Below are 824,229 nucleotides of genomic sequence, written 5' to 3' on the forward strand. Positions count from 1 at the left end.
CACTTTATATTTTATTTGTACAGCATGATAGTGAAGATGGACATTTTGACAAAAACGTTCAAGGATTTTATGAACTTTTCCCAGGGCCTCTCAATCCTTTAATTTTGAACTCATTATTTTTGGAAACATCTCTGCTGTCATTATCCTCCTTGATGTTTCTCTAGTTGTAGATATGTTCACTTCGACACCTAACAGGCATGCCAGTATTAAAAATGTGTCCAAAACAGAACCCTCGATTCTGTTTTCCTTGCATTTTCTTCCCACCTTCACTCTATCTTCTCTTCTCCTCCAGTTGCTCAAGACAAATATCTAGGAATTATTCTTTATTTCTTTTTTTCTCTCATACACTATATCCACCAGCAAGTCCAGTTGGCTCCACAAGCTTGAGCTCACCATTTCTCACCAGCTCCACCGCTACCTCCAAGTAAGTGCCAACCACCTTCAGCCATTGCCTGAACTACTTTAGTGGCTTCCTAAATCGGCTCCAGCTTCTACTCTATTTCCCTACAATCCACTCTCCATAGAGCTGCCAGAGTGATTTTTAAATGGATTTGTTTGTATTAAGTACTACATTGACAAGGTTCAAAATTTAACACACTATAAAAAGAGATGTTCAGAGAAGTCTTGCGTTCACTCCTGCACTTCTCACCCCAACCCTCCGATGATATCCCTTCCACCCATATATTTTTAAAATCCTCCTAGGGTTTTTAAGGCAAATACAAGCATATTCAAATATATTTTCTCCCACCTTACTGCACAAAAGATAGCCTACCATATACACTGTTCTACATCTTGCTTTCTTTCCCTTGCCATATGTCCTAAAGCTCTTTCCATATGTATCACTACATAGAGAGCTTCCTTATTTGTTTTGACAGCTGCATGTCATACCATTGTTTATTTAACCAGGCCCCTTTTGTTGAATATGGGAGTCAGATCCATTTTTTGCTCTTACAAATAATACAACAATAAATAACCTGATACATGTGTTGTTTCTACAAGTGGATATGCCTCTATGACATAGAATCACAGAAATACGATTGCTAGATTATATATTTTAGTGTATTTGCCAATTTCAAAATGAAAATTTTAGAGGTGAATCTGATGACAGTTCTCCTGCTTAAAAGACAATCAGGATGAAAACCATTAATGAAACCCATAAGGCCCTCCCTAATTTGGCCCTTGTCTAACTCTTCAATACTGAAACTATGCCCAAAAGAGTTAAAGAAACCAATGACTAACAAATTCTTGAGTTTGCAGAATGACAGATTAAAAAAAAAAAAACACCTACTGAAAGGCTGAAATGCCCTCTGCTTATCAGATAAAAGAAATGGCTGAAATCCTTTGGAACCAATATGACCAACTGGAGTCGGTGCAGAAGGAGCTTGCTGACAACGCAGCCTGAATTTCCACCCTATGTTTCATACCAACTCCCCCTGAATTTGCACATGTGATACATGAGATAGCATGAAGAGATAACTGAGCATGCCCAAGGACTTTCCAGACTTCTGCTTTCCTTCCACCAATCACCTGCTAATCTCAGAATCCACCCCCTGAAACTTTTCTAATAAAAATACTGTTTTGAAGGCAGCACAGGGAGACAGATTTGAGCTTGACTTCTGTCTCCTTGGGATTGACTTTCAGTACAAAGCTTTTCTTTTCTCAAGAACATGGTGTCATAGTATGGGCTTCTAGTGCATTGGACAGTGAGCCCCTTTTACTCGATAACAATATCAGCTATATTTTTCTCCCTCTTTCACTGTGGACTAAGCATTCAGCTTCCTCTTATTAATCCCATAAAATCCTATACCATTTGCGAGATTTGCTTTATGCATATTAGCAATACAGTACAAATATAGTGTGTTTGATTTGCACTGTAGTTGTATTGTATTGCCACTCTGTATAAAAATCCAATCATCAGCTAGATACCTACCTAACAAAAAAGTTGCTCCTAGAAGGAAGGAAGCAAAGCTAATGTTTAGTGGATATGACTGAGTGGCTTTTATAAGCAGTCATTTGATAAATAAACGTTTCTAGGTTATGATGACTTTTAGTCTCCTATACTGCTTCAGACTTCAGGGACTCAGATAATGAATGCTGAGATAATGTGGATGTTTTATCATTCTGTAGCATGGTGATCAGGGATTCCAGAAACATAAAGGTAAAGTTCTAACCTTATAAAGAAACGACATGGTCAGTGAAAGAGCACTGGGCTGGAAATTACAAGTCCCAGGTCCCAATGCAGAATCTGCCACTAAGTAAGCTGTGAGGGCTTAGGCAAGCCATTTCACTTTTCTCTGGCTCATTTTATTTGCATGAAAAGAAAGAAAAAGGAATTCATTGTGATTCTGAACCTTTTCACTCCCCAAGGATCCCCTTTATTCCTCCCCCCATTTTCATATGTTGAGAAATTGTGTCTACTAAAATATATTCATTAGTAGTTTGTTCATGTTCTCATGTTCATTGTTTATTATTAATATAGTCATGTTCATTGTTAATTTATCAAAAATATATATATATAATTTCCAATTCAGCTTAGCATTACAAAATTGATTGACATTGATTGAGTTGATGTAATACCCTCCAAAGCAAAGAAACCAGATTAATTTGTCTGGGTGGTTAATCTTAATTCCTAAGAGTTAAGAGGCTGCAGGTTGGGACTGTCTGCATCCAGTTGACTATAAGTTTTTTGTTTTGTTTTGTTTTTACAAGTCTGAGAGTCAATGCTATTTATATTTGTATTTCTATTCAGTCCAGTGCTTGGACAAATGGTACCTCAGAGGGTCCTGTGGGTTCAGCAAAGCAGCTCAGGAGCAGAAATGGGGGTGGGAAAAGAGGAGTCTTAGGGCCCCAAAACCTATTTCATCTACAGCAGCCTCACTTTTTTCTGCTTTAAATGCTAGATTCTGCTTAAGATTTTCTTTTTCTTTTCCTTTTTTTTTGAGACAGAGTCTTGCTCAATTGCCTAGGCTGGAGTGCAGTGATGCTATCTTGGCTCACTACAACTTCCCCTTCTTGGGTTCAAGTGATTCTCCTGCCTCAGTCTCCCGATTAGCTGGGATTACAGATGTGTGCCACCACCCCCAGCTGATTTTTGTATTTTTAATAGAGACAGGTTTTCACAATGTTAGCCAGGCTGATCTCGAACTCCTGGCCTCAAGTGATGTGCCTGCCTCAGCCTCCCAGAGTGCTGGGATTACAGGCGTGAGCCACCACACCTGGCCTTAAGATTTGCTTTGAAGAAAGCGTTTAAACCATAAAAATAATTTGAAAAATATGACTTAATCAAACTCAATTATATAGATGAGAATAATGAGGCATAGAAAAATTAAATGAAACTGGCCCAAGGTTATAGAGCTAATTAATGGCAAAATACTCATTCAGTCAATCAACAAATATTTATTGAACACTGTAGAAATAAAAATTGTAAAGCTAAAGCTTTGATTTGTTCTTAGTTTAAAAACAATCTGTGAGTCACTGTATTGGATTAGAAGCATTAGGATGAAAGAATCTTGTTTTCATAAATTGGTGGAGAACTGACATTATCGTGTATGTTACTATTGTTCAATAAGACAAGGAAGAGAGGGCAGGGGCATATTAGCATTCAGGTGACCACAGGAGGTTGGGGACAGGTCAGGTTTGGTAAAGGGCTTGTTTCAATTTAAATCTATGGTGGCTCAGGCTCTGATTGTCATACTAGTGCTCTCATTAATGTGCACAGGGAAGGAGCCAAGAACCCCACTTGACCCAAGATTAACATTAAGGTTTTGTTTCATTTCCCAGATTAAATATGTGATTAGCACCAAACCTGGAAAAACCCGTGGCTATAGGATATGTGTAATTTAATCTATAAAATGTATTTGTAAAAGCCAATTCATTGTACATGTTCAACTTAATAAGTTCACTGGCATTATGATAACTTATCCATGACTGGGTATTGCATATGCTCTCCAGTTAGTCCAAAAGTTATAGCCCTTCTGATTCTAACTTTCTCTTTACAAACTATTTGCAATAAAGCTCATCTTTAGCAGATTCAAATCCAAATATAACACAAAGCTTTGTTCTTGGCCAGCACCAGTCAAGAGCCAGCCCTTCTAGGCATGGAGGATACAGCAATGAACATGTTGGGAGAGTTTGCTGTTTCTATGAACTAGCCTTGGGTCTCTTGCTTTCTGGTCCAATTCTGTTTCCAACACAGCATGCAAGGTTGAAGACGCATTCTACTCTTCTGCAAATACTTGTCGTTACAGCTTATGCTTATATCTTCACATTATTTATTCATTTATTCAACAAATATTTGTTGAATAGCTTCTATTACCAGACTATACTAAGTGCTGGGCATCTTGATATGAATTAGCTCTCAAGGTGCTCACAGACTTATGAGAATATAGACTCGTACACAAATTTTAAACCAGCATAGTGAGTACAACAGTGGGAGGAGAACAAGGTTCAGTCATAATACACAGCAGCAACTGATTAACTCCCTCTGGCATGATATCCACACTTGAATTTGAAGGATTACTAGAGGTTTCCTGGGCAAACCAATGATAGTGGGAGTGGGAATGGCATATGGAAAGCTACACAGGCAAGAGAGAACATGGCTCATTCTGAGAACCACACCCTGGTTTGAAGGAATATACAGTACAAGGTGGCAGGCAATTGATGGGAGGCAGGCAATTGATGGAATTTCAATCTAATGGCCTCTGTTTTCTCTGTGAGATGAGAGTGACAGGATGTTTTGAAATGTAGGCAAAAGCTGGGTAGGAAACTTGGAGGGAGGTTTAAAAGGACTGCTGAATTGTTTGTAAAACAGAAAGGATTGGGAAAAACCTAAAGGCCTATCAAAAGGGAACTGGCTTAACAGATTACAGTCCACCCATGCAATGGAATACCACACAGCCAGGAAAAAAGATATGTATTGATATATATTGATATGGGAAGATCTGTAAGACATAAATTTTTTAGTGAAAAAAGAAAGTGCAGAACTATGTGTTCCTTTATGTTTTATGTAAAAGAAAAAAAATTTCCTAATATGCATAAAATGTCTCTGGAAGAATGCAGCAGTAAGTCACAGTGTTGTTGCCCATGGGTAGAGAATCTGGATGGCCAGGAGAGAATGGTTGAGAGAGTTGACGTTGTACACTTCTGAATTTTTTAATCATAGGACTGTATTATTTATTCAAAATGAATGAAAAAAATATCTAAAATCCATTTGGTAAAATAAAAAAGAATAATTTCTGAGGTCAATGGAAAATAAAATTACTAAATTTTGTCCTAATGGCTATGTTCCTCTAGAACCTTGTGCTTAAGGCTAACTTGGGAAAATATGAAGGAAATATTTCTTTTCATTAGGAGTTTCTGTTTGGGAAAGGTGACTTGGTTGAGTCATGGGGATGAGAGCTGGAGAGAGATTTACAGAGAAACCTAACCAAGGTTGCTGACTTGGCCCCTCATAGCAGCCTCCCCAGCCAGGGTCTCTTCAGCATCCTAGCAAAGCTGCTTTGGTTACATCAAAGCGGCACCTTAAAAAGGATTTAAAATACTTTACTGCACCTATTGGTGCAAAATCCTGTTGGTACTGAGTTAAAACCAAACTCTGCCCTTTAGGAGCTGGGTAGTGGAATGGACACTAATTATTGCTTGACACATTAACAAATAAAAACCAAGACTGACTTTTGTGTGTGAATTGTTGAATCAGATTCATTATCTTATAGTCATACCCTTTTATCTCTAACTAAATACAGAAATAAATATTCTGGGTGTTTGACAAGGAGCCTGTGAAGTATTGTCTCTGTGCCAGGTGATGTTAGGCATTGGCAACACAAGGACGACTAAACCATTGTCCTTAGTGTCTGGGACCGTATAAAGAAAGATACAAAGAGAAAATTAGAATAAAATGTGACCTCTCAGAGAGGCGTGAAGAGAATTCTGTGGGAACCCCGAAGAGGGAGGGAGTAGCTCTACTTGGAAGGAGTGAGGAAGGGCTTCATTGAGGAGAAAATATGTAAACCGAGTCTTAAATGGGGAGTCGAAGTTGAGGGAGGATGATTGGGACATTCCAAGCAAAGAGAATCCAGTGTGCTAAAACAACACAGCTCAAAATAACACAGTGTGTTCACGGGACACCGTGCAGCTGGCTCTGACTCCAGCATCAGGTGCCTTTCAGGGAGTGGTAAGAACTGAGGCTGGACAGGCAGGTTGGGACAGGGTTATGAAGTACCTCAAGGGCCTGGCTAACAAGTTTAGGCTTTGTCATGTCGGCAAATCACTATGTTCTCAATCAATGCGCTGAGAGATGGATTCCTTTGCCATTGCTCTCTAGCCTCTTTTCAAGCAGGCGTCCTTCTGTCAGCTTCCATATTCTTGTTAAAGGCAGAACCATAATACGGAAGGCAGGTTTGCGGACTTGGTGTTACCTTTTCCATTCTTCTTTTGTATTCTTCTTTCACATCTAATTAGTTCTCAGAGTCTGTGACTCTTCTGTCACAAGCTCTTTCTTTTTTCTTAGCTCCACCATTTAGTAACCATGGCAGGTACAGGGCTAAGCGCTTTATATGAGCCATCTTATTCAATCCCCAAAGCAACACAGTGAGGTTGTATTCCAGTCAAGGTTCTTGGTGGCAAGCAGCAGGTAACTCAAGCAGAAAAGGAACTTACTGGAAGTATATCAGGCAACCCACAGCATACATAGGAAGGTGAAGCACTGGGAGCCAAGGGAAGAAGTGGAGCACAGAGTTAAGGTTCTACCTCTGCAACAATTTCCCAGGACATGTTCTGCCATGCGTCTGAACTCTCATGCCAACCACAGCAGCCTTGAAAATCTCAAACTGACCACAGTGCCTTTGCATCACTACCCCTAAGTACAGAGAGATGTGTGTGCACTAACTGGCCCTGCTCAGAGCATGTGTCTATGCCCTAGCTGCCAGAGGGAGGCAGAGAAAGTTTCCCCTTTGTGGCTTCCCACTTACATTGAAATTCACTCAAGTCAGGAAGAATTTTCAGATACCGGACAGCAAAAATGACAAACTTCTACTATCGTACTATTATTTCCTGCATTTTGTGGATGATGGGATAGACTTAGAGCAGGTAGGTTGGTTACCCAATTACCCAAGTAACACAGTTAGTCAGTAGTCGAGCCAGGATTGAAGCCCAAGTCAGTTTATCTGAAAAGCCCACACTGTTATGCAATCAGCTGCATTGCCTGCTCTAAACCATTCCAGCTTTATTTCACAGCCCACACACGAGTCCAGGCTCCCCGCACCTCGTTTGCATTACTGCCTCCTCCCTGGTCTTCCTGCTTTGTGTTCCCTCATCTCAGTTCGTCCTCTACTCAATTGCTAAGATAATATTTTTCGAGTACTAACTACATTGTGTCAGCCTCTTGTTCAAAAAACTTGTGACTCACCCCTTCAAGAGCCTGCCCTGACTAATATCATTCCACACTGATCACTCCCTCCGTAATCAGTCAAATAATGCTGCTGTGCCATCACAAATGTATAATTCATACTATACTATCTTGTACTTATTAATAGTCTCTAGTCATTACATTTATATGTGACTTCGCTGAGGGCATGGAACCTGTCTTCTGCTGCCTTTGTGACTTTAACGACAGATACTAGCATCTAACACAGTGTGTGTCTTCTCATCTTGTAATCCCAGGACCTTCCAGAATATGTGCATTATGCTCATCAGTGTTATTCTTTGCTGAGCACTTCTCATTTGCTAATTCATTATTAGCTTCCCTGAAGTTGCCCAATTGCTTTCTATGTTTCTTTGCCACATGTACTGTGCCCTACCAAGAATAAGCATATTTAAAAATTATTGCTAATGATGATAGTTTTATTTCGTCTTTTGTAAATGTTTAACTGTATGATAGTGTAAGTTGAGGAACGGTTAAAGTGGTATGTTTTTCTCAGAACTGTGAGGGGAAAGGAAATAGTATTTGGGCATCCTTGCTCCCTTCCTTCTGATTAGGAATGATAAAGGGATCCTAAGCATGGAGCGTAACATGCAATTAGGTCATCTGGCTGGCCGGGTTACCAGCTTGAGGTTCCTATTGAGAAGCTTCTTGCCTGGTTCCTACCTTCAAAGGGCAGAGGTCATCTTTAGCAACTAGTAATGCCCTGCACCCTCAAAGACTTTTAGATTCCTCCAAATCCAGACCAAGAGAGCCAAGACCAGAGACAGAGACACAAGCCACTTCACCTTCCATCTGCCTGTGCCCCTGTCTCCAGATACTTCTTCTGAGGACCTGTCTCTTTTTCGGGTTTATGATGTCAGATAAGGTCACACCTACACACAAAGCACACAACTTGGTGATCAATATTTAAATTATGAGTCAGAATTCAGAAAACCCGAATTTATCCAAAGGATATTCACATGTGCTCTGGGCATTTCATAGGTGCCAAAAGTAAAGAGAAATAAGAGTTTCTGCCCTCAAGGAGTTAAGCTTCTATCTGGGAAGACAAATCCATTAAACAAATAATTGATGAACAATGGGAAAAAACAACAAATTAATTCTGTACTGGGTATAAGAATGGCACATGGAAGGGTGTGATCTATTGTATTTGGATGAGATCCCAAAACGCTTTACAGAGGATGAGATGCTTGAGCTGGGGTTGAGGGAAGAATAAGAGTTATCTAGACAGTGGGGAAGAGCATTCCAGGAAGAGGGCAGGGACATGTACTGCAGAATAAAATAATTAGGCTGGGCGCAGTGGCTCACGCCTGTAATCCCAGCACTTTGGGAGGCAGAGGCGGGTGGATCATGAGGTCAGGAGATCAAGACCATTCTGGCCAACATGGTGAAACCCCGTCTCTACTAAGAATACAGAAATTAGCTGGGCATGGTGGCGCACACCTGTAGTCCCAGCTACTCGGGAGGCTGAGGCAGGGAATTGCTTGAACCCAGGAGGCAGAGGTTGCACAAAGCCAAGATCGTGCCACCGTCCTCCAGCCTGGCAACAGACTCTGTCTCAAAATAAATAAATAAATAAATACATAAAATAAAAATAAAAATAAAAATAATTGTAAGTAGTTTGGATTCTGAAGATGTTTATCCAGCATCCATTCTTTCCTTCCCTCAAAATTTCCCAGCCATGGAATTGAGGCTGCAATTATATAATTGATCTCATGCCCAGCTCCAGGGATGGGCCTTGATTGTCCTTAGCCAGTCCACATAATCCACTTCCTTGCCACAGTTGGTTCTCAGACAGACATGTCCTCCAGGCCTAAGCAAATTCACCCTGGTATTGCTCAGGCATATTAGTGTAGGGCTGGATATGTGTAACCAGAAAGAAGCCCAGAACTTTGGTTTGATAGTTGGGGGAAGAGATGCACTCACAGTTATTGGACATAGAAGAGGAAGAGGAAGCACATAAACGTGAGCTGTGAGCTGTGGGTTTCTATTTTCTTACCCTATGAGAAGCCAACCAGAAGACAAGGGAATTGCAGAGAAATGGAGCCAATGACCTAATCAAACTCTGATTAAGTGGTTGCTGGTCTCCCCTTCATTGTTTAAAAGATCAGATGAATGACTTGCAACTAAAATCACTGAATTTAGGGCTTGGTGGAGTAGAAGGTAGGAAATGAGATTGTAGAAGGAGGCATGCTTGGGCCAGATGATAACTGTAGGCTCCATTCTAGAGACATGGTAAGCTCTCAAAGCTTTTAGGCCATGGTAGGGAGTAACATGATTTGATGTCAGTTTTAGGAAGATTATTCCAGCAGCAATAAGAAGGGTGACTTGGAGGGAGCAAGTCTGGGGACAGCAAGACTACTGTGAAAACAAAGCCACATTTCCACTTCCTTCATCATGTCACTCAAGGTGCTAGTTATAGTTCCTTTTTACCAACCTCAAAAGGGAACCATCTTTTAAAAACTACTTAATTCATGGACAAATGTTATAGGATATAAGTTCTTTAGAATCTTATGCCCTGGAAGGAAAGATGCATGTTTTAGAAGCCCATGGAATTTTTCCAGAATTTAATGTAGGAGATCAAAGTTTGGGTTATACTAATTGGGCTATCAATTATATCTTGGTCTCTTTCTGTTTCTGCTTAGGACTTCCAGTTTATTCTATACTGCATCCGAGCTCTTTTTATTTATTTGTGGATGCCGTCTTTTTTTCTCATTGTTTTAGAGTTTTTTGTTTGTTGGTTTTAGCCCTTTTTCCCTAGAGACAGAATGGCAGTTGGAGGGAAAGAATAACATTAGGTCCTTTGGCACAAAAGCCCTTTTCCCTAGGTGTGTGCTGCTCTTGAGGGAAATTAATCTGATCCCAACCAATTTAACTCAAGGGAAGGCATCTTTGATAACAAACATTTGCCCTGATCTCTTTGGCTTCCAGTATTAACTGCCGAGTAAATTCTATTGGATAGGAGAAATATGGGTATGTGACTCTTCTCTGCTCCATTTCACTGGAAACTGCTGTGCAAAGCTAGTAAGAGTCAATCAGTCTTTCTACTGACTTGTCATTACTGAGCTCCCTTTTCGTGCCTTGCACAGTGCTTGATTCTTGGGGCAGTACAACAGGAGAGGAAAGGTGAGTCTTTTCTTAGAAAGGGCTTACAAGATGGAGTGTGAGTTTGGGAAATGCTTTTCCTAAAACCATGTCTGTGAGACCTAAGCATACACAACAACAGCTGGTTCATCTATAGAATGGTTATACTGTGTTAACCCTTGATGCTTATAAAAAGTTTTTTAACGTGTCATCAGATATATCCAAGGAATTTCAGATGTCATTCTGCCAGGACTCCTCCAGTGACCACATTAGAATTTTGGTCATTAACCATTGACCTTTAATCACAGTCCTTGAGGATAAAGATGATCTCATTCTTTGTTAACAGAATCATTTATCTTCCTCATGTGTATAATTTTAGGGGTATATTAAACCAAAAGCAGGCACTAGATGGAAACTATGTTATCCCCAAAAGTTCTAGAAAGATACAAATTGTCCATTCCTTTGTAAAGCAACTTTAGTTATACATGAGAGTTTGGGACAGACTCTTCCAAATGAGTAAATCATTTTGCCTAAATGGCAATATATCTCATATCTCATTGTGCCCCCCATTTTGCTATTTCATATGGCAATCTTCATTCTCCATAGATCTCATTTAATTCCTTTACACATTCTGTTAAACATTATTTGATGCAGAAGACTCATAGCAGATCTGACCACACAGTTATGCTCTAGAACTTTGACACAAACATGGCCTTTAATTTTAAAGCAAATGCTTGTCATGCTAACTCCTCTTTTCTACTTGCTCATTGTGCCCTAGAGCCAGTGGCCCTCTAATGATAAACTCAGCATGTGAGCCACGTTGAGCTCTGCCCTTGACTGTACAAGAGAGTTAATTATATCGAGCACCCAGCTCACTCCCTGGCACGAGGCAGGCTCTGAACAAATATTTTCTGGAAGAATGAATGATTTCAGACCCTCGAATGACAAACTGAGGAAGAGCTGAGGTTTTCATTCGTGGTTTCAGTTAATATTTTTTGAGAGAAACCTTGTTCTAAGAATAGCAGACCCAATTCCTCTTAACCAGATGCACTTGGGATTCCCCTGCTCTCGGTCTCCTAAGGAACAGACCTCACCAGCCACAGTCCTTGTCTCTGACTTTAGCCCAGTTCAGGACTAGTGTATGGGTGGGTCTGTGGTGGCATGGAAGTTATTAGTAAAGAGAAAGCAAAGAAGGAACAGAAACATAAGCTCCCTTCCTTCCGTCTTTTTGTCACTATTTTACTCTATCACCACTTCCCTAGATTGGTTCCCACTCCCACTTCATCCTACCTTACTCTCCTCGTTCCTCTGCAGAAAATTCCAGGAGAGCAGGTTTTCCTCTGAAATTTAGATAAACCTCTCATTCACTGCTGGTGGGAATGCACAATGGTACAGCCACTTTGGACGCAGTTTGGCAGTTCCTTATAAAACTAAACATACTCTTACCTATGGTCCAGCAATCACACTCCTTGGTATTTACCCAAATGAGTAGAAAACATACGTCCACCACACAAAGACCTGTATACAGATGTTTAGAGTGGCTTGATTCATAGATGCCAAAATTTGGAAGCAACCAAGATGTCCTTCAATAGATGAATGGATAAATAAACTATGGTACGTCCAGGCGATGGAATATTATTCAGTGCTAAAAATAAATGAGCCATCAAGCCATGAAAAACATGGAGGAAGCTTAAATCCATATTACTAAGTGAAAGAAGCAAATCTGAAAAGGCTCTATATGGTGTGATTTCAACTGTATGGAATTCTGGAAGAGGCAAAACTATGGAGACAATTAAAAAAAAAATCTGACTGGGCATGGTGGCTCACACCTGTAATCCCAACACTTTGGGAGGCCAAGACAGGAGGATTGCTTGAGCCCAAAAATTCGAAACCAACCTTGGCAATATAGCAAAAACCCCATTTCTATTAAAAAATAAAAATAAAAACAGAAAAAGATAAAAAGAAAAATAATCAGTGATTGCCAGAGGTTGTGGAGAGAAGGGGGTGAATAGATGGAACACAGAGGATTTTTAGGACAGTGAAACTACTCTGTATGATACTACAGTGGTGAATACATGTCATTATACACTTGTCCAAACCCATAGAATGTACAAAACCAAGAGTGGATCTTAATGTAAACTACAAACTTTGGATGATAATGGTTCATTGATTAACAAATGTACCACTGTGGTGGGGGGGGTGTTGACAGTGTGCTTGGGGAGTGTGCAGGAGGTGGCACATGGCAACTCTGCACTTTCTGCTGTGAACCTAAATCTGTTCTTAAAATATAAAGTCCATTAAAAAGGATAGATAAGCCTTAATTTAGCCCTTTATGTATAGGAAAACCTATTGTTAGCACACACTTGCCTAGTTTAAAGAGGAGTGGAGAAGACTGGAAAGGTGGAGAAAGTGTAGAGGGAAGCCTTGCAAAAACCTTAGGCGGCTTCCAACACAGGTGAGTAGGGGGAAAGCTGCAGCCTGTGTTGTGTTACTCCTTGGTCTATGGAAAAGAGAAACTTACTGCCAATAGTGGAAAGGCAAGTAGGCTGGCTGGTCCCTCATACTGGGAAATAAAAGGAAATAAGAGATGTATCCCGTGGTTGGAGGCCTTGCCCTCCATATTGCTGGTCATTCTTCCTGCACACTTCCACTGGATTCCCAGGTCCACAGTTTCCACATTAGACGAAGCATGGAGATGAAGCCATTTGCATTAGAATAATCTGGAAATACTTTATAAAAATTCAGGTTCTCAGGCCAAGCTCCTGCAAAACCAAATTCAGTCATTTGGGAGAGGGTCCAGGAGTCTGTATTTTCAAAAACTTCCCAGGAATTCTGGTGTGCAGCCAGGCATCAGAACCACAAAATCTTATTGCTGAAGGAGTTACATGCCTGCTGCCAGCGAACCAGGAAAGGAAGAGGAAGACAAACTGGAAGATGTTTATCTGATCTTCCTGGTTGTAACTAAAAGACATTCTTCTAGAGAAGCATTATTCATCATGATAGTTAAATGCCAAGTGACCGTAGGTTTTATACCATAAGGATTTTGTGAGCACATCTGAGAACTACCAGTGCATAATTAAGTCAGCAAGAACATTCACTTGAGTTCATTCTAAACACCTGACTTAAAAATGAAGGTGGAAGTTATCCGTAACTCTCTAGTCTCAGAATTTTGATCGTTGGAAGGTTGGGCCTTCCACAGCAAGATGGCCTGGCCTTGACCTGTGACTCAGTTCTGATTATTAGATTTCTTCCTTGTTTTGTGACATTCTCTCTACTCCCTTTCTTCTGTCTGTCCTCCCTATGGTTCCCTTCCAACTCTTTCTCATATTTCTCCTCTTCCCTTGGAGTAGCTATTTGTAGCTATTTGCCAACACTGGATTTATTCCCTCCAATGAATGTTCATATTTATTCTTCACAACTCTGTAAGATTGGTGTTGTGATTATCCACATGCTACAGATGAAGAAAGGGCAGGGTTCCAATTGATTAAGTGATTTGCTACAGGACACCCTATTAAGTGGTTGTACTCCTACTTTGTTCCTAATTCTGACACCTAAGATCATGCCTAGGTCTCCTGCTCAGAACACAAGTTCCTTGAGCCCCAGGGCCCTGCATTGATTTCCTAAGCTACCATCACAGATTTGAATCTTGCCCTTGATCCTAGCCTGGAGGTTGGTGCACAGTCTGCTGACTGACTGCCTAACTGGGTCTCAGAACACTGTCTGCTCCTAGATTCCTCTTGCTTTGTGTGGTTTCATCTGATGAAGCCAGGAGCCCCAGATCCCAGCCCAGCCTTCTGTTGCCAGTTCGGGTTGCTGAGGATGTGCCAGAAAAATGCATGCTCTCTACCAGTAGCAAGGGCCTTTGACTCTGCTATGGGACTTCTTTTCTCCAGCCTCACTCCATTTCTTAATTGGCCTTCCAAGGCTGAGTAGTCAATCCAACAGAAATTACCTTAGTTCAGCTATTGAGAATAATCCCTTTAATCCTCCCCCGACCAAAAAGCTCCAACCACGACCAGAGCTGCGGCCCCACTTTCTGTTTCCTAGACTAGAGTTGTCCAAACTGTGGCCCATGTAATGTGACTCAGGTCTGTGAAAACTTGTCAAGTGGTACACCGAAAAGCTTCATTTTAAGAATATCCGTTTCCAGTGCTCGCTTCGGCGGCACATATTCTAAAATTGGGATGACAGAAAATTAGCATGGCCTCTGGGCAGAAAAATAAATACAAGTAAATATAAATCTGTTTCCAGAGTTTTAATTTTTTTATTTCTATTTTTTTAGATGGAGTTTCTCTCTGTCACCCAGGCTGGAGTGAAGTGGCGTGATCTCAGCTCACTGCAACCTCCACCCCCGGGGTTCAAGTGATTCTCCTGCCTCAGCCTCCCGGTAGCTGGGATTACAGGCACCCACCTCTACGTCTGGCTAATTTTTGTATTTTTACTAAAGAGAGACAGGGTTTCACCATGTTGGCCAGGCTGGTCTCGAACTCCTGACCTCAGGTGATCCACCCAACTCGGCCTCCCAAAGTGCTGGGATTACAGGCCTGAGCCACTGGGCCCTTCCAGATCTTTAATTTTTATAGGTACTTTTTCCTAACACCAGTTTGCCTGAGGATGTGCTAACATTCACATCAGACATTCTCCCAATTTCATAGCCTTTATCTATCCTAGAATGTGCTGTGATGCAGTGCCTTGGGTAATAGAAAAAAAACCTCTTGGGCAACAACAACAAATACCAAAATATTGATTTGCAGGAAACTGTGATGATTAATAAGGCAATTGAACCTATAGATCTTTCTGGTGTTCCTTGCCTTTTAAATATTTCTGTTAAGGGAGAAAAAAACAAGGATATTCTGACTCTTCCTTGGAGGTTCTGAATATAAGTATAAGGTAAGTAGAGTGGTGAAAGTAAGGCAGTTTTTGTTTAATGACTTTCTTTTATATCAGTCTGCTGTTAAAAAAAAAAAAAAAAAAAAAAAAAAAGCATCGTTCTGGAAGGAGAGTGCTGTGAGAGTGAAGCTAAGTGACCTGCAGTAGGAAGACTGAATGACCCAAAGACCTCTTCTCAAGTATTTTAAACTAAGCAGCTCTTTTCAGATATTCTCAATACTACTCATCCCTAGCATGAGGAATAAGAAAAAAAAAACTTCACAAAAGCCAAATTAGACAAAATTAGTGAAGGTGATTCTTTTCTGTGCAATGGGAAGATATTTTAGTACTACCAAGTTTTCAAAACATATTGTAAACAGAACTTACTGTTAAACTTATTTTTTTAGATTCAGTTATTTATTCAATAAGGTACAATGTATTTATAAAACCATATGAAATATTTATGATCGATCACCAACTTATTTTATTCTATAACATGATTAATAGTTTCTACTTCTTATTAACAAAAAATTAAATTATATGCTAGTCCCAGACCAATCACTTTTTTTTTTTTTTGAGACAGAGTTTTGCTCTTGTTGCCCAGGCTGGAGTGCAATGGCACCATCTTGGCTCACCACAATCACTGCCTCCCGGGTTCAAGAGCCAATCACTTTTAGTGTATATATTATTTAGTGTATATATTTATGTGTTTATCTTTCCTTAAATATATAAGAAAAGTGTATATCTTTTCTTAAATATATAATAAATTTTTTATTATGATTTCCAACTAAATTAATGGAATCATTTATGATTTTTATATTTGATACTTATTTAATTATTCATAAAATTACAACAGAAGAGTTCAACACACACACAATTACTAAAAGAATATCATATCAGGGTTCCAAGATGTCCGAATTGGAACAGCTCCAGTCTATAGCTCCCAGAGTGAGCGACGTGGAAGACGAATGATTTCTGCATTTCCAACTGAGGTACTGGGTTCATCTCACTGGGGACTGTTGGACAGTGGGTGCAGGACAGTGGGTGCAGCACACCAAGTGTGAGCCAAAGCAGGGCGAGGCATCGCCTCACCCAGGAAGCACAAGGGGTCAGGGAATTCCCTTTTCTAGCCAAGGAAAGGGGTGACAGATGGCACTTGGAAAATCGGGTCATTCCCACCCTAATACTGTGCTTTTCTGATGGTCTTAGCAAACAGCACACCAGGAGATTATATCCCACGCCTGGCTCGGAGGGTCCCATGCCCACGGAACCTCACTCATGGCTAGCACAGAAGTTTGAGATCAAACTGCAAGGTGGCAGCAAGGCTGGGGGGAGGGGCGCCCACCATTGCTGAGGCTTGAGTAGGTTAACAAAGCGGTCAGGAAGCTCGCACTGGATGGAGCCCACCGCAGCTCAAGGAGGCCTGCCTGCCTCTGTAGACTTCACCTCTGGGGGCAGGGCATAGCCAAGCAAAAGGCAGCAGAAACCTCTGCAGACCTAAATGTCCTTCTCTAACAGATTGGAAGACAGTAGTGCTTCTCCCAGCACGCAGCTTGAGATCTGAGAACGGACAGACTGCCTCCTCAAGTGGGTACCTGACCCCCGAGTAGCCTAACTGGGAGGCACCCCCAAGTAGGGGCAGACTGACACCTCACATGGCTGGGTACTCCTCTGAGACAAAACTTCCAGAGGAACAATCAGGCAGCAATATTTGCTGTTCACCGATATCCGCTGTTCTGTAGCCTCCGCTGCTGATACCCAGGCAAACAGGGTCTGGAGTGGACCTCTGGCAAACTCCAACAGACTCGCAGCTGAGGGTCTTGACTGTTAGAAGGAAAACTAACAAACAGAAAGGACATCCACACCAAAACCCCATCTGTTCGTCACCATCATCAAAGACCAAAGGTAGACAAAACCACAAAGATGGGGAAAAAACAGCAGAAATACTGAAAATTCTAAAAATCAGAGTGCCTCTCCTCCTCCAAAGGAACGCAGCTCCTCACCAGCAATGGAATAAAGCTGGATGGAGAATGACTTTGATGAGTTGAGAGAAGAAGTCTTCAGATGATCAAACTTCTCCGAGCTAAAGGAGGAAGTTCGAACCCATGGCAAAGTAGTTAAAAACCTTGAAAAAAAATTAGATGAATGTCTAACTAGAATAACCAATGCAGAGTGGTCCTTAAAGGACCTGATGGAGCTGAAAACCATGGCACGAGAACTATGTGACAAATGCACAAGCCTCAGTAGCCGATTCGATCAACTGGAAGAAAGGGTATCAGTGATGGAAGATCAAATAAATGAAATGAAGCAAGAAGAGAACTTTAGAGAAAAAAGAATAAAAAGAAACTAACAAAGCCTCCAAGAAATATGGGACTATGTGAAAAGACCACATCTATGTCTGATTGGTGTACCTGAAAGTGACGGGGAGAATGGAACCAAGTTGGAAAACACTCTGCAGGATATTATCCAGGAGAACTTCCCCAATCTAGCAAGGCAGGCCAACATTCAGATTCAGGAAATACAGAGAACACCACAAAGATACTTCTCAAGAAGAGCAACTCCAAGACACATAATTATCAGATTCACCAAAGTTGAAATGAAGGAAAAAATGTTAAGGGCAGCCAGAGAGAAAGGTCGGGTTACCCACACAGGGAAGCCCATCAGACTAACAGCTGATCTCTCGGTAGAAACTCTACAAGCCAGAACAGAGTGGGGGCCAATATTCAACATTCTTAAAGAATTTTCAACCCAGAATTTCATATCCAGCCAAACTAAGCTTCATAAGTGAAGGAGAATTAAAATACTTTACAGACAAGCAAATGCTGAGAGATTTTGTCACCACCAGGCCTGCCCTAAAAGAGCTCCTGAAGGAAGCACTAAGCATGGAAAGGAAAAACCGGTACCAGCCACTGCAAACCCATGCCACATTGTAAAGACCATCGAGGCCAGGAAGAAACTGCATCAAGTAACGAGCAAAATAACCAGCTAACATCATAATGATAGGATCAAATTCACACATAAAAATATTAACCTTAAATGTAAATGGGCTAAAAGTTCCAATTAAAAGACACAGACTGGCAAATTGGATGAAGAGTCAAGACCCATCAGTGTGCTGTATTCAGGAAACCCATCTCACGTGCAGAGACACACATAGGCTCAAAATAAAGGGATGGAGGAAGATCTACCAAGCAAATGGAAAACAAAACAAGGCAGGGGTTGCAATCCTAGTCTCTGATAAAACAGACTTTAAACCAACAAAGATCAAAAGAGACAAAGAAGGCCATTACATAATGGTAAAGGGATCAATTCAACAAGAAGAGCTAACTATCCTAAATATATATGCACCCAATACAGGAGCACCAAGATAAATGAAGCAAGTCCTTAGAGACCTACAGAGAGATTTAGACTCCCACACAATAATAATGGGAGACTTTAACACCCCACTGTCAACATTAGACAGATCAGTGAGACAGAAAGTCAACAAGGATACCCAGGAATTGAACTCAGCTCTGCACCAAGTGGACCTAATAGACATCTACAGAACTCTCCACCCCAAATCAACAGAATATACATTCTTCTCAGCACCACACCACACCTATTCCAAAATTGACCATATAGTTGGAAGTAAAGCTCTCCTCAGCAAATGTAAAAGAACAGAAATTATAACGAACTGTATCTCAGACCACGGTGCAATCAAACTAGAACTCAGCATTAAGAAACTCACTCAAAACAGCTTAACTACATGGAAACTGAACAACCTGCTCCTGAATGACTACTGGGTACATAACAAAATGAAGACAGAAATAAAGATGTTCTTTGAAACCAATGAGAACAAAGACACAACATACCAGAATCTCTGGGACACATTCAAAGCAGTGTGTAGAGGGAAATTTACAGCACTAAATGCCCATAAGAGAAAGCAGGAAAGATCCAAAATTGACACCCTAACATCACAATTAAAACAACTACAGAAGCAAGAGCAAACACTTCAAAAGCTAGCAGAAGGCAAGAAATAACTAAGATCAGAGCAGAACTGAAGGAGATAGAGACACAAAAAACCCTTCAAAAAATCAATGAATCCAGGAGCTGGTTTTTTGAAAAGATCAACAAAATTGATACACTGCTAGCAAGACTAATAAAGAAGAAAAGAGAGAAGAATCAAATAGACGCAATAAAAAATGATAAAGCAGATATCACCACTGATCCCACAGAAATACAAACTACCATCAGAGAATACTATAAACACCTCTATGCAAATAAACTAGAAAATCTAGAAGAAATGGATAAATTCCTTGACACATACACCCTCCCAAGAATAAACCAGGAAGAAGTTGAATCTCTGAATAGACCAATAACAGGCTCTGAAATTGAGGCAATAATTAATAGCTTACCAACCAAAAAAAGTCCAGGACCAGACGGATTCACAGCCGAATTCTACCAGAAGTACAAGGAGGAGCTGATACCATTCCTTCTGAAACTATTCCAATCAATAGAAAAAGAGGGAATCCTCCCTAACTCATTTGATGAGGCCAGCATCATCCTGATACCAAAGCCTGGCAGAGACACAACAAAAAAAGAGAATTTTAGACCAATATCTCTGATGAACATTGATGCAAAAATCCTCAATAAAATACTGGCAAACCGAATCAAGCAACACATCAAAAAGCTTATCCACCATGATCAAGTGGGCTTCATCCCTGGGATGCAAGGCTGGTTCAACATATGCAAATCAATAAACGTAATCCAGCATATAAACAGAACCAAAGACAAAAACCACATGATTATCTCAATAGATGCAGAAAAGGCCTTTGACAAAATTCAACAGCACTTCATGCTAAAAACTCTCAATAAATTAGGTATTGATGGGACGTATCTCAAAATAATAAGAGCTATCTGTGACAAACCCACTGCCAATATCATACTGAATGGGCAAAAACTGGAAGCGTTCCCTTTGAAAACTGGCACAAGACGGGTGCCCTCTCTCACCACTCCTATTCAACATAGTGTTGGAAGTCCTGGCCAGGGCAATCAGGCAGGAGAAGGAAATAAAGGGTATTCAGTTAGGAAAAGAGGAAGTCAAATTGTCTCTGTTTGCAGATGACATGATTGTATATCTAGAAAACCCCATCATCTCAGCCCAAAATCTCCTTAAGCTGATAAGCAACTTCAGCAAAGTCTCAGGATACAAAATCGATGTGCAAAAATCACAAGCATTCTTATACACCAATAACAGACAGAGAGCCAAATCATGAGTGACCTCCCATTCACAATTGCTTCAAAGAGAATAAAATACCTAGGAATCCAACTTACAAGGGATGTGAAGGACCTCTTCAAGGAGAACTACAAACCACTGCTCAATGAAATAAAAGGATACAAACAAATGGAAGAACATTCCATGCTCATGGATAGGAAGAATCAATATCGTGAAAATGGCCATAGAGCCCAAGGTAATTTATAGATTCAATGCCATCCCCATCAAGCTACCAATGACTTTCTTCACAGAACTGGAGAAAACTGGGCCAGGCACAGTGGCTCATGCCTGTAATCCCAACACTTTGGGAGGCCCAGTCCAGTGGATCACAAGGTCAGGAGATCGAGACCATCCTGGCTAACACGGTGAAACCCCGTCTCTACTAAAAAATAAAATAAAAAAAATTAGCCGGACGTGGTGGCATGCGCCTGAAACCCCAGCTACTCATGAGGCTGAGGCAGGAGAATGGTGTGAACCCGGGAGGTGGAGCTTGCAGTGAGCCGAGATCGCAGCACTGCACTCCAACCTGGGCAACAGAGCAAGACTCTGTCTCAAAAAAAAAAAAAAAAAAAAAGAATTGGAAAAAAACTACTTTAAAGTTCATATGGAACCAAAAGAGAGCCCACATTGCCAAGTCAATCCTAAACCAAAAGAACAAAGCTGGAGGCATCACACCACCTGACTTCAAACTATACTACAAGGCTACAGTAAACAAAACAGCATGGTACTGGTACCAAAACAGAGATATAGACCAGTGGAACAGAACAGATCCCTCAGAAATAATGCCACACATCTACAACTATCTGATCTTTGACAAACCTGACAAAAAGAAGCAATGGGGAAAGGATTCCCTATTTAATAAATGGTGCTGGGAAAACTGGCTAGCCATAGGTAGAAAGCTGAAACTGGACCCCTTCCTTACACCTTATACAAAAATTAATTCAAGATGGATTAAAGACTTAAATGTTAGACCTAAAACCATAAAAACCCTAGAAGGAAACCTAGGTATTACCATTGAGGACACAGGCATGGGCAAGGACTTCATGTCTAAAACACCAAAAGCAATGGCAACAAAAGACAAAATTGACAAATGGGATCTAATTAAACTAAAGAGCTTCTGCACAGCAAAAGAAACTACCATCAGAGTGAACAGGCAACCTACAAAATGGGAGAAACTTTTTGCAACCTATTCATCTGACAAAGGGCTAATATCCAGAATCTACAAAGAACTCAAATAAATTTACAAGAAAAGAACAAACAACCCCATCAAAAAGCGGGCAAAGGATATGAACAGACACTTCTCAAAAGAAGACATTTATGCAGCCAAAAGACACATGAAAAAATGCTCATCATCACTGGCCATCAGAGAAATGCAAATGAAAACCACAATGAGATACCATCTCACACCAGTTAGAATGGCGATCATTAAAAAGTCAGGAAACAACAGGTGCTGGAGAGGATGTGGAGAAATAGGAACACTTTTACGCTGTTGGTGGGGACTGTAAACTAGTTCAACCATTGTGGAAGACAGTGTGGCGATTCCTCAGGGATCTAGAACTAGAAATACCATTTGACCCAGCCATCCCATTACTGGGTATATACCCAAAGGATTATAAATCATGCTGCTATAAAGACACATGCAGACGTATGTTTATTGCGGCACTATTCACAATAGCAAAGACTTGGAACCAACCCAAATGTCCAACAATGATAGACTGGATTAAGAAAATGTGGCACATATACACCATGAAATACTATGCAGCCATAAAAAATGATGAGTTCATGTCCTTTGTAGGGACATGGATGAAGCTGGAAACCATCATTCTCAGCAAACTATCACAAGGACAGAAAACCAAACACCACATGTTCTCACTCATAGGTGGAAATTGAACAATGAGAATACTTTGACACAGGAAGGGGAACATCACACACCGGGGCCTGTTGTGGGGTGGGGTGAGTGGGGAGGAATAGCATCAGGAGATATACCTAATGTAAATGATGAGTTAATGGGTGCAGCACACCAACATGGCACATGTATACATATGTAACAAACCTGCACATTGTGCGCATGTACCCTAAAACTTAAAGTATAATAATAAAAAAAAGAATATCATATCAGGTCTTTTATTTTTCTTGTTTCCCAAAAATTTATAACTTAAGCCACACATTAGCTTATATTAAGTAATAAGAAAAGCATATTGGTTTATTATTTTAATAAATTATTAAAAATTGATAATTATTGTTTATATATCATTGAAATCTTGACTACATTTAATAGTCCATCTTAAAAGATGCATTCTATTATATTATTACAGTATTCTTCAAAATGATATTAATTTTTTTGGATGGAAAAAACAAAGTTGGGTTTTTATAACAGAAAATGAGTCTGATTTACCTAATTGGTTTGACAATAGCATTTTGATAAGTAGGCTACACAGTGGACTTTTTCCATAAAAATCTGCAGCTCTAAAATTTGGTGGAAAATATATAAGAATGTGATGCCGCCAGGTGTGGTGGCTCACACCTGCAGTCCCAGCACTTTGAGAGACTAAGGCAGGAGTATCACTTGAGCCCCAGAGCTCAAGACTAGCCTGGTAATGAGAACATGTCTGTACAAAAAATGTTTAAAAGTTAGTGGGGCATGATGGTGTGTGCCAGTAGCCCTAGCTACTTGGGAGGCTGAGGTAGGAAGATTGCTTTAACCAAGGAGTTTGAAGCTACAATAAGCTATGATTGTGCCACTGCACTTCAGTCTGGGTGACAGAGTGAGAATCTATCTCAAAAAAGAAAAAAAATTATTTTTATTGCTGAATACTATCACACTGTATGGATATATCACTTTTTTTTCTTTTTCTTTTTTTTTTTTTTTAGACAGAGTCTTGCTCTTGTCACCCAGGCTGGAGTGCAGTGACACAATCTCAGCTCACTGCAACCTCCACCTCCCAGGGTTCAAGCGATTCTCCTGCCTCAGCCTCCTGAGTAGTTGCGATTACAGGCACCCACCATCACAGCCGGCTACTTTTTGTATTTTTAGTAGAGACGGGGTTTCGCCATGTTAGCCAGGCTGGTCTTGAACTCATGACCTCACGATCCACCCGCCTTAGCCTCTCAAAGTGCTGGGATTACAGGTGTGAGCCACCACACCTGGCCAGATATACCACATTTTATCTATGTATCAGTTGAAGGACATTTGGGTTATTTCCACTTCTTGGCTATTACAAATAATGCTGCTTTGGACATTTACGTTCAGATTTTTATATGAACCTAAGTTTTTACTTCTCTTGGGTAGATAGCTGAAGTGCAATTGCTGGGTCATATGGTAACACTATGTTTAACATTTTGAAGAATTGCCAGACTGTTTTCCAAAGAGGCAGTACCATTTTACATTCCTGCCAGCAGTGAAAGAAATAAATTTCACCATATCCTTGCCAACATTTGTTGTCATGTATCTTTTTTATTATAGCCATTCTAGTAGTTGTAAAGTGCTATCTCATTGGTTTTGACTTGCATTTCCTTGATGGCTAATGATATTGAGCATCTTTTCATGTGTTTATTGGCCATTTGTATATCTCCTCTGGAGACATGTCTATTCAGATCCTTTGCCCATTTAAAAATGGGGTTGTCTTTTTATTATTGAGTTGTAAGTGTTCTTTAGATATTCTAGATATAAGAACCTCATCAGATATATGATTTGCAAAAATTATTTCCCAACTGTGTGATTTTTCACATTTAACTCAAAAAGAGTTCAAAGAACTGAGTGGTGGCTGGGTGCAGTGGCTTACACCTGTAATCCTAGCACTTTGTGAGGCCAAGGTGGGTGGATCACCTGAGGTCTGGAATTCGAGACCAGCCTGGCCAACATGGTGAAATCCCGTCTCCACTAAAAGTGCAAAATTAGCCAGGTGTGGTGGCACATGCCTGTAATCCCATCTATTGGGAGGCTGAGGCAGGAAAATTCCTTGAATCTGGGAGGCAGAGGTTGCAGTGGGCCAAGATCGGGCCATTGCACTCCAGCGTGGGCAACAAGAGTGAAACACCGTATCAAAAAAAAAAAAAGAAAAAGAAAAAGAAAAAAATAACTGAGTGGCATTGTTACACCAAAACTCTCTCCATTCCCTCTATTTACGTAAATGAGGTTGCTCAGTCCTTACATTTACAAAATAAAATATAGAAATAGAATTGATCCTGAATCCTGCTTAATTCTAACAATAAATTATTATTTATTTTTGAATACAGGGAAATATAAAAACCCAGTCTTGTTCATCTCCAATAAAAATTTTTATTAAAAATTTACTTTTGGCCAGGCATGGTGGCTCATGCCTATAATTCCAGCACTTTGGGAGGCTGAGGCAGGTGGATCACCTGAAGTCAGGAGTTCAAGACTAGCCCGGCCAGCATGGTAAAACACTGTCTCTACTAAAAAATACCAAAAAATTAGCCAGGCATGGTGGCCGGTGCCTGTAACTCCAGCTACTCAGGAGGCTGAGGTAGGAGAATCGATTGAACCAGGGAGGCAGAGGTTGCAGTGAGCCGAGATCATACCACTGCACTGCAGCCAGACTCTGTACCTGAAAAAAAAAAAAAAAAGAAAGAAAAGAAAATTTACTTTTTTGTTTAATAGTTTTACATAAAACTGTAATATATTTTGGTTGTTTTAACTATTGTGAACTAACCATTGTAATGATCAGTTAATCTAGAAGAAACTGAAAAATTAGAGCCTATGGCCTTAGTATATTAAACAAATTATAGAATTTTAATTTATGTATACATAGTCACACATAAATATTTTTGTTTCAGATAGTATTACAAGGGGAATCAATAAGAGATTCTCAAATGTAAAAATCTTTATAATAAATGTTAATATTTACAAGGTGCTAGAATTCAGACTCAAACATTTAAAATTATACTTAATTTCTGCAAGGGGTTAGAAGTTTTTCAAAATTATTTAAAGTGGTATATGAACAAAGAAATTTGAAAATCATTTTTCTAGAAGTCTACTCCTTTCTGTCCTTGATCCCCATCAGAATGCCCTTTCTTGTGTGGTAGGGAGTCGGGCTAAGTAGTCTTACATTTTCCCAGAGCAGGCAGGAATTCTCAGGCTGGATTTCTGATGGTTGTGTGCCTTCTGAAATCGCATGTAAAATTTAGTTTGTACATGGGTACATGCCTCCTCCTCTAGCAGATGTATAATGTTGATCTGATTTTTAATAAGGTCTGTGACCTAAAAGGTTAAGAACTACTAGGGTAGTCTTCCTCTATCAGGAAGTCCAGAAGCTGTAATTTTTCAGTTTCTCCTACCTGTCTATTAGGACACCTCATTTATTTCATGCTATGCTTTTCTCTTGGATACAAATTACTAACATGTTGCCTTTACCATACTGATATTTTCCTATGCCTGTTGGACATACCTGCAGTTGTGTATTTTTTCCCAAAGTCAGACCTATCCCACAAATTAGGGCAAATTCCAGATTCCAGTGTTTCCATTATGCTTTAATGGAATAGAGTTAAACAAATCTGGACCTGCCTCTGGCTAGTCATTCATTCAACAAATATTTAAAACATGCCTCCTAACATGCCAGGTGCTACTTTAGGGGCTAGGAATACAATGGTGCACAGACAGTCAAGATCCTTTCTCTCCCGGTGCTTCTCTTCTAGAGAAGGGAGACTAACAAATGCATAAGAAACAAACAAGATGATTTTGGGCAGAGGTAAGTACTGTGAAGAAAATAAAGTGATATGACAGTGAGTGTTATGAAGAGGTGGGGTACTTTAGAGGTGGTAGGTAAGACTCTTTTTTTTTTTTTTTTTTTTCGAGATGGTGTCTCTCTCACTCTGTCACCCAGGCTAGCAGTGGTATAATCTTGGCTCACTGCAACCTCCATCTCCTGGGTTCAAGTGATTCTTGTGCCTCAGCCTCTCAATAGCTGGGACTGCAGGCACATGCCACCACACCCAGTTAATTTTTGCATTTTTAGTAGGGACAGGGTTTCGCCATGTTGGCCAGGCTGGTCTCGATCTCCTGACCTCAAATGATCTGCCCGCCTCGGCCTCCTAAAGTGCTGGCATTACAGGCATGAGCCAATGTGCCCGGCTAGGTAAGACTCTTTTAGGAGCTAACATTGGAGCTTAAGCCTGAACGGTGAGAAGAAAATAACTAGGAGGTGCACATAGCTGGTGCAAAGACCACCAGTAGGAAGGAAGTTTGTGTTTCTGTGGACTTTCTAAGCCATTACTGAGCAGGAGGAGAGGTGAGGTTGGTGAGGCGTTTTATCCCAAGTGTAATGATAAGCACTGATGAATTGAAAGCAGTGGAGGAATATAATATGGAGGAATATAGTATGGTTTATATTTTAAAACGAAAATCACTCTGGCTACTGTGATAAAAATTGATTGCACGGGGTTGATGAGAAGAGTTCAAGAGAAGAAGCAGAGAAACCAGTTAGGCTACTGTGCTAGGGGCCAGAGATTATGGCAACTTGGACCGAGGTAGAGACAGCATAAAGTGGAACAAGTCAAGATATACTTCGGAGGTGGAGCTGACAGGACTTGTTAATGGTTTGGATATGAGTAATGAGAAAAAGAGGAGAATCAAGGATGACTCCTAGGAACTTACTTTTGAACAATTGGGTGACAGATGCAGTAGATTTAAAGATACTGTTTGGGAACATTTAAAACATCTATTAAACAGTAAGTGACAAAGTGGAGAAGTCATTAGATATATTAGTCTGGAATTCAGGAGTGAGGTCAGAGCTGGAGATGAGAATTTGGGAGTAAGGTACTTAAAACCACGGTTGGCTGAATAACAATTCCCCAAATATGTCTACAGCCCAATCCTTGGAACTGACAAATACTGCAAAAGGGACTTTGCAAATGTGATTAAGTTAAGGATCTTGAGATGAGGAGATTATCCTGGATAGCTGGGCAGTCCCATGTAGTCACAACAGTCCTTATAAGAGGGAGGACTGGCCGGGTGAGGTGGCTCATGCCTGTAATCCCAGCACTTTGAGAGGCAGAGGCAGGCGGATCATGAGGTCAGGAGTTAAAGACCAGCCTGGCCAACATGGTGAAACCCCGTCTCTACTAAAAGTACCAAAATTAGCCAGGCATGGTGGCGTGGGCCTGTAGTCTCAGCTACACTGGAGGCTGAGGCAGGAGAATCACTTGAACCCAGGAGGCAGAGGTTGCAGTGAGCCGAGATTGCGCCACTGCACTCCAGCTTGGGCAACAGAGTGAGACTTCATCACAAAAACAAAAACAAACACAAACAAAAAAAGAGGGAGGACAGAGAAGTTAGAATTGGAGAAGGTGATGTGGTAACAAAAGCAGAGACTGGAGTGCCACAATTTAAAGAAGGAGGAAGGGGTTACAAACTAAAGAATACAGATGGCCACTAGAAGCTGAAAAAGGCAAGAAAATGGGTTTTCCCCTCAGTGCCTCATAAGGAATCAACCCTGTTGAAACTCTTGACTTTGGCCCAGAAAGACCCCTTTTGGACTTTTGACCCCCAGAAATACGAGAGAATAAATTTGTGTGGTTTTAAGCCACTAAGTCTGTGGCAATTTGTTACAGCAGCAATAGGAAACAAATAGAGCCATTAAAATTAGATAAGATCACCTAGAAAGACTGTGGATAAAGAAGAGAAGAGGGCTGAAGACTGAATCCTAGAGCACTGCAGAATTGAAGAGTGAAGTCCAGGAGGAGGTAAGTCTGTGAAGAGTACCAATGTCCTAGGAGGAAAACTAAGAAAGTGTGAAGCCATGAAAACCAAAGGAAGAGTATCAAGGCAAGAAGAGTGGTCAATTGTGCTGAATGCTTCTGAGAAGCAAATTAAGATGAGGCGGAAGAAATGGCCATTGCATTTGGCGAGACAGAGGTTGTTTGATCTTGTCAAGAGAAGTTCTAATGGTGTGTAGATTTAGGAAGATTCTTAAGATAGTTGAAGAGAGAATGGGAAATGAGGATGTGGAAATTCTAAGTCCAAACAAACTGAGTAGTTTTCTGAGAAGAAGAATGAAGAAATGGAGGAGAATGTGCAGCTAGAAGAGTTTTGTGGTTTATTTATTTATTTTTTTTTTTAGACCAGGGGGTCTCACTCTGTTGCCCAGGCTGAGTGCAATGGCACGATCTTGGCTCACTGCAACCTCTGACTCCAGGGTTCAAGCAATCTTCCCACCTCAGCCTCCTGAGTAGCTGGGTCCACAGGTGCATGCCACCACAGCCCACTAATTTTTGTATTTTTTGAAAAGACTGAGTTTCTTCATGTTGCCAAGCTGGTCTCGAACACCTGGGCTCAAGTGATCCACCTGCTTCAGCCTCCCAATGTACTGGGATTACAGGCGTGAGTTACTACGCCTGTCTTGTGTTTACTTTATTTAAAAAATGGGAGACAGAGTAGTGCACGTTTATACTCCACTGGGAAAGATCCAATAGAGAAGGAAAAAGTGGCGCAACATAGAGAGTGAATAACTGCAGGAATCTTCAATGAGGAAAGAGAGGTTTACTCATGCTGGCCTTGAATGGGAGCAGTCTTTTTCCATTGTTACAGAAGAAAGGCAGAGAGTATGGAAGAATACGGATACAGATGCAGGCAGGTTGATAGATCTGATGACATGAAGATGAGACAGCTTCTGATTGCGTCTACTTTCTTTTTTTTTTTTTTTTCTGAGACGAGTCTTGCTCTGTCACCCAGGCTGGAGTGCAGTGGTGCGATCTCAGTTCACTGCAACCTCTGCCTCCTGGGTTCAAGCGATTCTCCTGCCTCAGCCTCCCAAGTAGCTGGGATTACAGGCATGCGCAACCAAGCCCAGCAAATTTTTGTATTTTTAGTAGAAATGGGGTTTCACCACGTTGGCCAGGCTGGTCTCGAACTCCTAACCTCAAGTGATACGCCCGCCTCGGCCTTCCAAAGTGCTGGGATTACAGGCCTGAGTCACCGCGCCTGGCCAACTTTCTAATTAAAGAGAATTACCAGAGACCTACAGTTGTGAGTCTAGAGTGAGACCAATCAGAATGTTTGTGCAATTTTCATCTGCCAAGTTCAAAGCAGATATGAAGTAAGTGAAAAGTTGGATTGGTCAGGATTGGAGTTTTGCCTGCCAAGAATGAGAGAGAGGCAAGGATGCCATGGGTGTTTGCAAGAGACTGTTAGGATAATGGACAATGGGAGTTAAGTAGTGAAAGGAGGGAAGTGAGAACATGAAGGGGATAATGGATAATCATAATATAATGGCAAACCCTACATGGTGGTTACTGGGTGGCAGGCACTGGTTTTAGCTCATTACATATAATAACATGTAATCTTATGACTACATTGGACAGTGAAAAGTGTGATGGTCAGTGAATCAGAAGTCTCCTAGGAAGCCAAATAATCAATGGGGTGGGAATATTTGAATAAATGAACCTGGAGGCAAGAGAGACAGACAGACTTGAGTGTATGTAACCGCTGTCATCTGTTATAACTGTGTGACTGCAAGAAAGGCAATTTGCCTCTCTGACTTTCTATGGCATAAGCCAATAATAACCTATGCCTTTCTTTTTTTAGCCAGTTGTGTTTTTGTTACCTGCAACCAAGGGTTCTGACAATTATAATACAATTGTAATTACACAATTACGAGGATAGAGTGCTGGAGTATGTGGCTCACAGTGAATTTCTACATTCACTAGCTGTCTTCCTTTTCCCCTTCCAACGATGACCTCCAAGAGCAGTAGATGTCTCTTGTATCATTCCAGGAGCTTGAACTTGTGCTGGTCACAGCAGAGACGTGCTCTGAGGACACAGCAGTTCTCCATCACATGAAGGTTAAAACTCAAGCTCCTAAACAAGGAGCTTGTCCACACCTGTCCATATTTCCAGCCCAATATCTTGACCTTCCTCCCTCCTCAAACTTTGCCCTCCAGCTACTAGAGGTTCCCAGAAGAGATGAGGCAATTCTCTCAACTTCTCACCTCTTGCACATGCTGTTTCCTCTGTCTGGATTTACTAGTTCCAAACTCCAGATGAGCTCTTTCTGCTCCAGAAAACTTTCCCTGATTTAACAGCCAGACACAGGTCAGGGTTTCCAGTTCTCACTGCACTTCACAGCACTTTCATTGTAGCAGCTGTCACATTGATAGTAATTGATAGTTTGAGTACCCATCCCACCTGAGGATGATGTGGCAGGTGCCCAGGGTGCATCTCTTCCAACCAAGAACAAGGGGCATCAGGCCATGGTCCAAACTCAGCCCCTGTAATGTCCTCACCTTCACCTCTCTCTTCATAAGCCTTTCACTTCCCTAACAAGCATGCAAGGACTGCCCCCACTTTACTCACCCCTCTCCCGAATACTCTTTGAGCTCATGTAACCAGACTGCACCTGCTCACCCTTCAAGACTCTGTCTAGCCTCTACCTCCTCTATGCAGCTTTTCCTGCCCAACCCTCTCCACTGCAGGTCCTGTTAGGCATTTCTCCTGTGTTACCTCAGCTTCCTGAGTCCCCTATTATAACTCTTGCCATCATCACTTCCCTGTCATGACCCGTTCTTTTATCTGTCTCTAGTGATCTGTGAGATTCTTGAGAATTGAGAGGTTTGCATTCAAATCTGTGTTCCCCCTGCCTATCACTAGTAGTTATTAAATATTTCTTGAATGATTGACAAGACAGAGATTCTGGCTCTTTGGAATTGAGGGTCAGACTCAGGGTTATGGTAATGCTATTCAGGTTCTAATTCCCATAAAGCCTGGGGTGGGAGCAGCCAGTGCTACCTCCTTTGTAACTTTAAGGGGATGGGGGAAGTTATCTGGGTCATAACTGTAATTGCCACCAGAACCACCTGATGTAGGTGTTATGCCCTATTTAAATAGATGTGGAACCTGAGACTCAGAGAAGTGAAATGCCTGCAGTAGGTCCTACAGCTGGAAAATACCTCAATCCTATTTCAAGGTGCTTACAGAATTTCTGCAAAATGGGAGGTGGTAAAGAGTTGCCTTGCGTGCTTTGAGACAAGTTCTTTGCACCTGTTCTCTTATGTCTCTAGTGATCTGTGAGATCCTTGGCTACCAAACACCTACCTTAGAAATACATTTCCACAAGGCCTGTCCCTTTCTTTTCCCAGCTTTGGCATTATTTCTCTCACTTTCAGAGCCCTGCAACTCAATCACACCACCTAGACCATTACTACTCTTCGGCTAACTTAATTCTGGGATTGTTCAGTGGAGGTTATCACATAACGACTATTGATGAAAAGAATTAAACTTTGTAAAATATTTTAAGAGATTTATTCTGAGCCAAATATGAGTGACCGTGGCCCGTGACATAGCCCTTAGGAGGTCCTGAGAACATGTGCCCAAGGTGGTCGGGGTACAGCTGAGTTTTATATATCTTAAGAAGGCATGAGACATCAATCAAATACATTTAAGAAATACATTGGTTTGGTTCAGAAAAGTGGGACCACTTAAAGCGGGGGCTTCAAGGCTATAGGTAAATTTAAACGTTTTTTGGTTGACAATTGGTTGAGTTTATCTGAAGACCTGGGATCAACGGAAAGGAATGTTCAGGTTAAGGTAAAGGATTGTGGAGACCAGGTTTTATTGTGCAGAGGAATCTTTTAGATAGCAGCCTTTAGAGACAGCAGGTTGTAAAATGTTCCTTACCAGACCTAAAACGGTGCCTGGCTCTTAGTTGGTTATCTCCTGGGTGTAGGAAGGAAGGAAGGAAAACAAAGGGGAAAGGGGATATAGAATGTGGATTTTTCCCACAAGAGACTTTGCAGGGCAATTTTAAGGCATGGCAAGGAAATATAATTTGGGGTAAAACATTTTGATTTTCTTCCTTGTTACGCCAGAGTCAGACTGGAAAGTAAGTCATGACCTACATGGTCAAAACCCATCTGATGAGAATTTATGGTTTTTGTAGGCCATGACTCCCCAGACCCCTTAGATAGGAATTTGGGCAAGATAAAAAAGCAGAGCTTAGTCTTCACGATCAACCCCACATGCCAGGCCTTCTGGTAGGCACCTAACATTCAGTCAGTAACTACAGTAACTCTGTCCGTTGTGTCTGGAGCAAGCTAAAAAGGCTGGATTGCTGGGGAAATGGAAAGAAGCCAGCACTAGGGGCCTGGGTTCAAGTCTGGAGGGAAGGAGGGGTTGTTTAGCCCTAACTTTGCACTAAAGTAACCTTGGCTGTGTAATTTAGCCATCTAAGAAAACGAGGGGATAGACACCCCATATGTTCTCTGAGCTCCCTTGAAGATGTCTGTATGAAAGATTCTCTCCTTTTCATGTCCCTTCCGTGCCACTATTCCGAGCATCAGTCTGACCCTAGGAGTGGTGACGTCCTACTCAGCTGGGGGCTGCCCCTCAGTTCCCATAGAGGCAAGTCTGGGTCCTGACTTGGCCAATGGCCCTGGAGGCCGCTGAGCTCCTCAGGCCCATAGCGCAGAAAGTGGGCGATAGGTCATTCCAGGACAAGGGGGCGGAGGCTCCAAGAAACTACGACTCCCAGGAGGCCACTGGGTTCCCTCCGGCAGCCTGGGCCTGGTGCATGTTGGGAGCAGTAAGCGGCCTCCCGCCGCGCTTCATTGTTAAGACCGCTAGGCCAGGTAGCCCGCGCGCATGCCAAGTCACGTCCCAACGAGTTGGGCGGCTTTCCTTCCTGCAGGCCTCTTCTCTTTCCGGTCTTGCTGAGGCGCTCCTTTCCCCGCCCCACCTCCGCCCTCTTTTCAGGGAATTTCGAAGGGGCGTGGCGTCTGGCAAGCGCGTCCCCAGGGGTGTGTATACGCGCGTTCACGGGAGGTTAAAGAGGGAGGAGCCTAACCCTTGGGTGTGTAAGGCAGAGAGAAGACCGCGAGGAACGGAAAGCGCATGCGTCCTAGTGGTGCTGCAGCGCCCGGGGAGTCGCGGAGGGGAGGGGTGAAAATGGGCTTGCGGGACTGACGCACGCGCATTGGGATACCAGATCCCCGCCTCCTGCTCCAGGTTTCCCCTCCTCCTTCACCACCCTCCCGGAAGTGGAGCCGCCCTCGCGCCCACCAGCGGCTACCCCCTGCGGCAGGCCCCGCCCACACAGGCTCCGCCCCCCGGCGCTCCGCCCCCTCCTCTTGTAGTGGCGCCGGCTTGCATCCCAGGTCGTGGCGGTTTTGGTGCCTGAAGCAGGGAGCGCGGAGTCGTTCCCGAGAGAGGCGGCCAGGCTATGCTCGCCGGTTTCCGGCGTTCCGCTCCGGCCAGCCAGAGTCTCTGTCTCAACCTGTGTCCGTGCTCCAGCAGTCTCCTCAGCCCGGCCCCGCGGCGCGGTTGGCGGCGGCGCCCCAGGCGCGCCCCCTCCTCCGATGGCGGCGGAGATCCAGCCCAAGCCTCTGACCCGCAAGCCGATCCTGCTGCAGCGGATGGAGGGGTCCCAGGAGGTGGTGAATATGGCCGTGATCGTGCCCAAAGAGGAGGGCGTCATCAGCGTCTCCGAGGACAGGTATGGACTACTGCCATTCGGCCGCGAGGAGGGGCGGGACGGGCCGACGGCCCTCGAGCCCGCGTCAGGGGCTGTGCCTTCACGTCGGCGCGAGTGTAGACTTGCTCCCCCAAGTTTTATTGTAATGCGCATCCTGGTGGTGCCGGTGTTCAGCTGCGCGCCGCCTCCGCTGTGTGGCTCCGGGAAGCGGAGCCGGGACGGCGGCGAGCGCTCCGGCTTCACCCCGGGCTGGGTAGTGCCTGCGGGAGCCGGGTGGCCCTCGGGCTAACGGTGCGCTGGAGGGACTTTGGTCCATCCCTGAGGACAGGAGGGAAAGAGGGGAGGAGCCGCCCGGCTTTGCAGGTGTGTGCTTGGGGAACGATGCCCTGAGCCGCCTCTGCAAGATAACCAAGGGGTTTGGGGTACTCTCGTACAGCTCCCAGGGTTTCAAACGGAGAAAGCAAATGCCACTCCTTCTTCCCAGACATTCCTACTGAATCCAGATAACCCAGACATCTTAGGCTGAATTCAGTGAATATTCTAAGTTGTACCAAGAGTAAGTTTAGGCTTCTGCGTGGTGCCTTCTTTCCTTTCCCCTCCTTATCTCTTGGAGCTCGAGGAGAAGCGCGTAGAACTTGTAACGGATCACTGCTGCAAATAGCTCTTGAGTTCCTTCCCTTTGCCTGTTTCCTTTATTTTTGCTTAATTTTGCTTAATATGCAGAAGTGGAACTAGTTGTTCTGCCTTCAAATACTCTCTCTGTTTTGCGTTTTCGCTTTAACTGAATTTCCTTGAATATGCAGGAATAAAGCTGATGAAGCTAATTTCTAGAGTAATGTTGCTTGAAGATAGTATTATGATAATTTATCTGAAATTGTTTCTTTGGTAAAATCTATATAAGCATTCTTACAAAAGAACACTGTAGAGGTACATAACACGGGGATTTTACAGTAAGTAGGTTTTCTTAATATAAGTTCAAATCATGCAGAGGTAAAGTATCCTTTCTTGGTGACTCAAAATTGAGAGGCTGAGCAACAAAGTGCTCATTGCTGTCTTTATAGTCATTTCCGCACTTAGCATAGTGTGTGGCCTCAACAATTGAGCTCGATAGGTTTGTTCATGTCTTAGGTTCTTCAGTATAACTAGGATGAGTATATTAATGACATGTTCTTGTCTACATCATGCTCAATACAAATGGCGCCTGATTAATTTCCTGTGCAGATCCAATGGAAAACATTGTAAACATACACCAGTGGCAAGCATTCTGCAATGAACAGAAGAAATTCATGGCTGAAATGGAGTACATGGATGTAGGACCCTTTTGAAATTCACAGAGAAGCCTTATGAGAAAGTTTGATTTTTTCCATAAAGGCAAAATTTTATTAAAAAGACTGCTTCTGGACCTAGAAATTCTTTGGCACAGTATTGTTTTTATGGGATATATTCCATAAAATATATTGAAGGAATATATTGGTAGATGTCACTTTCCCAGTCTGTAACTACTGGAGATGGAACTGATCAATTTCTAACTGCTGTGGAAAATTCATAAGCAAATTCATGGAATCAAGAAAAGGAGAAGGGTAGTTAAACCTAAGCTGCTTTAATATTTTATTTATTTTTTTAAGACTAGTTAAGTACGGTAGTGAGAAGGGGAAGAGAGTAGAACAAGGAGTTCAATCTGTAACTGACTGTGAACAATTGAGATAATAAAACTACCTTCAGACCATCCTAAGCTCCTTTAATATTAAGGTGTTATTATAGTATTGAAACTTCTGATTCCCATTTCACCACATTTACCTTGAAGGAAACAGCTTTACTGGGGTATATTTTCAAGTGTTTGGAGACGCTGAAGTAGTGTATATTAATGAAACTGAAGAATAAATTTCATTTGATTATAGGATGAAAGAAATGCAATGTTCAGCTATGTCTTAGCCTAATTTTCACTTTCCTAGTGTACAATGTAAATAATAGAAATTATTTTGTCATGGAGTTACTGTTAAATAAGGTTCACCCATAAGTCTGGAATTATTATTAATATACTTTTTTTCAAGTTGACAAGTCTGTGCTTCTTTGGGTCATATACTCAAACATGAACATAACTTTGTTATTTAGAGCTCAGTTTTGGTTATGGTTTTCATTAAAATAATTGATCTATATTCTTGCTTTCCAAAATTCAATGTTAATGTCACTTGGTACAATGCTAAATATATGAAAATGTAATATTGATTTTCATCACAACCTACAAAGCCATTACCATTCACTGCTTTAGCTAGAAACTAGTAATCTTCATTCCTGAACTCTGAGGTTAAAGCCGCAAGTAATGTTCCATACCTGAATGGCAGTGTTCCATAAATTCTTAATGAAACCCTGGTTTATCTTTTTGACCTTTGACTTCTTCATTGCCTTTATGTGTGCCTTTGAAAACACTTAACATTTTCCATTTTAAACGGTGTTATACAGTATATACTTCATGTCCATTTTATTTTCTCTTCTGTGAGTTCCCTATGGAGCTTTGTGTGTCTTATTCATTGTATCATCATTAGGGCCTAACATGGTACCTGGCATGCAATACGTCCTCAATACACGTTTGTTGTATCAGTGACTGATCTGTTTTTTTGCTGTTCCTGAAAGCACAGCATCTTAACTACTGTAGACTTTTAGTTGATATTTGTTGAGTGAATTATATGATGACCTATGAAAGGCTTATGTGGACAAGTATACACTTGTAGGAAAAGTACTGGACTAGGTGGACTTTAAAGTACTTCAAAACTCTGAAAGTCCATGAATTGCTTCATTTATTCCGTCAACAAACATTTGAGTACTTACTGTGTTCCAGTCACATGCATACATGGTAATGATGAAAATGATAAGGTCCTTTCAAGATGCTCACAATTTAGTGCAGGAATTTTAGAAGAATATTGCTTAATAAAAACAAAACTACTACTTCCAAGATTTAGTATTGGAAAGAGAATTTCAGATGAAGAATGGCAGGATTCCACAATCTGTATTATCCCCTAAATTTTACCTCCCGTTGGAGGATTCTTTGACTCAAACTGCCCTCAATAATGGCCTGATAATACTCAAATCTTCAAGCCCAAGAGTGGATAAAAATTCTTGCCTTCAGGTTCCTTTTAGCAGAGTTCAAACAGCCTTGAACTTTACTCAGTATTAATGGAGGAAATATAAAGGAATAGAAGAAATGTAAAAACAATCTGATTTACAAATAAAGATTTCTGGTGCTACCATAATACAGAGCCTGTTTCAGGAACTCCCCACCCTTGTCTGATTCTGTCTTTGCTTTAGTTGTAGTTAGATTATATACCCAAAGGGCATACCAAACTTTGATATTTTGGATACCTCATTTCCCAGCTTCTTTTTGGACTGTCTTTTCTGAGTGAATGCCATTTTAGCATTCCCTGCCTAGGAGCTTCCTTTCAGACATCTCTGCTCTGTTTTGGTCAAGACTTATGTTTAGTCAGCAGCTTAGCAGGGGCTCCTTTGTTTAGTGGCAGCCTCTTCAAGTGATGAAAGCCAGGAGGGACCTCTCTCCAGGTGGGACCAGTCCCATGCAGACCTTTGTATCTTCATAAGTTCTTTATAAGCATATCAACACAAGTCAGTAATCTTAGCATTCATACAGAGACTTTCAGTAACTTGATAGTTTCGTTTAGGCAATTATAGGAAATCATTCCCTTCCTAGGAGTTAACAACAGGTACAAACATTGTCCTCTGGGGTTGCCAATGAACCTCCTGCTTGTGGTGGTTAGAGAAGACCAACAATCTCTTCTACAGATGGGTCTTGCAGGGTGAGTAGGAGTTCTTGTGAAAAAGCCTTTCCTGTAGAGGAAAGGGCATTTTAGATAGAGGAGGCAAGAAAACTCCCATTCATTAAGAAGCACTAGAATGTCCTGATTAAGGGTGGACAACGGAGCCAATTGGCTTGAGTTCAGAACTCAGCACTCAGTGTCCTCACATTTTGAGGAATCTGGAAATTAGTGTCTGCAGGAGGAGTGACTCTGATAGCAAAAATTACTGAACCCTTTGGTTGAAAGATTTCAGGGTTCTTTTTCTGGATAAAAAGGCCTGTGTTGGTGGTAAGGTGTAGAGAAGGAGGCTGTAGGAGAGATAACTATAGAGAAGAAAGTTACTGGGGAGGGCGATATGGGGAACTGCCTTTCTATATTCTGACTTTATTCAGGACCAATTTATACAACATAGGCCCTGCTGTGTTCTCTCTAAGTCCTGAGGGCAGAGCACAAGCAATTGTTAAGAGAGGGGTGAGATTTTTAATCCCAAAATAAGGAGATCTGATCCCCAATGCCTAGCACAAAGGAGATATGCATTATATGTTCCTTGAATGAATTAAGCAATGACTGGTGATCACCTTTTTGAATTGAAATGGACCTGAGGATTTTGTGAGTTTCTGTCAGCAAAGGTATTTAAGTTGAGCCTGAGAGAAGTTTAGCAGCTTGCTTTAGGCCAGGGTAATCAACAATACAATATGGGATGGGAGTGGGAAGGGGCTGGGATGAGGGGGTTGGATTTTTTTTCTGCTTCGAGGGCCTTTTTTTCCTGACTCTAAATTACTATGATTCGAAGTGGCCATGACTACTTGACTGTTTCCTGAAAAAAATATGTTAAAATTTTATTTCATCTTATGAATCCTCATAGTATTGGTTCATTTACCATTAATTCTTTTTATTATGAAATTACACTATCCCAGTTCTCTGCTTCAACCATTAGTTTGATAATTAGACCTTGGTGCAGTTCAGTTGAGCTCCTGATAGAGTTTTATGTACCATGTATTTTATAACATTTGCACAATTTTCTTAAGAAATGCAAATCAAAGTTTTATAGTGCCAAGCACAGTTCTGAAAGTTGAGGACTTTTCAGAGTGAGGGAGTGAGCGCTCTGAAGTCAGCAAAATTAGAACCCATCTAAACTAATTTTTCAGTGTGTGAAGTCTCTAATAGCATAAAATTAATACACTTTCCACTGCGCACTTGAGACTCATCACTTGGTGGTAATAATTGTGGATTTCAAGGTCCCAAAGAGGGAACTTGTCCTGTATGATTGTGGAAAATTAGACCTTTACTCCGAATTCAAAACATGAAGCACTCTTCATGCTAGCAAATCTTTCTGGGAACAGGCTGCCTCTGTGTTTCCAAAGGTCAGAAATAGACTGACTTTTTAAGGAAAGATCACTATGGGAAAGCTTATTTGAGGAGGCTTACTAGAGGAGGATTAGCTTCAAGTGATCCCAGAGCTCCTGACAGTTCTGAATTTCCTGTTTTTATATTATTAAACCAGAGTCTGTCCAGGACCTCACAGATCTTAATCAGTATATATTCATCCACATATTGCAATGCTATGGGAAAGTTAGGATGGCAATTCTGACACTCTTAAAATGAGTAATTTTTAAATCTTGAAATCCTGACCAGCTGTCTTACACCTCAAGTGCTGCTAAACTTACTTTGAAAAAGGAATATAGGTAAAAATCATAGGATTTAAGTAGCTAGAATAAACTTTAGAGAGATGGCCTTTTCCAAACAAACAAAACCAAAACTTTAGAAAAGGAAATGTGAGTTTTTACTTGCACAGCATCTTTCTCTGGCTGTCTGTTTTCACTTTGCATTTGGCTTTGAGAAAGCATGGAGAATCATCTTGATGTCATTAGAAATAACAGTGTGGGGAAAATTAAAACACTTTGTGGCATTTAGAAATCAATAAGTAGATTGTGATTTAAGACTACTGCAGGTGGTGATTTGTTGATATCTGTAACACTAAACTAAATTGTGTACAGTATATACTTAGAAGAGACTGACCACCATACCAAGCTTTTCTTCTCAACTATTGGCAGAATAGAAAGAATTTAAAAAGAGATCACACTCCTTTATTTTTATATGAGTAGGTCTCCCAAGGAGAGTGTTACAATTAACCTAGAAATTCCCTAACAGAGAAAAAAAAAACAAAAAAAACTCCCCTTGTGCAACTTCAGCAAGCAGTCTTCTCTTTAAAAAAATTTTTTGTATTTCGGGGCAGGGAGCCTCTTCATCCAAATATTTTATTTAGTCCTTAGTAAAAATTAATTCAGAAGTATGAGAAACTAACCAGTAAGACCAAAAAAGAAAAGGTCATCTCCTTGTCTCTTGGCAGGGAGTGCTACTTTATGGTCTCCTGTGCCTTTAATTTAAGGATTCTTGGAAAAGAACTGGGAGTCTGATCTCAGCTCTACTCTGCATTGACCTTGGCATTTCCTGGGGCATTTCATCACTCTAAGCTTCAGTTTGTCCATCTGGCAAAGGAGGGGGTTAGATTTCCTAGCTATGACTCTTGTACTGTGATGTGCTTCTGTAGTGACTAGATAAGTAGTCTCTGCAACCATATCATCCTAAAATCTCAAGTGGAGGAAAGCACGCATTAGGGAAAAAGCAGCATGCTTGTGTGAAACTGTCAGCACCTCATGTTGCAACTGTAAAACGATGCTTTCTAGAGCCTTTGGATGGCAGCGGTTATTTATTCCTGGATGAAATATTAAGAAGTATTTGTTTTGTGTTAGTGCCTAACACCCAGTTGAACTAGATTCACTACATTCCTACTTCTAGATGAGTCCTTTACTTTCAAACTCTGGGTGGTTTGCCAGCAACCAAGTCAGGGCCTGGGTTATCTAGATTAATGCTTTGGAAACTTTTTAGACCATAAATCATAGTAAAAAATATAGTTAGCATTGCTACGCAAGACTGACATACTCTCTCACACATAGACACACATATGACAGAAACAAAGGTTTTATGAAATGGTATCCTCTTAATGTGACATGCACACTATTTTCTGTTCTGTTGCAGCCCTTATAAGATCCTAGTTGTGACCGTTTCAATTAATTTCATGACCCACTAAAGGATTGTGAACAAGAGTTTGAAATATTACAGAGCTTTAGAAGAACTGGTAATGTTTTGTACCTTCTTTTTCTCCCGTTATGTAGTTTCAGTTTTCTAGAAGATGGAAATGTAATTCAACTTGGGGACCTAAACCCTGCCAGCCTACCCCACCCCTGGCCTGGCCTGCTTTTCTGAAATTCCCATTGACATTATAGAATTGACCCAGTCTGACTGGAAGCCTTCAAGTTAGGAGATAACTGTTCTAAAGCCTTTCAGCCCAGAGCCAGAGAGGGTTCAGAAAAAAAGTAGGAATGTTGGGGGGAGGGGGGAGGGATAGCATTAGGAGATATACCTAATGTTAAATGAAGAGTTAATGGGTGTAGCACACCAACATGGCACATGTATACATATGTAACAAACCTGCATGTTGGGCACATGTACCCTAAAACTTAAAGTGTAATAAAAAGAAAAAAAAAAAGAAAAAAATTAGGAATGTACCAAATTGAGCATTTGCTATTGTTTGAGTGGCTGCATTTTAACTTCCTGTCCTATGTTAATTTATTACTGAGTTAGGACTCAGAAATGATGCATCACATCTAAATTATGAATGTTGCCAGGTGGGGTGGCTCACGCCTGTAATCCCAGCACTTTGGGGGGTTGAGGCGGGTGGATCACCTGAGGTCAGGAGTTTGAGACCAGCCTGGCCAACATGTTGAAACCCTGTCTCTACTAAAAATACAAAAATTAGCTGGGTGTGTTGGTGGGCACCTGTAATCCCAGCTACCCGGGAGACTAAGGCAGGAGAATCGCTTGAACCCAGGAGGCGGAAGTTGCAGTGAGCCGAGATTGTACCACTGCACTCCAGCCTGGGCAACAGAGCGAGACTCCATCTCAAAAAAAAAAAAGACAAAAATAAATAAAATAAAATTAAAATAAATAAGTAATGAATGTCAGTTGTTGACCTCTCTGTGTGACTATGCTTTTCTTTTAGCTGGGCAGATTTACTTATAACACAGAGCTATTTAGAGATTTTATGTATTTTCCATTGGTTATTAAATTATTATCTCTTTTCCGATTTCTAAGGATCAACTTAAATTTTAAATAATCATCATAATAATCGCTCTGGAGTATGTTTACATTTTAAATAAAGATAATATAGGCCAGGCGTGGTGATTCACACCTATAATCTCAGCACTTTGGGAGGCTGAGGTGGGAGGACTAGCTTGAGGCCAGGAGTTCAAGACCAGCTGAGCAAGATAGCAAGATCCTGTCTCTACAGCGAATAAATAAATAAAAGATAATAACCACAATAAAGAATTACTGCTCATAGATCCCTTAGCACAGTGACTGTTAGTATTTCATATATTTCCTTCTAGTAGTTTCTCTAATGCAGTTTTCAAAAATATGATTGTAATCATACACTTTTATGTTCTTGCCCTCACTTAAACTTTTGCCAGCACCTACCTAGATTTTAACCATCATTTTAAGTGGCCTTATATTTTTGCTTTCCTTCTGTATTCACTCATATTTATTTAATGATTATACTGTATATACTTGGCCTCTGATCTCCCATCATGAACAAGGCATATCCTACTCTCAGGGTACTGGTGATCTAGTCAGTACATCATAATTTATCTTCTCCCTATTGTTTATTTACATTATTTTCAGTTTTATAAATGTTATGATGAACATTTATAAATTGTTATACATATAGGTGTCCCCTTCTATCCCCCACCCTGAGTTTTTTGATTATTTCTTTAGGAAAGATTGTAAGAAGATTGCCATATTATTTTCCAAAAGGTTTATGCCACTTTAAAATGCTTATAGTTATGTATGCATATGAGAATGTTAGTTTTGCCATACCTGACCAGCCATGGATATTATTATTTTAAAATTCTTTTTCATAATTTGCTTGATAAATGGTGGTACTTTATTGATGTTTAATTTGTATGTTTTTGGCTGACTGGTGAATATTTTTCTGTTCGTTTATTTCTAGTTATTTTTCCTTTTGTGAATTGTCTGTTTCTGTCCTTTGTCCATTTCTCCATTGAAGTCTCTTGGTTCTTCTTAACAATTTCTTTTACATATATTCTATAGATATATTAAGAATATTAACCCCAGGCCTGTTATATATCCAGATATATCTTACATTTTGTTGTTTGCCTTTTCATTTTTTGTATAGAAAACATTTACTTTTAAGTTTAGCTGTCAAAATTTATTTTAAAAATTTTAAAATGAGAGACAGGGTCTCACCACGTTGTTCTGGCTGCAGTGCAGTGGCCATTCAGAGGCACATTCCCACTACTGATCAGCAAGGGAGTTTTGACATGCTCTGTTTCCGACTTGGGCCAGTTTACCCCTTCTTAGGCAACCTGGTGGTCCCCAGCTCACATGAGGTCACTATATTGGTGTCTAACTTAGTGTGGACACCTAATTAGCATAGCACACTATAGCCCAGAACTTCTGGGCTCAAGTGAACCTCCTGCCTCAGGTTACTGAATAACTGGGACTACAGGTGTGTGCCACCACACACCTTTTTTTAATAATTGAAATTTCTTCCATCACTCCTAATTTTTGAAAGTAACGCTTTTCCTAGGGAGCCACTGATACTCATTTTTCTTTCATCTTAGTTATATAATTTGATGAAAAAATAACTTTTTGATTGGTTTGAAGTGTATTTCATTAGGTGGCATAATTTGGGAAGTATAAATGGATTTTCCTAAAACTTGCTGTTAATTATTTCTACATTACTTATTGAGTGGTCCTTATATTTTCTTTTGTATTTATTTGTGAAACGACTTTTATCACAAATTTCAGTTCTCATAATCAGCAGGGCCTGCTGTGGCCTCTGTTGTGTCTTAGGGAATCTCTTTGCCTCTTTTAGCACCAGTTCTACACTTTTAATTATTGTAGCTAATGAGTTTTTCTTGATTGCTTGCCACTATGTGTCTGCAATGATAGCCCTAATCTCTCTGTCCAGGTCATCTGGCTAATGGGAAAGGAATCAGATATTGGCTCTTTCCAAAGCCTTAGGATTTTACAGTCTCAGTTTCCGTGTCTGCAAATTGGGAGTAATGACTCGTCCTAGTGTTGTTGGGAGGTTTACATGAGATGATCTTCCTGCAGCACCTGCAGCACCTGCAGCACTTGGAGCATAGTTGGTGCTCAGTGAAAGTTTGTTTTATTTTTTGTTTATAACACCAGCACACCTCTAAGCAGGTAAGCTTTTTCTGTTGCCATGGTTCCATTAAGACTATTTTAAGACTCACTTTGGATGTACAGAGTTTGGTCTGTTGAACTTTTTTTTGTTTTTGTAGAGTTCTGAGCCCCTTTTTTCTTCTCTATTATAGAAGGGCGAGGTTAACTCTGTCATCTTTATACCACCACTTTCCAAATTTGCCCTGTGACAGCCAGTGGTAAGGAGAGGTGTGTAGTGGGTGGGTGCTGTGTTCTCCTTTGCAGGCTTCTATCTCTCTCTTCATTTGCTATCTTGCCCTGAAATGGTATGTCCCTTGTCCCCACTGGTCTCCTGGACAGCAGGGGCTGTGTCTTCCATGGCTTCCATAAGGAATACACTTAGGGAAGGATAAAAGTTTAACTAAATTGTTCTTAACCGGAAGCTTAGGCATTATAAACTGGCAACTAGCAGACTGAAGTCCACCGTTGGACAGATTTTGAGTGGTCCACACACAGTGTTTTTAGAAGTTTTGAATTTGTCGGCAAGGTTTAAACATATGGACTTCACATAAACACCCAGATTGCCAGCTTCTCTTGACACATGGGAAGACGGAGCTGTGCCAAGCCATGAAATTATCGCCTGCAGACCCCTTGCTCCTGCTCTGCCTGTTGGGGCTAAGGTCCTCTGAGCTGGCCATGAGAGGTGAAGATATGCTGCCATGGCTGCCTGCTGGTGGGAAAGCAGCACACGAGACCCAGAAAGCCTTCCTCTAAAATCTGAAATGCTTCCCCTTTTTTGGACTAAGTAGTTAGAGCTTTGATATTTAGAAGAAGAAAAAGAAAAAAGAAATCAAAAGATAGCCAGAAAGCTCATGTTTCTAAAAACTTAGATGTGGGCCAAGGGAGGAAGCATATAGGTAAAAAATCAAGACACCTTTTATAACAGATGCTGATGTACCCAGTAAATATATAAATAAAGGTGGGTATTGGTAAATTAAGGACGGCATTTACCCTTCCTGATTCCCTCTCTGGAGGCATTTTTTTGGGGGCCAGGGACTGGAGTCAGAGAAGCCTGGATTTGACTCTTTGCTCTGCCACTTCATATTTAAATACATTTAAATTCTAGTTTTAGAAAAGCTTAGATTACATTGTTGCTTTTTATTTTGTGCATCTGGATTAATATTCCTGGAGTCAGTTTACATGCCTTGCTGTTAGAATCTCAGTAACCTGTTTTAGTGTTCGTTGGGGGAGAAGGAGTGTTGGAATGGCTAATTCATTTCATTATATTTCGATTTGGGGGATATTTTTGAATTTATATTTGAATAATTAATTCTCTTTACATGTCAGAGCTTAGATTGTTAAACAGTTTTGAAAGATGAGTAATTTTTATCTAGAAAATAAAATTAAATTAAGGAGGTTAATCTGCATGCATAGTTAGCTGAATTGGCATGCTGTTTGAATGGATTAAATTGGTTTGGAGTTTGGTTGCAGTGTGACTTTTCTGACTTATTTTTCTTATTGAGCTTCCATTTGGGAAATTTCTGTCACATCAGATATGCAAAATATAAATCTTTGAGTTCGATGTGGATAGGATAGGGCAAAGTTTGAGAAAGTAAAGTTCACCGAATCCTAAAAGGTTCTGTCAACCTTAAATAATGAGATTCAGAAAATATGATTTAAATACAGTTTGAGTGCAAAGCTTGAGGATGATCACCTGGAAACACTGACTCCAAGTGAATGGGCTCAGTGTTCCAAAGTGAAGTTAAGGTTTCACTTACATGGGTAGAGACAGAGAAGTTCCAGCAAGATTGCATTGTTCATATAAGACCAGAACATACACCACAACGATTTGATTGGTTACAGATTGCTACATTCCAGGGAAGATTCCTTACTCCATGAGAAGGGACAAGGATCTGAGGGGGTCTTATCTCTGGTGCTGCTTGGCCTTTTAATTATTTACAGGAAAAAAGGCAGAAGTTGCAGCTGTACACCACGTGACTTGGGCTGTGTAGCCATATTCCTCTCAAGGCTCAGAATAAGTTAAAATTCCAATAGCTTTAAGTTGGAATTATTTTAAGTTTGAACAATTTAATTTCACAGTTCAGTGTAGTATACGGAGAAGAAGCGGTCCAGAAAAGTTCTCTTGAGGCTCTGGGGGCATGTGTGGGCTTGTCTACAGGTAGATTATATTTCTCCAGTGTGTGGTCCTCCTCCCACCTCACTTTAATTTTTTGTTTTCTTTTTAAAAATGTTCTACTTTACTCTTTAATAATTTCTCATTATTGAATTAGTGGAAGTATAGATCATTGTCAGAATTGAACCCAGAAGAACTGTATACTATATACCAAGTTGTTGCTTTATTGATAAGTGAACAAACGGTTGAGTTCTTGAGATTACTGTGTTGAGATTTCCAGTGCTCATAGGCACTTTTCTAAGGGTCTTTGGCTATAATTGAAGTTCTTATATTTTGGTCATAAGAACTTCATTGATGTCCTTACCATTATATAATTACTGGGAAACTACATTCTTAAGCCTGAAGGACTGAACTTGAACTTGAAAACTTTTGAAGCAATGAACTGTTTTCACATTGCACAAGTAAGTTTGTCCTTTGAGGGATGCTGCTATAGTCACTATTTTCAGGACCCGACATTGCTTATTTCTGCTTTTTCAAAACTTTTGCTTAAAAAGTTTATCTGTCTGTTGCTTTTGTTGCCTAGTAGTTCATGCTTATGTATGTGGAAAAGTGAGGTTAATGATGGCAAAAAATCCTGGATGGATTTGCAGAGAGAATGGGATCAAAATGGCAGAAACATTTAGTTACTTGAAATGGAGTTTAGCTAGGAGATTGCAACAATTTGAAATAAAATAATCATAGTACAAAAGAAGTAAGGTTTTAAAAATGTTACTTATTTGGTAGTTTGTTTCCCTTGAAGAAATTCTGAATATTTGAATGAAAAACAGCAGGTAGAAATAGATACTAGCATTTACATTTACAAAATAATCAACCTTGGTGGTTTTTAGTTGATGGTACATGTATATGCAAAATTCAGAAGGCTATGATGAGTGAAGTCTCCCTCCCACTCATGGGTTTTAAGATTTTGTGAAAGGAAAACTGATAGGATTTCCACAAGGTCTAATATATATGCCCTGATATGGATCTCAGTGGGCATTTCTGCTTCAGCTGTGTTAAACTTTTCCCTTATAAAACTGCTTTGGCAGGGGCAGGTGTGGTGGCTCACGCCTGTAATCCCAGCACTTTGGGAGGCTGAGGTGGGCAGATCACCTGAGTTCAGGAGTTCGAGACCAGCCCGGCCAACATGGTGAAACCCTGTCTCTACTAAAAATACAAAAATTAGCTGGGTGTAGTGGCGGGCACCTGTAATCCCAGCTACTCGGGGGCTGGGGCAGGAGAGTTGCTTGAACCCAGGAGGTGGAGGTTGCAGTGAGCCGAGATTGCGCCACTGCACTCAAGCCTGGACAACAGAGCGAGACTCTGTCTCAAAAAAAGATAAAAATACAAATAAATAAAACTGCTTTGGGAGGTCAGGGTCACAGGGATGCTAAGATTGCTGCCTTGTTACTTTTCTGCTTACGCCACAGTGGACCCCTCTCTGAAAAACACAGCCCTCCTAGGTGCAGGGGGCATGCAACAAGGATCTTTCACACAGGGCAGCCAAGTCTTACCCCTCTACCTTCTCTTCCTGAATATGGAGAAAAGTTCTTGGCCTGATCCCTAAGGAATTCCTCATTTCTTTATCCTAAAATCACTGTAATAGGACTATGTGTACTCGGAAATGGGTTTATCTTGTATTCTCTATCCAAAGAAATATATATGGTTATGCCGGAGAATTTTGCTACTATATCAATGGTAGGGTTACTTGTCTATGTAAATAAAAATATTCTCCTCTATTGGAGAATTTGCTGATGAACTCAATGAACAAAAAATTGTCCAATTAGAAGAGGTGAAGCAGGCTTTCCCCAGACAAATTCAGCACGAGATTGATTTGGAGAAGTCACAGCAGGCACTGGTCCACAAGTGCCATTTACTTTTTTTTTTTTTTTTTTTTTTGAGACAGAGTCTCGCTCTGTCACCAGGCTAGAGTACAGTGGTATAATCTCGTCTCACTGCAACCTCCGCCTTCCAGGTTCAAGCGATTCTCCTGCCTCAGCCTCCTGAGTAGCTAGCACTGCAGGCATGCGCTACCATGCCCAGCTAATTTTTGTATTTTTAGTAGAGGTGGGGTTTCACCACGTTGGCCAGGATGGTCTTGATCTCTTGACCTCATGATCTGCCCACCTCTGCCTCCCAAAATGCTGGGATTATAGGCATGAGCCACTGCTCCCGGCCTTAGAAGTGCCATTTACTTTTTTGACACCCAGAGGGATAACATTGCTTTGGCCTTGGAGGCTACTTACTGAGAATAGCTGCATAAAGTATAGAAGGCTATAAAGAATTGCCTGGACTATCATATCTCTGTGCAGACTATTATGGGAGAAGCACAAGGTGCAGAGAATCTCTGCACAGCAAGAAAAGGAGACATTTGTGAAGCGCATGGCACAGTAAAGCTGCTCACAAAGAAGGCTCAAGCACAGCCAGCTCTATTAATGTATCTATCCCAGTTGAGACAGCTGGAAACAGTTGACTGACTAAATGGAAACTAATCTATGTAACAACATGTTTTTGTATTGCTGTCTGCTGAAGTTACTGTATATGTTTCCTAAAAATGAAAAGTTTGAGTTTCATGTAGTGAGAGAACTAAGTCCATTGGCCAGTCAGATGTTTCTCACCCTTCTTACTCTGGACTTTGAGTTGTTCCAGGATCACTTTTGAATAAGGAGCTTACTTTTGTTAAAACTTGCTGCCTTACTAAAGATTATAAGTTATAGTTTAAATTTGTAATTAATTCTGCCATCTTGCAATAAAGTGACAATTGAAACAAGGTTTTCCAAGTTGCATAATTTTATGAAGTACTATTCAACTTTTGTCATGTGGGTGAAAGTTAAAGATGCCATTGAACTACAAAACAAACAAACAAACAAAAAAAAAAACAAAACAAAAAAACCAAAAAACCAAAACTGCTCTGGGGCTTGCAGTGCTTGCATGTGGCCACTGTGACACAAAAACCTTCTTCCTTCCTCCTTCTCCCCTACTTCTCCCTCCCTCATCTCCAGATAGCTGCATTCCCTTAGCACACTCTTCATGTATTTATTAAAGCACTGCCTCACATTGAAATTATTTCTCTTCTGCCCTGTGGTCCTTATCATTGTATCTCTCAAGACCTCTAGATCAGGGCTGAGAACACAGTAAGTAAAATTGAAACAATATAGGTTTGTGTTGTGTATTAGGTCACACTGAGGGAGAGAGTTACTTTGAAAATCAGTTGTGTCCTAATGATATATAATGATGGAGTCCCTTAGGTTTCTTTGATACAGAAACCAGCTCTGGCATTTCCTGGTAGGAGACTCAAGTATCTTGCAGAATCCAAGGGATGCATTTGGGTCTTGGGAATAGAACTGAAGACTGGAGCACATGGACAACCAGGAAGTCTCTTCTCCCTACTGCTCATCGGTTTCTGTGTATCTGCCTCATTCTTTCTTGCTCACACTGGCTTCCTCTGTTTCTTTCTTAGTCCACATGGCATAACATGGCTGCCGGCTGCTCCTGAATTTTACATTACAGTCTAGATAAGCAGGGAGAGATTGATCTCAGACTCCCAGAATTGCGGAATTCCTTGGGAAGGAACCTAGTGGTCTGGCTAGGGTCAGCTGTTCACTCTGGAATTATGGCCAGAAGTAGAGTCATGTTGCAGGGATATGGCAATCCCCACTGCAGTCTGTGGATGGGGAGAGGAGGGAAGGGAGGAGGGGCATGTCTCAGAAAGAGAAGAAAGATAAGCAATCCAGTAGGTGCCCACTACTGGACCCTATGGGCATGAGATGAGCCCATGCCCTTTTCGTTGGTCATTGCTTTAGTAGTAGCGGAATAATGAACACTCACAGACTCTTGTGTTTCTCCTGACCTTCATTGCTATTTTCCGTGAAGTCTGCTCATATAGCAGGTGACATGTTCAGATGGCCATTTTCTCATTGCTTTATTTGCTGATTTGACATGTGGACTCTTTTCCTGTAGTGAATATAAGATGAAGAATGGGTAGGTATTTCAATATGAATGTTCTGAGCAAAAGCCATTGTTATGGGACAAATTTTAGCACTGGTGAGTAGACCCCATATGATAACCATATTTTCTAAACTCCAAGTAAAAACACATGGCTCAACAAAATATTTTTTCTTCTGATGGATGAAATTATTAAATTGCATTTTGTGATATATTTAATCAACTGAAATCCAAAAAATAACATGAAACTAGACTGCCAAGCATATATGGGCACAGCATATATCCTATCTCAGGGAGGAAGTGGAAAAGCCTCAAGTATATTAATAGTAATTAATACTAGGTTACTCTTTCTGAATATGTACCATCGGCCAGACACTGGGTTAATCTGTTTATGTGCCTTTTCTTATTTAATTCTAAAAATGATTGTATGAAGTTAGTAGTTTACTTTTTTTTTTTTTTAGACATAGTTTTGCTTTTGTCGCCCAGGCTGGAGTGCAATGGCGCAATCTTGGCTCACTGCAACCTCTGCCTCCGGGGTTCAAGCGATTGTCCTGCCTCAGCCTCCCGAGTTGCTAGGATTACAGGCACCTGCCACCATGCCCGGCTAATTTTTGTATTTTTAGTACAGACGGGGGTTTTACCACGTAGGCCAGGCTGGTCTCCAATACCTGACCTCAGGTGATCCACCCGCCTTGGCCTCCCAACTAGTTTACTGTCATTTTAAAGATGTAGAAACTGATGCAGCTAGGAAGAGGCAGAGTGGGGAAGGGCACCCTGATTCATCGGACTCCACGCCCCTTCTACTCCACCTCACGATACAATGCCACCTCTCCATGAGGCGCTCTGGAAGAAGATGCAGAGGCATGAGTGTGGAGCCTCCATGGAAATCACAACAGGCTGAACTTGTTTTTCAGAGGAAAAGCTAGCAAGTCAGCTAGCCAATCAACAAATGACAATACAAATTAAATAGAAGAGGGCAGATACCCCTAAGACATTCCTTTTAAACCCTTGCAACTCCCTTCTTTACTTGCTGTGAGTATTGGCATTACACAATTGTAGATATGACTTTGAGTTATATTAGGAAAAGCTATGCATTTATTGTTGGAACAGGGTCTTTGAGGAAGTACTTAAGAACTGGGTGGGGCTTTTATCAGTGTGGCCTAACCAACTGTAATTAATGTGTTGCATAGCAACATTTCTATCAACAACAGACTGCATGAATGACAGTGGTCCCATAGATTATAATGGAGCTGAAAAATTCCTATTGCCTAGTGACATTGTAGCCATCTTAACATTGTAGTGCAACTTTTTCCGTGTTTAAATCCATTCAGATACATAAATACTTTCCATTGTGTTACAGTTGCCTATAGCATTCAGTACAGTAACATGTTGTACAGGTTTGTAGCCTAAAAGCAATAGGCCATACTCTATAGCCTAGATATGTAGTAGGCTATGTACCATATGGGTTTGTATAGATACACTCTATGATGTTTGCACATTGATGGAATAGCAACTGTACTAGTTTATTTTTCTCACATAACAAAACATGTGGAAATAGGTGCTCTTAATCTTTTTCTTCTCCATTATCCCTAATATGTGGCTTTCATCCTTGTGGTTGCCCCATGGTTGAAGATGACTCTTTGACCTTCAGCTTCACATCTGCTTATAAATATGTCACAAGACTACCTAGCTGCAAGGAAGGATGAGGGCATTTGTTCATTAGTTGTTTTTGAGCAATTGTAGTTTTTTAGCTGAGCACATTGATAATTGAACACATTTGGATATTGGAGAGATAAATGACTAGTATGACCTCCCATGAGGCCTTTGGTTAGGGGAAATCCTTTGTACTCATCTGACCAGTGTTCATGCTTTAAGCTTAGGAGTAGCTTTTTCTCCAAATGGGTTCCATTTGCATTTTGTATCCTGTAAAAGTGTTTGTAACTCTTCCCCCTACTCCCAGCTCTGCCCCTTCGCTTGTATTGCAGGATTGCCTTTGCTGCTTGGAACATGTTTCCAGATTGGACTGAATGCTGTGATCTAAATCCTTATACCTGGGGACTTGTGGTTTCTTGAGTTCAAGCATATAGGCCTGGGACTTTTATGACTGATACAAAGTGCTTTGACCATGGACCACCATAAAGTTCATCAATTAATACGGCAAATGGAAATGCCAGAAAGATTGCCAATTTTTGACTGCCTTTAAGAACCACCAGGAATCATTCCTTTGCTCTTCTTGTTTAGACACCACATATTGAACTGCTGGAGGAATTCGTAAGAGCCCAACCACTGCATGTTTCCTACTAACGTTTTTCTTCCAGAACATCTGTAGTAGAAGTTCCCTTGTGGGGCATTGGGTTCCCTTGTGGGGCATTGTGAGGTAGTAATGCCTGGTAGGGCCTGGAGCAGCAGGAGCCTCAGGGTTGTGTGCTTCCAGCTGTTAGAAGCCCTGGTTAGTTCCTTGGGGTGCTGTAAAAGGGTGAGAGGCACCTCTTTGGGGATACTCATGACTTCTCATGTTCTGTATACATCAACCTGGCCATACTTTCTCTGTGACATTTTCAGCAAAATATTGAAGGATGTTTTCTTTACATTCTAATGTAAGAAATTTGCCCGCAATTTAAATCATAGACTTTTTCTTGGGCTGTTGTCAAGCATTGTCTTGTAGCAAAAGCAGCATGGAAGAAGGAGTTGTAAGACCTGAGTTAAAACCATGCTTTTCCAGTGTATACTTAATTTTTCTGAGGGCCACTTTCCTAGTTTACAAATGGGAAGAATAATGCTTCCTTCTTCATAGGATTTTGGTAAGAATTAAGCAAAATAATGGATATGAAAAAAATCTTTGTAAAGCTTTATTATTAGGGGTTGCTGACTCATATGGCCTTAGGCACAAGGCAGGTAACATAAATGAGTAAAGTGGCATGCTTTACCTGGGTATCAGAAATATTATACAAGAGGGAGCAGTGGGGATTGTGGCAACTGGAGTGTTTGCCTAGTGAAAGAGGGCAGCAGCTTCTTGGCATTAGCTGATGTTTGCCATGTAGGAATGCGGACCCAGTGTCTCCAGATCACTGGATTTTTCCAGAAGTGCTAGAAATCAATTTTTGTGTGAAATATTTACATGTTTAAAGTTAATGCAAAAACATTTTTTTTAAACTCTACAGGACCAAGCATAGTATTAATGCACGCTGGAGCCAGTCTTTTGTGCTGTAAAGGATAATTTCTTTAGAAAATAATACATGCCAATTTGTAATATTTATCGACAAGGTTTCCAACTAGAAAAGACATTTCTATCTCAGTGACCTCCCTCATCTTGCCGCCTCAGAAATCTCTGCTTCAGATTAGCCTCTGAATGAGTTGAGAGAAACATCTATGATTCTGCTTCTGCCAAACAGAAACTCAGAGAAGAGGCCATTTTCATGGGAATCAGACTATGTCTTGATTTTTTAGTCAAGAAACAGGAATGTCCCCAAAAACCTAAGGAAAGGGCAGTTTATTATGAGCCTACAGAGTAACTCCTGGAAGCCAAGTTCAGAAGGTCACTAGACATTATGAATGTCAAGGTTTGGGACAGAGAGACTTGAGGACTATGTAGGACAATGCTGTCCCGTATGGTAGCCACTTGCTACATGTGGCTATTTGAGTTTAAATTTAAATTAATTAAAATTAAATAAAAAATCCTTCAGTGGCACTAGCCGCATTTTAGGTGCTCAGAAACCACATGTGGCTAATGGCTACCATACTGAACAGTGCAGATTGTAGAACATTTTCATCATCACAGGAAGTTCCATTGGACATTGTGGATAGAGTGTCAGGGGACATAAAGTGGGAGGTCTAGTTAAAGGTTAAACTAAATGATGGTGGTGCCTGAACTGAAGGATTGTCAGGAGGGCACATTGAGAAGGATTTCAGAGTTACTGAGAGGTAGCATAGTTCAGGGATTAAGAGCAAGGATTGGGTCAGATGGTTCCTGCTTTACCTTTACTTAGCTGTATGCTCTCAGACAAGGTACTTAAGGCTCAGTTTCCTAGATGATAAGTGGGGATTATTGAAGCCTTGGGGATGGATGCAATATTGCAGGAAAATAGGTAGAATGAAAAGAGAGGAGGGTGAGACAGCAATCAAAGAGAATGCCGCGGAAGCTGGCACTGAGGAATGGCCATCAGGGAAGGCCTTGGAAAGAGATGGGTGCTCACTGTGTTTCAAAAGATGAGTGGATTCTGGATCTCTAAGTTGATCATTGTCCACATATGGACAGCACATTGGATCAGGAGCGGGCAATGGAGTCAGACCTGGGTTCAGTGTCACCACTTTCTAGCTGTAACTAGATATGCAGCAGTTAGCACGCAACACCCCATTACCTGGACCATTGTTTTCTTAGGTACAAAATGAGGATAGAAATAGAATTTATCTCAAAGTTTGTGAGGATTAAGGGATATAATTCATATGAAGTTGTAGTAAGGGGCCTGATAAGTGGTAAATACTCAATAGATGTTAGTGTTTGTTATTAGAATCCATCCTTGAAAGGTGAAAGTTCAATAGAGTATCATGGTAGACATGGGTTGTATAAATATGAAGAATTTTCACCAAATATATATTATGAAAATACCCTGTCAGAAATTTAGAATGTGAAAGAAATAATTTTGGTAGAAATGGAAAGTTTCACATTACATAATTATTACCCGTGAAACTTATTACCCAGAGCTTTGTAGAGAAATAAGTTTAAGTAAAGTTTAGAATTTTGAATTCATTGATGATATATCCACACTGCGTGATGAAGGAGAATGCAAAGGGTATTTGGTGCATCTGAGAGAGCATATTAAGATTCAAGAGCCATTGTAAATGTTCTCCTTGGGGACGAATGGTCACATGCCTTATAGGAAATGGGAAGAGGACTTTGCCAGCATTTTATTATGATGAGTTGCTTCCAGGACAATTCGTCTTTCATTGTCACTGTATGAGATTTTCCTTCTCTTTCATTCTAACATCAATCGCAGTTAGTCTCTACTCACTTTAAATAAAAAAGCACAATGCAGAGATGGCAAAAGGCAGTGTTGGATGGTGAAGAAAGCCAGTAACATCTACTTGGACTATATCCCAGCTCCTCCACTGACTAGCTGTGGGACTTCTCTCAGAGAAATTAAGTCATTTTAGAAATGTGTCATGGTGTTGTGAGGATTAAAGGACAAGTTATATGTAAAGCTCCTAGCACATGATAGGATTTTTAGATATTACAGAAATGCTTTAATTCAGTTGGTATCTCTAATTCAAAAATTTCGATTTGATTTTTGTTGAGGATTTTGTGTACCTGGTCTCAAGTACAGCATCAGGCATGTTGTAAGCACCTCAGTAACTGTGCATTAGATTAATCCAAGAATTTATCTAACTCTTTGTATATTTGGAGAAGAAATTACCTATGCTGTTATTTCTATTGCTTTTTTTATCTAAAGTGATATATCCAGGTTAGATGCTTTTATAACTAGGTATTTGGGAAACAAATATTGTAAATGGGAGCTATTATAATAATCCAGAACTTGGATTTTAAAAGCAACAGTGTGGAAAATTTACCTTTCACAATGAAACTGGCATTTGACCTTTTATTAACAAATATATTTTGTTCATATCAATGGAATATGAACAGCAATGTCACAACATGCCTATACATGCAATATTGTAATAAGTAAATATTATTGTATTTAGAATTGTATTAGTTAAAAAATTGCAAATGTAATAAGTCCTGGAATGCACAGTATGTCACTGTATTTTCTGCTTTATAATATAAATATTTATTTTATATAGTAAAATGGAAAGACATTTTCCAGTGTTGTCACTCTTAATTTATGATTCATACTGCCTATCTAAATAACAAAATAATAATTTTTCACCATGTAATTCTAGAGGTTGCTAGTTTCTTTCTCATTGAATGGACAAGATAATTTATCTTGCTGTAATATTCTGTGGCAGAAAGCAGTATCCCTTCAGTACCAGCCGTCACTTGTTCAGTGACTTAAGCTATATGAAATGTAACTGAAAACCAGAAAATAAACAAAAATAACCTCTAGCAGCCAAAATGTGGCATAAAAACTCTGTTCCCTAAAATTTGTATGCTTTTCTCCTCTTAGAAACACCCTTTAGATACTTATATACTGATACCATAACATAGCATATTTCATTGATTCAAAAATCTACAGTTTTTCACCTTTAAGTATCTCTGAAATCAGGGTTAGTGACTTAAAACAACAATCATAATTTGTGCAAAGTCCAGTGAGTTGTCTAGGGGAGGCTGGGGTAGCTGGCATGGCCATAGTCTCCTTCCTTTAGTAGACTTGCTTGGATGTGTTCACATGGTAGAAAGGCAGCAGCAAGAGGCCACTTTCAGTGCACCAGCACTTCTCCAGCCTCTTCAGATCGTGTTTGCTAATGTCCTGTTGTAGAAATAGACTGCCTCTTGATAAGAGGAGGACTCCAGTCATGTTGCCAAGGAGTGTATATCTTGGGATGGGAGAGATTTCTGAGAACATTTTTGCAAACAATCCACCATGATATTACAAGAAATATCAAAGTTGAGTGTTTTTTTTTTCTTTCTGAGTCATACATAAAATAATGTATCTTATCATCAATGGCATCTTAGAGTTGATAAAAATATAGTCTGTTGGGTTTCTAATTAAAACAACAAAAATTCAATGTAAAAAATAAAAATAATATAGAAGTATCAGAGTGAAAGTACTCCCCTGCTCCCATATGCCATGTCTCAGAACTTAGCTGCACAACAGTTCAGCAAATACTGTTGTGATAGGCTGAATGATGAGGCCCCCCAACATGTCTATGTCCTAGTCCCCAGATCCTGTGATTATGTTACATGTAAAAGAGATTTTGTAGATATGATTAAGTTAAGGATCTTGAATGGGGAGATCTTCCTGGACTATCAGGATGTGCCCAGTATAACCACAAAGGTCTTTGTAAGAGGGAGGCAGAAGGATTAGAATCAGAGAGGACAAGGCAACGTGTAGATTGGAGTGATGTGGCCACAAGCTAAGGAATGCTGGAAGTCTTTAGAAGCTGGAAAAGGTGAGGAACAGATTCTCCCTAAGTGCCTCCAGAGGAACCAGCCCTGTTGACACCTTGATTTTAGCCCCTTAACACTCACTTTGGACTTCTGACCTTCAGAACTGTAAGATAATATATTTGTGTTGTTTTAAGCCACAAATTTGTAATAGTTTGTTACAGCAGCAAATGGAAATTAATATATTTGTTTATTTAATTTTTATTACTTTAAAAGAAATACATGGTTATTGGCCAGGAATTCAAATAGAATCAAATGGTAGAAAGTAAAATCCCCTATTTTTCCTCATGAACTATTCCTGCATCCTATAGGTTACCACTCTTAACATTTTCATATGCATTCATTTCTTCAGAAATAGTCACGTTTGGCTGGGTGTGGTGGCTCACGCCTGTAATCCCAACACTTTGGGAGGCCAAGGCAGGCAGATCACCTGAGATCAGGAATTTGAGACCAGCCTGACCAATATGGTGAAACCCTGTCTCTACTAAAAATACAAAAATTAGCTGGGTGTGGTGGCGCATGCCTGTAATCCAGCTACTTGGGTGGCTGAGGCAGGACAATCGCTTGCACCTGGGACATGGAGGTTGCAGTGAGACGAGCTCGCACCACTGCATTCCAGCCTGGGTGACAGAGCGAGACTGTCTTAAAAAAAGAAAAAGAAAAAGAAACAATCACATTTTATTTTCTCATTTTTGGACAAGTAAGATTATATCAGATATGCATATTTTGTTCTTCAACTTGCTTATTTAATTAAATATATTTTTGAACATATTTTCAATCAGAATAAATTGATCTACCTCATTCAGTACCACAATGTATTTTACCATTTCTCTATTAGGGGGCATTTAGGTTATTTCCAGGGCATTTTTTCTTTTCGCCTTTTTCTGTTATCAACAATGCTTAAATGAACTCTCTTCTACAAATATCATTGGCTGTCATCTACAGATGTAATTGCAAGCAGTGGAATTGCTACTTGAATGTTGTTGTGTGTGTGTGGGTATGTGTGTGCATGTGCTGAAGTGAGAGTAGGGGGAAGTGTATCTTCCTATTCAACTCTTTGCCTATATGTTATTTTTAACTTAAAAAAATTGTGAAATATACAGAAAAGCACATATGACATAAATGTATGCTTCAATGCACTATTGAAAAGTGAACACTCATATAATCACCATTCACGTCAAGAAATTGAATATTGTTAGCACCTTGTATACCCTCTACTGATCACAACTCCCAGGAGGGAAGCATGGTTCTGCCTTTTATTTCCTGCTGTTATTTTGAATAGAACTCTAACAAACTTGGTCATGTGTCTTTTTAGTCCTCAAAAGATTAGATTTGTGAAAAGGGCTGATTAGGGTATTCATAATAATACAATCAAGCATTGATAGTTGACCTTGGAAAAAGTATAGAAAGTAGATACAAGAACTAAAAATAAAGTGAGAATTTGGGACATTTAGTGTTGGTATAAGCAACCCTCTCTGCAAGACTGTAGCTCCTGGGACAGGATGCCTCCTGTATTTAAGGCATCAAAAAACAAAACAAAACAAACAAAAAAACAATAAAAACCCCAACCCCCGCCCCCCCGCCCTCCCCAAAAAACCAGGTTAACATATGTTTAAGAACACAGGAGAATATTTTAGAAAGGAGACCATAAAAGTGATTAAAAGAAAAAAAATAGTGTTTGAAAAGCTATCTGCTTGTTACCTTGAAAATTCAGTGTGAGAGATTGCCTTAATGTACTGAGATGTCAAATATATGCATCTATTATATGGTGCATTAAGCAACCCCATCTTTATCTTTAAAAGCTAAATTGATTCTAAGGGAAGTTCCTAGGAGATCTGATTTAGAGCAGCCTTGAAGGTCTAGTTCTTAAGTCTATTCTGCTTTGTAAACTCCCTGGAGGAGTTCTTTCTGATCAATGCTGATTGGTCAAAGATGGAACTGAAACCTCAACATGTATGATTCTTGTCTTTCTTTTTCCTGATTTATACCCAAGTCCAGAGGGTAGCGCTGAAAAAGGCAAGAATGAGCTCCTTCTCTATGAAAGACTTGGCTAGGTTCTGGGGTTGGGGTGGTGAATGTGTGGAGAGGGGTGTGCATAGATGGAGAGTCTCATCCCTCATCTGAAGTGGCTTAGAGCTGGGAATGCCTTTTGAGTTGGACTCAGAGTTATCATCTTTGCTGATTTTGCTCCCAAACTTATTTGACTGTTTTTTTTTTTTTTGGGGGGCTAAAAGCCCACCATCTATCCCTTTTCGTTGATGATTTTTATGAATATAAAGTTTCAGGGATTTGGGAAGCATGAAAATAATTAAAATGGAAAGTTTAAAGGAATAGTAATGAGTATTACATATTTATAGTATGAAATTTCCTTTATTGTATGAATTTGTTGTATGAATTTTTTTGTATGAAATTACTGGAGAAAATTCTTTTGACTAGTACCCAGGTGATGAATATTAGATTAAGCACATAAATTTCATTCCCATTTTTAAGTTGTATTACTCTAAGGTATCATTTAACTTCATTTGAAGAGTAAGACAACCAAACCCTCTTTGCATCCAGTAATGTTATCTTGTTTAGTAAGGATTGATATGAATGTAACATTTACTTGTAAGACTCCCAGATAAAAGTATAATGCCAAATCTACTATCTATTAATGGACAACAGTCATGAAAAACATCCACTGTAGTCTGCTCTTATGATTGATTCTCTGGTTGTCTGTATTTTGTGTGTATTTGGTTGTTTTTATACTATAGATATTGCCGCTATTTTAGTTCTGCCCTTTGCAAGTGTCATTTTCAGAAATGATAGCTGAAAGGTGGCCTTCCTCTTTGGCATTCATCTGGAATTGGGGGGAGAAACAGAGGAATTTGAGTAACTCATCCTTTGCTCTGTTGGTGATCACCTGTCAATTTATTTCCCCTAGATTCATGATTTTATTTTTGGGTGGTATGGGGAAGTAAGAGAAGTAAACAAAAACCAAAGTTATTGGAATTAATTAAAAATTACATGTGTTCTGCTAATTGGAGTCCAGCTTATGCTAGTAATTAAGAATGCTTGTCTCCAAAAGTATTTATGCAGTTAAGTGTACAGTGTAAGCACCAACAAGGCAGGGATTTTGCTCTGTTCACTGATGTATCCCCAGTGCTTACATACTGCCTGGTACATAGTAGGTGCTCAGAAAATATTTGTTGAATGTAAAATGGAAGTATGTATTGACTGTAAAACCTATTGCTGTTGCTTCACTTGGTCAATCTGCATATACTTGAAGAATATGTATAGTCACAGTTTTTCAAAACCTCACATTTTACTGTGTTAGAAATGGTGGTCATTATAGTTTGCTATTTTGTGATTTTTTTAAAAAAAGAATATCCTTTGTTTTCAATGAATTTATTTTATCGTTGAGATTTTGCCTCAGCATACAACAAATCTTAAATGAATAATAATATATTGGATCTATAAAGCATTTTATACTTTGCAGTTTTTTCTTGCTTTATCATTTGATTGTCACTATGGTACTGTGAAGTAAGGGGTTCACAACACTGTTGGTTATCTGTTCAGTTGTCTGCTTCATTCTTTCTTGCTGGTCGAACCTCAATTTTGTTTAGGTATTTACCCCTACCTCATACGACTCAGGACTGAATCCTGATGACTCCAAGTCTGTTATGGTAAATTCATTCCCTTTGCCAGGGGTTTGGTTTAGGATTAGGCATGAGACCCAGTTCTGGCCAGTGATAGGAGCAGGGAAGTCTGCTGGTCATAAGGAAGGAGATACCTCTGGGAAAGGAAAGTTCACTCCCTTCTGGGAAGAAATACACAGGAATGATCCCTGTTTTTCTGCTGCCTGTTGTCATGACTGAATGTGACTACTTGGAGCTACAATCATGCGCACATAAGGAAAGGTAGCCTGAAAATAAGTTGACTGGCTGAATATGGCAGAAAAGAAATATGGAAAGAGCCAGCCGTCAAATGAACCAACCCTGGAGCTGCCCTACTGCTTGACTTCTTCTTACCAGACAATACATTTTCCTTATTCTAGTTGAGAGCATCCTAATTCATATTGATATCATTATTACCTTTTACAGGCAAGGAAACTGAGAATTACAGAGCTTTACATGGAATGATCATCATTAGATGGTGAATTCACTTGTGAAGCTAGGAGAATTAAGACACATACTGATTTCTAGTCTATGGCCTGCTCCACTGTGTAGCTTCTCTATAAAGCAGCCCTGCCTCCCTGTTTAGGAGGGAACTGGATTACCAAATTTAGGTATTTATGTATGAAATCCATTTTAGACAGTTCCTAAGTATTTGGTGATTGATTACCTATGACAGATACTGCTTTGGAATTCTTACTGATATCTTGTTACCAACTTTTCTTAACTTGGCTGACATAAATTAGAACTTTGAACACTTTCAAATTGTGTTTCAAATTAACACTTAGAAGTCTTTTTACAATTAAATTTTTTTTACTGTTTTATAGGTACACATTTCAAAAAGTTTGTTAAGCTCTGTCTATGCTTGTAGATACATATGCCAAAAAGTGTATTAAACTCTGAGAAGTGATATAGTCCATTTGTAAAAGGAAGTATTAAAATAATAACTAACCAATGCTTTGGACTAGTTGGGAATAGGGGATTTATGTCTGGCTTTGGCAGTTGTATAGTTCTTTGTTAATGTGGAAAGTTTATGGTTGACCATATACATTATGTTCTGTGCATTGTCCTTCTTTGTTGACTTTCTTCTCTGTTTTCTACTCTATTCTTTCTCCACCTTCCTCCCCCTTACAGGTAGAGGGTGCAGAGATTGTGATCAGTAGCATGTGGTATATTTCTTCTTATTACAGAGGCAAATCAGGACAGTGTTCAATGTGAGTAAGGGAGTTTATTCATAGTTGAAAAATTCAATTTAAAAATATCTGATGCCATGTGAAAGACACTTTGGTGGGGGAGGGTTAGGTGTTTTTGAAAAGAAAATTATTCTTGGTGGAGGCCGTGGTGGCTGATCATGAAGAAGCTGCAGCCATGTGCGGTGGTGCATGCCTGTAGTCCCAGCTACCCGGAAGGCTGAGGTGGGAGGATCACTTAAGCCCAGGAGTTTGAGGCTGTAGTGTGTGATCATCATGCCTGTGCATAGCCACTGCACTCCAGCCTGGGTGACATAATGAGACCCTGTCTCTAAAAAATAAAAAAAAAGAAGCTGCAAAGATGACAAAGCTCCAGTCTCCTGGAGCTTACAGCATATGCCCCCCATCTCCCCTTCTTTCCCAAGCTGAAATGACTGCCATCCTGGAGAGGACCTCTGTCGAGGGCTCAATCTGCTCCTCTTGCGGGGCTTTTGCTCATTCTTCGGTTCTGAGAGGCTGGCTAGCTAAAGTGAGGACTAAAACAGGACTACATTTTGAGATTGTTCTTTCCAGTAGTAGAGTGGTTAAATAGTTCCATCAGCTTGTGCATTTCCTTCCTTATCTAGTGAAATACTTTGAAGAACATGATTTTGGACAGTGGTGGGTCTTTCCCTGGGCACATTCTGTAATATTTTCTTAATTCTTCATTTCAAGCTACAAGTGAGCCCAAATTCTTGGGAATGGATTAATGACAAAAATACATACTCAGTCTTGTATAATTGTTAAGAATTCCTTCTTAGCTGTGATTTTTTTTTTCGTGGAAAAGTCTTAGATGCCTAAATTTTATGTCACAGCTAAAACAAGCCATGTGGTGTGCTGATAAGGGTAATTTAACACCAAGTTAGCACAGGTGACACCATATGTTGCTGATTACTGACTTCTCCTTAAGGGTGTTCTTGAATTTTGTACTTGAAGTGTTTAATGATTTGATTTCTCCTTTTAAAATTAAGTATGTCTGTGAATAAGGCCAGGCGTCCCATGTAATCATGCCTGTAATCCCAGCACTTTGGGAGGCTGAGGCGAGTGGATCATGAGGTCAGGAGTTTGAGACCAGCCTGGCTAACATAGTGAAACCCCGTTTCTACTAAAAATACAAAAAATTAGCTGGGCCTGGTGGTGGGCGCCTGTAATCCCAACTACTTGGGAGGCTGAGGCAGGAGAATCGCTTGAACCTGGGAGGCAGAGGTTGCAGTGAGCCAAGATCGTGCCACTGCACCCCAGCCTGGGCGACAGTGCGAGACTCGGTCTCCAAAAAAAAAAAAAAAAAAAAAAAAGTGTATCTGTGAATAGAGAACTTGCCTTTCAAACCAGCATAGCTGTTCTTCAAGGGATTATCTCAAGCTATGAAAATGAAAGGGTTGTTTTAAAATTTATATGAAGATGTTGAGTGAACCCTGATATATAGTTTAGATTCTAGATTTTGCTGCAACGAACAGAAAACCTGACTCATTCACAATGTCTTAAACAAGTAAACGGTTATTTTCCTTTTATACCAAGAAGTCCAGAGGTGGGCATTCTAGGGTTGGTCAGTGGCTCAGAGATGCTATCAGAGACCCATGGTGCTGCTGCCTTTCCATTCAGCCATCCTTAGTGATCTTGTCCCTTTGAAGCCTCACGATGGCTGCTCTCCAGTCAGCATTGCATCTGCTTTCCAGGCAGGAAGGAGGAGAAGGGCAGATGGCAAAAGGCACGTACCAGCTGTGCCTGTTCTCTTTCAAAGAGCTTCCTGGAAGCTCAGTTCAGTGACTTCCGCTTACATGTCATTAACCAAAACTGTGTCACATTGCCACCCGTAGCTGGAGACAAGGCTGGGAAATGTAGTTTTGGCCGGGCACGTTGTCACCCTGAACACAATTGGAATTCTGTTGGAAAATATTTTAAAAAGAATTATGTGTCTGTTGTCTCTAAACTAATGGGACTCAGGAGGAATGAAATAAATGAACATTTATTGAAAATCTACACTGGGTGTTTTGCTGGGTTCTTTGAGTGCCTTAGCACTCTGAGAGATCATATACACATTGATGTAAAAGAATAAAGTAAGCTCAGAGTGCACATAAAGAGGTAAAAACACGGGGTTAATTGTATCCTTTGTGGGTGTGTTCTCTCAATTGATTTATTAAGCTTGGAATTAGTTTAAAAACTATCTTGAAACCCAGAAATTATAATGGGAAATTGTGACTAATTTAACCATATTCATATGTTGAAAGCCAGCATTCATAAATGAAGAGTTAGAGAGGATATTTGCAACACAAGTTGAAAAGTCTTAGTATTCATAATAGATTAAAAGCCTCAAATAATATAAAAAAGCTAACCCTATTAAAAAATAAAAAATATGGACAGGTAGATATTTCTCCAAAGACAACATACAGATAGTAAAAAATAAAGTTGGAAACAAATAATTAAATCAGTGCAAATTAAAAAAAAAACACTGAAACATCATTTTTTGATTCCCAGATTGGTAAATATTTTTTAAAATAGATAATAAGGATCTAAGGAGAAAAGGCACTTTTCATATATTTTGATAGTACTGTTGATACCATCACTTTGAAGAACAGTTTGGCAGTACCTGTCGATGTGAAATATACACACCCTTTGATTGTTTAACAAAGGCCGTTTAAACAGGCCCACTTATTGGGACAAATTTTACTTCTTGGGATAAATCATGCATTGCAATTAAATAAAAATGTGGAATAAGCTGAAATGTCCATCAGTAGGGACATGGTTAAATAAATTATGTTATGACCATACAATACAATTATTAACTAGAAAGCTGTTAAGTAACGACTTTGCAAAGTAATATGTATACTCTTTTTGTGACACCATGTCTCTTTCTTTTAAAAAAAATCTATGTATGCATATAAAGGAATCAAGGTAAGAGATTTGGTTATTTTTTACTTTTTATACTTAGGGGTTTGAATTTTTTGCTAGGTGAATTATTCTGTGTGTGTGTTTTGCAAGGATGGATTTCTATTTTTTAACCAGTAATGACTTTTTAAAAAGCAGAATATTCGAAAATAAAAGAACAGGCCACATGTGGTGGTTTTTGCCTGTAATCCCAGCTCTTTGGGAGGCCCAGGCAGGAGGATCACTTGAGCCCAGAAGTTCGGGACCAGCCTAATCAACATAGTGAGACCTCATCTTTATAAAGACATTAGTCGAGCTCAGTAGTGCATGTTCCTAGTCCCAGCTACTGGGCGGACTGAGGTGGGGGGATTGCTTGAACCCAGGAGGTCGAGGCTGCAGTGAATTGTGATTGTATCACTGCGCTCCAGCCTGGGCAACAGAATAAGACCCTGTCTCAATGTGAATAAATAAGATACTGTATAAATTCATGATTCTCATAATGCCAAAATTCAGATAGCGATTTTTATGACTTGTTTTCTGGGAGAGGTTGGGGAGCAAATGATATGGCGGGGAGAAAGTCTGGAATAATGAACAATCTGAATTCTAGAATATTGGAAAAGAAATGCTGTCTTCTTTTTTTCAATTACCTAGTACTCACCTGCATCAGTCAGGATAGGCTAGGTTAAATTGCAATAACAGGTAACTCTTAAATCTCAGAGGCTTTTAACCCAAAGATTTATTTCTCACTCATGGTCGTTGATTCTTGAGAGTTCTGTGTGATAGGCTAACTGAGGCTCTACCAACTTGAGCATTTCCACTCACCATGATAGGGGAAAAGATTTGGCAGGTCCTGCACTGGCTTTTAAAGACTTCTGTCACCCAGAAGTGACACACGTTTCTTCCACTTATTCTTCATCAAAGTTAGTCGCATGGTCGTGGCTAAATTTAAGGAGGCTGGAAAGTGCTATCCTATCGTGTGCTTAGAAGGAGGAGAATCAGAATATTTGGTGACACTTCAACAGGGTACTATGAGATGAGTTACCATATGTAAAGCTTTTAGAATAGTGCCTGGCACATAGTTCTAAGTGTTTTTATTTTTAGAGATACAGTCACTTACACCAAGCTAGAAGAATTTCTTAAGAAATACGTAAGAAATGGTTTTCTATTTATTAAATCAAAAGATATTTGTTGAGTTCATGTCATTGTGACAAAGCTGTGAAAGATAAAATGATTCGTATATATTTAGGAGAGATTTTGTGAAAACTTTTCTTAAATTTTTTGAAAATCTCCCCCACCTCTCAAACATGTTTATTCCAATTTTATAAAGGAAATTTCTGTGGAATTTTGGTGTGCTTATACAAAACTCTTAGTGTTAACTCTAACAGAACTCTAACTTAATCTATTTAATAAGAATTCCTATTTCTGTTAGCCATCAGATGTGTTTAACAGCAGTAACTCCTTAGGTCTGCTTCTAGGTTTGGCTGAGTGGGAAGTTTCATTCCATTATGAGAAAGGAAATCTTTTTAGATCCTTTATATATGAAGTCCAAGTACAGAATTCTTTTTCTTTTTTTTTTTGAGATGTAGTCTTGCTTTGTTGCCCAGGCTGGAGTGTAGTGGCGTGATCTCAGCTCACTGCAACCTCTGCCTCCTGGGTTCAAGCGAGAATTCTTTTCTTATTATGATGTTCATCATTCAGTACAAAGTTGTCCTCATCTGGACATCATGAAGTCATTCCTCCCTCTCTTATCTTCTTTTCCCCCATAATCCTCTGTTTTTTCATCCTTAACTGTCCTCAAGGACTCAACTCTTGACTGTAAGTTTCATTGTGTTTTCCCATAAATGAGCAGATTTTTCAGGCCTTCAGATTCCTTAGGGTGGAACATCTGTAAGACAAACAAACCTTTCATCTGCAATCCAGGAGGAGGTGGAAAATTCCTTCTGAGACTTTAGTAAAATGGTGAGTTAAATCTCAAGAAATTTCAAGTCATATGTCCACAGCCTGCTTTATTTGAGATGCGGGCTAACATTCTAGGCCTTGAATTTTCCACACTTGTTTGATTTATTGGTTTTATTTTTCTTTAGCCATTGACTGCAAAAAGCTAAGTCATTTTCATATTTAAAGAAATTCATTTACAAAAGATAAAGCTGCCCATTTGTTTCTATTTACTGTTAATTTCAGCCATCATTATTCAGCAGCCTTGGTCTAACTATAGATACTAACATCTAGTTAAGAGAGCCATCACACCTTTTTTGATGTAGACGTACACATTAATGCCCAAATTTGAGATACCTGTTAAGTACAAGTGACAAGCATTCTATTTATTCAATACAATTTTATGTCATTATCTTCAGGCCCCCTGTTGTTAGCACTACATTTTGGCAGCACTACCTGAAGCATATTAGTATCAACACTTCTTTAAGAGAGTACAGGAGAGAGAATTTGTATTTTTTTGAGCACTGACTATGTGCCAGTGCCGTGTTATGACATACCTTGTTAGAAGTTTGCTTTAGGCTCACAGATGGCCTCATTTCTCCTACTAGTAGCAATGATATTGATAATAAATGGAGAATTGACAGTTTGGTGCTTTGTCTTTCTCTGCTAGCTTCTGAGCCTGTTGAGTGCAGGGATTGTATCTTGTTCTGTGTATCCACAGTGGTGTGGCACAATGTGTTATTAATAAAATTAGTTAATGAATGCCTGTGTATGTGGATGAATAAGTGCACAAATGAGTGGACATAGAATCAGTTATACCACCTGGTCCCTTATCTGGATAACTTTATAATTAATGAATCTTGAAAATGATTAGTGAGTGTTAAAGGGTTTCCTAATTTATAGAGTATAATGCAGCTTGCCTACCTTGTATAAGGTGAGCCTACCTCTTCCTGTCACTCATGACACCACTGCAAACCCTCATTGCTATTATGTTGCATCACGGCCTGTGGCTAATTAACCTATATTCTCACAGATTGTTGCTGGGAATTTCTCTGAACACAGAACATCTCAGTTCTAGAAGATGGGAGGTCTGCCAATGCAAAACAATAAAGGCTTAGAGTCCTTCTCCCTGCCTTTTGCCATTGTGAATAGTGGAGGAGGGTGTGTTGAAGAGAGAATGGGCAGTACCACATACCTTTCATCAAGCAGCAATCACAAGACTGCTGGAGCTCATCCACCTTTGCTAAGGCTAGGGAAGTGAACCAAATCTGTGATCCCCTTTGCTGCTCTGAAAATGCTATTACTCTAATGGTGAGCTGCAGAGCTCCAAGTAGGAAAAGCAGATTGTGTGCCTCACTGTCTTTCTTTGATTTTCTCTCACATCTATGTCTTTTCTATTATTCTTCATAAGACCTACTTCCTCCATCTTCAAAAACAGGCAAATAAAGAACTCGAGGCTGCATGTGGTGGCTCACGCCTGTAATCCCAATACTTTGGGAGGCTGAGGCGGGCAGACTGCTTGAGCCCAGGAGTTTGAGACCAGCTTGGGCAACATGGTAAGACCCTGTCTGTAACAAAAAATACAACAACAACAAAAAATTAGCTGGGCATGGTGGTGCACGCCTGTGGTCCCAGTGAGGCAAGGAGATCAAGGTTGCAGTGAGCTGTGATCACACCACTATACTCCAGCCTGGGCAACAGAGCCAGACACTATCTCCAAAAAAAAAAAAACAAAAAACAAAAAGCCTCCAGAAGGTATCAGAAGATATTTCCATCCCCTATTTAAATTTAGATAATGAAAACTAGGACTTTCAGATACAACTGGGGACTATTTTCCTCATTCTATCTCATATGTGAGCAATTAAAATAAGGGTCAGAACAAACAATGGTTATTTATGGAGCATGCAGGCAAAGAAAATAAGTCCTGTTAAAAGAAAAACTTTAGACAAATTAAACAGAGCTTAGATGAGCAAGGAATGATTCATGAATTGGGTAGTCCCCAGAACCAGAATAGGTTCAGAATGACTCTAGAGCTGCCACATGGTCAGATAACATTTATGGACAGAAAAAGGAAAGTGATGGATAGAAACAGAAGTGAGGTACAGAAACAGCTGGATTGGTTACAGCTGGGCGTTTGCCTTATTTGAACCTGCCTTGCATAGTTGGCTGCCTATAGTTGGCTGAGACTCGCCTACTTGTTCATCAGGTTAGGTTATTGTTCCCTATGTATGGAGAAACCTTTAGGCCTAACTTAAAGTATGTATGGAGGCAGCTTTAGATCAAACTTAATAGTCCTTCTTTTCTAATAATCTGGGCTGATCCTCCTTATAAGCCCCTTGCCAGTACAGAAATACAGGAGGGGAGGCAGCGCCCAAATCTGGTTCCACCCAGTAAAATTAGTCTGATGCAACAATTTAATAACTTTTAGATAAATGTTCCTTTTAAAAAACGTAAAATGCTATGCTTCTCATATTTCCTCACTAAGATGGCATCTGGGTGGGGGTGGGTGGGTTGGGAGACTGTGTGGGTGGATGGAATCCATAGACCCCCATGGAGTGACCTCAGGTCCTTTTTGGCTCTGCCATGGAACAGCTGCTCTGGCCTGTTGCCTGGACTGGAGATGGCTGAGGACGGCATCCCTCCCTGGTGTCCTCTGTTGAAGACTGTGGCGGGTCCTTGCCTGTCTTTGCTTGGCCATGCCTGGTGGTGCTCTGGCGGGCTCCACTTCACTTCATCTCTCATGGCATGATTCCCCTCTGGGTCTCTGTCTTATCCTTCATCCTGCTCTTGCCCTAGTGGTCCCTGAAACCTTTGTAGTGGCATTATCTCTCCCGTACCACTGTGGGCTCTCAACCCATCCCAGCCCGTCTGCACCTGCTCACTCCCATCCACCTCTATCCAGACAGGATTTTTCTGGGTCTGTGTAAACAAAAGTCAGGGCCACAGAGGAAGGATACACTCTAGCCATTGTTCTCTCTGACTTTGCTGTAGCACTGAGTTTTCTTTGATGTAGCTGAGCCGGGGATGGTGTGATGTGGCCTGTGAGGCAGTCTTTCCCCAGAATCCTAAATGGGAAGTGTGGCAGAACCCCTTACATGTCAATATTTCTCTCACCCGGTCAGCACTGCTTCCAAGAGGGAAGTCGGACGCACTCATCTCATCCACTTCCTCTCTTGCCTCTGGCTCTCCTCCTATCTCCCGTTTTCCTCTGTTCCAGGCTTTCCCTCTGTCCTCATCCTGTCAGAATAGTACTGCCTGCCCTTACACACAATATATAAAACTCTGCCATCAAGTCCTGTTGTTTTTAATATGTTTATTGATGTGAAAGGGATTTAGAATAAATTTTCTCTGAATAAAGCCTGAGGTAAACTTTCTGTCCTCTTCTCTCTTCCCCCTTCCTGCATTTCTGCTGTAGTACAAGCCTTTCCTACACAAACGCATACTTTTAATAGATTGGAAGTGGTTATGTGCAGAACAAGTATATTAATAGCTTTTGAAAATATTCTTGGCCGGGCGCGGTGGCTCACGCCTGTAATCCCAGCACTTTGGGAGGCCGAGGAGGGCAGATCACCTGAGATCAAGAGTCCGAGACCAGCCTGGCCAACATGTTGAAACCCCGTCTCTACTGAAAATACAAAAATTAGCTGGGCGTAGTGGTGGGCACCTGTAATTCCAGCTACTTGGGAGGCTGAGGCAGGAGAATCGCTTGAACCCGGGAGGCGGAGTTTGCAGTGAGCCAAGATCGCGCCACTGCACTGCAGCTTGGGCGACAAGAGTGAAACTTCGTCTCAAAAAAAACAAAGAAAATACTCTCTTCATTAAATCTAGAGGAATTAAAGGGGTATCAGTTACCTGGGAAAGCAGACTTTGATGCAGTTGAGACTATTTTGAATTGAAGATTCTTATGGACTTCATGTCCTAAACAGAGTTGCAAATAATAAAGTGGCGACTGCCTCACCTCTCTGAAAGTTTTAAAGAATGCAATGTGATACTGGCCAGATTCGTCCTTTTGGGTTCCCTCAGGCCTAAATGGCAGTCAGCATCAGAAAAAATGCAGTTAAGATTAGACTGGTTCTGGAGCAGCCATGTGGTACTAATGACTCTAAAACTTGGGTGGAGGGTTGAAAAAAAAGAACTGAAGTATTATGAGAAACAGTCCCTGTTTCTCCCATTATTGCAGTGGGACTTTCTGTCTTTAATTCAATTAAAAATCACAGCTCCATCCTTTTTTCTTAAATTTTTTTAAGCTTTTTTTGCTCAATGTAGCTTGATGTAGAAAGATGAGTGTGTGTGTGAGAGAGAGAAGGGAGGCGGGAAAGATGGATTGTTTAGTTTCATCTTCAACATTATATTTTGGGTTTATAAAATTGCACTGAAATTGGAGGTCGTTATTAGTTCTCTTTTCACTAAAGCACAGGATTAATGCGAAGCACATTTGTGCTGTGATTGCTGCAGGAGGCCATGTGCCAACCGTGCTAAGCTTTGCAATATTTGTATTCCTGAAGATGATATTTGAATTTTAAAAGAATGTTTAAGTGGAGCAGTTGACATTCCTCTCTCTCCCCCCCTCCTTTTTTTTGAGTCCCTTCTCCTTTAGTTAATTTCTCTTTGTTTTTATTATTGTTTTTTATTTTAGCCTTGTGAATCTGTCCAAATATTTATAAGCCCACATACATTTCTTTGTAGCCACTGTCTCCTGTGGTGACCCACAGGTGAGTAAATGACTGTTCTTTACTTGGGCAGCAACACACATTCACAGCATTTTCTAGACCATTGGCTCTTTCTCTAATTGCATTAACCATCTCAGATACAGCTGAAGCAGTTTATAAGTTTCAAATTCTGAGCCTGGTGGAGGGCAGATTCCCTCTGTAAAATGAAAATGAACCAGGAGGCAGTTTAGGATAACATTCATGCATTTGTTCATTTATTAAACATTTATTAACAGTATGCCTGGCATTATGCTGGGTTGAAAGCATAAAAACACAGGATACACATAACTGTTCTCAAAAAGTTCACAATTCAGTCAGGGAGGTAGGTAAGTAAATAGTTACAGTAGAGTAGGGGAAAATAAGGATGATCATGTAATTATAGTTTGAACTGGAATACCTTTAAAAGTGAAGGTATGCTTAACTTTACACTTTTTTTTTTTTTTTTTTTTTTGAGATAGAGTCTAGCTCTGCCACCCAGGCTGGAGTGTGGTGGTACGATCTCGGCTCACTGCAGCCTCCACCTCCCGGGTTCAAGCAATTCTCCTGCCTCAGCCTCCCGAGTAGTTGGGATTACAAGCACGCACAACCATGCCTGGCTAATTTTTATATTTTTAGTGGAGACGGGGTTTTGCCATGTTGGCCAGGCTGGTCTTGAACTCCTGACTTCAAGTGATCTACCCTCCTTGGCCTCCCAAAGTGCTGGGATTACAGGCAAGAGCCACCGTGCATGGCCTTAACTGTACACTTTTAAAATGATACAATTTATGTTACTTGTTTTTTTTAAAGCGTAATTTTTCTAAAAAAAAAAATGAAGGTAGGTGCTATTAATATTCAGGCCAGGCCAAAAGACATAAACCCAGACAGTCCTGGGCAAATGAGATGAATGGGCAAGCTAAGTAAGAGCAATATGACTGGAAAGATGAAAAGGAGGCTGGAGGAGGAGTGGGGAGAACGACAGGGATGTGAAAGAACAGTGTGCCTTACTTTCCTCATGTATAAAATGGGCATGAGTTTAGCACCTAATTCATAGCAGTTGTGAGGATTCAGTGAGTTAATTCAGGGTCCTGGATTACTGCCTAAGGTAAGAGTTCCATTAAAAAAAAAATCTCCATTTTTTAAATAACCAGTTGTGACTATACTTGGTTATAGTTGCTGATTTTTTGTGTTGTGTTTTTTACAAGTAGCCTCTCAACAGATGTTTGTGGTTTAATCTTTCAGACCTCATCATTCTATCAGTCAGTACCATCTATCTCTCCAGTGCACCACGTGTCAGAATGCACATCCTGTGAACATTGGGAAGCTACCTCGTTTCCAACTTTTTCTCATTCCCATAAGAAATTTTGGTTATTCTGTGGTTCCTGTCCTTCTAATTTTGTGGTCATTTCTTTTCTTCCACAACAGGCAGTTTTTACAGAGTTTTTTTTTTTTTTAAAGGAATAGGCACTTTTTTTAACCTATAGAAGTTATTTCTTCTGTGTCTCCACACCATCCCTGCCCTGCACACCAAGCTTTTAAAACAAAGAGGCAGAATAAAGAAACATAACTAGCCGTGTTCCCAGTTTTGCTCAGCATTCCTTTAAAGAGCTGTCTTGGAAGTGATTGACCCCTATTTTAAGATAATAAAGGATGACGAATTAGAGAAAGGACCAGGTTGGGAGAAACCTGTATACGGTGAAATTGATTCATTTAATCAGAGGCTACTCAAGGCATACACTTTTTCTTGGGGCAGTTTGGACAGATTACTGCTGGATTCTGATAGAGTCTGAACTTGCTGAAAGCGGGAGTTCAGATTTGATTCAATGTATTCTAACCCTATGTCTCAGGTCTTAACTGATTATTTATAGTTAAATAATCAGTTTATTTAACTGCCCCCAAGAACTGTGGTGCTAGCTATTGCTCCTGCACTTTTTCCACCCCTGATTTGCTTTTTCCTGTTCCATTCATTGCTGGAAGTGGCAAGAGTCTTGTGTGTTGAGTTCTTGATATGACTGTATTATCAGACCACTTTCACTCTGCTAATTTTACTTTAATTCACCATGTGTTCAACAACTGTTAGTTGAGCCCCTGACTCTGCACCAGGCACTATTCTAGGCATGGGCTAATATTAGTAAACAAACAAAGATCCCTGCCACCATGGAGCTTATGTTCTTGGGGGGAAAATACGTAATAAGCAATGATCATGATTGATAAGCCTATGTTAGAAAGTGATAAGCACTGTGGACACAAATACAGATCGGGGTAAAGGACTGAGAATGTAGGTATGAGTTGGGGAGGAGGTGAAGTTTTTCCTTTTAAAAAAGGAATGGCTAGAGCACTTCTCACAGAGGCAACATCTGAGCAAAGATCTGAAGGAGGTTGGGGGGTTTGCTCTGGGGCTATTTGGACATGACTCTTCTTGGCTGAGGGAACAGCCAGTGCAAAGGCAGGAACGTCCCTGGTTTTCAGCAGGCCAGTGTGTCTGGGAGGAAGTGAGAGAAAGGAGAGTATTAGGAGGCAAGATTAGGGGGATGTCACAAGACAAAAAGTGTTGTAGGCCACGGTGAAGATTTAGTCTTTTGCTCTAGTAAAATGGGGAGCCACTGCAGAGTTTTGAGCAGATCAAGATTGGGATTTCACTCATTTTGGTAGTATCAACTGACTGTTGTGTGACAGCTAACTAGGTGCAGGGTGGGGTGGGTGAGGCCAGAGGCTGGAGGACCAGTTAGGAGGACATTGCAGTAGGAGACGTAAAAGTGGCTGTGACCAAGGTGATGTGATGGTGGCCAGGGTGGTAAGAGGTGGTAAGGTCTGGATATACTTTAATAGTTATTTCATAATTCAGACTTGGCTTGGTATTTCTGGTTAAGTACATCTGATTGGACAACACTTAAGCCAGAGACATTTCTAGTATCTGCATGGTTTCCTCCTCACTTAAGAGTGCATGTGCCCAGCATTTGTGTGTGTAAATGTTTGCACTGTAACGCTCCTGTTCATCAGTTTTAGTTTGTTCTGTTTTAAGGTGGGAAGGAATGTAGCTATCCTTTAGCCTTAACTAGTAATAAAAGAGAAAAGGTAAATCTGTTCATCTTAAAAGTAATATATCCTTTAAAAAACAAATTGATATTTTGCTTTGTTTCCTCCCATCCCAAGGCAACCATCACTAAAATTCGGTACCCATTCTTAATAAGAGTCCATTAAAAATCCTCCTCAATTCAGAGGGTTTCAGAAATTCGATACAAAGGTGGCAGTCATGTATAGAATAAGTATCTCTGAACTTGAAAGCTAAGCAAAAATATTACTGAGGCCAACTGAAATCCTATGGAATTCAGCCAAGATTTAACCAGTCCAGAGCACTGCCAACACTGGCTGAGGGCGGAATGCTGACGGGGCAAGGATGAGGCGCAGCCAGGACTTCGAAAAGGAAGCTGATATCAATGGAGGGAATTTTTCATCTGATGCAGCATTTCATATACTTAACACTCCAGTGAGTTCCTCCTGTTAGATTGTTTTAATGTTGTCATGCATTGTTTATATATTTATAAATAAGCCCAGGTAACAATTTTTCATGCACCCTCTGGTCATAGTTGGGTGGCCCGGAGCACCCTGGCAGCCAAGCATGGCCTGCTGGCTGGTACACCAGTGGCCTGACAGCACAGATCTGAAGGAGGACAGATGCAGAAGGGGAAAGAATGTTTCACATTTCACTTGAAATCCTGAACTCTTAAATAAATGAGGAAATGAGGGAATGAGGCCCAAGCTTGTCTTTAGAACATACATTCTTCAACAATAAGACCTGGATCTCTTTCCATTTTCTATAAATACTTGAGGCAGCATTTGTACAATAGAAAGAAGATAGGGTTTGGAGTGAGACTGGGCTGGTTGAAATTCAAGTATCTCTTTCTGCTCTCTGTGAGGCCTGAACAACTTAACCTCCTAAGCCTCCATTCCCTTCTCTGTAAAAGAAGTTTTTAAAATATCTGCTTACCAGAGGTGTTCTAAGGATTATACCAACATACACAAAAATATAGGAACATACACAAAATACAGGAAGCACCTTCCATAGCACAAGGCTCAGTAATAGCTCCTTTCTCTTTCTCCACCAGTGAGGTTCACTCCATAAATTTTGATGGATGATTAACAGGTATTTATAGTTTGTTCAATTTTGTATATCAAATATAATTAACAAGTTGTGTGATTAGTGTGGCAGGGGCTAAAAAAAATGAAACACATCTAATATAAATTTTTATTTTAGCATGCTTTTGTTTACTATTTGGTGTTTATAAATTCCTCTCTTCAGTGTTTCATATCACATTACTAGAGACAACCACAATAATAAAAAGAGGCAGAGATTAATTTCCATTCCTTGTAGAAGTCACGGGATCCTTGGGGTGTTGCTTTGCCAGCCAGGAACCTCTGTGGCCAGTGGTGCCTTCTGCCTGAGTAATGCTCATGCCTGCTGGGCTCATTCCACCCATTCAGCCCAGCAGGCTGTGCTTGGCTTGTGCTGCCAGCCCAGATCCCATACCTACCAAGGGCAAGCCAGGTGCAGAGTGGCAATGGGGGTGTGAGCCAGCCAGCATGGGATCTGGCCACTGCACACAGCCAGGCATGCTGGCTGCTGTGAAGGGCGGGCAGCTTCAGATGTTGGCATGGGTGCCGGCTCCATGCCAGCCTGTGGCTGGACCAGGTATACTGCATGCAGCTTCTGCTGCAGGCACCTGTGTCCAGATGAGGGGAACATGGTGGCACCTGGAAGCTTGGAGACACCAGGAACTGCAGAGCCCCAAAGAGAGTGTCACAGCCCTAGCTTGGGGAGCTCCTTGCTCTGGGATCCCAGAAAGGCTGCAGGTCTTCTCTCCTTGTCACTGTCAGTGTGGTGAGCGGGAAGGGGCAGGGAGGGGGACATGTTTCAGCCCTGTTTGTTTTGCAGCTTTTTCAGGACCTCCATTTGACGGGTCCGTAGTCCTTTTGTTTTCTTTTTTTTAATGGAGTCTTGCTCTTGTCACCCAGGCTGGAGTGCAGTGGCATGATCTTGGCTCACTGCAATCTCCGCCTCCTGGGTTCAAGTGATTCTTCTGCCTTAGCCTCCCAAGTAGCTGGGATTATGGACACCTGCCACCACACCTGGCTAATTTTTTTTTTTGTTGTTATTGTATTTTTAGTAGAGATGTGGTTTCACCATGTTGGCCAGGCTGGTCTTGAACTCCTGACGTCAGGTGGTCCGCCCGCTTTGGCCTCCCAAAGTGCTGGGATTACAGGTGTGAGCCACCATGCCCAGCTGGGTCCGTAGTTCTAATCCCATGTCCAGGAAGAATGAGGCATGCAGGCAAGTGGAGGGTGAGCAAGGCAAAGAGGTGCTTTATGCAACAGAACAGCTCAGAGGAGCCTGCAGTAGGTGGCTCCTCTCCATTGGTGGGTCATCCCATTGTCTGCTTAGCTCTCAGCAGAGAGGAGACCCACAGTGGGTAGCTCCTCTCCACAGGCAGGTGGTCCAGTCATCTGCCGGAGTCTGCCTGAGTCCAGGGGGTTTTTATGGGCTTCAGAGGGGAGGAAGTGCATGCTGATTGGTTCGTGGGCAGCCATGGGCAGGCTCAGAAAAAGCACCATAAGTTCTCGTTTTGGGCCCCAGACTCTAGCTGGAACTGGCAGACCTCAGGCCATCCCTGTCTTGAAGGTGGGGTTTCACTGGGGACCCACCCCTTTCTGCCCAGGAACCTGTCTGCGTCCTGGCATCAACATGCCATCCACGGCACCCAGGCTGTTCGTGCTGAGAGGCACCTGCAGTCCTGCGCTGAGCCGCCCCTCAGGCCCCACTGGGCTCCCTCCCTGAGCTCCTCAGTGCCCAAAGTTTCAGAGGGGGCCGAGGTGGTGTTGGGGGATGCTGGTGTGCAGTGCTGCCCCATGTGCATGCACACCCGACCATGTCACGGCAGTGCCTGGGCTTTGCTTCAACTTTGTTCTGAAATCAGAGCGGACGCCAGGAGGTGGGAGAGGCCAGGGCGTGGGAGCAGGTCTTTTTGAGCCTGTGGGGACAGGAGGGCTTCCCAGGCCCCTGAGAGTCCAGGGATGCTCGTGTCTGGAGCTTCAGCTGGATGGCTGCAGCTACACCCAGGAGCACCGGTTTCCCATCCCACCAACTCGGTAGGGGGCAGGGTTTCCGCCTGTTCCTTGCTCCCACTGGCCTCACAGAGCGAGTATCCCTAGCGGCACCCCCCCTGCTGCAGCCGGCCTCTTCCGAGTGGTCCCTCCAGATGGCCACGGCTGCCATCGGAAGAAGAGAGGCAGGATGAGCTAATAGAGCCCTTGATGCATCACAGATGCCAGTTAGTTGCTTTACTCTGCAAGTCATGTTTAACTGAATGGAATTTTCTAACAGGTGGAATTGCAGTGTCTAAAAAGGGCCTTAGAAACCCATTGACCAGCATTTAAAAAATAGTGTCATAACTTTAAGATTGAGCAGCAGACTAAATTCTTCCAGGGTTTTGACCTCTTCTGAAGACATATTTGTATGCTCTGTGGGACTTTTCTGTTTCTGTGATCCATTTTGATGGTTTTAAACTATACATTGACAGATTCCTTGTGTGTGAAATGAAGAGTTTGAATAGATTATTTCTTAGGTCCCCTTCAACTTTGAAGTTGAAATTCTGAGACCCAGAGTTTTAGTTTTAAGCTATGGAGAAGACAGTCTTGGAAAATGCCTATGAAACTAAGGGATAAGTGATACTCCTCACATGGGAAGTCTCTCAAGCTGTTCTCTCTCTTCCAGTGAGGAAGGCTAACAGAGGAAGACCATGAAGCACACCAAGTGGATAGTGTGGGTTTCTCCCTAGCCTGCTTTGGTCTCTAAACGTTCATGTAGATAGATTACAGTAGATTTAGGAATGCAGATGGTTACTGGTATTAATTAGATACCTAAAAGAATTTTAAGTCTTTGGCAATTGATATAACCATGTGTTTGTTTTAGTATTATGTTTATGAAGCATGGTATATGAAAAGAGGATGTTATTTGGGTTGATTTTAAATTTCTCAATTTAATATGACTTTGGAAGAGGTTCCTCACTACAAAATGGTCTATTTACCTATTTTTTAGTTTTCTCTATTTATTTATAAGGGTTGTATTCAGTAATATAAATGAAATAAAGGTGTGTGAAATACTCTGTGAACTGTTCTGTACAAGCATTGCACTCTACATAGAGGATAATCATTAATAACATCATGAGCTTCCTTTTTATACAAAACTACTGTGTGTGTCATGGAGAATTTAAAAACCTCATAAACAAATCAAGTTGAAATAATTCTAATTGGAAAACAAGGAGAAAGTAGCTATGTCACTGTGGCCAAGGGGTGATTGAGGCTTTTTGTTTTCTTCAGTAACGGTTCTCTTTAGTTCTTTGATTTTTTTTTCTTTTCTTTCTTTCTTTTCTTTTTTTTTTTTTTTGGTTTATAGATGTATTACATCTGAAAAATATTGAAAGTACAAAAACAGTATGTGAAGCAGGAGGTATGAAACCACTCATGATCCCACAATCTTGGAGCAACCACTAATGTTAGCAAACATTAATATGTTTCCTAACTACTTCTTCTTTGATCTTAGTATAGTTAAAATCATTTTATATACACAGTCTTATAAACCTTATGTTCACTTAACATAATATCTCCAGCACATTAACAGTGATAGAGCAGAAATATGGAGCCTTAGCCATTAAAGACATTGAGTTACTGAATCAACCTGGAACTACCTTCTAGTCATTTTGTTTTAAGTCAGACCCTGTTTTCTTTAAATCACTGAGGTTAGGTATTGTTATTTGCAGCCCAAATCATCTTAAACTGAGAAAGCTGTCCTAAATTTCTTATTTATTCCCATGTACGATTTCTTACTTTTATAGCATGTGAATGTAGAGTAGATTTCTGTAAGTGGAATTTCTGAGTCACAGACTATATACTTTGTTTTTGTTTTCTGATGATTTGTTTTATTTTCCTGTCAGCTCATCATAAGACTTTAAAAAATTATTATTTTAGTGAATTTTTTTGGTGTTTTAAACTGGTAGAGTTCCCTTTCTTTCTTTTTTTTTTTTTATGTTTGGGTCACCACAGTGCCCGCAACATTCTTTCTTTCTTTATGCATACTTTTTGAACAACTATACGTGTGGCACTTTTGCACACATTGCCTCATTTAATAACCCAGTCAGATGGGTGGTATTTTGTTCTTTCACCCAGTTGATGAGGGGTTTCTCTTTTATAGGGGTATTTAACCCATTAGCGTTTACTGAATGTTTGGTCTTACCCTTGGCTTTTTGTGTTATGTTTTCAAGTTATTATGCTGATTGTTTAGCTTTCACTGAAATTTTTTTTTTCAAGTTTTTCTTTTTTTTTTTTAGTTTCTCTTTTTTGAGACAGAGTTTTTTGCTCTTGTCACCCAGGCTGGAGTGCAGTGGCGCTATCTCGGGTCACTGCAACCCCTGCCTCCTGGATTTAAGCGATTCTCCTGCCTCAGCCTCCCAAGTAGCTGGGATTACAGGTGTGTGCCACCACGCCCAGCTAATTTTCTGTATTTTTAGTACAGACGGGGTTTCACCATGTTGGCCAGGCTAGTCTCGAACTCCTGACCTCAGGTGATCCACCCATCTCGGCCTCCCAAAGTACTGGGATTACAGGCGTGAGCCACCATGCCCAGCAAGCTTTTCTGTTTTTTAAGGAAAGAAAACAAGCTGGGCATGGTGGCTCACGCCTGTAATCCCAGCACTTTGGGAGGCCGAGGCGGGAGGATCACTTGAGCCCAGGAGTTCAAGACCAGCCTGGGCAAGATGGAGAAATCCGTCTCTACAAAAAATGTAAAAATCAGCTGGGTGTGGTGGCTTGTGCCTGTAGTCTCAGCTACTTGAGAGACTGAGGTGGGAGGATCACTTGAGATCAGGAATTTCAGTCAGCAGTGAGCCATGATGGTGTCATCGCACTGCAGCCTGGGAGATGAAGCAAGATCCTGTCTCTAAAAAAAAAAAAAAAAAATTTAAAAAGAAGGAAAACAATTCTCTGTGACTTGGAAGTTATATGTCCAATTTTTGTTCTTCTTGTGGGTAATTAAAATTTGAACTTACTTGTTTATCATTAGAACAGTATCTATGGAGTTCTCCTAAGCCATGTGATCACTTCAGCACATTTTCTTTTCTTCTCCTTACCGTCTAAATTTTGTTGAAATAATGAGAAACATTTGTTCATTTTTTTTACATTATGCTCCTTCAAGCATGCTTTCAACTTACAATGTTGAAAGCATAATTTGCATTATGATTTCAACATTGACACGCATTATTTAGACGAGGATCTTGCCATGTTGCCCAGGCTGGTTTTGAACTGTGGGGCTCAAGCAGTCCTCCCATCTCAGCCTCCCAAAGTGCTGGGATTACAGGCGTGAGCCACTGTGGCCAGCCTAGACCTCTCTAGCTTTGTTAGCTTTATTGCTCACTGCTGTTTCTCTTATACTTCTATTTATCTTTTACTTTCTTGAGTTTTTTATTCTATTTTTTCAGTTGATTATATATCCTCCCTTCCTTAAGAATATTTCTACAGATAAGGTATGTGGAAAGTATATTTTTGATTCCCCTGTTTATTAATGTATTTCTTCTATGTTATAGTAATGATAATTATAGTATTGATAATTCATCTAAATTTAGAATTTGTGTGTCATAGACTTATCTTTTCAGAGTCCTATAAATCTTACTCCATTGTCTTTTAACACTTAGTATGGTAGATGAGAAACCCAGTGTTCATCTCATTCATGTTCCTTTTTATTTTTTTAATCTTGGTGGAGGAGCGGATGTCTATTGGACTCTTTTTCTCTCTGACATTCCAAAGCTCTCCTAGGATGAGCATGGTTCTTTTGTGATTAATTTTGCCAAGCTCTGAATGAATAATTATATTCTAAAAAACTCATTTTGAGTTCTGTTTTTTTTCCCATTATTTATTACTTTTTCTTTACTTAAATATTATTTCTTCTGTTTTCTCTTTCTGAAATACCTATTAGACACAGATTTGATCTTCTACCATTCAGGTGCTATATTTTTCAGTCATAATTTCCCATTTTTCCTTGTTTTCTTGTGCTTTCTGGGAGATTTCGTGGAGCAGGTCTTTCAGGTTCCCGTTTGGTTTTATGCAGGAGCCAGTCTGCATTTCAGTGCATCTCTTCTTTAGGCTACCCATTTTGCTTTTTACTTTCATTTGCTATGTCCTATTGCTCCTTTTTCATCTCTCTTCATAATAACTTTTGTAATCAATGATACAGATAAAAAAGTTTAAATCTCACTGAGAAAATTTTAAAATGTGCAATCTTAAAAATTTTTAAATGTACAAACTTGTCTTGTTTCTAGCAGTTACCCTAATTATTCAAACATTTTCACTTCACCTAAAATACTGGGTCTTTCCCCTGTCTAGTTTGCTAGCTTCTCTGTTCACTCATCTGCCAAGTAGGTCTAATTTGTTCATTATTGGTAACTGAAATATGCTTTGTCAGAGGTTGTGTAGGTCATTATTCAGTTCTTTTCATTCCAGGCAAAAATAGGGAAAAACGTTAGATTTACTGTGATTTTTTTTATCTGCAGCTTAGAGTTCTAATAGTTTGTGTGGGGCAGGGTTGAAGCTGTAGGCAGTGGGAGACAACTGCAGGGCAGACTTTGTCTTTGTTCAGGAACAGTGTTCCTTTTGTGTCTGCCTTGGCAGCTTCTGGCCCGCTGGGGTAGTTTCCCTTCCCCCTGAATAGCTGCCTGGCCTAGGCATCCAGGCAGAAACTCCAACCAGCATGGCTGCTGCTCCAGCACTGGCCTGGCCTCCAGCCTCTGCTCCAACCCTGGAGCTGTCAGTAGGCTCTGAAGTGGGGATCCTGGTGGACTTGGCCACCCCATGTGTAGTGGAGTGATTAAGAGTTTAAACTTGAGTCTGATCGCCTTTGTGTTCCAATCTTGGTTGTGCTACTTGAGAACTGTATAACATTGGTCATCTTGTTCAACTTCTGAGCCCCAGTTTACTCGTGTGTATAATAATATTGAAATTTGTTAACGGCTTAAGGCACTTAGTAGGGTATCTGGATCTAAATAATTGATGAATGGCAGCAGTTTTGTTGTGGGTGTTCTGGGAACTGGCTGCTAATTGGCCTCTCCGCTCACTCTGCTGTTTGCTAAATTATTCCTGTTAGCTCTTCTCAAGGGGTCACTTTTGTGGATGGGTCACTTATGAAGTAGCCAGTCAGTGGTGGAGACTTTTTTTCTCCTGAATTAGTTGGATCATTTTAGCAAGAAGTGATGAGGGGAGGGAGTCACATGCATCATCTTGATTCTAGACCATCACAGGTAATTCTTTAAACCACCTGAAGTTTTTAGAACCAAATAAATAAATAGGGCAGCACCTTTTATTGTGTAATTCATTTGTCCCCCTATGATTTTTAATAAATTTTTAATATGCTAGTTAGTATATATACTTTGGTCTGTTTCTGAGCTTTCAGTTCTTTCCCATTGGTCATTCTGTTTAATCTGGTGCAGTGCCACACTATTTTAGTCTTTCTTCAGTGACAGGAGAGAATCGTTGTTAAGAGCATGATGTTTGGAGACAGGTTGCCTGGGTTTGAATTCTGGCTCCTTTGATTAATTTCTAAGAGGTTAAATTAATTACTTACCTAAATTACTTAACTTCTTTTTGCCTCAGTTCATCAGCTCCAAAATGGACATGAGGATAATCCCAATTTAGAGGACCATTGTAAAGATTAAATAATTCTCAGGTCATTAAAACTGAGCTTGGCTTTATGAGAGTTATTTGAATTATTACAGGGCTTTAACAACCAAGAACTGATAGTGTAGTCTTGCAAAGCCCTAGAAGTGTTTTTTTTTTTTCAGAAGTAGTGGATGAAAATCTTACTCTGTGAGTTCTGTGAGGGCCAGGAACCCATTTTTACCCTCTTTGTATTCCTAGTACTAGACCTGATTCATGATAAATACTCAATATATATTTACCAAACCTAAGGAAAAGTAGTACTTTAGCCTTTTAATACACAAAGATTTAAAAATATATCATGAATCCAGGTAAGAGTCAATTAAGCTTTTGTAAATTTATAATACTTGTTAGCACTAAGATTGGAAAAGGCAGCCAGGTGCAATGGCTCACGCCTGTAATCCCAGCACCTTGGGAGGCCAGGGTAGGTGGATCACCTGAGGTCAGGAGTTTGAGACCAGCCTGACCAACATGGCAAAACCCCGTCTCTACTAAAAAATGCAAAAATTAGCCAGGTGTGGTGGTGCATGTCTATAAGATTGGAAAAGGCTGTTTTTTTTGTTTTGTTTTTTTTTTCCCCATATATTCAGTACCAGGAAAGAACTATAGTAGAGCAAGGAGGACTTTTTTGTGAAGACATTTGTTTATTGATCAAAACAATAGGGTGCATCATGGTTGGGTTAAGTGGATTTATCCATAGGTCAGAGTTGGAGTAGAGGGAAGGGAAGAATGCAGAGTCCCCCCATAAGGAAGCCCTAAACATTTATTTACTTATTTTTTAATTTTTTAGTTTTATTTTTTTGAGATGGAGTCTCTCTCTGTTGCCCAGGCTGGAGTGCAGTGGCACCACCTTGGCTCACTGCAACCTCTGCCTCCCAGGTTCAAGCAATTCTCCTGCCTCAGCCTCCCGAGTAGCTGGGATTACAGGTGCCTGCCACCACGCCTGGCTAATTTTTTTTTTGTATTTTTAGTAGAGACAGGGTTTCACCATGTTGGCGAGGCTGGTCTTGAGCTCCCGACCTTCAGTGATCTGCCCATCTCGGCCTCCCAAAGTCCTGGGATTACAGCGTGAGCTACTGCACCCCCGGCAGGAAGTCCTAAACCTTTTAAATGGCAAGAGTTGAGAGAGAAATTATGACGTGATCATCATTTTTCATGCCAGGCTGTGAAGAACAGCAGCTTTGCGTAATTGAGAGAATTTCACAGAACAGCATGTATTTTGTCTCTGTACCTTGAGGCATAAATTAGACGTGATCAAATCCAGATCTAGCTAATGCACTGTGCAAGGTGCTCTAAATGCCTATAAGCCATTTTTTTCGGCTTCCTGTCTTCTGTTTTCTAAATAGTGAAAACTTTTCACCAAACTTCCTGCATTTCACCTTTTGTCCTCCATGTCTGATTTCTTCCTCTCTCTGAGCATTCAGACAGCTTCAGAAATAGTCTCATGGTAAGGCTTAGGCTTTCGAGTCAAACTCCCGGGAGGAACTCCTGGTTCTTCTTCCCCATGGCTTGGGAACTACAGACAGGTGAGGGTCTCCACACTACAGTTTCTCACTTCTAAAGGGGAAGTGAAAACAGGATCTCTCTTACTCGTAGTACTTTTGTAAGGATTAAATGATACAAAGCAAATAAAACACAATGTGTCTGAAAATAATGAATGCTCAATATGTTATTAGTCCTTCTGCTACTATTATTTAATTTTTTCAACTAATGGAAGGAAAACTGGCAGCTTTACTGTAACCATACCCTCATTCCCCATTTCTCTTCTGGTGTCCCTATATCTGGGCAGTACCAAAGTGTAATTCCCTTCTCAGATATGGAAGCACCTACATACACTTTAACCTGGCTTGACTCTCTTAATGGAAGGAATGCCCACCGGAAGTTTCATCATCTTTTTTTTCAACATGCTGGGTGCACAATTTTGTCTTCCCTTACATATATCAGGAACCCCAACAATCGTCCATTAGGTAATTGGTGATATTTCTTGAAAGATTTTGGTTTTTGCTGAGTTTTGTTCATTTTCAGGTCAATGAGTCTGTTAGCTTCAGCTACCTCTGTAACACACATTTATACATGCATATTTGCAGTTCACACACTGGCACACACACTCTGATTTGTAAACACGCTTCAGACTAAAAAATTCCTCATTTTACAATGATCTTAGTTACCTTGGTCATGGTTAACTGGTTATTATCAAAACAGGCCTATAGGCTATGATCAGCCCTCAGTTAACCTGGGAAGTGCCAGTTCTAGCAGAGAGGCAAAGAGGGAATTAACCTTGACCCATTGAGGCATGATGGAGAACAGCCAGTCCTTGGGCTTCGTGATAAGAAAGGTCTTTTTAATGACGGAAAGCAAAATACCACAGCAATTACCCGGGGTCAGGTATGGAAAGTACTCATGAGACTCCACAAAGTATATTTACCTAAGGCTTTAATAAAGACAGGATACAGTACAGCAGGGGAAAGAAAACAAGGCAAACGTTCAAGAGGTCTGGGATATTCCAGGTCCTCTGTCATCTGACAGAATGCTCTTTGTCTTTGGATCATGATCCATCTAGATACATGTGAGTGAGATCACTTGGCCTAGACAAATAGGTCAGTGGAACAGGATAGAGTCCAGAAAGGGACCCACGTTTATATGGTCACTTTATTTTTGACCAAAGGGCAACGGCAACTCCGTGGAGAAAGAACAGGCTTTTCAACAAATGGTGCTGGAACAATTGGGTACACACATGTGAAAAAATGATCTTCGATCCATACCTCATACCACATGCAAAAATGAATACAAAGCAGATCATAGACTTAAATGTAAAACCTCAAATTATAAAACTTCTAGAAGAAACACCAGACAAAATATTTGTGACTAGAATCTGCATTTTAACAAGATCCCTAGGTTATTCTTATGCACATTAAAATTTGAAAAGGACTGCCTGGCACTATAAGGTGTGTTAGTTTTGCAGGTGAAAACTGGGGATGGAGGAGGAACAGTTGCCTAAGCAGGAGGCCAGCATGTGCAGGGACATAGAGGTATGATGAGTTAGGGCAGGGATTTCATTGAGCAAGTTCATGCAAAAGGTTTTACCAGTGTGCAGTGAAATTTTTAAAAAAGGGGATGGGGCAATGCAATGAGCATTTTATTTCTAGAATTAAATTTCTTTGTGTTTTAAAATGATAAGATCATGTTTTTCTTAACTTTTTGTAAAATGAAAGTGCTAGCAAATTGTAGATTTTGTTTTTGTTTGAAATAATTTTTTTTTTTTGGCAAATGAAAAGTTGGCAACCCTCTGTTTCACTCACTACCCTTTTAGTTGTTTTTGTTATTGTTTTTTTGACCTATGAAATCCAAATGTTTGTCAGCTACCATGTTAGAGAACTGAGTGTTACAGGAAAGAGGTCCCGATCCAGACCCCAAGAGAGGGTTCTTGGATCTCTTGCAAGAAAGAATTCAGGGTGAGTCCACAGTGCAAAGCAAAAGCAAGTTTATTAAGAAAGTAAAGTGGTGAAAGAATAACCACTCCATAGACAGAGTAGGGCATTCCTGAAAGTAAAAGGAGGAATGCGTCCACCCTAGGTACAGTGCTTGTACATATAGGATAAAAAAGATAATGGGGAGATGTGCTCTGCTACAAGGGTTTGTGATAAAGGATTAATTGTCTTAATTACTGTATTTTGCAAGAATTGATATTATTTAAAGCAAAATTAGGAATGCTTTTGTTCTCAAGATATTGGGATATTAGGACACTCCCAAGTCTGGGTCTGTTTAGTAAACATTACCAGTTCTTTTAACCGTAAACATCTAGAGGCTAGGAATACCTAACTTTCTGCGAATGCAGCCCAGCAAGTCCCAGCCTCATTTTCCTAGCCCTCACTCCAGATGGAGTCACTCTGGTTTGAATGCCTCTGACAAGAGTAGTTTACTAATGGGGCCAGCGTTGGGCAGCTAGGGTGGATAGGGTCAGAGAAACAGACAGAGGTCAGATCCTGGAGGGCCTGGTAAACTATAGAGTTGAGCGTGGTCCTCAAATCTTTGAAGGTTCTGACATAATTAGATTTGGATTTTAGAAAGATGACTGCCAGGGCCTGGGTGAAGAAGGGATCAGAGAAGGATGAAAAGGAGTAAGGAGACCAGCTAGTATGCTCCTGGGGGTGGGGTATTAATGAGAGTGTGAACTAAGGCAGTACGGATAGCAGAGAAGACAGATTTTAGTCACATTAAGGAGGAAGAATTTGACAGGGCTGAGCAACATATTGGATGGAAGAGATAACTTTATTCTCTGCGTTTAAATTTTGGTGAATTTAGTATTCCCAAATAAGTGCAAGTGAGTGGATTTCTTAAAACTCTTAGATGGATTGATTTAAATGACTATAGAATGATTGAGCTTCCGTGCAGTGTAGTCCCTCAAAGACGAAAAGAAACTCATTAAAATGAGATCAGAGGGTTAATCCGTTTGCACACAAAAATACCCATTCATGAAAAGCTATGCTGTGTGAGTCAGAAAATGCTGATTTCATTCATTTTATTACCTACATAACTCCTTGAAAGTATGCTGGCTAGTAAAAATATTGGGCACTGCTAAACTTTTTGGATTTTTATTTTTGCAGGGCTTAACTTGATACTGATGCATAATATGCAGAGCAATGATTTACATGTTATGCTTCATTACGGAATGGCCTTTGGCGAAGGGACTATGTGGCTTATCAGCCTTAGCTCAAGCTCAAGATTCTTTGGAATTTCAGAATCTTTTTGCAGTTTGATAAATTCTTGAAGAAAATTTTAGAAAATAATTTAGTTACAGCTATTGCTTTTACCCCACTTTCCCCACAAAAACAAAAATAAGGGCTAATAAACAGAAGTTTCTGTTTCTATGGCTTCTCTGTGCATTTAATGAGTTTACATGTATGCTTTTTTTATTGTCACAAAATCAAGGGAGGTCAAGAATATAATGAATTGTCTCTGGCAAGAGACTTTTCTCAACCAAAAATATAAAGAAATTTTGCTATCGTGGGTTCATCTGCACTTTTTTACACCATGTACTTTGATATATCAAGGAACATTGATGCACAATTCTATAGAAGCTTATGGGAAAGGCTCAATGTGGAAGAAAAGGTAATGTGATTTTGATTTATGGGATTTATTAACATTCATGAGTATACATTATGCATCACCAAAACCCACAGGAAGAAAGGTTGATTATAGGAGGAGGGGTTATCTGTATACTGTGGTTTTCCAAGATAACATGAGACTTTTTTCAGCCATTTATTCAAAATCATCACTTTATTCCAAGCAAAATTGTAGAGGGCAGTAGTTACTGTCGTTTGTTTATTTGACTTGGCAGAGGAATGATATATCATTGTCTTTTAGATTTTTTTGTTTTATACCTCCTTTGTATCCCTACAAAACATATCAGATTTATTTAAAGTTTGTGAGAAATGGTTAGTCTTATTTTTTAATATAGGCTGGATTATGAGGGCTTTTATGATTCCATCCAGAAACTCAGTACTTGTCTCTTTGTCATAAAGGAAAGTAGATGGATATTCGAAATAATGTAGATTATGTAATGTGGAATCTGAATTATTTTATGCCATTTGGTGTTTTTCAGTAGTGAGGAGAATTTAATCTTCTAATGAAATACATTTAAGCACTGCAGAAGTAGGCATTTTCATCTACTCTGCTAACTTCAAAGACGCCCATATGCTGTTGTCTCCTTTCTCATTGACATATACTACCATCATATATATTGAGAATATTTGACATGAGAGCTTTTAAAAAATTTCTAGCAGGATTATTCTGATACTGTGTATCAATTATTATTATTTTTAACATTTGGGCAAATATGCTAGATAATTAGCCTCAGCTGTTCAAATCTTTAAAAGCACAATTTATTCAAGGTGGTTCATTCATTTTAGAAGCCCAGAATTTGTTTGTTATCTAGAGATAAAGTGTTTTATCTGTGAACTTTTTATTAATATCAATAAAGGATATTAAATCAATTCAGATTGCTAAGTAAATGACAAAAGTGTTTAGTACTGCTTGAATTAATAATCACTACTGTTTTTCTATTTATAATCTGTGCTCCCAGAAGAGGCTGTTGTATATAATTTATACAATTGTTGATATGAGTCAAAAGCTGAAGATTTTTAAAAACAGTTTCTTGTGGGCAATTTCAAATATATACAACACACAGAAATAGCAATATATCCGTCATGCAGCTTTAGTTATCAACCTTTGTCAGTCGTATTTCATGCATCTACTCCTTCCACCCTTTGTTGGGTATGGATGTTGGGATTTGCTGTGAACAAATTTTAGATTACTCTATCATTTTACCTGGTAATGCTACAGTACATATCTATAAAGGATAACTGGTTCCACATACCCTAGTGCCTCTTTATCACACAGAGATAAATGAATAGGCCAGGTGCGGTGGCTCATGCCTATAATCTCAGCACTTTAGGAGGCTGAGGCGGGTAGATTACCTGAGGTCAGGAGTTCGAGACCAGCCTGGCCAATATGGTGAAACCCTGTCTCTACTAAAAATACAAAAAATTAGCTGGGTGTGGTGGTGGGTGCCTGTCATCCCAGCTACTCCTGAGGCTGAGGCAGGAGAATCGCTTGAACCCAGGAGGCAGAGGTTGCAGTGAGCTGAGATCACGCCATTGCACTCCAGCCTGGGCAACAAGATTTATCGAATCATTTAATTCCTCTAGAGTCCTAGCTAGTACCTTCACACACCTGCTGGGGATGATTATATCTTTGCTCACTGGGATGATTCATAAAGGATAAAGAGAAATAGAGACAGCGCAGGCAGAAGAGTTGGACTTTCTGTCTTCTGCTCTGCTGTATTTAATTTTGTTAGTGGAAGTTATTTTCTAAAACCACGTTCTATCCAAGTTGGGTCCATCTTATTCATGGAGCATTTATTTATTTATTTATTTAGAGACGGAGTCTCACTCTGTTGCCCAGGCTGGAGTGCAGTGGTATGATCTCGGCTCACTGCAACCTCCGCCCTCCGAGTTCAAATGATTCTCCTGCCCTAGCCTCCCGAGTAGCTGGGATTATAGGCGCCTGCTGCGCCCGGCTAATTCTTTGTATTTTTAGTAGAGACGGAATTTCCACCATCTTGGCCAGGCTCGTCTTGAACTCCTGACTTCGTGATCACCCACCTTGGCCTCCCAGAATGCTGGGATTACAGGCGTGAGCCACCGCAGCCAGCCTGTTCATGGAGCATTTCTAGTCACCACTGAAATATAAGAGGTGGTATTGAAAAATGTGTTTGGCATGTTTTTTATGAGAGCATAGCAAAGAAAAGTGGTTATAATCTAATGATGCATGATTGAATTCCTCTTTTCTCTGAAGAGGTCTGCATGCATTCCTATAGAATATTTTGTCGGGCCGGGCGCGGTGGCTCACGCCTGTAATCCCAGCACTTTGGGAGGCCGAGGCGGGCGGATCACGAGGTCAGGAGATCGAGACCATCCCGGCTAAAACGGTGAAACCCCGTCTCTACTAAAAATACAAAAAATTAGCCGGGCGTAGTGGCGGGCGCCTGTAGTCCCAGCTACTTGGGAGGCTGAGGCAGGAGAATGACGTGAACCCGGGAGGCGGAGCTTGCAGTGAGCCGAGATCCCGCCACTGCACTCCAGCCTGGGCGACAGAGCGAGACTCCGTCTCAAAAAAAAAAAAAAAAAAAAAAAAAAAAATATTTTGTCTAATGTTCCAGGATATCAGGAAAATGGGAGTGTAGTTGAGTTACAGTTATCGTAATAATCTTATTTAATCTGGAAAAGGAAATACATTTTGATCTGATCTTGAGCTAATTTCCTTGTCATTAGTTGTCTTCATTTTAGGATTGGCATTTTTCAAAATTTATCTAAGAGTCTGAGATATTATCTCTCAATTATTGACCCTTTCCCCCATTTTCTTATTAGTCTTTCCAGTTATCTATATCTTAGACCTTTTCATTCTAATCTTTTTTACCTTGTTTTTCATGTTCAGCCTTTCACATTTTCCATATCTTTGTCTCTGTGAATACCGTATTCTATTAAGAGATTGCTTTTCATTTATCTTACAATTTATATATTCTTTCTTCACTTGTAGCTAATTTGATTTATTTGACCCTTGAGATTTTTATTTTATTTTATTTTGTTTTTTGAGACAGAGTCTTGCTCTGTTGCCCAGGCTGGAGTGCAGTGGCACAATCTCGGCTCACTGCAACCTCCACCTCCCAGGCTCAAGTAATCCTCCCACCCCAGCCTCCACAGTAGCTGGGACTACAGGTGTGCTCCACCACTCCTGGCTAATTTTATTATTTTTTTTGTATTTTTGTAGAGATGGGATTTCACCATGTTGCCCAAGCTGATCTGGAACTCTTGAGCTCAAGTGATCCACCGTGGCCTCCCAATGTGCTGTAATTAGAAACTTGAGCCACCGTGCCCAGCCAGAGGTTTTTATTTTAATGATAACATTCTCAACCAGAATAACTTTTATAAACCTGCTTCGTGACCAGCCTGTGGGCATCTGTCTTTTTTTTTTTTTTTTTTTTTTTGAGACGGAGTCTCACTCTGTCGCCAGGCTGAAGTGCAGTGGTGCAATCTCACCTCACTGCAACCTCCACCTCCCAGGTTCAAGTGATTCTCCTGCCTCAGCCTACCGAGTAGCTGGGACTACAAGTGCACACCACCATACCCAGCTAATTTTTGTATTTTTAGAGATGGGGTTTCACCATGTTGGCCAGGATGGTCTCGATCTCTTGACCTCGTGATCCGCTCACCTTGGCCTCCCAAAGTGCTGGGATTACAGGCGTGAGGCACTGCGCCCAGCCATGTGGCCATGTGTCTTTAATTGCTGCACCTTTGGCAACTCTATGAAGACTACAGTTGTGGAGAGAGAGAATCATTCTGCTATTTTCCTTTTTTTTAAATTGTAAAATATATATAACATAAAGTGTATCATTTTAACTATTTGTAAGTGTTCAATTCATTGTCATTAGGTATAGTCACAGTCTTGTGCAACCATCACCACTGTCCATTTCCAGAATTTTTTCATCATCCCAAGCGGAAATTCTGTATCCATTACACAATCACTCCTTGTTCCCCTTCCCCCAGGATCTGCTGCATTTTTAAGATGACTATCCTGGAAGACAACAGTTAATCCATCTCAGATTCAGAACAGTAGCAGCCAGGGGCATCCTCTGAATCACTGCTCTTTCCATTTACTGTTTCATTGTTTCTACTGAGCATTTTTCACATGCCTGCCACTGTAACTGGCTGGAGGAATATGGTGGTGAGTAGGATGACACAGACCATGCCCTCCCACTGTGTATAGAGCCAAGAACAATATTTAAATCTATATTATTCCTCTAATGATATCATCCCGATTTCTCCTACAGGGTGGTATTGATGAACACTCTCATATTGTTGAATTGCTTAGGCTGCCAGTTCAAGGGTGGTACTCATGTTTCTCTTGCCTGTGAGGGACTCTGGCTGTGTTGCAGATGGCATGGCTGATGCTAATAACTAGGGCCCTGTCCAGCCTCCATGATCTTCTGGTGCATTGCTGTTCCTGCTACTTCCTTGTGGGTTCTTCCTCACCACTGCTTGGACAATATTCGTTTTTCTCTTTAATTTCCCTTTCTTTTTTCTTTTTTTCCCTGTATTTATATGACCTTTTAAAAGCACTTCCTGTATGCTAAATACTGTATGTGATAAAAATGAAAGTATTGTAGGTACTCTAAAAAAACAAAAATGTTTGAATCTTTATTCAAATAAGGAATTATTGATTATTCAGGGAATTTCTTGTGTCATAGGAAGAAGGACTTGCTAACTAACATTGATTAATGTGATGTGTCCTAACATAGGCCTGTGCAAGGTACAGTGGGATTCTGGAGCTTAGTTTTGCCTGAGGAATTGCCAAGGCTTCATAGGGAAAGTGGATATGTGTGTATCTCTGGGGAGAGACAGAGGGAGTCAGGGAAGTATAAAACCCACAACTATGCAAGGACAGGAAGCAGTGCTTAAGCATTAGTCAGTAAGAGTTAAATTACTAAAAAAACAAAAGCCAAGTCTGCAATACAAGGGCACTATCTGCAGACACAAAATAGTGCTATTTGTAAGAAAACTACTCCGAATTAAGACCTTGTGGCTCATCTTTTCCTTCCCCCTCTCGAGGGTCTTACTACTGACTGCTTAAGACAACCATTTCCAGGTATATTGTTTGTAATTCTCACCTGGTATATGGGTCCAATTAACCTCATGTTGAGACTTCATTTTATAGATTTTAAAAACACTGAAAATGTTGTCACTTGACTGTAATTTTAAAAATTCTAAATTGTGAAGGCTTTCACAGCCTTTGGATTAAGAGAAATGACCCAACTGATAAAAACTCCAAGGGGAGATGGCTGGAATAAATAATACACCTTGCTGATGCAAATAACTGCAAATAACTGGAATGGCGGTGAGTGTTTTGAAAGCAAGAGTGCCATTAAAAGCCCAAGGTGTTGAAATATAAAATAGCCATACCTCTTCTCTAGCCACTGATTGCTGAGTTGCTACAGCTGTGAGGAAAAAAAAAGTCCAGGTGTATGATTCAGCAAAGTTATTTGGGTCTGTTGTACCAAGGTCATTAATGTGAGAACTGAGCTCCTTGGCAAGAGGGGACCAGAGGCTGGACAATACTGGACAACACCCAGCTTGAGTCTCTGAGTCTTGAAACCGCTGGCCACCTCAATTCACTTGCAGTTTCCACACAGTAGCATCTGTCTATCATGGAGAAACCCTGGAAACAAAAGATACACAGTGCATTGTAGAAGATTGGGTTTAGGTTATTTACTATATGTGGTTGGAATGCATTTGCTGGGAACCTCTCAGTTTGTTTTTATTACAAGTAATTAAAGAAATCTGATAATCATAGAGAAATCAACTTTTAAAAAATCAGCTATGTTTTCTAAGAATCTCTGCAACATTTTCTGCGTTTGAAGCTTTTTTTTTTCTTTTTTTTCTCTTTAAACAAATGACTATGAAAACTACATCCTGTTGCTCAAAGTTTTTCTATTAGTTTGCAGATCGCTAGGGGCTGCCTTCCTTCTGTTTGTATTGCTGTTGCAGGGTGTGATCTGTAGAAAAGTATTCCCTGGAAATTCAGGGCCTTCAAAACCCAGTGGGCTTCACTTCTCCCAGCCCCTACCCCAAGTTACTTCAGTTGTGGCAAAAATAACAATTGTCCCCTGGGAAATGAAGCTCATTGCTATGGTAACTAATGAAGGTTGCATCATTCTAGGGCACATTTTTAAAAGCCTGATTTCAACATGGGTAGACGCCCCGTCTTATTTTATTCAGTAGCTTAGCAACCTGTGGTATACTGTTTGTTGCCACCCCCAGCCTTCCCTTTTCTCTCAGAAAAATGACCTATATAGATAGTGTTTTATTGTAGGCACGTTTCCACTGTGAATATAGTTCAGCTCTTAGGTGTGCTTATGATGACCTTATTTTCTGGACCAAAATTCAGGACATATTTTGTGTCTGTAAAGTAAAGAAGGATTATTCTTCTGCCTCTCTGCTGGCTTGTGCTAAGGTCTTTGCAGATGTTTTTCTCTTGACCACCCCTTAACTCTTGGTGTTTGTCTTTGTTGTTGGCCTTCTTTTCTTATTCTCTGGTAACTACTCCTTATATGCTGATGTCTCCCAAATCTTAATTTTCAGCCCAGGTCTTACCCCTGAACTTCATGTAGACAGTTTTCTCTGCAACAGCCCTAACTGGATTTTCCCTGCACTCAGGGTGTTCAAGATGAACTCAACATTGCCTTCCACAAAAATCACTTACTGATGAATGACACCACCATTCATATGACACCCTACATCCAGCCAGCCCCCAAGTCCTGATGCTTCTACTTCCTGACTGCTCTAAAATCTGTCCTCTCTCTTCTAGGCCTTCATCCTTTTTTACTTGGTTTGCTGCCTACATCCTCCAAACTGGTTACTTCAGGGTAACCCCGCCTTTTCCAGGCTGCCCCCAAACAAACAAGAACAAGCGTGGTTTTGTGACCAGCTCCTCATCCTCAGCATCGGTGGCCTTCTGCCTGTTCTTTGTCCAGGCTGGATTCTCACGACTCCTGCTCGCCTTGCCTCCCTGGGCGGCAGAGGCAATGCTCCTGCAGAATGTGCTCCTACGCCCTCTCCACTTTCCTCTGCCAAATGCCTTTTCACCCTGCATTTCAGACACCATTATTTCTGAGAAGCTTTGTTTAACCCTGCCTGAGCCCGGGCTCTGTAGTCAGAGTTAGATGCCCCCACGTGCCCCTATCACAGCATGGGCATCTCCATACCTTAGCTCTTACCTTGCTTTGTTGTAATGTTCTATGACCTGTCTCCCCCTGTGAGCTTCCTGACAACAGAGGTGGCACTTGTTTTTCTTTGTGGTTCCAGTGTGTTTCACATACCAGTACCTAGTAGGTGTTTGATAAATGTGTGTCGTGTAAATTAATGAATCAACAAGTCAATGAATGAATGTATATAAGTGCACTTGTGAGGCAGTGGGGGAGAATTCCTAACTTCTAGAGTTTAGTAGTCTTGGAAAATCCAAGTTGTCAGAACCTGTTGTTCACTATCTGCATCACTATAAGCAGACTCCTAAAGATTGCTAGAATATAGCACAAAGGATATGTCTTTGCAGGCTAGGATGGGTAGGGGCATGAACCTGGTGTGGTGCTTTGCCATATCCAGTTGGCCCTTCTTATCTGTGGGTTCTGCATCCATGGATTCAACAAAACTTGGATGGAAAGTATTTGGGGGAAGTGGGGAGGAAGGATGGTTGTATCTGCACTGAATGCGTATAGACTTTTTTTCCTTTATTATTTCCTGAACAATACAGTATAACAGCTGTTTACATACCATTTACATAGTGTTAGGTATTATAAGTAATTTAGAGATTAAAGCCTACGAGAGGATGTATGTAGGTCATATGCAAATACTGTACCATTTTATATTAGAGACTTGAGCATACAAAATCTGGGGGAGATCCTGGAACCAGTCCCCATGGATACAGTCATGTGTCACCTAACAGTGGGGATACATTCTGAGACATATGTCATTAGGCAGTTTAGTCATTGTGTGATTGCCATAGAATGTACTCACACAAAACTATATGGTCTACCCACTACGTCCCTAGGCTGTATGATATATATAGCCTGTCATTCCTAGGCGACAAATTTGTGTATCATGTAACTATACTGAATAATGTAGGCAACTGTAACACAAATGGTGAGTATGTGTGTATCTAAACATAAAAAGCGTAAGGTAAAAATATGGTATTAGAATCTTAGGGGGACTAGGTTCAGTGGCTCATGCCTGTAATCCCAGCTCTTTGGGAGGCCAAGGCAGGAGGATCACTTGAGGCCGGGAGTTCCATACCAGCCTGGGAAACACAGTGAGACCTCCGTCTCTATAAAATTTTTTAAAAAATTAGCCAGGTATGGTGGTGAGCATCTGTAGTTTAGCTACTTGGGATGCTGAGGTGGGAAGATCACTATTTGAGTTCAGTAGTTCAAAGTGACAGTGAGCTATGATTGTGTCACTGCCTTCCTGCCTGGGCAACAAAGCAAGACCATGTCTCTCTCTTAAAAAAAAAAAAAAAAAAAAAACCTTATGGGACCACCATTATATATGTGGTCCAATGTTGACTGAAACATTGTTATGCAGCCCATGACTATGTATGTGTATGCATGTATACACACACACACGAGTCAGTTTAGCAACTGTGTCTGATAAAACTACTGCCAGCTTATGTGTGTCAGCACAGTTTAAAACAAGAAAGTCAAATACAAACTAAAAAATTGGGATCTCAGAAAGGGAGCATATGATTCCCTGCTTAGTTGAACATGTGAGTCCCCCTCTGCCTGATCAGACTGGCTACTGTGCTGAGTGCTGTCCCTGAGGTCGCACTTGTCCTGGTTAAGGTTGTAACTGAGGCAGGCACTGAATTTAGTCCTTTGGAGAGAGTTGGGGTGAGATGGGAGGCACGTGGGAATTCCCTGCCCGTCAGTATTTCTTTAGGAAATAAGGGCTGGAGCTGTGCAATTAAGGATTCATAGTTCCCTCCCATCATCTTATGCAGCACAGTGTATAGACTTCTCAGTATCAACCTAGCTTCCTTGCTGCCTTTTTGCACTAGATGTCTGTCCAGGTGCAGTCAGAGGACTTTCTGACAGTGGACAGGTAGGTTGGGGTGGCCATGGCCATAGGGAGAGATTTTTGATTGATTCTTTTAATCTTTCACAAACAATGAGCACCACTTTTGGGCCTGATGTAGTGCTTGACCTTGGGGCAAATATCAAATATGGTAAAATGTGGTTCCTTCTCTGCTTGCATTTATAGCCCAGTCAAGGAGCAAACCAGCACTGATCCTAGTAGAACTTTGATATAAACACCACAATTTATCAAACATCCGTTTTAACCTTAAGGAAGCAATTTTGGGGCTAGGGGAGGGAACTTGAGGATGGGTCAGTAGGTACAGCAGACTACCATGGCACACTTATACCTATGTAACAAACCTGCACGTTCTGCACATGTATCCCGGAACTTAAAGTAAAATAAAATAAAAATCAATTTTGTTTTAGGTCTACAGAATAGGGCTGATATTTAAAAGTAATTTTAACCTGTTGAAATGTGATCAGCTGTATCCAACACAGAATGAAATTATGCTGTTTTTAAATAGCTCAGGCCAGGCTCAGTGGCTCACGCCTGTAATCTCAGCACTTTGGGAGGCCAAGGCAGGTGGATCGCTTGAGGTCAGAGGTTCAAGACCAGCCAAGCCAATATGGTGAAATCCCGTCTCTACTAAAAATACAAAGATTACCCGAGTGTGGTGGCATGCACGTGTAATCCCAGCTACTCAGGAGGCTGAAGCAGGACAATCATTTAATCCTGGGAGGTGGAGGTTGCAGTGAGCCAAGGTCGTGCCATTGCACTCCAGCCTGGGCAACAGAGTGAGACTCGGTCTCAAAAAATAAAAAATAAAAATAAATAGCCCAGTTGCTGAACTGCTTGAGACCGACTATGGGCTACTTCATCTTGGTATTTTTAGATGAGCATTGTCTTCTCCCAGTGTTGGTTTGTGCCTCGTGCTGGGAGCTTAGGAGAGAGGAAGAGGCAGGGAGAGAAGAAAACAGCACGTGCAAGATGGACTGTGCGGTGCATTTGGCCCTGTCCTGTTACTGCGAACCCAGGGCTTTATGTGGGGGATGAAAGGACACTTTCCCTGCATTTCAGCGGTCAGACTTTTTTTTTTTTTTTAAATACTTTAAGTTTTAGGGTATATGTGCACAACATGCAGGTTTGTTACATATGTATACATGTGCCATGTTGGTGTGCTGCACCCGTTAACTCGTAATTTAACATTAGGTATATCTCCTAATGCTATCCCTCCCCCCACCCCCTACCCCACAATAGGCCCCAGCCCTGGTGTGTGATGTTCCCCTTCCTGTGTCCAAGTGTTCTCGTTGTTCAATTCCCACCTATGAGTGAGAACATGCAGTGTTTGGTTTTTTGTCCTTGCAATAGTTTGCTGAGAATGATGGTTTCCAGCTTCATTCATGTCCCTACAAAGGCTCTGTTCTGTTCTATTGGTCTATATCTCTGTTTTGGTACCAGTAACATGCTGTTTTGGTTACTGTAGCCTTGTAGTATAGTTTGAAGTCAGGTAGCATGATGCCTCCAGCTTTGTTCTTTTGGTTTAGGATTGACTTGGCAATGCGGGCTCTTTTTTGGTTCCATATGAACTTTAAAGTAGTTTTTTCCAATTCTGTGAAGAAAGTCATTGGTAGCTTGATGGGGATGGCATTGAATCTATAAATTACCTTGGGCAGTGTGGCCATTATCACGATATTGATTCTTCCTACCCATGAGCATGGAATGTTCTTCCATTTGTTTGTGTCCTCTTTTATTTCGTTGAGCAGTGGTTTGTAGTTCTCCTTGAAGAGGTCCTTCACATCCCTTGTAAGTTGGATTCCTAGGTATTTTATTCTCTTTGAAGCAATTGTGAATGGGAGTTCACTCATGATTTGGCTGTTTGTCTGTTATTGGTGTATAAGAATGCTTGTGATTTTTGCATATTGATTTTGTATCCTGAGACTTTGCTGAAGTTGCTTATCAGCTTAAGGAGATTTTGGGCTGAGACAATGGGGTTTTCTAGATATACAATCATGTCATCTGCAAACAGGGACAGTTTAACTTCCTCTTTTCCTAATTGAATACCCTTTATTTCCTTCTCCTGCCCGATTGCCCTGGCCAGAACTTCAACACTATGTTGAATAGGAGTGGTGAGAGAGGGCATTCCTGTCTTGTGCAAGTTTTCAAAGGGAATGCTTCCAGTTTTTGCCCATTCAGTATGATATTGGCTGTGGGTTTGTCATAAATAGCTCTTATTATTTTGAGATACGTCCCATCAATACCTAATTTATTGAGAGTTTTTAGCATGAAGTGCTGTTGAATTTTGTCAAAGGCCTTTTCTGCATCTATTGAGATAATCATGTGGTTTTTATCGTTGGTTCTGTTTATATGCTGGATTACGTTAATTGATTTGCGTATGTTGAACCAGCCTTGCATCCCAGGGATGAAGCCCACTTGATCATGGTGGATAAGCTTTTTGATGTGTTGCTGGATTCGGTTTGCCAGTATTTTATTGAGGATTTTTGGATCGACATTCATCAGGGATATTGGTCTAAAATTCTCTTTTTTTGTTGTGTCTCTGCCAGGCTTTGGTATCAGGATGATGCTGGCCTCATAAAATGAGTTAGGGAGGATTCCCTCTTTTTCTACTGATTGGAATAGTTTCAGAAGGAATGGCACCAGCTCCTCCTTGTACCTCTGGTAGAATTCGGCTGTGACTGCATCTGGTCCTGGACTTTTTTTGGTTGGTAAGCTATTAATTATTGCCTCAATTTCAGAGCCTCTTATTGGTCTATTCAGAGATTCAACTTCTTCCTGGTTTATTCTTGGGAGGGTGTATGTGTCAAGGAATTTATCCATTTCTTCTAGATTTTCTAGTATATTTGCATAGAGGTGTTTATAGTATTCTCTGATAGTAGTTTGTATTTCTGTGGGATCGGTGGTGATATCCCCTTTATCATTTTTTATTGCGTCTGTTTGATTCTTCTCTCTTTTCTTCTTTATTAGTCTTGCTAGTGGTCTATCAATTTTGTTGATCTTTTCAAAAAACCAGCTCCTGGATTCATTAATTTTTTGAAGCATTTTTTTGTGTCTCTATCTCCTTCAGTTCTGCTCTGATCTTAGTTATTTCTTGCCTTCTGCTAGCTTTTGAATGTGTTTGCTCTTGCTTCTGTAGTTGTTTTAATTGTGATGTTAGGGTGTCAATTTTAGATCTTTCCTGCTTTCTCTTATGGGTATTTAGTGCTATAAATTTCCCTCTACACACTGCTTTGAATGTGTCCCAGAGATTCTGGTATGTTGTGTCTTTGTTCTTGTTGGTTTCAAAGAACATCTTTATTTCTGCCTTGATTTTGTTATGTACCCAGTAGTCATTCAGGAGCAGGTTGTTCAGTTTCCATGTAGTTGGGCAGTTTTGAGTGAGTTTCTTAATGCTGAGTTCTAGTTTGATTGCACCATGGTCTGAGAGACAGTTCTTTTACATTTGCTGAGGAGTGCTTTACTTCCAACTATGTGGTCAGTTTTGGAATAGGTGTGGTGTGGTGCTGAGAAGAATGTATATTCTGTTGATTTGGGGTAGAGAATTCTGTAGATGTCTATTAGGTCCGCTTGGTGCAGAGCTGAGTTCAATTCCTGGATATCCTTGTTAACTTTCTGTCTCGTTGATCTGTCTAATGTTGACAGTGTGGTTGTTGTTCAAGTCTCCCATTATTATTGTGTGGGAGTCTACATCTCTCTGTAGGTCTCTAAGGACTTGCTTTATGTATCTGGGTGCTCCTGTATTGGGTGCATATATATTTAGGATAGGTAGCTCTTCTTGTTGAATTGATCCCTTTACCATTATGTAATGGCCTTCTTTGTCTCTTTTGATCTTTGTTGGTTTAAAGTCTGTTTTATCAGAGACTAGGATTGCAACCCCTGCCTTGTTTTGTTTTCCATTTGCTTGGTAGATCTTCCTCCATCCCTTTATTTTGAGCCTATGTGTGTCTCTGCATGTGAGATGGGTTTCGTGAATACAGCACACTGATAGGTCTTGACTCTTCATCCAGTTTTCCAGTCTGTGTCTTTTAATTGGAGCATTTAGCCCATTTACGTTTAAGGTTAATATTGTTATGTGTGAATTTGATCCTGTCATTATGATGTTAGCTGGTTATTTTGCTCATTAGTTGATGCAGTTTCTTCCTAGCCTCGATGGTCTTTACAATTTGGCATGTCTTTGCAGTGGCTGGTATTGGTTGTTCCTTTCCATGCTTAGTGCTTCCTTCAGGAGCTCTTTTAGGGCAGGCCTGGTGGTGACAAAATCTCTCAGCATTTGCTTGTCTGTAAAGGATTTTATTTCTCCTTCACTTATGAAGCTTAGTTTGGCTGGATATGAAATTCTGGGTTGAAAATTCTTTTCTTTAAGAGTGTTGAATATTGGCCCCCACTCTCTTCTGGCTTGCAGAGTTTGTGCCGAGAGATCCGCTGTTAGTCTGATGGGCTTCCCTTTGTGAGTAACCCGACCTTTCTCTCTGGCTGCCCTTAACATTTTTTCCTTCATTTCAACTTTGGTGAATCTGATAATTATGTGTCTTGGAGTTGCTCGTCTCGAGGAGTATCTTTGTGGTGTTCTCTGTATTTCCTGAATGTGAATGTTGGCCTGCCTTGCTAGATTGGGGAAGTTCTCCTGGATAATATCCTGCACAGTGTTTTCCAACTTGGTTCCATTCTCCCCGTCACTTTCAGGTACACCAATCAGACGTAGATTTGGTCTTTTCACATAGTCCCATATTTCTTGGAGGCTTTGTTTGTTTCTTTTTATTCTTTTTTCTCTAAACTGCTCTTCTTGCTTCATTTCATTCACTTGATCTTCCATCACTGATACTCTTTCTTCCAGTTGATCGAATCGGCTACTGAGGCTTGTGCATTTGTCACGTAGTTCTCGTGCCGTGGTTTTCAGCTCCATCAGGTCCTTTAAGGACTACTCTGCATTGGTTATTCTAGTTAGCCATTCGTCTAATCTTTTTTCAAGGTTTTTAACTTCTTTGCCATGGGTTCGAACTTCCTCCTTTAGCTCGGAAAAGTTTGATCATCTGAAGCCTTCTCTCAACTCGTCAAAGTCATTCTCCGTCCAGCTTTATTCCATTGCTGGTGAGGAGCTGCGTTCCTTTGGAGGAGAAGAGGCACTCTGATTTTTAGAATTTTCAGTATTTCTGCTCTGTTTTTTCCCCATCTTTGTGGTTTTGTCTACCTTTGTTCTTTGATGATGGTGACGTACAGATGGGGTTTTGGTGTGCATGTCCTTTCTGTTTGTTAGCTTTTCTTCCTTCTAACAGTCAGGACCCTCAGCTGCGGGTCTGTTGGAGTTTGCCAGAGGTCCACTCCAGACCCTGTTTGCCTGGGTATCAGCAGCAGAGGCTGCAGAGCAGTGAATATTGGTGAACAGCAAATGTTGCTGCCTGATCGTTCCTCTGGAAGTTTTGTCTCAGAGGAGTACCTGGCCGTGTGAGGTGTCAGTCTGCCCCTACTGGGGGGTGCCTCCCAGTTAGGCTACTTGGGGGTCAGGGACCCACTTGAGGAGGCAGTCTGTCCGTTCTCAGATCTCAAGCTGTGTGCTGGGAGAACCACTACTCTCTTCAAGGCTGTCAGACAGGGACATGTAAGTCTGCAGAGGTTTCTGCTGCCTTTTGTTTGGCTATGCCCTGCCCCCAGAGGTGGAGTCTACAGAGGCAGACGCCTCCTTGAGCTGTGGTGGGCTTCACCCAGTTTGAGCTTCCTGGCCACTTTGTTTACCTACTCAACCCTAGGCAATGCCAGGCGCCCCTCCCCCAGCCTCGCTGCTGCCTTGCATTTTGATCTCAGACTGCTGTGCTAGCAGTGAGCAAGGCTCCGTGGGCGTAGGACCCTCCGAGCCAGGCGCGGGATACAATCTCCTAGTGTGCCGTTTGCTAAGACTGTCGGAAAAGCACAGTATTAGGGTGGGAGTGACCTGATTTTCCATGTGCCATCTTTCACCCCTTTCCTTGGCTAGTAAAGGGATTCCCTGACCCCTTGTGCTTCCCGGGTGAGGTGATGCCTTGCCCTGCTTCAGCTCACACTCGGTGTGCTGCACCCACTGTCCTGCACTCACTGTCCGACAATCCCCAGTGAGATGAACCTGGTACCTCAGGTGGAAATGCAGAAATCATTCGCCTTCTGCGTCGCTCACGGTAGGAGCTGTAGACTGGAGCTGTTCCTGATCGGCCATCTTGGCTCCACCCAGACTTTTTTTCCCCCAATACCCTAACCTCTGCGGGCTTAATATGACTCGTAACCATAGTTGTCATTTTCTGAAAATTTTCTTCAGGGAAAAATGTTTTTCATGTTGCTTTTAAAATAACAATTTTCAGAAAAATTAAAACTTACTTCTAAGGCTTTGTATAGTAAAATTCACATTCATTTAGGAAATTCCTAACCATCCATATGGCACTTTTGATCTCTAAGATGCAGAACCTTTTTTTTCTTTTTTAAGCTGCTTTTGTACCTCAGGAGATAAGAGAACAGATATTTTTATATACTGTACTTTTATTTTTAGGTGTAAAGATTTATCAATTGCCTTCAATACAAGTTGGTATAAGGAGGGTAGTAAATTTAGTGAAGAGAGCTCTATTTAATAGGGTATTGTAAAGATTAAATATATATGTAAAGTGTTTTGGGGGCTGTAATTTCTTTAGAAATATTTGTTATTAGAAACACAGATGGTTTCTGTTTGCTGATCTTGCACCTTGTAACTTGGCTTAATTAATTTAATTAGCTTCAGTCGTTTTTTCTTGAGTGGATTATTTAGGATTTTCTATAAGTAGAATTATGTCATCTTCCAATAGAAATAGTTTTACATGTCTCTTTCCAGTTTGGATGCCTTTTATTTCTTTTATTTGGCTAATTACTCTGGCTGGGACTTCCAATAATGTTGAATAGCAGTGATGAAATTGAGCATCCTTATTACTGATTTTAGGGAGTATGTTTTCACTTTTTATTGAGTATGATGTTAAGTGTGGATTTTTCATGAATATCCTTTATTAGATTAAGGAAATTTTCTTCTATTCCTAGTATGCTATGTTTTTTTTTCATGAAAGATTGTTGAATTTTGTCAAATGCATTTTCTGTGTCTGTTGAGGGGTGTGTGTGTGTGTTCATTCTATTAATGTGCCGTATCACATTGATTGATTTCTCTTATATTGAACTACCCTTGCATTCCTGGGATAAATCACACTCAGTCATGGTATATAATCGTTTTAATGTGCTGTTGAACTTGGCTTACTAGTATTTTGTTGTGCAGTTTTGAATCTGTCTTCATGAAGATTTAAGTCTGTAGTTTTCTTGTGGTATCTTTGTCCAGCTTTCATAGAATGTGTTATAAAGTATTTTCTCCTCTTCCATTTTTCTGAAGTTTGAATAGGATTGTTGTTCATTCTCCTTTAAGTGTTTGATTGACTTTGCCAGTGAAGCCGTCTGGTTTTGCACTTTTCTTTGTTGAGAAGTTTTTGATTATTGATTCAATCTCTACTTGTAATAGGTTTGTTGAGATTATCCATTTCTTCTTGAGTCAGTATTGGTAGATTGTATGTTTCTAGGAATTTGTTTATTTAATCTAGATTATCTAATTGGCTGGCATATAAATTTTCTCCTATAATCCTTTAAATTTCTGTTTAGCTAAAGGTTTGTTACTTTTGCTGATCTTTTCAAAGAACTGACCTTTTGTTTCATTGATTCTCTATCTTTCCCTTTTTTTTTTTTTTTTTCCTGCTCTAATCTTTGTTATTTCCTTCCTTTGCTGGCTTTGGGTTTAGTTTGCTTTTCCTTAAGGTATAAAATTAGGTTATTGATTTGTGATCTTCTTTTTTAATATAGGCATTTATAGCTATACATTTCTTCCTGAGTACTGCTTTCACAGCCCCCAATACATTTTAATGTGTTGTGCTTTTGTTTTCATTCATCTGGAAGTATTTTCTAATTTTCTTAGTAACTTCTTCCCCAGTTCTTTTTGTTATTGATTTTAGCCTTATTCCTTTATACGTGGAGAAGATACTTTGTATGATTTCAATTTTAAAATTTATTAAGAATTGTTTTACAGCCTAACAGCTGAGCAATCCTAGAGAATGTTCCATGTGTACTTCAGAAAAACATGTATGTTCTGTTGTTGTTAGTTGGAGTGTTGTTTATATATCATTAGATCTAGTTGGTTTGTAGTGTTGTTCAAGTCTTCTGTTTCCTTATATGTATGGATGTTCTATCTTTTATTGTAAGTGAAAGTCTCCAATTATTGTAGAACTCTCTATTTCTCCCTTCAGTTCTGTCAGTGCTTACTTTTCATGTATTAATATTTTAGGGGCTCTGTTCTTTGGAGTATATATATTTGCAATTATTATTTTTTTGATGAATTGACCCTTTTGTCAATACATAGTGTCCTTGTCTCTTGTAATAAGTTTTGACTCAAAACCTATTTTTTCTGTTATCACTATACCCACCTAGCTCTCTTTTGGTTACTATTTGAATGGAATGTCTTTTTTATTGTTTCATTTTCAACCTATTTGTGTCTTTGGGTTTAAAGTAGTCTCATTTAAGTAGCAAAAAGTTGGACCATATTTTTTTAAAATCCATTCTACCAGTGTCTGTTTTTGTGAGTTTAATCCATTTATATTTAAAGTGATTACTGATAAGTAAAGACTTCTGCCATTTCACTATTTATTTTTTATGTCTTAAATCTCTTTGTTTTTTGTTTCTCAATTTCTCCACTATTGCCTTCTTCTACGTTTGATTTTTTCTCATGTACCATTTTGATTCCCTTATTTTTCTCTTCTGTATACCTAAATTTATATAATCTAGTTTGAATTGATATCAATTTATTTTTACTAGTGTACATTAACTCTGCTCCTAGTTAGCTCTGTTCCTACCCCTTTTGTTGCCCATTTACATAGACTTAAAATTCTTGTTTTATGCATATGTCTGTTAATCCATTTAGGAAACAGAAAGAGGAGTTATAAACAAAATATACAGTGATACTTACTTTTATATTTACTCGTGTGGTGACCTTTACCAGTAATCTTTAATTCTTGTATGGCTTCAGGTTACCATCTAGTGTCCTTTTGTTTCAGCCTGAAAAACTCCTTTTAACATTTCTTATAAGGAAGATCTACTAGTAATGAATTTCATTAGCTTTTGTTTATCTGAGAATGTCTTAATTTCCCCTTCATTTGGAAGGATAGTGCAGCTAGATAGAGAATTCATCTGTCTTACTATAGGAATTCCATATTGCATATGTTGGTACACTTGATGATGTCCCATAGGTCTCTTACGCTCTGTTTGTTATTCTTTATTCTTTTTTCTTTCTTCTTCTCAGACTGGGAAATTTCAGTTGTCCCATCTTCAGGTTTGCTGTCTCTTCTGACTCTCAAACCTGCTGTTGAGCCTCATTATGGAATTTTTCATTTCAGCTATTGTACTTTTCAATTCCAGAATTTCTCTTTGATTCCCTTTTGAAATTTCTGTCTCTTTATTGATACTCCCCATTTGTTCATACAACCTTGTCCTGATTTCCTTTGTTCTTTGTCTTTTTAAAACTGTTAAAGTCTTGGTATAGTAAGCCTGTTTTAGCTTCTTCATGGATGGTTTCTGTCAATTTCTTTTTTTCTGTTTTCTGTGAATTTCTGTCAATTTTCTGTGAATTTTTCTGTCAGTTTATTTGTTTTTCTTTTCCTTTTTCTTTGTATACTTTGCAATTTTTGTTAAGAACTGGACGTTTTGAATATTATAATGCAGTAATTCTGGAAGTCATATAATTCTCCCTCTCCAGAGGTTGCTGTTCTTACTTGTTGAGTGCTGTAGTTATCCATTTGTTTAGTGACTTTTCTAAACTATTTTTGCAAATACTATATTCCTTGTTGTATGTGATCACTGAGGTCTCTGTTCTGTTATGTCTAAAGTCAGCCAGTGATTTCCTTAAATGCCTGCGTCCGATAAGGATAAAAAAGTTTCTGTCTCTAATTTCTTTTGAAAGACACTGCTTGGGAAGCCCTTCAGCCCTAAGGGTTTGAAACAATAGCCAGCCTTTGCTTAAATCTCTCAATGAATTTCCAGACAAATCAAACACACCCCCTACAAACTGTGGAGGACAATGTTCGCTTCCTGGTACAAGCAGGCCACTCAAGGAACATGAGCCGCAATCTCCATGGCTGCCTGCCGTAGGGATGGGGCTGACAGTTCTTGCCAGCTTAGTAGTTGATTTAGTGGAGGGACTGATTTTGGAGTGTCTTAGTCCACCATCTTCTGTGATATTACTCTGGTATTGATTCTTATTGAGGTAATAATCTCAATAAAACAATTTTGTATTAACATGTATTGTAAAAAGAACTTGCTTAAGAGAAGAGTGAATGCCGATATGCGTATCGCTATATTAGCAGTATGTGTATGCATAGATTTAATTCTTATAAGTTATTTACCATTGTATCTGTTCACCTCACAAATTAATATAATTGACCAAAAAGACTGAATTTTGCATGTATATGCAAACTTAACATCATAACTTAAATGTTCTTTCTTTATTATATCTGTAGTTGGTCTAGTCTTTTTCCTACTAATTATTTATTTATTTATTTTTAAATTAATTTACTGTTTTTGAGACAGAGTCTTGCTCTGTCGCCCAGGCAGGAGTGTAATGGCGCCATCTTGGCTCAATGCAACCTCTCCCTCCCAGGTTCAAGTGATTCTCCTGCCTTAACCTCCTGAGTAGCTGGGATTATGGGCGTCCACCACTGCACCCTGCTAATTTTTGTATTTTTAGTAGAGACGGGGTTTTGTCATGTTGGCCAGGCTGGTTTCGAACTCCTGACCTCAGGTGATCTGCCCACCTTGGCCTCCCAAGGTGCTGGGATTACAGGTGTGAGCCACCGCGCACAGCCTGCTTATTTATAGAAGACCTCCTGATTAGCTGGAGTGGGGCAGGTGGCAGATATCCAATATAATTTAAAACTTAGTCCATTGTGATGACTTAAATAGTATCTTTAGGAAGTATCCAACTCTCTCTGAGATAAAAGTGCTCAGTTTGTCACTCTGCTTTTAACCCTGGGATGGCTTAAGAGTGTGGGGTGAGGTGTGTGGCCTATGATCCCCTGGCAGTGGGACACTGACTTTTTCCATTTGTTTGATGTTCACTATTTCCTCTGGTCTCCGGGATAATACCTTTCAACCTCCTACTTGTGTTTGCCTTGCTGGCATATGCTGATGATGTTATGGCTAGTATAATTCATGGTCGGGCCTTTTTGTTTGGTCAGAACATCATGATACTTCCCAGCTAGTTGAGTCTTTGGTGTCTGCTCTCTGACTTTTCCTAGGTGTCTGCCTTGTCTCTCTACAGCTGCTGGCCTGGAACTTCATGCACAGCCTTTGCTGCAGCATCACTCTGTTCCATAGCAAGCCTCATGGACGCCACTAGCTCAGAAAATCTGCCTCAGAGCTTATAATTACTTGAGCATGTTTAGAAAAACTCCCTTGAGACAATGGCTTGGCTTACAAGACCATGGACTGTATAATCATTCTGTTCATGTCAGATACTGCATATTTTTTCATTTGATCTCTTTGTAGTCCCTTCACTAATAAAACCAAATAGTTCCCCAGCCAGATGAATGCTTCTAGCCGTCAAGGGCAAAGGTCAGATGCTTGGAAAGGCAAAACAACAAGAACGAAAATAATAATTTTCAAACACTATCATGATTACACATGTGTGGCATGATATTTAAAGAGTTATATATAATTCTGAATATGTAGAAGCCGCAAGTTTAAGGAATATAGAATCTTTAGACAGGTATATATGGTGTTCATATATATGTATTTATGGTTAAGATACATAGGTATGTTAAGATATTCTCTCTCTCTCTTATGTTTTTTTTTAAGACGGAGTTTCTCTCTGTTACCCAGGCTGGAGTGCAGTGGCATGATCTTGACTCACTGCAACCTCTGCCTCTGGTGTTCAAGTGATTCTCCTGCCTCAGCCTCCCGAGTAGATGGGATTACAGGCGCACACCACTACTCTCAGCTAATTTTTTTTTTTTTTTCAGTAGAGACAGGGTTTCACCATGTTGGCCAGGCTGGTCTCGAACTCCTGACCTCAAGTGATACGCCTACCTCGGCCTCTCAAAGTGCTGGGACAGGCTTGAGCCACCGCGCCTGGCCTCTCTATATATAATATTAAGAGATTTGTTTTCTATGTATCAGCATTTTCCCATGGCTAAGAATAATGTGATTTCATGTACATATTTTCTTCTGTTGTAGGACAGTTCGTGTTTGGTTAAAGAGAGACAGTGGACAGTATTGGCCAAGCGTATACCATGCAATGCCTTGTAAGTATCCAAATCGCTGTCTTGAAAAACCAGACATGTCCTTCCCAGATTGCCTTCTCTGTATTTTCTTCTTAAGTAGAGAAGACTGAGGTTGGGATTCTCATTATAATGAAAAGTACCATATTAAATCATTTTAGATTTTCTAAGGCTTTCACTATGTAAAGTAAGAAAATTGTTCTGAAATTGACTCTATATTCATAGCTTCTGAATAAGATTAATGGAAGAAGGACTACAGCACGTAGGCTTTCTGATTACAGCAGTCTCCCTCTCTTTTCCAACTTTTTGTTCAGCTATTTTGTAAAGTATGTCCTTAGGCAATTCAAAATTTTGTCCAGTGATTACATTTGTGAAGTAAATTTGTCCTTGCCTTATTGTTATATCATTTATTCAAATTCAAGACATTCAGCATTGAGCATTCAGTTCTCAGAAGGATTTGCTTAGGATTGAAACATTCTAATTAGATGTTGATTTCATTTCCCCAAGATCTTATCTGAGAATTATGTCCTTGCACTGATAAATAATGGATCTTCCAAGTACACTTTTAAAAGAAATGTGTGATTCTTAGATTATTCCACTGGCAGAAGTTCCCCCACAGCTGAAGAAGACCTGGCCCCCCAAAATAGGAAATTTCTTTTTAGTCTAGTCTTTTATCTTTAAAATTAATGAAGTTTGGGCATCCTATCCCATGTTTATTTTAGCACAAAATAATTATTTAAATTTATTATTACTTGTATTAAACATTTCCCTTACTTCCTGCCCTTCAAACCTTAATTAAAATTGACATTGTAGAAAAATCCCCCAGGTTTGTTGTTTGGAGTCCTATACCTTCTGGCTTGCTGCAGTGTACCTCATCTCTTGATATAAGTATCCCAGTCTCAGAAGCATATGCCAAAATAAATTCATGCTAAATTGTAGATTTGCTTAAAATTCTGCTTCTGGCAAAAGAGTACTGTAATAACTCAAACAACAATTTTGCTTGTTTATAAACAAATGATTATTAATGATATAATAATTTTAAATGATTTTCAAATTATCTTTGAGGCTTTGCATGTCTTTAGAATTTTGTAGTAAATAGACGATAATAACCAAGCTGAACAAAGTATTCAACGCTTTTTTTGGGAAGAAGAAACTTCTTGTAATTCCGAATGCTATATCCTTCCTTTACCTGTTTTGCTTCTAGAAGATACTGTCGTACATTACAGGATCAAGCTGAACTTTCTTTTTAAGCCATGGCGGTGATGAGGGTTTAGATAAATGGAAAAGTAGAGAATTCTCTAGGTTTTTTTTTCCTGTTTTTTTGTTTATTTGTTTGTTTATTTGTTTTTGAGATGGAGTCTCCCTCTGTTGCCTAGGCTGGAGTACAGTATTGCAATCTTGGCTCACTGCAACCTCCACCTCCCGGGTTCAAGCGATTCTCCTCCCTCAGCCTCCCGAGTAGCTGAGACTACAGGCGCATGCCACCACACCCAGCTAATTTTTGTATTTTTAGTAGAGATGGGGTTTCACCATGTTAGCCAGGCTGGTTTCGAACTCCTGACCTCAGGTAACCCACCTGCCTCGGCCTCCCAAAGTGCTTACAGGCATGAGCCACCACGCCTAGCCTTTTTTCCTGTTTTTTAAATGATATAACCAGTATTTTTTCTGGTCTTGCTTCTTCATCAAACCTGCCACAGTATCTAACTGTAAGAGATGAGGGAGGGCTGTAATCCAGCAAGTTGAAGTTGGCCTCAGAGATCAATAGGTCCCATGACGCTGCAAAAGGGAGAGGCTGACCTGGGCAAAATGATGGGGATTTGGGGATGGCAAGCGAGGAATCTTATTGAGATAAGATGAGCGTTAATAGGGACCTCATGAAGGCACAGGATCCTAATTGCTAACTCATTCCCTTTCCCCTATACAAATACACATACATTTTGGTGTCATCCTGTAATGCTGTCTTTATTTGGATATCACTGAGATACAGAGAAGCTTTTAGTTGTGTTTTCATCATTTAGTAAGCTATATGCAAGAATGACTTAAGCTCACTATAGCTCTTACACCTGGCATAGGTGCTCAATAAATACTTATTGAAGGATTTGGTCTGATAATAAAGATGTGTTTCCCTGAGAGGATTACCATCCATTTTCCTTATGACTGAACAAGAACTTTGAGAAAGAGGACCTTGTGATTATTTGTATACTTTGCCTTCGGTGTTCTACTAAATAGAGTTAAAAAGGGATTACTTTGCTATTCAAAATGTGGTCTGTGGGCCAGTAGCATCAGCATCACCTGAGAACTTATTAGAAATGTACTCTTGGGTTCTACCCCAGAGCTGCTCAATCAAAATCTGCATTTAACAAAATCCCTAGATAGGCTGGGCGGGTTAGATCATGTCTGTAATCCCAGTGTTGTAGGAGGCCAAGGCGGGAGGATTTTTTGAGGCCAGGAGTTCAAGACCAGCCTGGACAATATAGCAAGATGCCACCTCTCTCTCTCTGTCTCCAAAGAAAAAAAATGAAACAAACCCAAACCGTAGATAATTTGAAGATACATTGAGGTTTGAAAACATTGTCTTGTGACATTATAGCAAACATGTTGATGATCTATGTACATGTTTATATGAACACATGTAAAGCCACGTGTATATAGTGTTGATTGGTAAATATATGGATGTAAGTATACATGCTAGTCAATCAGATATTTACTGTGCATCTACTGTATACAGGCCACAGATCTAGATGCCAGGGATTTGCAGACAAACAAGATGTATATGGTCAAGATGATTTCTCTTGAAATCATTTTGAAATGATCTTTTGAATCCATTCAAAAGATTACTACTGTGTAGAGGTGAAAAAGAAAGTTATCTTCATCACAATTGGTTAGAAATTGGCTTTTGTGTTCCTAGGAATCTTACGCATTCAGATGATGTAATAATTGACCTGGGCAAGAATTTAAGATTTGTTTAACTTGAGAGAGGCAGAATCTTATTGCATGAGGAAATAAGCTACATTTCAATCAGTTAGAGAACATGAAATAGATTTGAGTTTCCAAGGAATTGTTTTGTAGTCCTTCCTATTGAGAGGGGTTTTGTTAAGAGGTTACTCGGTATTATTCTTAAATAATGGTTATGTGATATTGGTTTCAAAACAAGTAAAAATGCACAATATATTCAGAGGCTATAAAATAAATACCACAAAGCAGATATGACCATATTTTATGTTTATTCTACTACATAATAAGTAGCATTCCAAGTACAGAAGAAAATAAAAAGAAAATATTCTGTGCATTTATTAAAATGACTTATTTGTTAATTTTGTCCATTAAAATACCTTTTAAATATAGTGTTTGTCATATTCCAGGTAAGAGAGTAAATGCATTACAGCTTTGAGAATAATTTGAAGTTTAATGAAAGGAAGAAAGTGGAAGGCATTGAATGAGAAAGAATAAATAGTGAAGGCCAAGTTTGATGACAGGAAACCAGCTTAAAAGGCAGAGTGTGATGAGGTTGAGTGATCTTGGGGGAGTTGCAGACAAGAGAAAGAAGAGCAGACGCATCATGGTCGAAAACACAAGCACTGCTTTGGGGATGTCTTCCTACCCTGTCTTTTCTGAGAAGCTCCTCCTCCGTAGAAGGGAGCCAGGAAAAACCAAGCTGGCCTGGTTAAGGCCGTTTGTCCCTGGGCCAATCTGATTTTCCCAGGAATTTAGAATTTGGAGGCAGAAATGCTAGTCTCAGCCTGGGCAGGGCCATTTTACTGGGAACATATAAACCCAAGAGCTGTGAGGCGTTTGTGTGCATGGAGAAAGAGTAAAAAAGCTGATCTGCAGAAAAGGTAGGGTGAACCAGGGAAGGAAGAACATCTGGCTCCTGATAAAGAGAAAGCCCAAGCAAGTGATGCACAAGATTTTCCTCATCCTCCTAATCCCCTGAGAATCCTGGCTGTGTTCTGCCTTTGAGCTCAAAAGATACCACTCTCTCTTATTGGATATGCCCATTTGTGCCTAAGTTCACCTGAGCAGATTTCTGTTACTTGTAACTGCAAGTATTTGACTAAGCCCAGGCCTCATTGTACACCTCCTAATTCCTACTCTTTCAGTTTTTCCTGGATCTCTGTGATCTTTAATGAGAAAGGACTGAGTCATGGCCCTATTGGTGACACGGTAGAGTTGAGCTTAACATAGCCTGGGAAAGGTGAGGGCATGTAAAGAAGGAAAACAAAAAGTAGTATTTGATCTTGTTTAATTTCTTTGGATAGTTCATTCAACAAATGTTAAGCGTTTCTTCCACATCTAACATTGTACGATGTACTAAGGATGTAGTAGTTAAATATGGCAGATGGTTCCTGTCTTTGCAGTGTTTACAGTCTGGTGGGGAAGGCAGACATTACATGAATACCAACCATCATGTATGGTGAGTGTTTTAATGTGGGAAGCAGGCATAATGGGGACATGGTCACAAAGTCTGCCTAAGGAAAGTTCATTTTAAACCCTACTCTCTATAGAGAATTTGGGGATGACTGCTGGCTTGTTTTGTAGTTTGCTATAAGCTAGCTGATTTTTATGGATGAATGAGAAATCAGAGCCTTTCCTTATCAAATATTCTTTCAAAAAGAATATCCCCTTGGTGTATCTTACGTAGTAGCTGCACATTGCCTGTGACAGTATCAACTTAAAACACACCTATCTGGGACCTTGCATGAGCTTGTAAACCAGGCCCTCAGATTAAGAGTGGAAGTTTCAGTTACAGCCATAAATGTGATTATTTGTTCCAGGCTTCTAATAGATGTAATTTCAACCACCACAGTTGGATCACACTATAGAGAAAAATCATGTAAAAAGCACAAGCATTTCTATTTCTGTGGTTGATTTATTTCATATTTACTTTACAAACTAGGTTTGCCATTCATGGGGTCAGACCTTTGTCCTTTGAGAGGTAGCAGAGGAACCTCTTGCAGGAGTTGGTGGAAAGAGTTGGAGATTTTTCTTACTCTATCAGAGGATTGGATGTCAAGCCTGGCATGTATTGCCAACTTCTCCCTGGGTATGGAGAATAGATCGATCAACTTGGCTGCCAAAGATGTTGTGAATAGGAGGCTTGAGAGGGCTGGAACCTCAGGCCGGGTGTGTTGGAGAATTGAAAACCCACTGTGGGTTCTGTTCCTGCCAGGGCAGGCAAATGGAATTTACTTTGGCTCCTAAGTATTTATAAATTTTTCCACAAAGCCAAACAAGACATTTTTTTCATTTTTTCAAAGGTAGTTACAAATAAAGAGGCACACCTAATGTAGCGATGAAATGACCTGTCTTGTCACCTTCCCAGTTCTCTGCCTTGGCCTGGTGGGATGGCATTTACCCAGTCTGAAGTGTGGTTGGGCCGCTCAGTTTTCACACAAGTATGGATACCTACCATCTGTTCAGTTAACGTTTAAAGTATAGGAACTCAAGTCCTCTCTGAAACGTGATTTTGAACTGCTTACTTCCCAGTTTTTATCAAAAGCCTGTTTGAGAGAAAGGCTATTTGTGGTGAACAGCATGAACGATAGTCTGATTATTCCTTTAAATTTGGAGTTTTCCCACTTGTGTTAGCCCTCTGCAGAAATGCCTTCATTCATTGTGCCCTCAGCTTACACTGATGTGTACATTATATGAAGTGCTTTATGGCTGTTTTTGAAGTAATCATCTACCTTAATGTACAGTGCCCCTTTTATGAAGGAGCAAAAAGGTGGAATATTTTTCAGACACGAGGGCCAGGAACTCTTTGCTCTCTCAAAGGCAGAACTTCCCAGCCTATGTGACACAGCCTACTGGTGTGGTCTAAATGGATTACATTAGAACATGAGAACTGATCCCCTTAGCTGAGCAGGGAGGTGGAGAAGAGGATGGAGGGAGGGCTAGTCTCTTCTGTTTATTCCAGTGGCTGTACAAATATAATTTTCCATGTGTATTATGAGGCAGAAAAGATTGGGAGCAGTAGCCCTAGGACCTGGTACTTTGTCATTATGGATAATGTGAAACATGAAACTTAACTGAATCTCCTAACAGATCTTTATTTTAATTTTCTTTCTGTTTACACACACACACACTCTCTCTCTCTCTTAGTCATAACTTATTTTTGCTTATTTGTATTGTTTGGTTTTATTGGTTTTATTGTATCTGCTTTTAAAGCCATTTCAAATGGTAGGTAATACATTAAATAAATAATCTTAGTTAAGATATCTATGGAAAGGATATTTGAACATAGTCTATTGTTTACATTAAATTCAACTTCCAAAAATGTATTGTTTCCAATTGCAGTATTCAGAATGGCTTGTAGGTTAGACCTTGTGCCTGGGTGGGAAACTGGAATTTGATTTTCATTTTTGCTACAATTTGCTGAATCACTTTGGGCAAGTCCTTCACATTTTCTTTGTTTTGAAGCCTAACAGATAAACTGTTATCTTTGTTCTCAAATTTGCAAAGATATTTTGGTTATTAGATATACCAAATAACTATTTGTAAAATGGCTTCAGGTTCTTGATGTTTAACAATATTACTGTCATTGCTGATACTTAACCCGGAGTTATTAGGAAAAATTGGCTACTTTGTGAGGTTGTGGCTGGGTTGGTTTCTTTTTGTCATTTATTGGGACTATAATCTTAAGGTAACAGACAAGTTAAAATTGGGGATTTGGAAAATTAAGTTGATTAATGTGTATATGCTTTTATCTGGAATGGAAATGAGTTATTTTGTAAGTAAGTTGAAAGTGTTAGTTTTCCCATTGGTAAGGAGGACTTTCGGTAACTTCAGAATGTGGAGGTGGTGTTTGTGCTTATTCCACCTCCTCTGCTGGGTGTTTTGGAGTTGGGGGAAAAGTTCATGTGGGTATATTAGTGGTATTATAGAATGATATTTCCAATTATGAACTTGGCAGTTCTGCTTTTATAAGGTGGTGATTGTTTTCCTGACTTTTAAACATCTTTAACTCAGTTGAGAGAGTTTCTTGGCAGATTGGGAGAATGTGTATATACTTGAGATATGCTCATTCTGTTGTTTTAATTTATACCTTACTTCAAAAAAACCTCTGGGTTCCTGGTTGTGAAATGTATTGATCCATTTATTGCTTTCTTTTTGGTATAGGTTATATTATGGAACCATGTGTGATTTGTTGTTTTTACTATTCATATTCTTATAAACCATAATGTAATGTGATCTTTTAATTCTGTATTTACTAAGAAGAAAAAGGTACCTGAGGAACTTCTTTTTTTTTTTTTTTTTTTTTTTTTTTTTTGGTATGGAGTCTTGCTCTGTCACCCAGGCTGCAGTGCAGTGGCACGATCTCGGCTCACTGCAAGCTCTGCCTCCAGGGTTCACGCCGTTCTCCTGCCTCAGCCTCCCAAGTAGCTGGGACTACAGGCGTCCGCCACTGCGCCCGGCTAATTTTTTGTATTTTTAGTAGAGACGGGGTTTCACTGTGGTCTCGATCTCCTGACTTCGTGATGCACCTGCCTCGGCCTCCCAAAGTGCTGGGATTACAGACGTGAGCCACCGCACCCGGCCCGGAACTTCTCATTTTTATTGGAAATGAAGCTAATGGAAATCCAAACTAAACATGCTAGAAATCATTTAATCTGATTAAGTACAGCATTTATTTAGCATACTCTTCTTTGATTTTCATCTGACGGGGCATTTTAAAATTTAGTGTAGTTAGATCACTTTAGTGTAACTTAAAACTTGTCTGGGAGTGACCACTTCTAATTTGCTTTGCTGTTATTACTCAGCCTAGATGAAAAGAAAACTAAATAGTTAATGTTAGTAGAGTAAATAAAATGTTGGATTTAGATGTAAAATACTTTTTAGTGCTAGAAAATTGAAGTCCTAAATATAGGTATGCTTAATAAAATAAAACGTGTTGAGTACTGCAAATCTAATAAATATTATTCTATTATAAGCAGGGCTGAATGAAATAGTGTCCATGAATTAAATTTTTGCTTTGTCGGGCTGTATTGCTCATTGGAGGCTCTATTGAAGACCCTCTTATTGTGAAATCTTGACATTCAACTTCACCAGGATACCGTTAGCACCTGAAGTTTTTATTTGCAGAAGTCACCGTTGTTATTTAGTTTTAAAGTTTGAACCAGAACATCTCATGAGGAAGATTAGTGTCTCCTGCCAAATAATGCCCTTAGCATTGTGAAGCAGTGTGATTGAAATCCGCAGCTTAACCTTCAATGAAACTTGTGTTTATTTGAGCAAAGTTCAACTGGTCAGCAAAGGACAGAAAATACATTAGTCATAAAATGAAAGAATTATTGGTGTACGTAACAGAAATTAGAAAACTTTCCTCCCAAATCGAAATATTTTGAGATTGCCTCCTCTTAAGTACATGATTTTTAAATAAACAAGGGCAATTTTAAAAATACCAATTTTGAGATAGAAGTATTAGAAATGCAAATAGTCACTTTCCCTCTAATCCATTTAATTATTGACTCTGCTGAGATTTTTATGCTGATCTCTTGGGTCCCCTTTGTCTAGGGCTATGTCTCCTGTGCTTTCCTCTCTTCAAATTATATGGCCATTAATTTAATCGCCCATACTAGAGCTTCTCTTTGTTTTGATTTTCACTGAATTTTAAGCTGAATGTTTGTCTTAAGTTACAAAGACTTCATTTTACCAAACACTCAGTGTTATGAAAGTGTTTACTTTTATTTTCTTTCTTTATTATTTTACCAAATATCCAGAATTCAAGGAAATAAAGGGTCTAATTTTAAAGGTGAGACTCTGACAGGCCAGTCAGATCTAAAGTCTTGATACTAATATAAGATAATAAGAGGTCACATTACTCATAGACCTGCACAGTTTAGTTTTTTTTATCTTATTTGTGCATTTCATTGCTTCCTAAATTTTTTCTAGTATATTTCTTTTGACTGTCATTAGTCCGAGACAGAAAAGGTAGATGAGAAATCTTATTCAGGTAACATGGAAGATGAGTCCTGTACTATTTACCAAAAAACTGTAATCATTTTTTTCCCTAGATTTTAATAAAAATGTTGGGGAAAATATAGGAAGCTAGAATATAACATCAACAAAACCAGTAGCAAGGCCTTGAATTTCAGTTATTGGGTTAGTAAAGAAGTCTCAGGCAACCTACATATACCATGATATATGTGAGAAGTCTTGGCAAATGGCATCACCTTACACATTTCATTCTGTATGGTTATTCTCATGGGGAAACAGTTAAAAGTGGGGGTCATAAATAGATCTTCACAATTTGTATCATGCTATATTTATTTCATCTAGAGTTCAGGAATGCAGTTTTGATAGAGGAAGTCAGTGGAGGGCAGCTGTATTATAATTTTATGGGTCTGGTCAGGCACTTCACTCACCCTTTGGAGAAAGTAATTTTAAGGTGGGGGAATAGACCAGTCCCCAGCCAGTTTGTCTGTAATTTGCATGTTTGTTGCTTCCTCTTATTCTTCCTGCCAAAGGATTCCCTTTGCCATTGGGTCATAGTTACTTTTACTTTAGTGTCTCATTATCCTTCCCCAGAGAGTTTTGCCCCTTTGATATTTGTCTTGCATGGGTGGGAGCCCATTTTGTATGGGCCACAGCACTAGTTTTTTTGCTTTTTTGTTAATTTCTGGTGAGTTGAAGTTAGAAGGATCTGTGTGTCAATCTGTTTACTCCTCTGATCCATAAAAGAAAAGGAAGACTTTACTGTAACAACAAATCGAGGCATCAATATTCTTTTGAATCGGCTCTCTGCTTCTTTGATCTACCAGGGGCCAATCCAAGGCCTGTTCCTGTGGGAGTGTCACAGTTGGAAAATGGTTTGAGGAGCATTGTACGTCTCACCTACTGTGCGCACATGCACACACACACACACACACACACACACACACACACACACACACACACAGATGTTTGCCTGGTGTTTTCCCAAATGCCTGTTTGAAGGGGTGGTTATGCCTTTGGATGTGCCTGGGAGCTAATGCTGTCTAACTCTGACACTCCCCTTTCCAGAACATCCTGGGTTCAGGCATATAGGTTGTAGAACAGTAAGATTTCTGTTCAGATTTCTTTTGTTTATGCTCATTTATAGAAGCAGTCTTTTTTTTAATTTCAGTAGGTTTTTGGGGAACAGGTGGTGCTTGGTTACATGAAAAAGTTCTTTACTGGTGATTTCTGAGATTTTCATGCCCCTATCACCCGACCAGTGTACCCAGTGTGTAGTCTTTTATCCCTCACCCCACTTGCCCACCTTTCCTCGAATCCCCAAACTCCCTTGTATTATTCTTAGGCCTTTGCATCCTCATAGCTTAGCTCCCACTTATGAGTAAGAACATACGATGTTTGCTTTTCCATTCCTGAGTTACTTCACTTAGAATAATGGTCTCCAATTCCATCCAGGTTGCTGTGAATGGCATTATTTTGTTACTTTTTTATGGCTGAGTAATATTCCCTGGTTCACCACAATTTCTTTATCCATTTGTTGATTGGTGGGCATTTGGGCTGGTTCCATGTTTTTGCAATTGTGAGTTGTGCTGCTATAAACATGCGTGTGTGAGTATGTTTTTCGTATAATGACTTCTTTTTGTCTGGGTAGATATCCAGTAGTGAGATTGCTGGATCAAATGGTAGTTCTACTTTTAGTTATTTAAGGAATCTCCACACTGTTTTCCATAGTGGTTGTACTAGTTTGCATTCCCACCAGCAGCGCAGAGGTGTTCCCTTTTCGCCACATCCATGCCAACATCTATTATATTTTGATTTTTTGATTATGGCCATTCTTGCAGGAGTAAGGTGATACCGCATTGCAGTTTTGATTTGCATTTCCCTGATCATTAGTGATGTTGAGCGATTTTTCAAGTTTGTTGGCCATTTGTATATCTTTTGAGAATTGTCTATTCATGTCCTTAGCCCACTTTTTGATGGGGTTCTTTTTGTGTGTGTGTGCTAATTTGTTTGAGTTCCTTGTAGATTCTGCATATTAGTCCTTTGTTGGATGTTTTAATTGTTTGTTGTGTGCGTTAATTGCTAAGATTTTTTTCCCACTCTTTGGGTTGTCTGTTTACTCTGCTGATTGTTTCTTTTGCTAGGCAGAAGATTTTTAGTTTAATTGAGTCTCATCTATTTATCTTTGATTTGTTGCATTTGCTTTTTTTTTTTTTTTTTTTTTTTTTGAGACAAGGTCTTCCTCTGTTGCCCAGGCTGGAGTGCAGTGGCACCATCTCAGCTTACTGCAACCTCTGCCTCCCGGATTCAAGCGATTCTCGTGCCTCAGCCTCCCTAGTAGCTAGGACTACAGGTGTGTACCGTCACACCCGCCTAATTTTTGTATTTTTAATAGAGATGGGGTTTCGCCATGTTGGCCAGGCTGGTCTCAATCTCCTGACCTCAAGTGATCCGTCCATCTCAGCCTCCCAAAGTGCTGGGATTACAGGCGTGAGCCGCTGCAGCTGGCCTGCATTTGCTTTTGGGTTCTTGGTCATGAAGTCTTTGCCTAAGCCAATGCCTAGAAAGGTTTTCCAGTGTTATCTTCTAGAATTTTTATGGTTTCAGGTTTTAAATTTAAGTCTTTGGTTCATCTTGAGTTGATTTTTGTATAAGGTGAGAGATGGGGATCCAGTTTCATTCTTCTACATGTGGCTTGCCAATTATCCCAGCGCTGTTTGTCGAATAGGGTGTCCTTTTTCCACTTTATGTTTTGTTTGCTTTGTCAAAGATCTGTTGACTGTAAGTATTTGGGTTTATCTCTGGGTTCTGTTTCCTGCTCTATTGATCTGTATGCCTGTTTTTATAACAGTACCATGCTGTTTTGGTGACTATGGCCTTATATATAGTTTGAAGTCGGGTAATGTGATTCCTCCAGATTTGTTCTTTTTGCTTAGTCTTGCTTTGGCTATGTGGGCTCTTTTTTGGTTCCATATAGGTTTTAGGGTTGTTTTTTCTAGTTCTATGAAGAATGATGGTGCTATTTTGATGGGAATTGCCTTGAATTTGTTGATTGCTTTTGGCGGTATGTTCATTTTCACAATATTGATTCTACCCATCCATGAGCATGGGATATGTTTCCATTTGTTTGTGTCATCTGTGATTTCTTTCAGCAGTGTTTGTAGTTTTCTTTGTAGAGGTCTTTCACCTCCTGGTTTAGGTATCCCAAGTATGTTATTTTATTTTTCTGCAGCTACTGTAAAAGGAGTTGAGTTCTTGATTTGATTCTCAGCTTGGTCACTGTTGATGTATAGCAGAGCTACTGATTTGTGTGCATTAATTTTGTATTCTGAAAATTTGCTGAATTCATTTATTATAGGAACGGTTCTTTACTTTGAAATATGGTGGTGTTTCTTACTATGCATAAAATGATTTGAACCAATAGGGTGAAATTGTCTTACAGTTCCTATGTACCTTTGGTTTCACAATCTATAAATTCTTTTAATTCCATGATGGCAGCAGTAATACTTTATATATCATTGTAGGACATGCCTTGAACATAGTAAGGATTCTAAATTTTTCTTGAAAGAATAACAAGAAATATAGGAAATTGGGGAAAAAACAAGGAATAAGGGAATGGCAATGAAGATTTAAGAGTAGCCTATGCAGTGTTGTAAAAAAGTATTTTAAATCACATTCAAATTTCAGTGGGTTTTCTAATTATAGCATAACCGGATATGGACTTTGGAGGAAATCACACAGGAAATACTTTTAGATGGTCAAGTGGGCAGCTAAATGATAAGGTTGTTCCTGGCTAGTCACTAGCCCCTTGAGGCTGCAATCGAGTTTTGCTTCATATGCTCATACTTACATCTTCATAAATTGTGACATATTTAAAATTCATTTTAACAGGAATGGCAAAATAAGAGTAAAGACAGTGTTATAGAAATAATCTTGTCATTTGAACACAAGAATAATTTTTCCATGTATCCTGTACTTATGTGTGTATGTACTTTACACAATTGTAATCACAGTGTATTTTTTCTTTAGATTTTTTTTCAGCTAACAATTTTCCATGAGATTATTAGATTCTAATTCTGCACACATGTTATGGGATTATGAGACCCGGCATCTTAATATTGTATAGAAATTGTGCCAACATAGTTTACTGGTCAAGGGCAATAAAACTGACTTTCTTAGGGCAGTGCATTAAATATCATTTGATTGCTGTTTTCAGGAGTGTACTCTTGGGAATCTGGTTTTATTTTGTAGCTAAGTAGAAAGAAGATAGTCTGTTATACAGGTGGAAGTTTTTGGGGGAAATTCTACTAGTTTTTATTTTCTGAATATATCATGATAGAAAATTAGAAAAAAAGTAAATATGCAGTTTAGAAGGTCTTTTTGTTGTTTTATTCAGGGCCCTTTTATAAAGAATGAAAAATATGTTACTAAGTGATATGTTCACTTAGTGGCTGTCAGTAGAACTTGAAATTCTTTTTTAGTTTAAAAATAATCTAAGTTGGTTGTTTGAAAATGGGACTGTGTGTTTGAATGATGTCTTTGAACCTTCTCCAGTGTTTCCTATGTGACCTTGGGTAAAACATCTAATCATACCCGTGAAAAGTAGGAATAAAAAATATTTGATGCTGATTGTGATTATGATAATAGGTAGTTCATGATCTACATGGCTTCTGTGAATATGAAGGGAGACATATAAAAACTGTGCTGGGCTCTTTAGAACAACTATTAAATATTTCAGTATTGGGTAAATTGTCAAAAGACCCCCTATTTAGTGGGAGCAGTTAGGAGCAAGCACAGGTAGAGAAGGCAGGGACCTGGGAGCTGACTGTTTAGTAAGCACTTGTTGACCACACGTGGCTTCCAAGCATACTTAATTTGCTTAGGCTCGGGTGTACTCAGGCCGTCAGTCCTGCGGAACAGGGAGAACCAGTCCAGGCCTGGGTGTACTGACTTACCTGGTTTCTTTCCTACAATGCCAAGCCCTATGATGAGTTGGTTCTTTTTTAGATTGAGACAAATCCTCCTCTGTCATTTTCAATCAGCAGACTCCAGCACACCCCCAAAGGCCAAAAGCAAAAAACTCCTGTTAATTCACACGCCCCGAATCAATTCTGAATCAAAAAATAGACTTCTAGACTCCTGTGTGTATGTGTCTGTATGTGGGTGGGGAGGGTGGAGGGATAATAAGATCTTTCTTTTGTTTGTCTAGTTCAGAAAGGATAGGTTATTTCTATTTAAGATGGAATTGGAGTGGTACAGAGAGAGTGGTAACAGAAACGTTACACAGCACAAAGTATTGTTAATCTAGTTAAGCAAATTTAGAGTCCATACTGACAGAACCAGCCAAGACCAAGCCCCTTGGAACTTGCCCAGTTTGAGAATATCTTATTTGTTATATTCATTAAAAGGATAACTGAACAACTATGGGGTGGCTGTAAAATTACTGTTTTTATTTTTTGGTGAGTGGATGTTAAATGAAATGTTTTCCAGGAGATAGTGGGGAAAGTACAGCCCCACACTTTTAGCTAGTTAGGCACTCCTGAGTCGATGAGAATCATGGTTTTGTTAATTTCATCAACATGTTCATTTCTTTCAGCTCCATGTTCATGCATGTCTTTTAACCCGGAAACAAGAAGACTGTCCATAGGTCTAGACAATGGTACAATCTCAGTAAGTACACATAAATAAGATTTCCAGTTGAAATACTTCCCTTCCTGTGGAGTATGTATATGTATTTATTAGTTTTTTCAAGTTAACAGAAGAATTTTCTTGCTAAGTAGAATGAAAATTGCAGCGTAGCAAATTATGGCGAGGTAAGAGATTCTAATGTAGGGAGAGCTATCATCAGTATCCACTTAAATGCTGACAAGGTTCAGCTTGACCTACCCTATACAGAGTGGCTAGAATGGGGGCAATCGGAGGCCAATGAGTAAACTGCATGAATCTGCATTAGTGAGAGCAAGCTATGATACTAGTGGCTTTAATCAGATGGTTAATCATGGTGCCTTAAGCTTTGCCACATAAGCAACAGAACAGGAGGAAAATGCTTTCCCTTATGTCTGCATGTCTGATCCTGTCTTTGATACTCTGTGTTCTTTCTTTGTTCCTTCTGCTTCTTGTTTTTTCCAGCTCCCTTTAGCATCTGAATAGAATTCTGTAAATTTGTATGAATTTGTGAAAAAAAGCACAGAATCTAGATTTAGTCTGTAGATAGATCCACATAAATATTAGACCCTTTGATTATAGATGTTGGGGGAACTGAAGTGATTAAAGATTGGAATTTTGGCTTTTATTTACCTACTTAATCTTTCTACATACTAAGTTTCAACTAGTATATTAACTAATAACAAGACTGATCTAGTAAATTCTCCATTTGGTAAATTATCCAGCGTTGCCTTTAGTCCTGGGCGAGAGAAGCCCTGCTTCAGAACCTATGAATTAGAAGGCCCTGCTCTGCTCACACTTCCCCACAGGGTGGAGGATCTGAGGGCTCAAGGGGATGTATGTGATCAGCCCAAGTCCTCCCTCTCTCCCACTCCATCCTCCCACTACCAAGACCCTGGAATTTCCTGCCCCAAACTGCTCAGAACCTGCTTCCAGAGTCTTCACTGACCTTTTTCCTAGATGTGTCCTTAGAAAGATAAAACCAGTGAGTATGCTCTTAGGCCTGAGAGGTGGCAAAGAGGTAGCAGTTTGCGGTAGACAGGATGTCCACCCTTGAGTGCAGGGCCCCTCAAGGTCTTGACAAAACTGGGAATAGAAAGAGAAGGGGAGTGGGCTGGCCCCCCGTGTCACCACAATATGGCGTGGAACTTAAAGGAGACTAAGAATTCTAAATTTGAACCTGTACCTCCAGCTGGTGAAGGGTGTATTTGTCAAGATTGGAGGATGAGACCATATTTTATTTAATAGTTCAACTGGACTTGTAACTTTTAAACATGTAAACATGGAATGTGGGCCTCCATTTGTAATCTTGCCCCAGCCCCTACAAATGTTAGTGGGCCTAAAGTTTTGTCTTTGATCTTTAGTCAAAACATTTGCTTGGTGTCCTTTCTGTGACTATTAACAATATTGTTAAATATAAATCAGCCTAGTGACAAGTATTTATGAAATTTCTGTAATATCCAATACATTTGGTAGATCTGTAAACTCTGTTTCTTAGGTAGATAGAAGTTTATGATACAAAGTTGTCTACTTTGAGGAGAGCCATTTTTAAAAGGAGGTGTGCATATGAGATAAATTTATTTTTAAAAGATAAAGGGAGATCATTATTCAGTGGACTTCTGAAGTGTTCATTACAAAGGAAATATGAAAAGGTGAACTGAGATCCTTCCATTTCCCAACAGTTATAGGATAGTTTGCGTAACGCTCACTGTCCATGGAAAAACTTAGGTTTACATAACATAGGAGTGGTTTGTTGCACTTTTGAAGTTAATGTAGGTGGTTAATGGATACTGATAAATTTGGCTTTGAAGGCAAGAAAGATGAGCAAAGTAAGTTATGGAGAATTCTAGCTATTTATTGTATATAAGAGGCGAAACCATCTTAGCCATTATTCTTTTAGTAAATAAAACTGCCAGGGAAGCAAAGCATCAGTCAGGGTCCATCTTTCCAAGTATGTCAGTACAGGGTTGAGACATCAAACCTTAACTTACTCCAGTCTTCTGAAAAAGATTCAGGACCCTGGCTTATATGAAATAATTTCCTTAAAAGTACCTCCTTTGTATTGTTGAGGAAGATGAATTGCATACCCTACCTCTTCTCATCTATGGAATTAGAAAGAGTTCTATGTTAGGGAAAGATACATTGAGAGAACAGCATGTTTAAGGTTCAGGATTCACATTGATCACTGCAATAACAGGCTCTTTACTGAAAATACTTAGTCTCAGCTGTTTTAATAATTTACTTTTTAGACACAAGAAATCCTAGTCAGAGACTATATATTCTGTTTCCTGGTTATAACAAATAAATTTTAAGAAGAAATAGTGGTTAACTTATTTTAAAACTAAGAAAGTGTGAAATCAGAAAGTAACATCATTATTTCACTTTATTTTACTGAATAAAAAGAACACATTGTGTAAGATAGACAGTTAAACTTAGGCAGCTGAGTAGTGAATTAGAGATGAAGTAGAAATAAGACGTAGAGACCATTCTTTCAAAAAATGTGGCCACAAAGAGCAGGAGAGAGAGTGTGAGTACTGGAGCAAGATCTGGTAGGAGACAAGCAGCAAGAGGGTCCTGAACAATTTGGAAAAGTTAGCTGTGGGAAAGAATGGGGACAGTTGAGAGAGCAGGAAAGGAGAGAGAAATGTCATTCAGTTTTGCGATATAGGAGAGGAATGCCTTTTATTTTTTCCTGTGAGGTAGCAGGTGAGGTCATCTACTGAGAGAAGGTAAAGATAATGAGGTGAGAGTAAATTTTCCTACCTATACCTTTTGCTCTTTTCTAATCATATAGCTCAGAATTCTGCTCTGCCATCTTGGTCTACAAAGTTTTAATTATCTTCCCCACCTCATTAAAATGTTATCTTTTTGTTTGTATTTTTATTTTTGGCAGATGATTCCTGAGCCCTACCAATTGAAATTAGTCACACACGGTACTCAGTAGGTTAGCTATGTTGTATTGTGTATTTAACTTTTGCTTTGCACACTGTTGAAAAGTCTGTCTCTTCCATTAAACCGCTGGGTGTTGAAGAGTTGGCCAGTCCTTTATTCATCTCTCCTCTGGTAGATCTTATTGTGGCTCCTTTTACAAATTGGGAACTCAATGAATAATTTGTTAGTTTATTGACTAAAGTATAAACACTATTATTATTTAATATAGCTGATTGTAGTAAGCACTTGCTTAAATTCTGAGATAGTTTATTTGTACAATTCTATTACCATTCAAAATGTTTTTCAAAATAGAATGACCTTCTGTAGGGGAAAAATTTATGCCAATAGTTTAACTTGTCTTGACCTTTTTCAGTAATGTCTTCTGTTTTAATATTGAGAGAAGTTAGTCAGATTGTGCTAACTGCTATTCATGCTGAAGTGGAACTTTAAACTTTGCATTTTTATGTCTCATGTATTCTAGCCAACTAACAAATATTTAAATATCAACTCTGTACAAAAGATTATGCTCAATTCTAACATAGTGTGGCTTCTGGTCTCAAAGACTTTATAATTCAGTTAGGGAGACATTTTTCATTTTTATGAAAAATGAAATTATGAAATAAGTAACACAAAGTAAACAAATAATAGCAGAAGTACCGGTACACCAATGAGTGTGATGTTGGCAAAGCAGTGAGGTCAGAAGACAGTGGGAGATAATGGTCTAGGGCAGCTCCCTGAATACGAACTGGATTTAGAAGACTGGCTAGGATTGGATTAGCTAAAGATAGGAAAGTAACATATTTCAGACAAAATTAATGGAGTGGGGGAAAAAAACCACCCAAACCATGGAGGTACCAAAGGACCAAAGATGTTTGGAGAGATATAAACTAATTTGGTAGAGAATTAATGAAATAATATGAAAGCCTTGATTCAGGATGAGTAGTAAGCATTATGTAACGTAAAGGTACTGGATCGTAACATGGAAGATTCTCCCCATCCCACTCCAAGACTTCATACCATATTTAAAGGGGATAATTGACTGGTGAGGAAATGTCAACACAGAAGTAAAGCATTTCCATTAAACTAATTTTCACCAACCCTGAGTAATTGCTATAGGATAGTATAGGGTGGAGAGAGATATATATATCTTTATAAATACTTATTTTCTTCTCCATCAAAACTTACAGGGAGCCACAGTTTTTATTAATATCTTGCTAAGATAAATGCATGGTCATTGAAGATTTTTTGAAAAAGGCCTTAAAATGGTAAAATCTCTATTCTCTGAAGATTAATCTCGTGTGTGTTATGGGAAGTTTGATTGGGATGAGAGGATTGATCTATAAATGGTTAGCACTCAGAATAGTGATTATTGTCTAAAAATAACTGACATTGACTGTGTATGGATTTATTGTTGTTTTGGTAGTTCTTGTGATTGTGATTATTATACTCTTACAGTATACATTACTGTTAGTTCATGTGGGTTATGTAGTAAGTTAGTTTCCTAGGGCTGCCATAACAGTACCAAACAGCAGTTTTTCTCTCATGGTTCTGGAGCCTGGAAGTCTGAAATCAGGGTGTCAGGAGGGCCATGCTCCTTCTGAAAGCTGTAGAACATTCCTCCTTGCTTTTTCCTAGCTTCTGGTGGTTGCTAGCAATCCTTGGCATTCCGTGGCTTGTGAATGTGTCTCTCCAGTTCTTGCCTGCATCTTCACATTGCCTTCCTTTCTATGTCTCTATGTCTTCACATGGACTCCTTTAAAAAAAAACAAAACAAAACATGGAGTCTCGCTCTGTTGCCCACGCCAAAGAGCAGTGGTGCTATAATAGCTCACTGCAGCCTTGAGCTCCTGGACTCAAGTAATCTTCCCACCTCAGCCTCTGGAGTAGATAGGACTGTAAGTGTGCACCACCATGCTTGGCTCATTTCACGGATGTTTATTTGTTTGTTTTAGAAACAGGGTTTTGCTTTGTTGCCCAGGCTGGAGTGCAGCAGCGTGATCATAGCTCACTACAGCCTCAAAGACCTGGGCTCAAGTGATCCGCCTGCCTCTCACTTCCAAGTAGCTGGGACTACAGATGTGCACCACCATACCTGGCTAATGTTTTGGCTTTTTTCGTAGATGGGGTCTCACTATGTTGCCTGGACTGGTCTTTAATTCCTAGGCTCACGGGATCCTCCCACCTCAGCCTCCCAAGTAGCTGGGATTACAGGTGTGAGCCACTGTGCCCGGCTCCACGTGACCTTCTTATAAAGACACCAGTCATTGGATTTATGTCTCCCCCTAATCCAGTATGATCCTGTCTTAGTTACATCTGCAAAGACCCTATTTCCCAAATAAGGATGTGTTCTGAGGTTCTGGGTGGACATGAATTTTGAGAGAATACTGTTTAACTCAGTACATCTGGTAATATTGTATCTACTGTGTTTCCCTAACAGTGTTAGAGCAGTTGATTTGGAAACAGTTTTCTCAATGTGAGACATGATGTCTTCAGGAAGAAGTATCCAAGGATATTAAAAGAAGATGATTCAAAATCCTCTTGTGGGAGATAAGAAAATATAATTGAAAGGATCTTCTTCTGCAGCTAATGCCACTCTCCTCTAGACTAAGTGATATCTTGAATAGGCCCCATGTCAGGATAATGGTGGCAGAGCTAGGACTTCCCTGAGCCCTAGACAAATTTTCTTTGTATTATACCAGGCCAATTTCTTCATACAAGTAGGACAGCCCAGCTGCAAGGAATTGCCCTAGGGTATTCACTAGTGAATTAGGAAGGAGCTTGTGTTATTCTGTGCATCCAGCCACTGTTAAAAAATATGTGTTGGGTTGGGGGCAGGAATTTCAGCATTTAATCTAACAAGGTGTTTTGGATGAGTTGTTTATTACCGTGGATTATAACGAGCCTATGGGGAACTGAACCCAAATGGTAAGGTCATGTTCTACGGTGACGACAAATGGCCTCTGAATAAAGCACTTCAGCTGTACCCAAGCAAGTTGACTGTACAGTTAGTTCACTCTGCTGGAGAGACAGTCTTGAAAATTTTCACCTTAATCAGCTTCAAAACAGCAGTGTAATAGTAGACTCTCACTCATCAGTCATCATGATGCATTCCAAGTTTTGTACTTACAGGAGAATTGATGTTGCTTCTGAAATTTTCTGTTTTCCAGGACTTCTAGTGTGATACCATTTATGAATAATATCCTTATCATGTGGGCATAGAAGGTGAATTTGAAGAAAATTTCAGGAAGCTCTGTGTTCAGAGAAATGTGTGCGTGGAATCTATGGGGCCTCCTCCTTTTAAACTGTTACATAACCCTGCCATTATTTACACTAGCTTATGATTCTGTCATTATACCATGGTTTCTACCATAGAAGACCAGCATTTCTGAGTCATTTTATCATTCTGAGTCACTGGACTGCCTAATGTGAAGAGTTCATTTTATACAGCGTTAAGTAGACATTTTCTTCTGAGCTTGTGCTAAGTTACAATGAATTTAAACATATATATTACATATGTAATATATGAAAATATATGCATATTTTAATACTATAGGTGTGGAGCTATGCTTAGCAGGAAAATAGTCTTAGAGTGCTGACATTCCAGTTGCTTACTATTTATTCATTTAATATCATTTGCTGAAGGTTCTTTTATCAAAGAAAACTCTTGCTGTATTGTGCCCTTGGTATTTGTGTGAATCAAAGACCTCTCAAAAACTAACCTTCTCCCTCAGTTATGTCATTGCGCGTGTAGCCCTGTCATCTTTTGCTCAGTACCTACATGTTATCTAAAAACTTGGTCAAGCAGTCGTGAATGCAGATACCAAGAGCATTTTTTGACCTGAGATTAATTTGTTGCACTTCCATTGCAGTTGTGAATTTTCAAAGGCCCTCTTGAATCGACTTTTAGACCAGTTCTGTAGTGTGAATACCCGTAGGAGCACCCAGATTGCTCTGTGTTTTGAATTAGGTACTGAAGAGATTCAGTAGAGTGAGTGGTGGATTGAAGTCATTTATGCACTATCTACAGGAGTTACCTTGGCCACATCAACACAGCACATGTACACTTCAGAAAGGCAGTGGCTGGGAACTGATGAGAGTATTATGTTCCAAGTTACTTTCCCTTTGTCCTAGGAACCTTATATCTAAATAATCTATCTCCCCTGGAATAATAACTGATGTAATTATTTTATTAATGGCATATATTCAGCATAAACTCTGCAAAGCAGGGACTGTGTGTACTTGACTCTGTTACAGTCTGGCACCCAGTACAATGTCCATGAATTTTAAGTGCTCTGTAAATATTTATAGACTGAATTAATGAGCGAGTAAATGAATGAATATAGTTTATTGAGTTGATATTACAAAGAGGTTCGGAGCACAAGCCCTGGTATCAGACTGCCTCTACCCCCCTCAAGTTGTGTCACATTGGGCAAGTTGCTTTACTCTCTGTGTCTCAGTTTCCTTATCTGTAAAATGGGAGTAATAGTTGTACCAATTTTATAGGGTTGTTATTAGGACTATCTGATATATACATGGAAAGCTCTTAGAACAGTCCCTGTATGTATCAAATGCTCCATAAATATTAACTCCTGTCAGTGTCATTATCATCATCATCAGTAGCAGCATCCTCCATTTGCAGTAACCAGGAAGCCTTGGTTAAAGTCTATGTCATGAGCATTTAGTGGGCCAGTTCCAAGGGGAGGAAATGTCTTAGTCATGGCATATTCCTTAGGACTATTCAACTTATTTCTGGTCCCATCTTTAGTCTTTGCTGTTGCATCACAGGAATTTACCAGTGATTTGCAAAACATGGGCTGTCTTCTGACATGGACACTCTTTTTTCTGCAAAGGAGTTTCTTATCCAAGTTGTTGCCATTTTAATCTTCATCGTCCTCAAGAAAAGGGGTTGGGCTTGGAGAGGTGTACAGAGTACTGAAGATGCTCTGAATGGATGACTGGAGAAGATGTAGCAAATTTGTCATCACAAGTGACTCCCTTATTTTCGTGGATTGAGAGTATGGAATAAGGAAAAATTGCAAGCCATTAAGGGTTAAATTGCTTTCTATTGTTTTAGGAATTTGGATTTGATAGACCAATGTCCAGAGAGCCATCTGTGGTCCTACAACTTTTAAAATCAACGATAGGAATCAGTCCTGTTGGTATCAAAATTCTTTTCTTAACCATTTCCATCTACACATTTGAAAATATTCTCTGTATACACAAATATTTTGCTGATTTTTACTTTGAGTTCATCTTTTATACAAACTAGAGGTGAACCATGGTTCCCATGTCACTGTCATTTGTATTGCAAGGTTTCAAGCCCAGATGGGCTGGTGTGTGGCATTTTACTGTTACTCACCTTGGAAGGCATTCCTTTCAAGAGTACCTTGACAACAGCAGAGTCATGAAATATATCTTCCAGGGAATCATCTGACATTTATTCTTTTGCTGTAAAGCTTGGGAACTCACAAGAGCCAAAATGCATGAAGGAAGCACTCATTCTTTTATAGCCCCTGTGGTTGCGGAACTGCTGTCACCTGGTGTTGCTCCACCTACTGTGTGATCTGAGGCAGTCTTGGCAAAAGCCTTCCCCCTTGCTGGCTAGATGCTTACATTAGCAGAGAGGGGAGTGGTATTAGGTATGTCCTAGTCTCTGGGGTTTAGTGCTGGGGTTAAATGCTGGGCTTGTATGTCTTTGCTTGGCTGCACTTGGATGCTACAGTGACCCAGGTTGGTGGAAACCTGAGTAGTTTTTCTTTCCAAGATGTGTGCCCTTCCCTGTTTATTTACTGATCCTCCTACACTAAGCCTTGAATGCAGGCTCCACACCTCACTCTCCTGCAGCTTCACCTCATTACAGATGGAGGAATAGCTCTTCTCTCAGTTACCAGTGAATGTTTTACATTTTTATAAATATGTACTCATTTAGTGTAGGAAGACAACCATCAGTATTAGACCTTAAGCTCATTGAAACAAATTTCACGGTTGCAAAAAGACTTCTAACCATATTGGCACAAAGAACAGAAGAGCTTTTCCATCTGCAGCAATCATGCAAGTCCAGCTTGTTTCCTGGATTGGAGAGAAGTCAAAACATTAGGGCAGCTTCTTCAGCCCAGAGCTATTGCTACGGGTAGAAAAAGAAAGGAGCCAAAAAGATGCCTTCTAGTGGATTGAGTCATATCATGGTTGAGTATTTGGTGTTTTTTTTTTTTTTTTAAGTTTAGTAAACCCTGAGTTACCTCCAGATTTTTCTGTTGGTTCTTCTTTCTCTGTTAGAGCCTTAGATGTGAGGCTCCCGAAGGTTCTGCCCTCCTGCTGCTTACTCTTTTTTTGGTGATCTGCATCTGTGGCTTAATTATCCTATACCTACAGTTCTCAAGACTGTGGCCCATTCTGTTCTCATGAGCCTGAGACTGCACTCCAGTTTAGCATATTCTAAATAGAAATAATTCTCTTTCCCTCCAAATATGCTCTTCTCTCTTCCTTCAGTAAATGGCATCAATGAGTAACTCCAACCAGAAATAAGCCCCACATTTTCCCTCTAACCTCACGGTATCAGTGCCCATGGCCTGCTGACTTAGCTCAGACCTGTCTCCAGACTCTGGCCTTCTTTGTCTATTCCCAAGAGTACTTTTGAAATTTCCATCTCTTACAGGTTTACTTGGATTGTTGCAGTAAGCCCTAGATTGGTCAAACTGCCTGTTGTCTCTAGGTTTCTCCAGCTGCTCCGCCGTCAGATATCCAAAGTTCTATACACATTCCCCTGTGTATAGACTCTCAATCACTTTTAGAAAAATGAAGCTCCAAGCCCTTCATTCTCCCCACTTGGTCAGTCTCACCTGTCACAACTTTCCCACCAAACTTCAAACTTTTTGATTCAGATATCCATGGCTGTGTACATGCAGTCCTTTGCCAAAAATAGATGTTCTCCTTCACTGACCTCCTGCCGCCTCTATGGAACTTCTACCTTCAAGAATTAGCTTTAAGCCCCAAACCCATTCTTATGAGAAGCCTGCCTTAATTACAGAGCAGAGTTGAAAGACTCTTTGTAAGAATTCTCACAGCCCTTAGTTCAAATTTCTACTTTAGTATTTGTGTATCATTAGATTACATGTGCATTTCATTTATATAATTTTGTATTAAGTAAGATGTATATACAGTTGACCTTTGAACAATGTGGGGGTTAGGGGCACTGACCCCACCTCCCCTTCCAGTTGAGAATTTGAGTATAACTTTTGATTGCCCAAAAACTTAACTACTAATAGCCTGCTGTTGACTGGAAGCCTTACTGATAGCGTAAACAGTCGAGTAACACATACTTTGTATGTTATATTTATTATATACTATAGTCTTACAATAAAGTAAGCTGAAGAAAAGAAAATGTGACTAAGAAAATCATAAGGAAGGAAAAGTATGTTTTCATTAGATGGAAGTGGATCATCATAAAGGCCTTCATCTTCATCCTATTCACGTTGAGTAGGCTGCTGAGGAAGAAGAGGGGTTGGTTTCAGGGGTGGCAGAGGTGGAAGAAAATCCATGTATAAGTAGATCTGTGCAGTTCAAATCCATGGTTCAAGGGTCAATGTAGTCCCTAAACATGTCTAGTAAATAACATTTAATTTCATTGTTTTCTTTATCTCCATTAGCCGGAGCAACTTGGAGGCAGGAAACGTATGCATTGGCATTTCCAATACCTAGTAGAGAGCCCTGTGCAAATTGGAATGGCAATATTTTTTGAGTGAATAAAAGCCAAACCAGTTTCCTTTGTGTTTCCATCCAGAAGTTCGTTCTCCTTTCACCTTCATTCTCATAATCTAGTCATCCTTATAGAAGCCCTTTCTTCCCAACACTCTGATAGGGAAGCAATTGTTTTATTCTCTTCCCTCCCTTTATCAAGTAGAGCTTTCTCAGAGTTTGTGGGAGAAATGATTAACATACCTTGCCTTCATATAGCAAGGACAGATGTGGTGGGGTTGAGGTATGAACTTTGCTCCCATAAAGGTCTGTATCTGTATCCCAGGTCTTCCATCTTCTAGCTTGATCATCATGAACAAGTTGGTTAACTTCACATACTCCTCAGTTTACTCACTGTTCATTGAGGGTGATCTGTGCCTCATGGGGTTGCTGTGAGGATTACATGAGGTACCTTAAAGGTCTTGGCACTCAGTAAGCCCTCAGAAAGTGGTAATTACTGTTTTCATGGCAGAAATTATATTCATTTCAGCAGTAGGTGAACTTTAATTTACTTTTAGATAAGGTTAATTTTATCTGAAGTTAAAGAGCAGTGTATTTTACACAATTATTTGCCACCTCAGATTTAACAATAATTTAAAAAACTCATTGTTTTTAAACTAGTTTCTTGTGCGTGCCATTTTTGACAAAAAAGATTGGGTTTTACATGTAATATTGGCTTTCTTTTGGTGTTCATTACTTGCCAAATGTATATTTTTGTTTGAATAATGTTCAGGACTGAAAATATATGAATTTAAATATAGAAAAAGAGATAATTATAACATTTTAGTGTGGAGACCATGGTTATAAACAGCTTGAAAAAGCAACACATTACTGTGTTTTCTATTAACCCAAGAAGTAAAGCATTGGTTATTACTGAGATTAGAGTCAAAAGTATGTACTGTTCTATTTTTCAGTATTGATTAGGAAAAGTAATAGCTTAGCAATTAGCCTCTCTTTTTTTTTCTTTTATTATTTGAATGTCTGGTAATTGCACATATTTTCATTCAAAATTACTGTGGGTAACATTGAACCCCCAATTGAGAAATCTAGTTCCTACTTTCAAGCCTACTATTGATGAGCAAATTGTTGAATCTTTCTTTGATGGCCTATCTAAATGAAAACACTAATAATGTCACACTTATTTATATATATATATATAAAACCATCACTGAAAAAATTATACTTAATATTTTTATAGTATATTATGTATTAATATTTTCATATATTTTAAAAGTATATTAATAGAGAGCTATTATGTAAATTAATATAACACTTAACATTTTTATTCAATTTTTAAAATATATATTGAACACCTACTATGTGCCAGGCAGTGTTCTAGGTACTTGAGATACATCAAAATATACCCTCCCCTGCTGAAAAACCCCTCCTCTTGTTTATGTTGCATTTACTAATCTCTTTATAAATAACATTATAATTTATATATGTTAGAAGGTCATAGAAGTGATACATGCTATGGGGAGAAATAGAACAGAGTAAGGGGGATTGGGAATGTGAGTGTGAGGTAGAGGGAATGGATGCCAGTAGGTTAGGCTTCATTAAGAAGATATCATCTGAGCAGAAGCCTTGAAGGTTGGAGGAGTGAGTCCAGCATTTGTCTTGGGAAGAGTGTTTAAGGCAGAGTAACAGTCAGTACACAAGCCCCACAGCAGGAGTGTTTATAATAGTAGTACAACGAAAATCCTGACTTGAGCTAAAAAAAAAAAAGGAGTATTATTTCTTTATTTTTCATATTTATTGATTACCTCTCATATATTGTATATTAGGAACGATGCTGGACATGTTGGGGAGACATGTTAGGAAAACCAGAACTCCATTCCTTAAAATCTGTAAAGAAGGATAAAATGATCTGATCACTGATAGCTTTCATTTAATGCAGACTGTGATCAATAGCCTAAAAGAGCTAGAGTCTCTTGAAATTCAGAACAGAAAGCTCCATCCTGCCTGAGGTGATTATATGAAAGGAGACCATTCAGAAGGATAGGTTTGAAAAATGATGACGGCTGGGGAAATGAGACACTAGATCAAAGGCTAGGAAATGGGGATGCGCAGGTCACTGTCAAAGATAAACGTAGTTTACTTGGAAATGCATTGGAAGGGGCTTGGATTCAAGAAGGATGTAAGGATCTGATGACTAAATGTGTAGGAGAAATTGAGTGGGGAGAAGGGGTAGTTGGCAAAAATAACTCCCAGCCAAGCTTGTGTTCAGTCAGTACACAGTTGCTGCTGTCTGCAGCCAGTGTCTGTTCTGATTAGCCGGTGTCCATGCCAACCATTTGGTCCTGCTTCCAGGTGTCAGACTTGGGTAACAGGGATCATGATGGAGGCATTAGTGGCGTGTGGTGCTTTCTGCTTATTTTTCTTTTGTGTTCATGTAATGCGTTGTCACCTGGATTTTCTGAAGAGTGTAGTGACTTCAGAATTTGCACTGTAGTTTTTTTCTTTGCTCATAGAGATTCAATGAAATACTCTCCTGAGTTTTAATGTCATTTTGAGGGGGCTCTTTGAGGTTTGTGTGAGTCAAAAGATCAGTGGATAAAAAATCAAGAGACAGATCCACATTTTAAGTGTGGGCTATGCAACATACAACCAAGTAAGCCTCTGACCCTGAGACTTTTTCCTTAGTATCTCTAGACTTTCATTTCCCTATCTAAAAAATGAGTCATTGTGCTAGGTAATCTCTAAGACCCCTTACAAACTCTAAAACTCCACAAAATCCAAAACTTAACAACCAAAGATCCAAACTTCTTTCACCAGCAGCTTTCCTGAGTAGAGAAACAGTAATTGTCAGCCTCATAACCATTAGGCTAAATATTATGATGTTAGGTGTAAGCAGTTTTCAATTTCAGCAGGCAACTTTTTTGTTCAGAATAATTTTCTCAAAAGTTTTGAGCTATTTTTTCTTTTTAAAAATAAATATCAGCAACTAAACTGTCTAAACTGATCTCATATCATTTGCTGTTTAATATTACAGCAGAATTTTTATTGTGTATAAATGTTATTTAAAATGTACAACACTCTTTCACTGAAGGGTGGCGGGGACACAAAATACTTTAGCTAGCAGCTTTCTTTGTGTGATACATCAGTGTTCTGGCTTCAGAGTTTGGCCATGAGCAGGATATTCCCCATTCACTGAATAACTTCCAAGAGCATCTGTCCTTAAGATTCTGAAATTTGCCAGAGGCGGTCTTGAAAGTGGTTACATCCAAACCTGTGTGTCTTTTCTCCCTTCCATCCTCTTGGGAGGGATATTATTGAGAAGCCAACTGCATATGGTTACTTGCAGTCAGTGTTGGGGAACCGGGGGTGGGAGGGCACAAAAACCTGTTACCATTGATGAGAAAAGATGATGACAGGTAAACCGTGAAGCATCCAGGCAGACTAGAGGGGCAGCAGCCAAACAGTTCGTGTGTGGAGAAACCTTGAAATTGCTTTGTTTTTTGTGCTATATGTGTAAACCTGAATTTGAGGAGGAATTTATAGGAAGAATTTGTAAACCTGAATTTGTCTCTTTGTAGGTGATATATGGAATCTGGAGAGGCAAGCAGCTGCTGTGGTTGCACAAACCCCAGTTATCTTTAGTTTTCTTGTTTCCGACGCTTCCATGTAGTATGACATATGCCCATCTTAGAAATGTGACATGGGGTTTCCTTATGGAGTTCGGAGCCTAAGTGGGGGATTTGCATTTAAGGCATCCCTTCCCCCAACTTTTTAAAATACATGTGGTCAGAAAAGATTAGGCTCATAGGCATTTGACCGGAGAGGAAAAAGGCACGTACCCTCTGGGTTCCTGGGTGAAACAATGTCCCATTGTTTGGTAGCCAGTGAAACCTCTTTTCATAATTATAAACAAACAAGAATAATCTTTGAACTCTGTAGGCACATTTGCAGAATCTGAAATGAAGATTAAGCAAAGCCTAACATCAAGTCAGTCACTGAAACCAGTAGTTTTCAAACTGTGATCTGTGAGATGAAAGCTATTTTCATAATAATACTAAGATGTTACTTGCCTTTTTCACTCTCATTTTCTAAGAAATGTGCAAATTGTATGCAGAAGCAGGATGGGGATCTGTCTTCTGTTAAGCTGCGCATTAATGAGATTTGCTAAAATGGAAAACAGTGCCACTCTTTTCACTAAATTTTTTGTTTTGGAAAAAATACTTATTTTTTATAGATTGTTATTTATATTAACATGTAATACATTTGCTATTGTTATTTTAATGAATTAATATTTAAAAAATTTTTCCATTTTGATTTAGATCATTATATATATATATTTTTTTTATTATTATACTTTAAGTTTTAGGGTACATGTGCACATTGTGCAGGTTAGTTACATATGTATACATGTGCCATGCTGGTGCGCTGCATCCACTAACTCGTCATCTAGCATTGGGTATATCTCCCAGTGCTATCCCTCCCCCCTCCCCCCACCCCATAACAGTCCCCAGAGTGTGATATTCCCCTTCCTGTGTCCATGTGCTCTCATTGTTCAATTCCCACCTATGAGTGAGAATATGTGGTGTTTGGTTTTTTGTTCTTGTGATAGTTTACTGAGAATAATGATTTCCAATTTCATCCATGTCCCTACAAAGGACGTGAACTCATCATTTTTTATGGCTGCATAGTATTCCATGGTGTATATGTGCCACATTTTCTTAATCCAGTCTATCATTGTTGGACATTTGGGTTGGTTCCAAGTCTTTGCTGTCGTGAATAATGCCGCAATAAACATACGTGTGCATGTGTCTTTATAGCAGCATGATTTATAGTCCTTTGGGTATATACTCAGTAATGGGATGGCTGGGTCAAATGGTATTTCCAGTTCTAGATCCCTGAGGAATCGCCACACTGACTTCCACAACGGTTGAACTAGTTTACAGTCCCACCAACAGTGTAAAAGTGTTCCTATTACTCCACACCCTCTCCAGCACCTGTTGTTTCCTGACTTTTTAATGATTGCCATTCTAACTGGTGTGAGATGGTATCTCATAGTGGTTTTGATTTGCATTTCTCTGATGGCCAGTGATGGTGAGCATTTTTTCATGTGTTTTTTGGCTGCATAAATGTCTTATTTTGAGAAGTGTCTGTTCATGTCCTTCACCCACTTTTTGATGAGGTTGGTTGTTTTTTTGTTGTAAATTTGTTTGAGTTCATTGTAGATTCTGGATATTAGCCCTTTGTCAGATGAGTAGGTTGCGAAAATTTTCTCCCATTTTGTAGGTTGCCTGTTCACTCTGATGGTAGTTTCTTTTGCTGTGCAGAAGCTCTTTAGTTTAATTGGATCCCGTTTGTCAATTTTGTCTTTTGTTGCCATTGCTTTTGGTGTTTTAGACATGAAGTCCTTGCCCATGCCTATGTCCTGAATGGTAATGCCTAGGTTTTCTTCTAGGGTTTTTATGGTTTTAGGTCTAACGTTTAAGTCTTTAATCCATCTTGAATTAATTTTTGTATAAGGTGTAAGGAAGGGATCCAGTTTCAGCTTTCTACATATGGCTAGCCAGTTTTCCCAGCACCATTTATCAAATAGGGAATCCTTTCCCCATTGCTTGTTTTTCTCAGGTTTGTCAAAGATCAGATAGTTGTAGATATGTGGCATTATTTCTGAGGGCTCTGTTCCGTTCCATTGATCTATATCTCTGTTTTGGTACCAGTACCATGCTGTTTTGGTTACTGTAGCCTTGTAGTATAGTTTGGAGTCAGGTAGTGTGATGCCTCCAGCTTTGTTCTTTTGGCTTAGGATTGACTTGGCGATGCGGGCTCTTTTTTGGTTCCATGTGAACTTTAAAGTAGTTTTTTCCAATTCTGTGAAGAAAGTCATTGGTAGCTTGATGGGGATGGCATTGAATCTATAAATTACCTTGGGCAGTGTGGCCATTATCACGATATTGATTCTTCCTACCCATGAGCATGGAATGTTCTTCCATTTGTTTGTGTCCTCTTTTATTTCGTTGAGCAGTGGTTTGTAGTTCTCCTTGAAGAGGTCCTTCACATCCCTTGTAAGTTGGATTCCTAGGTATTTTATTCTCTTTGAAGCAATTGTGAATGGGAGTTCACTCATGATTTGGCTGTTTGTCTGTTATTGGTGTATAAGAATGCTTGTGATTTTTGTACATTGATTTTGTATCCTGAGACTTTGCTGAAGTTGCTTATCAGCTTAAGGAGATTTGGGGCTGAGACAATGGGGTTTTCTAGATATACAATCATGTCATCTGCAAACAGGGACAATTTGACTTCCTCTTTTCCTAATCAAATACCCTTTATTTCCTTCTCTTGCCTAATTGCCCTGGCCAGAACTTCCAACACTATGTTGAATAGGAGTGGTGAGAGAGGGCATCCCTGTCTTGTGCCAGTTTTCAAAGGGAATCCTTCCAGTTTTTGCCCATTCAGTATGATATTGGCTGTAGGTTTGTCATAGATAGCTCTTATTATTTTGAAATACGTCCCATCAATACCTAATTTACTGAGAGTTTTTAGCATGAAGGGCTGTTGAATTTTGTCAAAGGCCTTTTCTGCATCTATTGAGATAATCATGTGGTTTTTCTCTTTGGTTCTGTTTATATGCTGGATTACATTTATTGATTTGCGTATATTGAACCAGCCTTGCATCCCAGGGATGAAGCCCACTTGATCATGGTGGATAAGCTTTTCGATGTGCTGCTGGATTCGGTTTGCCAGTATTTTATTGAGGATTTTTGCATCAATGTTCATCAAGGATATTGGTCTAAAATTCTCTTTTTTGGTTGTATCTCTGCCTGGCTTTGGTATCAGGATGATGCTGGCCTCATAAAATGAGTTAGGGAGGATTCCCTCTTTTTCTATTGATTGGAATAGTTTCAGAAGGAGTGGTACCAGTTCCTCCTTGTACCGCTGGTAGAATTCGGCTGTGAATCCATATGGTCCTGGATTCTTTTTGGTTGGTAAGCTATTGATTATTGCCACAATTTCAGAGCCTGTTATTGGTCTATTCAGAGATTCAACTTCTTCCTGGTTTAGTCTTGTGAGGGTGTATATGTTGAGGAATTTATCCATTTCTTCTAGATTTTCTAGTTTATTTGTGTAGAGGTGTTTGTAGTATTCTCTGATGGTAGTTTGTATTTCTGTGGGATTGGTGGTGATATCCCCTTTATCATTTTTTATTGCGTCTATTTGATTCTTCTCTCTTTTTTTCTTTATTAGTCTTGCTAGTGGTCTGTCAATTTTGTTGATCCTTTCAAAAAACCAGCTCCTGGATTCATTAATTTTTTGAAGGTTTTTTTGTGTCTCTATTTCCTTCATTTTAGTTATTTCTTGCCTTCTGCTAGCTTTTGAATGTGTTTGCTCTTGCTTTTCTAGTTCTTTTCATTGTGATGTTAGGGTGTCAATTTTGGATCTTTCCTGCTTTCTCTTGTGGGCATTTAGTGCTATAAATTTCCCTCTACACACTGCTTTGAATGTGTCCCAGAGATTCTGGTATGTTGTGTCTTTGTTCTCATTGGTTTCAAAGAACATCTTTATTTCTGCCTTCATTTCGTTATGTACCCAGTAGTCATTCAGGAGCAGGTTGTTCAGTTTCCATGTAGTTGAGCCGTTTTGAGTGAGTTTCTTAATCCTGAGTTCTAGTTTGATTGCACTGTGGTCTGAGAGACAGTTTGTTATAATTTCTGTTCTTTTACATTTGCTGAGGAGAGCTTTACTTCCACCTATGTGGTCAATTTTGGAATAGGTGTGGTGTGGTGCTGAAAAAAATGTATATTCTGTTGATTTGGGGTGGAGAGTTCTGTAGATGTCTATTAGGTCTGCTTGGTGCAGAGCTGAGTTCAATTCCTGGGTATCCTTGTTAACTTTCTGTCTCGTTGATCTGTCTAATGTTGACAGTGGGGTGTTCAAGTCTCCCATTATTATTGTGTGGGAGTCTAAGTCTCTTTATAGGTCACTCAGGACTTGCTTTATGAATCTGGGTACTCCTGTATTGGGTGCATATATATTTAGGATAGTTAGCTCTTCTTGTTGAATTGATCCCTTTACCATTATGTAATGGCCTTCTTTGTCTCTTTTGATCTTTGTTGGTTTAAAGTCTGTTTTATCAGAGACTAGGATTGCAACCCCTGCCTTTTTTTGTTTTCCATTTGCTTGATAGATCTTCCTCCATCCTTTTATTTTGAGCCTATGTGTGTCTCTGCACGTGAGATGGGTTTCCTGAATACAGCACACTGATGGGTCTTGACTCTTTATCCAATTTGCCAGTCTGTGTCTCTTAATTGGAGCATTTAGTCCATTTACATTTAAAGTTAATATTTTTATGTGTGAATTTGATCCTGTCATTATGATGTTAGCTGGTTATTTTGCCCGTTACTTGATGCAGTTTCTTCCTAGCCTTGATGGTCTTTACAATTTGGCATGATTTTTCAGTGGCTGGTACTGGTTGTTCCTTTCCATGTTTAGTGCTTCCTTCAGGAGCTCTTTTAGGGCAGGCCTGGTGGTGACAAAATCTCTCAGCATTTGCTTGTCTGTAAAGTATTTTATTTCTCCTTCACTTATGAAGTTTAGTTTGGCTGGATATGAAATTCTGGGTTGAAAATTCTTTTCTTTAAGAATGTTGAATATTGGCCCCCAGCCTCTTCTGGCTTATAGTTTCTGCCCAGAGATCCGCTGTTAGTCTGATGGGCTTCCCTTTGTGGGTAACCCGACCTTTCTCTCTGGCTGCCCTTAACATTTTTTCCTTCATTTCAACTTTGGTGAATGTGACAATTATGTGTCTTGGAGTTGCTCTTCTTGAGGAGTATCTTTGTGGCGTTCTCTGTATTTCCTGAGTCTGAATGTTGGCCTGCCTTGCTAGATTGGGGAAGTTCTCCTGGATAATATCCTGCAGAGTGTTTTCCAACTTGGTTCCATTTTCCCCGTCACTTTCAGGTACACCAATCAGACGTAGATTTGGTCTTTTCACATAGTCCCATATTTCTTGGAGGCTTTGTTCGTTTCTTTTTGTTCTTTTTTCTCTAAACTTCCCTTCTCACTTCATTTCATTCATTTGATCTTCCATCACTGATACCCTTTCTTCCAGTTGATCGCATCGGCTCCTGAGGCTTCTGCATTCTTCACGTAGTTCTCAAGCCTTGGCTTTCAGCTCCATCAGCTCCTTTAAGCACTTCTCTATATTGGTTATTCTAGTTATACATTCGTCTAAATTTTTTTCAAAGTTTTCAACTTCTTTGCCTTTGGCTTGAATTTCCTCCTGTAGCTTGGAGTAGTTTGATCGTCTGAAGCCTTCTTCTCTCAGCTCGTCAAAGGCATTCTCCGTCCAGCTTTGTTCCGTTGCTGGTGAGGAGCTGCGTTCCTTTGGAGGAGGAGAGGCGCTCTGCTTTTTAGAGTTTCCAGTTTTTCTGCTCTGTTTTTTCCCCATCTTTGTGGTTTTATCTACTTTTGGTCTTTGATGATGGTGATGTACAGATGGGTTTTTGGTGTGGATGTCCTTTCTGTTTGTTAGTTTTCCTTGTAACAGACAGGACCCTCAGCTGTATGTCTGTTGGAGTTTGCTAGAGGTCCACTCCAGACCCTGTTTGCCTGGGTACCAGCAGCGATGGCTGGAGAACAGCGGATTTTCATGAACCGGGAATGCTGCTGTCTGATCATTCCTCTGGATGTTTTGTCTCAGAGGAGTACCCAGCTGTGTGAGGTGTCAGTCTGCCCCTACTGGGGGGTGCCTCCCAGTTAGGCTGCTCGGGGGTCAGGGGTCAGGGACCCACCTGAGGAGGCAGTCTGCCTGTTCTCAGATCTCTAGCTGTGTGCTGGGAGAACCACTGCTCTCTTCAAAGCTGTCAGACAGGGACATTTAAGTCTGCAGAGGTTACTGCTGTCTTTTTGTTTGTCTGCCCCCAGAGGTGGAGCCTACAGAGGCAGGCAGGCCTCCTTGAGCTGTGGTGGGCTCCACCCAGTTGGAGCTTCCGGGCTGCTTTGTTTACCTAAGCAAGCCTGGACAATGGTGGGTGCCCCTCCCCCAGCCTTGCTGCCGCCTTGCAGTTTGATCTCAGACTGCTGTGCTAGCAATCAGCAAGACTGTGGGCGTAGGACCCTCCGAGCCAGGTGCGGGATATAATCTCCTGGTGGGCCGTTTTTAAAGCCCATCGGAAAAGTGCAGTATTGGGGTGGGAGTGACCCGATTTTCCAGGTGCTGTCTGTCACCCCTTTCTTTGACTGGGAAAGGGAACTCCCTGACCCCTTGCGCTTCCCGAGTGAGGCAATGCCTCGCCCTGCTTTGGCTAGTGCAGGGTGTGCTGCACCCACTATCCTGCACCCACTGTCTGGCACTCCCTAGTGAGATGAACCCAGTACCTCAGATGGAAATGCAGAAATCACCCATCTTCTGCATCGCTGACGCTGGGAGCTGTAGACCAGAGCTGTTCCTTTTTGGCCATCTTGGCTCCAGCCCCCAATCAAAATTGTAAATGTGATTTTTCTTTTTTGCTATTAAAAAGATTATTTATGTTCATCTAGCTACATTTTTCTTTAAGAAAAGAATTTAGGAGCACATAGCCTTTATATTAACATATAAGTTGTATCTACTATAATTAAATCATTTTGGTTCCGGCAAAGGAATAAAACAGGGTTGGAGAACCCCCAAACAGACTCAGTTCATTGAAAGCAAATAAAATGTGGTAAAGATGACCACAAGTCAGTGTGAATGGGAAAAGTTATTAAACAAATGGTGCTGGAGCAGTTGGTTTGCTTTTAAGAAAAAGATCGATTTTAATTCGCACCTCTTGTCTTATACCAAAATTAATTCCAGGAGCATGAAGCATCATTACATGTAAGTAAAGCCTTAAAAAAGAAAAAGAAAAACTAGAAGTCAGTTTACTGGACATTTATAAACAATCTATCAAGAAGAATGTTGTAAGCTTAAAAGAATGGAAGTCATAAACGAAAATATTATTTTATTTAACTACATAAAATGCAGAACTTCCCAGCATTAAGAGAATCTACTTAAATACAGTTTTTTAAAAGCAACAAATAGTTCCGTGGAATATGACAGAGAAAGGAAAATATCCTCAGTCCATGACAATCGTATGCAAATAGATAAGAAAAACAATAAAATCCTGTGGATAGAAAAGTCATGAAAGAGGAAATACTAAGGGCCAGTAAACATTTTAAGGTGTTAAAATGTTTTAATTCTATTTTTATCTAAGTTGTAGTAATTTTAGAATATACTTATCAGCTAGAATTAAATAAAGTAGGCACTCTAGAATACTAATGGAAAGGACATAAATTGGCACAAACTGTTTAGAAAAAATATTGGTAATATTCAGAGCTTTAGAAATATTTTTCCTTTATGTCAATAGTTTTGTTTCTAGAAAACCATCCAAAGAAAATAATCATAAATATACACAAAGATTATTCATAAGGATATTCCTGTTTTTATAATAATAAAACATTGGTGTCTTAGAAATGTAACAGACTGGATGCAGTGACTCACGCCTATAATCCCAGCACTTTCGGAAGGCTGAGGCAGGCAGATTGCTGGAGCTCAGGAGTTCAAGAGCAGCCTGGGTAACGTGGTAAAACGCCATCTCTACAAAAAATACAAAAATTAGCCATGTGTGGTGGCTTGTGCCTGTAGTCCCAGCTACTCAGGAGGCTGAGGTGGGATGATCATTTGAGCTTAGGAGGTTGAGGCTGCAGTGAGCTGTGTTCATGCCACTACACTCCAGCCTGGGTGACAAAGCAAGATCCTGCCTCAAAAAAAAAAAAAAAATGAAATGTAACAGTTAAAGACTAATTAGGTAAAATTCTTTATTGCCTTCCAATGGGATATTACGTAGCCATTAAAATTCACTGTTTCAAAAAATAGGTAGTGACATGAGAAATGCCCATCTAATAGTGTTAAGTTAAAAAGGAGAGCTACAAAACATCATCAGTAGTACTACTATTCCAATTGTATGTGTTTCTGTGTATACACGGGGAAAAGCTTAAGAAGCTGAATTCTAATTCTTCAATTATAATTGTTCAATATCTTCCAAAAGATTTAAAGAAAAGCTTCTTAATCCATTTTTTTAAATTAGCTCTCATAGAGTACTTATTATGTGACAGGCACTGCTTTAAAATGCTTTATAAATAATAACTCAGTCCTCATACAGTCTTATGAGGCTAGTACACAAAAGGAAAGTGAAGCACAGAGCTCTTGAGCAACTTGTCAAGATCATTTAACAAGTATGTGTTTTAGCTCGGATTTAAACTGGACAATTTGGTTCCAGTGCCCAAGCTCTTAAGCACCGTGCTTTGCTATCTTTAAACCAGAACCCAATGAAGATAGCACCAAAATGGAAAACTATAGACCAATAATAATCTTAAATGTATATGTAAAAATTCTTATTGAATATTAGCATATCAAATCCAGTAGTGTATCAAAGGAAGAATACATCAGGGCAAGTTTGAATTCTTTCAAGAAGTTAAGAATGGGTCAATATCAGAAAACTGTTTAACAATAATCAATTACTTTTATAAATTGAAGGATTTTAACAAATTTTGTTTAATAGATATCAAAAGCAAATTCCATTCAATTTAATTAAATTTGGCAGCTACTCTTAAAAATTCCAGATAAAACTAAAATAGCAGTGATTACCTAATCTTGGTCAGGGTTTAGGTAAGTCAACAACAAATACGGTGTTAAATGCTGCAATAGCATACTAATGCTATTAATACACGTGTATCCCAAAACCAAGAGCTATTTTCATTATGTGCGAGAAGTAATTCATTGAAAATTGAAATGGGGTTGGGAGAAATGCCATTTAAACTATTAAGGAAAAATTGTATATAAGTACTTGAGTATATTACAGTTAAAATATTATTCCTTCCCAAATTAAAACTTAAAAGATATAATGCAATTTTAACTCATAATGCCATGGTTGTTTGTTAAGTAAAAAAAATAAAACATTTCAGTACTACGAAAGATTTGATAAAATTCAAAGGCAGACTATTAGGAGAGAAAATACTGTCAATTCACATATTAAACAAAGGATAACTATCCCTAATAATCAAAGAATTTCTACAATTTAGTAAGACAGTTACAAATGCAATAGACAAAAAGAACCAAAGGATATGCCTGGACCACATCATATATACTGCCTCAGATTTTCTTGATTGTACTTGTTTCCTGGGCTCTCTTGGCACCTTGTTCCACCCTGAGGCCAAAGCCCAGAGGATCTGGTTCCCCTGCTACTTCTGAATTACATGAAGCACAGCTCTGCAAGGCCACAGATCTGACTTCCCCAGTGGCTGCAACAGGGCTAGGTGGTACAACTTTCTACACGGAGGGAGAAATTAGATTCATGTGGAGCTATGATTAAAATGCAAAGGGATATGGGAGACAGCTGGCAGATAAATTCCCTCTCCATCCCTTCCTTCAGTGGATTTTTCCAAAACCTGGTGTTTCACTTCTGTCTGTCCAGAGACTTCCTGAATGCTGGAGAAGCAGCTGGGCATCTTGTGAAACTCAGGCGAGCTTGGTAATGCATCACCGTCTTTCTCCGCTTTGCTTTGCTTTACCCTCACTGCTGCCGATATTGCACCTTCAAATAAAGCATTAGACTTACGCTTTGCTTCACGCTGTTTTTCAGAGAACCAGGCTACAGCAGAATTTGAACAGAAAATTCATAAAACAAGAAATGAATGAAAATAGCCAATAACCAAAAAGTTATCCAGCTCATAGTGTAATGAACATAAACCACAATGAGATACCCTCTTGTTTCACACATCAGTTTGGCAAAAATTGAAAAGATGAATAGTGTCCAATGCTGATAAGATGTGGGAAAATAAGCTGTCAAATGAAGATGGGGGTAGGTGAGAGAGTGCATGGCTGCATGCTTCCTGGAAAGTAATCTAGCGGTGTTTATTAAGACATTAAATGTACATAATATTTGAGCCAGCATATCTTCTACATAGACATTAGTTCATATGGATATACTTGCAAAGACCTTTCTCAAAGTATTGCTATAATTGTAAATTATAGCAGACAAATGGAATGTCCACTTAAAATGTGAAGTACTTGAATAAAGTTTGGCATATCCATTTTATGGAATATTATACAGCCATCAGAAAGAATAAGTTAGAACTACGTGCTTCTGGAAAATAGTGCTCTGCTGTATTTTGGGTGAAAACAGAAAGTTACAGAATAATATCTATAATGTGATCCTGTTTTTATACAACAAAAAAAGTATATATGTTCATATATGTTTGTATAAGGGTTTAAAAAAAAGACATGGAGGGATACGCCAGACCGTTAACATTGGTTGCCTCACAAGGGTGAGATTGAAGGTGAAGACAGTTGTTAGCTTTTTGCTTGTATATCCTATATTGTTTGATGTATTACAGTGAGCATTAAAAACTAAGTGATAGATGGGTGGACAGCTGAATGGAAAGAAGGAAGGATAGAAATAATAAAAAAAGAAGGAATAGAAACTATTTTATCCAAAATATTTCAAATGTGTATATCTTTGATCTAATTTCTTTTGAACTTTGGTTGGTCAATCCTAACAAAGTAATTGCAGCCAAACCTTTACATTTTAATTGTTCGTGAGTATTAACAGATAAAATCTTTTAAAAACTCAATTTGGCCATGTCTATCAAAATTTCAATGGTCATACTCTCTGATCCAACAATTCTTCTCGGACTTTTATTTTATAGAAATACTGCTGGAGACATATAAAGATATAATGCATTTAATGTAATATTTTCAGTAAGGAAAACTAGAAACAAAGATTCATCAATAAAGGAATATTAAAGTAATATTATGGTCAGGCGTGGTGGCTCATGCCTGTAATCCCAGCACTTTGGGAGGCTGAGACAGGCAGATCACCTGAGGTCGGGGGTTCAAGACCAGCCTGACCAACATGGGGAAACCCTGTCTCTACTAAAAATACAATAAATTAGCCAGGCGTGGTGGCGCATGCCTGTAATCCCAACTACTCGGGAGGCTGAGGTAGGAGAATCGCTTGAACCCAGGAGGCGGAGGTTGCGGTGGGCCAAGATCGCACCATTGCACTCCAGCCTGGGCAACAAGAGCGAAGCTCTGTCTCAAAAAAAAGAATGTTATACTACATCCTATACAGTCATCAAAAAGAATGAAGTTGATGAGTATGTACTCATGTGGAATTGCATGCATGAACTGTGAAAAGAAAACAGCATTGCCAAGTAGTTTTAATGTTTTGTTTTATTATACATTATTACAACTGTACGTTCCATAATACTTATCTTTGAGAAATGGTATCACAAGGGATTTTTAGTGTTTATTTTTCTTACATTTCTTAGAGTAGTATATTGTGTTTCTATGATCAAAAAAGTAATAACAAGGCTGGGTGTGGTGGCTCACGCCTGTAATCCCAGCACTTTGGGAACCCGAGGCAGGCGGATCACGAGGTCAGGAGTTCCAGACCAGCCTGACCAACATGGTGAAACCCTGTTTCCACTAAAAATACAAAAATTAGCCAGGCATGGTGGCATGTACCTGTAGTCTCAGCTACTCAGGAGGCTGAGGCAGGAGAATCACTTGAACCCAGGAGGTGGAGGTTGCAGTGAGCCAAGATCACGCCACTGCACTCCAGCCTGGGTGACAGAGCAAGATTCCATCTCAAAAAAAAAAAAAAAAAAAGTAATAACAAAAGCTGACAAAATCTAAATTTTCTCCATAATTATATGTTTTTATTATCATAGGAAAAATAAATGACCAAGAAATTAGGTTTACCAATGCAGTGAACTGGTAATTTTATTTTTAATGTATATATTAAATCCTAAATGCAAACCTCTATTACGTTGTGTTATTTTATACCTTACATTGTTTTGAAAGGAATTGAGGTATCTTTTGACCAGGTCAGAGAACCATTTCAGTATATTCAAAATAATATGAACAATATGAACTCAGAAAACACTTGGCCAGATAACAATTGTCTTCAATAAATTTATTTGTGTATGTGTCACGATATTTGGGACCCTGTAAAGTTGGGGGTCAGGGTCAAGGTCCTGTTGCCTGTGATTAAAAGTTGCTAGTGAATTGTTGCTTAGGCACCTCCCAGGTTTCCTTACCCACACTATAAGCACTTTATAGGCCAGCTACTTTACTTCTTTAAAAATTAGTCTGCTCTGGCCAGGTGCGGTGGTGCACACCTGTAATCCCAGCACTTTGGGAGGCCGAGGTGGGCGGATCACCTGAGGTCAGGAGTTCAAGACCAGCCTGGCCAACATGGTGGAACCCCATGTCTACTAAAAATACCAAAATTAGCTGCACATGGTGGCATGCACCTATAATCCCAGCTACTAGGGAGGCTGAGGCAGGAGAATTACTTGAACCTGGGAGGCAGAGGTTGCAGTGAGCCAGGATCGCGCCACTGCACTCCAACCAGGCAACAGAGCAAGACTCTGTCAAAAAAAAAAAAGAAAAAAAATTAGTCTGCTGTGTCCAATTGTAGGTCTAACTCTTCCAAAACAAGAAGTGGATGTAGTGCCACTCCTTGAAGAAATAATGATATGAATTTTTAAAGTGACAAGTTGAATAATGTTATTACTGAGAAAATCATGGTGAAGAAAATTCATTTGTAGATAAGCTTCTTAAAGGGGGCTGGAATGGAAAAATGAATAAGCAAAGGAACTTTATTGCTTTGTATATTCTCTCACATCATCTCCTACTTTACCTTTGTGATGTTTATCACAATAAAATAATATTTCCTTCTAAAAAATTACACAAACTGCTAAACTCAGGAAGACCCGGATAGCAAGTAAGGCATTTAGGTGTCTGTCTTCCCATCCCCCTTTTTTTAAGTTATCAAAGAAAAATCCTGTATGCTTCCAAATATTTTGAAAAGATTAATTGCGTTGTTTCTAAACTCAGATGAAGGCATCAATTTATTATACTTTGCAGCTTTCCTTATGTTTTATAATATACTCTTAAAGAATACCTGGATATTTTGCTTTTGAATGAAGTCTAAGGACTCAAAACCTGGCTGGATCTCATAAACAATCAGCTTCTACATACAGGTCACTGTATACGCAGATGCATGGGTGAAACAACAGACACTTATGTGTCCCCACCAAGGGTATATATAATGCGCGATACAGAAACTGATTTTTTCAGTAAATTTGACATTCAGACTAATCTCATTACATTGAGAAGTGCTTTTGTGTGACCATTATTAATTACCTACTGTGCCAAGGTACTGTGCCCGGTGTCCTGGGGATACAGGGATGAGTAAGATGCAACCTTCAGATGCTTATAGTAAGTAAGGGGAAATAAATTACTAATCTTAGAAAAATAATCTTTAAAATATCTAATTTATTTCTTTAGCAGAAATGCTATCCATTTCCTTACTGGTTAGAGCCTTGCAAATTTTTAGCTGTGGCACCCTTGAAAGAAAAATATTTTGAATTAGGTTTATCTTCAGAATCGACCGGTATCAAGATGCTGAACTGATCTGGTTTTCTTCTTGTGCATACACAAAAAGTCAACACTTATAAGGTAAAATTATGATAACTGCATTGGATCATAATTTTGATTGTTACTTTTAAAAGGGTACAAAAATTCTGAGTTGATGGGCAAAATACTAATGTTGGATGTAATCGTCATGACAATTCGCTTTATTCAGTCTGGTTTTACCAAATATAGTCATTCACTTAAAGAATTTATTTTTGTTTAATAGTTTTCTTTTCTTTTACAGGAGTTTATATTGTCAGAAGATTATAACAAGATGACTCCTGTGAAAAACTATCAAGGTAGGGAGTGAGAGGAGTACCTTCATTACCCAGATTCTAAAATACTTCTTGGTGGTTTTCACTGCCACAAGAGAATACATACTTTACAATCATCAGGGAAACAAAACAGAGCAACCTTTTGAGTGAGTGTTATCCCTGTGTTTTGAATTAAGAAACTGAGGCCCAATGAGGTTGGGTGGCTTGCCTGGGGTTCTAATTAAGTGCAGAGCCAGATCAGGTCAGCTTGACTCCCAAACCCACAGCCTTTGTCTTCCTACTATACCATGCTGCTTTTCAACGTACAGCAGGTTTAGAAAGTGGGTCCAGTAAAAAGCTGCCTTAATAGGACTCATCTTGTATTTGGTTAAATGTTTTAAAAGTGCTCAGAGTGTGTTGTCCAAGGGGAAGAATTGTGGTTTTATCATGTCTTCAACATTGACAGGCCATCTGACAACAATTTTTGGAAGGGATTTCTTTATTCAGACTAACAATGTTGTGGAACCAGAAAGTTTGAGGTAGACCTTTTAACACTTAGAGGTCATTTCCTCCAATTCTCTTGACTCGCCTTTAATGAGAGGATGATCATCCAGCCTCTACTTTAGTACCTCCAGAGACACAGGAACCATTGTGATTTTGGAAAATTCTAAGCATTAAGTTCTTTATTTTAAAATTTGGAGCTAAAATTTATTTCTCTTTATTCTTTAATTTTCTCACATATCATTCATCAAATATTTATTGAGTGTCTATTGTGTTCTGGTAACAGAATTGTAATAGTGAACCAGACATGTATAGTGTCTGTGCATAAGCAGTTTATAATCATGGAGAGGATACGGATGGTAAGCAGGCCATTAAAACATTGTGTGATAAGTGATAAATGTTCCTCTATTGGTGTTTGCTTAGCCTGTTGGACCTACAGAAACTGAGTACAATCTCTCTTACACATGACAATCTTTCAGTTATTTTAAAACAGCAGTGAAAGTTTCTGCCCCTTCCCTTCTGTCTCCTGTTTCAATCTTGAGTGTTCTGCTCTCACTTCTCTTTTCCAGCCTATATATTTTACATCTGTAATTTTTATTTTAAGTTACCTGAGCCTTTATTCTTTAAAACAGTTTTTACATGTATCCTATAAATATATGCAATTATTATTTATCAAGTTTTAAAAATACATTACTTAAAAAAATTTTTTTAATTGGCTTGGTCACATATTTGGGATATCATATGGTACCTTTAAGACCATTTGAAAATATGATACCCTGTGGTAGGTAACCTTTAAGATGGTTCCTAATGATCATTGCCTCCTGGAATTTACCCTGTACCTCCAGTGTGGGCTAGACCTAGAATATGGCAAGTGATGGATATCACTTCTGAGATTAGGTTACAAAGATACCAAAACTTCCACCTTGTTTGCCCACTCTGTGCTTTTGTGTGCTTGCTCTGATGAAAGCCAGCTGCCATGTTGTGAGCTGCCCTGTGGAGAAGCCCACGTGCTGAGGAACTGAGGGAGGCCTTGTCAACAGCCAGTAAGGGACTGACACCCTAGTTTAATAGCCCACAAGGAACTGAATCCAGCCAGTACTATGTAAGAGAGTTCGGAAGCAGATTCTCCCCATCAAGGTTTCAGATGAGACTACAGTTCCATTCCACACCTTGATTCCATCCTGTGAGAGACTTTTTGACAGAGGCATGCAGCTAAACTGCACCAATACTTCAGACTCTGAGATAATTAACATTTACTGTTTTAAGGCACTAAGTTTTGGGGTAATCTGTTACACAGCAATAGGTAACTAATACATCCATGTAATCTGATAAGTACAAAATTATATTTCCCTTCTCTCTTTTCCTGAGCACTGTTCTTATATAGGGTGAATTTCTGGCAGCCATGTGGAGCAATCAACTCAAGCTCCTCCACAGTTCTCACTTGAATTGTTTGTTTTTTTCTTTGTTTTTTTTTTTAATTTTTAATTTTTATGGGTAGATAGTAGGTATATATATTTGTGGGGTATATGTGACATTTTGATAGAGGCATGAAATACACAATAATCACGTAAGGGTAGATGGGGTATCTGTCGCCTCAAGTATTTATCCTTCATGTCACCAACAATCCAATTATACTCTTTTAGTTATTTTAAAATGTATTGAGTTATTTTAAAGCTATATCTTCAGTACTTTTGAAGCTGTTTCTTGTTTTTATTTTTGTTTTTAGCCTAAATGCTGGACTTTACATCCTGTTATTCACAATCTCATTTTATTTAGCCCATCACCTCAGCTTACCAAGATATTTAGAAATCCCAGTTGTCATTAAATATATTAATTTCTGACTAATTTTGTGTTTTTCTTAAATGTATAAGCATAACATGCCATTTCCTATGTCTTTGTTAAAATAATGTTTGGCCTCACAGGTATAAGTATAATGAGCATATCACTAGAAACTTCTCTTCATATGCCATTATTCTTTGAGTCTCTTAATATTTCATATAAGTTCATTTTATCTACAGAGGATTACAAAAAATTGATAACTAGAGTACTATGGAAACCTATTCTCCACAAATTCCTGGAGATAATGATAAAGTGACACTTCGTGTTGTTTTTGTCATTCTTCTTAATACAATACTAGGCTCATGGGAGATACAAATAAAAAAATTTCTATGAGCCAGAACCAAAGAGAGAACTAAAACTCAGAGTGATACACATATAATCTGTCATTGCAGCTGTCTTGGGGAGATGGAGAACCAGTAAGAGATAGATACTTGTGTATGAACATGCACTTGGGGACAAGAAATAAGGCCTAGGGCCTGAGTGAGATGAAAAATTGGAACTGAGATTTCCATAAAAGGCTGAATCTCATAAAGGACTGTACCCCCATAAAAAGAGGAACAAGACTTTCCACTAATTGGCCCTGAAGACTACAAGGAAATTTATTCCTGACCCCAACTCTGGATAGAGGATGGAATTTTACCTCGATAAATCAAAACCTGAACTGAAAACTTTTGAGTTTGGAATATAAATTTTAACCAGTTATAACATGCTGGAACTCCATGTTAAGAAATTAACATAAAGTTGGTCCTTGGCCCATAAGACCCCACGGTTACTTGCTAGAAATCAATGCAAGCTCTTTTCAGTTAGACGAATTTCACAAAGGCCCTACAACAAAAACAAGCACTGCTTAAGATGAATTCTTCATTTTTTTTAAATTGTAAAACTAACAAGCAATCAATCCACCATGAGTAAATATTAGCAGATATCACAAACGGGATGATTGGAGTACCAAGAATCTTAGATAATGATCAACAAAGCAAAAGAAGCCATAACATAATATGTTAAATGATTGAAGAAAAAAGTTTCAGGAACAACAAGGAAATAAAACGATTATGGAAAAAACAGGAAGATTTTTAAGAGAACCAAATAGAACTTTTAGATAGGAAAATATAGTCATTGAAATAAAAAATCAGTGGGTAGAATATTAGACACAGACAGATTAGTGGAGTGGCAGATGGATTTGATGTCTATGGAACAACATTTTTAAAGTTCTTTTTTTGGGGGGCAGCAGGGAGACAGGGTCTCAATCAGTTGCCCAGGCTAGAGTGCAGTGGTGTGATCTCAACTCACTGCAACCTCTGGCTCCTGGGCTCAAGCAGTCCTCCTGCCTCACCTCCCAAGTAGCTGGGACTACAGGCGTATGCCACCACACCTGGCTAAGTTTTATGTTTTTTGTAGAGATGAGGTTTTGCCATGTTGCCCAGGCTGGTCTCGAACTCCTAAGCTCAAGCAATCCACCAACCTTGGCCTCCCAAAGTACTGTGATTACAGGCAAGAACCACTGTGCCAGCACATTTTTAAAGTTCTAAAAGAAGAAAAAACTTCCAACATAGAATTATATACCCAGAGAAAGTATCTTTCAAAAACTTAAGTAAAATAAGCATTTTTTTGGACACACAAAAACAGAAAGAATTCATCATTCATAGACCTTCACTAAATGAAATGTTAAAGGAAGTCCTTCAGGGAAAAAGAAAGTGATGCCAAAAGAAACTATGTGTCTACTCAAAAGAAAGAACAGTATTAAAAATGGGAACTGAAAGGTTTTTTTCATATGTTGTATGAATCTCTTTAAAAGACAATTGACTTTAAGTAAAGACAAAGTAGCAAGGGGTTAATAATATATGTAAATTAAAATGTGCAACAATAACACAAAGATCAGGAGAAATGGAAGTATACTATTGTAGGTTCTAGAATGCTATACACAAAGAGGTATAATAGCACTTGGGGAAAGACCATGGTAAGTTAAAGATATATACTATTAACCCTAAAACAACTTTTTTTTTTTTTTTTTTTTTTTTTTTTTTTTGGAGACTGAGTCTTGCTCTGTCACCCAGGCTGGAGTGAAGTGGCACAAACAATTGTGGGCACACCCCAGGTTCAAGTAGTTCTCCTGCCTCAGCCTCCCAACTAGCTGGGATTACAGGCACCCGCCACCACACCCAGCTAATATTTGCGATCCACCTGCCTTGGCTTCCCAAAGTGCTGGGATTACAGGCGTGAGCCACCACTCCTGGCCCAAAGCAACTATTAAAATAACAAATTGAGGACCAGGGACAGCAGCTGACAGCTGTGATCCTAGCACTTTGGGAAGCTGAGGTGGAGGATCCTTTCAGCCCAGGAGTTTGAGACCAGCCTGGGCAACACAGCAAGACCCCATCTCTAAAAAAAAAAAAAAAATACCAATTAGCCTGTAGTCTCAGCTACTAGGGAGGCTAAGGTGGGAGGGTTGCTTCAATCCAGGGGTTTGAAGTTACAGTGAGCTGTGCCTGCACCATTGTACTCTACCCTGGGTAACAGAGCAAGACCCTGTCTCTAAATAATAGAATAAAATAAAAATAAACAGCAAATCAAAAAATGACAGCTAATAGGCAAACCAAGGAGATAAAGTAGAATCATATAGTAATTCCCAATTAATTAAAAAAAAAAAGCAGACTAAGAGGAAAAAAGGGGTAAAGAACGGGTGGAAAAATATAAAACAACACAGTAATAGATGTAAACCTCACAATGTCAGTAATCACATTAAAAATAAATGATCTAAAGGCAATTAAAAGGCAGTTAGTATCAGACTGAGTGAAAGGTGAGACCCAAGTATAAACTATAAGAAGTGTGTTTTACATATAAAGACACCAATAGCTTAAAAGTAAAAGGAAGGAAGATGATATACAATGAGAATACTAGTCAAAAGAAAACTGGAGTGACTTTTTAAATATATCAAAGTAGATTTCAGAGCAAAGAACATTACCAGGGATAAAGAAGGTATCATGAGGGCCAGTCTGCCAGAAGACCATAACACTCGTAAATGTTTATGCATCTAATAACATGGTTTTGAAATATGTGACCCCAAAACTGATGAAACTTTAGGGAGAAATAGATACAAGTTATAGATAGAAATTTTAATATTTTCAATAATTTATTGAAGATATTAATTGATAGAATAAGTAGGCAGAGAATCAGTAAAGTACAGCAGACTTGAACAAAACAGTCAACAAACTTGCTCTCATTGACATCTGTAGAACATTCTATCCAACTAAAGTTTGTTTTATTTATACATTATTTTCAAGTACGTGGAGAAATATTTATCAAGACAGACAATATTCTAGGCCATAAAATAAATCTCAGTAAATTTGGAAGGATTTAAGTCATGCAAAGTATGTTCTCTGATCAAAATGGAATTGAAGTAGGAATTAATAACAGAAAAATCTCTGGGACAGGTGCAGTGGTTCACACCTGTTAACCCAATGCTTCCGGAGGTGGGAGGATCACTTGGGATCAGGAGTTGAAGCCTGGGGAACATAGCAAGATGCTGTTTCTATTTAAAAAATTGAAAAATTGATCTTTTTTGAAAAGATCAACAAAATTGATAGACCACTAGCAAAACTAATAAAGAGGAAAAGAGAGAAGAATCAAATAGATGCAATAAAAAATGATAAAGGGGATATCACCACCGATCCCACAGAAATACAAACTACCATCAGAGAATACTATCAACACCTCTATGCAAATAAACTAGAAAATCTAGAAGAAATGGATACATTCCTGGACACATACACCCTCCCAAGACTAAACTAGGAAGAAGTTGAATCCCTGAATAGACCAATAACAGGTTCTGAAACTGAGGCAATAATTAATAGGCTACCAACCAAAAAAAGTCCAGGACCAGACGGATTCACAGCCGAATTCTACCAGAGATACAAAGAGGAGCTGGTACCATTCCTTCTGAAACTATTCCAATCAATAGAAAAAGAGGGAATCCTCCCCAATTCATTTTATGAGGCCAGCATCATCCTGATACCAAAGCCTGGCAGAGACACAACAAAAAAAAAGAGAATTTTAGACCAATATCCCTGATGAACATCAGTGCAAAAATCCTCAATAAAATACTGGCAAACCGAATCCAGCAGCATATCAAAAAGCTTATCCACCACGATCAAGTAGGCTTCATCCCTGGGATGCAAGGCTGGTTCAACATACGCAAATCAATAAACGTAATCCATCATATAAACAGAACCAAAGACAAAACCCACATGATTATCTCAATAGATGCAGAAAAGGCCTTTGACAAAATTCAGTAGCCCTTCATGCTAAAAACTCTCAATAAACTAGGTATTGATGGGACGTATCTCAAAATAATAAGAGCTATTTATGACAAACCCACAGCCAATATCATACTGAATGGGCAAAAACTGGAAGCATTCCCTTTGAAAACTGGCACAAGACAGGGATGCCCTCTCTCACCACTCCTATTCAACATAGTGTTGGAAGTTCTGGCCAGGGCAATGAGGCAGGAGAAGCAAATAAAGAGTATTCAATTAGGAAAAGAGGAAGTCAAATTGTCTGTGTTTGCGGATGACATGATTGTGTATCTAGAAAACCCCATTGTCTCAGCCCAAAATCTCCTTAAGCTGATAAGCAACTTCAGCAAAGTCTCAGGATACAAAATAAATGTGCAAAAATCACAAGCATTCCTATACACCAATAACAGACAAACAGAGAGCCAAATCATAAGTGAACTCCCATTCACAATTCCTTCAAAGAGAATAAAATACCTAGGAATCCAACTTACAAGGGATGTGAAGGACCTCTTCAAGGAGAACTACAAACCACTGCTCAACGAAATAAAAGAGGACACAAACAAATGGAAAAACATTCCATGCTCATGGGTAGGAAGAATCAATATCATGAAAATGGCCATACTGCCCAGGGTAATTTATATATTCAATGCCATCTCCATCAAGCTACCAATGACTTTCTTCACAGAATTGGAAAAAACTACTTTAAAGTTCATATGGAACCAAAAAAGAGCCCGCATTGCCAAGACAATCCTAAGCCAAAAGAACAAAGCTGGAGGCATCACGCTACCTGACTTCAAACTATACTACAAGGCTACAGTAACCAAAACAGCATGGTACTGGTACCAAAACAGAGGTGTAGATCAATGGAATAGAATAGAGCCCTCGGAAATAATACCACACATCCACAACCATCTGATCTTTGACAAACCTGACAAAAACAAGAAATGGGGAAAGGATTCCCTATTTACCAAATGGTGCTGGGAAAACTGGCTAGCCATATGTAGAAAACTGAAACTGGATCCGTTCCTTACACCTTATACAAAAATTAATTCAACATGGATTAAAGACTTAAACGTTAGACCTAAAACCATAAAAACCCTAGAAGAAAACCTAGGCATTACCATTCAGGACATAGGCATGGGCAAGGACTTCATGTCTAAAACACCAAAAGCAATGGCAACAAAAGCCAAAATTGACAAATGGGATCTAATTAAACTAAAGAGCTTCTGCACAGCAAAAGAAACTACCATCAGAGTGAACAGGCAACCTACAGAATGGGAGAAGATTTTTACAATCTACCCATCTGACAAAGGGCTAATACCCAGAATCTACAAAGAACTTAAACAAAATTTACAAGAAAAAATCAAACAACCCCATCAAAAAGTGGGCAAAGGATATAAACAGACATTTCTCAAAAGAAGACATTTATGCAGCCAACAGACACATGAAAAAATGTTCATCATCACTGGTCATCAGAGAAATGCAAAACAAAATCACAATAAGATACATCTCACACCAGTTAGAATGGCGATCATTAAAAAGTCAGGAAACAACAGGTGCTGGAGAGGATGTGGAGAAATAGGAACACTTTTACACTGTTGGTGGGACTGTAAACTAGTTCAACCATTGTGGAAGACAGTGTGGCGATTCCTCAAGGATCTAGAACTAGAAATACCATTTGACCCAGCCATTACATTACTGGTTATATACCCAAAGGTTTATAAATCATCCTGCTATAAAGACACATGTACACGTATGTTTATTGTGGCACTATTCACAATAGCAAATACCAAAGATTTGGAACCAACCCAAATGTCCATCAATGATAGACTGGATTAAGAAAATATGGCACATATACACCATGGAATACTATGCAGCCATAAAACAGGATGAGTTCATGTCCTTTGTAGGGACATGGATGAAGCTGGAAACCATCATTCTGAGCAAACTATTGCAAGGACAGAAAACCAAGCACCGTATCTTCTCACTCATAGGTGGGAATTGAACAATGAGAACACTTGGACACAGGTTGAGGAACATCACACGCTGGGGCCTATCGTGGTGTGGGGGGAGCGGGGAGGGATAACATTAGGAGAAATAATGTAAATGACGAGTTAATGGGTGCAGCACACCAACATGGCACAAGTATACATATGTAACAAATCTGCACATTGTGCACATGTACCCTAGAACTTAAAATATAATAATAAAAAAAATGAAAACACAATATACCAGAATTTATGGTATGATGCCATAGCAGTATTTAAGGAGAAATTTACAGAACTAAACATCTATATTAGAAAACAAGAAGGGACTCATTAACAGTGACTTTGACTTCCACCTTAGAATACCAGAGAAAGAAGAGTCTCCTAAGCAGAAAAAAGGAGAGATCAGTAGAAGTTCATGAAATAGAAAACAGAAAATAGAGAAAAATCAATGAAATCCAAAAGCTAGTGTTTTGATAAGCTCAATAAAATTGATAAATCTTTAGCCAGAGTTAACAGGGAAAAAAAAAAAGAGAAAATGCAAATTATCAATATCAGGAATGAGTGAAGTGACATTACTACAGAGTCTAGGTATATTTAAAGGATAATATGTAATATTATGAACAACTTTATACTAATAAATTTGAAAACTGAAATTTTAAAAATCTTTGAAAAATACAAATTGTGAAAGATTACTAAAAAAGACATAGATAATCCTAATAGTTCTGTATCTACTAATGAAATTGAATTTAATGTATAGTTAAAACCTTCCCACAAAGAAAGCTCCAGGCCCACATGCCTTTACTGGTGAATTTTATGAAAAATTCAAGGAAGAGGCAATGCAAGCTTTACACAGACTCTTTCAGAAGTTGCAGAAGTGAAAGACTTTCCAGCCCATTCTATTAGATCAACATTACCTCTTGTCAAAACTAGACCAAAATGATACAAGTAAAGAAAACTATAGGCCATCATTCTTTATGATAATGGGTACAAAAAACTAAACAAAATTTCAGTGGATAAAATCCAGCAATATGTAAAAAAGATAATACATCATGATCAAGTGAAGTTTATCTCAGTAATACAGTGTCGGATTAACATTCAAAATTAAATTAGCGGTGTATGCCCAGAAGAAATGAAAGCAGAGGCTCAAGCAGATATATGTACACCCATGTTCATAGCAGCATTGTTTACAATAGCCCAAAGGTGGAGGCAACCTAAATGCCCATCAACACATGAATGAATAAATAAGTTTGGTGTATACATACAGTGGAATATTATTCAACCTTAAAAGGGTAGGAAGTTCTGACACATGCAAATGAACCTTGAAGACATATGCTAAGTGAAATAAGCCAATCAAGAAAAGGACAAGGCCAGGCGTAGTGGCTCACGCCTGTAATCCCGGCACTTCAGGAGGCCAAGGCGGGTGGATCACCTGAGGCCAGAAGTTCAAGACCAGCCTCTACTAAAATATAAAAATTAGCCTGCGTGGTGGTGTGCGCCTGTAATCCCAGCTGCTTGGGAGGCTGATGCAAGGGAATTGCTTGAACCCAGGAGGTGGAGGTTGCAGTGAGCTGAGATTGCACCACTGCATTCCAGCCTGGGTGACAGAGCAAGATTCCATCTCAAAAAAAAAAAAAAAAAAAAGGAGAAATACTGAAGGATTCCCCTTATATATGAGATACTTATGGTAATCAAATTCATAGAGACAGAAAGGCAAATGGTGATTACCAAGGCCCAGGAGAGGGGGAAATGGCGAGTTAGTGGGTAAAGAGTTTCAGTTTGGGAAGGTGAGAAAGTTCTAGAGAGTGAAAGGTGGTGATGGTTATACAACAGTGTGAATGTACTTAATGCCACAGAACTGTATACTTCAGTTGTAAATTTTTTGTTATGTATATTTTAATACAGTAAAAAATTAAAAGATAACATATGTGGATTACTTAGTGAAGTATCTGAAACATAGTTTAATGGTCCAATAAATATTAATTCCTTTCAAAAAAAAAAAAGGAAAGCAGTGTTGACAAGGATGTGGAGAAATTGGAACCCTCTTTTTGTTTTTGTTTTTTTGTTTTGTTTTGTTTTGTTTTTTGATAGAGAGTTTCGTTCTTGTCGCCCAGGCTGGAGTGCAGTGGTGTGATCTTGGCTCACCGCAACCTCTGCCTCTTGGGTTCAAGTGATTCTCCTGCCTCAGCCTCCCAAGTAGCTGGAATTACAGGCGCTTGCCACCATGCCCGGCTAATTTTTGTATGTTTTAGTAGAGATGGGGTTTCACCATGTTGGCCAGGCTAGTCTTGAACTCCTGACCTTAGGTGATCCACCTGCCTCGGCCTCCCAAATTGCTGGGATTACAGGTGTGAGCCACTGCACCCAGGCCTGGAACCCTCTTAACAGTGTTGGTGGGAATGTAAAATGTAGCCACTTTGAAAAACAGTTTGGTAGTTCCTCAAAGAGTTAAATATAAAGTTACGTTGTGACACAGCATTTTCACTCCTAGTTATGTACCCAACAGAACTGAAGGCATATATAGTCATGTGTTGCTTAATGACAGTGACACATTCTGAGAAATGCATTGTTAGGCGATTTCAGTGTTGTGTGAATGTGAGAGAATGTACTTACACACCTAGATGGGATTGCTTACTACATGCCTGGGCTAGAGGGTATAGCCTGTTGCTCCCTAGGCTTGCACACCTGTACAGTGTGTTACTGTTATGAATACTGTAGGCAGTTGTAGCACAATGGTATTTGTTACAATAAACATATCTAAAAATAGAAAAGGTACAGTAAAAATTTGCTGCAAAAGATTTAAAAAATGTTATGGTATGCCTGGATAGGGCACTTACCATGAATGGAGCTTGCAGAACTGGAAATTGCTCTGGGTGAGTCAGTGAGTGAGTAGTGAGTGAATGTGAAGGCCTTGGACATTACTGTACACTACTGTAGACTTCATAAACACTGTACACTTAGGCTATTAAAAATATTTTTTCAATAATAAACCTAGTGTACTCTATTTTTACTTTATAAACTTTTTAATTTTTTCAGCTTTTCAACTTTTTTGTAATAACAGCTTAAAACACAAACACAACTGTACAAAATATTTTTTCTTCATACCTTTATTCTCTAGGTTTTTTGGTTTTTTAAATTTTTAATATTTTTGTTTTACTTTTTAAACATTTTTGTTAAAAACTAAGACACAAACACACGCATTAGCCTAGGCCTACTTAGGGTCAGGATCATCAGTATCACTGTCTTCCATCTCCACAGCTCGTCCCACTGGAAGGTCTTCGGGGCCATAACACCCATGGACCTGTCACCTCCTATCATAACAATGCCTTCCTCTGGATACTTCCTGCAGGACCTGCATGAGGCTGTTTTACAGTTTACAGTTAACATTTTAAAATATATATATAAATAGAAGGAGTACACTCTAAAATACTGATTTTAAAAGCATAGTATAGTAAATACATAAACCAGTAACATGGGTCATTTAGTATCATTATCAAGTAACATTATTGTAGGTGCTGTACTTTAAATGACTGGCAGCACAGTGGGTTTGTTTTCACCAGCATCACCACAGACAGGTGAGTAATGCATTGTGCTAGAACAGCCACGCCCTTTCAGCCCCATTATAATCTTATGGTGCCACAGTTTCCATCACTGACTGAAGCATCGTTATGTGGAGCATGACAGTATTCACACAAAAACTCATATGTACCTCTTCATAACAACGTTATTCATAATGGCCAAAAAAATGGAAATAACCTCAATGTCCATCAGTGATGAATGGATAAACAAAATGTGATATATATATATACAGTGAGTTATTTAGCCATTTAGTAATGAAGTACATGCTACAAAATGGTTGAACCTTGGAAACTTATGCTAAGAGAAAAAAGCCGCACACAAAAGGCCATGTATTGTATGATTACATTTATATGAAGTGTCAGGAATAGGAGGGAATTCACAGAGAAAGATAATAGATTAGTGTTTTCCGAGGATGAGGGAAGTGGGAGTTGGGAATATAGAGTTTCATTTTGGGATGATGGAAATGTTCTGGAAATAGATAATAGTGATGATGCACAACATTGTGAGTAACTAATAAACAGTGAATTATACACTATAAAATGTTTAAAGTGGTGAATTTTGTGTTATGTGAATTTTATCTCAATACAAAATTTTAAAAATCAACAAGTGGGCCGGGCGCGGTGGCTCACGCCTGTAATCCCAGCACTTTGGGAGGCCGAGGCGGGCGGATCACGAGGTCAGGAGATCGAGACCATCCCGGCTAAAACGGTGAAACCCCGTCTCTACTAAAAATACAAAAAAATTAGCCGGGCGTAGTGGCGGGCGCCTGTAGTCCCAGCTACTTGGGAGGCTGAGGCAGGAGAATGGCGTGAACCCGGGAGGCGGAGCTTGCAGTGAGCCGAGATCCCGCCACTGCACTCCAGCCTGGGCGACAGAGCGAGACTCCGTCTCAAAAAAAAAAAAAAAAAAAATCAACAAGTGATCCCAAAACCAAAGGCACTACAAGAAAGAAAACTGCAGACCAATATCTCTCATGAAAAAAAAAAAAAAAACTAGCAAATTGACCCCAACCATATATTAAAAAGAATTACACAGCATGACCTAGTGGGATTTATTCCAGATAGGCAAAGCAGGTTCAGCATTCAAAAATCAATGTAATCCATTACGTCAACAGGTTAAAGAAGAAAAATCATGTTATTATATTAATTAATGTGGGAAAGCATTTGGTAAAATCCAGTTCATTACAAAATATTCCCAGCAAACTAGGACTAGAGGGGAGCTTCTTCAATAAAGAAATATCTATGGAAACCCTGCAGCTAACATCATCCTTAATGGTGAGAAAAGAGATGCTTTCCCTCTAAGATCAGGATCAAGGCAAGAAAGATGTCCCCCTCACCACTCCTGTTAAAGAAGTATAGCCAGACATCAAACCCATGTTTTTTCTTATGAATTTCTGAAGCTTAGTGATAAGTTATGTATCTTTGAAATTTTTTTTCAATAAAAGAATCTTTTTCACCTTAAACAGAAGTATGTGATCTGAGTTTTGGGGTTTTTTTTGTTTGTTTTTGTTTTCTGGTAGTCATAGGTAGCCTGACACTGAGAGAGAGAACCAACTTTGACATCAGGGAGAATAGGGTTTTGATTCTTTGTCATTCATTGGTTTTGTAGCTTTGAGCAAGCCACTTAACATTTCTAGCCTCTGCCTCCTCTGGCACAGGAAGGCTGCTCAGAGGACTAAAGCCCCTTATCATCTAGGGCTACTGTCATCCCCTTGGGCTCGAATATGGTAGATAGAAGGCTAAAGGCCCCCTCAGTAAAAAGAGGGGTGAGGTGTTAGGGGCCACTTTCTGCTTGAAATCGACTTGAGTATACTTGAACTCATTAGAGAGTTCACTTTTTATTCCATCACTGATAGAACTTGAATTGAACATTTGACGATAGAGACATAAAAAGATCTTCACGAGTTTCTCCAAGAAGTCACATCTTTTAGTTAAAGCCTGTGTTTTGATCTTGATGGTGACTGGTACTCCGAAAGCAGTTGTGTATTGTAGAGACATCACAGTGTCACTGCTTCCCTATTCCCTTAGATTCTCCAAGCTTCAAATACCAGCTCTTAAAGCATCAGGCATTTGTTGAATGACTGCCCTGTGGCTGTTCATGCTGGTTCTGACTGTATTGTATGGTAGCAATCCCAAAGGGCCATCTTGCTAAGGTTGTATTTGTTGTAAAATGATGAAATCATCCACTTTGCAGGGTCATTACAATGATTAAGCTAGAGAATGTATTTAAGTGCCTGGCACTTGTAAGACATTCAGAAATTGGCAGATGGTATTATTATTGTCAGCAGAGCCGCATTTGTCCATCCATACTGTCTAACTCTGTTTTCATGATCAAAATGTGAAACCAGTGTCTTCTCTGTGACCTCACCACAGTCATGATGAGTGTGTTCATGCCCCATCAGACTGCCAGCCCTTGGGAGCAGGGCCCAGTGAGATCTAGGTTGCAGGATGTCAGTCTTTGTTCATTCCAGTCAGCTGTGTTCAGTGACTGCAGATGCCCTCCACTTTACTGCCTGGAATATAAAATAAGAAGGCAAAAATCCTTCCACCTGATTTCATTTGGTAACTGAGAAGCTGTAAGACCTCAGCCAAACTACTCCACCTCATTGTGCCTCACTTTGTCCATATGTAAAATAGGGAGATGGGTTAACTGATATGAATAGCCTCTTCTAATTCTGGAATTACGTGATGTGATAACTGTGATCATATTGCTCTTGTTTATTAACAACTCTAGGAAATTTGCTCTTATTATCATTCATACACACACACACACACACACACACACACACACACACACACACACTGTAACATAAGGGATACTTCACTTTCTTCTATGTGGTTCTTAGGAATAATTCTGTCCTCCTTTCCATGCATTTAATTTCTGAAAGAAAGTGTTCATCTAGAACTTTTGTATGGCTTTATAAGACAGACTTCATTAAAAGATTAACAGTATGCTCCAGTTTTTTTGTAAGTGCACATAAACTGACGGTAGTGATATTATATGAACATCACTCCTAATGTGTTTTGTGGTCACACTGGATGTGGCTCTCTCCAGTCCAGCAGCCCTAGCGTGTCTGAGGGAGGTGGCCCAGGCCCTTTGGTTACAGGAGCTATGTGTGGCAGTAATCCTTGGGTTGGCACAAGTGGGGCAGGAGGGGGAACATTGGGAAGAGATGGATAGTTTTTTTTTAATCACCCAAAACACTCAGACACGCCTGTTTAAAGGGGAATACCCCCAACCCCCACGAGAACCACTGTTCTACCTTGTCCTTAAAATGGTTCTGCTGTTCAGCTTATTCTGGGGTGGGGAGAAGAGAATGGTGCATCTCTGTGGGCCATGTTCTTCCAACCTCCTTAGGATGCTTTATAGGTTGTTTTCTTTTCTCTTGGTTTTCAGCGCATCAGAGCAGAGTGACGATGATCCTGTTTGTCCTGGAGCTGGAGTGGGTGCTGAGCACAGGACAGGACAAGCAATTTGCCTGGCACTGCTCTGAGAGTGGGCAGCGCCTGGGAGGTTATCGGACCAGTGCTGTGGCCTCAGGCCTGCAGTATCCTTTGCTGGACAAAAATCTCTTAGTGGGAACTTAACTGTTGTTCTCTTTGATTCATGAAATTTTGGGGTATGTGCAGCTTGAAAGTTTTGTTAATGACAGTTGCCCAGTGTGGATTACAATGCTCATAGAATTTCCTGAGGCACAAATCATTGAGTTCCCATGTAAGTAGAGTGAAGTGCGGTCACTTGACCTGAAATAATAGACTGCTGAGCCATTTGTGAGCCTACTGTAACATGAGGTGTGACATCTAGACAGAACACAGTGCAGATTCATGAACCTCAGCTGTCAGAAATAATTATGGTACATGAAGATGAAATCACCAAAATGTAATCTTTGCTCTTTGTACAGAAGTAATTTACACATAGATACCAAAGTTGTGAACATTCCCATTGGTGCCTGGGAGAAGAACCATAGGAATCCTGTTCAGTTTTAAATAGTTATTGAGAGGTTACCATGCCAGGACCAGAGTGGGTGAGCTGGTATCTACATGGTAATGTTAAAAGCTTTGTTCCAGGAATGAGACACTTTCAGATTATATAGAGGGATATTTTTGTCCCCCTGATTGCCAGGGTCCTCATGCTCATGGTGAATCCTTGCTGATGCTGGGTAATGCTCACAGCTGCCCGACTAGGCTCCGGCAAGCACAGTATTGACTAGTGTGTAGCATGTGTGGATGCAGGTACCATTGTAAGGAGTAAACTGGGTTCTTAGTTTAAAAAGCATATGGTCTTTTTATCTTCTGACAAATTGAGAGGTAGGTAGAAACAGGTCACTTGTCAGCAAAAGCAGGAAGAAACAGTAAGTCCTGCTTTCTAATTTCATCTCCATATTTATAAAATGCCTATTCAGTGATTCGCAACATCTGACAAAGTACATTGCAGTTTCTTTGAAACTGTGCGGCATTCAAAGGTATATTTTTATGTATATATATGCTAATATCACTCTTATTTTTCTCACTGGAAGAGCAAGGTGAAGAAACTTAGAATGACCATTGTGGAAAGTTGTAAAAGTAGCAAGTTGCCAAGAAGACCAAAGGCAAGGATGATAAGGAATGGCAGGCAGGATCAGCTCATCTTTGAGAGGGTAGTAGTACTTGTTAATAAAAGAAACTCCAAACTTTACTTTTTAAAAGCCAATTCAGATGAGCATAATACTTAAGTTGAAATACATGAACTCTCTTGCCAATACATAAATGACTTCTTATAGTGTTAGAGCTGGAAGCACTTAGTGTTAGCACTTAGAGATCACCTAGTTCAACCCTCTGTCTTTATCCATTCGGGCTGCTATAATAAATTACTGTAAACTTGGTGTCCTTTAAACAACAGAAATTTATTGCTTACAATTCTGGAGGCTGGGAATTCTAAGATCAAGGCACCAGCAGATTCAGTGTCTGGTGAGGGCACTCGCTTCCTGCTTCGTAGACAACATCTCACTGTGTCCTCACATGGTGAAAGGGCAGAGGAGCTCTCTGTGGCCTTTTTTTTTATAAGGGCACTAATCCCATTCATGAGGATTCATCTACAAACAACATCACACTGGGAATTAGGTTTTGACATATGAATTTTGGGGAGACATAATCATTCTGTCTTCTCTCTCTCTCTCTCTCTCTCTCTCTCTATTTCACACACACACACAAACACACACACTGTCACTATGCGTGGTGATGGATGTGTTAATTAATTTGACCATGATGATTATTACACAGTGTGTATGTATATCACATCATCACATTCAACATTTTGAATATATACAATCTTTGTCAATTAAATACTTTTTTAGAATTCAGTCTACACTACCCTCATTTTACAGATGAGCTGGCTGAAGCCCAGAAAGGGTCCTATGTCTTATCTGAGGCCACCCAGCTAGTAAGTAGGAAAATCCTCACAAGAACCCAGGCCTTCTGCCTTGGACTCCTGTTTTTTTCCCATTATACTGCATTGCTCCTTCAAGAAGGAACTAATGGCATCAATATAATTTGGTCTTATGCTGGTTTCTGTATCACTTAGCCAAGCCCAAGGAGTATGGAAAAAAAATACAGATCTTGCCTCAGGAAGCTAACTTTTTAAACTATTTGAAAATAAAAAACAAATGGACAATGTCCAATTTGCCCTGACTGTTGTCTTTGATGTAGGATTATAACCACCACAGCTCCTCCCTTCGAGCATCTCCAGGAGTCATCCTCATTTTGTGACTATTCCCTTTTGCCACACCATGTGGTTTACCAAGCAGAAAGTCGTATGATTGGGTATCAGAAGCCTGTGTGTGTGAGAGCCTCTGGTTTCAGTTCCATCCAGCCAGCCTCACTGTTCAGGTGGTAGAGAGCTGCAGTACTACAGACAGGCCCTCCCAGAAGATTCCCTGACCTCTGCCAGCTCTGCCTTGCCAACTATGATTTTGGAGCCATAGTTCCAACCTTTCCTCTTGAGTATTTTTCCATTGCTAAACACTGATGGCATGACAGCTCTGTGCTTTTGCCAGAGGGTCTCAGCCAAGAACCACGTGACTTTTCTAAGGCTGGAAGTTTTTTCTGGGAGCTGGCTGATAGATTGTTAATAGGCAAGCCATACAGTATTAGGGTTCACATTTAAATTTAGCTTTTAAAAACATTTCCTTCTGAGAACCTCCCACCCCCCACCCTTCTCTGTTCCTTCTTTTTGTCACCCTCCACACTTACAGGGGTTTTGGTTTCGTCGTTGTTTGTTGTTTGTTTGTTTTAGTGATGAAGGGAGGAGGAAGATTTTATGAATCAACATAAAAGATTATGAATAATATCATTAACCCTATTTATCTTCATAGTAGACAGCTAATGGTAGATAAGAGACCTCCACAGATGAACTCATTCTCTTCTATCTCCACCTCAAACAGTCATTCAGCCAAGGCAACAAGTGACAGACTAAATCAGATTGAATTCAGCCTTTATTCCTCTTCTTTCAGGCGTCTTAGTGGAGAAGTAAATATGCAATGAAAATAACCAAAATTCAAGTAGAAAAGTAAAGGAAGACAAAGAGACTGGTTCATAAATTGAATTATCAATTTATGAATAACTTCAAATTCTTTGATTGTTTTGACCGAAGATCTGAAGCTTCAAATATAAATGACCTGTAATAGGAACAACAAGAATGACAATAATAAGAAGGAGAGAAAAGGAAAAGGGAAAAGAAAAAAATCTCAGATTTGCAGGCCCTGAAAATGTCTTAGATTTTCAGTCTTTTACACATTACTTTGTTCACTGTCAAAACAATAATGTGAAGTAAAAACAAAAGACCTAATTCTCTGTTTTCACAGTGTAGAAACCAAGGCTCAGGGAGTAGGTGACTTGCTCAAGGTCACGTAACTGTTAGCCGGCAGAACCAGCATTAGAATTGGGGGATTGTAATTTTTCAGCCAGCCCTCTGCACAACTGGGTACAGCAGAATGGGGTTATTTCCCAAAGACCCCATGGCAGGTAGATGATAGTAAATAGAAATGTGTTCCTTCCCCACTTCACTTGTTAGTCTTTAAATTTGTGAATACTTTATCCAGCGTCATTTGTCAGTGTCTTGTTATTTGACCATGTTTTGATAATATTTTTCCTGTTTTCACAAAAATAATTCAAATATTCTATTTTAGGATTTTGTTCATGTCAGAGATATTTCCACAATGTCACCCTGTGTAGTGGAATGTTTCCCACCTAATGTAATCTCTTAGATTTATTTCTGTTCAGGTAAAGAGTTCTGAAAAGCTGTTAAGATTATGTCAATTTCTTCCTATCATACTTAATGCCAGTCATTCACATCCACTGTTGATTCTTCTATCCCTTTTTGCTTTCTCTCAATTTTTGCTGGAGTATTTTAAAGCAAATTCTAGACCTTATATCATTTTATCCTTATATACTTCATTGAAAATATATGGGTTACTTTTTCAGTAATCACAATGCTATTGTTACATCTAAAAATTAACAATCACTCTTTGATCTCCTTGATATTGTTGAATTTCAGATTTCACTGCTTATTTTGAAAATGGCTTTTGTGCAGTGGATTTGTTTGAAATTCGATCTAGACAAGATCCACACATTGCATGTGGTTGTCACGTCTTCTAAATCTTTCTTCATCCAGAGCAGTGCCCCCTTCACTTTTTTTTAATGCCACCGCCTTGTTGAAGGTACTGAATCAGTTCTCCTGCACACAGTCCCATATTCTAAATTGATGTCATTTAACTTGCTCCTTTACCTACTCTCCTCACATATTTTCAGTAAACTGAAAAACTGCCCCTATAATCTTGATTTCATTCAGATTCAGCCTTTTAGTGAGAGCATTTGGTTCTCACCAAGTGTGCTTCATAGAGCTTCCCATTATAAGGCACATGGCATTGGATTGTCGCCCTTTCAGTTATGCTGAGATTGATTGGCAGTTCGGGTGGTGACAGCCAGATCCCTGCAGCGCCGTCCTCCATACCAGCCTTTTAATAGTTTCATCCGTTGCTGAGCTTTGCCTGAACACTTTTTCGTTAAGGTTGCTAAATGGTGATTTTCTAATCCTATCATATTTTTCCCATGTATTTGTTGGAATCCTAAAGGATAACTTCCCCTGCCTCATTAGCTAGGGCTATTTGGTTACCCTGAAATACAATTATTATAGGAAAAGCAAGATAAATTCTTATATCTGTCTTTTTAGTTCCTAATTTTCAGAGTACAGATTTGGTGCCCTGCTCACCTTTAATAGGAATCTTTTTTTTTTCTTTTTGAGCACTATTATGAAATCTTAGGTTGGTTGGTTGTTTTTAAATAATAATATGTTCAGTATATATCAATAAACTGCCATCTTTTTATTTTATGTTCAAATTATCCTATTTTTGGCCAGTAATAGCTCCATTAAATGGGCTCCAATGTCTTTTTTAACTTTTTTTTTTTTTTTTTTTTTTTGAGATGGCGTTTCACTCTTGCCATCCAGGCTGGAGTGCAATGGCACTATCTCAGCTCACTGCAACCTCTGCCTCCTGGATTCAAGCGATTCTCCTGCCTCAGCCTCCCGGGTAGCTGAAATTACAGGCACTGACCACCGCGCCCAGCTAATTTTTTGTATTTTTAGTAGAGACAGGGTTTCACTATGTTGGCCAGGCTGGTCTCGAACTCCTGACCTCGTGATCCGACCGCCTCGGCCTCCCAGAGTGCTGGGATTACAGGCGTGAGCCATCGCACCCAGCCCAATTTTTATTTTTTAAAGATTATTTTTTAGAGCAATTTTAGGTGCACAGCAAAATTGAGCAGAAAGTATAGAGATTGCCTGTGCACCTCATGACCTCCACATGCATGGCCTCCCCATTACCAGCATCCCCCGCCAGAGTGGTATGCTTGTTAACAATCAGTGAACCTACATTGGCACGTCACTATCACCTGAAGTCCATAGTTTAGGGTTCACTCTTGGTGTTGTACATTCTATGGATTTGGACAAGTATATAAAGACATGTATCTGCCATTGTAGCATCATATGGAATAGTTTCACTGCTCTAAATAGCCTCTGTGCTCTACCAGTTCATCCCTTATCACTGTGTCTGAAATAAGCCCACTTAGCCTTCAGTAGCTTCCTTGCCTTCTGACTCAACATGTCTCAAGTTCATCTTGTACTTTTCCTGTCCCAATCCTGGAATCAGCCATTTTTTTAGTGAGGAACAATATTCAGAGATAGCTAAGAAGTATATATAAATGTGTGTGTATTTTTTAAAAGAGAATAAATCATAAGTTCATATAATATTTCTTATTCAAATTTAACATTATGGGATTTTTACTTTTTGGTTTTTGCACTTGATTCTTTTATCTTCGGCTGAAAATCTTGGTTGTTAAAACATTGGCATAGTTCCTCATTTGGTTTATCCTACGGTTTATTTAAATGGTTCCAAAATAATGAGCAATACTAAATAACAATAAGACTACTGAATGAGATTTTAGATTTCTTTGCAACTCTCTTTGTCCTTAGAATATATTCTACCAGTGATGGGGGCGAGACTTCCCCCTTGTCATAGTTCCCATTTGGAATCCTGTAATATTTTTACATATTAAAAATACATAAAATTTTTGCTCAGGCATGGTGGCTCACACCTGTAATCCCAGCATTTTGGGAGGCCAAGGTGGAAGGATCACTTGAGCCTAGGAGTTTGAGACCAGCCTGGGCAACAAAGTGAGACATTGAAACATTGAAAATGTTGTGTTTTAAAGGCACTCGAAATTGTTCTAATTATGTGATTATGTCACCAATTTGATAGGTTCATTCATTTTACTTTGTTTTCAATTTGGGGGATTTTTTGAGATATATATGTGTATGTATATACATATGTGTGTGTGTGTGTATATATCTATATATACACAATTTTTTTTTTTTTTTTAAGACAGGGTCTCACTGTGTCACCCAGGCTGGAGTGCAGCGGCTTGAACATGGCTCACTGCAGCTTCAATTTCCTGGACTCAAGCAATCCTCCTGTGTCAGCCTCCCATGTAGCTGGAACCACAGGCATGTGCCACCATGCTCAACTAATTATTTTAGTTTTTGTAGAGATGAGGTCTCACTTTGTTGCCCAGGCTCAAGTGATCCTCCCTCCTTGGCCTCCCAAAGTGCTGGGATTACAGGCATGAGCCACTGTGCCTGGCCACAAATTTTTGTACCTTTTAATATGTAAAGATTTTACAAAATTCTAAAATAGGAACTATGACAAGGGAGAAGTCTCACTGCCATCACTGTCCCCTGACCTTGCCACTTTTGTTAGATCTTAATCCCTCTAGTGCTTCCCTTTCTAAATATGAGTGCATACATGCACATGCACACACATACATACACATTTGTATTTCTCTCTGTTTCTTACACAAAGGTAGTATAGCTTATAAACTCTCATATGCGTTGGCTGCCCCCTCCACACACACTTGATAATATATCCTGGTGTCTGTGTATAAAGATCTCCATTTTTACCCCAGCTGCATAATATTCTATTGTGTGGATGTAGCATAGTTAATTCAGTAAGTCCCTTATTGATAGACGTTTGGGTTATTTTCAAACTTTAGCTATTAAAATAACATGGAGTGACTAGCCTTGGGCATGTGTCATTCTGTATTTTTGCCTGTGTGTCTCTGGGTGGATCTTTAGAAATAGGGTTGCTAGGCTTTGTCAACCAGAGAAGCTTGTTAGAGACTCCATGCCTAGGGCTTTTACTGGTCACGTAGGCAGATCTACCTGGGACATTCCAAAATTCCAGATTCCCAGAAGGAAAGCAGGTATTCAGTGTAAGCCACATTATTTGAACAGTTAAGGCACAGTGAGCCACTCTTATCAGTTAATGGTGGGAACCTTCCCAAAATCCAAATTCCCAGACACTATGCCAACTTCGTAAGCCGACTTTCAGAGGATCACAGTCAGAGCTGCTGTGTTAACTCTTTTTTCACAGCACCATTTTGATTTCTTCTTGAACTATCTATTAATAGTTCCATTCAAATTTTGCCCATTTTTCTATTAGGTTTGGGATCCTTTTCTTCTTGATTGCTCTTTTTATATTAGAGATTTGGGCCCTTTGTGACATAAATTGCAAATATTTTTTTCCAGTTTATCTTTTGGCTTTGCTCATAATATTTGTTGTGTTTTTGAGTCATAGCTTTTCCCACTCCAAGGTTACAAAGAAACTTTCCTATCTAAAGCTTATGTTTTCATTTTCTACATTTAGATCCCTAATTCATTTGGAATCTGTCCCAGTATACATTGTGAAATACAGATTCTATTTTCTTTTTCCAAATGGCTATCCAGTTTGTGCCAACATCATTTTTTTAAATTCATCTTTTCCTTATTCATTTGAAAAGCTACCTTCATCAGACATTTACTAAATTTCATTGTGCTTTTGGGTTTATTTCTCGACTTTGTATTCTGTTCTGTTAGTCTATTTATGCACCAATACTACACTTTTAATTAAAGAAACTTTATAACATTTTTTAATATCTGGTAGGGCTAACCTCCCTATCACATACCATATTGTTCTTATTTTCAGAGTATTCTTGGCTCTTTTTGCTTATTTATTTTTCCATATGAACACTTCTGGCTATAGAAAACAACATGTGTTGATATTTTTTAAATATATAGATTTATTTTATTAATTTAGGAGCAAGAAGTGACATCTTTAAGTTTTAAGTCTTACTGTCCAATAATACAGTATGTCCTTCATTTAGTTAAGTTCACTTTTGTGTCTTTCAGCACTGTCTTCACATTTTCCTCAGATGGGATTTGCGTATTTCTTGTTACATTTATGCCCTGTTTTTTCATTGTAAATTCCCTCATTTAATTTTGAGAAACAATCCTTAATGCTTTCATGACAGATTTGATGTTGAAACCCGGCATGTGTTTATCGGTGACCACTCAGGCCAAGTAACAATCCTCAAACTGGAGCAAGAAAACTGCACCCTGGTCACAACATTCAGAGGACACACAGGTAGGATTAACAGTAAAATCGTCATGTGCTGATAGCACAGTGAGATATCGCCTGCTGCATCTCCTGATGTTCAGATATGTTTTGAAAGTGGCAAAGTACAATCCATGCTTGTGCAAAGATACACATGATATGCTTAACTCATTTCAAAATGGTTCAGTAAGATATAACATCAAACGTTTTTCTGTATAATCCAAACAAAAGAGAAACCAATCTATTTTGAAAATGTTGATAATTTGGTTCTCTGTCATACTGCACCAGAGAAAGCCAGTGTTGGCATACATTAATGAGGCATTGTTTGAGACCATGTGGCCTCGGACGGCTCAAACCCCAGAAGGCCAAAAAGACAGCTGCCTCGGTCTGACCTTGCCCTTCCTGGAGTTAGAAGATGGTGTACAAGAAAGATTCCCACTTCCAAGTCACATGAAAAGACAGATATACTCTTCATGAGTAGCTAGACTTTGTGAAAAAGGTCAAGTTCCTCTCCAACTTTCCTTCCTTCATATCCTTTTCAGGTTAAAACCTAAGGTCCCCTTTATGTTTTTGCTTTGCTCAGGGTCACTTAAGCAAGGTAATATAAAATATTCATGCTTAGCCTTTGAAAGACTTGATAGATGATAATGATTAATTTTTTACTAGTAGTTTTAACGTGTACTATTGACTCTAGAACTTATCGACCCTAGAAAATGAGTCATCGCCAGTTTTCATGGTTCTTAAAGGGCTTTTCCGTTTTCTACCAGCTACAAACCCATGATTTTGTGTAAAACAGGAGAATACTGAGTTTAGATGTCATATAAGAAAAAAAGTAGGGGAAAGAGGATGTAAAATTGGATAGTACCTGGTTCATAAGGGGCTTCCTAAAGGGAAAAAATGGAATGCTAGAATAAGAAACATATAGTAAGGAAAAAATTGAATCCAAGGAAGAAGATTCATAAAAGATCATCTTAATTATTTATGCCTTTGGGAGGAAGAACACATGGAAATATCCCCTATGGATAGGACCCTGGTCTTCCCTGACTGAATTTCTTTTTTAGCCGCTTACACCCTCACCTACACTTTGGCCAAGACTGGGCCTGGGGTTCTGGGGGGGACCCAGAACTGTCCCACCTCAGAAGTCTTAAACTTCTGTGCGTCACTGCAGACTTCAGCCTCCTCATCCTCCAATTCCCTACACCTTTCTTCATTCCACTTACTGTTTCCCCTTGTGGCGCATTCTAGCCCGCGGTCCTTCCATTTTCCCAGCGTCTCTTCCCCTGCATCACCTTTCCTCCCAGTGGTGCATCGCTTCACCCACGGCTTCTCAGCGTTCTCAGTTCTGTGAATGTAAATGTTCTGCCTTCTTGGCAAGCCTGTCTGATTCAGACTAACTCTCCACCTTTTCTTCTTGTGCAGCCAGCTGCTGGGTCTACAGTAGTCACGCTGCCTTGAGGCTTAGACCATCATTACCATTGCACACTCACGATTTCCTGTGCAGACTCATGAAGTTGCCTAATAATCCCTCTCCCTGTCCTCAGTTCACTCCTTCTCCCAGGCCCCTAAACAGAGACCTTCACCATCCTTCCCAAGCCCCCATCGCCATCTCATTCCTTGCCTCTTCCTTCAAAAGCTATCAAATAGAAGCTTTAAAAAAAAAAAAAAAACCACATATTTCTTGCCCACTGTATATCCCCCTCACCCCAACAAACAAACTTTTTCTCTCCCCACTTCTCCTCTTCTCAGTGCAGGAGAGCTGCCTTCCTCCAGCCCATTCTTCTCTTCTCAGTGCAGGAGAGCAGTCTTCCTCCAGCCCATTCTTCTCTTCTCAGTGCAGGAGAGCTGCTTTCCTCTGGCCCCAGTCTATTTGCAGGGTCTCCACGCCAAAATGGATTGCCTTGATCTCTCTTTTGACTAACTCATTCTTCTCAATTTATTAATATGCTTATGTTTTTTGCCTCTGGTAGAAAAACAAAGCAACACCCTCTCAATCCCATGTCTTATAGCAAGTTCCTTCTTATTCTCTTAATAGCAATGCTTCTTTTTAAAAAATTGTGGTAAAATGTATAAAACATAAAGTTTACCATTTTAACCATTTTTAAATGTGCTGTTCAATGACATTAACTACATTCACACTGTTGTGCAGTCATCACCATCCATCACAGAACCTTTTCCATCTTGTGAAACTGAAACTCTGTTCCCTTGGACATTAACTCCCCATCCTCCCCCTCGGCCCCCCAGTCCCTGGAAACTGTTACTCTGCTTTCTGTTTCTATGAATTTGACTAGTCTAGGTGACTCATAGGAGTGGAATCATGCAGTATTTGTCCTTTTGTGACTGGCTTATTTCACTCAGCATAATGCCCTCAAGGTTCATCCAAGTTGTAGCAAACAATCGTGTTTCTTAAAAGAATATAATTTTCCCAGCTGCTTCATATTTTTCACTTCCAATTTGCCTTCCAGCTCCCTGCAATCTGGTTTGTCGTTATTACGCCACTGAAACTGCTGTCCCCGAGGTGACCAGTGGCCTGCTGGGACACGTTGTAAACCTTGTCGTACTTAACTTTTCAGCAGCATTTTACATTGTGGCCATTCCTTCTGGCTGTAACGGCCTTCCTTTGGCTTTTCTTCTATGACGCTGCTGGCTTTCTCAGGCTCCACTGTGGTCTGCGGTTTCCCAGGATCTTCCCTGGATCCCCTTCTCTTTACGCTCTGTGCTGTCCCTTGTCATCTCAGCCATTCCTCCCAGTCCCAGAGTAAAATTGTCATTGTCCTCAAATTCTTCACAACCCAGTGAGAGAGACAAAAGCTAAAGCACAGTTCTAGTGCATCGTGGCAAGGGCTGGTGGGGAGCAAGCACCTTGCGCTTCTGGGAACACAGAAGGGCAGCCCACTCCAAGGAAGTGGAGGCAGTTAGTGACGGCCTCCTCAGGAGTCTGCCTGACCTCAGCTCTTTGGGGATGTGTAAGTATTGAGTTCATGGAAAACAACTGAGAAGAGTATCTCAGGCAGAGAAAACCAGCGTGTTCAAGGCAAGGAGATGTGTGAGAGCATGGCTCTCTAGAGAACTGCCAGTCACTCTTTTTTGGCAGGAACACTGGGTATGAGGGAAGGAGAGGGGAGGTCAAGGTGGAGGGGCAGCCAGAAAGCAAGAGTCACTTCCCATCACTGAGACCATGCTGGGCATATCCAGTGGTCACTGAGAGACCATTAAAGAGTTTGAAGCAAAGAAGGTAACCTGATTGGATTTTAAAAGGTTGTCTGGCAGTAGAGAGTGGAATTGGAAAGCTAGTAGGGAACTGTCCCTTGAGATGGGACTGTGACAGTGGGAAAACAAGGAATGGATGGATTCAAGGTAGGATTCAGAGGTGCATTCCGCAGGCCTGGTGATGGACCTGATGGTTCCCAGGTTTGCTTTAGGCAGAGGTGGCTTTCAGCCTGACTTCTTGACTCTAAAGTAATCAGGCACTCACCCACTCACTGTATGGTGGCTGATAGGAGCTCTGTGAGTTTTGTATTGTTGCCTCCAGGTCAGAAAAGAGACAGTAGCACCTTCTAAGCACTCTTGTCAGCCACATATGGTTCAAAGGTCCCGTGTTTTGCAGGCTTGTTCTGATACGAAATATGACCTTGGCATTGTGTCTTATCTTTCTTAAAGAGTTTAAAGCATTTTCACTTTATTTTTATCAAGAAATATATTTGAGAAAAACAGGAAATGGCCTAGGAAGGTCACTAACTAACAGGAAGGCAAATGTAGCAGGTTAGATGGTTACCTTATTATTGTTCCTAAACAGTAGTATCTGCCCATCACTAATGTGGCTACAACACAACTCATTCCTGTAAAGCTAGAGTGAGGACCTTTAAGAGAGTCCATGGTGATTTAGACATATTGTTGAGCTCTTCCTAAGTAGTAGGCTCGTTCTGGGCCCTGGGAGGTCCCAAACACAGCAAGTCTCAGTTCTGGGAAAGAGATTTTTGTAAGGACAAAATGAACACCCTAAAGTTAACCCAGTTCCATTAAAGGGCAGCTTTGCAGGTCCCATCACTCCAAATCCAAACTCAGAAGCAGACAGGTCTTCAGTATGTGTCCAGAGTCGTAGCCCTTCACCCCATCATTCTCTCTTACAGTACAGAAGGTCATACAAAAATGTGGGTTAATGAGGGAATCGACCTAGTAGTCATGTCCAAAGGCCAAAGCATAACATTTTTCTAATCCCTAGGGATTTAGGAAACTAGTTTTATGTTCTTATGCTCCCTCTACTGGTTTTCTTTCTGGAGCTAAATGCCGGATATCATAGTTCTTTGCTATTTCTGCAGAAAGTAGAATGTATTTCTATGAAAAAGTCGTAAAGTAACTTGAACAGAGGAGAATTTTTTTTTTGTTTTTTTGAGACAGAATCTCGCTCTGTCGTCCAGGCTGGAGTGCAGTGGCATGATCTTGGCTCACTGCAACCTCCATTTCCCAGGTTCAAGCAATTCTCCTGCCTCAGCCTCCCTAGTAGCTGGGACCACAGGTGCCCGCCACCATGGCCGACTAATTTTTGTATTTTTAGTAGAGGCAGGGTTTTACCATGTTGGCCAGGCTCCTGACCTCAAATGAACTACCTGCCTCGGCCTCCCAAAGTGTTGGGATTACAGGCATGAGCCACCGTACGTGGCCAAAAATCATATTTTGACCACTGGAAATTAATAGTGTTAATACAGTCTTTTTTCTTTTATTTCTAAGAAATTATTTTATTAGCATGAACATATTTGAAACAGGAGGGCTTGAATGTAAATCTGCCAAAGCATACTAATTAATGAATAATTAAATACAGACTTGTTCATGAGCTGTTAGGGGACTCATTGAAGGAAACAGTGTAACTATAACAAGAATAACTAAACAAACTAAGAAAGTCACAGTTCAGTGTAAAGATGCAAGTTCATATAGTTTAGAACTTCAATTTTTGTTTACAGTGGAGACTCACACAGATCCAGTTTATATAAAGTGCAGGTCAAGAGATGTGAATTGTCATCCATAGTCAGTCATCCGCTCTCTATGTATATGATGGTGCCAGGAAATGTGGGTGAATAAAACAAGCATAATCTTTGCCCTTATCCATCTTCCAGCCAGCATGGAATGCATGCATTAGACCAGTAGTTACAGAGAATTCATCCAAACATTATGAGTAGCAGGTGCCGTGGAGCCCTGATGTGCACAGAGGCTTCTTTGGAAGCAAATAATAAAAGGTCCACTCCTCTTGCGGATAATTAAAGGGAGGCTTCCCAAATAAGTGTGTTTTTGTTTTTGTTTTGAGACAGAGTCTTGCTCTGTCACCCAGGCTGGAGTGTAGTGGCACGATCTCAGCTCACTGCAACCTCCATCTCTTGGGCTCAAGCAATTCTCCTGCCTCAGCCTCCTGAGTAGCTGGGATTACAGGTGCACGCCACCACACCCATCAAAGTTTTTTTATTTTTAGTAAAGATAGGGTTTCACTATGTTGGTCAGGCTGGTCTTGAACTCCTGACTTCAGGTGATCCGCCCACTTCAGCCTCCCAAAGTGCTGGGATTACAGGCGTGAGCCACTGTGCCCAGCCAGAAGTGGTGTTTAAATAGCACCTTAAGGAGAAAAAGGAGTTATGTAGGTGGTGGGAACATTCCAGACCTGCAGAACAGCAGCCTAGAGTGGGAAAATGTTAGCAACCACACAAAGGCAAGTGACCTTACAAGTAGTGGTAGGAGCTTCAGGCATTATTCTCAGGTTGGCGGGAAACCAGTGATGAAGTTTAAACAGAGTAGTGACATGGTTTGCATTTTAATAAGCCACTGTGGCAGCAGTAGGTGGTAGATTGACTGGGAACAGAATGGATGGAGGGAGACTGTTTAGGAGGCTACTGCTGGAGTCCCTTGGAAAGCTGACTTTGTTTGGACTGGGGGACAGCAGTGTGTGTGGAGACAAGTGGAGGAGATTTAAGATCTGTTTGGAGAACAGGGGTCAGCCGCATTTGGTAACTGCATGGAGTAGCAGTGACTCCCAAGGCTTCTGTCTAGAGCATGTATTGGCTGGTGATGGCATTTCCTGAAACCTGGAGTACTGCTGGGAGAGCAGGTCTAGGAGACAATAGCACTGTGCTTGAACTGAACACTTCCCTGGGGTGGCAGCAAAGAGACAGCTGGGTGAAGAGTTATGGATCTCAGGAAGAAGGTATACTCTAGAGATGGAGGGCCTTTAGCTTGACAAAAACCCTTGTCACTTCACTCTAGAGCAAAATGCAGCAATCAAAAGGTCAGATATTTTATTCAACAGGCTCTTAGTCTCCTTTAGCCTCATGTTGGCCTGCACATATTACCCTTGAGGGTGTGGTGTGACACTCCCTCTGCTAAGTTACCAGATCACACTCTGGGAAAGGCAGACCCAGCAGTTTCCAACCCTGATTTTGTAACACTCCACGTGGTCATTCACTTTTGCAAGGTATGTGGTAAAAGTCTCAAAAAAAAATTAGTTCCCTAAGCATTTTGGTAATATATATTAAATTTCTAAAAATCTTTATACTCTCTGATTCATTTCTACATTTGGGATTCTCTTCTAACTAATTGGAAACCTGAACAAAATTGTATGTGTAAAAATATTCATCTTAGAAAAATTCATACTTAAAAGTTGAGAAAAATCTAAAAATAGTTGAAATAAGATACATACGTGGGAGATATTAGCCAACCACTAACAGTTATATTTATGAGAGTATATAGTAGTATACATTGTATAATTATGAAAACTTTTATTTTAAAAATATTTTGGCGATTTTTTTATTTTGATAAAATACGTGTAACCTGAACTTTACCGTTTCAACCTTCTAAGTGTACAAGTAATGCACAAGTCAATGACATAAAGTACATTCACAGTGTTGTACAGCCATTGCCTCTATCCATTTCCAGAACTTCTTCATCATCCTTAATAGAAGACCTGTGCCCACTAAAGAATAACTAGAAAACTTTATTTGTAAGAATTAAACCATTTTTATTTAAAAATTATTCTGTAGGTCATATTAGGGAGGTCAAAGGAAGGGAGAAGCATAAAATGAAACACTGAAAGGGACCAGAAAGATGGATTAACTTGAAATGAAGTCAAATGAAATGGAAGAAATGCTTTTTGTCATTTAAAATAGAAACACTGGAAAACCACAAGCATTGAAGCCCTGGGCTCTGCCCCCAGTGTGGGTTGGGGTATGAGATATGTGTCTGCACTGCCTGGAATGCAGGGTAGCTGAAGGTGGTTGACTTCCTCTGCTGCCAGAAGTGTTAGGAGAAAGAACTATACAGTTCATCAGGAAGCCCTGTGTGCAGAGAGATGCAGGAAAAATTCCCTCAGAAGGGAGAGGCCGTTTCCATCAGCAGCTCTCCCCACTGCATCTCTGATCCTGATGTCTTGCACAGCCTTCCCACCAGCCGCCATCCCAGGCTGTCCTGGATGCCTCTTGCTTATTGTCCTCCTATTTCTCTCTGCCACTCAATGCAGCAGATCAGTTGAGTAAACATCTACTGAGCACCTCCTGCATACCAGTCACTGTGTGCTGTGCTGGAATACAAAGATACATAACCCAAAGTCTGCGGTGGGGACAGACTTATAATCCAACCAAGTTCAATATAGTGGGGTCTGTGTAGCAATAGAGATATGCACAGAGACTGGAACTTCACCTGGATTGAAGGTGTTGGGAAGGCTTCCTGGAGGGAGAAAAAGTTACTTGGGTGATAAAAGGCAGGACAGGCACTCCAGACAGGGGAAGCAGTCACATATCCCGTAAGAGAATGGCTCGACCAAACATAACGTGCATGCTCTTCTGTTCTCAAAAGTAATCCATCATCTTATCATTGTACATTTTTGGTAGGTAGAATGTAAGTCTTATTTCATTGTATCTGCTGAGCCTAGCACAGTTCCTCCACATAGAAGAGGCTCAATACATGCTTGTTGAACTGATTTGAAATGAATGCTGTGATTTATCATTTATAGGCCAACTTTCAAATGACCTCATTGTTAGGACATTTATATAGAGCAGGCATGGGACCCCAGAGTTATTTACTCCCTACACCATCCTAAACTTTTTCTTGTCTTGCAGCTTTTCCTTCTATCTCTTCCACTTTGGGCCCTGGGAGTGTCTGATGAATATACCCTGACTTGCTTTAACCAGTTTATCTATTTGCCTTCCTAACTCTCTGTGTTGCCAAGAACTCCCCTTCCTAGCCCTGACCCCTTCTGGCCTGATATAATGTGGCAAAGCTAGAGATTGGTCTTGTTTTTAAGACCTTAATTGATCTCATGATGGCTGGGATAGCATAGAATAAGCTGACTGGCCTTAAGGCTGACTCAACAAAGGACACTGTCACAGAGATTGTATAGATGAGGTCTCCTGTACTGTAATCATAGCTGACATTTGTTGAGTGGTGCTTCCCATGTGCTAGGCACTGTTGTGTGTGTTTATATATATTAACCCAATTAATCTCAACAATACTGTGGGTTAGGTACTATTATCATCCCTGTTTTACAGATGAGACTTCTGAGGCACAGAAACGTTAAGTAACTTGTCCAAGGTCCTATACCTAATAAAGATAGGGCTGGGATTTAAGACTAGATTCTGGTTCCAGAGCCTGTACACTTATAATACCATATCCAAACTTTCTCTTCTATCCCCATAAACCATCCTCATCCCATAGTCACCAACAAAGAAGGCAGAGAGCTGGCTCCTCATGGTGCAGTGTTTTTTGTTTTGTTTTGTTTGGAGACGGAGTCTCACTCTGTTGCCCAGGCTGGAGTGCAGTGGCGTGATCTCTGCTCACTGCAACCCCTGCCTCCTGGGTTCAAGCGATTCTTCTGCCTCAGCCTCCCAAGTAGCTGGAACTACAGGTGCGCGCCACCACGCCCAGCTAATTTTTGTATTTTTAGTAGAGATGGGGTTTCATCATATTGGCCAGGCTGGTCTCAAACTCCTGACCTCGTGATCAGCCCGCCTTGGCCTCCCAAAGTGCTGGGATTACAGGCGTGAGCTACCGCACCCGGCCCCATGGTGTAGTGTTCTTAGATGTGTAGGTATATATCGGTCAGGGAAGTCTAAAGGTATCTGTCACCTGGGTCATGGTAAGCCCTATTTCAATATTTCCATGTTGATTCTGACAGAATGAACAACCCTTCCAATTAAGTCTTTTTAACTGAGTCAAGTAAGCCTTTCTAATCATTCTTTTTACCAGTGCCCACCATTATTAAATCTGATAATGATGCCTTAAAGAACCTAAGCTACCCATTTCACGTGTTATATAGGGGAAATCAAACACTTGCCACCTTTCTCTTATCTAGCCCCCCAGTTGGAGTGGCTTAGTCAGTCAAGTGAGACCATCTCAGAGATTGTCCTTGAGATGGGTATGCCATGACCTAAAGATGTGAGTAGTCGAACAGATGCAGGCATCACATTAACAATAGTAGTCAGCCAGGCACATGCTTCCCATGCGCTAGGTACTGTTTTGTGTGCTTATATATATTAACCCATTTAATCTTAACTCATTTAATCTAATTAACCCATTTAATCTAATATTAACCCATTAATAGATGTCATATGCCTGTTTAATCTGCCAAGAACAAAGCCAAGGGCATTTCTTTCATATTCTTACTCCTTCATTCAATCATTTGCCCATTTGTCCAGGCTTATTGAGTGTTTGCTGTGGGTAAGCCAGGCAGAATTCTAGGTTTTGGTGATCCCGTGGTGAACAAGCCACAGTTCCCGCCCTCCTAGAGCTTCTATTCTACTGGGGCAGGAGACAATGAATTTAAAAAAAAAAAAAAAAAAAAAAAAAAAAAAAGAATAATCAGGAGAGTGATGAGTGTAGTCAAGGAAGATGTTTCTGAGGAGGTGACCTTTAAGCAAGAACTTGTGTGAAGTGGAGAAAATTATCTTTATGTTTGCATTCATCTGCTCCTTCATTCAGCAGACAATACATTTTAACAGACAACACAGTGAGCGGCCTGTCTGCATCCATCACTGTGTTTGGTTGCTGTTGTGGGGAATGTTGGTGGTCGGGGGTGAGGGCTGGGCTACATGCAGTGGCTAACCACATATGCACTTGGGGAAGCCATGTTTATTCTTACATGAGCAGGAGTGTATACCAGCAGCATGGGGTGCAGGTTTAGGAAGACGCTAGGAAGCATAATCCAGAATAGTAGAGTTTGGGGTTCCCCCTACTTTTTGATCTTAAAAAATGTCTTACTAAGAAGAGTCATATGACAAATAAGAAAGTATTCTCCTGAAACAAATGTATGAGAGAAACTTCCCTGAAAGCTCTTAAGTGTAGCACTTCATTAGAACAAACTGATAATCTCAATAAGAAAAATGTCAGATTCCAACAAATGAGAAGCTATTTTATGTTCTTTTCAGAATATAATATTTTTAATAATGTAAAAAATGAGTATTTCTGACATTCTTAAGTGTTTGCAGGCTTTGTGCACATCTTAAGTGGAAAAAATTCTTATTGTTCTCAGTATATAAGGGTTTGATTTACAAAGGGACTACCATAGAAAATCTATTATAATATTTTATAGCCATACCACTACAGTAATCCTAATAACCCACATCTATACTGCACAACAAGTTTAGAGTGGTAGAATGGTCCTATGTAATTGATCTAATTCTCACCACAACCGTATGAAGTAGGTAATGGCTGGGTTGATGTTTTCATTCTTAGTAATAGTCATAGTGGTCATGGTGTTACCATCATCTGCATTTTACAGTTGAGGAAACTGACATTTAAGAACATAAGAAGTTTGCCCGGAATCTGTAAATTAAAATTCCCAAAGAGCAAACATAATTTTAAATTCTGATATTGTGGCCTAATTAAATCTGATATTCAAGAATAAAAAATCTAATTGAGCATTTGTAAACCCATTTCCTTCTCATCTGTTATTGTCAGGGGTGGGAGGCAGGCAGCAGTTAAGAAAATGTGGTTAATATTTCCAAACAGTGCAATATTTTCCATTCTTCTTAGAATTATGTCTCCCTTTTGAAGGTCAATTTATTGTCTTTTTTATTTTCTTTTGGTCTTTACAGTAATTGATTTTATGGTACATGAAATGTTGGTGAAAAATGCTTAAAGGGTGGGAATTTCCTTGGAGCCAACTTTTTTCTCTTTGGGGACTTACTTGATTGTTCTTTCAATAAGAATTTATTGTATGCCAGGAACTGCACTAGGTTCTGTCTCCGCTGCATTCACATTTCTTTTGTGGGTAAGAGTCTTACCTTGTGACTGATGTCTGGTTGTGTCTGTCCTCTCAGGTGGGGTGACCGCTCTCTGTTGGGACCCAGTCCAGCGGGTGTTGTTCTCAGGCAGTTCAGATCACTCTGTCATCATGTGGGACATCGGTGGGAGAAAAGGAACAGCCATCGAGCTCCAAGGACACAAGTAAGGTTGCTGGTGCTTTCATAAAGACTCTGAGAAAAGATTCTCAGCTGACAGCTAGAACAAAGGAGTGCAGCCCAGTCTGTGGCAGGATCTTAGCATGGGAAGGAACATGGCGGGAACACAAATACTGGCCACTTTGATTTATAACTGTGTAAAACTGTGTTTATATACTTATACCCCATTTTATTCCACAGAGCATTTGAGAGTGCTTACAAAAACCATAAAATAAAGTAATGGCAGTGAATAAATAAAAGGTAAAAATTAGAACTGGGAAGAATATAACAGTAAAAATTTGAGAGTGAGGAAAAAAAAAAGCTTGAAAATACAAGCTGTGAAGGCTTACAAAATTTATATAATTGAGTTCAAATGTGGCTTCAAGCTCCTTGGCAGCATACGGAAAAGAGGAGAGGTAAGATCCTTCACAGTACATTTTGTACTTGACCAAATATTTATTGAGTACTTGCCTTGATTCATGTCAGGCTCTTTTTCCTTAAAGGATAGATTTTAGGGGGCTGAGAGGAAGTACAGAGAAAGCCTTGCATTTCCTTGGAGCAGTTCTCAAACTTTGCTGGGTACAGAGAATCTCTGAGATGTCCGGTCCCTGTCTGCTAAGATTCTGGTTGCCGTCCAGAGCGGTGTGGATCTGTGCTTTGACAAGCTTCCCAGGCAACTCCCCACTGGTGACCCTCAGCCCACACCCTGAGACGCCTTGCTGTCCCTGGGGCCAAAGCTTAATCTTTTTGCATAAAAGAATGTTAGATCTGCTTTACAACTCTAGTGCTCATCTGAATTGTTTTTTAGTTGTAAAGTTTTCAAAATGATATTGAGCAACCCTTGACAGCCATAAACAAATGTTTGTAATGCTTCTATGAACTAACCGGTTTTAAGCAACACTAGCTTTTCCTGTAAATCTGCTTGGAAACCCTAGTTTCAAAATATTCTCCTAAATAGTTAAATCTAGTTTGGAGTTGTTGGACATAAACTAATTAAATTTTGGATGGCAGGGCCTGTGTACAAATACTTGTTTTAGTTTTAGAATTTAGTGTTAGAGAAGTAGCTACTAAGCCCTTCTTTCTCATGTTGGAGAACAGAACAGCTGTCTGGGGTCACTCCTGGCTTGTGGGGCCACTCAGACCTTGTCATCAGTTCATTAGAGGAATCATTCCCTTACGTTTATCTTTATGACAAGGGAACACACATCCAGGTCCTGTAGAAGGAGTTCACATCATCCACGTAAGAGAAGAAAAAAGGAAGCCAGGGCCGGGTGCATTGGCTCACGCCTGTAATCCCAGCACTTTGGGAGGCCGAGGCGGGCGGATCACAAGGTCAAGAGTTTGAGACCAGCCTGGCCAACATGGTGAAACCCCGTTTCTACTAAGAATACAAAAAGTAGCCGAGCATAGTGGCGCGTGCCTGTAATCCCAGCTACTCGGGAGGCTGAGGCAGGACAATCACTTGAACCCAGGAGGTGGAGGTCGCGGTGAGCCGAGATCACACCATTGCACTCCAGCCTGGGCAACAGAGCAAGACTCCGTCTCAAAAAAAAAAAAAAAAGCCAAAGCACAGTTGTGTTTAATAACACTATTATCATCTAATCTGCCAGGAAATTCCTGCCAACTTGGACTCTCTCAGAGAAGTGAAATGCAGGTCTTGAATGAAGATGACTAATATTCACTGGACTCATTCATTTCACTCCTAACTAGTTTTATTTGTACGCAGTGGTTAATAAAGACTGCAAGCACTTTTGCACGATTTCATGCACCAGATGCTGAACTGCAGCAGTGCTTAACACCAGCATCACTGTGTGCAAAGGGCCCTTGACCTGAATGGAAAATGTGGTTCTGGGAAACTTACGCCTACAGTTTGTTACGAAAGGAAAAGCTATAAAGTTTAGATAAGTCTCTCAGTCCTAGAAAAATAAAACTTTAACAAATAGCTCTTCCAGTTTCTAAGTACAGACTTGTCCTTTTAGAAAATGGAATAGACCCTGCTTGGAGTCCATGCTGATAGAATCATGCCCTTAGAACTTGCACAGGTAAGCAGGCAGGCTGCTGAGATCAGGAGCCACCAGGCAGAAGTGGCTTTACACAGGATGAAGGGCAGAAGGCCTTTGCCTGGTGCTTTATTTAATTCAAGCTTAGTAATACATAAAGTGAGCTCTATGAGGGACTCCTTGTCATCAGGTTTTAACCCCGGGGAGGGGTTGCTCTGGTATCACAGAGCCAGCTCCTCCAAAATTTAATTTAAACTTCCTCAGCATCAGTCAGTGTCAGTCTGTTAGAGTGGGTCTGAATGCCAGGGTGGGGATAGAGAAGTCCCTGGAGCTGCCAGAAGTAGGGAGATGGCATGGAAAGAAGGTTTCGGGATCATCTGGCAGAAAAGGAGACCACTTTCAGGCAGGCAGGGAACAACTTGCGCAGCCGCCATTCCTTTACCCTGAAAGTCAGCTGCTGGCATTCAGTGATTCTCGTATTTGAGTACACCTAATATTTTGTGAAAGAGCTTTCAAAACACACAGACTCCGTTCAATCTTGCAATAACACTATAAAAGAGAGAGCTCAGATATCATTTTTAGAAGAGAATATTGAGGTATTCAATATTAATATTCAGTATTAAGACCCCAGCTGGTAGCTTAGGTCTCTGAACCTTAATTGAGTCCAGCAGGGAGCTGCTTAGCACCTTTCGTATACCCAGCCCTCAGTAAGGCACTGGGGATACTAAAATGAGCATTTATTGACTAACACATGGTCCCCGACATGCCTGGTGATGTGTGCTGATGCTTAGGCCTCAAGGCTGCCCTTTGCTTTCCTACAGTTCCTGGTTAAAGTGACTGATGGTGGCCATAGTTCCAAATTAGGGGCATAATTGGTGAGCCTGGAAACCGGGGAGAGCAGACTGGCCTCCCCAGGATAGGGAGACTGCCTTTCCTTGGTATGGAAATGTCCAGCCATTCTGTTGAGGGACAGCTGCACATGTCTTCTGTTCTGAGTTCCACAGCTTCTTACCATCCTTCAGCAACAGAAAATGTGACATTTTTATAACTAGCTTGATTTGGTGTGTAAAAATCCCATAAAGCAGAGAAAGCTTTAGCACCAAAGAAAGTGATTGATGACAGTGAAACTGTTTCCAAGTCCAAGGGAAAAAAAGCTAAGAAAGTATTCTTTTATACAATATTATCTGCATTGGAAGCATTCTGGTGTATTTATTCCCTGTAGCAAGTGGATCGTGATTGTATGCTGTGCTAGCTCTGTGGGAGGAAGGGCAAAAAAAAAAAGGTTCCAGATTCCGGGACCAGTTATATTTGCAAGCATCAGTTACTAGTTGGATGGTTATTACCGAAACATAAACCTGGACACTTATTGTCCCATGCCTACCTTGTCATAGCTAATAACGGTACTTGGTCTTTTTAGAACCCTTTTAAATTCTTACATAATACTGTCATTTCTTGACCAACTTCACGCCCGTAATTTTTCTTTCTAATAGTGTTTTCCTATCCTTCTAAGACTTGATGGTAATTTAATATAACCTGACTTAAAGCACCAGTAAAGATCTTTGCTATTCCTCATGTTGGAACCCTCCACCAAGAATGGATTCAGCAGCTTATGTGAGGCTAGGTCACAGCCATGACCCTTGGCACTTCCAGTCTGTGTATTTGCTTTCTCCTTCCAAAATCCAAGCTCTTGATTTCTCTCTTACTACTCTTACCACATATGAGAATTTTGTTGTAAGAGTCCTCAAAGCCTTTTGGTAAAGAAATAGGCCACTTGTAAATAAATATACATGGAGAGAATTTGTGCTTTTCCCCTTGTATCAAGTAAATTGCATTGAAAGTTATAAAAGGAGTAGAATTCTTGCATTCAGCTTCTGGGTTAGAGGACAGGTGGACAAGGATCAGTACAAATGACAGCTTTCTGCTCAAATCTGTGAGATTTAAGAGCATTTCCCACTGTGGTGCTAGGGAACTGTTAGGATAGAGGGGACGAGATGTGTCTTTTTTATTTCTAACTATTTAGCTAAACACATAATAGATCAAAATATCAGCTATGAGAGTTTTCATAGAAGGTAGAATCTTCTCAAAGACAGAAGGGCTGGAAAATGTGGTCATTAGTGTGCAGGCCTCTGAGTCAGGTCAAACTATATTTGAGCTGGCCCTTCTGCCAATGGCCTGCAGCCTCAGGCGAGGCACTGCACCTTTCTGATCTTCAGTTTTCTTATCTCTAAAATAAGGACAAAATTGGAAGGAAAAACCCTCACAAGGTTGTCAAAAAAATATAAATGATGTAATGCATATAAAATAATCAGCCCAGGAGTACAGGCCTGTTAAATGGCGGTTGTTAAGATTACTCTTGTTAATAAAAAATTCCAAGTCAAAAATCCTGCCTTGGGATCTGACTACTGTTTCTCTCTGTAGAATTTCCTATGGAAATATTAACATATATTCATAACTCAGTCAACACATGTTTACTGAACTCCAGCTACATACCAGACTTTGTGTTAGGTACTCAGGACACAAAAGTGAGTTAGGAAATAGCCCTGCCTTTGTGGAGACGTGCTAGAAGTATGAAAATAGGCAAAGGTGGCACCGTTCGCCAGTTTTACTGGAAAGTGGGAGGCCTCAGTGCGGGGGTCACTCTTGGTTTGGATGATGTTAGATGAAGAGATTCTCATAGTTCTCAGGATTAGGAGGTTACCCAGAACAGAGAATGGCATGAACTAAAATACAGTGGGTTTAGGAAATACAAGTGGACAGAGGGCGAGAGCCTAATCTGAACCTCCACCCTGCCACCAAACAGCAGAACATCGCTGGTGCTCAAACCAGTGCCCCCAGACGGGGGTCCCTGAGTTCAGGTTTAGCCTGGCAGTGGGCCAAGGATCCCTGAGGAAGCAGATCCCTTTTACGGTGCTTTGGCTTGGGATGACCCTACATATTATTGTCTGGGAGACCTCACTTGTGTGGATTGCTCACAGCCTTCTCTGGTCCTTGGAGCTTGGAAGATTTATGCATATAGGAGAGTGAGATCTCTGGTAGTAGAAGCATAATTAATTAGATGCCCACTAAATAACCTAAACTTTTCATCAAAGAAATGAACAATGCTATACATTTGAGTTCCCCTTACTCTTGAGGGATGAAGAAAGGCTTAAGTTGACCGTTGGGCAGATGTTAGCTTGTGTCTGAGATCTGTTTCTCTAAAAAGGATAAGGTCTTCTCTACCCTCTCCCTTAATCATCAGACACAGGACTGGCTTCATGGGCATGTGACATGTGCAGTCACACAAGGCCCCATTCTTAGAAGGGCCTCACACTTGGTTTAATGAGCTGCTGCCACCATCTTGTAATTCTTAATCAAGTTTTTTAAAGGGACTCTGTATTTTCATTTTGCACTAGTCCCTCCAATTATATGTTTGGACCTGACAGACATATGTTGCTGCTAGGACTGGTGAGAAAGGAAATGAGGCCATCCCACTAACTGTAGTATTTATAGATGGCAGATCCTGGTGGTTGTGAAAAGTGGGGGCTTTGTGCACTTGTAAGAGCATTTGCAGTGCAGTACATGGTAACACTCATCCATGAAATAATGACCAGTTTGAAATGCTTTCTAGTATAAACGCTACAGTGATGTCAGCTGAAACATGAATGTTAGAAGGTATCTGTTCATTCTTCGTAACCCCTAACGTGTAAACCTGGGATGTTCCCTCACCTAGCTTTTAACTGAAAGGTGGTTATATTTTGAATCCCTAAATCAAGAAGTCCCAGAGCAGCTTTATTATCAAACTTGGAATCCAGCATTCATCACTGTGTTTCACTCTTCTATGTTGGAATATTAACAGCACTGGAGTCCCATAAATTATGTATTTGTTGCTGAATGTTGCTGCCAGCTATGAGTGGCAAAGCAGTTCCTTATGTAGCTTATTTTGGTTTTACAAGATCATTGATGTGTATCAAGATGGCTCAACAAATGAAATGTAGTTCAAATCATAGAGTTACGAGTCTGTGCAACTAGATTGATTTTTCTTGCCCTTGAGTGTCACAGTGGTGGCACTCTATACTTTAAAAAGTGTGAAATAACAACCAGGAGAGATAGGGAAAACCCAATTGGCTTTTAAAAAAATGAATACATGTCAAAGATTTTATATTAGGCATTAATTAATAATTAATTAACTGGCAAAGTAAGTGGTTACTGCAGTCCAAAGGAAAATCCAAAGAGTAGACACATACATAGGCAATGGAGAATGTGAAAATGAATTTGTTAGCAGACGCACAGCTGGCTTCTCCCATGGGCAGGGTGGAGTGTGGGATTAGGTGTGTCTTAACTGGACAAGATTTGTTTGCAGTAATATCAGTATTCTTTAAGAGTTGTAAATAGATCAGTAAAAATACTAAAAGGTGTAGTCCCCTGTAGAATCAGATAGCCCAGAAAAGTGTGCTAGACAACACCTGAAGTTCCGCTGAAAAGATACCCAGTGATCACTTTTTGCCCATTTCAAATCTTTCTCAGTTTATCTGACTGTGCTTCCCCCCTCCTCCCCTGTGATCGTAATAATCTCAGTGATTATCCTTCATTTAAAAAAAAAAAAAAAAAAAAAAAAAAACCAGGCTGGTCTTATGAGGTTAGTCCTGATTATTTATATTGGTACAGTAAAGAGTGTTAATTAACCATATAGGCCACTCGGATTTGTTTTGCATATCCAGAGCCACACAGTATTCAACAATTTTGTGTTAAGCCCACAAAATTCACTTCTACCTGGAAGTTTTTATAAAGAATCTTGCACTGGACTTTTCTTTTTCTTTTTCTTTTTCTTTTTTTTTTTTTTTTTTTTTGAGACAGAGTCTCGCTGTGTCCCCCAGGCTGGAGTGCAATGGTGTGATCTTGGCTCACTGCAATCTCCACCTCCAGGTTCAAGCTATTCTCCTGCCTCAGCCTCCCAAGTAGCTGGGATTACATGGGATTACATGTGCCACCATGCCCAGCTAATTTTTGTATTTTTAGTAGAGACAGGGTTTCTCCACATTAGCCAGGCTGGTCTTGAACTCCCAAAGTGCTGAGATTACAGGCGTGAGCCACTGCTGAACTGGACTTTTCAAAGCCTCTAAAATTTGCCATACCAAGGCTAGAAAACCAAGCCCAAGAAACTCTACTATATTTCACCTACAGTATTTGCAACAACAGTTGAATTCCTCAAAGTTTCCACCATTTGCTAGGTTCTTGGCCTGGTACCTTCCTTACCAGCTGTAAGGCCAGGACCCTGTAAATCAGGTACCAGGCCAGTTTTCCTGGGAAGGCTTTGTAAGTTGGCTGTATGAGTTCTTAAAGTGGCTAGTCATATCTGATTCAATGAGCATCATTCTCACACATGACACTCCAGGTTATAAAGTTGATTTGCCCAGTTATATCTTGCGGATAGATTCTCACTGAATCGATGCAAATAACTATGTTTCCATGAAAATTAAGGAATCTCTGTAATAGTTTTCTTAAATTCTGGGCAATGAGTGAGAATTGGGTATCATTTCTTAAATGTTTTGATTTAACTTATAATAACAGAGTTTACGAAATTGTGGGTTAGAGATAGCTTTAAAATAGAGAAAAGGCATCCTCATATATCCAGAAAATAGAACATTAAAACAACATCAACAGTATTCCAGACAAATAACCACAATAAAATTTCCCTCTTCTGTTCATTCAGTTCTATGAATGAACTGTAATTAATTCTTGTTCTGATGGTTCTTGGTTTAGCAGTTCACATTCAAGAAGCCATCTGCATCCAGACTAAAAAGGGTCCAGAAATCCAAGGAAATCCTGACTCAATCCGCTGGCACAGCTTAAAAATTATCTAAGCAATGTCAGCTCAGCGGCCTGTGCCAAAGAGTCTGTTCTTTGAAATATCAATATTTTAAAATACTTAGTACAAATAGTTCTTTTCCATGAAACTCTGAGGCTGTCCTTTATTGAAGTCACAAATGCTATAGCAGAGCCTTCAGGCAAGGATCAGAATAATACAGAAATTATCTACAGATTATAGAGATTTTGTAACGTAAGGGTTAATTTGTAATTGTGACCAATGATATCAGAATGAGGGAAAGTAAAATTCCCCATTGGGATATGCTATATAACTCTTTCCTAAGAATTGTGATCAGTATTTCCCCAAGGGTAAAAACATATTATAGACAATAACGACATCAGGAAATCTCCACAGTCTTCCAATAAAACATGTAATTTCTGAAATACTAATAAAATGTTTTACCTACTGACTTAACATAGAGCAGGCTGAGGATCTCTTCCGATCTGACAGTTATTCCCATTTACTCTTAACATAGTAACACATGAAACAAATGCAATTATTTATAGCATTTCTTTTTAAAAAATTGTTTGCTTTTTCAGACAAGGTCTTGCTCTGTCACCCAGGCTAGAGTGCAGTGGTATGATCACAGCTCACTGCAGCCTCAGCCTTTCAGGCTCAAGTGATCCTCTGATCTCAGCCTCCCTAGTAGCTGGGACTACAGGCATGTACCACCACATCTGACTGAGTTTTTAATTTTTGTAGAGACAGGGTCTCACCATGCTGCCCAGGCTGGTCTCAAACTTCTTGGCTCAAGCAGTCCTTCTGCCTCAGCCTCCCAAAGTGCTGGAATTACAGGCATGAGCCACTGCGCCTCACCACATTTCTCTTTTTGTAAGATGAGGGAACAAGTCTTTATGATTTTCTAGGACCTCTCTGGGAAATCTTAGGCATAAAACACATCCTAAAAATTTTATTTTTTCAAAACAGAGGTTCAGTTTGGAAAGGCAAAACCAGAGTTGTATACAGTAAGACCTTCTTCTTCAAAGGGTTCCCTTGTCCTTTGTTCCCTGCTTTCAAGGCCAGACTCTCTTACTCTCTGTGTTCCCTTGCCCTGGGAAACAACCTTCCTCTCAGTCTTTATCTATAGAGCCCACATTCCACATCTGCTACTCACTCTGTAAATCACCCCTCCCATCACAACGCCCCCTCCCCCGACTGCCAAAACTGTTTTTCCACCGGTGTAACCACATCCCTGCACTTCTCAAGTTAGCCAACCGTGTTCGGCTTAGATTGTGCTGTCCAACTCTAGCCAGTGGGGACTGGACACAGCAGTAGGAGCCAACGCGTTAGTGATAAAGCTGCTGCTTTCCTTTGTTGGATGTGCTCTTGTGATCAGACTAATGAGCAGCACCCTTCTGCAGAAGTAAACTTTGCCTTGCTGAGAAATCAACTATTGGAGTGTTCATTTCATTTGTGACTTCGAGCTTTATTTCTAACAAGAGTTGTCAAGGGAATTTTAAGTAGGGTAAGACAGGAGCACAGGTGTTTAAGAAGCAATGTCTGGTTATATAATCAAAGCGGTAAAACATTTAAAAATAAACATAGATGATAACACAATTTTAAATAATTTAAAATTCTTTTCACACGTGAGTACTCCTTGTTCTCTCTCTCTCTTTTTTTTTTCTTAAGAGCATTAATCAAGTCAACATAAAGCACTGAAAATAATTCTGGTGAGACACAGAATGTCTGCTAGCTAGGCAGATTCCACAGAAGGTAAAGAACATCCTTTCACATTGTAGGCATTAATCAGTAAAGTAAGGAAGCAAGCCATCAAAACTGAGGGAACTTAGCCAAAATTGTAATGCATCTTATACCTTTTTTTCAGACTAAAGTATTATAAGCCAAAGCAAGTAAAACTGACTTTCCAAGTTTTGTCCTTCATTTTTCTCTTTCATATTCCAGAACAAATAGACACTTTAGTATTGCCCTTTTCATCTTCATTCTCTCGAAAGTATACAATGGAGTTTTCCAGAAGCTACATGATAAGTGATATTATGATTATGATAAATGCAGAAAGATGATTATCCATCTCTTCTATTAAGCCAGACATTAGAAAGGCTCGCAAAAATATTAAACAATGTCATTTTTCTCATCAAAATTTTTTGTTTTGGAAAATATCTTTTTTTACAGAATATGTGACTTATGTTAAAATGAAATGGATTCATCATTGCTATTTTCAAATGAATTAATATTTTAAAAATTTCTCAGTTTTAATTCCAAATTAAGTATATATCGATCATTATCACTTACTAAACCAAAGCTCTTTGGTGTCGTCAAATAAGTTGTAAGAGTATAAAGGGATTGTGAGACCAAAAAGTTCAAGAACCACTGCTTTGATACAAAGCTACCCTGTTTTGATTTGAAAAACAAAAACCACTGTATTTCTTTTTCATTAATGCTCCTGGCATAATCTCAACCACCCATTTAAATTATAATAATTAACCAGAGAAACTAATTTATATTTCATAGAGAAAATTAGGAGGAGGGAGGATATGGACAATTGGAAATCGTCCCATATAATCATTTTAGCAGACTAGCAAAACTCATGAACACACATTACTGAAATTTCCATAGTGACATAAGGCACTTTTACATTCCCTTAAAGTGGCAAAAAATGAACTCCTGTATTGACACAACTCAAAGGTATAGCCTCACTATAGCATAGAAAAATAAGAAGCAAACATATATAAACTTAATATTATACTTTATAATCAAAGTCACAGTATTCTAACTTACTTAGAAATTATCTAGGTATCCAATGATTATTGATTAGCTCAGGTTAACATTAGTCCATTTTGTTACCTAAAGACCTTGGAAATTATCTTTAAGTTGATACGCTACAAAACATAATTGCTATTCATATAAAAAGTTTGTCAGAATAGTTATTCAATTCAGCTGAACACAAATTTATATTTTTAATAATCTTAAACATTATGTATGAGTTCACTTGACCAGCTATCCTGAATAAATTTAGGAGAAGTAAAAATAAAATGCACACTTGTATTCTGTTCAACACTAATAAATCAGAGAAAGATGTAACATTTTAAAACCTATGTTACTAGTCTCATTTGCCAAATGAAACTTAATTTTATGAACTTGGATTCTTAAAATATTACTGAATTGGCTAGCAGTTTCTATTAAAAGAATTTTTATGTTTAAGTCTAGCAGGTTCAAAATATTAGAGGTTTGATGTTCTGTGATTTTAGGAGGATTCAACTTATAAAAGCACTTGTTTATCAAACAATCAGAACAAGTTCTTTTAATTTAAAAGGTATCGTAATCCAATTTATTGACACCCTCTGGAAATAGGAAAGCATTCCACACACAGCAAGAGGTGAAGGCTTTTCTGGATTATAAACACATAGACACACACAGCTTAATAGCTTTAGTTTTTCAACTTCAGCCACAGATCAAGAATAAATAGAAACACAAAAAAATCACCAGTCCAGATATCAAAGAGCTGTTCTCCTTCCCAGTAGAAACAAAATTCTTCATTGATTTGAGCTCAAAATAGACGAACATACAAAAAAAAAAAAAAGACCAAGAAACTATGTACCCTATTCTCTCACCCAATAGAGAATAGATCTCTGTAATCCATTGCTAGCAATCACTCAGACCATAAAACTAGATTCTCCATCATTTTTGCCGCCAAGAGGGAATAACTTGTCAGCCATGCACAAACTAGAAAGAAAAATAAAACAGAATCAGGAGAGAGAGAGTAAAAACTAGAGAAATGGAGAGCCTGTGAAATTCAAGTCTGTTACTGCTATGGATTCACTCTGGGAGCCAAGTAAAGGCATGCCTGGTCCCAAGCCACTTGTGAGGTGCACACCTCAGGCAACACAGTTTACCTGGCTGTGTCAGGTAAATCCAGTGGGCATCTCAATGGATGACCTCCAAAACTCTTCAAGGATAATTTTTTAAAAGGAAAAATCATGACTCTTGAACAAATGTGAAATGAACATACGCTACACATTTTGATCACTTAAGGAAGGAGGGAACCAGTAAGAAGTTACAGCCCATTCAACAATCAGCTTTTTTCCTTAAAAAAGGAAAAAAGTTGTAACTGACAGATTACCTCTTCCTGGGGCCTGAACATGCCAGGAGCATTCAGACTTATTTTAAATCCTGGATACTCTTCTGACCTTTAACATGCTGAAAATTCCAACAGGTTTCTAAGATCTACACTGGGGGCTCGGAGTGAGTGAGCACATTGGCTGACTTTGCCAAGGTTTCTGCTGCGAGGCCTTGCATTTGTTCTCCTAAACTGTCAATAACCCTTGGTTTCTTTCACAGCGACAGAGTCCAGGCCCTCTCCTATGCACAGCACACGCGACAATTGATCTCCTGTGGCGGTGATGGTGGGATTGTCGTCTGGAACATGGACGTGGAGAGGCAGGAGGTAGGTGGCACAGCAGGGTGGGGTGGGCCCTGTGGTTCTGGCCCTGCCTCCCTTCCTGCTTATTTCTTATTTCTTTTATGATTAAACCATGAAATAAGGCATGTAACGTTAAAGAATTGTAGCATAAAAGGAGTTGTTTGGGTTGTTTTTTTTTTCCCTCACAAGTTGGCATGTAACATTACTGTGATGGAGAGTTCATAAGAATTTTGACTGAGACTAAGCTGTTTAAATCTGTTACACCATTCACAGCAAAAGTACAGGTGAGGAAAAGAAACCATCTATTTCCTGGTGATTAGTCCTTTGGTATAAAATGCACTACAAAAACGGAGGACTCACGTGATTTATGTCATGGAAGAAAATAGTGGCTAAGATGAAGCAAGAATCCTTAGTTTGGTATTAATAGAAATACTAGAAATAATTATTTTGTACTTTATAAGTCATGTTCTAAATAGTTCCCCAGATATCAATATATCCTTAGTTTTCTAGCACGTATTTACATGTTATCAGAACATTCTTTTTTATGAGCTTTCATTTTAATCTTTGAGCATCTTAACAACAAATATGTTTCCTGCATATCTCTTTTGACAAGTACTTTGAAGTTAACCATTTTCCAATTACGTTAGAATTATTCTGGGTAGACTTTCCCTTTGACAATGCACATTCTTATAATTAATTTCTTGCAGGATACAAAAATTACATAGAAAAGCAACATTTTAAAAAGACAAAAGGGGTCTCCCACGTTCTTTCTGTGCCCTCACCCCAGTCTCATTTCAAGAGAGTAGTCGCTATTACCCACAATGTCATGCCTTTTCAAATGCCAGTAATTATATGCTTAAGAAGATTAAAGCTTTATTTGCTCAGATCTTAAGTCCATGGGACTTCTATTAGTAACTAATCAAAATGATCATTACTGTTAGAAGGTGGGAAATGGTAGAACATTGCTTTTGAAAACTATATTTGGCACCATTAATACAAAGGCTGGGATCGTTGTGATGAGTGCTGGTCATGCTAACCATGTTCCCGCATGGCTGGTGATTATGTCCTGGGTTGGGTTCTGCACGGTAGCCTGCTTTGGGTTAGGGACAGTCACACCTGGTCTGTCCTGACTTCTTTCTGGGCCCTCCTAACCAAACCAGGGGAGGGGAGAAGGACCCAATTCTTTTCCTTTGGTGCACGTAGCCTGGACCCGTTATGGACAGAGGCCAAAGGAAGATAACAGTGTGGTGTCCAGAGATGAAACCAAGTGGTTGATGGGCAGTTCTTTGAGCAACCTTGTTTATGAGCCTATTGATATGCAGATATAGAGGCATCCAATACTATTGACTAATTTAAAATCTTATTCAGTGAGTCAACACTCTAAATAAGCAATGGAGATGGTTCCATTCATTTTTTTGCAAGTATCATTTTTATAAACATAAATTTCCTGAGATTTTTGTTTTCATCTTAGCCTCTGTGGAGCTGCTTCGTGGTTATGATAAGTGCTGTGTGATGCTCACCTTGGGAGGTCTGCGACATATATTGAAGTCATCTCTAACCTGAAGTACTGACAGACTTTCTGGAAGAAAAGGCTTGTAGGAGGAAACTTCAGAATTCTATTAAATGGTGTAAATGATGAAATTATAGTTGATATATGCTAGAGCATCAGTGCTGGGTATTTTAGAAGGGATGGAGTCATCATTGGCTAATGTTCCCAGTGAAGGATTGAGGGAGGAACATTGTGCTGAAGGATCAACAGAGTCTGGATGTGCTCTGAGCAGGAGCACATGGGCTTTGCAGGCCACGAAACAGCAAGAGTAAGGACAAGGTGAACACGATAGGTTGATGCAGTGCATTAATGCTCATGAGCGGTTTAGAGAAGCAGTCAGAGATGAGAGGATGGCAGCTAGCTGAAAGATAAGGACAGACAATGGAAGACCTTGAGTGGCTGGATGTAGATCGAGTGACATTGCATAGGTTGAACAGGTGTTTTATACAGTTAATGAAATCCATTTTTGTTTTGTTAACTTTTAGCATTTTTTAAAAGTATATATTGTATATAACATTCTTGGTAGAAAAGTTACAAAATGCTCATTAGTAAATAGAAAAGATGTCAATTACTCATACTACCACCATCCAGAAATATCACTCTGAACATGTTGGCACACATCCTTCCTAACATTTTTCTCTACACATAACACGTGTGTAAGACTTTTTTTTGAACAAAAAATAGAATCACAAACATGCTGATTTATTTTTTCCCCTTTATTGGTCTTTAGCTCCCAAATGCCTCCTCACAGATACCCACTGTGATGTGTTTGATGTGTGTCCTGAACACGCATGCTTCCTTATAAAAGGTGTGTGTGTGTGTGTATGTGTGTCTGTGTGTGTGTTTTAAAGTTTACATAACTCAGCCGGGCACGGTGGCTCACGCCTGTAATGCCAGCTGTTGGGAGGCCAAGGCAGGTGGATCACTTGAGGTCAAGAGTTTGAGACCAGCCTGGTCAACATGGCGAAACCCTGTCTCTACTAACAATACAAAAAAAAAAAAATTAGCCAGGCATGGTTGCAGACGCCTGTAATCTCAGCTTCTCAGGAGGCTGAGGCAGGAGAATTGCATGAACCTAGGAGGCGGAGGTTGCAGTGAGCCAAGATCGCACCACTGCACTCCAGCCTGGGCAACACAGCAAGGCTGTCTCAAAAAAAAAAAAAAAAAAAAGTTTACTTAATTGATGTACTGTTAGTCTGGTTCTATTTCCAACTTTTGCCATTGAACCCTTTTGAGCTCTCCCATCCTGCTGTTTCTTGTGTTGCTTCTGCATAGGACCCCATCATGTGTACCATTCACATTTTACTTCTCTGTTTCCCAAACAAAGGGCGTGTAGACTGGCACAAACTCCCTGGTACCACACACAGTGCCCAGATGACCTTCTTATATGTGTCCCGTCACAGACCTGCCCTGTATGAGACTCAGGGCCATAAACCCAAGAGTGGGATCAATTGAAGGTATATTCTTGATTTTGCTAAATAACCAAACAGCTGTACTCATTTATACTTCTCATGGAGAACAGGGAGTTTTCTGACATCCCACATCCTCACCAATAGTGATTGTTCCCTCCCTTTCTGGTTTTGCCCTTTTGGAGACAGAGGTAAAATAGTATCTCATTTTTATTTGCATTCTCTGCTTAACAGTAAATTTGAGCCTCTCTTCATATATGTTAGCCATTCAGACTTCCCTGACTGTGAATTGCATGCTCATATCTTTTGTATCATCTGCCATTTTCTCAACTGCTTCTTGTTATTTCCGTATTGATTTTCCAGGGGTTCTTTGTATACAGTAATTTGCAGGAGTTGTTTGTTACAAACTTTATAAATATCTTCTCCTAGTCTCTCTTAACTCTGTGCTATGATACTATTTAATAACCTGGGGGTTTTGTGTTAGTTTATTATATATTGAACATGTTCCATGTCTTTAAATATTTATTTGTTTTTACTACATAATTTTAATGGTAATAAGCTGGTATTTGAGAAATTGTTTCACAAACAAACATTAATACTGCCCCCTCCAGCCTCATCTCTCATTTCCCCATCTGTGCTCCAGCCATCCCCAGGTCTCAGTTGTCTTATTTGTCTGAGAACCTCAGCCTGGGTCAGAGGCTCCTGTGATCTCTCTGCCAAAGCACTCTGTGCTTCTCCCTCTTGGGCCTTCACACACTTATGCTTATGTAAATAATTATTAATCATATTTTCATGATGGTGGAGATTCTTATTCACCACTACATCCCATCCCCAGGGCCTGCCACAGAATAGGCATTCAGTAAATATTTTTTGAATGATTGACTGAGAAATCACACCTCTGTTTCTTTTAAACACATCCTGATAGCTCCATAAGTTTCATCAGGGTCAGTGGTTTCCATTGTCCTGACTGCTGGCCACAGTGACCTGTTCTGTGCTTTATTTGACAAGACCCCTGAATGGTTGGACAGTGATTCCTGCCAAAAGTGTGATCAGCCTTTCTTCTGGAACTTCAAGCAAATGTGGGACAGTAAGAAAATTGGTCTAAGACAGGTGAGTGATATGGATGCTTCATCAAAATGTAATTATATGGAAATAGCTCAACCATGTGATCTTAGAAGAAATAACACCCCTGGGTGGGAGTTGTGGTGAGGGTAAATTATTATCCTGGAGTCACCTCGTGATTGCACAGTAATTTACTCTGTCTACCATAGCCCATTCCTACTGGATTCAGTTTCTGTAGTGGTTGGTTCCCAGTAAGCAGTTAGGGATGTGATTTTAGAATTCTGTTGGCCTCTATTGCAGTGCACCTTACAATTAGAGGTGTCATGCTTAGTTCGTATGGAAACCAGACCATGAAATTATATAAGTGGTGTTTCTCTCTCCTTATTTTACTTTCCCTCCTTCTGATTAATTTTAGTTATTTAGATCTACTTATAATACAGCATTTTCAATCTGATTCCATGGTTCTGTTTGGTCTTCCCCAAGGAAATCAAATGTTAGGTCACCTAGGCTTACCATGGCCAAAGTCAGCAGATTCAATCAGGTTTCCTGCATGTTCTCCTTCATCCAGCAGCATAATCTCCTGAGACGGCAGTTTCTCAGACACCCCGCTTTAAGATCACCTGGCCCCTGGGTGGTTCCTCTGTAGTTCCTAGTATGATCATTGGAAAGGACCAAGAGTAGGGAAAGCAGGAGAGTGGGGTGGTATCCCTGTCAGGTGTGTTACCCAACAGTCCTTGTTGAATAAACAGAGCCCCAGAGAAGAACACATCCAATGTGTTCCCTTTAGTTCTGGGGCTCTCTTGTTCAGCATCCTCACCTGGATGCAGTTGATTACACCTCTCTGCCAGGAGGGGTGAGATGCGGGGGCCTCAGGAGCTGAGGGAGCCGTGATGAGTATCTATTTTATCTCCCTCCTCCAGCACCACTGCCGCAAGTGTGGGAAGGCCGTCTGTGGCAAGTGCAGCTCCAAGCGCTCCTCCATCCCCCTGATGGGCTTCGAGTTTGAAGTGAGGGTCTGTGACAGCTGCCACGAGGCCATCACAGATGAAGAGTAAGTTCCTGCAGCCTGCAGACCGCTTCAGGTTAAGGCGAGAATTTAATCTGAGCCTTGCACTCAGCGCCGCAACCATCACTCAGGTTGCTCTAGTTTCTGCTGGTTTAGAATATAGTCCACGGCAAGCAGTAAAAGCTCTCCTTTGCCACCAAGAGATTTGTGGTATCCTGTGAGATGAGAGAAGAGAAAATACACTCAAAGAATTCATCTCTGTGTTCTTTCTAATTTCTAGGTTATGTGCCTTTAAATTAGCTGCTCCCAGAACAAACCCTTCTGTCTGCTCATTTACTTGAGAATTACCCAGGAGTATAAGGGCTCAGGATTCACTTTCTGTCCCAAGCTGGTATCTTTACAGGAGTTGAGTGAGTCCATGGGTCCAGAAGGTTTCATTTTCCGGGAAGAGCTAAGTCGCTTTACCCAAGAGGCAAATATTCCCAGTTGCCCAGTTACTCAGCTGGCTGCTTGTCAGACCTGCCCAGTAACCCAGGACATAGGTTACTTACCCCTTGGTGTGCTGTGGAGGTGTGGGGGCAAATCTATGTTATCTCTTTAGTGTTGGCTCATTGAAAGCTGCCCCCAGATGTAAACACAGTGCTCTGCAGCATTTCCCTAATTTTAGTGACTTACAGGAGGATCTGCAGGGTAGCTTGTCTTCTCAATCCTTCCAGCACCTTGTATTACAGTAAAATCATAAGTAGTCTTATTTATCCATATCAAATATAAAATAAGATGCCCTTGCATAAGTATGCATTTATGTTCATTGATTATTTTCTACTCATCATACGTGATGAAATTAATGAGAGTTTTCTCATTGAATTAGAGAGTGCAAGAGACCTTAGAGATAGCCTACTTTAATTCTTCATTTTGTAGCTAAAGACATAGACTTTAAGAGTTTAAGGGACTTACAGTTAAGCCTAAATCTTCTAAAAATTTAAAGTAACCATTTTAAGATACTGAAGATCTATCCTGCAGATTTAGCTATAGAAAAAAGGAAAAAAAAAAATTGTCCTGAGAGCCCACTGCAGTGGAGTGGGCCCCTTGAAGCATGATAAGAGCAGTCTCCTAGACTGCACCCTGCACCTTTTCCCGCCTCTGTTTCTTCTGCCTCTTCTCTGTGGAAGCACTTGCATTGCCTCTAGAGCACCTAGGCAGCTGACAAGTCTTCTTACTTAAAAAAAAAAAAAGTATAGGTAAAAAATAATGATGTTTGTTTTTTATTTTGTTTTGCTTGTTACAGCTTTAGAATACTATAGAAAAACCAAGTCTTCAGTCATACCAGTGAAAAAGGAAAAATGAATGGAGGGGGATAGTTTTCCTATTAGAATGACACTTAGTAATATCATGGGACACTTAGTACTATCTTGGTCCTTTTTTTTTTTTTAATTAGACTATTTTACTGGCAAGTCCTTCTGAGCTCAAACTTAGCAAAAGCCCTGTGGTTTTAAAAGCTCGGGTGGAGATTATCACAGACACCATTGGAGCAACATTCTCCAGAAGGACTTTTAGAAATTTTCATCTCTTTCCCATTTTAAAGACTATAAGATTTCTTGTATTTTTTTTTTATCATAACTGGTCACCAGGGAATAAAGGCAGATCTGAGGAGCATTCCTGTCAGTGAAGCAGTTTTAGCCACGAGGCCAAAATTTAGAGCCTAATGTCATCCTAGATCTCTCTCATTCATATGTCACCACCTTTTCCCCTCAGAAGCTTTCTTTGCTCCTTCTAGACGTGCACCCACAGCCACCTTCCATGACAGTAAACATAACATTGTGCATGTGCATTTCGATGCAACCAGAGGATGGTTACTGACTTCTGGAACTGACAAGGTTATTAAGGTAAGATGCCATCTTATTAAGAAGCTTTCCATCTTTGGCCTCATATAAATATACAGGAGCACCAAGAACATGGGAGGCACTGTTCTAAAGGTTATCCTTGGGTAGCCGGCCATGGTGGCATGTGTCTGTAGTCCCAGCTACTCAGGAGATTTAGGAGGGAGGATTGCTTGAGTCCAGGAGTTGAAGGCTACAGTGAGCTTTGATCACATCACTGCACTCTAGCCTGAGCAACAAAGCAAGACCTCATCTCTTAAAAAAAAAAAAAAAAAAAAGTTACCATTGAAGGTGAGTGTTTTTGAGAACCTATTACAAACCTGATACATGCACAGCCTCATCCCAGGCACTGGCTCTACACAAAGAAATAAGACAGAGCTCCAGCCTGCAAGGAATAGATAGTCTACTTGGGACAGACTAAAAAGACTGTAATAGGTCACATATGTAGCAGTCAAAACGGTAATACATATGAGAATTTATAGCACACTGAGCTCTACCTCCCTGACCCATTCTTGGAGGTCACAGCAGGATGAGATAGCTAAAATAACCCACTTTGGAAGCTACCAGATCTCCGTGACTTTGAGAGGAAGTTTAAAATAAACTCTGGGGCTGGGTGTGTTGACTCACGCCTATAATCCCAGCCCTTTGGGAGGTGAGACGGAGGATCACTTGACCCCAGGAGTTCAAGACCAGCCTGGCCACCATAGTGTGACCCTGTCTTAACAAAAAAATCAAAAATTAGCCAGACGTGGTGGTTCCTGCCTGTAGTCCAGCTACTTGGGAGGCTGACGTGCAAGAATTACTTGAGCCCAGTAAGTCGAGGCTGCAGTGAGCCATGATTGTGCCACTGTACTCCAGCCTGGGTGACAGAGCAAGACCCTGTCTCAAAATAATTAATTAATTAAAATAGGATAAACTCTGGCAGCCTCAGGTCCTTTATTTTTGAAAACGAGGTATCTTGTAAAATGGTTTGGAAGTTTAAATGGAAAGGACACAGCACGTGCTTGGCGTCCAGTTAATGGATTGAGTTATTTAATGGATTCAATCTATTTGGAGGGTGGAACAAATCTATATTGTCGCTTTCATGTTGGCTCATCGAATGCTGCCTCAGATGTAAACACAGTGCTCTGCAGCATTTCCCTTTTAGTGACTCACAGGAGGATCTGCAGTGTAGCTTGTCTTCCCAGTCCTCTCAGCCATTAATAGATTGAATCTGCCATGATTCTTCATGAGCTGCATCAAAATTTCAAGCTGTCATTGTCTTGTTTTTGAGCTTTATTTGAACTTTTTTGATGAAAAAAATATTTTACAGATTTGGAAATCATGTTAGTATAGTATGTGGTGGTTTGTTAAATGAAAAAAATTTCCTTGAAGAATTCAGTTCTAAGGACTGTTATCCTCAACACAATTTTAGTTCATTCTGTATCTTCTTTTTCTTTTTGCAGTTGTGGGATATGACCCCAGTCGTGTCTTGATGACTCTCCCAGGAATCAGAAAGATAGTATTTACTAAAGAAACGGTTGTTTTAACCCAAATCATTACCAGAGTGGTAAAGCAGACATGTGAGAAGTAAGAAAGAAACTAAAGACCCTGAATGAATTTGCAGATTACCCATGTGCACAGTGGGGACCTGGCCAGTGAGCACTCGCAAGGGGACTCTTCCAACTTGTTCATACAATATAAAAGAAGCTATTTTTTTAACAAATGGTTTATACAGTCTGGCTGTGCTGCATTGTTTTGAGTGTACCGAAAAATCTGTGTGGGGTGTTTAATTTTTATACTTTTCAACACCCCATTTTACTTGTTGCTTTGTCAGAGAAATAAGGGAGGTATCTACTCAGAGTATTTTGGTCATTATACTTTCTGTGTTTACTTCAACATGTGTCACGTGGCCAGCGGCTTTTTCTTCTCTTCCCTCTGCACCTACCTGCACCTTCTCTGCCTTTCCTGGAGGGGATGTATTTATGTTATTTATTCCCAGTGTTTCTGCTTTCATGTCCTCCTCAGTGGAGAGATTTGGAAACTCATCATGTGGATTCACCAGCCAGCTGCTGGAATTGCCTGAAGAGCGATTTGTTTGTAATGTCTGCCTCATTCACGTTCTTATGAAGTAGAAAAGACTGTGTTTCTGCCTCAGTTGCCTCTGTCTTTCCCACATTAAAAAAAAAAATGCTGTGAGAAAGCTGCTCCCAACCATGGTTATCACAGAAGTAGATTATTTTAACTCAGAGCTTCAACGATCAGTGCCTGGATCATTTAGAATTCAGTTGGAGCCTCCTGAGCCTCTTGTTTTAGCTTTTTTGACGCAGCTCTCCCTCACTCGTAACAATGAAAACAAATGACACACACACAAAATCCTACATCAGCGGCCCTCAACCTTGTTGGCAGCAGGGACCGGTTTCAAAATGAAACTGTTCCACCTCGGATCAGCAGGCATTAGCTTCTCATAAGGAGCACGCAACCTAAATCCCTCGCATGCGCAGTTCACAATAGAGTTTCTGCTCCTGTGAGAATCTGACGCCACCGCTGATCTGATGGGAGGCGGAGCCCAGGCAGTAACACTTGCTTGCCCACTGCTCACGTCTGATGGGTGCCCCCATTCCTCACAGGCTATGGACCAGTACCCATCTGCAGCCCAGGGTTGGGGACCCCCACCATACATGCTCTGAAAATAAGTGTCTTTAAGTTGTGTTTTTCTGTGTGACATCATCTCTGAACTTGAACATGTTCATTACGGCAAGATTGTAATCCTGCTGTATTCCTCGCCCTCTGTATTCTATCCCTTTAAAAACTAGATATTTAAACATTTTATCCTAATGTGTTTCATCAGAACACTTTGCACACTTTCTTACTAAAACGGTATGTGGGTGGTCCGAGACAGAATGGTACCTACAGTGCAGGCTATGTTTCTGTGGGAATGGAAAAGAGGACTTTAGAAAGTGAACCTGAAGAACTCTTATTTCTAAGGGAATCCAGTCAAGCTTGAGAAAATGAAATATTCTTGTGTGTAGTGATTCAGCTCAGGATATTGAAGTCCCTTTTAAAAATCTTATTTTCACCTGTAAAAATAGAATAAAAATTAATGGCAAGCCTGCGCCAGGTGCCTGCCCCTCCTAAGCACTTTACACGCACAGCTCATTCAACCTCACGTGTCGGGAGCATCAGGGAGCTCACCAGTCTCTTGAGGATCACAGGCCAATTGCTTGTCCTTCCCGACCCAAGCCCCACCCCACAGTGTCTTGCTCTCTTCTGATTTTACAGGTTTTTTGGCAGTAATACACATGGGAGTGAAATTGAAATCCTCCCTATTATTTTCCCTCTTTTCCTGGAAAGCCGTTTTTTGCCCTCACAATCATTCATTACTTCTCTAACTAGGGGGAAGTACTACAAGCTGTCCTCAGGTACTGCCCCTACGTGTGTTTCCCTGGGATGGGGCCTTGCTAGAGGTGATTCTGCTGCCCCAGCATTGGGAAGCAGGACCAGTGCATGTGCCCCATGCAGCCACGGTACATGGAAGCTGTCACTTGAGCCATCAGACCGGCTCAGCCCATGTGACCGGAGCTCTGAAGAGGCACACACGCATGCCCCGCACAGGCTGTTAGCACTTGTCGCCTCGCTGCCCTGGTCCAGACTACCCTTGCTTGCGTCAGTCAAAACTGTTGTAACTACTTTGAGTCTTTTCTGCATGATTGCTCTTTGAGAGAACTTTAACAAGGGAATTAAATTTAAAATATTCAAATATCTATTTTGTAGTTTATTACTAGAAGCTGCAGCCACTTACTAAGTTGTATGTAATATAGGACTGTGTGTTGGAAATGAGTAATAGAGCTGAATCACTCCATTTTCCCTTCCTAAACTTTGAGCTTGGCCTGCCGGCAGAGAGAGGAACACAGTATTAGGGCAGCAAAGGCCCAGGCGCCCAGCAAGCCTGTATGGGTTCTGAGATGGGTCTAGATGCGTTCAGACCTCATTCGGGAAGCAGAGTGTCCCCGTCAGATCACATATGTCCTCTACAGTCGCTCTGGCCTGTGACCTTGCACGCCACTCTACCTTCTCCCTCCCAGCCCACAGAGCCACTCAGAGGCTGAAGCCACTTCACAGCCCACTGGTGTTGAGAATCATCATCAGAAAACCAGATATGTCAAGGTATCCATTGCTCTTTCCTTTTCTCTCATCTGTGTGGGTGCTTGAATTTGGTGAAATGCGTTTAGCAAACCAACTGTGTGTTTGTAATACTGTGAATTCTTGCGTTTTGCATTAAGTGTCTCCCCCATTTTTGTAATTTGTAGAGAAATATGTGCTGGTGTTGGGTGTCTTCCAAGCATTTTATGGAAATGGAGGCTCCATTCCTTAGGAGTAAAAGCTGGCGCCAGCACTTGGCTCTTGTTCTGTCTAGGTGAACTCTCATAATTCTTGTTTTACCCTGTTGGATTTGCACTTTACATATATTTTTGCTCTATTACTTAAACATATAGCAGCTTTTACAAATAATGCCTAACATGCCTGCGCTGAGAAAGTGGCAGATCTACACATATCATACGCAGAGTTGTTCTCTACCTGATGGGGCAAAACCAACCACATGTTCTTGGTTCCTCCAAACGAATGACATTACTTGACATTACTGCCTGAGTGTATCTTCACAATAGCAAAATGGTTTGAGATTAAGCATTTGGAATCTTATGTCATTTTGTATGGGGTCAATCCACCATAACGTGTTTCTCATTTGGTTTTAATTATTTCCAGAAATCATAAAGTCACAAAACTGGAAGGGATCTTCAGAGATCTAGAGTGTTTCAAGCAGAAAACACATTAGTTATACAGGGCAGTTAGATATGGCTGAGATGTAAACAAGAGAATCTAAAAGAATGTTCAAGGAATAGCTGTTTTTGAACATTACTTAGTAATGGCATGAGTGGGAGGAGAGACTTTCAGCACCTTGAGACAGGGCGCTCTCTGGAACCAGCTTTGTTCCTCTTATCGAAAGCATATATGACAGTTTTTTTGGCTCCGGCCCTGTGGTGGGGGAGGTAATTATTGCCTTCATCCACATAAATTCCTTCCTATACATTCCCCTCAGACCACCCCAGAGGCAAAACTGAAATGGAAATCCAGTGGCACTTAAAATTCACCCTGCCCCGTTTGGCTGCGATTCCCAGGCTTACAGCACTGCCCTTATGGAATATCACATTTTCATTTTCTGAGATTCATTTTATAAAAGTAAAGGCCAGGTGCCATGGCTCACACCTATAATCTGAACACTTTGGGAGGACAAGGTGGGAGGATTGCTGAGCCCAGGAGTTCAAGACCAGCCTGGGCCACACAGCAAGATCCTGTCACTACCAAAAATTCAAAACTTAGTTGGGTGTGGTGGCACACACCTGTATTCCCAGCTACTCAGGAAGCTGAGGCGGGAGGATCACTCGAGCCCAGGAATTCAAGGATGCAGTGAGCTATGATTGCACTACTGCAGTCCAGCCTGGGCAGCAGAGCAAGGCCCTGAATAAATAAACAAAAGTATAATTTATTTTTGCCTGATATTAATCACTTCTTAAGGCCCAAATTTTTGTTTTTAAGCAAAAGGATAGCTCTAAGTGTGGGTTGCAGTTACTGGACATAAATATTCACTAAATGAGATTCCTTTGGTTATGGCTGTTCATAGAATTTTAATTCTATGTCAGTGTTCTTGTTCACTAAGATATTTCGAAGTGAGAGAAAGCATTTTACCAATACATTCTTATTTTTTCTCCTTTAAAATAATATTGAATTTTTCCTGGTACGAAGACAGATATTTATTAACTTGATTGGAAAACACAGAAATTAAGATCATGTTGAACACTGAGTTATCTAGATGATCCCTGAGATTTGAATGTTCATGTCAACCGTGTTGAGCGCTCACCAGCCACCAGGCTTTAGGCACTGGCAGTGCAAGGTGTCTGAGGCCCATTCTCAGGCTGGGCAGAGGTCACACAGTGAGTAAATGGGTCTTTTCAGTGCAATGTGGTTATGATAGAGGCATGCCAGGGTGCCACTAACCCAGCAGGTGTGGCAGGAGGGGCTTCACAGAGGAAAGGGACTTTGAGCTCAGTGTTAAAGGATGAGGAGTGAGTCATAAGGGGGAAAAATGGAAATGACTTTCCAGGCTTCAGAAACAGCATAAACAAACAAAGGCCTGAGAGCTGGAGTCAGTGTGGTGTGTCCAGGGATCACAAGTGGGCTGGAGCTGCCGGAGAACAGCCAAGTGGCTCAGCTGCCATCCCAGAATTGAGCTCGTCACTATCAGATGCTGCTGCTCCCTGGCCTCAGAGGAAAGCAGCACACAGCTCACCACGAGGGGTTTCCCCAGAGGCTCCTCCTGCAGCCAATGCTACTATTAGTTTATATTATAATAGTATCAGTTTCTTTTTCTTTGGAAATCCCTAGAACTGTTAACTGAAGGTGACTCAGGGTAACTAATTCTGGATCTTTGGGTGCACAGCCTCTCACTGGAGTCTGAGAGGAGGAGGTGGAGACTATCAGTGCACGGCCCGCAACCAGGAAGGACTCCCAGACTAACGCCAAAGGTGTGTTGGGCTCAGCTGCTCCACTGTGGAAAAGGAAAGCCCTGGCCCTGTGGCAGGAGAGGATTGTTCTAGTCAAGTGTGGCGTTGCACGGACAGGCGGTGCCGAGTGTTTGGGTGCAGACACAGGCAGCTGCTGCCCTCCACTTCCTGCTCTTGCAAGTCACAGATGATTCCAGTACAATGTGGGAGGTCCTCCTTACAGGGGCACTTGCAACAGGAAGGCAGAGAGTTTCGTCAATTCAGGTACAGGTCTGTCTGGGAGACCTGGCCCTGTGGAGGCAGGAACACCGTGCAGGGGCATGGCAGCGCCTGTCTTTGCTATCACATCATTTGCCTTTTCCTTGTAGGACCCAAAGATCTATGTCCAAAACTTAGTCCAGAAACATCTGCATTCCTGTTTAAACTTCAGCTCAGTTTCTTAACCAAGAACCACGTCAACCCTCCAGGGTTGTGGTTTGTATTTTTGCCTTTAAGCATTATCTCCTTTCCACCAAGAAGCCTACTTAGGTTTAACACATGAAAGCAGTGTCTAAAAATTAGATCGGTCCTAAATTGGAATGGGATGTCTTCCTTGCATGTCCCATACCAGGGAATTTTTTTAACACACAGTGTAGAGCCTTTGCCAGAGATGTTGAAAGGGAGATTAAAGGCTTGAGGGATGAATTTGATCATCATTCTTAAAGTCCCTTCCAATCCTGTGATTCTCTGATTCCCTGAGTCTCGTTTATTATTGGACATGCCTAGCCCATCACCAGTGACCTGCCCGCATATTGCTGGCTTCCCTTGGATAACGGAGAGCCTATCACCACATGCCTTTGTTGTCTTCCATCATATCAAGTGAGTTGCTTTCTGGACTTTTTCCATCTAGAGCCTGCTAGGTTTGGTTTTGAGAAAAGATGGTGAAGTTTCTTTTCATGAGTTTGTAGGGCAAAAAAAATTCTTTTTAAAGATGGTAAGGGTGGAAATTAATCATGGTACCATCTCATTAAAAATAGATACCTCAAAATGTTTACCTTTACAAGTCAAGAAGAGTATCTGACTTTCTTGGAAGTGTCAAGAATTGCAGGTTGGCTGAAAAGTTAGATTGAGAATCTGACCTTGTTACTTATGATTCTTTTTTCCCTTGGTTCTCGGGGATGCATGAGAAGGTGAGCTGTCACTCACAAAAAAAGGGAAAATGATTTGAAAAATGTTTCACATATACACTTTTTATCATTTTAGTGGATGGCAGCCTTACGTCAGTAGTATATGCCACTATGAAGTATGGCCAAAACCCTAGCGTCACTTGTAACCATTGTACTCTTATGGATTTGTGTCTTACACCATTTGCCTTGCTTTTTAAATGACTTTGTTTTTCAAGGTGCTGTCATTTTGCAAAAGGAAATCTTTATATGAAATGTACAAAAACCGTTACTAACTGGACAACAGGGAAGGTGCTGGCCCCACATTAGTGCCTGCCCACCGCTCTACTTCTAACCAGGGACACGGATCTTCCATTCTCTACATCCACCGGACTGCAGCCCAAGTCTGGACCTGGCTGCAGTGGGCATATTACCGTATGGATATCTTTTTCTTTCTTTTTTTAAAGTGAGGAGATTCTTCAGGGGGTCAGGCTGAGAATGTAATAAGCCTGACATTGGAACAGATTTCTCCCGTGTGGTCTAGCTGGACCCCTCCGGCATTTGCCACACTCCCTGCCAGTCCTGACATTGACTTCCTGAATGTGATTAGGTGGTAATGAGCAAGAATTTCCTAGGATATTGAAACATCTGTATCCAGGCCCCCAATCAAATGCTGCTGAATATTGTGAATGTTTTTACTCCGCTCACTTTCCCACTGTGCTTTCCTCTAACCAAAATATACGTGTAGCCATTACCAATGTACAACTCTCAATGCGGAGTTGCCGCCACGGTTTAAAATAAATCTCTGTGAAAACCTTTCTGCAGCTATGGTCCCATCACGGTTACATGTGGCCACGCACACACCGACAACCTTGCTGTGCTGTTTAGCCCTGTGGGTTCTGTCCAGTTGGTGGGAGGGGGAGGTTCCAGACCACTCCACCTGCTGTCTAGATGCCAGGGAGAGCTGCTGTTTGGAGGTGAAGATGAGCCCTGTTCACCACAGTCTAAGCACAGCACACGGGCTCAAGCCATGGAGCCCTTTTCCTTCATCATGTAAGTCAGCTTTTTCTTGTGCTTAGTAAACTTTTCCAGTGAGGAGAAATGACTTCGGGGCAAACACTGCCAGGGAAAGCCTCATTTAAAACTTGTGAGGTTCATTTTATGGAGAAGAAAAATAGGTGCAAAGGCACCAAGTGACCTGCATGCTATGGAATCACCGTTGAGGGGGTGGCTGGGTTGCCCCGTCCTGGTGCTGCCAGCACAGCGTCGCCCACACCCAGCATTGCTGAGGCCCATCATCCTCCTGCAGAAAAGGAGGCATGCAGTTAAATGGAGCTGGTGCTTGCTTGATAGCGCCTCCTTTTGTCAGAAAGACGCTGATGTTTCAGGCTGGCACACCCAGAAAAATCCCTTCCTTGTGGTCCTTGGCTGATGATGAGCCCTGGATCAGAGTGTCTCCAGGACCACTGAGAAGCTGCAGCCGTCTGGGTTTTCCTCTGCTATGGGGGATGAGTTACGTTTATTCCACCATGGACACCAAGAATGTATGTAGATGTATTCTAAATCTGCTCATTGGTTTTATTACAACTTTTCCTGGAGTCACTAAGAGGTAAAATGGTGTAAATTAGAGGTTTTATCAAAGTGTAGTACCAGAATGCCAGATGCATTACTGAAGCCACTCCTAATCTTAAGCAAATGTAAACTAGGCCTCATTAAATTGTTTGTGTAAATATGCATCGTCCCTTGGTTATGCTGTGCTTCTGGGACCATGCACAGTAAAGGCAGTGTCCAGCCCTCTCCTGGGGCGGGGGGGGGGGGGGGGTGCACAGCGCCAGCCTCTGACACTGGAGGAGCTGAGAAAGGGAGGGGAAGTGGAGTTCACAGGGGGGCATTCCTGCTGCCCCCACCCCTGCGTCCCCTAAGACTGAAATGATGGTTCATCTCAAACTTCGAATTCTTTAGAAAACCATTCTCGAATAAATGAGACTTAAAATAAGAAAAGAACCTGCTGCAGGAGTTCAAGGTGAGCCTGATCACAGCCTCGGTAGTATTTATTTTGAAATAAAAGTTCCCATCCCTTGTAGGCCTCGCTGTGAGGCACAACGTCTTCGAGGGGAAGTTGAAGTGGGGTCTTCTTATTCACTGGTCCCTAGACCGCACCTTCTGGTATCTTCTAAGGCAATTCTGGTACCGCACTGTGTCTGGGTTGGCCTATTTAAATGTCTGAGCCAGCTGTTCCAGGATTTCAATGAGTTTCTCCTCTTCGGCCGGTGAGGAGGACGCTGTAGCGAGAGGCAAGTGTGTAGAAACTGGCTTCCGATCTAAAAGTGAGAGGGAACCGCAGAGAGGTGTGAGCTGCTGCAGCGTGGCTGGGTCCATGTCCCTGTGCTGCTCAGGCCTTGAACCGACGCCTGCTGGAGTGGCAGCACCCTACAGCTGTTAGACCCCCATCCCTGCTGTCAAAGGTCCCACAGGGATCAGGCAGCATGGATTGATATGTAAAGTGCAGTTTGGGAACTGGGAGGCTGCAGCCAGGGCTGGACGGGAGACCACGTTTGGGTGATCAGCAGGAAGGGGTGCGGCCATCCTCCCGGATACCCCAGGGGTCACCAGCGCTTCAGAATTCCTCAAGCAAGGGTGGTTCTCATCAAGAACAGAGGAAAGAGAAGCCAAGCAAAGAGCCTGGCTTCCACCCGAGGTCAAGTGCTGTCTTCGGATGGCGTCCACTCACACGCCTGCCCCCTTAGGAGCCCACTGGGGAGAGACGTGAACAGATCACTGCTTCCAAAAATAGAGAAGCAGAGTCCCTTACACCCTTTGCACTGCAGAGAAGCAGAGTCCGTTACTCCCTTTGCAGTGCAGCTTTGAATAGCGCCCCTCCTGGGCCTCAGCAAACTGCAGAGAAAATCTTCCATTCCCAAGGTAGGAACTGCCTCTCCCGTTCTCACAGGACCTTGATGACAGGGTTATCACAAGTCTCCAAAGAAGCTACCAACCTGGAGTGAAGCGCTTCCCAAAACTAACCTCAGCAGGCAAAGCAATCATCTCGCCAAAGAAGCCCAGGCACCCCCCAGGGGACAGTCCCACCCCAGGTTTCACGGAGGGGAAGGTGCGCCTCGAAGGCCCAGCTGCTGCCCCTAGCCCTGTGTCAGCTGCCTTCACAGCCAGGGAGGAAGTCACCTTGAAAGAAGCGGCCGCTGGGCTGTGCGGCTGCGGCAGAGGAGAGGGCCAGCCACAGCATGGTGTCCGCGCCCTGGGCCTCGGAGCGCAGGCGGTCCCCGAACCTGGCGTGGAACCCCGGCATCGCCTGCCTCACACCTGGGAGAAGGAAGGGTCAGGCGGATTAGGACAGCATTCTCCAGCAAATGTGGTTGACTTCCCTTAATTTAAAAAAAAAAAAAAGTGCAAAAATGAAATGGGATCATAAACTGCTCCTTCTATTTTATAGCACTCACCCAAGCCACTCGGAACCAGTTCCAAAGAACCTTGTTACAAAGCCCCCAAGGTGTCACCTGATGGAAAGTGGTGCTCACCAGAGGCCTGATTGAGTCCCCATGTCCCCGGGGCACCAGCACCCAGCCCAGCCCTGAGAGCAGAGTCGCCCGCAGAGCCCTCCCTTTCCATCCTAAGAGAGGATTCTAATGAGCTGTGGGGCTCACAGTGAGGCTGGGCCCAGCAAACCACTTAGTCTCCTGGGTTCAGGAGCCCTCTCAAACCATCTAGGCTCAGAGGATCCTGGCTGTTGGTTCCCTGGACTGTTTTAGTGTTTTCCTCTTTTAGGGAGGAGTAGATAAGAGGAAAGAATTCTTCACTTCCTCTGCCAAGCCCCTCGAGGTGTCCCACCCTCTGCATCCCAGGGCTACAGGGAGGTGTTTGCCTGGAGTAGCCTCCCGGGCCTGGCCTGTGCCACAGCGTCGGGCACTCTACCTGCCCACGCCTTCGAGGACCCAGCCACACGCTCTGGCTCCAGTCCACACCCCATTTTCCCACAGACCTCAGGGAACACAGTGTCTCCACAGTGAGCACATTGGGAAACAAAATAGTTCTCTCTCGAAGCCAAGGAAAGAAAATAAACCAGAGAAAACAACAATTAAGAGCCTTACTGAGATCATGGAATTTTAGAGCTAGAAAGGATCACCTAAGCAAAAGCCCTCCTTTTTTAAATTAAAAATAAACATCTTTTTTTCTTTTCACAGAAGCAATACTTGTTTACTGTAGAAAAATCAGGATAAACTGATAGGCAAAAAGAAAAAATGTGAAAACCTTGTGATGTGTCACTCCGCGGTGACACATGTCCGCATGCTCAGCCCTCCCAGGCCCCTGTGGCCACAGACAGGTTGTGTGCACCTGAGAGCTGCTCTGTAACCTCTGAACAACACATGGTAAACTGCACCTTGACCCAGATGATAGAGCCCGCTGGTGGGCTTGCCAAGCAGATTTTAAACATCTGAGCTGATGCTGGGATTGTCAGAATGGTGTCCTTGGAGGGTAAGAGGCTGGGGGCCCCCCATGGCCTCCTAGAATTCACCCTGGACAGGCAGAACCAAGCATGTCTCCCATTAGGCCGTGAGAAGAATCGAGAAGCCATGCTCTCTGAGCACTCCCAGGCTGAGTCTCCCCTAGTATACTTTGCTGAGAACATCCTTTCTGTATTTAAGACAGGAGACTCAGATCTGTACAGGTGAGGACTAATTTCTGCCAAATCTCCAAGCTGGTCTCCATGAGATGCCACAAAGCACCAACACACACCTCTTTCTATAGGGGTGTGGTAGTTACAAAAATAAGATCATGAGGCATGTACTATTCAGGAACTTGGTATCTTCATTTAATGATATAGTGCACACAGGGTTTTTCCATAGGCATGATTGGCAGCAGAGTCTTCAGCCCTGAACAGATTTTGCACAGGTGTTCTATAATTTATTAACTTCATCTCCTACCACCAGCACTGTGATAAGCAACCTTGTTTTCCCTATCTTTATTTCTTAGGATGAATTCCAAGGCTTCTGATAAATAGTGATTTTCAGAAAGGCCATGCCAGCAGTGTGTGAGAGCCTGATTCCCAAAACCCCATGGCCAGGCCCGGCTGGGAGGTCTTAGCCTCTCTGGGCCTCAGTTCCCTCATCTGTAAATGGGTGTGATAATAGACAGTAGTGGCCACTCCACAGAGGCTTGAGGACAAATGCGTTAATCCGCAGACAGCGCTGAGACCAGTTCTTGGCGCCGCGGGTGCACCCTGGGGTGTGTGCTGTGGCTGCTGCTGCTTTCAGTTCCCTTGTTTGTAGAGGAGGAAAGAGCTGCAGAGAGCCCAGGTGAGCTGCCTGAGGTCATGGAGTTGGTGAGGCCAATCCGGAAGAGAATTCTGCTCCCCTCCACCGCTGCTCCAACACGCTTCCAGATCATTCGAGCTGTGTCCTTGTGGCTGGCATTTACCTTCATGCATCATTATTTCCAAAAACCTGGGGAGTGGTGAGGCAGTCTGGGCCTCTCCCACTACCTTCCTCAGCTCCTGCTCATTCCTGTCTGACGTGGAAATGACAATGGTCACCGGCTCCCTCTCTCACCAGGATATGCTGTAGTTAGCAGGGCGCCCCAGGCGCACCTGCTCCCGTTCCCACCATCTCCTTCCCTGACTTGCACAGGGCAAGCTGGAAGCAAAAGCTCTGTGTCTGTATGAGGCTTCCCCCAGCTGCAGTCCCAACGCGCCCCTGCCTAAATGGAAATGAAGCTACTCCTCAGTCCTCATTACGCTGGTTTTAGGTCATTCCTGGGGAGAGTCAATCCTGCGGCTGCTCAGGTATTTTTAGATGAAACGTAAGTGGCTCAGCAATTAAAGGCTATGACATACCTGGGGTGTCGGCCCAGCCAGGATGCATGGAAGAAAAATGGATGGCCGGGTGCCCTTGGGCCCACCGCTCCGTCAGAACCACTTGCTGCCTCTGGACAGGAAGGAGCGAGGGGGTGAACAGGAGAGAGGAGGCGCCATTAGGTGCAAGGGCAGGGGATAAGCCCTGCCCAGCCTGGCTTATCTTACACTGGACTCTGCAGTATGTACGGCCACTTGATGTCACCCTCCTCCAAAATCAGTCTTTACTCAGCAGCCCTGAGTAGGACCTAGCAGGTCCTACCCACTCCAAAGGAGGCCAGAACAAGCAATGAGCTAACGCAGCAAAACACTGAGAGAGAAGGAATAGCAGGCCCACCCCCCATGAAATTACACCCCTCAGTGCCCAGGTGTTCCTCGTCCACAAGTCGCCTGGGTGACTCTATTCTTTGCTGCTCACTGAGGGCAGGGGTGGTAACTGTCCTGTTCACTGCTGTACTTCAGGCCCCCAGCACAGACCGGCATACGGTGTGTGTTCAGCTAATATGGGAATTAAGGCCGGTGGCTCAAGTCTGTAATCCCAACACTTTGGGAGGCGGGACGATCACCTGAGGTCAGGAGTTCAAGACCAGCCTGGCCAACGTGGTGAAACCCAGTCTCTACTAAAAATGCAAAAATTAGCTGGGTGTAGTGGTGGGCAAATCAAAATGATTTGGATTTTGGAGCTGTAATCCCAGCTACTCAGGAGGCTGAGGTAGGAGAATTGCTTAAACCAAGGAGATGGAGGTTGCAGTATATATGAATTAACTCCTTCCTTAGGCAGAGTGTAGCAAATGTACTAGACACAGAGAATACATCAGTTATAGACAATAAAAATCCTTAAATCCTCCCCTTTCCCAGCTGCAGTCACACTATTGCCCCATCCCAGGGTAGTTTGATCATGCTTGGCAAAGAACTCCATCTCTGGGCCTCATTTACAAGTGGATGGTTTATTCCCATGTCCTCTGGGAAAACTGTAAAGAAGTGCAGGTCTTTCAAATGTCAGGATTTGGAGTCATGAGATGTAATTCACCAGGATTTGGTCTGGGGTCAAGGAGCAAAACTGGGGCACACCCAGGGCATATAAACAGAAGAAGTGGAGGTGCAGAGAGTCTCAGACAGGGCCACCTTCGGAAGGCACACAGCAGCGACAAGGAAGGCGGAGGGTGCTGGCAGCCTTACAGACAATGTGGGCGCCCTAGCGGGTGAATTTAAGGGCAAGAACTGTAAATATGGAAGTTATATATATCCGGCTTTTAAATATAGCTGTAATAAGCAGAGATACAGCAGTACAGGTTGAGCATCCTTCATCTGAAATGCTGAGGCCCAGAAGTGTTTCAAGTTTCAGATTTTTTCAAATTTTGGAATATCTGCATATACATAACGAGATATCTTGGGGATAGAACTCAAATCTAAACACAAAATTCATTTATGTGTCATATACGCCTTTACAAATAGCCTGAAGGGGATTTTATACAATATTTTTAAAATAATGTTGTGCATGAAACAAAATGTGTGTTCATGAAACCATCAGAAAGCAAAGGTGTGGGATTTCCCACTTGTGACATCGTCAGCACTCAAGATGATTTGGATTTTGGAGCATTTTGGATTTGGGATTTTCAGATGAAGGATGCTCCATCTGTAGAAATCTACTTTCTGTTCAGAGTAGTCAAGGGTTCTGGACTGTGGCCCCTTCCCTCCCTCAGAATTCAATGTGCCGCCCCTCCCAGTGAGCCTCCGGGAAGCCAAGAGCCGCCCAAAGGAGAGAGGAGGGACCGCTCGCCGTCCTCATTCCCTCTGAGCAGCACAGGGCAATGGATCCCCCTGCTAGGATCCTGTTCTGTGTGGGTCTGAGAAACACCGAGAGGAGACGCAGTGGCTTTGTGGCTCCTCCCAGGATGCTGCTGAAAGCCCACATGGGTCTGAGCAGAGCTGTGCTCCCCAAAGGGGAGCCCTCTTGGTGAGGGAACATTTTCAGGTGCTGCATGAACTACTAAGGTCCGATTAATGTGCATCCCAGAGTAAGCTTTCCTTGGAAAAGGGCCCTCGCAGCCCGTGGGTAAAATGCAGTCTCAGGAAACCCACCTCACTGACCTTGTTTTGTGCATAGACCATAGTTCCATCAAATGGTGTTCTTTCGGACTGGAGATCATTGGTGTTCAGTTTCTGAACCAACATTCCTCCTGAGGAGACGGTTATCTGCAATAAAGGTAACAGAGATTTACAAACTAAAGCCTGTGACCCCTTCCACTCTTCACCCCCTGTAGAGCAGTGCTTCTTGCTGTTGTGACCAATGACCACAAAATTAGTGGCTTGAAGCAACACATTGTATTCTCCTACAGTATTCTCCTACAGTACATGTATTCTCCTACATGTATTCTCCTACAGTACATGTATTCTCCTACAGTATTCTCCTACATGTATTCTCCTACAGTATTCTCCTACAGTATTCTCCTACATGTATTCTCCTACAGTATTCTCCTACATGTATTCTCCTACAGTATTCTCCTACATGTATTCTCCTACAGTATTCTCCTACATGTATTCTACAGTATTCTCCTACATGTATTCTACAGTATTCTCCTACAGTATTCTCCTACATGTATTCTCCTACAGTACATGTATTCTCCTACAGTATTCTCCTACAGTATTCTCCTACATGTATTCTCCTACAGTATTCTCCTACAGTATTCTCCTACATGTATTCTACAGTATTCTCCTACATGTATTCTCCTACATGTATTCTCCTACAGTATTCTCCTACAGTATTCTCCTACATGTATTCTACAGTATTCTCCTACAGTATTCTCCTACATGTATTCTACAGTATTCTCCTACATGTATTCTACAGTATTCTCCTACAGTATTCTACTACATGTATTCTCCTACAGTACATGTATTCTCCTACAGTATTCTCCTACAGTATTCTCCTACATGTATTCTCCTACAGTATTCTCCTACAGTATTCTCCTACATGTATTCTACAGTATTCTCCTACATGTATTCTCCTACATGTATTCTCCTACAGTATTCTCCTACAGTATTCTCCTACATGTATTCTACAGTATTCTCCTACAGTATTCTCCTACATGTATTCTACAGTATTCTCCTACATGTATTCTACAGTATTCTCCTACAGTATTCTCCTACATGTATTCTCCTACAGTACATGTATTCTCCTACAGTATTCTCCTACAGTATTCTCCTACATGTATTCTCCTACAGTATTCTCCTACAGTATTCTCCTACATGTATTCTACAGTATTCTCCTACATGTATTCTCCTACATGTATTCTCCTACAGTATTCTCCTACAGTATTCTCCTACATGTATTCTACAGTATTCTCCTACAGTATTCTCCTACATGTATTCTACAGTATTCTCCTACATGTATTCTACAGTATTCTCCTACAGTATTCTACTACATGTATTCTCCTACAGTACATGTATTCTCCTACAGTATTCTCCTACAGTATTCTCCTACATGTATTCTCCTACAGTATTCTCCTACAGTATTCTCCTACATGTATTCTACAGTATTCTCCTACATGTATTCTCCTACATGTATTCTCCTACAGTATTCTCCTACAGTATTCTCCTACATGTATTCTACAGTATTCTCCTACAGTATTCTCCTACATGTATTCTACAGTATTCTCCTACATGTATTCTACAGTATTCTCCTACAGTATTCTCCTACATGTATTCTCCTACAGTACATGTATTCTCCTACAGTATTCTCCTACAGTATTCTCCTACATGTATTCTCCTACAGTATTCTCCTACAGTATTCTCCTACATGTATTCTACAGTATTCTCCTACATGTATTCTCCTACATGTATTCTCCTACAGTATTCTCCTACAGTATTCTCCTACATGTATTCTACAGTATTCTCCTACAGTATTCTCCTACATGTATTCTACAGTATTCTCCTACATGTATTCTACAGTATTCTCCTACAGTATTCTCCTACATGTATTCTCCTACAGTACATGTATTCTCCTACAGTATTCTCCTACAGTATTCTCCTACAGTATTCTCCTACATGTATTCTACAGTATTCTCCTACATGTATTCTACAGTATTCTCCTACATGTACTCTACAGTATTCTCCTACATGTATTCTACAGTATTCTCCTACAGTATTCTCCTACATGTATTCTACAGTATTCTCCTACATGTATTCTCCTACATGTATTCTACAGTATTCTCCTACATGTATTCTACAGTATTCTCCTACATGTATTCTCCTACATGTATTCTACAGTATTCTCCTACATGTATTCTACAGTATTCTCCTACATGTATTCTCCTACATGTATTCTACAGTATTCTCCTACATGTACTCTACAGTATTCTCCTACATGTATTCTCCTATGGTTCTGGAGCCCAGAAGTCTGAGGTGGGGCTCATGGGCTAAAATCCAAGTGTCAGCGGAGCTGCGTCCCCTCTGCCGGTCTCAGAGGAGACTCCATTCCTTGCCTTCAACTTCTAGAGGCTGGCAGCACTCCTTGGCTCACAGCCACGTCTCCACCCTCTGCTTCCATAGTCACTTCTCCTCTGACTCGCACCCTCCTCCTTCCCTCCCATGAGGACCCTTGGGACTCCACCAAGCCCACCTGGATACTCCAGGACACGCTTCTCATCCCAAGGCCTTGAACTGAACTGCAGCTGCCAAGTCCCTTCTGCTATATAAAGGTGACATAGTCACAGGTTCTAGGATAAGGATATGAACTTTCGGGTCGGGGGTGGCACAGATCATTATTCTGCCCACCACAGCAGAGAGAAGGCAGCCTACATTAACTGTCTTCTTCCTGCTTTCTCCAATTTATATTTCAACCCGCTGGGGGAGAACAGGCTCCAGTAGCCAGTCCCTTCCCCTCTGAGCAGGACAGTCCCCAGGAAGAGCAGCACCACCCTGACCTGAGCACCCCACAAGCCGCCCCTGCCCTTCGGAGGCCTCCCTCCCCAGTGCTTTGCCGACACCCACGTGACAGCCGGAGTGGGGGTCGGGGGTTGGGGGGGTTCAGAGAGGGCTGGGGTCTGAATGTGCTCTTGGCATGCCTCCACTTCCCTCTCGGCCCCCTGACAGAATTGAGGTTTTGCTGTGGATGTGGACAGAATGGCCCCCTTAGGGCAGTCAGGCAGCAAACCTAGGCCCACTGACTTCCCATCAGGAGCAAAGTCCATTATCCTCAAAACATCCCATAAGGTCAACTCACCACTCGGGGGTCGTGTTCTTTCTCCAGCACAGGGATCAGGCCGGTCGTGAGAATGTACACACCTGAGGCAGCACACAGCATCCCATGAGGGGGCTGCAGGAAGCCCCAACTCAAGGGGTCCTGCAGGACTGATGTGGGGACTGTCTGCCCGCACCCGCCCCCCACAAGAGGGCAAGTGGCCACCTGAGGGGCAGTCCCTCCTTCCGAGGATCCTTCAAGCCAAATGTTCCTTTTCCCAGGACTGGAAGAAAGATGCCTTAGAGCCTCATGTACCGACAGGAAAAGATGTCCACACTACAGGAATACAGGAAGGGAAAAAGAAAACTGCCAAACCGTAGATGGGTCCACTTTGCAGAAGAAAAAATGCATCTATATGTCCAGTCTGTGCACAGAAAAATGTGAAGATGAAATTTAGCAATACCGCTAAATTAGGTCTCAAGGGTGGAATTCAGTAAAATTTTTCCTTCCTTTGCTATACATTTCTGCACTGTTTGGATTTGAGTATTTTTACAATGAGCATATAACTTTATGGTTATTTCTTCAATCAAGAAATATACATATAACATTTCTAATGGAATGAGAAAAACACTGAAGTGTATGTGACATGGAAAGACATTCCTAATATATATGGAATGAGAAATTACAAAACATTGGGAACACCACCATTCCATTTTGGTGAGGAAAGATGTGTCAAGATGAAGAGAAAATGTCTGCAAGGATGAGAGTGATGCCCTGAAAGGTTAAAAATGCTCATCTCTGAATGGTGGGATTATTGTTTCTATATTCTTCTTATACATGCCTGTATTTTTTTAAACAATGAATGTTTATTACTCTGTGTTTACAAAAAAGGGAGAGTTTAAAGCCCCTTACCCCAAAGTGAGGCAGGAATCAAGTCAGGGGCTTAAAGTGGCGAGCCCTGGGCTCTTTCCTGGGCTATGCCATGGAGTCTCTGTGTGACCAGCTCTCACCACAGCTTCCTGCACCGCCCGCCATGTGGCCTGCATCCAGCTCGCAGGAGCTGCCTGGCATCGTGGGAAGGGTCCTGGAGGTGGATCCAGGGGCCTCCCTCTGAACCCTGGCTCTGGCACTTACCAGCGGTGTGACCGTAGGCAAGTGCGGTGGCATTTTCAGGAGATAATAGCTGGCCAGCCCACCTCACAGGATCAGAGGAGTTTGTGGTGAAATAAAAATGTGTGCATGTCCTGTGAGGACTGGAAAGTTCTCTGGGCAGGCCGCCTTTGTCCTGCTCTTGCTGTATTATCATTTGTGATTCTGAGTTGTGACTTTCATCCCAGACAGCATTCTTAGTTGTTCACAGCCCAATTTATTTGTAGGAGCCTGCCTTGTTCGTATTTGTGGATTTGTAAAGTCTCCTGAACCCTGGGTCGCTAACAGCTGTTAACCTCCAGCCAGTGGTCTTGGACTTTCTTTGTATTCACCGCCGGTGGCTTTCTCTGTGATTTATGACAAGTAGAAAGGACTTCTGCCAAAAGCGATCTGCCGCATCAGCTTGCCCTGACGGATTGTCATAAATGGCTCTTGTGAGGAAGGGAAATGAAAGCCAGCGGCTGGGCTGGCTCTGCTGCCTGCGAAGGGCACCTCCTCTCTCCTCTCAGGATGGCGAGAGCTGGGGTGAGCCCCTTTGCACCTATCCTCCCTACCTGGGAGGTGCTCAGCTCTCATTCCCAGTCACCTGCAGGAGGGCTGGCTGGGTCGCTTGTCCCTGCCAAGTACTCTCTCCTCTAGGGGACTGCCAAGTAGCAGGTGCTTTTAAAAAAACTCCTAGAGAAACACAATAATAATCTGCTAAAATAATACACAATATATAAGTATGTATGTGCATACATATGTGTGTACACATATATGTGGGTGTCTGTGTATATATATATATAAACTCTTATTGAAAGAATTAGAGTTATAGAATCCCAGAGAGGTTCAGTGACTTATCCAAAGTCCCAGCAAGTTCATACAATGTGGAAAACAGATGGCGCATCTCCCTTTTCTTGAGTCACGTAGCCATGCTGCATGCCAACCCATGCCAAGGAGAAGGAAGGTACCCATTCTGCAAGTCATTCTTTCCTCAGTGAACATGGCGCCAGTTGCTCCTTGCCCAGCTCACACAGATCCAAACAGGCCTGTCATTAACACGTGAGCCAACATCACTCTCCTGCCCCCAAAGTCCTTCAACACTCTGGCCCCCATTGAATTAAGCAAAAAACTCCTCAGCCTGGTGCAGTAGACTTCTTTGGGAAACATGCCCCATTCCCTCTTTTTAGGGGTAGGCCCCAAACACATCCTGTTTATAACAACAACAAACAAAGCAAACAGTCTTTGCCCTGGGCCAGGTGCTGCATTTGTCCCATGTGCCCAGTCCACGGGCAGATGGACTGGGCCAGGGGGGTGACACCTGGTCCAAGCTGTCCCACCCAAACTCTCCCTAGAAGAGTGTGAAAATGGAATGCTGAATGGAGGACAGGTGACTCAGTGGCAGCCATATGTGACCCAGATGCAAGGAAAAGCAGAGACGGAGAGTGAACGAAGCAGTTGTGATGAGAGTCCATGGACAACAGTCCCAGAGAAGCAGAAGGTCACCTTAGCTGCTGACAGGTTCTCCTGTCCTGTCCCTGGCCCTCCCAAAGCCCAGCTGTGTCTCTGCCATTGAGTTCTGTGAGGGCTGCCCTTGTAGCCCACTAATAAATTATTTTTTTCTTTAGTCTTCCTGTGTGGGTTCTTGTTACTTCTGACCACACAAAACCTAAGACACTTGGCTTGTCTCAGTTAGGAAGTCCACCAGTTCTCCCGGGATAACCAGCTACCCTTTAAAATAAGAATGTCTCCTGGGCGTGGTGGCTCACACCTGTAATCCCAGCACTTTGGGAGGCCGAGGCGGGCGGATCACTTGAGGTCAGGAGTTCAAGACCAGCCTGGCTAACGTGGCGAAACCCCATCTCTACTAAAAATACAAAAATTAGTCGGGCATGGTGGCCCACACCTGTAGTCCCAGCTACTCGGGAGGCTGAGGCAGGAGAATCGCTTGAACCCAGGAGGCGGAGGTTGCAATGAGCTGAGATTGTGCCACTGCATTCCAGCTTGGGCAAGAGAGTGAGATTCCATCTCAAAAATAAATAAATAAATAAATAAATAAATAAGAATGTCTCTGGACAGACACAGGAGGGGCATTGTTATAAATGGTTAATGGGTGCTTTTAGTCATTCATATCTTCGTGTGAACCAGGTCAACAACTTCCTTTCCTCTAAGACTTCCTATTAATATCAGGGACATTTGGGTGATTCAAGGTTTTGATGAGAGAAAAAGAGAGATATTTTAGAGTACAGAATCCCACGGGAGGGCAGGCCTGGGAGGAGGGAAGGCACCTTCAGCTACTGGAAAAGTTGCCCAAGGTTAGTCCTGCTCCCAGTAACAAGGAAAATAATTCATTATCATTATGACTCATTAGTATTTTAAATTTACACAATGCCTTTCTTCCAAGGAACTCATTATGTCGATGGCGGTTCATTACGAGAAAGAGATCTGGCAGTGGAATTTATGTTGGACATAGTCTTCTAAATATGGCAACAAGAACTTTTATTACATGGGTACATGACTTGAAGCAAATCTCTCTATCAACTAATTGAGAGGTAAAACTGTGTGGAGCACAGGTGATGCTGAAGGAGAGATGCCGCGTGTTCTTAGAGCACTGCGAAACCCATGTCTGCATCCTCCAAATACTAAATTCATAGTATTTCTGAAATTATATATCTTGAGTATGACATTTTAATAGCATTAAAGGTAATTATTTTTAATGAGAAAAATATATTGCAATTTGTAAATTTAGCATAGGAAAACTGATTGGCATTTCTATTAAGAAACCTTCAAAGCCACCTTGAATTAAAGCTACTTTGGTTACTAGCCAATGGGTTATGTGCTTCCATCCACGCTACTATCTGACGGAGAAAACCATTGTCTTGCTGTCCCTGGGAAGTTTCTGGTGTTAATTTTAAAGGAGCAGACAGCTGCACTGGTGAACACCATTTGGTACTTCTTTTGTACAGTAACAAAAACATAGTGAGCCTGGGGGGCTCACACACTAATCTCACACATTATATAAAGATGATTTCAAAGATTACATTACCTGGAGAAGACAGCAGGACAGAGTCCCAGAGGAAATGAGCTCTTAGAAGACATTCAAGGCACTGGCTTCCTATGGGGTATTCTTGGTTTGGGCTCAGAGAGTGGTTAGCGTGAGTCAGGCCTATCCCCTTTGCCCCCAACCTCAACTCATCCCCGCCACCTTATCCAGTTCCACGCACTGAACAAGTATTTATCAAGGGCCCACTGAGTGCCAGACCCAGTGCTAAGTACTCAGGATACAGACTGAGGGCGCCCTGCCCTCTGCCAGGCATTCCCAGGCATTACACATGTTACTACGTGACTAACCTACACTCACGGTCGAGGTAAGTGCTAGAGTGCTATGGGCACATGGGGGTGGGACGGCGGGGGAGGTGTCAGGCTCTGCATGAACTGTGAAGGGACATTTCAGCTAAGACCTGGAGAAGAGGAGGGAACAGGCAGGTAGAGGGCTGGGGATGGGAAGAAGGGCTGCAGGTATGGAGCACAGCCTGTGCAAAGAGGCCCTGAGGCTGGAGAGTGCAACCAAGGCAGCTGCAACCGAGTGAGCATGGTAGAGGGTAGGGCAATGTGAGGCTGCAGCCTCCAAGGGCAACGCCAGAGACACGCACCTCATATGAAACCAAGGGGTGACTTTAAGCAGAAGGAAACAGATTTGCATGCATAAGGACCACTCTGTCAGCCTTATGGAGGAAGCCTCTGTTCGGGAGGTGGGTACAGGAGGGCACCTAGGGCCCCATATTACTCCACTACATCACAGTGACTGCAGTGGCTTGGGCAGAGTGGTCGCAGTGGAGCTGAAGAGCAGGAGACAGACTGGGGACACGTTGTGCAGAGAGTCCAAAGGCACGATCACTGCTTGGATATGAGAAGTGAGGGGGTGTCAAGGACAAGCGGTGACGGAGATGATGCTGGCCACTGGGGTGGGGCCCATTACAGGAGCAGACCGGTGAGGGACTAAGGCTTCAGTTTTGGACATGCTGAGTCTGAGGTGTTTGAGATCTGGACCTGGAACTCAGAAGAGAGATCTGGGCTGGAAGGGGGCCCTTGGGAGCCAGGCACATGATGGCATTGGGGCAAGGATGAGATCCCAACAGAGAGTGTGGGAGGAGAAAGGAGGGCACAGGATTGGTCTGGGAGGGATGCCAACATTTAAAGTCCCCGCAGACACGCTGCAGCTGGCTAAGGAGGTTGAGAAGGAGCCAACCTCCGAGGGTGGAATCACAGGTGGCTTGGAGGCCATCGCGCTATGGGAGCACGGACAGCTGTGCCCAGTGCTGCCCATGGATGTGGTAGAGGTGCGCTCTCCAGAACCAGGAATATCAGGGTCATAGGTGACCTCAGCATGAGAGTGGCCAAAGGTCAGGGAGATAAGCCGACTGGAGTGAGCTGCAGGATGCCCGGGACTCGGGGACCATGAGAGGCTGGTGGAGGAAGTGCTGTGCAGGCTTTTCTCCAGGGCCTAGCCAGGTGACTGATGTCACCCCCTGCTGTCACAGCCGCAGTATGGGGGTCCTGTGTGCTTCACTGAGATGTATGAAAGAACCTGCTGTACTGCAGGGAGAACCCGAGTATGGGCACTTGGGCCTCAGCTCATTAAAAGGACAAAGGTGCTTATTTGGGATTGTGTTTCTAAAACTCCTCAAATGAATGTTTGTTACCAGCACACCTTTAAAACACTCACCAAATCCCAGCCAGGTAATTAGGTAAGGTCCTGGCCCACAGGAGGACTTGGATTTGGGGCCGGTGCTCCTAGGCCAGAAGACCTAGAAGGGCAGACACCACGGAGCCTGGCGAGGACTCTGCACCACCATGGAGCTGCCGAGAAGGAAGAGCGGCCCAGAGCGGGGTGCACGGCGCGGCCCAGGAGGCTCAGTCTGGGAAGCTTTTGTGTCTCATCAAAAGCAGCTTCCATGGCTGGCAGAAAACCGAAAATCAATGGGAAAAATGATCTCTGACTTCTGAGCTTGTCCATTCTCTCTCCTTAGGACGGCTCCCCGGTACAGTTTAAACCAAGAGCCTCGCCTGGGGCCCTTCTAGTGGTCGAGGGGAAATGGGGTTCCTAGGAGCTCCAGACTCCACCAGCCTCCCCTGTGGCCTGAAATCTGCCCCCACCTCAAGCTGAGGACACAGTCTCTCCAACAGCAGCTCACTTGTTACTGAGGACGAGCACCAAGAAACAATCATAATGAATAATATGCTTCTTAGGATGAAACAGACTCACTACATGCCAGACATTGAGCTGAAAGTTACAATGCTTTCTTTTTTCTTGTTGATATAATATATATATAATGTTTTAACATAAAGTAAAATCTGTGCATGCGTGTGTGTGTGTACACAGTTCTGAACTGTGACAGATGCAGTCATGTAACTACGCATTAGACTGTGGTGTGATTCGGAAGAACTCTATCACCCCAGATGTTCCCTCACAGCCACTCACATTCCCTCTGTCGTCACACCCTCCTCCTGCCCCTAGCCACTCCCTAATCCCGCCCCTGCAGCCTCTGACCTCTTCTTAGCCCCCTAGGTTGCCTTTTCCAGAATGTCCTATAAATGGAATCACAGTCTGCACCCCTTGGGGTCTGGCTTCACTTTGGCTGGTGCATCTAAGAGTCACTCACATTGTTTTGTACATTGACATTTTGTGCCTTTTTATTGCTGAATTGCATTCCATTGAATGGGAGTGCCAGTTTATCTATTCACCATATATCTGGGCTGACTCCTGTTTGGGGCGATTATGAATAAGCTGCTATAAACATTCGTGTGCGTATTTTTGTGTGCACACAGGTTATTTCTCTTTGGTTAAATATCTTACAAGTCTTTTTTAAATCTTCACTTCTGGCCTATAAAAGTATCATCATCCCCATTTTACAGAATGGGAAAGTAAGGCGTGGGGAGGTTGAGGACATTTGTACAGAGTCAGGTAACTGGAGGAACTGGACTACAACCCTGCTCAGTGCAGCCAGTGTGACTGAGCGCCTCCTGAGAGCCAGGTGGATTCTGCCCTCAAGGATCCATGCTCTGGGCAAGAAACCCACCCATCAGCAGGTGGCTTCTGCTGAGCCACAACAGGCACACAGAGGGGTCCATGGGAGCCCAGAGGGGAGCATCTGACCAGGCTCAGGGGAAGGAATGTGTCCAGCAGAGTCACAGAGGAGCAGTATGAGTTAGCCAGGTAGGGGACATTCCAGGCAGGGGAGCAGCAGGACAAAAGCATAGAGGTAGCACTGCCAGTGCCAAGTTCCAAAATAAGAGGCTGACTGCTACAGGGTCCATATAGGAAAATAATGGGAAATACATTTGGACAGGAGGTGGGGTCTGTAACAAAGGACTTTAATTCCAGGTTAAGGAATCTGGATGTTAAAACAACATTAGCTGCCATTTCTACAGTGCTACTTCCCAGGCTCTGTGCCTTTCTGGGAGCCTTGAAGGTTTGTGAGCTGGAAGGAGATATTAGGAACAAAACGATGCATGAGGATAGCTCAGGTAAAGGTTATTGATAAGTAAGAATGCCTGGCACCAAACGCGTGCCCTGTCTAAGGAAGCATTCTGCCTTGGAAGCACTGTTCTCTGTTTTCCTCTGAGTCTCCATACCAAACTCCCTTCATGGATGAAAACAGAGTTTTACCACATGATTACTGAAATTATGTATGTGTCTAATTCCCCCACTAGGCCAGCAGTCCCTTCCATTTCTCAATCCCCATAACTGGCCACAGCATCTGGCATAAAATGGGCCCTTTATAAATGTTTATGTAACAAGCCAGGCGCAGTGGCTCATGCCTGTAATCCCAGCAATTTGGGGGGCCAAGGCAGGTGGATCACCTGAAGTCAGGAGTTCAAGACCAGCCTGACCAACATAGTGAAACCCCATCTCTACTAAAAATAAAAAAATTAGATGGATGTGGTGGCGTGTACCTGTAATCCCAGCTACTCAGGAGGCTGAGGCAGGAGAATTGCTTGAGCCCAAGAGATGGAGGTTGCAGTGAGCTGAGATTGTGCCACTACACTCCAGCCTGGGTGACAGAGCGAGACTCTGTCTCAAAAAAAACCAGAATGTTTATGGAACAAATAAGGTGCCTTTGTTCGTTAGGTATTTTGATTAATAAATAGTTAACATATTAAATTCAGGTGACCCGTTTTCAAAGAATTGGAATGTAAAAAAAAAAACAAACCCTTGTGGCAGATTATTGTTCAATATTCATTCTCTCCTCGCCACCTCTGTGGGAGAAGTACACTTCTCTGATTCTTGATTTGGAGCTCTGTGAAATGATTTGCTTTGATTAATTGGATATCTGCTGATTTCTGGATTGGTTAACTGGATATCATGTCCAGTTAATCAAAGGGGCTTGGATGCAAGCAGAGGCTTGGAATTGCTCGCACACCTGGGCCTCTGCCATTGCCCTGAGAATATACGTTGGCCAGAATATGCCTTGGTCCAAGGAGGATACAAGATATTTGGCACATACTCCATACCAAACCTGCAGCTTGGAGACACACAGCTGAGCCCAGCTGAGATCAGCCTGCTCAATAGATCTGCAGAAGAGTCAGCAAAAATGCATGCTTATCATTGTACACCCCTGAGATTTTGGAGTTGTTTCATAGCAATAGCTGATGATACAACCCTACACTAAAAAATGCCCCAACCACAATTTTGTTGTCCTTTGTTTAGGAAGTGAGTCACAGACTGGTTTTAGACTACCTCTGAGCCTCAGTTTCCTCATTTGTAAAATCTGTAAAATGGTTATGAGACTGAATGAGAGAATCCAAGAAAAGCCTTCAGTGCAGCCTGCAGCACAGGGACTGTGCTCAGTATGTGCTATTGTTATGAAAGCATCTCTGGACCTGGGGTCCCTGTGTCGAACAGCAGCTCTCACTAGTTACTGGGATGTGCCCGAGGAGGGTGCCACGTAACAGAATGTCAAGCGACAACACTCTGTCTCACGACGTACATCCTTCCAAAGTGACCTAAGGTGAACTTCCTCGCCTCCTGCCAAAGAGCTAAGGCACCACTGCCTGTTTATCACAGTCAATTAATTGGTGACGCAGCTGTCCTGGTGGAGATAGAATCAGTGTCCTCGTCTTGTGTCCTGTGGTGAGAGAGGCTAAGATGCGGGTGAGAGTTTTAATCTGCTAACGCTAGGCTGTGGCAGGCTGCCAGCAGGGCACTTAGCTCAGCCTCCCCGCCCTCCCTCTCCCATCTGTCTTCACTCCTCATGGACTCTTAATGCCACTGAATGCTAACAGGCAAAACGTATGTGACTGGAGGAGACCTGAAACAAAGGGGTGAGAACAGCCACCCAACAGAAGCTGTCTCCTGCAATCTCTTCCCCTCCATGGCTCAACTGTGCATCAACTGACCCAGGGCAGCTCGCTTTTGTCCCTCAGTAGGATATGAAAATCTCTCCAGGCCCCACCCGCCCCCGCAAAAGGCTAAGAATTATTCTTTCCAAACTATCTAATTCATACACTGTGATGTCTCAACAAAGCCGTGTGTAGGCATGGGTGCTGAAGGCATTTTGCATTTAACTATTCTACCAGCTTCAAAACCCTTAGGATCCAGTGATAAATCCTGCGAATGCTGAGGTTTACGCTCTCCTCAGAGTATCAGGAACCTACTGGTGTTTGGCTGGAGATTGCAAATGTTTCTGACAGCTCATGTGAATCTTAGAAAATAGAAAACAACCTATCCCACATTACATAATCAGGCCAGGAAAACATGTTTCATATTAGAAAGGCAGCCAGCAATTTTCCAGGACTCGGACAGGGGTCCAGGTTTTTTGTCTGGCCTGGTCCTGCTGAAGAATGACAGCACTTTAACCTCTCTGTATCTCCTTCTCTCTCAAGCAAAGACCCATGGAGCTGCCCCTCTGTGCTGGCATGCCTCTTTGTGTATTGTACTACTTCCTTCACTTGAGAGAGGATGAATAAATATCAAAGCCCGAGAATTATTACGCTTCTCAGAGAGGTTGGAATAATCAGTAAGATGTTTCTAACACAAACAGGAAATGAAAAGGAAGAGATAGCAAGGTCTTTAGAAGCAGGCTGGATCCTTACAAAGGTGCAACTTAACCAGCTAAATAATCAAATAGACAGCCCCTTTAGAGTCTATCAAGCCTGTCCACATTCCCAAGCAAGGCCAAGGTCCCCAGATTACCCTCCTTTTCATCTTCCAAAACCTTTAAGCTTCTCTGAGAGGTGCCCCCAAACCCCAGCCCAGCCTTCCCTGGCATAGCTGGTCACCCCCTCCCAGTACTTCTTAGCACTTATTTAGGATAACACGGTGATGGGGTGAGGGAGGACATGCTGGGATGGGTGGAACTGTGCACTGGTAATGAGCGTGGGTCGTGGAGGAAGTCAGACCGAGGTTCACATTCTGGCTCCTTCACTTGACCTTGGGCAAGTGAAACAATCTCTCTCAACCTCAGTTTCCTCATCTGTGATGTAGGACTACCTCCATTATAGCACTAAATTAAATATAAGTATATATATTATATTAAAAAGTATAAATATATATAAATATATAATTTATATAAAACATATATACATATAATTATATTATATATTTTTATATATAATTATATAAATTATATATAATTTATAATATATTAATATATATTTATATATAATTTATATATTATAAATTATATAAACATATAATATATAATTATATATAATATATAAATATATAATTATATATAATATATAAATATATATAAAAATATATAATTATATATAATATATACTTATATATATAATTATATATAATATACATATATATGCAACTCTCACTCGTGGCCCGGCCGCAGCGAACACTTAGCAGAATTTTGTCAGATGGTGGGTGGATGGGTGAGCAAGAGCTGGCTTCATCCTGTGAGGTCACACAAAGCCCAGTACTTGGAAGGACCCTGCACCTGGTTTAATGCTCTGTGGTCGCTGCATTGAAATCCTTAATAATTTTTTAACATGGAGCCTCGCATTTCCATTTGGTGCTGGACTCTGCAAATTATGTAACCAGTCCTGCGGAACAGTGCCTCGGGGCCAGCTGCGGCACTCTGGGAGTCTCAGCTGTCCCATCGAGTTATGAGCCAAACTCTAGCATGACCCCACATTTTGGTACTTTTGGTCATTTCAGCAAAGATAACATATTTGGAACAAAGTCAGTGATGAAAATATTTTGTACTAAACCTGTGCCATTTCATACAAGCTTCCAGGTATATTTGTTTTGAAAAATGCAACCTCATCACTGGGGAGAAGGCATCTTCCCACTCCTAGCCTTTCTTTCCTTGAGAAGAGAGTGCAATTAGGGTGAGTTCTTTCTCCCTTGGACCTTCTTCCATCTGCCAGGGAGATGGAGCACGTTTCCACAGTAAATTTAGCCTGGGCGCAGTGACTCACACCTGTAATCCCAATACTTTGGGAGGCTGAGGCAGGAGGATTGCTAGAGGCCAAGAGTTTGAGACTAGCCTGGGCAACATAGTGAGACCCCCACCTCAACAACAACAAAAAATTTTTAATTAAAAAAAATTAGTCAGGCATGGTGGTACATGCCGTAGTCCTAGCTACTTGGGAGCGTGAGGTGAAAGGATTGCTTGAGCCCAGGAGTTTGAGGCTGCAGTGAGCCATGATCACGTCACTGCACTCTAGCCAGGGCAACAGAACAAGATCCTGTCTCAAAAAAAAAAATAGTAAATTTAGTAAATTTGGGGACAATCAGCGGGGCTTGCTCAGTTCTGCTCCTCCCCTTCTCCTCTTTCTGGGGAAGAAGAGAAGGGGAGTCCCCGGTGACCAGGTAGGTGAATGCTTCTAATTCTTGGGTTCCATATGAGGAAACCCATTTGGCTCTTGCACTGAGCCATGCCCTTCAACCAGCCTTATCAGTAACAACAGTGATATGTTGGCTTCCAACTGTTATTCCATCGGCTTACTCAATTTGTTCAGTTCTTGGTTGGGAATAGGGTTGCTATATATTGGACACCCTCAATGACTCCAACAACCACCAAAACCCCTGCCATCCATCTTGTGACCTAGAACAATACTTAATTAAAACACCCCCCTCACTACAAGGAAGTAGGATAGGTCCTGGGAAGAGTGTTGGATTCACTGCATCTCAAAGTTGAAAGGCCCCTTGGATTGAGAAGGAGAAACTCCAAGGAGACTAAAAGCATAGTACATTAGCTCTCAATCTTTAGTGTGCACCAGAATCATCCAGAAGGCCTGTCAAACTGGATTTAACTCTTGGCCTCATTCCAGAGTTTCAGATTCTGTAGATCTGGGTGGGGAATCTAAGAATGTGCATGTCTATCAAGTTCCCAGGTGATGCTGAGGCTGCTGGTCTGGGAACCCCACTTGGAGAGCCACTGGCCTGATATAAAATGACTTCACTCTGCTATTACAGAGTAGCAACCAGAGCCCAGGTATCTGTGCTCTAGCCAATGCGCTTCTTGGTCCATCTTCTTGCCCACTGGTTGCACCTTCCTCAGCCCTGGCTGGAAGTTCCTTTGGTTGCAGTTTTTAGACTTGCACTCAACACTTAAGCTGAACTTGCTCTCCTCTTCAAAACAATGTCTATAAACAGCCTAGCGCTTCCTAGGAAAAAAAACACTTCAATACTAAGTATTTCTGGCACCAACACCTATTATAAGAAACATGAAAAGAGAAAGTGTTTTATGAAGAAAAATAAGTACAATTCAGAATAAACTTAAAGCAAACGTCATCAGGCCCAGGACCAAGAACCAAAAAAGTTGGTCAATTTTTTTTTACCCTTCTATGGTACATTCTATGTTTATTTTGCTAAAAACAAATAAGAAAACTTCTTGTACTTACCCAGAGTATTGGCAGCAAAGTTTTTTTCAAGTCCATCTTCTGTGAGCTCTCTTTTATTGACCATGCAACCTGCATTATTGATCTAAAATTTATAGTTCTCATTTCAAAATAAAGAAAAATAGGGCCAAAAGACCTATTTCCATCCCCACACCTCCACTACCCCACCCCCAGCTCTTTTTCAACTTTCAAGTGACAATGACAATTTGCTCAACTGATTCTTTACTCCAAACCCTTTGCAGGAAAATACCACTTGTGCAGAGGATTCAGCCACAGAACTGTGCAAAGATCGCCAAGTGAGACAGCTTGGCCAGGCAACCTAATTCATGAGAGAGTGCTCTGGAAATTCATCTAGTCCAGAACGGTCCAATAGAAATATCTAATCTTAAGATTTCTAGTAGCCACATTAAAAAGGTAGTAAGAAACTGGTAAAATTAATTTAATAATATATTTAACCAAATATATCCAAAATAGCATCATTTTAACATGTAATCAATATAGAATATTAATGAGATGGCATAGATAATTTTTTTCAGGCCTTGAAACCTGCTAATTTATACACTTACACCACATCTCAGTTTGGACTAGCTACATTTCAAATGCTTCACAGCCACACTGGACAGCACAATTCCAGACTCTGGAACAACGTTTCAGAGCACATCAGAAACTCTTCGGATAGAAAAGCAACTTAGCTCCAAGTAGAGTATCTGGGAAGAGCACACTGGGACTCTTTCTATCTGAGTCTACCCAGGCTCTCCATGGAGTTTTGTGCTAATTATGTTACTAAAAGATTTGCCTGTCTGCAGGAGGTATTCTTTTGGACAAAAAGAGCTTCTAATTTCAACACACCAATCCCCAAATCTACAGAATTGAGAAAAATTTATATACAAATCATCATTTTATAAAACATGGAACATATCTATCCTCCCACAACACCTACCCAGTGGATGGCCCCTTCCTTTCCCCACTAATCTAACCACATGCGTCTCCTCTTAAATCCAATGAGTAAACTTGATTCCATGAACAGGCCCAAGCATAAGAGAGTCTTACTAAGATTCTTCCATAAAGACAGGCAAACATACATATCCGTCCACATCCACAGACGGAAACAATGGGCCAACATGAATTTATTCTCCACTTATGTTTACAAAGCTCACCAGAACATGGAGTTTATGTTCCTGCTTGAAATTTTCAACAAATTTCCAGATTTGCTTGGGATCAGACAAGTCCACAATGTGCAGAAAAATGTTCTAAATTAGAAAGCAAAAAAAAAAAAAACCCTTTTTAAAAAGATATAAACTAGCACTTTTAATTTTAAAAAAGTATACGGTTTTTAAAAAGCAAATACTTTGAAATGATATAAAACGGAAAATACCAGTCCCACTCCTCAAAAATAAACCATTGTTCAGTTTTTTGTGAATCATCCAGAAATATTTTAAGCATATACTATATATACAATACATATATTTTAAGATATATATTTTATATATACATACACCACACAAATAGGATCAGACTATGCATTGTTCTACATCCGTGTTTTTCACTTAACAATATGTCTTTTAGTTTTTGGTGGTAAAAACAGTTTTTACTTTTTTATTTTATTGTGATAAGGATACTTAATATGAGATCTACCCTCTTAACAAAATTTCCAGCATGCTGACTAGGTACAATGTTGTACAGTGCACCTCTAGAGTTTATTCACCTTGCCTAACTGAAACTTTGTGCCCTTTGATAGTAACTCCACATTTCTCCTTTCCCCCAGCCCCTGACAACCACCATTCCACTCTTTGGTTCTATGAATTCTGAGTACTATGGCTACCTCACATAAGTGAAATCGAATAGTCTTTGTCTTTCTGTGCCTGGCTTATTGAACTTGGGTTAGCTCCTCCAGGTTCATCCATGTCGTTGCAGGATTTCTTTCCTTTTAAGGCTGAATGATATTCCAATGTGTGTAGGTATGTACCACATTTTCTTTGTCCATTCTTCTGTCGATGGACATTTAAGTTGTTTCCACATCTTGGCTATTGTGAATAATGCTGCAATGGACGTGAAGGTGCTAATGGCTCTTCAGGATCCTGATTTCAATTCCCTTGGATAAGTACCCAGAAGTGCAATTGCTGGGTCAGATGGTAGCTCTATTTTGAATTTTTTGAGGAACCTCCATACTGTTTTCCATAGAGGCTGCACCATTTTGCATTTCCACAAATGGTGTGCAAGGGTTCCAATTTCTCCATAACCTAACAAACATTTTTTGTTTTTTGTTTTTTTAGCAATAGCATCCTGAGAGGTGTGAGGTGATATTTCACTCTAGTTTTGATTTGCATTTCCCTGACGACTACTGACATTGAAAGTATTTTTTCATATATGTGTTGGCCATTTGTTTTTTGTTTGTTTTTTCTTGAGAAAAAGAGTGCCACTGCACTCTGTCGCCCAGGCTAGAGTGCAGTGGCATGATTTTGGCTCACTGCAACCTCCGCCTCCCAGGTTCAAGTGATTCTCCTGCCTCAGCCTCCCAAGTAGCTGGGACTAGAGGTGCATGCCACCATGCTCAGCTAATTTTTATATTTTTAGGAGAGACGGTGTTTCATCATGTTGGCCAGGCTGGTCTTGAACTCCTGACCTCAAGTGATCTGTCTGCCTTGGCCTCCCAAAGTTCTGGGATTACGGGCATGAGCCACCGTGCCCAGCTTGTGTTGGCCATTTGTGTATCTTCTTTGGAGAAATGTCTATTCAAGTCTTTAGACCATTTTCAAATCCGGTTATAAGTTACGTCGTTGTTTGTTTGTTTTGCTATTGAGTTGTAGGACTTACAAGAGGTCTTGGAGATGATTTTGTTACATATGAATCCACCCTATTCGTTTTAATGACTACATAATTTACCTTTGCATGGATATGTCAGGGTTTCCTGCTGCTGATCTTTTTTTTTTTTTGGTCAAAAGTTTGCTCTTCAGACAGTATCTCAGGCACATCATAAATAAGATGACAACTTCTGCTGTGACCCTTAGTCCTTGCTCATGACACTTTTCAATCTCTGCCTTGTATCATGGTTATCACTGGACACAGCCACCTCCCCAGCAGGCTTAGAACTCCATGAGTAAGGGACCCTGTCTAATGTGCCGTTTCTCCTTATGGTATTACACACAGTCATAGGCATGGTAGTCGACTAATGGATCTTGGCTGTTTAAACCTTTTTCTCTGTACCCAGTACCTAAGTCCAAACTTGCATTCTTAGCATCCAATGAATGCAACGGCATCCTCTCTGAGCATCAGTGGACATACGTGACTTATCACTAACCCAAGGCAGAGGGCACCTAAGTATTGAACCTACAGACGAGGATCTGAGCAAGAGCCACAACTCCTTTGACAAAGCAGAGAAGTTCCGTGCCCTGCCTGAGTTTCCCCATTAATCAAGCTATAAAACTCAAAGCTGTAGTCGAATTTATTTCTACTCATCTTAAAACATATTGTTTTCTCACCTGAGACAAATGAGACAAAGCAACTCCACATTTTCATGACTCAGAAAGTCTAGTCAGGTTGAACACCATATTCAGCTTAAGCCTGGCCCAACTGAATATTCCTCTGCCTTCAAAGGATAGGAAAAATGTTGTCTGTACAGAGCTATTCTCTTTTAAAATGTCTGTGAAGGCCCTCACCCAGCCAGAGCGAACAAGGCTGCTGAGTCATATCTGAGTCAGCCAGGAGCCTGTACCAATGACTGCAAACTGAGTCTAGACACCTAATCCTTCCATTTTGAGGCCTTGTCTGCCACCACCCTAAAACTCCCTCCTACCAGAAAGCGCTGTGTAACATGTATACAAAATCCAGGTTAAAACAGCAACAAAACTCAAGTGAACTAAAAGCAATTCTGCTTTAAACGTTCCACAAGTTATCTGAGCTTCCTGGAAGCGCCTGAGATGTCTCAGAGTGAAAAGGAGGCAATAGCAGGGAAGAGAGAATCACTGTCCTAGACAAATCAGCCACGGAGCTGGTGACATGAAGCACCAAGAAAAGAGGAAGGAAATCATCTGTGTCCCTCTGAGGCAAAACAGGAGGCCACAAAGCACCCAGAAGGAGAGGCTGGCAGTCTGCTGTGGCCAGGAGAAGGAACTGGAAACAGGTGCATGTGTGTAAAAGTCCCAATCTGCGGAGCCACACAATGAGAAGGCTCACCTTAGGAGCCACTGGGCCCCACTGTGATACAAGCATGGTTACTGAAATTGAACAAAACAAAACTCAACTGGGACCCTTTCTGCAGACAAGCCACCATCTATAGCGGCTGTGTGACCCAGGAGTCATGAGGTGACATCATGGGGACTGATCCCCCCATCAGAGCAGTTCCCACAATGAGCACGGTAAACAGTGCATGGAGGTGTTTTGTTAAGTAGAAATCATTCTGGAGAAATGAGGCGGTATTTCATAAAACCACTGAGGTCTTGGGAAGCTAAATCAACCATTCTCAAGAAGCTAGAAATCCACATTGGCCTGGAAGAGCTGGAGAGTCGAAACCCGTTTTTTATCATGGTGTGTGATGTTGGTGGAGTCAATCACCCATAAGACATAAGTGCTTTCACAGAACCTTCCAGCCACATCAGGAGGCCTGCAGGACTGAAAAATGTTGCCCAGGCACCTGTCCCTCTGTGATCTTTCCCTCTAAAACCCATAACTCCAGTGTAATCATCAGAAAGACATCAGACAAATCCCAACTGTGAAAGCCTATCTCAAAAATAGCCTATCTCAAAAATCCCGAGAGCCTATCTCAAAAAATAATACATAAAATAGAAGTTTTTTTTTTTTTTAATGTTACCCATGGAGATAACTGCTAGACGAAAGTCTGGAGCCAGGTACTAAGGTGGGGCTGAACTGCAACCAGAAGCCTGGGGAAAAAGGTACACCCTGTTTCTCCCCTAGGCCCTTTGGGAGCATCGTGTCCAGTGGACTGGTGAGCCAGCAGTCTGCTCTACAGTAACCAGTACTCCTTTCCCCAAGCTTAAGCCACACATAACCTCTCTGAAAGATCACCTCAGCATGATATTCACCTCTCTATATGGCCAAACACCTGATCTTACCAAGCCAGCGTGTACAAGCAGCTGAGATCCCCACGTGACCTTGAGCCTTACCTGGTGCCTGTGCTCCCTGGCTCAGCTGGCCTGCCGCACACCTCACCCAGACCCTCCTGCCCAAGGGACCTTCTTTCTTTGATGTTCACCCAACCATGCACGCAGGACCAGCTGCTCCACTGCCCTCACAGCTCTACCACACATCTTTTCTGCTACTGGGGGCTTGCAGGCTTCCACCTCCCACTGAGCAGGGCCTAAGCACTGATTAAACAGAACACACTTGAAGCAGAGAATGTAAGGTTGGGAGTGGTAATAATATTAGTATAAACAATAATGATAATACCAACAATAATAATAGTAGCTACTTCTATTGATTGAGAGCTGTTTGTTCTTAGGATACCCTGAGCTTCCCATCTTGTAGCCCTTATCATGTTATTTCAGTAACATCTAACAGACACCTCTTTCAACAGAGGGAACTGAACGCAGGGATTGATTTCCCAGGTGATTAAGGAAGGTGAGAACTCAACCAGGATTGGTGAAGTAACCCAGAGATTAGTAACAACAGGAAACTACCACCAGCCCTAGGCTCAAGGAACAAAGGGAGAATGCAGTGTGGCCTGAGCCCAGGAACCAGAAGGAAGAACCAGAGAGGAGATTCGCCATCACCAGGGAAGCCAATATCTCAATTCCCCCCTTCCTTTCACCTAGCAATCTTCCTCTAGTAACTGCCATTGGCCAAACCCAGCCAAAAGCTGTCTGGTTGTAGGAGCTGAAGAAACACATACCTTGGGGTTCATACTATTTGTCCCCCAACCCACCCCCACTATGATACAGAGCATGGCGGCCAGGCCCAGGGCAGGCACACACACTTCAAGGAAACTGTTAATCACTTGTATCCTGCACAAGACTGTCTGGGGCTGTGTCTGTCCCAATCACTGTGTCTCCAGCTGTTTGGCATACGGTTCACCCTTAAATACATGTTAAAAAACTAATAAAGTCAAGTTACCCCTATTTTTTAATGAGGAAATGAATGTTCAGGGAAGCTAAGAACTTTGCCCAAGCTCACAGGCCAGAAAGTGCAAAACCAGGACTCGTATCAGAGCCCAACTCCCTCCTTCATACCACGCTTTTGTGTGTGGGCTGCCTACCAAAGGTAGACCAGATGAAGCTGTGGAGTGGGGCCTCTTCATAAGCAGGGAGGGACAGCTGATCCCTGGCAGAGCCTGGAGGAGACACTGAGTCAGGGAAACCACAGACACTGGCATAAGCAGACAGGTACCCTCATCCTGGACGCTCCACCTCTGAGTGCTGGAGGCCACTTATAAACCCGAGAGAGCAGTGAATGTCCTGTGTGTGCATTCAAATCCCGTCAAGTGTATCTGTATGGAGGTGAGGGGGGCAGTAGGCAAGGGCTTGCTTTCTCCCCAGTGCAGGAACATGCTTGCTCCCCTTTTCAGCTCTCTACCCCTCCTAAACATGGTGGAATTAGATATAAGCCAAACAGATCCATATTATCATCATTTTTCATTTAAATATACTTTTTAAAGCCTGTGGCCCACACCACAGCAGGCTGGAATCCAGGCAAACCTCCTCCTGTCCGTGGCCTGAGATTAGTATTCTTGTTGCATCCTGCAGCAGCACCACCGAAAGTTATCAGCAGGCAGACAGCCAGCTTTCAATCTCGAGAACTGCAGCCCGCAGATCGCAGCGGCACTTGCAGACATTAGAGGAAGATTTAGAGACCCTCACACTTGCCGCCAGCACTAAGCCTCTGTAAGGCACCTGATGGCATGAGACTGGGGATTTCCATGAGAAAGGGAAAGGAACAGACACTTGGTGTGAAAATGTTATTTCAAAGTTGATGCAAAATATTCCATCCTAGAGAGGGGCATTCTTCTCTTTGACCAGGGTCCATGCCTGAGGGTGGGTACTGTCTGTCCCTCCCCAGCTTCCCTCCTACAGGCCCTCCAATTGTGGGGTCTCCTAGAGAAGAGGTAGGAATGGAATGAGGATGTTCTTTAGTGACAGTGAGCGAGCAGCCATGACTGAGGGTCCTTTTGGGGGTCAGGGTTTTCCATTCAGGGCAGCCTTATGGCTACACGATGGATCATGGGAATATGATCTATACAGCTGCACACGCCCTGCGACTGGAAAGGCCTCAAGCTTGGTTTAATGTCCTGCCTTTGTTGTGTAGAAATTCTAAATAACTTTTACACAAGGGTCTTGCATTTTCATTTTGCACCGAGCCCCACTAATTATGTAGCCAATCCTGGTTCCAGCTCTTTCAGAACAGAAAGACCACAAAATGTGAGGCAGCTCTGAAGGCTCGTGTCAGAAAGTAGCTCTCATCAAGACCCAAATGCTGCCGGTGTTTCTCTTTATTAGAGCACATCGGGTCAATGCATGGCTCCGTGGCACCCGGGTGACCCTTGCTGTGTGTTGCTGATGTGGGCTCCCTCTGAGGTGAGGAGACTGGAAGTATCACTGTCCAGTGTAATGGGCCTCTGCCTGCTGGCCTCTGCTGGTTTCACAGGCAGCTCAGGACCATGCGGTCAAGCCTCAGTGCCCCCACTTATCCCCTTGTCAAACCTAGCCATTCAAAAGCAGGGCCCAGCTCCCTGCTGGCCGAGGCTGCTTCCAAAGCAGAAGCACAAACACAGGCCCTCTTCAACCCAGGGAAAGCGGGTAGGAGTCCAGCCTCCTCACAGCTGACCATGGAGGCAAGGAAACCCAGCAGGAGGGGTGAGGAGCTGCTCACCTGGTTACCGCTCTCCCGGATGATCTCACCCCTGGCATCTTCTGCTGGGGCTTGATCTCGACAAACCAGGTGAACTGTGCCACCTGGTGGAATTCAATGAAACCATCTGTGAGTTACAGCGAGAGCTACAGAAACCAGCTCTTCCTAATGAAAAATGAAGACATATGGGCTCACAGTTGACACTCTTCTGTTAAGCCTAGATGGGTGGTTCCCAGAGTTAAGAGCAGCAAGGGCGATGGTGAGGGAGGTGCTGGAACCTTATTGCCTACCTGTGCTGACAGTGCGTCTGGAATAACATCCTGATTTTTTGAGGGCCTGAACACATCAAGGATAAGAAACATTGATCTGGGTCACATATGCCTCCCTAGCATCTAGCATAGTAGCTGACCCAGATGTGTTAAACCTGGCTGCACTTTAGACTCATGTAGGGAGCTTTTAAAGATCTAGGCGATAGGCCCAGGACTGGGTATGTTTTACAAGCTCCCCTGGTGATGTAATGTTCAGCCAAAGTAGACAGCCACTTGCCTAGCATGTAGTAGAGACTCAAGTATTGACTGAATGTTGAGTCCATCAGCAGCCCTCATATTATCCCAGCAAATGCCACACCATCATCAATCAAGGTCAATTTAAAGCAGAATGCCTTCGCCGTGGCAGCTAAGAACGAATCGTTATGGAGTCTGCTTTCTTTACTAAAAATCACCCACTTGATTAAATGGGGTGTTTCATGGGAGGCTACAGGCTAACCACAACACTAGCCCCTCTTCTCTCCTCCTCTCCGCACTTCAGAGTGCTTCCCAGCTGCTAAGATGCAATTAATCCTCTCCCTGACTTGGCAGATAATTAAATAAAGCTTCAAATGATATAATAGTCCCCTGAAAAATGCCTAACTTGGATTTAGAGAGAGGAAAAAAGAAAACATCTTCAGCATCTTAAAAAGTGATAAATTCACAACCTAGTTCCCCACCTTCTGCTGGAACATCCATTTTTCCTGAAGAGGCTCTGGAGAGATGCAGCAAACTTTTCTAGCCACTGCAGAGCCATTTGGTGACCCAGGATCGTTGAGCTCATGCAGGAAATTCTGGCATTTACCATGAGGAAGACTTCTGCTGACTGAAGACTTTACAGTGCACCTGAAGCACCTCTTTATAGTCAAGCTTAGGGGAGGGAAGCGGGAGGCTGCTCTAGCCCTGGAGGCTGGACCCCAGCAAGGAGGAAGTTTAGTTCAATGCACTCCTCTCTCCAGGTATTTTGGGGGCCTTGGTTCATAACTACCATCCACATCCAAATTGCAGTGGACTTTGAGGCTCCCCCTCCCCTTGTCTCTCACCCCAGGAGAGTCTCATTGAGAAGACATGAGTTAGAGACCAGGTGTTCATGTTTTTGTTTTTGTTTTTTTAATTAAATTCCACTGGGGATTCTGATGTCCAGGGTTTGCTTGAGCCCCTCGCTGTTCTTAATCAGAAAACACTGGGACACGTGGGCAGGACCCCAAGCTCGCCTGAGAATTAATTAAGTGTTGAGGAAAGGGCTCCTGTTGCTCTAGCCACCTGGAGCTCAAAACTCAGAAAGCTGGCAGCTGTGCCCAGAACCATGGGATCGCCGTCCAGGACTTCCTGGCCTGCCTGTGACACAGGGTGCCCTCCTCAGTGTGGACCGGCCGCAGTCTGGCCGTGGGGCTCAGTGGACACACGTGTTAGCAGCTGCTTACCTCGCTTGGCGATTTCAAGGGCAGTTGCTTTGCCAATGCCGCTGTTTCCTCCAGTGACCAAAAAGACTCTTCCAGGAATCTGGACCTCCAAGTCATGAGGGACAAAGTCTTTACATGCAGATTCATAGCCACTCCTAGAAAGAGGAGACCCACAGGAAGACCAGCTGTAAGGAGTGGGGAACACAAACCCCTGCAGGAGAAAGCCTAATTCTAGGATGGGCATTATTGCTGTCTCCGCCTCTCCCAACACATCACGAAACTCCTTTCTCCCTTGCCCTCCCTGCTCTCACAAACACCACTATCTCGGGGCCTGCATTTCCTGGACCATGATCTTTCCAAACTTTTGAAAATATTGGAGATTCCAACATTTTGGCATCCAAATTGTCTTCCTCTGACTGCCCCGATCCTGGGGAGTGGCAAAAAGAAAAAAAATCCCTTGACAGATGAATTGCTCTTTTCCCTTTTGTGGGGGGCAGGTTTCAGGAAGCTTAGGAGACCATTTGCATTGTGCTTATTGCATTGCAGGACAGATATCCTTGCCTACTTGGAGAAACGGGGGAGATTTGCAAGTAGGGAATAAAGGAGGAGGATGGTAGAGTTATTTAAGCTCTGCACCCATCAGAGGAAGCCAAGGCTCCTTCAGGGACACAAGGTGTGCACTGCACAGCTCTAGGGAGTGCCATTCGGATCAGAATGATGGGATATTTGTATCTGCATTATGATAATGTTCTGGCAGGTGGCAGAAAAGCATATTGCAGAAGAGGTATTTTTTCTGATTTGCACAAAGGCATCATATTGGATAGATGCAATTGTGAGTTCTTTAACTGTTTCTTTTTCCCATTCCTTTTGCGATACCTCTCTACCTTTACTCTTCTAGTATTTCCTGGCTATGAAATTGGCTAAGGGCAGTGGTGGCAGAATGGTGGGGTTGGCAGGTGGAGGCCCAGAGGGCAGACTCTGCCCACGCACAGGCAGGCTGGGGTCTCAGAGCTTACATCTCTCACCTACGGAGCCGAGAGATTTCTCCTGGGCAATGCAGGATGGGACTCTGATCTCAAGGCTCCACAGATGCTGAGAGCCCTCCCACAGGACCTGTTTACAAAAGGGTAGCCAACAGCTGGCCTCCTGCCCCATGCCCTGGTACAGCACAACTGCCAGTTACATGCTCTGGAACTCGGGGAAGTGGCCAAAGGATGTTTATGAGCTTGGGTTTGGTTTGAAAGTCATTGCCACGGGGCAGGCATTGCCACTTGTTTCAGTCAAGCCAGATGTTCTTAAGAGAACAAGAAAAATGTTCCTGTTTTCACCATCTGTAACTCACCAGAACATGCAGGGCAGCTTAGAGAACACCCTACCCATTGCTTCTGCTGTGAGTGGCAAGCAAGACTTCTTATTCCAAAGCCTTCCCAAAAAGGTTGACTTGAAACTTAAAAATATCAGTAACAAGGGCTTGAACAACCTGGGTTTAAGTCACAGCTCAGCCTCTTACTAGCTGTGCCATCTTGTGTGTTGATTTAACCTTTCTGAGCTCTTATCTCCTCATCTGCAGAAAGGGAATAATAAGAGATACCTCTTGGGCAGCCTAAATGAGATGCCGCATCTAAGGCACTTATGACAGCACTTGGAACATATTAGGAGCTCAATAATTAGCAGCTGACATTATTATTTTTTGAGACAGAGTCCCACCCTGTCGCCCAGGATGGAGTGCAGTGGCGCGATCTCGGCTCACTGCAACCTCCGCCTCCCGGGTTCAAGTGATTCTCCTGTCTCAGCCTCCTGAGTAGCTGGGGTTATAAGCGCCCGTCACCACACCCGGCTAATTTTTGTATTTTTTAGTAGAGATGGGTTTTCACCATGTTGGCCATGCTGGTCTCGAACACCTGACCTCAGGTGATCCACCCACCTTGGCTTCCCAAAATGCTGGGATTACAGGCATAAGCCACCGCACCCAGGTGACATTATTATTATCACTATTAATAATGACAGTACCGTCCATGTTCACACTTGAGCTCATTTGGCCCCCAAGCCTTCAAATCAGTAGGGACTTTGAGAGCATTTTAAACTACAAAGAGGAAACTGGAAGATTTTTTTCCCCCTAAACACAGACGTGAGCCCTGGAATCTCTGTGAAAGGCTTTTCCGGTAGAGGCAAGGGCCTGAGTCAATGAATAGGGGCTTAGCTAGGAGGAGGCATTGTGGGGAATGAGTGAGAACTTCCCAAATACAATAGAGCCAGAAAAAAAGCAGTCCACAGGGAACAGGCCTGAAGAGCCCTTCTCCAGGGGCAGGAAGCTGACAGGCTTTTCTCTGTGATACCCAGTCAGAGGGGACATTAGCCTCTGGGCTCCACACTGATCCGTATTAGAGACGAATGTTTGCTGAGGCTGGCTCCTCTGGGTTGAACCTCTTCCTCAAACTCCAGACTGGGAGTGCTGCCAAGCGGGCAGTACCAGCCTGGCCTGCAGGACATGTCCCCGCCCTCTGTCCTCTGCCTTGGATCTTGCCTTCCATACAAGAATTCCATCCTGGTCCGATCTGTTGTTAATAAGACTTGTCTTTTATGTACTCTGCCCCTTATTGGGGAAGCATTTTATTTTCACTCTAGAAATCAGTCTCTAGATATCAGTCTCTATTTTTCACACACACACACACACACACACACACACACACACACACACACACACACGACTTTCCCAAGGTCACCAGAAGGTAGGTGATCTTCTTCAACACCCAGCCTCGGTGCCAAAGGGCAGTCCCCAGACAAGCTGCATCAGCATCATCTGGAAACCTGTTGGAAATGCCCTGCCTACTGACTCAGAAGTGATTGCTTGGCAACCTGTGGTTTCATGTGCCTTGCCAGTGATTTTGACTCAAGCTGAGAGGACATTTGTACTTACTGTTTCCTGAAGCTGAGGTGACAGGGATGGGGAGGAGGAAGCTGGCAGGTATCTGTGTCTCCCCACACCCTCAATTTACCCAAATATGAAATTTGCTTAGGACCCATCCACACTTGCCCAGGGTTTAGGAGTCTGTTTAAAACTGCCCCAGGGAATTATTAGGTTCAGCAAAGTTTAGGAAACAGTGATTAGATCCTCCTGCCTTAGGAGCCCAATATAGGGAGGCTTTATAAAAATCCTTGTGCCAAGAGAAACGTTGTAAACTCTAACTCCGCGCTCTCACACTGAAGTCAAAACAAGGTTGTTGTTTTTCTCTCCTATTCACTAAATCCACAACAGCAGGAAAACCCATCTAACTTTGCCAACTGCCTTCCCCTCCCCTCCCTTCCCCCACCAATCTGTGGTGGATTGGGCCCCTTGGCCTCACTTCTACCTTCCCTCAAGGTGGGGAAATCAGAGCGAAAGAGTCCTGGGAGAAATTTTTACAGTCTGCTTTCCTTGGGGCCCACCCCTGGTTGGAAACTGACTTAAGCTTTCATGCTGTGTAATGTGGAAAGATCCAGCAATTAATGGTCATTGCCAGAGGACACCCCTTTGAAAGAAAGAGGCTGCCACTGTATTCCCCTAAAAACTGTGGGACAGGGCTCACGACTACACTCCCCACCATTCTCTGCAGCAGGGGCTCCTGAGACAGAGCTGAACCTTCTCCAAAACGATGTGGGGTGAAGAGCAGGGAGTTGCAACTCCTACCTCCCCTAGGAGTGCTGGCCAGGTTGCCGTGGGAACTGATAAAGCCCCAGTGCAGGGAGAAGCCTCTCAGAGGTGAGAATCACCTGGGGCATTTGGATGAAATGCCAGTCCAGGCCCCTGTGCAGATCCACTAAATCAGAATCTGTAGGGATGGGGCCTGAAAACTGGGTACTTTTAATTCTCGCCCAGTGATTCTGATGTGCAGACAGGGTTGAGAACCAGCGGTTAGCCTAATCAATTCTAAGAGAAAACCTCCATCTCTCCTCCGTCACAGGAACCTGTCACCTCTTAAAACCACAATGAGGTGGAGAGCCAACTAGGGCACACTGAGCGTGGTCACGGGGCGACGAAACCACCACGCACCGTTCCCCAGAAGCACACACTGGCTGGAAAGTTCCAGCTGGAGCCAAAGGTCGCAGTCCAGGTGCTGCATCTTTTTAAAGGAAACACACCCAAAGGCACTAGGACAGAGCCTTAGCTAGCGATTTAGATCCAGCCCTATCTGACGCCGCCAGCAGCACCACGAAGACACTTCCACGAGCACACCCAGCGGGGCGCCGAGGTGCCGCCCAAGAGGCTCCTTGGCGCCGGGGCCGCCTGACGTCAGTGGGACGGCCCTGGGCTTGGGCGCGCCACAGCCCCGCCCCTCGGGCGCCAGTCTCGGTCGCGGGCATTGAGCGGCTGGAGTCTGGCGACTGCCCCACGCCCAGCCGTGGGTCGCTAGACGGCGGGCGCACCCGTCGTTCTGGACACGCTTAGTCGGCCCAGCGAGAGGGCGAAGGAGCCGCGGGCGCGTCCCCGCCAACCCTGCTCGCCCGCGCCGAGGCGGGCCACGTGACAGCCCGGGGCCCCGCGCCCCGCCGCGCCGCCTTACTTGGTGTACTCGCGCAGCCCCTTGGCGAACCACACGACGCTGCGGTACAGGGACATGCCGGGAGCGCCCCACGCCTAGCCCCACCGCGCTCCCGGCGCGGCCTCCGCCCTGGTCCCGCCCCCCGGGAGTCGCCCGCCCTGACATCATCCCGGTTATGTAAGAGCCGCGGCTTCCGGTTCCTTGCTCCACCGGTAAGGCAAGGGGTCTCGGGGCCGGCCGGTCGACTCCGCCCCAGCCTCAGAGGGTGGAGTGAGGGCGGACCGGCCCTGGTGGGGGCCGCAGTCGAGGTCCGCAGTCTCCTCGGGGTCGAAATCGGGCATCAGCGCCGTTTAGAGAACACCGTCCTGCTGGGCATGGCCGGGATGCGAAGATGGCCCTGCAACGCACCTCCTAGAATTTGGTTACCTAGAAAACCATGTGGAATAAAACGACGAGGCTTATGATATTTAAAAGACTTCTGCATCGAATTGGTGTTATCATAAGGGTTATTTTAATAACTGGCATTCTCTAAGTTTCTACACGTGTTGGGGGATGCAGTGCCGTGCCACATTTCCCGTCTCCAGCAAGCGCAGTCAGATTGGCGACATCGCAGGCAAGAGGCAGGGCTGGGGCTCCCACCCGAGAAGTAATTGTCTCCAAAGTTGGACTTTTGCCACTGGTTCTGCGACTTCATGCAATGCCAGGGAGAGCCCCTTGATTTCCCCCAAATCCTCATCAGCCTCTTTCCACCCAAGCCCAGATGAACAGTGTGAGTAAAAAAGAGTGTGGTTGCTGCGTGAACCCAGATCTCAGACTAGTCATCCAGCCCCATTATGTAGGACTCAGACACCCCTGTCCACATCTAACCTCCAGCCCTAACGCCACATTAGAAATGGGGGTCTTACTGCTGCTGTCACTCCTAGTCACCCTGTTAAATTCTATACCGGTTTACCCAAGTCGCCCAGAGACTGGGCCCCACTTACATAAGCTGAAGAGACCAGCTGCTTTAATAGCCTCATTACCTAGGATATAGGATCACTGTCCAACCTCACTCCACAGTGGGCAAGTTTTTACTTCAGAATAACTTTTGAAATAAATTTCCCCGGAACAGCTCGCCCCTCTCAACAGGACTCTGAGGCTCCACTACGTTGCTGTTATTCCTGACAGAGTGATGAAAGGAAATTTAAACAAGTGGCATTTTGTAAAACCACCCCAGCCTGTGTGACTTTCAATGCCTGTCCGATTTGGCTGGGAAAATATTTTAGATCCCCAGGGCTACATACTGTTTTTTATACCCTCCTCTTTGTGTCAGTGATGGAAAAGGTGTCAATCTGCTCTGAATCTCTCTGAACACCTCAGGAAATAGGCTTTTGGCTCGCAGAGAGGGGATGAGAAATAGTTTTGAACCACCAAGTCTCTTGGAGGGTGTCAGCAGCCCCTTGAAGTAAAAGTGTGGCTGCAAACCCAGCTCTCTGCATTAGCCAGGTGAACCTGAGCATGCTGCATACACCCTCAGTCTTGGTTTCTTAATATGTAAAATGGGAATGAATATGCGCACCTCGTGGGGTGGTTGTGATTAAAGGCATTCATTATAAAGAGCTTAGTTTCATACAAAGTGATCAGAAGTGTTGGTTTCCCTCCTTAAGTTTTCTTCTCATTCCTTTTTCCCCTGCGCTTACAGCCATGCAGTGTACATTCAAGAAATTTCCATGAGGGCATGAGGTGTCCAGTGTTAGCCTCAAATCAAGCATCCACGAGGTAGTTAGTGTATACATTATATACATTTAAAGAGGAGGTCTTAGGAAAAGCCAAACCCTGTCTCAAAATGAGCTTCCACTCTCACCTGGATGCCAAGTAACACACACACACAAACAAAGGGCAGTATGGAGTTCACAAGGGAATGTTCCCGTTTAACTGGAGTCAGCTGAGCTGGATTCTAGTCCAATTTCTGCCAGTTATTCCCTGTGTGACCCATGTGATAAAATGTATAGAAGGCTTAAAGTGTGCCAAGCATTGTGGATTATAGCACTTAATTCTCACACTGATCCATATGGTTACTCCTGCTATTATCCCCATTTTACAGATGAGCAAACTGAGAGAGGTTACATAACTTGACTCAGGTCACAGTAAATACATGGTGGAGCCAGGCTTTGAGACCAGGTAGTATGATTCCAGAGCCCACACCTTCCCTGCTGCATCATACTAAATGGGGGCAAGTCACTTAGCCTCTGGGCCTCAGTTTTTCTCATCTGAACAGAAAGGGGGCCAGACTAGGCGCCACCCAGGGCTCCTTTCAGCTCCAACTTTCTATACATCTACTAAGAAAATTACATATGGATGCTAAATAAGTTAGGCCCAGGGTGCTTTTAAGAGAAACGTCAAAGTGGATAGGGTTGCTTCATTTCCCAGGGGTGGAAAGCCACTAAAATATTTCTTCTGTGTTCCTGGTTCCAATTTGCCACTCAAAAAGCCAAACAAAGAAATCATCCCCCAGAGTTCCATTCCAATTGATTTAGATCCCTGAGGCTAATTTTGACCAAAATGGAAGGAGAAGCAGAAGGTGTGGAAACCCATGGCTTTCTGCACAACAGATACACATGATGAGAAGTCTGTATTCTCTTACACACATATACACACACACACACACACACAACCAGTGTTCATATCGCCTTCCACTGAAGCTCATACCAGTTCCTCTAGCCAAGTTGTCATGGCAACACCAGCTGCCAATGAGATCATGGAAGACAAGGTCATAATGGCAATGGTGCCTTAATATTTTACCTGGCAAAGCCACTTAGTTATTAAGATGAATAACCATAAGTCATAAACTCATAGGAAGCTAGGCACCATTCATGTACATGTTTAGTGTACAATTGGGGGTGGGGAATGGAAATGACAGCGAAGGGAAAGGAACAAAAAGGAAGAGAGGATGAGGCAGAGAGCGGAGAAGAAGGTCTCTGATGCTGATCCTTATTTTTCAGTGTGGACCATGCACAGGTGCTGACCCTACCTGTACATGGATTAAGGAACTGGGCTCTTCCTAATGACAAGAAGTGGGGGGCGGGTCATGGGATCCCAGCCTCAATCACAAAAGCCTTATCAGAAACCCAAGGCGACTGCTTTCTGGCATTCACTCCTAGCAGAAGAGAGCAGCAGCACAGGGAAGAGGTATGTGGTAGATACCAGCCCACCCTCCTCCCCACTCCGCAGCTGACACAGTCACCGTGTAGAAAGGCCCTTCCAGCTGCCTCCCCATGTCCCTCGGTGCCCATCATCCTTTACAGACTGGCTTGACCCAGGGCTGTCTGTTGCCCATCTGAACCAACTTCCTACCTAACAAATCAATTGGATTTAGGGGTTTCCTTCCTTTCACAAGAAGCTAATCACAATGTGGGCCTCTGGCCAGAACTTTGGCAGTGGGGAGCCGAGGCGGGAGACAGACTCAGTTTACATTGAATGCCTTCTGTGCCATTGAATTTTGTACCATGTGCATGAATCACTTACTTAGATTTAAAACATGCAGAGATCTACTTTCCCCAGCCCTGTGCACCCTCCAAGGACTGCAGACATTGGCAGTGAGATGGGCCCAAAGTGGGGCAGTAGTGAAGCCAGGGTGGTCAGTCTCCATGTAGCCAAGTTGATGGAGAAAGTGATTTTCCACAAACGGGACTCGTGTTCGTCTTAAACTCTCATGCAGCCTGCTTCTAGGGCTTCGGTTTTACGGCAAGCAAGTTCTGTTCTGAGTGCAAAAGCCGTGGGCTTTCTCTAGTGGTGCCTGGGGCAGGAGTAGCGCGAGGGCATGCAGGCTGCTTGGTGAGGTGGTTGTAGCTTGCCCTACCCACACTCTGTACCACCTTGTACCCACCTCTGGCCTCAGGAGAAGGGCCACCTACACAGGCGGGAGAGGGATGCAGACGCAAGGTGAGAACTGGGATAGAGAGTCAGAAGGCCCACATTCAGCTCTGAGGCATCTTCAGAAAAGACACTTTACCTCCGTGAGCCTCAGTTTCCCCTCTACAGAGGAGCATAACTGTACAGTCCTCACAGCATTGTAATGAGAGTGAAATAAAGAAAATTTTCTCTTATTTAACAAATGCTCTACCTACTATGTGCCAAGCACTGTTTTAATCTCCTTACCAATGAAAACGAGGCACAGAGAGTTTCAGTGGCACATCCAAGATCACACGCATCTGGAAAGGGGCAGAGCCAGGATCCCAGCCTGACGGTCTGGGTCCAGATGCCACATGCTTAACCCCTTCTCTGTAAGGACGAGGGACATGTCCCATGGTGGTGTCTCCTCATTTCTTCTTTTAGTAACTTCTGTGGGACTGGAAATTTCCACTACTGTCCCCTCCCCTTTTTCGGTTGGTTGATTTGTTCTTGGGTGTGACAGGGTAGCTTATAATTCCCACAGTTTTTTCTACCAGGATTCCTCCCACTCCCAAACCCCTAAGCCAGTGGCACTCAGAGCTGGATGCTGAGCACTGCAGTCACTAAGAGTGAGACTGGGTTTGCAGCCTGGCCCTGCATATGCAGACAATGACCAAATGACCCCGCACTGGCCAGCTATTTAATATTGAGCGACTGTGGAGGCTTGGGAGGACTGAGGAATACATTACTTATTTTTATTTTTGACTATGGTAAAATACACACAACATAAAATTTACCATTTTAACCATTTTTAAGTGTACAGTTCAATATTAAGTACATTTACATTGCCGCGCAACGATCCATCTTCAGAACTTTTTCATCTTATTAAACTGAAACTCTGTATCCATTAAACAAGAACTCCTCATTGCCCCCTTCCCCAGCCCCTGGTAACCACCATTCTACTTTCTATCCCTATGAATTTGACTACTCTAGGGACCTCATCTAAGTAGAATCACACTTTGCCTTTTTGTGGATGGCTCATTTCAGTTAGCAACATGTCCTCCAGGTTCATCCATGTTGTAGCAAGTTTCAGAATTTCCTTCTTTTTTAGGGCTGCATAGTGTTCCATTGTGTGTATAAACCACATTTTGTTTATCCATTCATCCATAGATGGACACTTGGATTGCTTCAATTTCTTGGCTATTGTGAATAATATTAATATGAACATTGGTGTGCAAATACCTCTTTAAGACTCTGATTTCAGTTCTTTTGTGTGTATACCCAGAAGTGGAATTGCTGGGTGATATGGCAATTTTATTTTTAATTTTGGGGGGACCTTCCCTACTGTTTTCCATAGCTGCTGTGCCACGTTATGTTCCCACCAGTATTGCACAAGGGCTCCGGCTCACCGCATTCTTACCAACTTGTTATCTTCAGAGTTCGTTCCTTTTTTTATTTAATGGCATCCATCCTGATGCGTATGAGATTGCACCTCATTGTGGTACATTATTAATTTTTGTTATGTAACAACATACATTTTATACCTTCTGCAATATTCAGGTGTTGCTTCCGTCTTGTATCTGTTGCCGAATATATCTCAGTTGTAGGTATTCACACAATCACACGATATTGGAAGGATAGTTTGGTCCTTAAGTAGGTGGCTTTGATTTTTTTTTTTTTGAGACGGAGTCTTGCTCTGTCGCCCAGGCTGGAGTGCAGTGGCGTGATCTCGGTTCACTGCAAGCTACGCCTCCCGGGTTCACGCCATTCTCCTGCCTCAGCCTCCCGAGTAGCTGGGACTACCGGTGCCCACCACCACGCCTGACCAATTTTTTATACTTTTAAGTTAGCCAGGATCGTCTCCATCTCCTGACCTCGTAATCCGCCTGCCTCGGCCTCCCAAAGTGCTGGGATTTTTTAATGGTTTCCTTGGTGATGGTGGGATTTTGTTGACTCTCACACTCCTGGGGAACATAGAGAATAGCATCCACCCTAATCAACCTCTCTCCTCTCAGGAGCTCGATGAGTCGTCGCGTCCAGGTGAGTCTCCCTCAGGTGCATCATGTGCCTAATCCAAAGGCCCTGCAACGAACTTCCCTAGGAGCCCAGTTCAGCCAGGGGCCTACTTAGGTACACGACAGGAGGAATGGCAAACAGTTTCTCAAACTGACCTCTCAGCTGTTCATTTGTCAAAATACAGTTTCACATTACTGCTTTTCCCATTTTGATTCACAGAAATGAGAGACCAGGCAAGTTACAGAGGATGAGCCTCTTAAAATAAGTCCTATGAATACATATTAGTCGTGTTTGAGGCAGAGCTCTGCGCTGGTAATGGAAAGAAATCCATGATCCAGGAAATAGAAAAATGCAGCTTGTCAAATAATATGAATAGTCTGACATAATTTTTTTTTCTTTTCTTTTTTTTTTTGAGACGGAGTCTCGCTCTGTTGCCCAGGCTGGAGTGCAGTGGTGCCATCTCGGCTCACTGCAACCTCCGCCTCCCGGGTTCAGGCGATTCTCCTGCCTCAGCCTCCCAAGTAGCTGGGACTACAGGCACACGCCACCACACCCAGCTAATTTTTGTATTTTTAGTAGAGACAGGGTTTCACCATGTTAGCCAGGATGGTCTCAATCTCCCGACCTCGTGATCCGCCCACCTTGGCCTACCTAAATGCTGGGATTACAGGCATGAGCCACCACGCCCAGCCTAGTCCGACATAATGTAGGTAAAAAGTACCTATATTTATGCTTAACGATACATAGACATATTCCAAAAGGATACTACAGAATTAACACTGGGTACCTTTTTGGGGACCGGGAGTTGGGGGGGTGCTTCAAATCTTTTACTTTTTACCTCATACTCGTTTACACGATTTGAATCTCTAGCCATAGCATGTATCACTTTTATAATAAAAATAAAGCTTTAAAATTGTCATTTTAGGAAAATAAAAAGGGTTGTAAAAGGGGATATACTAGTAATTTATGTCATGCCTCCAGCTGTGGAGAAATAACCCTGGCTTAGGCCGGCTTCCCTGGAAGCAGAGTCTGAGATGAAGCTCTGGGATAAGGGATGTGTTGAGGGTGTGGCCTTGGGAGAAACGAACTAGGGTAAGGGAGGAAGCACTGGGGAAAGGGAAGCGCTGGGAAAGGATGTGGCTTTCCACGAAGCCCTGCTTTCACCTGATCCCGCGGGCAGCTCTGGTGCATAAATGCCTCAAGTTTGACCTGCCCTGAAACAAGGGAGTTGGGCTTTTCCTCCCTCTTCCCCGACTCAGCCCTTAGCTATGGCTGTCGGTGGGGTGAACTGGGAGCGGGGAGAACTCTCAGGCTCCAGCTGGCTCCAGTCAACCAAGGCGGCCCCCACAAAAGGGTGCAGGTGTGCGCCATTAGCGCCAGCACCTGCTGCTGGGGGCGGGAGGGGACGCTGGGCTGCCAGAAGGGATCCCAGGGGAATCTGGGCTTCAACCCCTTTCCCCAGTGACTTGGGAATCGAACCCAAACTGGCTTCCTTATAAACAAATGTATAAACTGTAAATTGATGTAGGAAATGTTTTTCTTTTCTGTTTTCTTTTTGATGGCTATGGGAAGGTACAGGCTACAGGACATTGTATTAAATAGCAGCTTAAATACTCAAAAAAAGATATAAAGAGTAAAAAACATCAGTTTGCAAGAGTCCGATCAGACAGCAAGACTTTTGCAGTGGTGGGAAAATCACTGGAAGGCTGGAGAAGAGGATGTGCCAGCCTGCTCTCAGGAAGCAGGCGGCGAGGGTTCTGATCTGGCTACTGTTAGTGGTCAAGAAGACTTTTTTATTTTTTTCACTTCCTTGGCAATGTATATCTCACCACTGATTATATCTCCCTTCCGGCATTGAGAAGTTGAGGAAATTCAAAGACAGATTTGAACCCAGGACTAGATAACCCAGAGAATAAGGCCAAAGAAAGGCAGGGGTGGCTCTAGGAGGCTGTATTCTAAGGCCTACAATTCTCTGGGCTGCCTTGACATCTCTGAGCCTCACAGAGGCCCAAGGGCTTAACTGTGAGTTCCTCTGTGAGTTCCCCTGCCCTCACCAGGCATGCCCCTGACCCAGCAGGCAAGGTCTCCCACCTGACCAGTACCCTGTCAGTCACCACCACTCACCCAGCCACCAACCTAATGGGTTTCCCCTCACTGCCCGTCTGTGAAATTACTCAAGCAAGACAGGAAACTCCTCCCATGGGAACACAGGGTTACCTGGTCCTCTTGCTACTACAAGGCATGACCCCCACGGCCCCTGCCGGTCCACTCTGTTCCCAAGTGCAAGCCCCATGTGGCCCTGCATAACATGCTGTGTCCTCCTCCCCCAGGCAGTGAGTCTAGTGACTAATAAGCTGCTGTCCATCACATCTGTCCAGTGGGGGAAGGGTTGCATTTGGGCTTCTCCCACTATTTAGGACAGGGACCCCTCCCTCACCAATAGGGTAAGTAGGAAGTAATCAGAACAGAGGGACGTTTTGAGTCACAAGCCTTTTTGGGAACATGCTGTATGTGCAAACTCTTAATACCAGCAGCAAGTCCCAGTTGCTTTTCCTTTGCCTATGAAGCAGAGCTTACTTCTCTGAACAATGCAGTAAGTTTTAAAAGCTGACCAGTATAACAAAGGAAGTGTCTTAGAGAAAACAACAGGGCTGGGTGAGGTGGCTAATGCCTGTAATCTGCGCACTTTGGGAGGCTGAGGCAAGAGGACTGCTTGAGGCTAGGAGTTTGAGACCAGCCTGGGCAACATAGTGAGACCCCCATCTCTTAAAAAAAAAACCCCACAAAAAACAAAAAACCAACCAACCAAAAAAACCTGACTGGGCACGGTGGCATGCCTATAGTCCCAGCTACTCAAGAAGCTGAGGTAAGAAAATTACCCCAGTCCAGGAGTTCAAGGCTGCAGTGGGCTTTGATTGTACCACTGGACTCCAGCCTGAGTGACAGAGCAAGACCCCATCTCTTAAAAAAGAGAGAGAGAAAACAACAGATGTATTTGGAAACACTCTTCTCTTATTTCTCTTCTGCTTGCAATGGCAAAATGCTGTCTCCTGGGATATCCAAGATAACGTAGCTGCTGTGATGCTAGGCTAACCTGAAAAGTGAACTACTGAAATTCTAGCTCTAGAAAAGACAGACTAGTTGTCTTATTAGTTCTATACTTATAAAAGATAAATTATCACTAGGATTACTAAGAAGAATTTTCTGTTAGATCATTTTTCTCAATTCTCCACTACAGACTCATCTACTCACCTGAGGATTATGAGGATTATGAGTTTTATGGAGCAAAATTTGCCTAGAACAGGTTGTCAGCTTCTGTGGACACAGTCTTCTACCCTCAGAAATCCCATTGGAAGAAAGAACAAATGAAGCATCCCAAGGACTGGAGGATTCTCTTCCCCCAGGGTATTCAAGGAAGACACTGGGGAACAAATTGAACAAAGTTTATTTCATCAACAATGAAAAATGCCCAGAAGGAAATGAAGCACAAGATTCAGTTACACAAAGATGAAAGCTATTGACCACTTGGCCACTTCTCATACTAAAAGAGAAGGAAATAACACGAAGTACTGGAAGTGACATTATATTGTCCTCATGGTGACAACCAGGATGGGCCTGACATAAGCCAGTCCAGGCTGTATGTGTGGCCCGAGTGCACACATGCGGTTTCTCTGGCCACCGAATCAGAACCAGCTGGGCCCCACAAGTCAGTCTCTGGGGGCTGTGATTCTGCATTGCAAACAAGTCCTTGGGTAGCTCTCAGGGTTCACCAAGATTTGAGAACCACTAGTGTGGCTGACTCCAGTGAAACAGTCCCACTTTTACTGCTTTCAACTGTCATTTATATAGATTCAGGCAAAGAATGGTTTTTAGAATGATGCCCGATGTAGCAAATAAAATGATCTCAACATATAGTTTATCTTTGCTGCAGTCTTTTCTCAGATGGGAAGAACAGATTATCCCTCTCTGCCACATAATTTGTTCCCTTGAGGTTTCATAGCATCCAGAAAGTTCAGGTGTTCCCATGTCCACTTCCCATTGCCTTGCCAGGTTCCCATGGAGGAAGGCTGCCCAGCTCTTGGGCCAGTCTTAGATGGGCATTTTCATTCTCCAGGTATACACAGCACATTTCATATCAGTGTGGACTGCCTACTTCAGGCCATGCCAAGGATTATAACTTCTTCTATAACCAGGAACTTCTTACACTCACCTCCAGCTCAGTGAAATTATACTAAGAGGTGATCACTTAAAGGGCACGCAGCTCAGCCCTTCCTAGACAGTCTGGGTGTCATCCCTGGATTAAGCCAGACTTCAAAGAACCACAGTTATAGACCATTTGCCTTACTTAGCCCCAGAGCCTCTTTCTTGAAATGTGCCTTATCATAACCATCTCACCATCTCCTGAGGGAGGCCTTAATCAGTTATCATTCAAAGCCTGCTGCGCTTGAAGATGTCACCCACTGAACCATTCAGTGTCCCCTCTATGAATGGATGCACATGAACATTTTCTTTAGGATCTAACCTGTTTCCCCAGAAGGGGGTAATTTTGTTTTTTAGAGATGGGGTCTCATTCTGTCACCCAGAGTAGAGTGCAGTGGTGCAATCATAGCTCACTGTAACCTCAAACCAGGGAAGATGTATGACCTATACAAAGAGATCATCACCTCTTCCTTACTGCTTTGGTGACAAGAAAACTCAAAGCTAAAAATATAGTCCAGATTTTAGCAATTATTTAGGACCTATGACCAGTATTCTCCATTGCAACTGGGGGTGGGCTGGTGGGGTGCATATGAGAATGAGCACACTTCATCCACCACTCCCTCTGGGAAAGATTTCTGCAACACTCTGGTGATACTCATGCCTACCAGAAACTGGGAATGTCCAACGTTTGAGACCTAGCTACTGATGTATCCAAAGCACTAACCAGTACCTGCCATCTGCTAACAGAAATCTTCATGCCCATGGTTGTTCACAGCTCTTTCCGCCTTTGCCAAGGCCCTCGCAACAGAAGCCTCAGAGGCTTTCATGTGGGAGTCATGCAGGTGTCCCTGGGCCCAGGTCTTTGCTGCTCACAGATGTCCAAGCATTGGCTAAGTGACTGGGAATGGCTGACGAGTCATGGACTGGGGAAAGGAGGGTGGGAGAGGAGCCCATGGAACTCCTGTCCACCCCAGTATCATAGCCCACAGACTCTCCCCAGTCCCCAACACAGAGAGGGCAACGTGGGACACAGTGAGGATGGAATTGGGCATCATAGGTGAGGTAGGATCTGCAAACTGCACACCCGCTGGTCTTCTGCCATGGCTCAAGTGAAAATGAAAACAGAAACTGCCCTTAGGGACAGGGGCAAAAAAAGGGCTGTTCTTCCTTTGTCCAGCAGATGGCACACCAAGCACTTTCTTCTCACCTGGGAGGAAAGGGGGACTAACGGTGACTGCCCGGGGAGTGCTTCTAAACTGAAATGGGAAGACCCCATGGGACTCACGGGGCCTTTCTCTTAAAGCTACGGAGAAGAATGAGCCTCTTGGTTTGAGCTGACACTTCTGATGAAGGGAGGTGCCTCCATTCATGGCCACTCAGGGATTGGTTTGATGAGAAAGCACGAAAACATAACAAAGTTAAAAAATAAACACAGCTCAGCAGTGTGTAAATATACAGAAATGCTATGCACGTGGCTGAGAGAAGCACGGTTAAGCAGGTGCCACGCACCCCTGGGCACTGCCCTAGAAACACTCATGACAGTATCTTCATACAAAATTCTAAAACATGGGACTTTTTGCTCATAAAGAGGCTCCCCAGCGAGCACTGACAACAGACCTGGACTTCATCTCTCAACAGCGGCAGCCAGAGGGAAGGTTAGTGGTCACTGTTCGGTGTCATCCTGGACTTCCAGACATCTCAATTTACAAAAGGCTTCCAAAGCCTAACTGGTCATTAGGTTGAGGAGCTATTATTCGATATTTAAGCTCAGAAACCAAAAACAGCTACACTGACGGCACCCCAACTCATGCAACCTGTCCAGAAACATACAAAACTGGTTTATGCCACCCAGCCAGCCGCAGATCATAGAGAGGTACTTGAATAGCCAGAGGCAGAGACAGACTCAAGGCCAAGCAAAGAACCTGCAGCAGCGGCACACGGTGCACACGGCGCTGCACTCCGCAATGCCTGTAGCAGGCCAGCCCGCCCCCTATGTGGAAGCTACTGCTTTGACGTTGTTAGATTTTATAGCTGACCTTGGGATGTTCCACCCATCACGTCAAACCTATCTGATATAGGGCTGGAAGAGACTGCTCCTTCACTTTCCCAAAAGGCAGCTAGAGTCACTAAAAGAATATCTTTTTCCTTTTAATAACAAAAGCCATCATAGCGAGTGAAGTTAAGATATATCTTGTGTGAAAGTCTGTGCACTTTCTATAACTTCAAGGTGACCATGGCTGAATGACAGCAGCAGTAGCAACAACCAACCTTGCTCTTGCACCAGTCATTGAAATTGCACTATGATTTGAAAAGGTCTCCCATTCTTTGCCTCCCACACTTCATACCCTCAAAAACAATTATCCCTTTGAAAACTCTTGTGAGAACAAAATTCCCACTCTGAAAAGAGCAGAAGTGATTTCCCCATGTCTAGGAAGGCAAGAGTTTCTTTAGTCTGCTATTATATTCAGTGCCTTTGGGTGGCTTTTTAAATGCCTTCAGGGAAGGTTTTATTACCTTTATGCCCTTCTCTGAACCTGTGTGTGTGTGTGTGTGTGTGTGCGTCTGTGTGTCTGTGTGCACGCGCGTGCATGCACACGCATATGCATACATGGTATGCTGGACAAGGCAGCTGTCAGTCTTCATCGGCAGCAAGTCTCCACCTGGAGCACAGGTAGACACAGCCGCTGCACAGCAGGAGCAAGACCAGCACAGTGTGACTGAGCGCCAGGACTCCGACTGCAAAGAGGTACAGGGTTTTGTCACAGTAGTCCTGAGGCTGCTGGAAAGGGGGAAGAAAATCAGGCAGGTACACAGAAAAGACCCAGTAGTTTCCCAGGATGAACCAGAGGAAGAGGAAGAGGCTCAGCAGGAGGTGGATGTAGTATCTGTGCGCATTCTGCCTCCAGGGGTATTCGTCATCGTCATCGTCATCAATCACCACGGCCTTGGACAGCAGCCGCCTCATCCTGGTGGAGTCGTACAACAGGAGAGACACCTGGGGCGTGGTGGGGAGCCAGGGTGGCAAGGCAGAGCAGCAAAATAGACGGGAAGAGAGGGGATAGAAGGTAGCGGTGGTGGGGTGTTGGCAGGGAGAGAGAAAGAGGAGAGAGAGGAAGGTGTTATGAAAAGTGAACAACACACTGGAGTTACAAATGCCATCAAGCAACGAAATTTAATTTGAAGAATAAGAATTAAAACTGGCAAGAATGAAGGCATAAATTCATCGCCAGCATCCTCAGTGGTGTTTTCCTTTTAGATGTGTGAGTTGGTTTGGACAAGGGATTGGCTGGGGTAACCCATCTCTGCATCAAGGTTCAGACTGACTCTCTCCTGTATTGTGCTAGCACATTTGCACCCACACATAATGTAAAAATGACACCTGGTCCGCATGCTAGAGGACCTTGAAATATATCCCTCTGTCTTGGGAGGAACCCCTAGCAGACTTTTCCCTGGTACTTCCAGGCCATGTAACAGGCTTGGCCGAATCCAGGTACCGTGAGCCGTTTCCTCCCCACCCCAGCCCCGCCCAGCCTGCTTTCTCTCTTCTTGGAAGTTTGTACCACTGCCCATCTCAGGCATCTGGAATTCCCAAGTGGGGCTGTGGACTGAGAGTCCCTCTCAGTCCTCGTACATCTTTCAAGTCAAGAGCACAGACCCTTGTCCTGGGAGTGATACTCTTGGGGGACAGACCATCTGGGCCCCTGGTAGATGGTCCCTGACTCCAGCCTGACACGCCTTCGAAATTCTGCTGCCACTTGGTTACACAAAGCACCACGACCCACCCGACTCTAACTGGCCACAAATGCCTTTGTCACAGGGGAGCACACTTTCCCCCTGGAAATGCAGCGGTGGAAGGACACAGGTGGTCTTTGCTAAGGAATGCCTTAACAGCTCCCCGTCTTCTCTACCTAGCAACTTGATCTGTGATGTTTTTGAAAGCCTGACCTGTGTATCTGCTCTCTCTGGCTTCCTAGGCTACCCATCTCTCCCGAGGCCACACTCATGGCACCCCTAACCCTGGAGAGCAGGGCATTAGAAAGAATCCTTGGATGACGGAGGATGTGGCCGACTGGCAGAGGCGGGGAGAGATGCTGAGCTTGAGTGAAATGGAAGGGCAAGCAGGAGCCAAGAGATGCAGCTAACTGGGCTCCAAACTGTAAAGAGAAGCAAGGATAAAATAAAGAGAGACAGAGAGATGGGAACAGCGAACCCCAAGCTGTGCCTTGGGTAGGTGATAACTCCAGATTTGGACTTGTTCCATTTAAAATTTTGGATGGAAATGCAGGGTCTAGTGGCCCACAGGGGGCAGAGTCAGAGCCTGGAGGTGAACAGAGAGAGGTGAGGACTCCTGGCAGAGATCTGGGGGTTACCCGTGAGGAGGTGATAGTGACTCTGGGAATGGATGTTGTACAAAAATAGACCCTGGTGCTGGGCAAAGCGCTTGACATACATTATCTCAATGAATTCTCCCAGCCTGAGGCTAGAGGTACTAAATAAACATGGGCGCAGGACCAAAACTGGAGCCATTGGGCCAAAATGTCAACAGCAATTTTCTCTGGGTGGTGAAATTTACAGATGATTTTGATTTTCTTCTTTGTGCTTATCTGCATTCTCTGATTTTCCAAAATGGAGAGTTATTACTTATGTAAAGATACAAAACCTAAGGAGAGTGGTTAGTTTAATGCTTGGTATGTGTGATCTTTAATGTCCATCCTAGCCTGGGGCCGCGTATTATCTCTGTTGCCCAAATGAGGAAACTAAGGCTCAGAGAAGTTAAGTCACTTCACTGAGATCCACAGTGAGTAAGAGAATGAGAAGGGCAGTGGTCCACACCTCTTTGACCACTGTCTACACCACAGTACACTGATGATTAAATCGGAGGAAATTAAATTGGAGGGTTCTCGCCTAAGACTTGCAGCCCGGCTGGGAGGCAGAACATCTCCATAAGAAAAGGAAAGTGAGGCCTTGGGGGAGTTCAGAGAGCCACCCACAGTAGAGCTGACTCATCCAGGGAGGGCTGCCTGGAAGAAGGGGCATACTTGGGACCCCTATGCACAAGGAGAGGTGCGAGGGTCCTCCTCTGAGGGGGAGTGGTGTGGCAAAGGTGAAGGGTGGTGGGTTTAGGGTAGGGGAAAAACCAATTGCCTGTAGTAGGTTGGCTGACGGTGGCTGTGTGGTTGGGAAAGCCCAGGCTGAACACCAGCTCGCTGTTTCCTCACTGTAAGCTGGAACTGAGAGTCCAGCTCAAGTTTCCATCACTCAGATGCATTTCCCTTCCTTGCAGGGCCCCATTCCTTGGAGGAATTCCCCCACCCACCACGTGTCCCCAGATCTGGCTGCCCTCCCAGGACTGGTTCTTGGCTACAATGATGCCAGGAGAAAGGAACCAGCCCAAGGAAAGAGCCGTGGCAAGTGGGTCCCACTGCCCAGGCTTCCTGGAGCCACCTGGCCCCCTTCTCTCCCACTAACCTTTGAGGTTGTGAGCTCTTCCAATCAATGACCTCTTAAGTTAGCCAGAGTTGATTTTTTGTTCCTTGTAGTCAAAGAATCCTTCCTGAAGCAAGTACCTGCCTCAAAGGGGCACGGTGAGGACTGAATGAATTCCAAATGAGGGCAGAGCCGTCAGCATGGCATCAGCAAAAAGCACATGCTTACTAGGGGTAGCAATTGCCACTAGGAAGGGTGATGTGGGAAGATGAGGGGGAGTGCAGGGTAGGCAATGGTCACTGAATCCGTCTTTTGGAAACTGTCTTTTAACATGACCCTCAGTAACAAATACATTTTATGCCAGGTCCTAGTCACTGGGTAACTGCATGTCCTTGTTGGCTTAGAGAAGTCCTGGTTTATGCTGTTGCTCTGGCAGGATGATTATTAGAGCCCCCTTGTACTCTCAAAAGTGTCCCAGTTAGGATGATAAATTACACGGTCAACTCACCCAAACACACACATGTCCATATGTAAGTATCACACAATACTTAACTTACTAGGCACTCTAATTTTCTATTTTATTTTTTAAAAAGCAGGTCACACACAGCCTACTTAATTCATTTCCTGATCTTTTAATGGGGCATGACCCTCAGTTCTTTCTGGTAGCTCCATGAAATGTCAGCTCACATCTCTTCAAGTTTCTCTTCATAGAATGCAATACTGTGAAGCTATCTGATGCATTTCACGAAGGATGTTGGGACCCCCTAGGCAGGTTCTGAGGTTGAATACAAACCATCATTATCACAGGCAAACTTCTGCCTCTGGGGACTCTAATCCTGTTTGCCGCTGCTCTAATGGTTATGGACTCACTGTATATTACCTTGCCATCATGAGCACAAAAATTTAATTTGGCTTCAAACGGTTTTAGATTGCCAGGGCAAAAAATCAATGCTGCTTATTAGGGCCTTAGTTTGTTCACTAAAATAAATTACCTTTGGGTCCTGGGCTGGCTTTCAGAAAGGAAAAGTTTGCTGTTTTTAAGAGGAACAGACCCCACGGACAGTAGCATCTCTAAAGGAAAGTTCTGCTGGGCAGCTTGACGATGAGTGAGAACAGGAGAGGCAGAGGTAATTACTGCTGAAAACGCTGCCCTTGTTTTAAGCATCTCTATGGCACTCAAACCGTTAGAGCCTTCCCTTAACACTGTGGGGGCCATGGGGAAAATGTGGCCCCGCTGAGCCAAGAGCCTTTGGGTTTTCTTGGAGCTGAACAGAGTCCCAGGTAGATCCCATGGGGATGTTGTGATGGGGATGATTGTGTGTACTTGTACATTTTAGGACACTGCCCACCAGATTGCTGTTAGGAGATGGGGACATTTAACAGTGAGGTTACCTCAAACACAAAAGCCTCCTAAGGTTTGCCCCAAATCAGACGTCTCCCACGACAGAGTTGAGCTTGTGGCTACCAATTGCATATGAGAACAGCAATTTTCAAGACGTTCCTTTGATGTCTTAGATCAACAGCATGACCAGCGCCACTGGCCAGGATCTCTCCAAGGATCCCCGCACCAGAAGGCAGCTGGCAAAGAAACCCAACACTGGGTCCGAATGAGAGTTCATACTTGGCACTCTTGACTCAGTTTTCTCTTGTGTTACGGCTTTGTTTTTATGAAACCATCTTGGGAAAATGGATGCTTGTGTTTTCTGGCTTTGATATAGAAAGTGGTGAGGTGGGCTTGGAAGACTGGGAAGAGTTGTTGATAGACAGAGGCTGACCTAAGCTTCTCTTGGTAGGTGTAACATTTCTGTGGGCCAGGGATCTTGAAAACAATTGCAGGCTATGCACGCCCCTGATATTTCTTCTTCAGTTGCTTTTTCTGTTTAAACAAATGTCAATACAGCCCAGGAGCAGATTAACTACATAACCTTGAGAGTCACAGAGAAGCACTCCTACCTCAGGCATAAGAATACTTTAATAGTTGATTGATAACTGCAGCCAATTAATCCTATGTTAGTCAATTGAGAACTAGGAAGTATAGTTAAAAGCAGAAATAGGAACTGCTAAATCAAACATATTTTAACCAAATGCAAACCCTGCCTTCAACAGGAAGCTTTTTTTTCCTCAAAAAAAAAAAAAAAAAAAGCAAAAAAAAAAAAAGCAGCAGCAGCAGCAGCGCAGAGAAAGACCATGATTTCACTGGCTGAATTCAATGGTATAACTGGCAGTCAGGGACTCCTCTGCATCAACTCTTGTCAGACCAAAGCCACAGCTTAGCACATTGAACTCAACAGCAGGAAGGAAGCTCTTGCAAATATGCACAGCCCTGGGTAAATGCCCTGCATCTGGAAAAATCTGTGTCTCTGGAGCTAGCCCCATCACTTCAGCAACCACGCTTAGGGGGAAGTTGTTTTGTCTCCCCTGTGAATAGCAGGCAAATAACAGGTGCATTACAGGATGCCTGTGAGTTAATTTCTACAAGGACTACAAACAGCAGATAAAGATACTTTACCTTTAAGGTACCGACGATGCCACCCACTAGCAAATATAAAGGAATGAGGGGCTGTATAGGGCAGTCCTCCAAAAATTTCATTCCTACATAGGGCAAACAGAAGAGGATTGAGAGAAATACATTCGAGAGCACAAAGCCCAGTTTTGAAAATGAGTGGAACACCTTCAAAAGCCAAAATGTTAATCATGCAAACCATATGCTTGTGGGATCTGCTCAGCCTCACCAGTCACCTGATCCTCAGGAAGCTCAGTGGATTGACACCGCAGAAATGGCTCTCACAGCGGAGTGGCGATAAATACTCCCGCAGACAGGGCAGGGACCAGGTGTCGCTGCACCTTTTTTCTGGGTATTAACTGGCTATGGGTTGCACTCTGCCTTTCTGAATAGCCAGTGTATGAGAACTCAAGTTTTCAAGGATTCAGGATTCAAAGGATCCCTTTAAATATACGGTTTTCTTGATATGCTTAAAATAAGGTTCAATTTATGAGTCACATTTCCAAAATGTGACTCTGCGTGAATGAGGTTCTCATCTACTCTGCTTCCAGGGGCCAGGTGGCAGGGAGGAGCCGCTCTTCCTCCCTGTGCAGCAAGCCCTCTGCCGTGTTAGTCACAGTCACCATATGATAACCATTGACCATGCCACTCGCTGGACCCCATGCTGGGAAACACGCGTGTACTCACATATCCTTAGCTACCAGATACAGAGTACTACCAAGCCAGCCTACCCAGTCTACCCTTTCTTAATGGTAGTTTTTCTCCCCAAAGCAATGCTCTGTCTACTTTTCTCAGGTCTTTGTTCCCTAGACCTATTAACCAATGATATGATGTGTCTATTTAACATATAAAGAAGAAATGCCCATTTCCCTCAGGGACCAGTCTGGCTCAAACAACCAAGCTCCAGATGAATTCTAACACACACCTTTGCTATGGGAGACACTGACTGCCCAGCATGTGCCCTTGTTGGGTAGCAAGGCAGTGTGACCAGTTCTGACCAGTGGGCTGTGGGACACCTTGGGGCCAAAGCATTTATTTTTTTTGAGACAGAGTCTTGCTCTGTTGCCCAGGCTGGAGTGCAGTAGCATGATTCAGTCACAACTCACTGCAGCCTCAACCTCCCAGGCTCAAGCGATTCTCCCACCTCAGCCTCCTGAGTATCTGGGATCACAGGGATGTGCCACTATGCACAGCTAATTCTTTTTTTCTTGTAGAGAAGAAGGACTCACTATGTTGCCCAGCTTGTTCTCAAACTCCTGGGCTCAAGTGATCCTCCTGCCTGGGCCTCCCAAAGCGTGGGATTACAGGCCTGAGCCACTGTGCCCAGCCCAGGCCAAAGCATTTAAAAACTGATACATGATTCGTTGTTTGCTTCCTCTGCTTTGACCACCTGGAAACCATGGGTGGAGATGGATTGTTCTCAAGATTGAAGCAGACTGGACTATTATGTCATCACATTGCCTGAGAAGTCCCCATGCCCCCTGAGCCATGATGGAATTTGCGTAAGCAAGAAATAAACTCTTACAGTGTTAAGCCACTGGGATTCCAGGGTTAATTTGTGGCTGTAGCACAGTTAAGTTACCCTGACTAACACATCTGTCAACAGAGTCCAAGAAAGGGAATTCTTACTGTAGAACCAAAGCCTCCTGTTTAAATGACATTTAGACTTTTAGCTTTGATTTGGAATTTTATTCCCTATAAATGCCTTGATACTTAAGCAGAGGGAGTAAACTGTTTTTCTATGACTACACCATATTCCATTGAAATGAACAAAATTTTCTAGGTATACAGAGAGCCATAAATTCAGGGCCCAAAACAGAGTTTAGTCAAATATACACGTTGATCCAATCATCAACCTATGGAGGCTTGTCTTTTAGTTATCTCTGATGTTTAGGTGAATTTGTTATTAAATGGAAATACTTTCCAAGTCTCAACACAGCCTTTTCACACAAAGACCTTTAAGTACTTGGTGCCAAATTTGTTGGACATGGACTGCCTTTCAATTCAAAAGCCAGCTGTGAAATGAACATTGAGTAATGGCTTAGATATCTGCTCATTCCCAATGAATAAAAACAGCTGCTGTTCACAGGAGAGTCAATCAGTGCACAGATGGCTTAAAACGATCCTAATAAATTTAATAAAAGCCATCTTTCCCCCTGTGTTCTCATGTACTTCTTAGGACCTACCTTAACTCTAGATTTTCTTTCTTGTCTGATCTGCAGTATCACGATTATTCTTTTTGGTTTTAGATCTCTCCCTAGTTCAGTTGATAACAACTACCAAATGTAGTGATTTTTAAAATATTTGTTATTGTGATAAAATATCTCAACAAAAATTGCCATTTTAACCATATTTAAGTGTACAATTCATCGGCATAATTACATGCATCATCTTGTGCAACCATCACCACTATCTATTTCCAAAATGTTTTCATCACCCCAAACACAAACTCTATAACCAATATTGCTCTAGAAGCAATAACACCTCCAAAACCCTCTTTCCGCAGTGGATGTGGTGATTTTAATATAATATCCATGGGAATTGGCTTGTGGGGTCTTGTCTCTTTTATGCAGCCTTATTGGTGGATGAATTGTTGCAGTTAAGTTCATTTGAAAGATAACTGGCTGGGCGCGGTGGCTCATGCCTGTCATCCCAGCGCTTTGGGAGGCCGAGGCGGGCAGATCACTTGAGGTCAGGAGTTCAAGACCAGCCTGGCCAACGTGGTGAAACCCTGTCTCTACTAAAAATATATAAATTAGCCAGGCATGGTGGTGGGCGCCTGTAATCCCAGCTACTAAGGAGGCTGAGGCACAAGAATCACTTGAGCCGGGTAGGCAGAGGGTGCGGTGAGCCGAGATCGCTCCACTGCACTCCGGCCTGGGCGACAGAGTGAGACCCTGTCTCAAAAGAAAGCAAAAAGAAAGGTAACTAACCACAGGGTCCAAAGGCTAGGGTTCTCTTACCTTACAGATTTTGCATAGAATGCCCTCTGGAGAGTACCCCCGACTTCATAAGCAGGGCATGCCTAACATCTTGTGAACTCTTCTTGGAAGAACAGAGCCATATAATAAGTGTTAATTTTTGAATTGCACTGTAATAATCACAGCACCAGGGCCTGCTGAAGTGATTGAATTGTTCACTCTTACACTAAATGGCCCCAGACTACTTGGCTGTTTCAGTTCTCTGCAAACCTTAAAATCTTATCTTCTTTTTTATTTCCTGTCAGGCTGTTAGCTTTCATGTCTTACAGATCTAAGGATACTGTTTTTGTTTCCATTTTTAGTATTGTGGCTTTAGCAGGGGTGGCAGGGTGAAACTTACATAACAAAAGAAACCATTCTAAAGTGAATAATTCAGTGGCATTTAGTGGATTCACAGTGTTGTGCAACTACCACCTCCATCTAGTTCGAAAACATTTTCATCACCTCAAAAGGAAGGCTCCTACCCATTAAGCAATTAGGGTACTGGGTGTTTCGTTGTTGCTGTTTTGCAACAACTCCTATGCTCTTTTACTTTCTGCTCCAATATGCTGTGAGCTTGGACCTAGAACACTGGGCCTGCTGAGCTGCTTCTTTTTTGTTTTTGTGTTTTTTTTTTTTTTTGGAGACAGGGTCTCAGTCCTGTTGCCCAGGCTGGAGGTATAGTGGCACGATCATCCCACCTCAGTCCCCCGAGTAGCTGGGACTACAGGCACACGCAACCACACCCAGCTAATTTTTAAGTCAAGACTTGCATTTTTTGGTAGAGACAAGGTCTCACTATGTTGCCCAGGCTAGTCTCAAACTCCTGGGCTCAAGCAATCGGCCCGCCTCAGCCCCACTAACTGCTGGGATTACAGGCGTGAGCCACCATGCCCAGCCATGCTGGGCTTCTAGGTAAATAGGGGTAGCTAGGTCCTGTACACAGGGCTCCCATTAGCAATGTTCAGGAGCATGAGATTAATTTCACTGACACGTGATAACAATTTTTAGCTACTTAAGGAGCTTCCCCCATCCTGCCCCTCCCCTGACCTTCGCTAGACCTCACACTTCTGGATTATGAGGTTGTTTAATATACGTGATTTATGGAAATATTTACTCATTCATTCAGCAAAAAAAAAAAAAAAAAAATGTATAGAGTGCCCATACATCACCTAACGCCAGGTGCATTTTTTGTATTGCTTGCAACCTGCTTCCACAAGGGAACATAGGAACTGGGAAGGGACTTTGGGAAACCTCTAGCCCAGTCACTTCCAAACTTGGGCTGGAGGGATCAGAATCATCTGGGGACAGATTTCTAAAAGAGAGTGTCTGTCCCCACCCAGATATACTGCACTGATATCTCCCAGGGCGGGGCCCAGGAATGTGTATTTTTTAAATCTTCACCAAGTCATTCTGAGATGGCACATAGGTGTCTGGGAATCATCGGGCTGGCCAGTTCTTCTTAAACACATATTTAATGTTTAAAGATTACATGCCTTGGGTCCATGCCCCAACCTGGCTGACCTGTGGCGTCCAGCAGCTCGGAAGGCAGCTTACCTATGAAGGTCATGGACAGCGGCAGAGCCAGGAAAGCACAGAGCACAACAACGAAGCAGGCTGCAAGGAGAAGAAGGGGCAGGCACTGGGTTAGAAACACACAGACCCCTGCATTTCCTCTTCACTGCAGTTTCTTAAGCATCCTGTGAAACCTGACTTTCTCTCCAGTGGCAAGTCAGCAGACAGGAGGAGAAGGTCGCAGCTCGCCTGGGGCTCCCACACAGTGGATGCAAGCCAAGACTTGCACTTCTCAGAGAGCTGAACATCTCTCGTGATCACTTTGCCGATGCCAAGGCCCAGATATCCTGCAGGACCTCTCCAAGTCTGACAGCTTATGGAAAAGGAGTTTATAAACTGCCACTGTGCCCGTGCCAGGATGCCAGAAGCTGCCGGCATCCACTGAGCCAGGCAGGATTCACCCTGTGCTTCCTGGGTGCCTGTACTCAGGGCAGATGGTTCTTCTCTTCCCTGGATAAAATTCACTGACAACTCACTTTATCACTGAAAGTATTTGCTTCACAAAATCTTCTTCCCTTTCCATTCACTTGGTTATATATTCCACAGCCCATGACATTAGATGGGCTCCTAAAACTTCTTGCTGACACACAGTATAATAGAGCTTTGAACTGGCTTGGGGTTTTTCTTTCTGTTAATGCCACCAATCCAACTTTTAGACATTGGGAAAGAACAGAGGAATGGGGGCTACACAGGCTTGGGTCCAAATCCTGGCCCTGTCACTCACTGGCCATGTGGCTTTGGGCAAATTCGTTGACATCCGGAAGCCGTTTTCCTCTTCTGTAAAAGGTGGTGACAGATGTATGCACAAGGACCTCAGGGTATGGCAACTTTTGTGATTAGGCAATTACTTCCCTGCTTTGCTTCTTGGTTTCCTCATCTGTTCTCCAGATCGGCAGATATATCTGCAGATATAGGTTTTGCTTGGCCAGCATTTTTTTTTGAAAGTGTGAATTTGAATGCCTCTTGGGTAGGCCTGCCCCCCAGTTCCCACTGTCAGAGTCTTGACAGCATCACACATCTGTGCTTTCTGCTGAGTCCTGTTGTCATGCTGAGAGCAGAGGATCTCTGAGTGAACCTCATGGTAGCTTCTGTAGCATCTACTCCTTCCTCTCTAGGTCATCACCTTAATTATTTTCGGGTACCCCCACCTCCCTACCTCCCCATTCTGCTGTGCCGTTTATGTGCTCTGGCAGAAGCTGATCCCACCCTGGCCATAGAAAAGGGCATGAAGTTTCACCCTCAATTAACCAGCAGAGCCCCACTTACCAGATACGTTATTAGTGGATGGGCTCATGACTTATATTGGGAGATTTACTGAGAGTCAGGAAAAAGCTTTCTCGCTCTGCTGACAGAACTTCCAGAAACAAGGTTTCTCCCTCCCTGGCCACTGGTGAGGAATTGAATTACTCTGGGGGTGGCTGGCAGCCTTCTTGCCATCATGAGGGGAAGCCAGCCTGCGAATGAGAACAACGCCCTGAGAGGCAAGAGAAGAGGTAAAAAGAAACTGGGTCCTCAGAGACATTCATCACCCATGGAATCACACCACCCTTGATGCTAAACTACTTCTGGACTTGCCATTTATAGGAGCCAATAAATCCCCTTTATTACTTTAGCCAGCTTGAGTTGGGCTTTCTGTATTTATACAGAGCCCACTGTACCTGGCTTAATCTGCAAGGTCCTTTGTGGTTTTGAATTGTCAAAGATCTAGGATTTATCTGGGAATCTGTCTTCTCTAGAGAAGAGCTCTAAGGCTGCAAGTGCCTCTGGCTGGGAGCCTCACGTGCACACCACCAAACGCCAGCTCTGATCTTGCTACCCACAGCGGGTAGGGTGCACAGGGCAGGGTGCTGCCCCTCTCTCAAAGAGACCCGAGAAGTTGCCCTCCATGCCCACCTTGACCTTCACCTCCAGGAAATGTTGATGGGGGCAGGCATGCAGAGTGATTTGCCCCAATTTCCACTCCTCCCCTCAGACCACCCCTGAGTTGTATATAATGCTATCACCAGAGCCAGCTTCAAAGGCGTGCAACTTAACGGCCCCAAGCATCTGGTTTGACGCTCTTCTGTTGCCATCTTGAAATTCTAAATAAATTTCTCTCGAAATCGTGTATTGTAAGTGAAGTTGGACAGGACAGTGAGGAATATGTGTGAGCAGAGGGAGCCTGTGAAATGCTCATGTCTGCTGCCCTTTACCGCCAATATTCACATTTACTCCGCAAGACTCAGGGCCAATATGAGGAAAGCGTGTTGTGTCTTCAACTGAGTAAGCAGGGGGCTGACAGTCCTGAAAAGATTTACTTCCATTTGAACCAGAACTTGCTTCAGATGCAGACAGAAGGCAATGATGTTCTAAGAAACAGGAACAACGAAGGAACTCCACCAACCCCTTTCTGACCCCTAAATTAGTATACCTTGTCCTCTCACAACTTCCTCACCTATCTGTGAGCAGAAGGTGGAGAATGTGGGTAGAATACACCCATATCAAGAAGCAAAATGAAGACTTGTTAGTTTTGTACAATGTTTCCAATGTTCCGATAAAAACAAAATGTGTATGAGAGCTATTAAACACAAGTTGTGTCATTTCAGTGACTCAACATATGAGTTAAATGCTCTTAGAGTTGCATTTAAAACTGACATTATGCAATATTAAGATGAACGGTAAAATATATACTAATAATTACACATTTTGATTTCCCCTACTTAAAAATGATATTAAACAGCAAATAAAAAGGCCAAAAGAGAGACTGCAGAAGAAAGGAAAAAGCTTTTTATATTTTAGTCCCTTGAACAGTGCTTCTTTCCTGCTTTTTGAACAAGGTGCTTTGCATTTTTGTTTTGCTCCGGGGCCCTGCTGGTCATGAGTGACACAGTGCTGCTGGCAGGTGTGGTGAATTAGAGAGAATTTCAGTTAATCTAGCCACATTTGTTTTAATTCTCAACTTAGAGTGGCGGTCAAGGAAGAAATTTCTTGCTGGCAAAGGATAGAAATTCAAGGGGTCGATGAATCCTATTCTGCATTTTTGACCTTGGAGCTTGTTACAAGGATGAAAAAAAGTGATCGGCATCCTGAAAAATCCTTCCCTGTGCTGCAAGCTTGAGGCAGATGGTGCCACCTGGCCACATATATAATCCAGGCAGTGAGTGACACAAAGAAATGGAGCAGTCCCCAAGGAGGCACCTGCCACCCAAGCTTCCTACTGAAGGGTGGCAGAATATGCCACCCCAAACTCTGCAGCTGTGGCATAAGGGTTATTTGGAGCTAAAGGCACTTAAAAAATAGCAGATGGAAGAAGGGTACTCTGACCCTCCCCTTTTCCTTCTTAAAAGTGGGAAACAAAAGCCCCACATAGAGGATGTCCTCCCTATACCAAAGGAAAGCACCATTCTTATCATCAAGGATGGGACATTGAGACCAAGAGAATTCTGTACAAACAGATCTTGTCAAAATCACTCTTATCTTCCCTTAGCCTCCCCACACAGTTTGGTTCCTTTTCTGCAATTACCTCTCTTTGTTCAGCCACGTACAAAAGCATTTGGGTTTTGCTATTTCTTTGGGTTTCCACTTCTTATGAAGGCTCTTGTGTCATGTAAAACTTGCACTAAATTAGTGTGCTTTTCTCCTGTTAATCTGTCTTATGTGAGTTTAATTCTCAGGCCCAGCTGAAAAGCCCTAAGAGTGGAGAGGTAAAATGTTACCTCCTCTTCACTACCTCCCAGCAGGGCTGAGAGAGATGGCCAGGGCCAGAACATTCTTAATGACTACCTGGAGGAGGCTGTAAAGACTCACCACCTGCAGCCATGCAACCAAGCCACCTGAGTCACAGCCCACTCCGCTCCTCATTACCTGCAGCATGGACTGCAGGACTCTTAACCTCTGAGGTTTCAATGTCCTCATTGCAAACATGGGCACGATTACAAGACTTTCCTAACAGACTTGTCAAAATCATCAAATGTCATAATCTGCATAATCTGTGTAGGGCACTAAACGCAGGGTCTGGCACATAATAAACACCGATAAATGCTGGCCATTATCATTACTATTATTATTTTCCATTCCTGATGGAAGGAGACCCAGGCTTCCCCTTTATTTCAGCCCCCACTTCGGAATCAAATGAAGAATCGAGAAAACAACAGGTGAGGTATACACTGTGGTTCTCATGGTGTCTGAGCAGAGATGAGACTGTTCTACACCTTAACTCCCAAGTGGATGCGGCCTTACTCCCTGGCCCTGTTCTCAGGCTGTGCCCTGGCTTCATCCAGTGAGTCCGCTTCTCTGGATCACCACTCTAGGTCTAAAGAGGCTCACTCTTGCTTGAGATCTAATGAGGCTCACTCTTGCTCGAGGTCTAATGAGGCTCACTCTTGCTCGAGGTCGAATGAGGCTCACTCTTGCTTAAAGTCTAATGAGGCTCACTCTTGCTCGAAGTCTAATGAGGCTCACTCTTGCTCGCTGCACCTCAGAGCCATGACTCTCAGGGTCTCAATGGCCGCTCTAGATCTCACAAACCAGGATCAGTACAAATGGCGCCTGGAAATCTGCATTTAAAAGCAACTTCCACCCTGGCATGGTTGCTCACACCTGTATTTCCGGCATTTTGGAAGGCTGAAGCAGGTGGATCTCTTGAGCCCAGAAGTTTGAAACCCACCTGGGCAACATGGCAAAACCCCGTCTCTACAAAAAACACAAAAATTAGCCAGGCGTGGTGGTGCACCTGTGGTCCCAGCTACTGGGGAGGCTGGCTGAGATGGAAGGATCGCTTGAACCCAGGAGTTCAAGTCTGTAGTGAACCATAATCCCGCCTCTGCACTCCAGCCTGGGCAACAGTGCAAGACCTCATCTAAATAAAATAAAATAAAAGCAACTCTCAGGTGATCGTAGCCTGTTTCTGTAAGCTGGCTAGAGAATCTTCAGGGGCTTCCTACAGCTGTCTGCTCAGCATGGTGTGAGGTGCTGGGGTTGGGCTAGGTTGTAGGATCCACTGGGATGGAAATCATCAGCAGTTACCAGCACGAGGCCTTCTTTACCACTTGGTCCTAATAAGGACACCCAAGCCACAGTCAGGAATTGGGGAGCCCCACTCTCGCCTGATCCCCCTGCCTCCTGGGGCATCTGGTTACCCACTCCTCAGTCTTTGGAGCTCTCTGGAACAGAGGCTGAGCTTCCTGGTGATGCCGCTGTTGCGATTGCAGCGGCTTGACAGCAGTGACCACCACTAGTTAATACTGTCCTGCCTTCTGGTCTATTGAGCACCAATTCCAATGCAACTCAGAGTGCCACATTCTGGCTTCTGATGCCATGAGAGTCTCCATCTAGAAAGTCAGTTTGAAAGAGCTGGGTGAAAATAAACTCAGCTTGAGGGTCCAAAGGAGAAAATAATTCAAAATTAGAGCAATAGTGGGAGGATATTAGAATCAAAACGTTGGAGTCAAGTCATTCTTTATGCTAAGAACACAGATAGGCTGATTCCTGACTTACTGAAGGTTGGGAAAAGACAGACTATTGGGAAGGGTGCCCTCCTCAGGGTGGCTTTTGGGTTGCTGGCTCTGGATCCTCACTCCCCTCTTGCAGTGCATTTCAGGGTGGGCTGCTCTCACGACTGCTGATTGCTGCTGCCCGTGATTGTCAGAGGGAGCAGCATGGTAGCAGGTGTTAAAGATACGCTGCCATCCGGTTATCAGTCAAAATAGGTAGCTGGGAGAATTCAATGCATTTTTAAATGGGTAATCTTGATAGGAAAAGTGGGTAGCTTTTGGTCTGTTCTCAAGGATCTCCGGAGTCTGTTTCCTATGAATAGCAAGTATTAATATATCCCCAGATCTTTTGCTTAGTTTAGTGCAGAAACTGAGACTGGGACCCAGCAGTTTTTCTCTGCAACACCATCCTTCGGGGCTCCACTGAGCTATCAAATACCCAGAAGGCAACTGGCAAAGAGTGCAGGAAGAGAAACTCAAACTAAACTCCTCTTTCCAAACTGCCCTTTCCACCTCCCTGTATCTGTAATGGTGCCCAAACCCCAGTCACCCAAACCACTTCTGCCCTCTCCTGGTATGTTCAGTCATTCTGCCTCTGCCTCGTTTCCACCCACCCCTCTTCTCCAGCCCTGCACAAGCACCCTGCATTGCCACAGCCACCCACTAATCCCCAGAGGTCACAGCCAATAGCAATTTGCATGAGGGGGTATTTTTATTAGCACTTAATCCCCTTTGAATATAGATGAACTTCTTTATAGATATTCAGCTATTCATTCTTGCATTCGACCAAGGTTTGGGTAGATGCAAAGTGAGCATGAGAAGCCTCGGCAATGCGGACTTCACCACCTCTTAAGGGAGATGAGATGTGCACCCAAGGGACAGTACAAATCAGTGTGTGGAAGGGACCAGCAGGGGCAGCGCACAATGCAGTGAGGAAGCCTGGAGGAGGAAAGAGTCCCCAGGAAATCAAGGAAGGCCTCAAGGAGGAGGTGATATTGGTACTGGGTGTTGATGGATGGGTAGGATTTTTGACGGGCTGAGTTGTGGGGAGATGGCTTTTCTGTCAAAGGAAAAAAGCCCAGAGGAAACAAAAGATTTGAGAGACAGAGACACTCAGAGTGGTTTGGGGGAGTGGCAAATCATGAAATGGAGCTGAGCGTCCATCATCCATCATAACAGAGAAAAGGAGATCAGATGGAAACTAGATAGTCAGAAGAGAGGGCATTTCTGTTTTGCATAAGGGTATCTGGATTTTATTAGGAAGATAAAGAGAGTTGTAGGGTTTGCAATTGGAAAGCAGCTATCAAATAATCATCAATAATATCATCAAATAATAATCAAAGCTGAACCTTTGGAGAAAATGAGGACTAAAGGGGGTGGCTCTCGGAGTGAAGAGACCAGCGAAGTGGCTGTTTCATAACTCAGCCTGGAGAGCAATTGTGAGGCTCCAGCAGCGCCTTGAGCACCCATTAGGTGTGGGAATGAAGGGAAGAAAGGAGTAAAGAATGACTGAAGTGCAGTGCTCGGGTGACAAGAATGGTGGAGGCACTGACGGAAATGTGAGGGACAGAAAGAGGAGGGGCTTTAGGGAAAGGATGTATTCGGTTCAGAATTCACTGCATTTAATGTGCCAGGGGAATGAACTGGAGTATGGGTTTCTAAAACCACCTCCACTGCCTGCTTTTGAGATTTTCAGTTGTTCATGTAACAGGACGAGTTAGTAAGAAATATTGGACCCTTCCACAATACTGATGTTGCCATCTCTTTCTCTGATCCCTGAAAAGAGAGGGCAACCTTGTGCTTCTTGAAGCCCACCAAGAGCAATTCTATGGGATTGTCCCAATAAAAAGGGATGCAGGGGAGTCCCCCAAAGAGGAGGAGCAATGAAGAGGGGGCTGCTGAGGGTGGAACCTTGGGTTGGTGGCCCCTTCCCTGCAGTGTCCAAAAGGAATTGCTACTAGAAGCACCTAGGGAGGCGGCACCAGGTCCCCAGGCTCGTAAAGACCCCGACATCTCAAGCTTGACACCGGTGCTGACCTGATAGCAAGGACAGAGCGTGCTGCTGTGCAGTTTGTGCAGAGAAGAGAGGGCCTGTGTGAGGCTACAGGGCTGAGTGAAGGTTGGAAATCCTCTCGCTTGGAAGAGGGGCGCACTTTTCTTCCAATAAAAGCACCGTCTACTACTAAACTGTGTCCTGGAAGCTACCACTGCCGGGGGCCACCTTTTAAACATTGCACAAAGGGTGTGTAGAGGAAATAATGGCTTACCACAGAGCAGGAGCACACCCTGCCCCAGACCCCCAAAAGAGGAAAACGTGATTCCTCCTCTCCAACTCCCATACTTGAATTCTCGTGTGACCCACAAAGCCCAGGGTTGATGTTCCTGGTACTCTGGCAAGTAGGAGCTCAGAGTCAAATTAATTTTATTAAAGAGGAAGAAGTTTTGAAGTTTTAAAAGTACATTAAAAATAAATTAATGTGCTATTTCTCCTGGCCAGAATTGTAGAATAAAATCTACCACTCTCTGTTTAGTATGTTGAGTTGTGTAAATTTCTCTCACAGCTGAGGGGCTGCAAACACCACCTAGAGTCACGGTTCCTTCACCCAGGCCTGAGCAGAAGGTCTTTCTCCTGGTGTCCCCCTTGAACATGGACTTTGCTGGGCCCTTCTCTGCTGCTGTCTCCAAGTGGAGTTGAAGGGGACTTCCCAGGACCCCCTGACAGGTGCAACAGCCTGGGTTCACTGCACTTGTCCGTTTCATTGAGTTATCCTATGAGGGCTAGAGCCCTGCACACGCTGCACATGTATTCATCAAGATTTCACTGCTGCCCAGGGATGAAAGCGATCCTCCAGGGTGGCAGCAGGCTGCAGGGAAGCAAATGTTCTGCAGCAGAGAGCTTGACAGAGAGAGTGCCAGATGGGGAGGCTGGGAGCCAGGGCTGCACAGTGGCCCAGGAGAGCTCCAGAAAGCTCCCCCAAGTGGCTTGCTGGGATCTGAGAGCACGGAGACCACCCTACTCCCTGGATGAACGCCCAGATAAACAAGCTACTCCTCTGAGGCCGCCACCACTTAGCAGCTCCACATGTGGATAGGGACAGCACCAACCAATCTAAGGGGGATATCTGAAGATTGTTCTTAAAACATAAAATAAAAATAAAACTTTTATTTTCTTTCTTTTTTTTTTTTTGAGACGGAGTCTCACTCTGTCACCAGGCTAGAGTGTGCAGTGGTGCAATCTCGGCTCACTGCAACCTCCACCTACCGGGTTCAAGCGATTCTCCTGCCCCAGCCTCCCGAGTAGCTGGGAATACAGTCGTGCACCACCACACCCAGCTAATTTTTTTTGTATTTTTGCTAGAGACGGGGTTTCACCATGTTGCAGGATGGTCTCGATCTCTTGACGTCGTGATCTGCTCGCCTCGGTCTCCCAAAGTGCTGGGATTACAGGCGTGAGCCACTGCACCCGGCCAAAACTTTTATTTTCTAATTACATAAATATGTAGCTTTATAGGAAATGTGGAAAATGTAGAAAACCAGAAAGAAGTAAATTTAGAAGTCATTTGAAAGGAAAACACTACAGTATATGCATTTGCATCTATGTACTATTTTATCAGGTCTGGGATCAGGCCAAGGAGGCCAATTTTTCCCAGCCTAAATTCTAAAAGACATATTAATTATGAAAATTCTCAAACATTCAAACAAATACAAAGAGTAATAGAGCAAACATTCAGATACTTGCCACTCAGGTTTCCCTCTGCATGCTTTTTAAGTTTTTAAATTTTTTAGTTGGAAATAATCCCAGTGTGCATTTCCTGGGGATATTCTCTTATTAATATAGTACCTTAGTACAGTCGCAGCTTCTTAAATTTACATTGATACAATATTTTAATCTGCCATCCATATTCCAATGTTGATGACCTAATAAAGCCTTTGGGTCCAGTCTAGGCTGAAGTATTGCATTTGTTGTCATGTCTCCTCTGCCTGCTATGGTTTGAATGTGTCCCCCAAAGTTCATGTGTTGGAAACTCAATCCCCAATGCAAACGTGTTGGGAAGTGGAGCTTAAATGAGAGGTGATCAGGCCCTGGGAGCAGAGTAAATGAGTTCATGTCATCACTGGAGTGGGTTCATTATAAAAGGGGGAGTTCAGCCCTTTTTCTCTCCCCCACGTGCTGCCTTCCTCCATGGGATGACACAAGAAGGCCCTCCCCAGCTGCCGGCCTCTCATTCTTGGACTTCACAGCTTCCAGAATGATAAGCCAACAAGTTTCTGTTTGTTATAAACTACCTAGTCTGTGGTATTCTGTTATAGCAGCACAAAGTGGATTAAGAGACCTCCCTCAAATCTAGAACATTCTCATCAGCCCTTTTTGTTTTGTTTTCTAGGATGTTGACATTTTTGAAGAATACAGTCCTCTCTGCTGTTTTTTAGTAGAACATTCTTCACCTTGTATTTGACAGATGTTCCCTTGTGTTTGGACAAAGGCTGTGCATTCTTGGCTGGATTACTGCATAGGTGACGGCCACCTGTCCCTCACTGGTAATGTTCACTTTAAACCCCAAAGTGTGGCCCACTTTCTCCACTGTATGATTACTATTTTATTCCTCCCTTGCAACCAAGTACTGCTTGTCATCAAAATTTCCTCTTAGATTTAGTGTCTATTGATGATTCTTGCCTGATCCAACCTTTATCTGAGGGGGCAGGTGGGAGGAAGTAGAAGTCTAGGCAAAGAAACACATGTTGGAAGGCCCAGGGGGAAAACAGAAGCTGGTGTTCCTAGGAAACCTAAAATGTTTTTGTCTGGCTGGATTTTCCAGAGTGAGAAGGGAAGAAGAAAGAGTGATTCAAGAGGTAAACGGGGACTCAATCACAAAGGGTTTCACAAGAGAGCAAACGCTTCTGTTTTATTCTGCAGGAATGGGGAGTCACTGTGCAGTGAAGGACCTCCCCAGAGGAGGTGCTGAGGGGATGGGCAAGAGGCAGCAAGAACACTTAGGAGGCCTTGCCATTGTGCTGGCTGAAGACGGAGTTATTCATACAACAAGGGCAGAAATCTCAACAATCAAGGAGGCCATCATTAGGCCAAGGTTGGCCTAGACCTTGACCTGCAGATTTACAGTGCAGCCAGGAAACATCCCTTTTTCTGGGAAACCCTGAGCATGATACTTCCTCTCTTGCCAACCTGGTGTTGCCATCAGCACTTCTGTTGCATAAACAGGTAGGATGTGTGTTGGGGGAGGTGGTGGTAACTAATTTCCCGAAGATGTAGAGCAACAATATAGCTGATGGTGTCTCCTTTCCCTGCCGGCAGTAAACCTATGAGTTTTCATCCTGCCAGAGCATCAGAGGCCCTGGGCAGAGACTCCAGCACCACTGTCCCACTCTGGCCCTCACAGCAGTAGGTGTGCTCCAGGGATGAAAGGAGGGTGGCCCTTAGAGCTGTCCCTGGGAGTAAAATGTCAGGGCTGTGCGTTAGGAGAATGAGATGGGCACTGGGCCCATCAGCGAATGGAGAAGGTCAGTTGTATCTGGGAGGTGGCTCTTCACTCATTTACCTGCTTAGTCAGCCAGTGCCTATTTATTGAGCTCCTACTGTGTGTCAGGCACTGCTGGAGGTGCTGGCATGCAGCAGTGCAGGAAACGTCATGGGAGGAGAAGTGGGAGGTGGACAGTGTGTGCTAGGACATGGTAAGTACAGGTAAGGAAAGGTGCCCAGGCACCCATCTGTCAGCCCCTTGTTCTGCTGACCCTCCACCTTAGTCCGCCACTACCCACTGACTGCAGCTTCCTGATATTAGTGCCTGGAGATGAGTTGCTTAAGGCTTCCCACAATGTTCCCTTTATCCACATTTCATCTGTAAAAGTTAGACCATACATCTCACCATGATGTAAAAGCTTTCATCCCAGGGACCCCCAAGGCCTGGGATCTGATTTTGGGATATTCCAAACACAAGACAGACTGGGTCTTCTGTAATATGGTCCAGCCCCTCTGGACAGAAAGGACCCCAGCAGGTGATAGTGGGGGAATATCCAATTTAGTAAGGAGACAGGTTGAGGTAGGAGTAAGGGAAAGCTACCCAGGTCCAAGGTGTCACATTGCCCTGCCGTGTTGCCCAGCACGGCTGCCATCATACACTGATTGTAGCAGTGACTCCGTTCACATGCATATTTTTCAAACACATATTACATGGAAAACACATACAGTGAACTATGGAAAACTAAAGATGAATTGGTAAGGAATGGAAGGAGAAAGCAGCCAACCGAGGGCCGGACACTGTCTTCCCCAGCTCTACCACCCTGGGGCCACCCCATACCAAGCACAGCCCACTCATATGATCCACTCCAGCTTTAGCTCATCGGGTGATCCCAGAGGTCTCAATCCTACAAAACCAGGGCATTTCTCAGAGTTGTGACTCACCATTGCTGGCGATTTTAGAAATGCACTGATGACACGTTTTCTCCAGACCTCCTGGCATTGTTCTTGCTCGCTGACAAAGTTCTGAGGATCAAAAATAATTCATTAGAAAGGATGGTGGAAGGATTTACTCAGCACCAATAACCAACCCTCTCTGTGCATGTCAGTGGTGGCCTGCAGGGTGGTCTCAGTCAGCCCGGGTGGCCTGGGTGCCAGTGTCAGGTGTGGCCTTGTTAGTGGTTAGCGGGGCTGAGAAAAAGACCCCCTATTCCACAAATGAGAGAACCAAGCTCAGAGAGGTTAAGAGGCTTGCCCAGTGATACCAGCCAGGAAGACACAGGCCTGGAGGGGGAGATGGTAACAGCTCTCACTTGCTGAGCAATGGCTGCAGCCAGGCGTTGTGTTAACTCTTTAAATAGGTCATCTCATATTTAATCCCACAACAATCCTATCTGGGAAGTGTTACTGACTCTGTTTTACAGATGGCGCCTTAGAGACCCTGAGAGCTTAAGATTCACCCTAAGGCCAGAGCTGGCAACTGGCAGAACCCAAACTTGATCCAGGTATGGCTCCAGGTACAGAGCAAGGGCGCCCTCACTTCCTGACGCAGCTGCTGCACTCCCCAGGGTCCAAGCGGAAGAGGAACCATGGACTTGACCAGAGCAGCCTGGGTGGAGACCCGAGCGGCCTGGAGCACCACCCCGGCTCCCCTGTGGACCTGCTGTGGTCTGAGCAAGTTGGTTGACACTGTGAGAAAGGGCTTCCCTTCCTTGGAAGAAACAGCCATATACATTTTAAATCCACAAAAAAACTCCAGCTCATCAAGACGGCAAATTTTCCTGCCCGGTGAAATGAGGTAGCCCCGTAAAGACACTAGGAGAGGAAGGGAGTCACTTTGTTCCTGAGGCTGGGTGTGCGTAGTTCCACCACTTCCCACCACGTCATTGCTTGGGAGTAAGGCCTCCATGGGGGCTGGCTGATCCAGGCGGGATCTGGGGCAGGCATCCTTACTTCATACAAAAGTCTCCCCAGGAACCTGTCCAGAGTAGCCGCGGCTCCATTTAAAAGCACGATTTAACAAGGTCCTTGTTCCTCATACTGCAGGGGTTTGCAAACCAAGGGACCACAGCATTTTAGCAGCACTACCTGCAGGCCCTCCTGGGTGAACTAGGGCTTAGGGCAGGGGGAACAGGCCGTGATGGGGAAGATTTGTGGTCTGAGGACAGAGATGGTCATGATGACAGAAGGAGAGCTTGCTTTGACCAGAGCTGTGGCTCATAGCAGGCAAGTCACTCCACCGCCAGCGTCAGCATGGGCCTGCAGGCAGGAGCCATGCAGCCCGCAGCTTCTCTCTGCAGCTGATCCACTGCTAGCACACAAGCACGGTGGTTGGGCTGAGACTCGGGGTTCTTATTTCCCATCACTGTCCTTCTAGGACATGTCATGCTCAAAACTTGGCTTTATGTCAACAGGACCTTTATGGCAGGAAGCAGTGTGACCAGAGATAGTCAGTCCCCAACCAGAGGCATATCACCAGCGCCCTGCCAAGGTCTTCCACATGTTACCTAATTTAGTCTCCTCAGTTCGTATGCCCCATTTTACAGAGAAAACCAAGATTCAGATCAATTTGTTTGCTCAAAGTCACCCAGCTAGTAAGTGGTAGAACTGGGGTTTGAAATGAGGCCTCCGAGACTCTATCTGAAACCTGGACTTTGTGCCTTCAAAGCCCACAATCTCTCCACTTCACCCCAGAGCAATAAAGGGGAAGAAACCTGGAAAGGAGAGGCTTCCCAAAGTGAGTCAGGGATTAAGCAAGGAGGTCACGGTGCCTCCCTGGTCAGTCCTGTCATGCTTGATCCTATTTAACCAGGCAAAGATTCTTATCCCCATTTTACAGATGAAGAAACTGAGGGTCAGAAAAGTGAAGGACTTGCCCAAGATCACACAGCCAGATTGGAATCCAGGTGTCTTAAAATCTGCCAAACTTGAGGTGCCTACTCTCTGTTAACCAGAACGGACTTTGACAGTTTTGACTGCAGTGAGATGATGGGACACAGAGTGGCAGGGCTGAGCACCCAAGGTTTTCTGACCCCCCAATCCCTGGGAATCCCAAAGGCAGCGCTTTGGATTCCAGGGGTCCCTCTGCTGTTTCTGCCTCCTGACGCAGGCTCCCTGCCCACTGTTCTCCTGGAAGCAATTGTGGGGGATGCGCATGAGTCTGTCTCCCTGGCATGCAGTAGGTCTTCAGTAATGTTTAATGAATAATTCTATGAACTACTATTCAAATGTCTCTTCACAAGGCTCCATTTTCCCCCACAATGTTCTTGCAAAAACTGTGGCTGTGATGTCCTTATACACAGAAAATCAGGAACACCACAGCCCTGAGGAAACCACAGCCTCCTTCCACATCCTTTGACTCGGGATTCTACCGATCAAGGTGAAATGAGACCAGTTCTCTGGCCCAATGGGGTTTGCCAGGTGCACATCCGTTTGTTACATAACAAGTAGGCCCCAAGCCATGGACAAATGGCTACTGTATGAATTACAGATTTATTGTTGATGTCCACACTTCATGAGGTTGATTGCCACACGGGTGTCACAGAAGCTAAGCCACTTAAAACCCTGCCTGGAAAAACAACCCTCCTGGATCCAGTGATAAGCCCAGTTATCTAAAGGGGCCATGGCCCATCACGGCTCCTAAAGGCCCGGAAGGTCGGTTCCTTTCCTCACCCTTCTTAGGGAAAACAGAGGGTGCACTTCACATAACAGGGAGAGTGTGTACTTCACATCTTCCAGCCACGAACCACAGCATTTTTCTCCTGGATCACAGAAGGGATAGAACAGAGGGAGGAGACACAAGAGCCATCTCTTTACACTTGCCTGGTGGAGTCGCCACTGATTTACAAACTTCCTTTGAAATGTGTTGAACGGTTTCTATCAGCGCCTACAAACTAAGACATTCCAGTCTTCAAATCCACAGCAGCTTTGCAGAAACTAACGAGATGGGTCTGTGTCACATTATAACAAGACATTTCTACCTTGGGCCATTCCCTGGGGTAAGAGGTCACGCTTTAATCTCCTGTGAATCCTGAAGAACAATGTTTCACCACAAAAAGTAATAGAGCTGCATATACATTTTTTAATGCAAATGTCCTAAATTGGCTGATCCCTTTAGCCACTAACTGCAAATAAGGTAGAAACATCAATTTGAAAAACAGTGATATCTTTATTGATAATATCAGACCACAAGAGGTGGCAGCCAATAGAACACACCAACACAAGTCGCAGGTATTAGATCCATTTTATAAATGAGGAGACTCTTATTCTTTCAAGCTTGTTATTTTCATAAACTGGCAAGATGGATGAGAACTAAAAAAAGAATGATGTGCTGTGAATTCTGTCACGCCTTAAAGAATGTTCCCTAAGAGACAGGTAGCAGTGGCAGTAGAACTCAGCTTTGGCATCCAGCCCGAAAGGGAAGACAGAATTCCCAGGTACAGTCTCAAATGCTGGCCGACAAACTTTGCATATTGTGTTCAACTTCCCTTACAAGGAATAAAATGTTAAACACACACACACACACATCATATGACCTCGTGCATGTAATAATGTCTGTAGATCTACGTAAACACATAGAAAAAGATCAGCAGCATAAACACTAAACCACTGTGAATAACTGTTCCCTATGAAGGCAGGTACAGGGATATGGGGCCACTGGGGCTGGGGTAGGGGTAGGGAGGAATGTGCCGCAGGCAGGCGTGGGTAGTATTTTCATTTCCACTTTATACCCAAATATTGCCTTGCCTTTTCCCCCATTAGCAGGTTTTACCATTATAATTTTAAACTTCTTTTTAAAACCTCTTAAAATTCAAGAAGTATTATTTGAAATGAAAAGTAGTTTGCTTTCCAAAAGTCCAGAGATTTTTAAAAAGTAGCATGTAGGAGATAGATAAGCAGAAAAGGAGTAAGTCCACCAGGGAGCAGACACAAAAAGAAGAGAGATGATGTGATGGTGGTAGGCAAGATTTTTCTCTTTTGGAATACTTTCTTTAAAAATTACAAAAGCGAATTCACAGAAAAATTAGATCAAGGAGAAAAGAAAATCATTAGTCATTATAAACAACTGCAGAACTTCCAGCCCAACTGTTAGTATTTTGGAGCTTTTAAGTATATGCATATATACATATGCATATGTGCATGTACACACATTTTACATGGTTGCAATAATCAGGCACATTAAGTGAACACATCACATTTTGACATAAGCATTCTTTCTGTTACCATTTGGTCTTCAGAACTCTCATTTTCACAGCTGAATTATATTTCACAGAGTACGCTATATCAAACTATATTTCTCTATATCTTCTTGTTGGATATTTACTTTTCACTCAAGTAATCCTAAGAGACATTTCTCTCCATGAAAAGTGCTTTGTTTCATGCACACGTAGATCTCTTGGAATAGTTATGTAATTAAAAAGCATAAGCAACTTTTTGGATTTGAGGTAAAATTGACTTATAAATGAGCTGTATCCATTTCCAGTGCCACCAGCAATATGAGAGTGGCAGTTTCACCACACCTAACCAGCACTGGGTGGCTGAAAGACTAATGCATTTTTATTACTCTCATAGGCAAAAGTGGAAATTAATTATTTTAATTTACATTTTTGATTGCCAGTGATATTTTGCCAATTCTTTCTAGGCTTATTTCCCAGTTGTATGTTCCCCCTTGTGATTTGGTTTTTATGACCCAAGATATGGATTTATTTCAATTCAGAGGAAGCCCACAAAGAAAGCTGCAATTTGAGAAAATAGCAGTGAATCTGCTTTTTGATTCACAGAATTCACTGTGTGAATTTGCAGATTCAAATACACTACAAAAGACCTATTCACTATTATGGTGGGGACTTGAACAACTCACAAAAAACTGCACGTTCCTTGGAGCCCTTTGAAGCGGCAGCTCTTCCAAAAGAGGGTCCCTCAACAGCAAGAGATGCCCAATAGAGCAAATACATACTAATGATGGATTCATGTCAATGCAATCCATTAAATGATTGACTAAAATCTGTAATGACACAGATTTTAGTCAATTTCTATACCTTCTATATCTTCTACTAAGAAAACGTACATTTTTTCTTATTTGATAGAAAGTTTTCTTATTTGTTAGAAATCTGAAACAGGAAGAGATTGGGGTAACAGGCCGGGCAGTGCCTTCTCTCCAGTGTGAACAAACAGTGACTTACAAGTCTATCCTTGGGCATGCTGTGATAGGACTGTGTGTCTCACACCTGCCTCTGCACCTAGAAGGGCAGTGATAATAGCCCCTGCTGCTTCCTCTCCTAGCAGCTGAGTGATAATAAAGGGCACGATGGGAATTAATCAATAATAATTGCCAAATGATATGCTCAATGCATTTTCAATTTTCAGTCCAATTGATATATCTCAGTGGTTCTCAACCAGAGGTGATCTGATCCCCAAGGCACATTTGGCAATATGTGGAGACATTTTTAATAGTCATGGCTGGAGCAGGGCTGTCGATAAAGAGACCAGAGATACTGAAAAACATCCTCCAAGGAGCAGGGCAGTCCCCAACAACACTTATCTGCTCCAAAATGTCAATAGGACTAGGTCTGAGAAACTTTCTATGTCTGTCTAACATTCCCAGTTTTAGAGTTCAAATTTGTAAAATTCTACTTTTGTTAACCTCTGAGTTGTGTCATGAATCAACAGTAAACATATATATATGTATATATATGTGTGTATGTGTAGACACACACACATATATATATATGATTGTGTTTTTACTGATTGGCTTGGTAAATTAAACTATTTATTCCTAAATCAGCTGTGAGGACCAACTCACTCTTGGTTTTGAATAACATTGAATATTAGACATTAACCATCCCCATACCTGTTCCTTCAAAGCAGATGTTAACTAGTATTGTTGAATATTTTCAACAAACATTTCGGGTGCTCAGGACACAGTCCTTTCTTATCTGTAGCTCTCTGTGTAACCTGTGCTGTTTTCTCTCCTAACCATGCCCGAATGCATGAATTCAGTGGAGGTTATCGCATACCTACTGTGTCTCAGAGTCATTCCACAACCTCCCTAGGATGCCTTCATTGTTTGGCTCCTAGGAAATGAAAAATGCACTTCCTTTGAGCTCTACCACCCCTTTAAAATGACCAAGTCAAAGCCACTTGCTCACAGCCCCAATAGGTAAGACATGGAGGTGATGCCTGTGGTCCCCACTCGCTGTCCTGCAGCCGGTAGGTTGTTTCTAAGAGTCCCACACAACTTGCCTTCGCCCTGCAGTTAATTATTCCTTTACGATTGTTCTCTTCTCCAGAAAACCCATCTCCCTTAGACTCAGTGAAGATTGTTTTCGTTCCCTCCACACAATTAAGAAAAGCACTTCCACAATGTAGTCATTTTCTTTCCAGGAAGCATAATCAGCACATTGGCATCTTCCTAAGAATGATTTCAAGAAACCCTCTGCTAGGACTGTCTCTCCAACTTCACAGGCTGCCCAGGGTTGCCGGACTCACCTGAGCTAAGCAGAGTGGGATCCAGAATCGGGCAGCACTCAGCACCTCTGTGGTCCCGAAGTCCAGGGCTGCCTCTGTGGGGCTCCTCTTGACTTGGGGCTCCCACTCCCTGTCGCACGCTTTCTTTCTCCCTTTCTCTCCTGCAGCACAACAGCAACTCGTGGCTTTTCCTCTAAGGGGCGGGTTCTCTCCATTTCCCACTCCCACGTGTGGGGAGAGCAGCCCCACCGCCGGCTCATACCCCTGCAGTGTTCCCCAGGCCCGCAGGGGGGCAGCAGAGCGACCCTGGGAGCTGTGGAAACATGGCCGACCCCTTGGAGTTAGGAATTCCCGCGGGAAACATTTCATTTCAGTCCCTTAGGCACTAAACCTAGGGACTTAGTTCTGGTGCGAGCCCCTTCTCACCCCTTGCCCTCCCTGCATGTTGGTGGCACACGAGAAAGGGTGGACCGAACAGCGGCTGCTTAGGAAAGAGTGTGAAGGTACTCAAAGTGGGCTGAGGTAATGAGAGGTGCCCTATGGACTTCAGGACTGCCACGTAGAAAAGGGATTAAATTGATTCCGAGTCATTGCAGACGGCCAGATCTGAGATAGAATGAAGTTACAAGAAGGCTGAATTGTGCCCCATGTCATAAACTTTGTAACAGTGGCCTTCTTAGACCTGAAGCAGGCTGCTTTGTGAGGCTGTTGTGTGTCTGTATTGTAAGCAAGCACCTAGCAGTAGAAGTTCTCAGCTGCTGATTTATAAGAAGTGCCAGAGATTCTTTATTGAAATGCAGATTCCTGTACCACCTCCCAAAGATTCTCAATCTGTAGGTCTGGGCCTGGGCCCAGGAATCTGCAGTTTAGACTCTGCTAAGTCTCCTGTAGGTGCTCCATGGACCACACTTAGAGAAACTGGCGTCACATGACTTAAAGGCATTCTCCAACCCTGACATTCCAGGTTTTTTGTTGTCATTTCGGTGGAAAAGGCCAGTCTACTGGGGAGGGACTGGGGGAGGGACTGGTGTGAGGCAAGAGAAGAGCCTATTATGTAAAATGCAAGGAGCTGCTCCCTCTGAAGCTACCCCTGCATTGCACACCCCTGGGAGGAGGGCACCTCTCCGGGCTCACTCTAGGGCTGGCCCTGCCACTCTCCCAGTCCTGAATCCAAGGTGACCACTTCACACCACAGGACAGGGTGAAGCAGAGGAGCAAGGGGAGGAGAGCCTGCTAGAGGAAAGGACATACAGTCACAGTCATGAGCCACATAACAATGTTTCAGTCAATGATGGACCACACAGATGGTGGTTCCTTAAGATTATAATGGAACTAAAAAATTCCTATCACCTAGTGATGTCATAGCAGTCATAATGTTGTAGTGCAACACATTACTGATGTGTTTGTGGTGATGTTGGTGTAAACAAACCTACTGCACTGCCAATCACATAAAAGTAAAGTACATACAATTATGTACAGCACATGATACTTTACAGTAATAAAAAACAACGAAGTCACTGCTTTATGTATTTATACTATACTTTTTATCATTATTTTAGAGTGTACTCCTTTACTTATATATATTAAAAAAAGGTTAACTGTAAAAATGCCTCAGGCAGGTCTTTCAGGAGGTATCCAGAAGAAGGCATTGTTATCATAGGAGATGACAGCTCCTGCCTGTTATTGCCCCTGAAGAACTTCCAGTGGGACAAGATGTGGAGATGGAAGATAGTGATATTGATGATCCTGACCCTGTGTAGGCCTAGGCTAATGTAATGTATGTATAATGTATGGGCTAATGTATGAGTCAAAATTAAAAAAAATTATAAAGTAAAAAAGTTACAGTAAGCTAAGGTTACTTTATTATTAAAGAAAAATATTTTTAATAAATGTAGTGTAGCCTAAGTGTACAGTGTTTATGAAGGCTATAGTAGTGTGTAGTAATGTCTTAGGCTTTCACATTCACTAATCACTCACTCACTGACTCATCCAGAGCAACTTCCAGTCCTGCAAGCTCCATTCATGGTAAATGCCCTATACAGGTGCACCATTTTTTAATCCTTCATATCCTATTTTTACTGTACACAATGTTTAGATACACAAATACTATGTGTAGTATTTTCTACGTTTAGATACACAAATACTTACCACAGTGTTACAACTGCCTACATTATTCAATACAGTAACATGCCATGGTCTCTGGCCTTTTGGGAACAGTACTGGTCCCTAGCCTTTTAGGAACCGGGCCCCACAGCAGGAGATGAGTGGCAGGTGAGCAATCATTACCACCTGAGCTCCACTTCCTGTCAGATCAGCAACGGCATTTGATTCTCACAGGGGCACAAATCCTTCGTGAACTGTGCATGCCAGAAATCTAGGTTGCACACTCCTTATGAGAATCTAATGCCTGATGATCTGAGGTTGAACGGTTTCATGCCAAAACCTTCCCCATCCCCACCCTCATGAAACTGGTCTCCGGTGCCAAAAAGATTGGGGACCACTGGGTGTGTAGTAGGCTATACTATGTGAGTTTGTGTGAATACATTCTATGACCTTCACACAATGGCAAAATTGCCGAATGTCACATTTCTCAGAACATATACCCATGGTTCAGTGATACATGACGGTACTTGAATCTTCTCTTATCTCACACTGAGTGAGTGGAAGCAGAGTGACTGTGAGCAGTGAGGTCAGAGTCTTAAGGCTTCCCTGCCAAAGTGGTGGGGGTCTGGGAGCACACGGTGACCATAAGCCTGGCCTGGACGTGGCCAAAAAGGGGCAGCAGTCTTTTTTGAGCACATTTTAGCCCTGACATCAAAACAAACAAAATTTCAGGTGATGAGGCAGTCTTCCTGGGAGTTCAGGAAGGGAGAAAACAATGGCAGGTCACTCAGGAGCTTTTCCACATGTCCCCAAACATGCAGCAAAACATCAAAGAATATTTTTCTGCCAACAGACAACTGTACTTATGAGTACAGAAATAGGAGATTTTTGTGGGGGAGAAAGTAGGAGTCTTTGGAAAGTGATTATGAGACTCCAAAGGTAATGATAAATGATAGTAATAATAGCTCTATCAGTTAAGAAAAACGGGGAATCTGATATGGGGAATTAGTTACAAGAGCCACGGAAGAGCTGAAAAGTCATGCACGATGTCGTGGTGGAGTAACCCAGAGATTAGCAACTGACAGTGGAAGCAGTTGCTAACCCTAGAGATGTGAGTGGAAGACCACCACTGGAAATGCTGCCCAAAGCAAAGTAGGTGCGATTAATACCCCCACTTCACAGATGAGTAGCATAAGGTACAGAGATTAAAGGCATATGGCTACTAAGTGTGTAATGAACTTCAATTCAGGCCACGTGATAGAGTCCACATATGGCACCACTCCACTATTGCCATATGAATAAAGGGCACATTAGGGGAGATGATAGTAGAATTGAGTGAAAGTTGAATTCAGAGTATAAATTTTTAAATGCTTGTCTTTAGTTGAGGTGGTTCTCCTCATAAAAGTGAGTTCATTCATTCATTGAATGAATACTGCTGACTCCAAGCCAGATACTGTGAATAAAAAGATTACTTAATAAAATCCATGTATCCTATAAGGAATTTTGATGCAAAAGAGTAGTGAGTGAATGAGCACGTGCCTGAGTTTAATTACAAAGGCAACTGTGAGTTAATGAGGGTAGGCCTGACTTCTTGATGGAAGCTGTAGAAATGAAGGGAGATGCTAAAGTTGCCCAAAGACCAGGTTGTGCACCTCCAAAAGGAGCAATCAGAAAGCCAAGGGACACTGATGAGTGTTCACTCTCACTCTTCCCCAAGATTGCACAAAAGTTTGTCTTTGTCTTCGTCTTTGCTTGTGTGTTATTCCCCAACAAATTAGTTCTATGTAAACATCCTAATTCTTTTCATGCTTTCTTTGGAAGTTTTCCATTCTGATGTCACTCTTCTATTTGAGTCACCGTTTCTATATTTACCATCTATTCATCCTGACGGCTTCCTAATTTGGGAGAAAACCTTCAGGGTCCCTCACTTCGACTTCTACCTGAGTCAAAAAGCATTTCAATATAAGTTTTCATTTTCCTTTTGACTTTTCCCAGCATTTTAATTTTCCTGAGGACAATTTAAGAAAAAGAGAAACAGAATGCATGGTCCCACAACTAGTTCACAGTCAGGAAGAAGAAGAGTTAAATGACAGGCACCCCTGACCCATGCTGCAAACTTGAGGCCATTATGCTAAGAAATAAGCCAGCCACAGAAAGGCGAATGCTGTATGACTCCACTCACGTGAGGCACACAGAATAGTCATAGACATGGAAGTAGACTGGTGGTCACCAGGGGCTGGAGGAAGGGGAGCACGGGGAGCTGCTGTTTAAGGGATGTGGCATTTCAGTTTTGCAAGATGAAAAAGATTGGTTGCACAACAATGTGAATATTCTTAACACTACTGAGCTGTACATTTTTCAGTGGTTAAGATGTTGAGTTTTATGTTATGTGTATTTTAGCACAGTTTAATAAGCAAACAAACTCCTGGATCTGAGAAGCTGGGGGAGTCAAGGCCTAACATTCTAAGGGCCCTGTGGAACCGGGCAGTTGTCCAACATGCTCCAGAAAATCCCGGGGTCTCTTCAGCCCCAATTTCAGCGGTCGCAGAGGCCCTGTGGGAGGATGCGCGGACACGCCGCTGTCAGGTTTCCCGCCTCAACCCTTTTACTCAGGTCTGAAGTGGCGCCTTGGAGTGGGTGTGAGGAAAGGAATAACTCTCCTGTCTTCCTGTCCTTAACCTGGGCTCCAAGGCCGAGGGTCTAAGTTCCCAGGGGCAAGTGTCAGGGTTGGGAAAATGCACAACGCCACCTACTGGCGCCTCTTTGCCCTCCCTCCCCATCGCTTCCTGCCGTCTGTGGTCTCTCAGTGGGACCTGGGCTGTCTCTTTCAGAAACAGGATGGACACAGTGGCTCATGCCCGTGACCGAGCACTTTAGAAGGCCAAGACAGGAGGATTGCTTGACACCAGGAGTTCGAGACCAGCTCAGGCAATGTATTGAGACTAAAAAACAAAATAAAAAATTAGCTGGGTGTAGGGGTGTGTGCCTGTAGTCCCAGCTACTTGAAATGTTCCCCTGGGGAAAGAAAAACCCTTCTGTAATTTTGTTTGAGATTGCATTAAGTTTATACACAAATTTGGGGAGAACTGGCATTCTACTGCTATTATCAACTACAATTTTACGTTGTTTCTCTCTCCCCCTCTTTATTAGGTGTTAAGCCAAATCACCTATTAAGTAATGATGATTTCCTTATAATATTTATACTTGTTTTATTTCTTTGCCTAATAAATTGGTTATTATTTACAAAACGGTGAATGCTATCCACTTCTTTATTTTAATAATGTCTTCTGGGATATTTTTAAAGAATGTAAAAACTAGACAAGGGCCCTGCCCAGTCAGAATGGAGACACCAGTCAGCTGGTACACTTACATCAATGAGCAATTATGGGCACACAGTAAGCCCTGAGTCTTTTATCATCAAGTATAATGTTTGCTGATTTATAATAAATTTAAAATAATATTTTAATTCTTATTTTACCAATAATTTTTTCTCAGGTGGGGATAGGGGGTATGCATTGCTTCTGTGATATTGTTGCTACCGGTCCATTTCAATAAACAGAGCTATACCATATCTATTTTTAAAATCATGAGTACTTTTTGATATTTAAAATTTAAATCTAATACTATACTCTTTTGTGTAATTTATTTGATTTTTATCATTGTATCCCTTTTCTTTTATACTGAAAATTTTGAATCCTAACATTATTAACGTATTTATATGCTTTGTCATACAATAGAAAGAAATGTTTCAAAGTAACAGTACAGCACTTCTACAAAAATAAAATGACCAAGTTGAAGTTTCAAATTTATTTGAAGTTCTTCTCCTCTTTAGAATATATCCCGCTAAGGAGGGTGAGTCAAAGAAGTGTGCCCTAGGATCATGTGACATAATCCTTCCTCTGTAGGGGTATGGTATATATTTGATGTATGGTTATGTTCATGTGTTCATTTCCAATTTTAAGATTTGTTTAAAAGAAGAGGTACTACAGCACTTTGGGAGGCCAAGGCAGGCAGATCCCTTGGGCCTAGGAGTTTGAGACCAGCTGGGCAACACAGCAAGACCCTGTCTCTACAAAAAGTACAAAAATTAGCTGGGTGTGGTGGCGTGCACTGATAGTCCCAGCTACTTGGGGGACTGAGGTGGGAGGATCACTTGAGCCTGAGATGTGGAAGGTGCAGTGAGCCATGATCATGTCACTGCACTCCAACCTGAACTACAGAGTGACATCTTGCCTCCTCCGTAACCAAAAAAAAAGAAGAGGAAGAAGAGGAAGAAGAGGAAGAGGAGGAGGAGGAGGAGGAAGAAGAAGAACAAGAAGAAGAAGAAGAAGAAGACGCCCTACATTTGTAGTCATTTTTTTTTTTCACTTAATAATGTATCCTGGGAATCTCTCCAAATCAGCACGAAAAGACCTTTGTTTTACCTTTTTTTTTTTTTTTTTTTTGAGACGGAGTCTTGTTCTGTTACCCAGGCTAGAGTGCAGTGGCATGTCCTCGGCTCACCACAACCTCCACCTCCTGGGTTCAAGCAATTCTCCTGCCTCAGCCTCCTGAGTAACTGGGACTACAGGCGCACGCCACCATGTCCAACTAATTTTTGTATTTTTAGTAAAGACAGGGTTTCACTATGTTGGCCAGGCTGCTCTCAAACTCCTGACCTTGTGATCTGCCTGCCTCAGCATCCCAAAGTGCTGGGATTACAGGCGTGAGCCACCGCGCCCAGCCTGTTATATATTTTTTTACAGCTGCATAGTACTTTGCTCTGTGGATGTGCCAGTTTATGTAAGTGGTTCCCTATTGCTACAAAATTGAGTTACTTCCAATCTTTTGGAATTACAAACAATACTCCGATGAATAACCTACACAAGTATCTTTCTGTAATTGTGTACATGTACCTGCTGGATAAATTTCTAGACATGGAATTGCTGGGTGAAAAGGCAAATTCACGTGTAATTTTCTTAGTTTCTGACAAATCCCCATACATGGGGGTTATAACAGTTTGTATTCCTACCAGCACTGTATAGCAGGGCCTATTTCCTTCCAACTCTGCTAACAGAGTGTATTGTCAAACTTTTGGATTTTTGCCAGTTTGATCGATGAGAAATGCAACAGTTTTCTTAATCAATTGCATTTCTCTAATTATAAGTATGGTTGAAAATTTTTTTCATATATTTAAGAGCCATTTGCATTTGTCTGCAACCAATTTGTTCATATCCTTTGGCCATTTATCTATTGGGTTGGTGGTCTTTGTCTGCTCAATTTCAGAAGCTCTTTATAAAACGGGCACTGTGGATATAGCAGTGAACATGACAAAGTCTCCTCTTTCACAAAGCCTGCTTCCAGGGCATGATTCCTTTATGGCTGGTGTGGCTAGAAACAGTTCTCTTCTTTCAATACAGAGACTGAGGCCATGAGCAGTGATGATTATGTTGTCATTGTCTTCATCTTTGAGCAATTTTCCAGTTTGATCTACTTTTCCAGGAAAATACAGTTGACCCGCGGCCGGGCGCGGTGGCTCAAGCCTGTAATCCCAGGACTTTGGGAGGCCAAGGCGGGCAGATCATGAGGTCAAGAGATCGAGACCATCCTGGCCAACATGGTGTAACCCCGTCTCTACTAAAAATACAAAAAATTAGCCGGGCGTGGTGGCGGGCTTCTGTAATCCCAGCTACTTGGGAGGCTGAGGCAGGAGAATTGCTTGAACCCAGGAGGTGAAGGATGCAGTGAGCCAAGATCGCGCCATTGCACCACTCCAGTCTGGGTAAAAAGAGCAAAACTCCGTCAAAAAAAAAAAAAAAAATACAGTTGACCCTTGAACAATGAGTGCTTAGGAGCACTGAACCTGTGCATAGTCAGAATTCCATGTGTAACTTTCAACTCCCCAAAAACTTAGCTACTAATAGCCTAATGTTGACCAGAAACAATAGCATAGTCAATTAGCATATGTTTTGTATGTTATATGTATTATATATACTGTGTTCTTACGATAAAGTAAGCTGGAGAAAAGAAAATGTTAAGAAAATCCCAGGCCAGGCGTGGTGGCTCATACCTGTAATCCCAGCACTTTGGGAGACTGAGGCAGGCAGATCACCTGAGGTCAGGAGTTTGAGACCAGCCTGGCTAACATATAGTGAAACCCCATCTCTACTAAAAAATACAAAAGTTAGCTGGGCTTCGTGGCGCATGCCAGTAGTCCCAGCTACTTGGGAAGCTGAGGCAGAAGAATCGCTTGAACCTGGGAGGCAGAGGTTGCAGTGAGCTGAGATCATGCCACTGCACTCCAGCCTGGGCAACATAGCGAGACTCCATCTCTCAAAAAAAAAAAGAAAGAAGAAAGAAAATATATTTACTATTCATTAAGTGTAAATGGATCATCATAAAGGTCTGCATCCTCATCGTCTTCACATTGAGTAGGTTGAGAAGGAAGAGGAAGAGGAGGTGTTGGTCTTCTTGTCTCAGGGGTGACAGAGGCCAAAGAAAATTCATGTATAAGTGGACCTCACTGTTCACACCTGTGTTGTTCAAGGGCCAACCATAATATATCCCTAATGGAATAAATTAATTTTCCAACATAGGGGAATGTACACTCTGGCAGTAATTAAAAATTGTGTTCTCAAAAATGTTTAAAGAAATTGGGAAGTGTAAATGATATATGAAAAAGCAAGCCACAAAACAGCATACACAGAATAAAACCAATTGCATAGAATATATGTAGTCATAAGGATAGGAAATATATTAGAAGAATATACCCCAAAATGTTCATACTGGTTACCTTTGAGTATTGGGATATGGTTGATTTTCATTTTCTTCTTCATCTTTGCTCTATTTTCTGATTTCTTTTTACAATGAACATGCATTACCTTGAAAATTGGCAAGAATGGTAAACTATTTTTAAAATAATAGCATTGAAAAGATTAAGTTAAATTTGTGTCACTCATGAGGCACTGATTTTAAAATATTTAAGTTAAACTGTCTATCTTGAGTGAACAGAAAATATTGATTTTGTACAAAGTGTGTGGCAGGGGGAGAAAGTATATCCTTTTCAATCCCGTGAGCTCGCTGATGTTAAGTGATTTATTTTCTGTACTCCATTCACACTTAGCAATAATAATCTTATTGCTATTTCCTCCAGAGGCTATTATAAGGCTTACCCGAAATAGCAAACACTTTATGAACTGTGAATCACTGAGGATCCCAAAGTTTCATGTAAGAATACTTCCCCAACCCATCTAAATCAACTCCAGCTCAATTTCACATTTCTATCAGTGCACGATCACTTTCCAGGTATTGAGACTGGGTACTTGAAACCTTTCCTTCACTTCCTTCATCTTCATGCCATGCAACCATTTGATCACCTTTTGCATCTTTCTTCAAAATATTTATTGTAGCAATCTGTTCTTCTCTGACTCCCCAGCTATGATGCTCATTGTGACCCAGGCTATTTGATGCCTATGTTATTATAGTAACCTTCTACTTTAGAGAGGTATGGTCTCTGAGCAAAACTGCCTTGGTTCAAATCTAGGCTCTACTTCTGTGTAGCTTTAGGCAAGTTTCTGAAATTCTCTATGCACTTCCTTCTTCATATGTGAAATGGAAATGGTATTAATACCTAATTTATTAATTTATTCTTAAGATTAAATGGGCTATATATGCAAAAGTACTTAGGACAGTGACCGAGGGCATAGGAAATCAACAAATGTTAGTTATTTTAATTATTATTATTGATTTATTTACTGCTGCTTTGGGCCTTTTGGTCAGGTCAACATTCTAAAGTTCTATTATGTCACTCTTTTGGTTATAATCCCCATATGAGTACTGCACTAGGTAAAGGCTGACTAGGTTGTTTGGGCAAAATATCGTATTTGGAACAACATGAGGAACTGGACATCTCAGAGATACCTAGGCAGGGAGAAAAATTTTGAGACCAAGACCTGAACAAGCAATAAAGACAGTGGAGGTGAAGATTCTTTTCCCTCAAATTATTTGTTGATTTCAAATTGAAAGCAGTGAATGAAAGGCTGAGAAGTCTGAACAGAGATTTCAGCAATGTAAAGAGGTCTAAGGGATAAAATTGCACCCAAGGATCTATCAGCAAGGAGAGGCTCTGAAAAACATCACAAGCTTTTGTTTGAAGAAAGGGTCAACTAAAGAAGCATATCTCACAAGAAGTGAAGCCCAGTTTAGAATTATCTCAATTCCCAACTGGATTAAAATAATTGACTTCTAGCCTCTCTGCCTACCAGAAGCAAAAATAAATACCTCTGGAAGAAGTTAACATGCTGAAGAGCCTCAGAATATTAGCACTCTATCAAAATAACAAGCCGTATAAGAAAATAAGTTTTGACAGAAAACCAAGAGGGAAAAAAAGACAAGAGAAACATATCCACAGATGAACTGGATCTTGAATAATAATAAGACACAGACTTTAAAATAACTACAATTAATAAATGGAATTAAAAATCAAGATGGATAAATTTGGTACCAGAAAAACTGAGAACCAAATGAATATCCTAGATTGGAATAAAATTTAATAAATAAAATTAAAGACTGAATAGAAACAGTAGATTAGACACCGCTGAAGAAAGAATAGTGAAATGGACTATAGGACAGTAGAAAATATACAGACTAAAGCAGAGAGACAATGGAGAATTAGAAAAGAGCATAAAAATGTTAATATAAGGAACCCAGTGAAAATGTTTAACATATATGTTATTGGAATTCTGTTAAGTGAAAAAGAGAAGAAAATAAGACGACATATTTAAAGAAATATGTCCAAGAATGTCCTAAAAGTGATGAAGGTTAGTAAGATACAGAGATATAATCACCTGATGGGTTCTTCCTGCCCCTGCACAGAAAAATCAATTCACTGAGACCACAGCATTGCAGTAAATAGTTTAATTGACAAGAGGTCAGCTATATGTGAGATGGAGTTATTACTCAAATCACTCTTCTTGAGCTCAGAGGTTAGAGTTTTTATAGATGATTTGGTGGGCAGGGGACTTCTGATTGGCTGGGGATGAAATCATAGGAGTGTTGAAAATGATTCACATGCACTGAGTCCACATTTGGGTGGGGCCACAGGACTGGCTGAGTTATAAATCATGGATTCAGGCAGGATCAGTTGATTGCCAGGAAGTCTGAAAAAAAATCTCAAAAGACCAATCTAGGTTCTACAGTAGTGATGTTATCTACAGGAGCAACTGGAAAGTCATAAATCCTGTGGCCTCAGGCCACATGACTCCTGAGCATTAAGGGATTATAGAAACCATACCTACATTTTATCAGAACTCAGGCCCCTCCCATAATCCTAATCTTGTGGCCTTTCATTAGTCTTACAAAGGGTGGTTTCAGTTCCCCAACAGGGAAGGGATTTGTTTTAGGGAGGGATTATTATCATCCTTGCTTCAAAGTTAAACTATAAATTCCTCCCAAAGTTACCCAGGCTTACACCCAGGAATGACCAAGAACATCCTGGAGGTCAGAAGCAAGATGGAGTCAACTATGTCAGATTTCTCTTACCGTCATCATTTTGCAAAGGTAATTTCAATCATACAAGAAATACTTCAAATCCCAAGCATGAAAATACAAAGTAAAGCACATCTGGTCACATCAAAATAAAGCTGCCAAAGACCAAAGGCAAAGTCTTAAATTAACATCGGGTAGAATTTTAAAAAGCATACTTCCTTCAAAAAGCAACAATTAGATTGATGCTGACTTCTCAACAGAAACAACAGAAACCAGACTAACTGAAAGAAAATAACAACTAACCTATAATTCTCTAACCAGTAGAAATACACTTCAATAATGAAGGCAAATGGGATTATAAAGGATAATACGTCTGAATAAGAAAACAAAGGCACTTCTATTTGGATTTCAGTGTTGTGTAGTACCTAATTATGTTTTCTTCCTTTCTATTAAAAACTTAGAGCCAATACTATGATAATACAAATTCATCAGAGACAAATGTTGATTTTGTTATCAATTGTTTACAGAGATTAAAATTCATTTCTTATCTATGTTTTGAAATCACATTACTATGAAATTCTCTATAATGTAAAGAACAGGAAAATGAAAGTGGCATTTGTTTACACAGCAGTGGAAACACACTAAGCAAACCATTCTACCGATAACACCTGTTAGCTGGCATTAAAAAAAAAAAAGGTAAAAGTATTTTCAACAAATAAACAGTGAGAGATTTCATCACAAGACCCATACTAAAGAATATGATTTTTTGAGTACCTGAAAAATTATCCCAAACAGAAGCACAGAGATGCAGGAAGAAATGAAGAGCATGAAAAAAGGTAAAAATATGGGTAATTACAAATGTATGTTGACTAGCAAAATCTTGAGGAGTCTTGAATATACGCAGAATTAAAATTTATGACAACAAAATGAAAAAGGTAGAAGGGGTATAAGTGGAGTTAAAATCATCTAAGATTCTAGCATTATCAGAGAAACAGTAAAGATAAAAATCCATTAGACTTTAACAACTCAAGGATGCCTATTATAATCTCCAGGATAATTGCTAAAAGAATATATAGCTAATGACATAATAGAGGAAAATGGAATAATAAAATTATTTAATTAATCCAAAAGAAAAAAGGAAAAGTAACATTTAACAGGTAGGAGTAGAAAAAACATGGTAAGAAAATAGATTCAAATCTAATATAAATCAGTAATTATATTAAGTGTAAATATTTTTAAAAACCAAATAAATGACAAATTGTATTACAGTAGAAAAAACAAAACTCAACTATATGTTCATCATAGGAAATACACTTTAAATATAAGGGCACAGAAAGGTTGAAATAAAAGGATAGAAAAGATACACCATGCAAACACTAATAAAAGCTGACGTGCCTATACTAAGATCAAAGTAGAACTTAAGGCAAGAAGTATTACTAAAGATAAAACGGTGGCATTTTATAAAAATCAAAGTGTCAATATGCCAAGAAAATATAACAATTGTAAAATATGCATGTATCTAATAATATAGCCTCAAAGTATATAAAACAAAAACTGACCTAACTGGAAGAAATAGATCTGCAAGTACATCTCTCTCAGTAACTGACAGAACAAGCAGCCAGAAAAATCTATAAGGATATAGAAGATTTGAACAACATAGGTAAAGACTCAACCTAATTCAGACATAGAGAGAGAGAACACTGCATCAAGCAACTGAAGAATACCAATTATTTTCAAGTGGACATGGAACATTTACCACAATTGAATGTATACAGGGCCATAAAGCAAGTCTTAGCAAATTGAAATGATTGAAATCAGAGTATACAAACCATATACTTTGTGCAAACCATAATGAAATTGAGCTGGAAATCAGTAACAAAAAGATAATTGGAAAATCCCCATATATTTGGAAGTTAAGCAATGTACTTGTAAATAGCCAATAGATCCAAGAAGAAATTCCAGTGGATATCAGAAAATATTTTAACTGAATGGTAATTAAAAGGTGACATATCAAAACATGTGAGACGCAGGTAAGTGTACTTAGATGAAAATGTTGTAGGACTTTCTCCTTAGCTCAGCTAAAAACCGGGTTCTTTGGGTTCTTGTCACATAACCAGGAAAAGATTAGGCTTGTGGACACACAGAAGGGTAAGAAAAACGAAATTTATTGGGTGTAAAAGGAAAAAAACTCAGCAAAGCGAAAGGGGTTCCTGTTAACAGGCCCCCATCTCACAGACTGAATCCTAGGTTGCCACCCAGAAACATGAGAGGCCAAGCTCCTTCCCCCCTGCAAACAGTGAGAACTTCTCGAGGTCCCGCCCCATCCACCCGGTGGCAGGTCGGAGGTTCTCCCGGGAGCCCTTTTTACTTGGCTGTTTCGGAAACTGATGGTCTTAAGCACACATATTAAAAAAGAAGAACGGTTAAAAACCAATGATTGAGACTTCCAGAATGACTGAGTAAGGGTTAGGATGGATTCTTTCCATCCTCAAAGAATTTTTACTATTTGACCTGTTTGGCAGTTCACTGAAAAGCTTCCTTCACAGAATTTGTCTTTATTTGACTTGACTCAGAGCTTACTCTGTGCAAATAACCCTATCCTCAGGGCATTTGTAAAAAAAAAAAAAATGGTAATTGTTTAATATCATAGCTGCCTGATTTGGCATTACTAGCTGGGGTTAACCATAGGCTTGACCAATAACTGAAAAAGAAAAACTGGAGAATAAGACGGAGACTTTGAAAAGTTTTGATATAGTCCTGAGAATTTGGGTCACATGCATGTGACTGTGCACATGGCTGAGAAAGACCTGAGAAGGCCATAATCTCTCACCTCAGGCTGACTTTGAGGCTCTCACAAGAAGGAAGCGAAGGCTAGGCAGAATCATAAACTGCCTGCATGATCACTAAAGGTATGCCCAACCTGCACCCCCGACTCCCAACCAAACACACACACACACACACACACACACACACACACACACACACAGACACCCCCTCAGCAAAGGAAAGGAGACATCAGTTCATGGAGATCTCTGTCCAGTCATTAGCTGATCGTTAAGCTAATAAGCAGACTTTAATGCCCACACATGATAAAAAATATAGACTTCATAGAATTTGTCCAAGAAAGTCACTAAATGAACAAATAGCAACAGCAACAACAATAAATGCCACCAACAAAACTTGGGAGTGGAAATCTCATTTTTAGTTACTATATTATTTTAAGTGTCCAACTTCAACAAAATTTTTTGAGGCATAAAGAAACAGGAAACCCTTTATTGCAAACAGAGTTATATATAAAGGGGGAAAAGCAGACAGTAGAAACTGTTATTCTATTTTTTTTTTTGTTTTGAGACAGGGTCTCACTCTGTCACCCAGGCTGGAGTGCAGTGGCACGATCATAGCTCACTGCAGCTCGACCTCCTGCACTGAAATGATCCTTCCTTCCTCAGCCTTCCAAGCAGCTGGGACTACAGGCATGCACCACCACAACTGACTAATTTATTTTAGTTTTGTAGAGACAGGGTCTTGTTATGTTGCTCTGGCTGGTCTCAAACTCCTACCAGGAGGACGCTCAAACCATCCTCCCTCCTCGGCCTCCCAAAGTGCTAGGATTACAGGCATGAGCCACCATGCCTGGCCTGAAACTGTTATTCTCTGAGTAATTGTCTTTTTGGTTATAAACTGTCTCTGAGGAATTGCAGATATTGGGCGATTAAACCAAGATTTTTAGTCAGCTATTACAAATGTAGTTAAAGAACTAAAAGAAACCATTCCAAAAGAATTAAAGGAAAACAAGGCCAGGTGTGATGGCTCACACCTATAATCCCAACAGTTTGGGAAGCCGAATGGGTAGATCACTTGAGCCTAGAAGTTTGAGGCCAGCCTGGGCAACATGGAGAAACCTTATCTCTAAAAAAACACAAAAAATTAGCTAGGTCTGGTGGCGCACGCCTGTAGTCCCAGCTACTTGAGAGGCTGAGGTGGGATGATCACTTGAGTCCAGGAAATTGAGGCTGCAGTTAGCCAAGATCATACCATGCCATTGCACTCCAGCCTGAGTGACAGAAACATGTCTCAAAAAAAAAAAAAAAAAGCATTAAAGGAAAGAATTAAAAACTATGCCTTACCAAAAAGAGACAGAAAAGTATGTGTGCATACATATATATATGTGTGTGTGTATATATATATATACACACACACACACTTTGTATACATATACTTTTATATAGATATATAGAAAAAATATATATATAGAAGTGTGTGTGTGTGTGTGTGTGTATATATATGTATATAGAAAAGCACATATATCCTTTTCTATATATAACCAAACAAATTCTGGAGACACAGTGAAAATTTCTGGAGAAATTCTGGATGGACTAGGGGTCCACTGACAGATGAATGGATAAAGAAATTGCAGCATGTATATAAAGTGGAATATTATTCAGTCATAAACAGAGAATCCTGCCGTTTGTCACAAGATAGATGAAACTGGAGAATATTATGCTAAGTGAAATAAGCCAGACACAGAAAGAAAAATGCTGCACAACTTCACTTATATGTAGAATATTAAAAAAATTAAAAAGAAGAAGTAAGAAAAAAGTCAAATACACAGACAAAGAATAAAATGGCAGCTGCTACGTGTGGGGAGTGGACGGGAAGAGGGAAATCAAAGGGTACAAAGTTGCAGATATATAGGATAAATAATTTAGAGATCTAAGGTACAACATGAGGACTGTAGTTAATAACACTGTATTAAAGATTTTTGCTAAGAGAGTAGATTGTGGGTGCTCTTGCTACAGTGCACAAAAAAGGGTAACTATATGAGATGATGGATATGTTAATTTACTTGACTATTTAAAAATTTTACTACATGACAAAAATTCTGGAGTTGAAAATGAAAAATTAAAGAGGGATTCAACAGCATATTTGAACTGACAGAAGAAAAAAATCCATGAACTTGTAAACAGGTTAATTGAGATTATCTAATCTAAGCAACAGAAAGAAAAAAGAATGAAGAAAAATGAACGTAACTTTAGAGACCTGGGGGACACACTCACGCTACTAGTATTCACATAATATGAGCCCTAGAAGGAGAGGAGACAGAGAAAATGGATGAAAGAATATTTGAAGAAATAATGGCCAAAAACTTCTGAAATTTGATGAAAAACGGCATCAAATCTGCATATCCAAGAAGCTCAACAATCTCCAAGTAGAATAAACCTCAAGACCAAGACACATCATAGTCAAACTATCAAAAGCCAAAGACGAAGAATCTGGAAAGCAGCAAGAGAAGTGATTCATCCCACACAAAGCCCCCACCAGAACATGACTTCCTAGAACCATGCTCCCGGAACCAATGCTGACAGAATCTAAGGTAACAATCACTTGTGAGTCATCAACAGCACTGCCCTATCAGTGAAGTCAAAGATTGAAGAGGAACTCTTTCAAACCTTTCAAGTGCCCCCTCCTTTCCTTAAAGTCTTTTATAGGGGTCCCCTTCTTGGCCATCTCCATCCTGTGAGTCAGGACTGAAAGGGCACAGACAGGTCACTGCCAGCATTGTTGGGGCAAGCCTGCAAGCACGCATCACTGGGGATCTGACATGACAATGGCCGCCTGCCCCCTCTGAGGGCTACAGGACTTACCCCAGTGGGAAGCAGCTAAGCAGTAAGTAACTGTTGGCTTTAGACTGTATAGTATTTGTTCTAAGCATAAGGTAATATATAATATTTTCCTTAAAAAGAAGCTCCTAGTCTTACAGTATAACTGAAAACTGGGCATGTATCTTTAGTGCATGTTTTTACAGCTATACAGATACACATCTACAGTTTTATATTGTACTTTATATTTTAATACACATCTACCTATTTGATATGGTTCTTATTTTCTTTCTTTCTTAAAGAAAGTTTAGTGTTCACTTGAGAAAAACTTGGAGGTGAATGTTTTCCAACATCCTAACCCAGTAGACGCCCATTCATCCAGCTACTATTTCCTGAACACCTATCCTGTGGCAGAACATTTCGCTGGATGCCAGACATAGAGATGGAAGATGAGGTGTTTCTAGTGGGACAGGAAGGGCACATGCTCAGTCTGAGCTTAGGAGAGATGGCCTGGAGGAGGTATCTGAGTGCTGAAGGATTCGCTAGGTGAACTGAAGTGAGGTTGGGCAAGGATATCCAGGGAGAGGGGGCCAGCATGACATGGAAGTGAGGGAGGACTTCACATATTGGAGGGATTCTAGGCAAAGAGCCATACAACATAGAAAATCAAATTTCCAAAATGCAGTTCAATTCAGTTCAATTCAACCAACATTTTCACCAATTCCCTCCTATATAGGCGGCGTTATATTATGATAGCTGCTGGGTTACAGAGATGTCAGGAAGACATGTCCACACCTAATTTCAATCAAGTGTGACAAGTAATAGTGGAGTAACAGACAGACAGTATCGCAGAGGTGGCGAGGAACTTTGTCTGGAGGGTCCGAGTAGCTTTCAGAGGGGAAAGGATGTACAGGAATTCAAGCCCACCACAGGAACAAAAGGGGCTCTCAGTAGAGGATGCGACATGTGCTTCACCACACAGGCAGGAAACTGCAGGCAGAGTGCCAAGAGCTGAATAGAGCCCGTTAATACTGGGCCTTAGATTTGGAGTTGGGTGCAGGCTGGGTAGGAAGGAGAGGGAGAAGCAAGCTGGAGTTGGGCTGCACAAGGCCTTCCTAGGGCGTTCAGCTTTGATCTTTGGGCTACAGGGTCTTTGAAGGTGTGTGAACTGATGTGATAGGACGAGAGAGTGTTCTAGAAAACACCTGTAGGGCTACAGTGCAGGGGCAGATGAGAGGGTAAGATCAATACAGAGAGCAGCGAGACTGTTACAGGCATCCTGGCCTGACCTGGCTGTCATGGGGGAGATGGAACAGGGGCATGGTTTCAGGAAATGTTAAGGATCTGGATCTCGGCTAGGAGGGCTTGATGGTTGAGGAGAGAAGTCTGGTGAGGGAGAGGGAAAGGTCAAGGATGTGCCCCTGGTTCTGGTTTGTGTGACTGGATGGATGGTGATGCCACCAGCTGTCCACAGCCTAGCCACTGTGTCTTCATATGCACGCGCACACAGACACACACACACACACACACACACACACACACACACACCAGCTATGTGTCTTTTCTCCTCCTCCACTCCCTGTTCCTAAACCAGAAATGGAAAAATACAGAGAAAGCCCTGAAAATTTCCCCAATAGGTCTCACGGATGATGGGTTGGTGAGATCCACTGAGTGAGGGCCGGACCCTGGCAGCTTCCTCCAGAAAGCACAAAATGGAAAACAATGCTGTCAGCATGTGCCTGCACTCCTTATCTGACAACACTGAGCTCTTTACTGCACTCTAACCACCTTCCTATGTCCAGCACTTTTTCTCATCCCTTGATTCATGTTTGTAGTTACAGGGATTGCTATGGATAATTCTGCTATCTGATTCCTCAGATATATGGCAATGTTTGAAGATCTTTCTCCTTCCCTCCCTCCCTTCCTTCCCTCCCTTCCTTCCTTCCCTCCCTCTCTTTTTCTTTTCTTTTTTTCTTTTCCTTCTTTCTTCCTCCCAGCTTTTATTTTATTGTGAAATATACTGTATTGACTGGGGTACATAAAATATCCATGTACCACTTAACACATTTTTATAACAACACACATGAAACCGCCACCAAGCAAAGAAAGAGTCCTGCTAGCACTGCAGAAGCCTCTCTCAAGTACTCACCTAATCACACCCCTTAGTCTCACCTCCTCATCCCACACTCCAAATCCTCCCACACCAGCAACTATTACTCTGACTTTGGGACTCACTTCCTTGCTTTTCTCTTTCTGTGTTGAAGTATGTTCCCCTAGACAATGGCATTTAGTCTTGCTTGTTTGGAACTTCATTCTTTGAAATTCCCTGATCCTGCTTCTCTCTTTCAGCATTGGGTTTATAAGATTTACCCATGCTGTTGTAGGCAGCCATGCTGTCTGCCATGTGGATATACTGCCATTTTTTATTCCACTCTATTGGGATGGTCATTGGATTGTTTCCAGAGTTGAGCTCTTATGAACAAAGCTCCTTGAACACACTTGTACATGTATCCTAGTCACAGTTCCTAAGTTTCCTCAGGGTTTATACCTGGGACTGGAGCTGCGGGTCATCTGGTGTCTTTCTTATTGTTCCATATTACTAAATATTGTGTGAGGGCCTTCTTGGTCCATGTCCCTGGAAACATTCACCATCGTCTCTCACCTTTTTGTTTTAAACCACTTTTCCCAAAATAAACTCCTCTCCTAAAATACACTCTCCTCCTCCCCTCTGAGGTCAGTGGGCCTGTCTTCTGTGTCCCAGGCTCGTAACAGAGGACATTCACACGTGAGCATGCCCATAGGCAGATAGGAACAATTCTCAAGTGAGTACACCAAAACCTAAATTCATTCGGATTGATTTAACAAACGTAAATTCTTCTTGGCCTCATCATGTCACACCTATGTGTTCTGATACCCTAGTTGACAGCCACTGTCCTTCTTGGCTGAGTGTCTACGTTTTTAGCAGCCTTGAGCTTGAATGTACTGACTGCCTCTCCAGCTCAAAGCCATGACCACCCCACATGTTTTTCTACCAAAGCTTGTCCCTCACAAACACCACCATGTGGACAAAGAGCAGTGATTACATTTTCTCAAATTCAGTAGTACAGAACCAAGGGCCGTCCCCTGGCATGTGATACTCATAGATCTGTCTTTTCTGCTGCCCCCACAGGGTCTGACCAGCCGACCTGGACCTGGCCAAGGGTCCTGTCATCCCTCATGGCCACCCCGCCATTCCGGCTGATAAGGAAGATGTTTTCCTTCAAGGTGAGCAGATGGATGGGGCTTGCCTGCTTCCGGTCCCTGGCGGCATCCTCTCCCAGTATTCGCCAGAAGAAACTAATGCACAAGCTGCAGGAGGAAAAGGCTTTTCGCGAAGAGATGAAAATTTTTCGTGAAAAAATAGAGGACTTCAGGGAAGAGATGTGGACTTTCCGAGGCAAGATCCATGCTTTCCGGGGCCAGATCCTGGGTTTTTGGGAAGAGGAGAGACCTTTCTGGGAAGAGGAGAAAACCTTCTGGAAAGAGGAAAAATCCTTCTGGGAAATGGAAAAGTCTTTCAGGGAGGAAGAGAAAACTTTCTGGAAAAAGTACCGCACTTTCTGGAAGGAGGATAAGGCCTTCTGGAAAGAGGACAATGCCTTATGGGAAAGAGACCGGAACCTTCTTCAGGAGGACAAGGCCCTGTGGGAGGAAGAAAAGGCCCTGTGGGTAGAGGAAAGAGCCCTCCTTGAGGGGGAGAAAGCCCTGTGGGAAGATAAAACGTCCCTCTGGGAGGAAGAGAATGCCCTCTGGGAGGAAGAGAGGGCCTTCTGGATGGAGAACAATGGCCACATTGCCGGAGAGCAGATGCTCGAAGATGGGCCCCACAACGCCAACAGAGGGCAGCGCTTGCTGGCCTTCTCCCGAGGCAGGGCGTAGCCAGCATGCAGGTGCAGGGCCCTGTGGTCCAGACTCCCCTGGGTTGGGATTCAAGTCCAGGGTGAGCCCATGTGCTGGAGAAAATACACACTCATTGGTCTCCTTGCTTTGAAAGATCCAATAAAGTCCTGAGGCAAGGTTTGGAAAACCAACTTATTTGAGGAAGGCTGGCTGCATTTTTTCCAGGTTTTGTGATGATCCAAGGTCATGTTCCCACCTCTGGGCCACAGAGATCGGTCCCAGGCAGCTCCCAGTGACCCCAGCCTGTGCGGGTGTTTGGAAGTGGAGACGCTTTGGCTCTCTTTAAGAGTCAAAATGGGGAGGAGAGGCTCGGGCCATGCCAGCTAGAGACACACAGGGACAGAGAGGAGCTGAGATGCCGCTGTCTCCGCCACGCTGTGGGGAGGTCACTTCTCCTTCACTTGGGGCAGTCTTGGAGGCCTGGAGAGGGCTGGCAGCATTCCAGTAAAGGCCTCTGTGCTGTTAATTCTTCATTTGTGCCTCTTCCTCCTCTGGTAGGGCATGTGGAGGACACAGGCAGAATCCCTGTACGACCCACTCACTGGTAGTTCCGAGTTCCACCAAACGTCTCAGCTGCCCTACTCAGGCAGCGTGAGAATGGGGCCTTGGCGTGGGGGCTGAGACTCAAGAGTGCGGCCCCCAAGAGCACTGACGCCCCTGATGAGGGAGTCAAGTTGACCCATGGAGTGGCCTGGGCAATGCATGGGCATGCTCCCTGTCCCTGCCCTCACATATTCCCACTCACATAAGTCTCATGGTCCCTGTGTTTCTGTATTATACATTCTTTTTGGGGGGCTTCCTGCTTTCATCTATTTTAAAATTAAAATACCCTAGGGAGTAGTACATTGAATGAATGTACATGAATGTGGTCAAGCAACTTATGTGCCCAACTTTTCTTCTGGGGGTGGGGAGATTAGATGGCCTTTATAGGGAATGCCACACAAATGACCAGAGTGAGGGAGTAAGGGAGTAAGAAACGCCACGACAAATGTGTCCTGCTCCCCCTTTCCTTAGGCCTGGCCTTCACTGTCATTAACACATCAACTTACCTCACCGTAGTGGGTCCCCTACTACTAGACAAGCACTTTCTCATGCACCTCCTCATGTGACCTTCACCACAGCTCTGTGGGCTGGCAGGGAAGGTGCATAAACCCATTGTACAGATGAGGAAACAGAGACCTAAAGAAGCAATGTGAGTGCATGTGGTTCAGCAAGTAGCAAATAGGAGGGCCAGGACCAAAACCCACAGTGTCTGTCTCTTGGTATTGTGGCCCTTTCCTAATACAGCCCTGGGTCACGGGAAGTGACTTGGCTGATAGTGGTGTCAATACTGGGAGAGCCTTAAAGTACACTAGGATTTCACAGTGGCTTGGGGGTGGAGAGCTAGGGAGAGGAGAGGACAGGGATCTTTACAAAGTCAAGGGTGAACAAATACCCTTGGTGCCAGGAGAGTGGGCCGACTCCCAGGAGCAGCCAGGCCTCTGAGGCTTCAGAAGATTGTGGGAAAGCCTGGGTTACTGCATGGCCAATGGAAAAATTGGCGCTGGGAAAGTCTGGGTTCCCTGCAAGTCCTCTGATTCTCAGAGGAAGCAGGGTCAGAGAGCAGTGGGAGCAGCTTTCTCCTTGGTCACACACCCATCCTCAGCTCTCCATGGGTCCCAGGGCAAGGACTTCAGCAAGCCATGGGGAATAGGATGCAGGGTGGAGAGAATTCGATTTCAAGAGGGCTGCCAGGGGCCCACACTCAAGACCTGGACGGTGTGGGCCATTGGATGGTATTCACACTGCAGGAACCCCAGTGCAGAGAAAAGCTGCAGATTCAAAAATCCCCAGAGATTCTGCCAAAGACAAAATTCAGGATGAAGGGAGATGAAAAGTGTACTCTAGACCTCCACAATTGCAGACTCCTTTTATCTGCTGTGGAAAGGAAGTTCTCAAAGCTTGTTTAGCACCTGGGTGAACTCAACCTTTCTTCTTGTTCCCTGCCATCCAACAAGAAGGTGTGCAGCCAGCATCCCTTTGCTACATAAATCATTTAATTCATCATCCACTTATGTATTTATTCATCACCACTGTGCCTTGCCAACACTATGCTATGTTTGGGAACGAGCTAATTCTTGCCTACGGGAAGCTTTCCGTCCAGTGCGGGAGAGTCACACAATCACAATGTCATTATTTGGAAAATCTGGCAAATGCTAGGAGGGAAGAGGCCCATGGGGCTGCCTCTCTGAGAGAGCACTACAGCAGTGCATGTCACTCGAGTGTGCTTTAAACGCTATGCAAAGATGCACAGAGATGAATGAAACCGAGTTTTAGCCAAAAGGAAACCTAAGGATAAGTAAGCTGTGTACAACTAATATCTGGGAATCACCTGACCTTCAGCATTGTTTCACAGATAGAGTGCAGATAACATTCACAGAAACATCTCCTAACTTCTGGGCTTTTATTAATACTGTTAGCACAAATGCAGATAGATTTCTCCACAACCTCAGCAGCAGCCAAAGCTGGCTTCCCTTAGCCAGCACCTGTGACAGCAAGGCTGAACTCCTGAGAGAGTTCCTGGGTCTTTCGTAAGACAAAGCACAGGCAAATATCTATGGAGTGGCTCAGTCTCCCTGCTTTGAGCTCCTGGCAGGGAGAAATGTCATTTATGGTGTTTCAGAGTCCTGCTCATTTAGCTGAGTTCCAGACTCGAAATGAATCATCTTTTATTCCAAAATCATAATGCAGATACTAGAAGATTCAGAGGCGCCAGAAACAGCATCTATTGTCATAACTGTTGTTTCACCACTAAATTCATCTTCCCCGCAAAGCCTGAGCTGTGCCTCCACCCAGAAGTGCTTACCCAAATTACCCAAAGCTGCCAGAAGGGAAAGGAAATATTTTTGAAATGCAGTGGGTTCTCCAGTGTCTTCTCTGGTTTAAACCATCTGTGGTTTATCTCCAGGAAAGGGGCTACTCACCCAACCCCTCTCCACCTTGCCATCCCTAGACTCATGCAAGAGTTTAGATAGAGAAGGCATCCCACTGGCTGTCTAGTTGAACCCCCTTATTTTGTAGATGAAGGAACAATGCTCAGTGAAGAGACTTTGGCTGTGGTAAGGAGTGGAGCTGTGTCATGATCAAGGTCTGACTCTAGTTCATCTATTGCTCTCTCCATCCTCACATTATTAACCTCAACAAAGCTATTCCTCATTGCCCCGAGGAGGGTGGACCATGTCCTAAGTTCTTATGTGCCAGCATTAGACGTCGTGCTATCAAGAATTATCTTGTCCCTTTAAACGGTATCAATGGGGCTAGCTCCACCCTTGTCCCTAAATTAAAACTCGAGTAGACACCATGGATTCTTCCAGTCACTTTAAGTTAAAAAACCCAGTCCCAATTCAGTAATTTTTTTTTTTTTTTTGAGATGGAGTCTCGCCCTGTCGCCCAGGCTGGAGTGCAGTGGCACGATCTCGGCTCACTGCAACCTCTGCTTCCAGAGTTCAAGGGATTCTCCTGCCTCAGCCTCCTGAGTAGCTGGGATTACAGGCACCTGCCGCCATGCCCGGCTAATTTTTGTATTTTTAGTAGAGACGGGGTTTCGCCATGTTGTCCAGGCTGGTCTCCAACTCCTGACCTCGTGATCCGCCCACCTCAGCCTCCCAAAGTGCTGGGATTACAGGTGTAAGCCACCGCGCCTGGCCTCAATTCAGTAATTAAGATGTTCCATTCCCATGTAATAAAGCTCTGGACCCTCAAGTACGCTCTGCAGGAATCAGAAATCCTGCAGTCGAAGAGGGATGAATACTTCTCCTTTTTCTCTCCTGGTTGTGCTCATGTAGGTTCGGATCCTTCCGAGGTAGAAGTAGAGGGGACGGAGAAGCAGGATAGTTCTTCCATGACTGATCCTATTCAAGAGGTCTAGCTTTGACCCTCTCTGGATTCGACAGCTGTTTAAAGCTGCTGCTTCTTAGTCTTTATGGTGGCTTTTGTGGTTCCTTGGTTACCCCTTTCCCTGTGAAAGTCGTTGATGCCAAGGTGAAGTCACTTACATCAGGCCTAAGCAAAGTGGAGCCGAGGGGGTCATGAAGGAGGGGATCTCACACTCAAACAGCATGACAGTGCTGTTGTGGTTGGATAATATTTTGAAATATATAAAAGTTCTTTGGTTTTTTTTGTGTGTGTGACTATCTATTTAACCAGAGCCATCCATTTTATTAGGATAAATTAAAAATACACATAGAAAGGGTCTTTATTCAGTTTTTGGCTTTTAAAATAGGTTCTTGGCCCATTTCAGAAGCTTTATGAGAGGAGGAAAAAAGAAAAAACAAAGAATAATTTTCAAATTAAAGGGCAAAGCCCAGAAGAAATGAGAATGAAAGAGAAGAGGAGGGGATGTCCAGTTAAAGATAACAAAGCAAATGCATGCACTGGCTTCTACTCCCTCAAGTCCCGATAAAACACAGAGAAGGGGTTGTTTTTAAAAATCAGAAATCCACAAGAACAAAAAGAATCAGAAAGAAACCAATAGCAACACAATTTTGAAAGCAGAAAAGCTGAGGAATGAGTGGAAACGGAATTAGCAAAAATAATAAATCTGAATTCTAAGCTGGCAGTGGGGAAAGCCAAGAACCAACCCAACTTATACTACAGAGCCACCTCCCTCTCACCAAGGCTGGAAAATTAGCAGGCCAGGTGCTTCCTGAAGCACGGGGATAGATGGAGCCAAGGACAGGAAGACTACGTTTTCAAGAAGCAAACTCTTAGATTCTCTCCCCTACAAACTGCTCCTCCATTTTGTAGAAGACAGGAGGTTTATTCTTTGGGGAGGACAAAACTCAGGGTCCTTAAACTGCAGATATCAGATATTGCAGAAGATGGTGGTATCTCACAAAAAACTGGCAAAAAATAAAATTGTACATTATGTGTTGAGACCTTCCTCCTCCCCAACTCCCGCCTGGCCCCCTCCCCACCATAGGAGCCAACCTCCCAGATGACTCCTAGTGATTCTCCCCCTCTGGTATGCATACCCTTGGACCATCCCCACCCACACTGAGTAGGGCTGATCTGTGTGACCAATGGAATAATAAGAAAAATGCAGAGTATGACTTTTTTTTTTTTTTTTGAGATGGAGTCTCGCTCTGTTGCCCAGGCTGGAGTGCAGTGGCGCAATCTCGGCTCACTGCAAGCTCCACCTCCTGAGTTCACACCATTCTCCTGCCTCAGCCTCCCGAGTAGCTGGGACTACAGGTGCCCGCCACCACACCCAGCTAATTTTTTGTATTTTTAGTAGAGACAGGGTTTCACCATGTTAGCCAGGATGACAGAGTATGACTTCTAAGGCTAGATCATAAAAGACACTGTGGCTTCTGCCTTGCTCTCTCTTGAATCACTTGCTCTGGAGGAAGGCAGCTGCCATGTCACAAGGACACATAGGGAGCAAATGAAGCCTCCTGCCAATAACTAGCATCCCTTGCCACTTGCCAGGAATGTCAGTGAGCCACTTTGGAAGCAGAACCTCCAGACTGAGCCAGATGGTTGCAGCTGTTCCACACCTCACTGTAACCTCAGCTAGAACCACCCAGCTAACCTGTTCTTAGATTCCCAACTCACAGAAATTGTGAAATAATAAATGTTTATTTTTGTAAGCCACTAAGTTTTAGGGTAATTTGTTATGCAAAAATAGATAATAATCTCCCCCTACACACACACACACACACACACACACACACACACACACACACACACACACACACACACAAACAGAGACGCCCAGAGGCTTTCCAGCCTTCCTTCCTCACTCAGCTCCCAGAATGCTGGCAGCCAAACTTGTCCCTTCTAACAGGAGAATGGAAGCATCTTCCCCAGGGAATTTGACCAGCTCAGGAGAATAGGCCTAGAAGTGCTAATTCTGGGGACTCGCCCATGCACACAGAGCTTCTAATAACTGTTTTATCGCTCCTCTCTTAAATATGAGCAGATGTCCAAGGATCACGGGGCACTTTTGGAAAGCCTCTAATATGATATAGCCTAAAATTAACAGATAACTGTAGCTTGGAGGAAACAGAGAATATACAGGGAGAAAGAAGCTTCTAAAAGATTATAAATTATTATTAATATCCATAGAGAGATAAGAAAGATATTGCATCACTGAAACAAGAACAAAATGCTAGGAATATTCAGAAAACCAAAAAAAGAGTTATTGGACAATATGACAGCAGGAATGAAAAGTTCAAGAAGTGAGTTGGAAGATAAGGTTGAAGAACTCTCTAAGAAGATGAGCAAAAAGACAAACATAGATAGGGGAAGTTTAAGAAGAGAGAGAGAGAGAGGCTTAGACCAGGAGTTCCATCCTCCACACACTGAGATCAAAAAAGAAAGAAAAGGAAAAGAACATAGGGGAAGACATGCTCAAAAAAATCATCCAAGACTATGTCCCAGAACACAAGTTTGCAGATGGAAAGGGCTCATGAGTGCCCAGAAGAGTGGATGAAAACAGATCCAACCAGGACACATCACTATGGAATTTCAGAATACTGGGAGCAAAGAGAAGGCCTAAAATCTCCTACAGAGAAAAAGTGGAAGAGAGACAGAACAAGAGCAAGTAACAAAAATAAAAATAAAGTTATATAAAATAAGACAAGCAATAAAAATAGCTTCAGATTTCTCAATGACACCACTGGAGGGTGTTAGAACAATGGAGGACAAGGAAACATTAATGTCAAAATTCTGAGAGAAATGATTTTCAACTCCAAGTTTTATTCTTAGACGAATTATCAAGAATGAGGGTAGAATAAAGGCGTTTTTCAGGCACATGAGATCTCAATTCACACGAATGCCCCCTCTTCTGGGAAGCCCCACCAAAATGTGGGAGTTAAGCAAGACAGGGGTAGAGGTGGCATCAGGAAGCAGGAGATCCAATACAGTGGTCAGGGGAGGGGAGATCCCAGGGGACAGCTGTGGCCCAGGCCCAGGCAGAACCCCAGTCCAGAATGGAGCAGTCGGAAGTCATTAAAAAAGACAAGACGAAATTAATGGAACTCCTAAAGTAACTGAAGGTGTTAAAAGGAGAATGAACATTGCTGGAGGAGAGTTTGAGAGTGAATTAGTAGTAAGTATGGAGAAAACTCAGCAACTGAGAGAAAAACAACAGTTACATATTAATGTCAAACAAAGAGTTGTGCAGGAAAGGAAGAATAGTGTGGTCTACTACATACCCAGCTGTGAATGGCATTTATGTAGTTATGTAAAATATAAATAGCACCGAATAGTGATCCACCCAAGTTACAATACACAATATTGGAATGAGAGAGGGGATGGGAAATCTGCTCATTTTTTAGTTGTGGGAAGTCAGTATATAATGCCTAACACTAAAAATTTTTAAAGTAGTAAGATAAGCATATTACTTAAAGCAATGTTTCTTGAATTTCATCATACATCGGAATCAACCGGAGGGCTTGTTAAACCACCAGTTGTTCTGCCCCATCCTTCTGCTCCAGCCACACAGAACGTCTCTCACTTCCCTGCAGTGTCTAATTCCCTTGTGATGTTGGACTTTTGCATGTGTCACTACAGTAATTGGGATGTTCTTCCCTCAGCCTTCACCAGGATGAGCTCACATTCATCCTTCAAGTATCAGCCTAGATATGGCTGACTCTGAAGAGCCTTTCCTGACCTCGCGATCCTTCTAGGGTCCCTCTTCTACCTGTACTTCCCCTGGCCCAGCACTGGTCACCCATCTTCTAGCAGACTGTAAGGTGAAGAGAGCAGAGACTATGCAGGGAATACTCAAAGGCTTTGTGGCTGCCCAGCACCTTTGGAACACCCTTCTTGTGTTTGGGGAATTTTCCGTCTCATCTGTGAAAGTCAGAAATTTATTTCCCAGCCTCCCTTACAGCCAGAACTCAGACATGTGATCCAGGCTCCACCAATCACAGGCATCCATGCCAGACCTCAGTGAAGAGAAAGATGCCATATGAAAGTCATTGTGTGAGGGCAGGAAATCAAGCTTTTAGAAGAGCAGGAACAGAGGCCCTGGCAGAGGGGTCCCTGCCTGGGACAGTAGTGTGAGCCAGAGCCCACACCCTGCTGCAGGGGCAATAAGGGCTCTTTTGGAGCATTCCAGAACTATTTTCTGCATAATGTTCTTGGCTGTGTAGTCACTTACCCTCACTCTCTGGCTGTGGGGGAAATTTCCTGAGCTACTTAATATCCTTCGATAAATGCCATCTCTAATAAGCTAGCAAGAGTGGGTTTCTTTCTCTTTTTTTAACTAAGAACCAGGCCAAGATAGAGAGTAACTGTCTTGCTTTGAGTTTTATCCTCAGTGCCTAGCAAATCTTGGGCATGCAATAGATACTCAGTACATGTTTAATGATACAGATGAATGAAGGAAAGAATATTTGATGACCTCTGACTTCCCTGAGGGAAGGAGTGTGAGGCCACAGTAGGCGCTTCTCATCCTGCCCCTTCCCAATGAGGAACCACACATCTAGGTTTGTATCCAGGCCTTATAACCCCACACCCAAATGCAGGCAAAGGAAAGATGCCCCCTTGATCCATGGAGGATCCCGTTCTGAAGATCACGATCACCTCTTTAACACCAGGGAAGGGTGAGTCATACGGGTGAATTCTCCCTCTCACGGTTGCAGGTGGGTAGGAGCACACTTCAACACTTGTTTTCCTATTTTTATGCCCACTGCGAACTCCTCCAGCCAGAAGCGCTGGTTTTGCTCGTGTTTTATGGCTGCGCTGTCTGTGCCTGCCTCCCTCCTCCTCCACAATTTGAAATGAGCTCTTAAGTAATATAAAACAATGCTTCGTGACAGCCTGACTGGGGTTGGATTGCTAGGGGCGGTCACTGCACACTGAGCTGCACATTTGCAGAACTCAGAGCTGGTTGCTTAGCAACAAAATGAGATGCTGGATTAACTAGTTCTAGACCCACATTTCCCTAACCAATGCGGCTTTAACCCTTTGCTGCAGAGCAAAGACCCCAGCAAAGCCTTGAGAACAGAACAGTTGCTCATGTTGGTTGAGAGCTTACTCTGCTTTAAGCACTGTTCTAATGCTGTGCATCACATTATATCTCAGTTAATCCTCACAACAACCCAGTGAAGTGGTGCTAGTATTAGCTTTGGTTACAAATGAGAAACCTGAGGCATAGGGAGCCCAAGGTCACACAACCAGTAAAAGGTGGAATGGGGATTTGGACCCAGGCTGTTTGGCTCCAGAACTCATTTTTTTTTTCAACCAAGTTAAAATGCTTCATTCAACAGCCACTTTCATATGCCTTTCCCTTAAAGCAGCTAAAGTAGGAAGCTCACCAATGGACATACCTGCTTCTTTAGCAGCGTGCAAAGTGAAGGAGTTTAACACGCTACTTACACTGCAAATGCTCACATCCACAGATGACCTGGTTTTGATGCCAAGGCCTTTACCACACATGACACATGACCAAGAAGATATTCTGATGACAGTTCCTTGGAATTCTACCCACCTACCCCTCTCCAGACCCACTGGAGGGTCAACCAGACTCTGACTTGGCCCAGGGGTTATTTCTTCACCTGGTTTGGGGTGATGAGAGGTTGCAGCCGTGCAATGGGCACAGAACTGGGAAGAAAAGAACCTCCTTGCAGGCGCTGCTGATCAGGGCATGAGCGCAAGCCCACATACAGCCTCCTGGTCAGGCTCAGCTCCCACTTGCCTGTACAAAACCACCCAGACATACCTTACTGAAGGCCTCCAGGTATGAGACCTGTGGGAGACAGCTGTCTTTTCCTCCCTAGCCACAAAGATCAGTGCAAACCCCAACTCCAAAACCAAAGCCCTTTACTTCTCCCCTGCTCTTCCTCCCTTCTGGGTCTTCACCCAAGGCAATTCTCTCCTAGCTACTTTTCCCTCTCTGCCTCTGGTCTGCTAGGTTTCCTAGAGCGGATCTCTTTTTCTAAGTTGGAGCTTCACTGACCGGCTCCTTTTCATCCTCAGCCCTGTGCCCTCCCTCCAGTTTGTTCTTTGCAGCTCTCCTGGGGGTGTTCCCCCCAAAAAAAGGAACAAATGTCACTGGAGGGTAACCAGGAACCATTTATCAGTGCATTGGCCTCTTGGCTTCTGGAACATCTTCCACAAACTCCCCGGACTCCACCATGACCTCTTTCCAAATTATGTTCTCTTTTAATAGCTCCTGTTGGATTTTCCTTTGAAGTGTGGTCAACAGACCACTATATGGCCCCTGGTGGTCTGTCTATTAAAAGATCTTCAGGCAGGGAATTCAGGGTGTCATGAAATCATTTCATTAGCACATATTTCACCAGTTTGAAAAGAACCTTAACTGTGGGTACAGAAATCCTGTTAGGTTCTTAATAATCATTACCTATGCACAGATTCACACATCTACAAAGATTGTTCTGTGCCTTGGTTAATACTCAGTTAACTTCACATCATTTGCATTTAGGATATTATTCACTTTTGTTAAATTTGTACACTCTGATTTTATTATTATGTGGTCTTATATCCTCATGATTCTAAAATGGAATCACTGAAGGGAGATGATGTTTTTGGGAGCAATGGGTGGTGAGCAAGCAGGTAATAGAGGGTCTGGAAAATCAATTTTTGGTGTGTAAATTTGTAATTAGGTATTGGGAAACCATTAAAGGTCTTTGTTTGCTCACTTGTTTTTGCATGTGAACATGTATTTTGCTGTTTATAACCCCAACTATCTTATAGGAGGTGAGATTCCATTAAACAGACAATCCTTTGTTTGAAGAGTACTTTGTTGGGTTTGAGGTGCAAGCTGGAGAGCAGGATGGTGAGAGGTGGATTTCTCTGGAAATCTGGAAACTAGCAGGAAAAATCTGGGACCTCCAGTCAGCAATAACTCCAGAATTTCTACACTGCATGAAACTGAAGATTTGGTTAGAAGGGAGACCCAAAGCTAAAGCCCCTTCTTCCAGCCAAAACTTGACACTCACCAGTGTTCCTAGGAGTGGCCTGAGAGGCAAGGATTGAGAACCAGAGATAGAAAACAAGTAGCTTGGCAAGATGCACACAGCTCTGTCCAACCTGCACAATGTGACCCCCTCTGAAGGCCTCTTCCCATCCCAACTTATCATTTAAATGCTGTGTAACTAAACACTTCAGAAGATTAAATGTGATAACATAGGTAAAATGCCAAGCACACAGAAGTCCCTCAATAAATGTCTACTTCCTGCCTTTTCTCCCCATGTCATATGCTACATTACACTAGAAGACAGGGCAGAGGTTCTGCCTTGTCCATCTCTGTACCTTCAGCTCCTTGCACAGAGCCTGGCTTACGTAGGTGCTCAATGAATGTTTGTGTGCTTGAGAGAATGGGCCATAATTTACTAAGTGATTCTACTAAGCTATGTATTAATAATTGAACATTGTGCTTGTTTTAAAATTTGCTTCATTATAAATATCACTACAATGAATATATTTGTCCCAATTTTGGATTGTTTCTTTAGTTAAGGCTCAAGAAAGTAGAAACAGCAAACCAAGAGGTAAATTTCTCCAAATTATTTCCTGATGTGTCTAAATTGACAATTCTACCAGAGCTTTCAGCATTTTTCTTACCAATTTGTATGAAGTATTTAGACAATGAAGATATTAACTCCTGTCTTATTTGCTGCAAATTCTTTTCCCACTCTTGTTGTACTTGTTGTACTACTTAAGTACCGATGTATGATTTTATTTCAGTTATACTGTGGTCACTTTAAAATTTTAAGAAACTTAAAATTGTAATTTTTTTCTGGAAAATTTATACTTAGGCCTCTCCCATATATAAGTGGGATAAATAGTCATTGCTATTTTCTTTTGTTGTACCCCTCCTTGTATTAGTTTGTTTTCATGCTGCTATGAAGAAATACGTGAGACTGGATAATTTATAAATTGCGGTTCCGCGGGGCTGAAGAGTTCCACAGGGCTGAGAAGGCCTCAGGAAACTTACAATCATGGCAGAAGAGGGAGCAAGCATGTCCTTCACATGGCGGCAGGGAGAAGTGCCAAGCAAAGTGGGGGAAACGCCCCTTATAAAACCATCAGATCTCAGCTGGGCACGGTGGCTCACACCTGTAATCCCAGCACTTTGGGAGGCCGAGGCGGGAGGATCATGAGGTAAGGAGATAGAGACCACCCTGGCTAACATGGTGAAACCCTGTCTCTACTAAAAATACAAAAAATTAGCCAGGCGTCGTGGCAGGCACCTGTAGTCTCAGGTACTCAGGAGGCTGAGGCAGAAGAATCACTTGAACCCGAGAGGCGGAGGTTGCGGTGAGCCGAGATCATGCCACTGTGCTCCAGCCTGGGTGACAGAGCGAGACTCTGTCAAAAAACAAAACAAAACAAAACAAAAACTATCAGATCTCAAGAGAATTCACTCACCATCACAAGAACAGCATGGGGGGGAATGCCCCCATGATCTAATTACCTCCCATGAGGTCCCTCCCCCAGCACCTGGGGATTACAATTCAGATTACAATTCAAGATGAGATTTGGGTGGGAACACAGAGCCAGACCATATCACCTCTCCAATAGCTTATTTTTTAAGTAAGTAACTCTCGAATGTATTTGGAATTAAATTGGTATTTGATATATGGAGAAAGGTAAGGGCCAGAGAGATTTTTCTACACTGCTAATGAGGAATTTCCTTACAGCGTATTAAATGACTCTTCCCTTCACTATATGAAGGCTCTTTTGTTACATATTAAATTTATATGTAATATATTTGTATTTCTTGTTCCTATTTAATGTTTTGTTGCATGTGTTAGAATTTCCAAAAGGACATAATAAAAAGATGGTAACATTGGGCTTCATGGTTTTGCTCTCAGTTCTCATGACAGGTTGATTTGTATTTACACAGAGATTCTGGTAATTTAAGGCCCAGCAGAGCCTCCCTTAGGAGATACTGTGCACGAGAAAAGCCACAGCCCTGGGCCCCACAGATCACAAATAAACAGACAAAGATTTTTGAGCTTTGTAACCACTTTGGTCAATGGGAACGTAAGCAGAACTGGGCCTCTTGACAATGTATGTCTCCTTTTCCTCTAGGCTGAGAAACAGAGAAAGCCAGTCTGCAGGAGGAAAAAAAGAACAAAACACACTTGCAGAGATAGCGAGGTGAGAGCCCAGCACAGGGACTTCCTGTGCTCTTTACAGCATGCCAGTTTCTGGTCCCTGACCTCCTAAGCCCAGGTTCTTCTATGACATAATCCAGTACCCATATAAGACTTTCGCATTTTCTTATGTTAGCTCATGTTCCTTTTCTTGAAAGCGAAAAAGTCTTAAGTAACAGTAACTCAAGGGATTGGATGAGCTGTCTACTGCCACGACTCACCATCACTCACAGAAGTAATCCATCAAACTCAGGGCTGAGAACATTGCAGATGACTTTAAGGGGTTTCCTGTGTCATCCAAACCCATCTACAGAGAATGTAACAATTAAAAATTTGTACAATTCAGAGGAAGATTTGGAATAGGGGTTGAAGTTAAGATGAGTGGTCGCTATATAAAGGCAAATGAAAAACGTGTCCTTTACCTTCTCACACACACCCGCCCAACATACACATGACCCTTCCACTTCCACCAGGAATTTCAGATCACCTGCTTTGTGCCAGACACCAAGCATACAACGGTGACTTGCAAACGGGCATCGTCCTCAAAGACTTTAAAATACAGTGGGAGGATAAGACTTAATTTCAACAGAATGTGGCAGGTGTTCAAAGAGAGGTTTGCACAGGGTGGTTAGGAATGTGGAGAAAGGTCATTTAGTCCAACAAGAGGGTCCAGGAAGGGCTTTCTAGAGAATAAAAGGAGAGAAGGAATCAAACAGGGAGTCGAGTCATTATGGATGCCTCAAGTTGACACCCTGGTTGACAGCAAAAAGAGTCAGATGCTCCAAATATTCTCTTGTAACAACCAGAATTCATTGTTCTTCCCTTTAACATGCCATGGGGCTGAAGGGTGGAATAGTTGGGGGTGGGAGGGGTCGTCAACGAAACTGTAGATTTTCTGTTTTTAAGCTCAAATTTGATTTGAGAACATTAGTAATAGAACATGCATGGGTAACAAATGATAGAGTCTAGTTTTGATGGGTGCTTATTTTTGGAAAGTAGTAGGTGGCTGCAGTAATTTTGAAGTTTCTAGATTGTTGACTTTCAAATTCAATTCCTTTCACCAAAAAAAAAAAAAAAAAAAAAGTAAGGACTCTAAGCTAAGCTGTGAACAAAGAAAGACTGAGGATCTATTGAAATACTTGAAGAGAACCTGTATAATTATGAGTCTCCACCCTGAGGCATGGGCCTGTAGTATTAAAGTATTTGGAAATTAGAATCAGTTATTTTTAAAAACCTGATTGGGAAAACCAAGAAGGTAAGTAAATGATGAAACATACAGGGAATTTTTTTTTTAGTCACACTGTTTGTTGTACAAAGTTAAATGACAGAACAATACAAAGGAAAAAGTCAGTCGGTCCCCACACTACCTTCCCACCCGTAGAAATTACACTCTGGTAAAATAAAATAAAAAAATTGACAAAATAAACATATGCTAATGACTAAAAGGAAAAATCTAGAAGTTGAAATTCTTCAAGACTATTTTTTTCCATTGGGGCCACATTTTTGAATGTGGGCAGCAGGCCCCACCGTCCCATGGGTGCCACAAGAAAACCACAGATCTTGGTCAGCAGCATCTAACTGCCAGCTATGGAGGGGGTGAGGGATAAAAGACTACAAATTGGGTTCAGTGTATACTGCTCGGGTGATGAGTGCACCAAAATCTCACAAATCCCCACTACAGAACTTACACATGTAACCAAATATCACCTGTTCCCCCAAAAACCTATGGAAATAAAAAGTGTAATAAATAAATTCCAGCCAAGGTCCTGGAGAATGTTGGGAAGAGGTGACTGAAGTGATCATGGCCTACACTGAAAAGTTAGGTGAACTGCCATTGCATAGCCAGAGTAAAAAGAGGCTGAAGGATAAGCCAGTAACAATCACCAAGTATTCTGGGTGTGGCCGAACAACTGAATAACACTGAAGGAAAGGTGTGGAGGCAGCAGTAAGCAGGGATTTAGGTCACACATGCTGAGGCTCTTACTGTGATGGTTGTTCTCTTCTGGAAAGGAGGTAAAATCTCTTCTCTGGGGCTGTAGGAACAGGGTAAATTGTCATTCACCAGGGATAGTTCTAATATTAACAGCCTGAAAGGTTACAGATGACATGGATGGTGTGCCTTGAAAGTTTATTATATTATAATAACTCTTTTAAAAAAAATCAGATAATGAGAAATGAAGAAAGGACTAGAAAGGCGGCAGGAGGAATGGAAGAATTTGAAATCAACCTATCTGATGGAAAATAGAAAGAGGAAGTAGGAGGAGTAAAAGCTTCAAGGGCTGGACAGAAGTGGGGAGGGGTGTTAGTGAACACAAAGCTCTAAAAAACAGCTGCTGTGGTCTGAATGTATGTGAGCTCACAAAACTCATAGGTTGAAATCCTAATTCCCAAGGTAATCTTAGCAGGAAGTGGGGTCTTTAGGAGGTGACTGGGTCATGAGGATGGAGCCCTCATGAATGGAATTAGTGCCCTTATTAAGGAGGCCCCAGAGAGCTGCCCTCCCACCATGTGAGGGGGCAGCAAGAAGACACCACCTATGAGCCAGGAAATGAGCTCTCACCAGACACCAAATCTACCAATGCTTTGAACTTGGATTTCCCAGGCTCCAGAACTGTGAGAAATAAATTTCTGTTACTTATAAGCTGCTGAGGTTATGGTATTCCATTACAGCACCCCAAAAGAACTAAAACAGTAGGAGTGCAAGAGAGAAAGAGGACATGAGGTGTTGGTAAGGGTTGTGTGGTGTTTAAGAGTGGATTAGCATTTAATCTATTTTCTATGGTGTGAGACTAAAGAATTTAAAGACAACGATAAAGAAAAATTTATTTAAAACAATTTCATTTACGAAATTGTATTTCTTTGAATGTGACATTGTTTTAGGACTGAACCACGTATGTCTATGATCTTGTTGGGATTGCATAAATTAGCCACTCATTTATTCATCAAAACCTCATTCAATGTCTAATATGTGCCAAGCACAGTCCCTGAGATTCTATGATGTCATTTAGTTACCCTAGCTGTTTTCAATAATTAATATATACATTGTTAACTGTGCTTAATGACATTTTGGAATTGGACTGTTGGGTCTTTATATTGCTGAGACTCCTACTTCCTACTGAAAGAAAAGCTGTATATGTTATCCCCAGGTATAAGCTTGTTTATTGTCTGATCTTAAATAGAATACTGAAGCAGTAGTATCCCAAATAATTTTCCTTAACCAGCATCTAACCTTGGTTTTGTAAATTAGCGTCCTAAGAATTAAAAACCAGACAGGTAGAAATACCAAAGCGTGGTCACAATATCTCATAATCTAGTTACTTCTTCAAATGAACCAACAGTTATAAAAGTGTTGAAGGGACACAAGGGTGGCATGGGGGGTGAGGACAATTGCCATCAGAACCATGAAAAACCTGCCAAGAATATATTAAAGTGGCTTCAGAAATGGTGAAACCTAAGTGATGGTTCTATCTAGTCTGTAAAAGTGTAAATATTACAAACTTTTCATTAAAAAATAAAAAATAAATATAATAAAAATAAATAACAAATAAAAAATATAAAATAAAATAAATAAAATAAAGGCCAAAAAAATAAACACAGTTGTGTTACAGGATTCCTTGGAGTGCTGCTTTGCCAGCCAGAAATGTCTGCAGCTGCCATGACCTCCGCCCAGGGCCTTGCTCAGGCCCACCAGGTTTGCTCCACCCACTCCACCCAGCAGGCTGCACTAGGCTGGTGCCCTGGCCTGGTTCCTGTGCCCACCATGCCCCCAGGCTCAGCCTGTGGCTGGACTGGGTGTGCCACGAGTGGCTTCCTTGTTGGGCGCCACTGTCTAGACGAACACAGTAGCACCTGAAAACTTGGAGATGCCAGCAACCGTGGAGCCCCAAGGGGTGTTACAGCTCTTGCCCAGGGAGTCCTGAGGTCTAAGCTCCCAAGAAATGTTGGAGCATTTGTAGTTCAGCAAGCCAGCCAGGAGGGAACGGTGCCCAGTGGATTCTCTTCTTCACACCTGCAGCTTGGCAAATGGGGGCACGTTACAGCTCTCTTGTTCTCAACTGCCCCCAGCTCAGTGAACAGGGGTATGTTACAGCTTTTTTCCCACTCACCATTCAGCAGGTTTCAGGTTCTTGTCCTGTGACCAAACGAATGAGGTACGTGAGCATCGAAGAGTGAGCAAGACAGAGAAGAATTTTCTTGGGCAACAGAAAAGCTCTTGACCCAAGAAGGGGCCTGAAGTGGGCAGCCCTCAGCTGTGAGAGGGGGCCCTAAAGTGGATGGCCGTCTGTGAGGCTGAGTCTGGGGTTTTTATGGGCTTAGAAGGGGGAGTGCATGCTGATTGGTCCATGGGTGAGCTTTGGAAAAAGCACCATTCAATTGGTTAAAAGGCATCATCCAGAAAGAATCAATAGAGACAGAGAGGGTAAGACAGGGACTCTAGTTGTGGACTCTATCTGGGCCCGGCAGCTCGGTTTTCAGGCTTTAAACTGTCTTTGGTTTGAAGTTCAGGTTTCACCAGGGACTCATCCCTGTCTGCCCAGGAATTTGTCTCCTGTTGCTACTGGTTGAAAACACAACTAATGATGACACTTGAATTGTGCCTACACCTGGCTTGTGTTTGCCAAGTGCACTTGTGAGTTCTCCTCCATCCATGTAAAGCTCTGCTTCCCTTGATACATCCATTCCTTTGTCGTTTTATATTCCAGCTTTCATCCATTCTGCTCTTTCCCTTTGTAACTAAAATACTTTAAAAAGATGTCAAAGTAAAAGTCTGTGTTGCCCTTTTAGGTTGGAAGAGTGAGGGAAACACTGGCAACGTGGAGGGACTAGGTTTTCAATTACCATCAATAAGTGATACCAACTACTTAATCACTATCATTTATTGACCAGTGTTCATGTAGCATCAATAAAGAGGTAGAGAATGATGCACCCTCAGGCCAGAATTCTATAATAGTTAAGGTTTGCTTCTAGAAAAGGCTATCCTCCCACATCCCTAACATTTCCACAGTAAATAAGGAAATGACCCATAACCTGTATTTGACAACATGCAGGATTTGGGGTTGATCTTACATTTTCCACAGATGGGGAGCCTAGAAAGTGAAAATTGGTTGTGGCAATGTTGACTTGGGTTTGAGATTGTTTCTGTCTCCTATTCACTGTGACTTTATTTAGATGTCCCAGGCTTTGCTCTCTCCTTTGCAAATATTATATTTCATAGGGTTAGTTTGATAACAACATGAACAAATATGTGAAATGAATAGTTGATAGCCCTAAAGCAGTGTACTAATGTATGGTGTGGACTATGGTACAGCCTGACAATTAAAATGTTGGAGACTGGAAGCAGATCAACTTGTGTTTGACTCCTGACCCCTCCACCTGACTTGGTCATGTATGCTGACATTGGTACATGACCTCAGTAGTGTATGGTGAGGTCCTCTGACATTGGAGTCAGACTTCCCAAGTTTGAACCCTGACTCTTCCCCTCGCTAGCTGTGAGAGCTTGAAAATTTTCTCTGCATTCCTTAATTTCATCATCTATAACAAGGAACTTAAAATGGAGCCTACCCCAAAAGGCTCTGATGAGGATTAGCTGAGCTGATACATGTAAAGCACTTAGGACATCACCTGGAACACAGTAAATGCTTGGTTATGATGATGATTAAACTCTCCAAGTCTCTGTCTCCCTGTTTGTAAAATGAGGAAGTTATAGCTAGTCCATAGGGCTGGTGTAGGATTAAATGAAACAGTGTTTTACCACCTACACAACGGTCTCAGGCACAGAAGATGCTTTCGGGGTCCAAGTGGTTGGTGCCATGATTTGTATGCCAGTCAAAGTCAGTCATGGTAATTCTATCGTCTGGCCACTAAGCTTAGAAGTGAGCACCTGACCCATTTCTGTCCAATAAGATGTGAAGTTCAGTCTGCTAGGGGTATCCATGAACACTTTTGTCTCTCTTGAAAGAGACCAACAGGAAAAGACTCATTTGTGTCTGGATGTGACACTTATTCCTTTTCACTCAATTTTCATATATAGCATGTATTAATCCGTTCTCACAATGCTATGAAAGAATACCTGAGACTGGGCAATTTATAAATAAAAGAGGTTTAATTGACTCACAGTTCCGCATGGCTGGGGAGGCCTCAGGAAATTTACAATCATGGTGGAAGGCACCTCTTCATAGGACAGTAGGAGAGAGAATGAGTGCCAGCAGGGGAAATGCCAGACACTTAAAAAGCCACCAGATCTTGTGAGAACTCACTCACTATCACAAGAAGAGCATGGGGTAAACTGCCCCCATGATTCAATTACCTACCACCGGATCCCTCCCACAACATGTGGGGATTATCAGGATTATAATTCAAGATGAGATTTGAATTTAACCATATCACAGCATAACAGCAAATAAATGGGCATGTATAAAATTTGCAGTTGCCAATACATTACAGTAGAATAAAATCTCTGTAGAACAAAAAGACTTGTAAAGAAGCCAGGCTCTGGGCTGGCTTTACTATTTGTACAGAAGCAAGTTTCCCCTCCTAGGCACTTCCCTTTGTATATAGACAGTCAGACTCTGGTCTTGTGGAATTGAATGTCTTAGACACATGACCACATTACCAAACCACAGGATCCCAGATTTCAGTCTCTGTCCCATCTGAAATCACGCCAAACAAATAAATGCCCAATGAGAGCAAAGAATTTCTAAAAATATAGCGAGGGCCATATACAAAGCTTGCCAGCCTTATGCTCCAAACAAAAACTTTGAGGTCATGATGTTTCCTGGATCACTCAAAACTCCATAAAGGAAGAAGCTTGTAATCTTCAGAAGGCTTTCTTCCATGTTCAGCTTCCCCGCCTGGTACCTAGACCTTCCATCACACCCATCATTCTCCTTTATTTGTGTACGAATTTTACCCTCAAGGTAATGGTTTGGGAAGGTGGTGTAGAGATCTCAAGAGAGAAGAGACTAAGATTAATGCAGATGACAAGCATCCAAATGACTGCAGACTCTGGAAAAAACAAAGAGGTGCTGAAGGAGAAGTTGGGATTAAAAAGCCAGCAGGTGGAGGACTTTGGTTTTAGTTTTAAATAGCTGTCAAGTTATTAAACAATAATATTCACATTTGTTGAACAGTTAGTACCTGCCAGGCAATCTTCTAAATGCCACACATATAGTAACTCACTTAATCTTCAAAATACCCTGTGAGGAATGAACTTATATTATTCCCATTTTAAAGATGAGAAAAGTAAGACACAGAGCCGTCAAGTGACTTACTCAAAGTCACAAAGCTAGTAAAGGGCAGCACTAGGATTTGAAACCAGGCAGTCTATCTCTAGAACCAATGCTCTTAACCTCTCCACTGTTGGTGTCTTAAATAAAGATTATTATCTTTTTCTATAGATAAAACATTTTCTGAATTTTTTACATCATTCTTACTTCAAGTTATACTTACTACAACATAATCCATTACAAGCAAAGATTTGGGGCAGTATCTTGGAGCTGTCATGATTCCATCTTAGTAAGTTCCCAATTACAGGAAATTTCCGGCTGGTAAATAATTAAGTAGTGAAAACTAAAACCAAATATATTTTGGTCCCTGTGCTAAACAATGCTGAGACCAAGTCAAATAACTTAGTCGCTCCAGAAAGTACTTGTTTCTGAATGATAAGACTGCAAACCAACTAAAATAGTTAACTTCTGAAGACTTAGCTGACTCCTCAAAACTAACTTGAAGATCTTTACCTTACCGTGCTCACCAGTCCATAACTGTTATATCAGAAATTCTACCCAATCCCAATCAGTTCTCCGCTTGCAAGACCCACCTTAAAATTACCCAGCCTAGGATCTAAAACGCTATAAAGGTCTTCTCCTTATTTTCCTCTTTTGAGCCGCTACTAAGTCCCTACAAGGCAGTGTGCTCTCCACTGCGGTAAGTCTCATAAACTTAGCTTTGCTTGGTGTAAAGGTTTGCCTGGTGGTCTTATGGGGGAGTTGATAGTTGTCATTTGAATGCCTTCACCAACTGGTGGTTAGCCGCCCATACTTCTTAGAGTCACTCTATAAACATCATTAACTGACTAGCCTGGACAACTATTTAGCAATTACCTGAGCACTGCTTCCATTCTTAGACATCCTTAAGCTGCAGGATTCTGAAGAATGGGGCCCCAAGATGGCAAAGGAGAACCAAGGGAAACAGTGATTCAAGTCGTCTCTATTTTGTTTCTTTTAGGATTTGTTAAAAATAAAAGGAGATGATATTAACACAATTTTTCATTTCGAAAATGAAGACCATCTTTCTATACACCTGCTTTATTTGCTGACAGACTGCCCAGGACAGACAGGACATGCCCAGACAATGAATGTTTCTGCTGTGAAAGTCCTTGGCTTTGAGCTTGCTCCTCCACACTAATCCAGTAATGCATATCCTTATGTGGCTCATTTTCTGGCCTACTTAAAGGGAATTAGAGGTATTTGTTTCCACGACCAGACCACAGCATGAGGAAAATTGTGAGCCTTCTGGCACAGTAAATCCTTGAAGACTCTGCCAACTCTTCTCAATCCTTCACTTCCTTCTCCTCCCATTCTGGAAGATTTCAGGCCCACTGGGGAACAAGGGGCTGCTGAGAGTAAAGGCAAGTTGGGCCATTTCTAGTTCATCTGCCTCCTGCTCTGCCTTATGCCTACCTCCCAATGCCCAGTCATCTCTAGTTTTCTGGGACAGACATGAGTTTATTTCATTTCATTAGCATCTTTAAACATATACACACCTATATAACTTCATATAAATGGTAAAGTGTGATTGCATTATACATATTGTAATTTCACTTGACACAATCTTTTTTTTTTTTTTTGAGACGGAGTTTCGCTCTTTGTTGCCCAGGCTGGAGTGCAGTGGCGTAATCTCAGCTCACTGCAAACTCCGCCTCCCAGGTTCAAGCAATTCTCCTGCCTCAGCCTCCCAAGTAGCTGGGATTACAGGCACCCACCACCACACCTACCTAATTTTTGTATTTTTAGTAGTGACGGTGTTTCACCATGTTGACCAAGCTGGTCTTGAACTCCTGACCTCAGGTGATCCGTTCACCTCGGACTCCCAAAGTGCTGTGATTACAGGCGTGAACCACTGCGCCCAGCCTACTTGACTCAATCTTATAAAAATTTATTTCCTCTTTCAGGGATCCCACCTCTGTAACCTCCCTGTCACATCAGTCCCCTCCATAAGCACCTTCCAGGCTACCCGTGTTAACAACCTTTGTGATTATATACCAATATAGATGCATATAAGATTTGCCTTATCATTTACAGTCACTTTATAGTCACCCTATGCACACTTCATGCATCTTGCTTTTCTCACATGACAGCATTTTATAGGAATCACTCCAAGTAAATTGGTACAGTTTTAATTAATCCTTTTTCTTTTTTCTTTTTCTTTTTTTTTTTTTTTTTTTTTTTTGAGATGGAGTCTCACACTGTCGCCCAGACTGGAGTGCAGTGGCTCGATCTCAGCTCACTGCAACCTCTGCCTTCCAGGTTCAAGCGATTCTCCTGCCTCAGCCTCCCAAGTAGTTGGGATTACAGGCACCTGCCACCACGCCTGGCTAATTTTTTGTATTTTTAGTAGAGATGGGGTTTCACTATGTTGGCCAGGCTAGTCTCAAACGCCTGACCTCGTGATCCACCCAGCTCAGCCTCCCAAAGTGCTGGGATTACAGGTATGAGCCACTCTGCCCGGCCAGTTCTAATTAATTCTTTTTAATGGCCACAGAGCCTCTCTGGTGATGTGTATTTCATCATGATTTTTTTAACCACTTTCCCACTGATGGGTATCTACATTGTGTCCAGGTGTAACTGTTTGCCACAATAACAACCCTGTGATAAACACCCTTGAACACATTTTCGTTATTACTGGTGGTTTTCTAGCTGTGAGATAATTTCTTAGCAATAAATTTCTGGGTAGAAGAGTATCTTTTTTATTTTAACAATTTTAATAGATATTGCCAAATTGCTTTTCTAAAAGGCTTTTCTAAAAGTATTCACACTTTTCCTCATATCCCTTCTGTTATGGAATGAATTGTGTCCTTCTAAAATTCATATGTTGAAGCCCTATCCTCTAAAGTGACTATATTTGGAGATAGGGCCTTTAAAGAGGTAATTAAGGGTAAATGAGGTCATAAGGGTGAGACCCTGAACCAACAGGACTGTAGCCTTACAAGAAGAGGAGGAGACACCAGGGATGCATGCACAGAGAAAAAGGCCCTGTGAAGACATGATGAGAAAGTGGCCATCTGCAAGCCAAGGAGAGAGGCCTCAGGAGAAACCAGCCCTGCCGGCACCTTGATCTTGGACTTTCAGCTTCTAGAACTGTGAGAAAATAACTTCCTGTTGTTTGAACCACCCAATCCGATTTGTTTTTTTGTGTGTGTGTGGGGGGGTTTTGTTTGTTTTTTTGAGATGGAGTTTTGCTCTTGTTGCCCAGGCTAAAGTGCAATGGTGCGATCCCGGCTCACCTTAACCTCCGCCTCCTGGGTTCAAGTGATTCTCCCGCCTCAGCCACCCGAGTAGCTGAGATTACAGGCATGCGCCACCACGCCCGACTAATTTTGTATTTTTAGTAGAGACAAGGTTTCTCCATGTTGGTCGGGCTCATCTTGAACTTCTGACCTCAGGTGATCCGCCCACCTCGGCCCCCCAAAGTGCTGGGATTACAGGTGTGAGCCACCATGCCCAGCCAATCTGTGGTATTTTCTTGTGGCAGACCAAGAGGATAGGAACAATTAAAACGGGGTGCATGGAGGGGCTTCCCAGACTCCTCCATGGGGCGCAGTCCAAGTGCCTGGGAGTGCTGAGCAACACTGGTGGTGGCTGTGAGGGACCTCAGCTCAGAGTGAGCTACAAATGCAAGGATGCAGTCCTCATCTTTGAGCACTCTAAATACGGAGGGAGCTACAGTTGTTCAATGGAAACAAGGTCTATACACCCCCTGCTATAGTTTGGAGGTTTATCCCCCAAAAGCTCATGTTGAAATTCGATCTCCAATATTGGAGGTGGGGCCTAATGGGAGGAGTTTGCATCATGAGGGTGGATCCCTCATGAACAGATTAATTCCCTCCCTGGCTAGGGGTGAGTGAGTACTTGCTCTGTTAGTTTCCACAAGAGCTAGTTGTTAAAAAGAGCCTCTCATCTCCCTCCCCTTTCTCCCTCTCTTGCTTCCTCTCTTGCCATGTGATCTCTGCATGTGCTGGCTCTCCTTCACCTTCTGCCATGAGTGGAAGCAGCCCAGGACCCTCACCAGAAGCAGATGCTGGCATCATGCTTCTTGTACAGCCTGCAGAACCATGAGCCAAATAAACCTCTTTTCCTTATAAACTACTCAGCCTCAGGTATTCCTTTATAGCAACACAAAAGGACTAAGACACCCAGCAGAATCAAGTGCACACAAACTTATGTTAAATGAAATGTACGGGAGGCTTGTGTTTTGGACTGAGCTCCTGCACTAGGACCCAACAGACCAGACCAAACCAGAATGGAGTCACTCGTGCTAGGTGCATGAGGAACTCTGAGCTGACTAATGTGATTCTTGTTCCTTCTTTCTGCTTCTTTAGCCCTTTTCTGTCTATAAAACTAAAGTCGTCTGCTCAGCTCATCTTTTTTAAATCTTTGGATAGGTTACTGTTCAATGCATGAATGCCCAATAAAAGCCAATTAGATCTTTAAACTCAATTTGTTGAACTTTTGTTTGCCACTGTTGTCATGAATGTTGTACACAAGTCTGTTTGGGTGAACATGAGGGCCCAGGGAAGGTGCTACTGTGGTAACATCTTTTTTAGGAGGGCTGTGACATGAGATGTGGCCAAATTATGTACCAGACACAAACATAAGAAATGGGCTTGTGTTTGGGGCCCACACGGAATGTGCTGGCAGCCACAGCCCAGTGATCATTCAGCCAGCTGGAATCAAGGAAAAGCCTTCATTATGAGGTTCCTTCATTCCCTTTCTCTTCAATCTTCTTGGAAATTTCTGCCTAGGAAGAAAAATTACCAAGAGAAAAGCCTTGATTTTTTTTAAGAGCTTATAGTTTACAAATCAATTTCAAATTATTTCATTTGCTTTTTTTCTACAAAGCCTTATCCCATGAATAGAGATTATTTGCCATTACCTGACAGATTCCTATTAGCCAACAAGCACACAAGCAGTAAAGTTTAGCAATTTTTATGACAAGCCTAATTTAGGTTCTATCTCCCAACAGATTTGCTAAGGAGTTTACATGCATTTACTGAATTGCCCTGAAGCAGAAATTTGCAAACTCTGCTTTGAAAAGGTCCAGGGATTTCCAGAATGAGCCCAGGCTGGGGGAGGTGGTGAGGAGGGGATTGGGGCTCCTATGCCCAACTGAAGCACAGCACCTTCACTTTCCCTGCTTTGTGCATTATTTTCCTCAGTGACATGACATCTGCACGAAGGATTCCGCAGGGGTGGGTTGCAGGAGAGGGACAACTACTGTTCTAGGGAAATGGAAGGAAAAAGAGGCAGGACTGTGTCTTATTCATTTTTGATTCGAACCCCTAGCTTCTAGTCCTGAGTATTTGGAAAGAGTATTTGGAGGAGGGAAGGGTGAGCTTGATCAGGATTGTTTGCCCACTGGGCAGTGGGGGTTGGAGGGGGGCAAGGGCAGTCAATAGAATGGAATTGAAAGTCAAATAAAAGCTTTGTAAGGTCAATGATTTTTTGAAAATATGTGTAAACTTGTGTTAACCAAAATTCTGAAGATCAGGTGTATTAGTAATGCTATGCGAGCTCACATTTAGGGATTTGGCTTTCTCCCAGTGGCAATACGGTCCATTTTCATACCCAGATGTGGAAGAGGTGGGGAAACAGGGCTCAGGGAGAAGAGCTGAAAGGCTCTCCTTTCCCTGCCTCATCTGAGTCTCCTGTGGCACCTGCTGACTGTGGAGAAACTCAGGAAGAGCAGGACTAGTCTCTGCCCCTCAGGGGTGGTGGGATCTGAGACTCTTGGAAGACTGGGAATCTTTTCCTGTCAACCATCAATAGATATACTGGTTTATGTTTATCGAAGCCTGGAAGTGGGAACATCTACTCCGCTGTACACAGTTTTTCATCATCATTGTCATCTCATCTCAGCCTGGAACATCTGCTGTGCCCCAAAGCATGCAGACTTGTGTGGCAGAAAAATAGGGGGCACAGGTAGGCAAGTTATCTGCTTGCTTTCAGACCCATTACCCACCTTCCCCTACTCTGCTTGGTATTGTTGGGGGATGGCTTCTGTGCCCACTTGCTTCCTGTTAGATTGAGCCAATGGAGGCATGGATGGAAGAAGAGGGAAACTTGGTAATACACCAGCTCCACCTCCCTTTCCAGTCTTTTCTTGGGCAGTGACTACATCTCTCTCTGTAGGTGACCACATTTCCTCCTTGGACCCAGCTCCATCACACAGCCTCTTCTTGGCTTCCATTTCCCATTCCCCATGATGGCCTTTCCCCCATGGTTTCAGCCATAGGGTCCTCAGGTGGCATCTCATGCAGCCCCTCCTCCACAGTTCCAGCTCACAGTTCCTGGGTCTGGTGGCTCAGTCCCCTCCCTTTGTTCCTCCGTCCTAGCAGTGGTAATGGCTTCCTGCAGTTGCTAATCTCTGGGTTGCCTCACCCTCCCCTGGTTTTATAACGTCCTTCTAACTAGCCTGCTGTATTAAATTCCGTCCACAAAACTCCCTGCCTTTCTTTACTGCACCCTGACTACAACACAAAGGTAAATGAACCTAGTAAAAGTTCTTGGCTAATTTGTTCAGCTCTTCCCATTTTCTGACAAACATCATACATCCATCCTTCATGCTCCTTGAGTTGTCTGCACACACTCCTTAAACATCCACCTGTCCTTGGCAGTAACAATGAGCTCCCTGGCAAGGACTTTGTACCAGGGCCTTCTCTCCAAGGGTTCACAGGAACAGAAGTCAAACTAAGGAGACCTTCTCAGATGGAGATTAGCTTAGTTTTCTTTCTTTGCAGTTCTCGAGTATTTGTTTAGAGGATTAGGAGAGAGCTTAAATTATATCTGTGTTTTAGCCATTTTAATTTGCCAGTATTAAATGCATCAAAAGCTCTGTCTCCCTCAGTAAAGAAGTACATGCGAAAAGCATCCCAAATTAGAAAGTCTGGGCCTTGTTTCTGTGCTGAAGTATTGTCCCTCCTTCCCTGCACCCTAATCTCAGATCCCCCTCTTCCTTTAGCTTCACCAGGACCTGCTGCTTCAGAATCACTGTGGTCCTGAGACTAATCAGGAAAAAACAGCAACAACGATGAATGTGTGTTTTTCTGGGATTCTCCCCAAAACAATGTTTACTTTAGAGGAGCTGTACAAAAATCTCTTCCCCTGGCTCACACCGTATGCGCTTCTGCTTGGCCTCTTCACATTGAGAATGTGAACATTCAAATGATCAGCATCAGCTGAAGACTCGATCACCAGGGAATGTGATCGTGCTCAGAGGAGGCCACACAGTTGCTTCTGCGTTTGGGAAAATGTTTTTTATTTAATTAATGTTATTTATTGGATAGGTGCCCAGAATTAAGGTCAGTCCTGAAAAGACTGTTTTTTAAGATGTAAAAATAATTCCAAAAGCTTGTCATCTTGTTGTGGAGAAAACAAATATAATACATGAAATCCTCAATGCAGAACTTTGTATGATTTAAATAATAACGAAGATCACAATAGTAATAAATGATGAAGACAGTAGTGCTATATGCAGAGCAAAGAAGGAAGAAGTCATCACACAGGACGGAGCCTGGAAGGCCTGAGACAGGCCAGCAAGTTTCTAATCTTCAAATTGAGACTAAATGGATACAGACACACCACACCCCCTGCATTGAAGAACTGCTTGGGGAACAAGTTTGTAGTCATCACAACTTTAGAGGTTAAAAAGTGTCAGCAACAATTCAAATCATCAAGGAGGGAGTGGGATGTATTGGGACAGATAACTGTGAAAGGACAGGGACAGAAGTGGCTGCAGGCACAACTGGATTCAGGAACTAAAGCAAAGGCATGAGTGCTCTCCAGCTCTCCACACCTCATGTGTTGGGCCTGTTCTCTCTCCCTACAGACACTCTTTCTTTGTGAGTCAGGGGACTGGGACATCAGCACAGGAAATACCAGCTTTATGCCCTCCCAGGTAATAAAAATCCAAGATAGAAGAGCCCTACATGTGGAAGTTCAGTAAAAGGACTCTGATTGGCCAGGTTTGGGTGACGTATTCACCCTTGGAGCCAATCACTGCAGCTGGGGATGAGGCGATGGTGGTTGGCTGGGGTTTTGCTGGGGAGCTAAGTTCTGTAAATCTGAAAATTACAGCTGCAGGGTGAGAAGCAGATGCCCAGTGGATGTTCAAAGGAAAGGCGCGAAAGGACTGAGAAGTTTGCAAAAGGGCAAACCCAAATGTGCAAATGGAGCCTGCAGTCGCTTAAAGCAGTGGTCCCCAACGTTTTTGGCACCAGGGACCAGTTTCGTGGAAGACAATTTTTCCATGGACCAGGCTGGGGAATGGTTTCAGGATGATTCAAGTGCATTACATTTAGTGTGCACTTGATTTCTATTATTATTACATTGTAATATATAACGGAATAATTCTACAACTCACCATGATGTAGAATTAGTGGGAGCCCTGAGCTTGTTTTCCTGCAACTAGATGGTCCCATCTGGGGGTCATGGGAGACAGTGACAGATCATCAGGTGTTAGATTCTCATAAGGAGTGGGGAAACTAGATCACTGGCATGCACAGTTCACAATAGGGTTCATGCTCCTATGAGAATCTAATGCCACTGCTGATCTGACAGGAGGTGGAGCTCAGGTGGTAATTTAAGTGATGGGGAGCAGCTGTATATACAGATGAAGCTTCGCTTGCTCACCTGCCACTCACCTCCTGCTGTGTGGCCCAGTTCCTAACAGGCCATGGACAAGTACTGGTCCATAGCCCAGGGGCTGGGGACCCCTGACTTAAAGGAAAAAGGAACTTGGGTCAGCCTGGCTGAGATGCATGTGGTATTGGGGTGGTTTGTGGGGAGCTGCAGAGAACCCATAACCAGCATAGGCTCTGATAGCATTGTCCTCTTCAGCTGCCATTGTGGGGTGGGAAACTGCCTCTGAAGATGGTTTTCTAAATATTCCTTATGGATGGGGCTCACACTCGGTAGTAACTGCAGGGAAATCGAGCCACAAGACAGTGGCTCAAGTCAGATTCTCTGTGCTTTAGGCAGGGAATGGATTCTGGCTGTCTCTTGGATAGCCCTGAAAAGAACTCTGGTGGGAAGGTGCAGAGGGGTGTTTGCTATGGGCTCCACCTGGGACATTTATCCATCTACCTGTGGGACAGGGCCTGAAGCTAGGGCTACCAAGATAGCAGACCAGGCATTTCCTCATCTTCAACCTCCTGTCCCCTCACTCCTCCCAGCTAGACCCTGACACCACTGCCTACATCCCCCCACCCTCTGCCCTGGGATGGGGGAAAAAATAAAACAGCTGAGCATGCAGCTAATGATGATATTTACAGCTACCAGTAGGGAGTGTTCCCAATGCGCCAAATGCTTAACATCCGTGATCTGACAGCCCCCCTGTGATGGTAAATATCCTCTCCACTTCTCAGATTCCAATACACAACCCCTGAGACTCAGGATGCTCTTGCCATGGTCTTTTTTCCCTTTTTAAATTTTTACAAAAATTTCCCACATAGCAACCAACGTAACCACAAGCCTCTTCTAACAGCTGCCTGACCCTCCTCCTCTTAGCCTAAACACTTCATCTCTTTTCTGTGGACAATGCCTGCTTTCAAAAGCTCTTTTCTTCAGGGAGAACAAGAGTCTGCTAAATTCTATTAGTGTTCAGCAAACCCCAGGGCCCCAGTCTCAACTTTGGCACAGGAAAGTCCAACACTCCACATCCCCTTCCTGGAGAAGCCAATCTGTGGGAAATGTAACTCTCAGCCTACAAGAAAGCTTCAGACTGACTTGTCTTTTTCTCCAGCTCCTTCTAGCTGTGCCATCGGGGACAGCTTGGTGAATATAAAAGATTTTCAAAGCCTATAACAAGCCATATAGCTCTAGAGGGGTGTGTGTGTGTATGAGAGAGACAGAGAAACACGTGTGTGTAACACAAATGTATGTTTTTAGAATAATTATTGAAGTTTTCTTATCATTTCAGAGACTTGGTTTTAAGTGAAGGAACTATGTGAGCAGCAGCAGCATGTCCAGGAGAGGGCACCCTCTCACAGCCTGGCTAAAATGCTCAGGGCAGGTCCTGGTTCTGCAGTCACTGCCCTCTGGGGAAGGTTGTTCAAGTTGTCGGTGCACATGCCCCATGCACCCAGCCGGATGCCCTGAGAGGGGGATGCTGTGATTATCAGACAAAGCCTGTTGCGACCACCAGAGGAGGTCCATCTCTTCCCATGAGGCACCCCTGCAGCGGTCTTCTTACAGTGTCTCCAGAACCCGGCTGAGTACTTCCAACTGTGCACTGATCCTTGCCAGAAGCTTGGCCAGTTTGGTCGGCTTGGGGGTCTGACTGTTGTGAGAACAGTGGTCTCAGTTGGTCATGTGCTCAGGACAATTCAGAGAACTTAAAGAAACCCAGGTACCTGGGCTCCACTCCAGACATACTGAATCTGAATCACTGGGGTAGGACCCAGGCAGGTATGGATTTTTGAAACCCCACAGGTGATTTAGATGAGCACCTTGACAGGAGTTAGTCTGCCGCAGTTCCATGTACACCGTCAGAAGACACAAGACTCCTGAGTCAGAAACAAAGCACAGCAAGCAGCATAAACTTCATGTTCAGGTTGGTTCCCTTTGTTCTCTGGCACCACAGGGTGATGCAGAGTGGCCCAGGTGAATACAGAGCACACATTGGGTTCATCACAGCAGAGGAGCCCCAAGTTTCAGAAACCCAAATCTTTTGAAAGGCTGAAAGGACTGCAGGTAAACCTGCCCAACTTTTACACCATAGTAAGACATTGTCTTTTTTTTATTTTTTGGAGACAGGGTCTTGCTGTGGTGCCATCATGACTCACTGTAGCCCTGACCTAGGCTCAAGCAACCATCCTATCTCAGCCTCCAAAGTAGCTGGGACCACACATGCATGCCACCATGTCTGGCTAATTTTTTTTTTTTTTTTTTTTTTTTTTTTTTTTGTAGAGATGGAGTCTCATTATGTTGCCCAGGCTGATCTTGAACTCCTGGGCTCAAGTGACCTGCCTGCCTCAGACTTCCAAAGTGCTGGGATTACAGGCATGAGCCACTGTGCCTGGCCAAAATTATCTTTATTATCATACACAGTAAGAAAATCTGTCTTCCCTGGAGGGGGACTCTTATTTTTGTCTGCCAAGATGATTTCCTTTATAATCTTCTTGAAAAAAATAGTTGAAAAGATAACTAGAACAAGGCTGGGCGCAGTGGCTCATGCCTGTAGTCCCAGTACTTTGGGAGGCCGAGGTGGGTATATCACCTGAGGTCAGGAGTTGGAGACCAGCCTGGCCAACATGGTTAAACTCTGTCTCTACTGAAAATACAAAAATTAGCCAGGCATGGTGGTGCGTGCCTGTAATCCCAGCTACTCAGGAGGCTGAGGCAAGAAAATCACTTGAACCCAGGAGGCGGAGGTTGCAGTGAGCCAAGATCATGCCATTGCACTACAGCCTGGGTGACAGGGTGAGACTCCATCTCAAAAAAAAAAAAAAAGGGCTGGGCGCGGTGGCTCACGCCTGTAATTCCAGCACTTTGGGAGGCTGAGGTGGGTGGATCACAAGGTCAAGAGATTGAGACCATCCTGGCCAACATGGTGAAACCCCATCTCTACTAAAAATACAAAAATTAGCCAGGCTTGGTGGCGTGCACCTGTAGTCCCAGTTACTGGCTGAGGCAGGAGAATCGCTTGAACCTGGGAGGCAGAGGCTGCAGTAAGCAGAGACTGTGGCACTACACTCCAGTCTGGTAACAGAGCGAGACTCCATCTCAAAAATAAATAAATAAATAAATAAAATAAAATAAAAAGATAATTAGAACAAAAGTGCAGTGCCCCTGCTCATAAACATGCAGAAATACAAGAAACTCCTGGGGATTTTTCTCCTGACACACTCCTGGTTAAGAAGCACTAATGCAGGATATTGTTCTATATCTACATGCTTTTCAGTTTTCAAAGAACTAATTGAGAAATGAGCTCCTTATAATAGAGAGGATGGCTGCCTCATGGATGGAGAAATGGGCAACTGACTTATGGTGTGATGGCAGCTACCACTACATAAATATCATGCATTTTCTGAATGTTTTACAAAACAAACATCAGATTCACATTTGCAAAAGTAGGAGTAATGTAAGGGTTAAACTAAACAATATATGCAAAATGTTGGCACATACTAGATAATAAATGTTAGTTCTCTCTCCTCTTCTGCCCTTTGCCTACTTCACAGCCTATCCTGGCTGCACAAAGCCAACAAGAATGGCTTAGACTTATATCTTTTTCCTGCTAAGACGGCACTGTTGGAAGGAGTCCTTTGGGTCCTTTAAATGTGTTCCAGGAGAGGCACCCAGCATGCTAAAAAGGTAATAAAAATGACTGTGCCACCGGCAACCTGTTATCTAGGATTTCCTGATCTACCACTCACTTGATTCTACCTTGTACCTGCCTGTCATTCCTCCTCACTTTCTCTGCCTCAATCCCTGCTCCAATCTCACAGTACTAAACCTGTTCTCATCCACTGCTGATCACTGCTGGCCTTGTCAAGGCCACCTTCTAGAGACTGTCTAGACTGCATGTCTTACTCCCACAGCTCTTACTTATTAATTCATTTAGTAAGAATAATGGTAAGTAAATGAAACTATCTCTATTCACAGATGATATGATCTCTTATCTGGAAAATCCACAAAACACGCTTTCAGAACCAATGAACAAGTACAGTAAAGTTGCAGGATATGAGGTCAATATATAAAAAATCGATTGTATTTCTATATACTAGCGATGAATAATCTGAAGATGAAATCAAGGAAACAATTTACAATAGCATCTAGAAGAAAAAATACTTGAGATAAACAACATAGGTGCAAGGCTTCATAATCACACTGTATCCCATAAATATATACAGTTATTATGTGTCAATTAAAAACAGTAATAAAAGCCAGAAAAGGGTATAGCGACTGAAAGGTTTTTCCAGTGTACTTCTAATCAGCAACATTTGGCACTTGCAAAGAAAATGCAAGTCTTATACACTAAAAATTGTAAGATATCATGAAAGAAATTAAAGAAGGCCTAAATAAGTGGAAAGACATGCCATGTTCATGAATCAGAAGACTTAAGTATTAAGACGGCAATATTTCCCAAATTGATGAACAGATTCAACACTATCCTCTCAAAAATGTCATCTGGCTTCTATGTAGAAATTGACAAACTGACCCTAAAGTTAATATAAAAATGCAAGGGATCCAGAATAGCCGAAACAATCTTACAACAAAACTGGGGGACTCAAGTTTCTCTATTTCAGATCTTAATGCAAAGCTATAGTAATTAAGACCGCATGGCACTAGAAAAGGCTAGACATGTAGCTTAATGGAATAGAACTACATTTTTATTAAATTATGAATAGAAATAAATCTTTACTTTTATGGACAATTGATTTAGACAAGCCTAGGCAATCATATGGGAGATGAACAGTCTTTTCAATAAGTGGTGCTGGGACAACTGGATATTCACCTATAAAAGAATGAAGTTGGACTCCTATTACAAACCACATACAAAAATTAACTCAATATGGGTCATAGTCTTACATGCAAGAGTTAAAACTATGGAACTCTTAGGAGAAAACCTGGGAATAAATCTTTATACCTTGAATTAGGCAATGGTTTCTTAGACACTGAAATCACAGGCAAAAAAAGAAAAAAAATGTAAATCGGACTTCTTCAAAATAAAAATCTTTTGTGGTTTAAAGCACATAATCAAGAAAGTGAAAAGACAGCCACAAAATGGGAGAAGATACTTGCAAGTCACAGATCTGATAAGGGACTGGAGTCCAGAATAAATTAACTCTTACAAATCAACAAAAAAAGGACAACCCAATTTAAAAATAAGCAAATGAGTTAAATAGACATTTCTCCAAAGAGGATATACAAATGACCATGGAAAGATGCTCAACACTAATCATCAAGGAAATACAAATCAAAACCACAATGACATACCACTTCATATGCACTGAAATAAAAAAGACAGACAATAACAGTGTTGGTGAAGATGTGGAGAAATTGGAACTCTCATGCATCATTGATGGGATCAGAAAAAAGATGCAGCCCATGTGTCAGTTCTTCAATGTTAATGTAAAGATACAGTTACCATAATAGCCTAGCAATTCCACTCCCAGGTGTCTCTCCAAGAGAAATGAAATATAAGTCCACACAAAGACTTGTATGCAAATGTTCATGTCAGCATTATTCATAGTAGCCAAAAAAAAATGGAAACAACCCAAGTATCCATCAACGAATGAGTGGACAAACAAAATGTGATATATCCATAAAATGGATTATTATCCAGCAATAAAAATGAATGATGTATTACTGATACATGCTACAACACAGGTGAACTTTTAAATCATTATGCTAAGTATAAGAAGCCAGACACAAAAAGCCACACGTTTTATGGTTCCATTTATAGGAAATGCTCAGAATAGACAATTCTGTAGAGACAAAAAGTAGATACAAGGTTGCCAGGAAAGAGAAAGGCATGACTCCTAATGAGTACAGAGTTTTGTGGGAGAGAAGGGTGGTGAAAATGTTCTAAAATGTTAAAGTGGTGATGGTTGCACAATTCTATGAATATACCAAAAACCACTGAATTATAAACTTTAGAGGGGTGACATCTATGACGTGAATTATATCTCAATAAAACTTTTCTTTTTTTTTCAAGTGAGGCCCAGCCTTCTCATATTTGTGATGTTAATGTCCACACAACCTCATCTGTACTCACAAAATTGTGAAGGAAGAGAACCTGGGTCCACACACACTTTAATGAAGCACGGTTCCTGAGTGTGGCTGCATCTGGTCCAGCTAGAAAGTTGTGCCTGGCATTTGACCTGCTAAAAAGCCAAGTTCCACATGGTCTAGAGTTCAATGCAGAAATATCCCTGGTACATATAAAGAAACCACTCCTGCTAGAGGGGTGGCGCCCGGTGGAGCTGCCTGTGCCCCACCCGCCCTCCCATGCCTCACACCCCTCTCAGTTGTCAGTTGCCCCTGGAACAGGTACTTCTGGAAATTCATATAGCCAAGGAAAGTCAAAAATGAAGAAGAATCCAACAAAAACACAGAAATACATCAGTTGACTTGGGTCAATGGCATTACTAACTACCCCCGGAGAAGCCTGGACACATCTTCAGTGTCTCTATTTTCCTTTCTGCCCTCCCCCAGTGCCCACTCCATCCCAAGTCCCTTTACAAAGCTCTGTGACAGTGGCTCTCCTAAGTATCTAGAATCTACCTGCTCTCCTAAGGCTCACTGCCTCCCCGAGTTCAGGCTTTATCAGCCTCCTCCCACAAACACGTAGCCTCCTCCCTGCTTTCCCTACCTCCAGCCCAGCCTAGCTACAATCCTCTGGGCAGAAGCCCCATTGGGTGTGTTTACATTCCAAATTTGTGCAGAAAATCCACATAGCTTCATTGGGTTACCCAGTCCAGAGCAAAAACGCCAGGCCTTTCTCACTCTGTCATCCAAGCTCAAAATCCAAGAGAGGAGAGTTTCAAGGAGGAGGAGCTTGGGAAGTTATCCACTGGGGTCAAGCTCCATGGAAAGGTCATGTAATAAAAAAACTGAAAAGAATCACTTGGGATGTGGTATCAGGGGGGTTACTGCAGACCTCTGGAGAAGCCATTTCAGGGGTGAGGTCAGAAGCCAACGTGCATTGGATGAAAGAATAAATATAGGTGGATTCTCAGTTTTGTAAGATGTAAAAATCAAGAGAAGCAAAATGAAAAAAAGCACTGATGTTGAAGACAGTTTCCCAGTTGCCTTGTTACATTTTCAGTGTGGGACTGAAGGGGTGGTAGGCATTACTTCAACAGAATCACAACACATTTTGCCCTTCTCACGGCCTGGCGCCTGGAAAAGCTTTGGGAATTATTAGCTGCTGCTATTGATGTTGAGGGCACCCACATGCCTTTAGAACCAGAATCTAAAATGTTCAGCCTCTCAATGTCTAAAATGAACTGCTGCAATGTTGCAGATTTAAAAATTAGAGGAAAGTTATTTTATTAAATACATTTTAGAATATAGGTTTTATAGAAAGTATGTTATCATAGCTACTCTAGAAGCTGAACTTGGGAGAGTCCCATGGTTAGAGGGACTGAGCATTCTGCCAACAACCAGCCCCACCTTGCCAGCCAGGCCAGTGAGCCACCCCAGAAGCAAGGCCACCTGCCTCAGTCAAGCCTGCAGGTCACTTGCAGCCCTGATGGACAGTCTGTGGGCAACCTCCTGAGAAACCCAAACGGGAACCATTCTGCTAAGCTGCTCCCAAATCTCTGACACACACAGACTGTGAAATAACAAATATTCATTGTCCGTTTAAGGCACTAAGTTTTGGAGTAATTTATTTTGAGAAACAGATAACTAACACAGCCCTGACAGCAATTGGTTATTGGCTATGTGATGCCGAGGGAGTGGATAACTTCCTAGCATGGTGGCTTCTGCTCTGCAAGGGCAATTCTTCAGGAAGCAGGTGGCTGCGGTGAGCAATACTCAAAGCTGGGAGATGAGTGCATCCGCCTGGTAAAGGGGCCCTGGGCAAGGCACCAATAGCATCCACTGGGGGTGTTGATTATAATCTAGTACCTAAATATAGTTTTGGTTTTGACAGGTCAGTTTGTACACAAACACAATTGTGGAAATATTTTGCATTTCTTTTGAAGGTCTCACCTCCTTAGTGTGTGTATCCAGGAGGTACACAACTAGAACTGGATGCACGAGGCAGCAGCAGTGGGAAGCAGCAAGGTGATCTAGAGACACTTTATTTATTACTCACTAAGTCCCAAAAAGTGCTTGCAAATATAGAAAGTGCAGGTAGAGATGATCAATAATAACTAACTATAGTGTCTTCCCTTCATTGCCATTGAGGTCTTGGTTTCCAATAAGACACTTCATAACTCATTCCTAAGCATGCTGTTGGAAATGGGAGGGAGGGAGAGGTGGCACACCAACGAGGTCAGGGAGGGAAGAGAGACTCTACGTCAGATGACGATGTCTCAGTTGTCACTTCAGGTTCTGGCTGCTCTCTCCACTGTACAAGGAAAGCCACCAAATAGAGGGCAAACTGCTCCCCCTACTCTCCCCAGAACACCCCTTTTTCCTATCCCTAGGTGTAAGTGCAGGAGACCCTGAGCATCTAATGGAGTCAGATGCTAAGTTAAACACCCAGAAGTCCCGGTTTCTATGGGGCCAGAGGAAAAGGCAGAGTGCTATTTCCAGACTTCAGTGGCAACCGAAAAATGAAAAAGACTCGTGTGGGTGTGGGGCAAAGGCTGCCCCAGAATGCCCAAACTTTAGCTTCAATAAACCTATCATAGCCATAATGAGGCAGTGCTGGGGCAGAAAAGAGAACCATATAGGGTCTTCTGCTCTGGCAGAATCATACCTGGTTGTGCAACCAAAGTGTCTTCTCACACCTGCCTCCTATGACACCATTTGGGTTTCTCCAACAGTCTTCCACGTGTGTGTGTGTGTGTGTGTGTGTGTGTGTTTAGAAAGAAGCATCTGGTCACCAGAAACTCAAAGGCCAATAACTCTTAACAAAAATACATTCACACTGGACAAGTGAACACTCAATCTAACACACAGCACCTGTGGCCCTGGGATGCTAGGCATGAGGTGGTTTTCTGCAGTGCTGCTTCTCATTCACCATCAGCATCAGAATCAGCATGAGCTTAATGACTGCTTGTTGCCTGCTTTGCAGTGATGATGACAATGATGGTAATATTAATGATGATGATGATGATGATGTTAATGAGCCCATGGACCAGATTTAGTGCTGCTGCCTATTTTGAAATTAAGAAATACATGATGACAGAAACTGAATTCAGGTAGCACTGGGCTAAAGGCAGATGACTGATGACTGCTTGGTGGCTAGCTTATATGCAATTCTTATGATGACCCTAAGGTAATTGTTGTTGATGATGATGATAATGATAATTGATGATCATGATCATGATGAGTCAGATCTGGGAAAACATCACCTGGCCTTCAGCAGCTAATGCATAGTAGTAATGAATAATTTTCTCTGGGCTTGAATAGGAATTCATGGTATGGACGTGGAAAAGAAGGAGGCTCTAGATCAAAAGAGAAAAGATAAGCATGGTCCGTTTTCAAGATATTGTGAAAAGTACAGGTTGAGCAATCCAAAAATCTGAAATGCTCAAAATTCTGCAACTTTTTGAGTATCAATATGATGCTCAAAGGTCATGCTCAAAGGAAATGCTCATTGGAGCATTTTAGATTTTAGATTTTCAGTTTGGGAATGCTCAACCAGCAAATATAATGCAAATATTCCAAAATCCTAAATCTAAAACACTTCTGGCTCCAAGCATTTCAATTAAGAAACATTCATTCTGTACTGATGTGGAGGCTGAAAACCTTGAATTTTATTTACCAGGTAGGGGAACATCATCATTAGTAGTGTTTCTTAACCTCATTAGTACTGACATTTTGGAATAGATAATTGCTGTGGGAGTCTGTTCTGTGTGCTGTGGGGTGTTTAACAGCATCCCTGCCCTCCAACCACTTGACGCCAGTAGCACACCTCCAGTAGTTACTGTGTAAAATATCTGTGGACATTACCAAATGCTCCTGGGGGAGGTCAAAAGCACCCTCGTTGAGAAGCATTGAGCTAAGAGAAACAGCAGACAACACGAAGCAGTCAACAGAGAACGGCCCTAAGCAGGAGAAGAAATGTCAGGCTGAAGGCAGTTCGTGCAGGGAGAGAGACTGTCCTCCCTCTTCCAGAGAAAAGAGCTGTCACGACACTGGACGAGGGCCCAGAGGCAGGACTTCAGAGCAACAACCTCAGAGAGCCATGATTCCAGAGCAGTCTCAGTGCCTGCTGTCACCACCTCGGACACGGCAGGTCCCACTCACCTCGGCTAGAGCTGCACCTGACTCACCCAGTCAGGGAGATGCCACTGTCTTCCTGAGGCCCTCTCATTTGGAGAGCACCTTCTTCAGAGCAACCCAAGGGAAGCCGGAGTTCCTCTTCAGCAGGGCTTTGAGATGCTTTCTAGCATGCCAGGTCCCTCCCTTCACAAAGGAAACACCCAGAGAGCAGGGAGGCAAGGGGCAAGCCCTCCCTCGCAGCGGCGCGGTCGACCCAAGCAGGAAGTGGAATCCTGCAGGGAAGCTGCCCAGAGCCCCTCTGCCTGCCACAGGTCCCTGTAAAAATGGTAGAATAAGTGCTAGGAAATGCAAATTGTAATCAAGGGCCATGCGACACTTAAAAAACTACACCTTGGTTTCCAAAGAAACAGAATGCTATTATGAGAGGCTCTGCCTCATTAGCCTCGGTTAATGTCAGCGTGTGTCTGAGGACAATGCCCCATGGTTCTATGATGGAGAGCAACTCAGCTGTGATGCCGCCTTCTCTTCTTCAATCGGATTGAGAATGAAGGCTTCACCTGTGGCTCTGAAGCAGACAGGTAGGAGTCTCACTGAGACACCTAGACGCAGAACAAATGACTCACCAGGATGAAGCTCCACCACTGCACAGCAGAGGAACGTGCACTGTACCCAGTGATGACTTGGGGCTCGGGCTCTGGGAGCCAGTGTGGCTCCTTACAGGCTGTGTGTTCTGGAGGGACTGAAATCTTCTCCTAGCAAATGGTGGACCAGGCTGGGGTCCCTGGAGCAAAGAGCAGCATGCAGGGCTGGGCTGTACCTGGGCATGTCAGTACCCCCTGCAAAGGTTAACTTAGCCCGCTAAGGGGACTCCCTGAGGCATCTAATTCAAAGGGTGAAATAATCTATTGAGTGCAGCCACACAGAATGAGCAGTTATGGGGGAGAGAAGGGATTCACTGAAACAGGGCAGGCTTTGTAGGGCTCCCATAGCTCCACCCTTGGGCCCAGGGCAACTCCTAGGGCCCCAAGCCAATTTTGAGCCCCCAGCAAGACAGGGAGCCCCTAGAGCTTCAGTATTCTCATATGAAAAACTAGGATAATGAGGCCTAACCACAGGTGACTGTGAGAACAAGGAAGAACATATGAGAAAGTGCTTCATGGGCCCTAAAGTGGGGAGTAAATGTTGGTTGTTATTGGCCTAATTGCATATGCTTTACAAATGGTACTTTCATTGTAATAAAGCATCTGCATTTCTACAGGAGAAGTTCTAGAGTTATTTTAACTCCTGATAAGAAAATAATATGTCCATGAGAGACCCTGACCCTGAGGCATTCAAACAGTTTGCAAACAGGCCTGGGCTCCCTGCCAGCACAGGCAGGCACTCCCCGGGATCCCAGGCCCTAGGGCAGTTTCAGAGACAGCAACCCAAAGCCATGCCAACTCTCCTCTAGAAGTACAAACAGTCCCTGCAGGCTCCTGGACAAACATCCAACTGACCCTTGATGCTGGGGACCAACAGTGAAAGGGAAGCTATACCCTGACTCCACATTAGCAAAGACGAATGAGCTGGAACTCACTTCTTTCTGCTCTTCCTATGTGATCTGGTCTGTTCAGAAACGCCTTTGCAGTGCTCTGAAGCCACATCTTCTGTAGCAGGTTGTTTGCAAAAACAACTGCAATGACCCTCCCCTCCCACATGGTTAATGTTCCTCTCCTCCCAACGTGAGCAGGGATCTGGGGTGCATCTGTGACTTGCTTTGACCCATGGGATGCAGCAGAAGTGATGTTGCATAACTTCCAAGCTGAGGCTTTACGTGGCCTTGTGGCTTCTGCTGTCTTGAACGGCCTTTGACATCCCCTAAGGGAGCTCACTCTAGAGCCCTTCATGAGAGGCCACATGAAGACAGAGGCTCTGATACCATATTAACCATGTCTTTTTATGTATTCTGACACTTCAACATCTAGGGCCTTGCTGACCTTGGCAGGTCTGTCCCTCCCAGGGTTAGCCAATTCCTAGAGACAGTAAACAACTTGCCCTTGAGCGTGCTTTTCACACACAAACTAACCAGTCGAGAGCTCATGCCCCCAGCTGCCTACTTCATCAGCCTTCCACAGGACTCACACACTCTAGGCCACTATTCCTCTGCCCTAAGCACCCCAAGGCCAGGTACCAGACAACTAGGGACAGCCCCTATACCCAGAGCCTGCTGAAACTACTCAAACTATAATAGCTAACCTTAACCCTGCTCACCTTGCCTCACTCATTCCTTCCCATGGAAACCACCGTAAAGGCTCTTGCCCATGTTTTTCCATCACTCCTATCTTCTCGCTGACCATACTGCCTCCCTATTCGGTGCTGCATGGCATAGTACTTTCCCTTCTGTTGGGATCTGTGAGTAACAAACCATCTTTTCAGTGGTAATCGACACTTGATCTGTTCATCTCTCCATACCTGAAGAATAATGCAACCTATATATATTTTTTAAATCAACTATAATTTATTCAATTAAGCATAAATTTACTTTCACATTTGTCTACAACCACAGTAAATACAGTTCTTGGAATAAGGACAAAGACTTTAGAATTTAAAACCTCACCACCTGCAAGATTACATATATAAAACTCCCACTACTGTTTAGATAATAGTGGATTAATCAAATTAAAATAGTTAACACTATCTAGAATAAAATAAAATGGAAATAATTTACTCATAAGATTCCTATTTAAATCATCCTTATTTACAAAATACTATCCTGAGAATTATAATTCTATTGTTTCAATTTGAGCAAAAGTGTAATCACTGAAGTAACAGCAGTTACTTCAACTGAAAATGAGAATAGTCAAAATGACTTTTGAAGACAGCAAAAATATTATCAGGTTTCTTGCCGTGGTTCTGGATCTTCAGCAGCAGGCTCATTTGAAGGCAGACTCAACCCTAAAGGGAACTCACTCTATCTTCAGAATGTGGGGGTGGGGGTGGGGGCAAAATCCAGGTCTTGGGGGAAGGTAAGGAGGAAAACCCCTCGGTGGACAGACATTTCTCATTGCAAATGGAGCACGTGGTGGACCTGGGACATCCCTTGGTGGAAAATAATCTGGAGAAGCTCCAAACATGGTTCCTGGAGGAGGTGGAGGGAAAGGAGGTCCTCTTCTCATGAACGGGCCCCTCGTATCCACTGGAAACAATGGACCTCTGATTGAAGCAAGAGGTGGAGGAACAAAGCCAGGGCCACTCACTTCATTTCCAGCAGGGAGAGATGAATCAGCCACATTTAAATTACCAAGATTATCTTTGGTATCATTTCCACTGGATTCCATTTCTGAAGGCATTGACCCATCCATTTTATCCAAAGAAGGTATATTAAAACTTCTGAGTTCTGCTAGTCCAGAGCGTCTAGCAGAATTAGAATAAAATCTGTCTTGCCTTTGTGGAGGAAGAGCTGAATCAGGATATGATTGTCCTGGTGGAGGAAACATCATCCTACGGTCCTGTTCCCACGGAGGTGACAGGGGCCCAGTGTCAGAAGGAGCCTTGTGAGGATCAGTAAACCTATCACAGCTTGATTCTCCTCTTTCCTTGGTAATCTGGTGGTCCAGAGGATTCCCTGGGCCTCTTGGGTCTCTTCCTCCTCCCCCTGGAAGCAAAGGTGAGAGTCTCAGTGGACCCTCCAACAAAGTCGGAAGATAGAGAAAAGCTCTCGTTTCAGATGAAGGCCGACCCAATGGTGAGGGACCATATGAGGAATGCTCTCTGCCAAATGCTGTATTTGGAACATCAAGTGCATAAGGATCTTTTTCTAAAAGTTTAATTTTAAACTCTGTTTCAGCTAATTTTTGTCTTTTGTGAGCATTTTCTTTCCTTAAATCATTGAGGTTTCTTTCAGCAGTCCATGCTGCCAAACAATTATCATGTGCTTTTTTCTCATGGTATATAATCTTCCCTTGATAAAAAAGAATAGTTCTCTCAAGTTCTTCTTCAAGATCTTTGGCTCGCTTTCTGCAGGTCTCCAGCTCTTCAGTGGCATGGCTGATCATTTCGTCTACTTTAGAAAGTTTCTCTTTCTCTAACCGGTTATTTTCCTCTACTATTAATTTCCTGTAGAGTTTCATTTCATTTTCTTGATATAACTCAGTCATTAACTTTCTGTTGAAGTTTCTGATTCTCACTTTCAAAATGTGTGTTTTCCGACTGCAAAGATGCTTGTTCCGTCTGAAGATTTTTAATATGCTCTCTAAGCTCTTCCTTGGTTTTATCAACTTCAGATAACTGAATATAAATTGGTTTCTTTCTCCTTCTAAGGTTGTTAAAGAAGCATTTAACTTAGCAGCATGAATCAGTTTCTTCAAAGCTCCTTTTGGAGGATTATCTAAGTAAGCACCATCTTTCAATTCACTGTTCATTTCTAATTCCAAGTTACCATCATCCGTTATGTCTTCTTCCAGCACAGCAGCCTGATCTTTGATCTTTAGCAAGCGTTCAGTCAGAGTCTCGATGTGATTTTCTTTATCATTTAGAACTTGTTCTGCGTGTACTTTGGAGTCTTCAAATGTTATTTTCTGTTTATTAAGTTCACTCACTTGTTCTTTCCATACTTCAGCTTCTTGCAAAAGCTGTTTCTGGCTTTCCTGAAGTTGACAATTTTCACTCGAAGCATCTTGTATTCCTATCTCCAGTTTTTCTTCATTCATTTGAAATCCCTTGAAGGTCATTTTGGCTTCAGTTAGTAGTGATTTGAGGGATTTTGACTCATCTTCTAGAGACTGTATCTTTTTGGAAATATCTGCCATCACCTCATCTTGTTCAGAATGTTTAGATTTCTCTTCTTTTATCCCCTTTTCTAGACAGAGTATTTCATGCTCCAGTTCAGAATTGGACCTGTTCAGCTTTTCACAGTTTGCCTCCAGACTTTGTGCTTCTGTTGCCTCCTTCTCAAAGCTGGCATCCTCTAAAGATGACTCTACTTCATAGCCTTCATACTCTTTTTGAACAAGGCTAAATTTTTCAAGTAGTCTACATTTTTCTTCAATTAGTCCAGAAAGCGCTATAGCAAGCTCTTTCTCTCTTCCCACATAAAGCCGACTCCTAACCGATCTAAAACTTCTCCACAAAAAAAAGGGAACAGCAACAAATCCAAGGACAGCTGCACATATCACCAATTCCCATGGAAAACCATAAGGATTCGAATTTGGTCTCACACCTTCAGGCAGTGCTGCCATAACCCTGGGTAGCAACTGCAGGACCAGCCCCAAGTACAGCTGAGGGGTAGCCCTAGGCTCCTCCATAGTGCCAAGGCTGCTCTGGCAGTGGCCAAAGTAACCATGGCCTGTCGAGGCCACAATAAGCGGCAGAGAATACACAGCCTTCTGTTCGGAACTCAAATCTGCGCCAGGCAACCGGAGCGGACCACTGCGGAGTCAGCTGCGGGGGAATCTGGAGGACACGAGCACCCACAGGCCTGACAGGCCCACGCTGCCCACCCCAGCCCCCTTGTTACACTCTACATCCTGAGGCAGCGCTAAAACCTGTATTTTAAAACAATACCACATGCAGAGAAAGACTCAGGTGACCCAGCATCCCAGCTATGCCCATCCCCAAGCTGACACCCTAGCTAAATGCAGTCTTGTGCATGAGCCCAGGTGAGGCCAGCAGAAGAAACTCCCAGCTGACAGAATGATAAGGAATAACAAATCATTGTTTTAAGTCGCTAAGCTTTGGGGTCTTTCATTATGCAGCAGTAGCTAACTGAAATACCTGCCACCTTATCACTTTGGTGTTTCAGTATCTGTTGCCTGAAATCATTACTTTGGGTGCTTGACTAAGATTATGCCCCATGGTAAATTGTGATAAGTAATTTTACAGCTAAAATATAAATTTTCTGATTGACCATTACGTCATTGAAGAGAGATTTATTAAGCTCCTCCCAGATGAGGCAGATTATGCTTTTTAGGTTAACTCCTTCCAGGAAAGGGCTCACCTCTGCCTAGCATGATCCTCAACTGTCCCATGCACGACTGAAAAACACTAGTCTCATCCCCAGAAGATCCAGGGCACTTAAAACAGTGCTGTCACATAGAGAGTGTTCCTCTTAACTGTCCATCAAACATACCTGCTCTGTGTCCATTTCTGAAACACTGGCAATCCTTCAACACAGATGATGCCCTGCCCTGCAATGAGCCATCACCTCCCGCGCATGCACATATCTTCAACTCATCCGGAAAGCTTGCTCCTTCAGGAGAGGAACCAACTACCTAGCAAAATGTCCTTCACGTACTAGATGTTCTATAAATATTTTTGCTTAATTGGTTTCTGGAGACTCTGGGTTTTTTGCTTTTTGTTTGTTTTTGCTAGGCACCAGTTGGCTGCTCTAAGCGTGGGCCCACGCTGACCTGACAGTGGGTGTTCACATTGAAACAGAGGTCACATCTGCCACTCCCTTGCCCACAGCCTCCATTGGCTTCTAAACTTGCCCGAGACAGAGCCTCCCGGCCCTCCATGCACTGCCCAGCTCCATCTCCTCCTCTCCGACCCACTCCCTCCCACTGCTCTGCTTCTGCCTTCCCCTCCTTGCCTTTCCCTGAACACAACAAGCCCACTGCTGCCTCAGGGCTTTCCCGCTTCTTTCCTCTGCCTGGACCACCCTTACTTCGGGCACCCACATGGCCACTCCCTCAAGGATCTGTTTGAATGTCACCTGTCAGTGTGGCACCTCCCACCCTCACCCTAGCCTTGCAGGCTCTATCTCACTTCCTTCCTTCGTCTTTCTCCATAGCTGTCTTCCTCCATCATGGTCTGACAAACCACAGATTCATCTATTTGCTGATCATTATGTAAAGGTCCAAAAGGGCCAAGATGCGGTGGTTTTCCCTGTTTTTCCAGTCCCGAGCACAGTGTGTGCAGCAGGTATTCGGTAATTATTAAGAAGTGAATGGACACGAGAGGGAGGCAGAGCTCTTGAGACCTGTTTCCCATTCACGCTTGTTCTTTGTGCTGCTACCAGTGGCTGTTCTGCAAACAGCCTTCTCCGTATCACGTGGGGGCAGCAGCCTCAGGAGCACCGAGCCATGCCTGGCACATCCTCCACAGAGCTCCCAGCCCACAGTACATTCTCGGGAAACTGATCTCTTACTAAAAGCTGTGGGGGACTGGAGAGAGGGTTTATGTGGTACACCCCTTGGCCACACTTTCCAAATTTCCCTCTAAACGCCTTTCTCTTTCTTTCACTAAACTTCCTCCCTAATTATTGCCAATTTGTTTCTCTAGGACCACTCCAGGAAGCCTCGCCAGCCCCTAGACCCAGTAAGTGATGCTCCACAGCTCCACATGCCCCAGACATGTGGGCTACCAGTGGCACTGACCTCGGTGTCTGCCTACTGACCCCTGCTCATCCACCCATCACGGCTTTGGAAGCTCAAGGGCAGCGACAGTGGCCCCCATGTCCAGTGCAGTCCTGGCACACAGTTCACATTTAATGCACGCTCACTGAATGGATGAATGAATACATACACGAATGAAGCAGAAAAAATACTTAGGAATCTGAAAAGTTAGACGGATGGAAATGACAATAGAAGGAGCTTCAGAGTTAGAAAATTAACACTTGTGAACCCAGGATTCTGCCTGCCATTCAGGACTAACAGGTGTCCACTGAACAAAGCTTTCCAAGGAAAGCAATTTCACAGCTTCACCACTTCCTCTTTCTGGGCAAAGCCTGTTAATTCACACACCAAATTAATAGATGAGTGGGCAAACTGCATTCTCAGGGTTCAGTCTGTGCTCATGTTATCCTAAAGCTAACGCTTCGTGTGGAATGCAGTTGAGGACCTCGGGTTGAAGGTGAAAGCTCCTCCCCCTACTCTTAGACATCCCTTTCCCCCAAATGGCAGGGTCAGGAGCTTCAATCCCTTGCATAAAAAAATTCTACTGAGATACACTGAATTTTAAACAAATAACCAAGGAGCTAAGTGAGGCAGTTTGCTTTTACCAGTGGCATTTTGAAATTTACCAGGAAGGTTTTTAAAAAATAGTATTGGCGCCAAAGAAATGGGAGGGGTGTTCCTGAAAAGGGCAATGCAGCAGAATGAACCTCTTGGAATGACTGTAATTATATTGTCTCCCTGCTCTCTAAGCCAGTGACAACGTGTGCTTACTGAGCTCTTCCCTGATGAGCAGGCCCCTCAGTCCTCTTTTTCTGGATTTGCAGCTGCATTGCAGGGGCAGCTTAAAATAACCCAAACCCAGGCCAGGCTGCAACTGATGTCGGACGCTCTAGGCTACAGGGCTTGGGGCAGCACCACCTAGAGTCTGCAGCCATTATGGTGCATGTCCTTCTGGGGGATGCTAATGACCAGGAAGTCTCCAGAGGATTGGGCCAGCCAGGAAATACAGCCTGCCCTCATCTATTAGCCTTTTCTCCTGGAAAAGATGTCTGCAGTACAAACATCTGATGCCTCTGGGAAAGAAATACTGCTACACATGCTCTAAAGATGACAAATAAAATCACCACAGCCTGTTGTCATCAGGCAGACCTGTGGTGATCAAGCAGCATGGCTGGGATTTTGGGTGCATTTGGGAGGACCCGGCAGAAAGAGAATGCCAGAGGCTGTCAGCCTGCTGCACAGCTGCAAACATGTTAAGAGAGACAGACAGGCAAAGCTGACATCTGTCAGGGAACAATTAGCTGCCATCAAGCCCTTACCTCTGTTCAGCCCTCTGCAGGTGTGAGATGTTTGCAGATGTCCTTCTATTCTAACACAGTTTCTTCTTCACACACATTGAGAAAAAAGGAAGCTGAGAGTACATGCTGCAGGAAGAAGTCACTTGATTCCCAAGGTCAGTTCAGCTCAGGAACAACAATCACCAGTTCCACGGGTGCTACAGGCCAATACATGCAGAGTTGGATCGTGTAACTTGTCATATAATGCCTCATTTAATCCATGAATAACTCGATGAGGTGGGTCATATTAAGCTCGTTTAATACATAGGGAAATTGACGCTTAGCAGGGCTGAGCAGCACTGTCACCAAGGTGGAGAAAGCCAGGCAAGTAGAGGTCAGCCAGGTATGTCTGTCGCAATGGAAACGCCAGTGTTCTCCTGCTCACCTTGCAGGTCTTGAGACTGACTGCAGCATCTCAGGCCAATTCAGGGACAGGGGACAGGGGCTGGAAGGGACATTCCTCTTGGGGACCCAGAGCTGACTCCTGGGATTCCCCACTTAGCCCACCTGCCACCATGTAAGGCGGGCGATGGAGCTGTGAGTTCAGCCTCTGACTCTGCTACTCTGGGCAACTCCCACAACCTCCCTGAGTGGCAATGGTTAATTGCACTGTCTGAGAGCTGGCCATAGAGTGCATTAGCTGAGAGATCCTGGCTCCTCGGAGTGTGGCCCACAGAGCAGCAGCCTCACAGCACCTGGGCACCAGCCCACATCTACTGAGTCAGAATCTGAACTTTAACAAGACCCTGACTCCAGGGGCACATGTTAGAGTCCAAGATGCCCTTTTGAGGCCCACGTTTGAACTCCAGCTTCAAATCCTGGCTTGGCCATTTAGTGGCTGTGATTTCGGCTGTTACTTAATTACTCTGTCAAGAATCGATTCAGGTTTTGTGGGCCTAAATCTTATACAATCTGGAGTATTTTCCTTAAGAAAAGAAGGATATAAAATTACAAATACAAAATTAGGTACAAAAGTGATGTTTAGAATGTAAATACTTCACGGCAAATTACAAATATTGAAGAGCTGGAAAGTACCGCAAAAACAGTAAACAATAAAGAAAAATCATTTCATGTTTTTATCAACCAATACACTTCTGCAATACTTTTATCCTGTGCTTTGGGGCTCTGATTGACTTTTCATCTGGCTATGATTTCATAAAAGATAATTCAGCCTTTTCCCTAGCAAGGTTGATAGAAATGTTTCATTATCGATAGTTGGAATGTGTAGAATATGCCACTTCACGCATAGACATACTCATTAGATACAGCACTACTATTAATTTCTGCCCTAAAGATACAATAGCTGCAGTGAATTGTATTTCTTGGAATTGCCATTGAAAAAGAAAACAATGCATGATGTGCTTAAAAGTATATAGGCCACATTAAGTATGTTCCTGACAAGAGAGACCTTTGTTGATGAGAATCAACTCTGCTAACAATTTTACATGTCAGATAATTGGGAGAATTCTCCAGAGTAGCTTTGAACTCCACATGCTACAGATCTGGGGTTCCTCTACTGTTCATGTTCCTCTACATATACGCAGAGACACGCCCCTGTCACCATGCCCCTGGGTGAGTCACGAAGTGGACAGTGGGAGTAGTCCTGGGTCCTGGAAGTCATTCCTATACAGGGAGCACTTGATACACAGAAGTGGTAGCAAATCATCTGAATAGATCTCACTCATTCAAACTAATTGTATGCCCAACTCAATGACCTTTTCCCCTTAAAATCACTGACACGTGGCCGGGTGCGGTGGCTCATGCCTGTAAATCCCAACACTTTGGGAGGCTGAGGCAGGCGGGTCACGAGGTCAAGAGATGGAGAACTTCCTGGCCAACATGGTGAAACCCTGTCTCTACTAAAAATACAAAAATTAGCTGGGCGTGGTGGTGTGCACATGTAGTCCCAGCTACTCGGGAGGCCGAGGCAGGAGAATCACTTGAACCCGGGAGGCGGAGGTTGCAGTGAGCCAAGATCACACCACTGCAGTCCAGCCTGGGTGACAGAGGGAGACCTCTTCTCAAAAAGAAGAAAAAAAATCACTGACACTTAACACTGGGAACGTGTATGTGCTGGAGGGGACACCGGCATGAAGAAACCTATCTAAACCAATTACAAGTGAAATATTAATAACTAACTTTGCAAAACTTGCAAAACACATGACCAAGAGAACCCATGGCTGGGCCCCTTCCAGAGCCCCTTCCTGTGCATTACAGAAGCCTTGAGGGAGAAGCTTCAGTGAACAGCCCAGTGAACGGCCCAGTGAATGGCCTCTGTACTCTGGTCTCAGTTCTTTCTCCATGAAACAGCAGGAACAATAGTATTTTACATATGGGCTGTGTGAGAGCTGGGGAGAATAGATATGTAAAGGGTTTCTATGTACTTATCAGGGTGCCTGGCATATATTTAAGGTTCAACAAGTGGTAGCTATCATCAACGCATTCTTCCCTTATTGAAAACGTCTTATTTTAGTCTGCATTTTAGTTTAGAGAAAGGAGCCACATGGAGCCAGGTGCTGGCTTGGATTTGGCCCTTCCAGCCATCCGAGCATGGACTGACCCAGCCCTCTTTCCTAGGTTTGCATCCCAGGTAGGGCCTGGTTCCCTGGGGCGCCATTGGCCCAGAGCCCCTCAGGGTCACCTCAGGTCAGTTATCCAAGAAATCCTTAAGTTTCATCTTTTAAATCATCCATGTAAAATTTATTTTACCTCAGTGATTTTTCTTCTGAGAATCCTATTTAAACACACTCTTTCCCCCTTCAATTAAACCAGCAAGAATTCAGTACCCTTCTACCCCTTCAACTCTTCCTCCACCCCGTGAGCATTCCCATGCATCATTCTCCGGCATCATTCTCACTGCATCCTCAGGCTCTGGGAAGCTGCGTGATCACCTGAGGTGATCCAAACTCAGGTCTGTCTCGCTCACCAGTGTTTTCTCCATTCCCTTATGCGGAGGAGGACAAGTAAGGCCCCGTTAACGCTAACCTGTGGGCTTAAGCCCTAGCTGCCCATCTGCTGACCAGGCGGACATTCACTAAAGACCATGAATATGACTTATGGGTGCCAGCCCACCCACCTCCTAGTCCCACACTGCACCTGCAAACATCACCATGGAGCTCCACAGGGCAACCGTTCCTTCCTCGTCTAAGTGACTTGCCAGTGGACCAGCGACATCCCAGGTCTCTCTCTCTCAACAAATGGCAGCAGGTTGGTGGGGATGTGATGCTGCCAGGTGAAGGACAAGTTTTATTAAGCCTGAGTAAAAGACTGGGGGTAGCTGGGGACAAGGAGGAGTTTGAGCACCCAGAGAGGGTGCTCACAGAAGGAAAGAGGGAGAGAGCAGAAGCAGGAATTCCAGAGGAAATAATATAATTCAAGAACAAAGATGGACAGGCACCCCTAGGTTCCTGAATCTTCCATCTTCTGCCACCCCTGCCCTGCTCACATATCCAGGTACCCTTACACACCTGAGCCAATCCAGTGAGCTGTTTTCTGGGAGATGCTAGGGAAACCCACACGCTACTGAGGACAGGTGCTACCAGCGAGTCCTGTGGTTTAAGGACAGTGTTCCTCAGGGCTGTGTAGAAGGGCTCTGCGCTAAAAGCAATTCTGCTAATTACTAAGTATGTGTTGGGCAAGTTAAGTTACTTAACATCTCTGAGTTCACGTTTCTGAGCTGCAAAATGCATTGATGGGGCTTAAACGAGATGACAAAAGTGCCTGCAGCAGCTACCCGATAAATCACAATATCATCACAATTCTGGGTTGACCCTGGTCTCTGCCCCAGGGAGTTCCGAATTCTCACGTCCCAAACTGCAAACTCAGTGTCCTCCAAGAATGTCGCCCTTCTCCTCCCACCTCTAGATGTTTCAGTAACTTCTTTCCTGTTTATTGAGAGATTCATCCCAGTGTCCTCTCATTCCCTTCTGTCCCTCTGGGAATTTCTTCCATCAGTTTTGCTTCCTTTTTCATACCTGTCACCTGAGCTTCCAAATATCGATCTCTCTCCATCCTAAAAATATTTCTGTGCCTCATCCCTGCATGCTCAAAGGTGATCTTCCTTCTCCTCTTTACCATCACAGTTCTCAAAATAATGATTGGCATTTCTTGAATGTTTCTCTCGAAGGCCCTCTGTGAACTCCTAGTGCCAATTCCAGCAATGCCTTGGGGGTCAGCACTTCCTCCTGCCACCTCTGCACCTTCAGCTGTTCTCCATCCTGGAACTTTCCTGACAGCCCCCTGGTCCTCATCTCAAGTCATCTGTAACATTTAATGTGACTGACACTTCCCGCTTTAAAAATCTTTCTCAGTGTCTGGATATTTTAGAATTGCACAAGGCAGTATGAAGGGGTGGAAAGACATGGCATCCGGGATTTACTTTAAATTACTTCAGCAAATAAAAAAGAGAAAAAGAAAGAAAAGGAGGAATAGAAGAAGCAAAAATGATATGGCAAAACCTTGACAATTATTTAATTCAAGATGTTCAGGGTGGGTATATGGGGATTCACTCTTAGTCTCTGTATTTCTACATACAAAGCAATTGACATTTTCCATGTAATTTTTAAAACTATTTTTATTTATTTAGTTAGTCTTTGGAACAACGTCTTGCTCTGTCATCCAGGCTGGAGCACAGTGGTGCAATCACAGCTCACTGAAGCCTGAACCTCCCCAGCTCAAGTATCCTCCCACCTCAGCCTCCCAAGTAGCTGGGACCACAGGGACACGTCACCATGCCTGGCTAATTTTTGAAATTCTTTTTTTTTTTTTTTTTTTTTTTTTGTAGAGACAGGGTTTTGCCATGTTGCCCAGGCTGGTCTCGAACTCTTGAGTTCAAGTGATCCACTCACCTTGGCCTCCCAAAGTGCCAGGATTACAGGCATGAGCCACCATGACCGGCCCCATAATTAGAAATTATTTTTCTTTCCTGGACCTCCTTATGACACATCTCTCCTGGCTCTGCTCCTTTCTGAAACCTCCTATTCCCATCTTTTCCTTCTCTTTCTCTACCTGCTTTGTGAAAAATAAGTGCTTCCCAAGGCCCTTGCTCGCCTCTGTGTGAAGTGCCAGTGGCCAGTGCCGAGGCCCAGGTGAAACTCCCCAGCCCACTGATTCACCTGAGCCTGCTGTGAAGGTGAGCCAATGCTATAGCTTTAGTCCTGCCCTCTCTACAAACACCAGACCCACGTGTATTTTTAAAAATTTACACATATTTTAAATATGTATATAAATACAGAGAATAAGAAGACAAAATCCCTGACCCACTACCCAGATTTAACCAGTGCTGACATTTTGGTACATTTGCTTCATAGTTTTAGAAATAACAAGTTACAAATATAGCTGAAGGCCCCGACACACCTCTCCCAGACCCCATTCTCTTCTCTTGCTCCCCATAGGAAACCACCGATCTGAACTTGGTATATAGCCCCAGACCATGTTTGTACTTTGACCACAGAGACTGGTGTCTAGAACAATACATAAAATTATTTTTTTTAATCTTCATGACTCTTTAAGTATCTGTAATTTTTTTCACTCAACACTGTGTTTTCCCCATATTGATACACACAGATCCTGTTGGTTCATTCTGAATGCTGCAGAGTAAATACTTTCTCTTATGACACACATCGCAAGTTGTCTGTCCACTTCCCTAAGCAGACGTCTCGGCTGTGTCCCGAGCAAACGGTGCCATGGTGACCTGCCTTTGCAGGTCTCCTGCTGCGCACCTGCGTGAGCATGTCGCTCTCCTCACCTGCCACCGTCCCTGTGACATTTTCTTGTGCTTGTTTGCTTTTCTGACTCCCCCACTCAAATGCAAGCAAAGAAAGTGAGTACTTTCATCTCTATGCTATTAATGCATCATGCCTAGCTCATAGTGGATTAATATGAAGGAGAAAAGGAAGGAAGGAAAGGAAGAAGGAAGGAAGGAAAGGAGGGAGGGAGGCTTTCTATCACCAGGCTCAGGAGCTAAGGACTAGGCAATACGTGGAATTATTTTGTGGAAGTCCAGGTATGACGTTGCAGTGAGGAATCCAAGAGGCATTTTAATAGCAATGTATATGCCTGCAACCAAAGAACATACTCTCAGCAAGCGTTTTACCTCTCAGCAGAAAGATGTGAGCTGCTGCCTGTATTTTGCGCTGCTGCCTGTATTTTGCACTGCTCCTGAAACGGGTCTGATAACAGCTAGTTATAGAATATTTGGTGTCATTTTCCAGATGAAGGGAACTACATGGTCTCAAGCCAGCTAAGACTTGACAGAGAAAAGATAAGACTTTGACAGTAATTCAGCCAACGTGTATTTCCACTCCTGCTCTGTGCCAGGCAGCACAGGTGAGCCCTGAGGAGGGTCTGGGTAGGGCATGGCCTCTTCACTCCCCTACAATCCACTCACCACATGAAGCAAATCATGTCACGCCCCTCCTTCAAGCCCTCCAATGTCTCCCAGCAGCTTTGCAATAAAGTGTCAACTTCTTGCTCTGCTGGTGTCTTTGAGATCTGGGCCTGTTCTTCCTGCCTCCCTCCATCCTACCCATGTGCACCAGTGCTGACCCTCCCAGCCGGGTCCCCTCAGGGCTTTCTCACTCACAGGGCAGTATCTTCCCATGGCAATCCCCCTCCCCACCTCTCATCACTGCCTCCTCTACCCTGCTGTCCTGCTACAGTGTCTTCATGGCACTTTCCACTGGCAGAAATGACAGGATTTGCCTATTATTGCTGTCTCTTTGTTCCACTAGAATGTAAACTCATGAAGGGCAGGAGCCTTGTCTGAATCGTTTCTTGGCTGTAGATCCCTCACCTACAATTGCGACAGTCACCTAATGAGTATTTATTGCAAGTGGACTTCCGGTGGCCTTCAGATTCTCTGCCCCATCGTGCCTGAGGCCCAGCTGTGAAACTGCAACATTCCTGCACTCCAATTATGGATTCCCCTTAGGCTCAAACTCATTTCATTTTGCTTGTGATAACTGCAATTCACAGCTCTGCGACGCCTGGTGGGAGAGGAGCTAGGCAGAGAGCTTGCTGTATCAGGAGGCAGCCATTGAGTGCTGACCCTGGTCAATACGCAGACATTGATCTGAGAATGGAGAAGCGGCTACACATTTCTCAGGCTGTCAAGTACCTGCAGTGACCATGAGCAGTAAGGTGTGTGGCAAGAGATGGGGCAAGCCCTGGGTTTTCCTTCAAGACCTGGTGCAGAGCAGACGTTCGGATATCTAGCAGGTTTGCCTCTCAATCCATAAACCTGGGTCTCTAGTGAACTGCTATTCCAGTCTCTAATTCCACTGGGCTGGAAATTACAGATTGGTTGTTACTGGACTCCAGGAGGCTCCCAAAGTCTCACAGAAATCCAGGAGACTTAAATGATCCAAGGGCAGGAAAGAAGGCTGCTCATCCCAGCCTAGCAGCGGATTTGCTCCTCAGTCTTCAGTGTCTAAGCTCAGAGCAGTTCCTGCAAGTCTACCTCCAGGCAAGGGAATCTACCGAGGTGGGGCACCCCTGGGGGCTGTGCCTCTCTAAGGCACACCAGGCACCCTCTTCCTCGGAGCTCTTGCTGTCAGTAGCCCACCTAAGCACACATCCAGGCAACACCTGTCCTTTGCTCACCCAGGCCACAGGGGAAGCTCTGGGCAACTCCTCTTCCAGGACATTAACGCAGCATAAGGGGATAATGGTCTGCTCTACCTTCAAGCCGTCAGAACTTAAGGGGCTCAAGCATCTTTTTCTCACAGACATGTGCCCCCTGCTCTCCCCTCTCTCCCACTCAGCTGGGGAGCGGAGGTCCAAAGCATTTTCTCAGAAACTCAACCTGATGTAATCTTTCTCACATTCTTTCTCATCAGTATCCCTCCCCACCCACTGTGTGCGTGTGTGTGTGTATGTGTGTGTGTGTTGGGGATATGTGTTGGTTCAGCCTGATCATGCAATCTCTCCACTCATTTATACGTGTGGGTTGTGCTTTTTAAAACATAACTGTCAAGACTTAACGTCTTTGTTTTCTTGTTCCTCCCTCACACCTCTCTGCAGGCAGCCCTGGCCTCTTGAGCAGGGAGTGTCAGAGGGTGGAGATGGCGTATCAGTTCATCCTTTACAGACCATCCAACCGCAGGAGTTATCGCTTGAAAAAAGGTTTCACAGTTCGTTGGGAAATGCTGGGCACATGCCCTTTTCTTAATGACTCACGGGGCAGATAAACACAGGAAGGGTCATCTCCAGAAAAGAGCCCTGTTTATACACTAGTGATTCCCAAATGCGCTCAGCTTCAGAGGCTTCTTCAGAGAAGTCTTGGGTGGGCGTGGCCCAGGCTTAGGCTCCTGTTCCCAGGACTGCTGGGTTGTATTTCTATATACAAAGCAGTTGATACTTTTCACGGTAATTTTTTAAATTATTTTTATTTATTTAGTTTTGGGGACAGGGTCTGGCCCTGTCACCCTGGCTGGAGCACAGTGGTGTGATCACAGCTCACTGCAGCCTCAACCTGCCAGGCGACAGCAGTGACTCCTGTGGGACAGGGATCACACCTGCAGAAGAGCTTAGGTGGGTGGATTCACTTCCTGTTGCAGCTGTAACAAACTACTGCAAACTTCATGGCTTAAAACAATGCAAATTTGTCCTCTTACCGTCCCAGAGGTTGGAAGTTTGAAATGGGTCTTATGAGCTAAAATCAAGATGTGGGCAGGGCTGGGTCCTTCTGGAGGCTCCAAGGGAGGATCTATTCCTCGCCTCTTCCAGCTTCTGAGGCCACCACAGTCCTTGGCTTGTGGCCCTGCCTCCATCTCCAATCGCATCCCTCCAACCTCTTCCTCTATCATTGCATCTCCTCTCTGATCCTCCTACCTCCCTCTTAGAAACACCCTTGTGATTATCTGGGGCCACCCACATGGTCCAGGATCCTCTTGCCATGTCAAGACCCTTAATCACATGTGCAGGGCTCCTTTTGCCCTTCACAGGCTCTGAGGATTCGGATGAGGATGTCTTGGGGGCCACTGTTCTGCCAGCTGCAGGGTGTGGTGCTGGAGGCATGGAGTGGGCTGTCTGAATCCTCCATCAGAGTCCGGTGATGGCAATGTAACCTCACGTGGAGCTGGCTGGATGATTCTTGGACAAGCCTCTGTTGGCAAATCCTGATGAGCCCTAGGCACTCTGCACTGCAGCCTGCCAATGCCAGCAGGGATGGGAGACTACACTTTTGACAAACCAAGTCCAGTCCTAGACACTGAGATCTGGGCTGCGACTCAGTCCTCTCTGCCCCATCGCCTGTGATGGGACCTCTCCGGAGACAGAATGCGATGGGCTGGTGAGGAGCTGCTCTGTGACCTGACAGGCTTCACTGCCACCACCACAGCCACCTGGGGAGGCGATGGAATGGGTGGCTTGTTAAGGCCAGGAAAAGCAACAGTGTCAGTTGTGCCACACCCACACTGAGATCGGTTGAAAGCCCACAGCCAAGCACCAGACCCTCAGGCAGCACATCTCACAGTGGAAAGTGCCGGCAGCCACTCAGATGCTTTGGGGCTGGCGCTGTGGACTTGAGAGCCACTGGTGAGACAAACAGCTCCAAAGCTGCCTGTTCAAAGAAGAAGAGAGAAAAAGAAGGGAGGAGAGAAGGAAGGGATGGAAAAAAAGGAAGATGAAGGAGAGAAGGGGGTAAAAGAAGAAACAAGAGGGGAGGGGAGGAGAGGAGAGGGGAAGGAAGGGGAGGGGAGGGGAAAAGAAGGGAGGAGAGGACAGGGGGACAATCCCCCAAGCCCAATTAGCCCTCAGCCACCCCTGCAGAGATGAGCAGCTGTCCTCCAAAGCTAGGAGGCACTCTGGTTTCATTGCAGGTGAACCTCAAGAGAAAATCTCACCCACAGGCAGCAGTTTGGTCCTATTTTCCCCAGGTGGGTACCTGCCTTTTGGCACCCCTCAGACGAAGCCCCTTTGGGGGCTCTATGAATTATCTCGAGTTAATAATAAGCATCAGGCACCCTCAGGGCTTGGGGCTGGGTAAAGAAGAGGAGGAACAACCTACTCCTGATCAATTTTGAAAACCACGCCTTCCTCAACCTTTCAGCTACCCTCCCACCTTACAGCTGCTTCTCCCCAGAGCCTTGCCCTCTAGTCATTCCTGTCTGGGACTGGCCACCTGGTGGCCTTCTAGAGGTTGGCGCCCTATTCAGATGTCCTTTGGACTCTCCTCCCCCACTGTTTAAAACAAAACAACAACCAAAAAAACACCCCCTCAGGCCTGGCTTAAGTGGCTCTCACCTGTAATCCCAACTCTTTGGGAGGCCAAGGCAGGAGGATCACTTGAGCCCATGAGTTCCAGACCAGCCTGGGCAACACAGCCAGACCCCTTCTCTAAAACAAAAACAAACAAAAACCTCTTTTCCTCTTTCCCCCAGTCCCAGGAGAGGGGGTGCTGGGTCTGTTGATGGTCTCCACAATCCTGCCAGTGGGGTTGAGTCTAGGGATGGAGCCCCCATCTGCCCTGTTATTCTTCCTAGGACCCCCACTTCTGCATTCTTGGGGCCACAGTTCAGAGAATGGGGCAGAGAGGGGATGGTGGAGTCTCCTGAGTTGGTGGAAGAGAAAGAAGAGAGCACTGCTGGCTGTGCCTGCTTCCTTCCGTCCTGCCTGAATTCTGCCTGTCTCCAAACAGTGTGGCCCCACTCAGCCTACTCATCCCCTTTCCCGCTCTCCCCAGCAGCCAGGATGCACCCCCACTGCATACAACAATCATGCACCACCTGGACCATAAGCCCTCTCTTCCCCTCCCGAGCAAATCCCTCCTGTGCCTGACCTCACTCAGTTCTCACCCTCTCTCAGCAGCATTCCCAGAAGATCTCTTCTCTGTATCTGATATAAACTGTATTGTGGGAGGAGAGATTCTGTGGTCCCACCAGTATGTTTGGGAAATGCGGATTTTACGCTGCAGGACTTCTCAGAACCTTTGACATAACAAGATCTGCTGGCAAGGGGCGAGCCAGCACACGTAAGCACCTCAGGCCCTTGACACCTCTTCCTCTGGGAAGCCTTCCTGGCATTACTAGACATTACTCCTTTCTAAATTTCTCTTGCACTTAGAAGGAATGCGCCACTGTTTAGCTCTTTCTTAGTTGCTCATTTGTTTTCCCAAAACTCCACTGCCTTCGTCTAGGCACCCCCTAGCAAAGCAGCTTGAGGACAGGAGTCCCATTTCATACCAAGCTAAGCACCTGGCAGGAACATCACATTTCATCGACTGACTTCTAAAACTGATTAAAACTAGCAGAAAATTGTGTCAGCTTTCTGATAATTTCTCCACTTAATTGCCATCTTACATCATCAGCAAAAGTACTGCCGGTGAGCACTTTCCATAGAAATTGAAACAAACAAGGAAGTGATTCTTAGAACAGATGCTACCAAAGGTGGAATTAACTTTTTTCTTTCCTTGTACTAATCTAGATGGTTTGTTTATAAATAGCAATACACACATCCCTACACATCACACATACACACACACCCCTACACACAAAACACAAATATAGACACATAGAGCCATCCCAGACAGCCCCTCAGTTCCAGTAGTTACAGAGATGCATAGAGATGTGTACCAGAGCCTTCCTTGGTAACTCATGCCCCTTCCACACTTCCTCCCACAGCTTGCCAAGGAGAGACACTCTGCCCATTCTGCCCTGACCATGTGGCTTTCCCCTAAACACCCCTTACCCACCCAGGCCTCCACCTTCATATTCTTCCATGAAATCACACTTCAGTGCCAGCCCAGATGCCACCCTTCCTCCCCAAAGCTGAGACCGGACATGATTTTTTCTCCTCACCAAATCCCTCTCCTAAGACAAGGAGCTCCTTCTGTCATTAGCTGTGTGTGTAGTAGTGTGTTTATGTGTGCAGTGGTGTATGGTGTGGTGCATATATGTATGTAAATGTGCATGAGGTATGTGTGTTGTGCATATGTGTCTATGTGTATGTGGTATGTGTGGCATATATGTATGTGAGGTGCATGTGGTATGTGGTGTGTGCAGTGTGACATATATGTGTGGTGTGTGTCTATGAGTGTGTGGTATGTGGTGTGTGTGGTGTGTGTGTGTGGTGTATGTGTCTATGTGTGCGTGGTATGTGGTGTGTGTGGTGTATGTGTGTGTGTCTTGTCTTCCCTGCACTGGTTCCTTGAGGCAGGCTCTGTGCCTTCCCTGAATCCTTCCAGGCTCAGCATGGGCTCAGGACTTCCCTGGGGACCTGGAGATGGGAGCCCCTCCCGCAGTGACCTCCTTGCTGTGGCTTTTCTCTTCCTCACTCACTGTGGATGAAGCCACCTCCAGCTCCACAGCCCCCGTTCTGGTGACTTCCCACTTGCTGGGAGAGGCCAAGCTAACCTGGGTCCCTCCAGGAGATCTGCTTCATGGGCAGTGGACACAATTCACTAGTCCTCCCCACTGCCGAGGTGAGGGCGTAATCAGAGTAAACCCATGGATGACACAGGGGAAAGCCCTGGAGCATTAGAGCAGCCTGAATGTTTAGGCTCAGGAAGAAGGGAAGAGCCCGTGAGAGGCAAAACAGGTTAAGGTCCCTTCATGGTTGGGGGTGGGGGGGGTGGGGCGGGTTTGTGGGTGTGGGTGTGGGTGTGGGTGTGTGTGCATGTGCGCGCACGCACACGCACAGTGGGTGGGGACAGGGGCATGCTGGGAGCAGGAGGGATGGAATTATCCTCTGAATGCTCTAAGGTGGGACAGGGAGCAAGGATAATTGACAGTGATAGCATAAGTAACATTAAAACATTACTAGATCATTCTGTGATGCATTTATACTTCTAAGCATCATGTTGCACATCATAGATACATATAATTTTATCTATCAATTTAAAAAATAAAATAATAAAACAAACATATATATAAAACACTGTTATTCAGAAAAACAAAGATTAACTAGAGATTGGTGGAGCTTTAAGGGGAAAACAAAGCCCCCAGCCTAAAGCATCTAGTGCTTCATACTTTACAGGAAACCCCAATAAACCCAAGTAAGTGTATCCTAAGTCACAAACAGGCAATATCAGCTTCTTTGAGGTTCCCAGAAGTAATACATGTTAACATTTTTAGCTGGATCTAAGCTTATATGGATTTTGGCATTAATTCCGAACATTAAATAGGAAGGAGAAAATGGAAGTTTATAAAACACCCATATTCCTCCAAAATAAATAAATAAATAGACGATCCCCTCACTGCTCCCCACCCCACCCCAGGAACTATTAATAGCAGGTTATTCTGTGATTAAATTCACACGATGCCACGGCCCACTCGCTGCTGTGATGGAAGTACCACACCACCGTGCTAGGTTTATATTTAGCCCCCAAAGCTGGGTCATCAGAAACAGCAGAGCAAGATTGTTCTATTTTAATCAAAAATTAGTACATTCTTTAGGAATTCATATCTAAAGGTGATGTAATTCTGTCCTGGAGAAAAGGTAAAGATATTTTAAAAGGTTGCTGAAAATGATCGAATTACTGAATATAAGGCAGGTGGGCTGAATGACATAAGGTCCTGTCTTCTAAAACCAGACTGAAATGCCACATTAAAACTCATCACTTTCCTCATCTCCACACTCTTGTTCACTAGCACCCTTTACACTCACGTCCTCAATCCCCAATGTGCACCAGCATCATTCAGGCGGTCAATAAATATTTTCCAGGAGCCTGCATCCCATTCCATCCCAGATGCTCCCTGAGAGCTTTTACCTCTCCAGTCCCTACTTGGGGATGCCCCATCAGTGCCATTCTAATGATGACTGCCTTTTATGAGTGTCTGCTGTGTGCCATGCACCGTGCTAGGCATTTTATGTACATAATTCCCCTTAACCTTCACAAGCCACGGAGGCAGCAGTGAACTCATTTTACACCGATTCAGAAGCCCAGAATGGTGAGTGACTTCCTTGAGGGGTACAGTCGGGTTTTGAACTCGGGTCTGCCCCAACTCCAAAGCCAGTGCTATTAACCTCCCCTACATTCCGTGGTCTTCCACTGGACCCAGGGCACACTGAGGTGGAGGACACATGCAAAGACCACCAAGAACCAAGAGAACTGGGGGTCTGGCCTGGTGTCCAGTAACTGGACAAACGCAGCTCTTTTTAAAGGCAAACTTTTGTCATCAGTCCACTAAGTCCTAGCAGCAGGCCCCAGAACAGGAACTTCCTCTGGCCCAACATAGAAAGGTGGCTTTTACCTGCTCCAGGAACAAAGGCTGAGGTGGTTTGTTTTGTTTGTTTGTTTTTTCCTAGAATACAGACATCATCACTCTTAACAGCAACGATGACAACAGCCGCTAGCATTTCTTGAGCACTCCGGATGTGCCGGGCACTATTCTAATTGCTTTACTCAGATGACCTCATCATACCCTCATGGCAGTGCTGTGAGACAGGAACTATTATTATCCCCATTTGTGCAGATGAGAAGGCTGAAGCCCCGACTGCACTCAACTGCGAAGAGGTAGGATGATCTGAGGGAGACGGCATGACACATTCACTGCCTGTTGAGATCGCCTGTGACCACTGCGTACCTTGCACTTGTGTGCAGGTTTCCTGTGGACTGCCCCTTCCAACCTCCTAGCTCAGGGCAGTAATGAGGGCAGTTCTTATCAAACAGATGAGAAAATAGAGGTCTGGAGCAGTTTGTAGAGTGGCCCCCAGGGATTTGGTGAGGATCTATTTTCTAAGCTACCAGGGTATTAGCTTTGTAATCAACTGCTGAAGACAGATTTCTGTCCAGGGGTTTGAGGTGGAGTTCTGTAGACCCAAACACAGGTGGTAGAACATGGAGCTTTGGAGCCATCAAAAATACTGTGAGCCCTTTAAAAACCTTTTCTTTTAAAAAATGTTCAAGCCTTAAAAAAAGTTATCCAGGCTGGGTGTGGTGGCTCACACCTGGAATCCCAGCACTTTGGGAGGCCAAGATGAGGGGATCACGAGGTCAGGAGATCGAGACCATCCTGACCAACATGGTTAAACCCCGTCTCTATTAAAAATACAAAAATTAGCTGGGTATGGTGGTGCATGCCTGTAGTTCCAGCTACTTGGGAGGCTGAGACAGGAGAATCGCTTGAACCTGGGAGGCGGAGGTTGCAGTGAGCTGAGATTGTGCCACTGCACTCCTGTTTGAGGACAGAGTGAGACTCCATCTCAAAAAAAAAAAGTTATATAAACTTGCAAGAATATTTAACATGAAGCTCAGATGCACATGATGATAAAAATACGTTGACTGTCGAGTCATCCTAACATGTACTCTGCACTAAATGCATATCTGAGGCTCTAAAACCCTGGGCTGCTAGTACAGGTGTTGCATATATTGTAGCATGGAGGTATCCAGTGGCAGGGCTAACCTCCAGCCTCATGCTCTTCCCCTTCTCCCATGTTTTCCTTCTGATACTTGCATTTCTAGATGCATAAAAAATGATTAAATTGGCTCCAGCTGCAGACTAGGAGGTTGTTTTGGTCAGATAGACACGGGATGGCTCTTGAGATAAGCCACACTGTCCTGCCAAAGGACACCTTTCTTGTCCACATAAGGGGACCAAGGGATGCTGAGGAAGTACAGATTCAACTCCTAAGGAAAGCACCAGCATTCACCTTTGGGAGGAAGAGGGAGCTTTCCAGATGGAGCATAATAGATTACAGGCTTTAGTGCCAGTGCCAAATGGGTTTGAACGCCCCTTCTGTGTCCCGGACAGTCAACTGAACAACCTAAGGCTTCATCCCGTCTGTGGAAATGGGACAGTTATGCAAATAGCTCTTAGTGCCACTGTGAGGAGGGCCAGACAGGCAAGATGAGTGACAGAACCTGCCCAGGCACCCAGCACTCAGCAGCCTGGAGGTATTTGAGCATTGTCTGTCCCCTGACCTGACCAGGACCTGGATCTGCTCTCAACAGGCCTCTCTGAGGCCACTGCAGCACCTCTGTCTCAGATGGCTGACACTTGGTCAGGTGTCGGTCAACAAGGAGCAGGAAGGCTTTGCTCCCTCCATGTCCCGATGTGGTTCATCCACAAAGGACATCCCTCCATGAAGTCATGTTCACTGGCTTTCCTTTTGGGGCTGGGGAGGGAGTATTTGCCTTCCCCCCCCCCACTTTCTATATTTCTATATGCTTAATTTTTTGCTATAAGCAGTTATTATGTTTAAATTGAGAACAGTTAATAGCCGTCTCCATTTCAAAGGGCAAAAATGTTAAATTTCCATTAATTCTTTTCATCTTAGCCCTTAGATGGTTTTACATCTCTGTTTATTCATCTTCCTGAATAAAGTAGATTCTGGGATTTCACAGTATTACTTAGCATTCTCATATTCTATCCTGTAATTTCAACCACTGTCATTGTCTTCACACAAAGAAAAACAGCAAAGTAGACATCTCCCTCTGGAATGAAAGCCTGGACAATGGTGTTTACGTGCCTGCCCAAGGTGAGTTTGAAAATGAAGAAAATAGAGCAGTTTGATTCCTCCTAGCTCCACAATACTTTCCAATACCAAATCAGCTTCCTCACACATCAAGGTAATCTGCAAAGGGAAACTGACAGTCAGCCTAAGTGGCTGCTTAAAGCATTTCTTTGCACATACGTTCCTTGTTTTTTTTTTAAAACAAAGATGCAATTAAGAAAAATGTATGCAAATAAAAATTGTCTAACTCAATTGTATACACATTAGGAAATTTACCTACTAAAACACTGTCATAATTTTTTAGAGCAAAAAAAAAAAACCCCTGCAATTCAAATAATCTCTTTCTAATTAAACTATTTGATTGGCTGATTTTGGTCTATGCTGGATTTATAAAAAATAAGTTTTTATTTTTAATCTTTAATAAAAAAGGTTTTATTTATTAATCTTGATTCCTTGGTAATCTAGCAGAATAATTTGAGAATCTATTTTCTAACATGTCAATTTCCAGATGTCATTTTTGAAAAAAAATGAGAATTACTGCATTTGTTTATTAAAAAGGTAATCCCATCACAATTCTTCACTAAGGTCTTAAAAGACTAAAAGTTATTTGGAATGCTGTGATTTATTCTGCCTGAGGAATATATCAGGAAAATGTGATCAAGTTTTAGAAAGTATCCAAAGGATTATAAATCATTCTACTATAAAGACACATGGACACTATGTTTATTGCAGCACTGTTCACAATAGTAAAGGCTTGGAACCAACGCAAATGCCCATCAATGATAGACTGAAGAAAATGTGGCACATGTACACCATGGAATGCTATGTAGCCATAAAAAAGGATGAGTTCGTCTCAAAAAAAAAAAAAAAAAGGATGAGTTGATGTCCTTTGCAGGGACATGGATGAAGCTAGAAACCATCATTCTCAGCAAACTAACACAAGAACAGAAAACCAAACACCACATATTCTCACTCGTAAGTGGGAGATGAACAATGAGAACACATGGACGCAGGGAGGGGAACATCACACACTGGGGCCTGCTGAGGGGTGGGGGATTAGGGGAGGGAAAGCATTACGAGAAATACCTAATGTAGATGATAGGTTGACGGGTGCAGCAAACCACAATGGCACATGTGTACCTACGTAACAAACCTGCATGCTCTGCACATGTACCTAGAACTTAAAGTATAACAAAAAAAAGAAAAAGAAAGAATCTATCTTCTAAAGAAATGGGATCCCTTCCTAAGGTGGTATCACCCTCACTTTTCACAATGGGACATGCACACAACATGAAATTTCTGTACCCAGGCATCCGGAAAAACAGTCAAGCACGCATGGCATGAAGTCCTCCAGGGTATGCTGGAGGGCGGGGCTGGCCATCTAGCTATGCAGTCACAATGAGCCATGAGATAATCACCTCAATGATTCTACAGAGATGTGTAGGTACCAAGACGTGGATATGGGGGAGAACCTTGAAATATGATAACGGACTATGCCACCAGCATGTCTCTGGAACCTATGATCAGGCAAGGTTCTAAAGTACGTAGTCTGTGTCAATGGAGATGTCACAATGTCTATTTCCCTTTGAAGGAAGGTGAGTATATGTCCCAGTTTGCCTGGATAGTCCCGGTTTAGGCCAGTTGTCCTGGCATAACTATTCATAGTGCCTCCTTCCACTCTTTGAAGTGTCCTGGTGTGGGTGAAGATTACACTGTCAACTCCCTTCAGGTGTGGCTCACTTACACCCCCCGGCCACCCCAAGATGCCCACAGAGCTTTCCCAGCAGAGCCTACTAGTCAAGATTTTTCTGCTCCTCCTCCTGACTCACTCCCTCAAGGCCAAGGAACCCAAAACATATCCCTCCTGATTGAGATGTGTTTGAGAACAGCCTTTTGCAGACACTCACCCTAGAACAGAGGGGTGCAAACGATGCGGTAATTTAAGCCTGTGTCCGATCCAGCGGGGCAGGGACTTTGACAGGAGCTGCCTTTCAGCGTTCTCCCCACACGCCGCTGAGGCAGGCCTGCATTAGAGAAAGGGACTCACACCAGTGCTGGGGATGGCAGATCAAGGGGGCTCTGCCCACCCTCATTCCCCCTACTGTTAAAATCCTATCCTCCTCTGCCCCCTAAAAAGACATGAAGCCAAGCCAGTGCCTCACAGAAGCCCTCGTGAAGACAAGACGGCACTGGCCTCTGACCACGCATCTCACTCACAGGCAGATTTTTAGAGGAATGACAGGAACTTTATTCTAATATTGCATGAAATGTTTTTGAAGTAGAAATGATTATCTGACAAAAAAACTCCTTACACTTTGACCATCTAAAAGGTTATTTTCTATAAAATTATATAAATATTTCCATGTCCATATATGAACACAACGTTTATGGTCCTAAAAGTTTTAAAAATCAACAGAATTAGATTCTTTAGATAATGATCAGCCTAGTCAGAAAACAACATTCCCCAAGCAAGCATAAAGAGAGGACACAATTACTGACGGACAGCGGAAATGTGCTGCGGGCTGGAGTGGGGGGGCTGAAAACAAGGAAAACACAATCAACAGCGCGCTTGGATTTTATAAAATAAAACCCTGCAAAAACTATATGTAAAAAGTGAAACTAACCATCCAAGGTGAAGGTCAGATGACCTCCTGAATCAAGTGCATTCTGAGTTGAAACAATGAATAGATCACCTGGTAGATTTGTTCTTCCAGGAGGCAAGGACCTTTTCCTCGTTTATTCTTATCAGGAAAACTTCTATTCAAGGTAGAAGGACAATAAGAGTGAAGCCTTCACAGCTGACAGACACTGCTTGTCCATTGGCTATGTCATCCTGGGCAAAGTCCTCAGCCTCTTGGAGCCTGTTTCCTTGCCTGTAAAATGTGGACAGTAATAGCTACCCTGCTGGTTGGTTGGGAGGATTAGACGTAATCTATCAAAAGTGCTGCTAAAACTGCCCCTGGCAAGTAATGGACAATGAAAAAAATCACTAAAACTATTTTGTGTGGGAGAAAAGGGTTTCACCCAGAATTTAATCCAACTCTACTAGTTTGCTCCCAAAGGGTTCTGTCAATCACAACCAACTTCAGAGTCTAAAACTGAACCCGTTCTGCTGCTCTGAGAGCCACTGCCAGGTAAACAGATGCTCCCTTCGGGGTGCTGTGGCCACTCCTTTTCTGAAGCCCCTGGGCAGCGTGCAGAATGCAGGCTCAGGGAGGCTGTGTTTTCCTCCTATTTGGGCAGTACCATTTCCTCCAAGCCACACAAGGCCAGGCGCTAGTCACATGAATTCTCTACTGAACCCCACGAGGTGACAGTCAGAAGACTGAAAACGAAGCCCCTTGGGCCGTGCAGGGAGGCTCCTGCACACATACGTTTCCCATGGGGCAAACGTTTCAAGCACCACAGGCTGGGCAGGGATATGGAAGGACGTCCTGAATCGCGAGAACCTACACCCCACAGGAAGCCGAGTACGGACTCTCAGGTCAGGCTCTGAGGCCCTCACTCCAGCTGGTCAGCAACAACACTCTATTGAGAAGCCAACACTCCATGGAGAAGGGGGCTTTAAGCAAAAAAGAACTCTCCTCAACTTGAAGAAGAGTGTGGCAAGCTCCCTGGCTGGGGATGTGTGAGCCAGGAAGCAGGTTCAAGCTGAAATGCACACTCCAGAGCATTGGAGAAGCGCCTGAGAGCAGCAGCAAAGACCACAAGGACATTGGTCCCACCCTCCCAGGTGACAGGCAGGGTTGCGAGGGGTCCCCACTGACAAGCACACAGGAGAGAAAAGGAACAGACTATGTACGAAGAAAGGAACAGACTATGCAGGAAGAAAGCAACAGGCACACCTGAGGTAAACTGTGGTCTCAGAAACATGATGCACACAGACAGGCGTCATCAGAAAGACCCTGACAGTGAGGTCTGCAGTTCTCTGGAAAGGCCCAGTGAGGTTTTTTGGTCCTGATGAAACTGTTCTCCATTTCACAGCAGTCATCCTAAATACTCCAAGCAGAGGTCTGTGAGGAGGGTGACTCGCCTCTCACCTTCTACAGTCCAGCCAAGGACTAGAGTCCAAGACAAAGCCCATGCTGACGGTCCCGTGAGGCCAAGAGGCAGGCAGGGCCGTCCTCTCCAGGCCAAGCCCAGCTGCACCCAGACAAGGCCGCGTGCTGCAGGGCAGGATGACTGGACATATCCAGGGAGCGGAAGTCCCCAAAGCTGGAGGCTAGCTCAGCCCATCCTGCTGCTGGCTGTCCTGCTCAGCTTGTGGTGAGTGGAGGCAAGTCCCTGCCCCGGCCCGCCTGCCTGAAGTCATCAGATGTACTGCTCCTCATCCCTGCCATTCAGGAGCAGAGACCACTTGTCCCCATCATCGTCTGCTGCAGCGCTGTGCCGAGATGGCTTGTCGGACGTCAGGGAGGACAGCGACACCTGGCTGACATAGCTGACCTGGTCCCATGGTGTGGCCCTGGGGGAGTCCCGCCACCTGTCATCCATGCCTATGTGCACACTGACCTGGGATGCCGTCAGGGGCTTCATGTGGCCATGCGCCTGTGCCTCATACCTCTCCAGGTCAGGCTTCTTATAGCTGGAAAGCAGGAACGCAACAGCATCTGAGCCATTCTAGAAACAAGGCTTTTTTTTTTTCTAAGCCTGGTGAAGGCCTCTCATCCATCTTTTAATAACATTCAGTATCAAAACCTCAAGAGTTTCCAAGGAAAAGGACATTAAACTCCCTATGGTTCCAGGAAAGCTCACCTGATTTAGAAACTTCCTAAGCAAATGCCTTGCACATTGTAGGCTGCCACTAACTTTTGTTAAATGAATGCACTCATAAATAAGTGAACATCTTTTTTAAATAAAAAAGTGATAGATCATACACAGGGACCCATGTCTGCTTGATGTTCACATAAACAGCCCTTGAGGAGCAGAGTAAGGGCAGCCCAGCACGTGAATGGGCAGCAGTGAATTGCCTGCTCATGGTGCTGATAAGTTACATGCATGCACACCAGGCTCCATGTGGGCTGCCACTGCAGCATTTGTCCCAGGTGAATGAATGGGAAATGAGAGGCAAGTTCCACTGTGCTAAGCATGCAGAATGACAAGGCCTCCTGGGAGCCTCCCACAGATGCTCCACCTGAGGGGACTCACCACTTGAGCTGCAGGGATGAGAGCACCACAGACACAGAGGAGGCTGCCATGGCCGCTGAGCCCATCCAGGGCTGCAGCACAATGCCGATGGGCATGAAGACACCTGGGGAAGAAAGAACTCGCACTCACACCTAGGTCTGGGGAGAGGAGCCAGGAGAGGGCTTCAGGCACCGGGCTGCCCCACCCTCAGCGGCCCCCAGTGAGGTCTCCACCTGGCGTGCTCAGAAGCCCCTGCCAATGGATCTTGCCCACAGGCCCCCCCCAAAGTGAGGCTTCCTAGAAAGCTGGGTGTGGGATGCTGTTGAGTGGGCCTGGCTCTCTTCCACTCGCCCTGATGTTCCCAGAACCACCCACAGGTGGCATCCCATTTCAGGGCGAGCTCCAGGGCAGCGACAAACCACAAGGAGTGGGAGGAGCGGGAGGAGAAAAGCGGCAGGAGCTGAGGGAGCCAGTTGCCCATCCTGTAGCCACAGTCCCACAGAGGACAAACACGGCTGAGGGCCACAGTCCTTCTCTAGCAGATGATCTCGCCTCCAGGGCTTCATGACATCTTTAGAAGAGGAATGAGAGCCAGGTCCCAGGACAGGGTCAGGAGACAGGTATGGTCAACTTTGTGTGGCAGAGGCACATACACTGGGGGAATTAAGCTCCTGAGCCGGCTCTGGGGACAAGAAGTAAACCTGCCTGACTCACTGGGCTCAGGAAGCCAAGGCCCTGTTACACAAGTCACCACTAACCACTCAGACACAAGGGAGACTGAGGCAGGAATGCTGTGATTACAAACTTGATCTCTCCTCAGCCCATGGAGGAGCACTCTGGAACTTTTCATTGCCATGTTCCTGGGGGCAGGGGGCAGGGAGCAGGGGGCGGGGGAGAGATGGTTCTTAAGGAGGGGGAATGAGGGGGAATTACAAAGCAGAAAAATCTATTTCTTTTCTTTTTCTTTTTTTCTGAGATAGGGTTTCACTCTTGCCCAGGCTACAGTACAGTGGTGCGATCATGGGTCACTGCCACCTCCAACTCCTGGGCTCAATAAATCCTTCTGCCCCAGCCTCTGTACTCCCAGATGGGACTAAGGTGTACGCTACCACGCCCAGCTAACTTTAAAATTTTTTGTAGAGATGGAGTCTCACCATGTTGCCCAGGTGAGTCTTGAACCCCTGAGCTCAAATGACCCTCCTGCCTCAGCCTCCCAAAGTGCTGGAATTACAGGCATGAGCCACCATGCCTGGTCAAAGAGCCATTTCTTTCCATGATCATTTGTGTAACTCAGAGTGAAACTTGGGCAGGATTAATGTTCAGGATAAGGTTCTGAAACACCAATAATTGTGCCTAGCATGTAGCAGATGCCCCATAATTCTTACTAATGATTATTTCTCAGACTATATGACTTAACAAATGGCTCAGAAAATAAGGCCACAATAAAATAGGGATCAGAAAATACAGCCAAGCATCTCCACTAGCTTTTTAGAAAGGACCAGAGTGAATGAAGGTTTCAGGTCCTCTCCACAGTTTCTCATTTAAAGACATATAAAGCAGGGGACATGAAAAAAAAAAAAAAACAGCCTTTCTAAAACGCCTCTAGCCAGCCAGTGAGTGAGCCACTCACTAACCCCAGCAGGAACCTGGGAGACAGAAGCCTTTCTGGGCGCAGCTGGAGCACAGTGGGTAAGAGCTGCCTACCTGCTGCAATGGGTATCCCAACCAGGTTATAAATCAGTGCCAGGACCAGGTTGATGCGTATCCTTCGGACAGTCCTCTTGGAAAGGTGAATGCTAGCCACCACATCCAGCAAATCATTCTGATGGAGAGGAGCACACAGTGAGGAAGGGGTCTGCCCATTGCCCTCCCAGCACCCACAGCCTGGCTGCAGCCACGCTCACTCTGATAAGGACGACGTCGGCTGCCTCGATGGCCACATCCGTGCCGGTGCCAATGGCCACACCCATGTCTGCCTGGGCCAAGGCCGGGGAGTCATTGACCCCATCCCCCACCATGGCGACTTTCTTCCCTTTATTCTGGAGCTCCTGGACCTTGGCCACCTTGTGCGAAGGCAGCACCTCTGCAAAGACTTTGTTGATGCCAACCTAAGACAAAAGGAAGGCAATGCCTAGTGTTGGCAAAAGGTATCAGATAGCAGCAGAAACCTCAAGTTACCCTTGCCCCCTCTGCCCTCGGCCTCTGGGTCCAGTCAGTGATGTTGGTCAACCACACCCTGCAGGTTTGCTGTCACAGGGCCAGTTTATCCCTGGCTCCTGCCCCAACACCCTGCACTGGTTTAGGCCCTGTCCTTTTCTGGATGTGCAAACAACCCCCTTGCTGGTCTCCCTGTCCACGGCTCAGTCCTCCAACTGTCTTCTCCATGTGCTGCCCCCATGGTCTTTCCAAAGCATCCGTCCGGCCATGTCCCTCCCTACTCTCCTGCTTCACATCCAGTAGACCCCATGCATCTCCCAGAGGAGGGCAGCTCAACTCTTGGGTCTGCTTCCGAGGGTCCCAGAGTCCCAGGGTCCCAGGGTCTGGCAGCTGGTGCCACACTTGACCATACCATTCAGCTCCCCGCGGCATCTCCAAACCGCCGTGCTACTCTGTGCCCCTGGGAAATGCTCCTGCTGCCTGCTCTGTCCTGGGAAGGTGCAGTTTTCCTTTCCTAGTCCCTTTCCCGCTTCTCAGATCTACACAGTCACTGGTCCACCTTCCTGCAAGACCATGAGCCCGTCAAGGGCAGACCCCCCTTCACTCCTCACAGAGCCTGGCCCCACACCTGCCTGTCACATTCGTGGTGCTTCGTAAGTGCCTGCTGAATAGATGAACAAGTGCTAGCCAGAAAAGGGGGGAAGGACGCTAAACAGGTCCATAATTAGCAAGGAGGACCATGGAAAACAGGGGTACTGCTGCTTCCCTCAAGGAACACAATTAAGCTTTCAGAAGCCTAGAGCTCTGCACACATTTGGAGGTGCATAATTTCTAGGAATCCAAACTGGAGCCGCTGCTGTGTGAGAAGTCAGGCAGCCATCCAGTGGTGCTGTCCTCACAGACCAAACTCAGCATCAGGGGCTGCTGGAGAACTGCCCAGGAGTCACTTATCTGAGCACCCCAGTGAGAAGAGCTGAGCTGGCAAAATCTTCCCTTAACATAAAGGTTAGAAAATGTCTATCTCAGCCCTTAGGTCACATACTTTTTTTTCCATTGCAAAGACTGGGAAACGGTTAGAGAACCCTGGAACTCCTTTTTTTCCAGGATGCATGCGCCCAAGCTCCAGGGAAGAGATCTTCGCACAGCACCACAGTGCTCACGTGCAACACTACATGGCCACAGAATGAAACACGTGGAGAGAAAAGCATCCAGCAAGGGAGAAAGAGCAGGAGTACAGCTCAGTGCTGGGCCAACTGGTGCTTACTTTTGTCTCTAACTGCTTTTATGAGCTTTACACAGTTTGCAACATTAAAGGGCTGTACCTGGGTGGCAATAGCTCTGGCTGTCTTCCGGTTGTCCCCCGTGATCAGAACCACGTCCACACCCATGCTCTGCAGCGTGTGCACAGCCAGGGCAGCCTCCTGCTTGACAGCGTCTGCGATTGCGATCATCCCACAGAGCACACCTGGAGCGAACCAGCCAGCATCAGCAGCTACACAAGTTGGGGCACCCCGCACCAAGATACCACACTTGCAATGTTCTCATCATATAATATTATGTGCAAAAAACAAAACATCAAATTATATAACACAATGTGGTTTTTTTGCTTTTTAAAAAGTACATGCATTTACGGATGTACACAAAAGTCTGGAAGCAATATAATTGAAATCTTCGCAGTGGCTCCCCAAGGAATAGGATTACGAGTGATTTCATTTTCTCCTTTATAGCTGAATTTTCCAAACTTTCTGCAAGGAGCACGTATGACACTTTGCGAAGTGCCTGGCTTGTAATAAGAATTCAATACACATTAGCTACTAAAATTCAAGAGACATAACAGATATCACTTAAAGTGATAAATGTCCAAACTAGAAAATCAATCCTTCGTCTTTTCCTGCAGAAAACATTTCGGCAGAATTTCTCTTTGAGTGAATCTTAGCTATAGAAGCAGGAGGGCTTTTAGGGCTGAGGTGTGAATGAGAACAGAGTAAGGGATGACATACGAGAGGGCACGACTCCTTTAGTTGTGCCAATTCTGGTTTGATAGCCGAGGGGCGGGTGGATTTACAAAGACTTAGAAAAAGGGAAAAAAGAGAGAGAATGTGAGAGAAAGACATATTTGGCTGGAGCATTCAAAAGGTGTCATGTATTTTATTTCTTGCTTGCATATACTGTTACTTCTATTAGCAGAAACTAACATTAACAAAGTAAAGACTCTAATCTCTCTGGGATGTAAAGCCCAGGATAGAATCTGAGCACTAAAACACATGCAGTCTTTTTTTTTTTTTTTTTTTTTTTTTTTTTGAGACAGAGTTACGCTCTTGTTGCCCAGGCTGGAGGGCAGTGGTGTGATCTTGGCTCACCACAACCTCCAACTCCCGGGTTCAAGCAATTCTCCTGCCTCAGCCTCCCAAGTAGCTGGGATTAGAGGCATGCGCCACCACACCCCGCTAATTTTTTTATTTTTAGTAGAGACGGGGTTTCTCCATGTTGGTCAGACTGGTCTCGAACTCCCGACCTCAGGTGATCCACCCACCTCAGCCTCCCAAAGTGCTGGGATTACAGGCGTGAGCCACCGCACCTGGCCAACACACAGTCTTGAGACCTGTACTCTGTGCGACACCAGTCTGTATAAAGCAGATAGAAGGGCAGGTGCGGTGGCTCACGCCTGTAATCCCAGCACTTTGGGAGGCCAAGGCAAGCAGATCACCTGAGGTCAGGAGTTCGAGACCAGCCTGGTGAAACCCCGTCTCTACTAAAAATACAAAATGTAGCTGGGCGTGGTGGCGGGGGCCTGTAATCCCAGCTACTCAGGAGTCTGAGGCAGGAGAATTGCTTGAACCCGGAAGGTGGAGCTTGTAGTGAGACAAGTCACACCACTCCACTGCACTACAGCCTGGGTGACAAGAGGGAAACTCAGTCTAAAAAAGAAAAAGAAAGTAATAATAAATAAATAAAGCAGACAGAGAAGGGTGGCATGGATCTCATTATTTAAATGCATCCTGTAGTTAAACCTGCTGGGAAGTGAATTCCTGCTCTGTCTGCAGGGATGAAGGAGAAGGATGACTCTGAACTGCCCACCTGGACAAGAGCAATGATGATGACACAGACAGTTTAGAATTCCAAGGTCAAGGAGACTGAGGCCAGACCAGAGCTGCTCTGGGGCCAAGATGGAGCCAGTGGAAAGAATGAAGAGAAAAGACAAAAAGACAATCTTCTGGAAAACAGGCCTGAAATTAAGAGAGGAAGGCTTTTGTTTGTCTTCTTTTCTTTTATAAAGGAGGACTCTTTTGCCTGATATCTGCAGAAAACTGTATTTCTGAGAGAGCGGAAGGAAGGCAGAAGCAGAAGATACCGTCAATAGCCACCAGGATGGCTGTCTGTCCTTTCATCTCGTGGTCTGTCATAGCGTCACTGACATCGCTAGAAATGGTTAAACCGTTGCGCCTCAGCCACTCACGGTTTCCAATCAGCACAGAGAAGGTCTGGGGGACTGCATCTATTCAAAAGAGGCTGTGGTTATTTCTAAATGGTCCAATTTCACTGTGAACTAAAAACCATGCAATCCTTTTAACAGCAAAATATCCTTTTAACCATTCTGAAAAACTGTAACCTTGTAAGCACCTCTTGTGACAGCATCCTTTAGGACAAAAAAAAAAAAAGTAAAATTAATGTGTAGGACATGTGGGTATGAATTAAGATGGGGCATTAATAGTACATGCTACATGGGTGGAAATGGTATAAACGTATTAAACATAAGGCAATGTCCGTCTTTGTCTTAGAAGTATCCACTGATTCTTTTTCTGCAGGGATTAGAAGCACTCAGGTATTTGCCCAGCACACAAAGCAAGTGTTGACTACATTCATTACTGCTTGGTATCAACAACCCCAGGTGAATCAACAAATAATCAGACACGTCTACATGAAATGTTTAAAACTGTAACTCCCGAGGCTAATGCACCTCTCACCTATCACTTTCTAACAGCGTGTGCTGCTAGCTGAGGTGTCACTGAACGGCCAGGCTCTGGAAGCTCTCATGGAAAGGCCATCCTGGGGTTTTAAAGGCTGGAAGGTGGTGGATGGCTTCTAACCACACAATCTAAGCCACAATTTCACTACCAACACTTAGGAAAAACACTAGTCACAGATTTTGAGTGTTTTCCACCCTTTATTCTGGTGGCTGGCAAGCTACCTTGAGAATAAAAAAGGCCATTCTTCAAAAGCAGCTGTCCCTCCAAGCAGTGTCCCTTCCTGGCTTGGGCAGACATTTCCCTCTGCTTTCCCTGACTTTTTCTGCCTGCTTTGTAAATACCAGAATTCTACCATACAGAATGGAAACAGGAAGAACGAAAGTGGAATTCCCGTCTGTCTACTCTGTAGCTTATGAGAAGCAAGACCGATATGGGATAAGAAAGAGGAGAATCAAAATCATGGGTCAGCTAAACAATGCTCTATGAATTTAAGGCAGCCATAAGCAACAAAATTTAGACGCACCCAAGAACATAAGAGAAACTTTCCTGGGTGTGGGGAGGCAGGCTTGGGTGCCTTAGCCATGAACCGTCTGCCGCACAGCAGAGGCAATCACTGCTGGGCGTGGTGCTCTCTGTGGTTTGACCCACCTCTACTTTTAACCAGCTGCAGAGACAAAAGCCAGCAATACCTTTTTCTGCGGGAAGGCTGCCAGCCTCATTCAGGTGACTGGCCGGTGCACTCAAAGGGCGCTCACTGTGGGCCAGGATGCCTTCCACGTTGCTGACTTTGCACCCAATTCCACAGCCTGGCACTGCCTGGAAGTCCGTGCAGTATCCCAAGGTCTCTGTTCCAAGTTCCTGGGAAGGTGGAAAGAGAGGAAGAGGAAACTGTAAGCCAAGAGGGGTGAAGTGAAAGGGAGGGGCAGGCAGGACAGGGACACAGGGTGAAGGTGGCAAGAGAGCAGCGGAAAGCGGGAACTGAGAGAAAGGAGGGGAGGGAGGTGGAACAGATAGGAAAGGTTAAGATAGTGACTAGTAACTTGTAATTATTTCTCCCTCCTTTGGTAAAGATATTATAGCTGTAAGTTGAATGAGACTATTTTAAACAGCCTAAAATCCTTCCCTGGGTGGGTGCCTCATGACAGTGAACAGGTTACCGACTGGAAAGGAAAAAGGCAACTCATATCAAACACCTCAAATTAAAGAGGACTGCAGATGCCAAAGAGAGGGAGATGTGAATTTTATGTTGCAAATAATTTCATTAAAAACAATGGAATAAGTAGTGTTAACAAAGCTCTTTGAGACTATCAAGAGATAACTGCCTGTATATCAGACCCTGGAGGAGGAGGGGACAAGGTGGCAGGGTAAAGGAATGGCTGGGGTTTCTGGACTGCCCGTCCTCCCCCAGGCTGTGAGCTCCCAAAGGGTAGAGTTCACATCCCACTTCTGTTGTTCTCCTGAGCCTGACGCCTGGTGATGTTCAGCAAATGGCTGTGACACCGACCTCACTTTATGACAACCTAGAACTGTGGCAAGGGCTGACTGTGAGCCCCTCATCTCCACTTGCTGCAGAGGACCCTTCTAAGCGGTTTTCCAGACCACACAACAAATAAAGGATGACTGAGGGTGAGCAAGATTCTCCCTGAAATGTCAGAAGGGTGAGGTGAGAAAGAGTGGGCTGTCTGACCCTACATGAAGGACAAAACTAGAAATGAGGTTTCTGGAAGAGCCCCTGATCAGGAAGAGTTGTCAATTGTTTTTCAAGGCAATGATGTCACCTTTCTACATTTACTGCTAACAGTATTGCTCAGGCTGTTTAAAAGTTGTCAGGGCAATATTCTGTGTGACGCGTTCTGCTGCCCCTATATTCAGACTGAAATTAAGAGAAAACAAAATAGAACCTTTCCTGTGGAGAGACCAAAAGAAGGCAATGCTTCTCCACGAAGTGCCAGGAACCTGCTGGGCACTCTGGCTCACCTCTGCTGGTTCCTCTCTGTCCCAGGTGCTCCCAGGGGAGTAGATTTCTCCCTTCCACCCCAGTACTCCCATTTCATGTTTGTGTCCCCTTGCACTAAGCACTGTCAAAGCACTGAGTTTCCAGACTGCCCGTACTCCCCAAGACCGTGAGCTCCCAAAGGGTAGAGTTCATATCCCACTCCTGTTGTTCTCCTGAGCCTGGCGCCTGGTGATGTTCAGCAAATGCCTGTGACACTGAACTCCCTTTGTGATAACCTGGAACTGTGGCAAGGGCTGACTGTGAGCCCTATATCTCCGCCTGCTGCAGAAGGGCCCTCTAAGTGGTTTTCCAGACCACACAGAGAAGGCTCCTCGAGGGCAGCTAGGAGAGAAGGACATGGTGAGGAATAAAAGAGCATTGGCGGGGAGGGCAGGGCCACGCCCAAGTCCACGTACCTCTTTACAGTATTTGGTGACTGCCACGCCCAAGGGGTGTTCACTGCTGGCCTCCGCAGTCCCCACCACAGCCAGAACCTTCCTGAGGGGCAGTGTGGCCACATCCCCCAGCAGGAGCACCCGCATGACCCTGGGGACGCCATGGGTAATGGTGCCAGTCTTGTCAAACATCACAGTCTTTATCTGCCAAAAACAACCACAACTCACTGACCACAATACAGATGGAGGGGCTTCCATAGTCACACTCCTGAGGCAGAACTTCACCCAACCTGCCTCAGACAGGAAACAAGACACCTGCACAGCTTCCTAACGTGATCCTCTGTCGTTCAATCTCAGGGTTCAACAACTCCCACTGCAAAGAAACTGTTTCCCTATGTGTCCAGTCAAACCAGCCACACTGAGGCTTGACCTTGACCAGGCAAAGCCAGAAACCCTCAGTCGGCTGTACAGGAGATGGCACAGCACTGTCCCCCAGACAGTGACACCATCCACATACTCCCCCACATCAGGTCAGGAGTCAGGACCCTGAGGGACACCTGCCTCCCTGTCCACTGCCATCCGCCGAGCCCAACCTCAGCTTCCTTTTGCCTGCCTAAGTGCAAAAGCTACTGGGAATAGAGTCCTCACACTCTGAGTTCAAGAAAGGAAAGGACTATTCTATGGCCATAATGACAAACAAACCCCCAGAGCCAGTTTTAAGTTGGTCACACTTAGTCAATGGCAGTCTGCAGAGTCCCCACACCTCTGGGCTCAGATATGGGCAGCAGCTACATTCAGGTACCTGCACTTCCATGACCAGGGCCAGTCGAGCCCTGAGCCCTGCTTCTGAAAGTCCAGTAATTCCTGAAGTGTATAATTTTACCCATTTAAGGCCAGCAGGTTGCTCTTCTCAGACCATGTCCCACAAGCAGGGTTCTCCCTTACAAGCAAACAATAATTCAGCTTTTTGTTTCTGATGCTGAGCGGTGGCCTTCCTTCCTTCAACACACTTAACTCATCTTCCTCCAGGGATTCTTGCCAGCTTTCAGCGCAACCTTAACACTGCAGCCGGAATGATCTTCCCAACACACGATCCAGTCACATCACGTGGGTATGCCATCCCCTACGTGGCTTCTAGGCTAACGTTCAGAACACTTTACTAAATCTTCAGCCTTTGGATTCTGGCCCCTCCCTCAACGGCCTCATCTCTGGTTCCTCTCTCTCAATGATTTTCTTCCAGTTCCTCATTTGCTCATTCAACAGATAACTTCTGAATGCACTTGATGTCTCAGGTTAGATGCTGGGGATACCGCGGGGAGGGGAAGTTCCACCTCCACAGGTGCTTTCCACCTTCTGTCCCCATTTTGGAACACTCTTCCCCAGCTCCGTTGTCCAGCTCTCACTCAACAGTAAGGTCTCAGATGAACGTTCGTATTCGCTTCCCTGACCACCTGCAGCACCCTTGTCCCTGAGTCGAGCACCCCAAGTCTAGGATTGGCCCCTGTTCAAGTGTCCCCAGGACGTCAAGCACCACCAGTCAATACTCAGTATCTCGTAATACTCAGTCAGCTTTGCTATTTACTTTTTCACTGTCTGTCTTTCCCCCTGGTGGGCTCCTTGGCGGCTGGAAACCATGACCATCGCCAGAACCCAGTGCAGGGCTCACACGCAGTGAGTGCCCAGCAAATACTGATTAAATAGGTGAAAGTGTGGAAGGCCAGAGGTTAGTAAGTTGGGCAAAAGGAAGACTCTTCACAAACACCGTCACTCACTCTTCACTCCCCAGGGTCACAGGACCCACCACTAATCCCACAGATGTCACGGTGGGGCTTTTGTCCTGAAGCCTGGCTACCTGGGTGTGAATCCCAGCTCTGCCTCTGGTTAGCTGCAGGCGTTTGGTCAAGTTACCTAATCTCCTCCTGCTGCAGTTTCCTCATCTGTAAAATGGGAATGATAAGCACCTACCACACAGAGTTGTTAATGCAATTAAATCAAGTAATGTTGATAAAGCGTTCCATTATATGACTGGTGGCTACTCTGTTGCTACTGTTGTTATTCCCAGTTATACTTGACTTCCTATTCTATGTAATTAACACTGCTGTCTTGAGTGGCTCTCAGGCTTTTCTCTCAATGTGAAATAGTAAACAGATACTACTTTCATCTCTCAGGATGGGGAAAGCCGTGCTACAGGCTGACCTTGTGCGCCATCTCCAGGGGCTTGCCTCCCTTGATGAGGATGCCGTTCTGCGCGGCCACCCCGGTGCCCACCATGACAGCCGTGGGCGTGGCCAGCCCCAGGGAGCAGGGGCAGGCAATGCACAGCACCGTGATGGACGTCTGGAAAGCAAACCGGATGATCACCTCTGTCTGGGAGATGTGCTTGTTGGGGTTCTGAAAACAGGACAGAGTCAGAGGCAGGTTGAGAGTTCAATAAGGAAGCTCCCAGAACTCTAATCACATAAGGACATTTCAGGGGGGCACTGGACACAACGTGACGAACTTGGGTTCCGGAAACAGATGGTATTCCACACTGCTCTGCCATCATAGAGAACACGTTACTGCTCTCCACATCCCAGCTATCCAACTTCATCCTACAGGTTTCCCTCAAAGAGGCATTACAGGAGCAGAGTCAAATAAAAGCCCTTGATAGGGGAAAGCAGACTCTGGAGATGGACCACACAGATCCAGATCCTGGTTTCCTCATACACAAAATGGAGATGATAATGCATAGCTCATAAATTGTGGCAAGGATTGAATGAGGCAATACACATATAAACATATAAATATACACAGTACATAACACCTGGCATAGGAGCGGCATTTAAGAAACAGTAACTATTATCGTTATTTTTCTCATCATTAGGAAAGCTTAAAAATGCTATTCTAAGGTGATAATCATATAAATAAGAAAAGATGCAAGGATATTTACCACAGTGTTTTGTTTTGTTTTTGTAATGATAAAAAATGGAAACAACCAATACGGAATTGGTTAATTAAACTGTAGGTGTGATGTATATAATGGGATACGAGGCAACTATTGGAATGATGATGGAACATACTGATATGGAAAGGTACCAGCAGCACTGCAAAATTAAAAAGCAAGTACAAAATCGCATGTGCTGGGATTTATTCGTGCAAAAATCTCCGCCTGTATCTGAATACAGCATTTCAACAATACTGGAAAGGTATCCACCAATATGCAAAAAAATTACTTCTAGGGATATGATTTGGAGGTATCTTTATTTTCTTCTCTGTATTTTTCACTATTTTTTCTTTGTACCCAAAACAAACAAAATATGACCTACTTTCCAGACACTTGGTATTATTTGCATTCTGAGAGCTTGAATTATCTTGGTTTATTTTTAAAAATGGCTGGTGGCTATGGAGTATAATCAAGAGATACTATGTTCACTTACTTATAGTAAAAAGCACAGTTGTCTAAGGTAAGGCTATGGACCACAGCCTCTTTAGCTTCCATCTACATTTTATTATTTCACTCTGAAAGGCAGGATTCTAAAATAATGTATTATTAAAGGGGTCTTTTAATTTTCATAGAAACAGTTATATTTAGGTAGAGGGATATATTAAGATTTTTAGACATAAAGATTATGTAATCTTTTTTAAAAATACACTAATTCTTGTCAAAATCACACCTGGCATTCTGATAGGACTGGGTGGACTTCTGGAAGTTACCATGAGCCCTTCTCTACAATGACTTTTGTACAGCAGAGAGATGACAGTATCTTAAAGGAACATGCAGTACCTCATTTGCCAGCATCCTCCCTGATATTGCAGATAAAAACAAAAGAAGCCAAAGTAAGATGGAAAGGCATGGAACAGCAGAAAGCCACAGATTCCAACTTGTTTAGGACTGAGTCTTCCCATGGCCATATGCCAACGCACTGCTTTCCCGAAAAAGCCGAAATTATAGGCAGTCAGGTGCCATGGATAGCCACAGGCACATTCTACCAATATATCTGTAAGTTACTTTTAAGAGCACTGAGGTTCCTTAGATGTCAGAAAGTGTTTAACTTGAACATTGTTCAATTTAAGATGGGAAATTTGAGGGAGAAAATACATCCTAGTAAATGACATGTGTCCTGAGAATATTTGATATACTTTTAATTATGTGAAGGATTTTTTTTAAAAGAAAAAAATTATCCATTCTGTATTTGTACTTTTTGCTACGTTGCCCAGGTTGGAGTGCAGTGGCTATTCACAGGCACGATCATAGCACACTACAGCCTCAAACTCCTGGACTCAAATGATCCTCTGCCTTAGCCTCCCAAGTAGCTGAGTCTACAGGTGCATCACCACACCCAGTATGGTTTCTCATTCTATGGCTCTATGGTATAACAAGCACTAGACTGGGCTAGGAATAAGATAAGGTAAAAACATTGTTCCGCTCATTGTGCCATTACCAAATACTGTTCTAAGTGTGCCATTAGCTTTTTAAGTACATTATCAAGGTTTCAACCTCAGTGCTACTGACATTTGGGGCCAGATAACTCTTTGTTGTAGGGCCTGTGATGTGCCTTGCAGGATGTTTAGCAGCATCCCCCCAGTCACAAACACCGAAAATGTCACAGCTGCCAACTGAGAATCACAGATGTAATATAGCTTTTATTCCTCAAGCAGATATGTTTTTTTGAGGGGTGGCCTGTATTTTCCTTTCTTTTTCTGAGGTTTAATAAAACCATATTTCCTAAGATAGTGTTCTTCAACCACTTTTTTAAACTCAAAAATGTATATTCCATTGCCTCACATACAATGTTTAGTAAATATTTAACTATTATAAAAAGCTATTCACGCCTGGGTGCAGTGGCTCACACCTGAAATCCCAGCACTTTAGGAGGCCGAGACAGGCAGATCACCTGAGGTCAGGAGTTCGAAGCCAGCCTGACTAATACGGTGAAACCCCATCTCTGCTAAAAATACAAAAATTAGCTGGGTGTGGTGGCGTGTGCCTGTAGTCCCAGCTACTTGGGAGGCTGAGACGGGAGAACTGGTTGAACCTGGGAGGTGGAGGTTGCAGTGAACCGAGATCAAGCCACTGCACTCCAGCCCGGGAAACAGAGGGAGACTCCATCTCAAATAAATAAATAAATAAACAAACAAACATAAAAAGCTATTTACATTACTTGGGAAGCTGGGAGGTCAAAGATGGTACTGGTAAATATATACATCAAAAGATATTTTTCTTAAAATGTATTAAATAATATTATCATGCCATTGAGATTTAAAGTGAACTATTTTCTATGATGTATGCCTCATAACCTCAAAAAGGACCAATAATACATATTGTAAATGCTTCAAGCATTACAACTGAGCACCAATTGGTGTCTGTGAAAATTATCTAAGTAGAATGTAAAGGAGATCTTTAATAGAAACCTGCAGAAGGAGAGTGACTGTTTATCCTACTCTGGCTTAGATTTTGCTGTCAATAAGAGAAGCAAGCAAATAAAATGTAATGAATAATTAAAGCCCAGTGAATCTAAGATATGAAAGAACAGGATCAATGTCAGTAGATTATTTAAAACACAACCACCATATAGCCCAAGGCATTCAACTTACAGGAAAGTATCTCTGAACAACACCAAAATCGATAAAACCGATTACAATCCATACCACCAACGTCAAAGTTGACATGATGATGATAAATGGGACAAAATATCCACTAAACCGGTCAGCCAGCTGCTGAATGGGTGCCTATGAAAATAAAACACCAAGACCATGGGAAATTACAACCTATGAAGAAATAAAACACCACAAGCATGGATAAAGATTGGGATAATCTCCTTCATTTAACCACATTTACTAATCAATCTCTACTCAATAAAACTGTCTGATTTCCCAGAACTCTTCACATAATTTCTAAAACGAGAAAGATGAAGTTAGTTTTAAAAATTTCTTCATTACCTTTGACATCTGAGCCTCTTCCACCAGTTTCACAATCTGAGCCAAAGTGGTGTCATTGCCCACGTGGGTAGCTTTAATGAGCACAGAGCCATGTGCATTTATAGACCCCGCAATTACAGTGCTTCCGGGTTTCTTAGTGACTGGCATGGCTTCTCCTAGACGTAGGAAAGAGACAACTGTCACTTGCTCAGCCCCATCCAGCACTCATGTGACCTGACAGCTGCTATGATATCCTCCTGAGGGAACATGAAACAAGCCATCTCACCTGTGATGAGGGACTCATCAGCCATGGTATTGCCTTCCAGGACTTTCCCATCCACTGGAAACTTTCCCCCAGGGACCACCTTGACGATATCGCCCCGCTGCACCAGCTCCATGGGGACTTGCTCCTCCCTGCAACAAACGCCACTTATCACTCACATGGCCACTCATTCGGTCACCGGGTCAGGTTCTAGGCCAGCTGTTACAATAGTTACACTGTATTTGCTTATACTGAGCAACAGTATTCATTTGATCTGTTCATTTACAGATATTTATCGTGCAGCTGCTGAATACCAGGCACTGTTCTAGGCACTGGTGATACAGCTGTGAATGGCACAGCAAAGGCCCTACTACCTCATGAAGACAAGTTCTGTGGTAGAAATGGACAACAAGCAAGATAGAATCAGGTATTAAATATTAATAAGTGCTGTGATGAAAAAAACAAGGATAATGTGACTGGAGGGCTTCTTAGAGTGGCAGAGGGAGGAGGAGACATGGAAGGGCTTCTCTGGGAAGGTAACATTTAAGCTGAGACCTGCATGCCAAGAAGGTCCAACACACACGGAAAGGAAGTTCACGGAGAGAAAACAACTGACACAAAGGTTTAAGGCAGGCAGGAAGGGTGCGTCTGAGAAACAGCAAGAAAGCAAGCAAGGCTGGCAGGAAGTAAGTGACGTGCAAGTTGAGGTCAGAGAAGCAGGCAGAGTCCAGATCATGCCGAGTCTCCTGGAGCAGAGCATGGGTTTTGGATGTAAGGCTTTTAGCAGGAAAGTGACACAATCTGATTCACATTTAAGTGATCTCTTTGGCTGCTGCATGAGAATGGGCTGTAGGGATGATCACAGGAGTGAGGGGGAGAGTCAGGCTGTTGCAGCAGCCCAAGCGGAAGATGGAAGTAACCTGGACTACAGAGAGAGGGAGAAGAAATACACAGCATATTCTTAGATCATGTGTTAACAAGATGTGAAAATGCACTGAATATGAGGGTAAAGAAAGGAATCAAAGATGAGCTCCAAATTTTCATTTTGAGCAACTGGGTGGATAGAGAAACCATTTAATGAGATGGAGATGATTATGGAGAAGCAGCTAAGGGAGGGTGAGGGAAGAGAAGGGGAGGGGATGGAGAGAAATGGTTCATTTTGACATGTCGGGTTTGAGATGCCTATTTGACTTCCACGTAGAAATGCCAACTAGGGAGCTGAAAATATGAGTCTGAAGTGGAAAGAAGAGGTCAGAGGTAGAGAACAAACCTGAGAGCTGTCACATGTAGATAGCATTTAAAGCCATGAGATCATATAAGCGCCCCTAGGAGTGACGGAGAAAACACAGAAGGGGTCCTAGAACTCATCCCTGAGACACTCCACTATCTGAAAGCTGAGCAGAAGCTGAAGGACCAGCCAGTGACACAGGAGGAAAATGAGAGTGGGGATGAGGAGGAGGAGGAGGGAGCACCCATCCAACCACACCAAACGCTGCACAAGTAGTTCCACAGGGGCAAATATACGTAAAATTCATCACACTCTACACGTAGGGTTTGTGTGTTGCAGTGACTGTGAGTTACACATTGAAAAAAGAAAAAAAATCAAAGAAACAGACAAGGGGGAAATACTGGTGAGAGACTGAAATGAGGACTTAACACAAGCAATGTTGGATTGGGGTATATGGAAATTACTTGATGGCACTGGCCAAACCAAGTTCAGAAACTGGTAAAGGCAGAGGCTCAACTAGAATGGGCTGAGAGAGCACGCAGTGAGAAGGCAAAGACAACAGCGAAAGTCACGTTTTTAAAGAAGGCTTTTGTGAAGGAACAGAAAAACAGAGCAGTAGAAGGGAGGGTGGATTAAAGTGGGGATTGTGTCTTGTACATACATGTGAACTGTGTGCTAGTGGGACATGTCCTGCAGAGACAGAGATGCTGCGGGGGGAGAGGAGAAGACGGCAGGAACAGAGACAAAGCCAGAGGGAGGGCACCTACGGCCCAGGGCCAGCTTCAGCAGCAGCTCACTAAAAGCATGGCATGGGCCCAACAGAATTAATTGTATAGGTAATACTGGCTCATGAGCTAATGGTCAACAAGCCAGAAGAGCATGCATGGAAAGCAAGCAGGGCTCTGAGGTTATTTTACACCTTGCTTTCATTCTACAAAGACTACATTTAAACTATCACAGGCACAAAAGCCATCTTACTTACTTGAGAAGGAGAAATAGACATTTACTGAGTGCTAGGAACTGTGCTAGATTTTTACATGTTTTACCTCACTGAATCTTCCCAGACACATACAAGGTGAGTCTTATTACCCCCATTTCAGCAAAACCTGAAGATGTCTTAGAAAGGCACAAAATTGAACATACATGCCCACTTATTTAAATGTTGCTATGTACAACTATATAAAACTTAGTAACTACCATATGCAGGCATGTATGTTAAATATTTGCATCATTATTTTCCTTTGTAAAAATTGTTCAGGAACAGTCTCTGTGCTACGAGGATTCAAGGCTTGTGTGGCTACTTCCTGTGATTACGTGAGATGCTTAGTATGGCACCTGTACACAGTAAGTGCCCAATGAATGCTGGTGATTTTTATTATCACCTAATTGACATTTTCATATTGATTGGCCTCTTGTGTACCAGGCACCAGGGTAGGCTGGGGTTACAAACAGGACAGAGTAGAGCCTTCCTCTCAGGAGGTTTATAGCCTCATAACTAAAAGCAGACACACAGATGGACAGTTAAGACACACACAGAAAGTTCAATCATGGCAACCAAAATAAATGGAGTACTGAAAAGGAGACTTTCAAAGACTGAAGTCTTTAGTGCTGGGAGTATACCTGTGTAAATCTGTTTGGTGGCTGAGTGAGCCAGGAGAACGGAAGGATCTCGAGAACCCAAGAATATTCTCTGCTTAATTTTAAAGTCCTCCAGCGATGGAGAAGTCCAGGCTGAACATTGCCCTTGAGGCCCCCTCTGAACAACCTGGAGGATTTATCATCCCACAGAGGTCTCCACATGGCCTGAGAAGCCCAAGTCGGGAGGAGGAGCTCCCTGCATTCAATTTAGAAATGAAAGACCCCAAGAACTAAAGGTCAGACCCTCCTCCAGCAGAACCTAATCACTAAGTTTTAAAATGTCCACTTCTGTAAGGAGACTTAAAATTGGCACGAATGTACAGTTGGGTGTCTTTCTAAGAAATCTTTAGTAATGCTAATCTCTGTTAAATCTAACTTTGAATTTCTCCTTTGATCTAAATTAACCACATCTTTCTAACTCTAAGCAGCTTACAAGGAATAGTCCTTTATGAGGGTTAATGTGGCTCCTACTGGTGAATCTCAATAGCATGTATTCTTCAGAAGCTACTATTCCTCTCCAAGTGCTGAGCGATAGGAACCCTCTTAATTAAAAGACAGTGGTTTGTTTCATAGCACTTCATCTTTAAGAGTTTCTGCCAGGAATCTGTTTACTTCACTTGTCTCCTCTCTTCTACTCCCCTTCCTCATTAAACACAAGTTAAGAAAACAAAGAAAAAACTTATAGCATTATGGTCACTGGTCTAGATATGATTTGTAATTTGTTTCCCCATCAATTGTAAAAAAAAAAAAAAAAACCAGAAAATTTCAACATGGGAGACTGGGGATGGGGCTGTGCAAGCCTTTTAATATCAAGCACACACATGCATGTGTGCAGTATGTTTCTTTAACATCTGACAGCAGTTTCATTCCACCAGTGAGTATCTCAGCACCCGCCATGTTTACATCCCAGGGTGGCTGAGGCACAGAGTGTTCTGAGAGCACTGAGGAGCCACAGCTGAGCCAGGCCTGGGGAATCAGGAAAGGCTTCTGGAGGATGCAACTTCCATGCTGAGCCCTGAAGGCAAGGAGCCAGGCAAAGGTTAAGGAAGAAGGGAGTTCAGAGGGAAGGAAGGATGTGTGCAGAGGTCTGCAGAGAGAGGCAGTCCCTTCCTGGGACCTGCCAGTGGTGCAGGGCAGCTGGAGCACAACGCAGGGGATGGCAAGACAGGCTGGGCTCAACAGGCATGCAGGCGGATGCCGGGCCTCACTGCCACGTTAGGAAGGTGGTTTTGATCCTAAGGACAGCATGCAGCCATTGAAGGATTTTCCAATATGATCAATTTGTGCTTTCAGAAAGCACTGTAATATGATCAATTTGTGCTTTCAGGAAGATCACTGGTTTGAATGTGGAAAAATACTGGATTGATAAATGGCTGCAAGCAGTATGAAGAGACAGCTGCGGTGTTTTAGGGGCAAGGCCACAGTGGCCTGGACCAGCATGGTGCCAGTGGATGACGCCCCTAGAGACAGAGGTGCTAGAACCATGAGGATGGACTGCAGATGTGTGAATGAGGGCAGACAGGCATTGTAGAGGACACACTGGGAGCTGGCATGAGGGTACCTTTGCCTGAGACAGACAGGCACCAAGGAAGGGGAATATTTTTGGGGAAAAAGTGGGGGAAGGTGAAGAAGAATACAGACAGGCCGAGTCTGAGCCTTTACCAGTCAACCAAGAAAAACACTCCAACCAGCAGGTAGTCTCTGGGATCTAGACGTAGGTTTGAGAATGAGCTTCTCACGGCTGTTAACCAAAGACGTGGGAGAGTGAGACGTCCCAGTGACGGTGTGTAACACACAAAGACAGAGGCAGTACCACCAGAACCCCAAGGACCATCCACAAGGAAAAAGGAGAGAAGAAAGCCCATGGAGACTAAGCAGCAGCAGCAGCAAGGAAACTACAGTGTGCCAGACGGATCGCACCTAGAAACGCTGCCAGCACCCAAGACTTGGAGTAAAGAGAAAGCACAAGTGTCCCCAGCAAAGGGATGGTCAGAGGAAGAAGCCCAAGCCTCAGTCAAAGAGGGCAGTTATGCGAGAACCTCTGGGGGCCTTCAGATGGTGCCATGGACCAAAGGCACAAGCAGAGGCCCAGACGCGGGAGGGCCCTGTGGGAGGCAGAGTCACTGGGAAACCAGTGTCCAGTGCACCTCAAAGCACAGAATGGTTGAGCTCAGGGGAGGCCTAGACTGCGGCAATCCAGGCGGCAGTGGGTGCAGCCTTGGCCTGGGACAGAGGGTTGGGCTCGGGGTGTGCTGTCAGGAGGCAAGTAGGAATGACCACACCCAAACAGTGAGCCAAAGGCAGAATGAACTCTGGTCTTCTGGCCCCTAGCTTAATAATGTCCTGTCATGTTGCATGGTAGTAGTCAGGCCGTGCGTCCCCAGCCAAAAAATGAATCGGCATTCTTGGAAAAGAACTGAGTTATGACAGGTGCTGCACGCACCCCGTGGGCACTTCGGCCGGCAGATGCCTTCTCCTCCTGTTCAGATCCCTGGAATAGTTCCAAGCAACTGCAGTCAGTGCCATCAGAGGCGCCTCAAACTGTACCGAAGACCCTAGCAAGGCGAGTTGGAGGAAACATGAGTCAAAACCAACACAGCTGCCAGCGGCTTGGCTCCCTGTCTGAACGTTTTCACTTCTCAGAAACTTTCATGCAATTAATTTATAAGAGAAGAAAAAAAAAAGAAGCCAAGGCATGTGACTGCTGCAGACCCATGGCACAGCAGAGCCCAGCATGCCAGGTGCCGTCACACAGGGTCCTGTTTGGGGGCAGCGCAGCACAGTGGCTGAGGGGGGCTCTGTGCCTCCAGGGTTCCAATCCCAGCTCTGCTGCCTGCCTGCCATGGACTCTGGGGATATTACTCCACCTCACTGCACTTGGCTTTTCCTGAGGAAAGCTGGGATGATGACAGTGCTGCCTCACGGAACAGCTACAGAGTGGAACTAGACGATCTGTGGCAAGTGCTGGGGAGTGAGCCTGGAACACCAGAAGGACTCAAATCTCAGTTGCCAGTCCTACAATTGTGATGATCATTTAAAAGCCAGGATCCAGAACAAAACCAGTGCCACCGCGCAGCAGCCAGCCTGCACCTCATGAACACTCATGCATCTGTGTGGCCCCGGTCAGTTCCTCTACTCACCTGGGGCGTGCCCAGGGCCAGCTGCACCAGCCCTGCAGACCCCATGGGGAAGCAAGGGGTCTGTCTCAGCCTTCACGCCCAGGCCTCCAGGACACAGCTAGGGCAGGCTGGCTCCATCAACAGTGTGATACATGGACAAGGGCACACAAGGGAGGGGCAAGGCACAACGCCTCTGAAAATGGGAGTGGTTAGAGTCTGCATGACATCGGAGGATAAGAATCAGAGACACCAAAAACCACTGAGAAAACCAACAGAGAAAGGTTCCCGGGTAGAGGCATTGGAGGAGACGCCTCTCCCACCAACGGGGCAGGAGCGGGAGGTGCCACGGAGGAGGCTAGCTGTGTAGGCTGAGGGACAGGGAACTGGAGGGTTTCCATCTGAACACTTCTCCTTCCAGTAGTCCAAAGCGAGACCACAGGCTAATAGAAAATGTGGTGGGACCAGGGAGAGATTTTAGGAATATGAAGGAGGGCTGAAATAACCATTGCCTAGAATATAAAAAAGAAGCTAACCCCAAGGAAATACAGAAGCCTTAATTAGAAAAATTTCCATATTATTAAATATGCATTAAGAGTCAGTGTGTGTAAAGGTTAAGAAAATAGACTCTGGATCCACCAGCCTGGGTTACATCCCAATTCCATTACTGAATACCTGTGTGACCTTGGGCCAGTTGCTTAGCCTCTCTGAACCTCAGCTTCCTCATCTGTAAATTAAGAGTAATAATAGTCCCTGCCTCAGAAAGTTTCCATCTTTGGTTAGATTAAATACAAAGAGATTAGAATAGTGTCTAGCAAACAATAAATGCAACAAGAGTTTCCAGGAATAATAATAATTATTATTTTTAATATCAGGCAACCTTAAGAAGAAGATAAATTTCTCCTTCAATTTTTATTCTTTAGCAAGTTGAAGTCCTTATCTCTCTGCCTGTCTGAATGTGTATCTTACTAGGAAGGCCTAATTCATACTCTATGTTCTCTGTGAAGTTTCCCTTGACCAACACTGGCCTTCCTCTTCTTAATTCCTGGAATACTAATCATCTACACCTCCCATGTGCCATTTCGCACACACACACCACCTACAAATCTTGCTAGTTTTATAGTTCAATGCCTTGCTTTCGTAGCTGGATTGAGAGTGGTGATCTTACTGTGTCTCTGCCCACACTCACAAGGTCTATTGCAATGTCAATACAACATGGGCATCTGATGCAGCTCACACAGATTGATAGATACCAACCACAAAGACATTTGATAACCATAACTCACCTGATGATTAAATTGTCCTCACCAAGGGTCACAACGGTGGCTTCTGTGGCTTGGAGAGACATGAGTTTAGCCAGGGCTTCTGAGGTTTTGCTCTAGGAAATAACCAGAATGTGAAATGAGAGCTATCGAAAGCAGACCTGTCCAAACCCAGCCTGAGAGTCACAAGCGTGGTGTTAGAGACAGCTGGTGCGAGAGAAACAGCCGCACGGCACGATAAAAGGCTCTGCAGGTGGGCGTTACTTGCTATCCACCACACATGGCCACATGTCACTTCCACAGTGATGCACAGTGCCTGTGCCACTAAAGTCCGGGAATTACATTTCAGACTGGAAACAAACATCAGTCTTCCCACTGACCATTTTCTTTTAGGTTCAATCTAATTTCTTTTAGGGCCTGAGTTCCATTCTCTTGTAAGATACATTTCAGTGTTGGGGACAATGAAGGGTGTTAAAAATGGCATGACCTTGAGGAGGATGTATGGATGTCTAGACCAACTACATATTCAGTTTTGCACCAAGAGACAATGTAGGCTCTGCCCTGAAGGCCAGGTTTCTTTAGTTTACACAATACACCTGAATGATGGTTTTAATAATTAACCAGATTAGCTGGGATTTCAGAAGTAGTGACCAATTTGGAGATTAGTGACTAGAGCACCTTAATTATATGGAGGTTTCCTATTTCTTTAAGTCTGTCTCTATGCTGTGTATAATTAGTAATTCTAAACATGGTGTTCAGAGGAAGTGAGATTTGTTTACTGAAGGAGCAGCTCTTTTCTGAACCTGAAGCTGCTGTTACCTTTGCCAAGTGTTCCAGCCACCGGCCCAGGGCAATGAACACAAAGAGCATGGGGGGCGTGTCGAAGAATGTCACAGGGCTCCTCTCCGCCTTCTCAGCCACAGCAACCACCAGGATGACCAGAGAATAAACATAAGCAATGCTTGTGGCCAGGACGATGAGCACGTCCATGTTGGCTGACCTGTGTCTCAGAGATTTGTAGGCCTGAACGTAGAAGTACCACCCACCGAGGAGCTGAAAGACAAGGACAGTGAAGGCTGCCAGCAAGTAGGGAGGAGAGTTCAATGAGCGACACAGGGCCAAGGGCCCTGGGGATGGCAAAGCCTCTAGCTTTGTGCACAGTCGTGACAGTACTTCTTCCTCTGTGATGGGCGTTTATGAAATATACTTTCCCATTCAGAGGACTACTGTCCACAGGAATGGATGACCAAGAGCATGTGAGACCTTTAAAACCCAGTGCTTACAACACAAATGTCCTCTAATAAGAGAATGGTGAAAAGTTGGGGAAAAAAATCACGACTCATTTGTACTGTAGACAGCACAAGGCATTCCATTCCCTAAAGAGAATGGGCTCTATCTATAACCCACTGGCATAAAAGATGTCTAATACATAGTTAAGTGAAAAAGCCAGCTGCACATCAGTCTATCTTGTATGATCCCATTTCAGTTAAAAAAGTCTGTATCTGTATTACGTGAACATATACATACACATACACGCAAGTGTGCATTTTCTCTATATAAAGATTTGGAGAGATTAATGCCCAACTATTAATATCACCATAGCAACACTGGGGAATGAGATTGGGCGGGAGGCAGAATGTGATCAGTGAAAGGGCATCTTCCTCTTTTCTTCTTATACTTCAGTACGGTTTGAATTGTTAATAATAAGTGTACATTACACTTATAATCAAACAAAATATAGAAAAACACAAATTCAGGCTGGGTGCAGTGGCTCACACCTGTCATCTCAGAGCTTTGGGAGACTGAGCTTGGAGGACTGTTGAAGGCCAGGAGTTTGAGACCAACCTGGGCACATAGCAAGACCCTATCTAGCCAGGCATGGTGGCAGGCGCTTGTGGTCCTAGCTACTCAGGAGGCTGAGGTGGGAGGATCGCTTGAGCCCAGGAGTTCAAGACTACAGTGAACTATGATCACATCACTGAACTCCAGCCTGGGTGACAGGGTGAGACCCTGTCTCAAAAAAAAAAAAAAAAAAAAATCCAGCCTACCAATGCTTGCCCCCAAATAGCCCCTAAACATTCCAATATTAGGACAGGGATTTAGTTTTATATTCCAAAATATACACATAGAGGGCACACTTCCCACCAGACACACAGCTAGTTCCTTAATATCACCACCAAAGCAGACGTTTCATGCCTTTCTCTTTTAAATTATAACTTCCTGAAAGACAAGGACCATATCTCCACCTTTTAAGATAGAACACTCAAGAGTGGCATGGGCTCAAGGGTGATCCAGTTGTTGCTTCCAGCAACAAACGTAAATTAACCTAAACAATATGCACATTGGAGACACAGAGTTCACCACACCTTGCAGCAAGGAGGTTGCTATTCCAGGGCCAGTTCTGATCACTTGCAATCAACTGAAACTGACAGTGAAACCAGGCCCTTAGTAGTCCCCCACACTGGGGGGGCCCCAAGCCCCACCTACTGGTCATTAAGAGAGAAAAAAAGCAGCAACTGCCTGGGTGGGGCAGGAAAGCTGCAATAAAGTGCCATTTAAACCAAGCTAAAGCACTATGTTTGCGCTTAGCGGGCAGAATATCTGAGGGCCACACACAGCATGGAAGGGAGAGGTCTGCCCACTTTCTCATATATACCTGGACAAAGGTACACAAGATAAAGAAGATGAGATTTAGAATGGACAGTCCTGGAATGATGTTGTGGTCCAGGACCATGGACTGGTGGGGCTCGTTGCTGGGTATCAGCATATAGATCATTAAGGCCATGACAGGGATGCCAAACACCAGGCTGCACAGGAAAGACTTCTTCCACCTGGAAAGCAAATGCAGCAACACAGATATATCAGATGCTGCTTGTCACCTGGATTACAAGCCACTCCCCTTCTGAGGACACAGTTTAAGACCTGCCTTTGTCACATGTCTGGGACAGACCACCAGGGGTTAAAATGAAAGTAAGAACTCTCTCTCTCTGACACTGGCCATCTGAGGGAGCATCTAGAGGTCTAAACATCACTATAAGGAGGTTCCAAAGATGTTGAGGCCCAGCCCCTGCCTTCACATACTGTGGTTACCTCCAATTTACGGGTGAGGCAAGTGAGGCCCCAAAGCTGAGAATCTAGCCCCAAAGGTGCCTACCATCCTCGGCCTATGGTTGCCTATAGCTTTCTTTTCAAAATGCAATCTTATACAGACCCCCAAAGAAAAAAATAGATAAAAGCAGTATTTTATTAGTATAAACTTATACATTCTATCTTTAAACAATTATTTAAAATAGAGTCCATGAGAACAGTGATCACTGGCTGTCTCAATGAACACCATAGTTTGGAATCGGGGGTCATGGCTGACAGCTGTGGTCTCATGTTAGCTGCAGCATCCATGAAATTCCAACCGAGTGGTTGTGGAACCTCAAATGCACCTAAAACATGACATGAAAACCACTGGCCTTTGAGGCTGAAGTCTTAGGCTGTTGGACTGCTACCCAAGAACCAGACCCCCAACTGGCTGTTCAGATGCCTCTCCCGTAAGCTCCTCCTGTGCCCCAGGCATGCCTACTGAACCAAGCCACAGCAGTCCCCAAGGGTAGCCGCCACCAATTCCTTCAGCCAAGCAAACTTCCACTCATTCTTTGAGGCTCAGATCTTATGTCCCCTGCTTGGAGTTTTCCTAGACCTTCCAGAATCTGCCAGAGCCATTGATTTCATTGCTCACTCACTCTTTCTCAGCCAGACTATGGGCCCCTCCGAGACAGGGAAAGTATTTATCCCCAGCACCTAGCACACTGCCCTGCACACAACAGCAGCCTTTATGGTGCTGAATGAGTAACTGGCCATCTGAAATAATGAATGATCTCAGGTCTCCCGCGCCTGGGCCATTTTCTTTCCACTCAGCCATTATGCCTGCCTTCAAATTCTAGTTCTAGAACCCATGCAAATAAAGTCTGAAAACATTGTCAAAGGAAAAAAAATCTACACTCTCTCCCTCCCTCCCAACTTAAGTGCTGTCCAATCTGTTAGCTAAAGGTAGCTAAATTGAAATTCCTTAAAAATTAAAAATTCATTTCCACAGTCACACTAGCTGCATTTGAAGTGCTCACTAGCTACATGTGACTAGCGGCTATCACACTGGGCAGTGCAGATACAGAACACTGCCATCATTCCAGAACTTCTTTTGGACAGCACTGTTTCAGAGGGTTCACATTACAAGGGTAAAGGCAGCTAATCCAGGAGGAAGGCACCATGGGAAGACAAGACCAGCTGGCAGAGTTGGGCCCAGGTAGAGGAAGGGACTTAGATGAGAGCTGGAGTTTATCTTTTGTGTTCTACCTACTGCTTTATTTCCATCTTGTGGTCCAAGTGATGAGCGTTGGGGTTTCTCTGGGCCAGGGAAGCATGAAAGCCAATTTCCTTGTCATTAAAAAGAGAGGGGTGGGGAAAAAGGAGGAAGGTACTTGGTTAAAATATGCATTGGCAGAAAGCACTTTTCAGCTTTGGAAATTAGAAAGTGAATCTAAAAGTGCCTCAGTAGACTTTGTGGGTTTTCTGCTTACAACTTCTTTACCCAATAGCCCTACAAACCCTGTGCAGAAGTTCAGCACTTCTGGGAAGACAGCTTCCCCAGACTCCAAAGCTGAGCAGTGCTGACTTATAATTTAAACTCAGCATTTTTGAGTGAAGGAATCCCAGATACCTAATGGTCAGAAATCTTCATTCCATGTATGAGGAAACAGAAGGTCGGAGAGGATAAATACCTTGCCCAAAGCCCCACCCTTCTCAGAAGAGCTGGACTCAGAGCTCCAGCCTCCAGCTTCCAGCCCAGGCTTCTTGCCACTGCGGCAGAACTCGGCTCCTTCAGCATTTGGAAGCACAGCTTCCACTGTGCCCCAACAGAGCCTACACCGCAATCTTGTGCTTTGCTCACAGTTTAACTCAAGCGCTTTGTTACCACGTTCATCTGACCACTATATCTCTGATACTCTTTATGAATACACACAGGAAAAACTGCCACGAATGCTCTTGTCTGGTAGCACAATTAAGAGAAGGGCCCCAGAACTCTGGTGCTGGGACTTTTACACAAAAATTAAAAGTTGGGGTGGGAGGAAGAGCAGCTGAGACTGTCTAAAGACAAATCCTTTTACAAGTAATACCAGCCTAATTATATTAGCAAAAAATGGCCCAGAGATGCAAGAATGGAGGACAGACATTAGCAATAGTCCCCAAATAAGGTCAGCATGGATGCCACACCACACTTAGCAGGCTGGGTAGCATAGAAGCAAGTGAGGTATCAGAAATCAAAAAGGGTTGGCTGGGCACAGTGGCTCACACCTGTAATCCCAGCACTTTGGGAGGCCGAGGCAGGTGGATCACCTGAGGTCAGGAGTTCGAGACCAGCCTGACAAACATGGCGAAACCCCATCTCTACTAAAAATACAAAAATTAGCCAGGCGTGGTGGTGCATACCTGTAATCCCAGCTACTCGGGAGGCTGAGGCAGGAGAATTGCTTGAACCCGGGAGGCAGAGCTTGCAGTGAGCTGAGACCATGCCACTGCACTCCAGCCTGGGCAACAAGAGCAAAACACCAACTCAAAAAAAAAAAGAAAGAAAGAAATCAGAAATGGTGACTAAGTTGTGTTCAAAAGCACCACATGGGACTCTCCTTGCTGTTGACTGCATCAGTCTGATGTCTGAGCCTCATCAATGCCATATCACTACTGTTCTTTAAGATTTGTGGTGTACTAGACTCACAAAGGCCACTGAGCTCGGAAGCACAAGACCTGGGTTTGAACACCAGTTCTGCTGTCCGTGAGCTGGGTATTGTGAGTAAAGTTACTTAACCTCTCTGAGCATCTTTCCTCAGCTGATAAAAAAGCTATGCTGTCTGCCTCCAAGGGTGGGGCCCTGGACCATCAGCAGCATGATCATTTCCATGTCAAAAAGCTTTCCCGGGGCTAGGCACGGTGGCTCATGCCTGTAATCCCACCACTTTGGGAGGCTGAGGCAGGTGGATCACCTGACGTCAGGAGTTCTAGACCAGCCTGGAAAACATGATGAAACCCTGTCTCTACCAAAAATACAAAAATTAGCCAGGCATGGTGGCAGGTGCCTGTAATCCCAACTACTCGGGGAACCGAGGCAGGAGAATCGCTTGATCCCAGGAGGCGGAGGTTGCAGTGAGCCGAGATCATGCCATCACACTCCAGCCTGGGGGACAAGAGCGAGACCACGTCTCAAAAAAAAAAAAAAAAAAAAAAACTCTCCAAGGCCGGGCACAGTGGCTCACATCTGTAATCCTAGCACTTTGGGAAGCCCAGGCAGGTGGATCACCTAAGGTGTCAGGAGTTTGAGACCGGCCTGGCCAACATGGCGAAACACCATCTCAAGTAAAAATACAAAAATTAGCCAGGCATGGCGGTGCACGCCTGTAGTCCCAGCTACTGGGGAGACTAAGGTAGGAGAATCTCTTGACCTGGGAGGCGGAGGTTGCAGTGAGCCAAAATCATGCCACTGCACTCCAGCCTGGGCGACAGAATGAGACTCTGTCAAAAAAAGAAAGAAAAAAAAAGCTTTCCCAGGCCACATAACAGACAGCATCTCTCTTTAAACACACACACACACACACACACACACACACAATGAAGAGGAAATTCAGGATACTACATTAAGCCTGCTATAAGAGGCTTCATTTCATAAGCGATTTTATAACATGTAGTTCCCACTAAACTTAATTTATCCTTACTAGCTGTTACAAGTTAATCTTTTTCAGTTTTGACTGCCTTAACCCATTCAGATCACCACTGATGCTCATTCTCTTATAGCCTAGTATTGTATAAAATGTAAAAAGGAAATAGCATGTCTGTGGACAAACTGGGAAGGGAGTAAGAGGCAGGGCACGCATGAAAATTCTCACGGATTTTCCAAAGCAGAAGCGGCCAAGCTCTCCACAACAAGAGTGGCCTGGCATAGTGGCAAAATGTGGATCATTTTTTCCAAGGCCAACGTTCCTTTGCTCTACAGATACTTCGTTTGGGCAAAGATCACACTTAAAAATTACAATTAGGCACTTTAACCCTATGTACAGGGTATCTTGACAATATTGATGTTTCTTAGGGAATATCTAAAATTAAAACAATAATAATGTCTTTTCCTCATCTTTCTCTTACCCATTCACTGATATCCTCCCTCAGATTATTTATTATTTACTTACCTGCAGTTTATTTTAAAATGACTGAGCTTATTTCCATGGGAAAAGTTGAAGAATTTTGGTTATTTTCATTTTTTCTTAGCTATATTTTCTCATTTTTCTTCACTGATTATATATTACTGTTTTTAAAAAGGTGACTACAATTTTTTAATGAATTACTTACCTCAATAATTTTGATAATATCCCGTGGACCGATAATTTCCGGGTCAAACTTAACAAGGGCTTTGCTGGTGGCAAGGGCAACGGAGGCATAAGTGATGCCATTTGTCCTCGTGAGTTTGGACTCTATGTTGTGGACACAGGACGCGCAGGTCATCCCTGTGATCTGCAACACAGGATGGCAAGAATCCCACAGACCCAGGATCAAGGAAAGCCTGTGAAAGCCAGTCCAGGGAGTCTAGGTAACAGGCAGCCAAGAGCCTTTCCCTCCTCAGCACTGCTCTCAAGACCCTGGACTCCACCTCCAAACCCCGCATGTGAGATTCTCAACGTTCCTCCAGCGGCTTCAGGGACTAAAGAGTAGCTCTTCCCCAAAACAGGTACAAGAGACAGCCAATCGTGAAGCAGATGGCAACAGACCAAGGCTTGACTTCCGGCTCTGATACAGATGGGCTTTTATAAGCCCCTCTCCACTGTCTGTTACCTCACTGGCAAAGCCGGGATACTAATGCCTGTACGGGGTTGTGCACTTCTGTGAAACTCGCTGCACTCCTGAAATACTCTCCGTAATCCTGAGTGTTGCTGGCATGCGGTCTGCAGCTGCTGCTAGCATCCTCCCTATTTTAGTGCTCTGCTGGCTCCAAGGGTAATGATGTTAATACCTCTTATTAACAGGAGAAAAGTGGCTGATGCAGGAGATGTAATCAAAGGTGGTCCCAAGGTACAAATAGGCTATTGACAAGTGAAGGGAAGGACACTACCAGAAGGAGAAGCTCGAAAAAGACGACAGGCAGGATAGCATGATGTATTCAGGCAAACATCAAAAGCCAGGCTTCTCTGGACACAGGATGCTCGAGGGAGAGGAGGGAAGGCTGCAGGGCTGGATGGGTCCACAGCCTGAAGGCTCTCAAGCAGCCAGCTAAAGTGTTGCTAAGCTAGCACCTGATGCGAAGTCACTGAGGGGTAATGAGCAGTGGAATGATGTGACTGGAGCTGCATGCTGAAATTCGCATCAGTGATCCCAGAATAAATACAAAAAGAGCCAAGGGTCCCATCTGGAATTAGGGAGGAAGAAGAGGGGAGCTCATCTGCAATCAGAATGCATTCAACTTGGCCCAAGACCCAAGGAAAAAATGGGACTGCAAGGACCACCAGGAAAACTTAGGAGCTTATCTGTTGGCAGGTGACTGCCAACAGAATTTTAAAAATCAAGTATCCAAATATTTCAATGGTACTTCTCTGCTCTCCTTTTGTTTTTATAACAACAACAATAACAGGTAGCATTTACTTTGCACTTGCAACATGGCTGGTGCTGTCCTAGGCATTGTGCTACTCACACCAAACCTAAGAGGTAAGTCTCAAAACCGCAGTACTGAGAGGTTTAGGAACTTGTCCAAAGTCGCGCAACTAGTGACGGGTAGAGCTGAAGCACGTCCCCAGATGGGCTGGCTCCAGAATCTGCTCTGAGCCACTGCCATCTGCAGCATGAGGTGAGTCTTCTCAGACCAGGTTCAGAAGTATCCCTGCAGCGACAGGGCCAAAACTCAAACCCGGTTTTTAAAGCCTACACCGCTTGTGCCGTACCATGTTGTGTATCCTGACATGGGAAAGGGAAGTCTTAAGTGTGACGTGCTATTCCTGGGATATGTATTAGGCAAATATGAAGCAAACAGACAATTCACTCTTCTGAGTATCAGTGGTCAGCACTTCCTAGAAGACTAGTTAAATGCAGAAATTCACATAAAATCTGAATATGTGATGACAATGCAACTATTGATACAGCATGGTTTTTTTAAAAAAAGAACACTACAGACACAGCATGCTGCCATGCCGACGTAGACCCTGCTCTGCACGCCAGCCCGCCCGCACCCACCATGGCCACAGTTCAGCAGCTGGAAGGAAGATGGCGCCTGCTGGACAGCAAAGGCTTTGATGAATACATGAAGGAGCTAGGAGTGGGAATAGCTTTGCAAAAAATGGGCGCAATGGCCAAGCCAGATTGTATCATCACTTGTGATGGCAGAAACCTCACCACAAAAACCGAGAGCACTTTGAAAACAACACAGTTTTCTTGTACCCTGGGAGATGAGTTTGAAGAAACCACAGCTGATGGCAGAAAAACACAGACTGTCTGCAACTTTACAGATGGTGCATTGGTTCAGCATCAGGAGTGGGATGGGAAGGAAAGCACAATAACAAGAAAATTGAAAGATGGGAAATTAGTGGTGGAGTGTGTCATGAACAATGTCACCTGTACTCGGATCTATGAAAAAGTAGAATAAAAATTCCATCATCACTTTGGACAGGAGTTAACTAAGAGAATGACCAAGCTCAGTTCAATGAGCAAATCTCCATACTGTTTCTTTCTTTTTTTTTTCATTACTGTGTTCAATTATCTTTATCACAAACATTTTACATGCAGTTATTTCAAAGTGTGTTGGATTAATTAGGATTATCCCTTTGTTTAATAAATGTGTGCTAAAAGAAAAAAGAACACTACAATAAAAAAATTGTTTAAAAGAAATGTACACCTTTTCCAATAATCCTCTTGCTTTAGATTTTCCACATAGAAGTCTGAGCAGGCAGAGATGTCCACATGTAGATCCAGAGGTTTGCAGCAGAGACCCTGCCCCTCTTGTTGGGCACCTCTTGTGGGGCTGACCAAAGCTGTGTCCCAGCAAGTATCAGCTATGCCCTCCAGACACAGGGAGGCCCTACCACAGCAAAGGGTTTGCTCCACAAAGAACACGGCTTATCAGGAGCTCATGGGCCTCTGTGTCCTCAGTGCTTTCCCCTCAAACATCCAGTTACCACTAATGGCACTGACAAAACACACAAAGGAAGTAGAAACCCTCTGGCCTGGGTAAAGCAGCATCATTCAATTCTCTGTGAGTTCTTCTAAGTCTCCCTTTGCTTACACAAAAAGAGCTGTACAAAAAGTACAGAAGTGCTTTCAAACATAGCATGTTCTAGGCATCAGACACATCCATTGTTTTCAATAATGTGTTGGCACGTAGACAGATGGGAAATAATACCTCCCCACCCAAAACACTGGCAACAATCACTACCTGGAGCATTCCCCTCAGACTGAGTGTTGTGGAGCACTTTGGCCCTCTAGACACCCATGCACCTATCACAAGCCCTTTTCTCTTAGAATGGCACTTTCTACCACATGGACTTCCCTCTTCTGCCTTGAGATAGTTGCAGGCATGCTAGCTTCTTTTTAGGCTTGAAGGACTGTGTTCATGTTCAACTCCCCCTAACCACCCAGCTCAGGGCAGTCCACCGTCTTTAATTCCTGTTTCTTCTATACTCCTGCAGCTCACCATCTCTTCCTCCTAACACCCTGAATACTCTCAGTGGGATCCTCCCCATGACTGTTTAACGTAACTGACCTTTCTTAAAATGAACAAGTCATTGTTGTCGGCTTCAAAGGAAAGTGAAACAAACAAAATACCCAACAACAACAAACCAGACACGTCCAAGATGGGGAAATTTACTAATCACAAAGATGGATGTGTCCAAAATGCAAACTGTCAGAAGCCTGTAACCCCGTAACGCACCCACAGTACTTACTGTCAGCTCAATGTTGCCATCGGAGCCTGCGTAGTCCTCCATGACTGCTGCCTCAAAACCCAGGTCCTGGATGAACTGAGCTATCTCGAGGGGCTGGATGACCTCTGGGTCATACTTGATCTCTGCCTTTCCTGCCATCAAGGCAACCAACACGGAGAGAACACCTGGAACCATCAGGTCATGGCTGTAACACTCTGGGTGGGCAGGGCCTCTAGGTTGACACAGTCAATATAACCGAACAAAGAAACACATCTTCCCAGAATCCTCTAGAACAGCAGTTTTCAAACACTGTTTGAAAATGAGGCTGCACATGAGGCTTGCTTGGAAAGCCTTCGACAATCACGATGTCTGGTCTCTTACCCAGACCAACCAAATCAGAGTATCCCAGGGTAGGTGGCAGGCATCTTTTTTTCTTTTTTCTTTTTTTTTTTTTTTTGAGATGGAATCTCACTCTGTTGCCCAGGCTGGGTACAGTAGCATGATCTCGGCTCACTGCAACCTCTGCCTCCAGGGTTCAAGTGATTCTCCTGCCTCAGCCTCCTGAGTAGCTGGGGTTACAGGTGCGTGCCACCATGCCCAGCTAATTTTTGTATTTTTAGTAGAGATGGGGTTTCACCATGTTGGTCAAGCTGGTCTTGAACTCCTGACCTTGTGATCCGCTCGCCTTGGCCTCCCAAGGCATCATTTTTTTTTAAAAAAAAAAAGCTCCCCAGGTGATCCTAATGTACAGGGAAGTCTGACAACCACTATTCTAGAAGAACAATGCTTCTCAAACTTTAATGGACATATGAATCACCCGAGGACCTTGTTAAAATAGAGCTTCTGACTAGTCGGTCTAGGATGAGGTTTGAGAGTCTGCAGGTCCATCCAGCTCCCAGGTGATGCTCATGCTGCCTGCCCATGGACACATTCTCACTCAGGCTTTAGAAGACACCAATGAAATAAGGAATGTGGTCTGCAGTTATTGACTGCTGTTACCGGAAGGATATCCTTTTTTTTTTTTCTCCTTTTCTCCAGATACTTTCATACAAGGAAAAAATAAAGAATTTTCAAAAGTGGTTTTCCTTACTCTTTTATAGTTTCTAATGACTTTCAGGTATGAAAAAGAAATCCCACAATCTTGCTAACACTATTGTGTTAGTTTTACATGGGAAAAAAAGCCTCGTTCAAATAAATGAAAGGAAGGAAGTGCTTCAGAAAGGATGCCACATAGGATAAAAATGAGGATTCAAGTCAGGAACAGAAACATAGGCTATAGGAGATTATAGGCTAATTTTATGAGCAGTCAGACCATGGATAACAAGGGATCTCCTATTAACACCTCCATCTGCTAACAGTCACTCTAGAGCTGCAGGAAGCTATAATGCATAGTGAACAAGAGGCTGGAAAAACATGTCATCTGAATTCAGGGCTGATTCTAAGGGCCAGGGAGTTCAAGTAAAAAGACACATCACTGGGGTAAGAAAAGAGAAAGTGATTCTGGTGGCAAGGTAGAGTCATGGTTAAGAGATTTTCCAAACAAATAAATGGATCCGAATTTTATTGTACTTTCAGGTTTAAAAGTATTGGAAATGCATTCTGGAGGACAAAACTTTGACATTTCCACATATTTCTGTCCTGTTGTTCCTACAAACACTCTCTGGTTTACAGGAACAACAAGAAAGAATATTTGAAATTGGAACTTCTATACAAAATGCAGGTTATTTATTCATTTTATAGTAAGGGGTTGATGGGATGGGAGGGAACAAAATATGGAATAATACTAGTACAACCTAACTGAGAAGTCTATCCACAAAAGGTACTATGACCTTTAAACTGGATTTTCAATGGCTAACTTACTCAGAGATATATTTTATCTCAAACTAAATACTTCTTAAAGAACACAATGCCAGTTATACAAGGACATTAGACAAACATTTATGCTATATAATGAACTTGCTACCTGGTTATCAGGGCTACTGATAAACACAGTTGCTGGGTATTCTGAAGGGAGAATACGAGGTCTATACGCAGCATTCCTAAGTTCAACATGGGCGTTCATCTCTTACCAGCTTCTTTCTGCAGATTCCTTTCTATGTTAGACACACAGGATGCACAGGTCATGCCTTTGATCTGTAAGAAGCACTTCTGCGGTGCCACTGCTCTGGTTGATTGTGGGGACTTTGCCAAGATGTCCGGGGCATGGTTTGCAGGGAGCCTCCCAGTGTGGGGAGCCACTTCCTGCACAGATGTAGGTGTACCATCTGTAGTTTGCACCATGGAATTCCCAGCACTGTGGTTTCCAAGAGGGTTAGTAGAACAGCTTTCTAGGATAAAATGTCAGAAAATATTCAAATTAGAAGAGCAAATAATATGTTTTTCAGAACAAGAGGTTTCAGGGCTCTTGGTGAGGGTTCATTGTCCCGGCTCCCACCGAGCAGCCTCAGCCCCTGGGCTCCAGTAACTACCTTGTCCCTCAGCCATCCTGGAGGACAGAGCTCCCTGCTGTTGTTAATCTCTGGGGTTCTTCCCATTGCCTATTTGGATTTCCAGCTCTCTAATACCTTTGTAAATAGTTCTCTATATTAAATCCTTCCACTGAGCTACCCCGTAACTTCACCTTATCTTTCATTTCCTTCAGGAATACTTACTGCATGCGGGGTGCTATTGAGTCCAAGGAGAAACAAATCACGCTGGCCGCAAGGCTGTCCTCAAGGAGCTCCTAATCAATCAAGAAGGGCTCTTCAAATACAAACTGGCACACTAATGGTTTATTCCAAATTAAAGTTGCCAGGTAAAATACAGGACATCCAGTTAAATTTGATTCTCAGACAAACAACAAATAATTTTTACTATACATATGTCATGAATATTGAGCTGGACATGTTTATACTAAAAAACCATTCATTGTTTATGAAAAATTAAAATTTAAGTAGATGTCCTATATTTTTATTTGCTAAGTCTGATACCCTAAATACCTCTTCGGCTAAATAAAATTCTCATAATCCTGCCCAATTAAAAAAATCACTATTCTTTTCTTTCTAGGTTTATTTAATCAAATCCAATTATTCTGTAATATGTAAGTTCAGTGCTAATTTCTTTTTACCACTAATAACCTGATTGCACGGTTGAAAGACTTTAAACATCACACAAAAACAGGCAGATGTTTACCTTATACTATATTTCTTACCTATTGCGTACAGGATTTACTGTTCTATTGTGTTTTCCTTATTGATTTTTGTTTTAAAGAAACTCCTTCCTGAAACTTGATACAAAAGACAAAGCACAAAATGGGGCCAGGCCACTCCACATGAATGCCCACTCCCTTCAGCAGTAGGTGTGTGCTGTGGGCACAGAGGGGAGGCAGCAAAGACTCACAGCTGAGTGAACTTTTCAAGGACACAAACTTTATCTCAGTGACCACAGGAAATGATGTGGGAAACCAAAGTTCAGCCATCCCTGAGCACTGAGCTGCCAGTGGGCTTGCCCACGCCACTGAAAGCAGCTCTTCTTAGTGTTGGGCCCGCTGCTCCCTACAGTACCGAGCTCCAGCCAAAAGGCTGAGGAAGCCAGCCATGTCCTGGTCCAGTCCACAGAGACACGCACGGGCAGGGCCCATGTCTGGGACCTAATCGGTTACAACACACCACCCACACAGCTGCCCCTCACAACATGTGCCCCTTCCCTCCTTATCTTCAGCATTTCTCTCAACCATCTCCACTCACCTATCATCCTCTTTATCCCTAATCTAAGCTACTAGTGGTCTCCACCCTTACCAGCAGCCAAGCTGGGCTCCCACCTTCCCAGGGTCCTGAAGCAGCTGCCGAGGCCTCCAATGGCCTCCCCTAGTTAACCCGCGAAGATACGATTCAGACCTTGGCCTCTGCGGCTCGCATTATGTCCAGGGTGACTAGGAGACCCCTCCTCCTCCCTCTAATTCTTTCCCATCTCACAATCACTCTTTCTAGGTCTCTGTCATCTTCCCACACTCTGCATTTCCGGCCCCACACTCTCCCTCAAAATTCAAGGCCCTTCTATCCCACTGTCCTCCAGCATCTCAGCTAAAGGCTCATCCCAGTTACCCCTTTCCTCCATGGCCCTCCCCATCACACACCCCTCTTGGTGACCCCAAGCTTGGTGGAGCTGCCCTCCTGAATGTCTTTCAAACCCACCTCTTTCTCACCCGGCCTCCTACGTGGTCTCATTGCCTCCATGGACACTGTACTGTGACACCACACCAGTCTTCTAAAATATAATCTGACTTCGTGCTTCCTCTGATTAAAACCCATGATGGTGGCTGAGCATAGTGGCTCACGCCTGCAATCCCAGCACTTTGGGAGGCTGAGGCGGGAGGATTGCTAGAGGCCAAGAGTTCAAGACCAGCCTGGGAAACACAGCAACACTCCGTCTCTACAAAAAAATAAAAATAAAAAATGAGCCCGGTGTGGTGGTGCACACCTGTAGTCCCAGCTACTCAGGAGGCTGAGGTGCGAGGATCACCTGAGCCCAAAGGTTCAAGGATGCAGTGACCTATGATCATGTCACTATCCTCCATCTTGGACAACAGGGCAAGACCGTGTCCCTAAAAAAATTAAAAAATTTTTTAATTAAAAAATATAAAAGCCTGGTGGCTCCCTCACCTTTACCTCTTCTCTTATATTCATCAAACAGGGAGAAAAAAATCATTTATAAATCCTTTCCTTAACTCTCATTTTTACCAGCATGGTCTCTAGGTGATGAGACTAAGGTTCTGTTGTTTAGCAGTAAAATCTTTTGAGAAGGTGATAATAGTTCTCTTGGTAAGAAAAGGGCCTGGATGGTCCCACAGTGCTCTATTTCAGGATACAGAATCAGAATTCTCTCCAGAAAAGAAGCCCAAATCCAAGGAGGTTCGCATTCAAGTCAGCCATGGTTTGACTGTGTCCCCCAAATTTCATGTGTTGGAAACATAATCCCCAATGTGGCAGTGTTAAAAGGTGAGGGCTTTAAGAAGTGACTGGATCATGAGGGTTCTACCCTCATGAATGGAATCCACTCATGGATTAATGGGTTATCACAGGTGTGGCATCGAGGCTTTCTAAAAAGAGGAAGAGCCACCTAAGCAACCACGTGAGCATGCTCAGCACCCCTGCCATGTGATGCCCTGTGGCACCGGAGTCCCCACTGGCAGAAGGCTCTCACCAGATGTGGCCCTCAACCTTAGACTTCTCAGTAACTATAAGAAACAAATTCCATATCTTTATAAATTACCCAAATTCAGCCATTCTGTTATAAGCAACACAAAACAGACTAATACAAAATCCCAACTACATGAAAAGCAAAATCTAGACACTTGGAGATTATATTTCCTCTATCTTAACAAATTTAACATGCAAGGAAAGTTTGCAGGATTTTGTTCCACTGTTGACATGGGAGGCAGGGAGCAGGGCTCACCTATACCACCATCCAGGAGCTATAAGACACAAAGAGAAAAGGAGACAAGCTCAGGACATGCCTCAAACACACTACGTACCAGAAACGACTGAAGCCTCAAATCCCATGTCTTCTATAGCAGCTCTGAGTTCTTCTGGGCTAATTACAGAGGGATTATAAAGAACTGTTGCAGTCCCTTCGGCCAAAGACACCGATATTTGCTGCACCCCTTCCAGTTGGGAGATCATGCCTTCAATGGAATGGACACAGGATGCACAGGTCATGCCGGCAATGGCAATCAGAGTGGTACTGCATGTGCCCTGGACCTGGTTTCTCGGTGGGGAGCCAGGGGAATGAGAACTGGAAGACCTGTGATCTGTCCCACTCCCTTCGGCTCCATCAGGAAGAGAAACTTTAAAATTCCCAGGTGGAAGTGCCTCGATAGCCCTCTGCAGAGCCACTGGGCTGGTACAAGAAGGGTCATACTTTACTTGGGCAGTTTTGTTCTCCAAGGACACTTGAATACTTTGAACCCCTAGGAGCTGGCCAATATTTTCTTCAATATTCAAGACGCAAGACTTACAATGCATTCCATCTATTCTCAGTTGGAGGGTGACCACATGGCTTCCTTGGTGCCCCAAGGTCTCAGAATTATTAAAATTCTGGTTAGCAGAAGATAAAGGTCTCTTTGGGTTAGTGCTTTGTAACCGCTCAATATCAATTGGTCCCAGGCTTAAGGGAGCCACTTTGCTCTTGATGGCAGCTTCAAATCCCATGTCATTTACATGGTCCCTGAGGTCTTCGGGCTGAATGAGATAAGGCTGATAAGTGATGACGGCCTCTTGGTTGCTGAGTGAGACTTTGACTCTCACTACTCCTTGCAGTTTCCGGACCTTGCCTTCAATGGAGCTGACACAGGACTGGCAGGTCATGCCCTCCACCCGGAGCTTGACCACAGCCTCCTGGGCAGGCAAGGACCTTGAGGGCCAGGAGGCTGCCTTTCCTTCTGCAATGCTGGCCTCGAAGCCCATGTCCCCAATTTGATGGCAAACCTGTTGCAGGCACACAACCGATGGCACATATTTCACAGTGGCACTGCCTTGTTCCAGGGAAACCTTCATGCTGATGATGCCTTTCAAATTGGAAATCCTGTCCTCAATGGACTTCACACATGACTGGCAAGTCATGCCCAAGATCCTGACTGTGCTGGTGGCCACCTGAGAAGAAGGGCCCAGGCCATCCAGACCACCTTCATAGCCAACATTGTCAAAAGCAAAACTCTTCTTCATTGCTGGTTCCCAGGCACGGGTAGGCAAAGAAAGCTTAGATAAGATCTAAAAAGAAAAGAAATAACATTTTTTAACCTTGAAACCAAATATTTTCTACAACATCCCAGCTTCTCTGGCACTGAGAAAATGGAAAACAATGCCACTGGTGTCAAAATATCCCAAGGGTAGAAGAACATAACATACACAGAAAGCAAGCTAAAGGCAGCATCTACAAAATGAAAGAGCTCTGACATTCTTCTCTGACAGAAGCTAACTGTCTGTCCTCCTTAGTGAAATGTCGTTCTCACACAACAGACGTGGAGGATTCTGAGGGAAAGAAGGAAAGCACGACACAGCTTTACATATGGAATGCAGCACGGCTGGCCTGCAGCAGAGGCAGAGGGCACAGCGGCTCACGGTGGGAAGGCACAGGTATCCCAAAAGAGGTCCCCACCTCTGGCTGATACCTCCCCACAGAACTTAGTCCTTTCAGCTCAAACTTTGGGGGTCCTGCTGAAATACAAACCCCAGAATAGTCAACACCTTACTTCTATATCTCTTTCTAGGGGTGTCTGTCTGATTATCTTAGCAGAGGTTAAATGTGCTTAACACCCTTCAGGTACACGCTCCAAATGCAGACTTCCCAGGACCATAGGGTCGGAATCCAAAGGTGGGCCACATGCCTGTGAAAAAGCTTTGGAGGTATGCTCCCTGGGCGAGGTTTAATGAGCACCTGTGGCTGAGCCGAGGGGCGGGAGGGGAAAGGCTGGAAGAACAGAAAGTTGAGTTTCACAAGGAATTTCATAGTTCTGCCTGTGACTCAGTGTCACCGCCCTCCTGGGTGTTCAGGAGAGCTGTAGTCATTACCTGAAATTTCAGGTACATCACTTAATTAAAGAACCTGTTTTCTTAACACAACACAGTACAAGTGTTATTCCCTGGTTTCTACACAGGATGATGTAGTCTCAGTCATTCTATTAACAAGCAAAATCTTCCTTTCACAGGCTCCCAGCCTACAGCTGTCTTAACTAGATATACTTTTTACACCAGAACTTCCATGTGCTTCAGAAATTTGGGAACAGGCCTTTATACATGATACATCATAAAAAAGCACATTTCTCTCTACTTGTACACAATCCTGCTTGTCTTCAGATGAATCTCCTTTACATGGAATGATCTTCTCCTTTTTCCTGTGCATAAAATGCAGACCTTGCCAACCGGCTTTTGAGCAGCTTAACAACACAAATGTTTAAATAACTTGTAAAATGCAGACTATATAAATGTTGATTTCTATATCCACAAAGGTTTGGGATTAATAATTACATAGAATTTTAAATATTCACTGTAGCATTTCCTAAGAGAAAAAAGGGAATAATTAAGTAATTTGGGGGACAGCAGTTCAAAAGATATTGCTGAATCCAGTAAATACATGAATGTTTAATGATGTTAAGGATGGTGATACATTCTGAGAAATGAGTCATCATTGTGACTTCATCGTTGTGTGACCATCATAGAGTCACTTACACACACCTAGCTGATGTAGCCTACCAAACACCTGAGCTGTATGGTGTAGCCTGTTGCTCCTAGGCCACACACCTGTACAGCATGTTACTGTACTGAATACTGTAGGCAATTGTAACACAATGGTAAGTACTTGTGTATCTAAACATATCTGAACATAGAAAAGGTACAGTAAAAACACAATATAAAAGATTAAAAAATGGTGCACCTGTATGGGGCACTTATCATGAATGGAGCTTGCAGGACTGGAAGTTGCTCTGGGTGAGTCGGTGAATGAGTGTTGAGTAGATGTGAAGACTTAGGACACTGCACTACTGTCGATTTTATAAACACTGTAAACTTAGGCTACACTAAATTTATAAAAAATAGTTTTATTTCTTCAACAATAAATCAACATAGCCAGACAGTGGCTCATTGTAATCTCAATGCTTTGGGAGGCCGAGGCAGGAGGACTGCTTGAGCCCAGGAGTTCAAGGTTACAGTGAGCTATGATTGCACCACTGTACTCTAGCCTGGGAGACAAAACAAGACCCTGTCTCTGAAACAATAATAATAATTTATTAATTAACCTCAGCTTGCTGTAACTTTTTTACTTCATAAACGTTTAATTTTTTTTTTTTTTACTTTCGACTCTTTTGTAATAACACTTAGCTTAAAGCACAAACACACTGGACAGCTTTATCAAATATTTTCTTTATATACTTATCCTATAAGCTTTTAAAATTTTTTTATTTTTAAACTGTTTAAGCATTTTTGTTAAAAACTAAGACACAAACACATACATTAGCCTCGGCCTACACATGGTCAGGATCATCAGTATAACTGTCTTCCATCTCTACATCTTCTCCCACTGGAAGGTCTTCAGGTGCGATAACAGGCATGGAGCTGTCATCTCCTATAATAACAATGCCTTCTTCTGGATACCTCCTAGGACCTGCCTGAGGCTACTTTACAGTTAACTTTTTCTTTTTATAAGTAGAAGGAGTACACTCTAAAATAACAATAGAGTATAGTAAATACATAAACCAGTAACATAGTCATTTATTATCGAGTATTATGTACTGTACAGAATTGTATGTGCTCTATTTTTATATGACTGGCAGTACAGTAAGTTGGTTTACACCAGCTCACCAAAAATACATGAGTAATGCATTACTATGACATTACAACAGCTGCGAGATCACTAGGCAATAGGAATTTTTCAGTTTCATTGTAATATCATGGGACCAGTGTCATATGTGCAGTCCATCATTGACTAAAGCATCATGACTGTATAGTAAGGATGACATGGTATAACAATATTAACAGACAAATGACTAGCCACCTCGGACACCTACCTGGAAACGTCTACGTCAAAAGACATTTCAGGCAGATCAAAGATTAACATGTAAAAAAGAAATAACAAAAACACTAGAAGAAAACACAGGAGAATATCTACAATAATCTTAAAGTGAGAAAAGCCTAAATATGACCAACAAACCAGAACAAAACCAAGAAAATCCAAAAGCTATAAAAGATTTGACATAACTAAACACAATAAGGACAAAAAATTATTCAAATGAAGTCAAAAGATAAAAAACTGGGGGAAAAAAGATTTGCTTCACATAGCATACATTAAGAGTTAATTTCTTTAAATACAGAGAGTTCCTCCAAAAAAGAAAAAGGCCAACAATCCAAACAAAAAAGAAGACAGTTCATCAAAAAAGAAATGCATATGGTTTTTAAAATACATGGGAAAATATTAAAAAGAAATGTAACATTCCAACCACACTGGCACAGTCTTCCTACATTGCTAGTGGGAGTGTAACCTCTCTGGAGGGCAATTTGCAATACCTATTAAAATTACAAATTTACGTACTCTTTTACTCAGCAACTCTACTTCTAAGAATTTACCCAATAAATATATTTGTTCATGTGCAAAACAAAGCATGCCATGGAGATATTAAATGCTGAGAAAGATTAGAAACATCAATGTCCATCAATAAGAGGCTAGTTAATTACTGTACAGCCATAAATGGAATATTATTCAGCTCTTAAAATGAATGATGTGACTCTGTATGTAATGAAATAAGCTGATATCTAATATACTGCTCAGCAACAAAAGCAAGGCACAGAAAATATCATATATATAGCATGTGTTTGTTATCTGTTGCTACATGACAAACCAACTTTAGTACATTACTAGCAACAGCTCACAATTTTTCAATTCGGACAGGGCTTGGCAGGGAAAGCTTGTCTCTTCTCCACATAGCACCACTGGGGGTGGCCTGAATGGGGCTGGCAGTTCCACTTCCAAGAAGATAGTTCATTCATCACATGGCTGCCAAGTGGATGCTTGCTGCCGGCTAGGGGCTCAGATGAGGCTGTTGGCAGGGACCCGGTTCTCTTCCATGTGGCTTCTCTTTATGACTAGGTGGGGACCTCACAGCTGGGGGCTTCTGGGTACTGAGAGGGAGTGTCACAATAGCAAGCACTCCTCTAGAACACATTTCAAAGTGCAAGCTCTTATCAAACCTCTGCTTGCATCACACTTGCTAACACCCATTGGCCAAAACCAGTCACACGGCCAAGCACAGTCAATATGGGCAGGAATTACACGGAGCTTGAATACAAGGGTGTGTAGTTCACTGAGAGGGCTACAATTCTGTCATGGTGCTAGGACTACCTGTGTGAAACAAGAGAATATCATACAAATGGATGCTTGTATAGGCATGGATTATCTCTGGGACAGTGCAAAAGCTAGTACAGAATTTGAGGAAGATTAGGCAGCTGAAGGGGACCAGGTGGCTGGGATACAGAGAATTACTTTCACTATATAATTTAACTGTACAATACACACATTACCAAAATCTAAAAATTAATTTAAAATTAAAATAACATGAGCACAAAGAAGACTCAGAACAGTGACTTGATTGTAGTTGGTGTTAATTAAATACTTCTTTAATTAAAAAAGAACCAAGGATAAAAGAAAAACTAAGAAGATATTCAAAGACATTCATTTTCATATAGTACCTTATTAGGCAAAAACCTCTTCCTCATAATAAGAAAGACATAACCCTCAACCATCTAGTTTGTTGGAAAAACAAATCCCTCATGATAACCCAGTTTACATTTTTTGGTCCTCGCTCCAACTACAACTTTACAAACCCCAAACCATAACAGCAGCCCTTAATTTCTAGAATGTTGATTCTATGTTTCTGCCAAAAGGGTTTGCAGTAGTACTGAAAGCAATTTCTTATTATCAAACACTACTCAGAGGCCCCCCTTTCTAGACAGGCAGGTTTTTAAGGCCAAGCAGTTACAGAAGACAAAGCCTTGCAAATAACATATCTCTACAAAACACTAAAGTATCTGTTGGTCTAGGAACAACCTCATTAAACAACTGGTAGTGTTTGGATAGTTTTAAGTGTAGACACAGGGCATATGCATGCTTTTAATTCAGTTCTTCAATTAAGATGATCCTTGGGGGAAAAAACTCTCCTGATGAGTTTTAAAAAACAAACACAGGTTTAGATTTAAGGGCCCATCAAAGAGTCACAGAAATGGAGAGCAGGCCAAGGTTCCACATGGATATCCCAGAAAGCCTTGTGAAAGCCCTAGTTTATCTAATTCCCACTAGATTCTGCACTCCTTACGGACAGACATTTGGGACATTTTCTGCAGACCCAACACCAGGCTTTAGAATGACTTTTTCTAGCTTTTGAATTTTTGATAAATGATGGTAGACGTCAGGATGAGAAAGGACTGGAAGCAGAGGAGGCCACAGAAGGGAGTCCAAAAGTGAATTTCAATTCTCTGCTACCTCTCTAGGTACCCAAGTCACACGAAATTTGCTGAGAGTGCCAGGGCTTTTAAAATAAAATATAGGTTAAAAAAATAACTACTGATTCACCAAGATGAAGCCAGAAAGGAAAACAAAATCTCTGGATAAGCCATTCTGATATGAAGAAATCAGAAACTGGGTGGCATGTTTTCATGAAGGCTTTCAAAGCCAATCTGATAGTGAAAAAGCAGAAACAACATGCTTTGTTAGAAAGTGGCTGTGATCACAAATCAAAAAATACTAACTCATGTACAAGTGAAGGACCACTGGCCACTTTGGAGGTCTCTTGATCACTCTTGGATTCCCATCAACCTTAAATAGGATACCAGTCAGTCCCCTGCTGCCTATCCTCAAGAATTCTTTCACTTTGAAGGATGTATAACACCCATAACAACTTATGAGGCAAACATGTTATACATGAAGGCAACTTTTCCAATATATCACCTCCCCCCATACAACTTAACACATCTGAACTTTCATGGGATTCAAAATACAAAAAAGTCCGGATTCTTTCATATGCACGCAGATCCAATAATAACAAATAATTAATGATTCTGAGTGTTATTTTATGAGGATGGCATTTTATATCCCTCATGCTTAGGGCAATTCTAGAAGGAGATATTATCACCATTTCACTGTTGAAACTGACTCAGAAGCTTATCCAAGAGCACAAATCAACATTAAGTAACAGAGCTGGGATTTAAACGCTGCTGAGAAATCCGAGAGGCTCTGTATTTTTTAAAAACAACTTTTAGAGTAACCTTTTCTTTTCAGCCATGTTAATTATAGGAAGAGACTACAATGCAGAAAAGTGAAATGAAAATAAACAGCCATACCTGCAAGCAGCAAGCCAGGCTAACACACAAGAGAGCTGAGCTGCCTGAGCCCTGGCTTCACCCACTAGTATCTGTCACCTCAGGAAAACTACAGCAAAATATCCACACTCGCTCCACTTTCCTCAATATCCCTAATCAAGGCAACCACACTTACAGGAGAAGGCACACAAGACACAAGTCAGAGAAGACAACAGCTCTGGACCACGTACATCCTGAATATCTGGAATGAGTACTGCCTTGCTCGGCCTTATCTAAGAATTCTCTGGATGCCACAAATTCACAGGGGAGGGCACAGGTCAAAAATGATGCCTGACTCAAGAAAGGATCTCACCCAAACCATCCCAGGCATCCAGGCCAGTGGGGGTTGGTCTCTAAAACCCCCACTGAGGAAGAATCAATGTCCCATATTAACCTCTATGAACATTAAGTATACAGGGGGATAAACGTAAATATCAGTAGAGAAAATTCAGGTTATCTTTTGGTGAGTTATGAAATACTGATTTTTAAAAATATCTGTACATAGTTCCAATTTTTCAAACTTAAATTAAAAAAACAAGTGTTACTTTCACAAGCAGAAAATAAATGTGATTTTCCCGTTTGTCTAAGGCAAGCCTGTCCAACCCATGGCCTGCAAGCCACATGCAGCCCAGGATGGCTTTGAATACGGCCCAACACAAATTTGTAAACTTTCTTAAAACATAATGAGATTTTTTTGGGTGTGAATTTTTTTTTTTTTTTTTTAGCTCATCATCTATTATTAGTGTTAGCGTATTTTATGTGTGGCCGAAGACACATTCTTCTTCTAATGTGGCCCAGGAAAGTCAAAAGTTTGGACACCCCTGCTCTAAGGCAAGGAAGAAAATGTTTTGTTAAACCATTCTAATTTGGGCAACAATATTATTGACTGTGATAAAGATAACAACAATGATGAATTGATGACACTTTTGTAAATTGCTTTATAGTTCAAAGAGCATTTTCACATATATTTGTTTAAATATCTGTCTTTCCTACTTCTGAATTTCTTGAGGGTATGTCTGAGAGTTTTAAGTATGAATTCCAGCATTATCTGAGCAAATCCAGGCCTCAGTTTCCTTTAGGTATAAAGGTTTGTGTTTTGGATAGTTTTAAGTGTAGACACAGGGCACATGTATGCTTTTAATTCAGTTCTTCAATTAAGATGATCTTTGGAGGAAAAAACTCTCCTGATGAGTTTTAAAAAACAAACACAGGTTTAGATACAAGAAAGCTCCGGCTGGCATCTGGCGGGAGTAATAATAATGGCCATCTTACAGTTGTACAGGAAGGCTTGAGAGCTAATGGGCCCTAAAAGACTAACATCAGCTTGTGGCAAGATGGCCGAATAGGAACAGCTCCAGTCTGCAGCTCCCAGCGAGATCAACGCAGAAGGAGGGTGATTTCTGCATTTCCAGCTGAGGTACCCAGCTCATCTGGTTAAACAGCGGGTACAGCCCATGGAGGGCAAGCCAAAGCAGGGTGGGGTGTTGCCTCATGCAGGAAGCACAAGTGGTTAGTGAACCTCCTCCACTAGCCAAGGGAAGCCGCGAGGGACTGTGCCATGAGGAATGGTGCACTCTGGTCCAGGCACTACACTTTTCCCACGGTCTTCACAACCCACAGACCAGGAGATTCCCTCGGGTGCCTACACCACCAGGGCCCTGGGTTTCAAGCACAAAACTGGACAGCCGTTTGGGCAGACACCAAGCTAGCTGCAGGAGTTTTTTTTTCATACCCCAGTGGTGCCTGGAATGCCAGCAAGACAGAACCGTTCACTCGCCTGGAAAGGTGGCTGAAGCCAGGGAGCCAAGTGGTCTAGCTCAGCGGATCCCACCCCTACAGAGCCCAGCAAGTTAAGATCCACTGGTTTGAAATTCTCACTGCCAGCACAACAGTCTGAAATCGACCTGGGATGCTCAAGCTTGGTCGGGGGAGGGGCATCCACCATTACTGAGGCTTGAGCAGGTGGTTTTCCCCTCATAGTGTAAACAAAGCCACAGGGAAATGGCAACTGGCTGGAGCCCTCCGCAGCTCAGCAAAGCTACTGTAGCTAGACTGCCTCTCTAGATTCCTCTTCTCTGGGCAGGGCATCTCTGAAAAAAAGGCAGCAGCCCCAGTCAGGGGCTTATAGATGAAGCCATCTCCCTGGGACAGATCACCTGGGGCAAATGGTGGCTGTGGGTGCAGCTTCAGCAGTCTCAAAGGTCCCTGCCTGCCAGCTCTGAAGAGAGCAGTGGATCTCCTAGCACAGTGCTCGAGCTCTGCTAAGGGTCAGACTGCCTCCTCAAGTGGGTCCGTGACCCCTGTGTCTCCTGACCAGGAGACACCCCCCAGCAGGGGCCAAAAGATACCCCATACAAGAGAGTCTGGCTGGCATCTGGCAGGTGCCCCTCAGGGACAATGCTTCCAGGAAGGAACAGGCAGCAATCTTTGCTGTTCTGTAGCCTCTGCTGGTGATACTCAGGCAAACAGGGTCTGGAGTGGACCTCCAGCAAACTCTAGCAGACCTGCAGCAGAGGGACCTGACTGTTAGAAGGAAAACTAACAAACAGAAAGGTATAGCATCAATATCAACAAAAAGGACGTCCACTCAGAAACGCCATCCGAAGGTCACCAACATCAAAAAGCAAAGGTAGATAAATCCATGAAGATGGGGAGAAACCAGCGCAACAAGCCTGAAAATTCCAAAAACCAGAATGCCTCTTCTCCTTCAAAGGATCACAACTCCCTCGCCAGCAAGGGAACAAAACTGGATGGAGAATGCGTTTAACAAATTGACAGAAGTAGGTTTTAGAAGGTGGGTAATAAAAAAACTCCACCGAGCTAAAGTAGCATGTTCTAACCCAAGGCAAGGAAGCTAAGAACCCTGAAAAAAGGTTAGAGAAATTGCTAACTAGAATAATCAGTTTAGAGAGGAACATAAATGACCTGATGGAGCTGAAAAACACAGCACAAGAACTTCGTGAAGCATACACAAGTATCAATAGCCAAATCGATCAAGCAGAAGAAAGAATATCAGCGACTGAAGATCAACTTAATGAAATAAAGCGTGAAGACAAGATAGAGAAAAAAGAATGAAAAGGAACAAACAAAGCCTCCAAGAAATATAAGACTATGTGAAAAGACCAAACATAAGTTTGACTGGTGTACCTGAAAATGACGGGGAGAATGGAACCAAGTTGGAAAACACTCTTCAGGATATTATCCAGGAGAACTTCCCCAACCTAGCAAGACAGGCCAACATTCAAATTCAGGAAATACAGAGAACACAACAAAGATACTCCTCAAGAAGAGCAACCCCAAGACACATAATCGTCAGATTCACCAAGCTTGAAATGAAGGAAAAAATGTTGAGGGCAGCCAGAGAGAAAGGTCAGGTTACCCACAAAGGGAAGCTCATCAGACTTAACAGCAGATCTCTCTGCAGAAACCCTACAAGCCAGAAGAGAATAGGGGCCAATATTCGACATTCTTAAAGAAAATAATTTTCAACCCAGAATTTCATATCCAGCCAAACTAAGCTTCATAAGTGAAGGAGAAATAAAATTCTTTACAGACAAGCAAATGCTGAGAGATTTTGTCACCACTAGGCCTGCCTTACAAGAGTTCCTGAAGGGAAGCACTAAACATGGAAAGGAACAACTGGTACCAGTCACTGCAAAAACATACCAAATTGTAAAGACCATAGACACTATGAAGAAACTGCATCAACTAATAGCCAAAATAACCAGCTAGCATCATAATGACAGGATCAAATTCACACATAACAATACTAACCTTAAACGTAAACAGGCTAAATGCCCCAATTAAAAGACACAGACTGGCGAATTGGATAAAGAGTCAAGACTCATTGATGTGCTGTATTCAGGAGACCCACCTCATGTGCAAACACACACATAGGCTCGAAATACAGGGATGGAGGAAGATTTACCAAGCAAATGGAAAGCAAAAAAAAGTCGGGGTTGGAATCCTAGTCTCTGATAAAACAGACTTTAAACCAAAAAGATCAAAAGAGACAAAGAAGGGCCTTACATAATGGTAAAGGGATCAATGCAACAAGAAGAGCTAACTATCCTAAATATATATGCACCCAATACAGGAACACCCAGATTCATAAAGCAAGTTCTTAGAGACCTACAAAAAGACTTAGACTTCCACACAGTAATAGTGGGAGACTTTAACACCCCACTGTCAATATTAGACAGATCAATGAGGCAGAAAATTAACAACGATATTCAGGGCTTGAAATCAGCTCTGGACCAAACAGACTTAATAGACATCTACAGAACTCTCCACCCCAAATCAACAGAATATACATTCTTCTCAGCACCACATTGCAGTTATCCTAAAATTGACCACATAATTGGAAGTGAAACACTCCTCAGCAAATGCAAAAGAACAGAAATAATAACAAACAGTCTCTCAGATCACAGTGCAATCAAATTAGAACTCAGGATTAAGAAACTCACTCAAAACTGTAAAACTACATGGAAACTGAACAACCTGCTCCTGAATGACTACTGGGTAAATAATGAAATTAAGGCAGAAATAAGTTCTTTGAAGCCAATGAGAACAAAGACACAACATCCCAGAATCTCTGGGACACAGCCAAAGCACTGGTTAGTGGGAAATTTCTAGGACTAAATGCCCACAAAAGAAAGCTGGAAAGCTCTAAAATCAACACCCTAACACCACAATTAAAAGAACTAGAGCAGCAAGCGCAAAGAAATTCAAACGCTAGCAGAAGACAAGAAATAACTAAGATCAAAACAGAACTGAAGGAGATAGACACATGAAAAACCTTTCAAAAAAATCAATGAATCCAGGAGCTGGTTTTTTGAAAAGATCAACAAAATAGATAGACCGCTAGCCAGACTAATAAAGAAGAAAAGAGAGAGGAATCAAATCGATGCAATAAAAAATGATAAAGGAGATATCACCACCGATCCCACAGAAATACAAACTACCATCAGAGAATACTACAAACACCTCTAAGCAAATGAACTAGAAAATCTAGAAGAAATGGATAAATTCCTGGACACATACACCCTCCAAAGTCTAAACTAGGAAGAAGTCGAATCCCTGAATAGACAAATAACAAGTTCTGAAATTGAGGGAGTAATTAATAGCCTACCAATCAAAAAAAGTCTAGGATCAGGTGGATACACAGTCAAATTCTACCAGAGGTATAAAGAGGAGCTGGTACCATTCCTTCTGAAACTATTCCAAACAATAGAAAAAGAGGGACTCCTCCCTAACTCATTTTATGAGGCCAGCATCATCCTGACACCAAAACCTTGCAGAGATAGAACAAAAAAAGAAAATTTCAGGCCAATATCCCTGATGAACATCGATGCAAAAATTCTCAATAAAATACTGGCAAACCGAATCCAGCAGCACATCAAAAAGCTTATCCACCATGATCAAGTCGGCTTCATCCCTAGGATGCAGCAAGGCTGGTTCAACACATGCATATCAATAAACGAAATCCATCACATAAACAGAACCAATGACAAAAACCACATGATTATCTCAATAGACGCAGAGAAGACCTTCGAAAAAATTCAACACCCCTTCATGCTAAAAACTCTCAATAAACTAGGTACTGATGGGATGTATCTCAAAATAATAACAGCTATTTATGACAAACCCAGAGCCAATATCACAGTGAATGGGCAAAAACTGGAAGCACTCCTTTTGAAAACTGGCACAAGACAAGGATGCCCTCTCTCACCACTCCTATTCAACACAGTATTGGAAGTTCTGGCCAGGGCAATCAGGCAAGAGAAAGAAATAAAGGATATTCAAATAGGAAGAGAGGAAGTCAAATTGTCTCTGTTTGCAGATGACATGATTGTATATTTAGAAAACCCCATCATCTCAGCCCAAAATCTCCTTAAGCTGATAAGCAATTTCAGCAAAGTCTCAGGATACAAAATCAATGTGCAAAAATCACAAGCATTTCTATACACCAATAACAGAAAGCCAAATCATGAGTGAACTCCCATTCACAATTGCTACAAAGAGAATAAAATACCCAGGAATACAATTTGGCAAAGGATGTGAAGGACCTCTTCAAGGAGAACTACAAACCACTGCTCAAGGAAATAAGAGAGGACACAAACAAATGGAAAAACATTCCATGCTCATGCATAGGAACAATCAATATCGTGAAAATGGCCATACTGCCCAAAGTAATTTATAGATTCAATGCTATCCCCATCAAACTACCACTGACTTTCTTCACAGAATTAGAAAAAACTACTTTAAATTTCATACGGAACCAAAAAAGAGCCCAGATAGCCAAGACAATCCTAAGCAAAAAGAACAAAGCCGGAGGCATCACACTACCTAACTTCAAACTATACTACAAGGCTATAGTAACCAAAACAGCATGGTACTGGTACCAAAACAGAGATATAGACCAATGGAACAGAACATGGGCCTCAGAAATAACACCACACATCTACAACCATCCGATCTTTGACAAACCTGACAAAAGCAATGGGGAAAGGATTCCCTATTTAATAAATGGTCTTGGGAAAACTGGCTAGCCATATGCAGAAAACTGAAACTGGACCCCTTCCTTACACCTTACACAAAAATTAACTCAAGATGGATTAAAACTTAAACGTAAGACCTAAAACCATAAAAACCCTAGAAGAAAACATAGGCAGTACCATTCAGGACACAGAAATGGGCAACAACTTAATGACTAAAACACCAAAAGCAATGGCAACAAAAGCCAAAATTGACAAATGGGATCTAATTAAACTAAAGAGCTTCTGCACAGCAAAAGAAACTATCATCAGAGTGAACAGGCAACCTACAGAATGGGAGAAAATTTTTGCAATCTATCCATCTGACAAAGGGCTAATATCCAGGATCTACAAGGAACTTAAACAAATTTACAAGAAAAAAAAAACAACCCCATCAAAAAGTGGGTGAAGATTATGAACAGACACTTCTCAAAAGAAGACATTTATGCAGCCAACAAACATGAAAAAAAGCTCATCATCACTGGTTATTACAGACATGCAAATCAAAACCACAATGAGATACCATCTCATGCCAGTTAGGATGGCAATCATTAAAAAGTCAGGAAACAATAGATGCTGGAGAGGATGTAGAGAAATAGGAACACTTTTACACTATTGGTGGGAGTGTAAATTAGTTCAACCATTGTGGAAGACAGTGTGGCGATTCCTCAAGGATCTAGAACCAGAAATACCATTTGACCCAGCAATCCCATTACTGGGTATATACCCAGAGGATTGTAAATCATTCTACGATAAAGACACACGCACACATATGTTTATTGTGGCACTACTCACAATAGCAAAGACTTGGAACCAACCCAAATGCCCATTAATGATAGACTGGATAAAGAAAATGTGGCACATATACACCATGGAATACTATGGAGCCATAAAAAAGGATGAGTTCATGTTCTTTGCAGGGACATGGATGAAGCTGGAAACCACCATTCTCAGCAAACTAACACAAGAACAGAAAACCAAACAGTGCATGTTCTCACTCATAAGTGGGAGCTAAACAATGAGAACACATGGACACAGGGAGGGGAACATCACACACTGGGGCCTGTCGGGGGTGGGGGGGCTAGGGGAGGGATACCATTAGGAGAAATACCTAATGTAGATGACGGTTTGATGGGTGCAGCAAACCACCATGACACGTGTATATCTATGTAACAAACCTGCACGTTCTGCACATGTACCCCAGAACTTAAAGTATAATTTTTTAAAAAAAGATTAACATCATACATGTTTGAAAACAAATGACTATGAAGACAAACATCACCTCATTTGATCTTCAAACATGACCCAGGAAGGTTCGAGTACTCTACATAGTTTTCTCCATTTTACTGATAAGGCAAACTAATTATTAAAAGTAGTGTACATATTCCCCCAAGCCCTTCACTCTGGCCTTGAATCCTGTTTCACAATGGTCCAAAAAGACTTTCCACTGACAATTATTTAAATTTTATCTACTTTAAAAATGAAGGCATTCATTCAAACACATAGGAGGGCCTACTATGTGCCAGGGCTATGTGTGCATTAACCCAATCTCTGCCCTTCTGAGGACAGACTGTAAACTTTCTGGGTAATTCTGTGCAAATGACTATTCATTGCCTATTTGCTTCTCTCAACCACAGCAAGGGAAAATATTAACCCTTACTGAGAAACAAAATGTAGCATATCTGACACTTGCCTAAAAAAAAAAAAGTGAGTAAAATTAAAAACAAAATTAACAAACCTCACCACATATGTACATACAAATATGTTATTTTCAATATACAACAAAATGAAATTTAGAAATTCACAAACTATAAGACAGGGTATCGTCTCCAAGGAGCACTTCACAATATTATCTTAGAAAACCCATTCACAATCTCGTGCTACACAGCTTTATAATCAACCGTTTCAGAGAATGTGCTGCTTTTAATTTATGTCTATTGTAACAATTATTCCATCTAACTTTTATCAATTAACAGCATTTTCCTGCTTCAGAATCTTCTCTAATAACACTCTGTATTTCAAGCCTTTCCCAACAAAGAGGTTTTATTTATTTATTTTTTTTACTCTGTACTCCAAGGAGTATTGGTTTCTGCCTAGAATTATAGGTATGACACATAAAACAAATGTATTCCTTTAAGACATGTACAAACCTAATGTTTATAAATTAGCACTACTCTATAAATGCATGATGGGAAATGCTACTTAAAATAATCCTTAGAAAAAGAAATATTAAGTATCTAATAAATCTTTTTTAAAATTAAAATAACATTTATTATAACATTAATAAAATAAATGTTATTTTATTAATTTAAAAAGTCTGATGATACAGTAAACAAGAGTATAAGGAAAAACAGTTCTTAACCACTGTTTGTAGAAAGCTAAATTTTGCCTAATTGCTCTTCAAAAAGTATTACTGCTTTTGTCCTAGAAATTCCACTTCTGGGAATTTTACCATATAGATATACAATTACATATTAATGTTCATTGCTACATTCAAATAGTGAAAAACTGGAAACCATCTCAATATTCTTCTATAGAGAACTGTCTACATAAAATATAGTCCATCGAACAGAAATCTATGTCATGGTTTTTTAAAAATAGGTGAATTTACATGTATTGACGTGGAAAGACTTCCATGATGTTAAAAAGAAAAAAAAGTTGCAGAACTGTATTAAGACAGTCCTCTTTATCTAAGAGAGGAAAAGAACTACACTTCTATACTTTGCTACTAATGTTTGTATCCAGCAGATACTACTTTTAGGAAAAACTAAATTCAAGAATCCACTTCAAATGGTCTCTACAAAAGCAAATAAAATAATAGCGAATGCTGATGATTCCATAATGACAGATAACTTCTTTAAATGACTAGATCACACCACTTCATTTATTGTTTTTCCTTTATTTTAGAAGGGATATATCTGTGCCAGCCAAGTCATCCTGATTTCAACTAGGCAAAAATAAAACCGAACCCACCCTGGCACAATGGCTCATACCTGTAATCCCAGCACTTCGGGAGGCCGAGGCAGGTGGATCACGGGGTCAAGAGATTGAGACGATCCTGGACAACACGGTGAAACCTCATCTCTACTAAAAATACAAATATTAGTTGGGCGTGGTGGCATGCACCTGTAGTCCCAGATATTCAGGAGCCTGAGGCAGAAGAATCGCTTGAGCCTGGGAGGCGGAGCTTTCACTGAGCCAAGATCGCGCCACTGCACTCCAGCCTGGCGACGGAGCGAGACTCTGTCTCATATTTAAAGAAAAAAAAAAAAGAACCTAACCACCACTTACCTAAGAACAAAATTCCATATTCTGGTCTCTAAAAATGCTAAGTCCACCACGTAACAACCTTATAGTCACCATCAGTTCAATGTGTCTAACATCAATCCTCCCTGCTGCAGTATAAATCTACTTCTAGTTCATTCATTTGTTCACTCAGTCAATAGCTTGATACCATGGACTGAACTCTGTCAGATACAGGATACGATGACAAATTAAAACAGCAGCCAGTGTGCACCTGTAGTCCCAGCTACTCAGGAGGCTAGGGTGGGAGGATCACTGATGGGAGGATCCCTTGAGCTCGGGAGGTGGAGGTTGCAGTGAGCCAAGATCTGCGGCAACTGCACTCCAACCTGGGTGACACGGTGAGACCCTGTCGGGAAAAAAACAAACAAAAAAAAACAGCAGCCAAGCTTGGCCAAAGAAGTCAACAGAGTCATGAGTAAGGAGGCTTAAGCAGTTGTTTCTGGAAACAAAGGGTAATTCTGTATACAGCTGGAACAACTTTCTAGTAACCTCCAACCATTTCCCACCTGCCAAGACAAGTAGAGGAGAGAGTTAAGGAGGGGCTAGAGAAGGGAGAGCCTCAGTGGCAGGCACCCATTCCTCTCCAGCTCACCATTCTGGGCCTGAAAGGTTGTCTGTGGAACCTTTGATAGGAACACCTGGGCCAAAGCACGGAGCCCCTGACTTCTACTCTGGTTAGCGTGCTCTTATGGAGGGGATTTGCGGGGAAGGCCCTCCTCCCTATTTCCCCCTTTTCATAATTAATTCCTAGGAACCTCACCAGGCTTAGCCCTGCTCACATCAGCAAACAGAAACTTTCTAATGTGGGAGAGGAGCGGGCGGAAATGTGCCCTCCAGACTCTGAGCTTTTACCAGTTATGCCTTTTAAAACAGATCTTTTTCCCCTCTCTGCCTGTCTGAAACATAGAAGAATCAAAGAAACAGGTTTTCCAAAGTCATGATTTCATTCTACATTGTACAGAATGTACTCTGCATTGTGTAAGAAATGTAAAAAAAAAAAAAAAGAAATGTAAAATATAAGCAAACAAATCTGCTAGGCATAAACAGCAATTTTTAAATGTTTTATTCATAGCAGCGGCCTTTCTGAACAACGTGCCACCTAAAAGCTAACTTTCCATTCACTATGAATTAGCAGTTTTCCAATACTTTCAAAACTCTATTTTGCCCAGTGTATTAAATAATACTTCAGTGTTCCAATGGAAAAGCAAGGACTTGTCATCAGACGGACCTGGGATTAAATTTTTCAGGAAACCTAAGCTCTCACTCAGCTTTCTCGTCTGTTAAAGGTGGACTGATGATACCTACTAAAGTTGTTAAAATGATTAAGTGACAAGAGTAAGGTTCCTACCATATACCAAGTGCTAAATGTTAGTTCTCAAGGTGCAAAGCTGATTTATAACAGACTTTGAGTCACAATTGAAATTAACTTTTGGGTTGGTTTTTATAATCATAAACCAGCTACTGCAAATTTCTTCTATTTAAGGATAACTAAATTCTTTCTAAAAATTAATCCTAAATTTAAAAGTGGAACTGCAATAAAAAATGATTATATAGGCCAGGCAGGGTGGTTCACGCCTGTAATCCCAGCACTTTGGATGGCTGAGGTGAGTGGATCACTTGAGCTCAGGAGTTTGAGACCAGCCTGGGCAACATGGGGAAACCTCATCTCTACTAAAAACACAAAAATTAGCTAGGTATGGTGTCAGGTGCCTGTAGTCCCAGCTACTCTGGAGGCTGAGGCAGGAGAATCACTTGAACCCAGGAGATGGAGGTTGCAGTGAGCCAAGATTACGCCACTGCACTCTATAGCCTGGATGACAGAGCAAGACTCTGTCTCAAAAAAAAAAAAAAAAAAAAAAAGATAATACAGATTTACATATATATTGACATACAGAAATGTCCACAAAATATTCAGTAAGAAATGCAAAGTATAAGATAGTATGTATAATTTGATCCCATATTTATTTTAAAAATATACATTATGTAAACATAAACATACATACACGTATACACATTCATATTTGTTGGGAAAACGACTGCTTTTTCTTTATACTTTTTTGTATTCTCCTCGTTCCATCGTAAATTTGTTTTTTATATAGAGTATATGTTACTTTTATAATCAGAGCTTTAGAAAAAATAGAGCTGCCAGGCACGGTGGCTCACATCTATAATCCCAGCACTTTGGGAGGGGGAGGCAGGAGGATCATTTGAGCCCAGGAGTTTGAGACCAGCCTGGGCAACATAGGGAGACCACATCTCTACAAATAAAGAGAAACTGGAAATGGTGGCATGCACCTGTGGTGGCAGCTACTCAGGGGGCTGAGGCAGGAAAATCATTTGAACCCGGAAGGTCGAGGGTGCTATGAGCCATGATCATGCCACTGCACTCCAGCCTCGGCATCAGCAAGAGACCATGTCCCAAAATAAAAAACTTAGAAAAAAACAAACAAAGGAAAAATAGAGTTGCAACTGTGCTCAGATAGATTACTGGGTTATCACAGTCCTGTCCAGACCTTCAGACAACACATCAAACATATCTCAGAGTTGGAAATTCTTCTGAAAAAGCATAATTTTGGCAGAAGTAACACTATTTTGCATTTGCATGATAATCTACAAAGTGCTTTCACAATCATATGAGGCAGGATTTATCATCCACTTTGCAATGAAGAATCTAAAGGAGAGTGTCCAAGACTCACCTGCCCAGGTCCCACAACTTGTGTTGGGTCTGCACTCAGATCCCCTCCACCAAGGCCTCTTCCCCAGCCCTCCTTTCTGAAGAGGCTCCCCTAGTCAGCTTCAGGTCGCCCCACTAGTCACAGATTGGTGCTGGCCTTAAAAATCACCAGCACACGTCATATCTCAAAACTTCAGATATAGGCTGGAAATTGTAAAGTAACAGTTTGGACATTTTTTAAAAATGCCTCAAGCATTTTCACCCCAACATATTTAGTATTTCACTATTTTAAACACATGGCTAAAAGTATAAATGTTCACCGTATATTGTATAAACCGGCAACATATGAAAAGGCTGATTAAAAGATTAAACGCTCTGTCACTCTTTAAAATTCTAAGTGATTTAACACATTAGTTTAGCTACTGGCTTAATACAGTTTAAAGAGACATAAAATGAAATTTATAAAACTACTTTAGAAAACAAAGTAATTAAAATTGTATCTATCACCTCACTTCCCTCCCCTAAAACCACTCGAACCTCTGTGTAGAAGCTACCCAAACGGGCAGCCACTGAATAATTCTACATTTCATATTTTTAAATTTGCCTAGGAAAAAACTTTAAAGGAGTCTCTTGGAAATTTCCACAAATTCAGAACACCAAAAAACACTTTTAATATTTTAAAATAAATACCTCCGAGCATAGTTATATCCTTGGTTAAAAACCTGATAGCAAAATGCAGAATCTTTAAATACTCAAAAGGAGTTTCTGTCTTCAATATCCAAGTACCCTGTGATTTCAACGTATGTAAATCTCTTGCATAGCACATTTGAAAGTTCTTTTCACAAAATTTCCTTTAGTCTTTGGGACTTTAACCAATGAACAGCACAAAAATAAGTCTTAGAGGAAGCAAAGTACTTATGAAACCTTCCTTTGTATCTAACTAGTAAATGCCTTCAAAAGTTGTTTTTTATTTTCGTCTGACTAGGTCAATGAAGAAGACCCTGTACACACCACCAGTCTGCTCAGAAATGCTGCTAAAAGGCACCATTTTTACAAAACGTTATACTGTCTTACTTTTGGACATGACCTAACCTTTGGAGTAACAAAACTTCAACTTGCTTAAGAAAAGGAACTTCATTTTGCAGCATTTTCAAAATGTTTAGTTAAAATGTACAGATTAACAAAATAAGGTATACACTATAAAACATATTAGTAAAAAGAAGGAAGGATTCATTTTTGTTTGACTTGCATTGTGGAAAACTTTTGCTTCATAGAGTCTTACAAAATATTCTGAAAATAAAAAGCAACAAAACCCAAACTTCCAAGCCATGGTGTAATTAATCAGCTTGACTCCTGCCAGGTGCTACATTCACACTCTCATTCCGCTCCCCAGACCTCTCCCCAATATCCCACACAAGAGACATGGAGAGAAACCTCCATCTTTAAAATGGGTCCAGGCCCTTCCAGGCTTTTTAGCCCATCTGCAATTGCACTGACCTGACTGGAACTCATTTCCCAGGTTCCATTCAAAACTCTCTGTGGAAATTCTCCTTCCTCTGACGGTGGAGTGCCTTCCTCCACAGTAGACACTGGCCTGGCTGAATGCCTAACCCCAGGGCTCTTCCTAAAGGACCACTGCTTGTGGACAGACAGCAGGGTCACATGTTGGTCACTCAGAGTTGCCAGGAAGGACTGCTCGGGGCTCTGGGGCACATCACCCCTGGCTTTCTCTATCGCTGAGTTCACGGCCACGGCTTCCCTCCTCACTAAAGCAGTTCACCTTCAGCAGACTATTTGGTTGTGTTAGAGAGAAATGCTTTAGAAGTGTCCTCCTAATTAGCAAGGGGAAGACACCCTTCTACTCCTGACCCAGCCCAGGAGAGGCTGCCAGCAGTCTTCAGCCTGGCAGCAAGCTTTGGGAACTTGGGCAGGCTGCACAGTACTGCACCTATTTGCTTTTGTTTATCTACAACCGTCCCAGCACTTGGCACCCTCTCACTCAACACACTGTGTGCAGCACTGCAGATCTTTGCACACAGCCCATGCACACCCTCACCCAGTGCACACTGGACACCCGGCCAAGGTGTCCATGAGCACAACATGTAATCACTTGCCAGAGTGCAGCAGTTTCCTTTTGGCCATGTGCACTCCTAGAAACCCAGTCTAGAGGCAGGAGAGATATGCCACTTCCTTTTATTACCAAACTGCTAGCACTTTCTTGGAATTGCTTCAGCTGCCTCTTCCACAGCTCCAATGTTGGCAGCGTGCAGAATACTTGGTGAGAGAAGTATTTCCTAGGCAACATGACTTGTATTTTCAAGAAGGTGTAAGAAAGTTCCATGTTTCCTGTAGCTTTGTTTTCCCTTGGACCAAAGGCTTGACTTCAGTAAGAACTGACTGCACAAACTGGCTAACAAGGCTCATCTGTTTAAGCAGCACCACGGCCAGGAACTAAGGCACAATTCAGGCTTCTCAGGCTACCTGCTGTTCCACATGGGGATTAATAGGAGGAGACACACGACACTGTGGTAATTCCAGCAGCAGCCTGCTCTGTCGGGCAGCGCTGCCTCCATTCCCACCCCACCACTCGGGGACCAGAAGGAGAGACCACATCCCCCATGGCAGGAACAGCTCCACCACAGCCACTAATTCCAGCCATACCTCCTGCTGCAAGTGAGTGTGGAATTGAATTCAGGGTAAAATGATCACTCTGTCTCTCCGTGTTATTCTTCACAGCAGAATGTACCAGCAGGGGGTCACTAAGGTGTGCACCCAGTGAGGGCACTCAGAACACATGCCCAAGGTCACTGAAGGCTGCCTCCTCATAGGTTGCCCACAGTGACGCTTCCTCCCCCATTAACACTGTCATCCCTGCCCCAAGAACTCCTGACTGAGAGATCTGTTCTCTTTGAGGAAAGGCAACACCAAGGCTGGTCCATGCACCAAAGCCCCTTCGTGCCTGCTTTATCCTGCTGCTTCTTACCACACTTGTGGCGGTTGCTATCACTTCTAAAGCACACGCTGAGCAACCAACTCCTCCAAAATGTGTCTGGGTTTGTTTCTTATCTCCTAAGTGCTCAGCCAAAAAACAAAGAACCTGCCTCAATTTCCAAGAAATGTCATTCAAACCCATTTTCATCAAAGGAAAGGTATATTTGATGCTAAAGGCCTTGAGCCCCAACCCTAGCCTCCCTGCCAGAGGCCAGCACTGTGGGGCTGTGCAGCTGCCTCTATGGGAGCCCATGTAAATACATCAGGTGCATCTGTGATTGCTTTCTAGTGATTCTTCAGGTCTTGCTTATCTATGTCTCTCCCTTCCTGAAAGGATCTATCAGGAGCCTCACATGCCCTGCTGACCACCTGACATTTCATTTATGGGGCATCAGAAGTAGATTTTCCAGGTAACTGAAGCTCATCGCTTTGAGCATTAGATTTTTTAAAAATTTTGTCATTCTGGGTGAAAATATTCCCCATAAGTGACATCTATTTTTCCGCTGCCTTTTAAAGTGAGTTATTGAACATATTTTAACTTTTCCTTGGTGACATGAGATCATTATAAATATAAATGCTTCTTCTGTGCTGTGCCTATGAATAGCTAATAAGGAAAATATGTTGGGATCATATGTCCCACATGCTTTTAAATAATCTATTCTGTTAGCTCCATGAAATTGAAATACTTCACCATTCAAACCATTTCTAGATGGTGGCTCAGACCCAGAAGACAGCCAGAAAAGGGGGCTGGGGCCAGGTTAGAAAGGGCAGAGTCTAGACTTTGTCCTGTGGGTGGTGTAGAATCACCAGGAGTTTCTGAGGAGAGAACTCACAGAATCATATTTGTGATCTGGAAACAGTTTGGGCAGAAACAAGAATGAAGACCCAGGAGAGGAGGGATTACAAGGGGCAGAAAATTTAATAGTAGAATACGATTAAACAAACGAGGAGGCCTCCCAACTCAGTGACTGCTGGATCACAGCAGGTGACAAAAAGTGGGGGCCTGAGGATGACAATGCCATTTCCAGTTTCGCAGATTGAGCACATGGTGATGAGTACACCAAGATGAGCGGGGAGGGTGGGAAGAAGGCAAGTCTGGGGTAAACACAGTGGCTTCTCCTTTGCTCCCATAGAATCTAAGAGACGTGTGGAACAGCCAAGGCATGGGCCACCTTCCTAGGCTACAGTATTAAGTCCAAACTCCTCTTTCTAGCACCTTCCCCTTTCCTCACACCTGACCCTGGCTTCCCTGCTCCTCCCCTTCCCGGCACCATCTAATCCTTCTTATCCTTTAAGTCCTGCCTCTCTGTGGAATCCTGCTAGCAGCTCTCTCCCTTATCTGAATTCCAGCATCACTAATGTCAACATCAGGGTGCCAGCAGGTGGTCAGCCTGTAACACTGCTGGAGGACAAGTCTTCTCTGTCCACCGAGGCTGCAGTCAGCTCAGTCCACACTTGTTACTGATGCCTATGGGCATGTGCTCACTTTGGGAAACGTGGTCAGATCCTGGAACACAAGGATCTCATATCTTAGCTGCCCACAGACCTAACATGGTGATGAACAATATCAGACATTAAATAAGTATATTTAAGCAGTTAAATATTTACATATTTACATTTGAATAAGTATATTTAACCATATTTAAATAAATGAGTTCAATTATATACTGCTCAGAATGTGCTTTCTACCTAGAATTTCATGGTACTTTTTGTCCCCCTTACCACAACACAAGGGCAAACTCTATCAGTCCCTCACATATTTCTTCTAGGTCTTCAAGGATTTCCTTGCACTAGATTATTCTGTCTTCCATATGTACAAATTTCACGAGCCATTTTCCAGAAGAAAATTCATCTTCTTTACCTCCTATTCGCCTTCCCAGTCTGTGGATTTTTCCTGTATAAAAATAAATATCTCTTTGGTGTCCTAAACAATCTTGTTGCAACCTGAGAAGCCTGGGCCCAAAGGCAGATGGGCAGCTCATGTTTCCATGAACCTCCAGGACAAAGGGCTCTTTGGAGGAGGGACATCTGGTTAAAATATTTCAGCACTCACAAACATTACCTGCTCAGTCCAGCTAGAGGCTCACACTGGGCAGGGCTTCCCAGACGAAATCCCCAGGCCATCCCTCCCAAGATGGGGAGAGGAGTCCCGGATCCTGTGACAGGACAGGAGGGCAGAGCCTGACATTAAAGCTGCATATGTTGGGTTCCCAAGAAGAGAACATGAGCACTGCAAACAGCACAGCCACCAACAGTCAGGGCTCTAGCAGCCCAGCCTTCAGAACAGAGGGGAGTGTTAACCAAAGCAGATTATTCACAGCCTGAGAGCCGTATTTAAGTGTATGCACAACAGAAGACCAGGAGAGGAGCACAAGACACATACTGCCCTTGGAAGTTTACTGGCAAGTTAGGAGAGAAGAACAGTAGCAAAGAGCAGTATTCAAAGTCTGAATTCCTCAAACACTAGGTGCTGGGAGCGGGGGAGGGAAGGACTGGTGGGCTTTAACAGAGGCTTGGCTTCTCCTCCCCATATCGCTGCTGATCTCCAAGACTGAAACAACTAGCTCAGCAGGACTTTCATATCAGCTTATTAACAGGAGACAGGCACAAACACACACATACCTAAGTAAGCTCACTGAAGGAGTGCTCTTAAATAAACTGCACTTGGCTGAACAGTCTTGAGTGAAAAACGATTATGATAGTTCTAAATTACGAAGAGATGGGATGGCCAAAAAGAGAAACAATGGGATTATCGAAAAGTAAAAGCCAATGTTTCCATTTCACAGTTCATTCCATGCACCTTCGACTTCGCTGGCTGCCCTCATCATCTGGCACCTTCCTGCAAAACTCCAACACGGCTTTACTCTCAGTTCCACTTGGCTTCACGCCTGTCCTCTAGCAGCTCAACAAGAATGTGACAGAACGCACATCCAGGCTGGCTGCCCACACTCTGATTCAGCACCACGAACTGCGGGAGGACCCGTGCTGCCACCTGGCAGTCCAACTACCCCCTAGTCCGCTCACCCTTCGCTCTCCGAGACAGTGGTCCTATCCCCTCTCTGGCTCCTCAGGTCCCCAGTGCCCACCCCCATACTTACTCTCAGCCAGTGACACACTGCCCAAGGTGACCAGTCCTTGTCTCCAAGCTCAGCCTCCAAGTTGCCCCACCTCCTGATTTTCCTCCTATCCTTCCCACCAACAGCTCCTACTCAGAGTCTTTCACCAGAGCCTCCAAGTCCCCAAACCTCCAAGTGCTGCAGTGGCCCCCAGCTCAGCCCTTGGACCTCTTCCATCTCTACTCATTCCTTGTACACTCATCCAGGCCAGGAGAAGTATACCTTTCTTAGCTCACTCAGGCTGCTATCACAAAATACCTTAGACTGGGTAATTTATAAGCAACAAAAATTTATTGCTCACAGTTCAGGAACCTGGGAAGTCCCAGATCAAGGAGCCAGCAGATTCAGTATCCGGTGAAGGCTGTTCTTTGCTTCACAGATGGTGCCTTGCTGCTGCATCCTCAAATGGCAGAAGAGCAAAGTGGCTCCCTCAAGCCTCTTTTATAAGGGCACTAATCCCATTCGAGAAGGCAGAGCCCTCATGGCCAAATCACCTCCTAAAGTCCTCACCTCCTAATACCACCACCTTGGGGGTTAGGTTCCAACATATGAATTTGGCAGGGACATTAACATTCAGACTATATCACCACCTATAGCCTACAATTCCCAACTCTATACTTACAGACCCAAATGCCTCATCACCATCTCCTCGGTGTTTCATATGCATCGCAAACTTAACTTGTCTACAACAGAGCTCTCAACATTCTGCCCTTCCCCTGCTGCTCCCACAGTCTTCCCCACCTTAGTAAATACAACTCCTTCCCTCCACTTGCCCAGGAAAAAATCCTGGATCCCTCTTTGATAAGAATAATCTCATCCAGGTGCAGGGGCTCATGCCTGTAATCCCAGCACTTTGGAAGGCCAAGGCAGGAGGACCACTTGAGCCCAGATGTTTCAGAACAGCTTGGGCAACATAGTGAGACACCATCTCTTCAAAAAATAAAAAATTAGCTGGGCATGGTGGTGCACACTTGTAGTCCCAGCTACTCAGAAGGCTGAGGTGGGAGGATCACTTGAGCCCAGGAGGTGGAGGTTGCAGCGATCTGTGATTGGACCACTGCACTCTACCCTGGGTGACAGTGTGAGATTCTGTCTCAAAAATAATAATTAAAATGAATTTAAAATTAAAAAGTAAAAAAGAATCATCTTCTTTCAAACCCACATGTAAATGTTTAGCAAATCCTGTTAGTTCCACCAACAAAATGCATCCAGCATCTAATGACTTCAACACATCCACAAGAACCCTGGTCCAAGCCACCAGCTCATCTCACCTGCACTATTGCTTAGAATCTCCTAAGCGACCTCCTGGCTTCTGCTCTTAGCCCCTAAAGTCTATTCTCAACACAAAAGTCAGAATACCTATAAGAGGAAGTCACAAGATGTCATTCCTCTAAAATGCCTCTAGGGGGTTCCCATGTGCTTAATAAAACCTAAAATCCTTACAATGATGACCTGTAAGACTATACAGTTGCAGCCCTCCCATTACCTTCCAACTTATCCTCACACTCCTGGCCCCTTACTCATTCTGAAACAGTCATTCTGATCTTGCTGTTCCTTAGGTAAGCAAAGCATACACCTGCCTCCGGAACTGTCTACTAGCTTAGAAATACCTCCCTCCAACATCCCATATCCAAAGGGCTCACTTCCTCACCTCCATGAAATCTTTGCTCAAACGTCAACTTCTCAATGATTTCCCCCAAATGATCCCATCTAAATTTCATACACTCCCAATTCCCTATCATCCTTCCCTGTCTTATTTTTCTTGAGAATTCTCAATCACCACCAAATGCAATAATACATCTTTTACTTACTCTTTTTAACAACTATCTCCCCAGTTAGGATATAAGTTTCACAAGTGCAGGAATCCTTCACATTTTTTTTTTTAAGGACAGGGTTTCACTCTGTCACCCAAGCTGGAGTGCAGTGGCATGATCTTGGCTCACTGCAGCCTCCGCCTCCCTGGCTCAAGTGATCCTCCCATCTCAGCCTCCCAAGTACCTGGGGCTACAGGTGCGTGCCACGATGCCCAGCTTGCTTATTTATTTATTTATTTAGTAGAGACAGGGGTTTCACTATGTTATCCAGGCTGGCCTCGAACTCCTGAGCTCAAGCAATCCGCCTACTTTGGCCTCCCAAAGTGCTGGGATTAGAGGTCTGAACCACCACACACAGCCTCTTCACATCTATTTTGTTCAGTCACTGCTTTATTCCAAGGTCTAAAACAGTGCTTGACACTTAAAGAATTTCTCAATAAGCATTTGTTAAATGAATGACAAAGAATGCCAAGCAAAAACAACTTACAAATGTGCTTGCTGTAAAAGGACTGCTAAACTTTCCGACAATACTCAACATTCAGGGCCAGGCGTGGGGGCTAACACCTGTAATCCTAGCACTTTGAGAGGCTGAAATGGGAGGATCACTTGAGCCCAGGAGTTTAAAACCAGCTTGGGCAACATGGTGAAACCGTGTCTCTAAAAAAAAAAATGTTTTTAATTATCTGGGCATGGTGGCACATGCCTGCAGTCCCAACTACTCGAGAAGCTGAGGTGATAGGATCACCTGAGCCCGAGGAGATCCAGGCTGCAGTGAGCCTGCCACTGCATTCCAACCTGAGCAACAGAGAACCTGTGAAACAAGAGGGGCAGGGAGGCGAGGGGAGAGGGGAGGGGAGGGGAGGGGAAGGGAGCAAGCCTCATGCAAAAGCTGGCTCCCTCCTCCCTCACTTACTCATTCATTTATCCCTTCAAGCCAGGGATCTAAGCTCAAATACAGGCATCTCTCAGAGATATCCATGGGTTTGGTTCTAGATCATCACAATAAAGCAAATATCCTAATAACGTGAGTGACACAAAGGTTTTGGTTTCCTTGTGCATATAAAAGTTATGTTTACACTATAGTCTATCAAGTGTGCAATAGCATTATGCCTAAAAAAATACATATACTTTAATTTTAAAATATGTTATGGCAAAAAAATGCTAACAATCATCTGAGCTGTCAGTAAGTCATGGTCTTTCTGCTAGTGGAAGGCCTTGCTTCAATGCTGAGGACCTTGCTCTGGACTAGGCTTTGGCTTAAGAGAATGTTGTGTCTGGTTTGATCTTATGTTCAAATCACTAAAACTTTCTCCATATCAGCAGTAAGGCTGTTTTGCTTTCTTATCATTTATCTGTTCACTAGAGTAGTACTTACTTTCCTTCAAGGACTTTACCTTTGCATTAAAAACTTTGCTAACTGTTTGGCACCAGAGGCCTAGGTTTCAGCCTATCTCAGCTTTTGACAAGCCTTCCTCACTAAGCTTAATCATTTCTAGCTTTTGATTTAAAGGGAGTGGACTCTTTCACTTGAACACTTAGAATCCATTGTAGGGTTATTAATTGGCCTAATTTTAATATTGTTGTGTCTTAGGAAATAGGGAGACCTGAGAGGGAGGGAGAGACAGAGACATGAACTGCTGGAGTCAGTGGAGCAGTCAGAATGTACACATTTATAGATTAACTTTGCCATCTTACACGGGCCCCAAGATGATTATAACAGTAGCATCAAAGAGCACTGATCACAGATCACCGTAACAGATATAATAATAATGAAAAATCTGAAATATTGTGAGAATTACCAAAATGTGGCATGAAGTGAGTATATGCTGTTACACAAATGGCGTCAGTAGACTTGCTCAGTGCAGGGTTGCCACAAACCTTCAACTGGTAAAAAAAAAAAATACAGCATCTGCAAAAGGGCAATAAAGCAAAGGTTTGCCTGTACTGTCACAAGTAGGCAGTGACTTAAATGAGCAGAACAGGCCATGCGGGGCTTGCGGCCACAGGAGGAGCTCATGCCCCACCTGGAGCAGGCAGCTGTTCCTCAGCTCCAGCCAACTGTTGTCAAAAGGCCTGGTGTCACCAGAGCTTCCGAGAGAAGGTGGATAGCTGGAGTTTTACATAGTAAAATCTTCCCATTTTAAGATGTTGAAAACTGGCCAAAGTTCTAGCCAATGGAATATAAGGCAAAGTTGTTTGTCAGGGCTCCTAAGCAGGCTCCCTAAAAGACAGCAGGACTGGCCGGGCGCGGTGGCTCACACCTGTAATCCAGCACTTTGGGAGGCCGAGGGGGGCGGATTACCTGAGGTCAGGAGTTCAAGACCAGCCTGGCCAACATGGTGAAACCCCGTCTCTACTAAAAAAAATTACAAAAATTAGCCGGGCATGGTGGCACATGCCTGTAAACCCAGCTACTCGGGAGGCTGAGGCAGAAGAGTTTCCTTAGCCCGGCAGAGGGAGGTTGCAGTGAGCCAAAATCGTGCCACTGCACTCCAGCCTGGCTGACAGAGCAAGACTCTGTCTCAAAAAAAAAGAGAGAGCAGGATTATCCTTGCCTTTCCCTTATTTCAGCTATGTGCAACTTGAAATACACGGCTGCAGCACCAACAACTGTTTTAGGCCATGAGGTATCAGGAAGATGGAGTTGCATCCTAACTTGTGTTAACAAATCATTAATCAGGAAGCAATTAGGCTGAGATGACTCCAACATTTCAGGTTCCTATGTAAGCAAACCAAACCCAACTCAATATAAACAGTAAAACAAAGCTTAGCTTAACCAATCACAATCCATTAACTATCTCTAACTAGAGACTTCATCAATCAGGAACCACCAACTAAACTCTAACTAGGGTCTTTTTTATTCCTTATTTTTATTTTTTTCTCCAATCTCATGACAGCTTATAACTAGGCCTTTCTACTTTAACCAATCAATTATTCTCTTTGTTTTGCTTCCCTGAACACTTACAAAGTCTTTCCCTCATTCCCCCTAGATGGAGCCCTGAACTATGTAGTCTGGCACTGCCCAATTCATGACTGATGGTACTGCCCTAGTGGGGGCACTCTGTGGTGGCTCTTCCCCATAGACGTTTTCTGCCTGGGCCCCGGGTTCTCCAAGACATCCTCGGAAATCTAGATGAAAGTAGCCACACTCCACAGCTCTTGAACTCTGCTCAGCTGCAGTTAGCACCACATGGACACCAAGGTTTATAGCCTGCACCTTCCAGAGCAGCAGCCCAAGCCACACCTGAGCCGCACCTGGGGTGGCCAAGGAGCACCGCAGAATGCAGGAAGCAGAGGCTCGAGGTGGCCCTGGGCAACTAGACCCATAGACCTGCTGGCGGGGTATGGTCCTCTCCCTCCTGCCCTCATGGTCCAGGCACTCTGGGCCTGTGACAGGAGGAGCAGTCCCAAAGACCTCCCAAATCCCTTTAAGGTCATTCTTCCCAGCAGCCTTTTTATTCTTTATGATCTAGCCAGGCTGAAAATTTTCCAAATCTTTCTAAGTTCTGCTTCCCTTTTGATTATAATTTCTGTCTTTAATTTGTTTTCTTCTTGCATTTTCTTATAAGCAATCAAGAGAAGCCATGCAGCACCCTGCACACTCTGCTTAGATATTTCTTCCACCAAATATCCTAGTTCATCACTCTTCATCTAGTTCATCATCTATCCTCCACAAAGCATTAGGGCACAGACACAACTGACCCACGTTCTCTGCCATTTTATAAATAAAAACAGAATGGGCTTTTCTCTAGTTCCCAATAAAATATTCCTCATTTCTGTCTAAGACCTCATCAAAATGACCTTTGCTGTCCATACTTCCACCAACATTCTGATCATGACCACTTAAGTAATCTCTAAGAAGATTCAGGTTCTGTCTACAGCTCTGTTCTTCTAAGCCCTCACCAAAATAATCCTTAATGCTTAGTTTATCACTATCTAGGCTTTTTCCAGCATGTACCTCCAAACTCTTCCAGCCTCTACCCTTTACCCAGTTCCAAAGCCAACTCTGCATTTTCAGGGATCTGTTATACCAACACTCCACTTCTTGGTACCAATTTCTATCTTAGTCCCTTTGTGCCTCTGTTGGGAACAGGCCCCCCAAAATCTAGCCATAAACTGGCCCCAAAACTGACCATAAACAAAATCTCTGCAGCACTGTGAAATGTTCATGATGGCCGTAACGCCCACGCTGGAAGGTTGTGGGTTTACTGGAATGAAGGCAAGGAACACCTGGCCCGCCCAGGGCAGAAAACTGCTTAAAGGTGTCCTTAAACCACAAACAGCATGAGCGATCTGTGCCTTAAGGGCATGTTCCTGCTGCAGATAACTAGCCAGACCCACCCCTTTATTTCGGCCCATCCCTTCCTTTCCCATAAGGGATACTTTTAGTTAATGAATATCTATAGAAACAATGCTAATGACTGGCTTGCTGTTAATAAATTCGTGGGTAAATCTTTGTTCGGGGCTCTCAGCACTGAACACGGATACTTCCTCGATATCTATGCTATGGCATCAGTGAGCAGTGTTCATGTTACTGGGCCATCTCCATCCCTCCCATTGAGAAGAAAATGTGTGTCACGTAAAGAAGCACTTAAATCCATCTCTGTCACTTGCTTAGTTTATTACCCTGCTCCGTAGGTACCAACTGCACTCTGTTGCTGCTAAAACGACCACTGGCCTCTAATACTCAGGACAGTTGAGTTTGGATAGCCTAGTTTCTCTACTGAGAAGACAATTCCATAAAGAATAAGGGTAGAAGACCCAACTTACAGTTCTTTTTCAGGCTTTTCAGCCACCTTTGGTCTGGATGGGGACGATCATTTCCAACAGTCTCTAGCTGGTCTCCCGCAGCTCCCTGCCCAGTTCACCCTCTGCCTTGCAGGAGTGACTTACGCTGTTTTCCTGTAGGGTAAAGTCCAAACTCCTAGCCTGATAAACAGGGTCTTCCACAGACCTTCCAGCCTTCCACTCTTCCAGCCTTGCCACGCCCCTCACAGTCCCCTAAATGCCTCTTTCCATTTCCAGTCCTCTGGACCTTTATACATGCTGGTCTCTGCCTTCAATGCCCTTCTCTCCATGCTCCTGTGTGCCCAATCAATGCCTGCTCTTCCTGAAAGACCCACTCGAGCACCACCTCCCACTGAAGGAATTTTTCTGCCCCTTCTGTGGGTGCTGTACCATGTAGACAGCTCTGTCCCAGCATGCATCCAGCACAGGGGCTGACCTCTCTTCATCTATGCATCCCCCTGCTTGGCCCAGTACCAGGCAAACAGAAAGTGCTCCATAATGTTTGTGGACTGAAGGCTGAATGACCAGGTCACTGCTGCCCCACAGAGAGGCCTCTGAAGAGAAAACAATGTGGAGAAATCATGTCGAGAATCCATTCATTCAAGAACAACTGTGGTGCACCTACATGTGGGAAATAGTTTTTTAAACGGTAAAAACCCGGTTCCCATTTCAAGAAGCACAGAGTTGCAAATAAAAGCTATATTCATTAAATAATCATACCAGGTGGTATGACCAAGTGTCAAGTAAGTTTTGACAATAAAAAATCGCTGAGAAAGTCAGGCAGGCCTGGCTAGGACTCAATCCTAGATCTGCCTCTTATAAGCAAGGTACATCGGGCAAGTTACTTAACTTGTGTCTGGCTCAGTTTCCCCATCTGTAAAGCAATGATGAACTCTGATCTCCTGTTCTATCACTCCCACTCCTTCCCTCTGCCACAGCCACTCTGGCTTTCCTATTGTTCCCCAAACTCTAACATCATGTCTTCTGTACTGTTTCCACTCACGACACTTCTGACACCAAATGTGTGGGGTTTTTCTTCACACCAACCAATGCTCTCTCTCCAGACACTAACTGGGTGCCCTACAATTCAATTCAATTCCGACACCAACCATCTGGAGTTAGCACGGACCCCACAGGTAAGGGCTCAGGCCCACAAGACCACAAGAATGCCCACACTTCACATGCCAGTCGCTGGGTCTGGGCCATCTGTACTCCTGACCAACTGTAAAGTCAGGAGGTTCCTACAATTACCTCCTCAGGTTGGGTAATTTGCTAGAACAGCTCGCAGAACTTAGGAAAGCACTTTATTTAATATCACCAGTTTATTATACAAAATACAGCTAAGAAACCACCACATGGAAAAGATAGGGCAAAATATGGGAATGGAGGTTTCCAGGAGCTTCCATATCCTTTCCAGGAACCACCTTCCCAGCACCTTGATGTGTTCACTAACAGGAAGCTCTCCAAAACCCATCATTTAGGGTTTTTAAGAAAGCTCTATTTGTGATCCACTGCATTGGTTAAAAAAAAAAAGGCCAGGCACAGTGGCCTCACGCCTGTAATTCCAACACTTTGGGAGGCCGAGGTGGGCGGATCACGAGATCAAGAGATAGAGATGACCCTGACCAACATGGTGAAACCCCGTCTCCACTAAAAATACAAAAATTAGCTGGGTGTGGTGGCGTGCGCCTGTAATCCCAGCTACTCAGGAGGCTGAGGCCGGAGAATCACTTGAGCCCGGGAGGCACAGGTTGCAGTGAACCGAGATCCCGCCACTGCACTCCAGCCTAGCAACAGAGTGAGACTACCTCTCAAAAAACTAAATAAATAAAAATTTAAAGAAAGCTCTATTCTGCCGGCATCACTGATTAGATCATTGTCCACTGGTGATTGGCACAATCTCCAGAGGTTGGAGCACGGGGCTGAACATTCGAATCCCCTAATCACATGGTTGGTTCTTCTGGCAATCAGTCTCCATCCTGAAGCTATCTAGGGGCCTATCAAGAGCCCTCTCATTAACAGAAACTCAGGTAGGGGTGAAAGAGACTTGTTATGAATAACAAAAGATGCTCTTATCACCATCTCTCAGGAAATTACAACGGTTTAAGAAGCTCTATGTCAGGAACTTGGGACAAGACCAAGTATATATTTCTTCTTATCACATGACTGCCGTAGGACTCTCACACTTTATGGTTTCTCAACCTAGGCTACTTCTCTGAAATCTGAATCATTCAGGTCTCTACTCAAATCCTACCTTCCAAGAGAAATCATTCCCTGACCACCTACTTAAAACAGCATCTTCCTCTCCACCCATGTCAATCCCTATCTTATTCCCTTATTCTGCTTTCTTTTCTTTTCTTTTTTTTTGAGACAGGATCTTGCTTTATCACTCAGGCTGAAGTGCAGTGGTGGGATCACAACTCACTGTAGCCTCAAACTCCTGGGCTCAAGCCATCCTCCTGCCTCAGCCTCCCGAGTAGCTGGTTCGACAGGCACACACCATTATGCCCAGCTAATTTTTCTTTTTTTTTTGTATAAACGATGTCTTGATATGCTGCCAGGCTGGTCTTGAACTCCTGGACCCAAACTGCTTTATTTTCTTCATAGTACTTACTAGTACCTGAAATAAAGCTATTGAAGGAAACTAAAACATTTCACCTCAAAACAGACTTATTGGAAATATTTTGAGATGGCCGTTCAGAGGGCCTACAGACAAAAGTAGTCCTACTGTGAGGGAGATGAGCATCTGTTGAGAACCTCCATTGACGCAGCCAGTTTTTCTCAGAGGGCCCTTCCTTGTCTGGATCTGGGTGAGATTAGCTGAATTTGGCACCTTCAAGGTCTGAAACATTTCTTCTCCCTGAGGGCTGCTACCTGTGAGGTTTCATCTACATAAGACCACCTTTGCTAGCCAGGTCTCCTCTTCTCTCCCTCCTATAACCTGATTTACAACCATAACCTGTTTTTGGCCAAGCTTAGAGCCCCCACACTTTCTGTAACCTCAGGATAGTATAATTGTGGCAACCACCTTGCCTTCCTTTGAGATCTTATGTTGTAAGACTCTCACGGCACGTTAGTAAATGTGTATGCCTTCTCTCCTATTAATCTGCCATTTGTCAGTTGATTTTTCAGTGACGCTTCACGGGGCACAAAAGTTTTCCCTTAACTCCTACGCTATACATTTGTTTATCCCTTTTTTTTTCCTATCTCCAACTAGGATGTAAATTCATGAGGGCAAGGTCTCGGTCCTACCTAAATCCCCAGTGTCTAAAACTTTGAGTACTATGTGTTTGAGCACATAGTACACACAAAAAAATTTGTTGAATAAATGTTGATAACAAGATATAATACCTACATCAAAGGGTTTTTGTGAGGATTAAACGCGAGAGTGCACATAGAGGGATATGAGTGCCTAACACAATGCCCAGCACACAGTAAGCTCAATAACGCTGGTCAACGCTATTATCAGAGGATTCCAGAAGACAGGTCAACATGGGCAGGAGCAGTTACAGAACGTTTCAAGGAGGTGGCAGGTCTTGAGCTTGATTTGGAAGGATAATGATTTCTTTCTCTAGGTGGGGACACTGTAGGAAGTTGAAATCTCCTCTGTACAAGCCACCCCTCCCAACATTTCTTCATACTCCTATCAAATGCATAGTCATCATACCCTACAAACCACCTACTAACCAGCCTCTCTCTGTCTGTCCACTAATCCGTTAGTTTTCATTTCTGTATCACCGGAGCCTAGATGAATTCACTACTAAAGGGCACCCAGCAACGTCAGTGAATTAGTTTCAGAAATCTGTGGAAAAGAAACAGCCTACTGTTCTGTCCAGCAATCCAGGCCTAAGTATCTATCCTAAAGAAATAGTGTCAGCATTAAAAATCATGTACAAAGATGTTCACTTGCAAGAGAGAGAGAAAAAAAGTAGCAAACAGAACGTCCACCACTAGGAAACCATGAATAAACTATGATGCGTCCAAACTGTGCAGAGGTTGCACTGAATTAGACAGTTAGTGAAACAATCTCTAAGATATATCGTTAAACTGAAAAAAGAGAATGCACATACAGTGATCTCATTTAGGTAAAACAAAAATTTTAACACCTCATACAAATGAAACCTAAAGATTTCTCTGAATGTGTGCATATTACATATAGATACATGTCTTGTTAACCACTGTATCAACTCAACACTGTGTGCCTGAAACATAGAAAGTTCTCAATAAATATTTGCCGAATGAAGACATATGTACGTGAATAGAAAAAGACTGAAAAATAGATCTGCTTTTTGTGCAAAATATTTCTGTGCTGTTTCCATTTTTAAAAGACTGTCTTAATGTATTACTTGTACAATTAAAATGAATTTAAAACAGTTATAAAAGTTCCAGGACCTCGATATACCATATCTGGTCCAAGCACCAGGCTCTGAGTAACTTCTCCAGGTAACTAACTTCATCGTTTTGAGCCATTAGGGCTCTAGCACAGCAACTCGACGCTCACTTTATCTCTCCAGCATCAGACCCCTTAAAAGCATAAAGATGAATTTTGAGGTGCGGGGTTTTCCATTGCTCCCAAACATCAGTTGACGGCACACTTTTTCTAAAGGGTCCTTTTCTCCCACGCCAAGACATCCCTGGAGCTGGGGTCTGGCTCGGCCTTCCCTGCGCACCCCCTGGGGGCGAGTAAGCGCCGAACGCGGGGAGGAAAATCCTCCTGGTGGGAGTGAGCACGCTGCGCGGACGCGGGGGAACAAAACTCACTTTCCGACTGGCCCCTTCTCTGGCTGTGATCTGTCTCTCCTGCTCAGGCATCGTCCCGCACGGACACCGAATTCTTCTCTGATCTGGCTCAGAGCAAAAGGTCACCTGGTCGGTGGAGGAGAGCGGGGTGTTAAAGTCCCGGGAGAGGAGGCGCAGAGTGTGAGGGCATCGGCGCGGCTCGGCTCTAAAGCAAACAGGGGTCCGGGAACCGCCCCTTCATTTGGGACCGGGGAAGCCGCAGCCCTCTTCACACGGATGATTCAAAGTTGCGCGCCGCCGTCCTCCCGACCTGGGGGCACGGGGATGAGAGCGTGAGGGGAGAGTGGGCCTCGGACCCTCGCCCACTCCCCAGGTGGCTGGGAGTGCCCACCCTGGAACTGCCGGCCCCGCCGGTGCCACAGTGTTCTCTGCCGTGCCAGTGCCACAATGTCCTCTGCCGTGCCGGCGCCGCAGGGCGGAGGCCTGTCCTCCTCCGCGGTCTCGGCCACCTCGCGCTGGTGCGCTCCGACACTGTACTGGGATCTCACGCGTGTGCGGGAGCGGGAGGGCAGGTGAGCTGCGCAGAGCCGGGCCGCAGACTCAGCTCCCAGGGCTCACCCACCGCCTGCGGGGAAGGTGCCCGGCGGCGCCGCGTCGGGTCCGCTCTGCGCTGCCCCCTCCTCGGACTCTGCGCCTGGCTGCCGGACGCCGTGGGTCCCAAAGGAAGCAACCGCGGCAAGAGTGAACTCCGCACCTGGAAAATCGATCCGCTGTGCGCAAAGGCCAGCCAATGGCCTCCAACGGGCGGCGGGCTTTGGGCCGGGAACGGGGGCGCAGGCGCCCAGGCGGGGGCTTCTAGTGGGGGAGGTGGCCGAGGGAGGGAGCGACGGCTGTCAATCACAGGCCACGCCCTCCTCAGCCCAACCCCCCACTGCTGTCCCGCCCACGGGGGCGGGAGCCGTGTGCGCCACGCCGAACACTAGTCTACGCCTCGGCATATTCTATTGGCTGGAAGGCCGTGGGAAGCGGCTACCAGTAACCAATAGTAACGCACAATTGGCCCGTGGGGGCGGGGCGAGCACGGCTTGCTTTCTCAGGAGCCAATAGGGAAAAGGAAAGTGAAGCGTTTCCTGAGTTCGGGGGTCGGCGGAAGATGGCGGCCGGCGAAAGGAGCTGGTGCCTGTGCAAGTTGTTGAGGTGAGCAGCCGGTCGTGTGGGCTCACAGACGTTTTCTCTTCTGTAGGGGTACTTGCCCGTCCAGTGTAGCTAAATTTTGCGGGCAAATGGCCTTCCTTGTCATGAATCTAAGGTAATTTCTCAGGCCAATGAGCAGTCTTTCTTTTTCTTGGGGGTCTTCTATATAGACTGGAATAGACTAGGTCTTAAAGACTCAATTTACCGCGTTTTCTTCTGCTTCACTGTTGGCCGAGGGGTCGAGTTCCCTTCCCTGCTTCAGCTTTTTTTTTCCCTTTCACACTCCAGTTAGTCTGTCATAAATTATTCATATTCATTCCTTATTTTTCTTTACGATTGAGCCACGAGACATTTTCCAATCTATCATGTCTCTTTTCGGTAAAGAAGAAACCGGATCTTCCTTCTCATCTTAGTTTCTACTCTTAAACTCACCAAAACTGCCATTGTTAACACGTCACTTAAATATAAAGCTTATGTTGAATCCTCTGCTTTTTGATAATCTGTTACTTTAATTTTTATGATGTAAGAAGTTACATAAAATATTATTTTATTTGTATTACGTGTATATGCTGTTTCTTCTAGAAAAATTAGAAAATAGATAAGTAAAAGGAAAAAACCCCAGGAATGCTACCATCCGGAGATAGCCACTGTTAACATTTTGGTGAAAAAACTCCCAGGCTTTTTTCCACCTTTGTTGTTGTAGTACTACTGTATTTTAAATGCCTTGCCCTCCACTAATAAAACAGAAGGCCTAGTATATTCTACCTACCTAGTTTTTTTACCACCTACATATTTTTGTTCAGGCTGAAAATTTATAATTAACACCATAGCTTCCTGAATAGCAGTATATACCTAATTCTTTCAAAAGTTCAGGCATTTCTTCTTCGTTTTTGTCCACTCTACTTCAAATTCTGTAATCATTACTTTAAACATTTTGAATGAGAAAGTCTGTTATCAGAGCCTTTTGGTTCTTCCCTGTCATACGTAATATTCCTCAGTGCTTTACATTATAATGTTTAAATAAACTCACTAACCAGACTTAAAGGACAGGTTTAACTTTAGTTATTATGCAGCTTTTAAGTTAAATGTTTAATAGTTCAGTTTGAAAAGCTTGTCACATGAATTTTCCCACCTAAATTATTTGAAGGAATTGCCAGAAAAACCTTTACATTATATGGGTCAGCTGCATTTTAAATAAGCTTTTGAAAGAGTGTCCTGAGAAAGCAAACTGTCCTCTGTAGTGTTGCTTTTATGAATTCATATATTCCAAATGTTAAATAAATGATAAATCTTACCACTTTTGTCAGACTCTGTTCATCCTTTAAGGCAGTGGTTCTCAAATTGTGCTCCATGGACCATGCAGGTCCCAAGGCCCTTCAATGGATCCTCAACAAATCTGTTTTTATAATAACATTAATGTAATATTTGCCTATTTTACTATGTTGATAAGTGCAAAAGTGATAGCGGATAAAACTAAGTGATAGTGGATTTTAATTAACAGTGTGAAAAGGTCATTGATAGGGTTTCAGAGTCTGTATTGCAACTGACATTAAGAAACTGCATAACTTGTCAAATGTGGTCTAGCATCAGAGAAGAATATCTGTAACTAGCTGAAAAGTTAAATATATTTTAAACATAAGATCAATATATATTAAAATATACTCCCTTTTCCTACTACATGTCTAAGTTAGCCTGAATTTTCTTCATATACTTCAACAAAAACAACATATCACTAGATTGAATGCAGAAACAGAAAGGAGGAGCCACTATCTGGTTTCACGTTAAGCCAGACATTAAAAAGATTTGCAAAAAGTGTAAATCATTGGCACCCTTCTTGCTAAATTTCTTTTTTTGGTTTGGAAAAGATAGTTTTTTAATAAAAATATGTTAATGTGTTATGAAAGAATTTTTATTTTCAAATGAATTCATAAAAAGTTTAAAGTTCTTTAGTTTTCATTTCTAATATGCTAAATATTGGTAGATATAAGCAGTGTAAACCACTGGTTCTCAACCAGGGGTGATTTTTGCCCTTCGCAAGACATTTGGCATTTGGCAATATCTGGAGGGCTTTTTTTTTTTAATTTTTTTTTTAGAGATAAGAGTCTTGCTCTGTTGCCCAGGCTGGAGTGCAGTGGCATGATCATAGCTTACTACAGCCTTGAACTCCTGGGCTCAAGCAATCCTCCCACCTCAGCCTCCCAAAATGTTGGGATTACAGGCATGAGCCACCATGCCCAACTGATAATTTTGATTGGGAGGGTGCTACTGGCATCTAAGTGGGTCAAGACCAAAGATGCTACTAAATATAATACATAGGACAACCTCCGCAACAAATAATTATTTGGTCCAAAATGTCAGTAGTGTCAAGGATGAGAAACTCTGATGTAAACAAAAGCTCTATTGTATCCTCAGTAAAATTTTTAAGAGTATAAAGGTGTATAAAGAATATAAAGACCAAATTATTTTAGACCAATTATTTCAGCTTTGAAATAAAGTGCTCATGTGGGATTTCAAATAGAGTCAAATACCTCTTCAAGTACACAGTAGGAAATCCCACATGAGATTTGTTCACAATAGGAACAAATGAGGATTTGTTCACAATAGGAAATCCCACATGAGAACTTTATGTCAAAACTAAATATCAATAAAATATTTACTTCTGGCCAGGTGCAGCAGCTCATGCCTGTAATCTCAATGCTTTGGAAGGCCAAGGCAGGAGGATTACTTGAGGCCAAGAGTTTGAGACCAGCCTGGGCAACATAGCAAAACCCTATTTCTACAAAAAACATTTTTTTAATTAGCTGGGTGTGGTGGCATGCACCTGTAGTTCCAGCTTCTCAGGAGTCTGAGGCAGGAGGATCGCTTGAGCCAAGGAGTTTGGGGCTGCAGTGATTGCTATGATTGCACCACTGCACTTCAGCCTGGGTGACAGAGTGAGACCCTGTATCTAAAAAAAGCAAAATTTACTTTTCTGATGAATTTGTATGTTTTCATGTGGGCAGTGAAAACTATGTGATATGGTTTGGCCGTGACCCCACCCAAACCTCAAGTTGAATTTTATCTCCCAGAATGCCCACATGTTGTGGGAGGGATCCAGGGGGAGGTAATTGAATCATGGGGGCCAATCTTTCCCATGCTATTCTCGTGATAGTGAGTAAGTTCACGAGATCTGATGGGGTTTATCAGGGGTTTCTGCTTTTGCTTCTTTCTGATTTTTCTCTTGCTGCCACCATGTAAGAAGTGCCTTATGCCTCCCGCCATGATTCTGAGGCCTCATAGCCATGTGGAACTGTAAATCCAATTAAACCTATTTTTGTTCCCAGTTTCGAGTATGTCTTTATCAGCAGCGTGAAAATGAACTTGGTACCATAAATTAGTACCAGTAGAGTGGGGTGCTGCTGAAGAGATACCCAAAAATGTGGAAGCGACTTTGGAACTGGGCAACAGGCAGAGGCTGGAACAGTTTGGAGGGCTCAGAAGAAGCCAGGAAAATGTGGGAAAGTTTGGAACATCCTAGAGACTTGTTGAATGGCTTTGAACAAAATGCGGATAGTGATATGGACAACGAAATCCAGGCTGAGGTGGTCTCAGATGGAGATGAAGAACTTGTTGGGAACTGGAGAAAGGTGACTCCTCTTATGTTTTAGCAAAGGTACTAGAGGCATTTTGCCCCTGCCCTAGAGATTTGTGGAACTTTGAACTTGAAAGAGATGATTTAGGGTATCTGGTGTAAGAAATTTCTAAGCAGCAAAGAATTCAAGAAGTGACTTGGGTGCTCTTAAAAGCATTCCATTTTAAAAGCGGAACAGAGCATAAAAGTTCAGAAAATTTGCAGCCTGACAATGCAGTAGAAAAGAAAGACCCATTTTTTTAGGAGAAATTCAAGCTGGCTGCAGAAATTTTCAAAAGTAGCAAGGAGCCTAATGTTAATCCTGAAGACCATGGGGGAAAATGTCTCCAGGCAATGTCGGAGACCTTCATGGCAGCCTCTCTCATGGCAGGCCTGGAGGCCCAGGAGGAAAAAGTGGTTTTGTGGGCCAGGTGCAGGGGCCCTGTGCTGTGTGCAGCCTAGGGACTTGGTACCCTGTGTCCCAGCTGCTCCAGCCGTGGCTGAAAGGGGCCAATGCAGAGCTAGTGCTGTGGCTTCAGAGGGTGAAAGCCCCAAGCCATGGTAGCTTCACATGGTGTTGAGCCTGCGGGTGCACAGAAGTCAAGAATGGAAATTTGGGAACCTCTACCTAGATTGCAGAAGATGTATAGAAACGCCTGGATGCCCAGGCAAAAGTTTGCCACCGGGGCAGGGCCCTCATGGAGAACCTCTGCCAGGGCAGTGCAGAAGGGAAATGTGGGGTTGGAGCCCCCACACAGAGTCCCTACTGGGGCACTGCCTAGTGGAGCTGCGAGAAGAGGGCCACCGTCCTCCATACCCCAGAGTGGTAGATCCACTGACAGCTTGCACCGTGTGCCTGGAAAAACCTCAGACACTCAACGCCGGCCCATGAAAGCAGCCAGGAGGGAGGCTGTACCCTGCAAATCTACAGGGGCAGAGCTGCTCAAGACCATGGGAACCCACCTCTTGCTTAAGCATGACCTGGATGTGAGACCTGGAGTCAAAGGAGGTCATTTTGGAGCTTTAAAAATTTGACTGCCCCACTGGATTTTGGACTTGCATGGGCCCTGTAACCCCCTTGTTTTGGCCAATTTCTCCCATTTGGAACAGCTGTACTTACCCAATACCTGTACTCCCATTGTATCTGGGAAGTAACTAGCTTACTTTTGATTTTACAGGCTCATAGGCAGAAGGGACTTGCCTTGTCTCGGATGAGACTTTGGACTGTGGACATATGGGTTAATGCTGAAATGAGTTAAGACTTTGGGGGACTGTTGGGAAGGCATAATTGGTTTTGAAATGTGATGACGTGAGATTTGGAGGGGCCAGGGCAGAATGATATGGTTTGGCCATGTCCCCACCCAAATCTCAGTTTGAATTGTGTCTCCCAGAATTCCCATGTGTTGTGGAAGGGACCCAGGGGAAGGTAATTGAATCATGGGGGCCGGTCTTTCCCATGCTATTCTCATAATAATGAATAAGTCTCATGAGATCTGATGGGTTTATCAGGGGTTTCCGCTTTTGCTGCTTCCTCGTTTTTCTCTTGCCCACTGCCCTGTAAGAAGTGCCTTACACCTCCTGCCGTGATTCTGAGGTCTCCCCAGCCATATGGAACTGTAAGTCCAATTAAATCTCTTTTTGTTCCCCGTTTTGGGTACGTCTTTATCAGCAGTGTGAAAACGAAGTAATACACTGTGTAACTACACAAAACATCCCCTATTTGCCTAGGCTACTGAGCAGCCCAGAGCCCAGTCTGCTATTCACTACTATGTATGTAAATACAGCCTGCATACCTGTGTCCATCATCAACCACCATCCCAACATACACACCATCTTTATTCTATTTTCACTGGTCCTGACTTTTTATTATTTAACTTTTGGCATTTTATTGTTTTTAAATCTTATAAGCCCTCCTCAAATCCTTTATAAAGGATAGGCAGAGTATGAAAAATATTAAGTTAGATTCCAACTGTATTGGCAACCCTAAAAGAAAAGCACCTTGGCATTTTATTTTAACACATTTTAAGCAACATCTGAAGACGTAATAAACTTTTGCATCCGTCATATATTCATTGGATGCCTTCTCTGTGCCAGGCATCGTACTTGGCATTGGGGACATGGTATGAGCAAGCCTGGGCCCTTGCTTTTGCAGAGCTTCAATCGACCTGACAGCAATGGAGAACCTTTTAACAGTCACTTTGTGAATGAGTTTACTAATGAGTATTAAGTAGAACATTAGTGGGTTTTTGGCAGCTCATTCAGAGGTACATAAGGGAAGGTAGTAGTATTAGATCATGTAAATAGAGCAAATACAGAACTGGAAATAGAAGTGGAGAAATCTAAGTTCCATTCCTTTATCCCAGAAATTGTTCTACTTGAGGTGAAGTGATGGAATGAAAAAGATTTACTATCTTACCAGACTTTAGTGGAATATTGATCGTTCAAAAGACATATTTTTTTTGGCATCTGACCCTCAAAATGACAGTATATAACACATTCTTAATCATGTCTTGTTTAGATTAATAGTTAAATTTGTTTTAATCCCATAACATATATACTAAGTCAGGAGAAAGGGGGTTCAATGTTGATTTTTACTGCTGATTAAAGTATGTTCAATTGGTAACATGCTACAGGAATTGGAACTAAAGGGGACTTATCCTTTCAATGTTGGATATTTAGCAGCATTAGAATTTTCATACTTGAGTATTTTGTTAGCAGACTCGTTAAAGACAATTCTCTCTTTGTTACTAATATATAAAGTAGATATGTAAAAGCAGACTTTAATTTGTAATTTTTTTAATGTATATATCACATTGATTCTCAACTTTGTCCTCTTATTTCAGGTTTTTTTATTCATTATTCTTCCCTGGGCTCATTGTATGTGGAACTTTATGTGTGTGTTTGGTCATTGTCCTTTGGGGAATCAGACTGCTGCTACAGAGAAAGAAAAAATTAGTGTCAACTAGCAAAAATGGGAAAAATCAAATGGTGATTGCATTTTTTCATCCATACTGCAATGCTGGTGGAGGAGGAGAAAGAGTTTTATGGTGTGCTTTAAGAGCCCTGCAGAAAAAGTAGGTATCCATCTTTCTTAGCTAATTTGCTATATTGTTCCATTTCTTAAAAATTATTATCCAGAAATTCATCTTTTTTTTTTTTTTTTTTTTTTTGAGACAGAGTCTTACTCTGTCACCCAGGCTGGAGTGCAGTGGCACGATGTCGGCTCACTGCAAGCTCCGCCTCCCAGGTTCATGCCATTCTCCTGCCTCGGCCTCCCGAGTAGCTGGGACTACAGGTGCCCGCCACCACGTCCGGCTAATTTTTTGTATTTTTAGTAGAGACAGGGTTTCACCATGTTAGCCAGGATGGTCTCGATCTGCTGACCTTGTGATCCGCCCACCTCGGCCTTCCAAAGTGTTGGTATTACAGGTGTGAGCCACCGTGCCCGGCCTCATCTTTCTAAAGTACCTAAAGTAAAAAATGAATTCCTTTTTAAACTGTTCTTCAATAAGAAAATATTTCTTTCATGTGCCCACATACCTTATATGATCTTATTTGACTTTAGTTACTATGATAAAGAAATAGACAAACCCAGGCATGGTGGCTCACACCAGTAATCCCAGTACTTTGTGAAGCCGTGGCAGGTGAATCACTTGAGCCCAAGAGTTTGAGACCAGCCTGGGCACCATGGCGAAACCCTGTCTCTACAAAAAATTATCTGGGCATGGTGATGCGCACCAGCTTCTCCAGAGGCTGAGGTGGAAAGATTGACTGAGCCTGGGAAGTCAAAGCTACAGTGAGCCATGATTGTGCACTGACTGCACTCCAGCCTGGGTGACAGAGTGAGAACCCGTCTCAAGGGAAAACAAAAAAGAAAGAAAGAAATGGACAGTGGATGGGGAAAACATCTGCCCTTTTATGGCATAAATTAATGGGAATAACTGGTCCCCTTGGGAGAGCATATACAGAAGAGATTAAGTAATTGACAGAAATATACCAAGTATGTCAGAGCACTTTAAGCCTGAATACTTTCAGGCAGTTGTGGCACACAGGAATAATCTTTATGAAAGTATCTATTTGACTCAAATTTTTATATCATTACCAGCTGGATAGTCTCAACTTACCATGTTAGAAGGAATATGGTGTTATACATCTTTTAATATTTGAGGCTTCGTCATCACCACCCCCCATACCCCCAAAATATTTATGATTCTCTTTTAGAAAGGAAAAAGCATAGTAGGTTCCATTATTTTATCATATGAGGAAAACTGTTACTCTTCATGGTTACCCTACTTCCTGGTACACACCCTTCATTCAGTGCCAAGGCCTTCACACAGAATTACCTCAGCTATACTTTTCTGTAATCCTGGCCCATCCTAGCTTCCAGGCCCTACCCCTGTATTTGCTCTGCCATCTTCTGTAACTGCCTAAATACAAAGAATTCTCATAATTCCCAACTCCGTGATGCTTTTCCTACTCTCGTTGATAATACTTTTTTCTTCTCTAACCAGATTATCTACCTCTTGATGGCGGTGGTAAAGTTTCATGATATCTGTACACATAGTCCCCAGCAGCCTCTATTACTCCTAACCCATCTACAAGGAGAAAAAAACCAAATCATTAATATGACTTGGAAGATACTTTTTCATCTTGCTCTGGCCACATTGCGTTTCTCATCCCTCCCCATTCCTTCACAGGTACTTTACTCTGACATGCAGAACAAGGAGCAGCTCCCTGAACACATCATGCTCTCTCTCGAGTCCTTCCCTTTCTATATAGTGTTCTTTTCTTCTGAAATAACCTTTTTCTCCCCAGTTAATTTCTACAAGCCTTTCCTAACTCAACACATACTACAGTGCACTTTTCATTCGACCTAGCAGTATTTATTGGGGACCTGCTATGTGTCAGGCACTGTTCTGGGGGTTGAGATTAAGAGAACAAGATCGATCAAGTCCTTCTCTCCTGGACGTTTGATTTTAGTTGAGAGAGACAAGATAATAAGCAAAGAAGAAAAATATCAAATAGTGAGACGTGCTATATAAAAAGTTAAAATAGGGTAATATAGGAGTGACTTGATACTTTAGATAGAGTGATCAGGGAAATATCTGATAACAATCAAAATCTGAATGACAAAAACAGCTGCATTCACTGCGTGATGATTGTATGTTAGGTATTGTTTGAAGTGCTTTACATGTGTTAGCTCACTTGATCCTCAGAACAGCCTTTTGCAGTTGTTACCATTATCCTCATTTGACAAAGAAGAAAACTGGGGCACTAGAGCCCATGTTCTGAACCACATGCTAAACTGCCTGCCTTATGAAAAGACAGTGAAAATGAGAAAAGAGAATTCAGAGTAGAGAGAACAACCACTGCAAGTCCCCTAAGGCTGGTTGGAGCTTGGCGTGTTAAAAAAAAAGAATGCCAGTTTGGCTGCACCCTGGAGGGCAAAGGAGAGCATGGGAAGGGAGGTGACAGAGGGAGGCAGGTTCCAGATCACACAGGACTTGAGTGAGCAGGGAAATTAGTTTAGATTTTATTCTAAGTGCTATAGTAAACCAGTTTTGGGGTTACTGTTCTGTGACATGGTTTAGGGGCTGCCATGTTTGGTCTCCATCATACTGTTGCAATTAGATGGCAGCTGGGGCTGGAGGCATCTGAAGCCTTTTTCACTCACATTCTGGTTCTTGGGCTGGGATAACTGGACCTGCTGGGGGCTGTCGGGCATCTCTCTCACTGAGGAGCTTCTTCATGTGACTTGGTTGTGCTTGCATACAACATAGCAATCTCGGGCTGGTTGGACTCCGTACATGACAGCTGTCTTCTCCTAGCATGAGCATTCCAGGAGACAGGAAGTAGGAGCTGCCAGTCCCTTAGAGTCTATGTTGGGAAACTGGCACAATGTCACTTTTGCCATATTCTGTTGGTCAAAATAGTCACAGAGCCAGGTGTTATTCCAGGGGAGGGGACTTAGATGCCACCTCTCAGTGAGAAAAGTATCAAAGAATTTGTGGCCCGTCCGGGCACAGTGGCTCACACCTGTAATCCCAGCACTTCAGGAGGCCAAGTCTGGCAGATCACTTGAGGCCAGGAGTTTGAGACCAGCCTGGTTAACATGGCAAAACCCCTTCTCTACTTAAAAAATACAAAAATTAGCTGGGCATGGTGGCACACATCTGTAATCCCAGCTTCTCAGGAGGCTGAGGCACGAAAATCACTTGAACCCGAGAGGTGGAGGCTACAATAAGCCAAGATCACGCCACTGTACTCCCGCCTGGGCGACAGACAGAGCGAGACCCTGTCTTAAAAAAAGAAAGAAAAAACAAATGGAATTTGTGGGCATTTTTAGGCTACCAGAGATCACAATCTTTTTTCACATTTTAAAAGGCTCATTCTTGCTGCTGGGTAAAGAGTGACTGGGAAGGGGCCAGAGAGGAGCAGTTAGATTGTCATCCTTTAGGCTTCCCCAGCATCCTGTGGGTGTCTTTATCAATGCGTAGCACACAGTTTTGCAGTTATTTGTTTTGCATGTCTGTTTTCTCCACTGGACTGAACTTCTGAAGATAAAGACTCTCTCTCATCTCCATACCCCCAAAACCTGGCATCTCATTACTAGATGCTTAATAAATTTGTTTTTTTTTTTTTTTTTCAGATGGAGTTTCATTGTTGTTGCCCAGGCTGGAGTGCAGTGGTGCGATCTTGGCTCACCACAACCTCCGCCTACTGGGTTCAAGCAATTCTCCTGCCTCAGCCTCCCAAGTAGCTGGGATTACAGGCATGTGCCACCACACCACACATATTGGTCAGGCTGGTCTTGAACTCCTGACCTCAGGTGATCCACCCGCCTCGGCCTCCCAAAGTGCTGGGATTACAGGCGTGAGCCACTGCACCCAGCCAATAAATGTTTTATGACTCAAAGAATAATTATAAACAGAGGGAGACCAAAGTATTACAAGTCATTAAAGAATATACTTTTAGATATTTTCATACTAATTATATCTAATTGTGATATAGGCACAAGATCTAGCTTTTAAAGACTTGCATTTTTCAGATAAAAACCCTGAGTATTGCTTTAGTATTGTGATCCTATCTGAAGACAGGTTTGTTGAATCTTAATTCTTGTTTATAGTATTTTATTACCATTTTTTTTACTAAGAACACTGTCAAAACTTTTTAGTATTTCTTTAGACCATCTCATTCATAAATCAACACTTACTGTTGATGCCTGTTCTGTGTGAAACCCTCAGTGGAGGAAATAGCAAAGAACTAGAAGTCATGGTCTCATTTGAAGGACTGTACTTCTAATTCAATAAAAAATGTAGAAAACATCATTTTTAGTATGACCAACATGGAGAAACCCTGACTCTACTAAAAATACAAAATTAGCCGGGCGTGGTGGTGCATGTCTGTAATTCCAGCTACTCGGGAGGCTGAGGCGGGAGAAGCACTTGAACCCGGGAGGCAGAGATTGTCAGCCAAGATGGCGCCATTGCACTCCAGCCTGGGCAACAAGAGTGAAACTGTCTCCAAAAAAAAAAAAAAAATCAAATCTTCTTTATAACTGTAAGAAAATAGTTATCTACAACTTTTTGCTTGATTTTAACCTAATATATTCTTTTTTTTGTTTTTGTTTTTGTTTTTTTGAGACGGAGTTTCACACTTGTTGCCCAGGCAGGAGTGCAGTGATGCAGTCTCGGCTCTCAGTCTCTCAGGGTAGGTAGCAGGCTTTTTTTTTTTTTTTTTTTTGAGATGGAGTCTCACTCTGTCACCCAGGCTGGAGTTCGGTGGCATGATCACGGCTCACTGCAACCTCCGCCTCCTGGGTTCAAGCGATTCTCCTGCCTCAGCCTCCTGAGTAGCTGGGATTACAGGTGCGTGCCACCGTGTCTGGCTAATTTTTGTAACTTAATATATTCTTAACCATTACATTCTATTTTAGGTATCCTGAAGCAGTTTATGTTGTTTATACCGGCGATGTTAATGTCAACGGTCAACAGATACTAGAAGGTGCTTTCAGAAGATTTAACATCAGATTAATTCACCCAGTGCAGTTTGTTTTTTTAAGGAAACGCTATCTTGTGGAAGATTCACTGTATCCTCACTTCACACTGCTGGGCCAAAGTCTAGGATCCATTTTTCTTGGCTGGGAAGCTCTAATGCAGTGTGTTCCTGATGTTTACATTGATTCAATGGGATACGCTTTTACGCTTCCTCTGTTTAAGTATATAGGGGGTTGCCAAGTTGGAAGCTATGTTCATTATCCTACTATCAGCACCGACATGCTCTCTGTAGTGAAGAATCAAAATATTGGATTTAATAATGCAGCCTTCATTACCAGGAATCCTTTTCTCAGCAAAGTAAAGCTCATCTACTACTATTTATTTGCTTTTATTTATGGACTTGTTGGTTCTTGCAGTGATGTAGTCATGGTCAATTCTTCTTGGACACTAAACCATATTCTCTCACTATGGAAAGTTGGGAATTGCACTAACATTGTTTATCCACCTTGTGATGTGCAGACATTTCTGGACATTCCCTTACATGAGAAAAAGATGACCCCAGGACATTTGCTGGTTTCTGTTGGCCAGTTTAGGCCGGAAAAGAATCATCCATTGCAGATCAGAGCCTTTGCTAAATTGCTGAATAAGAAGATGGTTGAGTCACCTCCTTCGCTTAAACTTGTCCTCATTGGAGGTTGTCGTAACAAAGATGATGAACTTAGGGTAAACCAACTGAGAAGGCTGTCTGAGGATTTAGGAGTTCAAGAATATGTGGAATTTAAAATAAACATTCCATTTGATGAATTAAAGAATTATTTGTCTGAAGCAACAATTGGTCTGCATACCATGTGGAACGAGCATTTTGGGATTGGTGAGTTTGGCCTTTAAACAACTTGTTTGGTGCCATGAGATACACATTTTAAGTTCTTTTGATAAAATGATAATACTCTGGAAATCTGCATCATGCCCTAATTCTCTTGCCCTCATCCACCAAATGTGCTTTCCTCACTTGAGACCTTGTAAGATAGTAGTTAATAATAGCAGCTAGTATTTATTGACCAATTCCTGTGTGTGGGCCACTGTGTTGAGATTTTTACATGTATTATCTAATTTAAGCCTTTCTAAACCCGTTTGATAGGTGTTATTGTTATTCCCATTTTATAAATAAAGAAACTCAGGCACAGGAAGGTTTAGAAATTGCTCGAGTTCAGTTACACAGTAAGTGGTAGAGCCCGGATTCTAACCCAGATAGCCCCTGCTCTTAACAGCAACATTTTCTCTCTCCATCTAACCCCACTACATACTTACTGGTACAGATTCCTGGGCCCTACCCTAATCCTACAGAATGGCCAAATGAGAATCTCTGGACAAGGCCCAGGTAGATGTATTTTGATAATGCTGCTTAAGTGATTCTGTTATGCATCAAAAGTTGAGAACCACTGTTTGCATAGGGGCTTCTCACAGTAACTCTTTTAGTCTTTTATTGATTCTACCCTCACCATTGGAATGGCTCTCCTCTTTGTGCCAGATTGCATCATAAGTCTTCAACTTAAATCTCCTTGCACTTTAGCCTTTCTTGTTTATTCTGGCACAAACTGCTATCTCTATTCTGACCTGTTAAGCACACATTTTGCTATAAAATCAAGTACTGCTTTGTGTTTAATTTGGGTCCACATATATTTCTCAAGCGCTTTGTGCCTCACACTGTTAGTTGTTAGGGGAAATGAGGATAACATAAAAGTGACATTTCCTAAACTAAGACTTCAATTTCTCTTATACTCTTTTTACTCCTAGTTAGTAGTGTAGTGCTAGGCCCAGACATTAAGCAAGAACTTGTTGACCCAACCTGTTGCATGGGATCTGACCTCCTGTGCTTCCTTCCATAGAAACTTACTAAGCATTCACTCTGCTGAGCGCTTGGGTGGATGCTAGGGATGTGGTGGAGACAGGAGCTGCTTGGCCTGTCAGAGGCTTCCCACCCTCTGGTGGTACCAACAGGCTACACAGGCAAGTGCCGTGCCGTGCTGTGCCGTGTGCCAGGTGCTATGCTAAGGAAGTGCAGGGTGATGTGAAAGCGCCAAAGAGAAACCTAACACAGACTTGTGCGGGCAGGGAACAGTTGCCCAAGGAAATGATGTGACACTTGAGCAGGACCCGAACAATAGAGGTTAGCCAGGAGAGAGGGGAGAGTCTCCAGCAGAGGGAACAGCACTGTGACAGGAGTGACAACAGATGCATCAATAGGAACATTCAGCAGGAAGACAACAGAGAGGTGATATAGGCCAGGTTAAGCCAGTGGAAAAAAATAGCAGGATTTTAAGTATTGCACGTAAAAGCTTTCTGATTTCTCCAGTCCATTCTGGCCACATGGGGAGTGGATCAGTGAAGAGCAGGGAGAGCAAGACTGGAAGGGCAGTAAGATGAGCCGGCCTACTGTAGCAGCCCAGATGGAGGTGCTCATGAGCTGAACTTCGTAGGTGAACATGCTTGAGAAACATTCTGCAGTAGTATTGACCAGGACTTGGTGATTAACTGGATGTGTTAAATGAGGGAGGAAGAGAAGACTACCTAGGGTTTTGGGAGCAGGGCAGCTGTGAGAATGGTGTTGGCTTTCTCCCAGAGGGGAAATCCAAGAGCAAATGCCATTAATGAGCCAAGTTTTGAACCTGCAGAATTTGAGTTCATCTGTGGGACATGTGAGGGCATGCGTCCAGGAGGTAGTTTTGTATATAGGAGTCTGAAGTTGAGAGGAGTCTGGTCTGGAAATAAAAAATGAGGATTGTCCTTGTGCAGGTAGTTATCAAAGCTCCCGTGGATGTGGTTAAGATCGCCTGGGGAATATGTACAGAGTGAAAAGAGGCTCTCAGTACAAAATGCAGAGAACAGGAACAGCTGAGAAATGGGGAGAAGAAATGGAGAGGCGGGGAAAGCCATCCAAGTGCAGTGTCTTAGAAACCAAGGAAGAGAGTGTTTGGAGAAGAATGGAGAGGGCACAGATTCCGATGCTGCCCAGATGCTGGGGAAGGTAAGGCAGTCACTGGTGACCTGGGCAAGAGCAGTCTTGAGGGAGAAGTAGAAGCAAAAGTCAGACTATGAGCAAAAATCAAAAGTCAAGCACTCAGAAGTGAACAAGTAGAGTTGGTAAGTGCAAACCACACTTTCAGTAAGTTTATCTGTGAAGTACGGGGAGGGGGAGAAGAGACAGTGGCTAGGGGTGGGTGTTGCAGGACCTGAGAAAGGGCATGTGGTGCCCTAGCTTCCTAGCTGATAGGAAGGAGCCAGTAGAGAGGGAAAGGGTAAAAGATGCAGGTCTCTGAGAAAGTACAGGATGCTCTCCAGCTTCAAGCAGAATATGATATGAGCTACTGAATTCTGTTCTGCAGGGATTTCACCAGTTCTAAAAACATTTGGAATGATTTAATTTCTCTCCTATACATCCAGGATGATATCAGCTCTGTACCATCCTTCAGATAATTGGGAAAGCAGTCACTTGAATCATTCCCTGAAGGGCTTAATTCTCCTAGGAATATGGCTAAGAAGGGCTGGCTAGAGTAATTTATATTTCATGTGTATCATTTGGCAGAAACTAACCACAACTTTCATTTAGTTCAGCACTGTTGTTGGGCATGCAGTAGTCTCAAATATGCCAGAAATCCAGGCAGTAACATAAGCACGGCGATAGTATGCTTCACTTAGGTGATTCACTTTTTTATTTTTTCTGCTAATGTAATTTGAACTATTAAAATTGTTTTTTATATGTTTTTACTCCTTTTGTTTTTCTAATACCTGTTAATATTCTACCATCTTGCTAACATTCTCTAGTCTTCTTTTTTAATTATCTGCAATATATCTTTTTTAATAGGCTAGTCTTCCATCTACTTGTCTATTTTAACTAAGAATAAAGCAGCAGGCTGGGTGTGGTAGCTCACGCTGGTAAATCCCAGCACTTTGGGAGGCCAAGATGGGAGGACCACTTGATGCTAGGAGTTAGAGGCCAGCCTGGGCAACATAGTGAGACCCTATCTCTTAAAAAAAAAAAAGTGAAGCAGTATTATTATGAAGCTTTGAAAACTAAAAAACTTAAAATTATTTTATCTTGTACTGTAGAAGTTGAATAAGCAAATGTCTAGACATACATTTAATTAAGTTTCTCATAAGTCCCTTAAATTTTTTGAAGATTTCTATTCATCCTCATTCTTATGAACACACTCAAAAACTTAAAAGATTACATGATTTGTGTTTTTTTTCTCAGGAGTTGTGGAGTGTATGGCAGCTGGCACAATTATCCTTGCACACAATTCGGGGGGCCCAAAGCTTGACATTGTGGTTCCTCACGAAGGAGATATAACTGGCTTTCTGGCTGAGAGTGAAGAAGACTATGCTGAAACTATCGCTCACATTCTTTCCATGTCTGCAGAAAAGAGACTCCAAATCAGAAAAAGTGCTCGTGCATCTGTAAGCAGATTCTCTGATCAGGAATTTGAAGTGACATTCCTATCATCTGTGGAAAAGTTATTTAAGTAATGCCATATCTGTAAAATTAAAGATATTTTATATAAACTGGTTAAACACCTTCATATGTAAATATTTTTCTAAATTCAATCTCATTTGTCAAATCATTTTACTTTAGAAAACAGACAAAATTTCCTTTTAGAATAAAAGGAAGTGTTGAAAAGAAAATGGATGACTAGCCTTCGGCTTCCATTCTTGGTATACATGAGAGAGGCTGGCTGCTGAGATGAATGTGAACCAGGTTGCAGAGAATCTGGCTTTGAGCCACCAGGAAGAACTAGTGGATTTGCCAAAAAACTACCCCTTGAGTGAAAATGAAGATGAGGGGGACAGTGATGGAGAGAGAAAGCATCAAAAGCTTCTGGAAGCAATCATTTCCCTTGATGGAAAGAATAGGCGGAAATTGGCTGAGAGGTCTGAGGCTAGTCTGAAAGTGTCAGAGTTCAGTGTCAGTTCTGAAGGATCAGGAGAAAAGCTGGGCCTTGCAGATCTGCTTGAGCCCGTTAAAACTTCATCTTCTTTGGCCACTGTAAAAAAGCAACTGAATAGAGTCAAATCAAAGAAGGTGGTGGAGTTACCTCTTAACAAAGAAAAAATTGAACAGATCCACAGAGAAGTAGCATTCAGTAAAACCTCACAGGTCCTCTCCAAATGGGACCCTATCATCCTGAAGAACCAGCAGGCAGAGCAGCTGGTTTTTCCCCTGGGGAAGGAGCAGCCAGCCATTGCTCCCATTGAACATGCGCTCAGTGGCTGGAAGGCAAGAACTCCCCTGGAGCAGGAAATTTTTAACCTCCTCCATAAGAACAAGCAGCCAGTGACAGATCCTTTACTGACTCCCATGGAAAAGGCCTCTCTCCAAGCCATGAGCCTGGAAGAGGCAAAGATGCACCGAGCAGAGCTTCAGAGGGCTCGGGCTCTGCAGTCCTACTATGAGGCCAAGGCTCGAAAAGAGAAGAAAATCAAAAGTAAAAAGTATCACAAAGTCGTGAAGAAAGGAAAGGCCAAGAAAGCCTTAAAAGAGTTTGAGCAGCTACAGAAGGTTAATCCAACTGTGGCACTGGAAGAAATGGAAAAAATTGAAAATGCCAGAATGATGGAAAGAATGAGCCTTAAGCACCAAAACAGTGGGAAATGGGCCAAGTCAAAGGCAATTATGGCCAAATATGACCTGGAGGCTCGCCAAGCTATGCAGGAACAGTTGGCCAAGAACAAAGAACTGACACAGAAACTCCAGGTAGCCTCTGAGAGTGAGGAAGAGGAGGGAGGCACAGAAGTGGAAGAACTCCTTGTCCCTCATGTAGCGAATGAAGTGCAGATGAATGTGGACGGACCGAATCCCTGGATGTTCAGGAGCTGCACCAGTGACACCAAAGAGGCTGCAACACAGGAGGACCCTGAGCAAGTGCCAGAGCTTGCAGCTCATGAGGTTTCTGCAAGTGAGGCAGAAGAAAGACCAGTGGCAGAGGAAGAAATTTTGTTGAGAGAATTTGAGGAAAGGCAATCCCTTAGAAAAAGATCTGAGCTCAACCAGGATGCTGAGCCAGCAAGCAGTCAAGAAACAAAAGATTCTAGCAGCCAGGAGGTGCTGTCCGAATTGAGGGCACTATCTCAGAAATTGAAGGAAAAACATCAGTCCAGGAAGCAAAAAGCAAGTTCAGAGGGGACTGTTCCCCAGGTCCAGAGAGAGGAACCTGCCCCAGAAGAAGCGGAACCCCTATTGCTACAGAGGTCAGAGAGAGTACAAACTCTGGAAGAGCTAGAAGAGCTGGGAAAAGAAGATTGTTTTCAAAATAAGGAGCTTCCCAGACCTGTGTTAGAAGGACAGCAGTCAGAGAGGACCCCAAATAATCGGCCTGATGCCCCTAAGGAGAAGAAAGAGAAGGAGCAACTGATCAACCTACAGAACTTCCTGACCACACAGTCTCCTTCCGTGAGGTCTTTGGCAGTTCCCACAATAATAGAGGAGCTGGAAGATGAAGAGGAGAGAGACCAAAGGCAGATGATAAAGGAAGCTTTTGCTGGGGATGATGTCATCAGAGATTTCTTGAAAGAGAAGAGGGAAGCTGTGGAGGCGAGTAAGCCAAAGGACGTGGACCTGACACTACCTGGCTGGGGCGAGTGGGGTGGTGTGGGCCTAAAGCCCAGTGCCAAGAAAAGACGCCAGTTTCTCATTAAAGCCCCTGAGGGTCCTCCAAGAAAAGATAAGAATTTGCCAAATGTGATTATCAGTGAGAAGCGCAACATCCACGCAGCAGCTCATCAGGTACAAGTGCTTCCATATCCATTTACCCACCATCGGCAATTTGAAAGGACCATCCAGACCCCTATAGGATCCACATGGAACACCCAGAGGGCTTTCCAAAAGCTGACTACTCCCAAGGTCGTCACCAAGCCAGGCCATATCATTAAGCCCATAAAAGCAGAGGATGTGGGCTACCAGTCTTCCTCAAGGTCAGACCTGCCTGTCATACAGAGGAATCCAAAACGAATCACCACACGTCACAATAAAGAAGAAAAACTGTAGGTTGTGTAGCTGGAGAAGTGACAGTCAGGGGCCCTGATTCCACTTCCTTTGGTCCAGTTTTACTCTGCTACAGGGTGGATTCCAAAACTGGCTCAGCACATTGCATGTAGTTGAGCCACATTTTTTAAAAAAAGAAAATGGATGACCATTAATTGACTAGCATTTTAGAATTGATCAGACATTAGAACACAGAAAAATTCTAGTACATTTAAATTCTAAACAATACAGTGGATGACCCTTTTGAATATACCTAATGATTTCCTTAAAAAAGAAATTTTAAACAGACTTGTTTAATCGTGTTCTCAAAGCATACAGTCAAGAGGTGGGACTGACTGATGCTTTATAGGTGTGTGTAGGGTGGTAGAGGCCAAGGTGCTGCCAGCAATCCTTTCCATACTAGGTACTGGTGAAAATTGTTTTTGTTTATGCTGTCAGCACATTTGTGTGGGTCTCTCATTGTCCCTTAACAGTGCCGCATCTCAGCCTGGAAGTCAGCTTTAAGTCATTCAAGAGAACCTCAGGCTGTTTTTCTGACAGTGATGATATGATATACAGATACATCCACAGGGTATCTATTACCAGCATAATGCATTGTAAGATGGCAAGGTGGCATTTTGAAAGAGCGCTGGGCAAGCAGTTAGCACATCTGGGCCTACCTTCAGCTTCTTCATTTACAAACTTCTGACCTTTTGACACTAAAGCTGCTCCTTTATCTTTCTGAGTCTCAGATTCTTCATCTGTAATCTGGAGTTGTTAATTCCAGTCCTTACTACCTTTTAGAGTTGGAATGAGATGGAAAGTAGATGAAACTACTTTGAAAATTACGACAGTTAAGGGCTGGGTGCGGTGTCTCACACCTGTAATCCCAGCACTTTGGGAGGCCGAGATGGGTGGATCATGAGGTCAGCAGTTGAGACCAGCCTGAACAACATGGTGAAACCCTGTCTGTACTAAAAATACAAAAAAATTAGCTGGGCCTGGTGGCAGGCACCTGTAATCCCAGCTACTTGGGAGACTGAGGCAGGAGAATTGCTTGAAACTGGAAGGCAGAGGTTGCAGTGAGCCAAGATTGTGCCACTGCACTCTAGCCTGGGCAATAAGCAAAACTCCATCTCAAAAAAGAAAAAAAGGAAAAAGAAAATTATGAGAGTTACTTAAAGGTAACATCACATACTAAATGTCTTCTATAATCCTATATTTATTAATGCATTACAACTCTGTAGATTGTTAGTTACTAGGCCAGTAGCTAGGAATTGGTATAAATTTAATGCACCTTCTATCCTGAATAACTAGCATGGAAAAGTGAATATATGTGTGAGCAGATATGGCTATAAAGACCTATAGCTTTTGCACTTTATGCATATATAATCAATCCTTTCTAGTTCAGTGAATTGACCCCATCCACAGGCTGATTCATCTTTGTGTTAAGGGGCAAATGAAACGGTATATTATTTCTTTGCAGTCTCCTCTCAGTCATTCATCAATGTGGCCAGCTTATCTACTCCCAATTATGTTGTTGATACATCTCCAAGCCATCTGTCATCAGATCAAAAAGCAGCAAACAGAGGGTCAGTCACAGGATGTTCTGACACACCATTGTAACTTTTTGTTAGAGATGATCCCATTTAGAAAAAGACTGGTAGAAATTGGAGTGAAAGGAACCCTACAGATTAGCCCAGTTCTCTCTTATTTTCAGCTTTACAGACAAGAACAATTTAAATCTAAAGAATTTAGTAGATTCCTTCAGTGTCACAAAGCTGTTTCATGAAAGAATCAAGATTATAACCTGGATATTCTGACTCCTGGCCCAGTGCTTTTTCTTACTTTGTAGCTACACTTTGAAGTAAGATTCAAACTGTTATCCACTCAATTGCCTTATTCCTGAGGATGTAGTGAAGGAAGAAAAAGTTTTCTGGAATTCCGTAAATTATATTTTAAGCTTATTTCTTCAAAATTATTTTCATATATCACAGATATATCATTGGAAGATATAATTTGCATATATGTTCATTATCAGTGTTCCTAATTTGGTATTACATGTATTCTATTTTTTTCTGAATGATAGCATGAAAAGTGTCAAAGTGGTTTGTCCGCTAGCGTCTGTCTGCAGAACTTTCAGGATGACTATTAATTCCTCTCAGATGTCATTTTTGAGTGGTCCAAGCCTGCTGTTTTGAACCCACAGCAGTGGAGATTTGTATTCTTATTTACAGTTGTGTACTATAAAGTGTGTGTTACATAGGTTTTGTGTAATAATTATTTGTAAATATTATTTAGATTTGTATTTAGACATGATTTATATCTAATATAGATACAAAGTCTGTGTCTAAATATTATTTAAAGAAGTGATTTTTCATTCTCTTGGATTCTTTCCAGTGTGGTGCCTTTTATATGCCTCACATAGTCTCCTTGTTCTCCTACTAATATTCCCAAGCTCCATATGCCAATTAAAGAAGAAACAAAAATAAAAGTTTGTCTTGCTTGTGAAACATTAAGAAGAGGCTGTCAGGTTTAATAAACTTTTTAATGAATATTTCAGACATAACAAAAAACTGCAGAGCTTCGTACACTTGATTTAAATAATTCTTGAGGGATTTTATAAGGTCATCTTATAGACAAAATTAAGAGACACCAGTGTGGTTATCAATGCTTTCAGAATACTTGTGTTTATGTAAATATACCCCAGAGTCCAAAACTCTGATATATTCATATATATTCACAATGAGAGGATGTCTGTGCCAAATCTGTCAATCAGTACAATAGAAAAGTTAATTATATAACTACAACACGAAACACAAATTTTTAGAAGCAAATTATGTCCTGTAATTTACCCCCCTCCCCGCTGCTCCTCTGCTAACTCATTTTCCTCTTTTCCCACTCTAAATGTAAGGCAACCCTTGGCTTTGGAGAAGCATCTGTTCCAATATTCTGGTGCTATGTGCTCAGTTGTACTATATGCAAATGTTACTAGACACAGAGGAGGTCAAAGTGTTGATACACTTATTGCTACCATTTACAGAATGATCAATTTGATAGCTATCATACATGGCTAGCAAGACACTGATTTTTCTAATAAAAAAATTTTTAATGCATACAGGTCTGGTGAACAGTTTCAATTTAACGGATGAGGCCAAGGCTAAAGCCAGAGTAAAGTAATCAGAGCCATGCCTCAGGAACACGATTTAGCTAATAGTGTGTGTAAAATGGGTAAGGTCTAGAATTAGGGACTAAAATCAGCTGAAAGTGTTGCAGATATGTATACTTATCACAGTGAATACTTCCAGTTTACAGCAAAGAATTCAAAATTGTTGAGTAAAGCTTGGTGACTATTACCTAAAATAGACTAGACTTTAGCCAAGCATCTTTTATCATGGGAACAAACCCGATAACCTGACATGCTTTTTTTTTTTTTTTTTTTTTTTGAGACAGGGTCTTTCTTACTCTGTCACTCAAGGTGGAGTGCAGTGATGTGATCACGGATTATGGCTCACTGTAGCCTCAACCTCCCAGGCTGAAACTAAAGTGATCCTCCCGCCTCAGCCTCCTGAAGAGCTGGGACCAGAGGTGCACACCAACACACCAGCTAATTCTTTTTTTTTTTTTTTTTTTTCTGAGGGGTGGATAGAGATGGGTGTTTCCCTATGTTGCCCAGGCTGGTCTCAAACTCCTGGGCTCAAGCGATCCTCCTGCCTCAGCCTCTCAAAGTGTTGGGATTACAGGCATGCGCCACCACACCTGGCGTGTTCATTTACCATCCTTAAACATTCTTTTTTTTCTTTTTTTTTTTTTTTTTTGCCCTTAATTGACTTGATCTTTGGATGTTTGAGGTTATTAGGGATCATGTTTCATTTCCCTTGCTTTCAAATACAGTTCAGAATAAGGATTACATGAAGTCACTAGCAGTTTTACTATGTCTGAACTAGTCCTGAAAGTAAATAAACATGCACATCCGGAGCACTAAAAGAGTTGCAGAATTAATGATACTCCAATCTCTCAGGCCATGTGTCAGTTGGAAACTAACACAATGGTGAGAACATTTTAAATATTTACAGCCTCATGATGTGAACAAACAGCATTCTCCCTAAAAGAGTAGACTGTAACTCTACACCAAGTTGAAAGAACAGTCTGTCAAACATCAGGAAATAGTCACAAAAAACTGGATGTACCTCAGGTGACTCCTAAGACTTGCATTCTCCACATTTAATGAAAATTATATGAAATGTAAATAGTAAACAGACCTTAGAAATAATCTGACCCACCTTACCTCATCTTTGTTTTCTCAGTTTAACAGTGTATCGGTGAGACATTTTACTTTTATTATAAAGCAGATATTTCAGGCAGAATTCTACCACCCTGAAATGTAACCACCCTCTCCTTCCTAAGCCCAGACATACTCCTTAGTATTTAAATAAACATCTGTTAAGCTCCAGGCCATGTTCAACGTTGGAATTGTTATGATCAATTTTAAAAAGTTAGTTTTCCTACACCAAACAGCTTACAGTCTTAATGAGGAAATGTTTTAGCATTTATTAATTCAGGAAACATTTCTGGCACTGTGCTAATAACTATATAAGAAAATCATTGTAAGATATAAAGACCAGATATAGTCCCTGCCCTCAACCTATACACTTGAAACTATTGGAAACTATTGAAACTATTAGACAAAATGGCCATGGTCATTTAGTGCATAATTAACACACCATGCCTTGTTGTTCTTGCTCAATTGCCTTATTCCTGTGTCAACATCAGCTTCAAAAAAGTGTATTCAATGCAACAAGAAACTTCAAAATCACAGTTTTGTAAAACGGCAGATTATGTTAAATGAGTGAACCTGTATATTGTATTTGTTTTCTATTGCTGTCCTAACAAATTATCACAAACTTAGTTAACACAAATTTATTATCTTAACAGTTCTGCAAGTCAGAAGTATGAAATTGAACTCACTAGGCTAAAATTAAGTTGTTGGCAGGGCTGTGTTCCTTCTGGAGGCTCTAGGGAAGAATCCATTTCTTTGCCTTTTCCAGATTCCAGAGGCTGTCTGAATTCTTAGTTTGTGGCCTTGTCCAACATCTTCAAAGCCAGCAACATCAGGCTGAGTCCTTTTCATGCTGCGATCTCTCTGGTTTTCTCTTTTGTCTTCCTCTTCCACTTGTAAGGACCCTTGTGATTACACTGCACCCAGGTGGATAAACCAAGATAACCTCCCTATTTTAAGGTCAGCTGATAAGCAAACAATTTCACCTGCAACCTTAATTCTCCTTTGCCATATTTGCAAACTGTGGGGATTAGGATGGGACATGTTTTGGAGGGGGCATTGAGCCACATTACTCTGCCTACCACATATATTAGCTGAAAGCTTTTTTTTTTTTTTCTTTTTTTGAGACAGAGTTTCGCTCTTGTTGCCCAGGCTGGAGTGCAGTGGCACAATCTCGGCTCACTTGCAACTTCCATCTCCTGGGTTCAGGTGATTCTCCTGCCTCAGCCTCCCAAGTAACTGGGATTACAGGCATGCACCACCATGCCCAGCTAATTTTGTATTTTTAGTAGAGACGGGGTTTCACCATGTTGGTTGGACTGGTCTCAAACTCCTGACCTCATGATCTGCCTGCCTTGGCCTCCCAAAGTGATGAGACTGCCCGGCCTAAGATTTCTTAATAGAAACTTTAAAGTAAAAATATTAATGGCTATATTCAAAAGTTCTACTTCCTAAATTGAAAGAAAAATTAATAAATCCTTGAGATTACTAGAAAACCCTTACAGTAAATGAGCATTTATGACTTGTACCCAAATAAATACTATAGGTAATAGACACTAACTTATTACTTAAGAAAAAGTACAATAATCACACTTGTATATTTTGACTGGTTGTTGATGTTCCTTGGTCTTCATCAGTAATACAAATGTGGTCATTAGATGTAGTAGAAATATTCTCCAAGCCCTCCCTTAATTCTTCAGATTTCTGCATACTTATCCCCTCTCTTTCTCTTGACTTTCTAGAGTCCTTAGAGGTACTGGAGGCCTCTTCTGTTTTTTCTTCCCCTTTGAAAGTAGCGAGTTTTTCTAAGTATTCTACTACTTCATCTCTCAACTCATCTTCAGATTCTTCAAAATTTCTGAAATAATAAGCAGTAAAAATCAGCATTATGATATGAAAGTACTGAAGAATACATGTAAAAACTCGTTTCCCTTTTCTCCATCCCCAGTTGAGCAATATAAAAGTTGCATTTTCACCTAGGTTTTTCTAAGCATGATAAACAGCTAATGTTGGGAGAATCAGTCTTCTGTTGAGTTTTACATTGTGTTAAACACCCTTTATTATATTTATTAATGTCCATCATCTAATGTTTAAGAGGAGAGGAAGAGAGAATTAAAAAAAAAGAAAAAAACAATTGCCGTACATCGAGCTCTTACTATATGTCCATCAATATCCTAGGGTACTTATACCATATTCCACTTAATACTAACAACATTTTGAGGTAGACATTATCATCAAATTATAAATAAAGAAGCTAAGGCTCAGAGAGGTTAAAAAATGTGGCCGGGCGCGGTGGCTCACGCCTGTAATCCCAGCACTTTGGGAGGCCGAGGCGGGCGGATCACGAGGTCAGGAGATCGAGACCATCCTGGCTAACACGGTGAAACCCCGTCTCTACTAAAAATACAAAAAATTAGCCGGGCGTGGTACCGGGCGCCTGTAGTCCCAGCTACTCGGGAGGCTGAGGCAGGAGAATGGCATGAACCTGGGAGGCGGAGCTTGCAGTGAGCCGAGATCGCGCCACTGCACTCCAGCCTGGGCGACAGAGCGAGACTCCGTCTCAAAAAAAAAAAATGTGTTGAAGGTCTCACAGCTACTAATTCATAGAACCAGGAATTAAAATTGTGTCTAAGACTGCAACATTGGTATTTTTAGAAAGGAAAGGGAATAGATCAATAAGACAATCTGCACCAACCTAAATTAAACCTAAAAGTAACTGCACCAACCTAATATTTAAGTAGCAAGTATGAGGTCAGGAGTTTGAGACCAGCCTGGCCAACATGGCAAAACCCCTTCTCTACTAAAAATACAAAAAATTAGGCATGGTGGCGCACACTTGTAGTTCCAGCTACTCAGGAGGCTGAGACAGGAGAATCACTTGAATGCAGGAGGCGGAGGTTGCAGTGAGCCGAGATCGCACCACTGCACTCCAGCCTGGGAGACAGAGCGAGACTCCATCTCAAAACAAAACGGAACAAAAAAAGTGGCAAGTGGAGGAGATTGAGAAAGAGCTGATAAGAGCCAAGAAGATGTGTATCGTGGAAGCCAAAGGAGTAGCCAAATAGGATGAGGACTGAGAAATGATTACCTGACTTGCCAATTTCAAGGTAATAGATGACTGTTGAAAGAATATTTCAGATGAGTGCCGTGCAGCAGGAGCCAATGTACAGTGGGTCCAGAAAGCAATGGAGATTAACAAAGTGGTGACAGGTGGGGACTACAGGTGAGCACCACTATGCCCAGGTTTTTTATTTTTAGCAGCTAGGAGGTCTCACTGTGTTACCCAGGCTGGTCATAAACTACTGTGTTCAAACAATCCTCTCACCTCAGCCTCCCAAAGTGCTGGGAGAGCTACTCAGGAGGCTGATGCAGGAGGATTGCTTGAGCCCAGGAGTTTACAGTTGTAATGAGCTATGATCATGCCACTGCACTCCAGCCTAGGCATCAGAGCAAGACACTCATCTGAAAAAAAAAAAAAAAAAAAAGTGGTGACAATGAATTTAAACTCCTCTTTCAGCGAGCCTAACTCCGAAAGGAATGGTATTATTTAGAGAACATGGGGGCAATGGTTTTTGGTTATTGTTTTTAATGGGAGAGAGTTGGGCATGTTTATATGCTGAGGAAAGGAGGTAGTAGATATTCAAAACAGGAGACAGGTGGAATAACCAATAGGAGCCAGGTCACTGAAAAGAGGCTGGGTTTTAGAGCACCTGCAGAGCATGGGCTTTCAGCAGGAAGAGGGACAGTTTTTCCTAAGAAAAAGAAGATAGGGAGAGAGAAGGAGAGAAGGACTCATGGATATAGAGAAGTTATGGAGCTAGAAAACTGATTCTGCAGAACGCGTACTATCTCTGTGAAGGAGGAGGCACAGTCACACGATGAGTGTGTGTGGATGGGAGTGAGCTGAGGGATGAGGGTTTGGAATCACTGATACACTGGGAAGGAAGCTGACCAGGCTTAGGATTGCCAGTCATCATGGAGGACCCCACTAAAACTGGAGACCATAAATTTGGGTGGACCAGTAAGTGCAACTCCCACTTACTGTTACCATTCCTGAGATATGTGCTTTACACAGATCTTTCCTTTGTCTTTGTTCCTCTACTAAACTATGCTGTGTCTAGGTATAAATTTATTTTCGTTGTTGCTGCTTGATAATTGTTTTATTTCCCAGATATGATGATTACTGGCTTCAAATAATTATAGAAAGTTCACAGCTGGAATTGATTTGCATATTGTTTTCTCATATTCTTTTCTTCTGGAACTCCTTTTCATATACATTTGACTTCATGCCTCTTAACTTCTCTGTCACATTTTCCATCATGTTTTTACTTAGACCTATCTTCCAGTTACTAACTCCTTTATTATCTGCACCTATTCTGTTTTTTAAACCATCAGTCGAATTTTAATTTCTATTCATAGATTTTTTTCAACTTCCAGAAGTTCTAGTGAATTATAAAAATTTTTGCTATGGTCTGAATGTTTGTGCCCCTGTTCCCAATTCATGTGTTGAAACCTAATCCTCAATGTGATAGTATTAAGGGGTGGAGCCTTTAGGAGGTGATGAGGTCATGAGAGCACAGCCCTCATGAGTGGGATCAGTGCCCTTATAAAAGAAGCCCAAGGAAGCTTGTATGCTCCTTCCACCAAGTGAGGACACAGCTAGCAGGTGCTGTGTATGGAGCCAAAAGCTAGCCCTTACCAGACACCAAATCTACTGGCACTTTTTTTTTTTTTTTTTTTTTGAGAGAAATCTCACTTTTGTCCCCCAGGCTTGAGTGCAATGGCTCAACCTCGGCTCACTGCAACCTCCGCCTCCCAGGTTCAAATGATTCTCCCGCCTCTACCTCCCAAGTAGCTGGGATTAAGGCACCTGCCACCATGCCCAGCTAATTTTTCTATTTTTTAGTAGAGACGGGGTTTCACCATGTTGGCCAGGCTGGTTTTGAACTCCTGACCTCAGATGATCCGCCCACCTCAGCCTCCCAAAGTGCTGGGATTACAGGCGTGAGCCACTGCACCCAGCCTCTACTGGCACCTTGATCTTGGACTTCCTAGCCTCTAGAACTAGAAGAAGTATATTTCTGATATTTTTGTTAACTCATCTAAGGTATTGTGTTAGAGTAGCCCAAACAGGCTAAGAGAAACTTCCTGCTCTTTACCGAGGGACTATATTTTTCTTATGTTTGGATTCCTGAATTTAATTAAATTAAATAATTTTAAATATACAGTATTATAGTCTTCCTAAGATAATTATATTATCTGAAATTCTTTATGATCTAATCAGCATTTGTTCTATTTGCAATCTCTCATAGTGGATTCTGTTTTTAAATGTTCAATTGTAAGTTCATCTTCACCAGTGCTTCAGTGAAAAAATCCAACATTTATCCCTCCAGAATGTCTTATATTTACTTCTAAAAATCCCAGGAGTATTACCACCCCTTAATGTTAATTTTAGTGTTAATTTCTCAACATAGATGTTTCCAGCCCATACAAGTATTGTAATTCAAGCTCCAAACACAAGTGAAGTCAAATCTATGGTTATAAATGTCTTAGGGAGAATTTTTCTTCCAGAGATTGGGCTAAAACAGACAAGCCACATTACTGGTATTTTTTTTCTAGACCACACTTGCTCTTCAAGGGTCCCAGCTAGCAAGAATGGAGGGGGACCTAAGGAAGAAGACCCTATTAGATATTTAGGAGGTATACAGGAAGAGGCAGGAAAGGAAGAAAAAGCAATTTTAAACCCTCCAAAACAAAATGAGCCCACAAACTAAAATTCTAACACCTGAATAAATCTAATGGTAAGACAGATGGCATAAAATTAATAAAAGAAAAAAATTGGACCATGAACTAACTCCAGATGAAATTATTTTTTATGGAGGATTTTGATAAGTCTCCTAAAGTAAGTATGCCCAAAAAGATAAACTAAAGCAAAGCATTTAAATTTTTTAATTATGAGAAATCATTATGCATTAATGAAACAAGACCATATAAATATAAGAAAAAATAATTATCTTGGGCATGAAATATATAATCATTTAAATTAAAAACTCAATAGATGGTACCCAGATAGGCTTAGAAAACAGTATTCAAGGATTCATCCACGCCTGTAATCCCAGCACTTTGGGAGGCTGAGGCAGGTGAATTGCCTGAGGTCAGGAGTTCGAGACCAGCCTGGCCAACATGGTGAAACCCCATCTCTGCTAAAAATACAAAAATTAGCTGGGCGTGGTGGCACAAGCCTGTAATCCCAGCTACTCAGGAGGCTGAGGCAGTAGAATTGCTTGAACCCAGGAGGCGGAGGTTGCAGTGAGCCGAGATCACACCACTGCACTCCAGCCTGGGCAACAAGAGCGAAACTCTGTCTCAAAAAAAAAAAAAAAAAAAAAAAAATTCACCTGGAAAGGAACAAAGAAGAGAATAAAAAATATGAAAGTACAATTAGGTACTACTGGAGATAATTGAGAAGATAAAAAATATATCTAATATCTAATTGGAGAATCAAAATGGATGCAATAAGAAAAGCAAATATTAAAATTTTCCAGAACTAAAGAAAGTCATGTGTTCTCAAAAGAAAGTGAAGCAAGCAGGATAAAAGACATTTTTAGACCTAGACATACCATAGTGAAACATAAGAATGTAAGGAATTAAAAAAATTATAAAAGTATCAGGGAGAAAGTTAGCATCCCTATAAAGGAAAAATAATGAGATGATAGTTGATTTGTCATCAACAATAATAGAAGCCAGGAGAAAAAATAGTTGTCAACCTAAAATTATATGCCCAGCAAAATTACTGCTGAAGACTCAAGTCAAAACAAAAACAATCTTTGATATGAAAAGAATAAGAAAGTTTACTACTCACTGACATATCATAAATAATTACTAAAGAATATACATCAACAAGAAAAAAACTGAAATCAGAGGGAAAGCACGGGATAGGAAAAAAATGGCAAGTTCAGAAAAATGATAAACTAAATTGGCAAAGTGAGTTACATTTGAGAATATGTATATATTAATACATATAATAATATATATAATATTTTTGTTTGAAAAAAGGTAAAATTGGATGAAATGATTTGATATCTGAGACTTAAAGTATTCCACACTTACAAAAAAAAAAGTGTGGGGGACATGAAGACAGAAAAGAAACAATGTTGATAATTGTTGAAGCTAGATGATGGATACATGAGGGTTCATTATGCTGTTCTCTACTTGCACTATAAATGTTTGAAATTTTTAATAATAAAAAAGCTTTTTAAGTAAAATTATACTTCTATATTAAAATATCAGAATAAAAGGGTTTTGTGGTGATTAAAATTGTGTTTTTCATATTTGGGAGGAAGGAAGGAATACTGAGCAACTTTTGAATTTGTTAGATCAATTTGTAGGTAGTGTATAAAAGCTAACCATTAAAAGATTAGAAATATAATCTGTATCTTCAAAATTATTATGGGGGGAAAATTAATATAGAAAAGTTTGTCAACCAACAAAAGGCTAGGAAAGAAGGGTAAAAAAGAAATAAGAAAAGATAATAAATAGAAAACCAAAATGGTATGGTAGAGTGAAATCCAAATTTGTCAACATTATAATAAATTTTACTAAATTAACATTAAAAGACATTTTCACATGACAAGGAGCACATAAACCAACTACATGCACTTTATAAGAAATACAGCATAACAAAATCACAAAGAAATGATGAAAATAAAAGAATAGAAAAATACATATTATAAAAGTACTTAAAAAAATAAAGAAGTTAGAATAGTAATATCTGTATCAGACCAAATAGAACTTAATGCAAACAGCATTAATAGGAAAAAAAAGTGACAATGTAAAAAAGGGACACTTTACTTTTTAAAGGACACTTTAAAAAAAATCAATTTTTAAAGTGATTAAGGCCGGGTACAGTGGATCATGCCTGTAATCCCAGCACTTTGGGAGGCTGAGGTGGGTGAATCACAAGGTCAGGAGTTCAAGACCAGCCTGGCCAAGATGGTGAAACCCTGTCTCTACTAAAAATACAAAAATTAGCCAGGCATGGTGGCAGGTACCTGTAATCCCAGCTACTCGGGAGGCTGAGGCAGAGAATTGGCTTGAACCCCGGAGGCAGAGGTTGCAGTGAGCCGAGATCACACCACTGCACTCCAACCTGGGTGACAGAGCAAGACTCCATCTCAAAAAAAAAAAAAAAGAAAGAAAAAGAAAAAGAAAAGAAAAAAAAGTGCTTAAAAAAATACATTAGTCAGAAATTTCCAACTTGAATCATACCATTAAGAAAATGAACACAAATACCCAGATGGTGAGAAAATGTTAGCAAAGCAGATATCTGACAAAGAACTAGTAGCAAAGATATATAAATAATTTTAAAATTATAAAGACACCACTTCACACCTAGTAGATGGGTTAAAAATGTTAAAACTGACCATACCAAGTGTTGGTAAGGATGTTGAACAACTGGAACTCTTACACACTGTTCACAGGAATGTGAAATAGAATAACCACTTTGGAAAACAGTAAGTTAAACATTTACCAACTGTGATGGTTTATACAGAGTGTCAACTTGATTGGATTGAAGGATTCAAAGTATTGATCCTGGGTGTGTCTGTGAGGGTGTTGCCAAAGGAGATTAACATTTGAGTCAGTGGGCTGGGAAAGGCAGACTCACCCTTAATCTGAGTGGGCGCAATCTATTCGGCTGCCAGCACGGCTAGAATGTAAGCAGGCAGAAAAATGTGAAAAGAGAGACTGGCCTAGCTTCGCAGCCTACAGCTTTCTCCTATGCTGGATGCTTCCTGCCCTCGAACATCAGACTCCAAGTTCTTCGGTTTTGAATTTGGACTGGCTCTCCTCTCTCCTCAGCCTGCAGATGGCCTATTGTGGGACCCTGTGATTGTGTGAGTTATACTTAATAAACTCCCCTTTATATTCCATTACTTCTGTCGCTCTAGAGAACCCTAGTACACCAACCATACAACTCCGCCATTCCACTCCTAGGTGTTTGCCCACAAGAAATGAAAACTTAGGTTCACATACAGAATATACACAAATATTCATAGCCAAATGAAAACTTAGGTTCACATACAGAATATACACAAATATTCATAGCCCAAATCTGGAAACAACATAAACGTCCCCAACAGGTGAATCTACAAACAAATTGTGGTATATCTACACAATGGGATACTACTGAGCAATATAAAGTAAATGAACTATCAATATATACAACAACATGAATAAGTCTCAAAATTATTCTCAAACAGTAGGGTTTCTAGGCAATTTAAGGGTGTTGTTTCTCTGTAGTCTAAGCCAAAGCCCAAGATAGAGAAGGGCTTATATCAAAAAGATTTGTGGGTCTGGCTGTTATCTAACGAAGTGCCTCCCCATAAGAGTTGCAGAGACCTCTAAGATTTTTGAAAGAAATATATATACAGAAGCATAACCAGGTTGGAATGAAAGGGACACAGACAGTATGAAACGAAAAGAGGCCTTTGGATTCCAAAATTCTGCTGGCAAGGAGGCTAAGAAAACTCCTTCTTTTCCTCCTTCCTTTGCTAGACAAGGTGATTCTAATGTCCATATGGAAAAATAAGCAAAACAAGCCTGAAAACTCTAAGGAAGAGTATTTAGGGGACCTAGCCCTCAAAATAATAAACTATATTATAAACAATGTGTTTATAAATCAATAATTAGACTAGAAAGAATAGGAATTGAATGCAAATACGTATAAAAACGTACCATAACAGTAGCATTTCAAATTAGAATAAAAAATCTTTTTTTTTTTTTTTTTTTGAGACGGAGTCTCTCTGTCGCCCAGGCTGGAGTGCAGTGGTGTGATCTCGGCTCACTGCAAGCTCTGCCTCCCCGGTTCACGCCATTCTCCTGACTCAGCCTGCCGAGTAGCTGGGACGACAGGCACCTGCCCCCACGCCCGGCTAATTTTTTTGTATTTTTAGTAGAGATGGGGTTTCACCGTGTTAGCCAGGATGGTCTCGATCTCCTGACCTTGTGATCTGCCCTCCTCGGCCTCCCAAAGTGCTGCCGCGCCCGGCCAGAATAAAAAACCTTTTTAAGTAAATGGTGCTGGAATAAGTGAGGAGTTATTTGGGGAAAAAAAAAAGTTGGGGGCCGAGCACGGTGGCGCACGCCTGTAATCCCAGCACTTTGGGAGGCCGAGGCGAGCGGATCACGAGGTCAGGAGATCGAGACCATCCTGGCTAACAAGGTGAAACCCCGTCTCTACCAAAAATACAAAAAATTAGCCGGGCGTGGTGGCCGGCGCCTGTAGTCCCAGCTACTCGGGAGGCTGAGGCAGGAGAATGGCGTGAACCTGGGAGGTGGAGCTTGCAGTGAGCCAAGATTGCACCACTGCACTCCAGCCTGGGCGACAGACCAAGACTCTGTCTCAAAAAAAAAAAAAAAAAAAAAAGTTGGGACCTGCACGGTGGCTCACGCCTGTAATCCCAGCACTTTGGGAGGCTGAGGCGGGTGGATCACGAGGTCAGGGGTTTGAGACCAGCCTGAACAACATGGTGAAACCCCATCTCTACTAAAAATACAAAAATTAGCCAGCCACGGTGGTGTGCGCCTGTAATCCCAGCTACTCAGGAGGCTGAGACAGGAGAATCGCTTGAACCCAGGAGGTGGAGGTTGCAGTGAGCCAAGATCATGCCACTACACTCCAGTCTGGGCAACAGAGCGAGACTCCATCTCAAAAAAAAAAAAAAAAAAGTTGGATCCACACTTTGTAGTGTAATATGAATAAAGTTAAAGATGAATAAAATATTTTACTATAGAGAAAATTAAATAATAAATATATTTTTAAAATCCTGGGATTGACAAGGTACAGTGGCTCATGCCTGTAATCTTAACCCCTTGGGGGGCCAAGGCATGAAAATCACTTGAGTCTAGGAGTTCAAGACCAGCCTGGGCAACACGGCAAGACCCTGTCTCTACAAAAAAAAAAAAAAATAGCTGGGCATGGTGGTGCATGCCTATACTCCCAGCCACTCAGGAGGCTGAGAGGCAGGAGGATCACTTGAGCCCAGGAATTCAAGGTTACAGTAAGCCATGATCGGGCCACTGCATTCCAGCCTGGGGAACAAAGTAAGATCCTGTATGTTTAAAAAAAAAAAAAAAGAAGAAGAAGAAGAAGAAAGAGTTTAAGACCAGTCTGGGCAATATGGTGAAACCTCATCTCTACAAAAAATAAAAAATAAAATAATTAGTCAGGCATAGTGGCAAGTGCCTGTAGTCCCGGCTACTCAGCAGGCTGAAGTGGGAAGTTAGATTGAGCCCAGGAGGTCGAGGCTGCAGTGAGGTGCGATCATGCCGCTGCACTCCAACCTGGGTGATAGACGGACACCCTGTCTCAAAAAAAAAAAAATCCTAGAATCTTTGTTTTATAAAATAATTGATTAATCTAACTAAACAAAAATAACATGGCACAAGTCACCATAAACAAAATAAAAGGCAAAAACCAAGGAAAATATTTTTGAATCATGTTACAGATAAAAGACTAATTTCCCTGAAGTGCAGAAAGTTCCCAAATCAATACAATGTTAATACCCAAATTTTAAAAATGGCCCATGAACGAATTTTCCTGAAAGAGGAAATAAAGATGGCTCTTTAGCATATGGAAAGATAACCTCACTCACAAAAGAAATGCCAATTAAAACTATCATGAACTGACTTTTATTTAACCTATCAATTATGCAATAATCCAAAAATCTGACAACACACTGAGCAAGAGAATGGGGAAATAGGCACTTCTAGATACTGATGTTAATAGGTGTAACCTCTGTGAAGGACAATTTTATGATATCCAATTTACAAGTGTACATGCTCTTTGACCCAATACTTTTTGTTCTGGAAATTTAAACTATACATATACTAGTTTTTGAAACAATAATATGTATTCAACATAATACTGTTAAATAAAAAAAAAGCAAATTATAGGACAGTGCACTATGGAACCATTTATATAAAAAGACACATTTACACAAGAAATATATTTTTGCTTATATTTGTATGGAATTCCTCTGGAGAAGTATACACAAGAAGCAGATTAGATTGGTTGACTGTAGGGAGGAGGACTGTGTAGCTGATGTAAAGAGTTAGGTAGTAGGAAGACTGAAAAGGGTCTACTTAAAAAATTTGGGACGTATTTTAAAAGTAAATCATGGGCCAAGTGCAGTGGCTCATGCTGTAATCCCAGCATCTGGCTCACAGTTTACTTTATGGGAGGCCCAGGTGGGAGGATCACTTGAGGCCAGGAGTTCAAGATGAGCCTGGGCAACATAGCAAGACCCCGTCTCTACAAAAAACAAAAAAATTAGCCGGCCATGGTGGCATGCTACACCTGTAGTCCCAGCTATTCTGGAGCCTGAGGCAAGAGGATCACTTGAGCCCAGGAGTTCAAGGCTGCAGTGAATATGATCATGCTGCCACACTCCAGCCTGGGCAACAGAGAAAGATCCTGTCTCAAAACAAATGTTAAGTAAATTATAATAAAATTTTAAAAATTCAAAGGACTCCAAAATTTAGAACTAATAAGAGAGTTTAGTAAAGTTACAGGATACATCAGTAGTGTTCTATACAGTAGCAGTAGTTCTATACATTCCTCTTGAAAACACAAGAGGAAAAAAGGGAGAGATTTGTTAAAGGACAGAAAATTACAGCTAGATAAGAGGAATAAATTCTAGTGCTCTATACCACTGTAGGATGACTATAGTTAATAGTAATATGGTATATAGTTTTAAATCACTAGAAGGAAGATATTAAATGCTCCCAACACACAGAAACAATAAATGTTTGAGATGATGGATATGCTAATTACCTTGAACTGACTGCTATACTTCATATGTATTGAAACATCACTGTGTATCCTATGAATATGTAAAATCAAAATTTTTCAATTAAAAAATAAAATTAGGCAGGCACAGTGGCTCACGCCTATAATCCTAGCATTCTGGGAGGCTGAGACGGGAGGATCACTTGAGCCCAGGAGTTCGAGACCAGCCTGAACAACACTGTGAGACCCCCATCTCTATAAAAAATAAATAAAATTAAAATACAAAAAAATCCCATTTAAAATACCAACAACAACAAAATTAAGTGGTACCTATGCCATAAACAAAATTATAAAAATACTTAAAAATACAAAGAAAAAAGAGACATAGAGAGCTATACTATATTTATGGATGTTAAAATTCATAATCACATCAATGCATGAATAGATAAAGAAAATGTGGTGTATATATACAGGATGGAATACTATTCAGCTATTAAAAAGAAGGAAATTCTGGCATTTGTGACAACATGAATAACCCTGGAGGGCATTCTGCCAAGTGAAATAAGCCAGACACAGAAAGACAAATGCTGTATGAGCTCACTAACGTGGAATCAAAAACAATCGAACTCATAGAAGCAGAGAGTAGAATGGTGGTTTCTAGGGGCTGGGGTTGGGAGAAGGTGGAAGGGAAAGCCAGGAGATGTTGGTCAAAGAGTAGAAAATTTCACTTAGACAGGTGGAATAATTTCAGAAGATCTATGGTACAGCATGGTGACTATAGTTAATAACAATTTATTGTATACTTGAAAATTGCTGAGAGTAGATTTTAAGTGCTCTCACCATAAATAAATGATAAGCATGTGACGTAATACATATATTTATTAGCTTGATTTAGCTATTCCACAATGTGTACATATTTCAAAACATCATGTTGTATACCGTAAGTATATATTAATACAATTTTTATTTGCCAATTAAAAATAATTTTTAGGACAAGTGCAGTGGCTCACACCTGTAATCCCAGCACTTTGGGTGGCCAAGGTGGGAGGACAACTTGAAGCTGGGAGTTCAAGACCAGCCTGCACAACATAACAAGACCTCATGTCTACAAAAAATAAAAAAGATTAGCTGGGCATGGTGGCATGTGCCTGTGGTCCCAGCTACTTGGGAGGCTGAGGTGGGAGGATTGCTTGAGCCCAGGAATTCGAGGCTACAGTGAGCTGTGATTGCGCCTCCACACTCCAGCCTGGGCAACAGAGTGAGGCTCTGTCTCAAATAATAATAATAATAATAATAATTTTAAAAGATTCATAATCCCAAATATGCCAATTCCCATAATTTAATCAATAAATAAAATGTCATTCCCACCAAAATCCCAACAACGTTTCTCATACTTTATAAGAGAATGCAAAGAGGTACAGCAGGGGTGTCCAATCTTTTGGCTTCCCTGGCACATTGGAAGAATTGTCTTGGGCCACACATAAAATACACTAACACTAACAACAGCTGATGAACTAAAAAAAAAAAAAAATTGCAAAAAAATCTCATAATGTTTTAAGAAAGTTTACAAACTTGTGTTGGGCCGCATTCAAAGCTGTCCTGGGCTGTGGCTTGGACAAGCTTGATATACTGTGTATGATGAGGAATGGGCAACAATAGTTAAGATAATTTTGAAGAAAATGCTGTGAAGACTGCTAGCACAATATGTGAGGACTGGCCCCACCAGGTATCAGGAGGTACAATGGAAGCCATGGAAGTTAAGACAGAGTATCACTGATGCAAATGTAGAAAATGATGCCATTGGAGAAGAATGGAGAGCCCAGAACCAAACCCGTGCATTGTAAAACTTGATCTTTGTAGCCAGGTCTCAGTTGGCTATTTTGAATGTCTCAACTGCAGCATTTTCACTTTGTACCAGTGCTCGACTTAGGTATCGGCAAATGATCTACTTACGTATCATCATCATCAGATCTTGGTTCTAGTTGTTCCTCATCTACTTCAATGCCAGAGACCATTTCTACCTTCCCTTCATCTTCTTCTTTGGGTAGCCATTGTTTTAATGTTCCCATTGCTAAAGAAATGACAGAGAAAGATATGAAAGCATCCCAGCCTATATACCCAATGAGGGGCATATACCAAAAACCTGATAGTGAACATCAGTATAATGGTAAACCTTTTAGCCATTTCCATCAAAACAGAGAATAAGAAAGGGATAACACAACCAGACAAGTAAAAGTGACAGGAATAAGGATCAGAGAGGAAGAGATAAAACACCTCCACTTTTGGGGTAGATGCTTTCATTGTATTAGAAAAATTAAGAAAATCTTTGTGTAAAAAAAAGATTTACCACAGTTGGACCACTCTTATTCTCCACTGTTTCTATAACCTGAGTCTCCCACCATGGTTAGACTTCATCATGAATGCCTGTAGGGAAAACCCAAAGCACACACACACCTTCATCTTTTTTTTTTTTTTTGCAGTTTTTTTTTTTACTTAAAATGTGCTTTTTATTTTTCCTCTTGGGAAAAGGACTAGATTGAAGATAGCACAATATTTCATTTGTTTTTTTCTTTTTTTTTTTTTTTTTGAGACAGAGTCTGGCTTTGTCACCCAGGCTGGAGTGCAATAGTGCAATCTTAGCTCACTGCAACCTCTGCCTCCCAGGTTCAAGCAATTCTCCTGCCTAAGCCTCCTGAGTAGCTGGGATTACAGGCACATGCCACCACACCTGGCTAATTTTTGTATTTTTAGTAGAGACGGGGTTTCACCATGTTGGTCAGGCTGGTCTCAAACTCCTGACCTCCTGATCCACCTGCCTCGGCCTCCCAAAGTGCTGGGATTACAGGTGTGAGCCACCGTGCCCGGCCCTAGTGTTCGTTTTTTAATACCACAAAGAATTATAAGGCAGGGGCTTTTTTTTTTTTTTAGAACTCTGGTCAGAAGTCAGGTTAATTAAAAGTTTAATATTTAGGCTATAAACGTTTTTTAAAGGCCTTTTCTGCTTTTTCTTCTTTTGGATGCTGTTTCCAGAATTTTTTTTTTCAGTTGCTTCCTATCTTTTTGGCATGACTTCTGCTGAGAAAAATGTACAACTTCTCACTGGCCTTTTAGTTAGCTTAAAAACCTCCCCAAATTGGCTCCTATATGACTTGTTCTTCTATTTCCTTCCACTTCTGCTCCTCCTCCCTTTTGCCATTTTCAATAACACGTGAAGGAATCTGCAGGAGACTTCTAATGACTCTAAAACCCCTCGAAGAATGCAGAAAAGGTGCCATTCATCCCTCCTTAGGTTGGTCTGTTTTCCTAGTGGAGTACAAAGAGTCATGGGCAGGTTCCTCTCAGATCTAAAGCTCTACTGTCTTTTGCAGTAAGTTACTTGATCAATCTGACTTTGGGGTACCAGGGATTACATTGTACTGTGAGAGAGAACTGATTTTTGTGTGTGCAATGGCTGACGAGTCACTGATAAAAGCTGTAGTTTTGGAAGTGGCTGACAGCGGCTGCGGTTGTGAAAGGAAAATAAATCTCGGGACCGATTTATCACTAAGGCAAGAGAAAAGCTGAAAACTACGTCAGGCAAACCTGCCTCCCATTTTATTCCTAAATAAGATAGCTACAATTATAAAAAAGCTACATACCTCCCTCACAATTTGCCCACAGGGAAGTTCCTTGTAGGCCTCAGGATCTTTACCCTAAAACAATTCTGTTGAATTTCACCCTGGCAATGTAAACTGATCGCTGATCTTCACAGGTGCAGGACAGAAAGTCATTCCTCTGCTCACCTGAGACAAATCATATCTGATTGCTTCTGCCCTATTGTTTATGTAAAAATGCAGATTCACTGAGCCAGACTAAATTGTGTATTCAGTGAAAGGCTGATCAAGGACTCAAAAGCATGCAAACTTTTGTCTCTTATCTACCTATGACCTGGAAGCCCTCCCCCCGACCCCACCCCCGCCCTGCTTCAAGTCGCCCCTCTTTTCTGGACCAAACCAAGGTACAATTTACACATAGTAATTGATTTCTCATGTCTCCCTAAAATGTATAAAAGCAAACTGTACCCTGACCACCTTGGACACATGTCATCAGGACCTCCTGAGGCTTTGTCACAGACGCATCTGTAACCTTGGCAAAATAAACTTTCTAAATTGAGACCTATCTCAGATATTTTGGGTACACACAGTGAATGGTTGTTACTGGATGGGGCTACTTACTTCTTTGTGCATTTAGATTGAAAGACAGGTTTGAACACTTGGAGGTTATGGGAACACCACCAAGGTATAAGACTCCTATTGGGGATGGGCTGCTCACAGAGTAGCTTGACTGGCATTAGGTTACCCACCAGCCTCAGGGGAACGTATTTGCAGCAAGGAGCACAGACTCATGGTGTTTCCCTCTTTGTGGGGGACCCAGGATTCAATATAGAAGTGAGATCCTTGATTTTGAAAGATTTAGATGCACTGCCTTCGAGTTTTGCCTGCTTTTCACATATTAAATATTAGGCCCTGTTTTAAAATTCTTTGTAAAAAAAAAAGATTTATATCTATAAAGGAAATCTTCATTTGTAAGGCCTCCCTCTACACCCAAGCCACCAGAAATTTTTAAGATGGGAAAGGCATTGGTTTAAAGTTCACATAACAAACCTTACCTTTGTTCCAGACACCTTTCCTGGCAATCTTGTCTTGACTAAACCTTGACTGTGCCTTTTTTTTTCCAGCAAACAATAGTGTTTAGATCTAAGTTCTGTGCCCTTAAGAGTCATCCTTTCAGAAGTACAAATTTAGGGTTGGCTTGCTAACAATTGTTTAGGGCAATGGAACAGGTAATCAAGAGATTGATAGTCTAAAGTTGGAGGACATGGTGGCTCAGGCTGGGTGCAGTGGCTCACACCTGTAATCCCAGTACTTTGGGAGGCTGAGGCAGGTGGATCACTTGAGGTCAGGAGTTCAAAACCAGCCTGGCCAACATGGTGAAACCCAGTCTGTACTAAAAATACAAAAATTAGCTGGGCATAGTGGCATGCGCCTGTAATCCCAGCTGCTCCAGAGGCTGAGGCAGGAGAATCACTTGAACCTGGGAGGTAGAGGGTGCAGTGAGCCGAAACTCCAACCTGCGTAACAAAGTGAGACTCCGTCTCAAAAATAAATAAATAAATAAAATAAAAAATAAAGTTGGAGGAAAAATTATTTGAAAACTGGCAAATGAAAGCCTTATGAAGCTACAAAACCTGCTTCTGTGTGTATGTTTATATGTATCATGTGTATGTGATTTTGTAACTGAGTGCCCTATTTTTAATTTTTTTTTCCTCCTGCAGCCCTCTGTATTAACTTTTTAGTAATGAAATAAAAATCTTGACTTTCTTTCCACCAAGCACTCCCTTGCATTGCTGGCTTATCTAATTATGTTTGCTTAGAAGTTCCAGAGATTGAATCTTGAGACAATCCAGATGCATATGAAATTCTCCCCCACCAGGAACTTCAAGGCTGCAGCTAATTTACAACCCAGACAAGCCCGAGATGGTACCAGCCCAATTCACCAGATGGGGCAATAACTCAAGATAAGTCATTGGAACAAGTCACGTAGACTTGCACCATCTCGCCCCACATACCCTCCATACCAAACATCCTCTTCTTAAGCCCTAGCATTTTGCCTGAGAATTCCGAAGTGGTTTTATTAAGGCAGGAGCCTGAACCATCTCCCCACTGCTAGCGCTGAAAAATAAAGGCACTTTCCTTCTACTGCACCTTGTCCTTGTTATTCAATTTTGCAAGCGGAGGGCAGCTGAACTTGTGTTTTGTTGATATTTCACTACCAAAATATATGAAAGAGCTATAGTTAATTGGCTTAAAGAAAAAGTAAGTGCTTAAATGAAATATTTTATCAGAAAAGTAGAAATGCACTAAAATGCCTTTTAATTCTTGTAACTTGGGTAAATTTTTGGTAAATAAGACTAGTTTTTTGGTTTAATGAAAGCAGCAGTGTCATTTGATCAGCAAAACGTCCATGTATTAACCTTAGGGCTTTTGCTTTGGTGGTGACTGCCTAACATTCACAAACTGTAGAAATGATTAATAAAGAAATAAGATGATGGCTAGATTTGTCCAATGTTTCCTGAAAATTTCCAAACATAGTTGTTATGAAGGAATAAATAAATGTAATGAAATAAGAGGTTTTTGTTTGTTTGTTTAGAGTTGGAGTCTCACTCTGTCACACTAACTGGAGTGCAGCAGCACAATCATGGCTCATGGCAGCCTCCAACTCCAGGGCTCAAGTGATCCTCCTGCCTCAGCCTCCCAAAGGGCTGGGATTACAGGCATGAGCCTGGCCAGGTAGAAGTTTTAATAATAATTAGGTTTTCCAAAAAGACAGCAGTAACCTCTGCAGACTTAAAAGTCCCTGTCTGACAGCTTTGAAGAGAGCAGTGGTTCTCCCAGCACGCAGCTGGAGATCTGAGAACAGGCAGACTGCCTCCTCAAGTGGGTCCCTGACCCCTGACCCCTGAGCAGCCTAACTGGGAGGCACCCCCCAGCAGGGGCAGACTGACACCTCACACGGCCGGGTACTCCAACAGACCTGCAGCTGAGGGTCCTGTCTGTTAGAAGGAAAACTAACAAACAGAAGGGACATCCACACCAAAAACCCATCTGTACATCACCATCATCAAAGACCAAAAGTAGATAAAACCACAAAGATGGGGAAAAAACAGAGCAGAAAAACTGGAAACTCTAAAAAGCAGAGCACCTCTCCTCCTCCAAAGGAACGCAGTTCCTCACCAGCAACAGAACAAAGCTGGACGGAGAATGACTTTGACAAGCTGAGAGAAGAAGGCTTCAGACGATCAAATTACTCCGAGCTATGGGAGGACATTCAAACCAAAGGCAAAGAAGTTGAAAACTTTGAAAAAAATTTAGAAGAATGTATGACTAGAATAACCAATACAGAGAAGTGCTTAAAGGAGCTGATGGAGCTGAAAACCAAGGCTCGAGAACTACGTGAAGAATGCAGAAGCCTCAGGAGCCGATGCGATCAACTGGAAGGAAGGGTATCAGTGATGGAAGATCAAATGAATGAAATGAAGCAAGAAGGGAAGTTTAGAGAAAAAAGAATAAAAAGAAACGAGCAAAGCCTCCAAGAAATATGGGACTATGTGAAAAGACCAAATCTACGTCTGATTGGTGTACCTGAAAGTGATGGGGAGAATGGAACCAAGTTGGAAAACACTCTGCAGGATATTATCCAGGAGAACTTCCCCAATCTAGCAAGGCAGGCCAACATTCAGGTTCAGGAAATACAGAGAACACCACAAAGATACTCCTCGAGAAGAGCAACTCCAAGACACATAATTGTCAGATTCACCAAAGTTGAAATGAAGGAAAAAATGTTAAGGGCAGCCAGAGAGAAATGTCAGGTTATCCTCAAAGGGAAGCCCATCAGACTAACAGTGGATCTCTCGGCAGAAACTCTACAAGCCAGAACAGAGGGGGGCCAATATTCAACATTCTTAAAGAAAAGAATTTTCAACCCAGAATTTCATATCCAGCCAAACTAAGCTTCATAAGTGAAGGAGAAATAAAATACTTTACAGACAAGCAAATGCTGAGAGATTTTGTCACCACCGGCCTGCCCTACAAGAGCTCCTGAAGGAAGCGCTAAACATGGAAAGGAACAACCGGTACCAGCCACTGCAAAATCATGCCAAAATGTAAAGACCATCGAGACTACGAAGAAACTGCACCAACTAACGAGCGAAATAACCAGCTAACATCATAATGACAGGATCAAATTCACACATAACAATATTAACTTTAAATGTAAATGGACTAAATGCTCCAATTAAAAGACACAGACTGGCAAATTGGATAAAGAGTCAAGACCCATCAGTGTGCTGTATTCAGGAAACCCATCTCACATGCAGAGACACACATACGCTCAAAATAAAAGGATGGAGGAAGATCTACCAAGCAAATGGAAAACAAAAAAAGGCAGGGTTGCAATCCTAGTCTCTGATAAAACAGACTTTAAACCAACAAAGATCAAAAGAGACAAAGAAGGCCATTACATAATGGTAAAGGGATCAATTCAACAAGAAGAGCTAACTATCCTAAATATATATGCACCCAATACAGGAGCACCCAGATTCATAAAGCAAGTCCTGAGCCACCTACAAAGAGACTTAGACTCTCACACATTAATAATGGGAGACTTTAACACCCCACTGTCAACATTAGACAGATCAACGAGACAGAAAATCAACAAGGATACCCAGGAATTGAACTCAGCTCTGCACCAAGCGGACCTAATAGACATCTACAGAACTCTCCACCCCAAATCAACAGAATATACATTTTTTTCAGCACCACACCACACCTATTCCAAAATTGACCACATACTTGGAAGTAAAGCTCTCCTCAGCAAATGTAAAAGAACAGAAATTATAACAAACTATCTCTCAGACCACAGTGCAATCAAACTAGAACTCAGGATTAAGAATCTCACTCAAAACCGCTCAACTACATGGAAACTGAACAACCTGCTCCTGAATGACTAGTGGGTACATAACGATATGAAGGCAGAAATAAAGATGTTCTTTGAACCCAACGAGAACAAAGATACAACATACCAGAATCTCTGGGACGCATTCAAAGCAGTGTGTAGAGGGAAATTTATAGCACTAAATGCCCACAAGAGAAAGCAGGAAAGATCCAAAATTGACACCCTAACATCATAATTAAAAGAACTAGAAAAGCAAGAGCAAACACATTCAAAAGCTAGCAGAACGCAAGAAATAACTAAAATCAGAGCAGAACTGAAGGAAATAGAGACACAAAAAACCCTTCAAAAAATTAATGAATCCAGGAGCTGGTTTTTCGAAAGGATCAACAAAATTGATAAACCGCTAGCAAGACTAATAAAGAAAAAAAGAGAGAAGAATCAAATAGATGCAATAAAAAATGATAAAGGGGATATCACCACCAATCCCACAGAAATACGAACTACCATCAGAGAATACTACAAACATCTCTACGCAAATAAACTAGAAAATCTAGAAGACATGGATAAATTCCTCGACACATACACTCTCCCAAGACTAAACCAGGAAGAAGTTGAATCTCTGAATAGACCAATAACAGGATCTGAAATTGTGGCAATAATCAATAGCTTACCAACCAAAAAGAGTCCAGGACCAGATGGATTCACAGCCGAATTCTACCAGAGGTACAAGGAGGAACTGGTACCATTCCTTCTGAAACTATTCCAATCAATAGAAAAAGAGGGAATCCTCCCTAACTCATTTTATGAGGCCAGCATCATCCTGATACCAAAGCCTGGCAGAGACACAACCACAAAAGAGAATTTTAGACCAATATCCTTGATGAACATTGATGCAAAAATCCTCAATAAAATACTGGCAAACCGAATCCAGCAGCACATCAAAAAGCTTATCCACCATGATCAAGTGGGCTTCAACCCTGGGATGCAAGGCTGGTTCAATAATATACGCAAATCAATAAATGTAATCCAGCATATAAACAGAACCAAAGACAAAAACCACATGATTATCTCAATAGATGCAGAAAAGGCCTTTGACAAAATTCAACAACCCTTCATGCTAAAAACTCTCAATAAATTAGGTATTGATGGGACGTATCTCAAAACAATAAGAGCTATCTATGACAAACCCACAGCCAATATCATACTGAATGGGCAAAAACTGGAAGCATTCCCTTTGAAAACTGGCACAAGACAGGGATGCCCTCTCTCACCACTCCTATTCAACATAGTGTTGGAAGTTCTGGCCAGGGCAATGAGGCAGGAGAAGCAAATAAAGAGTATTCAATTAGGAAAAGAGGAAGTCAAATTGTCTGTGTTTGCGGATGACATGATTGTGTATCTAGAAAACCCCATTGTCTCAGCCCAAAATCTCCTTAAGCTGATAAGCAACTTCAGCAAAGTCTCAGGATACAAAATCAATGTACAAAAATCACAAGCATTCTTATACACCAACAACAGACAAACAGAGAGCCAAATCATGAGTGAACTCCCATTCACAATTGCTTCAAAGAGAATAAAATACCTAGGAATCCAACTTACAAGGGATGTGAAGGACCTCTTCAAGGAGAACTACAAACCACTGCTCAAGGAAATAAAAGAGGATACAAACAAATGGAAGAACATTCTATGCTCATGGGTAGGAAGAATCAATATCGTGAAAATGGCCATACTGCCCAAGGTAATTTACAGATTCAATGCCATCCCCATCAAGCTACCAATGACTTTCTTCACAGAATTGGAAAAAACTACTTTAAAGTTCATATGGAACCAAAAAAGAGCCTGCATCGCCAAGTCAATCCTGAGCCAAAAGAACAAAGCTGGAGGCATCACACTACCTGACTTCAAACTATACTACAAGGCTACAGTAACCAAAACAGCATGGTACTGCTACCAAAACAGAGATATAGATCAATGGAACAGAACAGAGCCCTCAGAAATAACGCCACATATCTACAACTATCTGATCTTTGACAAACCTGACAAAAACAAGCAATGGGGAAAGGATTCCCTATTTAATAAATGGTGCTGGGAAAACTGGCTAGCCACATGTAGAAAGCTGAAACTGGATCCCTTCCTTATACCTTATACAAAAATCAATTCAAGATGGATTAAAGACTTAAACGTTAGACCTAAAACCATAAAAACCATAGAAGAAAACCTAGGCTTTACCATTCAGGACATAGGCATGGGCAAGGACTTCATGTCTAAAACACCAAAAGCAATGGCAACAAAAGCCAAAATTGACAAATGGGATCTAATTAAACTAAAGAGCTTCTGCACAGCAAAAGAAACTACCATCAGAGTGAACAGGCAACCTACAAAATGGGAGAAAATTTTCGCAACCTACTCATCTGACAAAGGGCTAATATCCAGAATCTACAATGAACTCAAACAAATTTACAAGAAAAAAACAAACAACCCCATCAAAAAGTGGGCAAAGGACATGAACAGACACTTCTCAAAAGAAGACATTTATGCAGCCAAAAAACACATGAAAAAATGCTCACCATCACTGGCCATCAGAGAAATGCAAATCAAAACCACAATGAGATACCATCTCACACCAGTTAGAATGGCAATCATTAAAAAGTCAGGAAACAACAGGTGCTGGAGAGGATGTGGAGAAATAGGAACACTTTTACACTGTTGGTGGGACTGTAAACTAGTTCAACCATTGTGGAAGTCAGTGTGGCGATTCCTCAGGGATCTAGAACTGGAAATACCATTTGACCCAGCCATCCCATTACTGGGTATATACCCAAAGGACTATAAATCATGCTGTTATAAAGACAGATGCACACGTATGTTTATTGAGGCATTATTCACAATAGCAAAGACTTGGAACCAACCCAAATGTCCAACAATGATAGACTGGATTAAGAAAATGTGGCACATATACACCATGGAATACTATGCACCCATAAAAAATGATGAGTTCACGTCCTTTGTAGGGACATGGATGAAATTGGAAATCATCATTCTCAGTAAACTATCGCAAGAACAAAAAACCAAACACCGCATATTCTCACTCATAGGTGGGAATTGAACAATAAGAACACATGGACACAGGAAGGGGAACATCACACTCTGGGGCCTGTTGTGGGGTGGGGGGACGGGGGAGGGATAGCATTGGGAGATATACCTAATGCTTGATGACGAGTTAGTGGGTGCAGCACACCAGCATGGCACATGTATACATATGTAACTAACCTGCACATTGTGCACATGTACCCTAAAACTTAAAGTATAATAATAAAAAAATAAAAAAATAATAATAATCATAATAATAATTAGGTTTTCTAATGTGTTTACTTAAAAAAGGTTTTTCAAATCCTTTTGGTAACTTTTTCTCCTCAAGTTTTGCTAAGCTAAATTAAATGATAGGTATTCATTATCTAGATCATCTCCAAATAACATATAATGCTAAGATATTAATGACTAATTATGAGTTTATAATCTTAAACTTTTGGCTTCATACTTCAGAGAAACAAAGATACTTAGATGTGTTAATAAAATGTCCTGTTCCACATAAAAAAATTCCATTAGAAAGCCTCTTTCAAAATATTATAAAATGTGTATTCATTAACTGTTGGGACTCAACTGACAGTTAAAAATTACTATGTTTTTGTAGTGGTAATTAACTTTGTAAACTTTTTTTTGTTTTTTTTTAGACAAAGTCCCACTCTTGTCCCCCAGGCTGGAGTGCAATGGCGCCATCTCGGCTCACTGCAACCTCCGCCACCCGGGTTCAAGCGTTCCTCCTGCCTCAACCTCCCAAGTAGCTGGGATTACAGGCGCCTGCCACCATGCCCACCTAATTTTTGTATTTTTAGTAGAGACGAGGTTTGGCCAGGCTGGTCTCGAACTCCTGACCTCAGGTGATCCACCTGCCTCGGCCTCCCAAAGTGCCGGGATTACAGGCATAAGCCACCGCGCCCAGCCTAACTTTGTAAACATTTATCAGCCTCCAAGAATATCTAGTACCTTAGTTTTTCTACTTGTTTTTCAACCTCACTTCACCACAAAACCAGGTCCCAGACCTCACACTCATGCAGATGCTCCTGGGATCCCTGCTTGCCTGCAGTAGCTTTTCTTGTAGCACTTCACACTTGAATATCTGATATAAGAACAAACCCTCATTATGATGTGATTTCCCTCAAACTTTATTTTTTATTTTTAGAGACAAGTTCTTGCTCTGTCAGCCAGGCTGGAGAGCAGTGATCATAGTTCACAGCATCCTCTAACTCCTAGCCTCAAGAGATCCTCCTGCCTCAGCCTCCCAAAGTCCTGGAATTATAGGCGTGAGCCATTACACCCAGGCCCCTCAAATTTTAGAAAATGATGGTTGGCTTCCCTTAAAGCAGTGGTCCCCAACCTTTCTGGCACCAGGGACCAGTTTCATGGAAGACAATTTTTCCATGGGGGCAGGGAAGGGGAGTGGTTTTGGGGACCTCAGATCATCAGGCATTAGATTCTCATAAGGAGCACACAGCGTAGATCTCTCACATGCACAGTTCACAATAGGGTTCATGCTCCCATGAGAACTGAATGCAGCTGCTGATCTGACAGGAGGCAGAGCTCAGGCAGTAATGCTCACCTGCCTGCCACTCACCTCCTGCTGTGTGGCCTGGTTCCTAACAGGCCACAGACTGGTACTGGTCTGCGGCCCGAGGGTTGGGGGCTCCTGCCTTAAAGTAAACAAAAGCAGAATCTTGCTAAAAATTGGAGGAAAAAAACAAATGATATTATGTTGTATTTTTATTGTCCATGGGATAGTAATTTGAGTCCACTGAATAGCTGTCAGAAATAAACTGACTCAGGTAGAGCAAAACAATACTGGATCGTCAGCTACAAAGCCACTAGCCCTACTTAAACTTTTCACCAGTTGTCAGCTGATTGCATTAAAGAAAATTACACCACTCTCCTGGAAAGCTCATGTCTTTTGTTAGTAGCATTTGGAATAGGATTGGACAAAGCAAATCAGCTTCTGAAAAGGCTAGACACCCTCCCAATTCTCTCTCCCAGCTGAAGGTATTTTTATCCCCTTTCAGCATTTGCAAGTCTTGACAAAATTCCTCTGAGGACTGGTTATGTTGTTAAAAATAAACTACATACCAAATTCTTCATCGGCAGAAAATGAGCTACTCGTTAGATGTGCTGCTGCCAAAACACTCATTAAAGTTCCTGGAGCTTCATGCCGCCACTGTTTCCTGTTTCCTGGAATGCCTTCAATCACAATAACTTGGCCATCTGAAGAGGAAAGTGTTATTAAAAATAAAAATGCTTCTTCACTGGCATTTGTATAAGATCAAAGAATGTTAAAACCTTGGAGGTAACCTAATCCCACCTCTCATTTTATTAATAAAGAAGCCGAGATATAGAAAAGTTTAGTGACTTCTTGTCACATAGCTGATGAGGGGAAGAGTCATTCATTGCTTTGTAAACTGGCCATTTTGGTGTGATAACAATTTTTATTCTATTTGCCTATTTTAAATTGATTTATAACTTAATAAGACAATTGAGGGGAAACTCAATTTATAGACATAATTGCTCATTTCAGTGATATACTTACATATTTCAACTTACAGCACATGTACAAATTTTAGCTCCCTCTCAGCCCATGTTATCAAGAACATAGGAAATAAGTAATAAAAATCTTTACCACCTGTGAAGATAACATCCAGAGGTTGGAGGCTGCTATGGCCCTCTTCTTTTTTTTCTTTCTTTCTTTTTTTTTTTGAGACAGAGTCTCACTCTGTCAGCCAGGAGTGTAGTGTCACGATCTTGGCTCACTGCAACCTCCGCCGCCCAGGTTCAAGCAATTCTCCTGCCTCAGCCTCCCGAGTAGCTGGGATTACAGGTGTGTGCCATCACACCCGGCTAATTTTTCTATTTTTAGTAGAGACAGGGTTTCACCATGTTGGCCAGGCTGATCTTGAACTCCTGACCTCATGATCTGCCCACCTCAGCCTCCCAAAGTGCTGGGATTACAGGCGTAAACCACTGCACCCAGCCTGCTATGATCCTCTTCTAAGGAAAGGCTATGTGAGAGGTTCAAATGTAAATGATGGAATTTAGGTAGAAAACATAATCATATCCTAAACACTCCTAACATTTAAATAGCACATTGGCTTCAAAGCAATTTATATGTATCTTTGAACTATTAACTCTCGAAATCTTGTAGAGATAGCTACTCTTTTAATTCTTATTTTACTGGTGGAAAAAAAAATGACCCGACAACAATGACAACAGCAGCAGCTACCACTACTATGGCTATTACTGTGCTCAGCAGTAATAACATACTATTAAGAATGACAATCTCTCCCTCTCCCTCTCCCCACGGTCCCCCTCTCCCCACGGTCCCCCTCTCCCCACGGTCTCCCTCTCCCTCTCTTTCCACGGTCTCCCTCTGATGCCGAGCTGAAGCTGGACTGTACTGTTGCCATCTCGGCTCACTGCAACCTCCCTGCCTGATTCTCCTGCCTCAGCCTGCCGAGTGCCCGTGATTACAGACACGCGTCGCCACGCCTGACTGGTTTTCGTACTTTTTTGGTGGAGACGGGGTTTCGCTGTGTTGGCCGGGCTGGTCTCCAGCTCCTAACCGCGAGTGATCTGCCAGCCTCGGCCTCCCGAGGTGCCGGGTTTGCAGACGGAGTCTGGTTCACTCAGTGCTCAATGGTGCCCAGGCTGGAGTGCAGTGGCGTGATCGCGGCTCGCTACAACCTCCACCTCCCAGCCGCCTGCCTTGGCCTCCCAAAGTGCTGAGATTGCAGCCTCTGCCCGGCCGCCACCCCGTCTGGGAAGTGAGGAGCGTCTCTGCCCGGCCGCCCATCGTCTGGGACGTGAGGAGCCCCTCTGCCTGGCTGCCCAGTCTGGAAAGTGAGGAGCGTCTCTGCCCAGCCGCCATCCCATCTAGGAAGTGAGGAGCATCTCTGCCCGGCCACCCATCGTCTGAGATGTGGGGAGCACCTCTGCCCTGCCGCCCCGTCTGGGATGTGAGAAGCGCCTCTGCCCGGCCGCGACCCCGTCTGGGAGGTGAGGAGCGTCTCTGCCCGGCCACCCCATCTGAGAAGTGAGGAGACCCTCCGCCTGGCAACCGCCCCATCTGAGAAGTGAGGAGCCCCTTCGCCCGGCAGCCACCCTGTCTGGGAAGTGAGGAGCGTCTCCGCCCGGCAGCCTCCCCATCCGGGAAGGAGGTGGGGGTCAGCCCCTGCCAGGCCAGCCGCCCCGTCCGGGAGGGAGGTGGGGGGGTCAGCCCCCCGCCCAGCCAGCCACCCCGTCCGGGAGGGAGGTGGGGGGGGGGGTCAGCCCCCCGCCCGGCCAGCTGCCCCATCCGGGAGGGAGGTGGGGGGGTCAGCCCCCCGCCCGGCCAGCCACCCCATCCGGGAGGTGAGGGGTGCCTCTGCCCGGCCGCCCCTACTGGGAAGTCAGGAGCCCCTCTGCCTGGCCAGCCGCCCTGTCCGGGAGGGAGGTGGGGGGGTCAGCCCCCCGCCCGGCCAGCCGCCCCGTCCGGGAGGGAGGTGGGGGGGTCAGCCCCCCGCCCAGCCAGCCGCCCCGTCCGGGAGGTGAGGGGCGCCTCTGCCCGGCCGCCCCTACTGGGAAGTGAGGAGCCCCTCTGCCTGGCCAGCCGCCCCATCCAGGAGGGAGGTGGGGGGGTCAGCCCCCCCGCCCGGCCAGCCGCCCCGTCCGGGAGGTGGGGGAGCCAGCCCCCCGCCCGGCCAGCCACCCCGTCCGGGAGGGAGGTGGGGGGGGTCAGCCCCCCGCCCGGCCAGCCGCCCCGTCTGGGAGGGAGGTGGGGGGGTCAGCCCCCCGCCTGGCCAGCCGCCCCGTCCGGGAGGTGAGGGGCACCTCTGCCCGGCCGCCCCTACTGGGATGTGAGGAGCCCCTCTGCCCGGCCACCACCCTGTCTGGGAGGTGTACCCAACAGCTCATTGAGAACGGGCCGGGATGACAATGGCGGTTTTGTGGAATAGAAAGGGCGGAAAGGTGGGGAAAAGATTGAGAAATCGGATGGTTGCCGTGTCTGTGTAGAAAGAAGTAGACATGGGAGACTTTTCATTTTGTTCCGTACTAAGAAAAATTCTTCTGCCTTGGGATCCTGCTAATCGGTGACCTTACCCCCAACCCTGTGCTCTCTGAAACATGTGCTGTGTCCACTCAGAGATGAATGGATTAAGGGCAGTGCAAGATGTGCTTTGTTAAACAGATGCTTGAAGGCAGCATGCTCGTTAAGAATCATCACCACTCCCTAATCTCAAGTACCCAGGGACACAAACACTGCGGAAGGCCACAGGGTCCTCTGCCTAGAAAAACCAGAGACCTTTGTTCACTTGTTTATCTGCTGACCTTCCCTCCACTATTGTCCTATGACCCTGCCAAATCCCCCTCTGCGAGAAACACCCAAGAATGATCAATAAAAAATAAAAATTAAAAAAAAAAAAATGACCCTATGAAATCGCAAAAAAAGTTGTTGAGCTGGCCTTGGAAGGTAAATCAAGTCAGCTGTCCTTCCTCACGCATTTTCCCTCACTCTGAGGAAGGTGGCATCCTGGATTTTTCCTCCTTTATATGTGCATGTCTAGAGTGGTCATTTGTCCAGGATAATTAGCAGGCAAGTCTCTTTAGGCATAGGGAGATATCAAAACAACATATTTGAAAGTGTCTGATACAAGATCTATAGGGTGTATAGTGAGAAGTAGACTATCACATCAGGATGAGCACTGGGCTGTACGGGTCCTTGGTCTTCCCTTCCTGACGACTGACGCTAAGCACAGACTCACTGTCAGGCCCCGTGGGGCAGGTGGAGGTGATGTCGGCCACTGCCATCATCTGCAGCAGAGTCTGAGGCGCTCCTCCATCCCACTGCCTCCTGTTTCCCACAGCAGCTACAGTCTGCGTGGAAAACCCTGGGTGTAAGAAAACAACTCATTAATTCGAAAGCAGTCAAAGTGTGACTAATTGTCCCAAACACTTCTTAGGAACTCAGAGGCAGTTTATCAGCAGGTATGTTCAAAACCAGAAAAATGACCACCCTTGTTCTAACAGATATAAGACTGAAATGACAAAAAGGTGTCAACACTGTTTTACTTTTACTCTTAGTGTTTGACTGACTAGCCAATATTGCTAAATGCTAAGGAAATATCAGTGACACAAATGGACTTCCTTGAGGCATCTATGAGAACTTTCAATCTAGTCTTTTTCCACAGAAACAAAATCTGTTCCATTTTCTTAATTTAAAAAATAACTTGTTCTGTCTTTTTCCTTATTACTGTTTTCACTATAGAAAATCTGAAAATCAGGTAGGTAGAAGAAAAAAAAAAATCACCCATAATCTCACTGTCCAGAGACTATAATAATTTCAATTTTTCCCTTCTGCATATGGTTTTTGCTTTGTTTTGAAACAAAAAATTGGACCACATACTACATGTCCTCTCAGAGCTTGCTTTTTTCAATCAGCTACAGATCATATCCAGGTTATTAAGTATTCTTCTATACAGCTGTTTTAAAGCAATCATAATATTCTGCTTTATGAATGTAATATAACTAATCATTTCCTGCCAGATTTTTAGGTTGCTAGTGATTTTTCACTATTAAAAATAATACCATTATATAATGACCTCATTTGTAGCTAAATTTTTGTGGACATTTATGATTATTTAAACTAGATACATTATTGAAAATGACAATTCTAGGGGTTAGTATGATTTGCTTTATTACAGCTTTTTGTTGTTAAAGTTGAATTATTACTAATTTATTCTGTGGTTTTTTTTTCTATGTATTTTGAACAGATAGCTCTTCCCTGTTCAAAAAAAATTAACTCGGCCGGGTGCAGTGGCTCACGCCTGTAATCTCAGCACTTTGGGAGGCCGAGGCGGGCGGATCACAAGGTCAAGAGATCGAAACCATCCTGGCCAACATGGTGAAACCCCGTCTCTATCAAAAATATAAAAATTAGCTGGGCGTGGTAGCGGGTGCCTGTAGTCCCAGCTACTCGGGAGGCTGAGGCAGGAGAATCGCTTGAACCCAGAAGGCGGAGTTTGCAGTGAGCCGAGATCACGCCTTTGCACTCCAGCCTTGGTGACAGAGTGAGACGCTGTCTCAAAAAAAAAAAAAAATGACCTATGTTCTTTTATTTCATTTTCTAATGTATAACTTTTTACATATAACTCTTTTTTAAAAAATTTATTTTGTTGTATCATATTATATAGGGTCTGATTTCACAATCTTCCCCAAACTGTTAACCAATTGGCCCAGCAGCATTTATCTGAATAATCCTTTCTTTTCACGCTGACTTGTGATGTTACTTTTCATTTGTGCTGAATTATGATACATACTAGGATCTGTTTCTAACTTTCTCTTCTCACTGTTTTAACTATTTGGGTGCTACTATCATATTGTGTGAATGACTATAATTTCTGTAATATATTTTGACATTTGGAAATGTAAGTACCACTTCACTGTTCTTCTTTTTCAAAATTTTTGGCCACTTAAGAAGCTCCAGGATTCTCCAACCTGCCAAGATCTCCCTATACCATTAAAAAAAAAATCCTACTGTGGTTTTGATTGAAATAGCCATAAATCCACATATTGAGGGAGGAGAAAGAAAGAATCAGTTAGGCAGGCAGTTAGGGCAGGTCCTCAGAATTCTTTCAAACAAAAGAACAGTCTGAAAAATCAAGCTGCAGACACAGATAAGGGAACTAGCACAGGAAGCTTGCCTAAAACATGCCCACAGCTGCACAGATAAGGGAGCAAAGTCCAACACAGAAATGCCTTTGTTCTTTGTGCAATCAGTGGGCCTCTAGCAAATAGTTCCTTCTCCTTTTGTGGGCATGTACATGGTGGGCCCCAGTGAGCACATTCCTTTCCTTTTTGGGGCATACTTTGGACTGTGAGCCAAGCCTCTGTGAACCATCACTCCAACACTCAGCTGGTTGTGGGCCAAGGCTCCAACTGGTCTTTACACCACGTCATTTTTTTTTTTTTTTTTTTGAGATGGAGTCTTGCTTGCTCTGTCACCCAGCTGGAGTGTGACTGGAGTGTGGTGGCACAATCTTGTCTCACTGCAACCTTCACCTCCCAGGTCCAAGTGATTCTTGTGGCTCAGCCTCCCAAGTAGCTGAGATTACAGGTGTGCACCACCACACCTGGCTAATTTTTGTATTTTTAGTAGAGATGGGCTTTAGCCATATTGGCCAGGCTAGTCTCGAACTCCTGGCCTTGAGAGATCTGCCCACCTCAGCCTCCCAAAGTGCTGGGATTACAGGCATGAACTACCATGCCTGGTCAACCATCATGTCATTTTCTGAGTGGTGCCTTTTCCAAAAACAACCCCTAGCCAGTCAGCATACTAGGAGAACAGGGTGGAGCTGCCAGAAATTCATGCCTTATGCAAATGAAACCCCCAGCCCTATCAGGTTCCTCATAAAAGCCTTTGTACTCAGCTGTGAAATGGCAACCCTCTTGGGTCCCCTCTCCACAGTGAAGAGCTTTCCTCTTTTGTTTATTAAATTTTCGGTCCAAACTCACCCTTACTGTCCACCCTCCTTATTCTTTTGGTCGTGAGACAAAGAGTTCTGGGTAATACCTCAGACAACGATACTGCAATATTTATTTGGAAAAAATATTTCCAATATATAGCACCGTTATTTCTCTCCATTTATTCAAGTGGTCTGTAAATACCTCAGTAAGGTTTTACAGTTTTCTTTCTATATGCCGCACAATTCTCATAAAATTTATTCCTAAGTGGATGAATACACAAATACACACACACACACACACACACACACACACTCATATATATTTGCTGTTATTACTATAAATGAGATCTGACAACCAACTGAGGAAAACATTTGCAATACATATTACAGGCAAAGGTTTGATTTAAATCAGTCTTATAAAGAAAAAAACAAACATGCCATTTTCAGTAGAAAAAAGGATGAAGGGCATGAGTACATAATTCATAACAGAAATATGAAGGGTTGGCCAGGCGTGGTGGCTCACGCCTGTAATCCCAGCACTTTGGGAGGCCAAGGTGGGCAGATCACCTGAGATCAAGAGTTCAAATACCAGCCTGGCAAACATGGTGAAACCTCATCTCTACTAAAAATATTTTAAAAATCAGCTAGGCGTGGTGGCGCGCACCTATGCCAGCTACTCAGGGAGGCTGAGGCAGGAGAATCGCTTGAACCCAGGAGGCGGAGGTTACAGTGAGCCAAGATTGTGCCACTGCACTCCAGCCTGGGCGACAGAGGGAGACTCCCTCTCAAAAAAAAAACAAAAAAAGAAAAAAGAAAAAAAAAGGAGAAATATGAATGGTCAACAAACATACGGAAAAATCCTTCAGCCTAAATAATAATTACAGGAATACAGATTAAAATGAGAGACAATTTTCAGTATACTACTGATGAAGGTTTTTTTTTCTTTCATCTAAAAAACAGCCAACCCCCTCTGCTTTTCCCAGCAAACTGATGCAAAGATAACCATTGAATTTACCCCTTACACAGTTGACTGCTTTCCCTGAGGCCATTAACGGCTCCTGAAGGGCCAAATCCCACTCACCTCATCTGGCCTTTCTCTTCCAGTTGATGCTGCCAATTCCTGTGCCTCCTCCATGACCTGTCTCTCCTCCTTTGGCTTTACTCTCTCCTGATTCTCCAAAGTTTGTTTATATAGTGGTAGGGTTATGTCCTAAGCTCCATTTCCTTCTCACTCCAGTCCTTCTGCATAGGTATTTTGACCATCACCAAAGTTAAAAACCACGGATATGCTAAGGGCCACCAAGCTATATCTTTATCCCTGATATGCCCCAGGCCTTCAGTCTTATATAGAATCTGCAACTGATGCTCTATAGACCTAAATCTCAACATGTTCCAAATTTAGATCACTACCTTGTCTCTCCCGACCCCATTACCCTCCATGTGATGTATTTTTGGTTGATGAAAGCTTCATGCATTTGAATTAGAAAACTGGGAATATCCTTGAGCCCCTTCTCTTCCTCAGTTCCCACACTCAGTATCTATTCTCCCTGCACCACTCTGGCTCATGCACTTGGACTCTTCTCCTGCCTTCAGTCTTGCCCTCCATGCCATCCTTTGCTCTGCAGCCAGCATGATCCTTCTCAATCACAAAAATGATGGCATGTGAAGCCCTGGAGGAGTGCGGACCTCCCTGACTCTCCACCCAGCTCGCACTTCAAACAGTGATTAACATTTCAGGCTCAGAAAACATGTTTTGTGACTTTTTTGCTCATAACACTTCTGTGATATTGAGAACAGGGCCCAGATTTCATTCATCTTTGAGCTCCCTACCAGTGAGCAGTCTTTGGCACAAAGGAGATCCTCAATAAGATGCCTGCTGAATGGAGATTTTTCCAGAAGGAAATGAGGCAGAGAGTATTCCAGGAAGAGGAAACTGAGCCAAGTCAGTTCTGTAAATGCTGTAGGAGAAAATGGGCATTCCAGCTGTAGGAGAAAATGGGCATTCCAGCAGGCTGTATGGATCCCATTTTCCATGGAAGGAAAGAGGCCATGCTGGGATGAGAAAAGTGGGTCACAGCAGAATTAGGCCATGTAGTGTTAAATGTGATAATATGTGGAATGGACCTTATTCTGCAGGTATTATCCAAAAAAAAATCTGAGCAGAGTAATAATATGCCAAGATAACTTTAGTAACTGATATCGTTTGGCTGTGTCCCACCCAAATCTCATCTTGAATTCCTGTGTGTTGTGGGGTGACCCAGAGGGAGGTGGTTGAATCATGGGGGCGGATCTTTCCCATGCTGTTCTCGTGATGGTGAATGAGTCTCACGAGATAAGATGGTTTTAAAAAGAGGAGTTCCTCTGCACAAGTTCTTTCTCTTTGCCTGCTGCCATCCATGTAAAATGTGACTTGCTTTTCCTTGCCTTCCACCATGATTGTGAGGCTTCCCCAGCCATGTGGAACTGTAAGTCCAATTAAACCTCTTTCTTTTGTAAATTGCTCAGTCTCAGGTATGTCTTTATCAGCAGCAAGAAAATGGACTAATACAGTAACCATTTAGAGAATGAAGGGGAAATACTAGAGAAAGAAGGTCACATAAGCAAATAAGGCAATACAGCAAGGGGAAGGAAAAGGGAAAATGAAAAGACAGCACTTAATTTAGGCACCTAGTATGTGCCAGGTCGTTTATACATCAAAACTCACTTTGGTCCTCACAATTACCCTGTGTGGTTATTCCTACTACTATTATCCCCTGTTCCTAAGGTGAAACTGAGATTCAGTGTTGGAATAACTTGTGAAAGAAAGGTCACATAACCAGAAGGTGGCAGCAACAGCTGAGATTCAATTCCCATCTGTCTCTGAAGCCTACACCACACTACTGAGAGATGACAGAGCCCTAAACCAGTAACAGAGAGAATGAAGGAAGAGGAAGACTCCAGAGACATCTCAGAATAGACACTATGCTAAGGGTGCACCCTGGTGACAGCACTGACTGTGAAGTTCTCATAAGATAAGTAAACAACAAAAAGGGAGGGGTCCCAGGTTGGGGGTGGGGATGGGGGAACAACTGTTCTGAGAGATGACTCATCACAGACAAGCTGCTGTCACATCCTGTTCCCAAATACCTCATTCCTTCCACATGTAGCCCAAGCAGCAAAACCTTATCTGCACACCTTATCAGCATGTAGCTCCTCCAATATGACCCTATAAAACTTCCCTCTAGCCCCTGCCTCTTAGCAGACAGCCTCTTCTCTGCTGTGCTGCCCATTGCACTCTTGCAACGTATCTCTGTACTTTAATAAATCTGCCTTTCTTTACTTACAATTGTGTTGATAAATTCTTTTACTGCCCACAACACTGGCCCCAGCCAGTTGCATCTGTGACACTAACCAAAATAAAGGGTCACTGGGAAGAGCACAGAAGAGCTTGACTTTACACAGCTGAGTTTCAGATACTGGCAACACTTGTCCATGGAGCTTCCCAGAAGACAATGAGAAAGACTGGTAAGTCTGGAGCTCCTGGGAGAAGCCAAAGCTGCAAGAGGGAGTGGGTATGGAGCAGGAGAGGAGGGCTGGATCTCAGGGAGTGTGGCCACTGCATGGGTGGCAGGAGAATAATAAGTGTGTTTCTGCCTTGCTTAGAGAGGGCAGAAAGGGGTCAAGTAACAGTGGAGCCGAGGCAGATGCATGGGGACAGAGTTCAAAATGGGTTGCTAATAAAACAGTTCCTTCTCATTTACAACTTTCAAGAAACACATACCTGCTTCTGGGCAGTGAAGTTTTTCAAATGCTTTGTCTGTATAATCTCCATGCTCCTTTACACATTCATATTCCTTAAACTTCATGCCATCCTCAAAGGTCAAAGTTTCATTTGGTATATCCATTGCCTAAATCAATTCCACAGTGTTTCATGATAAATTAGCCATATTTTGAAAGAAAGAAAAACCATATTTTCGTGTTCCTAGTAAAATTAATTAGCAAGGTATATAGTAAATATTCAACAAATGTTTACTAAACAAATAAATCCATAGAGTTTTAAAACTAGAGCTATGTTAGATAAAAACAGAAATGTTTTCATTTCTTCTCCATGTTAACAGTGTCAAGCACTGGTCATAAGGCAACTTAATTTTATCTAGACTTTCTGACTTCAATAGTATTCCACTTCAGCTCCATTCTACAGTGCTCTCAAGCTTTTCTCATTCATGCCCTGTTTTAAGTGTACAACATTCTTAACCAGCTCCCTAAATCTGCTCCTAGTATTTTGTAGTCAATACCAAAATGACCACTTCTGTTTCACGCAGATCAAAGCAAAGAATAAGAAAGAGTGGCAGTTAAAACTTTTTGGACTCCATTCTTTCATTTCAGCAGGGCAACGTCAGCACCTCACTTCACAGAAGCTCTGTGAGAGTACCACTTCTCAAGTTCCCACTCAGAAGCAGGTCCCCAGATCTGCTCCACTCTGATGTCTCACCTCTGGGGCATTTAGGAATTTATGGTTGAACAGAGGTGAATGCTAACTATCACCACTCTAATGAAGTCTTTATGTAGCAAATGCTCATAAAAATAAGAAATGCTAACATGAAAATGTTTTAAGCTAATAAAGAACATTAAATAAAAACTGAGCATCAGGTATAATTATTCATACTTATATTGACTTAAAAGGTGAATTCAGAAAAGGTAAAATGGAAAAATAAACCAATTAATTTTGACATTTGTTATAGGTCTGATAAAACCAGGATAAAAAAAGATTTTGAAATCAACTAATAAAATGAAATTTGGATTTACTGTATTGGATTTACTGTATTTACTCCTTGCTGTGGCAAGGAGAGCCCAAATGCATAAATGAGATTTACTTAAAGTTATCAATAACTAATTAAGACCTAAAATAAATGTGCCTGGTTTCAGGGTACCTGTTCAATTTTTTAGGTCAGTATATTAGTTGTTGACAATGTATCAGGTCTTCTATTTTAATTTGGCTATGATAAAAATTAATATTATGAGTAAAATAGCTCTTTTATTTAAAGAAAAGTAAATTAAAATGTAATAATTTATCTAAAGAAATAACACCAATAAAATAAAATGGGAGAATAAAAAGTATTTGGAGGACTCATTTGAACACCAAACATTTTTCTTTCCCTTTTTTTTTTTTTGAGACAGTGTCTCACTCTGTTGCCCAGGCTCGAGTGCAGTACAGTGATCTCAGCTCACTGCAACCTCTGCCTCCTGGGTTCAAGTGATTCTCCTGCCTCAGCCTCCTAAGTAGCTGAGACTACAGGTGGGTGACACCACACCCAGCTAATTTTTTGTATTTTTAGTAGAGATGGGGTTTCACCATGTTAGCCAGGATGGTCTCAATCTCCTGATCTCATGATCTGCCCGTCTCAGCCTCCCAAAGTGCTGGGATTACAGCTGTGAGCCACCGTTCCCTGGCCTTGAGCACCAAACATTTTTCTAGAAATATTTTCTAAAATTCTAGGCATCCAAATAAGAAAAGAAGAAGTCAAACCATCTCTTCACGCTTATGATACTATAGGTTGAAAACCCAAAGACTCGACCCAAAGGTTCCTGGAACTGATGAACAACTTCAGCAAAGTTTCAGGATACAATATCGAAGTACAATAATCAATAGGATTCCTATACACCAATAACATTCAAGCAGAGAGCCAAATCAAGAACGTAATCCCATTTACAATAGCCACCAAAAAATAAAATAAAATACCTAGGAGTACATCTAACCAAGGAGGTGAAAGATCTCTACAAGAAGAGCTACACAACACAGAAAGAAATCATACATGACATAAACAAATGGAAAAACATGCCACATGCATGGATTGGAATAATCAATATCATTAAAATGGCCATACTGCCCAAAGTAATCTATAGATTCAACACTATTCCTGTCAAACTACCAATGTAACTTTTCACAGGATTGGAGAAAAAAAAAACTATTCTAAAATTCATATGTAAACAAAAAAGAGCCCAAATAGCCAAAGTAATTCTAAGCAAAAAGAACAACGCCAGAGTCGTCACATTACCCAACTTCAAACTATACCATAAGACTACAGTAATCAAAACTGTATGGTACTGGTTCAAAAACAAACACATAAACCAAGGAACAGAATAGAGAACCCAGAAATAAAGCCACTCATCTACAGCCATATAATCTTTGACAAAATCGACAAAAATAAGCAATGGGGAAAGGACTTCCTATCCAATAAGTGGTGCTGGGATAGCTGGTTAGCTACATGCAGAAGAATGAAACTGGACCCCTACCTTTCACTGTATACAAAAATCAGCTAAAGATGACTTAACAATTTAAAAGTAAGACCTTAAACTATAAGAATCCTAAAAGAAAACCTAGGAAACACCATTATGAACATGGGCCTTGGGAAAGAATTTGTGATTAAGTCCTCAAAAGCAATTGCAACAAAAACAAAATTGACAAGTGGAACCTAATTAAACTAAGGAGCTTCTGCACAGCAAAAGAAACTATCAACAGAGTAAATAGACAACCTACAGAATAGAAGAAAATATTTGCAAACTATGCATCCAACAAAGGTCTAATATCCAGACTCTATAAGGAACTTAACTGAACAAGAAAAAACAACCCAAATTTTAAAGTGGACAAAAGATAGAAAGAGACACTTCTCAAAAGAAGACATACAAGCAGCCAACAAATATATAAAAGAATACTCATCATCACTAATTATCAGAGAACTACAAATCAAAACCACAATGAGACACCATCTCACACGAGTCAGAATGGCTATTACTAAAAAGTCAAAAAACAAATATTGGCGAGGCTGCAGAGAAAAGGGAATGCTTATGTAGTGTTGGCGGAAATGTAATGTAAATTAGTTCAACCACTGTAGAAAGCAGTTTGGATATTTCTCAAAGAACTTAGAACTACTGTTCAACCCAGCAATCCCATTACTGGGTATATATCCAAAAGAAAACAAACCATTCTACCAAAAAGACACATATACTCACATGTTCATCCCAGCACTATTCACAATAGCAAAGTCATGGAATCAACCTAGGTGCCCATCAGTGGTGGTCTGGATAAAGAAAATGTGGTACATATACACCATGGGATACTATGCAGCCATAAAAAAGAATGAAATCATGTCCATGCAACATGGATGCAGCTGGAGGCTACTATCCTAAGCAAATTACATAGGGATAGAAAACCAATTACATAGGGATAGAAAACCAAATTCTGCATGTTCTCACTTATAAGTGGGAGCTAAACATTGGGTACTCATGGACATAAAGATAGCAACAATAGATACTGGGAGCTACTACAGTGGGGGTAAGAAAGGAGGGAAGCAAGGCTTGAAAAACTAACTACTGGGTATTATGCTCAATACCTGGGTGACGGGATCATTCATATCCCAAACCTCAACATCACACAACATATCCAGGTAACAAACCTGCACATGTACCACCTGAATCTAAAATAAAAGTTGAAAAAAATTATCCCTACAGCCTGTGAAATAATTTCATGAAACATGCTATTAAGATATATGCATTTTCTGATACCTACTAATGGAAATTTAGACTTAATGGCATACCTCTTCCTCTTGGAGGATGTTTTCATCAGAAATACATTTGTCTAAATTAATTTCAAATTTTACCCCCTTCTAGGAGAAAGCAAAAAAAAAAAAAAAGTTTAGCAATTCAGTAAAAGCCTTAAAATTACAACTCCCTAGGTCAATTTTGTTTGACATTATAGATTCTTAAAACCATTGGTCTCATATCACAAAATAGAGCAATTCTATAAAATACTAGGGGGAAAATCATGCAGGCAACCGAGATCACAAGGTGGCTCCCCAGCCAGCTATTTAATATGGAACCCAAAGACAAAAGTATTTCTTACCTTAGCTTTATATTTCTGTTCTGGATTTTTACTTTCCTTTGTGTTCTGAAGCCTCATTTGTTTCAAGTCTTTTTCAATGTCCTGAAAATTTAGAGAAAAATACAATTCTCTCACTGTATGTTTACATGAGTTGATTTCTGCGTTAAATCTGATGATTGATTTAATAACAAAAACAAGCTTTTATAATGGAAAGTTAATAATAATTAACTAAAAACTTGGGCAGAGTATCCATTAACTTGAAATATTAATACATTTAACACTTGCACTTCAGTGGGTGGAATTCTATAATGTGACAATACTTATCACTCCAGTCCACTCCAGTCCAACCCAATTCAATTCAAGAATGTAATTTTGACTACAGGATCTTTCCCTTAAGAGGCTTATGATCTTAATCAGGAAAATAAGCAAAGTGCGCAACTCATGACGGTATAAAGGAAGGAGAGGGCTCTGAAAATTGGTAGGCAATTTCAAGTAGGAAGAGAAGAAAACTAAAAGTGGATGACAAGAATTTCAAAGGCACAACTGAGATGTGAACTCCATATTCGGAGGTTTCTTAGCATCCTATCTTGGGCCATCTGCTCTTCTATTCCCTAATACAAGGGGTTTCATTCATTCCTATGGATTTAAATGCCACTGTTAAGCAGAGACTCTTAAATGTGTATCTTCAGGCTTCACTTTTCCTCTCCTCTGAGCTCCAGACTCACATATCCAACTGCCTACTTAGCATTATCTTCATCTTAATATTCACTCCACAAATTCACACTGAGCACTCCCCAGGGGCCAGAAACCCTCAAAATGGGTTAGCACAGTGGACATGACCAGAAAGGTCCCTGCTGACACGAAAATTACATTTTACTGGAGTAGGATAGGTAATAAATGAGTTAACGAATGACATAATTTCAGAAAGTGTTAAGTGCTATCAAGGGAACAAAATAGGATAACAGGACAGAAAATGAGTAGGGAGTGAGAGTAATACAGGCAAAGCTTATCTGGCAATCAATTTAAGCCCTGGAATGATATTGGACCTTGGCATATGCCAGTCTGGGGAGAGCATTTTCCATGCAGAGGGAACAGTGGGGTAAAGGCTCCAGAGCAGGTATGTAAACTCTCACAACTTCTCTAACTCAATGTCCAAATGGAACTCTTGAGTGCCCTCCACCCCTCTCCAGCAGTGGGCACTGAAAACGTATGCTTTCAGCCAAGACAGAGTATCAGAAACCAGATTTAATTCCGCACCTGAAACAACCAAAGAGCCAAATCAAACATATAATAGATAAATGGTTTTTAATACATTAGACATCCAGCAATGAAAGACAGTAATCCCTAAGAAACAGAAAACCAATGAGACAAGCCCTGCAACTGCCCCAGCCTCCTGTCTTGAGAGAGTTTGCAAGCCATGGTGCGGGGATGGGGAACTGAAGAGGTGCAGGGATGGAAACCGAAGATGAGTGTGGCCAACTCCCTGAGTTGATAAGACAAGGCTTGGGGGGTATTAAGGTGCTAGAGTCTGAAAGACAAAGACCCAAAGAGGAGAGAGCTGCACAGAGAGAACTGAAACACTCATACAATGTCAAGGGGAGTGTAACACAGTGCGACCATTCTGGAACACCATTTGGTAGTTCTCTGAAAGTTAAATATACACCTACTATATGATCCATCCATCCCAGTCCAATGTATTTACCCAAAAGAAAGAAAAGAAGCACATGACCACATAAAGATTTGTACATGATAGCCAGGCACAGTGGCTCACACCTGTAATCCCAGCACTTTGGGAGGCTGAGGTGGGTGGATCACCTCAGGTCGGGAGTTCGAGACCAGCCTGACCAACATGGTGAAACCCTGTCTCTATTAAAAATACAAAATTAGTCAGGCGTGGTGGCGCATGCCTGTAATCCCAGCTACTTGGGAGGCTGAGGCAGAAGAATCACTTGAATCCAGCAGGCAGAGGTTGTGGTGAACTGAGATTGTGCCATTGCACTCCAGCCTGGGCAACAAGGGCGAAACTTGTCTCAAAAAAAAAAAAAAAGATTTGTATATGAATGTTCCTAGCAGCTTTATTTATAATAGCCAAAAGCTGGAGACAACCCAAATATCCATCTACAGTGAATGGATCAATAAATTTTGATACATTCATACAATAGAATATACTCAGCAATAAAGAATAATAATGAACTATTAATATGTGCAACATAGATAAATCTCAACATTATTATGTGAATGAAAGTAGCCAGAAAAAAGAGCACATACAGCACGACTCCATTTATGTAATCCAAACAAATCTAGAAAATTCAAACCAACCTACAGCGACAGAAAGCAGATCCGTGATTGCATGGGGATGAGATGGGAGGAGAGGTAGGGAGAATAAGAGAGAGGAGTTTACAAAAGGGCGCAACAAACTTTTGCAGGTGATGGATATGTTCACTATATTGATTGTGGTGATGGGTTTCATGGGTGTGCCTGCCAAATTTTATAAAGTATATACATTAAATATGTGTGGTTTATTATGATCAATTATATCTCAATAAAACTGTTTTTTTTTTTAAAGAGATGGCGGACTCAAGTCCTAATCTGTGGCAGTACATTGGAGTAGTGAGCAAGAGACTGCACACCAGCCTAGAGTTCCTGCCTCAAGATCCCAGACTCCATGGCTACACAGTTAATCAGTCTTCACAGGGCCAAGAGGGCCTTTCAGATGACATGACCCTGGAGAGCTTGACAGCACACTAAGGTTGAATGTCCCACCCACTGGAGTAGATTGGGGTTGGAATCTGAGATCGTTGTATTTTAAGGAAAGTAAAGTAATGGAGCACTTATTGTACAATTGAGATGACCAGACTATCCAAGCAAATCAGACAACCAACTTCACAAATATAAGTAAGATAGATAAGTCATAGTCCTGATTTCAGACTTCATACTACTGCAAGGCAGAAAAACCCTTCCCAAGTTTGCAGGGCAAATAGCTAATAATGCTTCAAACTGACACAGGCTGGTGTATGAAGTACTTGGAAATGCTGTGGAAATACAGATGAGGCAGTTATTAATTCTAAGGGAGAAAGAGAAAAAAGCTGTGCTAGAAACTTCACCAGGAGGTCTGATAGATGTGTTCTGCAAGAAGAGAAGAGAGGGAAGGGATATTTCAGTAGAGAAATAAGCATTTTACAAAAGCCTGGAGGTTAAAAGGAAGATGTCTTTTTAAATAAGTAGGGCTTTAAAAAGTAATCTGATCCCTCTCCCTCTCCCTCTCCCTCTCCCTCTCCCCTCTTTCCACGGTCTCCCTCTGATGCCGAGCCGAAGCTGGACTGTACTGCTGCCATCTCGGCTCACTGCAACTTCCCTGCCTGATTCTCCTGCCTCAGCCTGCCGAGTGCCTGCGATTGCAGGGGCGCACCGCCACGCCTGACTGGTTTTCGTATTTTTTTGGTGGAGACGGGGTTTCGCTGTGTTGGCCGGGCTGGTCTCCAGCTCCTAACAGCGAGTGATCCGCCAGCCTCAGCCTCCCGAGGTGCCGGGATTGCAGACGGAGTCTGGTTCACTCAGTGCTCAATGGTGCCCAGGCTGGAGCGCAGTGGCGTGATCTCGGCTGGCTACAACCTCCACCTCCCACCCGCCTGCCTTGGCCTCCCAAAGTGCCGAGATTGCAGCCTCTGCCCGGCCGCCACCCCGTCTGGGAAGTGAGGAGCGTCTCTGCCCGGCCGCCCATCGTCTGGGACGTGAGGAGCCCCTCTGCCTGGCTGCCCAGTCTGGAAAGTGAGGAGCGTCTCTGCCCCGCCGCCATCCCATCTAGGAAGTGAGGAGCGTCTCTGCCCGGCCGCCCATCGTCTGAGATGTGGGGAGCGCCTTTGCCCCGCCGCCCCGTCTGGGATGTGAGGAGCGCCTCTACCCGGCCGCGACCCTGTCTGGGAGGTGAGGAGCGTCTCTGCCCGGCCGCCCCATCTGAGAAGCGAGGAGACCCTCCGCCTGGCAACCGCCCCGTCTAAGAAGTGAGGAGCCCCTCCGCCCGGCAGCCGCCCGGTCTGAGAAGTGAGGAGCCTATCCGCCCGGCAGCCACCCCGTCTGGGAGGTGAGGAGCGTCTCCGCCCGGCAGCCACCCCGTCCAGGAGGGAGGTGGGGGTCAGCCCCCGCCAGGCCAGCCGCCCCGTCCGGGAGGGAGGTGGGGGGGGGTCAGCCCCCCGCCCGGCCAGCCGCCCCATCCGGGAGGGAGGTGGGGGGGGGTCAGCCCCCCGCCCGGCCAGCCGCCTCGTCCGGGAGGTGAGGGGCGCCTCTGCCCGGCCGCCCCTACTGGGAAGTGAGAAGCCCCTCTGCCCGGCCACCACCCCGTCTGGGAGGTGTACCCAACAGCTCATTGAGAACGGGCCATGATGACAATGGCGGTTTTGTGGAATAGAAAGAGGGGAAAGGCGGGGAAAAGATTGAGAAATCGGATGGTTGCCGTGTCTGTGTAGAAAGAGGTAGACATGGGAGACTTTTCATTTTGTTCTATAGTAAGAAAAATTCTTCTGCCTTGTGATCCTGTTGATCTGTGACCTTACCCCCAACCCTGTGCCCTCTGAAACATGTGCTGTGTCCACTCAGGGTTAAATGGATTAAGGGCGGTGCAAGATGTGCTTTGTTAAACAGATGCTTGAAGGCAGCATGCTCGTTAAGAGTCATCACCACTCCCTAATCTCAAGTACCCAGGGACACAAACACTGCGGAAGGCCGCAGGGTCCTCTGCCTAGGAAAACCAGAGACCTTTGTTCACTTGTTTGTCTGCTGACCTTCCCTCCACTGTTGTCCTATGACCCTGCCAAATACCCCTCTGCGAGAAACACCCAAGAATGATCAATTAAAAAAAAAAAAAAAAATGGTTAGGGTGGTAAAGGCGATGTTATATGTATTTTACCACAGTGAAAAAAATCACTTAAAGAAATAAAAAATATGTCATTTAAAAAAAAAAAAGGTAATCTGAGACATTTAGAGCTTTGGGTATGTTTGGGGGAAATGTGAGCAATGAGGCTGGAACATTCTGTTAGGAACAACTCACAAAAGTCTAGCATGCCATGCTAAGAGAAATGGCAGTCGCCATTGATTGTCGTGTAGAGAAATAATGTTCAAATCAGTATTTTGGAAAGATAACTCTACAAGTAGAGACTTTTTTAAAGTGTCTTATTATATAGCTGCATATTCCCTTCAAAAAAGATAATTAAAACCTAAATCCAAAAATTAGACAAATTAAGTGATAATTATTTCCTTTACAAAAGTTTGCAAAGGTATCTGCTGCTGGATTGCTCTGGAGGAGCCTTCAGGAAATATCAGATGCCTTTTCTTTTTTTTTAGAGATGGGGTCTCACTATATTACCAAGGCTGGTCTCAAACTCCTGAGCTCAAGGGATCCTCGGCCTCCTAAATAGCTGGAACTATAGTCTCGTGCCACCATTTCTGTCTTTCAGATGGCTTTTTTGTTTGAAGATATTGATTAGAGTGCTGACAGAACTAAGGAACGGATACTTTATTATACATATTTGTAGTAAAAGTTCTGTAACCTTCTTATAAAAAATCTAAAAAGTAGAGAGACAATAATCATTCCTACTCACACCAATCCAGATACCACCAATTACCACCATTGGCATTTTGGTGTGTTTTCTTTCAAAGTTACTCCTCTTGCATAAAATATACAAGATTTTATTCACCCAATTCCTGATACAAACTTTTTGAGGCTTCCAGTGGTTTATTTTTAATTACCTGACTTATTAAAAACTTTAAGGCACTGGATTTACTCTAACCAGGTTAAAAAATGTGAGAGAAAAACATGTCTGTAACATCTGAGCCGTGTTTTTATGGAATGTGACTGTGATCCTACTGGCACCTTTAAATGACAAGTTTATAATACCTTGAGGATTTTCCATTTCTAGTTGACTCTGGACCAAGCTCTAATAATAAATATAATTTAAAACACAGAGAATTACTCTAATTATAAAGATAATAATAATTCGCTCAGGCGGGGTGGCTCATGCCTATAATCCCAGCACTTTGGGAGGCTGAGGCAGGTGGATCACCCGAGGTCAGGAGTTCAAGACCAGCCTGGCCAACATGGTGAGACCCTGTCTCTACTAAAATACAAAAATTAGCTGGGCGCGGTGGCAGGCGCCTATAATTCCAGCTACTCAGGAGGCTGAGGCAGGAGAATCGCTTGAACCTGGGAGGCGGAGGTTGCGGTGAGCCAAGATCGTGCCATTGCACTCCAGCCTGGGCAACAAGAGCGAAATTCCATCTAAAAAAAAAAGATAATAATAATTCTTAGTATGGGCCAAATCATTGAGAATCTTCTTACTAAGCAAAAATAAAAGCACACTTGGGCTTCTTATTCGCAAAATAAATATAACTCCTTGGAAAGTAAAACATTTTATGTAATTATTTTATGTAACCATAAAAGCATTGTTTATCAGGTCATTTCACAGGTTTAATAATTCTCAGAATTGGTTGAAATCAACAGATTCATCTTGTATTATAATTGCATTATCTTTTCTCAGAAGGGAAAAAAACTCTCTTGAGATTTATTTGTTATTTCAACTCTGCCCAGGCTCTTACCTCCACCAAAAACATAAGGTTGAAATGGAAGAGAACTTGACTCAGATTTCCTGACCAATGTGTCTGATACACTGACTTAGACCCTCCAGAGAGTGGAACGTTCTTATACTAAATAGCAGCAGTTCTCAAACTTGGCTGCTTACTAAATCACCCAGCAAGCTTCTGCAGACAGAATGCCTGGGCCTCATCCCAGACCATCTGGGGCAGAGAGAGGCATCTGAGTTTTTAAAAGTTCTGGTAAAAAGGCGGTGGCTCATGCCTATAATCCCAGCATTTTAGGAGGCCGAGGCTGGTGGATCACGAGGTCAAGAGATAAAGACCATCCTGGCCAACATGGTGAAATCCTGTCTCTACTAAAAATACAAAAATTAGCTGGGCATGGTGGCGCATGCCTGTAGTCCCAGCTACTCGGGAGCCTGAAGCAGGAAATCACTTGAACCCAGGAGGCAGACACTGCAGTGAGCCAAGATCGCACGACTGCACTCCAACCTGGCGACAGAGTGAGACTCCGTCTCATAGAAAAAAAAAAAAAGTTCCCTACGTGGTTCTGCTGCACAGAGAAGGGTAAGAGCCACTTGGGGTAGAGCACACACACTGCAAGCACACACATCTGATCATAGCCATCATTACCTGCACAGGTGCTTCTCCCTCAGATGCATCTTGATGGACAGGCAGGTTACTCTTCTTCACCAAATAGGTTTTATGACTTATTTTTGAGTTCTCCTTTAACACAAATTATACACAGTCAACAAGATTGGTTCTGAGTGAGCTCTGAAGGCTACTTGGCTGATGCGCGATCAATGATGAAATGGCTGGACAGAACCCTTTTTATAGCTCCTTTTCCCCGCCACAGCTTCAGTATTTCCCAAATCCTTCCTCCATAGCCTCTGTAGAAATGTCTGATATCCACCATTTTTTTTTTTTTGAGATGGAGTCTCACTCTGTCACCCAGGCTGGAGTGCAGTGGTGCGATCTTGGCTCACTGCAAGCTCTGCCTCCTGAGTTCATGCCATTCTCCTGCCTTAGCCTCCCAAGTAGCTGGGACTATAGGCACGCACCACCACGCCTGGCTAATTTTTTGTCTTTTTAGTAGAGACAGGGTTTCACTGTGTTAGCCAGGATGATCTCGATCTCCCGACCTCGTGATCCGCCCACCTCAGCCTCCCAAAGTGCTGGGATTACAGGCGTGAGCTACCGCGCCTGACCAATGTCTGCTATCCATTTTTGCAGGGCTCAGGCTGCCCATCCCAGATCAGCCTTAGACATAAGGCTGATGATGGCTCCAGGCTGCCCATGAGCCAGGCCTCTGCTCCAGAGAGAACAACCTCCAGGCTGCCCCTCCCAGCACACACAGTCCTCTGTCCCAACCTTTGCATGGTTCTTTCAGAATGCCCACTCTCCTCCTTTAACTCTGCCTCTCCAAATTCCACTCTTTAGGCCCCACCCACTTCTTCCATAAATACCCGCTACCTGCTCATTCTGCTCATCTTGGCTCCTGTGCACCTACAGGGCTTACTCTATGATTGTTTTATACATGTGTCTCGTCATTCCAACCATTTATAAGTAGAACTGCATATGCCAGAAAGAATAGTGGTTATAATTGTATTTTTTTATTTTTTGGGACAGGGCCTCCCTCTGTTGCCCAGGCTGGAGTGCAGTGGAAAAATCACAGTTCACAGCAGCTTCAACCTCAGCCTCCCAACTCAGCCTCCTGAGTAGCTGGGACTACAAGCATTTGCCACCATGACCCACTAATTTTTTAAATTTTTTGTACATATGGAGTCTCATTATGTTGCCCAGGCCGGTCTCAAACTCCTGGGCTCAAGCGATCCTTCTGCCTTGGCCTCCCAAAATGCTAGGATTACAGGCATGAACATGAGTAGGGGTTTTAGAGTCAGATTTTCATTTTATTTTACTTTATTTTTTTGAGACCGAGTCTTGCTCTGTATCCCAGGCTGGGGTACAGTGGCACAATCATGGCTCACTGCAGCCTTTAGCTCCTAGCTCAAGCAATCCTTCTGCTTTAGCCTCCCAAGTAGCTAGGACTACAGGTGCAAACCACCATGTCCGGCTAATTTAAAGAGAGAGAGAGAGAGAGAGAGAGTGAGAGAGAGAGAGAGAGAGAGAGAGAGAGTGTGTGTGTGTGTGTGTGTGTGTGTGTGTGTGTGTGTGTGTGTGTGTGTGTGTTTAGAGCTAGGGTTTCCCTATGTTGCCCAGGCTGGTCTCAAACTCCTAGGCTCAAGCAATCCTCCCACCTCAGCCTTTCAAATTGCTGGGATTACAGGCATGAGCTACCGTGCCCAGCCTAGAGTCAGATATTTAAATATTTCGTCTGCCTTGTAATAGCTACGTGACTTTGGATGAGCTACTTAACTTCTCTGTACAGGGGTAAATAAAAGAAAGTATGAACGTGATATGGTTTGGCTCTGTATCCCCACCCAAATCTCACCTTGAATTGTAATAATCCTCATTTGTCAAGGGTGGGGCCAGGTGGAGATAACTGAATCATCGGGGTGGTTTCTCCCATACTATTTTAATGGTAGTGAGTAAGTCTCACAAGATCTGATGGTTTTGTAAATAGGAGTTCCCCTACACAAGCTCTCTTGCCTGCCTTCATGTAAGGCATGACTTTGCTCCTCCTTTGCCTTCTGCCATGATTGTGAGGCCTCCCCAGCCATGTGAAACTGTGCGTCTATTACACCTCTTTTTCTTTATAAATTACCCAGTCTTGGGTATGTCTTTATTAGCAGTATGAGAGCAGACTAATACAGTATGTGAAAGCTCTAGTTCATGGCCTGGCAAACACAACTGAATTGCACCATACATTCATTTGACTTATATGAATTTATCTGTATGCACTGCGGTGGGAGAAAGAGAGAGAGAGATCAATTTCAGCAGCATGGTAGCTCTACTCAATGAGTGTGTGGCCAAGTGCATGTGGGATGGGAGACAGCTGTCTCAGTGCCTGCAAGCTTCTCCTAGGAGAGCATTCCAGGGCACTGAGTGTGTTCCTAGTGTTTCAATAGCCATGTGTCTTTCTTACAACATGGTTTCCAAACACAGGCTGGCTATTTCATGTGAAGCTCTTCTGAAGAAGCAGTGATCTGTGCCAACTCTAGAGACCTTCTTGGGAGATGGAAGGATGAATTTCCAATGTGGCGCCTTTAAGAGATTTTTAAGAATCAGTTCAACTGCACTCAGATTTTGCCTTAAATAGCCTTTAGAACCTTACCCTGCAGAGAGTTGAAAAAATGCTAGTGTGTTGGGTTTGTTTTTTTCCCACCTTCTGGGCATGAACTTACACTCATTTTGGACTTTCTGCATCTAATCCAGCTCTGGTCTAAAGTTGCCACTCAATAAATATGTATTGAGTGATTCATGAAGGAAACAATCAATAAGTACTTTTAATAATAGCCATTCCTGAGAATCTCAGATATCCTTATTATCTTGTGTAGTCTCTCATAAACCATAATAAACTGAAGCTCCAATGAGGTCTGACAGCTTTCCTATTAAAAAAGAAGTCTACATGATTATCTCTATGATAAAACTTTATCTTTTCTATAAGGAAATCATTACTTTTAATACCAGCTCAATTTAGTTAGCTCTAAATCGATAGAACAATGTTTCCCCTAGAAGAATGAATTTACCTCTGGTTCTCTCCCCATCTTCTTTCTAATTTCTTTCATGTCATTGTGGTACTGTTGGCGTATTTCCTCTAACTGCTTCCAATATTCCTGGAAAGCAAACCCAATCCAGAAACTTTAAATGTTTATGAACACCATAACAAAAATAATCTTTCTGCAGCCTACAATTTCAAAAGTGTGTAATATAAAATAAGGTTAGAAAAATATGTTGCTCCTAAAGATGATAATCTGCCTTATGTTTTGGCTGCAGTACTTCACTCCCTGTGAGACAGTGGCTTTAGCTACAGAGCTCAATTTTATATATAACCCAAATGTGTTCATGATGTACACTTACTTTATAAATCCCACTTTTATATATAACCCTCTTATGCACTGAAGTTTGTTCCTCCCCAAAAAGAGATATGTTGAAGTCCTAACCCCCAGTGCCTTAGAATGTGACCCCATTTGAAAACAGGGTCGCTGCAGATGAGACTACTTAAGATGAGATCATACCAGTGGGCCCTTAGTTCAATATGACTGATGTCCTTGCAAGAAGATGGCCATGTGAAGACAGGGACACACAGGAAGAACAGCATGTGATGAAGGCAGAGAATGGAGTGATGCGACTGCAAGTAAAGAAATGCCAAAGATTGCCAGTGACGCACCAGAAGCTAGGAAGAGGCAAGGAAGGATTCCCCTACAGGTTTCAGAGGGCACTTGGTCCTGCTGACACCTTGATTTTCTATTTCCACTCTTCCAGAATTGTGAGACAATACATTTCTATTGTGTTAAGCCACCTAGTTTGTTGAACTCTGTTACAGCAGCCCAGGAAACTAATACAAATCCCAAACCTGTTACTGATGGACAGTTACTCTATGAATCTCAAGGTGAAAAGCTTTATGAACTTAGCCATATCGCATTATCTGAGAAAGTGAAATACCTAACTCTGTATCCCCTATAACACTCAGCATGGTGTTGACATATTCAGGGGCACTGTAGGAAATAGAAGTAACTCCCTATTACAGTACAAAAGACAGTAATACAAAGAAATACAAGGGTAGCCCTGGAATTAAACAGTTTTTAACCTGTTCCTTCATTTCGTTTTTCCTAAATGGCAGCTCCTGGAATCTAGGCTCTTCTCCATTACTTCTTAGCTCTTGTCTCTGGTTGTAATTTGGCTCGGCAGAAGATGGACGAAGACCCTATTTATTGAATGAAATAATTTATAATGCATACTTTGATTTCGGAAACATCTTCTGATTTGACATTGACTTTTTCCTATAAATAAGAATTATATCACTAAGCAAACTCAGTATTTGGGAGTTTTTTTTGTGGTAAGTAGTAGAATTTTCTTAATTATAAAGCATTAAAAAATATATATTTTTTTCTGTTTGAGAGCGTCTCACTCTGTCACCCAGGCTGGAGTACAGCGGCATGATCTTGGCTCACTGCAGCCTCCAACTCCTAGGCTCAAGCAATTGTCCTGTCTCAGCCTTCCGAGTAGCTGGGACTACAGGCACCCGCCACCACACCCGGCTAATTTTTTGTATTTTCAGTAGAGACAGGGTTTCACTGTGTTAGCCAGGATGGTCTCAATCTCCTGACCTCGTGATCTGCCCGCCTTGGCCTCCCAAAGTGCTGGGATTACAGGCATGAGCCATCAAGCCCAGCCTTTCTTTTTTTTTTTTTTTTTAAGACAGAGTCTCACTCTGTCACCCAGGCTGGAGTACAGTGGCGCAATCTTAGCTCACTGTAACCTTTGCCTCCCAAGCTTAAGCAATCCTCCGGCCTCAGCCCCCTCAGTAGCTGGGACTACAGGCACACACCACAACACCTGGGTAATTTTTGTTTTTTTTGGTAGAGATAAGGTCTCATTATGTTGCCTAGGCTAGTCTCGAACTCCTGGGCTCAAGCAATCCACCCACCTCAGCCTCCCAAAGTGCTGGGATTACAGGCATGAGCCATAATATCTGGCCTAATCACTTTTTTGTTGTTGGTTTTTGTTTTTTTTGTTTTTTTTGAGACAGAGTCTCGTTCTGTCGCCCAGGCTAGAGTGCAGTAGGGCGATCTCGGCTCACTGCAACCTCCTCCTCCTGGGTTCAAGTAATTCTCCTGCCTCAGCCTCCCAAGTAGCTGGGATTACAGGTGTGCACCATCATGCCTGGCTAATTTTTGTATTTTTAGTAGAGACGGGCTTTCACCATGTTGGTCAGGCTCATCTTGAACTCCTGATCTTATGATCCGCCCACCTTGGCCTCCCAAAGTGCTGGGATTACAGGCATGAGCCACCGCACCTGGCCCCTTGTCACTTTTTTTAATGTGCAGCAGAATCTTTAACAAAATAGAACCAAAGCACTACAGCACTGCAAGGAAATTTGAAGCTCATCTACTCTAAAAATTGTCATTTATAGAAAAGGAAATTAAGGCTCAGATAGGCTGAATGAACTGTCCAAGGTCCCACAGAAGAGATAGAGCCAAGGAAGAAACCGGACTGCTAAGACTCTGATTCAAGCCTGTTCCCATTATTTTATTTAGCTATTAAAAACTGGGGACTCGGGCCAGGTGCAGTGGCTCACGTCTGTAACCCCAGCACTTTGGGAGGCCTAGGTGGGTGGATCACCCGAGATCAGGAGTTCGAGACCAGCCTGGACAACATGGTGAAACCCTGTCTCTACTAAAAATACAGAAGTTAGCTGGGCGTGGTGGTGGGCGCCTGTAATCCCAGCTACTCAGGAGGCTGGGGAAGGAGAATTGCTTGAACCTGGGAGGCAGAGGTTGCAGTGAGCCAAGATCACACCACTGCACTCCAGCCTGGTGACAGAGCGAGACTCTGTCTCAGAAAACAACAACAACAAAAACAAAAACAAAAAAAACTGGGGACTAGTAGAGAGTATTCTTGACCTTCTGGTGGAATGAACTTTGACTTGAAAATCTGTGAACAGAAAAACTATTAGGAAATTCCTAATTGCTTCCCATATTTGGTATTTTACTTACCAATTGCTTCTCCACTTTCAACTTATATTGTTGAGCTTCAAATTTTCTCTGAAGGTACTCAGCAGGCCTTAGAAAATAAGAATGTTCAGCTTAAGTAGAAACTTGAACAAATCTTAGGCACCAATTTGACGAGTAATTTTCAGTTTAGTAATGAGATTCACAATTCACCAGTGGCTTGAAGTTCCAAGTTCAAGAAGTAGTTCACAGTTACAGAATCTTTACATTGGAAAAGAAAATTTTGGAATCAAAAGGAAAAAAGGATGAAGAGTAACAAGTGGGGATACAGGAGAGGATTAAACAGAAAAATATTCTTATCCAGTGATTTTTCTTCAGGACAAGATTCAGTCCTTCCATTCTCTATAATATGTTGTGGGGAGGAAAACAGACCCACACCCAGAAGTTCTCACGCTTTGTGTAGGTGTCTAATGTACAGGTTGTCGCTCCTGATTTAACAATAGTGGCTAGATGTGGTGGCTCACACCTGTAACCCCAGCACTTTGGGAGGCCGAGGTGGGTGGATCACGAGGTCAGGAGTTCGAGATCAGCCTGGCCAACATGGTGAAACCCCGTCTCTGCTAAAAAAAATTAGTGGGGCGTGGTGGTGGGCACCTGTAATCCCAGCTACTGGGGAGGCTGAGCAGGGAGGCAGAGGTTGCAGTAAGCCAAAATCGCACCACTGCACTCCAGCCTGAGTGACAGAGTGAGACTCCATCTCAAAAAAAAAAGAAAAAAAGAAAAGAAAAGAAAAAAAAGAATGGCTGCATATCTGTTTCCTGCACCACATACTGAGCTCCCTGAGAGCAGAATGTGTCCCTCCATCCATCCCTTTATCTCCGCACATAAATGCTTAATGAGGAAAGAAATAATGGTTTAGCTGTCTCTCCAAATGTTTAAGGTATTTTTCCAGCACAATTTTAGTCAATTCCAGTCAAACAATTTTCAAGTTTATACTCACATTTTATGTATCTTTTTTTTGGCAGAATTTCCTGTAAAACATTTCTGTAATTATTGGTTGCTAAATAAAAACCGCATTTCAGACCATAAGTTTTTTGGAATACGAGTAACTTCTAAGGCTCCAAAGACAGAACTGTAATTTCAGAAATAACTCCTTTAGGAAGGAACATCATGATAAGCATCCCCAATTTACAAAGAGGCAAGTTAATAATCAGGGATTTAGAAATAGGATGAAATGACAAGCTAAAGTCTTTGAGTCTTAGTTCCTCAGCTGTAAAGTGGGCATGGTACCATTTCACAGGAATTGATACGAGGATTAGAAGAGATTAGGGCTGTGAAGTGCCTGACACACAGATAGTTCTTGAATCAAATGAGGGTAAATTGTAGCACTCATCTGTCTCATAAGCCTAACTGGCACATGTATCAATATCTTCATGAGAAAAATGATTCCAACACCCAGGGGCTGTCCAAAAGACATTCTCTATCTCTCTGTCTACCTATTCCCTCTCCACCCCCCAAATCCTATACAAATTCCTCTTCCTCGGCCGGGCATGGTGGCTCATGCCTGTAATGCCAGCACTTTGGGAGGCCAAGGCGGGTGGATCACAAGGTCAGGAGATTGAGACCCTCCTGGCTGACACAGTGAAACCCTGTCTCTTCTAAAAATACAAAAAAATTAACCAGGTGTCGTGGCAGGCGCCTGTAGTCCCAGCTACTCTGGAGACTGAGGCAGGAGAATGGTGTGAACCCAGGGGGCGGAGCTTGCAGTGAGCCAAGATCGCGTCACTGCACTCCAGCCTGGGCGACAGAGCGAGACTCTGTCTCAAAAAAAAAAAAAATCCTTTTCCTCCATCCCATGGCCTGTAATTGGACCTCCAGCAGACAGAAAGCTGGGGATGAGGGAGTATACAAAGAGGAGGGGTTACCAGGCATCAAAGGGGCATCCAGGAAAGAGAAGGACCCTTCCTACTGTTTCATGTGAGAGCTTGGGAGATATAAAATCACATGTGGTCAAAATAATTGATAGCTTGACAGCTCTCAAATCTAGACAAAGAGTGGAAGATATATTTTCCCAGTGGTTGAGAAAAGAGAAAGGGAGTTTTGTGGCTGCTCCAGTTCTTCTGTAAAATCTATGTCCCTCACTAATTGAGTCCAATATGGATATTACAATTTGAACGGACAGAAGACATAACTTTTGATAATTGTGGAGATAATTAAAAATGTGTTATGAAGATCGATAAAAACCACAACAGTGCCCAATATCTTTAAAGATAAAACATATGCTTTTCCCGTTATATGTTTCTGAAGAAATTATTCTCTTATCATTCTTGCTTATCTCATTTTCACTATTAATGAGATTGCCATCCCATAGTATCTTGTGTTTTTCATAATTCATCCAAAATTTCAACAATAAACAATCAGAGTCGCCAAAGTAACAAATTCTTAACCCTGAACAAAAAAAATTGATGACAAAACATTTTTAAAATAGAACTCTTAGACTTAAGTCTTCAGGCCTCTGTTAGGTGTCAATTATTCTGAACACAGGAATGTCAACATCAGTGTGAAAAAAATTTGAAAATATTGTAGATCTGCAGAAATCTATTATGGAGTAAATTTTTTGAAAATCTACCATAAGACCAATTTAAGAATACTATTTTCTTTCTAACATGTCCATATTTTGAAAATCCCTAGAACATAAATGCCGAATGAAATATATCTTATTTCTCAAAATGTCTCAAATGATCATTTGATTTTAATGATTCAATTATTGATTCATATTAGTAACCTCTTTGAGAAATGAAATATACACAACTATTTTTTCACCTGCCATATAGTGGAATTTAGTAGGAGGAAGAAAGAATATTAAAAGAGCAAGGGTATGGGTCTGTGCCTACAGTTAAGCAGCTCTATGAATAAGAAAATAAGCTAGATCAGACTTGAGATGAAGAAGGGTTACAGGAAAAAGAAGATAATTTATCAATTACTTATCAATTGTAATAATCTATCAACACATTTATTGCTTTATTTAATTACAAGACTTTGTTACTTCTGTAGGCTAAATTATAATATACATTACATCATAATTACAACACTTCTCACAGTACATGTAATTCCCACGTAATTTATAAGAACACGTAATTGTTATAAGCTTGAGATGTCAACAGATTTGATTTGTGTAACATATATGACATTCTGATGGAAATAAAAACAAAATCTTTCTAACAAAAAAAAAAGAAAGAAAGGCTGGGAATAGTGGCTCTTGCCTGTAGTCCCAGCACTTTAGGAGGCCAAGGCAGGTGGATCACATGAGGTCAGTGGCTGCCTGGTGAGAGGGTACCTGAGAATTTGAAGAACCAACTAACAAGCAGGTATAGGGCTGACATAGAAAGAAGGGACTAACATGGCCAGGCATGGTGGCTCATGCCTGTAATCCCAGCACTTTGGGAGGCTGAGGCGGGCAGATCACCTGAGGTCAGGAGTTCAAGATCAGGTTGGCCAACATGGTGAAACCCTGTCTTTACTAAAAATATAAAAATCAGTTGGGCATGGTGGTGCACGCCTGTAGTCCCAGCTACTGGAGAGGCCGAGGCACGAGAATCGCTTGAACTCAGAAGGCAGAGGTTGCAGTGAGCTGAGATTGCGCCACCGCACTCTAGCCTAGGCATCAGAGTGAGACTGTCTACAAAAGCAAACAAAAGAAAAAGGTCAAGGGAACTATGTGTTTAAAATGAAGATTTGGAAAGTTCTTCTTGGATTATTTGTGTTAGGAGAATTTGGATTTCAGAATAATAAATGTTAATATATAAAGATATTTTTAGATTAACCAAAGCTTAAGCTAGACCACAATATTACCATTGACTTGGGGATGGACCATGCCTCGTTTCCTGACCGTAATCCTCAACTCCAGTATTTTCTTGAGGAATAGGGTGATAACTTGGTTTGTGGGCTCTCCTCCTCAGCATATCAAGTTGAGCATAATAATAATCATAATGTCCACAGACAGCAGCAATTTTGGGTCTTTCTATCATTTTTATCTGAAGAAAACAAGAGGGGATGTTTTTAAAAACCATAATACAGGCTGGGTGCAGTGGCTCACACCTGTAACCCTAGCACTTTGGGAGGCTGAGGCGGGTGGATCACCTGAGGTCAGGAGTTCAAGACCAGCCTGGCCAACATGGCAAAACCTCGTCTGTACTAAAAATACAAAAATTATCCAGGCATGGTGGCGCACGCCTGTAATCCCAGCTACTTGGGAGGCTGAGGAAGGAGAATCACTTGAACCCAGGAGGTGGAGGTTGCAGTGAGCTGAGATCATGCCACTGCACTCCAACCTGCACAATGTGAGCGAGACTCCATCTCAAAAAAAAAAACCATAATACAAATTTATAATACTTGACAATATAACAGTGACCATAGCTAAGATAAGGCACTGAAGGTGTATTTTTGCTGTTTTTCTTCTATACTTTTTTTTCCAGAATAATCTTAAGAGTCCCCAAATCCTAGAGTACAAAAAGACCTAAGTACTAGATAGTATAGTGGTTTACAATTTTGCTAAGGTATGGATATGAATCATGCATACTTCATGGCTAGTATGTGAAAAATACTTAGCTAGTGAGTATGCCCAGGCAACCCAAGATCCAAAACTAAACTCAGAATTATTGTTTTCTATTTTTCATAAACTCATTTATACCTTACCATACTTTACAGGGAAATAAAAAGCATAGTGAAACTCACACATATGGGGATTTGCAACATTTTTAGTTTCTGATAAATTGACTAAATGCAAAATGGCATCATGACTTAAAGGAAAGAAGATGCTGAATCAGAATCATTCTTCCAGAGAAAATATTAAAAAAGGTCATATAACAGCCATGATGGGCATATCACCATCCCAGCCCTCACCACCCTTCCCAACCAGAACAGAATGAGAATAGGAGAACCAGAAATGACAGTTTATCTTCCAACTGAGTAGAAGCCACTGAGCTAGAAGACAAGAAACAGATCAAATTAAGATATAAAAGCCAGTCAAGACCTTCTTGCTAAAGAGCAAAGTGGGGTCAATTTAACCTAAAGCGTGGCAACTCTGTCTAGTTTACAGTTTACAGTTAATAATAAAAAGAGAAAAAAAGATAAAACTACTGGAAAGACCTAGGAACTAATAGTTGGGAATATGAATAACAAGAACAATTAAAACCAAAATGTCCTCATGTAAAGAGGTAACATGTTATATTCTTTGTTGTTTTTACTGCTATATGGTTCACATATATGTTAGATTGGACCATATGAAATTGCACATAATTGGCTGGGCGCAGTGGCTCATGCCTGTAATCCCAGAACTTTGGGAGGCTGAGGCAGGCGGATCACGAGGTCAGGAGATCGAGACCACCATGGCTAACAAGGTGAAACCCCGTCTCTACTAAAAACACAAAAACAAAATTAGCTGGGCGTGATGGCGGGTGCCTATAGTCCCAGCTACTCGGGAGAATGGCACAAACCCGGGAGGCGGAGCTTGCAGTGAGCCAAGATCGTACCACTGCACTCCAGCCTGGGTGACAGAGTGAGACTCCGTCTCAAAAAAAGAAATTGCCCAGAATTGACCATAATTAATCTAGAAAAATGGCACTTTCATATAGTTCTATTTAAATATTTAAGTAAATGTATAAAATTTAGTTCATTAATCTAAATACAAATTATATGTTTATTTTTAAAATATTTTCTTTTCTTTTTAAATTCTGAGACAGGATCTCACTCTGTCACCCAGCCTGCAGGACTGTGGTGTGATCATAGCTCATCGCAGCTTCAAACTCCTGGGATCCAGGGATCTCCTGCCTCATCCTCCCAAGTAACTGGGACTACAGGCACATGCTACTGTGTCCAGTAAAAAACAAAAAATTTTTTTTTTAATTTTACTTTTTGTAGAGGTGGGGTCTCAATGTGTTGACCAGGCTGGTCTCGAACTCCTGGGCTGAAATGATCCTCCTGCCTCAGCCTCCCAAAGTGTTGGATTATAGGCGTGAGCCACTGCACCTGCCTATTTTTAAAATCTTTTAAAACAAGAAGTAGTTTTCTTTGTTTTACAATTTCACCTATATACAACCTAGAAGAAAATGCTACTAATGACTTGTTGAAAAGTGGTAAAAAATATAGAAAAGTATTGAAAGGCAATAAACATTTTCTTTAAAATGTTCTCTAACATCCCAACAGTAATAGGAATATCAGAGGTAGTTCCTGTGGAAATCAATTTTACCTTTTCAAGGAACTGGAAAAATGTCAGCGTGTTCAACAGTTCGTAATTTAATTCATCCTCAAATCTTTTAGATGTGTTTTCCCTTCTACAGGTCTGATAAAGAGTCCTCTGAATCACAACATACTTTTCTTATTTCTTTAATAAAATTAAGCCCTTAGGCTGGGCACAGTGGCTCACGCCTATAATCCCAGCACTTTGGGAGGCTGAGGCGGGCATATCACTAGAGCCCAGGAATTCAAGAACAGCCTGGGCAACACAGTGAGACCCTGACTCTACAAAAAGTAAAAACTAGCTGGGCATCATGGTGCATACCGGTAGTATAGCTATTCAGGAGGCTGAGACGGTAGGATCACTTGAGCCTGGGAGGTCGAGTGATATGCTTTGGATTTGTGTCTCAGCCTGGGAGGTCGAGTGATATGCTTTGGATTTGTGTCTCTGCCCAATCTCATGTTGCACTGTAATCCCCAATGTTGGGAGACGAGGCCTGGTAAATGGATCGTTGGGGCAGATTCCCCCCTTGCTGTTCTTGTGATAGTGAGTGAGTTTTCATGAGATCTGGTTGTTCAAAAGTTTGTAGCGGCTACCCCTTCACTCTTTTCCTCCTGCATGTAAGATGAGCCTGCCTCCCCTTCTGCTATGATTATAAATTTCCTGAGGCCTCCCCAGCCATACTTCCTGTACAGCCTGCAGAACTGTGAGCCAATTAAATGTATTTTCTTTATAAATTACCCAGTCTCAGGTGTTCTTTATAGCAGTATGAGAATGGACTAACACAGTACATTGATACCAGGAGTGGGGTATTGTATAAAGATACCTGAAAATGTGAAAGTGACTTTGGAACTGGGTAATGGGCGGAGGTTGGAAGAGCGTGGAGGGCTCAGAAGAAGATAGGAAGATGATGGAAAGTTTGGAATGCCCTAGAGACTTCTTAAAATCATAGTGACCAAAATGCTGATAGTGATATGGTCAATAAAGTCCAGGCTAAGGAGGTCTCAGATGGAGATGAGGAACTTATTGAGAAATGCAGCAAAGGACACTTTTGTTATGAATTAGCAAAGAGGTTGGAGGCATTGTGCCACTACCCTAGGGATCTGTGGAACTTTGAACTTGAGAGTGATGATTTAGGGCGTCTGACAGAAAAAATTTCTAAGCAACAAAGTATTCAAGATGTGGCCTGGCTGCTCTAGCACCCTATGGTCATATTTGTGAGCAAATAAATGATGTAAAACCAGAGCTTATACTTAAAAGAGAAGCAGAGTGTAAAAGTTAGGAAAGTTTGCAGCCTAGAAAGAAAAACCCATTTTCTGGGGAGCAATTCAAACCAGCTGCAGAAATTTTCAAAAATAAAGAGGAGTCAAATGTTGTTAGCCAAGATAATGGGGGAAATGCCTTGAAGGCATTTCAGAGACCTTTGAGGCAGCCCCTCTCATCACAGGCCCAGAGGCCTAGGAGGGAAGAATGGCTTTGAGGACCAAGCCCAGGGCCCCACTGCTCTGTGCAGCCTCAGGACATGGTGTCCTGTATTGTGGCTGCTCCAGCTCCAGCCATGGTTAAAACGGCCCAAGGTACAGCTCAGGCCATTGCTTCAGAGGGTGCAAGCCGTAAATCTTGGTGGCTTCCACATGGTGTTAAGTCTGCAGATGCACAGAGTGCAAGAGTTGAGGCGTGGGAGCCTCCACCAAGATCTCAGAAGATGTATGGAAAAGCCTAGTCGTCCAGGCAGAAGCCTGTTTCAGGGGGACCCTCTACTAGGGCAGTGCAGAGGGGAAATGTGGCATTGGAGCCTCCACACAGAGTCCCCACTGGGGCACTGCTTAGTGGAGCTGTGAGAAGAGGGCCACCATTCTCCTGACTCCAAAAACGGTAGATTGAACGACAGCTTGCACCACGCACCTGGAAAAGCCGCAGACACTCAACAGCAGCCTGTGAGAGCAGCCGCAGGGGCTGTAGCCTGCAAAGCCTCAGGAGCAGAGCTGCCCAAGGCCTTGAGAGCCCACTCCTCACACCAGTATGCCCTGGATGTGAGACATGGGGTCAAAGGAATTTGGAGCTTTAAGATTTAATGACTGCCCTGCTAGGTTTTGAATTTGCATGGGGTCTATAAACCCTTTGTTTTGGCTGATTTCTCCCTTTTGAAATGGGTGTATTTACCCAATGCCTGTACCCTCATTGTATTTTGGAAGTAACTAACTTGTTTTTTATTTTACAGCCTCACAGGTGGAAGGGACTTGACTTGTCTCAGAGAGACCTTGAATTGTGGACTTTTGAGTTAATGCTGAAATGAGTTAAGCCTTGGGGGACTGTTGAGAAGGGATAATTGTATTTTGCAATGTGAGAAGGATATGGGAATTGGGAGGGGCCAAAGGTGGAATGATATGGTTTGGATTTGTGTCCCTGCCCAAATTTCATGTTGAATTGTAATCCCTGATGTTGGAGGAGGGGCCTGGTGGAAGGTGATTAGATTATGGGGACAGATTTCCCTCTTACTGTTCTTGTGATAGTAAGTTCTCCAGAGATCTGGTTGTTTACAAGTGTGTAGCACCTCCCCCTTTGCTCTCTTTCTCCTGCTCTGGCCATTTAAGATGAGCCTGCTTCCCCTTCTGCCATGATTATAAGTTTCCTGCGGCCTCCCCAGCAATGCATCCTGTACAGCCTGCAGAACTGTAAGCCAATTAAACCTCTTGTCTTTATCAACTACCCAGTCTCAAGCAGTTCTTTATAGTAGTATGAGAACAGACTAATACATCCAGGCTGCAGTGAGCTGAGACATGCCACTGCCCTCTAGCCTGGGTGACACAGCAGGACCCTCTTTCAAATAAATAAATAAATAAATAAATAAATAAATAAATAAATAAAGCCCTTTATCAAATGAAGGGCAATAACTTAAACAATCGGTTTTTAAAAAAATGTTTATATACCAACACATTTTCTAAAATGTCTATATATCAAGTAAACACTTAGTAAATACACTTCCAAATGGTTCTTAATTTAACCATGAGCCTTCTTTAAAAATACAATTCTTTAATTAAAAGACAGTAGCCATTTTATCATTTACATACCAGAAGCATTTCACTAGTATGACCTAAAAGATTCAACACTCTGCTGAAGTGAATTCAAATAATTAAACACAAAGAATCACTAGGGAAATATCAATTATTATATCATAAAAACTTCTCAATCCTATACATAATATGTTAGAATTAAGAATATTAAATGCAGAGTGTTTTCTGTTGCTATGTTACTCACTTTTCCTATACAGAAAAATCTTATTTATTAGAAATTAGAAGAATTTCAGTTATAAAAAGAAAATTAAGCCTAAAGTATACTTATAAGAGCATACAGCATTGTTTCATAAAATATAAAAACTAGAAGTTGTCCAACAAAATACCATTATAATGCTCAGTACAGAATACTTCATTTTAAGTACAAAATTTGTGGACTCCAAACAATAAGCTTGTACCTCATGAACATGTGCAGATAGGTCTGTCAGAATATACCATAGCTTAATGGGTTAAAAAAACAAAAGAATGAATAAGACCTACTATTTGATAGCACAATAGACTGCCTATGGTCAATAGTAACTTAATTGTACATTTTGAAATAAGTTACAGAGTATAACTGGGTTGTTTGTAACTCAAAGGATAAATACTTGAGGGGACAAACACCCTATTCTCCATGATGTGCTTATTTCACATTGCTTGCCTGTATCAAAACATCTCATATACCCCATAAATATATACACTTACTATGTACCCACAAAAATTTTTTTTTTAATTAAAAAATTAAAGAAAAAGAATATAACAGCTGGGTGCAGTGGCTTATGCTTGTAATACCAGCACTTTGGGAGGCCGAGGCAGGCTGATCGCAAGGTCAGGAGTTCGAGACCAGTCTGACCAACATGGTGAAACCCTGTCTCTACTAAAAGTATAAAAATTAGCCGGGGCCGGGCGCCATGGCTCACACCTGTAATCCCAGCACTTTGGGAGGCCCAGGCAGGTGGATCACGAGGTCAAGAGATGGAGACCATTCTGGCCAATATGGTGAAACCCCATCTCTACCAAAAATACAAAAATTAGCTGGGCATAGTGGCACACGTCTGTAGTCCCAGCTACTCAGGAGGCTGGGGCAGAAGAATTGCTTGAACCCGGGAGGTGGAGTTTGCGGTGAGCCGAGATCGCGCCACTGCACTCCAGCCTGGCGACAGAGCGAGACTCCGTCTCAAAACAAACAAACAAACAAACAAAAAGCATATACCATAGCTAAAAAACACAAAGGAGGGTTTAGAATGACTTACAGATCTGGCCTTCTGGGCTCCAGCTGGTGGTCTCCATTCATTTCTATGCAATATAGCATTCCTTTTAATTGGCACAGATATCCTTGATCTTGGTGGGCACTTTCCCTGGAATCTCACTTTTTGTATTTTACACTCTTAATTAACCAAAATAAAACAGCTTCAATTTTTTAAAAATTGTACACCATTAATACTGATACTTGTAAGAGTATAAACATAAGCTACATTTCATAACACAGTAAGTTTACTTTTTAGCCAGAGATATTTTACACACAGTGAGAGTACTGATGAAAAATTAATATGCAATTTCTTTAAATGAAAAAAACCATTTTTTCAGAGTCCCTTTGCATATTTCTAGTAATATATAACATCACTTTTTTTCAGAAAAATAGAAATTAATATTAACATTTACAGAAACAATATGTATGGGGTAATAATAAAAGTTATTAAATTTGGTCATTAGAGCTTGGGTTATCAGGCCACTCCATTCATGCCACATTGTTTGGAATTTATGAGTAGATCTTCTCTCTTTTTTTTTTGTTGAGACAGTCTCACTCTGTCACCCGGGCTACGGTGCAGTGGCAGGGTCTGAGCTCACTGCAACCTTCACCTCCCGAGTTCATGCGATTCTTGTGCCTCAGCCACCCAAGGAGCTGGGATTACAGGCATGGGCCACCAGGTCCAGCTAATTTTTGTATTTTTAGTAAAGACATGGTTTGGCCATGTTGGCCAGACTGGCATCAAACTCCTGGCCTCCGGTGACCTGCCCTCCTTGGCCTCCCAAAGTGCCAGGACTGAGGTATGAGTAGATCTTCTAATGCTTGTCTTTATCTCCATCAAAATTTGTTCTTGGGCTGAGTAAGGTGGCTCGCACCTGTAATCCCAGCAATTTGGGAGGCCAAGGTAGGAGGATTGTTTGAGCTCAGGAGTTCGAGACCAGCCTGGGCAACACAGTGAGACCCCATCTCAATAAAAAAAAAATTGTTCTTGTTCTCCTATCTTACCTAGATTAGAAATATGGACAATACACAGTCCCATACTCTGTACTTGTCTATTTTCTAAACATTCTCAATCTAGACTGGTATACAACAATGTTAGTCAAATTAAATGGCAAAGAGGCTCATTCACTTTCTCTTTAACTTTCCTTGATTTTAGAATCTCTGTCTCAATGGATAACATTTCCCTGTCATGGATTCCTTTGAGAGGCTTTCTGCTCCTCCTGATATTGTAAGTCCAGGCATTCAGTTACAGCTAAATTCTGGGGCTTTGACTTTCACAGCATCAAATGAATTAGTAATTTTCTCTTTCTTAACGTACCCCTCCCTCTGACACACAGCTTAGCTGATTCTTGACACCAGGACTAAAATAGTTTTCTCCGGCCTGGCGCGGTGGCTCACGCCTGTAATCCCAGCACTTTGGGAGGCAGAGGCGGGCGGATCACGAGGTCCGGAGATCGAGACCATCCTAGCTAACACAGTGAAACCTCGTCTCTACTAAAAAAATACAAAAAATTAGCCGGGAGTGGTGATGGGCGGCTGTAGTCCCAGCTACTCGGGAGGCTGAGGCAGGAGAATGGCATGAACCCGGGAGGTGGAGTTTGCAGTGAGCAGAGATCGCGCCATTGCACTCCAGCCTGGGCGACAGAGCGAGACTCCGTCTCGGAAAAAAAAAAAAGTTTTCTGTATTTATTACTACCATAAAATATCTCCTGCCTTCTTTGGGAACCACAAAGTAACAGTTCTTACTGTTATCAATTAGGCCCCAAGATCCTAACTTCAGCTCCAATGGTCCTTTGCAACAGAATTCTTAATTGCCAGTCTATCCTCTTTTAGAAAAATAAGTTTCATCTCATCATCCATGTCTATCTGCAACCTTCTCCCACTCTGTCCCTTCACTACACAAAAGTTAAGTTTGGGCTCAACCTCTTCAAGCATCTCTATTAGCATGTCCTCTGCTTCATGGAGGTTTCCTGACTAACGAGAAGGAACCCTGCAGGTCATGCATGAGCTAGATATACAACTTTCAGGCACACTCACTAGTTGCCATTTGACAAGATGATTTTTCTCCTGCTTATACTGCTTGTATTTTTTAAAATGTCCACTTTCAATATGTTTGGTGAAATTTCCTTGCATTACTCTCTGTGTGAGACATGTGTAATAAATACTTTTGATTGCATGCCAAAGTCACACTTACTCTGGACCACCTTCCCAGCATGTCGAGAAGCTGGCGCTCCTGCTCTGCATATAAGCATGTGACTGAATTCTTCCTGAATGACCTAAAACCGAACACACGTGTCAAGGACCTGCAACCCAAAATCTCTGCCAAAATCCAAACAGTCACCTCAAAACTTACCTCAGGAGTCAAATATTTGGGAATAAGATTCTCTAAAAAGGGCCTTTTCAAAATGGAATTTATGGATGGTCGGTCTCGAGGAGATACTTGAAAGAGCTGAGATATCAAGGAATGGAGCTCACGAGAAAACCCCGGAGATATTGGGGCAAAATGTGCTTGACAAATCTTCAGAACCAGCTGCTGTAAGTTGTTACCCTCAAACTGAAAGGACAAGGAGAAATGACACTAAATCAGAGAAAAGTTACTAAAGTAACAAATAATAAAAGTGTTAAAGTAACAAATATACCAAGAAGCAAAACAATGTTTTTAAATTGTAGTTAGAAGCACTAGGGTCACCTGTAATCCCAGCAATTTGGGAGGCCAAGGCAGGAGGATCACTTGAGCCCAGGAGTTCAAGACCAGCCTGGGAAACATAGTTAGACCTCATCTCTCCAAATCATGGTTTTTAAACATTTGCTGGGCTTGGTGGCATGAGCCTGTGGTCCCAGCTACTTGGGAGGCTGAGGCAAGAGGATTGTCTAAGCCCAGGCGGTCAAAGCTGCAGTAAGCCGTGATTGCGTCACTGCACTCCAGCCTGGGTGACAGAGTGAGACCCTGTCTCAATCAAAAAATAAAAAAGAAGCACTGTGGTCCACCTTAAATTGTTTTCATCAACTAATCTTTCATGAGCAGATACTGCAGTTATTCAACAAGATGCCATGTTATTTAAAACAAGTTTTTATTTTGTTTTAATTCTGTCTTATTATCAAAATAATGTTTACTCATAATAAAAAAACTGGAAGGTATAGGAAGTTATAAAGACAGGGGAAAATATGTATAATTTTACCACTCAGAGGTATAGCTCCTTCTGATCTCTTTTAAAAATGATGTTTATTTTACAAAGTTGAGGTCATATTGATATGAAATTTTATCTCTTGCTTTTTAAAATTAACATAAACATCGTTTAATTTCCTCTAAAATGCTTCATAGACCAGAAATCTTCTATTGTATGAAACCAATAGTTATTTATACATAATAATATTCAACTCCATGGTGTAGCAATAAAGGTACACATTGGCCGGGCATGGTGGCTCACGCCTGTAATCCCAGCACTCTGGGAGGCCAAGGTGGGCAGATCACCCAAGGTCAGGAGTTCAAGACCAACCTGGCCAACATGGCAAAACCCTGACTCTACTAAAAATACAAAAAAATTAGCCGGGTGTGGTGGTGGGTGCCTGTAATCCCAGCTCCTCGGGAGGCTGAGGCAAGAGAATTGCTTGTACCCAGGAGTCAGAGGTTGCAGTGAGCTGAGATCGTGCCACCGCACTCCAGTCTGGGCAACAGAGCGGGACTCCATCTCAAAAAAACAATGGAGTACACATTTTGGTCAGACACTGGCTGTGCAACCCTTGACAATAATTAATAACAATGATGACAGCTGTGGAGAAAAGAGTTGATGTAGCAAGCTCTCCTCAGAAAGGCCTGCTTACAATGTTGGCCCGTGGCTGGTGTCTGGGAACTAAGATTTCAGAAGAATTCCCACCATTCCCTGAATGTCAAGAGTGGCTATCTTTGCCTCAGCTATTTATGTGAACAAAATGGTTTATGCTGAACACGGGCTTTCTTTCCAGGAGTCTGGAAGTTTGGCATATGCCAGGTAGAGGGTGCCTATGTGACCAGTCCCCAGTAAAAATCCTGGGCACTGGGTATATCCGATGAGCTTTCTTATAGATCACATTTCACAGGTGACGTGGGTAACAATGCTGGAGGATTTGGCACATCCCATGTGACCTCTGGGAAAAGACTCTTAAAAGCTTGTGCCTGGTTTCCTATGAACTTTGCCCATGTACATTTTTCTTTTGCTGAACGTATCTATTCATACAGTAATTAATTAATTAATTATTTTTTTTAGATGGAGTCTCGCTGTCACCCAGGCTGGAGTGCAGTGGCGCAATCTCAGCTGACTGCAGCCTCTGCCTCCTGGGTTCTAGCAATTCTCGTGCCTCAGCCTCCCAACTAGCTGGGACTGCAGGCACATGCCACCATGCCTGGCTAATTTTTGTATTTTTAGTAGAGACGGGGTGTCACCATCATGTTGGCCAGGTTGGTCTCCAACTCCTGACCTCAAGTGATCCACCCGCCTCAGCCTCCCAAAGTGCTGGGATTACAGGCATGAGCCACCACGCCAAGCCCACACAATTTATTTTTAATGGAAATATGCTACACATACTATTCTCCAACTTGGACTTTTTACTTTATAATATTGCTTGGACAGCTTTCCATGTCATCTATCATTATTTTAAGTAGCTTATCCATATAATTTTTAACAATCTAATAAAACCAAACATTAACCTTTTTCTCCCAGAAGTTAATTTCTTTTCTACAATTCCAATAATTCAAGATTAGTCTGACAATGAGCATACTTACAGGATGTTTAAGTGTGCAGAGCTCATATAAGACACAGCCAAGAGACCAAATATCCCTAAAGAAGATAAGAGTTTACATGCCAAGAAAATATCCATAATTCTTAATAAAAGCTTTTATCCTTACAGTGCCTTAAATTTGTGTCGCTTTACAATTTTATGTAAGTTGATCAGCTTTTACAAATGCTTTCAGATATATCATCAATTCTTATTAGAAGATAAGAGGTAAAATGAAAACCATTTGTAGTTTGTCAGATTTCTAGTCAAAGAAAGGCACACAAACTTTGCTACAACCTGGTGGCTTAATATTTAGTTCAGCTTCCTGCTCAAAAACAATGTATGTATGATGAAATGTTGAGCAATTTGGAGGAGGCAGGCAGAACTCAAACATGGATTTGTTTTGACTCAAAAGGTAATATTTGGTTGATTTTGAAAGATATATCCTACTCAAGGCTTTTGACAGAACCAAAGTTATATTATGTGATAAACATAGTATCTGATTCTCAATAAACATTTAAAAATATACTTAAAATATATATCATGAGCTTTGCTCCTTACAGATTTAGTACTTCATAAATATTTATATGTGATTGGTTTGAGGAGTTATTTTATAGAACAAAAAGCACAATTAAATCTAAAAGATCAAAAAATGTCTAATCAGAAGTCAAGGAGTCAAAGCAAGAAGGAATCATTAAAGTGAGGAGTGAGGTAAATGGCTCCTCTAGCAGCAATGCTTTGTGCATGAGTGTGTGTGTGTGTGTGTGTGTGTGTGTGTGTGTGTCAGAGAGAAGGAGAGAGAGATAGACTCATACTAAAAGTTTGAGTACAAAAGATGGTAGTAAGTACAATAGACGGTAAGATTGGTGGGAAACAAATTTGTGGGATTTTTTTTAATAATTTTTTTTTTCATTAACAAGGTTTCACCATGTTGCTCAGGCTGGTCTCAAACTCTTGAGCTCAAGCAATACTCCCTTCTTGGCCTCCCAAAGTGCTGGGATTACAGGTGTGAGCCGCCTGCACCTGACCCAGGAAACAAACATGAACTTTCTAGACCTTCTAGAAACTCACTGACCATTTCACACCACACAGACTTTTGTCTTTACTAGGGCTTCCACAGACCCAAACTTCTCTTCTGTTCCCAGAGGACCCTCTGCAGCCAGGGCAGAGAATTCATATGCCCCCAGGGCTCAGGCAGTACTGCAGCCACCTGGGGGTTGGGTGGGGCCAGTTGCAGGCCTGAGACCACTCTGCATATTGAGGACTGTGGTGAACCAGTCCTCTAATGGAGCCAGCGGCTACCCACCTGATTATTGCTAAGATCTTCCAATTTTCAGAGGTACAAACTATGCATATTTTAAAGTCTTTCAATATTTAATTTTTTTTTGGATGTAGTGACAGGGTCTCACAATGTTGTCCAGGTTGGTCTTGAACCCCTGGACTCAAGCAATCATCCCCCTCAGCCTCCCAAAGTGCTGGGATTATAGGCATGAGCCACCATATCCAGCAGCATTTAAATGTTGATTCAAATTCTTGAAAAGCAGTACAAGCAAACAAAACAATGCAGCTGACCCAAGGCTGTCTGTGGCATGCCCTGCTCTGAACAGCCTACTTTCCGTCCAACACACCCTACCTGAATTCCTGCACAACTAACTTGAGGCCAAACTCCTTGGTGCCAGGGGATGTCTCAAAAAAAAAAAAAATCCCTGTTATTTTATTATGCAGAGAAATTCTTACTATTCTTTTTGTAAATCTCTATTGTCTGAGCTTTGCCTTCCATTTATCTCCTTCAAAGTCCAATAGCCAAGTATCTCTTGGGCATTTTTTCCTAAACAAAAGGACAATTAACTTCCAAAGGGAACTCAATCTTCCTTATCGCCAACTTGTTCAATGGCAGCCAGCTTTGAAAAATGAAATTTTTTTCCTTCTCCTTATAGGAAGCAAAAGCTCCTCTTCACCTTTTCTTGCAGTATACATTAGCATTACTGCTGAGGGCCAGGTGCGGTGGCTCACACCTGCAATCCCAGCACTTTGAGAGGCTGAGGCGGGCAGATCACCTGAGGTCAAGAATTCAAGACCAGCCCGACCAACATGGTGAAACCCCATCTCTACTAAAAATACAAAATATTAGCTGGGCATGGTGGGGCGTGCTTGCAGTCCCAGGTACTTGGGAGACTGAGGCACGAGAATTGCTTGAACCTGGGAGGCAGAGATTGCAGTGAGCCGAGATCACACCACTGCACTCCAGCCTGGATGACAGAGCCAGACTCCATCTCAAAAAAAAAAAAAATTATTGCTGAGAACCAGACTCTGATATCACATACATAAAAACTAACTGGGTTTTAAAGCTGGAAGACACCTTGAAGATTACCTAGTCAATACTCTCATTATTATGAGTTAGGGAACTGAAGCCCACAGAGGTCAACTGACTTGGTCAAGTTAGCAACTGAGCCAAGACTAGGATTCCTAGCTCCTAATCCAGTGAGCGGTCACCAGACCACATTGTCTTCTACTTCATCCTCTTCAATCTTTCTTGCAATAGACTAAACAGTGCTTCAAAGATATGAACATATAATACAAAAATGGACATCACAGTGACTGCAATTTTCGATGTTATTTTTTATACCACTTGTATCTTTAAATGAAGAGAAATGGCTTTCTTCTAAACAAGTTTGAAACCTTCAGGTAACACTGCTCAGAGATAGTCACTGGGATCCCCATTTTGTGGCAGGCCAGGTCTTACCAATGCAGGCCTCCATCACAACTGTTTCTATACTGAGTGGTGAAGTTAAATATTAAAAGCTAAAAAAGCCAGTGCCCAGCCAGGCACAGTGGCTCACACCTGTAATCTCAACACTTTGGGAGGCTGAGGCAGGCAGATCGTGAGGTCAGGAGTTTGAGACCAGCCTGGACAACATGGTGAAACTCCATCTCTACTAAAAACACAAAACTTTAGCTGGGCATGGTGGCAGCCACCTGTAATCCCAGATACTCAGGAGGCTGAGGCAGGAGAATCGCTTGAACCTGGGAGGTGGAGGTTGCAGTGAGCCGAGATCGTGCCATTGCACTCTAGCCTGGGTGACAAGAGCAAGACTCTATCTCAAAAAATAAAAAAAAAAAAGCCAGTGCCCTTATACAAAGGCTGTAATGTAACAAAAGCCCACCAAGAGTTTTGCCTAGGCCTTTCCTGGGCCTTAAACCATGACAAAATAATGAAGGAATTCTTAACAAGGAGCCTTTTAAGATTAAACAAGTTTTATTGGTGGTCTGAAGAAACTCCCCAGGCCTCCACAAACAAGTTTATTGGAGGTCTGCAGGAACTCCCTAAACCTCCATGATTTAGCAGGAGACAAAATAAGGGTAATCACCCCAGGACCTAGACCCATTTAGATTAAGTAAGCTTACTGAGGCTCCAGAAGAAAGTCTTCAGGACTCAGACCTTAGTTATAGATTAAAAGGAGTTAATCAGTATGTCTTTAAATGAATGCACACTTACACATAGACATATAGCTTAGAAGGTGTATAAGCTCTGAAAAACTTTGTAATTTTGAGTCGGTCTGGTGATAATTTCCAGGCCTTCTCCCTGTACTGGTTACAGAAATAAAAACTCTCTTCCTCCCCAGTTCATCTGCATCTCGTATTGGACCGCGAGAAATAGCAACCCAACCCTCAGTTTGGTCCAGAACAATTTCACACATGAAGCAAATGAAATTACAAAAGTACCATAAGAAAGAAAGAAGAGATTTGAATTTTAGTTTCTGGAATCTTCATTCAGTGTCATCCATCAGATTTTACTGACACTTTCAAACTAAGAGTCAGCAACTTACGTTTTATTGTTGTAGGGTTTATTCTGACAGATCTCTGGGGACAGGTAGTAAGGTGTTCCAATACAAGTTCGAGCAAGTTCCATGGAACTAGTAAATTATATTAAATAATAAATCAGCATGATTTTTTATTGGAGTAAGAAAAGTCTTAAGACATGGACATGCAAGAAAAAATGTGAAAATGGATAACACAAGATTTGATGCATACATGTGTTAGAAGAAAGCAAAACACTGTATGTTGATAAAGTAACTAAATCAGCTGATTTTTAAACTTACAATTCACCTCCCAAAAATTTACACATTAAAATATATTTTTTATGGCTTAAAGACTCCACAAAGAGATGAAATTGTCATGTTATAAAAATCTCTCAGATGTAGAGATTATCAAATTGCAACCTCATGATTTAAAACTTGGAAAATACAAAAATGAATAAGGGAGAAAAAAGTTACCCAGAATCTTAGCACCTAAAACAACTATTGTTAAAATTCTGATATATTTCCTTCCTGTCTTCTTTCCACACATATTTTTCATATAACCGTGATCACAATGTATTTAAAATTCAGAATTCCATTTTCTTTGCTTAGTATAACAAAGTTATCAAGAAGTCTTCAAAACCATAAATGTTTATGATATATTCAGGTACATGGCCATGGCCATGCCAAGCTTTATTAAATTTAACCATTTCCCAATTATTTAGGCATTTACGTTATTCCAAATTTCAAATTATTCCCTTGGAAGAAGTCCCAGAAACAGGATATTTAAAAATCTCTTGGTACATATTGCCACCAAATTGTCTTCCAAACAGGTGCACAAATTTATTTTGCTAGAAAGTGTGTAAACCAAAAATAAAATTCTAAGCCCCCCAACCAACTCATAAACCCTCCCTTTGGCCAAGGACATTCCAAAGTTAACCTGAAAAACTAGTTCAGGCCATGATGGGAAGCAGGGTCTGATATGCCTCATTAACTCCTCCTCCCCTTTGGAATTCAGGCACAGTTGACCAGCATTAACATTAAAACAGACCTTAAGACTGACAAAGCAGACTCCTTGTAGCAATAAGATACCAAAGTCCAGCCTGACTCTAGTATAACATCACATGACAGATAGCAGGCCTGAAAGGAATCAAAATATTTTACCCCAAATCATGTTTCTTTGTCCATATCTTGAAATAGTCCTGCAAAGGTATCTCTTGTGGGGAAAATCTACATTCTGAAGAAAATTCCCTTCTTTTTCCAAGGCTTTTTCCTGATCCAGGAAAAAGTTAACTAAGAGTCTGGCACCTTTTTAAATCCGATAAGAGGAAATATTTACAATCTATTCTCTCTGAGGCCTGCTACTTGGAGATTTCATCTGCATAATAAAAACCTTCATTTCCACAACCCCTTATCTTAACCCAGACACTCCCTTCCACTAATTCCAGGTCTTCAGATAGACTCTTTCAATCAATTGCCAATCAGAAAAGTTTTTAATCTACCTATGACCTGGAAGCTCCCTCCCATTCTTCCCAGCTTTGAGTTGTCCTGCTTTTCTGGACCAAACCCATGTACATCTAATTGATGTCTTGCATCTCCCTAAAATGTACAAAACCAGGTTGTAGACCGGCCACCTTGGGTACATGTTCTTAGGATCTCCTGAGGGCTATGTCACAGGCATGGACCTTTGGTCACTCGTATTTGGCTCAGAATAAATCTCTTCAAATATTTTATAGAGTTTGACTTTTTTCATTAAGAAGTGTAAACCTGCCTATTTCACGAAATTCTCTCTAGCTTTATGCATATTACAGTCACATCCATATTTGAGAAACTGGAATCACACTACAGAATATTAGCAACATCATTCTATTACACCACAATTTATCTTGAGAATTTTAATCTCAAAGTACCATCTGATGTAATGCATTTACATAAAGCTACCTAAAATTATTTAGACAACCAAGATTTTAATATCTTCTTAATCCATGATATCTAAAAATACATATTTGGGCTATTTTGACTAGAAAGAAAAATTATTTTCAAAGTACTTACTTATTCAGGACTCTTGCTATACCAAAGTCCCCAAGCTTTGCCACCATTCCGTTCTTGCTAAGAAAAATGTTCTATAAATGGAGAAAATGTCATGTTGTTTGAGGTACTTCAAGAAAAGATCAGTTCTGTCTTAGTCTTCTCTCTGAGCTGTTACCTGAGCTTTTATGTCCCTGTGTAATATCTTCCTGTCATGAATATGTTTTAGTCCTAGAGAAATCTGTACAAACCAACCGAGGATCTATAGAGAGAACACAAAACAAAGCCACTGAATAGCCTGGTAGTCACTGAAATGTCTTCATGGTAACATGCAAAAAGATAGAAATTATACACACACACACACACACATACACACATATAGTGTATGTGTATTTATAGGAATGAAGTTAATAGGTACACTTTATCATATTATTATTTTCATTCTACAACTAAAAAAATGGAGGCACAGAAAAGTAATCCAAATATCACTGGTAAAATCAAGGGAAATTCCACATGCAGAAAAAGATAAGTAGAAGCAAGGGAAAGAGGCATGCCGTTCATGTTTTTCTTTTTTTCCTACTTAACCCTGGGGTGCTAACTGCATCGTGAATAGTACACAAGCAGCCCTGTTTCCTGATAACCTGGAAGCCATTGGTTCTTCCTTTACAGTGGAAGGAGGGTGACAAGGGTGGGGAGAGAAAGAGGAAGAAATGGGGGATCTGTGAGGTTAGGAATTGTAATAAAATATCAGTATATCTAATATAAAACCAACAAATACTTTACCTTTGAAGTTTAGTTTTATTTCTAAGTCATGATTTGATTTTATCTTTGTTGACCATGAGCCTCTTTATGAAAATGTGTTCTATGCCTACAGAGATTTATTTAAACTATTCTAAAATTTCACTGGTTCTTTGTCTGCCAAATTATACAGAAAGAGGAAAATAATAGGAATAAAGCTATATTCCAGACATTAATATTCAGTTGTAATTTTAGTTCATTCCCAACAAAAAGAAATGTAACTCAAAATTTTGTCATGAGAAGCATTTTTATAAAATGTGGCAAAATAATACCTAGATAAGAAAAAAGAGTTTCTATCAATATGGAATTTAATATATAATATAAATGAGCATACAAAGAATGCTTGATTAATCTTACAGAAGTTAGAGATATTGATTTTTTAATCCTTCATATATTCAAAATATTCAACTTTAAGAGGAAATTATATGGGCATGATGCTCTTACATGCTAAAATAGAACAAAGAAACAATGGCCAAAGGAAAGATGGTGGGCCTTTCCTGTGTGCTTCTTGAGGCAATGGCCTTACCATCAATCATAAAGGAGCTAATTCAGATTCCTCTCCACACATACAAACCTGTCTCCTTCATGAGTACCACTCCCAAGAGAGTTCCAGGGAGGCTTGGAGTATAGAAGAGAAATACATTTGTGCAAAGAGAAAGTGGGAGAGGCCATTATTCTTCATCTTTTATCTCCCCCTCTTAATAACCAATGAAACTAAATAGGCATTGCCAAGACAAGCTTCTATCCTCCCTAGCAAAGTGGGATATCTAGTTTAAAACAGAGCACCAAATGGTAAAAGAGAAAACAGTGAAGCTATAAATATGTTACATGTTAAATGGCTAAGGAACACTCACATTCAGATTTTTTTTTAACCATGAAGACTTATCTCAGAGGCATCCTACATGAGATTTTCCAAACAGATTATCTTTTCTCAAGAAAATCTCACTCTCTAAAAAACAATTCAGTTTAAGTTCAATTGCAAACTTGTTCTGGACTGAATCTACCAAGAATATTGATCCACTATTTTATGGTTTCAATCTGTCTACCAAAACACATGCTTTATATCAACATAGTCTACTACTTATGACATTATAAATTTAATTCTCCCCCCACCACACATACATAAAATTAAAAAGCAAATTAGAAGTTTTTACCTGATCTTCACTAAATAACACACCCCGTTGTCTATTGATCCTTTTCATGAGATCCCCTCCATCACAATATTCCATTACAATAAACAGCCTGCCATTCTCTGTAAGAAAAGGAATCATTTGGTGCTGGAAGGATTTCAGATATTTATCAGCCATGTTCTGGCTGTGGAATCAAGATGGACTGGGTTCTAATTCCACTATACCATTTATATTTCTTAGCTCTGTGACTCTGGGCAAGTCACTTTAACTTCTCCGTGCCTCATTACCTCATCTGTAAAATGGAAATATTATAGAAATTTCTTCTTTGGATTGTTGGAAAGATTAAATGAGTTAATCCATGTCAGATGCTTAGAATAATGCCTGTACATAATGAGAGTTTAAGAAATGTTGGCTATTTTTATTAATACATTCCTTTGAGAGGTTAGAAATCTGCTGTAAAAATAGCAGCTGTGACTCTTTCATAACACCCCAGGAAGAATTAATAGCCCCTTCTTGAATTTGGGCATAAAGCCATATTTATATGGCACTTATTTATCTATGTTGTTGAATACAATAGAAACTCTTATAACTGACCTCTGCCTAAACCACTCACTAGATTACAGGACACTCTCCATTGCTATTGCCCCATCAACGTTACCACTAAATACTACTAGGCTCTCTAGTATGTCCAAGTACCTCTGCTCTTACCAATTGAACTGAATCTTACCAAGATCATTTTGTTTTTTCCCAAATATGTTTACGCCATTTATTCTTGTCTTTGTAACATAAACTGATGAAATATGAATAGAAAATGAAAGGTGATTATTTTCCAAAAGCTATGCTGAATATTTTGGAGGACTCAGTAAAAGTGAGTAGTTTTTAAAAAAAATAGCTATTGACCTAAATGTTGATGGGATGAATGAAATATAACTGGAAAACTTCTAAAAGGATTATGTACAGACTATCCACAAATCCTTGCTCCACATTAAAGAAAAGAGACTAGAAATTCTAAATAAGACACATAACTTACATAAGAAAGAAAATTCAGAACTATAGTCAGTGGACTCATAATCTACCAACTATAATTCTGAATTTTCTTGAACTGTAGTGAGTTATTCTTGTCTTTATTACATAAACTGATGAAATATGAATAGAAAATGAAAGATGTGATTATTCCTCCAAAAGCTATGCTGAATATTTTGGAGGACTCAGTGAGTTTAAAAATAAATAAATAAATAACCATTGACCTAAATGTTGAATGAAATGAATGAAATATAACTAGAAAACTTCTAAAAGGATTGTGGACAGATTATCCACAAACACTTGCTCCGTATTAAAGAAAAGAAATTATCCTTTAACAAATGCTTGTCATTTCCTTAAATTTTTTTTCTTTTTTTTTTTCCTGGCCATTTCCACTCAAAGGATGATTATGTCTTCTTATGTTAAAATATGTCTGTATAATTGCTAGGATCCAAATGTCTTTGTCTTCCCCAAATGTATATGTTGAAATTTTAACCCCCACAGTGATGGTATTAGGAGGTATAGGGCTTTTGGAAGGTGACTAGGTCATGAGGGTGGAGCCCACATTAATGGATTGCTGTCCAAGAGAGAACCCTCTCCCCTTCCACCATGTGAAGTCACAATGAGGCGGACCATCTATGAACCAGAAAGTGAACCCTCACCAGACACTGAATCTGCCTGCACCTTGATCTTGCACTTCCCAGCCTCCAGAACTGCCAGAAATAAATTTCTGCTGTTTATAAGCCACCTAGTTTATGGTATTTTGTTATAGCTGCTGGAATAGACTAAAACAGATGATTTTCTGCTCTAACCAGCTTTCTTCATTAGCCAACCAACTAACAGCTGGGATCTTGTTAGAAAAGAAGGATTTCTACTCACTTGTTTGTCTACACTTCATTCTTTTGTACCTAAACAGTAGTTAGCACATCAAAGGGGCTTAAATGTTTGTTGAGTGGATTCATTAAAAACAAACAAACAAAAAAACCCTGAAGGAACACAAAACATAAGCGCCAAAATCAGTCTTATAAGCAATTGTTGATAACATTTTCCCCTGTAGTACCCATTAAATGCCAAAATCTCTTGCCAAATATCTATCTTTTGCTATCCTACTCTTTAAAGTACCCTAACCAACTTTACTGTGGATATCAGTAACCTGGCAGTGTCTACCCTTGGTTGCTTCTAATTCACAAACCATGCATCTTCTTTCACATATTTCAATTTTTCCTCCTCTCTTCTTTAAGAGACGATCCATTCAGTTATTAACAAACTTCTATTGAGGACATGCAAAAGCAAGGAATGCTGTGTAGGAATAAAAAGCAAAGAAGCCATCCATTCTACTGTTAAGGAGGCGAAGTCTAGTTGGGGAGTCCCTCAGCATTGGGTGAGAAGTGCTGTGAAGAAGTCTGTAGGCTGGAGGGTGAGGAGAAAGCGCATGCAAGTAAGACTGGAGATCTAGGAAGGGTTCTGAGAAGATGCTTCCCCATATGCCTTAATGTCTAGAGATCGGTTATTTTCAGGAATGTGTTACTTTTAGGAGAATTGATGTTTCTTGTCATTGAAGCTCAGTCAGTAAAAGGTCTGCCACAGCAATGAAGGGATGGCAATTTCAAAACCATGGAAGAATCAGAATAATGAAACAGAGGAGACACATTATTTCATCTCACTTCCTTTTCACCAACCTCCAACTCACTCAACCTTACACTGGCTTTTGGTGAAAGAAACTGACTAAAAATTCATCATGACAGAGATACCTTTTTTTTTTTTTTTGAGACGGAATCTCGCTCTGTCACCTGGGCTGGAGTGCAGTGGCGCAATCTCGGCTCACTGCAAGCTCCGCCTCCTGGGTTCACGCCATTCTCCTGCCTCAGCCTCTCCGAGTAGCTGGGACTACAGGCGCCCGCCACCATGCCCGGCTAATTTTTTGTATTTTTAGTAGAGACAGGGTTTCACTGTGGTCTCGATCTCCTGACCTCGTGATCCACCCGCCTTGGCCTCCCAAAGTTCTGGGATTACAAGCGTGAGCCACCGCGCCCGGCCGACAGAGATAGCTTAAACTACTGGCCAGGTGCAGTGGCTCATGCCTGTAATCCCAGCACTTTGGGAGGCCGAGATGAGTGGATCACCTGAGGTCAGGAATTTGAGACCAGCCTGGCCAACATAGTGAAACCCTGTCCCTACTAAAAATACAAAAATTAGCCAGGCATGGTGGCGGGCGCCTGTAATCCCAGCTACTCAGGAGGCTGAGGCAGGAGAATTGCTTGAACCCGGGAGGTGGAGGTGCAGTGAGCCAAGATTGTGCCACTGCACTCCAGCCTGGGTGACAGAGTGAGACTCCGTCAAAAAAAAAAAAAAAAAAAAAAAAAAGAAACTACTTAATGTCAATTAGCATTATCTGACTGTAAAATAAGGATTTTCCCCCATTAGCCACTGTTAATTTTATATTTATTGGAAGTGTCTGGAAAAATCATTTATGCTCTCAAATTTTCCATCTGCTGTAAAGCTCATGGATCACTGACACTTCAAAACAATTGAGGGGCACTAAATAACCTTTTTATTTGTCAAATTCCAACATTTATTAAACAATTATTATAATTCATTCTAAAATGCACTTTTAAAAAATCAAGGGCCTGGCGCAGCAGCTCTCTCCTGTAATCCCAGCACTTTGGGAGGCCAAGGCTAAGGCAGGTGGATTGCTTGAACTTAGGTGTTTGAGACCAGCCTGGGCAACATGGCGAAAACCTGGCTCTATAATGAAAAAATATTCAAAAATTAGCCAGGTGTGGGGGTACATGCCTGTAGTCCCAGTACTCAGGAGACTGAGGTGGGAGGATCCCTTAAGCCCAGAAGGTCAAGGCTGCAGTGAGCTGTAATCACACCACTGCACTCCAGCCTGGGCAACAGAGTAAGACTGTCTCAAAAAAAAAAAAAAAAAAATCAAGATTGTTTCTTACAGACATTGGCATCTTCCAATCACTTGCTGTAGACCCGGCAGGCTTAATGTTTTCACTGCCTAAATAATTTTTAGAATACCTTAACCAACTTTGTTTGCTTATATTTTCTTTTTTATGTGTGCATTAGAGTAATATAAAATAAAACTCTGTGTTTAAATAAATGTAAAAGAGCTCTTTCTGGCCAGGCACAGTACTCACAGCACTTTTGGAGGCCATGGCGAGAGGATCACTTGAGGCCAGGAGTTCAAGGCTGCAGTGAGCCATGATCCAATTAACCCAATTGCAAGTAAATGAAATCTATAACAACCTAAATAAGCTTAGAAGAGGACCATGAGCCACAGATAACAGTCCCAGCTGACACCTTGATTTCAACTAGCTGAGACTCCGGGCAGAGAATCCAGCTAAGCCAACCTCAGGCTTCTGACCTACAGAAATCAAGAGATAATAAATAGGTGTTGTTGTTAAGCCACTAAATTTGTGTTCATTTGTTATGTAGTAATAGAAAACAAATACAACAGCATGGGAATTTTTGCCTATTTTGTTTGCTGATATATCTCCAAGACCTAGAACATGCCTGGCATATAACAGACACTTAGTGAATGTTTATTGATGGAATATACATGGAATTAATTTTGTCTTAGGAAAATATCACTACATTCTCATTATTTTTCTTATGTTGCTTCAAACCAATAAAAACATCCTATTTTCTTTTTTTTTTTTTGAGACAGAGTTTCACTCTTCTTGCCCAGGCTGGAGTGCAGTGGCGCAATCTCAGCTCACTGCAACCTCTGCCTCCCAGGTTCAAGCGATTCTCCTGCCTCAGCCTCCCAAGTAGCTGGGATTACAGGTGCACACCACCATGCCCGGCTAAACGTTTTTGTATTTTTAGTAGAGACGGGGTTTCACCATGGCCAGGCTGGTCTTGAACTCCTGACCTCAGGTGATCTGCCCGCCTCGGCCTCCCAGGGTGCTGGGATTACAGGCATGAGCCACTGCGCCCGGCCAAAACATTCTATTTTCTATAGACAAACATTAGAGCCATGGTTCTTATGATCAGAGATAAGCGATTTGAGGGAAAACAAGCCTTTACCTACACTCTCTAAAAGACAGAGGCTACAAGGCCTCTGAGGCTTTTAGATAAGCTCAGTAGTTCAAGTCCCAGCAATCAGCCAAGCAAACTCAAAGGCATCACAATAGCTCTAGCTTTCCTAAACACAGGGGTGCTCTACTTAAAAAGAGTCATAAGAAAATGTAAACTTACAGTATCAACAAACACAGCAGAGGTTATGTATACTGTAAAAATGACCTTAGTTCTGCAAAAGCTTCCAGTGGTAAACTGTCCTCAAAAATCAATCTCACATGGTATAAGGAAATACTCCAGTCTCTAAAAGTGGTCCAGTCCATTTGCTCATTCAGTAAATAGGTATTGAGCAGCCATTGTGTGCTACATGCCAAGGATCAAGTGGTGAGCAAAACAGATGGAGCCCCAAAATTCATTAAGTTTACCATGTAAAGGGCGACAAATATGAAACAAATTCATAATTATATAAATAGACATATGTAAGTACAACTGCTGTGGAAGAGAACCAAAGGGAGCTGTAATTTGAATTGTGAGTTCAGAAAAGGCCTGAGGATAAGTAGGAGTTAGCCAGAGAGTCACAATAATCTCAAACAAAATAAAGAAGAGAAAGATCATCTTATAGCATTATCAGTATCCAATGGACAGGAATGCAGGGCACTTTATTCAGTGGCTTTCCTTGAAAGTTATTCCATGCAACCCAATTCCAGACCATGTGTACTGTTCTGCTCCCAGGAAGACCTCAGAAGAGTCCCAAGAGCTCTTTTTAAATACCCAGAAGCCAAAGAAGGGCCATACACACAGAAGTACCTTGAATGTAGCGGTTTTAATCAGTAAGGAACACAGTGCTCTGCACAGTTTACATACTCAAGACACAGTGGCTGTATTTATTTATTGACTGACTTTTACCCAACTGATGATGCTTGAAGATATTGAGGTTAACACTTCTGCTCCATGAACTAATTATCAGTCTTAAAACAGCCCTGCGCTGGGGGCTGGGCTGGGGAATGACCCTTCATAAAACTGTCAGCACATACAGCCCTGTCACAACTTAAGACACACCTGACATACTGTAGATTTGTTTATTGTCTATCTCTTCCCACTAGAATATAAATTTCATGAAAACAGGGATTTTCATCTGCTTTGTTCACTGCTATATTCCTGACACCTAGAACAATGCCTGGCATAGAGTAAGCACTCAATAAGTATCAGTTCAGTGAATGAATGCTGTCTGACCAATGCTCCTTCATTTATTATTTATTTTTTACCTTTGGACTACAGTGATGCGTGGAGGCAGAATTGTATTCAGATGTATGGAGGAAGGGACTTCCTTCCCTAAAGTTGTCAGCAGAATTGTATTCAGGTGTACAGAGGAAGGTACTTCCTTCCCTAAAGTTCTCCCCCTCTCCGTGGCAGTGTGCTAGGCTATGGTGCGTGGCTGTTTGCTGGCTCTCTGTAAGAGGATTACACAGTCCCATCTGTTGCCTGAGGATATGCAGGATCTCATGTAAACAGAGTACCCCCCAGCACACACACACAAACACACACATCCTAGCAGGGCTTTGAGAGCGATAGTGTGGTGGGCTCTGTGTTTTCCCCTCTTCTCTTGCTTATGAGAACAGCTGGTTCCTTATCTGAGCTGCTCCTTCAGCCTGGGCCCCAGACTCAAGACCCCAGCCCACCACAGCTAGCATGTAATGTAAGTGAGAAATAGATGTGTCTTATTGTAAGTCACTTAAATTTGGGGGTTGTTACTACAGCAAAGAAGCTAATAAGCCAGTCATTAATTTTTTGGGAGAGTGAGAATTAAGGAGAGGCAGAAAAACAAGAAAACATAAGAAAGCCGTCTACAAAAACTTACTAGAGAGGAAATAACGAGGACGTCTCAAGCTGCAATTTAAGTAAATGGGGAAATGACCCATTTACAAAAATTAATTTATACACAGTCCTTAGGAACAAATCTTTTTACATATGTCAACATGCCTATACTTTATAAAAATACTTAACGAATATTAGAAAATCAAACCTTGAAATGAATTGAAGAAGGCTACAATGTTGGGATGTTTCATCTTTTCCAGAAGAATCACTTCTTTCTTTGAAGCTTCTTTTTCTTGTATGGGCATCTAAATTACATTAAGAGACAGAGTAGTCTATAAAGCTAACTTGGTTTCAAGAACATGCTTTCTGCTCATTTCCATCTAAAATTCTCTAGGATTTCACTGGCTTTTAATGTCACTTTGAAAACGATCTTTCAATGGCAGGAAACAACATTTCTAGAATTAGCAGAGTGCCCTACATCTCATCAATGGTTTGTTGACAACCATCATCAAGAAAATAAATATTTCTGGTGAAGTTTTGCTATATTAAAAGTTGGACTGGTGGTACCGTGTTCATTATCTAGCCATATGGAGCCATATTTTAATATCTATCTTTCAGTAGCGAAGGAATTCTTTATAAAAATGCAACATTCCAGGAGCAATCACTGCTGAGAAGAAACAAATGAAATCTAAAAAAAGAAAATGTGTCATATCCCACAGAAATCAGGTCAGTAAAATTTTGTATTAAGATGACTACATTTTTCATTTTCAAATAAAAATTGTCTTGCATGACTTCATTTTAGAAGTATTTGGGTGTATTTTCTTGTTCTACTTTCACCTATAGACAATACTTGCCAAGGGGTTTGGTGCCAGTACCAGTGGCCACACCTCATTTCTACTTTTTCTTCCTCACTCTTGATGCTTTGCTGACTTGTCATTTCTACCCTGACTTCCAGCCCCTGACTGCCCCGCTTTTCTGATGTCCACGGGGCCTCCACCCATTAGAGGTCTTCAACATTGGCCAGATTTCTCATTCTCATTTAGACTTAAGAACTTCTTAAAAATTAATATTCTCAATTCTAGCTTCCCTACATCTCAGCTGAAGGATCCTTCAGTAAGTTCCTTAAACCCCTCTAAGCTTCAGTGTTTCCTGCCCCAATTTAAATTGTATAGTCAGTACATAGGAGTTTCAAAACAAAAACAGCTAAATTACTCCTACCAGCTGGATACATTTAGCAACTTAAAAAATTCCTAACTACTATTTATTTAAAAGAATATTATAAACAAAATTAAAAGACAAACAAAAGGATAAGATACAATATTTGTACCATATATGACAAATATATTTATAATATAAAAATTGATGGCAAATAATTTTTAAAAAGGCAAACACCCCAACAGAAAAATAGCAAAGTACAAGAATAGTCAACTCGAAAAAAAAAGAGAAATAAAAATGGCTGATAGAAAAAATATTCAATCTCATGCAGTAATCAAAGGAATAAAAACTAAAGCAAAATTTGGCTGGGTGTGGTAGCTCATGCCTGTAATCCCAGCTCTTTGGGAAGCCAAGGCAGGCAGATCACTTGAGGCCAGGAGTTCAAGACCAGCCTGGCCAACATAGCAAAACCCTGTCTCTACTAAAAACACAAAAAATTAGCCAGGCGTGGTGGCACACACCTGTGGTCTCAGCTACTCAGGAGGCTGAGGCAGGAGAATCCCTTGAACCTGGGAGATGGAGGCTGCAGTAAGCCAAAATCACACCACTGCACTCCAGCCTGGGTGACAGAGTAAGACTCCATTGCAAAAAAAAAAAAAAAGGAATAAAAGCTAAAACAAAATGTAATATAGTATTCCATGTATGAAACTGGCAAAGATGAAAAGAATGTCAATAACTACTATTGGCCAGAAAGCAGCAAAATGGACACTCATTTATTTCTGGTAAAACTACACAAATTGATAAAATATTTCTGGGAAGGCAGTTTTACAATATATAATATGAATCTTTAAAATGTTCATTTTTGTGGGGGGTCTGTATCCTGCTGAAGAAATCTTTTTTTTTTTTTTTTTAAGACAAGGTCTTGCTCTATCACCCAGGCTGGAGTGCAGTGGCATGATCTTGGTTCACTGCAGCCTCTGCCCACTGAGCTCAAGTGATCCTCCCACCTCAGCCTCCTGAGTAGCTGAGACCACAGGCAAGCACCATCATACCCGGCTAATTTTTTGTATTTTTAGTAGAGATGGGGTCTCACCATGTTGCCCAGGCTGCTCTCGAACTCCTGGCCTCAAGTGATCTAGCTGCCTCAGCCTCCCAAAGTGCTGGGATTACAGGCATGAGGGAAATGTTCCTATTTTTGACTAATTCTTCTAGAAATTTATCCAAAGAAGATAATAAAAGGGTACAGAAGAGTTCTCATACAAAAGACTTTGTTACAGTGTTTTATTGCTAGTTTTTAAGTTACTCTAATAATGCACGCTTGTTTTAAGTCAAATAGAAGTGAATAAGGTAAAAGTGAAACTTCCCTCTTTCTTTCTCATCTAGCCCACAGACGAAAGCCCATAGGTGGTAACCTTACTCTTAATGGCAAAAATGCAATTACTTTTGCGCCAACCTAATACTATATTCCCTAGGGATAACTGTTGTTAATAGTTAGAGCTTTTTATTTCATGCATATATAGGCAAGCATATATACATAGTTTTGTTTAATAAAAATGAATCATACTTTACATATTAAATGCTATTGAATCGTAGCCAAAAAACCAACCAAACAATGTAATTATCTGAAAATAGAAAAAGAGTTAAATAAATTACAGGGGTGTTTTGCTAGCTTTTTTTTTTTTTTTAAGACAGAGTTCTGCTATGTTGTCTAAGCTGGATTTTAACTCCTGGGGTCAAGGGATCCTCCCAACTCATCCTCCAGAATAGCTGGGACTACAGGCACTTGCCACCATGCCCAGCTAAATTATGGTATTTTTGACCTGCTACCACTTTAATGCTATGCAGTCATTAAAAATAAAGGGAGGCAATGTAGTATCATGGAAAGAGCAGAGAAAGACTTAGATGGATCTGCTGATTACTGTGCATCCTGGAGCTAACTGCTTAACCTCTTTAGCCTCAGCTCTTTCACTTGTACAGTGAGAGTAATGAGAGCTACCTTTTAAGTGGTTGTGAAGATTAAATTGAGTTGATATACATAATAAAACACCCAGGATGGTGTGACATATAATGGACACCCTGCAGGTGGTCCCTTTATCATTAGTGTGAACACATTTAATATCATTAAATGACAACATTTTATTATATAAAAATATTGAATGAGATGAGGAAATATTCACAATATATTGCTAATATAAAAAACTGTTACAAAAGAGTATACCTGGGCTGGGCGCAGTGGCTCACACCTGTAATCCCAGCACTTTGGGAGGCCAAGGCAGGCAGATCACGAAGTCAGTAGTTCGAGACCAGCCTGGCCAACATAGTGAAAGCCTGTTTCTACTAAAAATACAAAAATTAGCCAGGCATGGTGGCATGCGCCTGTAGTCCCAGCTACTCAGGAGGCTGAGGCAGGAGAATTGTTTGAACCTGGGAGGCAGAGATTGCAGTGAGCAGAGATCACGCCACTGCACTCCAGCCTGGGCAACAGAGCGAGACTCCGTCTCAAAAAAAAAAAAGAGTATATCTACCATGACACCAATCATTCTAATAACTTATATACTTATACATTAAAAATAGTCTAGAGAGAAATTCAGCAAAGTGTTCATAGTGATTAAGAAAGAGGTTATATGCTATTTTTATTTTCCTCTAAATGGTCTTATTTTCTCCTTTGGCTCTTTTCAAAATTTCTACAACGAACATTTTTATTTTCACAATTGAGGAAAGATAAAACACTTTTATTTGAGCCCAGAAGGAAAAGAACATGCTTGATAATGGTAGGATGATAAGAGAAATATTAGCTTTTTGGTACCTGTAAGAAAACAAGCAATTTAGTTCTGGGGTCTAGTGTAGGGAGTAGGGAGGCATTAGAGAGAAGAAATATAAATTTCTCTAGATAAGAAGTAATGAAAAACTACATGAGAGTAGATAGGAAGAAAGAAGTAATAAATGTTAATATTGTGACACAGATGTTATAGGTAAATTCGATAACATAAACAGATATGGGAAAACAAGAATAATGAGGTCTAATATAAGATTCTACTTATTTATGGCATAGTGACAAGAGTAGTTCATGAGTAAAGTGATGAAAAATTGGTGCTCTATTAGAAAAATATAGTCAATTTTTGATTATACTAAAGAATGGGAGAGATGCTATGAAATGCAGTAATGTTAATGTACATTTTTATAGAGATTCACCTCTCAAATATTTTCTCTTTACATAGAATTAAAATGGTTTTATAATTCCTAAGTATATACCAGCTTCACAGTAGAGCAAGAGGGCCTGAAAGCATCTGTCCAGTGAATCATCTATCCAATAAGAAGTTATTGAATATCTCCTGGCACCAAGCATTAGGTGCTGTGTGGAATACCAGCACAAAACACACATGGACTCGGTCCTCACAGAACATATTACAGCTAAATAAGGAGGAGAAGGCACAAAATAAACAGCCAAAGCATGTCCAGAAAGAAAGCAGTCAGTACTATAACAGAGGTTCCAATAAAAGTTATGCAAGTTTACAGAGAAGGATAAATTCTTTAGAGTGGGAGGATTCTGGAGGTATGGTAGAGCTCAGCCTTGAACAAGTGGGATCTTGATGCTGGGAGATCAGCAGGCAACGACCTTGGAAGAAGTAGCCCCAGAAGCAAATGCAGAGGCTGGAGTGGGGAAAAAAAGTAGGGTATGTGATAGGAGCTGTAGTTTTGGAGCAAATCAGAGAGGGTCTCAAAACTTCTCTGAAGAGTGAAACAATATAAAAGCACAAGGCAGACCAGGCACAGTGGCTAACACCTGTAATCCCAGCACTTTGGGAGGCCAAAGTGGGAGGATCACTTGAGGCCAGCCTGGGCAACATAGCAAGATCCTGTCTCTAAAAACAATTTCAAAATTAGCTGGGTGTGGTGGCGCATGCCTGCAGTCCTAGCTACTCAGGAGGCTGAGGCAGGAGGATGGCTTGTTCAAGGTTACAGTGAGCCATGATGATGTCACTGCACTCCTGCCTGGGCAACAGAATGAAATCCTGTCTCAAAAAAAATGCACAAGGCAAACCCCACTTTCTACCTCAATAATAACAATTTGTGTCTTTCTTTGTACATATATGAACATATTTGTAGGTATACATATATATGGAGAATATATATATTTTTCCAAAGATTATATTATTTTACACTTACTATTTTCTCAAACATTGCAAACATTGAAATTTTCCCATGTCAATGCTTCACCTACAACATGATTGCTAATAGCCACTTAGTTTTTTATAAATTACTTAACAAATTACCTACTGTTGGACATTTGTTTTCTAACTGTTTATCTGTGGGGTTTTTCTTTGAATAAACTCCTAATTTCTTAGTTTTCTACTGAGTTTCAAATTTTTGTACCATGACTTCATATATGGATTTTATCTTTTTATTGATTTAATAAAAGGCTAACACCATTAAGTCAATACTTGCAAATATTTTTGGCACCTTCTCGATTTCTTTGAATTTATTTATAGTGTTTGTTTTGACATACAAACGTTTTCTATTTTTATGTAGTCAAACCTAGGCAACTCTTTCTTTACAGCCTCTGTCCCAGTGAAGGTTTGGGGGCATGGCTGGAGCATTATCAAAATTGGGCTGGAGCCACTTGAAGGATCCAAGTGACCCAGGGCCTCGACAAAAGGACTGAAGCAAATTCAAGGAAGAGGAAGAGTCAACAGTATTCGCCAAATAATTGAATGTGGAGAAGGAATAAGCTCACAAACGATCCCAAGGTTTTCAGGCTGGCAACCATAAGGACACTGATGACATTAATACAGCGCAGCACATAGGAGGTGAAGTGGGTCTGCTTACAACAAGGAAGAATCACTATTAATACTTGTTTTTGGGTACAATTGTGATACCGAGCCTCCAAGGTGGTCTCAATGATCGTCATCCTAAATTCTTGATGCACAGGATCTCTGAGACAATAAATGTTTATTCTTTAAGCCACTAAGTTTGGGGTAATATGCTACACAGCAATAGATTAATAACATAGATGTTGGATGGGTGTGGTGGCTCATGCCTGTAATCCCAGCACTTTGGGAGGCCGAGGCGGGTGGATCACGAAGTCAGGAGATTGAGACCATCCTAGCTAACACAGTGAAACCCCGTCTCTACTAAAAATACAAAAAATTAGCCAGGCGTGGTGGCGGGCGCCTGTAGTCCCAGCTACTCGGGAGGCTGAGGCAGGAGAATGGCATGAACCTGGGAGGCAGAGCTTGCAGTGAGCCGAGATGGCACCACTGCACTCCAGCCTGGGCGACAGAGCGAGACTCCACCTCAAAACAAAACCACAGATATTACCTGAAGTTATCTAGCTGGCAGAAGAAATGCAGAACTAGGGTACTGAAAGATGCCAGGGGTAGAGACAGAGATTTAAGAGAGATCTACTTATTGGTAAACACTGAAGTGGGGCAGTTTAGGTGACAATGGACAGAAAAAGAAAATCAGAAAAGGACACATGGTTGAGGACATACACAGGGCGAAGACAGAGATAAGCCTGAGGGAGAGCAGTCAGATAAACAAAAGAGAGTGAGCAGAATAATGTCATGGGAGGAAGCTATTGCGGGCCACTAGAATAAGAGGACATTATTATGAATATGCCATGGATTCACAAAAAGAGACCTATATTGGGAAATAAATCATTATCCCTGGAAGCCAGTCATCTACTCTTGAGCTTTAAGTTTGGGTAGGTTTTCTTGCAATTTTTTGTGGTAAGATAAAATTTATATCATTTTAACGATTTTTAAGTGTACAGTTCAATGGCATTAAGTATATTCATATGGTGTAACTTGGGTAGTCCATTTTGCACACACTTTGTATGGAACTTTTTATGCTACTCTCATTTATAAATCCTCTAGAAGCTGACCAACAAGACTTGCCTTAGAATTAATTCTAGCAAACAATGGACATTGTTGTCCCAATATATTATGAAATGAACATATCACTAAAGAGGGTGACATAAACACTGACCAAGGTGGATTTAGCAAAAATTATTAATTTTTAATTAACTATATTTATTTTCCAAAATCATTAGACCAACAATTACATATAGTTTTTCTCTATTCATTCAGTGCACTCAATAAATGTGTTTAGCACCTATTATGTGACAGGAACTGTTCTGCATACTGAGGAAGACAAGCAATAAACAAATGAATAATTAAGAGAGCAAAGTAATTGCAGAGCATTATACATGCTAGTAAGAAAATAAACCAGGCCAGAAGCAGTGGCTCAAGCCTGTAATCCCAGCACTTTGGGAGGCCAAGGCGGGCAGATCACTTGAGCTCAGGAGTTCAAGACCAGCCTGGGCAACATGGTGAAACTCCATCTCTACTAAAAATACAAAAAATTATCCAGGCATGGTGGCATGCACCTGTAGTCCCAGCTATTCAGGAGGCTGAAGTGGGAGAATTGCTTGAATCCCGGAGGTGGAGATTGCAGTGAGCCAAGATCATGCCACTGCACTCCAGCCTAGGTGACAGAGCGAGACTCCGTCTAAAAAAAGAAAAGAAAAGAAAACAAAAAAGAAACCAGGAACCAAGGTGGTGTGATAAGGTGATAAGGTGTGATTGTGGCTGGGGGTCTACTCTAGCTAGGATGTTTGCAGAAAACCCCTCGTAGAGGACCTGAATAAGGAGAGAGGAAGTGCACCACAGAGAAAAGTCAGGGCAACAGAGGAGGCTGGCATCTCACAGGGCCTTGCAGGGCACCCTAAGGAGGGCCATAGGAGCCACAGGGATGTGATCTTATTTCTTTTCTATTTTCATTAAAAAAATTTTTTTTTAGCAGGGACAGGGTCTTGCTATGTTGCCCAGGCTATCTCGAACTCCTGGCTTCACACAATCCTCCCACCTTGGCCATCCAAAGTGCTGGGATTACAGGGGTGAGCCAGTGCGTCCAGCCTCTTTTTAAAAATGAGATCATTGGTTGCTGTTTGGACAATGGACTTAGGAGGTTGAATTAACAAAAATCAATTATGGCTTAAAATTCGAAATTATAAAAAATAAAAATTTCCTTTTTATATTGGATTAAAAGCCAGCTGAATATCCCACTGAAAATTAACAGAAATTTGAACTTAACTTTACCTTTTCAAAATTGATCTCTTTTATGACACAGTGCTTGCTATCTGATTTCCCTTTAGCTAAGTATGCTTTCCCGAAGGCACCTTGCCCGATGGCCTTAATCACATCGTACTTATCCATGGTCTCCAATGGGCTGAGTTTCCTGGAATTAGAGTAATGTAAATTTATCACACACGTCTCATAAAGACTAACAAAGTCAGAAAACTGATGACTAAAGTGTAAAAGAACTCACTTAGCTAAAACTTTCCTCCCAGCCTTGCCAAGACAGAGACAAATAACTTTCTTTGTGGCCACAGATAACTGAAATGAGACAGAGTTTCTTGGTCAGACACGGGTCATAGCTCAGCTTTGATACACTTTTGCCCTGTATTCTCGGGTAAGTCACTTAACCTGGCAAAACCTCACTTTCCTAATTTCTAAAATGGAATAACAATACCTGTTTTGCAAGTTTGTTCTGAGAATGAAAGATACTATATCCGGTGTTTCGCACCTTTATAAAGCAGGAATGTCCTTAGGCTTGTGCACTTTTATAGTTCAGCCTTTCTTAGTGGGGACGTACTGCCCCCTAGGGGGAATTCTGGAAATATATGGGGGTGGGGAAGCTGTTTCCCCAAGATTCAGAGGCATGAGGTTTACAGGTGGTTGGGGCCTGAGATGGTAGGATTCTGCGATTCGAGAGACAGTCCCGCACAATAAAGGATTACCCCGCGGCCCTACAATCTTGGAGAGTCTTCCTATACATTCCTGTGCGTGGAAAAATCCGTTTGTGGCTAGAACCAAACTCTATTTTACATCGAAATGCTAAGTATTTTTGCAGTTTTAATGAACACTTCTTTTTTTTTTCGAGGAATGCAACTACATGTAAATCAAGGCTTGATTGCACTTCGGTTTGGAGGTTTACCAAGAATTGTTCACCATTTGGGAAAACCACGCGCTTCACTGGCCACGCTGCTCCTGGTCCCGGAGACCCAACAATCTGCATTTGCTGCCGTCACGTTCAGGCGACTCCCCAGGCGCGGCTACTGGCTACTTCTCTACATTTTCCAAGGGTAGTAGTGCCAAGCATTTTCAGATTGAAATATGTACTTTCTTACTTATTGCTTTCCTTCTATTTCCTCTTTATGCTACAGTTAGGGCATAATACAGTTTTGTTGTTGTTGTTAATGGGGTGAGCAGGGGGCTTGTTTTCGAATAATTTTACGTCAGGGTGGGAAGTCGGTACTGGGTTGCAGGGGGCTGGGAACCAGCTCCGCAGCCAGGAGAGGCTGCAGACACCGGAGGATCGGGTTCTGAGAGAGACGCATACGGACTTGGGGCCGGGGGTGACTCGCCGGGAACTGAGGGCCCGCGACCCTCCCGCCCAAGTGGCACCAAAGGGTGGAAGCCCCCAAATTAGGAAAATTCCTTCTCCCCTAGGGCCGCCCCTGGAAGCGGCCGCGGGTGAGTGGCAAGACGCTTACCCGTACCCGACCTCCGCGTGTGGAGCGTTGCCATAGAGACCGACGCGCCCTGGACGCTACACCCACACAGCCCAGGACGCTAGGCCTTTTCTGGGCCGCCCCCGCCGCCCCAGGCCGAAACTCCATCCCTTTCCCCCACCCTGCCGAGCTCCCGAAGCCCTGTGGCGGCTCCGGGCAAGAACTAAGGGCGGCCCCTGCAAGCGTACCTGCTCCGCCGGCTCCGCGGGGCCAACGAAGCGTCCCGGAAGGATCCGGGTTCCCGGGGCCGCTGCGCCTCCCTGCGGCCGGGGCGGAGCCGCGCAAGGAAACGCGGGCGGGGCGCGGGTCTGGAATGGCCTGGGGACCAGTCCACCTCGAGGCAGGGTCAGGCGCCAGGGAGTTTGGAGACCCGGCAGAGTCACCCCGCAACCGTCCCGTTGCCTTGGGTCGGGATTCCTTTGCTTTGCAGTCTACAGTAGCGCTCCCCGCTCTTGCTTAAGGTGCACCAGACGCTTCGCAAACGTTCTCTCTTTTCTTTACAACCCGTCAAGGCAGTAGTCTCCCAGTTTTACAAATGAGCTAAACTGATACAGGAAGAGTGTTTCTTGTACAAGGTCTCAAATATTGCCAAAAGGTGGACGTGAGACTGGAACGGCTTCCTACTCTTTGGGCCACAGCGGCGGCCTGCCAAGGGACTTTCTAACGAAACCGGCGCTGCCCAAGCGTCTGCACTCACGCCCAGTGCTCATCCCACCCTGCCCCATTCTGGATTTGCACATCAAGCTGCTGTCTAAAATGTTTAAGTAGTTGAAAAAAATGTAATTTTCAGCAATTGTAAATAGTGACGCAAGTTAAATATATCCAACTGAATCGAAACACTACAGTAATATGGTACCCTCCATCGTCCACCTCACACACACACACAAAAAAAACCCACAAAAAACTCTTAAAAATCCTAAGTTTACATCATTACTCTTCCTTCTTAAAATCATCTCTCCGCCGCCCCCTCCCCGTCCCTGCCACAAAAAATTTCTTCTTCTTGTAAGCACTCTAGTCAAGTTGGATTAGGGCTGAACTAAAGGCCTCATTTTGATCTAATTGCATCTTTAAAGTCTCTGTCTCCGAATATAGTCTCATTATTAGTTATTGGTGTTAGATTTCAGTGTGTGAATTGGGGGTGGCCGCGGCGGGGGTGAATGCAGCCCGTAGCAGGAGTCCAAAAGTTGTTTAGCAGTTGGAATATCCAATGTTAGTTTCTTTGGCAGTGAAATTCCCTCAAAATATTAGTAGGTATATGATCTACTTGTTTTTGTTTAATTACACGTGTCAGTGACCACACCCAAATTTCTTCCCTAGAATTCTTAGACATGCTTCATTAAATCATATCTTCATTCTACTTTCCTGATAGAATTTTACCCGTTATCTTTTTCATACTTGAAAGTCTTATTGATCATCCTATCATACTGCTGAAAGAAGTACAGAAATGGAAATTTATATTTCCTGCTCATAGAATTTTAGTTTTTCTGGATTAAATTGTTAAAATTACTAGTACTACACAATTGATCACAATAAAATGTATCACAATACTGATAATTATTAAATATAAAAAATAAAATTGTATTGAAAATTCATCTCTTTAAGACCTGGATGGGCTTCCCATGCACCGTTAGTTCCTGTATCCATAGATGAATGCTAACTTCTTGCTACAATGAAGTTTAACACTGATTCTCTTCCATTTTCTTAAGGCTGTAAGTGCTGAGAAATAAGTACATAGGAATGAAAAGTTTTGTTAAAAGTGTCCCTCAATTTTTGTCTAGTTGTATCTCAAGAATCATATAGTAATCTGTCACCAAAACTGGTTTATAATCATGAACTGATAATTCCATTAGTCTTCTGAAATTTTATTAAAAGCAAAACCCCATAAGCCATTCTGATTTTGAAAAGGATTTATTATCCAATACTTATCCAGTCTCTCAGTAACTGTACATAATTTCAAGTTTTTTTTGTTTGATGGTTTTGAAATGTTTATGCCCTTGGGCAATGCCAAGATTGAAGATGACTAAGAGGTATGGAATACAGTATATATGGAAGCTGAGTACCTGGAAATGTCCTTAAAACTATCCATGCCTGCTTTAACTTGAAAAATCTTCAAGAGAGTAGTAAGCTAATTTCAAAGAGCTAACCCAAGTAATTTTGGGAAATGGTATTTGACTGGAAACTATGAGACAATAGGAAAGATACATAAACTCTGTACCTTAGTTGGTAAATTTGTTTCTCCCAGGGGTATGGGTTAATGATTTGGAAACTGCTTTACAAATAGACTAGGATTGAACAGCTAAGCAGATGGCGGATGGTACAAGCCAGTTTTCTCATTGTCAGGGAGAGAAGTTACAGAAAAGCGTGAGAAGAAGGCTAGAATGAACCTTGTAGTACTGGGTTAGTTGGAGACATCAGTATGGACCCATGCTTAATTTAATGTATGTACAGATGGAGAGATACAGAAATAACTGTAGAGATGTCTGGATGGATATACAATTATACAGTGTATACAGGTTAGTATACACATATATACTTCCTAGCTCTGTCTGCTGAGAGGGCCTAGAAGCAGTGACACCCCAGGAGCAATAAGCACACCCAGCACCCAGATCTTGGTTTCTAAACCAGTGGGAACCTTGTTGAAATGGATGATTTTGGGGCTGGGGCAGAGAAGATAAAGATGAGTCTGGACCATCTTGTAGTGCCAGAAAGGAAGTGCTCCAAAAGAACCAGCGCACCTCAAAGGGACACAGGAGGTGACCTGAAACAATTCCCAACGGCCAAAGCTAGAACAATTTAAGCAAGAAAACAAACGACTTATTATTGGATTATACTCCCACCCCCAGAGGTGGAGATTAATTCCTTTGCATTTGACTATGAGCTGGAGTGTGTGACTCACTTATAGTGAACACAGCATGAACATGGAAAATTATGAAGTTGATAGTGAAGAGCCTGGCAGACACTGCCTTCATCAAGTGATCAAGGTGAACGACACCAGGAAGAAGTCATGCTGATGCTCCCTGAAATGATGTGATGAGAAGGGCACTTCACCTTTGTGATTTTCCCCAAAATCCATAAGCTTAGTCCAATTGTGAGACAAACCCAAATTGAGCAACAGTCTACAAAATACCTAAGCAGTACTCAAAAATGTCAAGGTCCCGAAAAACAAGGAAAGATTTAGAGACTGCCAGAGACCACTGGAGATGAAAGATATCTAAATGTAAATACAGCGTATGTGTGAGGTGGAGGGTTGGTTCTATACCACAGGTTTTACATGTTAAGATTTAAAAACTGTTAAATCTTTAAAAGATGTATATATTCCAGATTTCAGCAACTGCTTGTTAATGACCCTAAATGTATTTTCCCCCTACTCTTCACTTTAGCACCGTTCCCTGTATTTGGCTGGCTCACGTCTCTTTGAGAGGTGTTGAGCGAAGCCTGTTTCTTTAGTGAAATATTCTCATCTCACTGAAGTGCACACTATTAGATGAGGTTCACACACGACAGGACCCAGCACGTGTGCGCCATGCCTCCTCCTATTCGTTCCACATCACTCTCTAGTTTCTGATATTTACCATTAACTGCTCCTCACCTCTGGCCTCTTCCTTCCTCATCTACAGGACTGCCATCTTCTGACAAGATCTGCAGACCACCCCAAGCTTCCCAGGGCTGACCCTCCAACCCAGGCTCTTTTGTGCATCCTATGAGGGACTGTATTTAAGGACAGCTGGTAGTTGGTGAAGATCATTGGAATGATCTTCAAACTACTCAGAATCAGGTCATATTGAAAAACTGCACACATTACTAAATCATAATTAAATATATTTAATTCTCAAACCTTTAGGAAATGTAAAAAGAGTCACATAATAATAAACACATATCATAATGTGAATAATATCATACGGGCTGCTATAAAGGTCTGTGGTCAGCATCCCTCTGAGGTAGGCATTATTATCTTCATTTTATGGTTGAGGAAATTGGGGCTTGAAGAGGTTAAGTAATTTCCCACAATCACACAAGTAGGTAGTGGCACGCTAGCATCCCATTTCTGTTCTATGGGACTGCAAAGCCCGATGCTCACACTCATTCCACTATACCTTCTCCCTTGAGTTCAAAAACTTACAGGAGTTCTAGACTTTTCAAACTCACGATACTAATCAAGAACGATTTTAAGTATTAAGAGTTTCCTCTGCTTCATTCTGTTTCCAAAGGAAAATATACGTCGCATGAACTCATGATCATCTCAGCATGAACTCCTGAGTGAAGCCTCTCCTCAGCGTGACTCAGGAACATTTCCTCAGGCATTATCTGTCGCACAGGCCTTGCCATCCAGCTCGCTTCTTCAGCTCTGACACCCAGTCGGGGTTGTCATCTTCCTCCTCAAAGTCCCTGTGAAAAAACAATTTGGACCATAAACCTCTACATTAGGGGCACAGTATCTGTTGATGAGTTCAAAGCGGAATACCACCATAACAATACTTAAGCTTTTGAAAATTGAGTTCCATAAGGCAACTGAAGGGAAAAAATTGCCAGTTCTTCCAAAAGATCACTTCTTTGACTGTTTCTAAAACTTTTAAAAATATAAATCCTAATATATTAAAAAATAACAAGTCCAAGCTGAAAGGCTATAGGTGTAGGGCTCAATCAGGAATTTTATAATCATATTGTAAGGCATTACCCATCCCAGACAAAAGATCAGGATATAAATATCCATTTATGATGAAAAGTAATATAAGAGGTCCCTACTAAATCTGAAATTATCATGGTCTAATTTAAATCACACACACACACACACACACACACACACACCCCCAACCCCAGCTACAGCTTTCTATGCATATCACAACGTACGTGTCCTCCTCATCTAGCCCAGGCTCAAGTCGCTCTGGATCCAAAATGACAGAATCGTGACCTCCATCAACACTGTCCGATGCTTCTGTTTCTTCAGACAGGGGGCCTTTCAAGAACCCTTCTGAACCTTCAGGAGATATTAACAGAAAATATACCAATTTAAACAGTATTTACTTATTTCATGCAGTTTGATTAAAATCCTCCGTAAGCTTGCTGGCTGAGGACAATGCCATGTCCCATAACTCTTTTGTAGTGTCTCCCCACATTACCCAACATGATTGTAGGCATAAAACAGGCCCCTGAAGCAGAAGCACTGGGATGTGGACTAAATTTATAAACAGTACTTTATTCTTTTTTTTTGAGTCAGGGTCTCACTCTGTCACCCAGGCTGGAGTGCAGTGGCATGATCATAGCTCAATGCAGCCTCGAACTCCCAGGCTCAAGAGCTCCTCCTACCTCAGTCTCCCAAGTTGCTGGGACTAGAGGTGTCCAGAACCATGCCTGGCTAATTTTTTTAGTAGAGGCGAGGTCTCGCTATGTTGTTCAGGCTTGTCTTGAACTCCTGAGCTCAAGCAATCCTCCTGCTTCAGCCTCCCAGAGTGCTGGGATTACAGGCGTGAGCCACCACAGCTAGCCTATAAACAGGATTTTCTTTAAGAGAAAAAAAAAACTCGGAAAATTGCCATAAAACCCTCCCAATATAAGAATGTATATTAAGGCATTAAAAGTTACCCTTGGAAGTTGGGTTATAGTAATTTCTTTTTTCCTTTGAACTTTCTCCTCCCAAGTTTTCACAATGGGGAGGAAGAAAAGTAGGGAACTGAAGGAAGACCACATGCATGCTTAAAAAAATTTTCCAGGTATAATTACTTTTAGATTTTTCACAAACAGCATGAAAACCTAACCTAAAAACATGGGCCGAATCTTCTAAAAGGCATTTCAAAATAGCACTATGACATATTTTTTAAACAGGGACTTTCCTAAAATGACAAAGACTTCATCACTGGACCAGACACAAAATCCAGGACCTAAAATTGCAAAATTGAAATTCATAACCGTTAAACTTCCTTAACATTTTCCTCCCATGCATTAGCCTCTCCTTAGGGCTTCCATGATCTTTTGTGCACAGCTCTATCTGAATGCATGTATCACAGGGCACTATAATTCTTTATCAGTGTGCTGACCTCCCACGTAAAGAACTCCTTCATCCTTAGGGCAGGAATTGTGTTTTATTCTTTTTTTTATCTTAACCTTTGTTAGGCATTCAATAAATACTGACCAAATAAATACAACTACATCGTTGCAATAAATAGAGTCAGACTTGCCATACCATTACATGCTCTACTTGGTATAATCTATCTTAGATCTTAACCTAGCAAGATGGCTTAGTAATTAAATTATTATAATTATAATACACATACACATATACATATCTAATACAGACCACTGGCCTGGATTCCTAAGGAGAGTATTATAAAAAAATTATTTTATACAATGTTAGTAAAAATATCTGTAAAAAAATTTAAAAATCAAATCCTAATTGTTCATCCTTTTTGAGCTCTATTCAATGTAACAGAGTTCAGGTATACAACAAAAGAAATCTTGGAGTTGTTGCTAAAGCAATGGCATATTTGCATGATAAAAATGGGCTCCTCTTCAAAGAAAGTAGTAGCAGGATTATGAAAATAAGCAAACAAATGAGCAAACAGAAGTAATGTAGCTCCATGAAAAATTTTAATTGTAGCTTAAGACTGGCTAGAAAAGATTAAAAAACACCTAAAAATACAGTGCTATGAATTACTTTATAACTTTGAAATCAAAGCGTTTCTGGGAGGAGGGAAACCCTTTGAATTGAGTTTTGGAAGATGAGAACATTTCTGTGGATGGAAACTGGTGATGGCTGTACAACAATGTGACGTACTTAGTGCTACTGAACTGTACACCTTAAAATGGTTCAAATGTAAATTTTATGTTATATATATTTGCCACAATTTTCAAAAAGTCAAAGGGTTTCCAAGGTCACATACAGACATGAATTACCTGGTCTATATATTGTGTATGTTTGAAAAGCCAAGCTGAGATCAGCATTCTTAAGGATGTTCAACAAAGTGTCAGGGGTCTCTTTGAGCCACTGCTTACGAGTAGTATTTTTGCTGTACTTTATTACAGAACCACCTAGTTGCAAAAAGACAAAAATTAGTGCTGAATAAAAAAAGATTTTTCAGCATGTACTTTCCAGATCATATTTTCAAGCGAAGTTAGTTATATTTGACTGTTAACTAAAATCTGCTTCATTCACCTGTATGAGCAATGCTCTGATGTGTGACGCCAAATACCCTTCACAGACATTAAAAGGCTCTAAGTGCACTAAGTAACTATTAGAAAAAGTTCTCTAATAAAATAATAGTATTCAATCTGACTACTAACCTCTATCGTCCTCTGCTGTTAAACTGGAGGTGAGTATGGATGCATTTTCCAAAGCTGTAAGAGCTGTATTGGGTACATTTTTCTCCCACTGTCGTCTATGAAGATTTGGTGAACTGGCTTTCCTCAGATGGACTGACTTATTACCTGATTTTAAAGTGTGAAAAAGGAATGCCAAGCATGTGAAATTATGTATCCATCTCTGTCCACACATAGACTCTAACAAATATGGAAGTGTTTCTTTTCTCTTTCATATTCAGATCTATGTTTGAAAGATCAATGTTCTTTCTAATCTAAGTAGCAAAGGAAATTTAAAAAAAAATCCAAAATGAAAAATTAAAACGAACCATTACAGTGACTGAGTTAAAAAAATAATATGTATATAGTTACATATTCTATATTATACAAGAATGAAGCCCTGGGAGGACTTACATACACACAGTATGCTATGCTTTTTATGGTGGATAGCACAATAAATACTGCTCTTTCTAATGACTCTTACTGATAAATGCTATTCTCTCTTTTGTTGTAGGTAAATAAAATATTCCTAAAACATTAAATAAGTTACTAGATAAGCAAACAAATATCAGCTTGTACTCTTGTTTATGATATCTGAGACCTAGTAACATAAAAATTGGTATTCCCCAACTCCTCACCTAAGAAATGATTAGAATTTGAATAACTTACCTTTTTCTTCTCTGTTTACTCTTCTCAATGCACTTTCAACTAAATTTTCATTAATGCTTTCCAAATCAGTATGGCTACCCTTTCTATCTTGTTCTTCCTCTTGCTTTAAAAGAGATTAACAATACAGATTAAATAATGCTTGAATTGCCACAAAAAGGTAAACAAATATGCAAAGTCAGCCATTTTAATTTCAAATAAAAATTAATGGATTAAAATACATGAATAATCATAGAACCCCAAGGACATGTATATTAATAGCCATATATATCTATATGTATTTAATAACATATATATGTACATTAACCAAAAACCTACATACATGTATATATTAATAGACATACACATTAATAGCCATTAATATCAATTATTATAAATATGAAGAGGATATATTAAAATGACAGCTATTTGGTAAGTCTTTACTAAGGAAAAGACTAATGAAAAATTTCAATATGGTTTGCCGTACTGGGCTTTACAAACTATAATATCAAAATGAGATATTTTATAAAGTTGCCATATAGAATCAAAATGTTCCCACTTAATTCAGTATCTTTCCAAATTATCTAAGCCCTTGATTTATTTCGTGAAATATAGTAATACACTATCTGGTTTACTAAATCTGCATATACTTTGAGAAGAAGTACATATTGAATGCCTAAACAGTCCCAGGCAAACAAATTCTCAAATATTTATTGAATGAATAAAGAAAGAGTAGGCTTGGGTGGCATGGCGGGTTTTCTTATTTCTAAGCAGTGGTTCTGAAACTTCTCTTCCCACACATGTAGGGAACATAAAAATCTGTCACTTAACAGTGGTAGCTCACTTACAGCAGAGATTTCAAAGCCTCCTACACTCAAGAATGACATCAGAATCTTGGAGGAGTAGTGGTGAGGGGCAGCTGTGAAAAGCCCCCCAGGGGATTCCAGTCTTTCCTTCCCATTGAGGATCACTGCTTTCTGTGTCTGCAGCAGCCTCCCACATTCCTCTGGGCGCTATTCAACTCTGCCTTCATTGCCATCGTCCTTTGCTGGCCTGCACACAAGTTTTCCTACCTCAAGTCCTCCATTCCCTGACTGACTTTTTGGCCTTTTCTCCATTTTGTTTACATGTTGCACCCTTTTCATTTTGCGAACACATATTGCTGTGTTCACTACAGGTGGTATCAAACTATAGCGTGTGGGCACAGATCATCTGCAAAGGGCACAAGGAAACATTTTAGGGGATGGAAATTCTTTTCTTTTTGAGACAGAGTCTTGCTGTGTTGCCCAGGCTGGAGTGCAGAGGTGCGATCATAGCTCACTGCCCTCCTCAACTTCCCAGGCTCAGGCGATCCTCCCGCCTCAGCTTCCCAGTAGCTGGGACTACAGGCATGTGCCACCATGCCCACCTAAAATTTTTAATTTTTTGTAGAGATGGGGTCTCATTGTGTTGCCCAGGCTTGACGCAAACTCCTGGCCTCAATCAATGCTCCTGCCTCTGCCTCCCAGAGTGTTGGTATTACAGGCGTAAGCCACTCTGCCCCACCTGGAAGTTCTATATGATGACTGTGGCAGGGGTTATATGGATATTTAAATACCATCACCAAAATTTATCAAATTGTGCATAAAAATGGGTAAATTTTGTGGCATGTAAATTATACCTCAAAAACTGGAAAAAACAGACATTACAATGAAAAGAAAAAAAGTATAGAGGTCTGTATTCCATTTGTAGCAACATAATGGTGGGGTGTTGTTATTTATTTAGAACCTATGGTTCATTCAAAAAATTTAAAAGTTTAATTACTAGTACATTCCATGAAGAGAGCAATTTGTTGTCATACAACATCTTTTCCTTTTTGAATTGAAAGGTTAGGCCAGGTGAAGTGGCTCACACCTATAAATCCCAGCACTTTAGGAGGCCAAGGTGGGAGGATCACTTAAGCCCAAGAGTTCAACACCAGCCTGGGCAACATAGTGAGACCTCATCTCTATAAAAAAGTTAAAAAATTATCCGGGCATGGTGGCATGCACCTGTAGTTCCAGCTACTCAAGAGGCTGAGGTGGGAAGATCCCTTGAGCCCAGGAGGTTGAGTCTGCAGTGAGTGGTGTTTACGCCACTGCACTCCAGCCTAGACAACAGAGAGAGAGAGAGAGAGAAGGAGAGAAGGAAAGAAAGAAAGGTTGACTGAAATACTGAAAAAAACATCAATAGTACACAATTTGCTAAGGGGGGTGTGACAACACTGAAACATGGATCGGCTGTTAATATCCACAGCTTTAGGGAAGCTTCAGTGTAAAAGAATGTCACAGTTGCCCAGGGCTAGATGAACAGGACCCCGAATGCCAGCCTGAAAATTGATTCTTGGGATAACAAGGAGGTGCTACAAAGCATTGAACAGAAAAATGTTAAGATCTAAATAGTAATCTAAATGTTACTCAGCTTCAGCACAGCAATAAAAAGGAATGAAGTTTTGACACACAGAAGAACTTAAAAACATTATGTAAGTGAAAGAGGCCAGACATAAAAGGACAAATATTGTATGATTCCACTTACATGAAATACTTAGAATAGGCAATTTCACACAAAGATTTGAGCAGCTACCAGGGGCTACCAGATTTGAGATTAGAGGCTGCCAGGGGCTGCAGTGGTGGAAGAGGGAGTTATTGCTTAACAGGTACAGAGTTTCTGTTTGGGATGATAAAAAGTTTTGGAAATAGACAGTAGTGATGGTTGCACAGTATTATGAATGTAATTAACACCACTCAATTGTACACTCAGAATTGGCTAAAATGGCATATTTTATGTTATGTATATTCTACCACCATAAAAAAACAAAAAGCAGGCCAGGTGTGGTGGCTCATGCCTGTAATCCTAGCACTTTGGGAGGCCAAGACAGGCAGATCACATGAGGTCAGGAGTTCAAGACCAGCCTGGCCAACATAGCAAAACCCCATCTCTACAAAAAGACAAAAAATTAGCTGGGCACGGTGGCTCGTGCCTGTGGTCCCAGCTAACCAGGAGGCTGAGGCATGAGAATTGCTTGAACCCGGGAGGCAGAGGTTGCAGTGAGCCGTGATCACGCCACTGCACTCCAGCCTGGGTGGCAGAGGGAGATTCTGTTTCAAAATAAACGAACCAAAAAGCAGCCAGGCCCAATGGCTCACACCTATAATCCCAGCACTTTAAGAGGCCGAGGCGGGAGGATCACTTGAACACAGGGGTTTGAGACCAGCCCAGGTAACATAGCAAAATCCCATCTCTTTAAAAAAATGCCAAAAAAAAAAAAAAAAAAAGCTAGGCATGGTGGCACATGCCTGTAGTCCCAGATACTTGGGAGGCTGAGGTGGGAGGATCACTTGAGCCCAGGTGTTCGAAGATGCAGTGAGCCATGTTCACGTCATTGCACTCCAGCTTGGATGCCAAAGTGAGACCCTATCTCAAAAAAAAAAAAAAAAAAAAGCCAGGATAACACAAGATTTTCATGACTGAAAGCAAGACAAAATTCTTCCACATCTGTATTGAAACCACTATCATCAATAATCAAAAATGGAGGCCGGGCACGGTGGCTCACGCCTGTAATCCCAGCACTTTGGGAGGCTGAGATGGGTGCATCACAAGGTGAGGAGATCGAGACCATCCTGGCTAAAACAGTGAAACCCTGTCTCTACTAAAAATACAAAAAATTAGCTGGGCATGGTAGCGGGTGCCTGCAGTCCCAGCTACTCAGGAGACTGAGGCAGAAGAATGGCATGAATCCAGGAGGCGGGGCTTGCAGTGAGCCAAGATGGTGCCACTGCACTCCAGCCTGGGTGACAGAGCAAGACTCCATCTCAAATAATAATAATAATAAATGGAAAAATAAACAATAAATGGCGACCTAAAGTGGCTCAGCTGACAGTGCAGATGAACAGCTACCAGTTATTTCCCATGCCAAAAAATGAAGGAAGAAGTACTTAACTAGAGGGACCAGGTCACAGTCTTCCAAATATCTTATGGCACTTAAGGGTAACCCGGTATCCAGGAGGTAGATATTTCATAAACGTATTTTTTTTCTTTTGAGATGAAGTCTCGCTCTTGTCGCCCAGGCTGGAGTGCAATGGCGCAATCTAGGCTCACTGCAACCTCCGCCTCCAGGTTCACTTGATTCTCCTGCCTCAACCTCCCGAGTAGCTGGGATTACAGGCTTGCACCACCACGCCCGGCCACCGCGCCCGGCCTCATAAAAGTAATTTTAAAGCACTTACCACTGTGCTTGCTTCATTTCCCAAAGCTATCCTGATTCTGCTGGGGTTTGCTTTTAAAAGAGAGAGAGAAGGTAGAAAGATAAAACACATAAAGGATCATCCTATTAAGTTCCTAATATGATTTTCATACAGCTGGAGAAGTGAGTGAGGTTATTAAAGTCAAAGAGCCAAAGCTCTCTGATATCCTGAATGGGAATAACAAGCTTTAATCACCTAATAATACATCTCAGTTATTGAAAGAGGCTATTTCCACTGTTTCATTCCTAAAGTTAAAATCCAAAAGTTAAAAGACATCTCTATTCACTTATGCCAACCCATTTAAGCACTAAGAGGTAACATACTCTGCATACTTAAGGTTATTTTCCCCTTTGGTGCATGCTAGCTAGTGGAGTCCGTGCTTTTCCTGTTAGCTATCACAGCTGGTGGAATAAGTATCCCTAAAAAGAAGTGAGCTGTTTATTAACTCAGAAGAGACCAGCAGGAGGAGTCAGGAGAGAACCCTGGCAATTGATCCCTTTGGTAGGAATGGCTATGCCTCATAGTGGTTCATGTCCCTTATTCATTCAACGTTTTAAAAAATTGCTATTGAACATGGATGATGATGCACTGAGAATACAAGAGTGAGCAAATCAGATGCAATCCCTGCCCTGTTCCATTTCATTATTCTGGTCTGTCTACAGATTAAACTGGAGATGCCATCAGACATATGGTCCCAGTCTGGTGGCATTTCTCTAACTACTTATTCCTCTTTTTAGAAACTGTAACACTATACTTTTTTGGCCGGGTACGGTGGCTCATCCCTGTAATCCCAGCACTTTGAGAGGCCAAGGCTGGTGGATCACCTGAGGTCAGGAGTTTGAGACCAGCCTGCTCAACATGGTGAAACCCTGTCTCTACTAAAAAAAAAAAAAAAAAAAATTAGCCAGGTATGGTGGCGCATGCCTGTAATCCCAGCCACTCTGGAGGCTGAGGCATGAGAATTGCTTGAACCCAGGAGGCAGAGGTTGCAGTGAGTTGAGACTGCACCACTGCAGTCCAGCCTGGGAGACACAGTGAGACTCTGTCTCAAAAATAAAATAAAATAAAGTTAATTTAAAAAAAACCCTACATTCTTCCAAACTACCTTGAAATTTTTTTGTCTCTTTTTTTCTTGCCCAGCATTTTAAAACTAATTTCCCACTACCTTGAGATGTGAACAAAAGCCACAGAATAACACCTATGCTAAAGCAAACTGGTAAAACAAAGGTAACTGGCTATCTCTTTTTTTTTTTTTTGGAGACGGAGTCTCGCTCTGTTGCCCAGGCTGGAGTGCAGTGGCGCAATCTCGGCTCACTGCAACCTCCACCTCCCAGGTTCACGCCATTCTCCTGCCTCAGCCTTCTGAGTAGCTGGGATTACAGGCACCTGCCACCACGCCCAGCTAATTTTTTGTATTTTTAGTAGAGACGGGGTTTCACCATGTTCGCCAGGATGGTCTTGATCTCCTGACCTCATGATCTACCCGCCTCGGCTTCCCTAAGTGCTGGGATTACAGGCGTAAGCCACTGCGCCCAGCCGCTATCTCTTAACTAATGGAGAAAAGGTTGAGTTATAAGACTGAAGGGTTTGCATCCTTCCAAAAACAACACTTAAAAGTTAAGTTTAAGAAAACAATACAGTTCTCAAAATGTTTCTTTTGTAGTATCTGCATATAACATTATGATAAAGAGCACCAGGCAATAGAGGTTTTGCAACATGTCCCAGCAGTGAATGATCTCCTACACTTCTTAATTCTTCTCCTGTATTCCATTCATAGCTACTATCTCTGTTGGATTTCTTCAGAAGGAAATCACTGATGAGAAATGAAAGCGAATAAAAATAGCTTTGAAAAAATTCAGAGATGACAACTTCCAAAGAGACAATAAATTAAATTTGATATTTTCTCAGGATAGGCTATAGATGTATGAAAATTTCATGTAGCTATTATGTGGATGATTCACAGCTTTGGAAAAGGCTCTGGTTTTTGTCTTTAATTAGGATATTTTACTGTTTAAGAGCAGATCCACCCAGCACTTTGGGAGGCCGAGGTGGGTGGATCACCTGAGGTCAGGAGTTCGAGACCAGCCTGATCAACATGGTGAAACCCCATCTCTACTAAATTCAAAAAATTAGCCAGGCATGGTGGCACATGCCTGTAATCCTAGCTACTTGGGAGGCTGAGGCAAGAGAATCACTTGAACCTGGGGGGCAGAGGTTGCAGTGAGCCGAGATTGTGCCATTGCACTCCAGCCTAGGCAACAAGAGTGAAGCTCCATTTCAAAAAAAAAAAACAAGCAGTTTTAGGTTCACAGCAAAACTGAGTGGTGAATACGGAGAGTCCCATATACCACCTGTCCCCACACACATACCACCTCCCCAATACTAACATGCCACACCATTACAGTCGATAAACCTACTCCGACGCATCACTACCACCCATCACCCAGAGTCCACAGTTTACATTAGAAAAGCTTCTCTTTTTAAAAGTCTGTTTATACGATGGTTCTTCAGAAACTTGGGATACATTTTCCTACAAGATTAGTGCTATATTTTCATGGATAGATTCTTAGGTCAGGCAACAGAAGAAGCCTTCTACCTGACCTACACAACAAGCCAGAGAAAATATGGAACTAATAATGACAGCATAATCTTTCCGTCACTAAAATATCCAAAACTAGGCTTTTTTAAATCCCAATTTTTTCAGGGATCAAAAAGTATTCAGTACAGAATTACATCTAAAGTAACAAAAAGAAAAGGTTCATTTGAGGAGTATCTCCGATAATCATTTCTAATAACTTAAAAATTATACATTTCTTTTCTGTTACAGTATATTTTTAAAAGAGCACTTAACAAAAAATACTCTGTCAAAATTCTTACTTTTTTTTCTTGGTGTGTTATGCTTCGAATTTTTTATTTCTTCTAATACTTCCTCACCATATTCCATGATGATCTGAAATTTAAAGTTGAGAATTTAGAGATGTGAAAACATACTTTTCTATAGATACTGCCGTGATGTCATTTCATCATCAGCATTCTTTAGCACAATAATATTTCAAGTTGAAAAACAAAAGTACCACTTTAAAAAGTACATACAGGCCGGGCATGGTGGCTCACGCCTGTAATCCCAGCACTTTGGGAAGCCGAGACAGGCAGATTGCCTGAGGTCAGGAGTTTGAGACCAGTCTGGCTAACATGGTGAAACCCCGTCTCTACTAAAAATACAAAAAAAGTAGCTGGACGTGGTGGCGTGTGCCTGTAACCCCAGCCACTTGGGAGGCTGAGGCAGGGGAATTGCTTGAACCAGGGAGGTGGAGGTTGCAGTGAGCCAAGATCGCACCACTGCACTCCAGCCTGGGCGACAGAGCGAGACTCCATCTCAAGAAAAAAAAGTACATATAATTTCGATAGACAAATGCAGACATTTATATATGTCTAAAAAAGGTCTGGAAGGATATACAAACTGTGATTATACTTGGGGAATAGCATTGTGGGCGGGAAGAGGAAGGAAACGAAGTTTTAACTTTTTATTTTTTAATATACTTCTGTATCATTTGGATTTTGATGAGCACATGTAATGTATAATGTTAAAAGATAACAAACCATTTTACCATACACTTGAAAACTGTTCACAACCAATCCAACACAGATCATACCTCGGGGGGTAAGCACTTCTGGACAAGCCGAGCTACGATGCCTCGAGAGAGAAGCGTTGTAGCCGAGGGGCGATGTGAGGGATTCCTTTTAAACATCTGCTTGACTAGGAACTGAAGTTCATAGGAGTAATGAGACGGCAGTGGACTGATGCACCCTTGACATACTTTGAGGATAAGATTTTTCCAACTATTTGCCTGAAACTGAAAAGGAAAATTGAACTTTACAAGCAGATACAGGGGAAGAAATGGAAGCAAGAAACTACCAGTTATGTAAATTATTCTAATTTTATAAACATATCTGCTGTCTGGTCATTTTTCTTTCTAGAGGTGTCCTTAAGATACCATTATATAATCTTAAGGTGGCTTAGGAGAAAGTTAAACATGAATGATAAAAAGCTTCCCCATCTAGAAAAAGTATTTCCATCAATGCCTGCTGTGACTACCTTATTAGTCCTAATGTTTTTTGCAGATATACATTATTAATATATATTGAAAATCAAAGTAATATATACACATGGCCTTTTAAAACATCAACTGATACTAAAGGTTTATAATAAGTGTAATATCCCTTTGCTCCAGCCCTTCCCAGAAACTGCCAGGCCTGCTCCATAGCAACATGCACTTCAGACTTACCCAGTTTTCTACAGGTGGTTTTTTGGCTTGAGTGTGATGGTGCAATCACAGCTCACTGCATCTTTGACCTCCTGGGCTCAAGCGATCCTCCCACCTCAGCCTCCCAAATAGCTGGGACTACAGGCATGTGCCACCGCGCCTGGCTAATTTTTAAATTTTTTTTTCTTTTTTTAGACGCAGGGTCTTGCTATGTTGCCCAGGCTAGTCTTGAACTCCTGGGCTCAAACGATCCTCCCACTTTGGCTTCCCAAAGTGCTGAGATTACACGCATGAGGCACTGCACCTGGCCAGACTTTTCCAATTTTAAACTTCTACTGCAAAATCCTTTTTAACCATTCCTGTCATTAAAGCAGCTATGAAAATTTGATGAGTAACACCGTGGGATATACAATGACAGACTGGAGTAACATTTTTAAAGTTTTCCATGTATAATAAATATATCAGAACTAACATTAGATGTCAGCCTTGGTAATGCTTATGAAAGAATGTGTTAGCATTCTACCTTGAAAGTGTATTGCCCTAATACCTACATGAGGGGTTGGTAGGTGCAGCAAATCACCATGGCACCCATTTACCTATGTAACAAAGCTGCGTACTCTGAACATGTACCCCAGAACTTAAAATAAAAATTTTAAATAAGATATTTTATTAATTCATTGCTAGTTACGTTTGAAAATGTTTTCTGCTGATCTGCATATTATGTTTTTATTTATGGTATCTTTTGCTATGCAAAATTTAAAATTTAGTATAGTCAAATTTATTCATCATTTTTCCTTAATAATTTCTGCTTGTCGAATCTTGCTTAAGAAATGATTCTACACCTCAAGGCTATGATAGATGTTAATTACAGTGTGGGGTATATAGAAGCTTTTTGTATTATCTTTGTAATTTTTCTGTAAATCTAAAACTGTTTTAAAATTTAAAAGAAGTTTATTTTTTAAAAAGTGTATTGTCCTATGAATATAAAATGTAAGTGAATATATGAAAAAGAAAAATCAACACATAACAAAGGACAGATTGTGATAATGACAAATACTACTGAATCTGCTTTGCCTCTGGCTTTTTAACCATTACACCAACTATCTGTGTTTCCTAAAGGTTTGAGAACAACTTTTGTCTTCGAGCAGACAAGGGATGACAGATCTCATGCCAAATATTCAGGGCACTATAGTCCTTAATACTCATTCTTGCTGGAAAAAAGAAGAACGTATACATGTAAATTATGAAAAAGATACATCAGGAAGTAAAGAATTGTAAGATGTTGGAATTTTAAAAATAATTTTATTTGTAGACTATGGTGGTTCTCAACTTGGGCTGTACATTGTAATCACCTGTTTTAAAAACATTAATGCCCAGGACATTTTCAGAGATTTTAATTCAATCACTGTGCTGTGGGCCTAGGCATCAGCATTTTAAAGGTTCCCCAAGTTGTTCTAACTGTGTAGCTATCATTATAAACCACTTATATTCAAGGAAGATAACCTCTCATTAATACCAGGTGTCTTCAGTTTGAGCTACTTTCATCTGGTAGTGGTGAAGATTGTTTCTCAACCATTCACCCTCTCCTGAGCTCTATGTGCCCTCAAGTACATCTGTAAAAAAGCTAACCTTCAGCCTGTGCCCAAAGAACAGAATTTATTTCTATGCAAAGCTAAGAACTAATAGGAATTGGCCCTGCAGTTGTTGTTCTATATAATAAACAATGGCTGAACAAGCGGGACAAGTTATTTAACCTTTTTTTGTTCATATTTTTAAAAATATCTTGAAAAAACACATTATAGGGCAAAGTCTATGTTTTCATGATGTTTCAGTTAGAGAGGAAACTCATATAAGTGAAATCTAACTGCAAAAAGCTGAGGAAAAAAATGACGCGGCCACTCTTGCAAAGTTTGCTGTTTCCTCAAAAAGCTAAATACAATTACCATATGACCCAGCAGTTCCACTGCTAAATGTAAACCTCAAAATTTGGAATCAAGGACTCTAACAGATACTTGTACACCATTTGTTCATAACAGCATTATATACAATAGCCAAAAGACAGAAACGACCCAAGTGTCCCTCAACAGATGAATGGATAAACATGTCTATACACACAATGGAATACTATGCAGCCATAAAAAGGAATGGAATCCTGATAGATGCTACAACATGGATGAACCTTGAAAACACTGTGCTAGTGAAATAAACCAGACACAAAAGGGCAAAAGTTCTATAATTCCAGTTGTATGAAATACCTAGAATATGCAAATTCATGAGGCAGAAATTAGATTGGGACTGGGGAAAGGGAAGAAATGGGGAGCAACTATTTAATGGGTACAGAGTTTCTGGTTGGGGTGATGACAAAAGTTTTACAAAGAGATAGTAGTGGCCGGGCATAGTGGCTCATGCCTGTAATCCCAGCACTTTGGGAGGCCGAGGCGAGTGGATCACCTGAGGTCAGGAGTTCAAGACCAGCCTGCTCAACATGGGGGAAAATACAAAAAAATACAAAAAAAATGTCTCTAGTAAAAATACAAAAAAAATTTAGCTGGGCATGGTGGTATGCACCTGTAGTCCCAGCTACTTGGGAGGCTGAGGCAGGAGAATCACTTGAACCCAGGAGGCGGAGGTTGCAGTGAGCTGAGATTGCACCACTGCACTCCAGACTGGGCAACAGAGCAAGATTCCATCTCAAAAACGAAACAAAACAAAACAAAACAAAAAACCCCCAAAGAGATAATAGTGGTGGTTGCACAATATTTTGAATGTAATTAATGACAATGAATTGTATACTTAAAAATGGATAAAATGGCAAATTTTATATTTATTTTATCAAAATAAAAAATTAAGAATAGCAAAAAGAAAGAAAAGAGGAAAAGAGAAAGAAAGAGAGAGAAAGGTTATGTATTGCACAGCCAAACTGAATAATGGAAATTTCCTATTAGTATATGCTACAAAACTAACTCAGGGCAGATGACTGCACTGGAAACATATACAAACTTTTATAATGACTTCATCCTAGGGAAGCAAACTGCCAACTAGAATCTGTCACATTATTAGGGCTCAGCTAGATATGACAAGCTGCCTTTTCCATTTTGCACGCCATACTTACTGGATGCTTAAGGGTACAGAGTTCATACAGGATGCAACCCAAGGACCAGATGTCACTGAAAGCATAAAGAAGCAATGTAATCACAAGCAGGTTACGTATTTTCTAGTACAAAAAATAATTTCTTACCTTTAATAAGAATAGATATCACAAGTAATTCCTAGGTATTAAAACATATAATGTTGGTCTAACACCTAGATACTTCCTAAGAGTAGTGTTCACAATAAAACTCTCTGCTTTTCAATCCCCACCCCCTTCAAATTGGGGCAGTTGAGATATCACTTCAGTAGCATTTGGGAATTCAGTAGCAAGAGGGAATATTTGCGGACTCAGATGATCACAGCTGGAAGAAGGACTCTGGAAGGCATCCAGTGTAGTTTCTATTCCGACCACCCTGGACACAGCACCCAGCCTTTGATCACATCTCCTGCTGGCAGCTCTCTACTTCCCACACAGTCTGCTGGATGGCTCTAAGGGATAGGGTTCTTCCTTTTCTTTGAGATGGAGTCTTGCTCTGTTGCCCAGGCTGTAGTGCAGCCTCACAATCTCGGCTCACTGCAAGCTCTGCCTCCCGGATTCACACCATTCTCCTGCCTCAGCCTCCAGAGTAGCTGGGACTACAGGCGCCCGCCACCACGCCCAGCTAATTTTTTTTTTTGTATTTGTTTTAGTAGAGACAGGGTTTCACCGTGTTAGCCAGGATGGTCTCAATCTCCTGACCTCGTGATCCGCGCGCCTCAGCCTCCCAAAGTGCTGGGATTACAGGTGTGAGCCACCGCGCCCAGCCCACCTTTTCTTTTTTTTAAGGGATGGGGTCTCACTGTGTTGCCTAGGCTGGAGTGCAGTGGCTATTCACAGGCATGATGTCACTGTACTGCTGCCTTGAACTCCTGGGCTCAAGCAATCCTCCTGCCTCAGCCTCCCAGGTAGTTGGGACTACAAGCACACACCACCAGGCCCAGCTCCTCCAGACTTTTCTAAATGATATTCTTTTTTATTTTAATTAATGGTTTTTACCAACTATTTCCCCGTTTAGTTTTTTTAAATTTCAAATCTACAGAAAAGTTGCAATGTCCACATGCCCTTATCTAGGTCCCCCAATCATTCTCATTGGCCATGTTTGCGTGCTAATCTCCCTCCTCTATATCTATCTGAATCTCCTGAAAAAAGGTTGCCCGCCGGGCATGGTGGTTCACACCTGTAATCCCAGCACTTTGGGAGGCCGAGCCGGGCAGATCACAAGGTCAGGAGTTTGAGACCAGCCTGGCCAATATGGTGAAACCCCATCTCTACTAAAAAATACAAAAATTAGCTGGGTGTGGCGGCGGGCGCCTGTAGTCCCAGCTACTCAGGAAGCTGAGGCAGGAGAATCACTTGAACTCGTGAGGCAGAGATTGCAGTGAGCCAAGATTGTGCCATTGCACTCAAGCCTGAGCAACAGAGTGAGACTCTGTCTCAAAAAAAAAAAAAAAAGGTTGCAGATATTGAACACTTCATCCCTACATACATCAGCATGTATCTCCTAAGAACGAAGACCTACACTTTCCCTCATAAACACAATACTGTTATCACATCCAAGGAATTTAATCTCAATTCGGTAACATTATTTAAAATTTACTGCATACCCAAATTTCCCCAATTGTCCCAATAAGTCCCTGTAGAGCTGTTTTGTCCCCATTCAGTCAATTCTACTCTTAAAATAACCTATTTAGTATAGATTGTCATACCCTTTTCAGAAAGCAAGTCAGCAAAAAGTAACAACAGCCTTTAGGTGTTTCTCCTCCTAGGAATCCATGCCAAGAATGTCACATAAAACAAGGACAAATTTAGACAAAAGGTATGTTAATTACAGCACTGTTTATGAGACTGAAATGTGGAAATATAAGGCCAACAACAGAGGGATTACTAAGTAAATTTTGGAAGCGCCATATAGTAAAATATATGTAGCCATTAGAAAATTTATGAAGAGTTTAAGTATGTGGGGAAATGACTATAATATAAAACGACTAAAGTAAATTATATATAAAATATATCAACCAGTTTTAGGGGGAAAAGTAAATGAAGAAAAAAACATCAAAATGTTATTGGCAGTTAAGAAAAGTGGGTGATTTCCATGTCCTTTCTTACAGGTCTATTTCCAATCTTCCCTGCACATCCATCCCCACAATTGGCACATATAACTTATATTCAGAAAAAATACTGCATTTTAAATCATTAAGATCTTCATATTAACCTCCTGCAATCAACTTACCTTATAATCTAGCCCTATAAATACCAACTCAATGACACAATCTATTCATTCTCAAATGTTGCTGTACATTGGAATCACCCAGTGATCTTGAAAAATTACTGATGCCTGCTTCTCACCCTTTGCCATTTTGATTTAATTAGTGTAGACGCAACCTGGGATTTGGGATTTTTATAAGTGGGAGCAACAGTTTGGGAACCACTGATATAATTCATACCGTCCCTAGAAATGACTAGCCTTTCTTTCAGCATTTGCTCCTCTCAGCTATAATTAATAGCAATTGGAAAACTATTACTTTTATCTAGCAGCCTAGCAATATAGATTAGCAATATAGATTCCAGATATATTTCTGCTTTCAGATATATTTCTTAGAAACCAATATGATCCATGCATCTGTTTTGAAGTGACGTCAGACTCTAGCATCATTTGCAGGCTAAAATGCCTGTCACCAAATGGGCACCCTGACATCAAATATGCAGCACTCACCTTTTATTGTTATAAGGCAGGTTTTCCCAAATTTCTGGAGGCACATAATAAGGAGTTCCCACATAGGTACAAGCAAATGCCATCGGACTAAAACCATAAAAAGGCAACGAATGATTACAGAACATTCCTGAAAATTGATGTTTTGATTACTGTCACTACCGTAGAACAGACATACATACTTGGAGAGAAGACGGGCAGATCCAAAGTCTCCCAATTTCACTTTTCCATTCTGAGTGAGGAAGATATTCTGCATTTAAAAAGAAAAGCTCAGATTATGTCTTCTATCATCAAACATGAGGCAGATAAGCTGTCTTCCAAAGCCTGCTGATGATGGAGATTAAGGCTAGAAATGCTGACAGCTGAGTCCCAGAGTGGAACACAAAACACCAAGATCCCCTCTTGATCGCTAGACATTCCCCTGCATGGAAACTCAGGATGAGTGCTTCAAAATCTAACAAGCAAGTTTTAGGTTGTATCAGCAGACGCAATCGACCCAGTGAGAACCTGTGTCAGGGTGATGCCACATGGCAGGCCCAGGTGTCAACCGTTTTCCATCTGAGAACACATGGACTTAGTAAGTGGTCACTAAAAGAGAGCTAGGACACATTAATATACACAGTCACATGCTGCATAACCACATTTCAGTCAACAATGGATGGCATATACGACAATGGTCCCAGAAGACTATAATACCATATTTTTACTGTACGTTTTCTATGTTTAAATATACAACTACTTACCATTGTATTCCAATTGCCTAAGAAATTCAGTACAGTAACACGCTGTACCAGTTTGTAGCCTAGAAGCAACAGGCTACACTATATAGCCTAGGTGTGTAATAGGCTATAACATCTAGGTTTGTGTAAGCACACTCTACGATGCTCACACAACAAAATCACCTTACAATGCATTTCTGAGTACTTATCCCCCTGTCGTTAAGCGATGCATGACTGTACTACTACAGAGATTTCAATGACTTTTTCTCAGGTGTTACCTTATTTGGTTTGTATAAATATTAAGTCAAAGGGTACAAAGTTTCAGTTATGACAAGTAAGTTCCAGTGATCTGTTGTACAACATGGTGACTATAGTTAATAATAATGCATAGAATACTTAATAATGCATAGAATACTTAAAAAGTGCTGAGAGTAGATCTTAAATGTCCTCACCACAAAGAAATAATAAGTACGTGAGGCAACAGATATGTTAATTACCTTGATTTAATCATTTTACAGTGTGTGTGTATATATATATAACACGTTGTACGTCATAAACATACATAATTTTTGTCAATTATATTTTAAGAAAGGTGGGGGAATTTAAATTTGAAAAGTAAATAACAAATATTAGGCTGACAAATATTTCTAAACTAAACAAAACTGTCCCAAAATGCATGGCATAACACAGTAAAATGACTGAATTAAGGACTTTTTTTTTTTAAGTCCAAAAATGTACTCCACTCACCTTGGACTTGATATCTCTGTGTAGCACACGTTTCTTGTGAATGTGATTTACTCCAAGGCACATTTGGGTAAACCAATTAAGTATCTGTAAGAAAAAGGTATGCAAAATCTTCAAGAATGCAGTAACTGGCTCATGTTAACCTACAATTCCAAAGAATCATCTCTAGGCCTTAGTCAACCGGGATTTTACGTAATGTGAGTACAGAACTCCTATAAATTACATAGTTCAACTAAGATTCAGTGTTACTTGGAGAAATTCAGAAAAGCTGTGACTCCCATATTCCATCATCTTATGCATGATCCAAATAGCAATTTATTTTAGTAAAACTTCTACTTATATTATTCTTATATTCAACCAAATAAAAGTATTTCTTAAATGCTTATATAAAGAGAGTTCACCACTAAGAAATACACTACAGCTTTTCTAGTGTAATCATTATGTTGGATTTTCATTTAATTCTGCAGAATATCCATACGGTAACATCAAAAGATTTCATTATATCATAAATAATCCTTTGAGGTCAATAGTTCCTGCTTATAAGTCCAAGGTCAACAGTACCCTGAATTTCTAGGTGTCTTGGGGGCCTACAGTTAAATGTCAAACTAATTTTTTTTTTCCCTCTTGCTACGGAGATTCTTCCAGTTGAAGCCAAGGTTGACTTCCTTCTACGGAACCCACATTTTTAACAATATAGTTTCTAAATGAATAATATTTATTTACATACTTTCATAACATGCTATAACCTAGATCAAACTAAGCCTCATTGGAGCAATTTAAATATTTTCCATAGCCAATTCATTAAAAAATATTTAGTATGCAATTTTCCACTAAAAAGGCAGCAAGTCTTAGACTGAAGGGACCACTTCAAGCTTTAGGAGGAAAAAGATTGAGAATAGGTACTCCCAAGAAACAGAAATGGCAAGCTTCATTCTTCTGATGTTTTAGTAATACAAAATAAAATAGACCTCTCTTCTAAAATTTCAGTACGATAAAAACCAAGATTTTAAATATCTAGTACAAAATTTGGTGATACGATCTTGAAATTATTCTAAACATGAAAGTTTTATTTCATAATAATTTATAACCTATAGATTTTACTTCCTAAAACCATTTCAGGCAGCCATATCCTGAGGACACTAAGTGGTAACACCAATTCAGAAATCAGTCATTTCTATCTACCTTCTCGGGTAATTACAGATATCAATGCTTTTATTTTAACTTATATAAAGTTTATGAGAAAAGTGGCTTCTAAACCTTGAGAGAAACTATGTAAGTCAATCTCTTACCATGTCTTCAGGAAATAACTTTCCTTTCTGCTGTTTAATCTTTTGCATTAGATCCCCTCCATCACAGTATTCCATCACAATATACAAGTGTCCTTCAGCTAAAACAGATATAAGCTCTTTAGAAAAGCTGTAGTGGCTATAAATCAAATTCAGAAATGCACATATCTGGGGGAATTCGTATTTACCTTCAAATGATTCTTTGAAGGCAACAATATTAGGGTGTTTCATTTTGGCTAAAAGAACAGCCTCCTTCCTAGAATTCTGTGTATTAGAGAAAGACTAGAAAAACATTTTAAATAAGCATAAACTTAATACTGCATTTTAAAATACATAACTTTACAATAACATGGTTTATATGACACTTTAATGCTAGATGCAGTTTTATAACACACTGTGGCTCAACTTAAGTTTGTCAAATGACAAGAGAAAATGCATGTTGATTTTTCAACTCTGGCTATATTTTCATGCTTGAGCTGACCCCTTCATTGTATTTTTATTTTCTTTTTTCATTCCTTACACATACAGAATGTAAATAGTTTTAATATCAGCCTAAGTATCACCTGACTTAGAGAGCCAGTTTACCATCAAAAATAATGTATCTTTTGCTTGATGACTTGTGATGTAGAAAAAAAGAAAAAGAAATGTTTTATCCTAAAAGAAAAAAAAAAGGGAGTGAGGGATTTCATGTTTTGACTGTCTGCATCACTTAGAGGAGTCCACTGGTCCAGATAAAAAAAGAGTATGCTGGTATATTACTGCATCAAGGATGAACAAAGATGGCAAGCAAAGTAAGTTTCCAAAACCATTTATCCCTAACTTACTCTATGAGGATGAAATTCTGAATGATTCATCTTACAATCAAGAAATTGCCATTGTTAGTTGGGTGTGGTGGCTACCCTCCCCAGTGGCTGGGACTATAGATGTAGACTATAGATGTAGTATAGTCCCAGCCACTGGGGAGGGTGAGGTGGGAAGATCGCTTGAGCCCAGGAGTTTGAGCTGCAGTGAGCTACGATTGTGCCACTACACTCCAGCCTGGGCAATAGAGCAAGACCCCATCTATAAATTTTAAAAAAGAAAGAAAAGAAATTGCCATTGATTGTATAGTAACACAAGGGTTCTCAGACCAGCAACATCAGCACCAACTGGGAACTTGTTAAAAATGCAAATTCACAAGCCCACCTGGACCTACTCAATCGGAAGCCTGGGGGTGGAGCACAGCAGTCCATGTTTTAACAAGCCCTCCAGATGATTATGATGCTCACTCAAGTTTGAAAATCACTGAACGAAGTCAAGAATACAGTGGGAAAAAAATACCTAGCACTCTGAGAACTTTATTAGAATGTATTTTTAAAAAATTGATCCAAAATATTATGACATAGTCTTCATGTAATGAATTCTTTCATAGGACAACTATGATACATAGTAATGGTCTACAAGGAAATAAAACCTATAAACTGATCCACAGAGTAGGTTTACTGGTACCAAAGGTTAGCATTCATTCTTCACTGTATTTTTATGATCCTTTTTCATTAATATTGCACCTGAGTTGCTCTGGCAAAGATTTCCTGCACCATTAGGTATACAAAAGTGGTAGTTATTACCAATTATTTGCTGAAATAAAATTAGCAGTAATCACCACCAAAACTTTTACTGTTTTTCTCCCATTGTTAATTACAATATCCTAAGAACCACATATAATGTATCGAGCCCTTGTAAAGCTAACGAATAAACCAATTACATCTTTTGCATGAAGGAGAAATTCCATGTTAAAACTCAAAAACTTATTATTTATTTTTTGAGACAGAGTCTTATTTTGTCACCAAGGCTGGAGTGCAGTGGCACAATCTCAGCTTACTGCAACCTCTGCCTCCCAGGTTAGGGTGATTCTCCTGCCTCTGCCTCCTGAATAGCTGGGACTACAGGTGCAGGCCACCACACTTGCCTAATTTTTTTTTTATTATTTTTACTAGAGACGGGTTTTCCCCATGTTGGCCAGGCTGGCCTCAAACTCCTGACCTCAGGCCGGTCTCAAACTCCTGACCTCAGGTGATCTACCCGCCTCCACCTCCCAAAGTGCTGGGATTACAGGTGTGAGCCACTGTGCCTGGCCAAAAACTTATTCTTTTATATAAACTGCATGTATACTTTCAAAGTGAGCTAATTTCTTTAGTAGTGACCTTGGGAAGCCTTATTTCTTTCATGGCAAACATCTGATTACTGCTTTCATGCTGAACCAAAAGAGCTCTGCCGAAGGAGCCCTCCCCAATCATTCTCAGGACCATGTAGTCATCCATGCTGGGGCATCCACACAGCTGGGCTCCACTCACGCAGTCACCATGGGCTCTCCCAAACTGCATTCAAAAGCAGAAACATTTGAGAATTAAATGTACTTTCAAAAAGCAAAAATTAATTCAAAGTAGCTCTCATAACCATGATAAGAGAAAAGCAAATTATTCCTTTTGAAGAGGATCAGTGTATGCTACCCCAAAATATGCCACTTTCATGTAAGAATTGTTTTGAGCTGAAACCAATTTGCTCTTTGCCCTCCCTTTTTTGTATAAATGCAGGGCATAAATTTTCCTATGTACAGGTAATAAATATCCATTTGTAAATGTGTCTTCCTTTCCAGTACCAGGAAGAGGAGAGCAACTCTTACCAATGGGGAAGGCACCAACTTGAGTCCACATAACAAACTTTACTGAATAACCCTTATCTTATGTTAGCTTCCGCCATATATTTACCTTCCTACAATTTACCCAAGAAGCATTCCCCTACTTTTGTCTAGTTACTTCTCTATAATTTATCACTCTTTGTTAAAATGGCATATGAGCCCCCTGGTCTAACCACTTCTTTACATTTATGCATAAACCTTTTTTCCTGTTAATCTATCTTTCATCAGTTTATTTTGCAGGGCCCAGCTACTGAACCTAAGAGGGCAGAGAAAAAATGTTTTTCCTCCCCTATACTACATACAACAGGCAGACACTGAGCACCAACTCTGAGTCAGATGTTATAATCTGAAAAATCTCTCATAGTCCCTGCCAACGTGGACATCCCATGCAGAGATAACCATAAACCTCAACAAATGTAGGCTATTTAAGCTGAAGCCTGAAGGATGAATGAAACTTGGCTAGACAAAGAGGAGGAAAAGAGTAATCAAGGAAGAGGAAATTGCATATTTAAGAGCTAAAGAAATTACATTCAGTTCAAGAAATTGAAAGAAGAATGTAACAAGCTGCTGAAGCATTTTAACCAAGAAGGCAATATAATCATATTTGCATATTAGAAAAAACATTCACTCAGATTGCAGATTAAATGGACCAGTGGAGGAGGGGCAGGAAGGCCAGCTCAGAGACACAGGCCAGTTAGGAGGCTCCAACAATAGAAAAGGCAGGAAAATAATGAAATGGAATAGAGTGGAGGCAATGGGGTCAGAAAAAATGGGAAGGAAAGATGTAAGAACAGTTGACAGGATTTGTGGTGGCAGATTTATGGGGGGCAAGCAGAGAAGGGGGCAAGGTTGACTCCCAAGTTTCTGGCATGAACCAGATGGTTTCTTGGCACTCCCTGAGAGAGGAAAGGCACAATGGTTGTGTGTGTGGTTTTTTGTTTGTGTGATTTTTCTGGAAGTGGGAGTGTTGCAGGGGTTGGGCAAAACATATTGATAGAAGACAGACATGTGTTTCATTTTGGACATGCCAAACTGGAGGTTCCTGGGAGTCAAGAGAGATGTTAAACACACAGTTGGAGTCCTTGACTTCAGTCTCCCATCTATATTTCCAGGATGAAGCAGCTAGCGGGACTGCTTAGCACATAAGAGAAAATGGATAAAACGTTCCTAACACTTTGCCTGGTACATACAAGGTCCTGAATAACTGGCAGCTATTATGATTATTAAAACCTTAGGGAAGTGATGCATTCTTTTTCATTGCAGGAAAAACACTGTAATGAATTTACTTGATTTTTCAAAAAGCTTACAGTGTTTGTTTTTTATTTTGAGACGGAGTCTCGCTCCTGTTGCCCAGGCTGGAGTGCAATGGTGCGATCTCGGCTCACCGCAACCTCCACCTCCCAGGTTCAAGTGATTCTCCTGCCTCAGCCTCCCGAGTAGCTGGGATTACAGGCATGCGCCACCACGCCCGGCTAATTTTGTATTTTTAGTAGAGACGCGGTTTCTCCATGTTGGTCAGGCTGGGCTCGAACTCCCGACCTCAGATGATCCGCCCGCCTCGGCCTCCCAAAGTGCTGGGATTACAGGCGTGAGCCACCCCGTCCGGCCCTAGTGTTCGTTTTTTAATTACACCACAAAGAATTATAAGGCAGAGAGAGCATGACAGGCAAAGCAAAAATCAAACTAAAACCTCTACTATAGTGACCTGTAAAAATTCCAGTTTGTATTACTGTTTATCACAGAATTACCAGGAAATCCTAGAAATAATTTCTTCATATAACCAAATCAGTCATACACATTGTCTTCGAAACAATGTTTTTCCAAGATCGATGAGGTCTTTTGAGTGTATATAGATGTGAAAGAAACAAGTCCTTTACTACTATTCTAACACCTGGTATTACACGGTTTAACATGGAAGCCAAGTTTCCCCATGATCTTATTCTTCGTTTCTTCGGGGCTTTATTCTATGCAATGGAGAGTAACTGAAAATTAAGAGCAACCAGACTTCTTAGCTGAAAACCACATTTGATATTTTCTGCCCACATTTGCCTGTTACTCAATATTACACCCATATGATCATTACAAGACCTGAATACACTCTGGACATGGCAAAAGTATATCGGCCCCTTCGCATGCCTGCAACAATACTTTTAAAAACCTAATAAAGTGATTTGCAAATACCCAGAAGTGGGATCACCAGTGAGATACGGGCTAAGTTCAGAAAGGTCCCTGAAACCACCTTTACAGATGTATAAGTAATGCGAGAAATCTAACATGACTGACTCCATCTTGCTTCTAACCTCACGGGCTAAGTTTTCACCGTGTTGTCGTTTTCTTATTCTAGCACAGAGGCTAGGATAACTGGGAGAGGGATTTCGTGTAAACTTCAAGACAAGGGAAACTGACCCCACCCCTTCCTGGGAACCAACGAAGCCGCCCCGAGTTTCAGAAGCTCTTGTGATTTCATCCCCAGCCGGTCAACTGTTTCAGTTCCCCAGCCCCCCGAAGCCAAAATGCCCTTTAAAACCCTCGCCCCCGAATTCTCGGGGAGACAGGTCTGAGACCCTGTTCTGGTTTGGCCAGCCCTGCGCTTATTAACTTCTTTTTTTGCTGCAACAGCGGTTCTCACTGGTTCTTTCCGGGCAGCGAGCGAGAAGAATCCGTTGAGCCGGGGCCGGCGCCCGCGGGGCAACTGCACCGCGGGGGAGCCCAGTCGCCCCGCTCACCCGTGAGGGCCCTTTCTCCTGGAAAAGCCGCTCCGCCCTGCTGACCCCCACGGCACCGCGCGCCCAGACCCCAAGGCGGCGAGGGACTTGCGGGTTTGCGGCGAGTGGTCCAGACCGCGGGGCGGAAGTGAGGGGCGCGGCCGCGCGTCCGGGGCGCGTCTACCCCTCGCTCCCACTCGGCTCCGCGCCGCGACCACGCGCCGCCCTCCTCGTTCTAGAGGCAGCCCGCCAGGGCGGGGACCACTCACCCGCTTCCCCGGCGACCCTAGTCCACTCCTTGGCCTGGCAACCGGCGGCTTCCGCGGGGCGGGCCCGGCGGGTCGTCTCTCGGGTTGCGGGTGAAGGAAGCCGCCTGGGTCTGGCGGGAGGCACTGTTCTTGGAGTAGCCGGGCCTACGAAGAGCACGTTTTAAAGCTGTTGTTCCACGTTGCGGTGGAACAGTGCTGTTAACATTGAGGGAAATTGTCCCCGACTAACTGAGTTCTGTCTGCAGGTTAAGTGAAAGCCTATGTAGATAAATTTCACGGGCACAGCACTCAGTGCTAGCTAGAACTTACTAGCTATGTGACCTTGGGCAATTGTGGAAGGCGGGATAATGCTTCCGCCTCAGGATGTCCACATCCTACTCCCTGGAACCTGTGCGTTTGTTCTCTTGCTTGGCAGAGGGGGTTAAGATTGCAGATGGAATTAAGGTTGCTTATCAGCGGACTTTAAAATAAGGTGACGATCTTGGAGTGTGTGCTTGGGTAATTACAAAGTAATTACAAGGGTTCTCTAAAGTGGAAGGGGCCCAAAAAGAAGGTCAGTATGAGAAAGCTATTTGAAGGTGGAGGAAGGGGCAACAGCCAAGGAATGCAGCTGGCCTCAAGAAGCTGGAAGAGGAGCAGGCACAGTGTCTCATGTTTGCAATCCCAGTGCTTTGGAAGGCAGAGGCAGGAGAGGAACACTTTAGCCCAGGAGTTCGAGATCAGCCTGGGCAACATAGTGAGACACTCGTCTCTACGAAAAATTAACTAGACATAGCGACGGGCACTGTGGTCCCAGCTGCTCGGGGGATTGGGGCAGGAGGATCACTAGAGCTGGAGAGGGCTCATGATCCCACCACTGCAGTCCAGCTTTGGTGACAGAGCAAGAACCTGTCTCCAAAAAAAAAAAAAAATATATATATATATATATATATATATATAAAGGAGGAGGTGGGAGGTGGAAAAGGAGGAGAAGCTAGAAAAGGAGGGAAAAACAAAAAACAAAAACCAAATTGTTCCCCAGAGCTTCCAGAAGTAACAGTCCAGCTGACCCCTTGATTTTTTTGTTTTTTGAAACAGGGTCTTGCTATGTTGCCAAGACTGGTTTTGAGCTCCCGGGCTCAAGCGATCCGCCCACCTCAGCCTCCTGAGTGGCTGGGACTACAGGAAAACCACCATGCACACTGACGCCTTGATTTTAACCCAGTGAGCTGTATTTCTGAACTTCAGAACTGTAAGGTAATAAATTCGTGTCGTTTTAGCCACTTAGGTTGTCACAGTTTGTTACAGAAGCCTTAGGAAACTAATACAGCAGAGTAACTAAATCCCTCTGTATAAAAGTATAGAACCTACCTCATAGGATTACTGTGAACAACATCTGGTTACCCTTTACTTGTAAGCGCTGAACGTGTTCATTATAACGTGTCAACCAGAGTCAGAGAGACCGAAATCCAAGTAAAGAAGTTTATTGGCAGTCTGAGAATTGCAGTTCAAGGAACACAGATTCCAGAAGCATTTGAATTGTGTCCTGACCAGCTATTTTTGGGTAGGGTTTTTAAAGGAAGTAAGAAGTCAGTTCTCACTAGTTCATCCATAACCTTCGTAACCCACTATTTTGATTGAAGATAAAGCGTTATCATGACAGTTCATTGGTTTCTAGGCAAAAGTCCTTGATTCAGGGGTTTGAGAAAAGTTCAGTCCTCAGCATGAAGTCCTTTTCATAATGGCAGCAATTTTGTCTGCAACATCAGCAAGTACATTCTGCAGTCAGGCAGTTGTAAAATGGCATTCAGGAACAAAATGGCTTTGCTCTGGCCAGCTCCAATTGCCTTCCTTCCACAATGTCAAAGTTAATGTACAACTATTCTGTAGTGTGGTGATAAGAGAAGGGAAATGCTACAAATCAACATTTACAACATCTGCACTGCTTTCTTTGTACTCTATACAAAGACTAGTTTCAATTAAAAACAAAGAAGGCCAGGCACGATGGCTCAGGCCTGTAATCCCAGCACTTTGGGAGGCCGAGGTAGGCAGATCACCTGAGGTCAGGAGTTCGTGACCAGCCTGGCCTACATGGTGAAACCCTGTCTCTACTAAAAATACAAAAATTAGCTGGGCATGGTGGGTGGCGCCTGTAACCCCAACTACTCGGGAGGCTGAGGCATAAGAATCATTTGAACCTGGGAGGCGGAGGTTGCAGTGAACCAAGATCGTGCCACTGCACTCCAGCCTGGGTGATAGAGCGAAACTCTGTCTAAAAAAAAAAAAAAAAAAATACTGCCCATGCCTGTACTCAGAATGCTGCTCTTGAGAACTGAGCAAAAGACAGATTTCTATCAGATTAAATTTGTGACAGCATCAGGGGAGAAGATGACAAAGGTGCTTAATGCTTTTCTTTCCCACCCAATGATGGCAGTCATGAAAGGGATTCTTTCCCTTGTTCCATCGGTGTATTAGTTTGCCAGGGCTGCTGTAACAGAGTCCCACAAGCTAAATGAATGGTTTAATCAAATTTATTATCTCATACTTCTGGAGGCTAGAGGTCCAAAATAAAGGTGTTGACAGTGTTGGTTTCTTCTGAGGGCTGGAACGAAAAGATCTGTTCCAGGCTTCTGTACTTGACTTGTAGATGGCCTTCTTCTCCCCCACATTGCCTTTCCTTTATGTGTACTGTCTCTGAGTCTAAATTTCCCCTTGTATAAGGACACCAGTCATATCAGATTGAGGGACCATCCTACCCCAGTGTGGCCTCATCTTAACTAATTATATCCTTAACAACCCTATTTCCAAATAAGATCACATTCTGAGGTACTGCACATTAGGACTCCAGCGTATATTTTGTGGGGGATGCAATTCAACCTGTAAGTCAGTAAGAATAGACTGGTGAGGGTAGGGAGAGGGGATGGTGAGAGAAGGTCTGGCCCCCTTTTTATGCAGCTGTTGCCAAGCTGTGGATACCCAGCCAGGAGAGCTTCTGGATATATCCAGAAATAATAAAACGCCACTTCTCCTGAGATGACTGGGAGTTTTCACTCTGTATTAACTGCTTTGTAGTCTACAGTTATATAGACTTTCTTATACTTTTTAACTTCGGTTTGGTTTAAGAGCCACAAGATGACTCACCGAATATATTTCCAGGCATTAAAATAGATGATCTCTGACCCTCACCAGGATTGTTATGTTTGGTTTTTGTTTTGTCAAAGGGGAAAAAAAAAGTTGAGTAGAGGAAGACCTAGAACAAAAAGCAATTGTTCCTTGCTTTTTATCTCCCCAGCTTCAGTCCCACTTCCAAAGGGCAACCACTTTGACCTTTGTGGTTTTAAATTCTCCTGATGATCTTCAACTGTATGAATAGGATTAAGCTGCTATTTTGTGACACTATTGACTCTTGCAAGGACTGATAAAAAGTCAGCTTAATTCACCCCCCTAAGGTGCACATGGTAGTTAACACTATGATTTAGTCCTATTGTTCACTTTAGTAACTTTAATATCCTTAAACTGTTGTTTTTAGTTCTATTAAATACAGACAGCGCCTCTTGGTTCTCCATTTCATGATAGGAAGAACTCTTACTTCCCTTGAACTCCCCACCTCTGCTTCTACCTCCAAATTTCTTATTTTTTAGAAATGAGGCCTCCCTCTGTTGCCCAGGCTGGAGTACCTCTGGTGCAATCATAGCTCATTGCAGCCTCAAACCTCTGTACCTCCAAACTTTTCAAAGCTGTACTCTCTTAGATTTCCACAACTGATAACATTTATATTCCCTTCTGTAACTAAGTCTTCTTTTTTTTTTTTTTGAGATGGAGTCTCGCTCTGTCGCCAGGCTGGAGTGCAGTGGCGCCATCTCAGCTCACTGCAACCTCTGCCTTCGGGGTGCAAGTGATTCTCCTGCCTCAGCCTCCCACGTAGCTGGGACTGCAGGCGTGCACCACCACGCCCAGATAATTTTTGTATTTTTAATAGAGACGGAGTTTCAACATGTTGGCCAGGATGGTCTTGACCTCTGCCTGCCTCAGCCTCCCAAAGTGCTGTGATTAGAGGCATAAGCCACCACGCCCGGCCTAAGTCTTCTATAAGTTGGTTCTAATAGACAATAACCAATAAGCAGCATTAACATTATGAAAATGTTGGTCCACAGCAGAGCTAAGCAGTTTGCTGGGCCTGATTTTCCTGTGTAATCACAATGTCTCAACCCTGTGCTGTTCAGTTTCTCAAAATCATGGTTACTTTGTTGTTGTTGCTTTGCCTAGTACTTTTTTGTTGTTGAAAGAAATCTGTGCCATCTTACCCATTCTATTTTCTTGGAATATTTTTTTGAAAGCCCACTGATGACTCAGTTTAACTCATATTTGTATTGTGATTTTCTTGTAGAGTCTTTTAGGAAATATAATTTCTAGGTACTTTTCTTATTTTCCTTTTCTTTGCCTGAAGTATATCTTCAAGTTCTTCCAACTGTATATTCCATGAAATACCTTTGTTTCCTGGATCCCCCGTTCTTGCTCAGATATGAACTGGTGGCTTAGTCACCCACAAAACTGACATTCTGAGTCACATCTGCAGCTGCCTGAATCCCATGGCTTCCTCAGGATACTCTGCTCTTTTACTGATGGAGTACCTGCTCTAATAACTCCTCCTTAAGAAAAGGTGTCTGGCAGGTAAGCTTTCTGAGTCTTTGCATGTGTAACAATGTCTTTATATTGCCCTCGCAAGTAATTTGACTGGGTAGAGGCGTCTCAAGTTGAAAATCATTTTCCCCCTGAACTTTCAAGCTATTATTCCACCATTTTTAGTGCAGCTGATGATCAATCTAATGCCAGCATGCCTTTTGTTTCTTGTAGAAGTTTGTGTTCCCGTTTCTGGAAAGCTTTTGAATAGCTGGTCATTTATTGAACAAATTTTATTGAGCTGCTACTCTATGGCAGCCACAAGGGCTAGGACCTAGGAACACAATGGTGAAGACTAGATTATTTCTAATGAAGTTTCCCACATATCCACCAAAGACAATGCTTGAGGCATCTTCCTTTTTCTCAGAGGCAGAAACCAAATTAGCTTAACTTTGAAATACAGAGATTTTATTTTTTTAATTTATTTTTTGAGACAGTCTTGCTCTGTCACCCAGGCTGGAGTGCAGTAGCACAGTCTTGGCTCACTGCAACTTCCGCCTCCCAGGTTCAAGCAATTCTCCTGCCTCAACCTCCCAAATAGCTGGGATTACAGGCGCCAGCCACCAAGCCTGGCTGGTTTTTGTATTTTTAGTAGAGGCCGGGTTTCACCATATTGGCCAGGCTGGTCTCAAACTCCTGACCTCTGGTGATCCGCCTGCGTCGGCCTCCCAAAGTGCCAGGATTACAGGCGTGAGCCACCGCGCCCAGCCCAGAGATTTTATTCTTAGAGCTCCAGAAAAGTGGGCTAGGTAGATAGTGAACATGTTAGATGCTGGCGTTAGCTCACTGCAATATTAATTTAGATGTGTGATTATAAGGAAGAAGAACACAATTTAACAGAAAATCTTTCTGTTCATAGTGTTTTCCTCTACTTTCCACCTTTCCCATATCTGTTTTGGTCTGACACTATAGGGTACATCACTGTGAAATCAAAAACAAGCAAGCATGTACCCTTTGTCCTCAAAGGCTGGCATGCAGGCCTATGAACTTGGAAAGACAACAAAGCTTCTAGTATGATAAACAAAGAAAATGGAGAATAAAAAGTCTGATTTCCTCTTCCTGGCATCAGCAAATACCAGCTGTCAGAGAGCTCTGAGTAATCTACCCCTCCTATTCCTAAAAGGTAATTAATATTAAAACATTGCCAAAAGGAGGTATATTTAGATTTTCAATTAAAATGACACAAATGAAGTGGCAATGCAACAAATATGAGAGAAAAATTTTAAATTGTAGTATTTATATTTGTGATGTTTTTCCCATCTAATTCCACTCTCTCCAGTGGTCCCTGAAACATCACCAGCAGGCTGACATCCTGATAAACTCTAAAAGGAAGGAAAACATAATCTAAAAGGCAGGGTGGGTGTGGCAGTTAGAGGTCACCACGAAAAAGAAGGCAAGTGCAGCTACTCAAGGGATACAGATAAGTCATTAGGGTCAAGGGTTGAAGCGAAGTACATGACATTGCAGACTGCCCCTATGGTAACTAATGACAGACTTCTAGTAAAGGAATAAAACCTTAAGGTTCTTTTGTTTAGCCCTTACTGCCAAACAAAGCAAGTTGTAAGACCAGTCCTAACATTTCATCAAGCAGCAGGAAGCTTCCTTCCATTGGGAAAAGCTAATAGAGGTGTCTCTTCATACCTTCTTATTACAAAAAAAAAAAGGGCCAGCTTTCTCCTGATGTTTCTGCTATTAGAGAAGATTTGTAGGCCGGGCTTGGTGGCTCACACCTGTAATCCCAGCACTTTGGGAGGCCAAGGCAGGCAGATCACTTGGGGTCAGGAGTTCAAGACCAGCCTGGCCAACATGGCGAAACTCCATTTCTACTAAAAATACAAAAATTAGTCAGATGTGGTGGTGGGTGCCTGTAATTCCAGCTACTCAGGAGTCTGAGGCACGAGAATTGCTTGAACCTGGAAGGCAGAGGTTGCAGTGAGCCAAGATTGTGCCACTGCACTCCAGCTTGAGTGACAGCGTGAGACCCTGTCTCAAAAAAAAAAAAGACTTGTAAAGTTTGTGATGGCAGAGTGGAAAAAGCATATTTAGAATAATGTATCCATGCCTGTCCTAGCAAATCCTGTTACTCTCCCGGAACCTCAAATGTCTTGTCTGTGGCCAGGCATGGTGGGTCATGCTTGTAATCCCAGTATTTTGGGAGGCCGAGGTGGGCGGATCACAAGGTTAGGATTTCGAGACCAGCCTGGCCAACACAGTGAAACCCTGTCTCTTCTAAAAATACAAAAATTAGCAGGGCATGATGGTGGGCGCATGTAATCCCAGCTACTTGGGAGGCTGAGGCAGAAGAATCACTTGAACCCGGGAGGCAGAGGTTGCAGTGAGCCAAGATCGTGCCACCGCACTCCAGCATGGACGAAAGAGCTAGACTCCCTTGCACGGGAAAAAAAAAAAAAAAAAAAAAGTCTGTCAAGTGTAGAAGACTGAAAACGCAAACAAAAGCGATTCTAAATTTCTACAAAGGCTTATTTCCTCTATTTCCTTCTTTAACTCATGCTTCTAATTTAAAAAGCTTCGCTGTGCACTGTAACTGATGCCTGTAATCCCTACACTTTGGGAGGCCAAGGTGGGTGGATCACGAGGTCAGGAGCTCGAGACCATCCTGGACAATATGGTGAAACCCTGTTTCTACTAAAAATACAAAAATTAGCCAGGCATGGTGGGCATGTGCCTGTAGCCCAGCTACTCGGGAGGCTGAGGCAGAAGAATCTCTTGAACCCAGGAGGTGGAGGTTGCAGTGAGCTGAGATCGTGCCACTGCACTCCAGCCTGGCGACAGAGCAAGACACAATCTCAAAAAAAAAAGCTTAAACTGTAAAATTCTAAACTGTTCTCCCTGTTTTATATATACCTAAAGTTAATTAATGCATTTTCTGAACAACATAATAAAAGTTATGTTTAAGAACAACATACATGCACCAGTTCCCCCGCTGAGGTCTCTGCTGCCAGTTTGGTCCAGGAACACGTAATCAGCATCCTGGTCCCAGGTAGTGGCATGGTCAGTACCTACTGCCCATTTCCTCAGAAGACAATACTGTCCTTTCCAAAATGTTTACTATTTATTTGCTCAGAACAGATAGGTCTTCATTTGACTCACTACCTAAACCACCAGCTTCTTACATTATCTCTTTAAAGCAGAAGTCTTATAATTTTGTCGTCACCTGGACTCAACTCTCATCTGAAAGTTCTTCTTGAATATCTGTGGTATCACCATTTCTAAGTAGCTCAGCAGTCTAATGGTCATAGTTAACTTAATCAGTCAAATATGAAATCTGTTTGATGCTGCCATTGTAGGAGTCAAATTCTTAATGTATTTATAACTTAATAAATTGCAATTCAGAGTTATGACACCAAGTTAACTTTGCTCCATCCCTTTTTAGTTGAGGTTTCAGATTTCTGCTTCAGGTTGGAAACTGCCAATGCAATGTTCAGAGCATGTTCTACTCAAAAGTCACATCTTAACTTTCATAGCCACATGACAGACCAAGCCACATTTGCTCTTGTTTACATTTTATTATCATTATTAGTAATAAACCAATAAAAACTGAATAACAAAGGAAAAAGCTCAAGATAAATAATTTCTTCCTTGTGAATTCAAACACATGCACACACACACATCCTCCTCTGTGTGTGTTACTTCCTCCTCACATTCTGTCCTACGGTACAAATAGTTACACAAAAGTCTACAAAACGCGAGTAGCAGACCCCAGCTGTGTTAAGCTCAGGCTGATTCTCAGTCTAGATCACCAGCTTCTCCACGCTAAGTGTACTTGTGGTTTCATCCTCTTCATTTGACCCAAAATATCCTGGGAGGTCCAGCATCCTCTGCTCAGCCTCAGTGAGGCCAAACGACGTATTGTCATAGAAGGCAAACTCAGGGTGAGTGGGGAAGCTTTGACACTTGTCTTTTCTACACTGAGAAGGGCTCAGAGAACTGACCCTCTGGTAGTTATCTTTGGGGGATGTGGGAGAAGACTACTTCCTTGAGATACTCTTGTGACTGGGGGACGGTCCCCGAGGAGCTCTGTGGGGCTCTGTTCTCTCAATTCCTGCCACTAATCCTGCCTGGCGATCCCCAAGGTCTGGTTTCCTCAAAGGCTGCCCCATGGGCCTTAATAAAAATTTTAAATATACTCTCACACACACACTATATTCTAGAGAAGAACTATTGTATCAAAATCCTAGATTTGAATAACTTATTATTTTAAATAATCAGTAACTAAAACCAAGCAATCCATCACACAAAGAGGGGAAAGGGTAATATTCTGAGTTATAAATTTTTTACCCTGTCTGATAAAAATAGAAGCCTGAAAGTTTAAATTTTTCCTGGATTTAAATTTAAAGATAAATTTGTTTTTCAGTGAAATATCCTCAATAGCAATTTTACCAAAGAGGCCTTCTTCTGAAGGCCACCTCTGAAATAATTAGAGGATAAATGTCAATGGCATGATATTAAGATATTACTTGGCCAGGCGTGGTGGCTCACGCCTGTAATCCCAACACTTTGGGAGGCCAAGGCGGGTGGATCACGAGGTCAAGAGTTCGAGACAAGCCTGGCCAACATGGTGAAACCGCATCTCTACTAAAGACACAAAAAATTAGCCAGGCGTGGTAGCGCACGCCTGTAATCCTAGCTATTCAGGAGGCTGAGGCAGGAGAATCACTTGAACCCGGGAGGTAGAAGTTGCAGTGAGCCGAGATCACGCCATTGCACTCCAGCCTGGGCAACAGGGTGAGACTCCACCTCAAAAAATAAAAAAAAAGAAAGATATTATTCAAGAAAAGAACTTAGGAGCCAGGTGCAGTGGCTCATGTCTATTATGCCAGTACTTTGGGAGGCCAAGGCAGTAGGATCACTTGAGGCCGGGAGTTCAGAGACCAGTCTGGGAAACGTAGCAAGACCTCGTCTCTACAAAAAAAGTGTTTAACAAATTAGCTCAGTATGGTGGCACATGCCTGTAGTCCCACCTACTCAGGAGGCAGAGGCAGAAGGATGGCTCGAGCCCTGGAATTCAAGGCTGCAGTGAACTAAGATGGTGCCATTGCACTCGAGGATGGGTGACAGAGCAAGACTCCATGCCGCCAGCCCCTAAAAAAAGAAAAAAAAGAAAGGCATTTAGGCAGTTCTAAATAAAAACATCTTAGTATTTTCTATTGTTGAAAGAAAAAATTTATTTTAAGTATATGTTAGTAAGCCAAGAGACTTTCTAAAATACTGTTAACATCTAGTACAATTTCCAGTAAAATTTAATTTTAGAACTTGCTTCAGAAGGAATTTCACTTTAATTGTACATACTTGCTTATTCCAAAATATAATTATACAAAGGAATTAAAGAAGTTTCTTACTTAAAGAATAAAGTTACACTTAGAAACAAGATGGGATATAAAGCACACAGATATAGAGCTTTCATAGCATTAAATGCGGCCTATTCAGCTTGGTTGAAGGATAGGATGTTCTCTAGTCAGTTAAATACAGTAAATTCCAAATGATAAACAAAAAAGGAATGTGAAATCCTTCAGTTTCATCTATACCTTGCAGTTATTTCAATCATCACTATTTTAAAATATGTTAAGTATAGATCTCCTATCACATACTATGGCTAACAAAATAATAGAACTATAACTTTGTATTTAAAATTGAATCATATCTCTGCTATAAAATGTATAAATATAGAATTTTACTACTTATAAAGCTTACAATGAACTCATTCAACAAATTAAACATCTACTATTTACAGTCCAAGCTCAACAAAAAAGTAGCTATTGAATACCCTTTTCTCAGCATAGCAGTGGAATTATTTGGATTGAGTTCATAAGACTTCTTTGTGTCGGCAACAGCAACTACGTAGAAACAGATGGGTTTTTCGTCAGTTATTTACAGATCCTAGCAAATACACAAAGAATATGAATCAGTTTTAGATTTCTAAGTTTTCGAGTTGATAGAAACACCAAACGGTTTTAAATTAGGAAAAGCTAATCCAAGACAGAATTCAAATAAATAATACTCTTGTACCTTCCTTTTGGCTTAACATTTAGCTTCATTCTTAAAGCTCTTCAGTCAATGAATAAAGCTGTGTCACAAAATTCATCTCCTTTTCTCATTAGCATAATCTATATAATTTGGCCGGGTGCAGTGGCTCACACCTGTAATCCCAGCATTTTGGGAGGCCGAGGAGGGTGGATCACCTGTGGTCAGGAGTTTGAGACCAGCCTGGCCAACATGGTGAAACTCCGTCTCTGCTAAAAATACAAAATTAGCCAGGCATGGTGGCACGTGCCTGTGGTCCCAGCTACCTGGGAGGCTGAGGCAGGAGAATCCCTTGAACCTGGGAGGCGAAGGCTGCAGTGAGCTGAGATCAAGCCACTGCACTCCAGCCTAGGCAACAAGAGCGAAACTCCGTCTAAAAAAAAAAGATATTCAGTTTTTCCCTATCCAGATTCTTCATCAGAATAACTTTTTAAAGTTACACAATACAGAAATACATTACTTTTTAATATAGATAGGGTCTTGCTATGTTGTCCAGGCTGGACTCGAACTCTTGGGCTCATGTGATCCTCCAGCTTTGGTCTCCCAAAGTGCTGGGATTACAGGCATAAGCCACCATGCCTGGCCACATTCGTTTTTATAAAAAATACAAAGAAGAGCATTTCATTTTAATACTCTGTCAAATAGTAAATATGATACTATTCTTTATCAGCCTACCCAATAACTATGAATGAAATCTATATACATTCTCCACCCACTGAAGGAAAATGAGACATCCATAAAATTTAATAGGTGTTGCTCAACATGTCTGTCACACTTGAGATACTGTACCTTGTATGAAAGACCAATTTAAAAATCCTCAAAGACAACCTTTATTTTATTTGACTAATTTGTCATGGGTAAAATGTATAAGTAACTTATTAAAAAGGGACAATATACTTTGGAAGAAAAATTACCATAGTAACTCCCAAGAAGAATGTGACAATAAGCTCTTTGACAATAATATTGTGCATCATCTGGTTTCTGTTCCAAAGCCTTAGTCAGCTCCTACAAAAACAAACATGTGGAGTGTCAGTAACAGTTTGTAAAAAGCCATGAAATTCTAATTAAAACAATTTTTAATCAAATAACTTATTATCAGAAACTATTTGGAGGAAAGATAACAGGGATGTAATCTTGGAGTTTTTCCTCATAAGAAAATCTCCCCTTCTCCTGCCCCTCCTCCCAAAAGTAGACAATCTAACATAGTATCTCTGTACTGTAAAGCATTTAGTTCCTGGCCTATAGAACTCAATAAATGGTCATTATTATCATCTCACATATTCTGAAGAGTTTAACTGATATACATTGACTATTACAGATTTTCTCCTTCTAATTTGGAGAAGATTCAAACTCCATATAGAATTTGAGATTCCTAGAAAATGTGAAGCTGTCCAAAAAAAAAAAGACTAAAAGTTAAATCTAGAGCTCAGGGAGGTTAAGACAATCAATACATACACCATCAAGCTTACCTGGCCCTCTCTTATCCTCTATCAATAGCACACAACTCTAATAAAATGCAATTAAACATTCTGTTCAAAGCCCAGATACAATCTCATAGATGGCTATGGCAACTGATCAAGAGTTAACATTAGAGAGATTAAGACTTTTTTACCCTGTGCAGTCACAACATATAGGTGTGGTAGCTGGAAAAATAATGATGTAAGAGATTACACAATTAGGGAGATCAAGGGCAAGTACAGGAACACTTTTATTTTCTGCCAGCTGCCTACAAACTCTGGGGATTTGGTAGTTTTCTTAAATGGTAAAATTATTTCAATAGCCGCATGTGTCACTGACTTAGCTTTAACCTAGTTTAATTCTCACAAAGCAATGAATACAGATGCCCCTCAACTCACATGGGGTTACAGTCAATCAACAGAAAGTGTGGCTCAAACTAAGAGAGCAAAGAAGCTGTAAGATGCTACTTCAAGGGCCTCACTTTGTACCTTGCAGGCTGTTACAAGGAATTTGGACCTTAGGTGTGATGGAAACCCATGGAAAGGTCATTGTTAGTAGGAGAGAGACATGGTCCAATTTACTTTTTAAAAATGTCATTCTGGTTGCTGTATGGTGAATACATTATAACAAATCAGCACTGGAAACAGAGACTTCTTAGGAAACTACTACATTAAATCTAGGCTAGAAAAGGCTGTTAGCCACAGAGGTGATGAAGAGAAATACAATAAGCTGGAATATATTAGAACCAGCAAGACTTGCTAATGGGTGAACGTGTGGGATAAGAGAAACTGAAGATCACTCCATGGTTTGGGGCTTATTTAGATCTCTACCTGGCATGCAGTAAGCAGTCAATGGATGATTTTTCTCCTTGCAGACTTTCTTCAACCTTTTCCCCAATCTCTACTTTGACTGCATCTCCTTTGCCACAAAATATAAAAATATTTGCCTCTCTAGTCTTAATCTTCTCAAAGCCACTAGTAACCCCTTATCAAATCCAACTGATTCCTATCTGACTTGATCTCTCTGTGGCCCCTGACAATAATAACCAGGACTTTCAGCTTACCATTCTGTTGCCTCTTAAAAACTAATGTTTTCTGGGCTGGGGGCAGTGGCTCACGCCTATAATCCCAGCAATTTGGGAGGCCGAGGCAGGTGGATCACCTGAGGTCAGGAGTTCGAGACTAGCCTGGCCAACATGGTGAAACTCTATGTCTCTACTAAAAATACAAAAATTAATCAGACATGGTGGTGGGGTGGAACCAAAGAATTTACATCAGCTGGGTGCAATGGCTCACGCCTGTAATCCCAGCACTTTGGGAGGCCAAGAAGGGGTGGATCCCTTGAGCCCAGGAGTTGGAGACCAGACTGGGCAACATGGGGAAAACCTACAAAAAATACAAAAACCAATTAGCCAGGCATGGTGCAGGCCTGTGGTCCCAGCAACTCGGGAGGGTGAGGTGAGAGGACTGCTTGGACCCTGGGAGGAGGTAGTTGCAGCGAGCCATGATTGTGCCACTGCACTCCAGACTGGGTGACAGAGCAAGACACTATCCCCCAGAAAAAGAGTAACATTAACTCTGAAATAGCTGGCCTAGGAACCCAGTTTGATGGAGGAATCTGAATGCTAAGCTAAGGATTTTGGAGTTTACCCTACAGGTAGCAAGAAAGGCATTGAGGGTTTCCATATATGAACATTATGTATTCCCAAGGGATATTTTTACTTGATTTTTTTGAGACAGAGTCAAAAAGAGAAGAGAACAGAAAAAACGAGAGAAAAATACAGGAAGGCCAGTATAGAACTGTTAACAATTCAAGAGCTGGCAAGCAAAGACACACTCAGAGCGCTTCTCTTTGTTTCCTTGCCCTCTGAACTGTTCAATAAATAGTGAAGAACACAAAGCTAACTGCAGTATTTGTTTCAGACCTGCTGCTGCTCTCCAATTTAAAAGCAATACAGGAACATTAAATTTGTCACAGCTGAAATTGGTAAAGGCAGACCTCTACAGGTGCTTCTTGACTTACAATGGGTTTATTGGGAGGGGAAGATATCGTAAGTCAAAATGTCTTTAATACACCTAACCTACTGAGCATCAGAGCTTAGAAACGTACTCAGAACACTTACATTAACTTACATTTGGGCAAAATCATCTAACACAAATCCTGTTTTATTATAAAGGGTTGAATAGCTCATGTAATTTATGGGAATAATGTCCTGAACGTGAAAAACAGGATAGGTGTATGGGGACTCAAAGTTCGGTTTCTACTGAATGTGCATCGCCTATGGAACCATCATAAAGTCAAAAAATTCTGAGTCAAACCTTCCTAAGCCCCGGACCGTCTGTATGTGAAGTGCTCCCTAAGGGGCACTATGCCAGATACCATGCCTAAGTGTTTTCCAACTTTCTGTACCACATTCAAAAGGAGCATCTTCATAGATGTTACTGACATCGTGGAAAATATTAGTCTTTCCTTTGTTTTGCAGCTGACAGGATTTTTAAAAGAAGCTCTAAACCACAAGCATATTCCAGCAGCTGTTTGTTCCTCCTAGTATGAGTTACTTCCTCCCTCTGCCACCGTCGCTTGTATTCTAGTTTGAGGAAATATTAAGCAGCACAGTAAATCAGTCTGTTTTCAGAAATTGCTTAGTCCTGGAATTAATATATTTTATAAAACAGGTTTGCTTTAGCTCCTTAAGATTTGGTTACTTAGAATAAAATCTTCCCAGTTTAACAGGCAACTTGCATACATGTATAAATACATGAACTTTAAAAGCACCTTTAGGATTAAGAGGGTTTTGTTATCTGTATTTACAGAATTTAAAGCTGATTACCTCAGCAAGTTTTAGAGCAATTTTAAGAATAGTAATAAGACAAGAATCTCAAGATAACACATTCTTTAGAACCAAGAACTTTAGAACCAAATGTGTAAATGGTTAAATGAAGGATGTTTTAACAACATGGTCTCAGCTGTGGAGATATCATCATCTTTCAAAGCTACCTGCAAAAAAGGGACAATGACCTCACTGGCAAGTGAAAATTAGAAAAATTTAAGGAATTCTCAGCAAATTTCTTATCTTTTAAAATACCCATGGTCATCCCTTAAGAGGGTAAATGCACCTGTCATTAATAAGTAAGTGAGTTCATAAGCAATATTACCTCCAGGATTTTTAATTTCTTGGCAGGGATAATAGTGACATTAAAAGCAAGCTTATACGTTCCTATTAATAAGGAGCAGTAGATTTATTCAAAACCAATTTCTGCTTCAAAACACTTCCAAGCATATAAAAAATGCCATCCTTAAAAGAAGGATTCCCTATTTGATTGTCTCAGTTTATTATAATATGGATGGGCTTTGCATTCTAGATAACATGCCCTTTGTTTGCTGTTTTTGTATAGGAATTATCTCGGAATGTGATAATGCTGGGACTCTACTGATGGCTAGGCACTGCATATCTTCGTTATGTGCCCATTTCCATTCATTCCTTAAAATATTATGAAACACTGTTACAAACAAAACATAATGTATAATTATAATATAGCTAACATATAGCATAATATATACAACATATAATAACATAAAAGCATGATGAAATGACCACCTGTGAACCTGCCGTCCAACTTGAGGAACAGAATGATAATACTGTCGAAGCCCCCGGGTGTCCCTACTCAATTACCCTGCCTTCCTGAAATGTTGATCATTTTCTCTATACTTTTATCACCTTTAGAGCTAAGAAAGTATATTCAAAATTTGGTTTTTGAATTTTATAAAATTCTGTTATATTGCATGCATTCTGCTGCAACTTACTGTCTTTAGGACACCGTGAAGATATCTACCCAGTGTTTTGAAATTCATCTAAGTATCTACACTCTAAAAGTGAATATCTGGCAGAAATAATCTCAGTCAATGAATTTTATAAACCCCTGAAATTAACACTTACCTGCTTCATTGTTAATTGGAAACTCCCAGTTTCCCCTCTTTAATCCACTGGATCAGCTCTTCAAACCCATTCTGAAGGGATGTTCATTTTCTGTGGCTTATTTAGCAAATTCCACATCCCAAAGTGAAGGTGATGTGTCTGTATAAGGCATTTTAAATAAGAACAAGTCAGTGTAAACATCTTTTTAAAAAATGTTATAACCAATTCTGAATTGTGTATTTTTCATACCTTGACACTCATAATTACAGTATATAATAGAAAGTTGTATCACTGAGATTTAACTGCAACAAAAATTATGTTAAAGACTATAACTAGGCTCACGCCTGTAATCCCAGCACTTTGGGAGGCCAAGGAGGGGAGATCACCTAAGGTCAGGAGTTCAATACCAGCCTGACCAACATGGTGAAACCTCATCTCTACTAAAAATACAAAAAATTAGCTGGGTACGGTGGTGCATGCCTATAATCATAGCTACTTGGGAGGCTGAGGCAGGAGAACTGCTTGAACCCCGGAGGTGGAGGTTGCAGTAAGCCAAGATCGGGCCACTGCATTCCGACCTGGGTGACAGAGCCAGACTCTGTCTCAAAAAATAAATAAATAAATAAAGACTATAACTACAATAATGGCAAGCTTAACTTTGGTTTTACAACAATGCCAGGTAATCACTGCCCCTTCTACTGGAAAAAAAAATAAATTTGTATTTTGTTTAAAGGTATTTTTATGAATATGAATATTTTTTATATAATATGTGACTTATTTTTAAACTCTAGGCTGTTTATTTTAACTCTATCAAAATTAGTCACTAATGTACTACTGTTAACAACCAAAGAAGTTAGATCAACAGAATAACAATAAAACTGCTAATGAACACTGAGTACTTCCTCTGTGCTTAAATGTTTTTTATGCATTAGTACATTTAATCCTCAGAACCAACCCTATGAGTTGGCTAATTACCACCATCATATTACAAGTTTCAGTAACTTTTTTACTTTTGAAATTTCAGATCATCTTTTGAGAATGAGCCATATTCCCACCAGTTACTGCTGCTGGGAACGTAAAATGGTACAAACATCTTGGAAAACAGCTTGATGGCTTCTTAAAAAGTTAAAAATACATCTATTATTCATCATAGCTATTTCATTCCTGGATATTTACCCAAGAGATAATACATGTCCACACAAAGACTTGTACACGAAAGTTCATGGCAGCTTTCTTTGTAATAGCCAAATGTGGGGTGTAATTTGGGAAACAATCCAAATGTCCACTAACAGGTGAATAGGTACAAAAATGTAATACATTGGCCAGGCGCGGTGGCTCGCAGCTGTAATCCCAGCACTTTGGGAGGCCAAGGCAGGCGGATCATGAGGTCAGGAGTTCAAGAACAGCCTGGCCAACATGGTGAAACCCCATCTCTACTAGAAATACAAAAATTAGATGGGCATGGTGGTGTGTGCCTGTAAGCCCAGCTATTCGGGAGGCTGAGGCAGGAGAAATGCTTCAACCAGGACCCAGGAGGTGGAGGTTGCAGTGAACCGAGATCGCGCCACTGCACTTCAGCCTGAGCTACAGAGCGAGACTCCGTCTAAAAAAAAAAAAAAAAAAGTAATACAGCCATACAACTGTATACTATTCAGTAATAAAAATGCATTATTAGTACATGGAACAACATGGATGAATCTCAAATCATTAGCTGAGTGAAAGAAGCCAGATGCAAAAGAGTACATACTGTGTGATTTCATTTATGTACAATTCTAAGAGATGCAACCTAATCTATTTTAACAGAAAGCAGATCAAAGGTTGCCTGCATTTTGTGTGTGTGTGTGTATGTGTGGGTGTGTCAGGCTAAAGGACATAAGGAAACTTTTAAGGGTCATGAAAATGTTCAGATTTATAAGTGGGAGTTTCGTGGGTGTATCTATTTGTCAAAACTAGTCGAGTTATATACTTCAAATGTGTGCAGTTTGTTGCACACAAATTACACCTTAATAAAGTTGTAAAAGGAAAATGAATATCAATATCTATCCCTTGGCTACTTTTTTCCCTGTATTTTTGGACCTTAATTATTTTTTCAAACATTTTTGACCTTTCTGGGCTAGAGGCATAGACTGCATATGATTTATCCTCCAGCCTACCTGTTTACACACTTTTGTCAAGCCCCCTAAAGCATGTCAACAAATAGCTCATTTACTCTTCTACCTGGGTAAGCCTTATTTTATCTATTTGCTTTTTCTGAATGGGTTTCTGTGAGCCTTTATGTGCAGAAATGTGTCTAATCACACACTGACTGGCAGAAATTAAGTATTTTCACCTAGATCATCTGATACTGGGTAACTATCACAGTTGTTAGGCTTAACTAGCCACATTTACAGAGCAATCACACCAATAAAATAACTATCTCAGTTATCTTTTATTTGGTGGACACTGACCGACCTATGTCTTTTCCATCATCATCAGGATCATCATATTTTACACTTGCTAATAGTTGCAAACATTTATTAAATGTGTACTACGTTCCAGGCACTGTGCCTCACACTTTTCTCAGATGACCTCATTTAATCCCGGAGATGTATGTACTAACCCCCATTTTATAGGTGGGGAAAGCTTAGTGCAGCAGAATCGGAATTTGAATCCAGTTCTACACAACACCAACACTGTTTCTGTTGAGCTATACTGCCTGTCAACTCTCGGATAACCAGTAGGGCCTATGACAATATCCTTTGTAGCAGTGGTAAGAATTTAGTGGGGAACAAGACGTGGGAATCATGGAACAGAATAACTCAATCAATCGGTCAATAAAAAAATTACTGAATGCCAACTATATTTCCAGCATTGTTTGGGATATAAGATAACAACAATGAACAACTGCTAAATTTAAGTTTCCACATTTTGTTATTCTTGTACTTAAATGGAAACAAAAAACATTCTTTAGACTCATGCAAGTACAGCACATTCAAACAGTAACTTCATTAAATTATTACATAAATTTGTGTGCTACTTTCCTCACTAGAATATAATCATTTGATACTGTTTTATAAAATACATAAAATTTAAATGCCTCCTTGCCAACTAATTTCAGTTTAAGAAATAAGATTTTTTTATTTTAAAAAGTAAGCTGGCTTCTTCCGGAATCCAAGTATCTCTTTTGGCTGGACAACAGCAGCTGCCCTGACAAAAAATTCCTTTCTGATGCACACTTAACGGATACCATTTGAGCAGGGGAGAGGTGATTCATTGTCCCTATGCATTTTGCATTTCCTTTTTATCATACACAACAGAATGCAGTTTTTGTAATACAGGGGGTTGTTCTTTTAGCTTCACCTTCAGTTCTAACGAACAAACGTTAATTGAATTCACTACTTTCCTTTATAGATGTATATTTTATACTACAGTTTCTTCAAAAAGAATTTAAGATTTAAGATAACTAGTTCCTATGATCTGTAAGCCACATGAGTAGATGCTATAGGGTATATAGACATGAATGAGATCTAGCCTCTAACATAGTTTATTAAATAGGGGGAAAATCAGAAGTTCATGTAAGTAACTGGTAGAAAGATTAAATGAGCCATTGGAGGCTGGCCTAGGAACTTATCTATCACGTACAACATTTTTTTTTCTCCTTTGAGGGGGGGTCTCACTCTGTCACTTAGGCTGGAGTGTTATGGCACAATTGTAGCTCATTGCAGCATTGAATTCTGGGCTCCAGTGATCCTCCCACCTCAACCTCCCAGGTTGCTAGGACTATAGGCATGCACCACCATACCCAGATAATTTTTTTCTATTTTTTTACAGAAAGGATCTCACTATGTTGCCCAGGCTGGTCTTGAACTCCTAATCCCAAGCCATCCTGTCATCTCAGCCTCCTAAGTGCATATACAACATTATTTCTATCAAAGTCCAAAAAACTAACTTCTATTCATTAGAAATGCTCATCACTTACACTCTGGAGACCATCTGTATTGAGTTTCTTCATTTATTTTACTAGTAAACCAAATTTAATGCCAAGCAAGAGGACACTCATTTCTCTTTTAGACTTAAATGGTAAATTTCTTACCCAAAGAAAAGGGGAAGAACAGAGAACAAAGACCAACCATGTGTTAAGAAAAAAACACAAGTCTCTTAAATATATTCCTTGAATGTTCTTCCCATCTCCTGAACAATCACTAAATCACTTCAATAAGTTATTTTATAAATGCTATCTCCTCTTCTAGATAGCAAGCTGCCTAGGGACAGGAACCAGTATGTCTTTATGTAATAGCATAGAGATACACTGCAAATGGTAGGTGATTAATAATGTTCTAACCCAAATTAGGGGCTAATCTGGACCTCTGGATTCATGTAATCGGTAATACTCACCTCCCATTATCTCACAGAATGCAACATTTCAAGAGGGAAACTGAACCACAACTAGCAATCTCAACAACTGTAGTGTGGTATGTCCCCCACCAGGTTACTGTGTATGTGTGTTGCTTGAACCCTGAAGGCTGGGCAGGGAGCCAAGGCCACAGTGCCTAGCTGAGGAGCAGGTGTCCCTGAGAACCCAAACATCCCAGGGCATACCTCAAAACATATCAAGGAAAACAGTCTCATCGTGCACACACAGTAGGCAAACAGCCAGAATATAAGCTTAAAAGCAGCTTAGAGATAAGAGGCAGGGTGACTCTACAGCTGCCCAGAAATGTCCAGTAGGTAAGTTCTAGTAAACTCATCTATTCATCAAGCTGGACTTGCCCAAATTATTCTTTGGTCTCTCGATGCCTTCCCAATTTGGGGGGACGTTATAGTCCCGAGTTTTCCTTCTAACAACCGCCACATTCATCATTCGGATCCAGGCCAATGACAGGAGGGAATATTAAAATATCCGACTATTACACCATCAAAACCTTCAGGACATCTTGTAAAGATGGAATATTTCTCCACCTGAGAAACAGTTATTCTTAACAAACCTGTTCAGGTGCTTCTTTAGTAACTGTCGTCACGTCAAAACTATTACATCTCTTCCCCTTGAATATGTTTTTCCTAAGACAAAAAAAAAAAAAGAATATTTTAATGAATATATTTTAAACTGTCAACAAAAATTATGAGAAAAAAATTTAAGTGAAATATTCTATGTAAAAATTCAAAATAATTCCACTGACGCACATCAAACATCTTACCTAAATTGCCACATTTTTAGGACCGATAGACTAAAAACAGAAATGTGCACTTGAAGTTTTGCTTCATAATACAACAAATCAGTTACAGCAACTTAATTTCCAAAATATCTAATTGAAAAGATTAGCTCAATTTGCCATAATTTTTATTTGTTCCCTTTTATATTAAGTTTTAAAAACTCTATGTTGTGAAAAACTATAAAACTATGCAAAAAAGAAGCTGTTGAAGTCGACATTTGTTTTTAAGGGCAGAAAACATTGCAATGTTTAATTACAAATTATAATTACAAAAGATTGCATAGGTAAATCACAACATTCCCTTTCATAAAGCATTCTGTAAAATAACTTTCTTTACATGACGATTTTTAATTAACTATTGAAATTAATATCAGAGTTAATAAGTAACATTGTCTTGCAAACTTGATATGCTTTATGCATCAATTTACATATTTACTTGAATAAACTTACTGGCAGATTAAAATCCAGTTTATAAACTGGAGGGTTAATTTTAAAAATAATTTCAAATTCTTTTTTTATGGACTAAGTTACTTTTCTCTACTAAATAGAACTGGAAAAAATGCAAATACCATATGAACGTTAAATAATGTGATCTCAAGTCATACAAGTTTTCCTCTAGCAGGTTCCTAAGTTATTTGTAAACAAAGGTTTTTATGCCAGAATTTTCCTCAGTGCCTTGCATTCTTCTCCCTCAACCGAACATCCGGTGAACAGGATGGTGGATTAAAGCAAGTCACAGCAGAGAGGAAATGCCTTGGTAAAGCACTGAACTTCAAAAGAGGAATGTACAACAGAGAAAGGGAATGGACATTTGCTGAGCACCTACTATGTACCAGATAGTTTATACGTGGTTTCTTTTCTATTCCTCAAGAAAGCCATTTAAGCTAGGTTTCACTTTCAGCATTTTACAGCTGGGGAAACAGGCTGATGAAGGCTATAAAAGGTGCCCCGGTCACAGAATTAGTCAGTGGCAGTGCCAACATTCTGAGAAAGGCCAGTGTGAACTGTCAATTTCCAACAGAAGCAATAAGTCCAGGCCTGGGTTGTCTGGGGTTGATACCTCAGACCCTGCCCAAGTCATATCAGGGTGAACAACTTGGCATCTCACCATTGCTTCCCCTTACTCCCCTTTAGCTGGCTTTTTAACACACTGAAGGCACAGGAACCCCTTTCCTACTTTTTTAGTTTCTCCTTTGCCACCTAATTTTTAAAATATTAAATATCAAATCTAATACTAAAAATCAAATATGCCATCCCGATGTAGCTGCACAGTATTATATGCAAGCTGAATGATTCAGTTAAATTTTCTCCAGTATTAACTGACTCAGTTAAATATTCTTAAGTAAAACTCCAAGAGCACTTTCTACTTTATTCAATAATATGTAACAGATAAGAAATCACTTTAAATTAGTAATTCAAATAATATTCCAAAGTCACCATAAATTATTGAACTTTGTGTGTTAACTGCTAACCACCTTTTCCAACTTTCCTGTATAAATCAGTAATTTAACACCCAGGAGTTAACTCAAGTGCCTGATTTTACTTAAAACAAATCCACGGAGGCCAGGTGTGGTGGCTCACGCCTGTAATCCCAGCACTTTGGGAGGCTGAGGCAGGTGGATCACGAGGTCAGGAGATCGAGACCATCCTGGCTAACACAGTGAAACCTCATCTCTACTAAAAATACAAAAAATTAGCTGGGCGTGGTGGCGGGCACCTGTAGTCCCAGCTACTCAGGAGGCTGAGGCAGGAGAATGGTGTGAACCCAGGAGGTGGAGCTTGCAGAGAGCCGAGATCCCGCCACTGCACTCCAGCCTGGGCGACAGAGCGAGACTCCATCTCAAAAACAAACAAACAAACAACAACAAAAAAAACAAATCCACGGAATACACAATCTATTGAAAACACTCCAATTGTGAGCATATCCTGCTATAAAGACAGGTTAGGCCAGGTGCGGTGGCTCACGCCTGTAATCCAAACACTTTGGGAGGCCGAGGTGGGTGGATCACTTGAGGTCAGGAGTTACCAGCCCGGCCAACATGGTGAAACCCCGTCTCTACTAAAAATACAAAAATTAGCTGGGTGTAGTGATGTGCCCCTGTAATCCCAGCTACTGGGGCGGCCGTCAGGGGAATCACTAGAACCCAGGAGGCAGAGGTTTCAGTGAGCTGAGATGGCACCACTGCAGTCCAGCCTGGGCGACAGAGTGAGATTCCGTGTCAAAAAAAAAAAAAAAAGACAAGTTAATTTTTGTCCGGCCATGCCAAATATCTGGCTCCTCCTTCCCAACTACCACTTTCAGGATTTAAAAGGAGAGAAAGAATAGAAACTTTCTGCAAATACAGAACAACTTTAGATTCTAAAATAACTATGTAAGACATGGCTCAGCATCTTTAAGAACTTCAAATGGCCACAAATAATCTACCATTTTAAGGTATAGGGTGCAATGGCACGATCTTGGCTCACTGCAACCTCCGCCTCCCGGATTCAAGCAATTCTCCTGACTCAGCCTCCTGAGTAGCTGGGATTGTAGGCGCCCGCCACCACGTCCAGCTAATTTTTATATTTTTAGTAGAGATGGGGTTTCACCATGTTAGCCAGGCTGGTCTCAAACTCCTGACCTCGTGATCCGCCTGCCTTGGCCCTCCAAATTGCTGGGATTACGGGTGTGAGCCAACATGCCCGGCCTACGCCTTTCTTTCTTTTTGTTGATGGTGGGTCATTTCTCTAACATATAACAAAAGATAAGCATGTATAGAGATATAAAGGGTAAATGAATACACAGTATTAGGCATTTATATTTATTTATTTATTAATTATTATTATTAATATTATTTGGAGACGGAGTCTCGCTCTGTCGCCCAGGCTGGAGTGCAATGGCGCAAAATCGGCTCACTGCAACCTCCACCTCATGGGTTCATGCCATTCTTCTGCCTCAGCCTCCCTAGTATCTGGGACTACAGGCACCCGCCACCACACCTGGCTAATTTTTTTTTGTATTTTTAGTACAGACAGGGTTTCACCATGTTAGCCAGGATGGTCTCAATCTCCTGACCTCGTGATCTGCCCACCTCGGCCTCCCAAAGTGCTGGGAAACAGGCATGAGCCACCGCACCCGGCCGACATTTATATTTAAAATGAAAAATAATGATTCTCACAAAATACTCACTTGTTCAGAATTCAGTCAGCTCTATTTATTCTTAATCAAAGTACCCCTATTCATCATGGGTAGATGTGAAGCATGGCCCGTTTTGATTTGAAGTATAGAAAAATGCAGGACTGGCTAAATCCAGCACATGGTTCGCTCTCTAGGAATTGGTATACAGAGAGTGAGAACACAGATGTAAATGCATGCATAATGCTCACATATCCAACAGCAATAATACACACATGCAATAAGGTAAATCTACTGTCAAGGTAAAACCAAACTACACAAACAAAACCCAGCAGACTACAAAGCCTGATATCTGTTTCTAAGATCAGCGGTCTTCTCCTAGCCAGGATAATTGTCATAGCCTTTGTCAAACTGAATCTGATGCTCTGGTCTTATATTAACTCTAGCTGTAGCACATTTGGCAATTTTCGTATCTCATATTTTGTTACTGAAACTGAAATAATAAAAAGGTAAAGTGCATTAGAAATCTTAGCTACAGCCGGGCACAGTGGCTCACGCCTGTAATCCCAGCACTTTGGGAGGCCAAGGCGGGCGGATCACCTGTGGTCGGGAGTTCGAGACCAGCCTGGCCAACATGGAGAAATCCCATCTCTACTAAAAGTACAAAATTAGCCGGGCATCATGGCAGGCACCTGTAATCCCAGCTACTTGAGAGGCTGAGGCCAGAGAATCACTTGAACACAGGAGGTGGAAGTTGCAGTGAGCCGACATTGCACCACTGCACTCCAGCCTGGGCAACAAGAGCGAAACATTGTCTCAAAAAAAAAAAAAAAAAAAACCTTAGCTACAGAACAGTAATAAACTTTCTTAAACAGGAGAGTGATATCATTTAATTCTTATTTCATTGCTATGCACTAATTATACAGCATACAAAGTTATGTTTAAAAAAGTCATCTATTAACATTCACAAAACACAGAACATTACGTATTTATGTTTACTTCCATCTTTTTTTCTTTTTGAGACAGAGCCTTACCCATCTTTTAAAGATGTTCTTCAGAAATCTTCACTTCAAACATAAAAGTGTCACATGAAAAATTATTTCGAAAGGGGCTGGGCGTGGTGGCTCACGCCTGTAATCCCAGCACTTTTGGAGGCCGAGACAGGCGGATTGCAAGGTCAGGAGATCGAGACCATCCTGGCTAACACAGTGAAACCCAATCCCTACTAAAAATACAAAAAAATTAGCCAGGTGTGGTGGCGGGTGTCTGTAGTCCCAGCTACTGGGGAGGCTGAGGCAGGAGAATGGCGTGAACCCAGGAGGTGGAGCTTGCAGTGAGCCGAGATCATGACACTGCACCCCAGCCTGGGCAACAGAGCGAGACTCCGTCTCAAAAAAAAAAAAAAAAGAAAAATTATTCCAAAAAAATGAAAGTACAGTCAGTATCTGTATACCTATCACCTACATTCAATAACTAAATTAAAACCAAGAGGTAGACATATTTATTTATTGCCTTGTATTTGTTCAAACACAAACAAAATGAGTCACTGAACTGACAGTCCAGATAGCTATGTTTTCCTTTTTTTTTTTTGAGGTGGAGTCTCGCTCTGTCGCCCAGGCTGGAGTGCAGTGGCACAATCTCAGCTCACTGCAAGCTCCGCCTCCCGGGTTCATGCCATTCTCCTGCCTCAGCCTCCTGAGTAGCTGAGACTACAGGCGCCTGCCACCACACCTGGCTAATTTTTTTGTATTTTTAGTAGAGAAGGGGTTTCACCGTGTTAGGATGGTCTCAATCTCCTGACCTCGTGATCCACCCGCCTTGGCCTCCCAAAGTGCTGGGATTACAAGCGTGAGCCACTGCGCCCGGCCTTATCTTTTTCTTTTTTTAAAAATACAATTTCTTTCAGAGATAGGGTCTCTGTCGCTCAGGCTGGAGTGCAGTGGTGCCATCATAACTCAATGCCGCCTCAAACTCTGGACTTAAGCCATCCTCCCGCCTCAGCCCCCAAAGTAGCTAGAACTACTGGCACACGCCACCATGCCCAGCTAATTTTTTTATGGTTTGTAAAGATGGGGTCTTGTTTTGCTGCCCAGACTGGTCTCAAATTCCTGGCCTCAAATGATCCTCTCACCTCAGCCTCACTGTGCTGGGATTATGGGCATGAGCCATCACACATGACCATTTCTTTCAACTTCCTGAAATACATCTGGTACACACGCTCACTGGGAACAACAGATTTAGATCACTCTCCAAAATGAAGCAGTGTTACCACTTACTACAATGTAGGCAGCAAGGAGTCTAACGTAGCATAAAATAATGAGAGATGAAGAGAGTAAGTGGAAAGATGTCAGCTTAAACATAAGAATAGGAGGAAAAAGAGAAGGAAACAGACCTGAAGATTGCTATACCATGCATAAAACCAGCAAGCTATTTAACTGAAAAAAAAATTACTTTTCTCAGAAAAGCTATCTTATTCTGTTATTTTTAATAACATTACTGAATTTATCATTTCTTGTTTCATGGACAAGAAACTGTAACTTCCTAAAAGGAAAGTAACTATTCAATTGGTCTCTTAAAACTGTATCTTACTTAAGACATATGTTTTTTAAAAACTTGAATTGCTAAAATTCCACTTATATGTTATATTCTATATGTAAATTCTACTTATGTGGTCTGTATTATGTGTATTACTTACTAGCCACATGAAAATGGCCTATTTTGAGATATAAACATTACTAACCTAATGGTTTGATTCACTTACCTAACTAGGTCTCTCTCCATCTCTCTGTGCCCCTGACTCTTCCTCATGCTACGGAGCTGCCTGAGCAGTTCTGGCTTGTTTGCTTGTCAAAACAGAGCAGCAGATGCAGCTGCCACCAACTCAGGACTCACGGGCTCATTTCTGAAAAAGAAAATGAAAACCAAATGAGAAAGAAAAAAGAGAGATTGCTTATTATGCCAGTAGTTTAGTGAAAAGTAAAATGATTTTTTGGGGAAGACTTTCTATTGTTCAAAAAAGTTATCATTCAATTCAATTTCTGACAAAAGCAAGAATTCTCAACTATTAGGTATCACTTTTATATAAACTTTGAAATGTTAACTCAGAACAATATATTAACATGGAGGGATGAGGGATCAGCGTCAAACATTATAAATTAGTGGAATTTTCAACTAGATGCTATTGCATTTCAAAAACAATACATATTGCAAGCAAATATTGAGGCAGCTTAACCTGTTCACAGAAGCTTTACTCAAAATAGCCCCAAACTGGAACCAACCTAAGGTCTATTATTAGAAAGAAAAAACAAATTGTGAGATATCCAAACAATGGAAGAGTACTCAGCTTATGCCAACATGACTGACTCTCATAGACATTAGATCAAGTGAAAGAAGCTGGACATGGAATATATTCTGTATGATTCCATTTCTATCAAGTTCCAGAACAGGCAAAACTAATCTGAGGTGAAAAAACAAAACAGCAATTGCCTCAGGACAGAAGGCTACTGATTGGGAATGTGAAAATGGGAAACACAGTGTCTTGGTTAAGTGTCTGGGTCACATGGGCTTATCCACTTATCAAAATCCTCCAGCCACCATGCGGTGAGAAAGCCCAGGCCACAAAGAAAGCCACATGTAGGTGTTTCTGCTAACACCCTCAGCTAAGGTCTCAGCTGACAGCTGGCATCAACTGCCAGACCTATGAGTGAGCAAACTTCAGATAATTCCAGCCTCAGATTTCTAGGTCTTCTAACTGAGGCCCCAGACATCAGAGAGCACAGACTGGCCTTCCCCACTGTGTTCCAGCCAAATTGCTAACCCACAGAATCTGTGAGCGTAATGAGTGAATGTTTTATGCCACTAAGTTTGGGAGGTAGTGTAACCATGGTAACCTTATCAATGGGGATTTAATATATAATACAAAGAAAGAAAAGCAGGCTATGCATGAAGCTATGATGACAGTGCCTCATGAAGCAAAGATCATGACTCATCTAATCCCATGCATCCTGGAAGTCCTTGAAAAGCGGGGAGGGGAGGCAAAAATCATTAAAAGACACCTTTTAAAAACTCAAAACAAATGCACCTTGTTCACCAGTCTTTTGATGTAGGACCAAAGCCTCTTTTTTAAACACAGGACCATTGATAAAAGGTTCTAAGACATATATTGTATATACATCACACCTATCCTGCAATATTTTCAATTTTGGTTTAAGTGGAAAAGTGGAGCAAGAATGTGAGATAGCTTACAAAGCGATCTAAGGGTATGATGCTCCTGCGTATGTATATTTGTCTCACTCATGCCTAACTGGAAAGAAATTGTTTACGTGACCTTTACCGACTCTTTCCAAAGCATTCAACTCACTTTACCATTTCTGTAATAGTTAATTAAATTATAATAAAGGGCATGAGGGGTCATAAACAGGTCTGGTAGCCTTAAAAATGCCATTCTTGATATGTATTTATATATGTTTGTGTGTGTTATTTACTTCCATATACTTATATAACTGTTTTCTTTCTAAAGGAGGAGGAGGAAGTACCTATTATGGGTACCGATTGTCTGAATTAGCTTACTCTACCACCCAATTATACTTTCCAGAGGTATTTTTGATACCACATAGAAACCAAGAAGTTCCATTAAAATGTTAAACCATTCTGGGAAACAGAAGCCTATATTAATCTGTTTGTTCTGATAAGGGAAGTCAGTGATGGGTATCCTAAGCCACACACCTTACTACTTCAATTAATGACATCACTGAAATACATCATTATGTATCACTAAAAAAAAAAAATACTGCCATTTAACCTACATGCCATTTAACACAATGCCAAGATATCACTGATTGCACTTAGAATTAAATATAATACCCTTTTGACAAGCACAAGTAATTATAATGCTCTGAGGAAGCCAAGAAAGCTGAAAGCATGGATAGTTATTGGTCAAAGGAAGTTATATAGAGCAGTTGTAATCAACATGCTAAAACTTTATTCCAGAAAAAAAATCTTTAAAATGGAAAATTTCAAATAAGCGAGTCCTTTACAGACATGAAGCTACCTTCAAATCAAGATGTAAATGATATTGTTAATTAACAGCTTAAAGAGGCAGTTAAGTGGCAGTTAATAACACCGATAAATATGTAAGAGTATGGAATTCTCAATGAGATCTCTTTTCCTTTCACTGGATTGTGTGCAGATATCCTCTTGTTATTTAAATATAATACAATAACAGCATTTCTCAAGTAATTATTAGAGTCCCTGTGTTTACAAGCTGATATTTATTCTTCATTAATTCAACATCTCCCAAGTACTTGTATTAAAAATATTTTTGCCAAAAGAAAAAGCTTACTGGAGTTTCAAAAATTAGTTTCAAACAGCCGGACATAGTGGCTCACACCTGTAATCCCAGCACTTTGGGAGGCCAAAGCAGGTGGATCACAAGTTCAAGAGATCGAGACCATCCTGGCTAACATGGTGAAACCCCGTCTCTACTAAAAATACAAAAAATTATCCTGGCGTGGCAGCATGTGCCTGTGGTCCCAGCTACTCAGGAGGCTGAGGCAGGAGAATGGCGTGAACCCGGGAGGCGGAGCTTGCAGTGAGCCGAGACGGTGCCACTGCACTCCAGCTTGGGTGACAAAGCGAGACTCTGTCTCAAAAAACAAAAACAAAACAATACAAAAAAAATTAGTTTCAAACAACATTCAAATTACAATTAAATTTACCTCTTCTTTGGAGCATGCTCTGTAGCTCTTTGAGGCGGGCCAGTTGTAGCTTTTAAGTGGACTTCTGTTGGGTGGCTTTGTTGTTTGTACATTTACTGTGCTCAATTCAACTTTCGTGCCCTTAATAATGTCTAACAAGTCTTTTTTCCTGTTTTCCTTTACACTGTCTTGGTTCTCTGAAGTCTTCTTGGAAGTCTCAACAGTTCACACTGCTCAACTTTCTTGCTACAGATAGCGCTGTTAGTGCCAAAATATCTTTGGATATTATTTTTTGTCCTGGAAAGATGCATTAAAAAAAATGAAAAATACAGTGCAGGCTAATAAGGAAAAAAACTATGTGTCTAAATTTTTTTCAATTCAAGCCTTTTCCATTTGCTTTTTATAATTATTGTTAACAACCATAGCAGCAGCAACTTACCATTTATTAGCATACACTACATGCCTCACCTTGTGCAATATGTTTTATGTACATTTCTCATACCCACATTAACTCCCTAAGGTCTCCATTTTGCAGATAAGGAAACTGAAAATCAGAGAAGTAACTTACCTAAGGTCATGCACCTCACAGCTCACTAAGGCCTAAGACACACTGGGGTGCCACAAATAAGTAGAGGTATGCTGAGATATTGATCACCTGCTCCTTGGGGTGGCCAGGGGAGGCCTGGGGGTGCTGGTGCTCCCAAATCTGTTCCTTCCCACCATTTACCCCAGAGTTCAGTAGAAAAACTCTGACATGGTTAATAAATGACAATTCATTATTCTCAAATCCAGATCTGACTGACTGCAAGTCCTTGATCTTAACATGATATAACACCTCTTTAAAAAGTTATAATTAGGCCGGGCGCGGTGGCTCACACCTGTGATCCCAACATTCTGGGAGGCTGAGGCGGGTGGATCACGAGGTCAGGAGTTTGAGACCAGCCTGGCCAACGTAGTGAAACCCCGTCTCTATTCAAAATACAAAAACTGAGCCGAGCGTGGTGGGACGCACCTGTAATTCCCAGCTACTTGGGAGGCTCAGGCAGGAGAATCGCTTGAACCCGGAAGGCGGAGGTTGCAGTAAGCCTAGATCACACCATCGCACTCCAGCCCAGGCGACAGTGCAAAATTCGTCTCAATTTAAAAAAAAAGTTATAATTAAATATGAAAATAAATTTCTATCAATCAAAAAGATTTACTTTCAAAAACTGAGTGGGTGTTAACCTGATCATCATTTTCATCAAGCTACATGCCACTTACACTTAACCCATAACCACCTGTAAGCTAAGCTAAAATGGAACAGAAAAGAGAATAATCAATGGCTAGAAATGTCATTTTTGCTTTCTTCATTAGATACATTTATGAAAGAGAACACCACAAATGATTACATCTATATTAGACTCATGCAAAAGATGTCCTAATTCTAAGTAACCCAAATACCCAATTTTATTCTGTGGGGTTAAAAATCTCTTTTGGTATTTGATTACTGAAGATCTTTAAAAATTCTGAATGTGTTGGTTTCAGTAAGAGGGTATATTTAAAAAATCATTCATTAAATATAGTGAATATCTACTCTGTGCTGGGCACTATACTAGGTACTGACAATATATTAGTAAATAAGAATTTCATAGTCCCTACTTTTATGAAGCTGATGTGCTACAGCACTGCTTCTCAAACTTTAATATGCATAGAAATCATTTTTTTTTTGAGACAGGGTCTCACACTGTCACACAGGCTGGAGTGCAGTGGCATGATCTTGGCTCACTGCAGCCTCAACCTCGCCGGGCTCCGGCGATCCTCCCACTTCAGCCTCCTGAGTAGTTGGGACTAATTTTCTGTAGACACAGGTTTCCCCACATCACCCAGGAACTCCTGGGATCTGCCCACCTAGAACTCCCACCACCCACCTAGGCCTCCCTAAGTGCTGGGATTACAGGCCTGGGCCACTGTCCCTGGCCCATAGAAAGTATCTATGCTGCTTGCTAAAATACAGATTCTTTGGTCCCACCAAACTACTCTGATTCAGTAGCTTTTTCCAGGAGACACTTGAGAATTTCCATTTCTAACAAACTCCCAGGTGTTGCTAATGCTGCTGGTCAGGGGACCACTTTACAGTAGCTATGTTACCTATGTTACTTAATCCTTACAATCTTAAAGCACAGATTTTATTATTCTCGTTTTACAGAACAAACTGCTGCCCACAGACGTTAAGTTAGTGGTTATGAATCTCTAGAGGTTATACAAATCACATAGGCAGCCGACTTAAAACACAGATTGCTGAGATTCTTAGTTTGTAAGTTTGGAATGGGGTTCAGGGATCAGCATGTTAAATTAGACCCAGGTGCTTCTGATGCAGGTGAGCTCAAGAGCCGTATCCGACCTTAGGTTAATACCATATCAAGTTCTCAAAGCCAGAAAATGGTAGCCACAGGCTAAGGATAGTTGCATGAAAGAGAAAATGCAATTTCAAAAAATGCTGAAACAAACTATTTGATCTGCTTATGAAAACGTCAGAGGCTATCAAATCAGGCACTTTTAAATTAGAATGAAAAAACAATTGCAAACTAGTATCCTCATACTAAGTACACAAGGACTCTCATAATATTCAATATATGGTACAATCTAGGAAAATAATCTATTATTTTACATTTAAAGTTAATATTGGCCGGGTGCAGTGGCTCACACCTGTAATCCCAACACTTTGGGAGGCTGAGGCGGGTGGAACACCTGAGGTCAGGAGTTGGAGACCAGGCAGGCCAACATAATGAAACCCCGTTTCCACTAAAAATCATGAAATGAGCCCAGCATGGTGGTATGTGCCTGTCCTTTAAGATTGTAAGGATTAAGTAACATAGGTAACATAGCTACTGTACTCGGGAGGATGAGGGACAAGAACCACTTGAACCCAGGAGACAGAGGTTGCAGTGAGCCGAGATCGTGCCACTGCACTCCAGCCTGGGACACAGAGCAAGACTCTGTCTCAAAAATAATTAATAATAATAATAATAATAATAATAATAAATAAAGTTGGCCGGGGACGGTGGCTTACGCCTGTAATCCCAGCACTTTGGGAGGCTGAGGGGGGCAGATCACCTGAGGTCAGGAGTTCGAGACCAGTCTGACCAACATGGAGAAACCCCATCTCCACTAAAAATACAAAATTAGCCAGGTGTGGTGGTGCATGCCTGTAGTCCCATCTATTTGGGAGGCTGATGCAGGAGAATCTCTTGAACATGGGAGGCAGAGGTTGCGGTGAGTCAAGATCAGCCTGGGCAGTAAGAGCGAAACTCCGGCTCTAAATAAATAGTTAATACTAAAGGTATTTTTACAGAAAGGTGGTAATCAGGGGAATGAATCTCACATATAATCTTTACTACCGTGTTTTCTTTCAAGACTGCTATCATACCACAGAAAGCAATCTACATTATAGGAAAACCATGTATAAATAACTCCATAACACTAATATAATAAAATTCTAAACCTAACCTCCCACCTGAGTTTGTTTCCACTGACAGCATCGCATCAGTACTTCAAATGCAACACCTTCAAAACGACATTCAAGACGTCCCCTTTCAGACTGACTTTCCATTTTTCACACTTCTATATTAAAATGCCCCTGACATAAACAGATTTTTTTTGTTTGTTTTCTAAAAACTATAACATATGTAAAAATCTTTCTCAACCCCGGATCTGCATTCTTCTGCTAACATTAAGGATACCAACTCCAACGCAGCCAGTTGAAATCTTTGCTCTCTCTGACCACCCTACCATTATCCCATGATGTCACATCCCCTTAATTCTACCTGGGCAATTTTTCTCCTCCATTCAGCTGGTCCTTCCCATCTTCACTGCTACTAATCTGCTTCAGCACTGTACTTAACCAAACTGGCTTCTGAGTGTTATGCATGGAAGTTACACAGTGGAATTAGGCTTTCATAACAATAAAGTACTCGGAGGATAAATAGCAAAACCAAGTATGCTGCAACATCTTTTCTTTCCTGGCTAATTTCAACCAGTGGTCCTTCAGATTTCATCAGACTTTTCTTCCAGAAAGGATATCCTGAGTCGCCCCTGCAATGGTTAGGTGTCCCTATTTGCTCCTCTAGCAATTACTTGTTGCATGAATAGTGTACTCTGTGCTTCCATACACTATCTCAGCAATTACTTCACTACACAGCACTTGTATTGTCTACTTGCTGGAACTACACCCTCCGTGACGACAAGACTGTCTTACTTGGGGTTTATGACCAGTACTGGCACGCTGTAAAGTTTTCCAATAATGAACGAAAGAATAAACGAAGGAAACAGAAATGAGACTATCAAATAAATCTTGGGAAGCAAAAGCTAAAACAACTTCGCTTTTGGAGCTTGGATAAACTGACAGGAGTTGATGACAAGACGAATGAGGCACAGCGACCAGCTTGTAATCGGAGCACTGTTTTCCAGGCACGCTATGATCTTGGGCAAGTCATCTTATCTTTCTGGGATTTTTCTTTTCTCAGATGTAAAGCAATAGATTCTAAAACCCAGCAGGTAATACCTTCGACCCCGGGAAGTCGGAGGATAACTGAATGTACAGCACGGGGCACGGGGATGCCCGAGGACCTGCGGGGCCAAGAGCGCTGAACTGCGGTACCTGACCGTTCCATGCCGAGCAGCGAGTAGCAAAATTGCAGCCGCTGATGTCTCCGGGCTTCCACAGGACAAAGGGTGGCAGGAAAGGGTGCTAAGAGGTAGAAACACCGAGACTCTACCAACACCGCGGAAACACAAAGCCAACCAGGAGCGCAACTGTAACAGTGCGTCCCCATGCCAAACACATCCCCCGCGCTCTCCTCCGTTTCCGGTCTGGCTTGTTCCCCTCCCTTTGCTTTCCGGTGGGCAACAGGGGTGGGTAACTGTGTTCCGGACTCGCCCGCGGGCCGGGCGGAGCCAGCTACCTCCAGGCGACCCTACCCACCCCGCGATTCTATTCCTGGAGACTGAGTCCTCGCCAGTGTTCAGCAAGGTTCGCTGGCCTAGGAGGATCCTAAACCGCCGAGACCGCCGAACGAGATAGTGGAGGGCGTGATCAGTTGTGCAAAAACTACAGACGCAGTCCGTTTTTAAGTTGTTTTTTTCTGAGACGGAGTCTCCCTCTGTCGCCCAGGCTGGAGCGCAGTGGTGCGATCTCAGCTCACTGCAACCTCCGCCTCCCGGGTTCAAGCAATTCTCCTGCCTCAGCCTCCTGAGTAGCTAGGATTACTGGCGTGCGCCACCACGCGCGGCTAATTTTTTTTTTTTAATTTTTTTGTACTTTTAGTAGAGACGGGGTTTCACCATGTTGGCCAGGCTGGTCTCGAACTTCTGACTTCGTGATCTGCCTGCCTAAGCCTCCCAAAGTGCTGGGATTACAGGAGTGAGCCACCGCGTCCAGCCGATCAGTCTGTTCTTTAACAGACACTTACTGTGCGTTGTTTGGAGGGAAAGGGTCTATAGCGTTCATCACGTTCTCAAACCAAAGAGGTTTAAAAAAATTACCATAGGACCTGCTGCCCGATGAAATAGCGTTTCTTTTCAGTCTTTATTCTTGATGTAGAGTCAAAATAACACTTAAGTTTCATTTTTCACAAGTGATTTTAGGCCGGGCGCGGTGGCTCACGCCTGTAATTTCAGCACTTTGGAAGGCCGAGGCGAGTGGATCACCTGAGGTCAAGAGTTCCAGACCAGCTTGGTCAACACGGTGAAACCCCGTCTCTACTAAAAATGCAAAAATTAGCCGGGCGTGGTGGCGCACGCCTGTAAATCCAGCTACTCAGATTCCCCGCGGGCGCGCGGGAGGCCGCCAGCCCAGGCCGGGGGAGTTCGGCCAGAGCCAGGTGCAGGGAACCGGCTCTGCGGGAGCGTGGGTAAAAGCTGACGCGCTCTCGCGAGTTCCCACTTAGGGAACTTAAAGGAGAGTTTTAATTTGTCCTCCCTGCCGTTCGGGGGCGCGTGTGCCTGTGCTGCCCGACTAGCCCAGGATGTAGTGAGCCCCGCGGCTGCCGCTGCCCGCTTAGACCCAATCAGAGGGTGAGTGGGAGGTGACACCGGTCAGCCTTTCCCGCCCCTCTGTCTCCTGCTGCCGTCGGGAAGGCAGAAGCCGCGAGGCAGGCCAGTGGTACATGGTGCTCCCGGCTTAACTGCACCCTGCATGGCTCCAAGGGCTGGCCAGGCTTTCGTGTCGCAGGTTCCCGCTAAGTGCAGGATTCAGATCTTACCATGGTTCTTTTTAATAGTGAGGAGTTGTGGCCGCGCGCGGTGGCTCACGCCTGTAATCCCAGCACTCTGAGAGGCCGAGGCGGGCGGATCACGAAGTCAGGAGATTGAGACCGTCCTGGCTAACACAGTGAAACCCCGTCTCTACTAAAAATACAAAAAATTAGCCGGGCGTGGTGGCGGGCGCTTGTAGTCCCAGCTACTAGGGAGGCTGAGGCAGGAGAATGGCGTGAACTCGGGAGGCGGGGCTGGCAGTGAGCCGAGATCGCGCCACTGCACTCCAGCCTGGGCGACAGAGGAAGACTCCGTCTCAAAAAAAAAAAAAAAAAATAGTGAGGAGTTGCCTCTGTGCTATGTGGAGATTAGGAGGGTGTTGTATTACTCTTGATAATGGAGCTTGTGCTTTCGACCTGTGAGGACTCAAAAGTTACGTTTTAATTTGATCATGAACATACACAAAGCAAAGTCTTATGGATATTAAAGGATTATTTATATATTCTAATTTTCATCATAGTTTAAAAATAGTCATAAAGAGGGCCGGGCGCGGTGGCTGACGCCTGTAATCCCAGCACTTTGGGAGGCCGAGGTGGGCGGATCACGAGGTCAGGAGATTGAGACCATCCTGGCTAACACGGTGAAATCCTGTCTCTACTAAAAATACAAAAAAATTAGCCGGGCGTGGTGACGGGCGCCTGTAGTCCCAGCTACTCAGGAGGCTGAGGCAGGAGAATGGAGTGAACCCGGGAGGCGGAGCTTGCAGTGAGCTGAGATTGCACCACTGCACTCCAGCCTGGGCAACAGAGCGAGACTCTGTCTCAAAAACAAAAAAAAAAAAAAAAAAGAAAAGAAATAAAAAGCAGGAGCATAAAGCAGTCACACTAAGCCTCCACTGCTCAGGTGTTGAGTAGACACAGCAGAGCACTGCTGTGCTGCAGGATGGGCGCAACCAGGCAGCCAGGCTCCGCCCCTTTCTGTGGCACTCCGGACAAGTTTTCGCACCCTCTCTGGGTCTCAGTTGCCTTATCTGTGGAAAAGGGAATCATGTTAGCACCTACCTTGCAGGCATACTCTGAGGATTAAATGGGTTAAATATGGAATAGTGTTTACAGCCGAGTGTAGCACACAGTAAATACTATAGAAGTGTTTGTAGCTGTTACAGTCAAAATGGAAATGTGGAATGGAATTTGAAAGTCTATTTAAAATCAGGGAACCTATGCAAAAAAAAAAAAAAACAATTTTGGATGAGGTTGCTAAATTATCTAGAAGGTTAGTAAACACTGTTATTTATTTATTTATTTATTTATTTATTTATTTATTTATTTGAGACGGAGTCTTGCTCTGTCAGCCTCCCGAGTAGCTGGGATTACAGGCGCCCGCAACCGCGTCCGGCTAATTTTTGTATTTTCAGTAGAGATGGGGTTTCACCATCTTGGCCAGGGTGGTCTCGAACTCCTAACCTCGTGATCCACCCGCCTTGATCTCCCAAAGTGCCGGGATTATAGGCGTGAGCCACCGTGCTCGGCGAACAACACCGTTCTTTATAAGGATAGCTTCTGATTTCTAATGTAGCCACTTCTAGAGAACATCAAAACCATTTTTTTTTTCAGCAGTGACTACTTCTGGACGTGAGTGAATTTTCATTAGTCAACCTTATCAAAGAGTCCAGGAGAATATATTGTTGTTGTTTATAGAGTGTTAATATATTGCTACATTCAGAAGCTCAGGAAAATGAAAGAATGTTAAGAAATCAGAATATTAAGGCTGGGCGCTGTGGCTGAGGCCTATAATCTCAGCATTTTGGGAGGCCGAGGTGGGCAGATCACCTGAGGTCGGGAGTTCCCAACCAGCCTGACCAACATGGAGAAACCCCGTCTCTACTAAAAATACAAAATTAGCTGGGCGTGGTGGCACATGCCCGTAATCCCAGCTACTCCAGAGGCTGAGGCAGGAGAAGCACTTGAACCCAGGAGGCAGAGGTTGCGGTGAGCCAAGATCGCGTCATTGCACTCCAGCCTGGGCAACAAGAGCGAAACTCTGTCTCAATAAAAAAGAAAAAGAAATCAGAATATTGTTTCCAGCTATTAATAATTCACGGTGCTGCAGACCTCTTGAATCATCATTAAGTCAGAAATCTAAGTGAAAATAGTGTTGCTCTTGCATTCAGTTGTATTATAAAGCACTTAGCACTGGATATTATGAAGTGTTTTTCTGTGTTCCAAAGTATAGCATATCTTTGGAGGAGTCCAGCATGAGAGCTTAGGATCAGTCCTATCCTGAGACACAGATAGGCATTCTTTGTTTTCTGCAGTGGGATGAGCAGATAGGAAGGACCAGCACCAAGAATCTGATTTGCTCTGGGGGTTGCATGGATGCAGAAGAACCACAGAGAAGGGGTTGGTCCAGCTGCCCAAAAGAAATCTTTGAAGCCCATGCTGACCAGTATCTAGAGTCCAGGACAACAGTTCTATTTACTGCCATACAACACAATAATGCTCACCCAACTTTTATAATCACCACCCTGATTCCAAAACATTCTATGAATAAATGATCATTTGAAAGTTGATAGCCAATGATTAGAAGTGGGAGTCAATGACTAGTGAAAAGCCGAAAAACTATGTTATGCATGGTATTCATAATAGCGTAGAAATACTAAAAATAGATAACTCTTACAAAGTTACAAAAATCACAGCAAAGATATTAAAATAGCACGTTACCTTAATGGTACAAGCAATTTCAATTCACCTTAATGAACTTCTCATGATATTTAATGTACCCCAGATTCATTTCTAACATTATTTAATTACTACATGAATTCTAAGAAACACTTAGATCTAGTAAATAATACATCTTGGAAAGATCTAAGTGAATAAATAATACATCTACAAAGATTCAGAAAAATTTAGAATATTCTGTCCATCTGCATGAAGTAATCAGTAGTTCATGCTAGTGGATCACACACAAAAAGGTAAACCATGAAGCCACTTCTCCCAAGTGACAGGATGGCAGAACACGAATGTCATGGCCCAGGTGAGGCTTACAGGCTCTGTCGCTACTTTGCTTGTGCAGCAAAATGTATCCTATTCTGCTGTTTGTTTTATGCCATTTTCCATCATACCTACTTTGTCTATGTATTTCACAGGCAATCAAATGTAATTTATTTTATTAATTGCTTTTTAGTCACGAGAATTGCCCATATACGTGACTTCATTTCCCAATAAATATGTCTGTAAATTTGTGTCTTTTATGTTCAAAGTAATCCTTTCCCCTAAAATCAACTCTGAATTAACTTTCAATGCCTCTGTGTAAAAAAAGTACATAAGACTGTTTCCAACAAAATCGGGGTGCAGCATAAATACCTGCAATGTGGAAATGAGATAATAACACCACTGACTGCCCACTGCACACTAAACAATTTACATCCTCATCTCATTTAATTTCCTCAATGACATCAGGATTATCCAACAAGCGCAGTCATGTGTCTCAGCAGGTGTATGAAAACCTGTAACAAGGAGTCCAGGAATGGTCAATATCTGGAAATCCAACTAGCCAGGCCAGCAATGGCCTCAGTTTTCTGAGGTTTGCTCTTTGTGAAATAAGCCTGCAGAATAAACCCAGTTGTCCAGCAGTTTCAGCTACCTACTTCAATTGACTTGTGTCTCTACTAGCAAAAGTATTAATGGATTATGGACATCTTTCCAAAGGCAATGTACTAGCTAAAGGCACAGAAAGAAGGAGAGAATGAGGCTGGATGGACTTACTGGGGGCATAACTCATCGTGAGGTTTCCTGATCTGGGTGAGGGATGATGTGTGTGGTACATACTGGATGTGGTATTTCCTTTTTTTCTTAGGTGGATTAAGAGCTGTTTTGTCGGGCCGGACGCGACAAAACAGGGATCACGCCTGTAATCCCAGCACTTTGGGAGGCCGAGGCGGGCGGATCACAAGGTCAGAAGATCGAAACCATCCTGGCTAACATGGTGAAACCCTGTCTCTACTAAAAATACAAAAAATTAGCCGGGCGTGGTGGCAGGTGCCTGTAGTCCCAGCTACTAGGGAGGCTCAGGCAGGAGAATGGCGTGAACCCAGGAGGCACAGCTTGCAGTGAACCAAGATCACACCACTGCGCTCCAGCCTGGGCGACAGAGCGAGACTCCGTCTCAAAAAAAAAAAAAAAAGAGCTGTTTTGTCTCTGCATCTTTCAAGTTGGGAAATTTTTATCTTTCTTTCTGGATCTGTCTGTCTGTCTATCTATCTATCTATCTGGATAGATAGATCTCCAGCTGGTCTATCTTATAAACCAGATCAAACTACAGTATCAAACACAGCCTAAAACAGCACTTTAGGAGGCCAAGGTGGTGATTACTGAAGCCCAAAAGCTTGAGACCAGCCAGGGCAACTTGGTGAAACCTCACCTCCACAAAAAATACAAATAAATAAATAAATTAGGTGGGCATGGCGATGTGTGCTTGCAGTCCCACCTACTCTGGAGGCTGAGGTGGGAGGATTGCTTAAGCCCAGGAGGCAGAGGCTGCAGTGCCACTGCACTTCAGCCTGGGTGACAGAGCAAGAGCCTGTCTCAAAAAAAAGAACGGCAGCAAAAGATGAACATAAGTGCATGTTTATATAATATATAGGTAGATGATATTAGTGTAACTGTATAACACTATGTGAAAAATGAAGCTTTAGTCCCCTTGGAATACACAGGTGAGTATGACTTGTTCCCTGCTTCAAGGGGCTGGTGATCTAGCAGAGATCACAGATGTGGAGCAGGTAAACTAACAAGATAGGCAATGCAACAGGTGCCAGGCCTGTGGAGGCCCAGAGAGGTTGCACCCAGATGGATGAGTTTCCTAGATTTCATTAGCTTCTTCACAAGCGCTTTAGTGCCCAAAGCCAAAGGACAAAGTAAGAGGGAGGGGCACGGAAAGCCCCTCAGCAGCAGGAGGACTTATGGGAGATGGGACGGAAGATGAAGTGGTTTCGTGCCCTTCAAATTAGATTGTCTAGGTACTTGTCTTTCCCCTCCACGTAAGACGACTCGTTCTTAGTATATTCATGTGTAAAACTGCCTTGGATTTTAGGTGCATGGAAGACCAGGATCATGTCACACTAGTGTGTATTGCACAGCATATGACATAGAACTATGTTGAAACAGTGCTTAGCACATGACTTTTGGAGACGATAGAGATATGACCAGGCAGAACTGTCCTCAGGTCAATTTCTAAAGTGCATGAGAGTACTCTGGTTCCCCCAGCCCATCCTCTTGCCTTCTTGTACTCATTCCCCCCGTCCCTTGGCCCCTCTCTATGTTGCCTTTTAGCTTCTCAGAGCCTCCTTGCTTTGGGTCTCACCCAGGCCTGACACCCTTGCCGAGACCTCTCTAAATTAGCCTTTCGTCCCCTCTCCTACCTGTCAAACTGCTCTCTCATCTATCCACCAAGGGGAGGGCTATGTTGTTAAACTAACACTAATGTATGAAAGACCACATTGCTAGCTTACACTTGTACTATCTCATAAAAGTTAATTTTTAAAAGAGGTGCTTTCAAATTTCAATAAGCAAAGGCTTCAGCTGAGATTATTTTCTTTTTGCTTTCCTGGCCTCTGAAGTTATGCTTTCAGGAAACTGCTTCTCTGTCTAAGTGTTAACCTAAGCTGGCCCTTAGATGCATTTGTTATGTTCAAGTGCCCTCTGGAGGCAAACATAGTCTCTTGTTAGATAAAAGACATGCCTGCCAACGACCCACAAATGATTGGCCCCCGTGCTGTGGGGTCCATTCATTCCCATCTTTGTGCATTCCCAGCACAGCCCTGCCTCAGGGCCTTCAGCTTAGGCATGGAAAATTCTTTGGCCTGGAATAGCTGTCCCAAAGATTGTCCCATGACTGATTCCTTCATACCATCCACTTCAGCTCAGCAGTGCTTTCTCAGCCGTGCACCGCATCTAGCCAAGTCGACCTTCCCACTCTGTCATGTCGCGCTGTTTCCTTGTCTTCCGGCACTCAGCACTATCTGAAATAATCTTCCGTTCACTCAACACGTTCATCAAGTGCCTGACCTAGGCCCTGTCTCATGCATTTGGGATAGATCAAGGTACAAATGCAACATGTTCCCTGCCCTGGCGGAATGTACAGGTCTTGGGAAACACGTGGTTTCCTTTCTCATCATCAGCCTCCCTGCTGGAATGTAAGCTCAGTGAGAGCAGGGACCCCTCATCAAGGGGCAGCCTCATTTACTACCTTATCCCAAGAGCCTAGAATTGTGCCTGGTACATCCTTCATGGTCAATCAATATTTGTGGAATGAATAAACAAATGTTTATATTAGCTAGACACAGTGGCTGAGGCGAGAGGTTAGCTTGAGGCCAGGAGTTCGAGACCAGCCTGAGCAACATAGTGAGACCTCTGTCTCACAAAGAAATCTTTTTAAGTTTATATTTTCTATCAGGATACACAACTAACATTTTAAACTTATTTTGCTGTGACAAAGTTCATTCATTCCATTATCACAAGTCTATAAAATGAGACAAACTGTATACCTCATTATTATTCAAATGATCCATAACAACAATAGTTAGCATTTATTGACCACTAAGTATTAGACACTATAATAGTGCTTTATATGTATTGTCTCATCTTCACAAACTTTCCTGAGGCAAGTAACACCATTTTTCACTTTTAAGATGAGAAATTTGAGGCTTACAGGAGCTTCTCACTATCACAAAATCATCAGGTGGGAGAGCCAGCTTTTGAGGACCGGACAGTCGACCCAGAGTCCATGCTGTCAGCCTCCTCCACACAGCTATGTTCACATCAGGAAGTCTGTATTACTCAGCGGCTCCCTCTACCATCCTCTAAAGAAACCCTGCACTCTCTTAGCAGGGCCTGTGAGACCCCTCAAGATCAGCCCTGCCTCCTTCGCTAGTCTCCTTCCCATTACCTCTCCTCCCACCCTGACGGGAGCCCCTGCAGCTCCCAGACGCGGCCATGCCTTCCCCCATCTCCTTGCCATCCAATGCTGTGTTCCCTTCCTCTTCCCTGCCTAACTCCTACTCCTACTTCAAGGCTCAGCTCTTGCCCCAAGCTCCAGAACATTTCCTGGTCCTCTGGGCTGGGTTCTGTGACCATGCTCTACTGCTCCCAGCCCCCTGTGCCTGGCTTTGTGATTCTCAGTGAACGAAATGAGGTGCGGCTTTTCATCTCCAAATTTCCGGTTCTTAATTGGAACAGAGAAATTGACTAAATACTTTGAATGATGAACATTTGGGAATTGGCCATGTTTTACAAATTTAGGCACAGTGAGGCAAACAATCCCATTGTAAATAAGAGGGTTAGTGCTGGGCACAGTGGCTCACACCTGTAATCCCAGCACTTTGGGAGGCTTAGATGGGAGGATTCTTTGAGGCCAGGAGTTTGAGAACAGCCTGGTCAATATAGTGAGACCTCCTTCTCTACAAACAAACACACAAACAAAATAATTAAAAATTAGCCAGGCATGGTGGCACAGGCCTGTAGTCTCAGCTACTTAGGAGGCTGAGGTGGGAGGATCATTTGAGTCTCGGAGCTCAAGGCTGCAGTGAGCTATGGTCACGCCACAGCACTCCAGCGTAGGTGACAGAGCAAGACTTTGTGTCTTAAAAAAAATTAAAAAGGTTAGAATGTGGTCCATGGAAGTCCTCAAAGGTACAATCGCATGAAGCTGAGAAGCAGCAGCATGGAGCAGGGGGTACTCAGACCATCAACTGGCAGAACCAGATCTTTCCTCTCATTCCCACCCCAAGAGACTTTTCCGACTCATCCAGCTGGAAGCAGAGAGGCTAGGATTTCCCCCTCAGGTGTCTGACCCAGAGCTTGCATGCTAATCTCTAAGGCAATGGCATCTCAACTCTGCTGGGCCTTTATTTGTGTGTCCTTTCAATGGTTATATTTGCCTGTATTTGCCCAGAATAACTAATTTAATGAAAGCATTTTAAAAAGATGTTATAAATGGCTAAATATCTAGTGATAGGTGCCATACAAATATTTAGATACAAAGGGTCTAAATCCAGATTATTTTTCTGGGGGAACCATTATTAATGTAATGATAAAATAGTACATTGTGGAAATGTACACACAAGAGAGAAGGAGAGAGAGAAGAGAAAGAGAGAGAAGCTGCATACACTTGCTATTTCACAACAATGATGCAATCCAACAGTTTACAAAGATAATTCCTTTAGACAGATACTGACTAAAACTCACAAGGGGCAGGGCCCTGGGCCCGGCAAGGAGTTAGTCACAGCTCCTGGGCCTCAGCAGGGAACACTGAGTAAGATACAAGTACTTGCCCTTCCTGGGCTTGATAGCTCACAACTGTAATCCCAGTGCTTTGGGAGGCCAAAGCAAGAGGATTGCTTGAGACCAGGAGTTCAAGAGCAGCCTGGGCAACATGGCAAAAACCCATCTCTACAGAAAAATACAAAAATTAGCTGGGGGTGGTGGCGCACGCCTGTAGTCCCAGCCATTCAGGACACGGACATGAACCTGGACCCAGGAGTTCGAGGCTGCAGTGAGCTGTGATCATGCCACTGCACTCAGGCCTGGGTGGCACAGCAAGACTCTGTCTCAAAAAAAAAGTATTTTCCCTTGAGGTTGGAGCCACAAGGACCACGAGTTTAGCAGGGGCTCCTGCCGGCTACTCCAAGCAACTCTCCCAACACTCACTGCTCTCTTCTGCAGAAACAAACTGCTTCCATTTCCCCAAACGTGCTCTGCCGGTTCACACCTCTGTGCCTTTGCATGTTTCCTTTGACTGGGATGCTCGGTCTGTGCAGAGTGGACATGTGTCATGTTTTTTGGCTGCCTAGCATTGTTTGAAAACCCCAGCTATGTTCTGGAAATTTCCTAACACATGAGTGAGTCCTACCTCTCCAAGGCAGATGCCAGAGATCCCAATCAGCCAGGCTTCTATGCAGAGCAGGGTACAGGCACATGACCCAGCCTCCCTCCATCAGCTGCATCTACATGAGATACCAACTTAGAGATAAGCAATCCAAGGCAGTGGACGCAGTGTGAAAGTGATGTATCAGGCAAAGCTGGTAACACAGGCAAACAGCTTAGAAGGAGCAAAGGTTACTGGGCTGTGGCCCTGGTATGAGAAGGGGCAACATCGCAAACCATCACATCCAGAGCTCTAGGGGGGCAACAGCAGTGGTTTCCACTGCAGGCCAGGTCTGCGGTGGGCATAGGGCCTTGTTGCAGGAAGCTATTCACGGCATTCCACCTCCCCATCCAGCAAGTAGAAGAGTCACTCTACAACCTTTTAATCCTTTTAATCAATCTCTTCTGTGCTTCTGTTGATTACAACTAAAAGCCTGGCTTATTTGCAACTCTCCTGGCCCCTGGAGTAGATGATACACCAACTACATTCATCCTCATAACAAAGGACCAGATGCCATTTATGTTGGCATGGAGGTCTCCTGTGGGCCTCCGCTGAAACTTCTATTCCATCCCTCACTCATTTCCTCCGGGGATGCCCCCCTACCCACACACCTCTTGCAGCATACCCACCCCTGAATTATAGTTGCTTGTTTCTTCCTCCTCTGCTTCGACAATGATTTCTTTTTTTTCTTTTTTTCTTTTTTTTTTTTTTGAGATTGAGTCTCACTCTGTCACCCAGGCTGGAGTGCAGTGGCGTGATCTCAGCTCACTGCAAGCTCTGCCTCCTGGGTGCACACCATTCTCCTGCCTCAGCCTCCCGAGTAGCTGGGACTACAGGCACCCGCCACCACACCTGGCTAATTTTTTTTGTACTTTTAGTAGAGATGGGGTTTCACCGTGTTAGGCAGGATGGTCTCGATCTCCTGATCTCATGATCCACCTGCCTTGGCCTCCCGAAGTGCTGGGATTAGAGGCGTGAGCCACCTCGCCTGGCGACAGTGATTTCTTTGAAGCTAGCCATTGGCTCTTTCACTTCTGCATTTCCAGCAGTTAGTTTGGGTTGACAGCATCCAGCACAGGATAGGTGCTAAAGGGAAGTCTGTCGTGGATAGGAAGGGATGCTCCAATTTGGCTTCTGAGAACCAGGAATCAGAAACAGGTGCTCTGGGGTGGCTGCGTCTAACACAGATTTCAGTGAATGGCAGGGATTTCAACAAGCAGAATTGGTTGGGATCATCCTGCCCTTACTGACATGTAATCTGCTTTTTAAAAATTATCATAACCCTCAGCATTTTTCTATATCCTTAATATGCTGTAGGGGACATTCTCAGTTGCCTAACAACACTTCCCTCACCCTTCTTTTTTTCAGGTGTGGGTGTTGATGTCTCAGGGAAGGTGGTCCCTTCCCACAGCCCCAAGGGGATGGGTCCTCATTGCTCCAAACCAGGGGTTGACAAACTACAGCCTGCTACCCAAATCTGGCCTACCACCTGTGTTTGTATGACCTCATACCATACAAAATGCTTTTTACACTTTTAATTTGCTGGAAAAAGAACAAAAAAAATGCTTTGTAAGAGGTAAAAAATATATGAAATTCAAATTTCAGTGTCCACAGTGACATTGGAACACAGGCATATGTATTTGTTTCCAGTGTCTCTAGCTGCTTTGGCTCTACAAGAGCAGAGCTGACTAGATGTGACATGGACCCCACGCCCTGCAAAGCCTGAAATATTTACTGGCTGGTCCTCTTCAGAAGAACTTTGCTGACCCTATTCTCAAGCGATCATGCTAACACCAGTCTCCTCTGAGTGTTGATTTTTGGGAGGAGTATGAGACCCATTTCTAAGCCAATGAAACACAAGGGGAAGCCTGACAGAGGGCTGCTGGGAAAGATTGTTTTCTCTGATGAGAGGAAGATATGTGAGCGTGCTTCCTTCCTGCCTTTGGATGTTGCATGTGCGGATGTGATAGGCAGAGCTGTGGCAGCCATCTTGCAGTCATGAGGGAAAGGCTAAGAGACTTACAGAGAAGCTGCCCCAGATACTCTTGAGCAGTTAAATTAATCAGCTCTGGAAACTCCTACTTCTAGAATTTTTTAATTCTAGAATTTAAATTTCTAATCAGCAGCCAAGAACATGTAATGGGAACTAAAATTGCATAATCAAAAGGAAGTTTTCTTCTTTCTTGTTTTTTTTCCAGATGGAGTTTCACTCTTGTCGCACAGGCTGGAGTGTGCAATGGAGTGATCTCGGCTCGCTGAAACCTTGGTCTCCCGGACTCCAGCGATTCGCCTGCCTCAGCCTCCCAAGTAGCTGGGATTACAGGCACCCGCCACCATGCCCGGCTAATTTTTTTTTTGTATTTTTAGTAGAGACGGGGTTTCACCATGTTGGCCAGGCTGGTCTTGAACTCCTGAAATCAGGTGATCCACTAGCCTGGGCTTCCCAAAGTGCTGGGATTACAGGCATGAGTCCCCGTGCTGGGCCCCTCTTCTTTCTTATTAACTAAAAATACATTTGAGTCAGAGATGTTTTATGCTCTTGATCTATTTGCAACCCCAATTAACTCACTTTGTTAAAACACGCCCCACGTGGTGTCAGGACCAGGGATACATTTTGTGAAATTATTTCTCCTTTTAGTGTCATTAACCAGTGCATTATGGAATTCTGTAGAATAGCAAATGCTCATTTTTCCATGCAGCCATTCTGTCTGTCCTCTCACCTCTGACCCACATCACACCTGCCACCCATCACAAAGCCAGTTGCATTGAAGTCTCTGACTTGTGCAATCCCCAGTGTAGCAAACAGTCACCTGGAGCAGAGAGGTCAGTGTGTTGACATGTTTGCTGTCTGGGGCCTACATGTAAAATGCTCTTGAGTTGAGCTACCTCTATAGAGAGCAGTGATCCATGTCCCTAAAATGCTGTTCTCAAGAGGCCATAGGATCCCTAGGAAATTACACTCAGAACAAAGTTTGCAAGGACACTTTCTTGATTTAGTGCCAACCAGGTGATTTTGAAATCAGTTCTCTGAGCATCTGAGAGATAGGAAGCATTTTAACATCAATATCTTCATTTCTCTTCCTAAAATAAAGACAGCAGAAAGAGCACTGTTGTGGGGGATTTTAAGCTGCTGAGGTGATTTTTATAAAATACTGTGGAAGGAGATCTATCCCGAAAGAAAGAACTTCCAGTTCTTGCAGCTCTCTTGCTTTTAACAAGAATCTCTGGGAGGGAGCACCACACAGTGTAGCGGCTGAGCACCTGACCTTCTGAGTTGGACAGAACTTTATTGAGTCCCTGCTCTTCTCTTCACACCTGTGTAACTTTGGGGAGTGACCCAGCCTCTCTAAGCCTTGGTTTCTCCCTCATCCTCATTCTTCCCGGCCATTGGGCTAGGCAAGGGGACAGAGCAAGTAAGTTGGACAGTGGACAAATGGATGAGAGTTTGTGTAAAAAAAGAGGTAACTTTGTAGATTAGGGATTAAAAATCTGAGCACAATTCAGATTGTTTCTTATAGAACAAATTGAGGCTGATGGTTGCAAAGGGGAGGCGTAGAGAGGAGAAATGTGGAAGGCTCGGCAATGATGAGAGTTTGGAATAGCCCTTGTGAGGACAGGAGAGGAAGGGGCTCAAGGAAGACAAGACAAAGCACTAGGGTGGGGCCCAGTGGCTTGCGGAAAATACCAAGCGCCCTGCACGGTGGATTCTTCCAGCAGACTGAGCACAGGGGGTTCAGAGGAGCTGGTAATGCAGTCATACTGTGGCTGGGGTTTACAAAAGGTTAAGTGACTCACTAAAGGTCACACAGGGACATTTACACAAACATCCTGGCCCCAAGTCCAGTGCTCTAATCTGTAACAGGGTCTATCCTTTTTTTTTTTTTTTTGAGACAGGGTCTTGGTCAGTCACACAGGCTGGAGTGCAATGATGTGAACACCGCACACTGCAGCCTCGCCCTTCCAGGCTCTAGTGATCCTCCTGCCTCGGCCTCCCAGTGTTGGGATTATAGGCATGAGCCACCATACTCAGCCAAGTCTGTCCTTAATCAGGGTTCTTTTGGGTCTCATTTTCTTAAGCTGCAAAAGCCACTGGACCAGGTGATACTGCCAACACCTCTAGGCTGCTGTAACTGTAGTTTCGGCTCCTGGATCTGCTTCCAATTAGTTATGTTCCCTGTCACTTTGGGTAAGTCATCCCAGCTCCATGGCTTGCTTCTGGAACTCAATTATGGTCCAGAAGCCCAAGTTCTAAAGTGCTGATTCTGATGAGTGCCCATTTACCAGGCACTCTGATCCCATCATAGCATCTACTACAGCCTGGGAGGTCTATTCATGTGTGCATTCATGTTAAGCACTATCACCAATCAAATCACTTAAATTACATAGGTAATAATCCAACAGCACATCCAAACAAGGCTGAAAATTGTAAAAGAAAATTACACTGTGTGTGTGTGTGTGTGTGTGTGTGTGTGTGTGTGTGTTTAAGAGACAAGATTGCTCTCTGTCACCCAGGCTGGAGTGCAACAGTGCCATCATAGCTCACTGTGGCCTCCAATTCCTGGCATCAAGCAATCTTCCTGCCTTGGCCTCCCAAGTAGCTAAGACTATAGGCATTTCTCACCACACCCTGTTTAAGGAAGAAGATTGTGTTGAAAATGAAAATCAATACACAAAGGCTGAACCAAAGCAATGGGAAGGCGGTGGCTGCGTGTTATGTTGAGTGGCTGTCTCAAGTAGACCAAAACCCTTCTCACCCTTTGTCTTAGGGCATTAAAGGAAATTACTCTGGGCAGGCCGGGCGCAGTGGCTCACACCTGTAATCCCAGCACTTTGGGAGGCCGAGGCAGAAGGATCACTTGAGGTCAGGAGTTTGAGACCAGCCTGGCCAACATGGTGAAACCCCGTTTCTACCAAAAACATAAAAAATTATCAGGGTGTGGCCAGGCGCAGTGGCCCACGCCTGTAATCCCAGCACTTTGGGAGGCCAAGGCGGGTGGATCACTTGAAGTCAGGAGTTCGAAACCAGTCTGGCCAACGTGGTGAAACCCCGTTTCTACCAAAAAATACTAAAAAGTAGCCGGGCATAGTGGCAGGCACCTGTAATCCCAGCTACTTGGGAGGCTGAGGCAGAAGAATCGCTTGTACCCAGGAGATGGAGGTTGCAGTGAGCCGAGATTGCACCATTGCACTCCAGCCTGGGCAACACAGCAAGACTCAATCTCAAAAAAAAAAAAAAAAAAAGATACTACCTTTCTCCTTCCAGAAGCAATGTGCTTTACCTTTGGGATGAATCCATTTGATGCATAGTGTAGTGTTGTTCAAAGCATGGCAGAAGACAAGAGTAGTGTCCATTATTATTAACACCTTGTGAGTCAGGGTGAGGGGTGGAATGTGCCCAGTACTGCTGGAATACAGCTCAGAGATGAAGCCCCTTGTCCATTGTCACCTGACTGGGATAGGCAGGTGATGTGGTTCTTCACTTCAAGCCTGGCAGTCTTCAGAACCCTTGTAGTGCAAAAATAACACCATACGGTCCCTCCCAGGAAACGCCACTTACTGTCCTTACTAGTGTTGGGAAAGAAAGGACACTCTTAGAAATGTCTTTAAAAATGAGACTGATAATGGACTGTGTCTTAGAGCCATGAAAGGAAAGGAGAAGTTGTAGGATTTGCTGGGAATGTCAACTAACCAGAGCCTAGTGACCTGAGCCCAAGGGCAGGCTGAAGCTTCCTTGGCACAGGAGGGTGCTGCCTGTGATACGGGGGGCAGTGCTGGCACCATGCAAGCTACTCCTTAGAAAGATCAGCTTGAATATGCAGGAAGAGCAGGACCCTCGGCTGAGGCACATGGCGGAATGGGAAGTGCATGGTGGTAATTTAGTTCTCCAGAGTTCTTGTTGTCTTGGGACCAGGAGGCATGGTTGGAATGCTGATTGCCCAAAGGGAGACCGTGGACTACTCTGGCCTCCCACAGAATTCCCATAGTGGTTGCAGCTCCCTGGACTGGGGAGGCCAGAGGGGGCGTTGCCCACTGCTCTCCTTATCCAGGACACCCCCTACCCACCACCACCAACAGATGAGTATGGTCATGAGTGTGGTCACCTCTCATCCAGTCATTAGCTCAATTGTGAAAAAGAAATTGTTGTTCAGAGAAGAGCAAAGTGTTTTTCTATGAGCCAAAGCTTGGTCAAGGTATGCTAATGAGGAGCACTAGACAGAATGCCTCACAAACACTGATAAGGAGTACTGGGAAGGGCACTTCTCCCAGGACAGAGCTCACAAGGAGTGTCCTGGCCCCAGAAGCAGGAGAACTGAAGGCTGGCAGGAGTCTGCCCAGTAGTCTCTGCAGTGCCCAGTAGGCACTGTGTGCCTTCAGGCTACAGCCTCCCAGGCCCTGTGCCCCATCTTCTCCCCCACACCACACGGGGGAGGAGGCTGACCCTGAGAATGGTGCAACCATCTGCCTGCCCCTGGGCGCCTCTCACCAGCAGGTGAATGCTGTTGGGCTCAGTTCTGTCTGCAGTAGGAGCGTGTTTAGCCACATGAGAGAGTCTCACCTTTGACATTTTATATCCTTCAGTCAATCAAAGATCTAGAATTTATAGTGATAGAATTAAAAAGTTTAACTTTTCCTACTTATGGGCATACAGGTATTTGGGTGCCATCTTTATAATTTACAATTAGTTTGAAAGATAGAAATTGCAACCATAAGGTTGGGAGCCTGGTATGTAAGGCATTTGCCGGTGGGCATGTTTTGAACATGTATTGTTGGGCCCTTATACGTACTGTCACTTATCTGTTCCCATCACCGTTGGACAGGTATTTCTCCCTGTGCTGGCAAAACAGGCACACCTCTCACTAAGGCAGAGCTGCCACAAGTAGTCTAACTCCTGAGGACAACAAACCCCTTTGCTGGGGGGAAGGGATGGGAGGAGGAACAAGACTTGAGAGGCGGCTGGGCAGAGGACACAGAAACCTCCGTTCTACTGTGAGGCCCGAGGAATGCAAATGGAAAGTAGGACTCCCACTTATGAGATCTTGTAGAAAAGAGGCCCAGAGAAGGGGCAGTAGATTTGTTCAAGGTTACACAGCTAGATGGTGTGAAGACAGGGCAGGACTGTGGTCCCTGGGTCCCTTGTCTGATGTTGTTGCAGTCTCTGCATTAGTGCTCCATAATGGGTCTGTGGTGTGCCCGGATGTAAGGGTTGGTTTGGAGCATTTCCACCCTGGCTCTCTGGACATGGAACTTGCTGGACTTTGGGATTTTTCTGTCAGCCATTGATAGGAGCAGAGTGTTGTTGTGTTTTGTGGCAGAGACCACCCATGGAAGTGATCGACTGTAAGCACAGAGCCAGCTGCAGCCCGAGGTGATGTGGATGGAGCCTAAATGTGTTGTTCTGTGTGTCTCTCCTTTTCCTTTTAAACAAAGTTTCCCTCACCACACAGGTTTTCAGCCAGCTCATCTACTCTCAAGTGCTGGGAAGTTCGTATTTCCCTATCTGCAGTGGCTGTAAGAGATCTAGAGACCTAGAGAGCTAGTATGATAGTATGAAGGAGGATTTGAAGAAGTTAGTTAGGTAATTAGATAATTATTGAAATGAGGCAACATGGATCCCAAAAGTTAAATAGTCTTAAAGGGAAACTTGGTACCACTTTAAGACTTAGTCATTCAACAACTCTGAAACAATGCAGTCACTACTTTGAGTACTGTTGCAGGGTGCCTTGTTTGGCATAGTTGGGGAATGTGGCATTTCAGATCATTGAAGTTTATCCCCTCAAATGCCAAAATTAAAAACAACCCCAAACCTTTTTGGATTGGAGTTTCTTGAAAATGATATGCTTCCCTGCCCTGTTAAACTGAACCTTTACGGATGGCCTCCAGAGGGGTGTGAGGGTCTCACCTCTGCTTGGGTGGGCCTGGTCCTGTGATGTGAGTCTGCTTCTCTCTTCTCATCTCTCTGCCCTCTACTTCAGAGCTGTCCCTTCCTTGAGACACTGTCTCTGCCCTGATAGGTTTCCTCTATATCTCATGATTTACCAACTCTATGTCAAGGACTGAAAATCCAAACCACCACCCTTGGTAAAGTGTTACGTATGACATAGTGTGAGTGCTGTGGAATAAGAGGCTTGGCTGGCCACCACACTGCCTAAAGAATGTTTTTATGTGTCTTGTAAGGAGAATAAGATCAGACTTCTGATCTTATTCTAGGCAAGTGGAGAAATATAATCTCTGTCATTTATTCATGGCTTTATGGACTTGATAGATCTTTGAGAACCTACTAGGTGTCAGGCTCCATGGTTAGTACTGGCATTCAGAACAGTCTTCACTCACTTGAGGGCACAGTGAGTACCATGATGATGTCATCAGTGGTAAATTACATGGGAAGGTAGCTTACCCTCACAGAGGACGGGAGACAGTTGTTGCTAGCATTTGTATATTCATTAGTCTCCCACATCCTCCCAGTTGGAAATGTAACTATCCCAGATAGACAGCATATGTGTATTGTAGGAACCTGTAATGCCCGAACTGTTCAGGACGATCACATTAAAATATTAATGTGCTGAGTTAAATGCTTTATTTAGCTTATCTGCATCTAGGCTATCCAAATTACACAGCCACTTAAAAAATTCTAACCATCACCTCTTCTCTTGGAATAATTAAATTATTTTGATGTAATTCAGATCTCATTTTATCGTAGCCCAGCAGTACCTGGGAGAGAATGACTCTAAATTTATGATAGTAAAATCATATTAAATTGTATTTCACTAATTCAGAAATGGGGATAATTTGACAATTAAAGGCAGAAGTGTGTCATTCCTCTCCTGGAAGAAATGAACAGTAATGATGGGATCACAGAGATTGTATTGCTTGTTGCTTAAAAAAGAGATCAAGCAGTTTTCAAACTCTTTGGAAAAGTTGGTTTATCTGCCAAGAAATAATTGAGAATTATTCTTAATGGCCCCTCCCTCAACTCCACTTTTCAGACTTTAGATGGAATAACTATGCATAATGTCAAAGTCAGGAAGTTGCATTTTTTAAATTATACTTTAAGTTCTGGGGTACATGTGCAGAATGTGAAGTTTCGTTACATAGGTTTACACATGCCACGGTGGTTTGCTGCACCCCTCAACCTGTCATTTACATTAGGTATTTTTCCTACTGTTATCCCTCCCCTAGCCCCTCACCCAACAGGCCCCAGTGTGTGATGTTCCCCTCCCTATGTCCGTGTGTTTTCATTGTTCAACTCCCACCTATGAGGGAGAACATGTGGTGTTTGGTTTTCTGATCTTGTGATAGTTTGCTGAGGATGATGGTTTCCAGCTTCACACATGTCCCTGCAAAGGACATAAATTCATCCTTTTTAATGGCTGCATAGTATTTCATGGTATATATGTGCCACATTTTCTTTATCCAGTCTATTATGGATGGACATTTGGGTTGGTTCCAAATCTTTGGAATTGTGAATAGTGCCATAATAAACATAACTGTGCATGTGTCTTTATAGTGGAATGATTTATAATCCTTTGGGTATATACCCAGTAATGAGATTGCTGGATCAAATGGTATTTCTAGTTCTAGATCCTTGAGGAATCGCCACACTACCTTCCACAATGGTTGAACTAATTTACACTCCCTCCAACAGTGTAAAAGCATCCTTATTTCTCCACATCCTCTCCAGCATCTGTTGTTTCCTGACTTTTTAATGATCACCATTCTAACTGGCATGAGATGGTATCTCATTGTGGTTTTGATTTACATTTCTCTAGTGACCAGTGATGATGAGCATTTTTCCATATGTCTGTTGGCTGCGTAAAAGTCTTCCTTTGAGAAGTGTCTGTTCATATCCTTTGCCCACTTTTTGATGGGGTTTTGTTTTTTTCTTGTAAATTTCTTGTAAATTTTCTAGTAAAGTTCTTTGTAGATTCTGGATATTAGCCCTGTGTCCAATGGATAGATTGCAAAAATTTTCTCCCATTCTGTAGGTTGCCTGTTCACTCTGATGATAGTTTCTTTTGCTGCGCAGAAGCTCTTTAATTAGATCCCACTTGTCAATTTTCGCTTTTGTTGCCATTACTTTTGGTGTTTTAGACATGAAGTCTCTGCCCATGCCTATGTCCTGAATGGTATTGCCCCGGTTTTTTTCTAGAATTTTTATGGTCCTAGGCCTTACATTTAAGTCTCTGATCCATCTTGATTTTTGCATAAGGTGTAAGGAAGGGGTAAAGAGATCAATGCAGCAAGAAGAGCTAACTGTCCTAAATATATATGCATCCAATACAGGAGCACACAGATTCATAAAGCATGTTCTTAAGAGACCTACAAAGAGACTTAGACTCCCACACAATAATAGTGGGAGACTTTAACACCCCACTGTCAATATTAGACAGATCAACGAGACAGAAATTTAACAACGACATTCAGGACTTGAACTCAGTTCTGGACCAAGCGGACCTAATAGACATCTATAGAACTCACCACCCCAAGTCCACAGAATATACATTCTTTTCAGCACCTCATTACAGTTATTCTAAAATGGGCCAAATAATTGGAAGTAAAACACTCCTCAGCAAATGCAAAACAATGGAAATCATAACAAACAGTCTCTCAGATCACACTGCAATCAGATTAGAACTCAGGATTAAGAAACTCACTCAAAACCGCACAACTACATGGAAACTGAACAACCTGCTCTGGAATGACTACTGGGTAAATAACGAAATGAAGGCAGAAATAAAGATGTTCTTTGAAACCAATAAGAACAAAGACACAACATACCAGAATCTCTGGGACACATTTAAAGCAGTGTGTAGAGGGAAATTTATAGCACTAAATGCCCACAAGAGAAAGCAGGAAAGATATAAAATTGACACCCTAATATCAAAATTAAAAGACTAGAGAAGCAACAGCAAACAAATTCAAAATCTACCAGAAGACAAGAAATAACTAAGACCATAGCAGAACTGAAAGAGATAGAGACACGAAAAACGCTTCAAAAATCAATGAATCCAGGAGCTGGTTTTATGAAAAGATCAACAAAGTAGATAGACTGCTAGACAGACTCATAAAGAAGAAAAGAGAGAAGAGTCAAATAGATGCAATAAAAAATGATATAGGGGATATCACCACTGATCCTGCAGAAATACAAACTACCATCAAAGAATACTATAAACACCTCTATGCAAATGAACTAGAAAATCTAGAAGAAATGGATAAATTCCTGGCAACATACAGCCTCCACAGTCTAAACCAGGAAGAAGTCGAATCCCTGAATAAACCAGTAACAAGTTCTGAAATTGAGGCAGTAACTAATAGCCTACCAACTAAAAAAAGTCCAGGACCAGATGGATTCACAGGCAAATTCTACCAGAGGTACAAAGAGAAACTGGTACCAATCCTTTTGAAACTATTCCAAACAACGGAAAAAGAGGGAATCCTCCCTACTTCATTTTATGAGGCCAGCATCATCCTGATACCAAAACCTGGCAGAGACACAACAAAAAAAGGAAATTTCAGGCCAATATCCCTGATGAACATCGATGTGAAAATTCTCAATGAAACACTGGCAAACCGAATCCAGCAGCACATCAAAAAGCTTATCCACCACAATCAAGTCGGCTTCATCCCTGGGATGCAAGGCTGGTACAACATATGCAAATCAATAAACATAATCCATCACATAAACAGAACCAATGACAAAAACCACATGATTATTTCAATAGATGCAGAAAAGGCCTTTGACAAAATTCAACAACCCTTCATGCTAAAAACTCTCAGTAAACTAGGTATCAATGAAACGCATCTGAAAATAATAAGAGCTATTTATGACAGACCCACAGCCAATATCATAGTGAATGGGCAAAAACTGGAAGCATTCACTTTGAAAACTGGCACAAGACAAGGATGCCCTCTCTCACCACTCCTATTCAACATAGTATTGGAAGTTCTGGCCACGGCAATCAGGCAAGAGAAAGAAATAAAGCATATTCCAATAGGAAGAGAGGAAGTCAAATTGTCTCTGTCTGCAGATGACATGATTGCATATTTAGAAAACCCCATCGTCTCAGCCCAAAATCTCCTTAAGCTGATAAGCAACTTCAGCAAACTCTCAGGGTACAAAATCAATGTGCAAAAATCATAAGCATTCCTATACACCAATAATAGACAAACAGAGAGCCAAATCATGAGTGAACTCCCATTCACAATTGTTACTAAGAGAATAAAATACCTAGGAATACAACTTACAAGGGATGTGAACGAGCTCTTCAAGGAGAACTACAAACCACTGCTCAAGGAAATAAGAAAGGACACAAACAAATGGAAAAACATTCTATGCTCATGGATAGGAAGAATCAATATCGTGAAAATGGCCATATTGCCCGAAGTAATTTATAGACTCAATGCTATCCCCATCAAGCTACCACTGACTTTCTTCACAGACTTGGAAAAAACTACCTTAAACTTCATATGGAACCAAAAAAGAGCCCACATAGACAAGACAATCCTGGGCAAGAAGTACAAAGCTGGAGGCATCATGCTACCAGACTTCAAACTATACTACAAAGCTACAGCAAACAAAACAGCATGGTACTGGTACCAAAACAGATATATAGACCAATGGAGCAGAACAGGGGCCTCAGAAATAACACCACACATCTACAACCATCTGATCTTTGACAAACCTGACACAAACAAGCAATGGGGAGAAGATTCCCTATTTAATAAATGGTGTTGGGAAAACTGGCTAGCCATATACAATTCTTAAACATTTTTTGTAAGCCTTCTTTTGCATTTTGATAAAGCTTTAAGGGCTCCTTTCAGGTCCAGGGGGAGATGGTAAACACTAACCACTGGCAGTTATCATGACACTAACCCTAGTGTAGGTTCTGGGGATGTTGTAGGGTGGTTTCAGTTCAATCTTTTTCTTCTGTTTAGAATTTGTATTGAAATGATTTCACCTGGCTGGGCATGGTGGTTCACACCTGCAATCCCAGCACTTTGGGAGGCCAAGGCAAGTGGATCACCTGTGGTCAGGAGTTTGAGATTAGCATGGCCAACATGGTGAAACCCCATCTCTACTAAAAATACAAAAATTAGCTTGGCGTGGTGGCAGGCACCTATAATCCCAGCTACTTGGGAAGCTGAGGCAAAAGAATCACCTATACCTGGGAGACGGAGGTTGCAGTGAGCCAAGATTACAACACTGCACTCCAGCCTAGGCGACAGAGACTCTGTTTAAAAAAAAAAAAAGAAAAAGAAAGGTGGGTTCCCTTGCATTTTCTCAGACATTTCTGATCCTTCACCTCCTCAAATCTGGTTCAGACAACCTCTTCCACTACTCTGCATTTTGCTAATGGTATAAAAGTGGCCAGACATGGTGGCACATGCCTGTAATTCCAACACTTTGGGAGGCCGAGACGGGTGGATCACTGGAGGTCAGGAGTTCAAGACCAGCCTGGCCAACATGGTGAAACCCCATCTCTACTAAAAATACAAAAATTAGCCAAGCATGGTGGCATGCACGTATAGTCCCAGCTACTGGGGAGGCTGAGGTGAGAGAATCACCTGAGCCCAGGAGGTTGAGGCTGCAGTGAGCCAAGATCCTACTACTGCACTCCAGTCTTGGCAACCAGAGTGAGACCACGTCTCAAAAAGTACAAAATAAAAATAAAAAATTTTGTTTAATTAGCCAGGTGTGGTGGCACGCACCTGTAATCCCAGCTACTCAGGAGACTGAGGTAGGAGAATCACTTGAACCTAGGAGGTAGAGGTTGCAGTGAGCCGAGATCGTGCCACTGCACTCCAGCCTGGGTGACAGAGTGAGACTGTCTCAAAAAAAAAAAGAAAGTGTTTAATAAAAAAGTAGCATCCAGCACCAATGAGGAAATAATAATGATTCCCTGTGGACACAGGGCTAAACACTGTTTACACTGAAAAGATTACCTCCCTTCAGAGTTCCCCCAGGGCTTAGGTGACATTGGTTGTGAGCAGGAGTAGTGGATTTCAAAATAATACACCTAAATTACTCTAAGAACAAATATTTCTTTTGACTTCACTTACAATTTTATACAAAAGCAGAAGTTACTGAAGGTTACTTCTCCTTCATATTTACTACGCCCTTCTTACCCCAACCCCCATGTCTGTGTGTAATTAAAGGAAGCTTGTTAAGTAAGCTACCCATTTAGTGCTTGGAACAAGAGAAAAGTGTGTGTTGGGAGTTGGGGGACTGCTTGTGTGAAATATTTCTCTCTTCTGGGTTTAAAACTTAGTCTTTGCTGCCAATCTGTTAACAGTTTGTAAATCGAGTAGAAGGAAAAATATAAATTAGCTTTCTAATAAACCTGAAATTACAAATGTGAAAAAAAGCAGGGAATAAATACCTGACCAAAAATGTATAAGTAAGTGGGTGTTGGGGGATCACAATTTTTAATTATCTCTCAATTATTTTGATACGAAAGTTCTATTTCAAAGTTCTTCAAAATGACGCCTAATGTTCCTAAGTACTGTGTTCCAAATGTATGTAAATACAAGATGGAAACTGTGAAATATATGCCTTCAAAAAGAAAAAAAACCTGACATTTTATCTGTATATATTTAATAGATTTATAAAGAACATGTGTATACATATATCAATATAGATGTACCAGCAAGGAAGATTTAGAACATATAACTATGTGGCAGGGTTAGAAAGAACATAATTCTTTCCCAGAAGGGGTGCAGGGAACTATACTTAATCAGCTACCAGTTACAACATAACTTAAGTCATTTCTCATTAAAATATATCTCTACTGCATATTCTGGTTGATAAATTTTCCATGTTTTTTGTTTATGAAGATTATCCAATTCATTTCTTTGTAGATAAAGCCTAAGAATAGAAAAAAAAATTGTTACATTTTATTTTGGGGCTAACTGAAAAGCCATGTAGTAGGCACCCTTGTTAGAGCTTGAAGAAACAAACAAAAAAAAGACTTGCTCACCATGAATAGAACCTCAGCCCCTTTTTGTGTCTCAGTTGGCTCCTTCTACCTTTTCGGTGAGACTTAAAAATATCTTAATCTTCAGCAACACATCAGTAACACATGCTACTGATTCTTTTAACGTTGCTTTTTATGGAATTAATGACATCTAGGTTTAATACAGTATCTAAATTTCTATATGTGACAGAAATCAGTCTGATTAGACATGTATCAAAACCCAATAATAAAATACTATATCTCTTTTAATTTATGCCTGAGGTTGCAATTTTTTGAATTTTTGCAATCAGCCCTTGGCGATGACCTTGAGCAGTAGGATATAAATAAATCCCACATGCTTAGCATTCCAATAATGGAACACTAGGCATAAATTGGTTAACCCATTTATGCCTAGTGTTCTAAAAGACAGAAGTTGGCATTTTTGGCTAAACAACAATTTCACAACTAAGAAAAACAGCTTTACCAATAGTATATAAATTTAAATATTACAGAAATCTTTAGAAATTTATATAAAAGTGAAAATAAAGGTGATCTAACTTATTGCTTCCCCAAAATGAACATGGTGTTTCAAAGGAAAAATCTGTATCCTTTACCAAGAATCAATTTGAGGAGCAGCAACAAATGAAGCTCCACCCAGCTCTCACAATTGAGGGACTTTGCTCATGTTAGGAGTCAAAGCTTATTGTTTGTATGCATCCAAGAAACAAATTTTTAAAAAATTTCCATCCAATCCAAAGTTCACTCTATCAAAATCTATTAAATGTGTATGTATTGCAAGTGTGTAGACCAGAGGTTTAATTTACTGTTGCCTTGCTGGACTTAAGGAGTTATTAGATCCAGCTCAGATTTGAAGAAAAGACTAGAACTGGTTGTAACAATAACTACCAATTCATGCCACATGCAATCATAGCAACTGCCTCAACTGTGACCTGAAGCATTTTAAAAATATTTTCTCTTTTTGTATTGAAGAGTATGGTTAATACAAAAAAATCTCAGTTTTTCACCAGCACAGAACAAATGCTACTTAAAGTGGAGAACTTCTAGACTGAGAAATAAGTTTCCAAATATGGCAGAAGGTTTTCTGGGAACAATAATCTCCAAATCCAAGTAATAGTTGTTCTGTTTTTTTGCTTTTTTCTTTAGACAGAGTCTCACTCTGTCGCCCAGGCTGGAGTGTAGTGGTGCGATCTCGGCTCACTGCAATCTGCCTCCTGGGTTCAAGCGATTCTACTGGCTCAGCCTCCTGAGTAGCTGGGATTACAGGCATGTGCCACCACGCCTGGCTGATTTTTGTATTTTTAGTAGAGACGGAGTTTTACCATGTTGGCCAGGCTAGTCTCGAACTTCCAACCTTAGGTGATCCGCCCGCCTCAGCCTCCCAAAGTGCTAGGATTACAGGCATGAGCCACCACACCCAGCCTCCAATTAATAGTTTTTAAGAAAGTTTTCCCAATTCAGTTATTAGAAACCCATGTTTAAATGGGAGACTACCAATTTTAATGATTTTTTAGCTGTATTTCTTAATACTTACTGTGTCTTGTAACTTCTCCTAGATATAAGTGTGTCAGTCAGCTTTTCAGCTAGCTGAAGCTTCCCTAGGTCCTCCCTTACTTTAGCACAAAATTTGGTGGTGGTTCGTCATTGGTAAATCAGCACCTACTGAGGACCTGACATGTTGAAGGTACTGAGCAGATTCATATTGAACTTCTCTGGGAGGAATTTACTTCCACACTTAAGATCTGATTATAATACTTTTGAGCTCATAACACAGTCCTATGGCATGGACCTTGAGGATACTGCAACTGGGGGTCTCAAGAACAACTGTATTTTTAAAATAGCCAACGTAAAAGGAGTAAGGCAATGAACAATGGTGGCTCAAGGATTTTTTGTTTTCTATAAATTAAGCTTATGACAACCAGCAAAAGACTTGCCATTACATCTTATACATAGACATTGAAGATTAGGTTGTTTCTATGGGTTGATATTATATCCATACCCGTTATTTTGTATTAAAGATGTGTTAAACCAGAAGAAAAAAGGGTAGTTGTGATAGTATTTAGGAAAATCCTAAAAAGAAAAAAAAATATTTTAAAAGTAAAATTGATGCCAAGAACTAATCATTCCAAAGAAATCAAAGTTCCTTCCTTTATTCCTTTATATATTTATCAAATAATTATAACCATTCAATAGGTAGCACTCTGCATTCTATAATAACACACTCAAGACACAGAGGAGGAGGCTTAAGAAAATGCTATTGCTTTCTCTTGCTGTTTCTACCAAAATTTTCAAGGAATAGTTTATTTTCCATGATAGATATTTAATTTAAATGCTGAAATTTGAATCTGGTTTAGATAGTGCTAAACAGAATCTACTAAGGACCTATGCTTATATATAGCCAAGTATTTTTGTAGTGAATTCTTACAATTTTTTTGTGCCTCAGCATCCCTTTCAAATATAAATTGGACTTTCTGATATCAGAAGCAGGGTTCAGTCACCCTTGACAGTTTCCAGTTCACCTCCTCCAGGTTTCTCAATGTGACTGATCCCAGTATCTGCCTTATACAACCTTCTGTTGGTGACTACTTCATTATGGGACAGCTAGATATAACCTCCCTACAGACCCCCGTACTCTGCATGGACCATGTGGATATATCAATGACCACCTCTCAGTCACAGCATGACTCCATGGAACTCATGACTGCTTGCATTAAATCCACCAGTTAGACCTCCCCGTAGGAAACCTGCTCAGGTAACACCTTACATCCCAATAAAGGCTTCCACTCTCAGGTCCCTCCCTCGTTCTCGCTATTGCTCCCCACCCATCAGTTGAGCACAGGTCTCCTGGATGGCTCCCCCTTCCAGTTAGCCCTGCGAGGTGTGCTGCCCTCTTCTCTCTGGAATTAATAAAAAACTGCTTTGGTTATTTCATGTGTTGTATTGTGCTGCCTTCTCTGTGTTTCACCCAACTGAGTCACCCAAACCTAACTCTCTTTCAAGTCAGTGCTCCCAGCTACTCAGGAGGCTGAGGTGGGAGGACTGCATGAGCCCAGGAGGTGAAGCTGCAGTTAGCTATGGTCACGCCACTGCACTCCAGCTGGGGTGACAGAGTGAGACCCTGTCTCAATTTGTAATATTAAAAATGATGCAAAACAAAATGTAATCACTGCTATGCAGTAAAACCTACCTTTGGTTTTTTAGCATCTTGGCTTTTATTTTTTTGTATTTATTTTGTATTTTTTGGATTTGTGAATTAATACATGTAAATTTAGAAAAATTTAGAAAATGTACAATTTAGAAAAAACAAATGAACAAAAATTATTCAAATTACATATGTTCTTTTAAAAAATTTGTTATAGATCTGATTTATTTTCTCCCCCTCCCTCTATGGGATGACATCTATCATCTCCCTTGTTGGGAACTGTAGTAAAGGAAACCTTAAATAAAACCATTCAAAAGTTCAGACAAGAACAATGGCAGAGGCCGTTTCTTGATTACTCACTGAAGAGGAAGCTTGCACTTTCACATCATCATACAGAGGTGGACAGTTGAACACATCAGTTATTACCCTGTCTGTTTCAGTGTCATGAAATACCTGTGAATGAACATGGAATTTAGAACTATAAACCTAGCTAATGATAACAATGAAGTTCCTTTTCACTTATCAAGACTTTCTATATTTATCAAGTACTTTTGGTCTCACAGACCAATCACTACATGTATAAATAATTATTAATAATCTTTTCTAGTTGCAATACTGTTGTTTATATGTATGTGTGTCTGGTGTGTATGTGTGCGTGTATATATATACATATATATATATATATGTGTATATATATATATATATATATTTTTTTTTTTTTTTTTTGAGACAGTCTCACTGTCACCCAGGCTGGAGTGCAGTGGTGTGATCTCAGCTCACTGCAACCTCTGCCTCCCAGGTTCAAGTGATTCTCGTGCCTCATCCTCCCGAGTAGCTGGGACTATAGGCGCATGCCACCACACCCAACTAGTTTTTGTACTTTTAGTAGAGATGGGGTTTTGCTATATTGGTCAGGCTGGTCCCAAACTCCAGGCCTCAAGTGATCTGCCTACCTGGGCCTCCCAAAGTGCTGGGATTACAGGGGTGAGCCACCATGCCCACCCTGTTGTTTATGATTTTTAAAGGCCAACATGTTTGAGGGTTATCATGAGGCACTTTTCAAAAGTGTCTCCCTTTTCAAAAGTATTGAATTTTCTATTAGACACTTTAATCAGTTAAATATTATTATTTAATGTGTGTCATTTGATTTTCATACATTAGGGCCTCTTTTGAGAATATGTTAAGAAGCTCAATTTTAAAGCTAGCCTTGACATTCGAAAAACAATGCTTAACTCACGGTTTTTCATTTACTAAATTTAAAAAATAACAACAGGGGTCTGTAACACTTGGGGGGTGGGCCCACCTGCCCCTCCCAAGAGAGGGGAGGGTGGGGTCCCCCGATCATCATGTTTTATCAGAACTCTTGTGTTTGTCAGTGGGATCTTTGGACTTGACCATTACCGGCTGCGGATGGAGTGACCAAAGATAGTTCAAGTTTTGGAATGAATGACTTTGAAGATATACTATTTCTTTGACTCACTCTCATATAAATAATGGCACCCACAGTAAGAAGGATCTATGCTAGGCCCTGTGAAAAACACAAAAGGAGGTGCAGACTCAGTTGGTCCCTTCAGGGAGCTATACACATAAGAAACAATCGCAGAGGCCGGGCCTGGTGGCTCATGCCTGTAATCCCAGCACTTTGGGAGGGCAAGGTGGGCGGATCACGAGGTCAGGAGATCGAGACCATCCTGGCTAACACGGTGAAACCCCGTCTGTACTAAAAAAATACAAAAAATTAGCCGGGCATTGTGGCGGGCGCCTGTAGTCCCAGCTACTCTGGAGGCTGAAGCAGGAGACTGGCGTGAACCCGGGAGGTGGAGGTTGCAGTGAGCCAAGATGGCACCACTGCACTTCAGCCTGGGCGACAGAGCAAGCCTCCGTCTCAAAAAAAAAAAAAAAAAGAAAAGAAAAAAGAAAAAAAGAAACAATTGTAGAATGGAATATAATTCTCAATCTGTATGATGAAGACTGGGTGTGCTCTTATGCACCATTGAAGGCTAGTTAACAGGAGGTGCAGAAAATTTCATTGAGGAGGTAGAAATTGAATTGGGCATGAAAGCTCTGAAAATAGAATCTAGTCCATACAGAGGGAAAAAGACCAGCAATAACGCAAAGTAGAAATTAGAAAAACAACAAAAAAGGTCAGGCAGTGTGGCTCATGTCTATAATCCCAGCACTTTGTGAGGCTGAGGTGGAAGGGTTGCTTGAGCTCAGGAGTTTGAGACCAGCCTGGGCAACATAGCAAGACCCAATATCTACAAAAAATAAAAAAAAAAATTGGGGGACTGCCTGAGCTCAGGAAGTTGAGGCTGCAGTGAGCCATGATCGCGCCGCTGTGCTACAGCCTGGGACAGAATGGGACTCTGACTCAAGGGAAAAAAAAGGAAAGGAAAGAAGGAAGAAAAGAAAGAAAGAACCAACTAACTAACTAAATAACTTAGAGTTGTGTTCCAAGAGCCAAAGGGGATGACCCAGTTTATTTGGAATGGAGTCTGCTGGTCGAGCTACTGATAAAAATAAGCTCAGGTATGTTAGGGCTATTATATCTTAAGAGTTCAAGAGCCAAGGAAATAAGAGTGAGGCTTTTGAAGAATATTGTGGGGTATTTCCTATGTGACAAAGAGGCCTGATAATTATCACATATAACATTTATTTAGTGATTTATAGTTTACAAAGCAACTTCATATATATATTATCTAACTTAATTCCCATAACACTTGAGGTGTGATATTTATTTTACAGGTAAGGATGATAAGCCAAAGATGTTAACTGGCTTCGACCATGGGCATGCAGTGTGTCTTCTGCTCTACCTACAACTTTTCACAATGAGAGCAATATTTCAGTACGCATATTTCAGGATTCTATACATTCCATTATATAAGAATCAAGAAAAGGTAAGGAGAGGATTGTAGAAATCTAGGCATGAGCAAATGAGGTTCTGGAGAGTTAGTGGCAGCGAGAACAGAAAGGAAGGCGAGCACAGAAACATTTCAAAGGCATCATCAACAGGGATTGATGCCTAACTGGATTTAGGGAGCCGAGGCAAAGAGAATCAAAGCCCAAGGCCTGAGTGGGAGAATGCTGGTACCATTTGCAGAAGCAGAGAAAGCTCCTTGATAATTCAGACTGGCTACTGCGTTTCAGTTTGAGTGGAAACTGTTCATGTTGCAGCTCTTGCATCTACAACTCAGTGGGCGACTAGAAATAACTCGTCAGTAAATGAACAAATAATAGTTTAAGTAAGGGAAATGGGTGATTCTTTAACCAAGAATAAAGCATTTGCTAAGAAGAGAAAGCCAAGGATCAGGCCTGGGTGAATGCCCTCAGTTGGGAGAGGCCAAAAAAAGTGAGTGCAGTGCAGAGAGCCAGGGAATAGGATTAGTAATAAAAGAATTTGAGACAAAGGCCTGGGTAGGAATTCTAAAAGTTTATGGTTATTAGACCCATGAAGGAAGCTTTCTTATTGTTTCAGAAAAGGTATATAGTTTTAGGCATTTCTTCATTGTAGCAAAACATTGACTATCAGGTCCCTTTTGCTTTGGATAAAGATATTCCTCCCCAATTCATTCACTCTTGCATTGTTTCTCACAGGGTCATCCCACAGAACCTCTGACTTAGAAGAATCACTTCGGACACTGCTAAGTCTATAGATTCCTGCCCCCATTCCAGATTTCCTGAATCATACTTTAGAGTACAACCTAGGAATGTAAATCTTTACAAGCTTTTCGGTGGTTTTCATGCACACTAACATTTTAGAATCAGTGCTATATAATAAAAGATAAAATGACCGAGAAGAGGAGAATATGGCTAAAAATGACCAGACATGTAAATTAAAATCCTTAATACATTCCTGGGAACATGCTCAGCATTTGTGGAAAAGTGAAAGGCAAAGCAACACTGAACAGAAATAAATTCTGGAAAGTACCCTGAAAAAACTGTTTTGAACAAACAGGTTAATTTATCTCTGGCTTGCATTCAAATCCAGTGACACCATGATGGTAACCAGAAAGCATCGTGGAATCTCTTTATGGTAAGTGATAGTTTAGGGAGGTCAACATTGCTGGTTTGACATTCAGCCTTAAAACAAACATCAGATTTTCTCTATTCACATGTTTTCTCTTACCCGACAATTCTTTAAGGAAGTACAGGAAAAGACAATCTTTTTCTTCATTACTATTTGGACTTTTAGATCATATCCATCGCCTGTTCCAACACCTAAATGAAATTAAAAAGTTAGGTTGGTTAGTGTGAAGATCAAAATGTCTTGCCAATTAACATTATGGATTAAAAAGAGAAAAAAAATGGCTGGGCACGGTGGCTCACGCCTGTAATCCTAACACTTTGGGAGGCTAGGCAGGTGGATCTTTTGAGGTCTGGAGTTCAAGACCAGCTTGATCAACATGGTGAAACCCCGTTTCTACTAAAAATACACAAAAATTAGCCCAGTGTGGTGGTGCATGCCTGTAGTCCCAGCTACTTGGGAGGCTGAGGCAGGAGAATCGCTTGAACCTGGGAGGTGGAGGTTGAAGTGAGTCGAGATTGCACCACTGCACTCCAGCCTGGACCACAGAGTGAGACTTAGAGCAAGACTCTGTCTCCAAAATATATATATATATATATATTTTTTTTTATATATTTAGGGAATAAATATATATATATTTAGGGAATAAATATATATATATCTATATTTAGGGAATATATATATGTATTTAGGGAATAAATATAGATGTATATACATTTAGGGAAGGTGACTTGACACCTTTCTTGCTAATGTGTTGCTTTCTTCAGACTTCTAATCATAATGATTCTTAATAAGAAATACTGTGGTCTAAATTACTTTGGCCCTACTTTAAGTCTAGTTCCTGATGCAATCTCTAAAAAAATATAGGTTATATCCAAAAATTCCCACGGTATTCAACATATATTTACAGACAAAGGCTCTTTTGCCCTTTTTTTTTTTCAATTCAAATGACCCGCTTCCTTAACATTTCCTCAAAGGCTTTGTTTCTCAGGCTCCAATTAATTTTTTATTGCTTTCATCTCAACTCTACATTATTTTTAATTTAAAATGGCACAAAACTAAAAGTTGAGAATTAAAACAAATATTCTAATAAACGAGTGTATTAATTATTCTTGATTGATCATCTCATATGCCGTTTGTTTTCTTTTCATTTAATTTTGTTTTCATTAACACCATGATATTCATTGGTCATTAGAAATCAGTTTCTTGCCTCAGTTCCCTCTTTCCCATTCCAGGTGCAGAACTTCTTTCTATTGATGTCCACCAGAAATCAGTGAAATGTAGAATGAAACTCAGGAGGCTAAAAATACTAGGCTCTCTGTGTGGACACAAGCACCCCGGCACCATGGCACCTATAACACCCAGCAGTGGCACCACCTCAGGTCCACACGCTGGCTGTTATAAGAGGTTTGCTTTAGGGGTTCAGATGCATCGCCTCCCTGCTACCTCTCTGGCAGTGGGAGTGGTGAGACCCCATCCCCTCCACACAGACACATCCTGCTTTCCCACCTCTACTGAGTGTTAAGCTGTGCAGGGGAAGCAAGGTTGGTGATGGAGAAATGGACATGGAAATGGAGGCCAGTTTCTCTCTGCACTTTCTTTCTCAAGTCCCGGAGGTGTACGACTGACCAATTTCCCTGCGTCCCTGGGCAACAGTGCATCCCAGCTTTATCTCTCTGCTTACATTCTGGAAGCAGGCAAATAGCTCTCGTGATGTTTATATGGATTTTTACAACTGCTAATACTCGGTAACAGCTAGGCCGGTGAAAGATACCTCCATAGAGCCCCACTCTCTCGCAACCCTTTCCATTTTCATGTAGATTCAGGCAGGGAAGACCTAAGCGCTCCTCCTAGGAGGCTTTTCTTGACCCCCAGCACTGTGGCTGGGAGTGAGAGCCACAAGGTATGGGAGTGGCTGGGAGTGAGAGGGTTACAGATGGAGGACAGAGGGGAAAGAGAGAGCCCAGGGGGATGAGAAAAAAATATGCCTCTGAAAGAAGGTAAGAAAATGATATGATATGGAGACACCTCCACCAAGACAAACTCTCAACTAGAGGTGGTTTGAGAAATAACCAGTCTTGAAGGCACATGGGACCTCCTCCTCCCTCATCAGAGGCTCACTCTGCCCTGAAAAGTCCACCTTGGGTTGTGACCAGAAGAGCAAAGAGAACAGGAGAGATGGGAAGGGGATGAAGTCCTCCAAATTGGTGATGGAAAAGAAAAAGTGAAGAACATCTAAGGGCTGGCAATCAATGGGCAATTCCAGGAGGAGGAGCATACCTAAGGAGGAGTTTATGCATGAGGATACGTAAAAAGACAGGTATAAGTTAGGATCATCTGTGTATATAACAATGAGCAAAACCCTCCCAGAGTGGGAACCTTGGCCCTCCTGCCCAATTCTTCAATTTTACATAAACACTTACCATGAATCGAATAAATAACGAATCTTTTTATAAACAGTGTTTTTCTTGGAGGGAGATTCCAGTTGTAGCTATGTTTCACTTGTGCAAAATATCCAACATATCTATTCTGAAAAGCAACAGAAGCCTTACTTTAAGTGGAGATGAAAAGCCTGAAGTCAGCATTCCTATTTTCAGTTTTCCCTTTTTTTTTTTTTTTTTTTGCATAAAGCTTAAGGGCAGTAAATAATTAAGGGAACATTTACTGGATGTCATTATGTTACTAGATATTTTGAGGGATGCTGCCTCACAACTATCTACCTTGGGGAAAAAATACTGAATTAAGTGCTATGGGGAAGTGACAAGGATGGAGCCAGGTCTTGTTGACAGGCTGCTTATGGTTGAGAGGGCAACTAATCAGAACCAACAACAAAACAGTTACAGCATTAGCAGTGTGCAGATAGAAGCTTAGTTGTGACTGAGTTAGAGGAAGGTGTGTGGTTTAGTGAAGAGCAGGTTCCTGGGCATGAGAGAATGCCATATGTGAAAACTCAAGAGGAATACCTCCATATCTCAGTAGCAGGTTTCCTGTCATTCTTCTCTTGTTCCTGACAGCTAGGATTTCTTCACTTTCCATTTCCCCAATTCTGTTTTCACAAGGAAGCCCCGGAATTCCCTTAGCCTTGTCCTTTTCCTAGGGCAAGCTGTTCACAGTGGCTCTCCTTGAATCTATCTTCAAGGAGTTGAAGAGCTCTGGTACTGAATCAACTGGTTCAGAACTCAAAAGTTGGCTGGGCTGGTGGCTCACACCTGTAATCTCAGCACTTTGGGAGGCCGAGGTGGGCAGATCACTTGAGGTCAGGGGTTCGAGACCAGCCTGGCCAACAGGGTGAAACCCCGTCTCTACTAAAGCTACAAAAATTAGCCATGCGTGGTGGTGGGCACCTGTAATCCCAGCTACTCGGGAGTCTGAGGCAGGAGAATTGCTTGAACCCAGGAGGTCGAGGTTGCAGTGAGCTGAGACTGCACCACTGCACTCCAGTCTGGGTGACAGACAGATTCTGTCTCCAAAAAAAAAAAAAAAAAGAAGAAGTACTCATAAGTTCATGGACTCTACCTTACCCATTGAGAAATGTTCATAGAAGTAACAAACTGCCATACTTTCCTTTAGAAAGGGCCAGTCATGAGGAAGGCTCATGAAAGTTCTTAACTTAGGAGTAGATGTAGTCAGTAGAATGGCCCACAATGCAGGATCAGAATGTGATGGTATCCGAGAATCACCACCAGACACAGAGGGCACTCTGTCCTGAGGTCTTGCCAACACATCTCTCAAATGTGCAGCTGAGACCCTGTGTTGCCTTCTCAGTCAATCAGAAGAGATTCAGTTGCAGCCTTTGGTGTGCTAGTTCTGGACTAAAGTTCGGGAAACTATGCATGACTACAGAAGAGATGGGGATGGGGAGACGTGTGGGGTGAGTTGCTGAAGGAGCTCTATCTAACATCTCCTTGGCTCCTGCCACCAGATTCTCCACCTTCCCCTAAAGGCTGTAACCTGCCAGGGCCCTCAAGCTGCTTTTGCTCCCATGCTTCTTTCTACTACAACTTAAAACAACATGGACTGGTAGTAGAAATTCATACAACCAACCCATAGGAGGTACTCACTACAAACAAAGAAGATATTATGAGGAAAGGGTGGAAAGATGGGTAAGCCATGGGCCTTGCCTTTAAAGGGGAAACAGAAGTCACCACTTCAAATAGCTAGAGAACAATGCAAAGTGATATCATCCCTAAGAGAAACACAAAGGGCTTTAGGAACTGAAAAAGCAAGAGACTACTTCAGGCTGGGAAGGGAAAGGGACTCTAGGAAAAGGGGCATGAGAAATGGCACGAGGGAATCAAGTGTCCATGGGCTGGGAAACAGCACACAGTCTAAATGTGTTAGAGTGTGGGATGTGTGCATGCACATAGTGGAAGAAAAGGTTGGAAAAGTCAAACTGTGGATCTTGAGTGCCAGGTTGAAACATTTAGTTTATTGCTACTGGCAGTGGGGACATACTCTGGATTTTGAGCATGGAAATGGCATGAGTAGGGCTGCACTTCAGTAAATCCACACATTCCTTTTCGCTTAGGGTCTATGACTGTTCTTTGTCTGGTTTTGTTTTTGGCTTGGGTGTGGGAGAAAAGTATCAGTGGATAAGGCTGAGTTCTTTTGCCCAAACTAAACGGGGACAGTAGTTAGTGTTCTTATAACAGGGCCAAGAGTACTTATTCAGTTCCCACCACCTAAAGAAAAACTCATTTACAGCCACATCCAAATCTATTTGAGAATGCCCAACCCACTCTCACTTCGGTTTGAGGGGCAATATAGAAAAGGCAATATAAATGAGAAGCTGTGCACAGCATGGGCTTCAGAGTCTGACATCTAGATTTCAGTCCTTGGTTCAAAAGTTAATTTCTCTGAACCTCAATTTTCTAATTTATAAGATGAGAATCATAGGAGTGCCTACTCATAGAGTTACTGAGAATATTAAATGAGATAGTGAATGTAAAACTCTTAGAATGGTTCAGCAAAGTCTAGAATGTTGTAAATGCTATACGATAAACATTCTGGTTTCTGCAGTAAACAAATTACAAGCAATAAAAAATGGCAAGAAATCTATGAACTAAAAGAGACTTAGGAGACATAGCGACCAAATGAAATGTGTGGATGTTGTTTGAATTCTGACTGAAACAAACTAAATTTTCAAAGATTTTAAGACAATTTTGGAAACAAACATGGACTAGAAATTTGATATTAAGGATTTTTAAGGTGTAATATTTCAGATATGATAAAAGTTATTAAGGGTTTTTTGTTGTTGTTTTAAGAGTACTTAGATGTCATACTAAAATACTTGTGGGATAAAATGATCTGATGACTGAAATTTCCTTCCAAATAATCCAGGTTTGGGGAAAGCAAGAGTGGAGAGTGGGGTTGGGGGTGTGAGTGGAGTGGGAAAAGTATGGATGAAACGTGGCTGGCTGCAGGCTGAAATGATTGTTGCAGCGAAGCGATGACTACATGGAGATATATTGTATGATTCTCTGGACTTTTGTATATGATTAAAATTTTCCATAACAAAATTATTTTTAAAAGAAAAAATAGAGTAACAGCATATGTTTCATATAGGTGTTATGGGTTTTCAATGAGATATGTAAAAGTGCGGTACTGTCTGGTATATAAAAGGGTTTTTGAAAAGTTTATTTCCCCTTTTCTTTCTCTTTTAAAATACACCTCCCCCACAACACACACACACACACACACACACACACACACACACACACACACACACACGGGAGTCACCCAAAAACAGTCTTTGTGATGTTCTGCAAGGGTTGAATTGCCCTAATAAGGATCTGTGAAAGACTTAGATCTTTTTTACATTGAAATCAAAGGCTGGTGATTTTAGATAAACTTCAGGGTCCTGGAGCCTTAGGTATTGGACTTTCCTGCTTTGGGAAAATAATCAACTCCTGAGCTCCGTAAACAATAACCAGTATAGAATAGAAAACAGGATGCTCTGAGGAGAAGCCAGACCCCCCAACGTGTGGGTGGCACCTGAAGCATGACCCTTAGCATCAGGGAGGGACCAAGGCCTGTCGCAGGGTGCCCTAATGCTGCTGACTGATCACCAAAGGAGAAGAGTCTAAAATGAAACCAAATAACAGATGGCAATCTTAACCCACTCCCCTACAAAAGCTCCCTTTCTTAAAACGAAAACTTACCTGAGAAGGAGTTTCTACTCCCTGATATTTAGTGCCATTGGTTTTATCTGTTCGCCGTTCTCCAAAATAGTACAATCTTTCCTACAAAAAAGGAACCATGGTTCATCTGCACTCTTTCCTTTTCTATATTAGGTACCTTAGTCTTTCTAAAACCACCTTCTTTCCTAAAGTCAGTGATTTTTTTTTTTTTTATGGAGTCTCGCTCTGTCACGCACACTGGAGTGCAGTGGCAGAATCTCACCTCACTGCAACCTCTGCCTCGCGAGTTCAAGCGATTATCTTGCCTCAGCATCCTGAGTAGCTGAGACTACAGGCGTGTACCACCACACCTGGCTAATTTTTTGTATTTTTAGTAGAGATGGGGGCTTTGCCATGTTGGCCAGGCTGGTCTCGAACTCCTGACTCAAGAGATCCGCCTGCCTTAGCCTCCCAAAGTGCTGAGATTACAAGCATGAGCCACCGCGCCTAGCCGCAGTGGTCTTTTGGCAAAGGCTACCCAAATTACCAAAATTAACAAAGTCACATCAAAGACTTCTCTCATTCAAGGTTTCATAAAGACATAAAAGTTTAGAGCTGGAAAGACCTTAGAAATCATCTGGTCCAACCCTTCTTTCCATCTTACAAATGAGAAGACTGAGACCAAAAGAAAACTACACAATCTGCCATGGAGATGCTGCAGCCAGTTAGAAGCAGCACAGGCCTGAAATACAAGTCTCTGGTTTTCAGTCTAGGGCTCTGTATCAGTGGCTTTCAAACTTTTCATTTTTTAAGTTGCAATCCACATTAATAAACCTCGGAGAAGTACACACACACACACACCAATACTTAAACCTTTTCAGATTTTCTATTCTGCTCTATTCCATTTTATTTAGTTTTAGCTTTAGTTTTTTTTTGTTTTTTTTTTTTGAGACGGAGTTTCACTCTTACTGCCCAGGCTGGAGTGCTATGGCCCGGTCTCAGCTCACCACAACCTCCACCTCCTGGGTTCAAGCGATTCTTCTGCCTCAGCCTCTCAAGTAGCTGGGATTACAGGCATGCACCACAATGCCCAGCTAATTTTGTATTTTTAGTAGAGACAGGGTTTCTCCATGTTGGTCAGGCTGGTCTCAAACTCCTGACCTCGGGTGATCCATCCGCCTCGGCCTCCCGAAGTGCTGGGATTACAGGCATCAGCCACCGCACCTGGCCGATTCCATTTTATTTTTAAGAGATGTTAGTCACAACCCAGTAACTTTATTTTACAACTCACTGATACATCATGATCCATAGCTTGAAAAACACCATCCTAGAACATCCATTTTCAAAATCTGTGTGTCTCAAATTAGAAAAACCAAAGGTGGTGGAATTAGAGTGCTGGGCATTGTGCAGAACCACCACTTCTTCCCTAGACTGTAGGCCAAACAACTCAAGCGGAGCTGCTGGAAATGGTAGCATCTCAGCAAGAAAATGGCAGAAAGAAAAATGACTGAGAACACTGCTGTAGGTGGAAACAGCCCACCTTGTCTTATCAGAAATTTCTAGAGGCCACAGACTCCACATGTGTTGACTAAGCAGAGGTATTTACATGCAGGAGAGGCTTTGAGTTGTGAAATGTTGCCTTTTATCTACCTAAGAGGTGTGAGGATGGCCAAGGCCCTTTGGAAAATTTATCTAATTAAGCTTGATACTATTCTCATGAGGAAGGAAGAACAGCAGGGCCAGGTGAGGTGAGGGAACCATTGCGATTACTGAATGTTTTTTGTATCTGTGTAACATGGCTTTACTCCCCTCACCTTAATCCTGCCCCATCAGGTCTTGTCATTATTTAAAATGTTAATATTGTATACCTCATGGTTTTTTTGCATTAATTTTTATTTTTTAAATATTGCATGAAAAATCATTTATTTTAATTATTGCAATTTTTAGCATTCTCTTAAATTCTGCGCCTCATTTGACCTCACTCTAGTCCTGGCCCAAAGAGATTCTTAAGCCAGCTACTAACCAGTGCATGTTAAACAAGGAAGTATCAAAAACAGACTTTTTAACAACCGCTTCTCCAATTACAATTTCACTAAGCACCATGACTAAAATAATCATCTTAACATCCTACCAGTGATGTTTCAGAACTAGCAAACTCAGTCATCCTAAGACAAAGTTTGTAGTAACATCTTTCATACCTCTGCAGTTAAAAATATTTCACTGGCAATCAGGCAGGCACAAACCATAGTTCCGGTTCTTCCTAGAAAAGAAAAGTTAGTTCAAGGAACATGCTTGGTATAAAAATACACTCAGAAATATTCCAGGAGTTCATTTTAAGTTGATTTTCTTTCTTTTTTTTTGGGACAGTCTCGCTGTGTCACCCAGGCTGCAGTGCACTGGCACGATCTCAGCTCACTGCAACCTCTGCCCCACAGGTGGAAAATAAATTACATTTACGGTAAAAATATTTCTCACTACCTCTCCACGAAAGAACAAGATGAGGTTTTTACTAAATCTATTCGAAAGCAATAATTCATGTCTTATATAAATTCCTTTGGGTAACAGTAAGAAAGAAAAATTCCCAACTCATTTAGTAACACTAATATAGCTGGTTCCAAAACTGCATAAATACAGTAGACGATTACTTTATACCAGTCTGACATATAAATGTAGATATAAAAATATATATATTTTTTCAAAGTGAATTCAGCAGTGTAGAAATACCACGTATCAATACCAAGTGCCATTTCTCTTAAGAATGCAAGGATTTTTTTCCAAGACGGCAGATTACAGGCTTTTAGCATGCCTCAGCCATTTGGAAATAGCAAGATAGTACATAAAGATCAACTCTGTGAACTTTAATTCAAGAAAGAAAACGACAACTCCCTGGAATTATGAAGGACACCCCAGATCCTTGGGAGGACAACGCAGGCAAACAGCTCTTGTGACAACATTCGACTGATAAAAGCGAGTGAAGCCTCAGTATGTGAGAGAGGCAGACAGCATCCCTCTGTCTTACCTTTCCACTGGGGATCCAAGCAACCCGGACCGAGGAAGGGCACTGTTTCTCCCAAGTCCTGGAGCTAATTTAACGAGAGACTTGGAGACTTTGTGAGGAAAAGACACAAGGAAAAGCTGCAGGCATTTTCCCAAACCTGGACTGAGAGCAGGACAACACTGGGGAACCTTCCCCATCTGGCTCCACCCATCTTCCTCCCACACCCCCACCTAACTCCCGTTCCCCTAGGGTTTAGGAGGGAGCTCAGATTAATGTGTACTCCAGGAATCAGCTCATTGCCTAAGGCAACAGAGAGCTCTTCCCAATAAACAAACAGCAAGTATATAGCCAGCACCACTGGCCACAGCCAGCTCTTACCCATTGGCGCCATCTACTGGCTTGTAGGTCAAACCACATACCCAATATAAAACCTGCTGATAGAAGTGCATATAGAGGCAAGGCCAAAAGACCTACCTAGCATTGCTCTAAAGTCACATCACCTAAGGAGGAGGGAAAGGGAAAGCATAATAATAATAATAATGATATAGGAAAGAAAAGATAAAGAAAAAATCCTACCCACATAAAAACAGTTACAAAAATTAGAAGTGCTAGCATCTCCAGATGAGAAGAACCAGTACAAGAATTCTGGCACCATGAAAAACCTGCATGTAGTGATACCACCAAAGGATCACACTAGATCTCTGGCAATGCTTTCTACCAAAATGAAAACTCAGAAATGACAATAAAGAATTCAAAGCATGGATTCCAAGGAAGCTCAATGAGATTCAAGGTTGAAATCAACAAAAGGAAACTTCTAAATCAATTCAGCAAATGAAGGAAGAGATAAACATCTTAAAAAGAAATCAATCAGAACTTCTGGAATTAAAAAAACTCACTTAAGGAATTTCAAAATACAATGGAAAGATTTATCAATAAACTGGACCAAGCAGAGGACATAATTTCAGAGCCTGAAGACTGGTCTTTTGAACTAATGCAGTCAGACAAAAATAAAGAAAAACTATTTTTAAAAAGTGAGGAACGTCTTTGAGAAATAGGTTATGTGAAGTGACCAAACCTACAAATTACTGGCATTCCCTAGAGACAAGGAGAAAAAGAAAACAACCTGGAAAACATATTTGATGCAATCATTCAAGAAAATTTCCTGAATCTTGCTAGAAAGGTAGACATCTAGATACAATAAAGCCAGAGAACACCTGCGAGATACTATAAAAAAGTGGACATTACCAAGGCATATACCAAACAGTCCAAGGTCAACGTTAAAGAAAAAATCCTAAGGCCAGATCACATACAAAAGGAGCCCTATCAGGATAACAGCAGACGTCTCAGCAGAAACCTTAAAAATCAGGAGAGATTGGGAAGGTGTATTTTCAGAATTCTTAAAGAAAATAAATTCTAATCAAGAGCATCCTGCCAAACTAAGCTTCATGAGCGAAGGACAAATAAAGATCTTTTTTTCCAGAGAAGCAAGTGCCATGAGAATTCATTAAAACTAGACCAGTCTTACAAGAGATCCCTAAGGGAGTTCTAAACATGGAAATAAAAGAATGATACCTGCTACCATAAAAGCACACTTAAGTACACAGCTCACAGAGCCTATAAAACAACAATACAACAGAAAGTATAAAGCAACCACCTAACAATGTCATGATAGGGTGAAAAGCTCACGTCAATATTAACCTTGAATGTAAATAGTCTAAACACACCACGTAAAAGTCACAGAGTGGCAAGTTGGATAAAAAAACAAAACCCATCTGTCTGCTGTCTTCAAGACACCATCTCACATGTAACAACACCAACAGGTTCAACGTAAAGGGTTGGAGAAAGATCTCTCACACAAACAAAACACCAAAAAGAGCAGGGATCACTATTCCTAAAACAGATAAAACAGGCTTTAAACCAGCAATAGTAAAAAAGGACAAAGAAGGGCATTACATAATGATAAGGGGTTCAATTCAACAAGAAGCCTTAACAATCCTAAATATATATGCACCCAACATTGGATCACCCAGGTTAATAAAACAGGTACTTCTAGACCTATGAAAAGACTCAGCCACATAATAATAGTCAGGAGACTTTAACACCCCACTGACAGCATTAGACAGATCATTCAGATAGAACACTAACAGAGGAATTACGGACGTAAATTCAACACTTGACCAACTGGATGTAATAGGCACCTAAAGAACACTCCATGCATCAACCACAGAATATACATTCTTCTCATTTGCACAGCGAATGTATTCCAAGATCAACCATATGTTCCACCATGAAGCAAGCCTCAATAAATTCAAAAAATGTTGAAATCATACCAACCATTTTTTTTGGACCACAGTTGAATAAAAATATAAATCAATATCAAGAAGATCTCTAAAAACCAAACAATTTCATGGAAATGAAACAACTTGCTCCTGAATGACTTTTAAGCAAATGATAAAATTAAGGTAGATATCAAAAAATTCTTTGAAATAAATGAAAACAGAAACACAACATACCAGAATCTCTGGGATGCAGCAAAAGCAGTGTTAATAGGAAAGTTTATGGTGCTAAATGTGTACCTCAAAAAGCTAGTAAAATCTCAAATTAATAATGTAACATTACACCGAGAGAAATCAGAAAAACAAGAACCCCAAACCTAGCAGAAGAAAAACAATAACTAAAATCAGAGCAAAACTAAACAAAATTGAGACCCCAAAATTAAAACAGAGATTCAAAGAAACCAAGTCATTTCTTTGAAAACATAAACAAAATTGATAGACTGCTAGCTAGATTAACAAAGAAAAAGAAAGAAGATCCGGATAAGCACAATCAGAAATCACAAAGACGACATCACAACCAATCCCACAGAAATACAAAAGGTCCTCAGAGACTATTATGAACACCTCTATGCACACACACTAGATAATGTAGAGGAAATGAATACATTCCTGGCAACACAGAACTTCCCAAGATTGAATCAGAAAGAAATTGAAACCCTCACCAGACCAGTATCAAGCTCCAAAATTGAATCCATAAGTTAAAACCCGCCAACCAAAAAAGTCTTAAATCAGATGTATTCACAGATGAATTATATCAAATATACAAAGAAGAACTGGTACCAGTTCTACTGAAACTATTCCAAAAACTCCAGGAGGGATTCTTCCCTAATTCATTCTATGAAGCCAGCATCACCCTGAAACCAAAACCTGGCAAACACACAATTAAAAAAAAAAAAAAAGAAAACTAAAGGCTAATCTCAATGATGAAGATAGGCACAAAAATCGTTAACAAAATACCAGCAAACTGAATCCAACAGCACATCAAAAAGTTAATTCACCATGGTCAAGTAGGCTTCATTCCAAGGATGCAAGGTTCTGCATATGCAAATCAATAAATGTGATTCACCACACAGAAACCATATGAACATCTCAATAGATGCAAAAAAAAACTTTTGATAAAATTCAACATCCTTCTTGACAATAAACACTCAAGAAACTAGGCATTAAAGGAATACACTTCAAAACAGAGCCTTCTATTATGAACCCACAGCCAACATTATAACAGGCAAAAGCTGGACGCTTCTCCTTGTCAACTGGGACAAGACAAGGATGCCTAATCTCACCACTCCTATTTCACATAGTAGTAAAAGTCTTTGCCATAGCAATCAGGCAAAAGAAAGAAAAAAATGGCATCCAAATAGGAAAATAAAAAGTCAAACTATCTCTCTTCATCAACGATATGATTCTATATCTTCAAAATCCAAAAGACTCCACCAAAAGGCACTTGAAACTGATACATTACTTCAGTAAAGTTTTAGGATACAGAATCAATGTACAAAAATCAGTAGCATTTCTATACACCAATAATGTCCAAGCTGACAGCCAAATCAAGGACATAATCCCCTTTACAGTAGCCACACAAAAAATAAAATACTTAGGAATACAGCTAACCGAGGAGGTGAATGATCTCTACAAGGAGAACTGCAAACCACTGCTGAAAGAAATCATAGATGACACAAACAAATGGAAAAACATTCCATGCTAATGGACTGGAAGAATCAATATCATTAAAATGGCCATGCTACCAAAAGCAATATACAGAATCAACATTTTTCCAATCAAGCTACTAACATCATTTTTCACAGAACTAGAAAAATCTAATTCACATGGAACCAAAAAAGAGCCGGAATAGCCAAAGCAATCCTAAGCAAAAAGAACAAAGCCAGAAGCATCACATTACCCAACTTCACACTACGCCATAAGGCTATAGAAACCAAAAGAGCATGGTACTGGCAGGAAAAAAAAATTGATCAAAGGAAGAGAATAAAGAACTCAGAAATAAAGCCAAACACAGAAAGCCATCTGATCTTTGACAAAGTCAACAAAAATAAGCAATAAGGAAATGACTTCCTATTCAATAAATGGTGCTAGGATATTGGGCTAGCAATATGCAAAAGAATGATCTGGACCTATACCTTTCACCATACACAAAAATTAACTAAAGATAGAAAGACCTCAAACTATAAGAATACTAGGAGAAAACCTAGAAAACAGCATTCTGGACGCTGACCTTGGGGAAGAATTTATGACTAAGCTTTCAAAAGCAATTGCCACAAAAAACTGACAAGTGGGACCTAATTAAACTGTAGAGCTTCTGCACAGCAAAGAACCTATCAACAGAGTAAACAGACAACCTATAGAATGGGTGAAAATATTTGCAAACTATGCATCTCACAAAGGTTTAATATTCAGAATCTATAAGAAACTCAACAATTAAACAAGCAAAAAAAACAAATAACCCCATTAAAAATGGGCAAAAGATATAAACATACACTTCTTAAAAGAAGACATACCAGTGGCCAACAAACATGAAAAATGCTCCACATCACTAATCATCCGAGAAATGCAAATCAAAACCACAACATGATTACATCTCATACCAGTCGGAATGGCTATTATTAAAGAGTCAAAAAACAACAGATGCTGACAAGGCTGCAGAGTATACACATATACACTGCTAATGGGAATGTAAATTAGTTCAGCTACCTGGAAAGCAGTTTGGAGATTTCTCAAAAACTTAGAACTACCATTTGACATTGCAATCCTATTACTGCGTATGCATCCAAAAGAAAGTAAGTTGTTCTAACAAAAAGACACAGGCCCTGGCATGCTCTTCTCAGCACTACTGACAACAGGAAAGACACAGAATCAACCTAGGTGCCCATCAGTGGTGGACTGGCTTAAGAATATGTGGTACATACACACCATGGAATACTACACATTCATAAAAAAATAATATCATGTCCTTTGCAGCATCATGGATGCAGCTGGAAGTCATTATCCTAAGCAAATTAATGCAGGAACAGAAAACCAAATACCATATGTTCTCACTTATAAGTGAAAGCTAAACAATAGATGCTCATGGATATCAAGGTGGCAATAATGGACACTGGAATTCTAGAGGGGGCACAGCAGAAGGGGACACAGGTTGAAAAACTATTGGGTCCTATGCTCAGTACCTGGGTGATGGGATCAATCATACCCCACACCTCGGTATCACACAATATACCCAGGTAATAAACCTACACATGTACTTCCAAATCTAAAATCAAAGTGGAAATTATACCAAAAAACTAAGCTCAAAAAAAAAAAAATTTCTTTGCCCATTAAAAAAACAAATAAAAATACAAGAATCATCCTAGGCCGGGCGCGGTGGCTCTTGCCTGTAATCCCAGAACTTTGGGAGGCCGAGGTGGGCGGATCACGAGGTCAGGACATCTAGACTATCCTGGCTAACACGGTGAAACCCCGTCTCTACTAAAAATACAAAAAAATTAGCCGGGCGTGGTGGCGGGCGCCTGTAGTCCCAGCTACTCGGGAGGCTGAGGCAGGAGAATGACGTGAACCCGGGAGGCGGAGCTTGCAGTGAGCCGAGATCACGCCACTGCACTCCAGCCTGGGCGACAGGGCGAGACTCCGTCTCAAACAAACAAAAAAGAATCATCCTATATCAGAAATCTATATTAATGTAATTTATCATATTCACAGATTAAAGTAGACATACCTTGCAATTATGTCAATTAATGCAGAGAAAGCATTAACTAAAATTCAACCTACAACTGTGACTTTAAAAATTAATAAAAACTAGGACACTTCTTTAACTCAACAAAGGGAATCTACCAAAACACCTACCAGGAACATCATATTAATGATGTAATATTGATAGCATTTTCTTTAAAGCCTGGAATTAAGCAAAAATGCCCTCTGTTCACTGCTTCCATTTAACAATGTACTGCAGAGCCTAGCCAGTGTAGTAAGTCCGTGTAGTCAGTAAATCTATAGAATAACTCATTAATCTAACAAGAGAGTTGAGAGAGTTTAGGAAGATTTCTAGATGCAGGCTCAACATAAACAAAAATTAATAGCTAAATCAAGGATTCAGGTTGAAATCTTTACAGTAATTACTAAAAAAATAGAAAAGGAGTATATAACTTCCAAGGTAATGGGAGAGAGTGAGAAGGAAAAAATTATCAAAATTCAATCAAACCAAAACACAAGTCAGTAAGAATATAGAAGAGTTAAATAAATTAACAAATGCACGTACATAGAACATTGTTCTCAACAATGCATAATACGTGTTCTTTTCAAGTGTACAGAAAACATTTAACAATATCAACCAAATTCTAGGCCATAAACCAAGTCTACACAAATTTGGAAGAAAAAAAAAATAGTATGTTCTGTGTCCACAGCACAATACAACCAGAAATGAAAAACTTTTTTTTTTTTTTTTCAGATGGAGTTTCGCTCTTGTTGCCCAGGCTGGAGTACAATGGCGTGTTCTTGGCTCACCGCAACCTCCGCCTCCTGGGTTCAAGCGATTCTCCTGCCTCAGCCTCCCGAGTAGCTGTGATTACAGGCATGTGCCACCACACCTGGCTAATTTTTGTACTTTTAGTAGAGACGAGGTTTCTCCATGTTGGTCAGGCTGGTCTCGAACTCCTGACCTCAGGTAAACCACCTCCTCGGCCTCCCAAATTGCTGGGATTACAGGCGTGAACCACTGCGCCTGGCTTCACAAATAAAAAACTTAAAGATAAATGCAAAAGTCTCCTATGTTTGCAAATAAGGAAGTATACTTCTACACAACTCACGGGTCAAAAAAAAAAAAAACCACCAAGCACAGTGAAAATTGGAAAATAATTTGAACCCAATAAAATGAAAATATTACATATGAAAACTTGTGGGACGAAGCTAAAGCAACTCTTAGAAGAAAATGTATAGCCTTAAATGCTAAACAGAAAACAGAGTGGTCGACACTCTAAGAATTATTCATCTCAAGAAGTCAGGAAAAGAACAAATTAACCCATGGAATACAAAAGAAAATACTAAATATAATACTAATTCATGAAATAAAAAGTAAATAATAGAGTCCATTAGTAAGCCCAAAAATTTGTTATTTTATTTATTTATTTATTTATTTATTTATTTTTGAGATGGACTCTCGCTCTGTAACCCAGGCTGGAATGCAGTGATGCGATCTCAGCTCACTGCAAGCTCTGCCTCCCGGGTTCACGCCATTCTCCTGCCTCAGCCTCCCGAGCAGCTGGGACTACAGGCGCCCGCCACCGCACCCGGATAATTTTTTGTGTTTTTAGTAGAGACGGGGTTTCACCGTGTTAGCCAGGATGGTCTAGATGTCCTGACCTCGTGATCCGCCCGCCTTGGCCTCCCAAAGTGCTGGGATTACAGGCATGAGCCACCGCGCTCAGCCACATTTGTTACTTTTAAAAGACTAGTAAAATTGATAATTCCCTGGTGAGACTAATCAAAAGAAACAAAGGGAGAAGGCACCAAGAAAATAATGTAAGGAATAAAAAGGGAATGCCCCTGTAGACATTAAAATGGTAAAGTGATATTGTGAATAATCTGATGCCAAGACATTCGCAAACTTAGATTAAATGGACAAATGCTGGGAAAACAATAACCTACCAAAACAGGCTAAGGAAATAAAATTAGAGAGAATTCTATATACGAAACTGAGCGATAATTTAAAAACTTCTCCCCAGAGAAAACTCTAGACAAATGTAGCTTCACAGGTGAATTTCATCGTACACTTAAAAAGAAAAAAAAAACCAGCACGCATAAATTCATCGAGGGAATAAAAAAAGAGAAAATGAAATCTAACTCATTTTATGAAGCCAAGATTTGAAAAAACTATGAGAAAGGAAAATTACAACCAATCACACTGATGACATGAATTTGAAAATCCTCAACAAATATTAACAAATAGAATCCAGGAATTTAATTTAAAAAGTTTAATAATTATTTAATAAAATAGTATACCACAACTCAATCACATTTATTCCAGAAATATGTTGGTTTACCACTTAATCAATCATGTAATTAGCCACATTTATTTATAAGATAAAGGGGAAAAATTATCATCTCAAAGATTCAGAAAAATCTGGAAAAATTCAACATCCATTCATGATTAAAAAAAAAACTCTCTCAGCAAACTAAAGACATTGTTTTTTCTTTTTTCTTTCTTTTTTTTTTTTTTTGTTGAGCCAATGTCTCGCTCTGTCACCTAGGCTGGAGAGCAGTGGTGTGATATTGGCTCACTGCAATCTCTGCATCCTGAGTTCAAGCAATTCTCGTGCCTCAGCCTCTGGAGTAGATGGTATTACAGGCATGCACCACCACACCTGGTTAATTTTTTATTTTTTAGTAGAGATGGGGTTTCATCATGTTGCCCAGGCTGGTCTGAAATGATGTGCCCCACTGGGCCCCGCAAAGTGCTGGGATTACAGGCGAAAGCCATGGCGCCTGGCTAAGGAATTTCTTCATCTGATAAATGGTAGCTCACACACACACACACACACACACACACACGCTCGTAAAGCAATTGGAGAGACACTGAAAGCTTTTCCTTTGAGAATAGAAGTGTACACTGATGGCTGCTGTTGCCACTTCTAATTCAACACTGTACTGAAGGTTCTAGCCAGTGCTAGGGAGAAAAATGACTGAAAAGGAAAAAATACAATGTATTATTTTCACATGATATAACTGTGTACTATAAAATCCAAAAGAATCTATAGATAATTTAGTAGAACTAATAAGTGAGTTTAGGCTGGGCACAATGGCTCAGGTCTGTAATCCTAGCATTTTAGGAGGCAGAGGCTGAGGCTGGCAGATCACTTGAGCCCAGGAGTTTGAGACCAATCTGGGGCAACATGGCAAAACCCCGTTTCTACAAAAAAATAAAAAAATTAGCTGGGCATGGTGGCACCTGCCTGCAGTCCTAGCTACTCGGGAGGCTGATGTGGGAGGGATTCCCTGAGCCCAGGGAGGTTGAAGCTGCAGTGAGCCATGATCGCATCACTGCACTCCCGCCTGGGTGACAATGAAACCCTATCTCAAAACACACAAACAAACAAAAAAAAAGTGAGTTTAGTCAAGTTGCTAATTACAAGATTAATGAATAAAATGAACTGCATTTAAATCAACAACATTTAGAAAATAAACATTTTAAAGGGATATCATTTAAATAACCACAAAATATCAAATATCTAGGAATAAATCTCATCAAAAATATGCAAGCTTTCTACACAGAAAATGAGAAAACATTGTAAAGAGAAATGGAAGGAAACCTAACTGAATGAGAGAACATCTCTCTTCATGGGTTGGATGGGTCAATATTGTAAAGATTCAATTCTCCCCAATCTATAGATTCAACACAATTCCAAACAAATTTCTATCAGGTGTGTGTATTTGACCAGCTGACTCCCCAATTTTTTTTTTTTATACTTTAAGTTCTAGGGTACATGTGCACAACGTGCAGGTTTGTTACATATGTATACATGTGCCATGTTGGTGTGCTGCACCCATTAACTCGTCATTTACATTAGGTATATCTCCTAATGCTTTCCCTCCCCCCTCCCCCCACCCCATAACAGGCCCTGGTGTGTGATGTTCCCCTTCCTGTGTCCAAGTGTTCTCACTGTTCAATTCCCACCTACGAATGAGAACATGCGGTGTTTGGTTTTTTGTTCTTGTGATAGTTTGCTGAGAATGATGGTTTCCAGCTTCATCCATGTCCTTACAAAGGACACAAACTCATCCTTTTTTACAGCTGCATAGTATTCCATGGTGTATATGTGCCACATTTTCTTAATCCAGTCTGTCATTGATGGACATTTGGGTTGGTTCCAAGTCTTTGCTATTGTGAATAGTGCTGCAATAAACATGCGTGTGCATGTGCCTTTATAACAGCATGATTTATAATCCTTTGGGTATATACCCAGTAATGGGATGGCTGGGTCAAATGGTATTTCTCGTTCTAGATCCTTGAGGAATCGCCACACTGTCTTCCACAATGGTTGAACTAGTTTACAGTCCCACCAACAGTGTAAAAGTGTTCCTATTTCTCCACATCCTCTCCAGCACCTGTTGTTTCCTGACTTTTTAATGATAGCCATTCTAACTGTTGTGAGATGGTATCTTATTGTGATTTTGATTTGTATTTCTCTGATGACCAGTGATGATGAGCATTTTTTCATGTGTCTGTTGGATGTATAAATGTCTTCTTTTGAGAAGTGTCTGTTCATATCCTTCACCCACTTTTTGATGGGGTTGTTTGTTTTTTTCTTGTAAATTTGATTGAGATCTTTGTAGATTCTGGATATTAGCCCTTTGTCAGATGAGTAGATTGCAAAAATTTTCTCCCATTCTGTAGGTTGCCTCTTCACTCTAATGGTAGTTTCTTTTGCTGTGCAGAAGCTCTTTAGTTTAATTAGATCCCATTTGTCAATTTTGGCTTCTGTTACCATTGCTTTTGGTGTTTTAGACATGAAGTCCTTGCCCATGCCTATGTCCTGAATGGTATTGCCTAGGTTTTCTTCTAGGGTTTTTTATGGTTTTAGGTCTAACATTTAAGTCTTTGATCCATCTTGAATTAATTTTTGTATAAGGTGTAAGGAAGGGATCCAGTTTCAGCTTTCTACATACGGCTAGCCAGTTTTCCCAGCACCATTTCCCAGCACCATTTTTTAAATAGGGAATCCTTTCCCCATTTCTTGTTTTTGTCAGGTTTGTCAAAATCAGATGGTTGTAGATGTGTGGTATTATTTCTGAGGGCTCTGTTCTGTTCCATATCTCTATATGTCTATATCTCTGTTTTGGTACCAGTACCATGCTGTTTTGGTTACTGTAGCCTCATAGTATAGTTTGAAGTCAGGTAGCGTGATGCCTCCAGCTTTCTTCTTTTGGCTTAGGATTGACTTGGCAATGCGGGCTCTTTTTTGGTTCCATATGAACTTTAAAGTAGTTTCTTCCAATTTTGTGAAGAAAGTCATTGGTAGCTTGATGGGGATGGCATTGAATCTATAAATTACCTTGGGCAGTATGCCCATTTTCACAATATTGATTCTTCCTACCCATGAGCATGGAATGTTCTTCCATTTGTTTGTAACCTCTTTTATTTCGTTGAGCAGTGGTTTGTAGTTCTCCTTGAAGAGGTCCTTCACATCCCTTGTCAGTTGGATTCCTAGGTATTTTATTCTCTTTGAAGCAATCGTGAATGGGAGTTCACTTATGATTTGGCTCTCTGTTTGTCTGTTATTGGTGTATAAGAATGCTTGTGATTTTTGCACATTGATTTTGTATCCCAAGACTTTGCTGCAGTTGCTTATCAGCTTAAGGAGATTTTGGGCTGAGATGATGGGGTTTTCTAGATATACAATCAAGTCATCTGCAAACAGGGACAATTTGATTTCCTCTTTTCCTAATTGAATACCCTTTATTTCTTTCTCCTGCCTGATCACCCTGGCCAGAACTTCCAACACTATGTTGAATAGGAGTGGTGAGAGAGGGCATCCCTGTCTTGTGCCAGTTTTCAAAGGGAATGTTTCCAGTTTTTGCCCATTCAGTATGATGAATGAACTTCTCTACACTGGTTACTCTAGTCAGCCATTTGTCTAATCTTCTTTCAAGGTTTTTAGCTTCCCTGCATTGGGTTTGAACTTCCTCCTTTAGCTCGGAGAAGTTTGATTGTCTGAAGCCTTCTCCTCTCAATTCGTCGAAATCATTCTCCGTCCAGCTTTGTTCCTTTGCTGGCGAGGAGCTGTGTTCCTTTGGAGGGGGAGAGGTGCTCTCATTTTTAGAATTTTCAGCTTTTCTGCTGTTTTTTCCCCATCTTTGTGGTTTTATCTACCTTTGGTCTTTGATGATGGTGACGTATAGATGGGGTTTTGGTGTGGATGTCCTTTCTGTTTGTTAGTTTTCCTTCTAACAGTCAGGACCCTCAGCTGCAGGTCTGTTGGAGTTTGCTGGAGGTCCACTCCGGACCCTGTTTGCCTGGGTATCAGCAGCGGAGGCTGCAGAACAACGAATATTGCTGAACAGCAAATGTTGCTGCCTGATCATTCCGCTGGAAGCTTTGTCTCAGAGGGGTACCCGGCCATGTGAGGTGTCAGTCTGCCCCTACCGGGCGGTGCCTCACAGTTAGGCTACTCAGGGGTCAGAGACCCACTTGAGGAGGTAGTCTGTCCGTTCTCAGATCTCAAACTCCGTGCTGGGAGAACCACTACTCTCTTCAAAGCTGTCAGACAGAGACATTTAAGTCTGCAGAGGTTTCTGCTGCCTTTTGTTTGATTCCCAAATTTATATGGAAATGTAGACGGCCTAAAATACACAAACAATTATGAAGAAAAAGATGATTGTCCTCACTTGACTGGAAATAAGGACTATTAGAAAGCTACAGTAAGATGGTTGTGCTATTGGCACACAGATGAAAAATCAATGAACAGAATAGAAAGGTCAGAAGCAGACTCATGTTCTGCAGGGAAGTAAAGAAATAAAAATCTTCTCAACCAGTGTACTGGAATAATTGGATAGCCATATATGGAAAAAGATGAAACTTAACCTCTTCCTCACACCACACCTATAAATCAATTTTTAAATGAATGAACCATCTAGAAGAAAATATAGTAGTAGAATGTCTTTAAACTCAAGGAAAATTTTCTTAATCAGGACACAAAAACACAAACTTTATAAAGAGAAAGCATAATACCTATGATGGTAATACAACTAAGAACTTCTGTTAACCAAAAGATACTCCTAAGAGAGAGAAAAGGCAAATCACAGAGCAGAAAAGTTTTCTTGAAATACATATATGACCAATAACAGAATGGAAATCAGAATATATAAAAAACTGCAAATCAAGAGAAAAAAAGACAAATAATCCAGGAGAAAAATGGGTAAGAAAACTTAACAGTTACTTTACAAAAAAGGATATCCAAATACTTAATAATATTAAGAAAACTTCTTCAATCTTATTAGTAATTATAGAAATGCAAATGAACACCACCATAATATGCCATCACACAAACACCCAATGGCTAAAAATCAAAATACTCAGAATTGCAAGTACTGGGGAAGATATGGAATGCTTCGAGTGTGCGATACCAGTGGAGTGAAAATTGGTACAACTGTTTTAGAAACAGGTGACATTATCAAGTAAAGTTCAAGATTCATTACCTTAAGACAGAACCATTTTAGTCTGAGGTACATACTCAACAAAAATATGGCCACATATGCAACAAGAAACATGTATTTTTAAAAGCAGCATTATTGGGCCAGGCGCAGTGGCTCACCCTGTAATATCAGCTCTTTGGTAGGCCGAGGTAGGCAGATCACTTGAGGTCAGCAGTTCGAGACCAGCCTGGCCAACATGGTGAAACCCTGTCTCTACTAAAAATACAAAACAGCCAGGCGTGGTGGCAGGCGCCTGTAATCCCAGCTACTCCAGAGGCTGAGGGATGAAAATCACTTGAACCTGGGAGGCAGAGGTTGCAGTGCGCGAGATCATACCACTGCACTCCAGCCTGGGTGACAGAGTGAGACTCCGTCTAAAAAAAAAAAAAAAAAGTAGCATTATTTATCATAGTAAAAACTGGAAACAACCCAAATGTAACAGGAAAAAAAAAAAGAGATTCCACTTGCAGTCACAATTTGTGTAGGAATGAATTTGTGAAAAGATGTGCAAAGACATGATGAAGAAAATATAAAATATTTAATTAAAGAATGAACAAGATCAATCACATGTATAACTTATTATCACAAAGTTGTCAGTTCTCTCGAGTGAATCTATAAATTCAATGTAGTTCCAATGAAAATCCTAAGCGTGTTTTATAATGGAACTTGACAAAATGATTTTAAAATTTAATGAAAGAATAACGTTCCAAGAAGAGCAAGACAATTCTGCCTTTATCAAACTACAATATAAAGCTACAATAATTACAAAAGTGTGATATAGAGAACTTAGAAACAATTTTGAATATTTCTAGAAACTTGGTATATGATTGAGAGGAATCACAAATAAATGGAGAACAAAATAGCATGCAATTGATGCTGTTAGGACCGTTGGCTATCCATATGAAAAAAAAACCTCCCCCAAATTTCAATTAGATTTAAGACCCAAATATTAAAAATGCAACTTGAAGATTTTTGAAGAAATGTGGAATATCTTTACTACCTCAGTATAGGGGTGAATTTCTTAAACATGACAGAAAAGCATGAAATACAAACACATCGATTAACACATTTTACCACATTCAAAATTACAAACTTCTTGCTGGCACAATGGCTCATGCCTATAATCCCAGCACTTTGGGAAGCTGAGGCGAGTGGAATATTTGAGTCCAGGAGTTCAAGACCAGTCTGGGCAACATAGGGAGACCCTGTCTCTACAAAAAATACAAAAATTGCCCCGGCGTGGTGGCGCGTGCCTGTAATCCCACCTACTCAGAGGGGCTGAGGCGGGAAGATCACTTGAGTACAGGGAGGTTGAGGCTGCAATGAGCCGAGATTGAGCCATTGTACTCCAGCCTGGGTGACAGAACGAGACTGTGTCTCAAAACAAAACACAAATTTACAAGCTTTTATACAACAAAATAAATCACAATCAAATTTAAAAGACAACACAGTGGGAGAATATACTTGCAATACTAAGAAAAATTGGCATTTAGATTCTTTAAAGAACTCCTATAAATCAATAATAAAATATTTCTACTCTCATGATACTACTGATAACCTGCAGGCAGCAACCAATCACAAGACAGCAAGATTAATTTGAATGAACATTTTTAAAAAGAGGCTTCTCTGGTGCATACCAGCTGAATATTCTCTAAACAACCTAAAAAAATCAACAAAATATTATGTGAACCCAGAATTATGCAAACCCCCTCTCAGCAAAAGTTTTTAGAAAAAAGTCAAATTTGAAATCCTTCAAGCAAGGAATTAGTATTAGTTAATAGAAAACTGATGCTACTGCTTGAAAAATAACATGTTAGGTTAGGCAATGTGAAATGGCCATTTTTAAACCAAAAGATGGTTAAAAAACTGGGAACTTCAAATGATTCAACTTCTATATTCTTAATTTAACTATGATATTGTAAATTGCCACTTTATACAGAATATTCAAACCTGTAGAGCTAAACACTGAACCGGTATATTAACTAATGGGCTTGAAACTAGTTCTCAATAAAACTAAAACTTCATTTTATTGAATAACATAAGTCAGTTTACAGTGTTATGTTTTCCTGGAATTTGATATAAAAATGGTTTTACAGCCCTCTAAGAAGGTAATTCTTTATGTTTATCAAAAATTGTGAAATATACTTAGATGATTATTCAAAGCCTAAACCTGAATGAGAGAAAATCTAACTGAACTTAAATTGATTGGATTTACAAGTGGCTTTTCCCCCCATTTTAACCCCACCAATATAAACTTCTTTGTATCATTACACTATCATAAGTCCAGTATAATTTTTGAAATAGCATCTCTGTGTTGGCTCCCTTAATCTAAAAGATTCTCACCAAGTTTAAGAACAAACTTAAATATTACTGGAACAAAAACAGACATATAGATCAATGGAACAGAATAGAAAGCCCAGAATAAATCCGTGCATTTTTCAGCTGATCTTCAACAAAGGTGCCAAGAATCCACGATGAGGAAAGGACAGTCTCTTCAATAAACAATACTGGGGAAACTGGACATCCACTTGCGGAAGAATGAAACTGCACCCTATCTCACCCAGTGTACAAAAATCAACTCAAAGTAAAGACTTAACTGTGAAACCTGAAACTGGAAAACTACTAGAAGAAAACATAGGGGAAAAGTTTCTTGACACTGGTCTGGGCCAAGATTTTTTGGATATGACTGAAAAGCACAGGCAACAAAAGAAAAAATAGACAAATGACATTGTATCAAACTGAAAAGCTTTTGCACAGCAAAGGAAACAATTATAAAGAGACCACCTACAGAATGGGAGAAAAATACCTGCAAAGCATATATTCAAGAACAGGTTAATTTTTTTTTTAAAGGAACTCAAACAACACAATAACAAGAGAACAAGTTACTTCTCTAAAAAATGGGCAAAGAACCTGAAAAGATATATCTCAAAAGAAGACATATGAATGGCCAAGAGGTATATGAAAAAATGCTCAACATCATTAATCATCAGGAAAACCAAATTAAAATCACAAAGAGATATCCTCATACCTGTTAGGATGGTGATTAACAAAAAGACAAAAGAAGAGTTGGTGAGGATGTAGAGAAAAGAGAACCCTCTTGTACACTGTTGGTGTGAGTGTAAATTAGTAGTTATTATGGAAAACAGCATAGGGACACCTCAAAAAACTAAAAATAAAAAAATAGAACTACCATATGATTTGGAGATTCCACTTCTGGGTATATGTCCAAAGAAAATGAAATCTGCACTCCCATGTTCACTGCAGCATTATTCATAATAGCCAAGCTATGGAGTCAATCTAAATGTCATCAATGGAAGAACAGATAAAGAATACCTGGTATATATAAATAAGAACACACTGTTCGGCCTTAGAGGATATCCTGTCCCTTGAGATAACAAGGATGAGCCTGGAGAACGTTATGCTAAGTGAAAGGAGCCAGGCATAGAAAGACAAATATTGGATGTCTCACTTCTTTGTGGACTCTAAAAATGTCAAATTCATAGAAGCAGAGAGTAGAATGGTGGTTACCAGGGGCTGGGGGGAACAAAAAGGAGGGATTGTGGAGATGTCAGTTAAAGGATGCAAAATTTCAGTTAGACAGGAATAAGTTCAGGAAATTTATTGCACAACATGGTGACCATAGTTAATAATAATATAGATTTGAAAATTACTGAGAGAGTACAATTTAAATGTTCTCACCACAAAAAAGTAAAAAGTATGTGGAGTAATGCATATGTTAATTAGGTTGATTTAGCCATTTTACAATGTTTACATATATCAAAACATCATGTGGTATACCATGAATATACTGATTTTTATTTGTTAATTTAAAAATAAAAAAGAGCAGCCTTAAATAAAACTACTCTGACACTCCAAAATTAAAGACTTTGTATTTTGAGAGATATAAACTGGCAAACCAAAAACAAAGATATCCAAATAGAAAAACAAGAGAAAATATGCTCAACCCTCCTTAGTTCTTTTTTCCTACTTTCTTCCCTTCCTTATCCTCTCCCTATCTCCTACTCTTCCTCCTCTCCTCTTTCCTTTCTCCTTCCCTTCTTTCAGTCTTACAGCTAATACTTTTAAATGCTAACAATTACTAATACTTATTAATAGCAACAGGTATCTTGTTCTTGTGCTTTACATATCCTTACACGTCTTTAGAATGGGAGGAATAAAAAGGAAAACGTTATTACCTTTGCCTCCTTTACAGTGAATCACTACGATGTTTTCAGAATCTTGAGCCATCCACTCCAACACTTCCTTGGAGAATGCTACCATCTCCCTGATTTCAAGGTTAGGATTTTTAGTTGAGTTAAAATATTTTCAAAAAATCAAGCCCAATAGATTTAGCCCCCTTCTCATAGTCAACTTAGCATAAAACTTACCGTAGAGTGGGGACATTATGATCATCGATCATGATTCTACTGACCCTATTATGGAAGTGCTTAGGATCATAAGCTCTTTCACCTAAAATAAATAATATGTATGTCATATCTCTATATATAATAACATAGTAAATGATGAAGTTATGAGCAACATAAAATATCTTATTAGAAATTCCCTATCCATCTTCAAAAGGAGCTTTCCAAGTTGCTTCTGCTGCTCTAAAATAAACTTAAGAATCTCAAAAACATAAGCATATAAGCAGATTATCCATCTCATGTCACCTAAACTCAACTTACTTTTGTTTAATAGGTGTAATTTTTAACTTTCTAGCAGACTATCATTATATTATTGCAGGGTAGTTAGAAACCACGCAAGAGATCGCGGAGCCAAGGAGGCCGAATAGGAACAGCTCCGGTCTACAGCTCCCAGTGTGAGCGATGCAGAAGACGGGTGATTTCTGCATTTCCATCTGAGGTACCGGGTTCATCTCACTAGGGAGTGCCAGACAGTGGGCGCAGGTCACTGGGTGCAGCGCACCGGGCGCGAGCCGAAGCAGGGCGAGGCATTGGCTCACTGGGGAAGCGCAAGGGGTCAGGGAGTTCCCTTTCCTAGTCAAAGAAAGGGGTGACACACGGCACCTGGAAAATTGGGTCACTCCCACCCCAATACTTCGCTTTTCCGACGGGCTTAAAAAATGGCGCACCAGGAGATTATATCCTGCACCTGGCTTGGAGGGTCCTACGCCCACGGAGTCTCGCTGATTGCTAGCACAGCAGTCTGAGATCAAACTGCAAGGCAGCAGCAAGGCTGGGGGAGGGGCGCCCGCCATTGCCCAGGCTTGCTTAGGTAAACAAAGCAGCCTGGAAGCTCCAACTGGGTGGAGCCCACCACAGCTCAAGGAGGCCCGCCTGCCTCTGTAGGCTCCACCTCTAGGGGCAGGGCACAGACAAACAAAAAGACAGCAGTAACCTCTGCAGACTTAAATGTCCCTGTCTGACAGCTTTGAAGAGAGCAGTGGTTCTCCCAGCATGCAGCTGGAGATCTGAGAACGGGCAGACTGCCTCCTCAAGTGGGTCCCTGACCCCTGACCCCTGAGCAGCCTAACCGGGAGGCACTCCCCAGTAGGGGGAGACTGACACCTCACACAGCCGGGTACTCCTCTGAGACAAAACTTCCAGAGGAACTATCAGACAGCAGCATTCGCGGTTCACGAAAAACCACTGTTCGGCAGACACCGCTGCTGATACCCAGGGTCTGGAGTGGACCTCTAGCAAACTCCAACAGCCCTGCAGCTGAGGGTCCTGTCTGTTACAAGGAAAACTAACAAACAGAAAGGACATCCACACCAAAAACCCATCTGTACATCATCATCATCAAAGACCAAAAGTAGATAAAACCACAAAGATGGGGAAAAAACAGAGCAGAAAAACTGGAAACTCTAAAAAGCAGAGCGCCTCTCCTCCTCCAAAGGATCGCAGTTCCTCACCAGCAATAGAACAAAGCTGGATGGAGAATGACTTTGACGAATTGAGAGAAGAAGTCTTCAGATGATCAAACTACGAGCTACAGGAGGAAATTCAAACCAAAGGCAAAGAAGTTAAAAACTTTGAAAAAAATTTAGACGAAACGTATAACTAGAATAACCAATACAGAGAAGTGCCTAAAGGAGGTGATGGAGCTGAAAGCCAAGGCTCAAGAACTACGTGAAGAATGCAGAAGCCTCAGGAGCCGATGCGATCAACTGGAAGAAAGGGTATCAGCGATGGAAGATGAAATGAATGAAATGAAGCGAGAAGGGAAGTTTAGAGAAAAAAGAATAAAAAGAAACGAATAAAGCCTCCAAGAAATATGGGACTATGTGAAAAGACCAAATCTACGTCTGATTGGTGTACCTGAAAGTGATGGGCAGAATGGAACCAAGTTGGAAAACACTCTGCAGGATATTATCCAGGAGAACTTCCCCAATCTAGCAAGGCAGGCCAACATTCAGATTCAGGAAATACAGAGAACGCCACAAAGACACTCCTCGAGAAGAGCAACTCCAAGACACATAATTGTCAGATTCACCAAAGTTGAAATGAAGGAAAAAATGTTAAGGGCAGCCAGAGAGAAAGGTCGGGTTACCCACAAATGGAAGCCCATCAGACTAACAGCGGATCTCTCGGCAGAAACTCTACAAGCCAGAACAGAGTGGGAGCCAATATTCAACATTCTTAAAGAAAAGAATTTTCAACCCAGAATTTCATATCCAGCCAAACTAAGCTTCATAAGTGAAGGAGAAATAAAATCCTTTACAGACAAGCAAATGCTGAGAGATTTTGTCACCACCAGGCCTGCCCTACAAGAGCTCCTGAAGGAAGCACTAAACATGGAAAGGAACAACCAGTACCAGCCGCTGCAAAATCATGCCAAAATGTAAAGACCATCGAGACTAGGAAGAAACTGCATCAACTAACGAGCAAAATAACCAGCTAACATCATAATGACAGGTTCAAATTCACACATAACAATATTAACTTTAAATGTAAATGGACTAAATGCTCCAATTAATGACACAGACTGGCAAATTGGATAAAGAGTCAAGACCCATCAGTGTGTTGTATTCAGGAAACCCATCTCACATGCAGAGACACACATAGGCTCAAAATAAAAGGATGGAGGAAGATCTACCAAGCAAATGGAAAACAAAACAAGGCAGGGGTTGCAATCCTAGTCTCTGATACAACAGACTTCAAACCAACAAAGATCAAAAGAGACAAAGAAGGCCATTACATAATGGTAAAGGGATCAATTCAACAAGAAGAGCTAACTATCCTAAATATATATGAACCCAATACAGGTGCATCCAGATTCATAAAGCAAGTCCTGAGTGACCTACAAAGAGACTTAGACTCCCACACATTAATAATGGGAGACTTTAACACCCCACTGTCAACATTAGACAGATCAGTGAGACAGAAAGTCAACAAGGATACCCAGGAATTGAACTCAGCTCTGCACCAAGCGGACCTAATAGACATCTACAGAACTCTCCACCCCAAATCAACAGAATATACATTTTTTTCAGCACCACACCACACCTATTCCAAAATTGACCACATACTTGGAAGTAAAGCTCTCCTCAGCAAATGTAAAAGAACAGAAATTATAACAAACTATCTCTCAGACCACAGTGCAATCAAACTAGAACTCAGGATTAAGAAACTCACTCAAAACCGCTCAACTACATGGAAACTGAACAACCTGCTCCTGAATGACTACTGGGTACATAACGAAATGAAGGCAGAAATAAAGATGTTCTTTGAAACCAACGAGAACAAAGACACAACATACCAGAATCTCTGGGACACATTCAAAGCAGTGTGTAGACGGAAATTTATAGCACTAAATGCCCACAAGAGAAAGCAGGAAAGATCCAAAATTGACACCCTAACATCACAATTAAAAGAACTAGAAAAGCAAGAGCAAACACATTCAAAAGCTAGCAGAAGGCAAGAAATAACTAAAATCAGAGCAGAACTGAAGGAAATAGAGACACAAAAAACCCTTCAAAAAATTAATGAATCCAGGAGCTGGTTTTTTGAAAGGATCAACAAAATTGATAGACCGCTAGCAAGACTAATAAAGAAAAAAAGAGAGAAGAATCAAATAGATGCAATAAAAAATGATAAAGGGGACATCACCACCGATCCCACAGAAATACAAACTACCATCAGAGAATACTACAAACACCTCTATGCAAATAAACTAGAAAATCTAGAAGACATGGATAAATTCCTCGACACATACACTCTCCCAAGACTAAACCAGGAAGAAGTTGAATCTCTGAATAGACCAATAACAGGAGCTGAAATTGTGGCAATAATCAATAGCTTACCAACTAAAAAGAGTCCAGGACCAGATGGATTCACATCCGAATTCTGCCAGAGGTACAAGGAGGAACTGGTACCATTCCTTCTGAAACTATTCCAATCAATAGAAAAAGAGGGAATCCTCCCTACCTCATTTTATGAGGCCAGCATCATCCTGATACCAAAGCCGGGCAGAGACACAAGCAAAAAAGAGAATTTTAGACCAATATCCTTGATGAACATCCTTGATGACTGCCCCCTGTCTATTGAGTATACAGGTAGAGAAAAAAATCAAGACAGAGTGATAAGCTGGGTTGTAACCTATTTTCTAAAGAGTTTGCTTTTTTCCCACCTAGGGCCCTGCTCTCATCACAACCCACTGCTAATGGGTCAGAGGACTCATCTGTTAAATTGTCTATGTCCTCATAACACAATCTGGCAGGAAAAACAGACAGATGTTCCTAAACCTAATATCACTAGAACAGATCTTCCCTAAAATGGTTTGCCTTCACTCTAGCCTCATTGGTCCTGCCAGAGCTGCCTCCTTCATAGGGTACTTTGTGCTCCTGGGCTAACTCCTTCTACCAAATGGGGCCAGTCCAAGACAGGGATTTTTAAATTCCTTCCTCACCACCACCAAATACTTATGATTAAATGCAATGTAAAAAACAAAATCATCTTCTTACATTCAGTAATCTGTTTTCTATCTACAGTAGCAAAATACAGAGTAAGGTACATACTGCATAGATTGTAGACTCGATAGTGGTTTGGATGTTTCTTTGTCTAGAAACTGTATGACTTCCTAAAAAAGAGAAACACATATTTTCCATAGTCACATGGCACCAACATAAGCCATTTCCACGAGGAACCTAAAATGGTTATTACTTTCTATTACTTTGTCTCTCACTAGCATCTTCTAGGGGAGACTCAGGGAATACAAGCGTATGCCAATTTCAAGTTCTAATCCACTGTGGTTTTTCAAATAGTCCACAAAGCGTGTTTGACTACTCAGATTAGCCTCTATTGTAAATACACACTGTTTAAAGCTATCAGAAAAGTAAATTAGATGGTTAACTAACTTTAAGTAAATTTGTTCCAAATCATAATTCACAGTTAATGTGGTTCTTATTTAAATCTAATTCATATTGCTTCTTATTTAAATTTAATTCTGATTAGGTATGTCTTTTAGATAGTGATTTGAATATTACATTCTACCTAAGCACTATGTAAACAAATAAATGCAAAAAGTATACACTATGATTGTGTGTGTATGCATGACAGAAAAAGATAAACATATTATATCAATTTATAAATAACTCGTAACAATATGGAAACTTTTTTGGCTCACCTGTTCTCTTAATTTTTTAATGAAGATATATATATACCGGTAAGTGTGTGTGTGTGTGTGTATATATATATACCTTTTCAATGAAAAATAGTAATTATCTGAAATATAATTAATATCACTATACAAATCCAACAATTTTTTCAGGAAATATCTCTTTCTGAAACATACACACATATGTATATATCTCTGTGCAACAACAAAAATGACACAATTTCAAAAACTGATTAGTATGGTACTGTCAGAACAATGTTTACTGGCTTAATATGGAGAACACTAACATTAAGGTATCAAAGTCATCCATTTATTAAATTGGTTATCTATGTTAGGAGGAAATAATACGTCAAAAAGATGAACACTCCGAATCTGCATAGTGGCAGAGAGGAAGGATAAAACATTTCATATACTTTAGAATTCATGAAATTTCTTACCTAAAATCCATATACATTTAGAAAACACATATTAAAAACTACAAACATCTATGAGAAATTTAAGTGAATTTTAATTCTTTGAATGAGGAAGAACTAAAAGTGTTGAATCAATGGAAGATCTATAGCCTTAGGTTTAACTTCATAAAATTCTGAAATTTCTGTTGAAAAATGCTATAATGAACAACAGGGGAAAATATTTTTTCAGAAAAATGCACTGTTGGGGACTATGCCTAGGATAATAAATTAATAATTCATTAACAACAACTTAAATATTACTCCCTCATCTTATAGATAAATGGGCCAAGGACATAAACAATCCATAAAAGAGAAAATCAAACTGATTAACAACCTACATAATATTCAGTGTCGCCAATAAAGAAGTCAAAACAACAGTGACATGACATTTGCGCCCATGAAATTAGCCCTTTTCCTTTTAATGAGAAAATCCAATGCTGGCAAAATAAGGCATGACATTAAAAACTTTGATTTATTTTGATACAGTAATACAATTGCTCTTGGATTTGGCAATATATATTAAGAACCCTAAAAATATTCATTCTCTTCAACTAGGTAATTTCACTCCTAACAATCTGTACAGAAAAAGCCTTACGCCCAAAGATATTTGTTGTTGTATTATTGATAATAGTGACACTTACATGTCCAACATTAGAGGTTCATCATAGCACTAATGAAATATCATGCAACCATTAGAATACTGTCCTGTTCTTCATTCTCTCAACCAGTAAATATCTCACTGCAGTAATTTATGTGCAGGCTTCTTTAGCGTACATATATAGGAAAACAGTTGGCCGGGCGTGGTGGCTCATGTCTGTAATCCCAGCACTTTGGGAGGCCGAGGCAGGTGGATCACGAGGTCAGGAGTTCAAGACCAGCCTGGGCAAGATGGTGAAACCCCGTCTCTACTAAAAATACAAAAATTAGCCAGGCATGGTGGTGGGTGCCTGTAATCCCAGCTACTTGGGAGGCTGAGGCGGGAGTATCGCTTGAAGCCCGGAGGTGGAGGTTGCAGTGAGCCGAGATTGCGTCACCGCACTCTAGCCTGGGTGACACAGCAAGACTCCAACTCAAAAAAAAAAAAAAAAGAAAAGAAAAACAGGCAATATTTGCTTTTTCCTGGGAAGACAAATATACTGGAGGGTTAAACTTTAGGGATTCTCTGAATCCCCTTCCTAGTTCTCTCAATGTCTAAAAAATTATATATATATACATATATGTATATGTATATATATGTGTGTGTATATACTTTTTATAATTATATGTTTATATATACTTTTTATAATTATATGTGTATATATACTTTTTATAATTATATATATATATATATATATATATATATATATATATAGACTCAATATATTGATGATTTACTGCTGTGTTTCCTGATCTAAGTAGTTTACTAAAGGATCCAAATACCTCTTATTCAAAGTAGGTGAAAAGGGACATAAAGAACCTAGAGAAAAGGTGAACTCTGCCAAGAATCTACATTTTTCTGGTCACAAGCTGTCACCAGATGGACAGTTTCTGTTTTCAACCAGAATAAAGAGCATTCAATTCTACCAAGAACAGAAATCAAAAGATGGCTAAGAAGATTTTAGGACTGTAGGTAATTGTATATCTGATTTTTCTCATAGCTCAGCCTTTGCATGCGCTTACTAAGTTTATACTTTCTGATGCAACTTCCTTGTGATGCAAAAGTAGAAAATGCTACTCTGTGAAAGCCTTCTTTTTTTTTTTTCTTATTTTCCATATTTCTTTTTTTTTTTTTTTTTTTATACTTTAAGTTTTAGGGTACATGTGCACATTGTGCAGGTTAGTTACATATGTATACATGTGCCATGCTGGTGCGCTGCACCCACTAACTCGTCATCTAGCATTAGGTATATCTCCCAATGCTATCCCTCCCCCCTCCCCCCACCCCACCACAGTCCCCAGAGTGTGATATTCCCCTTCCTGTGAAAGCCTTCTTGCAACAACCTCCACCTTCGGTTTTCCTAAATCTGCTCAACTCTTCTCTCTGCCTATCTTAGTACATTCCTTCATTTGGAAGCAAAGGTACACCCTCTGTACCTGCATGAGGTGGTAGCAGTGGCCAAACTTCTTGATGCTTCCACCACAGTGCTTGTTTGTCCACTAACTCTATGGGTCCAACATCTCTAAAGTTTTTGCTACTTCAAGGCAGCATCTGACATTTCTCCACTAGTAAATTTACCACTTAGGAAATTGTAAGGTCTGCTTTGCATATTCAGTGTTGTTCAAAATGTAACCCTGCAAATTTATTCTCTTATAAGAATAAAGAGGAATCACATGACTGTTTAGCATCCTCTCAGAAGTTAAGTATACCCGGATTTGAATCATGTACCTTTGAGTCAACCTTGATTTAATATACATCGTGGATGGTTCTCAAAAATGACAAAGGCACTCCAAGTGCAGAATATGCTGTTGTCATTGAACATGCAATGACTGAAGTGCTCCATGGCCTAATTCTCGGCCTGTCCAGGTAGCTGAACTAGTAGCTTAGATTTGGGGCTGCGCTCTGGCAAAGATGAAAGACTAAATATTAATATGGACAGTAGATTTACTTTTTGGGTGGCTCATGATTTGTGGCATTTATTAAAACACATGATTTATTACCTCCTTTCTGGATACTCTGATTAAAAATGGTAAAGAAATCAGTGACTTATTAGTACTTTTGTCAATGCCCTAAGGAGATAACAGTTTAATAACGGATAGAAATCAATAGTCTAGCCATCACCCCACAAGGAAATAGTAATGTCTTTGTTTTGATTTATATGCTAAGTGAGGTTTTTGGCTGTTAAAAACACCCCAGCTAATATTAAGTCTTCCCAAACTGATATTAGGCACCACCAAAACTACTAAAAGAAAATTGGCTCAGTTTAGACATGCCATAATTAACTCACAGTTATTAGCTCAACCAGCTTTAAAAAACAATATTAGCAATCAAGAGATGCTTTACCCATAAAGATGGAATTGGGAATTTGGGGATCGCTGCCCTCAAGTGGTATGACCCATCCAATGGACCCTGGTCACATTGCTCCATGACTGTTCCCATTATGGGAGAAGAAAAGTAATTCCACCTCAAATAAATAGTTTGAAACAATTTTCAAAATTGGCCAAGGGTGTGGTCGAATCATGTCTTAGCTGGGAGTAGTATAACCTGGGTGAGATGTGGGTCAGATCCTTCTCTTCAAGGTCTTTGGGTATTTACAAATGCATTTTTATACAACTGCTGAAGCCTTGAGTTTCTGACTATATATTAGTTATTTCTTGTAAACTATCTGCATGTATAAAAATGCTTCCCTGCCTGAGAATAAGGTAGAAAGATTCCATCAGTGGTCCCAATTCTTCATCTTTTCCTGAATCCCGGCCCTCACATTTCACCTTGTAGTGCCCTTTCACTCTAAATTTGGGCTCTATTATGTGAGTTGATTTGGTCAATGGGATGTCACAAAGGAGAGCCTTGCAAAAGCACTTGTAAGATTCCACTCTAGCTCTTTCCTTTTGCCATTACCCTGAAACATATCCATCATATTCATCCTGATGGAGGATGAAGATGAGTTTAGCAGATAGGAGTTATCCAAGACACCAAAGCTAAGGTAAATGTAGACCAACAGATAAAGACATTTCAAGGAAAGAAAATTTCATATCACTCATGCACATAGATGAAAAGTTCTAAATAAAATATTAGCAAACAGAATCTAGTGATATATAAAACGATAATACATTAAGACCAAAGGGAGTTTATTCCAAAAATAAAAAAGGTTGGCTTAACATTTGAAAATCTCATTAATGGAAAAACACAAAAACATTTTGATTACCTTGATAGATGCAGAAAAAATATCCAGTCTACTCAACACCAATTCATGATTGAAAACTTTTAGCAAACTAGAAATAAAATGGATTGTCTGAATCTGGTAAAGAATGACTACAGAAGCCTATAGCAAACATCGTTTCAAATAGTGAAGTATAAAATTCCTTCCACCTGAGTTTGGGAATAAGGCAAGGCTGCCTCCTCTTACCATTTCTATTCAATATTACAGTGAAAGTCCTAGATAATTCAATAAGGAAAGAAAAAAGTACAAAAACTGGGAAGAAAGTAGTAACTTTATGATTGTATACATAAAATCCCAGGGAATCTACACATTAATTATTAAAATGAATGTGTGAATTTATGAAGGATGCTAGATATAAAGCTAATATACAAGGCCAAGTGTGGTGGCTCACACCTGTAATACCAGCACTTTGGGAGGCTCAGGTGGGAAGACTGCTTGAACCCAGGAGTTTGAGACCAGCCTGGGCCAGTGAGACCAGTGAGACTCCCTGTCTACAAAAATTAAGTTAAAAAAAATTAGCCAAGTGTGGTGGTGCCTGCTTGTAGTCCCAGCTACACGGGAGACAGAGGTGGGTGAATTGCATGAGCCCAGGTGCCACTGCACTCCAGCCTGCGGTGACAGAGCAAGGCCCTGTCTAAAACAAACAAACAAATACTAAAACATTCCATGCTCATGGATAGGAAGAATCAATATTGTGAAAATGGCTATACTGCCCAAAGTAATTCATAGATTCAATGCTATTCCCATCAAGCTACCATTGACTTTTGTCACAGAACTAAAAAAAACTACTTTAAATTTCATATGGAACCAAAAAGAGCTCGTATAGCCAAGACAATCCTAAACAAAAAGAACAAAGCTGGAGGCATCACACTACCTGACTTCAAACTATACTACAAGGCTACAGTAACCAAAACAGTGTGGTACTAGTGCCAAAACAGATATATAGACCAATGGAACAGAACAGAGACCTCAGAAATAACACTACACATCTACAACCATCTGATCTTCGACAAACCTGACAAAAACAAGCAATGGGGAAAGGATTCCCTATTTAATCAATGGTGCTGGGGAAACTGGCTAGCCATATGCAGAAAACAGAAACTGGACCGCTTCCTTACACCTTATACAAAAATTAACTCAAGATGGATTAAAGATGTAAACATAAAACCTAAAACTATAAAAACCCTAGAAGAAAATGTAGGCAATACCATGAAGGACATAGGCATGGGCAAAGACTTCATGACTAAAACACCAAAAGCAATTGCAACGACAGCCAAAATTGACAAATGGAATCTAATTCAACTAAAGAGCTTCTGCCCAGCAAAAGAAACTATCATCAGAGTGAACAGGCAACCTACAGAATGGGAGAAAATTTTTGCAATCTACCCATCTGACAAAGGGCTAATATCCAAAATCTACAAATAACTGAAACAAATTACAAGAAGAAAACAACCCCATCAAAAAGTGGGTGAAGGACATGAACAGACACTTCTCAAAAGAAGACATTTATGCAGCCAACAAACATACAAAAAAAAGCTCATCATTACTGGTCATTAGAGAAATGCAAATCAAAACCACAGTGAGATACCATTTCATGTCAGTTAGAATGGCGATTATTAAAAAGTCTGGAAACAACAGATGCTGGAGAGGATGTGGAGAAATAGCAACACTTTTACACGCTGGCAGGAGTGTAAATTAGTTTAACCATTGTGGAAGACAGTGTGGCGATTCCTCAAGGATCTAGAACCAGAAATACCATTTGACCCAGCCATCCCATTACTGGGTATATACCCAAAGGATTATAAATCATTCTACTATTAAGACACATGCACACATATGTTCATTGCAGCACTATTTACAATAGCAAAGACTTGGAACCAACCCAAATGCCCATCAATGATAGACTGGATAAAGAAAATGTAGCACATACATACACCATGGAATACTGTGCAGCCATAAAAAGGAATGAGTTCATGCCCTTTGCAGGGACATGGATGAAGCTGAAACCATCATCCTCAGCAAACTAACACAGGAACAGAAAACCAAATACCGCATGTTCTCACTCATAAGTGGGAGCTGAATAATGAGAATGGACACAGGGAGGGGAAAGAGGCCTGTCGGGGGTTGGGGGAAAGGGGAAAGAGAGCATTAGGACAAATACCTAATGCATGCAGAACTTAAAACCTAGATGATGGGCTGACAGCTGCTGCAAACCACCATGGCACACGTATACCTATGTAACAAACCTACACGTTCAGCACATGTCTCCCAGAACTTAAAATTTAAAAACAAAACTAAAGTCAATATACAAAAATTAATTATGTTCCTATATACCAATAGCAAATAATCAGAAAATGAAGATATTCAAATATTACTTAAAACAGCATAAAAACTTATCGAATGCCTAGAAATAAAACTAACAAAAGATGTGTAGGGTGGGCGTGGTGGCTCACGCCTGTAATCCCAGCACTTTGGGAGGCTGAGGTGGGCGGATCATGAGGTCAGGAGATCGAGACCATCCTGGCTAACACATGAAACCCCGTCTCTACTAAAAATACAAAAAAATTAGCTGGGCGTGGTGGCAGGTGCCTGTAGTCCCAGCTACTCTGGAGGTTGAGGCAAGAGAATGGCACAAACTCAGGAGGCAGAGCTTGCAGTGAGCGGAGATTGCGCCACTGCACTAAAGCCTGGGCGACAGAACAAGACTCCATCTCAAAAAAAAAAAAAAAGATGTGTAAAACCTGTACACTGCAAACATTGCAAAAAGAAGTCAAAGAAGACATAAGTAGAGAGATATATTATGTTCTTGAGTTGGAAATCTCAATATTTTTACATGTCAGTTCTCCCTAAATTAAGCAATGTAGTGAATGCCCAAGTCAAAATACTAGCAGGTTGTGTGTGTGTGTGTGTGTGTGTGTGTGTGTGTGTGTGTAAATTGCCAAGAAGATTCTAAAATGTATATGGAAATTCAAAAAATCTAGAAGAGCCAAGATAGTTTTTAAACAAAGAAGTACAAAGTTGGGGGACTTATAAACAAGTTTTCAAAACTCACTATAAAGCCATAATATTTAAAACTGTGGTCTGGACTTAAGTATAGACAAGTCATTAAGTCATAATAAAAGGAGAAAAAGCTGAGAAACAAACCTATACATATATGTTCACTTGATTTGCAATAAACACACCTCTACAATTCATTGGGGAAGTTATGCTCTTCACAGTAAGTGGTACAGGAAGCATTGATAGCTATATGAAAAACATTAATCTTGATATTTTATATCTTTACAACAATTAATCGGAGATCAGTCATACACCAATACATTGACAGAGGTGTTGGTTACATGCATATATACTTATGTGTAATATCATCAAGATATACACTTGATTAGTGCAACTTACCATCTATGTTATACCTCAATAAAATGTGATTATTTATTTTAGGTTCAGGGGTACATGTGCAGGATATGCAGGTTTGTTACATAGGTAAACCTGTGCCATGGTGGTTTGCTACACAGACATCTCATCCCTATGTATTAAGCCCAGCATCCATTAGCTATTCTTCCTGAGGCTCTCCCTCTCCCAACCCCTCCTTCCTGACAGGCCCCAGTGTGCACTGTTCCCCACCATGTGTCCATGTGTTCTCATTATTCAGCTCCCATTTATGAGTGAGAACATGCAGTGTTTGGTTTTCAGCTCCTGTGTTAGTTTGCTGAGGATAACAGCTTCCAGTTCCATCCATGTCTCTGCAAAGGATGTTATCTTCTTCATTTTTATGGCTGCACAGTATTCCATGGTGTTTATGTACCACGTTTTCTTTATCTGATCTATCATTGATGGGCATTTAAGTTGATTGCATGTCTTTGCTATTGTGAATACTGCTGCAGTGAACATGCACGTGCATGTATCTTTGTAAGACAGTGATTTATATTCCTTTGGGTCTATACTTGGTAATGGGATTGCTGGGTCAAATGCTATTTCTGCCTCTACGTCTTTGAGGAATTGCCACACCCTCTTCTACATGGTTGAACTAATTTACACACCCACTAACCGTGTAAAAAGCATTCCTTTTTCTCTGCAACCTTGCCAGCATGTTATTTTTGGACTTTTTAATAATAGCCATTCTGACTGGCGTGAGGTGGTATCTCATTGTGGTTTTGTTTGCATTTCTTTAGTGGTCGGTGATGTTGAGCTTTTTTTTTTCGTATTTTTGTTGACTGCATGTATGTCTTCTTTTGAGAAGTGTCTGTTCATGTCCTTTGCCCACTTTTTAACAGGGTTGTGTGTTTTTTTCTTGTAAATTTCATTAAGTTCCTCGTAGAATCTGAATATCAGACCTTTGTCGGGCGGATAGATTGTACAAATTTTCTCCCATTCTGTAGCTCTTTAGTTTAATTACATCCCATTTGTCAATTTTTGCATTTGTTGCAATTGCTTTTAGCATTTCGATCATGAAATCTTTGCCCATGCCTATTTTCTGAATGGTATGGCCTAGATTTTCTTCTAGAGTTTTTATACTTTGGGGATTTACATTTAAGTTTTTAATCCATCTAGAGTTAATTTTTGGATATGGTGTAAGGAAGAAGTCCAGTTTCAATTTTCTATATATGGCTAGCCAGCACTCCAGCACCATTTATTAAATAGGGAGTCCTTTTCCCATTGCTTGTTTTTGTCAAGTTTGTTAAAGATCAAATGGTTGTTGGTGTGAGGTCTTATTTCTGAGTTTTCTATTCTGTTCCATTGGTCTATACATCTGTTCTTGTACTAGTGCCATGCTGTTTTGGTTACTGTAGCCCTGTAGTATAGTATAGTTTGAAGTCGGGTAGCGGGATGCCTCCTGCTTTGTTCTTTTTGCTTGGGATTGTCTTGGGTATTTGGGCTCTTTTATTGTTCTATATGAATTTTAAGATAGTTTTTTTTTAATTCTGTGAAGAATTTCAATAGCAGTTTAATGGGAATAGCATTGCATCCATAAATTGCTTTGGGCAATATGGCCATTTTCATGATATTGATTCTTCCCATCCATGAGCACGGGATGTTTTTCCATTTTTTGTGTGTGTCTTCTCTGATTTCTTTGAGCAGTTGTTGTTTTCTCTGTGTTTGTTTTTCCTTTAACAGGCCACTCTACTGTAGTGCTTCTGCAATTTGCTGGTGGTCCATTCAAGACCCCAGTCGCCTGACTTTCTCCCGTCTACCTGGAGGTATTACCAATGAAGGCTGTGAAATAGCAAAGATGGCAGCCAGCTCCTTCCTTTGGAAGCTCCATCCCAGGGGGATACTGACCTGTAGCAAGTCTACATACACCTGTAGGAAGTGGCTGGAGACCCCCATGGGGGAGTTCTTACCCAGTCAGGAGACATGGGATCAGGGACCCATCCAAAGAAGCAGTCTCGCTGCTTTTTGGTAGACCAGGTGTGCTGCGTTGCAGGGAACACTTCCTCCTCCTGACCACCTGTATTTTCCATAGCTGGCAGGCAGGAGTGGCTGAGTCTACAAACTACAGTGATGCTGGCTGCCCCTCTCCACCTCCCGGGGAACTCAGACCCATCTGAGGTGGAATCCAACCTGTTGCTCTTGGTTGGCTAGGATTCCAAGCCAATGGGTCTTAACTTGTGAGGTACCGTGGAAATGGAGCCCACAGAATGACACTGCTTGGCTCCCTGGATTCAGCCCCTTTCCAAAATATGTATGGACAGATTTCCCACCTTGCTGAGGTTCTCGGGGCCAGAGTACGTAAAACGTCTGGGTTTCTGTGTGTGCCTGAGCAGCTGATCTGCTGAGACTCCACAGCTCTGTGTATCAGACACAAGGCCCTGGTGGCATGGGCTTACAAGGGGATCCCCTGATCCATGGGTTGCAAAGATCAATAGGAGAAGCACTGTTTCCTGAGCACGATTGGACAATCACTCACTGCTTCCCTTGGCTGGGAGTGGGGGTTCCTTTGGCTCCACGCTGCTCTCGGCTGGGCCATCACACCCTCTCTCCACTTTTCTTCATTCTCCATGGGGCGAGCTGTTCTTCCAGTCAGTCCCAATGGGAGAACCTGGGTATCTCAGTTGAAGGTGCTGAATTCACCTGCCCCTTTTCATTCCTCTCCTTGAGTGCTGGGGAGTGCAGCTGCTTTTAATCGGCCATTTTGCATCACTCTAAACATTTCTTTTTTAGCCATAGTTCTTAATTCCCATAGCCCTTGGTTTATCGTTAGTTTTTTTTTTTTTTTTTTTTTATACTTTAAGTTTTAGGGTACATGTGCACATTGTGCAGGTTAGTTACATATGTATACATGTGCCATGCTGGTGCGCTGCACCCACCAACGTGTCATCTATCATTAGGTATATCTCCCACTGCTATCCCTCCCCCCTCCCCCGACCCCACCACAGTCCCCAGAGTGTGATATTCCCCTTCCTGTGTCCTTGTGATCTCATTGTTCAATTCCCACCTATGAGTGAGAATATGCGGTGTTTGGTTTTTTGTTCTTGCGATAGTTTACTGAGAATGATGGTTTCCAATTTCATCCATGTCCCTACAAAGGACATGAACTCATCATTTTTTATGGCTGCATAGTATTCCATGGTGTATATGTGCCACATTTTCTTAATCCAGTCTATCATTGTTGGACATTTGGGTTGGTTCCAAGTCTTTGCTATTGTGAATAATGCCACAATAAACATACGTGTGCATGTGTCTTTATAGCAGCATGATTTATAGTCATTTGGGTATATACCCAGTAATGGGATGGCTGGGTCAAATGGTATTTCTAGTTGTAGATCCCTGAGGAATCGCCACACTGACTTCCACAATGGTTGAACTAGTTTACAGTCCCACCAACAGTGTAAAAGTGTTCCTATTTCTCCACATCCTCTCCAGCACCTGTTGTTTCCTGACTTTTTAATGATTGCCATTCTAACTGGTGTGAGATGATATCTCATAGTGGTTTTGATTTGCATTTCTCTGATGGCCAGTGATGATGAGCATTTTTTCATGTGTTTTTTGGCTGCATAAATGTCTTCTTTTGAGAAATGTCTGTTCATGTCCTTCGCCCACTTTTTGATGGGGTTGTTTGTTTTTTTCTTGTAAATTTGTTTGAGTTCATTGTAGATTCTGGATATTAGCCCTTTGTCAGATGAGTAGGTTGCGAATATTTTCTCCCATGTTGTAGGTTGCCTGTTCACTCTGATGGTAGTTTCTTTTGCTGTGCAGAAGCTCTTTAGTTTAATTAGATCCCATTTGTCAATTTTGGCTTTTGTTGCCATTGCTTTTGGTGTTTTGGACATGAAGTCCTTGCCCATGCCTATGTCCTGAATGGTAATGCCTAGGTTTTCTTCTAGGGTTTTAATGGTTTTAGGTCTAACGTTTAAATCTTTAATCCACCTTGAATTGATTTTTGTATAAGGTGTAAGGAAGGGATACAGTTTCAGCTTTCTACATATGGCTAGCCAGTTTTCCCAGCACCATTTATTAAATAGGGAATCCTTTCCCCATTGCTTGTTTTTCTCAAGTTTGTCAAAGATCAGATAGTTGTAGATATGCGGCATTATTTCTGAGGGCTCTGTTCTGTTCCATTGATCTATATCTCTGTTTTGGTACCAGTACCATGCTGTTTTGGTTACTGTAGCCTTGTAGTATAGTTTGAAGTCAGGTAGTGTGATGCCTCCAGCTTTGTTCTTTTGGCTTAGGATTGACTTGGCGATGCGTGCTCTTTTTTGGTTCCATATGAACTTTAAAGTAGTTTTTTCCAATTCTGTGAAGAAAGTCATTGGTAGCTTGATGGGGATGGCATTGAATCTGTAAATTACCTTGGGCAGTATGGCCATTTTCACGATATTGATTCTTCCTACCCATGAGCATGGAATGTTCTTCCATTTGTTTGTGTCCTCTTTTATTTCCTTGAGCAGTGGTTTGTAGTTCTCCTTGAAGAGGTCCTTCACATCCCTTGTAAGTTGGATTCCTAGGTATTTTATTCTCTTTGAAGCAAATGTGAATGGGAGTTCACTCATGATTTGGCTCTCTGTCTGTTGTTGGTGTATAAGAATGCTTGTGATTTTTGTACATTGATTTTGTATCCTGAGACTTTGCTGAAGTTGCTTATCAGCTTAAGGAGATTTTGGGCTGAGACGGTGGGGTTTTCTAGATAAACAATCATGTCGTCTGCAAACAGGGACAATTTGACTTCCTCTTTTCCTAATTGAATACCCTTTATTTCCTTCTCCTGCCTGATTGCCCTGGCCAGAACTTCCAACACTATGTTGAATAGGAGTGGTGAGAGAGGGCATCCCTGTCTTGTGCCAGTTTTCAAAGGGAATGCTTCCAGTTTTTGCCCATTCAGTATGATATTGGCTGTGGGTTTGTCATAGATAGCTCTTATTATTTTGAAATACGTCCCATCAATACCTAATTTATTGAGAGTTTTTAGCATGAAGGGTTGTTGAATTTTGTCAAAGGCTTTTTCTGCATCTATTGAGATAATCATGTGGTTTTTGTCTTTGGCTCTGTTTATATGCTGGATTACATTTATTGATTTGCGTATATTGAACCAGCCTTGCATCCCAGGGATGAAGCCCACTTGATCATGGTGGATAAGCTTTTTGATGTGCTGCTGGATTCGGTTTGCCAGTATTTTATTGAGGATTTTTGCATCAATGTTCATCAAGGATATTGGTCTAAAATTCTCTTTTTTGGTTGTGTCTCTGCCCGGCTTTGGTATCAGAATGATGCTGGCCTCATAAAATGAGTTAGGGAGGATTCCCTCTTTTTCTATTGATTGGAATAGTTTCAGAAGGAATGGTACCAGTTCCTCCTTGTACCTCTGGCAGAATTCGGCTGTGAATCCATCTGGTCCTGGACTCTTTTTGGTTGGTAAACTATTGATTATTGCCACAATTTCAGAGCCTGTTATTGGTCTATTCAGAGATTCAACTTCTTCCTGGTTTAGTCTTGGGAGAGTGTATGTGTCGAGGAATGTATCCATGTCTTCTAGATTTTCTAATTTATTTGCGTAGAGGTGTTTGTAGTATTCTCTGATGGTAGTTTGTATTTCTGTGGGATCGGTGGTGATATCCCCTTTATCATTTTTTATTGTGTCTATTTGATTCTTCTCTCTTTTTTTCTTTATTAGTCTTGCTAGCGGTCTATCAATTTTGTTGATCTTTTCAAAAAACCAGCTCCTGGATTCATTGATTTTTTGAAGGGTTTTTTGTGTCTCTATTTCCTTCAGTTCTGCTCTGATTTTAGTTATTTCTTGCCTTCTGCTAGCTTTTGAATGTGTTTGCTCTTGCTTTTCTAGTTCTTTTAATTGTGATGTTAGGGTGTCAATTTTGGATCTTTCCTGCTTTCTCTTGTAGGCATTTAGTGCTATAAATTTCCCTCTACACACTGCTTTGAATGCGTCCCAGAGATTCTGGTATGTGGTGTCTTTGTTCTCGTTGGTTTCAAAGAACATCTTTATTTCTGCCTTCATTTCGTTATGTACCCAGTAGTCATTCAGGAGCAGGTTGTTCAGTTTCCATGTAGTTGAGCGGCTTTGAGTGAGATTCTTAATCCTGAGTTCTAGTTTGATTGCACTGTGGTCTGAGAGATAGTTTGTTATAATTTCTGTTCTTTTACATTTGCTGAGGAGAGCTTTACTTCCAAGTATGTGGTCAATTTTGGAATAGGTGTGGTGTGGTGCTGAAAAAAATGTATATTCTGTTGATTTGGGGTGGAGAGTTCTGTAGATGTCTATTAGGTCCGCTTGGTGCAGAGCTGGGTTCAATTCCTGGGTATTCTTGTTGACTTTCTGTCTCGTTGATCTGTCTAATGTTGACAGTGGGGTGTTAAAGTCTCCCATTATTAATGTGTGGGAGTCTAAGTCTCTTTGTAGGTCACTCAGGACTTGCTTTATGAATCTGGGTGCTCCTGTATTGGGTGCATAAATATTTAGGATAGTTAGCTCTTCTTGTTGAATTGATCCCTTTACCATTATGTAATGGCCTTATTTGTCTCTTTTGATCTTTGTTGGTTTAAAGTCTGTTTTATCAGAGACTAGGATTGCAACCCCTGCCTTTTTTTGTTTTCCATTGGCTTGGTAGATCTTTCTCCATCCTTTTATTTTGAGCTTATGTGTGTCTCTGCACGTGAGATGGGTTTCCTGAATACAGCACACTGATGTGTCTTGACTCTTTATCCAACTTGCCAGTCTGTGTCTTTTAATTGCAGAATTTAGTCCATTTATATTTAAAGTTAATATTGTTATGTGTGAATTTGATCCTGTCATTATGATGTTAGCTGGTGATTTTGCTCATTAGTTGATGCAGTTTCTTCCTAGTCTCGATGGTCTTTACATTTTGGCATGATTTTGCAGCGGCTGGTACCGGTTGTTCCTTTCCATGTTTAGCGCTTCCTTCAGGAGCTCTTTTAGGGCAGGCCTGGTGTTGACAAAATCTCTCAGCATTTGCTTGTCTATAAAGTATTTTATTTCTCCTTCACTTATGAAGCTTAGTTTGGCTGGATATGAAATTCTGGGTTGAAAATTCTTTTCTTTAAGAATGTTGAATATTGGCCCCCACTCTCTTCTGGCTTGTAGGGTTTCTGCCGAGAGATCCGCTGTTAGTCTGATGGGCTTTCCTTTGAGGGTAACCCGACCTTTCTCTCTGGCTGCCCTTAACATTTTTTCCTTCATTTCAACTTTGGTGAATCTGACAATTATGTGTCTTGGAGTTGCTCTTCTCGAGGAGTATCTTTGTGGCGTTCTCTGTATTTCCTGAATCTGAACGTTGGCCTGCCTTGCTAGATTGGGGAAGTTCTCCTGGATAATATCCTGCAGAGTGTTTTCCAACTTGGTTCCATTCTCCACATCACTTTCAGGTACACCAATCAGACGTAGATTTGGTCTTTTCACATAGTCCCATATTTCTTGGAGGCTTTGCTCATTTCTTTTTATTCTTTTTTCTCTAAACTTCCCTTCTCACTTCATTTCATTCATTTCATCTTCCATTGCTGATACCCTTTCTTCCAGTTGATCGCATCGGCTCCTGAGGCTTCTGCATTCTTCACGTAGTTCTCGAGCCTTGGTTTTTAGCTCCATCAGCTCCTTTAAGCACTTCTCTGTATTGGTTATTCTAGTTATACATTCTTCTAAATTTTTTTCAAAGTTTTCAACTTCTTTGCCTTTGGTTTGAATGTCCTCCCGTAGCTCAGAGTAATTTGATCGTCTGAAGCCTTCTTCTCTCAGCTCGTCAAAATCATTCTCCATCCAGCTTTGTTCCATTGCTGGTGATGAACTGCATTCCTTTGGAGGAGGAGAGGCGCTCTGCGTTTTAGAGTTTCCAGTTTTTCTGTTCTGTTTTTTCCCCATCTTTGTGGTTTTATCTACTTTTGGTCTTTGATGATGGTGATGTACAGATGGGTTTTCGGTGTAGATGTCCTTTCTGGTTGTTAGTTTTCCTTCTAACAGACAGGACCCTTAGCTGCAGGTCTGTTGGAATACCCTGCCGTGTGAGGTGTCAGTGTGCCCCTGCTGGGGGGTGCCTCCCAGTTAGGCTGCTCGGGGGTCAGGGACCCAATTGAGGAGGCAGTCTGCCCGTTCTCAAATCTCCAGCTGCGTGCTGGGAGAACCACTGCTCTCTTCAAAGCTGTCAGACAGGGACACTTAAGTCTGCAGAGGTTACTGCTGTCTTTTTGTTTGTCTGTGCCCTGCCCCCAGAGGTGGAGCCTACAGAGGCAGGCAGGCCTCCTTGAGCTGTGGTGGGCTCCACCCAGTTCGAGCTTCCCTGTTGCTTTGTTTACCTAAGCAAGCCTGGGCAATGGCGGGCGCCCCTCCCCCAGCCTCGTTGCCGCCTTGCAGTTTGATCTCAGACTGCTGTGCTAGCAATCAGCGAGATTCCGTGGGCGTAGGACCCTCTGAGCCCGGTGTGGGATATAGTCTCCTGGTGCGCCGTTGTTTAAGCCGGTCTGAAAAGCGCAATATTCGGGTGGGAGTGACCCGATTTTCCAGGTGCGTCCGTCACCCCTTTCTTTGACTCGGAAAGGGAACTCCCTGACCCTTGCGCTTCCCAGGTGAGGCAATGCCTCGCCCTGCTTCGGCTCGCGCACGGTGCGCGCACACACTGGCCTGCGCCCACTGTCTGGCACTCCCTAGTGAGATGAACCCGGTACCTCAGATGGAAATGCAGAAATCACCCGTCTTCTGCGTCGCTCACGCTGGGAGCTGTAGACCGGAGCTGTTCCTATTCGGCCATCTTGGCTCCTCCTCATCATTAGTTTCTTAATTAAATAACCTGTCCACATTCTCCAGCCATGGGATGATGATTCAGGCTGGGGATCCAGGCCATTTTCTGAAAAGCTGCTGAACTTGAGGCCCTGTCCTGTTTGAACCTGAGCTAACACGCTGCAGAGAGGTACTCCTTCCACCTCTCAGCAACCGATGCCAGCCCTTAATAATTATAGTTTTATTGAGGTATAGTAAGTATTGTAAATTACATAAAATTAAACAATGACTTTCAGTTGGCATTTCACAGTAAACAGCATTATATGTTTGAAATTAGTTTAGTCATCCATGGAGCCTAAAGCAGTATGCTGCCACTATAATTGAGGATCTCGGCCAGGCACGGTGACTCAAGCCTGTAATCCTAGCACTTTGGGAGGCCAAGGCGGGTGGTCCACAAGGTCAGGAGATCGAGACCATCCTGGCTAACATGGTGAAACCCCATCTCTATTAAAAAAAAAAAAAAAATTAGTCAGGCGTGGTGGCGGGCGCCTGTAGTCCCAGCTACTCGGGAGGCTGAGGCAGGAGAATGGCGTGAACCCAGGAAGCAGAGCTTGCAGTGAGCCGAGATTGCGCCACTGCACTCCAGCCTGGGCAACAGAGTGAGATTCCGTCTCAAAAAAAAAAAAAAAAAAAAACAGCAGCCATGATTATTTACAATTCCTTCCAACAGGAGTTGGAGTCTATGTTCTACTCTGAATCTGGATTCAGATTCAGAATCGTAGTATAATTTGCATTGTCCAATAAAATCGGGTAGAAGTAATATTATACTAATTTTGAGCCTGGGCCTTAAAAGGATTTACATTGTTTTGCTTGCTGCTCGTGGTACTCCTGCCACTGCCATCATGTGAACAGGCCTGAAGTAGCCTACTAGAGAATGAGAGACCACATGGGACCATTCAGCCAAGTCATGTTATTTTCTTTACTTTGATTTAAAAAAAACTGTTTTTTTATTCTTTAAAACAATTTGAACTGACACATAATAGTTGTTCATATTTATAAGGTAGAGGGTGATATCTCAATACCTGTGTACAATGTGCAATGATCAAATCAGGATAATCAGCATGTCCATCACCTCAAATATTTATCATTCTTTGTGGTGGGAACACTCAAGAGCCTTTCTTTTTAAAAATATACAATAAATTGTTAACTGTAGTCACCCTCCAGTGCTATAGAATACTAAAACTTATTCCTCTCTGTAAGCTGAAATCTGACATTTCTTTGTTGATTTTCTGACTAGATGATCTGTCCAGTGCTACGAGTAGGGTGTTACGGGGTGTTAAAGACCCCAACTGTTACTAGATTGGAGTCTGTCTTTCCCTTTAGATCTAATATTTGCCTTGTTTATCTGAGTGCTCTAGTGTTGGGTACATATATGTCTGCAATTATTATATCCTATTGCTAAGTTGATCCTTTCATAATTATAAAATATCTGTCTTTGTCTCCTCATGCAGTTTGACTTAAAGTCTGTTTTATCTGATATAAGTATGGCTACTCCTGCCCTCTCTTGGTTTCTGTTTGCCTGGAGTATCTTTTTCTATCCCTTCACTTTCAGTCTGCGTGTACCTTTACAAGTGAAGTTAGTTTCTTATAGGCAGTATGTAGTTGGGTTTTTTGTTTGTTTGTTTATCTTGGCAACCAACTCTATATCTTTTAATTGGGAATTTGATCTGTTTACATTCAAGGTTACTATTAATAGATGAGGATTTATCCTGTCATTTTATTCTTTTTTTTTTTTTTTTTGGTTGTTTTGTATATCCTTTGTGCTTTTCTTCCTCTGTTTTTTTTTTTTTTTTCTAATCTTTGTGGTTTGGTGGATCTCTGTAGAGATAAAGTTTGATTTCTCTCTCTTTCTTATGTATCTGCTCTACCAGTGAGTTTTATAGTTTGGTGTTTTTCATGATGGTAGCCATCCTCTTGCTTTCATTTGTAGAATCCCCCTTAAGCATTCCTTGTAAGGCCAGTCTACTGGTGATGAACTCCCTCAGGTTTTGCTTGTCTGGGAAATACTTTATTTCTCCCTCATTTCTAGAGGATAGCTCTGCTGGGTATAGTATTCTTAGTTTATAGTTTTTTTGTATTTTTTTCCTTTCAGTACTTTGACTGTAACATCCCATTGTCTACTGACCTGTAAAGTTTCCACTGGAAAATCCACTGTTAACCTAAAGGAGTTTCCCTTACATGTGATTTGATGCTTTTTTCTTGCTGTTTTTAATATTTCTTTTTTTTTTTTTTTCAGACACTCCCACTCTGTTACCCAGGTTGAAGTGCAATGGTGTGATCTCAGCTCACTGCAACCTCCACCTCCTGGGTTTAAGCATATCTCATGATTCAGCCTCCCAAGTAGCTAGAACTACAGGTGCACGCCACCACACCTAGCTAAGTTTTTTTTGTATTATTAGTAGAGATGGGGTTTCTTCATGTTGGCCAGGCTGGTCTTGAACTCCTGGCCTTGTGATCCACCCACCTCAGCCTCCCAAAGTCCTGGGATTACAGGTGTGAGCCACTGCACCTGACCAATATTCCCTCTTTTTGACATTTGAAAGTGTGACTATCATGCACCTCAGAGAAGACCATCTTGAGTTGATTCTATTTGAGAACCTTTGAGCTTCTGAGATTTCACCCATATGTCTCCCATGTCTGTTTTTAAAGCTCTTGATTATATATATATATATATATATATATATATATATATATATATATATATAGTTTTTTTTTGAGACAGGGTCCCTCCCTGTCAACCAGGTTGGAGTGCAGTGGCATGATCTCAGCTCACTGCAACCTCCACCTCCTGGGTTCAAGCTATTCTCGTGCCTCAGCCTCCCAAGTAGCTGGGATTGCAGGCATGCACCACCACACCTGACTAAATTTTGTGTTTTTTTAGATATGGGATTTTGCCATGTTAATCACTCTTGTCTTGAACTCCTGGCCTCAAGTGATCCACCTGCCTTGGCCTCCCAAAGTGCTGGGATAACAGGAGTGACCTACTGCATCTGGTCTCTTGATTATTTTTTATTTTATTCCTTAAATTCTTCAGCTCCAAGATCTCTGTTTGGTTTTTAATGACATCTATATCTTTGTTGAATTTCTCATAAGATGATAAATTGTTTTTCTAATTTCATTGATTTGTCTATCTGTATTCTCTTGTATCTCACAGAGTTTCCTCAAGATCCTTATTTCAAATTCCTTCTTAGCCATTTGATATACTCTTAAAATTTAGGGTCTGTTAATGGGGGATTATTGTGTTTCTTTGAGGATGTAATGTTTCCTTGCTTTTTATGTTTCTTGTGGCCCTGAATTGATTTTTGCACATCTGGTGGAACAGGTGCCTCTTCCAATGTTATGGAGCTTTCACAGAGAAATATTTTTTCCAATAGTTGTCTCCTAGTGTTCATTATGGAGTAGGGCGATTTGACTTTGGTTCTAGGTGGGTGCGGTAATACAGTCTTCATGTGACTTCTTTGGCTGTAATCAGCATTTAGAGGTGTCTCTGAGTGCCTCAGTGGCCTAGATGGTGAGTGTTTGTGGAGACAGTGGTATGGCTTTTCTTGGGGTGGGAGCCATCAGTCGGATTCGTTCCAAGGCCCTAGAGGTATGCATGCTAGGTGCAGTGGCTTTGCTAGTGGTGGGGTGGCGCCACCAGCAGGGTGGGCACCCGGCAGGCCAGTCCTCAGGGTCTTAGAAGTGCATGCAGCATATGGCAGCTCTGCTGGTCAAGGGGGTGGAGCTGTTGGCAGCAGTGGATGCCAGATGGGATGGGCCTTGAGGGGTGCATGGAGCACGCAGTGGCTCTGTCAGCTGAGGACAGCCAAGTCATTTTAGACTAGCCAGTCCTCAGATGACTCAGTAGCTGCCCACAGATGCATGAATGAACCCAGTTGAGAGAGGCAATCCTCTCTGTGAGCACAGAATTGAACAGTTAAGCCCATCTCAAATTCACAAACCATAGTATCATGAGCCAAATAAATAGTTGCTGTTATAAGCCAGTAAGTTTGGGGGTGGTTTGTAACCACTGGTACAATTGTAACTGGTATCAATCCATTATGATTGTTTTACTTGAAAGAGTACCTTTTGGAAAGAACATTGACATTTCTGGGTCAATATTAAACTTATGACTACACAGTCTACATTCACTGAGAAATTAGTATTTTTAAGATAAACACCCTTACCTTAATTGGATTCCGATAGAAAGACTGGCCTCCCGAAGATGGAAACGACATAGCGACAATATGTTCTGGAAGTCAAAATCATCACTATTACAAACATTATTATAGATTTAAAATAACATACAAAAGTTAATTTTATATGATCAGACTCCATTTTCACAGAAAAATACCTTTTAAGATTGAGGTTGACAGAAAAGAGCTAATACTCAGGGTAATCAAGATAACATATTAAATTATCCAACATAATGACCATTAAGCTGGCATGGTGTTCTTAACACTCCACTGGTTCAAACCATATGCCATGTACTTATGTTGGCCTCAGTCTGAAGTTCCCCCTGTTCTTGGAATTTATTTCTTATCTTAAATACCAAAGAAAATCCAAGAGTTCTGGGCACCAGTGATGGTGGGAACTCCCAACGTGCTTTGTAGCCCTCTGACTCAGAACACCTGAGATCTACAAAGCTGTGACCTCATTCTCTGGGGTTCTAGGAAGAGAAGCGGTCTCTCTGGGATCCTTGGGATTCAGGATAACTACTAGAACTTAATAAACTGAAACTCAAATGGAGTCAGCTGAAAATCCATTCAAGTTTTTGTGCTGCAACCGAGTAGTCCTGAATTGAGATGACATGGAAATCTTCCTTGCCAGGGCTAAACCACAAATATGTCACACTATCACAATGGCATAGCATATAGCCTCACGAATAAAGAATACTTTGAATGAATGTGGCTTAGATGAGGCAAAAACAAAATAAAAATATAATTACAAGAAAAAGTGAAGTTAATGTAAGTAAATCAACAGTTAAGTGTCACAAACCTGTAATATAAGTGAGGTCTAGGTCAAATCCATCACTTTCGTATCACCTTTTGTTTCCTGAAACCTGAGAGTTTAAAACCATTATTAGTTGGTGAAACATAAATCAACATAAAAATAAAGAACATTATACAGTATAGATATCAACCCTTGCCAATGGGTCCCAAAACACAAAATATTTTTCTGAATCGTAAGCATGTTTTGCCCACTTACCAGCCTTCTTATCAGCTTTCCAAGTTGTCTTTTTAGATGAGCCAGATGAAAAACTCTTATCAGAATGATAAGTCGTAGAAGTCGAAATAAACGTGTCCATCTAAAAATAAATTTAAAAGATCAATTTTTGCTTCAGAAACAGACAATTTTATGAATATAAATTAAGTTTAGAGCAGCAGTTGTTAACCAGGGACAATTTTCCCTCCTCTCCTCAATCACCTACATGGGGGATATTTGGCAGTGTCTTGAGGCATTTTTGGTTTTCACAACTGGTGTGCTTGTGTGTGTGTGTGTGTGTGTGTGTGTGTGTGCGCGCGCATGCATGCGCTACTTCCATCTAATGGATAGAAGCCAGGAATTCTGCTAAACATCCTGCAATGAATATAACTGCTCACCACCCTCCTATGACAATAATGATCTGGCCCAAAATGTTAGTAATGCTGAGGTTGAAAAATTCTGGTCTAGAGAAATAGTGAAACAATAGAGTCTTAGAATTTGTAAATTTAATGTTGGGATTTGAGACTAGCATTTTCAATTTTTCCACATCAAAACAAATTGAGGATTCTTGTTCACCTTTGTTACTCCCATCTGTAACAGAGGTTCACTACAGCTGCTAATGCACATTAGGCAGGCAACAGATTGAGATACTTCCCAAGTGTGCTAGCTGGTATCTCTCCTACCGTCAGAAACATCAAAGCAGATAACTGATGGTCTGGACTAGTGCTTATCTGGTTTAAGCATGCATAAAGAAGAGTCATCTGGAAAAGCGTGTTAAGCTACAGATTGTTGGATCCCAGAGATATTGATTCAGTGGGTCCAGGGTGGGGCCTAAGGTATTTTTCTTGTATTTCTAGCAAGCTCTCAAGTGATGCTGAGGTTTCTAGTCAGAGGACCACATTGGCTGAGGTGATTTTCAAACAACTCCAAAAGCCTATCACTTAACATGCTTAGTTGGTGCCTGAGTTGTAGTCCAGGGAAGCTAGGGTACAGAAAGAAACCCGGTATTTGACCCATGAACAAGCTTAGGAAGCCACAAACATCTCCATCCCAGTATACGTTTGCTCTTCCATTTTCCTCATTGTCACAGTAGAAAAGAAGAACAAAAAGAGAGTCACCAGGTCCTCATACACCCTTTAGTTTCCTAATCCCTAACAGTTCTAACTTTGCCTTAGCTTTCTTTGTTTCTACCACAACTATACTGCAAAACTCTACTGTTGTGTTGCTATACGTGTCATCTCCTAGTTTTCTGTTCTGTTTTCTATTTCTTAGAACATCATGATTGAGGCTGGGCACGGTGGCTCATGCTTGTAATACCAGTACTTTGGGAGGCCGGGGTGGGCAGATCACTTGAGGTCAGGAGTTCAAGACCAGCCTGACCAACATGGTGAAACTCGTCTCTACTAAAAATACAAAAATTAGCCAGGTATGGGGGTGCATGCCTGTAATCCCAGCTACTCGGGGGGCCGAGGCAGGAGAATCACTTTAACCGGCGGGGCAGAAGTTGCAGTGAGCCCGAGATCATGCCACTGAACTCCAGCCTGGGCAACACAGTGAGACTCCATCTCAAAAGAAAAAAAAAAAAAAGGAAAAGAAAATCGTGATTCATGGACACAGGAAGGGGAATATCACACTCTGGGGACTGTGGTGGGGTAGGGGAAGGGGGGAGGGATAGCATTGGGAGATATACCTAATGCTAGATGACGAGTTAGTGGGTGCAGCGCACCAGCATGGCACATGTATACATACGTAACTAACCTGCACAATGTGCACATGTACCCTAAAACTTAAAGTATAATAAAAAAAAAATTAAAAAAAAAAGACCACTAAAACTAGAAAAAAAAAAAAAGAAAGAAAATTGTGATTAAAGTCACTCAAATTTTGCATATGCTCAAATAAATTCCCTCTTGGCTGTGGGAAAAACCCAGAGAGAACATTATGTGTAAGGGATTTGTAGTTGAAGCACAGAGGGGAATTGTTTTTAATATCAAATTTTTTTATGTATCACATATGAAACTAATAAGAATGTCACACTTGATCTTAGCCAAAAGGCCAAAAATGATACAAATGGGAATTTGACGAGAACTTCAAAATGTAGTGAAGTTAAAGTTAGTACAGGAAGTAAAGTCCTTCTTTGGCTACTCCATCTTTTTTATTCAATGAATGGTACTTGGTGTGTATACTCTTCACTGGTCCCTAAGTATCACAATCTTTTAGTTTCAACCTATGTGGGAATTTACCTAAACATTTCATTTTAAAGCAACATATTTGGTATAAAATGAGCCATTTGAAGTTGAAAAGATTATACAGAATAAAAGCCACAGAAAATGCAAAAAGTAAATGAAAAATTTTAAGAGAAGTGAGTCTTATATTTCATACCTGGGAATATCCTTAAGAAACTTAACGTCAAAAAAAATGTAAACGACATCAACCAGCAGAATAATCACAGTAACAGCAGTATCTAAAATGTTAAGTAAATCAGAAAAATAATGCTGTCTCCTGTAATATAAAACAGAAAAATATGAGTTCATCTCCCCTGCAAGAAGAGATAGGAATATTTAAAGACCACAACTATTGACTGATCCCCATTAAGAATTCTACTTTCATACATTATTTAAAATGCATTTTCTAGAGTAGACTAAGGGAAAAATATAACATTCATGGGAAGTTTTCAAACAATAAATTTATATTCATCATTTGACACATATATATAACTAAAACACCAATATGGCAATTTAAGTATAGCAAGACATATAATTAAATGCATATTAACCACCCTTATCATAGATGATGAGGTATCTATCCCCTCAAGCATTTATCATTGTGTTACAAACAATCCAATTACACTTTCAGTCATTTTAAAATGTACAATTGTTATTGACTATAGTCACCCTGTTGTGCTAGCAAACAGTAGGTGTTATTCATTTTTTTCTATTTTTTTGTACCTATTAACCATCCTCACCTCCCCACCCCCAACCTCCTACTACCATTCCCAGCCTCTGATGACCATCCTTCTACTCATGTCTATGAGTTCAACTGTTAACCCTTTTAGAGCCCACAAATAAGTGAGAACATGTGGTGTTTGTCTTTCCGTGCCTGGCTTATTTCAGTTAACGTAGTGATCTCCAGTTCCATCTATGTTGTTGCAAAAGGCAGGATCTCATTCATTTTTATAGCTAAATAATACTCTCTTGTGTATATGTACTATATTTTCTTTATCCATTCATCTGTTGATGAACACAGGTTGCTTCCAAACCTTGGCTCTCATGAACAGTGCTGCAACAAACATGGGAATGCAGGTATCTCCTCTATCTACTGATTTCCTTTCTTGTGGGTACATACCCAGCAGTGGGATTTCTGGATCATATGGTGGCTTTTAGATTTTTTGAGGAACCTCCAAACTGTTCCCCATAGCGGTTCTACTAATTTACAGTCCCACGAACAGTGTATGAGGGTTCTCTTATCTCCACATGTTTGCCAGCATTTGTTATTGCCTGACTTTTGGATATAAGCCATGTTAGCTGGGATGAGATGATATCTCACTGTAGTTTTCTCTAATGATCAATGTTAAGCACCTCTTCACATGCCTGTTTACCATCTGTATGTTTCCTTTTGAGAAATGTCTATTCAAATCTTATGCTCATTTAAAAAAATCATAGTATTAGATTTTTTTCCTATAGAGTTGTTGGAGCTCCTTATATATTCTGGTTATTTATCCCTTGTCAGATGGGTATTTTGCAAATATTTTCTCCCATTCTGTGGGCTGTCTCTTCACTTTGTTAATTGTTTCCTTTGCTATGAAGAACCTTTGTAACTTCATGTGATCCCATCTGTCCATTTTTGCTTTGGTTACCTGTACTTGTAGGGTATTGCTCAAGAAATTTTTGCTCAGACCAATGTCCGGAAGATTCTTCCCAATGTTCTCCTGTTATAGTTTGAGGTCTTATCTTTAAGTATGTGATCCATTTTGATTGGATTTTTATATAAGGTGAGAGGTAGGGGTCTAGCTGCATTTTTCTGCATGTGGATATCCAGTTTTCCCAGAACCATTTGTTGAAGGGACTGCCTTTTCCTCAATGTATGTTCTTGGCAAATTTGTTGAAAATGAGTTCACTGTAGGCGTGTGGATTTGTTTCTGGGTTCTCTATGCTTTTCCATTGGTCTATGTGTCTGTTTATGCAAGGGCCATGCTGTTTTGGTTACTATAGTTCTGTAGTATAATTTAAAGTCAGGTAATGTGATTCCTCCAGCTTTGTTCTTTGTGATTAGAATAGCTGCTATTCTGGGTGTTTTATGGCTCCATATAAATTTTAGGATTTTTTTTCTATTTCTGTGAAGAATGTCATTGCTATTTTGATAGGGAGTGCATTGAATCTGTAAATTGCTTTGGATAGTATGGTCTTTTGAACAATATCGATTCTTCCAATCCATGAACATGGAATCTCTTTCCATTTTGTGGTGTCCTTTTCAATTTCTTTCATCAGTGTTTTATCGTTTTAATTATAAAGATCTTTCACGTCTTTGGTTAACTCTTAGATTTTTAATTTTATTTCTGGCTATTGTAAATAGGATCACTTTTTAAAACTTTTTCAGATGGTTCACTGTTGGCATATAAAAATACTACTGATTTTTGTATGTTGATTTTGTATCCTGCAACTTTACTGAATTTATCAATTCTAATATTTTTTTGTGGACTCTTTAGTTTTTTCCAAATAAAATATATCATCTGCAAACACAAGGATAATTTTACTTCTTCCTTCCCAATTTGGATTTGTTTTTATTCCCTTTATTTCTTTATCTTCTGTGAATGCTCTAGCTAGGACTTCCTGTACTATGTTGAATAACACTGGTGAAAGTGGGCATCCTACTTGTGTTCTAGATCTCAGAGGAAAGCTTTTCCATTGTTCCCCACTCAGTATGATACTGACTGGGGATCTGTCATATATGGTTTTTATTATATTGAGGTGTGTTATTTCTTTACCCAGTTTTTTTAGAGTGTTTATCATGAAGAAACGTTGAATTTTATCCAGCACTTTTTCAGCATTAACTGAAATGATCTTACAGCTTTTATCCTTTATTGTGTTGATATGATGTATCACTTTGGTTGATTTGCATATTTTGAACCATCCTTGCATCCCAGGGATAAATCCCATTTGTCATGATGAATGATCCTTCCAATGTATTGTTACATTCAGTTTTCTAGTATCTTGTTGAGGATTTTTGCATCAATATTCATCAGATATATTGGCCTGTTTTTTTTTTTTTTTTTTTTTTTGAGACAGAGTCTCACTCTGTCACCCAGGCTGGAGTGCAGTGGCATGATCTGGGCTCACTGCAACTTTCATTCCCAGGTTCAAGTGATTCTCATGCCCCAGCCTCCAGAGTAGGTGGGATGACAGGCACCTGCTACCATGCCCAGCTAATTTTTCTAATTTTAGTAGAGACAGGGTTTCACCATATTGGCCAGGCTGCTCTTGAACTCCTGACTTCAGGTAATCCACCTGCCTCAGCCTCCCAAAGTGCTGCGATTACAGGTGGGAGCCACTGCTCCCAGCCTGTTTCTTTTTTTGACGCATCTTTGTCTGCTTTTGATATCAGGGTAATACTGGCCTTGTGGAATGAGTTTGGAAGTATTCCTTCATCTTCTGCTTTTTGGAACAGTTAAAGCAGGAGTGGTATTCGTTCTTCTTTAAATGTTTGGTAGAATTCAGCAGGGAAGCCATCGGGTCTCAGTATATATATTGGCTATATATGTTGGATGAATATATACTTAAAATTGTTATAGCCTCTTGCTGAACTGATCCCTTTATCATGATATAGTGACATTCTTTGTCTCTTCTTATCGTTTTTGTCTTGCAATCTATTTTATCTGATACAAGGATAGCGACTCCTGCTCTTTTTTGGTTTCTACTGGAATGGAATATATTTTTCCATTCCTTTATTTTCAGACTAATGGGAGAAGAGTGTTTCTTGTAGGCAACAGATCGATGGGTCTTTTGTTTTTTGTTTTGTTTTGTTTTTATTTTTATTTTTTTGAGGTGGAGTCTCACTCTGTTACCAGGCTGGAGTGCAGTGGCACGATCTCGGCTCACTGCAACCTCCGCCTCCTGGGATCAAGAGATTTTCCTGCCTCAGCCTCCTGAGTAGCTGGGGCTACAGGTGTGCACCACTACGCCCACCTAATTTTTCTATTTTTAGTAGAGACGGGGTTTCACCCTGTTGGCCAGGATTGTCTCCATCTCTTGACCCTGTGATCCACCCGCCTCAGCTCCCCAAAGTACTGGGATTACAGGTGTGAGCCACCGTGCCCAGCCGGGTCTTGTTTTTTCATCCATTCAGCCATTCTGTCTTTTGATTGAAAAGTTTAGTCTGATGACATTCAATGTTATTATTGATAAGCAAGGACTTACTCCTGCCATTTTGTTAATTGTTTTCTGGTTGTTTTGTAGTCTTCTCTTCCTTCTTTCCTTCCTGTCTTCCATTAATGAAGGTAATTTTCTCTGGTGATATAATTTAGTTTCATGTTTCTTATTTTTTGTGTATCCCTTGTATTTTTTTGGTTTGAGGTTACCATGAGGCTTGCAAATACTATCTTATAACCCATTATTTTTAAGCTTATAAAATAAGTTTGCATAAACAAACAAGTAATAAGAAAACTAATACAAACTCTACAACTTAGTCTCACTACTTTTTAACTGTTATTTCTATTTATATCTTATTATACCATTTATGTCTTGAAAAGTTGTTATAGTCAATGTTTTTGATTGGCTCATAGTTGTCTCTCTACTTACAATAAGAGTAGTTTATACACCATAGTTACAGTGTCGTAACATTCTGTATTTTTCTGTGTATTTACTATTACCAGTGAGGTTTATACCTTCAGGTAGTTACTTATTGCTCACTAATGTCCTTGTCTTTCTGATTGAAGTACTCCCTTTAGCATTTCTTCTAGGACAGGTCTGGTGTTGATGAAATCCCTCAGCTTTTGTTTGTGTGGAAAAATCTTTCTTTCTCCTTCACTTTGAAGGATATTTTCACTGAATATATTGTTCTAGGGTAAATGTTTTGTTTCCTTCAGCATTTTCAATATGTCATGTCACTCTCTCCTGGCCTGAAACATTTCTATTAAAAAGTCTGTTGCCAGCTGTATTGTAACTCTATTGTATATTATTGGTTTCTTTTCTCTTGTTGCTTTTAAGATCCTTTATCCTTGATCTTTGGGAGTGTGATTATTAAATGCCTTGAGGTAGTCTTCTTTGAGTTAAATCTGCTTGGTGTTTTGTAACCTTCTTGCACTTGGATACTGATATCTTTCTATAGGTTTGGGAAGTTCCGTTACTATCCCTTTGAATAAACTTTCTAACCCCTCTCTCTCTGCACCTCCTCTTTAAGGCCAGTATCGCTTAGATTTGCCCTTTTGATGCTATTTTCTAGATCATGTAGGCATGCTTCATTGTTTCTAATTCTTTCCTTTGTCTCCTCTATGTATTTTGAAATAGCCTGCCTTCAGGCTCATTAATTCTTTCTTCTGCTTGATCAATTCTGCTATTAAAAGACTCTAATACATTCTTCAGTATGCCAATTACATTTTTTGGCTCCAGAATTTCTGCCTGATTCTTTTTAATTATTTCAATCTCTTTGTTAAACTTATCTAATAGAATTATGATTTTTTTATCTGTGTTATCTTAAATTTATTTCTGTTTCCTCAACACAGCTATTTTGATTTGTCTGAAAGGTCACGTATCTCTGTTTCCCCAGGATTGGCCTCTGGTGTCTTATTGAGTTCATTTGGTGAGGTCATGTTTTCTCGGACAGTGTTGATGCTAGCAGATGTTCTTTGGTGTCTAGGCATTGAAGAATTAGGTATTTATTGTAGTTTTCCCTGTCAGGGCTTGTTTGTACCTATCTTTCTCAGGAAGGCTTTCCAGATATTGGAAAGAACTTGGATATTGTGATCTAAGTTGTATCTGCTTTAGGGGGCACCCCAAGCCTCCTAAACTCTGTGGTTCCTGCAGACTCATAGTGGTACTGCCTTAATGGTCTTGGACAACATGCAGGATAATTCTCTGGGTTACCAAAAAGAGAGTCTTGTTCTCTTCCCTTAATTTCTCCCAAACAAACAGAGTCTCTCTCTCTGTTCTGAGCCACCGTGACACAAACACCCCTGTGGCCACCGCTACTATGACTGCATTGGGTCAGACGTGAAGCCAGCACAGCACTGGGTCTTGCCCAAAACCTGCTGTAACCACTCCCTAGCTATTGCATAAGTTTGCTGAAGGCCCTGGGGCTCTACGATCATCACATGGTAAAAACAGTCAGGCCTGTGTCCTTCCCTTCACGATGGCAAGTTCTCCCAGGCTCCGGGTGGGTCCAAAGGTGCTGGGAATCAGGGCCTAGATCAGAAACTTATAATTCTACCTGGTGTTTTATGTGCTATAGCTGAGCTGGTTGAGCTGTCACTCAAACCACAAGATGCAATCCTCGCTACTCTTTCAACCCCTCTCCAAAAGCAGAGGAGCATCAATCCATGGCCACCTCACTCAAACACAGACCATGGGGGGTACTGCCAGACTACCACCAAGGTTCTCCTAAGGCCCAAAGGCTTTTAAGTCAGCTTGAGTTGAATGCTCCTGTTAATTATTTTAATATGCCTCTTTTTTTTTGGGACGGAGTCTCACCCTGTCACCCAGGCTGAAGTGCAATGGCACAATCTCGGCTCACTGCAACCTCTGCCTCCTGGGTTCAAACAATTCTCCTGCCTCAGCCTCCCGAGTAGCTGGCATTACAGGCTTCCGCCACCATGCCCAGCTAATTTTTGTATTTTTAGTAGAGACAGGGTTTCACCATCTTGGCCAGGCTGGTCTTGAACTCCTGACCTCGTGATCCACCTGCCTCAGCCTCCCAAAGTGCTTCTTAGAAAAGTACAAAATAGCTTTATGCATTATAAAAATAATCAAACTTACCCTTCTACAAATACTCGAAGAAGAACATCCATGAGAAAAAATAAAGCAATAGCTAGAGAAATAGAATGATACTCCAAAGGAATATAAACTTTGCTATCAGTGAAAATTAGGTCAGCAAAGATCAGAGCCACATCCAACAAGATCAGGAAAACTCCAAATATTCTACAACAAATAAATAAATGAATAAATAAGTAAGTAACAACAAAGATAAAGGGGCTTTTGTCCCTATAGTTATACTATATTTAGGCCAATGATCGGGTACCAAAATGTTATTATTTAGTATTAAACTGCCCAGTGGCAGGAAAAACTGTAATGTCATAGAATCTCAGAAAAATCACTGTTTTCACCCAATAGAAGCAGTTCTTAATAAATAAAATTCCCACCAAACCACTTCACAAGACGTTATCATGCCCTTTTATAGCAGATCCATCAGACTAACACCTCAAGAGAGAAAAGTGAAACTGAACTAAAATTGCCTGTGTCTGTTTGTAAACTCTTCTTAAAATTTGAGAATTTCATAAGAAGTTTACACCCATTTCTCATAAAAAATAAAATCTTATTAATCTGGATAATTCTTAAGGATTTATTAATAAAAACCAAATGAAAGCATGAGTAACATAAGCTCTTAAAAGACCAAGATTTTTTTGTCAGTGACATTTTCAGCAAGTACATGATTACATATTTATGGGCGATTCTAGTACAGTGATGGGTACATGAGAAAGAATTCAATTCCATAAATATTTATAGTATTGAACTCTAAGGTACCTCCTGAAACTTGCTGTTACATATTCTAAATACATTCCCCATAAATTGATTATACTATTTGCTTAATCTATGAAGATGAATTCATCTTCAAAGTACTTTTCAAAAAGTTGCAGCTCAAGTTAAAATATCATTAATTCAAAAGGAAACAATTATATTGCGTAAATCTATATCATATTGCGTAAATCTATATCATAGTATGAAATCTTACTCTTACGTAGAGAAGAGTCTGAGTAAATTGTTTCCAGAATTAAAGAGTAATTCTAGATGTATAAGGTACTTAATAAAACACTTTACTTATAATTATAGAATTTTATCATTCGATTTTCATTAACTTTACTTGTGCAGATGGAAGAAAAATAATATTAATATGTTACTATTAATCTTATACAAAAGCCGTTTCTTTGCAAGTCTTAAAGTCCAGCTTAAACCAAATTTCCATGATAAATTAGATTACATTAGATGGGGCACATGGCTACTTAGAAACCGATGGACAGGAAATGCTTTTTGGTTTTGTTTTTTATTTCAGTCTTTCTCATTGAAAGAGCGAGATATATATATATCTCGCTCTGTCACCTGGGCTGCAGTGCAATAGTGTGATCTCAGCTCACTCCAATCTCCGCCTCCCAGGTTCAAGCGATTCTTCCACCTAGGCCTCCCGAGCAGCTGGCATTGCAGGCACTCGCCATCATGCCTGGCTAATTCTTTTATTTTTAATAGAGACGGGGTTTCACCGTGTTAGCCAGGCTGGTCTTGAACTCCTGACCTCAGGTGATCCACCTGCCTTGGCCTCCCAGAGTGCTGGGAGTACAGGCGTGAGCTACCGCACCTGGCCAAGTCTCAGATATATTTAATACGTGGTGTTTTTTATGCATTAAGTCTCAGGTATATTTAATACATGGTGTTTTCTATGTCTCACATACCCAACTGCAAAGGATGACACAATTGAATGAACAATTTTCTTAATCCTGCTGCTGCAAAAACAAGCAAAAATAAAATCAATCAGATTTCTTCTAACTTATAAATTTAACCAAAAAACAAAGGCCTTTATAAATACAATTTTAAAAGAAAATTATTCAGAAGTTGTATAACAAAATGCTTTTTACTAATAATTAAAATTTTATCTTTTCTGCTCCATGAGTATTTTACTTTCCTATCCAGAATATATGTGAATAAGACAGTAAACTTTGGATGTTTAGTAATATTTCCATTGCATGCAAAGCCCCAACTCCAACTTTATGGCAATACTAAGCTTAAACTTGTGGTCATCAACTCAAGGAATATAGCATGAAAAAAGAAAAGAGGGGTAGAAGAGAACTGTATTTTAATGCCAGCCTGGGCAAGTCATCAAACTTTGGCCAGATCTCAGTTTCCACAGCAATAAAATAAGGTATTTCAGGGATGAGCATAGGGAGTAAATGATGCTCTTGTCATCTCTTTCCAACTAGACACCTAGTGAACAGATACACATTAGTGACAGTTGCCTTTGAGGTGGCATAGGAACTGCAGCGGTAAGACATTTTAGTAAGATACACTTCAAAGGAGAAACACCTGAAAGACTGGGCTCCTTCCATTAATCCAAGAAAGGAGAACCTGTTTGATGGAGCCCCCAGTAATGCCTCATTTTACCTTATGGCTGAAGACAAGGTAGCTGATGAGGAACAATTTTTTGTCCTACTGAAGCCTTCAGGAAGTTTCTATCATACTGAAGCCTCCAACACAGGACTCAAATTTCACCCCAAGAGGCACGAATCCTAAGACAATGCTCACAGCCTGTGCCTAAGACTGGAGAATAAAAGAGGACAGACACTGAGGAGAACTGGGGCACTGCCAAAATTGGCCTTCGACATGAACAGACATTTCTCAAAAGAAGACATACATGTGGCAAAGAAGCATACGAAAAAAAGCTCAATATCACAGATTAGAGAAATGCCAATCAAAACCACAATGAGATGCCATTTCACACCAGACAATAGTCAGAATGGCTATTATTAAAGTGTCAAAAAATAACAGGTGCTGGCAAGGTTGCAGAGAAAAGGGAACACTTATACACTGTTGATGGGAGTGTGAATTAGTTCAACCATTGTAAAAAGCAGTATGGCGACACCTAGAAGAGCTAAAAGTAGAACTACTATTTGACTGAGCAATCCCATTACCTAGTATATACCCAGAGGAATATAAATCATTCTACTGTAAAGCATATGCATGTGAATGTTCACTGCAGCACTATTTACAATAGCAAAGACATGGAATCAACACAAATACCCATCAATGACAGATTGGATAAAGAAAATGTGGTACATATACACCATGGAATACTATGCAGCCATAAAAAAGAATGAGATCGGCTGCGCACGGTGGCTCACGCCTGTAATCCCAGCACTTTCGGAGGCTGAGGCGGGCAGATCATGAGGTCAGGAGATCAAGACCACCCCAGCTAACACGATGAAACCTCGTCTCTACTAAAAATACAAAAAAAATTAGCTGGGCGTGGTGGCGGGCGCCTGTAGTCCCAGCTACTCGGGAGGCTGAGGCAGGAAGAATGGCGTGAACCCAGGAGGAAGAACTTGCAGTGAACCGAGACTGTGCCACTGCACTCCAGCCTGGGCAGCAGAGAGAGACTCCGTCTCAAAAAAAGAAAAAAAGAATGAGATCCTGTCTTTTGTGGGAACGTGGATGGAGCTGGAGGCTATCATCCTTAGCAAACTAGTGCAGAAAGCAAAAATCAAATACTGAATGTTCTCATCTGTAAGTGGTATAGCTAAGTGATAAGGATGTAAAAACACAAAGAGGGAAGCAAACACTGGGGTCTACCTAAGTGGGGAGAGTAGGAGGAGAGAGACAAGCAAAAAGGATCACTATTTGGGTACTGAGCTTAATACCTGGGTGATGAAATAATATGTAAAACAAACCACCCTGACACATGTTTACCTATGTAACAAACCTTCACGTGTACCTCGAAACCTAAAATAAAAGTTAAAAAAAGCAAAATTGGCCTCTGATGAATGATGTTAGGTTAACCTGAGATAAAGGAAATCCCCAATCCTTCTAATCTTCCCCTCATCCACCTGGACCCACCACCTCTACCCAGGCTTAGAAAGTTAAGGCTGATGTAGACAGAGGATCAGTTGGCCAAAAGAGGCGAATTCTCTCCGGAAGTTGCCATTCTCTTTTTACAAGAACCTCTGATCCCACACAGTCTACTGGATCTCTGGGTATCAAGGAAATGTCATCAATCTGAATTCACTTGACAATATCACCATACAGAACCAAGCCTGATAGATCATGAAGGCATGAAGGAGTGGCTTGGGTGGCTTTAGCCCCTTCAATCTGTTTCAGTGTCCCCTGAAACTGTACCAAGTAAATATACAATTGAGACTTATTTTGGTTAAAAAAGTGTACTATGTAAATGCAGCTTCAAGCAGTTACATGCAGAGTTTGCAGGGAAATAACTATGACTCAATATATCCATATCCAGGAAAAGTACTGTTCACATTTGAGAGCAACAGACAGACACTCCAACATGCAGCAACTCAAAGCATAGCCTCTATGTGCCTTTCCTAAAAATAATTACTCCAAGTGCTTGAGTCAGCGGAGCAATGAATCAAAATGAAGAACAGAGCAATAAGGAACATGACTTATAGAGAAAAGATGGTAAATAATATAAACTCAGAAGTAAGTCTAAATAACAACTGTTAATGTAGCATAAAAATGTAGGTGAAAATGTAAATAAACGATTCTAAAAGTAAAGATAATATAAAATTATCAATAATAGTATTGATTTAAATTTTAGGCATTCTTACACTAGGATTCAAGGTTTGGAAGAAGATAGAAGTAAAGGCAGATTGCATTTCTTATCTTCTACAGATACAAGTCCAGTTTTATTCTCGATATTGATGGAGAAAAATGGTATAATTATGTTTTCTAAATATTTAAATATAAACTGATGGACTAGAAATGGGCTTCTGACTTGCCTATCAGTAAAAAATGTAAGGGATAAAAACAAATCAATTACTAGCAAAATATAGAATAATTTAAAAAGAAAATATCAAAGTATTTTTCATAAAGAAAAAGACAATAAAGCCAAACATACCAGAAATCATAAATACAAACATATTCCTCCCATATTCCATGAGAAATACACTCAGATAACTTTAAAATCAAAGGCATTACATGCTATACACAAGAGACAAAAACTAAATTTAAATGACAGTTTAAAAATAAAGAGATAGAGGCCGGGTGTGGTGGCTCACACCTGTAATCCCAGCACTTTGGGAGGCTGAGGCGGGCAGATCACGAGGTCAAGTGATCGAGTCCATCCTAGGCGACCCCCCATCTCTACTAAAAATATCAAAAATTAGCTGGGCGTGGTGATGTACACCTGTAGTCCCAGCCACTCGGGAGGCTGAGTCAGAAGAATGGCTTGAACCTGGGAGGTGGAGGTTGCAGTGAGCCAAGATCATGCCAGTGCACTCCAGCCTGGCCACAGAGTGAGACTCCGTCTCAGAAAAAAAAAAAAGAGAAAAAGAAAAGAGAAAAAGACTTGAGATACTAAACCTTAAAACACTATAAGTTCCAATATTAATATCAAAGTGGAATTCAAAGCACAAATATTAACTATGACCATGACTTATTTTTTATCAATAGAAGGTGGAAGCTACATGACACTAACAAGACCATTTTTAATGAAATGGGATTCGTATCAAGGGCAGGTGCTATCTCTCCCACTGGACACATTTTTCTCTGGTACAGACTCTGGCGGTACGGAGATGGCCATGATGCAAAGCAATGAAAACACTGTACTGACTCTCTGGTCTTCCTGATCTCGCTCTAGATCACTAAAACAGGGTAAGGACAATACAGGGGGATGATATTTTGATGCTGTGAAAACTATTAGTCACACAGGAGAAAAGTAAATTTCTACACTTTATGCCTTAAGACAAAGTAAATTCAGGGCAGCGATTTTATTTAAATGAAGAAAATAAGCTCAAAACAGAAATCTTGGTGAATATATTTAAAATCTTGGGGTAGAGAAGGACTTTCTGAGAATAACATTAAAGGCATAAATCACAAAGAAAAGTATAGGTACATTTGATTATATGAAGATTCAACACTTTTATATAGTGAAAAGCAAGACACCCTGGGAGAAACTACTTATATTACATAAAATAGAAAAAGGATCAACAGATTTAACTTTTCAGTCCAAAGACAGAAAAACACCCCAATTTTAACTGGCCAAAGGTAGTTTGGAAATGATGAAATATTAACCGAAAAAAGCATAAATGAAGGTATGTCAAAGAATGTGCATTAGAACAAATAGATTTACTAATATCAAAGAAATCAATGACAGCTAGCGTTAAGTATGGGAGGGGAGAAATGTACACTTTAGCATCTTGATGTTCAAGCACTTATCAATACCAATAGCATCATAATCATTCCCTTTGACACAGGATTTCCACTTCTGAGAATTTATAATAAGCAAATAACCAACGATATGCAAAGATTTAGCCTCAAATATTTTTTGTAACAGTAAAAACTTGTAAAAAACTTAATTGTTCAGCAATATCTGACTATTAAATGAATTATAGCACATCTACACCATGCAGTATTACAAAACTATTACAAATAATGTTGTAAGTGCACATGAATATACATTAACAAGAAAATATAGATATGATGTCATTAAGTAATAAGGTTATTTACAAAAGAATATAAGTATGGTCTCGTATCTGCAAACAAAAAATGCATATGCTTAAAGAACTCAGAAGTGCATGTATCAAAGTTTAAGAATGACTGCATGTGGGCAGATTTGTTGATTGGATTTTCTGATTTTCCTTTAATAAACTCTCACATTATTTTCAGTTTTTCGCACAAAACCTATTCACAGAGCTACAGAGTTTTCAAAGTGTTTTTGCATGTTATTTTAGTTTTATTACTAATTTTTTACAATACAATATCCACTACATAGATAGCATTATAACCAGTTTACATTTGAATAATCTAAAACTAAAAGAGGTTCAATGACTTCCTGAGTATCAGATGAATGAATACATGATGTCAAAGCCAAGCACTGATTCCAGCTTTTACTATAAATCCAAGATCATCCCCCTGGTATGAAACACCAGTGTTTCTCACAGGGACTACTACCAATTCCTCCTATATTTATGCAATGAGACTTTGTAACTTAAAAATAAAACAAAACAAAAACCTGCTTTCTTTTGTTTGGAGAGGGGAAAGAAAAAGGAAATGCTTGCCTTGCTCAATCTGTCTAATTTTGCCTCAACCCTGGGCAGCTCCATTACAGAAAATGTATAGCTAGTATGCAGACACACAGTTTAATTAAGTGGTGCCGTGAATTCTTCACTGATGGCCCATGATAAAAATTTCTAGAAAATGAAAACTCAGGGTAATTTGAAGAACTATTTGTATTTGCCCTCTGTTTCCCATGTAATCTTTGTTTAGACACCAACAGCTTATAACCATGATGAGTTAACTTCCTCTATGGCAGCACTTCCTCTCCAACATTGACATAAGCTGGTGAATGGTTATACAACTGGGCAAGAAAGAAGCAGAAGAAAAATCTCCTGAATATGTCTGCAGTTCAGACACAAGCCAGTTTAAGAATGTGTTGTTTCGTTACAGTGAGTACATGGTAAAATGCCTTCAGGTCAGTGCAATAGGAGTACTCAGTACTCTAGTGAGATTAGAAACAAATAATAACAAAATCCCAGTGAGCATAAAGAGGTCTTTAGTCAGCAAAACATGTTTGCTTTTGCTATCAATACCACTTGCTCATAGGTGAAATCTACAAAACTGGGAATCGCACAATATCCAGTAAAAATGAGAAAGGTTCACTATTGATGAGTAAGTAACATTCTGCATTCCTGTTTTCTTTAAAAAAAAAAAAACTTCTAATGAAGTTAATTTCTTCTAAGGATACTTTTTACATTTTCAAGCTAGAAGAACATTTATTCCTGAATGGATGGAATTTTTTTTCAAAATAATACTTGTCTAAGAATTCAATTGGAGGAAATATGGTGTACTCTCCCACCCACACACCCATACATTTTGATATCCTTCCGTAGTTTCCCTTTTTCCTTTGTGCCTCAGCGTAAGCCCTGTTCAACTAAAGAAAAGAGATCCATCAATGGCTCCCTCCTTTCAAACTTCAAACTGACTTACTCATATGAAGCGACATATTCAGCATTTTCATAATCTTCAAACCTGGAAAGTCGTTCTGACACACTTTAGCCACCAAAAAAATGCAAAAATATATCATTAGATATTTGCTACACAAAACAGTGATGAAGAATTTATTTGAATAACAAGAATTCCATGAATCTAAAGGATATAGTAAACATGACTTAGCTCACTGGAAGACCTGACATTTAAGAAAGAAAATTACAGTCATTAACCAGAAACTATTCTCACAGATACTCCCAACGCTGAATTTTGCATATTTTTCTCTTCTTTTCTCTCTCTGTCTCTTTCTATATATGTATATAAAGGTAATTAAAAGAATATGTATATAGTTATAGAATACATAAATGTGTATAGACATATCACAAAGACATTGTGGGTTTCATTCCAGACCACTGCAATAAAGCAAAAACTGCATTAAGTGACTCACACAAATGTTTTGGTTTCCCTGTGCATATAAACGTTATGTTTATACTACACTGTAGTCTGTTAAGTGTGCAACGACATTATGTCAAAAAAAATTATGTACATACCTTAAAGTAAAACTACTTTATTGGTTAAAAAAATGCTAATGATCACCTGAGCCTTTAGCAAGTCATAATCTTTTTGCTGGTGGAGGGCGTTGCCTCCATGTTGATGGCTGCTGACTGATCAGAGCTGTGGTTGCCAACGGTTGGGGTGGCTGAGGCAATTTCTTAAAATAAGACAACAACGAACTTCACTATATCAAATGACTCTTCCTTTCACAGGTGATTTCTCTGTAACATGTGATGCCATTTGATAGCATTTTACCCACAGTAGAACTGTTTTCAAAATTGGAGTGAATCCTCTCAAATCCTACCACTACTTTATCAACCATAGTTTACTTATATAGAATGAGTTAGGAAGACTTTCCTCTGCTTTAATTTTTTGAAATAGTGTAAGAATTGATATTAGTTCATTTTTAAAAGTAGGTGGAGTTAAGTGGTGAAGTCATCAGATCCTGGACTTTGTTGAAGGCCTTTTTGTTCCTGATTCAATCTCATTACTTCTTTTTGGTCTGTTCAGGTTTTCTATTTCTTCTTGGTTTAGTCTTGGCAGGTTGTATGGGTCGAGGATTTTATCCACTTCCTCTAGGTTTTCAAATTTATTGTAGAGTTGTTCATAATAGTCTCTAATAATCCTTTTTATTTCTGTCATATCTGTTGTGAGGTCCCATTTTTTCTTTCTGATTTTATTTATATGGGTCTTCTCTTTTTCTTAATTAGTCTAGCTAATGGTTTGTTGATATTTTTAAACCTGCTTTTTGTTGTTAACCTTTTGTAAATTTTGCCTGAATTTTGTTTATTTCTGTCTGGTCTTTATTATTCAGTTCCTTTTAATAATTTGGGATTTAGTTTGTTCTTACCATACTAGTTTCTTGAGGTAGAATTGTTAGGTGGTTTATTGGAAATTTTTCTAGTTTTTTGATCCAGCCATTTATTGCTATGAACATGCTTCCTAATACTGCTTTTGCTGTGTCCCTTATGTTTTGGTAGGTTGTGTTTCTAGTTACAGTTGTTTCAAGGAATTTTTAAATTTCATACTTAATTTCTTTCTTCACTCCTTGTCACTCAAGAGCATGTTGTTTTATTTCCATATATCTGTATAGTTTTGAATGTTCCTCTTGTTATGGATGTCTAGTTTTATTCCATTGTGGTAAGATAAGATACCTGATATAATTTCAGTTTTTAAAAATGTGTTGAGACTTGTTTTGTGGCCTAACATATGGTCTATCTTGGATAATGTTCCATGTGCTGATGAAAAGAATGTATATTCTGCAGCTGTTATGTGAAACGTTCTGTAAATGTTTGTTATGGCCATTTGGTCTATGGTGCAGTTTAAGTCTGATGTTTCTCTGTTGATTTTCCATCTAGATGATTTGTCCAGTGCTGAGAGTGGGATAATGAAGTGCCCAACTCTTATTGTAACGGGTTCTAGCTCCCTCTTTAGATCTACTAATATTTGCTATATATATCTGGGTGCTCTGGTGTTGAGTGCATACATATTTAAAATTATATTATACACATATTACAATTATGTTCTATTTCTTGCTAAATTGAACCCTTTATTATTACATAATAATCTTGTGTGTCACTTTTTATGGTTTTTAACTTAAAGTCTGTTTTGACTGATATAAGTATAGCTATTCCTGCTCACTTTTGGTTTCCATTTGCATGGAATATCTTTTTCCATCCCTTCATTATCAGTCTATGTGTTTCTTTAGAGGTAAGGTGAGTTTCTTTTAGATAAAATATAGTTGGGTCTTATTTTTATTATTATTTTTTGAGACAGAGTCTCGCTCTGTTACCCAGGCTGGAGTGCAGTGGCACGATCTCAGCTCACTGCAAGCTCTGCCTCCCGGGTTCATGCCATTCTCTTACCTCACCCTCCCGAGTAGTTGGGACTACAGGTGCCCACCACCACGCCCAGCTGATTTTTTGTATTTTTAGTAGAGATGGGGTTTCACCATATTGGCCCGGCTGGTCTCGAACTCCTGACCTCCTGATCCGCCCGCCTCGGCCTCCCAAAGTGCTGGGATTACAGGCGTGAGCCACTGTGCCCAGTTGGGTCTTATTTTTTAATCCACTCAGCAAGTCTATATCCTTCTTGGGGTATTTAATCTATTAACATTCAAAGTTGTTATTGGTAGGTGAGGAGTTATTTGCGACATTTTATTGTTTTCTGGTTGGTTTGTATATGTTTTGTTCCTTTCTGCCTCTCTGTTTACTTTTGTAGTTGGGTAGTTTTCTGTAGTGATAAGGTTTCATCCCTTTCTCTTTCTATGTATTGACTCTATCAGTGGCGTTTAAAGTTTTACATGTTTTTATGATGGTGGTTATCATCTTTTTACTTCCAGAAGTAAGACTGCCTTGGGCATTTCTTGTAAGGCTGGTCTAGTGGTGATGAATTATCTTGGTGTTTGTTTATCTGTCACAGATTTTATGTCTCCTTCATTTGTAAAAGATAGCTGCACTGGGTATAATATTCTTGGTTGAAAGATTTTTTTTTTTTCTTTCAGAACTTTGCATATATCATCCCATTCCTTTCCAGCCTAAGGTTTCTGCCGGGAAATCAGCTGTTCGTCTAACGAGAATTCCATTATAAGCGCTTTCAGGCTTTTCTCTTGCTATCTTAAAAAATCTTTGTCTTTGTGTCTGGGTTGAATGTATTTGGGGTTCTTTGATCTTCCTAGAACTAGATGTCTATCTCTCTCTCTTGAGTTGGGAAGTTTTATGCTATCACTTTATTAAATATGTTTTCCTCACATTTCTCTTCACTTTTCCTTCTGGAATGCCCATAATAGGAATATTTGTTCAAATTAACAGTGTCCAATAAATCCTGTAGGCTTTTTTCATTATTTTTTATTCTTTTTTCTCTGCCTGTGTTATTTCAAAAGACTTCTCTTCAAGTTCAGAAATTACTTCTTCTGCTTGTTCTTGTCTGTAAAGTCATTGATTTCATTTTTTATTTCTTCTATTGAACTGTTTAGTTCTTAGGGCTTGTTTGGTTCTTTTTATGATATCTCTATCTTTACTGAATTTCTCATTCAAATCATGTTTTCCTGATTTCATTGACTTGTCTATCTGTATTACCTATATCTCACTGAGTTTCCTTAGGATTATTCTTTTGAATTTTTTTTCTGGCATTTCATATGTTTATGATTGGGGTCCATTACTACATAATTATTATTTCCCTTTGTAGGTGACCTGTTTTCTTGCATTTTCATGGTTGATGTGTTTCTATGCTGATTTCTATGCGTCTGGTGAAAAAGTCACCTTTTCCAATTTTATGGAGTAGGTTACTTGTATGAATTTATTTGTATGAATGGGTCTTGGGTGTCAGTTCATTGGGGTATATTGGCCTTGGTTCTACATGGATGCAGTAAAGTGTAGTCTCCATATAGTTCATTCCGCTGTGATCCACACTAGTAACATTTGCAAGTTTCTCAGTGGCCTAGGCTAAGGAAGTTTGTGGTAATGGTGGTGCAGCTTTGCCAGGGGTGGGCTCTCTGGACTGTTTCTCAGGGTAGAGGTGTATGCAGGTATACAGTGGGTCAGAAAACTTGGAGTATGGCTTTGTGGGGCTGGCCATGGTGCTGTTACTCTGGCCAGGAGCATGGGGATGCAGTTGCTCAAGCCCAGGATGCAGGCACACAGCTGTTTGCCTGGCCTGGAAGCACGCACTCCAGGAGTGGCCTGAAGGGCTGTTTCCCATGCCTGGTATGTGGATACACAGCTGTTCATCTGGCCCGAGGCCAGTCTGCTGGGGGAAACTCATGGGCCAAATATAGAGCTGCACGGCTACTAAGCTGGACCGAAGGCATCTTTGCCAGGGCTGGCCAAGAGGGGGTGTTTCTCAGGCCTGGGATACAGTCAAATAATTTCTCAGCTGTCCTGGATGTGGGTCTGCTAGGGGTAGTCCACAGGGCTATTCTAGCTCAGGATGTGGGCACACTGCTGCTCAGCTGGCCTGGGTGGTGCCTGCCAGGGGAAGCCCAGGGGGCTGCTTCTATGACCCAGGATGTGGGCACAAGGCTGCTTGGCTGGCCTAGGGGCATGTCTTCTGGGAGTAGCCCATGGGGCTCTTTCTCAGGTCCAGGACATGGGCATTCATGGCTGATTGGCTGGTCTGGAGGTGCATCCGCTGGGAATGGGTACAGGAATGTTTCTCGGGCTCATGAAAGGTTGCACAGCTGCTTAGTTGGCCTGGGAGTATTTCTGCGGGGGGTGGCCTACAGGGCTGTTCCTCAAGCTGGGACATAGGTATGTGGCTGCTTATTTGGCCTGAGGGTATGCTGGCCAGAGTAAGCTCCCAGGGTTGTTTCTCAGCCCTGAGACTCAGGCACACACAGCTGCTTGTTTCTCAGGTCTGAGACACAGGTTCAAGGCCCACTCAGTGCTGTGCCTGCTCGCGGCAGCCTGTGGGACTGTTTCTCAGGCCTTTATTAAAGGCGGAGGGCGGCTGGGCAGGTCAGGAGCATGTCTGTGGTGGATGAGGCCTGCAGGGCTGTTTCTCAGGTCCTGAGCATGCACTCATAGTCACTCTCTTGACCTTGGGGTATATCAGCTGCTCAGAGGCTTAGGGGACGCTCCCACTTGAGAGAAGGCATGTAGTGGTTTGGCTAGCTCAAGGGTGAGTTCACCCTGGATGGGAGTGCAGATTGTTTCTCTGTCTGGAAGTGTAGTGGTGGGGGTTGATTTCTCCCTGCTCTTCAGGACTTGAGTTACCGCCAATTCTGGGACCAACCTCCACACAGCTGGGGTTGTGGCTTTAACCCACCCATGTGGGCTTGGTATACTGAAGGTAAAGCTCCAGTGCTGGAGACGCACAGTGGCTACTGGCCCCCAGAGTAGGGCACACTCAAGAGATGACTCTGGTCTCAAGATGGTGCTGTGTTGCTGCAACTTAGGTCTCTGGGGGTGGGAAGCCTTCACCTTGTACTCCTAGTCCAGGACATGCAGCTGTGTAAATTCCTGGCAGTACTCCATACTGGCCTCAGGGCTTGCAAATACTGTGAGATTTTCCTTAAGACTCTGTGTTTGTGATGGCAGTGGGGCTGGTGGGGATCTTCTGCTTACCTTCACTCTGCAATGAGAAGTCCTTCCTGTCTCTGGGCCAGTTCAACCCAGGTGGGGGAGAAGGGACTGCAGAGGCTGAGTGCTTCCATGCTGTGGGGCCTTCCAGTCACCACAGGTGTGTCTCCTCCACTCCTTTGCTGCGCTCCAGGACTATCCCTTTGATACTCTAATCAGACCTTAGATGTGTATTTGTTCCTGGGTTTTCTTGCAGGGGAGATGAGCACAAGGCATCTCTAGTCACCCATCTTGCTTGATTTAGCATAACTCGTAAGGGCCCTAGGATTTTCAGAACAGTCAATGATCATTGGCCTCAACTTAAAGTCACCAGTTTCATTCGCCCCTAAAAGAGAATCGGCCTGTGCCTTGAAGCTTTGAAACCATGCATTGACTTCTCTCCAAATATAAAAGTCCTGGATGGCATCTTCTTCCAATAAAAAAGGCTATCTTGTCTACAGTGAAAATCTGTTGTTTCGTGTAGCCACCTTCATCAATTGTCTCAGCTACATCTTCTGGATAACTTGCTGCTGCTGGATAACAGCACTTGCGTTTCACCTTGCACTTTTATGTTATGGAGATGGCTTCTTTCCTTAAACTTCATGAACCAACCTGTTAGCTTCAAGCTTTTCTTCTGCAACTTACTTACCTCTCTCAGCCATCACTGAATTGCAGAGAGAGGGGGCCTTGTCCTGGATTAGGCTTTGGCTTAAGGAAAGGCTATGGCTGCTTTGATCTTCTATCCAGACCGCTAAAACCTTCTCCATATTAGCAATCAGCCTGTTTTGCTTCCTCATCATTTGTATGTTCACTGGAGTAGCAGTCTTAATTTTCTTTGAGAATATATACACGTATTTTGCATTCGCAACTTGTCTGACTGGTGCAAGAAGTCTAGCCTTCCTCACAATCATTTTTAGCTTTTAGTTTAAAGTGAGAGGCTTCTGACTCTTCCTTTCACTAGGACACTTAGAAACCCTCATAGACTTATTAAATGGCCTACTTTCAATATTGTTGTGTCTTAGGAAGTAGGGAGGCCCAAGAAGAGGGAGAGAGATGGGGAATGGCTACTCAGTGGAGCAGTCAAAAAACACATGGCATTGATTAAGGTAGTTGTCCTATAGGACATGGTTCATGTTCATGTTGCCCCCAAACAATTACAATAGTAACGTCAACGATCACTGATCACAGATCATAAGAGATAGGATAACAACAAAAAAGTTTAAAATAGGCTGGGCGTGGTGGCTCACGCCTGTAATCCCACCACTGTGGGAGGCCAAGGCAGGCGGATCACGAGGTCAGGAGTTTGAGACCAGCCTGACGAACATGGTGAAACCCCGTCTCTACTAAGAATATAAAAATTAGCCGGGCGTGGTGGCAGGTGCCTGTAATCCCAGCTACTCAGGAGGCTGTGGCAGAGAATCGCTTGAACCCGGGAGGCTGAGGTTGCAGTGAGCTGAGATCGTGCCACTGCATTCCAGCCTGGGTGTCAGAGCGAGAGTCTGTCTCAAAAAAAGAGTTTAAGATATTGCAAGAGTTACTAAAATGTGACACAGAGACACAAAGTGAGCACGTGTTGTTGGAAAAATGAAACCAAGAGACTTGCTCAATGCAAGGTTGCTACAAACCTTCAGTTTATAAAAAAGTAATATCTGAGGGGCAATAAAGTAAAGCACAATAACATAAGGTATACATGTATACACACACACGTGTACATATCTACTGTATATGTATACATATATGCTAAACAATATATCTACATATACGTATCTATATATATACATGCATGTCTATATGCTAAAGTATATATACATAAAAGACTACTGATGTTATTAATTGGGGTCAGTGCTATAGAATATATCTATATAGATACATATATGTACATAAAGATATGTATATATCTATATATGCACATATAGATATATGTATATAGATATGTTCATACATATACACACATACATGTATGTAGGTATCTATATATACTAAATATATATATAAAGGATATACCTATATATATATATATATACACACATACATATATTCACGTGTGTGTGTATGTGTGTGTGTGTGTATAGATATATTCTTTAGCAATGACCCAGATTAATAACATCAGTTGTCTTCAATGACACCACCATTGAAAGGTGAGTTACAGCAGATATATCAAAGTAGTGAAAGACTACTGATGTCATTTTATCTGGGCCAGTGCTAAGGATTAAAAAGGTACATGCCAGATCAAGCGACTTCAGAGACTTGCTTTTCTGGTTGAAGTTATGTACAATTGTTCTACTGCATTTATAAACTGGTTGAACTCTGAAAACGTATATGTCAATTAATTACTTGGAATCTAGTATTAATATATCATTTTTTTTCCCTAAAAGAAAGCCTTACATAATGTAAAAAAGCTTTTGGGCCTTAACAAACAGCCTAGTGAATCAAAATTTAAGTACAATTCTTTATTACTTCATTTGTGAGTGAATCTTACCAATCTCATTATCTCCCTCTTTTCTTTCTCCCCATATATTGATGACTCTACCACAGACTACTCTTTTTAGTTCAATGGGGTAATAGCTAAATGATTAAAAATGAATATAGGAAGACTCCACATGTCTTCCTAGACTATTTTTCTGACACAAATGAGTAATAATTACTCTACAATTTATAATCTAGTTACCCTAAAAATTGACATCTTAATCAATTATTTATTTGAAACCTGGTATTTAACTTTTCTCTAGAAACGAGGTTTCAGATGTTTGCAATGAAATTCTTAGGCCTGTGGAAAAAAACTTAATGAGTGAAGTTTATATACATTTCTTTACTCCTAACCCTAATCCCCAAGTTACCATTTCTGGCAAAATTTACATAAGTTCAACTTCAGTTTGTAAACACCCACCTTGCTTGCACTTGTAAGTTTCTGCCTTCTCAAGTTCAAATACCAATAACTCTTCACCAATCATGGATGTCTTTTCTGCCCCTCAGATACGGTTAAGTAACTGCAGACCTAAGGCAGGGGCTCCATCCAATCTGATGGTGGGTTTGCCTTTGGGACAGTAACCTCATGTGGTAATAGAGGAAGAGATCAGGGTTCTACTAGCTTTGTTCTTTTCTGTTAAGAGCTCCTCAGCTCCCTGCCCACTGCTACCTCCTCCATGCTAAAAATAGGACTGTCTCCTCTCTTGGCTCACTCATATTTTCCTAAGGTTTTTGGCTACTGCTAAATAAGAGTGACCAATGCAATAGGAATAAGAAGCATTGCTCTTATGACCTGTTCCTTTTTTATCCAACTAGATCCAAAAAGGATAGAAAGGTAACTGCAGATACTAAAGTAATTAGACTTTAGAAAACAGTGTCTAAGACACTCTGTATTCTTATGGGTGCTCCAGACAATGAACTTGCCAAATCTGAATCTCTCTTCTGTACATGTATGCTTTTGTGTGTGTGTGTCTATGTGTATATTTACATATATATATGTTTACATCTAGCTTTTAATTTATTTAGACCTCACTTTTTGTTGAAGGATGCTGCATGAGTTATTGTCATTTCACTGAAGGCAGTGCTCATGGAGTAAAAAGGTACAGAGCCATATAAACACCACATGATTTTCTCTTTTTTTGACACTAGTAGCAAAAACAATTTTTGCACCAAAAGTAGTTTTTCCATAAAAATAAAATATCAACTATACACATATGTAATGGGTGAGGGTATGCAAATCCTACCACGTAAGTCCAGTAAGTAAATTCCAACAATTAACAAAGACTCATTTTTCAATGGCCAATTAATTAAACAATTAAATGACTATATAAAAATTAAACCTATCTACATATTAGAAATATATTTTAATTCACCCATGCCTCCACTGTACTATAAAATGAATAGAGAAAATTTTTATTTACTGGCTTAAGAAATCAATACTACATATTCAACTGATGTACTACTGCTTAATGAGCAATTACAGAATTCACAATCTTGATGTTTCCTTGCAAAAGAAGTGGTAATACATAGCACAAAGAACCTCTTTAAAAATTAGTCACTGATCAAACACAATCTTTTTATAGCTTCTGTAACATCTAATTAATTTTGTAAATTTTCTTGAGCATTACACTATAATTAACTTGCATCAGGTTTTCCCTGTAACTTACATTTTTTATGATTTATTTCCAGTAGAAGTCTGAACATGCCTGTGAAAACCATCCGTCATGTCCTTCCTTTCACCCATCATGCTAGTCTTTCCTGTCCATGAGACACAGGCAAGTAGCTGTGGGCCTAAAGAAGGGCTGCATCCAATGAGCTGGTGGGTTTGGGGTTGGGTCTGGGCACCAACCTCACATGTTGACAGAGGTCTGGACGGTGAGGGACAAGTCCATGTTCCATTAGCTCCATTCCTTTCTGCCCAGGGCTCCACTGCTCCTTGTCTGCTGCTATCTCCTCCATGTTGCAAATAGGATTCTCGCCTCCCCTGGGCCACTCTGGTAGGCTCTCGAACTCAGGAACTCTGAGTCCCTTAAAAAACTGCTTACTAAGAACTAAAGGTGATGAATACACTAACAGGAAGAAGCAACCTTCTATGACTTGCCCCTCTTTATATAACTCCATCAAAAAAGGATGCAAAGTTACCTACAAATGCTACAACGAGAAGAACTGGAAACCCTGTTAAAAAACACTGTATGGCCATGCAGGGTCCTGAGAGAAAATTCCACAAATGTCCATCTGTCTCCTTGTTTTAAGATTCAATTGTGTGCATGGGTTTGTTTGTGTACGTGTGTTGAGAGAAGTGTGTATAGATGGATGGATAGATTTGTTTACATGCCTGTGCATGTGTATATACTTCTATGCACACTTACGCATACATGTGTCTTTATTTATTTATAACTCACTTTTCGTAGATACGTGCCTCCTTGGTTCCTCCTGTCAGTTCACTTGTGTGGGGACTAGAGGATGATAAAAGAATACAGTCAGACAGGTGACATAATTCGAAATTTACTTTTCGGGAAAAACTAGCTTTCATTACTCTAAACATAAACTGGTTAATTTCTGACTATTCATGTGTACAGCACTATGTGGACCTGAAATATCATTTTTTATCAGAAATCAGGATTTATATGATGGCTACCACCATCTTAGGATGGAGAAAATAGTAATGCTTCCAGATTTAAGTAAACCTTTTCATTACAACCTCATCCCAATGTGTGACAGCCTTTGTGGTGGCAGTTATTTCAAACTCAACTCCAATTTTTAGGTAGTCAGCCCTCTTAATCCATTGAATGTCCTGCTTCAAAAATCCTCCATTACCTTGTTACTTTCACCCAGCATGGGCGTCTCCCCCAGCCCCAAAAAATGCATCAAGTAACTAAAGGTTTTTCACAGGCGCACAACCTGATATGGTGGTGATATAAGGTCCGGAGCACCAGCCTCCATGGTGGCAGAGTTCTGGAGGCTGGAGAACACCTCCAAGTCTCTTAGCTCTGTTCCTTTCTGCTGAGGACTTCACAGTTACCCGAGTACTCCTACCTCTTCCTTGCTCCAAATAGGATTTTCTCTTCCCTCGGCCCACTCTAGTATGTCTCATACACAGAAAATGAGTTTTCAAGGCATTTGGCTGCTACTAACAAATGGTGAAAAGACAGTAACAGCCGGATACTCTGTTCCTCTTTTATCCAAAACAATTGTAAAAATGTGGATGTTTAACTATAGGTGCTACAGTGAGAAGATGAACTGTGTCCAAGACACTCTGTATTGCCATGGACACTCCTGAGAGCAAATCCCACTAATCTGAATATCTTTCTCTGTCACTGTTTTGTTTGTGTGTACATCCTTTATAACTCACATGTCATGGGTGTCTCTATCAATGATGACTTCCACCAGGTCAACAGGATGGGGACTGTGGGAAAAACATGATCAGAGTCAGACAGGACACATTATTCTAATGTTTTGAATCAAAGAGCTACACTAACTCTATGAGTGATTCCTTGCATACACTTATTGAACTGGGATGAAATTTTTTCTTATTAGAAATGAGGTTTTATGTGCCAACAGTGAATATCTTGGGCTGTGAACATAGCGATGCATCCAGATTAAGTAACTGCATCTTCACCTCAATGTGTAACAACCTTTTTCGAGGGCAGTTAATTCCAGTTCAACTTTAGTTTTAAGTCCCCTTCTTATAATTTCATCTGAGTACCTCATTCTCTATCACCTCCTCAGTTTTCACCCATCCTAGTTGTTATCGGGGGAACCTGCCCCCAGTATGTCAACATAGATTCTTTTCTATTTTCCCTAAGTGTCAGCCAGTCTGAGAAATAAAGAGAAAGAGTACAAAGAGAGAAATTTTACAGCTGGGGCTCCAGGGCTGACATCACATGTTGGCAGGTTCAGTGATGCCTCCTGAGCCGCAAAACCAGCAAGTTTTTATTAGGGATTTCAAAAGGGGAGGGGGGTATGAACAGGGAGTAAGTTACAAGATCACATGCTTGAAAGGCCAATAAAAGATCACAAGGGAAGACAGGCAGAGCAAGATCACAAGGCCAGGGCGAAATTAGAATTATTGATGAGGTTCCATGTCCCACTGGGCACCCATTGTCACTGATAAACATCTTAACAGGAAACAGAGTTCCAGAGCAGACAACAGGTCCGACTAGAATTCGCCAGGCTGGAATTTCCTAATCCTAGCAAGCCTGAGGGCACTGCAGGAGACCAGGGCGTATTTCATCCCTTATCTTCAACTGCGTAAGACAGACACTCCCAGAGCGGCCATTTATAGACCTCTCCCTGGGAATGCATTCCTTTCCCAGGGTTATTCCTTGCTGGGAAAAGAATTCAGTGATACTTCTCCTACTTGCTTTCTCCAAGAAGAGAAATAAGACTCTGTTCTGCCCGGCCCCGCAGGCAGTCAGACCTTATAGTTATCTCCTTTGTTCCCTGAAAATCGCTGTTAGCCTGTTCTTTTCTAGGATGCCAAGATTTCATATTGTTCAAACACACATGTTTTACAAACAATTTGCAAAGATAATGCAATCATCACAGGACCCTGGGGCGACCTACCTTCTCAGCTTACGAAGATGACGGGATTAAGAGATTAAAGTAAATACAGGCATAGGAAATTATAAGAGTATTGACTAGGGAAGTGATAAATGTCCATGAAATCTTCATAATTTATGTTCAGAGACTGCAGTAAAGACAGGCAGAATAAATTATAAAAGTATTAATTTGGGGAACTAATAAATGTCCATGAAATCTTCATAACTTATGTTCTTCTGCCACAGCTTCAACCAGTCCCTCCACTCAGGGTCCCTGATTTCCAGCAACAAGTTGTCTTTCCTGCCCAAGAGTTACGGCCAAGTAGCTGCAGGCCTCAAGCAAGGGCTTCATCCCATGTGATGGTGGGTATGGGCCAAGGGAGTCAGCCTCACATTATGGCAGAGCTCTGGAGGGTGTGAAATATTTCCAGGGTTATTAGCTCTGTTCTCTTTTTTTGCTGGTGTTTCTCTGCTCTTTGTCCACTCCTATCACTTTCTAACTCCAAGGAGGATTTGCTTCTCTCTTGGTCCACACTACTGGAACAGTCTCATTCCCACAGAAAGGAAAGGTGACAATCACTCACATAATAAGCCTCCCTCTATGAGTTCTTCCCCATTTTCCTACCTCCATTCAAAAAGCAAAAGACTATTCCGTACAAAGCTCATCCTGAGAGGGCTCTGGAAATAGTTTCAAGGGAACTCCTTGTTCCCATGGATGCTCCTGACAGTGAATAGCCCAAATCGCAATCTCTCTAGTGTATATGAATGCATGGATGTGTGTGTTTGTATATGCATATATACATATACAATTGTATTCATGTCACATGTTGCAATGGACAGCCTATTAGAAGATACTTTCAGTTCACACACAGCGCAGTGCTAAAGAACTTAAAACGTTTATAGTAAGACAACATGTAACTTCCTACACTTAACATTTTCAGTTCAATGTAGTTTGCATTAATTTTCTTTTTCTTTATTTTTTTTTTTCTTTCGAGACAGAGTCTCACTCTGTCACCCACACTGGAGTCCGGTGGCATGATCTCGACTAACTACAAACTCTGCCTCCCAGGTTCAAGTAATTCTCCTGCCTCAGCCTCCCGAGTAGCAGGGACTACAGGCGCATGCCCCACGCCTGGCTAATTTTTGTATTGTTAGTAAAGACAGGGTTTCACCATGTTGATCAGGCTAGTCTTGAACTCCTGACCTCGTGATCCACCCGACTTGACCGCCCAAAGCACTGGGACCACAGGTATCAGCCAACGCGCCTGGCCTTCCAATTACTTTTCAGCCTGTAAACTGCTCTACCCTACAGAATTCACGTGTGTATTTGGTTCTTTGGAATCAGCCATGCCATTTACCCTACACATCATACTTTCTATGATTACAGCACACATTTTACACCTATCCAAGACTCACTGACTCAAGAGTTAACCAAAACTCTCTACCACCGGAGCTGACCAATGCATGACAGCCTCTTGTGGGTGAATTTCTTTTAAATTCAACTCCACTGTGTAAGCAGTCATCCCTCTAATCCCATCTATGGCCCCCTTCCTGGATCTCTCCATCACGTCTTTCCTTTCACCCATCATGCTAGTCTTTCCCGTCCATGAGACACAGGCAACTAGCTGCGAACCTAAGGAAGAGCAGCATCCAATGAGGTGCGTGCCAGTGTTTGTTTTTTAGCACCAACCTCATATGTTGACAGAGCTCAGGAGTGTGAGGGACAAGTCCATGTTCCATTAGCTCCATTCTTTGCCCAGGGCTTCACACTCCTTGTCGGCTGCTATCTCCTCCATGCTGCAAATAGGATTCTCTCCTCCCTTGTGTCAATCTGGTAGGCTCTCAAACTCAGGAAAACTGAGTCCTTTAAGAAGCTGCTTAGTAGGAACTAAGGGTGACAAATACACCAACAAGAAGTCGCAGCTCTCCTATGACTGGCTCCTTTTTATACAACTACATTAGAAAAGGATGCAGTGTTACCTACAAAGGCTACCATGAGAAGAATTGCAAACCCTGTTAAAAACCACTCTCTGTGGCCATGCAGGCTTCTAGAAGAAACTCCACATATGTCCATCCGACTCCTTATTTTATGTTTCCATTGTGTGCATGGGTTTGTTAGTGGACGTGTCTTGAGAGAAGTGGGGATGGATGGATGGATGCATGGATGGATTGATGGATATATTTGTTTCTGTGCCTGTGTGTGTGTGACTACTTCTATGCACAGTTATGCATACGTGTGTCTTTATTTGTCTAAATATAACTCACCTTTCATTGATACGTGCCTCTGGGTTTGCTGTTGTCAATTCATTCGTGGGTAGACTAGAGGATGATAAAAGAATACAGTCAGACAGGAGACACAATTTGAAATTGACTTTTCTGGAGAAAATAGCTTTCATTACTCTGCACATAAACCAGTGAAGTTCTGACTATGCATGTGTATAGCACTATTTGGTTCTGAAATGTCATTTTTTTTTCATTAGAAAGGAGGATTTGTATGATGGCAACCAGCATCTTAGGCTGGGGAAAACAGTAATGCTTCCAGATTTAAATAAACTTCTTTATTATGACCTCAGTCCCAATGCGTGTCAGTCTTTGTGGTGGCAGTTATTTCAAACTCAACTTTTGTTTGGAGGTAGTCAGCCCTCTTATTTCATTGAATGTCCTGTTTCAAAGGCCCTCCATTACCTCCATACTTTCAACCAGCATGGCTGTCTCCCCAGCCCCACAAACAGAGTCAAGTCACTAGAGGTCTGACATAGGGGCACAATCCAATACGATGGTGACAGGAGGTTTGCAGCACCAGCCTCCATGGTGCCAGAGCTCTGGAGGCTGGAGAACACCTCCTAGGCTCTTAGCTTTGTTCCTTTCTGCTGAGGGCTTCACAGTTCCCTGAGTACTCATACCTTCTCCTTGCTCCAAATAGGAGTCTCTATTCCTGCAGCCCACTCCAGTATGCCTCATACACAGAAAATCTGAGTTTCCAAGGCATTTCACTGTTACTAACCAAGGGTGAGAAGACAGTAACAGATGGAAGCCTCTCTCTATGTCTGTTTCTCTTTCTAAACAACTGTAAAAATATGGAAGTTACCTATACGTGATACAGTGAGACGATAAAGAAATGGTGTCAAAGATATGCTGTAATACCGTCAACACTCCTGAGAGTGAATCCCAGTAATCTCAGCCTCCTTCTCTGTCACTGATTTGTGTGTGTGTTTGTGTGTACATCTTTTTCTTGTTTTTGAGACAGAGTTTCGCTCCTGCTGCCCAGGCTGGAATGCAGTGGCACGGTCTCGGCTCACTGCAACGTCCACCTCCCAGGTACAAGCAATTCTCCTGCCTCAGCCTCCTGAGTAGCTGGGATTAGAGGCACCCGCCACCATGCTGGGCTAACTATTGTATTTTTAGTAGAGACAGGGTTTCACCATGTTTGCCAGCCTGGTCTCAAACTCCTGACCTCAGGGTATCTGCCCGCCTTGGTCTCCCAAAGTGCTCAGATTCCAGGTGTGAACCACTGCTCCTGGCCATGTGTACATCTTTTATAACGTACCTGTCATCGGTGGATTGATCAATAATGACTGCCGCCATTTCATTCGGATAGGGATTAAAGGACAAATATGGTCAGAGTCAGACACAATGCGTCATTCTAATGTTTTGCAACAAATAGCTACAGTTAGTCTGTGAGTTACTCCCCGGTTACACTTTGATTATTCACATGCATGTATATCACTAAATGGACCTGAGATGGCATTTCTTTTTTTTATTAGAAATGAGGATTTATATGCCAACAGTGAGTATCTTAGGCTGTGAACATATGGATCCATCCAGACGAAGTAACTGTATCTACACCTCAATTTATAACAGCATTTTTGGAGGGCATTTAATTCCAGTTCAACTTTAGTTTGTAGGTCCCCCTTCTTAAAATCCCATCTGATTTCCTCCTTCTCTATCACCTCCAATCACCTCCTCAATTTGCACCCATCCTAGTAGTCTTTCCTCCGAAGAGTTACGGCCAAGTAGCTGAAGGCCTCAAGCAAGGGCTTCATCCCATGTGATGGTGGGTATGGGCCAAGGGAGTCAGCCTCACATTATGGCAGAGCTCTGCAGGGTGGGAAAAACTTCGAGGGTTATTAGCTCTGTTCTTTTTTTTTGCAGGGGTTTCTCTGCTCTTTGTCCCCTCCTATCTCCTTCTCGCTCCAAGCAGGATTCACTTCTCCGTTGGTCCACACTACAAGTACACTCATTCCCACAGAAAGGAAAGGTGACAAACACTCACATAATAAGCCTCCCCCTATGAGTCCTTCCCCATGTTCCCACCTCCATCCAAAAAGCATAAGAATATTCCTTAAAAAGCTCATCCTGAGAAGACTCTGGAAATAGTTTCAAGGCAACTCCTTGTAGGCATGGATGCTCCTGACAGTGAATAGCCCAAATCTCTTTCTCTCGTGTGTGTATGAATGCATGGATGTGTGTGTTTGTATATGCATATATACATGTATAATTGTATTCCTTTATATCACATGTTGCAATGGACAGCCTACTGGAAGACACTCTCAGTTCACTCACAGCGCAGTGCCCAAGAACTTAAAACGTACACAGTAAGACAACATGTAACTTCCTAGACTTAACGTTTACAGTTCAAACTAGTTCCAATTACTTTTCTTTTGCTTGGTGTTTTTTTTTTTTTTTTTTTTTTAGAGAGAGTCTCGCTCTGTCGCCCAGGCTGGAGTACAGTGGTGTGATCTCAGCTCATTGCAACCTCGGCCTCCCGGGTTCAAGTAATTCTCCAGCCTCATCCCCCCGAGTAGCAGGGACTACAGGCACGCAACACCATGCCTGGTTAATTTTTGTATTTTTAGCAGAGATGGCAGTTTCACCATGTTGGCCAGGCTGGTCTTGAACTCCTGATCTCATGATCCACCTGACTTGCCCTCCCAAAGCACTGGGACCACAGGCGTCAGCCAATGTGACCAGCCTTCCAATTACTTTTCAACCTGTAAACTGCTGGATCCTACGGAATTCACATGTGTATTTGGTTCTTTGGAATCTGCCATGCCATTTACCCTACACATCATACTTTCTACGATTGCAGCACACATTTTACACCTATCCAAGACTCACTGACTCAAGAGTTAACCAAACTCTGTACCACCGGAGCTGACCAATGCATGACAGCCTTTTGTGGGTGAATTTCTTTTAAATTCAACTTCACTGTGTAGGCAGTCATCCTTTTAATCCCATCTATGGCCCCCCTCCTGGATCTCTCCATCATGTCTTTCCTTTCACCCATCATGTTAGTCTTTCCCATCCATGAGACACAGGCAACTAGCTGCGGGCCTGAGGAAGAGCAGCATCCAATGAGGTGGTGTACTTGTGTTTGTGTTTTAGCACCAACCTCACATGTTGACAGAGCTCAGGAGTGTGAGGGACAAGTCCATGTTCCATTAGCTCCATTCTTTGCCCAGGGATTCTCTGCTCCTTGTCGGCTGCCATCTCCTTCATGTTGCAAATAGGATTCTCTCCTCCCTTGTGTCAACCTGGTAGGCTCTCAAACTCAGGAAAACTGAGTCCTTTAAGAAGCTGCTTAGTAGGAACTAAGGGTGACAAATACACCAACAAGAAGTCGCAGCTCTCCTATGACTGGCTCCTTTTTATACAACTACATTAGAAAAGGATGCAGTGTTACCTACAAAGGCTACCATGAGAAGAACTGCAAACCCTGTTAAAAACCACTCTCTGTGGCCATGCAGGCTTCTAGAAGAAACTCCACATATGTCCATCCGTCCTACTGTATGTTTCCATTGTGTGCATGGGTTTGTTAGTGGATGTGTCTTGAGAGAAGTGGGGATGGATGGATGCATGGGTGAATGGATGGACATATTTGTTTCTGTGCCTGTGTGTGTGTGACTACTTCTATGCACAGTTATGCATACGTGTGTCTTTATTTGTCTAAATATAACTCACCTTTCATTGATACGTGCCTCTGGGTTTGCTGTTGTCAATTCATTTGTGGGTGGACTAGAGGATGATAAAAGAATACAGTCAGACAGGAGACACAATTTGAAATTGACTTTTCTGGAGAAACTAGCTTCCATTACTCTGCACATAAACCAGTGAAGTTCTGACTATGCATGTGTATAGCACTATTTGGTTCTGAAATGTCATTTTTTTTTTCATTAGAAAGGGGGATTTATATGATGGCAACCAACATCTTAGGCTGGGGAAAATAGTAATGCTTCCAGCTTTAAAAAAACTTCGTTATGACCTCTGTCCCAATGCGTGTCAGTCTTTGTGGTGGCAGTTATTTCAAACTCAATTTTGTCTGGAGGTAGTCAGCCCTCTTATTTCATTGAATGTCCTGTTTCAAAGGCCCTCCATTACCCCCTTACTTTCAACCAGCATGGGTGTCTCCCCAGTCCCACAAACAGAGTCAAGTCACTAGAAGTCTGACACAGGGGCACAATCCAATACGACAGTGATAGCAGGTTTGGAGCACCAGCCTCCATGGTGCCAGAGTTCTGGAGGCTGGAGAACACCTCCTAGGCTCTTAGCTTTGTTCCTTTCTGCTGAGGGCTTCACGGTTCCCCGAGTATGCGTACCTTCTCCTTGCTCCAAATAGGAGTCTCTATTCCCGTGGCCCACTCCAGTATGTCTCAGACACAGAAAATCTGAGTTTCCAAGGCATTTCACTGTTACTAACCAAGGGTGAGAAGACAGTAACAGACGGAAGCCTCTCTCTATAGTGTGTTTCTCTTTCTTTCTAAACAACTGTAAAAATATGAAAGTTACCTATACGTGATACAGTGAGACGATAAAGAAATGGTGTCAAAGATACGCTGTAATACCGTCAACACTCCTGAGAGTGAATCCCAGTAATCTCAGCCTCCTGCTCTGTCACTGATTTGTGTGTGTGTTTGTGTGTACATCTTTTTCTCGTTTTCGAAAGAAGAGTTTCGCTCCTGCTGCCCAGGCTGGAATGCAGTGGCACAGTCTCGGCTCACTGCAACATCCACCTCCCAGGTACAGGCAATTCTCCTGCCTCAGCCTCCCGAGTAGCTGGGATTAGAGGCACCTGCCAACACACCTGGCTAATTGTTGTATTTTTACTAAAGACAGGGTTTCACCGTGTTTGCCAGCCTGGTCTCGAACTCCTGACCTCAGGGTATCTGCCCGCCTTGGTCTCCCCAAGTGCTCAGATTCCAGGTGTGAACCACTGCTCCTGGCCATGTGTCCATCTTTTATAATGCACCTGTCATCGGTGGGTCGATCAATAATGACTCCCACCAGGTCATTCGGATAGGGATTAAAGGACAAATATGGTCAGAGTCAGACACAATGCGTCATTCTAATGTTTTGCAACAAATAGCTACAGTTAGTCTATGAGTTATTCCCCAGTTGCACTTTGATTATTCACACGTATTATATCACTAAAAGGACCTGAGATGGCATTTTTTTTTATTAGAAATGAGGTTTTATGTGCCAACAGTGAGTATCTTAGGCTGTGAACATATCGATCCATCCAGACTAAGTAACTGTATCTACACCTCAATGTATAACAGCATTTTTGGAGGGCATTTAATTCCAGTTCAACTTTAGTTTGTAGGTCCCCTTCTTAAAATCCCATCCGAGTTCCTCCTTCTCTATCACCTCCAATCACCTCCTCAATTTGCACCCATCCTACTAGTCTTTCCTGCCCAAGAGTTATAGCCAAGTAGCTGCAGGCCTCAAGCAAGGGCTTCATCCCATGTGATGGGGGGTATGGGCCAAGGGAGTCAGCCTCACATTATGGCAGAGCTCTGGAGGGTGTGAAATGCTTCCAGGGTTGTTAGCTCCGTTCTTTTGTTTGCTGGGGTTTCCCTGCTCTTTGTCCCCTCCTATCTCCTTCTCACTCCAAGCAGGATTCACTTCTCCCTTGGTCCATACTACGAGTACACTCTCATTCCCACAGAAAGGAAAGGTGACAATCACTCACATAATAAGCCTCCCTCTGAGTTCTTCCCCATTTTCCTGCCTCCATCCAAAAAAGCAAAAGTATATTCCGTACAAAGCTCACCCTGAGAAGACTCTAGAAATAGTTTCAAGGAAACTCCTTGTTCCCATGGATGCTCCTGACAGTGAATAGTCCAAATCTCTTTCTCTCGTGTGTGTATGAATGCATGGATGTGTGTGTTTGTATATTCATATGTACACGTACAATTGTATTCCTTTATATCACATGTTGCAATGGACAGCCTACTGGAAGACACTCTCAGTTCACACACAGAGCAGTGCCAAAGAACTTAAAACGTACATAGTAAGACAACATGTAACTTCCTAGACTTAATGTTTTCCGTTTAAACTAGTTCCAATTACTTTTCTTTTGCTTGCTTTGTTTTTGTGTTGTTTTTTTTTTTGAGACAGAGTCTCGCTCTGGGGCCCAGGCTGGAGTGCAGTGGCGCGATCTCGGCTCACTGCAACCTCGGCCTCCCAAGTTCAAGGCAAGTTCTCCTGCCTCAGCCTCACAAATAGCAGGGACTACAGGCACGCACCACCACGCTTGGCTAATTTTTGTATTTTTCATAGAGATGGGGTTCCGCCATGTTGGCCAGGCTGGTCTTGAATTACTAACCTCATGATACACCCGCCCTGGCCTCCCAAAGTGCTGGGACTACAGGCGTCAGCCACCATGCCCAGCCAGGAAAGTCTTTTGACATACACACCAGCATTTCCTTTTGTAGCATCCTTGGGCCATATTAAAGGCATTGTTAAGCTGGCATTGCATGAAGTGTATAGAAAATAACAGTAATTTGGGGAGACAATAGTAACAACAGCAGCACTTCTTTTATTTAAATGTAGAAAATTAATTAAAATACAAAAAAATATTTTTGTGAATATATTTATAATCTTAGGATAGGAAAGAAGTTTCTGAGTATAACAGAAACAGCATTAGTCATAAAAGTAGCAATTATATCTGAACACATGAAGCTTATTATAAAGTTCTATGTAAGGGTGCTGTATTTTACTCTAAACACCAAATGTAAAAACATATTACAGATTTGCCACATGGAGTGGAGATACGACCAATGTATTTGAACATCAAAATTCCTTGAATCTGAAGGATATGGTAAATATGACTTAGCTCACTTAAGACCTAACTTTTTAGAAAGAATTTTAGAATCAGTGTCCAGAACACTATTTTCCCATGAATAATTCTGAGACCAATTTTCAGGAACCTGAATTCCTCCCATCTCCAATATATATTATCACATCACCTTTCATTGTTAGCTCCAGCACAGATTTCTGATGTCAATTCATTGGGATCAGTGCAAAGGATTAAAAGCAAACAGGAAGAAACAACATAAATTCATACACTCCTTTTTTTTTTTTTTTTTTGGTTCAAATTGGCTATGACTGTGCTACAAATTGCAATGTGTTGTCCCTAAAAAATTCTCATGTAAATCTGTTACTTGGCACCTGGTACTTCATTTTTCTCCAGAAAGAAGTCTCTATGTGTTAGTAATATAAATTGTTTAGGACTCTCCAGAAAGTTTAATGAATCAAAATTTAAGTACAATTCTTTATTACTGAACCTGATCATTATGTGTGACAGCAAATTGAACCGAAATTTGCTTCAAATTCATGTTCCATTTGAAGGCACACATCGTTCTTGCCCATTTTGATTTCCTAATTCTCAAGTCCCTCCACCATGTGACTCATGCTCTTCATGAGTCACAGGTATCTTTGCTTCCCCTCAAATAGGATCAAGTGACTAAACCTGAGGCAGGGGCTCCATCCAATGTGATGATGGCTTTGGGTTTGGGCACCAGCTCTGAAGGGTGAGGGACAGATACAGGGTCTCTTAGCTCTTTTCTTTCTGCTAAGGGCTATTCTGCTGCCTGTCCAATGCTACCACCACCTTTTTCCAAGTAGGATTCTCTCCTCTCTTGAATTGCTCTTGATAGAGTCTCATACACAGGCATTCTGATAGTCTCCTAAGGGTTTTGGCTGCCAATTACTAAGAGTCACAAACAATCTTCAAGTACCAAATGTCCCTCTTCTGACCTGACCTTATTTTTTCCACATAGGTTCAAAAACAACGCTACCTAAAGATGCTTAAACTCTCTTATGGAAAGCTGTTTTTGCCATTGATGCTGCCAGCATTTTTCACCACTTAGATCAGTCAACTCACCCATTGTGGTCATAGTTGTCAGAGCATATGGTAGACGCTGGTAATGAATCCAGAATTCTACCAAAGAGTAAAAAGCACATACAAAAAATAAAGTCAGATATTTTGGAAGGCAATCAGGATGTTAATCTCGACAGTATTTCAGGACATGAAAAATAAAATCAGAGGAATTTTGACAGGAACTAAACAAACAATTTCAGGGCAAAACACTAGTACTTCTGAGACTGTGTGTGTGTGTGTGTGAAAAGACACAGAAAAAAGAAAGAAAGTGTAAGAATAATGAATGTTTCTCTATCAATGGCTAGTTCCTGGTCATCCTTGGTAGGAAATAAACAAGTAGGTAAGTCAAGGATAGCCTAAATTATGTTTAAAACTTTTTGTGAACTTAAAGTACATTATATGTTTAGAATGATTTTGTTTTCTTTTTGTCTGGATTCTCGGGTTTTTTTAATTATATGGCTATATTTTACAAAATCAAGACTTCCTAGCACCCAAACCACTGGCTTAGCTAATTTAATCTCTCTACAACTTCATTTCCTCATCTGTAAGTTAAGACACATGCAGAATACACTCCGCATCTGTCAACTTCATAAAACCATGCTGAATATTCAGCATTTTGCAAATATTGGTTTTTAGACCACCTGTTCTCTACACCATATATTATGTCATAAAAATCAGTATGTGGCAATATAAGCTGATACATAGTTTTAGTTTCAAATACACAAACATGCTTATCAAAGTAATACACTCCCAAGACTCAAGAATTAATGCTCTTTGCCACAATTTGCTAACTTTTCAAATGTTTAAATAAGTTTAAGAAACTGATTGCACACTTTTTTTTTTTTTGGCTGCTGCTGATAAAAACTGGGATTCCCTAGAGCATGCTGAGGTTTCTGGACTTATTTGACCACAGAACCTCGTTCTCACAGTGGAAATGTGTGAGAAACACATTTTAGAAGCAATATATTAAATGGTATCTTTTTATGTCTTTAAGTAAAAGTTCTCCTACACAAACTAATTTTGGACTGTGGTCGATAGCTCAAACCTTTAAGCGCAGATAGACATTAATACTGTGCTATTCTTTCAGCCTGTGAGGAAAGGAGTGCTGGAGTTCAAATTATCAAATCTCGTTAGCCCAGTCTGAGGGCCATGAAGGGAACCTCTCAAGTTCTAAGTGGGTGTTCTCATGCCCTTGAATGGCTCATGGAAATTCATCCAGGTCTCAGGAAAAACAATACCTTTTACAAAAAGAAAGGCATCTAGAGGTATCTGCTGCTTTTCTGCAGGAAGGACAACTGGGTTGTCTATGCAGAATACACTAATAAGTCATAACAGGGGAAAATGTTCAAAACGCCAAAAACATAAGAATTTGAGTTTCTGACATAAGCAGCCTTATTGAATGATTACTGGATTTTTCAGATATCTTCTACCAAGGAAGAGAACGGGAAGACACTCAAATTACTCTTCAGATCCAGGTGACAAGCCAGGACTGCTAAGCGAGTTCCTTGGGAAACTAATCTCCAAAAAGGACACAAGACATCCATACATGTTACCTGAACTCCTTTCAGGGAGAGTATTGCATGAAGTCTGAAATCATACTTTGATAAGCTGCTTGGGAGCACAGACTGACTTCCCTCATGGGACATGAATAAGTAGCTAGCTAAATTGCCTTCTAAGGAAGGTGAGAATGACAAACTATCCTAAAATAACGTGATCACGCAGAATTCTTAAATGCTTTTTGGTAGACAGGAGAAACCACAGAAGTTTGAGTTAGGTGAAGGTTAGCTACACCTTTATAATCAGGCTACCAGGTTATAATGAAAAGCAGCTCTCCAATCAAATCTGCCACACATACAGATATTCATTTAACAAAACATTCAGTAGCAAGCAGGCACCGTACATAAGCTTCTGTAAGCTTTCTGTACTTTAGGTGCTCCAAGCATGAAAGGTTCATTCTCAACAGAATCCTAATATTCCAGAGGCCAAAATCTTCCTAAACCTTCCTGGAGATAGGACCATATGAGGATCAAGCCTGGGGTGTCATCTCTAAGTATACACTACAGGCCACATTCATAAACTTTTATCCTGTTTATGCAAGGGTGGGCTGTCTCCAAAACACTTTAGCTGATTCACAGATCTTAAAATGTCATATAATTGTAACATCCATCATGCTGCTTTGTAAGTCACCAATATCACTAATAAAAGCCCATTTGTGACCTTCACTGTAATAATTAACAATGTTTCAGGTGTTGAGATGGGACCACTGAAGACCTTTCGGTGGCCATCTCTGTGGAGTGGCTTCCAGAGCTGAGCACTAGGTCACCATCCTGAACAGAGCATCCACCATTAGGGCAAGCAGCCACCCCTATAGGAAAGATGAAAGCAACCAGTAGATGCATGTTATCACACTGCCTAAAAATGTCCTATTTTTAAGGACATTAACAGGCATAGAATGGGGCTTGTTTTATTTTTACAATTTTTTTTCTATTTCTATTATTTTTCTATCTCATTACTTTTCTATTTCTATTTGCTGGGTCACAGACAGCAGCAAATTCCATACCTTTGGGGTTATACCAGCTCATGTGCAATAGAAATAGAAATATCAAAGCTCTCAGTCTACCACCTTCTGCTCCAGAGATGTGGCCCAAGCACACCTTTGGACGTGAACCAGGGCAACCCAAGGCAGAGCTGGATACCTGGGAGTTTCTCCCTGTAAGCCCTGGACCTGCTTACCTGAAAGCCAGACTGCTTCTGGCGCCACTGCCGCTCAGAAGAAGTTGGGGTCGGTTCAGCCGCTAAAATGACACAAGTCTCAGGTCTCGTGTCTTCAGTACAACCTTCTCTAAGAGGGAGAAATTTATTCAAGATCCTGTTAGCACTTTTCTCTCCTGCTGCCTTTCAGGATTATAGCTTTTCCTTTTTTCATTTTTTAATTCCCAAAACTCAAGCTTGTTAGATCAAATCTTTACCCCATTCCTGGCAAATAACAAGGTTATTACTATTTGGCCCTACACCCACTAGTTGTCCCCCAGTACCCTGAGGATAAAGGGACTCCGTAAGGTCCCTGGGAGGGGAAAGGAATATCAATTAGTGGTCCCCCCAACTGGCTATAAGCAAACTTTCCTGTCTGTGGGCCCCAGAAACCACCACCTAGTTCCCCCACCAAAACTTTACATGATTTTAATTCTCCTGATGAGGATGAGAGGACAACATTAGCCAACAGAGAGGGCAGAGGATGGGATGGGACTACCTTGCTCAGAGACCCTCACCTCTAGGTCTTTACCTCGTATTGAGAATAAGCCAGTACTGGATTAAGAACTCTGTGTCCATGGCAACCCCAAACAGAATCCTGGTGCTCTGAGATTCTCCTAGAGTAGGGAATAAAACGAGCTTGGTCCAAGACTGCAGAGACTTAAAAACACGCTGTTCTGCCACACATACAGATACTCATTAAAGATGAGGGAAAAGGGCATGGGGTCGGGGAGAATGTACTAAAACCAAAGACCACAGGATAATCACCTTAGAGCAGAGACGATCTCTCCAGTTATTTTTTCTTTTGTATGTAATGGAGGGGATTCTTCTTATTTACGCTGATGAACTTTTTATCAAGTGTTCGGCTTCCTTTGTGGGTTAGAGAGAATAACCAGAGGGCTCAGTGTTTTCTAGACCATATTAAATTTCACTAAAGTAAGCAAGGTTGATAGGACTTGCAGGGGAAACTTCATTGACTCAAGCTATCATTTTCTAGGCTTGTGAGAAAATAAATAGGTGTACATTTAAAATACACTCATATTCTAGCTAGAAGAGAGGATTTTGAGTGTTCTTACAGCAAAGAAATGGTAAATGTTTAAGGCAATGGATATGCTAATTACCATGATTTGATCATTATACCATGTAAAATGTACTGAAACATCACACTGTACCTCATAAATATGTACAATTTGTTATGTATACATTAAAATTTTGATTATAAGAAAAAATAAACTTCAAATGTAAGAAAACAACCCAACTTTTAAAAAATGGGCAAAATATGTGAACAGATACTTCACTAATAAAGATTTGCAACTGACAAGCAAATGAAAAGAGGGCCATCATAACTGGCTATTAGAGAAATGCAGATTCAAACTACAATAAGAAACCACTAGATACCTATTAGAATATCTAAAATTAGAAAGATGGCGTGTTGACAAAGATAGAGAGAAACTGAAACTCTCATACAATGCCAGGAATGTAAAGTGCTAGATCCACTTTGGAAAACAGTTTGGCAGTTTCTTAAGAAGTTAATTAGGTCTTCCAGTTCCCACTCCAACATGCAGAGAACTTGGAAGTCATCACTCCCATCTTCACAACAGGAAAAAAGATAATCAAACTGAAAATCAACAACTTTTCTTAGATCTGTCAGAGAATAGAGGTCACAGGGCAAACCACTTCCTCAAAAACTAGAGAGACACGTGACTACAGAACATCACAGTTTACCTGAGAGCAGAAGCCACAGGAGCCAGTAATTGGTAGGAACACTTAAATGCTAGTCAATAAATTACTGGTGGCTAAGTGTGGACTAGCTTGAGAGTTAAAAACTTGTTGAAGTCCCGCCTTGGGAACCCCTTATACTTTCATGAATGTTACTTCCAGAAACCCTAGCTGGTTCTCATGATGAAGGCTGAAGAAAATTTCCTCAGGTTCTTTAGGCAAGGAAAAGGGAAAAGCAACCATTTCAAAATATACCCTAGTTGGTGGATAGAGTGAGTGGGTACAGCAACCATTTTGAAATATGCCCAGAGCATTCTATTCTCTGTGTGAAAGCCCTGCCCTAAAGAAAAACTGCTTTATCAGGGCCTTGTCTGACATAGGGGAAAAGCAGTAAGACAACTCTAAACCCCTCTAGTTTTCCTGTCCCACATAAAAGGAGAGGAAAAAAAGAAATCATTACTAAGTCAGTATCAGAAAAATTTACACCTATGTTTTTGTCTAAGAGTACGGTTTGGGATCTTACATTTAGATATTTCTTCCATTTGAGGCTGATTTTTCTGTATGATGTGAGGAAGAGATCTAACTTCATTCATTTGTATGTGGATATCCAGTTGTTCCAGCACCACTTGCTGAAGAGACTGTTCTTTTCCACTGAATGGCCTTGATACCCTTGGGGAAAATCAATTGACCTTAAATGTATGAATTTACTTCTGGACTCTCAATTCTATTCCATTGATCTACATGTCTATCCTTATTCCAGTACTACACAATTTTAACCACTATAAGTAAGTTTTGAAATAATAAAGTGTGGACTCTGCAACTTCATTGTTCTTCTTCAAGATCATTTTGCTTCTTCGGAGTCCCTTGCATTTTCAAATGAATTTTAGGATCAGCAAGTCAATTTCTGCAAAACAGAAGCTAGGATTCTGATAGGAACTGAGTTGAATATGTAGATCAATTTGTGGAGTACTGTCATCTTAACAGTAATGTCTTCCATTCAATAAATCCAGAATGTGTATCTATTTATTTAGGTCTTTACTTAATCACTTTCAATAATGTTTTGTAGTCTTACATTTCTTTTGTTTTAGTCTTATTTTTTAATGCTATTGTAAATAAAATTACTTTCTTAATTTCATTTTCAGGCTACTCATTGCTAGTGTTTCTAAATATAACTGACTTTTTGCACATTGATTTTATATCTTTTGTGAACTCAATTGTTGCTCCGAGAGGTTTGTTGTTGTTATCGTTGTTGTGGGTTCCTTAGATTTTCTATATACAACATTATTTATCTGCAAAAAATACAGTTTCACTTTTTCCATTCCAATCTAGATGCTTTTTCTTTTTTGTTGTTGGTTTTGTTTTGGTTTTTTTGTCTAATTATCCTGGCTAGAACCTCCAGTACAATGTTGAATAGAAAAAGCAAGAGCAGGCATCCTTGGCTTGTTCCTCATCTTAGGAGAAAAGCTTTAAGACTTTCACCACTAAGTTTAATGGTAGCCATTGGTTTTCCATCACCACTCAACCAGGTATATAAGAAATATGTAAGGGAGTCCTACAGCTGGAAGCAAAAGGATGATATCTACCATCACAGAAACACATGAAAGTATAAAACCCACTGGTAGAGCAAGCACACAAATAAGAAGAACAATTCAAAAGTTATCACTAAAGAAAACCACCAATCCACAATGATCAACAATAAGAGAGAAAGAAAGGGACAAAGGACACATAAAGCAACCAGAAATCAATTAATAAAATGACAGGAATAACCCTCACATATCAAAAATAGTCTTCAATGTAAATGGATTAAACTTTCCACTGAAAAGACATAGACTGGCTGAATGGATTTAAAAAATAAACATGACCCAAATATATGCCAACTGCAAGAAACTCACCTCACCTGTGGAGACACACAGACTGAAAGGAAAGGACTGGAAAAAGATATTCTGTGCAAAGGGAAACCAAAAGTGATCAGGAGCAGCTATACTTATATCAGATAAAACAGACTTTAAGTCAAAAACAGTAAAAAGAGGCCAGGCACAGTGGCTCACGCCTGTAATCCCAACACTTTGGGAGGCTGAGGCGGGTAGATCACAAGGCCAGGAGTTCGAGACCAGCCTGGCCAACATGGTGAAACCCCATCTCTACCAAAAATACAAAAAATTAGCTGGGCATGGTGGCAGGCACCTGTAATCCCAGCTACTCAGGAGGCTGAGGCAGGAAAATCGCTTGAACCCAGGAGGCGGAGGTTGCAGTGAGCCGAGACCACACCACTGCACTCCAGCGTGGGCAACACAGCAAGACTCCATCTCAAAAACAAACAAACAAACAAAACAGTAAAAAGAGACAAAGATGGTCACTACAGAATGACATGGAGATACATTAGCAAGAGGATGTAACAGTTCTAAACATATATGCACTCAATACTGGGATACCCAGATATATAAAGCAAATGTCATTAGATCTAAAGGGAGAGATAGACTGCAATAATAGATGAGGACTTCAACACTCTACTCAGCATTAGACAGATCATCTAAACAGGAAATTAACAAAGAAACACTGATTTTAAACTGTGCTTTAGAACAAATGGATCTAACAGACATTTATAGACCATTTCATTCAACAGTTACAGAATACACATACCTCTTCACCAGCACATGAAACATTCTCCAAGATAGACCATATGTTAGGACATAGAATAAGTCTCAACAAATTTTCAAAAATCAAAATCATACCAGTATCTTCTCAGACCACAGTGACATAGGATAGGAAATCAATAACAAAGAAACTTTGGAATCTGTACAAATACGTGGAAATTAAACAACATGCTCCTGAATGACCTTTAGCTCAAGGAAGACATTAAAGAGGAAATCAAAAAATGTCTTGAAACAGGCTGGGTGTGGTGGCTCATGCCTGTAATCCTAGTACTTTGGGAGGCCAAGGTGGGTGGATTGCTTGAGCCCAGGAGTTTGAGACTGGCCTGGGCAACATAGTGAGATTCTGTCTCTACAAAAAAATACAAAAGTTAGCCAGGTATGCTAGTGTGTGCCTGTAATCTCAGCTACTCAGAAGGCTCAGGCAGAAGGATTGCTTGAGCCCAGGAGGTGGAAGTTCCAGTGAGCCAAGATCGTGCCACTGCATTCCAGCCTGAGTGATAGAGAGAGAGAGAGACCCTGTCTCAAAAAATGAAATGTCTTGAAACAAATGAAAATTGAAAACAACATAACAAAACCTACGGGATACAACAAAAGCAGTGCTAGGAGGGAAGTTTATAGCAATAAACACCTATATTTTAAAAGTAGAAAGATTTCAAATAAACTAATGATAACTTCAAAGAACTAGAAAAGCAAGAACAAAGCAAACCTCAAATTAGTAGAAGGACAGACATAATAAAGATCAGAGCAGAACTAAATGAAATAGATTTCAAAAACAATATAAAGAATCAATGAAACAAAAAGTTCCTTTTTCAAAAAGGTAAGCAAAATCAATAAACGGCTAGTTAGACTAAACAAGAAAATGAAAAAGATGATCCAAATAAACAAAATCCAAGATGAAAAATAAGACATTGCCAGACACGGTGGCTAATGCCTGTAATCCCAGCATTTCTGAGAGGCTGAGGCAGGTGGATTGCTTGAGCTCAGGAGTATGAGACAAACCTGGGCAACATGGCGAAACTCTGTCTCTAAAAAAAAAATACAATAATTAGCTGGGCATGGTGGCATATGTTTGTAGTCCCAGCTACTCAGAAGTCTGAGGTGGGAAGATCTCGTCGGCCCAGGAGCTTGAGGCTGCAGTGAGTCATGATCACACCACTGCACTCCAGCCTGGGTGACAGAGTGAGACCGTGTGTCAAAAAATAAAGAAATAAATAAATGAATAAAAGTAGACATTACAACTGACACCACAGAAATACCAAAAGTCATCAGACAGTATTATGAACAACTATATATTAATAAACTAGAAAACTTAGAGGAAATGCATAAATTCCTTGACACATATAACCTACCATGATTGAATCAGGAATAAATAGAAAACCTGAAGAGACCAATCATGAGTAATGAAATTGAATCCATAATAAAAAAGAATCCAAACAGTGAAAAGCCCAGGACCCAATGGCTTCACTGCTAATGACTTCACTACCAAATTCTACCAAACTTACAAAGACAAACTAACACCAATTCTCCTCAAACTAGTCCAAAAAACTGAAAAGGAGGGAATTCTTCCTCATTCTACTAGGCTAGCAGTACCCTGATACCAAAACCAGATAAGAATGCAACAACAAAAAAAAGACAGTTACACTCTAATATCCCTGATAAACATAGATGTAAAAATCCTCAACAAAATACTAACCAACTGAATCCAACAGCATATCAACAAGATAACATACCAGGATCAGGTGGGATTTGTCCCAGAAATGCAAATGTAGTTCAACATACATCAATCAACAAAGATAACACATCACATCAACAGAATGAAGAACAAAACCATATGATCATTTCAAGAGATGTAGAAAAAGGGTTTGATAAAATTCAAAAGATCTTCATGATAAAAACTCTCAACAAACTAGGCATTGAAGGAGCCTATTAATACCTCGACATAATAAAGGCTACATATGACAAACCCACAGTTAACACGATCCTATCGTGGCTTTCAGCTTTTCCTCTAGGAACTGGAACAAGACAAGGATGTCTATTTTTGCCACTCCTATTCAACACAGTACTGGAAGTCTTAGCCAGAGCAATCAGACAATAGAAACAAATAAAAGACATCCAAATTGGAAAAGAGGAAGTAAAATTGTCCCTCTTTGTAGATGACATGATCTTGTATCTAGAAAAACCTAAAGACTCCACCAAAAACTCTTAGATCTGATAAGTAAGTTCAGTAAAGTTATAGGATACAGCCAGGTGCAGTGGCTCATGCCTGTAATCCCAGCACTTTCAGAAACCGAGGCAGGAGAATCACCCGAGGTCAGGAGTTCAAGACCAGCCTGACCAATATGGTGAAACCCCGTCCCTACTAAAAACACAAAAATTAGCCAGGCGTGGTTGCGTGCGCCCATAGTTCCAGCTACTCAGGAGACTGAGACAGGAGAATGGCTTTAACCCGGGAGGCGGACACTGCAGTGGGCCAAGATGGCACCACTGCACTCCAGCCTGGACTACAGAGCAAGACTCCATTCAAAAAAAAAAAAAGTTGTAGGATACAAAGTCAACATAATACAAAAATTAGTATCATTTCTATACACCAATAATAAACTAGCTGAGAAAGAAATCAAGAAGGAAATCCCATTTATCATAGCTCAAGAAAATAAAATACCTAGGAAAAAAATTTAACCAAGTAGGTGAAAAACCTCTACAAGGAAAACTACAGAACATTGATGAAAGCAATTGAGAAGGACATAAAGAAATGGAACGACAACTCATGCTCATGGATCAGAAAAAAATCAATATTGTTAAAATGACCATACAACCCACAGCAATACACAGATGCAATAAAATCCCTATCAACATACCAGTGTCATTCTTCACAGAAGTAGAAAAAATAATCCTAAAATTCATATGGAACCAAAAAAGAGCTCGAATAGAGAAGCAATCCTAAGTAAAAAGAAAGCTGGAGACATTACACTATCTGACTTCAACATATATTACAAGGCTCTAGTGACCAAAACGGCATAGTATTGGTATAAAAACAGGTATAAAATGAAACAGAATAGAAAACTCAGAAATAGATCCATACATTTACAGCCAACTGATTTTCAACAAAGGTGTCAAGGACACTCATTGGGGAAAGGACATCCTCTTCAATAAATGGTACTAGGAAAATTGGATATCCATATGTATGCAAAAGAACACGACTAACCTCCTACCTTTCGCGATACACAAAAATCAATTCAAGATGGATTAAAGACTTAAGCATAAGCCCCGAAACCATAAAACTACCAGAAGAAAACTTAAGGGAACGACTTCAGGACACTGGTCTAGGAAAAGATTTTATGGCTGAGACTTCAAAAGCACGGCAACAAAAACAAAAGTAGACAAATTGGACTATATTAAACTAAAAAGCTTCTGCACATCAGAGGAAACAGCAGAGTGAAGAGACAACCTGTTGAATGGGAGAAAATATTTGCAAACTATTCATCCAACAAGGAATTAATATCTAGAATACACGAGAAACTCAAACACCTCAACAGTAAAAAATAATAATCATTCCATTTAAAAGTGGGAAAAGGGTCAGGCATGATGGCTCATGCCTGTAATCCTAACACTTTGGGAGGCTGATGCAGGTGGACTGCCTGAGCCCAGGAGTTTGAGACCACCTTGGGTAACATAGTAAAACCCCGTCTCTACAAAAACATACAAAAATTAGGCTGGGTTTGGTGGCTCATGCCTGTAATCCCAGCACCTGGGGAGGCCGAGGCAGTAGGATTGCTTGAGCCCAAGAGTTCAAGCCCAGCCTGGGCAACATAGTGAGACCTCATCTCTACAAAAATCAAAAAACGAGGTGGGAGGATCACTTGAGCCCAGGAGATTGAGGCTAGAATGAGCAGTGATAGCACCACTGCACTCCCATCCTGTCTCCAAAAAAAAACAAATACAAAAACAAAAACAAAAAGCACACACACACATACAAATTAGCTGGGCACAGTGGGACGTGCCTGTGGTCTCAGCTACTCTGGAGGCTGAAGCAGGAGAATCATCTGAGACCAGGAAGTGGAGGCTGCAGTGACTCGTGATTGCACCACTGCACTCCATCCTGGACAACAGAGCAAAACCCTGACTCCAATAAATGAATGAACGAATGTGGGCAAAGGACATAAATAGATATTTCTCCAAAGAAGACACACAGGTATATGAAAAAATGCTCGACGTCACTAATAATAAGGGAAATGAAAATTAAAACCACAATGAGATATCATCTTCACCCAATGAGAACGGCTATGATTAAAAAGACAAAATAATAATGGATGTGGGCGAGGATGCAGAGAAAGGGGAACTCTTACACACCGTTGTGTGGGAATGTAAATGAGTACAGTCACTATGGAAAACAGTATGGAGATTTCTCAGGAAACTGAAAATAGAGCTACCATACAATCCAGCAATGCCACTACTGGCTGTTTATCTAAAGGAAAAAAACCAGTATATCAAAGGGATGATACCTGTACTTCCATGTTTACCGCAGCACTATTCACAAGCAAAAATATAGAATCTGCCTAAGTGTCCATCAACAGACAAATGGATAAAGAAAATGCGATATATATAATCAAGTACTATTCAGCCATAAAAAAAGAATGAAATCATGTCGTTTGCAGCAACCTGGATGGAACTGGAAGTCATTGTTACGTGAAGTAAGCCAGGCACAGAGAGACAAATATTGCATGTTATCACATACGTAGGAGCTAAAAAAGTTGACGGTGGACAGATAGATACCAGAGGCTAGGAAGGGTGTGTGGGTTGGCAGGGAAGAGTGGTTGGTTAATACAGTTAGATAGAAGGAGTTAAGTTCTAATGTTCTATAGCAGAGTAGGGTGACTACAGTGAACAACAATGTATTGTATATTTCAAAATAGCTGTAAGAGAAGACTTGAAATGTTCCCAACATATGGCAATGACAAATACTCAAAGTGACAGATACCTTAAATACCCTGATTGATCATTACATATTCTATGCATGTAACAACATATCACATGTACATGTGTACCACACAAATATGTACAAATATTTGTTGTGTACCAATTAAAAATAAACAAAACTTGAAAAATACATTATATCTACACAATGAAATATTATTCAGCATTAAGACACTGCAAGTTGGATGAACCTTGAAAACATGCTACATGAAAGAGTGCATAAAAGATCACAAATTGGGCTGAGCGTGGTGGCTCACGCCTGTAATCCCAGCACTTTGGAAGACCAAGGCGGGCGCATCGCTTGAGCTCAGGACTTCCAGAGCAGCCTGGGCAACATGACGAAGGCCGTCTCTACAAAGAAATTAGGCAGGCGTGGTGGTGCGCGCCTGTGGTCCCAGCTACTGGCTACTCACCAGGGTGATACAGGAGGATCACTTGAGCCTTTCCTGCCTGCTTCGCTGAAGGCATCATGCACTTTCACGGCTGGGATCAACTCTTCTGGAAGCAGGTCCTAGCAGGACTGTGGGTGTCCACATCCAGGATTAGGGTCCTGCATAGAGCTTGGAATACTTACCCCTCAATCTGGGGGGAGGAGCAGGGGCTGGCGCCTTAAGGACTTACTGTCCTTCTGACCAATCCTGATGTTTCCAAGGCACTGGGGTTTTCAGGACTGGATAAGACTGTTCTAAGGCCACAGTGTGGCAACTGCAGTGTGGCAACTGCAGCAAGTCAGAGGCCAAATCCTCAACTCTGGCACTGTCTAAAGTGCCTTTCTTGGCACTTTCTGGTGAGGTGGCTCACACCTATAATCCCAACACTTTGGGAGGCCAAGGCGGGTGGATTAGTGGAGATCAGGAGTTCGAGACCAGCCTGGCCAACATGATGAAACCCCGTCTCTACCAAAAATGCAAAAATTAGCCAGGCATGGTGGCGCGCGCCTGTCATCCCAGCTACCCGGGAGGGTGACGCAGGAGAATCGCTTGAACCCGGGAGGCAGAGCTTGTAGTGAGCCGAGATCGCACCACTGCACTCCAGCCTGGGCGACAGAACAAGACTCCGTCTCAAAATAATAATAATAATCATGATTCTAAAAATCAAATAAATCGAGTGCCTTTCTTGCCCATTCCATGTCTCACCACAACTCTATTAAGCAGGTATTAATGGCTCTCCATGGCTATAATAGAGGAACTCTGGGCCTTATATTCCACCCCTCGCCCAACCCGTGACAGCCAGTGACTAGCGGAGGTTCAATAAACAGTAGTCGGTCTTATTACTATCTTATTACCAGTCTCTCCGTGGAGTTCCAGCAAGAAGGGGTTCCACACCTCGTTGGGGACCAGCTCCCGAGCAGGGCTCCGAGCACCCTCTTGAGGCAGTGACGCGAGGGCCTGCGGGGGCTCCGAGGCTCCTCCAGGCCTCGTGGGCCCTCACAGAAATGGCAGGGCATTGGGACAAGCTGCTCCGGCTGCGCAGGCCGAAAGGTCCCTCGAGCATCCAGAAAGCTCGCCTGACCCTTATAGGCGAGGTGAGGCCCCCAACTCATATCCTGGGGAAACCATGGAGGGGGAATTCGGTTTCCACAGGCGAAGTCAACCGAAACGGCCCGCCATGTTGAAGCCTGAGCAGAGCTCCCGTCAGGCCCCGCCCCCCGGCGCCAGGCTCGCTGGGCAGCGCCTCCTCCCGGAGGTCCCTCCGCTGGTTCCTTCATTCCGCTGGTTCCTTCATTTCGCTGAATGGTGAGTGAGCCAAGCACAAGCTGAACTGCGGGCAGGCAGTGAGCAGATACACAGGGGCCCCGAACTCAAGATAAATAAATGAATAAATACTCAAACTTGTTCTTATAACCCAAGGCAACTGATAGGCCCATTTAGGCTCTGGCTTCCAGTGACAATGAGTTCTAGATGACAAGTCTCAGAAGGAAGAGCCCCTCTCCTTGTCTGCGCTCCTGCCCTAAGCACGAAGACTCAGCTTTGGTCCTCACAGATAATCATTGCCATTCACCATTGGTGATTAACTCAGTCATCACTCTGGAGATTCCAAGGACTTCAGGAGCTGTGTGTCAGGAACTAAGGACAAGGACCAAATGTTATTTTTTATTATAATATCAACAGCCAAAAATTTCAACACCTTTTGAATTTCAACATCTTTTGAAAAAGATGGGAGATGAATACTCTCATCTTTTACCACTGAGTTCTGATGCCATGTCTGTCATTTATATTTCCATATGTGATTTGGGCTCTTTCTAGGCCCTCTTTCATTTCATTAGCTTATACATCTATCTCTGCACCAATACTACACTGTTTAACTTAACTTTTTAATAATTATTTAAATCTGGGAGAACAAGTCTCCCACTTTGGTGCTTTATTTTTAAACATAGGCTCTTCCTCATGAATTGTGACATTAGCTAGTTCAGTATTGTAAAAAAATCCTCTTGAGTTTGTATTGGAATTGCATCAAGTTTATGGATTAATTTTGGGAGAATTGACATCTTCATGATTCCATAATGATTATGTTGTTATTTTTAGTAGTGTTGCTTTTAAAATTATGTTTTCTGAGTTGTTGTTGCTGGTATATAGAAATGCAATCCTTTTTTGTATATCAATTCTGCATTCGGAAAACTTGTTGCACTCTTTTATTAACTTTGTCTATAGATTGTCCAAGAGAGGCAGCAAAGTGTGATGGTAAACAGTAGACAGCCCCTTCTACTTTCTTTATTTTGTTGCCCTTTATCTAACATCTTAAATTGAATACTTAACTCAATAAGTAGTCTTTATTCCTTTTCAATGCCAGCATCTGAAAAAAATAAATGCTTCTCTAATTACTTTATCTAGTGTGTTGAGGGACCCAATGCCGCCACCGTATTCAATAAGGAGCTAGAAGGACTCACAGAACTTAGACAAGCTGTTCTATTCACCGTTATGGTTTATTACGATGAAAGGCTATAGAATACATTCGGAAGGAAAAAGGCACTTAGGGCAGAGTCCAGGCAGAACCAGGAGCAGCTTCCAGTTGTCTTCTCCCTGTGGAGTTATATGAACAGAACTTAATTCTCCCAGCAATGACGTGTGACAATATGGACAAAGAATTGTCAACCAGGGATGCTCACACAAACTTTTGTGTCCAAGGTCAGCTGCCTAGGCATGAAGCCCCCCAACTATTGACCCTAAATACGCAGTGTCCAACCCATTCCTCCCTATGAAGTCAAACTCATACAATACGACCCAGGGCTCCAGGCAAGCAAAAACAGGTGTTCACCATAAATTACATTATTAGCACAAACTCTGGCATTGCCCAAGGCCCGAGGTATACAAAGACACTCTTATCAGGCAGGATATTTCAAGAGCTAATAGTTGGTCAAGAGTCAGTCTTTTCTTTGAGGCATGCAATCCCATTGCTGCTGAGTCAACCCTTTACTATTCACTTATATTTTATGAGTTCGATTTATACTTCTATTGTTAATTTTATTTCTAAGTCTATAAAGTATATTTTTTACCTTTTAAAAAATATAAACGATAGATACTATATAATATTATACAACTCCTACACATTGCTTTTGTCACTTGAAGTTGTTCCATATTTGTAAAATAATTGTTTTTTATTCTTTTGGATGGCTGCATTTTATTTACCAATTTTCTATTGATAGATATTAGGATTTTTTGGTCCAATTTTTTGCTACTCAAAATAAGATTAATAACGTGTGTGTGTGTGTGTGTGTGTAATTTTACTTATGTTCTAACATATTTGTAAGATATATTCCCAAAGTAAAATTATTGGATTAAATGATATGCTCAGATGGTATATTCATCTGTAATATTAATAGATCTTGCCTTTCAGTAAACTGTTGCCCATAAAGATTTCACCAACTTTTATTCACTAGCAATGTAAGAAACTACCTGTTTCCCCATACTCTTGACAACTAAGTGTATTTTAAAATACTTTTATAATACCTGGTGTACTCCAGCACTACAGGAATAATATATTTGTAGCTTTCATTTTTATTTTATTCATCATGAGTAAGGTTGAGCATCTTTTCACATGTTTGAGTCTTTTTTTTTGTTTGTTTGGAGACAGAATCTTGCTCTGTCACCCAGGCTGGAGTGCAGTGAGGTGATCTTGGCTCACTGCAACCTCTGCCTCCCGGGTTCAAGCCATTCTCCTGCCTCAGCCTCCCAAGTAGCTGGGACTACGGACCTGTGCCGCCGCGCCCAGCTAACTGTTGTATTTTTAGTAGAGACGGGGTTTTGCCATGTTGGTCAGGCTGCTCTCGAACTCCTCGGTCTCCCAAAGTGCTGGGATTACAGGGACGAGCCACTGCACCTGGCCTTGAGTCACTTTTATTTCTTTTCAATGAACTGTTTGTGTATACTTTTTGTCCATGTTTCTGGTGGCTTATTCATGTTTTCCTTATTGATCTGAAAGAGCTCTTTTACACTGGTGATGTTAGCTGTCTATATGCATTATGAATTGGAAATATTTTTCCCAATTTGTTATCTAACTTTTTATTTATTGTGGATTTTGCCACACATTTTTAAACAATTTAATTCATCAGTCTTCTAGTTTTAGGAGGTCTTTTGCTATATTGTGCTTTTTAAAAAAACTGTAAAGTTATAAAAATTATTCTCAATGTTTCTTTGACTCATTTTATTGTTTTATTTTAAAATTTAAATCTTTTGGGCCTGGCACAGTGGCTCACACCTGTAATCCTAATGCTTTGAGAGGCTGAGATTGGAGGAGTTTGAGACCAGCCTAGGCAACAGAGTGAGACCCAGTTTCTAGAAAAAAAAAAAAAAAACCTAACAATTATCCAGGTAGCCAGGTATGGTGATGCACACCTGTAGTCCCAGCTACTCAGCAGACTGAGGAGAGAGGATCACTTGAGTCCAGGAGTTCAAGGCTGTAGTGAGTCTCTGGACTCCAGCAGCCTGGATGACAGCGTAAGACCCTGTCTCTTAAAAAAAAATAAGAATCTTTTATTCATCTGAAATATACCTTGGTGTAAGATATAAAGTAGAGCTAAACTAATTTTTGTTCCAAATGGCTACTCATTTATCCCAACACCATTTGTTGAATTTTCTATTTATCACTAAATTGAAAAGCCACCTTTATCTTTGTGTAAAGTGCCACATGTATTAGGATCTATTTATAGACATTCAGTTCTGTTTCACTGATCAGTCTATTTAATCACGCTTTTTTTTTTTTTTTGAGACAGAGTCTCGCTCTGGAATGCAGTGGTGCGATCTCAGCTCACTGCAACCTCTGCCTCCCAAGTTCAAGCAATTCTCCTGCCTCAGCCTCCTGAGTAGCTGGGATTACAGGCATGCATCACCACACCCAGTTAATTTTGGTATTTTTAGTAGAGATGGGGTTTCACCGTGGTGGTCAGGCTGGTCTCGAACTCCTGACCTTGTGATCTGCCTGCCTCAGCCTCCCAAAGTGCTGGAATTGCAGGCGTGAGCCACTGTGTCCAGCCTTAATCACACTTTTTATGGTGTGGAGAGGTAGGCGACAAAGGCCAGCATTGACTTCTTTGAGGTGTAAAATTTTGGTTGAGGTATAACAAACATACAGAAAAGTGCACAAATCACAAGTATAAAGTTCAATGAGCATTCACAGTGTAAATACACAGTACAGTATGTACTCAGCACTCATAACCAGTACTCAGACCAAAGAGCAAAACATTACCAGTACCTAGAAGTCTCCTTCTAGTTACCGCCCTCCTGAGGCTAACCACTGCCTGACTCACTTCTGATTTCTAATAGGATAATTCATTTAGGAGTTGAATTATTCAGTATACTCTTCTCTACCTTCTTTCCCTCAATATTACACTTATGGGATGCAGCCACTTTGATGCATATAGTTGTAGTTCGTTCAAACTCATTGCTGTAGAGTTTCCCACTGTATAAATGTAACATGTTGTATTTATTCATTCTACTGCTAATGAACATTTGGGAATTATTGATTTTTTGCTATTAAGAATAGTGCTTATGTGAACATTTATACATATTGTTTCATGAACTTGTGTTCATGTTTCTGTTGGATGTGGAGTTAGGAGTGGAATTACTGGACCAGAGGGTATACATATGTTCAGCCTAAATAATCAAACGGTTCTTCCAAAGTGATCATGCCAGTGTCAGAGTTTCCAGTACTCCACATCCCGGCTCACACTTGGTATTTGTAGCAGAAGATGTCGGTGGCCATCCATTTCCACTCAAGCTTCCCTATTTCAGTTCACACCTGCACCTTAATCTCTGCCTGAGGGTTTCCCTGGCCATCAGAACCTTCTAGGTCCTCACTCAAAACAGGCCAGAAGGGAAGGGGATTAATAAGCCCTGAGCAGAGATCTCAACCAATGACTGATGCGCCGTGGTTTATGCATACCCTAGCTCCCTTGACCTTGGGACAGGAAGACTCTGAAGCACATGCTCTACACTTGCTGTCAGAGCTCTGCAGTGGGAGAAAGCTCTAGCTGGCACTGGTGATGACATGCTTGATAATATAGCTGGTATCTGTGGCCTTCCCCTCCCTGTCTGTTTTCCACTTCCCTGCAGGTATTTTAAATCCTTGTCTCACAGAGTTCACTTCTGTGGGAATCCAAACTAAGGACAATCTATTTTTCTTTATTTTGGCTATGGTGGAGCCGGGGGTGATTAGAGGGAGAATATGTCTTAAAACACTCCTAATGGGGGATGGTGATAATGCAAGAACAGTTGAGAAAAACTGGCTTAGATATACGATTCGTATCAATTTTATTTTTGTGTATAGTGTAAGGGGAGGGGTCCGGTTTCTTTATTTCTTTTCTATTTTGCATATGTTTATCCAATTGGAAAAGCACCATCTATTGGAAAGACTTTTTCCCCCATTGAACTAATTGCCTTAACACCATGTCAGTAATAATTGACTATGTATATATATGGGCATATATATATATAATATGTGTATAGTCTGGTCTTTGTTCTATTAGCTTGTTGGCTTCTTTATCAATTATTATGCTAACACCATACCATATGGATTACTACACCTCTACAGTAAGACTTTTTTTTTTGAGGGTCTCACTCTGTTACCCAACAAACTTGATTCTTCCAACCCATAAACATGGCATATTTTTTCATTTATATGGGTTTATGATTTTTTAATAAATAGGTCTATGTATTTGATGTTATTGCAAATGGTCCTTTTTATTTCATTTCTCAATTGTCTCTTGCTAGTATATAGAAATACAATTGATATATATACATATATATGGGCATCATTCTGGTTTCTATTCTGTTCTGTTGGCTTCTTTGTCTATTATTATGCTAATATCATACCTATAGATTACTATACCTCTATAGTAAGACTTTTTTTTTTTGAGACAGGGTCTCAGTCTGTCACTCAGGCTGGAATGCAGTGGCACCATCTCGGGTCCCTGCAACCCCTGCCTCCTGGGCTTAAGCGATTCTCTCACCTAAGCCTCCCTGGTAGCTGGGATTACAGGCTCACGCCACCACACTGTGCTAATTTTTGTATTTTTAGTAGAGATGAGGTTTCACTGTGTTGGCCAGGCTGGTCTCAAACTCCTGAGCTCAAGTGATCTCCCCACCTTGGCCTCCGAAAGTGCTGGGATCACAGGCGTGAGCCACTGTGCCCAGCCTTTAGTAAGTCTTAAATAATGCCGGGCATGGTGGCTCATGCCGGTAATCCCAGCACTTTGGGAGGCCAAGGCGGGTGGATCAGCTGAGATCGAGAGATCAAGACCATCCTGGCCAATATGGTGAAACCCCATCTTGAACTCCTGGGCTTAAGCAATCTGCCTGCCTCAGCCTCCAACAGTGCTGGGATTATAGGCATGAGCCCCCATGCCCTGGAACTTTCTTAAATCCTCATATGAAAGCATTATAATTTACTTCTTTTTTATGCTTCCAGACTTTCTCCACTCTTTCATATTCAATATTCTTTTATCGGCATAATACACCTTATTATATTTATGCATGCGTATTTATTTTTAACTGAATAATGTGCTTGTTATATTGCTTAAAGTTTTTTTAAAAAACTAGTTTTAGAACATAAATTATTTTTATTGTTGTGTATTATAGGATAATGCTCATAATATTTAATCATTAAACTTGGCCTTTATAAAAAATAAAGTATCACACTTAGATAAGCATGTATAAGTAGAACAAACATGAAGCTTATATAGTAACTATATTTCTTTATTTTATTTTCCCTTTGTTTTTTTTACACATTCTTAAATACAAGTGCTTTGTTTCTATAGGAGATATTCTCAACATGGGATGTGCATCTAAGTTATGAAGCATAACAATTAAATAACATCCATAAACCCATGACCTCATGCAGAATGAAACATTTCTAGTCCCGTGGAAGCTACAGGACTGCTGGAATTTCTTCTCTGATCCAGTCCCCTTGCTTCGCAACAGAGGTGACCACTCTTCTGAAGGTTATGTTCATAATCCCTGTGCTTTTCTTTATAGTCTAGATATGTATCTATGTATAGACAGGGGAGATGTAGATGTAAATATAGATATATCTGAAAATATATTACTTTGTGACAGTTATTTTTAAGCTTTATACAAATGGATATCGTGCTGAAGTGGTATTTACCTTGAAGCACACTGTGATCATGACATATTTTGATGTTCACTTCCCATGTTTAGGTTCCTGCTTCTCCACGCCAATGACATGGTGAGAGAATAGAGGGGAAGCTGAAGACAAACAACATAAACTTATGTTTGAAAAGCACCTTTTACTCTATGAAATAAAGTGAGTGTAAGCAGTAAATGGAACAACAAGCTTTCAGAGTCACTGCAGGGCAAGAGCTGGGGAGGGAAGAGCTGGCTGGTCATGGAGGATGCACTGGAGTGAAAAAACATCACTCAATTGGCCAGGACATTCCAGGACATCAGGGAGACCACACAACAGCTAGAGTGTCTCTTTTCATCCAAATGACCGCAACACCTCTCCAGCAAGGGCACAGAACTGGGCTGAGGCTGAGTATTGCTGAGGCAATACCATTTAGAACATAGGCACAGGTAAGGATTTCATGACAAAAACGCCAAAAGCAATTGCAACCAAAGCAAAAATTGATAAATGGGATCTAATTGAACCTAAGAGCCTCTGCATAGCAAAAGAAACTATCATCAGAGTGAACAGAGAGCCTACAGAATGGGAGACAATTTTTGCGATCTGTCTGTCTGACAAAGGCCTAATATCCAGAATCTATAAGGAACTTAAACAAATTTACAAGGAAAAAAACAAACAACCCCATTAAAAAGTAGGCAAAGAACATGAACAGACACTTCTCAAAAGAAGGCATTCATGTGGCCAACAAACATATGAAAAAAAAGCTTAACATCACTGATCTTTAGAGAAAGGCAAATCAAAACCACAATGAGATATCATCTCATGCCAGTCAGAATGGCAATTATTAAAAAGTCCAGAAACAACAGATACTGGCAAGGTTGCAGAGAAAAAGGAAAGCTTTTACACTGTCGATGGGAATGTAAATTAGTTCAACCCTTGTGGAAGACAGTATGGCAATTCCTCAAAGATCTAAAGGCAGGAATAGCATTTGACGCAGCAATCCCATTACTGGGTATATACCCAAAGGAATATAAATCATTCTGTCATAAATATACATGCACCTGTATGTTTATTGCAACACTATTCACAATGGCAAAGACATGGAATCAACCCAAATGCCTATCAATAATAAACTGGATAAAGACAATGTGGTACACATACACCATGGAATACTATGCAGCCATAAAAAGGAATGAGATCATGTCCTTTGTAGGGACACAGATGGAGCTGGAAGCTGTTATCTTCAGCAAACTAACAGAGGAACAGAAAACAAAACAACACATGTTCTCACTTATAAGTGGGCGCTGAATGGTGAGATCACATGGACACATGGCAGGGAACAAAACACACTGAGGCCTGTTGCGGGGAGGGCCTGATGCAGGGAGGGAGAGCATCAGGAAGAACAGATAATGGATGCTGGGCTTAATACCAAGGTGATGGGTTGATCTGTGCAGCAAACCACCATGGCACACATTTACCAATGTAACGAAACTGCACATCCTGCACATGTACTCCAGAACTTAAAATAAATGTTGAAGGAAACAAAAACAAAAAAGAGGCCGGACGCAGGAGCTCACCCCTGTAATCCCAGCACATTAGGAGACCAAGGTGGATTGTTCACGAGGTCAGGAGTTTGAGACCAGCCTGACCAACATGGTGAAACCCCATCTCTACTAAAAATACAAAAATTAGCCAGGCACGGTGGGGGGCACCTGTAATCCCAGCTACTCAGGAGGCTGAGGCAGGAGAATCACTTGAACCCGGGAGGCGGAGGTTGCAGTGAGCCGAGATCGCGCCATTGCACTTCAGCCTGGGTGACAGAGTGAGACTCCATCTCAAAACAAAACAAAACAAAAAGCAAAAATAGAAAATCCTTTATAAATATTTGTTAAATTGGTAGGATTGTTAGCATAATTTACAAAAATTTTATTCATATTATTCTATAACATATCTAAATAACATTCATGTTAACAAATATCAATGGTTCTTTGATTTAAAAGTGGTGAAAAACAAGCTAATCGTAAGTTTTCTATACACCCATATATTTTCCAATAGCATGACACTGTCCAGATATTTAGAAATAGGCTATCCGGAAAAGAAAGAACTTGCTGAACTCCAGAAAATATAAAGTAGATACAATTCAAGGTTTTTGAACCTTGGAAAAGGAAGGATAATTTTCTATAAATAATTTTTTCACAACTGTGTTTCTTATATTCATACCCGGGTATCTTAATTGGTGTATTACCAATTTGCTTCACTAGATGGAGATATGAGGCCCAATAACTATAAATTTCTTCAAAAATGAAGCATAACTCTTGATATTTTGAAAAACATAATTTATTTGTAGAAGAGAAACTACAGCTTGTAAGACTCTTCTTAAGGGAGACGATCTTCCATGTAATACATTGTTGGCCCCAGGGAGAAACGTTTGCTGGGATTGATGGTGAGTAGTTTACTAGTTAATATTTCATCAGTGTACTGAGTAGATTTTTTCATTTATTCACCCACTTATATGTTCCTTTTTTTTTCTTTTGAGATGGAGTCTTGCTCTGTCGCCCAGGCTGGAGTGCAGTGGCGTCATCTCGGATCACTGCAAGCTCCGCCTCCCGGGTTCAAGTGATTCTCCTGCCTCAGCCTCCAAGTAGCTGGGACTACAGGCGCCCCCCCCCACCCCCACCACAGCCCGGCTAAGTTTTTGTATTTTTAGTAGAGACGGGGTTTCACCGTGTTAGCCAAGATGGTCTCGATCTCCTGACCTCGTGATCCGCCTACCTCGGCCTCCCAAAGTGCTGGGATTACAGGCGTGAGCCACAACCCTCCACCTATATGTTCATTTTTTTATTCATTGACCAAACACTTAGTTTGCCCGACACTGTTAGGCATTGGGATACAAAAATAAGGACACAATCCCCACTCCTCAAGAAGCTCACAGTCTCCGTCAAGTAGGGGAGAAAAGTATGTAAACTATTAATTAGAATACGTTCAGGGCAGAATTATAGAATGGGTTAACACAAGGTTTGCTGGCTGCACGAAGAGAGAAACAGCTGGCTCTTATTGAGTAAGAGAACATGCTTAGGATGAGTTTCAAGGGGTGAATAATTCAGAGGCAGTCCAGAATGAGAATAAGACTATAGCAGTCCAGACAACACTTGGTGAGGGAGTTCGCTTGAAGGAAACAAAAACAAAACCAAAAATAAGGCCGGGCGCTGAGGCTCACGCCTATAATCCCAACACTTTGGGAGGCCGAGGAGGGCGGTTCACGAGGTCAGGGGTTTGAGACCTTCCTGACCAACATGGTGAAACCCCAACTCTACTAAAAATACAAAAATTAGCTGGGCGAGGTGGCACGCACCTGTAATCCCAGCTATTCAGGAGGCTGAGGCAGGAGAATCTCTTGAACCCGGGAGGCAGAGGTTGCAGTGAGCTGAGATCAGGTGGGTACCTGTGGGAATAGAAAGGAGGAGATGAGTGCACAAGATGTAGAGAAGGTAGAATACGTTAGACTTAATGGCTCAATGATTGTTGGAATCAAACGGGAGGAGGAAATTTTCTAGATAGTTTGAAAAAAGCACTGTGGAAGTCAGGATAAAAATTCAACATGACTAGGAGAAATTGAAAATAATTTTTGTTTTTTGAGACGGAGTCTCGCTCTGTTGCCCAAGGGGGAGTGCAGTGGCGCCATCTTGGCTCATTGCAAGCTCCACCTCCCAGGTTCACGCCATTCTGCCTCAGCCTCCCAAGTAGCTGGGACTACAGGTGCTCGCCACCAAGCTCAGCTAAGTTCTTTTGTATTTTTAGTAGAGACGGGGTTTCACAGTGTTAGCCAGGATGGTCTTGATCTCCTGACCTTGTGATCCACCCGTCTTGGCCTCCCAAAATGCAGGTGTGAGCCACCCACCTCTTCCCGGCTGAAAATAATTTTAATAAGCCACCTCTATTCATATCTTAAATTGTAAACTGCCTTCCCACTCCCTTTTCTTGAGATCTCACCCCATTTTCTGCTTACTCTGGCATGTAGACATATTCTTCCTGCCGAATGAGTCAGTCTCAGTCTAGATTTGTGCTGACATGTCTTAAATTTCCTGTAAAAATAAGAAACTAGTACATTATCTCTCTCTCTTTCCCCCTTTTCCTCTATCTCTGTCAAAGACACACACCATGCACATACATGCACACACACTGACAAGGATATAGAAAAAGTATAGTGTCATCTTTATAGAAAATGTATGGAATTACTGTGCATAAAGCAGAGAAACAATCCTGTACTCATAACATACCCCAGGAAACTGTGCAGTTGTTACTCTCGAGTGTTCTTGGATTCTGAAATGGAAGATAGGACTTACTGCAGACATTTCATACTCATCTATTTGGAATAGTTCTTCTAGGTTTTTTTTTTTTGTAAAGTCCTATTATTTATGGAAAGATTGGAAATCTAGAGTTTTTTGTTTGTTTCCAGTCTTTCTCTTAATTTCCGTGAATTTAACTCGGTTCTTATCTAACATTCATGTGTTTAATTTTATTCATCCCTAACACAGGGCATATAATAATACACACCCAGTGAGTGTGTGAGACTCATGGAGAAGCAGGTTTGCCATGACCCCATAAACCAGCCCAGACAGCTGACAGAGGCAACTTGAGGTGGGGGGAGAGAGAGAAGAAAAGTTGAAGTCACAGAGAGCACTTTCCCTACAGGCAGAGTCAAAAGAGGCAGAAAAATGTAAACTTCAAAAATTCTGGACTTGCTTTTAAAAGCTTTGTGTTTTTTATTTGCATAGTGATGAAGAAAAAAGAATTTAGCTGTGCATATTTGAGTTCCATCTAGAGATTCTCCCAGCCTCCCTATCCATCTCGTCATCTGTATCCACATCATCTCTGTTTACATCTATACCCTTGTCTACGCTTTAATCTACTTCCATTAGCTTCTCATCTTCCTCATGTCTGGATCATGCTGGTGGTACAAATAGGGTGGACAGAGGAGCACTGGGAGTAACATAAACTATGTTTGACGACTGGAACAAGCTCAACAAGTACAGACTCCACCTGTCTTTGCAGTATATTTTTGAAAAACTTTGTACAGGGTTCAAGTCTAAATTGTTTCAGATATAACGTGAGCCAATGGAAGGAGCACAAGAGGTTTACATTAGAAGGTCTTGGTTCATAGAGTTCCTTGGAAAAGTGGTTGATTCCAGGTCTGGGTCAGGGAAAATCTAATTGAGCATGAAAATCTTGTGATATCAGAAAATAAAGAAGGACTCAAAACAACAACAGCTACTCCCCAATGACAGAGTCAAAAGGATGAAGAGCCCACCATTGGAGTTTCCAATGGCCAAAGTCGGAACAGTTTGACCAAGAAAATAATGACAATATTTGATTCTAAACTAGTGGAATAAAATAAATATCCATCAGTCCATATATATCAGCATAAATAAATAAGTGAATGAATAAATACATAAATAAATGGGGGAGAAGTGATACTTCTACCTTACAGGAGAATTGTAATTAATGAATGCAGGAGAAATGAGGAAAATACAAAGTCACTGTTGGGTGGACAGCACAATAATAATTGTTGCAGACAAGATCTACTGGTAGTCTAAAATCATTGGGTGAAAGTTTGAGGTAAAACAGGATATTAGCATAGTCTCAGTGTATCTCCTCCAAGATATCTGTCAATCACAAAAGAAAACATAGTAGGTGTACAGTGGAGAGACCTGCCAGATGCCAGTGTTTTTTTTTAAATCTTTTTTTTTTTTTTTTTTTTTTTTTGAGACAGAGTCTCACTCATCGCCCAGGCTGGAGTGCAGTGGCAACATCTTGGCTCACTACAATCTCTGCCTCCTGGTTCAAGCGATTCTTCTGCCTCGACCTCCCGAGTAGCTGGGATTACAGGCATTTGCCACCATGCCCAGCTAATTGTTTTGTATTTTTAATAGAGATGGGGTTTCATCACGTTGGTCAGGCTGGTCTTTAACTCCTGACCTCAGGTGATCCACCCACCCCGGCCTCCCAAAATGCTGACCCTGACTCTTCAAAAGGGTCAAGGTCATAGAAGGCAGAGTGTGAGACAATCTCTCAGATTGGAGAAGTCGGACAAGTGGTACCTAAATGCAACATGGGATTCTGAATCAGAACATACAGAAAAAAAAAAAAAAGACACAAGGGAGAAAACTCATAAAATTCAAATTAGGTCTGTAATTTAATAGTATTGTACCAGTGTGAATTAAGTTAATTTTCTGGTTTTGATCATTTAACTATGGCTGCATAATTATTAACATTAGGGAAAGCTGGGTGAAGGTTATACATAAAGTCTCTGCACTATTTTTGTAACTTTTCCATAAGTCTCACGTTATTTAAAATTTTAAGTTTTATTTTTTAAGACCTTGGCTCGAGTCTGAGCTCTAACACTTATTAGCTCTGTAACCTTTCTGGGGCTCAATTTTCTTACTAAACAGTGAGTTAGGATGGACGACCCTTCGGCTCCTTCTGGAGAGCTATGGAGAGGTTCTCTTACCCACAATGTTTGCCTTCCTTTACTTCAGCAAGCTACACAGTCACTGATCAGCAGTTGTGGAAATGCAGAATCTTGAAAATTGTCATGAAATTTTATTTACAGGTATTAATAATTTATCTCTGAGGTTCAACTTTCCACCTAAATGCAGAGTGATGCAGGACTGTAGAATTATTCCCAGCTTGTTGGGTGTTAGAAGCTGCTTTAACAGATATTATGCCAACAGAAAATTCACCTAAAAGTCTTGTTAAAGAGAGTGTTTAGACTAGAAGAAAACACAAAAATACAATATCACCTACTAAAGAGTAGTGGAATTATGAGTGGTCATTTTGTTTCAAAGTTTCCTTAATCTTATCGTTGTCTTTTTAGGATTAAAAATATGTTTACCAAAAAAATGCTTGTACTTGGAATAGATAGACGTATTGTTGAAACTTACCAGCTCTCTGATCCTAGCAACCAGGAAGAATATCCCGGGAATGCTTTGGCAGTTAAAAAATAAATCAGCTTGGCAGTGATCACTTCCCTTGATACCCTCCCACACGCCCACATACACATTTCTCTTGACCACTACGGACATTCCAGGCTCTCTCCTTCCAACAGCATCTGCCTCCCTGTGAGAATTCTTCCATGGGGCCTTCATCCCTGCAGAAACACAGCATCTAATTAAAATAGAAATCTGAGTTCAGGGATGCAATACCTCAAACTAGGAGGGTTCTCCTTTTCATTAGGCTATCTAATTTCAGCAAGATTTTCTTTAGTCTTTAAAATCAGAAGACCTCTTCCTCTTGGCCATTCCACCTTTTTCTCTTATTTCAAAATTCTACTTATCATGCTTCTTCTTCAACACAACAAAGTGTCTTTAATACTTTACCTCTCCTTGTACAGTGTTTGTTATAGGAAGTTTAGTTTTTTTCTTTTATTTTTTCAAGTTTACTGGAAAATTTCTATGATCAAATCTTCAGAGAGCTGAGCTGAGTGTGGTGGCTTGGGCCTGTAGTCCTAGCTAACTGGGAGGCTGAGACAGGAGGATTGCTTAAACCCAGGAATTCGAGGCTGCAGGGGGCTATGATCTACCACTGCATTCCAGGCTGGGTGACAAAGTGAGACCTCATCTCTTAAAACAACCAAACAAAAAAATTGGCCCAGCATGGTGGCTTATTCCTGCAATCCTAGTGCTTTGGGACGCCGAGGTAGGAGGATCACTTAAGGCCAGGAGTTCAAGACCAGCCTGGCCAATATAGTGAGACCCTGTCTCTAAAAAATATAAAAACTGAAAACAAAAATAAATATAGAGTAGAAATAATCCAGAAAACTCTCTGAGAGCCCCTTTAGAATGGTTTGCTTTCAGAAGAACTAGCAAGACCTTTTTACGACCTCACCCTATGAAGTGCTCACACCCACGTGACTCAAGGAAAGCACATGCTCTCTGAATTACTCAGCATCATTATAGCAATAAGAGAATGACACGTGGGCAGTAATGGTGCTAAGTCATTACCTGTTGGTACTGCATGACTCGCTTTAGTTGCCTAAAGCTCCACATAGTTGTTTAATGTCAGTCATTTTCTTGAAGGTTGCTCTTTTACCACCAGTGCCAGGCTCTACCATGGAGTGGCTTTAATTGTTGCCTGGATTAATCCAGATAGCTGATGTTTTAGCCCTTTGAGCACCAAAACAAAAATATTTTCTAAACTGTTCTCTGTGGAATTTTCATGTATTTATCCTTCCTCACATTTAAAATAGAGTATATTACATTTAATTTAACATTTCTGGATGAGTCCTATTATAAAGTGTGATGCCCTTTGTCTAGAAAAATATATAGCCATGTCTGATTCATGGCTCAATTATTCTAGGCCCACACTCTTTTTTAATTCTTAGGTCATACTTTTAGTGTTTTTTTTTCACCTTCGCTGTCAAGGTATCACCCTACTCACTATTACCAGTGTGCCGCATTGTACTTTTCAGCTACTTCTAATTTGATGTAGGCTTGAAAATGAAATATGTGAGATCATAAAATAACATGTAAAATAAGAGTCCTATAGAGAGGCATGTGTGATAACCTCTCTCATTAATAACATACATGAGCTTTGAGTATGATCCAGGAGAAGTGAAGGAAGCTAGAAAGAAAATAAAATGATTCATTGGACTTGATTCTTGAAACTGTCTTTTTTGAGCAGCCAAGTTACAAAAACATAAGATTATGTTATTCTTTGAGATATATTTCACACACAATAAAAAGCACAGATCTTCAGTTTACAGTTTAATGAGTTTTGACAAATGTATACACCTTCGTAACCCAAAGCAGGATACAGAGCATTGGCATCCCCCCTGGAAGCTCCCTTGCGCCCTTTCTTGCCAATGCCCACACCCTACACACACACACCCAGAGGCAATAGTTGTTCTGATTTCCATAGCTATAGATTGGTTTGCTTGCCTTTTAACTTTACGTAGATAGAATCATATCATGGCCCAGAGTGGTGGCTCACACCTGTAATCCCACCACTTTGGGATGCTGAGGCGGGCAGATCACGAGGTCAGGAGTTCGAGAGCAGCCTGGCCAACATGGTGAAACCCCATCTCTACTAAAAAGACAAAAATTAGCCGGACATGGTGGCAGGCACCTGTAATCTCAGTTACTTGGGAGGCTGAGGCAGGAGAATCGTTTGAACCCAGGAGGCAGAGGTTGCAGTGAGCCAAGATCATGCCATTACACTCCAACCTGGATGACAGGGAAAGACTCCATCTCAAAAAAAAAAAAAAAAAAAAAAAAAAATCGTACCATAAGCACTCTTCTATTAACATATTATCTAGCTTCTTTTGTTCAATATATTATGTTGGAGGCTCACATTGTTGCATGTATTCAAGGTTCTCTTGCTTTGTTGACTAATAGTACACTGTACAATATAGTACACTTTGTTTATCCATTCTTCAGCTGACAGAATTTGGGTTGTTTACAACTTGGGGCTATTAGGAATATAGCCCTATGAATATTTAAGTACAAGTCTTTTTGTGGACATACGCTTTTATTTCTCTTGGGTAAATACTTAACAGTGGAATTTTTTTTTTTTTAAGACGGAGTCTCGCTCTGTCGCCCAGGTTGGATGCAGTGGCGCGATCACCGCTCACTGCAAACTCCGCCTACCGGGTTCACGCCATTCTCCTGCCCAGTAGCTGGGACCACAGGCTCCCGCCACCACGCCCGGCTTATTTTTTTGTATTTTTAGGAGAGACGGGTTTTCACCGTGTTGGCCGGGATGGTCTCAATCTCCTGACCTTGTGATCTGCCCGCCTCGGCCTCCCAAAGTGCTGGGATTACAGGCGTGAGCCACCGCCCCGGGCAGAGTGGAATTTTTATTTATTTAAAGGGTCCAATCTTACTACCTTTTTTTTTTTTTTTGAGGTGGAGTCTCGCTCTGTCGTCCAGGCTGGAGTGCAATGGCGCGATCTCGGCTCACTGCAAGAGCCGAGTTCACGCCATTCTCCTGCCTCAGCCTCCCGAGTAGCTGGGACTACAGGCGCCCGCCATTACGCCCAACTAACGTTTTGTATTTTTCGTAGAGATGGGGTTTCACCGTCAGGATGGTCTCGATCTTCTGACCTTGTGATCCACCCGCCTGGGCCTACCAAAGTGCTGGGATTAGAGACCTGCGCCTCCGCGCCCGACCACTACTTGTTTTTATAATGACTCATATGCACAAAATAATTTCTTAAACGCTATTTATTGGCTTTTAACTTTTCTAACCTATAGACAAAACAAGTGAAATGTAACTATAATTATAGAAGAGACTAAACAGTGGAGAAAAGAGCATGGTAGGTAAGAGGAACAGCATGTGCAGAGGCCCTGAGGAGGAAACAGCTTGGTGTATTGAAGAACCTGAGACCATGTGACTAGAGTACAGTGTTTGAAAAGAATAGTGGTAGGAGGGGAGGATGGCTGGAGTCCAATGAAGAACAGCCTAGTAGGCCACATTAAGCATGTGCGCCTGATGAATAGTTTTAGGAAGTAGAGTCATGTGATTCATTATTTTCTGTGGAGGGAATGCAAATATAAAAGGGGAAAGGGCTGGGCGCGGTAGCTAAGGCCTGTAATCCCAACACTTTGGGAGGCCGAGGTGGACGGATCACGAGGTCAGGAGATGGAGACCATCCTGGCTAACCCGGTGAAACCCTGTCTCTACTAAAAATACAAAAAATTAGCCGGGCCTGGTGGCGGGCACCTGTAGTCCCAGCTCCTCGGGAGGCTGAGGTAGGAAAATGGCGTGAACCCGGGAGGCGGAGCTTGCAGTGAGCCGAGATCGCGGCACTGCACTCCAGCCTGGGCGACAGAGGAAGACTCCTTATCAGAAAAAAAAAAAAAAAAAAAAGACAGCCTAGTAGGCCACATTAAGCATGTGCGCTTGATGAATACTTTTAGGAAGTAGAGTCATATGGTTCATTATTTTCTGTGGAGGGAATGCAAATATAAAAGGGGAAGGGGCTGGGCACGGTAGCTAATGCCTGTAATCCCAGTATTTTGGGAAGCCGAGGTGGGTGAATCACCTGAGGTCGGGAGTTCGAGACCATCCTGGCCAACATGGTGAAACCCCGTCTCTACTAAAAATACAAAAATTAGCTGGGCGTGGTGGTGCGTTCCTGTAATCCCACCTACTCAGGAGGCTGAGGCAGGAGAATCACTTACACCAGGGAGTTGGAGGTTGCAGTGAGCCGACATTGCACCACTGCACTCCAGACAGGGGACAGAGTGAGACTCCATCTAAAAAAAAATACAAAAATTAGCTGGAAATCATAGCAGGTGCCTGTAATCCCAGCTACTCGGCAGGCTGAGGCAGGAGAATCACTTGAACCCGGGAGGCGGAGGTTGCAGTGAGCCGAGATTGCGCCATTGCACTCCAGCCTCGGCGACAGAGCAAGACTCCTTCTCAAAAAAAAAAAAAAAAAAAAAGAAAGAAAAGAAAGAAAAGAAAGAAAGAAAAGAAAAGAAAAAAAGAAAAGAAAGAGAACAGAAGAAGCTCCTGTAGTAAATCTTCAGAGAGATGGACATGCATTAGGGTAGAGATGAAAAGACCTGGGCAAATTGAAACATATTTTGGAAGTAGAATTTGAGCTTATGGCATCTACAAAAACAAACGAATATTCATCGTAAAAAACAAAACAATAAAAAATTCAAGTAAATTACCAAGTGATAATTCTGAAATCTTAATTTGTTATTTTTTGTGGCGGTGATGGGGCTGATGCTTTTCTGTGAGTTATTGAAAGAGGTCTTTCCAGGACAGCTAAAAGAAATTAGGCTAAGGAGAATTGGTAAATTTAAAAGCAAATAATGAGGTAGAAAAAGACATTAAATCATTTTATTTTAAGTATCAAAAATTCAGACCTAAAACAGAGACATGAGATATCAATGAGTGATGTCTTACTGTAGCCAGTCTTATTAAGCTTTATTAGAAGTATGGGCTCACAGACCTACTTCTCTTGGCTTCATATCTGCCTCTTTGATGAAATAGAGAAACACTCAAGGTCTTTACTACACAGTGGTGTAGAGATGTTACTGCCCTAAAATATATTGCATAACAAGCTTATGCATGTGAAATAACTTTAAAACACATTCATTTCACTGGACTCATCCAGTTTGGGATCTAGCCAGTGGTAATACCAAGTGACAGTTTCGGGAGGCTTAAATCATTCCTAAAATCTCCATCATCCTCTTATCAAAGCTTCCAACTAAATATACAGTCTAAAGAATAAGATATGCTCTGCAAATGAAACTTTGAGGCTTGTTTGCTAACCCTGTTGTATTAGTTTGCAGGGTTGCCATAACACAAAGTACCACAGACTGGATTGTTTAAAACAACAGAAATTTGTTTCTCTCTCTTTCTCTCTCTGTCTCCCATTTTCATAGGACACATTATCTGGTAACTTAATGAGAAACAGAACATAGAAAGTAAAATTGTGAGACCTTTCATATCTAAAAATGTTTTGATTAATAGTTTAATTGATACTGAATACCTCATTGGAAAACATTTTCTCCTACAGTTTGAAAGAGTTGTTTCATTGTCTTATTTGACTTCAGAGTTGCAGATAAGAATTCTGATTCTGAATCTAAATCTCCCTGTTTTGAGCCTTTCCTCCTCACTCCAACTCTGCATGATGTTTGGTGATACCAAATCCTGAACTTGCCCGGTGCTCTCTGGAACAAATTGGTTCCCTCTCTTTGGCATCCCTCTCCTCAGGCAGTTAGGTTTAGCTTTCTTAGGTTTAGGTTTCAACTTGCGAACTCAATTACCATTCCTCTGTTGAGGGGTGACCACGAAAATATTTAATTACAAGGGGTGCAGGAGCACAGAACAGACACTGCCTGTAAATAATCAGTGGGGTCATGTCAGAGTGGAACAGTGAGTACTAATTCAGTATCTGCTCTGCTTCCATTCAATTTCTATTCTCTAACACTTTGGTGACATCTTTTTTTTTTTTTTTTTTCTTCACTGTTTTCTACTTTTCCCATTTTACTTGGGCTTGGGCATGCATGCCTTTTTGTATTTCTTTATTGTCATTTTGGCAGGGTTTCAGCAGGAGTAAAAATAAATGTGTGTATTTAAAAGCTATGTTTAGCAAAAAGTCTACAAGATGCTCAATATCTACTATCACATTTAATTTTTTTTTGAGATGGCATCTCGCTCTGTCGCCCAGGCTGGAGTGCAGTGACGCGATCTCGGCTCACTGCAACCTCCGCCTCACGGGTTCATGTGATTCTCCTGCCTCAGGCTCCTGGGATCCAGAAGACAAAGCCAAAAGACTGAGCAGGCGCAAGTCAGACTGGACCTCTATATAGTCAGGCTGAAGAGGACATCTCAGTGGATTTGCCAGGGCACCCACCACATTAATGTTAGTTGTAAATCTGTAAGAAGACGCACACCAGAAAGGCAGCTATAATACTGTGGTTAAGACTGTAGGCTGTGGAGGAAATTGCGTGGGTTACAATTTAACCATTTTTAAATGTGCAATTCAGTGGCATTAAGTACATTCATATTGTCCTGCAACCATCCCCACCATCCATCTGCAAAACGTTTTCATCTTCCTGAATGAAACTCTTTACTCATCAAACATGAACTCCCATTTTTTCCCTTCCCAAACCCCTGACAACCACCTGTCTACTTCCTCTTTCTATAAATTTGGCTTTTCCAGGTACCTCATATGAGTGGAAGCATACAATATTTGCCCTTTTGTGTCTGGCTTATTTCACTGAGCATATGTTCTTACAGTTCATCCATGTTGTAGCATGTGTCAGAATTTCCTTCCTTTCTAAGGCTTAATAGTATTCCATTATATGTATATATCATATTTTGTTTATCCATTCGTCAGTAGACATTAACATTATTTCCACCTTTTGCCTACAGTGAATAATGCTGCTAAAAACGTCAGTAAACAAATATCTATTTGAGTTCCTGCTTTCAGTGCTTTTATATATTCACACCCAGAAGTGGATCATATAGTAATTTTACATTTACTTTTTTGAGGGACTGCCATACTATTTTCCCACAAGGCTGCACCATTTTACACTCCCAACAGCAATATACAAGTGTTCCAACTTCTACATATCCTCACCAACACTTGTTGTTTTCTGTTTTCTGATACCAGCCATCCTAATTGGTGTGAAGAGGAGGCTCACTGTAGTTTTGATTTGTATTTCCCTAATGATTAAAGATGTTGAGTACCTTTTCAGGTGTTTTTGTTGGCCATTTATCAATCTTCTTTGGAGAAACATATATTCAGTTCCTTGCTCATTTTTGAATTGGATTGTTTGGCTTTTTTGTTGTTGAATTCTCAGATTTCTTTGTATATTCTGGGTAATAATCCCTTATCAGATGTGTGATCTGCAAATACTTTCTCCCACTTTGTGGGTTGTCTTTTACTCTGTTGATAGTGTCCTGTGATGCACAAAAGTTTTTACTTTAGTCTAGGTTATAATCTTGACTCCACAATTTACTCAATGTGACCTTGGACCAGCTATTTAACCTCTCTGGGTGTCAGTGTCCTCATCTGAGGACATCTATCTCACAAAGTGGATGTAAAGATTAAATAATTCCTGATAAGGGTGGCAAGACCATTCAATGGGGAAAGGACAATATCTTCAACAAGTGGTGCTGGGAAAACTGAATATCTACATGCAAAAGAATGAAGTTGGACCCTTACCTCGTATCGTATACAAAAATTAACTGAAAACGAATCAGAGACCTAAACATAAGACCTAAACCTATAAAAACGATAAGAAGAAAACATAGGAGAAAAGCTGTATTACCCTGGATTTGACAATGATTTCCTGGATGTGATATCAAAAGTGCAGGCAAGAAAAGTAAAAATAGATAAATCAAACTATGTAAAATGAAAACTACTGTGCATTCAAGGACCTGATCAACAGACATGTAAGGAGCTTACAGAATGGGAGAAAATATTTGCAAATCATATATTTAATAAAAGGTTATATCTAGAATACATAAAGAAGTACAACTCAACAATATAAAACCATATAATTCAAATTAAAAACAGGCACAGGGCTTGAATAGACATTTCAAGATATACATACTTGCCCCACAAGCACATGAAAAACTCAACATCAGTAATCATTAGGGAAATGCAAACCAAAACCACAATAAGATATCACCTCACACCCATTAGGATGGCTACTATGGTATAATAAAAAATAAATATTTGGTCTTTGCCACTGGTTCCTGGCACAAAGTTCCTAAAACTCTTGGAATTTACTGTCTTGTATGCTAATGAGATGACTCAAAGCAGGGGCCCCTAGATACCTTCAGGTTAGGGGTTAGTCACTAGAAAAACCAACCAGGGGATTACATCATTAAAACTTCAGCCGCTCCCATTACCTCCACTCCTTTTCCCTCCCCAGTCTCTGGAGTAGGGAGAGGGACCTGAGATTAAATTTAATTACCAATGGCCAATGATTTAATCAATCATTCCTACGTAATGAAACCAATCAAACCCCTAAAGGATGAGGTTCAGAGAGCTTCTGGGTTGGTGAACACATCGAGGTGCTGGGAGAGTAGTGTGCCCAGAGGGGACATGGAAGCTCCGTCCCACCACCCCCAACCCCCACCCAGTACCTTGCCTTATGCATCTCTTCCATTTGGCTGTTCCTGGGTTGTATGAATCCTTTATAATAAACCGGTAAATGTTTAGTAAAGTGTTTTCCTAAGTTCTGTGAGCCATTCCAGTGAATTATCAAGCCTGAGGAGTTGTGGAAACTCCAAATTTATAGCTGGTCAGTCAGAAATATTGGTGACCCCTGGGACTTTCAACCAAAGTGGGGACAGTCTTATAGGAATGAGTCTTTAACCTATGAGGTCTGTGCTAATCTTAGAAGTTCGTATCAGAACTGACCTGAATTGCTGGACACCCAGTTGGTGCCAGAGAATTGGTTGAATTGGTTGTTGGTGTGGAAAAAACTCTGTGTATTTAGAGTCAGGAAAAACCTCTCAGCTACTATTAAGAAATGAAAACAAAAACAGGAAATAACAAGTGTTGGTGAGGATGCAGAGAAATTGGAAGGCTTATACATTGCTGGTAGAAACGTACAATGGTGCAGACATTATGGAAAACAGTATAGCGAGTCCTCAAAAAATTAAACATAGAATTACCATATGATCCAGCAATTCTACTTCTGAGTAGATATCCAAAAGAACTGAAAGCAGGATCTTGAAGAGGTATTTGCACACCCATGTTCATAGCAGCATTATTCACAATAGCCAAGTGGTGAAAACAACCTATTGTCTATTGATGGATAAACAAAATGGTGCATGCGTGCGTGCATGTGTGTGTGTGTATTCATATATATATGAAATAAGCCAGTCACAAAAGGACAAATACTAGATGATTCCACTTATATGAGGTATAATAAGTAGTCAAATTTATAGAGACAGAAAGTAGAATGGTGGTTGCCAGAGGCTAAGAACAGGAATGGAGGAATTAATTGATATGGAGTTTCAGTTTGGAAGGATGAAATATTCTGGAAACTGGCTGCACAACAATGTAACTGTACTTAAGGCCATTGAACTGTACTCTTAGAAATGGTTAAGATGGGCTGGGCATGGTGGCACATGTCTGTAATCCTAACACTTTGGGAGGCCAAGGCGGGTGGATCACCTGAGGTCAGGAGTTCAAGACCAGCCTGGCTGATATGGTGAAATCCCGTGTCTATTAAAAATACAAAAATTAGCGGCACGTGGTGGTGGGCGCCTGTAATCTCAGCTACTTGGGAGGCTGAGGCAGAATTGCTGGAACCCGGGAGGTGGAGGTTGCAGTGAGCAGAGATCGCGTCATTGCTCTCAAGCCTGGGTCAACAACAGCAAGACTCCATCTCAAAACAAACAAACAAAAAAATGGTTCAGATGGTAACTTTCGGCCAGGCGCCGTGGCTCACGCCTGTAATCCCAGCACTTTGGGAGGCCGAGGCGGGCAGATCACAAGGTCAGAAGATCGAGACCATCCTGGCTAACACGGTGAAACCCCGTCTCTACTAAAAATACAAAAAAAATTAGCCGAGCGTGGTGGCAGGCACCTGTAGTCTCAGCTGCTCGGGAGGCTGAGGCAGGAGAATGGCGTGAACCCGGGAGGCGGAGTTTGCAGTGAGCTGAGATTGCACCACTGCACTCTAGCCTGGGCAACAAAGCAAGACTCTGTCTCAAAAAAAAAGAAGATAGTAACTTTCATGTTATGTATTTTTTACCACAATAAAAAAGATTAAATTATTAAATTCACATCAAATATCTTCACCAGTGCCTCACACATGGTAATGCCTCAACGCTTGTTAGCTGGCATTATTTATACCGGTGGCCTAATGTAGACGCCAAGCAGACCAGTGTCTTTGGAGTTAACCTTTCAATGCCCGCAGGATACCCATTTAGATTTAATATTTAGAAATAAAAATAGTGGTCCTGAGTTCTTGTACAAACACTGGAAAGTTCTTTCTTTAACATCCTAGAATACCTTAAATGTAAGTAGTATATGGACTTGCAGCTGGATCTTGTCACCCTTCTTGTCCTCTGTTAGCATGTCCTATCATCAGCACACCACCACCAACCATAGCAAAACCGTCTCAGGATGGCTCCTAGCCCATCCAAAATTTGCAATCATCCCCTAGCTTTGCCGTCGGTTTTACCAGCCTTGCTTTTTTTCAATACTGCCAGACATAAGCTTTACCAAGTCTGTACAACTTCTACAAAAAAGAAGCAAACAGTTGTTGAGTTTAATAGTCACCATACCCTCCTGAACTCTAGAACATAGCCAGATTTTCCAAATGTAAATTGTACTAAAATTTGTTTTTAAATGGGGTCAAGGGGATGTCTCCTGCTTCACATGAGTTGTCTTACAAGGTGGGTCCTGAAACTTAAGCTAAGTAATAGAACTTGAGCACTATAAATATGTGTCCTGCCTTATATCCATTAATTATGCGCCAATGTCACAGGCTGGAAAGGAATACCAAAAATAAAAAGATGTTAGGAATCCGGAGCAACTTTTCTCTTTTTCGAAAGCTTCCCTTATTCTTCAATCACATTTTAAATATATGGAGACTAAGTTAAAATTGCTCACTAATGTCTATCCTCTTTTTATTCATATAACTTTCAACAATCATTACTTGTGAATATCCCCTTATGAATCCTCATAATCAACTGGTTTTTAAAAAGCTAGATAAAAAAAAAAAAACCCACTCCTGTCGTAATGTTATTTTTACAGCTGTGGGCAGGGAACCCATAGCAATTCCCTATTCCTTTAATATTTTAGAAGGAATTTTTTCTATACTACCCGGGATTTAAAATTTAAATTTTTTTCCCTTGAGATACAAAAACTGAAGTTCAATATAATAAATGACGGGTCTGTGTTGCTGACTGAGACCACAGCATGAAAGCAACAGAATTGCCTTGCACTTTTTTCATAATGGATGGCTCAAAACAAGCCAAAGTCCAACCTACAGAAAACTTGGCTCTGCTTTGATTTGCTTGAACAAGAAGTTCCAATTGGAAAGCATTCGCTAGGAGGGTGAGAACATCTGGATTCTGCGATGATAGAGTAGAAACAGATGGTGGCTTTGTGGAAGAGGGGCTGTGACTTTTCTACTGAAAACAGCATATCCCATGGTTTTTCTCTTGTTTTTCTAATAAACAAAGCCTGTCTCCATCTAATTAGCTTCAAAAAATAATTTACAGTTCCAGAGCTCTCCAAAAGAATTGAACATTTGTATAATGGGATGCTATAGCAAAAAAATGATGAATGTCAAGGAGAATACCAATAAAGATTACATCATTGACTTTTAAGCAGAAATATTTCATTGAATTTTAAATGCAGGGTAGAATTTAATTTACTGTCTCCAACCTCTCCTCCTCTCCACCCTCCATGAAATAAAAGGCAAATAGCTACAACATAGCTTATGTATATGTAAACTTTGGAGCTGGACTGCCTGGGTTCAAATCTTGATTCAACCATTCCTTAACGTGGGCAAAGAACTTACTTAACTTCTTTGTACTTCACTTTCTTCATTTGTAAATGAGAATAATACCTTATAGAGTGGATGTGAGAATTAAGTGAGTTAATTTAATACATGTAAGCACTTAAGACAATGTCAGCATATAGTAGGCACTCAATAAATGTTACTTATTTTTATTTCATTATAATCTTGCAGCAGACCTTTTTTAGGCTGCTCATTTAGAAATTATGAATTTGTGGCTGGCCGCAGTGGCTCATGCCTATAATCTTAACATTTTGGGAGGCCGAGGTGAGTGGATCACTTGAGGCCAGGAGTTGAAGACCAGCCTGGCCAACATGGTGAACCCATGTCTCTACTAAACATAGAAAAATTAGCCGGGCCTGGTGGCAGGCGCCTGTAATCCCAGCTACTCGGGAGGCTGAGGCATGAGAATTGCTTGAACGCAGGAGGTGGAGGTTACAGTGAGCCAAGATCATGCCACTGCACTCCAGCCTGGGCAACAGAGTGAAACTCTGTCTCAAAAAAAAAAAAAAAAGAAAGAAAGAAAAGAAAAGAAATTATGCGCCAGGCACGGTGGCTCACGCCTGTAATCTCAGCACTTTGGGAGGACGAGGCAGGCAGATCACGAGGTCAGGAGATCAAGACCATCCTGGCTAACACGGTGAAACCCCGTCTCTACTAAAAATACAAAAACTTAGTGGGGCGTGGTGGCGGGCACCTGTATTCCCAGCTACTCGGGAGGCTGAGGCAGGAGTATGGCATGAACCCGGGAGGCGGAGCTTGTAGTGAGCCAAGATCGTGCCACTGCACTCCAGCCTGGGCAACAGAGCGAGAATCCGCCTGAAAAAAAAAAAAAAAAGAAAAGAAATTATGAACTTGCTCCCATTCCCCCCTCCCTTTCCTTCTCTTTCTTTTTTTTTTTTTTTTTATTGTGAGACAGGGTCTCATTCTGTCACCCAGGCTGGAGTGAGTGTAGGGCACTCACAGCTCACAGCAGCCATACCCTCCCCGGCTCAGGTGATTCTCCCACCTCAGCCTCCTGAGTAGCTGGGACTACAGTCACACACCACCATGCCCAGCTCATTTTTGTGTTTTTTGTAGAGACAAGATCTCACCATGTTGCCTAGGCTGGCCTCAAGTGATATGCCTGCCTCGGCCTCCCAAAGTGCTAGGATTACAGGCGTGAGTCACTGTACCTGGCAGCCTTCTTTTCAGTGCCCAGTACAGTAGAAAATCATGTGTTACCTCGTGGAGCAATGAATAGAACATGGAGCTCAGATCAGCAGATGGAGGAGTCCCTGCTCTGCCTTAGTGACTCTTGGGTACTCTTGAGTAAGTTCTTACTCTCTAAGCCTCCCACGCACCTAGGCTGGTAAATAGAATGCACAAAATCAACAATTCTTTTTTTTATTTTTTTTTAGACGGAGTCTTGCTGTTATCAGCCTGGGCTGGAGTGCAATGGCGGGATCTCAGCTCCCTGCAACCTCTGCCTCCCGGGTTCCAGCAATTCTCCTGCCTCAGCCTCCCGAGTAGCTGAGATTACAGGCGCCCACCACCATGCCTGGTTAATTTTTTTTTTTTTTTTTTTTTTTTGAGACGGAGTCTCGCTCTGTCTCCCAGGCTGGAGTGCAGTGGCGCAATCTCTGCTCACTGCAAACTCCGTCTCCCGGGTTCACGCCATTCTCCTGCCTCAGTCGCCCAAGTAGCTGGGACTACAGGCGCCCGCCACCACGCCCGGCTTTTTTTGTATTTTTTAGTAGAGACGGGGTTTCACCGTGTTAGCCAGGATGGTCTCGATCTTCTGACCTCGTGATCCGCCCGCCTCGGCCTCCCAAAGTGCTGGGATTACAGGCATGAGCCACCGCGCCTGGCCAACAATTCTTAATTAATGAAAATACGCCTATGTGTAAGGGGCCCTGGACAATTACTCATCATGAGCCCTTCTTTTTTAGGTCTTTCACAGATTGTCGCAGTAAACAAAACTTTAAGACAAATTAGATAAAGAAACATGCCCATCCACTCTGAAAGCTTGGTTAAACCAATTTTGAAGACTAAATTGTAACTTTAGACCAGTTTGCCATCCAAAGGTTTCTCTTTCTAGTTTCAGTTTCCTCTAAGCCAGGAAGAAGTTTCAGGAGATCCACAGGTTATGTAAATGAGTAAAGCAAGATAATAGGGAGTGTTAGAAACTCTGGAAAACTGGATTGTATCGGCCCCGTCAAAAAAGAATTCAAATTAAAATGTTTTGTCCAAAATTCACGTGTGGGCCTGAGTCAGTGCTCAGGTAACCAGACATCAGCCTTTGTTTTTTAAAAAGTTAGTATACCTAACTGAATGAAGTTTACATTAACTGGAATCCAGAGCTGTTTTATACAGCTCTTTGCTCAACTTCTCTTACTAAATTCCTAGATGTTTATTCAGAATTGACCTCTCTCCTGCTTCATCATCTAGCAACCGTACTAACACCATACATAGCTTGCTGCTGTCAGCAGAAAGGTACTATTAAGGGATATGGCTAGCTGCTCTTAGGAACTCATTAAAGCTATAGAGGAACTGCAGTCATGCAACATTCATCCAACAGGTATTTACAGAGCACCTACTCTGAGCATAACGAAATATCACAAAGCCATCTAGGGCAGGTTTTTCCATTTGTCCACCCCTGTTGTACCAAAAGGATTTGGATTTAGCAAATCAAGGCGTCAGTTTCCTTTCTTAGTCCTTTGGATAAACTGGTGCCTTTCATTTACCAGGAGCAAAACATTTTTTCCTTGTTATTTATAACTAAAATCACAGCAAATCTGCTTCTCATCTTGTATTTCTGAAATTGGTATAAAGTTATTCTGAACACCATACAAGTCAGTTCAGCCTATATATGTGGAGTGCAGGTACTCTACTCAACCATATGTGGAGAGTCAAAAGGCCTTTGGCCCTTATGGAGCTTACGATCTAAAATGACCACTTATGGCCAGACAAGGTGGCTCACGCCTATAATCCCAGAACTTTGGGAGGCTGAGGCAGGAGGATTGCTTGAGCCCAGGAGTTTGTCACCAGCCCGGACAACATAGTGAGATTTTATTGCTACTAAAAATTTAAAAATTACCCAGACATGGTGGCGCATGCCTGTAGTCAGGGGGCTGAGGCAGGAGGACTGTGTGAGCCCAGTAGTTCAAGGTTGCAGTGAGCTATGGTCAAGCCACTACATTCCAGCATGGATGACAGAGTGAGACCCTGTCTCTACAAAATATAAAAATAAAAATAATAAAATGACTGCCTACAACTCCGGTACACATTAAATGAATATACAAAATTATAATTGCACAAAATACACAGAGCTTATTTTAGGATGGTAAAGCTTATAAATTGGTTGCCAAAACAGAGTATGGCTGATACTTTAGTTCCACTTTTCTGTTTAATCTCAGAACTCAGGTTATTCCTCTCCTCATTTTAGTTAAGGAAACTGAAGCCTGAAGGATTAAATGCCTCACAAAGTCCATAAGGGCCAAGAGACAATAACTCGGGCTTCTTGGTGGGTGACAAGCCACACTCTGCCACCACTACACTTAGATGACATCTCCCTTTCTGCACTGAATAGCAACCGCCCAATCCTGGGCCACCGAGAAAGTGTCTTAGGAACATGTTAAATGAGAATTTCATGTTAAAAGTGAGGTGATGATGAAGAGTAGTATTTTTACTATTCAAGTTAATAAACCAGAATAAAAATTCTGTGCCAAGAAAAAAGTTCGAAAAAATGGTTAGAATGAAGTTTATTCCCTCCTGGGGGTCACAGATACTTGACGAAGAGAGACATGTGAAAACCAATTCCTGCAAATGCAAACAGTGCTGTAAATGAGGTACTTGTAGGAGAGGACGCAGAGGAAGCTTCTGTTTCTGCCTGGGGATATCAGGGAAGACCTGAGTAGAAGCTCACCAGATAGACAAAGCGTGGAACAGCATCTCTGCATTGGGAACAGCATGTACAAAGTACACTGGGAACAGCATGTACAGAGGAGATAAGAACGAGTGTGGCTTCTTTAAAGAATTATAAGTAGTCCATACCATATGCAGAATATTTGTATCAGGGTAAAAGATGTGACAGATCTTGAAGGGCCTTCCATACTGTGCCAAGAAGTTTGGATGATTTCTGCAGACAGCTGAGAATCACAAAAACGGGGACTCTTTAAGGGGAGAAGCATGAGCAGGTTGGCATTTTTAAATGAACGCTCTGGCTGCCACATGTGGGATGAATTAGAGGAAGGCAAGACAAGGAGGCAAGGGAATTTTAGAAAATTAATGAAACAGGACAAGCAAGAAATGATAAGGCGGTGCAATGGGTATAGAGCGAGCCGGGATAACACGGACAGTTTGATGTCCTACTGCTTCAGAGTGCTGGTGAAAGGAAGGAGAAGTTCAAGGTGACTCTTAAGTTTCTGACTTGGGGAATCAGTTGTGTGTTGGTGCTTAACCTAAATACAGAGCAGTTTGGGGAGGAAAAAAATGTGTTGGGATTCAACATGGGAGGGCCATTTCAATGATGGAAGGAGCAAAGTCAAGAGCTGGAAATATATGCTTGAGAATTCTCATCTTGTGGATGGTATTCGAATCCCCAAGTGTAGATAAGCTTGTCTGGAAAAGCATAGAGTTGGAAGAGAAAGATAACAAGGACAACACCAGAATGGCCAATATTTAAGAGTAAGAAGAAAAGAAGCTGGCAAAGGGAAATAAGAAAGTGGTATGAAAACAGGAGGAAACCCAAGAGAGAGTGTGGTCATGGAAGTTCACAGAAGCAAGTGTCAAGTGTCCCTGAGAAGTCAAGGACGACATGGAAAAGGACACAATGAATCTGGAGATAAGAAAATGCATTTATTTGTTCAAGTCAGTGAATATGCATGAAGCACCCATTAGGTGCATCTCCTATTCAAGGCACTGGGGATGAAGCAGTGAACAAAATAGAAAATAAAAATCCTGGCCGGGCGCGGTGGCTCACGCCTGTAATCTCAGCACTTTGGGAGACCGAGGCGGGCAGATCATGAGTTCAAGAGATCGAGACCATCCTGGATAACACGGTGAAACCACGTCTCTGCTAAAAATACCCAAAATTAGCCGGGTATGGTGGTGGGTGCCTGTAGTCCCAGCTACTCGGGAGGCTGAGGCAAGAGAATGGCGTGAACCTGGGAGGCGGAGCTTGCAGTGAGCCGAGATCGTGCCACCGCACTCCAGCCTGGGCCACGGAACAAGACTCTGTCTCAAAAAAAAAAAAAAAAAAAAAAAAAAAAAAAGAATAATCCCTGCCCTCTAGTATTACATTCTAGTGGGGAACACAGACAATAAGCAAATAAATACGTGAATATTTAATGTATTGAATAAGTGCTCTGAGGAAAAATAAATCAGGTAAGGAGGATATGGAATTGGGGTTGGGAGAGGTATGAATCCAATGTAATAGACTGATGAAAGGTTTCAGTGAGCAAGTGCAAAGGTTTGAAATTAAACTGATTTTTCTGGAATGTGTTTCAATCTAGGGAAAGCAAAAGCTAGACTGCAATTAATTGAAGAGTGAATGGAAAAGAGGAAGAAAATTGCTAATAAAAGAGGAGCAATGGAGTAAATAACTTCTCCAAGAAGCTCAACGCTAAAGGGAAAGCATGAGTTCCTAAGCACAGGTAGAAGAGGTAAAGAAAAAGTAGGAAAAAAAGGCTTAGAAACAGATAGGTGTGTAGGTTGGAGGATACAAAACCAGGTTGTGAAGTTGCACAGTCTCTCAGAGGCCATCTTTCACTCTGGTCTGTGAGAATGTTGCTCCCTAGAGTTGTGAAACAGGTGTTACCAACTCACCCCCTACACTGACTCCATCTTTGCTATAAATTGGAAAGAAAGAACATCTATTCTCAATAGAGCAAATACAGGCATATCATGGTGGTTTTGACTGGTTGGGATACAGAAAATAAACAAACACATATGTAGAATTTATCAAAAGAGCTAATGTCACAATGCAAAGGAAGTTGAATCTAGGAATAAACAAAATGTTGGCCACATAGCATTGGAAGCTCAGAGGATGGTGGGCCACTCATGGGGCCCTTTACTTACACTGTCTCATTTAGTGTTATCAAGAGTCCTGCAATAGGATATTATTTTTTATAAATGAGAAAACTGAAGTCCACAGTGGTGAAGTAACATGCACAAACTCATGCAGCTGGGAAGTGATAGAGCCAAAATTCCAAAGACAATGAACTTTCCCCTGTAGCACGCGGCTTTACATACAAAAAAGAATAGGATATATGATCCCTGCTCTCAGAGCTCACACACTATTAGGGGAAAAGATATATAAATAACTGTAAAACAATGAGATGAATGGGAAACTGGTTTATGAGCAAAGTACTATGGGAATATAGGCTTGTAAATCCATTCTCTCAGGCAGCTGTATATTTACCGTAGACAGGGAAGGAGAATAAGAACGACAAAGGCAAGATAGTAATACATTTCCATGATGATACAGTGAATATCCTTCATTGCCATCTTAAATAGGTATTCATAATTTACCATTTAGAATCAGAAATTTCTTAAGTTTATGAGGTTATTATGACCCTTATTTGCAGATTTTTTTAAGTAGAAAGAGAGTTTAAGATTCATGCATTTAAAGTAAAGTGCTTCAAGATACCAGTATTTTTATATTTTGTGTAAGGAATGGGGGGAAATAAGAATATAAATATAAACATATAAATATATAGCTTATTTGTGCATAAATGTATACTGAAGGTCAAATAAAAAACCTCTGGGGTAGAAGTTTGTGGAATGGGCTAAAAGAGATAGGAATGGAAGCAAGACTTTTCTGAATATATCTTTGTATAGAGATTTTCTTTTTAATCCATGTAACCATTTTACATATTCAAGGAAAAACCAGTGCTGGGCATGGTGGCTCATGCCTGTAATCCCAGCACTTTGAGAGGCCAAGGCAGGTGGATCACGAGGTCAGGAGTTCAAGACCAGCCTGGCCAACATAGTGAAACCCCATCTCTACTAAAATTACAAAAAATTAGCCAGGCATAGTGGCACATGCCTGTAATCCCAGCTACTCGGTAGGCTGAGGTAGGAGAATTGCTTGAACCTGGGAGGCAAAGGTTGAAGTGAGCCGATATCACGCCATTGCACTCCAGCCCGGGTGACAGTGAGAGATTCCATCTCAAAAAAAAAAAAAAGAAAAGAAAAGAAAAAAGAAGCTAACAGTAAAATTAAAAACAGACTGAAACAAATTACCCAAACTCTGTGTTGAATTGATAATATAGCCACACAGAGACAAAAATTTGGAATGAATTTTGAACACTGTGTAAGATATACATCTTACTACTGTATATTCTAAGGACAAAAAGAATTTCAAAAACATATCGAACTTCATACTGTATCTTATTTTTAGTAGTAAAGATAGCACTTTGATTTTGTGACTATTTTGTGTATGTTTTAGGACAAAGCAAATATTTTGATATTATTAGAAACTAAGGTGATCAGTGTGAGAAAAAGTGTTCATATATCAAATTATAGAAGCTAATATGTATTGTTAAAATCTGAATTGATCTGTGTATGAAAAGACACAATCAACAGAGTTAAAAGGCAATGCACAGAATGAGAAAAAATATTTGTAAATCAAACATCCGACAAGGGGTTCATATAAAAATATATAATGAACTCCTATGGCTCACAAAACAACTCAATTTTTTTAATGAGCAAAAGATCTGAAAAGACATTGCCCCAAAGAAGATATACACATGCCCACAAGCACTTCACTAATGATTAGGGAAATACAAACCAAAAACACAATGAGGCTGGGCGCAGTGGCTCACACCTGTAATCCCAGCACTTTGGGAGGTCGAGGCGGGCAGATCACTTGAGGCAGGAGTTCAAGACCAGCCTAGCCAACATGGTAAAATCCTGTCTCTACTAAAAATACAAGTTACGCTGGGTGTGGTGGCTCATGCCTGTAATCTCAGCATTTTGGGAGGCCGAGGAGGGTGGATCACGACGTCAGGAGATCGAAACCATCCTGGCTAACATGGTGAAAACTCGTCTGTATTAAAAATACAAAAAACTAGCTGGGCGTGGTGGCATGTACCTGTAGTCCCAGCTATTCGGGAGGTTGAGGCAGGAGAATTGCTTGAACCCAGGAGGCGGAGGTTGCAGTGAGCCAAGATTGTGCCATTGCACTCCAGCCTGGCCAACAGAGTGCACTGTCTTGTACACTGTTGGTGTGAATGTATAATGGTGTAATGCTATGAAAAACAGCATGGCGGTTTCTCAAAAAAACTAAAAATAGAAATAACCATATGATCCAGCAATTCCACTTCTGAGTATATAGCCAAAAGTATTGAAAACAGGATCTCAAAGAAATATTTTACAGCCATGTTCATAGCAGCATTATTCACAATAGCCAAGAGATGGAAGCATTACCAATGTTTATTGATGAATGAATGCATAAGAAAAATGTGGCATATTTGCAACATACAATATGTATGTTGTAAATACACAATGGAATATTACTCAGCCTTAGAAAGAAAGGACATTCTGACACATGGTACAACATGAATGAACGTTGAGGACATCATGCTAAGTGAAATAAACCAGTCACAAAAAGACAAATACTGTGTGATTTCTCTCATGTGAGGTTCCCTAGAGTGCTCAAATTCATAGAAACAGAAAGTCAGAATAGTAGTTGCCAGGAGCTGGAGGGAGAGGGAAATGGAGAGGTGTTGTTTAATGGGTATAGAGTTTCAGTTTTGCAAGATGAAAACATTTCGTAGATTGGTTCCACAACAATGTGAATATACTTAACACTACTGAACTCTACAATTAACAATGGCAAATTTTATATGCTCTTTACAATAAAAACATTTTAAATTACTTTGCTGTAGAGGGAGATGCTATCTTCACCATCTAAGGCTGTTTTATCTAAACATCCTTGAAAAGATAGTCCAGAAAAAAATAAAGGGCAATCTACATTCTACAAGACAACTGGCTCCATCCATTTAAAAAGTCAATGTCATTTTTAACAAAAGGGTATTTTGGGGGATAATGTAGAATAAAAGAAGGCATAATCAAGTGCAATGCATGAATCTTAATTGGATTCTGAATCAGAAAAAGAAGGGCTATAAAAGACATTTTGTGGGCACTTGGGGAAATCTGAACATAGACTGGATATTAGATTATTTTAGGGAATTGCTTTCTTAGGTGTAATAATAATAATATGTGTTTTGTAGAAGCACAACCTTCATTTTTTTTTTCGAGTCTCCCTGTCGTCCAGGCTGGAGTGCAGTGGCGCGATCTCGGCTCACTGCAATCTCTGCCTCCCGGGTTCACACTATTCTCCCGCCTCAGCCTCCGGAGTAGCTGGGACTACGGGCGCCCACCACCAGGCCCAGCTAATTTTTTTGTATTTTTAGTAGCGACGGGGTTTCACCGTATTAGCCAGGATGGTCTCGATCTCTTGACCTCGTGATCCGCCCGTCTCGGCCTCCCAAAGTGCTGGGATTACAGGCGTGAGCCACCGCGCCCGGCCGAAGCACAACCTTATTCTTAGAAGATACACTCTGAAGTGTCATGTGTATCTGAAAGAAATCTTCAAATTGTTGAACAACACATGTACAGTAAATTGAACTACATGAAATTGTTTCTATTCAATTTTTATTATAATTTCTTTGTTTTTTTTTTTTGAGACGGAGTCTCGCTGTGTCGCCCAGGCTGGAGTGCAGTGGCGTGATCTCGGTGCACTGCAAGCTCCGACTCCCGGGTTCATGCCATTCTCCTGCCTCTCAGCCTCCCGAGTAGCTGGGACGACAGGCGCCCACCACCACGCCCGGCTAATTTTTGATATTTTTTTAGTAGAGACGGGGTTTCACCGTGTTAGCCAGGATGGTCTCGATCTCCTGACCTAGTGATCCGCCCGCCTCAGCCTCCCAGAATGCTGGGATTACAGGCATGAGCCACCGCGCCCGGCCTTTTTATTATCATTTCATATACTTCAACCTGATAAATAAGTATAGCAAATATTAATGGTTGTTTCAGCCTGGTGATAAATATATGAATGTTACTATCCTATTCTTTCAACTTTTTTGATTACTTGGAAATTTTATTAATAAAGTTTTGAAAAAAAACAAAATAAGAAAAAAAGTTTGACATCAAACTCACGGAGGAAGTGAATGCTACTTTTACCACTTAGTACCTAATGATGGCAACAATGCCAAGAGAAGTTTCCGGGGTGGGAGCTGTTGGGGGCACCTGAGGCAGCTTTATTCCATCCACATCTTCCATTAAGAAGGCTTATTGCCACCCACAATAAGCATAACCCTACCTAAGAATAGTGTGCTTGGCTACTCTGGGCATACTGCCTATGGGGTACTCCTGCTCTGCAAGGAGCAGTAAAAAAAAAATTTAAATTAAATTAAATTAAAAAACAGTGTGCTTTAGCCCAAGCCTCCTAAGCACTAGATTTTGGCTCCTAAGGCGCACTAAGTGGATGCTTTGTGACCTGGGCGAGGTGCTTAATTCTCCAAGGACTTAGTATTAAGTAAATATGAAGAATAAGGAGGAAAGAGTTCAGGATGACTTCCACATTTCTGGCCAGAGTGACACCTTAGGAAGAGAAAGCGTAAGCATCCCTGGGGAGTTAGGAGTTATTTCAGGCCAAAGCACTGAAGGAAAGAGAGACCTTAAAGAGAAGCTTTAACAGTGGTATATTGGACTCAGTGCCGTCTTTTTATTTAATTATTTAATTATTTACTTATTTTTATTTTTTTACTTTTTGAGACAGAGTCTCACTCTGTCACCCAGGCTGGAGTGCAGTGGCCTGATCTCGGCTCACTGCAACTTCCGCCTCCTGGGTTCAAACAATTCTCCTGCCTCGGGAGAATCCTCCGAAGCAGCTCAGACTGCAGGCGCGCGCCACCACACCCGGCTAATTTTTTTTTTTTTTTTTTTTTTTTTTTGAGACAGAGTCTTGCCCTGTTGCCCAGGCTGGAGCACAGTGGTGTGATCTTGGCTCACTGCAAGCTCCGCCTCCCCACAGCCGGCTAATTGTATTTTTAGTAGAGACGGGGTTTCACCATGTTGGCCATGCTGCTCTCCAACTCCTGACCTCAGATGATCTGCCCGCCTTTCCCTCCCAATGTGCTGGGATTATAGGCATCAACCACCCTACTCAGCCTATATAGCCATCTAATTTAATATTGACCAAATGAAATTTCTTTTTGTACCCCAAGCTGATGAAGAGGAATGGAGCAATTTTGTTTTTCAAATATTCTATAATGAGCATACATTATTTTTAAGGAAAAATTATTTTTAAAGTGGTTCTACGGTATAAAACTCAGAAAAAGCAAAATTTTAATTACAAGTAATTATATAATTATCAGCTAAATAGTAAACTTTTAAGTTCATACATTTGAACTTTTATCAATCAATTTATAATAATAAAATGCCACGTGATGTGTTTTGGCAACAGTTGAGGGAGAAACTGGTAACAGCAGCAGCAGCAGGATGGGGGGGCACCACACCCACCCACCCACACCGGCAGCAGAGGTGGCATCCTGAGAAGAGGCAGGCAGTGAGAGACTGCCACAGCTGGAATGACCAGAGAACCATCAGCAGGGCAGGGCAGCTGTCGGCATGAACCATCTAGTCTCCCCAAGGAAGGGAAAAAATGGTGTGGGGGAGGTTGGAGATCCATTAACACTAGGAGCAAATCCTCCCCCTAATAGCCACAAGATGACTCACCGAATATATTTCCAGACATTAAAATAGATTATCTCTGATACCTACCAGGATTGTTATGTTTGGTTTTTGTTTTGTCAATGTAAAAAAAAGAAAAAAAAAAAGGTTAAGAGTAGAGGAAGACCTAGAACAAAAAGCAATTGTTCCTTGCTTTTTATCTCCCCAGCCTCAGTCCCACTTCCAAAGGGCAACCACTTTGACCTTTGTGGTTTTAAATTCTCCTGATGATCTTCAACTGTATGAATAGGATTAAGCTGCTATTTTGTGACACTATTGACTCTTGCAAGGACTGATAAAAAGTCAGCTTAATTCACCCCCCTAAGGTGCACATGATAGTTAACATCACAATTTTTAGTCCTATTGTCCACTCTAGTAATTTTGATATCCTTAAACTTTTGTTTTTAGTTCTATTAAATACAGACAGCACCTCTTGGCTCTCCATTTTGTGACAGGAGATTTGAACTCCTATTTCTCTTGAACTCCCCACCTTTGCTTCTACCTCCAAACTTCTTATTTTTTAGAAATGAGGCCTCCCTCTGTTGCCCAGGTTGGAGTACCTCTGGTGCAATCATAGCTCATTGCAGCCTCAAACCCCTCTACCTCCAAACTTTTCAAAGCTGTACTCTCCTAGATATCCATGACTGACAACATTTATATTCCCTTCAGTAACTATTTTTTTCTTTCTTTCTTCTTTCTCTCTCTCTCTCCCTCTCTCTCTCTCTCTCTCCCCCTCCCTCCCTCCCTCTCTCTCTCTTTCTTTGCTTTTTTTTTTTTTTTTTGACAGAGTCTCACTCTCTTGCCAGGCTGGAGTGCAGTGGCGTGATCTCAGCTCAGTGCAACCTCCGCCTCCCAGATTCAAGTGATTCTCCTGCCTCAAGCCTCCCGAGTAGCTGGGTCTATAGGCATGTGCCACCACACCCAGCTAATTTTCATATTTTTAATAGAGACAGGGTTTCACCATGTTGGCCAGGATGGTCTCAGTCTCTTGACCTCGTGATCTGCCCTCGTTGGCCTCCCAAAGTGCTGGGATTACAGGCGTGAGCCACCGCGCCTGGCCTGTCTTCCATAAGTTGGTTCTAATAGACAATAACCAATAAGCAGCATTAACATTATGAAAATGTTGGTCCACAGCAGAGCCAAGTAGTATGCTGTGATTGATTTTCCTCTGTGTAATCACAATGTCTCAACCCTGTGCTTCTATTTCTCAAAATCATGGTTAGTTTACTTTGTTGTTGTTGTTGCTTTGCCTAGTATTTTTTTGTTGTTGAAAGAAGAAATCTGTGCCATCTTACCCATTCTATTTCTTGGAATATTTTTCTTTTGAAAGCCCATTGATGACTCAGTTTAACTTAATTCATATTTGTTTTATGGTTTTCTTATAGAGTCTTTCAGAAAATAAAATTTCTAGGTGCTTATTTTCCTTTTCTTTGCCTGAAGTATATCTTCAAGTTCTTCCAACTGTATATTCCATGAAACACCTTTGTTTCCTGGATCCCCCATTCTTGCTCAAATATGAACTGGTGGCTTAGTCACCCACAAAACTGACATTCTGAGTCACATCTGCAGCTGCCTGAATCCCATGGCTTCCTCAGGATATTCTGCTCTTTTATTGATGGAGTACATGCTCTAATAACTCCTCAAGAAAAGGTGCCTGGCAGGTAAGCTTTCTGAGTCTTTGCATGTGTAACAATGTCTTTATATTGCCCTCGCAAGTAATTTGACTGGATAGAGGCGTCTCAAGTTGAAAATCATTTTCCCCCTGAACTTTCAAGCTATTATTCCACCATTTTTAGTGCAGCTGATGATCAATCTAATGCCAGCATGCCTTTTGTTTCTTGTAGAAGTTTGTGTTCCCGTTTCTGGAAAGCTTTTGAATAGCTGGTCATTTACTGAACAAATTTTATTGAGCTGCTACTCTATGGCAGCCACAAGGGCTAGGACTTAGGGACACAATGGTGAAGACTAGATTATTTCTAATGAAGTTTCCCACATATCCACCAAAGACAATGCTTGAGGCATCTTCCTTTTTCTCAGAGGCAGAGACCAAATTAGCTTAACTTTGAAATACAGAGATTTTATTTATTTATTTTTTTTGAGACAGTCTTGCTCTGTCACCCAGGCTGGAGTGCAGTAGCACAATCTTGGCTCACTGCAACCTCCGCCTCCCAGGTTCAAGCAATTCTCCTGCCTCAACCTCCCAAATAGCTGGGATTACAGGCGCCAGCCACCAAGCCTGGCTGATTTTTGTATTTTTAGTAGAGGCCGCGTTTTGCCATGCTGGCCAGGCTGGTCTCGAACTGCTGACTTCCGGTGATCTGCCTGCCTCGGCCTCCCAAAATGTTGGGATTACAGGCGTGAGCCACCATGCCTGGCCCAGAGATTTTATTCTTAGAGCTCCAGAAAAGTGGGCTAGGTAGATAGAGAAAATGTTAGATGCTGGTGTTAGCTCACTGCGATATTAATTTAGATGTCTGATTATAACGGATAAGAACATAATTTAACAGAAAATCTTTCTGTTCATAGTATTTTCCTTTACTTTCCACCTTTCCCATATCTGTTTTGGTCTGACACTGTAGGGTACATCACTGTGAAATCAAAAACAAGCAAGCATGTACCCTTTGTCCTCAAAGGTTGGCATGCAGGCCTGTGAACTTGGAAAGACAACAAAGCTTTCTAGCATGATAAACAAAGAAAATGAAGATTAAAAAATCTGGTTTCCTCTTCCTGGCATTAGCAAATACCAGCTGTCCGAGAACTCTGAATAATCTACTCCTCTTATTCCTAAAAGGTAATTAATGTTAAAACATTGCCGAAAGGAGGTATATTTTGATTTTCAATTAAAATGACACAAATGAAGTGGCAATGCAACAAATATGAGAGAAAAATAGAAAACTGCAGTATTTGCATTTGTGATATTTTTCCCATCTAATTTCACTCTCTCCAATGGTCCCTGAAACATCACCTGCAGGCTGACATCCTGATAAACTCTAAAAGGAAGACAGAAAACAAAATCTAAAAGGCAGGGTGGGTGTGGC

At 41.8% G+C, this 824,229-nt stretch overlaps 9 protein-coding genes, 7 long non-coding RNA genes, 1 other non-coding gene and 9 pseudogenes across 151 annotated transcripts in view, besides 51 other annotated features; 13 read left to right on the plus strand and 13 right to left on the minus strand.

Annotated features, from left to right (window-relative positions):
• The window catches only part of LOC124903175 (uncharacterized), a 3,028-nt gene extending 1,641 nt beyond the window's left edge, over positions 1 to 1,387 (plus strand). Inside the window, exons 3-4 of the long non-coding RNA XR_007063804.1 lie at positions 361 to 424; positions 1,319 to 1,387. This is a non-coding gene — a long non-coding RNA (uncharacterized LOC124903175). The remainder of the gene's footprint in view (positions 1 to 360; positions 425 to 1,318) is intronic.
• A 437-nt stretch (positions 1,388 to 1,824) lies between these two features.
• Positions 1,825 to 1,903, plus strand: MIR4703 (microRNA 4703). The gene has a single exon (NR_039852.1). It is a non-coding gene; the product is annotated as a microRNA 4703 (primary transcript).
• On the plus strand, positions 14,648 to 14,745 carry RNU6-65P (RNA, U6 small nuclear 65, pseudogene; annotated as a pseudogene).
• Positions 32,950 to 33,470: an enhancer, noted in NCBI's record as "OCT4-H3K27ac hESC enhancer chr13:52157850-52158370 (GRCh37/hg19 assembly coordinates)". NCBI's record gives its function as "activates a minimal SCP1, AML or CMV promoter by ChIP-STARR-seq in primed H9 embryonic stem cells {active_cell/tissue: H9 hESC(primed)}" and the evidence as "EXISTENCE:reporter gene assay evidence [ECO:0000049][PMID:30033119]".
• Positions 33,129 to 33,408: an enhancer, noted in NCBI's record as "active region_7775". NCBI's record gives its function as "activates an Ori minimal core promoter by ATAC-STARR-seq in GM12878 lymphoblastoid cells {active_cell/tissue: GM12878}" and the evidence as "EXISTENCE:reporter gene assay evidence [ECO:0000049][PMID:35858748]".
• Positions 33,549 to 33,918: a silencer, noted in NCBI's record as "silent region_5375". NCBI's record gives its function as "represses an Ori minimal core promoter by ATAC-STARR-seq in GM12878 lymphoblastoid cells {active_cell/tissue: GM12878}" and the evidence as "EXISTENCE:reporter gene assay evidence [ECO:0000049][PMID:35858748]".
• On the plus strand, positions 33,698 to 216,945 carry WDFY2 (WD repeat and FYVE domain containing 2). Of its 9 annotated transcripts, none has more exons than XR_007063659.1 (13): positions 33,698 to 34,060; positions 109,832 to 109,899; positions 124,406 to 124,479; positions 152,832 to 152,886; positions 168,434 to 168,584; positions 176,914 to 177,026; positions 188,285 to 188,411; positions 200,546 to 200,651; positions 204,594 to 204,695; positions 205,568 to 205,698; positions 207,428 to 207,536; positions 208,976 to 211,676; positions 215,451 to 216,029. XR_007063659.1 is itself a non-coding variant. In NM_052950.4 (12 exons), the coding sequence occupies exons 1-12, from the start codon at positions 33,924 to 33,926 to the stop codon at positions 209,003 to 209,005; spliced, it is 1,203 nt and encodes a 400-aa protein (NP_443182.1). In that variant the 5' UTR covers positions 33,698 to 33,923; the 3' UTR covers positions 209,006 to 216,945. The 9 variants fall into 9 exon arrangements, 7 of the variants coding, with proteins under 7 accessions (NP_443182.1, XP_011533216.1, XP_011533217.1 ...); XR_941483.2 differs by having other exon boundaries at positions 211,595 to 211,676; NM_052950.4 differs by having other exon boundaries at positions 208,976 to 216,945.
• Positions 35,660 to 35,768, minus strand: RNY1P6 (RNY1 pseudogene 6; annotated as a pseudogene).
• RN7SL413P (RNA, 7SL, cytoplasmic 413, pseudogene) lies at positions 43,155 to 43,451 on the minus strand (annotated as a pseudogene).
• Positions 47,676 to 48,696, plus strand: ATP5PBP1 (ATP synthase peripheral stalk-membrane subunit b pseudogene 1; annotated as a pseudogene).
• Positions 63,622 to 63,681: an enhancer, noted in NCBI's record as "active region_7776". NCBI's record gives its function as "activates an Ori minimal core promoter by ATAC-STARR-seq in GM12878 lymphoblastoid cells {active_cell/tissue: GM12878}" and the evidence as "EXISTENCE:reporter gene assay evidence [ECO:0000049][PMID:35858748]".
• Positions 63,712 to 63,801: an enhancer, noted in NCBI's record as "active region_7777". NCBI's record gives its function as "activates an Ori minimal core promoter by ATAC-STARR-seq in GM12878 lymphoblastoid cells {active_cell/tissue: GM12878}" and the evidence as "EXISTENCE:reporter gene assay evidence [ECO:0000049][PMID:35858748]".
• Positions 75,716 to 76,223: an enhancer, noted in NCBI's record as "H3K4me1 hESC enhancer chr13:52200616-52201123 (GRCh37/hg19 assembly coordinates)". NCBI's record gives its function as "activates a minimal SCP1, AML or CMV promoter by ChIP-STARR-seq in primed H9 embryonic stem cells {active_cell/tissue: H9 hESC(primed)}" and the evidence as "EXISTENCE:reporter gene assay evidence [ECO:0000049][PMID:30033119]".
• Positions 76,224 to 76,730: an enhancer, noted in NCBI's record as "H3K4me1 hESC enhancer chr13:52201124-52201630 (GRCh37/hg19 assembly coordinates)". NCBI's record gives its function as "activates a minimal SCP1, AML or CMV promoter by ChIP-STARR-seq in primed H9 embryonic stem cells {active_cell/tissue: H9 hESC(primed)}" and the evidence as "EXISTENCE:reporter gene assay evidence [ECO:0000049][PMID:30033119]".
• Positions 76,912 to 77,531: an enhancer, noted in NCBI's record as "H3K27ac-H3K4me1 hESC enhancer chr13:52201812-52202431 (GRCh37/hg19 assembly coordinates)". NCBI's record gives its function as "activates a minimal SCP1, AML or CMV promoter by ChIP-STARR-seq in naive H9 embryonic stem cells {active_cell/tissue: H9 hESC(naive)}" and the evidence as "EXISTENCE:reporter gene assay evidence [ECO:0000049][PMID:30033119]".
• Positions 77,532 to 78,150: an enhancer, noted in NCBI's record as "H3K27ac-H3K4me1 hESC enhancer chr13:52202432-52203050 (GRCh37/hg19 assembly coordinates)". NCBI's record gives its function as "activates a minimal SCP1, AML or CMV promoter by ChIP-STARR-seq in naive H9 embryonic stem cells {active_cell/tissue: H9 hESC(naive)}" and the evidence as "EXISTENCE:reporter gene assay evidence [ECO:0000049][PMID:30033119]".
• Positions 92,047 to 92,546: an enhancer, noted in NCBI's record as "H3K27ac hESC enhancer chr13:52216947-52217446 (GRCh37/hg19 assembly coordinates)". NCBI's record gives its function as "activates a minimal SCP1, AML or CMV promoter by ChIP-STARR-seq in primed H9 embryonic stem cells {active_cell/tissue: H9 hESC(primed)}" and the evidence as "EXISTENCE:reporter gene assay evidence [ECO:0000049][PMID:30033119]".
• Positions 95,447 to 96,093: an enhancer, noted in NCBI's record as "OCT4-NANOG-H3K27ac-H3K4me1 hESC enhancer chr13:52220347-52220993 (GRCh37/hg19 assembly coordinates)". NCBI's record gives its function as "activates a minimal SCP1, AML or CMV promoter by ChIP-STARR-seq in primed H9 embryonic stem cells {active_cell/tissue: H9 hESC(primed)}" and the evidence as "EXISTENCE:reporter gene assay evidence [ECO:0000049][PMID:30033119]".
• Positions 95,589 to 95,883: a silencer, noted in NCBI's record as "tiled region #443; HepG2 Repressive non-DNase unmatched - State 14:Gen5'". NCBI's record gives its function as "represses a minimal TATA promoter and a strong SV40 promoter by Sharpr-MPRA in HepG2 cells {active_cell/tissue: HepG2}" and the evidence as "EXISTENCE:reporter gene assay evidence [ECO:0000049][PMID:27701403]".
• Positions 121,429 to 121,723: a silencer, noted in NCBI's record as "tiled region #2859; K562 Repressive non-DNase unmatched - State 24:Quies". NCBI's record gives its function as "represses a minimal TATA promoter and a strong SV40 promoter by Sharpr-MPRA in K562 cells {active_cell/tissue: K562}" and the evidence as "EXISTENCE:reporter gene assay evidence [ECO:0000049][PMID:27701403]".
• Positions 171,489 to 188,334, minus strand: LOC124903177 (uncharacterized). The gene is made up of 2 exons (XR_007063807.1): positions 188,249 to 188,334; positions 171,489 to 171,689 (listed from the first exon to the last, which is right to left on the minus strand). It is a non-coding gene; the product is annotated as an uncharacterized LOC124903177 (long non-coding RNA).
• On the minus strand, positions 204,090 to 253,399 carry DHRS12 (dehydrogenase/reductase 12). 42 transcript variants are annotated; one of them, XM_047430624.1, is made up of 11 exons: positions 253,290 to 253,399; positions 248,770 to 248,903; positions 247,062 to 247,144; positions 240,401 to 240,493; positions 239,247 to 239,328; positions 226,296 to 226,357; positions 225,693 to 225,761; positions 223,166 to 223,270; positions 221,057 to 221,147; positions 218,392 to 218,529; positions 217,229 to 217,532 (listed from the first exon to the last, which is right to left on the minus strand). In XM_047430624.1, exons 1-11 carry the CDS (start codon positions 253,343 to 253,345, stop codon positions 217,423 to 217,425), a joined length of 1,023 nt encoding a protein of 340 aa, XP_047286580.1. In that variant the 5' UTR covers positions 253,346 to 253,399; the 3' UTR covers positions 217,229 to 217,422. The 42 variants fall into 42 exon arrangements, 37 of the variants coding, with proteins under 37 accessions (XP_047286585.1, XP_047286588.1, XP_047286590.1 ...); XM_047430621.1 differs by having other exon boundaries at positions 223,157 to 223,270; XM_047430629.1 differs by lacking the exons at positions 217,229 to 217,532; positions 218,392 to 218,529 and adding an exon at positions 204,090 to 205,868 and having other exon boundaries at positions 223,157 to 223,270.
• Positions 213,757 to 214,076: an enhancer, noted in NCBI's record as "active region_7778". NCBI's record gives its function as "activates an Ori minimal core promoter by ATAC-STARR-seq in GM12878 lymphoblastoid cells {active_cell/tissue: GM12878}" and the evidence as "EXISTENCE:reporter gene assay evidence [ECO:0000049][PMID:35858748]".
• Positions 220,652 to 220,821: an enhancer, noted in NCBI's record as "experimental_32930 CRE fragment used in MPRA reporter constructs". NCBI's record gives its function as "activates a minimal promoter by MPRAs in K562 erythroleukemia cells, with activity observed for both the introgressed and non-introgressed 13:52345637 variant alleles {active_cell/tissue: K562}" and the evidence as "EXISTENCE:reporter gene assay evidence [ECO:0000049][PMID:34662402]".
• Positions 230,734 to 230,783: a silencer, noted in NCBI's record as "silent region_5376". NCBI's record gives its function as "represses an Ori minimal core promoter by ATAC-STARR-seq in GM12878 lymphoblastoid cells {active_cell/tissue: GM12878}" and the evidence as "EXISTENCE:reporter gene assay evidence [ECO:0000049][PMID:35858748]".
• Positions 243,024 to 243,383: an enhancer, noted in NCBI's record as "active region_7779". NCBI's record gives its function as "activates an Ori minimal core promoter by ATAC-STARR-seq in GM12878 lymphoblastoid cells {active_cell/tissue: GM12878}" and the evidence as "EXISTENCE:reporter gene assay evidence [ECO:0000049][PMID:35858748]".
• Positions 246,289 to 246,817: an enhancer, noted in NCBI's record as "H3K27ac-H3K4me1 hESC enhancer chr13:52371189-52371717 (GRCh37/hg19 assembly coordinates)". NCBI's record gives its function as "activates a minimal SCP1, AML or CMV promoter by ChIP-STARR-seq in naive H9 embryonic stem cells {active_cell/tissue: H9 hESC(naive)}" and the evidence as "EXISTENCE:reporter gene assay evidence [ECO:0000049][PMID:30033119]".
• Positions 246,888 to 246,967: an enhancer, noted in NCBI's record as "active region_7780". NCBI's record gives its function as "activates an Ori minimal core promoter by ATAC-STARR-seq in GM12878 lymphoblastoid cells {active_cell/tissue: GM12878}" and the evidence as "EXISTENCE:reporter gene assay evidence [ECO:0000049][PMID:35858748]".
• Positions 251,715 to 251,764: an enhancer, noted in NCBI's record as "active region_7781". NCBI's record gives its function as "activates an Ori minimal core promoter by ATAC-STARR-seq in GM12878 lymphoblastoid cells {active_cell/tissue: GM12878}" and the evidence as "EXISTENCE:reporter gene assay evidence [ECO:0000049][PMID:35858748]".
• Positions 252,960 to 253,599: a silencer, noted in NCBI's record as "silent region_5377". NCBI's record gives its function as "represses an Ori minimal core promoter by ATAC-STARR-seq in GM12878 lymphoblastoid cells {active_cell/tissue: GM12878}" and the evidence as "EXISTENCE:reporter gene assay evidence [ECO:0000049][PMID:35858748]".
• LOC107984561 (uncharacterized) lies at positions 253,072 to 263,068 on the plus strand. 2 transcript variants are annotated; one of them, XR_007063805.1, is made up of 2 exons: positions 253,072 to 254,037; positions 262,393 to 263,068. It is a non-coding gene; the product is annotated as an uncharacterized LOC107984561 (long non-coding RNA). The 2 variants fall into 2 exon arrangements; XR_001749874.3 differs by lacking the exon at positions 253,072 to 254,037 and adding an exon at positions 254,365 to 256,436.
• Positions 254,150 to 254,279: an enhancer, noted in NCBI's record as "active region_7782". NCBI's record gives its function as "activates an Ori minimal core promoter by ATAC-STARR-seq in GM12878 lymphoblastoid cells {active_cell/tissue: GM12878}" and the evidence as "EXISTENCE:reporter gene assay evidence [ECO:0000049][PMID:35858748]".
• Positions 262,583 to 383,602, minus strand: TMEM272 (transmembrane protein 272). Of its 7 annotated transcripts, XM_047430281.1 has the most exons (6): positions 311,249 to 311,524; positions 303,106 to 303,193; positions 287,709 to 287,789; positions 275,802 to 275,861; positions 271,291 to 271,373; positions 262,583 to 271,199 (listed from the first exon to the last, which is right to left on the minus strand). In XM_047430281.1, the coding sequence occupies exons 2-6, from the start codon at positions 303,188 to 303,190 to the stop codon at positions 270,975 to 270,977; spliced, it is 534 nt and encodes a 177-aa protein (XP_047286237.1). In that variant the 5' UTR covers positions 303,191 to 303,193; positions 311,249 to 311,524; the 3' UTR covers positions 262,583 to 270,974. The 7 variants fall into 7 exon arrangements, with proteins under 7 accessions (XP_047286237.1, XP_047286234.1, XP_047286236.1 ...); XM_047430278.1 differs by lacking the exons at positions 303,106 to 303,193; positions 311,249 to 311,524 and adding an exon at positions 383,526 to 383,602 and having other exon boundaries at positions 262,583 to 266,349; XM_047430280.1 differs by lacking the exons at positions 303,106 to 303,193; positions 311,249 to 311,524 and adding an exon at positions 381,588 to 381,664 and having other exon boundaries at positions 262,583 to 266,349.
• Positions 298,414 to 298,914: an enhancer, noted in NCBI's record as "H3K4me1 hESC enhancer chr13:52423314-52423814 (GRCh37/hg19 assembly coordinates)". NCBI's record gives its function as "activates a minimal SCP1, AML or CMV promoter by ChIP-STARR-seq in naive H9 embryonic stem cells {active_cell/tissue: H9 hESC(naive)}" and the evidence as "EXISTENCE:reporter gene assay evidence [ECO:0000049][PMID:30033119]".
• Positions 310,807 to 312,006: an enhancer, noted in NCBI's record as "P300/CBP strongly-dependent group 1 enhancer chr13:52435707-52436906 (GRCh37/hg19 assembly coordinates)". NCBI's record gives its function as "activates an origin of replication core promoter dependent on BRD2, BRD4, P300/CBP, MED14 and CDK7 cofactors, with strong dependence on P300/CBP, by STARR-seq in HCT116 cells {active_cell/tissue: HCT116}" and the evidence as "EXISTENCE:reporter gene assay evidence [ECO:0000049][PMID:35650434]".
• Positions 311,205 to 315,468, plus strand: CCDC70 (coiled-coil domain containing 70). Of its 2 annotated transcripts, NM_001346075.2 has the most exons (3): positions 311,205 to 311,465; positions 314,132 to 314,220; positions 314,568 to 315,468. In NM_001346075.2, exon 3 carries the CDS (start codon positions 314,648 to 314,650, stop codon positions 315,314 to 315,316), a length of 669 nt encoding a protein of 222 aa, NP_001333004.2. In that variant the 5' UTR covers positions 311,205 to 311,465; positions 314,132 to 314,220; positions 314,568 to 314,647; the 3' UTR covers positions 315,317 to 315,468. The 2 variants fall into 2 exon arrangements, with proteins under 2 accessions (NP_001333004.2, NP_112580.3); NM_031290.4 differs by lacking the exon at positions 314,132 to 314,220.
• Positions 357,056 to 359,932, minus strand: CTAGE3P (CTAGE family member 3, pseudogene; annotated as a pseudogene).
• Positions 376,965 to 378,164: an enhancer, noted in NCBI's record as "CDK7 strongly-dependent group 2 enhancer chr13:52501865-52503064 (GRCh37/hg19 assembly coordinates)". NCBI's record gives its function as "activates an origin of replication core promoter dependent on BRD2, BRD4, P300/CBP, MED14 and CDK7 cofactors, with strong dependence on CDK7, by STARR-seq in HCT116 cells {active_cell/tissue: HCT116}" and the evidence as "EXISTENCE:reporter gene assay evidence [ECO:0000049][PMID:35650434]".
• Positions 381,905 to 461,368, minus strand: ATP7B (ATPase copper transporting beta). Of its 41 annotated transcripts, NM_001406539.1 has the most exons (23): positions 460,523 to 460,686; positions 447,905 to 447,937; positions 423,654 to 424,404; positions 423,171 to 423,320; positions 419,728 to 419,985; positions 417,680 to 417,843; positions 414,108 to 414,269; positions 411,073 to 411,149; positions 409,384 to 409,558; positions 407,547 to 407,780; positions 406,752 to 406,843; positions 399,508 to 399,635; positions 399,243 to 399,397; positions 398,898 to 399,032; positions 395,520 to 395,714; positions 393,345 to 393,527; positions 391,622 to 391,790; positions 390,317 to 390,460; positions 388,287 to 388,429; positions 386,712 to 386,915; positions 386,512 to 386,629; positions 384,829 to 384,931; positions 381,905 to 384,265 (listed from the first exon to the last, which is right to left on the minus strand). In NM_001406539.1, the coding sequence occupies exons 3-23, from the start codon at positions 424,357 to 424,359 to the stop codon at positions 383,992 to 383,994; spliced, it is 3,969 nt and encodes a 1,322-aa protein (NP_001393468.1). In that variant the 5' UTR covers positions 424,360 to 424,404; positions 447,905 to 447,937; positions 460,523 to 460,686; the 3' UTR covers positions 381,905 to 383,991. The 41 variants fall into 41 exon arrangements, with proteins under 41 accessions (NP_001393468.1, NP_001393450.1, NP_001393442.1 ...); NM_001406521.1 differs by lacking the exon at positions 447,905 to 447,937 and adding an exon at positions 461,256 to 461,368 and having other exon boundaries at positions 407,547 to 407,636; positions 423,171 to 424,404; positions 460,523 to 460,627; NM_001406513.1 differs by lacking the exon at positions 447,905 to 447,937 and adding an exon at positions 461,256 to 461,368 and having other exon boundaries at positions 393,345 to 393,521; positions 423,171 to 424,404; positions 460,523 to 460,627.
• Positions 394,607 to 394,676: an enhancer, noted in NCBI's record as "active region_7783". NCBI's record gives its function as "activates an Ori minimal core promoter by ATAC-STARR-seq in GM12878 lymphoblastoid cells {active_cell/tissue: GM12878}" and the evidence as "EXISTENCE:reporter gene assay evidence [ECO:0000049][PMID:35858748]".
• Positions 394,737 to 394,836: an enhancer, noted in NCBI's record as "active region_7784". NCBI's record gives its function as "activates an Ori minimal core promoter by ATAC-STARR-seq in GM12878 lymphoblastoid cells {active_cell/tissue: GM12878}" and the evidence as "EXISTENCE:reporter gene assay evidence [ECO:0000049][PMID:35858748]".
• Positions 415,918 to 416,576, plus strand: FABP5P2 (fatty acid binding protein 5 pseudogene 2; annotated as a pseudogene).
• Positions 445,269 to 445,563: a silencer, noted in NCBI's record as "tiled region #15635; HepG2 Repressive non-DNase unmatched - State 14:Gen5'". NCBI's record gives its function as "represses a minimal TATA promoter and a strong SV40 promoter by Sharpr-MPRA in HepG2 cells {active_cell/tissue: HepG2}" and the evidence as "EXISTENCE:reporter gene assay evidence [ECO:0000049][PMID:27701403]".
• Positions 460,893 to 461,232: a silencer, noted in NCBI's record as "silent region_5378". NCBI's record gives its function as "represses an Ori minimal core promoter by ATAC-STARR-seq in GM12878 lymphoblastoid cells {active_cell/tissue: GM12878}" and the evidence as "EXISTENCE:reporter gene assay evidence [ECO:0000049][PMID:35858748]".
• Positions 461,283 to 461,392: a silencer, noted in NCBI's record as "silent region_5379". NCBI's record gives its function as "represses an Ori minimal core promoter by ATAC-STARR-seq in GM12878 lymphoblastoid cells {active_cell/tissue: GM12878}" and the evidence as "EXISTENCE:reporter gene assay evidence [ECO:0000049][PMID:35858748]".
• Positions 461,403 to 461,502: a silencer, noted in NCBI's record as "silent region_5380". NCBI's record gives its function as "represses an Ori minimal core promoter by ATAC-STARR-seq in GM12878 lymphoblastoid cells {active_cell/tissue: GM12878}" and the evidence as "EXISTENCE:reporter gene assay evidence [ECO:0000049][PMID:35858748]".
• Positions 461,623 to 461,752: an enhancer, noted in NCBI's record as "active region_7785". NCBI's record gives its function as "activates an Ori minimal core promoter by ATAC-STARR-seq in GM12878 lymphoblastoid cells {active_cell/tissue: GM12878}" and the evidence as "EXISTENCE:reporter gene assay evidence [ECO:0000049][PMID:35858748]".
• Positions 461,634 to 482,836, plus strand: ALG11 (ALG11 alpha-1,2-mannosyltransferase). 2 transcript variants are annotated; one of them, NM_001004127.3, is made up of 4 exons: positions 461,634 to 461,698; positions 468,149 to 468,379; positions 473,242 to 474,173; positions 477,555 to 482,836. In NM_001004127.3, exons 1-4 carry the CDS (start codon positions 461,655 to 461,657, stop codon positions 477,824 to 477,826), a joined length of 1,479 nt encoding a protein of 492 aa, NP_001004127.2. In that variant the 5' UTR covers positions 461,634 to 461,654; the 3' UTR covers positions 477,827 to 482,836. The 2 variants fall into 2 exon arrangements, 1 of the variants encoding a protein (NP_001004127.2); NR_036571.3 differs by lacking the exons at positions 468,149 to 468,379; positions 473,242 to 474,173.
• Positions 461,803 to 461,892: an enhancer, noted in NCBI's record as "active region_7786". NCBI's record gives its function as "activates an Ori minimal core promoter by ATAC-STARR-seq in GM12878 lymphoblastoid cells {active_cell/tissue: GM12878}" and the evidence as "EXISTENCE:reporter gene assay evidence [ECO:0000049][PMID:35858748]".
• Positions 473,927 to 482,836, plus strand: UTP14C (UTP14C small subunit processome component). The gene is made up of 2 exons (NM_021645.6): positions 473,927 to 474,173; positions 477,555 to 482,836. Exon 2 carries the CDS (start codon positions 478,041 to 478,043, stop codon positions 480,339 to 480,341), a length of 2,301 nt encoding a protein of 766 aa, NP_067677.4. The 5' UTR covers positions 473,927 to 474,173; positions 477,555 to 478,040; the 3' UTR covers positions 480,342 to 482,836.
• On the minus strand, positions 482,847 to 578,309 carry NEK5 (NIMA related kinase 5). Of its 17 annotated transcripts, none has more exons than NM_001365552.1 (24): positions 578,265 to 578,309; positions 576,831 to 576,898; positions 576,602 to 576,740; positions 568,555 to 568,651; positions 561,504 to 561,601; positions 559,730 to 559,813; positions 559,576 to 559,646; positions 557,554 to 557,640; positions 553,734 to 553,788; positions 551,328 to 551,528; positions 551,169 to 551,250; positions 548,979 to 549,112; positions 542,290 to 542,471; positions 538,483 to 538,549; positions 536,574 to 536,690; positions 535,513 to 535,599; positions 532,496 to 532,588; positions 525,299 to 525,379; positions 524,994 to 525,062; positions 521,180 to 521,306; positions 514,720 to 514,845; positions 511,055 to 511,189; positions 499,340 to 499,457; positions 482,847 to 486,454 (listed from the first exon to the last, which is right to left on the minus strand). In NM_001365552.1, the coding sequence occupies exons 3-24, from the start codon at positions 576,716 to 576,718 to the stop codon at positions 486,184 to 486,186; spliced, it is 2,499 nt and encodes an 832-aa protein (NP_001352481.1). In that variant the 5' UTR covers positions 576,719 to 576,740; positions 576,831 to 576,898; positions 578,265 to 578,309; the 3' UTR covers positions 482,847 to 486,183. The 17 variants fall into 17 exon arrangements, 15 of the variants coding, with proteins under 15 accessions (NP_001352481.1, XP_047286244.1, XP_047286243.1 ...); XM_047430288.1 differs by having other exon boundaries at positions 524,994 to 525,059; positions 578,059 to 578,309; XM_047430287.1 differs by having other exon boundaries at positions 578,059 to 578,309.
• Positions 528,133 to 528,891: an enhancer, noted in NCBI's record as "H3K27ac-H3K4me1 hESC enhancer chr13:52653033-52653791 (GRCh37/hg19 assembly coordinates)". NCBI's record gives its function as "activates a minimal SCP1, AML or CMV promoter by ChIP-STARR-seq in primed H9 embryonic stem cells {active_cell/tissue: H9 hESC(primed)}" and the evidence as "EXISTENCE:reporter gene assay evidence [ECO:0000049][PMID:30033119]".
• Positions 528,892 to 529,649: an enhancer, noted in NCBI's record as "H3K27ac-H3K4me1 hESC enhancer chr13:52653792-52654549 (GRCh37/hg19 assembly coordinates)". NCBI's record gives its function as "activates a minimal SCP1, AML or CMV promoter by ChIP-STARR-seq in primed H9 embryonic stem cells {active_cell/tissue: H9 hESC(primed)}" and the evidence as "EXISTENCE:reporter gene assay evidence [ECO:0000049][PMID:30033119]".
• Positions 537,069 to 537,363: an enhancer, noted in NCBI's record as "tiled region #10224; HepG2 Activating DNase matched - State 5:Enh". NCBI's record gives its function as "activates a minimal TATA promoter and a strong SV40 promoter by Sharpr-MPRA in HepG2 cells {active_cell/tissue: HepG2}" and the evidence as "EXISTENCE:reporter gene assay evidence [ECO:0000049][PMID:27701403]".
• Positions 553,909 to 554,203: an enhancer, noted in NCBI's record as "tiled region #2352; HepG2 Activating DNase matched - State 5:Enh, and K562 Activating non-DNase unmatched - State 24:Quies". NCBI's record gives its function as "activates a minimal TATA promoter and a strong SV40 promoter by Sharpr-MPRA in HepG2 and K562 cells {active_cell/tissue: HepG2 | K562}" and the evidence as "EXISTENCE:reporter gene assay evidence [ECO:0000049][PMID:27701403]".
• Positions 571,587 to 571,793: a silencer, noted in NCBI's record as "fragment chr13:52696487-52696693 (GRCh37/hg19 assembly coordinates)". NCBI's record gives its function as "represses an EF-1alpha promoter that drives an FKBP-Casp9 reporter gene in an ReSE screen in K562 erythroleukemia cells {active_cell/tissue: K562}" and the evidence as "EXISTENCE:reporter gene assay evidence [ECO:0000049][PMID:32094911]".
• Positions 578,131 to 581,959, plus strand: LOC101929657 (uncharacterized). Its single transcript, NR_110306.1, has 2 exons — positions 578,131 to 581,293; positions 581,694 to 581,959. It is a non-coding gene; the product is annotated as an uncharacterized LOC101929657 (long non-coding RNA).
• Positions 581,587 to 582,786: an enhancer, noted in NCBI's record as "BRD4-independent group 4 enhancer chr13:52706487-52707686 (GRCh37/hg19 assembly coordinates)". NCBI's record gives its function as "activates an origin of replication core promoter dependent on BRD2, P300/CBP, MED14 and CDK7 cofactors, and independent of BRD4, by STARR-seq in HCT116 cells {active_cell/tissue: HCT116}" and the evidence as "EXISTENCE:reporter gene assay evidence [ECO:0000049][PMID:35650434]".
• On the minus strand, positions 581,883 to 609,096 carry NEK3 (NIMA related kinase 3). 14 transcript variants are annotated; one of them, NM_001424264.1, is made up of 16 exons: positions 608,779 to 609,096; positions 605,311 to 605,484; positions 603,316 to 603,409; positions 603,131 to 603,246; positions 601,845 to 601,928; positions 600,561 to 600,628; positions 600,382 to 600,468; positions 597,651 to 597,705; positions 593,927 to 594,127; positions 593,151 to 593,223; positions 590,256 to 590,305; positions 586,036 to 586,138; positions 585,352 to 585,495; positions 584,965 to 585,099; positions 582,925 to 583,051; positions 581,883 to 582,462 (listed from the first exon to the last, which is right to left on the minus strand). In NM_001424264.1, the coding sequence occupies exons 2-16, from the start codon at positions 605,425 to 605,427 to the stop codon at positions 582,378 to 582,380; spliced, it is 1,539 nt and encodes a 512-aa protein (NP_001411193.1). In that variant the 5' UTR covers positions 605,428 to 605,484; positions 608,779 to 609,096; the 3' UTR covers positions 581,883 to 582,377. The 14 variants fall into 14 exon arrangements, 13 of the variants coding, with proteins under 13 accessions (NP_001411193.1, NP_002489.1, NP_001411195.1 ...); NM_002498.3 differs by having other exon boundaries at positions 603,131 to 603,228; positions 608,779 to 608,833; NM_001424266.1 differs by lacking the exon at positions 608,779 to 609,096 and adding an exon at positions 608,622 to 608,691 and having other exon boundaries at positions 603,131 to 603,228.
• LOC124903176 (uncharacterized) lies at positions 603,405 to 606,582 on the plus strand. The gene is made up of 2 exons (XR_007063806.1): positions 603,405 to 604,034; positions 604,098 to 606,582. It is a non-coding gene; the product is annotated as an uncharacterized LOC124903176 (long non-coding RNA).
• Positions 608,520 to 608,629: a silencer, noted in NCBI's record as "silent region_5381". NCBI's record gives its function as "represses an Ori minimal core promoter by ATAC-STARR-seq in GM12878 lymphoblastoid cells {active_cell/tissue: GM12878}" and the evidence as "EXISTENCE:reporter gene assay evidence [ECO:0000049][PMID:35858748]".
• Positions 608,710 to 608,769: a silencer, noted in NCBI's record as "silent region_5382". NCBI's record gives its function as "represses an Ori minimal core promoter by ATAC-STARR-seq in GM12878 lymphoblastoid cells {active_cell/tissue: GM12878}" and the evidence as "EXISTENCE:reporter gene assay evidence [ECO:0000049][PMID:35858748]".
• Positions 610,530 to 610,824: a silencer, noted in NCBI's record as "tiled region #2809; HepG2 Repressive DNase matched - State 5:Enh". NCBI's record gives its function as "represses a minimal TATA promoter and a strong SV40 promoter by Sharpr-MPRA in HepG2 cells {active_cell/tissue: HepG2}" and the evidence as "EXISTENCE:reporter gene assay evidence [ECO:0000049][PMID:27701403]".
• On the minus strand, positions 616,945 to 617,557 carry THSD1P1 (thrombospondin type 1 domain containing 1 pseudogene 1; annotated as a pseudogene).
• On the minus strand, positions 616,945 to 643,703 carry MRPS31P5 (mitochondrial ribosomal protein S31 pseudogene 5; annotated as a pseudogene). 4 transcript variants are annotated; one of them, NR_051963.1, is made up of 9 exons: positions 643,490 to 643,703; positions 638,875 to 639,150; positions 635,919 to 636,059; positions 633,212 to 633,350; positions 629,818 to 629,890; positions 624,875 to 625,012; positions 620,394 to 620,484; positions 619,223 to 619,335; positions 616,945 to 618,540 (listed from the first exon to the last, which is right to left on the minus strand). The product of NR_051963.1 is annotated as a mitochondrial ribosomal protein S31 pseudogene 5, transcript variant 2 (transcript). The 4 variants fall into 4 exon arrangements; NR_002816.2 differs by having other exon boundaries at positions 638,875 to 639,463; positions 643,088 to 643,703; NR_051965.1 differs by lacking the exon at positions 638,875 to 639,150 and having other exon boundaries at positions 619,223 to 619,292.
• Positions 639,324 to 639,825: an enhancer, noted in NCBI's record as "H3K4me1 hESC enhancer chr13:52764223-52764724 (GRCh37/hg19 assembly coordinates)". NCBI's record gives its function as "activates a minimal SCP1, AML or CMV promoter by ChIP-STARR-seq in naive H9 embryonic stem cells {active_cell/tissue: H9 hESC(naive)}" and the evidence as "EXISTENCE:reporter gene assay evidence [ECO:0000049][PMID:30033119]".
• Positions 643,593 to 643,862: an enhancer, noted in NCBI's record as "active region_7787". NCBI's record gives its function as "activates an Ori minimal core promoter by ATAC-STARR-seq in GM12878 lymphoblastoid cells {active_cell/tissue: GM12878}" and the evidence as "EXISTENCE:reporter gene assay evidence [ECO:0000049][PMID:35858748]".
• Positions 643,903 to 643,952: an enhancer, noted in NCBI's record as "active region_7788". NCBI's record gives its function as "activates an Ori minimal core promoter by ATAC-STARR-seq in GM12878 lymphoblastoid cells {active_cell/tissue: GM12878}" and the evidence as "EXISTENCE:reporter gene assay evidence [ECO:0000049][PMID:35858748]".
• Positions 643,993 to 644,042: an enhancer, noted in NCBI's record as "active region_7789". NCBI's record gives its function as "activates an Ori minimal core promoter by ATAC-STARR-seq in GM12878 lymphoblastoid cells {active_cell/tissue: GM12878}" and the evidence as "EXISTENCE:reporter gene assay evidence [ECO:0000049][PMID:35858748]".
• On the minus strand, positions 667,967 to 772,571 carry TPTE2P2 (TPTE2 pseudogene 2; annotated as a pseudogene). Its single transcript, XR_007063808.1, has 23 exons — positions 772,516 to 772,571; positions 769,786 to 769,842; positions 765,582 to 765,635; positions 761,886 to 761,939; positions 758,432 to 758,485; positions 757,482 to 757,535; positions 747,002 to 747,064; positions 740,743 to 740,793; positions 739,058 to 739,219; positions 732,474 to 732,593; positions 730,098 to 730,197; positions 729,888 to 729,951; positions 729,077 to 729,141; positions 707,765 to 707,826; positions 703,173 to 703,254; positions 702,981 to 703,069; positions 684,456 to 684,517; positions 682,300 to 682,380; positions 678,562 to 678,667; positions 676,241 to 676,332; positions 672,475 to 672,567; positions 670,972 to 671,042; positions 667,967 to 668,866 (listed from the first exon to the last, which is right to left on the minus strand). The product of XR_007063808.1 is annotated as a TPTE2 pseudogene 2 (transcript).
• Positions 671,938 to 672,106: a silencer, noted in NCBI's record as "fragment chr13:52796837-52797005 (GRCh37/hg19 assembly coordinates)". NCBI's record gives its function as "represses an EF-1alpha promoter that drives an FKBP-Casp9 reporter gene in an ReSE screen in K562 erythroleukemia cells {active_cell/tissue: K562}" and the evidence as "EXISTENCE:reporter gene assay evidence [ECO:0000049][PMID:32094911]".
• Positions 782,816 to 783,317: an enhancer, noted in NCBI's record as "H3K4me1 hESC enhancer chr13:52907715-52908216 (GRCh37/hg19 assembly coordinates)". NCBI's record gives its function as "activates a minimal SCP1, AML or CMV promoter by ChIP-STARR-seq in primed H9 embryonic stem cells {active_cell/tissue: H9 hESC(primed)}" and the evidence as "EXISTENCE:reporter gene assay evidence [ECO:0000049][PMID:30033119]".
• Positions 783,318 to 783,817: an enhancer, noted in NCBI's record as "H3K4me1 hESC enhancer chr13:52908217-52908716 (GRCh37/hg19 assembly coordinates)". NCBI's record gives its function as "activates a minimal SCP1, AML or CMV promoter by ChIP-STARR-seq in primed H9 embryonic stem cells {active_cell/tissue: H9 hESC(primed)}" and the evidence as "EXISTENCE:reporter gene assay evidence [ECO:0000049][PMID:30033119]".
• LINC02333 (long intergenic non-protein coding RNA 2333) lies at positions 783,531 to 791,119 on the plus strand. The gene is made up of 3 exons (NR_120400.1): positions 783,531 to 783,613; positions 790,129 to 790,293; positions 790,529 to 791,119. It is a non-coding gene; the product is annotated as a long intergenic non-protein coding RNA 2333 (long non-coding RNA).
• A 2,687-nt stretch (positions 791,120 to 793,806) lies between these two features.
• On the minus strand, positions 793,807 to 797,940 carry LOC105370207 (uncharacterized). 3 transcript variants are annotated; one of them, XR_001749879.2, is made up of 4 exons: positions 797,511 to 797,940; positions 794,732 to 794,774; positions 794,461 to 794,536; positions 793,807 to 793,896 (listed from the first exon to the last, which is right to left on the minus strand). It is a non-coding gene; the product is annotated as an uncharacterized LOC105370207 (long non-coding RNA). The 3 variants fall into 3 exon arrangements; XR_007063810.1 differs by lacking the exon at positions 794,732 to 794,774; XR_007063809.1 differs by lacking the exon at positions 797,511 to 797,940 and having other exon boundaries at positions 794,732 to 796,163.
• Positions 797,490 to 798,689: an enhancer, noted in NCBI's record as "CDK7 strongly-dependent group 2 enhancer chr13:52922389-52923588 (GRCh37/hg19 assembly coordinates)". NCBI's record gives its function as "activates an origin of replication core promoter dependent on BRD2, BRD4, P300/CBP, MED14 and CDK7 cofactors, with strong dependence on CDK7, by STARR-seq in HCT116 cells {active_cell/tissue: HCT116}" and the evidence as "EXISTENCE:reporter gene assay evidence [ECO:0000049][PMID:35650434]".
• Positions 798,340 to 798,469: a silencer, noted in NCBI's record as "silent region_5383". NCBI's record gives its function as "represses an Ori minimal core promoter by ATAC-STARR-seq in GM12878 lymphoblastoid cells {active_cell/tissue: GM12878}" and the evidence as "EXISTENCE:reporter gene assay evidence [ECO:0000049][PMID:35858748]".

Source organism: Homo sapiens, chromosome 13 (genome assembly GCF_000001405.40).
Source record: "Homo sapiens chromosome 13, GRCh38.p14 Primary Assembly".
Lineage (NCBI taxonomy): Eukaryota > Metazoa > Chordata > Mammalia > Primates > Hominidae > Homo > Homo sapiens.

Coding starts and splice junctions, on each gene's coding strand:
- WDFY2 (NM_052950.4), top strand. CDS start 33,924: ATGGCGGCGGAGATCCAGCCCAAGCCTCTGACCCGCAAGCCGATCCTG. Junction 34,061..109,831: donor ATCAGCGTCTCCGAGGACAG/GTATGGACTACT, acceptor CTTCTGTTGTAG/GACAGTTCGTGTTTGGTTAA. Junction 200,652..204,593: donor TGGACGTGGAGAGGCAGGAG/GTAGGTGGCACA, acceptor TTATTTGACAAG/ACCCCTGAATGGTTGGACAG.
- DHRS12 (XM_047430619.1), bottom strand. CDS start 253,345: ATGTCCCTGTACCGCAGCGTCGTGTGGTTCGCCAAGGGGCTGCGCGAG. Junction 248,904..253,289: donor GGGCTGCGCGAGTACACCAA/GTAAGGCGGCGC, acceptor TCCTCTTTCTAG/GAGTGGCTATGAATCTGCAT. Junction 226,358..239,246: donor CTTTGCTGCCAATACTCTGG/GTAAGTACAAGA, acceptor GTGCTGCCTCAG/GTGTGTACATTCTCACGACC.
- CCDC70 (NM_001346075.2), top strand. CDS start 314,648: ATGTTTTCCTTCAAGGTGAGCAGATGGATGGGGCTTGCCTGCTTCCGG.
- TMEM272 (XM_047430278.1), bottom strand. CDS start 383,553: ATGTTTCTGAGACCACAGTTTACCTCAG. Junction 287,790..383,525: donor GAGACCACAGTTTACCTCAG/GTGTGCCTGTTG, acceptor TTTGATCCTCAG/AACTTTGTCAGCGAGCAAGA. Junction 271,374..275,801: donor GCTGTCCATGACCTTCATAG/GTAAGCTGCCTT, acceptor TGCCCTATGTAG/GAATGAAATTTTTGGAGGAC.
- ATP7B (NM_001406511.1), bottom strand. CDS start 460,573: ATGCCTGAGCAGGAGAGACAGATCACAGCCAGAGAAGGGGCCAGTCGG. Junction 399,636..406,751: donor GAGGACAATTTAATCATCAG/GTGAGTTATGGT, acceptor CGTTTGTTGCAG/GGAGGAGCAAGTCCCCATGG. Junction 395,715..398,897: donor TTGTTCAGAGATACTTTCCT/GTAAGTTGAATG, acceptor TCCTGTTTTCAG/AACCCCAACAAGCACATCTC.
- ALG11 (NM_001004127.3), top strand. CDS start 461,655: ATGGCGGCCGGCGAAAGGAGCTGGTGCCTGTGCAAGTTGTTGAG. Junction 468,380..473,241: donor TTAAGAGCCCTGCAGAAAAA/GTAGGTATCCAT, acceptor ATTCTATTTTAG/GTATCCTGAAGCAGTTTATG. Junction 474,174..477,554: donor GAACGAGCATTTTGGGATTG/GTGAGTTTGGCC, acceptor TTTTTTTCTCAG/GAGTTGTGGAGTGTATGGCA.
- UTP14C (NM_021645.6), top strand. CDS start 478,041: ATGAATGTGAACCAGGTTGCAGAGAATCTGGCTTTGAGCCACCAGGAA.
- NEK5 (XM_047430287.1), bottom strand. CDS start 578,184: ATGGAGTTTCGGCCTGGGGCGGCGGGGGCGGCCCAGAAAAGGCCTAGC. Junction 535,600..536,573: donor AAAACGAAATGAAGGAACAG/GTTAAAAACTGT, acceptor TTTGCTTTCCAG/GAATATTGGAAGCAGTTAGA. Junction 525,063..525,298: donor AACAGAAATATAAAGCTAAG/GTAAGAAATACT, acceptor GCTTTCTCCTAG/AAGGGGGTAAAATTTGAAAT.
- NEK3 (NM_001424264.1), bottom strand. CDS start 605,427: ATGGATGACTACATGGTCCTGAGAATGATTGGGGAGGGCTCCTTCGGC. Junction 597,706..600,381: donor CTGCCTTATAACAATAAAAG/GTGAGTGCTGCA, acceptor TTATGCTTTCAG/TGACATCTGGTCCTTGGGTT. Junction 594,128..597,650: donor TCTGTACCCTTAAGCATCCA/GTAAGTATGGCG, acceptor TTTCCTTTTCAG/TTTCAGGCAAATAGTTGGAA.